Genomic DNA, 1153433 nt, shown 5'->3' on the forward strand with positions numbered 1-1153433 from the left:
CATATAAGTGAAATCATGCAATACTTATTCTTTTGTGTTTGGCTTACTTCACTTTGCATAACGTTTTCAAGTTTCATCCATGTTGCAGCAGGTGTCAACATTTTACTCCTTTTTAAGGCTAAATAATATTCCCATATATATGTGTCAGAGAAGGCAGTGGCAACCCACTCCAGTACTCTTGCCCAGAAAATCCCATGGACGGAGGAGCCTGGTAGGCTGCAGTCCCTGGGGTCGCTAAGAGTCGGACACGACTGAGCGACTTCACTTTCATTTTTCACTTTCCTGTGTGTGTGTATATATATATACACAGCACATTTGTTTATCTATCAATAGACATTTGGGTTATTTCCTCCTTTCAGCTGTAGTGGATAACGATGCTATGAATACATGGGTACAAATATCTGCTAGAGTTCCTTTCAGTTCTTTTGTGTATATATTGAGATGTATTTTGCATTTTTAACGAGCATCTCTAGTGAGCCTCTTGCCCTGAATTTTGACAGCCACTAGCTTAGAGACTTTACTGGCAAATTGTTTTGTCAAATCTTTTGCAAATGTATCTTGAAATTTAGTTTAAAGAAGGATGAATGAACGGGCTTTTGCACCATCTCTTTTCTTTTGCTATTCCCTCTTCCACATTCATGTTCAGGTCCTAAAGCCTTGGGTCTCACTTCCTATTAGATTCTCCTGTGATGAGTCTTATCCTTTTCCAAGTTATTCTCAGCACAGTGGTCCAAGGACACTTTCTAAAATGCCTTTCTCACCTTTCAGATACATCCCAACTTCTTCCAAAACCATACAACCATTCAGAGTTGGACTCCATCCATCTTTCTCAGCCTCATCTTCGCTTAGAAATTCTATCTTTTTCCTTAGGGATTCTTTGAGTATGCTCTCTGGACCACCAGCATCAGGATTACCTAGGGATTTGTTAGAGATGCAGATTCTCAGATCTATTCAATGAGGAAGAGGGGGCTTCAGATCTATTCAATGAAGAAGAGGGGGCAGGGTGTGGAACCCAGCAACCTGTGTTCTAACAAGTCCTGCAGGTGATTCTGAGTATGAGATCCACTGTTGTGGCCATGTAACTTGCAATAGTCTTCCAAAACACACCACCCATGAATCTGTCTTCACACTGTCCCACCCGGCACAGATTATCCTCTCTTTCTGTCCATTCAAATCCTGTGTGGCCTCCAAGCCCTGAGTCATTTGCTACCTTCTTCACTGAGCCTCCATTGAATCTCCGGCTCTGCACTCATATGGACCCTTTTCTGGGAGCCATTGGCTGTTCATCCTGTACTGGTTTGTTTCCTCTGTGACTTGCCTGTGACATGTAATACTGCATTTCTTGATTCAAGTAGATTTTCTTTACCTCTACTGGATTAAAAAAAAGTTTTTTGTTGAAGCATAGTTAATTTACAGTGTTGTGTTTAATTTCTGCTGTAGAGCAAAGTGACTCAGTTATACATACATATATGTTTTCATATTCTTCTCCATACGGTTTTTCACAGGATATAGAATATATTTCCCTGTGCTATACAGTAGGACCTTGCCATTTATCCATCCTCTTGCTGTTGTTTAGTTGCTATGTCTAGCTCTTTGTGACCCCATGGACTACAGCTCTCCAGGCTCCTCTGTCCATGGAATGCTCCAGGCAAGAATACTGGAGTGGGTTGCCATTCGCTTCTCCAGAAGATCTTCCTGACCCAGGGATCGAATCCAGGCCTGCTGCACCGCAGGCAGATTCTTTGCTTTTAAGAGGAAGCGGAGGAATTCCTCAGACTGTAGCCCAGGTCCCTTCAGACCAGCAGGGGTGCATGTTGTCAGTCCTAAATCATGAATGAGGAGAGCCAGACCCTTCAGACAGAAATCCCACCATGACTAACCAGCCCTTGAACCAAAGGAGGGTGGCACCCTGATAAACATTTCCTTCAGGAAACAAAGGTGACTCAGCTGTCAGGGGCTTCCCAGGTGGTGCTCATGATAAAGAATCTACCTGCCAATGCAGGAGACATAAGAAACATGGGTTCAATCCCTGCATCGGGAAGATCTCCTGGAGGAGGGCATGACAATTCACTCCAGTATTCTTGCCTGGAGAATCCCATGACAGAGGAGCCTGGTGGGCTACAGTCCAAAGGGTTGCAAAGAGTCAGACACGACTGAAGCGTCTTAGCACTCACACAGTTGTAACCACAGATGAGAAGTGGGAGTGGGAAATTGGAGCTGCTCACATCCACCAGAGGAAAAGGGCTCCAGCCAAGCACAGATGCAAGGCTTTTGTTCCTTAGCCTGCTCCCTGTGGGTTTCTGGAGATGTCTTAGCAGCCCTTCCCCTTTCTTTCAAGCTTTATGGCCCAAAGAATCTAGAGCATGCATTTGCTTCCTTGCCATTACTCAAAAAGGAGTAAGTAGTGAATTATGTGTAGAAAATCTAGCAGTGTGTGCCAGACTCAATTAAAGCTTCTACAAAGCCTGTGAGAAGCAACGGTGGGAAGGCAAGATTTAATTTTCCCCAGATGCTGGAGAGTCTCTGGAGTCCACATGCTGTAATGTGTTCGTAACGGGAGTGTCTTTCTTTATTCAAGTGCTGCCTAATTCACTAGAAAATAGGGAGGGAAATGCTTTTCTACACATAACTTGATAAGAGGATTCATTAGAAATACTGTTGCAGAATTAATAAAATGTTGAATGATTTTTCCATCATTTTTCTTCCTAATAGTTGGTTAATGAGGATGAAAAGCAATTATTTTTATAATACATTTTCATGTAATTGACAGCTAAGTGTACTCAACAGAAAATAATGAATGTACTCATTTGCAATGAATTCTTTAAAAGGAAAGAAGAGAATTGGGAAGATTCTGAAAACTTTTACCCTTTATGCTACAAACACAGATTTCTCATCATCCCTCATTACATATAATTTACAATATTTTAAACACTGAAGGTGGTGTTTATTTCTTTATAAAGACATAATTTTTCAAGAGTTCTGAATTTGGATGGGTTTGTAGTGTGTTGTTTCAAATCTGCAAGCTGTGTATAGTGACAGGAAAAACATGTTTGTTTTTTTAAGTTGGCCGTTTTTAGCTATACAGGCTAAATGGAAAAAGCAATCTTATTTAAAATTATGCTCCAATTTCCTAATACATGAAAAGAAGCTGTTTTCACTATATGAAATTTAAAAACTACTCAGTGCATACAGGGAGCAGCGAGTATAAAAACTAAGACAATTTTTAAAATCCTCTGCCCAAGAAGCTCATGAAGGGAATCGCCCCCTGTTATTTATAGATTTTGGTCACACAGCCAACACCATTTAGAACTTTCTAGAAAACTACTCCAGTTTATGTCTCTAGAGACTCAATAATTTCTGGGTGCTAGGAAGAAGTCTCAAATACACATGAGACCGTTTGGAGCACTCACTCATTTCTGTTTATCATTTTAATATAACTATTTTCACTATTAACATTTCTCTACTACATGCATAGCTATAGGGTTCTCTTCACCCCCTCTACCTCTGTATTCCCTTGAAGTTCTTTCTGCTGCTGATGGAGAAGGTTCTTCTTTGGGTGCTGTCTGATTCAAGGTCAATTATACAAAGTAGTTTCCACGGGCAGTTATTGTAGGTGATGGCAGAACAGTGCTGGCAAGGAGCTTCTGTTCCAGAAGGAAATGCTTTGATGTCTGTGAGACAGATTGGGATTGCTCAGTTGTCCTGTGGAGATGTTAGACTTTGCTGGGGGCGAGGGTGGGGGGTTCTCAATTTTTATTCATTTTTTTCTGTACAGTTTTGCTTAAAGAGAAGTTGTTAGTTTTCTTTCTTTCTTTCTTTTTTAAATTGAAGGATAATTGCTTTACAGAATTTTGTGGTTTTATATCACACATCAACAAGAATCAGCCATAGGTACATCCAGAAGTTGTTAGTTTTGTGAATTAATTCCAGTAATGTTAATTCAGCTGCTTTCTTCTTCATATTGAAGAAATGCATTTGAATTTCTCTTTCTCCCCCGAACTTCTTTTCCTACATGTTTCTGTGTGCTCTCCTCCGGAGACACGGCATCTCCCATGACAAATATTCTTTAATAACTCCTCGGTTGACCATCCAATAGGAGATCTCTGAAAGAATCTCTCTGAGCCAGGTGTCAATTCGACAGGAAATTACTTCGCTGCATTCAGCAGCCTGATAATCAAAATTTCAATTGGTGAAGTCAAACTTGACAGTGGCATTGTGAGATCTTGTTTGACTAATGACTGTATTCATGATTTATTTGGTTCTGCCAAGCCCTGCATCCATCATGCCATGCTTTATTTATGCAAATATACTTCCCATAACAAATGCTGATTTCTTGTCTTCATAAAAAGGCGCCTGGCCCCTCCTGTCTGTCTCCATCTTTCAAACACTCTACCATCTAATACCGACCCCATTTCTTCCTGATGTACTTCCTCATCTCCCCACACGATTCCATCCTGCATATTCTCATCAAATTAAGCTTCCATAATTGAAGCTATGTCATATCATTTTCCTTGTTTGGAAACCTTCAGCTTTTCTCTCATGCCTGATGAACTTATATCAGCATCCAAGGCTCTGCAAACTTCAGCTTTAACCAACTTTTCCCATCCTATTTCCCACCCTCCCTGCCCCAACTTCCATAACCTTCAGCCAAAAGAAAACACACTGCAGCTTCCCACAGCCACAGCCTTGTTCATGTACCCGACGACAGGGGCTGGCACACTATGCCCTGTGGGCTGGGGGCTGCAGCGTGTTCTTGTGCAGCCCATGTGCCAAGAATGGCTTTTCCATGTTTCAAAGGTAGAAGAGGAGGGGGGAGGGAGTAGGCAACAGAGGCAGGATGTGACCTGTAAACCTTAAAGTATTTATGATGTGACCTTTACTGAAAGTTTGCAGCCCCTAGACCAGACAGCACCCTTCCCTCTTCTACCGCTGCAGTGAAGACCACACTGGTCACTGCAGCCCTGTGTTAAATGCCAAATACAGCCCCACACACCCCTTTCTGCCCAAACGTCTCCTTTCTTCAAGCCAACCTAGGGCCTGCTTGGGCTCTCAGAGCCCTTACTTTTCTCTATTATACAATAATTATGTGTATAAATTTGTATTAAGCTGAAAGCTCCTTGAGCATAAGGATCATTTCTTATTTACGTATTTCTTTTTACCAAATTCTTCCCTGCATTCCAGCATCTGGTAAAAATGAGTTATAGACAAAATAAACTTACTAAATATTTGCAATTGAATTCAATGAGGGTTAAATAAATATAAGCCATTAGCTGGGTTCCTAAAAATAGATGAGAAATTTCCTCTGTACCTGGGCCTCAGGTTAAGCTGTTCCAATGAGCCGGCATCCCAGAATACAGTGGAAAGGTAAGCTGGGAGTTGAGTGAACCCTCAGGGGCTACTGGAAATGCTCTCTGGCCAAGGGAAGAACACAGGTGGGTTAGTGCCTGAAGATGTCACTTACTACAAGATATTCTCACGTGTCTGGAGTTGAGTAGTGAGTGATTAATTTAGATCATCTTTACTTGAATTTTTATGTTGGAATTCGGGAGTTTATGCTCCACATTTGTGAGGATCAGAAGTTTCCCTAGCCAGGAACTCTCTTGAGAGACTCTCTCTAAAACTACTGTAAACATTTAGGAAAAGTTCTGGCATGACTCAGTGATATTCAAGAGCAAAATATAGAGGTGGGCATGTGGAGTAACATGTCTGATACCTTGTTGAAGAAATATGAGTGGGGCTGATCTTCCAGGACAGGAATAAATCTGGTCATTCACTGGATTTCATATGTCAGTCATTTTCACTGTACAATAAGTTAAGTATAGGAAGCATCCTCTAAACAGGAAGCAAACCTAGTGGGTGGTCTAGGGAGGGACATGGACTTAGAAACAGGAAAAGAAAAACTAATGTGTTTCACATAGGTTTCAGGCAAGGTAGTATGGTCATCAATGTGAAGACCTTGTCTCACATTTGTGACAAATCGACCAAGGACACACACTCCAAACAAAGAAAAGTAAATCCAAAGATATAGATTCAGAAAACTCAGGTCATAGAACCAGAAGGAGAGCTCAACTCATAGTTGAGGAAAGAAGAAAAACATTGAAGCCAGAAATGGAGTAGTGCCTAATTTCAGATCTAAGGAGTGAGGTGAGACCATCATTAGCTAACAAGTAACTATGTCATGGGAAATCGATGGGGAAACAGTGGAAACAGTGTCAGACTTTATTTTGGGGGGCTCCAAAATCACTGCAGATGGTGATTGCAGCCATGAAATTAAAAGACGCTTTCTCCTTGGAAGAAAAGTTATGATCAACCTAGATAGCATATTGAAAAGCAGAGACATTACTTTGCCGACTAAGGTCCATCCTAGTCAAGGCTATGGTTTTTCCTGTGGTCATGTATGGATGTGAGAGTTGGACTGTGAAGAAGGCTGAGCGCCGAAGAATTGATGCTTTTGAACTGTGGTGTTGGAGAAGACTCTTGAGAGTCCCTTGGATTGCAAGGAGACCCAACCAGTCCATTCTGAAGGAGATCAGCCCTGGGATTTCTTTGGAGGGAATGATGCTGAAGCTGAAACTCCAGTACTTTGGCCACCTCATGCGAAGAGTTGACTCATTGGAAAAGACCCTGATGCTGGGAAGGATTGGGGGCAGGAGGAGAAGGGGCCGACAGAGGATGAGATGGCTGGATGGCATCAGTGACTTGATGGACGTGAGTCTGAGTGAACTTCGGGAGTTGGTGATGGACAGGGAGGCCTGGCGTGCTGCGATTCATGGGGTCGCAAAGAGTCGGACACGACTGAGCGACTGAACTGAACTATGTCAGAAGTTAGAAGACTGGACACAGCTCCAGAGTCAGGGAGTGAGACAGAACAAAGGGAGTGGATCATGGTGAAAACTCTGCTTGGTATGAAGGTGTCAAATACACGGTGGTAGAATTTCAGATCAAGATCACTAAAAAGTAGCACTCTTCTAGTGAGATTGTAGCCAGAGTCCAAGCTAGGGCTCCCAAACGTTAAGCGCCAATGACATTTTCCTAAGTAACCACAATACTATTGTCACACATAAAATTTAAAAAAAAAGGAAAGAAGAAGTATTACTTAATATTTTCTAGTGCCCAGTCTAATTTTTCAAAGGATAGATCCAACCAGTCCATCCTAAAGGAAATCAGTCCTGAATATTCATTGGAAGGACTGATGTTGAAGCTGAAACTCCAATACTTTGGCCACCTGATGCGAAGAATTGACTCATTTGAAAAGACCCTGATAAAAAAAAAAAAGAAAGAAAAGACCCTGATGCTGGGAAAGATGGAAGGCAGGAGGAGAAGGGGATGACAGAGCATGAGGTGGCTGGATGGCATCACTGACTCAATGGACGTGAGTCTGAGTCAACTCTGGGAGTTGGTGATGGACAGGGAGGCCTGGAGTGCTGCAGTCCATGGGGTCGCAAAGAGTCGGATACAACTGAGCAACTGAACTGAACTGACTGACTGACTGACCCAGCCCATTTTCTAATTTTCAAAGACTGTGATGGAACCCAGTGTTTACTGATTTTCTGTTCTATCTGTGAGGGTTGTGAATAGATATTTTCAGGATCCCATGGTGGCCGAGCAGCAGCATGATATCATACTGGAGACTCCAGCAAGATCAGGAGCTGGACCGTGGGGGTGTTAATGGAAACACAAGAGAGAAGCAGGGCCCACACTAGCCAAGGGTGAGCAGTCAACTGTCTACCAAGGGGTGCTTTCAGGGTGAAAACTCCTCCTCTCCTAAACTTCCTCCTAAAACTCCTTCTCTACCTATCCCCAGCGCTAACCCCTCCCCAGTACCTGGGCAGAGCAGGTGCAAGCACTTGGAGCAGCTGAAAGCCCAAATCAGGGTGCTCTTGCTGGCGTTTCCTAGCCCAGTTCTTTTCTCACCATGCGATTGGCCTGTCCTACCCTATCCATTCCAAGTCATGCACTATCTGTTTGCTCCTTGGCTCACCCCCACTCATCTTCATTGGGCCTTGACATTCTGACTCCTAGTGGTTTTCATTTTATAGTTCCATTTCCTCTGACCAAATTGCATGTACCCCTCAATTTGGGATTTCCACCCCTTGCTTCACTGTGCCTGCCCGCTGCCCCTAATCATTGCCCTTTGGCTCCCACACTCCAGTAGCAGAGAGGCCCTAGTCTCTGCCTCCACAGCCCAGCCAATATTTTGACTGCAACTCATGAGAAAGCTTGAGCTAGAACCACCAAGCTGAGCCATTCCCTAATTCCTGATCTGCATGAGCTGTGAGATCATAAATGACTGTGTTCTAAGCTGCTAAATACAAGGTACTGTTGTTGCATAGTAATAGATAAATAAGTTCCTAATTTCTTCCTGCATTTATTCAATTGACCCAACAAATAACTATTGAGTTCTACTAGCTCAGTTGCAAAGCAAGGTCTGTGGCAGGGTACACAGCAAAGGAACACATGGGGGAATGGCTATATCTCAGACTTAGAGCCCCACACAGGCAACTCCCAGCCTTAGTTGTAGAACAGCCCTATTTCCAGAGAAGTTGCATTTAAGATCCTCCTATCAGACAAATGAGGAATACCCTGTTTTTTGACATATTTTAGGGACAGGGATTGTATCAATTCTCCAAGAGTTGTCTTTGCATCTCATTACTTCCTTTAGGAAGTTAATTTCCCCCCTTCAGCAAAGTTCTTGCTATGATGGGAGTCCCTTTATTTCTATCACTTCTTTGGTGAAAACAGGAAACATGCTCAGTATAATAAACCCTTCACTGACTCCAAGTTACCCATCTCAGTATCTACGTAATTAATTTTTAAAGGGCACAGATCCCATTCTGCTAAGTACAATAGAAATAAATAATTTATATCTATGCGTTTCTCATGTGCTTGTCCCTAGTCATACAGTGGTGTGGATGAGAGATTTAATCAATCCCAATTTGGGCTCAGAGACCAACCCAGTGATGCAGTGTTACTACTATTTGGTACAAGTATGCTTCCTTCAGTATGTAATTTTTTTTAACACTCAGACCCTCAGAAGAAAACTTCTAAAGCCTCAGCCTGGATTTCCTGGCATTTGAGTAGTACACATCCCTGTTGGTACATTGCTGATACACACTCATATGTATGACTTTTTCAGCACAAGCATTTTAAATGAAGTATGATTTTCCATGATACTTGTATAGGCTATACAGCAGCTTTGAGTTCTTGAATAAATTATTATTATAGCCATGGTGCATCCCCCAGGTGACTATATTAGACAGTCTGGGGCAAAATACATTCTTGAAATCAACTGTAATCTTTCATTCCAGTAGAAAATAATTTGTTGGGCAAATGAGTAAATGCATTTGAATTGTAACTCTATTCAAACAGGTTCCTCAGAGCTAGCTTTTAAATCACATTAACTGAAGACTCAGGTACGCCAATTGTTTATTAAAAGACCTTCTGACCACAAGTTGCATAAACTAGACTTCCTAAATATAGACATCTTTTCCAAGTGAAATTTCTTAGCCTTTTTGACACAGAAGCAAAAGTGAATCATTCTTTTTTTGCAGATTCACTTTTCAGCTACCCCAAAATGTATGATGTTTGAACACTAGAGTTATTCCTGAGTGGTCAGACACTTAAGAAAATAATTTTAGAGACTGAGGGCCCAGTGAATGAGCAGGAAGATAAATGGATTTTTGGCAGCTAACTTTAGCCCCTGTGGCAGAGTAAACAATTGTCCAATATGAACAGGCTTCTAAAAATAACCATGGGCAAACTGTGGTCTTGTGGTAAATTAAAATACCTCCCGCTGAAGACAATTGAGCTTCATATATATTTAGTTTGGGGCTAGGACAGAAACCCAAATCTGTTAGATGAAACTCTTAACCAAGTTCAGTCCTGTTTAAGTTGAAGGCAAGTTGTCAAAGAGATAGTAAGCCCAAAGAAATAACGTCAGTTCACATTTATTTTTAATATCCAATTTCTCTACACAGTAGAGTCTTATTCTTAAGAGGCAAAAAAAAAAATTCATAAGTGAGTCAATTCATAGAACAGCTTTGTGAGACAGGTTATGTTGACAGAAAGATGGGTTGTGGAGGTGAAGAATGTCCCTCTGCACTTGAAATTCGGTGTGTGTTAATTTTGGAGAGAAATTATTTATGTTACCACTGCAAATGTTTAACTTATAAGAGGCATGCTGTGGAAGAGGGAAAGGCTGATGGGTAAGGATTATCCAGCAAAAATATCTGGTTCCAAAGTTTATAATAATCTTTTGTTTTGATAAAAGAACAAAAATACATATTTCCAGCATGTGTGTCTTTTTAAAATACCAGATGAAGTATTTGTTTGGCTTGAAGAGGAGTTTCAACTCAGAGTTCAGAAAAAAAAATGTACTCTGGAAATGAATTTTGATTAATTTCTTTCATAAGGAGTAATTAAGGCAGACACTGTTCAATGCATTCGCTGTTAGCCATGCATGCATTTAAATTTATTTAAAATCAAGCAAAATTAAAAATTCAGCTTCTCAGTGGCGTGTGCCGCATGTCAAATGCTGAATTGCCACCTGGGCCTAGTGGCTACCATATTAAATAGCACAGATAGAGAACATTTTCATCATCACAGAAAGCTCTACTAAGCAGTACTACTCTAGTTCCTACCTGGAGAACAGACGAAAAGAAATTGTTATCTAAATTGATCACTTAAGAGAAGATACAGGTGGTTCATTGGGAACAGCAGAGGTTTTAAAATACAGAGAGGCATTTGGTGATACTCACACTACACAATGCTATGAAAGCGGTGGAGTGGCCACCGAAGATTTACCTTCTGTTTTGAATTGCATTGCTGTCGGTAATAGTGGTGGTTATGAATTTGTTGTGTTAGCAAGATAGATGCCAGAGATTCTCTTGGATTATCCTAGGCAGGATGACTGATCAGGGAAGCAGAGACTGTATTTCCCATTAAAAATAATCTCAGCCCAACTCAAAGGCAAGCAAGTTCTGTTTTCTGATAAAGGATGTGGAATAAACACTCTGTGTCTTTGGAGCTAGAAGGGAAAGGAGGCTGGTCAATGCCTCCAGCAGGCTCTCCAAATTTATGAGACTGAAAAGAGCAACAGAGACTATTTTGTGATGGGCTGACCCTCTAATCAGCTCAAGCACAGCACCTCTGGATACTTTAGTGATGTATAGAGAGCCCAGGGAAGAAACCCTGGATAAAGTGGAGCCCCTTCCAGATGTCATCTCCTTTGAAAGCTTAGGATGACCTGCATCAGACATTTGTGGAGGGTGACTTCCCTGCAGCTCTGGACAGTCAAGTGGCCATGCCCAAGGGACAGTGTGTAGCAGCAAGGAACAATGACCACAAAACAACAGCAGCTCTTAAGACACAAAGTTCCTCTCCAGATAGAAGTGAAAGTGGATGGACCTCTTTGTTGGATAAAAAGCCACCAGCTTCCCCGGTGGCTCAGACGGTAAAGCGTCTGCCTGCAATGCGGGAGACCGGGGGTTCATTTCCTGGGTTGGGAAGATCCCCTGGAGAAGGAAATGGCAATCCACTCCAGCACTCTTGCCTGGAAAATCCCATGGATGGAGGAGCCTGATAGGCTACAGTCCATGGGGTCACAAAGAGTCGGACGCGACTGAGCGACTTCACTCACTCACAATTTTTGGATGAGCAAAGGAGTTGAGGGAACACCAAGAGTGTACTGTAGGATTTCCTTCCCATCTGGCTTGAAGGGGTTTAAGCAGTTTCCATTTAAATTGGGAAAATGGAGATAGACTTGATGTTATTTGCACCTCAAGTGGTAGTTTATCTTTGAAGACATGGGCAGCTGAGGGCTAACGGCTCACCCCTGAGTGGTTTGTATAAATGGCCCGTATTTATTTATTTATTTTTTGTTGTTGTTGTTGTCCAAATGCTTTTTTATTTTTTCTTTTTTTTTCTTTTTTTTTCTTTTTTTTTCTGTTTTTTTTTTAAATTTATTTTTTTATTTTTTTATTTTTTAAATTTTAAAATCTTTAATTCTTACATGCATTCCCAAACATGAACCCCCCTCCCACCTCCCTCCCCATAACATCTTTCTGGGTCATCCCCATGCACCAGCCCCAAGCATGCTGCATCCTGCGTCAGACATAGACTGGCGATTCAATTCACATGATAGTATACATGTTAGAATGTCATTCTCCCAAATCATCCCACCCTCTCCCTCTCCCTCTGAGTCCAAAAGTCCGTTATACACATCTGTGTCTCTTTCCCTGTCTTGCATACAGGGTCGTCATTGCCATCTTCCTAAATTCCATATATATGTGTTAGTATACTGTATTGGTGTTTTTCTTTCTGGCTTACTTCACTCTGTATAATCGGCTCCAGTTTCATCCATCTCATCAGAACTGATTCAAATGAATTCTTTTTAACGGCTGAGTAATACTCCATTGTGTATATGTACCACTGCTTTCTTATCCATTCATCTGCTGATGGACATCTAGGTTGTTTCCATGTCCTGGCTATTATAAACAGTGCTGCGATGAACATTGGGATACATGTGTCTCTTTCAATTCTGGTTTCCTCGGTGTGTATGCCCAGCAGTGGGATTGCTGGGTCATAAGGTAGTTCTATTTGCAATTTTTTAAGGAATCTCCACACCGTTCTCCATAGTGGCTGTACTAGTTTGCATTCCCACCAACAGTGTAGGAGGGTTCCCTTTTCTCCACACCCTCTCCAGCATTTATTGCTTGCAGATTTTTGGATCGCAGCCATTCTGACTGGTGTGAAGTGGTACCTCATTGTGGTTTTGATTTGCATTTCTCTAATAACGAGTGATGTTGAGCATCTTTTCATGTGTTTGTTAGCCATCCGTATGTCTTCTTTGGAGAAATGTCTATTTAGTTCTTTGGCCCATTTTTTGATTGGGTCGTTTATTTTTCTGGAGTTGAGCTGCATAAGTTGCTTGTATATTTTTGAGATTAGTTGTTTGTCAGTTGCTTCATTTGCTATTATTTTCTCCCATTCAGAAGGCTGTCTTTTCACCTTGCTTATATTTTCCTTTGTTGTGCAGAAGCTTTTAATTTTAATTAGATCCCATTTATTTATTTTTGCTTTTATTTCCAGAATTCTGGGAGGTGGATCATAGAGGATCCTGCTGTGATTTATGTCTGAGAGTGTTTTGCCTATGTTCTCCTCTAGGAGTTTTATAGTTTCTGATCTTACATTTAGATCTTTAACTCATTCTATGAGGCCACCATCACCCTAATACCAAAACCTGACAAAGATGTCACAAAAAAAGAAAACTACAGGCCAATATCTCTGGTGAACATAGATGCAAAAATCCTCAACAAAATTCTAGCAATCAGAATCCAACAACACATTAAAAAGATCATACACCATGACCAAGTGGGCTTTATCCCAGGGATGCAAGGATTCTTCAATATCCGCAAATCAATCAATGTAATTCACCACATTAACAAATTGAAAAATAAAAACCATATGATTATCTCAATAGATGCAGAGAAGGCCTTTGACAAAATTCAACATCCATTTATGATAAAAACTCTCCAGAAAGCAGGAATAGAAGGAACATATCTCAACATAATAAAAGCTATCTATGACAAACCCACAGCAAACATTATCCTCAATGGTGAAAAATTGAAAGCATTTCCCCTAAAGTCAGGAACAAGACAAGGGTGTCCACTTTCACCGCTACTATTCAACATAGTTCTGGAAGTTTTGGCCACAGCAATCAGAGCAGAAAAAGAAATAAAAGGAATCCAAATTGGAAAAGAAGAAGTAAAACTCTCACTGTTTGCAGATGACATGATCCTCTACATGGAAAACCCTAAAGACTCCACCAGAAAATTACTAGAGCTAATCAATGAATATAGTAAAGTTGCAGGATATAAAATCAACACACAGAAATCCCTTGCATTCCTATACACGAATAATGAGAAAGTAGAAAAAGAAATTAAGGAAACAATTCCATTCACCATTGCAACGAAAAGAATAAAATACTTAGGAATATATCTACCTAAAGAAACTAAAGACCTATATATAGAAAACTATAAAACACTGATGAAAGAAATCAAAGAGGACACTAATAGATGGAGAAATATACCATGTTCATGGATTGGAAGAATCAATATAGTGAAAATGAGTATACTACCCAAAGCAATTTACAAATTCAATGCAATCCCTATCAAGCTACCAGGCACATTTTTCACAGAACTAGAACAAATAATTTCAAGATTTGTATGGAAATACAAAAAACCTTGAATAGCCAAAGCAATCTTGAGAAAGAAGAATGGAACTGGAGGAATCAACTTGCCTGACTTCAGGCTCTACTACAAAGCCACAGTCATCAAGACAGTATGGTACTGGCACAAAGACAGACATATAGATCAATGGAACAAAATAGAAAGCCCAGAGATAAATCCACACACATATGGACACCTTATCTTTGACAAAGGAGGCAAGAATATACAATGGAGTAAAGACAATCTCTTTAACAAGTGGTGCTGGGAAAACTGGTCAACCACTTGTAAAAGAATGAAACTAGATCACTTTCTAACACCGCACACAAAAATAAACTCAAAATGGCCCATATTTAGAAATACTTCAGTTGGCGAGAGACCCAAATAACTGGTAAATTAGCAGATGGAATGTGCCCACCTGCTAAGAAAACTTAATTCAGGGAATTAAATGATAAAGTTAATTTAAAACACTTTTTGAGTAAATAAGAAAAAATGTAAAGATGTATTTAAATTCCTGTGTTATAATTTTTATTGACAATTTTCAAACCCATAATATCTCAATGAATAGCATATTTGCAAATATTGACTTTCTGTTTATTAAGTTCTTAATGAACATTTTCTGTCCTTTAGGCAGGTTTGATCTGCATTGCAAATAATTGGTTTCCAAATATGATTCTGTATGTTAACAGATTTTGTGTGTTAAAATTCCTGGCAAAAACTGTCCTATTTTCAGATGAATTAATTCATCTTCAAAATTGCAATGGGGATTTTTTTATTGACTTAGACTTTGGAAAATAGTTCTGCTAATTTAAAATATTTCCATAATTGTCACAATGACTTTTAAAAATATGTATTTATTGGCTGCACTGGGTCTTAGTTGTAGCACACAGCATCTTTTAGTTACGGCATACAGTCTCTTAGCTGAGGCGTGCAGGATCTAGTTCCCTGACCAGGGATCGAACTTGGGGCCCCAGCATTGGGAATGCAGAATCTTAACCACTGGACCACTGGGGAAGTTCCAAGATGACTTTTTAAATAATGGTGATCTGAAATATTTGACTCCTTTTAATTCACACGATTTTCTTAGAAATTAAGCCCTTTATTTCACAATCATAAAATTATGTTCATTTATGTACTTAGATCATTAATGTCATACATTTACAAATGCATCAGATTGGTATTAATGTGCATAACAATTCAATGCTTTCTCACGCTTCCATTACGTATTCCAGTTCTCCAAAACCAATTTATTAGCTGTAGCTATTAGACATTGCCCTGCCTAGTACCATATGAAAGTTTTAAATTATTCAGTTCCCTGGTTTCCCAGAAGAAATATTTATCAAAATATGTTTTCAGATAGGGTATGCTGAGCCTCATTCAACCCCACGTAATCTCCAAAGCCTGCTGCTCCCACTTTAAATCATGGTTTCAGTTACAGGATATGTATGATGATAAAATACAAAAGAGCTAATGTAATTCTCTTTGAGGTTTTTCCCAAAAGTTTACAAAATTAAGCGTTCTTGTCTTGCGTGTATGTGTGCTAAGTCACTTCAGCCATGTCTGACTCTTTGTGATCCTATTGACCATAGCCTATCAGGTTCCTCCGTCCATGGGATTCTCTAGGCAAGAATACTGGAGTGGGTTGCTGTTCCCTTCTCCAGGGGATCTTCCCAAGGAACCTGCATTTCCTGCATCAGCAGGTGGGTTCATTACCACTAGTGCCATGGGAAGCCCATTCCTGTCTTAGCATAGCTACATACTCATACAACTATTCAGTTTTCTGTGGTGTGGAGAATGACTGGCAAATAAGCTCAAAAATAAAATAAGGATGGGATATGGAAAAAAAGTTCACATTTGAGCTGGCTAGTGAACTCTGCTGAATTACTAAACGGGTAGACTAAACATGCTTCAGTTCAGTCGCTCAGTCGTGTCCGACTATTTGCAGCCTCATGGACTGCAGTACGCCAGTCTTCCCTGTCCATCATCAACTCCTGGAGTTTACTCAAACTTATGTCCATTGAGTCGGTGATGCCATCCAACCATCTCATCCTCTGTCATCCCCTTCTCCTCCCTCCTTCAATCTTTCCCAGCATCAGGGTCTTTTCCAATGAGTCAGTTCTTTGCATTAGGTGGCCAAAGTATTGGAGTTTCAGCTTCAACATCAGTCCTTCCGATGAACATTGAGGACTGATTTTCTTCAGGATGGGCTGGTTGCAGTCCAAGGGACTCTCAAGAGTCTTCTCCAACACCACAGTTCAAAAGCATCAATTCTTCTGTGCTCAGCTTTCTTTATAGTCCAACTCTCACATCCATACAAGACTACTGGAAAAACCATAGCTTTGACTAGATGGAGTTTTGTTGGCAAAGTAATGTCTCTGTTTTTAATATGCTGTCTAGGTTGGCCATAGCTTTTCTTCCAAGGAGAACTGTCTTTTGATTTCAAGGCTGCAGTCACCATCTGCAGTGATTTTGTAGTCCAAGAAAATAAAGTCTGTCAATGTTTCCATTGTTTCCCCATCTATTTGCCTTGAAGTGATGGGACCAGATGCCATGATCTTCCTTTTTTGAATGTTGAGTTTTAAGCCAACTTTTTCATGCTCCTCTTTCACTCTCATCAAGAGGCTCTTTAGTTCTTCTTTGCTTTCTGCCATAGGGGTGGTGTTTTCTGCATGTCTGAGGTTACTGATATTTCTCCTGGCAATCTTGATTCCAGCTTGTGCTTCATACAGCCCGGCATTTTGCATGATGTACTCTGAATATAAGTTAAATAAGCAGGGTGACAATATACAGTCTTGACATACTCCTTTCCCGATTTGGAACTAGTCTGTTGTTATAGGTACAGTTCTGAGCACTGTGCCTCTATCACTAGATTCTCTGATAAATAAGATGAGCAATTCTCTTCTGGGGGCTTTTAACACATACAGAGTTCAACCACTAATACTCTATGTGCTGAAAGGAAGATTTGTCTCCTGCCAAGAATTCAAAAAGCATAGCTACTTTCCAAGTCTCTCAACCTCCAACCCTATAAGGAAAGATAGGATTTCTTTCAGTGAACTAACCTAGAACTTTGTTTTCATTTAAATAGACATGAACAATGCCTTAAATAAAGCTATTGCGATGCTACCAGATCATCAGTTTTTTCAACCCAAATTATACTGTTGATGTGAATGACCACTTCTGCCCAAAAGCTAGCCTAAGTTACAGGATATGTGTGATGATATAAATTTTATACAATGAATGCAGGCAACATTCCAGTTGACTTAATCTGGCAAGATCTCCCTTAGGTATGAGTATGAGTTTGGGCCTTGAGCCAGCAATCAAAAGGGATTGTAAATGTAAATGATTACCTCATTTAGTGAAGTCTGCTTTTTGGCTAGGTCAGAAGCACCTTCTCCAAAATTTATTCATAATATATTTGAATCATTCTAGCTGTGTGACCTTGGAAAAATTATTTAATCTCTCTGTAGGTCTGTTTCTTCATCAGCAGAGTAAGTAAATTATAACATGTACCTCATAGGCTTATTAAGCAAGATACATATTAACATATATAAAGCACTGGGCTTTGCTGGTAGCACAGCTGGTAAAGAATCCACCTGCAATGCAGGAGACCGCCTTTGATTCTTGGGTCAGGAAGTTTCCCTGGAGAAGCGATAGGCTCCCCACTCCAGAGTTCTTGGGCTTCCCTGGTGGCTCAGATGGTAAAGAATCTGCCTGCAATGGGGGAGACCCAGGGTTGTATCCCTGGGTCAGGAAGATCCCCTGGAGGAGGGCATGGCAACCCACTCCAGTGTTCTTGCCAGGAGAATCCCCATGGACAGAGGAACCTTGGAGGGCTACAGTCTATGGGGTCACAAAGAGTTGAACATGACTGAGCAACTAAGCATAGCCCAGCATATAAAGCACTTGGATTACCTGGGACATAATAAAATACATATAAGTATTAGCTCTTATTAGTAGTAGTATTATCAGATTGATAGAGGGAAGCTGGACTTTACATTTATTCTGAACCCATGTAATTATCTAGCCAATGCAATTTCCACTTAGAGAATAATTTAAGATATATTTTTTGTACTTAAATATTCTCCAAATAACTGTCTTAAATCAAATATAAACCCTCTTTCAAAATAATTCCTTTTTAGAAGAAAAATATTTTGCAAATGAATGGCTTATCTTTAGAAGATGCAGGGAGAGATTAAAATGGGAGGGAAAATTCACCGAAAAATCTTGACATATGCTCCTAATTACTATTTGGGTCAAAGTTTTGTTTTTTTTTTTTTATTGCCCTCCATTAAGGTAACTACAGTAAAATACCTTGCTGATTTCTCACATTTATTTTCAATTTACTCTAATATCCCTTTATTTTAATATTCCAATTTAAAAATCATTTAAACATACTGTTTAAAGTGCTAAAATATCTCTTGGAAAAGAAATTTCTGGTTTAAATATGTACAGTCTTGGAAGTTAAAAGTTAAAAGTTTTTGCCATGATAGTGTGCTGGTACTAGACTAACTTTCTTGTGGTAAAACACTAGAAAACTGGGTAAATTGTTTGAAACAACTATCTTCAGAAATTGGATTATAGGCAGTACAGGACTATTATCTCTGAGAGATGGAAAACAAGCAAAGTAAACCTGCAGTTACTCAGACTGACTGCATGGAAGCAACTTCCAGGCCATGCGGGAGGAGAGAGAACCTAAGCAAAGCACAACAGTCTCACTGAACTAAAAGGCAGAGATCAGGGGTGAAGGGAGCTGAGGCAGCTAGAATCTGTGGCACAGAAAACAAGAGAATGGGAGGCGCACGGGATAAGCGCCCCAGAAGTCTTCATAGGGACCCCTTTGAGTCTTTGGTGCAATACTTCCCTGCGTTGCATGGGGCGACACTCAACGAAGCCATGTAAGGACAACTACCAGGGAACCACAAGCTGAAAAAATTAGAAAGGGCTTCCCTGGTGGCTCAGATGGTAGAACATATCTGCTGGTAATGCAGAAGACGGGAACTATAAGCTGGAAAACCACTAGAGTATCCATAGAATTAGAAGACATTCAATGTCTGTACCTGAGCGAGTAGAGAAACATCCTTGAACAACTGGGCATTCAGTAGAGGCTCCAGACAGGCTCGGCCAATGCTAGAGCTGAATCACCGCTACATATAGGTTATGCTACACAAGTACTAGCGAAGCTCAGAGACAGGTCTCAGAAAGATTAAGGGGAGCTGCAATAGCGTGACTGCTCTCAGGACTAAAACGCAGCCTTCTTCAAAAAAGGGCTAAAAAATTAATATACTTTATACGATGACATTCACAATAGAAGGGACACAATAAAAATTTACTGAAAGTACAAGAATCAGGAAAATGTGACCCATAACCGGAAGAAAATTAGTTAATGGAAGCAAACCCAGAATTAACAGAAAAGGACTACAAATCAGCTTTAATAACTGTAAAGATTTAGGAAAACATATATACAATGAAGAAAGAAATGGACACTATAAAAAACGTCAAGTCAAACTTCTGAATCTGAAAATTAAAATATCTGAAATAAATTCACTGGACTTAATATACTAGACACTGCAAAAAAAAGGAATAAGTGAGCTTGAATAAGCAAACTGTAAAAGCTGAAGCAGAGATCGAAAAAAAGGGTATTAAAAAAAAGAACAGACCAATCTCAAATAATAGTGTATTTTCTGAAAGAAGCCAGACACAAAAGAAAAAATGTGTGATTTCATTTATATGAAAAGTCGACAAGGCAGATCATAGGGATAGAAAATAGACTAATGATTGCTTTGGGCCAGGGGTATAAGTAGAATGTGGAGGTATAGGAAATAATTCAGTAGAGAAGACTAAACAAACTTCTAAGATAATTCAACTTATACAAAAGCATGGAATAAAGGGAAAAAGGAAACAAAAAACCAGAGAGCTAAAATGCATAGAAAGATGGTAGTATTAAACCATCTTTACTGTGTGCTAGAGCTGATTGACATCACACCATGAAAGAAAATCTCAGTTGTCTTCTTTTTTTTTTTCCAGAAATTGATGAAAATTTCTAAATTTTTCACCCTAAAATTCATACAGAATGAAGAGATTCAGATTAGACAAAACCATCTTTAAAAAAAACAAAGTTAGAGGACTCACATTTCCTGATATCAAAACTTTTCCCCTGATATCAAAGCAACAATAATCAAGACACTATGGCACTGGCATAGGACAGACAGATCAGTGAAACGGAATTGGGAGTCTAAAAGTAATCAGTTGACTACATTTATGGTCAACTGATTTTGACAAGGATACCAAGATGATTTATTGGGCAAAAATGGTCTTTTCAACAAGAAGTACTGGGCTAAATGTATGAAAAGTTAAAGTGTTAGTCACTCAGTTGTGTCCGACTCTTTGCGACCCCATGGACTGCAGCCCACCAGGCTCCTCTGTCCAGGGGATTCTCTAGGCAAGAACACTGGAGTGCATAGCCATTCCCTTCTCCAGGGGATCCTCCCAGCCCGGAGATTGAGTCATGTCTCCTGCATTGCAGACAGAATCTTTACTATCTGAGCCTGTAAAACAACAAAGCTGAACTCCTAATTTATACCATTCACAACAATACAACTTAAAATGGATTATAGTCCTGATATTATTCAGCCATAAAAGGAATAAAGCCCTGATACCTGTTACAACATGAATAAATCTTGAAAACATGCTAAGTTATGGAACCAGTCACACTAGGCCATGTATTGTATGATTTCATTTACATGAAATATTTGGAATAAGCAAATCTATAAAGACAGAAAGTAAATTAGTGGTTGCCAAGGGCTAGGTGGAAGGAGGAATGATTGCTAATGGGCGCATGGTTTCTTTTTGGGGTGGCAAAATGTTCTAGTATTAAATAGAGGCAGTGATTGCATAACTCTGAGTATACTAAGAGCCACTTGTATACTTTAAAGGGGTTAATTTTAAAGTATGTAAATTATAGCACAATAAAGCTAATTTTTAAAAAAGAATGGAAAGCTATATTATGAAAACTCTAATCATAAAAAACTGAAGAAGCTATATTAATATCAGACAGTATAATCTTCAGTATAAGAAATACTGCTAAAAATATAGAAATATTTTACATGAAGATTAAAAATGAATTTCTCTAAAAGATATAAAAATCTTAATATATATGTATCTAATAACAAAGTTAAATGACAGAACTGAAATGAGAAATAGACAAATTTAAATTATAATTGGTGATTTCAACTTTCCTTTCTCAGTAGCTGATAAACAAGGAGACATAATTGTTAAGAACAGAAGTAACTTTACCACACTACCAATTTTACCTAATTGATAAAGAAACAAAATACATTCTTTTGAAATCCACATGGAACATTTATCCAAAGGCATATACTGAAATACAGAACGCATTTCAAGAAATTTAAAATGAAAAAAGTCTCATGGAGTGTTTTTCAGTTACAATAGAATTAGAAATTAATTACTAATTTAAATATCAAAAATTTTCCAAACAGTTGGAAAAAGTATTCTAAACATCATTCAAAGAAGTCATAAAGGAAGTTAGCAAACATTTGAACAAAATTATAATGAGAACACAATTTAACAAAATTTGTGGGATTAGCAATAACTAGAGGGGAGGAAGTTATAGCTTTAAGTGCTTGTGTAGAAAAAAATCTTTTCTTTCAAACCTAAGATTCTACCTCAAGAAGATATAAAATAAGAGCAAATTAAACCAAAAATGGAATAAATTGAAAGAGGAAATTTGTGAAATAGGAACAGAGCAAACAATAGAGAATGAAATTAAAAGATGGTTTTTGAAAAGGGAAAGAGGAAAGTTAAACACATTTCCTGGTATAAGCAATAGATATGAATTAAATTATATCAGTAAAAAACTGATAAAGAAAAGAATAAAAAGTTATAGAAGAGAAAAGAGGATTAGAGGCATGTATAGATAGAGAGCTAAGTTTGTATTTTTGTTCTAATATATAGAAAGTGTGTATGTGAGTGTGTGTGTGGATATAAATTTATATAATTATAGCCAGGCTTATTATTTATATAGCACTATAGCCAGCTTTCTCATTGTTGGAAGACTCCTTGAAAAAATGACTGATTCTAGGACTTGGGCAGGAACGGCACAAGGGAGGGTGGAACCTTGTATTAGTTTGCTATTACTGCGTAACAAATCACCAGAAACTTAGCATGTAAAAATAACAGCCATTTGTTATCTCACCATTTCTGTAGGTCAGAAGTCCAGGCATAGCTCAAATGGATTAAGGCTCAGCATATCGATAGGCTGAAATCAAAGGACTAGCCAGGCTACATTCTCATCTGGGGTTCGGAGTCCTCTTCCAAGTCTGTTCAGGTTGTTTACTTGTGACTGAGGACTGAAACCCCCATTTCCTTTCTTGCTGTCAGTGGTGCTTTCTCTCACATCCCAGAAGCTCCTGGAAGGTCCTTTATGACCCTCTTACTTCCTGATAGCTTTCTTCTTCAAAGCCAGAAGGACAATCCCTGCAGAGAGATTTATACAATGTAACAGTTTTATATCATGTAACCCAATCATGGGAATGACTATTCAGCTTCCCTCTAAGGAAGGAAGAGATTCCTTAGAGGATTATGCCAAGAGGAAGAGAGGATTATGCCAAGTTTGTTCACCAGGGGGCAGAAGTCTCAGGGACCATCTTAGAATTCTGCCTCCTCAAAACAAACATCTCCTATAAAAAGTAAGGAGGTTCTCAAAATAGGATACCAGGTAGACAGAACAGCCATTTTGAAGAGACTTTCCTCTTATCAGTTTGAGCAAAATAAATAAATAATAAGAGTAATGGGCTAAAATCCATAAACTAAGAACACATGAATCTGTGCTGATACACTGTATCGATTGATATGTGTATATATATACTGAAATATATCCATATATATTGTTATATATGGATATATATGAATAAATAGGGAACAGAAGAAAGTTCTTTTTCTGGTGGATTTCAGACACTTTAAAAATGTTAGAAAATTACTATTTGTCAACCATCACACTAGTAATTGCTTCAGGCAAGAATCACCAATGGCTGATAAAATTAGTGGCCAAAAGTATGGTGAGAAACAGATTATTCACAAAGTCTCTACAAGATACAAATTAATGATAAGGAAAAATAGTCACTCTACAGTGGAGGAATCTGGAAGTCACTAGTTTAACATCACCAATAATAGGACAGTTAACATCATATCCCTCCTAATGTGCTGATTGGGGTGGCATAATATCCCTTCTTTAGCATCCCATCCAAAATGCATAACCTGATCAAATCATAAGGAAACACCTTGCATTCGTGCTCTGTCTTGTCCCACTCTTTGCAACCCCATGGACTGTAGCCCACCTGGCTCCTCTGTCCATGGAGTTTTTCAGGCAAGAATAGTGGAGCAGGTTGCCATTTCCTTCTCCAGGGGATCTTCCCAACCCAAGAATCAAACCTGTGTCTCTTGTATCTCCTGCATTGGCAGACAGATTCTTTACTACTAGCACCACCTGGGAAGCCCAGCAAGGGGGTCTAGGAAGTATAGTTACTAGTTTTTAAGGCTGCCACAGTACAAGAAGATGAAACAGACCTTAGGCACCAATCTGCCATATTTACTACAGATAGTTCACTCAGTTATTCCTTATTCATACGCTTTCATTTCTCTTAAGTAAACTCAAAGGAATGAAATTATTAGACGATTGGGTAGGCATGTGTTTTGTTTTATAACAACATGGAACTTTTCAGGAAAGAATACTGGAGCAGGTTATCCTTCTGACCTAGGGATCAAACCCATGTCTCTTGAATCTCCTGAATTTTCAGGCAGATTCTTTACCACTGTGCCACCTGGGAAACTGGAGGAGACATCAGACAAACCCAAATAGAAGTACAATTTTAAAAATAACTTACTGGTACTCTTGGACTGCAAAGAGGTCAAACCAGTCAATCCTAAAGGAAATCAACCCTGAATATTCATTGGATGGATTGATGCTAAAGCTGAAGCTCCAATACTTTGGCCACCAAGAGCTGACTCAGTGGAAAAGACCCTGATGCTAGGAAAGATTGAAGGCTAAAGTGGGTGGCAGAGAATGAGATGGTTAGATAGCATCACTGACTCGGTGGACATAAATTTGAGCAAACTCCAGGAGATAGTGGAGGACAGAGGAGCCTGGTATGCTGCATCCATGGGGTCGCAGAGTCGGACATGACTTAGCCACTGAACAACAACTCTTCAAAAGTGTCAAAGACAGACTACAGAACTGTTAGAGGCTAAAGGAGAAAGAAGAAATACAACAGTTCATACAAAATGTGATCATATCTTGACTACTTCACCTACAAAAGGATTTTAGTGGGCCTATTAGAGAATTTTAATAAGGTCTGTAAATTAGATATCATTCTACCAATATATGTGTCCTAATTTTGATAATTGTACTATAGTTATATAAGATAATATTCTTGTTTTAAGGAAATGTATACTTCAGTATTTTGAAGTCTTAAAAAGCCAATCAATATATATCACCATATTAGCAGAATAAAGGAGAAAAAATTATGTTTATATTAACATATACAGGAAAAGTACTTGATAAAATTTAGCACCACCCATTATGATAAAACAAAACATGAGTCAAACAGCAAGAAAACCCCCATACTCTTGGCAAACCAGGATAAAAGAAATTTCTTCCTCTATCTGATAAAATGTATCTATGAATACCCTACAGTTAACATCATATTTAATGGTAAAATACAAAATCGTTCCTCCAAAGACTAACAAAGACGTCTGCTCTCACTTTTTATATTTATATTCATTATATACATATTTACATTAATCTTCAACATTGTACTGGAGACAAAAACATGAAGGACACATGGGTTAAAAGGAAGATATAAGACTATGTTTACCATAAACAAAATGATCGCATATACTGAAAATTCTAAATAAGTCAATAAACTGCTAAAGCTAATAGATGAATTTAGCATTTTTGCAGGACCAAGATTGGTATATAAAAATCAACTATTTCTATATACTAGCAACAAACAGTTTAAAATTTAAATTAAAAAACACCATTTTAATAGGATCAGAAACCTGAAATACTTGGCATACTTTTAACAGAAATATGTGCAATATCTGTGTGCTAAAAACTACAAAATCAACAAGAGAAAAAGATTAAATAAATGGAGAAATACACTGTTTGTGAATTAGAAGACTCAGTGTGTTAAGATATCGATTCTTTCCAAATTAATAAGCTGATTCTAAAATACACTTGGAAATTCAAAGCACCTATAATAGCCAATGCAATTTTCAAGAAGAACTGACAAAGTACTCAGAATACCTGATTCAAAACTTATTATAAAGCTACAGTAATCAAGATAGCATGGTATCGAACAGACACATAGATCATTTGGAGAAGAATGATCTAAGAACAGACATGTAGATCATTTGGACAGAAGAGTCCAGAATGAGACCCACACATATGTGGTCAGTTGATGTCTGACAGGATTGCATTGTTCACCTTCCTCGCCAGTGATCTCTTATCACTCTGGTAACCACTAATCTAAATCCTGTCTCTATGAGTGAGGATGTCTGTGTTAGAACTGCTTACAAATGGAACCAAAGCCTGTTGCTTTTATAGCTGAAAAGTCAAGGGAGTAGCTCTGAATTCTGGAAGTGTTCAATTCTTTTTAATTAAATTTGCAAATTTAATCAGAAATTGATCTTTTTCTCAGCTCTTCTTCCTCCTAATTGACTTTATTCACAGCAGATTTTCCTTTAGCAGTGGCAAATATGGCAATCAGAAGCTCAAGTACTATCTTCTGTTCAATAATCTCAGTGTAAAAAGAATACTTCTTTCTTTCTATGTAATTGATACGTAATTGTAGCCAAAGTGCTAAGTGTAATTCTTATTACATTTATCTGGAGAATATGCTTATCCCTGAACTATGGCCAGGGATATGAGATATGCTGATTGGTCAAGCCAGGGCCAGGTGCCTCTGTCAGGATCTAGGAGATGGCTCTAGCCCTGTGTGACCCACATGGACTGAGAATAAGGAGTAATTGACATCCCTAGTTATTTTTGCAGGAGACTGATGTCCACTGCAAAGTAATAAACCAAGCATCCTAGATTCTAGTCCAGTATTCCTTATACCACAGTACTATAATTCAGCACCTGGGACAATGCACAGTATCCCAGAGACAATCTGGTCCTCCGCTGCCAGAAAGTGATTACGATATCCTATAGCTCTTCTTCCAAATAGAGTCAGGTGGAGGGACTCCAGCCCTATTGAGGGGGGATACTGGTGGCAGAGCTAACTGGATGAGACAATTTCATTGTCATGAAGATTAGCAAGCAGAGTATTAGCATCTTTTACTCCATTTTCTAAAATTTGAATTTACAAAATTAAGCAAAGCATCAATGAACTTTGAACAGTAAATAGAGGGAAGACACAATTCCCATTCATCTGTAATTGTTTCATGTCCATAAGCACAATGAATATGAAGTGAAAAAGAAAAGTAAGAAAAATGGGAGACTGGAAAACTATGTAAAAGAACAGTTTCTTACTCAACATATCACTGACAATGTCGACAAGCAGTCATTTCTAAATGTCAAAAATGTAAGTAGAACAGCTCACTTAGGAAAGAGGAAGGCAGGATTATTAAGCCTAATCTGTCAATCAATGCTCGCTTGATTATTGGTAGAGAAATACTAGAGGAAAGGTTTTCAAATTTAAAAAATATATTCAGGGGCCTCCCTGGCCAACGTAGGAGACCTGGGTTCGATCCCTGATCAGGGAACTGGATTCCACATGCTGCAACTAAGGATCCTGCATGCTGCAACAAGAACCAATTCAGCCAAATATATATATATGTATTTTCAATAAAATTAAAAACCAGTACTTTGAGAATATTCTACTTCTAGATTTCTATGAAAATATAAAATACATTATATTTCACAAGCTGGGATTCTATTTTCAGCTTTTTTTCATCTATATTTTATCATGGAAATATAAAATCTATTACTAAATGAGTTGCAGCTGCTGATGCTGCTGCTAAGTCACTTCAGTCATGTCCGAGGCTGTGTGACCCCATAGACGGCAGCCCACCAGGCTCCCCCGTCCCTGGGATTCTCCAGGCAAGAACACTGGAGTGGGTTGCCATTTCCTTCTCCAATGCATGAAAGTGAAAAGGGAAAGTGAAAAGTGAAAGTGAAGTCGCTCAGTCGTGTCTGACTCTTCTCGACTCCATGGACTGCAGCCCACCAGGCTCCTCCATCCATGGGACTTTCCAGGCAAGAGTGCTGGAGTGGGGTGCCATTGCCTTCTCCAACTAAATGAGTTACTTTCCACGAAAAAGAACTATTAGTATTACTATTTTTTCATATGGTAAACACAGATATCAGTACCCTTATTTCGGGCAAGAAATACTAGAGAAAAGATATAGATCATGAAATTGTAAATTTTATCATCAATGAATTTAAAGCCAAATGATTTCACAGGACTGCACAGTTTCTAGAATAAAGAAAAGTGAAAATATTTCAGAGGTTCGAAGGAGGGATGGGGGAAAGTTGCCTGATGTCAAGTTTTGATGGTTTTAAAAGCTGACTACAATCTTGAACACTTAACACACCAAATGATGTGGATGATGAGGGCCATGTTTCTTCTGCTTGAATTTGAGTGGGTTTGTGATTGATTTACCCAATAAATCAAAAGGGGATTTGGGCTTCCCTCATAGCTCAGTTGGTAAAGAATCTGCCTGCAATGCAGGAGACGTGGGTTCAATCCCTGGGTCGGGAAGATCCCCTGCAGAAGGAAATGGCAACCCACTCCAGTATTCTTGCCTGGAGCATCCCATGGACAGAGGAGCCTGGCAGGCTACCATCCATGGGATCGCAAGAGTCAGACACAACTTAGCAACTAAACCACCAACCAGCACCAGGTTGGTGGTGGAGAGACTAACCAATAAAAGATGGCAGTCCCGAGGCTGTGTGACTTTCAGGTCATAGGAATTCTGGGCTTCTCAGAGCATCTATGAAAGACCAACTACGCTGAACCCACCTTGTTGGCAAGGCCACTTGTAGGTACTCCAAACACAGTCCTAGAGGGGCCCAGACCTCCAGCTGTCCCCACCAAGGCCCTAATCATAGAACTGAAACTGTCTTGGGCCTTCCAGGCTACTGAGAGACCTTTATGACACCATGTGGAACAGAAGAAAGACCCAACCAAACCCTGCCCAATCTGTGACCCACAAAACCACGAAATGTAATAAAACAGTCTCCGTTTTAAGTCACAAAATTTGAGGGTAGTTTGTTATGCAAACAAAAGAACAAAGGGGAAATCATTTTAGAATAGTGGTATATTTACTTTTCTTATAAAACAACATGTTCTTAAAAACAAGAACATAATACTTCTTAGTAATGGTTAAGGACAAATGATCCAGCAAAATACTATAGCAATAAGCTGATATTGAGTGTTTTTTCTGTGCTTTCAGGATATTTTTGGCCCTAAGGGACACCTTCAACTATAAGAAGAGTAATTTGAAAAGGAAATATGGGGGAGAGAATACAGCACAATTCCTTAATATAACATACAATTAACTGAAACTTCTATGCATCTAAAGTTCAAGCAATGAAAAGGCTCAAATAGCAGAAAAATTGTCTGTATCTTGTTCCTTGTCTCTCTTTTTATGAAAAAGAGAGGAGAAACAGGTAAACAGCTGATGTTATCATTTTATTCGAAAAAAAATCAAGCAGTGTCAGGCCTTCTCACCATGACATAAAGTTTAGAATCCTCATATTAGGTAAAATGTACCAGAAACTTATTTATGAATAACTGGAAAACAACAAAATCCTGAAACTATAGCTATCCCTTCCGCCTCCGTAGTACTACATGTTGGCAAGACATGTTTATTTCCCTCAGTGCTTGCCTACTGGTCTAGTAGCTGGGACTCCACACTTCCACTGCATGGGACCCAGGTCCCATCCCAGGTTGGGGAACTATGATCCTGCATGCCACATGGAGTGGCCAAAAGAATAAATAAAATATCTTGTTTAAAAAGCCCATTATTCTGATAAAAATACAAGAAATATGTTTATTTCCCTGAAGATTTATACAATTCTGGGGTTCAAAAAGAGCCAGTAAAGATAATTAGAATAGTTTCCAGAACTATCTTAACATAGAACATTTATTTTTCTAATCTTTTTCAATTTACTCATTTCTAAGAGACTCTCCATTTGTTTAGTTTTCAATTCAAACATTATGTTGAATCCACTGAAAGATAATTTTTATTTGTTGAACTTGGCTTCTTAATATGAAATGCAATACTGCACAAATACATATCTGAAACCTTCTAATCTTTTGCAAATGAAAGCATGACAAGTTATCTAAACACATGAATGCATAGGAGAAAAAAGCCCAAAAATATTACGTATATTTATTTTTAATCAGAACATTGAAAGATACAGAACACACAGAAAACACTGTGTTTTGGTTAAAGATCAAAACAATTCCACTAATAAAACAAACTGCCTTCTATGCAGAAGAGATGGTATAGGTAATGGTAGCATTGAGTTGATTAAAAATAATAGTTACATGCACTAAAGTCCTGATTAAAAAGCAGTCAGTATGACAAGACTATAATTCTCACCTCCAAAACAGTATTAAATTTTACTGATAGAAGGTTAGTTAAGAAAGCTAATACCTATCAGCTTCTACATTTCAGTTCAGTTCAATGGCTCATTCATGTCTGACTCTTTGTGGCCCCACGGACTGCAGCACGCCAGACCTCCCTGTCTATCACTGACTCCTGGAGTTTACCCAAACTCATGTCCATTGAGTCAGTGGTGCCATTCAACCATCTCATCCTCTGTCATCCCCTTCTCCTCTTGCCTTCAATCTTTCCCAAATCAGGGGCCTTACAAATGAGTCACTTCTTCGCATCAGGTGGCCAAAGTATTGGAGTTTCAGCTTCAACATCAGTCCTTCCAATGAATACTCAGGACTGATCTCCTTTAGGATGGACTGGTTGGATCTCCTTGAAGTCCAAGGGTCTCTCAAAAGTCTTCTCCAACACCACAGTTCAAAAGCATCAATTCTTCAACACTCAGCTTTCTTTAAAGTCCAACTCTCACATCCATACACGACTACTGGAAAAACCATAGCTTTGACTAGACGGACCTTTGTTGGCCAAGTAATGTCTCTGCTTTTTAATATGCTATCTAGGTTGGTCATAACCTTCCTTCCCAGGAGTAAGCGTCTTTTAATTTCATGGCTGCAGTCACCATCTGCAGTGATTTTGGAGCTGAAAAAAAATAAAGTCTGACACTGTTTCCACTGTTTCCCCATCTATTTGCCATGAAGTGATGGGACCGGATGCCATGATCTTAGTTTTCTGAATGTTGAGCTTTAAGCCAACTTTTTCACTCTCCTCCTTCACTTTCATCAACAGGCTTTTTAGTTCCTCTTCACTTTCTGCCATAAGGTTGGTGTCATCTACATATCTGAGGTTACTGATATTTCTCCCAGCAATCTTGACTCCAGCTTGTGCTTCTTCCAGTCCAGCGTTTCTCATAATGTACTCTGCATATAAGTTAAATAAGCAAGGTGACAGTATACAGCCTTGACATACTCCCTTTCCCATTAGGACTCTAATAGAAATGTTTCCCTAGCAGTTACCATGTTTCTTAGTTGTCCTGGGTCTTCATTGCTGCAGGCAGGCTTTCTCCAGTTGCAGTGAGCGAGGGCTATGCTTCATTGTGAGGTGTGGGCTTCTCACTGCCATGGGTTCTCTTGTTGCAGAGCGCAGGCTCCCAGCGTGCAAGCTTCAGTAGTTGCAGCACGCGGGCTCAGTAGCTGTGGATCATGAGCTTAGTTGCTCCTCAGCACGTGGCATCTTCCCAGACCGGGGCTTGAACCTGTGTCCCTTGCACTGGCAGGCAGATTCTTACCCAGGGTACCACCAGGGAAGTCCCCTTATTTTAAAGCTATTTCTTTACTTTTTATTCTTTACTCAGTATCAAAAATCTTCATTCTAACAGCATCTCTAGCAAAGTCCTAGTAAAGCTGACAGGCCAGGGACAGTGGAGAAATGCATAAGAACCCTCCCTGCTCCTAGCTGGAGCTGATCCAGTACCAGCCCCAGTCACTGTCCTTTCTGTGCTGCAGTTGCATTTGAGCAGCACTCTCTGGCCATTAGAAGTCTTTTCTGGCCACTGCGGTGAAAGGACACCTGGAAAGGGAACTCCATCCATCATGCACCATGAATCAGCTCCCTAGCACCCAAGACTGAGGATTAGTACATTAGAATCTCATTTTGCTTAAGTTAAAGGGCTGCTGCTAAGTCACTTCAGTCGTGTCCGACTCTGTGTAACCCCATAGACAGCAGCCCACCAGGCGCCCCCATCCCTGGGGTTCTCCAGGCAAGAACACTGGAGTGGGTTGCCATTTCCGTCTCCAATGCATGAAAGTGAAAAGTGAAAGGGAAGTCACTCAGTCATGTCCGACTCTTCACGACCCCATGAACTGCAGCCCACCAGACTCCTCCATCCATGGGATTTTCCAGGCAAGAGTACTGGAGTGGGGTGCCATCGCCTTCTCCGAGTTAAAGGGCTATGCCTCCTTAAAGGGCTGCTGCTGCTACTGCTAAGTCACTTCAGTCGTGTCCGACTCTGTGCGACCCCAGAGACGGCAGCCCACCAGGCTCCCCTGTCCCTGGGATTCTCCAGGCAAGGACACTGGAGTGGGTTGCCATTTCCTTCTCCAATGCATGAAAGTGAAAAGTGAAAGTGAAGGGCTACCTCCTTAAATGTATAAACCAAATTCTAACATTGCTATCCTTCAAGACACTCCACTCAAAACTTCATATACACTTTCCTATAAATACTACCCAGCTGAGACATATTCACTACGTCCTGTTATCTGACCCTAAACATGATATGAAAGCAAATCAAACAAATAAATAGGAAAAGAAAATCTTCAACACAGATGTCCGCAGAACTAAATATAGATGAAAAACATGTTTGTAAGATTAGTAGAGCATCTAACAGGCATTTGGACATGAAAACCTGACCTTTAGTGTTGGCAGTGTGGTTTTGTAGACCACTTTAGCCTTTTTACGCGGTGGGTGTGTGATGCTGTCTCATCTCTGACTCTCTTAGAGTAGGAAACGTGAAGGTCTCCAGGGACGGGGGAGCCTGGTGGGCTGCCCTCTATGAGGTCGCACAGAGTCGGACACGACTGAAGTGACTTAGCAGCAGCAGCAAGCTACTTCATTAATTGATTTGTAAATTTCCAATAAATTATTCTTTAGCTTTTCATAAGTGCTATAGCTATTTGTTTAACATAAGTAACATTTTCATGTAAAGACATGACTTTTAGAAATGTGAATGTCTTAAAGAGAAGCTGAGATACCTAAATTACAAAGTAGATTGAAACTCAGAATACATCCATTTTTAAACAAGGTGATCCTTAAATTGTGATGTAGGCTGTTTGCCTTTGGAGTTTGTTGCAAGTGACAGAAACCTAATGGCAGCTGTAAATTTAGGGGGGATGAACCAATACAAACGTGAAATTCACTGATATATCTGGGCCTCAGGGACAAGTGACCAGGGATTCTCCTCAACACACTTCATTTTTCATCTTGGCTTCCTTCTGAGTGTTGACTTTATTGTTTGATACCAAAGACTGACTTTCTCTGCTTTAGAAAAAGTGTGTCTTATAGCTTCCCAAATGTTAGATATTTCATCTTCCACTCAGGAAATACCATCTTCAAGTTCTGAGTTTCAGGTATCAAACTTGACCAGGACAGTAGCTTCATATAAGGACATCACCCTCTCCTAAAAATAATTAATTACAGAAAAAAGAAAAGTCACTTGTCAGGAGGCTTACAGTAGTTCAGTGGGGCAGAGTGTCAGGCAACACTGCAGATGCTTATCATCTATTTTCTGCTCTCTCACACTTTTAAAACACCCCTCCTAACACACTCAATCCCAGGGATATATCTTTGTGGTATTTCCCACTATCCGTCAACTTTCCCTCAACTCCCTCTTTTCAATTTTCTTTCATGATCCTTACACTCCTTATGTTAAGTGTGCTGGTGATTTTAAGCTATATGTTGTGAGTTAGCGGTGAAAACTACTTTTACTTTTTTAAACACAATTTTATTCATTTAGCTTTGGCTGTGCCGGGTCCTCACTGCTGTGTGGTCTTTTGTCTAGCTGCCTCAAGCAGGCCCCCTCTTTAGCGGCAGTGCAAGAGCGTCTCAGTGGTGGCTGCTCTTGCTGCAGAGTATGGGCTCTAGGCGCAGGGGCTGCAGTAACTGTGGCTCGTGGGTTTAGCTGTGCCGAGGCATATGGAATCTTCCCAGACCAGGGACTGAATCCCTGTCCCATGCATTGGCAGGTACATTCTTCTCTGAGCCACAAGAGAAGCTCTGCTTTTGCTGTTTCAACTACTGAAATGAGACCTTGAGATGAACTGCACTTTCAAGCTATTGTTGTCAAGAATCCATAATTTTACCTTGAAAGAGAGGTGAGAGATCCTGCATAGATCATCAGTGTGTGTGTGTTAGTCGCTCAGTCATGTCCAGCTCTTTGCAGCCCCATGGACTATAGCTTGCCAGACTCCTCTGTCCATAACATTCTCCAGGCAAGAATACTGGCATGGATTGCCAGTTCCTTCTCAAGGGGATATTCTCCACCCAGGGACTGAACTTGAGTCTCTTGCATCTGCTACATTAGCAGACAGATTCTTTTTTTTTTTAATTTATTTATTTATTTTTACTTTACAATATTGTATTGTTTTTGCCATACATTGACATGAATCTGCCATGGGTGCACATGCGTTCCCCATCCTGAACCCCTCTCCCACCTCCCTCCCCATCCCATCCCTTTGGGTTCTTTGCCAGTAGTGCCATCTGGGAAGTCAGTGACCAGAGTTACCCTGAGAACCCTTTTGATATTGCCTTCTAGTGGCCAAATCTTTGCCTCTGGCTGTTAATGTTATACGCTTTATGGATTAAAATATTTAGATACAATGTGTCCATCGCGAATTTCTGTCAGTATAGGAAAAAGTACAATTTCTATGAAGTGATTATTAACATTTTATGCAGTGGCAACTAACTGGGATATTTGATGCATTTCTCTGTCAAGTTTGCAAATAGCAACAAAATAAAATTTGTTGTACTGGACAGAACAACAACAACAACCTGGGCCTCTCTGGTAGCTCAGTAGTAAAGAATCCACTTGCCAATGTAGGAGACGTGGATTCAAGCCCCTAGTCTGGAAGGATCCCAAATGCTGCAGGGCAACTAAGCCCATGTGCCGCAACTACTGAAGCCGGTGCACCCTGGAGCCTGTGCTCAATAAGGGAAGCCACTGCAATGCGAGGCCCATGCACCGCAAATAGAGAGCGCTCACTGCAACTAGAGAAAAACTGATGCAGCAGTGAAGACCCAGCCCAGCCAAAAATAAATAAATAAATAAATGTTACATTTTTTAAAACCTCAGAAATCAAAAGCTAAATAAAAGCATTTTTTAGAATGATTATTTTCAGAGACTCTGGAAAATGACAAAAATGTATTTTTTCATCTTATAAAAAGAGGGGTATTATCAACATTTAGGCTCTTTTTATACTTCATACTTCTTAATTGACTCAAGATAACTTAAGAATTGTATGAGAAAAATTGTCAAATCTACCAATACTTCATATTGGTAGAATGCATTTAATATATATTGCAAAGATTGTATACTTTGCAAACGAGAAAAGAAAGCCTTTGAAGATGTATCAATGTCCTCACTGCCCATGATGCTTTCATCCTTAGGAGAATTCTTGATCTTATTCTTAGGAAATAGTCACATATTTTTACCCCAACAGGGGGTATTAATCCTTCTTATGATTTTACTAGCTATTGTAATACATTAACCACAGCCAGTTAGTTGCATCACTACAAGGTAGTTCTTTCCCTGAATGCTTCCTGAAGGTTCTGCTATAAGCAATAAGATGGGAGTTGAGTTCTCAACAAAATGTAGTCTCAGTGTCTTGGGAAGGATTGTACAATTCAAAGTTGAACCTCTGGGTACTGGATTCTGAGCTGTCAGCAGTTAGACGACATTCAGACTCTACCTGAGGACTGGGCTGAGATTTCCAAGGCTCTTTGAAGTCCAGAGGCAGATGACTTCAGGAAAGTAGAGTGGTGATTCAAAATCCAGAGGCACAAGAATTCATTATAGAACTGAATGAACTAATGAGAGCCAATTAATTGTCCTGTGGTCTGTGCTTTTTTTTAAAAAAAAAATTATTGATATTTTTCATCTATACTTTTTCTTTTCTTATTGTGCTTTTAATGCTTAGTTTTGGAGAAGGTGATGGCACCCCACTCCAGTACATGGACAGAGGAGCCTGGTAGGCTGCGGTCCATGGGGTCGCGAAGAGTCGGACACGACTGAGCGACTTCACTTTCATGCATTGGAGAAGGAAATGGCAACCCACTCCAGTGTTCTTGCCTGGAGAATCCCAGGGACGGGGGAGCCTGGTGGGCTGCCGTCTATGGGGTCGCACAGAGTCAAACACGACTCAAGTGACTTAGCAGCAGCAGCAGCAGCAATGCTTAGTTTAGCTGAATGAGAAAGCACATTCAAAAGAATCCAATATTTTTTTACTGTGTCTTATTGTTTTTCAGGGTATTATAGTTACTTCCATAAGCTCGGTAAGACTCTCTCTTCCTTTTACCAGATAAAATTGGACCAAACATTGGTACTACTGAGGCTTGTATGTGGGTTGTCATACTTGAGACTAGTTCTTGACTTGTTATTGTAACTAGTCCCCCTGAAGGAACAAGGGTTGTACTTTCTAGATGCAATCAATACCCACAAAGCCAGTACAGACAAATGGCTTGATCTTTTTCTATGACTGTCAGAATCCCAGCCTCACAGGTGGTAAGCAGGCCAGGGACCTTGGCAAATCTGGGGACCTTGAACAAAGATGATTTAACCCCATCTTGAGGTAGTGTAAGTTGGAGAGAGTTTCATGGGCTTGGTTTCCTAGCCTTGGAATAGATGAGCAAATAACAGAGACCTTTTCAGTTCAGTTCAGTTCAGTTGCTCAGTCGTGTCCGACTCTTTGCAACCCCATGGACTGCAGCACTCCAGGCTTCCCTGTCCATCACCAACTCCCAGAGTTTACTCAAACTCATGTCCATTGAGTCGGTGAAACCATCCAACCATCTCATCCTCTGTCGCCCCTTCTTTTCTTGCCCCCAATCCCTCCCAGCATCAGGATCTTTTCAAATGAGTCACTTCTCCGCATCAAGTAGCCAAAGTATTGGAGTTTTACCATCAGTCCTTCCAATGAATATTCAGGACTGATTTCCTTTAGGATGGACTGGTTGGATCTCCTTTAGGATGGACTGGTTGGATCTCCTTGAAGTCCAAGGGACCCTCAAGAGTCTTCTCCAAGACCACAGTTCAAAAGCATCAATTCGTCAGCACTCAGCTTTCATTATAGTCCATTCTCACATCCAAACATGACTACTGGAAAAACCATAGCTTTAACTAGATGGACCTTTGTTGGCAAAGTAATGTCTCTGCTTTATAATGTGCTATCTAGGTTGGTCATAACTTTTCTCCCAAGGTGTAAGCGTCTTTTAATTTCATGGCTGCAGTCACCATCTGCACTGATTTTGGAGCCCAAAAAATAAAGTCTGTCACAATTTCCACCATTTCCCCATCTATTTGCTGTGAAGTGATGGGACTGGATGCCATGATCTCAGTTTTCTGAACGTTGAGCTTTAAGCCAACTTTTTCACTCTCCTCTTTCACTTTCTTCAAGAGGTGCTTTTGTTCTTCTTCACTTTCTGCCATAAGGGTGGTGTCATCTGCATATCTGAGGTTATTGATATTTCTCCCAGCAATCTTGATTCCAGCTTGTACTTCTTCTAGCCCAGCATTTCTCATGATGTACTCTGTATATAAGTTAAATAAGCAGGGTGACAATATACAGCCTTGACATACTCTTTTCCCTATTTGGAACCAGTCTGTTATTCCATGTCCTGTTCTAACTGTTGCTTCCTGACCTGCATAGATTTCTCCAGAGGCAGGTCAGGTGGTCTGGTATTCCCATTTCTTTCAGAATTTTCCAGTTTGTTGTGATCCACACAGTCAAAGGCTTTGGCAAGTCAATAAAGCAGAAATAGATGTTTTTCTGGAACTCTCCTGCTCTTTCCATGATCCAGCGGATGTTGGCAATTTGATCTCTGGTTCCTCTGCCTTTTCTAAATCCAGCTTGAACATCTGGAAGTTCACAGTTCATGTATTGTTGAAGCGTCACTTGGAGAATTTTGAGCATTACTTTACTATCATATGAGATGAGTGCAATTGTGCGGTAGTTTGAACAGTCTTTGGCATTGCCTTTCTTTGGGATTGGAATGAAAACTGACCTTTTCCAGTCCTGTGGTCACTGTTAGTTTTCCAAATTTGCTAGCATATTGAGTGCAGCACATTCACAGCATCATCTTTCAGGATTTGAAATAGCTCAACTGGAATTCCATCACCTCTGCTAGCTTTGTTCGTAGTGATGCTTTCTAAGGCCCACTTGACTTCACATTCCAGGATGTCTGGCTCTAGGTGGGTGATCACACCATCGTGATTATCTGGATCGTGAAGATTTTTTTTGTACAGTTCTTCTGCGTATTCTTGCCTCCTCTTCTTCATATCTTCTGCTTCTGTTAGGTCCATACCATTTCTGTCCTTTATTGAGCCCATCTTTGCATGAAATGTTCCCTTGGTGTCTCTAACTTTCTTGAAGAGATCTCTAGTCTTTCCCATTCTACTGTTTTCCTCTATTTCTTTGCACTGATCACTGAGGAAGGCTTTCTTATCTCTCCTTACTATTTTTTGGAACTGTGCATTCAGATGGGTATATCTTTCCTTTTCTCCTTTGTTTTTCACTTCTCTTCTTTTCACAGCTATTTGTAAGGCCTCCCCAGACAGCCATTTTGCTTTTTTGTATTTCTTTTTGTTGGGGATGGTCTTGATCCTTGTTTCCTGTACAATGTCACGAACCTCTGTCCATAGCTCATCGGGCACTCTGTCTGTCAGATCTGGTCCCTTAAATCTATTTCCCACTTCCACTGTATAGTTGTGAGGGTGGGGATTTGATTTTCTAGCTTCAGTAGTTATTTAATAATGCCTGGTTCTAGGTTTGCTGAGCAAAGTCAGGAAAGGACGCTTTTTAAAAATTATTCATTAACACCATTGTTGCCCCTAGATTAAAAATATGGCCAAACATAAGGAAACTAGAGTTTTTTTAAGTAAATAATTATTTTTGAATATAACTTATGATAAAAGATGGGGCGGGGGGAATGTTAAGTAAAATTATCCCAAACATGCATGTGCTGTGCTGTGCTCAGTCACTTTAGCTGTGTGCAACTGTCTTGCGACCCTATGGACTGCAGCCCACCAGGCTCCCCCGTCCATGGGATTCTCCAGGCAAGAATACTGGAGTGGGGTGCCATCGCCTTCTCCAGGGCCACTGGGGAAGCTCCTCCAAACATGCGTATCTTTTTAAAAATATCATTGCTGTGGAAATTTTTATTGCAAAATAACAAGGATTGTGAAACAGTAAAGCAAAGTTAGTCATAGATTTATACTAAGAAAGATTGTTAGATTACCTGCTATGTTCAATAGTAAAATGAGTGCCCATTTCAACTTACCATGTATATTGCTTGTACTCCTGAACTATAATTTCCCACACATCCTCCTCTTCCTGCCATCTGTCTCCTGGAGGCCTTAAGCATCAACGATTGGTAGAGCTACAGACACAGCCCAACCAATTAGAACACCAGGTAACTGACTGACTAGGAATGGTGTAATTGGGGATAGTCCTCCCTTTTCTAGCAGAGGATAAGCAGTTGGCTTGTTCTAGCCACCCATGTCGGGCTAAACCTCATTGTATCAGTGAGTGCCCACCTGTTGTTGAAAGGTGATTATTATTACATTGCTTCAGGGGAGGATCTAGAAGAGTATCACTGGTCATCTTTCAGACTTAACCACATGGTGAAGTGAGAAGTCAGCTTTCTGTACATGTATCTCTCATGTAGAAGCCAGATGTGCCTGGCGGGGTTCTACTGAACCTGTCCTGGCTTATTGTCATGCAACTTTAATAAGAATGCTTCATTGAAAATGAAAAATCAGAGATTAATGTGAAACTGGTCAGGACGTGGTTCTCTAGAGCAAAAGGAGACAAAGGCTCTCCTTTCTACTCTGACCTTATGATAGCATTACAATGTCATTTTCAAAAGTTCAGTCCCGGGTCTGGGATGTGTAAAGGCTTGCCTGGGGTTCAGTTGGGAGGAGAGATTGAAGAGAATTGAAACGCAGACACAGATAAGAGCTGCGGATGGCAGAGCGGTGGACTTTTATTTCTTGACGCTGTGAGGAATAAAGCGAAGTGAAGATGAACCAGAGAAACCAGAGATGAAGGTTGAATAAGATCGCAGGAAAGAAGACCCATTTCTGTCTGCAGAAATGACAGTCAGACTTCTTTAAAACACAAGATTTTCTAATAGCCACTTTAAAAATTTATTACTCTTCAGTAAATCTCTGTTGCTGTCAGTCTTTATAGAAACAGATACATTCACCAAACGCCTTAGCTGTACGTTTTCTTTTTCATTTTGCTTTGTTTCGGGGAAAGTAAGAAAAGTTTGTATCTGGGTCAATAAGAATGGCACATCTAGCATGCTGAGATGATTTCTAAACCTAGCAAAGTCAGTGGGAGGAGAGTTCAAAGCCAAGCAGGTCTCCTGGGAATCCACAGGGCACTAGCAGGGGAGGGCACTGGGATTTTAAAGTGTGAGGATGGGGAGGGGCTTCCCAGGTGGCTCAGTGGGTAAAGAATCCACCTGCCCCGCAGGAGATGCAGGAGATGCAGGTTCAACCCCTGGGTCACGAAGCTTCCCTGGAGGAGGAAATGCCAACTCACTCCAGTATTCTTGCCAGGAGAATCCCATGGACTGAGGAGCCTGGCAGGCTGCAATCCATGGGGTGGCAAAGAGTTGGACATGACTGAGCCTCTGAGCCGAGCACAGGATGGGGAGAGGGAGCCTGCCAGCCTGGGCTGTCCCCACAGCCCTTCCTTTACCTTCCCTGCTCCATGCAGAGAGAGGCTGGCTGTAAACTCCATTCCCCAGGCTGCTTGTGATGGCTGTTGATAGATCAGGTCACTGATAGGAAAAGCTGAAGGAACTTAGAGACTGAAGGAAGGAGAGACCAGGCTCTTTCTCCCCTTCACTCTGCTCTGGGATGCACACTGTCAGACCAGCTGATTCCACTTTCCTCAGATGACCTTGCACCCCTGTGACACCACGTCTTCCCTCTCTCCTTCCCTCTCTCCTCCTCTCGCCTCCTCCTGGCAGAGGCGGAGGTTTCCTGCTGTTGTTCATCTCTAGGTTGCTTTGGTGTCCCCATTTTGGCTTCTCAGCTTGTTTTCTCCCCTGTGGATAACCAGTTCTCTGCGTTGAACACTCTTCTAAATATCCAGGTGGTTTCTGTTTCCTGGTTAGACCCAGGCTGAAACACCAGTTACCATGTGGATTACATACCAAAACAAAAACTGCTATCTGCTTTAGACTTTGAGAGTTTCACCATTATGGACTGCAGGTGCTGCAGGACTCAGGGGAGGCACAGCGGAGCCCAGCAGCTCCTCTGAGAAATACAGTGGGTACCTGGGGGTGATGATTCTACAGGGAAACTTTCTATAAGTGGGGCTGGAACACAATATTAGGGGACCTGTGGCTGTTCTGAAATAGTTTGCCCATCGAAATGAATTTCTATTGATTGACACCTGCTTTCAGGTGGGACTGAATATTCGATGAACAAAAGATAGAATGGTAGCCATACTAAGTCTCTTCTCTCTCCCCCCAAGTATTTGTCTCTGGTCCAGACTCTCATATCCCACTCTGTAACACAAAACATCTTTGGTTTACTTGACATTCTTCTTTGTAAAGTAGTTTAGTAATGAACTAGTTTTAAGCATCTCAAACCTGAAGTTCTGAAGGACGGCAATATGTTACTCCAAAATATGCCACTTTGACATAAGGATTATTTTGAGCTGAAGTCAACTAAGAGGAAGCAGATATAAGGAAAACTCTGTCCTCTATGTCCTAAAATCAGGACATATATGTATAAAGTTATGCCCTCCTCCCTGTCTACTAGGAAGGACAGAAGTAATCACTAGAATTAATTATAGATTCTTATCAGCCCAGAGATGGTGGCACCAGAGGAATCAATGTACCAAAATTAATAACCAGACCTTATTTTCCATTTCACTGTGTAACAAAGAAATATAATTCTCCCATATAATTTTTCCCACAATTTAGATGCTCAAAGTCCTTTTCCTGTGTTCTGCCACTTTTCTAAAAGTTGATTGTTCTTTTGTTAGGATGCTATGAAGCCCAAGCTCTAACCATCCCTTTGAGTCACTCATCACTAAGTGTTCTGATGTGTATACACATTGTACATGTTAATAAACTCCTGTCTGTATTTTCTCTTGTTAATCTGGCTTTTGTTAGTGTAATTTATAGGACTCCAGCCAGAGAACACAAGATGGACAGGGGAAAAATATTCTTCTCCTCCCCTCCAGTTTCTTACAAAGTTTAGTTTCCAAACATTTAAAGTACTCTGTTTAAAAGGGAGTTTGAGAAATCCATCTCCTCCATATCATTGTATTTGCAGTGATGATTTGGCCCCTGAGCTCGATTTCACTATTAATTAATACTGATTCTTTACCCTTTTCTGCAACTACACCTTTGCCATAGCCTCAAATGTGTGTGGACCATCTTGCATGCCCTTGTCTTTGAGCTCATCCTGTGACTCATTACGGGCAGAACTGACAGTGTGCTTATTTTAAGCTTGGGCCACAGGAAACTGAATCTTTATGCACTTCCTCTTGCGTCTCTTCCTTCAGACTGCTAGCCCACTGACCCAAGAGAAAAAGAAACAAATAGAACAATCTCTCCTATCAGCTGATCAACAGATTTAAGAATAAACCCAGCCAAGAGTAATGGAGCCATTAAACTAACACAGCACAGATAAGAAAATCCCCACCAACCTTCAGACACAGAAGTGATAGTAAGTGGTTGTCATTTTTAGCCACTGAGTTTTGCGGTGGTTTGTTACGCAGTGAAAGCTGACTTATCTCACCCTGTATGTTGGTAGCCCAAACACCTGCCCAGCTAGATTACCCATTAATCAATCTGGCTTGGATTTGGGCTTCAAATGATAAGGACGGCAGGGTCAGGAGAAGAGAAGGGGTCCAACCGTGGCTTACTGATAATGAGGGCAACTATGGGACAAAGGCAACAAAAGGCAACTACAGGATATGAGGCAATAAAATGGGACAAAGTCCCCAGGGATGTTCATGCTGCTACAGGTGATGTGGAACGCAGGCATCCTGCAGCAGCTTCCCTGTTATCACTGTACATTCCCGAAGAATGCTGGCCATTCTAAGCTGACTGGGAAACAGAAGTGCCACAATACTACTTGTTCCAGGTCTGAGACTTTGCAGTAGGAACCTACACAGAGAGATGAGCCAGAATTGGCTCCAGTGCTTCGTGCATGCATGCTAATCTCTTCAGTTGTGTCCAACTTTTTTGTGACCCAGACTCTTTTGTCTGTTGCCTGCCAGGCTCCTCTGTCCATGGGATTCTCTAGGCAAGAATACTGGCGTGGGTTGCCATTTCCTCCTCCAGGGGATCTTCCTGACCCAAGGATCAAACCCATGTTGCTTACATCTCCTGCACTGGCAGGCAGGTTCTTTACCACTAGCACCATCTGGGAAATCCAGACGCCAATGCCTCCGTGATACAAATTGTTCATAGAAATTTTGTAAGTTTGATAGACATATAATATTGTCTTCTTACATAAGTCTCTAAAAGACAGGTAAGGAAGGTTACATCCTGTGGCTGGGATTGGCCAGAAGATCAAGCATAACTGCCAAGCTAATCCTCAAAAGAGCAAAAGCAAGCTAGAATACAGCTGTGAGGGACAGAAAACTTTTGACTCAGAGGGAGCAGATGAGAAACTAAGATTCATACAATGGTCAGAGGTGTGTGTGGGGGGATCACCTCCTTTTGCTCAAGTGTTTGTTCCTTGTAGGTGGGTAGACTGGGACATGAGAAGAATTCTGTGTGAAGCAGCCTTATTCTTGAAAAGGGATAGAGAACTTCCATGGCCGTGGATGAGGAGGGTGATCTTATGTAGTTCCTAGTTGTTGAGAAGATTAAATAAACCGGTATGTGTAACACTCAGCACAAACCCTGCTTCATAATAAGTGCACAATAAGCATTGTTGGGCTTCCCAGGTGGCTCAGAAGGTAAAGCCTGCAATGCAGGAGACCCAGGTTCAATCCCCAGGTCGGGAAGATCCCCTGGAGAAAGGAATGGCTAGTCACTCTGTATGTTTTTCTGGAGAATCCCGTGGACAGAGGAGCCTGGTGGGCTACAATCCAGGGTTGGACACAACTGAGCAACTAAGCATAGCACACAGCACAGCAATTTGGCTAGAATCCTTTCTGTTAGCATGATTCAGTAGAGAAAATCTATGAATTTCAGTAGAGAAAAAATCTATGAATTTCAGTAGAGAAAACTATGGAAGACTACATACAATTTTAACAATCTGGAGCCAATCTGAATTATCACATTGTTATTCTGAAAAAATAAGATTTGGAAAACTATATGTATGCTTACAAACTTCATAAAGATAATACATTGATGAAACTGTAACAGGTAATGATGAAAAGGAAAATTGAGAATAGGAAAGTGCTCTTAGAAATGCAAATCACAACTGTTGAATTATGAAAAGTAAGAAGCAATAGGTTTTCCAGCTGGTGCTAGTGGTAAAGAACCTGCCTGCTAATGCAGGAGACCTAAGAGATGTGGGTTCAATCCTTGGGTTGGGAGTATCCCCTGGAGGGGGGCTTGGCAACCCACTTTAGTAATTTTGCCTGGAGAATCCCATGGACTGAGGATTCTTGCAGGCTACAGTCCACAGGGTCCCAAAGAGTCAGACATGAGTAAAGCAACTCAACAGACACACACGAGAAGCAATAGAAAACGAAATAAATAAAAAGTTAAGGAAGCCAAATACATTCATTTTTACAATAAATGCAAATTGTTTGAATTTTTCTATATAATGAAAAAGATCCTCAGTTTGGATTAAAAAGATCGCCTCTGAGGTAATTCCCTGGCAGTCTAGTGCTTAGGACTTGGCACTTTCATTGGTGGGACCTGGGTTCAATTCCTGGTGGGGGAATTAACATCCCACAAACTGTGCGGAATGGCCAAAAATAATAAGTAAGTACACCTCCAAGTATAAGCTACTTAATGAAAGGTCCAATTGACTCTCACAGGCCATATGTGCTGGCTCCAGCCTATGACTTAATGAGTTAAATAAAAAAGCACAGATTCCTTTTTAATGAACAAGTTTAACAAGCTTTGCGATCATCAAATCTCATAGATAAACAGTGCATTCTTAGGAGACATAACTACAATTTGGAAGGAAAACAGTTAAGTAGCACAAAAATCCACATGCTCTTCCTTATCATCAAACATAAAAACAGGAACTGATAACAATGCTAACAAGAAACAGAGTAAATATATATATATATATATATACACACACACACATATATATATATATATATATATAAATAAGCATATGGCTCCCCCTGTCTCATCTCCCCCTGGTGCTTCTTGTTTACTATTAATATATTAATATCTTCGTGGCCACCAGAATATAGTAAAAGGAACAATTTCAGCCTACCATTTGGGCATTTATACTTACAGATAATTCTCTTTTGAAAGGTTATTGTCAGATAAGATTGTACCCTAAAATCTTTCATTTTTAATTTATACGTTCACATCACACGTGAAGATTATTTATACCCTACTAAGTATATATTTCCCCTGAATATTAATTGTTAGCTCATATGCAACTTAACAATCAAAAATGGTGAAAAAAATTTTGAGGTAACCCAGTAAGAGTGAATTTTAAAATACATAAAGATATATTTATAAATACATAAACTATTGTTATTAGTTTTGTGGTAGGCTAATAGTGAATAGGGTAAGAAGAGAGGGATAGAGGAAGACAACTTCTATGGGGAGAGAGGAAACAGACTCGTGTAGGAACAATTTAATGTACAGAAACAGAGGACTGGTTAAGTATTATATATACTAGGAAGATATATCTGAAATATTGTTAACAGGATACCATTTTGTACAAAAATGTCTTGGAAAAGCATTTATACTCACACTATAAAATGCACAGACCATCTCTGTAATATACAAGAAACTGCTTGATAGAGTAAAGGCTAGGACAGAGAATTACCGTCTAGTATAGTATTTTGCACCTTGTGAATTTTGAATTAGATGACTAAGGTAATATTCCTCAAATCTAATAGTTAAATAGTAAACTGGTTATACATCCCCAGAATGGTTAACGTTAAAAAGACTGACAGCGAACTAGAGAGGATGCGAGCTAGCCATAATGCTCACACACTGTTAGTGGGAGGACCTGGAAAACGATGAACCTCTTTGGAAAAAGTTATGGCAGTTTCTTATAAAACAAAACATATGTCTACCCAATCATCTAATAATTTCATTTCAAATTTCAAATTGAGTTTACCTAAGAGAAGTGAAAGCATATGTTCACACACAAAAAAGAATAAGGAATAATTGCATGAACTTCCTGTAGTAAATATGGTGGATTGGTACGTAAGGTCTGTCTCATCTCCCTGTACTGTGGGGGTCTGGAAAACCAATAACTCTACTTCCAAGACTCCCTTGCAGGGCTTCCCAGGTGGTGCTGGTGGTAAAGAATCTACCTGCCAATGAAGGAGATGCAAGAGACACAGGTTCAATCCCTGGGTCAGGAAGATCCCCTGGAGAAAGGAGTGGCAACTCACTCCAGTATTCTTGCCTGGAAAAACCCATGGGCAGAAGAACCTGGCAGGCTACCAGACATGGGGTCGCGAAGAATCGAATACGAGTGACCGACTGAGCACACACACAGACTCCCTGCTGCTGCTGCTGCTGCTAAGTCGTTTCAGTCGTATCTGACTCTGTGCGACCCCATAGACAGCAGCCCACCAGGCTCCTCTGTCTCTGGGATTCTCCAGGCAAGAACACTGGAGTGGGTTGCCATTTCCTTCTCCAATGCATGAAAGTGAAAAGTGAAAGTGAAGTCGATCAGTCGTGCCAACTCTTAGCAACCCCATGGACTGCAGCCCACCAGGCTCCTCCGTCTATGGGACTTTCCAGGCAAGAGTGCTGGAGTGGGGTGCCATTGCCTTCTCCGCACAGACTCCCTAGCAGCTGGAATTCTGGATGTGCTGTAGGACTGACCTGTCAGATGATCTTGCCACTCTGAGGCTGCGCTCCTCCTGCATTTTCTTCCTCCACTGCTGGATACAATGATGATGAAGTGTTTGCTTTTTCTGTGGGAATGTTAGCTAAAGCCCTGTTGTTCACGGAACCCCGCATTATGCCCTGTGACAGAGTGTAGCCTGCTAGTAGCTGATGTGCCACAGTTCTGGAACCAGCAAGAGGGATACTTTCTGACCACCTCAGGTTGCCTGGTCTCCTGACTCTAGTAGTTTCCTGATCTTGAAGTTTTATTAACTACTGAGGCAGAAGGGTGGTTCTAGAGCTGGAGCATCCCTGATTATGGAAGATTCAGCAGCTCCCTTGGCGCTTATATTAGTTTCCCAGGGCTGCCCTAACAAAGCCCCCAAAGTGGGGCAGTTTAAGACAACGTGCTGGTTCACCGGGATGACCCTGAGGGATGGGATGGGGAGGGAGGCAAGAGGGGCTTCAGGATGGGGAACAGGTACACCCATGGCTGATTCATGTCAATGTATGGCAAAAACCACTACGATATTGTCAAGCAATTAGCCTCCAATTAAAATAAATTAGTAAAAAAAATAATAAAAAATAAGACAACATGAATGTATTCTTTCACAATTCTGCAGGCTACAAGTCCACACTCAAGTTACTGGTAGAGCTCTGCTTTCTGTCTGAGGGCTCTAGGGGCAATCCTTCCCTGACTCTTCTAGATTCTGGGGTTGCTGACAGTTCTTGGCTTTCCTTGGCTTGCAGATGGCTCACTTCAATCCCTGTCCTCAGCTTCAAATGTCCTTTTCTCATGGGTCCGTGTCTCTTCTATTTTGCCTCCTTTTAAGGATGCTAGACGTTCTCTTAGGGCTCCCCCTAATCCAGCACAACTTCATCTTGATAACATTTGCAAGATCCTGTTTCCAAAAAAGGTCACATTTACAGGTTTCAGGTAAACATGAATTTGAGGGGATGCTGTTCAACCCAGGTTAATGCCCCAACAGTGAAATACGGCTGTGGGAAGCTTTCCTGAAACTTCAACCCAGACTAAGTTCCATTATCCCTTTCCCCAAATCTGGAAGTATTTTAATGTCTTGTAAACTAGCTAAACTGAATTCTAGTCTTTGCAAATAAACTCTAACAATATGTCTTTGTATATTCTTTTCCTTAAATGTTCCTATTAAGGTGTTTTTTTTTTTTTATCACAGGTGTTGGTAAAAGAAAATTCTTCCTAATTTGAAACCTAAATCTTTCATACTCAGTCCTTTGAAATCTCAAGAGTTTCATTTTTAATTGTTACTTCTGGGTCTAGCAACAAATCTTAATCAAATACCGATGTGTGGAAGTGAACACACATTTTTTTGAGAGACTACTATATGCCAGAGTCGTTATTAGTTAATTAGGCACCACAATTTGTTATAGGAATTCGACATAAAACTGATGTCCAAGAAAGAGAAATAATTTTAACAATACTCTGCTGCTAATGAGTGGGAGTCTAATAAACTAAGGAATAATTTTTTCTGTTGTTCCATTGTTACATGAAATACTTTATGGGAGAGAGGAAGGGTAGCTGAAGGATTTTAAGTATCCCTGATTGATAGATTAACATGGAATAAATAATTATCCAGCAATGGAACCAACTTAAAATAAGAATTTCTAAATCTAAAAGAGTATTGTTTCCTTCAAACAAGTCACATTGGGAGCTATGTAGTGATTTCCAGTATTTTGAATCTTTTCTGTTGGCATTGCCGTTAGAACTGAAGTCACTGTCTTTTTAATATCCTTAGTGGTGAGTTTTCTTTCTTGTTTGGGTCGCTTTTTTCCTTTCAGAATGGCTCTGATTTTAAAGACTAGCCAAAGGTTGTCCAAAGCAAAGTGTAGTAAATAAAATGGATGATCAAGCAGCGATTTGCATGGTACACAATCCCACAGATGTTTTAGAATGTCTGCATAAGAAGCCTGTTGACTGTTTGTTGATTAGTTCAGCTTGGACAATAACATTTATGTTGAGGAAACAAATTAACGTTGTCCTCATTTGTGATTCTGGCAGGCATACTTTCTTAGAACTTTGGTTTCTTGAACTTTTCGATTCAAGATTTTGGCATCTCCTTTTCAGGTCATACTGAAAATATCAAGCTTCCTCAAGTTTCTACTGTCCTCAGAAACACATTCCTTTGTCCAGCTTCTCTTGAAAGGTCAGAATAAATGTTACATCTTCTGTGTGTCTTCTCCCCACTCCATGCGCATGGCACAGTCTTCACAGCACCTTTGCTTTGGCTCAGATTTTCTTTTGGAATGAAGCTGTGTTATGGTTTTTAAACACAGGGAAAGATGCTCAGCATCTTTTAATTTTGAGAGAAACAAAATTAAAGCTACAATCATGCTTTTTCACCTACCAGTGGACAAAGATCAAGAAGTTTACTAACCACAGTATACTGCAAAAAGAACTTTCATAAATTGTCAGTCAGAACGTAAATTAGTATGTAAATTAGTATGACATGTAATTTGTCAATATCCTTCCAAATTAAAAATGCATATACCCTTTGATCTAGCAATCCTAATTCTAGGAAGTTTCTCATAGGTGCACCTAGACATATACAGTATCATACATGTACATACTATTCATTGCAAGCTTATTTATAGCAACAAAAGAGTGCAAAAACAGAGATCTAGTTAAATCAGTCATGGCACATCCATGCAAAAAAGAATTATGAAATGTCCTACATCTTGCTTTGAGAGATGGTTATACCCTAGTATTCAATTCTCAAAAAGCATCAAATTGAATCTCTATATCTTACTAAATGAAAATTATACCTCAGTGAGAAAGGGAACATGGACAGCATAGAGCTAGGTTAAAAAAACAACAGCAACAATTAGGACTCCCTGACACCTTTTCCAAGACATTTGTTAAAGAAATGGGACTATGGATCAGTATGTATATTATGATTAGTATAAAAAACAATATATAAATATGGTTGTATATGCATATGATGTAAGAACAAGATAATAATATTGCTTCTAGGAAAGAGAAACACATGGGTGAAAGATAAAGGCAGGAGAGAGATGCAATTTTCACTTTATGCCCTTCCTACTTTAAATTTTTAGAACTTGTACAAATACATATGTATTCAAAATAAAAAATTGATGAAGCTCTTTCGTAATCTAAATTTGTCATCAGCCACTATTCCCATGATTAATTGCTTGTTTGAAAGAACAAAACTCTGGCAACAGACATATGAACTCGGGTTTCTGTGGTGCCACTGCTTCCCACTGCACAATAAACATTCTTGCTATCTTTGAACAAAATGTTTGTGCCAATAAAATAATATTTTCCTGACATCATATTACTCCCATGAGCCCTTTCTTTCAGTGTAGCGAGTACCTCGCTCGCTGAATTAAATCCATGCCATATCCGTGGAAAACACAAAATGGGCCATGCATTTTCATGAGAGAGGAAAACATAATGGCCTTTCTTTATGCACTCAAATGGTTAAGGCAATGACAGGCCTGCTTTGACAGCCCAGTCACAGGAACACAAAGTGGTAAGCCCACTATAATTTTCCATATTCAATGTGCATTAATTGACTTGAAAATAACACTAAAACACAGTGATTCTTTTCTCTTTTTTTCAAAAATTTACTTTATGTTTTTAAAGAATTAAACACAGGAGGATGAAAAAATCATTGGATTATCTATTGAAATATGTGTCAAAATTCTGTAATATTACCTAGCCTTTTCTAGTCTCTTGAATTACTTAGCTATACATCACTCTTTTTTTTTTTTTGTATTTGAGGAACAATTGATTTGAAGATTATTCACTACTTGACTAAACTAACTGCTTCATTGAACCATGAAATACTGTCATGTAGCTTTTACTTGATTTACAGACCAAACTAATAAATTATTTATATTGATTATACAGACTGTTATTTTAGCATTTTTAAAATGCAGATTAACAATGGCCATTGTTCAGAGGGTACTGTTGAGAGCACATAAAGGTAGTTTTGGAGCCAATATTTGTAATATTCGGGTGGAGAAATAGAGGCACATAAGGAATATTTGTCACCAAACTCAAAATTACCAAAAACTGATGCCTGAAGAAGGAACACACCACTCTTAGTGATTATCTCCTGGCTATCTACAGCCTGACCTTCTGGCTTTAAATGGACTTAAGCCACATAGTATATCACCTGGAGTTTTTAATTAAAACTAAATTGAAATTTATCTTAATAAAACTTTGTTGAGAAGTTTTAATGTAATAATAGCAAATATTCCTTGTTGAGTGATGGAGGAATATAGTGCTGAGTTAGAGCATGTTTGAATCCTGGCTCTGCCGCAAGTAAAGTGAGATGTGGTTCAGTTTGTTTTTTAACCATTGTGACCTTCAGTTTTTCCATCTATAAAAATGCGCATAACGTGACCTACCTCAGCAGGTTGTAGGTGAAGATGAATCAAGATAATGCACCTAAAATGCTTAATACAATGTACCCATAATCTGTAGCTACTGCTATAAAAGGAAATGCCTTGAATTATAGACATTCCTCAAATTTATCCTAAAGGAGGATATTATGATCCAATGCTATCTTGGTTATGAGGATTGAAATGCTATTCATTCACTCAGTGATTCATTCAGATGTGGGGTTCTGAAAGAGAAAGTCACACTGATGTCTTCTTTATTGCAAAGGACAAAAATCTCTTTATATCAGGAAAAAGGCTTTTGTGGATAAACCTGATTAATTTATAGTAAGAACAGTTTTCCAGGACATCATTTAAAAAATGTATATTGAAGTATAGTTGATTTACAGTGTTGTGATTCAGTCACACTTATTTATATATATATATATATATATATATATATATATATATATATATATATATATATGTTTCTTTTGGTATTCTTTTCCAGGGTACTGAATATAGTTCTCTGTGCTATACATCCTATATATAATAGTTTATATCTGCTAATTGCAAACTTCCACTCCATCCCTCCTCTACGCCCTCCCTTAGCAATCACAAGTCTGTTCTCTGTGCATCTGTTGCTGATTTGTAGATAAGTTCATTTGTGCCATATTTTAGATTCCCCAAATAAATGATATCATACAGTATTTGTCTTTTTCTGACTTCATTACTATGATAATCTCTAGGTCCATCCATGTTGTTACAAATATCATTATTTCATTCCTTTTTATGGCTGAGTAGTATTCCATTTTCTATGTTCCACATTTTCTTTATCCATTCTTCCATCAAAGGACATTTATGTTGTTTCCATGTCAACACATCATTTTTGAACTCTTTATATATGTAATGCCATATGAAATTGAAATCATTTTAAGACGGTTCCTTTCCATTTTGCTCTTCTTTCTCAGCTTCTAAGGACTCTGTACCAAACCCAGGCCATCAGAGAATGGTTAAAGTAAGACACTGTGGCCCAATAACTTGAATGCTCTAGTTTTGGAATCTTTGAGGCCAAACTAGAATCGTATAATACCAGTTTCCATCTCCCCAAGAGACAAATTATTTTTTGATATGTCTGTCTGTCCCATTAGATGTTAAGTTTCATTGAGAGGTAAGGGATGGCGCTCTCCATCTTTCCACCATTCCACAGTCCCAAGCTTGCACAGGTATACAGTGTGTGTCTTTAAAATAATGCACTGAGTTAAACTTTGTTCTAACCATTTCAAGGAAAATATTTGAAAAATACTTTTCCAACAGTTCTTATTTCAATTTTCTTGTTACAAAAAGACTTAGTCCTTTTAAATGAGTGCTTTACTTTCATTGCCATTTGTTGTGCCTAATTCAGGAAAGCCATCAGCGACCGCTGAGCCTTTAGAGTTGTCACCTCACTGGGAGCCCCTGACTCGGTTGCTTTTCTTGTTGTTGTGGCTTTCCTGTGTCACAGTCATGTTCTCAGGACCATCACAGCTATTTTCAACTCTGGCTATACATCAGAATCTCCTTGCTGCCCAGTTTCTAGATGCAGGTTATGATTTAGTGGAATCTAGGTGACACCAGGCATGGAAGTTTTAACAAGCTGAGCAGGTGACTCTGATGTCCATCCAGGTTGAAACCCACCTGGACCACCTATGTTTTCCTCTAGGTGGGAAGGGTGGCCAAAGCGCTATTTGGCCTGCTCTAACCTGAGTGTGGGCTGTATGCCTTTGCAATCATGCTATGCAGATGCTGCAAAACTCTGCTCCACTGGTGCAGCGTGGACTGAAAATGTTTGGCCTGTGCAGTGTTATTGTTTTATAATGGTGAAATATTTCAAACATATGGAACAGTAGTGTCACTAATATAATAGAAACTTATGGACATACCATCTAGTCTAACAAATCTTTTCCTGTTGCTATACTTATTACAGATTTTTATTAAAGCAATAAAACATTGCAGATGCTATAAAACCCCTTTGCATGCCTCTCCCCTCCCTGTCCTCTCCAGGGATAACCACTATCCTTGTTTATCATTCAGACCCATGTTTCACTGTGTATTTATTAAAGACCGTGTTTAGCGTTTTCTTGTTTTAAAACATTATGTATATGGTATCAGATTCTGTGCAGTATTTTATCTACTCAGGCCAATATTTAAAAATGGAAAAATTTTGCATGAAATCATTGCATGAGATCTGTTGGCTTCTCCTAAAGCAGCCGGAAGATCTGGCAACCCTGGGAGAGCTTTCTGGCATGCTGGCATGCCGGGCGGGGCCCGCGCCGGTCGGTGTGATGCCGTCCCGCTGCTCACACTGTGTAGACATATGTGCTCGCACCTGCACTGTGTCTCCTTGGATTCAGGTCTGGCCCTGACACCCAACTTCCTTTCCTTACGATTCTTTGCTTTCTTCAAGGCCATTTTTGCATCCTCACCTAACTGCTTAATAGCAAAAGCATCTACCTCGCTAGCTGCCTCTAATATCCATCTCTTCTTCTGCTTACTATTTGTTTTGTCCTTTTTTTTTTTAAAATCACATATGGCTTGTGGGATCTTAGCTCCCCGACCAAGGATTGAACCCAGGTCATGGCAGTGAAAGTACTGAGTCCTAAGTGCTTGACTACCAGGGACTTTCCCTCTTTTGTCTAATTTTCAGATTATTGTATTTATTTATTTGACTGACCAGGGATCGAACCCAGGCCCCCTGCATTGGGAGCACAGAGTCTTAGCCTGGACCACCGGGGAAGTCCTTAGTTTTCATTTTTATTTTCTTGCTATTTCCTGCCATTTCTCTTAGAATTCTTGACTTTAGTGCCAGTTGGGCATGGGTTCTTTGTTTTCGTCTTTTAGACTTTTCCAGTCAACAGTAATAGAAGTGATTTATTTTGATCAACAAATCAACCCATCATATTACATCTCTGTGACCTGTGGTTTGGGCTATTCTCCTTATTTTAAGTGTTGTTTACATATTTCAGTAACTTGTGGGCAGCTGGGATGCCAAAAGATTGGATACTGGATAAAATGGGATTGTATGGGTTATATGATTCTTAAGGGCTGAGAAAGTTTTGTGTTTTACTTTTCTAAAGCATTTGCCAAAGTGTCATGAAAATTATAGTCCCTAAAATGTGTTTATTGAATGAAAGAAAATTAATAAGTTAATTATTAAGTGTTTTACTTCAAACCCCTTATAAGCCAGGGCAGCCCCTGACCTTCCTTTGTTTTTCAGAATACAGGTAACTCAAGGTGCCTCTCCTGATAAAGATCTGAGTCTAGTGCGAGGCAAGAGAGGCAGAGATGAAAGAGTATTCAGGGTTTGTAGATAGTTTTGGTGGGAAGATTTTTTAATAGAGAGGAAAAGAGAGCCTTGGTGTTTGGAAAAATTTAAAGCTGAGAAGGGTTGAGCGAATTTTTTCAGAAAATGCTGTTTTGCGTAATGAATGGGATTCATTGGAGAGAGCAATAAAGAATCAAATTGCTTTTAATTACATTTTTATGTCAGTCTGCCTGGGACAAGACTATCAGCTTTTAGATAGATTACATCATAAATATATATATATATATATATATATATGCCACACAGATTTGCTATAATGCCTTTAGATGTTTTAGCAAACGGCAAGCCTTGCTAAATATGGAGGGAGGTCTTCCCCAGTGGATAGAGAGAGTAGGGCTTCTCTCTTTCAGGGCTGAAATCATGGTCAGAAACCTCTGAGATAAGTAAGGAGGCATTAAATGTCACCGTTGCAATTTTGTCTGTAACGTAAAATGCAATAGAAAGTCAGTTTCAACAGTGGGTTGGGAAATAAATGAAAACACATGTCTGGACATTATAATTCATGTAAGTTTAACACCTTAAATCACACGAATTTTGAAAGCATTGTCTGTAATAATTCAGCTAATATAGATTTAAGCTTTTCTTTCCATTTATAGTTGGGAAATAGGAACCAATGATACCTTAACACTAAATCACATTAATCTAATAAAATTGGATCACACCGGCTCTGGACTTTGAGAACATCAGCTGTGTCAGTGGCAAGCACATGACATCTTTATGGGTATGCTAAGTATAGGATGCCTGGTCTTCAAAGTTGGAAAGGTTCATATGTTCTCAAATGCATTTTTTAAAATGGCTATTTGACATCTCTGCTGAAAACTCATTTAGATATTTACTCTTTTTTTTTTTACTTAAAATTATATTAAAAACAATTTGTAGGGACTTCCCTGGTAGTTCAGTGGTTAAGACTCCATGCTTCCAATACCAGGGTCATGGGTTCTATCCCTGTTCAGTGAACTAAGATCACACATGCCTCCCAGTGTGGTACAAACAAACAAAACAATCAAAATGTAACAACAACCAAAAAGCCAAAAAACACCCCACCAAAAAACCCACACAAAACAACCAAACAATAAAACAAATATCCGCCCCCCAAAACACAACAACAACAAAACCCAAAACCACCCCAAGCTGTAGTATAAAGTCCAGGGCTTTGGTAGAGTGATGGCTCCAAAGGAGTGACTATTTCTGTTGGTGCTCACTGCTAAAGTTGGTCCAGATGAAACACAATTAACTAAAGAATGAATTCCATAATCCCACAGTATTAGTTCTCTAGGGCTGGTAACAAAGTACCACAAACCAAGTGGAGTAAAACAACAGAAACTGATTCAAGCCTGCAGGCTAAGAAGTCCAAAATCAAGGTGTTAGCAGGGTTGGTTCCTGAGGGAGAACCTGCTCCATGCCTTTCTGCTAGCTTCTGGTTGCTGTTGGCAATCTTTGGCATTCTTTGACATTCACTCCAATTTCTGCCTCTCTCCTCACATGGCATTCTTCCTGGGTGTGTCTGTGTCCCTGGGTCCAAATCTCCTCTTCTTGTATGGATGCCAGTCATTGCAATAGGCTCAGCTGCTCTATTTTGACCTAATCTTCACTTGTCAAGACCCTATTTGCAGATAAGGGTCTGCAAATATTGGGGTTTGGGCCTTTGACACACCTTTTGGTGTGATGTATTTCAATCAATAAGACCCACATCTCCCTGAGACTATCACCCTTGAGTCCCTCCTGGGAGGAAATTCTGGAACCACTACTATACTACTAAAGAGTGTCCTGTGGGTAAGGTGTATTACACATACCAACTCATTTCATCTTTACTGCAAGCCAGTCATTCTGGGAGAATTATACCTTTGAAGAAAACAGAAGCTCAGAGGGTCTAAGCCACCAGCTGGTAAGTACAGATCAAGTATGTAAATCCAGCTATTATAGACTTAAACTTTGCTTCTATGCCCTGCCATTACCCTAACTCAGAAAACACTGGATCCTTGTCTTTGGAAGCAATTGATGAAATAAAAATTCAACTATTTTACAACTTTCCCCTCAAACATAGTTACTAATACAGGAATTATAAAAGAGTTGGAGATGGGAAATATGGTGATAGATTTTCTTCATACCCAAGAATATCTGGTTTTTGCCCACCATGCAATAGAAGTGACTTTGCAATAGACGATATGTTAACCATGGGAGAAAGACCATGTGTCAATCGAGAGCCTCTCATTCCTTCAAAAGAAGTATTTCTAAAACACTTTAGAAATTGTACTTGTGTACATCTACTTTTTTAATGCATTTGGGAAATTTTACTTTTAAAGGAATCTCATCTGTCATCAAGTTCCATTTTTCTGTTCCTTAAATAATTCTTCAATCTACCCCCTCATCATTATCCTCAATATCATGACTTTATTCACATACACATTTCTCTAACTTGACTATTTCAGTGGCTTCCAAATAGGTCTCTCTGCCTCGCTTCCTCCCATCCAATCCACCCTTGACATGGCTGACTCATTAGGTGCTTAAAAGCATGTTTTTATCCATTTTGAACCTGTTATATTCATTCAACAAGTATTTACTGAGTATGTTCTGTACCAGATGTTATTCCAGGCACTGGGATACAGCAATGAACCAAAGGAACAAAAATGCCTGCCCTCAGAATGCTTTTGGTCTTCCCTGGTGGCTCAAATGGCAAAGAATCTGCCTATAATGCAGGAGAAACAGGTTCAGTCCCTGGGTCGGGAAGATCCTCTGGAGAAGAAAATGGCAACCCATTCCAGTATTCTTGCCTACAGGATCCCATGGATAGAGGAGCCTGATGGGCTGCAGTCCATGGAGTTGCAAAGAGTAGGACATGACTGAGCAACTAACACACACAGGGGGAATTCTGTACAGTTCATAGTTGTCTTTATTGTAAATCTTTCTCTTCTATGTTTTATTACAAATCTTGGCAGGTAAGAATAATGATGATGGAAATTCCCTGGCAGTCCAGTGGTTAAGACTCTGCACTTCCACTGCAGGGGCCAAGGGTTCTATTCCTGGTCAGGGAACTAAGATCCTGCATGCTATGCTGTGAGGGCAAAAAAAAAAAAAAAAAAAAAAGATGATGATAAGAGTTTTCATTTTATTGAATATTTACTATGTGTCAGCCATTACATTAAATTGTTTACATAAAAATCATGTTTTAACAACCCATGTTGTTATGCCCAAGTCGCAAAATCTCCCAGTGACCACCAGGGAGCCGATATCTGATGCAAAAGCAAGAGAGTTTATATTACCAAGCTTGAGCTGGGGCTTCCACCTATACCGAAACAGCGGCTATAGGGAGGAGCCCCTGGTTTTGGATTACATTGCTTATATAGGGAGTATACATGGAAAAAAGGATTTTTAGGTAGGGGAACGTCTGATTGGTCACTTTCTTTCGAAGGGTTGTGTGTTGGTTCTTGATTGGTCCCTATTGTCTAGGTAGACCACAAGTTCCTGAGCATTAAGTCAGGAGATTTTGGTCTGGGGTTCGATTGGCTCCTGGGCGGTGGGGTGAGGTCAGGGGATTTCCAAAGGCTCTTGGATTTCCAAAGGCTCTTTTCCTGGAACCTTACAAAATGGAGTTTTTCTGTTAACAAAATGGAGTAGCTTAGATTCTTCAGTGTCAAAGTTATGATGTTACTTTTGTGAATGAGGACACAGAGACTCAGAGACTTAAAGTCAGTCCAAAGTTGGACATTATAAAGAAAGGATGGTAATGGTAAGATTTGAATCTGGCTCATTCTTTCTTCAAGGTCTTGGCCATTACACTACACATCTTTTAGGTATTCAAAAGTTTGTACAGAAGGAAAAACTTTCCTCTAAATTCTCAAGTTTAATAACTGGAGGCCTGTGAATTAAACTGACAAAAGACAGATTAGCAAGAGGAAAAAACCAAAGTTTATTTGCATGTGAAATGCACAGTTGTGCAGGAATACTCAGTGGTTAACAGAGTCGAACTGAAGCAACTTAGCAGCAGCAGCAGCAGCAGCACTGAGTGAAAGGAGGTGGTTAGAAAGGGGAACTTATATACCATTTTAACAAAGGGTGATAAATTATGGAGAAGTGACTAGACAAGGAAAAGGGAGTTAGGGCTTCTGGTGTGGGGGGCAAGTTGTAGGAAGGTAACTAGGAAATGTATGGGAGAAACAGTTTGTAGACAAGAAACTGTTTGTGCAGACTTATCTCAACACCATCTCCGTAAGAGTTGTTCTTCTCTTCCTGGTATGGCAGAGGGGGCACCTTTGCAAATGGAAATTTCCTTTATAAGTGGAAATTTCATTTACCAAAGGGAAATTTATGTCCTGCTTTTAGGCAGATTGGGGGAGGAAAGAGATCTCTTCTTGTGTCTATTGTTTAATTGCTTTCAGCTCAAAATAATTCTTTTGCCAAAGTGGCATATCTTGGGGTAGCATATTCTGAACTTCAGGTTTTATGAATAACTAAATCTTACTTAAGTTCTTTGTAAAACAAATAACGACTGCAATTATCTGTTTGTAAAAGGATAATTTTATATATTCAGTTTACCTAAAACAGTGATTTGCTCTTCAGAGGGCGTTTGGCTATGTCTGGAGACCTTTTTGGGCTTCCCTGAGGGCTCAGAGATAAAAGCATTCACCTGCAACCCAGGTTTGGTCCCTGGGTCGGGACGGGAAGATCCCCTGGAGAAGGAAATGGCAACCTACCCCAGTATTCTTGCCTGGGAAATCCTATGGACAGAGAAGTCTGGCGGGCTACAGACCATGGGGCTGCAAAAGAGTTGGGCACAACTGAGAGAAGACCTTTTTAATAGTCATGACTCGAGAGTGAGGTGCTACTGCATCTAGTGAGTTGAGGCCAGAACAGACCTCTACAACACAGAGAATATCTGGCACAAATTTAAAGTGCTGAAGTTAATATACCCTGACATATACTGCTGCTAAGTCGCTTCAATCGTGTCCGACTCTTAGCGACCCCATAGATGGCAGCCCACCAGGCTCCCCCATCCCTGGGATTCTCCAGGCAAGAACACTGGAGTGGGTTGCCATTTCCTCCTCCACTGCATGAAAGCGAAAAGTGAAAGTGAAGTCGCTCAGTCGTGTCCAACTCCTAGCGACCCCATGGACTGCAGCCTACCAGGCTCCTCCATCCATGGGATTTTCCAGGCAAGAGTACTGGAGTGGGATGCCATTGCCTCCTCCGACATATACTGAAGTAGATGTAAACACTTAACAAAGTTTAGCCTATTTTTCCCTAATGTTTTACAGTTTCTGACTGAACGTGTTCTTTATGTACTGAAATGAACCTTGTTTATATTTTAAAGGCTTCCTCCCCTGTCATCTTTCACTTTAAATTTAGAAATGGGATTTGAGGGAAAATTGCATATCAGCTGAATACTTTTTAAATACACATATTTCCAAGTTTTAAGTGCCACTTTACTCAGTTGTTTATGGAAACATTAACTTAAAATTCTAATCCAGTGCTTCTCTATAAGTTAAAAATATAACTCGTGCTCTGTTCTTCCTATATAAAAATGATGCCAAAGGCCAACGATAGTAAACATTCTTCTTCAGACTGATTTACTGGTAATAGTGATGGGTCTGCATTGAGTCATCAGTTCTTTCAAGTCATCTTCCTGGGAGCCATGTGGAAAGCAGTCAGCTCGGTACAGATACCGGGTATACGACTACAGAACCTTGTTCTTTGTGAGAAACTAAGTGATATGCGTTTGATTCAAATCTGTGCTATTGTCTTGACAGCATTATATTTTCTTATTAAGTTCCAAGACCTTTCCAAGCCTTCAGAGTTTCCTGGCCTTCATGGTTCGAAAGTCAAAGTAAAAATTCATATGATAAAATGGAATTCATATTCACTTAAGCATTTTTCTTTTCCCTTAAAAACAGTCCTTAAAAGTTTCTTCGGGTAGGGAACAGCACTTGAAGAGGTGAACAGTTAGAGCATTCCAGGTCCCTCTTATTCCCCTGTTTAAAACATCAAAGGCTAGAATTTAGTTCATGAAGTTGTCTGTTTCCTGACAGACATTAAAATCAACATACCGTTTAAGAACATCCCCTCATAAAACAATGTACAGCTTCTTTGTTCAGCATAGAGTTCTGTGAGTAGACCCAAGCATCGACTCCCCTTTAGCCCAACTGTTGTATCATGCTGTGAGACACTAACCATACTCACGTTCAGTTTCCATCAATATTTTGATTAGAACTTGTAACATTTCTCCAAATGAATTTCTGGGTTTCATCTGAATTATATTTTAAAAAGTTTTAAGGAGATTTTTATATGTAAACAGAGGAGACAAAGTATCACGATCTCTTTTTTCTTAAAAAAAAAAAAAAAAGCTCATTTTTCTTATCCAATAGTCCTCATCACGACAACTACACACGATAATTTTGGCCCAATGATCATTATGACCATTGGGTCACTGCAGTTTCAGCTCAAGAAAAGGATGGTGCAATCGTGGTCATCTCTACCAGGGGAAACACAGAGAACACTCAGTGTTAAATATGACACCTATAATTAGGAAGACCTATGGTTATACCAGAGCAGTTTTAAGGATGAGGTAATTTTAGGAGCGTTGAGAAAGCAGCAATTAATTAAGTTTTCAACGAAGCTTGTGGTGCGGTACATTCTTTGACACCCAGTTATGCTCTGTAAAAGAAATGCCTGCTATCTCTTGACCTATCGGGTTAGGGTGGCTTTGTTATTACGGGTCTAAAATTTGAGATTTAGAGTTCAAATCTCTTACACTTAGAAAAATCTAACTTTTTAGGCCCTTACAACACCTCCCTGGGATCCAAGTGGCTTGGAACTAATGAAGTCTATGAACAGCCAGAGACCTAAGGCATCACGTTTCACTAAGAAAAAAACCAGAAGGTCTGCGATTAGATTAGGCAAGGTGGGGGAGAGGGTTATCGGCAGGTAGGGCGCCGGAAAGTTACAACTCGGGTTATTTTTTAACCGGCGCCCTACAAACGGCCGGCGTGTAGGTGGCTCACTCGCTAACTTGTAAATGAACTTCAGGTTCTCTTACTTGGGGAGACTTTCTGGATCTGAGAACCTGGCGGCGGTTCAACGACCCCGCCCTCGGGGTCCCCAAGGGACATCTTCCGGAGAGCCCGATTGTCTGGGGCGAAGGCTCAGGGAAAGCAGGGAGTGAGGGGGCGAGGGACGCGGGTCCCGAACGCCAGCCCAACCCGGCCTCACTCCCCTCGGGTGGAAACTTCCCGGCAGCGAGAGAGGCGGGAGGGGGCGGCGGGGCGGCGGGGCGGCGGTTCCCCTCGCGGAGGCAGAGAACTGCGCGCGCGAGGCTCGGGACGCGCGGCGAGCGCGGCGACCCGGCCGCCTCCTCCCCTCCCCGCCTCCGCCGGCGCTGCCTCCTCCCTCCGCCCGGCTCGGCCTCCCTCGCTCCCTCCCCTCGTGGCTGGCTCCGGCGGCGGCGGCGGCGGGCGCGGAGGGCGTGCGCCGGCCGAGAGGTGTCGGTGGCGAGGAAGGGAAGTTTCAAGTGGAAGGTCGTCCGCCGGCTGGCGCGTCCTCCCGATCTCCTCCGGCAGCATCATGGCGGAGCCGAGCGGCTCGCCCGTGCACGTCCAGCAGCCCCAGCAGGCGGCCCCGGTGACAGCGGCGGCCCCGGCGACAGCGACAGCAGCGCCGGCTCCGGTGGCTCCCGTGGCCACGACTCCGGCCGCGCAGTCGATCGGCTGGCCCATCTGCAGGGACGCGTACGAGCTGCAGGAGGTTATCGGTCAGTGCGGCGGGCGCGGCGGGGCCGGTCCAGGCCGGGCGGGAGGTGCGGCAGGCGACGCGGGATGCTGGGCTTGTCTGCATGCACGCCCTGGAGGCAGAGCGGTCGGCTTCTGGGCCTACCGGCTTCAACAGTTTTTTTTTTTTTTTTCATTCTTTCGGTGAGCGCGGGTGCTGCAGGAGGTGGCGCGGCGGATGTGACTCGCACTGCAGACGAGCCGCATGCTGCAAACTTTTATCTCCCCGATCGCTGGGGCGGCGGAACTGGGGACCCGGCAACGCCGCCGCATCTCCCTCCTCCCGCGTGCCGGGCCCGCAGCCTGTGGTCGGTGGCCGCGCGAGCAGGCAGCCGCGGTCGGGGTGGGGTTGCGGGGGCGCCGCCCTGGTCTTCCAGCGCCCCCGCGCCGCGCCGGGGGGCCGCGCGTCCTGGGGGACTTAACCGGCGCAGCCGCGCCTCTGCTCTCTAGCTCCGCACCCCAGCTTCCCATCAGCAACCTCTCGCCATGGGTAACCGGGCTACGTAGGAGTTCCAGGGGCCCAGGTTCTTTCCTGAGGCCAGGGAGGATGCTGGCCTCCCTTCCTGACAGCCCCAGCTCCACGCCCGCCCTGCAGCCTGGCTTTCCGCGCCGCCCGGCGCGCCCGGGTACCCGCCTCTCGGTGCCCGGGCGCGCCTCCTGCTGCCCAGCCCGGTCGCCCGGAGAAAGAAGGCGCCCTGGCCTCCTGCCCTGTGCTGGGCCGATGCTTCCCCTCTGGTCCAGGGCCGAACTGCATGAGTGAAAGCCGAGGCTCTCGATGACCTGCTGCTTGCCTGTTGGTGCCTTCTAGTTGGCTCACCAATATCCCCTTATCTTAGATTTTAAAAAACCTGGCCAAGTCGAATGGCAGGAAGCCGCCGTTACTTTTCCCTGGGCCAAGCACGTGAAGGACCAGATTTGTGTTGACCGTTGTTGGATCATCTCGTCTGAGAGGCTTGTTAAACCCAGTTAGGGCACCCTCCAGATAAAGTGGGCCCTCATTATTGGCGGTGGGATGGGATGCTGCCTTCTCATATCTTGATGTTTAAGTACATGATGAGAAAGGAATTCAGGATATTTATTTTAAACTTTTTCCCCTTCTTTTCATTATAAAGAATGTGGCCCTCCCTCCCTTTCTTTAAAAAATTAAAACCGGTAATAAGAATTTCATTAGGTGTTTACCCTTTATCGCCTGCTGCTGTAGGAATGGAACATAGCATAGATTGAAATAAATAGACCAATGACTGGCAGAACAGTAACCTAGGATATGAAAGCAAAATTCTTCGAAAACCCATGCCTTTTATAACTTTTTGCCAAAGACTCTCCTAATATGTCTTCCTGTCACTGCATGAATTATGTATCTTCAAGGGGTTTTTTAAAGCCTGTTCAGTGAAAACTCCTTTCACCTGCTAACTAAGCCCCTTCATCTTCCCAGTTTTACCGTCTGCTCTCAACCTACTTGCCCCCACTGGTATTCTGGTTGCACTGACTGCACACTGAATAGTCAGCTGTCCTGGGATACACCTGGCCTTCCATTCCTTGCTGTCTTTCACAGGCTCTTCTCTAAGTGCCCATCTTTGTAGTTAACCTCACTCAGCTTGCGATGAATGTTCTTGAGTCGCCTTCTGCTTCTTCCAAGGCAAAGTATGGTGGCTTTTTCTGTTCCTTTTTTTATATGGCTCACAGCATGTAATCCCATAGTTTTTATTTGCGCAACAGAATCTAAAGGCCTACTCTTTCCCAAGCATTGTGCTAGGTTTTTGCATTTAGAAATGAATAAAATGGTCCTTGCCCTCAGGGCTTCCCAAGTTTAAGTAACTGATTCTATAGGATGTCATGAGTGAGTACTGGTCGAGCATAAAGGAGGGACTAACTGCTTGCTTGGAGAAATGAGGAAGCAGAGTATTCCGCAGAAGACATCTGAACTGAATTTTGAAGTCTGAATAAGTTTATAAGTTGCTTGATTATTTCCATTGCTGCTTTTCCTTGTCAGCTGTGAACTCCGTTAGGGTCTTATTTATCCCTCTGACTCCAATACATAGGGATGGTCCGTAAAACTTAATTGATGGTAACCTGCCACATGTTTCCATAGGGCCTAGGACCAGTATTTACTTACAATCAATTTCTATGCTTATTTTGTCAATTATTAGGGTCAGTATGCAAGTTTGCAATATGGAAGACAATATGCTTGCCTTTTGAAAGCAGTGTTTGAGTTGACCAGTTTTATGAACTGAAATGAATAAAATCTTAGTTTAATTAAAGAGACAGGATTGATTTCAGGGCTTCTTTCTGCTTGCAGTAGCAGCATTGTTAATTACGGTTGGTCAGTTTCATTAAAAAAAAAAATTTACCTGAGGAATTTGCCAGCAGAAATGCCTGTTTATTACTTCTATGCTGATTTTTGTATATTCACACTGCAGGAAGGGTTTTCCTACATTTAAAATTATCTCATATTTTTCCAGTTGAAAGAGGCTGTCTGTGTGGTGGCCGTGTGATTGAAAAGTCACATTGCTGGAGTAGGGTTTTCCAGGGGCTTAATGTTGTAGGGAATTACACACCCATTTCCATTTACTGTTTAATGCTAGTTAAGTAATGGGTGAACTTGTGGTTAAGCACTTCTGCTTAAACATTACACGCAGAAGTTTGTAGTTCAAACATGGAGCCTGTTTCAGTGTGAACTCGGGTGGACAGCCTTGGCCTCTTGGGGCCACAAGGCAGGTGTCATATCATGGGACCCCAGCAGTGTGAACCGTGGCCAGCAGGAGGCTCAGATGTGCCTGAGCAGAAGGCCCGGCGAGGCCAGGTGTTTTAACCTTCCAGCGTGGCATGGAGCTCTTTTTCTTCTTTTCCTTCTGGCAGAGGCTAGGGCCTCAAGATTAGGAGAGACAAGGTTTACTGAAATCCAAACAAAGCAGGTTCAGTTGTTTGATTTCTGTTTTAGAAGAATAAACACAGGATTTTGCAAGTCTAAAAATAAACTTTTCTCTTTGTTATTTCGTTCTTGCGTGATAAAAGATCAGTGGAGAATTTGTAATGGTAATCTGGTTCAAAGGTTATGGGCAACCTGGAAATGATGCAGAATCTGTTGGAGAGAGATTTATAGGGAGAGGTTAACTGTGTTGTAAAATGATTAAATTCCTTGTTTTATCCATCAGTATTAGTAGATTTCAAATATTTCAGTCTCCTATAGAGAAGTAACTGCTCTTGGAAGGTGTTCTAGCCTGTTTAATACCCTTCAGCCTCATTAGTCTTTGTTCCTTACCACCCCCAACTACCCCCATCTCACTCTCGCCACATTCTTTAGAAGTATATGGGGCACCCAAAGATATGCCAATTGAAAAATTAGTTTATTTGTTGGTGGTATTAATATTATCACTTCAGTTTGCTAAACAAAGAACAAAAGAGGAATCATAAAAATGTTGACTTGGGCATCCTTAATCGATTGAACAAACCTCAAGGAACTTTCCTGTCGAAAAGTTGTAGTCAGTACAGTATCACTTTCTGTATTTGACTCAGATAATTTCAGCAGAGGCTGGTATCTTTGTTGGTTTTCCTGTGAAAAACTCTAAATAGACTTAGGCCTCAGAACATGTTTGATTTTTTTTTAGTTTTTTTTTGCAGTATGAGACTTTCTGTAGTTTTGCACCTTATTTCTAAGCATTGCTTCACTTTCATCCTAGACAGTCACTTGGAATCATCCGCAAGGGCCACCTCCTTCATTTCTGGTCCTCGTCAACAAAAAGAATTTGGTTTCTAGTCTCCTAACTGTAGCTTGACAGAGGGCTTCTCCAGTACTCTGGTTTCTTTCTTTCCCAGGGGCTTTGGTTAACCATTCCAGTGCGTTTCCCCCAGGTGCAGGTAACAGGCAACTGGCCAGGTCTTTAAGCAGCAGCAGCCGAGAGCAATCCTGCTCCGTGCTCTCGGAAGTTCTGTGGAGCTCTACGGTTTAGAGTTTAGAACTGGTTTTATAGGTGTCCGAAGCATCATGAGGACGGTGGAGCTTGTTTGCCGGGGACCTCAGAGGCATGGAGCACTGAGTGCCCGCATTCTGATCTCCCAGGCTGCTTTGCCACTGCTGTCAGTTGCTAATTTTTTTTTTTTTTTAACTAAAAGAGTCCTGAGATGCTTAGCTTCGTGCAGAGGTTTCGATTTTCATATCATGTCACTTTTTTTTTCTTCTTGGTAAGGAGAATAATGCATATAGAACTCGTGTTTTTTCATTATTGTGATGAAATATACATGAGATTTACCATTTTCTAAGTGTACATTTCAGCGGTGCTAATTACATTGACAGCAGAAATGCTTTTAAACATGCTGTTCAAACTAGCATGTACGAAAAATTTCTAGGTTAAGAGAAAGTCGTGGTAGAATTTCCATAGTATTTGCTTTATTTATGCATTTGATTTGTGACCAGTAACATGAATTTCCTTCCATCTGTCGTAGTCTATTGTGTACCACATTTTTGATGGTGTTGGAGAGTAACTTGAAATGTGGTGGGCTCTCGAGTCGGGAGGTCTGGTCTGTTTCATGGACGGGCGATGGCAGTTGCTAGCTGTGTGATCTTAAGCCAAGTTGCTTAGAGGTATCTGCACTTGGTATCCTCATTCAGGACCTGGAGATGGTAACAGTAGGATTTGTGGGGAAAGGGAGACTTTGGAGCACTTAGAGCAGTGCCTGGCTCAGGGCGAGCTTTCCGGGAGCCTGAGCCCGCAACTGTTGCAGGCTGCGCCGGCTGATCAGATCTGCGTTACCGCATCTTGGAGTTTCTCTGCCCAGGAGAGTTGGCTCTTCCGGTGGGCGGCTGGCTGGGGAGCCTGAGGGCCCTGAGGGGAGGAAGCTGCAGAGACCTGTGGAATCGGACAGCTCAGGGCTTCGGGTGCCAGATGGCTCTTTGACAAGTGTTAAGGGCATCCTGCGGGAAGATTGGTGGAGGAAAGGCCCGGCTCAAAGAGCTTCATGAGCAACCTGCTCAGACTGCACTTTTCCCCCACCTCTGGAGGCTGCCGTGCTGGCAGGAAATGCTGCTGACTCAAAGAAATCGTCCCTGTGTGCCCCAGCAAGGCAGAGGGCATTTGTCTGCGGGTCAGGTCATCACTGTGGCTCCCCTGTCTCCTTCCTTGCCTCGCTGCCCTTCCTGCCACTCTGAAGTCTCCCTCTTAACAGTTTCACAGCAAAGGAGAACAAAACAGGACACTCTCACTACTCCCTCCTCTAGCACCTGCCTTATCTCTCTCCTTCCCTTCCCAGTGGAGAACCTCCCTTCCACTGCTTACTTATATCTAGCCTCTACCTCCTTGCTAAGAAGCCGAAGTTGAAATCTCCATGATCACTGTGGCCTTCTGTGACTGCAACCAGTGACGCCGCAGGGCTTCCCTCTCTTCCTCTCTCTGCAGGAGTTGACGCCACCTACCATTTCTCCTCCTTCCCTGGCTGTGCCTGCTCCAGGATCCACTTCTCTGTGGCTCTGAGGCTTCAACCACAGCCCAGAATGCCTAGGGCCTGCCTGGTCTTTGGACTGGTGTGAGAGCTCCCTTTCAAACATCTTTTTGTAGATACTTCACAGAACCTCATACAGTGAAATTCACTGTCCCTCCACCTTTGCTTCAGTCCTAATCCTGTCCCTTTTCCATTCTCCATCTTCCTGAAGACCCTCGAGTATGAAGCAGAAACGTGCTGCTCATCCCACCCTTTCCTGGCTTCCTCCATCTCCCGCATCTGATTGGTGTTCAGCAGTTTGGATCCCGTCTTTGAGGCTTCTCTCATTCTTCCTCCTGGTCATCGTTGGTTCAGTTCAGGCCTCTCTCAGTTCTTCTTGAGTGACTGTAATCTCTTCATAACCACGTTTCTTGTCTGCAGCCTTGCTTCCAGCTCTAGTAAGCATTGCTACCAAAGTGATACCCAGATTTTTATCAGTTACCACCAGACTCGGACCTTTTTAAAAGTGGCTCTTCCATGATGGTCAGGATGAACTCCGAACAGGTGTTTAAGGCCTTCTAGAATTGTCTTTTGTCTTCCATTCAGTGCCCCCCACCCTTGTCATTGCAGTTCTCAGGACGGGCTCCCAGCCAGGGGGAGCGTTTTGCAGCTGCTGAAATGCTTCCTGCTTTCCCAGCCCCTTCTAGGCAAGTTTTCTCTCTGCCTGCAGCACCATTCCACCTCTCTTCCATTCTCATGTATTTAACAGAGAGCTCTGTCTCCCCTTTTAAGCGTTACCTTTATTGAAGTATAATAGGCACACAGAAGAGTACAGGTCATAAATGTATAGCCTGATGCACGTTCATAAACGGAACCCACCCGGATCCAGGCTCCCCATTAAGACCTGGAATAAATGGTTTCTCTTCACAGAAACAGTCCTCTGCCCCCAAATCTCCTTCCCCTCTGCCTCCTCTCTTGGCCCTTTCATCCCTGGTGATCCTTATACCCTTGCTGTTTATTGCCTCCTTGCCCATCCTGGCACTAGATATCACTCCTTCTTGAGGACAGGTCTTTGGCCTCCATTCCCCATACCTCCCACTAAAGATTTGATAAATGTTTTCTTGGTGAAACTGAATTTTAGGGATCAACACTCCGTGCCCCCTACCTTGGAAGAGGAACATCGCCTCACTTCTGAGTATTTGCCTCCTTGGATCCTGAAGATTTAATCTTGCCTATGGTTAATGAGGATGCTCATTTCGTTGTGTTTGGGCCAGTCAGCTTAAAGGGCTCTGGAGAAATTAGCTCGTTACTCCTCCCAGATCAAGAGTAAGCACTTTGAGTACTTGCACCTGCCTGTGCTGGGCAGGTAGGCAGGCAGAGGCCTGGCTTTCCTGAGGTCATCGTTCTGTGAGGTGGCCTGTCTGGATTAAAGGATCCTGAGAGCAGTAATGGTGCCCCCCTCTTTTTTTTAAACTCAGGCATTGCAGAGCAGGGTGGGGAAGCCCTGGCACATCTCTCCTCTCAAACTTTCCTTTCTTGAGTGTACCCGTGACCTCTGGCTGTTTGTGTAGTTATATATAACCCAGCCTTGAAGCTCTGTGGGGCTTTTTGCTGTGTAGAAATCAGGACTGTTGAAGATGAGGGATACAGGTGAAACACCGCAGCAGACTGATCAGGACAGGTGGTTTTCAAAGGTTGTCATGAAGTCAGGAATTGTATTTTTTAGACAAGGGACTGGGGGATGATAGGATTGGTGTGGTACATGCTGAGACTACAGAATTAGGTCTTGTAAGCCAAAAGCAATCTAATATGTGTTATAATTCCTCTGTGGTGTATTTTTGGGGAAGTTATTTATTTCCCCATTAAATGATACTCTCCACGTAATCAAGTGAAGCTTTACATTTTCCTCCAGGACAGTTTTGTTTAAATTATCCCCAGACAGCTCCAGGATGGCTGAAGTGATTCGAGTGCTTCAGGTGTTTCTCTTTCCAAATGTGCTATTCATTGCAGTTCAGGCTACTAAGGAAGAATTCAGTATAGTAATTAAAAAGGCATTTTAGATTTGGGTTAACTGGGAAGCAGAGGAGAAGTAGCAGTCCTTTAGCGAATGGGTTGGCACGCCTGTAGTTCAGAATTGATTTAGAGAAACACTTTGGGAATCTGATGTGAGTAAATGCTGATGTGTTTCGCGTTTCTTCTCATTTGGTGAACAGTTACTTGGGAATAAACTCTTGGACACTGAGGGATTAGATGAATTGATCTTTTAAACCAATTGCTTATTTTGATACATGGGAAAACATCTTTTTAAGGTAGAACTTAAAACATCATTTTTTAAGATTTTATTTTCAGACTTCTTCCAAGGAAGTGGTATTTAGTGTAAGTCAGAGGCCGAGTCCTGAGGCTCTTCATTCAGTTCTTCCCTTAGGTGAAGATGTGTGTTCTGGTGACATTTGTGGAGCTCAGGTTTCCAGCGTGAAGTCACTACTTTACCAGAAGAACTAGTATGATGAGTAGACATTGATGGCTTTCTCTCATGTGAATGATAGACCTTCACTGGGGGAGTATTTGAGAAGCCAGTGGCCTGGGACGATCCTGAGACTTCTAACAACGACTCTATTGATGGTTGACATCCTAGAAGATTTATGATCTCTTTTGAACAGGTAGCATTAGTTTGTAGCAGGGTTTGTGATAAGGGGCATCCCAATTATGTTCTTTGCTGCTCTGTTTTGTTTGGGGGTTGAAAAGGATTAAACGTAGGGATTGATGCCTTTGATCTGCCTTGTGTCGTTGACATTTTACTTTGAATTATTTGGTCTGTCCTCCTTCTTCCCTCCCTCCCTCCCTCCCTCCCTCCTTCCCTCCCTCCCTCCCTTCCTTCCCTTTCTTCCTTCCTGTGAAACTGTCGATGTCTCCGTCACCTTTCTCAGTTATGGGCTGACTCAAAGAAGAAGAGGAAGAGAGTGCTCCAGGGAAGAAACCATAGGTGGGTTGTTGTTGAGTCGCTCAGTGTGTCCGACTCTTTGTGACCCCGTGGACTGCAGCACGCCAGGCTTCCCTGTCCTTCACTGTCTCCCGGAGTTTGCTCAAACTCATGTCCATTGAGTTGATGATGCCATCCAACCATCTCATCTTCTGCTAGGTCAGTGCTGGTTTTTTAAGGTCAGTTCCTAAGAATACCACATAAGAATACTGGGGAATAATGAAATTTAATTTTGGAGGAAACTGGAGAGAAAGTTCATTCCTGTTCCTTTCTTTCTACAAGTGAAGATTCTTGCAGCCTGCCTTAAAGTAATTTGCCTGTGGTCCAGAAGTCCTTAGAATCTCAGGCCATTTCTTCCTATTCAGTTCAGTGTTTTCTTCCACTTAAACATCATGGTGATTCTTCATTGGTGGGAGATATTACTGACTCTGAATTTTATATACCTACTGTTTTAATAAAGTACATATATAATTTATCTGGGAACATATTTACCATATACATGTTATGGTAAAAATGTATTGCATTAGAGGGGATCAAATGATCTCTATATGTATTTCTTTCTTCACCAGGGCATATTTATTTAACATGTAAATGAAGGTGATATATAAACATAAAATAGTTTCATTTCAACCATCATCTTTTGCCTGGGTTCTTGGAATAGATTATATTTTTAATGCTTGGCTAGAACCTGTTAGTAACATGGAAAGGTGTGAGAGTGTGTATGTCTGTATGTGTTAGCAAATAAGAGATTGAGGAGCAGCAAGTAGATGTATTGATCCTTCAGGGCTGATCATTCGCTGGAGCAGAGCTTCTGCGCTAAAGCCAGGTCCCTGCTGCCAGGCTGATAACTGTATCACAATGAGAGCAGCAACAGCATTCCCAGCAGTGTCTAGTTTGGAGCCATCCACTGTGGTAACCACTAGCCACATGTGGCTATTTCAATTTGAATAATTAAATAAATTTTCTGGGTGGCAAGGGATGAAGAGGCTGAGCACAGAGGATGTGCTGAGCGCCGAAGAATTGGTGCTTTTGAACTGTGGTGTTGGAGAAGACTCTTGAGAGTCCCTTGGACTGCAAGGAGATCCAACCAGTCCATCCTAAAGGAGATCAGTCCTGGGTGTTCATTTGAAGGACTGATGCTAAAGCTGAAACTGCAGTACTTTGGCCACCTCATGTGAAGAGTTGACTCATTGGAAAAGACCCTGATGCTGGGAGGGATTGGGGGCAGGTGGAGAAAGGGACAACAGAGGATGAGATGGCTGGATGGCATCACCAACTCAATGGACATGGGTTTGGTTGGACTCTGGGAGTTGGTGATGGACAGGGAGGCCTGGCGTGCTGCGATTCATGGGGTCGCAGAGTCGGACACGACTGAGTAACTGAACCGATAGAATGTATAGCAAAGAGAGTGAGCCCTAATGTAAACTGTGGATTTTGAATGATAAGAATGTATTAACGTAAGTTCATCAGTTGTGGCAAAAGTACCACTTGGTCGGGGGATGTTGATAATGGGGGGAGCTGTGCACGTGGAGGAAGGGACAGGAGGTATAGGGGGAAAATTCTGCCTTCCTCTCAATTTTGCTGTGACCCTAAAACTGCTTTAAAAATAAAGTAAAATACAGTTCTTTAGTGACACTAGGCACATTATAATCAGTAGCCAACTGTGACTAGTGCAGCGGAGGAACTGTATTTTATTCATTTCCTTTCAGGTCTATAAAACCTGCACAGTCCAGTGAAGTGGGCTTCCCAGGTGGCTCAGTGGTAAAGAACCTGCCTGCCAAGGCTGGAGATGTAGGTTTGATCCCTGAGTCAGGAAGATCCCCTGGAGAAGGAAATGGCAATCCACTCCAGTATTCTTGCCTGGAAAATCCATGGACAGAGGAGCCTGGAGGGCTATAGTCCATGGGGTCTCAAAGTGTCAGGCACGACTTAGCCACTAAACAAATCCAGTAAAGTACCTTTTGGATTGTGCAGATACAGACTATTTCCATGACCACAAAAAGTTTTACTGGACGGTGCTGGATGGTAATTTCTCAGAAATGTTCAAAACCTGACTAAATATTATTATGTTGGCTGTAAATATTCTGAGGCCACCTCTTGCTAGCACACAAAGCATTGCCATTGGCTTAGACATGCGAAAGGAGACAGACAATGCTAACAGTTAAAATAATTTTTTTTTTACGATATGCTCTATTAGAAAGCAAACTGATTGTTATTTCAGAACAACAGTTACTCTTTTTTGTGTGTGGTGGAGCAGATACCCCCATTGACATAGGAAGATAGTGGGGTTTTTTTTGCCTTTTTTTAAAATTTTTATTTTTACTTTATTTTACTGTACAATACTGTATTGGTTTTGCCATATGTTTGGAAGATAGTTTTGAAGTTTGAATTTTATCTTACCCACTTAACTCTTTTAGGATGTTCTTGTGATTACTGTAAACACAGAATCCTCCCAAATGAAATCCAGTATTTTTAGAAGCATCAAAATGTTACATTTCCTCAAGAGATCTCTTCAGAGTCTTGGGGTTGAATGCAGTAGACAGAATCACTTCAGTTTATCTTCTTTTAGGTAATGAAGTAAGAAAGAACTGAGTAAATAGTTTTTGTGGGTTTTTTTTTGGTGAAATTAACAAAGACGTTGTGAAGTTAACTCCACTTACAAAAAATGATAGCTATATCAGTTTTAGTCACTTAAATGGTGAGTCTGAATCATGGTCCTTTTTTTCCCCTTGGCTTTAAAACATTTTGGTAGTTGAGTAATTAAAGGATTTAATGGTTTTGTCCAAGTTTTATACCACAAAGCTAATAAAACATCCAGTATTGAAGTCAGAACCTTAATAGAAATTAAAACTCAATCACAACTGTTTGGGTAGGACACCTGCTTTATTAGGAGAGGGAATTAATGACTGAGGGGTGAAAAAAGTATCTGTGTAGGGAGATTAACTGGGTTTAATTTGGGGCAGTTCAGGAACGGTTTGTACTTCATCACCTTTAGTGTCCCTAGGGTGACCGGGCCAATCACAGAGAATGTTTTACTATGTAATCCTTTTTTATTTCTTTCCTTGTAGATGCCCTTTCCAGTTTCTGGAGTCCTAAATCCAGTGCCTGACCTTCAGCAAGGGTTGTTGTGGAAACATTTTTAATGTGGCCTTTCCTGGGCATATGGCTGGCTGAAATAGAAGGAGGGGAAGTGTCTCTGTGTATTTTCAAATTTTGATCATTCGGGCAAATTTAAGAATAGTGATCTTTTTGGCACAGATTTTTTTTTAAAGTCAAGATCAGGACTAAATTGTTTATCTTTACTAAGATAAATGCTCTTTGGTTGTTTAAAAAGTGACAGTCTCTGGGGCGGAGAGAGAAGGAACCTCTTAGTTCATCTGTAGCCATCTTCCCAGTTGTTTCCATAGAAGCAGCAAGGCTTTTTAAAGGCTATAATTTTACATCCTACACTTTAGAGCCCTCTAGAAATAGACAAATAGGCAGCTTTGTAGCTTATATATTTGCTTAAGTAGTCTTTAAAGGCAAAGAGGGCAACTGCCGTGCAGTCACTGGGATAGGGAGAAGTTGCAGTCAGGCGCTTGTTTGGCCTCGCTTAGAGAGGATGGTCCATTTAGGCTGTTGTATTAAGAGTGACATTGTTGGGAGTTTCCTGGTAGCCTCGTGGTTGGGACTCTGCGTTTTCACTGCTATGGCCCACGTTCAACCCGTGATTGGGAAGATCCTGTACACTGTGTGTCTTGGCACACACACACAAAAAAAGACAGTGTTTTCAGCTGTATGTAGCTGTTTAAAAATGAAATATTCTCTTGGAGCTATTATACTTAAAAGAAAAGGAGTGACAAAAATGTGAAAAGGTGATGTTTATGAGGTCTGACCAACTTTAAAATTAGTTGTATCAGAATTGATATACACAAAAAGTATTGTTTCCTTCAAGGGGACATAGTGGAATGGGGTCCACTTTTTGTTTATAGCCATCTTTTAAATTTTAAAATTGCCCGTTTCCATCAGGCCTCATGTGAAGAAAGAACACTGATTTTTTGATGTGACATTAATTTGCTCTTAAGGTCTTTCCCAGGCTGTTTTTAGCAGTTGCAGCTTGATCAGAATCGTTATTTAACCTCACAAAATGACTCTAGCCTTCACAGTGCTTGTAGTTGTTTAAAGGCAGTTTTGTTTACTATTATTTTTTAATAGATTCTGCACCACTACTTCATGGAAATAATGAGATTACCCAGGACTGTGGTTTGCCATTACAATGAGCTGTTTGTCTAGAGGCAGGAGTAGCAATAGCAAAAGCTGAGGGCCTGAGAGGATGCGTCATAGAGTGGGGAGGCGGGTGGGTTGTGAGATTCCAAATCCAGTTCTGTAAAGCCAGAGGCAAGACGGCATCATTGGAAGGCAAAGACTAGCACAAGGCAGCAAAAGACCTCAGACCCAGGCAGGAGGGGATTAAATGGAGAGTAAGAGCGCAGGGGACTGTTCGAGGTCACAGGGGTTCCACAAGGGACCAAGGCAAGTGGGGACAATGTCACTTTCCCCAGAAAGTGTCAGTGGATGTGTCTTGCTGGGCTGGGCACCTCATCTGAAGCTCTGCCTTCCAGGGTATCTCTGACCATCAGAAGGGCTCTCCAGGTGTGAAATCTCGCGGTCTCTGCATCAGCTGTGTATAACTGTGTAACAAACCGTCCCCAAACTTAATGTCTTAAAATAATGACCTTTCTGTTTGCTTACAATTCCATGCATTGGCCATTTGGGCTCCACTGGGCCATTCTGCTGGTCTCACCTAGGGTTAGTCCGTGGCCAGCTGGTCTGGGGCTACCTATTTAAAGACGGCCTCATTGTGTGTGTTGTGGTTGGTGCCAGTGGGTGGCTGGCCCTCTCTTTCCGTTGAGTCCTTCTCAAGGAAGTCCGCCTGTATTTCATCCCTTGGCTGCGGTAGCTTCCCAGGATTGCTGGAGTGGAGCTGCAGGGGCTCTTGAGGCGTAGGCTTAGTGGTCACGAAGCATCACGTGCCTCTTTCAGTTGGTCAGAGCACATCCCAGGGCTAGCTCAGACTCAGGCCAGAGAGGGGTTGGTCTTCCCGCTTGCTGGGAAGAATGGTTAAGTCACGTGGCAAAAGGAACATGTGTACGGAGATGGGAGGAATTCTTATTGCCATCTTTTGTAAATTCTCTACCACAACAGCTTTATTTAGCTCAAGGGTGATGAATGCACAGTGTTTGTCAATCACTGAACATTTGTTTTTTACTTGTGATTGGGGAGCTAATTACCTGACTACCTTCCCCCTGGTGGTTATAGTGTGGTTGACTACGGGTTTCATAAGCTAATGTGTTGTGTGAAGCATCCAATCAAATTCATTTTGGCAAGAAGAGTGGCTTTAGAAATGTGTAACTTGCTAAGAAATCTAAACATACCTAGTCTAATGTAACATTTGAAGGGCAGAGGGTTAAGTACGTGTACGTGTGTGTGTGTGTGTGTGTGTGTCTGCACGCGTGTGTGATGCTGATCCTTTTTTAGCCTTCAGGTGTTTTATTCCAGACTGACCTTCTTAAAATTCAACAGCACCACATTAAAAATATAGGTTGTTTGCACGCATATGTAATTATTTCTCCTGCCACGTAGAAGTCAGTGAAGTAGGTCTGTCACAGCTCTAAAAATAACGTTTTCTCTGTATCACTCCGTGTAAAGGTAGATTGTTGCCTAGACAGTCGTGAAAGTTTCTTTACTTTGAAGTCAATCCAGTGATATTGTACTCCCTGTTTTATAAGTCCATTTTCAAAAAAGAATTGCCGGCCTATTAGGGTAAAAATATTAGAAACCCATTAATGGTTATCAACAGAATTTGCCCACTTTCTTTAGTTTATCATATACTAATAGAAATCATAGAAGGATGGGAGGTATGCATGTATACCATTTATTAAATTGAAAAGTCTTCTGGTAACAGCCTTGTCATAAGACATTATACACTTTTAGATGTGGAAAGAGGGCTGGTGTTATCTTTTTACGTATTTAAATGTTAAGTGGCTCGCTGTTCATTCCAGAGGGGCAACAGAGCTGTGCATGGATAAGAGATGTGGAAATGTGGCTGCCTCACACCCATTTCCAATTAGAAGAGGATATTACCTAGACCTCTGAGTTACAAAACAACAACAACAAACCTCCAATTTTATTTTAAAGTTCCCAAATATCATGTAAGTAATAATAGATGGTCATTATAGAAAGTTTAGATAATACCAGTGGGTGAGAAGGGGAAAAAAAATCACCAATTACATAATGGCCCAGGAGTAGATGCTGTTTGAATTTTGCCATAGGAGTGTAAGTTTAAATGGGACAGAACTGTAGATAAAAAGCATAAATTGATGTTTTTGGAAATTGATACATTTTTAGCATTCCCAGTACTTTCACATTTAGTTTGTTTGGAGAAAGAAAAATAAACTAGTCTTAGATTAATACCTGCTTGGCAAATGTGATTTGTTTCATATGTGTGATTTGGTACATACTGAGAGACAAATGTGAAACTTTGGGACTTCCCAGGTGACTCAGTGGTAAAGAATCAGCCTGCAGTGCAGGAGATGTGGGTTTGATCCCTGGGTCAGGAAGATCCCCTGGAGAAGGAAACGGCAACCCGCTCTAGTATTCTTGCCTGGGAAATCCTATGGACAGAGGAGCCTGGCGGGTGACAGTTCACGGGGTCACAAAGAGTTGGGCATGGCAGAGCACACGTGTGCACAAGAGTCGAACATACTTGATGATTACTGGGCAGAAAACGTGTGTTTTTCTCACGTATTCTCGGAATGCATTTACAATCTAACCTTAACGTCTGTGTTAGTTTATGTCTTAGAAGTATCCGTTCTGCTTTGCCTTTCGTCCTCTGGGTGTTATGGATCACCTTATTCTGGTGTCTGTTACTTGTCTGATGGAAAGTGAAAACATTTTACAGAGAGTTCTGGGACAGAGGGAAGTTATGAGTAAGTAACTTTCCTGTTGTTTGTGGGTGTGTTTGAGCACAGTAATGATTTTGAGATTTCACACTGACCTTTCATATCAACCCTTGAACTGGCAGTGAGAATTTTCTAGATTGGTTAAATATCTTTTTGTAGAACTAGGTTTTTGATTTCAGGGATATATGGGAGAAATGAATCTCTAGGAATTTAATGATCTGAAGGTTGAGTGTTTTGGTCTTTTAAGTCTGGATTTCATAGCATTTTGGACAAGAGGATGAAATCCCCATTGGCACGACTAGTGTTTGTTTTGTTTTAAAGAGTTTTAAGGCGCTGCGGGAATGCCGTCCATTTCTCCATCAACCTGAAAGGACGTCACGGTTGAGCCGTCGAGAAGAAAAACTGCCAAGTCCACTGCTTTGGCAAAACCTCAGATGCGTGGCCTCCTGGCCAAACGTCTGCGATTTCTTATTGTTGGAGCATTAATGGTCTCCCTGGGGTTTGCAGCTTTCTATAAGTTTGCTGTGGCTGAAAAAAGAAAGAAGACATATGCAGACTTCTACAGAAATTATGATTCCATGAAAGATTTTGAGGAGATGAGGAAGGCTGGTATCTTTCAGAGTGCATAGTGATTTGGAATATAAAGAATTTTTTGGGTTGAGTTCCTTGGAAGTTTGTCACTTTCCTGTGTTCCTGAACTATGAAACTATGACTATCTGGGGTGAGAAATAGTCTCTCAATAAATAAACAATTAACAAAAAAAAAGAGTTTTAAAATTACAAAGATATAAAAAAAACTTAGGTATCAAGCTGGTGAAAAATAACAGCCCTCAATTTCCTTTCCCAGCCATAGCCTGTATGGTCAGTGTGATGTGTATCCTTCCACATTGTTTTCCTGTGTATAAATATACACATCAATTTTTTTCCTCAAATGTAAATATTATACATGAAATGTGGTAACTGGGCATCATATTCTACAACTTACAGACTTCTGCAAATAGTATATATTACATCTACATTTTACTTGCATGTATTTTTATATGTATTTATAGTAAAATATTATAAATATTCACAGCTTCATTCTAGGTCATCTCTTACAGATCCACTTCACTTTAAAACATGCCAATTTATTTCTGTTTGGGGTCCATTTCTGTTACGTGGATGTACTTTACTTAACCAGTCCTTTAGCAGTTGACTCATTGGCTGTCTCCAGGGGTCCATATTTCTGTAGATGGAGATCCAGAAGTGGGCCTGCAGGGACTTGGGGCATTGCATTTGTACTTCTGATAGATACCATGAAAATTTTCTGCACTTGTTATGTTAGTTAACTACCCTCTTAGTTGCTTCCATTTCTGGTCTTAAAGATAAAAGAATGTTAGACCCAGAAGGCAATGGCAACCCACTCCAGTACTCTTGCCTGGAAAATCCCATGGGCAGAGGAACCTGGTAGGCTGCAGTCCATGGGGTCGCTAGGAGTCGGACACGACTGAGCGACTTCACTTTCACTCTTCACTTTCATGCATTGGAGAAGGAAATAGCAACCCACTCCATTGTTCTTGCCTGGAGAATCCCAGGGACGGGGGAGCCTGGTGGGCTGCCGTCTGTGGGGTCGGATACGACTGAAGCGACTTAGCAGCAGCAGCAGCAGCAGCATCTTGCCTTATTTCCTACTTGACTGAGACCTGCAATATCTAAGACCTGGAGGAGAAAACAGTGGATGGAGGGGTGGGTAATGATGGGTTGAAAAGAGGAAAGTTATCACCCAAGTTTAAGAAATCAAAGTTGCTTCACTCTATTAACTAAAAAAGTGAGATGTTGTGAAGTGTGTTACTATGGACAAATTTATGGTAAGAATTTCAGAATTGGTAAAAAGTCTGGGCTATACAGTGTAACTAAATTGATTAATATGCCCTTTTGGTTAGAAGGACTGGGGACTCATTAAAATTACCCCCACATTACAGGGCATTCTTTATAAAGTAAATATGGGAATGGGGAGATAAGAGTTTCATCCATCATCCCAGGTTTTGCCCAGCAAAAACTGAGCCTCTAGGTCTTTGGGGATTGCAGTCAAGCGTGTTCTCGTGAACCCTGGAAGTGGACAAGACCTTAGCAGCAGGAATTTGGGATTCCCCAATTCCAGATCCTCTAACCTTGGTGTGACGTAGCCCGTCAATAAGCTTGTGCTTTTGCTTGTGTTTACCTGCTCCTCTGGGCTTCCCAGGCAGCTCAGTGGTAAAGAATATGCCTGCCAGTGCTAGAGATGAAGGTTTAATCCCTGGATCAGGAAGATCCCCTGGAGAAGGAAACGGCAACCCACTCCAGTATTCTTGCCTGGACAAGAATCCCATGGGCAGAAGAGCCAGGTGGGCTGCAGTCCCCAGGGTCATAAAGAGTGAGACGTGACTTAGCAACTAAAACAACCTACTCCTCCCTTCTGCTGACTCAGGATTTTGGCTCATTCATAATAACCCTTATGGCTCTTTCAGCTTCTCTTTTCTTCTTTAGCCATAGCTTTGGCTACTAACTGCCGGATTCTCTGTTTGTCAATTTTAATCCCAAAGGTTGAGAATCCAGATTTTACCTAGTGGCTGCATAGGGCATCTCCCAGCCTATAAACTGCTGCCTTAAACTCAGGCGCCCTCCTCAGGTAAGGGTGTAGCATCCCGAGCTCCCTCCTGGGAAGAAAACTTGGAAGTGGCTGGAACCTTCGTAACATTACTCCTAGGTAAGTAACCAGTCTAGAATGTAATCCTGAGTAATGCACTTGTTTGTTGTAGTTACAAAATATATACTTTACGGTGTGCTTTAAAAGCAGCTTATTCATTTAAGTCAGTAAATACTTCCCTGGGATGCAGCCTTCCTTTTGCCGTATGGAACGTAAGTTGGGAAAGTTTCTGCCATGTCTTAGTTGTAAATTGTCTTCAGTTCTGAAATAATTGATGTGTGGATCATGAGATACGGTCTTGCCTTTTCTGCCAACTCGAAAGTGCTGTGAAATAGTTCATCCTGTTTATGTAATGATGGTGGTTATGAAAAATATACCTGGAACCTGAAACTCCTGGAATAGCTCATTTTCCTATGTGAATAGTTTCATCTTAACTGTATCTTTTCTGCACACATCGGGAAGAGTGTCTGGTCCTTCTTAATTTCATTAGGTGTTTGGTGCGCCAGTGTTTCAGAGGTGACCAGTTATTAATAGTTCTGGAAGGTTTCTCTAAGCTGCTCTGTCTCCTTCCTAAGAGTCATTACTAAGTATCTACCCACACCCTCTTTTCCTTGTTTTCTTCCCTCCTCGACCCCAGTTTCTTTCTCTTTCAATTAAAGGCTGGCAGGCTGAACATTTCGGTAACTGTTGAATGCCTGAGCCCTTAATTTGGTGCCCAGGTCTCCCAGTCCTCGAAGAGCAGTTTCCCTGTTAACCTTTAAAAATCAGAACCATGCTCATAAAATGCCATCTTAGTTTGCCCTCAGACCGCTTGAAATATAATCCGATTTGCAAAGCAGCACTTAAGCTCCTGTTTGATTATCATTTTGTAGGAATTTTTGTTGGGTCCGAGAAAGACGAACAACATGTTTGCCTTTGGAAAAGACGGCCAAGTGGTTTTCTTTGATTTGGGGATGTTTCTTCTGGTGGTCTTGAATTCTGTGTTTTAATCTGCTTTTAAAAATGCCTTTTAGCACATAAGCAAAATTAAACTTTTATTACAGTCGGTGCAATACTCTTTATTATTTAGGAGAAAAATCTTTTAAATACTTTCTGGTAAGGCCATGTGTAATTTAAAGCTTGCATTTTGACAGCCTGGTCTTAGCTGATAGGCATGCTAATCTGTATTTGATTGCTTTGGTGGGGAGCTGGAAATCACCGAGTACCTGGCTTAGAGTACATTTATAAATGTGCTTTCTTTGGGTTTTCATTTTGTGAAACAATAAAGTGGATTTTCCTACATGTTTTATTATATTTGACTGTTCATCTGATTACTGGATTAAAAAAAAAAAGTTTAGCCATCTTTCCTTTTGTTGACATGTCCCATTGTTTGTTTATTTTTTTTGATGCTCATGTATGTAGTGTATGTATAGAGGCCCTTTCATCAGTTACTTTGTAGCAAGATAGTGCTCTAGGAAAATGGATTTTTTGTGTGTGTTTTAAGAATTTCCCACTCTTTTCTATTTTGGTTTAGTTTTTTATTACATTCTTTTCATTCTCCTGTGGAAGCACCAAAGCTTGGCATAAATACAGTTATGTATAGAATAGGTGACTGTATCATTTTCTTTCTTTATATGTGTGTAAAATAACAAAAATTACATATAACCAAAGAAAAATTAGGGGTAATAAAAGTTACTTGAGTCTTGAGGGAGAATTTTATTTTATACTCCATGAGATACAGTTATGTTTGGAAAAAAATGTCGAAGATTAAAATTCTGGGAGATTTAAAAATTTTCTCTATACCATGAAGACTTAAGTACTTGTAAAAGTGATGCAAGTCAATGGGATGATTTTGATACCAATCTGTGGAGCACCCCTTGTGTGCTGAGGACAGGACCAAGTACTTCACATGCTTTATATCGTATCCTTAGCTTATTCCTGCCAGGATTGGTATGATTATCCCAGTTTTACAAATTAGGAAGCAGAGGCTTGGTTGATCGCATCACCTTTTGAAGATCACACCACTGGATCTGAACCCAGTGGCATCTGGTTGCAGAGTCCCTGCCCTTTCCAGGGTTCCTTTTGCCTCCTCAGCTTTTGTTGTGTCGTCTGCCTTTAGGATTTTCAAGCTATGAGGACAAGGAGTTAACTTCCAGAAGAAAGGTCCCTACTTTAGAAGCAGCATCACATGACATTAGAGCTGGAACTCGCACATTACGCCAACTTGGCCTGGATCTCATTGGCATCATTTACCAAGTCTGAGACTGCGAGCCAGTACCTGGGCCTTATTGAGCTTCCCAGTGTTTCATCATCCAAATCAGGACCATCATATTGGCTCTGCAGGATAATGTAATGCCTAATGAGGCTTCCCAGGTGGTTGAGTGGTAAGGAATCCACTTGCAATGCCAGACACGCTGGTTCAGTCCCTGGGTTGGGAAGATCCCATGAAGAAGGAAATGGCAGCCCATTCCTGTATTCTTGCCTGGGAAATCCCATGGACAGAGAAGCCTGGTGGGCTACAGTCCATGGGGTCGTGAAAGAGTCAGATACTCGTGAGCAACTAAACCACCACAACAGTAAGAATGCATAATGAGTAATATAATGATAAAGGTGATTATAATAGTAACAGCACTGAGGAGCTATTATGTCAACCCCTGGGTTAAATACTTTTCATAGTTAGTCCATGTAATCTTCACATTAGCTTCAGTTACCCCTGTTTGACATAGAAAGTTGTCAGTATGTGAAGACTGTTTTTATTATTTATATTTTCTTTTTTTAGAAAAACTTTTTATTGGAGTATACTTGCTTTACAATGTTGTATTAGTTTCAGGTATACAACAATATTATTTGTATTTTCCATACCAGTTACCCTTCCATTGGTATGGATAATTGAGTATCCAATGACTTAGAAAATCCACTGCCATTCAGTAAACTTTAATACTCATTAAAATAGATCACGTGATTTTATCTCCAAGCCTTTTATTTTAATAGTCGCTGTTTCCTATATTTACTACTCAAATGTTTTAATAGATTTCTTTCTTTGTCATACAAAGTACCCCCAAATTCAGTCAGTGACTATTTGTATAAAGCAGCAATTCTCATGGCCTGTCATCTACCTAAATCAATGATGGGGGTTTGGGAGGTTTAAGAAAGTTACTAACATTAATGCTGAAATGTTGACAGCCGTAGAGAACACAGAATTCTGTCAGTGGACTCAAAAGACCTTTCATTATAGAAGAGAGAAAATTATAGAGCTTTGCTCATGTACTTCCCAACATTGAAACCAGGCTAAAAAATTCAGCCAAAACAGCAGACTATTAAATGTTTAAAAGAAAACTAACCTGTACAGATATCCTACTTTTTAAATATGCCTATAATATCCTGGAATCTCTTGCCTGGTAGTCAGAGGCCTTATGGGTTAAGAAGATTGTTCTTCACGTGTTGTGGAAAGTGGGATGATGGTTCTCAGGATCCAGAGAAGAGGGTGGGAATGAGTCTGTTCTGTAGAAAAAGACCTGAGCTAATGTGAGCTGGCCAAAGGTCAGAATTTATACACCTCCCTGCTTTTACTTGATCAGAGGGTGGGTTGATTATCCTCAGTCTATTTATTTGGTGTTTGCTCAGCTCAGGTGTGTGCCAGGCGTTGCTACATCTTGGTAATATAAAGAGGAGCTCCCTTTGAGGGTTGACCTTGAAGGAACTTAGAAAGTCTTCAGGAGAAAACAGGGAACCGATTACATCCCAGTGAGGTCATTCTCTAGCGGAGCTGCGTAGCTGAGCTTCAGTGCTGATCACCTTTTCTCCAAAGTTCTGTCTCTGCGCCCGCATATCATATCGTTACTGTTAGAATTCTAAAGGAAAGGATTGCAACTCCAACTTGTGACATTCCCGCCGTCCACTGTGTGTTGTAAAGTTTGTTCCAAGGCGGAATTGTGGTGAGAGATAGAGCTAATATTTTGATGAAACTTGGTAATTCTCTTCATAAAGACAACTTCTGAGGTTTAGTATTGTCTATACAAGCATGGTTTAAATGCTAACATTAGTTGAATATTTGCATATGTAAGTATGTGTATGTATGAATCTCTGTTTAGCTTTTTGATGGGCGTGTATTAACATCATGCTTTTATCTTGACTATAAGCTGTAGACTTTGAGGCAATCAGTGTTTAAACTTTTGACAAGGACGAGAACTAATGAAAAGGAACAGTGGTTTTTCTGTTTTCTCAGTAACTACATTTACCATTGTTCTGAAAATTTAACAAACGACCACAGGATGTGAATTTAATCAACTTGTGCCTTCAAACAAAGATATCCTGGTTGTAGTGGAATTTTTCTACTTATCATCATCCTGCTCACATGTCCCCTTTTCTCCGAAATCAACCGCAGTTCATTGTGATTTAACCAACTCAACAAATAATTTCAGTACAAAAGAAATGGATTTGGGAAGCAGAAGGAACCATTATTTCTGACTCTGTCTCCTAGATCAGCATTTGAAGTCAAAGATTTTAACTTTGTACTGGAAAAATATTTTTGTATGTAGGTTGGTCCTTCATTTAAAAATACAACCTCTTTACTCCATTGTATATTCTTGCCTCCTTTGTCAAAGATAAGGTTTCCATATGTGTGTGGATTTATCTCTGGGCTTTCTATTTTGTTCCATTGATCTATATGTCTGTCTTTGTGCCAGTACCATACTGTCTTGATGACTGTGGCTTTGTAGTAGAGCCTGAAGTCAGGCAAGTTGATTCCTCCAGTTCCATTCTTCTTTCTCAAGATTGCTTTGGCTATTCGAGGTTTTTTGTATTTCCATACAAATCTTGAAATTATTTGTTCTAGTTCTGTGAAAAATGTGGCTGGTAGCTTGATAGGGATTGCATTGAATTTGTAAATTGCTTTGGGTAGTATACTCATTTTCACTATATTGATTCTTCCAATCCATGAACATGGTATATTTCTCCATCTATTAGTGTCCTCTTTGATTTCTTTCATCAGTGTTTTATAGTTTTCTATATACATGTCTTTAGTTTCTTTAGGTAGATATATTCCTAAGTATTTTATTCTTTTCGTTGCAATGGTGAATGGAATTGTTTCCTTAATTTCTTTTTCTACTTTCTCATTATTCGTGTATAGGAATGCAAGGGATTTCTGTGTGTTGATTTTATATCCTGCAACTTTACTATATTCATTGATTAGCTCTAGTAATTTTCTGGTGGAAAATCTCTTTAACAAGTGGTGCTGGGAAAACTGGTCAACCACTTGTAAAAGAATGAAACTAGATCACTTTCTAACACCGCACACAAAAATAAACTCAAAATGGATTAAAGATCTAAATGTAAGATCAGAAACTATAAAACTCCTAGAGGAGAACATAGGCAAAACACTCTCAGACATAAATCACAGCAGGATCCTCTATGACCCACCTCCCAGAATTCTGGAAATAAAAGCAAAAATAAACAAATGGGATCTAATTAAAATTAAAAGCTTCTGCACAACAAAGGAAACTATAAGCAAGGTGAAAAGACAGCCTTCTGAATGGGAGAAAATAATAGCAAATGAAGCAACTGACAAACAACTAATCTCAAAAATATACAAGCAACTTATGCAGCTCAATTCCAGAAAAATAAACGACCCAATCAAAAAATGGGCCAAAGAACTAAATAGACATTTCTCCAAAGAAGACATACGGATGGCTAACAAACACATGAAAAGATGCTCAACATCACTCGTTATTAGAGAAATGCAAATCAAAACCACAATGAGGTACCACTTCACACCAGTCAGAATGTCTGCGATCCAAAAATCTGCAAGCAATAAATGCTGGAGAGGGTGTGGAGAAAAGGGAACCCTCCTACACTGTTGGTGGGAATGCAAACTAGTACAGCCACTGTGGAGAACAGTGTGGAGATTCCTTAAAAAATTGCAAATAGAACTACCTTATGACCCAGCAATCCCACTTCTGGGCATACACACCGAGGAAACCAGAATTGAAAGAGACACATGTACCCCAATGTTCATCGCAGCACTGTTTATAATAGCCAGGACATGGAAACAACCTAGATGTCCATCAGCAGATGAATGGATAAGAAAGCAGTGGTACATATACACAATGGAGTATTACTCAGCTGTTAAAAAGAATTCATTTGAATCAGTTCTGATGAGATGGATGAAACTGGAGCCGATTATACAGAGTGAAGTAAGCCAGAAAGAAAAACACCAATACAGTATACTAACACATATATATGGAATTTAGGAAGATGGCAATGACGACCCTGTATGCAAGACAGGGAAAGAGACACAGATGTGTATAACGGACTTTTGGACTCAGAGGGAGAGGGAGAGGGTGGGATGATTTGGGAGAATGACATTCTAACATGTATACTATCATGTGAATTGAATCGCCAGTCTATGTCTGACGCAGGATGCAGCATGCTTGGGGCTGGTGCAAGGGGATGACCCAGAAAGATGTTATGGGGAGGGAGGGGGGAGGGGGGTTCATGTTTGGGAATGCATGTAAGAATTAAAGATTTTAAAATTTAAAAAATAAAAAACTAAAATTAAAAAAAAAAATACAACCTCTTCTCTGTAGCCTAGGTATAATTGGAGGCACTATCTGGTGAGTGAGGCAGGGTGTATTGTCTTAATTCCCTCCGTTGCCCACAACTACAATTATATTATCTTTGACAATTTAAATAAAAAGTTTTTTTCTTAAAAAAAAAAATCTGGAAGAAACTAAAGCATTTAGTGGAGACGAGTTTAGAACCAGCACTTTCCCTAGAAATACTGGCTTTCATCTGATGGGCTGTTTTTCTTGATGCAGTAGAAATGCCTTGTGTGATTGCGATGTCTCCCGTGGCATTGCCTATCTGTGTCATCTCTGAGGGGAAAAGCTCTGAATCCACGTTGCTGGTCATCGGCACTTCATCAGTGCTGTGTTAGTAGCCACTCCGCCCAGGACTTTGCATGCATATTTTCTTTAGTGCACATATCAAGCCAACGAGGAAACCGAAGCTTACGATTACACAGATTTGCCAAGGACAGATTTAGTTTCTCTTCCCTGAAAGTCCATACTCTTGACCATCGCTGTGGTGCAGCTTGGCATGGCTTTACCTCTTCGTCCCAGAATTCTCGCCGGGTAGGCCAGCTGCGCCACTGTCCCGGCTCTGCGGAGACGCTTCCTTTGGCATCTATCGCCGTTGCTAATTGAGCTGTTGAGTTTCATCCCATTCCTTTTTCCCACAGTGAAACCTGTTAACAAAGAGAGTCATCGATTGTCACGACTGTTCAAGTGCGCAAGGAAACGAAGACTTCATTTCTTTTCTTTGTGAGCCCTCCATGGCATGCCAGCATGTTCTGAGGTGCATTGCACAATAAGATAAGCACATCATGCTTACATGATAAAGTTTAAAGAAACAAGTCAATCAGAATTAGCAACAGGTATGTAAAATACTAGATGAAAGCAAGGAAAGCAGGTTAAGGAAACTTGACTTCTCCTCCATCATGACAGCAAAGTGAGTGAGAGTCCGGAGGGCTCGCTGTGAAGTCTCATCCGTTTAAAGGTCGACTCTAGGACATGGCTGTTTATGTTCCTAAGGCTGCATCTTTAGGTAGTGCCAAGATTGCTAGGAAAGCAATTGAGAGACCAGAGTTTTTGCATTGAGAGGGGAGTGCTGGCTTGCTACAGACCACTCAGAGAAAAGATGAGGGGTGGGCTAGATAAGTTTTCTTCTGTAGCTGAGGGCATCTTTCTGACAGACATTGGGTTTGGACAGTGGAAGGACGGAGGCCTACAAACAACTCTGTGATGTGAGAGGGAGGGAAGTAAAAGGAGCCGTAGGAAAAGCCCTCCCCTCCCCAGGAAGGACAGGACAGGGCCACGGGCCATCTCAGTGTGCAGTGGAAGGCCTCCTAGTCATGGCTAAGCTACACAGTAAGTCCCCTACGTGTGAACCTTCAAGTTGAGAACTTTGAAAGATGCGAATATACGTTCCAGCAACACCAGGCTGAGTATGACTGCTGCCTGCCCTGCACCTCCTCCTGCTGACGGTCCTTCAGCTCTACCATCTCCTCCCCCTCCTCCAGGCAGTGACTCTTCTTTCCTGCTCACTCAGTGTCAACCCTTGTGTGTCAGCTGCTGCAGTATTGTCCTTCTTGAGGTACTGTACCGTCAGATGAAGAATATTTATTTTTTGTGTTTGTTTTTATGTATTATTTGGGTGAAAAGTATTATAAACCTATTACAGTACTATATAGTCGATTGTGTTAGTTGGGTACCTAGCTAACTTTGTTGGACTTCCGAACATGCTCTTAGAACTGATCTCATTTGTATGTAGGGGACTTATTGTACTTTGCAAGGCAGCTGACCAACAAATTGAGAAAGTGAAGTCGCTCAGTCGTGTCTGACTCTTTGCGACCCCATGGACTGTAGTCTGCCAGGCTCCTCCATCCACGGGATTTTCCAGCCAAGAATACTGGAGTGGGTTGCCATATTCTCCAGGGGATCTTCCTGACCCAGGGATCGAACCTGGGTCTCCTGCATTGCAGGCAGACGCTTTACCATCTAAGCCACCAGGGAAGCAACAAATTGAGAGTTAAGTGTACGTGAAAAGATCTGAACACATTTAAAATTTTGAAAAAACTTTTTTTTTCACTTACTGGACATAAAGAGACATGTTTGGTCTACCAAGGTGCTATAGTTAGTTGCTCGGTTGTGTCCAACTTTGCAACCCCATGGGATGTAGCCTGCCAGGCTCCTCTGTCTATGGGATTCTCCAGGCAAGAATACTAGAATGGGTAGCCATTTCCTTCTCCAGGAGATCTTCCCAACCCAGATCTCCTGCTTTGCAGGCAGATTCTTTACTGTCTGAGCCACCAGGGAAGCTCAAGTACCACATAAGTCATAAGAGAATTGGGATTTGCCTGGCCAAGGCAATAGTGCCCTCCCTCCCCCACTGCCAAGGACTGGTGTTACCTTCTGGGATATCTGGGATCATTGCTCATCTCTTAGACTAACTGGATACCTCTTCTCTCCTAAACAAATAGTACTTGATAGAAAAGGAACAGACGAAAGCTGTCATCATCCGACATTTTATGCCGCCTGTTTGATTTCACTTTGAAGGTAGGGCGGTCAGTGATCACAGTAGGGGATGTCAGTTGCCCTGATACATCTCTTGTCTTACTTCCAGCCCTGCTAGTGACTTGTGTCAGTATTTCATCCTTGTTTTCTTCCTTTCATTACTTTTCACCTGTTGTATTTTTTGCTTCCTGAAAATAAATGGTTCATCCCACCTTTTTGCCTTCATTGCACCTTTGGCTACTTTCTAGAGTGCTAGTCTCTCTATCTCCCTTTTTTTTTCTGCTATATACGTTACATGCGTCATTTAGGTTTCAACCCAAATGCCTATCCCAAACTCTTGATTTGTTCAGTTCTTAGGGAAAATCACCTACAACTGGGTAATGCAGCTGTGTGGGCATAAAGTTTATTTGCTCTGGTAACTTTCAAATCCTTGAGAAGAGGAAACATGCTTGTCCCAGGTTTTATATCCTGAGTAACATTCAACAGGGTTCTTGCCACTTGGCAGGAGTCAGTGGTTATTTGCTGAGAGGCTGAATGGACATCAGTCTTTTGACTGTTCTGCGAGTGTCCAGTTCAGGCTTTCCCACCTCCCTTTTGGACCTTCTGGGATCTGTTTTTACTTATTTTACTTTTTGGGGGGATTGGCGGGGGAGGAGAAGTCTGTCCTCTGCTCCTGCTTGCTCTGTGTGTGTGGAATTACCTCTGCAGAAAGGTAACACCTCTTGATTTTGTCTCGGGCCTTCCAGGCTCACGATGAGAAGTTTCTGTCAGTATGCTCGTGTCTTTTAAGCTGAGTTGGCCCTTGTTTTTGCTCACCCTCTTTCGGGAGCATTGGGGAGGACTAGGGGGCAGAGGACGAGGGCTCCCCTGCCTTCATCTTGGTACGTGTGGTGCCTGTGTATCCCACGGTCATCGTTTTTGGTGGTAGGACTTTGACCTGACTGGTCAGCTTCCCAGGAAAGATGATACACGTTGATGCTGTGAAAGTGAACTTTCCCAAGACATCCTTTTGGGAATTTTCTCTGCTTTGGTGGCTCTGTACAAGTCACTTGCCTACTGTGGACATTCAGGCCAGGCTGCAGGACCCTCTGTACAAATGAATCACAGTCCTCTCTGTCCTGTGGGACTTCCGTCAGTGACAGCGGCAGTGCTGCCGATTACAGAGAGAGGCTTTCTGGGGCAGAGCACGGGGCTCGTCTGTGGCACCCTCTTGCCCTTGTGTGGGCTGGTGCTCTCTCAATCCCTTCTTTGTCGGGATGCCCATCAGCAAGAGGAACTTCCGTATATTTCCTCCTTAATGATGACACAGTATTATGTTTTTATTATCCCTCTGAAAAAGTGAAAGTGAAAACATATGTCACTTAGTCGTGCCCAACTCTGTGGGACCGCGTGGACTGTAGCCTGCCAAGCTTCTCTATCCCTGGGATTTCCCAGGCAAGAATTCTGGAGTAGGTTGCCATTTCCTTCTCTAGGGGATCTTCCTGAGCTAGGGATCGAACCCCAGGCTCCCACATTACAGGCAGATTTTTTTACTGTCTGAACCACCGGAGAAGCTCATATTGTCCCTATACATATTGTATTTTCAAAGTGGAGAGAATTTAAGTGATTTGCTTCTAGTAATCTTTTTCTAAGTTGTGATGCTAACATGGATTTGATATTAAAATCAGTAATTGATGTTTTTTCTGTTATAGAGCATATTTGTTTCCTGGGCTGGCTTTGATACCTATCTATATCCATATCTCTATATTATTCATTGACTATATCAATGAAAAAAATATATATCTTTCATTCATTCTATATATGAAGGCCAATACGAAATTGAACACGGTAGATCTGTAATGCAACACATTCCCATGTGACTTAAGGAATTCCAATATATTACTTTCCAGGCTTCCTTTGTGGAATGTTCTTCTTAGATAAGCTGGAAGAATGGGATGCTTTTGAAAATATTGGTTAAGTTGTAGTGAAACACATCACCAAGTTGGGTTTTGGCAGTTGGTTCAGATTGATAGGAAATGCCTTGTGGCAGGACAGCCCCGGCAGGCCTGAGAGAAATCTCCTTTACCTGCCACAGTGCATCTGCTATTGCTGAGAACCCAGGCCTGGAGCTGACCTCATCCCTCCTCCACGTCAGCTGTCCCCTCCCACTCCCCTGCAGCACCTGAACTGGGGAATACTTCCTAGCACCCTGAAGGGGTTGGGTTTCCCTGGTGGTTCCGATGGTAAAGGATCTGCCTGCAGTGCAGGAGACTCAGGTTCAGTCCCTGGGTCGGGAAGATCCCCTGGAGAGGGGAATAGCAACCCACTCTAGTGTTCTTGCCTGGAGAATTCCATGGACAGAGGAGCCTAGTGGGCTACAGTCTATGGGACTGAAAGAGTTGGACACGACTGAGTGACCACACTTCAGACCTAGAAGGGGTGGGCTGTGTAGGTAGCCGCCCAGCTAGGGAGACCTAGCTGAGACCTGCTGGGGAGAGCAGGGTTTTCTTTTGTTCATAAGCTCATCTGTGGATAAGAGGTGCTGTGGTGAAATGGGCTTTGCTTTTAGAAGGTTGAAAGCACCTGGATCATGTCTTCTGTTGAAGGCAACCTATAATGTTTCTCAGCCTAAAGACACGCATGTCTGTAAGGGCTTCCTTGATAGCTCAGTTGGTAAAGAATCCACCTGCAATGCAGGAAACCCGGTTTGATTACTGGGTCAGGAAGATCTGCTGGAGATGGGATAGGCTACCCACTCCAATTATTCTGACCTGGAGAATTCCATGGACTGTATAGTCCATGGGGTCCCAGTGAGTGGGATATGACTGAGCGACTTTCACTCTGCTCCAGTTAAGAACAGTGATTCTTCTCTTCTTCAGATGGCTCACCTCCCTGAAAAAAAGACATTTAGCCCCTGCTAGAGTGCCCAGCGGAGAAGGCAATGGCACCCCACTCCAAAACTCTGGCCTAGAAAATCCCATGGATGGAGGAGCCTGGTAGGGCAGTCCATGGGGTGGCTAAGAGTTGGACACGACTGAGCGACTTCACTTTCACTTTTCACTTTCCTGCACTGGAGAAGGAAATGGCAACCCACTCCAGTGTTCTTGCCTGGAGAATCCCAGGGACGGGGGAGCCTGGTGGGTTGCCATCTATGGGGTCTCACAGAGTCAGACACAACTGAAATGACTTAGCAGCAGCAGCAGCAGCAGCAGCAGAGTGCCCAGACCCAGGAATTTCTTGTCGGAATTCCAAGATCTTTTAACAGCCAAACACAACTTTTGCCTTGGTGTGTAGGCACATTTCTGTTTCTGTCAGAGTAAAGCAGGCTGGTAAGTCATAAATTAGGAAAATATTTTGTAACTTGTGTTTATTATTTAACAAGCAGAGTAAATAGCTGGCCTCAGAAAACCCCAAACAAAAACAAAACTCCAAACCAATCTCAGGTCATTTGGCAGGGGACTGTTTCACTGTTTGTCAACAGTGAGGTTGTACCTTCTCTGGAAGTTGGGAAGCCATTCCTCTGTCACCCTCTGATTTTGTTTGCTCTCCCTTGCATCCCTCTCTCTTACTGCCCCAGCCCACGTGTTGGGTGGGGAGATGAAAGCCTCCAGGGGAAGCCTGGGGGCCCTTTCCTCCTCTCAATTGTTTATTTCCCGTCTTTTCTCCGGGTTACAAAGTTTTCCCTGCTTCGCTTTTATCAAGTCTATGAATGACTCCCTTTGTCAAGCTTATTGGAATGCCCTGTGGGAGGGATGCTATGCAAAAAAAAATAATTGTATTGTATAACTGCCCAAACCTTAGAGATGCCAGATAGCCCTTGGCCCCGGAACAGACCCTTCTTGCTGGCAGGTCCTATGAGAACAGGAGGCAGCGCCTGTGAGAGGTGGTTCTGTCCTCCACCCTGGTACCTCGGGGATGACCTTTGCACCCCCCACCCCCACCCCGCCTCTGATAAATGGCCTATTTTAGGTTTCTAAAATGCCTGTCTTTCCTTAAGCCCAGAGGGGGCTGTTTCCTTGAGTGTTTGTGCGTTTTCCCTGTCTGATTGTTTCCAGCTGCTGTTTCTTCACAAATCTCAAGTTTGTCCATCCTGTGTCACCTTGGGGCAGCTGACATTTGTGACTAATTATTAAAAAGGGCAGCCTTTTATACCAGTTTATTTTGATGAAAACAAAATCCTAGAGAACTCTGTTCGATACACACGAGCAGGTGAACGTGTTGGTGTTTGGGATTTGGAAAACAGATCTAGAAAAAAAAGGTAGAGTTTTTGGCATGGTCGTCAGAGGAGCCAGAAGCTCCAAGGTGAACTTCATGGGTTTGTTGCTGACACTGAGTGTATCCTCTGAATGAATTCCAAGCCTTTAAACTTAATACCAAGCAGCCAGGCCGGGCCAGTCCCTGGGCTTAGGGAAGGGCCATCTTGGGTCAAAGAATCATACAATGAGCTCCTATCCAGCTAAGACTTTTTTTTTCTTCCCCTATGAAATCAGATCAAATCAACCTCAGTTTGGAGGGTGTGTAAGTGGAGGTGGGGGGAAAATCATTGCACCCTTGGCTGTTTGGTTGTAGCATTAATGATTTGTGGGAGGCATTTGTCTGTGAAGGATGCATATAAGCTCGCTCTAAAAGCTAACCTTATGTCAGGGTTTTGTTTGGTATAGGCAGTTGCATACCATGTTTAACCTTTCTTTATGAAACTGTCATTAATTGGCATGTTATGTATGCTCAAGGGCAAAATACCATGTATGATCAAATAAAGCAAGTTAAAAGTATTTGGATCTTGATATGAATACATCTGTAGAGCTTTGAAGCAGTGACAAAAGATGATATGCACTAACATGAGGAGTGCTCCAAGATACACAGCAGTAGGTAAAAACAGCAAATGGCAAAATGAAGACTAGAGGTGAACACCATTTCTTTTTTAAAAAGGAAGTGGCAGCAGACCAAGACTGTGTTTTGGCCCCAGGTGATGAAGGTTAAACCACGCCAGAGTCTGTTCAGGGAACACACTGTCAGCAGGGCTTGTTTTTGGGTTATGCTGCATCACATTATTTTTTGGCTTGCGTTTATACTTAATCCCCTTAATCATTCTTTTCACCCTTTGCACCTTTATGACTATGTATTTTCACCTTTTATTAATTTGTATATATTCTCGACAAATGTTGTTCTGCATTCATGTTTCCCCCACCGAATTCACATAAGTAGAATTATATAAACATAAAATTAACCCTTTAAAAATGATCAGTCCAGTTGCATTTAGTACATTCACATCATGTAACCACAACCTCTGCCTGGTTCCCAAACTCCCATCAACCACAATAAAGCCCCAGCCCAGTCAGCAGTTACTCTCCCTTCTCCCTTATCTCAGCCCCTGGCAACCACCAGTCTGCCTTTCTATTTTCTGTTTTAAACCATGCTGCCTGGCTTGTGGGATCTTAGTTCCCCGACGAGGGTTTGAACCCAGGCACCAGCAGTGGAAGCTTGATGTCCTGGCCACTGGGCCACCAGGGAGGAGCCCTGCTTCCCATTTCTAAGGGTTTACCTATTTTGGATAGTTCTTACAAATGAAATTACACAATATTGTGACCTTTTGTGTGTGTGCATGTGTTTTTGAATCAACTTTCAGTTCAGTTCAGTCACTCAGTCGTGTCTGACTTTTTGCCACCCCATGAATTGCAGCACACCAGGCCTCCCTGTCCAGCACCAACTCCCAGAGTTCACTGAGACTCACATCCATCGAGTCGGTGATGCCATCCAGCCATCTCATCCTCTGTTGTCCCCTTCTCCTCCTGGCCCTAATCCCTCCCAGCATCAGAGTCTTTTCCAATGAGTCAGGTCTTTGCATGAGGTGGCCAAAGTACTGGAGTTTCAGCTTTAGCATCATTCCTTCCAAAGAAATCCCAGGGCTGATCTCCTTTAGAATGGATTGGTTGGATCTCCTTGCAGTCCAAGGGACTCTCAAGAGTCTTCTCCAACACCACAGTTCAAAAGCATCAATTCTTCGGCACTCAGCCTTCTTCACAGTCCAACTCTCACGTCCATACATGACCACAGGAAGTCAACTTTATTGAGGTTTAATCTCCATAAATAAAAGGCAGACATTTCCTAGTGGGCCTTATACATGTTTTTTTTTCCTGCTTGTTCTGCATATTTTGCATTTATTTGCAGCAGCCTCAGGAGAGGCACTGTCATCATCTCCATCTTGCAGATGAGGACTGAGGCTCAGGGAGGCAATCACATTATCCTGCAGGCAGGATGTGAGCAGGGAGTGGGCAGCTCGAGAGCCCATTCTGCTGACCACTGTCGTCTGTGTCCTTTCAGATCTCCTACATGTGCAATTCCAGCGCCTGCTTTTTTCCACACGACAGTATGCTATCTCCCCACATTGATAAATATTGGCTATAAAATATTCTGCTATCGGCGTGTACCATGATAGAACTATTTCCTCATTGATGGGGTGCATTTTTGAGACATTTCTATTTTTTGGTGTGTCATGAATCATACTGAAAGGGACATTAAGGACTAAAGACAATTCTAAAGTTATATATGTTTATTCATTGTAGAAATAGGGCCAAGCAAGGAGAACAAGCTAAAACACACATACAAGTGTCCTCAGAGGTAACCACTGTAAACAGTTTTAAACATAAGTTTCTAATCTCTTTTATGCATTTTTTTAATAGAGGAAAAGAAAGCCCCTTAGGAGAAAGGATGATGCATAAATGAAGTTTGTAGTAGAAGGTTTACAATGTATTGTGACCATCTTTTTGTCTAATAATAATTGATATTTACTAAGTGCTTAAAATGTGACAGACTGCTTTAAGTGTTTGTTTGTTTTTTTTTAACCATTTCACAGGAATCACATATAGAGTGTGTGGTTATTATAGCACATGAGGACATTTGTTCATGTCTTGAATTCATATTGTACGCTAGCTTTTACTGTCTTTTACTGTTTTTGAACTCAGCACTGTGATCTTATGATTAATCTTGCTATGTTTACCTAGACATCGTTCCCATCTTTTCTTTTCCTCCAGCTCCACGCACAGGTCTGTAGGGCACACCCTCATCGTGCCCTCTCAGGCCTGCGGGAGGAGTCACGGGGACGCATGTCTAGGAACGGGATACGTGGATCATGGGAGCATGTATGAACTTGGCCTCGAGATAGACCGAGGTGGATTCTCTCCAGAATGCCTGTGCTGCAGTCTGCACGTCCATGCTTTACGTTTCTTGTGGTCTGGAAACCTGATCTTTACCGAAAATGCACTGCTTCATTCGGTGAATACACTTTGCCTTGGGATTGCGGGCATGAAGGTTAGTCACGGCACAGGGATGAGGTCTTCGGCGGCTCACTGCTTTTTGAGACCTGCTTTGAACAGTTATCCTAGTACAACCTGTAAGCCTGGGCTTACCTGGTGGCTCAGATGGTAAAGCATCCACCTGTAATACAGGAGACCCAGGTTCAATCCCTGGGCTGGGAAGGTCCCCTGGAGAAGGAAGTGGCAACCCCTCCAGTATTCTCGCCTGGAGAATTCCATGGATAGAGGGGCCCTGCGGGCTACAGTCTATGGGGTTGCAAAGAGTCAGACACGGCTGAGTGACCACACTTCAGACCTGTAAGCTCTCTTTAGACATGTAATCCAGGCCATCCTCACCCCCACTCTGCCCGCCCGGCAGGTAGCTCAGAGAGAAGTGATTTTCCCAAGGGCACAGGGTCAGGAGCCTTGGCCAGGTTTGCTGTGGAGTTGGGGAGCTGGGCTATTGCAGAAGACTTCTTTCTGGAGGGCTAATTTTTTGGAAATCAAGGTTGGGGAGGAAGTCAATACTGCCTTCCTGCAGGTAAGGTGGGGAGGGAACATTCCCACGAACAGTGAGTTTCAGTGACTTCCTTGTACAAACACTTAACTGAATGAAGGTATTAGTTTGGTCTGTTTGTTAAGCACAGGGTGTTAGTCCTTCTCTGTAGAGTGAGGGCGTGTGACCTTCATGTTGAACTCAAGCTTCCTTCTTTCACCTCTTCTGAAGTTGGGGAAAGAAGAGTTCTGGGTGACTGAAGAGGTACTTTTTAAAGGGGCCATTGTGGTTCCTCTGGGATAGTAGTTTCAACTTGTGATGCCTTGTTCTTTCTAAGGAGTCATGCCTCGTTCTTTCTAAGGAGTCCAAACACATAGCGAGCAACTGGTCACCTTTTGCATAAGGTGTGGTTAAGGTGGGTGGTTATCTTTTAAGGACTTCTCCTGGCTCTGTGTCATCACCTTCACCCACATCCTAATCATGGTGCACAACTTAGTTTATACCAAGTTTATTCACAGGTGCAGAACCAGTGAATGTTTGTGTCTAAATTTTACTTTCAGAACCTAGGATAGGAATATTTACACCAATGCACTGTCCAGAAAGAGGAGGTATTTGCACACATCCACAACAATAGGTTCTTTTTTTTTTTTTTTTTTTTAACTATTGCCCACTGATAATAACCAGTTTCCTCTGATGATCTACCTGGAGACAGAAGACAGCATGTTTTGGGTGGTGATTTATGAAGCAGACACATGTTTACTACTTATCACTTAGTAAAATTAGAAAACATATATATATTGAAAGGCAGATGCAGATACAAAGTCACAATTTTAAGACAGGAATATTACTCTCTACATATCACCCAGAACTCACTGGTATGGAAGTTAAAGGAGCAGAGCATGGTTGAGAAGGCAGAACTGCCGGCTTCTCTCTTCTTCCTAGGGTTGGTGAACTCTCTGTAAACTCTAGAACAGAAATGACCCTTGTGAACAGGTGTGCGTGTGTGGTAAGTATCTGATGGGTGTGTGCTGACCAATAAATACTACTACTTTCTCTTGACTCATTTAGCTAAAATGAAGGCTGCTCCTTCTCACTGCAGCATAGACTTGTGTTGAGCAATCCTGCCACGTGAAGTAGCAGTCTTGAGACAGAATAGAGGCATTGGGAGAGAGAACAGTTGTGCTTTGCCTTCTGGGTAAATCTAAGTCAAAACTTTCCTTTTAACTAGATTTATCACTACTTAGTAATCTTTCGCCTAGAATATTGAAGGTGCAAGATTTTTAAGTTGGCTTGAGAGGAACTGAACAGTGGGATTAGATGACCATAGAGAGAATGGCTGATTAATTACCCTTCCTTTTAAATTATATAATGCCTCCTCACGCTTGAAATTTCGATGGGAACATTTTCGCTTCATTTCAGAAAGACCAGTGGAATAATAATTATATTGTATATCATATTATGTAGATTTCCTTTCAGATGAAAAGAAAACCTTCCCTGGTGTTCCCACAGAAAACAAGGAGATTAAAGTTTTTTTTTTTTTTCCGAGTGCAGATTTTAGATCCATAATTCAAAGTGTGACAGTTGCTTAAGTGGTAGATAAACAAATGGGACTGCGTGTCTTGATGTTTTCATGCAGCTTGTATGATCTAGGAACCGGTAATGAAATTTGCAACACCTATAAGCTACAAAAGTTTTATGAAACTGCAATACATATTTTCTTTCATAGCTCTATTCTGAGCCAGCATGTGTGGGCCCCTTTCAAGAAGGGGAGGGAAAATGGTGATAAATGACCTTTGAAGTGAACTTTTGATATTTGCGTTACAATTCTGTGGGTTTAAGCTTTTAATTTTTACAATTGTGGGCGATATTTGTGAAGAGTTTCCAGTATGTTTTGAGTAGCGGCGTTCTGACCCTTAAAAAATGTAAAGCATATTTATTTGCCTATTTTATCTGTTTGGATGAGTTCAAACTTGGCATATCCTTGCAGTAAGGGTGATGAGGATGGGGAATTGAGATTTTCTTTTTTTTTCAGTTACATTAATTACTCATGGGAGGAGAAAAGTGTATATCTAAGTAGACATTCAGTTTCATGGTTGAGCCTTATTTTTTCCCCCAGATATTTTTCTGGTGGTTTCTTGATCATTTCCATCATTCTTTTTAAAGGCTAACTTATTAAAACTCATTTGTTTTTTGCTCAAGACTTTGATTACCAACAATAATAATTTATCAAACTGCTTTGGTGCCATTTCTTCATCCAGGCCTGGGGAATGTAGAGGAAAGGGGCAGACCCTGAATGTTGGGAGGATTAACCAAAACAGAGCAGGCAGGCTTCTCTGGAGTCAGGTGGAAGACGGTGGTGATTTGATTTTAGATGGATTTTTGGTGCCCTTGATATGTCCACTAAACTTGTTGACTCAGGTAAGCTGGGCATTGAGGTTGGTCACAAACAATCCTGAACTCACAGGAGCTGAATCCAGCAGAAGTGCACTTCTTGTTCTCAGAGTCTTCTGAGTCTGGGAGACGCTCCAGGTCAGCCTTCCTTCCTGCAGCAGCTCGGTGATCCAGGCTGCTTCAGTCGTGCGGCTCTGCTGTCCGATTGCTGCAGGACGGGGAGGGGCTGTAGAACTTTGCTCTGCCTCAGCCATGATGAGTGACTCAACACTGCCCGCATTTCACTGGCCCCACCATTCACGTGGTCTTGTCAATCGCGAGGTAACGCGGTGCTGTTGTGCTTAGAAACGAGATACTGGTGAGCCCTTGTGATGCCTGTCACATGGGTCTCAGAGGAGAGATTGGAACTAGATGTGAGGATTTGAGAGAAGCCATTGGCAGCAAAGGAAAAAGGTGGAGTGAGTTCATAAGGGAACATGTGCAAAGAAGAGGTAGTTTTCCATGATGGTTTCTCTGCACCTATCTTTCTTTACAACCTAGGCTGTGTTATGCTGTCCTAAAAGAGTGTAAAGGTAGCTATTGCCACTGTCAAGAAACTTGGAAAGTTTCTGTTGGTCGTTTTGGGTTTCTGTGCTTTATTGACGTCGTTTGCCTCCTGAAGTGTACTTGCACCTGATCGGTTGATCATTTGGGGTGGTGCAGTCTGATAGGTTAGCAGGTCCTTAAATCTTGATGACACTTTATCTTGGCCAGAGTTTAGGTAGAAAGCTGGTAAAAATGCTTATTACTACTATTATTACTAACCTCAGTGGGATTAGGAGAGAATTTGTGTGTGCTTTTACTCATACTAAACATGAAAAGGATACTGGTTTTCTATTATCTTTTTTTTCCCAAGAGTGTTCATCACTTGCCCTTGATATCAGAATGAAAGCTTACTTCATTGTTTCACTAGGCAGTGGATATGATACACTCCATTGAATTGCCAAAGCACTTGAGATCTGCTGACAATACCTTTTTGTTTATGTGTACTTATGTACTGGGACTTTACCTTTCACTCATTGCTGAATCTGGTGCATTACCATCATTGTGTGGTGCAAGTAACTGGTGTTCAATTAAAGGTTAAACTGATCCAAATGATACAGAAGGGGAGAGTTACTTCTCTAGCCAGCATGTGTGTAGGTGTGCATGTGTGTACATGTATGCATACACACATACATGCATTTAAATAGATGTAATCGTCACTGTTAATGTAATTGAAACTAACGAAAAAGGGAAAATAAAAGAAATAATGGAAATGCAAATAGCATAAAAGATAATCACTGTCATAAAGTAGCAATTCACCAGTACTCAGAGGAGAACTTAATATGACCTTGGTCATTTCTGTCGCTGAGAAGGTGGCTTTCATTTCTCTGTGCTCAGCTGCTTACGAGGCTCTTAGCATTCTGACTGGTTGTGCCTATGGAAAGGTGTACCTGGTAAGGAAAAAGAGAGGTGTCAGATGAATCTCTCCTGAAGCTGCACACTCATTGTAGTTCAGTCGCTAAGTCGAATTCTGTGATCCCGTGGACTGCAGCATGCCAGGTTTCCCTGTCCTTCACTATCTTCTTGAGTTTGCTCAAGCTTGTGTACATTGAACTGGTGATGCCATCCAACCATCTCATCCTTTGTCATCCCCTTCTCTTCCTGCCTTCAATCTTTCCCAGCATCAGAGTCTTTTCCAGTGAGTTGGCTCTTCTCATCAGGTGGCCAAAGTATTGGAACTTCAGCTTCAGCATCAGTCCCTCCATTGAATATTCAGGATTGATTTCCTTTAGAATTGACTGATTTGATCTCCTTGCAGTCCAAGGGACTCTCAAGAGTCTTCTCCAATACCACAGTTCAGAAGCATCAATTCTTTGGTGCTCGGCCTTCTCTATGGTTCAACTCTCACATCTGTGCATGGCTACTGGAAAAACCATAGCTTTGACTATATGGACCTTTGTCGGCAAAGTGATGTCTCTGCTTTTTAATATGCTGTCTAGGTTTGTCTTAGCTTTTCTTCAAGGAGCATGGGCTCGTTAAGTGAGTGGATTTAGCTGGAGTTATGCTTGTATTGTAGACCTCACTACTGTCAGTGGAGTTGGTTTCCTCTCCTTTTAGGAGGGCCTCCTTGGTCCTCCTGCCTCTATCTCCAGGGCTTGGGCTTCCCTTGTGGCTCAGCTGGTAAAGAGTCTGCATGCAGTGCAGGAGACCCAGTTTGATTCCCTGGGTTGGGAAGATCCCCTGGAGAAGGGAAAGGCTACCCACTCCAGTATTCTGGCCTGGAGAATTCCATGGACTGTATAGGCCATGGGGTCGCAAAGAGTTGGATGTGACTTTCACTTCACTTCTTCACTCAGGATTAGCATGTGAATTCCCTCTCCCCTCCTTACGTACCTCAGATTGATCACCACCTTTGAACACTGGATCCTGAAAGACATCCTTACGAACACTCTTGTTCTTCATTCCTTTATTCTCTTTGGAAGTGAGTGAACTGCTGGGGGTCTGCCTTGTGGTCTGTAGCACTATGAAGTGTTAAGGATGTACAGAGACCTTGGTGTGGTGAGGCAGGTACTCTTATTTCACAGGTAGGGGTCCTGTGCTTAGCTCGACATCCCCGAGGGAATCAGTGGTCTTGCTCTCCTCCTTTTGCTCCAGCACTTGGCTCATCAGGCGTCTCTTTAGTTTGTGCCAGTAAGTGTAGGTATCATGCTGTATGCGTGGGGCAGAGGAACACATGTAAACATACCCACTGTGGGACTTTCTGGAGCCCAGTGAAGGCCCCTGTGAGGACATTGATGCCCTGTGTTGTGACTGGGATGTGCTATACGTTGATGGCAAACCAGATGGATCTGATGGGGGCCAGTAGTAGTATATACAATTGCAAATCTGCTTAAAAGGAAGTGAAGTGAAGTGAAAGTCGCTCAGTTGTATCCAACTCTTTGTAACCCCATGGACTATGCAGTCCATGGAATTCTCCAGGCCAAAATACTGAAGTGGGTAGCCTTTCCCTTCTCCAGGGGATCTTCCCAACCCAGGGATCAAGCCCAGGTCTCCTGCATTGCAGGCGGATTCTTTACCAGCTGAGCCACAAGGGAAGCCCTGACTGCTAAAACACGCTGCTTCCTTGTCTTGTCAAAAGTAGGGCTTATGGGATTGTCCTCTACTGAGTTTGTTTGTTCAGAGATCTGGTACTGAGGGAGCTGCATGTCTATATTAAAAAACCCACAAAAATAAAATTTATTTCAGTCCATATAATTCTCAATAGTAAGTAATTGAGATTTGGCTTCAGAGATTTTGTTTAAACTTGAAGAAAGTAAATTTTTGATTGCAAAACAATACATGCTCATTGAAGAAAAATTGGAAAATGTAGAAAGGCACAATAATCCTATTTCCAAAAGAGAAAGCAATATTTTGGTATTTCTGTATATTCACAAAATTGGGATTACATTGTACATGGTATTTTATAAACTGTTACTTTTTATTAAAAAATATAGTATTAATTTGCCCTTGTCCTTATCTATTATTCTAGGGTAAATGCAGGGTTATTTAAAAATTGCATTCAACAATTTCTTATGAAAAAATTTCAAGCATGCAGCAAAGTTGGAAGAAATGTACAGTGAACACCCATATATTCATCACCTGTATTTTACCATTAATACTTTACCATACTTATTTCATCACTTGTCCATCTCTCTACCTTTTCTGTCCATTTCATCAACCCATATTACTACTTGCCCCCTGCATTTCAGAGTAAATTTCATGCAGTGTATTGCTTTTAACCTTCATAATTGTTTTTGGTGTATACCAATATTCAAAGGGATTTGTATTCTCTGAGCACACACGAAGGAAAGCCCAGACATCATGCCGGGAGACTTTTGTTGAGGGTGGTGAGAAAGGACATCCCGGGATTTAAACTTTGCCTTGTAACAGAGTGTGCACCATTAGCATCCGAGGTGGCAGATGAAGAACCAGGGAAAAGGGTCTCCATCCACCTCACTCGCCTGCTTTTATGCCTACCACAGACCTCGGCGTGGGGACAAGGCCAGGGCTTCTTTCGCTTGCGGTTCTCTCTGCTGTTGGAGCCCCCAGCGCTGGGTGAATAGTGATCATGGACGGACGTGTCAGGAGGAAAAGCACTTACGCTCCTGGTGGGGCGGTTGACTCCCAGCTGCCCTGTGGCCCCCGAACGTTCTTCCCTGTTTGCTTTTGCCTCTGACTCTGAGGGCAGAGTTTCTGTGGCCTTCCTGTTTGAATGACATGTTCTTTCTCTTGTTTAGGTGATGGTGGTGGAATGTTGAGGTGCGCACAAAACACTTCTGGCTTGTGTCTCTCCGATGCCTGTTTTTAAAGCTGTACAACCCAAGGGGCAAGGCCAGGAGTGGCGACCTTGCTGTGTGCCGTTCCCAGCATAGAACACCTGTGTGTTTAGGCCATAAACACTGATCGCCAAGTAGCCTGTTTTGCTAAACTCTCCAGAAACCCTGTAGTTAGTTGCTCTACTCTGCAGGCGCTGCCTTTCACAGGCATTTTAAGAGCACGCATTGGCTCTGCAGACCTTGTCACCTTTTCTTGCGTTTGCAAGTGGCTGTGGGCCCTGGAGAGAGCAGGCTCTGTGCCTCTTCCTCCGCCTTCTTTCCCCTGTGTCACTTTCCAGGGTGTTCAGTCTCCGTGTCACGTCAGCACCGCTGAAAGCGATAAGAAGCCTCGGTCTTGACATTGGCAACAGCTCTCACCTGTTCTTTCTCATAAACTCACCCATAGCTAAACTGCCTTCCTGGGAGCTGGGGGCCATGGAGTCCTGACTTTATGTAACTGGGCCCCACAAGGCCATTCCCCTTCCCTTTTCTTGTGGTCTTCATCTCTTCCTTCTTTTTCTTTTCTTTAGGGCAGTTGATTCTTAGCACTTGTCTCAGGCACACCATCTGGTTTCTGAATTATCCAGTTTCCTCGAATTTTTTCCCTGCAGGCCATTTCAGTTCTCAGTGCCTGGGTTGGCTGGGACCTTGACTCTTGGGAAGAACAGCTGGTTTCTCTTGGACCCCCTCTGCTTTCTCTCCCTTCTGATTCAGGGAGGTTTGGCCCTCTTCTCCCGCCATCCTCAGTGTCTTCAGAGATCTTGGGTTGTCCCAGCTGCGGAGGGCTGAGGAAACGCTACTCACCTCTTGAGGGTAGAGCCCAGGGATGCTGCTAAACATCCTACATCATACAGGATAGGCCCTGAAAACAAAGAATTATCTGGTCTACATGCCAGTAGTGCTGAGGCTGAGAAACCCTGCCCTAGACATAAAGGTGTTTGGGGAAAATCTTCCCATCAATGGCATTATATGACCTCTGTGGCTCAGACGGTAAAGAACCCACCTGCAGTGCAGGAGACATAAGAAACGCAGGTTTAATCCCTGGGTCAGGAATATCCCCTGGAGGAGGGAATGGCAACCCACTCTAGTATCTTGCCTGGAGAATCCCATGGACAGAGGAGCATGGTGGGCTACAGTCCGTAGGATTGCCAAGGGTCTGACATGACTGAGCAACTAAGCGTGAGCATGATGCCGATATCGTGTCGTCCCTTATCAGAAAGTTCATCTGTACATCCAACCTAAATCTCTCGTGCTTCAGTTAGTTGCTCTGAAGTGGAGATGAAAATGTGTGCTCACCATCTTCCGAGTATGATCACACTCTCCCAAACTGATCTCAGTTAGCTTTTAAAGTTTATTCTCTCATAGCCTATTTCGTCTCATTTTAATCTCTCGAGATGTTTTCCAAAACTTTGATGTATTATGTCTCTTACATTGTGGCAACTCAATCCAGAAGCCACATTCTAGCAGTTTGGCGAATGACACATGCTACAAAAGTGGTTATCTTTGAGGTGGAGCTGGTCGGGGTAGGAGGAAAAGTCATGACCCACCTTGTAAATGACCTCTAGGAGAGTTAAAAATAAGTTACTTCTGCTTATTAAAGGGAGTCCTTTTCCATGTAATGGACAGCAGGGTAAAAATCTTCACAGGGCCGCATGCAAAAAGTGGGCCACAGGCCTCAGTTTTCTGAGCCATAATATGAGGATGAATACTTCATAGGGTCGTTGCGAGAGTGAAGTGACTGAGACTCTGTCTGAATAATCATGAGCACTTTGGGGTAAGTAGGGACTTGTTTTAATTAACTGCATCCACGGTTTTCCTTGGAGAAGATACTCAAAACTTTGGGACGTCTACAAAAATAGTTTGAATTAGATGGTTGTTTTCAAACTTTGTCGTGCAGGGGAATTTCCAGGGTGATTGTTCCAGAGTGTAGGTCCTCAGGTTACAGCCCCAGAGATTCTCTTTGGGCGTTTGCCCCAGTAACCCAGGTGCTCCTCATGTAGGTGGTGCACAGGTAACACTTGTTGAGATCCTGGCTTATGGCTACCAGGTGAGCCTAAAGGAGGAGCCCCACCTTCTCAAGAAGCCTGGCTCAAGCTAGTTGTTTTCTGTTTCTCTGGGGCCGTTCAGTTCAGTTCAGTCGCTCAGTCGTGTCCGACTCTTTGCGACCTCATGAATTGCAGCACGCCAGGCCTCCCTGTCCATCACCAACTCCTGGAGTCTGGGGCCATTAGACAGAGAATAATCTTTCCAAGCTGTTTCAAGCAGGACAAAGCTGTTCTTTGTTCTTCCTTTTAATGATAACTAAAGGTGTCTTTGTGTTGGGTGGTCACCTTGAACATTGTTTTGACTCAGAGTCTTAAGTCTCGTGGGAACTCGCTCAGGAACCCAGGCGGGGGAAGTCGCCTTGACCATTGGCTGATGGGATTGTGCTTTGGGGTGGGGAAGGAGCAGTTTGGAGGGAGGTGGTGTTTATTCTCTCCAGGGGTTTTGGAAGGCATTGGGGGAAAGAGAAGTGAGACATGGGCTGGATTCCTCTCAGCTCCAAACTGCATTCCTTAAGGAATGGGATGAAACTGACTATGTTCCATCTGCTTGCAAACTGTTTGTGTCTCGAGTATCTCTTCTTTCATTGCGTTATGCCAGGTGATCTAGAATATTGACTGCGTTAGTATTATAAAAAAGTTTCTGCAGCTGTGTTTTGAGGATGGGAGGCTGACTCATTGAAAGGACCCCTAATGACCAGGATTGCTAAGTCCTGAAATGAATGTTTGAAATTTCCTGACATGAGGACAGAATCAACATCCGAGGCTTGCCCAGGAATATATTTTAGGGCTTCCTCTGTGCCACAACTTTGGGTCTCTGTGTGTTCTCAGATCTCTTTCTGCGGGGTATGTTTTAGCGGCACTTTCAGTCAGGCACAACTTCTGGCTGCCAGCTGAGGTTTGGCCTCTGCAGTGTGGGCTGCGAATCCAAAACACTTATAAAGAAAACCTTGGAAGGAATTTTCATCATTCATTTAATAAATGAAAGTGTGAGGTAGAAATCAAAAGTCAGCTGGGGAGTGTAGTTAGAAATGTAAACCGTGTGAGATGTGTCTTTAAAGTTTAACATCCTTGTTGGAATCCTCTCCTCCCTACCCCGCAGAGCTCCCTTTAAAGTCCCGTCTGTCGGATTTAATGAGTTTGAAGCTGTGAATATGAATCTTACAGGGAAAAGTATATAAACCAAAGAGTCAGGTTGCTCTGCCTTGATATTTCTCAATCCTGAATAAGATATTTGTTGAATAAGTCCTAGTTTCCCTGAGTTAGCATAAAATTGTTTTGTTTGATAATGTTGGGTGTCTGAGCCCATGGTAGGTAGACATTTCTGTGTATTTTATCATAATAAAACTAAATAGAGGACATATAATTATTTATGAACTGGTACAATACTTTGGCCACCTCATGCGAAGAGTTGACTCATTGGAAAAGACTCTGATGCTGGCAGGGATTGCAGGCAGGAGGAGAAGGGGACGACAGAGAATGAGATGGCTGGATGGCATCACCAATCGATGGACATGGGTTTGGGTGAACTCCGGGAGTTGGTGATGGACAGGGAGGCCTGGCATGCTGAAATTCACGGAGTCGCAAAGAGTCAGACACGACTGAGCGACTGAACTGAACAAAAATAAAAGTTGAGTGTTTAATGGCAAAATATAATAAAAAATGAGAAAGAAGGGTTTGCGTCACTGAGTAGTTTTTTTTTTTCTTTTTCCATTCTAATTTTAACTAGTTATATCCTTTAAATCCATTTGATTTTGAGTTGGGAGTGAGGTTAGATAGTAGTTGGGTGTGTGTGCTTCTTGTCGATTTAAAGTGTGCTGATCTCTGGAGAAGGAAATGGCAACCCACTCCAGTATTCTTGCCTGAAAAATTGCCTGGACAGAGGAGCCTGGTGAGCTACTGTCCATGTGGTCACAGAGGTGGACACAACTTAGTGACTACACAACAACGGCATGGCAGAAGAGGCATCAGTAATTGGCTGGTGAAAGGGTCTCAGTGATACTGGCAGTGTAACAGCTTGCACAGTGCTAGACTGTCTTAAAATAATTGCTTTTTGAAACTTGCATGTGTTTGAGCCCAAGAAATACATTTGGTTCCTAAGCAAAAAAAAAAAAAATAATAAAATAAAATAAAGTGTGCTGATCTCTAAGACTAATGGTGTGGCATTTAGGATTTCCATGGATTTGGGTTGGAGGAGGTCTCATCAGTCATTGTCTTTTCCCACTTCTTAAATATTTTGATATGGCTTTTGATACATAGATGAATAAAAGCATGGAAATGTCACTTTAAGGTTCGAGAGAGAAAGGAAAGTGAATGGAAAGGAAACATTGTTTTGCTAGCTGTATTTGGTCATTTTGGTCCTGTCTAGCGACTGTGAGGAATTGTAATGCTGATCAGATATCATCATGAAACATAATAAGACATCTAGATACTCTCAAAGCCCCAGCATTTCCAAGGCCCTGACAGCTTGATTATTTCAAGCAGTGTTTGATATGGCTGACTACCAGTTGTCCAAAGAATCTGGACGTCCTTTTGGAGTCTTTGTCCAGGGTGAACTCTGGCAGAAGATGTGAAAGTCTGCAGGGACAGAATGTTGAGATGCAAGGGTTCACATTTCCTATTTCCCTTTTCAAAGGGAAGAGCATAAAGTGGTGCTTCTCCACCAGTGGCTTTGAAATACGATACAGTTTGCAAAACTGAACAACTTGCTCAGTTTTCTAGGATGGAGTTCAGATTCTCCCAGGGTGGAATCTGATCTGTAGATGGCCATCTCTTTCTTCCTCCTTCAGACATTCTCCTGAAGTGACTGGCCTCGTGAGTTAAGGATAGGGCATGAAACTGGAGGAGGTGATCCTTGTGGTCTCCATGTCTGGAGAGAATCTTGATTCAGAGGCTGCCGCTGGCCTCCTTTTAAAGCTGAGAACAGACTTTAGTGGTGTCAGCCTCTTGTCTGCTGAAGGGTATAACCCCATCAAGGATCAGGGTATCAAAGGATATGGGATCTTTCTTTTAAGTATTTCCTGAAGCTGAAGCCCCTGAAGGTCACTGAAGCCCCTGCCCCTCTGCTACTTTTAGCACTGCTAAAATACAATGGCTGGTGGAGAATCTGGGAGACAGCTGGGAAGCTGTCAGTTGCGTGAGCTTGTTCCATCTTTTTAGGCATGCTTCGGGGAGTTAGGAATCCTTAAAGGAAAGACACCTTTAGAACACAGTGCTGTATTTTCTGGGCTTCCCTGGTGACTCATTGGTAAAGGTGAGCTGCGTTTACCATTCCCAGGTGGCACAGCTGCCAATGCAGGAGACGCAGGTTCGATCCCTGGAGAAGGATGATCCCCTGAAGAAGGAAATGGCAACCCGCTCCAGTATTCTTGCCTGGGAAATCCCATGGACAGGGAAGCCTGATGCGCTACAGTCCATGGGGTCACAAAGAGTCGGACATGACGGAGTGACCAAACAACAATGTTCTCTCTATATGCAACATTTATCTCTGTGTGTATACTTCTAAACTACCCTTACATATTTAAATGTGAACTATTTTAATGCACTATTCTTTTAAAACAATTTTTTAATTTACTTATTTCTGGCGGTGCTGGCCTTCATTGCTGTGTGGGCTTTCTTTAGCTGTAGTGAGCAGGGTCTTCTCTAGTTTCGGTGCGTGGGCTTCCCGTTGCGGAGGCTTCACTTGTTGCGGAGCACGGGCCCTAGGGTACTCGGGCTGCGGTAGTTGCAGCTCAGTAGTGTGGCTCCCAAATTCTACAGCCCAGGCTCAACAGTAGTGGCACAGAGGCTTAGTGGCTCTGCAGCATGGGGGATCCTCCTGGATGAGGGCTCAAACCCACATCTTCTGCACTGGCACTCGGATTCTTTACTGCTGAGCCACCGCTGAGCCCAATGTGGTACATTTCTTAAAACATTCAGAGAGTTGCCTCCTGCAGCATTTCATCTGTGGATTCTTACCTGTAAGTACTCAGCCACCTAGTGAAAGCTAAGACTGGTGAAATTACAGTGCAGAGAATGGGATGTCTCCTCCAAGTCCATATTCCATTCACTTATTAAAGAAGTACACACTCTACGGTGCAGGTTCAGCTAATTTCCTGTTGGGTTTGTGTGTTATTCTTGTATCCTGGGTAAATAATCCCTAAATGAAATTGATGTATTTCTTTTTACTCACTTGATCTGGCCAATCATTGACCGATGAATGATTTTATAAGCAATTTAATGAGTTACTGAACGCAGCAATTTTGTAAGAGCCTTCGAATTTATGCATTTGGCTTTGTTTCAGCTTTTATTCGCACAAAAGGTGGGTTATCTCTTTGAAATTGTAAGATAAAACTGAGAGCGAAGAGAATTCATGTGCCCAATTTTAGGGTTCAAGGCAATAGTTTATGGTTCAGTAATATGTTGGGATGTTGTGCTGCAACTAACATAATTACAAACATTTTAGAAACATGAAAAATGCTTATGATCTAATTCACAATGCAAAGAGCAGATACAGAGCTGTAGCTATTGTGGCTGTGCATGTGAATGCATATAAATGTGTGTATGAATAAGGGTTAGACTGCAATATGTGACTATGAAAATAGCTGGGTCTGGATAGTGGGATTTTAAAAAATTTATATTAAACACTCTTAGTCACTGTTGTTTAGTATGGTTTAATTTTAAAGGAGTGGTGAGAAAGAGCTTTCATTTGACTGGTTAATTATTTCTTGTAAGCCTCCAAAAGTAGAAAAGTGAGGCGGGAAAAATACCTTCAAATATCAAATGTTTTTGTTTTTTCTTTTGGTTTTATAAAATGCTTCTTCATAGGAGGCAGCACCCACAAATATCCAGTTGTAAGAGATGACTGAGAAATTGCTTTTTCCCAGAACTCTCTCTCGAATATGTAGAAACACGCTCCCCCCCTTGCTGGCCTCTTCTCAGTTAGTAGATGGGGAATGACAGTAACTTGTTTCTTTTGTCTCTTTCCTCTGCATCCTCAGCCGCCTTTGTTCTTTCTGTTGGAGGTTGATTGAGCAATGCATGGTAGTTCAGGGTTTTTAAATTGTCATCTGGAGTGAGTAGAATTTATTCTGGTGGACCGACCAGAGTACAAGCTGCTTGTACAAGTTTTGAAGGGGTAAAGAGAGAATCAGGGTTATTCATTATAAAACTCAGTGATGACCAGAGTAGAGGTGATACATATTTAGTTTCAGTGCTTCAGTGCTTCCCCTCCCCAGATAACTTCTAATCCATCAGCGCTCATCCTGGCTTATCCTTATGTGGTCCCTGAGCATTTATGGCAGCTCCCAGTCCTGCCACATCTACTCTTTCTTCACCTGTAGCCGTATCTCCGCAGAGGAGCCAGAGTGAGCTTTATAAAATGTGAGCCAGGTCATCCAGTTCTTTTCAGAATCCTCGAGGGCACTTACTTTAGTTCACATGTCTCTCCTTGTGGTCCCTGCCTACCGCCTGAGCATCCCTTTTCCCATCTGCCTTCTTGGTCCACAAGCTTTGATTATACTGCCTTTGTCTAGTCAAAGCTCTCCAACTCATCCCTGCCCCAGGCCCTTTGCAGGTGCTGCCCCTCTTGGCACCTCTGCCCACAGATCATAGTGTGGTGACTCCTTCTTGTCCACCCAGATGGCAGCACCTTGGAGAGGCTACCTTGACTGGCACAGCTCCAGGACTCTACCCACCAATCGATATTATACACGTCTTTCATAGCACTTACCCCAAAATAAACTTATGTTGTTCACAGATTTTAAAAAATCTAGCCCCCACCCCCATTAAAATGTAAACTCTAGGAAGGAGGCGCTTTTTGCTCTCTGCCTCCAGTTCCTCAGCTAGTGCCTGGCACATACAGGAAGCTCAATAGAATCTGTTGAATGAATAAACACGTACATATTCTTTGTCCTTATATGACTGTGTGACCTATAAATAGAAGTTCTTTCCAGCTCCAAGATGCTGTTATTCTTCATGTGCTGAAGGCGTTATTATAATTGTCATTAAATCCTAGTAGATCAGGCTTTTGGTTGCTCCTTCTCTCCCCAACCCCCATTGGTGGTAGAGTTGTTATATGTATTTATCCCTTTTATTCTTACTGGGACTGGATGGAGTAAAACAACAAAGTGAAGCTAGCTGACATGTGAGGAGATTGAATCTGAAACTTGGGCCTTCTGGGGATTTTGGTCCACATACTGTGGGCTTGAAGGCCTGGCCATTATCACCAACAGGTTTTTATTAAATTACGCACAGGAGGGGCTATCTTGGTGGTGAACAAGGCTAATCAAGAGGGTAGGTAACTGCCTTCTGAGAGCTTGGAGGTTAAGGTAGAAACGCCGCTGCTGCTAAGTCACTTTAGTCGTGCCCGACTCTGTGCGACCCCATAGGCGGCAGCCCGCCAGGCTCCGCCGTCCTTGGGATTCTCCAGGCAAGAACACTGGAGTGGGTTGCCATTTCCTTCTCCAATGCATGAAAGTGAAAAGTGAGAGTGAAGTCGCTCAGTCGTGTCTGACTCCTAGCGACCCCATGGACTGCAGCCTACCAGGCTCCTCTGCCCATGGGATTTTCCAGGCAAGAGTACTGGAGTGGGTTGCCATTGCCTTCTCCAAGGTAGAAATGCTAGTTAACCAAAAACTTGACAGCAAATACATAAAACTAAATACTTCCTATCATTTGTCAAGTAAATGAAACAGAAAGGAAATAAAGAGGTTTATCTATTAAAAGATCAATTTAACAAGCACTTATTAATCCAGTTCAGCCCAGCTCTTAAAAAAGGTAATAAACGAGTGACTACAAGACATATTAAAACTCATGCTATCCTAAGTGGATCTCCATAGAGTACACATCTGCTGTCAGTTAGAGATACTGTGTGGATATGAGGATCTGTGCATCAGGCTGTAAGAAAGTTTCAGTCAAAGAGTTAATATTTGTAGTGATTCTTTTTCTTAAGTAATCTGTTGAATGTCAACGTTCTATTGTTATTGTAAAGACTAATCATTTAATGTGAGTGCGACTAGGGGTGAATAAAAGCAGTTATGGCAATCTGGCTGTTTACCTTTGTTTACTGTGTATACTTAGTTAATGATAATACTTGAGAAATTATGTTTTCTGGATTAATAAATTTCCAGACAACTGAAGCCCAACTTGGTTTCAGCCAGAGTTGCTGGAAATAATTTTAAGTTTGATTACATTTTGTTTACTGAGGCAAGGAAGCAGAATTGTTCTCATCTTTTGTGGTGAATTTCTGAAAATATACCTAAAAAATGATAAACTTACGTGTTAAGGGGAGGAGTGTTGAATCTTCATTTTTGAAGAGCTAAATATGCATAAGATTCATAAATATGGTTCCTTGGAAAGGGATTTGCTCCTTCTGGTCTCTTGTAGGCTGAGAGTCCCTTCCCCACACTGGTCCTTCTTCTTCTTTTTTTTTTTTTTTTTTAATTGAAGTATAGTTGATTTTTAACATTATGTTATTAATGGTTTCAGGTATACAACACAGTGATTCAGTTACATACACATATATGTAGATGTGTGTATGTAAGTATGCCTTATCTATCTACTATATATTCTTTTCTATATACATATTGGGTATAGTTCCCTGCACTATAGAGTAGGCCCTTGTTGGTTATCTATTTTATATATGCAAGCTTGCAAAGTCGCTTCAGTCATGTCCAACTCTGTGGCACTACAGACTGTAGCCTAGCAGGCTCCTCTGCTCATGGGATTCTGCAGGCAAGGAGTGGGTGCCCATGCTCTTCTCCAGGAGACCTTCCTGACCCAGGGGTTGAACCAGTGCCTCTTAGGACTTCTGCATTGGCAGGCAGGTTCTTCACCAGTAGCACGCCTTAGTCTGTATATGTTAATTCAAAACTCCTAATTTATCCCTGCCCCCTACTTCCCCTTTGGGAGCCATACGCTTCTTTTCTATATCTGTGGGTCTATTTAAGATTCCACATATGAGTGATATCATATGATATTTGTCTTTCTCTGACTTACTTCACTTAATGTGATAACATCTAGGTCCATCCATGTGGCTGCGGATGGCCTTATTTCATTTTTTTCATGGCTGAGTAATAGTCTCGTGTGTGTGTATATATATATATATACACACATACATATATACGATATCTTCTTTATCCATTCATCTGTTGATGGACATTTAGGTTGCCTCTTTGTCTTGAGTATTATAAATAATGCTGCAGTGAACTTTAGGATGCATGCATCTTTTGCAGTTAATTGATTTTCTAGATATGTCAAGCTGGTCCTTCTTATACCTGACTTCCCAGGCATCTGCTTTCCCATAGCTCATGCTTCCCTCCCCGTTCAGCCACAGGGGACTAGGAAGTGGGTCAGGCAGATTCTAAACTTTCTACTCCCTTATTAGGAGGTGAGTACTTAGAACCTTTGGGGTCAGTTTGGGGAAGCTGTGTCCCCTCAGTTCAGTACAGTCACTCAGTCCTGTGCAACTCTTTGCAATCCCATGGACTGCAGCACGCCAGTCTTGTCCATCACCAACTCCCGGAGCTTGCTCAAACTCATATCTGTAAAGTCAGTGATGCCATCCAACCATCCCATCCTCTGTCGTCCCCTTCTCCTCCTGCCTTCAGTCCTTCCCAGCATCAGGGTCTTTTCAAATGAGTCAGTTCTTTGCATCAGGTGGCCAAAGTATTGGAGTTTCAGCTTCAACATCAGTCCTTCCAATGAACATTCAGGGTTAATTTCTTTTAGAATTGACTGATTTGATCTTGAAGTCCAAGGAACTCTCAAGAATCTTCTCCAACACCACAGTTCAAGAGCATAATTTCTTTGGCTCTCAGCTTTCTTTATGGTCCAACTCTCACATCCATACATGACTACTGGAAAAACCGTTTCTTTGACTATAGGGACCTTTGTTGATAAGGTAATGTCTCTGCTTTTTAATATGCTGTCTAGGTTGGTCATAGCTTTTCTTCCAAGGAGCAAGCATTTTTAAATTTCTTGACTGCAGTCACCATTTGCAGTTATTTTGTAGCCCAAGAAAATAAAGTCTGTCACTGTTTCCATTGTTTCCCCATCTATTTGCCATGAAGTGATGGGACCAGATGCCATGATCTTCCTTTTTTGAATGTTGAGTTTTAAGCCAGCTTTTTCACTCTCCTCTTTTACTTTAATCAAGAGACTCTGTAGTTCCTCTTTGTTTTCTGCCGTAAGGGTGGTATCATCTGCATATCTGAAGTTATTGATATTTCTCCTGGCAATCTTGATTCCAGCTTGTGCTTCATCCAGCCCAGCATTTCTCATGATGTACTCTGCATATAAGTTAAATAAGCAGAGTGATAATATACAGCCTTGACATACTCATTTCCCAATCAGAACGAGTCTGTTGTTCCATTTAACTGTTCCTTCTTGACCTGCATACAGGTTTCTCAGGAGACAGGTAAGGTCGTCTGGTATTCCCATCTCTTTAAAAATTTTCCAGTTTGTTGGGATACACACAGTCAAAGGCTTTAGTGTAGTCAGTGGAGCAGAAGTAGATGATTTTCTGGAACTGTCTTGCTTTTTCTATGATCCAGTGGTCTCTGGCTCCTCTGCCTTTTTCTTAATCCAGCTTGAACGTCTGGAAAGTCTTTGTTCACATACTGTTGAAGCCTGGCTTGGAGAATTTTGAGCGTTACTTTGCTAGCATGTGAGTAATTGTGCGGTAGTTTGAACATTGTTTGGCATCGCCTTTCTTTGGGATTGGAATGAAAACTGACCTTTTCCAGTCCTGTGGCCACTGCTGAGTTTTCCAAATTTCCTGGCATATTGAGTGCAGCACATTCACAACATCATCTTTTGAAATAGTTCATCTGGAATTCCATTACCTCCTCTAGCTTTGTTCATAGTGATGCTTCCTAAGGCCCACTTGACTTCACATTCCAGGCTGTCTGGCTCTAGGTGAGTGATCACACCATCGTGGTTATATGGGTCATGAAGATCTTTTTTGTACAGTTCTTCTGTGTATTCTTGCCACCACTTGTTAGTATCTTCTGCTTCTGTTAGGTCCATACCATTTCTGTCCTTTATTTGCACATCTTTGCTTGAAATATTCCCTCTCTAATTTTCTTGAAGAGATCTCTAGTCTTTCCCATTCCATTGTTTGGAGAAGGGAATGGCAAACCACTTCAGTAATCTTGCCTTGAGAACCCCATGAACAGTATGAAGAGGCGGTGTCCCCCCGTGCTTTAGCAATTCAAGAGGGGTCTGTAGACCAGGTGCTTCATATGTATCATTGGGAACACAGAATCTTAAACCCCACCCCAGAACTATGGCAGCATCTGCGTTCTCACAGGGTATCCAGGTGACCTGCACATCTTTTTAATTCCTCTATAGTCCTCATCTTTGGCTGCAAGAATGAGAGGGCACGTTGTCCTGCAGTCCTGCCAGGCCCGACCGGTGAGAGGGGGATCCTGCGGGAAGACCTGGGTGGTAGGGCTGGTAGAGGCAGGGCTGACGGCATGCTATTGCTCCCATGGGTCGCTTCACGGGGCTCTTCTTCAGCCTCCTGCTCATGTAGCTGTGCTCTCAGGCCCTGGCGGGTTCCCAGCTCACTGCTTTCCCCATGCCTCTTCTGCTGTCTGTCAGACTGCCTGCAGCATCACCTTCCTGCTGCTGGGTGAGACTGCGGCAGGAGAGAGGCAGGGGACGCCCTCTCCCTATAGGGGTGCCTGTAGTTCCCCTTGGGTGGTGTAGCTTGGGGAGAAACTCAGGTGACCGAGGAGACCAGATAATTGAATGATTATGAGTGAAGTCAAATCAGACGGAAAGATGGGGAGCAGTGGGTGGCCTTAGTGAAATGGACTTTTTTCCTTCTGTCCTTGAGCTAGGAGAAATTTTTTTAGTTCCTTGCTGCTTCATGGGTGTGGTAGCCAAGGATATTTAATTATTAGAGGAGTGGAGCTGAAACCATGAATCATTCCCCTCCGCATAATTTTCTGTATACCCAGTCAGTCACTGGTGTCAAGACAACCAGGAGTCAGGTTTGGCGAGGTGGGGTTGAGAAGAAGGAGGCAGGAGCTGGGGCCCCAAGCGAACAGAGGTGACCTCAGGGAAGGGGATTTTGCTCAGCTTGTAGTCGGTCTTGTTTTAGTTTCCATCCAGGTATCTGGGGTAATCATACTGTTGAAAATATTCACAGTCAAAACACAAGCACTTTAGTGCCAGGCATGTTTCTTTGTATTATCACATTTGTGTGTATTGTCTCATTTAATATTTGCAGTCATCCCGTGAGGTACATTCATAACTGCTGCCATTCCCTTTCTGTAATTGAGAAGAATGAGGCACACGTGCCAAAGCAGCTTGCCCGAGGTCTCATGGCTGGTTGGGCTGTGTGGCTAATTGTGGCTACTCCTAATTTCTACATGACTAGGAAGACACAGAGTGGGGCCATTTGGGCATGGAAGTACAGAGTGAACCTTTGAGGAGTGTTAGATGTTAAAACGGAGAAGGCGATGGCACCCCACTCCAGTACTCTTGCCTGGAAAATCCCATGGACGGAGGAGGCTGGTGGGCTGTAGTCCATGGGGTCGCGAAGAGTCGGACACAACTGAGCGACTTCACTTTCACTCTTCACTTTCATACATTGGAGAAGGAAATGGCAACCCACTCCAGTGTTCTTGCCTGGAGAATCCCAGGGACGGGGGAGCCTGGTGGGCTGCCGTCTATGGGGTTGCACAGAGTCAGACACGACTGAAGCAACTTAGCAGCAGCAGCAGCAGCAGCAGCAGATGTTAAGAAGGGCCATGAGAGAAGCTGTATTTGTGAACAGAGTGAAACGAGAGTTAAGACAAAGCTTTTGTTAGGGGGAGCTCGGAGTAGACCCCATCTTCTATTGGAGCTGATGCACAGCATAGTCCCTTGGCTCCTTATTAAGTGGTGGCCTCTAAGCGCTAGACATACCTTTCTAGACCTTGTCTGGTACCCAGCAAACCATGTTCCTCCTTTGCCTGCTCTTCCCTGTTAAGCTTTGCTAATTGGGGATGCTGGGGGACTCTGGGAGGCTGGAGGAGGGAGAAGGGACATGCTTCATCCTGCTTGCTTCTGGTTCTTTTCAGCTTCCCTCCAGAAAGGGTCTTTCTCGCTCTAGCAGCAGTTGGTTCCGTCCTCCAGCTTCATTCTACGTCCTGGAACCAGCCTCCTGGCATCCCTCAGAGATGCCCACACCAGCCAGTCCTCAGATGTTGACCTCTCAGCCCACCGTGGACCCTCACTGAAAGGCCCTCCTTGGAGCCCCTGAGGTGTCAGCCCCTGTCCCTCAGACGTCTGGGTCCCAGCTCTATGGGTCTCCTCCTCTGAACTGTCAGATTCTGATAACCCCATCCCTCCTCTTTGATTTTCATGGCTCTTGTGGACGAAGCTGCTTCCTGCAGTTGCTGTGTCCCTGATGCCTGCGGAACCAGTTCTTTATACTAGATAATATCTGTTACAAGATTTAGTGTACTTGATTTTCCTAACTGGCTGCTTGCTGATAAAATTTCCTAAGACCTGGTGTCCTGGCTGTGGAGGGGGCAGAGAAGCCTACACCCAGTATCCATGGTTTTCAAATTTAAGGATATAGAGAAATTGCTAGAGAAGCTTATTAAAAATGCAGATTCTAGTCTTTCATTTGCAATAATTCTGATTCAATAGATTGGATAGAGGCTTAAAAATCTGCTTTTTGAACAGATACACACTACTGTATAGAAGATAGATAGGCAACAAGGACCTACTGTATTGCACAGGGATATTCAATATCTTTTAATAATCTATAATGAGGTCGCAGAGTCGGACATGACTGAGCATGTGCAGACACACAAATGGAAAAGAATCTGAAAAATAATCCATCTGTATAACTGTACGCTTTGCTGTACACATGAAATGCTGTAAATCAACTATACTTGTAGTAAATAAATCCGTTCATCATGAAAAAAGAATCTGCATTTTAAACACCTTTGATATTTCTGAGATGAGTTCGGGTATTAATTACTGTGTCTCACAGGCTTTCAGAGAAATCTGCTGAAACTCAGGACTTCTCATGGGGGCTCTTTCTTGGATATGAAGTGAGACTTAGAAACAGACTTTACTTGTATTTTAACAATAGGCTGGGGGCTATGGATGTGCTAAGTTTAAACCAAGGGGCTGCCCCCAGGTTGTACCCTGACCCCTGGATGCTGAACACCAAATCATTGTTCAGCCCAACAAGTTCTGATTCAATCAGCTGGAGAGAGGAGCTTTCCCCCTAGTCATTATCCACTTGGCTAGGCCTTGGGCTCCAGGTCAGCACCCAGTGAGGGGCATGCCTTTTTGTTATTTATACAAAGGCAGTGTGTCCATGGCTGAGATGGTTAAGTGGTACTGACTTTGGAGTAGATACTGGCTCTTCTTTTTGCATTTAGAGCTGTTCCCACTTTTTGGGGCCTTAAGGTTGGAGCAATAAGGAGCTGGAGACCAGGAGACCACCCCCATACCATGTTGAAATGCCGTTTGAGAACCAGGACACGCGTGTCTTTTGGCCTTTACCAGTGGGTGTATCTGTTTATCTGTGTGAATAGCAGTGGACATTCTTTTGTGGAATGTTGGCTTCTATTTCGTTGATTTAATCAGTGAAACGAGTGGGTTTTGCTGGGAGGAGTTGCTACCCCCTCAGAGAAGAACAGGAAGTTTTTCAGTCTTGCTGGATCATGGGGCTTTGAGTTTGCAGGGGGCGAGGACTTCAAAGTGACCTTTTACTGAGTGTAAAGATCCAGCTTGCTCTGTAGGAATGTGGAGTCCAGGACTCTCCCGGAGCCCAGGGCCTGATGCCGCGTTTCCTAAGATGTGCTTGGAGGATTGTCATCAGCCCCTGTCTGTCACCTCTCTACAGTGCGAGGTGTTTTGTATCACCTCTTTTTCATCAAGTGGAATCACTGAAGGCCCTACCCTATTTTAGCCTGCCTCATTTTGCATGATATCTGTATGCTGAGCAGGGGCCAGGGGATCCAGTTTTTAAAAATTGAGGGTCCCAGCCTATTCTGATGGAACATTGCTCTTCGGTCTGAGCTTTCCTGTGACACTCGATGCCAGAATGGAAAGGGATGTTCTGCAAATCAGAAATGCCTTCAGGCAGATGGCCTTGCTAGGCTTGTTCCTTGACATTAGCTGCCAGGTCCTGCAACCACTACCTACTTAAAAACACACGCAGTGAGCAGATTGAGTAAAAATGCTCTGCTTCCTTGCCTCTGGGTTATACAGCCTATCTGGGCCTAGACTCCTTTGTATCCACCCAGCTTTGAGCACAGCTACATAGTAGTCATGTAGTGAGAGTTGGACCATAGAGAAGCCAGAGCACCGAAGAAATCGATGTTTTCAAACTGTGGTGATGGAGAAGACTCTTGAGAATCGCCTAGACTGCAGGGAGATCCAACCTGTCAATTCCAAAGAAAATCAGCCCTGAGTATCCATTGTAAGGACTGATGCTGAACCTGCAATACTTTGGCCACCTGATGCAAAGAGCCGACTCACTGGAAAAAACCCTGATGCTAGGAAAAATTGAGGGCAGGAGGAGAAGAGGTGGCAGAGGATGAGATGGTTAGATAGCATCACTGACTCAATGGACATGAATTTGAGTAAACTCTGGGAGATAGTGAAGGACAGGGAAACCTGGTGTGCTACAGTCCATGGAGTTACAGAGTCAGACGCGATTTAGTGACTGAGTAGAACAGAACACCTCCCTTATTTATCTTGTCAACCCAGGGAGAGGTTGATGTGCGTTTCATCACTTAGCAAGCAATTACTGAGTATCTCCTGCATTCCAGGCAGGGGCCTCAGTGGAAGGGTTGGTTCTAGAGTCCTAAGGCTGTCATGTTAAGTGCTGAGATGAGGCTGTACTGAGTCCTTGAGAGCAGAGAGGAAGTGACTAACTCTGCCTGGAGTTGTTAGAGAAGGCAGCGTCTGAAGAAATGATTCATACCTAACCCCTCCCCAACCTTCCTCACCCCATCAAAATAGGATGATCTTTTTCTTAAACAATGAATACTCATTCACGGACAGAGAGAGCCTATGTTTTACTATACATTTCCTGTTGGTTACTCAGCATTAGAACTTGAACCTTGAAGTGAGTGCTTTTTAGAGTACAGCTGTTCCCCCTTATCCACAGAGGCTATTCATTTCCAAGACCTCCAGTGGATGCCTGAAACAGCAGATAGTACCGAACTCTCTCTATATATATATACACACACGCTGATTTTTCCTTTACATACCTACTTATGATAAAGCTTAAATTATGAATTAGGTACTGTAAGAAATTAGCAGTAATAAAATAGAACAATTACAGCAATATGCCGTAATAAAAGCTAGGTGAGTGTAATCTCTCTCCCTCTCACAATATCTTAAACATTTAATGCCTTTTCCACCTTAAGTAAACACTTATCATGTACTGTGGTGGCAGTTTGAGGTGAGACAGAGAAATTAGCACAGATTTCTTTTTCCTTCATGATTTCACAGGTGGAAGATTACTTCTTACCATATATCTTAGCAATCTCTGCAATATGATTTTTTTCTTTCCTTATGAAGTTGAGAACTTTCGCCTTTTCGCTTGAAGAAAGGACATGACAGCTTGTCTTTGGCAGACCCAAATAGCAGCATCACTACTCTTGCTTTGGGAACATTAGTAAGTAAAATAAGGCTTTACCTGAACACAGCACTGTGAAACTTTGGCAGTCGATCTGATAACTGAGACGGCTAGGCAATTTACAGGTGGGATATGCTCGACAAAGTGATGATTCAAGCTGAGGGTGGGATGGAGTTGGATTTCATCACACTGACCAGAATGGCGCAGAATTTAAAACTCCCAAATTGTTTATTTCTTGAATTTTCCATTTAATATTTTCTGACAATGATTGACCTTGGGCAAATGCCATCACAGAGAGGGAAACCACAAAAAAGGGGGGAATGACTATAGCTGTGCTTTTTTTTAAACTGGCAAGCAGCCATGTTTAGAGTGTTTCTTTTATCTATTGTGTGTCTTTAAGAAAACCAAAAATGTCTAGGAGTGAGTTGCAGTATCGATCACATTGATTGAGATGCACATTAGAGCCTGATACTTAACAGCTTCTTATCCTATACATACCACTCTCTTTAGTCCCGTGCCTAGACTTTACCTGATCCCTTAATCGCAATTTTATGTTAGATAATCCCAGTCTGCCTTCTGAGTTTAGTAAATGTAGAGAATTGCGTAAAATTTTTAAAAAAGATCAATTGTTGCTTTAGGTGTAGCTTGAGGTCCAAGGTGAGCATATGACATTAATTCCAATTTGATTCCACACACCAGTTTCCCTCTATCTTCCCTGCAATCACAGCCCGGGGTGCCTTTTTGTTTTTCTGTGGTTATTATCAGATGGTTCTTGCTGAGCTGCAGGTAAGCCTTGCTTTTCTTTGGTGAGATCTGTGACCTCTAAAGGTTTTAACAAGCTAGGCTTTCCCAGTGAAGGTAGTTTATCCAGGTCAGTGGTGAAATGCAAGTTCATTCACTGGGTAGCCATTTCTCCACCTCACCCTGTTTTGTTTTTAAAATACTTTTGTTTGTTTATTTATTTTATGTTTTGCCTGTGCTGGGTCTTCGCGGCTGCACAGGCCTTTCTCTGGTTTTGGCTAGCGCGGGCTACCCACTGTAGCAGCCTCTCTCGTTGCGGAGCATGGGCTCTTGGGTATATGGGCTTCTGTAGTTGCAGTGCGTGGTCTCGGTAATTGTGGCTCCTGGGCTCTAGAACACAGACTCAGTAGTTCTGGCTTCTGGGCTTAGTTGCACCTCCGTATGTGGAATCTTCCCGGACCAGGGATTGAACCCCTATTTCTTGCATTGGCAGGCAGATTTTTTAGCCACTAGGAAACCCCTCACCCTGAGCTTGATCATTTTTTATGGTAAGCTCTAAATCTCCTCCCACAACCCCAGAAAGAGACCGTGCTCACTGGTTCTTTGGACAGAGGCAGAAGGACATAACTCAACCAGCTTGGCTGTTACACAATCCAGGCCACTCAGGAAGGTCACCTGTTTGTAGCTACTGTGAGAAATGCGGCCTTGCTGTGCCTGGTCCCCGTACCTGACAAGCCAGCAGTAACATCTGTTTTGCAAAAGAGTCTGTCCACCAAATGGCACCTAACCCTCGTCTCGCAGTTTCTGTCCTTTGTGTTTGGGGAGTTTGTGTTTACTGTGTGTTTGCTTTGTGTTTACTGGGCCTGGGTTCCTTTCACATAGAACTCCTCGAACCACCAAACAGCACTGATAGTTTTTTCTTTGTGTGGGCTAGCAGGATGAGGTGGATGGCAACGTGGTGACCTGTGGTAGATCAGCTTGGTCCCGTGTCCTGAGTACATTCACGTATGATGTTGAAATGTAGGAAATGTGACCATTTTGATCTAGAAGAATGACAATTTCATACATGTAACTGAATAATTTGAAATTTGTACCCTTAGGTAAGAAAGGATACATTTTTGAAGCCAACTAGCATTAACCCGGAGAAGGCAATGGCACCCCACTCCAGTACTCTTGCCTGGAGAGTCCCATGGATGGAGGAGCCTGGTGGGCTGCGATCCATGGGGTCGTTGAGAGTTGGGCATGACTTAGTGACTTTACTTTCACTTTTCACTTTCACTTTCATGCATTGGAGAAGGAAATGGCAACCCAGTCCAGTGTTCTTGCCTGGAGAATCCCAGGGACAGCTTAGCCTGGTGGGCTGCCGTCTATGGGGTCGCACTGAGTTGGACACGACTGAAGCGACTTAGCAGCAGCAGCAGCAGCATTAACCCAGGGAGGCAAATACAGCCTGTGGTGAGCTTTTATATCACTCACAATATTTTTATATCTTTACACATTAATCGCTAACCTTAATTCAGGAGCTCTCACACAAAATTTTGGATTTGCAGCTTTTCTGCAAGAGTCGCAGTCTTGCCCCGCCTGGTTGGTGATGTCACCTGGTGACAGTGGGCCAGGGGAGAGCGGCAGCTGTGTCCCCATGGGGCTCATGCGTGTGTCCATTCATACCCCGACCAGCTGCTGACCCTCATGGGATCTGACCTGATTGGCCTCTTGGACTATGAGGTTGCTCATGTGATATAAATAGAGCACCTTGAGTAAGATGGATAAAGAGATTTGAAAGAAATTATCAGCTGGACCAAAGTCATTTGTTTTGTTTACTACACACCAGCAGCCAGCCTCTAAAAAGAATGCCTGATACAGCTCTGGTCTCTGCCAAGAAAGACAGCTAAGCAAGCATACTTAAGGAGCTCGCTCGTTCATGTGCTAAGAGATGGGCAAACTCTGGTTAAAGCTTTGGCTGGGTGCTCTTTATTTGAGTAGGATGTGATAGATTGCTTCCCCATCAACCATTCATGTCACAGGCTAATGTTGTGTCTTGTTTTGTTTATCTTTTTGCTTTTTTAAATCCTGACTTTCATGGGAAGTGACTACTGACCATGTCCTAACTTTAACATGAAAGTTCTTGTCCTTGACTAATGTGTATTTTAAAAGTCCTAGATGCTTATGCTACATTGTATGTAACGGTGGGGGAACTGAACACAAAAGAGAATATTCATCAATTAAAGAAGGGCTGAATGAATTGTGGTGCATAGACATTGTGAAATGCTGTGTGGTATCAGCATAACAAATTGACAGGACACCAGTTGACCTGGAGAGTTTTCCCTGAGAAGTACTAGCTGAGATTTAATTAGTACTTCCTGTGTGGTAGGCACAGTTCCAAGGACTTTCCATGTATTAACTCATTTGATCCTCGCAGTTGCCCTATGAACTTGGTACTATTATTGATATCTTACAAGGAAAGAAACTGAGACATTGAGAAGATAAGAAAGCTGTTTAGGGATAAGCAATTAGTAGGTAGCAGGGTTAGGATATGAACTCATGCAACCTGAATAAATAGACTTTAAAAAATCAATCATTTTGTTAAGTTAGATATCAAAAGTACATTGTCAGTACATCTAGCTATAGAATATTAACTCATGGCTGTTCCTGAATTCTCTGGGTTAGTCTCTTTATTTTAGACTCATGTAAGCTCATCTGGAGCAGATCTTAGAAATCATTTAGTCTTCTTGTTTCCCAGTTTAGCCCACCTCTTCCTCCTTTTAAACCAGCTGAATCTTCCTGGTAAGCAACGTGAAACTGAGTCCTGACCTGCAGCTGCTCTCCCCAGTATAAACTACGGATGTATTCTGTCTCCTTCACGTTACAGATGGAGAAATGAGTCCTAGAGAGATAGCCTAACGTTCATTGAGTCAATATTTTCCAGGGATGTGAGACAATTGTGTCATTAGGTGTTGCAGGTTATTTTATTATGCGTGTTAAGGAAACGGAGGTATAGGTAGAAATAGGCCCAGTATCACTGAACCCTGGGAGTCAGAACCAGCATTGGATAGAATCTCTGTCCGCCTATCCTTTCAAGGGTCATGAGGATTACAGAGGCCTACCAGAGGCCCTTCAGTTGAATCTTTTCTCTTAGTGCTGTTTGAATTAATTAGGAAGTTTTGGGGGGGATCCCCTGGTAGCTCAGCTGCTAAAGAATCTGCCTGCAATGCAGGAGACCCTGGTTTGATTCCTGGGTTGGGAAGATCCCCTGGAGAAAAGAATCGCTACCCACTCCAGTGTCTGGCCTGGAGAATTCCATAGACTGTATAGTCCATTGGGTCTCAAAGAGTTGAACATGACTGAGTGACTTTCACTTTCACTTGAGGAAGTTTTTGAGAACTTCTGAGTTGTATAGCGTAATTCAGTTCTGTCAGTCACTCAGCCGTGTCCAACTCTTTGCAACCCCATGAATCACAGCACGCCAGGCCTCCCTGTCCATCACCAATTCCTGGAGTTCACTCAAACTCATGTGTTGGTGATGCCATCCAGCCATCTCATCCTCTGTTGTCCCCTTCTCCTCCTGCCCCCAATCCCTCCCAGCATCAGAGTCTTTTCCAATGAGTCAACTCTTCACATGAGGTGGCCAAAGTACTGGAATTTCAGCTTTAGCATCAGTCCTTCCAGTGAACACACAGGACTGATCTCCTTTAGGATGGACTGGTGGGATCTCCTTGAGTCCAAGGGACTTGCAAGAGTCTTCTCCAATACCACAGTTCAAAAGCATTAATTCTTCGGCGCTCAGCTTTCTTCACAGTCCAACTCTCACATCCATACATGACCACTGAAAAAACCATAGCCTTGACTAGATGGACCTTTGTTGACAAAGTAATATTTTTGCTTTTTAATATGCTATCTAGGTTGGTCATAACTTTCCTTCCAAGGATTACTCATCTTTTAATTTCATGGCTGCAATCACCATCTGCGGTGATTTTGGAGCCCCCCAAAATAAAGTCTGACACTGTTTCCACTGTTTCCCCATCTATTTCCCATGAAGTGATGGGACCCGATGCCATAATCTTAGTTTTCTGAATGTTGAACTCTAAGCCAATTTTTTCACTCTCCTCTTTCACTTTCATCAAGAAGCTTTTTAGTTCCTCGTCACTTTCTGCCATAAGGGTGGTGTCATCTGCATATCTGAGGTTATTGATATTTCTCCCGGCAATCTTGATTCCAGCTTGTGCTTTTTCCAGCCCAGCGTTTCTCATGATGTACTCTGTATATAAGTTCAATAAGCAGGGTGACAATATACAGCCTTGACGTACTCCTTTTCCTATTTGGAGCTAGTCTGTTGTTCCATGTCCAGTTCTAACTGTTGCTTCCTGGCCTGCATACAGGGTTCTCAAGAGGCAGGTCAGGTGGTCTGGTATTCCCATCTCTTTCAGAATTTTCCACAGTTGATTGTGATCCACATAGTCAAAGGCTTTGGCATAGGCAATAAAGCAGAAGTAGATGTTTTTCTGGAACTCTCTTGTTTTTCCGTGATCCAGCAGATGTTGGCAATTTGATCTCTGGTTCCTCTGTCTTTTCTAAAACCAGCTTGAACATCGGGGAGTTAACAGTTCATGTATGGCTGAAGCCTGGCTTGGAGAATTTTGAGCATTACTTGACTAGCATGTGAGATGAGTGCAATTGTGCTGTAGTTTGAGCATTCTTAGGCATTGCCTTTCTTTGGGATTGGAATGAAAACTTACCTTTTCAGTTCTGTGGCCACTGCTGAGGTTTCCAAATTTGCTGGCATGTTGAGTGTAACACTTTCACAGCATCACCTTCCAGGATTTGAAACAGCTCGACTGGAATTCCATCACCTCCACTAGCTTTGTTCATAGTGATGCTTTCCAAGGCCCACTTGACTTCACATTCCAAGATGTCTGGCTCTAGATGAGTGATCACACCATCGTGATTATCTGGGTCATGAAGATCTTTTTTGTACAGTTCTTCTGTGTATTCTTGCCACCTCTTCTTAATATCTTCTGCTTTTGTTAGGTCTATACCATTTCTGTCCTTTATTGAGCCCGTCTTTGCATGAAATGTTCCTTTGGTATCTCTGATTTTCTTGAAGAGATCTCTAGTCTTTCCCATTCTGTTGTTTTCCTCTATTTCTTTGCACTGATCACTGAGGAAGGCTTTCTTATCTCTCCTTGCTGTTCTTTGGAACTCTGCATTCAGATGCTTGTATCTTTCCTTTTCTCCTTTGCTTTTCGCATAGGTGATTGTGACTTTAGAACAGACAAGGAAAGTCTTTTGTATGAATCAGCTGGGGCTGCCCTAACGAAATACCTTAAGAATTGGATGCCTTCAACAACAGAAATTTATTTCGTACTGTGTTGGAGGCTGGGCAGCCCAGTTCAAGGTCCTGGCTGATCTGGTTTCTGATGAGAGCTCTCTTCTCTTCCCTTCCTGTCCTTACCCATAAAGTGAGGGGTTGGACTCAGTGATGATCTTTGAGGCTCCCTGCACCCCTAATGTTGTTGCTCATCTCTCTTACAGTTGAAGGAAATCTTTGGATTCCAAGTGGACTGTTCCAAATTGTCCAGTGAGTGGTTAAATCCTCAAGTGAAGTGACAGTCGCCTCCGGTTGTAAAGCGTCACGTTTGTTCTTTATCAGGATGAGAACCTGCCGGTTGTTCTTTAGTCGGCTGTATGTATAAAGCAATACCGGTCCTCTAGTCGCATGGCTCCAATAGAAGACTTTCCCCACCACTCCCTCCCCTTTGTAAAAAAATGAAAGTTTTTCTTGTTTATTATCACTTAAAAATATTTTTCATACCATTTTTAAAGGTGACTTTCCACCTATAACTGTTACAAAATGTTGACTATATAGCCCATGTTGTACAGTACATCCTCGAAACGATCTTATACTCAGCAGTTTGTATCTCTCACTTCTCCACCCCTATGTTGCCCCTCCTCCCCTCCCCACTGGTAACCACTGGTTATATAGCGTAACCTCTGTATCTGTGAGTGTACGTCTTTTTTGTTATATTTAGTAGTTTGTTATATTTTTTAGATTCCACATGTAAGTGATATCATACAGTATTCATCTTTCTCTGATTTATTTCACTTGCCATAATGTCCTTCAAGGCCATTCATGTCGCTTGCTGCAAACGGCAAATTTCTTTTCTTTATGGCTCAGTAATATATCTATTGTGTGTGTGTGTTAGAGAGAGAGAGAGATCTGTCTCCATATATCTGTTGATGGACACTTAGGTTTCTTCCATATCTTGGCAATTGCAAATAATGTTACTATGAACATTGGAGTACATATATCTTTTAGAATTAGTGCGTTTGTGTTTTTCAGATACATAACCAGGAGTGGAATTACCAGGTCATATGGTAGTTCTATTTTGAGCTTTTTGAGACACCTCCGTACAGTTTTTCACAGTAGCTGCATCAATTTACATTCCTATCAACAGTGTACAAGGCTTTCCTCTTCTTCACATCCTTGACAACATTTTGTGCTCTTTTTGATGATAGCCATTCTGATGGCTATGAGGTGTTATCTCACTTTGGTTTTGATTTGCATTTCCCTGATTATTGGCCATGTTGAGCATCTTTTCATGTGCCCATAGGCCATCTGCGTGTCCTCTTTGGAAAAATGTCTATTTACTTCTGTCCATTTAAAATTTTTATTTATTAATTTTAAAATGTATTTTTTCCCTGCCCATTTATTAGTTTGTTTTTTTATGTTGAGTTGTATGAGCTGTTTATATATTTTGAATATTAATTCCTTTTCAGTCATATCATTTGCAAATATTTTCTCCCATTGAGTAGTTTGTCTTTTCATCTTGTCAGTGGTATCCTTTGCAACTCAACATCCCTCCCCCTTTTTAGAATTCTTCTTTGTGTCCATGTTCTTGCATTTGTCTGTGGAAGCCAGAAGACTTTTACAGCGAAGCACTTAACTGACTCTGAGTGATAGCCGCATATCACATACGCTTATTTCATCCTTTCTGGGAATTTGTTGTCTTCTTTCCTGTTTTCCAGTTTTCCCAGTTTGAAAACGGTCTGAGATGTGGATGGAGAATGGAGGGCTGGGACTGGGGGGAGTTTTATAATAGATAGGGCTGAGCTTCCCATCAGCAGCTCATTAAAGGTGTTTGTTGATTTCTCTGCTGGATACCAGGCCCAGTGCTAACTAGCTACTTATCAGTTTCTCTGTGGGCTCCCTTCAGCGATGGGCTCTTGTTCTGGAGACCTTGCCTGGAAAATGCACTCTGCTATCAGCAGGGCTCTTTGTAGTGTTTGGCTCTGGTATCTGGAACGTTCTGGATTGAGCCCAGCATGCTGCGATCTGCACGCTGGTGAGGTTGATCCAGTGGGACTTTGGAGTGACAGCTGATGGAGAAGCATTGCGGTAAGGGAGAGGGCGGTAGTTGTGGTTCACTCGCTCAGTCGTGTCTGACTCTCTGCGACCCCACGGACTGTAGTCCATCAGGCCCCTCTGTCCATGGGATTCTCCAGGCAAGAATGCTGGAGGGGGTTTGTCATGTCCTCCTCCAGGGGATCTTCCCGACCCAGGGATCAAACCAGAGTCTCCTGCATTGCAGGCGGATTCCTTACCGCTGAACCACCAACTGACGAGTTGATCATTCTGAGAACTGAGCTCTAGAGAGAGTGCGGCTCACTCGGACCTTCCCTCTAGGTTGATTCTCTTTTCTCCAACAATATAGGACAGTGTAGAAGAAATTTTCTTAGCAATGGCAAAACAAGGCTGCAAGGGAAAAGTGTGCTTCTGGCTTGTGGGTAGAAGAAAAAAAGCCTGGACCTGGGAGTGTGGCAGACCTGACTCAGACCCTGGCTCAGATGCTTGTTAGCTGTGGGGGTCCTAGTGTTCTCACATGTAAAACGAGGCTGTTAACAACAACAACAACGAAAAAATGCACAGGCTTGTAACAACAGTTATACAAGGAAAATGCGACTGTATAGTGGGTGGTCAGTATATGTGGATTTACTCCCCTGGTGAACACAGGTGGGGCTTCCTGCAACGGAATGCTTGAAGTTGGAGACCTGTCTTTGGAGCATTTGGGTGACCTGCTGGGTCACCAGGTCAGGGGGCCAGAGCTGATGGTGAGACCACAGGGCAGAACCTTTGCACCAAAGACACTCATTTGGGCACTTCTGTAGGGGTGGGGAAGCCTTGATTTGCACAGGAAATGTCATGCCTCTATTTCATGTGTATCAGGATAGCTGATACTGGTCTCTCCTCTTTTTTGACAAAAATAATCTCCCCTCCCCCATTTGGGTGATATTTAGCAACTCATTTGGGAAAAAGTACCCAAAGGAAAACTTGAAGGAGAAAACAGTCACATCCGCCCCCTTTTGCACAGGCTGTTTCTCTCCTTGGCAGTCTTGCAGCGGGAGAAGATTTATGTGATGAGAATGAGATTTTTGATATTCTTTGCAGAATTGAGATGCCTTAACCTGGAGGTCTTTTTGCCCCTTCGGAATATAAATCCGATTAGAAGCTCTTTGTGCTCTGCCACAAGTCATTACACGTCTACATTTTGTTCTTATAAAATATGGATAATGACATGGCTCTGTCTCCTAGGAGTTTGAGTGCATTAGCTAATGATCATGAAACCTTAGAAATGGGAAATGCATATGAATGCTGAGAGCTTTTGTAATTACAGGTTTGCATCATTTTGCTTGGCATCCTTGAAGAGGCCTGCTTTCAACATGAGAATACTCGGGTTGATTCCTGTTCTTCTAATTGTAGAGCCAGCTTGAAAGAGAGAAACTCAGAGAGTGTTCAGAGCAGAGAAGTCGTAGCATCTGGTGGAAGCCCTCAAGTAGCTTAGACTGCAGTGGCTTGGTTTGCACTGAAGTGGGAGAAGAGCTTGAGATATTGTAAAGTCATCACAATGAGAAAATGCCAGTACCCAAGGATGGTAATGGCTTCCACGCAGGGTTGTAATGAAATGCTCGTGTCCTTTATTCTTGTGACATCAGATATATTATTTTCTCAGCTGTTATTCTAGGCAGCCGTGAACACGCTGTATTGCAGTGGGCTGTTTTGATGTGGGTCACCTTCCTGGATTGTTAAGCCTCTGGAGTGTAGAGACTGTCTTTGTATCCTCTAGAAAAATCCAGATTTTCCTATATCTCATCCAGATAATTATTTTTGAACTTAAGAATCTCTTTAAAAGGATCTCAGATGGTAATGTGTTGAATACCCAAGTTATAGAAACTTAAAAAAAAAAGAATTTATGTGGGTAACCTGACAGTGTGCCATTTGACAGCTGATGTTGTTTCCATTTCCTTTCAGGCAGTGGCGCTACAGCTGTGGTTCAGGCTGCTCTGTGCAAACCCAGGCAAGAACGCGTAGCAATAAAGCGGATCAACTTGGAAAAATGCCAGACCAGCATGGACGAACTATTAGTAAGTCAAAGTGAATGGGATATTGCCGGTTGCTTTTCGTATCTTATGTAGAGATGGGCCGGAGAAGCAGGAGAGGAGAGAGCAGAGGCCACTTGTTTTCTCCCATTTGGACACACGTATTTCTTGGAAAGCAGCCCACCTGGCTTTTTCCTCCTTACGACTGTGTTGTGTAATATACAGCTTACTTTGCTTTGACAAATAGAATTTTACTCAGTCCTCATAATTCCCAGGTGGGGATGATCTCAGTGTTGACACTGCTTTATGAAATGAGGAAATAGACTCAGATGACCTAAGGTCATGTTATACTGAATTGGATGACGAGTTTCTGGCCCTCCGTCTCGACTCGTACACAAAGAGAAATTACTCCCTAAACAATTTGCTGGCCCTTCTGGCTTTCATAAATCACAAAATCTCCTATAAATTTCAGTTATTCAAAAATACCACAGGGTAGCTTGCATTCCTATTGGCGAATGGGAAGAGTTTGTTTTTTTGTTTTTATTTTGGTACAGGCCAACTTGTACTTTTTCTAAGTAAAGTATGTTACATAAATAATTGGAGCTTGTCAGTGTGGCTATGACTATAGTAGCATTGGTTGGTTGAAGGATCATTTGCTTTTGGTTTAGCTGACTCATTATTAAATGAACAGCTTGGCAAATGGTTATTAGTTGCCCAGCAAACTGTGAAGGGTTTGAGAGTTTAATCTCATAAATATAGTTGTCATTCTGCCTGCCAATTTTCTTTTTTTTTTCCTTTTGGTCATTTGTTTGAGGATAATGGAAAACTGCAGTGGAGGAGTTGACTGATTGGTTATCCCACCACTAATCCCAGAACAAATATTAGTCCAATAGCTCCATACAGGCTACAAAGTATAATGACAGTTGGCTCCAAATGAAGAGGCCTTTTGTCATAGTCTACATTGGGAATGGAATGTCATTAACAAGAGCCTTTTGTCTTTACTCAGAATATAGCTTTTATTTCAGGCATAATTACAGTACACTATAGTATAAATTAAGTACAAGGATAAAGCTGTACTTTTCCAGATCTGTTTGGCCTTACATTTTAAATCAGGCTCCATAAAGCATAGTTTTCGCTGGGATTGATACAACAGATTGCTGGCTAAAAGTTCAATTAAAGGAAGGGCTTCCACAATTTAATTAAAAAAAAAAAATTTTTTTTTTGCATGCATTTAGCACTTTTACCCTCCTCAGAATTTCAGCTCTGCTCTGCTCTTACTGAAATTATTACTGCATACTTCTGTTGCTTGCTATCACGGTGACCAATAAAACTGTGTCTATGTCATCTGACCAGTTTTCAAGGTCACTTTCTGGCATGGAAAGAGCTTTAAACAAACTGGAGAGAGCTGTGTCCTGCCTTTGCCACTAACTTTTTTTTTTTTTTCCTGTCAAGTTACCTAACAGCTCTGCATGATTTAAAGAGAATTGAATCACAAAAGCTCTAAGATTCCATTGTTTGTTGCTGTTGTTCAGCTACTAAGTCGTGTCTGACTCTTCGCGACCCCATGAACTGCAGCACACCAGGCTTCCCTGTCCTTCACCATCTCCCAGAGTTTGCTCAAGCTTGTGTGCATTGAGTCGGTGATGCCATCCAACCGTCTCATCCTCTGTCATTCCCTTCTCCTCCCCTCAGTCTTTCCCAGCATCAGGGTCTTTTCCAGGATCCCATTAGGAGTCTCAAATTCTGTGGCTATACTAAGTACATAATAATTTTTTAAAGATCTTAAAGTGTACATTTATCCTTATGCTCTGTTTGGAAATATTACTCTTGAATTTGCTTATGGCAGTTGTATTGGATTATGGTGTTCTGTTGGAGGTCTCACAGTCGTCTTTTTGCCACCAGCAAAATATTTAGACAGAATATGTACAAGGCTTGTATGTACTTGTATCTGATAGTTCTGGAACCAGCCTTCAGGGCTGATGCTGTGGTCTCTGGTTTCTAACAAGCCCTCAGTTGCCCAAAAGGAGAAGGCGATGGCACCCCACTCTAGTACTCTTGCCTGGAAAATCCCATGGATGGAGGAGCCTGGTGGGCTGCAGTCCTTGGGGTTGTGAAGAGTCGGACACGACTGAGTGACTTCACTTTCACTTTTCACTTTATGCATTGGAGAAAGAAATGGCAACCCACTCCGGTGTTCTTGCCTGGAGAATCCCCGGGACGGGGGAGCCTGGTGGGCTGCTGTCTGTGGGGTCTCACAGAGTCGGACACGACTGAAGCGCCTTAGTAGCAGCAGCAGCAGTTGGCCAAAGTCTCCATGTTTCCCCCCTGCTGACTTTTTATCAGCAGTCGGCTGCCAGTGATGACACCTATGTCAGGGTTCTACTGGAGGCACCAGGACTATTGTTGTTCCAGGCCCTTTTCTCTATTTCCTGGGACCAGGAACCATATCAGTGTCATTTGGAGTGACTCATGATTTAGCCAGAGCTGTCAGTGTAACGACTAGAGCTTTATCTAGCTTAGTGCTTGGCTCCATTAACCTGAAGTTTTAAGATTTACAAATTTGCTTGTTAGCAGTTAATTTCTTTCTTTCATTTTCTACCTGCTCCCATGCCCATGTTGTGTTAATGGAATGTAGCATGATTATCTGTTTTTCATTTTAAAGGATGTTTGATTTGTTGCTCTAATCTTTCCTTAATTTTGAGTCTTTGACCTTTTGATGTCTTGATATTTCTAGGGCTGGAGGGAATGGCTGTGGTTCTTTAGGACACACAGCTCCCAGGTTCTCTGCAAGCAAAAAGAAATAGAACTGACAGTGTAGGCTCCTGCTCTTGCCAGGCTTTTGTGGTGGCCGAGCTCTCGGCACATGACTCGTGCGGAGCAAAGTTGCTGTAATCCTTTCAGTGTCTAATCCTGCTGCTGCTCGCGCTTTTATTATCTCTGTGGGTTCACATTTTGGCAGTGTCTGGACATCCGCTCTCCTAATAATCCTTTAATTCCGTGAGTGTGTGTGTATTATACACAGGTCAGTGCTCGGCGTCATTTCACAAACCGTGTCATGTGTTAGCTGGAAACCATTGTTCTTTCAAGAAACAACGGCCACTGGAGTCCTTATCTTGTGGGAGTGTTATGTCATGGAAGTCACAATTACCAGCTATTTGCTGGCTACTGGAACAGCTGCCTCCCCTGCTGAAGCTCTGTCAGCCTCCCACCCCTGCTGTCTACCCTGCCCCTACCCGCCAGCCCTGACTCCCATAGGAAGCCAGATTTATCCTCACAGGTTGAATGTGATGGTAGAGAACGGTTTGGACAACTGGCCCTGAACTGCTTCTTTATGTGATAGAGGCACTCTTTAGATTTTCCCATGGTTGTGGAGTTTATTCACAGTTTGACTGAAGACGATTTATGTGGTCATGATTTCTTTTTTTAATTTTATTTTTAAAGTAAATTGAAGTATTGTAGTAAAGTATTGAAGTATTGTAGTAAAAATAATTTAAAATTATTTTTAAAGTAATATTGAAGTATTATGATTTCTGGGCTTCCCTGGTGGCTCAGCTGATAAAGAATCCACCTGCAATGCAGGAGACCTGGGTTCGATCCCTGGGTTGGGAATATTCCCTGGAGAAGGGAACGGCTACCCACACCAGTATTCTGGCCTGGAGAATTCCATGAACTGTATAGTCCACGGGGTCACCAAGAGCTGGACATGACTGAGCGACTTTCATTTTTCATTATGATTCCTAAAGCAAAGTGATCTTCAGTATCACCTCTGAGAGTGAAGGGAGGAAGAGAAATGTTCAGTGAGATCACTGGGGCTAAATAATTGGTAATTTATGTGAAAATGATGCTCTTCAAAGGAGTACTGTGATATCCTCAGAGATACTAATTATTTGGTAAATACCTGAGTTTCTACGAGCTTCCCAGGTGGCACTAGTGGTAAAGAATTTGCCTGCCAATGCAGAAGAGACACTGGTTCAATCCCTGATTTGGGAAGATCCCCTGGAGGAGGGCATGGCAACCCATTTCAGTGTTCTTGCCTGGAGAATCCCGTGGACAGAGGAGCCTGGCGGGCTACCAACCATAGCGCTCCACAGTTGGACACAATTGAAGCAGCTTAGCACACACACATGTGAGTTTCTATGTTGTGCTTAGGCCCACAGAAAGGATGGGTTTTGGGTGTATACATGAGAGGACAAAGTTATGTGCTCACTAAAACTTCATTTTAACAAAAATTAGATTAGAGCATCCTTAAATGTTTTCCTTGGCATGAATAGCATTTAACCTACTCAATCTAAACTAATTTTCTATGCATTCTTGTGAATTTTCATTTGTGTTTTTTGACTTTGGTCTTTAACATCCTAATCTCTCTGGGTGTGATGATCTTGGTTGTTATTTTTCCAAGAGCTTAGGAGTGTTACTGGTCTGTTCTATATTCTTAACCATCCCAACCTGGATATGTTGATAATGTTGAGATTTGCGATCCCACATTTGTTGTTAACTCCATATTTGTTAATCCCACTCCAGTATAAAAGACTAATTATAATTAGTTTAACACCCTCTGGGAGATAGTTACAGTTTTAGAGCAGAGCTTGTTAACTCCATAGTTAGGAAAACCTTCCTAGATGCTGGTCCCTGGACTAGGTGATGGGAAAACAAAAGAGAGTCTTCTTTTTTGTGGAGCCTGGGACTAGCCAATGAGTCTCTTCATATTTGCATTGGGTTGGTGAGATGTTTGAGCGAGGAATATCTTTCTGCACTTTTCCCTCTGATTGTCTAGAAACAGTTTATCAGATTGATAGGCAGATTCTCTAGTGTGTACCCCACTAAGGAAATTTTCACTTTCCAGTAGGAATTTAAAGTTTCCTAAGTGGGTCTGACCCACACTCTTGCAGACTAGTATATTCTGGTTAAGGATGGCCTTGGGGTTTTCTTGAAGAAACTTGGTTCTCCGGTTTGTGGTCAACCTCAGAGGTCAGGGATGCTACTCGGGGGCACCCTTGGGTTCCCTTAAAATTCATTACGTAAGTGAAGAATTAATCTGCTTGAGTCTTTTTCAGTCTCTGTCACCAGATGACAGTTCCATAGATGTGACACGGCCCTTTCTTTTATTTACCCTAAACCCTGTGTTTTTTAGTCCTTGGGACACACTCTTCTTTGGTTTTACCCAGGGATTGATGAATGTTTTGGTTCATCACCTTGTTTGACATTTTGATCCTTAGACTTTAATCAATCATATCTTTCTCAACTTTTTTCCTCTAGACTAGAATTCTCATATTTTCAGTCTGTCCTTAGTACTGAGTCACAGAAAAGTCAGTATCATTTTCTCATTCTTTCATATACATCAAATCTTATAGTTTAATTCTTAGGGGCAGGACTGCTTTAGGTGTAGGAAAAATCATGGCCCTGGAATTGGGCAAAATGCTTATTTCATCTTTTTTAAAAAAATTTATGTGTTTATTTTAGTTATTTGGCTGTTCCAGGTCTTAGTTGTGGCATGGTGAACTTTTAGTTACAGCGTGTGGGATCTAGTTACCTGCCCAGGAATCAAACCCAGGCCCCCTGCATTGGCAATGCAGAGTCTTAGTCATTGGACCGCTAGGGAAGTGGTCCAATGTGCTTATTTCTTAAAAATAAAAGGAAAAAATGTCTAGTTAACTGATTATATTATATAAAACTGATTATATTATACATTTTCCAGAAGTCTATGGGGGATGGCAAAAGTGAAGTATAAAAAAAGAGAGACACAACTGAAGTTGTATTCAAACTGGGAATATTTTCACCATTTTCTCCTACTCTGAAAATGCACATGTTCTGGGTCTCTTTGTTACCAAACACATAAGTCCAGAAATCTGAGTGGCCTTGTAATGTTAATTTCTCTTTCTTTTTCTTTTTTTTTTTTAAAAAGGATGTTAAAACATTTAAGCAAGCCATTTCTAACAGTCAGTTCAGTCACTCAGTCGTGTCCAACTCTTTGTGACCCCATGAATCGCAGCATGCCAGGCCTCCCTGTCCATCACCAACTCCCGGAATTCACCCAAACTCGTGTGTCGAGTCGGTGATGCCATCCAGCCATCTCATCCTCTGTCGTCCCCTTCTCCTCCTGCCTCCAATCCCTCCCAGCATCAGAGTCTTTTCCAGTGAGTCAACCCTTTGCATGAGGTGGCCAAAGTATTGGAGTTTCGGCCTCAGCATCAGTCCTTCCAATGAATACCCAGGACTGATCTCCTTTGGGATGTTCTGGTTGGATCTCCTTGCAGTCCAAGGGACTCTGAAGAGTCTTCTCCAGCACCACAGTTCAAAGCATCAATTCTTTAGTGCTCAGCTTTCTTCACAGTCCAACTCTCACATCCATATAAGACCACTGGAAAAACCATAGCCTTGACTAGTTGGACCTTTATTGGCAAAGTAATATCTCTGCTTTTTAATATGCTATCTAGGTTGGTCATAACTTTCCTTCTAAAGAGTAAGCGTCTTTTAATTTCATGGCTGCAATCACCATCTGCAGTGCATAAGAATACTTTAGTGTAAATTCAATTAGGATATTTAATTAGCTGAATCAACTACGATAAAACTTTTAAAGTTTCCAAAATGAAATTTTCTCTAGCTAAATCATACATATTCCTAAGCAAATGTAACTTTAGAGCTATAAAAATAAATTACTTTTGCATATATGATATTCTCTAGTTCCTTAAAAATGGTATGTCTTCAATTTATCCAATAATTTCCCATTTCTAGTCCTGCCCTCAGTTGGACTATATTTGAGTAAAGCACGAACACCAAATCGTATGAAAATAATTACAAAGTCAAATGGGCAAGGGACACATGACAGTATAAAATTTGATATTTGAGACTGAAATGCTCAGAACTGTACTATATTCAGCAAAGTAGGCTTGTATTTTAATGCCATTCCCTTGATATAAAAGATTTTACAAGAAACAGACAAATGCAGTTTGTTACCACATATGTCAAGGGATGTGCTGGGATATGAATCATTAATTTACTAATTAGTTCTTCAGTTCAAAAAGAATGAAAAATACTTTCACTGATAAATAGACAAAACACACACACACTTTATAGCTTCCAATTTTTTAAGCTGATGTCCTCAAACCAGTATAATGTATAGTTTTTGTCTATAATAAAAAGACTTGCAAAAATATTTTGTAATTGTGTTAACAATTACAGAGATTAAGTTAAAATGCACCAGAAGACATTTTTTCTTAATTTTTAAAAATCTCAATTTACAAAAACAAAACTGCTTAGAGGTCCCCAAATAGTATAATTAAACATTAAAAGAATGAGAGAAACCTATGTCAGGTAATAGGAGATAACTATTCTACTAAATGAACATTAGGCAAAATAAATATCTAGCTTTATTCTCCAAAATAAGCTACAAATCATAGCTAATTCATTCCTCTAGAGAGGAAGGGAAGTGTGGAAGGAAGGAGGGAGCCTGTGCAGGGCAGGGTTGGAGAGGGGAGAGGAGTGGAAGTATGGAAGGAAATGCGGATCAAGAGAAGCGAAATAATCAATAAAATCACACTGCAGCAGAAAGCAAAATGAGACCAGGGCTGCATTCTGAGGAAAGTGAGCCCATGTTACTTAAAGATACTGTCAGTGAGAACAAAATACCTGTATAAAGATGATACAGTAGAGAGAAGGGCAAATGCCAGAATTTTTCTAGTTCAAGACTGAGAAATTTTTTCATTATGTACACAGGAGAAACAGATGGCGCTCTGTGTACCCAAACCTATGAATTTACAGTGAATTTTTATTGTTACACCACAATACTGGAGTGATTTGACACTACCCCGAATTGTAAAGCACAATTTGCTAGTAATTAGTGTTTCTGTTTAAATGATCTTAAAAGGGGATTTCATTTTAAAAATTAATTTTTAAATTCATAGAATCATAGAACTTTTGGTGGAGGAAATACATTTTTGCCTTCGAGTATACTTTCTTACTGAACAAACGAGGAGGCTGAGGACCAGAAGTGAAAGTGATTCATCCCAAGTCCAGTTCCCGGGTGGAGAATGCAGGCCCTCTGACCCAGGTAGCAACCTGCCCTCTGTCACAAGTTTCAGTATTCCTTACTGGTGCAGTTGTTTTTTGAAATGATTTTGCTCACATCTGTCACCCATCACAAACTAAAATATTTTAATAATCATGACATTATTGTCATGGTGGGAGTTGGTGATGGACAGGGAGGCCTGGCGTGCTGCGGTTCATGGGGTTGCAGAGAGTCAGACACGACTGAGCGACTGAACTGAACTGATGTTATCATCTTTCTTATTTTGGTTATTTCCACAATTAATTAAGCTTCCTCTGAAAGAGAAGGACTTGGAAACATGAGGGAGAAGGCTGGAGAGAGATGGGTGGGGTTTCTGCTGCTATTCCCTGGCAAAACCCCAGACTGTAGTTGTACCCAGGCGTGGGACAGGGCAGGCCACACAAAACAAAAAGCTGTGTTTCACCTCCCATTCTCATCATTTCGTGATGAAGCCAAATGTAGCCGTGGTGTTGAAAGCTGGCCCGGAGGTTTCCATAAATTGGCCAAAAGGAAAGAGTCTCTGTGTTTCTGTTTTTAACGAAGTCTTCGACTTTACTTTCCCCAGTACTCCCAGTCATGGACCATTAAAGGCTCAAACAGCAGTTGCTGATAGCTGAGCCTGGTTCGGATTTCTGATGGCCAACTTTAGAGCTTTCAGAACCCATGAGGCGTCCTTGTTACTGTTTGCCGAAGAACTTTCCCAGTCAACTCTGAAAGAAAATGGCTCTTCCCTATTGAGTTTGCTGATTTCAATATCACTCCTTTATTCTTTGCTTTCTTTCCTTGTTAACTGTTTCAGCAACTTCTTCATTTTCAAGCAAAATTCTGTAGTTTTTTTTTTTTTTTTTTCCGACCAGTTTTTGCAGAAGGCTTATTGTCATGATGTCATAACCAAGTAGGTAGGCCCAGAAATGGAAGTTGTGTTCTGTGGGAAGGAGCTATTTACCCATTGTGATTTCTCTGCTGATTTCCCGGGGTTTTCCAGACCTCCACCTCCTCTGACACTTGACCTTTTACAACAGCTCTTTTTAGTTAACTTTCCTGGTGGCTCAGATGGTAAAGTGTCTGTCTACAATGCGGGAGACCTTGGTTTGATCCCTGGGTTGGGAAGATCCCTTGGAGAAGGAAATGGCAATCCACTCCAGTACTATTGCCTGGAAAATCCCATGGACAGAGGAGCCTGATAGGCTACAGTCCATGGGGTCGCAAAGAGTCGGACACGACTAAGTGACTTCACTTTCACTTTCCACAGACATGATTAAGGCTGTCACAAAATTTGATTCTTTTTCCTAATTCTTGCATGTGTTTTTCCCCGACTTCAAAATACCCAGACCTTCCCCATTTCTAATCTTGTCTTCTGTTTGACTGTACTTGGATAAATAGTTACTAAATCATATAAAAGTAATTCTAAAACTAACTGGCGAGGCACACTGGTTGATATATTCATAAATAGTATAGGTCAGAATATTTGACTTAACTCTTCCTCAAGTAGGTTTTTCTTCCTATTGGTACTCTCGTTCTACAAGAGGTAGGAGTTTGCTATATATGTGCCATTTGATTTTTTATAATTAAAAATTACATTTTTCATGATTGAAAATGACAGTCCAAAAAAATATATTGCTTTTAGAACTTTGTCAATCTTTTCCTTCCATTTCTTGGCTGACATTTGAAATCATTGAAGTTTATGGGTTTTTTTTCCTGTTAAAAAAAAAAAAAGTCAGCTACTTACAGTATTGGGTTATTTGTGAATATGGATGAGATTACTGTTCATAATGATGATGATGTTATGGCAGTGGAAGCTGAACGATGACTTTTTGAAGAATGTTTTCAATTAACCCGGTTACCCTCATATCATTAAGGCGGCGGTCCAACCTTTTTTGGCACTAGGGACCTCTTTTGTGGAAGACAATTTTTCCACGGACTGGGGAGGTGGAGGGAAGATGGTTTCAGGATGATTCAAGCTCATTACATTTATTGTGCACTTAATTTCTATTATTACTACATTGGCTCCACCTTAGATATCAGGCATTGGGACACAGAGGTAGGGGATCCCTGATAAAGAATTATTTAAATGCTTAGAGGGGCTTTGTTTACATTTTAAAGATATATTTGGTTATCTCTCAGATTTGGAAATATACGTTTTATTTGCTAGTATTCATGGGTCACATCCCTGGAGGAGGAAATGGCAACCCACTCCAGTATTCTTGCCTGGAGAATCCCATGGACAGAGGAACCTGGTGGGCTGCATTGCATGGGGTTGCAAAGAGTCGGACACTACTGAAGTGACTTAGCACATGGGTCATATACTTATTTTTAAGATTAAATTCCAGTGTGGAAATGTGCTTTTCCACAAATGCAAAATGTGGGAGGTCACTGTTCTCTTAGCATTCTGTCGAAAGAATTGGTGCATCTCAGTGCTTAACTGGAAAGCAGTGCTTTGCAAACTGCTGCAAATTAGAGTCACCTTGGAGCTTTTGAAAATTTTCATTTCCAGGCTGAGTCCTAAACTAATTTTATATCAGTGGCTCTGGGTCTGAGATCCAGGCATTGGTATTTTTTAAAGGTCCCAAGGCGATTCCACTGTGCATCCAAGGTTGAGAACAACTAGTTTAGAATAAAGTTAGAAGTAGCACCTCCTCAGATTTAACTGCACGTGATATTGGAACTTTTCGCTTCTATTCTTTTCACAGCTATTTGTAAGGCCTCCCCAGAGAGCCATTTTGCTTTTTTGCATTTCTTTTCCATGGGGATGGTCTTGATCCCTGTCTCCTGTACAGTGTCACAAATCTCCATCCATAGTTCATCAGGCACTCTATCGATCAGATCTAGTCCCTTAAATCTATTTTTCACTTCCACTGTATAATCCTAAGGAATTTGATTTAGGTCATACCTGAATGGTCTAGCGGTTTTCCCTACTTTCTTCAATTTGAGTCTGAATTTGGTAAAAAGGAGTTCATGATCTGAGCCACAGTCAGCTCCCAGTCTTGTTTTTGCTGACTTGTATAGAGCTTCTCCATCTTTGGCTGCAGGGAATATAATCAGTCTGATTTTGGTATTGACCATTTGGTGATGTCCATGTGTAGAGTCTTCTCTTGTATTGCTGGAAGAGGGTGTTTGCTATGACCAGTGCATTGTCTTGGGAAAACTCTGTTAGCCTTTGCCCTGCTTCATGCAAAGGAGAAAAGGAAACATATAAGCATCTGAATGCAGAGTTCCAAAGAATAGCAAGGAGAGATAAGAAAGCCTTCCTCAGCGATCAATGCAAAGAAATAGAGGAAAACAGAATGGGAAAGACAAGAGATCTCTTCAAGAAAATTAGAGATACCAAGTGAACATTTCATGCAAAGATGGGCTTGATAAAGGACAGAAATGGTATAGACCTAACAGAAGCAGAAGATATTAAGAAGAGGTGGCAAGAATACATGGAAGAACTGTACAAAAAAGATCTTTACAACCCAGATAATCACGGTGGTATGATCACTCATCTAGAGCCAGACATCCTGGAATGTGAAGTCAAGTGGGCCTTAGAAAGCATCACTACGAACAAAACTAATGGAGGTGATGGAATTCCAGTTGAGCTCTTTCAAATCCTGAAAGATGATGCTGTGAAAGTGTTGCACTCAATATGCCAGAAAATTGGGAAAACTCAGCAGTGGCCACAGGACTGGAAAAGGTCAGTTTTCATTCCAATCCCAAAGAAAGGCAATGCCAAAGAATGCCCAAACTACCGCACAATTGCACTCATCTCACGTGCTAGTAAAGTAATGCTCAAAATTCTCCAAGCCAGGCTTCAGCAATATGTGAACCGTGAACTTCCAGATGTTCAAGCTGGTTTTAGGAAAGGCAGAGGAACCAGAGACCAAATTGCCAACATCCACTGGATCATGGAAAAAGGAAGAGAGTTCCAGAAAAACATCTGTTTCTGCTTTATCGACTATGCCAAAGCCTTTGACTGTGTGGATCACAATAAACTGTGGAAAATTCTGAAAGAGATGGGAATACCAGACCACCTAACCTGCCTCTTGAGAAATCTGTATGCAGGTCAGGAAGCAACAGTTAGAACTGGACATGGAACAACAGACTGGTTCCAAATAGGAAAAGGAGTACGTCAAGGCTGTATATTGTCACCCTGCTTATTGAACTTATATGCAGGTACATCATGAGAAACGCTGGGCTGGAAGAAGCACAAGCTGGAATCAAGATTGCCAGGAGAAATATCAATAACCTCAGATATGCAGATGACACCACCCTTATGGCAGAAAGTGAAGAGGAACTAAAAAGCCTCTTGATGAAAGTGAAAGAGGACAGTGAAAAAGTTGTCTTCAAGCTCAACATTCAGAAAACTAAGGTCATGGCATCTGGTCCCATCACTTCATGGGAAATAGATGGGGAAACAGTGGAAACAGTGTCAGACTTTGTTTTTTTGGGCTCCAAAATCACTGCAAATAGTGATTGCAGCCACGAAATTAAAAGACGAGGAATCCTTGGAAGGAACGTTATGACCAACCTAGATAGCATATTGAAAAGCAGAGACATTACTTTGCTAGCAAAGGTCTGTCTAGTCAAGGCTATGGTTTTTCCAGTAGTCATGTATGGATGTGAGAGTTGAACTGTGAAGAAAGCTGAGTGCCGAAGAATTGATGCTTTTGAACTGTGGTGTTGGGGAAGACTCTTGAGAGTCCCTTGGACTGCAAGGAGATCCATCCAGTCTGTCCTAAAGGAGATCAGTTCTGGGTGTTCTTTGTAAGGACTGTTGCTAAAGCTGAAACTCCAATACTTTGGCCACCTCATGCGAAGAGTTGACTCATTGGAAAAGACTCTGATGCTGGGAGGGATTGGGGGCAGGAGGAGAAGGGGACGACAGAGGATGAGATGGCTGGATGGCATCACCAACTCGATGGACATGAGTTTGAATGAACTCCGGGAGTTGGTGATGGACAGGGAGCCCTGGCGTGCTGCGATTCATAGGGTCGCAAAGAGTCGGACACGACTGAGCGACTGAACTGAACTGAACTGAACTGATGTTGGAACTTGGGTGGATTTCATTTCTCAGCTAAGGCTGAATAGAATATTTTGCTACCAACATCAGATACAGAAGATACAGAAGAATTTATTTAAGATTTAGCTAAGGTGTGAAAATATGCTAATTTGGTTAAGTATAGTTTAATATTTTGAATTCAGGATCCATTTAAAGCATTCCCTTTCATAAAAGAAATTTCTTTCCTTCTAGTGCTTTGCAAATCATATTGTCTTCAGGATGAAAGAAGCGAGGCTTTAAGTTTTCCCTAATTCTTAGTCCTTCAAACTCTTTTTTGTTTCTCTTTGTTCTGAAAGCTTTGCATAAGTGTATGTTTAGACATCTTATTCCAAAAGATTTTGAGGCCGTATTCCAAGATACATGAAATATGATAAGGTGGTATTAATATAAATTAAACACAGAGTGAAATAATAAGGGAAAACACAGGTGAGGATGATGTAGATTCGGGAATGAAGCGAAGAATTCGTGGCCCAGTTAGCTGACCACATGTCACAGGACACTTCTTGAGCCAGAGCACATTTGTTAGGAGATCTTTCTTAGGGAGAGGTGTGTGCTGCTGCCAAGGTCTGTCTCTGTGCCTCTGAGACTTAGTTGGGAACTTGGGACCTTTGAGATTAGTGGTCAGTGTGGGGATCCTCACTCGGGAAGAACTGAGACATCGAGAGGGTGACTTGCAACATTCACGTTAGGTGCTAGACCTTCTGCAAGGAGTTGTATAGATATCATTTTGCTTATTTCACAACAGCCCTATGTAGATGGTATTTTTTTAAGCATTTTAAAAACATGGAGCATAAAAATATTGTGTTAGTTTCTGCTGTACAGTGGAGTGAATCAGCTACAGGTATACATATATCCCTTCCCTCTCAGACCTCTCTTCCCCCCAACCAATCCCACCCCTCTAAGTCATCACAGAGCACTGAGCTGAGCTTCCTGTGCTTTATAGCAGGTTTCCAGTGGCGTCATTAAGCTCTTTACCGAACAAGATACTGAGTCTCAAACAGACTGGGTGACCTGCCCAGGTAACCAGTCTGTGGTCCATGGCAAAACGAAGCTTCCAAGCCAGCTGTGACTTGCATGCGGCCCTTCTTCAGTGGCTCCTGCTGGCTTACATACCTGTTAATCACACTTCCTGCTTATTCTCAGTAATAGGAGACAAAAATTTGGCGGGGGAGGTAGGACAAAGTCCATATAGCAATATTAGAAAATCTCTCATAAATATTTAAATTTTTTGTTGTTCAGTTGGTTAGTTGTGTCCAACTCTTTGTGGCCCCATGGACTGCAACACACCAGGTTTCCCTGTCCTTCACCATTTCCCAGAGCTTGCTCAAACTCCTGTTCACTGAGTTGGTGATGCCATCCAACCACCTCATCCTCTGTTGCCCTCTTCTCCTCCTTTGTTTCATGGAACAGGCATATGTCATGCCCTGTTTTGGCAAATTCGTCCAGGTTGGCCCAGCCGCAGTATGTGCGTGTCCCTCTTGGATCTGGCTGCCTCCCACATTGCTCCCAGCAGAGATGCTGCTGTGACTGCCACTTTGGTGTTAGCAGATGGAAAGGCCTTTTACTCAATAACCCATTTTAGTTTGGCTTCCCCACTCTTGTGAGACATCACCTGTGCTGCAAGAGCAGATCCAACTCTTCAGGCCACAAGGAAGCTTAAATACTGTGCCGTAGCTTGGTTTGGCACTTGATGTGTCTGAGTCTGATTTCACAGTTCTGTCAAGGGAGCCACTGAATTGCGTGTTGTCATTCACTCAGTCGTGTCCGACGCTTTGTGACCCCAGGGACTGTAGCCCACCAGGCTCCTCTGTCCATGGGGATTCTCCAGGCAAGAACACTGGAGTGTGTTGCCATGCCCATGTCGATCTTCGCAACCCAGGGACTGAACCCAGATCCTCCCGCATCGCGGGTGGATTCTTTACCATCTGAGCCACCAGGGCCGCCCATGAATACTGGAGTGGGTAGCCTATCCCTTCTCCAGGGGATCTTCCCATCCCAGGAATCGACCTGGGGTCTCCTACATTGCAGGTGGATTCTTTACCAGCTGAGCTAATGACTACAGTTTTAGCTCATGTGTTGCCTGGATTTCAGAGGTCTGTGAATTCTTCCAGTTTGACCTCCTGCTTTTTTCTCCCTTGGAAGTTTTTACCCTTTGCTGTGGCTGTGAAATTGAAACCCTTTAACCCCACAGTCTCTGATTTCCGGCTTTGCCTCCCGCCGGTTCCGCAGGGTCTCAGTCACCCTGGCAGCACCGCCGGCCGGCTCTTCTCCGTTTCCAGCCCCTGCGCCTTGGTTGCAACCACTCGTCTGTGCTCCTTCCTTTCACATCCCCTCCACCCAGGGGCCTGTCTGCCTGCCTTCCTCCACTTTGTCATTACAAGTCTGGTTTCTGGACCGGCACCATCAGCAGCAGTTAGAAGCCTCAGGCCCCGCCCCAGACCTCCTGGATCCCAGTCTGCATTTTCACAGGGTTCTCAGGTGATCTGTGTACACATTCAGATTTGAGAAGCACTGCTCTAAGTCACACATCTTCCATGGATTGTGTGCTAAATAAAGGAAGAGAAATGAACCCAGTCATTCTGTGGGAAGAAACAAAAAGGTGTTTTTGTTTTTTCCATCCATTTATTAATCTCTGGGCAATACTTTGATCACTTCTAGGGACAGGAAGAAATACATATGTTTGGGGGATAAATGGCTTTACCTACCCATATGCATAAAGTTAAGGCATTGGGAAAAGCTTGGATAATTAGTTGATAGACTGTTCCAACAAGGAAGGATTCAAATAATAACCATCATCACTGTGTTGAAAGTTCTGTGGGAAGAATATTTCAATCAAGAAATAAGTTATATTTTTCAAATTGAAAAAAAAAAGTGTATATAATTGTTTTGGTCTGTCTGGGCCTCCAGAACAAAGATGCCATAGACCAGGTGTCTTATAAACAAAGAAACTTGTTTCTCACTGTTCTGGAGCCTGGCAGTCTGAGGTCAGGGTGCCAGCATGACTGGGTGGGTGCCCTCTCCCAGGCCACGGATTTCTCTGCTACCTCATGTTGAGGAGGCAGTGAGCTGGTTCTCTGGGGTCTGTTTGATAAGGGCACTAATCTCATTCATGAAGGCTCCACCCTCATGACTTAATCACCTCCCAACTGCCTTACTTCCCAGTTCCATCCACTTATGAACGTTTCAGGGTCAAAAGCCTTCAGACCATAGCAAAATTATAAATACACTTGACCCCTGAACAATGCAGATTTGAAATGTGGAGGTCCCTTTATACTCAGTTTTTTCAGTTTAAATACTGTAGCACTACACAATTATGGTTTGTTGAATCCAAGGACACTGAGGAAACAAATCTTGCGTACCTAGGGAGGATTTTTGACTGTATGGAGGGTTGGTGCTTCTAATCCCCGTGTTGCTCAAGGGGTGCTGGTGTAAAAATTTTGTATCTCTCTAAAAGGCATCTAAACAAAAAGCTTATGTATAGACTAAATTAAGGATTGGATAGGCCACATAACACCTATTTTTAACTTTTTAAAAGTGCATTTCTACCCCGTGGTGGAAATATTACTTAATATGGGGTTCAGTGAAAGTACAGGTCATTTCCCAAGGGAGAGTGACCAGTGTTTTTCCTTAAGGCAAGTTTCATCATGTCTTTACACATTAGCTGCTCCACTGCATGGAAATGCTGAGCAGTAAAATGGGGGGTGTAGGAGTGGGGGATACGGAGCCCTAGCCGAGTGATGAAGAGGGCAGCGAGATGATGAGTGGCCAGACAGATGCAAGTCCTGCCTCTCTTCTCAGAACCTCCCTCTCCTGGGATCTGCCCTTACTCTGCGCCTGCCGATCTGTTAGTCACAGCAGTATCTGTGTCTCTTCTTTCTTTCTTCTCTTTAAAAGTCCTCAGGAGTTTTAAATATCTGGCTGGTAATTTTAAGGCCCTGAATTTTGAGGGAATAGAATTTGGTAAGTTATATCCATATACTGTCTAAAATAGTTTCTCCATAGGTTACTTACAAGAGTCCTCTCATACCCCCGGGTCTCTCCCTGTCTCTCACACACACCCAGACAGTTGTTCACTGCTGTATCAGAGAACTTGATCCCCAGGTAGGAAGTGATACTGGCCATCTAAAGACAAAGGTCTTAAAATGTGTTTTTCCAGGCTCTGACCCACTTTGCTTCCATGCAAAAGAATTTCCTTTCTTAAGAGCACCTGTTGTTGACTGTATGCTTTAATGATTTAAAAGTTTGGTGTTCGAAAACTAGAAAGGCGTTCATTTACATTGGATATAAAACTGAGAATGTAGAACACCCATACTTTGAAGAAACATCGTTCTCATTTCTGTGAACCGCAGGGGCATCTGTTTAAACTGAACCCTACCTAGAGCTGCAGGCCTTCAAAGTGGGCCATGCCCATAAGAGCAGATGCTGGCCACCTGAAATAGGGGTGCTGGGCAATGTTCCAGTTCTCCTTCAGAATGTCTAACAGTATCGAAACCTAACACTCTAAACAGATGGAAACTAGAGCTCAGGTTTTAGCTCTTCTTCAAAGGACAAAAGGTGCAGAATCAAAAAGTGTTAGATTTAGAAAACCTGTGATCAGTTAAATGGATCAGGAAAATGATGATGGGAAAGTGTTATTGTATAATGAAAGGAAAACAGACAAATGGGTGATTTTTTTTTTCCTTACGAGTTTATCCATGATAAAAAGCACTTAAATAAGAGTGAGATTAAATAAGTATTGAGCACTTAAATAAGTATTGAGATGTGTGTATGTGTTACATGTCATGATATTTAGGCCAAGTTAATTGACACGTCGGGTTGTCTTAGTAATTTGAAGATTAAAATAATACTGGGTATATAAAGGTAATGTATAGATGCACAAATATACTTTTTATTTCATCATAAATACACAATCATATACGTGAGGTTTCTGTGATGACTTAGGTTATTCTGGTGGCTTTTGGTCAGCACCTTGAAATTGAGTTATGCTGGTTTGGTGCCTTTGATTGAAGGTCAGCATTCAACGGACGGTTTTTATAGGCGTCACCTGACCTGGCCATAACAAAACCGCAAACCAAAACCAATATGAACTTGAGTACCGCAGAAAAACGTGTCGTATGGAAGTTGCTTGCTTGTTTGATTTCAGAGCTTCATGGTTTTGTCTCTTGATAAAACTTTTTCCTCTGCAGCAGTGTTTTCTAAGCCGTGACCCACAAAGCATTATTTTCCTGAATTGTTAATGTGGATTCAACTATGACAGCTTATCTACCGCAGGACTTCTCAGAGCCTTTGACAGTACTAATGTAGCCTGTGATGCTTTTTAAAGTGAGATATAGTGTCTGATGTTTCCCAAGCTTATTTCAGCTGTGCCTCCCACCACTACTTTTCTTTTTTTCCTTGATGGACTATCTCCCATAGAAGGTAACGTGGAAGATGATACTCTAGCATTTTTTTTTTTTTTTAGCTAAATGCATATTTCTTATTGAGGTATATAATTTACATGTATTAAGATTCTCAAATCTTTAGTCAATTTTATTTATTTTTATTTTTTTTTAAATTTTAAAATCTTTAATTCTTACATGCATTCTCAAACATGAACCCCCCTCCCACCTCCCTCCCCATAACATCTTTCTGGGTCATCCCCATGCACCAGCCCCAAGCATGCTGCATCCTGCGTCAGACATAGACTGGCGATTCAATTCACATGATAGTATACATGTTAGAATGTCATTCTCCCAAATCATCCCACCCTCTCCCTCTCCCTCTGAGTCCAAAAGTCCGTTATACACATCTGTGTCTCTTTCCCTGTCTTGCATACAGGGTCGTCATTGCCAACTTCCTAAATTCCATATATATGTGTTAGTATACTGTATTGGTGTTTTTCTTTCTGGCTTACTTCACTCTGTATAATCGGCTCCAGTTTCATCCATCTCAACAGAACTGATTCAAATGAATTCTTTTTAACGGCTGAGTAATACTCCATTGTGTATATGTACCACAGCTTTCTTATCCATTCATCTGCTGATGGACATCTAGGTTGTTTCCATGTCCTGGCTATTATAAACAGTGCTGCGATGAACATTGGGGTACATGTGTCTCTTTCCATTCTGGTTTCCTCGGTGTGTATGCCCAGAAGTGGGATTGCTGGGTCATAAGGTAGTTCTATTTGCAATTTTTTAAGGAATCTCCACACCGTTCTCCATAGTGGCTGTACTAGTTTGCATTCCCACCAACAGTGTAGGAGGGTTCCCTTTTCTCCACACCCTCTCCAGCATTTATTGCTTGCAGATTTTTGGATCGCAGCCATTCTGACTGGTGTGAAGTGGTACCTCATTGTGGTTTTGATTTGCATTTCTCTAATAACGAGTGATGTTGAGCATCTTTTCATGTGTTTGTTAGCCATCCGTATGTCTTCTTTGGAGAAATGTCTATTTAGTTCTTTGGCCCATTTTTTGATTGGGTCGTTTATTTTTCTGGAGTTGAGCTGCATAAGTTGCTTGTATATTTTTGAGATTAGTTGTTTGTCAGTTGCTTCATTTGCTATTATTTTCTCCCATTCAGAAGGCTGTCTTTTCACCTTGCTTATATTTTCCTTTGTTGTGCAGAAGCTTTTAATTTTAATTAGATCCCATTTGTTTATTTTTGCTTTTATTTCCAGCATTCTGGGAGGTGGATCATAGAGGATCCTGCTGTGATTTATGTCTGAGAGTGTTTTGCCTATGTTCTCCTCTAGGAGTTTTATAGTTTCTGATCTTACATTTAGATCTTTAATCCATTTTGAGTTTATTTTTGTGTGCGGTGTTAGAAAGTGATCTAGTTTCATTCTTTTACAAGTGGTTGACCAGTTTTCCCAGCACCACTTGTTAAAGAGATTGTCTTTACTCCATTGTATATTCTTGCCTCCTTTGTCAAAGATAAGGTGTCCATATGTGTGTGGATTTATCTCTGGGCTTTCTATTTTGTTCCATTGATCTATATGTCTGTCTTTGTGCCAGTACCATACTGTCTTGATGACTGTGGCTTTGTAGTAGAGCCTGAAGTCAGGCAAGTTGATTCCTCCAGTTCCATTCTTCTTTCTCAAGATTGCTTTGGCTATTCGAGGTTTTTTGTATTTCCATACAAATCTTGAAATTATTTGTTCTAGTTCTGTGAAAAATGTGGCTGGTAGCTTGATAGGGATTGCATTGAATTTGTAAATTGCTTTGGGTAGTATACTCATTTTCACTATATTGATTCTTCCAATCCATGAACATGGTATATTTCTCCATCTATTAGTGTCCTCTTTGATTTCTTTCATCAGTGTTTTATAGTTTTCCATATATAGGTCTTTAGTTTCTTTAGGAAGATATATTCCTAAGTATTTTATTCTTTTCGTTGCAATGGTGAATGGAATTGTTTCCTTAATTTCTTTTTCTACTTTCTCATTATTAGTGTATAGGAATGCAAGGGATTTCTGTGTGTTGATTTTATATCCTGCAACTTTACTATATTCATTGATGAGCTCTAGTAATTTTCTGGTGGAGTCTTTAGGGTTTTCCATGTAGAGGATCATGTCATCTGCAAACAGTGAGAGTTTTACTTCTTCTTTTCCAATTTGGATTCCTTTTATTTCTTTTTCTGCTCTGATTGCTGTGGCCAAAACTTCCGGAACTATGTTGAATAGTAGCGGTGAAAGTGGACACCCTTGTCTTGTTCCTGACTTTAGGGGAAATGCTTTCAATTTTTCACCATTGAGGATATCTTCCAGCAAACAAAAGCCCAGGTCCAGACGGCTTCACAGCTGAATTCTACCAAAAATTTCGAGAAGAGCTAACACCTATCCTCCTCAAACTCTTCCAGAAAATTGCAGAGGAAGGTAAACTTCCAAACTCATTCTATGAGGCCACCATCACCCTAATACCAAAACCTGACAAAGATGTCACAAAAAAAGAAAACTACAGGCCAATATCTCTGATGAACATAGATGCAAAAATCCTCAACAAAATTCTAGCAATCAGAATCCAACAACACATTAAAAAGATCATACACCATGACCAAGTGGGCTTTATCCCAGGGATGCAAGGATTCTTCAATATCCGCAAATCAATCAATGTAATTCACCACATTAACAAATTGAAAAATAAAAACCATATGATTATCTCAATAGATGCAGAGAAGGCCTTTGACAAAATTCAACATCCATTTATGATAAAAACTCTCCAGAAAGCAGGAATAGAAGGAACATACCTCAACATAATAAAAGCTATCTATGACAAACCCACAGCAAACATTATCCTCTAGCATTTTTATATGTGGTTTTTCATTTACCGTCTTAGCAGACCTGAGAAACAGAAGCAACTCTGTTGTCCCTTTCTGGATGAGGGAGGCTCCAAAAACCACTGGAGTTCAGGTTGGCGCCTAGACTTAGGTGTCCTAGTAGCTCACCCATCTTTCGCCTCTGTTGATGATGCTTTCAGTTCAGGTCAGAGACACTTATCACATATGGCGGGCAGAGTAGGAGGGTTATGTGGGCTGTGTGCTGATCTGAAGTTCCTCTGTCCCTCGGAGGGTCCACAGGGCTCTGTGGTCTCCTAATTCTAGGGAGGCTTCCCTAATTCTAGCAAGTGGATGATGCGATCAAGGGAGTTAATTCTCATGTGGTTTATATAACGTAATGATCTAGGCAGCCCCACCCCCCCACCCTTGCCCAGTTGTGCTCTAAGTAGGAACGTTACCCAAATACTCAACAGGGTTCATTTGTTTTTACTTCCTGGGTTTCACCCAATGGTACTATGTCATGTTTTGCTCTTTTTACAGAAAGAAATTCAAGCCATGAGTCAGTGCAGCCATCCCAACGTAGTGACCTATTACACCTCTTTTGTGGTAAAAGACGAACTTTGGCTGGTCATGAAATTACTAAGTGGAGGTAAGTGGGTTTTTTCATTATTTGCTTGTTTTTTTCTTTTTTTCCTTTTGTGTGAGTCAGCGTATTGAATAAGATTTCAGATCTGATCCCCTTCCTCCTGTATTTTAAAGTTTTCTTGGTTCATTATTTGCCTAGAGAGTAAAGTCTGGATTGCTTGACGTTCATATTCAAAGCCTTTCATAATTCAGCGTAACTCCTGGAGTGTCTGTGTCCTCGTGGGTGAGACTTCCCAAAAGTCTTCTGCTGTCTGAGGTCTCTGCGCTGCTCCTCCGGCCTGGACGTCAGTCTGTCCTTCTCCACGAGCTCATGTCCTGCAAGGTGTCGCCATCTCTACAGCCACCCCTTTGTCTCTTCAGAAAAGTTAACCTGGCCTTTCTCTTTTAAGGCATTCGCTCTAAACATTATTCAAGTCTTTCACACCTTGTAAGATAACGAGTCGCCTCACTGCTGTTTGTTCAAAGGTCCGTGCTGATGGAAATGTGCGCTGTGCTCTCCAGTTTCTTCTGGTGGATCGAGTATTTGCCATGTGGCTAGTGTTACTGAGGGACTGAATTTCTACTCAGTTTTAATCAACTTTATTTAAATAACCTCAGGTGGCCAGTGGCTACGGTATTGGACAGGGTATTTTCAGACTGTGGGTTTCATGAAGGAACACGTGGGAAGGGGAAGGAGCTTTATCTCTCCAGCCTCAGATCACGGAAGTTAAAAAAGCCACAGGCAAGAGTCAGACATGACTGAGCGACTGAACTGAACTGAATGTAATTTGTAAGACACTTTCCCATTCCCATATATTTTTCCTTTTCATCTTCTAGCCTCACTCTTGATAGGGAGGGTCATCATCACGGTTAGTTTCCTTGAATGCTTTCTCCATGGTTAGATCCCATGCAGGGTGATTTACTGCCTTATTTCATGTAGTCCGGGCAACACCCTCGAATGGCAGGTGTCATCTGCGTTTTTCAGAAAGTACACAAGAGCCCAAGAGAATTAGACAGCTTGCCCAAGGCCACACATGTTATAACTGCTGATGCTGGGAGCTGTGGACCTACAAGTATCATCACCTTCATTGTACAGAGCTGAAAACTGCAGCTGAGAAAGCGCAAGCATACCCAACACCCAGCATCCCTTCCTCCCTATATATCCGTCTTTCTGAGATAAGTATATTACGAGCAGGGGAGAATGTAGGGTGGTGTCTGGATGCAGTCAGAACGGACAGAGTGGGGCTGATACTGTGCAGCCCACTTTTATTTGCAAGCCCAGTTCAGCTAAGGCTGAATCAGGGAAACATCTCAATTTTTTTTTTTTTTTTTAATAAGAAGAAACTGCCTTGGATCCAGCAAGGCCCTGCCATGAGATGATGAAGCCTTTCTAATTGCCTCGGGTTTGCTGGTGTAAGTCTCGGTAGGGAGCCCGGGAGAACTTAGTTCGGTTCTGTTCCTAGTGTTGTCAATCCTATTAGTCATTGTTTCCTTGAGTGCCGACTCTGGTTTTTAATTAAAAAGGAAAGGAGAAAAAGGAAGCCCTTGGAGCTGACTGCAGTGTTGAGCCTCAGGACTGCGTCTTGGTTCTGCTGAGGGTGGTACTTTATTAATGATGATCTTAACCAGGTCTCTTCCTGTGGGGTCCACTAACTAAGGAAACAAGAAATTCCGGTAACCTGGGACCTTGCAGGTTTTACTTCCTCTCTTTATTTTTAAACCCAATTACTTTTTATAAGCTTGAAAGTATCCCCTGTGCCCTTCCTTGTGGACTGGATAGAAAATTTCATTGTCTTTTTAAAGGAATTAAATTTAGCCTTCCCGGGCTTTAGGTAAGAGGAACAAGTTTTAAACAGGTTTCCACAGGTAAGGGGAATGTGGGCAGACATGGCCCACTTTTCTTTCAGCAGTCCAGAAATGCATGGGTGTGTGCATGCTAAGTCCCTTCACTCATGTCTGCCTCTTTGCAACCCCGTGAACTGTAGCCCACCAGGCTCCTCTGTCCAAGGGACTCTCCAGGCAAGAATACTGGAGTGGGTTGCTGTGCCCTCCTCCAGGGGACCTTCCCGACCCAGGGATCGAACCAGAGTCTCTCATGTCTCCTGCATTGGCAGGTGTGGTGTTTACCAATAGTGCCACCTGGGAAGCCCCAGAAATGCATCCATGCCTGGTATGGTAAATCCTTATAAGATTCAAAAATAAAATGTTTTTTTGAAGTGTTCTTTCTAAATAATCCAAAAATCCAAGAGTCAGCCAATAGAGAGATGTTTTGTTTCTCTCGGTGGGGGGAGGGAACTCTGCATTTGTTTTTGTCTATACTGTTTTATCACATCAGATCTCTTAATGAGGGGCAGGTGGCTAGTCTGCTGTAGTAATACCTGATGGGGAAACTCAGTCCTCCTTGTTAATCAGAGAGAGCTTGGAGCCAAACTCAGGTCCTGAGGTGAGCTATTTGATAACGCTTCAGAAATGTTGAACCCCCAGGTAATTATAGCTCTTAAAATGCCCAGGAGGTTTAGAATATTAATTCACATGTGTTGAAACATGAATTCAGAGTGCCAAGGATACTAATCTGTTTATAGTAACAAAGTAGTATGCATTCATTTATTATTAAACTCAGTGCATCAGTGTCAAGTAAATGGAATAAAGATTGCCTAGAGTAATAGAAAGAAGTCTTCTCGTCGTAAGCAGGGGTCTCTAGAAGCAATGTACTTTCCTCTCGCTTCTGCTGCCTGTGTCTTAGGGGTTGCAGAACTGTGCTCCTTTCTCTCAGCAGTTCCCTGCTGTCTTTTCCCCTGGCTTCCTGTTCCTTTCTTTTTCTGCGTAGACATCCCAAACCTCCTTTTAATCTGTAACCAATTGCATGTCTTGGGGAAAGGGACTAACTGTGCAGTGGTCATGCACAGGCTTCTGCTTCTTGACCCAGAACCCCTCTCACTAAGTTCAGCAGGATGTGTGCTTGCAGACTTGGATTTAGTGTTTTTCTGGCCATGGGCTGCCATGAAGTTGTTTGTGCACCTTGGGAATATTTGTGCTAAATAAACAACAACAAAAAATATTTTGATGTTCTCATTTAGTTTTTTAAATAGGGAGCCGTGTTCTGGAAAGATCATGAAGGTGCTTATACAGCTGTTTAATTCTGTCTGTCCACTTAGGTTCAATGTTGGATATCATAAAATACATCGTCAATCGAGGAGAACACAAGAATGGAGTTCTGGAAGAGGCAATAATAGCAACAATTCTTAAAGAAGTTTTGGAAGGCTTAGACTATCTACACAGAAATGGTCAGATTCACAGGTATGGCTTCTGCAGAGGTGTTTCGATTCAGCTGTCCCTATCTTCAGTCCTGGTTAGTAGAGGATGTTAAGGAAACATACCTCACAGTTAAGTGCTGGCATATTTCTAACTTGGATGTGTGTGCTCAGTCCTTAAGTTGTGTCTAGCTCTTTGCAACCTCATGGACTGAAGCCCACAAGCCTCCCCTATCCATGTGATTTTCAAGGCAAGAGTACTGGAGTGAGTTGCCATTTCCTTCTCCAGGGGATCTTCCCAACCCAGGAGTTGAACGCATGCTTCCTGAGTCTCCTGCATGGGCAGGTGGACGGATTCTTTACCACTGAGCCACCTAGGAAGCCCCATTTCTAACTTAGGTCAGCATCTCTAGCTTTATAACGCAGGCAAGAGTGTTCCAAACATGTAATATGTTAATTATTTTTGACCTGGTGGTGGAGGAGGAGTGGCACTAACTTCATCTCTTCGGCGACATACAGGGCTGATTCTTTACAGAGCAAAATGGCATAGAATGCGAGCACTGGGTGTTTCAAATGGGTTAGTGTTACTTGGGCTCTTAGGAATAGTTGCAAGTAAACAACCATTAACCATAAGACTAATATTTGTAATTCCCCTGCCCTGAACTGTGAGTGAACTGTATGGTTTATGATATTTACTATGTCTTTTAATGATTAGAAAAATATGACTTTAGAAATCAAACTTGTAAATTGTCATTTTTCTGAAGTGTTAAGGCTACTGAGCACAACTTTTATATAGTGAAGAAATATCAACTGTTATAGTTAGTATTTGTAATCAGTATTTCCCCAGAGAAGAGACTGATCAAATCCATTGTCCATCGATCCAAATCCATTGATGGGTTTGATTTGAAATTGTACTACAGACAAATTTAAGTTGAAGTAAAGCAGTTTTACATAGACTGGGCTTTAATTCTTGACAAAATGATAGTATTGTGAGTATGTGGACAGTCTCTAATTCTGTAACATAAAGTATCTACTCACTATTGTTTTAATTAAGTCTGGATAATAATATCACAGAAACTAAGTGTTATTAATATAAAACCCTAACCATCCTTCAGGAGCAAACTATAAAGTCACAGTGTACCCTTATAACTTTTAAATTTGTTTTACCAATATTATATTTGTAAAATAAAAATTATGTCAAACAGCTAAATTATGTGATATGTTTTGAAATCTCCCTGAGTGAATTAATGCAATAGATTGTCTGTACTCTAGCATTAAATTCCCTGTCTTTTTCCTAATAGGGATTTGAAAGCTGGTAATATTCTTCTGGGTGAAGATGGTTCAGTACAAATAGCAGGTAAAGCTGACAAAGATAAAGCATTCTCTGCTTGTTTATGGAAGTGTTACAACTTCAAAGAATGTAGAGTCCTTCCTAAGAAATGAATAAACACATGTAGTCTGGGTTTTGTTTTTTTTTTTTGATGTATTGTTGATGTACAATATTATGTAAGTTGCAGGCATACAATGTAGTGCTCCACAGTTTTTGAAGTCAGTATTCCATTTGTAGTGATTATAAAATACTGGCCATGTTCCCTGTGTTTATAGATGTCCTTGTAGCATGTTTTATGCATGATGGTTTGTGCCTCTTGTACTGCCCCTCCCTACTTCCCTCTCCTTATTGGTGACCACTGGTTTGTTCTATCTGTGAGTCTGCTTCTCTGCAGCTATATTCACTAGTTTGTTTTATTTTTTAGATTCTGCATACAAGTGATACCATACAGATATTGTCTTTCTCTGTCTGACTTATTTCATGTTTGGCATAATACCCTCCAAGTCTACCCATGTTGTTAAAAATAGCGACATTCTTTCATTCTTTTGAGTGGCTGAGTAGAATTCCACTGTAGGTACCCCAGTATTTGGGCTGCCTTATTATTGAATGTTTGGATCTGAGGTATAACATGTTTTCCTATTGTTTTGATAGATCTTTGTTAGATCTTCCTATAAATTGCTGTTTTAGAACACGGCCTTTTAATAAAGGACAATATTAATTTTATTTTCTACCTTCCATATTGAATAATGGTGATATTTATATAAATGCAAGAAGCACTTTTGAGAGAGTTTTTGAATGAGTTTGAAAGTTTAAAACATTGTACACATTAATTTTAAGCCCTTTATTTCTCAAGCGATGGCTGAAAGATTGTGAACTCTTGAAATCTATGGCTTACTTTACTCTCAAATTTGACCCTTCATGGCAATTCTTGACAGTTGATGGGGCCTGGCAGTGCAGTAAAGATCAAATGAGAGCGTTGACAGGAGCCTTCTCCATGCAGAACCTCTCATTTTGTTAATGCTCCTAGAATAACCTGAAAGGCCTGGGATAAAGTGTGGCCCTGTCCATATCCGCTCTTGTTTTATCCCCCTTCTGTGAAGGGCTATCTCAGCAATCCTCTCAACCAGCAGCGCTTTGGGCTTATTTGGCTCCACAGTCCCCTCTCTGTACTAGACTGTCCCCGTCATTACAGGATGTTCAGCCTTCTGGCTTCCAGGCATGAAATGTCACTAGCAGCACATCCTAGCAGTATCCGTGGTGACAGTCAATCATGGATCTGGCTTGTGTCATTGAAAAAGTGTTGAAAACATTTAGTTAGTCTGATCTGCTTCTATTTGAGTTGGACTGGAAGAGTCTTACCTTCTAGGATAGGTTTAAAGTCTTTGCATGTCTAGTTATTAGAATGAAAATGATGGCAGCCCTTGGTCCCACTCTTGTTTCTAGACAGATCTGAGGATCTGGGGATATTATTCGAAATGTGAGAGGTCAGCAGAAAACAAGCATACCCCCAACACAAAGGATGAGCATTGAGTCATCTCTTTGATTCATTGTGCCCCTTCTCTGGGTACCAGAGGACCAGTCAGGTGACGTCCCAGCCTATATAGTGAGCACAATGCTGACCTTAGGCTCTGCGTTTAGTTAGGTACACTTACCTGTGTTTACTTAGGTACATTACCGAGTTGTTGTTGTTTTTTTTTTTTTTAAAGAAAAGATGTTCTGAAAATATAAAATGGAAACTGAGAATTTGTTTGAGATCAAATGTTTCTTTTTTGTTGCTGCTGCTGCTAAGTCGCTTCAGTCGTGTCCGACTCTGTGCGACCCTGTAGATGGCAGCCCACCAGGCTCCCCCATCCCTGGGATTCTCCAGGCAAGAACACTGGAGTGGGTTGCCATTTCCTTCTCCAGTGCATGAAAGTGAAAAGTGAAAGTGAAGTCACTCAGTTGTGTCAGACAGGGAAGTAATAATGGCAATGTTATCTTTTATTAGTCTTCTCTTTTGAAAAGAGGCTTTGGAATCAAACAGGCCTGATTTAATACCCACTGTACCACCGGGAGAAGGCAATGGCACCCCACTCCAGTACTCTGGCCTGGAAAATCCCATGGATGGAGGAACCTGGTAGGCTGCAGTCCATGGGGTCACAAAGAGTCAGACACGACTGAGCGACTTCACTTTGACTTTTCACTTTCATGCACTGGAGAAGGAAATGGCAACCCACTCCAGTATTCTTGCCTAGAGAATCCCAGGGACTGGGGAACCTGGTGGGCTGCCGTCTCTGGGGTCGCACAGAGTCGGACACGACTGAAGTGACTTAGCAGCAGCAGCAGCAGCAGCAGCAGCAGCAGCAGCAGCAGCAGCAGCAGCAGCAGCAGCAGCAGCAGCAGCAGTAGTAGCAGTACCACCTGGGGCAAATCACTGCATCTCTAAGCCTCAGTTTCCACATCTGTGAGACCGTGATGATATTGCCTGTCATTCTCAGAGACGGGGACCTCCTGTGCAGCTAGTAAATGATAGGATTCATGTTCCTTTAAGTGCAATACAGTAGATTTTGGAAAGTTACAGTGTATTCTAGGTAACTCCACCCAGAGATGTCAGTTTGCAAAATGGGGAGGTATTTCTGTATAAACATTTTTTGTTGTCTAAAAAGATCCTGGAAGAAAGGACCTTAATCTTTAAGACTCCAGTGAATTGATGAGAATTTTTAATTTAAAAAGAAATACACACGTTTATACATCATTTTGTACTCATGATTTTGTATTCTCTGTTTTAAAGAGGATCTTTCAAATTGTCTAAACTTTATGCCCCGTGAAACCTGGATACACCCCTGCTTACTGTTTTGGCAGTAAGTAAATAAATGTAAGAAATGGTTAGTGTGGCCCTCAAAATGGGCAATCAACAGAAAAAAGACAGTATAGGCTTATTTATTGTGGTAGCAAAAGATTAGGAACAGCTGAGGTGTCTTGGTTGAGTAGGTTTATGGTATATCTATACTATGGAAGACCCACCGATGGAGAATGAAAAGTTCTCTGTACATCAATAGAGGAAAAAAATCACCGGATTACGTGGTTAAGTGAACTCAAGGTGAAATACTATGTATATAATATGCCACCTTTCGTGAAAGAAATAGAAATAAGAATATCTCTATATATTTGTGCAAAGAAATATTAGAAGTATAATGGGAGTGGGGGTGGTAGAGTATATACCTTTTAAAACATTCTGAACTTTGAACCATGTCAAAATATGACCTAGTAAAACAAATGACTCAACAAACGTAATGAACTGTCAATAAATCAAAGCCATTTTAGAAGTTATCAAACGTGGCCCAGAGTTGAGAAGAGTAGGAAGAATCCTCTGGTATCCATCACTTGGCTTCAGTACTCAGCAGTCTTCGGCCAATTCTCAGTTCATCTCTCATTCCCCTCCCTGCTTTGGAGACTCTTTATCATTATTGATGCTGACTTTTGTTCTTGAGCCGAATTAGTGCTTTCTATATGCACGTCTTGTCCTTCCTTCAGAGAGTGGCCTTTATCCCACAGTCTAGGGGCATTATGAAGAAAAGACTTCAACTAAACAACTGAAAAAAATTGTGTGAACAAAAGCTTCGAACCTTCCAGCATCAGATAGTCTAGTTGTTAAGAAGAAGATCTCTGAGATCAGCTGGCTTGGTTGAGGGCTTTGCTAGTAGCTCAGCTGGTAAAGAATCTGCCTGCAATGCAGGAGACCTGGGTTTAATTCCTGGGTTGGGAAGATCTCCTGGGGAAGGACTAGGCTACCTACTCCAGTATTCTTGGGCTTCCCTGGTGGCTCAGACAGTAAAGAATCTGCCTGCAATGTGGGAAGACCTGGATTTAATCCCTGGGTTGGGAAGATCCTCTTGAGAAGGGAATGGCTACCCACTCCAGTATTTTTGGTTGGAGAATTCCATGAACAGAGAGGAGCCTGGCAAGCTACAGTCCATGGGGTCACAAAGAGTCAGACATGACTGAGGAACTTTCACTGGGTTGAAATTCCCAGGTCAATACTCAAGCTCTGGGACCTTGGTCAGGTTGCCCGGCATCTTAAAGACTCAGTTTCTTTAAAGGGAGATACAGGTATAACCAACTTCATCTTTTTTTTTTAACAAGTTCATTTTCTAGACTTTTAAAGTTTTATATATATATATTTATTTATTGGCCTTGGTGGGTCTTCATTGCTGTAGGGCTTTTCTCTAGCTGTGGAGAGAAGAGGCTACTCTGTAGTTGAGATGTGCAGGCTCCTCACTGCAGCGGCTTCTCTTGTGGAGCACAGATCTAGGCACTTGGGCTTGAGTAGCTGCCGTTTCCTGGGCAGCCCTGGAGCACAGGCTCAGTAGCTGCGCATGGGCTTAGTTGCTCTGAGGAGTGTGGAATCTTCCTGGATCAGGGATCGAACCCGTGTCTCCTGCACTGGCAAATGTATTTACCACTGAGCCACCGGGGAAGCCCTCTTCATCTTTTTTTCATGAAATCAGAAGAGACTCTTTGTATCCAGTGATCTTCCAGCAGCTGCTGGCACATGATTGGCACACAGGAAATAGCAGCAGCTGCCCCAGCTAATCTTACTACTGTCACTACTGTAACTCCTACTGACAGGGTTGCACCTACCAGCCCTTCCACTGCCTGCAGATCATATGTAACCTCAGATTTGTCTTGCAGGAGGTTCAGCTCTGAGGGGCTTTATGAGTTACAAAAAAGGCAGTGCTTACTAATTATGGCACTTGGAGGCTAACTTGTTATTACTTTTGCTGTAAGCTAATAAAAACGTACAACGAATTTTTTCTGTCTTGTGATGAAACCGTCATTTCTCACCAAGAGAGTCCGGATGGCAGCGGAATGCTTTTGAAATGCTGAGGGTCGTCAGCCCCTGGCTCATTCTGCCACCTGGCCCTCTGCCAGGCATTCTGTCCCAGTATCCCTGTCAGATTAATGACCCCGGCTCCTCCTTGGGCCCCAGGGAGCACTTTGCCCTTTTTCTTTATTTTTATTTTTATTTTTACTTTATTTTACTTTACAATACTGTATTGGTTTTGCCATACATTGACATGAATCCACCACGGGTGTACATGCATTCCCAAACATGAACCCCCCTCCCACCTCCCTCCCCACAACATCCCTCTGCCCTTTTTTCCTCAGTTGAGATCCTCTGAGGTAAGATTTCCCGACTTTTCCTCTCCCTCTCAGGACTGGGGTTTTTTCCCTCAGTGCGGTGGTGGTGTTGAGTGTAACCCAGCAGGTGTGTGGTAGGGACTGCTGCATTTGGAAGGGCACTTGCAGGAAGCCCCCACTTGGGCTATCATGAGGATTAAATGGGTCCATGTCTGTAGTGCTCAGGACAGTGCCCTGCACGTGGTGAGGACTTTGTGGACAGTCAGTCTGGGCTTCCCCGCCAGCTTTCCTGGGTGTCCTTGTTGTGTGTGCGTCTTCGTGTCCCATGTGGTGATGAAGTATGAATCTTCATGAGCTGTGGTGGGTTATTAGGCATGTGAGTGTACACTGTCTCCATCTCTGCAGCTCAGCTATAGCTTTCTAGAATTCACATTTAATGTTCTTCATATCCTCTGACTTGAACATAACATTGAGTTTATACAGTATTTCAAATAAAATGTTTTGTTTTAACTTTCAAATAAGATTATTGCCTTAAAAAGAAAAACATATGCAGTGATTCCCTGGAAAAACTGGCTGCCGCTGCTCTCACCAGGCACAGGATTTCGACACTCTCAGTTATGCAGTGGCTGATGTCTAAGCAAACTTGGACCAGGGGTCCTCAGGTCTTTTGCTGGCATTTGTGTGGGCGAGGTAGGGGAAGAGTGTGGGAGAGCTGAAGAAGACTCAGCAACAGCAGAGCTAGGCTGTCTCTTTGTTGCTGTTCAATTCAGTTCAGTTCAGTCGCTCAGTCGTGTCCCATTCTGCGACCCCGTGAATTGCAGCACGCCAGGCCTCCCTGTCCATCACCAACTCCCGGAGTTCATTGAGACTCACGTCCATTGAGTCGGTGATGCCATCCAGCCATCTCATCCTCTGTCATCCCCTTCTCCTCCTGCCCCCAATCCCTCCCGGCATCAGAGTCTTTTCCAATGAGTCAACTCTTCGCATGAGGTGGCCAAAGTACTGGAGTTTCAGCTTCAGCATCATTTCTTCCAAAGAAATCCCAGGGCTGATCTCCTTCAGAATGGACTGGTTGGATCTCCTTGTAGTCCAAGGGACTCTCAAGAGTCTTCTCCAACACCACAGTTCAAAAGCATCAATTCTTCGGCACTCAGCCTTCTTCACAGTCCAACTCTCACATCCATACATGACCACAGGGAAAACCATAGCCTTGACTAGACGGACCTTTGTTGGCAAAGTAATATCTCTGCTTTTTAATATGCTGTCTAGGTTGGTCATAACTTTCCTTCCAAGGAGTAAGCGTCTTTTAATTTCATGGCTACAGTCACTATCTGCAGTGATTTTGGAGCCCAAAAAATAAAGTCTGACACTGTTTCTACTGTTTCCCCATCTATCTACCATGAAGTGATGGGACCAGATGCCATGATCTTCGTTTTCTGAATGTTGAGCTTTAAGCCAACTTTTTCACTCTCATCAAGAGGCTTTTCAGTTCCTCTTCACTTTCTGGACAAATAACCTACTTCTTGTACGTGAGACTGCTTGTACTCTCTTCCCTGCATGTCTGTGAGCTCCCTAGGCTCTGTTTTCTGCAATGAAAGTTAGACTGGGAGAGGTTTGCGTAGACTTCTTTGAATGCAGTGTTTGTTTACCTTGAGAGTATTACGAATATTTTGAAAAGAGTTTTTTCTGCTTTTTAATAGAAAACATAACATTTTTGTTTTAAAAAGTCACTCACACATTCTGTGTGTGTGTGTGTGTGTGTCTGTGTGTATACATAATATATATATTCCCTTTCTCAAAACTTTTTTTTTTATTAGAAAAGGGAAAATTAAGGGGCCAGGTTCAGATCACTAGAAACTCTTGCCTAAGATGCAGCCAACAAGTGTGGTGAGTAAGGCTGGAGTGCTTGGCTCCCATTTCCAGCTGTACCAATTCCATGGGAATTCCATGTATTTTCAGTGAGTGTGGCTGTAAAATCTGCACCCAATCTTACCAAGTGTTTCCTGTGTGCCAGGCCTGGCTCCATGTGCTGAGCGCACTGTGACTCAGCCTCACAAGTGGGCAAGGCTGTAGTAGAGCCCCACGGGCCGATGCTCTCATTATGCTCACTTTACCCGCCAGCTGCTAAGATACAGAGAGAGGGGAAGTAAGTAGCCCAGGTTACATGTGGAATAAGTGGTAGAGTCAGGCTTCAGATTTGGGCAGTCTGGCTCCCGAGCCTGTGACTCCCTAACTGTGGGATTTCCGGGAAGAGAACCCTAAACCTGGATTTGAATGATCTCTGTTTCGGGCAGAAGACCAACAGCAATCGCTAGTGCTTCTCCATCTTGGCGTAAATTAATTCTGTTTGGGGCTGGGAAGCGTATTCAGCACCTTTCCCTCCTTGCTCACAGCGTCACTGGTGCGGTTTCAGGGGCTGGGAGAAGCCAGCACCTTAAGTGTCGTTCGGTGCAGAGTTACTCATGGTAGTGACGCCACACTCTTTTCAGACTAGAACACTTCAGGTTTCATGTAGCGAATTAAAACCTGAGGATGGCCTACTCTGGGTTTAATAGAAAATGCTTTACTTCTTAGTGTATTTTCTGTGCTCAGAAAACCTGTGTGTGTGTGTCTTCCTGGTAATAAACTTGGAGAGGACGCCTTGGTGACTGTAATAGTCTTTGCTACAATATGATAGAAGGAGTGGTTATTTGAATGTCATGTTCTTCCCACGGCCTAGCATTTTATTTTCCAATTTGCTTCTCTGTCATGTAATGTCAGGAAGGGCTTAGTGCCTTGTCTGGAAAGTGACTGAGCCTGTTCATCTGGAATTAATGAGATGCTATTCTAAAACTGAAATTCATATAAAACAGGTCCCTTTGGGGTGGTCACTAGAAGTATATTTATCTTAGGAATTAAAAAAAATATATCGACTGCTCTTATACCTGAAGAATGTTGATTTAAAAATGGTTCATTTCTGAAAGGTTTTCCAGAAACCTAGGACTGCGTGTGTAAGGGAGATCCCAGGTTCGTGCCTTTTAGGTGTGCATGAGTGAGTGTGAATTTCCCATCCCTAGTTTTTCATGCCAGAGATCGAACCTGGAACCTAGTTAACTGAGGCAGCCTAGAACTTTAGAAAGCCATCCTCCCATCTCTCTCAGTGTATCTCAGCCTGTACAAATCAAGCTTATGCCTTGGGTGTTTCACTGTCTGAGGCACCATGGTGTCACTTTGGGTAACATCTCTGCTTTTTGGGGGGGAGATTACTTTCCTTAGTCAACCATGGAAATACATTTTCAGCTTTAGTCAGCTCCTTGATGACTAAAAACTTCTTCCAGGACAATTTGTGACTAGACTTAACTTGTTCCCAGTATTCAGGTGTTATTCTCAGGGAGCCAGAAAAAGGTGTGCAAGGTGGTGGAGTTTTTATACCCATAGCTGCTGGGTTCCTTTGTGTTCTCTTTGTGTTCTTTGGCACTGCCCAGGTGTACTTGGGTGCGAGAGAGGAGTGTTCCTCATGTTATAGGGAAGAGAAGCTGGTGCTTCAGGCAAGCTGGTTTGGGCTCCCTATGTGCACCAGATGTAGCCCTGATTCGTATGAGAGAGTTCTGAAGTCCACAAGGCGTCTGCATGAGGAAATGATGATGTCACTGTGTTCATGGGTGCTTTGGTTTAGAAGGTGGGCTCTGACGACTGAAGCGACTTGTAGCAGCAGCAAGATCACAGGGGTGCGGCTGGGAAGACAAGGCTTAAGGCAGCCTGTGACCTCCTGCTTTAACATTTTGCTCTCCCTCTTTTTTCTTCTTTCCATCAACTTCCTCCGTGTCACCAGAGAGAAGAATCTACAGTGCCGACATGACCATGCTTGATTTCCTGGCATAAAGTCTGAAACTGTTGCTGAGAGTATAAAGCCCCAGCTCCCTAATGTGGCATATGAAGGCCCTGCCTGATTTTCCAGTCTTTTCCACCAGTGCTTTCTCTTCTTTGCAATCCCCCTTCTTTACCTGGCTCACTTCTCCTTCCCAACTCAATCTGGGGCATTCTTTTCTTGAGAAAGCTCTTCCCAGCCTTTCTACTACCACCGACATCCTTGCTGCATTAAGCATCTTACCTTCGTAGTTTGAATGTGTTCTTAATACACTCCAGCTAGATTTCCTGTTATGGGATAGTGAAGTAGAGTTTCTACGTCCCCTTTTGCCCTACAGACGATATCCTTACCAGCGGTAGAAACGCCGTGGTGCTCATCTCAATAATACCCAACAGTGCCTGGCACGTGGCAGATGTTGATGAACTTTTGGCCAGTGTGATCTGAGCTGTCTCGGCTGGCTTTGCACACATAAGCACCGCTCAGTGATGGGTTGCACATGTGAGTCACAGCTGAAAGTTCAAACAAGCAAGAATATATCAGCTCGGCAGAGAGGAAGGTGAAGATATTTGAAATATTTAGGCATGTATCCTATATATAATGCCTATTTTTTAAGGCTGAGATAGTTTGCTAACAAGCATTTTTCAGCTCTGATTTTAGACGAGCTTTGCCTTAGCCAGCTCGCAATGAAATGAGTAATTAAATCAAGAAAGAGTAGAGCTATAACGTGAATTGAGAGACATGGGGCACATTAAGAAAATAGAGTACAGGGCAAATGAAAATCTTTCAGGGGGGTATAAATTGTTTTATAGTGAACCAAAATATGTTTTGAGTTTCAGGAAGTTGATAATTATGTGAATTATGGTTTAGCAAATTATGCCAAAACTCTCATTTATTCATTTTTAGGGGGGGTTAAGTAAATAAAGGCGACAAATTCATGTGACTTCCTGAATTTCATGATCTTGACAGATGGTACCATTTGGTGAACTCTCTAGTGTGAGCCATGTATACAGTGAGTTCTGGGAACTTAGTTTTCCTTTCCATCTATATACCCTCCGGGAGAAGTACTTGGGGAGACTTTGAGCAGCATCTCATCCTTTAACAGCTGCTAGCAGTTGTTAGAGCAACAATCTGAGGAAATCTTACTGGGTGAACACAGTGGGGGAGAACCACTTTGCTCTGTGCTCCTACTGGAATTTTTCCTCGGCTGTGCACGTTCAGCTGCAGGGGGACCGAGCTGGGGTTGAACTTCAGGAGAGACCTTTTTCACTCCCTCCCTCTCTCTTCATCCCTTCCTTTCTTCCTGCTAAAGGCCTGCAGTGTCCTGATTAAATTGTTATATATTACCGCAGGCTTACTAAGGTCTAGAAAAGAAATCGTTTTTGAAAAGTTTTAAACTTTTTAATTGAAGTGTAGTTGATTTACATTGCTGTGTTAGCTTCAGATAACAGCGGAGTGACTCAGTTATATTTATTTTATATATTTCAGATTCTTTTCCTTAGGTTATTACATGGTATTGAGTATAGTTCCCTGTGTTATACACTAGGTCCTTGTTGGTTATCCGTTTTATATATAGTAATGATGGTGATGTGCTGTGCTTAGTCGTGTCCGACTCTTTGCAACCCCATGGCCTGTGCCCGCCAGACTTGTTTGTCCATGGGAATTCTCCAGGCAAGAATGCTAGAATGGGTTGCCATGCCCTCCTCCAGGGCATCTTCCCACCCAGGTCTCACACATTGCAGGCAGATTCTTTACGTCTGAGCCACCAGGGACGCCCAATATAGTAACACATGTATGTTAATTCTAAACTCCTACTTTATTTCCGTCTCCCTTTTCCCTTTGGTAACCATAAGTTTGTTTTTCTGTCTGTGGGCCTATTTCTTTTCATTTGTAACAAATTTTTTTTTTTTTTTTAGATTCCACATATCATATGATATTTGTCTTTCTCTGTCTGACTTATTTCACTTAGTGTAATAATCAGTTAATGAATGGGCTTCCTCAGTGGCCCAATAGATAAAGAATCTTACAGGAGACATAGGCGACGCGGGTTCGATCTCCGAGTCAGAAAAATCCCCTGGAGGAGGAAATGGCAACACGCTGCAGGATTCTTGCCTGAGAAAGATCCCGTGGACAAAGGAACCTGGTGGGCTACTGTCCAAAGGGTAACAAAGAACTGGACACGACTGAGCGACTAAGCACAGTGACTATGGGTATGACCATATAGTAAGTCTAAATTTAAAGTGTACTGAGCGATAGAGCTCATTGTTATGGTCCTTATATTTTAGTCACTCCTCAGTGTTGAGAGTTTTAAATGTGAAGTTTCCTTTATCACAGATTTAAAAATCTGCAGATTCTTCGAAGCTTGCATTATCCTCCACTAATCTGTCCTGAAACTTCGTGAAAATGATGTGGATTGTTCCTTTAAATACTTCAGGCAAATGGAATTGTACTATTTTAATCATCTCCCATAGGGACCATCTCTTTTAAGAGTATACAGATGGGTCTTTCAGGTTTATTAGAAGCTTCTGATAGTGGAGCTAGTTGAGTGGAGATTTATATGAAAAAGGCCGCCTGGAGGTATATGAATATTGCATTGGAAATTTAGACTCATTAATATTTGATCTAAGTTGCTTGTGCCTGTCTTTACAGGTATGTCCAGCCAGGAGCCCCAGTGACTTCAGAGTTTGCCTTTGACATGAGGAATGATGATTCCTGTATAATATGCTTACCTAGGGTGTTCTACTCTGCTGTCAGCTCAGCTGAGTTGGTCTTACAGATGAGGGGACTGAGGACTACTGAGTGATTGTGGCCTCTTTTGAGGTCATTCTGAAGGTTGTAAAAGCTCATTACTCTTCAGACCTCCCCAGAATTCACTTTTTATCCTCGGGTCACTATCCTCGCCATTAGGCTTCCCACCCCCTCCCCTGTTTGCCTCTTAACTCGATGCTTTTTGACAGTTCGGCTGTCCTGGGGCCGATTTTTTTCAGCTGTAAAATAAGGAGGTTTGACAAGATGTTCTCTGAGGACCTGTCTTGGGTCAGAGTGTTTGAGTGTCCCTTCATTAACCTCACTTACTAAAGGCACCCTCAGTCCCGTTTGAAAGCATTCAAATCAGAGGGTGGTCTTGGGCGTGGAGCGGAGAGAAAGCCAAGCATGTGCCCTGTGACTTCTTTCACCAGAGCATCTTTCAGCAATATCTCTCCCTCCCCGATTGGGGAGCCAGGGAGGAATGGTTTTTATGACTTAGGGTTTATTGGTGGTTTTCCTTTGCTCGCTGTGATGATCCTAGTTGATAGAAAGCTGATCCTAGTGAGCTCTTGGTCATGTCTGTCTTTAGACTTGAGAAAGCTGGCTTGTGCCTCCTGCAGCACAGCTGGTCTGGGATTACTGCTGCTTCCTCCTGCTGTTGCCTCACCAGTGTGGCCTCTGGCTCCACTTCTCCCCAGAAGTTCACCTGCTTTGGGGAAGGTACAGTGGCTCTGACAAGGATGGGCCGATTATCAGTGGTTTGCCATCATCTTAAACTAGTATTCTCCCTTCGTGCTGGGGCTGATTGGCTGTACTGGTCGGCCACACTGTGAGCCAAATGGGAATCGACATCAGCCACCACTTAATCTTCTGTGGTTTTGTCTCTTCTAAGTGTGCGTTGTCTTGATTGTGAGAATGGTTGAGGAACTGGGGAGGGTTGGAGCTTGTGTAGCCTCTGAATTCTCTTGAATTTTTAAAATCATTTGTCTGTGTCATTGTGGATTCATTTTGAGTCCATCTGCAAAGCAGAAACACGTGCTGAGAACTTTTCCTTTATACGTAGACATACAGCACACGTGAGGGAGCCTGTTGTTGGCAGTTTTGAGAGTCCGCCTGCATAGAAACATCAGGGAAGTGTTTCCCCATGAAACACCTATCACGGGACGGTTTGATTCTTTGTGGTTCTTTTTTTTTTGAAAGGTGAAACTCTAGCTTTAGGGAGTAAAATGATATCTTCTGATTTCTCATTTTGCTGTCAGAAAAGTCTGTGAAATTGTCATTCTCTGATGTTTCAAAGACAGTCAGGACTGCCGCCCCCCATTAATGGGAGATAATGGAGTTGCCCAAAGCAGCTGCAGGTGGCTGTCTAGGGCCCAGGCTCCGGAAATGTAGCAGGGCCTGTCTTCTGATCATGAATGCCTTGGACACCATGCCATGTGTGGGTGGGGGCTGCATCCTATCGAACCAGCCTAGGCCACTGAGTACCGTTTGCTTATAAGAAGGAATAGATAGAATTGAAAACCAGGAGTCTGATTCTGGGAAAGGAGTGTGCGTGGAAAGCAAGTTTTTCAGAAAACTCTCTGGTTCTCTCAGGTTTCTCTTGGGGTCTGTCCTTTCTGAGCAGCACAGGTGGTGTGTGAATAATTGATTACTAATAGTAGATAAGGTGCTGACATATTTATTATTGCCTTGCCTGAAAGATGAGCAGATCCAGTGTTATCAGCTCGATGATATAAAGGCCGTCACCCTCACACAATTGCATATCAGAGGTTTCATGAGTGGTAGAGGGAGGAATAGTGTTACAGAAGTCTGTGCTGAGGCTGACGCTTACTCACAGCCCTTCTCCTCTGGGCCTTGGCACCTCCAGTGAGCAGCTGTTACAGACGTATTGCTAATAAGCATTGTGATGATAAGGTATGTAAATATATTATAAAGAGATTTTGTACAAACCTGAGTATTCCCACAAAGCGATGCCACGCGTGTGAATTTGTCTTGCATGACACATTAGAATCACTGGGTCAGACAGTTCTGTGTAGGACGTGATTGTTGTTTTCAGTGTTGACCTTGGACTCGCCTGTCATAAAATACATGATTGTGTGCTCAGCTTTTTCCATGCCGCTCTCTTTCTCCCTCTGTGGTTCTCTTCACCTCAGAGATGAGGGAGGGACACCCTGGAGCTGGCTGTACTTAGTGAGCTTCTGGTCAGACTGAACCATGCTGCATCCAGTCAGCCAGGGCTCTTCCTACAGTGCAGATTCTGATCCACTAGGCCAGGGGTGGGACCCAAGATTATGTATCTTCTGGTGGCTTCCAGATGGTGGTGATGTTTCTGGTCTGTGGTCACCACCTTAAAAAAAAAAAAAATTAAATAGTGTCTGTTTATTAGCTGGCTTGAAAAAATTTTTAAAATTGGAAGATAGGTACTTTATAATATTGTGTTCCACAGCAGTGTCAATCAGCCATAAGTATACGCACGTATGATCCTTCCCTCGTTCCTTCCCTCTTGAGCCTCCCTCTCACCCCGCTCCCCACCTCACCCCTCTAGGTCTTCACACAGCACGTGGTCGAGCTCCCTGTGTGATACAGCAACTTCCCACTAGCTATCTGTTTTACATGTGGTCATGTATATGTTTCAATGCTACCCTCTCAATTCATCCTACCCTCTCCTTCCACTGCTGTGTTTGGACCCCTCTTTGAATAGCAACAATCCAGGTGAGAATTTTGAAGATTTGTCTCACTTTCTATTTTCCTAGAAGTGTATTGTTCCATTTCTGGAACATTTATGTAAGCATAGCCCCAAACAGAAACTATTGGCAAAAAGTGAATTAGGCACTTCTTGCAGTATGTTTTTCTCCCCTTGAGACGCCTGTGCATTTATTTGTTTTGATTTGTGCCTCTGGCATTAAAAGCCATGCTTAAAGCTGGAACTGTTTAAAACTCCAAAACTGCACTGTGTGCTAAATTGTTTTCTTGCTGATTTTTACCGAGTCCATTTGGGGATTTCATCGATTTGGGGCTCTGATGCAATGATTAACCCTTAGCAGCCAGGAAGTTTAAATAAACATGGCTGGGCTGGAGAAAGACAGGGGATTCTAAGAATTAAGTAGCCTTTGGGTACAAATACCAGAGTACTGTCCAGGGATGGAGCAATATGGACATTTAACTATCTATGTAACAGTAGTGAGTTTCAGGGTTGGTGCAGAAGCCCATGGGTAGCACAGAGGTCACAGGCTCTTTCCTACTTTTTGTTCTGCACATCTTCGTGTGACAAGGAAAGGAGCCTTTGTGGGGTGTTTCTGTATTCAGGCAGAAAAATTTCCCAGAAGGGTCTATACCATATTCCCCTTGGATCCCATGGGCCAGGACTAGGGCAGATCCTCAGACCAGTCGCCAGACGCCATGATTAACTTAGCCCTTGTACGATTGATCAGGATGCTGGTAGAGAACAGGGTGTAGATGTTGGGTAGGCAGCCAACAGTGTATGCTGCCAAGGACTCATATTCTGAAGAAACTACCACATGCGCTCTGGGCCCCTCACTGTGTAGCTTGTGCAGCTGTTGCTCAGAGAAGATAAACGGATGGGCAGGGAGTGTGAATGGGATCACACACAGGCCCGTCTGATTCCAAAGTTCCTTGTCAGGGTAGAAAGGTGGCTCCTCCCTGCTCACAGTGGCCCCCGCCCTGGTTCCTCTCCTCTCCCTATAGTTTCGGGGCCCTTGGTGGGGCCTCACTGGGAATCATCAGGACCCCATGGTGGGCCTCTGAACAGGGGCCAGGTATTCCTCACCGAGTGTGTCACTATTTGGCCTCTGACTTAGTTATGCTGATACTCCTGGTCCGATGAAACACCACTGTTGGAGAGAAAACTTTGCCTTTGAGCAAAGTGGCATTATTTCAAGGAGGAAACCAGCCCAGTGAATGTTGGCGGCCACTGTGAATGTAGGTCTTGCCACATCCTGCCTTGGCCCCCTGGGTCCTGGGCTGTGCTTCTTGCCCTGGATTTTCCAAGTGCTAACCCGGAGGTGCAGCATCCCCTGGAGGACTTGAGGCATCCTCTCTGCCCGTCTGAGTCCGTGCTGACCCGCACTTTCTCTTGCCTGGTTTCAGGGATTCCCAGCAGGCACGAGGCAATGCTTCCCTTGGCGCCCCCTCCCCTTCCCCGCTGTTTCCACACAGACTCGGCTCTTAGTGCCTGGGGGTCTGATGACGCTCTGAAGATGGCAAACCTCCAGGAGAGTGAAAAGTTGTTCCTATTTAATTTACAAACAGAAATAAAGCAAGCAGAAAAACTGGTAGAAAAGGCTGGGCTTAATTATACATTAAAAAAAATAAAATTGAGAAACAGTAATTTGGGCAGTTAAAAATGTGAAAAGTGCAGTGCTCAAGAATGTGATAATGGGGTAAGTGTCGCAGTAGAAGGGAACAATACTGGAAAACTGTTGGCTTCCACATACAGGACGAATTATGTCTGAGGATTTTGCCTTGTTTTACTTCAGATGCCTTGTGGGGAGAGAGTTTAGTTAGGGCTGTGATCAGAGCAGTGCTTCAGAAAGACAGTCAGATCTGCAGTTGGAGGAGGCATGCCTCTGATTCTGTAATTGCTAAAGCCTTCACTTACTCTGATCTATGTTTTTACTCTCTCACCAAGAAAATCAGAGGGTGGAAAGGGCACCTTGGAATTACTAGCAAAGAGAGCATGATGCCTTTAACATAATTTTTCTATTCATGTTGTTTAGATCACGTAATACTCACTCTATTTAATGTCATATTTTCCCATGGTAGCTCTCACTAGAAGAGTGGTATTGTGTTTAAATCAAGGCTCTGTAAAATTAAAGCTACAGCCACTCCAGTTGGACGTTATTGTGCTTACCCGACGCTTCCTGAACGTAGATGGGGAACGCACCATTGACACACATTTTCCTATTGGGTTGGCCAAAGCATTCGTTTTTTTCCATGAGAAGGCTCTAGTGGTGCTTTGTCTTTAACTTCATTTGAAATAATTTTGTTAGCTTGTATTGTGACTGCTGTTATATCAGTGTGTATTAAAAAAAACTTAACAAAATTGAACTTTTGTGTAGCCATTTTAACATTGAAGGTGAAAGAAAAATAGCAACATTTCCAGCATATAATGCTTTATTATTTCAAGAGAGGTTAAAAATGAAGCTGAAATGAAAGCAAAAAAGGTTTGTGCAGTGATGGCTAAGGTACTGTGACTGATCAGATAATGTCAAAAGTGGTTTGCAAAAGTTTTATGTTGGAGATTTCTTGCTAGATGATGCTTCACTGTTGGGTTGACCAGTTGAAGCTGATAGTGATCAAGTCAAGATGTTAATTTTCTGGGAAAAAAAAAATCAACATTATATCATATGGGAGATAGCCAACATACTCAAAATATCCAAATGAAGTGTTGAAAATCATTTGCACCAGCTTGGTTATGTTCATCCTTTTGTTTGGGTTCCACATAAGCTAAGTGAAAAAACCTTCTTGACCGTATTTCAGCATGTGATTCTCTACTTAAATGTGAAGAAAATGTTCCCTTTTTTTAAACAAATTGTGACAGCAATGAGAAGTGGATACTGTGCAGTAAGTAATGAGGAGCGGAAGATGATGGGGTAAGTGAAATGAACCACCACCAGCCACACCAAAGGCCAGTCTTCATCCAGAGAATGTGATGTTGCGTATATGGTGGGATTGAAAGAGAGTCCCCTATTTTGAACTCCTTCTGGAACATCAAACGAGATTAATTCCAGCAAGTACTGCTCCCAATTAGGTCAACTGAAAGCAACACTTGATGAAAAACATTCAGCGTTAGTCAGCAGACAATACATAGTCTTCCATCAGGATAATGCAAGACTACATGTTTCTTTGATGACTAGGCAAAAACTGTTACAGCTTGGCTGGGAAGTTCTGATTCATCCACCATATTCACCAGACATTGCACCTTCAGATTTCCATTTATTTTGGTCTTTACAAAATTCTCTTAATGGAGAAAAAATTCAATTCCCTGGAAGACTGTAAAAGATATCTGAAACAGTTCTTTGCTCAAAATAATAAAAAGCTGTGGGAAGATGAAATGATGAAGTTGCCTGGAAAATGGCAGAAGATAGTGTAACAAAACGATGAGTTCATTGTTCAATAAAGCTTTTGGTGACAATGAAAAATGTCTTATTTTTACTTTAAAATCAAAGGAACTTTTGGCTAACGCAATAAAAAAACAATATACAAAACTAAACACGTTGTTTAAAACAAAACAACTGTCCATACAATTCCTGACAATTAAGAAAATATTTCTTAATTCTATATTATACTCATTACTATATTTTGCATAATTTAAATCATAATGTGGTTCTTTGTATGTTCTTTATTCACCAATGTTGGCGGTATTTCATTTTTAAGGAAACCTGTGGGACTCATGAAGACTAGAGGCTGGCAGCCCTGGAAATGTTCCTGGGTGTTTAAAAGTACATTTCAGTTTCAGGAGTAAAGTTTTGAGTCTGTCATGAGAAAAATAAAGATAAAACCAGAATCAAACCAAATTATCATGGGATTGTTTTTGATATAAATATGACATTCAGGATTAACCGGAAAGCCTCAAACTAGTTTTTCTGTGTTGGGTAATCACAACTAGGTTTTTACACAGGGATGAGCTCAGAAGCTGTTCAGTATTAACCCCGTTATTCCTTTTCTATATTTTCTTTTTGGTACTGAAGAATATATTGAATTGCCCCACAAAGGAGCCTGGGGCTGTGTGGCTGAATCTCCTCTGTGGAGGACTGTGCATTTTGTTCAGACCTTCAGTAACTTGCTACGTGGTCATTGGCAAGTCATTCCATGTTTTTTATTTTTTCCTTTTTTTCAGTTCCAATACTCATTAAATTATCACATTTTCTTAAGAATTTGTCTCATCCCGTCCTTTTACAGTCTCTCCACTCAACTATAGATCCTGTTGATTTTATTCTTGGGCAGTGCCTCTGGTCTTCCCTGTGTCCAGTCTTTCTCGTTTCCTGAGCATCCCTGCAGGATTACTTTTCCCCAGTTCTCCTCTTGACTGGAGAGAAAGCAACAGCAGTCTAGGGTGGTAACTGGATCAAGTACAGTTTCCCATACCTAGAACTCAGACTGTGTGGTTGGGCTCTTTGATAAGCTCAGTGCCTCTTGGCTTTTCCCCGACCTCGAGGAAAGAGAGGTTCCAGGGCCCTGCTAGCTACTGTGACTCTTGCTGCCTCAAACCCCCAGCCAGCCCCTTGGAGATCTGCAGGGATCAGTATCTGTTGCAACCCATTTTGAATACATTTTAGGAAGCTCTGAGCTATCAAATGTTGATTCCATTGCTCTCTAGCCAAGTGTGGAGTGGAATTAGCCTTTTTTTTTTTCTTTTTTTAATGCCCAACTCAGGTTCCCTTTCGCAGATGTTAGTAGGTGTTATAAATGTTAGGGGTAGGTTCGGGGGGGTGCTTCTCACACATAATATCACTCCCAGGTTTTAAGGAAATGAAGTTTCAGACCAAATTTTGCCATTTGTTAGCAAGCAAGAACCCTGAAGGTTCACAGTTTGTTCTGTAAGATCAAGGAGATTCCTGTTCTCTGGCTTCCTGGGTGAAAAAAAAATTAACCTGAAGCAGACATGCCAGCATTCTAGATGCAGTGTCCTTGTACACTTGTGCTTGGCATCTGGAATCTAACTAGACAGGATACTGGTTAGGGATTTAGCTTACACTTGGGCCAGGCTGGATGCTTTCTTTCTGTTCATGTGAGACGGAGAGTATATCTAAAATATTTTAGCCACTCTCTGTGTGCTCACTACTCTGACTTTCACCAGTGAAAACCTGTTTCTAACATGCATCATGCCTGTCAACAGGTGACTATTTTCCCCAGCGATAGCCCCTTTTGGGCATTCACCTGACCCCTACTCATCTATACTTAGATATGGACAACAAAAATAATTCTAACAGCTGCCTCTGGCATCCTGAGTCAAGTGCTGCCAGACCCTGGGCTCAGGATGCCAGTTGACCACCTGGGTTGCAGTACCACAAATATAGCATGGCATGGTGTATACTGAAGGATTTTGGGTAAATTTTAAACATACCACAATCAGCGGATTAGGTTTATTTTAAAAAAAGCTATCTATCTACGGCTGCGCTGGCTCTTTGGTGTGCGTGGGCTTTTCCGCAGTTGTGGGCAGCAAGGACCACTCTCTCGCTGCATGTTCAGGCTGCTGGTGGTGTGGCTTTGTGTTTGTGTTGTGGAGCACGGGCTCTAGGGTGCGCTTGCTTCACTAGTTACAGCTCTTGGGCTCTCGGACGCAGGCTCAGTCATTGTAGCTCACGGGTTCAGTTGCTCTGTCATCTGGGAGCTTGCTGAATCAGGGATCGAACCCATGTCTCTTGCATTGGCAGGTGGATTCTTTACCACTGAGCCACCAGGGAAATCCCTGGCAGATAAGTCTTGCAGGCTAAATCAGCCAGATAGAATTGCTTTATTTTACTTTTCCATCATTTTTTTTTTTAAGATACTGAATTTGTGGTTAGTAACAGCAAAAACAAGAGATTTTATTAATACATCAAGATTGTGATGTTTTATTTTTTCTGGGAAAATGGGGGCATCTGCAACACCAGGGCCCTTTTCCTCTGTGACAACTTTCTTCTCCAGCTGAATAGTCAAGGCTTGATTTAGAAGACGCTGACAGTGGGCTCCTGGGAAGGGCCCTGGACTTCCTAATGCCCTCCTCCACTGAGATGGCTATCAAGTGCCTTTCATCATTGAGATCATGCTGTTGGTTTTCAGGACCCTCTCCCCTCCTTCTGTTCCTGCCTGGGTTCCTGTGGGTGTTTGGGTTTTTGAGCCTTGCAGCTGTCAGACAGTTTTTCTTCTTGGCTCAACACTTGCGCTTTGCTCACTGTTGCTTTGTCTGGAATGTCATTTCCTTTTAGGCTCATCTGTCCAGATCTCAAACCCATCTCTAAGGCCGGGTCCAAGGCCTACTTTCAGATGGAGACTTGCACGACTATACGATCCTTCCTCCTCTGCTTTTACACAGACAGCAGAGCACAGCGTTTGATTCTACACATTGTTCTGTTTCGTGTCTTCTCCCCCACTGCTGGTAATATTCCTAAGGTCAGGAAGCTTAGCCTTCCTTTTTTTTTTTTTCCCCTTTGCCTGACTGGCTTGTGGGATCCTAGTTCCCCAAACGGGGTCCAGGGGTCGAACCCGTGTGCACTCTGCAGTGGAAGTGTGGGTCTTAACCACTGGACATCCAGAGAAGTTCCAGCATCACCTTCTTATATTTTATACCTACCACTGTAAAATCATTAATCTTATCCCCTCAGCCCAGTTAAAAGGCAGAGAACAGTAGCTTATTGATCTACCTAAAAGACGCTTACTCCTTGGAAGGAAAGTTATGACCACCCTAGATAGCATATTAAAAAGCAGAGATATTACTTTGCCAACAGAGGTCCATCTATTCAAGGGTATGGTTTTTCCAGTGGTCATGTATGGATGTTAGAGTTGGACTGTGAAGCAAGCTGAGCGCCAAAGAATTGATGCTTTTGAACTGTGGTGTTGGAGAAGACTCTTGAGAGTCCCTTGGACTGCAAGGAGATCCAACCAGTCCATTCCAAAGGAGATCATTGGAAGGACTGATGCTAAAGCTGAAACTCCAATACTTTGGCCACCTCATGTGAAGAGCTGACTCATTGGAAAAGACCCTGATACTGGGAGGGATTGGGGGCAGCAGGAGAAGGGGACAACAGAGGATGAGATGGCTGGATGGCATCACCGACTTGATGGACGTGAGTTTGAGTGAACTCCGGGAGTTGGTGATGGACAGGGAGGCCTGGCGTGCTGCGATTCATGGGGTCACGAAGAGTCAGACACGACTGAGCAACTGAACTGAACAATTATTTTACAGTATTTTTATCCATGGTAAAAAGAAATAGGGGAGTGTTAAATGTGAAAATAATGTAAAAACAAGCATTACCAAGAGGCCTGAAAACAGAGATCCAGAAAGATTAAGTGCCTTGATGGAGTCACACAGTTGGGGAATAGCTTAGTGTTTGGTCTAACCACTTATCTATCCTGTACCTGGTCCCTTAGAGCTGTGCTATTTCCTGACAGCTCTGCCACTTTCTAGATCAGGTAGCAGCACCCCAGAACCGTGCAGATCCTCCCCAGGGCTCAGCAGCATTCACATATCAAAACACAACAATTCCCAAAGTCGCTGAAGTTGTATGTCACCAATTAGGTAAAGGTGATGAATGCATGTTGAAATGACCACACCTAAACAGAGCAGCGGTGGAAAAGCCCTGTGGCAGCAAGAGCTAGGATGCTGAAGATGGTTCTGTCATTAATGAGGACCAGCAGAGTGTCCTCTGCTGATGGTCCTGCTCTTAGTGGAGGGAACATTGTGTCCAGATGGTGATGCAGAGGCAAAGGTGTCATCCAAGCGCAAAGGCTGCACTACTGAGCGTGAGGATGGTGGTGGGTTCAGGCAATTAAAAGTAGGTAGTTTAGGAGGGCTGGGCTCAAGGCTGGACTTCCCAGGTGGCGCCAGTGGTCAAGAACCCATCTGCCAATGCAGGTAGACTTAAGAGACTTGGGTTTGATCTCTGGCTCGAGAAGACCCTTTGGAGGAGGGTACAGCAGCCCACTCCAGTATTCTTGCCTGGAGAATCCCATGGACAGGGGAGCCTGGTGGGCTCTGGTCATGGGGTCACACAGAGTGGGACATGACTGAAGTGACTTAGCAAGCACGCACAGGCTCAAGGTCGTAATTTGGGAGTAGTGATAGATGAGGTGGGAGAGGAAAGGACAGTCAGAGTTAACGTGTTGTGCTGAGGGATTCTAACTTGATTCTGGGAGAGCAGGGAGCCTTTAAGACTTTTAAGGAGCCTTCAGTTCTGTGACATAGAAGGGCCTGATTGCTGGAGGCTAGATCTGGGGAAAGCAGGCCACTGGTAAATTAGAAGGTAGCCACAGGAATCTTGGCTTAAACCAACGCAAGAGCAGTGGGGAAGGAGAGAAATGGATGGATTCAAAAGACGTGAGAGCCTTTTGTTACCAGGATGACAGCATTCTTTCTGGTTTGAGATGCAGTTATTCCAGGAGGCTGGTGAACTTTATGTGTAGCCTTTGATTCCACGTTGCCAGAGAAATGTTCGTGGTTTCTGACCCACGTGTATCTGGCTCCACTCCCTTGAGCTGTCTAGCGGTCTCTCTCAGCAGTCAAGGGCGCTCTTCCCCTCCTTCCATTTGTCTCATATGAGCTGTCTACACGGAGTATACCTGCCTTCCTGTTTACACAAGCATGCTGTATACTTCAGTCCAGAAGTTCTCTTTCTCAGTACATATAAATCTTTTTCTATATACATTGGCTGTACTTAGGAGCGAATTGTACCTTTATTTTGTAGTCATAGGGTGAGCAGATGTTAGGATTGGTGTTTTCTGCTTGTGGAATTCTTCTGAGCTTTTAAGACGTTTAATGATCTGTTTATAACTTAAAAGGGAGTGTTCTAAGTGGAGGCTGTGAGTACATATGTGAATCAGAAAAATACTTTGAAGAGGTATTGTCAGTAATGAATTACAACTGTACATCTCTCTCAGCTATTTTTGGAGCTTTAAAAAGGTCTAATCAGATGATATTTTTAAGGAATTAAAAAATTAACATTAAGAATGGATTTTTATCCAGATTATATCTTTTAGGAAGATATATGTTTATCTGGGTGTAGAGTTGCTTCAGCTCCATGGAAAAGAACTTATTTTTCCTTAAGGCAACCTGTACCCATTTTCTTAATTATTTACAGATGGTATGTATTTATTTAATATTATCATATTTTAAAATTAGTTTAATAAAAATGGAATGTTGGGTTCACTTTAAACTTCTTTTCAGAAATACAGGTGAAGTTGAAATTTATATTTTGGAAAGCCTTATCTCGTATTGTCTCTTCCTCTAGCCAATATGGAAGATGCTTACAAAGGAATAACTCCATCTAGCTCTTCCGTAAGAGAATGAACGTTACCTCCTGCTACTTGCAAGAGATTGGTTCAATGGTTTTAGAGGTTTCTTTTCACAGAGTTTGATTTTTTTTCTGACTGTAATGTAAGAGTTAAAATAGAGTTGGGCGCATGTGTGCAAATTAAACTATATGACATTTTCAGAATATACTTTTGCTCACTATTAACATGAAAGTAGCAGTTGGAATAAAGACTCCCTTTGTCAATTTTTGTCCTTTTACTTGAAGTTGTAATCCTCTTGGGAGTGGAATACATTTAAATGTAAATAAAATGAAACAGTCAGCAGATTTCAACTCAGAGAACTGGTTCCAGTGTTATTGCATAACTCAGTAATGTCGGTCTAACACAAATGCCAATATTTGACCTTGGTTTGTTCTTGATGCTGTTCTTCGGTAATTGCCGTCATCCTGGCAGTCACTAAAGGGCCCAGCTGTGGAGAGTTATGTGAGAGCAGTTTGAAGGGGCTCACACTGTGTAATCTGGTACAGTGTTTTGCAGTATTGACCCCCCCCCCCCCATTTTTATTACTATTTGTTGTTGTTCAGTCATTAAGACTTGCCAGACTCTTTGTGACCCCCATGAACTACAGCGCGCCGGGCTTCCCTGTCCTTCTCTTTTTCCTTGAGTTTGCTCAAATTCAAGTCCATTGAGTGGGTACCCTTATTACTATTTACCTGTCCTTGAATTGGCTCTTACTGATAGGTCTGTACTAGCTCTAGATAGCTGATCCTGCAACTTCTTAACTAATTTTAACCATTAGTAAAATCTAAGCACAGATTCATGAATTAATCATCATTGGGGTTCCATCTCTATGAGCTTCTCAGATGCTGCAGTGGTAAAGAATCCACCTGCCAATTCAGGAGAGGCAAGAGATGTGGGTACTGCTGATTTTAAGATCAAGTCCATGTTAGCATCATGACCTAGAAAAAGCTTCAGTTCAGTTCAGTTCAGTCGCTCAGTCGTGGCCAACTCTTTGCGACCCCATGAATTGCAGCATGCCAGGCCTCCCTGTCCATCACCAACTCCCAGAGTTCACCCAAACTCATGTGCATCGAGTTGGTAATGCCATCGAGCCATCTCATCCTCTGTCATCCCCTTCTCCTGCTGCCCCCAATCCTTCCCAGCATCAGAGTCTTTTCTAGCAGCAAATCACTTAAGTTTTCTCCACTTTGAAAATACAATATGTGTAGGAACAACATGGGCTTCCCTGGTGGCTCAGATGGTAAAGAATCTACCTGCAATGTGGGAGACCCAGGTTTGATCCCTGGATCAGGAAGATTCCCTGGAGAAGGAAATGGCAATTGACTCCAGTATTCTTGCCTGGGAAATCCCATGGACAGAGGAGCCAGGCAGGCTACAGTCAATGGGATCACAAAGAGTTGGACACAACTGAGCAACTAAGCACAGTACAACATTCCCTCTCTACTTTTACATATAAAACCGTTTTTGTATAAATGCAGACACATATACAATATGCTTAATTAATTAATCGCCTCACGAGAAGAACTTCCAGTATATGATGGATGTCAAGAAGGGTATTATTTCATTCTACAGACCTTTCTATCTATACCTATGAGAATTATCCAGAAAGCACACATTGGAAAGAAAACAATCTTTGCTGACTGGGCTTTTCGTTTGTGTTGATTGCTGCTGCTAAGTCGCTTCTGTCGTGTCCGACTCTGTGCAGCCCCAGAGACGGCAGCCCACCAGGCAACCCCGTCCCTGGGACTCCACAGGCAAGAACACTGGAGTGGGTTGCCATTTCCTTCTCCAGTGCACGAAAGTGAAAAGTGAAAGAGAAGTCGCTCAGTCCTGTCCGACTCCTAGCGACCCCATGGAGTGCAGCCTACCAGGCTCCTCCGTCCATGGGATTTTCCAGGCCAAAGTACTGCAGTGGGTTGCCATTGCTTCATGTAGACAAACCTGGGCGTGTTGGCTTTATGGATCTGGGTTTGTGGATTTGCCGTTATGTTTTTGGCTAGAATGTTACAGAGCACTGTTAAGCAAGGGCCTGGGAATGTGGAAGCTGGATATTATTCATCCTTTATTTCAAAAAATAAACCCATTCCCCGAACATTGATGTTGATGTTGTATAATTAAAGAGGCTAGAAAATAATCATAATAAAAGAAAAACATAAAAAGACACACGGCTAGTTTTACTGTCTTCAGTGTTATAAACGATTTTCTAAAATGAATCATAGCTAAAAGCTAAGATCCTTTTTCCAAAAGCTAAGATCCTTTATAGTTAATTTAGGGTTTTGGGAAGGTGTTTATATTTTTATTGCAAACTTTTATGTTTGGTTAAGACTTGTGATGCCTTTTTGGTAGAAAACATAAGTTGATATGTTGAGCTTTTGGACTGGGCTTGCTGACCTGTGATGAGGGCATACTCTGAAGTGTAGGGGGCGGCAAGTGGCAGGAGTGCCCTGGTGTATGGCTGAGACAACTCCATCATCACTGTGAGGCCGGCCAAGAATAGAGATGTTCATAAACTCAAAATTTGTAAGCTATAATGTCTTACATAAAATAAGGATGATATTTTTTTCCCTTTCAGATTTTGGGGTAAGTGCTTTCTTAGCGACAGGGGGTGATGTTACCCGGAATAAAGTAAGAAAAACATTCGTTGGCACCCCGTGTTGGATGGCTCCTGAAGTCATGGAACAGGTAAAAAAATAATAATGTTTTGATTGACACAGTATAGTTGTACATATCATTAATGCACTAACATTTCATTCAAATCAGTCATTTTACTAGAATGCATCATGTAAGGTTTAATTCCTGATTGCTGAGCCTCAGCAAAGTAATATCAAAGTTGGGCACACAGAGCCGTGGACTTCTGACATAATACGGAGCCCCCTGCCCCCATCATGTGTAACATGCCTGCCATATAATTGTGTTTTTTTCCTGCTTCCTTTCTTAGGTGAGAGGCTATGACTTCAAGGCCGACATGTGGAGTTTTGGAATAACTGCCATCGAACTAGCCACAGGAGCAGCGCCTTATCACAAGTATCCTCCTATGAAAGTAATTACTCTTGGAAATAACATGTCGGGTTTGAAGGGTGATTTAACAGAATCCATTCGCTAATTCTCTTTAACATAGTCATTCTTTCTGAGGCCCAAGGAGATTTAATGGAGGGGTGCAGCTGAGTTAAATGTTGTCTGATGTTCTCAGTGGACAGAATGGAATAAAAGCAGCCTGGTCCCCAGCCTTGAAGCCTGCTTTACATTCATAGCACAGAGGAGTGTGGTCAGATTGGCCGATGGAGGTTGATAGCTGTGACAAATGCTGGCCATTACTCTCTTTATGGTAGAATACCCCTGACTCCCCAAGAAAAATCTAAAAATAGATTATAGTGATACCATCTTTACAGATGGATTTCCAGATTTTCAGGCTTTTTTTTGCCTTTCCATGATCCATAACATTTCCCTCTTGTTCTCATAGTGTCCTGTTGGTAATTCATCTGAAGTGTGGGAGCCCAGTGTTTTTAGGAACGACATACATTTGGATACTATTTTTAGATTTTTTTGTTATTCTTTTAACTGGGCCACAGCATCATTTCTGTTAGTTTTGAGGCAGTGGTATCAGGACTGTTTTATCCAACTGGATTTTGTTATGAGGCTGAAATAGCTTGAGTGGAAATTATGAAGGTATTTTACAGAGAATATGGTGTATGTTTGTTTCAACTTTTTTCTAGGATTTAATTGGAAAAGCTTAGGAGGATTAAAAAAAAACAAAACCGGATTAAAAAAGTTAAATAATCTTACTGATTAAAAAGTTAATAACATTCTTGTTGTAGATAATGTTGAAGTACAAATAAATAAAGAAAACAGTCATCCATAATCTCATCAACCACAGATAACCCCTATTAAAATTGTAGCATAGTTCATTACACTGTTTCCTCTATATTTAATGTACATATTTTTAATATAGATAGGATTCAGGGGTTGCATGTACACACCTGATTTTGTTAGCTGAAAATTTAAAATTGAGGTGTAAACAATGGAAGTGACGTTTCAGGGAAAAAGCACTGAAATAACCCTGAGGATTTTCCTTCTATCTGGTTTTTCTCTATTATTTTTTCTTAGGTCTTTTTTTTTTTTCCCTGCTTTTTAGTGTTTTCCACTTGAATCCATCACATTGCTAATCCCAGCCTAAAGTCCTGCAGGACTTCGTCAGATCTGACAGATTTGCCACTTTTCTTTGGATTGCTATTATCCTCTACAAACAGTAAACTGTCACTTTAATCCTTCATCTTTTCCCACATCTGAAAGCACTTGAAAAGAGTCTTGGCTTTATAGCATTTGCATAAATTAAGGCTGATTTATGCATTAATGAGTTTTTTTCATTTTATAGATCAATAGTTTGCTACAAAGTCTACTCTTTTTTTTTTTTTTTTTTTTTTTAGCAAAAAATTTTGATGTTAGTGTGAAAGATTGGAATTTTTTTACCTTTCCGATGTGAAAACTGTATTTTCATGTAGTTTTGTCCCTTTCCAGAAGCAGCATGGCCTTTTGTCCTGGTTATGGGTTTTAGCAACTCAGCTGTATCCTGGCCATCTTTCAGTGTCTCAGTTTTGCCAAGCCGTTAAACATTTCTGTATGTTTTTTCATTAAGAGAAAGAAGGAAATCGTGTGTTACCTCCTGGGATGTTGTGGATTTATTTCTAAGGCTGGTAATGTGTTACAGAAGCCTTGAGCACGGGCAGTTCCTTACTTAGGAATGACCTGTAAACATGAACATTCCCTGCTGCTCTGGGCCTCTCTCTTCCCCCTCTACCACCCCCTTTCCCAGACAGTGCCCCTGTCTGCACTAAGCTGGTGCTGGAGCTGTGAGGCTACGTGCTCCTGCAGGCTGTGTGAGAACCAGTTCCCAGGAAGCTCTGTCCCAGCCCCTTTGGGAGATCACGTTAACACATAGAGCAGATTTTGTAAGTTCTGTCAATGGAATAACAAAAAAGGTTAAAGGGCACATGAACAGCTTTGCAAAGGGAACTGAATACTTTGAATATACGTCTTCTAGAAAATGAAAATCATGGGGAAGCACCTAATGTGTAACTACTGGAGGAGGGTCTTTGAGACTTTGATGAAAAAACTCATTTGTAGCAAGCAGTGCCTGTCTTGAGATCCTGTCTTCCCGTTTGTTTCTGCTGCAGGTGTTGATGTTGACTTTGCAAAATGATCCACCCACTTTGGAAACGGGAGTAGAGGATAAGGAGATGATGAAAAAGTATGGCAAGTCCTTTAGAAAGTTACTTTCACTGTGTCTTCAGAAGGATCCCTCCAAAAGGTATGTCAAACGGAATGAGTGGCCATGGCTGGGTGGAGTCCTGACGAAGCATGGTTTGTGGATGGGGAAGAGGCTGTGCCCGGACGGGGCTTCCAGTTCAAGGAGATCCAGCTCTGGTCCCCGTATTTCCAGCCTGTTAGTAGAAGCTTGGATCTGAAAGGGACAGAAGTGAGCGAGGACCAGGGAGAGACAGAGGGAAATTTTCAGTGTTAATAAGATTGGCTGTGCTTGTTAGGTGTGGGCTCTGTCAGCAAAGGAAATGAAGTAAAACAGAAATCAGAAGCAGTTGGCAGCCGCACATTCAGAAGCTGAGCTAATATTCTGCACTGTGTAGGTTGAGCTGACCTCTCAGGGTTTGAATATCCTGCCAGCTCCAGTCTAAACCAGGCAGAGCTATTGAATTTTGCATGAGCTTCCTTTGAGTTGCAGAACAAGTTGTTTGTGCTGTTTTAAAAGATTATCAGTAAAGAAGATTAACATTTTTACATTCAAAAGATTAATCATATAAACAGAAGCAAATGGTTTTAAATTAACTTTAGTATTTCCTCTTTAGTCTTGGGTTATCGCCCTGCACTGTGGTATGTCTGTTTTCTGAGTTTGTCTCTTCCTTCTCCCTTTCTGTGATTTTGAAATATCCTGGGTAGTGAAGAGTAGAGCCCAGTGTCCTTTGTCACTTAGAGAAGGTTCATGACAGGAAGGGAGCACACTCCTTCGCTGAATAGCCTCCCTTTGTGGTGCTTGGCTGTGTGCGGCTTTGACCTCACACAGCGTTAAATGGATTACGCACCTGTAGAGGCTGCTGAGAAGTTTCTGGCTACCCTCATCCATCCAGAACTCTGATTTGATACTCGTATTCCAAAATGTCAAAACTGGCTTCTCTTCTGGAACTTTCTTTTTCAGGGAGGACCTGCTTTTCGAAGGATTCCTTTATTTTTAAGTTCTTGATGAAACTTGAGCCATTTTCTTTTACACAGTGATCTACTGTTTGAGTTGGCTACCCTTCTCTAGAATAAACACACTTTGCATTATATTACCTGTTCTTTGTAGTGACTTCTTTTACGTTCACTGAATTTGCCTTGAAAGAAGAAAAAAGTGAAAATTGCTCAGTCATATCTGACTCTTTGTGATCCCATGAACTGTTCAGTCCATGGAATTCTCCAGATAAGACTAATGGAGTGGGTAGCCTTTCCCTTCTCTAGGGGGTCTTCCCAAACCCGGAATCGAACCCAGGTCTCCTGCATTGCAGGCAATCTTTTTACCAGCTGAGCCACAAGGGAAACCCAAGAATACTGGAGTGGATCCCTGTCCCTTCTCCAGCAGATCTTCCCAACCCAGGAATCAAACTGGAGTCTCCTGCATTGCAGGTGGCTTCTTTACCAACTGAGCTATCAGGGAAGCCCTTGAACTTGCCTTGAAGCTTCTCTGTGTCAGTCACCTTTCTCATGAAGCCAGATTCAAAGACTTAGCTGTTAAGCATCTCGAAATCATTTATTGTAACAAGGATGCAAGACTGACTGACTTTCCTCTTTCCTATTTGGTGTCATCTCCAAACGTAAGTTTTTGGCAAGGAAAACAGAGTTTGATCCTCCAAACCCCAGTGAGAGAAGAACCTGTCCTCCCCTTTCGCACTAACTAGATTGTAACCAATGGTCTTTGTGATTCTTAGTTGAGATCCCACCTAGTGGTAGTGATAGGTAATCACAGTTCCAGCTATTTTGATAAAAGATTCTGGAGGGTAGAATTGTTGGGCTTCCCAGGTGGCTCAGTGGTAAAAAAATCCTTATTCCAATGCAGAAGACATGTGTTTGATCTCTGGGTCAGGTAGATCCTCTGGAGGAAGAAATTTGGCAATCCATTCCAGTATTCTTGCCTCGATAGTCCCATGGACAGAGGAGCCTGGCAGGCTGCAGTCCACGGGGTCGCAGAAAGTCAAGACACAAGTGAGCGACTGAACATACACAGAATTGTTAGTGTACTTCCTGATATGAAAATATATCCCTTTAGGAGACTCATAGTTTTGTCAAAATAGACCATCATACTTTATATTTAACATTCCATCTATTTTTCTCAATAATCTTGAAAGTGTTTCCAGGTTTAATTTGTTATATGAGCTCAAATGTCAGGTTCCCATCACCCCACTAAAAAATAACAACAAAACTGTTAGAAAAGACCTGTACAGCCGATATTCAAATTCTTACGTCTTTCCCTCAAAGTACTCTCTTAGTAACGGTATTGATTTACAAAGGATGAATAGTTTAAGGACCTTTAAAAGGCATTTCCTCTATGACATAATCTTCGTGCCGTTGTACGATTCTCCTCTCTAACAGAGAGTATTAGTGGTGCATGACCTTCCCAGGTGTTTCATTCTTGTAATGAAAAAAACACAGTGTAGGAAGTTTGGGTAAAGATGATTGGGGAGATGTGAGGATGGAAAAAAACAGTATTGTGATTGTGGAGTTATCTATTAAATAGGATGCAGTTAAAATATGTATTCATGACTGAATTAATAAGTAAACATTGAATTGTCATGCAAGTCTGAAAGTGTGAATATTTCCTGTCTTCTCTACCTTTGCTTATATTGTCCAAATATTTTTCCTCTTCTCCTCTCCCCTTTCCACCCGTCTTTCACAGCTTCGTTCAAAGGCCCTAAATTCTCAAAGTTAGATACATTTGGGTGAGCGTCCTCGCCCTTCTTCCTCATCATCTGTATGCCTCAGTTTCCTTGTCTGTAAAATGGGCTCAATAACATCAGGTCCTAGCATTGCTGCGGGGATGGAACAAGATAATGCATTTAAAGCAGAGAACACAGTGCCTGAGTATTTCTAAGTATTCCTGAAATTGGGATTGCCATTTTCTTTCTTTCTTCATTATTCGCCTGTCTTTTCCTAACCAGTGGAGTCATTGCAACTTCTGATTTCCTACAGTATTCAAAGATATGTCTCTTGTAGCACTTACTGCGCTGTGTAGGTTAATTGACTTGCATGTCCAATTTCCTCATGAGTTTCCTAGGTTTTTAGAAGGAGAGTCTGAGTCTCTCATCTTCCTCTCTGTCTTTCTGTCAACAGTGACTGGTCTGCATTACATACTCAGTGGTATTTCCTGAACACCTGCAAGCAATGGGGGAGCTTGCAATTTGGGGATGATTTAGACTCATTGAAAAGAATTTCAGAGCCAAACCAGATTGTAGTGGGTTGAGAGAGGGGTGAAGGCAGGAGTTTTGATCCTTATATTTATTTCTGTTGCCAGCATATAGATCCTCTACGTGTAGTCTAAAAGCAGTTAACTGGTACCAACACCTTGGTTTTACTGAGTGCCTTTTTTTAGCAATGAGTGAAAACATATCACTGGGTAACAGTGACCAGAACGGAGTCATTGCAGTGTGAGAGCCCTCAGGCTAGCTGAGAAGGAGCTGTGCTTTCTATCAACCTCAAGAACTCTTGGAACTTCCCATTGCCTAAGAGCTGGGTGTCAGAGTTCTTTGCCTCATCCAAGTCTGTGCCCTGCATTTGCATAGACAAAGATTTGCTTATATTTGCATAGCAGAACATTTTGTTATTCTTAAAAAAAAAATCCTTTCTCTTAGAGGCTACATATTTCATATGGATGGCAACTATAAAAATAGCATTTTTGGGGCACATTTTTCCATCCACAAAGGAGTTGATGTTGCATAGATGAATCCATTGGAAACAAAACTTAAATATTTCTTTGGGAGGGGGGCCAAGGTGAGAAATACAGCTCTGCTGGAGGTGAGTGTATTGTTAGACGTTAAAATACAAATTTTCAGAGCTATTTAAACTGTATCATATTCATCCTGAATCCTTTGAACATTATTTTAAGTCTTGGTGGACTTTGGCTTATCCACACGTATTTGAATCCTTTAAGGGATTTTCTTCTGAGAATGTTGGTGCTTGCAGACTCCTTCCGCATTGTTTTTAAGGGTTTAAAATTGAATCATTGTTCAAAGCCTAGGACCTCATTACAGTTGCTGGTATAGCATTTTAGCATTTCTTGTAATATGGTGTTTGCTTGTAATATTGTATTGCTTGATAATTGTTAGTGGCCTTGTAAGACATAACAATGCTTGCAGGATTCTTTCTACTGTAGTACTCGGCTAAGAGGCAGGCAGCACTGATGGTTCCTGCTTTAACCCTACACTAGTAATCTCCATGGGCTTCCCAGGGGGCTCAGCAGTCCCAGTAAAGGAGATGTGGGTTTGATCCCTAGGTCAGGAAGAGCCCCTGGAGAACGAAATTGCAGCCCACTCCAGTACTCTTGCCTGGGAAATCCCATGGACGGAAGAGCCTGGTGGGCTGCAGTCTATGGGGTCGCAAAGAGTTAGACACGACTGAGCGCACACAGACACACAGTAATCTCTATAACGTAAGAGTAAAACACGCAAAACATATAGAAACCCTAAAACCGAATGGGCAGCGTGCATCTTGATTTTTCTCACACCTTCTCTCACGTTCTTCCCTTCCTCACTCCTCCTGCTTCTACTTTTCCACACTTGTTTTGGAAGTAGTTTGACATATGTAGAATTCAACTATAAAGGGATCTGCTATTTAGGTCTTCTCTTTTATAGAGTCAAGGTTACCTGTTATTTAAATATTAACCCTGTTAAGAAAGGAATGTGGCTTTTTAAACGACTTCTCATTTCTCACGTCACTGTGTTTCTGTGTCTGTTGATGAAGTTGAGTAGAGTTCAGAGAACAGGGTTTTCTCTTCAGCATGCTTTTCCTCTTGACAGTCTTGATGACCGCAGAAATGGCCTTGCTGGGGAGGGAAACAGTCCCGGGCCTGTATCCCCGGGTTGTTGTTGTTGTTCAATCACTCAGTCATGTCCAGTGCTTTGCAACCCCGTGTTTTAGGCTTCTCTGTCCTCCACTTCTCCTGGAGTTTGCTCAGATTCCTGTCCTTTGAGTTGGTGACGCCATCTAAGCATCTCATCCTCCGCTGCCCACTTCTGCTTTTGCCTTCATTCATCTCCAGGTATATCTGGCATTTCCCAGCCTTCTCTTTACATGGGTCCTACACTTGACCTTGGTAAGCTGAAGTGAGGAGTTGGGGGTTTAGAGGAGAAAGGAAGGCATTTGTGACTTTCCTTCTCATTGCACGCGGATACACTCTTTCCTTTTGTTTCTTGTTAGCCCGAGTCTTGTCTTCATTACATCATTCTCCTGTTCTCTACTATATTGAATAGATGCTTCGAATTTGGTGCTAACTCTAGTTCCAGAAGTTGTAGTTTGGTGCTCAGATGTCTAGTAGCATCACTTTTACCCCGTATTTGATTCTGGCATGAAATTGAGCTATAGCAGTTTTGTGGTCTGTGTTAGGCTTTGGGGATACAAAAAAGTGAACACTGTGTGGTCCCTTCCTTGGAAGGGCTTGTAACCTAGTGAGGTGGAGGCAGGGAGATGCAGAAACAGATCATTGCAAAGTGAGTGTGGGTAGATTGGTGTGTGAGCAATGAATTCTACTTGTAGGAGCTGGGAGAAGTATCTTTGAAGATGGATGCCATTTAAAAGGGTTCTTGATGGATAAGCAAGGGTGTGCCAGTTGGTTACAAACAATTCTGAAGCACAGCAGTGTGCTTAGTCATGAAAGAGCAAGGCGTGGGTGAGACCATCACTGTGTTTGGAGGGTAAGTTGATGTGGGGCATGATGGGAAGATCTCAGGCCACTAAAATCCTTTAGGAGGGATAAGAAAGTATTTTTTGTTTAGAAGCCAGCTAGGGAGCAGTGTGGATGGTGGGTTGGAATGAGGAAGAGAGAAGTGGCAGACAGACTAGCCAGGAGACTGTGTCAAAACAGTATTGACCAGAAAAACAGTGAAATTGTAAGTGGCTCAGTCGTGTTCAACTCTCTGCGACCTTATGGACTATAGGCTGCCATGCTCCTCTGTCCATGGAGTTTTCCAGGCAAGAACACTGGAGTGGGTAGCTGTTCTCTTTCTCCAGGGAATTTTCCCAACCCAGGGATCCAACCCAGGTCTCCCACATGGCAGGCAGATTTTTTACCGTCCGAGCCACAAGGGAAGCCATTTGACCAGAGAGAGTGGAGGATTTAAACCAAAAGAGTGGCTTTGAGTTCCTTCATCATCTTAATTTTCTTAGCTTTCTTTTCTTTTCACTTAAAAAAATTAAATCTAGGTTATTTTGAACGTGTCTTGGTTTTTGAAATTTGGTTTCATAGTGTCAGTTGCCAGACATACCCAGTCCCTCGTGTAATGGTTCTGAATGTTCTCAGTAGCCGTCTCCTTCCCACGGACACAACCCATGTGTTCGAATGTTCTGACCATCCTCTCCCCGCCTGACAGCACAGTCTCTTATCTGCCAGGTTGTAAGCTGACGAGGGTGGTGTTTATGTCTGTCAGCGTCATCAGAGTGTGCCTAGGGTCTAGCATGATACCTGACAAATAGCCGGTGTTCATTGCATACTTACCGAGAGAATGAAAGAATGAATTTGCAGTTGCTGGAAGCAAAAAACTCTACCAGTGATCTCTTAAGAGTAGTCTACATTAAAAAAAAAAAAAAAAAGCAGCCTAAGTTAAATCACTTCAGTTATCCTTTTTAGTTCTAGTTGCCTGGTAAGCAAAGTACAGAAACAAGGTCCAAGGTAAAAATTCCTGAATTTGAATCAACTTAGCAAGGAACATGGAACACAGAATGTAAAGTGTGGCCCACCTGTCATGTAGACCTTTAGTTACTCAAAGAAATTAGCAATTAGAGGCTGCTGGTTGCATTGGCTGTGGCCGTTTGGGGTTCTTTGTTAGGTACTTGTAACCCGTGTTCCACTTGAAATTGAGGAAAAGCGCACTAATGATTTAGAGAGAAAACGTCTTTGCACAGAAATGCAGTCTATGGCCCCTGCAGACTGTCACAGTTTGTTCACCATTGCGCTGAATGACGCTCCCTAATTCTTTAGCATGCTGGGTCCCTGGACACATTTTAGTGGGGCTTCCTGGTTCAGAGCACTGGTTTCCAGTCTCTTCAAGTGTGAGGACTCCCTGTAAACTTGGATCCCATAGCACAGTAGTCTTAGGCACTTCTACGATCACTGCCTGAGAAGAGACCTGCTGATACTCACTCGGGCTTCCCTCCCCCCTCCCAGTTTTTTATTATGAAAAATTTGAAACATACAGAAAAGATGATAAAATAATACAGTGTTTACGTCTTTGTAAACACCTAGATTCAACAATTATTCACCTTTCTCATACCTGCTGTCCCTGTCATCTCCATTTTATTGGCTGAACAGAAAATAAGGAACAAACTTATGACATCAGCGTGCATTCCCTCCAAATAAAGACACATTCCTCCATCCCCGAAATACTTTTCCACACTTAAGTAGATGAACAGAAATTTACTAAAATTGCGCGCTGCCTAGCACATTCGCCCATCTCTATTTCTAAATGTCTCGTAGCTTCTTCTCCTCTTAAAATTCAAAACTCAGGAGAGGGTCACACGTTGCTTTTGGTTTTATGTTTAAATCAGTTTTCATCTAAAACAGCCCCCTCACGTCTCCCCTTTTCTTCTACGACACCAACTTTTAAAGAGAACAGCCCAGTTATCTTGCTGACTGTCTGTCCTCTAGGCTTATGTGATTCTTTCTGCATGTCTGCAGGAACTACTGATCAAGGAAGTGGTTCTTTGTGGAGAGTGCCAGTTATTTAACACAGAAGGAATGACGGAAGTGGAAAAATCAGTGTTCTGCCGCCTCCAGTGACATAATTATTTAAGGCAAAGATGCCAAAACCAGCAGGTGGAAGATTCTCCAGGACAGGATATGCATATCATGGCAAAGTATTATCCAACAGGATACTTGCCAGTTGCAGTGGGGCAAACTTACCTTGGAGAGCTCTCAGGCCTGGGGACCAAGTGGTTCAACATAACATCTGTCCCGGTGAAATAACCTATCACCATGTGCCTCCCAGTGCCGCAGTAATTCCAATGTGCATCTTCTCTGAAGTCCTTCCCCCAAGTACTTGTGTCAGCCTAGCCAGGCCTTCTGACCCAACTGTCAGTTTGTGGGGAATACAGGACAGAGGGACAAGTGGCACTTGGGGGAACAGTCAGACTAGCCTCGCCGTGCTTGTAAATGAATGGCTTTGCGTCCTGTTAGTCACTGTCAGACTTAGGTTCCTTGAAGACCAGTAGTCCAGGTACTTTAGACAGGGTGACTTGGTGGGTGGATAGTGTGGTGGTGCGCACGTGCGTGGTCCCCTTGCAGACACCGCCGCTCATAGAGAATCGGAGAACACCGTGGACATAGTTTCCTTGATAGGGTCATACCGCCGCTTGTACTGCTTCTGAATAAATACAGGGAGTTAGCTCACAGACATGTCAGTCTGCCACCTTTTAGAAACCCTGCATTCACTTAGTGAAGTGTAAGGAAGGAGGATGGAAAGTTGATCATGCCCCAGATATTTAACTTACAGGAGTTTATGTGTTTTGCAGTAGAGGCGTTTGAAAAGAACTGGAAAATCGGTGCCAGTTTATTTGGTGCCAGCTTACGATGAATTTAGTCTGTGGTTTGCTATTCCTGAAACTGGTCTTCCAGAAAGACTCTAGGATTAAGTTGTTTCATCAAGGCAGTGTCTTTATTGAGTGGTCATTGTTTCAACTCTAATTTATTATTGATCTTTCAGGCCCACAGCAGCAGAACTTTTAAAATGCAAATTCTTCCAGAAAGCCAAGGTAACATGCTTAAAAACCCAAGTAAATCTGCTATTTTTAAAATCACTATGAATTTCAGTGTATCATATATGATGTCAAACCTTGGGAATATTTGTTTTGCAGAACAGAGAGTACCTGATTGAAAAGCTGCTTACAAGAACACCAGACATAGCCCAAAGAGCCAAAAAGGTAAGCGCCCTGAGCACTCTGGCCCCAGTGGGAGCCTCTCCCCCACCCAGGGAAGTGGAGCCTGTAGAAGAATAGAAAAAGATTTCCACATAATCAGGGTGTGTATTTAGAGGTCACTGGGTTAGTGATTACTCAGATAACTGCATTTTGCCTTTTGGTTACCTCAGGCTGCAGCTATGTGTTTGGGTGTAGAAACAATGTGAAACTCAAAATGATTTCATTTTTCCATGTATTGGCTTTGCTTAAAGAAGGTCAGAGGGGAGGGGAGGGGCTTGTGTTGAGACTAAAAGACTGGAGAGGTAAAATATCTTTGAATATCTTTTTTTAGGGGGTGGATTATACCAAAGATGAACAGTCATTTTTAATCAGCTTGAAATGACAAAGCGAAAAAAAAAAAAAAACCCTTTCGTTTTTAATAGTTATTTTGAATATCTGAGTGACAGAGTTTCTTTTCTCTAAAAGACCTTGATTTTTTCTGTAGTCTATGCTATGTTAACTAAATTATGTTAATAATTACCTAAAAAACTGGGTTTTAGATTTTTTAAAAAATGGTATGTATGTGTGAGTATATTTATGTGTTGACCCAGAGTTTTTCTTGTTTGTAATGATAGATTTTATTATGGTATGAAACTTAACAAAATTTAACCTCAGATTTGGTTTGGTTTAGTTTGATTTTAAAATTGTATTAGATATTTAAATTTAAAATGTTGATGTAGGCACAGATTTAGAAAGGGGAAGGTTCTTTTTATTTCCTTTTTTGTGATTAATACTTATAGGGGAAGTTGACGTGAATCTAAGTAGTCTGCTCTGTTAATAAAATTGGCCAAGAAATATATGCATGAGAGGTTGCATCTCGGATACCTAGGTAATAGTAACTTGGACTGTTAACGTCTAGACACTGCTTTTTCTAAATCACTGGGTATGAAATACATTTAGCTGATGCTTTCAAATTGCTTTAAATATTAGATTTTAAAATAGACTTCAAGAAATGACCCATCTTGTGTGGGTAACTGAGCCCGTCTTGTGTGGGTATCTGAGCCTGTCTCTAAGACCTGCAGAATTCTTTGGAATGGGCTTGTTCTCAGGCTGTGAGTCTGGGTAGTTGATGGGGGATCACTGGCCTGACTGTGGAGACGTGAGCCAGGGCTGGTCTCTGGGATGGCTCTGTAGTGAAAATTTAGCAATATTCCATCAGAGTGAGACCTCCCAAGGGGCAGCATAGAGAAGCCAGAGCTTCAGTTTGAGGCAGCAGAAAGTCGAGAGTACCCACCAGAGTGCGGGGACTCTGTCCAGAAGGCTTAAGGAGGTGCCTAGAGTGTTTGCCTGGGGTGTCGAGGTCTAGCATGGGGTCCTCTGATCAGATAACTAGAACATCAGCCACAGGTGAAGAAAGGTGTTAGAAAGCCACTAACGTGTACAGTGTGTGCCCCCAAAGGCCTTTGCTTCGGTTTCCCTCTGATGTCACCGTGTAGCTGCTCCCAGAGGGGCTTCCCAAGCCTGCGTCCTGCCCAGGCCACCCGCTCGGCCCCTTGTGCAGTGTTCCCCTCCCAGGCCGCACCTGCCTGTGCTTGGTGCTGCTCCCTGAGCCCCCTGGCCTCAGGACCCTGGGCTGATTTTGTATCAGAGGCCGCCTTCTTTGTCTTCTGAGTCCTCTCCACGTTTCCCTCTGCACCGTTTCTTGGAATGTTTCCTCCTGTTTTTAATTGAACATTTGCAGTAGATTTCTGTTAATAACTCCTCTCCTACCCCATTCCACCTTGGGCACTGCTGCTGCTGCTGCTAAGTCGCTTCAGTCCCATCTGACTCTGTGCGAGCCCATAGATGGCAGCCCACCAGGCTCCCCCGTCCCTGGGATTCTCCAGGCAAGAGCACTGGAGTGGGTTGCCATTGCCTTCTCCAATGCATGAAAGTGAAAAGTGAAAGTGAAGTCGCTCAGTCGTGTCCGACTCCCAGCGACCCTGTGGACTGCAGCCCACCTTGGGCACTAGTGCAAGGTTAACTGTCTAATCACGTCACTTAATTGCTCAAAAGTGGTTTCCAAAATTATTCAAAAGCAAATAAATGGGGGGAAACAAGTTGCGTATCAAATAAAGTGCAAGCTCCTTAGCCTTAAATTCATGGCACCATTTCACCTTCCCTCCTTATACCATTGATCCTTGAACAGCACACCAGCCCTCTGTGCAGTCAAAAATCCGAGCATTAATTTATAGTTTGCCCTTGGTGTATATGGTTCCTCTGTACCTGCACATTCACTGAATTGTGGATTGTGCTGTACTGTAGTGACCACTGAAAAAAATCCATATGTGAATGGACTTGCACATCAAACTCGTGTTGTTCAAGGGTCAGCTCTAATGTATACTGAGCTTAAAGCACCTCTAGTTCTTACTACATAACCCGTACTGCCCTTTGACACTTCATCAGCAGAGAACCTGCTCAGGCTGTCGCTTTCCTTTTTTTTTTTTTAAAGTTTAGATTACGTATTGTTACATATTACTGGGTTGTGCATTCCAAATTTCTTCTCGAATGTATCTTAACACAGAGCTCCTTTTGGGAGATGGTTTTCCAACCATGTCTTAATGCCCTTTTGTTTGCTCCTTGGTCTGAGACTTAAACCTCAGGGCTTGTCATTCATTCCTTCAGAAGGAAAATGGCCACACATTTTAAAGTCACACAGAAACGAATGTGAATTAGTTCTTTAAACATCATAATAGAAAAGAGAAGGGCCCCACAGTGATTTTATTCTGGCTCTCCAGCTTCATTAAGTTGGCTGTTTTCCTGTCATAATTCTCATTTTGAAGTGTAAGTTGGTTCTCAACTACACGCCATTCCTTGCCCGCGGGTTCCATGGCTGGTATGCCAGCCGGGACAGCATCCATCAAAATGCGTGTCTTGTTCATAGTAAGTGCCCGCAAATGTTCGTTGACTCAATGAATGCATGCTTCAGTGGGCCAAGGAAAAGCCATTTGAAACTCGTTTGTCACTCTCTTGAACCTCTCAAATGCCTGGCATATGCTTGTCCCTGGGCTTCCTGTTAATAATAAACCACCCTCCTTCTCCTGGGCTCATGATGTTGATAAGCATCTGTGCTGTTCCTCATTTGAAACCCCTCATGTGGGCTCGGCCACTAGGAAGTAAACACTATTTTAATCACCATGTGAATTGTAAACCTTTGTGGTAAGATGACTCTTTACATGTAGGTTCTTGAAGTGTTTAAGTAAATGTTAATTTAAAAATCGATACAGAGGAGCCGCTAGTACTGTTTGTGATACTCTTTCTTGGACTTGTCTTTATTGGCGTCTTCTCAGCTGTCTCCCTTCCTGTTTGCTGTGGTGCCCCTAGTAAACTGTGCTCTAGTTTCTTGCTTGGGGATATGTTCCTGAGAGGCTACTCTTTGTTAGTACCTTGATTTTTGTCTCCTCAGTTTATTGTTTTTAAAACAGAAACAGTTCATTGATACACCAGTGTTTACATGACAGCTGGGTGTGTTGACCAAGCTTTGGACATTTCGGGACCCAAGCTGTTTGAAATTCATTGTCATAAATCATCATCTCTGCTGCTCCTCCCTTATGGTGATCCAAGTTAAGAGCTGTTTGTCAATACGTGTTTTTCTGTATCATGAACAACCCTCATATTTAAGAGAGAGAGGGACTGGTATTGTAGCTGCCCTGAGGACGGCCCATGGAGCGCATCAGTGCAGTCGTTTGGTGTGAGACAAAGAGGCTTCTCATATTCATGATTGCCCCAAATGTGAAGCGTTAGTTGAGCGCCACATAGTTCCGTGTGGGTAGGTGATCTTGTCTGCATCCAGAATGACGCCTCTAAATCAGGAAAGCACATTAAAAAATAGAGACAGACCAGTGTGTCTTCTCTGGTAATTTAGTGACATAACATGATTTTGTGTTTTTGGATGTAAAAGTAAGTTCAGAAATTAAGGATATTTTTGGTTTTTTTTTTCCCCTGGAGGCAGAGAGTTTGGTCCATTCGAGGTCCTTTTGCTGAAAGATAGTACTGTTTGGGAATCAGTTTTGTTTATTTATTCATTGGCTCTGTTGGGTCTTTGTTGCTGCGTGCGGGCTTTCTCCAGTTGCAGGGGCCTCTGGGTGCAGAGCAGTCTCTAGGTGCGGACTCCGTAGCTGGGGCATGGGCTCAGTTGCCTCGTGGCATGTGGAATCTTCCCAGACCGGGGATCCAACCTGTGTCCCCTGCATTGGCAGGCAGATTCTTAATCACTGGACCACCAAGAAAGTGCTTAATTTTCTTTCACCTTGATTTTTCTGCCTGTGAAATGGAAATTCTTTCTGACCTCAGGAACGTGGTGAAGGGTAATGAGAGATTTGGTGTTTCTGGACCATAAGACACTGTAAATTCTAAATGAGAACATGCTAATAATGACCCAGGAGAACAGAGTAAGTGCAGCTGTATAACTTTTCAGCTTCTTCCTTATCCTTGTGCATGAGAAGAAAAGGCTTTATTTTCTTCTCATGTGGCTTTTTTAGGGGCCTGTCTCCAGCTGTCTTTTGGGTTTGAAAGCTTGACCGAGTATTGTTCCATCATTAACATTCCTGGAATCGCTGGGTGGAAAAGGTGTAAATCATTCTGTTAGAATCAGATGTAGATGCTTAGGACTCTGCACTTCCTGCAGGAGCATCTGAATATCAGAGTTGGCTGACGTCTTTGCTTTATGTTTGTGAAATAAACCTTGAGTCCCCACATACTCACACTCATATTCATACACTTGCTGTGGCTAAAGCTCACTCATGGCAGGACAGGGGCACCCTGCCTAAATGCCAACCCGCTTGGCTAAAAAGTAGGTTGGCCAGAGAAGGGATGAAGTAGGGATACACGGTGTGTCTTTTCAATATGGTTGTGTTTTCATGGGAAGTAGACTCACTGGAGGATTTATGGTTTGCATTTTCTTAATTATGAAATTGAGGAGTTAAAAATGGTTAGTGATTATCAGGGGGAAAGGGGTATTTTATCACTGCTACATTTGGGTGAAGCCATCGTGAACTCGAACTCGGATGGTATTTGTGGGTACCAGAATTTGTTATATCAGGCTCCGAGATTGGTTTTATATTAATGAGCCAAGGCTCCATGTGGTCCTTCTGTGTGTTTAGGAATCAGTAGGTAGGAATATTATAGTTCACATTTGAAACTTGACATGTATTGATAACTGGTACTGTTTTTACTTTTTATTTTGAAATAATTTCAGACTTACAAAAATGTTAGCAGAATAGTATAAACATTTCTCTGTATTTTCTCTCATGCTTTCTTTTGGAACGTTTCAAAGCTACAGACATGATGCCCTTTATCTTTAAATATACTTCAAGGACATTCTCTTATATCACAGTATGATTGTCAACATCAGGAGCCTAACACTGATGCAAAACTATTATTTAATTTTCAGATCTCATATAAATTCTGCCAGTGATAATTTACCTGGTGTAGGACCCAATCCAGGATCATTTAGTTTTATCTCTCCTTTAGTCTTCTTTAATCTGGAATGGTCTTTCTTTTTCTTTTACAACTGTGACACTTTTAAAGAGTACAGGACAGCTGTTTTGTAGTTTGGGTTTGTCTGGTAATTCTTCATGATTAGATGCAGGGCATGCATTTTTGATGGGACTATCTTGTAAGTGATGCCGTGTTCCTCTCTGCATATCATATTACAAGGCACATGATGATTTAATCCTTCATTGGTGATGTTATCATATGCTTAAGGAGTATCTGTCAGCTTCTTCACTGTAAGCACAATTAGCTCTTAATAGGAAGGACTCATTAATATTACATTCCCTCTTTATATTAAAACATTAAAAGGTAAAGTGAATGTATTTACTGTACTGGGTCGTTAGTCCCTTTTCGAGGAAACATTTCTGCTTTGTGGCAGTATGGTTGTACATTCACAGGATATAAACGACAGGATTTCTCTATAATTTCCCAGCAGCCTCACAGACAGTGAACGTTTTGCTAGCCTGTGATGTTCAGATTGAGGTGAGCGGTGAATGGTGCTGCTGCAGCCTCGGAACCAGGTCTGGAAGCGGAAGCATTTGAACCGGTGTCCTTTGTTGGCCGTGCTGCCTGGTCTTCCAGATGGAGCCAAGGACGCTGACTTGGTGCTGCCCTGGGGCTGAGAGGGTCCGCCCAGGGAGTCTGCCTTTGACTCACGCTGGACGCTCCATTCAACAGTGGCTGCTGTGGATATCATGTATTGATCAATAAGGAGAATAATTCTCGTGGATACCGCAGACAGGCAATTTAGAAATATGCAGTGAAACAGGAAGCAAGGAAAGAGGCCTTAAGGCAGGTGGGGGAGGAGGGGTGACGTGGGTGGCTGTTGCTGTTGCTCTGGGTAGAATGGAGTAAGAGCCCATGGAAGCCTGCCAAAAGAAGGAGAGAATGACCGTCATGATGTCATCGCCATTGTCCAAATGTTCTCTGCCTCATCAAGGCGCTGGCAGAGTTTGTGGGCCAGGGCATCCCCCTCCACAGCAATCCCCTCCACTGTGTAAAGTGGGGGACGTGTGTTTGTGAAGAGCCTAAGAACACTAGGAATTAAATACACATAGAACTGCTATGCTTTCACACCTGTTACATTGCTTTCAGAAATGCTTCCTTATTTATTTGAAACAACTGTGCTCCAAGATAGGTAGGCAGGGCAGGTATTATGTAATGCAGAGGAATGCATGAGAGCTGAAAAGATTTGCTTAAAGTCACATTGCTTAAAGAGGCAATTCTTCTTTCTGCTTTGGTGCTCTTTCCACTGAATTATACCTCAGAAGAAAGAAGAAAAGGGGGAGGAAAGAAGGAGATATAGATGGAGAGGGTGGGCAGGATTAAACAGCACAAATAGGAAAGGCAGGGCTTCCCTGGGGGCTTAGATGGTAAAGCATTTGTCTGCAGTGCAAGAGACCTGGGTTTGATCACTGGGTCAGAAAGATCCCCTGGAGAAGGGAATGCCCACCCACTCCAGTATTCTTGCCTGGAGAATTCCATGGACAGAGGAACCTGGTGGGCTACAGTGCATGGGGTCTCAAAGAGTCAGACACGACTGAGCGACCAGCACTTTCACTCTGCTGTCAGGAAAAGCAGGCTGTCGGGGAGGCACAGTTGTCGTTCTCAGAGCCCGCAGTCTGCTCTTTAATACACATGATGGTGATGGAGGGGGAGTCCATGCCATTCGTGGGCACAAGGAGAACCCTGCAGACTTCATTGTAGGAACGTGGTGAGTTTGCCAGGGTTTTTGCAGATACGGAGACAATAATGTGATAAAAGGGCTTTGGGGATTCTAAAGGGAAGAGAAATGGCTAGTAGGAGTTTGGTAGCATTAGCTGTTGTTAACACCGGCCAGAGGCTAGGTGTCTCATTCATAAAATGGGGGAGGTAATAAAAACCCACCTCATGCTTTTGAGGACTAAGTAAGGTAAGCGTAGAAAGTGTATAGCATGATAGTTGGCACAAAATAGTAAATGACTATAAATCTAATTATCATAATCATGGTAAATTTTATTATTTTCATAATCACATATATGGCTTTACTGGGCTTCCCTGGTGGCTCAGATGGTAAAGAATCTGCCTGCAATGCAGGAGACCTGGTTTTGATCCCTGGGTCGGGAAGATCCCCTGGAGAAGGAAATGGCAACTTACTCCAGTATCCTCTCCTGGAGAGTTCCATGGAGAGAGGAGCCTGGCAGGCTGTAGTCCATGGGGTCGGAGAGTCGGACAGGACTGAGCGAGAGACACACACACACACACACACACAGACACACACACACACAGCTTTACTATTACGGTTTTATTATAATATCACTGTTGGTTTTTTGTAACCTTTTCACACACACACACACAGCTTTACTATTACAGTTTTATAACATCACTGTTGGGTTTTTGTAACCTTTTTTCACTCCTGCCGCTGGGGTACCACTGCTGCCATCCCTGTTTCTGCTGCAATAAGGGCTGCTGCCATTACGACCACTGCTGCCAATAGTGGACACAGGGTGCGCAGACAGATAAAAGGATACAGTGCAGCCACTGCGGCTTGCCCTTCAGTGGGGAATATAGTTCCTGCATCTCAAGACCTGGAAAACTCAGAGAGCAGCAGGGAATAAATGCCTTAGGATATGGGTATAGAATGTCCTACAAGAATGGAAAAGGTCTTGGAGCTGGTTCGTGGGGGAAAGTGGGAAAGGGAGAAAGGGGGACCCATAGTTACTGTGGGTCTTCACGCACATGCACAACCCTTGGTTTACACCTATCTCGTTACTAAGTTCAGTTCAGTCGCTCAGTCGTGTCCAACTCTTTGCGACCCCATGGACTGCAGCACACCAGGCCTCCCTGTCCATCACCAACTCCCAGAGTTTACTCAGGCTCATGTCCATTGAGTCCTTGTAATAATCAGTGAAGTCCTGAGTAACAGGATAGAGGTATAATATGTTAGATTGTTACAGCTTGTTAAGAAAAAGCTATACATTTTGAAGAATGAGTGAAAAAGAGCAACCAAGACCATGAATATCTCCTGATTTGTGATTCTTCCATTTGCAGACCTGAGAATTGAGACCTAGGTTGGTTGGGCCCTGACCCACTTCATGCTGTCATAGAGTAGCCAAGTCTGAAGCCAGGCTCCCCGTTTGCTACCATTTTGTCGCTTCTTTTAGTTGATAAAGAGGGAAAATGGGTTTGAATTTTTGTAAAATTGCTTTGCGCTTCCCCCTTCTTGGAAGCTTATCATTAATTTATAAGATGTTGAAGTTTATACATTATCAAGCAACCGGAGAAGAAATTAGCTGATTAATGGGTGGATTTTAGTTTTGTTCCAGGTCTGCCCGGTAGAGGGCGGCAGTGGGTTCTAATTCTGTGTGGTTATGAACTGCAGGCTGACCCAGCTTGGCTGAAGGTCTCAGGTTTGCTCAGAGAAGGATCTAAAGTATGTTAGGTCTCTTCTGAGCTACTAGGTACTAGTACTGAGTACTAGGCACCTCTATCAGATTTTCTTTTTTTCTTTTGGGCAGGAGGTTGAAGGGTGATGGTTTAGGTATTTCTTGTTATTACCACTTATCACTTTAAATTACATTTCCTATTAACAAATCACAGTAATCTGACATGCATTTTATATAATTCATCTCCAAAAGAAAAATCTCAGTTTTGAAGATAATTGTATTTTGTGGTCAAATTAATACAGTTTTGGGCGATGAAGACATTTCCAGAAAGTTCACTGGCCCCTGCAGTTCTCCTCAGAGCCAGATCAGTAAAGAAGGAGGGAGTCAAAGTGCATAACTGGGAAGAAGTGGACAGAACTCTGTGTGTCACCACATGAATTATGGGTTTAACGTAAATACTCCTGATGCTCTAAGTAGGTTTGAGGATGCGTGTTCCATCACTGCTTTGTGTTTCTTTCTGCATTCCTCATGTTTTAAAATAGCCATTATGTGAATACGGGCTTCCCAGGTGGCTCAGTGGTAAAGAATCCTCCTGCCAAATAGGAGACCTGGGTTTGATCCCTGGGTCAGGAAGATCCCTTGGAGTAGGAAATGGCAACCCACTCCAGTATTCTTGCTTGGGAAATCTCATGGATAGAGGAACCTGGCGGGCTACAGTCCATGGGGTCTAAAAGAGTCAGACACAGCTTAGCAACCAAACAACAGCAGCAGCAACTGGGAATTTATTGTACTGAGGAACGCATGTTCACAGGGAGGACTTTGGTGATTTGGGGGTGTTACTTTTCCTATCTTAAAGCTGAAAGAACAGTTGGCCAAAGGTTAAAGTTATTGATTTAACTGGACAGATGTTCCCAGAGTGTAAGCTCATTGTTTTCAAAAATTTTAATGCATTGCTTTTAGGCAGGTTAGAATGCAGACTCTTTGGTCAGAAAAGTGCTTTAGGCCACTAGGGGGTGCTATCAGAATAGTTAATTTCCTCAGAGTCTCTGGCCAGGAATTGCTTCCCAGTGTGTAAAAACCCTTGTAGATGTTTTCCTTTTGCTCTGTGCCTGATATAAGGAGCTTGACTGGTGTTTATGCTGTGAGTGAATTAGGCAGAGCGGAGGATAGAGGAAAAACGAAGAGAAAAAAGAATCATACATCACTTTCAGTTCTGTTGGTGAATTGAATTTAAAAATTCATACATTCTGGGTCAGTGGCCTCTTTCTGGTGACATTTGATTTAGAGCAGAGAGGATCCACTCTGGAAACTGTGATTTGCTAACCCCGCTGGCCTCATTTAGGACAAATGTTTGTATTTTCAGATTGAGGTCTCTTTTAAAAATACCAGTGGCTTAAGAGAGCATTTTAAACTTTTACTGATCTTGGAGGTCCACTTTTAGAAATTTAAACATAATGACATTCTGAAAATATTATCAGAGCTACTGTTCATACAGATGAACTTGTAGAGAACTGATTGTGTTCTGTTACCAGAAATGAATCAGCGGAATCAATGGCCTTATTTCGCATCCAGTTGGATTTCTGAGATCTGTGTGTTCAAATGCATTATGTGCTTCATTTTTGCCTTTGGGAAATTTGATAACTTTTTCCAAAGCTTGTATGCCTCTGCTAACTTTTTGAAACGTAATTGGCACGCGTGTGCCAGGAGGAGAGCCGCCTGCCTGCCTGCCTAGTGTTCGCTGAGTGTTACTGATAATATACTGATTGCCATTAAGAAAGTTTGTCTTTATTCACTGTTACAACTCATACTAATACCATTTCTTTTAAAGCATATCACTTCTTTTAAAAGTAGATGAACCGTGAGGAACGGAAAGGAATTTGGCTGTGGTTACAGAAAAGCTAGTGTAAAAACTTAGCAGATGCCTTTTTGAACTTGTGAGAATTCTAATACGATTGTTCCCTCTGCCTGGTTTAAAACGTCAGTGGCCTCTTGTCAATTACAGGGTAAGTAAGTGTCAAGTTCCTGCCACTGATTAAGTTCCATGTTACTTGTAGGGTTGGGCTTCCCTGGTGGCTCAGTGGTAAAGAATCTGCCTGTGATGCAGAAGACGTGGATTCAGTCGCTGGGTCAGGAAGATCCCGTGGAGAAATGGCAACCCTTTCCTGTACTCTTGCCTAGGAAATCCCATGGACAGAGGAGCCTGGTGGGCTACAGTCCATGGGGGTCGAACAGACATGACTGAGCGGCCAGACGCCAACAGCACTTGCAGGGTGCGGCCACACAAAGCTCCTGTGATGTGTGTCTGGCCGCCTATCCAGCTTTTCATGGGCCACTTGCCACCTCACCCTGGACACACGCTTATAGTTACTGACTCTTCTCCTTTCCAGTCAACACACTCCTGAAATCCCACGCGCGTTTCCCATGAAGGCGCATGTACTGGTCCCTCTCTTTTCGCTTCTCCCTGAACTTGTATCTTCCAGGCACTATCACCTCTTTAGCGGAGCTTCCTCATGGCAACACCTCCCCCCCTCAGCCCTGCACTCCAGACAGCTCATCCTTCCTTCTTTCCTGCTGCTTCTGAACCTTGTTGCACTTGGCATCATCGGTCGTTTATTTCCTCACACTTTTGCCTTCTAGACTGTGAGCCCTTGGGTGCAGGCCTGGTGTCATATTATCCCCCAGTACCCAGCATAGTATCTTGGTCAATCAGTAAGTATCTCTGGAATTAAAGTTCGGCAAGCAAGGTTGTGAATTTTCCATGACAGGCTTTGTGGGAGTTGACGTGAGAGCGTGAGCGGGGACAGAGTGAATCTGCTTCTGGTTTTGCAGGAGAATTGTTAAGGTGTTTTTCAGTTGGCGCTCCATCCTTGTATTTCAAGTCTGTGACTCGGAGTTTATCTGATCTTAGGTTGAAACTCCTTTGTTGTCTCCAATTTGCTAAGAGTCTTGGGTGAGCCAATTAATTCTATTTACCTTTGCCCCCTTGTCATAAAACGGAATGGTTAGATTTTATTGTCTAACAGTTGTGTATTATCCACTTTGGACTATTTGACCGTGAAAATGCCATCCCTGGCACTCAGCATATTTCCATATTGTAATTTTCCTCACCTAGTCAGTATGCATATAAGTTTTCCTGTTACCGGAAGCCACGTCTAATTAGGAATATATTTTGAAACTACATTTAAATCGGTTTTTAGTACTCTTTCATTCTGGATTACCTGTTAACTTATTTCCTCATTTTAGGGGAAATGATTAGATTGCACCCTTATATCATGATTCTGTAAATCTTTAAAACAAGGCCGACATTATGGAAAAGGGAAGGGGAAAGAGATAGAAAATGACAGAACTTCTGTACTTAATTCAGAACAAGAGAGCTCCGTTTCCGTGGAAGGAATGCATGTGTTTTGCCCTCTTTCCTCCCTGTGCTGGGCTGTGCTTAGTTGCTCAGCCAAGTCTGACTCTTTCGACCCCATGGACTGTAGCCCACCAGGCTCCTCTGTCCGTGGGGATTCTCCAGGCAAGAATACTGGAGTGGGTTGCCTTGCACTCCTCCAGGGGATCTTCCCAGCCCAGGGATCGAACCCAGGTCTCGCCGCATTGCAGGCATTTTCCTCCCTAGCCCCTTACCAAGTTGTGTAATGAAATGAGAGGCCAGCAGAGGGCATGGTGTACATGCTTAAAAAAGCATGGAGAGTCGGGTGTAGGGCTCTGCTCATTCTGTTAATCTGATTTGATTGGCATAATAGAGATGCATGACTGTTGTTTTTTTTAATTGAGTAGTAGTTTTTAAAATTTCTTACTTTGAAATTCAGTAATTTTAAAAGGTATCAAAATTCAAGAGGCCCAGTTGCGGTTGTGCTTTGATATAGGATTTTCTAAGTTTCCCATTAAAATTAGTCCCACAGATTCAAATACTGATTTGAAAGAGTATATTGGTTTTCCTGACATACACACATACGGAAAGGCAAGGAGTGTTTGTAAAACTTACAAAGCAATAACAAGCTAAGAAATTCAAACAACAGCCTTTAATTTAACCCAAATTTAAAAGACCATTTGAAATTGTTTTGATTGTTGTGCAACCAGCTTGTTGGCTGATTATGTCAGCTGGGGAGGAACTGGGAAGGTCCTGCTTTGTCCAGACCAGAAGGACCCCTTAGGGAATAAGGACAAGGTGCTGAGCGGTGGGCTTTTCTCTGACTTTATGGAAAGCAGAAGGAGGTAGATGAAGGAGAGAAGGAAAGAGGAAGATGAGAAATCAAGCTTGGAAAGAAGCAGAAAAGGCCTGGAGAGAGGGGAAGGCACTTGGTCAGGAAGCAGGGATCCATGGAAGTCTGTGATTGGAAGTTCACGACCAAGCGTGGGCTGAGCAGACAGGCCCCAGCCTGACCCTGGCTCTGGCGCTCACTCCAGGGTAGCCCGGAGGGTCCGCTGAATGCCCTGTGCTGCATCTGTGAAACGCAGACTGTTCAGGGCTTCCCACTGACGGTCCGGGGCGAAAACCAGAGTCCTTCCTCAGGCCTCTAGGGTTTGGAATGGTCTAGTCCCTTTCTCACCTTCAGCGCTTGCATTCTCCGTGGGTCTCCACGTGTCTATGGCCTGGGGCTCTTAGAGGAGCTGCTTGCCTCTGTGTTTGGAAGTGTTAGCCCTTCCATCCTTAGCTGACCTCAGTCTCAGCTCTGTCATTTCTCCAGAAAACAGAATTGGAATTATGCTGTGTTTACTGCTCTGTGATCTACCTCCATTTTCATTTAAGATACCTGTGGGCACTTTTTGGTGTCAACATAGATTTATACAGTCATTTTAAATGACAGTATAATATTCTGCTACAAGAGTTACTATGATTAATAATGAGTTATTTCTTGATGGACAGTTAGATCATTTCCTTTTTTTTTTTTTTTTATCATTAACCATACTGGAATGATGGAGAAGGAAATGGCAACCCACTCCAGTATTCTTGCCTGGAGAATTCCATGGACAGAGGAGTCTGACGGGCTACAGTCTATAGGAAGGAGTTGGACACGACTGAGCAGTTTTCACTCCCTTCACATGCTGGAATGAACATCATTGTACGTGTGTTGCTGCATGTGATGTTACCTGTTTTGTTAGGATATGTTCCTAGGGGTGGAATTGCTTGGTCCAGCTTGGTCAAAGAGTATATGCCTTATAATGATCGATGTCTGGTGGCTTATTGATGTCTAAAGTGGGAGTCTTGGTAGTTGAAATCTCACACTGAGCCTCAGGTCTCTCATCTGCAGAGTACTATATTACTTACACCATGCTTAGTCCGGTACTTAGCATTTGATATTCAGTATTATTACTTATTTACTTTTGGTATTGAAATGTTTTCCCTGTACATTTATTTTCAGTCTTTCTTAGATCTGCAGTCAGCTATTTTGTAGAGAGCATGAGAGAACTTCTAGCAGTTTTGCAACCTTGAGACTTTCAGTAACTTTAGGAGAGATTAGAATTCACCATGATCGATAGAGAGCCTATTATGGAGGGCCCAGCTTGGGATCCTAAAGTCTTAGAGCCAGTAAAGGTAGTTCAGAGAGAGCTGTTGGTGGTGAGAAGTATGGCAAGCCCTATTCTTCTTCAGCCTGCCCTTGGGTAAGGAATTATTTTCAGCGTGGGGACGAGGCTGAGCATCCCGTGTTACAAGGTGTTTCTGCCCATTATTCTGTCACTTCGATCTCTTCTGTTCAGAACAAACAAATGATAAACCAGCTGCCAGCCTGTGAATAATGATCAAACCATTTCCGTCATCCCTGGGTTTATGGTTTGGAATTCTCATTATGAGGTCTGATGTCAGCCATTTGCGCTGTTGGCCATGCCCAGCATCTATGCTTGAAGGGTGGTACCACACAATTTGGATACTGAGCTCTGCCTCTTTTTTTTTTGCTTTTGTTATATACCCATGTCCTGGTTCAGATCCCCTACGATCTTAACCACATTATAGCTTTTAAAATTGTAACCCCCGTTTTTTTCTGAATCATTGCATAGTATTATTATTTTTCTTTATAATTTTATTTATTTATGGCTGTGCTGAGTCTTTGCTGCTGTGTGGGCCCACAGGGGCTATTCTCTGTTTGCGGAGCATGGGCTTCTCATTGCGGTGGAGTCTCTTGTTGCGGAGCACGGGCTTTGGGGCACTTGGGGTTCAGCAGTTGCGACACGTAGGCTCTAGAGCGCAGCCTCTATGGTTGTGGTGCCTGGGTTTAGTTGCTCGGCAGCATGTGGGATCTTCCTGGATCAGGGATCGAACCCACGTCTCCTACATTGGCAGATGGATTCTTTACCACCGAGCCGCCAGGGCAGTCCCATAGCGTGTTTTTTAAAAAGTATAAGCTTGAGATTATACTTCCCCCTGGCTGCCCTCTGGCTGACTTTAAACCTTAGGGGAACTCAGGTTCTTGGAGCCTTGCTTTTCTCACCTTCCCAAACTCCAAGACTTTTGTGACATTTAAATGTGACAGTTTATATCAGATGCTTTTACAGCATCTGTAACATAGCAGGGATTCATTACTGCCTATGCCTTCGTCTCCTTCCCTCGCTGTGCATCAGGGGACGTTTTGCAAGGAAGGAGGGCGTATTCCACGAGTGAGCAGGAGGAAGTATTTAAATGTCATGTGAGGATTGTCTTTTATTTTCTCAAGGAAATTAAAGTCTAAAGTTAGTGAATTGCATCCCTCTATTTCCTTCCCTCTTCCTGTCTCTGTAGAACCTCAGCTGCTAACCCTTGTTCTTCAAATAAAACTGTTCTCCTTCTGACAACACACACAGTCGTACTAGTTTCCTTGAGGACTTCAGATTACTGAAGTTTGACTGGAACTCTATTATTTATTCCTGTTTTAATATTACAATTTCTAGTTCCTTTGTTTACTTAACGAAAATTTAAGTTACAATTGGGAAGCTTCCCTATTTAATGTATTTTTAACAACTATAATGAGCTTATCTGTTAAGTTCAGTTCAGTCGCTCAGTCGTGTCCGACTCTTTGCAACCCCATGAATCGCAGCACGCCAGGCCTCCCTGTCCATCACCATCTCCCGGAGTTCACTCAGACTCATGTCCATCGAGTCACTGATGCCATCCAGCCATCTCATCCTCTGTCGTCCCCTTCTCCTCCTGCCCCCAATCCCTCCCAGCATCAGAGTCTTTTCCAGTGAGTCAACTCTTCGCATGAGGTGGCCAAAGTACTGGAGTTTCAGCTTTAGCATCATTCCTTCCAAAGAAATCCCAGGGTTGATCTCCTCCAGAATGGACTGGTTGGATCTCCTTGTAGTCCAAGGGACTCTCAAGAGTCTTCTCCAACACTACAGTTCAAAAGCATCAATTCTTCGGCGCTCAGCTTTCTTCACAGTCCGACTCTCACATCCATACATGACCACAGGAAAAACCATAGCCTTGACTAGACGGACCTTAGTCGGCAAAGTAATGTCTCTGCTTTTGAATATACTATCTGTTAGAATAAAGTAAAAGTTTTGTGAAATAAATGACTTCTAAGCCAGCCCCTCCCCCACTGAAGTTTTCTGTGATCGGATCGTACTTCCTGGAAGCCTCTTGCTTTTCTCTTATTCACCACCTTGAGCGATATTCTGTCCTTTTTCCTTACAGAAGCTTACTACCTAGTTGTTCTAATACCCAGATACCCAGGCTCCTTAACCAGAGATCAGCGTTCAGTGGGTCTGGGGCCCTGACCCAGGACTCTTCGGTTTTCATGAGCAGGTCAGTCAGTGGTTATATTGGGGACTGAGACAAGTCTTCTGGTCTGTCTCAGGTTTGGAAGGAAATTATAGTGCTAAGCTCACTTCACAAAAAACTTATAGTCCTTCCTCCCCACCCCACAATTATTTAGCCACACAACTAGAGGGCCTATATTTCGTCTTCTCTTTCTTCCTTTTTCTTACTCACCTTTGGGGTGTGTGGTCCCTTCCTCTGTGTCATTTATACTCTGAACTCTGCTGGAGCAGCCCCTTATAGTTGTTGCCTTTAAGACCTATCTTATCAGCCTTCCATCACTTGCTCACTGGGCTATCCATGTGAAGTAGGGCTTTGATGTCTTCTTAAACTGGCTTCTTGGGGTGTTGCTTAAGAGATCTTGTATTGCCTATTCAGGTGGACCTGTCTGTCTGGAGAGTGCTCTCATTTTACTGGCATTATTAATATAGGCACCAGTTTCTGCCTTCCTCCTAATGCTGGTTTCTTCAGTGCATAATATATGAAGGTGTGGGGGCAGTCTCAATGTTGAGGTGGCAGGATGGATGGATGAGCCTTTGGCATACCCATGTGCAGAGTTGTTGGGGAGTTCGTATCTGGGCAGTGAAGAGAAGGTCAGGAAATAGCTGTGGGCTCACACTATCGGAGAGTTTCTAATAGTGGAAACTGTCCAGAGATTAAATAGACTGGAATTAAAATCATGAAGGACCCACAGGACTGAGACCCTAGCTGTCATCTCCACCAGCGCTTCCTGACCAGTGGCCAGAGCACAGCAGTGGACGGTGAGTGGGTGACCAATGAGCCAGGCCCCTGATCACCGCATTGCTCAGGGCAGTTGAGCAGGGCTTGGGATGCCTGCTGTTCTGGGGTCAGTTGCTGTAAATCAAGTCTAGCATGTCATCCCATCCACTATATAAATATTATTATTTTCTGTATGTGCCATAAGGTGACTAGTTTGTGACATAATCATCCAAACCACTGACTATTAATATGCTATGAAACATCAAAGAAAAAAAAAACTTCATCTGAAGTTTAAAATTTTGAATATAGGAGATTCTGAGAAAGCTTCGGAATTCAAAGAACTCAGTTTGGAAACTGCTGGTCTGAACCTGTCCTCCTGGTGTAGAGACCAGATATTGAGTTCTCTGGAGATTTAATGGATTTTTCAATCAGTGACCAAGATCTTGATCACTGCTGTTGGTTCCTGGTTTAGTGCTGTTTCTTTTTATATTGGATACACCGAAGCCAGCTGACGAAAATGAGATGCATTAGTAGGTTAGAGCTTCACTGACGAGCAGGACCGTCTTGCTTGGCCATCTTCACTACTTACCGTGTTCTGTGACAAACTCCCTGCTTCGTAGATGCTGGCCAAATGAATGAATGTGATGAGGTTTATTTTTGACTCTACTGGGAAGTTGGGCCAGATGTCTTTCAACCCTCCTGCAATGACTATTTATTTCTTATTTCTTATTACCAGTGTTTGGAGGGATCAGGGCAGGTTTGTTTCTGTTGGAATTGAGCATGGTGCAAGGTCTGACATTACATTTTAGATTTAAACTTCCAAGAACCTTAGAAAATACAGAATAATATAAAAGGGGAATTCCAATAAATACTGAAAACTTCCCTTTGAATTTATAAATGGAAAATCACTAATTTTTGAAGTGAATTTTTCTTATTTTAGACTATATTTTTCCCTTATTGTGTGCATCTGAGAAATAAAATAAGTTGAGTGTCCCAGTAATGGGATCCTACCTTAAGCATAGATTATACTGCATTTCTGGGTTCAAAGAAAGTGAAGACAATTATGTAAGGATCCAAAAACAGGGAAAAAGAAACAGCTGGAGGTTGAAAGGTAGGTGGGTGTTACCTGTGAGGGTGGATGCCTGTATTAACTCTGCAGCAACAAGGGAAGAGAGCTAACCGATGTTTGTTTAGCCCATGCACTGATTTTAATTTATTTTGAAGTTTGACAACTAAAAGTTGAGCTAGGACTCCTGAATTTAGCTGATAAACTCCTGACTTGGAAGATGGGTAAAATGTAGATGGTGCCTCTTGAATTCTGGTAGAAGCAAACACAAATATTCTTTGGAGGAACACTTACCTCCAAATAAAAATAAAACATTAAAAGTAACTAATTTATGTGCCACTCCAAAGAAAGTCAGATATGGGAATTATCTTATGCTTTCTATTAAAAAAGACTGTATATGAAATATTTAAAGAAATAGAAAATAGAATTCTGAAAAGGAACAAATACAGTATCAAAAGTGATCAGCAGATCTGAAAAATAAACATTTTAGATATGAATTTTATAACTGTTAAAGTAAGAGAAATAAAAACCATCAGTGGAAGGTCTTAGATGAAAAAAAATTTGGTAATTAGACACAGATGAAAAGAGAATTGATAAAGTGAAGAAATTACCAAGAATGCAACATGGGCAGATAGAAAGATGAAAATAGACAGAGAGGTTAATAACATACAGAATAGAATAAGAAATTGTGACATAAATCCAATCATAGCCTGAGAGGAACACAGTAGAGAAATACAAGAGAGGTAATAGTTTAATAATTTTTCAGATGCTATGACAGATAGCAGTGCACAGGATCAGGAAAAGTATTGTTAACCATCACGATAAATAAAAAGATATCTGCACTTTGGTATTTTGAACTAAAATTGTAGAACTCAGAGATAAAAGGAAAATCTTAAAATGAACTGAGGAAGCAGAACAGATCTCCTATAAGGGAATAATAACCAGACCCACAGCAGACACCTCAGTAGCAACAATCAAAGCCTGAAGACAAAAGAATCAGTATCTTCAAAGTTTTTAGAGAAAATTAAAATTTTTGAGCCTAGAGGTAAAAGAAAGCCATTGAAAATTAGCAAAAACTGAAATAATTTATGCTTAATGAACCTACATTAAAGGAATATTCAGGAAGAAGAAAAGTCAAAACAAGCTAAGCATCAAACATGAACAATGATAATTTTATAATTTTGAATAAAATTTTATTCAAATAAAATTGGGTCACAGGTTGCTGCACCATGGGGATCAAGACATCCCCAAAGAGACATCCCATTGTGCTTCTAACTAAGAAGTAATCCTCTTATCTTCATCGGTTATGAATGGGGCTTAGTAACTCCAGGAGGCATTTTAGAAAGTGTGCCTTTCCAATGGGTAATTTAGAGTGGTATGAATATTCAGTGGTAAGGGGGAATTTGCCAAGGCCATTGAAACAGTTGTGTTAAGAATTTAAGAAGTGTTGCTTTGAAAATGTTTTTACTGGGAGCACTGGTTTTATCAAGAATGGCATTATTGTTGCAAGAGCAGGAGTCACTATAAAGTGAGTGATTCTTGGGCCTGTTACCCAACACTTAGGAAAGTATAAACTTTTTTATCATCTGTGGTCACTGGGCCTATCGGTATGAACAGTGTTACAGTTCAGTTCAGTTCCGTCACTCAGTCGTGTCTGACTCTTCGACACCATGGACTGCAGCACGCCAGGCCTCCCTGTCCATCACCAACTCCCAGAGTTCACTCAAACTTACGTCCATTGATTCGGTGATGCCATTCAGCCATCTCATCCTCTGTCGTCCCCTTGTCCTCCCACCTTCAATCTTTTCCAGCATCAGGGTCTTTTCCAGTGAGTCAGTTCTTCACATCAGGTGGCTGAAGTATTGGAGTTTCAGCTTCAGCATCAATCCTTCCAGTGAACACTCAGGACTGATCTCCTTTAGAATGGACTGGTTGGATCTCCTTGAGTCCAAGGGACTCTCAAAAGTCTTCTCCAACAACACAGTTCAAAAGCATCAATTCTTCGGAGCTCAGCTTTCTTTAGAGTCCAGCTCTCATATCCATACTGACCACTGGGAAAACCATAGCCTTGACTAGACAGACCTTAGCCGGCAAAGTAATGTCTCTGCTTTTTAATATACTGTCTAGGTTAGTCATAACTTTCCTTCCAGGGAGTAAGCGTCTTTTAATGTCATGGCTGCAATCACCATCTGCAGTGATTTTGGAGCCCCCAAAAATAAAGTCTGACACTGTTTCCACTGTTCCCCATCTATTTGCCATGAAGTGATGGGACCAGATGCCATGATCTTCATTTTCTGAATGTTGAGCTTTAAGCCAACTTTTTCACTCTCCACTTTCACTTTCATCAAGAGGCTTTTTAGTTCCTCTTCACTTTCTGCCATAAGGGTGGTGTCATCTGCATACCTGAGGTTATTGATATTTCTCCCGGCAATCTTGATTCCAGCCTGTGCTTCTTCCAGTCCAGCATTTCTCATGATATACTTTGCATATAAGTTAAATAAGCAGGGTGACAATATACAGCGTTGCGTACTCCTCTTGCTATTTGGAACCAGTCTGTTGTTCCATGTCCAGTTCTAACTGTTGCTTCCTGACCTGCATACAGATTTCTCAAGAGGCAGGTCAGGTGGTCTGGTATTCCCATCTCTCTCAGAATTTTCCACAGTTTATTGTGATCCACACAGTCAAAGGTTTTGGCATAGTCAGTAAAGCAGAAATAGATGTTTTTCTGGAACTCTCTTGCTTTTTCCATAATCCAGCAGATGTTGGCAATTTGATCTCTGGTTCCTCTGCCTTTTCTAAAACCAGCTTGAACATCAGGAAGTACACGGTTCACGTATTGCTGAAGCCTGGCTTGGAGAATTTTGAACATTACCTTATTAGCATGTGAGATGAGTGCAATTGTACAGTAGTTTGAACATTGTTTGGCATTCCCTTTCTTAAGGATTGGAATGAAAACTGACCATTTCCAGTCCTGTGGCCACTGCTGAGTTTTCCAAATTTGCTGGCATATTGAGTGCAGCACTTTCACAGCATCATCTTTTAGGGTTTGAAACAGCTCAACTGGAATTCCATTGCCTCCTCTAGCTTTGTTCATAGTGATGCTTCCTAGTGTTACAGAAGCTCTTGCTTTGTTGTAGTTCATTCGCTCGGTTGTGTCTGACTCTGTGACCCCATGGACTTCAGCACACCAGGCTTCCCTGTCCTTCACCAACGCTCAGAGCTTGCTCAGACTCATGTCCTTTGAGTCAGTTATGCCATCCAACCATCTTGTCCTCTGTCGTCTCCTTCTCCTCCTGCCTTTGATCTTTCCCAGCATCAGGGTCTCTTCCAGTGATTCAGCTCTTCTCATCAGGTGGCCAAAGTATTGAAGTACTCTGTCCACCTGATGTGAAGCTATTTGGTAGATTAAAAATAAATGCAAAAATGGGTAAAATTCCCCAAAACGTCCTAGAGTTTGAGTTATATTTACATGTATTTTCTTTTTAAACTTCAGTGTAACTGTGAGGCGGTGAAAAGGCCAGATAGTTCACGGAGCAGTCTGTATGTTACAGAGATAAATGTAGGTAGGTACATAGATGTCAAGTGATTTTTTTTTTTAAGGTGAAGTAGCAAGTCAGTCCAGGTTTCCTTTATATTGTGGTAACTCCCTGATGAGGACTGTTTGAACTAATTCTGCATTTAAGTGCTTTACAGAGGCCGACAAACAGAGATGGTGTATGCCACACACAAAGTATAGTTATCCCTAATATCTTTTAGGGCAGATGTTTTCTTCTTTCAAGTAGGCACATGGTAAGTGAGGTGAGTCGACATTCTGGAAAGCTCCAGATTCCTAAAGCGTTTCAGAAGGTTTTCCTATAGCAGGTTCAGTCCAAGACCCATGGGTTCTTAAAAGACTGATTCATCATGTTGTGAAGTGATTCATCTGGGAATTAGAATAAGAAAAAAGCAAAGTGTAGAATATTTAACAATAAGACTGAAGGTTAAAATCATAGTCACTTCCGATGTTCTGTTTAATTGCCCTGAACTTAACTAATGGTTATTTTTAAGATATTTTGTCAGCTGTGCCATTAATTCTGAGTAGATGTATATGGTAAAATAATCAACTGAGACAATTTTTTATGTCTAAGGCTGTGTTACTGTGAAGCAACTGCCCCTCTCCAGGTGATTCATCTGTTGTCACAACAGTAGATTATCAAAAAATGATTCTTTCATTTTTCTGAGTGAGTTTTGTATTATGTATTTATTCCATGTAATTCTGGATTATAGTTTAAGCTTCAACCTAGATGTAACTTAATCTGGATATAGTTTGTTCTTCTGAGTGTTAGTTCTAACATATGTATAGCCCTCGGAGAGGAAGTATTGGTAACAACAATAATAGTAACAAGAATAATAACCATGATAGGTAATCTCTGTTGAGTTTAACTTAGGCAAATACTGTGCTAAGTGCCTGACTGATATCTTCTCATTGCATCATTACAAAATCCTCACAAGGCCGGTACTATTCTGTCTCCATATTGCAGATGAGAGACTGAGGTGCATAGAATGTAAGTCATTTACAGGGAGTCTGATAGCTGTTAAAGTATGAGTGTAGGGATGTGTATAGAGGCAGTCTGACTCTAAAGCTGATGCTTAAAAATAGTGTTCATTCCTGCCTCCACACTAAATGTTGTTACTTTACAAATATATTGGCGTCTTGATATATTACTGTTTTCAAGGTCTGTACACTAAGACTGCCTGGCAACGCTGCCTTCCATGAAACCATCATTGTTCTTTAGAGGAAGAAGCAATTCTTATCTTGAATTTCAGTGCTAGCCTGAGGTTCTGGAGTCAGCACAGCCCTTCAGTAGGGACCGGCCGATTACATTTCTCCCAGAATTGGAGTCATTACTCACGCATAGTTTTGCCCTTTTGGTTACGAAGCCTGCAAATCCTGGCTTTAAAAATCTCAATTAAATGTGATCATCTCCACACAATCCCTCTCCGACATGACTGGTATTTCTTGTAGATGTAAGCTCCTCGAAGAAATGGTGTTTGCTTATTTAAAGTTTTCCCTTTCATTTTCCAGGTTTTACAGCTGCACTCTGTCAGCTTAAGCTTGCATTTGAAATTGACTTTAAAAGCCCAGATTCCCTTTTCCAAGACCTCTTATTTCTGTGCCAATTAGATAACATCGTACTGTGGGGCTTTTCTGAAGTATGCCCACTGAAACAAGGCAGCCATCTGCCTTTCTGAGGTCTAATCTGCTGGCTTTCATTGTTCTGTAAAATGACTTCGGGGTACCGACATGGTCTGGAGCTGTGTGCAGATTGCTGAATCATTGAATTTTGTTGTCCCCAGTGGAGCCTAGGCCACACGTTGTTCTACTGAATATCAGGCTGCAGGAGAGCATGGGAAGCTGTCTGAAGTCCTTCAGAATCACTAGGGTGGACTGAGTTCCCTTTCATTCTCATATTAATGAGTTTTCTGGAAGTTAGAACGAAGAAGCACTTTGAACATCCAACCTACCTAACCTCTTCCGGAGTCGCCTTTTTAAAATTGTTTTTCATATGTTGTTTATCTGCCCAGTGTGAACACATAGTCCTAGTTTTCACTCATTTTAGTGCAGAAAGGCAACATGTTATACAGTTCTTTATCTTGGGTTTTTTCACTGAATTTATTTCCATGTGTGTATACAACTTCCCCATCCTTTTGTATTGCTACCTAATATTCTTTTACAAGATGTATGATTTATTTATCCAGTTCCCGATTATTGGAAATCTGGATATTTGCAAACTTTCACCATACAAACATTGTTTCATTAATTATTCGTGTATACATGTCATGTTTGCATGTATTTTAAGTTTTTCTGTAGGCTAAATACTCAGAAATACGGGGTCAAAGGATGTATGTGTATGTATCGTGGGTAGATCACCCAGTTGTCTTCTAAATCATCGTGGCTTTTGGAACTCTCATCTCTCATTAGTCTGCGGTCAGGATGCTAGGTTTCAGCTAAACTAATTAATGGTCCTGGAAAATAGGATAAAGATTTTCACCTGTTTCCTAACTTTCTCCAAACATCCTTTCCTTCTATTCCTTCCACTCTGAGGACTGAGCTCAGTCACTCAGTCCTGTCTTTGTGACCGGGTGGACTGCAGCGCGCCAGGCTCGCCTGTCCTTTACTATCTCCGGGGGTTTGCTCAGACTCATGTCCATTGAGTTGGTGATGCCATCCAACCATCTCATCCTGTCACCGTCTTCTCCTTCCACTCTCCGCTGTCACAAATCCTTCCCAAACACTCAGGAAGCCCTTCTCGCTTATGGGCTCACAGTTGCACAGTTTGCTGTTGCTCTTCTTTTCTGAATGTTCATGGCATGTGCGCACACTCGACTCCCTTTTGAAGCTCCATCTTTTACTACTTGCAACTGAATCGCTTCTTTTGCAACGTCTGACCTTTCCAGCCAGGTTATCAGCAGGTTGAGGGTTCTTAGCCTTCATTTTCACATTTTGTGTACTTCTTACTGCCTAGGACAGTGCTCTGCACACTGGGCTTCTTTTCTAAGCTTCTGGCAAAATCAGATACAGTGTTTCAGTTAAAAGCTAGTAACACCTGCTTTTTATGAGAAAAAAATGAAAAGCACCAGATGTAGTAAAACTCCCTGACCTGTCACTGTCCAGTGATAACTACTCTTGACATGCTGTTACACATCCATCCTGCTTGTGAATAAATACACAGATAGATGTGATGTACCGTTGTACACATGACCTCACACTATTCCAATGATGAAGTACCTTGCTTTTCTTCAATAAAAAGATTTCTATCTTCTCCCATGTCAGCTGGTAGCATTCTGATTGTTAATGGCTGTATCGTAGTTATTTCTACACTCACACACCTTAGTTCATTTAAGCAGCACTGAACTGATGGACACTTGTGGTTTGCAGTTTTCTCTCTGAGTCGATGCATCTGTCAGCACAAGTGTGATGATCTCTTGAGATAAGGCAAAGTCTTGGAAATGAAAGAACTGCATTAAAGCATGGATATACCTTATGGGATCTAAATAATTACCTTTAAAAGAGAAGAAAATTTAAAGCAATGTTGAATATTTTCCTAGGCACCTGTCGAATTCTAATAGTTAGCTGTGGCCTTCAGTACAGCATTCAGTCATCACAAAGTATCATGGAATATTAGACATAAATCAAAGGAAAAAATCTCAAGGAGGTACTCCAGGAGAAACAACACATGTATTTGTGAGTGTACAAATGAATCATTGCTTTCTGCCTTTTTTTCCTGCTGGGCAGTGACTACCTGTCTTTCTCCTTTCATAAATTATTTTGTAAAGCGTGTCTAATTTAGAATATCATAAAAGCATTTTCTCTCCTGTCAAGGTACAGAGAGGAGCAGTGTTTTCTGTTTCTTGGAGAACAGTTTGCTTAGGAAAGTACACAGTCTGATGAAAGAGGCTGCAGCTGTGGGCTATTTTGAAGCTTACTTGAAAACACTTTGGTATGTTTATTTCTTTACTACTCCACTTGATTTCAAAAAAGATTTGAGATGGTTTACAAAGATGCAAACAATTGACTGGATAAAATTTATTTGGTAGATGACTAAAAGGAGGTAAAGGGAAAAGGAGGGTAAGAAAGTACATAGAAAGCCGAGAGTAAGGTTAGCTCATGAAATACACACCGAAGATGAAATTGCCATCTTTGAAGTTCTAGAAGAGTTGCATGTGGGCAGTTTGGTATGGTTCAGTCACAATATTAAGTCCTGTGTACTCATTCCAGTTGGCCTCAGATTTGGCCTTGAGCTGGCATGTCGGGTTGTAACCTCATCTTATTATGATTAGAACCCAACCCTCCTACTCAGAAGAAGTTCAGATATTACTGATTTGGGGGCCCAAGTGAAAATGCACCTAGAAAAGGGACTTTTGCACAGTGTGAATTCATGAAGCCAGAACTTCCCAGCTGGAAAGGCCTTTAAGAGGGCATCTGGTTCCACCTCCTCAGGATGGTGTGAGCCCGGTAGTTGTGTCATGCTCTTGAAGGGGCTCTGTGGGGTGCAGAGTCTGCACATGACCAGACCTTCAGCCAGTTGCTTCTGCTCTCCAAGCCACAGTTTCTTTGTGTACCAAACAGGAGTGAGGGCTGGTTCTTACCTCATGGGATCGCCATGATGATTAAGTGAGATAATGCGAGAGAGGGAAGTGTAAATCAGAACAGTGAGATCCCACCTGGTGCCCAGGAGGATGGCTGTAACCAAGAAGACAGATGCAACAAGCGTTAGTGAGGATGTGGGGCAGTTGGAACCCTCAAATGCTACAGGTGGGCGTGTAAAATGGGCAGCTGCTTTGGGAATTTCTCAGAATTTAACACATGATCCAGAAATGCCACTCAGATACGTGCTGAGGAGAAAACACCAGAACTTGTACACAAATGTTCATGGCAGCATTATTCTTAAGGACCCAAACTGGAAACAACCCGAATGTCATCAGCTAATGAATGGAAAAAAGGGCAATGTACTGCATGTGTCTGTTTAGGTGAAATGCCCAGAACAGGCAAATGATTAGAGGCAGAAAGTAGATGAGTGATTGTCTAGGACTGGAGGCTGTGCAGCAAATAGGGAATAACTGCTACTGGACGTGGGGTTTCCTTTGGGGGTAATAACCTTTGCCTACAATTGATTGTGGTGATGGTTACTCTGTGACATATACTATTTAAATCGATGAATTGTGTCATAGGTGAATTATATCTAAATAAAGAGAAGGAAATGGCAACCTACTGCAGTATTCTTGCCTGGAGAATCCCATGGACAGGGGAGCCTGGCAGGCTACAGTCTACGGGGTCACAAGAGTCGGATACGACTTAGTAACTAAACCACCACCGAAGCTATATATATATATGGCTACATGCACACACACACAGGATAATGCACAGTGAAGTTCTTAGTGTAGTGAAATAAGCCATATGCTAAGTAAATACTCAATAAGGGTAGGCTTTTCTTTTTCAAACAAGTGATGAAACTGTTTGAAACACCTTATTCTGGATCGGATGGCTCCCCTGGCCTAACCCAGAGCCCAGTTCTCCTAAAAGTAAATCAGAGTTCTCTCCTTCTACAGGAGAGTAGCTGTAGGGGTCCTGTGGCTCCTTCTAACATGGTCTTGCATTCTTTTGACTTCGGATGACTTTCATTTGGCCTTGAACCTTTCCACTGTAAAAAGACTTTGGAGTTTCCCAATTGTGGATGCAATATAAACCTTGAAAGAGTCAGCAAATTTTTCAATTAACCATGATGAACTGCTTGAATTGATTCATGGCTGTGTCTGCTATTGACTTTTCAGAGACTGATTAGCCTGCCTCAGAGTTCCCAGGCACTCAGCTTTTTAACTTTTTCTCCATGCAGGCTGTCTTTGGCCATTTCACTTTCCAAACCTCTCTCTCAAAATAGACTGGGCAATCAAAAGCATTGGAGGTTTCTCCAGCGTCTCTCAAGGTTTCTTAGTAACAAGTAGAGTTGGTATAAAATGAAATTTTGGTTTCCTGTTACAGTTTTTTTTTAAAGGTTCATATCATTTTTTTAAGTTTATTTTTTTGGCCTCTGCATCTGGATATTGCCAAGTCATTGTGACATGAGGAAACTACGAAGCTTGTTATCAACCTGATATTCTCAATCCAGTGAATTTGTGTGTGTGTGAAGTATGCCAACATTTATTCACCATGCTGACAGATCAGCGTTTAGATGCTCCCTACCTGATTCTACAGTGGAATGCCAGGAGAATTAAGCAATGGGCCTCTCCATTCTCCAGAACTGTCAGGGCAACTTAGATCATGCTCTGGGGGTACCAGGAAGAGACAGGAGACAGGAGAGAAGACATTGGCCACGTCAGACTTTCAACCCCATGGGAGCCTCCCTGTTTGGTTCCGATGTTCACGGTGAAGACACACGACATGCTGAGAAGTGAGCTAGGGAAAGGCAAAGGGGAAGCCAGTCAGTTCTAGGCACCACTGTGGCCTTTTTCACCCCCCGGGACCTCAAGAGTGAAAGGGCAGGGCGGGCAGAACCTAGACGGGAGAGGGAACTTGCTGATTGTAGCCACGTCACTTAAACTCTTCAGACTTCAGGATGTATGACTCCCAAGTCCAAAGCACTGGTGGTCTTCCCTTCAAGGATGCGATGGGTAACCTGATTCAAACTCAAAATACCTTTCTCCAGCATGAGTGGCTGAGTGGGGTGGAGGTGGTGGGATGGTCCAGAAATCATCACTGTCCAGGCTGTGCAGGGACTGCACCAGGATGGTGGCTGACTGGCCAGAATCCATGGATATGACCACTGCCCAGGAGTCCACGTGGTTCAGCACCCTGCAGCTGTTTTAGGCTGGTCAGGAATTACCCAGGTGGCACTCGGCCAGACCGCGGGTCCTGTGCCGCACCGCCAAGTTGTGCTGGTAGGCCTGCTGCTGCTCCGCCTCAGCCAGGGCGCTGAACAGGGCCTGCATGTTCTGCTGCAGAGTCTCGGTGATGTGCGTGGCCCAGAAGAAGGGGGTCTGAGGGACAGTACTGGTCACCAGCAGCCCCACCTCCCTGCCGATGCTGGGGACAGTGGCCAGCCAGCCCAGGTCTCAGAAACATTCCCTCAGGAGCAGCACCAAGAAGGACCCTCTCATTTCCATGGGAACTGCAGAGAAGCTTGTCTTGGGTTTCTCTGTCTGACAGGGCTCACCAGAAGCTTTGGGAGTGAGCTGTGGACAAGCAGTGGTTCTGGCAAATCTTTGAGCAGAGGGCGTCTCCAAAATCGGCAGTGCCTGGGGCCGCTCAGTCACATCGGGGTCCCCTTGGGAGACCTGTTGTTGGGATTCACGTATAGTTTTCGTTTGTGGCAGTGCTCCCCATTCGGTCCCTGGATCGCAAGTGCACTTTGTGCACAGAGCCCAGGTCTACGAACGCGAAGCATTTGCAGCCATTCTGCACTCTCTGGACATGCAGAGGGCTGAAGTCCTTTAGAAGGCATCGGATTCCCTCCTCAGAATATTATATGTGTATATATATATTCTCTTCATATTCTTTTCCGTTATGGCTTATTATAGGATATTGACTATTGTTCCCCATGCTATACAGTAGGGTTTTGTTATTTGTATATATATTCTATATATATTGGGTTGGCCACAGAGTTCATTTGGGTTTTTCCGTAGTATCTTATGTAAAAATCTGCATGAACTTTGTGGCCAACCCGGTAACAGTTTGCACCTGCTAATTCCAGACTCCCCGTCCATGACTCCCCCACCTCCCATCCACCTTGGCAGCCACAAGGCTGTGCTCTGTCTGTGAGTCAGTTTCTGTTTTGTAAATAAGCTCATTTGCGCCGTAGTTTCGATCCCATGTGTAAGTGATGTCGTACGGTATTCGTCTTTCTCCTGACTGACTTCACCTGGTGTCATATCCATGCTGCTGCAAATGGCCTTCTGAGAACGTGCCCTCGATGGTATCCCATCAGGTTCAGCATCTGGGAGGCAGCAGGCCCACTGTCTTGTTGCCATAATAAACTGGCCAAGATAGCATGTGTTAAAGTCCAATAGGGGTAGTTTCAAAATCACCTTGGGATAGATGGAGATTTCTAGTCTTCCTGTAAGAGGAAGTAAAAGATGCTAGATAACAATGATTGTGCAGACCTTGAATGAGAAAATTCAAGTGTACCTTGAGTGTACGCTTAACAGTTGTCCTTTCTCATGCCCTCTTTCCTTTGCAACAAATATTTGTTTCCATTATTAAGAGATGTGCACTTGATAAAAAAGATCAAACATTTGTTGATGCTTACAACATGCTAGCCACTATTCTAGGTTGGGGTACTTGAAGAGTAAAGATGAATAAATCTTGTGAGGACTTTGGGTTGTTTTACACAGTTGTTTCAATTACTCTACATGAATTTTGAGAAAGGGTTAGTGTTAGCTTGCTGTGAGACCTCCAATAAATATTATAATTCAGCTTTGATGAGACTTTTATTTTTGAGACTTTTATCCATTGTACCTATTTGCACAGCTCTTATAGGTGTTGGAGACAGGTTTGTAAAATGAAAAGCATACAGGAAGAACTCAGTAAGTGCTGAATTTACCACCTTTATAGACTGTGATTCTGTCGCATATTGCAAAGTAGAATCATTGGGCACAACCTCTGGCATAAATTCAAGCATTTACTGACTGTATGCCTTCTTTCATTCTACTGCTCTTGGTTGGACATCTGAAGTGTGCCAGCGAGGGTCCCAGGCTCTGGAATTCAGGGAGCAACAAGCTGGGCAATGTCTCTGTTCTGTGGAACCTACAGAAGGAGGACTCCTCTTTGAAGAGGATCTGAAAATGCATGTGATTTCGTGAAAACATGGAATGGACACATGAATACTTATGTGTGTGTATATTTTTGGAAGGAGTATTTCTCTTTCAGATAGGTATGGAAGAATTGTTGTGTGATTAAAAAGCAGTCAGCAGTGATGTAGTGGGCTTCCCCTATAACTCAGTCAGTAAAGCATTTGCCTGCATTGTGGGAAACTTGGGTTCAATTCCTGGGTCGGGAAGTTTCCCCTGGAGAAGGAAATGGCAAGCTGCTCTAGTATTCTTGCCTGGAGAATCCCATGAACAGAGGAGCCTGGCAGGCTACAGTTCATGGGTTCACAAGAGTTGGACATGACCTGGCGCTGCTTTCTTTCTCTCTTTAATGATGTAGTAGAATGCTAACATTTTCAAAGACATTATCTCTGGTTGCATTGTATCACCTGGATAGTTTCAGAGTGCTGGAGAAATGGTCTACTTGGTGGTACTTGTCAACTTTAACCCAGGCTGGTGTTAGGAAACCAAGCTTAGTAGGACAAGGACACAGAGGCATGTGTTAAGATGTGGTCCTACAATAATAAGTTTATAGCTTGTTCTCTCTCCCTCGTGGTTTGGGGCACAATTATATCCTTTGCAAGATTTTTTCTATGCTCACTGATTCAACAGAGATATTTATAAGAGTATAATTCAGAATTTAAATATAGAAAAGTTCTCATAAGGGAGTTTATCTTTAATTCAGACATTGTATCATTAATACTTTAAATCTCATTATAGCATTATAACCTGAGTGCCACATCTTTCTTTCTGTATGGAGACTTTAGAGAACAGTTCTGGCCTGATGCCATCTTCGTCCACTCATTTATTAGCTGTGTTCATAATAGTGAGCTCACATATCTAAAAATAGTCGTATCAGGCTGGATGTTTCTAAGAAAATCAGCAAGTCTATGGCAGGTTTTAAAACTCCTCGTATTTGGATAGAGTCCACAGTGATTCATTTTCTGGGAGTTCTTGAGGCTGAGGCCATGCCCGTTTTTTTTTTTTTTCCTGGAGTAGACTTCATGACCAAGCAGCCTTTTTTGAACACCTGCTAAATCTGGAGGCACTGGACTAAAAATGTTTTATACGTGTCGTCTCCTTTGTCCTCATTATAACCTGATGAGGTAGGTACTGTGACTCAGTTTTGCTGGTGAAGAGAGGGACCGTTAGGGTAAGTATTGATAATCCAGTGAGTGGTTAGGTTGGAACTTAGCCTCAAATCTGTCCGATACAAAAGACCTTTTGTTGGCAACTGCTATGTTGTACTGTTACCTAGTGGAAGAATACTAATTTCATCTTTGTTCTTTTCTTTATTTCCCAAATTTTCTATAATAAATGTGAATCAATTTTATATTCTAATAATCTCAACCAATATCATTAAAATGTGTATTGTAATGAAATTAGATTAAAAAACATTTTTCTCTGTAATGTGAAAAATATAAAAGTACATGAATCTTAACATTATAACCCTATATTTAACAGTTAGATAATATAATTAATGTTTAAAATAAAACATAGTAGATATACACACATTAAGGTTTCTGCTTAAGTTATTTTTCTTGGGAAAATAGCATTTATTGATTTAAGAGCTTTACCCCAGATAATAAAAGTGATTATTTAATTTCATTGTCATCATGATTGGGACAAGGAGAACAAAAGCATTTCCTTCCTCTTTGTAGTAGACATTTATATATATGGAGAGATTATGGGTAATTTTAAGGGAGTTTTGTGATTAAAGGAAGAGTGGCTAGAGGACTCAGGAAAGGTTTCTGATAATAGTGGGGATTTGAAAATTTCCCCCCCCTCTTCTTTCTCTTGCCCTACCAGTATAATTCCCTAGAGAAGGAAATGGCAACTCACTGCAGTATTCTGGCCTGGAGAATCCTGTGGACAGAGGAGCCTGGCAGGCTACAGTCCATGGGATTGCAGAGTCGGACACAACTGAGCAACTAAACCACCACCAGTATAATTTGATCTTAGGAGCAGTTATCAGTACTATGGGAGACAAATTAATTTAGATAATCAAATCAGCTTATTTTAGGCTGTTTATTTAACCTTCCACTCTACCACCACTGGATAGAGGAGCCTGGTGGGCTACAGTTCATGGGGTCGCACAGCGAAACACACACACACACCCACACACATATACCTACCCACACACACACACCCACCCACCCACCCACCCACCCACCCACACACACCACCTGCCTCCCCACTCCCAAAACATCCATCCTTTTTGGCTAGTCACAAAGAATCCTGGGAGTTTTTGCCTCATTTGATCTTGAGTAGGACCTGACAGTCTGCATTTTAACGAAGGAGCTAGGTAAGTTGTATGGTCAGGCATATTTGAGAAGCCCTGGGAGAGAGGAAAGCTTGCATGAAGAGAAGCAGTAGAAAGTGAGATTTTAAAGTTCGATTAGGTCTAGAATATGAGGAGCCTTGAGTCTTAATCCGTGGATTTTGGAGGTGGTGCTCTAAGGTGTGAGGAGCCAGTGAGGGGCACCCTGGAGGCAGGGAGGCAGCTGTGGAAGTTTGATTGGAAAAGTGGAGAGTCGTGGGCAGCCTGAAGGAGGAGCCATGGGCCAGCGGAAGCTGTTAAAGACCTTGAGGCGTGAGTCAGTGCGGGTTTCAGCTAGGACCGCGGCAGAGGTGTAGGGAGGAAAGGACATGAGTCAGCACTATTAAAACATCAGAATTGAAGGATCCTGGCGAATGATGGAGAGAGGAGCAAATCACACAAGAGAGACGATGGAAAGAGACTGAGGCCATATGGTCAGGAGGGTGGCCATTGAGGAGGGGAGAGAGGTGCCAGGCTTGTTGCCATCTATTGGAGTGTGAAGCTCCATTGGGACTTCAGTTTGAGGGAGACAGAAATGTGGGACTCAGTAGAGACCGCGACCGAAAGAGCTGTATTTAGCAGTCCTCTCCATGGAGGCTGCTGTGGGAACCACGTGGTCAGCTGAGACTGCCAAGGAGGGTGTTACAGGGACCGTGGTGAAGTCCTTGGGGAGCAGTAACGGGCCAGGTGGAGCACAGAGGGAAAGAAAGTGGCGTCACAGGAGCCAGCAAGGTGGAAGTGGTCAGCGGTTTTGATTTCTGCAGTGAGGGGAAGGAAAACGAGGTCTTCTCAAAGGACATTGGATTTAGCTCAGTTTTAGCAGTAAGGGGAGAAGCTGGACATTCAGATTTAATGAGTAAAGAGATGGTAAGGAAGTGCTAGTGGGTGATTTTTCAAAGCTTGATGGGAAAGGGCAGTAGGAGACTGTGATAGCTTGGGGGTTGAGAAGATTTCGAGGTCAGTGGAGGCTTATATATATTCAGAGGCTCCATGCAGAGGAGGCACGATGTGCGACCCAGAGGACTCTAGAGGGCGGGGATTCTAAAGACACTGACTTTTCATGTATCGAGTTCCAGGACTGTGCTAGGGTCCAGAGGTAAGACAGCCTTCATCTGTAAGTATCCCAAGAGAAGAATGAAAGTTGATAGTAAGGGGGGAAGGGATAGTTAGGGAGTTTGGGATCGACAGGTCCACCCTGCAGTGTTTAAACTGGATAATCAACGAGGACCTACTGTTTAGCACAGGGAGCTCTGCTCGATGTTATGTGGCAGCCTGCACAGAAGGGGAGTTTGGGGGAGAATGGATACATGTATGTGTATGGCTGGGTCACACTGCTGTGCACCTGCAGCTATTACAGTATTGTTAAACGGCTCTACTCCAATATAAAATAAAAAGTTAAAAATGTTGACAGTGAGATTTGAGCCTGAGCAACTCGGGTGGTGGCCGCACAGACGAGGGGAAGCCTTGGACAGAAAGCCACGTCTGGAGCATAAGGGTCAGCACTGGGAGGGGACGACGCACGGATGCTGGGGTGTGTCGAGGAGGGCGAGGTGGCAGAGGACTTCATCCAGGACCCAATGCTTTCATTGTCTTGTGCAGGATATGTGTTCTTTTGCCAGTCAGCAAGGTAGCTTATCTCAGGTGGGGAGCCTTCCTGGGCAAATGCTTGAAAATGTATTGGAAGAGCAAAATTGTTTGTGTGATTGAAGTCGAGGAAAGTTGGAGGGGTGGATAAGAGCCAGAACAAAAAATGTCTTATGTGTCTTGATGAGGAGTTAGGTTTTTGCATTTTTTGCCTCCCTCCCCCCACTCCCTGCCAGCTTTGGGGAACTCTGATAAGAATTTAAGCAGAGAGGGAAATTCCTGGTAGTCCAGTGTTTTGGACTCAGTGTTTTTTACTGCCACCGCCTGGGTTTAGTCCCCAGTTGGGGGACTATTATTATAATAAGATCCCACAAGCCCCCGCAGTGCAGCAAAAAATAAATAAATAAATGAAAAGAAGAAGAGATGTGCAATGATCTAGTTTGCCTTTAGGAAAACCATTCTGGCCGCATTGTGGGCAGTGGTTTAGGGGCAAGACTGGCCACAGCAGCCAGGTTGGAAGGCTGGTGTTCAGTCCAGGTGAGACTCAGTGGAGGATGAAGGTAGAACAGAGTAAGGAGATACTTGGAAGCAGGAGATACTCGGACGGAACTGAGGATTTGCAAGGTTTCCATGAGGATGGAGTGAGAGGGTGGGAAGGGAGAGGAGGAGATTTCAGGAAAAGCTGAGGTTGACTTTCTTTCTGATGCTGAGTTTGGCAGGTAGGAAACCTTTACTGGGAATGACACTGAATGTTTAGAAAGTGGTAAACCTTGTGGGATGTCTCATCTCACATGGAGAGAGAGTAGACCAGTGTCTGTATCTGCAGATCACGGGAGGGTGTGGCCTGGAGAGAGGAACGTGGACACGCTGAGCCACAAGAGTGATAGCTGAGACCAGCGTGCAGAACAAATCCCAGAGCGTGGGTCCTACACATGCAGAGCCTCTTGCTTCAAGCATTAACGATCCATTTTCTGAGTGCCTTCCACCTTTCTTGTCTTAGCTGTCTTCCAGGTTAGCCACTGGACTCTTACTGGCATTAGGCAGGAAAAGAAAAACAATGATGGCATCCACATATACTTCGTTTTCCTACCAATTAGCAGATGTGATAAGAGGTTTGGATCCTTAGAAGAGCATCAGATCCCATAGTTAGGCTTGGAGTACTTGTCAAACTCATTTATATTTCACCATGTGGCCCCCATCTAGCCCTTACCAAGGAAGCTGAAGTTCCAATTTTTTTTTAAAAAAAAAAAGTTAACCCCATGAGAATATACAACTGTTATATATCTTGGTTTCTTTTTAAATTCGGTAGTTGGACAGTGTTGTCTTTGGCAAATACAAGAATTAGAATATGTAGTTTTTCCAAATCTATTACAGGGAAATCTGTGTAACTTATTTTACTGCTCTGGCAATCTCTTCTTAGTACTAAATGGACTAACAAAAATAGAATTTATGGCCCTTTTCAACTCTGAATTGAAACACAGTTGAGACTTTGCCCCAGAAATAAAACTCCTGTCTGGAGCATTTTTACACTGGAACCTTCATCGTAGCTTTCAGTTATTACTGAGAATTAATTTTCCCAGTGATATAAAGCAAGTGAGTGTTCTCCCTCTGGAGGTGGTGGGTGTTTCTTGTTAGCAATAAGAAAACAGGCTCTTTCCATCTAAGTCAGAGCCTACTTAAGTGGTTATGATGGCTGGCTTTTAAGCGAAACCCTAATGAGACCTATTACAGATTTAGTAGTATGGATCATGTGTGGGTCTTGTTTAGATCTTGTTTTGAATAAATAAGCTGAAAAGACATTTTTGAGACCGTGGGATAAGATACAACATAGACTGATAACTTAATTCTCCTGAGAAATCATTGGTGATTTTGTTGTTTGTGAAAACATCATGATTGTGTTTTAAAATGTCCTTCTCTATTAGAGATGTGTGCTGAAGTATTTACAGGTAAAATGATCTGAAGCCTGAGATTTGCTTTCAGAATACTGAAGCATAAAGAGTTAGAGTGTAAAGATGAAATCTCAGTGGCAGGGCAGTTCCAGTTCAAAAAAAAAAGACTGAAAAGTGAACGAAGTGAAATGTAGAAGCGAGGAACAGGAGGGAGTTGAAGGCCTGCTTCTTATTTGGTTTTGACACTTCTGTGGACACCTGTTACCCTTTCCACACATAGAGTGACAAGGTTTTTGCCTTTCTGACCCTCAAATCAAGGAATACGGCACCACTGTTAGACTGTGCTGTTGTAGTTGACACACCCCACCACCCAGGAGGGTCTCTCTGGTGGTTCAGACTGTAAAGAATCTGCCTGCAATATAGATCTGGGTTCGATCCCTGGGTTGGGAAGATCCCCTGGAGAAGAAAATGGCAACCCACTCCGTATTTATTTCTGGGGCAAAGTCTCAACATATTCTTGCCTGGGGTTGGAGGAGCCTAGTGGGCTACAGTCTGTGGGGTTGCAAAGAGTCAGACACACTGAGCAACTAATGGTGACTGACTGGTACTCGGGCAGTGGTCTGGGCAGTTCCTGTCTTGTCCTCTTCAGAGGCTTCAGCCGCCTGTGGAGGTGACCATGAGAGGGATTCCTTGTCCCCTGTTACGTTTTTGAGGCTTTTGACTGAGATAACAACTTGGGTGGAGTGGTCTGTAAAGACAGCTGGAGGGGGAGCAGGCAGAGATTTCAGCAGGAGGCATATTTTCACACGGAGACCTTATGATGTCATCGTTGGCTCTTCTTTCTAATCAGTTCAATTTTGAGCTAGAATCAAATTCCTCAGTCTTTCAACCCAAAGTGCAAGTCAGTGCTGTGTATGTATTTTTTTTTTTTTTTTTGTAACTGAACTCCCATCTGAAGTCTCTGCCCTTTGCAGACAGAAGGGTAGGGAATGGAGTCCATTACAAAGGGACCACGATGGCAGTGAACCACCACAGACTTGTTTGCCTCTTTGAATTATTCCCTGCACAGCAAGACATTAGTATATCGTCTCTGAGGCAGATGGGCCCATCCATTTTGATCATCCACTTTGCTCTTATTTGACGATTATAACCATGCTTTTCCTCTCAGGATCTTCAGATGCTTAGAGGAAAGCCCAGAGTTTTCTTGACAGCAGCTGCTGCTTTGCTTAAACTGGTAGAATAAATTAAGCCCTTTAGCTTCCTCATGTGAAGTGAAGTGTTAGTTGTTCAGTCGTGTCTGATTCTTTGCAACTCTATGGACTGTAGCCCACCAGGCTCCTCTGTCCATGGGATTCTCCAGGCCAGAATGCTGGAGTGGGTTGCCATTTCCTTTCCAGGGGATCTTCCTGACCCAGAGATCAAACCTGGTTTTCCACATTACAGGCAGATCCTTCACCATCTGAGCCACCAGGGAAGCCCTAGCTTCCTCAGACTTGTCTGTTAATCATGTCACCACAATAACAGGGTCCGTGATGGCAAAGGGTAGTAGCTGTCTAAGGACATGATAAAATGCCTTTGAGTTGCAGGTTGAGATGGTCTGGCCCAGACCCTTACTGTGCCTGTGTGTTTTAGCCAAGGATGACTTATTCATTCATGCATCCAACTAGCAAGTTTTAAGTGTCTGTTACCCATTAGTAGTCTGTATTGAGTGCTGGTTCCCAGAGCTGGATTTTGTGTTCATTGCAGCAAATTTCAAGTGTGCTCTGACTCTAGGGATTATGGATGTGAGAAGCTAAAAGGATTTCAGCATGTAATGGGATCTTAACTTGCCCCTCCCCTCATATCCCTTCAAGATCCCTGTGATGCTGTATCTGCAGCTTCTGACTTCCCTCTCCAGGGGCAATGGTGAGAGAAGTATCGGGAGAAGTTCCTCCTGATACAAAGTTTGCTTTGGCAAATTTTTTTCAGGCAGCAGGAAAATGTTCTTTACACATTTAACAAGCATATATTAGTTACCCCTCACCAAAAACTTAATGGATAAGAGTTTGAGCAAACTCTAGGAGATTGTGAAGGACAGAGAAGCATGGTGTGCTATGGTCCACGGGGTGGCAAAAAGTCAGACACAACTTAGCATCTACACAACAACAAAACACAAGATACTCTCAATGTGAGGACTCAGAATATATGGAACTGTGTCTTACCCCCAGGGCATGTGCTTTCAGAGCTCTAAATTGTCATGCATGTTGGAATATCTTCTTAGTATCTTTGGATTTTGTAGCAAAGATAGCAGGTTAACCAGATTAACAAAAACAACAGAATCCGTTACTCTGTAATATAAAAGAACACAGACTCATCCCTCTGGTGGAGAGAAGTGTAAAGGCAGAATACTAAAAAGCACCAACTCCTGTCGTTTCACGCCCTGTGTGTTGTCACTACAGGCCCTATGTGGTCGAAAGTTTGATGGTGGTTTCATTGACCAGACCAGTACTTTAATGGTGAGTCTTCATTCCAGAATTTGTTGCATGAAAATTAAAAAAATGTTGGAAATCCTAAATGGTACACATATTATGGCAAATGTGGGTGAACCATAAGTTGGCCTCATGGTCACATCAAGATTTTATAGAAGGTTTCACCATTTTCGTTCTTAAACATTTAGTAGCTCATCTTACTATTACTTCTTCCCCTCCTGGAAAAGTCATATCTTTGAATATTGTTTTGAGATAGGAGGTGGTTACTTTTACTTTCTGTTATTTTTTTTTAATAAAAAGAATTCTGTTTGCATTTTTAAACAAGAGGTATGTATATCTTTAATTTTTAAATACCTGATTTTTGACTGACAGCATTGTACATAATAATGATAAAATTGCAAATGATGCCAAAAGAGGAAGAGGCAGAGGGAATGTTTCTTCACTGCTCATGCAATGAGCAAGACATTCTTGGCCTGTCTCTGCCCAGCAGTGTATCTGATTGGTGAGTTTGGAGGGAGGAAGTGGGCACATGGGGCCCAGCCCCTTGCCCTCCCTTTCTGAGGGAGTGGGCTGCTCATAGAGAGAGGTGCTACTGGTCAGTCACTGCGGCCCTGCCTGGGTGAGGTAGGAATGTGCTGGTTGTGCTTGCTGGGGACAGGATAGGTAAGCCTTGTCTAAATCCAGGGGTCATTCATCAAGGAAGGCTGCTGGCTCAACATTCAAGCCACATTGTCAAGTATCACCTTTGTAAAAAGGGTGATTTTTGACCGCCCCCTGTCCAGACTGACTGGTCATACTTCTAAATTAGTTCAGAACTGGGAGAGGAGGGCAGGGAACGGGTGATATATATTGGGGTTCCTTAATGTACATGACCCAGTGAAAAGAAGTCCCTCTCTCAATTCAGAGCCATCACCAAGTCTGATAAGTTCTTTCGGAAATACTCTGTACAGATGCAGATGAATCGAGAAACGTATATAGGCGCACCTCCTCCTCCTTACGTTCAGCAGTGATGAATGCTCTACTAGCGTCTTCTTGTGTTTTGATGATCTATTTGATACTTGCTGTTGGGTGCATAATATTTTACAATATGGATGTTGTATTTAGTTTACAACCAGAAAGAATAAACATGCCTCCGTTTGAGCCTCACGCCCTGATAAACAGTGAGAAACTGTAAAGTTCTGCTGGTAACCAATAGAGGTAGCAACTCTTTGCCATTCCTTTTTTTTCCCCCACACAAAAGAGGTATATCATGTGTCTCACCATAATCAGACTTCATCCTTGGTAATGGAGAGCATGCTGGAAATCTGTGTAGGGATCTGCTTTTTCAGAGAACCTATTACTCGTGTTTAATTAGGAACTTTAAGCTGAGTATTAGCTGGAATGCATCTTTAGGGCAGTTAGTCATAATTGTTGTGAAGGAACTCTTTGGCACTGACATCTAAAAGTTATTCGGAAATGTTTGTATGGATGTGTATATTTTTAAAGCAGACGCTTTGGTGAAATTATAATATGACAAATATTTTCTATATTGCATTCTATATAACAGTTGCTGAGTCTGGATGAGTTTCCATTCTACCAGACTCAAATGCACTTGAGTATCTTTCACGGATTGTTAATCCCTAAGCAAATTTAGGTCTTGGCAGAACATTTTTCAAGGTGCTGGCATTGCTTGTACCACTCAGAGTTCACATGACTGATGTTTAATGGGTAACTCACCCCTAATCTTTATGTTGGCTGTCTTTACAAGGTTGGAATCCAGTCTGCAGTCTGCAGTAAGGTATGATCATCCAGTCCATCTTAGTTATTTTTCTTCTTATTGTCTTTTCTATTCAGCTCTCTTTCTGTTTCATTTGGAGACATTAACATGTTCCATTACCAAAACCCAGTGGATGCTCTTGTGGGCACTGCTCTTCTGCTAGCTAGTTTGCCTTTTATTTTTTAATACCACTCTGAGGCTGCTGGATTTAGTGTATCAGTTAGGCTTCAACCAGAGAAACAGAACCAGGAAGGTATAAAGAAATTGATTGCAAGAAATTGTCTGACATAATTAAGGAGTAGAGCCTAGGGAATGATGCTGAAGGTGAAACTCCAGTACTTTGGCCACCTCATGTGAAGAGTTGACTCATCGGAAAAGTCTCTGATGCTGGGAGGGATTGGGGGCAGGAAGAGAAGGGGACGACAGAGGATGAGATGGCTGGATGGCATCGCTGACTCAATGTACGTGAGTCTGAGTGAACTCTGGGAGTTGGTGATGGACAGGGAGGCCTGGTGTGCTGCGATTCATGGGGTCGCAAAGAGTTGGACACGACTGAGCGACTGAACTGAACTGAGAGCCTATAGGGTTGAAGGGTATGAAGGGCAGGCCACAACTCTTGGGCATGGCCAAAGCTGTTGTCCACAGGCTTTGCAGTTTCTTCTTCAGAGAAGCCCTAGCTCAACTGTTCAGGCCTGTCAACTGATAGAATCAGGCCCACCCAGATTATCAAGGTATAATTTCCCTGCGGTTAAAGACAGTTATGTCTACTATGTCTTCACGGCAATGCCTACATTAGTGTTTGATTGAATAACTGCGGATGGTGGCATAGCCAAGTCGACAGCTAAACCCGACCATCACAGTGTGTCTCTGATGCTTGTTACGGTTCTCGTGGTTTTCACGGTCCATTCTGCTGCCTGCCTGGAGCAGTATGCCGTTAGCTGTGTGCTCTTCTTTCTCATTCCCATGCCTCCTTCTCCTGCAATTAAGTGAAGTTGGTAACTCACTGCTGTATCCAGAGCATCTTCAGCTCTGCTCCACTGCTAAACATGTATTCTCCCTTTTTACCCTTTGGTTTTATATGATGTGTGTTTTCTCATCTATGTTATTTATCTCACCAGGACAGAACGTTGCCATTGTTTTCTTCATTAGCTAAAATCACAGATCAGCTCGGCACCCATTCCAGCAGGAGCGTTCCTTCTCAAAGACAATAGCTGCAAAATTGGATGCTGCTTTCTTGGCTTCTAGCTGCTCTCATTGTTCTTTGTCACCCTGTCTTGGGGAAATGCCATATTGGAGGTTAGATAGGACTAAAACCAAACAAGAAATCTGATTACTTATTGTTTTGTGCTGCTTCTTCAGAATAGCTCCCTTTCTGCTTCCAGAACATTCTCTTTCACAGCATTGCCCTTTCAAATTGGATTTCCGAAGTTATGAAGTTCCATTATCCAAAAAGCAGCATTTATCAGATCTGATACTTTCACATTAGAAAATGTTAAAGCATTATAAGGAAGTTGCTATACATGTGTCCTTCACTGATCTAGCTCAGTGTTTTGAATTGTTATTATTGAATTATAAGAGTCTCTGTTTCTCTAGAATTTCTTCCAGTTGCCTATAGAGCATTTTAATATTCTTATTCTTTTATTCTCCTTTTACATTCTGGAAAAAGAGAATGCCAGATTTTAGCAAAACTAGGTAAACATTGAATTCCGAGAGGTCAAAAAAAAGTTAATTCAGATCACTGGCAAAAGGGCCAAGATTTAGCTGGAGCCACTTATCTATAATTGATAGAAATGGACTTTTTTCTTCTTGGTATTTTAATAAATAATAACATGGTCAGACAGAAAAAAAAAAAGTGGAAGTATGAATTAAAATCTGACTGTTTAGTTGCCCAGAAAATCGACAGTCAGAAAACACTGACCAAGAAGCAAAGCATGGTAGAGCATGGTATTTGTCGTGGGGAGGGGTATCAAATGGCTTCCCTGGTGGCCCAGTGGTGAAGAACCCACCTGCCAATGCAGGAGACACGATTTCAATCCCTGGGTTGGGAAGATCCCCTGGAGGAGGACATAGCACCCCACTCCAGTATTCTCGCTGGGAAAATTCCATGGACAGAGGAGCCTGGTGGGCTGCAGTCCACAGGGGCTCAGAGTCAGACACGACTGAGCATGCATGTGCACGCACGTGCACACACACGCACACGCACGCACGCACACACACACGCACACACACACGCACACACACGCACGCGCACACACACATGCACACACACGCGCACACACGCACACGCACGCACGCACACACACACGCACACACACACCCACACACGCACACACACAGGATATCAAATATGACCTACGAATTTTTAAAGAATTCCTGACTATAAAAAATGGAAATGAAATTCCATAAATAACCTCATCAATGTCCTTACTCTGGTTATCTATAGCAGCTTCAGACAGTAAGTCATTTTAACACGCTTCTGTGGGTCAGGGTTCGGAGAAGTCTGAGCAGGCTGGTTTCTGGTCCCATGCAGCTGCAGTCAGGTGGTCAGGCCCTCTCCTCGTGGGCTCTTTCTGGCCTGCCTGCAGCATGGAGGCCTCAGGGCTGCCTGCATGATACTGCCTATACAGTGACTGCAACATCCTCTGCTGAGCCAGGTGGAAACCACATCACCTTCTCTGACACTTGACTCTGTTGGTTATGGGAAGGCAAAGACCCACCCAGGTATAAGAAGAGGGCACTGGACTCCATCTCTTGATAGTGGGGCTGGAAAGATTCTGGAAGAACACTTGGATCAGGAGGTGTTATTATGGGCATCTTTGGGGGAGAAAAATAAAACAAACCTGCCCTGCCCTGGTCTACCGTCTGGCCACAATAATCCACATACCTCCCACATGCAAAATATACCTTTGCGTTTCCAAGACTCTCCAGAAGTCTCGTCCTGTTACAGCTTCAGGCTCAGGCCCAAAGTCAAGGGCCTTGCCCCAGTCATCTTCCTGACACACAGCCAGAACAAAGCAGGAGGGCAGGCTTCTTGAAGGCCTGCACCAAAGTGGGAAAACCAGAGGCTCCATGCCCACGACGGATGGGAAATTTGGCCAGTTGGCTGTTGCCTGTGCCTCTACCGGTGTTCTGTCTGTCTCTCAGTTCCATGCTCTGGGCTCTTGCTTCTACTTTTTAAGTGACCCTTCCTTTTTCTTAAGGAGTCACCGCTTGCAGCTGAGTAGCCTTCTCAGACTGTTTCCTGCCCCTAAAAGTTCTGGGATCTGAATGCTCTTTTCATTTTGTACCCTCTGTTATGTCTCACCTGGCAGTAATTTCACAGTACAAGTATCTGTAAAACTGTGGGTTTTCTGTGAATGTTGATAGGTTCACGTATTAGACAGAAGCCGTGACCTCGAGATGCTTTGTCTACTTTGGACTCCATGTGACACTGACAGGCCACAGCCTTGAGGTTCTCAGAAGTCTTGCTGTGTAACGCAGAGATTCTGTAAGGCCTGCTCTTGAGGTCTTTAGAAAGCCTGATGTATATGTGTATGCATATGTGTTCCCTTGTGTCCAGCCCTGTGACCCTGTGACCCCATGGACTGTAGCCTGCCAGGCTTCTCTGTCCATGAAATTTTCCAGGCAAGAATACTGGAATGGGTTGCCTTTTCCTTCTCCAGGAATCGAACCCATATCTCCTGCATTGGCAGATGGATTCTTTACTGCTGCACCCCCTGGGAAGCTTAGAAAGCCGTAGGTCTGTTTAAAAGCTTCTAGGAAGCACCACCTTAGATCTTTCTAAAGTCTTAACAGTGTCACTGGTCACAGCCTGAATTTGATCTTTGCTCTGAAGCCGGGGCTGGGTTTGAGACTTGCTGGATGTCTGGCGAGGCTGTGGAAGAGGAACCGGTTTGTATTTAACAGTGAGTCCTTTCGCTCATCTCTCAGTTCATGATTTATCACAGGCAGCAAGCAGAACCCAGGTGTCCCTTTAAGCCCTCTGCCTGGAAATGTGTTCCGCTAGATCATGAGATCCATTTCTGCTCCCGCTTCACCATAGGTATCAGCGTTGCCAAACTGTCACTGCACAGCAGGGCCCTGTCATCCTCTAGTGTCCAGTAATACGCTTCTCACTTTCCTGTAAGCCCTCACCGATGGCCTTCTTAAAACAGCAGTCCTTTCTTCATCTTCCGTTTTCTCGCGTGTCAGGAATTCCAGAAGGGCTTGTTCTGACTGGGGTCAGAGGGGAAGCACTTTGCTAGTACCCCAGGCACCAGGGAAGCCGGTCTGACTGCCCCTGGGCTCCTGGGATTGTTGTTACTTTAAGTTGCCTAGTTTGGGTGTGACTAGTGATATGTCAGTAATACCAGGAACTGTTACCACTGCTGCTTTTCTTTCCAGCCGTGTTCACCCTCAAGTCCCCGTAGGTCTGCTCTGCTTTCAGAAATCTAGATTCGATCACCCCCCCTTACCCCCATAGCCACTGGAAAGCCTCTGTGCTTCTCCATTGTCTGAATTCCAAGCCCCCTGACTTGGTGGACCACAGAGGGTGCCTGTCACAGATTTGTCCCACAGATGCATCATTTTTAGGCTGTGTAGAAGAATTTTGCTTTTACTTGACATAAACGTGTTAACATGGGAATGAAAAAAAAAAGGAGCATTCACATAAAAACCGAAGCTATCCACTTCTCTGGAAAAATTGGAAATTCTGGCAACACTGGCTACCTTCCCGTGGCAGCAGTCTCCTTATGCTGGGCACTCCCTCTGTGGGGCTGGGCGGGTCCTGTCCAGACCACCCAGCTCCCTACTGGCTCTGCTTTCCACGCCCTACCTTCCCACTGGGTGGAATAAGGTCTTTACTTCCCCTGCCTGGTGCGCTCGACAGGTAGTCATCCTCTCTCCTGAGATCTCACAGCATTCATATCTTGGTTATATAGCATTCACATTTTATTGAAATTATTAGCTTAAATGTCTGTCCATCTCTCTGGAGTGTGGACTACTCCAAGGTGTAGGCTTTGATTTTATTCATCTTTTGTCTAGGACTTGTCACCAGGTAGGTATTAAATAAGGCTTTGTTGACTGAATGAGAAAATAAGTGATTCTTTTGAAAGGCTTGTTCTCTGCCCTGCAGGAGTATACAGTTCAGTATGTCACCTGTTATATGTCACACAGAGTAGAATGATATAAAGGTGCAGGCAAAATACCAGTTGGGAGAATTGGCCGACACCTCTTAAGCTAGAAGGAAAGAAGTAAGTAGAAATTTTGAAAGGACAGATCAGGCTGAGATATACATGTGATATGAAAAGTAGAGTTGTAAAGTTATTTAATTTGTATGAAACTGGGTTGTGGGTATCTGATTGAATATGATGGGAAGTAAGTCTTAGAAAACTAATTTGGGGCAAGGTTATGGAGAGACTGAACTCATTCTGAAGGCTATATGAGCTCTTGTTTTTTTCTTTTGGAGAAAGTTCTAGTCTATGACTCATGGCAGTATGAAGGATAAAATAGAGTTTAGAGGCCAGAAGATGAATTAGCAGTTTGTTTTAATAGGAGAGACAAGAGGTCAGTGTTGAAGGGGACCTGTGATCGAGCACAGTGGCAGCTGAGGAGGTAAAATTTGCAGAATATAGTGTTTGATAGATTTGGGTTGTGAGAAAGATGAAGTGTAGTCACGATAATAGCGCCTGTCATGTCTTGAGTTGTTTATGTGCCAGGCGTCATGTTAGGAACCTTAAATGACTGTGCCCTTTGGTCAAAATGACAGGGGTAGGGAAGTTTGGGAGGGAGGTTTTTTTTTTAAGTCAAAATGGAATTTTATTTTAAAAATGTCTTGTTATCCAGTGAATGCCCCATGCAGAAACTTTATATGTATATACAAACACAGGCATACACACGCATAGTAGAAATAATGCTTGTGTGTCTTAGAAGGTACAGGCAGAAATGTCAACTAGGCCAGTAGTTCTGGATTTTTCACATTTTACTTTTCCCAAATATCCTGTTGGATAATTAAGGTTCCAAATTGTCATAAATAAAATGAATATTATTTTTTCCATAACATTTAAATTTAACATTGATCTGTTAATACTAATAATTAAGAAAGTTTGAGGATCTCACTTCATGCTTTAACTAGAAGGATCTTTATTCCTATTTTGCAGGAAAATGAATCACAGGTAAAATTTATGATCGTGTTTGTAACGTTTATCATGTATTCCTAAATATAAAGGAATCTTGAAAGTATTGTGATACTTTATTTTCTGAATCTAAAATTAGAAAAATAAGAGTTTTCTGGTCAGTTTGAACTTAAGAGCATTTATGGAAATAGATGAAATATCTACTTATAATAATTTGTTAGTATAAGTATATATAACTTAAACAATTTATAGAAACTATTTCATTTAGAAATACACAGTTTTCCTTTCTTTGTATCAACAGTATTACCTAGGCTTTGACTTTCAGTGTTGGCAATAACCATCAAAAAACCAGTTTTTTGCATCATGTAAAACAGTTTTTCAGAGGATACCCTTTTCACTTCTGTCTGCATTAAAAAAAAAATATATCGCTCTGTGTTTCCTCATGATGCTTTCATGAGAAATGTTATCCCAAGCCATAGGTGTCAGTTTGAGAAATATTAAGATAGTTTACTGTATATTACTAATGTTTGGTACGTAAAAATCAATTAGTGTGTTGCTTTTAAAGGTGAAATGTGAGAGGCTTATATGATAAAATTGAGATATTTGCCATTGTAAATGAAAGTGGTTGTTTTCAGGAATTATTACTAAATTCATGTGAACTACTAAATTCACGTGAAATGTCATCAAATTTTACAGTGTTTCCATGAGCTGAGTCTTTTGATCAGTGCTGTGCTTGTAAACCTTGAGAACTCCTATTTTGGCCTTAAGTGGGGAGTTCAATGCCTAATTTGTACTATTTTCCAGTTTCCTTTGTGTAAATACTCCTATGATATGCCAAGTCGCTTCAGTTGTGCCCAGCTGTTTGCGACCTTGTGGACTGAAGCCCACCAGGCTCCTCTCTCCATGGGATTCTCCAGGCAAAAATAGCAGCATGGGTTGCCATTTCCTTCTCCAGGGCGTATTCTTGACACAGGGATTGAACCTGCACTGGCAGGCAGATTCTTTACACCTGGGAGTCGACTTAAATTGGTTAATATGTTTCAAGAGCACAGTCCCTTTTGTTATATGTGTAACAGCTGGTATCATGGGCTGGAGAGACCAACAGTGGGCAAGGTGCTTCTCCAACCTGAGTGACCTTGTCAGTCACCCGAGAGTCTGCAAAAAGGAAGATTCTGATTTAGTGGGTCTGGGGTGGGGCCCAAGATTCAGCCTTTCTAGATGATGCTGTTACTGCTCATCGGGACGAGGGGCAAGGTTGCAGCTGGACTGCTGTGTCAGCTAGGAGTGCCACTGATCACCTGTGATGGCTCCAGGCAGAGTGCCTCCGCTCCTTCAGCCCTTGGCTCGGGCTGAACCCACAGCTTTCCTCCAGGTGTGGGTTGGCCGGGAGCGGGCACGGGGACATGGGGGGCTGATACATGCAGCATCAAGAGCGTCAGCTGTGGCCTCCAGGCTTTCTGTGATAGGGGAGAAGCCAGGACGGACTGATGGGAGAGGCGGAGAGCACAGGGAGGCCAGGCAGTAGGCGTGGGATGGAGGTGCTGGAGAGCTGGTGGGCACAGGGGAAATGTCGGAGTATAAGCTGTGGGGACAGTAAACTATTTACTACTGAAAACTTGGTGAGTTTAATTTTTGATGATTTGGAAGGCTTTTTTGTTTGCTTGGCCTTGCCTCAGGGACATTATAAGTAAGTTGATTTAGAAGCATGTTTTCTATGTCTGGTTAGTAAAATGCCTGGTCAGAGAAAAGTTACTGAGTGTTGCTTTCTGCCATGCCCAGAGTGTTCTCAGTGTGTGGATGTGAGATGAGTTCTTGGGTTCAGGCTGCAGTGGGGCAGGCAGTTTGTCCAGCCAGTAAAGGGGAAGTGGAATACACAATTTCCAGGGGCAGGAAAATCATTCCAAGGAGATCCCCAAATCCCACTCCTGGATGAGTTGCCGTGGCACCGTAAGCAGCTGGCCAGTGTCTTGGAAGAAAGAGCATGCAGAACTAAGACAAACTTGAAAAAACTGTGTTTCTTTGGGTCACGTTCATCCCTTATTCAGGAGTTTGTTAGAGAAACATACCTCCATTTCTAACATTTAACACCTTGTGCAGAAAGTGCTTCCGCTGGCTTTCCTGTATGCTCCTGTACGCATGCTGCCTCCTGTTTTTATGTCTGGGACCAGGTGGCGACCTGAGATACTGTATGGAGGTCCTGGGTCCTGGTATTTATAGAAAGCTCCTGTTCTGAGCGGCAAGCCTGGCAAGATGAGTCAGGCGGCTCCCAGGACTGTTTCCCTTGTTGCTGCCATTCCGTCTCCCTAGCCAATCTGTCCTAGCTCTGCTTCTGACACCCGACCCCATGGCCACAAGAACTGGCCTGGGAACCACACTCTTGTTCCCTCCGTCTGGTGGAGCCTGACTTTTTTTTTTTTGCGGCGGGGGTGGGGGGGGGATTATAACTTCATTTCTTTAATGGATTTTCATAAAAATACTGTTTTGAGAAAGAGAAAATAATATCACTTTCCTTCCCAGAGGTTTGGTATAAATAGAACTGCTCGATTGTATTTTATTCCCAGTTTGGGGAATGAATGTTATTGCATGTAAAGGCTTGTCTAACCTCGCCGTTGCCAGCTCTGACCTGAGGATTTGTGAGCTTATGAATACCTCTAGCTATGACTTAAATTGAGCTCATATCTCTGAAAATCATTGGGTTATTTTTTAAACCTCTGACAGAGGAAAAATTTCATTCAGTCACCTCTTGGCTTTACTAAGTGAGTGGGCCGTTTAATAGAATAAGAATGATGTAACTGGCATGCAAGCATTGTTCTAGAGGTGAGTAACCTCCGTTTTCACCATTGTAAGGAATGGGGCAAGATAGAAGCTTTTACACATTTTATTTTTTGAAGCATCTGTTTTGTAGATTATTCTTCCGTTCTGTAATAAATTAAAAAAAAAAAAAACTATTTGTTTAAACCATGTGAAACTTAGTTGCCTTAGCTCTAAGACCTCTAAGACCTCCAACTTCCCTGTCATCCTTACAAACTCCCTACAAGGATGTAACTTTGTAAAATTGCTTTCTGGTCTCTTCCTTAGAGGTCAGTGTCATATAACTACACCATGAAACCTGGGTTTCAAATTATGCTGAGTTTTTTCCTTTCCAGTAAACCAAGATAACATCCTTAAGGAATACATTTGCATTCTTATTCTTGCTACACTTATATGAACATTTTATGCTACGTAGATTTTTTAATTGTTCTCTGTCCTAATTTCTACATTCCATTTGTTTAATCACTGTTTATTGCTTAAAGGCCAACGCCACCATTTCTTTCAATATCCGAGGCTATAATCCTAGACATTTTGCTTTATCTTTCTCTCTTCCAGCAAATAAAACCAAGAGGAGGGAGACAGGGTTCTAAAATGAAATAGAAGCTGGCCATTTTACTGTCTGTAGTTGGATGCCTCTTGCAGAAACAAAACGGACAGATTTTCTAAATGTAGAATGAGAGGGAAAAGAACATCCACTGAATTTCAGGGTAGGAAGCTGCACTGTCTCGCTTTCCGAGAGATTTCCGTGGTATGCTCTTTTAAACGAGCACATGAATGTTAGTAATTGTCAACCGTGCTTGGGTTTTACAGTCTGAATGAAGGTAGAGTATTTTTCTGTTTATGATCCACAGTTTTACTTGTCTTCTCACTTCTTAGTTAACGGTAGGTTTTGTAGTAGATGTGGCTTTAAATGCTTTCTTTTAATGTAGTCATTAACAGATTTTCCTCTGTTGCTCTCATCATGATTAGCGTTGCTAAGAAAACAATTAATTTTACTGTATACGTCAACAGAAAATTTTCTTGTTATCCCTTTCTTTGATATAGCTTTAAAATGAGCAATCTGTTTGAAAAACCCTGAAGTGCATTTCAGCATCTTTTCTGCAGTACGTTGCCAACATCTATGAGCATCATTAAAATCACTATCATTAAATAGGTCTTTCCAGTGACTCAGAACGCAAGTGGAAAAATATATATGCCAAGCACAGAAGGAGTTTTACTAAGTGCTAAGTGTTTTGAAGGTGAATTAGTTAGAAAAAAATTTTTTGAAGTGGATAAAACTTTAAAAAAAAATTGAGCATAACCGTTTGTGATTATGAGTAAGAACCTTTTGGTAGTTTTTCGTTTCCATGTTTTAGCTCAAGACAAAGTGATCAGGCTTGTTTGTACAGGATCCACCTGGTAATGCCTTCAAATCGAACCCAACCCCAAGTCTGTGTTGTTTATGACTTCACGTTGATCCAATGCGTGTAAATGCTTGCTTTACATCTGAAGTCTGTGCTATTTCCCGTGGGACTCATGAACTATAAGTGAATAGTTTCTAGTATGGAAAACAGTCTTTCCTCACGTCATACTCTTTCAAAGTCTTCCAAGGACATTTTTAGACGGCTGCTTTTTCACAGTTACTATTCAATGGCATAGAAAGACTTGGATTTGAATGGGCCTTTTCATTTTGTCCTTATACCTGTGTGATCTTGGGTCACTTCTGGGCCTTTGTTCTCCCATCTGTGAAATGAAGGGGTTTGACTAGACAGTCTCCAAAGTTTTTTTTTTTTTTTTTCACTTGTGGCTTCTCTGAACTGATGGACCACAGGTTGTTATGTTCACTTGCTACATTGCTTAGTTTAAACACATCTGAGTCTGTTTTTTTTTAAAGCAAATTACTTTGGTCAGAGGCTCATTATTCTCAGTCATCCTCTCATTTGAAAAGTTTTGCCTTTTCAAACACAGAGACACGAGGAAAGCATACCCGCATGGGCCACATCTATATTTTTTGAGCTAATTGCTGTCTAGTTTTTATAGATATAATAGATTGTTATCTATTAAAATCATCTGACTTAGTTGCTGATTATCTTGCTGTGTTCCTAGCACTCTCACAGGCCTCAAAAGGGCTGTAAGGTGTGTTAAGAATAATACTGTTTTGTTTTGCTCAAGTGGGTTGAGCAGAATCCTGGGAAAACAGGCATGATGTCAGATGCTGAAAAAGAGCAAGGTGGCAATAGAGGGGTACTTGCTTTTGTGATGTAGGCTGTGGAGGCAGGAGGCTAGCAGCTGCCCAGGTCCCTCACCTTCTCTTAATCAACAGTCTGTTGCTTACACGCATGCATTTCCTTAAGCAATTTTGAAACCTCCCTTGTGGCCTTTCCTGTGTAGTGATTCATAAAATATGAACTGAAGCCAGAGTGAAAAAAGGGTTTGATCCTTCATGGCTGACCTGTGTGGTACTCTTCCAAAATATTTTGTTCTACACACGTTTAGTAACTCATTTCAAGAAACATTATCTGTAACTTATTTCAAGAAACAGTATCTTTGGATAGAGGATGCGTGTGGGTGGCTGTGGGTGGCTTTTGGGGCAATCCTTGCTAGTTACCCCTGAATTCATAATCACTCAGGTTATTTTCAGGGTAGCTGTATGCACTTGCAAGCACTGTTCACTTTCGACTGGTGAAGCTTTGAGTGGATTTCTTTTGATCCAGGTGAGACGAGTTCCAGGGTCAAGCGGTCACCTTCATAAAACCGAAGACGGTGACTGGGAGTGGAGTGACGACGAGATGGATGAGAAAAGTGAAGAAGGGAAAGCAGCCTTTTCTCAAGAAAAGGTAGATCACCTTGATGATGGTTAGCTGACTTGGGTCAACTTTATTTCTGTGGTTTTTTGAGGCGTGTGTTAATGAATATGTATTTGTTTTACAGTCACGAAGAGTAAAAGAAGAAAATCCAGAGGTGAGTGTGTTTCCTTATTTAGTTCTTTGCCTCCTCTCTCCCCTTCACCTCTGCCTGACAGTATTAGAGTCTGAGCTGTTTGGGGAAGAACCTTCAGAATTTTGTTTTTGTGGTGTAGGAAGAAAAAGAGGCATGTAAACTTGGCAGATCTTCATGCCTTCTGACTTATTGGGTTGGCCAAAACTTCATTCAGGTTTTTCCATAACATCTTATGGAAAAATCCAAAAGAATAGTTTGGCCAATCCAAAACTTTGGAACTGTGTATATTGGGGTAGATTGCTTTACTCTCTGAACCTCAGCTTCTTCCTTTGTCAAACAGTACTTATAGAATTGCTGTGAGACTGATAAAATCATGTAATAAAGCACTCAGTGGAGGAGTTCTTAGCACAAATTAGTTGCTCACTTAATCTTAAATTCTTATGTCACTTAGAAAACAGAGTAGGCATATAGGAAAATTTCTCCTTGATTTTTGGTTTACCATAAAGCAAAATATTCAGATGGTTAGAAACTCTAGGTTGAATTTGTTGGTCTTGATTTTTAAATCTTCTGGGCAACTTAGTAAGCAATACACACTCTTTTATCCTCTTCCCTTTGAGAACTGGTTATCTTTTGATTACTTCCTCCACTGGTTAATTATCCTAATGACTAATGATGACTGTAGTTCAAAGAACTTGCTAATTCTCTTAGAGGAAGTTTGAGCACATTTAAATAGCTCCAAATATTTACAAAGCTAGTAATTAATATATTCTCAGTAAGAAAACTGAAGACTTTGGGTTACACATGATATCCATCCCAACTCTTTAAATCTAGCAGACATTTCCTTTTAATTAAAGGAGTAAATCTTGTCATTGTGCTTTAAGTGGAAATAACCAGATGGGTCATCTAAGAGGAGAACATCAGAGTCACAAGCCATTCTCCCCCTGTCATCTTCCCCTCCCTCTATTCTCTTTCCTTCTCACGTCTCGTTGACGGGCCTGCCTCCTGTTGGTAGCTCTCCTTCAGATCCTGTTCCCCCCTTTCCTTATCATATGAATTACCCTGTTTTATACATAGAATGCAAGCTTTGATCAAGGAAGTTGCATGGATGGTGGTGAGTCCCACAGAAGGACACAGGGACCACACATGTATGCGGCCATGGTTTTGGAATGACCTTAATCTGTTGTCATGAACTTTGCCTTCTTCTTGCCCACTTTTCTGTTTTATCTAGAGTGAAGTGCCGATCAGGGTTTTTCATCTAAGAGTGTCTCTAAACAAGAGGTGTCAGTTCTCCCTAGAAATAGAGCCCAGTAACTTGATTCGATAGCATTCTTGACTCAAACTTTATCATTCGTTCTTGGCTCACTGCAGATCTTCTTTGGGTGGTATCCACTGTGGCCATGCCTTTCTAGTACAGACAGATGGGTGCTATCTAGAGATCTACCTAGATAGACTACCTAGAAATGTAGCATTCCTTTCTTCATGAGGATTTGTTAAGTTTACTTTGAGGGTGTCTTACTATGCGCTTGTTGAAACTGCTCTGAAAACTGATCTGTTGTTTGAATACTAGCAGGATCTTTCTGGCAAGTGCACTGTTTTCATAGCCAGGAAAGAGAGCGGTGTATGGCACGCTGTCAGCTTGCTGTTAAGCATCCTTGTCAACCTTCTTGAGTGGGATTTGAAGTCTTGGGCACTTCACTCTATCTAGACTCCTTTGATTTCCCAGTGGCACCTGTGCCCATACTGGCAACTTGGGCATAATTAAGGAAGTATATAGATAGGCTTATTTCTGTGAAAGTATACGTTAGTTTGGATGACTCCTACCAAACTTCAGACATCACCAGCTCCACCTGCTGTTACGCAACTTCCACCATTTTTGTTTGTTTCTGTTTGGTGGTTCATTTGCTTTTGGCAGGGCTGACATTTCAGTATCATGTGCTGTGTTCATTCTCCCCAGTGATGGTTCCTGTGTCCTTTCAGCTTTTAATTAAAGTAGCCCCGTGATTGGCCAGTCACACCCAATTGCTTTTTGGATGCGAAGCAAAAGCTATTTTTTAATCTGATATAAAGGAAATGAAAATTGTTGAATATATTCAACAAATTTAAGTAAATTATATAATAGAAATAATATATGTAAATATGTGTAATGAGCATATGATGTGCACTGTTTTAGTGGGCACTGGGGATACGTCAGTGAGGAAATCAGAGCTCTTGTGAAGCCTCCATTCCGGTGGGAGTAGATAAATGATATCCAGGAGTGGTCATAAGTCGGTTATGTGGTTTGTTACAATGGAATAGGAGTAATGGGGAAAAAATCGAATAGCGTAGAGGGTGAGGTATCGTATGGTCGGAGTTTATAATTTTAAATGTGTGGGTCTGGGTAGGCCTTATTGAGAGGGACGTAAAGACTTGTAAAAGGTATGGGAGAATTAAAGAGAAATAACTCTAAAGGACCATTTTATCTTGCTGCCCCTCAGACCCCTGTGACTGTCCTGTCTTTCCAGAGGTTATCAATTTGCACTGTTTTCTTCCAGACCTTTTCTTATTTGTTCACATACAAATGTGTACGTAAAGAAATCTAGCATATCACTTAAAAAACATTAAGATCATAAAAACTATAAAATTTTGCATCTTGCCTTATATCTTGGAAATCTTTCCACAATACTTGCTATAGAATTGCCTTTTTATTTTTAACTGCTGCGGGGTATTCCATATCACAGTGGTTTATTTAACCATTTCTTTCTTGGTGAGAACATTGAGGTTGCTATTATAGACTATATTCCATTAACATTTTTGTATATGCATTTTGAGGGGTGCACATATAAATAAAGCATAAGGACATAGAATTGTGATAGAATCTGCTGACTTTGGATTTTTATAGCTGCTATTATCAAAAGCTGTGTCATGCTAAATATCTTGTCATCTATACCTCAATAAAACTGGGGAAAAAAAAAGCTATATACAGTCTCAGACTGTGTACCATTTACCTTTAAACATCTTTTAGAGAGAAAATGCTTAGTCTGTACTAAATGGTACATTGAAATGCCACTGCATTTACATGTTAATAAGCTTTTCAGTAATACTCATCATTTAAATTGCAGTTGAGTTGTTTACTTGACTGTAAGTCACTGGGTGACTGGGATGGTATTTTATTCACATTTGTCTTCCCTTAGCATCTAGTAAGTGTGTTGTACATTTTTGCTGGTGACATAGATACCCATGTACTGAAAATCAGACATTAAACAAATGTCTGAATACTTCTATCATATTTATGAATAGATGAGAAAAGGAGGAAGAGACAGAAGATGTTTTATAATCCAGCTGAAGTTTAGAAAAAGTAACCTTAGTAGTTCCTATTTAGATTGAGATGCTCTAGTAGATGAAGGGTGTTTTAGAAATGCTGGTTTTGTGAGGGACTCTTTGGCTTCCCGGGAAGCATAGGACAGAATGTCCAGTTTTTGTATTAATAGCATTAGTTGGAGAAAATCGAGAAGGCCAGGGGGCGGGTATTTGTCAGAGGGACATTGGGTAGATGTGCCAGGTACTGGGCTGTATTTGGAGATGAGACATTCTGGTGTAAACTGTCAAGCTGCAGAGTTACAACACTTATCTATTGAGATTCATAGCCAAACTCAGTGAGAAATTGGTCCTAGTGTGTCCCTAACTTGGTTTTTTAGGAATAGCCTTGCAAAGTTTTAGCCACCTACTATTAATTATTAATTTGTAGTAAATAAATAATTCATATGTTAGGTGACATGAAAACATGATTTGCAATCCTGGTTCCATATCAGAAAAACTGAGAGCTTTAAAAATGCAGCTCCCTAGACCCAGCAAATCAAATTACGATTTGCTGGTTTGGAGTGATGTCTGGGGCAATTCTGATTTATAAAAAGCTGCTCACATGATTCTGACATGTGGCTAACTAGGATCAAGGACCATTGACTAGGAAAAACACACCAGCTGCTCTGAATTCAGAAGTCCAGACTGGAATCCAGGAAGGTTGTATGTTCCACGTCCCTGAAGATTTGTTTTCAATATCTGCCTAATTACTAGAAGTCTCAAACAAGCCTCCCTCCTCCCAAACAACTGTGACACTTCAGAAATCCCTTTGGGAAAGTTGTCCTTGTTCCTTAATAATTGAAAGCAATGATGCCAAGTGGGCAGATTTGATGACAGAAGCTCTGTAGGGCCCATAGCAGGTACATTGAAGAATTTTGTCAGAGAGTCTGGGCTAGGTTCATTGTTTCCAAACTCTGATATTTTGTTCTGAAAAGAAAATACATTTGGTGTGGATTTAGGGTAAGTGAATTGCACCACAGCTTAGACACCATGTAAAAGCTAAATTCATTGCATCGCTGGATGATTGTTAAAACTGCCTTTAGCTTTTTAAAATTACTTCTGATGACATTGCATTTTCCAAAAGCCTGTCAGCTCTCATGTCGTTTGTCTTATATCCATTTGTCGTTGGAGGCCAAGGTTTGATTTCTCCCTCCAAATTGATTGTACCAAGCCGTAGTCATCACAGCTGGCTTTAACTTGATGTTTTTATGACATCACTTCCTAAAAGGTGTTCTTTTTGCAGGCGACTGGCTTTCTAACTAGTTGTGGCTAAAATTAGTCTTCTGTATTTCTGGAAAGAAACCTTTTGCTTTGGAGTGATTTTAGGTTTACAGAAAATTTGCAGAGGTAGTTTGGAGTTCTCCTCCATCCCTCCTCTGTGCTCTTTCACTGTTAATTTCTTTTGTAGCCTCGGTATGCTTGTCACAACTAAAAATCATCAGTGATCTTTCGTTTGTCGTCGTCTAGTCGCTGAGTCATGTCAGTGCTGCGTTATCGTCTGCTTAATCTCAGATTTTATTTGAATTTCACTGGTTTATCCACAGACATCCCTTTTCTGTCTCAGGATTCAATCCAGGATAACACATTGCATTTAGCTATACAGAAAATGAGAAGATTAGACAGAGCGTTATGAAAAATGAGAAAAATGGATGTTGTCACTTTTTTCTCTCCATTCCAAGATCTTTTCCTCTTTCATTCAGTCCCAGAGGCTTGGCTCCAGGGCTGTGTCCAGTATTAATCTATTATTTTTCTTTCCTCTTCCTGTAAAAACACTCATTTTCTCAAGTGTCCATCTTAATAGCAAACTGTTTAAAAGCAAAAAAGAAAAAGCACAATAGACAAATATATATTTTACTGTTAATGAATGACAGCTGCTTAATGTGTTAGCTTTCTTGGAAGTTTTGACATTTGAAAATGTATACCCAGAAGTCATGCCGTAAACTAATAGAATGGGATCTGTGGTGGTGAGCTATAGCAGACTAGAGCTGGTCGGTTGTCAAGGAAGAGATTTTGTGCAGGGACACCCTGTCTCCACCTCTCCTATACGTCTCTGCACACTTCGTATACCAGTGGGGGCTGGAGACTGGTTTTTTTCTCGTGCAGGGTTATACCTACACAGTGAGGCTATGTGGTATGCATGGGGTTCCAGCCCCCAGCTAAGTAGTTCTCTGTGCTCCTGATGGTCCAGGAGTAAGGGTCAAGGCAGGAGATGGACCTCCCCAGGGACAAGAGAAGTTGTCACCTGTAGTAAATGCCATTAAGAATTTTCCAGATTACAAACCTTCTTTGACTAAAGGTAGAATATTCTGTAGGTGCTCATGTGGCTTTTGGTTGTATCTCAAACCTTAACTAAGAATGAACCTTTTTACTGGGCTTCCCTGGGAGTCCAGTGGTTAAGACTTTGCCTTCCAATGCAGGGGGTGAGTGTTCAATCCTCGGTCAAGAAGCTAAGATCCCACATGCCTTGGGGCCAAAAACCAAAACATTAAAAAAAAGAAGAAGAACTTATTTACAAAACAGATACAGACTCACAGACATAGAAAACAAATTTATAATTACTAAAATTGGGGGGGGATGTTAAATTAGGAATTTGGGATTAGCAGATACACACTAGTATACAATAGATGAACAAGATCCTACTGTTTAGCACAGGGAACTGTATTCAGTATCCTGTAATAAACCATAATGGAGAAGAATATGAAAAAGAATATATATGTATAACTGAATCACTTGGCTGTATACCAGAAAGCAACACAACATTGTAAATCAACTCTGCTTCAATAAATATATATATTTTTTTAATTTAAAGATAAAGAAGATTGTGGAATCAGTCTGGAAATTTCTTTACAAGAAATCATTTGGGGTGGGGGAAGGTCCTCTGGCTGGTTAGTAAATATAGGTTATTTGTTCTTCTAATATAATCATTTCACCCCAACATTTTTCTGTGAAAAATTTCCAAAATATGACAACATTAAAAGCATTTTATAGTGAACATCTACCCAGCAATTACCTCAATTCTGCCATTACTATACTTGCTTCATCTTACAGTTGTCTATTCATCTGTTGGTCCATCTTTGATTTGGGACGCAATTCAAAGTAAATTGCAGATGCAGTTGCACTTCCACCTATTTCTTCATTGCTGCTACCTGCTAAGTCGCTTCAGTCGTGTCCGACTCTGTGCGACCCCTTAGACAGCAGCCCACCAGGCTCCTCGTCCTAGGGATTCTCCAGGCAAGAACACTGGAGTGGGCTGCCATTTCCTTCTCCAATGCATGAAAGTGAAAAGTGAAAGTGAAGTCACTCAGTCGTGTCCAACCCTCAGCAACCCCATGGACTGCAGCCTACCAGGCTCCTCCATCCGTGGGATTTTCCAGGCAAGAGTACCGGAGTGGGGTGCCATTGTCTTCAGTTATTTTTTGTGGAAACATACATGCAGTTATCTTTGCAGAAGCAGACAAAAATTTTATGTTCAAATTTTAGAAAACTCGGGCACAAAGAATTTCTGATGACTTCTGATAATTTTAGAATTGATGGTGAGTTTAGGGAATAATATGTATTTTTCATTCTTCATTGATGCTGTGTCTCTTGCAGTTTGTCTTTCAAGTTGTGTTCTAGGGCAGAGTTCACAAAAGTGGGCCTTGAGGCAGAAATATTTGGGGTATCACATTGGGGTCAGGTTTCTAGCTTAGAGGGAAAAAATATAATCTCTCACTTTAGGTTCTCTTCTGGGGAAGATAGTTTTTGAAATCTAGTGCTGTAAATAAATTGTTCAAAGTAATGATTAAAAGGGGCAAGTTGTGCAAATCCTAACATCCTTTCATTAAGGGGCTCTCATCTTGAGATGAAGTTGTGCAATGAGAAAGAAAAATGGTCCTTGAGCATCTTTCTGTTATCAAGTTTAAAATACCAAATTGTCCATGCCTTTTTACTTAAGCTCAGTGGTTCTCTAAAAGCATAAGGGTCACCTGGGCACTTTAGTAAAGATACAGATTCTCTCCTGTCTCAATGAAATTCTGAATCATAGGCCAGCTGGTACCCAGGAATCTTTAAGTTGTGTCCTTGGTGATCCCGATGAAGGTTGTCAAAGGACCACACTCCGGGAAATGGTGCTTTAAAATTCCTTAAATTATTTAAGATTTTCGTCTCTGATAACTGAGACTTATGTCACCAGACTGACCTTAATGTCCCATCTCAGCGTCCTAATGTGCTGTAACGGTGGGTCTCTTAACAGATGGTGGTGAACGCCAGCAGCATCCCCGAGCAGATACAGTCCCTTTCTGTGCAGGACTCACAGGTACGTTTCTCTGCCTGTCATTTACATTTGAGATGCTTTGAAGACAGATTTTTTAAAAAAATCCTGGCATTTTAGAAAGATAGATGGTATCAGGGTAGTGCTTCTAGAGCAGGGGCTTGTAAACTCTCTTTTTTAATGGGTATGGAAAAATAGAGGACTGTCACTAATGACCATGCTTCTCAGGGCCTCCAACCTTTAAATGATAGGTTCAAAGGCAAGAACTGATTACCAGACTGCTTCCAAAATTGCTGGTACTGTGTGAAATGGGAAAAGGACAGAAAATGACTCACCATTCTACTAGGTTCCAGTCACAAAACATTATAGTTAATTGATACTTTTCTTTTTTTGCTCCCGGTTGGATTTCTATGACTTTTTTGTAATTCTTTTATCCTTGAATTTCATGAGCCAGTTTATCTCTACAACTTTCCTTGTAAAAATAATAGTTCAGTGACTGTGAAATGAATTTGTATTAAAAGTTATGTGACAGAACTCGTGTGCCATGAGTTGTGTTGGGTCCTGATGAAGGATGCTGAGCTATCCAGGGTAGGGACTGTGGATGCAAACTCAGAGTGTAGGCCCCCTGTTTTGATTTTGCATGTAGTTAATAGTAAGCCCTTTGGCTCTCAAAGAGGTTATGTGCTATGCTTAGTTGCTCAGTCATGTCTGACTCTTTGCAACCCCATTGACTGTAGCCTGCCAGGCTCTTCTATCCATGGGATTTTCCAGGCAAGAATACTGGAGTGGGTTGCCATGCTTTCCTCCAGGGGATCTTCCCAATCCAGGGATCAAACCCAGGCCTCTTGCAATGCAGTCAGGAGCTGCCAGGGAAGTCCAAGAATACTGGAGTGGGTAGTTTATCCCTTCTCCAGGGGATCTTCCTAACCTGGAATGGAACCAGGGTCTCCTACATTGCAGGTGGATTCTTTACGTGATGAGCTACAAGGGAAGCCCAGCGTGGTTATACTATCAAGTATTACCAGCCTGGTGATCAAATTTCCCCCTTAAATCTGCATATTCCATTTAAGTTTATTTCTATTCCACCTGATCTGTATGTTATGAAATAGCTGTATGGGTAGGAGAGGGAGTGATGGGCTTTCGTGGTTGCAGGTCAGACATCTAGTCTTTGACCCTTGTTTTACAGATGAGGAAGCAAAGATTTGCAGAGGCCAAGTGGCTCATCCATGGTTGCACAACAGCTTAGAGGTGGAATCAGGGTTAAGTTTATGTCTTTACTTTGTGTTAAGCAACTTAGCTTCCTAGGTGGCGCTAGTTGTGAGTAAAGACCTCGCCTGCCATTTCAGGAGACGTAAGAGATGTGGATTCGATCACGTCAGGGGTCAGGGAGATTCCCCTGGAGAGTGACAGCCCACTCCAGTGTTCTTGCCTGGAGAATCCCATGGACAGAGGAGCCTGGCGGGGCTACATCCATGGGGTCACACAGAGTCAGACACGACTGAAGCGACTCTGCAGGCAACTTAGTGTAGCACCTTGATATAAATTACAGGGATTGGCTGAATGATAGAAGGAGACGTAGGAATAATAAAGGGTCAGAAGGCAAAGAACAAAGGAAATGGAAAAAGGGATCAGGATACCTAGTGTTGTATAACATGGTATAGTTGGACTCCTTTTCATATATAGTATTTGTTCTCCCAGGAAACTTTCAAGGCAAATATTATCCCCATTTAGTAAATGAGAAAATACATTCACAGAATGACTTGCCCACAGTTGCAAAGCTGGTCAGTGGCAGAGCCAAGTCTTGACCAAAAATTCCTTATTTTTTCTACTGTGACAGGAAGGGCTCATGTCCAGGGATTCACAAAGTAGGAAGGGCCTGTTCAGTAGAGGCATTCATGACTGATGATCTGTGTTCAAGGAAACAGGCTCTAGGTGAGAAGGTAAACTGTGGCCTCATCTGCTAGGTTCCTTCTTCCTCTGCATCTTTGAAGTTTAAAGGGCCCAACCTTTGTGCACCTCCAAGGCCCAGTAGATGCAGTCCATGGCTCAGGTTGCAAGGTGCCCCTTTAAATGGCTGATCGTTCTTCTTTGGACTTACTGCAAGGTATACCAGTTGTTCACAGGGCCCATCCTACCGAGGCTTTCTATATGAAACATTCAGATCCACAGTTGTGATGGGAGATAAACATCATTCCAGCCTTCACACAGAGGTGTTATGTGCCCAAATAATAGGCCTGTAATAAAAGGCCTAGTATTGAAATTTCCAGGAAGAAAGGACTCTTATGAATCAAGGGTTATCATGATTTTATGCATTTGTTTCCTGAGTTTATAACCGTTGGCTGTTTTGTTTTTAAAGGGTTTACCCAACGCTAGTGAAGACTACAGAGAAGCTTCTTGTGCTGTAAACCTCGTTTTAAGATTAAGGTAAACAATGTTGTTTATTTTGCATCATTTTTACTAGAGTACAATATTCTAATCTACTTTCTTAGCTTTTCATAATATTAGCATAAAATAAAATGATCTTATTTGATTTCCTGGGATAGTCAGTGTGGGCTGTATTCCCAGGACTAATTGCTCTCTTGCAATTGTTTCCTCAAGAAGAATAAGAAAGAAAAGCACCATATGAGTGTATCTGCAGGCTCAGTGTACCCTTCATTAAGTATTTTTTTTTCCTTCCTTTTTCTTTCTTGAGGTTTTTTTTCTCTTTTCCCCTTTTCTTTCTTTTTTTTTTTTCTTTTTAACAATATAAGTTCACAGTAAGAGATTTTTAATGAGTTTCTTTCACACTTCAGCAGTCAGCCTCTGACAGAAATAAACCGTGCTTGTACTACAAGTTGCCTGTTCAGAACATTCTTCAGTGACAGGTTTGATCAGCCACTGTGGAGAAATGATAGATATATTTTGAAAGAACCCTGAGTCTTCTAGGAAATGGATACAAATATGGTATCTGACAGTCTAGTCTTTGTATCTAGTGAAAGAAAGCTTTCTATTTTGAGAATTTCTAAATATAGGGTCGATATAATGTATATTCTTTGTTGAGAATTTGGTGTCTCATGACTAAAGAAATTTGCTTAGACTTAACTATAAATAGCTTAACTTACCAGGTCAATTAGAACACCATCACATTTTTGAAGGTGTTTTAAAATATGCCCTCCTTTGACAATTAAACAAATAGAACACATGGCTAATGGACCTTTTTCAGGCCTGTGGCTATAAAAGGTGGTTTCATTTTCAAGGTTAGTTTCCAGCCCTCTGAATTATCCTAATCTGTCAGGCTGGATTATTATTACCACAATCACCTGGTCCTTCTGAGAGTCGTTTACAATCTGCAGTGCATTTTCATGTATTGACCGTGGGAACCTCACAGCCACCCTTGGTGTGATTTAATTCAGAGTTGATTTCCAAGTGAAGATGTGAAATTATTACAAGACTATTTCCTTGTATTTGTGAGTAACCTTGATTGTAATTCACAATTGGTGTATTTAGCAGTCTCCAAAAAATGAAATAGCCATTCTCTTTTCATTTGACTTTGGAGCCAGATGCTTTTATTTTTCACTTCATTTATTCACACATTGCACCGGTATTTCTGAGAGCCATTCTGTGCTGGGCTCCGTGTTTGTCTTTGAGACATAAGGGTGAGTGAGACTGTGGAGGTTTCAGACTAGCCCCCTGAGCGTGTGGTGTTGGAAGTGCAGTGTTGGAAGTCATCTGACCTCCTGCTTGACGAATGCAGGTGTTTTTTCTTTGATGTCCCTGCTGGGTGTTAACCAGCCCCTGTACATACTTCAGCTCACTCTTGTTTCCACCATCATCCCTGTGATACTAAAAAGCTTTAATTGCAGTGGTCTTCCTGAAGATTTAGCTGACCTTCCTGTTTGGGGCTCTATTTCTGACCCTTAGAGCAACTATCAGGCTCTCTGGATAAAAGTCTCCTGAAGAGAGTGTTAAAATGCATATTTTGAGCCTTACTTGCAAATACAGTATTGCTGTAGGTACCAGGACAGTATAGAGCAACTGCATTCCCTCATTTTTCTGAGAAGTGTTTGTTGGTGGCCTGGCTTACTCTTCACCCTCCCTCGGCAAAATAGTTTTGGCCTCGCTTCTCATGATACAGTTCTGTATCCCCCTTCTACTCCTCCTTGTTTATTGCCCTTACTGACACTTAGTCTACATCTAGTCTACACTTCTTTAATTGGAGTATGGTTGCATCACAACACTGTGCTAGTTTCTGCTGTACAGCAGCGTGAGTCAGCCATTTGTATACGCATGTCCCCTCCCTTCTGGATTTCTCTCCTGTCTAGATCACCACAGATCACTGAGTAGAGTTCTCTGCACCGTACAGCAGGGTCTCACTAGTTACCTGCTCCATGCATAGTAGTGTGTACATGTCAGTCCCGATCTCTCAGTTCATCTTACCCTGCCCCTTCTCCTTTTGGTGTCCATTTGTTAGTTCTCTACGTCTGTGTCTACGCTTCTGTTTTGCACATAGGTTCATCTGGTGGCTCAGAGGGTAAAGCGTCTGCCTACAATGCAGGAGACCCGGGTTCAATCCCTGGGTCGGGAAGATCTCCTGGAGAAGGAAATGGCAACCCACTCCAGTATTCTTGTCTGGAAAATCCCATGGACGGAGGAGCCTCGTAGGCTACAGTCCATGGGGTCGTGAAGAGTCGGACACCACTGAGCGACTTCACTTTCACTTTCATACTGTTTTTTAGATTCTATACATATGCATTAATATACACAATTTGTTTTTCCTCTTTCTGACTTACTTCACTCTATATGATAGTCTCTAGGTCCATCCACGTCTCTGCAAATGACCCAAACTTGCTCCTTTTAATGGCTGAGTCACAGTCCATTGGGTATATGTACCATGTCTTCCTTATCCATTCATCTGTTGATGGACATTTAGGTTGCTTCCATGTCCTAGCTCCTGTAAACAGTGCTGAAATGAACATAGGGGTGAATGTCTTTCTGCATTATGGTTTCCTAAAAGTACATGTCCAGTAGTGGGACTGGTGGGTCATTGAAGAGTTCTGTTTTTAGTGTTTTAAGGAATCTCCAAACGGTTCTCCATTGTGGCTGTATCAATTTACATTTCCACCAGCAGTGCAAAGAGTCCGCTTTTCTCCACACCCTCTGCAGCATTTTTGTTTGTAGATTTTTTGATGATGGCCGTTCTCACTGGTGTGAGGTGATACCTTATTGTAGTTTTGTGTTTCTCTAATAATTAGTGATGTTGAACATTGGGCCTAGGTGGTGGTTTTCCTGAGTTTATGGCTGAGATCACTAGTGTTATAAGATTCTCCATGAAGAAAGAGTTCCCTGTTCAAATAAATTAAGAAACAATGTTTCATATCCATCTATCACACACACACCCCCACACACCCCTTTTTATGGAAATCACAAAGAACATTAACATTAAAGGGTCTAAAAAGTTCTGCAGGATAGGAATTCATTTAACTTTGACCTCTAAACTCTCCTCCGTTCGATCATGTTCCTTGTATGTAGCACTCATATTTAAATGCAGGACTTCACTTGGGAGCTAAGCAGACTGGAACAGTAGTTATATCATGTGATTTTTGCAATTCGCACTCTTATTTCTCCTAAAGCAGCCCAAGTTTTCATTGCCTTTTAAAATAGCTGTGTAATTTGGTGATAAAAAAATCTCTGATCTTGGTTGTTTTTTTATTTTCTCTCCATTTGAAGTGCTACCAAATCTAATTCTGAATTGCTACTTGTGTTTTAAAACTGTGTATGTCTTACCATTTGTCAGTATAATAATGGACCTGTTGATTTTGACTCATTGCTTGCCTTCTGTACATTTCACTTCTGTCAATGTGTCTGTCTTTATTAGAGACAGTGTTTGTATATACATCACTTGTCAATTTGATGACCCTATCTTTTGTGTCTTTATTCAAAACACTGATCAATGTGTTCAACAGTTCAAGTAGGACAGAACTTTCTGGCATCTCTTAGAAACTATTTGCTTTCTGAATGACTTTCAACAATTAAGTATTTTTTGGTATAGTTGCTCAATCAAATCCCATTGATTCTACTGCCTTTTAGTCAACATTTAACTATTGAGAAGGCTAATGTCAGTCAGTCAGTTCAGTCGCTCAGTCATGTCTGACTCTTTGTGACCCCATGAACCGCAGCACGCCAGGCCTCCCTGTCCATCACCAACTCCCGGAGTTCACCCAAACACGTCCATCAAGTCAGTGATGCCATCTCATCCTCTGTCGTCCCCTTCTCCTCCTGCCCCCAATCCCTCCCAGCATCAGAGTCTTTTCCAATGAGTCAAGTTTTCGCATGAGGTGGCCAAGTACTGGAGTTTCAGCTTTAGCATCATTCCTTCAAAAGAAATCCCAGGGTTGATCTCCCTGCAGTCCAAGGGACTCTCAAGAGTCTTCTCCAACACCACAGTTTAAAAGCATCAATTCTTCGGCACTCAGCCTTCTTCACAGTCCAACTCTCACATCCATACATGACCACTGGAAAAACCATAGCCTTGACTAGACGGACCTTAGTCAGAAAGTAATGTCTCTGCTTTTGAATATGCTATCTAGGCTAATGTAAAAGGATCTATTAATAGTGTCCTGAAAATGAGATATATCAATGATACTTTCAAAAAAAAGGAAGTGAATTTTAATATAGCTTATTTTTAGCAAACATGTTTGTGTCTAATTGCTCATGTGCATTGTTTTTTGTTGTTAAATGTTTACAGGATATTTGTTTATACTAGTGTTTTTCTTTTGATTTGAGAACTCACAGAATATATTGTTGGATTCCTTCAAGGGCACTCCTTATACAGTAGTGAACAGTGTGGGGACTAGGGGCACTGACCCCCAACAAAGTAGAAAATCCACTTTTAACTTTATAGCTAGCCCTCTATATACACAGTTCCACATCCACAGATTTAACCAACCATAGGCTGTGTGGTCCTGTGGTATGTTGGGAAAAAAATCCACATATAAGTTGACCAGCACAGTTCAAATCCCTGTTGTTTGAAGGTCAACTGTAATTTGAGAAATAGCCTTTGAAACTTAAAAGTTAAATGCTATTAAGGTTTTGAGATCACTCTGTGCTGATGTAAACATAAACAGCGGAGACACTCATTCATCCTATAGATGTTTATCGAGCACCTGCCTTGTGCATGCCACTGTTCTAGGCCTCGTGATGCAACAAGGGAAGAGACAGAAGACAAATTTCTTGCCCTCCAGGAGCTTACATTTTAGAGGTAGGGAACAAGTCCAACAGGAGCATTACTGATATGATATCGCGATTTCTCTGAAGAAAAGCTGCCATCAGGAGGCCAGAAAGTCTGATGGTGCTATTCTCTATTAAGGAATGCATGTTAGTTTTCTACTGCCATTAACAGGTTACCAAAAACTTGGTGGCTTGAAACAATGTCAACTTATTATCTCACAGCTTCTGTAGGTCAGAAATCCAGACATAGTCTACCTGGGAGACTGTAGGAGAGTGCCATGTCTCACCAGACTGCAGTTAAGGCCTGTTCACCTGGAGCTTACTGGCTTCTTTCAAGGTCATCTGGGTGTGGGCAGAATTCAGTTCCCTGCAGGTTCCTTCCTTGGTTCTTGTAGGCTACCCCAGTCTAGACAGTTAACAGCGTGACTACTTTCTTCAGAGGCAGCCAGAGACCAACTCCCCTCCCCTGCAAGGGCTCAGTTAAAGATTTTTCACCTAATTTAGCCAGTCTCATCTAGAATAATCTCCTGTTCTAAAAAATATTTATTTGGCTGCACTGGGTCTTGGTTGCAGCTTGTGAGATCTTCAGCTGTGGCATGCGGGAGCTAGTTCTCTGATGAGGTCAAACCCAGATCCTCTGCACTAGGAGTGCTGAGTCATAACTTCTGGACAACCAGTGAAGTCTCTAGAATTAATCCTCTTTTTGATTAAGTCAAAATCAACTGATTTGGAATTTGAATTATATCTGCAAAATCCCTTCACTTTTGCCATAAAATATAATTACAGGAGTGAGAGTCCATCATATTTAAAGCTCCTAGGCACACTCAGAGGAGAGGATTACACAGGGCACTTACACCAGGGGATAGGAAGGTTGGAGGCCATTACAGAATTCTACATACCATAAAAGTGCTGTCTAAGTAAAGGGATATTTAAGCAGACCTCTGACAGAAGTGAGGAATCAGCCATCAGGTTGCGTGGAGCAAGCGAGTTTTAGGCAGAGCAAAGCTGATTGCAAAGATTCTGAGCAGGAAACATGTTTTAAGCAGTTATAGAAACAGCTAGGGAACTAGTGTGGCCAGAGTGGTAGGGAGTGAGGTCAGAGGATTATAAGGGGCTGAATCATGTAGGGCCATATAACCTGTAGTGAAGACTTTGGATTTCACTGTTTGGGCATGGAAAACCATTGAAGGTTTGTGAGCTGAAGATCTGAGTTAAATTTTAAAATAAGCACTGTGATTACCTTATAGAGAGATCCCATAGAGAGACCTTAGGGTAGAAGCAGAGAGCCTGTTGTCAGGGCTATTGCTGTGGTGCAAAAACTGATGATGTGACCTGGCCCAGGGTGGGGAGTAGTGGAGGTGGTGACTGATAAACAGATTGATAATCTGGAGATTTCTGGATGGAAGAGAGAGAACTCAGAATGTTATTCAAAATGCAAGTCTGTGTGCCCAGTGAGGCCAGACAATGCTAAAACATTGGTGTTTGGAACAGAGTAAGGTTTATTGCAGGACCGTGCAAGGAGATGGGTGCCTCATGTCTTAAAAACCCCAAACTTCTTGAAAGCTTTCAGCAAAGACCTTTCATAAAAAAGATGAGGAAGGGGGTGTCATTAGTTGTTGCAAACTTCTTGGTGTCAGATTCTTTGTACTTGAGGTCAAGTTTGGTAGGGTAACAAATGAATGTTAGTCCCTGTCCTGACAAGAAAGGGACAGCTTTCCCCCTTCAAGGTCCAGATCCTGACTAAGAGCAGGCTGATCTCAGCTGGCAGCTCCCTGAAGTCCAGGTCTGCAGACCTGCCCAGCTGTCGTTGCCGGGAAAGCCAGGAGCCCAGGACCCAGCTGGTCCTCAGGTTCCCCGGGCCGCCTGCAGCGTCCCACAGACTGTATCCTTTGCAGACGGCCACTGCCATTAGGTCTCAGAGGCAGGGATGGGGGAAAGGTTTGCTCTCACCTTAGGGGCTGGACCCAGGCAGTGGGTGGCCCTGACGAGGGCTCTGGAGCTATGCAGGACACAGCCCCAGCCTGTTCCCTGGGCTCCCCAGCTCACCTGCTGGTCCAAGGCTGAATGAGCTGGAGGGCCCCAGGGAAAAGGTTGAGATCTGCGTCTTACCTCACTCTCCATCTCACAGCTACCACTCCCCTGTTGGCTGAATGCCCTCACTCACTGTGGCTTTGTGACAGCTGGTTGCTTGTGGGCAGGGCCCACTGCAGCAGCTACCAGTGACTGAGCAGGACCACCGGTGGTCACTCATTGACCGTTTCTTGTGGGAAGGGCCTATAGCAGCACTGACCTGTGGCTGAGTGGGACCACTACCTGGTAAAAGGGCACAGGGGAATGGCCTGCAGCAATACCTGAATGCTAAGGGCTGTCCTCACTGTGCTCTAGTACAAAAAGATTACTCAAGGGTTGGGCCTGAAAGTACAAATGAGTGGAGTTGTTGTCTCCTGAGATTGTGAACGGGGTTGCAGATTTGGGGCAGAATCAATAATTCAGTTTTCCATGTTCAGTATGAGTTGTCTAGTGGAGATCTATTCGATGATGTCACGTAGGCATTTAGGTACATGAGCTAAGATCTCAAAGGAGATGTATTTCTGCGCTAAGATAAATGTGAGAACTGTTTGGTGCATATAGTTTTTAAAGCGACAGAATTGCTTGAGCTTATGTAGGAGAGAGTGGTGAAGAGATACTTGGTCTTGCACACTCAGGTGGTGCGTGGATAAGGAGCAGTCAGCAGATGGGTGAGGACAGGCTGGTGAGGTCAAGGAGAGAATGGTGACTCATCTGGTAAAGAATCCACCTACAGTGCAGGAGACCTGGGTTCGATCCCTGGGTTAGGAAGATCCCCTGGAGGATGGAATCGCTACCCACTCCAGTATTCTGGCCTGGAGAATTCCATGGACTGTATGGTCCTTGGGGTCTCAAAGAGTCGGAAGCGGCTGAGTGACTTTCACTTTGCCTTATACTTTGTCAAGCCAAACAGAGGAAGCGGCTCAAGAAAGGAGTGGAAAGCTGCATCAGTTGTTATTCGTAGATCAAGTACAGCGGGAACTGAGAATTCATTATTGTATTTGGCAAAAGACAGCACATTCTTGACCTTGGCAAGTTATTTCAGTGGCGTGCTGGAGACAAAAGCCTGATAGTGTTATGGAACATCACCAGGTCTGCATGCCCGATGCACAGTAAGGCCAAACAATACCAAAACAGTGGAGTCTGGAACAGGGAAAGGTTTATTACAGGCCCATAGAAGGAGATGGCCCTTCCACGGAAGAAGATGGTTCTTAAGGCCAGAGCCCAAAGCTACTGAAAGCTTTCAGCAAAGCCACTTTAAAAGAGAAAAGGTGAGGGAGGGGCATGGTTAGTTGTTGCAGACTTCCTGGTGTCAGATCCTTTGTTTTTGAAGTCAGGTCATGATCAGGTAACAATGTTCCTGTAAATCTCTAGCAAATGAATGTTATTCTCTGTCCTGACAAGAAAGGGCGAGATCCCACGGTACAGCTTTCACCCTCCAAGGTCCTGTCTAAGAGGCAGCAGAACCCAGTTGGCAGCTCCTTCAGGGCCAGGTTCCCACATCCTGCCCAGCTGTCATCGCTGAGCCAGACGTCCAACCCATCTGACCCTTAGGCTCCTCAGACCACCCAAAAGGGAGAGACCAGGTCCCATAGGCTGCGACCCAGGCACCCTGCCTCTGCTACTAGGTCGCAGAAACCAGGATGGTGGAGAGGTTCACCACTGCCTCGAGGCCTGGGCCAAAGATGGTGGGTGGCCTTGGTGAGGATTCTAAAGCCCTATAAGACACAGCCCCAAGCCTGTTCCCTGCGCCCCCAGCTCACGGGCTGGCCCAAGGTTGGGTGAGCTGGAGAAGGTCAGGATCTGCCTCTTACCGCACTCTCCACCTCATGACCACCACTCCACTGTTGCCTGAATCCCCTCACTAACTGTCCTTTCTTAACTGTGGGTTGCTTGTGGGCGGGGCCCACTGAGGCACTGACCAATGACTGGGCTGGACCCATTGCCTGGTAACAGGCTGTGGCGTGTTGATAGCGATGGCTTCTGTGCTAAGGGCTTGAGCTTACTGCGCTGTGTTACAATACTGGGTTCAGGACAGAGTGGCGAGAGAAAGCATGATTTAACAAAGATAGATGAGTTATGAGTGTGGATGACTCTTCTAGAGATTTTCTATACAGGGGAACAGAGAAATGGGATGATAGCTCAATGAAAAGAAAGGATGAAGGGAGGTTGGTTGTTTTTAAAGCTTGTTTAGTGGAAATGATCTAATACAGTAGGAAAATGAAATGAGAGAAGGGACATTGGTAAGCCTAATGTCCGCAGATGGATGGGAAGCGATGATGACCAGGCATCCGAGTAGATGTCAGCCTTAGACAGGAGAATGGAGAGATGTCTGTTTGACATGCAGCCACAGTGATGGGAGGGCAGGCAGAAGTTCAAGGAGATTGGTGGGTTCAGGTACAGACTTGTAGAAGTCTTTTTCTGTTGATTCTGTTCTTCCAGTAAGGTAAGGAATGTCATCATTGAGAGAAAGGAAGGAAAAGATGTTCGAGGTTGGAGAGATGAGGAGCTAGTCATATAGGACACCTGGAGAGTAAATTCGCCAGGGAAATGTGGTAGGATGAATAGGCTGCACCAGTGATCACTTGAGGGTTCAGTTCAGTTGCTCAGTAATGTCTGATTCTTTGCTACCCCATGACTGCAGCATGCCAGGCCTCCCTGTCCATCACCAACTCCCGGAGTTTACTTAAACTTATGTCCATTGAGTTGGTGATGCCATCCAACCATCTCATCCTCTGTCATCCCCTTCTCCTCCCGCCTTCAATCTGTCCCAGCATTAGGGTCTTTTCCAGTGAGTCAGTTCTTCACATCAGGTGGCCAAAGTATTGGAGTTTCAGGTTCAGCATCAGTCCTTCCAATGAATATTCAGGACTGATTTCATTTAGGACGGACTGGTTGGATCCCCTTGCTGTTCAAGGGCCTCTCAAGAGTCTTCTCCAACACCACAGTTCAAAAGCATCAATTCTTTGGCTCTCAGCTTTCTTTTATGGTCCAACTCTCGCATCCATACATGACTACTAGAAAAACCATAGCTTTGACTAGACGGACCTTTGTTGGCAAAGTAATGTCTCTGCTTTTTCATATGCTGTCTAGGTTGGTCTTAACTTTTCCAAGGAGTAAGCATCTTTTAACTTCATGGCTGCAGTCACCATCTGCAGTGATTTTGGAGCCCCCCAAATAAAGTCTGTCAGTTTCCACTGTTTCCCCACCTATTTGCCATGAAGTGATGGGACCAGATGCCATGATCTTAGTTTTCTGAATGTTGAGTTTAAGCCAACTTTCTTCTTTCACTTTCATCAAGAGGCTCTTTAGTTCTTTGCTTTCTGCCATAAGGATGGTGTCATCTGCATATCAGGTTATTGATATTTCTCCTGGCAATCTTGGTTCCAGCTTTTGTTTCATCCAGTCCAGAATTTCTCATGATGTACTCTGTATATAAGTTAAATAAGGAGGGTGACAATATACAGTCTTGATGTACTCCTTTTCCTATTTGGAACCAGTCTGTTCTTCCATGTCCAACTGTTCAAACTGTTGCTTCCTGACCTGCATACAGGTTTCTCAAGAGGCAGGTCAGGTGGTCTGGTATTCCCATCTCTTTCAGAATTTTCCACAATTTGTTGTGATCCACACAGTCAAAAGCTTTGGCATAGTCAATAAAGCAGAAATAAATGTTTTTCTGAAACTGCTCTTTTGATGATTCAGGGGATGTTGGCAGTTTGATCTCTGGTTCCTCTGCATTTTCTAAATCCAGCTTGAACATCTGGAAGTTCACAGTTCATGTACTGTTGAAGCCTGGCTTGGAGACTTTTGAGCATTACTTTACTAGCGTGTGAGATGAGTGCAATTGTTTGGTAGTTTGAGCATTCTTTGGCATTGCCTTTCTTTGGGATTGGAATGAAAACTGACCTTTTCCAGTCCTGTGGCCACTGCTGAGTTTTCCAAATTTGCTGGCACTTTCATAGCATCATCTTTTAGGATTTGAAATAGCTCAACTGGAATTCTACCACCTTCACTAGCTTTGTTCATAGTGATAATTCCTAAAGACCCACTTGACTTCACATTCCAGGGTGTCTGACTCTAGGTAAGTGATCGCTTGATGGTAGAGATTGTGAATTTCAACTGAATCAGTAGCTTAGCTCCTGAAATAGACCTTATCCTGATGTCTGAATATGAAGCCTTCCCTGGTGGCTCAGCAGTAAAGAATCTGCCAGCAATGCAGGAAACGCATGGAACACTGGTTGGATCTTTGGGTTGTGAAGATCTGTTGGAGTGGGGCATGGCACCCATTCCAGTATTCTTGCCTGGAGAATCTCATGGACAGAAGAGCTGGTGGGCTACAGCCTATAGGGTTGCAAAGAGTTGGACACGACTGGAACAACTGAGCACGCACACGCACCTAGAATATAAGTGTGCACTTGAGTGTAATTACTGTTGAAATGGAAACAGCATATAAAAACATTCCTAGAGGATTCTATAGGCACACCCTTGCAGGATTTAGAGTGATGGCTCCAGATTTAGAGTATAAATCATGGAGCATATATGGGTTGTAGAGTTGCCCTCAGTGATCTCTTGTGTGCAGGGTGAGTCTCCTGGCCTCTTCTGTTACCACCAACACCCCCTTATAGGTCTGAATTCTCTTAGAACCTTCAACGTTGCATGCACATAGCATGTCAAAATCTGCCATCTAGAAACCAACACAACATTATAAAAATTAAGAAACAACAGCAAAAGTACAAGGAGAAAATCTGCCATCTAGTGTTGGTTCCCGCCAACAGGCCCTTTGTTCTGAGCCTGACAAGCTGCCTCTCTCTCAAAGCAGTCTGGGTGAGGAAGCTAAAAGATTGCTCTGGGCAAGTGTGGATCAGATTTGAGAAAATCTGTGTGCTGCTTTGTACCCTTTTCAGGCATTTCCATCTAGACCTTAAGATTCAGACATATGTGTATGGATCATTAGACAGCACATGGCTACTGGGTGTCAGGAAGCAGTATGCCTGCCTGTCTTATCCCCTGAGACGACCTGGGCATGATATGTGTGTGTATCATGCTCCACAGGCTGGTGAGTAGACATCATTTCATGCGAGCATTTCATCAAGTATTAACTAATACTATATGAGTTCTTTTTTACCTCTTAAAAAGGTGACTCTTTCTTTTTTACGTAGCATTTTATAGACCTACCTGCTGGGAATATGCTTCCTTCCTCCAAGATGTCAGATAAAGCTCACCTTCCTGAGAAATACTTCTCAAAGCATCCCATTCTTTAAATTAAAGGCAAATCCATTTTAGCTACTAGGAATACATTTCTTTCTCCATTACTCATTTCTAGTGATCATAGGCACATAGGCAAAACACTGAGAAGACAAAAGTTAATTTCTTCTTTGGAAAAATACAGTATTGCTTTAATTTGCTTTTTCAACTGAGCCATTATATGTAAGGTTGGAGAGAAAGAATTAGACCTTAGATCTCCATGTTAAGTGCTGGAAATAGTTAACATGTAGGTTTTTCTTTTTCTATGTATGTATTTTTCTGCTGCTTTGTCCACTGTGTGTAAGTAAGTAAGTAAGTAAGTAAGTAAGTAAAGCCGCCCAGTCATGTCTTATTCTTTGTGAACCCATGCACTGTAGCCCAGCAGTCTCCTCCATCAGTGGGATTTTCCAGGCAAGAGCACCGGAGTGGGTTACCATTTCCTGTATGGTAATGCCAAAAAAATTGAGTATCATAAAATTAGTTGTAAGATAAGGAAATCCTGTTAAACACATCACTGGAGAAAATTACCAAGTGAGCTACCTCATAATTTATATAACTGTCTGTAGAGGTGATTACCATTTTTGTTTTGAGTTAGGCAATGCACAAATATTTTGTCATTAGTATATTTTTCATAAAGTAGAATAGTCATATTTGACATAAAACATGTTTTTTGGAGTCAGGCTCAGTGATAGGGAAAAACGATAAGCTTAGTGAAACTGTTAATTCCTTTGTGTTGGAAGCTGTTCATGGTTTGATAGCTCAGCCCCATGGATTGCAGTTAGTTTAACTGAAGGCACCTGTGACAGTTGTGACATGCAGATGCTTTGATCTGTCCCATTAACTTGCTAATAATGGATTTACCTGGTTATTAATCAGCAATACCATTCGACCTTGATGGGTCAATTAGAGACTCTACACCAACAAAGTAGCTTTCCTGTTTGTAGGGGAAAATGAGCTCTAGAATTAGATATTTATTTTACAGAAATCCTTTAGCATGACAATATTACTGAATTTGACTTCCTAATATTATTTTATTTTTTCTATTAAAAAGTGAACATGGATATGGGTGAAGTATAGACTTAGCTTGTTATAATTTCATACCAAAGCTAACACTGTTAAAAACAATTTTGCTCACCGTTTTAGTATCAGGCTGCCTGAATTCTCATTCCATGTTATCATCATGCAGCTGGGATTAGAACTCTTAAATGATTCTCTAGTCTAAAATCGGGTTAATTGCATAATTCTTACTAGTCAAGTGGTTGGGAGGCTTGATTAACTTTGCCCCCAAAGGTTAAATACTCTAATCATAGTTTTCAATTGTGGCAGTGCTTTTTAGTACATGCTCTTCCTTCCCCCCTCAACAAACTACTTATTTATGGCTTTCTTGTGCAAGGCTTTGTTAGAAATCCAAAGATGAATATGACAGGGTTTCTGCACTCGAAGAGCTTACTGTGAAGGCGGATAGATCAGACCCTGCACGAATGACTCTAACACAAGGTAGAGAGTAATAAGTGGCATGAAGACTGGTGAAAAGAGGAGCGCTGGAGAGTTAAAGGAAGGTGAGGGCCCTTTTGTCTAAATGTTATCTTTGGGTTCCTTGTTCCCATAGTAACCAGTGTTAATTTTTTTCAACGTTCACGTTTTAAGAAGAGTAATGGTTGGGTTGAATCCAGAGACTCTGTCAGGCTCTGGTCTTTGGTATGGGCTTTAACAGACTTACATGATTTCTGGCAAGACTACATTTTTAAGTAGAGTGGTATGAATTATTATGCAGGTACCAAGTTATTAGAAATTCTGTTCTTTACTGTGAAAAATAATTAGCATTTTACTTAATTTTTTTGGAATACTCTCCTCTGATCATTTCCTTTCCTCTGAGAACTGGGATCACTGTTGCACATCTCGCCTCTATTGTAAGTGAGGTCCTCCAGAAAGATGGGGTTCCTACAATGAGCCAGGCACCAAGATAAGCTCTGTGTGTGCTTTGTCCTGTTTAATCATCACAGGACCTCTACAGCTTGTTACTGATATCTCACTGGTGAAAAACTAAGATGTAAAATCATGGGGGTTACTTGACCAGTATCTTCCAGTCCAGATGAAGCAGAGATGGGTCTTGAATGTGGGTCTGTTGAACATGCTGATCGATCAACCACTTGATCATCACTACTTGATCGCGTGGCCGTGCTCTACCCAGCTCCATTTTGAATGCACTTAGAAGCTCTGCATGCAGTGCTCACAGGATTGTTATATTTATTTACCTGTCTTCTCACTGACATTTTACTTAAGTAGTCTTTGAACAGTTTTTCATGATAGGCTCATCATTAAATATTGTGACAGGAATACCCGAAAATATTTTGGAGGAGACACCAAAGATGATGAAAATAGCAGTTAGCATTTCTAGTGTCTTAAAATTTTAAAAGCACTGCCGCGTCACTTGCCTGATTTAATTTTTCCTTTCATCCTGTGTTGGCTACTCACAGGTGGCAAAGAAAGATCAGGGATGTTAAGTAACTTTCTTGCAGTCACAGAGACAATACACTTAGGCTGGAGACTGGGTGTTTGGATGTTAATCCAGTGTTATTGATGGTGTGGCCCTGGGAGATGGTATAAGTGTAGATGGGCAGTGCAGGGGGTCGGTCTTTTGCATTTGCAAAATTCTTCTGCTGGTAAACCTGCTAAAGGAAGATTTGTATTCAGGAAAATGTGGTCAAGTAAGGGAAGAAAAATAGAAGAATGAAAAACCATTCATTGCGGGATGTGTGTGTTGTGGGTGTGTGCATAGTCACGTTTGACTTTTTGAGACCCCATGGACTGTAGCCCACCAGGCTCCTTTGTCCATGGAATTTTCCAGATATCCCTGGTGTCTCCAGCATTTTCAGACAGCTTCTCTACCACTAGTGCCACCTGGGAAGACCCATTGTGAGATAATGCTCTTTTTTTCTGACAACGGAGCGAGAAGATGTTTGTGAGTGCAAATACTTTCAGCAATAGGGAGTGTGTAGAGTTCTTTGTGCTCAGTCCCCTCAGTCGTGTCTGACTCTTTGCAGCGCTATGGACTGTAGCCCGCCAGGCTCCTTTCTCCATGGAATTCTCCAGGCAAGAATACTAGAGTATATTGCCATGCCCTCCTCCAGGGGGTCTTCCTGACTCAGGGATTGAACCCAGGCCTCCTGTATCGCAGGAGGATTCTTTACCCACTGAGCTACCTGGAAAGCTCTAGAGTTCTTTACTTTCAAGCAATATATGGGCATCTTAGAAATTTAGAAAATTAAAGTAAATTAAAAGAAAAGAATAAGAAATGAAATCTTCCATAATCTTATTATGGAATCTCATAAGAGATACCCAGAGATATATCATTATTAGCCTCTTGACAAGTATTCTTCTACTCTTTTCTACTCTTATGTTAATTTATACTGAAATTGTTTGTTATATTTTATTTCACGTAACACATAGTGTTTCATGATCTGCTTTGTTTGTAATGTCTTTGATATCTTGTCATATCCATGAGTATAAATCTACACAATCCTTTTAAATAACTTCCTTATATTTTGACTGAATGAATCAAAACACATTACTTTAAAAGTATTATTTGATATTTACAGAGTTCTCAGTTCTTCAGAATGGCAGTATATGAAAGCTTATATATACAAAAATGATGGTTGAAAACTGGCCAGTAGAAAATTCCCCTCTAGCATTGGATTTAGACATTGCTGACTTTGCCAACAAAGGTCCGTCTAGTCAAGGCTATGGTTTTTCCAGTGGTCGTGTATGGTTGTGAGAGTTGGACTGTGAAGAAAGCTGAGCACTGAAGAATTGATGCTTTTGAACTGTGGTGTTGGAGAAGACTCTTGAGAGACCCTTGGACTGCAAGGACATCCAATCAGTCCATTCTAAAGGAGATCAGTCCTGGGATTTCTTTGGAAGGAATGATGCTAAAGCTGAAACTCCAGTACTTTGGCCACCTCATGCGAAGAGTTGACTCATTGGATGGAAAAGACTCTGATGCTGGGAGGGATTGGGGACAGGAGGAGAAGGGGATGACAGAGGATGAGATGGCTGGATGGCATCACTGATTCAATGGACATGAGTTTGAGTGAACTCTGGGAGTTGGTGATGGACAGGGAGGCCTGGCGTGCTGCAGTTCATGGGGTCGCAAAGAGCTGGACATGACTGAGCGACTGAACTGACTGAGATGCTCTCAGACTTTGATAAACCTGGAGAGACATAGCCAAGCAAGCCCAATATCAAAGCACATGGGGATTTACAGGGGCAGGTTGTGGCTCTTGGTCATCGGGAGACGTCACTGATCACATGGTAGCTACCTTACTCTGTTAAATCTAAGTTCTTAGGGTTTTAACTAAGCCATTGCACTGAGAGGCCACAGAAATGAGTGATTTCTGGGGATAATGTGCTCACAATAGTAGAACATAAACACCAGGCTCTATTTTGCAGCTGTTCTTTTGGGTTCTTCCCTCCAATGCATGTTCTTTAAGACATCCTCCCTTGGTTGCTTGCTATGAGCAGCCTGGGGTTAGAGGAACTGACATGTAGGGCATATAACCATTAGAGGAGGTGAGAGATTTGCCTTTATTGTCTTAGAGCCTTACACACTGCTTCACATGTGCTAGACCCTTAATCTTGTACATGTGTATTGCACAAATGCCAACTGAATGATTCTTAACATTTGCTGCAAACTTTTAATATCACAATGCCTCATAATTTTTTTATGTGTGTATATGGCTAAAGATGTTATAGTGGAACAATAGTTTTTGATGTTATAGTGGAAATGTGTACAACAATACTTTCTCTTTTTTTTTAAACTAGATTTCCTCTATAAAAATTCCCAAGTAAAATAATACTTTAGGTATAATCTCTAGTTTATTTTTTAAAATACATACAGGCTACATGCTATAAGAATTGTGAGATTATTTTTGTGGCAGAGATATGAACAAAGTCATGCTGAATGAACATCCCTACAGTTTGTTTGTTTTTTTAAAATACATATAGACTATATGCTGTAAGAATTGTGAGATGGTTTTTGTGGCAGAGACATGAACAAAATCATGCTGAATGAACATCCCTACAGGAGTACACTCTGCCTTTCCTATGTGTCCAGCTGGGATTACTTCTCCGAGGATTTCTCACCAGCATCCTTTGGCTGTACTGCCCCTGGGTCTTATGACCAGTTCTCCCTGTGTGAGTTTTGAAGTGTTGGCATGAAATGCTGTTTCCTCCAGACCCTTCTCTAGTAGAAGTTTCCCTAGTTAAAAAAAAAAACCAAAAACAAAAACAACTTCCTCAGTCCTGCGTGCAGCTTAAAGGTGGCAGCCAGCATGCCTCTGTGGAGCTTACCCATGACTGCAGTTCTGATGCAGAATGTCTTCAGGGCATTCCTTATCCAGCCTCCAAAGGGCAGGGAATTGTGCAGTGTCCCAGTCACTATCAGTGCCTGGAACCAGAACCCCCAAATCGGCCTTTGGAGGGTCAGCCCCCTTGCTATAGCTCTCTCTCACTGTAAGTCCTGCCATACTCTGGTCAGCAGTCACTCTTACTTGCTAGATTGACCACATTTGTGGGACTTTCACATTTTCTGTGTTCGCCTGCTTCTTTCTCTTGACCTTTTTTGAAAAATGTCATCACACAGATTTGAGTGAAGAGAAAAATGTCTTAAAAATAGTGATTACCTTAAAATTTGGTATCATTTAAGTCAGTGTTAATTACCTGATACCTTGGCTGCAAATAGCTCAAAACTTTAGCAAACAGCTACGTATTTTAAGTTCTCCTTTCTGTCATTGGGCGGAGGCTGTCTCTCTCATCCTGTTTTTATATTCCACCTTTCCTAGCTGCTGATGGGGTAACCTGCTGCTCTTAGCATTCTACAGATTCTCTCCAGTTTTCTCAGGGAAGTTGTCTCTTAGGACCCGTCCTCTTGATCAGAGCTGAATAATTCTGAAGTCTGTTTGCAAAATTACTTCAGTTCTCAGTTACCATATCCCTGGAGATAATGAACGGTAAGATTTCTTCCTCGAAATGTTGAGTCTTGGAAAGGTAACAAGCATATTTAAGTTTGAGGCCTTTCTTTGCACTAACATTTCTTTCCCCCATTGAAACCAGACTCCCTGGAATATACTTTCAACTTTATTTTGCAATTCCCAGAATGCTAGAGTTCTGTGGCCCCCTTGGTAAAATTCATATAGTTGTTAGCTGGTGGTATAGTGGGAAATCTCTGCTGTCCAGTGAATTGCATTGGTTGGTCTTTGTATTAGTTTTCTATAGCTACTGTAGTAAATTACCACAAACCTAGTGGCTTAAGACAGCACAAATTAATTATCTTACTGTTCTGTAAGTCAGAAGTCTCTATGGTCTCACTGGGCTAAAATCAAGGTGGTAAGTAGGACTGTGTCCTTCTAGGAGCCTCTAGAGAAGAGTCTATTTCCTTGACTTTTTTTTTAAGACTTTGTTTTTCAGAGCAGTTTTAGGTTCAGAGCAAAATTAAGAGGAAGGTATGATGATTTCCCATCTATCGCTGGATCTCGCACATGCATAGCTGCCATGACTATGTACACCCCTGACAGTGTGGTGCATTTGTTGCAGCCTGTCAGCCTACACTGACACATCCTTATTCTTCTAAGTCCATAGTCATATTACAGTTCACTCTTGGTGTTCCACATTCTGTGAGTTTGGATAAATGTATAATGACATGCACCACCATCATACTACCACATCAAGTGTTTTCACATCCCTGAAAATCCTGTGTTCTGCTTGCTGACCTCCTCCCACTCTCCTGGCAACCATGGGTCTTTACCGTTTCCATGGTTTTGCTTTTCCCAAAATGTGCATTGGCATGTGCATTTAAGGTTTCTCCATGTCTTTTCATGATTTAACAGCTCATTTCTTTTTAGCTATGCTGCTACTGCTGCTGCTAAGTCGCTTCAGTCATGTCCGACTCTATGCGACCCCATAGACTGCAGCCCGCCAGGCTCCCCTGTCCCTGGGATTCTCCAGGCAAGAACACTGGAGTGGGTTGCCATTTCCTTCTCCAATGCATGAAAGTGGAAAGTGAAAGTGAAGTTGCTCAGTCGTGTCCGACTCTTAGCGACCCCATGGACTGCAGCCCACCAGGCCCCTCCGTCCATGGGATTTTCCAGGCGAGAGTAGTGGAGTGGGATGCCATTTCCTTCTCCAATGCATGAAAGTGGAAAGTGAAAGTGAAGTTGCTCAGTCGTGTCCGACTCTTCGTGACCCCATGGACTGCAGCCCACCAGGCCCCTCCGGTCCATGGGATTTTCCAGGGGAGAGTAGTGGAGTGGGGTGCCACTGCCTTCTCCCTGTGCATTTTCTGTATGTTTCATAGTTGGTTTAGCCGTTCACCTCCTAAAGGACATCTTGATTGCTTCCAAGTTTTGACAGTTATGAATGAAGGTGTTATAAAATATCCGTGGGCATGGTTTCTGTATGGACAAGTTTTCAGTTCCTTTGGTTAAGTACCAAGGAGCATGATGGCTGGATTATGTGGTAAGAGTATGTTCACTTTTCTAAGAAATTACCAAATTGTCTTTGACAAAAAGACTGCCCAAAGTGGCTGTGCCGTTTTGTGTTCCCACCATCAGTAAGTGAGAGTTCTGCTGTGCTACATCCTCGCCAGTTGTCCATGTTCCAGACTTTGGCCAATTCTAATGGTGCGTGGTAGTATCTGCGTTTTAATTTGCATTTCTCTGATGATAGGCAGTGTGGAACATCTGTTTAAATGCTTATTTGCCATCTGTGTTTATTCTTTGATGAAGTGTCTGTTAAAAGTCTTTGCTTCATTTTTCTTTTTCTTTTGGTTTCCTTCTTGTTGAGCTTCAAGAGTTCTTTGTATATGTTGGACAACAGTCCTTTATCAGATTCTCTTGTCATTGTCTTTCACATAGCAGAGGGTTTATAGTTTAATGGAGTCAGATTATCACGTTTCTTTCATGGATTATGCCTTTGGTATTGTCTTTACATAGACATCACTATACCCTAGGGTATCTCTAGTAAGCAAAATAGTAAACAAAATAGAGACTATCAGGACTTGCACTTACTCAGAAATTGAAGTTGGTTTTTCATGCTGCCTTCAATATGTCATTGTCCAACATTACCTATGTTTCGTTGGTGTTAAGTAGTGTCTGGGAGGGAATTGGTTAACTCAGGGAGTCTTTGCCTTCTCCAGTTCACTCCCGCAGACCTGGAGTATTCTGCAGGGCTTGTTTAACACTGTTTCTCCTTGACTCAGCAGAGTTGACAATTCACAGAGCTTCTGGGCAAGTGCCTGACTGTGTATAAGACACTCAGTCACTATAGGCTATAAGGGCTGTCGCTAGTCATTCGTTTTGCAAGTGGTGATAAAAATCATCTTCTCAAAAGCAGGATGCATTGGGGTTGCTGCAGGGGCTGATGAGGGCTCCAGCCTAGTGTAAGAGAGGCTGTTGAGGGTGTTAGATGGGTAAAGGAAGGTGTGTGCCTGGGGGTTGGAGGTGGCCTTGTGCAAATGGCTAAACTTGGCCCAGTGTTTATCAAAGAAGATGAAAAACATTGATTTACCTGAACTTGAAAGCACAGACTTGAGAGAGAGGTAGAAAATGCCCACCAGATTTTAGGGGACCACAGCAAAATGAAAACCCATCACTCGATAAGGATCTTAATTTAATCAGAATTCGGCTGCGTAGAGCAACACAAGATTTTCATTTGAGTTCCCAGCCTCTGGGCCACATGGAAATCACACCATTACACAAATACAGAAACTATTCTTTCTTAAAATTTTTTCAGAAAATAGAGCTCTATCCTTTCCTCTGGCAATCTTTTTATCTTAGTGAGTTGTCCCAGTGAGGTATGTACCTAAGTAACTTTAATCAAAAGAAAGTATGAATGTTGGTGGAGTTTTAATGAATTTGGACACTGGAGATGCTTATAGCATCTTTTGGCATGCTTATAGGCAGGTACACCTGGCCACAAAATATTTATGTAAGTCTTCTTTAGAACCCTCGGCACAGTTTTATTTGCAGAAATACATCTTTTATTAAGGAAGAGCTGGAAGGGTTTCCCTGGTAGTCTAGTGGTTAAGACTCCACGCTTCCAAAACAGGGGGCACAGATTTGATCACTAGTTGGGGAACTAAGTCCCCACATGCTGTGCAGTGTGGCCAGATTTTTTAAAAATATAAATAGTAAAAGAATGAATATTACTGGAGGGCTTCTGCCCGGGGTAGGAAGGGAAACCACTTTCCATGACATGGGGTCAGGGGTTGCTCCTCTCACATCCATTGGTTTAGGGCCCTGTGTCTGCGCTGGTCATGTAAGTCAGAGTGTACTTCAGTGGGTGCTTGAAGATGACTTGTCCATGAAACTTACTTCATGAAAGTTCCCTACATGGAGATTTGCTGACTTTCCGGCTGATTGCTTTTGTTGTCATAATGGAGAACCTCTGGGGGTTCAATCAAATCAAACTGTGCCCATTTGTCTGGAGTTGGTTCTAGATTTTCATGCAGTGGAGTGGATTTCAAGGTTTGCTCAGTGAAAAAGCTATTGGAATTTCTGTACTTTGATTCATTCTTTTTTATGGCTTGATTGAACCATTTTGCTCCCTCCCTCAAGTAGAGAGCTTTCTTTAAGAATGTTCAGATGAAGTATTAGTCCTTTAAAAGGCTTAAAATGAATGTTTATTACCACAGCAAGAGCTGTACCATTTTAAATGCTTACATTGTAAATCACACTGAGGATCCTCATCAGGTTGACCTTTTGACTGCATTAGACTAACTGCTGTGTTGCAGGGAAGTGTAGTGTTTGCCTAGAGTCCTTTGAGCAGTATCCAAGTAGCTAAATGAATCTTTTTCCTTTTTCAAAATATTCTGTCTTCCTTACCATTCCATTCTCAGAAAAACTAAAGAAAATAAGGAACTGAAAAAAGCAGGGCTGTATATTTCAAATGGGTAACAAACAAGGTCCTACTGTGCAGCACAGGGAACTCTGCTCAGGTGTTACATGGCAGCCTGGATGGGAGGGAAGTTTCCGGGAGAATGGATACTTGTATATGTATGGCTGAGTCCCTCTGCTGTCCATCTGAAACTATCATAACATTTTTAATCCACTCTGTGCATGCATATGTTAAGTCACTTCAGACACAACTGAACAGAGTCATGTCTGACTCTTTGCAGCCCCATGGACTGAAGCTTGCCAGGCTCCTCTGTCCATGGAATTCTCCAGGTAAGAATACTGGAGTGAGTTGCCATGCCCTCCTCCAGGGATCTTCTCAACCCAAGAGAATTCTTTACCCTCTGAGCCATTAGGGAAGCCACCTGCCCCCGCAAAAAGCAGAGGCTAAAAGATATTTAATAAATCATTCCTTCATTCGGTTTGTTGAATAATCAGTACTTTCTGGGGTAAAAATGGAAGTTTTAGTTTTCTTTAGTCACCGTTTTCAAAGAGCATTGTTGAGTCTTCCTTTCCCGTCTTACAATGGCATCTTGGTTATTAGGCCGTAGTTCTCTGGTGAGTTAGGATGTGAAACGGTCGAGTCTAGTCTACAGTTCAATCTTCCTCTGTGTCTCCTCCCCCCCCCAGCAGCCCCCTCTGGCTGAGCAGGGGTCACATTCCACTCTTTCACCTTCTTCCACTCCCCTTTCTGTGCTGCTTTCTCCTCTTGGGTGTCAGTGCTTCTCAAAGACTGACTGGCTGCCACAGTTCTCTGTACCAAGTGTGCAAGGCTGACTCTGGTGGCTCAGAGGATAAAGAATCTGCCTGCAGTGCAGGAGACCCAGGTTTGATTCCTGGGTCAGGAGGATCCCTAGAGAAAGGAACGGCAACCCACTCCAGTATTCTTGCCTGGAAAATCTCATGGACAAAGGAGCCTGGTGAGCTGCAGTCCAAGGGATCACAAAAGAGTCAGTTGGACACAACTTAACAGCTAACAATTTCACTTCACTTTGACCCTTTGGTGAGGACCCTGCTGGGACTCTCTGAAGACTTCCGGCCCAGCCCGTTCTTCCCTTCACCTGGGCAGGTGGACAGGAGGTCCTCAGAAGTAGGATCACAGCAAGATGCCTCGGCTTTGGCCAGCTTCCGCTTGACTCCTTTGGCATACCAAGAAGCACGAGTGTGTACATAGGCTTTACAACTGCTCCTTCTCTCCCTGCTGCTGTGTCTTCCCAGCTCCCTTCTCCTTGCTCCGATAGTTAGGGGGTAAGGCCAGATGATAAATTTGCCCCGTAAGCAGATAAACATGTGGGGAGTGAGATGCCAACCTTCCCTCCTTGCAGGCACCTCTGATGTGTTAAGTGATGGGCTGGGAGACTCCTGCAGTTGGCTTGGCTTGGGGTATCCCATCTCTCATCCTAGCAGTGATTCACCACTGGAGAGTCTTTGTCATTCGGCACCCTGACCCTCAAATTTTATTTATATAGATAACAGTTGATGGAGTCTGAGGTCATGTTTGGTGCTAGCATAGCAAATTTTGCAAGTTATTAATAAGCGTGGAGTAGCTGACCTCTAATATTTGTGGCTCTGTTTGGAATATAGGGTTCCTGATGCTTTAACATCTGAGAACCAGTGCTAGGGTAACAGGAAAAGAGGCACTCAGCATCTGCTGATACCGTCATTCAACTCCATGTAGAACTACTTCTGGGCAAATGACCCAGGGAATATCATGAAACATGACCCTGGGCCTTTAAGGATCATCCTACGTTTTAGTTTAAGGAAATAAAAATATAAACATAGGGAATATTAAATAGCTGTATCAGGCAGCATGTGGTGAATTGCTCCAGTAAATGTAATAAAAGGATAGATGGTACAGGTTTTCAAGTATTAGTGTCCACTGAAGTAGCCCCCAGGCCACGTCTCTGACCCACGGCAGGGACTGTGGGAGGGGTGAGTGAGGAGGCAGCTGAGTAGACTGCCTTCCCGCTGTGCTCTGTGGCGCCTCGCTGTGCTCGGCAGATTGCAAGGAATGGGAGGAAGGGAAGAGGATGTGTGAAAAGGTACTAATACACAGTTCTAAGACTAACTTAATTAAAAAAAACAGGCTGAGTTTTGAAATTACATTATATTCTTGGTTATAACTTTTGGGGGAGGGGGTTTAACTGTTTAGTTCAGTTCAGTCGCTCAGTTGTGTCTGACTCTTTGTGACCCCATGGACTGCAAGCACCCCAGGCTTCCCTGTCCATCACCAACTCCCAGAGCTTGCTCAAACTCATGCCCATTGAGTCAGTGATGCCATCCAACCATCTCATCCCCTGTCGTCCCCTTCTCCTCCTGCCTTCAATCTTTCCCGGCATCAGGGTCTTTTCCAGTGAGTCAGTTTTTTGCATCAGGTGGCCAAAGTATTGGAGGGTCAACTTCAGCATCAGTCCTTCCAATGAATATTCAGGACTGATTTCACAGTTGCAAAGGTGCAAATGAGAAATCTGTCTTTTGAGAGTTGCTTTTACTTTTAAGGATTAAATAGAAGTTGCCAGAAGCTTGCTGTTTACTGTGTTCTTCTTTCCTGTCTCTGTTGTTAGCTTTATTCCAGTTCAGTGTACTGGGTTGTTTTTTGTTTTTTGTTTTTTTTTTTTTTTAGTGTACTGGTTTATTTTTCACTATATTTAGCTGATAGGAAATTAAAAATAGCCATCCTCTTTGGTAATGGTCCTGTTAGAATTGTTACTGTGCTTGGATTTTCAGATATGGTTGGGGGGTTTGCCTCCGGTTTGCAGTGTGCTGCATTCTCAACCACCTCCCCTCCATCTCGTCTTCTGTGATCCATGCCCAGCATGCTTATCGTCTCTCCTTTCACTCTAGACAGCCTTCAGTCTCCTTCCCAAGAAAGCCATCACTGTTTCACTGAGTCTGTCCCACCACAGTGCAACAGAGAAAGTGTGTGAGTTTGAGGTGTTGATAGATTTGTTAGCAGATACATTCTAATCTTCCACTTTCTTCCCTTTTTGTGAACCCCTGATCTTTCTATCCTTTCCTTTTTGTTTCTTAGAGAATTGTTAGAGGCTTCTCTCTTCCTTGTTGTCATCTTTTATATAAACAGCCTTTGGCTCATGTTCCAGTATTTTATCCAGATTACCTTAACGACAAATCAAGCTGATGCTGGGTAACCTCTCTAAGGCTAGAACTGAATTTATGGCATTCACTAAATCACCGTGTTTTAAGGACTCCAAATTTATCTTAGTGGCCTTGGACTTCAAGTTGCGTATTGAGTGATAAAGAGAAGACATATTTTTTCCCATTTTATTCTCTACTGTATTACTACTGTTGAAGCTGGAAGGTTTGTTAAGTCTAAGGCTACCATAATGGGAGTCTATCTCAACCCTTCACTTGACAATACTATTCCTTAATGTACTCAGTAGTATTGCAGAGACCTTTCCTGTGTCCCTCAAAAGTCAGCTGTTATTTCTTTATGCTCCTGCTAACTCAGAAAAAAAAAAGGAGCCATATAAAAATGATACATTTTCAATAGCCTGTAGATACATTTAGTGGCCAGCACACTCCCACAGCCTTATTCCAGCTTGCCAGCAATACCCACAGAAGAGCTTATCCCATTATCTGGAGCCCTGATTTTTGTGACTGCTTCCCAGGGGACACCTCTGATCATCTGGCTCAAGTAGCCAGCAGGGTTTTACACTTGGGTCCCCTCAAGATTGTATGTATTTGTATACATTTTAAAGCTGCTTCTTGAGGATCTGGGTTATAGTCAACCTGAACCCAGGTGGTGGTGAGACACTGACAGGTCTTGGCACATCTTCAACTACTGAGAGCTGTTAAAATATAATGGGCTGTTTTGACAAGCACAGAGGTTTGAGAAATGAAGAGCTGGGGCGTGGCTGGACAGAAAAGTTCATCTCCTACTCCTTCAAGATGGGAAGAGGTAGTTGTTTCATCTACTATATACATATAAAGTCAATCAAAACAAAGAAACAGGAATATGTTAATGAAAGAACAAGATAAAACCTCAAGGGGACAAAAGAACCCTTAATAAAACAGAGATAAATTAATTTACTTGATAAAGAATTTGAAGTAATGGTCATAAAGATGCTTACTGAACTGAGGAGATTGATGGATGAACACAGAACTTCAAAAACGAGGTGAAAGAGCTGTATTTTGAAAACTGCAAGACATCAGTGAAAGAGAAGATGCGAATAAATGGAAAGATGTCCTGAACTCTTGAATTAGAAGATATGGAAACAATCTAGGTGCCCATCAGCGGATGAATGGATAAAGATGTGGGATATACGTACAGTGGAACGTTATTTCTCCCTGAAAAGAATAAAATATTGGTATTTGTAACATTTGCAACCTCCAGAGCATTATGCTGAGTGAAAAAGTCAGAAAAAGACCATGTGACCTTTCTTTCACGTGGAATCTAAAACAAACAAACACATAATATAAACATGCTCAAAGATATGAAGAGTGGATTGGGAGTCTATGGCCCCTGATTGAGGGGGCTAGAAATGGGTGAACTCTGGTTTTGTCTTGTTTTAGTAGTTTAAATAAATTGAATGGAAATTTTAAAAGTAAAGTCTTGAGTCAAAGAGAAATAGACATAATGCATTTTAACATGTTGCAGATAAGAACAAAGGCTTTAAAACAACCTCTCCAGAGAAAGGTATAATAAGAATTTTTATAAAAATGGTGAGATCCTCGTCCTAGGGGATTTCTATACTGGTTAATCTGCACCCTCCTGAGCTCACATAAAAAAACGAAAATTAGAACCCCCTCTAGTTTTCATGGATACATGATAATGCTGCCAAAAGTACAAGGTCAGAAATTGGGAGAAACTAAAAATCTTCACAGAGTAAGTAGCGTCTACTTTTGAGAAGAGTGGTCCAGGGAGAAACCAGGGAAAGGCTCGCAAAAGGACTATGGTGGTCTTAGCAGCGGCCCGCATCTTTGGCAGTGATGAGAAGTTGTGCCTGCTTTGTGCTTCTGACTTCACTGTGACTCATGAACTTCTTCCTGCTGTCTCATTCCTGCAAGGAGAATTTGCACAAAAAAATCTGCATTTGCATTGCTTATGTGTTTTAAGGTTTAGAAACAGCTGTGATACGATTTAATCAAGCAGGGAAAGAAATATTGTTTAGCTATGTCTGGGGGGTTGTTTGTTTGCCTCTTCTCTGTACATACACGCTTAATTGCTCCTATTACTGTGGTTTCTATTTATTTTCAATTAAAAAAATTAGGATTCTTTGGCCTCCAGATTAGATTTACTCCTGTTAGTTATTGGTGAGTGTGTTTTTGCTATCAGTGACTAATAGATACAACAACTCCTCAGATTAATTAAATATATTTGCTCAACAATTTTTTTGTTATTTTCACCATATGTCAAGCACTGTGCTTAGGGTATAGAAATGAATAAAACAAGCTAAAAGATCAGCGGAAACATACTCTGTTTATGAGTAAAAAGTACTCTTTGAGCTGTGTTGGGCATTTGTGGTCAAGATTCTGTAGCTGAAGATTGATTAGGTGGAGTTGGTCAGTAGGGTCCAGTGGGTCAAAAGGGTGATAGCTTTTAACCATTTGAGGAGGTGTTTATTCTTTCAAAAATCAGGCTAAAGCTATGGGCTGCCTCCCTATATACAATTTAACATTTACACAGCATTTTGCATGCAGTTCAGGTGAGTTTGCTGTCTCCTAGATTAGAAGGCAGGGAGCTAGAATTGGAATCCTTATAACTCACTGTCTCTGTTGTTAGTGTTTTTCCATGAATGTCCAGGCTCATCATAACCCTATGTTTGAGCAGTGTTCATCTGACTTGAAATATGAATTTATGTCATAACATATTTGTCTGCTGTTTTGAATGTACAGAAGGAAGATTGCTAGCTTTTACCATGGAATATGGGCTATGTTCAAGGGCAATTTCTAGAGGGAGAACTTTTCCATGGCTAGGTAGGTAGGTAGGTAGGTAGCTGATGCTAATCTAGTGGCAAAGCAGATGAATGAAAACGGCCATAAATGTTCAGGATATAATTTATATTCATTTGATCCCTTTGCAGTGTTAACATCTGCTTATTACTCATTGAAGCACTTAGGTATTTGTGAGAAATGAAGCAGTGAAGGTGGTAAGCCCCGATTCAAGCCAGGAAACATGAAGAGAGATCTGAAATCCACCACTAAAACCCATGCATTTAAACACTGAATCGAGGCACCTGCTGCAGCCCCATAAGCTTCAGTCAGTGGTCTCCGCTGTAGGTTTTTGCTTAGGATCCGTCCTCGTTGGCTTTTCGTCTTCTGCTAGCTTCCCTGACTCCATTCCCAGAGCCCTAGTTCACACTCTAGCTTCTCAGCTTATTTTTGGTTGATGTGATTGGGGGAGGGGGGGCGGCCCTTATATTTCCTTCCTCTGTTGCTCTTGGTTCCTGCCTAATTCTCCTCTCTGGGTCCATGTTGTCCTCTGCCAGAGAACAGAAACATCTCAGAGGGGCCAGTCATCAGGTTCTCTATGGAGGGGGTGCTGGTGGACTTGGACATGTAATTCATACGAAATTCTGAATATGCTCATATGTTCCACATATTATCTTTTGAGAGTATGCCGCCTGTTGGAAATGAGGCAGTAAACATTGTGAGGAAAAAAAAAAAACCAACAAAACTTAAATTGGGTCATTTTAAGCCAAGCAACCTAGATAGCATATTGAAAAGCAGATACATTACTTTGCCAACAAAGGTCCGTCTAGTCAAGGCTATGGTTTTTCCTGTGGTCATGTATGGATGTGAGTGTTGGACTGTGAGGAAGGCTGAGCGCCGAAGAATTGATGCTTTTGAACTGTGGTGTTGGAGAAGACTCTTGAGAGTCCCTTGGACTGCAAGGAGATCAGCCCTGGGATTTCTTTGGAAGGAAGGGTGCTGAAGCTGAAACTCCAGTCCTTTGGCCACCTCATGCAAAGAGTTGACTCATTGGAAAAGACTCTGATGCTGGGAGGGATTGGGGGCAGGAGGAGAAGGGGACGACCGAGGATGAGATGTCTGGATGGCATCACCGACTCGATGGACGTGAGTCTGAGTGAACTCCGGGAGTTGGTGATGGACAGGGAGGCCTGGCATGCTGCGATTCATGGGGTCGCAAAGAGTCGGACACGACTGAGCAACTGAACTGAAGCCAAGCAAGAATTTCTTAACTAGAAGAGCTTTGTTGATGTGCATGGAAAATAGTGTATTGATTAATGACTTGGAAAAGGGGAATTGGGGTGATATGCTATAGAAATGTTTAGAGGTATCAGAACTCAGGTAAGCATTGTTTAATCACATGTCATACATGAATGACTTATTTCTACTTTGCCTTTTTCCAGAGAAGACCTGAGATAATTTCCAATAGGAAAACATCAAGGAAGAGAGAGAAAACGAAGCTTAAAAAATGAGCTTTTTTTCCTTTTTATATTTTTATTGAAGGATAATTGCTTTACAGAATTTTGTTGTTTTCTGTCAAACCTCAACATGAATCAGCCTTAGGTATACATATATCCCCTCCCTTTTGAACCTCCCTCCCATCTCCCTCCACATCCCACCCCTCTAGGTTGAGCCCCTGTTTGAGTTTCCTGAGCCATACAGCAAACTCCTGTTGGCTATCTATTTTATTAAAGCTATTTTGAGAGTGGAAAGAGAATTGGACCAGGAACCCAAAGTGATATAACTACAGTCACTGAGAAGTAAATTTAGTTCCCAGGTTCTTAGCAACTAGGAAATTATAGTTGTCTGTGTAGTTTTCCTTTTCTGATAAAACAAACCTGTACTATTAAAAGATTACTTAGAGGGGCAAACTTTTGCTTGAAACTAAATTCAAGAGAAATTTACCATTTTTTTTTCTATAAAGCACTATGGATAACATAGCAGAAAACTTGACTACCTGTATATTTGCAAAAAGTGCAAAAAAAAAAAAAATGCCGTTGAACTGGTTTTCCCTTAGATTGACTCTCCTTAGAGGCTAAGGGCTTGTCCTCATTGAATTACAGCATAAAGGAATCTCTTCAGGGGCTAAACCAGGTTCAGGTCTCTTTTCTTTCTGCTCAACAACTCAGAGAGGGCCCTGAGCTTAGAGAAGTTAAGGAGGGGCTTTAGGCAGGAAGAGAAGAGCCGTAAATCCAAGTTAAGAGTCCGACAGCCACGATGCCCCTTGCAGGGATTGTGCAAAGAAAAGTCTTACGTGCAGATGCTAGGTGAGCAACTAGCACTGCTGCCATTCTCACAGGAACATCCAAGAAGCTGATTTGTGCAACACTCGGATGGAGGTGTCCTCCTTTGCACACCTGCTGCAGAGAAGGATCTATGTGGATGGATCATACAGTCACACAGAAAAAGGCCTCTAGTATTTCCCCCAGGCATTTGGTTTACACCCCACGGTTCTGAACCGTACAATACAAGAAGTATTTTTAGCTTGAGCAGAATTACTTTAGGACTAGGTGTGATTAATGGCTTCCTCTTCTGTAAGCCTGAGGTAAATGCATCCTTTCTGTTCAGTTCAGTCGCTCAGTCGTGTCCGACTCTTTGCGACCCCATGAATCGCAGCTCACCAGGCCTCCCTGTCCATCATCAACTCCCGGAGTTCACTCAGACTCACGTCCATTGAGTCAGTGATGCCATTCAGCCACCTCATCCTCTGTCGTCTCCTTCTCCTCCTGCCCCCAGTCCCTCCCAGCATCAGAGTCTTTTCCAATGAGTCAACTCTTCGCGTGAGTGGGCCAAAGTACTGAAGTTTCAGCGTTAGCATCATTCCTTCCAAAGAAATCCTAGGGCTGATCTCCTTCAGAATGGACTGGTTGGATCTCCTTGCAATCCAAGGGACTCTGAAGAGTCTTCTCCAACACCACAGTTCAAACGCATCAATTCTTCAGCGCTCAGCTTTCTTCACAGTCCAACTCTCACACCCATACATGACTACAGGAAAAACCATAGCCTTGACTAGATGGACCTTTGTTGGCAAAGTAATGTCTCTGCTTTTCAATATGCTATCTAGGTTGGTCACAACTTTTCTTCCAAGGAGTAAGCGTCTTTTAATTTCCTGGCTGCTGTCACCATCTGCAGTGATTTAGAACTTTGATTATATTAAATGCTGTATTATCAATACATCCCTAAGAGTTTTGCTTTGGAGTTGGAAAGATTGCATTTTTCTTTTTTTAATTTTAGTGTTAGCAAATGTGCATCACCAGCACTCATGTTAGGTTTTGGCATGAATCACTTGCTGTGGGAGACTCCTGGTAATTTCGATCCTGGCTTCTTACTAGGCAGTAAGGTCCCAGCAGACAAGGACCAGATCTGTGGGTTTTTTCTTCTTTAGTTAAATTAAATGCTTAGCCACTCCTTTATTCAACCATGTATATGATCAAAATTCACTTCCTTTTCTTATTGCAATATAATTGACATATAACATTATATTAGTTACAGGTATACAACATAATGATTCAATATTTGTATTAAAAGATGATCAGTAAATCTATTTAGCATCCATCACTACACATAGCTACAATTTTTTTCTTGTAATGAGCACTTTCAGGGTCTACACTCTTATCACTTTTCAGGTATATAATACAGTATTATCAACTTTAGTAACCATGACTGTGTGTCTGTTTTGTTTATCTCTGTATGTTCTGTGTCTCATACATCCCTCCTGTTAGAAGAGCTTATTAAATACTTATTAAAAGGATAAATGAAGCAGATTCTTAAGTCCTGTATGTTATATAATTTAGAAAACAAGACATTATTTAGATTTATTACTGAAGAAGAAATCGGATAGAAGCCCGTTTGAGAGTGGACTCAATGTTACGATATATTAGGAGGTATATTGTATCCTCCATTCTGATAATGCATAAAATTTAAGGGGGGGGTGTGCATGCATGTGGCCTGTGTATCTTTATCATCTGGCGTTGTCATGTGCTGAAAGAAAGACCTCTCTTAACCTAATTATTTTGAGATTCCCCATTTTGTTGCACATATAAACAGTTTACTCCCTTTTATTGCTGGGTAGTATTTCATTTTATGGATCTACCTCATTTTGTTTGTTCACTCACCTTCTGATGGATGTTTGCTTTATTCCCCAGTTTTTTTAACTATGATAAGTCAGGCTGCTGTGGATATCCATGTACAAGTCTTTCTGTGGACTATATTTTGATTTCCCTTGGGAAAATACTTAGTTGTAGAAGAGCTGGGTCAGATGGTAGGTGTGTGTTTAACTTTTTAAAGACACTGCCGAAACAGTTCTCAAAAGTGGATTCTCCACCTTCATCAGCAGTTTACAGGAGTGCTGTTTCCACTGCCACTTCCAAGTGTGACAAGTGTGCTTGGTGTGGTCAGTCTTCTAAAGTTTAGCCATTTTAATAGGTATGTAGTAGGATCTCTTCATGGTTTTAATTTTCATTTCTCTGATTACAGACATTTAGCATCTTTTCATGTGTCTAACAGCCATTTGTTTATCCTTACAAATCTTATGTCAATATCTTACTGAACTGTCTTTTTATTACTGAGTTATAGGATTCCCTTTTATATCCTGAATGTGTCCTTTGTCAGAGGTATGTGTTGTGATTATGTAGTCTCTCATACTTTGCTTTCCTTTTGGTTTCTCAATAGTGTCCTTTAGAAAGTTTTAAACTTAGATTTTAAAAAGTTTATTGATTTATTAATCATTTGTGCTTTTCATATGCTACTTAAGAAATTCTTACCTCAAGCCTGCAAATATTTTCTTTATTTTCCTCTTTTTTCCCAAAAGTTTTACTATTTTGGGTTTTACACTGAGAGTTGCTTATATTTTAAGCCAATTTTTGTGTGTGGCCGTAAGGTAAAGGTCAGTGCTCATTTCTGTTGTCCTTACGGATACATAGTTGCAGCCTTATTTGTACAATGAACTGAAAACTTGTCAAAAGTTTATTATAATAAAATAAAGTTTTGGGGAGGGCTGAAAAGAATAAACTCAAAATTATTTCCCACCTAAACCAGACACCTATTGATTCTTTCTTTCAAGCACTTTCTCTCTGCTTATGTATGTATTTGTAATTATTACCATAAACATGACTTTGTAACCTATTCTGTTTAGCTTCAGGTAACATTAGTCTATTTGTTTTCATATTAGCATCTAAACCTCACCCAAGGATCCTTGTTTCACTGTTTTTTTTCCAAAAGCACTCACTAGTTGTTGCTTTTCTTTTTTTTTTTTTAAGTTTGAGCTCAATTCTCTCCTTTTTAAGTCTTTTTTACCAAATGATGTTGAAACATTGTAGCACATCTTCCCTTTCAAGTCTTAATGGATCTTTTTAAAGAGATTTTTTTTCCCCTGAATTATGAAAGTAATACCTGTTCATTGGAGAACATTATAAAGAAGAGAATGATTACCCATTGAACCATGACTCGAGATAAGCACAGTCAACATTTTGGTGTATTTCCTTCTATTTGTTTTACTCTGCATACATATTCTTTGTTGTTCCAATTATACTATATATGCAGTCTTCTGCTTTTTTAGCATTACATTAGAACCATTTTCTCATGTCATTAAAAATCCTTTATAAATTACATTTTAATAGCTACATAATATTGCTTCTGGTGGTTATCCCACTGCAGTTTATTTAACTGTCTCCCTATCATTGGGGATTTAATTTGGTTCCAGATTTTTGTTATAGAATTAATGCTGTAAAGACTGGCCTTATACAGAAAACCGTCAACTTTCTCATTTTATATGTCAGATTCATAGATGTACAATGGGTAGATCAAGGGGTATGACTACTTTGAAATTTTGGAAACATTACCAAACAGCCCTGTCAAAAGAGAGTGTATTCCCAATAGCAGCGAAAGAAAGTCGAAGGCACTGTATCCTTGTGAGCATTTCGTGTTTCCTATTGTCATTTTGTAATCTTTGCTAATTTAATTTGGGAGATTAAAAAAAGTAGTAATTGGATTTTTAGTTTGCGTTTCTGCTCAGCCGAATCTCAAAATCCCCAGATAGACAAAGTCAGAGAGGGCATGAAAGACCCTTTGATTGTTATAGGATGTCCAAGCTCAGTAAAATAACTTACCCCTAATAAGAAATTGAAATTTCTATTATTACCTGAAAGAATTCACATTATGTCCCAAAATGTGTGTTAGTCTTAACAAAGCAAGCCTAAGGCTTTCCCTTGAAATTGAAAAGTTTATTAAAATAGCAAAGAAAAGAAATTAGGTTATTCCGAACTTATTTGTTCTTAGTGATTACCTGCTGCAGCCCGGTGATTATTATTTCCTCTTTTGAGTGCTCTCAGATCCTCCCTTAATACTGAGATGTGCAGGAGCAGCCTCTTCACAGCAGTCTCTTTCCTCTCCTTTCCTGAGTTCTCCCTAAAAGGACAGTGTGCATGTTCTCACCCTTGCTCCTCCTCTATAGCGGCGATAGGAATCTAGTTGCTGGGTGTCCCTACCGGCTTTTAGGGAGCAGAAGCAGGGCACCTGCGGGAAACATTTCACTTATGAGTATCCAGGGGGTTCGGCTCTTCTGAGCGCTCAGCCAGACAGAGATACCCAGATAAGCCTGGAACTATATGTTGCCTTCTTCCATTCACATCTCTGCTCCAGGATCTGTTGTCTGTTGACATGGATAAACAATATTGTGCCCCTTAAGAATCGTAAGCCCAGTTTCAGACAGAGCTTAGCAGAGCTCTCAAGTCTAGGGCCAGTATCATCAGGCTTGCCTGATTCCAAGGGGAAATCAATGCTGGGACCTCTGTTTTCCCACAAAGGCACACGGTGCCATGTTTCTGCTTCAGATGGGGTCCTGGGGTCTAACGTCTGAATGACTAAGAAGCAGTGGGGTGAGTTAATGATGGGGAGCCCACTCTGAGCCTCCTTCGCCAGCTTCACCATCTTCCCACCAGGGCAGCAAGTCCTCTCCCTGTCCAGCCTTAGAGAACTGTGGTTTTGGTCTTGGCACAGTAGACACACAGATCTGGGCTAATCCCACAGAAAGATATTCGGAATTATGCATTGGTCTTTAGTAAATCTGCCCTTGTCTATTTTAATGTAAGAAGCACATAAAGGGACATTGACATTCCTTAGTCATTTTTTCCCTTTCTTGTGAGATTTGAATTTTCTCTACGCTGAGCGTTTACTTGCCAGTTTATTTTAGGAAATACGAAGTCTGGAAGTGACCTCAGTTTTGTTACTGCTTCTTTCATAATCTAAGCAGGTCCCTTTTTCTCTAAGTGTGCATGTTTAGGGAGAGGATTCTGAGAATGGAGAGTCGCAGGATGGGATAAACATTTGAAGGTAAAGGAAGAGGTGTTTCTGGTCCCAGTATCTGAGACAGGAATTGTCTTAAGGACAACAGAGTAGACACCTTCAATGAGCGTCAGCTTGCTCACATGTAGAGTTTCTCCAGCTCTGAAGCCTGTGACTGGTCATAAACCCACTGGGCACAGTCTGTATATCATTTTGTCTGTCTGCTCTCTCCTCCCAAGACTTGTGTTGCCTACATGTGTCATATATGTAAGCTGAATGATTTTCTCTGTTTGCCTCATTTAAAACTCACTCAGATAGATTTGATCTCATCTTCCCAGTTATATATGGTGCTTGAAATTTAAATAATTATATTTGATGCATGTTTTTACTCTGTTATTCTTGTCAGTAGATAGGGAGGGCAAGGTAGGAAAGGATCCAACTCTTCTCTCTGATTTGCTTTCAAGAACTACCCATTAGAATATTTTAGAATTGCAAATTCCTTGAAATTACTATTCTAACATTGAAAAGAGCTTATAAGAACGTGTGTTGGTGATCACATTCAAGATACCGAAGTGAAACTAAATCAAGTCTTTATGTGTCCCAAGCAAAGCAAGACTGTCATCACAGGCACCCTTATTTCTAGCTCTACAAAATCCTTAAGAGTGGGAATCTTTTTTTCATCCATAACCAATCGGAAGCATAAACAACATTCTGGACACAGGTTCCTAGAACAAGCTTGAATCATCAACAGCCACCTTTGGTACCAGCTCCAAGTTTTCTAAAATACACAACTGTTTGGCAGCCAGCTTCAGGCTCTAGCTCATAAAAAACCTTTCGGGTCATTTTTAAGTGTTGTTATTAATGGTCACAGCAACGGGCTGAGAGGAGATCAATTTGCTGAAGCACAGACAAAAATGAGTATTGTATTTTTCCCCTCCCAGTTGGCCCAGTAGGAGATCCTATTAGTGTTCTAAAAAGTTATATAATTAGCATGGCCCCCGCTGCTTGCTCACTTGGTGAGCCAAACTGGTTTTTAATGTTCAGAACACAAAACATGGAAATGCCATCTTCATAATGCGCCATGCTGTCTCTAATAGCCGAGAATGTTTCTGATGACAGATCTGTAATAACAGTGATGATGAGAGTCACAATTACACAGCACTCTGAGCTTAGAGCACGGTTCCCGTAGGGCTTCATGAGTCCATGGAGGCCCTCGATGGTGAAGAGTATATAATATGAATGACTTGGCGGGGGATGGTGCGTGGGGGGTCTTCTGGTGCAAAGGAGAGTAAGTCGTCAGAAATGCCGGTCAGGCCATCAGCAAAATGAGTGCTTTTGCTGTGTCTCGTTCCTCAGGGAATTCCCCTCATCTGGCAAGTGGGATTTTGTACCCCAGGCGTTGTTTCAATCTTCTGCTAAGCCTCTCTACCTTAACATAAACCATGGTCTTTGATTGGACCAAATGAAATGGAGAATTTAAATTATTCATAAGATGAAGCGTGGTAGGATGGGTTGTCAGGAGAATTCTCAGCTCTTCATGGATTTATTTCATTTTCTGAAGGTCATCCAGGACTCCAGAGCAGCCTGTTTCCATCTCTTCAAACTCTCAGATGGAGAGTGTCATTCTCCGCCTCTCCATTGATTCAGCCATCCTGGGATTCTGAAGGAGGTGCAGAGGCCTTTCCTCCCTGACCTCTTGTTATGTATTGGGTCTTTTAGTTAGAATCTACTGTAGAGGACTCCATGGAGGATTGGATACCTGCACTGCTCAGGTGAAGGGTTAAGAAAGAACAGGTCTCAAGGCAGGGGCCAATATCTGATACGAGGAACTCAAAGGTTAAAGAATAAATTTGTTATTACTGTTGTTGAATTTTAACAAATACTGACTAGAATGCTTGCTGTGTACCAGGCACTCCATACCTTCTTTCTGATCCTCTTAGTTACCTATGAAGTTGTTAAGTCGCTCAGTCATGTCCGACTCTTTGCAACCCCATAACTTTCCTTCCAAGGAGTAAATGTCTTTTAATGTCATGGCTGCAATCACCATCTGCAGTGATTTTGGAGCCCAGAAAGATAAGGTCAGCCACTGTTTCCAGTGTTTCCCCACCTATCTGCCATGAAGTGATGGGACCAGATGCCATGATCTTAGTTTTCTGAATGTTGAGCTTTAAGCCAACTTTTTCACTCTCCTGTTTCACTTTCATCAAGAGGCTCTTTAGTTCTTCCTCACTTTCTGCCCTAAGTTTGGTGTCATCTGCATATATGAGGTTATTGATATTTCTCCCAGCAATCTTGATTCTAGCCTGTGCTTCTTCCAGCCCAGTGTTTCTCATGATGTACTCTGCATGTAAGTTTAATAAGCAGAGTGACAATATACAGCCTTGATGTTACTCCTTTTCCTATTTGGAACTAGCCTGTGGTTCCATGCCCAGTTCTAACTGTTGCTTCCTGACTTGCATACAGGTTTCTCAAGAGGCAGGTCAGGTAGTCAACTTATACTAAAGCAGTAAACAGCAAATAATTTACAGGATGTACTGTATAAATACTTCTGAAGAGTGAAAACTCTCCTATATCCAGCCTGAACTCCTTTATTAAATTTTCACCTAAGTCAAGAGATCTAGAAAGCTAAGTCAGTCCCAAACACTTGTCAAAGATCAACTGACCTGGTTTAAAGACCAGTCACTGAAAAAAAACAAAAAAGCACAGTAAAGGAAATCCTTGGGTATATTTTTTTATTAGTGATTTTTAGATAAGAAAAATGCATGAAGCGTGCAGTCATGCTAAGTCCTTCACTTTACGGTGCAGTAACACTCGTGGGCTTTTTTAATAAACATTCTCAGCATATTTTTCAAAATCACTGAAATTCTTGAGTTATGGCTCCAAATGGTTCCACAATTCACACATGAAAATCAGTTTTATTATTTGATGATTGCACAGCATGTGTTTGAGCATAGGCCAGCAACTGTTTTGAGCATTTGGAATAAGGTTACTAGATTATGTTACACAATCTGCTTTTGAACCTTGCCCTCAGATATGCCATTCATGGAGGAGGTGGTGTACACCTTTGAAGTATAATCTTCATGATTCAGCCACGGGTCTTTCTAATTTTGGTGAACTGAGTGGATACTTGGAATTTTCCAATATGGATGGTTTGATTTCTAGGTCAAGTCATCAATGCCATTTTATTTAATTTATGTAGGATTGTTGAGGAGAAGGCAGTGGCACCCCACTCCAGTACTCTTGCCTGGAAAATCCCATGGACGGAGGAGCCTGGTAGGCTGCAGTCCATGGGGTCACCAAGAGTCGAACACGACTGAGTGACTTCACTTTCACTTTTCACTTTCATGCACTGGAGAAGGAAATGGCAACCCACTCCAGTGTTCTTGCCTTGAGAATCCCAGGGACGGGGGAGCCTGGTGGGCTGTCATCTCTGGGGTCGCACAGAGTCGGACACAACTGAAGTGATTTAGCAGCAGCAGGATTGTTGAAGGGATGGTTTCTTCCTGAAACATTGTAGTGACTGCCATACATTAGTGCTCCAGAGGCCAAAAACAGATTTAGTGTTTGTTAACATTTAATGTAAATGTTGACTTTCAAAGATTTGCCAGGATCCAGTAAGAAGGAAGAAGGCATCACAAGGTGGCTGTTTTAAAGGCCATTTTGTATTAATAGTAATAGTCATGCATTTAGAGCAACAGGCGGGTTTTTGAAAGGGCATCCAGGGAAAGCAGATAAGACCAAGGTTCGGATTTCCATTTTCCTGCCCATGGTGATCTTCAGATTTAAAAAGAAAATCAATTTTGTAAAAATACCTATAAACATTTCCAGGTATTTGTGTTCACTTTAAATCATATCATGCAAATAATGAACTCCTTCATTTCAGTCCTGCTAGTGCCAGGAATTGGAGAATCACTTAATGCAAGTTTCAAAAACAAGTTTTTTGGGGTTTTTTTGGCCTTGAGACAGGTTTTGGATTTTTTTAATTTTTGTTTTCACATTACTCTGAATAAAGGTCCTGTCCTAATCCAGCCTCCTGACAAGTATGGCTTGATGTGCTCTAATATACGCTTATTTCTTTCAGATGCCCATCAGCAACCTATCAAATGCTTAGTAACAAGGTTATTTTCTGTGCATCTGCGTATTTTATAAATAGCCATTTGCCGAAGTAATTTCAGAAATGTCCAACTTGAGGATTTATGCTGTCTTTGCCAAAGGGTCATCCACACTAGCTTGTAAATACATTTAATTATAGGCCATTTCTCTGAAATGGATCAAAAAGGGGAAATACTTGCTCAACCTCATTTATCATTAAATTTAATTGTCTTCAGATCTCACCTGTGGAAAAGCCAAGGAGAGAATTGTGCTTATGTTTCTACCCTAGAGGACACTGCTGTTAACATTGATTATTCATTATGCCTTTATAGTTTTCTCCTTTACTGGATGGGTATTTTATTTTTATTGAAGTATAATTGACATACATTATATTAGTTTCGGGTGTGCGACATAAAGATTCAGTGTTGTATGTTTTGTGAAATGTTCACCACAGAGACATCTGTCACCGTACATAGTTATAGAATTTTTTTGTGGTGAAAATTTTTAAGATTTATTCTCTTAGCAGCTTTCAAATATACCATAGAGTATTATTATTAAAAAATTTTTGTATTAAAGTATACTTGATTTACAGTGTTGTATTATTTCTGGTGTACAGCAGAGTGATATCAGTTATATATATATATATATATATATGTATCTTTTTTCATGTTTTTTTTATCATGGTTTATTATAGAATATTGGATACAGTTTCCTGTGCTATGCAGCAGGATCTTGTTGTTTATCCATTCCATAGATAAAACTTTGCATCTGTTAGTTCCAGACTCCTGATCCAATTTTTCCCCCTTGCTCTCCCACCTTGGCAACCACAAAGCTGTTCTGTATCTCTCTGATCCTGTTTCTGTTTAGATAAGTTCATTTTTATCTTAGTTTAGATTCTACATATAAGTGATGTCATATGGTATTTATCTTTCTCTTTCTGACTTGACTTTGTGTGGTGATCTCTGGGTCCATCCATGTAGCTGCAGATGTCATTCTTTTATATTGCTGAGTAATATTCCATACAATACAGTATTATTGACTATAGTTGCCTTACTATGCCTTATACCCCCATGGCATTTTTACTTCATAACTGGAAGGTTGCCTCTTTTGACTCTTTGCCCATTTTCCCCACCCCCATCTCTGATGACCACCAGTCTTTTCTCTATATGCATGAACTTGTGGGCTTTATATTTGTTTTGTTTTTCGTTTGTTTGTTTCACTTATTTCTAGTATAGCTCTCCCTGGATTGGGTTATACATATAAATCAATAGGGAAATTACAAGCATGCTTCTTGCTACTTTTGTGATCATCCATCTAAGGTTTAAAGACTTTTATTATCGCCTGCTCACTTTACATTATTGCAGCTCTTCTAATGTTCTTATATGTCTGCTCCCTTGATTAGTAGCACAAATTCTTTACAAAGCTTTTAAGCAAAAAGTTATCCTTTCTCTGTCTGAAGCAACAGAGTTCGGTGTTCAGCTGAGCACGTGTGCAAGGTTTTGGCCAGCCACAAAGCCTCCTTTTGACCTTCAGACACCCTGCAGCCCACCTCCCTTAAGCTGGTTAGCCAGCTCCCTGGGAGAGGACATAACATAATTCAGTCTCCTACAGGTTCACAGCAGAATGTTACCTCTGCTTCCCACATATGTTTTTAGCTCAAGTGAGAGATCTATGTTTCATCATCCCACAGACCATCAGACTCCTTCCAATACTTGTCAGAGTTCAGTCATGAAATCGCCCAGAGCAGCACTTGGCAAAGACACTTCGGGGGTTTCAGGAAGCTGTCTGCTTAAGCCATTAATTTCTCCAGGTTCTCTGAGCTCCCTCTATTGAGGTAAATCATCAGGAAACAATGTCCCTCGGCTGTATTATTTCAGCTCCCAGCAGAAATGCCATCATTCAGGTACGATTTAATATTGTGCCTTCAGCACATGGGGGAAAAAAATCCTATCTTTTGCACCACGTAGTTGAAGATATTTATATGAAAAAAAGTTTGTCTTTTTACACCATAGATTTGAGGACATGACTCACTTTCCCTTATGAAGGGGCTTCCATAAAAAATTTCTCCATGATACTAATGCCAAGGGGAGAAAATATGCCTTTCATGTTTCCTTTCTGATAAATTAAGAACTGTATCATGCAGTATTTCCTTTTTTGTCTTAGTTGCAAGCAAACAGAGCTAAATTTGGTGCTCATTTGGAGTACTTGACATCTCAAGCATGTGTAATGTCTCTTTCTGTGTTCATTTTAACTAGCTTCTATTATTTTTAGTAATCAGGTGTTTGGTTATATATTTGATTTAATTTCAAAAGTACTTACCATCCTTTTTGCAAGGATTAAATGAACCAAAGAAATAGAAAAGGAGATGCTACCTGCCCATAATAGAGTTTGTAATGGTTTATGCCTTAAAGAAGTAAACTTCCATTGTCTTGCAAATTAACTCATCCTAGAATCCCATAAATATGTTCAGCCCTACCCACCTCCCCATATACTATGTCTGCTACATAAATATACCCACCCTGACACAATGTCTAGAGCCTAGTTGGACTTTCACTGAATCCATGTCTTAGAGGTACCTTGGTGTTTTTATTGTATAATTGACTTGGCATGTGGATACAAGATCCTGATTCACTGAAGAGAGGTTTCTATCACAGAAACATAGATGAATCTGGGATTTTTGCAGTAAATCCTAGAATACTTCAAACTTCCATACACAATTGTTCATGAAGTCTGCTTCTTTTATCAGTGGTCCTGTCATCAAGAGAGAAGTTGCTCAGTCATGTCTGACTATTTGTGACCCCATGGACTGTAGCCTACCCGGCTCCTCTGTCCATAGGATTTTCCAGGCAAGAGTACTAGAGTGGGTTGCCATTTCCTCCTCCAGGGGATCTTCCCTACCCAGGGATCAAACTCAGGTCTCCCACATTGTAGGCAGATGGTTTACCATATGAGCCACCAGGGAATTCATAAGGCACACACAAAACCCTTAAGTAAGAAATGCATGTTAAAATGTTCCCTGTTATTAAACATGTAAGCTCCAGGGGACTTTCCTGACAGTCTAGTGGTTAAGACTCTGCACTCTCTCTGCAGGGGTTATGGGTTCAATCCCTAGTCAGGGATCTAAGATCCTGCGTGCCCATGGCGTGGCCAAAAATAAGTGAATAAATAAATAGAAATGGTTTAGTCCAATCCTTTGATAAAATGGATGAGGAAACTGACTTTTAGAGAGGGGAATTTTGAGTAGCCAAGATTGCTTTAGCCCATTAAAAGCAGCACTGTGGCTGGCAGTTTAAAGGGGATTTGGAGCTGGAAAAAAAAAAAAAATGTGAGCTCCAGCTTGCCTGTGTTAACTGCTCTCACCAGCCCTGCGCATGAGCTGGTTTTTGTGTGGTCACTCTGTCTCCCTTTTGCCCTGTAGGTGAAAATGGGTTCAATGAATACGTTCAGTGGGCATTGTGAATGCTGAAAAGAACTGCTACCCAGGAAATAGTTCCATAATCTTGACAGGAAGCAGAGCCCTTACACAATAACCTGTTTGCTCATGATTTACCACAGCTCAGATGTAACACAACTGATTTTGTATTGTGTACGTCAAACATTTTTCAAATTTGATGTATTCAGCTCTGAAGAAAATATGGCAGAATGTTACCACTTTAAAATTTCTTGGTGGTAGGTACATATGTGTTTGTTTTAGTACTTCTTTGCATTATCCTGTATGTCTGTCTTGATTTTTGAAAGTGTGTACTGGAGAAAACAGGATCAAACATGTTTCTTTACATTGGAGAGTGGATCAGGTAGAGGGGAGGAAGCAGTGTATCTTCTTGGCGGCATGGAGGTTTTCAGGAGGTTTCTGTGAAAGAAGCACAAAACCTTAACCCAGTTTGGATTATTTCCAGATGAAAACTATTTTTTGTCAGTGGCAAAAGGTGGTTATTTATCATTTTTCATGTGATTTATTCATAGGTATCAGCATGGTACAGAGCATCAGAAATTTCGGTATGCAAAAGGCTCTGCAGATACAGCTCTAATTTAAGTGTCCGCTGGGTGGAATCATATGTAGCCAGACTATAATGCTTCCTGCAGGCTGCAGATCTGAAGTATTCTTTGGGTTGCTCCATAGCTGGTGTGGGGCAGGGACGATGGTTCAGAGTCTGTAGCCTGTGGTTCTAGTTGCAGAGAAACCTCCAGACAACCATCTTGTAAGGTCACATTTTTGGATATGTCAAGATAACTTCCTTAAAGAAAACCTTGTGAGTGAGTATGTGTGTGCATGCACTGGCACGTGTGCATGTGTGTGTGTGTGTGTATACACATCACGGCTCTTGTTTTTTTTTTTTCTTTTTTGTTGTTGTTGTTTAAAGGAACAGTGTGACGTCCTGATCTATGACAGTGATCACAGGCTGTGTATGCTGCGGGGCTTCACGTAGACTAGATAGAATTCTGGAGGTTACCAACTTATGCTTTCTAGGCCATTGGCATATTTCTGGGTGCCTGGAGGTATAATGCTGAAAGGTATTTTCACTTTCACTTTGTAGGACACTCACAGATCCAGAAGGCTCTTTTGAGGCAAAGGGTTGGGGGAATGGGCGGTATAGAACTCAGTTGCTGTTCTCACACTCCTGGAACGTGTGGCTTATTGTGCATGGAGATATACTGCTGGAGGAGAACTGATTTCAGGCAGGGTTTGGGACTCAGGGCTGGTGGGCACAGTGGTGACTCTCCACCTTTATTTCTGCCACCATATCAGTCCTGTGTGAAATGTATCCATACTCATCAGTAACACCTCTCCTTGCATGCAGTCATTCTTAACTAGGGGCAGGAGTGTACTGGGGTGAAAAAGTGTATTTCTTTAGAGATTATGCCTCCATCTCCTGCCTGCAGTTTGAGAACCACCAGTGGAGATTAAAAGAGCAGTCATCTAGGAACCTCAGCCCCTGGTTTGAGTGTCCTTTGTAATGGCTGCTAAGATAGGGCTGATGCCTAGTAGGTGATCAATAAGGATTTAAGGAGTGTTGGGTGAATTAACCAGCTGTGTAGTCTTAAGCAAGCCGCTTAATCTCTTTGGCTTCTGTTTCCTCACCCGAGGAATGAGGGAAATGGACTAGATGACCTCAAGGGCCCCTTTCGGTTGTAAAATTCTATGATTCTGTGATTGGACCTTTACCTCAGAGGAAGATTAATTTGACAGGAGTGTGAAGGATGGATAGAGTGAGAGCCAAGAAAGAGGGAATGCTCCTTTGTCAGAATTAGTCTAACATTTCCTCCTCTGTGACTGCTGTTAAAGCACACATTTACCTTGGGGTCTTCCGGGTGGTTTTACATAGGTCAGCTCTCATTCTCTTCATTCTCTGGGACGATTGCAAGCTCATTGAGTTCTGGAAGCATGGCCTACTGCTCACCTCAGAATTTAGGGCGTCGTGATGCCTGTTTGTGTCGTGAGGGAGCCACATGGTGCTATCACTCAGCTTGTGTAATCTGCGAGGGGAGCTGAGGAAACTGCGCATGCGACGGGAAGAAGCTGGTGGAGGTCTGGACCAGGCAGTGAGCTCAGGTGGGTCCGGCTGGTCTGACTAGCTCCCTGGCAGCCCCTGCCCTGGGAAAGCCCAGAGGCTGGCCGCAGTAGCCTTCCCTTTTCTCGCCCTGATTCTTCAGTTACTGGCCTTACGTTGCAGGTGTCCTTCATCTTATCACTAGTGCGGCATTTTTCATATCTCAGGAAGTACATTTTTCTTCCTGGGCTACACATTCATCTACCGAGGCTTGCACCCTTACCTTTTATGGCCCGTCTCCCTTCTGCTACATCTTTCGTTTTAAGTGGAGTTTCTCTGTATCTGCATGGTGTCTTTTTTGGTCATTAAATCACTTGTTCTTGTGTGCAGCAGGTAATGGTGACCTGCCCTCAGTCAGTAGTAGTGGAGCTTTAGAGAAATGGATGATTGGAGGAGCTTAAAAAGGGCATAGCCCAGAGGTCATGATAGGTGGATGATGACGGTGGGCACAAGCAAGTCTTGGAGGATCATGCTAAGGATTTGGAATTTTGCTTTAATAAAGGGATGGAAATGGAGCCTTTCAACAAGGGAGTGACAAGATCAGGTTTCCAGGAAACGAGCTGACTGGATCCTCTGGAGACCATGAGCTTGAACATGGAGACCAGTTAGGAGCACCTGCAAATTAAGGGGCTAGTAGAGCCTCGGGTTAAGGGTTGTGCACTGGAGAAGATGATACGTGATGTTGATTAAGTTCTAGACTGAGTCCGGCTCTGCTGTCAGACACCTGGTTTTGCACATATCCTTTACCCTTTCTAAGCCTCCTCCATTTCCTTGTCTGTCCAGTAATAGGGGATAAGAATCGTCCCTGCTTCAAGGGTTGTTTTGACCATGGAATGAAGTAACGATGTTAAGTACCAAGCATGTACCGGCAGATTGGAAATACTGTTAGTAATTTTCCCCATCTCACAGCTGAGCAAAGTAGAGGCCAGACAAGTAGAGGGTAGATTCGAAGTCGGACTTCTCTCCACCATCCGTGGTATTTCGTCATCCATGCCAGCTCACCTCCTGGTGTGGAGAGAGTCTGTGTCTCTTCCTAAACCTGTGGGAGAGGACTTCAGTCCAGTGCCAAGAGTAGGAAAGAAGCTGAATGTTGTCCCCAGTGATTCCCGGCCCGACATGTTTGAAAGGTCCCCCTCCTGCTCCCGATAAGGGGAGACACTCCAGGAGTGCCAGAGTGTGTGGCTCTGTCTGAACTACCGTGGACACCAACAGCTTTGCCCTGACCTGGAATCTTGGGGAAGAGTAAGGAAGAAGAGGGCTGTCATTGGTCATGAACATCCCCTGTTGCTTAGAAGAGAGGGGCCACCTCTGGATCCTGGGAAACTCTGTCCTTTCTGCCCTTACAGGGGCCCTGAGTGGTGTCACCCCAACTGTATCCTTCCCCCTCAGAGCTAGAGGAAATGATTGGCTTTCAGCCTCACTCCAGAGCACCCTGTGGTGGAGGGCATGCAGCACCAGTGCTTAGAGTTTATGATGCCCTTCGACAGCGAGTGGTCTTTGGGCTGCTCAGCCTCTTGCTCAGATCTGACTCTTGGAGCTCACGTGTCCCTGAACAGTTGCTGGCATAGGCTGAGAGACATTACCATGCAGCCGAGGGATGCATATAGTCCTGAGCTGGCCTTTTAGTTTGGGAGTCCTCCAAGAGCAATAAGTCTTTCAGGCTGTCTTGACATGGTAAATTAAGAGGTGCAGAAAAGTGCTACCCCCTGTAAAATATATACTTCAGCTGTCCAGGCCTCCTACACCTCCCTCACCAGGAGGGGTGTGTGTTCACTCCCGTCTGTCTTCACCACCCTGTTAGCCAGCTGCCTCAATTAAAGTGTTCACTATGTCCCTTGCAGATGAATTGAAAGAGCAAAAAGAAAAATACCAGTCTGTATCTTGGAACTCCTCACTTTGAATGGATGTGGAAAAATAATATTTAACAGAACTAAGCCCTGATCCTGCTTGACCCTAACCCGCTGGTGCTGGTTGCCCCCTTTCAATGGAGAATATGTTTATCAGCTGGCAGAGTCCCTGCATCTCCCTGTTTCTTGGCTGTTTTTTTAATATACTTCCTGCCATACTCATTTAAAAGTGCCTGCAATGGTGCTTTCAGATTGCTTCTGAGAGTATAAATTGATGCAACATAAATGAAGAGGAATTTGACAGTATCGGTCAAATCAAATGTGAATGCATATATCCTTTGACCAAGCAATTTGCTTCCAGAAAATTTATTTTTATACTCACATATTTGCCAAGGGACCTAAGAACAAGGTTATTCATTGAAGCGTTGTTCATAATAGTGAAAGACTGGAAACAATCTACTCATAGAATGGGAACTGGTTAAAGAAGGATAGAGCATACAATTGAATACTGTGTAGCTATAAACAGAAAAGAATGAGAAAGCTCTCTGTGAACCAATATGAAGAAATTCCAAGGTATGTTATTAAGTTAAATAAAAGGCAAGATGCAGAACAGTGGATATAGAATGCAGTTGCCGTCTCCCACTGTATTAAACAGGCTAGTGAGCACACTGTGTATTCGCTAGTGTATGTGTAAAGCATCTCATGGAGCATATGCAGAAAGCCTGTAGCATGATTGCCTCAGTGAGGGGGACCAGACAGATGAGCAAAGGGAGTTGAGAGGGCTAGATTTCACAGAATACCCACTGAACCTGCCTGTTGCTTAGTCAGTCAGTTGTATCTGACTCTCTGCGACCCCATGGACTGTAGCCCACCAGGCTCCTCTAACCATGGAGTTCTCCAGGCAAGAATACTGAAGTGGTAGCCATTCCCTTCTCCAGGGGTCTTCCTGACCGGGGATTAAACCCAGGTGTCTCCTTCATTGCAGGCAGATTCTTTACTGTCCGAGCCACCAGGGATCCCGTATTATACCGTACTTTTTGATCTTTATACCATGCTATCACCTGTTTTAAAAAAGAAATTTCCTGCCTGAGCCCTGTAGGTATTTGCGTTTGTGATGCAGAGGTGTTGTGCCTTAACCAATTTAAGAGTTTGTTCTTTGTTTTGTTTTATTATTTTTAGGATCGAAAGAGTTTTTAAGTTATCAGCGGTCACCTGGGTCTTGAAACTCTCAAGTTATTAATGTTTGCCCTGGAAAGTTGCATATAGTTTCTGGCCTTAAATCATACCTATTTTCAGCTTCCCTGAAATTAGGAGTATCCTGTGCCATATCAATTAAAGTAAATGTACTTTCAATTAAAGGTGTTAAATATGAGTCTGAAAAGATTAATTCTTTATAAAAGGATGACCTTCAGTAGTCAGATCCAATTAGGCATTTTTCCAACTATATTTCACCCTGATGGGACAAGTCTACTACACACACTCAATCACTGTGATCTTTTCAAAGGTGGGTATTTTGGGTTCAGAGTTAAAGGAGAATGACTTGTCTAGGCAACCTCCATAACTTGAGCCACCATTGATGTGCATAGAGATTATGGATGTTGGATATTAACTTTGTGGGATTAATATTTAAGAATCAGAATATGCGTGATCATGTTTTGGTTACAGTTCTTATACCTCTCTTCCATGACCTTAGTAGTAAGGTCACTCAGTTAGTTATGTCTGACTCTTCTTGACCCCATGGACCCCAGAGGAGCTCACCAGGCTCCTCTGTCCATGGAATTCTCCAGGCAGGAATACTGGAGTGTGTTGCCATTTCCTTCTGCAGGGGATCTTCCTAACCAAGGGATCAAAGCCAGGTCTCCTGCATTGCAGACAGATTCTTTACCGTCTGAGCTACAGCAAAGTCCTTGACCTTAGTAGAACAAAATAACTTAAGACAATCTGATCAAAGGAAAGAGGAAAGGAACAGTGGGATACATTAGCATCAAACCTAATTGATTTCTCATTTTCTCCCTCTGTCATTTCATTTTTTATACACCATAAATACTTGCTTTCCTGGTGTTTTTTTTTTTTTCTTATTGAATTGTTTTAGTCCTAATTCAGTCTTTGCTGATACGTAACACACAAGACCAAGGCTGTTAAGTAAGTGAATGCTTACTGATCTTCTCATGGTAACATGCAAAATGTTGGGGAATACTTTGTTTTCTCTCAAAAAGTAACAGGAATCAAACATTTCTATTTGCAGTAGGTATTTACAGTATAGAATTGTTGGTCCTCACTCTGCCACTCATTACCTTTGTAAACTTGGAAAAGCCATTGAATGTACTCATCAGAAGTGGGAAACAAGTAATACCTACTTTGCATGTCTCAAACATTGATTGCTGGGATCAAATGAAATCTGTTATCAGTATTTCTCAAAGTGTGGTCCTGTGATCCCTGGGGGGGTCCGTGAGACCTTTCAAGGAGCTTATGAGGTGGAAACTATTTTTATAATGATATTAAGAAATTATTGGCCTTTTTCACTGTCATTCTTCCACATGCGTATGGTGGAATTTCCAGTGGCTGGCTCCATGATATGTGATATTGCAGCAGATTGAATATGAAGGACAACATATACTAGCTACCTTAAGCCAGACAATAGAGAGGTTTACAAAAATAGAAAACAATGCATTCACTGATTTGTTTTTCTTTTAGAAAGCAAAATAATTGTTCCTTTTATATTAACATGTGATGTGCTAATTATTATCACTTTCATGTAAAATAATACATATTTTTAAATGAATTAGTTTTAATTTCCAATACAGTAAATATTGATGGACATAATCAGCACAAGCAAAAGCTCTTTAGGGGTCCTTGGTACTTTTTAAGAATGTGAAGGGGTCCTAAGACCAAAACGTTTGAGAACTGCCAATGGATATGACAGCACTGTGTAATGTGTGATGACACTGTCATTTATTAAGAAAATTTTGGCAACATGCACATAGACCTGCCGTTGCAGGCACTGGTTGGTTGTTGCCCGCTCCATCTTCAGGGCAGGTTTATTTAGTCCGGGGTCCAAAATCTCTGAACTATCTATATTATAGTTGCCTGCAATTTCACATGTTGATCATGTTTCTACTTCTTTTTAGTGTGAACATCCACAATTTTCAGTTTTCAGATCCTCAGAAGGTCCTAAATGAGGCACAGCTGTAGCAATTGCTAATATCTGCTGGTCCCATTTTTGTTTCCCAGAGGATGATAAAATCATGGTGCGGACACCAGAGAGGATATGCCAAGGTTCATGGCTCCCATGTCGATACTGTGGGCTTGGGTATCTCTAGAGTTCTTGCCCCTTTTCCGCCCTGCTTGTGGAAGGGAGGAAGCTTCCCTAGGCACTAGGAGGAGGGCTTTCTCTTTGTCAGTACTCGGCATTTGTCATCTTCCTGAGCCTCCTCTCACTTGGTGTCACAGGGTGTGGTAGGAGATAACCACGTCAGTTTAGGGAACAAAGAAGGCTCAGAGACTGATGACATCAAGATTTAGGCACGGTACTGAATTACCCAAAGTGCTAGAGTATCAAACCGCAGTATTAGAAGATTTGATCAGACTCCCCTGGCATGGGAAGGAGAATGTTCATGGCTGGGTATTCAGACTGTCTCTGTCTCAGCCTTGGGTACCCTTGGCAACAGAGCAGAGTTGAGTGCATACAGAAATGACCATTTCATACGTCCTGTTGCGGTTTCTTAAAGTTTTTTTTTTTTTAATTAACTTTAATTCTAGCATCTGTTGAGAGTTACTCATAATATTTTAGTGTTCTTATGAAAAATTAAGACCATTCTAACTCACTGACCCTTATCATGTCTTGATATTAATATGAATGGAAAACTCATATTTAAAAAATATATATATATAGCAGTTGCATACATTTCAATCCCAAACTTCCCAGCTACCCTTCCTGCATCGTTATCATAAGTTTGTTCTCTGGCTATGAGTCTGTTTCTGGGAAACTCATATCTTAGGTATTTACTTGTTCCATGTTTCCTCAGTGTCTTTTAGTTTTATGGTTGCATGTACATATGTGTGTCGTAATTTTATGTAGTCATTTAAAATTGTTCTCAAATTCTGTATATTCAGTGGGCAATTTTGCAACAGTCACAGGCCCTGTCTATTTAGATAAAATTTTTTTAAAGGAAACTACATACCTTATTCCAGCTGTTTTGTTGGATAATTTAATGTGTAGTACTGTCAAGAAATTCCCGCTAAGACTATCCCCTTTGTTTCACTTTTAAAAATAATTTGACAAAATGCTATTTTCCCAGGAAAATATGAAAACCTTATTGAATATTATTTTGCTAGACTAAAAGCTTCTGAAAATTTTAATTACAGAATTAAATTTAAGGTTATTGACTTATTGTATATTTTATAAAAGGAACATTTATTTTTATAATTTTGTGATATAATCATGTTTGTATAAGGTAAATTCAGTCAATTAAATATTTTCCTTTATTATTGTCATAACTGCCTCTTCTAGTTAAAGAAGTATTAGAGGTAACCCTAAAACTGTTCAACGCTATCTGTGTGTCAGTAGCATCTTATAAAAATTGGAATACATTTATTTTGGTTAAACTCTGCTTCATTAGAGTTTAATATGCTATATGTTATATATTTCAGAAACTCCAGGAAGGAACTTAATGACATACGATTTGAGTTTACTCCAGGAAGAGGTAAGTTTCCATTGAAATTATTATTTTATTGCTACAGAGAGCATTTCAGAAATTGATTATAAGCGTGTGGTTATAATTTGCTATTCAAAAATGCATTCTCTAACAACAGAGGAGGGAAGGAAGGAAGGAAGAAAGAAAGGATTTGTAGTAACTGCAGAGAATCCAAACCAAACCTACTACTGATGTATGAATTGTAATGACGCGTGCTGCACAGCATACACACGCTTATAAATTAAGTCTATTAGCTCAAGCGTGAAAAGAAGTGCTGGCATGGTGATGCAGGGCCTAAAGGACGTTATGATGAGTGTGATGAGATGCGCACGGCAGTCCTGATTACGGTTGAGCAGCAAACCATGACATCAGACCAAAAGGTAGCACGCTTGGCCTCTCTGTTGTCCGTTCTGATTATACGAAGCCTGTGCTGAGCAGAGTCTGGGCTGCTACTTGCTACAGGCACCACTAGGAGGCTTGGTAGCAACAAGGCCAGTCTGGCAGCAGAATGTAATTTTAGTATTTTGAGTAGTTACTAAAATAGTGTCAGGGCTAGACTGGTTGCTCTTTTAGTGCTAGGACGCATGGAAGTCATCAAACCATGTCCTGTTTCTAGGTGTCTATAGCACCTGGCAAGCACCTGGTAATGCAGGAGAATCCCAAGTCGTTTTGGTTAACTAATGGATTCAGGCTTTAGAGATCACAACACTAGTTGTTAAACAAAAATTGCTATTTCCACTCTTTAGTTCATAAGAAGAACAGTCTAAAGAAGTGAAAATCAGGTGCTAATGCTGTGACTGTAACAGTTACTGTCCTTGACCTCTGGTTTCAGACTTTTACATGAAAATAGCCTTGATATTTCATTAATCTCATACGTTTGAACGTATAACACGCCGTAATTATTTTATGTGTTAGAACTCCATGTCAGATTTGACTTGATTAAAAAAGTTGGAATTGTATGTGCTAAAATTTTGAAAACCTGAAACTTTCCTGACTTGATAGCTAGTCAGTCAGTTAATGGCTTGATCTCCTTGCTGTTACCACCTGTAAGAAGACGCAGGCTCAAATGCTTACGGGAGCCAAAGTGAACTGTGGGAACTGGAGAGTTCTGTCTAAGTACATTGCAGTTCAGTTTTGAACAAACCCTGCCCACCAAACAAAATGTGTTCCTGGGCCATAGGTGGTTATGGACTCAGTGGCCCTGATCTCTAGTCTCCTGTAAGCACAAAGATTTCATGATTTCCAGAGGACTTCCCTGGTGGTCCAGTGGCTAAGACTCTGTGCTTCTAGAGCAGGAGACACAGGTTCAATCCCTGGTTGGGGAACTAAGACCCCTGCATGCTGTGCTTTGTAGCCAAAAAAAATAATCACCATCATCATGATTTCTAGTATATTTGAATCCAACATATCTTTTTACAAAACAAACATAAATGAAGACCTAGTGAATTTCCTAACTGGTCTTTCTTTCTGGGGAGCGTCTTTGACAGCTTAGAGTCAGTCTGTGAAATTGAACTGTTGCTGGTTGCCGTTATCTAAAAGCTAGTTCGTCATGATATAAAAATGTTGACCAGCCAGTTCTGTGATAAAATCGAACAATTATATAATAAGAGTTTCAAGTATAGTAAATAAAAAGAACAGATTCTTATTTTAACAGTAATTTTTTTCATCTGATTGTTTAAGATTGACAGTGGCAATAAAAATCAACTTTTTCAAAGGAAACAAAGAATGAGTTTCTGAGCTGAGGATTGCTGGGGATAGAACAGCTCTATCTGCATTACCTGGCCCTTTGTGCTGGCTTCGGCAACCCCGTTTGCCATGGTTAGGTTCAGTCTCTGCTTTTGTTGCCCAGACAGAGACCGCAGTGCCGACTTCCCGATGATAGCTGGCCCTCCCTGGGCAGCGAGCACAGCCTGTTATTAATAGTTTCAGAAACACCACAGTTGAATCACTGTACTTGTGTGGCTACTGATGCTGTCAAGCATTTCAGATGTTGTTTGCACTCCATCTGTGCATGCATATCACGTGTACTACGTCTCCGCTAGATACATACCTAAATACACATGGCATCGAATGTGTAAAGTGAACATATCACATATTCAGTCCTCATTTGAGGGCAAACCCTTTGTGTTTATTATGTTGCTGTAATGGTCTAGAAAGCAGAGCATACGTGATTATTTATGATTGTTTAACCTGTTTATGCATCAGGAATGTTAGATAGCTTAATGAAAAACAAATTATCAGTTACCTCAAGTTTTTGTTATAAACTGTTACTGACATATTACTTAACATGCATGAAAAATAACTGCTGAATGGCACACACACACAAACCAGGAACATTTCCATTTTTGACCAATAAGCACCACCCATTTGCTATTTTGATATGACTCATTCGGTACCCAACAGTCCTGAAAATAGTCAGAGATGCTGCACACTTTAATGATTTGGGAATGTTCTTTGCTTCAGTACTGCTGTAGTGCTAACCCTCAATGTGGCTTTGTTTGATTATTCCATTCTCATCTGACTTCTTTGATTATAGCTCCTTACTCAAGTGTAAGATCTTATTGGTAACTTTAGAGATGGTGGTATCACACCCAGTTGCTTTAACAGATAGTCAGTCAATAGCATGAAACCACTGCCTACTGTATGCCTGGTGTCTATGAGGCAGGCACTTTAATTCAATACGCTGCTTTTCCTGAAGTTTTTAGTGGCATCCAGGAAGATGGAGATTGAGGCTGAATGTTCTAGCCAACTTTATAAAGCTACGTCATATTCAGACTGGAGCCTTTTATTATGCTGTCCTAGGTTCATGCTATGGGCTTCCCTGGCTTCCCGGCAATAAAGAATCTGCCTCCAATGTAGGAGCCATGGGTTTGATTCCTGGATCAGGAAGATCCCCTGGAGAAGGAAGTGGCAACCCACTCCAGTATTCTTGCCAGGAAATCCCATGGACAGAGGAGCCTGGCAGGCTACAGTCCATAGGGTAGCAAAGAGTCAGACATGACTTAGTGACTAAACAACACCAAGGTTCATGCTATGAGATCGTTTTATCTCTGAGAGAATTTTGTAAGGTGTTTCTTGTACTCCTAATAGTGAGGACAAGGTCCAGTATAGTGAGTGAAGTTGCTCAGTCGTGTCCGACTCTTTGCGACCCCAGGGACTGTAGCCTAACCAAGTTCCTCCATCCGTGGGATTTTCCAGGTAAGAATACTGGAGTGGGTTGCCATTTCCTTCTCCATGGGATCTTCTGACCAAGGGATCAAACCCATGGCTCCTACATCGGCAGGCAGATTCTTTATTGCTGGGAAGCCACAGATAAGCCCACCTTATATGGAATTTCATTGTTTAGTAAGATTCCTGTGTTTTTCTTTTCCATTACCTTCTTTGATTCCATTTCATTGGATGAGTCAAATGATAGAATACCACAGTTTCTTTGAAAGTACAAAGAATATATATCACCTCTCAAAGTCTTGTTGGCAGTTTGGAAAATTGGGCCATGTATGAGAGAGAAAAAGAAGGTGCATTTCAAATGGTCTCTGGTTGCCTCGTCATCATCACAGCTACCATTTGTTGAGTAATTACTATGAGTCAGACACCAGGCTAAGCATATTAAAGCCCGCTGTGAAAGATAATTGTACCTTCAGCTACGTGCTCATGTTGAGTATGAGTACACACTTACACACACAACACACGTCATCATATTTGAAACACAGATTAAGCAGGGAAACCCATTCTCTGATGAAGGCAGCCTTTGGCATAGCAAACTGTAGTTCAGTTTATTTATTTTTATTTTTATTTTTTTAGTTTTTTATTTTTAAAATTTTAAAATCTTTAATTCTTACATGCATTCCCAAACATGAACCCCCCTCCCACCTCCCTCCCCGCAACATCTCTCTGGGTCATCCCCATGCACCAGCCCCAAGCATGCTGCACCCTGCGTCAGACATAGACTGGCGATTCAATTCTTACATGCTAGTATACATGTTAGAATGCCATTCTCCCAAATCATCCCACCCTCTCCCTCTCCCTCTGACGACCCTGTATGCAAGACTGGAAAAAAGACACAGATGTGTATAACGGACTCTTGTAGTTCAGTTTAGGTGGTTACTTGATTCAGAAGCTGTACTTTCCCAGTTTCTTCTTATCTAACTCTAATACAGGATATTTGTGATAATATCAGGCTGCCATGGAGAGCATGTAGTCTCCCTTGTGAAAACATCCAGGTTCATAATGGTTCTTTGAGCACGTGGCAAATTTATCAATTTCCCTTTACAAAGTCTTCAAACAGACTTATCACTATTGTCATGTTCATGTATAACCTCTCAATTAAGTAATTTCTGTTATATTCACTTGCTGCAGCCTGTTCAATCTCATCTTTATGAGATTGCTAACCCCTGTCAGTTATCATTGAGAAGCTACATTCTTTTATTCAACCACATTTTCTAAGAGAATGAGTCTGTTGCTATCGAATGATCAATGTCATGTTAAAGGATTTTCTTAATAGCATTCATTTAAATAGCTCATCTTAATAGTCCAACAAGCTCACAGGCTGTTTGTACCAAATATAAGGTTGTATCAAATGCTACCTCTTCAACCTTTGCCATAAATTCTAACTCAGTAGCTACTAATGATAGGAAAGGATTGATGGTGGCTGGAATTAACCTTGGCAAGAAAGAAAAGCATTGCCATAGGGACCAGTTATGAGCTAACTTCTAGAGGTGCATTTGAGGACTAATGCAGGTAGTAGACAAAAGGCAAAATTTTCTTGGCTCACCAAAAATGAAACAGTAATTTTGTAGAACTTCTGTTGAACAAAGAACAGGATGCAAATTGTATGTGGCAAATGTATTTCACATTGCTTCTGATTTTTCCTCCTGATAGAATCTGAATTGTTGAAATACACATGGATGATTTTTCTAAATGAAAAGTATATATATTTTACATTGTACTAGATTGTTAATTTTTGTGTGGTTTCTGATCCACCTTCGTTTCACATTTGGGCAGATACTGCAGACGGCGTTTCTCAGGAGCTCTTCTCTGCTGGCTTGGTTGATGGACATGATGTAGTTATAGGTGAGTCATTTTTTAATGCATGTAGTGTCTTGCATTTTGTTTATATATCAAATAGAAATGCACTTAGAAACAAAAGTTTTCATAAGGGAATAATTTATTCTGTGAATTTCTGAAAATTTCTTGAATTCTTATCTTTTATGTGAAAGAAGTATATTCAAGAGTCATATTTAATTTTCTGTTCCAAACGCACTTAATATAATTCTGTCCCATTTGTCCAGACCTGATTTATCCAATGCAAAACCTCACTTACTAGAGATAAAAGAATCTAGAAGACTGAAAAGCCCGTGACCTAGCAAGCCCAAGATACTGTAAATTCCATGCACAGAAGTATGGAAACTTCTGAGGTCCTTTCTCTGAGTTTCTCTATTCTTTGGACACAGTTCTAATAAACTTAGGTGGTGGACTTCCTAGCTCTTAGAAAAATTCATTCATTACGAAGTTTCAAGGTTGGATGAAACTTAACCCTCATTCAGTCCAGGTCTTTCATTGTGTAGATAAGGAAACAAATTCCTAAAGTGGTTCAGTGGTTTGTCGAGGACCTGCAGCTGGGCTGTGGCAGAACCACCACACTTTGAGACTGTGGCTTTTTCTACTACTTTTTAGAATCAAGAAAAAGATGCATGAAAATTGGGGAGCCTGCTAACTACAGACACACTGATAGGAGCAAGAATTGACTGCTGGCCTCCTGCCAAGGCAGGGAAGGCAGAAAAGCTATAAGAGGCAGACAGTGTCATCTAAGAAAAAGTGTAGCCTGCATCTACCTGGGATGAGGGTGAAGGGATCCATATTCTGCAACAAATTCTGAATTTATGAAGATCTTATAATGTAGCTTATTATCGCGTATTTGTAATGATGACCCTAAGTAATTGAGATGAGTTAGTATTTTAATAGTGTTAATTATGACATTATATTCATTATATTTTTAATTATATAATTATAATACTATAATAATATTATGATAAAACTTTCTTTAAAGTCAAATCAAAACCAATTCTTGAAATGACTTGGGCCCCCTAAGTGATAGGTTTTAACTTAAAGAAAAATGACTTTATATCATTTTTTTAAGTATGAAATGCTTTATACTTTGCTTCACTTTGCTGTACAGCTAGAAACTAACACAGCATTGGAAAGCAACTATACTTTGATAAAAGCTAATTCCAAAAAATCACTTCCTTAAAATAATTTCTTCTTCTATAATACTGGAATGTGTCACTAAGTTGGAGCTTGAGGTAGATACACTTGCCCATCAGAATAATTTGTTCCTAGAATCTCTGTAATTTACATCATTACAAAGTGAATTGTTTTATGTAAAAAAGAGTCATAGGGATTTTAGTGAGATGTTGAAATTCTGACTAGAGAATCAGTATCTAAGTTCCTGGTATACAAGTATTCATAAATGTAAAGATACAAAGTTATCTTTATAATTAGAAAAAAGTAAGCTCTTATTCCTCTTAATTATACAGGAAGTGTACACATTGATTTTGCAAAGAAGCCGTTTCTAAAAAATGTTTATTTGGCTGCATCAGGTCTTGGTTGCATCACTTGATGTCTCCCTTGCATCATGCGGGTCTTTCTTTGTGGTGGAGACATTCTCTAGTTGTGGTGTGCCGGCTTCAGAAATTGCAGTGCCTGGGCTCTCCAGCTGGGGTGCACAGACCCTGGAGCGCACAGGCTCTGTAGTTGCAGCCCAGGCTTAGCTGCTCTGTGGCATATGGATCTTAATTGTCAGACCAGGATCAAATCCACATCCTCTGCATTGCCAGGTGGATTTTTAATCACGAGACCACCAGGGAAGTCCCCACAAGGAAACTGACTCCTCTGCCAAGGGGTGTATATGATTATATAGACATATTATAAAGGAGAGTGGCATATATACATGCCCACATACATACAGGTGTGTGTGTGTGTGTATTTTCTCATATATTCTGTCTTTCATACACTTTAAAGCCTTGTGAGGTCCCATGGCTAGCTAAGTTCTTTAGTTTTCTGATCAAATGTGAGGGGGAGCTGAGCAATAAGGTCAGTTCAACTTTGGCGTTTATTGTAAATTCCATATCAGAATTCTTCATGTTAATCATTCTTTGATAAAGGTAGATTTTTCCCATTTGAAAAAATGAGCACACACCTTTGTGTTTAGTTTACTTGAGGAAATCAAGAGAAAAATTAATGGCTAGATCAAGATACCCTGTAAGGAATATCTTCCTTAAAGAGAGCTATGGTCCATACACAAAGCAGGCAGAATTAAAAATTAATGAACAGATAAAATTTAATCAAGACACCTGCTAATATCTATTTGACAAAAAGTCGAGGGGCACATAGTCTTTTTATTTAACATGATCTTGGCAGGTGGATGGCTCAGATGGTAAAGAATCTGCCTGCAATGCAGGAGATGTGGGTTCAATCCTTGGGTCGGGAAGATCCCATGGAGAAGGAAATGGTACCCCACTCCAGTGTTCCTGCCTGGAAAAGTCCATGAACAGAGGAGCCTGGAGAGCTCCAGTCCATGGGGTCACAAAGAGTCGGATACAACTGAGCAGCTAACACTTTCACTTTCACTTGGTAGGTGGCAGATAGCGTGGAGAATAAAAGAGATTCATGGGACGGTATTAAGTTACATCTTTATTTAATCATGATCTTGCTTCAGATCTACAGTCAAATTTAGTGTACTTTTTTTTTTTTTTTTTTTGCCCCAGGCTCAGCTGAATCTTAAACCAGTGGACTTTTGGTCATTGAGTTTTTTTAAAAAGTGGAAATTAAGGCATAATGCATGTCCAGCTTATTGAGTGTGGTTTAAATATATAACTAGAAAGCTTCTACTTTTCGATGCTTTCTTTATTCTTCCCCCAGTTTTTCATCTTGCCTTTTCCCCTTCTTGGAACTGGAGTGTAGAGTGTCGGAGTGAGACTCAGGGGTGTGCAGTTGTTCGTCTAGTAGCACTGAACTGAACCGAACTGAACATACCTCGCAGGAACAGCGCACCTAAGAGTGATAATGTCTACATATTTCATTTGATCATCATATCAATTATGCAAGGTAGAGAGGACAGGCTGCTTCTAATAAGTATTTTATGAACAAAAGAGGGAGGTCAAAAGAAGTTTCTGGGATACTGTAACTTACCATGGTCCTTGAACTTGGATCCTGTGACTCCAAGCCTAGAGCCTAAGCTTGAATCTGACCTTGGGTATACAGTTAATCCAACACCTTTAGCCTTGAAGAATGGATCCAGATAGAAGTGGTTTCTGTGATTCCGGAAAAAAATAACTTGTCCTTATTTGTTTTTCCTGTATGAGTAGCTGGTTTATGTTTTAAATGTTGATTATTTGGTGAGCAGATGATATCCTATCTCAGCCGTTCTGTGTCCCTTCCGGCATAATGTTCTTCCCTTTCTACTGGTTTGTCCTACCAGCACACGAACATGTCTTTATGTCTCCCATTTTAGAGCTCTGTTACTCTGCCTCCCGTTTCAGCTGTTTCTCTTCACCCCTTTACAATTAAACTTCTCAAAAGAATTGCTACTGACTTCACTTCTTTTTCTACCACTGTCCCTTAAACCCACTCCAGTCAGACTTGTGACTTCCTCACTCCGCTCAGCCTGTTTCAGAGCCGTATCTGGGGGAGGCATACACCTAGCAGAGGAAACAGCGAATGCAAAGGAAAATGTGGCTGGAGTGGGGTGAACAGGATGCAGGGAGAGAAAACACATGGCCTGTGAATGACTGCCTGACATGTTCCTGAACCCAGTGGCTAATTCTCAGTGCTCTCTCAGCAGCACTGGGCGGAGTGGACAGTGCCCTCCACCAAGACAAGTGTTTCCATTTGATGTTTGTGACTCTTCTCTCTCTTGGTCTTCTCACCTTATTTGTGTTTTCTTCCTAGTCTTTGATGTCTGTTCCTTTTCATCTCTCTGACTATAACTGTCGACACGTCCATAGACGCGTTCACTGTATTTCTTCCCTTTTCTCTAATCACTCACATCCGTGACGATGTCGTCCAGTTTCATAATATTAATGTCTCCCACTCGCAAACTCCCACATTTCTGTCTCTAGCCTAGATGTGTCCTTTGAATTCCAGACTCATATTCATCTCTTTTTGGCATCTTGACACAGAAGGCTCATCACCATCCCAGATTTAATGAACATCTCCAAAAACATGCCCCTGTGGTTTCCTCTCAGTCTGCAACACGCGGTAGCCTTTCACCCTAGGTAGGTGTCAGCCCCATCTTTTTAGAATGGAGAGAAAAACCAAAGAGTTGTCTTTTCCTTTTCTTTTTCTCATTCTCAGTATCCAGCCTGTCTAAATGACTCAAGATCCAGCCGTTATTTACCATCTCACTTCCCGTCCTATTTCAGACTCTTTTCATCTCTCAGTTGAATTACCCCATTCATCTCTTCACTGATCTCCCTGTTTCTGACTTTGCCTCCTTTCAGCATGTTCTCGTCACAGCAGCCAGAGAGATCCAGGTAAAAAGTAAGTCAGATACAAAAGGCCACACATATTATGATTCCATATATATGAAATGACTGCAATATGCAAATCCATAGAGAAAGTAGATCGTGGTTGCCAGAGCCGGAGAAGGGCATGCGAAAGGGGAGTGACTGCTTAGGGGGCGAGGGCTTCTTTTTGAAGTGATGAAAACGTTCTGGAGTTGGAAGTGGTTGCACAATCTTGCGACTATACTAAAAACCACTGAATTGTGCCCTTTCAAAGGATGAGTTTTATGATATGTGAATTACATCTCAATAAAAAAAAGTAAGCCATATCACATTAATGCTTTAAATAAAACTCTGTAATAGCTTTCCATCCCATATCTCAACAGCTTACAACCCTCTGTATGATCTGTCCCCTGTCATTTCTCAGACGTCTTCCCTCTCTGTGACTGCCCCTCCTCCCCGTTTCACCCCAGCCACGCTGGCGTTTGTACTTGCTCTGCCCTCAGCCAGGATGCTCATTCCCCAGGTTCACCTGGGTATCTCCTGGTGCTTAGATGCTGCCCCTCAAAGGGGCCTTCCCCGACCAGCCTGTTTAGAATTCCAACCTGTCCCCAACTCTCTACCCCCATCCTTTTTTATTTTTTATTTTTTTTTATTATGTTGATTTTTTTTAAATTTTTTTTTTAATTTAAAAATCTTTAATTCTTATTACCCCCATCCTTAAAGTACTTTTCCTAATCTCTCCCCATCTAGTAGGCTGTATTTCATTTATTTATTTTTAATTATATAGAATCTTCCCTTGAGCCTAAGTTTTTTGAAGGCCAGGATTTTTGTTTTATTAAATGCTATGTTTCCAGTGCCCCAAACTGTACATTCATATAGTTAACCGCTAGAGATAAACAATATACCACCTTGAAATATACAAATATCTCATAACACTTTTTAAAGAAGGCTATATGGGATTCTACCATTTTAAGAATCTTACTTTCAAGAGTACAGAAATCAAGTAGCATTTTACAAATATGAAATATATTCCCTTGGCAAAAAGGTTGTACTAAAATATAGTCCAGTTCAGTGTAGGACACTGGCATATAGAGGTTTGAGTGATTTCTTGAATGTGTATTTTTTTCAGTTTCCATAATATAAAACAGCCAACATTTAAATAGTTTCTAAAATCCTTTTTTTCTCTATCAGAATTTCCTCTTGAATTAGAGTAAATGCTTAGAGCAATATAAAAATCTGAATAAAAGCAGTAGTATATGTTATGGAGCAGTGAATGTTATGACTTTTACTATAATGTAGCAAACATAATGTTACAAAAAAATCTTCAGTACCCAGGTTCAGGGTAGTCTGTCTTTAGTGCATGAACCATTACAAAGCAGAATTTAGACTGAGGGACCAGTGTAGTGATATAGAGTGATTGCTGTCACACAGAAGCAGAGCAAAACTTAAATGCAGTGTTTATAGTCTGAAATCATGAATGCACTTCAGTTGGGCTTCAATGCAGCACTACCTTAGGCAAGAAACAAAGTCCGTTTAGGCTTGGTGTACATCGGAACTAAGATTGACAAGGCCTTGGGTGGATGTTGGTTTAAAAATATGAGTTAACTTTGCAAGATGCAAGACAAGATACGTGTATGAATTTGCTTCTCTTTCCTGACTGGCATGGCTGACAAGTGGAAATAAACCAGATCTGAGTACCCAACACAGTTGTTTCAAAGATGGACCTCCAGTGAGACAGCTGAGAAAGTTGCTTCCTTAGCCTCCTAGCCCAGAAAGGGTCCATCAGAAGTTTTGTCAGCAACAGAAGCAAAGGGGAGAAAACACATAAACAAACTCATATGTACCAAAGACAGCAAAAGTTCTGAATTCTCTTCAGGTCTGGTGATACATGGTATTTTTGAGTCTTCGTTGAATAAGAGTTAGGACCTCAGCAATAGAAGGAACACTGATGCATATGTTCAGCTGGCCAGTTAACCTTTCCTGCCCAGCCACTCCTGCTCCTGACGTTCGATCTGCAAGGCCTGATGTAGCATCCAGGGTGCAACAGTGAGTGAAACGCTTGGCAGCTGCCTTTTGGGAAAGTGCCCACTGACAGCTCTTTGCTGGGTTTTTAATACCACCGTTTCCTCGCTTTGTAACAACATATATCTATTTTTTTTTCCACTTTAAGTGGGGTTGAGAACCAGATGTTGGCATTTCTGTTTCCTGAGAAGGGAGATGTTTTTCTGCATTTATTTATATGATTTTCCTTTGAGAGATTTTGAGCCTTGCTGTCTAGTTAGCACTGCAGTGGAAGCTAATATTAGCTATATACATTCTCATAAGGTCTCTCAGTGGACTTTCAGACATTCTCTTCATGTCCTTGGCATGCTCTTTTCCTGCACATGGAGAATCCTGTTCAAAACCTGTCTGCCTTACCATGTGTAAAACAGATAGCTAATGGGAAGCTGCTGTATAACACAGGGAGCCCAGCCTGGCACTCTGTGACCACCTGGATGGATGGGATATGGGGGTTGCTCAAGAGGGAGGGGATATGCACACACAGACATGCAACATTGTAAAGCAGTTATCTTCCAATTAAAAAAAGACTCCCCCAAAAACCTGTCTGCCCTTTAAGAGTCACTGGGAATGCCACCTCCATGAAGCCTTCTCTGATGCTCACCTCCTCCCTAATGAAATCTGAAAGACAGCTTTTCCTTGCCAGGAACCCCAGAGAATGGTTTTTACCTCTAACGATACATGTCTTTCATCCTACCCTACTCCCAGAGCCTGCTTTCTCTTTGTGTGGAGGTTGAGTGCACCTTTTCGGCAATGCCTGTTTTTCTAGGGGTGGGGGTGGGGTTGTTCTTTTTTTTTTGTTTTTTTAATCTCTACTATGCTTGCCACTCATAGGCATTTAAATTTATTTCTGTATAAATGAATACATTTAATTCCATTTGGGAAATTTAACACTGGAGTTGTTCATGAATTGATGACCTGGGCAATGTAAATATCATGGTACCCTCTCAAAACTGAAGAATAATTCACCATGATTGATTTTTTAAATTTAATTTAAAAAATTTTTTTGTTTTTTTAACACCAAAAACTTTTTGTATTGGGGTATAGCTGATCAACAACGTTGTGATAGTTTCAGGTAAACAGTGAAGGGACTCAGTCATACATGTAACATGTATCCATTCTTCCCCAAAGCCTGCTCCCATCCAGGCTGGCACATACCATTGAGCAGAATTCCATGTACTCTACAGTAGGTTTTTGTTGGTTATCCATTTTAAAAATCACAGTGTGTACATGACCTTCCCAAAGTCCTTAACTATCCCTTCCCCGCTGTCAACCGTGAGTTCGTTTTCTAAGTCTGTGAGTCTCTTCTTGTTTTGTAAGTAAGTTTATGTGTATTATTTCTTTTTAGATTCGACATATAAGGGATGTCATATGATATTTCTCCTTTTCCACATGTAAGGGATTTCATATGTTTCTCCTCTGACTGACTTCACTCAGTATGACACTCCAGGTCCATCCATGTTCCTGCAAATGGCCTTATTTCATTCTTTTTAATGGCTGAGTAATATTCCATTGTGTGTATATCTCTGTGTGTGTTTACAGTAGTCAAGACATGGAAACAACCTAAATGTCCATCAACAGAGGAATGGATGAAGATGTCGTGTGTGTGTGTATATATATAGTATTGTAAACAGTGTGCAGTGAACATTGGGTTGCATGTATCTTTTGGGGCCGTGTTTTTTTTCTGGGTATAAACCCAGGAGTGGGATTGCAGGGTCATATGGTAGCTCTACTTTTAGTTTTTTAAGGAACCTCCATACTGTTCTCCATAGTGGGTGCATCAATTTACATTCTCAACAACAGTATAGGAGGGTTCCCTTCTCTCCACATCCTCTCCAGCATTTCTTGTTTGTAGATATTTTCTAGATGCTAGCCATTCAGACCAATATGAGGTAATATCTCATTGTAGCTTTGATTTGTGTTTATCTAATAACTAGTGATATTGAACATCTTTTCATGTGACCATGGGCTATCCGTGTGTCCTCTTTAGAGAAATGTCTGTTCAAGTCTTTGGCCCATTTTTTGAGTGGGTTGTTTGTTTTGATATTATTAAGGGTCATAGTTGAGTTCAGTTCAGTCGCTCAGTCGTGGCCGGCTCTTTGTGACCCCATGAATTGCAGCACACCAGGCCTCCCTGTCCATCACCAACACCCAGAGTTCACCAAAACTCATGTGCGTCAAGTCAGTGATGCCATCCAGCCATTTCATCCTCTCTCGTCCCCTTTTCCTCCTGCCCTCAATCCCTCCCAGCATCAGGGCCTTTTCCAGTGAGTCAACTCTTCACATGAGGTGGCCAAAGTATTGGAGTTTCAGCTTTAGCATCAGTCCTTCCAAAGAACACCCAGGGCTGATCTCCTTCAGAATGGACTGGTTGGATCTCCTTGCAGTCCAAGGGATTCTCAAGAGTCTTCCCCAACACCACAGTTCAAAAACATCAATTCTTCAGCACTCAGCTTTCTTTACAGTCCAACTTTGACATCCATATATGACCACTGGAAAAATCATAGCCTTGACTAGACAGACCGTTGTTGACAGAGTAATGTTTCTGCTTTTCAATATGCTATCTAGGTTGTGTCATAACTTTTCTTCCAAGGAGCAAGCATCTTTTAATTTCCTGGCTGCAGTCACCATCTGCAGTGATTTTGGAGCCCCCCAAAAATAAAGTCAGCCACTGTTTCCATGTTTCCCCATCTATTTCCCATGAAGTGATGGGACCAGATGCCATGATCTTAGTTTTCTGAATGTTGAGCTTTAAGCCAATTTTTTCACTCTCCTCTTTCACTTTCTTCAAGAGGCTCTTTAGTTCTTCTTCACTTTCTGCCTAAGGGTGATGTCATCTGCATATCTGAGGTTATTGATATTTCTCCCGGCAATCTTGATTCCAGCTTGTGCTTCTTCCAGCCCAGCATTTCTCATGATGTACTCTGCATAGAAGTTAAATAAGCAGGGTGACAATATACAGCCTTGAGGTACTCCTTTTCCTGTTTGGAACCAGTCTGTTGTTCCATGTCCAGTTCTAACTGTTGCTTCCTGACCTGCATATAGGTTTCTCAAGAGACAGGTCAGGTGGTCTGGTATTCCCATCTCTTTCAGAATTTTTCACAGTTTATTGTGATCCACAAAGTCAACGGCTTTGGCATAGTCAACAAAGCAGAAATAGACGTTTCTCTGGAACTCTCTTGCTTTTTCCATGATCCAGCGGATGTTGGCAATTTGATCTCTGGTTCCTCTGGCTTTTCTAAAACCAGCTTGGACATCTGGAAGTTCACGGTTCACATATTGCTGAAGAATTTTGAGCATTACTTTCCTAGCATGTGAGATGAGTGCAATTGTGCTGTAGTTTGAACATTCTTTGGCATTGCCTTTCTTTGGGATTGGAATGAGAACTGACCTTTTCCAGTCCTGTGGCCACTGCTGAGTTTTCCAAATTTGCTGGCATATTGAGTGCAGCACTTTCACAGCATCATCTTTCAGGATCTGAAATAGGTCAACTGGAATTCCATCACCTCCACTAGCTTTGTTCGTAGTGATGCTTTCTAAGGCCCACTTGACTTCACATTCCAGGATGCCTGGCTCTAGGTGAGTGATCACAGCATTAAGGGTCATAAGCTGTTTGTAAATTTTGGAATAGATAAATCCCTTAACAGTTACATCATTTGCAAATATTTTCTCCCAATCTGTGGCTGTCTTTTCATTTTGTTTATTGTTTCCTTTGTTGTGCAAAAGCTTTTGAATTTAAGTAGGTCCCATTTGCTTATTTTTGCTCTTATTTCCATTATTCTGGGAGATGGATTTAAAAAGGTGTTGTAATTTATGTCAGAGAGTGTTCTGCCTAGGTTTTCCTCTAAGAGTTTTATAGTGTCTGGTCTAACATTTAGATCTTCAACCCATTTTGACCTTATTTTTGTGTATGGAGTTAGGGAATGACTTCATTTTTTTACATGTGGCTGTCCAGTTTTCCCAGCACCATTTGTTGAAGAGATGGTCTTTCCAACATTGTATAGTCTTACCTCCTTTGTCATAGATTAATGGACTATAAGTGCATGGTCTTATTCTGGGTTTTCTATCCTATTCCATTGATTTATATTTCAATTTTTGTATGATTGATTTTTTTCTCTCTTTGCCTACCTTCCCCTCTTTTTTGTCTTTCTTAAGAATTGACTTTTCACGTGACTTTTGAGTCTTGCCTCTTGGTAGGGAAATGTGGTCGGTCTAAAAGGCCTTCTATCTTCCAGTGCTTGCTGGCATTATAGTATTTGTCTCAAACTACAGAGTGTGAGTTGCCTGCATCAGTATCTATCTTGGGTGTGTATTAAAAAATGCACATTTCTTGACTCCGGCCTACAACAACAAAATCTGGAGTTTGGGGTGTAGAATGTGGAAACTTGCATTTTTACCAAGCTTCCCAGGTGATTCTTAAATGCCATCACGTTATCATCTGTATATCCTTTTCAGTATCACTCATCTCCTTTGCTTTTCAGCCTCGATTCTTTTCTCTCGTTAGGAATCGCTTTTAAAACTGTGCCAATTAACTTTTAAAAACGGTGTGTCTAAATGGTGTAAATGTGCGGTGGAGCCTCATCAGTATAAATTTTTACCATAATGAGTCATTACAGTTTTTATTAAAACTACAATTGCTGCTCAGGGTGCAGTAGATCCTCCAGGTGGCCTTCAGCTTTTATGTTTCCCAACAATGGCAGAGTATCTTTAGGCTCCAGAGTATGCCAACAACAGAATATTTGCTCATTTGTGAGCATATGGTTGGATGTGTGAAGTGCGTTGTTCCCCCAGCTATAGCCAGGGATATTTAAGTCTTCTGTGAGAAATCCAGGATTTATTACACCACCATGCACTTTTACAATGCAAGTCTTGGAAAAGAGTGAACATCTTTCCCCTTATATTCAATTCCATAATTATGCTGTGATGTTTATTGATGTTGAAATTCAATGGAGGAAAGTTTTCATTAAAAAAAAATAGTGTCTCTATGAAACAATTGTACAATGATTTTTAAATGATGACTGATAATTAAAAAAAAAAGTCAGAAAATTCCGTTAGCCCTTCCTGTGTTTAGACAGGCTTGGTGTTAGTTAAATGATGTCAGTAAATACAGTTGAGTGATTCCTGATTAAAAGTTGTCTGTATGTTAAGTTTAATAGTCTAGGGAATTAGGGACTATAAGTGGCTTGGGAGAACTATACTGATGACTTTCCTTGTTTATATTTATCAGAAATAAATGTCAATCAGTTTGATATGGCATGGCATTACCATTTTAAAACCTGTGCCACTGCCATTTGACTGTAGCTTGTTGCTCCTGGTTTTCCAGATACCATTTTTTTCTTTAAAAAGTCTTTATTGAGGTATTTATTCCCTAAATAGGAAAATTATTAATTTTAATGTGAAAAGTAGTATATAAAAATTATTTTAAAATATTTGCAAGTGATAGGCTGAGTCATCTAATATATAATTTAAAAGTACCACGCGTTAGATGACTCACCCTCATATTCAGCAACTGTATGCTTTGGCAGGGTGGTAGAATCATAGTTTTGCTGTTTAAATATACAAAGAGCTGATTGTTCTGTGGAATGTTGGGAGCCAGGCCTGAATAAATATGCAAAGAGCACGCAGTATATGCGTGCACACGCACACTGAGCGTTAATTTAGTCTCAAACCTAAAAGTTAATATATCTTTAAGTTTATTTAATTGCATCAGAAAGATAGACTGAAATAAAATAGAATTTTTGTTGTAACAAAGCTATCATTTCAATAATCTTTTGACCATACTCCTCCCACCCACCCCCAAAATTCAAGGAAATTCAACAGAAGAAATGTTTTCCTAGAAAACCAAATTTCAGAAACCTAAAAGAAGCTGCCTGCTCCTGTGACTGAATCCACTGCCAGCCCCTGCCACCCTCTGTGCTTACTGATCTGCAGATTCCAATGCAAAATGATTGACTGTCCAGATGAGAGTTCACAGACTTATTGTTTATGAAGACATCTGATTTGGGAGGAGGGGGAAAAATTCAAAATTGCCTTTCAAAATGTGAACAAAGGTTATTTCCAGAAAGTTCTAAAAAGCATAAAATCTGTAATTTCCCCCAAGGTGTTTCTGTGTCATATGATTATGAATCCATGCAGCAGTAAACCACACTGCAAGCCCTGGTTTTCTAATTAACTTTGTCATTTTTATTTAGTTAGGAGTTGTGGATCCGCTTTAAAACCATTGATAGAGATCGACTCCAGTTAAAACCTGTGCTTAATTTCACTTATGTGAAACAAGAGCTTGCTAGTGGATTAGTCTCAGACATCTACTGTCAGTGGAGTCTTGCTTTTTTCAGTTACTTTCAGTTGTCCTGTTTTAATTCATGTTAATCTGTCTCGTAACTCTGGAATCAGTTACGACTGAGGATTAAGTTCAATTCAGCCATACTTTCTGACTATAGAATTATAATAAACCCCAACACCAATCCCTGCTTATAATGAGAATGTCTTTCTGGTGAAAGTATAGTAGGTTTACTCTGGTACAGGAAACCTAGTTTTTCTGATATATATTTTTTCTAATGCTTTTAAGTATATAGGACTTAAAGGAAATGGCTCTTTTGCTGAATAGTCTGTTTCATTCTTAGATTTCTGGTTTGGGTTGTTAGTTTGTGTGTGTATATGTGTTTACCGACTTCAGAAATCTCTGGCCCACATGAATTTTAACTATTCCATCAGTAGTACAATATTGTAGATAAAGAAGGCTGAGTGCCAAAGAATTGATGCTTTTGAACTGTGGTGTTGGAGAAGACTCTTGAGAGGGGGGATTGCAAGGACATCAAACCGGTCAATCCTAAAGGAAATCAATCCTGAATATTCATTGGAAGGACTGATGCTGAAGCTACAATACTTTGATCTGATGCAAAGAGCCAGCTTGTTAGAAAAGACCCTGATGTTGGGAAAGATTGAAGTCAGGAGGAGACGGGGACAACAGAGGATGAGATGGCTGGATGGCATCACTAAATCAATGGACATGAGTTTGAGCAAGCTCCAGGAGATGGTGAAAGAAGCCTGACATGCTGCAGTTTATGGGGTCGCAAAAAGTTGGACATTACTGAGTGACTGAACAACCACAAAGAAGTTGCTTAGAAGCTTGTTAGTAGATTGACAAGTAGATCTCTTAACCCCAAACCAAATCTCTCTGCTCTTTTTTTTCTTGTAAAACAGAAGCTCCTTATATATCCAATAAAAAACATATTAAAGCCAAGAAAGAAAATTAGGCCAACAGTTTTGATACAGTATGGGCATATTTTCATTTTATTTTTGGCTTTATATCTAATTTTAACCTTGATCCTATATCTTGTACTTGGTTGCCAGTTTTTTTGTTTTTTGTTTTTTTTTAAGAACAAAGAAGTCCTTCTTGCTGACTCTTAAGCACACCTACTTCTTAATCCTGCACTATTTAATACTGCAGTATTTAAGTTTAGCATTCAAAAAGTGTATGAAAATGTTTCACCTCAGATTCGGACCTCAGACAAGGAGAGACTGATTAGTCACATTCTAATAGGCTGTGAAACACACCCTTGTCTGATGAGCCATAGAACCATCCAATGGGAATTTGCAGTCAGGGTAGCATTTGAATAGCCATGGGTATAAAAGCCCATGGCTCTAAAAGCCCCTTCTGGCCAGAGTACCCTAAGGTAGAAAGTGAGGAAAGGCTGGCTGTCCCATTAGATTTGGTGGACAGGTTTGGGTGGGTTTTTTTTTTTTAATTGCTAAATATTTAATAGAAAAATGCCTTAATCTTCACCCTTAGGGAACTTGATCCGACATGAGAAGTTTGTTACTTGAAATGAGAACATTAAATTTAAAGCATCTTTTCAGTAGTAGGCCCTCTGGTGGTCTAATATGTAATAGATTTTGAGATTCCTTAAACAACAGACTGGTTCAAAATTATGAAAGGAATACATCAAAGCTGTATATTGTCACCTGCTTATTTAACTTATATGCAAAGAACAACATGCGAAATGCTTGGCTGGATGAAGCACAAGCTAGAATCAAGATTGCTGGGAGAAATATCAATAACCTCAGATATGCAGATGTCACTACCATTATGGCAGAAAGTGAAGAGGAACTAAAGAGCCTCTTGATGAAAGTGAAAGAGGAGAGTGAAAAAGCTGGCTTTAAACTCAACATTCAAAAAACAAAGATCATGGCGTCCAGTCCCATCACTTCATGACAAATAGATGGGGAGACAATGGAAACAGTGACAGGCTTTATTTTCTTGGGCTCCAAAATCACTGCAGATGGTGACTGTAGCCATGAAATTAAAAAAAAAAACACTAGTTCCTTGGAAGAAAAGCTATGACAAACCTAGACAGCATATTAAAGAGCACAAACATTACTTTGCTGACAAAGGTCCATCTAGTCAAAGCTGTAGTTTTTCCAGTGGTCATGTATGGATGTGGGAATTGGACCATAAAGAAGGCTGAACACTGAAGAATCGGTGCTTTGGACTGTGGTGTGGGAGAAGACTCTTGAGAGTCCCTTGGACTGCAAGGAGATCCAACCAGTCCATCCTAAAGGAAAGCAATCCTGAATATTCATTGGAAGGACTCCTGCTGAAACTCCAATACTTTGACCACCTGTTGCGAAGAGCTGACTCATTTGAAAAGACCCTGATGCTGGGAAAGATTGAGGGCAGGAGGAGAAGGGGATGACAGAGGATGAGATGGATGGCATCACCAACTCAATGGACATGAGTTTGAGCAAGCTCCAGGAGATGGTGAAGGACAGGGAATCCTGGCATGCTGCAGTCCATGGGTTCGCAAAGAGTTGGATATGACTGAGCGACTGAACAGGAACAGCCAGTTTGTAATGGTAAGCTGAATCTTTAGAAACTCAGCATGCTTGCGATCCTTGATGTCACTGAGTAGATAGATCTGGGGTCCGAATTCTGTTTCCAGTTCTCTGCGCTTTCTCTTCTGTCTGGGATATGCACGGTCAGAAGGACAGGAAGGGCTTCCAAATAGCCTAGGAATAGCCTTCCTTGTGAGCCAACTATTTGTTCCTCACATAGCCGTCTCACTGTTTTGCTTGTAATTCTAGCAGTTGACAACTGCTAGACAGTGAAATCAGTTGATAAGGTAAAATGGCATACTCACAAATCTAACACCTCATGTGGTGGTTTAGTTGCTCAGTCATGTCCAACTCTTTGGGACTCTGTGGACCATAATCTACCGGACTCCTGTGTCCATGGGATTTTCCGGGGAAGAATACTGGAGTGGGCAGCCATTCCCTTCCGCAGGGGATCTTCCCTACCCATGGAGTGAACCTGGGTCTCCTGCATTGCAGGTGGATTTTTTTTTTTTACCAACTGAGCTACTAGGGAATCCATAGAAAGGTAGAATACAGGTGAGAGGACCTGGATTGGACAGCACAACTCTTAGGAAGGGTCAAAATGCTATAGTTTATCTGACTCATGGGCTTCTTGGCCATTGGCACAGTAGACTGGAGCTCTAAGTAGTTTTTTAAAACTGAAAAGTTGGCTTTCTTATTTAGTGCTCATGAAAATTGTTACTAGCTAAGCAGTGGGGATAAGAAATTAATTTTTTTCAGGATGAAATTTTTCATGTCATAAAGAGAACTCTACACTTAGAACTTTTAGCAGTGGCTATAAATGATTAATTTGTAATAATTAAATGTAACAGCTCAGGCTTGCTGGTATAACCTGGAATAATCATGCAATTCAGATGTGTGCAGACTAAATAGGTCTTCAGTTCAGTTCAGTCGCTCAGTCGTGTCTGACTCTTTGTGATCCCATGAACCGCAGCACGCCAGGCCTCCATGTCCATCACCAACTCCCGGAGTCCACCCAAACCCATGTCGACTGAGTTAGTGATGCCATCCAACCATCTCATCCTCTGTCATCCCCTTCTCCTCCTGCCCTCAATCTTTCCCAGCATCAGGGTCTTCTCAAATGAGTCAGCTCTTTGCATCAGGTGGCCAAAGTACTGGAGTTTCAGCTTCAACATCAGTCCTACCAATGAACACCCAAGGACTGCTTTAGGATGGACTGGTTGGATCTCCTTGCAGTCCAAGGAACTCTCAAGAGTCTTCTCCAACACCACAGTTCAATAGCGTCAATTCTTCGGTGCTCAGCTTTCTTTATAGTCCAACTCTCACATCCATACATGACCACTGGAAAAATCATAGCCTTGACTAGATGGACCTTTGTTGACAAAGTAATTTCTCTGCTTTTTAAATGCTGTCTAGGTTGGTTGTAACTTTCCTTACAAGGAGTAAGTGTCTTTTAATTTCATGGCTGTAGTCACCATCTGCAGTGATTTTGGAGCCCAGAAAAATTAAGTCAGCCACTGTTTCCCCATCTATTTCCCATGAAGTGATGGGACCGGATGCCATGACCTTAGTTTTCTGAATGTTGAGCTTTAAGCCAACTTTTTCACTCTCCTCTTTCACTTTATCAAGAGGCTCTTTAGCTCTTCTTCACTTTCTGCCATAAGGGTGGTATCATCTGCGTATCTGAGGTTGTTGATATTTCTCCCGGCAATCTTGATTCCAGCTTGTGCTTCTTCCAGCCCAGCGTTTCTCATGACGTACTTTGCATAGAAGTTAAATAAGCAGGGTGACAATATATAGCCTTGACGTACTCCTTTTCCTATTTGGAACCAGTCTGTTGTTCCATGTCCAGTTCCTACTGTTGCTTAGCCAACAATAATATATGCTCCTCTAGGATATTACTGGGAGCTTCTAAGGAAATGTTCCCAGGCACCCTGGAATCACTCTTTGTTGGTGCTGGTTACCATGTGGCTCCCTCACTGGCTCCCACTTTTTCATGCCCAAGAGACTCTTAAGAAGCCACGCCAGTGTCACCAGCCAACATGAGGGCCCCAGCGCCCAGCTCAGGAGTGCCGCTTCTGGAAGGTCCTGGGGGGCTTCCTATTCTTCGGCCACAGTGGTCTTGCTTTCATGTAGAAGTGAGGAGACTGGCCTTCTACCACACTTGTCATCTAGGCCCTGAAGTTTCTCTCCTTCATTTACTCCATGAATAAAGCACTCAGTCTATGCTGTCCTCAGTTCCCCAGGTGAACAAGCGAGACAGAGTTCTTACCCCCTTGAAGCCTGCAATCTCACAAGAGAGGCTGACATAAATGTGTACACAGGTAGAAGTGAGACGTATGCACACAAATTGTGAGAAGTATGCAGGACAGATAGTATATATAGAGAACAGTGACAGTTGGGGGATGCTCCTCATTGAGATTCAAGATCAGAATGAGCCCCACAGAGGGAGAAATATGTGGGTGAAGTCTTAGATTGTGCCTGGCTGTTCTGGGCAGACACAGAAGTGTGCAAAGATAATGAACTTTGTAAAAGAGGACCAATGTGATTAGGAAAAGGGAGCAGAGAGAAGGTGGTATGAAGTAAGGCCAGACAGGAGTGGGGTCGCATAGTGCAGGACTTGGTAAGTAGCGATTTGCCATAATGCCTTGTGAATACTACTGTAAGTTCTAGTTGCTCAGCTTTCAAGTCTCTAGGTAAGTAAGGTAGAAATCTTGCACCTTTTTTTGCCTTTCTCCTATCAGGGCAAATAAGTGCTTTCCCTTAGCCTCATTCATTCTGCTAGAGAGTCTTTAGTATTTAGTTTACACAAGCTTGGATCCCTTTGCGGCCTGGACTTGATGCCTGTTTGACCGAGGTGAGGGAGAGTTACAGAAGCAAAGGGCAGTTGCCCTAGAGGGATTGAGAAATAAAAGCTGGAGTGATGTCTCAACATTCTAGGTGCTTTTAAGTCTGAGGGCATTGAAAAGTGACTTGTGATTTATTGTTTGGGGATCAGGAGAATTTCAGAGATGCCTTCAAGTATTTCTGAATCCAATTACACTATCACAGGGAAATTAGGATTCCTAGAAAAGGCAAAACTTCGACATTAATGGCAGGCTTTTTTTTTTTTTTTTCCAATTGATTGCAACCAGAGGGCCTTCATGTATATTCCCAAAGAGGATGAAGTATATTTTCCATTTTAAAATATTGCTTAATTCTCGCACAATTTATGGAGTGGGCTAAGGTACTGCTATACATACAACAGGATTATTATCATTATCATAGAGCACAGAAGACATAAAATATGCATGTTTGTTGGGTTAAAGCAAACTTGCCATTTCGAGTCCATTCATTAATTAGTCAGGGACTAATACTCTCATTACCTGAAGCAGGCTTTCAGGTGACCTCATATTCAGAATACAGACACAGTAAAATGAGTTCTTGTTTGGCTAACCTTTGTCCTAGTAAATCGGATGTAGAACCAGGACAATGTTTTCTCACAGTGGTGATTTCTAGAGTGTTTATAAACTAGTAAAGCTGTCTGACAGGGATGGTCATGCTTTTTTTTTTTTTTTTTTTTTTGTAAACCCCCTCCTCTTACTGGCTTTATTCTCTGTGCAGTTCTTTTTAGGAGAAAATCCTTTTCTAACTTCTGAGGCGTAGAGGTAGTAAAGGCATTCAATGGCATAAAAATTTCTATACAGCTTTCTAGGCTCCTTTACCTGTCATCTCCTGTGATTATTTAACTGATTTCAGATTGGTTATTAGTAAGTTTTGGTAAAATCAAGTTGTATATATCCCTTAAATGGCTGCTTTCCACATTGCTCGTTGCTTCTTAGGATTAAACTGATCAGACGTCCACTGGTTGGTTGGTTTTTGTTTGTTTGTTTGACTGTGCTGAGTATTGGTTGTGGCATGTGGGAACTAGCTCCCTGTCCAGGGATCAAACCCAGGTCCCCTGCATTGACAGTACAGTCTTAACCACTGGATCACCAGGGAAGTCCCCAAGCAGCCTCTGTCTCATTTCTTAGACTCTCCAAATCTGAAGCATGTGGAGACTGTGTGGTGTAGGGAAGGAGTGCCCACTTTTGAATCAGACAGCTCTGAGTTCAGACCTCAGTTCTGTCAGTTACTAGATCTGACATTGCGAAGTTAGTTCACCTCTCTAGTCTTCAGTTTCTTACCCACTTAACTCCCAGAGCTGTGGTGTCTTACTCGATGACGTGGAGAGGCTGATGTGGCAGCCGGCCCATAGAGGCACTTGGCGAGTTCTTTCCTCTTCTGTTTTGGAGCAAGTTCGGGAGTTACTGTCTCCCGTTGCTCTTCCAGTCCAAGCCGTGCTGGGAAGTGGTGTGAAACAACTAAATGTATAAAAAGTAATGCATTTGAGTCAGTTCTGATGAGGTGCGTGAAACTGGACCCTATTATACAGAGTGAAGTAAGTCAGAAGGAAAAACACCAATACCGTGTATCAGTGCATATATATGGAATTTAGAAAGATGGTAACAACGACCCTATATGTGAGACAGCAGAAGAGACACAGATGTGAAGAACAGACTTTTGGACTCTGTGGGAGAGGGAGAGGGGGGGACGATTTGAGAGAAAGCACTGAAACGCGTGTATTACCGTATGTGAAACAGATGAACAGTCCAGGTTCGGTGCATGAAGCAGGGCACTCAATGCCAGTGCGCTGGGACCACCCTGAGGGATGGGGTGGGGAGGGAGGTTCAGGACTAGGGGACACATGGACACCTGCGGCTGATTCACATCAATATATGGCAGAAACCACCACAATATTGTAAAGTAATTAGCCTCCAATTTAAATAAATTTAAAAAACAACAACAAAATGAACAGGGACACTCGGGAGCAGGCAGCTAGATAATTGGTCCTGCCCAGCAGTTTACTGGTGGTCAGACCGGAGGTGTGACTCTCAGGATGCCTCCCTGTGTATAGTTTTCTGCCTGCTTTCCTGTGACTGGAGTTTCTCTTTCCTACTGTCTGGAGGACCTCTCACACGTGCGTACCGTGTAGCTGAAGAAGAGAGGTCTGGAGAGAAGTGTGAACCCCCTTGTCCCCCGTGAGGCTTGCCTTTGAGCCCTACTTCCATAGCCATGAGCTCCCGCTTTCCCCCTCACCTTTGGAGTTACAGTTCCTACACCACAGACCTGCCTCTTCGTCTGATACGTAGCAGCAGCAGGGTCCACCAGCTTCAGGTGGCGTCTACACCGCTGTCTCAAGGAAGCTCACACTTCTTTGTCACAGGCGTGTGGCCATGGTCATCAGCCTCAAAAGGACAGCTCAGACAGAACACAATGCAGTAAGCCTAGTATTTCTACAGAATAGCCAACTTCCATGAACTTCACCTGCTAAATTCAGTGGTGCTCTCCACCCCCTCTATAAAATGCACTGGCGAAGCCCAGGACGCTGGGAGATGACCCTCCAGTCTGCCCTGCCACCACCCCGATGTCTCCTCCCACCAAGGAGATTCCATGTGTGAAAAGAGTTCGTTCCTACATTTGTTTATGCAGGTTTGAAAGTGAAAATTAGTGGCACAGTCGTGTCCGACTCTTTGCAGTCCCTTGGACGCAGCCTACCCCACTCCTCTGTCTGTGGAATTCTCCGGGCGGGAGTACTGGAGTGGTTTGCCATTTCTTTCTCCAGAGGATCTTCCCAACCCGGGGATCGAACCCAGGTCTCCTGCATTGCAGGCAGATTCCTCACCAACTGAGCCACTTACTTCTTATTAGAATCATATCACTTAAATAACTCATAAAAGAGTTCAAAAAGCGAGTTGTTTGTCCGAAAAACAAGTGGCATGCTTTGGGAAGTCCATTGATAAAGGCAAATTGTTAAACTATTGTTACATTTGGTATGGAAAAAGATCATTGTAAAAACAAAAGAGATGTTTAAAATCTATAATTTTTAAAATGGCGTTGATCCTGTATCACAATGTTGGCAAAGGAGTGTACATTCATAAGATTTAAAACATTAATTTTAAAGGTTTTTGTATCACAGTCTTATATTTTCCTGCTTGAACTGCCTTTTTACACTAACCAGCCAAACACTGATGCTGACTTCATCAGAGAAGAGTGTTTCTTCTATATCCATACACAGGACTGGCCCAGTCCAAGATGAAAATGCAGAGTCCCTTGTTCTAAAGTTAGCAAGTTCATAATGGTTGTTGCAGAGTGTTAAATCCAGCACAGAGCCTTCTGAGCCTGAGGGCCTGTGTGTCTGCATAGGCAGGGGGCTGGGAAGGAGACGAGGGAGGGTTACTAGCTCTCTGACTGTCTCTAGTGCTGAGGAGCTTCCCCTGGTGAGAGGCACCAGTTGTTGTGAATTAGTATTTGGAAGGTTTTTATCCTGAGCCAAATCCACTCTCTTTAATTTCTGGCCCCTGAAACAATACAGAACACATCTAATCCCCTTTTCAAATATCTGAATAAATAATGCCAAAGCGTTTCCTTATCTTCTCTCCTTAATGAACTTTCTTGGCATGGCAATATCCTTTTTAAAACCTCCCTCTATCTCATCTCTCTCAATGTCCTGTCATTTTTCTGACTCCTCCTAAAGGCTTGTGCTTGTCAACATTGTATACAAACTCCAAATTCCTAATGTGACATGGGGGCTACAGGGCTTAGGGACCCCCTCATTTGTGAGAGGAATATGACCTTTCAGCTACCTTTCAGTATGATATCAAATACTATATGGTAATTTTAAATAAAATAGATGACATTCTTTTATATTGAACTTCTCAGCCAAAAAAAGACAACACTTTTTAAGTTTTTTCATGTTTTTGTTATTAATATTTCAGATATCCAGAGAAGTCTGTAAAGTACCATAGACCCACAGACTCATCACTGAGATTTAATTGTTTACATATTTGCTGCTGGTCGGTCCCTTCCTTCATCCCACTTCCCCTCTGGATGCCTCTTATCCAGTGTGCTCTTATTCTGTGTTTGCACTGTTGATTTTTATGACCTGAAGGTTTTAACTTTGTCTGTCGTTATTTCTCTTTGCTTGGGCCTGTACGCGGGATCTCTGTAGCTGTGCTCAAGACCTCTCTCCAGGGAGTGCTAAAATGAACGCTCTCTTTGGCATAATTTTTTAAGTTTATTAAAATTCTATGAAATGAACCTTGAAAGCAATTATGCTAAGTGAAAGAACTAGACACAAAAGGTCACATATTGTGTGATTCCATTTATATGAAATATCCAGAATAGATAAATCCATAGAGACAGAAAGCGGATTAGTGGTTGCCAGGATCTGGGGGTACGTGAGGGGGGGGGGGGGTGACCAGCTGATTGATGGGTATGGGGTTTCTTTTGGAGATGGTCTGGTACTAGATAGAGATGGCACAACATTTTTAATTTACTGAATGGCCCCAGATTATTCACTTTAAAGGAGGTGCTTTTTTGTTATGTAAATTTCACATCAATAGAAAAACAGAGCCCATAAAATGTTATTTAAATATTAGCATTGAGCCTTGCTATAAATATTGAAATCAGTAATGCAGTACAAGTAACTACTATGAGTATCGTTCACTACACACCTAACTTCAAGGGCTGCGTTTTTCTTGGAAGTGGGAAGGTGGTTATCGACAGTGGAGCAGCTCTTATAGAAAGTGTTTTAAGAACAAGTTAAGTTCATGTCATACTTGAGACTGCGTTCAGTGTGCCCACAGCAATGGTAAGTTCTGTGCGGTTTTAGAAATGTCTTAGGTACTGGTATGTACTCGTGCCATTCACTGAAGCTCTTCACTGGTTGGTGTGAGACTGTATTCCAGAAATGGCAAAAAAAAAAAAGTGGTTGGGTCAAACCCAGACAGTTTTCCTTTGGGGACACTCCAAAGGAATCTCTCCTGGACAGAGTATAAAAACTGCTCTATTGGTGTTTAGCCTGTTGACATTCATTTCCAGATAAAATACATCATTCCTAGCAGACGAGGATGTTTTAAGAGACTGCTAAGACAAAGGGAATCTTTTTCTCCAAGTTCAGTGTTTTTGCAGGGTTACAATCAGTGCCTACCAGGAAACCACACGGGGTGAAAATGGACCCTTAGCACGCTGAAGAATTTGAATGATTCTGCAGGAGAACGCACTTTTTCAGTTGGAGTAATTTAAGCTACAAGTAACAGAAAACTCTCTTAAAATGGTTTTAACAAGGACTTGTGGCTTATAGAACTGGAAGTGCAGAGAAGGGAAGGCTTCCGGGTTGTTCAGAATCTTACCAGCATCAGTCAGAACCCGAGGTCTTTCCTTGCTTAGGCCAGTTCTCCACAGCTTTGACTTTTTATCCCAAGGCTCATTACCTGCACTGTCCTAAGAGGCTGCCAGTCACAAAAAGTGCTGCGTGTGTCCTGCTTCATATTTGGCTTTTTGTGGTCCTTACTAAGGAGCAAGAAAGGTTCTCCCTTAGAACCTCCCCACAAACCTTTCCCCTGTGTTGCTGTCCACATTGGCTTACCACCTATCTGCCTAACCCTGAACAGGCCCTGTGGGGTGGGCGCTGAGACCCCCCGAAACCCATTGTGGAGGATCAGCCACTGCTGGCCCCGTGGGCTTTTTACCCATCTTTTATCTTTTAAAATTGTTGTCTTTTTAAACTGTCTTTGTGTAGACAGTCTTCAGAAATATTTATTGTGCTGTGTTTAGGTTACGCCATGCCAGCATAACATATCTTTCAAATGTTCTATTGAGCTGTGCTATTTGCAGCCCATTTTCAAAAGCAAGGAATATTAAAGAGAAGGAAAACCCCAAATATGCCACCCTTTGTGCTCATATTTCATTGGCAAGTACCTCATACTTGACAGGAGGAAAATCTAGGTTGTTTATGCGCCCCTTGGCTTGGGTTTTGCATGCTTTTTAGTTTGTTTTGAATAGGCAAGTCTGCTTTTCAGGTTGATGCACACTTGGTACTTCATTGCTGATGGTGCTGTTTTGTTCCATTTCTTTAAGTGCATTTGGTATGCAGCAGTTCAGCCTTCATTATGTATCATAGATTTTCCCCCTGACTTTAAACCATGACTCCTTTTGTTTGAATATGTTAAAAAAATATAAGTCCCAAACTGTGAGAAAGTGATTTTTAAAATCACTTCAGCCTGCATTTTCTAGCTCAGGTCTTAATTTAATCACAGTTCTTGAGGAAATGAGCCTAGGCAGTCTTAATTGAGTGTTTCTATGCCTGTGGAATTTTTTTTTCCTCTGTCGGCATACCAAAATTGAAATCTGTTGAGCTTCAAGTTTTTACCACAATGCCTCAGAAGCACATTTTAGTCTATAATCCATCTCACATCCTTTCTTCTGCCCTGCCTCCGATTCCTGACAGCTCCTTTTTTTTGGCTGTACTCCAGGGGTTACCACCTAGTGGCCCCCAAGGCTTGGATCTTCTCTACAACTGTATTTTGCCTGGCCTAGACAATGTTTTTAAATTTTGGAATTAGTTGCCAACATTTAAAAAGGAAAGAGTGGACATTAACATCCAGCTCTGACTTGTCTTAGGAAAACCAGAAGATCTGAAAACAGCTGGACTTAAAAGCCTAATGGCAAAAAGTTCTGCTCCCTTCTCTCTGAATGATTTACAAGACCTGCCTGGCCCCTGAAGACACTGGAGTGTCTGACCCCTGCAGAGTATATTTGTGCTAACTGGTGCTGTCTTGTTTTCTGTCTACACACACAGCACGTCATCTCTGCAGACCTAGATAACGTTAGCTTAAGAATATTTTTCTGAGCAGAATACAAGTACGGTTGTTTCCTCTTGGATTAGGCTATTGATGTAAGGCTCTCCAGCTTTTTAAAGATTCCCATCTCCCACATATCTCACTGGAAATCAACAGCACACTTAGATATGACCTTGGACCAGAAGAATTCAGTAGATACCTAATTGGCCAGTTTAAGAAAAGATTTAATACCAAACCAGTACAGTAGAAAGACCTAAAACCACTTCCTGTAAGAGAGGCAGGGCCATCTGTACTCACAAGGACTGACTATGGATACCTAAGGAGACAGGGACTTCCCAGGGGGCCAGGCGTGGTCAGCTGCGGCCGGTGCCTGCAGGAGCATCCCCTTTAACAACACCTACTGTGGGGTCACTACTGCTGCGATTCTGTCTCCTGTACAGGGTCCTTCCTCATTTATTAATTCTTTATTGATAGAGCTCATCAGGGCTAAACTCTGTCAATATGCGTTCCCCACCTGGCATGAATGTACATACTCTGTTCCTATGACCAAGTAATCAACACTGGCGTTCTTCCTCAAAGGTGATTCCAGTGTCATCCTAGCATCCCTCATTCCTCTTGAGCATTACAGTTTTGACCTAACTCCGAGACTTCTTTCACCCCCATCAGACTAACTCATTTTAAAACTCTAATTCACATCCCTTTAGATTATCTTTAGGGAGACTAGCACTCATTAGGTCACCATTTTCCCACTTGTTATATCAGTGCTGCCCAGGGCTGAATAGTCCAACACTAATGATAGCCTCACACCAGATACACATCTTAAAGTAATGCTCTGTTCTTGGCTTTGTTCTTCTAGTCTGGTTTAGATGTTGACAGTGGAGAAGTGTATAAATTGAAAGAAATTCTTATGTTCTCTCAGTAGTGACTTATAATACTTTAATAATTAATAGGATTTTATAGACCAGCAAGGTTCAAGAGTATTTATAACATCTACTAAGGATTCCCAGATAGTAAATGTTTGTTACTTGGCCCAACTGGGTAATCTGGATAGTCCTTAAAATTGAAGCTAGCCAGTCCCCATTGTTTTACCAGGGCCTTCCCTCCTAGTCCAGGTTCCTAGGTTGCTGCCACTTTGGACTCTATTTGAGCACTTGTAGCTGATAATACCTGGTAAAGTGAAGTTTCTGGGAAATTCTGGGCATTCAGTGGCTCTGTTGAGAGAGTATGCTAATCACTTGATCAAGCTTCACACACACAGGATTTTTTCACTGCTTTGTTGACTGGCGTATCCTTATGTTGTTGTTCAGTTGCTCAGTCATGTCTGACTTTTTGCAACCCCATGGACTACAGCACGCCAAGGTTCTCTGTCCTTAACTATTTCCTAGAGTTTGCTCAAACTCATGTCCATTGAGTTGGTGATGCCATCCAGCCATCTCATCCTCTGTTGCCCCTTTCTTCTCTTGCCCTCAATCTTTTCCTTAAACTAGAACACTAGAAGAATAAAATAATACTAAGTGCTTAGATACTCAGTAAATATCTGTTGATCTGTTGAATGAATGAATGATGGGTTCACTGAAAACATACCCTTGTACATACTATAAAAATGTAGTCAGATTGCTGGCATGTGTTAGCAGCCAAAATTGGGGTCTGCATTTGTACTGTTCAGATTTATAGACTAAGCAGGATGGGCATTCCAGAGCTTTATGTCTTCCAGAATTATGTCTCGGAAACCATAAGCTGGAATGCAGTCATTTTTTACTACATTACCCAGGCAAGAATGAATTCATCATTTTTATCTCACCATTTCTCATTAGAAGCCTAATGCCAATATCTCATCTAGAACACTGCCAAATTTCAGATTCTGCTAAACTAAGAATTGAATGCATATTTGAACAGTACATGGTGGGCCTATGGCAGATTAACTTTTAGGAGATGGAAAATATATATATTTGACTGACCTCTCAGACAGTCAGAAATAAATCCTGTGTCTAATCCTTGCCAAAATGTCATTTGGTTGTGAGCAGAGCCCCTCATTTGTCTTAAGAGAGCCTGCATATCAAACACCAGGCCGCTGCGGTCTTTTCTGCTTCTCTTTCATAATCCCAGGCGGTTGCGTCTTGGATAAGGTGGATTGGTGAACAGATATGTCGTCCTTTGTCGTTAGCTGCATTCATACCTTATTGAAATAACTGAGTTTTGTTTTTTTTAAAGTTTTGTTTCTGTTAACCATTTAGTTTGTGTTTGATCATGTTTCTTTAATTTGTTCTTAAGTTTTCAACCTCTTCTTTCCAGTTGGCCTCACTATTACATCTAACATTCAATTCTAATAGCCGCTAGAAATTTTAACCTACCATCCCTATATTTAAGAATAATTTCTCTTATGTATCTGGGTGGGCAACTGGGATCATGACGTTCCTGTTGCCTCACACCCTGTTTAGTTATTGCTTCTGATGGGTGTGTTTTCCTTTTTTAGTTCAGAATTTCCTCCAATTTAAAAAATTCCCTGTCCATAATGTGTATGATGGAAATAACACTTAATTGGACCAAATGACTATTTCATTTTTACTCTTCTTTGAAAAAAATATGTTTTTAGATATAGAAATAGGGATGAAAACTTACAAATAATATCCTTGTAAAGTTTCTTGAATAATTCACTTTGGAGTCCAAGCCTTCAGTTCAGCCCGATTCAGTCCATCACCCACTCACCGCTGCCTGGCCATCCTCACCAACGACCTCTTAGGTGTCAAATTTACCACCTCCCTTCCAGCAATGGTTGACTATTTAGCATCTTGGTTTTGTTTTACTTGTTCTTTCATAAACATCAGATGAATTCCCTGAGCCAGGAACTGTTGGTTCTTGAGGGACAGTGGATAGGAGTGTATTGGGTAGAAGGAGAATTCTACCTGAGGATAGCTGTTTAGTAAAGACAGTTTACCTGACAGTTTGCTGTCAGCATCAGTTCCCTGATGTTATTGTCAAGCATTGGACTTTCAAAGCCACATGCATGGTCCCACTTGACCACATTTTTTTTTTTTCATTCCTCATTTTAGAGAATGACTGGCTTTATTTGTTAGAGGATAGATCCATGCACACAGTGGTTCGTTATGATGATGGAGAGTGGGTTTACACCCTGAGTGATGGGACATTGATCATAGCCCTGTCCTGGCCTAGTCCCGCAGTATTAATTACGGGATGTCAGTGTTAGGAAGAAAAGTTAACACCTGGGAGTGCTGCTCACCCTGGGTCCCTGGTTTGAGGATGGTGGTGTCTCAGGGATGCTCTCGGTTCAAGCCACGGGTTATTCATTGTACCCTATTTGTCACCGTGGCTGCCCCCACACAAAAAGCATAATCCATTAGCAGGCAGTGAAGTGGCCCATCTCCTCACCCACGTTGCCTGCTAGAGGCGTTTTTCCCAATATATCCAGACACCACAGTTTTGGGGTTTTTTTGTTTGTTTTTAGGTGGTTTTAAACACACTCATCATTGCCCAGGAATTTTACTTGCAAATTTCTAAAACCGTCATTTAATGTAAACTAAATCCACTCTGTCACCGTATTCTATTCCAGCAACAATTTTCTCCCCTTAAAGTAACAAGATGAAGCCTTCACCTAAGAAAACATTGTTTGTTTGTTTTTCCTTAAAGCAGGAAAAAATACACAGAAGCACCAATAACACAGTAATCCTCAAAGCCTACTTTTCTATAGCTTTGACCGGGACCAGCTGGCAAGTGTTTTCAGTGATGCGGCATCTGGAAAAATTTGGTTGAAGGACACGAAGATCAAAATGGTGATGTGATGGTGTTATGTTATGTTGGGAAGTGTTAGCCCCATTTCTTTCTAAAACAGCCAAGGTGGAGAACACAGGGCTTTGTGATGTGTGTTTTGTTTTGCTTCTTCTCTTGGTTCACTCTTTGGCTCCCCAAGGGGATCTTTGTAGAAACCTGGTGGTTGCTTTGCGGTGGCAAAATTGGCTTTTAAATGAATTGGAAGCTGGGCTGGCACCTGTTCTTTGATGTAGGGGAGAGGACCCATACGTGAAGGGCACCAGCAGTGCTTCTTAAATCCCAAATTTTAGCTATCTTCAGACAGTAACTGACTGTTCTAAGGAGGCAGCTGTCTGAGCGGCAGCATGCACTGGGGTTGTGTGAACGAGCTCTGGAGAGCCAGACTGCCAGCCTTTGGGTACTCCCCACCCCCTCCCTAGCCGTGTAACCTTGGACAAAGTGCTTCATCTCTCAGTTTCCTCTGTAAAATGGGGCAGATGCTAGTTCCAACCTCATGCGGCAGGCTGACTATAAGGATTACAAGTTGATACACATAGAACATGGTAAATTTCAGTGAACATGTTATCGATCATTGATAAGAGTTTACAAACAGAACCACTTCATTATTGCAGTTTGCAGAATTCCTCAAAGTTGAATTGGCAACGGAGGGACATGATCAACCATTGGTCACTCGCCATCAATGAAATTAAAATCTCATTAAAAGGACCACAGAAAGACATGATTAATTGGGTGTTATTTGGAGGCTTCAGTATTCCCTGGGTGACTAGTTGCAGAATGCTCTCTGATTGTGAAAACATCAGGCTCTTAGCCAGCTGGGATCACCTCTGCTGTGCCCTTCTCAGGACCTGATTAGAAGTTGAGTGATCATCTCCTTAATGATTGGTCTTACTAAATGACTGGACAGCCATGGACAAAATACACCAGTAAGAAAGAGAAATATTATTTACCTTTTGCCTCAGGATTAGCAAGTCTTATTTTTCTCATAACTGCTCTGTTGCCATAGAAGTGTCTATGAAGAGGAGTGATGTTATCGCAGAGTTTACAAAGGCTGCAGAATCTATACATCCTCACTCTTCTCACAGTTGGCTAATCTAAATCTGTTAATCCTCTGCTTAACATCCTGAAAGTATAGGATTATGATAAGCCTGGAAAGGGGGAAAGAGGGCTTTAGTTTTGTGTCGGAACTGCTGTGGAGCCGGGAACTACATTGTCTTCCCTTGAACCCTCCACCCCAACCCCCATCTTTTCAACCTGGAATGGACTTCAGTTGCAGCGTTTTATTTTATTTCTTCCAGTGAGTAGGAAAAGCCAGATCCGCCCAGAGTTAAGGAGATCTTGCTGCCTTAAACAGCCTGAGAATAAGCAGCCTTGACTTGTTCTCTGATGCTGCACACACAGTTCAGTCTGGCTTTCCTTTTTCACTGCTGCCAAACATTCTTCTGATGTTTTTTTTTCCTTAGTGCATTATTGATGATCATCCCTGAGTCAGCATCTCTTTTCTGGCTCCTCTTCTGTGTTTTGATTGCTTGTGCCACGCTGCAAGAGGCCCCCTCCATGTCCTCCAACAAAAGGGTTCCTTTCCGAAGATAATCAGCAGTTTATTTACGTGGATAGTGAGCTACCTGTGCCATATAATAACCTCACCAGTGTTCCTTTCTTGTCTGTTCCTTTGCCAGAAGTGTTTCATTTGTCTCTCTCTGATTTTTGTTCCCCAAATCAACACGATATCTATTCCTCTTATTTTTTACTTGCTACCTGCCATAAAGTCTAAATCCATTTTGTTGCACTTAGGTATCTAAGGCAGGTTGATCTCTGTTTATTAGCAATCGGGAGTGGAAATCTGAAATTCAATTCGTTTTATTATGTTTCATGCACATGCAAAGAACTTCTGATAACTGACCCCTTTATAAATAGATAACATTTCTGAAAGGTTGATAATCTCCTCGTTCTGAAGCTCCACTATCATTGCGAGGACCAAAGCAAAAACTTGGGTAGTAGTTTCTTGGGTTGCTTTAGGTTGGTGTTTTTCAGCATATGAGTGATTTAATCCCCGTTCAATCCTTAGAGACCCAGCACATCCTCCCTGCAGGCTATCTTACTTCCCTTGCCATTCTTTCAAATAATTTCTGATAACAGCAACAAAAAGTATCTTTCTGATAGTTATTTCAACAGATGCTGGCATTAAATGCAGTGTTCCTAAAGCATACATTCAAGATGATCTCTGCTTTCTCCGCTCCAGACAGGGTTGGAATGTCTTAATATTTTGTTCTACGTTCAACCAGATAGTGCTGGCCATGCACATATAACTAGTGAATCCCAGTCTAGAGAGAGAGTAGTGGGATATTTGTAAGACTTAGAAAAGCTGTGGCTACAGACTCTGTGATCTAAATGTCTGGCATACTCTGTATTATCTTTCTTTCCCCAAATACTGCATTCTATTTAATCAGTATGTTAGAAGTTCAGGCCTGTTGTAACAATGGGTCTTAGGCTGCTAAGAATTTTAAATGTAAGGTTGTTTTGAAGCTGTTGAATTTTTATGCTATTTCCTTTTTTAAAGTACCTTCTTATGCTTTATAGTAGGCACTGAACAAATGTCTTGATACCCCAAAGCATGCAAGTTAATACTTTTTATTGATAATAGTAATACACTTTGGAGTCCTTGAGGCTATGTTTTACTATTTAGAGAGACACTGTTCCCTCTAAATTAATGCCCTTTACCCACCAAAAGTTCAGTAAGGCTACTGGTTTCATTAAGATGAGCTACCATGTAATAATATTGTAACTGGTATGCTATGAAAATGGGTAATAAAGGAATATCAGAATGGCCTTCTGTAGACAATCTCAGATATAGGATAAACAACTTCCTCCTGGTCTTGAATGATGTACAACAATCCTGCCTGAAGAAGAAAGGCTGGAGTTGATAACCCCTGGATGTTACCAGGGGTTATCACAGGTTAACCTCCTCATATCAGGACACAATGTAAGCTGCTTTTCCACTGATACTTTTATTCATACAGTGTTTTGGTAAAATATACAAATGTACAAACAAAAATGATCAGTTCTGAAGTTCTTCCACTGATTTTTTTTCTCCCACTGTTTTTTTTTTTTTTTAATTTGTGTGTAATAATAGCTCTTACTACTGCATCTGTGGTGCAGATGACACCACCCTTATGGCAGAAAGTGAAGTGAAGTGAGGTCGCTCAGTCGTGTCCGACTCTTTGCGATCCTGTGGACTATAGGCCACCAGACTCCTGCGCCCATGGGATTTCCTAGGCAAGAATACTGGAGTGGGTTGCCATTTCCTTCTCCAGAGGATCTTCCCGACCCAGGGATCAAACCTGGGTCTCCCGCATTGCAGGCAGATGCTTTAACCTCTGAGCCTCCAGGGAAGAAAGTGAAGAGGAACTAAAAAGCCTCTTGATGAAAGTGAAAGAGGACAGTGAAAAAGTTGGCTTAAAGCTCAACATTCAGAAAACGAAGATCATGGCATCGGGTCCCATCACTTCATGGGAAATAGATGCAGAAACAGTGGAAACAGTGTCAGACTTTATTTTGGGGGGCTCCAAAATCACTGCAGATGGTGATTGCAGCCATGAAATTAAAAGACGCTTACTCCTTGGAAGAAAAGTTATGACCAACCTAGATAGCATATTCAAAAGCAGAGACATTACTTAGCCAATAAAGGTCCGTCTAGTCAAGGCTATGGTTTTTCCAGTGATCATATATGGATGTGAAATTTGGACTGTGAAGAAAGCTGAGCACCGAAGAATTGATGCTTTTGAACTGTGGTGTTGGAGAAGCCTCTTGAGAGTCCCTTGGACTGCAAGGAGATCCAACCAGTCCATTCTGAAGGAGATCAGCCCTGGGATTTCTTTGGAGGGAATGATGCTGAAGCTGAAACTCCAGTACTTTGGCCACCTCATGCGAAGAGTTGACTCACTGGAAAAGACTCTGATGCTGGGAGGGATTGGGGGCAGGAGGAGAAGGGGACGACAGAGGATGAGATGGCTGGATGGCATCACTGACTCGATGGATGTGAGTCTGAGTGAACTCCGGGAGATGGTGATGGACAGGGAGGCCTGGAGTGCTGTAATTCATGGGGTCGCAAAGAGTTGGACACGACTGAGTGACTGAACTGAAGAAAACATAACAGGAAAGAAAAATGAAGTCCCTCTTAGGAGGTTTCTAAACTGTTCAATTAGGGCAATGAACATAGTGAGATACAGTGATTTCTCAATTAGTGAATCATTGGGAGGAAAAAGCTCCTCTATGTAAGGTTAGTTGCATGAAAACCCACATCCCATGCACCCAGGCATCTTAGAATATACGAGGCAGAGCTGCCTGCAGGAGAGTACCAAAGTCGGGTATTTTAAAGCTCGCTTTAATTTATCTTAACCCAGACAATATTTTTTATTTATTAACTTCTTTCAGAGTCTATGTGAGGACATCACTTTACATGAGCAGTAAATATGAATACTGGCTCTACATGTATAAAGCTTTTCATTAAAAATGTATTAATATACTGGCTCTACATGTATAAAGCTTTTCATTTAAAAATGTATTAATAAGTTGTCAGGGCTTCCCCAGGTGGCTCAGCAGTAAAGAATCCACCTGCCAATGCAGGAGAGGCGGTTTGATCCCCTGGTGGGAAAGATCCCCTGGAGGAGGAAATGGCAACCCATTCCAGTATTCTTGCCTGGGAAATCCCATGGACAGGGGAGCCTGACAAGTTACAGTCCATGGGGTCACAAAGAGCCGGACACAACTGAGCGACTAACACGCACACAGTCAGTTGACATATATAATGGTATTTTTAGTTCTAGTCAGCATATCACTTGACTGTTAAGGTATTTTTACTTTTACAAAGCCAAACCCAAATTTTATTTCTCCGAGCTTTCGTAATTAATAACATTCCTCAAATAGTACAGTTAACATCATTATTACCTGGTGTCATGTTTAAAGCCCTGTTCCTATAGCAGACAGTCCGCACTCCCTGGTGGAAGCCTTGCCTCAGCTGGCTCCTCACCTGTGTCTCCCCTCATCCCTGTTTTGCTGAAAGTTTTCACATTTGTCTCAGGTTCAAAGGATTTGTTAACAAAATAAGCCACTCATTATATATAAATAATACCAATATTTATGAGAGAATTATCTAGCTTACTTTTAATATACTAACATTAACATTAAAAGAGAAATAGACACAGCAGACGATACATCACTGAATTAGGTTTCAACCACCATCCAGATTCAAACAGTGCTGGGAGGTCCCGGTGTCACAGGACATCTGGCATCCCAATTGGCAGCAGGTCCCAGGAAGCGCATCCGCTCCGTGGGTGAGACCTCAGAGATTGCAGTTCAGTCCTGGTTTATAATCCCAGGTTGAAAACTGTTATCATCATACATCTGTGAGCAAATTGAGGCTCTGGTTTCATGTTAATGCTGTTTGTTTTGTCATGTAAAACTTGGAATATCGTTAAACCTGGAGCTTGGTTGGCCAGATCCCCTCCAGGGGCTCAACAGTCTCAAGATTCCTCCTTTCTTACCTGTGGTGCTGGAAGTCCTCCTGCTGGAAGTCAGCAGGCAGAAGCTCACAGTCAGGGCAGTGGCCAGGCAGGTTAGAAGCAAGGTCAGAGGCCTGCTCTGCTTTGTCTCTGAAGCCTGCTCTGCTGTGCTTAGTCACTTAGTCGTGCAGACTCTTTGCGACCCCGTGGCTGTAGCCCGCCAGTCTCCCTGTCCATGGGGATTCTCTAGGCAAGAATACTGGAGAGGGTTGCCATGCCCTCCTGCAGGGGATCCTCCCGGACCTGGGATGGAACCCAGGCCTCCTGCACTGCAGGCGGGTTCTCTGTCTGCTGTTTGCCTCTGTGCTGACCTCGCTCCATATTCCTACCTCACCAGCAGCGCTCATGTGATTATTCCTCTATGAATCCACCCACACAGTAAGCAAGGCAAGGTTTGCATTACTTGTATTTGCATATCCCCTAAATCTAGCAGGAACACCAGCTTAGGGTACACACTCTTTTAAGATTAGTTTAATAATTAGTTTAATAGCTGGATGCTTACAGTATACGTACGAGAATGCTCACCTGCTTTTAAAAAGTATTGGGTTTTAACAAGCATTAGCTTGCATACTCTTGAACCCAACTTCTAACACTCTGTGCTTTGTATCCCCAGCCTTTGCCCTATAACTCAGAGGAGCTGAGCTCTCAGTGATCTCATCAGCTCTTAATATGTCCTCATGATGAAATAGATGCCTGAAGGATCTTTGAGTTAGTACTTCTGCCCACCTCTCCCTGCCTTGAGACTCTGGAGGGTTGGAAACAGCAGAAATTAAGAGTCCAGAAGGCTCTGAGTTTTCAAGTTGGGATGGGAGCAGGCACAGGAATGTAGGAGAACATAGTCTGAGTCCTACAATATACTTGAGGGAGAGGAGACATAGGGCGTTATTTTGACCATCTTGGATAATTAAAAGTTGGGGTAAGTGTGAGCTCATACCCAACCTGCAGCCTCTGGAAGACCTAACACAGGAAGCAAGAGTGAGGATGTCTCAAGTTAAATGTGCTTTTATCAGAAGGTATACACCTGAATGCCTGAACTTCTTATAAGTTTAGTCAAATTTTAGGGACAGAGAGGCTTCACCCCTTCCTTCCACCATAAAGGAGAATAATTCCATCTCCACTAGTTTCTAATTGCCTAGCCTTTCCTTACTGTGAAACAGATCCTCTGCTAAGGAGAGAGTAAGGTTCAGATTTAATTGCAGATGCCTAGAAGAGTTAACATGATATCTTTGAAAATAATAGACCGCTAGTTTCTTTTCATTCATTCCATCTTGAGTTATGTACACCTCCTTTGAGGCAGACCCTGTGCTGGGTATTGGGTGTACAGCAGTGACCTAAACAGACAAGGAGTCTGAGCACCTCCTTGGCCTTTGCCACTCGGGGAGAAGGAAAGTTGTCAGAGAGGTGACTTCTGCAGGGTGAGATGGTCATGTTCAGTGGAGGGTGGAGTTCTCATACAACAAGCTTTTGTAACTTCACCCTAATCAGCTCTGCTTATTTTCTTCACCTTTGAGGTGAGGAGATGTCAGCTTCTGAAAATAATGCTTTCTAATCTTGGCAGCCAAGTACTTGCTGATCTTTTCTTTGTTAACTTGTCCAGTGTCTGCTGGGGGCTAGGCCTAGTGCTGGATACTAACTAACAGGAGATCTCGAGGTGACTGGCAGTGTCTGCTTTCAAGGAACCTCAGCCTGGCCCCTTGTAAGTAGGGTGACCATGTCCTTTGTTTTTTAGGCCATGAGCTAACCTAGAGTGAAGACTCAGGCAGCCCTTGTTTTCATTTCTTATTATTAAAGAAGATAATGGTTCAGCCTTGCTCCGTACCATTCACTGGCTACTAAACCCTTACCATAAAGGCTTTGGAGTATAGCTTGAGAAAGAAAAAAGAGACTCCAAGTGGTAAAGATAAAAGAAGTATCCTTCTCTGGGGCAGTGCCAGGAGATGTAAACAGAAGGCCAGCTCTCTCCTCCACTGCGTGGGTGGGCCCCCAGCATGAGAACTGCTTGTGTCTGGCAGCTGCCACCGTGTGCCAGGCTCAGACCTTCCGATTTCTCCTCTCTTTGTGCTCAGGCCAGGTGACTTGGCCTCAGTTGGCTGTGTTGGCCTGTAATTTAAGCAGTATTCCTCGTATCAGGGTGTTTACTGTCTCATTAATTTTAACTTTTCCAAAGTTTTTCCCAGCCCAGAAGCCACTGGGTTAATCCTTAAGCCTGTGTGCGTTTTATTAATACATGGCTAAAGCTGAAACTCCAGTACTTTGGCCACCTCATGCGAAGAGTTGACTCATTGGAAAAGACTCTGATGCTGGGAGGGATTGAGGGCAGGAGGAGAAGGGGACAACAGAGGATGAGATGGCTGGATGGCATCACCAACTCGATGGATGTGAGTTTGAGTGAACTCCGGGAGTTGGGGATGGACAGGGAGGCCTGGCGTGCTGCAATTCATGGGGTCGCAAAGAGTCGGACACGACTGAGCGACTGAACTGAACTGATTGCAGAACCTCTTTATAAAACAGATTAAGGTAAAACGAGAGTGACAAGAAAAAAAAATCCATCCTGTGAAGTTCATTGTTTTATTTCCCTTTGGCATTTTTCCTCTGACTGATCAAAATTTTCCTAAAAGTTACAAGATTTTACAAGATTGTAGAGACGGCTTAAAGACTTATACAGACTTAGGTTGTACAGACTTATTTGTGTGAGTGTTTTTGTTTTTAATCAAGGGATTATAGGCACCAAGGGGGAGGCAGATCGTTTTTAGTCTTATACATACAGTACACTGGAGAGCAGTCAGCTGTTTGTCTTGGTTGTACTTAGTTAATGCGGGTGTAAGTCTTCCCTCAGCAGTGGTTGTGAGCTTGTCCTCAGATTCCCAGAGTATTTTCTTGCCTTCATGCTTTTGATACAGATAGTCGTGTTAATATTTCGGGAATGTGCCTCTGGGTGTAAGACTCTTCTCTTGGAATCTAGATATCTAGCATAATTAAATAAAACCTTTTTGCTGTGGACATGGAAAAGCTTTTCTTGGTGCCTCCAGAAATCAAAGTTGGATGAATTTCCTATGTCTTATCTCTTCTCCCTTCTGTGATATGATCATTTCCTTCTTTTCTTTAATTCAACTCAGACTTGAGACTTGCACGTTAACAAACCCCCAGGGGAAGAGAACTGAGGTATCTGAACAGCACAGGAAGCTCTGGGAGACTTTCCAGGATGTAGGCAGGTGCTGCTGGAGCTCTGTCTGATACCTGTATAAATGTGTTATTCATTGGCTACATGGTCTAGAAGATCTGATACACACTCTCGGAACATTGTTCTTCTTGAAGAAATGCCTAGGGTACCACAACAAAAACTTTTGGTTCTTTGTAGAAAAAAACCTTCAACTTAACCCAGAAAAGCCACACTTGTTTTTATGGAACCTCTTAATACTTTGTTAGAAAGTGGCTATAAAAAGACTCCCAAATATGAACTTGGAAGGATGTGCTATTAAGGTAATGCAATTTAAAACTACGGTGAAACTTCACAACGAATTAATTAGAATGGCTAAAATTAAAATGACTAATCACACTAAGTGCTGAAAAGTGTGTAAGAAACTGGATCTCTCTCGTACACTGCTGGTGGCATTATAAAAATGGCACAGTCACCCTCAGAAACATTTTGGCAATTTCTTTAAAAGGTAAACATATGTCTACCATCTGATCTGAGCTTCCCTTGTGGCTCAGCTGCTAAAGAATCTGCCTGCAGTGTGGGAGACCTGGGTTTGATCTCTTGGTTGGGAAGATCCCCTGGAGAAGGGAAAGGCTGCCAACTCGAGTATTCTGGCCTGGAGAATCCCAGGGACTATATATATAGTCCATGGGTTCGCAAAGAGTCAGACACGACTGAGCGACTTTCACTTTCACCATATGATCTACCCATTCTACTCCTAGGTATCTACCCAAGTGAAAGGGAGACATATGTCTATACAAAGACGTGTGTACGAATGTTGATGACTGCTTTATTTTCAATAGCAAACCCTGGAAACAGTCCTAATGTCCATCAAGAGGTGAATACAAAAACAAACTGCCATAGACTCATGCAGTGGAACACTTCTTAGCAAAAAAAGAATTTCTGATACACCTGCCACATGAATAGATTTCAGAATGATTATGACGTGTGAGAAAAGCCAGACAAAATGAGTACATACCTTATGACTCCACTTTAATGAAATTTCAGAAAATGCAAGCTGGTTTACAGTGACAGAAAATGGAATCGTGGTTTCCTGGAGAGAATAAAAGTGAGGGATAATGGGGTTGATTACAAAGGGTCTGGGGAAATTTTGGGATGTGATGAATATGTTGATTATCCTGCTTGTGTTGATGGTTTTATTAGCTTATAACACCTGTCAAAATTCACCACATTGTACTCTGTAAATATGTACAGTTTATTGTATGTCACTGATACTTCAGTAAGGCTGTTATAAAAAGAAACAAAAGGCCCACTTCCGAGTTGCTTGCATTAGTGTAAGAGAAGATGGTAATAAATATTTGGAACAAGGCTTATTGAGGTTATTAAGGACATGACCCCATAAGAATCTGATAAAAGCTACACTCCCTTTCCCCAGTAATGTGAAGACAAAATTTTGCCTACAATTTAGAGGGTTCCAATACTAAAAATCCCAGGCTAATAGAATTCTTCCTATTTTTTTGTTTTTTTAAAGAACTAACATCCTTTCAACAACTGTGTCTCCTAAGCAGTAATCCTCTTTTCTCTTCCAAAACAAATAAATACATTCTTATCTTTATCTCAGATAAACTTTGTTGGGTATTCTTGGCAAGCACGACTTTAAAGTTTAGCCATTGTTCACAGTAAACTGTAAACAGAATGGTGCATCACCTCTCCCAGCTAAGTGAGGCTGCAGTTGCATTGATTATACCATTTCACTGCTTTCAAAGTGAACGATAATAACATAATGATTATTGGACACTTTGATTACCACGCTGTGGTCCAGTTCATAAAACTATACCTTAAGCACAGTAAAGGAAGTTCAGCATAAAAATATCAGTTTTATTATTATATTTTAGAGGACACATTCAGTACAGCCAGTTTACCTATTCCTTACTGTTTCAGACTTTCCCATTACGCCAGGATAATAGTAATTAACTGGAATCTGCCCAAACCTTAATGAGAATGGCAAGTAGATTTCTGTTTCTATTATTTCCCCATAATCCCTTCCTGCTACATGTAAATAATAATACTCGACTCTATTTAAAATTGTGATGTCAAAGGTTGCTTGCTTATAGTACCTGTAACATTCCTAAAATCTCTTTTAAACTACTGCTTTTTCCCATCATCCAGGATCCCAGTTTTGAGCAAAATGCAAAGAAAAATGTCATATGATACACTGATTTCCCCTCTGTTCCCTGAACATTTTATCTATCATTTGTACTGTCCTAAAATTTTAATAATGAGAACACCTTCTGAGATGATTGTATAATGTCTATCCATGGATGGAGTCCTAAGTTTTCCCAGGGAGAAGACTCGGAGGCATACGTTTGCATGCAGGTGATTTTTTGAGGAGTGCTTTCATGGTTGACATCTGTGAGGGACTAAAGGAAGTAGAATTTTGCAGATGGAAGAATTGAAACTAGGATTCAACCACAGCCAAAGCCTTCGCTAATTCCACAGGGAGCTTTGGATCAGAGCTGACCCTTGGAATGGTACTGCCTTGAGGCACTGGGGCCTTTCTGCCCTCATGACCAGTCCACTGACACAGGCTGCCTTTGGGGAGAGACAGCACACTTTGGTGAAGGGAATCCCCAAAGAGGGATGAAGCTGAGACTCATTAGCCACGAGAAGCCCCTGCAGATGGCAGGGCGGTTGCCTCGTTCTGAAGAGAAGGCCTGGGCAGCACCGTATAGTGCTCACTGCTGTGGTCCTGCGTGGACCCATCTGGGGACTGTTCCTCCGGGCATGGGCGCTCTCATTTCCCAGGGGAGAGCTGTACCAGGGAAGGTCAGTGCTGTGACCTTTGGTCCCTACTGTGGCAGCTGGCCTTGAGGTCATGCCAATACTCACCATGTCCATCACTGTGGGTTCCCTTTGTCTGGGGGCCACTTATGCTAGTCTGGCTAGTTTACCTGGAAAGTGAGCTAGACTCTCCTCTGAAAAAAAGGAGTGAAATTCAGTCAATCTTGGTGCTTCCTTGTGGATGAAATAGAGAGAAGGAGATAGAGATGAAAAGAGATAAATCACTGCAAATCTATATTAAAGGCAAAACTGTCGGAAATTGCAGATAGATTTGCAGACAGATGAGAGGTAACAGATGAGAGAAATGGGTCAAGATAAATCCTGGGTTCCAGTTAAAGATGTTGACACAGGAGGATGCTGAAATCAGCCATAGACACACTGAATCTGTAGCTATGTGTGGAATAATTTCCTTTGAAAGAAACCCCCAAGTTAGCTGGGCAGCTCCTTATTAGGCAAACAAGAAAAAGCCCACATTGAAATGAGTGGAAGGGGCTGAGACACAATTGTGCCCTATGGCCCATGATGACATGATGTCCCACATTGGGAGGGAACTCTATTCCAAGCTTCTCCCTGAGGAGGGTTTGAAGCCCACCTCTAGCACCCCAGCTTTTAAGACCTGCACTTGAGAGATGAGCCCCCAACCCATCTAGCTTTGAAAGCCAAAGGGGCTCGTGTCCAGAGAATACACGAGGCTACAGTGGCCTGAGAAACAGTTGTCAGTGGGCTTTTGGGGACTCACTGTGGCCCCACCCTGGGCCCGGCATGTGGTGATGGATGTTGATTAGACCTGATGTGGGGATGATACATAACATATATATACATAAAAAATATGTTGTACACCTGAAACTAATACGGTATTATATGTTATTTATATCTCAGTTTTATTTTATTTTTTACTTTACAATATTGTATTGGTGTTGCCATACATCAACATGAATCCACCACCCAGCACTACTGGGCATACACACCGAGGAAACCAGAATTGAAAGAGACATATATCTCAGTTTTAAAAAGAAAAACATGGCCAGTCTTTATTATTATTTTTTCTACTAAAGTATAGTTGATTTACAATGTTTTGTTAATTTTTGCTGTGCAGCAGAGAGATTCAGTTATACATATACATACATTCTTATATTCTTTTCCATCATGGTTTATTTACAGGATAGTGAATATAGTTCCCTGTGCAGCACAGTAGGGCCTTGTGGTTTATCCACTGTATGTATAATAGCTTGCATCTGCTAATCCCAGCTCCCAGTCCATCCCTCTCCCGGTCTCCCCGCCACCCTTGGGGATCGCAAGTCTGTTCTCTGTGTCTGTGAGTCTGTTCATTTGTGCCGTATTTTAGATTTCCACATAAGTGATATTATATGGCATGTGTCTTTCTCTCTGACTTACTTCACTCAGTGTGATCATCTCTGAGTCCATCCATGTTGCTGCAGATGGCATCATTTCGTTCTTTTACGGCTGAGTAGTATTCCCTCATGTCTGTACTGCATCTTCTTTATCCTTTCCTCTGTTGATGGACATTCAGGTCGCCCCCATGTCTTGGCTGTTGTGAATAGTGCTGCTGTGAACACAGGGGTGGGGGTATCTTTTTGAATGATAGCTTTTTCTGTGTATATGTGCTCAGGACTGGGATAGCTGAGTCATACAGTAAATACAGTTTTACTTTTTTTGAGGCACCTTCATACTGTTTTCCATAGTGGCTGCATCAGCCACTAACAGTGGTTGATGATCATCCCACCAACAGTGTAGGAGAATTGCCTTTTCTCCATACCCTCCCCAGGATTTGTTATTTTGTAGACTTTTTAATGATGACCATTCTGACTGGTGTGAGGTGGTCTTTCATTGTGGTTTTGATTTGTATTTCTTTAGGAATTAGCGATGCTGAGCATTTTCCATGTGCCTGTTGATGACCAGTCTTTAAAGTCATGGTTGCCTAGGGATACTGAGTATTCATTTGAGATGAGCCAAGAGTTAATTGATTTGCTTTGGGAAAATAAACTAGGTTACTGCTTAGGAGACACATTTGTAGACCTCCTAAGATATGAATAATTCTTCTGTAAGAGGGTATTAACCCAAGATTTTGAGAGTCTTAGAACCCTCTGTGTTGACACTACGTGTCAGGCACTAGGAACGTAGCAATGAGCAGACAGGTGAAGTTCCTGCAGTCACTGGAGTTTGTTTCTGTGCTTTGTGGGGAGTGGGGTGGTGAGTGAAAAGCTGTATCCAGAAATTCATAAATATATAGCAGGTCTGGTGATGATAAATGCTATGAAAAAAGTTCTAGGTAAAGAAATAGAGAGTGGGCTGTGTAGGGGTATTGATAAGGTAGCCGGAGACATGTGAGCAGCAGCTTGGAAGAGAGAGTCATGGAGAAGCAGGGAACAGCGTGCACAGAGGGTCTTGAGTGGAAGCTGGCTCTGAGCACCTGGGAAGCAGACCCGAGGCTGCTGTGGTTGGAGCAGGGGCAGCTGGAAATGGAACGATGTGGGATGAGGTCAGACGTGGACTGGGAGGCTTGCTCCTTGTAGAGACTGCTTTCTCACTCTGAGCTGCAAAGCGGGCAGGGGACTTTGAATAGAAAAGTCACATGCTCTAATTATATGTTAGAAGGCTCATCTGATTGCTGGGTGGAGGTCAGACCTGAGTGAATGGGATGGGAGCAGGGAGACAACAGGTTATTGTAGAAATCTAGAGAAGATGGTGGAGGTTATACGTGTAGCAGTTGAGGTCGTGAAAAATCATCACTTTCTGTGTAGGTGGATATATGTCTCATATATATATGAAACATATGAGACATATATATATATGACATATATGGCTTTTCCAGTAGTCATGTACTGATGTGAGAGTTGGACCGTAAAGAAGGCTGAGCGCTGAGGAATTGAAGCCTACTAATAATGGTGCTCGAGAAGACTCTTGAGAGTCCCTTGGACATCAAGGAAGTCAAACCAGTCAGTCCTAAAGGAAATCAGCCCTGAATATTCATTGGAAGGACTGATGCTGAAGCTGAAGTTCCAATGCTTTGACCACCTGATGTGAAGAGCTGATTCACTGGGAAAGACCTTGATTCTGGGAAAGATTGAAGGCAAGAGGAGAAGAGGGCGACAGAGGATGAGATGGTTGGATGGCATTGCTGACTCAATGGATGTGAGTTTGAGCAAACTCTGGGAGATAGTGAAGGACAGGGAAGGCTGGCGTGCTGCAGTTCACGGGGTCACAAAGAGCTGGACATGACTTACTGACTGGACAACAGGAATGAATGCATGTATGTCAGAGTTAAACCTTTTGCACAGAAGGCTGATTTTGTCTGAGGTATCAGTATATAGTGGGGAAATCAGATGAAAAAAACACAATTTCAATACTTGGTGGTAGAGAGGTAGAGGAGAGTGAGGGTTACAGAACTTTTCCTGGGAAAATTTCAGGGTAGGAAATGGCAAAAAGAAAAAAAATACCTAGGGAGGTAGGTGAGGCTGGACCATGGAGGGTCTGATGGACCACATTAAAAATTTGAGCTTTATCCCAAAGTTGATGGAAACGATTTAAAAGTATTACCTAAGGAGGCAACATGTTCCAATTTATGACTTAAATTCTCCAGGAGAAACAGGGCTCTTGAGACGTTTAGACTGAAGGCAAGGAAACCAGTTAAGATTTGCAGGTGTCCCGGGTAGAGGCAAGAAGCTAATGTTTATTATGCACTTGCTACACATCAGGCACCATTCTAAGCACTTTGCTATTAACTTAATCCTAAGACCAACCCTGTTAGTAGGCACCATTACCGTCTACCTCTTACAGACACATAACTTCTAGCACAAAGAGGCTAAGAAACCTTGCCCAAGTTCATGGGGCCATGCAGCTCTAAGGAGGGGGGATTTGAACGCAGGCACCCTGGCTGGAGAATTCAGGCTGTTGCACACTGTGCTGCGCTGCATCTCCTGAAGATAAGAGCCCAGACATTTAGAGAAAATTATAGGGTGGATCTCTTCCTTTGTCCCGAACTGAGTTGTTAATTAGCCATAACTTTGCAGTAGTGTTCCAGCAGTATCTAAGAAACCCAGCCTCCTAGCCTCTCCTCTCCTCCTTATTTCGAGCTTGAATTCTCTTTTGGCACCCATGTCTCTATTTTTGTAATCTTATGCCACCTTTCTGTACCCATGCAACCTACAGGGTGTGTCTTTGAGTAAAACATTCTATGATGTTATCATCTTGTCAGGTAACCCAAGTCTGTGCTTTTGTCTCAGAATTTCTTGCTCGGGGAATACATCAGCCTTGGGGTTCATGTAGTGTGCTTTTCCCCAAAGCTTTTGTTTGAGAATAGCTCCAAGTAAGTCACCTCCATTAGAACATCACTACGATATGAGATGAAGGTGAAACATGCTAGCATGTGGGGAGAAAAGTTCATGTTTTGAATGATCACTCAGAATACAAACACAAACTGTAAATAGCCATTATCTAACTGTGACTTTGCTGTCAAAGTGTGCAGAATTTGAGTAGTACAAGGAAATTATCGAGAAGCCAGTGTCTGGGGAATGCCTGACTTAGTTTGCCAGAGAGATATCAACTCCATTATCCCCTGGGACAGTCCTGTTTCCTTCTCTGTTAGATTCACGGGAATATTGAACATTAGCATCCTTCTCCCATGTGGTTAATGTTATTATTACAGCTTTATAAAGGACAATATGTAGGCCAGATGTTATCCAAGAGAGCAGACAGAAACTTCTAGCCCTGATAGAGATTCAAGCCTGAAGTGTGATGCAGGGACACAAGAATAGAAAAAAAAAAAAAAAAGACTGTTCACACAAAGGTGTCATGTACCCCAATGTAGGCAAGAAGGCCTCAGTGAGTATCACCTGTGTCCTGTGTGGTCAAGACACAGAGAGAGCACCAAGACCAAAGGCAGTGGGCTAGAGAGGAGGGGAGGGACAAGTTCAAGAAGTAACACAGAGTCTGCCTCAGAAACTAGGTGAGTGAGTCTTACTTGGGAAAGCTGAGAGGGATCCGAAACGAGTTGACGATCACTGAGTTTAGAAGGCCCCCCCCCCCCGCCGCCTTTTTTTTTTTTTTTTTTTGAAACTAGAGTATCTTAAAAGATGAAGTTATCAGCACATACTTGAGGAAGTCTAAAGTAACAACCAGCCCTTCCTTCTTAGGTCACGTTCCAGGTAAGGAGTGTTTTTTTATTTTAGAACTCCAGGTGCAGTCAGGAGAAGGGAGAAAACAGTGACACCCATCTTTTTAATGAGCATTGCTGCTAGAAGAGGAATTAGCATCACCCTGAATTTTATGTGATGTCAGTTAAATGAAGTTATTTTGTAGCACTTTACAACAAATTAGAATCAACTAAATTGAAAATAAGCCTAGCAGCTGGGATAAGTAATCAGGTAAGTGGCCAGTTTTGCTATTTTTGCTTTGAGCAGAAGACAGAATTTGAATTTCTAATGTCCTTCGAGGTGCAGGGTTCACAACTGGGGATGTGGTTTCTGGGATGATTGTTTAAGATGCCAGCAGCTCAGTGTTGCCCTCCAGGCTGGAGCCTGCTTCTAGCCACGTTCCTTGGAAACTAGCCCTAGCGCAGATGTGTGTCCACCAGAGAGAGGGTTGTGAATTAGTGTAGGACGCAGCTCTGCTTTTGGCGGAACGTTAGAGCGCAGACTGGAAATAGATGACCCAGAACAAGGCAGTAAATCATCTGCATTAGTGGAGAGACTCTAATGAAAGGGCTGAAATTCATGTGGGGACTTTATGGCCACTCATGAAATCAGCTCAGATCCAAAGAACTATTAGAACACTTTTATGCTTTAAGAAGAGGGTGACTCTGTTCAGTTGCTGCAATCTGCGTATAGTCAGAATGCCCTGACATCATACTGGCTTTAGTGGGCAGAATTTTACAGCAGAGCTTTGCACTCCATGAGCCGGTATTTCTCGTTGATTAGCAGATGATTTTTGTATCTGAGATAAGTTTGGGAAACTGTGGAGGAAGCCAAAAGAAGATGGAGGTTGGTGGCTCAGGATCTCTATGTGATGTGTGTGTACATTTGCTTGTGTGGGCAAAAACATGGGAGAGAAAAAGATGAATGGGGGCGAGGGATGTTAGCACATGAAACTTTGTCAGTTACTCAGACTGGGAGTATTAAGAGGTCAAGATGAAGATAAAACGGTGTTTGCAATTACGGTTTATGAAGAGAAACAGGCCGTAGTGAAGATTTAATTTTCATTTTTTTCCTCTGCAGCAGATGGATTAAATGAAACTATTCTGTCAAAACTCCATGTATCTAGGTTGTTTTCAGCCTACCTTAGAGAAAAATAAAATTTGCACAGATTATTTTCTACTTAGAAACTTTATACTTGAAACATTTTTCTCAAAATGTTTATGTTTACTATTTTTCTCTTAAATTTTTTCTTCAAGTTTTCAGACAGCTTTTTAGATGGCTGATTATTGAAGCGGCAGGGGATTTTCCTCTTGGAAAATAAAAATGATGGACAGGACTTTCTCTTAATTTCTTCAATACCAACTTCTCTGTCTTGGACCAACAGCATGTACTTGACATTGAATGCTTTATACTTTGGGTTTGGAGGTAGAAGGAGCAAGGTGTTAAATTTCTATCAGCATCATCTCATGAGAATCCTGTTCATAAACAGGACCCTATGCAGGGAAGGCTGACTTCTCCATGAAGCATCATGGCGCCACAGAGAGCAGGACAGATCTCTGATGAATCTGGCTATTACTAAAAATGTATCTGCACTACTGAGCTCCAAATGGACAACCTCTAGTACTTGACCCTGTTCAGCCAACTCACGTGTTGCTCAGGGTAGTATTCACTGCTTTGACAGATCACTGTACTCTGAAAGCACTAAGACACATGCCTGAGTTGTGGAGGTTATCCACTGTGTTTTATTACTGAGTGAATTTATAGGGACAGGAGTTCAAAATGCTGACCTATTATTTCCAGAGAAACCAGTTTCCTCTTTGTTTTGAACTACCCTGTCCTGGCTAATACATCTCTTATTAATGAGTGTTGAGAAAATCCAGGTAGTGGAAACACTGGGGGCTACTATCATTTTATACTTTCCGCTAGTAAATAATTTCTCTTTTTTTGTAGAAAATGTGGGACCAGTGTACACTGATTAATTGATGCACTGAAGATGTAGGCTGTGGTAGAAAATGTCTTTATGAGAGTAATTTGGTCATTTATATGGACTTTGAATGTCTGTGGAAGAAATTATTTTGCAGGTTATTGCATCATTAGTCAAATTTTCTGAAGCACTGATGTGAAAATCCACTGTTATTGGAAATAATGTGGACACTTTTTCTCTGTGTTTATATTTTACAGTGGCTGCTAATTTACAGAAGATTGTAGATGATCCCAAAGCTTTAAAAACATTGACATTTAAGTTGGTAAGTGAAAAGTTACGGAATGAAGGTAAAGATTTCGCCATGCTGTGCCAACAAGTAATAGTAATATCATTTAAGAACCTGTTGCATAATTCTGTTGTTGGTTTACAGGGGTAGGGAAGTGGGAATCCATTTCTGCATTCGTTATTTGGCTGGTCAACATGAGAATTTTTTTTTTTTAATTAGAGTATAATTGATTTAGAAGGGTGTGTTAGTTTCAGGTATACAGTAAAGTGAACCAGTTATACATATATCTGCTTTTTTTCCAGACTCTTTTCCTGTATATGTCTGTACAGAGTATTGAGTAGAGTTCCCTGTGCTATACAGTAGGTCCTTACTAGTTATATATTTTATGTAGTATGTATATGGCAGTTTCAGTCTCCCAATTTATCTGTCACCTCCCCTTTCCCCACTGATGACCATAAGCTTCTTTTCTACATCTGTGACTCTATTTGTTTTGTAAATAAGTTCATTTGTGCCATTTTTTTAGATTCCACATATACCTGGTATCATATGATATTTGTCTTTCTCTGACTTACTGTAACTCATTATGACAATCTCTGCATCCATCCACATTGCTGCAAATTGGCATTATTTTGTTCTCTTTTATGACTTGGGAATACTTTTCTAATCATGACTGGAAATTTCCTCTTCCATAATTGTGGTTTGTTCTTTTACCATCACATCTTTAAGAGTAGCCATTTGAGAAGTCCTGAAGTCTGTCCCCTTTTGCTTCCAGTTTGTACGGCAACTTGACCAGACAGACAAATTAATCTGAGTTCAAAGCAACACTCTTAACAAAGCCAAGTGGTCCTAACTTTTTAAAAACTGAGGCCGATTGTTGTAGAAGTGGTTTAAGTAACTGGAAGCGATTGTAGAACTGCGCTCTGAAAGCTAGTGAACAAAGACATGACGTTTTAACTCCACGTTTCAAATCACAGTAACAGATTCTCATAGAGAGGAAATATTCCAGCAGTTTTTCTGCACTAGTAGATTTTAAGCTTATAAACTAGGGTGGCCACAGAGATACAGATATGGAGCATTCTGGGGTCCTTGTGAAACTAAGAGCCTGTTATCCTGGCTAGAAATGGAGAGAAGTCCAGCTAGTCAAAAGTGATGCTTTTCTGGAAAGTTTTTGCAGACGGTATAGTAAATGACTAATTTTTTAAATTATAAATTAATCTTAGCAAGGGCCAGCCAGAGTGCTAAGCAATTTAAGATCTAGATGACCAACACTTTGCTGTGCACAACATATTAATGGTCTTTATTATTTCTTGTGAAAATTTAATGGAAAAATGTGCATGGCCAAAAAATGCTAAATGATTCGTTACAGTAAATGTTAGCCTAGTGCTAATTAGCTTTCTGGACCTTGCTCCTCATCTAATTTCAGGTGGCCAGGCTGAGTGACAAAAGAAAAACACAAAGACTTTCACAGAAAGAATTCAGCTGAAGAAATTAATTTTCTTTTGATATAATCAAAGAACATTTTAGTCGGACAAAGAGTGAGAAATTAACAAATTGGGAAATTTATCTTCTAGCTTAGGACTCTTCTTTCCACTTCTGTTATGTTTGTAATTCACTTGCATCTTGTAAACATATTTCATTTGTATGAGGATATATGGACAAGAAAAATGGCACCCCGTGTCTGCATTTCAAGTCAGAATTAACGTTTCTTTATTCATTTTTTATTCTGCAAAAAAAAAGAAGTTACAGCATATAATACCTCCAGGACATTTTCCAAACTTTGAACATGTAAACCTAGGGACAAGAGATTAAAACTTTAATGCTGGCTTATTCTCATTGTCTCTAAATTCTCTTACCTATAAAATAGGAGTGTCTACCCCAGCCCTTTCATAGTACTGAAAGTGAAAGTGAAGCCGCTCAGTCGTGTCCGACTCTTTGTGACCCCATAGACTGTAGCCTACCAGCCTCCTCTGTCCATGGGATTCTCCAGGCAATAGTACTGGAGTGGATTGCCATTTCCTTCTCCAGGGGATCTTCCCAACCGAGGGCTCGAACCTGGGTCTCCTGCATTGTAGACAGACGCTTCACCATCTGAGCCACCAGGGAAGTCCGTTCATAGTACTGAAGGTTTTGTAAAAACACCCTCTGTAATGTCCCTAGATAAACCATAAGAATAATGTGGAACTCTCCCTCATCTTCTCTCACCAGTTTGTTAGTTCCCTGGATTCCCTCTCTTGAGTCTGTCTTCCTCCCCATCCTCAGCCCCCCTAGTGGGATCCTCTTCCGGAACTGCACTTACTGCCTACAACTTGCCAGCCTCCAGCTCTGTTTACCACAATGAGGCTCTAACCTGAGTAATTCTTCCTTAATTCCAGTTCAGTTCAGTCGCTCAGTCATGTCCGACTCTTTGCGACCCCATAAACCGCAGCACACCAGCCCTCCCTGTCCATCACCAACTCCCAGAGTTTACTCAAACTCATGTCCATTGAGTTGGTGATGCCATCCAACCATCTCATCCTCTGTCATCCCCTTCTCCTCCTGCCCTCAATCTTTCCCAACATCAAGGTCTTTTCCAATGAGTCAGCTCTTCACATCAGGTGGCCAAAATATTGGAGTTTCAGCTTCAACATCAGTCCTTCCAATGAACACCCAGGACTGATCTCCTTTAGGTTGGACTGGTTGGATCTCCTTGCAGTCCAAGGGACTCTCAAGAGTCTTCTCCAACACCACAGTTCAAAAGCATCCATTCTTCGGCACTCAGCCTTCTTTATAGTCCAACTCTCACATCCATACGTGACTACTGGAAAAACCATAGCCTTGATTAGACGGACCTTTGTTGGCAAAGTAATGTCTCTGCTTTTTAATATGCTGTCTAGGTTGTGTCATAACTTTTCTTCCAAGGAGCAAGCGTCTTTTAATTTCATCGCTGCAATCACCATCTGCAGTGATTTTGGAGCCCAGAAAGATAAAGTCAACCACTGTTTCCCCATCTATCTGCCATGAATCCTTAATTCCAAAATGCCCCCAGATACTTGACTGACTCTCCACTGTCCTCTTGTGAAACTCAAACAACATGTCTAAGGAAGTACAGCCCAATCAAACCTCCTTTAGATCCTGCTCTGCCTTTCTTTACCCCACGCCCCATTCATTCATTTTTTTCTCTAGTCCTGTTCCTATTTTCCTCCACTGACCCTTTGAATGTACTTTTCCCTCTTACTAAAATATCCTAGTCCCCCAGCTTCACCCAGCCTGGTCTCTGACTCACCAATACCTAGGCACATTCCAGTTTTCTGCTCTAATTTCACTTATCCAGCAAGCTCTTTCGGACATCCAGTCCTGGTCTTGATTCTTCTCCAGTATTCTCTCTCAGAAAGGTTATATTATATTGAAATTTTTAGGTTGGTGTATTTCTCTCCCTCAGTTCTAATCTTGTTACAGCTCAAGCAGGCAGGATTTCTCGGCTCCTGTCTCATAGTAGGAAGGGTTTGAAACAAGAGACTGGTTACAGCTCAAGCTCTTTTTATTAAATAGGCCGAAGATGGCCAGCCCTGGAGTGTCAATGATGCCTCTTGACTTCCCTTTTTGTACTCCCTGTCTCCTCCTCTTGGTTCATGTCCTGTGCAAAATGCAAATAGGTACACTCACGGACAGTCAGGGAATGGGACATGTCTGGGCACATGCAAAATAGTGATTTCACATATTCATCTAGATGGGTGGGGACTGAGAGTTTTGATTGACACTTGCAAGTTGCACAATAGGCTCTATTACTTATGTCTTTTGCATAATTCAGTCTGTTATAATCAAATGTATGTATGTATAGAATATTTATGAATCCTTTACAGACTGCTAGCTGCCTAACGTTACTTGACACAGCTGTGCATGTGCTGGAGCTGGAGAAGCCCCTGTGGTTAGTTTGTATCCACTGTGTGCCTAGGGCGTACTTGCAGGAGTTGGAAAAATCTCTGAGGTTCTTTTTGTAGCATATCTGTGAGCTCTCCTGGGCGTTTCTGTGGTAGGGTTTAGAAATCAGCTTGCATCCTTTTTAGCTAGGTCACCTTAATCCCTCATCCCTTAACTTCCTACCTAACAAAATGGTATAGAATCTTATTTGTGTCTCTGATGTACATCTAGAGGCTCTTCTGTCTTGGATCTCCTGGACATGGAACAATAGACTGGTTCCAAATAGGAAAAGGAGTACTTCAAGGCTGTATGTTGTCACCCTGCTTATTTAACTTAAATGCAGAGTACATCATGAGAAATGCTGGACTGGAAGAAGCACAAGCTGGAATCAGTATTGCCAGGAGAAATATTAATAACTTCAGATATGCAGATACCACCACCCTTAGAGCAGAAAGTGAAGAAGAACTAAAGAGCCTCTTAATGAAAGTGAAAGAGGAGAGTGAAAAAGTTGGCTTAAAGCTCAACATTCAGAAAACTAAGATCATGGCGTCCAGCCCCATCACTTCATGGCAAATAGATGGGGAAACAGTAGAAACAGTGTCAGACTTTATTTTTCTGGGCTCCAAAATCACTGCAGATGGTGACTACAGCCATGAAATTAAAAGACACTTAATCCTTGGAAGGAAGGTTATGACCAACCTAGACAGCATATTAAAAAGCAGAGACATTACTTTGTCAACAAAGGTCCATCTAATCAAGGCTATGGTTTTTCCAGTAGTCATGTATGGATGTGAGAGCTGGACTATAAAGAAAGCTGAGTGCCGAAGAATTGATGCTTTTGAACTGTGGTGTTGGAGAAGACTCTTGCGAGTCCCTTGGACTGCAAGGAGATTCAACCAGTCCATCCTAAAGGAGATCAGTCCTGGGTGTTCATTGGAAGGGCTAATGAAGCTGAAACTCCAACATTTTGGCCACCTGATGCAAAGAGCTGACTCATTTGGAAAGACCCTGATGTTGGGAAAGATTGAAGGCAGGAGGAAAAGGGGACAACAGAGGATGAGATGGTTGGATGGCATCACAGACTCAATGGACATGGGTTTGGGTAAACTCTAGGAGTTGGTGACGGAGAGGGAGGCCTAGCATGCTGGGGTTCATGGGGTCACAAAGAGTCGGACATGACTGAGCGACTGAACTGATCATAATTAAACTTCATCAGAATAACACAAGCCTCATTTTAAAAACTTGAGCCATCATTCTTTTCTTTACCTTGTTTTGATCCCTGAAAACTAAGATTGTGACCTCAGCTTCATGCCCTCTTTTTAAGTCTCTGTCAGAAGCCCTTGGCCTTGCCTGTAGAAATGACAGGAATCACTGCTGTTTCATGTGCATCCACTGTCTGCAGAACAGAGCATGAAGTATTTTACACCATCTCAGTTAATTTACTCCTCATGATCCGCCAGGATGGTGATGTCATGGGGTCCATTCCATGTTTGGGGAATCAGAGGCTCTGTGAGGTTAACTTGCCCAAGATCATCTGGTGCAAAAGCTGGGAGTTCAACTCTGGTCTAGCATCATGGCCCCACGCTCAACAGCTGTTCAGTCTTACAGTCAGGACCTTGCACCCTTATGGTACTACAGTTTTCTGTTTCTTTGTGGAGTCACCTTTTGGATGACTGGACACACACTGGTTGAGACCAGATCTCCTTTGTACCTTCAGCAGAGTGATACTGGCCTGTCTGGTGCAGGAGGCCTGCAGGAGAGTCTTGCAAGTGTTTCTTCTCCCTTATGGCTTGAGAATGCAGTAATGTGTGGCATGCCCAGTGAATGAAAAGTGATGGTTTTTCCTCAAAAGATAAAGATGCTAAATAAAGCCAAACTCAGGAATGACGGTCTATTTCTGTCATTTACCTTTCCATCAGCTCTAGTTAGTTAAAGCCTGAGAGGTTTTCTTTGTGGTTGTCAGTTGCCAGCCAGTTTGAGACCCACTGGACAGAGCTCGTTTGAACTGCTTCTTGGCTTAATCATCTGTGGGACACTTACTTCAGTTCAGTCTCTCAGTCGTGTCCGACTCTTTGCGACCCCATGAATCGCAGCTCACCAGGCCTCCCTGTCCATCACCAACTGCCGGAGTGCACTCAGACTCACGTCCATCGAGTGGGTGATGCCATCCAGCCATCTCATCCTCTGTCGTCCCCTTCTCCTCCTGCCCCCAATCCCTCCCAGCATCAGAGTCTTTTCCAATGAGTCAGCTCTTTGCATGAGGTGGCCAAAGTACTGGAGTTTCAGCTTCAGCATCATTTCCTTCAAAGAACACCCAGGGCTGATCTCCTTCAGAATGGACTGGTTGGATCTCCTTGCAGTCCAAGGGACTCTCAAGAGTCTTCTCCAACACCACAGTTCAAAAACATCAATTCTTTTGCGCTCAGCTTTCTTCACAGTCCAACTCTCACATCCATATGTGACCACTGGAAAAACCATAGCCTTGATTAGACAGACTTTTGTTGGCAAAGTAATGCCTCTGCTTTTTAACATGCTATCTAGGTTGTGTCATAACTTTTCTTCCAAGGAGTAAGCATCTTTTAATTTCATGGCTGCAATCACCATCTGCAGTGATTTTGGAGCCCAAGAAATAAAGTCTGACACTGTTTCCACTGTTTCCCCATCTATTTCCCATGAAGTCATGGGACCGGATGCCATGATCTTCGTTTTCTGAATGTTGAGCTTTAAGCCAACTTTTTCACTCTCCTCTTTCACTTTCATCAAGAGGCTTTTTAATTCCTCTTCACTTTCTGCCTTAAGGGTGGTGGTATCTGCATATCTGAGGTGATTGATATTTCTCCCGGCAATCTTGATTCCAGCTTGTGCTTCTTCCAGCCCAGCGTTTCTCATGATGTACTCTGCATAGAAGTTAAATAAGCAGGGTGACAATATACAGCCTTGAGGTACTCCTTTTCCTATTTGGAACCAGTCTGTTGTTCCATGTCCAGTTAATGTTGCTTCTTGACCTGCATATAGGTTTCTCAAGAAGCAGGTCAGGTGGTCTGGTATTCCCATTTCTTTCAGAATTTTCCACAGTTTATTGTGATCCACACAGTCAAAGGCTTTGGCATACTCAATAAACCAGAAATAGATGTTTTTCTGGAACTCTCTTGCTTTTTCCATGATCCAGCAGATGTTGACAATTTGATCTCTGGTTCCTCTGCCTTTTCTAAAACCGGCTTGAACATCTGGAAGTTCACGGTTCACATATTGCGGAAGCCTGGCTCTGAGCATTTTGAGCATTACTTTACTAGCATGTGAGATGAGTGCAATTGTGCGGTAGTTTGAGCATTCTTTGGCATTGCCTTTCTTTGGAATTGGAATGAAAACTGACCTTTTTCAGTCCTGTGGCCACTGCTGAGTTTTCCAAATTTGCTGGCATATTGAGTGCAGCACTTTCACAGCATCATCTTTCAGGATTTGAAATAGCTCAATTGGAATTCCATCACCTCCACTAGCTTTGTTCGTAGTGATGGTTTCTAAGGCCCACTTGACTTCACATTCCAGGATGTCTGGCTCTAGATTAGTGATCATACCATCATGATTATCTGGATCATGAAGATCTTTTTTTTGTACAGTTCTTCTGTGTATTCTTGCCACCTCTTGTTAATATCTTTTGCTTCTGTTAGGTCCATACCATTTCTATCCTTTATCGAGCCCATCTTTGCATAAAATGTTCCCTTGGTATCTCTAATTTTCTTGAAGACATCTCTCGTCTCTCCCATTCTGTTGTTTTCCTCTATTTCTTTGCATTGATCGCTGAAGAAGGCTTTCTTATCTCTTCTTGCTATTCTTTGGAACTCTGCATTCAGCTGCTTGTATCTTTCCTTTTCTCCTTTGCTTTTTGCCTCTCTTCTCTTCACAGCTATTTGTAAGGCCTCCCCAGACAGCCATTTTTCTTTCTTGCATTTCTTTTCCATGGGGATGGTCTTGATCCCTGTCTCCTGTACAGTGTCACAAACCTCATTCCATAGTTCATCAGGCACTCTATCTATCAGATCTAGGCCCTTAAATCTATTTCTCACTTTCACTGTATAATCATAAGGGAATTGATTTAGGTCATACCTGAATGATCTAGTGGTTTTCCCTACTTTCTTCAATTTAAGTCTGAATTTGCCAATAAGGAGTTTATGATCTGAGCCACAGTCAGCTCCTGGTCTTGTTTTTGTTGACTGTATAGAGCTGCTCCATCTTTGGCTGCAAAGAATATAATCAATCTGATTTTGGTGTTGACCATCTGGTGATGTCCATGTGTAGAGTCTTCTCTTGTGTTGTTGGAAGAGGGTGTTTGCTATGACCAGTGCATTTTTTTGGCAAAACTCTATTAGTCTTTGCCCTGCTTCATTGTCTATTCCAAGGCCAAATTTGCCTGTTACTCCAGGTGTTTCTTGACTTCCTACTTTTGCATTCCAGTCCCCTATAATGAAAAGGACATCTTTTTTGAGTGTTAGTTCTAAAAGGTCTTGTAGGTCTTCATAGAACCGTTCAACGTCAGCTTCTTCAGCATTACTGGTTGGGCCATAGACTTGGATTACTGTGATATTGAATGGTTTGCCTTGGAGACGAACAGAGATCATTCTGTCGTTTTTGAGACTGCAATCAAGTACTGCATTTTAGACTCTCTTGTTGACCATGATGGCTGCTCCATTTCTTCTGAGGGATTCCTGCCCGCAGGAGTAGATATAATGGTCATCTGAATTAAATTCACCCATTCCAGTCCATCTTAGTTCTCTGATTCCTAGAATGTCGACGTTCACTTTTGCCATCTGACCACTTCCAATCTGCCTTGATTCATGTTAAGTGTGGGACACTTAACATCCCAGTAAAACCACAGAGACCCAGTTTGGTTATTTAGATCAAAGTGTTTTAGAAGCAGTTTTCCTTCTGCTACTGCTCCTAGTCCTTCAGCTGTTTATCATTTTCATCTCAGCACTTTGTTTGCTTTTAAAGGAGAATGTCAGGGGCCTGAACATTATGTAATTATTAATACTGTGGTTCTTCAACTGGCTGCACAGTGGTTTCACTCCAGGGATGGTGAGGACACTTTAGACAATTACTCATGAGTGGGTCCTATTGCAGATAGCCTAATTGTTCTTCCTGCAGCCTGGGCAGGAACTTTGAAAGCACCCTCTGGTAGTCCCAGTGTTTAGCCAAGGCTGGGAAGCATGTCATATGTGGACAACTCATTCTCCAGTCTCTTTCCTCTTAGCTCCCACCACTATTAAGAAATATTTGGCTCAAGCTTAAAAAGGTGTGTCTTGTATATCTGTGTATATATTTTAATTTTTTTAAAAATGGCCTTGAGGGGCAAGGCTATTGTTATTTAAAGAAATACATTTACTTTTTTTCCTCCACCCAGCGAGATCTCTATAGCTTCATTTGACAGGAAAGATAAGTGAAGTATGATTTCCGTTGTTGGCACTGCTAGAAACAGGGAGATCAGAAACCTTTTCACTTTCAACAAAGCGGTTCAGGCATAGAGGGCATTTCAGCTCAAGTAGTACGTGCTTTGGGTTTGACATTATCAGTATGGTTTTATTGTTGTAAGCCTTGAGGCAAGTTTTCATAAATGTTTTTTAAGTCATTTTTTAATTTGCTACCTGGCAGTTTTGTAAAGTAGGTAAGTCTTGCTGCTTTCAATGTGGAATTTTTGAAACTGGGTTAGTGACAATACAAAATATTTAATTTGCCCTTGAAGATAGAACTGGAGAAAGAAATAGCAACCCATTGTTGCCCAGAGAATCCCATGGACAGAGGAGCCTGGCAGGCTACAGTCCATGGGGTCACAAGAGTAGGATATGACTTAATGACTAAAGAGCAACAGAGAGAGAGAAGATAGAACACAAATTGTAAGTACAGCTGACCCTTGAACAACATAGGTTTGAACTGCATGATCCAATTAGACATGAATTTTTTTCAATAAATACAATAGTAATAACAATCTGTGGTTAGTTCAACTTGCAGATATAGAGGAACCATATTTAAGGAGGGCCAAATGTAAGTTATATGTGGATTTCTGACTGTTTGGAGGGCTGGCACCTCCAACCCCTCCATTGTTTTAATTAACATCCAACTGGTAAATCCCATGGGCGGAGGGGCCTGGCAGGCTGCAGTCCATGGGGTCGCTAAGAGTCAGACCCGACTGAGCGACTTCACGTTCACTTTTCTCTTTCATGCATTGGAGAAGGAAACGGCAACCCACTCCAGTGTTCTTGCCTGGAGAATCCCGGGGACGGGGGAGCCTGGTGGGCTGCCGTCTCTGGGGTTGCACGGAGTCGGACACGACTGAAGTGACTTAGCACTAGCAGTGGTACACATATGAGCAGTATGAACTTAGTTTCTGAAGTTTACTAACATGCATTACAGACAGCAATTTTTTATTGAAGTCTAGTTGATTTACAGTGTGTTAAATTTCTGCTATACAGAAAAGTTATATATTCTTTTTTAATGTTCTTTTTCATGATGGTTTATCAAAGGATACTGAATATAGTTTTCTGTGCTATACAGTAGGACCTTGTTGTTTATTCATCCTATACATAAAAGCTTACATCTGCTAAATTTGCTCACCCCAGCCGCCATCCCTTCCCCAACCCACTGTCCCTTGGCAACCATCAGTCTGTTCTCTATATGCCTGATTCTGTTTCTGTGTCGAAGATATGTTCGTTTGTGTCGTATTTTAGATTTCACGTGTAAGTGATATGGTTTGGTGTTTGTCTTTCTGACTTACTTCGCTTAAGTAGGATCATCTCTAGGTTGCTCATGTTGCTGCGAACGGCATTAGTTCTTTCTGTCTTACAGCTCAGTCGTATTCCATCGTGTATATGCGCCATGTCTTCTTTACCCATTCATCTGTCCGTGGACACTCAGGTTGTTTCCCTGTGTTGTGAATAGTGCTGCTATGAACTTAGGGGTGCAGGTATCTTTTTGGATTAGAGTCTTGTGTGGATTTGTACCCAGAAGTGGGATTGCTGGGTCACATGGTAGTTCTATTTTTAGTGTTCTGAGGACCTCCATGCTATTTTCCATGGTGGCTGTGACGTCAGCATAGGAGAGTTCCGTTTTCTCCACACTCTCTCTAGCATTTGTTACTTGTAGGCTTTTGAATGATGGACATTCTGACTGGTGTGAGCTGGTACATTTCTCTAATAATTATTGATGTTGAACAGATAGCAGTTTTATATGCATTTTGGTAATTAATGGCCAAAGAGCCTTATTTATCAAGGCTGAGTGTTTAAGGTGATATTTCCCAAAGTACACATAAAGCCAGGGCTCAAATGATATAAAAAGTAGCTGAGAGTATTGACTTACTCCTCCCGCTGACTCTCAGTTCAAGAAGGCCCATGTAGCAGCTCTGTCTCCTATTCAGTCTGAAACAATGGTTCTGCAAAGTGTGGTCCTCAGACGGACAGTGTCAGCTTCACCTGGAACCTTTATAAAAATGTGAATTCTGGGGTTCCATCCCAGGCCTGAGGAATCAGAATCTGGAGGGAATCAGGCGCAGGAACCTGTGTTAACACACTCTCGGGGTGATTCTGATGCTAAAGTTTGGGAACCATGGCTCTAAAGGAAAGGGGATGCTAGGGTAGAAGAGAGGTTCTCAGACTCCACTGACTTCCCTGGGGAGCTCAGAAAATCCCAGTGCCAGGCCACACCCCAGACCAGTTCAGTCACAACTCCTGGAGTGGACATGGGCACGGGTATGTTTTCAAACTCTCCTGGTGGTTCCAAAGCGCACCCAGGCTGGCAGTGGAGGGAATTCTTAGGATTGACGTTGGACAGCCACATCTGAAGCTCCTCCACACGATGAGAGCCACACCTGCAGGCTGGTGGGGACGTTCAGGAATCAGCACAGGCACTTGAGCGCCGGTAGTCGTGTTCCACCGCCACGGTAAGCTCCTGAGAACGTGTACATTTTCCTTTGAAGTGGAGGTTCTCTAAGTGTGGGTCTTGAACTTCTGGGGTTCCTTGAGACTTTTTATTTTAAGGGATCCTGAATGTTCATAAGAATACTAAGATGTTACTTGGCTTTTCCCATAGTGTTAACATTGGTGTAAAAGCCACTGTGGTCCAACCTAGTAATGTGGGCAGAAACCAAAGCAGAAACATCAAACTGTGGTAATAGCCATCATCTTTAAAGCACTCATTCTATCACTCCATAAATACATAAAAATTTTAAAAGTAAGGGCAACTGGCTTAAATCCCCAGATGAGAACACATCTTTTTAGTATTCTGTGTGATGAGATGGGAAGCATTTCTTCAGTACCTTAAGTATGATGGTTGTCTCTAGGAAAAGAACTGGTGAGATAGAGTTGTGAGCCAAACTAGCTTTTTTTTTTTTTCATGGAACATCACTTTTACTTGGAAGAACAGCTGAGAAACATTGGCTCTTCAGACTAGGGATCTGGCAGACATTTGTTTGAAAATGAACCCAGTAAGCCTGACACTTCAAGGAAAACAATGGACAGTATTTGTTGTCAATAAGAAATTTCACATTTCAAGCAAAAAACAGGATTTTAGAAAACTTGTGTATCTGCCGTAGTCAGTTTGACAGACACCCCCACACCCCCCCAACACACAACCCTACCCTCAGTATTTAAAGCTTTATCTGATGAGATTGGTAATAGATAATATTAATAATGTATTGATACTGTATAATATGTCAACATTTGGAACATTTGCTAGCTCAGTGATGCTGAAAAATTATACATAGTAAAAGATCCATTAAAATAGACTGATGTTTACCTTAACATTTATGAAAAGTTTAACATGTTGGTTTTACATTTTACATTGCAACTAAGCTTTATGAAAATAGCACTTGGAAAGTTTTGGCATAGTAACATGTGATGTCCGCAATTATTTGGAAAGGCTGTTAAGATACTCTCCCCTTTTCCAACTAGATATTTGTGAGAGACTGGATTTTCTTTGTATACTTTAAGGAAAACAGCAGTCGAGTGACTGCGCATGCAGGTGTGAGAATCTGGCCATTTTTATGAAGCAAAACATTTGAGATCTAAGAAAGTGTAAAAAGCAGGGCCACTCTTAATTTTGTTTTGGGAAACTATTAGCATGCCGTGGGCTTATTTCTGTAATGTTTAGTGAATCAGTAACTGAGTACTTTAGAAACACCTTTTATTTTCTAAGACAGTAAATACAATATAACTTAATCATATTTTATGTTTTAAAATAGATTTAGTACTTTAACATTATTAAAAATATTTTTATTGAAGTTGATTTACAATGTGTTAATTTCTGCTGTACAGCAAAGTGATTTATATATGTACACACACACACACATTCTTTCCTATTATGGTTTATTATAGAATATTGATTGTAAGCTGTCCCTGCTATAGAGTAGATCCTTGTTTTTCTATGTGATAGTTTGCATCTGCTAACCCCAAGCTCCCAATCCATCACTGCCCCCCTCTCATTCCCCTTGGCAACCACAAGTCTTTATGTCTGTGAGTCTGTTTATGTGTTGTACATAACAGACTGGGACTGTTATCTACAATGGGACTGCTGGGTTGTAGGGTAGGTAATTCTATCTTTGCTTTTCTGAGAACCCTCTATACTGGTTTCCACAGTGGCTGCAACAACTGATACTTCCACCAACAGTGTAGGAGGGCTCCCTTTTCTCCATATTCTAGCATTTGTGGCTGTTCTGACTGGTATGAGGTGGTACATCATTGTAGATTCGTATTTCGCTAGTAATCAGTGATGTTGAGCATCTCTTCGTGTGGTTATTGGCCATTTGTATTTCTTTGGAGAAATCTCTATTTAGGTCCTCTGCCCATTTTTTGATTGGGTTGTTTGTTTCTTTGAGTTCTTTGTATACTAGAAATGAAACCCTTGTCGGTGGCATCGTTTGCAAATATTTTACCCCATTCTGTAGGTTATCTTTTCATTTTATTATTTTCTTTACTGTGCAGTAGCTTCTAAGTTTAAGTCACATTTGTTTATATAAATATTTAATATTTCTAAGTACAATAAATATAATCCACATGGACATAATCATTTGGAGTTCTTGATAATTTGAGAACTGCTGCCTTAAGGGTTTCTGGTCTCTTTTGTGTAGATTTCAGTATCATTTGCTTGTTGTCCTCATGATCATTTTGCAGGCCACAAAGAGGTAAGGATTTAAGAGGATTTAAGGCCTCTGATTTAAGAGGCTTAAATCAGAGCTAGCAACATGGAGGAGGGAAGGCTGAGTGTCCTGAAGCAAAGCCAGTCACCTGGCCTGTGCCTCTTTGCCAGGAGACAAAACCTAGAATGGGACATGGCCTCCCTATACCCACATACTCACTGCTTTGGTTACACAAATTCTCACTTTCATTACCCTTCACCACAAGGACTTAGTTTTTATTTCTAGCTATGTTCGGCTCCTGCTTGTCACAGTGCCAGATTTCTGATAACAGCTTTCAAATGCCTGGATGTGGCTTCACACTTGACAACAGCAACAGTCTGACCTCAGATGTTTGTCCGTTTTCTACACAGAACATCTCTGCCCCCATCAGTGAGTTGAGGAAGGGATGTTAGCAATAGCTACAAGGAGAGAAGAAGGGACGGATTAGGAAGAGATGTCAAGAAACGGTGGGAGTAGAAGATTGGTCGGATGGCGGGGGAGGGCGGTGTGGTGGTAAAGATCACTGGTGCTGGTGTGATAAACACCCACCAGAAATCTCAGCTGAGAAGATTTTCTGCCTGTGCTGCTTTGTTAGCAGTGATAAGGAGAGCTTCTGATCTTTCTGAATATCTTATCTGTCAGTCGAAACTAGAGACATCGACAGGCACAAAGTAAATTATTTAAATGTTAGCTAATATTCCTACTCTTTAGGCTATGGATTTTCTTATTGAGCATAACTGCTCACACTGAATGTTAAGGATAATTATTTTAAATATTTAAATATTAAATATTCAAGTTATATGTTATAATTAGCTGCCTATTTTAAAGGAAAATGCTGCGGTTGGCAAAGGGCTGAGTTTTTGTACAATTTTTTAGAACAGTGCTAAGCAGCTTCACTGTGAGGATTGGAAAGGGCTTTTGACCCTGGGAAACTAGTTGTTTTCTCAATTATTTAGCAGGCACTCAGCCAAGAAAAGGTTCCTATGTCCCTTTGGTAATTAATTGCCCATTCCCAGACATTCAAACTTTTCTCACCCCGCTTTGTGGTACTTACGTAATGTCCAGTTCTGATTTATGTACTGTAGAGGCAATTTAGAATGGTGGTCTGAGTACTCTATGTGTCTATAGATTAGTTTCTCAGTCGTGTCCAACTCTTTGCGACCCCATGGACTGTAGCCCGCCAGGCTCCTCTGTTCATTAAATTCTCCAGGCAAGAATACTGGGAGTAGGTAGTCATTTCCTTCTCCAGGAGATCTTCCCAAGCAGGGATCGAACCTGCGTCTCCTGCATTGCAGGCAGATTCTTTTACTACTGAGTCACCGTATAGGAAAGGGAGGTAAAGGGGAGAATAAGTTGTGAATTGGTGCCAGTGAGAATTTTGATGGGCAAGGGCTTATTTACAGTTTCTTTGGATTTTGACATGATTAAGTACTTTGCATTTTGTAATCTGGGCCAATTTTAAGGCAATAAATATGACCTAAATTTTTACAAATTCTGTCATAGAAAAATAGTACCTTTCGCTGTAAAAATTCAATTCAGTTGCTCAGTTGTGTCCGAATCTTTGCGACCCTAAGAATCACAGCATGCCAGGCCTCCCTGTCCATCACCAACTCTTGGAGTTTACTCAAACTCATCTTCATCAAGTTGGTGATGCCATCCAACCATCTCATCCTTTGTTGTCCCCTTCTCCTCCTGCCCTCAGTCCCTCCCAGCATCAGGGTCTTTTCCAATGAGTCAACTCTTCGCATGAGGTGGCCAAAGTATTGGAGTTTCAGCTTTAGCATCAGTCCTTCCAATGAACACCCAGGACTGATCTCCTTTAGAATGGACTGGTTGGATCTCCTCACAGTCCAAGGGACTCTCAAGAGTCTTCTCCAACACCACAGTTCAAAAGCATCAATTCTTCGGCGCTCAGCTTTCTTCACAGTCCAACTCTCACATCCATACATGACCACTGGAAAAACCATAGCCTTGGCTAGACGGACCTTTGTTGGCAAAGTAATGTCTCTGCTTTTTAATATGCTATCTAGGTTGGTCATAACTTTTCTTCCAAGGAGTAAGCATCTTTTTGGACTGCATGGAGATCCAACCAATCCATTCTGAAGGAGATCAGCCCTGGGATTTCTTTGGAAGGAATGATGCTAAAGCTGAAACTCCAGTACTTTGGCCACTTCATGCAAAGAGTTGACTCATTGGGAAAGACTCTGATGCTGGGGGGGATTGGAGGCAGGAGGAGAAGGGGATGACAGAGGATGAGATGGCTGGATGGCATCAGTGACTCGAAAGACGTGAGTCTGAGTGAACTCCCAGAGTTGATGATGGACAGGGACGCCTGGCGTGCTGTGATTCATGGGGTCACAATGAGTCGGACATGACTGAGCAACTGAACTGAAATGAAGCATCCTTTAATTTCATGGCTGCAATCATCATCTGCAGTGATTTAGGAGCCCCCAAATATAAAGTAAGCTACTGTTTCCCATGAATGATGGGACCAGATGCCATGATCTTCGTTTTCTGAATGTTGAGCTTTAAGCCAACTTTTTCGCTCTCCTCTTTCACTTTCATCAAGAGGCTTTTTAGTTCCTCTTCACTTTCTGCCAGAAGGGTGGTGTCATCTGCATATCTGAGGTTATTGATATTTCTCCCGGCAATCTTGATTCCATCGTGTGCTTCTTCCAGCCCAGTGTTTCTCAGGACGTACTCTGCATAGAAGTTAAATAAGCAGGGTGACAATATACAGCCTTGAGGTACTCCTTTTCCTATTTGGAACAGTCTGTTGTTCCATGTCCAGTTCTAACTGTTGCTTCCTGACCTGCATATAGGTTTCTCAGGAAGCAGGTCAGGTGGTCTGGTATTCCTATCTCTTGAAGAATTTTCCACAGTTTATTATTATCCACACAGTCAAAGACTTTGGCATACTCAATAAATCAGAAATAGATGTTTTTCTGGAACTCTCTTGCTTTTTTGATGATCCAGCGGATGTTGGCAATTTGAGCTCTGGTTCCTCTGCCTTTTCTAAAACCAGCTTGAACATCTGAAAGTTCATGGTTCACATACAGCTGAAGCCTGGCTTGGAGAATTTTGAGCATTACTTTACTAGCGTGTGAGATGACTGCAATTATGTGGTAGTTTGAGCATTCTTTGGCATTGCCTTTCTTTGGGATTGGAATGAAAACTGACCATTTCCAGTCCTGTGGCCACTGCTGAGTTTTCCTAATTTGTTGGCATGTTGAGTGCAGCACTTTCACAGCATCATCTTTCAGGATTTGAAATAGCTCAACTGGAATTCCATCACCTCCACTAGCTTTGTTCATAGTGATGCTTTCTAAGGCCCATTTGACTTCACATTCCAGGATATCTGGCTGTAAGTGAGTGATCACACCATCATGATTATCTTAGTCATGAAGCTCTTTTTTGTACAGTTCTTCTGTGTATTCTTGCCACCTCTTCTTAATATCTTCTGCTTCTGTTAGGTCCATACCATTTCTGTCCTTTATCGAGCCCATCTTTGCATGAAATGTTCCCTTGGTATCTCGAATTTTCTTAAAGAGATCTCTCGTCTCTCCCATTCTGTTGTTTTCTTCTATTTCTTTGCATTGATCGTGAGGAAGGCTTTCTTATCTCTCCTTGCTATTCTTTGGAACTCTGCATTCAAATGAGTATATCTTTTTTTTTTTTTCTCCTTTGCTTTTCGCAGCTATTTGTAAGGCCTCCTCAGACAGCCATTTTGCTTTTTTGCATTTCTTTTCCATGGGGATGGTCTTGATCCCTGTCTCCTGTACAATGTCACGAACCTCCGTCCATAGTTCATCAGGCACTTTGTCTATCAGATCTAGTCCCTTAAATCTATTTCTCACTTCCACTGTATAATCATAAGGGATTGGATTTAGGTCATACCTGAATGGTCTAGTGGTTTTAAGTCTGAATTTGGCAATAAGGAGCAGTTTGACAGAGATGATTTTGGTAAAGACCAGTTTACCCTTGAGTGTGGCCTATTAGATCTCTTCTGCTCATTTTCATAATAGTCTTTTTTAAAAGTTGCTAATGTTGCTAAGTCAGTTCAGTCGTGTCTGACTCTGTGTAGCCCTATAGATGGCAACCCACCAGGCTTCTCCATCCCTGGGATTCTACAGGCACGAACACTGAAGTGGGTTGCCATTGCCTTCTCCAGTGTGTGAAAACGAAAAGTGAAAGTGAAGTCGCTCAGTCGTGTCCAACTTAGCGACCCCATGGACTGCAGCCCACTAGGCTCCTCCATCCATGGGGATTTTCAAGGCAAGAGTGCTGGAGTGGGGTGCCAGTAAGGCATATTTTAAACTACATTTTACATAGTCGTTGTTGAGGATGTGTATGTACCTTCCCAGCAGTCCTGTGGCTGGCTCACTGGCGATTCCATTTCATGAGCAACAAAGCCTTTCGCCTCTGTCCTCAGTGGGCCTGATGATCAGATTTCTCAGAGCAGGTGACACCCAGGAGTCACTGGAGAAAGGGATTCTTAGCATGTCTGCTGGTGGAGATGGAACCCCTGACCCCACAGACTGCACAGGGACCCGCCCGCCCACGAACAACTCTGTAAAAGGCCTCTGCCAACCAACCAGCACTGAGGCTTTCTTTTTACCTTTTCAGGCTTCTGGCTGTGATGGGTCGGAGATTCCCGACGAAGTGAAGCTGATCGGGTTTGCTCAGTTGAGTGTCAGCTGATACCTGTCCCTTGATGTCGCCCTGATCTGTCATGCCTCCCCTCGCCACACCCTCCCTCCAGCCTTTCCTGCCACTTCCTCCCACCCCCTAGCAAAATCAGAGGATTGTGAAGAGGCCGGCTTCAGCGTAATGGGATAAAAGAGAAATTTTTTTAAACTTAACAACACTGAGTTCTGCTTTATTCTCTAGCAACCCACAGTATGAGAACAAGCAAATGCCACAGCTGCACGACTGTTGCTCCGTTTTTCAAAAGCTATTTAATATCCTCAGCAACCAATTTGGATCTCCCTTAAGTGAAAAGAATCTGAAACACTCAGGTGGTCCTATTTATTGGCAACAAAAGGAATCTTTTCTATCAGAAGCCTATTTCTCTCATTGTTGTCCTTTCTGTTATGATACTTTAATTGTACATCTGACAATACTGCCTCTTATGTTGTATTTAGAAATTAATATACTTATAAAATTAAGATTTATTAGCCAAACTTGAATTCTAGTTTTCAAACTGACTGTGAATTTTATTTTTCATATATTTATGCATTACACACCTTAGCTATAAGAAAGAAAAAAAAAACGTTTTTGATTATATATGCTTCCTGCAGTTACTCTTGGTATTTAAACAAAAAATTTCAGGTCTATCTTTCAAGTATTTATAACTTGTGATTTTTGAAATGACTGAATTAGGAACTAGGATGCTTACTCTTTTGGTTTACCTGAAAACCAGTTCACAATCTGATTGTCTCCTGGGAGAGGGAGGTGCCTTGTGGAAAAAAAAAAAAAATTCATATTAAGAATGTGCCTGAGGCTGCTTTACTCTGGAATAGTCTCAGATCTAAAATTTCCTCTACATAAAGTGGCATATGTAAGTTTTGCTTCACTGGAATGTTTAGGATGCTCTATAAAATGGCACCATTCTGTTAGATTGCTAATTATGTACCCACCTCTGATTTGATGTCTCCTGAAATGATAGAATCTGTCGTTCCAAAGGTGATAAACTTGAAAATACCAGAATCTGTGTTTTACTTGAAATTCTGCAGAATACCCAGATGGAGTGAAAAATAATAGAAAAAGGGTTTTGTGCAATGACTAAAAGGTAAAACGCTGTTAAGTTTCAAGAATAAATACTTTCAACACAAATCGCCCTCTGCTTGACTATATATTATGGAATAGTAAACCATCAGATTTTCAAAATTGGAGTCTAAACTTTCAGGGTGGTGGCTCCCAGATGGTACCATTTGCTCTTTCCTAGCTAACCCTAGATATGGCAGCTCTTTAATGTACTTTAAAAAGCAAATATATATTACTAAGGAAAAAAAAAGTTATTTATAATTGCCTTGTCATAATTGTTAAGGTGTTCTAGAGCCATTTGCATACAACTTAATGTAATTTCATTCCATTCTATTGTTTACACAATAATTACTCAAAGATGACTGCAGAGGTAAAAGGAAAATAAACGTGTATTATTGCACAAAGAGAGAGCGTCTCATTGTCTCATTCCTGCTCAGGTAGTATCGCACTGCTACAGTGGTATTTAGCGCTTTCATAAAGCGCCTAGTGAGGATTACCTGGTGAAAAGTGCCCTGGAGGAAGACTGAAGCATCCATCTAGTCACAGAGAATCAGGTCTGACAATTAGCTTGACAAAAAGAATGAAAGACGTTCACTCTCAATGTAGACAGTCTATCTTTAAGTCAAAAACAAAGGGCTGCAGTAGACAAGTGGGAAGAATTCCTTCCAACAACTAAGGCAAGAATGGTTAGGGGAACTTGGCCAGGGCCTTTCACAGCTGCTTGGCCTCCTGACATCTGCTGTACAACTTGTGGCCAAAACAGTGTAAGAAAAAATCCACACATTCTATTCAGAGTAAAACATACATGAGGAACTATACAGAACTCTGTTTGGCCATACAGTAATGAATAAATGCTATATTTTTTATGCTCATATTCCCATATGTTTTCTAATGGTATTTGAAGGAGCTTACATATACCAGATACCAAGATAAATATTTTTTTCAAGTACATAAATTAAGATGAAGGGTCAGTAAGAACTGGCTACCAAGATAATTGCAAGTGAAAAGTTAGGACACAGAAGCTCATGACGAGGTCCTAGTCAGTCAGCACACTGACTGGGATTAGAGCTCCCAACCCACCAACGGTGAAGAGTAACATCGTTTCTCCTTCAAGTAAGGATGAACACTGATTTTTCCTAGTACTAAAGCCTGCAATAAAATTCTTCTAGGAAGTTCGAGTTATGAATTTAGAAACTTAAAAACTCAAAGCATTGACCCATTTATTCCAAGTTTTGAACACTTAGCATTTCCAATGCTTTCTGTGGAGGCCCAGATGCAGGGTATGTGATAGGAAGTGCTGGTCAGCTGGGAGCTGAGATCATGATCCAAGCAGTTGCTCTCACATGTGGTCTAGAAAGATATAGCCGTTAAAGTTGAGTGGGATGAGTGGGGTACATTTCCTTTAGGCAATCCTGTGTGACTATTTCTCCTAATCAAGCTTTTGATTAAACATGACACATTGTGATTCTGCTCACTGGCAAAAACCTAAACTTCACTAAACACAGATACCTGGCATTACTTACTTGGACAGCTCACATGCTCTGGCGAACAGGAGGGTTTACACTTCTTCATAAAATCAAGGGACTCACATCTCATACAAACACAAAATCTGCCCGTCATCCGTCATCCCCTGTGCCCCGACTGGTCAACTTGCAGAGATCTAAAATGGAAGGACATTATCATCTCATTTTAATGTCCATATATTGTTTTTATATGAACAACATGGTTTTCTGTATATAGAACAACTTTTAGAGACACTTCTAGACTGTGTGTGAAAACAATCTTTTTCCAAAAAATTATTCTTAGAAAGTTACCCATTTCTCTATGTGTAACATATCTTATATGCTGGTAAATATGGTAGCTCTTCATGTTGGAGTAGGGTGAAGTAGTAGTCTTTTGGGGAAGAGTCAGGAATTCTCTCAAAACACAAATCTAATCGCATATAAAATCCTAGCATAGGAATTTTTTTTTTCAATTAGAATTTTCACTCACTCATCTCAACAATACACCTGTGACCTGTTTCATGTTAAACAACATACTTTCCTGGTTAACCTTCCAAAGTTAAGTTGGTAAGCAGAATCTACAATTAAGTAATTACATTACAGAGATGGTGAATATAAGCAAATTAACACTGAAGGGAGGACTTTGCCAGAAATTAGGATTCATATTTGACAGTAAATGATCTGAGGTCTTTTTTTGCCTTAGAGGTATACTGGATAAGAGAAGCTATTGCTTAGGCCCATTGAATTTGTGATAGTAAAATCATATGATCAGCTTAAATTTATCCATACCTATAGCAGAAGTATAGAGAGCATACTTCTGGCGTATCCGAAAGTGGCTTTATCCAATTATGATACAATTAAAGGAACTCAAACAGACCCTCGTTTTTCTGTTGCACACATTTGTGTAATCTAGCCATTTCATACTCTCACCAGGAAATTAAAGGGCAGGGTTGGGTGTTAAGATAAGTGGTTTGCCAAGGTGGATGGTGCTAAAACATACCCTTAGGGCCAGAATGTCCCAACCTAGAAAAGAGGTCTACCACTAGGCAGAATTGCCATAAACAAATGGTTTTCAAGTGATAATTTCCATTGCATATTGGCATGAACTAAAATTTTAAGTAATGAGGTTTGATCATAAGAGTATTCCCTTTAAGTGGATAAAATACTTCCTGGAGTTAGGTATTTAGAATGTGTACTACCAAGAATGAGTATGTTTAATGCATATAAAGAGTGGAGACTATCTATAAAGGCATATGTTTAAAATATGACTAAGTGACTGACTCCCTCAGGGACCCTGGATACAATATCAGTTAACACCCAAAACATCAGAAAAAAGGAACTGGCACTCCATGGGAATAGACAAGCCATAAAAAATAGCAAAATGTACCTGTTTCCAAAATGTCTCAGTGATTGCCTCAATGCTTTTTTTGCCACAGAGAAAAAGCATGGTCCAATAACAGTGATGCTTTACCTGTCTTCTTACGCTTTACTCAACAAACCTAACCATGGCTAGTTTGGGCACCTAAGAACAGAAGACAAATTTGCACAATTAGCTTATCAGGTACTGTGCATCTATGCCAAGCCAATGGATGCTTGAAGAAAGGTACATAAAACTTCCCCTACGTGAATTACAGCCTACAAAATGAGCATCATTAGCTGAAGGGGTTTATTGAACCTGTATAATTTAGCTCATAACTCAAAGGGCAAGGAATATTATTAAGAATTACAACCTTATGCTATTATTTGAATTTGTTACAGAATGAAGAAAGGTCAGTAATAGAATAATGATTCCTGTAGTGTATTTATTGCTTATGTAGAATACTGGCTTGAGAAACCAAGATTTGTAATTGATCACAGAAGAAACCAGCTTATTGTTTAGGTAGAATGTTCAGTAAACTAATGAGTCTATAAGAGGAGGAGATCAAGATGGTGGAGGACATGGAGCTCACCTCCCTCCATGAAGACATCAAAACTGTGGAGCAGTTCTCACTGGAAACAAACTGGAGACTGGCATCCGAAAGGCTGTGAGAAAGATCCACACAGAGTTGGGATCAGGAGGGGAAGAGAAGCAATCAGGTCAGGACCTGTGCCCCTGGAGGGGAACACAGAAGAGGAGAGGGATTACACCCTTCCTGGGGAGTGAGGAGTTTGAACCACGTATCAGGCACCCCATCCCTGGGGTCCAGCACTGGAAGGAAAGGTCTCTTAGCAGGTTTGAACGTCAATGAGACTGACAGTGGGGCTGTCAGAAACCCAGACCACTCTTAAGAAATGCACACACACTCTTACTCCCTCAACGAGGCAGAGGAAGCAGATTGAAAAAGGACCCCAGACTTTGCCTGGTTTTCTGTAACTGCCCTCGTGCAGGTCCAGGCCAAGCTGAGCACCCACCGTAGTTCCTCTTGCTCTGCAGAGGAGCTCCATACTCAGGCAAAGGCTACGGTAGCCAAGGTGAGTGCCCAGTTGTCAGGAACAGAGTTGGCTCAGACCTGGCATGGCATCCACCCTGGTGGTCACAGGGGTGAAAAGTCAGTGCTCTGGCCAGAGGTGGGAGCACTCCAGCACACGCTGTGGCCCCTCTTGCTCCACAGCACAGCTTCCCACTAGAGCAAAGGCTGCTGCTGCTGAAGAGTGCTTTGCCATGGAGGATAGCGCCAACCCGGACCCAGCACTGTACCTGAACAGGGAGAGGGTGACCATTACTGGCACCTGCAGAGGCAGCAGTCTGGAGCTCTGACTGGCATGCCTGGACCATGCCAGCTCACACCCTGGCCTGGACAGGGCACCTGCTCCAACGGTGCTCCCTTATGGGGCAAAGGTGCCAATGCTGGGATGGGGAGAGCACACACCAAGGGAGCAGAACCAGCTCTGACTTGACCCTCGGGGCTTCTGGTGTAGCAACTTTGGACGCACTCCTATCCCTTGACAGGATGCTGTTGGCTACTGAGAAGTCCCCCTCTCACACCTGGCTCTAGCTCTAACCCTCCCCCATCTCTGCCATCTGCAGCTCCACCTCCTAGCAACAGTGATAGCCGCCAGCCTACCCAGAGGAGAAATGTGTCTCGAGCTCACTTCAGACGCAGCTCACCCATCAAAGCCACCAGGCACATGCGGACTGCACAAGGATGGTCCCACACAAGGACACCCCATTCAGGACCAGGAGAGGTAGCCTTTATCTAACTTCACAGAGAAGAAGACAAGCAAAATGAGAAGGCAGATTTGTTTCAGATTAAAGAACAAAGGGGAAAAAAACCTGAAAATAATGAAACAGATACACAATTTACCAGTTCAGAGAATTAGTAATAATGTTAACCGAATTAGGGAAAATAACAGATGAACATAGTGTGAACTATAACAAGGGACTAGAAAGTAAAAAAGAATCAATCAGAACTAAAGAATATGATCAATGAAAACACACTAGAAGGAATTAACAGCAAACCAACTGATACAGAACACCTGATCTGGAAAATAGAATAATGAAAATCACTCAATTAGGATAACAAAAAACAAATTTTTGAAATTAAAACAGTTTAAGGAACACTTGAGACAATGTGATGTGTATCAACATTTGCATTGTAAGGGTTCCAGAAGGAAAATAGAGAGCAAAAGGGGTTGAAAATGTATTTAGTGACATTATGGTTGAAAAGTTCCTGAATCTGAAGAAGGAAATGCATCCAGGTACAGGAAGAACAGAGTCCCAAACAAGGTGAACCCCAAAAGATTCACACCTAGGCATCAAAATTAAAATGGCAAAAGTTAATGAGAGAATTCTAAAGACAGCAAGAGAAAAGCAAGGAGCCACATATAAGGCAACCCTCATAAGGCTATGAGAGATTTTTCTGCAGAAACAACTGCAGGCCAGAAGGGCATAACATGTTTAAAGTGTGGAAAGGGATAATCTCAGCAAGATTATCATTCAGAAGAGAGAGAGTTCATCAGTACTAAACCAGCCCTAAAAGAAATGTTAAAGGGTCTTCTATAAGTAAAAAAAGAAAAGGCTACAACAAGAAGTTAGAATCTATAGGAAAGGAAAAATCCTACTAAGTAAAGAAAAATACATAGGAAAGGTTGTGGATCAACCATTTTAATAAGCTAGTAGGAAGATTGAAAGACAACTGTAAAATCAGCTACAGTTAAAAGATAAACATGATATAAAATATGGCATCAAAAATATAAAACATGGGGGAGGGGAGTAAAAAAACATAGATCTTTTAGAATGTGCTTGAAGTTTAATGACTTTAAAAACAAGTAGATAATAGGTTGAGATCAACATATATGAGCCCCATAATAATCACAAATCAAAAACCTATAGCAGATACACCCAACCTGAAATGAACACAAGCATACCATTAAAGAAAATCATCAAACCATAAGGGAAGAAACTAAAAGAAAATCAGAACAGAGAACTACAACTGGAAAACAATTAACAAAATGGCAGTAAGTACATATCTATCAATAACCATTTTTAAATGGCAGTTGACTAACTGCTCCAATTAAAATGGCTAATTAGATTAAAAGATAAGCTATGCTGCTTACAAGAGACTCACTTCAGAGCTAAAGGCACACAAAAAATGATGAGCTAGAAAAACATATTTCATGCAAATCGAAATGACAAGAAAGCCACCCTAGTCATACCAGATACAATAGACTTTAAAACAGTCCACACAATTAAATAATATAAATACAACAGTCTACAACAAAAGACCAAAACAGAAGGACATTTTATAATAATAAAAGATCAACACAAGAAGGGGATAAAACACTTGTGAACACCTATTGTAAGAGCACCTAAATATATAGAGTAAATATTAATGGACATAAAGGGAGAAATTGACAATAATGCAATAATTGGAGAGGATTTTAATACCCCACTGACATCAATGGATAGATCAACCAAACAAAACCAATACAAAAACAGGTTTTTTTCTTTAAACTTTTTTTAACATTTAATTTTGTATTGAGGTATAGCTGACTAACAATGTGGTGATAGTTTCAGGTAAACAGTGAAGGGGCTCAGCCATACATATGCATGTATCCATTCTTCCCCAAACTCCTCACAGACTTAGAGAACAAACTTATGGTTGCCTCTACACACTGCTATATTTAAAATGGATAACCAAAAAGGACCAATTGTATAGTACATGGAACTCTGGTCAATGTTATGAGGCAGCCTGGATAGGAGGCAAAAACAGTGGTTTAAAATGACACATTAGACTAGCTGGACTCCATAGATGTTTATAGGGCATTATATCCCAAAACAGAATACACACTCTTTTTAAGTGCATCTGGAATGTTGCCCAGGATATATCATGTCCTATGCTACAAAACCAGTCTCAATAAATTTAAGAGGATAGAAATTCTATCAACTATATTTTTCCTGACCACAATGGTATGAAACTGGGAATAAATTACAGGAAGAAAAATGGGGAAAACACAGACACATCAAGACTAAACTACATGCTACTAAATTAGATAAGTAATAAGGACCTACTGTATAGCACAGGGAACTCTACTCAATACTCTCTAATGGCTTATAGGGGAAAAGAACCTTTAAAAAAAAAAGAGTGGATACATATATGTGTATAACTGATTCACTTTGCTATACATCCGAAACTAACATTATAAATAAACTACACTCCAAAAAATGAAAACAAAACTCCAGACCAACTAATGAGTACATGAAATTTAAAAGGAAATCAGAAAATACCTTAAGACAATTAAAAATAAAAACACAACTTTCCAAAATCTATGGGAAGCAGCAAAAACATTTCTAAGAGGAAAGTTTATAGTGATATAGGCCTACCCCAAGAAACAAGAAAAAATAGAAATAAACAACCTAATATAGCATCTAAAGTAATCTGTTAAAGAATAAACAAAGCCAAAGTCACCAGAAAAAAAAAACACAACAACAACAGTTCAGAGAGAGAATGAATAACATAGAAACAAAAAAATAGTATAGAGGCAAAAAAAAAAAAAAGATCAGTGAAACCAAGAGCTGTTTTTTTTTAAAGATAAAATTGATAAGGGTCATCAATAAAAACACAGGATCCAAGTAAACTGAAAAAGAAATGAGTCAATATAATGGAGATAAGATGGGTAAATTTCTAGAACTATACAATCTTCCAAGATGATTGTAATCAGGAAGAAACAGACAATCTAAACAGATCAATCAATAGTGGTGACACTGAATTTGTAATTAAAAAATACCTCCCAGCAAATACAAGTCCAGGATCGAACCGCTTCACAGGGGAATTGTACCAAACATTTATAAAAGAAATAATACCTGTCTTTCTCAAACTCATTTTTATGAGACCCTCATACCAAAATCAGTTCAACATTCCTGATGAAGAGAGATGCAAAAGTCCTCAAAGAAATATTAAGCAAACTGAATTCAACAATACATTAAAAGGATCATATACCATTATTAAGTTGGATTTATCCCAAGGATATAAGGGAGGTTCAAGCTCCACAAATTAGTCAATGTGATGTCATAGTAACAAACAGTTAAAATCATATGATCATATCAATTGTTGCAGAAAAAGTATTTGACAGAGTTCGACATCTATTAATGATAAAAACTCTCAACAAAGTGGGTATAGTGGGAATGTACCTCAACATAATAAAGGCCATAAAAGACAAACCACATCATACTCTGGAAAAAACTGAAAACATTTTTTTCTAAGATCAGAAACAAGGAAAGGATGTCTACTCTTGTCACTTTTATTCAATATATGAGCAATATAAACGAAAGCAGCAAAGTTGGATTTAGGCAGAATTATGAAGGAGGAGCCTGGAAGGCTGCCATCCATGGGGTCACTAAGAGTCGGATACGACTGAGCATCTTCATTTTCACTTTTCACTTTCATGCACTGGAGAAGGAAATGGTAACCCACTCCCCAGTGTTCTTGCCTGGAGAATCCCAGGGATGGGGGAGCCTGTTGGGCTGCCGTCTATGGGGTCGCACAGAGTCGGACACAACTAAAGCGACTTAGCAGTAGCAGCAGGCAAGAAAAAAACTAAAAGGCATCCAAATTGGAAAGAAAGAATACTGTCACCATTTGAAGATGACACGTTACTATATATATGAAACCCTAATAAAAACTATAAGAACTAATAAATGCATTCAGTACAATTGCAGGATATAAGACATACAGAAGTTTGTTGTTCTTCTATACACTAATAATGAACTTTCAGAGGAAGCAAGAAAATAGTCCAGTTGAAAATCACATGAAATATAATAAGATACCTAGAAAGAAACTTAACTAAGGAAGCGAAAGGCCTATGTTCTGAAAACTATAAAACATTAGGGACAAGTTGAAGATGATACAAAAAAATTGAAAAAGATATTTTATGTTTACAGATTGGAAGAATTAATATTGTCAAACGTTCATACTAACCAAAGCAATCTAGAGATTTAACAAAATATCTATCCAAATGCCCAGGGCATTTTTCACATAACTAGAACAAATCATCCTAAAATTTATATAGAACCACAAAAGTCCCCAAATACCCAAAGAAATGTTGAGAAAAGAACAAAACTGGAGGATCACACTCCCTGACTTTAGACTATACTTCAAAGCTATAGTAACTGAAACAGTATGGTATTGGCACAAAAAACAGATGTATAGATCAAGGGGACAGAATAAAGAGCCCAGAAATAAACCCACACAGTTTGGATCAATTGATCTACAACAAAGGAAGCAAGAATTTACAATGGGGAAAAGACAGGCTTTTCAGTTAAGTGCTGCTGGGAAAACTGGACAGCTACATGTAAAAGAATAAATTAGAGTATTTTCTCACATCATATACATAAATAAACTCAAAATTAAGAGCAAAAGATTAAACTCAAGATTTAACTCAAGATTAAAGACCAAAATTTAAGACCAGAAACCATAAAACTCTGAGAAGAATACACAGAACAATCTTTCACATAAACAGTAATATTTGGATCTGTCTTTAAGGTGAAAGAAATGAAAGCAAAAACAAACAAATGGGACCTAGTTAAACTTAAGAGCTTTTGCAGAGCAAAGGAAACCATCACCAAAATGAAAAGTCAGTCTACCAAATGAGAGAAAATATTTCCAAATGACATGACTAGCAAGGAGTTAATATCCAAAATATATATGAAGAGCTCATACAATTAAATATTTAAAGAAGCAATTAAACATGGACAAGATTAGAATAGACATTTTTCCAAAGAAGATATATGGATGGCCAACAGGTACACGTAAAGATGCTCAACATCGCTAGTCAGAGAAATTCAAATCAAAACCACAATGAGATATCACCTCACACTTGTCACAATGGCTACCATCAAAAAATGTACAATTTACAAATGTTGGCGAGGAGGTAGAGAAAAGGGAACCCTAATATAACATTGGTGGGATAATAAATAGGTGCAATCTATGGAAAATGACATGGAAGTTCCTCAGAAAACTAAAAATAGAACTAACATATGATTCATCAATTCCATTTCTGGGTGTATAGCCAAAGAAAACAAAGCACTAATTTGAAAAGATGCATGTTCACAGCAGCTTTATTTATTATAATAGCTAAGATATGGAAGCAGCCTAAGTATCCATCTATAGATGAAATGATAAGTGGAATATTACTCAGTCATGAAAAAGAATGAAAAGTTGCCATTTGTGACATATGGCATTTGTAATAACATTGATGGATCTGGAGAGTATTATGCTTAGTGAGACAGACAGAGAAAGACAAAACTGTATGTTACTACTTGTATATGAAATCTAAAGAATGAAGCAAATGAATGAATATAACAAAACCGAAAGAGACTCAGGGATACATGGAACAAACTAGTGGTTGCCAATGAGGGGAGAGAAAGCAGGAGGAGCAAAACAGGGGTAGGGATTAGAGGTACAAATACTATGTATAAAATGAATAAGCTCCATAGGTATGCTGTACAGCACAAGGAATACAGTACAATATTTTATAATGACTTTAAATGGACTACAGCCTGTAAAAATATTGAATCACTATGTTATACACCTGAAACATATAATGTGAATCAACTGTACTTAAATTTAAAAAGTAAATTAAAATGATATAGAGGAAAAATACAAGCACGTCACATATTGGGATACCAATGCTATCGTGGCATATTTTGGGAAATGCCTGAATTCAGATACCATGCTCTTGTTTTACCATTCTAGAATACTATATGAAGCTTGATCATATACATAATCAAATTTGATTCACATGTTAGTCCTGCGATAATGTGTATTTTTACACTGAGGAACAATGTAAGATCTATTTCTTATTGTGGGCTGTAGTCAAAAAAGATGAAAAGTCACTGTTTTAAGCTATTTTAAATGTTTGTTCTTGATGTTACTTGCAGGCAAAAGCAACTCTGATGAGCACTTTACATCATCTCTTTTAATCTCAAACTACTGTATTGATTAGGTTTTAGAAAAAACTAGGGCTCAGAAATACTAAGTTGCCCAAGATAATACAGTAAGTACTGTAATATAAAACAGGAATTTGAATACCGGTATACCTGGTTCTAAGGCCCACTTTCTTAACTGCTATATCCGACAGCCTCCCTGCATAAGGCAAAAGCCCCTTTATTGCAGGTTTGTTCTGGGCCAGGCATTAAACTGGAGACTTTTCCCACCTTACCTTGCTTATGGCATGCAACAACTCTAGGAGATCAGTTTCATTATCTGCCTTTTATAAGTGAGGAAACAGATATACTAAGATCTTTAGTAACCTCTCCAAGGTCAGCCTGGTAGCAGGTGACAGAGAACTGAATCCAAATCAATGGACTCCAAGCATTCCCACTATGATCCCTTAGAGAGTTACCTAAGGGCAAATCAGATTTTGTGGGTCCTGAAGTTTATACAGGTTGGAGTAGAAAACTAAAAAATTTTCTGTGCAAAATTATTCATAGAAAATTAGGTAGTCTTGCAAAGGCACCTGAAGATTAGTCCTGGTAATTCTGCCCCTTAAGCCATAGATGTTGCATTTGCTTTACGTTCATGATTTGTATTGTAACTAACTTTTATGTTCATTAGAGCCTTTTGGGATGTGGCTTCCAAATTCAGCAAGGTAAGTACAATTTTCCCAAGATCAAAGAATCAGAAATAGTTGTTTGAGAAGGGACAGTTTCAGTTTGGTTCTTTATCTTGGATGTCCTTAAAACCCTAAAATTAAAAAAAAAAATTTACATTCTTTGGTAATAAAATATCAAAACCAAAATGGCTTCTGCTCAGGCTTTGTTGCTGACTGTCAGCGTGACCTCACCCAAGTTCCATTTCACTAAGCTTCAGTCTACTCAATTTTAGACGGGGGGATTAATTAGTTGATCATTAATTTCCTTTCCAACATGAGCATTCTAGGGACCTAATTGAGCAGAGGAATGAATAAACCACTGGCTGCTTGAGTGAACTCACCATCCATTCAGCTGTAACAGTTGAGCTGTTGGTGAATAGGGTTTTTGAAATTCCAATCAGCTAATTAGCATATTTTGTTACAACAAAGAGTTGTGCAGGGAATCAGGACCCATCTACTGGAAGTTTAAAAGATGAATATGTTAATTAACTTGATTGTGGTGATTATATCACAATGTATGTGTATATCAAAACATCAAGTTGTACACCTTAAATATATATAATGTTTATTTGTCAGTTATAGCTCAATAAAGCTGGGGAGAAAAAAGAGGTAGAGGGTCATATCTCTATAAGGCAGCTTTATTGCTTTCTGATTATTTTCCTGGAGCCTCTTGAGAGCTGATGCATCAGTGTGGGAAGGAGATAGCACAATCTTCAGGCTGCAGGAAGCCATCAGACAGTTCTGGGTTCCATACCTATCTTCATCGGCATTTTTTCTCCATGTTATATTAACTAGTGGACATGGTCTAAGTTTCTGGGATGAGACCCTGAGCACACAGCACTCTTCAAGGGTCATTCCTCCAAGCTCCTTCTTTCTCCACAGAACTCGCTTTAAAGGAAAAGAGGCAGAAAGTGTGGGAAAGGGAGAGGCCGGGAGGAAAACCCCTAACGAACGACCCTAACCACGCACCCTGTCAAACCTGAATAACAGCAGCCATGGCGTCCTCGATGATCCTGGGATCTAAGTCAAAACCAAAGTCTAGAAATTGCATATTCCTAATATCCCTCACATGTTTGTTCTCTGACTTGTTAATATTAAAATTATTTAAAAATAGTTACCATTGCTAAAAACAGTAACCTGCATAACTATATTCCAGGTGCTTTTCATACATATTATACCAACTTATAAGCCAAGTAGATTTGCCTGTGTCCACCTTACAGATAATGGAAATGAAGTTCAGAGAAGTAAAGTATTAACTTATCCAAGGTCAACAGCTAATAAATAGCAGTACTGGAATTTGAACGTGCCTGTATCTTCCTATCATATCACTTTGCTTTCCCTGTATTGCTTATAATGTTATTAGATTGCCCTTCAACCCAATAAATAGAGTATAAGTTTCTCATAGGAGCTGTTTCAAATGAAACTTGTAATATTAAATCGTCTGGTACAGGCCCTCATTCAACATGTGTTGGAAAATTTAAAAAAAAAAAGTCCAACACGAGAAATACATTGTTGAAAATCAATGACTGCAGTCAGACCAACAAAGAATTCAAGCTATAAAAAGTACAAATGGTAGTTACAGGCTGATCATGAAAAGGACAGTCTGACTGGGAAGTCACATTTTCAGCTATTCCTCTATGTTGGCAGCCTTTCAAAGACACAGAACTCTTAAATGCATTAGTATAAGGAAGGCTGTGATAACACCACAGTCAGCTGTGCAAAATGAATTTAACAGTGACTGACAGATAAGTAGACTTGAAGTAGCAAATTGCTAAAAAGATCAGCCCAGAACTGAGAAACACAGAATGATACCTCAGTGTGGGTTAAGAGAGAATGAGTTGACTTCTCCATTGCTACAGCCACTTTGGGGGAATCAGTCAATTTTCTTAAACTTCTCAGAACCAGCAAGGATATCTATACCAGATAAGGTTAAACTTCTCCTTGAAGTATCACCTGGACAATGCTCACTACCATAGAAGATTGCCTTTGAGTCTAAATCACTTCTGTATTCTGTATATAGCTCTTTCGCTCCATCAGAAGGATTTCCAGGTGGCTCAGTGGTAAAGAATCTGCCTGCCAGTGCAGGAGACGTGGGTTCAACCCCTGGGTCAGGAAGATCCCCAGGAGAAGGAAACAGCAACCCATTCCAGTATTCTTGCCATGGAAAATTCTATGGACAGAGGAACCTGGTGGGCTATACAGTTCATTGGGTTTCAAAGAGTCAGACCCAACTGAGCACGCTTGCGCGCGCACACACACACTCCATCAGGAAGATAGGAGACTGGTTTTTAAACAATGATATAATTAATGCTGGGCCCTTGGTAGAGCTCTGTAATTTTCAGGAAACAGTTTGGGCTTGCCGCTGAAAAAGAGAATCAACGGTGTCTGGGCTCCTTTTATGCACAAAGACTTTGCTTTTACTCATAGTGGACATCACTAATCAATCACCGATATCTTTTCTTGAACCTCAGTATTTTTCAACACAGCAATCTAGACAACCCTGACTAATTAGGCACTTGTGAAGTAAGCTAAGTCATAAAAACAAGAGCCTCATGCCTATTTGATTAACAACTTTACACACAAAACTTAAGAGTATTATTGTTGAATGAATGAATGTTATGGCTGACATACCAATTCTCTCAAATCTGGATTCACTAATCATATTTCTTAGAAGATCACAGGATTTCAGAATCATATGATCTAATCTCATTGCAATCATCTTTGGAATCCAAGCTTTCTAACTCCCAGCGTTGTATTTCTTATAGTCCACATGAAAAGAAATTCTCTTCCTTTTAAAGAAGGAGTATCTTGAAAATAGAGAGTAGACAGTTTTATGAGCGGGTCAGGGTTTGTGTTTTGGAACATTTTAATCAGAGAGCATATATTAAATGTAAGGTGATCCCCAAAATATGATCCCCCCAAACCCCTAGTCTGGAATATACACATAAGTACACAGGGAGGTAATTTGATATATAAACTTAAAGTTTCAGCAAATCACCTTGAAGCTTTCAGCTGCAGGGAAATGATTAATTTAACAATGAATGAACAAGGGAATGTTCTCCATACCTATATTCTACGTTGAAGGCTGTCAAAGCTGTGTATTCATTCCTTGTCCTTCAGTTTGCAACTGATGCCTGTTGACTAAAACAGATGTACAACTTGAGAGTTGTGAATTAAGTTTTATTTGGGGCAAATGAGGACTGCAGCCCAGGAGACGGAACCTTAGGTAGCTCTGAGAGACTGCTCCAAAGAGGCGTGGGGGAAGGTCAATACATAAGATTTTGGTGAAGGGGAGTTCAGTGTAATCAAGTGTTTACTTTACAAAAGGTACTCCACTAGTCATAAGGAGCTGATGTCACCATGAAGGGATTTAGTGATTTCTTAGATATGAAGAGATGCAAGGTTTGGGATCATGAAATTAGTTCCTGAAAATGTTTAACCATCTAAAGACCTGTGCCACCAGATTCCCTGGAGCATGGGGTGCATCTCTCCGATACCCCTGGAGTTCAGACTCCCTCTGGGGGTGTTGAATAGCGGCAGCAGGGCAGGTTCAATTTCCCCAGAGGCAGATGGCAATGGCCTCGTTGTTGTGGCTGTTCAGTCACAGGCAAATGCTCTTGGAAGTGCCAATTTGTAGTTGACATGTCAATGAGGTGGTTGTATTTGGAATGCCAACCTCAAAAGAGCCCTTTGACCAAAGTCAATCCAAAATGAGGAAGGAGAGCCACGTATAATCTGTGATGACTTTTTCCTCAAACGTGTTATTCAAAGAGCATCATTTTGTCCACCTGCTCAGAACACAGGAGGATGAGAGTGTAGTTTTCAGTATTTTTTTTCAACTTCCTTTTCTTACTAAGATATAAAGCTCTTATTACCTTACATTGATCTTGAGAAGACACAGTCACTGGTCTACAAAAAAAAATTCTTCCATGTAAATTTAATCCTCTGTCTCCCTTTCTCCATTCTCGTTTTCTTTCATAGATCCCCTTGCTGTCTTGGGAATGTCAGGGACAAACTGGCACTTGCCGAGGGCATTTGCCGTCTGCCTCTTCGGGGGTTGAATCCTGTGAGGCTGCGGCTGTTGACCTTCGACACACCCTGAAGGGAGTTCAGGGTGGAGAAGGAGGCACGCTGTCCTCCAGGAACTCTTTCAGTTCAGTTCAGTCGCTCAGTCACGTCCAACACTTTGTGACCCCATGGACTGCAGCATGCCAGGCCTCCCTGTTCATCACAGCTCCCAGAATTTACTCAAACTCATGTCCATCGAGTCGGTGATGCCATCCAACAATCTCATCCTCTGTGATCCCTTTCTCCTGCCGCCTTCAATCTTCCTCAGCATCAGGAAATCTTTAGATAGACATTTTCAGCAACTGATCACATGAGCCCAATCCTTGCATCTCCTCATATCTAGAAAAGCACTAAATACCTTTATGGTGACATTGTTGTGACTAGCAGAAAGACTTTTGTAAGGTAAGTGCTTAATGGCGTTAACACCCCTTCAGCAATATCATATATATTGACCTCCCCCCCACTACCTCTTTGAAGCAGTTTGTTAGAGCTATCTGAAGTTCTGTCTCCAGGCTGCAGTCCTCATTTTGCCTGAAATAAAACTTAACTAGAGACTTTCATGTTATGCATCTTTTTTTAAGTCGACAGGAGTAGGAGCAGATGGTTCCCATCATCCCCATGACTTCTCCTCTATGTTCTCTTGACTTCAGCCTCGCTGGCCTCCCTGTAACAGAGCAGGCACTGCTTTAGCTGTTCCTTCAGAAACAGATTCTCCCAGATCCCCTTGGCTGATTCTCTCTTCTTCTCTAAGTCTTTGAATAAACATTACTTTCTCAATGAGGCCTTCCTGAACCCAGCATTTAAAATTGCAACCTTCAACCCAATTACCCAGCACTCTTAATCCCCTTTACTCTGCTACTTTCCCTCCCAAAGAACACATCACTCTCTAACAGTCTATAAAATGTATTATTTGGTCTAGTATATACTCTCTCATTCTGTACTCAAAGGTTAAAGATCTTTGTTTTGTTTACTGATATTTTTTAACTCTCAGAAGAGTACTAAGGATATTATAGGTTCTCAAATACTTGATGATGAATAAATGAATTCTTTAGAAAAAGTCTTTGGAAAAGCTGTGAAACAAAGCAACAGCTTAGAGGAGCTAACCACAGATGCTCTGTTCTGGGGCTTTTTATGTTCTCTTTTCACTTAGCCTCAAATTTTACCAATTATAAGTTTATTTGACATAAGGGATGTTACCTTTTAAAATGTAAATACTGTGGTATTGGTGCTAAGGAGTGTCAGTTACGAACACATTATTGTCAATCAGTTTAAGCTTAGTCTCTCTCCCAGTTTCTAATGGATACTAGCTTCCTGACGAGAAGAAGAATGACAGAGGAAGCTAGGACATTTGGAAACACAATGATTTTACTGAGTGTGGACATCCTGGGTGGGCACCAGAGTGTGTAGATTTAAGGCAATATAACAGGGCTCAGCCTGTAGAGATGGGAATGGTACAGCCACATTTACATATTAATGTTTAGTTTCTGTGATGATCTTTTCAAAATCCCTCCAAGAAAAGTTTGTTTAGATCAATGACCTCCTCCCTTAAATCAATAAATTCTGTAGGGCAAGTAGAACCTACTTCCCAAAATAAACCCAGCAGGAGCTTGTTCAAACGAGTAAATGGGAACAGGAATGGGCATTTGGTCTCCTGGAGCTCTCACTGTGTCTCTTGCCAAGAGGCTAAAAATGCTTATCAGATTTGCTTCATCTAGAAAGAATGGGCTCTATGTTTCCCTTGCAGCTCTCTACAGGCTGGTCCAGCTGATTAGCACTCCAGATTTCACTGCCCAGCATTGTGGCACTTCCATCGTTTATTTGGCCGCCATGAATAACATCAATATTACAGCCTACACAAACATCACTTTATGGCTATTTTATGACTGTTAGATTGTTGATGGTCAAGCTGTTTTCAGAGTCAACACATCATCCCTTAGTGTCCAGAGGTCTCAGATCCAATCAAAGGCCTGAACCAAACCAACTTTGGAATAATGGTGAGGGCTGTGTGAGGCTGGTATGAGCAGCGGTGCATTGAACTCAAGCTTAAGTTTGTGGCCATTAAAGTTATTCATATTCTCAGGCTGCAGAAGTTTAATCAAATCATTTTCCTCCCACTTTTCTGGGATACCAAATGATTCTTTGTAGCACAATTTGAGATTTAAGAAAACAAAGGATAGGATGAGAAAGCTATTGACTCTTATGGTACTGTGTCCCTGTGAGCTAAATAGAGGTATGTCTACAGAAAAGCTAAAAATTCCTCTACAGACTCGTCTAGATTAAAAGTCTTCTACAATAAATAATAATAATAGCTACCATTTACTGCATGGGCACTTCTTGTCAAACACTGAATATGTAACATCATATTTACCCTCATACTAGCCCGAAGGATGGGTGTTATCTTTTGTTCTACAGATGAAACAAATATCTCGTTGGATATCTGCCCAGGCTCCCAAAATAAGAAAGGGGCAGAATCAGAGCCCAAATCAGTTGGCTGAGCTAACATACATGTGCTTCTTTACTTTATTATACTGTCCCCAAAGAGGAAGCATGATGGGCATGTGGGTCTCCTGGCTCGGTCTGTAGAGAGAATATTTCAAGATATTTGTTTGACATCAGAAATTGTCCCCCTTAGAGTGTGGTGTCAGGTTTTAGACTGAGAATTCCCCTGTCTTTGTCTTCCTGTCAATATCTGAACCCAGCAGGGTGGCTGTAGGCTCCACCTCTTCCTCCCCACCAGGCACCCAGCTGCCCACAGGAAGCACACATTCTTTTTCACTGCTCAGGGCCATAAGCAGCACATGGAGAGGCCTACAGGTTATACCGGGAGAGTGAAATCCCCAAGATGGCAACCTAAGTCATTCCCAACTCTGCTTCCCGTGTGCAAAAACAGCAACTCTTCATGAACAAGACAGCATTAAGGGAATCCTAGAACAGTGGGGTGAGGCAGAAGTACCTTCCTGTACCACCAAGACCAAGACAGCAAGAATTAGAAGGATAAGAACAGTCACACAGTGACTGCACCGCCTCCCCTCAGGTCAGCACAGCACCCTGCTGAGAGGTCTCGCCTGAGTCTCTGGTTCCTCCAATAGGAAAAGAGATCCCATGGGTTTCAAACAACTACCCCAGCACTGTGGGGCACTTTGTGGGATTGCATGGAGCATCACTGGGATCTGACTATGATAGAGAAGTGGGAAGGGACTCCCCAAAACCAGTCCACGATCTTGGCACATGGAGCTCATTACCACCCAAAAACTTAGATCACCCAAAGTTGATAGTCCACCCTGACCAGGGAACCCCCTGGGGTGCACGTCTCCCTGGCTTTGGTCCTCAAATAAGTTTTGCCAGTCGTCTAGTCTGGTTTGCCTACAACCATGAAAAAAGCTGAGTCATAGCCCAACGCAGTGGGGAGAGTGTAGCCTGACCTCATCTGGCCAGAGGGCCTGGTGACAGCACCTAGAAGCTGTGTAGTCCAGGACTGTTCTAGCTGAGAGGTGAGTGGGAGCTGACTGCCCACAGAGCAAAGTCAACATGGGGGTCTTGGAAGCTCCTCTGATGTGCCCATGCAGAAGATTCACTCATAGTTAAGGCTGAGGGTAGCTCAACCCCTTCCAACCAGAAAGCCTACTTGGAAAAGAATTGGAAAAGCCTGAAATAGCCCCTCTCTCTTCCACCAGACTAGGAAATGAAGACCCAGCAGCCCGAACTCCTGTGGAAGGTGTTTCCTGGTCCCACCTGTCAAGAAGGGCTGGTGACAACACCTGAAAGCTGCATAATTCAGCCACGTGTGAGTTAAGGAACTGGCAGCATGGGCGATACTGCAGACTGAAGCTAGCGACCCTCCTTGGCCATGGAACCTGGGGCATGGGTTGGCTTAGGAAAACAAAGGCTTTTACCAGTTTCAGACTTGCTCCTCTGATGCTACAGGGCAGGGAAACAAATTCATAGCCATGGTTATTGCTGTTTCCACTCATTGCCTTTAGCCTGCCTGACCAAGACCTAACCAGAACATGCGGGGAAGCTGTGGGAAAGCAGTGTAGGCCATACAAGAGCCCTGCTAACACTGACACCTGAACAGGGAGCACTGTTTATGGCTTTCCCTATCTGCAGAGTAGACAAGAGGCACATCTGACCAGGTACTCAGTGCACACTCCTGCCTAACGTGAATCTCCAACAATGAATATTACAGACCCTGGGGCCCATCTCACTGCCCTGCCATGGCAGGAAAGCCAAGGTGTAGCCCCATCTACTAGTGAGGATGAATATAAATCAAGTGTCAGCCCTAACCGCCTAGAAAGCCTGACGAGAGAATTCAGGTAATCATGGAGCCCATCGTGTAGTAGAGAACCAAGCTACCAGTACTCAACCAAACAGAGTGCCTATCTCTGGTCAAAGTGCTTAAAAAGTTGCTTTATTCAGGGTGGGGGGGGAAACGCAAAAAAAAAAAAAAAAGTAGGTCCCACCTACCCAAGAATATTACCAGCAAACACACCCACAAACCCAAACTGAGCTGACTAGTGACAATCTGTCTCTCCCAAAGCAAACCTGTAGTGTCTAATCACTCAAATGTGCAGATGTGGACTTAAGAATTCAAGGGTCACAAAAAAAATCAGGTAAACATGACACCAAAGGAAACAAATAAAGCACCAGTAACCTATGCTAAACCATGCTAAAGAAATGGAGATTTATGAACTTTCAAAGAATTCAGAATAATCCTCTTAAGCTTAGCAAACTACAGAAAGATTCAGACAATTAAGCAAAATAAGAAAAATAAGGCAAGAAGAAACCCAAGAAGTTGGACAAAGAAGTAGAAACCAGTCAAAAAAAACAAAAAAACACCAGAAACCCTAGAGATGAAACATACAGTAATAAACTCAAGAATTCAATGAAGGGTTTCAAAAGCAGACTTGAAAATGCAGAAGAATTGGTGAGATGGAGGATAACGTATCTGAAATAATCCTATCAGGATGAACAAAAAGAAAAATAAGAAAGAATGACGAAAACTTAAGGACATCTAGGACACAATTTAAAAAAAAAAATTATATTATGGGATTTCCAGAAGCAGAAAATCTAAAGGACAGAAAGTATACATAAAGGAATAATAGCTGAAAACTTCCCAAACCTAGAACCAGAAGCGTCTGCATGAGGTAGGGCCCAGTAACGACTGGACTGGCAGTCAGCGATGCCTACCAGACCACCCGCAGCAGTCAGCCTGCCGCAACAGAGTGAGCCATGTCCTCCACACAGGGGACATCCCAAGGGCATATAGCTCTGGTGAACAGAAGAGTGTGCTGCTGGCCCCAGTAGGATGTCTCCTACAAAAGGCCACTTCTCCAAGGTCAGGAAGTGCAGACCTACCAGAGACACAGAAATAAAAACAGCCAGTTAGGTAAAATGAGATAAGAGAGGAACATGCTTCAAATGAAGAAACAAGATAAAATCCCAGAAGAACTACTAAGTGAAGGTATAGGCAATCTACTCAATAATTCAAGGTAATGATTGTAGAAGATCAAAGAACTTGGGAGAAGAATGGATGAACAGAAGAAGTTTTTAAACAAAGAATCAGAAAATATAAAGAAGAGCAAGGCAGAAATGAATAATAACTGAAGTGAGAAATACACTAGAAGGAATCCACAGTAGATTACAAAGTACAGAGGAATGGATCAGTGAGCTGGAAGAAAGAGAAATGGAAATCACTGAAGCTGAACAGAAAAGAAAAAAAGGAAGAAATGAGGACCGCTTAACAGACCTTCAGGACAATATCAGGCATACCAACACCTACGATGTAGGGGCTTGGAAGGAAAAAAGAGAGGGACAGAAAATATATTTGAAGACATAATATCTGAAAACTTCCCTAACCTGGGAGAGGAAACAGGCATCTAGGTCTAGAAAGCACAGAGTCCCAAACAGAAGCAAGCCAAGGAGGACCATACCAAGACACGGTGTCAAAAACTGTCAAAATTTAAAGACAATGTGAAGAGCAGCAAGGGAAAAGCAACAAGTTCATGGACAAGGGAACTCTGAAAAGGCTGTCAGCTGACTTTTCATCACAAGCTCTGTAGTTCAGAAGGCAGTGGCATGATATAAAGTAAGGAAAAGGAAAACCTACAGCAAAGAAAACTCTACCCAGTAACACTTTTAGATTGAACGAGAAATCAAAGTTTGACAGACAAGTGTTCATCACCACCAAATAAGATTTATAAGAAATATTAAAGAGACTTCTGTAAGTAAAAAAAATGACACAACTATAAACATGAAAATAACAAAGGAAAAAGCCCACTGGTACAGGCAGACATACAGTTCAGTTCAGTCACTCAGTTGTGTCCGACTCTTTGTGACCCCATGAATTGTAGCACGCCTCCCTGTCTATCACCAACTCCCAGAGTTCACTCAGACTCAAGTCCATCAAGTCACTGATGTCATCCAGCCATCTCATCCTCTGTCGTCCCCTTCTCCTCCTGCTCCCAATCCCTCCCAGCATCAAAGTCATTTCCAATGAGTCAACTCTTTGCATGAGGTGGCCAAAGTACTGGAGTTTCAGCTTTAGCATCATTCCTTCCAAAGAAATCCCAGGGCTGATCTCCTTCAGAATAGACTGGTTGGATCTCCTTGCAGCCCAAGGGACTCTCAAGAGTCTTCTCCAACACCACAGTTCAAAAGCAACAATTCTTTGGTGCTCAGCCTTCTTCACAATCCAACTCTCACATCCATACATGACCACTGGAAAAACCATAGCCTTGACTAGACAGACCTTTGTTGGCAAAGTAATGTCTCTGCTTTTCAATATGCTCTCTAGGTTGGTCATAACTTTTCTTCCAAGGAGTAAGGGTCTTTTAATTTCATGGCTGCAGTCACCATCTGCAGTGATTTTGGAGCCCCCAAAAATAAAGTCTGACAATGTTTCCACTGTTTCCCCATCTATTTCCCATGAAGTGATGGGACCGGGTGCCATGATCTTCATTTTCTGAATGTTGAGCTTTAAGCCAACTTTTTCACTCTCCTCTTTTACTTTCATCAAGAGGCTTTTTAGTTCCTCTTCACTTTCTGCCAAAGAGTGGTGTCATCTGCATATCTGAGGTTATTGATATTTCTCCTGGCAATCTTGATTCCAGCAAATCACAAGGGAAGAGAACAAAAGAAGGGACAAGAAAGAACAACCCCTAGACTAAAAAAATGGCAATAAGTATCAATACATATCAATAATTACTAAATGGACTAAACGCTTCAAACTAAAGAAAGAGTGGCTGAATGGATACAAGGACAAAAACTATATTTATGGTACCTATAAGAGATCATATCAGATCTAAAAACATACAGACTGAAAGCAACGCGATGCAAAAAGGTATTTCATGCAAATAGAAATCAAAAGATAGCTGGGGTAGCAATACTATCAGGCAAAACATTTTAAAACAGACTGTAATAAGGGACTAAGAAGGACATTACATAATAAAGGATCAATACAATAAGATACAACAGTTACAAGCATATATGCAGGCAATATAGGAGCACCTAAATACCCTGGATGGCTCAGTGGTAGAGAATCTGCCTGCCAAGCAGAAGACGCAGGTTCGATCCCTGCAGTGGCAGATCATCTGGAGAAGGAAATGGCAACCTATTTTGGTATTCTTGCCTGGAAATTCCATGGATAGAGAAGCCTGGCAGGCTATGGTCCATGGGGTTGCAAAAAGAGTTGGACATGATTTAGAGACTAGAGAACAACAAAGACATAGAATATTAACAGATGTAAAGGGAGAAACTGGCAGTAACACAATAATTGTAGGGGACTTTACCACCCCACTTACAAAGCACAGCTCATTCAGACAAAAAGTAGAAAAAAGAAATCAAGGAAACACTGGCATTAAATGACACATTTGAGCGAGTGGATTTAATAATTCTAAATAGACCATTCCAACCAAAAGAAGCAGAATACAGTTTTTCAATTGCACCTGGAACATTTTCCAGGATAGAGAACAAGCTAGGCCACAAAAACAACTTAGCAAATTTAAAAAAAACTGAAATTATATAAAGCATCTTTCTGACCACAATGCTATGAACAGGAAAAAAAAATTGCAAAAAATAAACAAGTGGAGGCTAAACTACATGCTACAAAACAACCAATGGAGCACTGAAGAAATCAAAGGAAAAAAAAATTTTAAATAGCTGGGGACAAATGAAAATGAAAACAACAACCCAAAATCTGTGGGACACAGATCAAAAAGTAGTTCTAACAGGCAAGTTTATAGTGATACAAGCCTATCTTCAGTTCAGTTGCTCAGTCGTGTCCAACTCTTTGTGACCCCGTGAATCGCAGCACGCCAGGCCTCCCTGTCCATCACCAATTCCCAGAGTTCACCCAAACTCACGTCCATCGAGTCGGTGATGCCATCCAGCCATCTTATCCTCTGTCGTCCCCTTCTCCTCCTGTCCCCAATCCCTCCCAACATCAGGGTCTTTCCCAATGAGTCAACTCTTCGCATGAGGTGGCCAAAGTATTGGAGTTTCAGCTTTAGCATCAGTCCTTCCAATGAACACCCAGGATTGATCTCGTTTAGGATGGACTGGTTGGATCTCCTAGGAAATAAAAAAAAAAATCAAACAACATAACCTTACATCTAAAGGAACTAGAAAAAGAACAAGCAAAACCTGAAGTTAGTAAAAGGAAAAAAAAAATCATAGAGTGGAAATAAATGAAATAGAGACTAAAAAAAACATAAAAAATATCAGCAAAACTAAGAGTTGGTTCTTTGGTTCCTTAAAGAACTAAAAATAGAGCTACCATATGATCCCGCAATTCCCCTTCTGGGGTTATATCTGGAGAAAAACAAAGTTTGTAAGGATACATGCACTTCAGTGTTCATTGTAGCACTGTTTACAATAGCCAAGACATGGAAGCAGCCTACATTTCCACTGACAGAGGAATGGATAAAGACGATGTGGCACGTATATACAATGCAATATTACTCAGCCACTAAAAACAAATGGAATAATGCCATCTTCAGCAACACGGATGGACCTGGAGAATATCATACTAAGTGGAGACAGTTACACAGAAAAAGACAAATAGCATATGATATCATGTATATGCAGAACCTTAAAAAATGATACAAATTAACTGATTTATAAGACAGAAACAGACTCATAGACTTTAAAAACAGGCTTATGATTATCAGAGAGGAAGGGTGAGGAGGAGGGAAGATTGGGATTGACATGTACACAGGGATATATTTAAAACAGATAACCAGCAAGGACCTACAGCATAGCACAGGGAAGTCTGCTCAATATTTTTTAAGAACCTAAATGAGAAAAGAATTTGATAAAGAATAGAAGCATGTATGTACATAACTGAATCACTTTGCTGTCCACCTGAAACACTGTTAATCTACACTCCAATGTAAATTTTTTTAATTAATAAAATAAAAAATTAAGAGTTGGTTCTTTGGAAAACTAAACAAAACTGATAAACCTTTCACCAGACTCATTAAGAAAAACAGGGAGGGGCCCCAAATCAATAAAATCAGAAATGAAAGAGAAGAAGTTACAACTGACACCACAGAAATACAAAGGATCACAGGAGATTATTGTGAACAAATATATGTCAATATCATGCAAAATCTCAGGCTGGATGAATCACAAGCTGGAATCAGAATTGCTGGGAGAAATATCAACCACCTCAGATATGCAGATGATACCACTTTAAAAGTAGAAAGTGAAGAGGAATTAAAGAGCTTCTTGATGAAGTTTAAAAAGAAGAGTGAAAAAGCTGACTTAAAACTCAGCATTAAAAAAATGAAGATCATGGCATCTGGTCCTATCACTTCATGACAAATAGAGGGGGAAAAAGTGGAAACACTGTCAGATCTCATTTTCTTGGGCTCCAAAATCAATGTGGACAGTGACTGCAGCCATGAAATTAGGATACTTGCCCTTTGGAAGAACAGTTATGACAAACCTAAAGAGTGTATTAAAAAGCAGAAACATCCCTTTGCCAATAAAGTTCTGTATAGTCAAAGCTATGGTTTTTCCAGTACTCATGTATGGATGTGAAAGTTTGGTCCATAAAGGAGGCTGAGTGCTGAAGAACTGATGCTTTCAAACTGTGGTGCAGGAGAAGACTCTTGAGAGTCCCTTAGACAGCAAGCAGATCCAACCAGTCCATCCTAAAGGAAATCAACCCTGAGTATTCATTGGAAGGACTGATGCTGAAGCTCCAATACTTTGGCCATCTGATGCAAAGAACTGGCTCATTGGAAAAGACCCTGATGATGGGAAAGATTGAGGGCAAGAGGAGAAGGGGATGACAGAGATTGAGATAGTTGGATTGCATCACTGACTCAAGAGACATGAGTTTGAGCAAACTCAGGGAGACAGTGAGGGACAGGGAAGCCTGGTGTGCAGCAGTTCACGGGGTCGCAAAGAGTCAGACACCACCAAGTGACTAATAACAACAACAACATATGTCAATAAAATGGACAATTTAGAAGAAACAGATTCCTAGAAATGTATGATCTTCCAGGACTGAACCAGAAAGAAATAGAAAAACAAATTGATCAACTATCAGCAATAAAACCAACTCACTTTAAAAAAAAAAAAAAGGCAAAGCAAACAAAAACTCCCCAACGAAAGTCTAGGATTAGATGTCTTCACAGATGTATTTCACCAAACATTTAGACATGAGTTAACACCTATCCTTCTCAAACTATTACAAAAAAAGTTCACAGGAAGGAGGAACACTTACCAACTTATTCTATGAAGCTTGCATCACCCTGACACCAAAACCATAGATACCACAAAAAAAAAAAAAACTGTCTGATATCACATAGATGCAAAAATCCTCAACAAATTAACAACTGAATCCAACAATACATTAGGGTGATCATAAAATATGATCAAGGGGGATTTATCCCAGGGGTGCAAGAATGGTTTGATGGCTACAACTCATGTGATATATACTGCATAAAAAAATTGAACAAAATACTAGCCAGAGCATCCAGAGACCTGTAGGAATTGAACTGGCAACTAGTAGCAAATCCACAGAGAAGGAAATGGCACCCCACTCCAGTACTCTTGCCTGGAAAATCCCATGGACGGAGGAGCCTGGTAGGCTACAGTCCATGGGGTCATGAAGAGTCAGACACGACTGAGTGACTTCACTTTCACTTTTCACTTTCATGCATTGGAGAAGGAAATGGCAACCCACTCCAGTGTTCTTGCCTGGAGAGTCCCAAGGACAGGAGAGCCTGGTGGGCTGCCGTCTATGGGGTCGGACATGACTGAAGCAACTTAGCAGCAGCAAATCTACTCTAGGGTCTAAGATGGATCTTACACTCAATGCTACAGAGTATTATCTGTTTGTGCTATACATATATCCTGCCACATACCCAGAAGATGACATCTTCTGACAAGTTATTAGCCTCCGGATTATAACAACTCTCAGTATGTATAACTTTTATTCCTTCTTTGCAACACTGAGTTATTTTGTCTATAATATTTCCTTAATGAAATACAATTTTAAAAGAATCAAGTCTATTGATAGATTATGCATTCTGTCCAGCCAATGCCATGGATCAGCATCCCCATATCTCCTCCGTTCCTGCTGGAGGTGAGAGGTTACAGCAAAATGTGTGATAGCATAGGAGAGTTTCCAATGGTTGGTTTCAACTCATTGCTGGTATCTTTACTTTTCTCTTTTTCACTGACATGCTGATCTACTGGATTCACAGAGGCTTTTGTCAGAGACTTGTATATATAAGCACTTAAACAAACCTCATCACATCTGGAAGGTTCTGACTTCATTTGTAAGTCATGCTTTTCACCTTCTGGATGACGTCCTTCAGAGTCTGTCTTACCACAGATATCCTTTTATCTTTCCTTTACACATGGTAGTTTATTTAGGTTCATATATCCTGGTCAATATTTATAGTTTCCATTCATGATGGTGATGTTCATGTTCCCTAAATCTTAAGGCCTTAATTATTAATGGCTCAACTCATCATACAGACTACCTCATGCTTGTTAACTATAGTTATGGACAGACAGTATTTCACATTGTGGGATAGAATTGGAGGCTTGTTAAAAAAATCCCTCCTCCTTTGAAGGCAATAGACCACTCAGTTACATGAGGATGACAAGAAGAAAGCAAAAGTCATGCAGGAAATGCTTGCAAAAATGAAAAATTATTCAATATAGAGTTCATAAAGACTGAGTAGATGACTGCCCAACTGTTAAATATTTTTGATAAAGAAAGATAACCTACATATGTTCAGCCAAGAGGCATAACAATTGAACAGTTCAGTCGCTCAGTCGTGTCCGACTCTTTGCAACCCCAAAATTGCAGCACGCCCGGCCTCCCTGTCCATCACCAACTCCCGGAGTTCACTCAGACTCAAGTCCATTGAGTCACTGATGCCATCCAGCCATCTCATCCTCTGTCGTCCCCTTCTCCTCAGGCCCACAATCCCTCCCAGCATGAGAGTCTTTTCCAATGAGTCAACACTTCGCATGAGGTGGCCAAAGTACTGGAGTTTCAGCTTTAGCATCATTCCTTCCAAAGAAATCCCAGGGCTAATCTCCTTCAGAATGGACTGGCTGGATCTCCTTGCAGTCCAAGGGACTCTCAAGAGTCTTCTCTAACACCACAGTTCAAAAGCATCAATTCTTTGGCACTCAGCCTTCTTCACAGTCCAACTCTCACATCCATACATGACCACTGGAAAAACCATAGCCTTGACTAGACGGACCTTAGTCAGCAAAGTAATGTCTCTGCTTTTGAATATGCTATCTAGGTTGGTCATAACTCTTCTTCCAAGGTGTAAGCGTCTTTTAATTTCATGGCTGCAGTCACCATCTGCAGTGATTTTGGAGCCCAAAAAATAAAGTCTGACACTGTTTCCACTGTTTCCCCATCTATTTCCCATGAAGTGATGGGACCAGATGCCATGATCTTCGTCTTCTGAAAGTTGAGCTTTAAGCCAAATTTTTCACTCTCTTTCACTTTCATCAAGAGGCTTTTTACTTCCTCTTCACTTTCTGCCATAAGGGTAGTGTTATCTGCATATCTGAGGTTATTGATGTTTCTCCTGGCAATCTTGATTCCAGCTTGTATTTCTTCCAGTCCAGTGTTTCTCATGATGTACTCTGCATAGAAGTTAAATAAGTAGGGTGACAATATACAGCCTTGAGGTACTCCTTTTCCTATTTGGAACCAGTCTGTTGTTCCATGTCCAGTTCTAACCGTTGCTTCCTGGCCTGCATACAGATTTCTCAAGAGACAAGTCAGGTGCTCTGGTATTCCCATCTCTTTCAGAATTTTCCACAGTTTATTGTGATCCACAAAGTCAAAGGCTTTGGCATACTCAATAAACCAGAAATAGATGTTTTTCTGCAACTCTCTTGCTTTTTCCATGATCCAGCAGATGTTGGCAATTTGATCTCTGGTTCCTCTGCCATTTCTAAAACCAGCTTGAACATCAGGGAGTTCACGGTTCACGTATTGCTGAAGCCTGGCTTGGAGACTTTTGAGCATTACTTTAATAGCATGTGAGATGAGTGCAATTGTGCAGTAGTTTGAGCATTCTTTGGCATTGCCTTTCTTTGGGATTGGAATGAAAACTGACCTTTTTGAGTCCTGTGGCCACTGCTGAGTTTTCCAAATTTGCTGGCATATTGAGTGCAGCACTTTCACAGCATCATCCTTCAAGATTTGAAACAGCTCAACTGGAATTTCATCACCTCCACTAGTTTTGTTCGTAGTGATGCTTTCTAAGGCCCACTTGACTTCACATTCCAAGATGTCTGGCTCTAGATGAGTGATCACACCATTGTGATTATCTGGGTCATGAAGATCTTTTTTGTACAGTTCTGTGTATTCTTGCCACCTCTTGTTAATATCTTCTGCTTCTGTTAGGTCCATACCATTTCTGTCCTTTATTGAGCCCATCTTTGCATGAAATGTTCCCTTGGTATCTCTAATTTTCTTGAAGAGATCTCTAGTCTTTCCCATTCTGTTGTTCTCCTCTATTTCTTTGCATTGATCGCTGAAGAAGGCTTTCTTATCGCTTCTTGCTATTCTCTGGAACTCTGCATTCAGATGCTTATATCTTTCCTTTTCTCCTTTGCTTTTCGCCACTCTTCTTTTCACAGCTATTTGTAAGGCCTCCCCAGACATCCATTTTGCTCTTCTGCACTTCTTTTCCATGGGGATGGTCTTGATCCCTGTCTCCTGTACAATGTCACAAACCTCATGCCATAGTTCATCAGTATTGAACAGTATTATTTGAAATTCAATACTGTCAGTACAGCTGAGGAATGATCATAATGATAGGTCAAGGGAATGTGATGTGAACACCAAGATTTTAATTAAATTGATAGACAGCATTTTTAATATATTTCAAGCTATAATCATATGATGTTGTATAAAAGGAAATAATTGCCAAATATTTAGGTCTATCACTGAAGATTAATTTTGAAATATTATTTTCTTTCCTTCCTCCATTTTTCTCTACTTCCTGTGTAAAAAAAGATTTAACAAATACCTTCATAAAGAAATCTCATTTGTTGTAACAAATGTTAGGAAAATATGGTTTTCAAAGTCATTCTATAAGCTATTTATATAAAATCAATAAAAGCTGATTATGAATGTTAATAATTGAATAATATCATCTGAATGGATACAGAAAAAGCTTTTGACAAAATTTAACATTCACTTATGATTAGCTCTTTATATTAATTTTGTGAAGTGGTAACACACCTCAGTACAATAAAAACCAAATATGATAAGCCCACTAACATACTCTATGATAAAAAGCTGAAAGCATTTCCTCTAAGATCAGGAACAAGACAAGAATGTCTACTCTCCCAACTTTTATTCAACATAGTATTAGAAGTCTTAGCCATAGCAATCAGATAAGAAACATAGGAAAGATAGAAGTAAAATTGTCACTGTTTTCAGATGACATGATACTACACACAGAAAATCCTAAAGACATCACTGAAAAACAACTAGAATTCAATGAATTTGGCAAGGCTGCATGATACAAAATTAATATACAGAAATCTGCTGCTTTTCTATACACTGATAATGAATTGTCAGAAAGAAGTCTTTTTTTTAAAGCTCATTTATCATATCAAAAAGAATAGGATACCCAGGAATAAGTCTAACTAGGGAGATAAAAATACTTGTACTTGGAAACCTATGAGACATTGTGAAAGAAACTGAAGATGACAGAAACAGATGGAAAGATATATAATGTTCATTAACTGGGAGAAATAATAGTGTTAAAATGACTATTTCCCAAGGCAGTCTACATATTCAATGAAATTCCTACCAAAATATCGAACATGTTTAACATAATTAGAATAATTCTAAAATTTGAATGTAAACACAACAGACCCCGAATAGCCAAAACAATCTTGAGAAAAGAACAGAGCTGGAGGTATCATGTTCCCGGCTTCAGACTATAACAAAGCTACAGTAATCAAAACATCATCAGTTCAGTTCAGTTCAGTTGCATCTGACTCTTTGTGACCCCATGGACTGCAGCATCCACACAGGACGAGTTTGAGCAAGCTCAAACTCATGTCCATTGGGTCGGTGATGCCATCCAACCATCTCACCCTCTGTCATCCCCTTCTTCTCCCGCCTTTAATCTTTCCCCACATCAGGGTCTTTTCCAGTGAGTCAATTCTTCACATGAGGTGGTCAAAATACTGGAGTTTCAGCTTCAGCATCAGTCCTTCCAATGAACATCCAGGACTGATCGATCTTTAGGATGGACTGGTTGGATCTCCTTGCAGTCCAAGGGACTCTCTAGAGTCTTCTCCAACACCACAGTTCAAAAGCATCAATTCTTCGGTGCTCAGCTTTCTTTATAGTCCAACTCTCACATCCATATGTGACCACTGGAAAAAACATAGCTTTGACTAGACGGACCTTTGTTGGCAAAGTATACTATATACTATATACAGTATAGTGCTGGCACAAAAACACACAAATAGATCAAAGGAAAAGAACAGAGAATCCAGAAATAAACTCACACTTATGGTTAACTAATCTATAACAAAGGAGGCAATAATTTACAATTGGGAAAAGACAACGTTTTCAATAAGTACTGCTGAGAAAACTGAACAACTATAGGTAAAAGAATGGAATTAAGAATGTTTCCTCACATGATACACAAAAATGAACTCAAAATGAATTCAACTCCAAAATGTAAGACCAGAAACCATAACATTCCTTGAAGAAAATATAAGAAGAATACTCCTTGATATAAATCATAGTAATATTCATTTGCTTCCTAACACAAAGGAAAACAAAAGCAAAAGCAAACAAATAGGATCTAATTAAAGTGGCAAAGGAAACTATTCACAAAATGAAAAGACAACCTGTAGAATGAGAGAAAATATTTGTAAATGATGACCATAAAGGAGTTAATATCTAAAATATATAAAGAGCTCATACACAACTAAATATCAAAAAAGCAAACAATTCAACCAAAAATGGGCAAAAAACCTGAACATTTTCCAAACATACTGATTGCTAACAGGAACATGAAAAAGATACTTAACATCACTAATCAGAGAAATGGAAATCAGAATCACAATGAAAGAACACCTCCACACCTGTCTGAATGGCTATCATCAAAAAGGACCACAAAAAACAAATGCTGATGAGGATGTGGAGGAAAGAAAGCCCTTGTCTACTGAAAATTGGTGCATCCATCATCAAAAAGGATAAGGGATAAACTACCCACTCCAGTATTCTTGGGCTTCCCTTGTGGCTCAGTTTGTAAAGAATCCACCTGCAATGCAGGAGACCTGGATTCGATCTCTGGGTTGGGAAGATGCCCTGGAGAAGGGAAAGGCTACCCACTCCAGTATTCTGGCCTGGAGAATTCCGGGCACTGTATAGCCCATGGAGTCTATAGAGTCCAAAGAGTCGGACACGACTGAGCAACTTTCACTTCCTTACTTGTCAAAAACAGTATAGGGGTTCCTCAGCAAATAAAAATAGTGCTAAATAACCCAACAATTCCACTTCTGGAAACATAAAAAGGTAGCATAAAAATCACTAGCTATGATAAATAGCAAAAGTTAGAGTCTATAATATAGTAGTGGTAGTGTACAATATAATTAAACACTAAAAGTGTAGTAAAATACTTAAAACTAAAAAAGCCTTCTTAGTTACATGTAATGTAAAAATATGCAAATTTTAACAATAATAATCTAAAATGTGAGGGGTAGGAGAAGAAAAAGTGTAAAGTTTAGGACTTCTACTGAAATGAAGTTGTTATCAATTTAAAATCAAGCGTTATAATTTTAAGATATTTTAGGTAATCTTCATGGCAATGACAAAGTAAAGACCTGTAACAAACAAAAGAACAAGAAAAAGAAGTCAAAGAATACTGATGCCAAAAGGCATCAAAATATGTAAAATGATGGCAGGATAAGAAACAAGGAACAATGGATCTATAAAACTATCAGAAAACAATTAACAAAATGGCAATAGTAAATTCTTGCCTATCAACAGTTACTAACATATTAAATTAGCCAGTCAAAAGACACAGAATGGGGCCTCCCTAGTGGTCTAGTGGTTAAAAATCCATCTGTCAATGCAGGGGACATGGGTTTGATCACTGTCCTAGGAAGATCCCACACGCCACGAAGCAATTGAGCCTGTGCATCACAACTACTGAGGCCCTCGTGCCTAGAGCTGGCGCTCTGCAGCAAGAGAAGCCACGGCAATGAGAAGGCCATACACTGCAACAAAGAGTAGCCCTGCTCCACACCACTCCCCACCATTCCCCCACCGCAACTAGAGAAAGCCGGTCCAGCAACACAGACCCACCAAAAAATAAATAAATAAATAAATAAATCTTAAAAAAAAGAAAGACAGAATGGCTAAATGGATAGGAAAACAAGATCCAAAAATATACTACCTTAAAGAGAGTCCCTTTATCATAAAGACATAAACAGAGAGAAGGGATGGAGAAAGACATTTCAAGCAAATGGTAATCTCCCAGTGTCTACAAATAAGGCAGGGGAAGCTATACTTACATCAGACAAAATGAACTTTAAAAACAGTTTTTCTAAAAAAGGCGGTTATATATTACATAACAAAAAAGGTCAATAACAACATAATGTTATAGCAATTGTAAATATTTGTGCACCTAACAAAGCACCTAAATGCATAAAACTAACAAAGCTAAAAGGAGAAATAAACATGAATACAATAATAATTTGTGATTTTAATACTCTACTGTCAACAATGGGTAAATCATTCAGAAAGATAATAAACTGAATTTAAACACTACAGACCAACCTAGACAGCATATTAAAAAGCAGAGACATTACTTTGCCAGCAAAGGTCCATCTATTCAAAGCTATGGTTTTTCCAGTAGTCATGTATGGATGTGAGAGTGGGACTCTAAAGAAAGCTGAGCACTGAATTGATACTTTTGAACTATGGTGTTGGAGAAGACTCTTGAGAGTCCCTTGAACTGCAAGGAGATCCAATCAGTCCATCCTAAAGAAAATCATTCCTGAATTTTCATTGGAAGGATTGATGCTGAAACGTCAATATTTGGCCACCTGATGTGAAGAACTGACTCATTTGAACAGACCTTGATGCTGAAAAAGATTGAAGGCGGGAGGAGACAACAGAGGATGAGATGGTTGGATGGCATCACAGACTCAGTGGACAGGAGTAAGTTCCGGGAGTTGGTGATGGATAGGGAAGCCTGGCATACTGTAGTCCATGGGGTCGCAAAGAGTCAGACACGACTGAGCGACTGAACTGATCAAATAATATAACAGACATATATAGAACACTCTAGTCAACAACAGCAGAATTCATATTTTTCTCATGTGCAAATGGAACTTTTTTTAGGATAGACCAAGAAACAATTCTTAAAGAAAACGGAAATCATAACAAGAGGTAAACTGGAAAAAGTTCATAAATGCATAGAAATTAAACACTTTACTGAACAACCAACAGATTGAAGAGGAAATTAAAGACAGTAAAGTTTTGAGACAAATTAAAATGGAAACACAGCATACCTGACCTTATGCCATGCAGAAAGAACCGTTCTAAGAGCAAAGTTTGTAGCAATAAACACCTACACTAAAAAGCAGGAATGACCCCAACAACCTAATTCTATTCCTTAGGAACTAGAAAAATAAGGTGACCCCAAGTTAGCAGAAGGAAAGAAATAAAGATTAAAGCAGAAATTACGGAAATAGAGAACAGAAAAATAGAAAACACTAAGCAAACTAAAAGTTGGTACTTTGAAAAGAAATAAAACCGACAAACTCTAACCAAGGAAAAAGGAGAGAAGACCTAACTCAAAATTGTAAGTGAAAAAGACGACATTGCAACTGATATAAACAGAAATAAAAAGAACCACAAGATGCTGCTGTAAACAACGATATGCTAACAAACTCGACAATCTAGAAGAAATGGAAAAATTCTTAGAAAACATACAACCTACCATGATTAAATCAGGAATAGAAAATCTGAACAGACCAATTACTAGTAAGGATGCTGCTAAGTCGCTTCAGTCTTGTCCGACTCTGTGCAACCCCATAGACGGCAGCCCACCAGGCTCCCCTGTCTCTGGGATTCTCCAGGCAAGAACACTGGAGTGGGTTGCCATTTCCTTCTCCAATGCATGAAAGTGAAACGTGAAAGTGAAGTCGCTCACTCAGTCGTGTCCGACCCTCAGCGACCCCATGGACTGCAGCCTACCAGGTTCCTCCGTCCATGGGATTTTCCAGGCAAGAGTACTGGAGTGGGGTGCCATTGCCTTTTCCGACTAGTAAGGATATTGAATCAGTAATCAAAAACCTCCCAGTGAAGAAAAACCCAGGACCAGACTGCTTCACTGGTGAATTTTACCAAACATTTAGAGAATAATTCAGATAAAATTATTCTCAAACTCTTCCAAAATATTGAAGAGGGAAGACTTCCAAACTCACTTTACAAGGCCAGCATTCTCCTGATAATCACATATCCTGATATCTGATTGATATCAAAGTCAGATAACGACACTACAATAAAACTATGCCCAATATTCCTAATAAGTACAGTTGCAAGAAGTCTCAACAAAATACTAGAAAAAACAAATTTAGCAGTACATTAAAAGAATCATTCACCTTGATCAAGTGGAATTTATCCTGGGATGAAAGGATTGCTCAACATATGCAAATCAATGGGATATATTTCATTAATAAAATGGAAGAAATAATCATATGATAATCTCAATAGATACAGAAAAGCATTTGACAAAACTCAACATCTGTTCATGATAAAAAACACTTAACAAATTAGGTCTAGAAGGAACATATCTCAACATAATAAAAGACCACAAATGACAAGCCCACAGCCAACATTATACTCAATGGTGAAAAGGTTAAAGCTTCTCTTCTAAAATCAGGAACAAGACAAGTGTGCCCACTCTCATCACACCTAATCAATATAATACTGTTAAGTTTTTGCTAGAGCAATTGGGAGAGAAAAATAAAGGTATCAGAATTGGAGAGGAAGAAGTCATCTTGTCTCTATTTGCAGATGACATGATTTTATACATAGAAAATCCTACAAATTTCACCAAAAACCTGTTAAAACTAATCAATGAATTTGGTAAAGTTGCAGGGTACAAAATTAACATGCAAAAACCAGTAGCATTTCTACACACTAACAATTTTATGAAAAATATGTCAATTCCATTTATAATAGCATTAAAAATGATAAAATACTTAGGAATAAATTTAACCAAAGAGGTAAAAAATTTCTACTCTGAAAATTACATTTTTATTGATGAACGAAATAGGAGACACAAATAAATGGAAAGGTATTTATGTTCATGGACTAGAAGATTAATATTGTTGAAATGTCAGTACTACCAAAAGCCATCTATAGATTCAATGCAATCCCTGGAGCTTGGAATTAAAATATACACACTACTATATACAAACAAAATAGATAACTAAAAAGGACCTACTGTCTAGCACAGGGAACCACACTTAATGTCTTGTAATAAACTGTAATGGAAAATAATCTAAATATATTCATATATTATATATAAATAAAAATTTTCTATATCTATATGTGTGTACATATATACAAACACACCTGGATCACTTTGCTGTATATTTAAACCTAACAAAACATTGTAAATTAACTATATTTCAATAAAAATTGAAGAAATAAGATTTTAATGACACTTTTACAGAAATACAAAAAATACTTCTAAAATTAGTATTTTAAAGTATTCTAAAAATATCACCAAAACCCCTGAATAGCCAAAATAATAAAGAACAACAAAGAAGGAGGTATCATACTTCCTAATTTCAAGCTCTACTATAAAGCTATAGCTTTATAAATTATATAGTAGAACATAAAGCTTTAATTAAAGGAGTGTGGTAAGGGCATTAAAAAAAGACAAAGAATCCAGTGGAACAGAATCCAGCATATACCTAATAAATAGGCACAGAAGGAACATATCTCAACATAATAAAGGCCATAAATGACAAGCACCCAGCCAACATCATAAATCATATAAAGTCAAGTAAAATTTGACAATGTTGAAGCTGAAATTCCAATACTTTGGCCATAAGACCCTGATGCTAGGAAAGACTGAAGGCAGGAGGAGAAGGGGACGACAGAGGATGAGATAGTGGGATGGCATCACCAACTCAATGGACATGAGTTTGAGTAAACTCGGGGAGTTGGTGATGGACAGGGAGGCCTAGCGTGCTGCAGTCCATGGAGTCTTAAAGAGTCAGACATGACTGAGCAACTGAACTGAACTGAATATTTGACAATGGAGCCAAGAACACTCAATGGAAAACAGAAAATCTATTCAATAACTGCTGGTGGGCAAAGAGGATAGGAAGTGAAGTCGCTCAGTCACGTCCAACTCTTTGCGACCTTGTGGACTGTAGCCTACTAGGTTCCTCCTCCATCCATGCGATTTTCCAGGCAAGAATACTGGAGTGAGTTGGTATTTCCTTCTCCAGGGGATCTTCCTAACCCAGGGATTGAACCTGGGTCTCCCTCATTGTAGGCAGATGCTTTACCATCTGAGCCACCAGGGAAGTCCCAAAGAGGATATTCACATGTAAAGGAATCAAATTTGACCCCTATCTTATACCACTCACAAAAATTAACTCAAAATGGGTGAAATACTTAAATCCATTAAGTACTAAGTAGTAAGAACTGAAACCATGAAACTTCTAGGAGAAAACATAGCCTGAAAAAGCTTTGTGATATGAGTCTTCTTAATGTGTTTTTTTGAAATGATACCCAAAGTAAAGCAACAAAAGCAAGAATAAATATGTTGGACTGCATCAACTAAAAGGCTTCTGCATAGCAAAAGAAACTATCAACAACGTGAAAAGAAAATCTATGGATAGCAAAATGTTTGCAAACCATGTATCCATTATTTAAAAAATATAAAAGAATTCATACAATTTAGTAGCAAAAAGTTGAGTAATCCAATTTTAAAGTGGACAAAAGAACTCAAAATTTTTTTTTTTCAAATAACATATACAAATGGGCATAGGTACATGAAGAGGTACTCAATATAACTAGTCATTAAAGAATTGCAAATTAAAACCACAATGAGATATCACTTCATAAAAAATTAATTTATTTTAATTGCAGGCTAATTACTTTACAATATTGTAGTGGTTTGTGCTATACACTGACATGAATCAGCCATGGGTGTACATGTGTTTCCTATCCTGAACCCCCCTCCCACCCCTCCCCATCCCATCCCTCTGGGTCATCCCAGTGCACCAGCCCTGAGCCCTCTGTCTCATGCATCAAACCTGGACTATGATAATATACATGTTTCAATGTTCTCTCAAATCATCCCATGATAATAATCATGATTATTTTGACACCTTTCTTTGATACATCAAGAGTTGTTTTAAGTGTGTTCTTGGCAGCAGCCTCTTTCAGACACACCTGGCAGGAGAGGGCCGGTGCCATGGGCTTTAACACACAGCTTCTCACTTCCTACAGGGAAGCAACTTTGACCTGCATGTCAGCTTTTTTGATGTGATAAAAACCAATACTCGTAAACATTTTACTAAGTGACATTTTAATTCCAACTATATTAAACACAATGTCCTCGCTTAAAAAAAAAGAAAAAAAAGATATCACTTCTTATAATGGTCATTATTCAAAAGACAAAAAACAACAAATATTGGTATGGATGTGGAGAAAAGGGAACCCTGAGTGATACTGGTAGGATTTTAAATTGGAGCAGCCACTATGGAAAACAGTACAAAATTTCCTCTAAAAGTTAAAAATAGAACTATTATATGATCCAGCAATTCCACTTCTGGAAATATATCCAAAGAAACTGAGAACATTAAATCAGATATCTGTAGCCCCTAGGTTCATAACATTATTTACAACAGCTAAGACATGAAAACAAGCTAATGTCCATCAACGGATTTGGATAAAGAGGATGTAGTATTATAGAAATACAATGCACTATTATTCAGCCATTAAAAACGAACAAATTCTACCATTTGCAACAACACAGATGGACCTTGAAGGTATGTTAGTTGCTCAGTCGTGTTCTGCTCTTTGTAGCCTGCCAGGCTCCTCTGTCCATGGATTTCTCCAGGCAAGAATACTGGAGTGGGTAGCCACTCCCTTCTCCACGGTATTGTCCTGCCCTAGGGATCAAACCAGAGTCTCCTGCATTGCAGGCAGATTCTTTACCATCTGAGCCACCAGGGAGTGAAATAAATCAGCAAGACAAATACTATATGAGCTCACTTATGGAATCTAAAAAGCAAGCATACCAAACTCATACAAAAAGATAAGAGACCAGACTGGTTATTAGAGGGGGTGGTGATGGGGTGAGGAGAAGGGGTAATTGGGAAGAAATTGATTAAACTGTACAAACTTCCAGTTATAAGGACTAGGAATGTAAGCTACATGATACAGTTAACACTACTGTATGATATATAGGAAATTGGTTAAAAGAGCAGGTCCAAAGAGTTCTCATTACAAGGTGAATTTTTTCTCTTTTGGAATGTTCAGTCACTTCAGCCATGTCCAATTCTGGGTGACCCCATGGACTATAGGCCACCAGATGTCTCTATCCATGTGGATTTTCCAGGCAAGAAAACTGCAGCGGGTTGCCATGCCCTCCTCCAGGGGATCTTTCCAACTGAAGGACTGAACCCACATCTCTTATGTCTCCTGCACTGGCAGGTGGGTTCTTTACCAACCAGTGCCACCTGGGAAGCCCCTTTGGTATATCTACGAACTGATGAATGTTAACTTAATCTACTGTTATCATTTCACAGTCTATGTAAATCAAATCATGCTATACACTTTAAACGTTATACTGCAGTTCATGTCAATTACTTCCCAATAAAACTGGAAAACAATAGTTGAATGAATAAAAAAAAGTAGTGGATGCTTGGTGGGAGACAAAAGGGTTCACATGAGAAAGAATTCACTGGGTTGTGTATTTTACTAACTTAAGAAGAGTATGAAACTTTGTTTGGAAATAAAAAATGTTACTCTTAGTCTAAGGTCTATAGTTGCTTGATCATAATTTTTGTCTCTCTTTTCCATGAAGACATGGTGTTCTTTTGATAATTATCAGAGTTACCTTTCTATTCTCATTTAGCAAAGCACCCTCACCATTCATCCTTCCAAGCTTTAAGGAATAAAAGGTCAAGCAGATGAGGCAAAGTCTTAGATTGTTTCCTTCACAAAATGAACCAAATGTTTTCTAAAGCAAGAACCTGGAGAGCCGTCACTAGTGTGGAGCACTGATATGGAGATTAGGGGGCTCACATCTCCTTAAACATTTTCAAAATAGATTAATGTGAATGAATATTACAATTCTGTTGCCAAAGGCCTTCGGGTGTGTGAAAATGAATAATGTAGGTAAAAATTGAGAAATCTCTCAGATAAACACTTGTTTGATTGAACACAGAGCAGATATAACTGCCCTTGTGTGCTATAATTTGGAAGGGCTTCTTGAGAAGACACATGTCTTTAAAAATTAAGTATATGTTCAGATTTAATGGTAAACTTTATAAGTACTCATGCCATTGGGTAGCACAGAAGGCAAGTTGAATTAGAAAGGCTATAAAACAAGACATGAACAAATGAAAATACAAAGAGTCAAAGTTCTCTTTTTTTTCTGTACCCATAAAATGCCCTGGATCTGTTTGATTGTTTCTTGAAGAGTTTCTTTACTCCATATGCTTCTCTTGGTATTTTTTATGTGGTATAGTTGCCACAGGGTGCTTTCGTTTACTATTGAACACAGATATAAAAAACAATCTGTAATGAAAACCACAAAAGCCTACAACTCAAAAATGAAGCATATACACTTCCAAGTATAATAATTTTACTGAAAAGTTACATAAGTACAATATTTCTCAACTTCAAATGGGCAAACTAACCCGCTGGTAGTGAAAGACTTTTCTCAAGTGAAAGCGTTAAGCCTTTGTCTGGGACAATCCTAAATGGAAAACACTGTTTGCTTATTTTATTCCTACTATCCTAGACTGGAACTAGGTCTTTGTACGTCTTGGTGAATATATACTTTTGCTATTACAATGTGTATAGCCAATAATTATTTTTATAACAGCACCTAACTGAGTGCCAAGAACCGCTGATGCTTTAAAAGAAACTGATATAGTGAACTTTAGGAAATACAGAATATCTAGCCAGAAAATCTCTCCATTTAACTAAAAGGAACATTAACGTTTAGGATTTTCAGTTCTGACTGAAAGAATAGGAAAACAAAAAATTCTAAACTGGAAATGCTCTACCATAAACCTGCTTTTCTGTTAAAGATATTTTGCTAGAATCGTGCATAAATGGAATCGAAGCTAGACATCTACTTTTTCATCCACAATCTCAATTACCAATAGAGAACCAAAGCAAACTTTGGAAATGATATAAATTATTTGTATAGTAATTGAGTTTTTCCAAGTCAATTATGGGCTAAACTAAACAAGCAGACACCCAACCAACATTTGTCCATCCCTCCTTTTATTCGCCAACAGTGAAGACTCAAACTAAGCTCTTTTGAAAATGTTTTCCCAATTTTTGGCTGTGAGAAAAACAGATACATTATAATATCTGAGAGCTTACATTCAGGAGAACATTTCAACAGAAGCCATGAATGTGAGAAATTCTATGCTCCAGTCACTTCTGTTTGCATGTGGAGAAAGCAGGGCCCAGAGAGATGACGTTCTTGGCCTGCACCACACACAGCTCGGTAGTGGCAGAGCCAAGACAAGAACTTAAATGGCTTTACCTCCAGGCTCACGATCTTCCCACGGCGTCATGCTGCCACAGATGTTGCAGCCTTAACTATCTATCCCTCCCATACTATTCCAGTGACTCTCTGGGTTTCTATAAATGCTGACTCATCTGAGGAATTAGTAAAGGGAATACCTCAATTATATACTGAGGCAGTGTATGATCATGCATCAGGTTAATTGCGATTCTTTCAGAGTCCTGAATGACAGACCACTGAATGAACCCCCACATTGGCCACTGGTACCCGGTCAGTTTACATTGACCTGCTTTTTATAGCTGATTACATGGTGAACATTTTTCCTTTTCTTTTCTAGCTTTGAGGTGCAACTAACAAAAATTATGTGTGTTTAAGTCTGCAACTTGATTCTTTGATTACATATACCTTGTGAAGTAAGCTACATGGTAAGCATTTTTATGCTGGCTTAGGTGAAATTATAATTTACATAATTATTTACTTATAAGTAAAGCCAGCATAAAAATGCTTACTATGAAGCTCAATTCACAAGGTATACCTATATCAAAAATGCTTAGGAAACATTACTATGAATAAAAGTAGTGGAGGTGATACAATTTCAGCTGAGCTATTTAAAATCCTAAAAGATGATGCTGTTAAAGTGCTGCACCCAACATGTCAGCAAATTTGGAAAACTCAGCAGCGGCCACAGGACTGGAGAAGGTGTTTTCATTCCAACCCCAAAGAAAGGCAATACCAAAGAGTAATCAAACTACCACACAATTGCGCTCATTTCACAGGCTAGCAAGGTAATGCTCAAAATCTTTCAAGCTAGGCTTCAACAGTATGTGAGCCAAGAACATCCAGATGTTCAAGCTAGAATTAGAAAAGGCAGAGGAACCAGGAAGCAAATTGCCAACATCCGTTGGATCACAGAAAAAGCAAGGAAATTCCAGAAAAAAACATCTACTTCATTGACTATGCTAAAGCCTTTCACTGCATGGATCACAACAAACTATAGAAAATTCTTAAAGAGATGGGAATACCAGACCACCTTATCTGTCTCCTGAGAAACCTGTATGCAAGTCAAGAAGCAAGAGTTAGAATCAGACATAGAACAATGGACTTGTTCAAAACTGGGAAAGGATTACATCAAGGCTATATATTGTCATCATGCTTATCTAACTTATATGCAGAGTACATAATCCAAAATGCCAGGCTGGATGAATCACAAGCTGGACTCAAGATTGCCGGGAGAAATATCAACAACCTCAGTTATGCAGATCATATCACTCTAACGGCAGAAAGCAAAGAGGAACTAAAGAGCCTCTTGATGAGGATGAAGGAGAAGAGTGAAAAAGCTGGCTTAAAACTCAGCATTCAGAAAACTAAGATTGTGTCATCCAGTCCTATCACTTCAAGGCAAACAGATGGGGAGAAAGTGGAAGCAGTAAAAGATTTTATTTTCTTGGGCTCCAAAATCACTGCAGATGGTGACTGCAGCCACGATATTAAAAGACACTTGCTCCTTGGAAGAAAAGCTATTACAAGACCTGCTGCTGCTGCTAAGTCACTTCAGTCGTGTCTGACTCTGTGCGACCCCATAGACGGCAGCCCACCAGGCTCCCCTGTCCCTGGGATTCTCCAGCCAAAAATACTGGAGTGGGTTGCCATTTCCTTCTCCAATGCATGAAAGTGAAAAGTGAAAGTGAAGTCATTCAGTCGTGTCTGACTCTCAGCAACCCCATGGACTGCAGCCCACCAGGCTCCTCTGTCCATGGGATTCTCCAGGCAAGAGTACTGGAGCAGGGTGCCACTGCCTTCTCCTATGACAAAACCTAGACAGTTTATTAAAAAGCAGAGATATCACTTGGCCGACAAAGGCTTTTCCAGTAGTCATGTACAGATGTGAGAGTTGGAGCATAAAGAAGGCTGAGTGCCAAAGAATTGATGCTTTTGAACTGTAGTGCTGGAGAAGACTCTTGAGAGTCCCTTGGACTGCAAGGAGATCAAACCAGTCAATCCTAAAGGAAATCAACCCTGAATATTCATTGGAAGGACTGATACTGAACCTCCAATACTTTGGCCACCTGATGTGAAGAGCCAACTCACTGATAAAGACCCTGATGCTGGGAAAGATTGCGGGTAGGAGGAGAACAACAGAGGATGAGATGGTTGGATGGCATCACCGACTCAGTGGACATCAGTTTGAACAAATTCCAGGAGATAGGGAAGGACAGGGAAACCTGGTCCAATGGGTCACAAAGAGTTGGACTCGACTCAACGGATGATCAACAATTTCACAAGGTTCAAGCACAAAGAACATACTTTGTTAAAAAATATTATTGATTCTAGAATGACAGCACAAAGAAGAAAAACATCTTACCAGGCACATTCTCATGTACAGAAAGAGTCTATTTATTTTTGCTTTGGAAGCTTAGTTATGCTTGTTTAATGTAACACGTTTATAGTAAGAGAGCAGTTAATATATTAGTACCCATTACATTCCTGACAGGGAATCGAGTGCAAATAAATGGGACCTTAAGGAGACTTCTAATTCCTGCATTTATGCTTAGTCTGGGAGCCAGAGAAGAGACAAAGCAATGTGCTAAGTATAAACACGCCTGACTCCTAGTGGGGTGATGTTCAGATGCCTTTTTGGCATCAACAAGCCAGTTCAACACATACAAATGGTAAAGACTTTTGTTTGTAGCATGGACGCTTCTTTCCTCCAATGCACTTGTACCATGTCTGGTTGTTTCACTAGCTGAGTGGGCAGTTTTCTTAAGCTACTTTATGTTTTTTAAAAAATTTTATTTAACTGGAGGCTAATTACTTTACAATATTGTAGTGGTTTTGTCATACATTGACACGAATCAGCCATGGGTGTACATTGTCTGTATCAGTTTGCTAGGGCTTCCATAATATACCACAAACTGGGTGGTTAAATAATAGAAGTTCATTTTCAAGCAGTTCTGAAAGCTGGAATTCCTTAATCAAGGTGTCAGGAGGGTTGGTTCCTTCTGAAGACTGTGAGGAAAGGATCCATTTCCTGCCTCCCCTAGCTTCAGAGAGCCTGCTGGCAATCTTTGCTGCTGCTGTAAAACTCCAGTCTTTTTCCTTACAGGGCATGGCCATGGGATGATATTCTGGCCAATGAGATGTGAGAAGAAGCACCGAGAGCAGGTTCTGGGCAATATCCTATTGAAAGCGGCTTTCCCTCCTCTTTCTCTGCCTCCCTTCCCTTCAGCTGGAATGGGGACAGAGTATGAGCCAGCTTCAACCTTACAGATGAGGGCAACACCTAGGGCAATAATTTTCAAACTTTGCTTTCTGGATTCCTTTAAACTCTTAAAAATTGAGGACCTCAAAGAGTTTTAACTTATCTATTGATATTAGTGATGTTTAATATGAAGTGAAAACATTTAAATACTTATTCTGAAGTAACACTCAATCCATTACATGTTAATGTAAACAAAATGTTTAGTGGAAGATAATACATGAAGCAGTTCTGTTAAATGTGTGGCATTGTTTTACTGACATTTTTGTAAATCTCTGTAAAGTCTGACAACAGAAGACAGCTAGACTCTCATATTCTGTGTTTAATTTATTGTTGCATCATATGTCATGTAATCTGTGGAATACTTCAGTGCATGTACATGAGAAAATGAAAATGACAAAAATGCCTCTTCTAAAAATAAGTTCTTATGAAAATAAGATCACTGATGAAAGATATAGAAGATGATACAATCAGATGGAAAGATAAATTCATAGGCTGGAAGAATACTGTTAAATTGATCAGACTATCCATGGCAAACTACAGATTCAATGCAATCTCTGTCAAAATACCAAAGGTATTTTTTTGTAGAGCTAGAACACGTAATTCTAAAATTTGTACAGAAACAAAAAGACTAACAGTCAAGGTAATTTTGAGAAAGAGGAACAGAGTGGAGGGATCATGCTCCTCGACTTCAGACCACACTGTCAACACAAAGCTACAGAAATTAAAACAGTATGCTACTGGCACAAAACCACATGGATCAATGGAACAGAAGAGTCCAGAAATAAACCCACACACTTACGGTTAATTGATCTAAGGCAGAGGAGGCAGGAAAACATATCATCTCTTCAATAAGCAGTCTTGGTAAAACAGGACAGCTACATGTAAAAGAAAGAAATTAGAACATTTCCTCATACCATATACAAAAATATATTCAAAAGAGATTGAAGACCTAAATGTAAGACCAGAAACCACAAAACTCTTAGAAGAGAACATAGGCAGAAGACTGACATAAATCAGAGCATTATTTTGTCTCCTAAGGCAAAAGAAACAAAAGAAAACGTGAACAAATGGAACCTAATTAAACTTAAAAGCTTTTGCACAGCAAAGGAAATCAACAAAAATACAACCTACTGAACAGGAGAAAATATTTGCAAATGATGTGATCGATAAGGAGCTATATTCAAAACATATAAACATACAACCCCCTATCAAAAAAAAATAGAGACGTGTAAAATAGAGATTTTTTTAAAAATAAGGCATACAGATGACCAATAAGCACATGAAAAGGTATTCAGCATCACTAATTGGAGAAAAGCCAATCAAAACCACGAGGTCCTCTCACGCCTGTCAGAATGGTCATCATCAAAAAGACCACAAATAACAAATGTTAGCGAGGATGTGGAAAAAAAGGAACCCTAGTACACTGTTAGCGGGAGTGCAAATTCGTGCAGCCACTATGGAAAACAGTGTGAAGGTTTCTCAAATAACTGCAAATAGAAACTACCAGGAAGATCAATCAGGATGGCAAAGTGGGAGGATGTGGAAATCACCTTCCCACACACACTTCAAAAATACATGTGCAACAATTCCCGCCGAAGACTAACTAGAAACTGGCCAAGAGACCAAGACTGTAAGAAAGAGCCACACAATCAAGTACAAAGGGACAAGAAAGGACCAGGTTGGAACCTGTGCCCTTGGGAGGGGACTCAGAGGAAAAGCGAGATTACTCGGGAGGGGATCCACCACGGTGAGTGAGTAGTTTGAGCCGCACGCTGGGCACCCCAGTTTTTGGGCTGAAGCTGTTCTGCTTGACTCAAAACCTGCGTGGCAGTATTAATAATACTGAGTGCTGTCTGCTCTGCCTCCCAGGAACCAGAGTGAAGCCCTAGGCCCACCCTAGGAAAGGCATGAGCCCAGGTCCCTTGGAGCTAAATGCTGCTGAGTGGATCTTGTTCTTGGCCTGCAAGGATGCCCTGCTGGGGCCTGTAGCCAGGCCAGTGCCTCTGCTGGCCTGGGCAAGGTGGCTGGGCAGACTGGCTGCAGGCCTGGGGAGGAGCCTGTGTGGAGTGAGGCTAGGGGCCCACTATTCCTGCAGTCACGCAGGTTATGCAACCACCAATTCCTCTGGCAGACATCCTCTGTGGCCTGGCTGCACTGGTCAAACCGGGTAAGAAGGGCCTCAAACATGGCTTGGAGGCAGAAGAGCTCAGGTTCCCTTTGGTGCTCTGGATGGCCCAGGCCCATGCTCAGCCCGTCTAGCTGGCTGGAGGAGATGGAAGGGTAAGAGGTTTTGGAGCTTCTGGTAGGTGGGAAGATGAGCCCTCTTGACTGGTTGGAATGCTGTGAAACTAACAGGAGGGTGGTAGGAAGCTCAGACGCCACTCAAGAGAAACACATGCATGTTTGCTTGCTGCTGAGATAGGGCAGAGAAGCTAGACTAAAAACTGCCAAGGTGGCTGCCTGATTCCCTGTGATCAGCCCTGTGTGCACCCCAGCCTGAGCCCAGTGAACTCTTTAGCCCAATGTAATAAGTCGTAACTCCACACTGAAGCAAGAGCCATCATGACAAAGAAGAGAGCTGGGCCCTGGGACGCACGGGCAGCTCAGACCTAAAGCAGCATCTAAGCAGGATGATGGCAGCCATTGCTGGTGCTCACACAGCACTTCAGAAACATTCTTGACCTCTGATGGCAGCTGGACCACCGCAGAGCATGCACCAACACATGCCAAGTTCACACAGCCCTGCCTGCGCCACAGTGCAGCTCCACATCAGGGTGGGGTGGCAGATGCTGAGGGAGAGATCAGATGCGAGGGATGAAGAGACTCAGACCCGAAGCACTGAACAGGGCTGAGGAAGCTACTAACTGGTGCTTGCACAGGCAGCCCATCAAAAGCAGCCTGGACCATTATCTGAGGCTAGACCACCACAGCCCATGCCTTGTCACAAGCTGAGAGCCCTCACGGTCCTCATGCTTCAGCACTGCTGCTGCCAACGCCACGGGTGCCGGTGCTGCGATGGAGGGGAGGTCACATTTAAAGAGAGTGGAGCCAGCTTGGACCTGACCCTCAGGGCTTCTGCTCCAACAATTTGAGTCCAGGGCCTGGATCTGCCTTTGATAGGTGATGGCCTCTGAGCAGAGAGGCCTCCTTGCATCACCCCTGGATCTGGCTCAAGTACCACTCCATCTTCAGCCCCACATCATACCAAGGTGATAGCTGCCAGCACACCCTGATGTAAGATGTGACTTGTATTCATGTCAAATCCAGCTCTTCTACCAAAGCCACTGGGCACAGGCAGACTGTAATAGGGATGCTTCCACATATAGACACCACTACAAGACTGTAACTGTTTCACCTAAATTCATAGACACACAGAAAGTTAAGCAAAATGAGAAAACAGGAAACTAGTCTCAAATGAAAAAACAAGAGAAAAATCCCTGAAAACATAATGAAACAGAAACAAACGACTTACCAGATAAAGAGTTCAAAGCATTAGTAATAAGAATGCTAACTGAATTAGATGAACACAGTGGGACTTTTAACAAGGAGCTAGAAACTATTAAAAACAACCAGTCAGAACTGAAGAATACAATAACTGAAATGAAAAACATACTAGAAGGAACTGACAGCAGAACAAGGGATAAGGAAGAATGCAAAAATGACCTGGAAGATTAGATAGTTTAAAATATCTCTGGGATAACATCAAGCATACCAATACTCCTATTACAGGGGTCCCAGAAGGAAAGCAGAGAGAAAAGGGGTAGACAAAGTATTTGAGATTATGGCTAATATCTTCACAAGCTTGAAAAACTACATTTAAGTACAGGAAGCATAGAGCGTCCAGAACAAAATGAATTCAAACAGACCCACACCAAAACATAACAGCTAAAATGGCAAAAGCTAGAGAATTCTAAGAGCAGCAAGAGAAAAACCAAAGTCAATGTGCAAGGAAGCTTCCTACGGTTATCAACTGGTTTCTTTACAAAAGCTTTGCAGGTCAGAAGGGAGTGCTGATATAGTCAAAGTGCTGAAAGGGAAACATTTGCAACCTAGAACAGTCTACCCAGCAACACCATCATTCAGAACTGAGAGATAGATAAAGAACTTCTCAGACAAACAAAATTAACAGTTCATCAATACAAAACCTACCCTCAAAGAAATGTTAATGGTCTTCTCTAAGCAGAAAAGAAATGGCTATAACAAAAAGTAAGGATCTAAGGAAAGGAAAAATTCTATTAGGAAAGGCAAATACATAGTAAGGGCTGAGGATCAAACACTTAAATAAGCTAATATGAAGATTAAAAGACAAAAAAATGTAAAAGTGTAACTGCAAAAAATAGTGAAGGGATAAACATGAAGATATAAAATATGACATCACAAAATGTGAAGGAGGGGAACAAAAAACAGATCTTTTAGAATGTGTTTGAACTTAAAGTAACAGTCTAAAATGAGTAGATCGAGTTTATAGGTTAACATTTATGAACCTTGTGGTAACTACACATCAATAAACTACAATACTAAACTAGAATGAAAAGAATACAAGCATATCACTAATGAAAATCAAACTACAGGGAAATAAATGAACAGAGAAGAACTAAAAATAACCAGAGAACAAGCAATAAAATAGTAATAAGTACACACCTGTGACTAAGTACTTTAAATGTCAATGGACTAAATGCTCCAAAAGACATGGGGTGGCTGATTGGATAAAAAAACAAAACCTATCCATATGCTGCATACAAGACATTCATTTCAAAGCTAAAGAGACACACAGGCTAAAAGTGAGGGGATGAAAAAAGATATTAAAAAACAGCGGTAGTAACATTCACATCAGACAAAATAGCCCTTAAAGTTTGTAATAAAGACAAAGAAGGGCATCATATAATGACAAAGGGATCAATACAAGAAGAGGGTGTTATACTCAACAAATATGCACCCAATATAGGAGTATCTAAATACATAAAGCAAACACTGACAGACATAAAGGGAGAAATTCACGACAATACCGTAATAGTGAGAGTGAAAGTCGCTCAGTTGTGTCTGACTCAATGCGACCCCATGGGCTATACAGTCCATGGAATTCTCCCGGCCAGAATACTGGAGTGGGTAGCCTTTCCCTTCACCAGGGGATCTTCCCAACCCAGGGATCGAACCCAGGCCTCCTTCATTGCAGGTGGATTCTTTGCCAGCTGAGCTACAAGGGAAGCCCACAGTAATAGTAGGGGGCTTTAATATACTACTTATACTAATGGAGAGATCATCTAGGGGAAAAAAATCAGTCAAGAAGGTCTTAAATAAATGACATAAATAATAACTGACATAAATAATGTAAATAAAATATGAATAAATGACTTAAATAAATGACAAAATAGACCAGTTAGACTTAGATATCTATAGGATCTTCCATCTAAAACACAGTAGAATACACATTCTGAAGAATGCACTATGTGCACTTAAAGGATAGATGACATGCTAGGCCATGAAACTATTTTAGACAAATTTGATAGCACAGAAATTATATCAAACATTTTTTTCAACCAGAATGGTATGAAACTATGTTAATTACAGAAAGAAAAATGAGAAAGCACAAACACATGGATACTAACAACATTCTATAAATACTATAAAACCAATGGGTCAGTGATGAAATCAAAGAGGAAATGCAAAACCATCTTGAGACAAACAGAAATGGAAACACAACTTTCTAAAACGTATCAGTTCAGTTGCTCAGTCGTGTCCAACTCTTTGCAACCCCATGAATCGCAGCCCGCACAACAAAAGCATTTCTAGGAAGGAAGTTTACAGAAACATAGGCCTACCTCAAGAAAAAAGAAAAACTTCAAATACACAATCTAAATCTACCATCTAACTTTCTACCATCTAATTTCTAGAGAAATTAGAGAAAGAACAAATGAAGCCAAAGTCAGCAGAAGGAAATAAGATCAGAGAGGAGCTAAATAAAATGGAAACTAAACAAACAACAGAAAATGATCAGTGAAATTAATAGCTGTTTATTGGAAAAGATAAACAAAATTGACAAACTTTAGCTAGGATCTTCAAGAAGAAAAGAGAGAGGACCCGAATAAACAAAATAAGAAATGACAGGAAAAACAACCATCAACACCAGAGATACAAAAAATTGTAAGAGCACACCATTCACAGTTATATGCCAACAATTTAAACAACTTAGAAGGAATGTACAAATTTCTAGAAACATTCAACCTTCCAAGACTGAATCAGAAAGACAATTGAAATCAACTGATTACTAGTAGTGAAATTGAATTTGTAATTAAAAAAAACTCTCAGCAAAAAAAAGGCCAGAATTCTATAGCTTGACAGTAGACTTGTAACAAAATAGAGCTAATATTCTCAAACCATTCAAAAAAATTGAAGAGGACAGACATTCCCAAATTCATTCTGTAAGTCCACCATTATCCCAATACTCAAACCAAAAAAAAAGACACCACCAAAAAAGAGAAAAGAGAAAGAAAATTACAGGCCTATATCTCTGATGAATATAGATGCAAATATCCTCAAAATATTAGTAAACTGATTTTATATATAAATATATATTGACATATATACACACACAATATACAAAAAGGATTATACATCTTGATTAAGTGGGATTTATTTTAGGGATGCAGGGATGGTTCAATATTCACAAAAAGACAACATTACACACCAAGGCAACAAAAAGGATAAAAATCACATCATTATCTCAACAGATGCAGAGAATGCATTTGACAAAATTCAATATTCATTCATGATAAAAAAAAACACCTTCAAAAATCGTGTAAAGGGAACATATCTCAACAAAATAAAGTCCACTTATGGCAAATGGACTAATACATTCACAGCTAACATCCTACTCAACAGTGAAAAGCTAAAAGTCTTTCCTCTAAAATTAATAGCAAGATAGAAATGCTCATGCTTGCCACTTCTATTTAACACAATATTGCCAGTCACAGCTATCAGACAAGAAATAAAAGGCATCTAAATTGGAAAGGAAGAGAAGCAAAACTGTCACTATTTGTGAATAACATACTAAGTCTTTCACAAAACAAAAACTGTTAGAATAAATGAATTCTGTAAAGTTGTAGGATGCTAGATTAATATACATAAATCTGTTGCTTTTCTATGAACTAATAATGAACTATCTGAAAGAGAAAGCAAAAAAAATAAATAAATAAAAAACCCACCCCCAAAACAGTAACTTTTAAAACTGAATTAAAAAAAAAAAAACTAAGGAAAAACTTAACCAAGGAGGTGAGCCATCTATACACTTAAAACTATAAAACACTGATGAAGGAAACTGATGGTAAAAAGGGAAAGATATCCCATGCTCTTGGACTGGAAGAATCAATATTATCAAAATGGCTATACTATAGAAAGAAACCTATAGATTTAATGCAATCCCTATCTAAATACTGAGGACATTTTTCATAGAACTAGAACACATGATCCTAAAGTTTATTTTGAACAACAAAAGACCCCACATTTCAAAGCAATCTTGATAAAAAAAGAACAAACTGTAGGTATGATGTGCCCTGACTTCAGACTATACTGCAAAGTTACAATATTCAAAACAGTATGGTACTGACACAAACCCAGACATACAGATCTATGGAATAGAATAGAGTCCAGAAATAAACCCACACACTTACAGTCAATAAATCAACAACAAACGAGGCAAGAATATGCAATGCAGAAAAGACAGTCACTTTCATAAGTGGTGCTGAGAAAACTGAACAGCTACATGTAAAAGAATAAGCTTAGAGCATTTCCTCACACCAATACAAAAATAAACTTAAAACTGAGTAAAGATCTAAATGTAAGACCTGAAGCTCTAAAATTTCTAGAACATAGGCAGAGAACTCTTAGATATAAATTTTAGCAATACTTTTTGTGGTCTGGATCATGGAAAAAGCAAGAGAGTTCCAGAAAAACATCTATTTCTGCTTGATTGACTATGCTAAAGCCTTTGACTGTGTGGATCACAATAAACTGTGGAAGATTCTGAGAGAGATGGGAATACCAGACCACCTAACCTGTCTCTTGAGAAATCTGTATGCAGGTCAGGAAGCAACAGTTAGAACTGGACATGGAACAACAGACTGGTTCCAAATTGGGAAAGGATTACATCAAGGCTGTATATTGTCACCCTGCTTATTTAACTTCTATGCAGAGTACATCATGAGAAACACTAGACTGGAAGAAACACAAGCTGGAATCAAGATTGCCAGGAGAAATATCAATAACCTCAGATATGCAGATGACACCACCCATATGGCAGAAGGTGAAGAGGAAGTAAAAAGCCTCTTGATGAAAGTGAACGAGGAGAGTGAAAAAGTTGGCTTAAAGCTCAACATTCAGACAACAAAGATCATGGCATCCGGTCATGCCATCACTTCATGGCAAATAGATGGGGAAACAGTGGAAACAGTGTCAGACTTTGTTTTTTGGGGCTCCAAAATCACTGCAGATGGTGACTGCAGCCATGAAATTAAAAGACGCTTACTCCTTGGACGAAGAGTTATGACCAACCTAGATAGCATACTGAAAAGCAGAGACATTACTTTGCCGACTAAGGTCCATCTAGTCAAGGCTATGGTTTTTCCATTGGTCCTGTATGGATGTGAGAGTTGGACTGTGAAGAAGGCTGAATGCCGAAGAATTGATGCTTCTGAACTGTGGTGTTGGAGAAGACTCTTGAGAGTCCCTTGGACTGCAAGGAGATCCAACCAGTCCATTCTGAAGGAGATCAGCCTTGGGATTTCTTTGGAAGGAATGATGCTAAAGCTGAAACTCCAGTACTTTGGCCACCTCATGCGAAGAGTTGACTCACTGGAAAAGACTTTGATGCTGGAAGGGATTGGGGGCAGGAGGAGAAGGGGGCGACAGAGGATGGGATGGCTGGATGGCATCACTGACTCGATGAAGGTGAATCTGAGTGAACTCCGGGAGTTGGTGATGGACAGGGAGGCCTGGCGTGCTGCGATTCATGGGGTTGCAAAGAGTTGGACACGACTGAGCGACTGAACTGAACTGAAGGCAAAGGAAATAAGAGCAAAAATGAACAAATGGAACCCAATTAAACTTAAAAGCTTTTATTCAGCAAATGCAATCTTTGACAAAAATGAACAACCTGCTGAATGGGAGAAAGTACTTGCAAATGATATGACAAATAAGGAGTCAATACCCATACAATTAATTAAAAAAAAACTTGATTAAAACACAGGAGGAACTCAAAGAAGACATTCAGATGGCCAACAGGCACATGAAAAGATTCTCAACATTACTAATCATGGATATGCAAATCAAAACCACAGTGAGAAATCGCCTCACACCTGTTACAGTGCTGCTGCTGCTGCTAAGTAGCTTCAGTTGTGTCCGACTCTGTGCGACCCCATAGACGGCAGCCCACCAGGCTCCCCTGTCCCTGGGATTCTCCAGGCAAGAACACTGGAGTGGGTTGCCATTTACTTCTCCAATGCATGAAAGTGAAAAGTGAAAGTGAAGTCACTCAGTCATGTCCGACTCTTAGCAACCCCATGGACTGCAGCCTACCAGGCTCCTCCATCCATGGGATTTTCCAGGCAAGAGTACTGGAGTGGGGTGCCATTGCCTTCTCTGACCTGTTACAATGGCTATCATCAAATCCTGGAAATGGTATAAAGAAAAGGGAATCCTCCTACACTGTTGGTGAGAATATAAATTGGTGCAGCCACTATGGAAAACAGTGTAGAAGTTCCTCAAAAAACAAAAAATACAACTATCATCTGATTTAAGCAATTACACTCCTGGGTATGCATAAAAAAAAAAAACAACCTCGAAAACACTCATTCAAAAAGATACATGCACGCGAATGTTCATAGGAGTGTATTTACAATAGCCAAGATACAGAAAAAACCAAAGTGCTATTGATAGACGAATGGATTAAGATGTGGTATATGCTGCTGCTGCTGCTAAGTCACTTCAGTCATGTCCGACTCTGTGCAACCCCATAGACGGCAGCCCACTAGGCTCCCCTGTCCCTGGGATTCTCCAGGCAAGAATACTGGAGTGGGTTGCCATTTCCTTCTCCAGTGTATGAAAGTGAAAGTGAAGTTGCTCAGTAGTGCCCAACTCTTCACGACCCCATGGACTGCAGCCTACCAGGCTCCTCCGTCCATGGGACTTTCCAGGCAAGAGTACTCACAATGGAGTATTACTCAGTCATGAAAATGAATGAAATTCTACCACTTGTAACAATGTGCATGGACCTAGGCTGCTGCAGCCAGCACAGCAGGTAGGGATTGAAAGTGGTCGATGCACAGTTTGGGAAAAAGAAACTAGAGACAGAATTAAAGTTTTAAAGATGGGACTGGGGGACTCAAGACCTCTTGGTCAACAGCCGTGTTGCTTGGAACTACATCACTTTCATTTAGCATCTTGGCAAGCAGAAAGTATCTGTTGTGTTACACTGAAGTCAGCCTCCTGTGTCCCTGGTCACGTCTCCCATTTTATTGATTACTTTAAACTATCTTTGTTATTTTCTTGTACAAGGGCTATCACCTAGCTGGAGGTCATAGACCCACATATGCCTGGGGAAAACATTTTCATGTGTGCACAGCAGTGCTCTGAACTTGCAATGACCTGGCGTTCCAAGGTCCACATTATGTTTTGCCTTAGCTTAGCAGGGCATGACAACCCCAACTGATCAACCCAATGTACTTTTATTTGGGTTTTGCTATATTGCTATATTTTGCTTATATTCTTCTCCCATGGTGATTTTTTCATGGCTTAGCCAGAGCAACAGGCGGCTAATTATTAATCCCTGCACTAGGCAGTCCATGCTTACTGAGTAAGTCATGCTTATTGAAATGAGCCAGAGAAAGACATATACTGTATCCCATTACTTATATGTAGACTCAGAAAAACACATACATATAGGAAGACAGACTCAGATATAGGGAAGAAACGAGTGGTTCCCAATGGGGAGAGGGAGGGACAAGGCACAAGACAGGGTTAGAGGATTAAGAGGTACAAGATACTAAGTACAGAAAAGCTACAAGCATATACTGTACATATAGCCAATATTTTATGATTATTTTAAATTGAATATATAAAATTTTCATTAGTACATTGTATGCTTGAAAATAATATAATACTGTGTATCACCTATACCTCACTAAAAATTAATTTTGATATTATAAACCCTTGAAACTCTCAGGGATGCCCCAAAAGTCCTTGATTAAGACATTGAGAACCACTGTTGGGAACAAAAGAGACTAGGGTCCCAATACAACTGCATGGAACAGAACATGCTAATCCCCATAACCAGACCACCTACCAACATACACCTTCATGTGAATTATAAATAAATCTCCCATCTTCAGCTAGCCACTGTACTATGATCTCCATTTATGCCATCTAACCAACATCCTAAAACAATCATTTGACTGGCAGGGTTGTTTTTCTTAAAACAGTTAAGAATGAAGTGATATTTCTCATACAAAGTGTGAACTAAAAGTGGGATATAAACTGTAGATTTAGGAAGCCTCCACTATCAAAATAAATGGGAGGAAATGCCTCTCCTTATGGAAGTTAGGAATGTTTCCAAGCTTTCAGATCTGAAGCGTGCCTCTTTCGTCTTGTCTGGTCCACTTTGCTCACTTAGGATACTTGCTGGCCCAGTAGGCAAGAAATGGAAGGTTTTTAGTAGGAAATTGATGTGATCAGAACAATGCTCAGAAAGATCCATCTCACAACCCTGGACAAGTGGACTGGAAGCAGAGGGGCTAGCAGTGGGACAGCCAGGCAGATATAAGATGCCCTAAGAGTCTGAGTGAACTCCAGGAGGTCTGGCGTGCTGCGATTCACGGGGTCGCAGAGTCAGACACGACTGAGCGACTGAACTGAACTGAAGACTCTAGGTGAATAGTAAGTCAGGATTAAGTCAGTGGAGAAGAAGAGGAGGAGAATGGATTGAAAGTATTCATGCCTGGATCACAGGTCCTACACCACAACCGAGAACCATGGCACAAAGCACAGGCCAACCCTGCACATAGACTATTCCTTAGTATGGCTTATTTTCAGAACCCTGCCTGCTGGTCTGGATCGTAGCAGAACATGCAGGATCCCTTTAAGTCTTTTCCGAAGCTGCCTAAAGCTGATCCCATGTTTCTTTCCCCATAGCCAAATCAGTCCACGCTCCACCTACCCACACCAAGGGATCTGAAACAGGCGGCACACTTGGTCACATCTTACCTCATAGGTGGCAGCTATAAAAAGAACTGCCTCTCTCAGGCTGTCTGCATTATAAGCTCACCAAAAGTCCCTGCTTCCCAGTCCTGAGAGGGGAACAAGGGGGTCATTGCCCCTACCTGTGTCCAGGATATCCTTGATGGTTCTTTGAATTTGTCACAGGTCCTCCTTCCAGCAATCTGGAATGAAATATTAGTGTGCTCAGCAGTCGGAAGGATAAAAGTCAACTGTACAGACCGTTCACAATCTACCAGGTATACGTTTAAGTGCCTTATATACGTGAAGTGGAGGAGCCTGGTAGGCTGCAGTCCATGGGGTCATGAAGAGTCGGACACCACTGAGTAAATTCACTTTCACTTTTCATTTTCATGCATTGGAGAAGGAAATGGCAACCCACTCCAGTGTTCTTGCCTGGAGAATCCCAGGGACGGGGGAATCTGGTGGGCTTTCGTCTATGGGGTTGCACAGAGTCACACACGACTGAAGCGACTTAGCAGCAGCAGCATCTGTATCCAAAAGCCTGCATGCAGTCTTAACTGTGACATTCGACCATCTCAAATATGGTATCCAGGGATCAAGCCTGGGTTCCAGAGGATAGTCGTTTCAAAGAATGTGAGAAAAAGAAAAGGCAGGGAGGATTTTATATTATACTCACAGCACCTAATACCCAAGCAAACAGAAGTGGAGAAAAAACTCAATTTGATTCTCTTTTTGTGCCTTTATAGCACATGCCCAAATTCATCAGATCTCCTGTGTCAGAGATAGGATGGAATTGAACGCAAGTCTAAACTGATGAGTCTGGAGTGCTGGACTATTGGTTTTAAATCCAATCAGGAGCTCTCATTTATAGCCTGCTGAACATCTGGGAGAAGTATTCCTGGTTCTAGGTTGCTACTGGGCTTCTAACTATGAAACAGAGCAGGACCCTATGGTTCTTTCCCTGACCATGTTTTCCCACCTGCCTTCTGTCTGCGAAAAAATCTTTAGCCAGAGAATAAGTCTAATCAGAGAAGTGAAAAAATGCACAAACAAAGGAAAACAGTCCAACAAGAATAAATAATTATAGTTTAGTCACTAAGCACAGTTAAGGACCTTTAGTTCCTCCTCAGGGGTCATAGACGATAATCTGAGCTATATCCTGTGAGCTGTCTAATGGGTTCTGAGACCCCTACCAGATGAAAGAAGTTAACTAACTACATGATGACCAAATCAAAGCCATGACATAAACTACTTCATTTTACACAATTCTGAGACCTGGCCTCAAAGAAATGGGAACAAACCGACCCTGGAACAAAAAATAAACTGTACTTACAACAATCAAGGTGATGCTTGTCGGACCACCGATGACGAATTTCAAGATGACTATCTGAGCTGACTGTGCTATTTCTGCATGTTGCCCCCTCTCCCCATCTATAAAAGCTCTTGCTGACTGACAAAGTGTGAAGGGAGTCAGCTTTTGGACAGGAGTCTGCCCCCCATCCCCATGCTAGCATCTGAAATAAAGCAAACTTTCCTTTCCACCAATCTTGCCTCTTTATTGACTTTTGAGTGGTGAGCAGCCAGACTCCACTTTCATTTACTACTACACACTCAAAAACGAATCTCTCACCAGGGCCAAGCCCTCAGTGTGCTCACAGCCCAACCTCTGTGCTCTGAGGACACCAGCAAAGCCCTCTACTCCCTCTCCACTGAAGAGCTGCCTGATAGCCAGGGTCCTCAAATCTCTAGGTTTTATCAGTAGATGAAATAATTTGGCACAGTGGGTCAAAGGCCAACCGGGTGTTTTTCTTCCAGAATGATCCTGAGTTACTTGCTGAATCCATGTTTATGCCCTTAGCGGTCAGGCCAATTTTCTAATTTTTAAAAATACTGACTCAAATCTTAACAACACTGATATCTTTTCCTCCTTAAAGAGGCAGAATCTCCTTCCTGGAGTTTTCATGAAACCCTGACCATACTTTACTTCAGCAGTTACTAAATCACACAATTATTGATTGCTTAAAGAGCTGTTTTTCTACCAGATTATGAGCCTCTCTGAGGCAACTGTAACCAAACCAGGTGCATTTTGCTTGACAAGCAGCAAGCCAACACTCTGATACTGAGGTTTGCAAAAGAGAGGGTTTGTTTACAAGGCAGCCAAGCGAGGACACAGGAGAACAAATCTCAAAATCAGCCTGCCCCAAGGTAAATTGGCTTGGGATTCTATGCAGGTGTAACCAGGCTACAGGCCCATACATGTTCTAAGGGCAGAGTTTGAGGTTCTTTGATGTCAAAGGTCATTGAGCTCAAACACTTGTGCATGCCCAGTTGGAGGGTCCGTGTTGCTATAACCCTAATATCCACACATAAAATTAATGCTAAAATAAGCACCAAGATTCCAAAAAAGCATCAATGGGATATGCAAAATAATCACACTTTTAACCAGCTCATCTTGATCAAGACACAGCTGACTTCAAGTTGCTAGAAAATAACACAAACATCTTATTGTTTATGTGCCGCTGGGAGGACAGGCAAGTCTTAAAACAACTTTGATTAGTGAAGGCAGGTGAAATGGATTTGACTAATTATCACCCACAGTTTCACAAAGACTATGCTCCTCCCTCTATCTTGGAGGCTCTGTGGCTTTATACATAGTAGGTTCCATGGCTAATGAAAACAAAAGAATGAAAAGTGAGAATGAGAGGCAGATAATGGTGTTCAGACATTTATATGATTTAAAATGTCCTGAGAATAACCCTCCTGTCCCCCAAAATCTCCTTCCTGGGTTTGCTTCTGTATGTGACTTTCTATCATAATTAAGGAGCTTTGAAAACATAAATAGCACTGGGAAAATAATTCCTCAACCCATAGCTATTAATATAAGATGGAAATATTTTTAAAAGGTGATTTGCGGGGTAGAGACTGTGAAAGATTGGGCTGTAATGATGCCCACACAGGTTGTGTCAGGCAGAAGGGAAAAAGCCAGAGATGGTAAATGTCTCAGTAGGTGGAGGAGAAGAGAGTAAGGGAAGGGGATGAGGCAATTTAAGGCAATTTCCTTACATCATAATTGTCTCTAGAGCTAGTAATCCAGAAAGTAAAAAATATGATTATTCTGCATATCTCATTGATGCATTTCTGGAATCCTGGTGCTTATCTTAGTGTCAATTTTATGTGTAGATATCAGGGTTATACCAACTAATCTAATTCTCTTGGAAATGTGGGACACAGTGAACCAAACTGTTGAAGTGTATAATTTAGCGCTTTCAAGGCCAAAGCAAATGCTCCTTAATTTTTTCTGAATGGATTAACTAATCAATTCACTGGATGAGCCCACATTTCCTTTTCACAGCCAAATTCCAAACAGCATGATGATTCTTCAGTTCCCAACGGTAGTTTAGCCTGGACTTGGTTATGCTATACGACTTTGTGGCCTAGTGGGCACTTGGAGACCTCCATGACTGCAGGGACCTGGGAAAACACAGAACATGGAGCTGCTGTGTGCTGGAGATGGGAGGCTCATTTCTGCAGACTCCCTATCCACCACTTTCCTCCCACTGTCGTTTGCTTCTCCCCGTCCCTGTTGCTTACCTTCAGGGTCATTTACTCTTCCAAAGCCACCTGCTCCTCCTTGCCTTGGGGTTTTTAGGTGCCAGCTCTGTAAGGTTTGACCTCAGGACCTGCCAACTCGGAGCTGGGATGGCATTTCCCACCTGCAGCAAAAGCCATTTCAAAAAGCAGAGTGAGAGAGCCCTGGGCTTCTCACATCTTCCTTGCTGGATGTGTTTGTGGCTGCAAAAACCAATTACTGAAGCTCAGCTGTAAGAAATGAAATGTATTTAGTCACAGGTAAAGTTCATGAACACGGTATTAGCTGCAGAATGTGTGCGGTGGCATCTTTTACAAATGAATGCATAGCCTTGATCCTGCTCCTTTTACAAATAAGCCATCTCCAGAGCGATCCTGATGGCAAAAACAGAAGTGAGTCTATTGTCCTGGCAGCCTCAAAGCTGCTCGGAATAACGAACTGTGGCACATAGCACTTTATCTTCATCAGAATTTTCCTCTGCTTGTTTATAGCATCTGAAATGCCCATATTCCCTTGGGATCAAACAGGCTTATAGCCCGGCAGGGCAAACTCTTTCCTCCACAATTTCTGGTTTAATATTTGAAGCTGTTGCACCAAAAGAAATTTAATTTATTTTAATTTATTTTTAATTTAATTTATTGCAAAGAGAGAATGCAGAAAGCAGGTGTGGGCACATACAGCTACCAATCTGACTATCCCAGCACCAGTCCGAAAAATGACTGTATGCTCTCTTTCAACTACCCCAGAATGATGATTTGGGAAACCAAGGATGAAACCATCAGACTTAGTTCCCCTGTTTACCCTAGATACAAACTCTGGTGAAAATTCTTTTTTTTTTTTTTTAATTGAGAAAGCAACATGGTTTGACAATTTGTGTTTCCCAAGAAAAGTTAAACCTGGCAGACTACTCAATATCAAATGTTACTCTAGGTAAAAAAGAAGAGCTCTTTAGAACAGATCTAAAAAGACCCTGAAGAGGCTTTGAGAAGCCAGCCTTTTCCTCCTCGGTTTGTCTCCCAACAGAAGGGTCGCGGACTTACCAGGCTGAGGGCTGGTTTCCACTGCCAGCTCTCTCATCCATACTGCTGGATGGTACCAGACTAATCCTACAATATTTTCTAATTGCTTTTAACCCTTTGTTCTTTACTTTCTACTTGGAGCCACTATGGAGTTAAAAAAAAAAAAATGTCTGAAGAAGTTTAACCTTGAAAACAGAATGTTACGAAATTTTGCAAATGCTTGCAGAGACCTTCATCCACTCAATTCTTCTCATGTTTGGCCAAGGCCTCAGTGCTTCCTTTGCTGGGTGGGAAAAAAAGCTTGCTGTTGTGTGTTTTCTTGTTCTCCCTGTAGTCTCTTCAAAATTCCATCTCCATATGAGTAGACTTTTTATGGTCTCAGGTGGTGTCTAGCCTGTCTTTCCCAGGATAATTAGTCAACCTGGATCCTGAACTCCATACTCTCTCCTTTCCCTTCCTGACTCTGCTTCATCACATTGTCTCCTCCCTGGTACCTTCAGTTTCCTCCTCCCTGGTACCTTCAGTTTCCTCCTCCCTGGTACCTGCAGTTTCCTCCTCCCTGGTACCTTCAGTTTCCTCCTCCCTGGTACCTGCAGTTTCTACTCCTCCCCTTCCCACCTGCCTGCAGACATGCTCACACCTGTGCCTGGGAAGCTCTCCCAAGCTCTCCTGCTACTATACTTCTGCTTTCCCTACCAAGACTCTTGACCAAATGCCACCCAGTCTCTGCTTCCTGTAACAGTAATACTAATAACAAGAAATGATGTTATGCAACCAGGTTCATTTTGCCTGATGTACAGCAAGCTAAAATGCTAAGATACCAAGCTCTGTGGCAGAGGGGGTTTATTCACAAGGCAAGCCAAGCAAGGAGATGGGAGACAGTCTCAGCTCTGTCTCCTAGAAATCAAGCGGCATGGGACACTTATGGGATAAAAAATAAAGAATCGGGGTGGTCTGGGGTGTGCGAAAAGGTGATTAGGAAAATGCACTGTCATCATTGTTGTGCACAGGCTTACCTAAGCTACAAGCCTCTGCATGTTTAAAAGAAAAAATTAAATAAAGGCGGCATTTAGCACGATCTGAGGGTGGAGTTTTTGGCTCTCTAACATCCAAAGATCACTAAGCATATACTCACGCATGCCCAGCTGAAGGGTCAGTGGTCTTATCCAGTCTTACTCAGTTCAGTTGGAACCAGACAGAGCTGACTCCAAGTTTCTGGAAAACAACTCAGGCAAATATCTTAGTGTTTAGTCTACTTTCCACCTGGAGGACATGCAAGTCTACTGTAGATGACATTGATTAGTAAAAGCAGGTGAAATGGATTTGATGAATGACTACTCACGGTTTCACTGATAAATAGTATTTGAGTGCTTACTCTGTGCCTGTACTGTCTTAGGCAATGTATATACATTGTCCTTTAGCCTCACAAAAACCTCAAGAGTTAGCTGCTGTTTTTATCATTACTATCTCTATTCTACAGATGGAGACATGGAGGCATAAAGGAGTTAAACAACTCGCACAAGATCACACAGCAAGCCTGGAGACTCAGTTGAAATCCAGGTGGTCTGCTCTCAGGACCCTCAGTTTCCACCACTATCTTGTACTTCTTTTTCGTTCTGCAGTCAGCCCTCCCAGCATTCTGAACCCATATGCAGGAAGAGCACTGATCTCATAAGAGCTGAACCCACTGGCATTATCAGTTTCTTGTTCTCATCAACCTTTCTGCAGTATCTGACATGGTTCATCTTCTGTTCCCATCTTCTTTTTGACCCTCTTCTCTCATTTGGCTTTCAAAGCACAATATTATTTAGTTTTTATCCATTCTTTCTGACCTTTCTTTATTCTCTTCACTAGCTCCATTTTCTGCTCTTAATAATTATGAACATGCCAAGTTTTAGTCATTGAGACTTTGCCGCTATCAATAGAAAGTCTCTCACCCCGTGTCTTCGACTGTTAGCTGCCAATGAATCTTAGTTCTATAGCTTCAGTCTCATCATCCCGCCTGGCACCAGGATTGAATTTCCAACTGAATGGGGAACTTTTCCACCAGATTGTATCACCTCTATTTTAAATGCAGTATGTTAATATAAATGAATCATATTTTCTCCAAGTTGCTGAAGCATTGTTCTTCTCTGCTCTCCATCTCTGCTTTTGTTCAAATGGTGCTATTACTTGTCTAGTCACTGGGCTTAAAAATGTGGATGTCATCTCTGAAGGCTCCCTTCTTGTCACCATTTAGGATTATCTACTCAAAATTAAGTCTTTCAGTTCTTACTTTCATGATGAACACAACTTTCTCTTCTATTCCATTCTCTTTCCAATGCCAGCACCCTAGAAGATGTCCTTATTAGCTAATGTTTATCCTACAGTTTAAGACAGACTCTGACCTTCTTGCCTCTCTTGCAGACCCCAAACCATATGGCTGGCTGCCAAAATGTCATCAATCCAAAACACTACTTCCATCACATTATAACCCTGTTCATAAATCTAAAGAGGCTTCCTATGAGAAAAACCCAAACTCGTTAGCCTGGCATTTAATGCCCTCTCTGCTGCTGCTGTTGTTAAGTCACTTCAGTCGTGTCCAACTCTGTGCAACCCCATAGATGGCAGCCCACCAGGCTCCTCTGTCCCTGGGATTTTCCAGGCAAGAATACTGGAGTAGGTTGCCATTTCATTCTCCAACGCCCTCTTTAATTTGACCATAATTTGCCTTTCCCATTTTCTGTCCTCTACTCCAAGTCAGTTCTGCCTATATCCAAACATTTTCAGCTCACACTTGCGTCCACATCATGGCTCTCCTTTCCTGTGGTGATGCCCTTCTCTTCAAAAACTACTACCCTTTCAGAATTCAGCTTTGGTTCTTCTTTCTTCAATCAATATGCTATGACCACATTCTCCTAGAAATGATCTCCTTCCTTTGAATTCTACAGTAATGAGCATCTATGTTATCAATTTAGCACTAAGCATTTCCTGCCTACATTTTCATGGGATATTATTTTCTTGCCAACTTTTTTTTAAACACATTGTGCAGGTGTTAGAATCTAGATACTAAAATAGGTGTTTCAAAGTCATATTTTAATAATATGTTGAGAGTTAGGTATTTTCTCTGGGCTTTACAGATAAAGCAATTGAGTCTCTGAGAAGTTAAGTAAATTGGCTAAGGAAGCTGCTAACATGAATCTAAGCAGGGATTTTAACCAGGGAATAGGACTCTGAGGCCCATTCTCTTTCTGCTGCAACATACCATGTCCTTTCAGCTGCCTGGAGTGCAATGACCCAATTTTATATCTTTTTGTATATTTCATGGTACCCAGCAAAGGTCTTGAATATACTGCTCAAAAATGTTGCTGTTTGAAAGATGTGCTGCCAAAAAATAAAAATTACCTGACATAAAAAGCATTGATCCTCCATAGGAACCCCACTGTCAACATGGGGAAGAAGGAGCCTGGAACTGTCATAGCAGCCTCATTGTCAGTGGGCAAGGCTGCAGCCACAGTGGGTTCTAATAACTTTGTGGGCATGAACACACAGAGGTAGGGGTAAAACCTGAGCCAGTTACCAGCAATCCACTGTGGGCCCAGGGAGGCAGCTCTGTTGGGTTCTCCCTCTGGCAGATTTTGGGACCAGGACTTTGTACACGTTCCTGAGTCTGTGAGTTCAGGAGATGCAGCGCCCGTGGATTTATGTGCTGGTGGTTTTATGAGCATGCATGCATCCAGTAACTCCATGAGAGACTTTGAATCACACCAAATCAGCTAAGCTGCTACTGAATTCACGACCCACAGAAATAATGAAATAATTAATATTTGGTGTTTCAAGCTGGAAGAAAAAAAGCACAACAAACCTCCATGCAAACAAAAATCCAGGACTGGGCAATTCTACCAAACATTAAAAAAAAAACCCAAACATACTCTCAATCTCTTGAAAAAGATTAAAGAGGAAGGAACACTCTCAAAGTCATTGTATGACTACCAAAACCCTGACAACAAAACCACACAAAGATACTACCAAAAAAGAAAATTACAGGTCCATATCACTAAACATTTTTTAAAAAGTAAGATTATAGCTTCCAGTCCCACTATTTCATGGCAAATAGAAGGGGAAAATGTGGAACTAGTGACAGATTTCCTCTTTTGGGGCTCTAAAATCACCGCAGATGGTGACTGGAGCCATGAAATCAGGAGACAATTGCTTCTTGGCAGGAAAGCTGTGACAAACCTGGACAGTGTGTTGAAAAGCAGAAACATTACTCTGCCAACAAAGGTCATATAGTCAAGGCTATGGTCTTTCCAGTGATCACGTATGGCTGTGAGAGCTGAAACGTAAAGATGGCAGAATGACAAAGAATTGATGCCTTTGTACTGCAGTGCTAGAGAAGACTCCTGAAAGTCCCCTGGACAGCAAGACGATTAAACCAGTCAATCTTAAGGGAAATCAACCCTGAATACTCATTGGAAGAACTGATGCTGCAGCTCCAGCATTTTGGTTATCTGATGCGAATAGCCGACTCATTGGAAAAGTCCCTGATGCTGGGAAAAACTGAGGGCAGAAGGAGAAGAGGGTATCAGGGGATGAGATAGCTGGATTGCACCACTGATGCAATGGACATGAACTTGGGCAAACTTTGGGAGATGCTGAGGGACAGGGCGGCTTAGGATGCTGTAGTCCGTGGGGTCTCAAAGAGTCAGACATGACTGGGCAACTGACAACAACATCACTGATGAATACAGGTGCAAAAATTCTCAACAAAATATTAGTAAACTGAATTTAACAACACATAAAAAGGATCATATGCCATGATGAAGTTAGATTTACTCCAGGGTCACAGGATGGTTCAACATGTGCAAATCTATGTGATATAGATCAGCAAAAGACAAAAACCACGTGATCATTTCAACAGAAGCAGAAAAAGCATTTGATAAAATTCAACATCCATTCATGATAAAAATTCTTACCAAAGTGAGAGTAGAGGAAACAGATGTCAACATAATAAAAGTACTTAGGACAAATCATAGCCAACATAATACTCAATGGTAAAAAGCTGAGAGCCTTTTCACTAAAAATCTAGAATAAGACAAGGATGGCATTTCACCACCTCTATTTAACAAAGTATGAGAAGTCCAAGCCATAGTGATCAGACAAGAAAAAAAAGTATCCAAATTGGGAGGGAAGAAGTAAATTTTTCATTTTATGAGATGACCAGTACTCTATGTAGAAAACCCTAAAGACTCCATACACAGAAAATTATTAGAACTGATAAGTAAATTCAGCATGGTAGCAAGATACAAGATTAATATACAGAAAGTTGTAGAATTTCTCTATACTAACAATAAGATACAGAAAGAGAACTAAAGAAACCCTTTTAAAATCACATTAAAAAAATAAAATACTAGGAATAAACCTAACCAATGAGGTGAAAGGCTTACATGCTGAGAACTATAAAACACTGATAAAGGAAACTGAAGGTTATTTAAGGAAATGGAAATATATCCCATGCTCTTGGATTAGAAGATTTAATATAGTTAAAAATTGACATACTACCCAAAGCAATCTACAGATTTAATGTGGTTCCTATCAAATTACCATGACATTTTCCACACAACTAGAATATATAATCCTAAAGTTTACACAGAACCAAAAAAGACCCAGAACTGCCAAAGCAATCCTGTGGAAAAAGAATGAAGCTAGAGGCATCACCCTTCCAGACTTCAAACAATACTATAAAGCTACAGTAATCAAAACAGCATGGTATTGGCACAAAAACAGACATATAGATCAATGGAACAGAATAGAGAGCCCAGAAATAAACCCACACATCTGCAGTTAAAGGAGGCAAGAATATATAATGGGGAAATGACAATCTCTTGAACAAGTGGTGTTGGGAAAGCTGAACAGCCAAATGTGTTAGAACACACCCTCACATCATACATAAAAATAAACTCAAAATGGCTTAAAGACTTAACTATAAGACACAACACCATAAAACTTCTAGAAGAGAACATAGGCAAAACATTCTCTGATATAAATTGTAGCAATGTTTTCTTATGTCAGTCTCCCAAGGCAATAGAAATAAAAGAAAAAATAAACAAATGGGAATTAATCAAAACTTACAAGTTTTTGCACAGCAAAGAAAACCATAAATAAATGAAAGCACCACCAATGGACTCACAGAAAATATTTGCAAATGATGTGACCAACACAGGAATAATTTCCAAAATATACAAATAGCTCATACAACTAAATAACAAAAAAATAAACAGCCCAGTCAAAAAATAGGCATAAGACCTAAACAGACATTTCTCCAAAGAAGACATATAGATAGCCAATAGGCACATAAAAAGATGCTCAACATAGTAATTATTAAAGAAATGCAAATCAGTACTACAGTCATATACCACCTCACATCTATCAGAATGGTCATCTCAGAATGTCTATAAATAATAAATGTTGGAGAGGGTGTGGAGAAAAGGAAAAGGGAGCTCTCCTACACTGTTGGTGGAAATGTAAATTGGTGCAATTGCTTTGGTGCAAGCACTTTGGAAAACAGTATGGAGGTTCCTTAAAAAACTAAAAATGGAATTACTACATGACCCAGCAATCTGACTTCTGGGCATATATCCAGAAAAGACAAAAGATCTAGTTTGAAAAGATACAAGCACCCCCAGTGTTCATGAGGGTGTTATTTACAATAGCCAAGACATGGAATTGACCTACATATCTATCAGCAGAGGAATGGATGAAGAAAATGTGGTACATATATATAACTGAATTCTACTCAGCCATAAAAAAGAATAAAATAATGCCATTTGTAGCAGCATGGATGGAGCTAGAGATTATCATACTAAGTGAAGGACACAAAGACAGATACTATATGATTTCACTTATATGTGGAATCTAAAAAAATAGTACAAATGAACTTACTTACAAAAGAGAAATAGGATCACAGGCACAGCACACAAATTAATAGCTACCAAAGGGGAATGCAAGAGAAGGATAAATTAAGAGTGGGGAATTAACAGATGCACACTACCATATACAAAATAAAGAACAAAAATTCATTGTATGGAATTATGTACAATATTTTGTAATAAACTAAATGAAATAAAAATTTAAAATGAAAATAGATATATACATAAATATGTATAACCAAATCACTTTGCTGTACACCTGAAACTAACATAACATTGTAAATCAACTATGCTACAATTAAAAAAATCATTATTAAGTTATTAACTTAAAAATTGATTTATACCTTTATTTTTAATGTTGAATGATCTATCCCAAAACAAGTTATATTTTTCTATTAGTTCAAAAAATTTTACTTGCTCCTCGTAAAGGATTTTTAAGTTTTACTTATAGAGATTTTATATATTGTTAATGTCACTAGTTATTTACAGCTATCATTTTTGTGTTTAATTTTAATTTGCAATTTAAATTATAAATGGGATCTTTACTTCCATTATATTTTCTACCTAGTTCTTATTTATAATCTGAAGACTATTAATTTCTGTATACTAATTTTATGGTCAGAAATCTTATTGAAATCCTCATTGTTTGTAGGCAATTTTCAGTTTATTCTCTTATATATGTCAGGTATAAATTATATCATGTATATTTAGTTTAATCCCTTACTGCCTAGTTTATATATATATATGATTTATTTTTCATCTCTAATTTTCTAATATATGCAAAAAATTTAAATTATAGTGATGATAATGAAAACATTTGTTTTATCTCTAAATTTAATTAGGATGATTTTAGAATTTCTGATGGCCTAGTGATAGACATATTTTAACTAGTTAAGGAAACAGCCATCTATTTCTAGTTGATTAAGATTCTTCAGCATCACAAATGGACTTTGAAACTTAACAAATGCATTTCCAGAAAGGCTAGAGGTGTTTATATGATCTAGCCACTCTTAGATCTATTATTCGGAGAAGGTGATGGCACCCCACTCCAGTACTCTTGCCTGGAAAATCCCATGGGCGGAGGGGCCTGGTAGGCTGCAGCCCATGGGGTTGCTAATAGTGGGACACAACTGAGCGACTTCACTTTTACTTTTTACTTTCATGCGTTGGAGAAGGAAACGGCAACCCACTCCAGTGTTCTTGCCTGGAGAATCCCAGAGACGGGGGAGCCTGGTGGGCTGCCGTCTCTGGGGTCACACAGAGTCGGACACGACTGCAGTGACTTAGCAGCAGCAGCAGCAGATCTATTACCGTGGGGCTTCCCAGGTGGGACTAGTGGTAAAGAACCCACCTTCCAATGCAAGAGACATAAGAGACACCAGTTCCATCCCTGGGCCAGGAAGATCCCCTGGCAACCCATTCCAGTATTCTTGCCTGGGAATCCCATGGACAGAGGAGCCTGGTGGGCTATAGTCTACAGAGCTGCAAAGAGCTGGACACAACTGAAGCAACTTAGCATGCATACACGTGGATCTATTACAATAGCAAATTACTTAAATAGCTTTCCTAATATTGAAAATTCCTACATTACTGGAAAAATCTTAGTTAGTATTCACTTTCTTATAAAATGGTGATTAGGTCTGCTACTATTTTATTTGAAAGTATTTTGCATTGATAATCATAGGAGAGACTGCCTTATAAAAATTTTATTTTTGGAAATTTTTGTTACATGTTGGTATTAATCTCTGCATCATAAAAGAAACCACAAAGTTTTTTTTTTTCCTGTACTATAGAACTGTTTTGTCAAAATTTATTAGAAATCCATCACAAAACCATTTGATTTTGGTCTTTTTGGGAGAAAGGTAGGGATGGCTCTTTGAAAATTTTTTCTATTTCTTCTATTTAATTGATGTGTTTATATATTTTATCTGTACTTGAATTTGTTTTGATATAAAACTTACATTTACTTAGCAAAGTATTTGCTTTATTTGGATTTTTTAATTTAGTTGACTGTAATTAATACTGTATTTTATGATGCCTATAATTATTTCTGTAAATATAACTCCTTCCCACTTATTCCATATTGTCTGTATTTGTGCGTCCTCCTATTTATGATTACATTTGTTATGAGCATACCTACTTTATAGTTCCCCAAACTGGATTTTGTATTTGTATTATTGTTTGTTTAACTTACTACTTTCTATGTTTATCTTTATTGTTCTGTTCTGCTCTCCTTTGATTTATTTATATCTTGTTGCTCCTTTTCTAAATTTTTCTGTTGGATATTTAGTGGATTTGTTTTTATTTTACTTTTATTAATAACTACTGAAGTCCTTGTATTTTCTTCATAGTGCTGCTTTATCCAATCACATGAAGTCTGACATGTAGTACTTTTTATTATTTTTTTTTCCCAGATACCATAAAACATATTTTGGAGTTTCCCTTTTCCCAAGAGTTGGTTAAGAGAAAGTGTTGGAATTTCCATGTAGTTTTCTGGTTTTTCTGTTTGTTCCAAGTTTTAACACATTACAGTCAGTGATTACACTATTTCTAAAATCTTTAGAACATAAAAAGGGTTTTTTGTGTATGTGACTTAATAAATTTTTGTGACCATAATACAGATTCTTGAAAAGTAGAAATGCTTTGTTTCCTAAATACAGCATTTGATATCCACTTTTATTGCTTTATTCACTTGTTCAGTCATTGCCTAAGAGAAATACATTAAAGTTTTCTCTTATTAATATATTTCTGCCTTTATCTTCTTTAACTCCACAAGTCTATGATTTATGAATATTGCTGTGAAGTTACTTGCTTCATAGATATTCACACATATTACAATCCTAGTATGTACCTTTAATATTACAAATACCTGTCTGGTTTGTGTCCTGTTTATTGCTTTTGGTTAGAATGATACCTTTTCTGATATTGAGATTGTGACCTCTGCTTTTCTTTTGTTTGCTCTCCTCTGGTGCCCAAAACTCTTCTTTCATTTTCAATCCATCTGCATTTTTTTTTAATGAAGTATCTCTTGAATCATCAGCATCGAGATAGGTTTAGCAACTCCAATTCAATGATTCATCCAATAAAAAAAAAACTGAGTTATTTACAAAGATTCGTGTATAAGAATAATCATTAAATGAGGATGTTGATTAAGTAAATTATTCCATGCTCAAAATATGTAATAACATATTACATCTGATAGATTGAGTGCCCGAAGAACTATGGATGGAGGTTCCTGACATTGGACAGGAGGCAGTGATCAAGATCATCCCCAAGAAAAAGAAATTCAAAAAGGCAAAATGGTTGTCTCAGGAGGTCTTACAAATAGCTGAGAAAAGAAGAGAAGCAAAAGGCAAAGGAGAAAAGGGAAAACATATCCATCTGAATGTAGAGTTCCAAAGAATAGCAAGGACAGATAAGAAAGCCTTCCTAAGTGATCAAAGAAATAGAGGAAAACAATAGAGTGGGAAAGACCAGAGATTTCCTCAAGAAAATTAGATACTAAGGGAACATTTAATGCAAAGATAGGCACAGCAAGAGACAGAAATGGTATGGACTTAACAGAAGCAGAAGATAGTAAGAAGAGGTGGCAAGAATACACAGAAGAACTACCAGAAAAGGTCTTAATGACCCAGATAACCACAATGATGTGATCACTCACCTAGAGCCAGACATCTTGGAGTGTGAAGTCAAGTGGGCCTTAGGAAGCATCACTATAAACAAAGCTAATGGAAGTGATGGAATTCCAGTGGAGCTATTTCAAATCCAAAAGATGATGCTGCGAAAGTGCTGCACTCAATATGCCAGCAAATTTGGAAAACTTGGCAGTGGGCACAGGACTAGAAAAGGTCAGTTTTCTTTCCAATCTCAAAGAAAGGCAATGCCAAAAAATGTTCAAACTACCACACAATTGCACTCATCTCACAAGCAAGCAAAGTAATGCTCAAAATTTTCCAAGCGAGGCTTCAACAGTACGTGAACCGAGAATTTCCAGATGTTCAAGCTGGATTTAGAAAAGGCAGAGGAACCAATATCTACTTTTGCTTTATTGACTATGCCAAAGCCTTTGACGTGTGGATCACAACAAACTATGGAAAACTCTTAAAGAGATAGGAATGCCAGACCACCTGACCTGTCTCCTGAGAAATCTGTATGCAGGTCAAGAAGCAATAGTTAGAACTGGACATGGAACAACGGACTGGTTCCAAACTGGGAAAGGACTATGTCAAGGCTGTATACTGTTACCCTGTTTATTTAACTTATATGCAGAGTACATCATGTGAAATGCTGGGCTGAATGAAGCACAAACTGGAATCAAGATTGCAGGGAGAAATATCAATAACCTCAGATATGAAGATGACACCACCCTTATGGCAGAAAGTGAAGAGGAACTAAACAGCCTCTTGATGAAAGTGAAAGTGGAGAGTGAAAAAGCTTGCCTAAAGCTCAACATTTAAGGAACCAAGATCACGGCATCCAGTCCCATCACTTCATGACAAACAGATGGGGAAACAATGGAAAGTCATGTATGGGTGTGAGAGTTAGACCATAAAGAAAGCTGAGTGCTGAAGAATTGATGCTTTTGAATTGTGGTGTTGGAGAAGACTTTTGAGAGTCCCCTGGACTACCAGGAGATCCAATCAGTCCATCCTAAAGGAGATCAGTCCTGAATATTCACTGGAAGGACTGATGCTGAAGCTGAAACTCCAAATACTTTTGCCACCTGATGTGAAGAACTGACTCACTGGAAAAGACCCTGATACTGGGAAAGATTGAAGACAGGAGAAGAAGAGGATGAGATGGTTGAATGGCATCACCAACTTGATGGACATGTGTTTGAGCAATCTCTGGGAGTTGGTGATGGACAGAGAAGGCTGGCGTGCTGCAGTCCATGGCGTCACAAAGAATTGGACACAACTGAGTGACTGAACTGAACTATATACTAAAATCTTATTGAATAAAAATACTAATTGACTTAATGAAATGTTTAAAATATATTTTATATGCTTTATATTTTCTGATAAAACAAATTACCAAATAGATTGTGTAGTCTGATCTTAACATAAATATTAATTCCCATGTTTCTTTAATCATTCCTATATATCTATACATATAGTTACATGAAGACTGGACAATGTGTATAAAATATTGTTATTATATCTAGGTAGTAGTAGTAATAGGTTTAATTTTCTTCTTTGTACTTTTCTATATTTTCGGATTATTTACATTTTATTTGATAATCTCTAAATACATGATTATTTTTTCTAAAAATGAAAAACTTTAAAGTCCATTATCTAAAAATTGGACAGTAAATAGCTTAGTGTCGTTTTCTTCTTTAATTTTCCCTGTGGTTTTCTATATTTTCTTATTATTTACATTATATTTTTTAATCTCTAAATTTATGATTATTTTTTCTAAAAACTAAAAAAATTTTAAGTCCATTGTCTAATAATTTGACACTAAAATCCTGGCAATAGTTAGTGATAGGTCTCCTTATTACCTGTCTTACACCCCCAGCATTCTGAGTAGAGTTCTAGAAAGTATTTGGTTTTACATTAGTAGAGTCCTTAAGACTTTGGAAAGGAAACTCAGTCACCGTTCTCTCTTTGTCTCTCTCTCTTCCTCCAGGCTTCCCTCTGCCTGCCCGGAACAGGGAGGGCTGGCTTATTCCTAGGGTTCCCTCTGGCCTCAAAGCCCAGTGTGTGTAGATTGCTTTTACCTATGAATTTCTGTAGCTGCCAAGAATTCCTCACAGAATAGCTCCCAATGGCAACCCACTCCAGTGTTCTTGCTTGGAGAATCCCCGGGACGGGGAGCCTGGCGGGCTGCGTCTGTGGGGTCGCACAGGGTCGGACACGCTGAAGCGACTGCAGCAGCAGCAGCAGCAGCTCCCAGAGGAACAGGGTGTTCTTTTTCTTCCTTTCATTCACTCCCTAGTCTTTGTTTACTTGGGAGACATGAACATTCCTTTGACTAAAAACCTGTCAATTTTGCTTTTCAGCTCCTTCAATAGGTAATTTAACTGTCTCATTAGTGTTTTTAGTGCGGATTTTACTAGAATCCCTTTTGAGTTTTTGTTGTCCTTTTACCAGTTGATGTGGAGATACAAGCTGTCATTATAAAGCCTCTTAAGAAATTAAGACCATTTCTCTGAAACAATCTCCATAACAAACTCCCGGGATTTGTGTTTTACATCTCAGGCAGAACTTCTCTATGATTAAATCCTTCATTTGTCAGCTTCTGAGGCTGAAATGAAGTTTCTTGAAGCTTCGGTTATATTTCCAGTTTGAAGAGGGGTGTCATGAAAGCATTTGCAGTGTGTGGTTTTTGTTTTTTAGTTTGATTTTAGCTTCTTCTTTTTTTTTTCTTTTTTTAAAGATGTGGCTATTTCCACAATGGTTTGGGCAATTACACAATCACTGAAGGAGAAGAATAGTCTAAAAACAAAACTAGGCAAAACAAAATGCAATCTCTCAAACCATTAATTTCAACTTCTCAAGTATAATTTGGGGCTGAGGTGATATTTGGAGTAAAAACCTATAATTTTGTTGTAAGCGTATTATACTCCTTTCTCTTGTTAAATTTCTATATTCCATTTCTCAGTGAGTTCTTAAGGCAAGTACTATATTGATTAGGTTTTTGTATCAAATCTACTGCTAGACTGAGATAAAGCTGACCTAGCTGATAAAACCTTCTTTTTATCTCATAATCAGAGTCAATCTTAGGAAAAAATGTCAAGTAGGCGCAGAATGTCACTGTCTCTCCTCTTATTTTGGTCCTTACCAGGGGTCCTCAGCAATAAACTCCAAGTATCTGTGTTGACATGGATGACCCCTAAAGAAAACACTGCCCACAGGCTGCATTTGCCTGGCAGATACATATTTTATGAGGCCTACACAGAGTTAACAATTGCAAAATGTCATATAAAAATTCAAGCATCAGAATCTCTTAGAAAACTAAAATATTTGGCCCACAGAACCTAGAGTCTTGCAGAATAGCAGCTCACTTCTTTCTCATTTTTTAAATTTTTATATATTTGGACAAACAAAAGTTTCATATATTTAGGCTATACAGTGTGATGCTCCATTACCATAATGGAGCCAGTGCAGGGAGAGCAGCCACCACCGGCGCTGCCTTCCCAACAAGAAATGAAACTAACATATCCATCATCTCTTACATATATGTTTTGTGTGTTTGTGTCTGGCAAGAACATTTGAGATCTATTTTATTTTTTCTCAATATAAGCATTTATCTATTAACTTTCCTCCTGGAACTGCATTTCTTGCATCTCATGGCAAGAATACACAGAACTGTACAAAAAAAATCTTCATGACCCGGATAATCACGATGGTGTGATCACTCATCTAGAGCCAGACATCCTGGAATGTGAAGTCATTAGAAAGCATCACTACGAACAAAGCTAGTGGAGGTGATGGAATTCCAGTTGAGCTGTTTCAAATCCTGGAAGATGATGCTGTGAAAGTGCTGCACTCAATATGCCAGCAAATTTGGAAAACTCAGCAGTGGCCACAGGACTCAAAAAGGTCAGTTTTCATTCCAATCCCAAAGAAAGGCAACGCCAAAGAATGCTCAAACTACTGCACAATTGCACTCATCTCACACACTAGCAAAGTAATGCACAAAATTCTCCAAGCCAGGCTTCAGCAATACGTGAACCATGAACTTCCTGATGTTCAAGCTGGTTTTAGGAAAGGCAGAGGAACCAGAGATCAAATTGCCAACATCCACTGGATCATGGAAAAAGCAAGAGAGTTCCAGAAAAACATCTATTTCTGCTTTATTGACTATGCCAAAGCCTTTGACTGTGTGGATCACAATAAACTGTGGAAAATTCTTCAAGAGATGGGAATACCAGACCACCTGACCTGCCTCTTGAGAAATCTGTATGCAGGCCAGGAAGCAGCAGTTAGAACTGGACATAGAACAACAGACTGGTTTCAAATAGGAAAAGGAGTACCTCAAGGCTGTATATTGTCACCCTGCTTATTTAACTTCTATGCAGAGTACATCATGAGAAACGCTGGACTGGAAGAAACACAAGCTGGAATCAAGATTGCCAGGAGAAATATCAATAACCTCAGATATGCAGATGACACCACCCTTACGGCAGAAAGTGAAGAGGAACTAAAAAGCCTCTTGACGAAAGTAAGAGAGGGGAGTGAAAAAGTTGGCTTAAAGCGCAACATTCGGAAAATGAAGATCATGGCATCTGGTCCCATCACTTCATGGGAAATAGATGGGGAAACAGTGGAAACAGTGTCAGATTTTATTTTGGGGGGGCTCCAAAATCACTGCAGATGGTGACTGCAGCCATGAAATTAAAAGACACTTACTCCTTGGAGGAAAAGTTATGACCAACCTAGATGGCATATTCAAAAGCAGGGACATTACTTTGCCAACTAAGGTCCGTCTAGTCATGGCTATGGTTTTTCCAGTGGTCATGTATGGATGTGAGAGTTGGACTGTGAAGAAAGATGAGCACTGAAGAATTGATGCTTTTGAACTGTGTTGTTAGAGAAGACTCTTGAGAGTCCCTTGGACTGCAGGGAGATCCAACCAGTTCATTCTGAAGGAGATCAACCCTGGGATTTCTTTGGAAGGAATGATGCTAAAGCTGAAGCTCCAGTACTTTGGCCACCTCATGCGAAGAGTTGACTCATTGGAAAAGACTTTGATGCTGGGAGGGATTGGGGGCAGGAGAAGAAGGGGACGACAGAGGATGAGATGGCTGGATGGCATCAGTGACTCGATGGATGTGAGTCTGAGTGAACTCCAGGAGTTGGTGATGGACAGGGAGGCCTGGAGTGCTGCGATTCATGGGGTCACAAAGAGTTGGACATGACTGAGCGACTGAACTGAATTGATAAGTTTTGGTGTGTTGTGTTGCATTGTTCTTTCTCCAGAGATATTTTTTGTCATTTTCAGCATCTTTGACTCACTCTTCAGAGGCATGTTGTTCAACCTACACATATTTGTGAATTTCCTGTGTTTTCTCCTGTTATTGATTTCCAGGTTCAGGCCATTGTGGTCCCTTGGGCTGCAAGGATATCAAACCAGTCAGTCCTAAAGGAAATCAACCCTGAATATTCATTGGAAGGACTAATGTTGAAGCTGAAGCTTTAAAACTTTGGCTACCTGATGTGAAGAGCCGACTCACTGGAATAGACCCAGATGCTGGGAAAGATTGAAGGCAAAAGGAGAAGGGGGCAGCAGAGGATGAGATGGCTAGACAGCATCACTGATTCAATGGCCATTAATTTGAGCAAACTCCAGGAGACAGTGGAGGACAGAGGAGCCTGGCGTGCCGTAGTCCATGGGGTTGCAAGGAGTCGGGCATGACACAGTAACTGAACAACAGCAACTACTGTGATGGAAAAAGAAACATAATATGATTTTAATCAATTTTCTTAAATGTGTTAACTTGTTTTGTATCCTAACATATTATTTACCTTGGAGAATGTTTCATGCGCACTTGAGAAGAAAGTGTATTCTGCCACCAGTCTGTAAGGTGTGTGCTGAGGAACCTGCTGATAGACTCATGGGGGGTTCTCTTGTATGTGATGAGCTTCTTTTCTCTTTCCGCTTTCAAGATTCCATCTTTATTTTTTGCAGTTTTATAATAAACTGCCTCAGTGAAGTCTTCAGGTTGAACCTGATTAGAGACTTTTGAGCTTCATACACCTGGATATCGATTTCATTTCCCAGATTTGGGAAGTTTTCAGCCATTATTTCCTTAAATAAGCTTGCAAACTGTTTCTCTCTGTGCACCATCTGGGACTTCCATATTGTGAACATTGTTTTGCTTGATTTTATCCCACACGTCCTATGGGCCTTCATTCTTTCTGCCTTTTACTCCTTTGACTGGGTAATCTCAAATTACCTGTTTTCAAGCTCACTGATGCTGTCTTCTACTTGATTGAGTCTCCGATTGAAACTCTCTATTGCACTTTTTAGCTCAATCATTGTATTCTTCAGTTCTAAAACGTTTGGTGATTTTTCATGTTTTCTTTTTGTTGAACTTCTGATTTGTTTTTGTATTTTGTTCTTAATTTTGTCAAATTGTTTATCTGTGTCTCTTGTAGCTCTCTGAGCTTCTTTAGGACGATTATTTTGTTCTTTGTTGGGAAATTTGTGGATATCCATTTTCTGTGGTTGGTTACTGAACATGCATCGTTTTCTTTTGGTGGTATCATGTTCCCCTGACCCTTTGTGGCTTTGTGTAGTTGTTTTCACATGAAAGAAGCACTCACCTCTTTTAGACTTTGTAGGCTGACTCTGATAAGAAAAAAACCTTCCCCGGTTGGTGGGGCCATGCTGGAGTGTGCTGTCGCCCTGCGTCTGGTTGTGAAGGGTGTGAAGCGGGTGAGTAGTGGCATGGGGTGCAGGGGAGTGTACTGTCTTGTTGGCTCAAGTCGCTGGGGTCTCCAACATCAGCAACTGCTTGATTCTTGTCAGCAAGAGCTGCACGGCTTCCTCCAGGGCTGCAAGGACTGCTGGGACCCTAAATGGTGCTTCCAGGTTCTGTGTGGTGGGAAAGGGCAGGCTGCAGGGGTGGCTGGAGCCTGTGGTGTGCATGCATTCAGCTGCAGGGGTCGCTGTGGTGCCTATGTGGTGGCAGGGTTGACAGCAGACACACTCACTGGCAGGGCCTGAGGTCAACTACAGACGCAACAGGGGCCAGGGCTGTCGGTGTACACTTGTGGGGCTACAAAGGCCAGCCACAGATGTAAACATAGCAGTGGAGGCCAGTGACAGGGTCTGGGGCTGGTGGCATGCAGGTGTGGGTGGCTTCAGGTGTTATCTATGGGCACTGGTAATGCAGGCCAGCGACAGGTCTGGCTCTGAGCACCGAAGCAAGTGCATGGTCCTGGACTGGCACTGTGCATGCCGAGAGCTGCAGAAGCTGAGGCTGGCTGTGGGTGGAGAGGTTGGGCCGGATCCCAGGCCTCAGCTCTCGTACAGCAGATAGGGAGGAATTCCGGCAGCTGGAGTCTGTGAATGCTAAAATATGGGGGGCCTTCAGCAGTAAAAGCTGCAGGGGCATCTGCATCAGCTGTGCTGGCTGTCGGCTTCCTCAGTGGCAGAGCTGTTGCATTCCTCTGCAGAGCAGTTTCCTGAGCTCCGTGTCAAGATCCTCAGTGGTGAAAGCTGTGGGGGTCCACAGCATCCACCAAGGTTGTTGAGATTCTCAGTGATGAAGGCTGATGGGGTCCTCTGCAGAGGCGGCCACTAGGAACTCCCAGCAAGTGGCTGATACTGAACAGCCTGCCCTCTTTTGTTCCTAGCTATCTCCAGATGTCTCAGTATGCTTGTCTCTGGGTGGCAGTGCCCCAGCAGTCTGGGGAAGCTGGCCACTCCCCTCGCTTTTCTTTTTCCAGGGAGAGTTCTCTCGTGGGGCTGATGGGGGGACACAGGCAGAATGAAACTCTTCTTCCTACCCATTCTGTGTAGTTATTCCCTGGTTGTTGCCCCACTGTGTTGAAGCTTAAGTGAACCCTGTGCTCTCTTTATGAATGAACTATCCTCATTCATGGATGTGCTTATGTGCTCAGTCATGGCTGACTCTTTGGTTCCTCTGACCATGGAATTTTCCAGCCAAGAATACTGGAGTGGGTTGCTGTTTCCTTCTCCATCATTCCTGGATTGCTGTTCTTTGTGGGGGGACCAGAGTGGAGTCTCCTATTCTGCCATCTTGGTGATGTCACTCACAGACCACTTCCTAGGCTGGCCATGTGGTCTCGCTGTCTCTGTTGGTACAGTCCCCACCACTCTTTGTTGTTTTATACCTGTTCCCTCTATGTCATCTGTTTACGCAACTTTTCATTATTCCTGTAGGCATTTGAGTCTGTGTCCCCTCCCCTTAAGCAGAAACTGATTAAAACTTAAATTTAAGGTTGTGGTTCTTAAACTGTAACACATATCAAAATCATCTGAAGGACTTGTTAAAGCACTGATGGCTGGGCTCATTTAGTAGGTCTGAGAATGTGTATTCTGACAAACTCTAGGATGATAGAGAGTGCTGTTCCAGGGATCACACTTGGAGAACCACTGCTTCAAGGTATTATTTAGATTTTCATTCACTCATTCATTCTTAGAGTCTATATTTATTACAGAGTACTTTGTTTTGAAGATTCATTACTGATGCAATATGATTCTTGATAATCAGGCAAAATTTTAAACTTTATTATCTATATGTACGTGCTAAGTCACTTCAGTCACGTATGACTCTTTGCAACCCTATGGACTGTAGCCCACCAGGCTCCTCTGTCGATGGAATTCTCCAGGCGAGAATACTGGAGTGGGTTGCCATACCCTCCTCCAGGGGATATTCTCAAGCCAAGGATCCAACTCACGTCTCTTAAATCTCCTGTGTCAACTGGCAGACGGGCTCTTTACCACTAGTGCTACCTCCACCTGGGAAGCCCCCTATTATGTATACATATATATGTGTGTGTGTGTGTGTGTGTGTGTGTATAATATATATATATATGTATATTTCTAGCTGTGACAGTGCTGTGAAGAGTATAGAGTATGGTTTCTTTGAATGACATTAAGCTAATTTACACTAGTCTTAAGGAGGCTTGGTCTTAAGGAGGGCTTGGTCAGGTTAGAGGGGACCTTCTTAGATCACAGGAAGAACATTTGTGAAGAAAGGCAGAACAGCCTCTTGGATCTAAATGATGAATCTCTGAAGGGGATTTGAGAGACTATGGGAGATATTTCAGGTTGGGATACTGCCCAGTCATCATTCCAAGGAGCCAGGTGCCTATTCTGATGACTTCTGAGGCTGAACGTTTCTAAAATTTCAGGGAACAGAGACAGGAGGGAAGGAACCATCAGTCCTGGCAACCTGATCTGTCAGTCCTAATGAAGTGGGTTATACAAGGAGCAGTGGCCAAATTATTTTGAGATCCTCCTGTTCTGTTGGAAATCCCAGTGGCATGTTGGTAACTCATCCCAATTTCTCTCTATTCCAGTTTCTGGAGCTCAGAGCATTTCCAGGGGGAAAAAAGAAATAGATAAATTGCAAGATCAGATCATTATAACTTCAGGCTCAGCTCACCTGAGCCTCTGCCCTGGCTCATCATATAAGCCATGGATGCCACAGTGTCCGGAGAAGGCAACAGCACCCCACTCCAGTGTTCTTGCCTCGAAAATGCCATGGACGGAGAAGCCTGGTGGGCTGCCATCTATGGGGTGGCACAGAGTCGGACATGACTGAAGCGACTTAGCAGCAGCAGCAGCCACAGTGTCTCCTCACATATCCAATCTCATCCCCTTCCTCCCACCTGTGCTTGGTGGCCTCCCATGTCATTTGTAGATTCTCCTTCTGTGCCATCTGAAAGCTTTATTTTTTTTAATCTTATAGCCCTTTTTTCTTATTCTCAGATGTCTAAAACTTTTTTTCTTTGCCTTTTGTCTTTCCTTTTCCCTTTTTGCTAAATCTATAAACAAGAATACCTTCTACTTCAAAAACTTTTCTGTATTTCTTCTTGAATTTCATCTATTTTTTCTATTTATACATATAAAATTTATTCACAAATAAGAATATCTAATTCAGATCTCCAAGCCTTTGTTTTTACTTTTTGAGAAGATAGAATGATTTTGACACTGTTGGCTCTTTTTGAGACTGATTTTTTTCTGTCCTTTCATTATTCCTTATACATTATATTATGCCTTTATTCTCTAATACAGCAGTCAAAAGGAATTTTTAAAGGTCATTTTTAGTTCTGAAATAGGACTATAATAAATTTGCTCCTCTTCTACATACATTTTTCTTGAATCCCCAGCTTTCAACAAGTTAATTGTGGTTGCTTTCATAGCATCATCACACACACATAAAAAGACATGCCTTTCACTTTACACTTTACAGCCTCCTTTCTACCTTGCAAATTAACTGTATCCATGCTACCAGTCAACTTCTTTTTTGTAAGTTTATTCTGGACTTTTAAAGTGAATACCTAAAAATGTGTCCTCTCCTAAAAGTGTGTCTTACATGCTTTTTAAAAAACATTTAACTTTAGAGGTTACTTTTATACCCATTCAGATTTTTTTCTGAGGTGATAGAATCCTTATGCCATTTTTCTTGCATGAAGAAAACACAGCAGGGCCTTACATAATTTTCTTCTTGCATTTCTTTTAGGGGTACATGCATTTCACATGTCTGATCTGTGTCCTTCCCAATTCATATCCATGCATTCTCTTTCCAAGACAGATATCACGGATCTTCCTGTATCTGACTGATAATGCAAAGCTTCACCCAGAAATAAGCTTCCGTGGTTCTGGAGGAGGCGCAGGTCCCAGTCCTTAGTCCTTAGTCCTCTTGTATCCGGTAAAATTTTCTCTTTTCTCAAATATGATATTTGCAATTTTCTTTTCTCAAGGTCTAATAGCACTGACAGTTTTGAGTTTTGTTTCCTTATTTGTCCACTTTAGGTAATTTTTATTTATTTGGTTAAGATTTCCTTTAACTGCACTCTTAACTCCTTCAGCTGTAACTCTTTGCCTCGCTGAAAGTACTGTGCTGTTTCCTGCCCCTGTGTTTGAATTTCTATTATAGCCTGCTCAATTAGCTCTATTTTCTTTGATAATTTTCTCAATGTTCTTAACTTTTCTTTCTCCTCCATAAGTTTCGAGTGGAGATACATCATTATTCTCTGATAACTTGTAATGCATTCATATAATCTTAAATTATATTACTGCTAATCTTCATGTTGACATGTTTTCATTTACTTTTTTAAAATTGTCAAAAACAAGAGAATGGCATTCTAACATGTATACTATCATGTAAGAATTGAATCGCCAGTCTATGTCTGATGCAGGAAACAGCATGTTTGGGGCTGGTGCATGGGGATGACCCAGAGGGATGTTATGGGGAGGGAGGTGGGAGGGGGGTTCATGTTTGGGAACGCATGTAAGAATTAAAGATTTTAAAATTAAAAAAAGAAAAAATAAATAAAATACAATAAAATAAAAATAAATAATAAATTGTCAAAAACAAGAAAAACATTAGGTCTTCTGACTCTTGTCTATATAGACTAATTTAGCAAATTCTTAGTTCTGCTCATCTTTTTAAAAATACACTCTTGTATTTGTTATAATATCTGAACTCTTTCAGACTATTTTCAAATCACTATTTAGTATCATGTGTCTTAATTTCTATTTTTGAAATATGTGTTTAGTCCTGTAGTCATATTATAAAATTATTTTATTTAATATTTTGTTAAACATATCCAGTGCTTACCATCAAGACTTTTTAATTTTGATGAATTCAGTATTTTAATCTTGATGAATTCAGTATTTTATTCATCTCTACAACAACTAGAATATATTTTTAATTTTATCAAAGAACTTTAGTCAAAATACCTGGGAATCTCTTGCTGTTAATTTCTAAGAAAGATAACTTGTATATGAATAGATTTTTCACCTTGAAATCTCTACTAGGTGGAAAGAGTACAGATATTTATCAGCATGGAGTTAGTTAACTATACACTGGTCCATTAATACAACAAAATACTATGACTATGATACTATTTTTCAGAAAAAGAAAGAAAAGCTCTCTGCACATACTATGGAAAGATCTCGAAGTTATAACAATCGTGAAATGAAAACATTATGGCACTCTGCACATCCATGTTCATGGAAGCACAGTACACAATAGCTAAGAGGTGGAAGCAACCCCCAAATCCATCCAAGGATGAATTAACAAAATGTAATAGAATATTATTCAGCCTTTAATGGAAGGAAATTCTTATACATGCAGCAACATGGAGGAATCTTGGTGATATTAGGCCAAACGAAATAAGCTTGTCACAAAATGACACTGTATGATTCCATTTATATGAGGTATCAAAAGTAGTGAAATTCATGGAAGCAGAGACTGAATGATAGTTGCCTGGTGCTTGTAGGTGGCGAGAGGAGGGAGCTGTTTAATAGCTATAGAGTTCAGCTTTGCAATGAAAATATTCTGGGGATTGGCTCCGTAATAATGTCAATTCAGTTTTCATTCCAAACTCAAAGAAAGGCAATGCCAAAAAAAAAGTTCAAGCTACCATACAATTGCACTCATTTCACATGCTAGCAAGGTAATGCTCAAACTCCTTCAAGCTAGGCTTCAGCAGTATGTGAACTGAGAACTTTCAGATATACAAGCTGGTATTTAGAAAAGGCAGAGGAACCAGAGATCAAACTGCCAACAATCACTGGATCACAGGCAAAACAAGGGAATTCCAAGAAAACATTTACTTCTGCTTCTTTGACTACACTAAAGTCTTTGACTGTGTGTATCACAACAAACTGTGGGAAATTCAAGAGATGGGAATATCAGACCACCTTACCGTCTCCTAAGAAACCTGCATATAGGTCAAGAAACAACAGTTAGAACCAGACATGAACAACTGACTGGTTCAAAATTGGGAAAGGAATACATCAAGGCTGTATACTGTCATCCTGCTTATTTATATTTATACACAGAGTACATACATCATGCGAAATGCTGGCTCACAAGCTAGAGTCAAGATTGCCAGGAGAAATATCAACAATCTCAGGTATGCAGATGATATCACTCTAATGGCAGAAAGCAAAGAGGAACTGAAGAGCTTGTTAATGAAGGTGAAGGAGGAAAGTGAAAAAGCTGCTGTAAAACTCAACATTCAAAAACTAAGATCGTGGCATCTGGTCCCATCACTTCATGGCAAATAGATTTCTTGGGTTCCAAAGTCACTGCAGATGGTGACTGCAGTTATGAAATTAAAAGATGCTTGCTCCTTGGAAGAAAAGCTATGACAAACCTAGACAGCCTTATCAAAAAGCAAAGACATCACTTTGCAAACAAAGGTCCATATAGTCAAAGCTATGGTTTTTCCAGTAGTCATGTATGGATGTGAGAACTGGACCATAAAGAAGGCTGAGAGCCAAAGAATTGATGCTTTTGAATCATGGTTCTGGAGAGACTCTTGGGAGCCCCTTGGATAGCAAGGAGATCAAACCTAAAGGTAATTAACCCTAAATATTCATTGGAAAGACTGATACTGAAACTCCAACACTTTGGCCACCTGATGTGAAGACCCAACTCACTGGAAAAGAGCCTGATGCTGGGAAAGATTTGAGGGCAGGAGGAGAAGGGGACAACAGAGGATGAAATGGCTGGATGGCATCACCGACTCAATGGACATGAGTTTGAGCAAGCTCAGGGAGACAGTGGAAGACAGAGGACCCTGGTGTGCTGCACTTTATGGGGCCACAAAGAGTTGGACATGACTTAGCGACTGAACAGCAACACCATTACTAAACTATACACTAAAAAATGGTTAAGATGGTAAATGTCATGTTGTGTTTTTTCCACAATAAAATCATCATAGTATAGAGTATGAAAACTTCAAGGTAAAAATAAATGGGTTCAAAATATAGATGTATTTGTAATTACTTGAATTTGCACAAATGGTATAATATACATAGGAATATATCAATAGCATGTGTGCTCAGTCACTCAGTCATGTCTGACTCTTTGCAATCCCAACGACTCCAGGCTCTGCTGTCCATGGAATTTTCCAGGCAACAATACTGGAGTGGGTAGCCATTTCCTTCTCCAGGGGATCTTTCCAATCCAGGGATCAAATCTGTATCTCACATCTCTTGCATTGGCAGGTGGATTCTTTTACTACTAGCGCCACCTGGGAAGCCCCATAGCAATAGTAGCTCTGCTGCTGCTGCTGCTGCTAAGTCGCTTCAGTCGTGTCCGACTCTGTGCGACCCCATAGATGGCAGCCCACCAGGCTCCTCTGTCTCTGGGATTCTCCAGGCAAGAACACTGGAATGGGTTGCCATTTCCTTCTCCAGTGCATGAAAGTGAAAAGCGAAAGTGAAGTCGCTCAGTCATGCTCGACTCTTAGCGACTCCACGGACTGCTCCATGGACTCTTAGCGACTCCATCCATGGGATTCTCCAGGCAAGAGTACTGGAGTGGGGTGCCATTGCCTTCTCTGATAGTAGCCCTAAGTGGGTAGAATTTGGAACCCATAGATGTGGGAATCAGCACTGGGAGGGAGATTTTACACTGGAGAATTGTTTTATACTCCATTTTTTAAACCATGATGCTGTACTACTAATTCATTAAAAAAAAATGAACAAACTCAAACAGTGACTAGATGGTGTTGGTGTTTATCCTCCCCAGAATCCATCTTGCATTTCTCAGTAAGAGAGGTTATGTATCTGATAGAGCTCAAAATGCTTCTTTTTACCAATAGAACCTATTTACTGACTAATACACAGAATAATGACTGCCTCCTCATCCTACCACTAGAACCTGTGACTATGTTACTTCCCAAGACAAGCGGGAATTAAGTTGTGGATGGAATTAAGGTGACTTAAGATAAGGAGGTTATTCTGGATTATCCAGTGGGCTTAATATCATCACAAGGGCTCTTACAAGGGGAAGAGAGGCAGGAGAGGGAGACAGAGGGACATGACGTACGACTCTACCTGCTGTTGCTGGCTTTGAAGATAGAGGAAGGGGGCTGCAATCCAAGGGATGGGGAGGCCTCCAGAAGCTGGAAAACGAGAAGAAATGGAGTCTTCTCTAGAATTTCCGGAAGGAACCCAGACCTGCTGACACCTTGATTTTACCCAGTGAGACCTGGGTAGGACTTCTGACCTATAGCGGTACAAGATAAAAAACTTGCTTCTTTTTTTTTTTTTTTAAGTTTGAACATCTAAAAATTTATTGATTACTGAAGTATAATTGATTTACAGTGTTATCTGAGTTTCAGTTGCACAGCAGTGATTCAGATGTGGGTATGTGTGTGTACATATATATATATATATATATATATATATATATATATATATGCTTTTTCAGATCTTTTCCCATATAGGTTATTATAAAATATTGAGTATAGTTCCCTGTGCTATACAGTAGGTCCTTATTGTTTGTCCATTTTATATATAGTTGTATATCTGTTACTTTTAAGTCATGAAGTCTATAGTCTTTTGTTACAGCTCTATAGGACACAGTGACTGTGGAGTGGGCTGAGGGAACAAAATTACAACTCCGATTAGTCTCTCTAGAAATCTAAGTGTTTACTCATTTTATTCCAATTAAATTTGGACAAAGATGAATAGAAAAAAATCCATGGATATTGGCACATCATCTATTCTTTAATTTAGGAAAGAAAACTGAAATCAGAGTGATTCTATTCCTTTGAAAATAACATCATATTTTCCTAATTGTGTGATTTTACCTCTTCCTTAATCCTTGGGGGGCGGGGGGAATGTCACTACTCAATCAACAAATAGAAAATACAAAGGAACAATAATCACCTTGAAATTAAATACAAATCAGGACATGTCTAGGTGGGAATCTTTGTTCACAAATTGAGCTAATTTGCAGTTTTTCCTTGGTGTCAGACACAATGCTTTAATTTTCAAAACCTTATCAAGTAGGGATGATAGTATCCCCACTTTATTGATGATAAACCCAAAGCTTAAAACAGCTGAATAACTTTTCTGGCTACCCAGGTTTAAATCCATGTCTGCTGACTCAGAGCCCGTGTTCTTAAGCACCGAGGTTCCCTGCTCTCGCGTCCTACTTCCTTTCCTCCTGGCTGTTCCCAGCACCACTGCCGCTCGCATTTTGCTTCTCTAACACCTGGCCTCTCCCTATGACGTATTTCTCACCATAGATTTTATCATGTTATCTTTTTCCACTACAGTTAGTCTCTGAAATCATTGATCCCTATTTTGCTAATATCACCTCTACTCTTCACTGCTTTCAACACAGATTTTAATATACTATTGTACTTTCAGTGTTCCTAAGTGATCGTGCTTTGCTTTTTTTGTTTGTTTGCTTGTTTTTAAGTCTGATCATTTAAAATAATTCTATATTGAAGCTTATTTGCTCTTTCATCTCAATTCATAGAAACATAGGAAAACACAAAGTAAACACTTTCTAATTTTTCCTTCTGTTTTCCATGTTAGATTCCCTCCCTCACTCAAATTCATGGCTTCTTTTGAAGTCTCTTGGGTTCTAAATTCCACAGAAGATAGCTCTATCAGTACAACATGTTAAGAACTAACAATTCCCCAACTTCCACGTGGGAGTGGAGGCATCTCCCCAGTGGATCGTGACTTACAAGGACCATCCAGGTCTGAGTCTAACCAGCATGATCTAATGCAGCTTTCCTGAACTAAAAAAGGATTGTGTGCTGCTTCCTGCTCTTCTGATTCAGTGCAAAGCAATCTGTCCTTTCATATTAGAAGTTGTTTACAATTTTTCCTCTTTGTCAAAATTTTAGTGGAAGCATGAAAAATAGTCGCCAGAGTGCATTAATTACTGAAGCTTTCTGTTTATATGCCTTCTTAAAGCCTACTTCACATACAACAATTACATTGACTGTCTGTCTGCTTTCAGCCATTGCCTTACTGCCCAACAGGGCATCTTTAAGGACATGGGGAAAGGAGTGATGAAGTTTCTATAAAAGGATGCTCGCGGTGTGTGCATGCTCTACTCTGTCTTGGCATTTACTAATAAACCTTTGAGGTAAGGATCCACGTAGGACAAAGGGCCTGGGTAGGTGTCTCTTACCGGCCCCCCACCGCTACCCCGCCCAACTCCTCTCTCCTGCAGGGCCAGGCTCTTCTGACTCACAGGGTGCAGTCTTTACCTGCCACTGTTATTTTTACCACATGCCCTTGTCTGGGCTTGGTTTCTAGACAAATTCAGACTATCAAAGCGTTGATAGTTTTTCTTGCTTTTTCGTGCTCTTGCTACTTTGTAATTCACTGTACCCTTTCATTGTTCTTGCAATGAAAGTGAAAAGAGGGAATGGGGACCACTCACAAAACCCAGAAGTCAGCTCCAGGAAGATAATTTTGCTGCAGAAGTGTTTCTTGTTTGCATCCTTCTCATCTTCAGCAGAAGCTGTCATCTCTGAACCCCACTTTTCCATCCCTAGCTACTTGCTCTATTTTCTCTTGTCCTCCTCTTCTTTACTCCTTGTCCATTTCTTTCTGAAGCCCACGTGAGGCTCTGTCCTCACAGCAGCAAAGATTTTCTGTGTTTAGGTGGCAATTCTGTTCTGTTATCTATTGCTTGTCATCTTGAATTGCAGGCCTCTGAAACTGGCACTGGTTGCCTGTCTCCCACTCAGGACCTTGAGCACTTTGCTTATATGTAACCCCCTTTCATCCTAAAGGCTGCACATGGTGTTCTTTCCAGGAGGTCCTGCTGTACTCTTTTCTCCATCCTACTGTGCTTTCCCCGACTGTAGGTTACTCAGATGATTTACTGAGCCTCATCTGTAACCTGTCTATGATTTCTATATACTCGCTGAGAATCTTCTGTACCCCTAAATGAAAAGCACTTGGCAGGTAGTTAACCTTATCTTTCCTTTGCCACAGTTCTATTTCATGCCTGTGTCAATGAAACCAACTCCTCAACTGTCTGCTCCTTGTACTGAACCATCCCATATGTCACAATTTCTTCTTACATATCATAGAATCTTTGATCCTTAGGATTGAAAAGGATCTTAAAGTAATTTAGTTATATATAATGACATGAGGATAAAATGACATAAAGTTAAACAATTATGATGTGAAATTAAATATACAATATGACCTTGTGAGTGTGTATGTGTGTGTGTGTTCTGAAAAAGGTAGACATCACAGTGTTAACAGGGTTGTCTCCAGGTGGTACAGTTACTGTTGCTATTAATCTTCTTTCCTACACTCACTCACATTTTCTTTAATAAGTAATACAAGAAATAATAGGAAACACTGGAGAATCATTTTTAAAATTCCAAGGGGACATTTTTTTTCAGCCTAGAATTCTATACCAATCCAATTAATTATCAATAGCACACTATAATGCAGACGTGTCAGACATGAAACCACTGAAAAATTTATCTTCAATTTGTCCTTTTAGGAAGCTCGGTGAAAATGATTTATTACAAAACAAGGGTATAAGCCAATGAAACAGAAGACATAGGATGTAGGAAACAAACAAAAAAAAAAACCCAACCCCAAACTGAAAAAGTCTTTGAAAAAATAACTATTAATAGGAAAGTGGACATGAAAATAGTCATGGAAAGAAATCACCTTAGAAAGAAGGAAAGCCTGAAAGGGAGAGCTTTTGTTTTTTTTTCCTTTGGAAGAAATAATTAAGAAGAAATTAGCTCCGTGTCCCTAGATGTCATTTTCAGTGGATAGAGTCAGTCACATGTCCAGTCATGCAGCATGGATTATGTGCAACTGCTATGCTAAGTGCTGCTCGGAACAGAGAACTAAAAAAATCAGCTGCTTTTATGTAGCATAAGAAGATAATGGCTATTATCTCCTTTAACTGCCCCCACAGCCCGTTTTACAAATGAAATCTTTTCTAATTCAGAGGGTTTGCTCAAGGTTGCCAATCAACAAGTGCCAGGCGCTGACACTGAAACATGGACTTAGAGCCTGTATTGTCTTTCCTCTGTTCAAAGTTTGTTTCTTCTTTGGGTGGAGGTGGAGAAAAGTCTTTGCTTGGAAATCTGCTTTCTTAGAATTGTATACTTAGCAAAAAGGGTGAGGAAAAGAATGTTTAAATCTCTCCTGGCTGGCCATTTTGCAGACGACGTGTCTGGATAAATCTGCACCTGACTGTCTAGGACAACCCACTCTTGTACAGATGGGACGCCCAGCAGATGCTGCTGCAGCCCACAGCCTGAATTACTGCCGCACTTCCTGAAGTGTCTGCTCAGCACAACTGCAAGTGGAAAATAAACTTGTAAACCATTGTCAGTGATGTAGCTCAAAGACTTTATATACTGAAATATCTTTAAAGTTGTTTTTCATTGCAGTCTGCCCTTTTTCAATGGGCAGAATGCATTTTCTCTTTAAGTGTGCTCAGTGAGGGCAAGACAGAGGGTGAAAGGAAGATGAAGGTCTGATTTCCGGCTGTCCTGTGTGAAATATTCAATACACTCTCTTCTTCAAAGTAAGGATCACTCTCTTTTTTCCTCTCTTCACCCTACATGACCTCACCTCACCACACACATGAAACGCCTCCAGTAGTTTGTCACTCCAAGGTACCAAAACTCTGTATCCAACTGGGAAAGATTTGCTGGGTAAGGACAGGTGTGTGGCCTCACTGATGTTAAGTTTGACACAAGCCCCCAGCCCACCTCAGGTTTGGTTAGTACAGTAGTTTCAGGTCTCAACTCTGCAAACCAGGAACTGCCTGGGTTCTAACCCCCAGCTCCATCTCCACGAAGCTCTGACTCTAAACAAGCTATGTGATTTCTCTGTGCCTTGACTTTCTCTAAAGTAGGAATGATAATAGCCCTTTCTTTGTAGGATTTTCAGTTCAGTCCAGTTCAGTCACCCAGTCATTGTCCGGCTTTTTGCGATCCCATGGACTGCATCCCGCCAGGCTTCCCTGTCCACCACCAACTCCCAGAGCTTACTCAAACTTGTGTGTCCATTGAGTTGGTGATGCCATCCAACCATCTCATCCTCTGTCGTCTCTTTCTCCTCCTGCTTTCAGCCATTCCCAGCATCAGGGTCTTTTCAAATGAGTCGGTTCTTTGCATTAGGTGGCCAAAGTGTTGGAGTTTCAGCTTCAGCATCAGTCCTTCCAATGAATATTCAGTACTGATTTCCTTTAGGATAGACTGGTTGGATCTCCTTGCTGTCCAACGGATTCTCAAGAGTCTTTTGCAACACCATGGTTCAAAAGCATCAATTCTTCAGCACTCAGCTTTCTTTAGAATCCAACTCTAACATCCATACATGACTACCGGAAAAACCACAGCTTTGACTATGGACCTTTGTTGGCAAAGTAATGTCTCTACTTTTGAATATGCTGTCTAGGTTGGTCATAACTTTTCTTCCAAGGAGCAAGTGTCTTTTAATTTCATGACTGCAGTCACCATCTGCAGTGATTTTAAAGCCTCCCCCAAAAGAAAGTCTGTCACTGTTTCCATTGTTTTCTCATCTATTTGCCATGAAGTGATGGGACTGAGAGTGTAACAGGCAGGAAGGCCAGGGGGTCACCAAAGGGACGAAACAGGCTTCAAGACATTTTTATCTCTCTCTTAAGTGGCAGAAGGAAACAAGTGTTAGATTTCCCCCCCCCTTCTCTATACAAATTTAAAAAGATGTTTCTCTTAAAATTCTGTGTTGCCATGATGACACCTGGCTCCACCTGAACTTAACTTTTCTCAAACCTTGAGCTAAGAATGCATTTTTCTTATGGAAATGTTTGTCTTAGGCTATGTTAATGAACTATGTATTTATCTTAGACTCTGTCTTTCTTCAAGTTGGTTCCACCTAAGACTCAGAACCCACTTGACAAACCTGTATGTTATACTCACACATTGTTCTCCTAATCTATGTTAATGAAACTATATATTTACTTGGAACCCTGCCTTTCAAGATTCATGTCAATCATTTCATGGCCTGGGATGACTCACCTGGTGCCAATGTTCTCTCAAAATGCATGTTGTGGGTGTGGGGCCTGGTACCAGTTTCTGAGTTTTGAAACATTTCCTTTCTCTAATTAGCAGAATGCTAGTAGCTATACAACATCTGGCTAAAGACTAGCAGGGGGGCACTCTTTATGCCCCCTTCTGATGTCTATGTCAGAAGTTTTCTCTATTTCTTTTATACTTTAATAAAACTGTATTACACAAAAGCTCTGAGTGATCAAGCCTTGTCACTGGCCCCGCATTTAATTCTTCTCCAGAGGCCAAGAATCCCAGCATATTTCATGGTTGAGCAACAACCTTTCAGGACCAGACGCCATGATCTTAGTTTTCTGAATGTTGAGTTTTAATCCAACTTTTTCACTCTCCTCTTTCACCTTCATCAGGTTCCCCAGGTAGCTCAGTGGTAAAAAAAATCCACTGCCAATGCAGGAGCTGCAGGAGACTTGGGTTCAATCCCTGGGTTGGGAAGATCCCCTGGAGGAGGGCATGGCAACGCACTCCAGTATTCTCATCTGGATAATCCCATGAACAGAGGAGCTTGGCGCAGCTACAGTGCACGGAGTTGCAAAGAGACACAGCTGAGCCACTGAGGACACGTGCACAGACGCAAAGTGAGGTCATATATGTAGAGCACTACTGGCAAAGCATGTGGGTGATGGGGCGGGCAGCAGTTAATCAACTTTCTTTCCTCCTGCCATCCTAGCCTCAAAATAACTTGCCCTAGGATTTCAACAGATTCCGAGTATGTCCTGTCTCCATGTAATTGACTCTGGATTTGATAAGCAATCAGTTTTCATTCTCAACTCTTCTCCCTGATCAGACACCATGTCCTCCTTAGAAAAACACTCAGCTCTTGAGGCCTCAGGTCTATAGTTCCCTGACCCTGCTGGCACTAAATCAACAGACTCCAAACACTTCTTTCCTGTCCAAGAATGAGCACCTTTTTCTTTCTGCAGCTGTTCCTCCCCTGGTACTTCACAAAACTGCTAACTTGGAAATCTGTGGCAGGATTCTGGCAAAAATTTATTTGGTAATTTTCTCAAACTTATACAAACTTATACAAAGGTTTGAAATGGCCAAACGAGGTTTCCAAAAGGAAAATACTTCCTCCTCAAACCCAGAAAAATGAAACTAGTGTTCTATGTCAGCTGTCTGGGCTACTGTATCTTCAGCTCGAACACAAAACACAATTCCCTGATTTACAAACCTCCTCCTTGAGCTTCCAGGGCAGTCTGAGTCCCCTGGGTTTGCTAATCGGGGGTTAGGAGGTAAACCTGTGTCCAGACTGCTTTTAACCTTCAAGGACTCTGAAAACCAAAACCAGCAATACCTGTGAAGGAAAAGAAAACCTACCTTTTCTTTAAAGATTGGGGCTCTGCCAGAATCCAGCCTAGGCCTGTCCCTATCTTCCTGTTTCTCTTTCCTCTACTCTTCTCTCCTCACTTTACACACATTCACGGCTTAATAACCAACTCTTAACACGCAGACCTGCGGGAGAAAGGTAAGCCCCCACCCTCTCCTTCCTTTCCAAGGAAGAGGAACGCTCACCTCAAGACTGGCGCCCTGTCGTGAGTAAGCAGAATGATGGCGTCTAGAAAGACCCGTTCCCTGGGAGACTCATGGTTTCTTTCTTTCTCTTGGCTTAACTATTAAAGACCAACTGGCAGTCACTCGGGAGGAGAGGCTTGGAGCTTTGGCCCCTTGCCCCGCCTCTCCTCTCCGTGCAGCTGACCTGGTCCGTTGCTCCAAGGCTTGCCGCTTCAAAGCAGCCCAGGCCTCGCCCTGCTGCTATTGTTGACTTCCGCCTTCCGCCAGACTTCCACCTTTCTCTTCACTCTGATTGGGCCCAGGTGTAGATGCTTAATGGGAACCCACTCCAGTACTCTTCCCAGGAAAATCCCATGGACAGAGGAGGCTGGTAGGCTACAGTCCATGGGGTCGAAAAGAGTCGGACACGACTGAGTGACTTCACTTTCACTTTCTCTCTGAGCTTCTCTCCTTTTCTCTTTCTGCCATATGGTACCTGAGCTACGGCAGCTACTGTAGTTGGGTCCTTGTTTGGTTAAACAAAAGGACTTGGGGACAAATGTCATTAAAATTTTTCTTTAAAGTTTGATTTTCAAATGTCCTTTTTACTGCTCTTTCTTTCTCCCTCTGGATCTGATGGATGTTTTCTAGTTGTATTTTGCATGAAATAAGTGGAAAATTATTAGCTTAAAGGAATAAGGTTGCAGTGGAAACCTCTGAGATTTTTACTTCCTAGCACCCATTTGCTTTTTGCCAGGAAAGAGTTATCTAGTTTATCTCTGGTAAGCTACCCTCTTTTCTACCCTCCATTTATATTCTTGGGGTGAGGCTCCTGTTTGCTCATTCCTAGGTGGTGAGAGTATTGCCCAGCCCTGGCCTCCGTGTTTCAGGGAGCACAAACCAATGAGAATTTTTTCTGAGACTGTTAGAAAATGGCTCTTTTCCACTGGACTTGAGATGGGAAGATGTGATGTTAGAACTTTGACAGCCGTCATCAATCATAAGGAAACAGACGGCCTGAGAATGGAGCCAGTACCCAGGATTATGTTAAGCTATGGATAGAAAGGTACCTTGAGATTGAGCTACAGGACAGAGCATCCCTGAAGACAGCTCCACCTTTGAGGTTTTCATTTACAACCCATTAAATTCTTTCTTCCTAGGCCAGTCTGGATGAGATCACCCATCACCTAGAGCTTCCCTGGTGGCTCAGACGATAAAGAATCTGCCTGCAATGTGGGAGACCTGGGTTCGCTCCCTGGGTTGGGAAGATCTCCTGGAGAAAGAAATGGCAATCCACTCCAGTATTCTTGCCTGGAGAATTTCATGTACAGAGGAGCCTGGCAGGCTACAGTCCATAGAGTCGAAAAGAGTTGGACAGGATTGAGTGACTAATACCTTTTTACTTTCACTTTCTTTTCACCCATCACTTAACAAGGGAAACTGCTAATTAAATAAGAGGGGTTCAATTCTAGGGTTTCTTATTCAGTTTCCCAGTCTTCATCATTTAGTTTCGGGATCCATGCCCACTTTAATCTTAAGGGGGGCTGTGATTTTCTTTGGCTACTGTTTCTTGGGCTTTCATCTTCCCCAGATACTGTGAATGAAGCAGGGTCTGAGTATTCCTGGATTGCCTGGTGACAGTGTCTTCTGGATACAACCAAAATGCCATTCCAACTTGATAATTCTTAGATTCACTTTTTCAGACCAGTCTTTCAGCTCTTACATTAAGATCTGTGGTACATTTTGAACTAATTCTTGTGTGTGGTGTGAGATATCAAGTAAAACCATTTTGTTGCTGAAGATATCTTAGTGTTGCAGATCATTTTTTAAAAAAGGATTTTTCTTTCCCTATTCAACCGTCTTAGTGAAACCATTTACCACAGATTGGGACCTGAACCCATGTGCTGGGACTTGAATCCAGCCAAAACTCAGTTTGGGACTTGAACTGACATGGCTGGGACTCGAACCCAGCCAAAACTCTGCTTGGGACTTGAACCCATGTGGCTGGAACTCAAAATCAGCCAAAACCTTGTTTGGGACTCAAACCCACGTAGCTGGAACTCAGTTCAGTTCAGTCGCTCAGTTGTGTCGATCTTTGCGACCCCATGAATCGCAGCACGCCACAGCTCCCTATCCATCACCAACTCCCAGAGTTCACTCAGACTCACATCCATTGAGTCAGTGATGCCATCCAGCCATCTCATCCTCTGTTGTCCCCTTCTCCTCTTGCCCCAAATCCCTCCCAGCATCAGAGTCTTTTCCAATGAGTCAACTCTTCACATGAGGTGGCCAAAGGGCTGGAGTTTCAGCTTTAGCATCATTCCTTCCAAAGAAATCCCAGGGCTGATCTCCTTCAGAATGGACTGGTTGGATCTCCTTGCAGTCCAAGGGACTCTCAAGAGTCTTCTCCAACACCACAGTTCAAATGCATCAATTCTTTGGCACTCAGCCTTCTTCATAGTCCAACTCTCACATCCATACATGACCACTGGAAAAACCATAGCCTTGACTAGACGGACCTTAGTCGGCAAAGTAATGTCTCTGCTTTTGAATATACTATCTAGGTTGGTCATAACCTTTCTTCCAAGGAGTAAGCGTCTTTTAATTTCATGGCTGCAATCACCATCTGTAGTGATTTTGGAGCCCCAAAAATAAAGTCTGACACTGTTTCTCCATCTATTTCCCATGAAGTGATGGGACTGGATGTCATGATCTTAGTTTTCTGAATGTTGAGCTTTAAGCCAACATTTTTGCTCTCCTCTTTCACTTTCATCAAGAGGCTTTTTACTTCCTCTTCACTTTCTGCCATAAGGGTGATGTCATCTGCATATGTGATGTTATTGATATTTCTCCCGGCAATCTTGATTCCAGCTTGTGTTTCTTCCAGTCCAGCGTTTCTCATGACATACTCTGCATAGAAGTTAAATAAGCAGGGTGACAATATACAGCCTTGACGTACTACTTTTCCTATTTGGAACCAGTCTGTTGTTCCATGTCCAGTTCTAACTGTTGATTCCTGACCAGCATACAGATTTGGCAGGTCAGGTGTTCTGGTATTCCCAACTCTTTCAGAATTTTCCACAGTTTATTGTGATCCACACAGTCAAAGGCTTTGGCATAGTCAATAAAGCAGAAATAGATGTTTTTCTGGAACTCTCTTGCTTTTTCCATGATCCAGTGGATGTTGGCAATTTGATCTCTGGTTCCTCTGCCTTTTCTAAAACCAGCTTGAACATCTGGAATTTCACAGTTCACATATTGCTGAAGCCTGGCTTGGAGAATTTTGAGCATTGCTTTACTAGCATGTGAGATGAGTGTCATTGTGAGATGAGTGGAACTCAAATCCAGCCAAAACCCTGCTTGGGACTTGAACCAACATGGCTGGGACTCAAACCCAGCCAAAACCCATGGTACCTGGTTTTAGGACCTAATGAAGCTCAGGTTCTTGATGTCTCATCACAGAAAGAGTTCAGCAAGAGACAAAGTGATAGGTTAGAAGTAGCCATTTATTCAGATTCAAAGAAAAGCACAATCCATAGAGTGTGGGCCATTGCAGAAGATGAGTGCAGCTGCGAAATGTGGCGTGGTTAGTTTATAGGCTGGGTAATTTCATATGCTAATGAGTGGGAGGATTATTTCAACTATTTTGGAGAAGGGAGATTTCCAGGATTTGGGCCAGTGCCCACTCCTTGGTCTTTTAACAGTGCCTTGGAACTGTCGTGGCACCTCTGGGTGTGTCATTTCACTTGCTGATTGAGGATCAAGGTCTAGTCTTGTCTGCCATCTTGGTCCCATTTGATTCTAATCAGTTTATGTTGTGTCCTTGGGCTATGTCATTCTTTCAAAAGTTGTGCTCTGCCCCTCTTCCTCCTGTTACATGAGCACCTTTGTTGAACATCACCGAATCATAAGTATAAGGCTTTATTTCTGAACCCTCAATTCTACACCACGGATCTATCAGTTCAGTTCAGTTCAGTCGCTCAGTTGTGTCCGACTCTTTGCGACCCCATGAATCGCAGCACACTAGGCCTCCCTGTCCATCACCATCTCCCGGAGTTCACTCAGACTCACGGCCATCGAGTCCGTGATGCCATCCAGCCATCTCATTCTTGGTCATCCCCTTCTCCTCCTGCCCCCAATCCCTCCCAGAATCAGAGTCTTTTCCAATGAGTCAACTCTTCACATGAGGTGGCCAAAGTCCTGGAGCTTCAGCTTCAGCATCATTCCTTCCAAACAAATCCCAGGTTTGATCTCCTTCAGAATGGACAGGTTGGATCTCCTTGCAGTCCAAGGGACTCTCAAGAGTCTTCTCCAACACCACAGTTCAAAAGCATCAATTCTTCAGCGCTTAGCCTTCTTCCCAGTCCAACTCTCACATCCATACATGACCACAGGAAAAACCATAGCCTTGACTAGATGGACCTTAGTCGGCAAAGTAATGTCTCTGCTTTTGAATATACTATCTAGGTTGGTCATAACTTCTTATTGTCAGTGACAAATTGACATTTGCCAAGGGTATTTGCCAGGCTTCTCAGATGGTGCTAGAGGTAAAGAACCTACCTGCCAATGCAGGAGACATAAGAGATGTGGGTTTAATCCCTGGGTTGGGAAGATCCCCTGGAGGTGGAGGAGGGCATGGCAACCCACTCCAGCATTCTTGCCTGAAGAATCGCATGGACAGAGGAGCCTAGTGGGCTACAGTCCATAGGTCCGGACCCAAAGAGTTGGATATAACTGAAGTGAGACACTTAATTTTTTTTGGCTTCAAAATCACTGCAGATGGTGACTGCAGTCATGAAAATGAAATTTGCTTGCTCCTTGAAGAAAAGCTATGACCAACCTAGACAACATATTAAAAAGCAGAGACATTAGTTTGCCAACAAAGGTCCATATAGTCAAAGCTATGGTTTTTCCAGTAGTCATGTAGGGATGTGAGAGTTGGACTATAAAGAAAGCTGAGCACCAAAGAATTGATGCTTTTAAACTATGGTGTTGGAGAAGACTTTTGAGAGTCCCTTGGACTGCAAGGAAATCAAACCAGTCAATCCTAAAGGAAATCAGTCATGAATATTCATTGGAAGGACTGATGCTGAACCTGAAACTCCAATACTTTGGCCACCTGATGCAAAGAACTGACTCACTGGAGAAGATCCTGATGCTTGGAAAGACTTGAGGGCAGGAGAAGTGGGCATCAGAGGATGAGATGGTTGGACGGCATCACCAACTGGATGGACATCAGTTTGAGTAAGTTCTGGGAGTTGGTGATGGACAGGAAAGCCTGGCATGCTGCAGTCAGTGGGGTCGCAAAGAGTCAGACATGACTGAGTGAAGAGCCTAAGCTACTCCATCTTGTAAAAGAGCTCCATTTTGCAAAGGTACCGGGCAAACAGACTTAGACTTTGGATATTGCCTAAACTTGCCCCACTGTGCATGAGCCAATCGGCCCTTAGGTTAAACCTCCTGACTTTACGTTCAAGAATTTGTGATTTACCTTGGAAGTAATGATTTACATTTGTGACATTTGTGATTTACCTTGGAAGTAATGATCTACCATGGAAGTAAAATAAACCAATCAGAAATCCACACACAACCCTATAGAAGAGGGTAACCAACCAGTAGTCCTTCAGCCTGAACACCCTCTTTGTTACCCTTTCACCTGAATATTCCCTATATAAGCAGTATAACCCAAAACTCGGGGCTCCTCTCTTTAGCCGCTGCGTTGGTAATGGTGGGAGCCTCAGCTCGAGCTTGGTAATAAAAACTCTCTTGCTTTTGCATCGGATATCGGCTCCCTGGTGGTCATTGGGAGATTTCGCGACTTGGGCATAACATGAGCAATTGAACTGAAGTGACTTAGCAGCAACAAGAGCATTTGCCATCTGCCTCTGTAGGGATTGAATCCTATGCTACTGCAGCCGTTGACCTTTGACACACCCTGTAGGGAGTCCAGGGTGGAGAAGGAGGCACACTGTGCTCCAGGAAAACTGGTGGAATGTATCTTTAGATAGATATTTTCAGGAACTGATTTCATGATCCCAACCCTTGTATCTTTCCACTTCCAGAAAAACACTAAATTCCTTTGTGGTGACATCAGCTTCTTGTGACTAGCAGAAAAGAAAACCTTTCATAAGATAAGAGCTTGATTGCATGAATTCCCCCTTCATCAAAATCACACATTGACCTTTCCCTCCTACCTCTTTGGAGCAGTTTCTCCGGGCTATCTGAGGTGTTGTCTCCTGGGCTGCAGTCCTCATTTTTCCCCAAATAAAACTTATCTTGCAATTCTCACATTGTGAATCTTTTTTAAATTGACATTACACAAGTACCCAACCATATTGATTTACTTTGTATTAAGTTTTGGAATTGGGTGATATAAACCTCATTGGAAAGATTGATATTGAAGCTGAAATTCCAATACTTTGGCCACCTGATGCAGAGTTGACTCATTTGAAAAGACTCTGATGCTGGGAAGATTGAGGGCAGGAGGAGAAGGGGACAACAGAGGATGAGATGGTTGGATGGCATCACCGACTCAGTGGGCATGAGTGTGAGTGAACTCCGGGAGTTGGTGATAGACAGGGAGGCCTGGCGTGCTGTGATTCATGGGGTCGCAGGGAGTTGGACACGATTGAGCGACTGAACTGAACTGACTGAAAACTTTCAGGTTTTTCCTTTTTTTTCCTCCTTCAAAATTGTCTTGGCTATTCTGGGTTCTTTTCATTTCAGTGTAAATCTTAGGGCCAGGTTGTCAAGTGAAAAAAAATGCCTGCTGGAATTTTTGAACATTGAATCTTCTAATTCATGTACATGAAATGTCTCTTTGTTTTTAAAGATCTTCTTGATTTCAGTAATTCATTGTAGTTCTCAGTTTACAGATCTTGCACTACTTTTGTTAAATTTATTCCAAGTCTTTTTAATGCTATCATAAATGAATGTTTTTCTTAATTCCAATTTTGAATTGTTCCAACTTTATATCTTTTAAAGTCATCAAGAGATGAACAAATACTTACATAGGCTGTTACTAGTTTCCATTTCTTTCTGTAGAACATCCTCAACATCTGATGCCATTTTCTATCCTTGAGAAAGACTTCAGTATTCTTGGAAGAAAAGACTGCCAGCAAAGTATCTTGGTTTTATTCATCTAGGCATGTTTCTATTTCATCTTTATTTCTGAAGGATAGTTTTGCTGAATATTGATATATTCACTGACTTTTTTTTTTTTAAAGAATTTTGAATGTCATTGCACAGCCTTTTGGCCTCCACTGTTTCAGATAAGAAGTCAGCCATTCATAACACTGCCATTCTGAGATCTCTATTAAAGTCCTGCATCTCAACGTCACTCATTATCAGAGAAATGCAAATCAAGACCACAATGAGGTACCATTTCACACCAGTCAGAATGGCTGCGATCCAAAAGTCTACAAGCAATAAATGCTGGAGAGGGTGTGGAGAAAAGGGAACCCTCTTACACTGTTGGTGGGAATACAAACTAGTACAGCCACTATGGAGAACAGTGTGGAGATTCCTTAAAAAATTGCAAATAGAGCTGCCTTATGACCCAGCAATCCCACTGCTGGGCATACACACCGAGGAAACCAGAATTGAAAGAGACACATGTATCCCAATGTTCATTGCAGCACTGTTTATAATAGCCAGGACATGGAAACAACCTAGATGTCCATCAGCAGATGAATGGATAAGAAAGCTGTGGTACATATACACAATGGAGTATTACTCAGCCATTAAAAAAATACATTTGAATCAATTCTAATGAGATGGATGAAACTGGAGCCAATTATACAGACTGAAGTAAGCCAGAAAGAAAAACACCAATACAGTATACTGGCACATATATACGGAATTTAGAAAGATGGTAATGATGACCCTGTATGCGAGACAGCAAAAGAGACACAGATGTATAGAATGGACTTTTGGACTCTGAGCGAGAGGGAGAGGGTGGGATGATTTAGGAGAATGGCATTGAAACATGTATACTATCATGTAAGAAACGAATCGCCAGTCTATGTTCGTTACAGGATACAGGATGCTTGGGGCTGGTGCATGGGGATGATCCAGAGAGATGATGGGGGTGGGAGGTGGGAGGGGGATTCAGGATTGGGAGCTTGTATACACCCGTGGCTGATTCATGTCAATGTATGGCAAAACCAATACAGTATTGTAAAGTAAAATAAAGTAAAAATAAATAAATACATAAATAAAGTCCTGCATCGACTCTGGTCACTCTATTCTCACCAACTGGAACTGCAGCTGCAGGCTAGCAGAGCAACTAGGTTTACTTGCAGAACTGCCGATTACCAATACTGCTACTTCTGAAATAGCCCAGTGAAACATGGATTTTCACTTTCTACTCCAAATAAAGTGAGCCCCCTCCAGCAACAAAGCTCTCGCTTTTCATGACTAGCCTTACCCTGCAAAATTACATTGACTGAGCCATCCCAGGAAAGAAAGCCACAAATGCCCTCCGTTCTTATATATAGTTCTAGCAGAGTTTTGTGAAGCAACTTTCCTCAATCTGTTGTTTGCCTTTGTTAATTTCCAGAGCCCTAAAATGGGTGTTTACAAGGATTTAGTTGAGTTTTATAGTTGTTTTTTGAGAAAAGGATTTGCCAACCTCTCCACTCCACCATAAGCACTGGTTGTCTGATTTGAACTGCTATTATTTTATCCACTTATGAATATACTTATATCCTTAATTTTCTTTGAGTCAATAGGAAATAACTGTTGGCCAAAATCATTCCTTCGTAACTGTATAAAAGCTTTAAAAATTTGGAAACTGCCTAACAATCTGCTTGTCATAATACCCACCATACTCAACAGCAAATTATCTGTTTAATTATCCTTAACCCTCACTAAACTGTAAGCTCCATTACAGTAGGGAGTATGTGTCTTTTGTTCATGAGCTATATGCCTAGCACAATCTGATATATTAACAGGTGCTTAGACTTCAAATATTTGTTAAATAAACAAGTAAATTTCCCCTACCCTGTTGAGGTAATAGGAAAGAGCCAAGGTAATGTAAAAAGCATTTTAACTACAATTCTATGCTGAAATAATTAGTCACTGGGGGCCTTCTTTGTTTATAGGAAAACAAAATGCTTTGTTCTCAAAATAAGTGATCTTTAGTTCTTTAGAACTTTATTCCATGAGCCCTCACTTGGTATTTGAAAGCCCATAGCCCATAGTTGGGGCTTCCCTACTGGCTCAGATGGTGAACAGTCTGCCTGCAGTGCAGGAGACCTGGGTTCAGTCCTTTGGTTGGGAGGATCCAGACCCGGGTTTGATCCTCGGGTGGGAAAGATCCCCTAGAGAAGGGAATGGCTACCCACCTCCAGTGTTCTTGCCTAGAAAATTCCATGGACAGAGGAGCCTGGTGGGCTATGGTCCATGGGGTCGCAAAGAATCAGACACGACTGAGTAACTAGCGCTTTTACTTTTCGCGGCCTGTAGTTACAGTTTTAGGAAGACAGTGTAACAGAATGTAAAAACTAGGATGGGGAATTTTGATTTGCCTGTGTCAATAGCTGTCTGACAAATAAATGATTGAATAAGTGATTGAATGTTATTCTCTCTGGGCCTTCATTTTCTCATTTAAAAATGGTCAGCAAACATGACCAAACAGAAGAATCACTCATCATTATTGTTCCACTGTTAGAATCCCCAGAGTTGAAAGGTGATAACCTACACTATTAAAAGCTCCAGTGGTAAGACTTTTGTAGTCAGCTAGACTGGTAAATGGATGGCCTTTGAGAATTGCTGGACTAGATGCTCTCAAATGCCCCTTTCAGTCCTGAACTTATTTGCTTCCATTCCTCTCAACACAAGTGAAACTCTCTTTGGGTTATACACCTGGGTCACCCCAAACCTCTGAGTGAAAAGGTAAGTCTTTGAAGATGTAGTTTATTCAGGTCAAAGCAAAGACAGTCTCTGACTTGTTTCTGTGTAGTCACTCAAAATGTTGGTGCATATGAAACAGGAGTTGGGGAAAGGAAACTTACACCTCCTTTGGCTGACGGACAATTGATACAGGAGGAGAACTGCTAATTATCTAATAATGGAGGCTGCTGGGTATTTTGCTCATTTCATTCCTTCTGAACCTGCAAGTGAACAGCTGCTACTGTCTCTTGCATTTCACAACTTTTAGAAAAGCAGCCCTTCCCAGCATGAGCTTATTTCAAAATAAATTGAATAAGGCTTCGCATGTAAAAAGGATGTTCTGGGTACTGTGAATAGGACTCTTCTCAACCAACTCCACAGTCTGTTTTCCTGGGAATAGAATAAAGTAAACTTTGAGGAAAAAGGGTGGCAAATAGATGCCTAGACCGTGAAAATGTTCCTGCTCAAACACAGGCATTTCATCTCTTTTGGTCTGTGAGAAATAAAGGCCCACTGAGGTCCCTAAGAGGGAAGTTGAGAACCCTGTGATGATCTGAAGAGGCTGGTGCTCTCTGTTCCTAGAAGAGTGTTTCCACTAGACACCAAAACCCAGTATTCCCCCTTTCACGGGGGAAAGCTTAAGTGCATGGAAGAATGACTGCTCCCAAAGCACCAGAGATGTGCTCTGATCTGCAAGAGAACCACAGCCTGTGCCTTCCTCAGGGATCCCAGCAATGCTAGGTAGCAATTCTATTTAGAAATTGAAAAAAAATAAATTTCACATATCAACTTATAATACTAAGTCTCTGATTCTCAGTCTTTTTAGAATGATGTCCCTTTGTTTGACAGAAACGTCTGACAGTAGTAGACATTTTAACTAAATTATAATATGTTCCTCAGCAGAAATACAGTGTATCCACTAAAAACAGAGCAGAACAAGACATGTTTGTAACTTAAAGTAACAAAGCTAAGATTCCAGATAGCATGGCAAATATTACTAACATGTAAAAATAAACACAGGAGAACTATTTGAAGGAAACATATAGAATAATAATAATTGCATTAGAATGGTATGAATAATAGCTGATTTTTTTCAAACTTTCAGATAATTTTTAAAAACTAAAATATCACTGTGATTAATGAAGAATAAATGCTACTGAATGAAGATCATCCATTGACCTGAGCAGCCACCTACACTTCCCTGTTTTCCTCTTCCCCATAAAATCCTTTAGTCATAGTGACTAAAGGAAGGGGCATGAGTTCATATAGGGAAAAAGAGTCGGGGTTGGTGGTGTGAGTCAACTGCAGGCTTAGAATGAGCCTGCAATCCCAAGCTTAGGTGATTTAGGGATGCTGGACTATGGTCTAGCATCCCTAAACCTAGACTGTGGTACTGAGCATAAGAGCATCTGTTTCAAAGAATATTGACAAACTGTACTGACAAGGAGGAACTCTGATAAATGAATGCTGAAAGTGTTACTCCACCTGCTCCCTCCATCTTACACTCAAGTGGTCATCTATACCTGTTCTATTTTAATCCAAACATGGCTCTTCACTCTAATCCAATCTCCACTGCCTTGAATATTCCACTGCCACTAGCTATTCTGCTTTAAAACCTTTTTAGTTATTCCCTATATTCCACAGAAGCCACCTTCTAACATGTTTCAGCTATACCTAGCACAATAATTTTTGAGGTATGCTAAATAACAATAAATATTTGTTGAAATAAAAAGCATTCCTTTATCAGTAACTATGTAAATGACAGAATGAATCTATGAACTGCAAACAATCGTTTTCCAGAATAGTAGAATAAGGACCTCCGAAAATCTGCTCCTCCATGAAAAGAATTAACTATTCGGGGAGGGGGGGGTGGCGGGGAACTCTCATTGTCAAACTTTATCAGAGCTCCATAAATTAATTAGTCTTGCAACAATCTGAGGAGTGTTTATTTAAGAAATATGGCTGGACCTTTACCAGAACAGCAAGTTCTGTGTGTTTTTAATCTTATCCACCTCCCCCTAGCTTCGCAATAGTCTTGAAAACAACGATGGAAACTGGAAACCAGCAGACCAGAAGCTGCTAGAAGAAGCGTGATGGGTTTGGAACTCCTCAAATATCCTGTTAACCAGAGAGCTGTCGCTATTTGATCTCCCTAGATAGCTCTAGGTTGTACCTGCCTTCTAAGGAGGAGAAAGAGTAACTATTTCTTTCTCCACTGAAAACGGTAGGTAGGTATTTCACTTACTAATTAATCTAGGCCCGTGGAAATCCAAGGGTCTAATCTTTGGGGTCCAGGCCATAGCAATCCTACAAAACTTAATGCAAAAGAAAGTAGCATTTCCGGCGTGGATCTCGGAACCAACTGAGAATAATTGTAAAGCAAAAGTGAGCAAAGCAAAACAAACAAAAAAGCAAAAATCAAGCTGATACACAGAGAATGTGAATTGACAAACACATTACCTTAGGAAAAAGCACGACTGACAACTGCCTCTGGGGAGCCTCCCCGCTCTCTCCTTTTTCTTTACTCTCAGCTGTGAGAGAATTTGCTGGAAAATGGATTGAAATCCATAACACTTACTTTTCACAGTAGCAGCAAAAGCAGACACACTGGCCAACATAAAATGAAAACAGGCGAGACTCTTCCCTCACCTTCCACCTCACCTGAGTGGCTGCTTTCTCTTCTCTTCTCTTTCTTCCTGCTCTTTGCTCCTCATTTCCTTTTAAAGTTTTCACTGTCTCTGTTTCTGACTCTTCTCTTTTGTCACCTTGGAGTCATTTTCTCCTCCCTCCATTTGACTTGGAAATAAAAAGCACATGCAAAGCCTTTGCAGAGTGTGCTGTGTGTTCCTTTTGAAAACACTGATTTGATTTGTGGCTACACTGATCTAGGTTGCTTCCAGATGCAAAGTAGAGGTACAGCCCACCCTCCGAGACAACCCAGGATATAGCAGTTAAAAATATTGCTGGATGAAGTTTCTGCCTGAAAAATCTGGTTCTCTCTCTCTCTTTTTTTTTTTTGCCACTTAATATTAAGTAATTCTGATGGATGTTCTGAACCTATTTCTTTGACTCTGCCCCAGATTCCAAGACTGATTCCCCAGGTATCTCCATACTCTTTGGGCTGCATGTTCTGGACTCTGGAATTTTTTTTTTTTTTCCTATGCTGACTTTTAAGCACGTTTAGCACTGACTACCCTTTTGGTCTTGGATATAATGCTACTTGTAACATTTAAAACCAGCATTTTCCCCTCCTTTGTTTCCAAAATTCCAAATGGAATCGAGAAGACTATAATATAATGGAAAAAAGCATTTGGTCTCCAGTCAAAAGACATAGAGTTTGAATACTATATTTCTGGTTACCAATTTTTGACACTGGACAAGTCACTTACGTTGACTCTTGGAGTCCTCATCTCCAAAGTAATAAATACTGGATTCCTCATTTAGGAGGGACGACCTAGTTTCTGATTCATGCCAAAACACTCCCTCTCTCCCACATTACACATTGTTCCACCTCAAGAGGTCAGATTACTAATCTGAATGGCCATATTCCAAGGTTAGGCTACATTGATGCTTGTTTGGTGTCACTGGTGGCAAACGTTTCTCTCTCTGATCCTTTCCTGCTGCTCCTGTTGTCTCCGTACTTCAGGATGGACCTGGAGCCTGGTTGTTCCAAGGACAAGCAGCATCAGCGCTGAGAGCTCACAAGAAAATAAGAACCTTGGGTTATACCCTGAACTATCAACCTGCACTTTAGCAAGACTCCCAGGTAATCACCAGGCATGTTGTAGCCTGAGAAGCTCCGCCGTAGAGCATGCATGTCCCTCCCTGCTGGTCTAGCTCCAGCCTGCTGTTTCTCTCCCACAGCTATGCTGCCTTTAGCTTGAATGGCCTCCCAGACGGAGGGGCATAGTGTTATAAACAGTGTGCTTTGCAAGTTAACTCAGATATTTCTGTCGATAAAGTTTGAAGAGAAGCTTATAGTGGTGAAGTTACCTTTTCCTAAAGGAAATGTGAACTAACGTATGTTGAAGAAAACCATAGAAAGGAATCACAGGCAGGTACAGTAGCAGAGCTCATGAGTGTGGTTGGAGACAAATCCCAGAGGGCAGAGAGGGAGTGCCTTTTTAATGACCTTGTGAGTGATGGATGCCTCTCCAGAGGACCCTCTACTTCTAAAAGGGAAAAAAGGATAATTGAACTTATAGATCGTTCCTTCCACTTCACAGAAATGTGTGTGAGCTCTGAAGGAGAGGAGCTCTATTAAAGTTCCCAGTGAGTTGGGCTAGATCAGAGTGAGTGGGGTTATAGATTTTTGACTTGCACCTTCTTATTAATATTCATTAGATTTGGGTATTATCGAATCAATGGTGGTTTATTTCAAAAATTCCTGAATCTTTTACCTGTACTTTCATGATGTTTAACTACTATCTTAAGATCTTTTTGTCTTTTTCTATTCTCTTCCTCTACAGATTTCTCCTTGTCTTTATACTAAGTTGTCATAATGGGTTACTCAAAGAACCTTTTTCTAAAGCAAAAATGTAAGCAAAGCAAAACAAACAAACAAGAAAATCAAGTTGACATAGAAGAGAATGTGAACTGACAAGTATGTCACTTTAGAAAAAAGCGTGATTGAAAACAAACACTAAACATATATATGGTAGCTACTGAATTAAATGCAAATCTCATGTAAAACAGAAGTTTGCAAACAGATCAGTGATAGACACAGGGTAGAGAAGGGTACTGATTACAAAGAGCTGTGAGAGAATTTAGGAGGAAAGTAATGGACTTGTCTTGTATCTTGACTACAATGGTCATTACTGGAATGTATGCAGTTATCAAAATTTATAGAACTGTACACTTTAAAAGGATAAGTATGTAAATTATATACTCCCCCCACAATAAGAATGTGGGGGAAGCTCCAATCTGAAAACAAATTTAAAAATTAAAATAATGACATCATGTAGCATAGGACGTGGGTGGGCATGGTTGTATATGTTCTTACCTGTGAGAGGCAGCTGTGTTGGCCTTGAGAGCCATAAGACCTGAGTTCACCCTGGAAGTTATAAAATTCTCTGTTGCCTCAGTTTCCTAACCTGTCAGCTGAGCCAGCATCTACCTCATAGGGGTTACTGTTAGGAATAAACAACAACAAAGATAATGACAAAACAGGAATGGGAACTGAAAATTTAAGGCTTTGCAATGGGAGAAAGTCTCTAATGTTTTCTTTATCCTCACCTCATGCTTGGTGGGGTCATCCTCATCTCTGCTGAAAAATAGTCTTCATCACAAAACCCCCACACGTAAGTCTGCCCAGCCTGCCGTATCAGGCAGCCACTGCTGAGGAAATACTCTGGAATAAACCTCAGAGAGAGAATAAATCACCTCTCATGGCACGCTCCCTCCAGGTGAGGACTGAGGTCATTGCAAAAGGCATAACAAATAGTCAACATAATGTACCAAACTAATAGATTCTATAAGGAAAACTAAATGGAAAATTTTTCTTGAGTGCTAGGCACCTCTGGCTGAAGAGACAGTGGAGCCTGTGTTATTATAGATGTAGCTGAATCAATAATACTTTTTCATTCATTTCTTTTTCATTTCACAAAAAAGCCTCTTTTAACCAAAGAGGTAAGGAGATATTATCGAGGGCAATTTTTCATGCTCACCATGGATTATATTCTGAGATACCTCACTTTTCTAAATAGCCTCATTTCTGGTTTTTCCTTTCTTTCAGAGATGTATTCGATTCTCTTCCAGCAGCATGAATTCATCTGGAAAGCTGTGACAATCAATTAAGTAAATGGGAAAATAGAATGCTTGTAATTATGATAATCGAGCTGTATGAAACCCATCCTCTTAGGTCTAGTGCCCACACATCTTTAAGCAATATATTAATTAAGCTTTGGATAATTGTTACAATTAGGAGCAAGCTTTTATCAGTTTTAAAAATCACTTTGAGAAAAATGAAATATTTTAAAAACACATGCAGCTGTTGGTTTTTAATGCAATTCATTATTACGACTCCATTGTCATTTCCCTGGCTGCAAGGAGACAATTCCAGGATGCTTTACTGATGTGACTTTTCATTGACAAGTGGAGGAATTTCATATGTTGCACCTTTTCAGATGTTTTCCTCTAAGTCAGAGGTTGGCAAACTTTTCCTGTAAAGAGCCAGATAATAAATATTTTAAGCTTTGCAGACCAAGAGGCAAAATTGAAGATACAGGAAAGTACTTAAATAACAAGCAACAAATTTTTTTCAGTTTGTGTATTGATGGTTTGAAAACATGATAAAATAATGATCAAGTATTTTTAATTTTTTTGGCAATACACATCTACTAACGAGAAAAGTGGAAATCTTCCTGTTGAGATATTTTGCTTAGTTGGGGTTCAGTGTTAGTTTCTCCTGAGTCATTGCAAATATTCACTGTGAATCCATTCTTAGCCAGCTGTGGTTCAGAGTGTAGCTTGCCAATCTCTACTCCTGATCAATGTTCTCAACTTTAGGGTGCAAGAGAATCACCTAAAGGGCTTATTAAAACATAATTCTGAGTCACACCCCGACTTTTCTGGGGGAGCCCAAGAATCGGCATTTCTAACAAACTGTTATTTGTCACTGATGCTCCCAGTCTGTACTTTCTGAGCACTGCTCTTAATGTTGGTCCTTGTAAAAAGTCACATTGATTCCACATATATTTGTTAATATATGGTATTTGTTTTTCTGACTTCACTCTGTGTGACAGGTTCTAGGTCTGTCTACATCACCACACATGGTCCAATTTCATTCCTTTTCATGGCTGCATAATATTTCACTGTATATATGTGCCACTCTTTGCAGGGCAGGAACAGAGACGCAAATGTAGGGACATGGGGACACAGGGGTGGGATGGATTGAGAGAGTAGCACGGATATATATATATGAACATATGTTACCATGTGTAAAATAGAGAGCTAGTGAGAAGCTGCTGTGCAGAACAGGAAGCAGCTTGGTGCTTTGTGACGACCTGGAGGGCTGGGAGGGAGGTTCAGGAGGAAAGGGATGTATGTACACATATAGCTGATTTACTTTGCTGTACAGCAGAAACTAACACAGCACTGTGAGGCAATTATACTCCAGTTACAAAATTATTTAAAAGTCACATTGAATGCAAGTCTATTTCATGTTTTTATGTTCTACTCACAACTCACCTGATAGACTTTACCTTTTGAATTTCGGGGTGCAGGGTAGTAGATCCAAAGCTTACTGTCAATTAAAAAGGGAAGACCTATTTGGCTAGATCAGATTGCTAATAAAAAGGAAATTTTACCTCCTAAAGAGCTATTAGTCTCTTGCTTGCAAAGTCAGGTATCAGCAATCAGCATCTACTTGTTAGCTGTAAAGAATACCTGACTGATATTTTTCCAGTCTCATCAAACTTTTAAAAGAGTATGCAATATTCCAAAGGATACATGTGTGTGAAATGTAAGGATGACACTTTAGCCTTGGATTTGACATGTCCTGATTCACTGCACATTATCAACATAATGCTCTTTGGATTTGAATTTGTTGGCATGTTCAACCATTACAATTTAACACAGAGACTTACATGAAGCTGCCAAGGGGCAAGGAGGATAGTCGTTTCCTAAATCCTGGAGTAGTAGTCCATAGTCTACTAAACCAAGTCATCTCTGAGTTGACTATCAAGTTGCTATGGGCTCTTGTGTACAAGCTCCAAGTGATTTGAACTGTCACTGATATTGAGGTTGTGAGGAAGGTTAACAAGACAACAGGACATCAGCTAATTCCAATAATCACAGCTCGCCAAAGAGATTCTTTCAGAAAAGAAGCCAAGTGGAAAGTATGTTCTGCTTCTGTTTATTTGTCCCAATGGATTAAAAAATCAGCTTTATGGAACCATAATCTTCCTCATGACAGATGGGCTTATACATTAGCATCGTGCTTTCAATCAACAGTTTACATTTCATAAGGAAGGGGAAGAAACTGAATGTAAAGACATTTTCAGCATCTATTTTTCAGTTTTATAACACTGATACAAAAAATAGTATTCTGATTAGCAGCTTGATTGGCAACCCATGTAACCCTAAGTTGTACTACAAAAGTGGAGAGTGCACTTTTACAGACAATTGCATTTGGTGAAACAGTATGTACAATTTTGACAAATAAATACATAAATACAATCATTCATATATAATGACATACCTAAATGTCAATTATTATCAACAAGCGTTTCTAGTAAATTACTTCTTTCATTCACAAGTTACTTTGTTGCTTATAAAAAACTATCTTCACCTTTACAGAAGAAATGAGATAATCAATTCCCCCCTAAACCCACATATTAGGAAAGGTAGAAAATGAATCCCAGATGTTTTATGGAAATATTTCAGTCTTTTAATAGAAGAGATTTGATTGAAAAACTCCTTCCTTAGCTTCTCTGTAAAGAGTTTCTTTTCCCCATGTCATGTCACACAAAGGGGTTTTGTTCTGAATTTATTTCAAATTGAAAATGATCTTCATTTTTTGATTTTGGTTTTTAAAATTACAACAATATATATTGAAACTGACATTTGCTCCAATATAAGAAGACAGAAAGCCACACAAACTAGCCACCAAAGACAGATTTTTTTTTTCCCAAAAGTAAAATTTTAAATGAAAATTTAAGAGTATAGACATGAAGTATTGATATCTTTTGTTATCTGATGCATAATGAACAAAACAAGTCGGGGGACAGTCAGAAGCTTTTCCTAAAATTGTCTGAATTGATTTCTGGTAAAATGCTATCTGAAACACTATTTTATGTCAAAGAAAGAACAATAAGTTTAAAAATGGCTTAACAAATCACTGATTTGTTAACTAATCCTAATTTGGCCAGTGTCATAAAATTAGCAAAAGTAGAAAATTAGACCTTTTTCCTGATCACTTGATTGAAACATTTTTGGAACATTCAAAAAACAGAAGGCAACCATGCTTTAGGCTATTGAAACTGGACAAATGACCTTGCCTCACCAAGTTCCATGCAGAAGGAAATGTACATAGCAAGCAGATTCTAGCAATACATACAGCTGGGAAGAAGAAAAAAAATGCCTTTAAAAATATATACATATGGTTTTTGATGAATATTTACATGTTTGTCACATGAGTACTACTTAGCATAAAAAAGTTAGGAAATAGTTCTTTAAGACATGATTCTCGATTTTTGCTCCTTTTTAAGACTAGCGCTCTATTCATAATGTACTCACACACACTTATAAAGTGATCCACAGATGTACACATATGATGTTTATAATGTGCAGTTCCTTAACACGGAGGGTGGCTCGACTGAGCATAAGGTAAATACAAGACGTTGGTATAAGACTGGGCCTTGATTTGACTACATGATGGACAGGCAAACTAAGTTCAATGTTGTGAGACTTTTCCAGTGATTGGAACTCACAGCAGTTGCAAGTTGGGGGTTTGAGGGTGGCTCGCCTTGTGCTGATCCATCTTTCTCCAGGCTACCTAATGTTATTTTCTAATCAAACTCAGTGGTCCTGCTGACTTGAGATGAAGATGTATTAAGAGACAGGAAGGTCTGTCTCCTATTAGGTTCTGTTGGGCTGGAGATGAGAGATTCAGTGTTTTCAAGAAGTAAGCCATGATTTCCATTTATACATTTCATCTGCTTATTTGTTATCAACTCCTAGCTTGCAAAGGGCAGGTTTTAAAAAAAAGGTATACTCTTTCAGTTGTGGAGCTTTCTTTGAATGGACGCAAACAAGTTTTCTAATGAGTGCTGGAAATGTGCAATGTGTGGGTTTGCTGAGTGTCTATTCTTCTGCCAGAGGTGGACGACCTCTGCCAGGCTTCAAAGTTCTTACTGAGAATTCAGACCAAATGTTTCCTGAGACCTAAGTGGATGTGACACATTATGCAAAGCATGTGCTTCAGTGACTATAATGTACCCCCAGCCAGAGGCTCCTCCCTAAAGAAAGGCAGCTGCCTTTCCTGTCAGCACCCTGGGATATCAAGGCAATGCACTGAAGTAATAACTTATTCATTGAAACCAGAAGAAATGACAGAGAAACCGAAGCCTTCACAAACACCTAACATATTCACGGAAAAGTCAGTCCTAGAAGAATCAGGTGCACTAAGAGTTATATTTGATCTATATTTTGGCAGATATCATACCACAATGAGGTCACCACTACTGATGACCATCATGGCAATTATGTAGTTATTTTAACATTTAGCATAATGCATGATACACTGCTTTAAGTAGCACCTTTAAAACTAAGGATCCCAAAATATTCAGCAAATGCAATTTGCTCTCACAGCACCTGTAAGGTAGGTGTTTTTTCCAGATGTTTTATAAATGAGCGTATCGAAGCACAGCAAAGTGAGGATGCAGGCTTACATGATTCAGATGATGGCAGCCATAGAACCTGGACTCAAGCATCCCCACCCTTCCTTCCCATAATCCTCAATCACAGAGCTTCCAGAATACCCCTGAACAGCACTGCTGTTAGAAATACCTGAATAGATCGGATGCTGAAGAGATTGCATCTATCAACAGTAGACCTAAATCCTTCAGTAACAATCCTCCCTCCTCAAATATTTTTTCATGAGCTTTGCAAATGTATGGAAGGGGCCTTTGACACCAGTGCTGAGCTCATGCTAATTACAATGCACATGTAAATTTGTATTGTTTTCTCCGTGTCATTTATCATCCTTCTGGCCTCCTACCGACTTATTTCTACACATGTGCCTGTCTAAACCAGAAACTGTAAAAGGTATTTAGTGACACCGTATGGAAGGAAGCAGGTGAAATTACATTTGGCAAAGTCTCCTTGGGGGCACCAGGTAATATTTGTTCTGAAAGAGCAAAAAAAAAAAAAAAATCTCCTGTTTATTTTTTAAGTAGCATTTTATATACATTCCACCTGCTGACCAGGTTTAATCCTTGGATGAGCAAGCAGAGCTGTCTTCCAGAGAGAAGATTTGATCCTCAAGTATAAATTTCCATTTACTTAACTGCAGCCTCCCTTCCAGTACTAAGTTCATTTCTTGGTGGAACTGGAAATACTGTACATATTCCATGGCAATTTATGTGAAAGTTCAATGTAACATCACACGCAGTATGAATCATCACATCCAGCGTGTCTCCCTGACTGCGCTGCTTCTGAGTTGTTTTTGATAAAGTGTTATTTACTTTTGCAGAGAGAATATGAAGACATTACAATGAGTTCTAGTTTCCCAGAACCAGATTTTTTTTTTTATCTTAGATGCACAGTATGTAAATCCTAGCCTTTGTTAGGAAGTTGCTTTTTGAGATAAATGCAGTACCTTAGGACCTGAGAATGAAATCTGGCCTTGTAAACCCATGTATTATTTCTATGAGCAGAGCTTAACATGTGGAAATTGGCAATTCAAAAAAGGAACTAGGATTGGGAAGAAAAATACTTTTTATAAACCCCTTCACCAGTTCATTTCCCTTGGTGACACCTGTAAAATACCTACACCCTAAGCCTCATCTCTTAAAAAAGAAAAGAAACACATATTTACATCGGTAAAAATCCTAACATCTGAGATGTTTCTTGCTTGACATGTCATTCCAGATCCTGTGCATTTCCTCTGGAGAGATCTGATGCACGGTGATCACTCGGCGGTACCTACACAAACTATAGGCCATTTTCCAGTGATTGAAGCCACTGTTCTGGAAAGGATGGATGCCCAGCTTTCGAAGACACAGTCCCACATACACATCCTCCAGGTGGAGCAGCCTGGTGTGGAGTGAGGTCTTGTAAATGAGCTCAGCCACATCAGCTGAAAAGATATAGCCGGTCCCCGAGCAGAAGGGCGGGTAGTTGCTGTCAGGGTACAAATCCCTGGGCATATACCACTTACTGCGGACATCTCGGATGGGCCCTCCATTGATGACATAGCCAGTAAAATACCTTCTTCGTGGCTTGGTGGAGGGTTTTAATAGTTTGTAAATAAGATTGTCCATGTTGACAAAAATGTCACTGTCTGTTTTCATGACATACTTGGCTTTCGAACAAAAAGTGGCCACCCATCTCATCCCCATCAAGGTTTTGAGGGTAAGGTTATGGTAGGAATCAATGAAGTCCTCCACGATGATGTCGTGAAAGATTTGGCTCTCTTGCTCCACCATCTGGTTGAGAACAGGATCGGCGTTCTTGCCCAGGAGGAACAGGGTGGCTATCTTGATTCCTTTGAAGTTGTTCTCGTCCCCCCAGGTCTCTCGGATCGCCTGGCGGGCATCGAACTCTTTGTGGGTGGTGCTGATGAGGATGACGAGGAAAGGAATGTTTTTCTCACATTTGTTGGGCTCATTTATCAGAAATTCAAAAGAATGGGGGTTTATAGGTCGAGTTCTTATGTTGCCAAAGGTGAAGTTTTTCCTTGCAACCGTCAGATGGCTGAATGGCTTGGAGCCAGTGTAGGAGGAAGTGGGACGAGTTACACTCAAGTACCAGAGAGCGCTGGCCCAGCACACCACGGTCAAGACGTATAAACAGGAGACCTTCGAAGCCATTGTCCTCAGGGCACGTCTATTCCCAATACTGAAGAGTATGCCTTCTGGGCATCAGTTTCTTTTCGTTTGGCAAAGGTTGCATATTACTAGGAAATTTTAAAGTTCGACAGATCAGCGTGAGTGCAGCACTGTCCATGGGTCTCAGTGGCTGTCTGGCATCTCTGTATTTAGTCTACTTTCCTCCATATCCGAAGCAAGGGTCCATGCCTCATCAATCTTCCCCTAAACTCTGCAAAATCAATAAAGTACAGTTGTCATTCAGATTTATTTAGTCATTTCACGTCCTCAGAGAAACCTAATGAGACTGTAAGAATGACCCATGCTGATCAAAATAAACATAGGCATGCATTTCCATCAGTATTGAAAACTCCCTGACACAAGCATTCTACCTTTCTTTCCTTGCTGGAAGGTGTTTATGGATGTTCATACCTCCACGGTATTAGCAAATATACTATGGATTATAAACTAAAGATGAATGTGAAGGAAACAGAATATTCGTAATTGTCATAAAAGATTCCCTCTTCACAAGAGGCCTTCTTTGCAGTTAAATACTTTTTGATGATAGTCTTCTTCTAACCAGGGAAGTCTCACACACAGTCTCATATTTTCTCAAGTCTAAGTTATTGTTTGTTTGACTCTGATGAAGTAATCAATCTGATGAGGTTAATCTCAACATCTCCTTGCTTTGTCTAGCTCCATTCTTGAAAATGCATCGATTGCCATTAGAAAATCTCTGCTGATATTATCTCCCTTGCCTTTGCCTTTTAGAAGTCATTCCCAACTTTTACTCACTTTCCCCTTACCCACAAATATTACTTCCTCATTCTTTCTATGACACTTCATAAGGAGTATATCCTTACGCCTCATGCACGGAGACCGTGGCCCTAGTGACCTCCAGACAGTGAGCAACATTCATTTTGGAGCTGATCTAAATGGTACTGCTTTTTGTGGTTTTTAACAATTCACCCTTAAGTCTCCTTGGTAAAATTATACTGTCTCCTTTGTAATTATTCTTTTTACTTAGTTACACTTGCCTATAAACACGGCGGGAGTATAGTAAGAGAGACCATGGAGCCTGGGGGCCACAAATTCAGTGGAGATGTGGCAGAACTCTTTTTGTTTGTTTGTTTGTTTTGGCTCTCTCATGTGGTTTTTTTTTTTAAATGGTATTTTAATTTTTTTATTTTTTAAATTTAATTTTAATTTTATTTTTATTTATTTATTTTTTATCTTTACGATACTGTATTGGTTTTGCCATACATCAACATGAATCCGCCACGGGTGTACATAAGTTCCCACTCCTGAACCCTCCTCCCACCTCCCTCCCCATACCATCCCTCTGGGTTATCCCAGTGCAACAGCCCCAAGCATCCTGTATCCTGCATCAAACCTAGACTGGTGATTCATTTCTTATATGATATTATACATGTTTCAATGCCATTCTCCCAAATCATCCCGCCCTCTCCCTCTCCCACAGAGTCCAAAAGTCTGTTCTGTACGTCTGCATCTCTTTTGCTGTCTTGCATACAGGGTTATCATTACCTTCTTTCTAAAAGTCTACAAGCAATAAATGCTGGAGAGGGTGTGGAGAAAAGGGAACCCTCTTACACTGTTGGTAGGAATGCAAACTAGTACAGCCACTATGGAGAACAGTGTGGAGATTCCTTAAAAAACTGGAAATAGAACTGCCTTATGACCCAGCAATCCCACTGCTGGGCACACACACCGAGGAAACCAGAATTGAAAGAGACATGTGTACCCCAATGTTCATCGCAGCACTGTTTATAATAGCCAGGACATGGAAACAACCTAGATGTCCATCAGCAGATGAATGGATAAGAAAGCTGTGGTACATTACACAATGGAGTATTACTCAGCCATCAAAAAGAATACATTTGAATCAGTTCTAATGAGGTGGATGAAACTGGAGCCGATTATACAGAGTGAAGTAAGCCAGAAAGAAAAACACCAATACAGTATACTAACACAAGTATATGGAATTTAGAAAGATGGTAACGATAACCCTGTGGCAGAACTCTTTAACTGGTGTTCAAATTAAAATGTTGCCCTTCAGAAGCCTAATCCCTTCTAGACCTTCAGCTGCTATCATGTCAGTTATAAATATATGCCAGGTTACAACATCCATTCATGTAAATAATCATCGCTTCCTTCTTGCTTAGAGCAAAATGTGTCTTGGAAGACAGAGACAGCAAATAATGGAAATCAGTTTCATCAAAGTCTGCTTCAAAGAAAGCTGTGCTCTTAGATGTATAGACTGTATTGAAAGAACTTAGGCAGGAGGAGAAGGGGACGACAGAGGATGAGATGGCTGGATGGCATCACTGACTCGATGGACGTGAGTTTGAGTGAACTCCAGGAGTTGGTGATGGACAGGGAGGCCTGGCATGCTGCGATTCATGGGGTCACAAAGAGTCAGACACAACTGAGAGAGTGAACTGAACTGAACTGGGATTATAGACTGAAAATCATTTTTCCAAGCACAGTAGTGATAATGAAATGAAAAGACCTGATGGGCAACAGTGGAGGCAACACATACCTTCTTGTCCATGCCAAGCACTGCTGTGAGTATACGATACGTACGAGGCCAGCAATAACCCAGTGTCGTTATGGTTCTAACTAAATGACTATCAGATGGCTTCAAGCAGCATGGCTCCAGGCAGTCAAGCCTCCATCCAACCCATATTAGGCACTCTGTAAACAGAGGCTCCAGTATCCCTGGCCTTCTGGAGGGAATTTCTGCTCTAAGTTGCACTGAAGATGATTTTTAAAAAAAGGGTGAGAAGTACAACAAGCTTTGAAACTTTAAGCAGTAAGTCAAAGGAAGTGAGAGAACTCAGCAGTAGAGAATTTAGTAAGGGACTTCTCACCTTGGGATATACAGACATGGCCTCCATTTGAATGCCACCAGGATGTGAGCGAGTCTCAAGATGGGACTAGAAAGCAAACTTTCTCCACTGGATCTGATTCTTAGGAGCCTACCTTTGTCATCATATATGATGATATAAGCCCTTGTCACCTTTCATACTTTTCTACTAAACTGTGAGGCACCTTTCATTGAGCTGTTAAGGGACTACCCAAAAGCATCAACTGGAAGAGGCTTCTATCCTGTTCTCTTCTGGAGTCACTAATCAAGCTATCAGTGGAGGGGTGGGTTATGAATGGGGTGTGTGACATGCTGGAGAAACAGAAATAAATAGAACCCAAATGCCTCCTCAAGGAATTCATAACCCGGGAGGAAAGACTTCAAATAAACGATTAGAACAGTGGGATAAACATTTTTATCATAAGGCAAATGGAGTACACAGGACAGCTGGGCTGATGGACAGGCCCTGGGAGACTAGGGATGGTCCTGCAGAATGTGCAGAGTTCTGCTCCAAAGGGCACCATTCTCCTTACACTGCAAAATCAATCCCACTCCTCCATCCCCTCCCAGAGTTTACCAAAGAGGCTGCCTTGGGGGCAATGGCAAGGAAAGCTCAGAAAAGCTATCCAGTCTGAATCTTCAAGGACATCTAGGAATTATCTGGATGAGGGTTGGGCATTTTAGGCAGAGGGAACAGCAAATGCCAAGTCAAAAAGTGAGAGAGGCTGTCACGTGCCAGGACTGGAAAGGAAGAGGAGACAGTGATGGAGGTGGGGCTTACAGAGACAGGCAGGGGGCAGATGGCGAGTGGCCCCCAGAAATTGTTGTGAGCTGAGTAGCTGGTTACCCATCTTTGCAGTCTAAAGGGTGTAAGGGAGGAGTTTTACCTTCCCCAAATCCTGTGCAGATTTTCAAGAGCAATTCATTCCTCCACATAAAGGATATCTATCTCCCATACTTCTATGCCCCAGAAGAATTAGTGAAAATTCATTTTATCTGGTAACTTTCTGGTAAGATTTTCTAGCAGAAGAAACTCCATAAATATAGGTACCTGAGCAATTTAAAAAGAGCTAACAGAGGGAGAAACAGGAGAGGAACAGGTGAGAGCATGAAGTGAGTACATGTATTTATAAACATTTTCATAGAAGAATGAGCATTCTTCCCTATTCAGCTAACAAAGATGACACTTCTTACCACTGTTACTGTAGGTCTCATTTAAAAATGTATATAGTGCACCAGGGGCCTCTCTGGTGGCTTCTCAAGAGGGTAAAGAATCTGCCTGCAATGTGGGAGACCTGGGTTTGATTCCTGAGTCAGGAAGATCCCCTGGAGAACAGAACAACTACCCACTCTGGTATTCTTGCCTGGAGAATTCCATAGACGGAGGAGCCAGGGGGTTGCAAAGAGGCAGACTCGACTCAGCGACTAACAATTTCACTTACTTTGGTCTTCCCAGGTAGCTCAGCTGGTAAAGAATCTGCCTGCAATGTAGGAGACCCCAGTTTGATTCCTCAGTCAGATAGATCCCCTGGAGAGGAGTTAGGCTCCCCACTTCAGTATTCTTGGGCTTCCCTGGTGGCTCAGATGGTAAAGAATCCACCTGCCATGCGGGAGACCTGGGTTCAATCTCTGGGTTGGGAAGATCCCCTGGAGGAGGGCATGACAACCCACTCCAGTATTCTTGCCTGGAGAATCCAATGGTCAGAGGAGCCTGGTGGGCTACAGTCCATAGGGTTGCAAAGAGCTGGACATGACTGAGTGACTAAGCACAGCAGTGTACCAGGCACTGTGCTATGTGCTGTATTTGATGTCATGGATTTCACAGAGCTTTGTTCCTCACAGTGTTCCAAGAGAGGTATTTTCTCCATTTTACAGATGAGAGGATGGCAACTCAGAGACACTAAGTAGCTTGTTCAAGACCACACATCAGGTGAGTGACCAGGTAAGTAGTCTCCCCAAGCTTCCCAAGGCCTGTTAGGACAACAGGCACAATCCTTGGCACAGGAAAGCCCAGGGCGGAAGGGAGCATCTCGGGCTGCTGTCCTCCCAGAGACACAGGTTTATTTTCTTAGATGTGTGTCCATCGCTTGAATTTTTTTTTTTTAGTTCATTTTGGCTTGCTATACACCCCACCACATCAGTTCTGTGGGGATCCCCGATCAACAAAAAAATGCTGATTTGCAAAGAACAGATTGACAGTGAAGATGCTGGGGGTAGGGGTACCAGCTGTAGATGTTTAAGAGGTTCAGAAATACTGTAGTTTCTTTTCTCTGAAGTCCTGCAAAATACACACACACTCTCAATAGAAAGAATCACTCTTTTTATTGACTTTGTGTTTTTTTTGCAGACAAGAACAGAAGTAGGCACAGTGCTACATCTTGGTCTCCCATAAAAGAGAGGCTTTGAAATGGGAAAAGAAATCAGTCAGAATCTAAGGTGTAGCCAAGGATACTGTGGACCCACAGCAAGGGGTGCTCAAAATGTCCTTTTTGCTCATAACCAAACAGATTTCCCAGGTGGTCAAGCAAGCACAGAGATATGCCTCTGGACCAGAAAGAGTAATATAAATAAAGAGAGGCGAGAGTAGCCTGGCGCATCAAACTCTAAAGGGTAATTTCCTGTATGTTGGATGAAGTTGTTGGTAACGGGCCAGAGGCTCTTGTTTTACTCCTTGAGTAACTTGCCCTGTGGTTTTCTGTGTCTCAGTGGCCTTGGGTATAAAATAAGGGCAAAAATAGCATCTGCTTTTCTTCCAAATTTCTGGGGAGAGAATGCTATGCAAGCAGATGATATTAGGATACAAACAGCATGTTCCAATGGGGCGAGGGGCTTCTGTCAGTCCATGGGTTCAGGATTTGGGATCCAAGCACACGTATCGATCGATTCTTCTAAATACATAGGATTGCTGTCAGGTTTTTCCTTTAGTGACTACATTGTAAAGATTTTCCGGCTAGAGAAGTCAGTTTTCCTCCTGGAAAACTCAAGGCTGAAAGTCCATTGAAAAGTTAAGAAAATTCATCATCTTAATAGTTCTGGGGAAGGAGTGAGTGGCACACAGCAGAATCCTCCAGGGAGTTCCTTGAGTTTTACAAAATTGAAACAAAACAAAACAAATCAAATCCCTGTTTAACAGACACCTTAATGTATAAGTAAAATAGAAAGTGGCACAGATAATATTTGTTACTGCTTTTAAGCATCCTTCCCTCATGGCTCAGATGGTACAGAATCTGCCTGCAATGCAGGAGACCTGGATTCAATCCCTGGGTTGGGAAGATCCCCTGGAGAAGAGAACAGCTACCCACTCCAGTACTCTTGCCTGGAAAATCCCATGGATAGAGGAGCCTGGTGGGCTACAGTCCACGGGGTCGCAGAGAGTTGGACATGGCTGAGCGACTAACACACACTACAAGGACTGACTACACATTAACTTGTCATCCATTAAATGCAAACCCCTCCATGTAGAAACATTTAACTAGAATATTTAAAAGATTCCCACCCACCCCCACCCCAGGGCCTTTCTGTATCACAGGTTACCTTCACTCACTGAACTTCTGTAACCATCCACCTTCACGTTTCAGGAAGTTAATGGGGCAGAATTTTCCATTTGAGAGGCACATGTTTCTCCCAGAAATTGCATCTTGGATAGTCTGTTATTCTGAATAACTGATTGTTTTTAAGTCTCTGAACTTGTGGAAAGTTCTGTTGTACAGCCAGAGGTCAGTCCTAATGAGTGGGTAGTGTCCCTTGGGTGATGTATGCGTAGTTTGGGTGACAAGTTCATGTCCTCCATCATAGTTCAAGCAGGCACAAGTCAACTCTGACTTCCTAAACCTCAGTGAGCACTGAGCTGGCTTCACAGTTATTTTAGCTGCCCTGCACCCACAGGGGACCCCGGCAAATGGCCTACCTTCATGTCCTCTGTCTACGGAATATAACAGCTCCTTCACCGGCTCAGTAGAGATGCACTGAACGCCTGCTGACGCCAGGCTCTGTTTTCTAAGATGGTAAGATGGATGGAGAGCTTACTTTCTAGGAGAGGTAGGCAGATATTAAACACATGATAAATGAAGGAAAAAATACATTCAGATAGAGATACCTGCTGTGATACAAATAAAGTGAAGCGACGGGGGATGGAGACTGAACAGAGCAGCAAGGGGACAGGGCGACGTTAGTTAAATTGGTCAGTCTCCAAGAGGGGGACAGTGGAGTTGAGAATAGAAGGTCTCAGGTATTTCTGATTTAGTTCTTGAGTCTTTTACTGTTTTTGCTTCTTTGCTTGGCTCTTTGGGATAAATGCTTTCTTAGGAACATCTTTTTGGTTTTTGATCTCTGCCCTTCTCTTGTTTTCTGGCTTCATGTGTCTCAGCTATGGCCTTTCCACACACTCTTGCAATGTCCTACATGCCTAGAGATGTAGGTTAGCTACTGTATTCATTGGCTAGGGATTCTGTGACAAAGAAACAGAGTAGGAACTTAAATGAGGTTCGTTTATTGCTTCACAGTCCTAAAGGCTGGAAGTCTGAACAGATGTTGGCTGGGTTCACTTCTTCAAAGGGCTCTGAGGGAAAATCTGTCCCATGCCTCTCTCCTAGCTTTGGGCACACTGTTGGCCATCTTCGGTGCCCCAGGGTTGTAAATGCATCACCCAGATCTTTGCCTTCATCTTCCCTTGGTGTTCTGCTTGTTTGTGTCTCTGTGTCCAAATGTCTCCTTTTTATAAGGATTGTCTGTGCTCATACTCAGTTGTGCCCTACTCTTTGCAACCCTTTGGACTGTAGCCCACCAGGCTCCTCTGTCCATGAGATTCTCCAGGCAAGGACACTGGAGTGGGTTGGCACTGCCTCATGCAGGGGACCTTCCTGACCCAGGGATTGAACCTGTGTCTCCTGCATTACAGATGGATTCTTTACCCACTGAGCCATCAGGGAAGCCCCTTTATAAGGACACTAGTCACATTAAATTAGGGCTCACCCTCATGACTTCATGTAAAAATCCTGTTTCCAAACAAGGTCACCTTCTGAGGCACTGGGACTAGGACTTCAGTGCGTCTATTTGGAGAGACATAATTCCATTTATAACTACTTTCCTGGGTAGCAACAAAATGAAATATTTTGCTCCACAGGAATTCACTACTCCACACATTTTATTTTCTTGATTTAAGCACAGAAATTCTTGGGTTTTGGTAAATTAACTTTGAAAGGATGAATGATTTGTAACTGTTACAGCATTCAAAGGAGGATGGAACATGAATGTGTAATGGGACACAGACTTTGGTTTGCTTTTACATTAGAAACAAAAGCTAGTTCAGATTATATTTTAAGACCACGTGAAGCATATGACACAATTTGTTTATCTTACTTAAGCAGCCTTTTGTTCCTGCCACTTCTCTTTCCCTGGAACCTTCCTTAAAAACAAATTAGCTGAGAAAGCTAAGTCAGGGCTGTGGCGAATTTTCCAAAAGCTTGGGGGCCAACAGTTCTTGAAACACTGATCTGGCTTCTAGAAAATAAGGACAATTCTCCAGTGTCACCTCAAATTACCAGCATTTTTATTCTTTGGAACAAATTTTGAATATTTAGAGGCCATGGAGGAGTACAAAAACGGTCTTAATGTTAAAATCTACATAGTAACTTTAAATTCATGGTGCAGAAAGATAAACCAGTTGAAAAGAAAAAAAGCCCATTTTTAACTAGTTAAAATAGAGGAATGAAAACAAGACAGATTCAGAGAGAGAGAGAGAAGGCTAAATACTAGTGCTTATAAAATGGTCTTGAAATGAATGTGAAGCGGCTGTACAGTGCATCATGGTAGTGAGTAGGTAAGAGATTCGTTCTGAAAAGTGTTTTGATCTCAGATAACTTTGCTCACAGCCAGTGAATCAGTGAAATCAAAGAATCTTCACTCTGTGGGGAAATTCAAGAATTCAGACCGCAACAGAACTAATTGATAAACGAGCCCCAAAAGCCAGAGAGTCGACTCAGCTGCATTAATTTAGCGAATGGTTATCTTGACGCCATGCTCCCTCCCTTCCTCTCGTTCTTATAATTATGCTCTAAATAAGCACAGGAGAGGAAGAAATAAAGCACTATTAACACCAGATAATGGTCCTTGAAGGCAGAATTTCATAAACCATTATGTTATACAGCTTGCTAACTTATTATCTCTCCAAATCACAGAGGGCTGGCTTTCTCTCCTAGCCTTTTCCCTCAAGTAAGCCTCCTTGGCCGTGGAAGGCAGCATAGTCACAACATGTTGAAATCCCTGAACACTCGTAGTAACTGTAACTGTTCTGACTCTTCTGCCTCAGGAAGACAAAGAGCTAATTTGTTCCTTAAAAAAAAAAATTTAATTATGAAGCCTTTCAAGGAGACCCCATAATTGAACTTAGCCAACAGATCATTTGCAACGAGGATGTGGCAGAAAGCAAAAGGTAATATTCGTCATGACTTGGCAGTTGAAATAACTTCCCTCTCAAATCTGGAAGAAATTATTTGAACCTTTCTTTCTTCAGTTCAATATACCTTGAAATTTATTGCAAAGGGTCCTTATAAATCCCTACATTGAGAAGAATGGGGCCAGCTTGAAAGAGGAGTGCTTGGGATGAGGGTGCCTTTGTGTGGGCTTAGGGCTCTTGCTATTCTGAAAGCTACACTCTATTTCACTGCAGAGAAAGTACACTTCAAATTAGAAGGGAAGATTATAGCTTTCTTCAAATCAATGTGTTGCCCTAGTTCTAGAATTCAGGAAAATTTTAAACATTGCTACAATCCTCTCAGGGAAAAATGAAAATGAGGATATCTCATTATTTTAAATAAATGCTTGGCTTTTCTTTGCAGTGATGGATATTCTGTCTCGACTGCCTCATATGAGACACATTTTTAAAGACGGGCAGAGCGATCACTTATTTAATCACAGGAGCCTGGGAGGCCGGTAATGCTGTTGGGCCTCAGATAGGGCATCTCTACTGGGAGAGGAAACGCTGGGATGTTTTATTACAGATTTGGAAGAGCACACAAGGAAAGACATCCTGCTAATATCAACAGCAGCTGGGAGAATTTAAAAATGATGAGCTATGTGTTACCAAAAAGAGTTTCCACTTGGCCCATTATTTTTGGGGGGAAGCTGACAAAAATGGGTATTTTTAGAAGCTAGAAAGATGTTAGTGTATTGCCATCTAAAATTTACAAAGTCTAAAGAGTGATATTTCTTAGATAGCTCATGACAGAGAGACGATATTATTTTAGGTCATATTTCAAAGAAAGATATAAGTACCATAGCCACTGATAATATGTGGATGAGAATTTGCAATTTTTATTTTCCTTTTCCCCTTTTCTAAACTGAATGCCCCTTTATACCATATCACTTAATTGGAATACATAATAGCCCCAAATATTTCATGTAGATGCCATCAACGGAGATTATTCTCCAGGCAGTCAGTCTTATGGTGCTAGAGGTGCTGGATTCAACTCCCAGGTTTTAGTCATTGGTTCTGAACTCAGTGCATCTCTCTAACATGTTTCCTCATCTGTTCAGTGAGAATGATAATATCTGGATATTCTTTTCAGGGTCAGTGTAAGGATCAAATTTCAAAAATTATTTGAAAATAATTTGTAAGCTGAAGACTGCTACATGAATTAAAAGTATCATCACACTGTTAATATAAACACGATAAAGACAAATCCTAAGAGGACTGCCTATAAAAGGTTTCCTGAGCAATGATAGGTCAATGGATCTTGAGTATGCAGTGCAAAACCAATTTTCTTACTTGGCTGTTGCTACCAAAAGCTTGGTATTTCCAGATGATTCTTTTCATAAAAAGTTTCAATGTCATTTTATAACACCTATATTAAAAAGGTCTTGCACTTTTGAAAAAGAAAGAGGGGGAAAGGAAGTTTGCAAGTTGAAGGGAATGTCATTATGGGTATTACCATTGGCACTAATGTGAGATAGAATTAAATGTTCTCAAATAGGACTTGAGAATATGAAAAATCTACCAGATTTAACTAGCCCTTTGAGTAGCATTTACATAGCCGTAGTTAATATTCTGTGTACACTAAGATAGGCTGAAATGACTATGCCGTGATTCTTTTCTAGATGCTTAAGACAAAGTCAATACAAAATTCATGATTTTCTTCTTTATTGAGTTGTCAAGGTTTTTACTAGAACCTAATGGAAAGATGAAGAAGGTCTATACAGTCAAAACAAGACCGGGAGCTGACTGTGGCTTATAGATCATGAGCTCCTTATTGCAAAACTCAGTCTTAAAGAGAGTAGGGAAAAACCACTAAGCCATTCAGGTATGACCTAGATCAAATCCCTTATGATTATACAGTGGAGGTGATGAATAGATTCAAGGGATCAGAACCGGTAGAGAGCGCCTAAAGAATTATGGACAGAGGTTTGTAACACTGTACAGGAGGCGGTGACCAAAATCATCTCCAAGAAAAAGAAGAATAAGAAGGCAAAGTGGTTGTCTGGGAAGGCTTTACAAATAGCTGAGAAAAGCAGAGAAGTGAAAGGCAGCGGAGAAGGGGAAAGATATACCCAACTAAATGTGGAGATACAGAGAATAGCAAGGAGAGAAAAGACCTTCTTAAATGAACAATGCAAACAAATAGAGAAAAATAACAGAATGGAAAGACTAGACATCTCCTCAGAACTGCAGATATCAAGGGAATAATTCAGGCAAGGATGGGCACAGTAAAGGACAGAAATGGTATGGACCTAACTGAAGCAGAAAAGATTAAAAAGAGGTGGCAAGAATACACAAAAGAATACACGAAAAAGATCTTCACGATCCAGATAATCACGATGGTGTGGCTACTCACCTACAGCCAGACATCCTGGAGTGTGAAGTCAAATGGGCCTTAGGAAGCATTACAATGAACAAAGCTAGTAGAGGTGATAGAATTCCAGCTGAGCTGTTTAAAATTCTTAAAGATGATGCTGTGAAAGTGCTGCACTCAGTATGTCAGCAAATTTGGAAAACTCAGCAGTGGCCACAGAACTGGAAAAGGTCAGTTTTCATTCTAATTCCAAAAAAGTTTAATGCCAAAGAACGTTTCAACTACTGCATGACTATACTCATTTCACATGCTAGCAAGGTAATCTCAAAATCCTTCAAATTGGGCTTCAGCAGTACGTGAACTGAGAACTTCCAGATGTACAAGCTGGGTTTAGAAGAGGCAGAGAAAATGGAGATCAAATTGCCAGTATCCGTTGGATCATGGAGAAAGCAAGGTAGAAAAATATTGAGCTCTGCTTCATTGATTGCGTGAAAGCCTCTGTGTGGATCACAACAAATTGTGGACAGTTCTTAAAGAGATGAGTGTACAAGACCATCTTGTCTGTCTCCTGAGAGACCCCTATGCAGGTCAAGAAACAACAGTTAGAACCAGACATGGAACAATGGACTGGTTCCAAATTGGGAAAGGAGTACGTCAAGGCTATATACTGTCACCCTGCTTATTTAACTTCTATGCAGAATGCCAGGCTAGATGAGCCAGCCACAAACTGAAAATATCAACAACCTCAGATATGGGCTTCCCTGGTGTCTCAGATGGTAAGGAATCTGCCTGCAATGCAGGAGACCCAGTTTTGATCCCAGTGTCAGGTCGAGAAGATCCCCTGGAGAAGGGAATGGCAACCCACTCCAGTAGTCTTGCCTGGAGAATTCCATGGAGAGAGGAGCCTGGCAGGCTACAGTCCATGGGGTCACAAAGAGTCAGACACCACTGAACTACAAACAGTTTCTTTCACTTTCAGATATGTAGATGCTATCACTCTAATAGCAGAAAGTGAAGAGGAACTAAAGAAGAACTAACTTTTTACCTTTTGATAAAGGTGAAAAAGGAGAGTGACAAAGTGTTTAAAACTCAGCACTGAAAAAACAAGATCATGGCTTGCAGTCCCATTACTTCACGGCAAATACAAGGAGGAAAAGTAGAAGCAGTGACAGATTTTCTTTTCTTGGGCTCCAAAATCACTGCAAATGATGACTGCAGCCATGAAATTAACAGATGCGTGCTCCTTGGAAGGAAAGCTGTGACATACCTTGACAGCATATTAAGAAGTAGAGACATCACTTTGCCAACAAAGGTTCGTTCGGTCAAAGCTATGGTTTTTCCAGTAGTCATGTGAGAACTGGATCATAAAGAAGGCTGAGTGCTGAAGAATTAATTGATGCTTTTGAACCGTGGTATTGGAGAAGACTCTTCAGAGTCCCTTGGACTGCAGAGAGATCAAACCAGTCAATCCTAAAGGAAATCAACCCTGAATATTCATTGGAAGGGCTGATGCTGAAGCTGAAGCTCCAATATTTTGACCATCTGATGTGAACAGCCAACTCATTGGAAAAGACTTTGATGCTAGGAGAGATTGAAGGTAAAAGGAGAAAGGGGTAGCAGAGGATGAAATGGTTGGATAGCATCACCAACTCAATGGACATTAATTTGAGCACACTCCAGGAGATAGTGGAGGACAGAGGAGACTAGCATGCTACAGTACACAAGTTTGCAAAGAGTTGGACACAACATAGCAACTGAACAACTACATTGGAAATGTACTATTACCCAGTAACTCATCACTGTGACACAACTAAGACACAACCAGTTTTCACCATCAGAATCAGCTTTATGAAGTGTTCCATTATCACCCAAAGGACAATGGGTGACAATGATGCTTTATTTTGGCAGAGTAGCTTTCTAACTATGTGCTTCGGTCCCTGGGTTGGGAAGATACCCTGGAGAAGGGAACAGCTACCCGCTCCAGTATTCTGGCCTGGAGAATTCCATGGACTGTGTAGTCCATAGGGTTCCAGAGTGTCGGACACGACTGACTTTCACTTCTGCTTCTGAAATCCTGCTTTGTGTACAATATTCTTATTGCTTAATTTAGTTTTGTCTGCATTGGGTCTTCGATGCTGTGAGCTTACTTTCTCAGCCCCGGCAAGTGGGAGTTGCTTGTCTAGTTGCTTCTCATTACAGTGGTTTCCCTTGTGGAGCATGGGCTCCAGAGTGTGTGGGCTCAGGCTGTGGTGCAGAGGCCTTGTCGCTCTGCAGCATGTGGGATCTTCCTGGGACAGGATCAAACCTGTGTCCCCTGCACTGACAGGCAGGCTCCCAACTGCTGGACTACCAGGGGAGCCCTGTAATATTCTTAACTTAGTACCGACTGGCCAATCAGATGGAAATGCTGATGTTTCTTTCATTCTCCTTCTCAGTCAACTGCATTGGTCCTTCACAGTCCTTGCCTCTGCCAATCCTCGCTTCCCACAATTCTTTCATCAAACCCTTGCTCAGCTTCATCCTCACCAGACACTCTTCTATGCCTGGGATTTCCATTTCTACACATTTTCTTCTGTTTACAAGTTCCTTTTCGCTGAAGATTCTTATTTCCCCAGTGGTTACACACCCAGCCTAACAATTTTCATTGTACTGCCATGTTGAACTCTTCACCACAATCAGCCTTACCTATATAGCTCTGGAATCTGTTTGACTCCTCTAGTTTGGATTCCATAGGCAGGGTTTAGAATATTAATCTTTCCCATGGGCTTTTGGTTCAGTTCTCACTTGAGAATCATTTCTCTTTTCTCTCTCTCTACTGCATAAATCTCCCGCTGTTGCCTGTCATCTTTCTTCTGACTCCTGTGTCTTTAAATATTGTGGGGTAAGGTCTCATTATCAAAGAGACTGGGACAGTTTGTCTCTTGGACAAAGCACAGGATTGACAGTCGACAAGAAAAGATTCTAACTGTAGCTCTGCCATGAAATCTCTTTGGAAACCTACCCCCATCCCCTGGACAACTCTCTCTTAGTTTAAAAACTGCATTATCCTGGGTGGTCCAGTAGCTAAGACTTTGAGCTCCTAATGCCAGGGACCTGGGTTTGATCCCTGGTTGGGGAACTAGATCCCACATGTTGTAACACAGAAGGTCCTGTATGTCATGGGTAGCCAAATTAAAAAAAAAAAATTGTGTTTAAAAAACTTTGCACTAATCCTAAGTGATCGGAAATTCTGCCACTAGTGCATGTTTTCTCAGCCCATTTGGTGAAGGTCTCTTCCAGATTTGGTGTTTTCAGCCTCCCCATTCCCACTGGCTCCTCTTTTGTTTTCAGAAGTCTTATCTGCCTTTGCTTAAAAAAATGACAAGAGTGACAGCAAAACCTTCTCCGACATCACATTAAATTAGCAGTATATCTTCCTCCTTCATTTCCTATCCAGAGCCCCTAAATGAGTGCTCTTGCCTGTTTCCCTCGATTTCCTCATCTACTTAGCTCTTGCAGTTTATCAGCATGCCCTGTGCCGCCCTCCCTGCTCTCACCTGCTTTTGGCACTCTTGGTCCCTCTCTACTTTCAGCTTTTGTCTAGGCTTCCTTCTTATTCATTCCTGCCTTCTTGCTGCTCAGCTTTCTGGTGGTCCTCTGTGTTTTCTCCTCTGCACCCCTCCTCTGTCTGCTCTTTACACTCTGCAAACCAGCCCCTGGGCCTCCCTCCTCTCCTCAGCATGGGGAGCTCATTCTTTTGAGAAAAGGCTTCTGCTGTCAACCTTCCAAGAGTGCTCTCACCAGAAAGGTGAACCAACTTTATCTGTCTTCCCATTTTCAGACTGTTTTCTCTCTCAGACACCATATAAATGGCAATTTGTAGCAAAGCAGGGAGACATGTGCTTTCTATCTGCCTTTTGCTTCCCCCTACCACCAGTGAAAACAATTTATTTCAGAATGCAAGTGTCCGAGTCCAAGTTCTTAAACAGGGAAGTCTGCACCACAGACAAACTCAACAGGCTATGGTAGGTTTTGCTAATGACAACAAAAAGTGAAAAATGATTCTGTGCTTCCTGTCCACCTACATATATGAGAGGTTTTACTTTCCATTATATTTGAGATGTCAGGCTGTTTCTGAAACTGTTAAAACGTTGTAAAGTCCTATTCAAAGCGTGTTTTTACTTGGCCCATTAGAGATGACTTTTCATGAAATTCTGAGGCTATTTTTTGTTTAAGGACTGCACTTTATAGTCATTTTTTCAGTAAGTCATAGACAGATGGCACCGGTGACTTTCTAAGAGATTTCAAGCTATTTGCTTTCCTTTTCCTTTATTATATAATTTGAAAACCCATCAGACAGTTTGAAAGTTTTACAAAAGTAGGATTTAGGAAAGGTCTTTATGTATAATTGGAAACAGTCATTTGTGAGAGAAAATAGTCTTGGAAAAAAATTTCACTTGCCATTGAACATTATGTTTCTTCAGTCAAAACTAATACCATTTTCATGAGTGGGTAGATTCTCAGAGCACATCATTATTAAGATTTGTTAAATCAAAATTATCACTTGAAGTAACTATTTTAAAATAATATTTTAAACAGTAGTCATTGCTTAGTATTTTCTAGGACTTTATTAACTGCTTTACAAATAACTATTTGTTCATCTAGTTGACATATTTAGAAGACACACCATTGCTTCCCCACCTCTACTCACATCATGTTCTCTGCAGTTTACATGAAACCTTACTGACAATTTTCAGTAGCGAAGACTCCATGCTTCCAATGCAGGGAGCCTGGGTTCAATCGTAGGTCAGGAAACTAGGTTTCACTTTCTACAACAAAGCACTCACATGCTGCAACTAAAGATTCATGTGCCACAAGTAAGATCCGGTACACATAAATAAATGAATATTTTTTTAAAAAAAGAAAAGGGTATTTTTACTCCTATTTTATAGAAGAGGAGAAAGACCCAAGGAGATTAAGCTTGCTCTACCAGCATCTTATAGCTAGTGATTAAACCTGGATTTAAACACAAGTCTATTAAGCTGTCATGCAGGGGTCCATACAGTATATTCTACATTTTACTTTTTACATGGCAGTCAGATTTTAAAAGTTTGTTTTCATATTTTCTGTAATATAAAAATTATTCATGGACTAATGTGAGAAATAGGGAAAACTGATTCAGAGCTGCTACAAATCTTAACATGGCTTTAAGGGTCTTTCTGGCCCTGAGATTCTTAATTTTAGAATGTAGATGTGTAGTTATTATTTTTTTTTAATGAGAACTGGAGAAAGGATGAAGGACTCATCTCCATTTACAAGGCTACTCCCTTCACAATATTTAGATATCTAGAAAACTAAACCAATAATGACGCTTAGAGCTCATGCAATTCAATGTCAAAAGGAAATAGTTGCTCTTAAGGGATATTTTAATTAAGCTCTGAAGGCCAGATGAGCTACTTACTCATCTCTACCATAATGAAGCAGTCATTTTTATCTTGTGGAGAGTGTAAGATCTGGCATCTGAAGCTCTGTTACTTACTAGCTATATGACTATAATCAAGTCAAGTCTCCACTTATGGCAGATTTGGTAGATTAGCTAACTGATTTCCCATCCAATCTCCCTTTAGCTTTTCTTCCAGGAAACAGGACATCTGTAATAGAAGATGAAGTCCAGACTACATTTCTAGGTCCCTTTACAACTAGGATAAACGCATATGACTTAAATTCCACCAATCAGAAGCCTCTGGGCAAGACAAAGATGCAGGAGTGAGCAACATAAGATGGCAACTGCTTTCTAGTTAATTGGATTGACTGGAAAGCACATGGACTGACAAAGTTGTTTCTTCTGGATCGCTGTGATGGAGTTTCCTCCAAATGTGAACATGGTAGAAGTGGGCAGAGGCAGGGGCAGCCTTGACGCATCCCCTAAAAGAGCTCCAAATAACTGTCAGGCACTGCATGGGCTGTGCTGTGCATGGCCCTGCTGTCTGGCTGGTTAGGAACCAAACCTGAGTCTTGCCCTCCCGGAGATTCCACAAACTACCTAATACTCTTTGACGAGCTCCTTTCTCTTTAACCTGGTTAGAGTGGACTCTGTTGTCTGTAACTAAGAACTCCAGACATCATTCAACTTCTTTAAGTATAAAATGAGATAATGATAATCTAATTTTGATTAGAGGTACATGGTTGGGAGACACATGGTAAACTTTAAAATGGCATATACAGTTTAATTTCTGTTATTATTAATTGTTGGCCACTCATGTTTTGCTGGAGAGAACTACCAACCACCACAAAATAAATCAGACCCTGCTGTATTCATGTTGGGAAATGTTACAGAGCTTTGCTCATGTGAGGCGCAGCCTTTTGAACTAAGGAATATACTTGAAAACTCTATTTTCCCTCTCCATGCTGTCTAAGAATGTATAGTATGTGTCTTTGTGGACTAGATGTCATCTGTCATCTTACTGTGATATTGCTTAGGAAAAAATATCCTGGATGACAACTGATTATTTCTTTATTTCTCTTGTGCCCCTTTCTCCAAGGTCAATTCACAAAACTACACAGCCTTCATTTAAAAACAGGACTCCAAAAATGTACTGTCAAAAACTGCTGAAAATTCATTTGGGTCTTTTCCTGTGATGTGTTAATTTTACTTATATAATTATACATGGCATCATACATGCGTCTACTTTCGAGTCTGGAGACCTGCTGACAACTTATTTTCTGTCCTTTCTCTTTTTCCTTCTTTTCTTGGTACTGAAAAGGACCATTGTATTTTTGTTTGTACTTATTCATTATATGTGACAATTCCATGATTAAAATGTATAAATGTTACATTAAGTATACAAATTGAAATGGAAATCCCCTACCTTTAAGGAGCTTATAGGTATATTAATTATAATCTAGAAGAAATAAATAATTAGTTATCCTGGGTCAGAAAGATCCCCTGGAGAAGGAAATGGCAACCCACTCCAGTATTCTTGCCTGGAGAATCCCATGGATGGAGGAGCTTGGGGTCTACAGTCCACAGGTCGCAAAGAGTCGGACACAACTGAGTGACTTCACTTCACTTCACTTCACTTCACCTTAACTGAAATAGTTAACTGTTGATGAGGCTGACTGGGTTAAATTAATGGACGAGACAACATTTTACTTAGATTAAAAATTTTTTTAATGGAATCTCAATAGGAGAAACACTGGTTGTGGGGCAGAGGCATTCAATGATAAGATGAAAGCACTTGCAAAAAAACAAAGGTGTTCAATTGTTTGGTTTATTTGGAGAACAGGGAGCTCTCCAGTATGGCACCTTCTTGGATTCATGATAAGAGTGTAGTTAACATTAAGAATGCAGAGGAAGTCATTGCTCAGGAGTATATTTCTTCTCCACCTTACCTTTTATCATTTCTTCCTCTTCAATATACTTTCCTAACTTCAGTGTTGATTGTATTTTAGGTTGACTGTTTCATATGGAAAACTCCCTTAATCCAAAGATCAGTTTCTTTGATTGTTTTTTAACTGCATCTCTTTGATAAACTGTAACTTTTATAAGGGCAAAGATTTTATCTGGCTTTATCACTATTTGTATTACTCTCATTATGTCTATCTCTATCACTATGCCTAAGCATAATAGCACAGTGCAAGAAATACTATAGTTGATGAATAAATAACTGCTGAGTAAATGGCTTCTAGACAGCCATAAACAGTAATCTATCATCCAACAGTAGCATCAACAAGAGCCCTTTGCTGAGGTGTCATAGATAAGTGGACCATATGCAACAGCAAGTGTTTATGTGATGTGTAAAGACACAGCGGAAGGTGCTTTGTAGTCTGAGTGTTAACCTTTCCCATGCTAGAGCTTTTCATTATGCCACTCAAGGCAAACTTTTGCTTCTGACTGAATTCTTGAACTCATGGCTTAGTTATAATGATTCTAGATTCAATTTCTAGATAAAAGATAAAGTTTCTGTAGGTGACAATAAAATATACACAGACAGTAGCTCTGCATTAAGAGAAATTCAGGAAACAAAGAATTTGCAGCTTTTCTGGGTGAATATTTTTCAAAGTTTTCCACAAGCTGTCAACTGTCAAATCCTTGAATTATTCTTTCCGGAATGTCTTTCTGAACTGATTTCTTTTTATAAATTATCTGGCTTGCTGTTGTGGTGGGTCATTTGTGATTACATCTATCTTGTCCAGTTACAGCAGTAACATGTGTAAATTGGATCTCTAAGGAGTGCTAAAGTGATGCAAATAGTGCTTTTCACCTTGGGTTACGGTAGCCACAGTCATTATTTGCAATCGCTACTGTGCTGTGTTCGTCTATGAAATCCCCTAACAAGATGCTTCACCTCATGTCGCATCCAAGCTACTGATAAGAATACATTCATTGAAAAGTTTGGAACTGACATCATTACACTGACAAAATTGCCCTTCCAAAAAATTATTTTCAGAGCTATTGTTAGGTTGATTTTAATATGCTTGGAAATTCTTTATAGAGACCATATGTTGCCAGATTCAAGAGGATAATTTTCACTCTGAGTAACAGGAGTGGGGTGAAGAATAACCCTCTAATGACTGGAAGGTTTTCAAGGCATGAAGCACAATAGCAACAATGGGCTCCCCGGTTCCCTGGGCATATGTCAGTCTCAGAAAACTAGCAGAGAAGCATTAATGTTTCTAGGTCTCTGGGGAGATTCAGGGCATGGTTCCTACAGCAGTTGTTAGAAATCAAGATGATTTATTTTCCATTTGGTTCAGACAGCTAATCGAATAAGTAAATTCCTGGTATGAGTAATGCATTCTCCTAAACGGAAGAGGTTTTTCAAAGTACTGCCTTATAACCAGAGGTATTCCAATATCTTACTGTTAGGGTTGTGTGATGCTAAAGGGTGGGAAACACTGCATTAGATGAGGTTATTCAGATTGATTCATTGCAGGATGGCTCAGGGCCTTTACTATGTTCTATTTCTTTGGAAATCTCAATACAGAGATATAACATGACTTACAGAATTCTGTTATTACTAGGAGCTTCTTGGCACAGTTAGGGATGCTATGGTCTACTGGACAGTTAAGATGCTCCATGACTTCCTTTTTGGCATGGTAAATTTCTATCACCACTTTTTGATACAGTATTTCTTGTTTCTTAGAAAAAAAAGTTATCTATAAAAAGGCAGACTGGTCACAGCCTTTTGGTTACTTTATGGGGTGAATATAATCCTATTAGAATTTCTATTTTTAAAAAAAAATCTTGTTAGCCTAATGCCTTATTACTCTTAATTTTCTTAGCTTTTCTCTTTCTAACAGTGTATTTTAAAGCTTTATTGCTTTGGAGAAAGCTTTTGTTTTCAGAAGCAAAAAAAAGGATGCATACTCAAGATAGAAAATTTAGAGGATCAAACTAAACAAAAAGAAGAAAATGAAACTCACCCATAATACTCTCAAGCAGATATGAGCACTGTTGACAAATAGATGTAGATCTTTTTTTATTTGCATTTTATATGTTTTCATTTATAAATATAGAAACATGTTATGTGGACATTTTCATATGTTTTTCTCCACTTAGCAAGCAGCAGCAACACTTTTGCATGCCATTACCTGCTCTCACACCACTTCATTTTCAATGACTGCCATATTTCATTTATGAAATCACCTTTCTGCTGTTGGATGTTTAGTCTTAACAGGCTTCCTGTTCTTCCCTAGTTCACTCTGTTAGCATTCACAGAAATTGCAGTGATGTGACTATCAGAACAGATGACCGTGTTCTCAGTTCTTTAAAGCCTTGTCCTAGAAACTGCACATGTCTTAATGGCCATGTCAGAGGATAAGGCACCGACAATGATCTGCCACCTCGAGTCCCTGAAATCGTACTCATGATGCTATTGATGGTCACAACTTCCCAACCTGGCTCATCAATCTTCAATTACAGCTTATTCCCAGGCCACTAATATTTCAGAGGAACAATACAAGCAGTTTATGGGTCAAATCCACAGAAAAGCACTAAGTCATTCTTGTGGCTCTTGGGATGAGAACTGTATGGATCTAGGGGTCTTTAAGATGGTAGCATGAGATAGTTTCCCCTGTTTTGTTTGAAGTCTTCCAGGTTACTTATCACAGAGCTTGATCTGGAATGAATGCCCATATCAATTATACCATAGATAATACCTTCAGTACCAAGAAACAATGATTCAAAGGCCAAAATCATCATATCCCAGTAGTCTGTTTAGTAAGCCAACTCCAATAGTGATTTGAATTAGCTGTCAAGTGCGGGAGACCTAGGTTCAATCCCTAGGTTGGGAAGATGCCCTGGAGAAGGGAAAGGCTACCCACTCCAGTATTCTGGTCTCGAGAATTCAATGGGCTGTATAGTCCATGGGGTTGCAAAGTCAGACACGACTGAGCGACTTTCACTGAGAATTCGTATCTGTAGACTGACCATATAAGTTCTTGTCAGGAATGCCATGAGGGAGCCTGGTGACTGAACTTCACTGGTCTAAATGGAACTCTCATTCTATGCATGTTATTTTTGGAGGATAAGATCCTGACTACCTTTCATCCCATTTTCTCTAAGAAGCACCTTGAAGTAATCTTTCATATAAAGAGGTCAAATTGGACTAGAAAAACCTTGACTCTCTCTACAAGTCAAATGTTGATGAAAAATGCAGCAACAAACTTTTAGTTTTTAATTCCCAGGATTTGGGATTTTGCCGGTAATTCTGAAAAACATTTGTTAAGGGATTTGTCCCAGGAGGCAGTATTGTGAAATGTTAAAACTACAGATCATATAGTCAGATAACTTGAGTTCAAATTCTGCCATTTACTAGCTGTATCACCATTCTGCAAGCATTTCTTCAGCTGGAATATACGAAAAGTGTATCGACATCAGATTCATGAAAATTAAATGAAATAAACATCAGGAAAACACTCAGTATCTGTCTTGGCACACAGAAATGCTTAACAGGTACTATTGCTAGTTGTAATGTTGAGAGAAAATTATAAATATATTTAAGTATTTTAATAGAGTTTATTATCAGTAAGGATGTTATTATCATCTCTTTTATGTGCAGGTGCTGCGTTAATTCTGGGGGATAAAGCATTAATAACATACTATCCTCTAAGAAAATAAAGTCTAGAGAGTAGCCACCTGCAGTTTATTTCAATATAGTGTTGTAAGCAATGAAATGAATGGTGTAAAAGTATGTATGAGATGTGGAGATGCATTGCTCACTGTAGACGGATATAGGGAAGACTTAGTGGAGTCACAGGGGGCTTCCCAGGGGGCTTCCCAGGGGGTTTCCCGTGGCTCAGTGGTAAAGAATCCACCTGCCAATGCAGGAGATGTGGGTTCGATCCTTGGGTCGGGAAGATCCTCTGGGGAAGGAAATGGGAACCTACTCTAGTCGGTTGGAGAATCCTGGATTCTCCAGGAAAATCTTGCCTGGAGAATCCATGGACAGAGAGAAGCCTGGTGGTCTCCAGCCCATGGGGTGGCAAGAGTCAGACATGACTCAGTGACTAAAACAACAACGACAAAGTGGAGTCACGTGGCAGAAGCGGTGAAATTTTACTTGTGGGGCATCAGCATGACTCACTGAAATATTTCATTTGCTGCTTCCTGCTGTAGCTTTCAACCTGGGCTTAAATCAAAGGGACTGAAGAGCGCTCAAGCACTCTTGTTTTATTTGTTTTAACTCTGAGCTTTCATGGTCTGACAGAAGATGTGAGAAAACAATGCTATTTTCTGTACAAAACAACTTTTGAAATATTGTGTATCTTTAGATAGCCTAGTACAGGGAATACATCTTAATTCATTTGCTTTTTTTTTTTTTTTTCCAGCTTCTTTAACATGTACAACAAACCACATTCTATTCAAGTGTTTAAAACCCTAGACCGAATCAAGTTAATAGTTTCTGGTGTTTAATTAAGCAAAAACAAGCAAAGATAAAAAAAGAGTTATATTTTAAAGGAAACATATTAGGTTAAGGAAAATTACTTAAATACATTAGCTGTTCATCCTTATTTCCTGTGGTTTCCCATGTTTCTCTTTCTCCCTGAGATATCCTCTTGGCAGCAAATACAGAATCTCAAGATCTATACTCACTGTAGACATCTGGATTTCTTATATCTTTGTCAGGGGCATTTTACTCTCCTAATTAGGACCAGGGCTTCAGTGGCTGCGGGCTAAAAATCAAGCCCAGTATAGCTTCTCACACAGTGTGAAGAAAAGGGGGAGGGTGGAATGGGCCTTCAGTCCTCATTAGATGCCTGATATATTTCATTTGTACATTTTGCAGAAACTGCTTGGCAAGTGTGGCAATGCCACTGTGGCCACATTTGCTAACTGGAGAATATGAAAGAGTAGTCCTATAAATGCAGGGACTCAGGGGAATTTGCCAAATTGGAGGTTTAATCCTATTGTCTTTCTAATCCTAAAGGCATAAAATACACTGTCTCAAATTGTGGTCTCCTGATACCAACGTGGCTTATAACGATCAAATGTCAGACGTGAACGAACCACAAAAGCCAACCTTGTCTTAAGGGTGAAGACCTTGAGTGGATCCGTATTGTGTTCTAACCCTGGACAGAGGAGATTGCTGCACAGTAACTTTTTTGAAACGCTTTTTTAAAAAACTGTTCAAGGAGGTTCTGAGTATCACAGAGGTATAGAGTTGACCTTTGAAAAATTCAAGGGTGGGGGTTGCTGACCCTCAGGTAAAACCCAAAATCCATGTATTGCTATCTCTGCCTCAAAAACAAAGGAAATGTTAAAAACAGTTGGATTCAATGAATCAGGATTCAAACCCTAGTGCTTGTGATTTCAAATATAATGCTGTCTAATTGAATGCAAACTTCTACACGGTTCAAGATCTGTAAAATGAAAATATACTATATTTACTGAAAAATACCCATATGTAAGTGAACCCACGCAGTTCAAACCCTTGTTGCTCAAGGCTCAAATGTATTGATATATCAAGTTGCCGTTCTTGGTAAACAAATGACAGAATTTAGGTAGTGGCAGAGTTTCTTAACTTGCATAAAAAAAGATTTCAATGTTTAGTCACCTCATCACTACATTTTATAGGGAGAAAGGCTGTAGAGAGATGAACCACTGTGACTCAAGTAAAAGAACCAGGGGTATCTATACCTAGAACTCAGGTTTCTGATTGTATCAAGAGCCTTCTCATTTTCTATTAAAGAGACCACATTATGCCTTTCAAGGATGGACAAGTCAGGGTAAGTCAGTCTTCTTCTGTCTTCCTGCCTTACGCACTTACAAAGGGTGTTCACTAAGAAGACAACGTCATTATTCAGACAGGGCTGACTCTCTCTAGAAAAAAGAAAACCATCTAGGCTTCACCTGAGTGGTATCTATTTGTTTTTAAGTTTTCCACTGTGGGCACAAATGTTTACATGAAAGATCGTTACACTTACTAAGTCATTACACAAAATGGTGGCTTCTTGTAGTCTGAGAAGTTATAACGATTGAGCCTATGACCACAAGAACACCATTGCCCTGAAATGATTCCCGCCCCCTCTTTTTTTTCATTTCTGACCTGTATTAGAGGGTAGTTTTGAGATGATGACCAGCCCAGCACAACCTAATTTGTTTGGCAAAGTTCTCATTTTAGTTAATAATCCACTCTACAATAGACTTCAGCTCTTCACTGATATAGAAGTCCAACACTGAACTTGTTCTGTTAAAAATTCTGATTTTATCCTTATGGTCTAAATTTTAATGTTAGAAGTAGTCTTAAAAGATGATTTAAGACAATCGTCTACCCCAGGGATAAATCACATGTTAGATATGAATATATCTTAGGAACTCCAGGAAGAGCTTCCAGAATCCCTTGGGAATTTGTACTAAAATCTGATCATGTTCATTTAAAGATGTCATATTTCATGCACAGACTAGCTGTTTCTATAATTCCAGCACGTGTCTTCCAGTTTTACACTGGGACTTCTGGGGAGGGGGGCGGAGGCGATGTTGTGGGAAAGTCAAATCCATTCTCTTTTAGACTATTTATGTGAGGGTAAATCAGTAACTGTCAGCTCTCCTTTCCCCAGATTAGACATGGTCTTTTCAGTGGTGGGGAGAAAGAAAAGCTCACATCACACAAAGCTGTTCCATCATTGCCCAGAATTACTTTTCCATGAGCAAATCAGGAAATAGCTCCTTTTGGGTAGCAGTTTTCTTCTGACTCATTGGCACTGAAACATCTGCAGTATCTTTCGAAATGTAGTGTGTGTGTGTGTGTGTGTGTGTGTGTGTGCGCACCCACACATGCCACTCTCAGTCACGTACAACTCTTTGCAACCCCATGGACTGTAGCCCACCAGGTGCCTCTGTCCATAGGATTCTCCAGGCAGGAACACTGGAGTGGATTGCCCTTTCCTTCTCCAGGGGTTCTTCCCCACCCAGGGATCAAACCTGCATAATTTAAGGTCCTGGATTTCCTTGGGAGCTTCTCTGTATGATCTACAACAGTCACTGGCACCTCTGTTCTTGCTTTTGTGAAATTAATTTCCGAGTCTGGGAGTTTTGAGCTCACCACCTTGCAAGAAGAGACGGCCACTGCCATGCAGTTTAGGCTCTGAGCTGCAGGTTTGGAGAAAGCTGTACTTCACAAGGACAAAGAAGCCAAGGAGGGGAAGGGGGGCATGTTTATTTTCACTTTTCTCAGACAACAGTGGGAATGAATCTAAACTCTGGCAGGAGACCATGAGGTGCCAAATTGCCACTGTCATTTGCATAATGTGTAATCTAAGGTGTTGATCCATCTCAGATAGACAGGCATGTTTAGTGAGGGGAGGTGAAATTACCCATCACTCCTCTGCCTGCCCTTTAAGAAACCAATCACATTCCTTCTCTCCATCAATTCCAGAGGCAGGGACCTTTCTGCTCCATTGAACTTGCTTCCTGTCTCTACTTAGCACACTGACTAATGCAGCTAGCTGTTTCCTGCGGCTGCCTCTGATGCCGTGAGTGCTCTGCTGCTCCCATGCAAAGGAAAGGAACAAAACCGTCATGAGTGCAACTGGGTGTTTGGTGTGCATTTTGGTTTTTTACTTTATTTTGTAAAATTGCATCCCATCTCTAAATGGGACTTACCTTTTGAAAACTGAAGTATACACATTTGGAAAGTGTTGTGCTGTTAAAATGGAACAACTTGATGTTAATATAATTACAGAATAACTGATTCTAATAGATGTGTGTTGCAGTCGGCATTTGGAATAGAATTTTGGTTTTAGAGATCAGATATACCCGCTCCAGTATTCTTGCCTGGACAATCCCATAGACAGAGGAGCGTGGCAGGCTATAGTCCATAGGGCCACAAAGAGTCGGACACGACTGAAGTGACTTAGTGTGTGTGTGTTTTTGCGTGTTTATGTAGTAGCAAATGCCTTTGTTTTAACAAATGAATCCTCTCATTTGTATAAAATTCCTTTCATTAAATATTTAGTGAGACTTGTATTTTTAAACATATAGTGGCCAAAAGGGAGACATACATAGCTCTGACTTTTGCAATACTGTCTTAACTCGTCTGTCCTATTTCCACTACACAGTAATGATGTTTAGTACCCTTGGTGACCAAGGGTAAGATGCTTCTATATCCCTTCCACCATAAACGAACTCTAAACATTTATACAAACATTATAAATATTTTATAAACATTTTTTCTAATTCTCAATCATTTAAGAGGCATTTCTAATTCCTTTTGGTTGAATCGCATGAAATTGCCGGGTATGTAGCTTAAAAATGACTGAACATCAGCAGCTTCATATGGCTTAGTCCCACAGCTCATGATTCAAACTCAAGTCAGGAAGGATCTCAAGCTAGCCTTTCTTCCACTATGCCACACTGCTGCCTTGTTTATTTATATTCCAGGTTGCTTCAAGCATGCAGTCTAATACATATTTCATATTCCATATAACATGTGGATAATAAATATTTGTTGACTGGCTTTTAAAAAACAGATTTAGAGGAAGCATAGATCTTTGTTTGATAACTGTTCAGCAAAGTGTTAGGTCTCAGTTTTTAGACACTGTAAAGCTGGTAGTTATCAAGAGCTATTAGATATCATCTCTTAAGTCATTAATTCTCTACTTTCTACATATGGTACAATTTCCCAAAGTCCAAATAGCTATCACTAGTAATGGGCTCTTCGTGAAGCAGGCGAACTCCTGCATCACTGATCTCTCCTCTTGTGCTTTCTCCTGCCAGCAAGGCTTAGCAATTTCACAGGTTTTACGAAATAACTGAGAAAGACTTAGACAATCTTCAAAATATCCTTCCCCTTTCTTTCTCACTCTATTAATATCTCCTTTCCACACTTTCATTTTTGTCCTTCTCTAACCCTCTCTCTTTTCTATAGATAATCCTCTAATTTTTTGGCCACAGGTGTTTGGCTCACATCTTTATATTGACCGTTTTAAGAACAGATCTGCACATCTTAGAAGAACCCAAGTGGCTGTCATAGTGAATATGTCCGAAAGATGAATTTCGAAAGCAAATCATTGACTGCACAATTTATAGTGTAATTACACAGTAATTACTCAATTTGCTGGTGAACACTGAATCCTCTCCATGGGTTTTAAACAGATGTCACAGCAGATGCACCACACTGAAAGGAGAATTTCTATTAACTGCAGCAGTAGTTGGGCAGATTATCTTCAATGGTGCTGCATTAAATTGGTAGCAGAGGGTACTGTTAGGAAGGAGGATTCAGACTTCAGACAGGAGAGGGACAGAAGTTGCCAAACATGAGAAAGTTTCCATGAGTAAGTGTATCAAATATAGCAGCAGCATTTCAAAGGATTGACAAATACGTGACTTTGGGATTATGTAACAGTTACTGATAGTGGTGATGGAATTTTGGAGAGAACTTCCCAGTGTACAAAATTATTTCTACCTATGTTACTTCATTTGATTATCACCAGAATCCAGGATGTAGGTATGGTGTCTTGGGGCTCAGAGGTCACCCAGGTTCTTACAAGGGATGTGAAATGAAGCCCAAAACAGAATCCAGGCTCCCTGACTCCCAAGCTACTTCTCTTAGCATCACACCACTGCTTCTTTAAGCATATAGTTCAGTCAGTCAATCAACTGGACTGTGCACGTGTTTTTAATCAAACTGGCTGACCTTTTGATTTGTGAGTTTAAAGTCAAAGTGATTAAATCAGTTGTTTGTGAAAATACAGATTAAGACGCTCTTGTTTATTTTTATATCAGTCTTTTGGTTTTGGTCATATTTATTTTCAAACAGCTACAGTCTGAAATCAATTCTTTGTGCAACACAGGAGATTGCCATACATCCATTGTTCTTTTCAACTGTTCATAGTCATCCAGGAGAATCACCACTGGTAGCATCGTCTTCAAATACTGTATGGAGGACAATGCACTATCCTGATACTGATGCTTTTAAATTGTGGGCGAGTTGGAGAAGGAAATGGTAATCCACTCCAGCACTCTTGCCTGGAAAATCCCATGGACGGAGGAGCCTGATAGGCTATAGTCCATGGGTGGGGTCACAAAGAGTCGGACACGACTGAGCTACTTCACTTCACTTCACTTCACTTTGAAATAAAAGAAGGTACAAACTCCTCAGTGATAACATTTCACTGACAGATAGGAAAAACTTGAATATGTCCCTGAGTTTCCTCTCTGACCAACACTTTTATGTCTTTTAAGCATGAACTGATCCCTATTTCATCTCATTCCAGCTGAATATCTTTCCTCATTCAAATCCAGACAACGGAATGTTTGCTCAACAGCCTGCCCACTACTGAGCCCTGCTCCCTGGTGTGTGAAAAGGTCTCATTAAGTTTCTTAGTAAGGCTCAGCATTCAGGAGATGGCTCAAGTGGGGAGGGCTCCAGAGAATTTACTTTTCTGAGTCCTTGAAGGCATCCCCCTGGGGCATGACTTCCAGACACAGGGGGTGACTGGTTCGAGTGACAGGGAAGTGATCTGATTGTCTGTCAACAGGACCCCCACACACATGTCAGCTCTGGGCTTGGAAAAGCTGCTTCTTCTCTTTCTCCTTCGTAAAAAAAAATTGTCAGTGCTCGCCAGAGATTTCTTTCCATTTTCTTCGCCTCCCCAAAGACTCTGTGGTGCTTGCAGCCCCTTCTTCTGCCTCCTCCATTTTCTCACCGGAATGATGGCTGCCCTACCCTCACTGTGCTGTTTCCCAGCTCACCTCTCTCCCCACTCTCCTCTCTTCTACTGGGGATTGATACCCACCTTTGGAACACTTTCCCTCCTAGGGATCCTCTTGCCAACATTTTCTCTCCTGTTCTCCCACCTTCCTCCTGAAATCAAGCAGGACCCTGTGGGGCTCCTGGCCACAAGGCCTTTCTGCTCTCCTCCCCCGCTGTTCTTGTCTGTAGGGAATAGACTCCAGCCTCCATGACCTTCCATGAATCCCAAAGGAAAGATTTAAAGAACTGCTGTTAATCACAGAAGGGACGGGATGCTGAGACAAGGGAGGAGCAGCGAAGAAACAATAGTGCAGCCTTGGGACAGGGTCCTGGTTCCACCTCAAGTTCAGTTCAGTTCAGTCGCTCAGTCGTGTCCGACTCTTTGCGACCCCATGGACTGCAGCACGCCAGGCCTCCCTGTCCATCACCAACTCCACCGCAAGAGATACACATAAAATCCCCAACAAATGGAAGATGTTAGCATTCCAGAGAAGATCATAATTTGATAATCTCAAGAAGCTCATCAGGAGATCACTTGAGGCAAGATTAAAGGAACCAGAGCAGCTCTTAAAGAAACTACCTGAAGCTACAGAAGCAGAAGATATTAAGAAGAGGTGGCAACAATACACAGAAGAACTATATAAAAAAGATCTTCATGACCCAGACGCCATGATGGTGTGATCACTCACCTAGAGCCAGACATCCTGGAATGAGAAGTCAAGGGGGCCTTAGGAAGCATCACTATGAACAAAGCTAGTGGAGGTGATGGAATTCCAGTTGAGCTATTTCAAATCCTAAAAGATGATGCTGTGAAAGTGCTGCATTCAATATGCCAGCAAATTTGGAAAACTCAGCAGTGGCCACAGAACTGAAAAGGTCAGTTTTCATTCCAATCCCAAAGAAAGGCAATGCCAAAGAATGCTCAAACTACTGCACAACTGCACTCATCTCACACGCTAGTAAAGTAATGCTCAAAATTCTCCAAGCCAGGTTTCAACAGTACGTGAACCGTGAACTTCCAGATGTTCAAGCTGGATTGAGAAAAGGCAGAGGAAACCAGAGATCAAATCATCAACATCCACTGGATCATTGAAAAGGCAAGAGAGTTCCAGAAAAACATCTGCTTTACTGACTACACCAAAGCCTTTGACTGTGTGGATCACAACAAACTGTGGAAATTCTTCAAGAGATGGGAATACCAGACCACCTGACCTGCCTCTTGAGAAATCTGTATGCAGGTCAAAAAGCAACAGTTAGAACCTGACATGAAACAACAGACTGGTTCCAAATTGGAAAAGGAGTATGTCAAGGCTATATATTGTCACCCTGCTTATTTAACTTATATGCAAAGTACATCATGAGAAATGCTGGGCTGGAAGAAGCATGAACTGGAATCAAGATTTCTGGGAGAAATATCAATAACCTCAGATATGCAGATGACACCACCCTTATGGCAGAAAGTGAAGAGGAATTAAAGAGCCTCTTGATGAAAGTGAAAGAGGAGAGTGAAAAAGTTCGCTTAAAACTCAATATTGAGAAAACAAAGATCATGGCATCTGGTCCCATCACTTCATGGAAAATAGATGGGGAAACAATGGAAACAGTCAGAGACTTTATTTGGGGGGGCTCCGAAATCACTGCAGATGGTGACTGCAGCCATGAAATTAAAAGACACTTGCTTCTTGGAAGAAAAGTTATGACAAATATAGACAATATATTAAAAAGCAGAGACATTACTTTGCCAACAAAGGTCCATCTAATCAAAGCTATGGTTTTTCCAGTGGTCATGTATGCATGTGAGAGTTGGACTCTAAAGAAAGCTGAGTGCCAAAGAATTGATGGTTTTGAACTGTGGTGTTGGAGAAGACTTTTGAGAGTCCCTTGGACTGCAAGAAGATCCAGCCAGTCCATCCTAAAGGAAGTCAGTCCTGAATATTCATAGAAAGGACTGATGCTGAAGCTGAAAGTCCAGTACTTTGGCCACCTGATATGAAGAACTGAGTCATTGGAAAAGACCCTGATGCTGAGAAAGATAGAGGCAGGAGGAGAAGGGGAAGGCAGAGGATGAGATGGTTGGATGGCATCACCAGCTCTATGGACATGAGTTTCAGTAAGCTGCAGGAGTTGGTGATGGACAGGGAAGCCTGGTGGGCTGCAGTCCATTAGGTCGCAAAGAGTCTGACATGAATGAGCAAATGAACTGAACTGAACAAAATAAAAGAGACTCAATAAAAGATGGTTATTATCTTGCTGATCTTTAAGATACAAACTGATTCCAATAATTGAATTGAGTTCAACCCAGGGAGCAAAAGCCAGTTTTGATAGAAGCAGCACTCTATTTTTGGTAAAAAAAGGTTCTTCATGCCATCATATACAGATTGGGGCAGTCATTTGTGAGGGATGTCACAGGAAATTTATAATAATAGTCACCAGGTGCTGAAATTTGAGGATGATGATTTTGGACAGGCAAGTGTAAATATAAAGACTTGGATTTCAGTCCTAGCCATGTATTAGTCTTGGAAACACTGTATAACCTCCATCAGTTCGTTTTGTAATCTGCAAGATGAAGATTCTATAGAACCCACTGTGCAGGGTTGTTCCTAGCTCAATCAAGATCATGTATGCAAAGCTCATGGCACAGAACTTAGCATGCAGTAAGCACTCAATAAAGGTTACCCATTACTGGGGTTCCACTTTTCAAATTAGAGCAGATTCAAATGTATTCTTACAAAAATATTGATTTTACTCCCTTGCCGTCTGATTTACTTTCCTGCAAGTGGTGTGGGCCTGGATGGGAGTGGAGTCTAAGGGTGAACGGATACATGTATATGTATGGCTGAGTCCCTTTTCAGTTCACCTAAAATCATCACAACATTGTTAGTCAGCTACACCCCAATACAAAATAGAAAGGTTTTTCTTTTTTTTTTTTTAATGAAGAAAGAGGTGTGGCTGGACTATCTTGTTGGGAGTTGTGATGCATGAAAGGTTCATCTCCTATGTGGACTGTGATAGGAAATATATCAGGAACCATTGTGGTGGCTTTCACATCAACTATATGACCACTGCCTATCATATTTCTGCCAATTTCCAATGCCTATAAACCACCTGGTTTACAGGGTGGTGTTCATTAATTTATAAGGCAGTTCGTCCTGTGCTAGACTTATTTCACTAGGGTCCAAGGGATATTTTGTGCTATTAGGAAAGACACGAAAAGCCATTTGTTGGATCTCAGGTAGCTTGTATTGGTGAAGGAGGATTTGTTGACCGTTTCATGTTATAGGGCCTTTTCCAAATCCTGGAGGTAAACGGTTTATGCTAATATATTTGTCTAACATCTACAGAGGAGTACTTTTTGGTTCTGGGCTGGATGCCAGGGAGCCAGAGGTATGCTGGACACGTCACGGGCTGTGAGAAAGTAGGGGGCCTTGCACATAGCAAATAAATATTGAGGTGACTGGGAAAGAAGTTCTTCATCATAAATGTAGCAGAGAGTTAAGAGTAAGCTACCCTAGGAGGGCAGGGGAAGGAGCATCCACTCTGGGCTGTGACACCTTTGTTGCCCGGAGAAGTCTTTTCTGTCCTCAGGGATCCCTTTGTGCTGTCTCTCCAAGGCTCAGTGAAATCCACCAGGAATACCTGTCGCAAAGTCTCAGGATGGGGCAACCTTGTGATGTGGCCAGTCCTAACCCAACTTCCACCCTTGGGGACTTCTTTTTTTCCCTTATTTTTTAACCTAGGAATTGTGTAATTTCCTGATTTTATTCCAATCTGCTCAGTGGCTAAGACACCGCTTGAGAAGGACTCTGGTTATAGAGCATCCAGAGCCATCAACAAACACAGCATCAGGAAAGCTGACTCCTGCACAGCAGCCCTGCAGAGAAGAGGAAAGGTCAGGTCTGTGGCCAGAGAGAGGGCAGGGCGAGTGTTATTTGCATAGCACAAGCCTGGCTCCCTGCTCCTTGGCCCCGCGCTGTGTATGGGTGGGCGGGTAGGCATTGCCTGCTTCCTGTTGCTCTTCACTCTCACTGAGGTACCTCCTAGGCCAATCCAGCTGGCTGGTCAGGGGCACTGAGAGGGCCTGGTCCAGGAGCACAGCGGCTGAGTTTGTCAGCTTCTCCATGGACCCTCTGTGAGACTTTAGGAGTGGAAGCACTACATTGTGACTACATGAACTGCCTCAGTTCCTGCTCCCCCACAGTGTCATCTACGCTAGTCCATGTACCTCACTCTGGCAGGCGAATGAGCAAACCCCCACCTGCAGGGCCATCTTGAGCAATGAGTGAGATGACCCGTGAGGCACCTGGTCTGGGGAAGGTGTACAAACCGTGTTGGTGTCTGAGCCTTGGCCTCTGTGCATTTTATCACACTGGTGTCCCTGGGGCCTGGGGCTGTGCCTCTGAATGTGAAGTGTGATTGCTATGGTGGGGAGGATACTTGGTAGACCACGGTACAAAACTGTGCTTTATTGACCAGTATTCCTGTGTGCTACTGGCATCCCTGACTCTCACCCTATCCCTGAACTTCATCCCTTCTCTGGGCCTCATTTTGTACCGGACCAGTGCCTCATTCCTCACCTTCAGCTCACTCCTAACAGGGCATCCCCTAATCAGTTTCCTTAAGGTTCTGTGAGGGTTTGAGACTCAGAGACCTGCACAGGGGCAGAGGGAGGTGACAGCCCCTGAGCTAAAGTGTAGGTACCCAGAGTCTCCTGGGTCTCCGCTTCTTCACCTCTGGCTCAGCTGCCTGGGGAGCTGTTCTGGAAGACATCCGTCAGAAGCCAAAGGACACTGGCTCCTGCCCTTCCTATTAGTGCCTTTTCCTGGGGCTTGAGAGGCCTGAAGGGAAACCTCACTGGTTTTCAGGCATGAGCAGAGTGTGCTGTGAGCCCTGGAGGGCAGTGTTGTACAGTGGAGAGAGCATGGGCCGGGCAATTGAGGGCCAACCCATTCCCAGGTGTGCCCAAGGCCATTCCACACAAGGCACATGACTGAGACATGGAACCAGATGCAGATGGACCTGCAGCTCTGCCCAGAGGAAGAATGTCCAAAAAAGCCCATCTTGAGGGAAATTGTAGGGCCCCCATCTTTAAGTAAAAAGAAGCACCTACATTAATGCCTTAGTTTGCAGGACTGAAAGAGAAGGAATCATAAGGTAATAAACACTCGAGTTTAGCTCTGAGTTAGTCATGGTCCAAGATCTTTATCAGTATTTCATTTAAAAAGAAAAATAAAACAAATGCCAACCTCACAGTGAATACTGAATTGTTGTTTAGTTGCTCAGTCATGTCCAGCTCTTTGCAACCCCATGGACGGTAGCCTATCAGGTACCTCTGTGCATGGGATTTTCCAGGCAAGAACACTGGAGTGGGTTATCGTTTCCTTCTCCAGTGGATCCTTCCTGACCCATGGACTGGACTGAATCTGCTGCACTGGCGGGCAGATTCTTTACTGATAAGCCCCTAAGGAAGCCCTGGATACTGAATTACAAGCTGGATAATACATCAAACAACTTAGCGATGTCTACAGAGGTTAGAGAGTGGATTCAAGCGCTACGGCACAGACCCTCTGCACAAGCCCAGGACAAAGACAGAGGAGCAAATGCACAGGCAGCATTTCTCCAGTTGGTACAGGTCAAGGGCACTGTACTTCCTGAACTACTGGCCTGAGTCAGGCAAAGAAAGGGGGTAGACTGTCATTCAGAAGCAGACATGAAAAGGATATCCCAAGGGAAATACTATTTATGGGGCACTCTGAATATGATGACATGGAATTAGCAAGAGACTTGCCTTCTACTGGGAGCCTGTCTCTAGAAAACTACTTTGACCCATAGTGGAGAAAAAATAGAACACAAACCTTAAAATTAATACTTATTTATGAGCTTCCCTGGTGGCTCAGGGGTAAAGAATCTGCTTGCCAATGCAGGAGACACAGGTTTGATCCCTGATCTGGGAAGATTCTACGTGATGTGGAGAGACTAAGCCTGTGAGCCACAACTATTGAGCCTGTGCTCTAGAGCCCGGGAGCCACAGCTCCTGAGCCCGTGCCCCCTAGAGCCCTTGCTCTGCAAAGAAGCCACCGCATTGAGAAGCCTGTGCACCACAACCAGAGAGTAATCTGCACCTGCTGAAACCAGAGGGAAGCCTGCGCAGCAACGGAGACCCAGAACAGCCACAAATAATTAATACTTAAAAAACTTAATACTTACTTAGAGCAAGGAGATGAAGGATTTGCGAAAATATTTTAAGGGTCCCAGCCATGAGTAGGCATGAGAAGGCACAAGGTCTGGAGAAGAGTGAACACCAGGGGAACCCCAGGTGTGAGTAACAAGAAGGGCCCTGCTGTCCTTTCTCCTCCCCGTTGATCTTGCCCTCCCCTGGCCTTCCCATCTGCCATCTTCAATTTCCCCAACTCCGTCCTAGCTTCCAGGAGCCTCCTCAGTCCTGCCTCAATCAAATGAAGACGACGTCCCACTAGAACCTGAGTAGTTTATCTGAGAAGAAACCTACCTCAAGCTAGTGGAAGCTGATACTGATAGTGCTTTAGGTAACATTTACATTTCAACAGGAAGTTCTTTAGGGTCTTATCTGAAAAGAGTGAGTTCAGTTCAGTTGTTCAGTCCTGTCCTACTCTTTGCGACCCCATGAATCGCAGCACGCCACGCCTCCCTGTCCATCACCAACTCCTGGAGTTCACTCAGATTCACGTGCATCGAGTCTGTGATGCCATCCAGCCATCTCATCCTCTGTCGTCCCCTTCTCCTCCTGCCCCTAATCCCTCCCAGCATCAGAGTCTTTTCCAATGAGTCAACTCTTCGCATGAGGTGGCCAAAGTACTGGAGTTTCAGCTTTAGCATCGTTCCTTCCAAAGAAATCCCAGGGCTGATCTCCTTCAGAATGGACTGGTTGGATCTCCTTGCAGTCCAAGGGACTCTCAAGAGTCTTCTCCAACACCACACTTCAAAAGCATCAATTCTTTGGCGCTCAGCCTTCTTCCCAGTCCAACTCTCACATCCATACATGACCACAGGAAAAACCATAGCCTTGACTAGACGGACCTTTGTTGGCAAAGTAATGTCTCTGCTTTTCAGTATGCTATCTAGGTTGGTCATAACTTTTCTTCCAAGGAGTAAGCGTGTTTTAATTTCATGGCTGCAGTCACCATCTGCAGTAATTTTGGAGCTCCCCCCCCCCCCAAAAAAGTCTGACACTGTTTCCACTGTTTCCCCATCTATTTCCCATGAAGTGATGAGACCAGATGCCATGATCTTCGTTTTCTGAATGTTGAGCTTTAAGCCAACTTTTTCACTCTCCTCTTTCACTTTCATCAAGAGGCTTTTTAGTTCCTCTTCACTTTCTGCCATAAGGGTGGTGTCATCTGCATATCTGAGGTTATTGATATTTCTCCCAGCAATTTTGATTCCAGCTTGTGCTTCTTCCAGCCCAGCATTTCTCATGATGTACTCTGCATATAAGTTGAATAAGCAGGGTGACAATATACAGCCTTGATGTACTCCTTTTCCTATTTGGAACCAGTCTGTTTTCCATGTCCAGTTCTAACTGTTGCTTCCTGACCTGCACACAGATTGCTCAAGAGGCAGGTCAGGTGGTCTGGTATTCCCATCTCTTTCAGAATTTTCCACAGTTTATACTGATAACACAGTCAAAGGCTTTGGCATAGTCAATCAAGCAGAAATAGATGTTTTTCTGGAACTCTCTTGCTTTTTCCATGATCCAGCGGATGTTGGCAATTTGATCTCTGGTTCCTCTGTCTTTTCTAAAACCAGTGTAAACATCTGGAAGTTCATGGTTCATGTATTGCAGAAGCCTGGCTTGGAGAATTTTGAGTATTACTTTACTAGTGTGTGAGATGAATGCAATTGTGCGGTAGTTTGAGCATTCTTTGGCATTGCCTTTCTTTGGGATTGGAATGAAAACTGACCTTTTTCAGTCCTGTGGCCACTGCTGAGTTTTCCAGGTTTGCTGGCATATTGAGTGCAGCACTTTCACAGCATCATCTTCCAGGATTTGAAACAGCTCAACTGGAATTCCATCACCTCCACTAGCTTTGTTTGTAGTGATGCTTTCTAAGGCCCATTTGACTTCATATTCCAGGATGTCTGGCTCTAGGTGAGTGATCACACCATCATGATGATCTGGGTTATGAAGATCTTTTTTGTATAATTCTTCTATGTCTTGTTGCCACCTCTTCTTAATATCTTCTGCTTCAGTTAGGTCCATACCATTTCTGTCCTTTATCGAGCCCATCTTTGCATGAAATGTTCCCTGGGTATCTTTAATTTTCTTAAAGAGATCTCTAGTCTTTCCCATTCTGTTGTTTTCCTCTATTTCTTGCATTGATCGCTGAAGAATGCTTTCTTATCTCTTCTTGCTATTCTTTGGAGCTCTGCATTCAGATGCTTATATCTTTCCTTTTCTCCTTTGCTTTTCGCTTCTCTTCTTTTCATAGCTTCCCAGACAGCCATTTCACTTTTTTGCATTTCTTTTCCATGGGGACGGTCAACATTTTTTGCATTTCTTTTCCATGGGGATGGTTAAAAGAGCTAAGGGCATGCTTATTTCACAAGTTCACATGCCATTCAAATGTCTGGTATCTTCACAGGGAGGAAAAAGGCTGGTTAAGTTCCAGATTTCCTGAAAGCACTGCAGGGGGACTGCGGCCTCCTCCTGCTGTTGATCAGGCCCTCATCTAAGATGAGGTTAGGCATTTCTATCGCCTTCCTTGACACTGTTGTTTGCTCGTGAAGCATTCTGTCACTTTGCAGGGAAAAGACCAGGTCTGCCTTAAACATAAGAGCAAATGTTTATCGAGCACTCACCATGTTCAATCAGTTTTTTATTCCCTTTATGTTTATTACCTGATCTAGTTTTTACAATAAACAAAGGTGGGTTATTCTGTGCCTATTTTAAAGATGAGGCACTGAATCATTGAGTAATTTGCCTAAGGTCTCAGGGTAAGTAACAGGCAAAGTTAGGTTTCAAACCCAGCTCTCTGGCCCCTGGGCTCAGACTGTAAACCATGATGTAGATTGTATTCCCAGCAACTAGTATAGAGCCTGGGAATCAATCACTATTTCTGGTTGTCTTTGTATATCCCTGTGATGATTTATTTTATGGGTCAACTTGGCTGGACTGTGGTGCCCAGATACTTGGTGAAACATTATTCTGGATGTTTCCATGAGGACATTTGGATGTGATTTACATTTAAATCAGTGGACTCTGAGTAAAGCAGAATGTTGGCCATAATAGGCCTGTTGGGAGGTGGGGGTGTGGGGAAGGTTCATTCAATTCAATGAAGTCCTGAATAGAATAAAAGGCTGATCTTCCTGAAGCCAGAGGGAATTCTCCAGCACTTCTTTTGGACTTCATCTGCACTGTTGACTGATCCTGGTTTTCCTGATTTTTCAGACTCAAACTGCAACTCTTTGTTGAGTTTCCATCCTGCTGGCCTCCTCTATCAGATTTTTGGACTTATAAAACTTCCACAATCACTTAAGCCAATACCTAATAATGCTCTTCTAACACATACACATCTCTGCTTAACTTGATAACTAGTTCCTTCAGGCTAGGTCCCAGGCCCTCTTTTATTCTTCTCAGTTTAAGTTTTGCCCATTTTCTAAGCAAATTCTCCAGTCCTTGGTCTCAGTTGCTAGTCCAATAACTTTTATTACTTCCAATAACCTTTATATTCACATTCTAGCTCAGATGTATCTATGGAGCTCCAGACCAATACATCCAGCTGCGTATTTGGCCTATTTTCGTGGACATCTGGGAGGCACCTGAATGCAGCATGGACAAGGGTGAGTTCATGCCCTAGCAACCCTGATTCTCTTTTAGGGGCCCTATTTCTATGAAATGTGCTTGTAGCTTCCTGAAACACCAGGAACCATTGTTAATAGCCGTCTTCTTCTCATTTCTGTACTTAAGCATCACTATGTCCTGCCAATGTCACTTCAGACATGTCTCATATTTTATGATTTCTCTCCATCTCCACTACCACCACCATACCCAACCTATGGTTATTTCTTATCTTGACTCTCCTATGGTAACTTTTCAAGTGGTTTACCTATGCATTCCAGCCATAGTGATCTTTCTAAAAAAACAAAGATGATCATATTCTTTGCTAGTATGTGTTTGAGACCATTCAGTGACTTACTTTCTCTTGCACTAGGAAGAAGGCCAAATTCTTAGCATGGCTACGTGGCGGTCCCAAGGCTCTGCATGGTCTCATCCTGCTGCATTTTCCTCCTTGATCTCTCTACTCCTCTATTCCTACTTTCTCAGTTCCCCAAAAATGCTTCCTCATGTCACTGGCCCTTTGCATATACTGTTTGTTTTTTTAAATGTGGGGCATTATTCCCAACCCCTCAACTCTCATATCAGAAGTCACTACAAAGGGGAAATTATATTCCACATAGTCTCTTTCAGGCAGATTTGTTGTTGTTGTTGTTGTTGTACAATCTTATGAAATTAATCTAAATTAATAAGAATAATAATAGCTAGGATTTATTGAGTGCTGATCAAGTTCCAAGTGTGAAGCACAGTGCTAAAAATTTTATAAACATTATATTTAGATCATTATCTAATTAAAAATATAATACAATTGTGAAGTAGATAATATTATTATTTACTTTTATAGATGAAGAACCTGAAAACCTTGGTGAGAAGCTGAATGCACCTTTGGTAGTCTGATGACTTGCTGGACAGGTGGAGTATATATTTGGAGTAAGCTGGGACTAGATCTGTGATTGATCAGTACTGTTATCAGACTGCCTGGCATATAGAATATGTTCAATACCTACTTGCTGATTGAAAGAATGATGAATATTTGAATGAGTAATGAATTAGGACACATTTTAATAAGGAAACTCACTGGGTATCCCTTTCATTCTCTACAGTAAGTTAGTTGCCTATGAGATTATTTTCAAAATTCTAGTCGGTTGCTTGCCAATGAGAAAATGGCATTCCCAATACCAGAAATGATTTAGTGACCCTCCATTCTTCATTTTGATGGCCATCTGCTCTATTTCCAAATAAGACTCCCAGTAAGGGGTGATTTTTTTGGTTGTTGTTCCCGTCATTTTGGGGCTTCTGAAATAGAGGGAGTCACAAAGATATGCACAAACGTGCACACACTGTATTAGGTATGTCCACACTAGCTGGTATAACAAATAAACTCTAAATTTCCAACCTTAACACAATAGATGGTTATTTCCTGTTCAACCTAGTGAGGCTGTTCCTGTTTGGCCAGACAGCTTTCTACTCAGTGATCTAGGAGCCCTGACTCTTTCCATCCCTGAGGGCATCAGACTTTTCTCATGCAGATGTCAACAGGAGAGGGCAAGTATGGAGCAACCTACCTCCTAAAAATTCTGGCCCCAAAAGGAAATATGCCACTTCATTTGTTTTCCACTGTGAGAAATTCATCATCTGATCACACCCAACTTTAAGGCAGGCAAGGACATGCTGCTGAGTTATATGCCCAAGAAAAACAGAGGAAACATATTTGAGTAAGTTACCAGCTATCTCTGCCCTATTTTTACCCCTATAATACAAAAGAGAGAGATTCTATAGGATTAGTACCCTAGAGTATGAAGATGAAGCTTAATTTTAATGATGGATATCTGGAAAGACCTGTAAAGAAGGGGATTTTGGGTAAATCTTGAAGAATAGGTAACTTTTTAATAGAAGGAAATCCTAAGAGGCATAACTGACTCTGGTACCAAATATGATGAGGTTTGAAGTCAGGAGGGAATAGGCAATGAGAAAAAAAAAAATCTCAGAGTCAAGTAGAAATTATTTTAATCTCTTTTTCCTGAACTCCTCTATAACTAATTAAATAACAAACAGAATTACCCCCTCCACCATGAGTATCTTAGTCCCTAATGTGAAGATATGAAATAATTAGAGGGTGTGCTGTGTAAGAATTTTAATGTCATGGAAAACTTCTATTTTCAAGATGGCACTAATTATACAGGATGAGGTGAAACAAAGGGAAGATGTACAATTAGCAGAGCACAGCTTATTACAACCAGCTCTGTTTAGATATGTAAACATAACAAATAAACCAAGGCTCTTCTAGCTATGTAATAAGTTGAGAGTGATCTATATTCATCTTTTAGAGGACATCTCTGGAGATTACAGAAAGGCAGGACATGGCCATTTTATATTTAACCATGGCGATAGACTTTTCCTCTTTAGTGGCAGAGATAATACAAGGGTCTTGGGAGGGAGAAGACTGTCCCTTCTTTGGTCTTCCAGTCACTGGCTGGGTGATCACAACCTTTCTAGGTTACTTCCTCCACGGTATGGGGATAGTAATATTATATATGAAAGCATTTGGCACTGAGACTGGACTATATTAAGGACCTCGTTTTTATTCTAGATCCATTTCCCTTCCCTCCTCTGATTTTTTCTTAAGCAGGATTTCATTCATCTCAATAAAAAATCCTTAAGACTGTAAGGACTGTACAAGAATGACTGTAATATAAGATGGATGTACTTCCTCTAAATCGACCAAACTTCAATAAAGGCAGTTATAATATCAGTGGCTCTATCTGAGCAGTGTCAAGGATAAAGAAATACCTTAGTTGTCAAATCCCAGGAGGGTTGACTCAGCTCGTCTTTTCTTCCAAAGAAGATAAACTGCATCTCATGCAATTTGATTTTTGCTAAGGGGTTCTCGTTTTGGTTTCAAACAAGCTCTTCAGTGCAAAAGACAATCTCTCCTACATATACATTAAATAGGCTATGACAAGGCACCTGAAAATGTGGGCTTTTCCCTAGATTTTGTTGCTGGAATATTAGAAATGGATATGAAAACTGAGACCTTAAAAAATGTACGATATTACACATTATTCAAATGCAAAGTGCTGTGGGCTGCCCATCCCAAGTCTCAGCTCAGTTATGAATGGCCTACACACCCAAGTGCATCTCAGCATTGACTGAAAGAGTAGAGGCCCTCAGCTTCAGGGACTGCATTAGGATTGTATTACCATATCAATCACCCACATGCTAAGTTCTTGACAAAAATGATCATATTCCAGAAGCGAGAGATAAAGTATGAGAGTTTGATTTGTGTAAGCAAATCAAAAGCATTTAGACTCAAGCTACTTAATCTATCTTAAAGCCTTGCCAGGAATATAAATACAAGAACAGCCTCAGAACCAGAACAGGCAAGAGGTGAGAGAGTAGAAACTAAAGATTATTTGCTATTTTTTCCTGATTTACTCTAATCCAGCCATACTGGCTTTCATTCAATTCTGTGAATCAGCCGAGTTCAAGGCCTTCTGTCTTAAAGCGTCTGTAAATCATCCCTCTGCCTCTTCAGAGATGCCGTTTGTAATAGGCAGGATTGTTTTCCTTAAGGTGCGCTACCAAACGGCTTCCACATCTCAGTGGCTTAAGACAATACAGTCTGCTGTTTTCTCACGCTACATGCTTCACGTCCAGTGTGAGCTGGTTGAAGGAACTCTGTTCCTTGAAGTCACACAAGTTCAAGGCTAAGGGAGCAACCACATCTTGGAGTACAACACTTGTTAGACTGCCTCAGGGAAAGGGGTCTATAGAAGCAACACTCAGATGCTCCAATGTGGAAGTGAACATATTTCTGTGCACAACTGATGAGCCAGACCAGATCCCATGGTCCACGGAACCGCAGGCAGACTAAGGCGATGCAATCCCATCATGTGCCTGGAGAGGGAGGGGAACGGCTCTCTTGACTCTCACACCTTCTGTGACCACATCATGAAGCAGTTGCTCACTCTCCACTGCCTTAGCATCCTTTTGTTTTCCATAATGCTTACCCCAATTTGTAATTGTATTATTTATTTACTTTCTGTTTCAGTTTTAGATGCTTTACCTCCATTGAACTATAAGATCTCTAAGAGGGGGACCTCCCTGGCGGTCCAGTGGTGGACTCCGTGCTCCCAATGCAGGGGGCCTGAGTTTGATTTCTGGTCAGGAAACTAGATCCCATATGCCACAAATAAGCGTTTGAATGCCGCAGCTAAAGATGTCACAGTCCCATAACTAAGACCGGTACAGCTGAATGAATGAATGAATAAATAAATACATCATACATCCCTACATCCCTAAGAGGAAGGACCATGTCAACAGGCTAATTCCATGAAACAGTTCTCAAAAACGGTTAATCAACCTAACATATTTAAATACTGAATCCAACGTTTGTCTTCAATTAGGAGAGTCCCTGTGATAATGTCACGTCTCTGTTGCCATCCTTTGTGGCTGTGGACCATCACCTCTCCATCGCCCCTTATCACGGGATACTCCCTCTGTACAATGGTGGGGGGGCAAGACAAAGACAAACTGGGTGTTCTTTCAAATGCTGTTAGCGATTGGAAAACTCAGCTAAATCCTTACAGGAATCTTCAAAAGTGGCAAAAATCAGCACCTTCAGTACACACTGCTGTAAACCTGGTAAATATTGAAAAGAAGAAAGGAATGAGGTGAATGTGCATTGTGTTGAATTGACTTTTGGCAAATTATCTCGTAGAGAACTAGTTCAGAGCTGTCACCTTGCCCTCCACTCACAGCTGCGCTTCACTGTGCAACTGAATCAGTATTTAAAAGGCACTTTGAAATAACTCTTCATTTCAGGTGCCAGGAAACAGTTTGTTAAGAGAGATTAAGTTACCGGCCCACATCATAGAGGTGATGGTGGGAAAGGTAAAATTATGGTTCAAGTTACCTCTTGCCAGTGTGGTGCTGTGGTCCTTCTTTTTCTGAGTCATACTCCAGCAAGGCTGCAATCCTTTTTATAAACTTAGCATGTTATTTACCACAAAAAGTTAGTGTATGAAGAAATATTCTGAGCATTTATCTTTGCTTTTTATCATTTTAAATAAAAACATTGTTATGATTACCTATTTTAGACACTTTTTATAACTATACCATCATTTTCTATATGAAATAGTATTATTTTCAAGCAAAATGAGAAATAATTGAAGTACAATTGCCTGTAGGGACAAGGTTACCCAGCAAAGAAAATTTAAGAATCGGTTAGCTATGACCTTGGAGAAATGGATTTTTAAATAGGCATTGTCTTAGGTCACCTAAGGCATATCTTTAGTTCCCTATAATTTCATCTCGAAAGAGGCCATCACTAAAATCAGTCAGAGGTTTCACAGACACTTGTGAATATGAACTTTTAAAAAAGGATATTTTTTGAGCTATCAATTTTTTCCTCCTGTACAGATATTTATGGCAAGGTTATTTTACAAACCATAATAGGTAAACATTAATAAAAATGAAATTTTTTCTGTACCCATTAGTTCTTAGATGTTGATTTCTGATTGTATAGAATTGCTATTATTTTTCCACAGTGATGGGCTACCTTTCTGAGCAGTGTATCCTCCCACCTGTTGGACCAACCTCGCTGTGTTCTCCTTACTCCAGGTGCAGGGCACACAGGATGGTCTCAGCCCGTCTGATGAGGAGATCTGCAGTGGCTCATGCCAGGAGAAGCTGCTGCTTAGCAAACTGAAGTCACCTAGGTTGATAAGAAGAAGAAAGAACACTTTAGAAACAGTGGAAATTAATCAGGCTCACAGAAATGAAGGCAGAATGCTTCATATAAAAAGAAAACTTTGTATTTAGGCTATAAATACAGTACATAGAACGGCAAGTAAGTAAGCACTGAACAGATGTTGATAAAATAAAAAATAATAGTAAACAAATGATCAAGTAAACATCAGAGCTGGTCTTCGGATTGCAAACCTATATGCCTATAAGACCAGGCAGGTAGGGTAAGTGAGGGAGCAGACTGGGCTTGAGACAGCAGGGAGAGGTGGAGCCGTGCTCAGCTGGTGAACACACATCCCATCTGAGGCCGCAGCCATGGCTCAGCCTGGTATCTTCCACTGACGCCATAAGGAAAACCAGGCTCAATCATGCCATGACTTCAGGTTCTCAAGGGAAGACAGAAACACAGAGTTTTATGCGAAACCTTTGGAATTTATATTTTAAAATTCAATTAAACAAAACAAAACTTTGTGCAGGTCAAAGAAGGCTAAAGCTAAAGCCCACCAGAAGCTTAGGATTAGCTCCTGAGTAGCCATGAGATCTAGGGCAACATCTTTAACTTCTAATGATGAGGAAGGATCCAGAGGGTTGAAGCCACTGTACAATGACACTCAGCTAATTAGTGGCAGAGCCGGGCTTTCTAGGTATGAGTATTCTCCTTTTAATTTATGACTCATGACCACTCTAAGACTGGCTGAATCTGATCAGACTTTTTTACATAATAGACTAGGAGCCAATCAGAAGTTGCCTTTAGGGTATCTGATCGCTGGGTCTCAATCTGTACTTCTATAAACCTTCGTAATGAGAGGTACAATTCTCTTCTGACCATTCACCTTATGGAAGGATTTCTGGGTAAAGTCAAGTGACTAAAATTCAGTGGTCCCTCAGTGTAGCCAGATGTGAAGAGTGGGAGAGAGGTATGGGTACAGGTGCCACTGGTCCCACTGGATCCATCTACTGCTTCCAGTTTCTGCTAAAAGCCACTGTTTGTATGATACGTGGTATAGTGTGATGGTTTAGAGCAAGAGATGGGTTTAAATATTGATTTAGCTGCTTATTATGATATAAGCTCTCAAAGTTCCATGTGTAAAAACAGTGATAACAACAGTACCTGAATCATAGAATTGTATTGAGGTTTAAATGAATCAGTGCATAGAAAGTGTGTAGAATGGTACTGAGACAAGGTACATACTCAGTAAATGTTTGCTACGATTTGTAACAAATGTCGGTATTTACTGAATGCCTACTGTATGTTAATTTACTTCCATTTATTACATGTAATCATCATCCCAACTCTCTTTGTTTCATGTTATCACCTTTTCAAAAAAGAAAATCAGGACTTTGCGAGAGTCAGCTTCTTGTGTAATGACACCTGGGTAGGAGTGGAGCCAAGGGTTTGAACGGAGGCCTGCTGAGCCTACCTATTTTCTTAATGCACTACTCCAGTGCCTTCTCACTGTTTCATTGAAGATACTATTCAGATCTTTAAAGAAGAGATAACTAACTCTGCTCAAACATCAAATACTTATCAAATCAGGTACCAAAGCAAAGGAGTCTCAAAGCAAACAACCAAAACACTGCAATGTGTAGTAACTTTCTGCCTTGTGTGAAAATATATAGTTCTAGATTAGAAGTGTTCCACATGACTATGAATAAGACATGAGACCATGCGGTCCATTTTCAGCCTGCATCAGCCCTCATTTTTATCCTTTAAAATGTTAGGGCTCTTAATAGATTATATGCTTATTATTGATAAATCTAGTTCCATGGAGGTAGCTTTTAGGAAACACATATTGAATGTCAGTATAGGGAAAATAACACCTGGAAGATTTCATTCTAGCCATTAAAAAAAATCTTTGCTTTTACAGATTTTTTTATACAGAGTACAATAAGATATAAACATTTATTAAAGTATATGAAGCATTAATATGAAGCATTTGATATAAAATATTGAGTGAAGACAAGGAAGGAAGCAAGAAATATAGGGAATGAGCAGCTACTGACTGCTAAAAATGTGCCAGATTCTATACCAGCTTATTTATATATACTGTTATTTATATATTAGTATTTAATGAACAAAAATTAATAAAGGTAGGGCCAAAATACATGTGAAAAATGTATATACAGCCAATTCAACTTTTCAGGGGCAGATATTTCAATTTAAACCTTAAGTCTTACTTAGATATAACTCTAATTTTTTTAACAGAAAATATTTAAAAAATAATTTTAGCCAAACAAGGGCAGGAAAGGAGAGTATCTTTTAAATTAAAATCAGTTCTGGGAAAATGAAAGCTAGGAAACACACAGACACAAATTTTCTCTGCTTTCAGAGAAAGTTAACATTATCCTAAGAGTTGATATCTATCCTCAGCAATAATACAGAAAATAGAAATGCATTACACAAAGTCAGATGAAAAATATAAGCCACTTTCTTTAGTCTGATTTCTAAAGCAGAATTTCAGTATATAAGTTAAGAGTCATCACAACTTTCCAGAATATAAAATGCATCCACATTCAAATGTTGTTTTTAGAAAACAAAACAATATTTCAAAGTCTGATAGAAATGAATTTGTTCATTATCTGCTCTTTTGGATAACTTCCATTATTACTATTTCTCCTTGGGCAGATAATTGAAAATTACTATATAACTTGTTGTGTTTTTCTGGGAAAATAGCCTAGATTCAAAATTTGTCACCCGCATTTTAATCTAAGTTATAATTTTACCAGGCCTAAAAATTATAGTTACTCTAGTACATTATTCTATTACACCTCATTAATATCTTTTCTTCTTTTTATATTCACATGGCAAAAAGGAATTTTGCCAATGCCATTTATTCCAAAGAGTCCATTCATTTTCTTTTGTCTCCACGTCAAAGTTAGCTATGAAGTATTTTAGTGACAGAATAGTGCAAATAAGATAATAAAATATTTGGACATGAGATTTAGTTCCTCCAGTTTTGCTACAGTCCTCTTTATGGCAACAAAGTAATTTACAGTGTGAATTTCTAATGCCAGCATCTGGTCACAATTTGATCCTGGTTTGTGTGTGGTCTGTCTGCAATCAAGGACTTGAAAAGACCCACAGAGCAAAAGAGAAAGCACCACGGAGCTGCCCATTTATTAGCTTATCAAGACATATTCTGTGATTCATGAGGAAACCAAGAAGAGGTAATAGTTGATGTACTTTGTTAATGAATTTAAAAGAAAGAACAGAGGGTTTTCATTCTCTACTCTCAACAATAATGAGCCTAATTTTCCATTTCTTTTGTCACAGGTAGAGTCCTTGGGAAACAGACTTTGAGACACTCATGTGGGAAGCTGATCAGAACATGTTCTCAGAAGCAACACCTGTTTTGGGATAAGAGGAGAAGGAGGAAGGGGAAGGAGAGGTTTAACTGTGATGTAGTCACAGCAGAAGCCTGAGACCAGCTCACAGGGAGCTCGGGACCCAGAGGGTTAGCCAGCACATGCCCACTGTCCTGGAGCTGGATCGCCTGGGCTTGGGCAAAGCAGGCTTCACACAGCTTTTCCCAATTGCGTGGTAAATGACATCATATTGATACTTTGAAATTGGAGGTATGTGTGTGAGCTATTTACAACATAGTAACTGGCTAATGCAAACAATCAGAGCTCTGTCACTTCCCATTCCCAAATCTTCAGCCTCCGTTAAGAAAGACTGATGCGCACATCTCAGTATTCAAATCCATGTGATAAGTTCTTAATTGCACATGGTGCTACATAGAGGGAATGACGGCTATATTTGGATGGCTACGTTCTGGATGGCTATAACTTCTCTAGGCTAGGTCTTCTCTGTTCTACACAGAGTATCATTCTAACCCCAGGATTTCAAGTCTCACTGCATTTCAGGGTCTTTACTGTTGCCTTCTGGAGAGAGGCAACTAGCTCCCATAGAAATGGAATCATTCCTGTGAGATAGAACACGGTGATATGACTGCCAACGCCCAAGCAACAGACTTATCAGAGGAGTAGGTTCTGACAATGATCAAAGAACATCCTAAGTCTAATACTTAGAAAAAAAGTCAATGGAAATGATTTTATTTAAAAATACTTGGGAACGTCCCTGGCAGTCCACTGAGTAAGACACCACACTTTCACAGCAGGGGGCACATGTTCAATTCCTAGTCAGGGAACCAAGATCCCGCCTGCCTTGCAGTGCAGTAAAAGAAATAAATAAAATAGACAGAATTTAAAAGTACTGCCATTTCTTTACTTGCAATCATGGTCAACCCTACCAGTAGAGAGATAATCACTACACCATGTTTTTGTTTAATGGAGTCACAAAAATTTTCTAAAGCCAGTTTAGCATGTAGACCAATAAGGTGGGGGAAGATTTTAAATATATGAGCCAAACCACACAAAGATTTTGGGCTAAAATCATTCCAGTTTTTTAAAAAATGGAATTCCACACAAAATGAACACAGTTTCTGTTTGCAAATAACAGTGTTTTTCGGAAATTCAGAGAGTTGGTATGAGAGAATTCACCATTAGCTGGGGTAGCAGAAAAAATTAGAGGAACCATTCTGAGCAAAGCTACACATCTTTCAAAGTTCTTTCTTCTTTTTAGCCCTTTACTCAACAGAGAAAGGCTATAAGGGAAGATTCAGAATTTGACAGATTACACAGAAACTCTTCTCAGCTTTGCCCCTTATATTTTACACCCACAGTAATTCTTAGCAATTTGGCAATTGCAAAAACACCCCTTAGGCATCCAATTCAGGGAAAAAACAAAACACTAGCCATCAAACGGAGAAGAACTTGTCATGATTTTAGTACATGAGGTTAGAATTAAGGAGACATAGTAAGAAAAGTGTGGATGATCCTGAAACTCAGTGATTAAAAAGTAACTCAGTATTGACTGTATCTATTCCAGCACCGATCACATTTCTGTAACAGGCATCAAAGCAGTCAGGATGTGAGGTTTCCAACAAATGCCCTATAATGACATAAAATCAGTGGGTGCAAACTCAGTCTTATACATCACAACTCAGTACAGGGCCTACCACACGGCAGGAACTTAGTCTCTCTCAGGAACTTGGACAGGGCAGCCTGGTGGGCTGCAGTTCATGGGGTAGCAAAGAGTCGGACTTGACTGAAGTGACTGAGCACACACAACCCCTTGCTTGAAGGTGAAAGACAGCCCAGCCACATTTGGATTCTCTAATCAGCTACTTAATTCCTCTCCTATAGTACCCATTGTTTCATTCAACAAAACTATGTTGAATGTTTTCTATATTGTGGTATTCTAGGAGAAGCTGAAAATATAGACGAACTCATATTCTTCTTGAGACAGATAAAATTCAGACAATAAAGCATAGTAATGGAGCTACTAAAGCACAGAGGAGAGACCTTGAACTGTAACTGCCTTTGTCTTCTGTGTGATCAAATGCATTTTTCTCTCAAAATAGGTGCTCAGACTATTAAAAATTAAGAACAATAACTTCACTTGACTGAAAAATATGAATGCAACTAATGTTTCAATGTTCAAAAAACTAAGATCATGGCATCAGGACCCATCCTTCATGGCAAATAGACAGGGAAAAAATGGAAATGGTGACAGATTTTCTTGGCCTCCAAAATCATGGCAGATGGTGACTACAGCCATGAAATTAAAAGATGCTTGCTCCTTGGAAGAAATGCTATGACAAACCTAGACAGCATATTAAGAAGCAGAGACATCACTTTGCCAACAAAGATCTGTATAGTCTGAGCTATGGTTTTCCCAGTAGTCATGTATAGATGTGAGATTTGGACCATAAAGAAGGCTGAGCACTGAAGAATTGATGCTATAGAATTGTGGTGTTGGAGAAGACTGTTGCGTGTCCCTTGAACAGCAGAAAGATTAAACCAGTCAATCCTAAGAGAAATTGACCCTGAATATTCATTGGAAGGACTTATGCTGAAGCTGAAGCGCCAATACTTTGGCCACCTGATGCTGGAGAAGATTGAGGGCAAGAGGAGAAAAGAGTGACAGAGGATGAGATGGTTGAATGCTATCACCAACTCAACAGGCATGAGTTTGAGTAAAATCTGGGAGATAGTGAAGGACAGGGTAGCTTGGCATGCTACAGTCCATGGGGTCACAAAGATTCAGACAAGACTTAGCGACTAAACAACAACGTTTCTGTTAAGTAAATGGGAGACTGTGAGGCTGAAGGAATGTAGTGTGGAGCCTTAAAAACAATCCAATCTTTCCCTGATTTTAAGCTGGAATGCATCTGAGTTAGTCTTTCAGTAGTTCAACAATATTTTCATTTTCCTTTTATGTACAATTCACAGACTAGGTCCTGGGGATTTAAAGAGCAATGAAGAAAATTCAAGTGGCTTTCCCAAAAACCTGATACGTTATGACCCTTTCAAAAGTTTGATAAAATTTCATGATACTTTTCAAGAATATAAATGCTCTAATTTATGTCTATTTATGAAATGTTAGTCTATATAAATGAGTTACTTCACAAATGATTCTGGTAGAAAATGAATTTATCTTTATAACAGGCAAAACAAAACAATGAGATAGATCCCTGTTTGAATTTGGCTGTCAAACTTTTCAGCTACAATTTTAGGTCTTTGGATTTATGGATAGCAAAAACTGGTTCTGAACATTAAGAACAGTCCAGGGCATATGTGCAAAGGAATTCTGCAAAGTTTGCATATTGACTGAACCAACTACTGCCTTAGCTGGACTTTTCAGGCCATGCACTGCGTATCTTGCAAATACTGTTATAGTAAATCATTCCACATAAGCTCATGGAATTTGAACATGTCTTCTGGTTTTGACACAGACTGTCTACAGCCGGTTAACAACAATGAGCCTTGAATATGACCCATCTGTGGGCAATTGCTTTGCTTTTTTTCCCTTCTTTTTCTATAGGCGTTTTATTCTAGATCAGTATTTTTAGCAATGGGTATGGCGTCTGCCACTAGAGACAATGGATGAGACAGTAGGCCAGCATCTGTACAAATATTTCACCACCATTAAAAACCAGCAAAACAAAGCCAACAGCTTAAAGTATACGTCCTGCAGACGGCTGAAGCAGCAACAGCATCCTTTAATTCAAAGGGTAGCATCTTGGCCTGAAGTGCACCTGGAGAATGACCCTCCTCCTCATTTCAGTGGTTCTCCCTCATCCCCGGGCACATGTGGTGCAGACACTCGCAGCCATATGGACCGGGCGCGCGGGAGGTGGGAAGTTCCCTTTGCCCTGATTGAATCATACTCAATGGGGGTTTCTATATTCCAAGATCAATACGACTTAAAGCTGTAACCTGGCAAGCCACAGGCCCAGTATGGGAAAGTACATCTTTCCCTCTGAAGTATAAGGCTTCACCCTAGGTTTTCACACTAGGTTTTTATTGATGGATACTTAGATGTGAAAGGAAAATGCACATCTGTTACTTCCAAACTGGGCACATTTTCCTCACTAGACCTTTGAAAGGAATGAGGAGCTAAACTTGACACTGTGAAAGTGTTTTCCACGCCTTGGCTAAGCTGTGAAAGAAATCCACTTCGAAATGTTTTGAATAAACAGGGTATCAGTTAGGACACTTGTTAAAAAAAACCCACAAGTTCTTTCTGGAAAACAAAAATGAGAGAAGCCTATAGATTAATGATCTCATAGAAAGACTAAATACAAACATCAGACACTCAAGAAATAGGTTTATAAGAAGTGGCTTTGTAACTGGGCAGGGTCCTATGGGGCATTCCTGGGACAGACACCTCTTCCACATCCTTTGCTTTATACTCTCTAATGTATCTAGATAATAAGTGTCCACTGCACACTTTCTGAATTGTTTTATGGAGGCTAAAACTTCCACCAAGGGGAAGAGATTAACTACTTGATCACCATGAGCATGTGGCCCCCAGACCTAAGTACTGATAATGTTAACTCCTGTTACACTACCCTGTTACCTCATCATGAACCAATTAGAATTGTGTCTGAGCTGATCACATACCCTTGGACCCCCCTTCCCTAACCTGGCCTTTACAAATGCTTTAAAAAAATTTTTTTTTAGATTACACATTTAAGCAACATCATAGGATATTTGCCTTTCTCTGTCTGGCTTACTTCGTTTAGTATGATAATCTCTAAGACCAACCATGTTGCTGCAGCTGGCATTACTTCATTCTTTTTTATGGCTGAGTAATAGTCCATTTTAATCTTTAAAAGTGATACAAATGAGCTTATATGCAAAACAGAAATAGACCCACAGACATAGAAAACAAACTTATTTTATTCAAAATAGAAGAGGGAAATCAGAAGAAGGGAAATAAACTTAAGAGTTTGGGATTAACATATACATACTATTATATATAAAATAGATAACCAGCAAAGACCTACTCTATAGTAGAAAGAATTATACATAATATTTTGTAACCTAAAAGGGAGAAGAATCTGAAAAATGGTATGTATATATACAACTGAATCCTTTTGTTGTACATCTGAAACTAACATGTTATAAATCAACTGTATTTCAATGAGGAGGGGAAAAAAAAAAGCTTTGCTAAAACCAATAGGGGAGTTTGGGTTTTTTGAGTACTAGCTGTCCCAGACTCCTTGTATGATGCCCTACAGTAAAAGCTGCACTTGACTTCAACACACTTGGTGTTAGTAGACTGGATTTACTGTGTGCAGAAGACAGGGCCCAAGTTTGGCTCAGCAATGGTTTCCAACCTGGTATTCTAATACTCTGATTAATGCTATTATTTTTCAAGTTAAAAAATATACTTTATACAATAACAGCTTTTTACACTTCTTTTCAAAATTATTTTAAATTCTATGTATGTATTTATTTTTGTCTGTGCTGGGCAGACTTTTCTCTCGTTGTGGTGAAACTAGAGAAACTCTCTGGGTGGTGTGCAGGCCTCTCACTGTGGCGGCTCCTCTCCTGGAGCTCCAGCAAGGCCTCCAGGGGGCGTGGGCTCAGGGATCGGGGCTCACGGGCTCTAGAGTGCTGGATCAGCAGTTGTGGTACATGAGCTCAGCTGCCCCGTGGCATGTGGAATCTTTCTGGACTAGGGATTCAACCTGTGTCTCCTGGCATTGGTAGGGGAATTCTTTATCACTGAGCTGCCAGGGAAGCCCTATTTTTCAGATGTTGAGATCTGGGCTCTCCTGCTCACTAAGGGTCCTGGAAGCCACTTAACGCCTCACTCCTTTAACAACAACATCACCTGGACTGCTTGCCGTTCTCTGTTACCGTGACCTTGTCCAGGGTTTACGTAGCCCACCCTGGCACTGAGAATAGGATGAGTGAGCTACATCCTCATGTTTTCTTCCCATGTTGTTATTTTTTTGCCTGATTTCTTCCCAGGAGGAAGTTGCACATTTTAACCAGATAGATATGAGGAAAAGAAACTGTTTTTCTCCCAAGATAGCAATCAAGGACCTTGGGCAATATGTGCAGAGTTTTCTGGAATTCTATTAAAAATTATCTGATAAACTGCCTTTGGGTCTCTGCGTTGTTTCCTTTGTGTGGGGTGAGATGTGAGACCTACTAGGCTTAGCAAGCTTAGCTGGATATTACTTAAACTTTAGGCAGTAAACAAAGATGTGCTCTGTAGTGCACAGATGGCTGGAATGATCAATTTGAGAGCTGAAACTTACAGTAAGAATTACCTGGTTCTACCTACATTCATTAAACTTGGTGTAATAGTAGCCCCAAAGATATGGTACCTTAAGTAGTCCATCTGTTCCCTCTATTAAAACCTTCTTGGTCTAGCTTCTAAAAGCCAATCAGTCTACTTTTCTCTTTGAGCGAAAAATAAAACAGATATTTTGAGAAAAGTCACAAATCATCACCACTGTATGTATACTCTTTGTAGTATTACATTTTTCCCTGGGAAAAAAAATGATAATAAATACAAAAGGGATCTGTGAAATATGCCTCCATTAAAGTAAAATACAACTCTTTCATCAGGCTAAATGCACACCTATAATGGCTTACTTCTCCATGGAACTGTGATACATGTGACAGAATGAGAGTGGAAATGGGTCACACAGAATATACTTTATTGTTAGTATTATTTTTAAGTGTATCCCTTGGGGGAGTTTTGGATAAATGGACTGAATGTTATTTCATTTCCGAGGTCTTTGCTCAGGAAGCCAATGAAGCCAAGTATGTAGAGCAAAAGACATCTGCTCAAGGTCAAAGAATGGGTGAGCTGCTGCGAGACCTCACTCCATTCCCCACCAGACAAGGCCCTTCCAGGTCCACAGACTCCAGCTCATTTCCTCTTCTTTGTTACCTGGAAAACTGAAGATATCCGCTATCATGCAGAATCAAACAGCGTACTTTACCAATCAACGGAGCTAAGTACACTGTGAAATCTCTAGGATGAGAAAAGACACCACACATGCCCACACTACACCACCATCACAGCAACAATTTTTATTTTTGTAAAGCAATTATCAACTTATGTATAAATGATTACAGTATCTGAGATCCAAGATCTCTGGAAAAAAACAGATGTTGCAATCAAAACATAATTGAGCTATTTTGGAGTAGAAAGCCTACTTGCTCTTCAAAACATATAAATATCTAAAAATTAAACAATGACCCACTTAGAGCAGAAATGCTTCACTGAGATATTTTAAGGATACATTTTAAGTGAACTTCCCTCCTTGATGAAAAGTTTCTATAGTTTAATACTGGTATTTCCCAACCTGGGATGAATGTGTGTCTCTGGGTGTATGTGGCTCTATGTGTATGTTGGGGGGTGGGTGGATGTGGTCAGCAATGATGAGTTAATTTCCTCAAGTGATCTGATCTGAAAATCCATCTGTGATCATTTACAGCCTAAAAAAATAATGTCCTGTACATGTAGGCACTCTTATTTTTTCAAATGTGCACATATGCTTTCATAAGAAAAATGCTAATTCATTTTAAAGTGTTGTCAACTTCATTGTACATTTTTGTTATTACTATTTTTTAATTTCATGGAATAAAAACATAGCAATTACCTACAGGCAACTGCAACATTTTAAATGTTAAGAAGGAGTTCTTCTAGGGTAGATGTGCTGAGATAATGTATTTCAAGAGTTACTGATAAAAATACTTACAATAAGGACTTACTAGAGATATAAAGTAATGGTGATATGATAGATACAATGGATTTCCAATTATGTATGAGTCACATTATAAGAATCACTAAGCCATTTGGTTATATTAAGTCTAAATATTTGAATCTAGCCTCAAAATAAAACACTCAGAAAACAATTAACAGCCATTGCCACTGGGAAAAAGAATGAGCTTGTGAGCAGCTGGTGCAAAGGTCCCTCTTTTTATTCTCTATACATCTACACTGTTCAAATTGTTTACAACAACCATAAATTCAAGTCTTCCTTTTATATTTTAAAAAATAATTAAAAGATATAATTGAATCACTCTGCTGTACAGCAGAAAATTAATACAACATTGTAAATCAACTATACTTCAATAAAAAATATAATAAATTTAAAACAAACATGAAAGTAATTAAAAGGAAAGCAACCACATAAAATAAGATCAACAGTCTCTTTGAAGACCAGTGAGGTGCTGGCTCCATCCCCTAAACACCCATTCTCTTGCACCAGGCTTGCATTAGGAACAGAGAATTGCTTCTCATTCCCAGTCACTTTGGAGGCTGCTCCCAAGTTGACAAACATCTTTACCACATGCTGCGCCCTGGACTGCAGGCTTCATGTGGAGTCTAAGAGCTCCCAGGGAAGACTGTGAGCAAGCTCCATATCACCATGCCTGTATGTTTGGGGGTCACAGGACTACAGTATATTCCCACCCAGCTGGTTTGACTGTGCAGCTGCCTATGGGTGCAGAGAGGAAGATTGAGTCTCGCCTCCTCCGACCAAACATGTGCTGGCACACCCCAGAGAGCGTCTGTGAAATCCAAGTCTGTCCTACACCAGGAGGAGATTATAGCTGCCTGATGCACGGTGACTTCTGCCCTTAGTAACTCTACGAGAGCTGGTATTCAGTGTTCGGGATGCATGCAAATTATGCGATACTTAATGTGTTTAGATTCAAAAAGCTGTAGCAAATTCCGTGCAACTTTTGCTAATATGGTAAGTTAATCTAAAATATTTTCAATTCTGTCCAAAAAAATACTGCCACGCTAAATTACCTCAAGTTAAGTAATGTCATGTTGTATTCTGGCATGACATTCAGGTAGCTCATTGTAGCAAATAAAAACATTTATATCCTTTAGGGAGATTTCATGGAAAGCAGATGTACTGCATTTTTTCCCTAAAGAATTTAGTTCAGTTTTAGCAATGCATATGTGAAGTGGATAAAACACTACAAATAAAAGATTCTGGCTTTTATTTTATGTATAAATTAAACCTTGATATTTTAAGTATAGTACGGGGGAAGTGAATTATTTAAACCTAAGGCTCACATTTTCATTTCTATCTGTCACATCTACACAGATTTTCCTTTTTCATTCAACGGGAGGAAAACAAAATGGGCTGATGTTGATTGATTTTTTTTTTTTTTAATTTAGGACCAATATATACTGACTGGCTTTGTTTTCACACACATACACACATGCATATACATATATACACACATATTATATACACATATACATATATATATAGGCATGAGAAATATACCCATATTGGAGAAGGAAATGGAAACCCACTCCAGTACCCCTGCCTGGAAAACTCCGTGGACAGAGGAGCCTGGTGGGCTACAGACCAGGGGGTCGCAGAGTCAGGCCCGACTTAGCAACTAAATCACCACCACCATGTATATACCCACACACATAGTTTTTATTACTTTACTCTTTCAATTCTTTCTCTCCCCCCCCAAAACCCCCCAACCCATGTATATATTCAGATCCGATTTTGACTATGTAATCTAGCCAAACATTGTGGACCAGGAATGCCACCTGTCACTTCAGTGAACAAAGAATGTCGTGGCCATCAAACCTACAGCTATTGCAGCCACCGCTGATGGTGCACCTTGGGGAGAACACAGGAGTTAAACTGGATATTGGCCCTAGAGAGTTAAGGTGCATATCAAAGGAATACTTTAATTAAGCCCAAGCTCTTATATTTTCCCATACATAGAAAATCACTAAATTCATTAACTTGAGATATTTGTTTTTTCTTTAATTAGCAGTAATCTTTTGATCTTCAACTCCCCCCCCCCACCCCCTCCAGAAAATTTCTATATATCTTGGCTCCTCCCTAATCTCTTCAGAACAGTCCCTCAGAGCTATCTGAGAAGCTGGATCCCAGGCTACAGTCCTCAGTAAAGTCTTCAAATAAAATATAATTCTCAACTTTCAGGCTGTGCATTTTTTCCAGTCTTTGTCAAGTATCCAATGCACAAACTCACTGTTCATATGGTTAATTGGCTGTTTCACCTTTTTTCTCCTTAATGGATTTTTGTCACATAGAAACAATCCTCGATGAATATATTCAGTGAGTGGCTCTTCTGCAACAGTTTTTCATGTATGGTTTCTAAATTCAGGTCCAGAACATGCCTCCTTTACACAAAGGCTTTCTCTAGACTCCATCTCTCAAAGCTAAATGAGCTGAGGGCCACTAGCTAGTTTAGGGCATAAAAGCTGTGCATCTAAGCTCTTCCTGGTCTAGAAGGACTTGTCAAGATTAGGTCTCCTTCACAGAACTGTCTACCCTCAAGCACAAGGACAAGGCTCAACAGACTCCTTCCTTCTGGTAACTCAACATAAACTTCTCTTTTTTGAGAGTGAAAAAATAAGCTTAAATGTTTCCAGAAAAAATTTCAATACTAAGGAATAATTCCAAAGTCTCAAAGATCTATGGTTAGGTAGGGAAGCTGAGTTGCTGGTAATATTTTTAGTGTATTTACTACTTGCATTTTAGTTAGGAACTTGTATATATACATCTTTATGTTTTGCTGTGTTGTGGAGGAGGATTTAGCAGGAGGGTTGGAATAAGGTGCAGTGATAATGAGTCATGGGGAAGGAAGATACAAGTGGCTTTTTTCTCTTCCTAAGCATCTGATGTAATGGTAAGAAATGACTCCAGAGGTTGTGTGATCATGGGAATAAATAATCTTGAGGTTCCAAATTTTAAAAGGCATCAAACGAGAATGCTTAGCACTGACTACCCTCAAAACTGCTTTAATGCCCCATGCTTTACCTTCTGGACTTCCTGTCTCAATGATTTTACGTCCATGAAATAAAATAATGGGAAAAAATTCAACAGGATGGAAACAGAGTTAATCATGAAAAGGTATCTTCCCTCAGCATGAACTTTTTCTCTTCATTCAACAAATGTCTAATGAGAAAAGATTTGTACTGGGCCTATGGGCTTCCCTGGTGGATTAAATGGTAAAGAATCCACCTGCAATGCAGGAGATGTGGGTTCAATCCCTGGGTTGGGAAAATCCCCTGGAAAAGGGAATGGCCACCCTCCAGTATTCTTGCCTGGAGAATTCCATGGTTAGAGGAACATGGCGGAATATAGTCCACGGGGTTGCAAAGAGTTGGATATGACTAACTAACACTATTCTAGGCACTTGGAAACACATTAGTGCACTAAACAGATGAAAATCTCTACTCTGGTGAAACGTATGTCCTAGGGCAAGAAACTACGCATGCTCACCATGTGCATATACATAATGCATTAATAGAACTTTCACTGAAGTCAAACAGAAATTGTATTAAAACTAAGAGCCACTGTCTATGGGTCTTGTACACACTTTAAATTTCATAGGGTAATTAAATTGCCCTTTAATATTTGCTTTAAACTCCCCCCTCACTTCTTAATGAGATTACAATCTCTTCCTAGTTTGACAAGAGCAGGAACCAGGCACAAGGAATAGAGCCATAAAGAGTCATTTAGAGTGTTCTACAGAGCGAGACTTCTCCAAACTCAAAACTGGGTTTAATGATGTGGACGGAAACAATTGCTCAAACTCTCTCTTTACATTTGCTGGATAATCACTTTTAGCAAAATTTAGTAAATTAAAAAGAAATCTTTCCAATATATTTGGCAATTTCCCTTTATTTCTGCAAATGATGGTCTGCTTTTGAGAGTTTTGATACATTTCATCATCAGTGAGACAAATGCTAGGATGTTTCATTCACAATGAAAATTATTACAGAATCAAGAGGCTGCATCAAGTGCCATATTAGGGAAAAGATATCTATGGCAATGTAAACGAGAGTGCATTCATTCAAATCATAGAACTGGAAAGCCCTTTGAAATGTTTCTTTACATAAGAGTGCCTCTAAATAGATAAATGGAGAAGGAAATAGATAAAAACTCATGTGGCATTCAAAAATTATTTGTTGAAGCCCGACTATGAGTTGGGCTTCCCTGGTTGCTCAGCTGGTTAGAATACACCTGTAATGTGGGAGACCTGGGTTCAATCCCTGGGTTGGGAAGATCCCCTGGAGAAGGGAAAGGCTACCCCCTCCAGTATTCTGGCCTGGAGAATTTCTTGGACTGTATAGCCCATGGGGTTGCAAAGAGCAGGACATGACTGAGTGACACTCACTTCATTACTATGAGTCAGGTATCGTATTATGTATTGGGAACAACTAAGTCATAGGTCATATTCTCAAGAAGCCAAGTGTAAATAAAGGGGTCAGAAATATAGACAATCTAACCATAAACCAATTTTATAATGATGGCATATTTAAAGTGATGTAAAAAAATTGCCAAGATTATACTATTCCATGGCCTCTTGAAAATGCTCCTTCAACTCCTTTATCAACCATACTCACTAGAGAAAAAGCTTTATTTTTACTAATTTCTGCTTAATGCCTGGCACAATCCATAAGGTTCTTCTGTTTTACATGTTCTCAAGAGACAAAGATAAAATATCTGGTTACCAAAAAAAAAAAAATCTGATTATAATTTCTTTATAAGACCCTTCAAGTATTTTAGAATAAATTATTTTTTGAAAACTATTTTAATTGTTGAATTTACTTAAATACCATCACTTTCCAGCAAAGGTTTTAGGGGTATAAAGTAAAAGATACAATCATAAGACAAATAAAAAAGCAATAGAAAAATAAACCCACGTTATAAGTAATCAGATAAGTTAACCATTAGAGTTACTGTTATTAGTAGTTGGAGGCTTATTTCGATTTGCATTTGAGCTTCCTGGCAGACAGTGCAAAGATGAGAAATGTGACAAGTTAGTTACATAATTTAAATAATGGCAAGAATAATCATGCCAGTTTTTCAGGGGAGATCAAGTTATTTTGACATTAAAATCTAGAATAGCTTTTACATGGAGAGAGAAGATTAAATTATAAAATGGCCACTATCCAAATACTGAAGCATATTTCATACAACCAGTCCAATAAAATCCAAGGACAAATATTAAAACAAATTTAGTGATGGGAGTTTCAGAAGGAAGCGGATCACTATGATATAAACACATGGCTCAGGATATGAATACATGGATAGATCAATTGCCCTCCATTTTCCCCCAGAGCACTTTTTCATCTGGCATTGGAAATATCTGCATCGCCAACAAGTCAAGGTTAATTCTTTGGAAGAAACCTTGGAGAGCTGGCTTCCTATAATGTTGCTTTATGGTGGATGGATGGTCTATAAGCTTTGAAATTTAAAGAAACCAGTGTTAGGATTGTTAGTTTACTGTGAACGATGAGAGAACAAGCCAGCCTGGATCTTTGCTTGTACAGGATGTAGAAGACCTTCCATCATAACACGGAAATGAGCTGACAGAAATCAGGATTCTCCAGAGACATAATGTGGACTGATTTTAAGATTTGAATAAATATCCCAAATATTAACATAGAGCAGAGAAAAAAAATGCTTTTATGGGGGAATTATTTTTAAGATGGATATAAGAAATTATTTCAGTTAATTCAAGTAAATAAATGGGCAATGGAGCCTTAAAAGGCAAAATGACTCTAAGAAGGACAAAAAGAAAGCAATGCCCGTGCAAAACAGAGTTCTTCAAAGGCTCCCTCCCCACCCTAATTAAAATTTTCAAAAGGGAGCATTGGTTTTTTCTTATTTCTGTTCTGTAGCACTATAATATCAAACTGCTTCTTTCTTTCCTAATAATTTTGGATCTCTTTGAATAATCTTTTAATTCTCTTTACCATCTATCTGCTACATAGGTTCTTAGGAAAATGCAAATTACAGTTTGCCAGTAGAATTTCAACCCAAATACTCAGAAAAGCGTAGGAGAGCTGAGTTTGATGGTGGAAACCCGGTTCTGCTTATCTCAGTGCTCACTGACGCTGCCTCTTAACCAGGTTACCCTTCCACTTCCCACGTTTATTTGTTCTTGTTCAGAACCCATTGTTTGCAATCAGAGAGCAAGCAAGTACTTGAGGCTCTGAAATCTATTTTACATCAATCCATAGATAATTTCAAAGGTGGAAAAGGAAAGTCATCTCCTCTTTATCTTGATATTCGTAATTGGAGCTCTGTGAGACTGTTTACCTTCCATCTTCCACGGAAGCCGTGAGATGAAAGCAAGGTGCGAAACAGCAGAGTCTTTGATCATTTTGACTTTGTGGAACTGGGTGGCCAGGATGAAAGTCCACAGTTGATCACATTAGTGAATTCCCTCTTAAACTTTTTAAAAGAGAGAAATAAAAAGGATTTGTCCAACAAATAGCATGTTAGAAAAACAGTGGCAATGAAGTTGACCTTTCTGTTATATCAAAGGGGCCTTACTAAGTGCCTTATGGATAAACTTCAAGGTTGAGGAAAATAACTGCTACACAGGAAAGCGTTTTGCTTATTTATTTTTTCTGTTGGCTCATTTAGAGAAGCTCAAAATCTTAAACTACCAGTTAAATTGGGTGCCTGCTAAATGAGAAAATTTGCAACATATAGTTTATTTAATGCTCTGGTTAATGTTACACAAGGTATAACAAAACTCCTACTAGGTTTTTTTTTTTTAATGCAATGGTAAATCAACAGAAAAAAAAAGTTTTCTTTAACTTTACTAACTAAGGCAATGTATTCTAGCATGTATGTTTATTTATTAAAAACATTAAATTCAACTAGATTTACCCAAATAAGACATATATTCATTAGGCTCACTGCAAAGTTTTAGTTTATTCAGTGATAATTGAGCTGAAAAAATAATTGAGATGGATGAGTAACAAACATAGGAGAACAAATTTCTGTTTCAAGAAGATTAGAAATATTTCTCAGTAGTTAGAGACAGACCTCCAGAATATGAGGAGGACGGGCATTTGATGCAGCAAGAATTGTATAACACGCCCACTGAGGCTCCATCTTCCTACTGAAATATCTATGGCAGAGTATTTTCAAATTTGGGGAAAATCTCACTTGAAAAACAGGCTAGTTTTGAAGTAAAAAGGGAATCAGCTAAGAGGTAAAGTCTAAGGCTGATTTCTTCATCTTTCCCCTAGTGAGATGAGAGTGAAGAAACCGTACTTAAAGGAGGAAAGAAATTCAAGGAATTGAGAGAGACAGAGAGACAGTTTGTAGCCTATAAAGTACTAACATTTGAAAAAAAGATGAGTGAATATCCATCATTCAGATGTCTGTTAACTTGATGCCATGCAGGTCAAACATCAGGTTGGGAGTTAAATTTTTCATTTCTAAAAATAAATGATAGAGGATATATGCTTTATCCTTGGAGTCTTCAGAACATTGATCATTTAGGTTATTTCTACTGGGGAAATTTTACTTACCACCTTACTTTTATAGTTTGTCTTTTCCCTATACATCTTGCCTCTACAACTAGAATGGAAGAAAAGCCAAACTAATCATCTCCTTAGCAGCAGACAAGGTTAGTTCCTACCTGGTCCCCATTCTTTTTGGACTTTTCCTTAGTAAAAGGATTTTGCTCCCTTCTGTACCCTTCACATACTAGAAGCTAGAAAGGCAGATTCTAGCTTCAAATGAGTCACTGATCTAAGCTGCTCCATGGCGGCCTCTGTCAGTGACTGGGTTAAGCAGGCACATTTCATTTAATCCTGACTGCCACACTTGAAAGAAGATCTGCTGAGGCCTTCTGGGAATGGGTGCCTTCACCCTGAGAAGGAGGCATTCTGAGTATACATCCTCTCTTTTATGCTGTCACCTGTTGATGTGTCTGTAAGTAATGCCTGCAGCTACGAGCAAGGAGAATGGAAAGACAGAACGAATGGGAATCATAGTTCCAATGGATGTGGATGAATTGACCGATCCTGGGCTTACTTGACTTCCACACACGTGTGGTTATCAGAGATAATAAATTCCCTGAAAGCACCTTAACTGATCAGTTTCTAGTCCCTTCAACTACACTAGTGAGTATGCAGCTTCCACTTCTTTTCCTTCCTCATCCTCCAACTCTACCTACCTATCTACTTATTATCATCTATTTAACATCAATCTACAATTCTGTCCTCCTGTCTTAGTTTCATTTCTCAAAGTCTTTCTTTTGGGCTCTTAAAATAATTTCTAATTCATCTCCCTATCTGTAGCACTGGTCTCTGACTACATCCAGCAGACTGCAACCATCCTGCCTTTTCTAGAAGGGAAATTAAATCACATTATTCCTTCACTTAAATTCTTTAAATAGTGTCTTATTATTGGGAGATAAGAAAGCCTTCCTCAGCAAGCAATGTAAAGAAATAGAGGAAAACAATAGAATGGGGAAAGACTAGAGATCTCTTCAAGAAAATTAGAGACACTAGGGGAACAAACGTATCATGCAAAAATGAGGATAATAAAGGACAGAAATGGTATGAACCTAACAGAACCAGAAGATATTAAGAAGAGGTGGCAAGAATACACAGAAAAATTATACAAAAAAGATCTTCATGACCCAGATAACAACGATGGTGTGATCACTCACCTAGAGCCAGACATCCTGGGATGCAAAGTCAAGTGGGCCTTAGGAAGCGTCACTACAAACAAAGCTAGTGGAGGTGATGGAATTCCAGTTGAGCTATTTCAAATCCTGAAAGATGATGCTGTCAAAGTGTTGTACTCAATATGCCAGCAAATCTGGAAAACTCAGCAGTGGCCGCAGGACTAGAAAAGGTCAGTTTTCATTCCAGTCCCAAAGAAAGGCAAAGCCAAAGAATGCTCAAACTACTGCACAACTGTACCCATCTCACACACTAGCAACCTAATGATCAACATTCTCCAAGCCAGGCTTCAGCAATACGTGAACAGTGAACTTCCTGATGTTCAAGCTGGATTTAGAAAAGGCAGAGGAACCAGAGATCAAATTGCCAACATCCGCTGGATCATGGAAAAAGCAAGAGAGTTCCAGAAAAACATCAACTTTTGCTTTATTGACTACACCAAAGCCTTTGACTGTGTGGATCTCAACAAACTGTGGAAAATTATGAAAGAGACGGGAATACCAGACCACCTGACCTGCCTCCTGAGAAATCTGTATGCAGGTCAAGAAGCAACAGTTAGAACTGGACATGGAGCAACAGAGTGGTCCCAAATAGGAAAAGGAGTACGTCAAGGCTGTATATTGTCACCCTGCTTATTTAACTTATATGCAGAGTACATCATGAGAAACGCTCCGCTGGATGAAGCACAACCTGGAATCAAGACTGCTGCAAGAAATATCAATAACCTCAGATATGCAGATGACACCACCCTTATGGCAGAAAGAAAAGAACTAAAGAGCTTCTTGATGAAAGTGAAAGAGGAGAGTGAAAAAGTTGGCTTAAAACTTAACATTCAGAAAACAAAGTTCATGGCATCTGGTTCCATTACTTCATGGCAAACAGAGGGGGAAACAATGGAAACAGTGACAGACTTTATTTTGGGGGGCTCCAAAATCACTGCAGACGGTGACTACAGCCATGAAATTAAAAGACGCTTACTCCTTGGAAGAAACAGACAACACAGACAGCATATTAAAGAGCAGAGACATTACTTTGCCAACAAAGGTCCGTCTAGTCAAGGCTATGGTTTTCTCAGTAGTCATGTGTGGATGTGAGAGTTGGTCTATAAAGAAAGCTGAGCCCCAAAGAATTGATGCTTTTGAACTGTGGTGTTGGAGAAGACTCCCTTGGATTGCAAGGAGATCTAACCAGTCTATCCTAAAGGAAATCAGGCCTGAATATTCATTGGAAGGACTGATGCTGAAGCTGAAACTCCAGTACTTTGGCCACCTGATGCGAAGAAATTACTCACTGGAAAAGTCCTTGATGCTGAGAAAGATTGAAGGTGGGAGGAGAAGGGGATAGCAGAAGATGAGATGGTTGGATGGCATCACTGACGTGAAGGAGATGAGTTTGAATAAGCTCCTGGAGTTGGTGATGGACAGGGAAGCCTGGCATGCTGCAGTCCATGGGGTTCCAAAGAGTTAGACACGACTGAGTGACTGAACTGAACTGACTACTGCGAATGGTGAATATAAGACCAAACTATTTTTATGTTTACAGGGTATTCTATAATCTGGTTCCTCCCAAGTTCTCTATCCTGGAATACTCTTTATTAGGTATTGTTTAGCTGGCTCCTATTCATCCTTCAAGACCCAGTTTAAAAGCAAGAAGTCCACTCTGCAGTATTGCTGATCCATCATGGTCAGTGATCACTCCCTCTCTGTGCCACCTCAGTATCTTGCACATAACTTCATCAGTACTTTCATTACTATGTTTTTTGTAATGTTTATAAACCTATCTTTTTCAATAAACCACAAACTCTTGAAGCCAGAGACCATGCCTTATTTACTCCTGAATCTTTAGAGCTCAATCCAGTGATTTGCTCATACTAGCTGTTTTAGAAATATATTGTGATTGATTCTAGAGGGAGGTCTGCAGTGCAAAGATGGGACATTTTAACTCAAGAGAGCTTAACTTTCAGCCTGATAAATGTATATAGCACCTCTTCTATCTTTACCTTGAACTGATAATGCCTACGTCATGATATGGGGGAGATCAATGTCATAAGCACCAGGATCCTGTCAATGAGATTAGAATAAATTATTATTTTTCATTTGCATTTTTTTTTGGAAAATGATTCAAGAGTTCTTGATAAACACTCTTTCAGAAGTAAAAAAAAAAAACCAAAAATGCTTTAAATAATGATCTAAGTATGAACTGTTCAATAGATCAATACATAAAGAAGTAGTTACTGCATGTATAAGATCCAGTGATCCAAAGGTGAAAACAATGTGATTTTTATCCCCATTCACAAGGAAAAATACAAATTTGGCTTAGGGTATATCATATTGTTCACAGAAATAAGGCAGCCTTGATCCATGCTCACTTCACGTGGAGACAATTTATGGCTTTCTCCACAAAACGTATGAAATGGATTTATTACACGACCCTCTGGGCATATGTGCTTTATATTAAAGGACTGATCAAATGATCATATTGACAGCAAAGTAAACCAAGGAATAAAATTCTACAGCACAAATTCCTCATGACCATTCTTCAGAGACTACTCAAGTAGTCCCAGTTCAAGCAGAAGCCAGTATATACTGAACCAGATTTTAAACTTAGAAGACGTCTCTGATTTTGGAATCTGCCTAATTTTGACCTAGAAAAGCCTACAGGTTAAACCATGGTTCCCAGAGGAAGGTCACCCAGGTAGGAATCCTACTACTCACTGGGTGTGTACCCTTGAAAGAGTTCCTTAACCTCTCTGAGCTTTCATTTCCCCAAGTGTAAGTGGGGGTGACGGTAATGCCTATCTATAGAATTGTCAAGAGGATTTAAATGTGTTAATGTTTGTAAAACACACTTAGAACACTGCCTGGCACATAGGAAGTATTATGCAAGTGTTTGCCGGATAAACAAGAATTTGTATTCATCTCCTGACACAGCTCCAGCGAATAATCTAAAGTGGAGATCTTTGCATTTATGCTACATTTACACAAAAGGGCAACTAGGAAAAAATAATGTAGCTAGGAAAAAGGGGAGGCACTTTACTTAAGAATTTAGTTAGGTCAATACAAATGGTAATCTCAAAGCTCTGGCTAGGCATTTTTCTAACTAAGGGGAAGGTAGAAAAACCGCTATTTTAAACATCTCCGTATAGAATAAGGATTTGCACAATCTGACAGGAAAAGGAAGAGCATGGGGCTGATGGAAGGAGCTAACCAGGATTTGCTCCAGAATGTGGACACTGACCCCATTCTGGGGAGGGGTTGAGAGCGATGGGGTCTTGCTACTGGAGATATACTTTTCCTCCTCTGTATCAGTTTTAAACCCTTGCCTCTGAAGTTGTCCTTGAGAAGTGTGTGGTTGTATGGGTCAGGGAGTGATGGGAATGGGGGGTAGGGATGGGTGGTTCAACAGCAGTGATTTAAGAATAGGAAAGCTTCAAGGTGGGAGAGGGGAGGTGGGATGAATGGGGAGATTGGGATTGACATGTACATACTATTGATACTATGTATAAAATAGATAACTAATGAGAACCCACTGTATAGCTCAGGGAACTCAGTGCCCTGTGGTGACCTACATAAGAACAATTCAAAAAGAGAGAGGATATATGTATATGGATAGTTTATTCATTTTGCTGCACAGTAGAAACTAACACAACATTGTAAAGCAACTATACTCCAATAACAATTTGAAAAAAAAAACATAAGAAAGGAAAGCTTGCCCATAGCTTATCCAAGTGGTGACATCTTAGATGGAACAAGACTCACAGTGCTCATCCTGGCCTCGTAGTACCAATGGGCAGAGGCATTCAAGTTCACTCCCCTTGGCCTGCTGCTGCTGCTAAGTCGCTTCAGTCGTGTCCGACTCTGTGCGACCCCATAGACAGCAGCCTATCCAGCTCCCCCGTCCCTGGGATTCTCCAGGCAAGAACACTGAAGTGGGTTGCCATCTCCTTCTCCAATGCATGACAATGAAAAGTGAAAGTGAAGTTGCTCAGTCCTGTCTGACTCTTAGCGACCCCATGGACTGCAGCCCACCAGGCTCCTCCATCCATGGGATTCTCCAGGCAAGAGTACTAGAGTGGGGTGCCATTGCCTTCCCCTTGGCCTAGTTGACCCCAAGTGGGGTGTTAGTCTAGACTGAACCTCTCAGCTTAGGAGAAATAGTCTTTCAGGAAAAAAAGGTGCTAAAATCTCAGCTGAGACCAACTCACTGGGTAGAATTAGATTTCCCAATCGGTAGGTTAAAATGGTCTTAGCAATGTGCAAAGGAGTGGGAGTCAAACCTAAGTGCCATGAGCAAGCCTGGAGCTGAGTGTGTCTTCAAGGGGATACCCCTGAAAGGACTGAAGACTTCTAGTGATTTATTGTACTAGGTGATAGTCTGATGAAGTATAGAGCTAAGAAATCCCCACCTCTTTCGGAATTCTCTTTAGTTATTGCTAACTCCAGAGAAGTCTGAACCACTTGTCCATCCTTGTGTGGTGGTGGTTGTGCAGAAAACAGAGGAGGAATGCAAAGGAAAGTGGGCCCCACCTTCACCCTTCTGTTCACATCTGTGTAGATTGTAGCTGTGTAGATTCGATACCATCTGTGTCTATAATTTCCACACTGTAACCACTTGGCACAGAGTGATTCTTGATTCATGGTGAAGCTGGGAATTACAGGAGCAACAGGGAATTTAGAGAAGCAGAGGTGGAAAGCTCTGAAGAGATTTACAATGACATTCACCTTCCTCAATGTATACTACAAGAAAGGTTCTTTTTGATGTTGTGGTAATCCCAATAATAAAACAGCTGTTTTCTTTGAAAAAAACTTTTCAATAGTAATGGTTATTGTTACCATCACCATCATTATTATTTGGACTCTATCATTATTGAGCACTTACGTGGCAGGTACTGTGCCAAAGGCTTTATTTACACCCTTCCATTTTATCCTTAAAATATTATGCCCATTTTGTTGGTGAGAAAATCAAGGCCAGAGAGGTTAAGAAACACAGTAGCATTGCAAAGTTAGTCAGAGTCAGGATTAAAACCCAGATCAGTTTCTGACTTGAACAAGGGTAGTAAGAATGTAGCCAACATAGAAAATGAACACATTAACTACCAAATCATGATTTCTTTAAAGAGAATCAAATAATGCTGTAGAGCTTCATTACCATTTCCCCATATTTATTTAATTTGACCTTATAACCTCCCTGTAAGGCAAGTGATGTATAACTCCTGTGTAGCAGATGAGGAGCCCAAGACATTGTGTGTGAACAACTAACCTAAGATGAAACTGACAGGTGGGCTTCCTGGCTGAAAATCATCCTCTTCCCACTAGTATGCACGAATAAGAATGATCTAGATTCAACAGATCTTTTATGATGTCGAAGCCCATCCAAATTCAGAGTAAGAGGCAGACCTGCCATTTGCATCTGTGTTGATTTAATAGCTATAGTGATTCAGAAAAGCTGACTAGTGGGAATGACTGGAAATGAGCAGGGGAAATTGCTTTCAATGTTTCACTCATGAATCAATGGTTCTTGCTGATTTGAACAGTTGGAAAAAAGTTTACTGATATGAAATTGGAAAAGCAGTTGTAGAGAAGCCCTGAGGCTGAACAGAGCTTTGTCAGCCTTCGCAGAGGGCTTTTATCTTCTCATTTGACTTCATAAACAGTGAGCACAATGAAAACGGATGCTACCTCCTAAATGAGAACTCAGCAGCAAGAAGGAATCTGAGGTTTGGCCCCTGAATTCATAAGGAAACCTTTACATGATTCCTTTACACGATAAGGAAATCTTTACATGAACAATTCTAGATCTGTTAAATGCTCAGCACTTCTGTTAAATGCTCAGTGAAGCATGACATTCAAGGGTTTTATGCATTTGTTCTATTTAGCTAGTTGATTTACTCCAGCAATAGGAAATAAAATATTTCTAATAATATGATATAGACCAGTGCACTGTGGTGTCGATCAATGAAAATTATATTGTGTTTTCATAGCTTCTTATGAACAACACAGTGAAGAACCTGACTGGAATGGCATGTGAACTCTTTCTAGATGACCAAAGAGAAGTTCTGTCCCGGGAGAGCTGTGTCACTATCAGCTGAAATCTGAAAACAAGGACTAAGGAAAATAAAAGCTGCTCGGGAATGATAACCTGGTATACAAAGCCCTTTTTGGAATCTGCCTCTTTGTTGATTATCACGGGCTGTGCGGCTAGTGGTTTTCACTCTGTTCTGCACTGCTGAGACCATGACCACTTCCCCCAGATCCTTCACTTCTGCTACTAACAGATTTGGTCCTCTGGCTCAGATTCTCCCTTTATTATTCAGCTATGGAAATTTTTTTGACCTTGACCTATACCAAATGGTGATCATTACCTAAAACAAAGTACTTACTTTTGGGTGAAGGTGAAAGTGTTACTTCAGTTCAGTTCAGTTCAGTCGCTCAGTCGTGTCCGACTCTTTGTGACCCCATGAATCACAGCACGCCAGGCCTCCCTGTCCATCACCAACTCCCGGAGTTCACTCAGACTCATGTCCATTGAGTCAGTGATGCCATCCAGCCATCTCATCCTCTGTCATCCCCTTCTCCTCCTGCCCCCAGTCCCTCCCAGCATCAGAGTCTTTTCCAATGAGTCAACTCTTCGCATGAGGTGGCCAAAGCACTGGAGTTTCAGCTTTAGCATCATTCCTTCCAAAGAAATCCCAGGGCTGATCTCCTTCAGAATGGACTGGTTGGATCTCCTTGTAGTCCAAGGGACTCTCAAGAGTCTTCTCCCAACACCACAGTTCAAAAGCATCAATTCTTCTGTGCTCAGCTTTCTTCACTTAAGTCATGTCTAACTCTTTGTGACCCCACGGACTGTAGCCCACCAGGCTCCTCTGTCCATGGAATTCTCCAGGCAAGAATACTGGAGTGGGTTGCCATTTCCTTCTCCAGGGGATCTTCCCAACCCAGGGATCGAATCCAGGGCTCCTGCATTGCAGACAGCTTCTTTTACTGTCTAAGCCACCAGGATAACGCCAATTATATATTGTTTTAATGGACGAACTTCCTCAGGGCCACAGATTTATGTTGACCATGTGGGATAAGTCAGAAGTGCACAGGAAATGAATGGGCAGACTAATACATGTTGATGGTTCAGTGCTTCTTATACCACGGTAATAAATATTGTCTTTAAATACTGCATTTTAAAACAGCTTAAAAAAAAAAACAGAAAAAACTTAAACTGCCATAAAAACACTAAGTCCTCATTCACTCAAAGCACTAGCTAGATATAAGAGGGTGACCACTTCTGTTATCACTATTCACATGTGGTTTTCACATAGTCATACTATTAATAACACTGTGTCCTACTGTGCTTGAAATGTTCTGTAATCTCCTTTTTATACAACATCATTGTACATAGGCTTTCTAAATATTTACACAGTCCAGGGAACCATAATTTTCATCGTCAGAGATTTATCACTGTATTAACTTTACAAATTTTGTCTCACCACTCTTAATTGTTGAGCATTTGGGTTGTTTCCAGTTATGCGCTTTTACAAATAAGGTAGTTATAAACATCTTTGAACAAGTAGGCTTAAAAGCTACTTTCTTTAGATAATTCCCCAGGGTGGGGATACCAGCTCAAAGGTCATGATCATCTCATTTAGCTCTTGCAGCTCCGAATGCTCTCTAAAAATAACGTGCTAATTAGCATGGCACCTGGGCAACTAAATCCTATTTTCACCTTCATGAATGTTTATACTGTCATGAAAAAAAGGATATAGCTTCAGAGCTCTCCAAAAGCAACAGGCTATGAACACTGTCTGCAGCTATGCATGCCCACAGGACTCCTCAGAGGCACATATTAAAACATCACCTTGTGGTTGGCCATCAATCAGTGGGCCCAGTGTCAGGGGCCACCATGTATGACAATTACTGAGCCTCATGTGCTCCATGCATTTGAGCTGGGCTGCTGGAATTCAGTACTTGGGCATCTTGGGGAACAGAGTCAGGGAGCAACGGAGTTTAAGAAGGAAACTGGCTAGATAAGGTGACTTGGATTACTCTCAGCTAGGAATTCCTCATGCCATCTTTTTCATGCCGATTTACATCTACCATTGCTGGTTACTCCTAAGACCAACCCTCTCCTGTTGCCACTGCTAATGGTCATGCTTATTTCTGCTCTATGCAGTCATCAGCCCCGGCTTCTGCCAGAGGTTACTAGCCTGGAAAAATTGCTTTTAAATCTAATGAGATGGGTGGTGTCCTTAAGTCAGAGGAAGTTAATGACCACAGAAACTTTGCTGAATTTCATTTCCTCTGACTGCAGGACTTGGCATTTGAAACCAAGATTAGCTAGAAGGGCACACTGTCTCTTTGATCTCTATTCCTGCCCTCGCCAGAGTCTCTGGGCAGCCATTGGGGTGGGATCAGACAGTTTCTTCTCCATCCCCACCCCATGCTAAGCAGTCACCTCACCCTTCCTGATTATTTGCTCTTAAAGGCATCAGCTCTGTTGGGGATAAGAAGATAAATTCCCAACTAGCTTCACGGTAAGAAAATGTGTGGAAAATGATTAAACGTTCTTCTTTCAGATTCCAGAAAAATAACTCCCACTCTGCTGGTGGAGGCATCACATAATGACTCAGAGGCAGGTGTTAGGGGGAGGTGGGAAGGGAGTAGAATGGATCTCACACCTCACTTGGCGCCAGGAAATAACAATTGCATGGACTCTCAGCTTTTACCATCTTCTCTCTCACCATCATCAGATGCAGTTGGTACAAAGATAAATAGAGAAATGTCCCCTGGTGGACCACTAATATTTGGGATTTTTTTCCTCTGTTGAGTTCAATGATTAAACCTCATTGAAAAAGGTATCACATTTTTGGGACCCTCTTTATTCTTTCTAATCACTTTTCTTTTTCTTTCAAACTTGTTTAGTATGAGATGGGGAGGAGGGTGGGTAAAACAGAAGGTAGAAATGGTAAACTGGAAACTCTACAATATTCCCCCATGAGTGCTGACCTACAACACACAGCCTGCTCCTGTTTCATGTTCTCTGCCATTCACTATAAATTACATGTCCCACCAGACTCAGCCCATACCTTAGGGAGAACTCGCCAGTAATCAGTCACACAGTCAAAAGCTCTGTCTACTATTTAACCTGAAATGTTTCTTTCTTTAATGTATTCTTATTATTTTCTCTTTATGGTTAGGGTTAAGATAATTTCATGATCTTATAAACAGAGCTTCTAAAGGGACTTGGATAGATACCATAATTAGATTCACCTATTTAGGAAGGCTTCACAGACAATTTAAGTTTTTAGAAATATATTTAGAAAAATACTTGCATAATTTTCTACTGAAAATCTTTAAGTGCTCTGTTATAATAACTTTCCCTCCAGGAGTGGGGATGGGGTATCAGTACTTATTTTATTTATGGAATAATTAAGACAACACACTACATCCATTTGGGTGAGCAGATCCTTTCACCATGCTGTTGTATCATCTAACGTTGCAATTCTTTGATTCTGAACGTGTGTGCATCTTTAATTTTTCTTAATTGTTCTGAAATTCACATAAGAGACTACTAACCATTTTTAATGGAACAACGCAGTGTCATTTAGTATATTCACCGTGTTGTACCCCACCACCTTTACTGACTTTGAACATCTTTTCATCATCCCAAAACGAAACCTTTTACTGTTCTCCTGTCTCTTCAGCCCTTGGAACCACCAAGGGTTTTCTTGTTTCTCTGGATTTATCTATTCTAGAAATTATATATAAATGGAATCAAACAATATGTGGCCACCTAAGTCAGGCTTCTTTCACTCAGCATAATGATGTCAATGTTGGTCCATGCTGTAGCATGGATCACTACTTCATTCCCACGTATTTTCTTTTTTAATAATAGTTTTATTTATTTATTTCTGGCTATGCTGGGTCTGTGCTGATGTGCAGGCTTTTCTCTATCTGTGGCCAGCAGGGCCTGTTCTCTAGTGGCAGTGTGTGGGCTCCTCATTGTGCTGGCCTCTCCCGTGGCACAGAATAGGCTCTAGGGCATGTGGGCTGCAGTAGCTGCAGTTCCCGGGCACTAGAGCACAAGCTCAGTAGTTGTGGCACACGTGGTTAGTTCCTCTGTAGCATGTGGGATCCTCCTGGACCAGATATCAAACCCACGTTTCCTGCACTGGCAGGTGAACTCTTCACTACTGAGCCACTAGGGAAGCCAGCCATGTGTGCTTTTCACAGCATCTAACATTTCCAGACGCTAATGCTTTCAAGCTAATGTTGGCTTGAAAAATAAATGCAAAGGTAAGCAATCCATGGGGTCATACTTCATAATCAAGTTCTAGAAAACCTAAGTGTTACAGAACACACAGGTTTACCCAAGAGCTACAGGATGCCTCCCTCCATCACATGGCATCTCATTTATTGAGCCACTCTGCTGTTACTAAAAGAAATGAAGAGCCTGTACTCTTTTAGAGGGCTTCCCTGGTGGCTCAGAGGTTAAAGCGTCTGCCTCCAATGCGGGAGACCCGGGTTTGATCCCTGGGTCGGGAAGATCCCCTGGAGAAGGAAATGGCAATCACTCCAGTATTCTTGCCTGGAGAACCCCATGGACGGAGAAGCCTAGTAGGTTACAGTCCACAGGGTCGCAAAGAGTCGGACATGACTGAGCGACTACCGCCACTAGTCCTATACTCTTTTAGAGATCTTCAACCCTGAAATGCTTTTTTTTTTTATTTGAAAGAAGTTTCTTCCATCATCTTCAGTTGTGTCATTTACATACAAGAGCACAATTTTAAAAAAAATAATTTTTAATTGAAGGATAATTACAATGTTGTGTGTCTACTGAATATACATATGGCAGAAATCAACACAGTGGCTTTTGTGGTTAACTCTGAAAAGCCCTGGTGCATCCTGTCAATGACCGTAAAAGTGACACCTCCACTCTAACCCAGGCTGCCTGTCAGGTACAATAATACCTGTGGAGCTCAAATAGAGTGAAAGTCCATCACTGAAACTTCAGCATGGATCACTTTTCTGGTTTCAGAAAAGTGGCATTTTGTAGTGGCAGGAAACAATTCCAGGGGACAACTAAGCTTCCAAAGTACAGCAATTTAGTCAGTAAGTCAGGCTTTATCAATGAAGTGTGCATCTGTAAGAATATGTCAAGATATACTAACAGAAAGATGTCAAAGAGTCCCTGGGAGCTTTATGGGCATAGTACTGTTGTTGGAATTGACTATTTACTTGAAAGTGTTTGACAATGGGCAGCTGCATAGAGATGTCATCATGATAGATATCTCCTCTTTGTTAGTGAGTTCTCACAATTTTAGTGAGCCTTGCAGAGTACAGAATATGCTCTTTAGAACATGACTACTAAAGTTGATTGTTAAAAGCAGTGCTCTCAACTTCTTGTTCACACAGGAAAAGATTTTAGCGCAGCACGTTAGGGTCAATGGTCAAAGCTCATCATGACTGGAGATGACTGGAACAGAGGTTCTGGTCACTCTGGACCTCATGAGTCATCCCTTGGACTCAGAGATCAAGATTTCAGCACACCAGCTTGGAGGCACTTGTATGTAATGTGATATTATCCATAAACATTTTTCATTCAAGATTATTTTAGTCACAGGAAGTCTGTGTTAGGAAAAGCTGCTTTGAAAACCAGATTCCCTTTCTTGAGGTACTGTCTTAAATATGGTGGATGTAACATGGCAAAGATAACAAATGAACTCTTGTGTGATGTTTTCCTGAGTCACTTTGCAACTTGTCTGAGCTTTGTGATCCATATAGTGAGATAGACCTTGGAAGTTAGCAAGCAAATAATTTTCCTAACATTTGCGTTGACATTTTGATACACATTTTAAAAAGCTGAATGTTTTAAGATGTGTGATATTAAGTGGAAGGGATTACATATGTGGTAAATTCTTTTAATAGTTTCCATAATTCTCTGAACAGATGGATCAAACTCTCTCATCCAGTGATTACTCTGAAATTAATAACAGTTATGAGTTTGAGTGGCACTGTGAGAACAATACAATATGTGATGCTCTGGTTCTTACTGTTCTTTTTGATGGTTGTTTTCATAAACAGACATTCATATTTGGCCCTGCCTGCTGGGCACTAAACCACAGAGTCCCTGGACACATGAAATGACCAGTACCTACAAATTAGGAGAGGTTCTAACAGCTTCTCTGGGCATGCAAACCAAGGGACTTGTATTTCAACAATGCTCCATGTAATAGCTCTGATCAGTAAATACTAAACAAAGAAAAAATGCGCACTGATCAGGACTACCTGCATCAGAAAAACAGGAAATCACTGTGAATATATTCTGTGCAAGCTGAGGAGCCTTTCCACAATAGAAAGAAAATGGAACTCTCATAGCAGGTAACTTAAATAAATCTGTTGGTCTTAAAATATTTACCAGCCTGAAATAGTTCTACTACCTTCCTGAGTCTGCCATTCTCTTCTCATCATGCAGATCATTAAATTCAGATAATCTATATATGGCAAGCAATTCCAAACGGCTCCAAATGTCTTTCTTCTGCTATGCAGCTTGTTTAAAAAGATTGAAAAAATGTGTGGAGGGCAAAAAAAACAAAACAAAACTGAACATGATGTTCAAATACTTCACTTATGTCTGACATCTAGTAACATTCAATGAATGAATGAAAAAAAAGATGCATTTCTGCTGGGTAAATCTCTCTCAATGTTCCTCTGGATTCTCAGGTGAGAGTCTACCTGCACAGATCTAGCCTCCTCCCAATTCTGTGACCAAAATCCTTTCATTAGATGTTACTGTTAATCGGTAAGTGTCTCATAAGGAGATAAACAAAGATGGGTATAAGAATCAGCCCAAGTACCCTTACTTTCCAAGGAGGTAGCATAGACTTGCTCTGCTGGGTCCACCCCTCAGTCTAGCAGAAAGGGATAAGTTAGAGAAAATGATTTAACATTTTAATCAATCCCTAGAGAATTTCACTCAAAAGGATTTGCCACCCCACCCATTTGACACTCCTTTATAAGCGTTCTTTTCCTTATGTGATCCATAAGAAACCATAAGATTCTGCTTATTAGAAGGACACAGATTACTTTTAATGCTGAAGTTCTCTCCAAATCCTAAGACAAGGAGAGAAAAGACAAAATACTGAAGTAGCTGTTGGGTCTCTATTTTACCGACTAATGGAAGAAGTATACGGACTCTTTTCCTTGTATCCAGTATAAATACAACTTAGTTCTGTGTTTCCACACAATTTATGTATTGATAAGGAAGAATGTTCAAGCACTTCGATCTTAGAGAAAAAAAAAAGACAGAAAGACGAAAAGTATAGTGTGGGTCATAGGGAAATAAGACAATGGACACAGAGGAGTTGATAGAAGGGAGAAGCAGAGAAAGGAAAAGGAGAAAAAATACAGAGGAGACAAGTAGAGAGAAGTAAAGTAGAACACAAGCAAGTCAAGCAAGTAAATGGTGAACTGATTTAAAGAGGAACACCTGTTTCGTTTATGCTTCAACTACGAATATTCATCCACCGAATGCCTACATTTTTGGGGGTCCCTAGCTTTGGTATTTAAAACATATGGATTGGATGAATGGACAGATTATCCCCAAATTCATGCTTATTCTAGATCAGTGGTTTTCAACCTCAGAACTACTGACAATTTGGGTCAGATAATTTTTCTGATGTGGAGCCTGACTTATGCATCACAGGACGCTTAGCAGCATCTCTGGCCTTCACCCACTACATGCATGCATGCATGCTAAGTCGCTTCTCCTGCTGCTGCTAACTCGCTTCAGTCGTGTCCAATTCTTTGCGACCTTATGGACTGTAGCCCAGCAGGCTCCACTTTCCATGGGATTCTCCAGGCAAGAATACTGGAGTGAATTGCCATGCCCTCCTCCAGGGCATCTTCCTGAACCAGGGACCGAACCTATGTCTCTTGCACTGCAGGCGGATTCTTTACCACTGAGCCACCAGGGAAGCCCTCACCCACTACGTGGTCCCAGTCAATTGTGACAAACAAAAGTATCTTTCAGTTCAGTTCAGTCGCTCAGTCGTGTCCTACTCTTTGCGACCCCATGAATTGCCGCACGCCAGGCTTCCCTGTCCATCACCATCTCCCGGAGTTCACTCAGACTCATGTCCATTGAGTCCGTGATGCCATCCTTTGGTTATTGCCAAATGTCTCCTAAGGCAAAACTGCCCCCGGTTAAGAACCACTGTTCTAGGCTTATGGACCCACTCAGTGCTGGAAATATACTTGGTAATTAATGACAACACACTGGATAGACATCACAATAAAATGTCTTTTTCTTTTTACTGTCCTTAAGAAATTATAAATGTCTTTTGGAGGAATGCTAGTACAGTTTCATACAAGGTTTTGTTTTCTCTAAGGAAAATAGTTTTGTTGGCAGATACAATAATTCATAATGATCATTAGCATTAATAGTTGATATACTACTGAATGTCATCAAGTGTCATGTTCATATTATATATGTAGTTTACCTGTTCATTTTAATTTCTGTTATTACAAAAACTCTATTATAAACTCTATTTTCCCCCAACTCACTCTACTGTATTTTCCAAGTTAGATCTGGTATGTGCCTGAAATTCAGAAAAATTCAATGTGATTTTAATTGTCTCTTACTCTTTCTCTCCAGAAGATCCTGGGAAGGTACTATGATCAAATTTTACTACATATAAGAAGATCACTGCTGCTGCTACTGCTGCTAAGTCACTTCAGTTGTGTCCGACTCTGTGCAACCCCAGAGATGGCAGCCCACCAGGCTCCCCCGTCCCTGGGATTCTCCAGGCAAGAACACTGGAGTGGGTTGCCATTTCCTTCTCCAATGCATGAACGTGAAAAGTGAAAGTGAAGTTGCTCAGTCGTGTCTGACTCCTAGTGACCCCACGGACTGCAGCCTACCAGGTACCTCCATCCTACCAGGCACCTCCATCCATGGGATTTTCCAGGCAAGAATACTGGAGTGGGTTGCCATTGCCTTCTCCACTTTCAAAGACAAAAACAAGCCAAATAATACCAGACTTAAGGTGCAGAAGCAGAAGACATTAAGAAGAGGTGGCAAGAATACACAGAAGAACTGTACAAAAAAGATATTCATGACTGAGATAATCACGATGGTGTGATCACTCACCTAGAGCCAGCCATCTTGGAATATGAAGTCAAGTGGGCCTTAGGAAGCATCACTACAAACAAAGCTAGTGGAGTTGATGGAATTCCAGTTGAGCTATTTCAAATCCTAAAGGATGATGCTGTGAAAGTGCTGCACTCAATATACCAGCAAATCTGGAAAACTCAGCAGTGGTCATGGGACTGGAAAAGGTCAGTTTTCATTCTAATCCCAAAGAAAGGCAATGCCAAAGAATGCTCAATCTACCACACAATTGCACTCATCTCACACGCTGGTAAAGTAATGCTAAAATTTCTCCAAGCCAGGATTCGACAGTATGTGAACCGTGAACTTCCAATGTTCAAGCTGGTTTTAGAAAAGGCAGAGGAACCAGAGATCAAATTGCCAACATCTGCTGGATCATTGAAAAAGCAAGAGAGTTCCAGAAAAACATCTATTTCTGCTTGATTGACTATGCCAAAGCCTTTGACTGTGTGGATCACAACAAACTGTGGAAAATTCTGAAAGAGATGGGAATACCAGACCACCTGATCTGCCTTTTGAGAAACCTATATGCAGGTCAGGAAGCAATAGTTAGAACTGGACATGAAACAACAGACTGGTTCCAAATAGGAAAAGGAGTATGTCAAGGCTGTCAACCCTGCTTATTTAACTTCTATGCAGAGTACATCATGAGAAACGCTGGGCTGGAAGAAGCACAAGCTGGAATCAAGATTGCCACAAGAAATATCAATAACCTCAGATATGCATATAACACCACCCTTATGGCAGAAAGTGAAGAAGAACTAAAGAGCATCTTGATGAAAGTGAAAGAGGAGAGTGAAAAAGTTGGCTTAAAGCTCAACATTCAGAAAAATAAGATCATGGCATCTGGTCCCATCACTTCATGGAAAACAGATGGGAAAACAGTGGAAACGGTGACAGACTTTATTTTTGGGGGCTCCAAAATCACTGCAGATGGTGATTGCAGCCATGAAATTAAAAGACGCTTACTCCTTGGAAGAAAAGTTATGACCAACCTAGACAGCATATTAAAAAGCAGAGACTATTACTTTGCCAACAAAGATCCGGAGAGTCAAAGCGATGGTTTTTCCAGTAGTCACGTATGTATGTGAGAATTGGATTCTAAAGAAAGCTGAGTGCCGAAGAATTGATGCTTTTGAACTGTGGTATTGGAGAAGATTCCTGAGAGTCCCTTGGACTGCAAGCAGATCCAACCATTCCATTCTAAAGGAGATCAGCCCTGGGACTTCTTTGGAAGGACTGATGCTGAAGCTGAAACTCCAATACTTTGGCCACCTGATGCAAAGAGCTGACTCATTTGAAAAGACCCTGATGCTGGGACAGATTGAAGGAGGAGAAGGGGACAACAGAGGATGAGATGGTTGGATGGCATCGCCAACTCAATGGGCATGCGTTTGAGTAGACTGGAGTTGGTGATGGACAGGGAGGTCTGGTGTGCTGCAGTCCATAGGGTTGCAAAGAGTCGGACATGACTGAGGAACTGAACTGAATTGAATTAAGATGCACAATGGCAAGAGGAATTGAAAAAGTTCTCCTAAATGTTACTCCTGGTTGTCTTAAGATTTAAATCATGTTTGTCACTGTAGACTTTCAGATATTTAGAAAGCAGAAATTGAAGTTATACAGTGTCCCATTTCACAGACCAGGAAACCAAGGCAGGGGGCTGATGAAAAGTAATTCTTGTGTTTGTCAAGGAGTATGTTGGATACAGAAAAGCACTGCTGGTTAATCCACACGCAGGCTCTGACCCAGTTTCCACCAAGCTTATCCAGTGCCTCTGATGGGCTCAGTGATGCACTGGCTCATTCACCTGTGTTGTCTAAGCTACTGCTCGGAAAGCTGAGTGTCATCAGTTCTGTCATTCACACTTCAGAGGAGACAGGTTTAGTAAGGTAATTTTCACAGGTTTGAGAAACTCTGTCAGGATTGGGATGTGGACAGGGTCTTCTAATTCTAAGATTATGGCTTTTCCTCTATACTGTGTTAATTTCCATAAATGGGTGGTTAGGGCAAAAAGGGGTGCAATTTTCCCCACACAACACCCTCACATGGTTTTCATGTCCAGAATCCCCCATCATTCACATCTATGTTCTCATCACGTGAATGACATAAACTCGAAAAAATGGGAGAGATAACATCTAGGTCTGGAGGTGCTGAGGGTAACTACAGAGGTCAGAAACATCTCTTTGGAGGTGGGAAGTGTCTGAGATACCTCTAATTGTGTTTGTGTGTGTCCAGAGTTACATAGCCATCTTTTTGTACAGCTGCTTAATACATTTTCTGATGTTCTTTTTGTACTCTGGCTTCTTTCATTTGATTACAGAGTGAAGGGGAACTAAAAAACCTCTTGATGAAAGTGAAAGAGGAGAGTGAAAAAGTTGGCTTAAAGCTCAACATTCAGAAAATGAAGATCATGGCATCCGGTCCCATCACTTCATGGGAAACACTTCAGTGGAAACAGTGTCAGACTTTTTTTGGGGGGGGGCGCTCCAAAATCACTGCAGATGGTGACTGCAGCCATGAAATTAAAAGACGCTTAGTCCTTGGAAGGAAAGTTATGACCAACCTAGATAGCATATTCAAAAGCAGAGACATTACTTTGCTGACTAAGGTCCGTCTAGTCAAGGCTATGGTTTTTCCAGTGGTCATGTATGGATGTGAGCGTTGGACTGTGAAGAAGGCTGAGTGTCAAAGAATAGATGCTTTTGAACTGTGGTGTTGGAGAAGACTCTTGAGAGTCCCTTGGACTGCAAGGAGATCCAACCAGTCCATTCTGAAGGAGATCAGCCCTGGGATTTTTTTGGAAGGAATGATGCTAAAGCTGAAACTCCAGTACTTTGGCCACCTCATGCGAAGAGCTGACTCATTGGAAAAGACTCTGATGCTGGGAGGGATTGAGGGCAGAAGGAGAAGGTGACAACAGAGGATGAGATGGCTGGATGGCATCACTGACTCAATGGCTGTGAGTCTGAGTGAACTCCGGGAGTTGGTGATGGACAGGAAGGCCTGGCGTGCTGCGATTCATGGGGTCGCAAAGAGTCGGACATGACTGAGCGACTGAAATGAACTGAACTGAACTGAACTGAACTGAAAGAATAAGGACTCTGTTGATGGTTTCTCTTGGGTCTTTTAACAGTACCTAGAGCAAAGCTGCAGAGAAGGCAATGGCACCCCACTCCAGTACTCTTGCCTGGAAAATCCCATGGATGGAGGAGCCTGGTAGGCTGCAGTCCATGGGGTCGCTAAGAGTCGGACACGACTGAGCGACTTCACTTTCATGCATTGGAGAAGGAAATAGCAACCCACTCCAGTATTCTTGCCTAGAGAATCCCAGGGACAGGGGAGCCTGGTGGGCTGCCGTCTATGGGGTCGCACAGAGTCGGACACGACTGAAGCGACTTAGCAGCAGCAGCAACAGAGCAAAGCTGTTTAAGTTTCCTAAGATTCCTGTGAATACTATTAAATCACAAAAACATCCAATGTTGCATGATCTTATTTATAGTCTAAATAGCAGGGAACTTGGAGAATGCTTGAAATAGATTAAAAATTCCTTTTGTAAAACAGTGCTTGAACCCGAGGAGAGGAGATCTTAAAAATTGGAATTCTGCTGAACACTGTGCCTCAGAGCCTTCCTCTGAATTGACTCTCCTCCTACTTTTGCGTTTTGGTAATCTTATACTCCATGCCACTCGTTTCTAGAAAGCTGGAGTCTCAGGCATGCATGCATGCTCAGTCGTGTCCGACTCTGTGACCCCATGGACTGTAGCCCGCTAGGCTCCTGTGTCCATGCTCCAGGCAAGAATACTGGAATGGGTTGCCATTTCCTCCTCCAGGGGTGTCTCATGAGCTAATTAAAAATAAACGTTTTCCAAGTATGTATGTTATAAGTTGATGGTAGGAAATCTAGAAATTACAGAAAAATATAAGAAAGAGCAGAATATCATCCATAGCTCAGGGATAACCACTATATCCCTGCTTTTGGGTGCTCTAACTTTGAGTTTAGTTTCCATATGTATGTGCATATATAATCCCACTTTCTTCAACCGTGTGTGTGTGTCTCTTTCTCTCTATGTGTGTATACTTCAAAAAATGAACTGGAATTATACTCTTTACAGTTTATACTTTTATGTAACATTATATCATGAGCATTTTTTGGTAAACATATCTTTTACTGGGTAGAAAATATGCCATCATTTGTACATAGTATAATTTAACTAATTTCATACTGCAAATATTTAACTGGTTTAAATTTCTTGTCTCAAGTAACAGCATGAAGAATTTCCTTATTTTCAAATCTTTATCTGTACCTATATTTATCTTCCTTCTTACAGAGTTCCAGAACTCACATTACTGGTTACAAAGGCAGAAACATTTTAGGTTTTCTGGGAAGGTTAAATTTCTTACTACAAATTACACATGGGAATGGTTATCTAAAGGAACCTCATCAGCATTAAACTGTATCATTTAAAAATTAGTGCTTCTGCTCTGAGAGGCAAATGATAATATCTTATTACTATTTTAATTTGCAGTTTTTGATTGCTAGTGAGTTTGAGTTTTAATAAATTTATTAATGTAATTAAGGAAACCTACTTCATTAGCTTAAGTTCAGTCTTAAGCATAAACACAGAGAGCTACAGAAGCAAATATCCAAAGGCCAATGATTTCTTCAGTTTCATACAGAAAAATAAAATTCTGAGAATGTACAACAGCAAGGAAAATTGTTCTTCATTTTTTCAATAATATTCTTATTTTAATATGGGCTATAGGTGCTTGCTGGGATCAAGGTATAAAAAAGGTGGGGACTTTGGCTCTTTAATCCATGTGTATTGTAATGCTAACAAACATTCAAATGATGATTATAAGAATGATTGTTAGAAAGTTTGAACATACTAGCTCACATAGATTACTGTAACCTGGGATTCTTTTTTTCAATTTTTAAAGTATTTTTTGTTTTACAATGTTGTGTTGGTTTCTACTACACAACATGCTGCTGCTGCTGCTGCTGCTAAGTCGCTTCAGTCATGTCCGATTCTGTGCGACCCCAGAGATGGCAGCCCACCAGGCTCCCCCTTCCCTGGGATTCTCCAGGCAAGAACACTGGTGTGAGTTGCCATTTTCTTCTCCAATACATGAAAGTGAAAAGTAAAAGTGAAGCCGCTCAGTCGTGTCCGACTCTTAGCAACCCCATGGACTGCATCCCACCAGGCTCCTCCATCCATGTGATTTGCCAGGCAAGAGTACTAGAGTGGGGTGCCATTGCCTTCTCCGCTACATAACATGAATCAGCCATAATTATGCATATACCCCCTCCCTCCTGAGCCTCCCTCCCTGCCCCCATCGTTCCCCTCTAGGACATCATACAGCACCAGACTGGGTTCCCTGTATTATACAGCAACTTCTCACCAACTATCCACTTCACACACGAAAGTGTGTATATGTTATGCTACTCTCTCCATTGGTCCCACTCGCTCCCTCTCCCACTGAGCCCACAAGTCCATTCTCTACGTCAGCAGCTCCATTCCTCCCCTGCAAATAGGTTCATCAATACTACGTTTCTAGATTCCATATATGTGTGTTACCGTATTTGTTTTTCTCTTTCTGACTGACTTCTCTCTGTATAACAACTCTAGGTCCATCCACCTCACTAGAACTGACTCAAATTCGTTCTTTCTTGTGGCTGAGTAATATTCCATTGTAGATATGCAACACATCTTCTTTATCCATTCATCTGTTGATGGACATCTAGGTTGCTTCCATGTCCTGGCTGTTGTAAATAATGCTGCAATGAACATTCTACTGGGCATATACCCTGATAAAACCACATGTCTTGGAATGTGGTTTTATCAGGGTATATGCCCAGTAGTGGGGTTGCTGGTTCATTTGGTAGATTTATTCCTAGTTTTTAAAGGAATCTCCATGAGACATTACTTTTTCAGTGATTTTATTATTACTCACTTAACAGTCACATGGTGGTTCAACAAAAGAACAACTGAACACTAGGTTATGATAAAAGGTCCTGTTAGTCTAGGCATAAACAATAGTCTTTCAATAGTTCAAAAAATAGGACACTATTTCAATTTCAGTCTGAAGCATGGATCTTTCAACTGAGTATTCAGAATAGCTAGCTATGGGTTTGGACTTTTTTAGGTCAGAAGAATAAATCTCCTTCAAGTTACTAGATTGGTAAGAATAAATGACCACTTGGACTTGGGTATGGTTTCCCCAAGTTGTTTTACTTCGGAATCAGCTAACAAGTACGCAAAAGAGTGGTAAGAGATAAAAAAATAAATAAAACAAACACATGATTGGATATGGTTCCCACTGCCTTTGAAATTCTTTCTAGAAATACTGAAGTATAGTAGTTTAGCAGCCTATGAGGAGTGACGAATCTGCTAAAGGAGCCTAGAATGTTGTAACCTTTGCTTAGGAAAGTTCATGCAGAATTGGAGAGTCTGACCACCACCATATAGGCAACACCTTGTTTTTCTGCAGTTAATTTCTTCTTCCTTCTATTTTTCACTTATCACTTGGCCTAAATAAGGATCCAAAGCTAACATGCATCTGCTGCATGTGACTTCCATTATTTCATGCATCTTCTTATGCAGTTCTTTGTAGAGGTGATCTAGTTTATGGCAAATCATTTTAAAGGGCCAGTTATGGAAACATATCCATGAGCTATAAATTTAATATCATGAAAATGCACAGTAAATTAGGGCAAGGTAAACTTGATACTAATGTGCCGGGAGCCAGCGTGAGGAATCCCGCCCATGGCAAAGGTCATGAGGAAGGAAGCCCGACAAAACGCAAAGGCATGATCTGGCTTCAGGGGTCCCCCTGGGTTTTCCTGAATATCTACCCCCCAAAACCAGAGTCTGCCTGCCTTATTGTACTGTGCTTTCCACTCTTCTGATATTCTCTGGAAAAAGTTAACTCAGGGCTTCAGTTAACAGTCTCCTGCATATAAAAAGAATGTTTCAGCTCAAACCCCTTTGATGGCTCTCTAACTTGCCTAACAGTTGCATATGCCATCTCCCCTTCGAATTCCCTGGATCCACCGGGGCAGGACCCCGGCACGAATGTTTTCCTTATAAATAAATACATATATATATACACACACATATACATATATGTACCATACATATACATGTAAATATTATATGGTTGAATTATACCTTCAATTATAATATTATATATATATATATATATAAAATTAAAAGTTGCTTCTAAATTACCTGGTTCTAGAATCCATTCTAAGTGGGCAAAAATTGTTCTATGAGCTAAAATTTGTACATAGATAAATTCATTAATTGATTTATTCATCCTAAAAACACTTATTGAGTTAAAATTTGCCAACTACCCCATTCATTCATTCATACCTCAACACAACAAACATTAATTCATTCTCTCTTCAAATCAATGCACTATGTCACAGTGAATAGGCTATTGTTCTTTCAATAAGAAGCTCAGAGAAATTTTTGCTAAAACTTATGTGTTTTTTTTTTTTTGGCTGGGAAAATTCTGCATTTAAGAAATTAGGAAACATTTGGACAGCTCTATTAAGTGATAATTATCTCTTGACAGGTATCAATATAATTTAATCAGTATCACTGCATATGGTTAGATGAGCTTGAGAAGCGTAACATATTTTGTAAGTTACGTATTTGCAAGTGCTAAAAAGTTTAGGAGATTAATAAGGAAACATAAAACTAGAGTGACCTTTAATCTTGTAATTACAAATGGAAATGCATCTGTAGCTAATCAAAAGGTCTTGTGCTGCACATCTAAAAGTAAGGTACCTTACTGATTCACTGGGTCTCCAAAATTGAGACTCTGTCTTAGAGGGCATTTCTACTTCCACAAGTTGTAAGTCGTTCAGGGTTACATGATAATGGATAGCAGTTAAACACAGGGCTTTCTAGTTACACAGACTTGAGTTCAAATTCTGAGTTAGCCATTTATTAATAGTGTGACCTAGGGTAGATATTTAACCTAAGACTGCAATTTCCTTGTTCATAAAATAATAACAATCACTTTCCATGGTGGTTATAACAACTAAATGAGATAATGTATAAAAGCTTCAGTGACACTTCCTGGCACTGAGCAAATGCTTAATACATAGCACTATTATTACATAAAATATCATTATGACTTTCTTCTCAGGTCAGCTTTCAAAAATAACCAGTTTTAAGAGCACGTCAAATACTGCATTGTTCAGGGCTTCTAAATGAACTCGTCTAGGGGCTTACTTTGTAGCTTGTCAATCAAGCAACATGATTCCGATTATCCAGTTTATCAACCTAATGTCTGGCACTAAAAACTATTCCAGCCATTTTTGTTTCCTCAGTCAAATATTAATGAGCTATTATTTTACATAGAAAAATCCTTTTTGTCTAACAAAGAGTTGAGGTATTAACAAAAGGTAGCGTAACTTCCATGCACTAAGTTATTGGTAAAGCTCTGGCAAGCAAATCCTAAGCAGAACCATCTTTCTCCCATTTTTATTTAACTATTGGTTACATTTTTGATTTCCAGGCTTTGATTGAAACTGCCTGGCCAAATTCCAAATATGAGTGAGACAGGGACTCTCCAATGAATGTTATACTCCTGGGCTTTCCCTCTGACTTCTTGTTGTGTAGCTGCTAGGTTGTGTCCAACTTTTTTCGAGTCCTGTGGACTGTAGCCTGCCAGGCTCCTCTGTCCATGAGATTTTCCAGGCAAGGATAAATAGAGTGGGTTGCCATATCCTTCTCCAGGGGATTTTCCTGACCCAGGGGTAGAAACTGTATCTCCTTGCGTTTATAGGCAGGTCCTTTGCCACTGAGCCATGTGGGAAGCCCTTTCCTCTGATTACTCCTCATTTTAACCTGGCCTCTTTTGATTCGTTCAATTTGTGTACAGTAAGAGGTGTTCTAAGAAGAAATGTCTAAGAGGTGTTTCTAAGAAGAAAATCTGTTGAACGTGGCCATGTGAAACCACTTTAGTCATCTTTGCTACAAATTCATGCATACGTGAAAAAATATATTCAAATGACAGCTAAGCAGTATATTTACTCACAGCATGTTGGAGGCATCAGTTACTCAGAACCAGAGCTATTTGACTGTAAAAAACAGATATATTTAGGATTGGATGGAAAAAGGAAGAAGGGAGAAAATAAGTCTTTATGGTGTTTCCAATATAGATAGGCACTACAAAGACACATTCACAAGTCACAGATTTAGTTCTCACAAAGATCTTGGAATGCGTTATTAGTCCATATTTTTAGGTCAGTAAACAAAGAACTGAAATAAAATGCTTTCCCCAAATCATAAAGCCAACACGGCGTGGAGCTATAATTTGAACACAGAGCTGATTGCAAAACCTATCCTTCTTGCACTACCCAATGCAGAAAAAAGCTTGCTTCTCCAAAAGGATTGATCAGTTCTTAATAAATGTTTACTGGACACCTAGCTGCTGTCAAGGATGGGGCTGGGGTGAGGCACAGTGAAGGCCCTGGGAGATCGAGCTTTTGACTTAAGGAACAAAAAATCTAATTGGGCATTTATAAATTTCTCTGACATCCTAAATTTACTCAGAATTCAGAGTACTTGATGGCCTAATTAAAAGGGGCCCTGATATTAAAAAAATGATACACTTTTAGCATAAAATGTAAGATAAAATCTTTGTGACTCTGGCTTAGGCAAAGATACTAGACTTAGTACTAATAACATGATCCTTGAAAGAGGAAAGTTGGTAAATTGGATTTTCTCAGGATAAAAATTTTGCTCTGAGAAAGACACTAAGAGAATGAAAAGACCAGCTACACATAGAAGGGGAATATTTTCAAACCACAATGCTAACAAAAAACTGATATCCAGACTATATAAAGAATTCTCAAAACTCAGCAAAGAACAACCCAATTAGAAATGAAGAAAAGATTTGAATGGACATTTGGCCAAAGAGGATATACAAGTGGAAAATAAGTGCATGAAAAAATACACAATCTCATTAGTCTTTAGTTCAGTTCAGTTCAGTCTCTCAGTGATGTCCATCTTTGCGACCCCATGAATCACAGCATGCCAGGCCTCCCTGTCCATCACCATCTCCTGGAGTTCACTCAGACTCACGTCCATCGAGTCCGTGATGCCATCCAGCCATCTCATCCTCTGTCATCTCCTTCTCCTTCTGCCCCCAATCCCTCCCACCATCAGGGTCTTTTCCAATGAGCCAGCTCTTCTCATGAAGTGGCCAAAGTATTGGAGTTTCAGCTTTAGCATCAGTCCTTCCAATGAACACCCGGGGCTGATCTCCTTTAGGATGGACTGGTTGGATCTCCTTGCAGTCCAAGGGACTCTCAAGAGTCTTCTCCAACACCACAGTTCAAAAGCATCAATTCTTTGGCGCTCAGCTTTCTTCACAGTCCAACTCTCACATCCATACATGACCATTGGAAAAACCATAGCCTTGTCTAGACAGACCTTTGTTGGCAAAGTAATGTCTCTGCTTTTTAATATGCTGTCTAGGTTGGTCATAACTTTCCTTCCAAGGAGTAAGTGTCTTTGAATTTCATGGCTGCAATCACCATCTGCAGTGATTTTGGAGCACCCCCAAAATAAAGTCTGACACTGTTTCCCCATCTATTTCCCATGAAGTGATGGGACCAGATGCCATGATCTTCGTTTTCTGAATGTTGAGCTTTAAGCCAACTTTTTCACTCTCCTCTTTCACTTTCATCAAGAGGCTTTTTAGTTCCTCTTCACTTTCTGCTATAAGGGTGGTGTCATCTGCATATCTGAGAAGATTGATATCTCTCCTGGCAATCTTGATTCCAGCTTGTGCTTCTTCCAGCCCAGCGTTTCTCATGATGTACCCTGCATAGAAGTTAAATAAGCGGGGTGACAATATACAGCCTTGATGTACTCCTTTTCCTATTTGGAACCAGTCTGTTGTTTCATGTCCAGTTCGAACTGTTGCTTCCTGACCTGCATACAGGTTTCTCAAGAGGCAGGTGAGGTGGTCTGGTATTCCCATCTCTTTCAGAATTTTCCACAGTTTGTTGTGATCCACACAGTCAAACTTTGGCGTAGTCAATAAAGCAAAAGTAGATGTTTTTCTGGAACTCTCTTGCTTTTATCGATGATCCAGCGGATGTTGGCAATTTGATCTCTGGTTCCTCTGCCTTTTCTAAAACCAGCTTGAACATCTGTTAAGTTCATAGTGCATGTATTGCTGAAGCCTGGCTTGGAGAATTTGGAGCATTACTTTACTAGTGTGTGAGATGAGTGCAATTGTGTGGTAGTTTGAGCATTCTTTGGCATTGCCTTTCTTTGGGATTTGAACAAAAACTGACCTATTCCAGTCCTGTGGCCACTGCTGAGTTTGTCTTTAGAGAAATGCAAATTAAACCTACAATGAGATATTTTTGAATCCTTATTAGAGTGGCTAAAACAAAAACTAAACAAACAAGGAAACAAAGAAAGAAGGAAAGGAAAGTGAAGTCGCTCAGTCGTGTCTGACTCTGCGACCTCATGGACTGTAGCCTACCAGGCTCCTCTGTCCATGGGATTTTCCAGGCAATAGTACTGGAGTGGGCTGCCATTTCCTTCTCCAGTGGATCTTTCTGACCCAGGGATCGAACCCAGGTCTCCCACATTGCAGACAGACCCTTTACCGTCTGATCCATCAGGGAACAATAAGCAAAGAAAGAAACCCTGACAATAGCACGTGTGGAGGAAGATGTAGACCAACGGGAACGGTCACGCACTGCTGGTGGGAATGTCAAATGGCAGTCATTCTGCAAAACAGTTTAGCAGTTTCCCACAAAGTTAAACATATACTTATCATATGACCAGGAAGTTCTACTTCTAGGTATTCAGATGAAATGAAAATTCATGTTAACACAAAACCCTGTGAATGCATTGTTCGTATCTGCCCAGGCCTGGTAACAAGCCAGGTCCCTCAAACAAGTCCCTCAGCTGAGGAATAGATTAACTATGGTATATCCATATAGTAGAATACTGCTGCTGCTGCTGCTGCTGCTGCTAAGTTGCTTCAGTCGTGTCCGACTCTGTGCGACCCCACAGACGGCAGCCTACTAGGCTCCTCTGTCTCTGGGATTCTCCAGGCAAGAACACTGGAGTGGGTTGCCAATTCTACTCAGCAATAAAAAGAAATAAACTATTGATACGTGCAAGAGCATTTACCTGCCTGCCTACCTATGTATTTACCATTGTACTGCATTTGGATGAATCTCAAATGCATTATGCTAAGGCAAAGAAGATAGACTCAAAAGGCTACTGTATGATTCCATTCATACCGTATTATGGAAATAACAAAATTGTAGAGATAGAAAATAATTCTATTCTCTGTTATGGATGGGGAAAGAGTTTCATTACAAAGGGGCAGCAGTGGATTTTGGCGGGTATAATGATGGAACTATTTTGTATGTTAATCGCGGTGGTGCATTTGTCAAAACTCATAAGAAATACATGCCACAGAGTAAATCTTACTGTACACAACTTTTTAAAAGATGAAAATTAAAATTCAAAATAGTGAAAAAAGAAGATTTGGGAAATTTGGCAACAGGCTCTACTCTTCCCTAGTTAGCTTGGGAGGAAAGCAGAAAGCATCTGCAGGGACTGGGGTCTCACTCTCAGCTTATTTCTTGCAGTCTGTCACATCTGTCGTCTCCAGAGCTGTGCAGACCAAAGTGACAGTTTACAAGTTCTGGAAGTTCAGAGGCTTCTTTTGTGTCTAGTGGGGTTGGCCTGGGATGTCAGAGCTGCTAGACTGCCTGTCCATGGGCACTGGGTACCCTCAGGAGAACCTAACTAATTCAATGCAATTCCAAATACAATCTTTCTTTGCTGCCACTTAGCTCTTTAAAGATAGATTTAATAGAAAAAGTTCTTATAATAGCTAATCCTTTAAAGGTGAGAAAATTAGGCAATTTTGGAAGTATATTACCTTTCTAAGCTGACTAGGATCCTGTTAAGCAATAATTTTCTAAATGGAATAGCAAATGTAACAAGACTCTAATTTATGATTAAGACATTAGTAAAAGCAAATAGGATCCAAAGGCACCTTGGCTATTGTTAGAAATCTCCCCACACTCCCTACCAAGTGCTACCAAACTTTGCAATTTCCAAATGTCTTTCATGTACTCCAGGTAACTTTAAGTGCATTTTAAAAGTAGGGAGATTTGAGGTGTCTGAGAGAGTCGCTGGTGACACCACCAAGGAAAAGATGAATTTATGAACTTATTGGAGGCAAATATCTACTATACACACTGGGAATAACCTTTATTTTTCCAAGTGTCAGTCTGAGTAGCTAACATTTTAATTTATGGTCTGGTATCTTTGAGAATAAATGTGTTCCTGTCATCAAAATAACTGCCTCTCCTATGAGTGGAATTTGTAATTGCACCATCATTCCACATCCTCTAACCTAGAGAGGATATGTCACACAAGTTAGCAGGCTTTCCTCAGAAGGCAATGTTGTAATCACTGAGAGTGGAAGTCTTTTCACTCACCAGTTTTCAGACCATGATGGCTAATTTCATTTAAGGAAAACAAAACGCCACCCGCCAGAAGCGAAGGTTCCTAATTCTGCCATTCAGAGTAAAGATTTTAGTTTCTGGGAACCACGGAGTGAATAAATTTCTACAATGTTTAGAAACTTCTTCATATATTTAACAAATGCCTTTCTCATTAGAACTGTAAAAGATTAATAAAACTTTCTCATATAATTCTCCTTTTGAAAAGATTCTAACTTTACCCCATTTAGCTGGAGAAGGGAATGGCTGCCCACTGCAGTATTCTTGCCTGGAGAATTCCATGGATAGAGGAGCCTGGCGGGCTACAGTCCACCAGGGTTGCAAAGAGTTGGACAGGACTGAGTAACTAACACTTTCATTTTCACCTCATTAAGGCCAAGGGTAACTGAATTGCTCATTTTTCTCCTTAACCTGGCAAGCTGACAGATACCCAGAGACAGTCATATGACTACATTCTTGCTTGCTTTCTCTGGTCTTTGTAAGGCTCAGGCTACCCAGGCTTCCCTGGGGGACACCCAAGCAGCCAGTCTTCTGGTGTGGATCAAGATTCAGTGCATAAAGCCATTACTTATTTTCATATCGTCCTGTTCTAATAAATCTGGGGCTGAAGGAAAGCAATATGTGGGGTCTTTCCTTATTTGTATGTATTATGTGCTCTACTATGTTTTGGGCCCTTTAACTAATTTGGAATGAATCAAGGAATAATTATTTTTCTTCTTTTTTTTTCTCAAAAGTATGTTTATCTAGGAATAAAATTATAAAACTCATTAAACTCTCAAAGTGTGTTCACTTTACATATTTATAAAAGCATACTCAAGATGCATAAATAAAAATGAGTGTTTTTTCTATTTATGCCAACCTGATTTAGACCTTTATAAAACAATAACAGGGTAAGGTTATTTCTGAGACTAACCCATTCATGTCTTTGGGTTTCACTATGCATCTGTATGCCTGCACCTGGCTATGCACTTCCTTCTCAGCTGTGTAGGCAACTGCTACATATTTAACGTAGATGACAGCGCTATTTGGAGCTCTTACACCTGAAGAAAGAAAACTTTGATACTGTTAATAATTCTAGTGAAAAGTATAAACTATACTACAGAATTGAGAGAGAAAATGAGAAGCCAACTTTGAAATATTGTAATCTATTTAGGATTAATTTATAAATATGATAATGGTGATTAATGCTGGTACCCTAATGATTCTTAGGAATTCAGTGACTAAATAGACCAGAGGAATTTTGTGAAGGAAAGGAGCACTGGATATTTAATGTAGACTGCAGTGCTACTTGGAGCTCTGACACCTGAAAAGAGGAAAGTTCTCTATTGAAGCAAGTCTTGCTATTGAAATGAGGTAACTGTATGCATAAATACAAGGTATCTCTTCCCATAACACTCAAAAATGGAGTGTGTTATATTTCATAACTTTTAAGCTAGAGTGATTTCATTTTCAAAAGCATCTCCTCTACTTCCATGTAAATGACTCTTGGCTGCATTCTATCCCAAACCTTGGGTCTTCATGAAAACTCATCAGGACAAGGATCCTTTGTCTTCAAGGATGTGCAAGCAGCTTCTATTTTCCTTTGTTCCTCTTAAGACTATTTAGTACTTTTCTTTAGGGGCTCATAAGGAATCCAGTAATCAAAAGACTTTCTTTCTTTCTTTTTTTTTTTAAGACTTTCTTTCTTTAAACATAGATACACGACTTTCTATTTTCACCCCTGAATAGTTCTCAAAATACTAGAGTTCTCAAAATGCCTGTGTTGGACACAGGCCACTGAGAAGGAGGGGCAGACCATAATTTGCTTTCTCTCTTGTCTCAACAGATGCTTTCCACTTTGTTTAAAACATGCAGTTGTTATGTTCATTTCAAGTGTTTATTCACTTTTTTATTGATAAGCTTATTAAACCAAGTTTTTCCTTTTTGCCCTTCCTATCACTAATAATAGAAAAAGGCAAATAAAAGTGGAAAGAAAATATTAGTTTCCCCAATCTTTACTTTCATGAATATTTTCAGCATTTATTTTATTTCAAGATAAGAGTCTGCTGACTTATCCACTTACGGCGTTTTCATAACACCTAGTATCATTCTGTAAACCTAGGTACTTGGTAAACGTTTGTTGTTTTTAATTGGTTTTAACCACAAATGCAGCTTAATTATTATGAAACCTAGAGGTGACTTTTAGAATATATAGTAGTAGTTTCTATGAAGAAAATAATGTATTTTATTAACAGATTTCATTTCACTACATGGCTGGTGAGTTTTTATTCACCCTGTGGGCAAGAAGATAGCAATTGTTTTAAAGTCACAACTCCAAGAGTTCTTTTTGTGCTCGAAAGCAAGCATTTCTTGGCAAAAGATGAGTTCTTACAGAAGAAAGAATTTTGCCTTTGGGATCTTATTGGTTTTCTCACTATTTCAACTTTAAGCTAGCTAAATTGAGCCACTTCTGAAATCCTTCACATAGAATGTTCAACCTAAATTCCTCTCTTGCCTCTCAGGTAAAACTTGGTGGAGTTCATTCTTCACAAAGGAGCCTGGATACATCTCAAACTCTGTATGTGAAGGGGCATCAGCCCAATTAGCACATAAATCATTAAGCAAGAAATAGCTGTCTTAAATTCTACCTTTCACTAGATAGTTTTTCAGTTCAGATTTCCGTTATAGTCACAAAGCCATTTCTTTCTTTAGAAATGTCTCAAGATTCCTAGGGCATTTGATTGACCTGAGAGGCAGGAGAAGTGGTCTGCCTCAGAGGAAAAAGATCCATTTCCATTTCTTTGAAAATTTTTGAAGTTACAATCTCAGCATTGTCACGAGGATGTACATTTTCTTTCAAAAGATAATTGCAACTACAAAGGAATGGAGTAGAAGAAGGAGTAGCTCTCTTTTGGAAATGCCTTATTCATGACCTAGCAATGTGAATTTCACTGATACTGTTTTAATGGATTTATATGAAAATATTTTAAGTCACAATTTTCACTTAAATACCAGCTGACACATTATTGAGCTAAGAACGATAGGGGAAAAAGATGAACTATTTTGAATCTAGAACAAAGGGGGTGACAACTACTGAGTGGGGATTACTGAGGTGTTTGCTTTTTAATTACCTGCTAACCTGTGCCTTTCTTTACGTACATATATATTTTTTAAACTATTAGTAGTAAAAAGGAAACATTGAATCCGATAATTCCCCTGTCACCTGGGCTTCTCCAAGCCCTCAAACTTCCTAGTTGATTCACTAATATGTTGATTCACTAACATGTATTGTGTACCTGCTGTGTGCTAGACATCGTGGTGGTGAGTCAACAATGGACAAGGGGCAGATTGCTTAGAGCTTGGTATTCAACAGACGTGCGAGTTCACGAGCTTCGACCCCATTCTTAAATCTGTGTAGAATAAATGTCTTGGTTGAACGCATTTGTAGGAATCAGAGACTTTTTAACCTGTGATGTTGGGTGTAGAGAGAATCAATTTCTTATCTTTATTTACAGATGTTGAACTTCCTTGTTTGGAAAAGACTTTAACCTCTGAACAAAGAGCCAAAAAGATGCTTGTGAAATAGCAGAGGTTTGTTTCACTTACCCTAGCTAGTTACACATCTATGAAGCACTTGTTCATGGCCTTGGGTTACCATACTAGATCTCTTTCAAACATCTCTTCTTTCTGTTGCTTCTACTTCCCCTGAACATCCAGTGGACAATGGAAAAAACATCCTGATTTATAGTATTACCATACAACACCATGAGAATGAATAAATTTAAATTAACACATACACAGAGAAAAGGAAGACAGTGAACCCACTGACTTGAAATGCATTCTTCCTAGCAACACACGTTCAACCTGTATTTCTTTGATAAATATGTTCCTTTAAAAAAAAAAAACAAAAAACATATGCTGTTTCCCCAAGGCAGAAGGACCTGATAATGACAATAGGAACACTGTTCTGAAGGAAATGGTGCTTTGTATCAATCTAGCATCATACGAAAATCTATCTTTTGCTGCAGAAGAAAAAAAACTGCTACTGAACTTTTAACTTGAACTTTTTTTTTGTTTAATTACAGAGAGGGTGCTGAAAACGGGCTAAATGACCACTAGATGACCACTGTTTCACTATTCTGTGTTATTCTCTGTTACATTTTCATCTGGAAAAGTTATCTAGAGCCTTGGAACAATGTCGCTGAGGAATGCACAACCAACCAGAGGTTATTCTCAGGGAACTCAAGGTCAAATCAGCACACATAACATTGAACTATAAAGCACTCTTGGCACTGCAGGTTTGAATATACTGCATCCCGAACCCTTTCGCCAGTGCATGGAATGAACTGTTTATACAGCGTTCACACAGTTAAATACAGTGTATTATGAAAGTCAAATGGTGACATCTTTCTCTCTTCTTTCCTTCTCTAGAATATTAAATGATCATATGAGATTTTTTAAGCATCCCAATTTACAGATGGTAAGACATAAGAGTAGAAATAAGGTAGCTTAAGAAACTACTGGAGAAGTCAAAGGCTTAAGTGTCACCTTCTATTCTTTAGATTGGCATACTTGTAAGAGGCTTAATACATGTATAAGGCAAAATTAACCTGCTAATAGAAGATAATTTCCAAGTGTCTGAAAAGGAAGATGACAAGAGCTGAAAAAAAATTCAGCAGTTCATTTTAATCTTGGAAAAAGGGTGACTGTGGCATCATGGGCCTGATTTTTAGCAGGTCCTTCCTGGCCCTTTAATGCACAGCAATGTCCTGATTTCCTCTGTGTTCATCATGTTACAGGTAGTAGGCTGGCATGATGATTACTACCGTGAGACCCAGCTTCTGGCATCGGTGCCAACAATTCGCCTTCCCATACCCAGGGTCCTTATCCTCTCAGGGACTCACAAAAGTGCCACTGTCATCATAATTCTGGGCATGTTAATATTATAAATTGTGACCTCTAGACCAAAAATAGGTCTCTTCATTTATTATGAAAGAGGATCTTTTACTTTCATGAGAAGCTTAAATAAGTGTAAGTCTCCCCTCTCTAGTCTAGGACTCACACAGCAAAAACAAATCTTTGAGGCTATTAATTTTGTGTTTAATTTTTCATGTGACAAACTAAGGATGGCTATAGCCTTAAATGAACTCTCGAGTCCTTCTCGAATGACCTTCTTGGCTGTTAATTAGACTTTCAAACTAGTACCCTGGATTCAGACTCCAGTGATGAGAGAAAAAGTTGAGTGAAATAAATCCAAGAGCACAGTCATGTATTTTTCATACTGTGCTTTCCCAGGAGCAGTTCAACTTAAGTAAACAAACCCTCAAAATGGTGCCTCAGCTATAATAACATCCTAATAGCCCTAGATGGACACAAAATCAATGCAGATCTATAGACATTCTGCGTCCTCCCTTTATAACAGGATATGCACTTTGTAAGATAACAGAGTCGCTTATTACAGATGGGGCTGTGGACGTCCTGAGCGTGTTGGCATGCTTCAGTGTTTCCCCATGTGGATGCCTCTTGTTTTCTGTGAGGTTGGAGAGAAATGCCAGCAGCTCAGGACAGCACAGTGGAAAAAAAAGCCCTTTGGTCCTGGGAGTCAGTCTTGACCCTGCCAACTACTGGCTTGCTCCAAAAAACCAGCTATCAGTAGGGGCTTTTTGACCTCCATTTTCTCCTTTTTTTTCCTTTCTATGATACTTTATGGATGCTTCCATTTTAACATTTGCATGACATTAGAAAAACATGGACTTCCCTGGCGCTCAGTGGTAAAGAATTCACCGGCCAAGCAGGAGACCCAGGTTTGACCCTGGATCAGGAAGATCCCCTGGAGAAGGAAATGGCAACTCCAGTATTCTTGCCTGGGAAATCCCATGGACAGAGGGGCCCAGCGGGCTATAGTCCATGAGGTGGCAAAAGAGTGGGACATGACTTAACAACTACACAAATAAGAAAAATAGATGACTATCCTTCGGTAAGATTTCCCTGTGTTCCAAATGAAGTGATTTATGTACAAATTTATATATTAGAACTTCATGCAGGTAAGTAATACAATCCTCATATTCCAGTTTTTCACAAAGCACCAGGCTGTGTGCTGGGCATTCTTTCCTCCCTGTATATTCCCAGTACAAGGCTGTACATTATAAATGAAGAAATGGAGGAAACTGCAACCCAGGAAAGTTAAGGTCACTCAGCTAGTAAACAGACAACGTGTGATCTGAACTGATATCCAAAGCCCATACCCTAGCCATGATCATACTCTACTGCTCTTAGAGAATTACATATCTGTCTTTTGCTACTAGTCTGTGGGCTCTTTGAGGATGGGGACAACAACTGAGTCACTCGTTCTCTGTGTGCCTTATACAACGTTGGAATTGAGCAGTTATATACAGGTTTGCACTCATCTTTGCAAAAAAGCTATTACTTTCTCTGCTTAAAGCAAAAAGCCCAGCCTCCAGAGTCAGTTGGCCATTTAGGAAACATTTCAGGAGGGCATCTTTCCTGGAGGAAAAATGCTTCAAGGCTGAGAGCCTACCACAACTACTGCTTCTCTCTGTACAGAGTAGCCACCCATAGACGCACTGGGTCCAGGCGGACATGTTTGTCTCAGGCAACACAATTTTCCTCCAACTCAGCTGACTAGGTTAGAGGTCTAGGCCTGGCCATCTCTAGACTGGCTTGTGGCACCAGAGGTAACTTGTTTGAGAGCCTGTGTAGTAATTAAACTAATCAAATCATCTCCCTGAGAGATTAGATGCGAGGCACATGGTGAGGCAGGGGGCTGGAGTCACTGACTGGCCCAGCAGAGTTGCTGATGCACCCCCCATGACAGGCCTACAAGGCAGTTGAGCCCACCTCCTCAGCTTCCTCCCTTCTTTTGCGTTTCTACCACTGAGAGCATCTCAGAATATCTCAGAGCCAGTTGCTGAGGCAGGTGGAGGAGGGGTCAAGGGTTAAAAAACTGATGAAAACACATGATCCCAAGCTTTAAGGAACTATGATCTAATGAAGTAGACAGAGATGTTCATAGGTGATTATAATCCAAGACTAGATATGCTTGGCTGGACTAGACTCTGCATCCGAGGGCTCTCTAAAAGGGGGTCCTGGGATATCACTACCCACATTCATTACAGGCCTACTTGACAGCTGAGAATGGAGGGAAAGAAGAGAAAGGGAAAAGGGTGGAATCTGGGAAGATGGAAAAGAGAAAACCCATTATAATTCTGCTCCCATTTGAATTCATATATTTCAGTAACTGCCTGCAGTGCTTATTAATGTCATGTTTAATAAAAACTCTCTCTTAGTATATTTTGAGTGAGTTTGGTGCTGAGGGACAATTAGTAGATGAGTTACAGGACTGCATCAGGAAGTGGGGACTGAGGATGACTTCTTCAAACCTGAGCTGGGACATCTGCTCCTCTCCTTCATCTGAGGGGAGTGAAATCACACCCTGAATTATGAGCTGGCTTTATAATGCACCCTGGGTGTCCCAGTGCTGGACCTGCCCCACAGTTAGAAAGTAAATAGGGAACCAAATCAAATCAACCAGACTGACCTTTGTACACGTACAAGGCCTGGGTAAGGGGACTCTTTTTCAGATTATGATGGAGAAGGCCATATCCTTCCAGAAACTTAACTGATCATTCTTTTCTAGTCTGTGACCAAGCTACCTAAACAGAAACTTGAGTTTGCTGAAGGGTAGCTTAGAGAAATAGTGGCTCTTGCTCCTCTAGTCTCCCAGGGTGATGGGGGGTGCTCAGCTGGCCCGCAGTATAATGGTTTTGACTGGATGGGTAGACTAGGGTTTTATTTCACGCAGCTCATTATTATACTGAACTGAATGGCCACAAAAGCAAGTTATGTCCTTCAGCCTAATAACAGCTGACTCTCTGTGAATGTTTATGGAGTGCCAGGCCCCTTAAAGCCGCGCCGCCTTCTTCATCATTCCCTCTGGGGTTGTGAACTATGCCTATTATTTAGTCTGATATTGCAGATGAGGAGAGAGATACTTAAGGAAATAACTAACTTGACCCAAACAACGTGGTGGTTAGCGGTGAAGACATGGGATTTGAACCCACTCCTTTGGACATAAGAAGTCCATTTATTGCCCCAATATTCTGCTTCCCAACATTCAAATGAAGTATTTCATGTGCTTACAAAGAGAGTGGGAGTGAAAACAATACATGTTGCGACTCTGGAATAAATGCCAGTAAACTGGTCAGCCCTTCTGACTGATTTCTGTTCAAGCACCAAGATTTTCTTGGATATCTACATGGTTTCTTTCTCTTCCCACTTCTGGAATTCTCTTGTAGTGATTTTTTTTTTTCCATCTCTGCAGAAATTTTCTAGTTACAACAGTGGAGAGGAGTGATGTGAAATAATTTCTTATGCTGCCCCAGCTTAGCTATTCACGAGTTTAGTTCACAAGTAAAGCAATGCATATTTCAAATGCCATCCCCTGAGTAGCCACAGTCTGCAGCTTTAGCCTGCTGAGCCAAAATTAATTAGAGATGAATATCATAATAGAACGGTATTGATCATAGCATATTACTAAGAAGTGTTGGTCTGTGTTAATTAACATGATTCACCATCAGCACTTGGTATATTTACAAATAGTCAGACAGGTATTGTGTCTGCATAGACCGATATATTTTTGAGTGGTGGCAGAACTCATCTCAGAAATGATCCATATATTTAATTGCTTGTACCTTTTGTCTCTACCCACACCCTGCCCACCACACACACACACACAAATACAAACACCGCCGGCCTCAGTGCTTCCATATTGGCTACTTGAAAACATGTATAGCCTTTGAAAATATGAATATTTGGAAGAAACAGAAATGTAGGCATAAATGTAGGAAGCATCCTGGGGAACAGACTAAGGGTGGAGTCCTGGGCAAATTCAACCTGCCTATAATCTCCCTTTCTCCACAATGATCTGAGTATTTATCTTTTATTTTTGTGCAGGCTAATATGCTACACTGCCTGCCATTTCAACAATCAGAAATTCATTAAAAAATAAACAGCCTCTTTTAAAAGACAAATTATCTCTTTGAAAGTTAGGGGGCTGTTGGTCATTTATCTCCTTAATCAAATTTGCCCAAATTTCTTTTTATCCCATTTATTTCAGAGGAATTGAGTTTGAGAATGTGAGTTTTGACTGAGCACTGGGGAGGGAGGAAGTATATTTTCTAGCCCAGGCTCATCCTTGATTCTAGGAAAGGGAAAAAATTCTTTGTCTTCCTTCCTCCTTCAGAGGGCTTTATGGGGACATTCAACTTGCAGAACTCAACTGGCTAATTTTCTCCATTCCCTATCTTAGACATGTTTAGGATTAAAGAGCCTTCTGTGGACTGGCTTGAGCAGTTAACCATGGTGTGTGTGACACATGGTTTCCAGAGGGAACCATGCTCTGAAAATCGAACATCTAAGCTGCAAACCGATCTTCGGGACAGAACTGTTTGAAATTGGGGACTGTGTGTGCATGGCTTCAGGCTGTCTCTCCCCCCTCCACCCCACAATACACTCATCAGACACTGACTGTTCAAGCATGGAGATGCATTTCAAAACAGACGGCTCAAATGCAGAGCATGGCTCTGTACACAAAGCTGAAACATCTGGATGAACTGTAGACTAAGCATGCTACTCCAGATGTCTTAAAATAATTAGTAGGGCAGGCTATACATTTCTGTGATTGACATTTTTGTTTTCTTTTTGGTACTGAGCAGCCCTAGTCTTTGTAACTGCAATGTTCCTTACTAAAACCCACATTTATTCCAGAGAGGCAGGGCACATTGAACTCAGTGGGTGCATTAGAGACAGCAGGGAGATTAGTTCTGGGTTCTCTTGTAAGATGCAGACTTGGTGTAGATCAGGAAAAGGGGAACGAGGTGAATGGCCCGTCTGTATAAATTTCTTTTTATCCTTCCCCTCCCTTTTGGCACTCTACTCTGAACCAGAGGCTTGATCTCAGTTCGATTCCAGCTATTTTAAGCCTCTTAACTTTCTGTCCTCTTTATAATGTGTGTCCTCTGAAGCCTGATTCAAAAGCAGGATGGACTCTATTGCAGTTTTTCTCAAAATGAGATCAAGAGCCTCAAGCAGAGAAACACATTGGCTGTTTAGTGTGAATGCTGATTTCTAGGTCCCACTTGATCTTCCGACTCAAAGTCTCTGGAAGACCTGTCCTGGGAATCTGTCTTTTAAATAAACTCTCCGAGTGAGTCTAGTGCAGGCTTAAGAGAACTACTGCATTAGAGCCTTGTTCTGATTGCTTCAACCAATGAAACTTTCATTTCAACGGTATTAACCTAGAGGATTTAGATATCAAAGCAATGAAAGAAAAGTTATAAATCAAAATATCAGGGTGCTTCTAAAAATGTAATGCAAGCAAGTTAGGAACTTGATCATTCATCACAGATACTTGCTTTAGAATCTATTTTGAAGTATGTCGGGCATTCTTCTCTCTGCAATCTGATTTCCATCTAAGATCAATAAGGGAATATTTATATTGCCGATATGGTGACCATTTATTATTTGATTTTTAGAAAATCCTTGCCTCTAAGCAATTGACATTCAAAACAAATCATTCCTTCATTAGCCATAATAATGCTTTATTGCCTTTGTTCTGAAGTATTCATTTTATTTCCATTATCCCTATTGCATAAAGCAGGCACAAAACCAGCAGAGCCCAGTTTATCACAGGCAAATTGAACAGAGAGACTAAGTGACTGTGCTTTGCTGGGTTTCCCTCTCAGATCAGCAACCAGAAGAGCTCATCTCCTCTAAGAGCCCCCAGCTGGTCTGTGGGAAGCAGTTTGAATGAAGAGGGTCTGCAATATAGAGCTACAACTCTTCCGAAATCACTGTTCAGCTGATTTATTGCAGTCGGACCAATTACCAAGTGAGTTGTTTGGCGTTGAGGCAAACCACTTGGTGAGGAAGGAGCTTTTCCATGTTTTCATGGGAAGGGCAAAGGGAGGATTACAGAAACACTGGGGACAGAGTGCATTTCAAAGCCTCAAGAGAGCTGGCTCTGAGGAGGTTCTGAAATACAGATAGACACAGGTACTCCTAGCGATGGGAAAAGCTTTCCAGACCATTTCTGGTGTCCAAACTCAACTGTCTACATGCAGAATGGGAAGTTAAGTGAGTCGCATACAAACCAGGAACCTCACAGCCAGAGCCGAGGTTTCACTTCTCAGCAGCTTGTGTGGTCGGGTTTCCTCTGCTGGTGGTGACTCTCCTAGCCTCAGAGGGCTGTAGGTCAGTGGCTGGAACACACTGAGGGACAGGCTCCAGGGTATTCCTCAACTCTGGACAACTGTGAGTGGCCTCTGCTATCACTGTAGTTTTCCTTTTTTTTTTCCTCCTGATTTAAAATGAGTGCTATTCTGTCTTATGTGAATGTAAATTTCATAAAGAGCTGGCCATATGGTGGAAACTCAATAAATCAATCAACTTCAAAATCAAATGAGTGCCACTCACACTCCTAAGTTTCAAATTCAAGTATTTAGTTACATTTGGATTCCATGAAATGGCTCTTGTCTATAATGCAATAGGCTCTCCACTGATGCTGACGGGCTGCCTGGCACAAGGTTCTTTTCCAGAATCAGCCTTGGGCCCACAGTTAGGTAGGTTTCCTAATATTTATCCTGAGAGTCAGGGGTGCTGAGGACAGTCAGTCTGCTTGCCTTCAATGACCTCCTCTCTCCTGGCTCCCTCAGGAAGCATCTCAGTTCTGTTTATTTCAAATTAAGCTCCTCTGCTTCCGTTGGTCACAGCAGCTCCCCGAATGTGAGTGCCATCAGGCCTGCTGCTTCCAGCCCTTGTGGGGCTCTCAGATGAAGTCTGTTTGGTATTCGATTTAGAGCTTTGTTCACCTAGGAGATATGAATTTCTCTGAACTGGAATGCACTTATCCTTTCAGGCAAATCTTATCTTAGAGCCAAGCCACTAATTGTGAAATTAAAGGGTGGTTATTATTCTCTCCCAGTGGCAAAACCCACACTTTATTAAAGAACAAACAGAATATTGCTTTATGGGAAATTTACAATAAACCTACCCAAATGGTACATATGGGTTGACTCGTGGCTATAAAAGCAATGTGCTTTATAGATTTACATTGCCTTTATATAATTAACACCAGGCATTCTTCTTTCGTTTGTAAGTACATCAGATTTTTTTGTCACAAAAAGTAGAAATGTTTTATGAGTGTTTAAATATACACATAAAGGTTAAAAACATTGTTCTCTGTATTTTAAAAATGCCTACAATACAATAACTCATCTTAAAATGTCTACTGAACATAATACCTATTATGCTGTTCTTTGTTTCCATTCTTGATCTTGAAAATGCTTCCATTTTCAAGTTAAACTCTCACTGCATCTTTAAAAATCTTTTTACAATGTAAAAGTTCTTTATGTGTCAGGAAAAAAAGGGTTAGACAATATGACTTTCAGTAGCTAAGACTCTCATGGAACAATGGAGTGCTAGGCATAAGTGTCTGATTTTTTCTGTGGAGGTATAAATGAGACTTTATAAAGACAGAGTTCATTTTTGGCCCTCGCAGTTTTTGTCCTATGTAAGCATAATACATGCAACCCTAATTCTGTCAGCTGCTGCCTGGTTCCTGGGTCTTGATTATCTCCTTCCCTAGTCTTTGCTGTGCTATCTGTAGACATCTACCCAACCTGTAGGTCAGAAACTCGTCACATGTTTCAGTGGTGCCTTAATTAAATCTTGTGATATTCCAGGAACTAGGTTGTTCAGGGGGGAAATCTTGAGTGTCTAAGTTAACTTCTGAAAACACAAGTTTCCATTTTTTGAACATCTCATTAACTACTCTCTGTTTCCTCCCACGCCCTTGCTTCCATCAGCTCCCCCAACACAGATAGCTTCTCACAGTCCAGAATGGTGCCTACCAAGCAGTCCAGTGTTCTTACTAGAATTTACTCTCCTTTCTGAATTGTCCACAAGGTTAGGGCCCCATTATTATTATTATTATCTGGTCACACGGTGTAGCATGTGGGATCTTAGTTCCCCGACCATGGATCGAACACATGCCCCCTACATTGAAAGCACAGAGTCTTAACCACTGGACTGCCAGAGAAGTCCTAGGGCCCCAATATCTTGGTAATTCCTACTTCCTTACGGCTTGGATGGATTCTGATTTGGAACAGACATACTAGCAAGTTCCTGTTCCAAAATTCTCCTACAGACTCCCTCCTCTATTCTTACTTCAATGCACTCCACCCCATATTACCAGTACCCGAGAAAACACTGGGTGGATCTGTCTGTCTGCTGCCTCTGCCTGGTCTCACCTGGTCCTTTTTTGGTCATTTACTCAAGCACTTGTTGCCTTGCAAGCATCTTGCAAGCCTAGAGAAAGGGTTTGCTGGTATTAAGATACCATTTTAAATAACTCATCAGTGTCTAAAAGAACCCCAACAATTTTCCCACATGAATGCGTAAAGAAAGTTTCTGTGATCACTGTTTTTTTAGTAATGTGCCAAAACATGATCCCAGGAAGCTGATTTACACTAGGGCAATCCTTGTTTTGAATGAAGTTTTATTTGAACACTGCCATGATATCAGCCCTGGGATTTCTTTGGAAGGACTGATGCTAAAGCTGAAACTCCAGTACTTTGGCCACCTCATGCGAAGAGTTGACTCATTGGAAAAGACTCTGATGCTGGGAGGGATTGGGGGCAGGAAGAGAAGGGGACGACCGAGGATGAGATGGCTGGATGGCATCACTGACTCGATGGACGTGAATCTGAGTGAACTCCGGGAGTTGGTGATGGACAGGGAGGCCTGGGGTGCTGCGATTTATGGGGTCGCAAAGAGTCGGACACAACTGAGCAACTGAACTGAACTGAACTGAATGATCTCTGCTCATTCAGTTACGTGTGGTTTATATCTGTTTTTGTGCTCCACTGGCAGACTTGAGTAGTCATGACAGAAACTGTGCAGCTCCCAAAGCCATAAATAATTACTATCTGACCCTATATATAAAAAGCTTACCAAACTCCACCTTATACTCATCCATAATAACTTCATCTGTTTGTTTGTATCCTAAATAGACTCCTACCTGAAGGACTATTACCTAGTTACCAAGATGTCTACTTTGTTGAACTTCAAATTATTTTCACGAAAAGGGACAAAACCTATTTCAAATTTGTGACATCTAACTAAAGACACTGACACACATGGGGAGAAAACCTGCAAACCTAATCAGCTCAAAGACTTCTAGTGGAAATTAAAAAATGCAGCCTAGGATGGAGGCAAACTTGAGATAAATTATTTACAATTATTGAAGTCCAATAGGAATTCAGAAATACCAACCCCACTCCTCAGTCAGTGTTCTCTTTGCAGTTCATTTATTCTGACCACACCCTACTGCAAGAAAAATTCAGCCTCACTGGAGTGGAGAGAAAATGGACATTGATTTTCTCCCATTAAATAAAATATTACATAGGCATGCTTATAAATGGTTATATCACCAAGGCTTGCAAATAGAGAAGATAATTTTTTTCTTAACCTCATTTGCTAAACTGAACCTGATAGAAGGAAAGTAAAATTTCTCATGTAAATCAAATGACTAGATATGCTGACATTTTGTTTCACAAAGTTGTCCTACAAGGTTACACATATAGCTACTACATTTTAAATGGCAGAAGGAAGGGGTTTTACACCCCACTGTGCCAAGTTTTACTTTTTTCTCTGCACTGATTAAAATCAAGGGGCCATCATTGTCAACAGGCAGAGTCTGCTACATTGCTTTTATCAAATGCAAGGAGGTGTAAATGCAAACTGTAAAGTACAAGTAAAAGATCCTGACTCACTGTCTGACAGCAAAACTATTAAACATAATCAAAGGCTCAGATGAACTCACATTGCCTTTCAACACATTGCTAAAGAATCCTTCTCACTGTAAAATTAGCATAAAATGTCACAGTTCTGACACTGCTGTTGAAGAAACTTGGTTTAAGGCATTCAAAACAACTTTAAGACTTCAAGTGAAGAGTTACTCACCAGAGAATAAGTCACATTGCATTTGGCCTGGACACAAGGCTCCTCAAATTGTAATCAGTAACTGATTAAAAGTTGATCTCTCAGGGTGTTAAAATCCAAAATTTTAGGGCACTTGCTGATTAAAATATATAGTTTGTTGAATGAATGCAGGCTCATACATGCTAACAACAAAATCAATGTTTGTTGTTGCTTATGAAATACGAAGACAATGATTTATTCTCAGGAAGTCAGTTGGACCATGAGGTAAGGTACATGGGTTCTATATTGAGAAGTGAAAATCCTGCCCATGGTGTAGGATTCCATCATCAGAAGTGAAAGGAACAGATGGGAAGGAGGATGGGACTTGCAGGTGCAAGAGAACAGATATGACAATCCCAAAGTTTCCTGAGTGTCACCTGAAAAAGAGATTTCCTATTTTCTGCTCATCAGTCCTTTAAAGACATGTGTCTTCAAGGTCAGTGTTACAGTACATTAAGCTATGAAAAGGCTGTGATCCAAAGAATTTTTATGATTAATAATGTGAGTTCTGTGAAAAGCTTAATCTTGACTATTTACATGTTGAAGCTAGACTTCTAAGAACAGCTCTTGGTCAGCCTCACAAAAATACATACAACTTAGCTCTGTCTGGCTTGGGGGTGGTTTTATACATGCCCTCTGGACTCTACATTCTTCTTTTTTTTTATTTTAATGTTTCATCAGAGAAGATTTATTTTTGCCTCTGAGAGTACTGCTGGGTGTTTTAACAGGTCAGGATAACCTTATTTTAATCAGAGATGAAGTTGATTTGAAGCTCGGTTTTACTTTATGAAGAACTTATCTCTCTAGGTTTTTTTAAAAAAAAAAATTTTTTTTTTTAATTGAAGGATAGTGGCTTTACCCCTCTGGACTCCAGGTTCTGAAGCATCAACTACTTTCACTTGCCTCTCCATGAGTACTTAGCATAGAACCTGGAACACAGTTGTTGCTTAATAAATGCATGAGGCATTGAAGACAGCAAGAACGATTCTAATCACTTATTTTTAAGTAGCGTGAGATCACAATGATAAGAGATGCTGATCTGTCCAAGGAAGACTGGCTTTGGCTGGCAATATTCACTCAGCCCCAGTCCAGTAAGTTTGACCTCAGGCTTTTCTCCCACGCACTTCAAAAAAGTAAGCCACAAACACGGTCACTTGTCATGGACCCAGTGTGACTAGCTGAGAATTCTGGCCTCATATCCTGATTTCTGTGCTTTCCTCTGGCTCCTTCAAATTTGTGGTCCATTAAGCTCCCCCTTCCGAAATTCTGCGTCATAGTTGTCCAACTTGCCCACAGTTGTCAACTTTTCACCTTCCCTTAGTCGTGGTGCTTTCTGCTGCCTCAGATTAAGAAGACCCTGTTCTAACCTCTAACACTTGGGCGTCTCCCAAACCCTAATCATACTCTACTATACCAATGAGGAATTCCGGTCTCAGAAAAAGCTTCAGGGAAATACTTTTTGTTTCCTTCCCTAAAAGCCTTATGGATCTTTGAGAATTTCTAGCAAAGGTGGGAGTGGACGCTCTTTTCCTCTATGATAAATTCCCAGAATTTCAACCCTCATCTCAGTGGATAACTGAAGGCTTGCCTTGGGTGATCTGCATGCAAGTACTTCTCACCCTCCAACTGCCAATCTTTAGAGCAAAGGCTGAACAGGTTATTTATAACTTAAAGGGGTACTGAGTATTATTTAACACCCTCTATATACTACATTGTGCTTCCTCTGCTCTTCCTCAAGAAATCACATCATGGTACTATGCTGCTAAGTCGCTTCAGTCGTGTCTGACTCTGTGCGACCCCATAGAAGGCAGCCCACCAGGCTCCCCCATCCCTGGGATCCTCCAGGCAAGAACACTGGAGTGGGTGCCATTTCCTTCTCCAATGCATGAAAGTGAAAAGTGAAAGTGAAGTTGGTCAGTTATGTCCGACTCTTAGCGACCCCATGGACTGCAGCCCACCAGGCTCCTCTGTCCATGGGATTTTCCAGGCAAGAGTGCTGGAGTGGGCTGTCATTGCCTTCTCTGTCATGGTACTATATTTATTGCTTAATCTTCTTTTTTGTAACACTTTGATAGCTACTTGGAAGCAGCTTTTTTGTTTTTCTTATTCATTGTATTCCCCAGAATATTAGCAATAAAACGTGTACACAAAAGGACACTAGGAATGCTTACTAAATGTAGGAAAAGAAAAAGTAAGCATTTGCAGCCATATCAAATCTAGTTTGGTAAGACAAATATTAAACTATTAGACTGAAATGAGACTTTTGACCAGTTTTCGTGTCTAGTTTTAATAGTCATTATCAGAATTATGTATGTGTTCTAAAATCCTGTAAATGCAATAAATAACCTCTTTCTACCCGCCCCCCCCACTTTATGCTTTGATCATCTACAATTTATTTTCTACTGATGCTTCCCACTCTCCATGACTCTTGCCTCTTGTGATCCCAAATGAAATTACACAAGAAACTATGTCCCTTGCTCTAAGTTTCTAAGGTGTTTGTGTGGATGTTTTCATTTCATTCATTTAAAAAATATTCATGCTTAGGAGTAAGAATGGGCAAAAAAGGAAGTCAGAAGAGCCTCTCTTCAACCTCTTCAGCCTCTGGTTGTTTCTCTCTGGTTGCAATGATCTTCTACTGTTCCTTAGATGTTCGGTGACCTCATCTAGTTCTGACTCTCTCTCAGACTCTAATTCTCCTTACAAAATCCGCTCTCAGCCTAGTTTTGTTGGAAATATTCCAATCTATGAATTAGTCATATGATGTTAATGGATCACAGCAGCTTATGGCATTTTCTGGCTCACAGGGATTTGCATCTTGATAAGGGGCAGTGCCCTAACCCTGAAGATCAAATTGCTAATGGCAGAACTGAAGTCTTTGGGAATGGCATCAAGGGTCAGAAAGCCTTCCAAACCTTTCATATTGGCTGCCGGCTCTAAAAGTGCAGAGAACCTCTACTCCCACAGCGCCATCTCCCTTTATTACCATAAATAATGAAGAAGTTATTTTCTACATAAGTCCAAATGCTGACACTGACACTGTTGAACTCATTATAAAGGGGAAAAATGTCCACATGGTGACGCCAAATAATTTTGGATTTGGTGGAAGGGAAATGAGAAGCAAGGAAAGCAGGAAGGAAGAGGGAAAGACCGGAAAGGAGCACTGTCAACACAGGGAATGAAAGAAAAATCTCTTTAATTTGAATGCTATTATATTATCAGACATGCAGTAGGCATGCCACTTCTGAAATCGGTTGTGTGTGCTAATTTTTTCATACAATAAAAAAAGAGATTGATTTACGATCTGTGGGGAAAGAGGACTTAAAAGACACAACAAATTTAGGGGCTACTAAATGTAATGTGTAAAAACTGAACAACAAATTTCATAATTGAAGCTCAGTATCTTAAATTAGTATGTAACAAGGAATACTAATTTTGGTACACCAATGCCTCAGTGCTACCTACAAGTTGTTATTAATCGAAGTGTATAAGCAAGATGTCACTGCTAAGAATAGTGGGCAAGCAGTTCTCTAGTCACATATTTTTGAAGAAAGTCAATAGGAAATGGGTTTGTTCAACTGCAAGAGAATTTAGCTGCATTCATTGAACTCATGACTCTTTTTGATCTTTTTGGAAAACAATAAATCACACACTCACAGATACAGTGCTGGCCTTGGGTTAGGTCATGCATATCCTCTTAGAGACATGGTCAAAAGGCTTGAGAGGGCTTGGAAAATGATCCCATATCAAATAAATCAATACAGTGAGTTTGCAAATGCATGTTACTGCACTGACTCTTAAGTTTCTTAGTGAAACTTTGAAACTTAATAAAGGTCTCATTTTATTTGTCTTTTAAAAAGAAAAATTAACACAACAATTGGGAAGATGAGTTAAAATTTCTTTTAAAGTGAAAATTTCAGTTAATTGTATATCATGAATTTTATAGATAGTCAATCAAACAGAACAATAAAGATAATGTTCATTAATGTGAGCTACTTAAGAAAGGAATTAATCTGTCCCCTCTATCTTTGAAATGACTCTGCCACTTACTAAATCATCTTTTACTCTACTTCTCTGGACTTCCCTGGTGGCTCAGATGGTTAAGCGTCTGTCTACAATGCAGGAGACCTGGGTTCGATCCTTGGGTCAGGAAGATCCCCTGGAAAAGGAAATGGCAATCCACTCCAGGACTATTGCCTGGAGAATCCCATGGACAGAGGAGCCTGGTAGGCTACAGTCCATGGGGTTGCAAAGAGTCAGACACTGAGTGACGTGACTTCACTGACTTCACCTCTACTTCTCTATCTCCTCAAACAACTGATGAGATTTAGCAGATAAGATACAGATTAAGACTGTGATGCACCCGGCGCCAGAGGCCAGGGGCAGCAGCTGGGAGGATCAACCCACATCCAAGGAGCAGTGGCTGCCTGGGCACAGGAAGGCCTAGAGGAGCCATCCCACGTTGAAGGTCAGGAAGGGCGGTGGTGAGGAGACACCCCTCGTCCAAGGTAAGGAGCAGCAGCTGCACTTTGCTGGAGGAGCTGTGAAGAGATACCCCATGACCAAGGTAAGAGAAACCCAAGTAAGACGGTATGTGTTGCAAGAGGGCATCAGAGGGCAGACACACTGAAAACATACTCACAGAAAACTAGTCAATCTAATCACACTAGGACCACAGCCTTGTCTAACTCAATGAAACTAAGCCATGCCCGTGGGGTAACCCAAGATGGGTGGGTCATGGTGGAGAGGTCTGACAGAATGTGGTCCACTGGAGAAGGGAATGGCAAACCACTTCAGTATTCTTGCCTTGAGAACCCCATGAACAGTATGAAAAGGCAAAATGATAGGATACTGAAAGAGGAACTCCCCAGGTCAGTAGGTGCCCAATATGCTACTGGAGATCAGTGGAGAAATAACTCCAGAAAGAATGAAGGGATGGGGCCAAAGCAAAAACAATACCCAGTTGCGGATGTGACTGGTGATAGAAGCAAGGTCTGATGCTGTAAAGAGCAATATTGCATAGGAACCTGGAATGTCATGTCCATGAATCAAGGCAAATTGGAAGCGGTCAAACAGGAGATGGCAAGAGTGAACGTCAACATTCTAGGACTCAGCAAACTAAAATGGACTGGAACGGGCAAATTTAACTCAGATGACCATTATATCTACTACTGTGGGCAGGAATCCCTCAGAAGAAATGGAGTAGCCATCATGGTCAACAAAAGAGTCTGAAATGCAGTACTTGGATGCAGTCTCAAAAACGACAGAGTGATCTCTGTTCATCTCCAAGGCAAAACATTAAATATTACGGTATTCCAAGACTATGCCCCAATCAGTAACACTGAAGAAGCTGAAGATGAATGGTTCTATGAAGACCTACAAGACCTTTTAGAACTAACACCCAAAAAAGATGTCCTTTTCATTATAGGGGACTGGAATGCAAAAGTAGGAAGTCAAGAAACACCTGGAGTAACAGGCAAATTTGGCCTTGGAATGCGGAATGAAGCAGGGCAAAGACTAATAGAGTTTCGCCAAGAAAATGCACTGGTCATAGCAAACACCCTCTTCCAACAACACAAGAGAAGACTCTACACATGGACATCACCAGATGGTCAACACCGAAGTCAGTTTGATTATATTCTTTGCAGCCAAAGATGGAGAAGCTCTATACAGTCAACAAAAAGAAGACCAGGAGCTGACTGTGGCTCAGATCATGAACTCCTTTTTACCAAATTCAGACTCAAATTGAAGAAAGAAGGGAAAACCGCTAGACCATTCAGGTATGATGTAAATCAAATCCCTTATGATTATACAGTGGATGTGAAAAATAGATTTAAGGGACTAGATGTGATAGATAGAGCGCCTGATGAACTATGGAATGAGGTTCGTGACATTGTACAGGAGACAGGGATCAAGACCATCCCCATGGAAAAGAAATGCAAAAAAGCAAAATGGCTGTCTGAGGAGGCCTTACAAATAGCTGTGAAAAGAAGAGAGGTGAAAAGCAAAGGAGAAAAGGAAAGATATAAGCATCTGAATACAGAGTTCCAAAGAATAGCAAGAAGAGATAAGAAAGTCTTCTTCAGCGATCAACGCAAAGAAATAGAGGAAAAGAACAGAATGGGAAAGACTAGAGATCTCTTCAAGAAAATTAGAGATATCAAGGGAACATTTCATGCAAAGATGGGCTCAACAAAGGACAGAAATGGTCTGGACCTAACAGAAGCAGAAGATATTAAGAAGAGGTGGCAAGAATACACGGAAGAACTGTACAAAAAAGATCTTCACGACCCAGATAATCACGATGGTGTGATCACTCATTTAGAGCCAGACATCCTGGAATGTGAAGTCAAGTGGGCCTTAGAAAGCATCACTACGAACAAAGCTAGTGGAGGTGATGGAATTCCAGTTGAGCTGTTTCAAATCCTGGAAGATGATGCTGTGAAAGTGCTGCACTCAATATGCCAGCAAGTTTGGAAAACTCAACAGTGGCCACAGGACTGGAAAAGGTCAGTTTTCATTCCAGTCCCAAAGAAAGGCAATGCCAAAGAATGCTCAAAATACTGCACAATTGTACTCATCTCACATGCTAGTAAAGTAATGCTCAAAATTCTCCAAGGCAGGCTTCAGCAATACGTGAACAGTGAACTTCCTGATGTTCAAGCTGGTTTTAGAAAAGGCAGAGGAACCAGATATCAAATTGCCAACATCTGCTGGATCATGGAAAAAGCAAGAGAGTTCCAGAAAAACATCTATTTCTGCTTTATTGACTACGCCAAAGCCTTTCACTGTGTGGATCACAATAAGCTGTGGAAAATTCTGAAAGAGATGGGAATTGATGAAAGTGAAAGAGGAGAGTGAAAAAGTTGGCTTGAAGCTCAGCATTCAGAAAACGAAGATCATGGCATCCGGTCCCATCACTTCATGGGAAATAGATGAGGAAACAGTGGAAACAGTGTCAGACTTTATTTTTTTGGGCTCCAAAATCACTGCAGATGGTGACTGCAGCCATGAAATTAAAAGACGCTTACTCCTTGGAAGAAAAGTTATGACCAACCTAGATAGCATATTCAAAAGCAGAGACATTACTTTGCTGACTCAGGTCCGTCTAGTCAAGGCTATGGTTTTCCCTGTGGTCATGTATGGATGTGAGAGTTGGACTGTGAAGAAGGCTGAGCGCTGAAGAATTGATGCTTTTGAACTGCGGTGTTGGAGAAGACTCTTGAGAGTCCCCCGGAGTGCAAGGAGATCCAATCAGTCCATTCTGAAGAAGATCAGCCCTGGGATTTCTTTGGAAGGAATGATGCTAAAGCTGAAACTCCAGTACTTTGGCCACCTCATGCGAAGAGCTGACTCATTGGAAAAGACTCTGATGCTGGGAGGGATTGTGGGCAGGAGGAGAAGGGGACGACAGAGGATGAGATGGCTGGATGGCATCACTGACTCGATGGACGTGAGTTTGTGTGAACTCTGGGAGTTGGTGATGGACAGGGAGGCCTGGCGTGCTGCGATTCATGGGGCCACAAAGAGTCAGACACGACTGAGTGACTGAATTGAAATGAACTGAACTGAACACAGACATAGGAAGAAGTAAGTTATTAGAGGAAAAAAGACATAGAGGGGTAATATGAGAACATATATATGTACAATTATTGTCCATTGTGAGAGACTAGAATAATAGAGGGGAAAAATATTTAAATCACTAGTTAATAAACAGAAACTCAAGAAAATCGTTGGGAATCCAGAACAGGAATTTTTCACACCCTACAATAACAGCACAGCCCAACAGTAAAAAGGAAAACCCTCTCTTCTTGCTGGGCAGGAGGTCAGCTAATGAGAGCCCCTCGCAACTCAGCCAATGAAAAGCCACACTACAAACTTTCAACTCCTCCAATGGACTCTTTGTTTATCATGGTCCTCCCAACTTCCTCTCCCCTCCTCTAAAACAGTTCTCTCCTTGCTGTGTGGGGAGTCACACGTGGGTAGTTAAGGTTGCATACTCCAAACTGCAATATTCTGCTGATCCCAAATAAACCCATTTCTGCAGGAGAAATAACTGGCAGTCTATCTATTTTAGGTCAACACAGTTCAGTCTGTACCCATTAGGTAGGAAATAGCCAAGCCCTAATGCTGAAGTCAACTGTCTTTCATACTACAATGGGGAAAGACTACTATAAAAGCTATTTTGGAGCAAGCATTCATCAGACAGTGAGGTACAGAGCACTGATAAGTGAGCTCTTGATAGGAACTAGATCTCAGAAAGAATGCAAGATGCACAGAACAGGACTGATGGATTAAATTACCTTAGGAGAAACTTCCAGAGTCCTTTCTGAGTCTGTCCTCTTTGCCTCACCTGGCTGAGAGATATCAATTTTTCAGTGAGGACAATTGGAAGTATATATCAGCTCTCCACTCTTTAGCATTAATATTTTGTGGGCATATAATTTTCCTTATCACATTATGGTACTCATATAGCTTCAAAAAGTTCCTGAGTTGCCTTCATACAATACTGAAATACTCCCTGTTGCCAACCTTGTAATAGTTTGATATCTCTCCTCATTATTGCAATCAAGATTTTTGGTTGCCATATAATCAAAGAACAGATTTATTTAGAAGTCTTATTTCTGAAAGAGTGAACTTCAAGCTACAAAGATGATTTAGTGTGATTTAAGAGGTAGTCATTTAACAAGGATGCCCCAGGTCTGGAGGCCTAAGGCAGTGGGTATGGTCCATCCTGACAGGGAGAAATATTCTATCACTGCATTAGCATTATATAAAATTGACCATGTGTAGTCCTAATTAAAAAAACATGTTTAGTCAATTTTATAGCTTTAAACTATTCTCTTTAAATTCTGAACCCCCTTATTGCCTGCATCTATGATGGACATTCTCAGTGTATCACCACCCGACCTGGGTATTTACTTTCTGTTTCTCTTACCAGATTGCAACTTCTTTGAGGGCATGAAAGAGATATAAATTACCTTTGGATAATAGAGCCTAAAATTTAATGGATTCTTAGTATAGGTTTGTTGAAGAGAGGAATTTCACTTATTATGATGTGTTTGGTGACATGTAACCAAACATCCAGTTTACACTGATATTAACAACACTGCAGATACACTGAATCACAAGAGAAATTTGGTTCACTGACCCAACAATGTTCTCAAATACGCACTCTCTTTTTCCTCTCCACTCTGCTTTCTGGGGTATCACACCACCATACAGACACAAACTGGCTTCCAGTAACTCTAAAGACTACAAAAGTCTTCCTCCATGACTGGAGAAACCTAGGGGTAATTCTAGAAACATCCTCATAAGAGCAAGGAGGCTTGATTTCCAAATCTTGCTCTTCATTCTCATTGTTCTGGCCTGGGTCACGTGCTTACCCCTGAATCAATTGCTTCTAGAGCCAGGGAAGAAGTGAGCTCCTCCCAGAAACTGGAAGGAAGGCTGGAGTGTGTACCAGGGGAAGTGGGCATGGAGGTTGAGAGGGCCTCACAGTGCCTGTCCAAGGGATAAAGTATAATTGGTTGTATAGTGGGGGATGAATGCAGGCTTTCACTTGGAAAAGAGCTTATGATATTGGGCAAAATCGAAAAATAATCAGCTGCATATGAACCATTCCTAAGCAAATTTTTATTATTTACATATTTGATCATTTGTATTGCTAGTATTTTATTTTCAGAGTATTTGCATGAAACTGATCTTATCTATTCCTTGTTATTGTTCAGAGGGTTAGCCAGGTAAGATATTTCTATTCTGTGCCCTTCTTATTCTAACTTATCATATGGGCTATTCTTGTAAAGTATTTGCAAAGTATTGAAAAAAATAATAAAGCTATTCATTAGCATGCTATAGTAATATTGTTTTACCTGCCACATTTGACTTTGACTAAAAGGAAGTCTACCAGAGTTTTATTGAAGATTATTTTGCATCCAAGCCACAAAAGTAATTTTCATATATTGAGGTATAGGAAAGACATTCTGGCTCATATATGAGTTATCTTTAATTTATGCTAACTAAAACAGCCTATTTGTGGACTTTCAAACATACACTGTACATCTGCCTTAATTATTACAGAAAAGGACACACTGACCAGAAGTAAAGAAAATCCATATTAAACAAAATGCCTCCCTCCTTGGAATACCCATGCTGGTTCTTCTCCAGTGATAAGACTCCCTTTCCAGGTGCCAAGACCACACTGACTCACTGGTAAGTACTGGTCTGTTTTTGTTGAAACCTTGAAGATATATATCCATGACTTGTTTAATGTTCTTTGTTCTGACAAGATATAAAACCATGTTGAAAACCATGCTTCCCTGGAGCAGTTTCTCAGAGTAATCTGGGAAGCTGTCTTCCAGACTATAGTCCTCAGTTTGGCTCAAATAAAACTCTTCTCTACTTTTACTATAGATAGTTTAATATTTTTGTTGACAAAAGTTAAGAATGCCAAAGAAGCCAAAGACGTCTCACTACAAGGTGTTTTCATTGGTGTTCAAGAGCAGAATGTCCTAACATTTCTGGAAAAAAATTAGGTCAAAGAACTCAGGAAATTCCACATTGATACATTAACATACATGTTCCACTTTCAAGCATGAAGTTAGGAAGACTGTACCTAACATCCATCTTTACTGTTGGCAAAAAGTGGATCCCTCAGAGAAGCTATTAAATGTGTTCCATTTACCCTAATCTGACTAGCCCAAAATACATTGGTTTATAAGGTGTCCCAATGGAATCACTTCTAATACAACGCAGATGATAACGAAAAGGCTGCTTCACTGTTCATTTATTCCTTCAGTTCACAAATATTTATTGAACTCTTCAGTTCAGTTGCTCAGTCGTGTCCGACTCTTTGCGACCCCATGAATCGCAGCACGCCAGGCCTGCCTGTCCATCACCAACTCCCGGAGTTCACTCAGACTCACGTCCATCGAGTCAGTGATGCCATCCAGCCATCTCATCCTCTGTCGTCCCCTTCTCCTCCTGCCCCCAATCCCTCCCAGCATCAGAGTCTTTTCCAATGAGTCAACTCTTACTAAAGGGTTAATCTTTGGAGTGACAAGGAGCTTATAGTCTAGTTATAAACACAAATATATAATGTGAACTGGAGAAAAGCACTTAACATATTCTGTATATGAAGAAAATAAGGTAGGTTAGAACCAGAAGGGAGAAAATGCTAAATACCTGGAAAGGATGTGATTGAAGAGAACACAAATCATGTCCCTACATTATTCTTAACATGGGAAATAAAGCCATCTGGACTACAATCCTTTCAGCAGTAGCTTTCAGGAAGAATTCTTAGCTTTGGCACTATGGACAAATGTTTTCTAATTCCTATCTCTGCCATCTGACCCCATGCTTTCTTTCTTTGGATCAAGGAAGCTACTACTTCTTATGGATAACTCTTTGATTTTTTGTCTTAGGGAATTATTTAAATTTTCATCACTAGACCAAGCTGTCCTGTAAGTTACATCAAAACTATATGTGAATCATAAATTTAGAAATTACAGTTGTTTAGATAAAGTTGGTAACAACTTAATTTGAAAATCTCCCCATTTGCTAGGATGCAATCTAGAATCAGAGCTATTTTATCCTTCATTGCACACCCCTAATTGTTATAGCTTAGGCAGCTGAAAGAAAAAAAAAAATCAATCCAACTTTGAGTAAGAGGACAGGGGGAATAAAATCTGGACTGGAATTAACCATTAAGAAACTTAAAAATATACGATAGGTTGAGCTTAGGGAGACACACTATTTCACATCTAAGCATAAAGGAAGGGCTGCTTATAATACTGTCTTAATAGTTATACATTTCAATCCAAGAGCTATTAAGGGAAACCTGGAAAGATAGTGAATGTCAGAAAATGGGAGATGTCAAGGATAGGACACACAGAGTTCAAAGGCAACTGTCTCTTGGTTTCAGATATAGATAAGAGTTGGTCCCACAATGGAAAATACACAGACAACAAGGCAATCAGAAGGGAGAGTTTGACTTTTTTCTGAAACTTCTATCTATTCTGAAAGGCTAAGAAATCTTGAGGAGTTATACGAAATCTCTCTTTTCAGAGTTTTGAATTATAACTGTTTGTCTAGACAGGGATTCTTAAGTATTTTTTTGTGTCTTCATATTATGTGTGTTTCACTTAGAAGATATCAGGGGTATTTGAGGCTGAAAGAAAAAAAAAGGACATCACTGTAGTAACTTCTTTTCTAGGAAAATATCACTTGAGAAAAGCCAAAGATGAAATTGACTCTAGCTTCAGGGATCTGCAGAGTATGTCCAATCATTCTCTTTGTGTTCATCATGATGTCTGAGTTTACAGCATTTTAAAAATGAATTTGATCTTATCACCTAATTTGAATTTTTCACTCATTAACCCATACCCACATATATTTAACCAAGGAATCACGCAATATTTGTCTTTTTGTGATTGGTCTATTTCTCTTAGCCTAATGTCCTCAAGGTTCATTCATGCTGTAGCATATGTTAAGATTTCCTTCTTTTTCAATGCTAAATAATATACCATTATATATTCACCATGTTTTGTTTATCCATTCATCTGTTGATGGATATTTAGGTTGCTTTCACCCCTTGACTATAGTGAATAATTTCACAGATTTTCTTACCACCCGGTATATGCCATTTTAGAACTCAAGTTCAAGAGCTGAAAGCTGATGCTACTGTCATTATAAATTCTCTGCAGTCTTCCCTTTCTACTGAAGGCTTCTTGAAGTGAGCATAGGAAACACGGGATCCCACACTCAGGAATATTAGCTCAGTGATTTAGGGGTTTGTAATCACGAAGCCTTCATGTGTTAATTCATGGCCTCTCCAGTCTAAGAAAGACAACTCGTTTAATCAATCACCCTATATTTAAATTGCCTTTCCAAAATTCCTGATGAGTATTTTTCTGACCCATGCTGGTAACTGCAATGATGGATGAAGTCTGAAGCATAACTGCTATCATTCGACTGCTCTAGCAGAGAATTCTTTTTCAAGCTAAGCTGACATGCAACTTGGATTGGCTCTACTCTGCTATGTAATGAGTGTTTGTGTCTTCCCTCCATCCCAAATTCATATGCTGAAACTCTAATGAGATGGCATTCAGAGATGGGGCTTTGGGGAGGTGATTAGATCTTGAGGGTAGAATTCTCATGGTGGGAAAAGAGAGCTGGTCCTCTCTGTTCTCTGCCATGTGAAGATACAGGGAGAAGATGACCAATGGTAAACGAAGAAGAGTGTCTTCACCAGACATCAGATCTGCTGGCATCTTGATCTTGGACTTCCCAGCCTCCAATACCATGAGAAATAAATACTTGTTCTTTAAGCCCCCTAGTCTATGGTGCTATGTTGTAACTTCCTGAATGAACACATACTCTTTGGATTCATGAAGAACATATCATAGAATCACAGAATGTCAAACAACCTGGAAACAGTCTCTTCCAGGCACCTCTGAATTACAGGCTCATTTCACTTCCTTGAGGGAAACTCTTCAAATCTCTGAAGACTGGACAATATTATGTCTTTCCTTCTGGCTAAACACTGCTGGCTCCTAAGATCCCTTTTCAACTGAAGGGGTTGTGATCCCTTTGCCCTTCAAGTTGTTCTTTTCTAAGCCCACTCCAAGTGACCTGTATTTTGTTTAAACTGTAAGACCCAGAACTGGAAAATATACAGCTCTTTATGCTAACAATGATCTATTGATCTACACCTTTTGAATATGATCATTTGACCAGCTATGAATTCAATGAATACTGATGAAGAGCTCAGGCTTTGTGGTCAAGAAAACTTAGATTTAAAGCCAAGCTCTTTTTAGTTATGTGATACAGGGAAATTAATCTCTTTAAGCCATTGCTTCCTCATCCATTTAACAGAGATTATCTAGTATGTATCTCACATAGAATGCAAGGTAAAGTACTCAGCACAATGCCTGGCACACAGTAAATTCTGAATTAATCTAAGTTTCTAGAAGCCCATACTTTCCCGTCTATTCAAATTACCATTATAAGAGGCAAGGAGATCTAAATAAAGGGGAAAATAATTATTGGAATAATAGATCTTTTCATTTGCATTACTTATAATGATACTTTTATCAAAGCAAAGAGTTGCTTATCATTAGTTGCTTCAGCCCTGTAAAAAAGATTTGTTAGAATGAGTTACTTGATTTTGTTCAGTTTGGAATCGTAAAATCTGAAATTTATTCTAGCTGAATTCATGCACTTTTTCAATTTATTAATTCAATTCAACAGCAATCTGCTAATTCCTTCTGAGCAGTACAGCTTAACTGAGTTTTAGACTCCTCTCTCCTCACACCATCAATACTACCTTGAACCTCCAATGCCTTTTGAAGGAGTCCGACACGTATTGCTGTGATGACAAGGGTTGACAAATATTTTACAGACGTGCTGAATTATCTTTTGAGATAATCCTTTTAGCACTTGGCTGTACTGTCATGCTATTCACATCTTGAATGATATAGAATTTTGTCTTAAACATGGCACTAAAATATATTTTGGGGGTTGCATTTTCATATCATGTGTCTCAAAAGACATGGCTGGATATGAAAAGCATGTGGATGACATGAAGGCAGTCAGTCGGCTACGGGTCAAATTCTGGAGCTTTTACCCATGGATTCTGTGACTTGGACAAAGTATTCTCCTTACACTCCTCTTTGGTCTCTCATAGCTAAAATGGAAGTAATGATACTAGCTACTTCAGAGAGCTGCTGTGAATGAAAAACTATATACGAAATACGGCTTCTCTGGTAGTCCAGTGGTTAAGACTTTTCCTTGCAAATTAGGGAACACTGGTTTGATCCCTGGTGAGGGAACTAAGATCCTACATGCCACAAAGTGACTAAACTCTTGTGCTGCAGCTGCTGACCCTGAGCCACAACTAATGAGCCCACACTCTGGAGACCGAGAGCTGCAACCAATGAGCCCATGTGCCCCAACTACTGAAGCCTGCACACCCTAGAGCCTGTGCTTGCAGCAAGAGAAGCCACTGCAATGAGAGGCCCTGGAACTGCACCTAGACAGTAGCCCCCACTTGCCACAACTAGAGAGAGCCTGCACACAGCAACGAAGACCCAGCACAGCCAAAAAAATAACCATCTTATTCCTACATTTTCTTACTTTTTCAAAAAGCATAGCTTGTAAATACTTCATAGGATAATTGTCAGATGAAATGGGATAATACAACTAAAGCACTTGGGAGAGAGTAGAAGCTCAGTGAATAGTCATTACTCTTTTCCCCCTCCTGTCCTCAACTTTTTTTTCATCCTTCACTAATGCATACCTTTATCTATCCATACCTGTAGGAATATATGTAGGAGAGATGTGTTTATTTTTGCACAACTAGCTTTGAGCCAGTGAAAATGCTTCTGAAATACTATGCGGTGCTGCATGCTCAGTCGCTGCAGTCATGTCTGACTCGTTGAGACCCAAAGGACCACCGCCCTCCAGGCTCCTCTGTCCATAGGACTCTCCGGGCAAGAATAGTGGAATGGGCTGCCATGCCCTCCTCCAGGAAATACTATGCTACATATTATCGAATATAAGCAGTGCCTGCTAAGATAGCAAGGGTAGAGACAGATTGAAATTCACACTCTCATTCCTCTTGCTCTGTGGTTGGCCCTTTGATATGTTTAGCTGCTACTGGGCCAGAGGTCTCTAGACAGTCTACTGGAATTTCATTTGCTAAATGCTGGAGATAGCAGAGACCAAGGAAATATATGAAAAAAGGCATGGCTCCTAGAATTTATTGGCAAATCCAAAGTAGCAAAAAAGCAAAATTTGATATAACCAGGGGCTCTTCATAGTCCTGTTTTCCACCTTTGCCACATGCTGTCTAGCTAACCTAAGCTATTTTTCAGTGTAGTTTTGGAAATCAGAGGGGGGATTTAATGCCTTGCTTGAGCATGCTTTCGTTTGGCTCAGGCTGATTTATATTGAAGACTGTATTCCTTTCTTCAAAGAACACTGTTAGAATGAGTGTTTAAAAATATAAAACCTTGTGCAAACTCAGTCACTTGAAGAGAGAGTGAGAAGATGATGGCAGCATATGCAGAAATGGAAGAGAAATAAAACACTTCACATATTAAACATAGAAGAGGCAGAAAAGTGGCCACTGTTAATGAGGTATCTGAAAATACTTTAAAAAATCAAGCAGAGAAAGATGGATGGAAACACACACACACACACACACACACACACACACACTGGGAAAAATCAAAGATGCAGACACAACACAATAAAAAGAAGTCAACTCACTTTGAGTATATTGTCTGTTTTCTTCTTTTTTATTATCTGCTTGATTTAATAGCAAAGAGGTCCAGCAGTGAAACTGGAGGAAATGGCTTGTTAAAGAAGGAGATTTTAAAAGAGAGCCTTTCATAATTCATATTCCATTCTCTAAGGTCCATATTTGAATGCTTCTAAAGAGGAATCACTGTGGTTGTTAAGGCGGCCTGTGTTACTTTCCATGACCTCAGGAATAAATGGATTGTGCCTTCCAGACCAAGGACTCACATGGTTCATGGAACTCTCACTCAAATAATTAGTTTTTTGCTGATGTCTGAGTAATCTCTGAAGTTTCCCCATACATACAGGCCATGATGACAGCAACTGAAAAGTTGCTTTGCCTCAGAGCAATAATGGCCTGGAAACTGGGTTAACTTGATGTTACAGTCACAGCCACAAGCAAATAAACTTGTAAACTAGTAGAAAATGAGATCAAAGACCACTGTTCCTTTTTTCCCTTTCATCCCTATTTGGGTAAATAATGACTGGGCCAACACGTTTGCGTTTTTTTTTACTGACTGGGCTCCAAAATATATTTACAGGGGAGTTTATTCTGTAGAACAGTCCCTGGATTCATGTTTCTGAATCTTTGTAGTCAACAATAATTTTTGTAGACCCATGAATATGACTCTCGGACGTCAACAAACCAACGAGTGAAATGTCCTGTCTGTGCACAAGAGGAAGTGATGTTGCTTAAGAACTGGCACAGCCTGGGCTCTTTTTTGATTCCCTCTATGACCTTGAACTTGCACTGCCTGCCTTTTACTTTCCTGGACTGGTGAGCTGGGTAATACGACTTACATTAAACCAGGAAATGGCAATATGCCAGGTGCCCTTAAGTGAATTTAGTCCAATAACATCACCAGGTCAGTGGCCTCTGCCCAGCACAATGGGGGAGAAGAGGGCAGGACAGAGTCTCCCAGGTCCTTCCGATCAGCACAGAAGCTCCCCTCACAGCCACAGACAGATGATGTGGCCTGCCATTGGCTGCTTTCGTGGGAACCTAAGCCAAAGATTAACGGGTTCTAAAGCGTGTTGAGCTCAAGAGCAGCATGCTGTTCCTCCGTTCTCATGTTTTTCACTAGCAGCTAGCTCTGCACTTCTGGCAAATCATTTGAAATCTCTCTGTGCCTCTGCTGCTCGTCTGCACAGTGAAGCTAGTATGTCTTACAGGACTGCGGCAACCAAACTGTATCGGATTGAAAGTGTTTTGGAGACTTAGGAACTATTTAAGCAAATGAGATGCTAAGAGGTAGGTTACCATGAAGGTTAAGAGCACCCTGCAGCCAAAATTCCTGGATGAGAAACAGGCAGGGTGTCATCCATGTAAGTGAACGGGTAGGTGCCCCATTCACAGACCCTGCTAATGAGAAACTCAGGTTTTCTTCCCACTCTTGTCCAACAACTCTCTTAAAGCTGCCCTCATTGGGGTCACAGATAAGCCTCCTCATGGCTAGATTCAGCAGACCCTTTCCAATCATTTACCAACTGTGTGCCTTCTCTTTAAATTACTCTCTTCTGGTATAAAATGGGAATAAATAGTTTCTAATAATACTGGGTGCATATCTTTATACATTTGTCCAAACCCATAGAATGCACACCAGGAGTGAACCCTAATGTAAACCATGGATTGTGGGTGATAATTTTGTATCACTGTAAGTTCATCACCTGCAGCAAATGTGCCGCTCTGGTGGGCGATGCTGATAGTGGGGGAGGCTGTGCATGTGCAGGGGCAGGGGGTATGTGGGAAATCTCTGCACTTTCTGGTCAGTTTTGCCATGGATCTAACACTGTCTAAAAAATAAAGTCTACGAAAAAATAAAAGAAAAACAGTATCTATCTCACAGGGTGTTATGAGGATTAAAAATCCATATTTAAAAAGTATATATTATACCCAACCAGCTTATATTATTCAACCAGCTTATATCCAACCAGTCCACCCTAAAGGAAATCAGTCTGAATATTCACTGGAAGACTGATTCTGAAGCTGAAACTCCAATACTTTGGCCACGTGATGTGCAGAACTGACTCATTTGAAAAGATCCTGCTGCTGGGAATGACTGAAGGGAGGAGGAGAAGGGATGACAGAGGATGAGATGGTTGAACGGCATCACCAACTCGATGGACATGAGTTTGAATAAGCTCCAGGAGTTGGTAATGGACAGGGAAGCCTGGCATGCTGCGGTTCACGGGGTCACCAAGAGTCGACACAACTGACCGACTGAACTGAATATTATACCCAACATAAACATTCAAAAAAGGTCAGCAGAGTTTTCACGAATCTCTCAAAGAGAGATTCTTTTCTTCCTCTTTTTCCTTTCATTTAATTATCTTCAATGTAGGGCTATTAATTAATCATCTTCAATGATGACAGAGAGATCATTAGGTTAACTGAGTTCCAATGCTACATGAATAACAGCAATATGCTGTGCTGCGCTTAGTTGCTCAGTCGTGTCAGACTCTTTGCGACCCCACAAACCGTAGCCTGCCAGTCCATGAGATTCTCCAGGCAAGAATCCTGGAGTGGGTTGTCACGCCCTCCTTCAGGGGATCTTCCCAACCTAGGGACTGAATCCAGGTCTCCCACACTGCAGGCAGATTCTTTATCATCTGAGCCACCAGGGAAACCTGGGTAACAGCAATACCTTCTATTAAAGAACATTAGGTTTTGTTCATGTAAAGTAAATAATGAATGAGCTGATTCATTTGCCTTCCCCCTTTTCTATCTGTTTCTCCCTGCTTCATTCAATTATGGGTGTCCCACCAAATTGACCACGTTTTAGTTCTACACAAAAACATTAGGGCTTTATAAAGAAGCGGCTGTTTTGCTAAAGTTACAGCCACACTGTTATCAGATTCAGCAGTTTTCACACTGGCAGCTTATTTCCAGGTGAAGCTAAATCCTTGCCAATGGCAGATCTTCCTATGTGTCAGCTTCACTGCTGTGGGAAGGCTCACCAGGACTTATTTCAAGCCACCTGCTGAAGGCTGAACACTAAGTGTCTGGAGTGAGCGCTATGAATCCAGAGAGAGTCCATGTCAACTATCTCAGTATTACTCACAACTCTCACTGTTTAATTATTATTATTATTTTTAATACTGTGTGACAAAATGAAGGAGATTTGACACAAAGTTTTACCATGACATTTTATAATATCAATAAACCTCATCCACATGAGCCATTTACAATTTTATGCCTCACTGTATCCTACTTTTGGCTACATGGGCTGCGTGGTCTGAATTTACATAAATATTCAGATCATAAAACATCTGTTCCAATTAAAGGCATTTTGCATTTGTCTTATCACAATGGTATCAGGTCTGACGTTGAACTTAAAGAGTTTTTGTTCTTGGCCTTATAAGAAGAGCATTATGTAAGCTGCAATTCTATGTATAAAAACACTGCCCTTCTGGTGAGCACAGTGAGACTGAACAAGTGTTTTTACCAAATCCTTGCAGGTCAAAAGGAAAAATGAAAGTTTAATGAGTAAGTTTTAAGGGCTGAGGAATGGGGAAAACAAAAATCTTGGGGAAAGACAATTGACAGTCAGGGCTAAGGGGCCTGGGAACAAATTCACTTAAGGGTAGAGAGGCAACCAACAACCACCGTTCTGACTCTGAGGCATTATTCAGCCCATGATTTTCTATAAGCAGAAAAGAAAGCAGAACAGAAAGAGAGAGGGGCCTCAAGATGGAAGCTTTTGGTTTTAAATCATGTTTTGTAAATGGGGGATGTCTGCAGTCAAACAGACTGATTTTCCTCAGAGAAGGTGTCCTCAATTATCCCTGGAAAATAGTCATAGGAATTCCAATGATTTTAAGGAGGAGGATTAGGCAGAGATACAATGTTGCAAAACTAAAGATGATGGAGTTAATTCTCAACAACAGCAACTACAGGAAGCTAAAAGTGAGTAATCCTGACTCCATATGGTGAGAGGATCCTTCAAATGCAAGAAAGAAGGGAAAGTGCCTGATTAACCTTGGATGTGCTGATCTTGGGGGTACTAAGGAGATGGAACTTATAAATAATCAATGTGCAAAGAAAGTCTGATACGCACGGCAGGTGTTCAGTATGTAGCTCAGAAATAAACAGATGAAACTGTGTGTAGCATCAGTAGAACAATACTGCTTCTGCTGCTGTTGTTAAGTTGCTTTAGTTGTGTCCGACTCTGTGCGACTCCACAGACGGCAGCCCACCAAGCTCCTCCGTCCCTGGGATTCTCCAGGCAAGAACACTGGAGTGGGGTGCCATGTCCTTCTCCAATGCACGAAAGTGAAGAGTGAAAGTGAAGTTGCTCAGTCGTGTCCGACTCTTGGCGACCCCATGGACAGCAGCCTATCAGGCTCCTCCACACATGGGATTTTCCAGGCAAGAATACTGGAGTGGGTCACCATTGCCTTCTCCGAGAACAATACTAGTTCCCACTTATTGACTCCTAATTAGCTGTCAATTTTTGTTAACTTATTTAGTCATATGACAGATGAAAAAAAACAAAACAAAACACCAGCCTTCAGAGAGATTAGTCACCCAATTTAATACAGCTAGTTGCCTGTGCAGCTAAAACTCTAACCTAAGCTTGATTACAGAACCAGACATCTTAATCCTTATGGTTTAGTGAAGACTCTGCTCACAGGAGCCATTTTTTCCTGGGTTCAAGTTCCCAGCCTACCACTTACTAGCTTGAGTGACTTACACAATCTCTTACAACTCATTTGCTTGTCTACAAAATGAGGATAATCCTGGTTGCTATGGTCTGCTTGCATTCATCTTCCAAATTCATATGCTGAAGCTCTAACCCTTAAATGTAATAGTAGTTTCGAAATGTAAGGTTTGGGAGGTGGTTGGGTAACAGGGTCATTAAGGTGAAGCCCCAATGATGGGACTACTGTCCTCATAAGAAGAAGAAGGGACCTCTTTCTGCCATGTGAGAATACAGGGAGAAGCAGCTCTCTTTGATCCAGGAAGAGGGTTCGCACCAAGAACTCAGTCATTCTGGCACCAGGAAGAGGGTTCGCACCAAGAATTCAGTCATTCTGGCACATCTGTGATCTTGGAATTCCTCCAGAATTGTGGGGATACAATGTTTAAACTATCTCCTTGGTCTGCAGGATTCTGTTAGAGAAGCCTGAGCTAAGACTCTAGTGCTTCCTTTCATGGGTTTGTGTGAGTATTAATTGAAATAGTATTTGAAAAGTTCTGAGTGTGTGGTAAGTATGGTGTATGGTAACTACTCTGTAAATGTGAACTATTAATATCTTTAAAAGCATCAGCTACTGCTTCTGTATGATTTTCAGGTGAACGAGAGAAAAATGACCCATTTTTGACTGAAACTAACATTTGGAACATCTTTCTAGATGCTGAGATTTATTCTCCTGTTGTTGTTCAGACCCTCAGTCAGTCGTATCCAACTCTTTGCGACTCTATGGACTGCAGCGTGCAAGGCTTCCCTGTCCTTTACTGTCTCTCAGAGCTTGCTCAAATTCATGTCCATTGAGTCGGTGAAGTCATCTAACCACCTCATCTTCTGTCATCCCCTTCTTCTCCTGCCTTCAATCTTTCTCAGCATTTGGGTCTTTTCCAATGAGTCTGCTCTTAATATCTGGTGCCCAAAGTACCGGAGCTTCAGCTTCAGCATCAGTCTTTCTAATGAATATCCAGGACTGATTTCCCTTAGGATGGACTGGTTGGATCTCCTTGCAGTCCAAGGGACTCTCAAGAGTCTTCTCCAACACCACAGTTCAAGAGCATCAATTCTTCAGCACTCAGCTTTCTCTATGGTCTCTCATATTCATACCTGATTACTGGAAAAACACATAGCTTGGACTATATGGACCTTTGTATTCTCTTACATGTTAAATAATAACACTTACGTTTTCTATGTATGATGTCTCATGTGGAAACCCATGGACAGACACTAGGGAGGCAGTGCTCTGTGATATGAAGGACATGACATTTGGAGCCAGAAGGCCTGCTTCAATCTCAGCTTGAGTGGTTGTGTACCCTTCGACAAACCAGTTATATCTTTAAGCCTCACCCTCTGCCTTGGTAAAAAGAGTTCGGAATAATACTCCCTATCAGATGATGATAGATTTTAAAGTATTTCATAAACTGTAAAGCACTGTACAAATATTAGTTATTATGTTAACACCATGAGAATGTTTAAAAAAAGAGAGAAAACAACACATTGCTAGTGAAATCTGAAGAGCTTTTTAATTTGGGAATTATTGCCAACACCATTAAGAACTGAGACACACTCTACTAAATTTAGCTTAAAACAAACCAAAAAATGAAATGTGATTCAACCCTGAAAAAGATGTATCTCATTAGACATGAAGAAAGGACTCTGAAATAGAGTCAGAGAAACCTAGAGAGCAACGTTGTGGTTACACAACCCAGGAGTTATAGTAAATCAGAAGACAAGAGTTGAGTTTTTCCAATGTCATGCAGCATTGAAAAGGGGAGTTCTGTTTTAGGCTTTTATCAAGAGACAACGGACTCCTTTCTTCTTTTTGGAGCCTGGACAATGCGGGTCAGATACAAGAGCCAGAGTGCCTCACACACACCATACATACACAGGAGTGTGTCTCTGAGGAAGACATTGGTCTAATTAGAGACCTCAGTGGGGACACTCGGCCACCACCCGCAGCTTCGTCAAGTCAGCGGATGCCCCTCCGCTCTCCTCATGCTTTTTTTCCTCAAAGGGATTTTTGCCTGCTTCACCTCTGTACGTGACTTTTTTGGATCAGCTTGAATCTGATCTGAATCTAAGTATACAGGAAGCAGACTGGACGAAGAGACCACTGAGAATACATTGGAAACAATGGAGGAATATGGTGACTGATCAAAATGAATCAAGCTTGAGATAATAGGGAAAGGGGAAAATATATGGATCAAATGATTGTTACTCTCAGAGGAAGTTTCCATGGCTGCCCCTGGTGAGGTGCGTCCCTATACACAATTCCAGGCTGTCACCCTCCTCTTCTACTAATGAATACAAACCCTGAGCCAGTGACTCAGGGGCCTACACACTCCTACTTTCCAGAGCTCTTCCCTCTCTGGCATCATCCTTGTGTCCACTATTTGCACCTGCCATCTTACAGCAGAGAAATAGTGGTGAGGTTGTAAAATTACGTGTCTTGATCCGTTGAATCCCTGGTGTATATTGACAACATCCTCCATCATTCTCCTTAACATGTGTCACCACCTGCCCATTCAACAAGTATATTCTCTATTGATTCTTATGCGGCCCTCTAAGTGGGCAGGATTGGACTTCAGTGACCCTCTCTCATGGTCCAGGCCTTTCCCTTTAAGCTCTCTTTTCTCATAGCCACCAAGGCCAAGCCTCTTTTCTTGGGTCTTTCTAGTGCATGCAGCCACGAAATTAAAAGACGCTTGCTCCTTGGAAGAAAAGCTATGACCAACCGAGATAGCATATTAATTAAAAAACAGAGACATTACTTTGCCGACAGAGGTCCCTATAGTCATAGCTATGGTTTTTCCAGTAGTCATATGGATGTGAGAGTTGGACCATAAAGAAGGCTGAGCACTGAAGAATTCATTCTTTCTGACTGTGTTGTTGGAGAAGATTCTTGAGAGTCCACTGTACTGCAAGGAGATCAGACTAGTCAATCCTAAAGGAAATCAACCCTGAATACTCTTTGGAAGGACTGATGCTAAAGCTGAAGCTCCGATACTTTGGCCACCTGATGTGAAGAGCTGACTCATTGGAAAAGACCCTGATGCTGGGAAAGACTGAAGGCAGGAGGAGAAGGGGGTGACAGAGGATGAGGAGGTTGGATGGCATCATTGACTCAATGTACATGAGTCTGTGCAAACTCCAGGAGATAGTGAAGGACAGGGAAGCCTGGCATGCTGCAGCCCAAGGAATCGAAGAGTTGGACACAACTGAGCGACTGAACAACAAGTATAAGGATAAGGTATGAGTAACTGATGAACTACCTAGTCAATTTCTCCAAACAAAGAACACACTGGTAAGCTAAAATGAGAGCAATGAAAAAAAACAAATAAGGATAAAAACGGTAGTTTTGTTAGCATGCCAATCCAGAATACTTAATTCCCATTAAGATATTTTCTGGAATAAATGTTAAATATCTGAGCTCCATTTCAGTGCCAGGATAATTAATTTCAATTAATTCAATACAAATTTCAATAATAGAAAGATGGAAAACAAACTACTTAATAAGAGACAAGTTGTATGCATCCAAACAGTAAAATAATATGCAGCAATTACAAATGATACCATAAAAATATTAAATTATATGGAAATACCATATCCTAAAGTCTAAGATACACATAGTTTGCTGTCTGACATTTCTGAAATTGGGAAGTATGTCACAAGCAATCCTGAGACAATTCAACAGTTACTAAGCAGATGAGTAAGTTGTCACTTATTTTGCCTGGACACGTAAGTGTGTATGCGTGCGTATTCAGTCGCTAAGCTGTACCCAACGCTGTGACCTCATGGACTGCAGCCCGCCAGGCTCCTCTGTTTATGGGATTTCCTAGGCAAGAATACTGGAGTGGGTTGCCATTCCCTTTTCCAGGGGATCCTCCCAACCCAGGGACCGAACCCATGTCTCCTTCATTGGCAGGCGGATTCTTTACCACTGAGCCACCAGGGGAGCCTTGGCTGTGTGTAAAAAGAGGAGTTTCTGTTATCTGTGTGCCACCTCAGTTGAGCTATTTGCAATGGTACCACCATATATGTTTCATTTTTAACAAGTTTGCACTTCTAATTGTAATTTTAGTTGTCATTTTAATTGTCTAAAAATACACTGATACTACTTTGACATGCAAAATATTGTGTGCACAGAAGATTGTCTCTGCTGCATATCAGACGATGCAATTAAAGGCACTAGAAACAGCCAAATCTTAGGAATATATTACAGAATTTTCAAAGCCAGGAGAAGCTAGTCTGGCTGATTCATACAATATGGAGGACTCTCACTCAAGCACTAACTTATCAAAAGCTTCTGACTGACTTTCAAGAGAAGCTGTTTAACTTCCATTTATTTACAATACAAGTAAGAAAAAAAAAAAACTAAATAGAGTGAAAAGAAAACCTATATGGCTTTGGGGGTCTTTTGACTTGCCTCAAAATTTTAATATCAACCCTAAGAGTGGGGACCAGTGTTCTTGCCTGGAGAATCCCAGGGACAGGGGGGGCCTGGTGGGCTGCTGTCTATGGGGTCGCACAGAGTCAGACACCACTGAAGCGACTTAGCAGCAGCAGCAGCAGCAGCTAAGAGCGGGGAAATGTCAAGACAAAGATCCCATGTTATGAGAGGTGTCATGTCACCGGGAAAAAATGCAGAACTATTGATGGCCAGAAAAAATGTATGACTATGAATGATGGACACCACATTCTTTCATTTTTCCCCTTATGGAATGGAAATGTCTCTAAGGGTTATTCTATGCCTGTCCCACCACTGTAATTTGGAAGTAAATAACTTTACTTCTAGTTTAGTAGGTCCACAGATAGAGAAGAAGTTTGCCCCACAATGAAACATACCCAGCCTCATACCTACTTGACTTAGGTGATTTACACAATGAGACTTAGGACTTCTGAGCCAATAGTCCTTAGATGTAAGTTTTAGGCTTACACTGATGGTATGATAAGTTGAGACTTGGGAGGATATTGGGATAGGATGTGGGATGGATGTGAATCTTTGTGGGCAAGAAGATGGACTGTGGTAAGCTGAAAAAAGATACCACTCCCCCCAAATGTGGATTTTCTTTCTAATCCTCAGAACCTGTGAATAATACCTCATGTGGCAAAACAGTGATTATTACCTTAGATGGCAAAAAATGTGATTAAATGAAGGATCTTGAGACTAGGTGTTTAGCTTGGGTTATTTTAGTGGGCCCTAAAATATCAATAACCTTAGATAAGCAGATGACACCACCCTTATGGCAGAAAGTGAAGAGGAACTAAAAAGCCTCTTGATAAAAGTGAAAGAGGAGAGTGAAAAAGTTGGCTTAAAGCTCAACATTCAGAAAACGAAGATCATGGCATCTGGTCCCATCACTTCATGGGAAATAGATGGGGAACAGTGGAAACAGTGTCAGACTTTATTTTTTTGAGCTCCAAAATCACTGCAGATGGTGATTGCAGCCATGAAATTAAAAGACACTTACTCCTTGGAAGAAAAGTTATGACCAACCTAGATAGCATATTCAAAAGCAGAGACATTACTTTGCTGACCAGGGTCCGTCTAGTCAAGGCTATGGTTTTTCCTGTGGTCATGTATGGATGTGAGCATTGGACTGTGAAGAAGGCTGAGCGCCGAAGAATTAATGCTTTTGAACTGTGGTGTTGGAGAAGACTCTTGAGAGTCCCTTGGACTGCAAGGAGATCCAACCAGTCCATTCTGAAGGAGATGAGCCCTGGGATTTCTTTGGAAGGAATGATGCTGAAGCTGAAACTCCAGTACTTTGGCCATCTCATGCGAAGAGTTGACTCATTGGAAAAGACTCTGATGCTGGGAGGGATTAGGGGCAGGAGGAGAAGGGGACGACAGAGGATGAGATGGCTGGATGGCATCACTGACTCGATGGACATGAGTTTGGGTGAACTCCGGGAGTTGGTGATGGAGAGGGAGGCGTGGCATGCTGCGATTCATGGGGTCGCAAAGAGTTGGACACAACTGAGTGACTGAACTGAACTGAATTGAATTGAAAATTTTTACAACTATGCTTATTCAGGAGGGGCAGAGGGAATTTTGAGATAGACACACACATACAGTGGAGAAGGCACTATGAAGATGAAGGTGGAGTTTTTCAAGTGACAGCAAAAATCCAATGAACAGCTGCATCCACCATAGGCTAGAGGAGGCAAGGGACAGTTTCTGCCTAGAATCTCAGGGGACAGTTCAGTCCTGTCAAAAGACTTTATTTTAGACTTCTGGCTTCCAGAACTGTGATGTAATAAATTTCTATTGCTTTAAATGATCAAGTTTGTGGTAATCTGTTTCAGTAGCCAGCCCCAGGAAACCAATACAAAAGACAGGGACATAGAATAATATGGTATGGTATCATCAGGAATTATGAAGTAGAAATGGTAAAAAATACCATGTAGCACAAATATGATTTTAATTAAAAAGTAGAATGAATGAATGAATAAGCAAAGAAATGCATTTGGGAGAGAATGTGTCTTGGTTTGCTTGGGTTGCCCTAACAGAGTACTATAGAATAGGAAGGTTAAAAAACAGAATTTTTTTTCTCAGAGCTCTGGAGACTTGAAGTTCAAAATCAGAGTGCAGCATGGTTGGCTTCTGGTGAGGGCTCTCCTCCTGACCTGAAGTTTTCTTCCTGTGTCCTCACAAGGGGAAGAGACAGAGCTCTGATTGCTTCCTCTTCTTCCAGAGACACTAATCCTGTTAGGAGGGCCCCACCCTCAAGACCCATCTAAAACTAATTAACTCCCAAAGACCCCACTTCTCATCACACTGAGGGTAGGGTGTGATTAGAGCTTCAATTTTGGGGAGATGTAAACATTCATTCTGCAACACCATATAACATGTTGTTCTTGGAAACTGAGAATTTAGGTGATATTTAATCACATTCTTTCATATGTATAGAATGTGGTATAAACATTTAACCCTTTGCTGATATGAAAGGAGCCCGTAACCTTGAATTGATAATTAGAACTATTCAGGGTGGGGAATATAATACTCTCTAGGAAAGAACACAGGCAATTCTCTTGCTTTATAGGGATTAAAGGGTGTGTCCTGAAGGAAAGAGTTCACTGCCATTCAGAAGTGAAACATTTTTTTTTTCTTTGCTAATGATGTCAACTTTGGGTTTAAGAAAATTTTTAAAAATTTTCAGATAACCCAAGAATCACTAATGATAAGGAAATAGGGCTTTGATGGGAAGGGATTAAAGGAATGAAAGCAGAAACAGAAGGGGAGGCTGAGGAAGAAGGGTAAAGAGAGAAGGAGTCCCAGCAGGGCAAGTGGTATGAAAAGGCCCACTGCCCCACTGCCAGGGGACAAGGCTGAGCCGGTGTGCTAAAGGCATGGCCACTAGCAACACAGAGGCACTTAGGTCCCAGGAACACTTTGGAGCAGGTATGGAGGGCAGGCTTAAAGGTCTCTGGGTGGGTACTCGAACACAGGAGTGGGAGCCATGCCTAGCAGATACCAAAAGTCCTTGTCCCACCACCATGCAGTGACTTTGGGACATGCCTGGGTACTTTAAAAGTAAAGAGGACCTTCGGGCCTTGTGGGAATGGTGAAGACAACCTTTGACTGCTGTACCGCACAGTTAAAATGAAGTCCTCAACTTGGAATAAAACAGGATGAATGTTCTCTTTCACGTTTTCTTTTGACAGTAAATATGCAATACTGTAAAAAAAAAAAAACAGTACAAAAAAAGAAAAAGAAAAGTCCTATGAAATGACATAAAAGAGGAGTCTATATATCTACCAAAAGCCATCTGTTGAGTATCTTAAAAGAAGGGTGAAGTATACTCAACAATGCATCCCATCATAGTTAAAAGACTAGTTGGCAGGTCAACTAAGTGCTTAGCCCATCGTTAGTTCTCTGAGCCCTGGGACTCTGAAATTAGGAGAGGCTGAAGATTAAGTGAAAATAGAAAATGAACTGGAAAAGTGTGAAAAGCTGATGGAAATAATCACGTCTACCTCCCAAAGGACAAAGCTTAATTCCATCACTTATAAAATTTCCCTTTACACTGGCTTTGGGGCTTTGTGTTGTTAATGATATCTCTTAAGCTCAAAAAAAGTATAGATACCTTGTGATGGTCAGTGAGCTTCTGGCCTAGAGCAAATCACTGTGATCTGATTGTCTGTTACATGGCACAGAAAGAGGGGTTAGATGTTTCTGATGACACAGCTTTACACCTGCACTCAATCAGCTGGTTTGTAAAGAATATACATCTTCTCTAACCTTAGTTAAGGGTGAATGAACATGTGACTCAGAAATGATGGAGTGCCTAAATCAGAGATATTAAAGACCAAATGTCAAATGTTGATTGCATGTAAATAGCAATGAATTTAACTGCTGCTGCTGCTAAGTCGCTTCAGTCGTGTCTGACTCTGTGCGACCCCATAGACGGCAGCCCATTAGGCTCCCCCGTCCCTGGGATTCTCCAGGCAAGAACACTGGAGAGGGTTGCCATTTCCTTCTCCAATGCATGAAAGTGAAAAGTGAAAGTGAAGTCGCTCAGTCATGTCCGACTCTGTGTGACCCCATGGACAGAAGCCTACCAGGGTCCTCCGCCCATGGGATTTTCCAGGCAAGAGTACTGGAGTGGGTTGCCGTTACCTTCTCCAATGAATTTAAAGGTACCTGCAATTCTTGTAGACTGCATTCAGCCTTGAAGAATGGACTGGGTACAGAGTCAGACAGACTGAAAGACAAAACTGCCTCTGCCACATACTAGTTCTGCTAAGTTAGACATGTTATTAACCTCTTGGAGTCTTGGTTCTTTTGACCATAAATTGGGGGCTAATGATATTTATCTCAAGGGGATGTTGTGAACGTTAATTAGATAATGTATCCAAAGTATTTAACCCAGTGCCTTTGTAAATCCGGTCACTGTTGTTCCTTGATGCTATATCACCAAATAGGAGCTTTGTCAAACTGCAAGTCTACAAGGGAAAAAGGCTCTAGGGCAAGGTGGTTTCTCCTGTCATCATTCAATCATGCTCACTGTTTACTCTTAAAGTGAGTCTTGGCTGCTGCTTTGTCTGAGGCAGGGCAATGTGCCTGGACTACTGGAGACCAAGCCAGGAGCAATGGTAGGGCTGAAAATTCACGAAAAGATAAAGCTGCCACAGAGAAAGAGAGGAACAGGTAGGGAGCAGGGATGACAATATTAACTTGCAGCACAAGGCCTCTGGGTATGAAACACATAGGTGCTGCTTCAAGCAATAATCGCAAGACTCACAAAGGAGCTTGAAATCCTAGAACTACTTGGAAGTAGAACTACTTGGAAGCTGGCAAAGCAGGCTGAAAAAATGATGTCCTGAGATGAGCACCATGGATAGCTCCAAGGGAAGTAATTTTTCCCTCCCTGAGAGGGAGGTAACTAAGAATTACTCAAACATATTTCATGGAGAAGCAGAGAAGCTAAGATCCCTGCCTTAAAGAATCAAGATCTATTATGGCATATGTGATCCCTAATATCAGAAGAAATTTTTACCCATTCAATATTCCTAAATATAAGTCAGTTCAGTTCAGTCGCTCAGTCGTGTCCGACTCTTTGCAACCCCATGGACTGCAGCACGCCAGGCCTCCCTGTCCATTACCAACTCCCGGAGTTTATCCAAACTCATGTCCATTGAGTCAGTGATGCCATCCAGCCATCTCATCCTCTGTCATCCCCTTCTCCTCCTGCCCCCAATCCCTCCCAGCATCAGGGTCTTTTCAAATGAGTCAACACTTTGCATGAGGTGGCCAAAGTGCTGGAGTTTCAGCCTCAGCATCAGTGCTTCTAATGAACACCTAGGACTGATCTCCTTTAGGATGCACTGGTTGGATCTCCTTGCAGTCCAAGGGACTCTCAAGAGTCTTCTCCAACACCACAGTTCAAAAGCATCAATTCTTTGGTGCTCAGCTTTCTTCACAGTCCAACTCTCACATCCATACATGACCACTGGAAAAACCATAGCCTTGACTAGACGGACCTTTGTTGGCAAAGTAATGTCTCTGCTTTTGAATATGCTATTGAATACGCTATCTATTTCCAGTTTTTTAAGGAATCTCCACACTGTTCTCCATAGTGGCTGTACTAGTTTGCATTCCTACCAACAGTGTAAGAGGATTCCCTTTTTTCCACACCCTCTCCAGCATTTATTGCTTGTAGACTTTTGGATCATAGCCATTCTGACTGGCATGAAATGGTACCTCATTGTGGTTTTGATTTGCATTTCTCTGATAATGAGTGATGTTGAGCATCTTTTCATGTGTTTGTTAGCCATCTGTATGTCTTCTTTGGAGAAATGTCTATTTAGTTCTTTGGCCCATTTTTCAACTGGGTCATTTATTTTTCTTGAATTGAGCTGCAGGAGTTGCTTGTATATTTTTGAGATTAGTTGTTTGTCAGTTGCTTCATTTGCTATTATTTTCTCCCATTCTGAAGGCTGTCTTTTCACCTTGCTTATAGTTTCCTTTGTTGTGCAGAAGCTTTTAAGTTTAATTAGGTCCCATTTGTTTATTTTTGCTTTTACTTCCAATATTCTGGGAGGTGGGTCATAGAAGATTCTGCTGTGATTTATGTCGGAGGGTGTTTTGCCTATGTTCTCTAGGAGTTGTATAGTTTCTGGTCTTACGTTTAGATCTTTAATCCATTTTGAGTTTACTTTTGTGTATGGTGTTAGAAAGTGCTCTAGTTTCATTCTTTTACAAGTGGTTGACCAGTGTGCCCAGCACCACTTGTTAAAGAGACTGTCTTTTCTCCATTGTATATTCTTGCCTCCTTTGTCAAAGATAAGATGTCCATAGGTGCATGGATTTATCTCTGGGCTTTCTATTTTGTTCCATTGATCTATATGTCTGTCTTTGTGCCAGTACCATACTGTCTTGATGATGTGGCTTTGTAGTGGAGCCTGAAGTCACGCAGGTTGATTCCTCTAGTTCCATTCTTCTTTCTCAAGATTGCTTTGGCTATTGTAATCAGTCTTTTCATAACAGAGTAAAAGTGAGCAAAGATTCTTGGTTTCTAAGTTTCTATGAGATGTTGTCTGGGAGATATGAGGGTTTAGATATTTACTTGTTTGATGTAGGGTGACCCATCTGGCACGTGAGGGTCTCCCTTCAGGGTTTGGACTCTCCCCACCCTGGACTGGTTTTCAGCTTGGGAGTAAACCTTGAGAGATAACACTAGTGAGGATCACACTGTTCACCTACATTTCCACCTCTAGAATAACCCAGTGATGAAATTGCCCTATGCTAAAGTCTTTGACTGTGTGGATCACAACAAACTGTGGAAAATTCTTTAAGACATGGGAGTAGCAGACAATCTTACCTATCTCCTGAGAAATCTGTATGTGGGTCAAGAAGCAACAGTTAGAACCGTACATGGGACAAATGACTGGTTCAAAATTGGGAAAGGAATACGACAAGGCTGTAAATTGTCACCCTGCTTATTAACTTCTATGCAGAGTACATCATGTGAAATGCCAGGCTGGATGAAGCACAAGCTGGAATCAAGATTGCCAGGAGAAATATCAACAACTTCAGATATGTAGGTGATACCATCCTAATGGTAGAAAGAGAAGAGGAACTAAAGAGCCTCTTGATAAGGGTGAAAAGAGGAGAGTGAAAAGACTGGTTTGAAACTCAGCATCAGAAAACTAAGATCATGTATCTAGTCCCATCACTTCCTGGCAAGTACAAGGGGAAAAGTAGAAGCAGTGACAGACTTTATTTTCTTGGATTCCAAAATCACTGTGGATGGTGATTGCAGGCATGAAATTAAAAGATGCTTGCTCCTTGGAAGAAAAGCTGTGACCAACATAGACAGCATACTAAAAAGCAGAGATACACTTTGCCAATGAAGGTCCATATACTCAAGGCTAAGGTTTTTCCAGTAGTTATGTACAGATGTGAGAGTTGGACCATAAAGAAGGCTGAGCACCAAAGAATAGATTCTTTCAAACTATGGTGTTGGAGAAGACTCTCGAGCATCCCTTGGACTGCAAGGAAATCAAACTAGTCAATCCTAAAGGAAATCAACCCTGAATATTCATTGGAAGGACTACTGTTGAAGTTGAAGCTTCAGTACTTTGGCCACCTTATGTCAAGAGCTGACTCATTGGAGAAGACCCTGATGCTGGAAAAGATTGAAGGTAAAAGGAGAAGGGGGTGGCAGAGGATGAGCTGGTTGGATGGCCTCACCGACTCAATGGACACGAATTTAAGCAAATTCCTGGAGATAGTGGAGGACAGAGGAGGCTAGCATGCTGCAATCCATGGGGTCGCAAACAGCTGGACATGACTAAGCACCTGAACAACAACAGCAACAACAAAAGTGCCCTGCAGCCAAGCATGATTGGATTAAATGAAAAACTTAGGATAAATGCAAGGAAAATCTGTTAATATTAGTGAGAAATATTACATTTTAAAATATTATCTTTAGGTAACTGATTGAAGCTTTATCACTTAAATGTATCAAATATAAACATTTTTTGTCAATATTTCACTGGTCTGCAGTTTACAGGAAACAATAAACAATACTGTTAAGCTTTATCTTTGGAGCAAAAAGATTTATGAGGATGGAAAATCTCAGTATAAATTTGGCTAATTGAGATGAATTCCAAACTAAATGTATGAAAATAAATTTAGAATGGAAATATGTTCAAATAAAATATTAAAAGATGAAATTTTAATGCTTTGGAATATACTTCATATTTCCAGCTAACCCATAATAGAAATATACATATATATATATTACTGGACTTACTAAATGAAAGCAAAACCCTTGCTTTGCAATTTTGAACAAGCAGTTTAGTTTTCTAGTTAACACTACTACCAAATAAGGAGAGTACATCAATAATCATCAGTTTTAACATAAGTAGGTTTCTTAAGTATATTTTGTTCTCAGCTAGTAAAACATGCCACCTGCTGCCTTATAATTCTTTTTGTTTACCCTTTAAACTATTTTTACTATAAGGTTCAAAGGCAAGATTCATCACAATCTTAGATCAATCATCATAAAATGGCGAATGGCGACATCAATTCAGTGACATTTTATAGAAGACCTCAACAATATTATAGAAAACTACAGTATTTCAGGCAAGAGTAGAATTTTTACCTTTAAAGAATTCAGAGTTTTTAGTAAAAAAAAATTTTTGACTCACTAGCTCATTGAGTGTGTTCTTCTCCACATTGTGCTAGGTTCTCTTAGGGTTGATGGGAATGGAGTAGAGATGGAGGTGAGGGAAAGAGGTAATTCTTGGGCCAGTTCAATTTTTACTTATCTGGTTCACTAATATTCGTGTCACATGATTTAAGAACTCGTTTTTTACTACTTTTGGGTTTTATACAATTTCAAACAACTCTTTCTTAAATTTTTTGGTTCCCATAGCAGTGGGATAAAAACTTTATCAAAGACCATGCTAATTCAAAGCCATAGACTTACAGCTTGTCTACCATGCTACTACATTTTAAGTAACCAATTATTATTTAAAATTATGGTTTCAGTGGCATTAAGGAAGCGTAGGAGTCATGAACTCTGTATGATTACAGAAAACTGGGATTCTCATTAAAGGACATAGAAAGTTAATTAAAAGCTAATTAAATGAAAAAATTCAAAATATCTGATCTTCTCTACTTATTCAGTACATCTGGAGAATTGTAAACTGTGATCAATGACAAGTAAAAGACACAAGTCTTTCTCTTGGAATAGTCTCAGCCTCTTTGCTTGAGAAAAAGGGTCAAATATTTATATAACATAATCCACTCACATCACATCAAAAAGAGGAAGGAATACTCAGCCTGTGATGTATTGTACAGATTCATTAACTTCAGAGTAGCTGTGCAGGGAATTCTCTAATACAAATGGAATTTATATTTACATTACAGTACATCAATACTGTAGCCTACATCAAAGCCTGTGATTACTATGCAAGGACTCCAAGTAAATAAGTACTGGTACTACAATTAACATCTGAGAAGAGTAATTAGTAAACTTCTTTATCTCTTTTAAACAAAACAGATTTCTTATTTTCAATAAAAGCAACATAGAGAGAATACTGGGTTTCTCTGACAGCTCAGTTGGTAAAGAATCCGCCTGAATTTGCAGGAGACCCTGGTTCGATTCCTGGGTTAGGAAGATCCACTGGAGAAGGGATAGGCTACCCACTCCAGTATTCTTGGGCTTCCCCTGTGGCTCAGCTGCTAAAGAATTTGCCTGCAATGAGGGAGACCTGGGTTTGATCCTGGGTTGGGAAGATCCCCTGGAGGCGGGAAAAGTTACCCACACTAGTATTCTGGCCTGGGGAATTCCATGGACTATACAGTCCATGGGAGAAGGCAATGGCACCCCACTCCAGTACTCTTGCCTGGAAATTCCTATGGATGGAGGAGCCTGGTGGGCTGCAGTCCATGGGGTCACTAAGAGTCGGGCACGACTGAGCGACTTCACTTTCACTTTTCACTTTCATGCATTGGAGAAGGAAATGACAACCCACTCCAGTGTTCTCCAGTGCCTGGAGAATCCCAGGGATGGGGGATCCTGGTGGGCTGCCATCTACGGGGTCACACAGAGTTGGACACGACTGAAGCGACTTAGCAGCAGCAGCAGCAGCAGCAGCAGCAGCAGCATACAGTCCATGGGGTCGCAAAGAGTCAGACACGACTGAGTGACTTTCACTCACTCAGAATACTACATCCAAGGGTAATATCGATGAAGATGACAATCAAAATATCAAAAAACAATTTACCATTATCAAGAGAGGAGGCAGATAAGCCTACCCCAAAGAGATGAGAAGTTGAAAATAATGTAATTCATATGACAAACCCACCTTGGCCTGCTCTCAGCTACGCTTGTAGCTCAGCTAGTAAAGAATGCTCCTGTAATGCAGGAGACCCCGGTTGGATTCCCGAGTCACGAAGATCCACTGGAGAAGAGACAGGCTACCCATTCAAGTATCTTGGGCTTCCCTGGTGGCCCAGATGGTAAAGAATTTGCCTGCAATGTGGGAGACCTGGGTTTGATCCCTGGGTTGGGAAGATTGCCTGGAGTAGGGAATAGCTACCCACTCTAGTATTCTGGCCTGGAGAATTCCATGGACTGTATAGTCCCTGGGGTCACAAAGAACCTCTATTTTACTATAGGACTGAATTTCATCTGTCTACAGCACCAGGGAAGTGTGTGTGTGTGTGTGTGTGTGTGTGTGTGTGTGTGTGTGTGTGTGTCTCCCTGGAAGCTGTCAGCCCACATCTGATCAGAGATCAGTCACCAGTAGATCTCTGAGAATGTACTGATTCCCTCTTCTGTCCTGACTAGGATCTTTCAAGTCTTGAAACCGTGGCTTGGGCCCTGGCACTGTGCAAAGCTTTCCCCAATTTTCTCCTCCTTTCCCCGTTTTGACTTCTGATTCCTGTCCTACCAATTCCCAGCTGCCTCCTGGATTCTAGTTCCCATAGGTTGTTGCTCATGCAGAAAACCCACACCGTTATACTTCTCTTAAGATACACCTGTCGCTTTCTGACAAGGGATGAATTCTAATTTATACGGTCGTTTTCTGCTTCTGCCTTTGTCTGTCCACAAAAATAATTTCTACAATGGAGAATGATCAAAGGCAGTACAGACAGTGAGAGACACAAACTCTCCCTTTTCTGCAACGCCTCAGCTGCTCACAAACTGTTTCCCTTTCTTTTGCTTTAAATGTACATAAACCTGCTGAATCCTTTTCTGTTGTCCTTAGCTCCTCCAAGTAGGAGCTATGATCCTATACGAAAACTTTCTGGTTGCATGAAATAAATTGTCTGTAACTGTGCATTTGCTCCAGTACATAAACTAAATTGTCTGTAACAAGAGTGTATTTTCAATGATGAATCATACCTGCAGAGCACTTTGTGACTGAAATGACAGTGAGCGAGGGAGAAGGAGAGGGAGGGCAAGGGGGGGGGGCGTGGAGAGAGAGGGAGACAGAGAATGCTCGACAATAACAATGTATGCTCAGTTGCTCAGTCGTGTCTGACTCTGTGACCCGATGGACTGCAGCTCACCAGGCTTGGACTGCAGCCCATCAGGCTTCTTTGCGCATGGAATTTTCTAGGCAGGAATACTGGAGCAGGTTGCCCTTTCCTCCTCCAGTGGATCTTCCCCACCCAGGGATTGAACCAGAGTCTCTTGTGTCTCCTGTATCAGCAGGCAGCTTCTTTACCACTGAGCCACGTGAGAAGCCCCAACAATAACAAAGCACAAAGAGAAAGTTAATCTCACAGGAGGGCTCCTCAACACATCCTCCGAGTGGCTGGTGTATTCTTCACTCCTCCTCCCTAGGGTAACTTTTAGAATAATGTGCTCCCAGTACACAAAAGGCAGGGCTGCCATTTCCGAAAGCCCCATACAATACACTTGGTCAAAATCTGGCAAAGAGAGAGCAGGAGTACAGCTCACTCTGCTCAAGCACTGTGGCTACTTCCCATTCACCGAGGAGACTGCCAAGCAGGCATCTTACACTTTCTCATCACCTTCGTCACTCACTGTTCTGGTAAGAACCAGGTCTCTCAGAGTGGATTTGCACAGTGTTCCTTTATAGGGAAGAGGTAGGGAATAGGATTCTAACAAATGGTGACCACAGAAATGAATCTCATTCTTTTAGATACAATAAGTTTATATTAAATTATGTGACATGAACTTGAGTGCAAAAAACATGCTTGGCTTCCCTGGTGGCTCAGAGGATAAAGCATCTGCCTGTAATGCAGGAGACCCGGGTTTGATCCCTGATTTGGGAAGATCCCCTGGAGAAGGAAATGGCAACTCCAGTATTCTTGCCTGGAGAATCCCATGGACAGAGGAGCCTGGTGGGCTATAGTCCACGGGGTTGCAAAGAGTCGGACACGACTGAGCAACTTCACTTTTAATCATGTAGCATTTAATATTGCTCTTTTAGCACACCAAGAATAAACTCACTGGATCTGCCTGTATATCAAACATTATATTATTTGATAAAATAACTAAAGTAGGAAAACATATGTTATTTAAAAAAATACTTCAAAACTGTGCAACTAGAGATTATCGTACTAAGTGAAGCCATAAAGAGAGAGATAAATACCATATGATATCACTTATATGTGCAATCTAAAAATGAACCTATCTATGAAACAGAAACAGATTCACAGACACAGAGAACAGACTTCTAGTTGCCAAGAAGGAAAGGATTAGGGAAGGGATGGAGTGGGAGGCTGGGGTTAGCAGATGCAAACTACTACATACAAAATGGATAAACAATAGGCCCTACTATATAGCCCAAAGAACTATATTCAATATCCTGTGATAAACCATCATGGACAAGAATTTAAAAGTGTGTGTGTGTATATATACATATACATATATATATATATATATATATATATATATATATATATATATATATATATATATATATTTGAATTGCTTTGCTATACAGCATAAATTAACACAACATTGTAAATCAACCATGCTTCTATTTAAACAAAAAAATCCCCAAACCAACATACACACACACACAGGATGTGGGTCACACACACACACACACACAGATGGGGTCACTCCCAACAGGAAGTGATACTTTTTTCTAGAGTTTGAAATGCAGACCACCTTACCCTTCAACCAAAAAACATAGAAAATGGGTAAATTCAAGTTAAAGCAAAGTTATGGAGCCTGGTATAATTTCAGACTTCCTCTGAAAGGGATGCTTTGACAGCAAAAATCTATATATGTATACATGTGAAAACGTGGTTGAAAGACGTATAACACAGATAACAGGTTTGTTAGGATGATGAAATTGTGTTTTCTGATGTATTTTCCACACACTATACAATTTTTATGTCATAACAATAATTAATTATAAAATGAATTAGAATTCACTTTTAAATTCCCAGTTAAATTAGTCCTCTTTCTAAGAAAACTTTCATAATATCTTATTTATATCTTATTTTTGGAATTTGTACATGTTCTAAAATTATAGTTTTTAGTTTAATTATAATAAGTTAATAAGCTGTGCATTAATTCGGTCCTAGATCTTGGGGATGAGTACAAGAATTTGTAAGTAAATTCTGGATGTTGTTAATAATAAGTGTTATAATTAAAGTTTGGGAATGCATATATTTGGTTTTCTATTCTGCTCTGAAAGGATAACAATTGCCATGTGCATATGTGCAAAAATCATGGAGCTTCCTTCTCCAATGACTAACTTTTATCTAATGTTTTCACATGGGCATTCTTTATTCTAAATGGTCACTAATTTCACCCTTTGATGTGGTGTTTTTTTCTATTGACAGCAGATAAACTATCAATTTGTTATTTAAACAAATTTAACTCTGAATCTACTACTTTCCTAAATCTATGTTACTAGAGATGGGTCACTCCCATCAGGAAGTAATACTTTCTTCTAGAGTTTGAAATGGAGACAACCTTACCCTCCCCAACCATGCAATCTTCATGGCTCAAAGAAACCCATTTGCAGTAGAAACCACAACAGGATCTGGAAGAACAACAAAAGGGAAGGGACCTTGATGCAAGTCCAAGTTATCCCAAGTAAGCACAATTTGTTAGAGATTTATTTTGACGTAGCTAGTGAGTTTGTACGCAGTCACATTCAGGTTAAAAGTTATACACAACAACCATATGCTTCAACATTTGAAAATCAGCTAATATAATTATCAACAGCCTAAAACAGAAAAATCACATCATCCCATATTAACGGATATAGACAAACCATTTGATAAAATTCATGTTCCATTCATGATTAAAACTCTCAGGAAACAAGGATTAAAGGGGAATTTCCTTAACTTATAAACAATACCCACAAAAATCCTACGTCTAAGCATTATATTTAATGGTGAGAAACTTGAAGTTTTCTCACTAAGATCAGGTACAAGACAGGGTGCCCCCTTTTACCTCTTCTCTCCAACACTGTATTAGAAGTTCTAGCTAATGCAGTAAGATAAGTAAAGGAAATAAAAGGTGTACATACTTGAATAGAAGAAATAAAAATGTTTTTGTTGTCAGATGACATGATCAACTATACAGATAATTTAAAAGAACTGACAACAAATCTCCCAGAACTAATAATGATTATAGCAAGTTTGTAGGATAGGATGCAATTACATAAAAAGTAATTTCATTCCTATATAACAACAGTGAACAAGCGGAATTTGAAAGAGGCCAGATGATACAAAAGGCTCAATACAATCTGATTAAATTTCTGTAATATTCTGGAAAAGGTAAAATAATAGAGAGAGAAATTAAATCTGTGTTTGTCAGAGGCTGAGAGTGGAAGAAGAGGATTGAGTACAAAGGGACAAGGAACTTACTGGCATGATGGACATATTCTGTGTCTTGGTTTTGGTGGTGATTGCTTAGTTTGATATGTCAGTATCAATCAAACTTAATATTTGAAAGGAGTGAATATATCATGTTTCAATAAACATTCCTTAAAAAACAGTATTGTTTATGTTAGCACTAAAAATATGAAATATTTAGGAATTTGTAATGAAATATATGCAAGATCTACGCGAGGAAAACAATAATACTCTGATTAACAAAGTCAAAGAACTAAATTCATGGAGAGATAATACATGTTCATACTTAATATCATCAAAATATCAGCTCTTCCCAAATTTATCTATAAATTCAATTGCAATCCCAATCAAAACTGCAGAAAATTATTCGGTAGGTATTAACAAACTGATTCTTAACTTATATGAGATGCAAAAGACCCAGAATAGCTAACACAATACTAAAGGGAAGAACTAAGTCAGAAGGGTGATATTATCTGATTTCAAGACTTATGACAAAGCTGCAATAATTAAGACAGTCTGGTGTTAGCAAAAGAACAGACAAATGATACATGGAACAGAAGAGACAGCCCAGAAATAGACCCCCATACAGATCTTTGACAAAGGAGCAAAGGAAATACAATGACGCTAAGGTAACTTTTTCCAACAAATGTTGATTGAACAACTGGACATCCACATGCAAAAATACAAGTCTAGACACAGACATTATACCCTTCACAAAAGTTAATTCATAATGGATCACAGACCTAAATGTAATACATGAAATTATCAAACTCCTAGAAGGTAACTCCTAATATATTTTAAGGTGAAAATCTAAATGACCTTGTGTATACTGATGACTTTTTTGATATAACACCAGAGGTATGATCCATGAAAGAAATAATTGATAAGCTTGGCTTTATAAAAATTAAAACCTTCTGCTCTGCAAAAAGACACTGCCAGGAGACTGAGAAGACAAGTCACAGACAGTGAGGAAATATTTGACAAAGTCTATCAGATAAAGGTCTATTACCCAAAATACATAAAGAAATCCTAAAACTCTAAAATAAGAATAAACATCCTGACTTAAAAACAATAGGCCAAAGACCTTAACAGACACCTCACCAAAGAAGAAATATGGATGGAAACTAAGCATGTGAAGAGATGCTCTGCATCATATGTCATCTGGGAAATGTGAGTTAAAACAACAGTCAGGATTCACTAACACGTATTAGAATGGCCAAAATCCAGAATACCAACAACACCTAATGCTCGTGAAGATGGGGAGCAACAGTAACTCCCATTAACTCCTGATCGAAATGCAAAATTTCCAGAGACTTTGGAAGACTCTTTGGTACAGAGACCTTAGAAGACAACTTGGCAATTTGTAAACAAGTTCTTACCACATGGTCCAGCAATCACACTCCTTGTTATTTACCCAAAAGTAGTTGAAAAATTTGTTTATGAAAAACTCGCACAAAGAAGTTTACAGCAGCTTTATTCATAATTGCCCAAACTTGGAAGCAACCAAGACATCCGTCCATTGGTGAATGGATCAATAAACTATGGTACATCCAGACAATGAAATACTATTTAGCATTAAAAAACAAATTAGCAATCAAGCAGTGAAAAGTCACAGAAGAGCATTACATGGATATTAATTAAGAGAAAGAAGCCAATCTGAAAAGGCTGCATGCTGTACAACTCAAACTACATGACTTTCTAGAAAAGGCAAAACTATGGAGACAATAAAATCAGTGGTTGCCGGAAGTGGGGTTAGTAGCAGAGCAGAGAGTTTTTAGGGCAGTGAAACTAGGTCTATATGATACTGTCATAGTATCATACTATCACAAGCACTTATACACTTGTTTAAACCCATAGACATGTACAACAACAGGAGCGAAGCATAGTTTAAGCATCAATCTAGGTTCATCACTTGTAACAAATGTATCACTGATGGGAGATGCTGATGATGGAACACTCTATGCATATATGGGGTCGGGGAACATGTGGGAAATCTCTGTACCCTCCTCTCCATTTTCCTGTGAACCTAAAACTGCTCTTAAAAATAAAGTCTTTTTAAATTTTTATTTATTAAAAACATTTTTTTTTTTCCAAAAAAGCAGAAAGAAAACACAAAATGTAAGACTAAGGAAGTATTATTCAAGCTAAAGTTTAGGTTTCTAAGGGAACGTGCTTCCAAGGCTGTTGACTGGCTGCGGTCTATGACAGGGCTGGGTTATTGTGCGATTCTGAATGTGAGGTGCTATATGCAGGCAGGTGGACTCACTGGATTCCACATTATTTTTATTCTCATGTCTTCATCTCACTTCTTAATCACATGTGTTGGCTTGTACTTTGAAACCATCTGTTAGATATCATTTCATTCTGCAGCATATTTGGAGGTTTAAAATACAAATAGTAGATTAACTCAAGGAGGTGAATCCAGGTTCAGGGTTCTATTTCCTTGATCTCTTTCTGTTTTCCTACTGACCCATTACTAAAATTTTGATTAAAAGTTGGAAATTGACCCACCATTGAAAGCCATAAATGTTCAGAAAGGAATGTTTATGAAAGGCTTAAAAGAAGTAAGAGATGAAAGCCAAAAACCATAAAGTGAACACTGCAAAAATGTTTGTATGGATGCAATTAATAAGCTTTACATTACATTTCTGAGGGAATGTTGAATATGTTAAAAAATTATGATTTTTATTAGCAATGTTTAGGCTACTTATCTAAAACTGGTGGTGATGAAAATTCTTACCACTTGGAAATCTCTTACCACTTTCTAAGCCTAAACCTGCTAGCAACTGTCAGCAGGACTAGGCTTAGGAAAAAAACCCAGTAATTTTATTTTAACCCTTTTTGTTTAAATCAACAAAATCCTCCAGTAACTAAGGATACTTATCTGTATCACCCTTTTCTACCTGCACTGCCATTCATTCATTCACTCACTCATTTTCTCCTTACAACATTTACTGAACACCTGCTACTGTCAGATATTGAAGTAGGTGCTGGGAGTATAAAAAGGATAATCCAAACAAAGAAAATACCAAGGTATCAAGCGCTACCATGAAAATAAAACAGGGATGTGACAGTGTGATTAGGGTTCTGTTGGACTGGATAGTGGGCATCTCTGAGGAGGTGACATGCAAATGGAGATGTGACTGACAAGTAATTAGTTATTGGACACTTGGATGGAACAGCATTCCAAGCAGGAGCAAAATAGTGCTAGGGCTGTAAAGGTGGGAATAAACTGGGGATGCTCAAGGAAGAGAATAAAGGCAAGCTAGGCTGAAGCACAGGACCAAGTAGAAGACGGGGAAGAGACGAGCTTGAGGGAGACAGGGCTACATCACATGGGGTGATTCTAAAAGCTGTGGGAAACACAGAGGGCTCCACTCAGCAGGACCCCTACAATCTCATCTGCAGTTAGAAGACTGCTGCCATCATGGAGACATCAGGCGCCTGGGAGGCGACTATCTTAGCGCAGCTGAGAGATGATGGTGTCTGACGAGGGTGGCTGATGCCTAAGGAGATGGGTATGGAGTGGATGAAATTGCTCTGTGTATTAAAGACAGATTCAGTGGGGACTGATGGGTGGATTTGATGGCGAGGGGGATACTGGGAAGAGAAGAGTAGAGGATAATCATGTTAAATAAACACTGAACGCCAGCAAAGTATTCCCAACTTTCCAAAATGGGCAACAGAGAGCTGCGCCTGCTGGAACTTCAATGAAGTGATATCTGGATTGCATTAGGTACATGCATTTTATATTGGACATTAATGCCCAGGAGGTTGGTCTACCATCTGCTGAGAAGGACCCACAGACAAAGTTTTGCATAGTTCTAAGAGGCAGGCAGGGCCAGGTCCTGACAAACTTCCTCAGGGGCTTTGCCGCCCGTGGGTTGCTCTGGAGCACACCTAGGAGTTTCACTGCTGAAAAGCCATGGCGTCTCTGCCAGCAAACAAGTTTTAAATTAGATGTTCTATTTGGCTGCTTCCAATTTTAAAATTCTCTGTCTTAAAACCCCACTGGGTCTATTCTAGGAATCTTGAACATATAAGTCATAAGCAAGTTATAGTCATAAAGATTCTTTAGGTGATTTTTATCGTTTCATTCCTACACTTAATTCTGGAATTTAAAAAAAAATGTGTTTTGGTTTAGTATTTACAGTTCTTTTGAAGTAAGAGCAAGTAAAGTCCTTTTGCTTGAATTTTAAGTCTACCATTTACACCTGGGACAAAACTATTTTCTTTAGAGGTACATAAGCCCTAGTTGGAAAGCCCTAGCTCCCTTTATTCTAATAAGCAAAACGTTTTTTCTTGCAGGATCACCCCTCCTGGGTGGAAAACACATTTTACCTACACCTACATAGACTTACATAGGCCATTACTGAGCATGTGCTGTGGGTCACATACTGCATTATAATAAGTGGTCTTCACGTGTAAACGTATTTAATTCTCAGAAGTAGAAGCAGTTGCTATATTTGTCCCACTTCACAAATGAGGTAACTGAACCCTAGTGGGTGACAGAGCTCGGATTTCAGGTCAGTTCAGGCCCCTCCTCAGCCCAGGCTCACCCCCAACCCCCAAGTGGACTTTGCCAGCTGTTCCCAGCTGTGACCTCATGTGCAAGCATCACTACACTTTTTATACTATTGGAGGCTACAATCTAAAATTTTCAAATTATTCATAACTCTGCCTCACTAAAATTTGCTATCAAAGCTGAATGAATACACCTTCCTAAATAAATATTAACACAATTTTCACATATGCCAATCCCCAGGGACTTTTTGAGCCCTCAGGCACCAGTTAGAAGAACAGTTCCTACTCTACCTGTGGCCTCTGTGAAAGGCTGGTTTCTTTCCCTGGTCACCCTTCCTTCTCTCACTTTCTCACCGTATCCAAAATTCAGCAGAAGTCCACGGGGCACAGAGCTCAGAATGTATTATCTGGCTATGAGTTTTTAATTTTCCGTGGAAAGTCTGAAGAGCTCCTGCAGACTCTGGGTTACATCTGGGCTTGTTAGCCTTCCTGCCGGTGGCACCACACAGCTCTGGGCTGAAGCCAGCTTCTGGCAAGAATGTCTCCTTTTGTTTCTCAAACACACATTACCACATTGCTGTGTTGATGAGCAGCCTCATTACTTGCTCCTGCTTTTTGGTTTCCAGGTCCCTGAAGGGTAGGAGATGATCAGGAGGAAAAAACCCAGAAAAACATTTATCCTGAGGTCCCTGGATCCCTGAATTCATAGAATTTACTAAACATCAGTGTTACATAAATATTTTCTTAAGGTTCCTATTACTGAATGGAGAAGAATTGATGCTTTTGAACTGTGGTGTTGGAGAAGACTCTTGAGAGTCCCTTGGACTGCAAGGAGATCCAACCAGTCCATCCTAAAGGAAATCAGTCCTGAGTGTTCACTGGAAGGACTGATGTTGAAGCTGAAACTCCAATACTTTGGCCACTTGATGCTGATGCGAAGGGCTGACTCATTTGAGAAGACCCTGAAGCTGGGAAAGATTGAAGGCAGGAGGAGAAGGGAATGACAGAGGATGAGATGGTTGGATGGCATCACTGACTCAATGGACATGATTTGAGTAAACTCTGGGAGTTGGTGATGGACAGAGAGGCCTGGCGTGCTGCAGTCCATGGGGTCACAAAGAGTCACACACGACTGAACGAGTGAACTGAACTGACTGAACTGAATGGAGGAGAACATACATTTTAAGGCAAAACAGACAGTAACCTTTGCTGTCTTCTAACAGGTTAGAGGGAAGTGGTGATATTGTTTCTATTACTCTGGATATAAATCCCTATTTCTCTCTCTCTTTCTCAAAGATATTGATGAGGGAAGGAGACATGAGAGTGAGGCACAGCAATGAATTTTGTGTATATAATGCGAGTCTTGAACCTAGCTTGGGTCAGTGGCTGCAGGGAGTTGCCCTGTTCTGCCTGAATCGGTTAAGATGACCCCGTGTTGTTTTGTTTTCCTCCAGAAGAGGGAGCTGTGCCGTGGCGGGGGTGCGGGGAGGCTGACCTGAGTTGGCAGAACTCATTTGACCAAAATGTCTGAAGTATCACTTTAAATTTCTCTTGTGATGGGCACCCTTTCCATCTCCTCACACTTTTATATTTTAAAACACTTTATATATTTTAAAATCTATGTGCTTTATTGTTTATGATGTTTGGTTTGATTTGATTTGCTCTTTTGTGGCAGTCCAGGAAAGGAGGGATATTACATCAAAGATACAGTATAGACCAAGGACAGTGTGTGGGGTGGTGAGAAAATTCACAAACTTAACAAGTTTAGGAGATGTGGGAGTATAAAAATAAAGGCGCGAAGAACAATGTAAGCCATCCTCTCTCCACCAGCATTCCTGGCATGACTGGGAAGAATGCGAAGACTTCACTAAATGTGATGTTTGAACCAAATGCATTGAAGTCTCAATAGATGGGGTGCTCAGCTGATATCTAGAAGTCATTTTAACCAAAGTAACTACGATCTTAAAACTATAATTCAGCTTTCATTGATTCATGTCCATACTTCTTGTGGTAAGAGTAACAGCATCCCAAAGATGCTCACACTCTAAACTCTGGAACCTGTGAAATGCTGGGTTAGAGGATGAAGGAGATTTCAGGTTGCAGTGGAATTAAGGCTGCTAAGCAGCTGATCTGATGGGAAAATAGGGAGATTATCTTGTATTATCTGGGTGAGCCCATTGTAATCACAAGGGTCTTTAAAAGTGGGAAAGAGAGAGGCAGAAGCAAGGGGCAGGTGATGTTATGAGAGAAGGACTCCACACCATTTATGGTTTCCAAGGTGGAGAAAGGGAACATGAACCAAGGGATGCAGGTAGCCTCTAGAAGCTGGAGAAAGGGAGAGAATGGATTCTCCCCTAGAGATTCCAGAAAGGAACCCAATCCTGCCACCATCCTGATTTTAGCCCATGAGATGCATGTTGAATTTCTAACCTACAGAACAGCGTAAGATAACAGATTTGTGTTGTAAGCCACACAGTTTTTTATGGCAGCAAAAGCATATTTGTATCAGTTATCTATTACCACATAATAAGCCACCTGGAAATAGTGATCTAAATAACAATAATCATTTAGTTTGCTTCTGAACCTACAATTTGGCCAGGATGCAGGAGGGGCAGTTTTGTCTCGGTTCTACACACTACAGGGCAGGAGTGTACTCTCAAGATGGCTCACTCTCATGGGAGAGTAAGTAGTGGCTGTTAACTGGGAAGCTGGCTGGGAGCTCAGGTGAGGCTGCAGGCTTGGGAACTCATTCCCTTCCCACATGTGTCTCTCCACAGGCTGTCTGGGTTTCTTCACAGCACAATGGAAGATGATTGTGAGATCAAGCAAACCAAGAAAACAAAGGAGAAGAACAAGGCGGAAGAGCAGGATATCTTTACGACTGAGCTTGGGAAGGAACACAGTTTCACTTATGTCATATACTACTGGCCTGTCCAAGCTCAAGGGGAGGGGACCCAGATTTACCTCTTGATAGGAAGTGGCATGTTTCTAGTGGAGTATGAAGGCAGGAGATATTAGTGAGGCCATTTTAGAAAGCTGCAGTCTGCAAACCTCATGTGTGAAATCTCAACCTTGTGTACTACCTTCCAAAATTATTTCTGGAAGCCCACAGTATGTATCTCTGTGTGCCTGTGTGTTCAGTCGTGTTTGACTCTTTGCGACCCCATGGACTGTAGCCGGCCAGGCTCCTCTGTTCATGGGATTTCTCAGGCAAGAATACTGGAGTGGGTTGCCATTTCATCCTCCAGGGAATCTTCCTGACCCAAACATCGAATCCACATCTCCTGTGTCTCCTGCATTGCAGGGGGATTCTTTACTGCTGAGCCATCAGGGAAAGAGTGTATATCTCATGAGTATTTAAAAATAAGCTATGTATTTACCACTGAATATATGCAGTTTTATTTCTTTTGCTTCCGACTCCTATTTCTGAGTACAGCTATGTCTTCTGGATAACAGAAGGGCTGTTGTTCCTTTTTTCCCACTGCACATCACTCTTAGGAACCAAATGCATGGGATGTGTATTGTGCTTAGTCACCCAGTCATGTCTGACTCTTTGCGACCCCATGGACTGTAGCCTGCCAGGCACCTCTGTCCATGGGGATTTTCCAGGCAGGAATACTGAAATGGGCTGCCATGCTCTCCTGCAGGGGATCTTCCCAACCCAGGGATTGAACCCAGGTGGATTCTTTACCATCTGAACCACCGGGGAAGCCCAAGAACCAAATGCACAGGACAGGCTATACAAAAGAAGAATGGCAGCTTTGGTCCCTCTGCTTTTGGTGTTACACTGTTGAGGAATACCCACATGGACAGTATCTCTTTAAGAAGCTCTTCAGTTCTTATGCAAATGAAATCTAGCAAGTCAAGACCTAATTGAACTCCAAAGTAAATACATTATGTTCAGAATAACAGAATTAAAATTGAGCTAGCCTTTGCCAATTTTTATTACTGAAGGTACATAATCCCACATAGCCTTAGTTGCTTGGCAATTATAGTAACTAAGGTCTCATCTGCCTTCTTTGCCACAATACCTTAATTTCTATCTTTTTCATCAGTAAGAATAAGCTTGGTTGAACAACAGATAAAATAGGTAAAATGGTATATGTTAAACTTTCTATCAATTAAAGTAGAGATTTGGAGATCCCATGATTTGTAACTGCCCCTTCTTTCGGGCTTTTTCTTTTTGAAAAAGGGCCTACAAAATTTGGGGCCCAATACCAAATGGCTTCAGCCTCCAGACTATAGAAGATGACTAATGAATGGGTCCTCTTGCCTGAAGTCAATGCTGTCCAATAGAAATTGTCTTCAATGAGAATGTGCTGCATATCTGAGCTGTCCAGTATGGTGGCCATTAGCCACATGTGGCTATTAATACCACATATGGTATTTGAAATGTGGTTACTATAACTAAGGAACTGAATTTTTAATTTGATTTCATTTAATTTAAAGGTAAACAGCCATATGTAGTTAGTAGCTACCATATTTGAAAAGTACAACTCTAAATGATGGAATCTTAGTGTGGCTTTCACGTCTTCAGATTCTGAAAGCTCCTTCCTAGCCAAGGAAGGTGTTCTGAAGCAATCAGAGTCCCATGAGATATGGGGGACTATAAGGCTTTTATATGTGGCTATAATTCTAGTTGTGCTGCTGGATTTAAAGGCATGAGGAGGTCAACAGGACTCTGGCTTTGTTCCTGAACAGTTTTATTTTGTAAGAAAACAAAGACATAGCTATGTCAATTATCTTGTATACATGGATCTCATGGATGCTTATATTAGAAAGGGCATCTAAATTCCTCTCCTAAGGCTCCCCAAATCTTGCTTTGATATTGGTAAAGTCTGCCTCATGCCTATATCACCTTTCTCTCAATTTTTCAAACATGATAACTAGCCCAGCAGAGTCCAAAAGAAGAGTTCTTCAGGGCTTAAAGCTGAGACAAGTTCTTATTTTGGATCAGTTATAATTACCAATAAGTCAGCAATTGCAACAACAATGCTGTGTAACAATCAACCTCCCAAACTCAGTGGCTTACAACATAAACAAGTACAGGTTGGCTAGGTTCAGCTGATCCAGGCTGAGTATAGCTGAGTGTGCCTCCAGGCTACAGGATAGGTTCAGGTCTATGTATTTCAGACCTGTACTCATAGATATGGGAGAAGCTCAAAAGACAAAACAGTCTGACAAGCACATTTCAAGGTTTTCCTCAAATCACATAGACTGACATCCCATTGGCCAAAGCAAGTTAATAGCCAAGCCAAGCGTCAAAGGGTGGGAGGTACACTCTTCCCACGATGAGGGCCTGGAGAAGATTTTGATGTAGAATATGAGAGAGTGAAGAATTAGGGCCAGAAATTTAATTTATCACACCTACATCAGACTCAATCTTCCTGTCTCCCTTCTCTATGTTCCTGTCTGTCTGTGTCTCCCTGTCTCTCAAACACGCACACACACACATTTTTGGTAGAGATAACAACATAAACATTAAAACAAAACAAAACAAAACCTTTTCTATACCTGGAATGCTTTGACTCCTCTTTTTCACTTCCATCTTTGGGGAAGTTTTTTTTCAATCATTTTTTTAATGGTAAGTACATCAACAAATTTAGTTACCTGGAAAACTATTAATAGCTTACTGTGATCTTTAATAACTTTTTGATGGTCTAAATGTGATGTGATAGAAGTCTTAATGCATCCGTGTTGTTACCTTTTCACTTTTTCTTAAAGCCACTGATGTTTGGTTAAAAACAAACCAACTAATTTAGTCCTCAGTCTCTCTGAAATTATTCCACTTAGAGCTCTATGGCATCTGTCTAAAATAACTCTGGTTTAGTAAAAACAGGTAAAAAATTTTAGGGGCCAACTCTTTAATATGAAAATATATTGTTATTTTTAAAAGTAGATTAAAGAATAAGAAAGAACATACTATTTATATAAGTAAATATTTGTGTTTATATGTGCTTAGAAGGGCTAAGGAAGGCAAGGTTACCTCTAGGGATAGGTACTAATTTCTCATTTTCACTGTATCCTTCATATACTATCATATCATTAGATCACTATTAAGCAAGAATTATTTCTATGACAAAAAATTGTTAAAAATAAAACCCATATCATTATATCTTGAATATTTTGACAGGCTGTCATAGCTGGCAGTGTAGAAATAAACTTCCTATTTCCATGGTTTATGATTTTCTTAACAGAGGTGAGAAAAAAATGTTGGGTGCTTTTGAGGGGTCAGGAGGCGTCTTCTGGGTTCAGTTGGGGTTTTCATTTGCTTTGCTCTAATTTCAATCGTATTTATCTTTGGTCCTTGATTCCTAAATATCTCTTCCTCTAAAAGGATCTGCTCTGGCAACCATTTGTAACTGCTCCAGACTGAGTTCAGCTTCCCATACAGAAGCCACTTAGAGAAAAACTGACCAGGAGTTTCTGTTTTCTTATGAAAATGCATCGTGGTCTCTGTAGCATCATTTTGTGTCACTGTAAAATGAACTGTAGCCAGGAAACAGATGTTACCTATTCTAACAGCAAAAGCTTCTCTTTGCATCATTCAAATAGTTCTTTTTACCTTAACATAATCTCAACCTTCAAAACCAACTCTCAAAGAGAAAATATTATAAGACACAAATAACCCAGGACCAGGCTCCTCCTGGGTCACTTTGGGCCATGTCAGGGTTTCAGAAATGAAGTTCAGAATGATTCACAGAAGTCAGTCCCCTCACTCTGGCCATTTGTATCCTTTCTGGGCATCTTATTTTAAGGAGAGTGGTCCAGAAGTTAGAGCAGGCCCTTTGATTTCTGAGTTTGAAACTTGGCTCTCTCCATTACAATACTGTATAATCTCTCACAAGCAATTGAAGCCTTACTGAGCTTCATTTTCCCCTGTTGCAAAGTACAGATAAAAGTGACATTTCCTCACTGAGTCCTGTGAGTTTGCAATAAAGGGGCATGTGAAAGCACTTAGGACGGTACTTGGATGGTAGGGGGCCCGCAATAAAGCTTTATCTTCTAATGCTTCTCTGAAAGAATTAGTACCGATCTACCATGTGAATCTTTGCTCTCTAAAAATGAATAGAACAAGTATAGCATTTTACTTTGTGACAAAACCTATGAGTGACTGGGATCTAAGCCAGACCCACTTCGGTAAGTTACGTGAGTATCTCGCAACCACAGGAGAGAAGCAAGAGCAAACGTGGTGGCGCATCTGTGCTATAATGCTTCTTTGGTAGATTTTTCAGATGTCATAGAATATATACGTGATTGAGTAAAAAGGGGCTAGGATCCCTGTTTCTGACATGAAAATCACTTTTAAAGATCAGATTTAAAAGACTATAAATCATGTAACATCGTTTCAATTTTATTATAATGTACTTCAGGGAATTAATCTGATTTTCTGAAATATTTTGACGGGAATAGCATCATTTTTCACCTTCCAGGGTTCTCGCTATATTGAATTACACATCATCACATAATGTTACCAAGTTTTATTTTCATATTATATGTTATCCTTCTGAAATCAGTATCTGGAACATTTAATTCCTGTAAATGGGAATTTGCTCATTAAAAATGCATAGAATGTAAAACAAACCAATGACTATTTCATCTATATTGCATAATACCTTCCTTTGCCCTTCAACATATATGCACATTATTTTAATCACTCTTTCCTGGAAATTGAAAATAGAACATTGCTTCACTGGGTAAAACATTTCTCAGAAAAGATAATATACTGCAGAGATATAATACACAATATTTGATGGATACAGGAGTGGATATGAATTAGGCATTAAAAATGGAAATCTTTTCTCTTTTGCTTTGGTTGCTTTTTCACAGAGTCTTTGGTGAGGGATAAAAGGAAGACTTTTAGCTTATGGGACGTTGGTTTAGTAAGTAGCCTAAGAATTCTCAGGGAGCCACTAAAAGGGAACTTCCTATGAGAGATGACTATATCACAGTGATTCCTACAAGTCACTGCTATGGAGTTTAGGTCAAAGAATCGCAGGTCCTTCCTAATTATGAATACATAATTTTTATTCTGCATAAATTCTGAAAAGCCTCAACTCCTTTAAAAATAATAACTAAGGTTGGTAGTTGACAGGCCACATTTTAGTGGGCATAATTTGAAATGGATGAGAAATTATCACAGGTGTTAGCAGGTTCAAATGCAATGTAACAGTAGAGCGCCAAAGCTCTAACGAAGGACTTGAAAGAGGTTTGATACAATGCGTTGATGTCTGCCAAATAGCATCTCTGCTCAAAATGCCTGGCCAGAAAACTTTTATGTGAAATAAAAAGCATATCTGAATGTGAGTCCAAGAAAAAGACAGCCTTGTATACGGCAAGTTATTTGTAATTATCAAAACCCACAGATTTTTACTGTAACTAATCAATCTTTGATCGAGGATAACTGCTTCAGTAAAAACAAAGGAACATAAAGAAGTCAGAAGCTCTGAAAGCTTTTTTCAATTTAACAACTCCTGCTGCTGCTGCTGCTGCTGCGTCGCTTCAGTCATGTCCGACTCTGTGCGGCCCCAGAGACGGCAGCCCACCAGGCACTAGGGAGGGGAAAAAACAGATTCACAAACTAACTTATTTTTATAATTATGAAACCGAAACCCAGCATTCAGTACTATGTCAATGCACTTAGAAAGGAAACTTTATGACTGGCATGGTATCTCCATGGGAACTCTTCACATTCTTATAATGCTGATGGCTTTGGCTACTACAAACATGATTATCTGTGGTCTCCTTCCCTACCGGATGCTACACCAGAGACCCTCAGTTAGTCACTCTGCCACAGGGAGGGCAAAGCTATTCCTGATGAATTCCTTCCCATTCCCAGTCTCTGGTGGCCGCACTCCTCATCCTCGAGAGCAAGGGTGAGGAATCAGTGCTTTAGCATCTGATACTCCATGCCGCTCCTGCTCCAGACATCTAAGAACCTCCATCCAGCCTGAGTCCTGGTAGGACTGTACTATGGGGGCCTTGCCGAACTGTGTGACCTTTACTTGCTCTTTTTCTAATGATACTTCCTTTTCTTTTTGGTTTGTTTTCTGTCATCTATAAGACGAAGACAAACATAGTGTTTATCTCATAAAGCTGTGAATATTAAATTCATATAAATGCTAGGCACAATCCATGATACAGGCTAAAATTTCAAGGAATTATGATGATAAAAGCAGATATGGAATCTTGATTCTGAGAAAGGATAACCTATTGAATCATGGTGCTCGTGTTTTGTTTTTTTTTAAGGTCATTTTTCAGAATACTTTTTACTACTGCAGTCACTATTTTTTTAATTTTATTTTTTTAGCACCAAAAACATTTTGTATTGAGTTGTAGCCAATTAACGATATTGTGATATTTTCAGGTGAACAGAGTTACTGTAACTTTTAACATTTACGACCATCTCAAAAAAGACTACAGTAATGAGTAGTTAACCACATATGAATCAATTATTTTGCATAATGTATGTAATCAAAAAGCTTTAAGGGTCTATTTACCAATAAATAATTTTTTTTACATTGAAGAAACAAACAAAGCATTGCCTCTGTGACTACAAATGCCATGCTTTATTGGAGATTCTTTCTTTTGAATCCCTCTTTCTTTTCACCCCTACCCCTTGATAAACCTTTGGGATATCAGTGACAACTGGGAACCAGGCTGGTTCCTGATTTAGCCCATGGGTCCTTTTCCATGCTTTACTGAGAATCCAAAATGCTTTTTGAATCTATGTGAGTTATGACGGCAGGCAAAAGTTCCATTACTTTATTATTTCTTCTGTTTTGCTTTGAATACATTTTTGACTAAAATAAAGTTTAGAAATGCATCCATTGAGAGTTAAATGTTAAGTCTCAGAAAAACATACATTTTTCTAGGCATATAAGTTCTCAAAATTGTTATTTCAAGAGGAGATTATATTTTTTACATGAGCAACAATAAAGATACTACTTTTGAATGAAGAGAAATTATTTTTTCAGATTATTTCTTTAGTGATGACAAGCCACGCACAAAAAAATCAAGATGTTCCAGAAAAGCTGACATTTCCCCTACTGGTTTTTACACTAGCTACTGTTATATTTGATAAAACCTTATGTGACAAAAGCTGTATTAAAGTATAATTAAAATTTTGTCTAAAATACACTGTTTTATAACTTGCCTTTCTAAATTAAGTGTACTCAATGTTCCCTAATATTTTTTGACAGTCTAGATGCTACAGTGGTTACAAATAATTTTTTTGTGAATTTAATCTTACTTTTAAAGATTTGGGCAAAGAAATTACAGCAGATTACATACGTCCTTGTGATGGTATATTTGAGAGATTTACTTCAAGTTTTGTAAATGTTGCCTATTCACCTTTTTAGGTCATTTATCTTTTCACTCAAAACCATTGTAGGTCACATGCTGGTTAATTACAGTTTTAGCTTTAGTTAAAAGATGTTTTTAAAAATCAGCTATAGTGGCAAAAAACCAACAAAACACAGGTTTTAAGTCCATCAGCAACTTTGCTGTGTGCTGTGCATAGCCGCTCAGTCAGGTCTGACTCTGTGACTCCATGGACTGTAGCCAGCCAGGCTCCTCTGTGCACGGGGTTCTCCAGGCAAGAATACTGGAGTGGGTTGCCATGCCCTCCTCCAGGGGATCTTCCTGACTCAGGGACAGAACCCAGGTCTCCAGCATTGCAGGTGGATTCTTTACTGTCTGAGCCTCCAGGGAAGCCCAGCAGCAAATTTAGTAAGCTGATATTCTGTAAATGATCTATCCTTATAAAGATCTACTTCTATTAAACAGTCATTATTTTTTTACTTTTGTGAAAAACAAAAGTTATTACTATTATAAGCACAGTAAAAGCTTACATCTAAATGAGAAAAAAAAAAAAAATCCAGATCTTGGCATCGTCATAGTAACTCTATGGTATATTATTTCCCCCAAAACTACAAATGTTAGAAATACCATTTGGCTTCTGATGAATACCTAAATATAGAATAAAATAATTTCAAAGTTATTTTAAAGCTAAGAAGAATCTTTTTTAAAGATCTCTTTACTCTCTCTTTATTTTCATTCTTAATATTAAAGATAGATTCTCTTTGGGGTTTGAAATTCCACAAATAATACCCTTAGAAGACTTATTGTGTATTGAAAGATAAGCAGAGAAAAATACAGCTTTATTGAATAGACTCCAGTTCTTGTCTTTGACCGTGTTGTGGGCCCACAGGGTCAAAAATACAAATGCTAAAGGCCAAAGACTTGCTGACAAAAGTTTTGTTAGTTTGTTTTATGTGTGTGAATGATCATCCTTTAAAATTTATTTCAATAAGATTTTCTTAGAGTGGTTTACCCTGAATGAACTTATCGAAGTCCTACCCTTCATGTAACTTTCAGAAGCTCCAAAATTAAAGCCAATGAGTCCATTTTACTTTTCTTACCTCCCTAATACAGGAAGGAAATGATCTTGGGGGCTCATCCCGTCTCTCCTTGCATTAACTCTGAATTTGTAAAATAAGGGACTTAGAGGAACATAATCTCTAATGCCCTATTTTTTCATTTCATCTTTATGAAATCTAAATCCATTTACACACTAATGGGTTGCAGAATAGAAAGCAGATGACCTGAAATAAGTGCTTTAAAAATCATTTTCTATTTTTTCCTAAGTTTATTTTTCAGAACTTTCTTGAACCTGAAAGTATGGCTTAATGAGCCATAAATAAAATTCAAACCACAAAACTTTGTGTTGCCTGTAAACAAATCCACAATGACCAAGATGCTTCAAATCACTTTCCTTATTTCCATAAAAACTACTAATTTGCAAAACCACATGACTAAATAACATTACTAAAGCCCTGTGAAACTGTAAAGATTTCTAAGACGAGCCCAGGAAAAACAAAGCAGAAACAAACAAACATGGTCTTTAAAAATTTCAGTTAAGAACTGTGATCATGATACCCAGGAAACAAACATATTTCAAAGCTATATAATTTAATAATTTTAAAGCTTTTACCTAGAAGATAAAGCAAGACTGAAATCATATAACTTAAATGTTTCTGAAACAAAGTTAATGATATTTATAGGTGAAATATCAATTCAGTTGGTAAAATGATGTCTTCCTATGTTCAATTTGATTTAATCCAGAGCAACTTGCCAGTATTTTGGAATCTCACACGTGAACCATTCTATTGAAGCAGTATCTCTTGTGAGAGCAATGCATGAAGACTGCTACCAGTAGCAATGATTGCTCAATATTACTAAGGCCTTAACTGTGTTCAAGGCACTATACAAAGTGATTTATGTGCATTATCTCATTTAATCCTCCCAATAACCCAATACTTTATGAAGCACTATGCCTGATTTTGTAGATTACAAAACAGAGGCCCAGAGATATTAATTGAATCCCCATTGTTATACATACTAACTAAACTCAGATTAAGCAAATCAAAGATCACTGTTGTCAACATTTTTTAATCTCCCAGTAAAAGATATTAACACTTTCTCCTTCAAAGTGTTAATATTTATATAACCCTGCTGTATGATACTGTTTGTACCTCTATTCCCATTTATATCAAGAGGTCAACATGTGTCTCAGTATACTATGGAAAACCTATAAATGTGGATGATATTTTAATCTTTTGATCCCAGTTTAAAGTTGCTCTACATTGACCTTGATTATGAACTCACTGGACCAATTATTTCAATGAGGGGTGGGCAATGTAGGGAAAACCTATAGAACAAAAATATAACATAATTTCTATATTCAGAGACAAATACAACATAGGAAAGAAGGACAAATGTGATGGCAGGGAGCTAACTGTAATATGTGTGAAACAGGATGTAAAGACAAGGGTTTGAGGCAGTCAGATAGTTTCAATGAAGGAAGTAGAACAACATAATCACCATGGGAACTATCATTTATTGAGCATCTGCTACATGTAAAACACAGTGGTAGGTGTTTTATGTTCACACTCCTCTCACTAACCTTCAAAGAGATGTACTATTTTCTACATTTGCCAGTGAGACTAGAAAGGTTAAATAATTTGCCAAAGACCACATGATCAACAAGAGGTAAAGCTGGGATTTGAACATTGCTCTGTCCAATTCCAGAACATAGGTCAGGTTTTGAAATATGGAAATAAGAATGGGGCAGAGACAACTTTTTTGTTAATTAATTTTTTATTGAAGGATAATTGCTTTACAGAATTTTGCTGTTTTCTGTCAAACCTCAACATGGCTCAGCCACAGGTGTCCCATTGTTCATTGCAGCACTATTTACAACAGCTAGAACACAGAAGCAACCTAGATGTCCACTGACAGATGAATGGATACAGAAGTTGTGCTATATATACATGATGGAATAGTACTCAGCCATAAAAAGAGGGCTTCCCTGGTGGCTCGGACGGTAAAGCGTCTGCCCGCAATGCGGGAGACCCGGGTTCAATCCCTGGGTTGGGAAGATCCTCTGGAGAAGGAAATGGCAACCCACTCCAGTATTCTTGCCTGGAAAATCCCATGGATGGAGCCTGGTAGGCTATAGTCCATGGGGTCACAAAGAGTCGGACACGACTGAGCGACTTCCGCATTTGAGTCAGTTCTAATGAGATGGATGAACCTAGAACCTATCATACAGAGTGAAGTGAGTCAGAAAGAGAAAGATAAATACTGTATTCTAACACATATATATGGAATCTAGAAAAACAATACTGAAGAATTTATTTACAGGGCAACAATGGAGAGACAACTTTTTATTCGCAATGTCCATTCTCTCCTTCTTTAGAAACAGAATCCTCAAATTGTCGCTGGGGACATGGATGCCAGTTAACACCTACTTTCTTTCCTCTCTCTTTGTAGGCAAGATGTGTTGGTACTTCAGTCAGTGGAACATCAGCTAAAAGATGGGGGCAACTTCCCAAAAGAGCATGTATACAGCCTTCACTTCCCCTGGCTCCTCTCCCTCTGGGTGGGATGTGGACTTAGTGGTGGGGGCCAGGAACCCATCTAAGGTCATGAGATGAGAGCTGCATGTGGACAGTACGGGGGGTGTGGAGAGAGAGCGGTTTCTAACACCATGAGGTTGTTAAATAGCCTTGGAATCATTATATTTTGTTATTACATAAGAAAGAAATAGTTTTTTACTTAAGTCACTGTCATTTCATACTGGTATACCACAGGGCTTTGTATCTGAGAGAATTCACTGTATACAGCCACACAGGATAAGAGGCAGAAGCTGTAATAAACATAAATGTATTTGGTAAAAAAATGAAGGCCAAGGGTATATTTGATAAATAGCAGGAAATATTCTTAGATATATAGAAAGGTCAGGTTGTGAAGGGTTTCCTTGATCAGACTATGGATGTACCTTTCAGTAAACAAGAACAACTGAAGATTTTGAGCAAGGGTTTGTAGATTGATTGATTCATTACCTCTTCCATTCAGCAAATATATGTTGATTTTCTATCCCGTGTGATACAGGAAGAACCGATTTTAAAGATTAACCATTGACTAAAGATAACCAAGATTTAATCATTTGGATAATGACTGATAAGAAATAGCCAGAAAATAGAAAAGGAGGTTAGGAGAACCTGAATACAAAGGATATCTGCTAGGGAAGGCTGATCTACAAATTAGATACTTTTACCACTGAGAATCGAATTCAGGAATAAGAGAGAAGATAGAAGGTTACTGGAGTGCATAGGACACAGCTTAACTCTGACTTGGATGATTAGATAACACATTCTACAAGTGAGGCTTAATTTAAGACCTACAGAGAGATTAGGGGTAAATCAGATGAGGAAAGAAAAGCGACATGGTAGGAAATCTTTTGAGCAGAGGTCAGCGCAGCTCATTCTGTCAAATGAACAAAAGCAATCAGTAGGGCCAAAACATAGAAAGTGTCAGGGGATAGCTGAAGGACTTCCAGATGAAGTTCTCCAAAAAAAGAAAACTTAAAAGACAGAAGCAGAGCATTAAGGTCCAAATCTTCAGCAACAGAAACACTAATTGGCTGAAAAGAAAAAGAATAGATGGATGTGCTATATTAATGAGGGCTGCAAATTCTTTGTCATTCTTCTCATTAAATGATAGAGTCTATGGTCCCTTACCTGGCATCTTGGCTACCCCTTGAACTGATAACTTGCTTTTACCAATAAAATGTAGTAGAAATGACACTGGAGCATTTTCAGACCTAGACCTTGCAAAGTCTTGCAGTTTCTATTTTTGTCGTCTTAGAGGCTACCCCACATTCCTGATACTTTGATGGAAAGAAAGGCCCAGCAAAATCTTAACCAGTTCCAGGCACCACAGATGAGACTCCAAAGATGTAAGTGAGGTCAACTTGGATATTTCAGTCCCAGTTCAAAGTATAGTGGAGCAGTTGTGTCCGACTCTTTGCGACCCCATGGACTATATAGCCCGTCAGGCTCCTCTGTCCATGGGATTCTCCATGCAAGAATAAGGGAGTGGATTGCCCTGCTGTTCTCCAGGAGATCTTCTCAACCCAGGGACTGAACCCAGGTCTCCTGCATTGCAGGCAGATTCTTTACCATCTAAGCCACCATGAGCAGTCCCAGCTGAGCTCCTAGTAAATACAGCTACATAAGCAACCCCAGCCAATATCACATGGAAAAGAAGAATCACCCAGCTTAGACCAGCTGACCAAAACTATTGTGAATAAATTGTCATTTTAAGCCTCTGTGTTTTGGGGTAGTGTGCTACACAGCAATAGCTAACTAATACACTAAAAGAAACAAAAATCTAGGAAGGCTGGAAATAGATTGGAGTCATGTGGTACTATGAAAGCAGAGGAAAGAGACCATTTCAAGTAGGGGACAATCTACATCACCAAACATTGTAAAGAAACCAGATAGCATCTTACATTTAGAAAGTATAGGCGTTATCTGTACTGCCAATTGTTGTTCAGCTGCTAAGCTGTGTCCAACTCTTTGTGACCCTATGGACTGCAGCACACCAAGCCTCCGGGTCTCTCACTATCTCCCAGAGTTTGCTCAAGTTCATGTACATTGAGTCTGTGATGCTACCCAACCACTGCCAAGTAGCAAGGTGAAATATCTGAACTTGTCATTAATGTATTCAGTCTATGGTGGTGATTTAGTCTCTCAGTTGGGTCTGACTTTTGCAACCCTGTGGACCATAGCCTGCCAGGTTCTTCTGTCCATGGGATTTCTAAGGCAAGAATCCTGGAGTGGGTTGCCATTTCCTTCTCCAGAACATCTTCCTTACCCAGGGATTGAACCTGCGTCTCCTGCATTGCAGGCAGACTCTACCACTGAGCCAACAGGGATTCCATCTATAAAACGGGCATTTCTTTTTGTTACCCACTGAATGAAGCATCACTGTGAGAATTCCTTCTCTCCAAATTATGCCACTGCTTTCAGAGGAGACTGTATATAGATAGAGCACACTGAAGAACAGTCCTTTTCATTATTTGCCACTCTTTTTTTTTTAAAGAAATATTTAGTATTGAAGTATAGTTGACATACAATGGTGTGTTAATTTCTTATGTAGAGCAAAGTCATCCTTTTAACATATATATATTCATTTTCATATTATTTTCCATTGTGGTTTATCACAGGTTACTGAATATAGTTCCCTGTGCTATAGATTTGGATTTTGTTATTTATTCATTCCATCAGTGTATATAATAGCATCTGCTAATCCCAAACTCCCAATCCATCCCTCCCTCTTTCTCCCTCAATAGCCACAGGTCTGTTCTCTATGTCTGTGAATCTGCTTGTGTCATAGATAAGTTCATAAGTGTCCTATTTTACATTCATTCATAAATATTATCATATGGTACTTGTCTTTCTCTTTCTAACATTATTTGCCACTCTTCATAAAGCTGCTACTGCTGCTGCTAAGTCGCTTCAGTCATGTCCGAAAGCTGGATGAAGCCTAATGTTCTACTGATTTATCTTTTCAAGGTCACTCAAGTTCATTCATAATTTTTCACTAAGGGGATTAAAGAACAGATGAACCCAAGGGTTTGGGTCTTTTAAATATTAGGTTACTGTTTCCTGTGCTTAGAGGGACTACCATGCTCATCAGCATCTGGTACAGCATCTATGAATGTCTCTTTTTTGGTTTCTGTCTCCCACTTATTTTCCAGTCGGTATTCAATTGGGAGTCTGACTCTCTAAAAAGAAAGCCTTTGGAAATGACTGAGATTAAATAACCATTTAGTCAAACTCTCTGCAGGGATTTGCACCAGGACCTTGGACATTCTTGGGCTGTGAATTCTCATTTGGTTTACCAACATCTCAATACTCCCAGTGAGAGCCTCAGATAATTCAACTGCAAGTCCAACAACCTCTTATGGGGCTCTTGCTTCCTTAAGAGCTATAATTCCACTTATCAGGCTGTTAGTCTGCACTCTTGAAGACTTTCTTCTTTTTCTTGGTTCATCAAACTTCTTGAAAATTGGCCTGAATTGCATATCTAGGGGACTTGAAAGAAGAGCCCATCTCATTAGTTTTCTCCTGGCTTACCCACAGGCTATGATGTCTTCACTGAGTTAAAATGATTTAAAAAAAATAAAGATATCTTACTTTAGAATCATTTATTTATAGTTATCAACTGGATGACACTTGGTATTCGATTTTATGATCTGGGATAATTTTAAAACTCTTGAAAATTTCTATTATTTTAAAATTATTATTAATTAGAAATACATCCAAATCCATCAAAGTGAAAATATCTGTTAAAGTGCAAAGAGAGACACACACTTTATACTATGGGGCACTTACAAAGCTTATACCACCTATATTAATAATAAGCAAACTTTGGTTCTCAAACCAACTCAAAGGGGGAAAAATGTGGGAATTGCGCTGAGTTCTAGATTTTAAAAAATGAGTATGCATGCTCTTTTTCTTATAAAGCAATATATCACATATACTGATATTACAAAAGTTATGCCATATGGATATGATGCAAGGTAGACTCTAAATGCATGATTAAGCAAATTACCCTGAAGGCAAGGGAACAGAAAGGCTCACAGACCAAATTAAGATACTTGAATTACTTGGTTCATTAAATCAATTTAAATACATAGCAAGAAGAAAGAGGCAAAAGATGTGACAAGAAAAGTGCAGGAATTTCGGGCTATAGTTAAAGGGTTAGCCTGATGAGTAGCAATATGTTTTATCTGCCAGGGTGCATGTCATTAAACAACGGTCAGCTTAATAACCTGCATATGGAGTATCCCATACACTTCACATGTACTTAGCATATGATACATAAGAGGTGCTTAGTACATACATGCTTTACTCACTTTATTCATAACCAATTTGTCTGATTGGTAACTAACACCTACATCTATATCCATATGTACAGGCCTTACAGTTCTGCCTATGTTTTACATGCTGTCTGCAGTGCTTAGTTGCTCAGTTGTGTCCAGCTCTTTGCGACCCCATGGACTGTAGCCCTCCAGCCTCCTCTGTCTATGGGGATTCTCCAGGCAAGAATACTGGAGTGGGTTGCCATGCCTGGCGGGTTGTCCCCTCCAGGGGATCTTCCCAACCCAGTGATCGAAGCCAGGTCTCCTGCATTGCAGGTGGATTCTTTACCATCTGAGCCACCAGGGAAGCCCATGTTTCACATACTACTATCTTATTCATTATCTTTAGCTAACACAACTTATAAATTTTGCCTACACCTTATAAATACATTAAGTTACTTATATCCATCTCATTTTATTGTATTCCAGAACAGAATTAAATATTCTCAAATACATAGAACTCATATTACACATTTTTTTAGTAAATATGTATTGAACATCAACTATGTACTAGGCAAAATTCAAGTGCTGATAATGCAGCAAAGAATGAAAGAGTTTTTCCAAAGAAGACATACAGATAGCCAAAAAGCACATGAAAAGATGCTCAATATCATTAATTGTGAGAGAAATGAAAATCAAAACTACAACATGGTATCACCTCACACTGGTCAGAATGGCTATCATCAAAAATCTACAAATAATCACTGCTGGAGAGGGTGAGGACAACAGTGAACACCCCTGCATTGTCAGCGGGGATGTACACTAGAGCCAGCATTATGGAGAACAATATGCAGTTTCCTTAAGAACAGCATCCAGGATGCAGCAATTTCGTTCCTGGGCATATATCTGGAGAAAACTATAATTCAAAAAGATACATGCATCCCAATGTTCACTGCAGCACTATTTATAGTAGCCAAGAAACGGAAGCAACCTAAACGTCTATCAACAGAAGAATGTGTTCAGTTCAGTTCAGTTGCTCAGTCGTGTCCAACTCTTTGCGACCCCATGAATCGCAGCACGCCAGGCCTCCCTGTCTATCACCAACTCCCGGAGTTCATTCAAACTCATGTCCATTGAGTCACTGATGCCATCCAGCCATCTCATCCTCTGTGTTATATATGTACAATAGAAGATTACTCAGCCATTAAAAAAAGAATGAAATAACGCCATTCGCAGCAATATGGATAGACCTAGAGATTGTCATTCCGAGTGAAGTAGCCCAGATATAGAAAGACAATAATCATATGATATCATTTACATGTGTAATCTAAAAACAGGGAAAAATTAACTTATTTACAAAACAGAAACAGAGATGTAGAAAGCAAACTCATAGTTACCAGGGGGACAAAGGCGAGAGGGATAAACTGGAAAACTGGGATTGACATATATATGCATATATTAATATATACTCATATATTATACTCATATACTCATATATTAATATAAAGAGGATAACTAATAAGGACATTCTGTATAGCATAGGGAAATGTACTCAATACTGTGTAATGATCTATATGGGAAAAGACTCTAAAAAAAGTGGATATATGTATGACTGATTCTCTTTGCTGTACACTTGAAACTATTGGCAGGCAGATTCCTTACAGTGGAGCCACCAAGGAAACCCCAAATTAACTGTACTCCAATGAAAATTATTTTTAAAATTTACATTTCCCTAAAGAAAAAATTCTGCTTGTTCAACAGAGAACAAAGAAAATCTTCTAATGTATTCTGAGTGGTCAAACCTCTTTTATTTATGGCAACGCTAGGAGGAGGGCATGGCAACCTATTCTAGCATTCTTGCCTGGAGAATCCCCATGGACAGAGGGAGCCTGGTGGGCTACAGTCCTTGAGGTTGCAAAGAGTCAGACATGACTGAAGCAACTTAGCACACAGCACATACAATCTATTAAAAAAATTGTTTTTTCATGAAATGACCTTTATTTTATTCGTGTTAACCTTACTGAGTGTGAAAAGATAAAAGTGAACCCATTTTGAGCATGTTTTCATGGCAAAAACAAAGTGAATACACAGGTAAAAGAAAATATAATTTTTCCATTGGACTGGCAGGCAGTATAGAGAAACCTAACACTTGCAGATGGGATGTTTAGGAAAGAGCCAATGGGATGTTTAGGAAAGAGCCCCCGGTTCCATGTGGGAAGGATTAAGCGGCCAAAGTCAATTTTGGATTCAGTGTGCTTTGAAACAAAGTTATACTGATGCATATATAAAGGTAAGTTCTAACTAGTTCTGAAGAGCAAAAAAAAAAAAAAAAAAACCAACAACAACCAGGACAAGACCTTAAACTACTTGTGAGAATTCTAGGCTTTTTAGAATGTAGCTGTAATTACTTAAAAAGATACTAGAATAAAATGTTATTTACTAGTGAATTTATATATAGATTTCTTTCTGTATTCGGCTCTTCTGGCATTTTGTGCCATTTAAAATAATTGAAATGGTGATATTTTGGTATTCTTATTGTTATTTCAGTTCTTTGAAAACATCTGAAATTTGAATAGTCTTCATGTTACAATTTAGTTAGAAAGTGCTAAACTTTTATATAAACAAAGGTACATCTGCTGAGAAAGCTTTCTTCCATATGTAAATCATTCATTTCCAAACGGAAGAAAACAATGGAAATCAACAGAGCACAGCTTCTAGTGCCCAAATAACTCTTACTTTAGTTCAAAGCCTTTCTGAAAAGTAAAATCTCCATCTGTAGATGATGAACCTAAACAAAGATAAGTTGGTAATATATTCTTTGAAGTACAAATTGCAGCTTTCACTCAATAAAAACATTTCAGCTCTTGCAAATAACAAAAACTTGTTAAAACAATCTCTAAAGGTATCAAATAAGGCACACAATTGTTTCAAAATGAGAGCGGAAGGAAAGTACTTGGGGTTGGGGTTATGTTCTCACTCTTGCCCAAACCTTTTTAGATTCAAAGGGTTTTATGCAAGAACTAGAAATTGTGCACCAAAAATATACTTTAAACTCTATCATTAATACTCCTTGCTTTTTAAAGATTTCACTTTGAACAATATTATTTCATTTTCTTTAAACATCTTCAATGACATAAATCAAAGCAAGATCCTCTATGACTTACCTCCTAGAGTAATGGAAATTAAAAGAAAAAGTGGGACCTGATTAAACTTAAAAGCTTTTGCACAGCAAAGAAAACTATAAGCAAGGTGAAAGAAAACCCTCAGAATGGGAGAAAATAATAGGAAATGAAACAACTGACAAAGGATTAATTTCCAAAATATACAAGCAGCTCATACAACTCAATACCAGAAAAACAAACAATCCAATCAAAACGTGGGGAAAAGACCTAAAGAAACATTTCTCTAAAGAAGACATACAGATGGCTAACAAACACATGAAAAGATGCTCAACACTGCTCATTATTAGAGAAATGAGAATCAAAACTACAATGAGATATCACCTCAAACTGGTCAGAATGGCCCTCATCATAAAGTCTGCAAACACTAAATGCTGGAGAGGGTGTGGAAACACAGGAACATTCTTGTACTGTTGATGGGAATGTAAATTGATACAGCCACTATGGAAGATGGTATGGAAATTCCTTAAAAAACTAGAAATAAAACCACCATAAGACGCAGCAATCCCACTCCTAGGCATACACCCTGAGGAGACCAAAACTGAAAGAGACACATGGATCCCATTGTTCACTGCAGCACTATTCACAATAGCTAGAACATGGAAGCAACCTAGATGTCCATCAATAGATGAGTGGACAGAGAAGTGGTGGTACATATACACAGTAGAATATTGAAGGTGCTCAGTCGTGTCCGACTCTCTGCGATCCCATGGGCTATAGCCTACCAGGCTCTTCCATCCGTGGAATTTTCCAGGCAAGAGTACTGGAGTGGGTTGCCATTTCCTTCTCCAAGGGATCTTCCCTACCCAGGGATCGAACCCAGGTCTCCTGCATTACAGGCAGACACTTTCTCGTCTGAGCTACCAGGGAAGCCCTACTTTTTTTATGGCTGGAATATTACTCAGCCATAAAAAGGACTGCATTTGAGTAAGTTCTAATGAGGTGGATGAACCTAGAACTTATTATAAAGAGTGAAGTAAGTCAGAAAGAGAAACACCATATTTTAACACATATATATGAAATCTAGAAAAATGGTACTGAAGAATTTATTTACAGGGCAGCGATGGAGAAACAGACATAGAGAACAGACTTATGGACATGGAGAGAGGGGAGGAGAAGGTGAGATGTATGGAAAGAGTAGCATGGAAACTTACATTACCATATGTAAAATAGATAGCCAACGGGGAATTTGCTGTATGGCTCAGGCTCTGTATCAACCTAGAGGGGTGGAATGGGGAGGGAGATGGGAAGGAGTTTCTAAAGGGAGGGGATATATGTCTACCTATGGCTGATTCATGTTGAGGTTTGACAGAAAAAAAACACAATTCTGTAAAGTAATTATCCTTAAATAAAAAAGAAATTAATTAAAAAACATCCTATTGGTTAAATTTTATTCATTTTTATACTATAAAGAGTTTGTTAAATTTGAACATCATAGTTAATTTTACCTAGTAATTATGTTCATTGGAATATTAAGGTATGCTTATTCATATTTTATAGTTAGTTTTTATTTGGCATTTTATAATGTTTACATATTTTCATGTTAAATATTTACTTTTACTTCTTTTTATATCAGGGATTTTTAACATTCAGTTATAATTTTTGTCATTTTCCTCTTGTATTGCATCATTGGGTATATATCACTCAAGTCATAGTTGATGGCTTTGAATATTTCCAAATCTTCAAATTTGAGAGTAGAGTTAGTATGCAAGTAGAGCAATGTGGTTCTTTGGATGTTTGTATGAGAAGATACTCAGGGAATTCAAATATTCCCAAATTTCAACTCTCACTGGCTTGTTACTAAACTCATGATCTTCCCCTATTGTCTGCTCCACCAGCAGTCTGTTCCATTAGCTGCAAGCAATGCTTCCAGTGGTTGTAAACAAAAATCCTGGCCTTGTCCTTCATGAACTTGCTCCTTTTCTCTTGTTTTACAATAACTGACAGCAAATCCTGCTCACACTAACTTCAAACTGTACCCAGAAATAGATCACTTCTTACCACCTTTACTGCAAATACCCTGGTCTAGGGCTCTATCATTCACTCTGGATTACCACGTCCTGGTCTCCCCACTTTCACTCTGGCATCCCTACAGTAGCCGGGAAGTTCCTCTTTACTGTCAGATCAGGTCTCATCACTCCTCTGTACCAGATCGCCAATGAATCTCCATGTCTCTTGGAGTCTGGAAGTCCTTATAGGGAAATTAACCTTCATCCCTTTCTGAAGACTCAGTAAGAAAAGTAAAGTTTACTATATTTACCCATATTTTCGCTTACCATGTTCTTTCTCCCTCTCTGCTGCTCCACAATTTCTCCTTTTATTGTCTCCTTTCTGATTAGAGAAATTCCCGTAGCCGTTCTTTTAAGGTAGGTCTGTGGCACAAGTTTTCTTTGTTTCCCTCATCTGAGATTGTCTTGATTTTCCCTTCACTTCTGAGGGATATGTTTTGCTTAATACAGGATTTAGGGTTGATAGTTCTTTCCTTCCCCCCCCCCCCCCAGCATTTAAAAATGTTGTACCATTTATTTCTGGCCTCCTGGTGGGCTGCCGTCTATGGAGTCACACAGAATCGGACACAAGTGAAGTGACTTAGCAGCAAGCAGCATGGTTAAATAAGGTCCTTTTCCTTGGTGCCTTCAAGATTTTCTGGGGGGTGGCTTGTGGGGAGGGTGTCTTTATATTTGAGAAGTTTGAATGTTCCTTGGTGTGGATTTCTTTAGACTTGCTCTGTTTGGGGTTTGATCTGCTTCTTGAATTTATGGGTTTACTTTTTTGAGGTCAAATTTGGGAACATTTCAGCCATTATTCTTTTGAATATTTTTTCAGTACTACCTACTTTCTCCTCTCCTTTTAGGAATCTAATCATATGGATATCAGATCTTTTATATTAATTACAGGTCCCTGAGGCCCTATTTTTTTTTTTAGTTAATTTCTTCTCTATTGTTCAGATTGAGTAATTTCTATTGTTCCATCTTTCATTTCACTGATATTTTTTTCTCCACTGCCTCCTTCGTTCCAGTCTTGGGCCTAACTTCTTAGTTTTAAATTTTTCAGTTAGTGTATTTTTTCAGTTCTAAAATTTCCTTCTGTTTTTTCTTTACATTTTCTATTTCTTTACTGAGATTCTGCCTTTTTTTTTTTTCATTTAAGTGTGGTTCATAATTGTTTGTTGAAGTATTTTCATCATGGTTGCATTAAAATTTTTGGCAGAAAATTCTAATATTCGGTCGATCTATTTTAACATCTATTGATTGTCTTTTTTTAGATATCTCCTGGTCTGAAAATGGTCCTTTGCTAGAGGTGCTTTTATTCTGTGCTTTTTTCACTTAAGGGAGTAGAGTCTCAGACGGGCTTCAAAATACACCTTTGGAAATGGGACTGAGAGGTGAAACTAGAATCCAAGTGTGTCTGACATAAAAGCCAGGCTCTTAGGCTTTCAAATTACAGACAAATAAGTACAATGCAGCTCTATTTTCACAAGAGAAATTGTAGAGCTAGATATTTCCAGCATAGAAAAAGTTTAAGAGTAGACCTCAAAATGTTAGCCTGTATTTTTTATGAATATAGTATTTGGATGATACACATTTTTGTCTTCTATGCTTTCAATTATCTACAAAGTCACAATTTAATCACCTGATTTTAAATAAAGCTCTGAAAATCTGTTTGTTTAAACTTATTTAAAGTTGTATTTTTGAGGTTTTATTTCTCATATGAATAGTCACAAATTAGGTGCTCTAAAAGCAACTCACTTAAATCTTACAAATATGAAATTACTTTTCCCTTCTAAAAGCTTACTTGCAGGAAGTAGATTTAATACATTTTTGTCAAGCAGCAGATTTGATATCTGTTTACTCTCTCATGGTCTTTATTTTTAATATCAACTTTGCAGCTAAATTTATTTAGAATTTAGATCACATTATTTTCAAGCCAGCATTTTTGTAACAAAAAAATTAAAATATTTCATGGCTCATCTATTCTCTCATCTTCTTTTCTTTTTTCTTCTATAGTCAGTATTTAAAGCAGCAACAAAAACCTTTGGAATGATAATGTTTTTTTCTAATAGACTTGAATGACATGGTATATTTTCATATCATGTTGCCATGACTACCAAACCCTTTAGCTCATCTTCATTTAAATATGTTCACTGTTAAATTAGAGATGGAGCTTAAGCAATTCAGGATACTCTATAATTTTGTTTAAAACACTGGTTATATAATAAGTCTCAAGTTCACTCTTTCAAAAGAATAATGCAAGAGAGTTGCTGACTATAGAACATCTATTCTGTTTCCTAATTCCTCCAGAGGCAGTTTGGAAAAAAGAAAAAAGGCCAACACTTAACTAAGAGAGCTTTTCAAGTTCTGTATAGGAATTTGGCACTCAGATACACAGCAAAATTTATGAATATCATTAAATAAATCAGAAGGCTTTTTTCAAATTCCAAGATGTCTGAGTTGACATCAAGACCTCTTAAGCACACCCACATCAGAATACTGAAAAAATGCTCAAATGGTAACAAATGTCTCTTCCTGGCTGATTTAAAAATGTCTGTCTAGACGTGGCACCCCTTCATCCTTTCTCTGTGTGAAGATGTGATTGCTGCACACTGCAGGGAGCCCAGGCCAAGGTGAGCCTGCTTAGAGGTAAGCTTAGAGAGAGAGCTTAGAGCTCACACTGCTTAAAGGTAAGCTTTGCAGAGAGAAGATGCAGTGGCCCTAAATGAAGAATAGTCAGCACCCCAAAATTTATACTTGGTCACCACTTTTCTAGGAGCCCCATGTATTAGGGAATGAAGATAATTTACTTGTGTGTATGTGTGTGTGTATGTGTGTGTGTGTGTGTGTGTGTGTGTGTGCATGCTTGAATGTGTGCAGCCATGTTGGAATGAGCCATTACGGGACCAACATAAGAATTTGTACACTCTGGATTGCATAAATACTATTTTTTAAAGACATTAAGCTTTGAGGAGGAGCTTGATTTTATTCAAATATTGTTCTTTCCAATTAAAAATAAAAACAAAATCTTTAAATGACTAACAATATACCAAGGAGAAAGAATTGATTTGACCCTGATAACTCTGGTTTGACCTTTAAAGTCATACTCTTTAAAAATTTGATGGAATTAAAGCACAAAAATATAGATTCTTCTAATGGCTAATCAAATAGAAATACACATGAATTAATAAAGCCTTACTGAATTTTCTCATATCATGTTTCCTTTATTATTATTAAATTTTAAATGTAATTTTGCCTAGTGCCATGGCAAATAGATGGGGAAACAATGGAAACAGTGACAGACTTTATTTTCTTGGGCTCCAAAATCACTGCAGATGGTGATGCAGCCATGAAATTAAAAGATGCTTACTCCTTGGAAGAAAAGCTATGACAAACCTACACAGTGTATTAAAAAGCAGAGACATTACATTGCTGACAAAGGTCCATTTAGTCAAAGCTATGGTTTTTCCAGGAGTCATGCATGGATGTGTAAGTTGAACCATAAAGAAGTCTGAGTGCCGAAGAACTAATGCTTTTGAAGTGTGGTGCTGGAGAAGACTCTTGAAAGCCTCTTGGACTGGAAGATGATCCAACCAGTCCATCCTAAAGGAAATTAGCCCTGAATATTAATTTGGAAGGACTGATGCTGAAGCTGAGACTCCAATACTTTGGTCACCTGATGCGAAGAGCTGACTTATTTGAAAAGACCTTGATGCTGGGAAAGATTGAAGGCAGCAGGAGAAGGGGATGACAGAAGACGAGATGGTTGGATGACATCACTGACTCAATGGACATGAGTTTGAGCAAGCTGTGGAAGATGGTGAAGGACAGAGAAGCCTGGTGTGCTGCATTCCATGGGGTCACAAAGAGTGGACATGACTGAGTGACTGAACAACAAAGTGTATAGCACAGGGAACTATATTCAATATCTTGGGATAAACCATAATGGAAAAGAATGTAAAAATGTATATATGTGTATAGCAGAGTCACTTTGCTGTATAGCAGGAATTAACACAACATTATAAATCAACTACACTTCAATAAAAGATTTTTAATTAAAAATTTAAATTTAAATAGATGAGGTTTTTACTTGAATTAAAACTGTAAGATCACATTGTAAATAAAATATAAAATAGAAGGTACGTTAAGTAATTGTGGATAAATGTATGGGAATGTAGAATATGTTTTTATCAGTAAACCTAATTTTGCATAAAGTCTTTAAATTTTTTATTAAAATGGGCTTTTCATAAATCCTAATGCACTGTTTAATCTTCCTGCCTCAGATTTCTCTCAAAACAGAATATTAAAAATAATTAACAAGTCAAAGCAGGGAAAGAATTCTAATAATCCTTCACTTTACCTTCCAGGATCACAAACTGCTGGTCACTACTTATTGCAAAGGACTCCTGATCTTATTTTGATTTTCAGTAAAGCAAATCAATAATAAAATAATTAAAAGTGACTTTTTCATTTAAGTGAAGGAGGCAGAATAAAATATTTAACAGATTTTAGAAAGCAAACAAAATGGTGTGCATTCTTGGTTTAATTTTGCTGGAGAGACTGCATAAAATAAAACCCAAACTCTCTTCCTTGTCCCTTCCTCTCTCTGTGTATCTTCTCTAATTTTCTAGCCTCAGCAGCCTATTCTAGTCTTTAAACATGACAAGCTCGTTCCTGCCTCTGGGGCTTTGTACCTGCTGAGGGGGAACTTTCTCAGATCTGAACAGCTCTCACCTCAAATGCTATCTTTTAGGTCTTTCTTTGAGAGTCTTGCTGCCCTCTCCAGATGCTCTAAAAATTATTTTAATAATTATCTCATTTGTTTGCTTATTTATTTTCCTGTGTTTATTTTCTGTTTATACTACATAGAATAATGGATAAGTTTCTTTTAGCACCATGCCTAGAATTGCATCTGACACACATTATGTGCTCAATAAATATTTATAGACTGACTCTCAGCGTGTTACAAGGAAGACTCTGTGACAGTCTGATTTGGGGTAAGAATATTTGCATAGTCATTTTACAACCTATCAAGATTTCCATGTACCTTATCTTGTGATCTTCTTAGACATGAACATAAATTGAGAGGAAATGAAGTTCAGGTATTGTTATCCTAATTTCTACAGTTTAAAGAAGGAAGTGACTCCTCTCCAGTGGTGTGGTTGATGGTGAGTTCATGCTTTTCATTGTCATTTGTCCACTGTTCACTTTTCATGAGCCCCAAATGGCTATGATTAAGCTGATGGGGCAGCAACACATGTACCACAGACGGCTTTGCAGACTCTGTTAACAGATCCACTCGCATCTGGCACCAGTGCTACCTGATCTGACCAGCAAGCTGCTGCCACCACCATCAGGCACAGAGTCATCTTTTCCTTTTCACATTAATTCTGCTTAGAATAAAGGGGAAAAAAAGGGCTATGGGCTTAAAGCCACTGGATCTTTGTTAGTATTACAAACTACTATTGAGAAAACCTCTCAATCACGTGATTAGAGAACCATCAAGACTTAGGCTGAGGGAGGGAGGTGGGGGGGGGGTTCATGTTTGGGAACGCATGTAAGAATTAAAGATTTTAAAATTTAAAAAATAAAAAACTAAAAAAAAAAAAAAGACTTAGGCTGAAAATTGGGAGTAGGTATTTTGCCTGAAACATGATTTACTTTACTGGACTAATGGAATCTTCAGGCTAGAAATCAGCTCTTTTAAGTGAGAAATCAGCTCTTCTAAGCTCTTTCTAAAATAAAAGAATAGAAACACACAGTGATCCAAAGAGATCACTTTGCGAGTTGGTGGGAGACAGGACTGGAGGCAGACTGTTGCCCTCTTAGACCCAGTCTATATAATTTATGCCTCTTTTGAAATTAAATCTGACACTGGCTAATTTTTCAGGACCTGGAATTATGAAAACAAGAACACGATAAAAACTGAAATAAGTTTTTTAAGCCATGATGATACCAATAAATCTGACAAATATATATAAGTCACTGACTCACTTGACAATTGTTTATTCCACACCTGTTTTATTGTAGGCTCTATTCTTAGACACTGGGGTTACAACAGAGAGTGTAACAGACTTTCTTTCTCATGGTCAAATGGTGAGGCCAAGCAGTAAATGTTTAATTTTAATGTATGTTACTAAATGCTATGATAAAGACCAGAATCAGGGAATGCAGAAAGATAGCATTTAGGAAGGGTTATCAACCCATGTGCTGGTGGCGAGGAAGGGTTCCTGGGAAATACTGCATCTGAGCTGAGATCTAAAAGATGAGCAAGAAACAGTTGTATAAAGATGGAAAATGTTCCAGGCAGAGAGAACATGCATAACAATGTGGATGCATGAATGTATCTTCCCATTCACCATGGCCAAAACGCAAAAAGCAATTATTTTTATTCTTCTGTGATTTTTCGAATCACAGTTCCCTGTGTGGAATCACACATGGCACTTCAGTATGTGGATCATCTAAGTTGTATTTCTATCAGCACCATCACTTTACAACAGATTCAACTCCCTGGAAAAGTGGGTTACAGTGAGATTCCCCGGGCTAGAACTATACAGGAGCAGGGCTTTATAAACGCCTTTGAAGAAGGCCAGGTTCACATTCATCTGGATCACCCCACACCTCCCTCAGAAAGTCTTTGGTGCCTACCACATCTATGTATGGGCTGCCCTGGTGGCTAAGCTGGTTAAGAGTCTGCCTGCAATGAGGGAGACCTGGGTTCTATGCCTGGCTTGGGAAGATCCCCTGGAGAAGGGAAAGGCTACTCACTCCAATACTCTGGCCTGAAGAATTTCATGGACTGTATAGTCGATGGGGTCACAAAGAGTTGGACACGAGTGAGCGACTTTCACTTTCATCACTATGTAATTAAAAATAAGCACGTTAAGAAGACACTGTGCCTGACAACATGAATACACTGTCACAAATGAGAAATACAATTTTATTCTTGCTCTAACTGCCTTAAAGCATTCAGGGCATCTTTGTAAATTAACTACCCTGAAAATCAAAAGCAAGTAAATTGTTTTTCCCCAAATCTGCATGTTTATTAATCATCTTTGCAATAATCACAATCGTCATAAATTAGAATTTTCCCCCTAAGGACAATCAGGAATAGATGTTAATCAAAACCAATGTTGAATGCTTTGTAAGTTTTCTTTCAGTCTTTGATCAATTGATCCATTCATTTCAGATATTTGTCAAAATCTCACATTTCCAGTTTTATCAAATCAGGCAGAATAATTCTGAGTCTATACATTGCTTCTTTCTTTCATTTAAAAGTAATTATGGAAAGCCATCAATTTCCTGAGTCATCCATTTTCTGCTAGGTACAGGAACACACTAGCTTCCTATCCACAAGGAATTTACAGGAAGGGGAGAGTAGAGGTGGAGGAGATGTCAGAGAGGAGAGCACCTGTGCCATAGTGGGTGGGGTCCTTTAGGCTCTGCATCCCGGAACTACAAATTAGCTCCTCAGGAGGGTTTAGCCTTGAGACTCGGTATTAAAAAAAGCAAAATAAAACAACTCGTTAGGTTAACCCCACACATGTTCAAGTTTGAAAACCTTTTCTTTGGCAGTATCAGATGTCATTGAGTTTCAAGCAAAGAAGCAGGATGAGGCGGTTAAGTGTTTTAGGACAAGTGCCCTGGTAGCCACATGGAGGGAGATAGGACGTTTTAACTTTCCAGCGCAAAGTGGATCATTTTGATCAATTAAGGGCTGAAGGATGGGTTAATTCACAGAGATGAAATTACATTTAGAACTCAGATGAAGAATTAGCTTCATACCTTATCTGATAATTTTAGCTAGTTGAAAATTCAACTTTTTATCTTTTTGTGAAGGCTTTGTTCATTGGGTCAATATAGTTAAAATATCAGGTAACAAAGGCGATAATGAATTGGAGCCAGGTAAGCACAGACAGGGAGGGCATAATAGTCAAAGCAAGAGATAAGGAGAATGAAATCTTGGGCCACAGGAACTGCACGGTAAGACGGGAGTATTAACAACAAAGGAAACGCTAAAGGACTTGGATTCCAATCGGATGGAAAAGATAGGTAGCAAAAGAGCTGCGACTTTTTTACATAAAAATTCATTATTTGGGAATTATTTGAATATGGGGCCAATTCAATATTATTTACCTTAATGAGATCACTTTACAGAATGGTTCAATGGAAAACAGAAAAAAAGAAAGTGCAGTTCAGTGTCATTCTTCACTGTTCTGAAAACTAGCTGCACTGACAATATAGTTTCTGCAGTGGCCTTGGATTCAAGGCTGGCTCCTCTTCTTTGGGCCCCTCCATGCTGTGTGGCAATTGTATGCTGTGCGCCTATGACAGTAAGGCCCACGCTCTTTCTCTATTGCTACAGTAATGCACAGAGGGGAGGCCCCCCAGTTTTGGTTTTAGAATACACAAACCGATTAAATGTGGTGCTGACTGGAAGTAGCACTTTCCAGCCTAAAATAACTTCCAGAGAAGCCCTACTGCATGCCCGTGCTTTCCATGAGGGCATCCCTAAATACACTGTCCTCTGGCAGTATCCTTGTCCCCGAAATCCACATGCAAGGTACTTGAGGCAGTCACACAGTTACTTAGAATACAAAATGTCCTGTCAGGGAATAGATTGGATGTGTGAGCCCCTGTGTGAACTGTACCAGATGGCTTTCCAGATGTTTCTCTTGGTCAACAGCCACCATCAGTTTGACTTTGGAGACATGACCTGGGTTTGCCCATGGTCCTTCAGATTGCATTCTACAAAGCTTTTGCATAAAACAGTGAAAGGACTGCAGGTTGGAAAGATACAGTTACATTTGCTTCATAGAATTTAAAGACATAGAAATTTTGAAAGCTTTGTATTTGCTTTTAGGATGCAAGTTGCTAACATTCTCCAGTTTAAGACAGTTCTAGAATATTAGCCCTGAATGGGACCTGGAAGACAACTTTCAGTTCAGTTTAGTTAACTTATAAATGAGGAAACTCGGTCCCACACAAGCTGAGTGAGGTATGTAAGGTCTGTGGCTCAGGACTGGACTGCAGAATTTGGGAATCTAGCTCTTGGAGTAATTTGTCTAGTGTGCAAGGATTCTCCTTTAGACTTATTTTGATGAAGTGCATATTTTCCTTTCTCATTTATGCCTATTGTACATTTCTTCTCAAATTCCTTCTACTTCTTTGCTGCTCACCTCTATTTTCTCAGTAATTTATGGTTAATAAACCTCAGTAAATGGAGTGACTCTAACATAAACCAGCCAAAATCATTATTGGTTATTTGGAGAATACCAAGTCCATTTCTGTGTAAATCAATTATGTCCATAATGTGTACAGTGAAACTGAGAAAGACATTTCTATGGTCCATAGTGTGTAAAGAGAAACTGAGAAACTTCCATGGTTCAATGAAAATGACTCCTCAGTGGGACTGATCTTGAGTTACTGGAGAGCATTTGTAGCTACCACTTGTTTAAATGTCAGGACTGTGCTAAGCCTTTCACATGTTATCTTCATATTTAATCCTGATGGTGAGCATACGAGGTAAGATTATCCTCACTGTACAAATTAATAAACCGAAGATCAGAAATGTAACTTGCCAAGGTCATATCATTAAAAAGTCAGAGAGCTTGGATGATGATCTGGGACTCAAATCTTTGCGACTTTGTAGACCGCTCCCCCTCCCATAAGCATCATGGAAACTCCTAGGAAGCGCAGGGGTTTTCTCAATGGTTTCATAAAGAGTGAGAGGGTTCGGAAATATTTCACAGTGGAAATGGTTTCAGACTCAAACAAAGAGGAAAGAATAATTTGACTCAAACTCTACTTGATCCAGGAGAAAATACCTACTATTTACAGCAGATTTGGGGGATGGAAGGAAAAATATTGTGTCCAGAGGTGGCAACTTCACTCCTTGAAAGCAAAACACTGTGATCAGGTTATATCATGTGGCCTTCTCCTGAGCTGTGTGCTAACCACAGTGGAGTCCACTGGCTCTCCTCTCCTTGCTTTCATTCCATCCCCTAACTTTCTGGTAATGTCTGGTTATGCCGCGCTCCTTGTCATAGCCTTTGTTGTCATGCTTTATGCCTTCAGGTTAGACAACAGCAGCAAAAACCTTGCAATTATAAATTTTAAAAATAATTACTTAGCTTTAGGATTTTTAAATGGCTGAAAACATTCATAGAAAAATCATCAGAGTAGTTTATTTCTATGTATTATATCAGACTTCTGCAATGATGTGCAACTTACTTTGTATTATACTCATTTTTATTTTTATATTTTATTTCATCAGAAATACAATGAGATTTTATTAATGCTCTTGGTTATTTGAAAAAGTAAACTTTTCACCAGTAAACAGAGAAGATATTATAAAGTTCTCCAAGTCCAGATTCCAACTCTGCCCCTGACATTTTCTGTCTTGGCTCAGTCTTGGCTGAGACAAATCTGAACTTCTTAAGGTATCTGTTTCACTCACTAAAACCTACATGTATCCTAAATATCTAGCTCTTTCACAATCAGTGAACTTAGAGGATACTGGGAAAACATTTAAACTGCATAATAACGCAGGACAACAAAGGAGGAAAAACGTTTAATTCCCACATCCCCTTTAAAAAGTCCTCATCCAGTGACTTGAATGCTTTGGAAACCTGGTCATTTACTTATTCAGTCATTAAAAAGGTTGCCTGCCCATCTGCCCCTGTGTATCATGCAAACCACTCACAGATTTTGATGTGTGTTTATGAGGACAGGCAAAGTACTGTGTGGGTGTTGGGGGAATGGGGGGCAAGAGAGAGAGACATGAAGAGGGATTAAATCTTCATTCTTTTTCTGGATTTTAACAACAAAAAAAAAACACCTAAACAAATTGACTTGTTGTGAATGTCTTTTTACATATCAGCCTTTTTATATACAAGGGCTTCCCTCGTGGCTCAGCTGGGAAAGGATCCACCTGCAACGCAAAAGACCTGGGTTCAATCCCTAGGTTGGGAAGATCCCCTGGAGAAGGGAAAGGCTACCCACTCCAGTATTCTGGCCTGGAATATAGTCCATGGGGTTGCAAAGAATTGGACATGACTGAATAACTTTCACTTCACTCCTGGACTGTAGAAACAGAAACTCCCTCTTCTTGGGTTCTGAACAATATGGTGACTCTAAATCTGATGTGTATTTATAAATCTTCCCTACACCCAGAACAAAGGTTTAACTTTTGATGTGATATTTTTTCATTCACAAAGTATTTATACAGAACTAATCCTTCATCAAAAGTGTATGCTGGGATGAATTACCAGAGTGAGGAAAGAAAGCAATTAGCATTTAGAAAATGCCAGGCTCCAAGGTTTCACCAAAGAACAATTAAAAAAAAAAAAAAAACTAATTTAGGCACTAACATGGTTTATGAAGTAGAAAGAGCTCATATGCTTATGAATTAGCAAGACCAACAGGAGATAACACATTCTACCCATAAAGGGGAGCTAAGAAAGAAGTTTGTGCTAGTTGTCACAGGGAAATTAACAGCGGTACATGGTCTAGAGAAAGTTGAAACACTTATTTTTAAAAGAGCAGCCTCTCCCCGCAAGATAAACATGAAAGCTAAAAACAACTAACATTTATGGAGCATACAGTATGAGTCATTCATTGAGGCAAGTGTTTTAGAGACATAGACACTGAGGCAGGAACAGGTATGATCCAATTTTACAGATAAGAAAGCTGATGTCCAGAGATGATGAGTAATTTTGCTGAGTGTCATCCAGCTGGTAGGGAGAACCAAGAATGACAGATTCTGAGACCCACAGTCTTTAACTGCTAGAAGCTCTGAAATCTCAAGATCAGGAAAATTCTTAGTTCTATGAAGGCCTGAATTAAGACAATATGCTGGGGAAAAAGAAATATAATTGCATAAGTGAATGACTAAAAGAATAGGTATAAAAAGGTTGGAAATACTTGAAATTACATATAATTAATATAAATTAATAAAAATAAAGATGAGTCTTCGGAAAAACAGAAATAGAAATGCATGCATTCCTATGAATATATTCCTATGAATTATTATCGGCTAAGGTGGTCAAAAGGCACGAGCTTCCAGTTTTAAAATAAGTCACAGGGGTGTGAGGCTCAGCATGGTGACCATACTTCATAACATATATGGCACATCTGGGAGCTGCTAAGAGAGTAAATCTTCAAAGTTCTCATCATAAGAAAAAAATTGTAACTATATGTGATGATGGATGTTAACTAGACTTACTGTGGTGATCATTTTGTAATATACACAATATGGAACTATTATGCTGTACACCTGAGACTAATATAATGTTACATGTCACTTATGTCTCAATTTAAAAACTAAAAAGAGATAGAAAGCTCACCTCTGTCAAAAGAAATATATTTATTGCTTATTTTAGGACAGGAAACAAATCTATTTAACATAGCAACACAAAAACTATGTATTGCTTGAAACAGATACCCGATTCAACAAGCATATTTCATATATTAGTGGAAAGTTTATTCAGAAAACAATTATAAATCGATACATTTTCTTTTAAACATTTCCAGTTTCTATTACCATTTTAGCTGCACACTGCTTGGTGCACTGTGATCTAACACTGTTCACTTTATCAGCTTATAAGAAGGTAATGAAAGCAAGAAAAGGAAGAATCATTATGAGAAGCCCAGTAAACATTTTATGAATTTTTGAGTTAAAATATCTCACTGTGCTGAGTCTATGAAGAAAGCACTCATTTTGATTCTTTGAAAATCTTTTTTTTTTTTTTGGAGGCTTAGTGAGTGCTGGATACAGGAAGATGAGTAAGATGTGATGTTTTAAGGAATTCCCAGTGTAGAAGAAGATGAAAGTGGAAGTGTCAGTCGCTCAGTCATGTCTGACTCTTTATAATCCTGTGGACTGTAGTCTGCCAGGCTCCTCTGTCCATGGAATTTTCCAGGCAAGAATACTGGAGTGGGTTGCCACTCCCTTCTCTAGGGGATCTTCCTGATCCAGAGATCGAACCCAGGTCTCCCACATTGAAGGCAGATTCATTACCATCTGGCCACCAGAAGAAGATAAGGGGTGAAAAGTAAAGGGGAGCATGATAATCAGATCACATAGATAACCTCAATTCAGACTGTGGTTCTTCTACTTGCTAGTCACGAACAACCTTGGGAAACTTATTCAGTGTTTCTGGGCTTCAATTTTCTCATCCATAAAGTGGGGACAGCTATCAACCATTTCCAGCTGCTGTTATTAGACCCATGATGGATAGAGAACAGAGCAGGACAGAAACACAAAGAATAAATCGCCTGAATTTCTAGCTGTGTGAAGGAAAACATCCCAGAGAGATGAGAGCTGAGAGAATATGGATAGGCTTGGTGTTAAGATGAGTTCAGGGGAGAAAGAGCAGAGAAAACAAAGGTAAAGGGCAGGAGACCATTTGGAGGCATTTAGCAAACAGCCAGCTGCAGCAGCAAACAGCCCCTGGCAGGTATGGCTGGATGCTACAGTATGAAGAATGTCTGCAGTGACAGAGGGGTTCTGAGGCCAGAGCCTGGCAATCTTATAGGGCCACACTAATAGCCTGAATCCTGTAAGTCAGTGCCTTCCAAACAGTGCTCCTTAGAGCCTTACGATGAAAGGCTTTGTGAGACTGCCCCAGACATTTGTAAGGAGAGGCTTGGGTGGGTATGGTGTTGGGTTCCCTCCCAAGTAGAGTAAAACTGCTTTTATCTCTTATATGCCATGCTTTCATGTGCAACTTTTGTTTGAATAAAAAGATCTGCTCCTTAAAAAGTATTTGAATTTAAAAAATGATCAAGGATGGATAAGTGAGGTTCTACTGTACAGCATGGGAACTATATTCAATATTCTGTGGATAAACTATAATGAAAAAGAATATGAAAAATAATGTAACTATGTATAATTTTACATCTTAAAGAGATGGGAATACCAGCACCTGACCTGCCTCTTGAGAAATCTGTATGCAGGTCAGGCAGCAACAGTTAAAACTGGACATGGAACAACAGACTGGTTCCAAATAGGAAAAGGAGTACGTCAAGGCTGTATATTGTCACCCTGCTTATTTAACTTATATGCAGAGTACATCATGAGAAATGCTGGACTGGAAGAAGCACAACCTAGAATCAAGATTGCCGCAAGAAACATCAATAACCTCAGATATGCGGATGACACCACCCTTATGGCAGAAAGAAAAGAACTAAAGAGCCTCTTGATGAAAGTGAAAGAGGAGAGTGAAAAAGTTGGCTTGAAGCTCAACATTCAGAAAACGAAGATCATGGTATCCGGTCCCATCACTTCATGGCAAATAGATGGGGAAACAATGGAAACAGTGGCTGACTTTATTTTTGGGGTCTCCAGAATCTCTGCAGATGGTGACTGCAGCCATGAAATTAAATGACGCTTGCTCCTTGGAAGAAAAGATAGATAGCATATTCAAAAGCAGAGACATTACTTTGCCAACAAAGGTCCATCTAGTCAAAGCTAAGGTTTTTCCAGTAGTCACGTATGGATGGATATGAGAGTTGGGACTATAAAGAAAGCTGAGCACAGAAGAATGAATGCTTTTGAACTGTGGTGTTGGAGAATCAGTCCTGAATATTCATTGGAAGGACTGATGTTGAAGCTGAAACTCCAATACTTTGGCCACCTGATGCAAAGAACTGACTCATTTGAAAAGAACCTGATGCTGGGAAAGACTGAAGGCAGGAGGAGAAGGGGATGACAGAAGATGAGACCACTGGATGGCATCACCGACTCAGTGGACATGAGTTTGAGTAAACTCTGGGAGTTGGTGATGGCAGGGAAGCCTGGTGTGCTGCAGTCCATGGGGTTGCAAAGAGTCAGACATGAATGAGCAAATGAACTGAACTGAACTGAGTGACTGATACATAAATGAGTCACTTTGCTCTACGGCAGAAATTAACACAACATTCTAAGTCAAATATAAAACAAATAAATAAATATCCACTGAAGCTTTGAGCAAGGAAGAAATATGATCAGGCTTGAATTTTGGAATAACTTTGAGATTCCTTATTTCTTTAGGAGAGACTATAAAATTGCTTGGTAAGGAAATCAGTAGGACTATGGAAAAGACTGATGCTGGGAGGGATTGGGGGCAGGAGGAGAAGGCGACGACAGAGGATGAGATGGCTGGATGGCATCACGGACTCGATGGACGTGAGTCTGAGTGAACTCCGGGAGTTGGTGATGGACAGGGAGCCCTGGCGTGCTGTGATTCATGGGGTCGCAAAGAGTCGGACGTGACTGAGTGACTGAACTGAACTTGACTGAACTGAAGGAAGTCAGTAGGACTATACCCTAGATTTTAATAGTACTGGGGTTGGTAGAAGTGATGAGTGATTATATCCTATGCTGAGAACCAGGCAAAACTCTCAACAGCATAGGTACCACCCTTTGGGGTTGCCCTATTAATCTCTGCAGATGGCTTTGGTTGTTTTGGAGAGGGTGCTACTGGCATACTGGCAACTAGTAGGTGGAGGACATGGATGATAGACATTCTGCAATGTATAGAGTAGCCCCCATCCGACCTGGCTTTCACGTATGCATGAAAGTAAAATATCTGGGTATAATTAACAGAAGCTTATAACTTAACTTTTTTTATATACAAAGTAAAACACAAAGTATTTCTGGCATGGTTTTAGTATATACTGAAATTCATCAAGATTGGAATTGCTGTGTGAATGGAGTAAATATTGTATTTCGGTCAGTTTTTAAGAATTTACCAGGAGTTGTTTATTATTTGAAAAATAACTTCACGAAGCATTTGAGTTCCCAAGACACTCACCCTGAACAGCCAGCCTTTGGAGCTCCAGACTCACTATGAGCTTCCACTGAGTCTAACGCTGGATAGATGCAAGTGTGTGATTACTTCATTATGTCACCTATGCAGTTGTGCTCCAAGGTATTTATATATATTCCCCTTACACTACATGCAGGTTCCCTGGTGGCTCAGACGCTAAAGAATCTGCCTACAATAAGGGACACCAGGGTTCTATTCCTGGGTTGGGAAGATCCCCTGGAGAAGGGAACAGCCACTCACTCCAGTATTCTGGCCTGGAGAATTCCATGGACTGTATAGTCCACGGGGTTGCAAAGAGTCAGACATGACTGAGTGACGTTCACAACACTACATTCAGGGCATTACGTTTGTTTCTTTAGTCTGTGCAGGTAATTTATCTTGGGGATTTCTTTCAGGCAAATCAAGATGTCTCATAAAATATTTGCTATAAAAATGGGGCTTGGAGTACGACACAGTTGAGAGTCAACGGGTCAAAGTAACAAAAGCATTCACAAAAGCATTTTTCAAGCTACTCAAGTCTCTCTTATACTAAGGTAGATTGGAAATCAAGTTCATTTCTTGATTTGACTTTAACCTTTCCAAGCAGAGGCCATTTTTATTCACGTGCTCATGTTGTAGAAAATAATGGCGGGTGGAAACACACTTCAAAGGCAAGAAGATCATTGTGTGCAGTAACACAGGGGCAGGACCAGAAAGGCGCAGAGGGGTTCGTTTGGGCAAGATGCTTCAGGTCATTGCATGTCCACAGTTTGGGAAAATACACTTCTAGTATCAAGTCCCACGCCAGCTGCTTGTCTTGACAGCAGTCAAAAATAATTTCAGGAAGTGATGTATTAAACGTTTCTTTTTTGTTTTGGAGGCAAATAACTTTCAATAATATGTTCATATATATTGGAGACATTTAATCACAAAGATGCAACTATTCATTACAGGCCAAATTGCCCAGCATTTACAAAGAGATAAAATATAAATTCTTTTAGAAAACTACCATATCTTAAAAACCAGACAAATCTTGATTTTCTTCTTCAGTCCTTGATCTCTTTGAACTAATATTTTCATCAAGTTGTGCTGGTTCGCCAATAATGTATCTGCTAGTATATTATTTAAATATGTCCAAAGCAGGATGTTGTGGACTTCTTTGCATTAACCTGGGTCACTAAACAGCTGAACAAACTGAGATCAGGATGGACTATTTGGTAATGTCATATGCTTGTTATCCTTTGACACAAGGTTCTCAGACAGCTGCATCAAAATGCTTGTTAGTCCAGACATGGCCCCACAATTACTAACTGGGAATTTTTATATTACAAATATATTTCTAAGTGTTCATCTTTTGCTTACATAAAATAAACTGGAACATTAATTTTTTTTTCCAAGGAAAATGAAGATGTGGATCTAAAATGGGATAGGAAGCAGGAGAAGGAGAGATAGAGACCATGCTTTCTACTCATTAAGTTTCCATTAATAAACTAAAATAAATTCTTGCTTTATAGCTCCAATGGGTATTTCTGAACAGCTGGTTGGCAGGCACCATCTTAATAATAAGTAAAAAACATTTGAATCACAGTCCTAGAGGCCCTGAATACAAACGTAAATTTCTGTCCTCTTTTAATACCAATATTAGTTGTGTCTAATTTATATGCAATCCTGTTATTGGTAGATTATGTAGGTTCCGAGACCACTTACTGCTGTTTACTGTGGTTGTGTCTTTAATTAAAACAATAATTTCCATGGATAAATAAAATAGCAAAGCTTAATTTAGAACTAGTTAATATCCTACTTCCAATTTATCTATTAGGATTAATCGTACAAAGTAAACGTTATAATAATCAGTCATTACTTTTTAATCTTTCTTCAGTAATGTAATGTAATGAGGGGAATAATTTTTCTGATTATTTAAAGGTCCTTAAAACTGGTTTACCCCAAAAGGCTTTTCTAGATAACTAACTATATCATAATATCTAACTATATTCTAATTACAATACAAATATCTAATGAAATAATTCTGAAGTAGATAATTCTTGGAACTTTAAGAATTTTAATTAGGCAATTTGGCATTTTGAAAAAATGCATTTGTTAGACCTTTTTTGAGCTCTCAATATAAGGATTTTAGGCTTAACTTATAAATATGTATTTGAAAAACATCCATTCTGAGCAAGACATTGTGCAAGGTGCTAATCCTGTACAAGTGTGTCTCTCAGTGCTGGATTTACTGGGAGTCCTTGGGAAGAACTACAGAATCTACCCTGATTAACAGCACTTACTCTTTTCAGAGGATCACAGATTCTAACAGGTATCACCTGAATCTTTTACAAGTGTCAGTTTCTCTTACATCAAGGTGCAACTAATTTCTACCTGGGAGAGCATTTTTTTCTTTCAACTTTCTCTATACCTCACGTTAATAGGTACAGTGCCTTAGTTTACTATTTATGGCTCAAAATAAGATGATCCAAACATTGCCTTTTCATTCATTTTCCCTCCTCTTCTCTCATATTCTATGCCATCACCTTCTGCATGAAGCCTTCTTTGAGGTCTCTTAGTACAAAGGGGTCTTTTCTCTCTTGATCCACTTTAATGTCCCCTTCTTAGAACCCCTAATTTTTTATCTAGTTTTCTAATGCTTCATGTGTCCATATTTCCCAATTTCTGTTTTGTTTCTAGAGGGCTACACTTTTTCTGTGTGTACCCTTATTAGACATCCCCTCCAAGCGTGCACACACACATACTTCCTCTTTCTTTCCTGGCCCATTCTCAATAAAATCTACTGATATTTTAAAGACATTCTCTAAAAAATTTAATTTTCAGATGCATTATTTAATATCAAATATTTTCTTAAAATCTCAATTTCCATGATGACAGTGCCAGCATCATACTCAAACTATTACATCCTCATCAAGCTTTAGGGCCTTTAGAGTTTGAAATTAAAAATGAGACAACATACCAAAGAAACTGTAACAGATGTGTGAAAGTGAAAATGAAAGTCGCTCAGTCATGTCTGACTCTTTGCGATGCCATGGACTATATGCCAGAATACTGGAGTGGGTAGCCTTTCCCTTCTCCAGAGGATCTTCCCAACCCAGGGATTGAACCCAGGTCTCCCACATTGCAGGCGGATTCTTTACCAGCTGAGCCACAAGGGAAGCCCAACAGATGTATAGGCATGATTAAATTAGTAAACATTTTTTAATGTGACAAATAGTATCCAAAATTCCACTGATAACTTTAGGCAAGCTCCATTTAGTGACATTTATAGCATGTGTTCTGATTGACTGGTACTCATGCCTTACCATTTGTTAAGTATTTGGAACACAGCCCCGTATCGACCAACTTTTGCTTTAGTTTCGAGTCACAGGCTCTCTTTTCCCCCACTATAATGGTTGCTTGAGCAGATTACTGGGCAATACAGAGAAGAAAATGAGCACCCAGTTGTCTCTGTAGGGTTAACTGAGCTTATAGTGACTCTAAGATCAAGGCATTTTATGAAAAAAAAAAAATTGTATCAACTAAACAAATAGAATGAACACTGAAGATAATATGCTCATAGGTGAAGTTGAGCTTTGTATAATTCTAAAGTTGTGAGAATGTGTTTGTCTTGGGGTCACTGTAATCATTCACATATTTCACTGTCACTACTTTAAAAAAGTAGTTCTAAAATTTGTTTCATTTTGTTTCTATCATTGTATAAAACATGAAATAAAATGACAGAGACACACCCCCCAATAAAGAAGTGTTACTTATACTGCTTTCACAAGGAAATAGAAATGCACTCTTAAAGTTATAACCCTTCACCTCGGAATCTGCATTCTTCTTTAAAGGGAGGGTTTCAACAGAAAATTGTTAAGAGATTTTAAAAAAATACAAGTTTTTGACATTCTGTTGGATAGTTTTTGAAATTTTCATTTCTCTCACATAACTAATTCTCTCACATATTAAACTACTACATATAAAATAAATGACAAGGTGTCACTGTATAGCACAGAGAACTATATTCAATATCTTGTAATAAATCATAATGGAAAAGAATATGAAAAAGTATATATCTCTAACCGAATCACTTTGCTGTACAGCAGAAACTAATACAACATTGTAAATCAAATATAATAAATCCCCCTCAAACTGTATTGCCTTTATTTTTGAAGACAATGAAGATATACAATTTTATCTGACAATCATTTTTAGGAAAAATATTTAGTACTTAGGACATTTGGAACACAAGGCGACGTTATATTTTATGTGCCAAACTAAACGGATCACAGGGTGATCAGATATTTAGTTAAACACTGTGGGTGAGTCTGTGAGGTGTTTCTGGATGAGAATAACAAAATCTGTAGACTGAGTAAAGCAGATTGCCCTCTGTAAGCTGGGTGGGCCTCATCCAATCAACTGAATACTTAATGACACAAAACGTCTGGCTCTCTCTCAAGTAGGAGGGAATACCTCCTACCTAACTGTAGCTAATACATTGATCTTTGTTCCTGCTTTTGGATTTGAACTGAAAATGATTTCTTTTTTTTTTTTTCTTCATTTTTAGTCCTCTGGTTTGTTTTTCTTTTCTTTTTAAAAAATTTTTAGTGGAGTTGATTTACAATGTTATGTCTCCTTCAGGTGTACAGCAAAGTGAATCAATTATACACATATGTTTCTCCACTCTTTTCTACTTTTAGGTTCTTTTCCCACATAGGCCATTACATATTATCAAGTAGAGTTCCCTGCACTATATGACAGAGTCTTATTAGCCATCTATTCCATGTATACCAGCATGTGTATATACACACACACAAACATATATATATAATTTTATCAATCCCAATTTCCAAATTTATCCCTCCCTCCTTATGCTCTGGTAACCATAAGTTTGTTTTCTATATCCATAACTCTACTTCTGTTTTGTAAATAAGTTCATTTGTATCCTTTTTTTTAGATTCTACATACATCACATACTTGTCTTTCTGTCTGATATTTGACTTACTTCTCTCAGTATGACAATCTCTGGGTCCATCTACGTTGCTGAAAATGGCTTTTTTTTTTTTTTGGTCAAGTAGGGCCTCCCAGGTAGAGCTAGCGGTAAAGAATCTGCCTGTCAGTGGAAGAGCCAATAGAGATGCAGGTTTGGTCCCTAGGTTGGGACGATCCCCTGGAGTAGGGAATGGCAACCCACTCTAGTATTCTAGTCTGGAAGGCTCTCTGGAGAGAGGAGCCTAGCAGGCTACAATCCATGGGGATGCAAAGAGTCAGACACGACTGAGAACTGAGCACAATACTCCACTGTGTCAAAATGATTTTTCTTGAGCCTCCAGCCTGCTGGCTTTCTAACTAGAAGTTATACCACTGGCTCTCCTGGGGTTCCAGTTGCTGACTGTAGCTCTTGAGATTTCTCAGCCTCTATAATTGCATGAGCCAACTCCCTAAAGTAAATCTTTTTATAAATGTAAATAAAAATGTCACTATGGGGGGACATTTACATATGTATACCTCCTGTTGGTTCTTTTTCTCTGGAGAACCTTAATACACGCAACGGAAACTAAAACCTGGAAACATTGACAGAAAATCCCTTGTTACTATCTCACTTGATTTTTAAAAGTCATTTGATTAAAATACGTATATATTTCCTGAAAAGTAGTGAAAGTGAGTCACTCACTCATGTCCAGCTCTTTGCAACCCCATGGACTATACTGTCCATGGAATTCTCTAGGCCAGAATACTAGAGTGGGTAGCCTTTCCCTTCTCCAGGGGATCTTCCCAACCCAGGAGTCAAACCCAGGTCTCCCGCATTGCAGGCAGATTCTTTGCCAGCTGTCACCAGGGAAGCCCTGCTGCTACTGCTAAGTCGCTTCAGTCGTGTCCGACTCTGTGCGACCCCAGAGACGGCCTCCTACAAGGCTCCCCCGTCCCTGGGATTCTCCAGGCAAGAACACTGGAGTGGGTTGCCATGTCCTTCTCCGATGCATGAAAGTGAAAAGTGAAAGAAGTCGCTCAGTCATCTGACTCTTAGCGATCCCATGGACTGCAGCCTTCCAGGCTCCTCCGTCCCTGGGATTTTCCAGGCAAGAGTATTGGAGTGGGGTGTCACTGCCTTCTCCGCAGGGAAGCCCTAGACAGAATCAATTGTTGATCATCCTCATAATGCATTTTTCAAAACATAAAACAGTTAAATTATAGATCCATCCCTTTATCCTTAACTTGACTCAAGGCAAATTACAATAATCTAGTCACTGACATTTCCGCACAAAATTTATATGCAGTTCAAAATCAAGATGTTTAAAAGTTAACAGATTCCATATTTCATAATGAGAAATTATTTGACTTATAAATTAAACTTCTCCACAGGTAACTTCTCTGTATTTGCAGGGAATAGCCATTTTAAAGAGACCACATCCTATATATATATACATACACACACATATACAATGGAATATTTCTTGTTTAGTCACTATGCTGTGCCCCATTATTTTGTGAACCCATAGACTGTAGCCCTCCAGGTTCCCCTGTCCATGGGATTTCCCAGGCAAGAATACTGAAGTGGGTTGCCATTTCCTTCTCCAGGGGATCTTCTCAATGGAATATTACTCAGACATAAAAAGAACAAAATCCTGCCATTTTCAGTAATTCAGATAGATGCAGAGGATAGTATGCTTAGTGAAATAAGTCTGACAGCGAAAAACTAATACTCTACGTAAATCACCTGTATGTGGAATCTTAAAAATAAAGGGATGTATATAACAAAACAGACTCACAGATATGGAGAACAAACTAATAGTTACTAGTGTGTAGAGGCAAGCAGGGGCATAAGATAGGAGTGTGGAATTAAGAAACACAAACTGCTAGGTATAAAATAAATAAGCAAAAAGACATGTATACAGCACAGGGAAATATAGCCATTATTTTGCAATAACGTTAAATGAAGTATAATCTATAAAAATTTTGGATCACTATGTTGCCCAGCTGAAACTAATTTGTAAATCAACTATACTTCATTTTTTAAAAAAAGTTAAAAACTATATTCAATAACATCTGAAACTTCATTCTTCAAAAAAATCAGGTATCAAGGTAATCTTGAAATGATCTTTCAATTTACACTTTGAAAATAAATTTTGCTTATAATATCTTTTACTTACTTTCCTGATGATAGATCCATTCCATAGACAGTTATATCACCAGCCCTTATTAGAATCTTGTGACACAACAGAGGATTAAACAGTAAAAATTCCTTGTCTTCACTGAATTTTTGTTCTTTCAAGGAGTGGAGAATACAGACCAAAACAAAAAGGAATTAGTATATTAGAAAGATGTCATGATAGTACACAAAAAGAAGAAGCAGGAGAAGGGCAGCGGCAGGGCGATGTGGGTGAGATGGCAAACCTAAACAGTTAGAGGAGGCCTCATGGAAGAGGAGAGGGCAATGGCAACCCGCTCCAGTGTGCTTGCCTGGAGAATCCCAGGGATGGGGGAGCCTGGTGCTGCCGTCTCTGGGGTCACACAGAGTTGGACACGACTGAAGTGACTTAGCAGCAGCAGCAGGGAAGAGGTGCCACACGGAAGCAGACTTGAAGGAGATGAGGGCCTACTGCATGTGTATATCCTTGGAGAGCATCTCAGGCAAAGCAACCGCAGGTACAACATTTCTGAGAGAGAGCTGCTGAGTCCTCAGGCCACCCAGGAGGCCAACAAAGCTGTGGTGAGGTGCACAATGGAGAGGAAAAGAGGAGATGAAACCAGAGGCAGGGCCTTGCAGACCATTTTTACAGTCTTCAGCTTTTACTCTAAGCAATACGGGGAGCCACTAACGGGCTGTGAGCAAAGGATTTACAGGATCTCAGTGATGTTTACCAGGACCGCTCTATTTGCTACAGTAGAGAGAAGAGACCTGAAGTAGCAAGGCGGAAGCAAGGAGACTAATTAATGGGCTACTGCAATAAGCTACGTGAGACAGATGCCTTTCCAACTGGTGCCAAGTGAGCACTGATCTCTGCAGATGAGGTACTTGGTTTTTCCCACTAAGGCACTGGGGAGAGAGCACTGCCTACTTTTCTGAAGCCAACTCTCAGAGACTTTTCCTGAATGTGTAAAATAACAGTATACTTTTTGTTTTGACACAGTTTTAAAATAATTGCCTTAAAAAGAAGCCACAACCACTTATGGCTGTGATACTGAACAACAGAATTACTAAAGAATACTAAAAAATAAGCCATTTATATACCAAAGGATGTACTTCTGGGCAAGCATGGAGATGCAAATATTTTCAAGGGGATGGGCCATGCACTAATGAGGTGGGAGGAGTGATTATAATAACAGTTTCATTTGAACCATACCACAGAGTTTTCCTTTGTTTTCACTATGATGTTTATTAAAAACTTAGAGGTTTTTTTTTTTTCCACTGTCTCTAAAAAAATATAGGACCAAATCTACACTGAACAGAGCTGATTTTGTGTGCTTTTGCAGTTTCTTTACACTTCCAAAAGCTTGAAAATTTCCATTACAGACAATGTTTGAGAAGAGGAGAGGTATATGTCATCCCTTCTATCTTCAAACTCACCCTGACACTAAATTATCTCACAGTGTAGCTTCATATTACAGTATTGAGCCCATACATTGAAAGCTGCCGATTTATTTCTTTTGTGGCTTTTATATAACCTGTGGCTAATTCATCCTTTGGTTTCACATTTGAACATCATAATAACATGAATGAGAACTAATTCTTGAAGCATCTGATCTCTGTCTTTCCAGAGTCTCTGTGGCTTGCACGAGAATTCGAGAACAATAATTTTCTACCAGGGTGGCTTTGTGCCCCAGGGGACACTGGGCAATGTCTGGAAACATTTTAAATGATCAGTTTTGGGGAAAGGATGTTTTGGCACCTGGTGACTAGGAATTCTGCCAAACATCCTACAGGGCACTGCACAGCTCCTTGGGACATAGAATTATCTAATCCCAAACATCCATAGTAGTGAAATTGAGAAAACCTCTTCTAGGAAAAAAAGCCAAGAAACACGTGAATGAGGTGGATGACATTCTCAGTGGATAGAACTTTTTCATCAGTTTGAAGACATCAAACTGTACAGGCCAGTCCTCCTGGGGCTAGAGTGAGTTAATGCTCCTCCACAGGGGGCTTTTCCATTGAGTAACTCAAGCAGCACTTCAGCACCTGCCAGAGTATATATTACAGAAACTGCTCTGTGCTTTAATGAAACACAAATATCTAAACAACATCTTCAATAAAATACTAATGAGATTTCACACACCGTAATTGAGGGACAAGAGGGTGATGACATGGCTTCCCAGATTTAAGGGAATATTTATCCACTTACTCAATTAATTTCTTTTGTAGCCTGAGTGACGATCATAAGCATGCATCCTGGATGGAGGACTTAAGTCCCAATACAGTGAAGAAAATACAGAGATTATGACATATCCTTCCTTCTTTTCATTCTAGTTGATAGAACACACATGTGAAAGCTACAAACTGCATTAACAATGACAAAATATCAGGAACAATTCTTCAAAGGTTATTTCATTTCAGTTCAGTCGCTCAATCATGTCCAACACTTTGCAATCCTATGGACTGCAGCACGCCAGGCCTCCCTGTCTATCACCGACTCCAGGAGTTTACTCAAACTCATGTCCATTGACGGTGATGCCATCCAACCATCTCATCTGCTGTCATCTCCTTCTCTTCCTGCCTTCAATCTTTCCCAGCATCAGGGTCTTTTCAAATGAGTCAGCTCTTCGCATCAGGTGGCCAAAGGATTGGAGTTTCAGCATCAACATCAGTCCTTCCAATGAACACTCAGGACTAATCTCCTTCAGGATGGACTGGTTGGATATCCTTGCAGTCCAAGGGACTCCCCTAGAGTCTTTTCCAACACCATAGTTTATTTTATTTTTTATTATAAATTTATTTATTATAATTGGAGGCTGATTACTTTACAATATTGTATTGGTTTTGCCATACATCAACATGAATCCGCCACAGGTATACATGTGTTCTCCATCCTGACCCCCCCCCCCCCCTTACCTCCCTCCCCGTACCATCCCTCTGGGTCATCCCAGTGCACCAGCCCCGAGCATCCGGTATCATGCGTCGAACCTGGACTGGTGATTCGTTTCATATATGATATTATACATGTTTCAATGCCATTCTCCCAAATCATCCCACCCTCACCCTCTCCCACAGAGTCCAAAACACTGTTCTATACATCTGTGTCTCTTTTGCTGTCTCGCATACAGTGTTATCATTATCATCTTTCTAAATTTCATATATATGCATTAGTATACTGTATTGGTGTTTTTCTTTCTGGCTTACTTCACTCTGTATAATAGGCTCCAGTTTCATCCACCTCATTAGAATGGATTCAAATGTATTCTTTTTAATGGCTGAGTAATACTTCATTGTGTATATGTATCACAGCTTTCTTATCCATTTGTCTGCTGATGGACATCTAGGATGCATCCAGGTCCTGGCTATTATAAACAGTGCTGCGGTGCTGGGGTACACGTGTCTCTTTCAATTCTGGTTTCCTCAGTGTATATTCCCAGCACTGGGATTGCTGGGTCATAAGGCAGTTCTATTTCCACCTTTTTAAAGGAATCTCCACACTGTTCTCCATAGTGGTTGTACTAGTTTGCATTCCCACCAACAGTGTAAGAGGGTTCCCTTTTCTCCACACCCTCTTTAGCATTTATTGCTTGTAGATTTTTGGATCGCTGCCATTCTGACTGGAGTGAAATGGTACCTCATTGTGGGTTTGCTTTGCATTTCTCTGATAATGAGTGATGTTGAGCATCTTTTCATGTGTTTGTTAGCCATCTGTATATCTTCTTTGGAGAAATGTCTGTTTAGTTCTTTGGCCCATTTTTTGATTGGGTCATTTATTTTTCTGGAATTGAGCTGCAGGAGTTGCTTGTATATTTTTTTTTTTGATTAATCCTTTGTCAGTTGCTTCATTTGCTATTATTTTCTCCCATTCTGAAGGCTGTCTTTTCACCTTGCTTATAGTTTCCTTTGTTGTGCAGAAGCTTTTAAGTTTAATTAGGTCCCATTTGTTTATTTTTGCTTTTATTTCCAATATTCTGGGAGGTGGGTCATAGAGGATCTTGGTGTGACATATGTTGGAGAGTGTTTTGCCTATGTTCTCCTCGAGGAGTTTTATGATTTCTGGTCTTACGTTTAGATCTTTAATCCATTTTGAGTTTATTTTTGCAACACTATAGTTTAAAAGCATCAATTCTTCGGTACTCAGCTTTCCTTACAGTCCAACTCTCACATCCATACATGACTACTGGAAAAACCTTAGCTTTGACTAGATGGACCTTTGTTGGCAAAGTAATGTCTCTGCTTTTTAATATACTCTCTAGGTTGGTCATAACTTTTCTTCCAAGGAGTAAGCGTCTTTTAATTTCATGGCTGCAGTCACCATCTGCAGTGATTCTGGAGCCCAAGAAAATAAAAGTCTCCCATTGTTTCCACTGTTTCCCCATCTATTTGCCATGAAGTGATGGGGCCAGATGCCATGATCTTAGTTTTCTGAATGTTGAGTCTTAAGCCAACTTTTCACTCTCCTCTTTCACTTTCATCAAGAGGCTCTTTAGTTCTTCTTCGCTTTCTGCCATAAAGGTGGTATCATCTGCATATCTGTGCTTATTGGTATTTCTCCCGGCAATCTTGATTCCAGCTTGTGCTTCTTCCAGCCCAGCGTTTCTCATTATATACCCTGTATATAAGTTAAATAAGCAGGGTGACAATATACAGTCTTGACATACTCCTTTCCCTATTTGGAACCAGTCTGTTTTCCATATCCAGTTTTAACGGTTGCTTCCTGACCTGCATATAGGTTTCTCAAGAGGCAGGTCAGATGGTCTGGTATTCTCATCTCTTAAAGAATTTTCCAGAGCTTGTTGTAGTCCTCGCAGTCAAAGGCTTTGGCATAGTCAATAAAGCAGAAGTAGATATTTTTCTGGAACTCTTTTGCTTTTTGGATGACCCAACAGATGTTGGCAATTTGATCTCTGGTTCCTCTGCCTTTTCTAAAACCAGCTTGAACATCTGGAAGTTCACGGTTCACGTATTGCTGAAGCCTGGCTTGGAGAATTTTGCGCGTTACTTGACTAGCATGGATTATGAGTCCAACTGTGCGCTAGTTTGAGCATTCTTTGGCATTGCCTTTCTTTGAGATTGGAATGAAAACTGACCTTTTCCAATCCTGTGGCCACTGCTGAGGTTATTTATCAAATTTGTAAATGGGATAAGGCAGTCCAGAAAATTCCCCTTCAACTACCTTATTTCATCAACTCTCAGGTACACTATATTGTCACTTTTTAACCTTTCTGAAACCAGGTTTATCTTATAACGCAAAGCATAATGCAGGCAGCCAGCCAGGGAACAGTCATGCTGTAGCCACGTGAAAACCTTCTGACAAGATAAAGAAAATGTCATCATCAGTGTATCATTCATTTGAGAAAACAAAGGTGGTTCCTTAGAAGTCAGTAAACAGAGGCATAGTCAATATTTTCTGGCTACAGTAAGACTTACATGAGTCCTGAAAGAAGGATCCAGACCCTCACAAATTGTGTTTTGAAAGATCCTTTATAGGTATTAATTCACACAGTCCCTTTATGAATTATTCTAGAAACAGTAGGCAAGTAATTAGAATATGGAAAGTAGTCAGGCCCCTGAGGCCTCAAAAGCCAAATCATAATAAGAGTCTTTTCTCAAGATACCTTTGCCAACCTAGCAGAGAGAACAAATTGTTCCTTCTACTAAATCTCACTTGAACTGTTTGCACTAACATTCTTTTCTCACCTACTGGGATGTTTCTGGTCCCTCAAAACATAGCTTCAGACCACAGTACCATCATTGTTCACATTTCCATAGAGAACCACACAGTGGGAGGGAAGACAAAATAACAGCTAAATTTAATTTCTTCTAATAACTTCTAAGGTTTGCACTTTTGACTTAGGAACAGCTTAGAGGTAAAGAATCCTCCTGCATAGGAGACACAGGAGATGTGGTTCGATCCCTTGGTCGGGAAGATCCCCTGGAGAAGGAAATGGTAACCACTCCAGTATTCTTACCTGAAAGAAGTCTCATAGACAGAGGAACCTGGCAGGCTACAGTCCAAAGGGATGCAAAGAGTCGGATATGACTGGAGCGACTAAGCAAGCAAGCAAATGAGGAGTGCTTCAAATACTCAAGTGACAAAGTCCACTTCCCAAATATGCTGCATAAATTTAAAATTTCCCTTGCATGGAGTACTGCTATGTTTATGAAATTCCGGTTAGTTTACAAAATAAAAATACCATCTATCTGAAGCTGGGCCAATGATATGTGGGGCAGTAGTATGCCAAGGGCTTGTTGGAGCCCAGGGCAGACCTCCCTCCAAATATGCCTCAATGGCAAACTGATCATTTTGAAAGAAAGTTACTTAAGAAACATCTGATGCAAGAGGGACACTCTGACCCTCCCATCTGTCTCCCTGCAGGCAGCAAATAAATCTCTCATGTGAAAGGTACACCTCCTGCATCTGGAGGTAGAAGGGACACTCTTCACCAGAGAGAGAAAATTTGGGGCCAAGCAGTCTGTATAAACAAGCCTTGTTGCTGTTTAGTGTTCAGTCATTTCTGACTCTTCTGCAACCCCATGATCTGTCCATGGAATTCCCTAGGCAAGAATACTGGAGTGGGTTGCCATGCCCTTCTCTAGGGGATCTTCCCGACCCAGGGATTGAATCCTGGTCTCCCACACTGCGAGCAGACTCTTTACTGTCTGCGCTACTAGGGAAACCCAGACAAACCTTATTACTTCTTTAGTTTACTACTCAAAGCCCAAACTCTAGATTCTTCACTAATTAAGTGCCTGAAACCTGTTTCTTTGTCTTGTTAATTCCTCACTTACTGTCTGTCTTAAAAATATAAAATCTGTCTTCTCCGGTCACTTCTTAGGTTCCATTATCTTGCACATGAATTAAAATTTATTTCTTTTCTCTTGTTAATCTGTCTTGTGTCTATGTATTATGAGTCCAGCCACAAGAACTCAAGAAGGGTAGAAGGGGGAATATCCCCCTCTCTGATGGGCTGTTTTCAGAAAATAACCTTCTTGGGGAAGACTAGACTCAGAGAAAGAGAAACAGGCTTCTGGGGACTGGGATAAAAACTGGGATTGGGTACCACTCACTGCTGGAATTGGGGAACCATCACCCGTCATTACTAGTCATCATTCACAAGCAGGAGCAGTTGAGGCTCTGGTTGTTCCAGCGTAGAAGCAAAGCTGTTTTCCCTCCACTGTAGGAAGAAAGGAGGAGATTTTCTCTCTCTGAAATGCCCTGATCTGACACATTCAGCAACTCGCTAGTCTCCCCAGTCTCCCTGCAAAAGTGCATAAGTAATACAAACCAGATTACAGAAATACTTTACCATAAAATGGTTGATACAATCTTTTCAGGAATGTCTCTCTGGCTTTATCACAGGCTGGTCATGGAGCAAGAAGAGAGAACCCAGCACAGGCAGACTTTCCAATAACAAATAGGATCACTCCCTAAAATCCACCGAAAACAATATTTTCCTTTACATTTTTTTCTTCGGCATCTGTACAATTGATGCAAATGTCTGAGGAAAAAAGTCATCAAGAAAGTGACAGAGAAATAATAAGTAAAACAAATATTACACATTGTGGTAGGACAAACTTTGAATATGCATAGTGACAATTTTTAAAGTTTCCCTTACTGTTATTTCGATAAAATTTCAATGCTTTTATCTAGTAAGAGTTCACAGTTGACGTTTTCATCTAGCTGGTCAATGAAGAGATGGATAAATTTCTAGAAATACAATCTCCCAAGACTGAACCAGGAAGAAGCAGAAAATATGAACAAACCAATTACCATCAATGAAACCAAATCAATCAAAAACAACAACAAAATCTCCTAACAAAAGTTCAGGACCAGATGGCTTCCCAGGTGAACTCTGTCAAACATTTGGAGAAGAGTTAACATCTATTCTTTTCAAAATTTCCAAAACATTTCAGAGGAAAAAATGCTTCCAAATTCATTTTATAAGGCCACTATCACCCTGATTCCAAAACTAGAAAAAGAAATAACAGATAAAGAAAATCATAGGCCAATATCATTGATATTGATACAGATGCAAAAACTCTGAAAAAGATTAGCAAACTAAATCCAACAGTACATTAAAAGGATCTTACACTATGATGAAGTGGGATTTAATGCAGCGATATAAGGATATTTAATATCTGGAAATCAATGTGATACAGCACATTAACATATTAAAGAATGTAAATTATATGATCATTTCAATAGAAGCAGAAAATGCTTTTGTCAAACTTTAGCATCCATTTATGATAAAAATTTTCCAGAAACCGGGATTCAGGGAACATATCTCAACATAATAAATGGCATATATGAAAAAAACAAACCTACTGAATGGGGAAAAAATATTTGAAAATGACAGGACAAAATAGGGCATTAATATACAAAATATATAAACAGCCCATACAAGTCAACATGAAACAAACAACTAGATTGAAAATGGGCAGAAGACCTGAATAGACGTTTTTCCAAATGTCTGTTGAAAGATATACAGATGGTCAATAGGCACATGAAAACATGCTCAGCATCAGAGAAATGCAAATTAAAACCACAATCAGGTATCACCTTACATCTGTCAGAATGGCTGTGATCAAAAAGAATACAAAACAAATGTTGCCACACACCTACAGTCAATAACTCTTTGACAAAGCAGGCAAGAATACAACATGAAAAAAAACCAGACTCTTCAGCAGGTGGTACTGGGAAAGCTGGAAAGTCACATGTAAATCAATGAAATTAGAACACTCTCTTACACAATACACAAAAATAAACTCTAAATGGTTTAAAGACTTAGATATAAGACATGCATATGTGTGTGTGCTAAGTCGCCTCAGTTGTATCTGACTCTTTGTGACCCTATGGACTACAGCCTGCCAGGCTTCTTTGTCCACAAGATTCTCCGGGCAAGAATACTGGCGTTGGTTGCCATGCTCTCCTCTAAATATAAAGCATGACACCATAAAACTCTTAGAAAAGAACATAAGCAAAACATTCCCTGACATAAATCCTACCGATTTTTTCATATGTCATTCTCCCAAGGCAATAGAAACGAAAGCAAAAATAAACAAATAGGACCTAATCAAACTTATAAGATTCTGCATAGCAAAGAAAACCATAAACAAAATGAAAAGACCACCTAAAAACCTGGAGAAAATACTTTCAAATGATGTGATTGATGAGGGATTAATTTCCAAAGCATACAAACAGCTTATAGACTCAATAACAGTAACAACAAAAAACCCACTAATCATAAAATGGGTAGAAGATCTAAATAGATCTTTCTCCAAAGAAGACATGAAAATGGCCAATAGGCATATAAAAAGACGTTCAACATCACTATTATTAGAGAAATGCAAATCAAAACTATAATGAAGTATGACTTCACAGCTGTCAGAATGATCAAAAAATCTACCAGTGATAAATGCTGGAGAGGGTGTGAAGAAAAGGGAACTCTCTTACCCTGTTGGTGGGAATGTAAATTGGTGCAGCCACTATGGAGAAAAGTATGATGGCTCCCTAGAAATCTAAAAACAGAGTTACTGTATGGTCTAGCAATCTCACTCCTGAGCACATATCTGGAGAAAATTCTAATTTGAAAAGATACATGTAATACAGTGTTCATAGTAGGACTATTCACAATATCCAAGACATGGAAGAAACCTAAAGGTCCACCAACAGATGAATAATTGAAAAAGATGAAATATATACATACAATGGAATATTACTCACCCATAAAAAATGAAATAATGCCACTTGCAGCAACATGAATGGACCTAGAGACCACCATATTAAGCGAAGGAAGTCAGACAAAGATATATTATATGATATCACTTACATGCAGAATCTTTAGGAAACAATACAAATGAACTTATCTATAGACTCACAGGCACAGAAAAGAATGTATAGCTACCAAAGAGGAAAGTAGGGGAGGGGGATAAATTAGGAGTTTGGGATTAGCAGACACAAACTGCTATATATAAATAGATACAAGGTCCTACTGTCAGCATCTTTTAATAAGCCATAGTGGAAAATAATATGAAAAAGAATATATGTATGTATAACTGAATCATTTTGCTATACATCAGAAACTAACACAACATTGCAAATCAACTACAATTAAAATCCACACACCTATGGACACCTTATCTTTGACAAAGGAGGCAAGAATATACAATGGATTAAAGACAATCTCTTTAACAAGTGGTGCTGGGAACACTGGTCAACCACTTGTAAAAGAATGAACCTAGAACACTTTCTAACACCATACACAAAAATAAACTCAAAATGGATTAAAGATCTAAATGTAAGACCAGAAACTATAAAACTAGAGGAGAACATAGGCAAAACACTCTCCGACATATGTCACACCAGGATCCTCTATGACCCACCTCCCAGAATATTGGAAATAAAAGCAGAAATAAACAAATGGGACCTAATTAAACTTAAAAGCTTCTGCACAACAGAATGGGAGAAAATAATAGCAAATGAAGCAACTGACAAACAACCAATCTCAAAAATATACAAGCAACTCCTGCAGCTCAATTCCAGAAAAATAAATGACCCAATCAAAAAATGGGCCAAAGAACTAAACAGACATTTCTCCAAAGAAGATATACAGATGATTAACAAACACATGAAAAGATGCTCAACATCACTCATTATCAGAGAAATGCAAATCAAAACCACAATGAGGTACCATTTCACGTCAGTCAGAATGGCAGTGATCCAAAAGTCTATAAGCAATAAATGCTGAAGAGGGTGTGGAGAAAAGGGAAGCCTCTTACACTGTTGGTGGGAATGCAAACTAGTACAGCCACTATGGGGAACAGTGTGGAGATTCCTTAAAAAAACTGGAAATAGAACTGCCATACGACCCAGCAATCCCACTGCTGGGCATACACACCAAGGAAACCAGAATTGAAAGAGACACATGTACCCCAATGTTCATCGCAGCACTGTTTCTAATAGCCAGGACATGGAAGCAACCTAGATGTCCATATACACAATGGAGTATTACTCAGCCACTAAAAAGAATACATTTGAATCCGTTCTAATGAGGTGGATGAAACTGGAGCCTATTATACAGAGTGAAGTAAGCCAGAAAGAAATCCAGTGGTCATGTATGGATGTGAGAGTTGGACTGTGAAGAAAGCTGAGCACTGATAAATTGATGCTTTTGAATTGTGGTGGTGGAGAAGACTCTTGAGAGTCCTATGGACTGCAAGGAGATCCAACCAGTCCATTCTGAAGGAGATCAGCCCTGGGATTTCTTTAAAAGGAATGCTGCTGAAGCTGAAACTCCAGTACTTTGGCCACCTCATGCGAAGAGTTGACTCATTGGAAAAGACTCTGATGCTGGGAGGGATTGTGGGCAGGAGGAGAAGGGGACGACAGAGGATGAGATGGCTGGATAGTATCACTGACTCGGACGTGAGTCTGAGTGAACTCCGGGAGTTGGTGATGGACAGGGAGGCCTGGCGTGCTGCGATTCATGGGGTCGCAAAGAGTTGGACACAACTGAGCGACTGAACTGAACTGAAGCCAGAAAGAAAAACACCAATACAGTACGCTAACACATATATATGGAATTTAGAAAGATGGTAACGATAACCCTGTATGTGAGACAGCAAAAGAGACACAGGTGTATAGAACAGTCTTTTGGACTCTGTGGAAGAGGGCGAGGGTGGGATGATATGGGAGAATGGCATTGAAACATATATAATATCATACATGAAATGAATCGCCAGTCCAGGCTCGATGCATGATACTGGATGCTTGGGGCTGGTGCACTGAGATGACCCAGAGGGATGGTACAGGGAGGGAGGTAGGAGGAGGGTTCAGGATGGGGAACACGTGTATACCTGTGGCGGATTCATGTTGATGTATGGCAAAACCAATACAATATTATAAAGTAATTAACCTCCAATTAAAATAAATAAATTTATATTAAAAAATCAAGAAAAAATAACAAACGTTAGTGAGAATATAGAGAAAAGGGAATCCTAGAACACTGTTTGTCAAAATGTAAATTGGTTCAGCCACTGTGGAAAACAATATGCCAGTTTCTCAGAAAACTAAAAACAGAATTACCATATGATATAGCAATTCCGTTTCTGGGTATATATATCCCTCCCCCCCTCAATGAAAACATCAATTAAAAAAGATACATGGACCAATGTCCACAGCAGCACTATTTATAATTGCCAAGATATGGAAGCATTCTAAGTGTTCATCAACAGATAAGTGGATAAAGTAGATACAGTGTATATACATAATAGAATACTACTCAGCTATAAATAAGAATAAAATTTTATCATTTGCAATAAGATGGATAGACTTCAAGGACATTATGCTAAGTGAAATAAGTCAGACAGAGACAATATTGTCTGAAATCACTTGTACGTGGAATCTAAAAAATACAACTAGTAAATACAGCAACTTAGAAACAGACTTACAGATTTAAAGAACAAACTAGTGGTTACCAGGGGGAGAGGGAAAGCAGAAGTAGCAAGATAGTGATAGCGGATCAAGAAGTACAAACTACTGTGTACAAAATAAGTAAGCTACAAGGATATATCATATAGCATGGGGAATGTAGCCAGTATTTTGTATTAACAATAAATGGAGTATCATTTTTAAAAGTTGTGAATCATTGTGTTGTACATCTGAGACATACTGTTCAAATATACCTCAATAAAAAAGTGTTTAAACAATTTTAGCCTTTTATCTAGTAAGATTTCAAAGTTGAAGTTTTCATCTGACCGGTCACTTGTCAAAAGGCTTCTGTATAACCACACATATTGAACTACTCTATAGGACTTGTAGTACTTGCATTGCAGCTCTGAGGCAAAGAAGCATAACAGAACAATGGTTGACAAAGGCCAAAAATTAAAATATTAAAAAATTATAAAGAAATACTACATTAAATAGCCCACAATATTTTCTAATTAAAGCTCTTATACCAGCTCCACAATTTCATCCATTCAGATATACTTTCTGTCTCCATCTCTGATTTGGTTCTTTCATTTTTCCAAATCGCAATCAAATTCCAAACCACAGAATTATGGACTTTTTAGAATGAAATAATGAACAGCTAAATAGTAGTGATAAAAATAACTCAACAAGAAAAATGACAAATGATTCCTGTATTTACAACTCTGGGCAAAAATCTGGAAAACTAGCTTAAAAAGATAAAAGTCAATTAAAATTTGTTGCTTCTTAGCAACCAGTTTTATAATATTATCATGTATTCTTAGGGTTGAGTAGGACTTTTGGATTTATCTAGTTCAAACTCCAGTCACTTAAATCTGTATAGCATCCAATGACAGCAGCCATTCAGATTTTCTTTAAATGCCTCAAATCTCCTATATACTATTCTGTTGATGAACATGGTTCATACTTCATAGGAGTAAATAGCTATCAGGCAGGAAATGCCTTATCCTCCTGTGATGAAATGCATCAGCCTATTCATACACTTTGCCAGTGATGTGCTGGTAAAATGTTTCACAAACAAGAGGCATGAAAAATAAAAGCCTTGATTTGTATCATTTGCTGATTCCCATAGTGAAAATACCTATGTTAGGCTGTCTGACAGTGTAGTTCAGAAGAGGTGCACATTATCTATTCTCATGAACAAATAATCCTTCCCTTTGTTACTTTGATAAGGATGTTCTGTCAAAGGCCAATTCCTCAACTTTAGTTCTGGATCCAGTTCCCCCTTATTTTCTCAAAACTTCACTCACAGATAAACATCTCTCTTCTAAATCATCCATTTATTTATTAATATTACTGGAGGAATTTCCTCCCAGTCTCTATCATGCTATGTATACTACAGCATTCTCTTTTATTCTTTAGATAGCACTCATTGCTACTTGATAGTTCTTATCTGTTTAAACTTTAAAATGCATTCATATTCTCCCTCAATTAGAATGTAAGTCTTACATGTTCAGGGACCTTTTCTGGTTTGCTCACAGCATTATCTCCAGGACCTACAATAGTTCTAGGCACACAGTACATACTCAACAAAGGAGTCACCAATTTATGGAAAGAATAGGAAACTTCATAGTTTGGTTTTGATTGATAGAACTTACTGCTAGGAATGTCTTCTTTATGTTGATGGGGATGAGCCTTCTAATGCTACTGGCTTCAAATATGCTAATTAAGATAAATGAATAGAGTTCACACGTTGATTCTCTAAAGAGCAGGGAAAGGACGATGTATGCGTGAATCATCAAACACCTTCACCAATTACTTGAGGGAATCATACAAGTTTGAAAGTAATAAAATACATGCTCATCTATCCTTATGTTATATATTCTTATAACGTATACCATGTTAATTGAAATTGCTGTTTATTGATAAGTATCCTGAGCATTAATGTTAAGGAAGGGTTGAAAACCCTTATTACTTGTTCCTTGGTTATAACTCCTGGTAAATGAATTATGAGATATCCAAATTTAATGTCATATATTTCACATTAAAAACTAAACTTAACTGATAAGATTTTATATGGATTCCAGGCAGATGGTCTGTCTTAAACATTTTGATAATAGACGATTACATAACTTACCCAAATGACCTCTACTCCCTTTTGCCCTGGACACATACATCTTTCAGCACTGATACTGCCCCTTACCAGACTGTTGTGAAGGCTTCCCTCCCCCATCCTTAGTATCCCTGGTGTTAAGTCCCTCATTGGGTCTGACTCTTTGTGACCTCATGAACTGCTGCCTACCAGGCTCCTTTCTCCATGGAATTCTCCAGGCAAGAATACTGGAGTGGATTGACACTCCCTTCTCCAGGAGATCTTCCCGACCAAGGGATTGACCCTGGGTCCCTTCCCTAGCCCTTCCTTAAATTTCGACCCTTAAGACTCCTTCCCTGGGCCCTCTGCTTTTTACTCTCTGCACACGTTCTCCTGTAGATCTCAGCCAGCCCTGATGTTTCAGTGATAAAAAGTGGACAGTTCCCCAGATCTCACTCTCCATTCCAAATCTCTTTCTTGAGATACAAAATTTGCAAACACAACTGCCTATCAGATCTCGCCATTTGAATAAAACAGGTATCTCAAAGGAACAGGTTCCCAACTGAATATAACTTCTTCCAACTTCCCCTTCCCAGGTGGCCCTAGTGGTAAGGAACCCACTTGCCAATGCAAGAGGCATATGAGATGCTAATTCCATCCACGGGGCAGGAAGATCCCCTGAAAGAGGGCATGGCAAACCACTCCAGTATTCTTGTCTGGAGAATTTCATGGATAGAGGAGCCTGGCGGGCTGCAGTCCATAAGGTTGCAAAGAGTCAGACACAACTGATGCAACTTAGCATACCAACTCCCCCAAGTACTCTTCTAATCCTCCAACTCTGCCTGTCTCAGAGAATGATACCATTCTCTACCCAGTAGTAAAGCCATTTTCTCCCCCATCGTAAACCTTTATCAACTCATTCTGAGTTGCCTCTTCTCTTATTATCCACCTCACTAGTGGGTGAGCCCAATCTTCACTGAGGTGAAGCACCCAGCAGTATATTTAACCAACTTAAGTTCTCAGTAAGTATTTATTGAAACTTACTTTTCTCTAAGGTATTAGAGAAAAGACCCATGAATCCTGAGTTTTTCATCCTTCTCTACAACCAAGACACTTATATCTATTTAGGGAAGTGCCAAATTGAGTATTTATTAAGTGAATGTGGTCAAGTTCTGTAGAGGTGATACACTATAATCAGTTTTCTCTTTGTGGCACCAACAATAAGCTTTAGGAAGGCTAATCCAGTATAAGTCACAACTTTCAAATATGCCAGTTCAATGTCTGAATGCCTTGTCATTATTCTCATTTTTCATGCCTTTTTTGTTCCAATTATATGCTTGAAGCACAATACAATGAAATGTAATTCTTATTCCTTAATATCATACTGGTTTAAATTTAGGTTTCTTAGTATTTTAAGGGAAATGCATACAGAAGAAGATTGAAAAGGTTATTAAAACTTCACAATAAAAGTCAACACTACTAAGTGCAGTTCTAAAAGAAAAAAAAGTCCTCAGAGATTTCTCCTTTCAGCAATGAGTTTTATAATTAAATTTGTTGTGGTTACTTGGCTCGTGTTTGCTCTTTGTTATAATTTCTCCTTGAATCCATCATGTAATTAAACCCAAGTGTTGAACTTTAAGGAAAATTTTTGAATAATCAGCTTCTCAAACTGAAACTGGGCTCTATTCTAACCTGGACAGGCTGAGAGGATACCATTTGAGTGGGAAAATTGTGGCAGGAGGAAAAGTGTGAAGTGGTTTTCAGTCTGGAGATCTCTAGCATCTTAGGAAGACTAATGTTCTTCCCTCACATAAATCTGGAAGGCGTCTATGGAATGAGAATTGAAGACAACTGTAGTGTTATCTGAGTCCACTAGACTATCTACATATACTAAGGTGAGATCACTGTCTGTGTCATCAAGGGAAGAGGAGCTCCAGAGTGGCTAGCCCAATGCAGAAAATATTTTGACTCTTTCTAAACTAAGTACTATACTTATGTGAAAGAAAATAGTAATTGGTGAGCATGGATATTTATATATGCAGGCATTTGTATTAGTTCACTAGCATTTGATCAGATATTTAAAAATCTTTTGTAGTGACTAACTCACAAACTACATTGTCAATTTTCATAAGTACTAGACAATATAAAATCCGTCCTAATAACAGCTTTGACAGGATTTAATAAAGCATACACAAGAAACGTGTAATTTGCACAGGCTAATTTACACATGTGTCTAACTGAGAAATGAATTTGGAAGATGTTAGTTTCCCATCTGTACCACACAGAGAAAGATGGGAAAAAATGATTTACCAACTGTCAATAATCAATTTTAAGTGTATTCTCATCCCAAAATAAAATTTCCAGTGTCCAAAATATATCTTCTAAACTCTCCTTGCAAAAGTGGTATTTTATTTTCATTTCTATATAAGTGTCACAATATGTTGATTTTCAGCAGCTAAATTACTTTTTCTGGAGGCTGCATAATCAAATTTAGTTAGTGCTGTTTGTGGCTAAGAAGAATAGCCGGTGATTTGGTCAGGTCACCGGCATGGAGTATTTCTTTACTTTTATCTTTTATTGTGAATTCTTGAATACTCACCTTCTTCTACTGAGTTTCTAATTTCTACTCTCCTGAGTTATATTTTGGATTGCAACATACACCACCTTGCCTTAGGCTTCAACAACTCTCAACACTGTTTAAGTTGAGAGTCTAGATTACACAGCTAAGTCATCTATGACTCTTCCTGCTCTAACTTAAAAACACGTATGGTCAATCATTTCTGCCAGCATTCAAATAGGATTTGTGTAGCTCATTGGGTATGATCAAAATTGCTTAGAATTAAGCAGGCTTGAACAAGATATTGTATAAATTTCTGGGTAAGAAGTATAGTTCCAGATTTATATGAGAGAATACTATTTTCAAGAATATTAATCAATTCCCTTGACTCCCTTTACTCATGGAATTTGTTCACTGATTCTAATACAGAGGCCCTCTCTACCTTGTTCCATTAGAGGCAATGATTGCTAATTTAGTAGGGAGTTACTTAGGGTAGAAAGAATATGAAAGGGGTCATTACAGAACCTGACAGCCAAAATGACAAAACCTTAAGCTTAAAAAAAAGGGGGGAGTGGTGGTCTAGGGATAGATAGAAGAGAGCAATTTTTGATGCAGATTTCCCGAGTTAAATTTTTAGCTCCCACTTCTAACTCATTCCTGGGCTGGGAGAAGTGGGAAGTTGAAAGGCTGGCAAAGTTTCACAGGGTCTGAGGTCAGAGTTCAGCTTGACCAGCCAGCATCAGAACTGACCAAGAGAACAGAAGTGGGTAATAAAAAGCTCTGACGTCCGTGCTTCTCAGTTCCATGAGAAGGAGGTTAATAATATAGGCAATACTCTTACTACGTATCCACTAAGTGCTATTCAGTCTAAGTGCATGATGAGTATAATCCTCACAGGAATCCTAGAACAGGTACTATTATAATTATTTCAATTTTATAAAAGGGGAAATGGAGGGACAAAAAAAATGACATGTCCACAAACACTCAACAAATAAACACTGAAGCCACAATATCAGCTGGCCAACCTGCCTCCAAAGGCCACACTCTTGACCCCCACTCTACTGCCCTTTCAGAAAGGTCCATCAGTAACCAGCTCATACGTTACCTGTTTACCATCTAGCAGGAGTGGTACCCAAGACTGTTCACTGGCTGGTGATGCACTGTGCATTCACAGATGCACTGTGCCTTGATAGCTCCCGTTTCAGTGACCCAAGAGAATCACTCATAAGCCCTCAAGAAAGCATCTTGGGACTTTGGATAACTGGGAGTGGTAGTAAACTGGGTAAGGAGGACTAGATGAAACCAACCGATGAACTGCCACCAGGGCAATGGCATCAGGGACACACACAGTTTTTGGTTACTAAAATAGTTTTAGATCCTTTAATTTTCTGGGTTTTAAGGAGACTCGAACATAGACTCCTAACACTGGATGCAAGCACAGCTCAGCACATGGGAAAGCCAATTAGGAGCCTGAGCCTGCAGCATCTCCTGTAAATTACCTGGCAGAGGATGTTGGAGCAGGGCAGGGAAGCTGAGCCTGCAGACTTCTAAAGCCCCTGCGTTTCAGAGGCTTGACGATTTCAGGGAGATACTGCTGCTCTTTCTGCAGTTTCTGTCTTTTAATGTTGGCAGCTCAAACAGATTCTGGGATGCTGGAGTGAAGCTACTTATTAAAAAATAATTAACAGGGAGATCACACAGGCAAGGCTTGGTTTTAACAAAAGAGCTCACGGAATTTTCAGGGTTTCAAAACCGCTATATGTGAGCCTGAAGCCTAAAATTAACAATACATAGCAAATTAGGCACAATGGTTAATGTCCACATTGGGCACAGATAGGTAACTGCCTGCTGTTTTGAATCCTAAAGTTTCTTAGACCTTCTTGTGTTAAATACTTTTTGAGAAATAAATATGCAAATAGTTACACAGATTAAATTGACTGGATTTTATTTTGGAAGTCTACCAGGGGAGTCTTCTTCATATAATTTTACTATTGCTAACATTTATATATATACATTACATTTATTATATATATATATATAAACATTTTAAAAAATCTCATTTGTAAGTTTTTCCCTCAATAAAAAGGAAAGACATTCTCCACAAATCCTTGGCAGGTGTAGACATCCAGCTATTAATGAAGGTGAGGGCGTTTCCCATTTTCTACACCCAGACATATACATACACATATACATGCTCATACACATATACAACACTTCACTCTTCTTATGGTCTGACTTTTGAAGCCAAAAATGAACAAAAATGTGGCACAAAGTGATGAAAGAGAGGCATACATGGGTAAATTTTATTGTGCTGGGTGCTCCGTTTCTTCAGTCGTGTCTGACTCTTTGTGACCCCGTGGACTGTAGCCTGCCAGGCTCCTCTGTCCATGGGGATTCTCCAGGCAAGAATACTGGAGGCAGGAATACTTTGTTGCTATGCCCTCCTCCAGGGCATCCTCCCAGCCCAGGGACTGAACCCACATCGCTTACCTCTGCTGCATTGGCAGGGGGTTCTTTACTACTAGCGCCATCTGGGAAGCCCCAATTTTATTAGGTACCTACCATATATAAAAACTATGACAGTCACTGAGGATTAATATGAACGAGGCATTAGGTTTGACCCCAAAGAGCTTCTAGTATGGAGAGGACAGAAGGCAATGCAGACAGAGAAATAGATAAGTACTATGCACTAAGAACAAAACCAGGTGTACCACATTTAGGCACAGGTAAGCCATTTAAAAGTCATCTCCAAGGCAGGAACCTCATCTGACACCAGACTTTTAACAGCAAATGACATGCTGGAACTTTAAGAAGACTATCAAGGGATTCATTTTAATGACTGAATATACATTTCAAAACAAAAGTAGCTGCCGTTTATTGAATGCCTACTTTTCATTCAGTTTCTCTAATTCTCATAACCTTGGAAACTTGTTTTACAGGCAAAAAATCTAAGCTTCAGCGAGGTTCAGGACTTACACAATGTCACAGCAGGATAGCGACAAACTGGGATTAAATTCTAGGTCTAGCCACAATTCCACAGTGCTAAAGTAAGAACGGGCCTGTCCGGCCTTGGCTCTCCTGATCCTCTTTTATATAGCCAGGGCCACTCTTTTTTTCCCAGGCTGTTTTGACATTGGCTGCTTTTTCATTTCTGAACTCTGAGCTGTTGGTAGATTATCTCACTCTTGGCTGTTGAAATGATGCTGGATACAGCTTTGATCAATGGCTTCAAGGTTTTGCTTCCCCCCAATATGCTCAGCAAAGTGTTGGCTTCCTGCTTTCCTTGTTAACCCCTGGTGTGGCGCTTGTTGGTTTGGTTGACCCTACAGCCTTCTGTCTATTGTGAGCATTCAGGATTCTCTGCCGGATCAGTGGTGTGGGGGCGTGCTGGGGCAAAGGGAAGGGATTTATTCTACTCCCTTTGGCAAGAAGAATTGCTTCTTTGTCGAGGTTAGAGTTGCAAAGAGATGCCCCTTTGTACGGTGTCATGATACTTCCTGGGTAATGCCATTAAATGTTTCCCCAGGCAGCAGAAGCTTAGGGCTCCTTGCTGAATTACCACTTAGCTTCCACTGGTCTGTGAGCCTTCAACTGTTTTGTTCAACTGCACTATTGAACTCCGCACATGATAAAAGTAGGATTCTTATGAACTGGATCTTTGACAAAAAGAATCAAAACTTGAATCCTTGACAAAAATATATCTGTTTTGTTCATACTGTGTACGTGAAGTCCAACATAACATATACATGACACATAGTAGGTGTTCAATAAATACTTCCTGAATAAATAAACTTGGAGAAGCCACTGGTATGTGTTGGTCTGTGTTTCAGCAGATATCTCCTTTTTTCCCCTGAATGAGGAAGCATAATTATTTATGCTGACAGTGTAGACTAAAGATAATTTATGTGATTCCAATTAAAAGAGGTATAAATGTATAGGGAAAGTAAAGAAGATGTAGGTTCAATCAGAGGACATTTTGTGGTGTAGTTTACTATCCTGACTAATCTCTACTTCCTTTCAGAGCAACTAATAATCATAAATAAAGTGGCCATTTTACCCTTTCTCTTACACATACACACAGCCCTTTTCTGTTTTTCCAGGAATATATTTGGACATGCATATAAAGCTCATTTGCAATTTCTAGAAGAAGCAACACAATAAGACAAAAACTAGAGAGCAACTGTATTGCGAGTTCCTTGTAAAAGTTCACTGCACAAAATATTAAGAGTACTCTTTTCATTTAGAATCTCAGGACAAATCACCTTCTTGGAAAGAAAAAAACAGGTCTTACAAAGGCTTTGAGAAATCAAGCCTATCACTGGTTTTCCTTACAAATATTTTTTCCAAAACACAGAATACATAGTAAGAGCCATTTATTATATGGAAGGTAGAGATATTTTCTTCTCTCATTTAGTTAGTTTTGGTGAGGAAACTGGCTTAACTCTAGTTAACGTATTTTCATTTCAGACTTACTTTCAAAGGGAGAATGTCTTTCCACTGACTTCAGCTTGATTTAATCTCCAAAAATGGAAAGAAAAAGAAAATGTGCTTAAGAAAAGTAAGGGATCCAAGAAACATGGAAACTACCAACTTGGCTTAAGAAGAAATAAAAAATCTGAGCAAATATATCACAAGTAAACAAATAAAATCAGTTTTTGAAGAATTTCCAACAAATACAAGTCCAGGACCAAATGTCTTCACTGGTGAATAGAAGAGGGATGTATAGATTATTGTGGAATACAGATAGGTGAGAATATTTCATGTAATAGGATTTATACTGTATCCTAAAAAGTGGGTAGAAATTGATCACAGATGGAAGGGGTAGAGATATTACTTGCAAGGTAGGATCAGAATGAGTGGACATGGAGAGAAGATAGATGAGACAGTGAGGACTTTGTTAAGTGTAACACTTAAATTGTACATGGAACAAAATTAAGATCGTATATACATTTTAGGACCAAAGAAATGTAGTTCTTAAATGCTAATGTGGAAAGTTTGGACATTATCCCACATGCAGATGGGGTCTATTAGAGGATTCAGAGTAAGGCTATACTATTATAAGAGCAGAATTTTAGAAGGTAAATTTAACTGTATTCAGGATAAACTGAAAATACAGGCGGTCACAAGAGGAAGATGACTGGTTAGGAGGTTTGACAGTAATCCCGGCAGGATTATCATGAGGTTACAATGATTACACTGAGTCTGAAAGGATTGTATGGACATGAAAATTTAGTGGCCGATAACTATAAGGGGTGAATGAGACTGAAATAATCCTTAGATGATTTCAAGGTTTGTAAGATGGAAAGCTAAAAGGACAGTGGAAACACTACGAACGATGGAGTAAATGGAAAGAAGAGTTAGATCTGAGGGCATGAACAAGGAGTCCAACTGGACATTCTGAGTCTGAAATTCCAGAAACATAGCAGTGTAGAGATTCCCTGTGGGGCAAACATTCTGGACAGAAAGTAAAGACAGAATCTGGGTCAGGATATGTAGATTTCTAAGCCATTGTATGGGACACTTCTAGTACTCTCTCAAGGGGTCTCAAGTTTTAGAGATACTCTGGATAAATGACTTAAAACAGTATATCACAGCACTATTTAATGAAGGGACTCTTTGTCTTGCCTGCTGATTTTGTATATTCCATCTGAAATGATGAGGAAAAAGAGATGTGTTATGAGATGAGGAGAAGTGTGGTCATTGAGTACAGCCACACGAGTAAACTGCTCCTCTCCTGAATGATTATTTTCACGCGTTTCCTTTCTTATCATGCCTGGCTCAGTTTGAAGACCTGGCAGAAGATGTAAGAAATACAAGCTAAATAGGAAATATATATGCAAATGTGCGATAAGCTAGTTGGATTTTCAGGAAAACAGGAGTGTGTGTTTGGGGTCCCACTTGGCCCATCACGCCAGCTGCATGAAGTGAATTCACGGGGAACATTGTCACTTCCTCTCTGAGGTGCACACTGTGTGTGGTTGAGACAGTTCACATCCAATCGCAAGCTGGCTTACCTGGGAGTCTTCAGGAAAATCTATTCTTATAAAGGCAATTTTCTGGTTTAGAAAGTAAGTGAAGACACTGAGTATCAAAAGCAAACACAATAAGGCCAACTAAACTAGGATACATAAACCTTACGCTGATGCTTTCAAAGAAGAAATCTCGAGAATACTCAATGGCACAATGATGCCTATTGAGTGAATGAAGAGAAGACAAACTCTTAAACTTTTAGGTTAAGACCTTAGGGAGGAAGCAAAACAAAGCCACACAAATTTGTTAATAAAATCCCCTGGCTTTCAAAAGTCACTGCTAGAAAAATGTTACATACATTTAGCTAGCAAATTATCACTGACAACCCTAAAGCTATTCCTTTCTTTTCTGGGCATTTTAACTTCTTTTTTCTTCTCACAAGGCTGAACGTGTCCTTACTCACTCCCAGTGAATGGATGGCTTCAGAACGGTGCCAATTCAGACGTGTTTGGTAAATGCATTTTTACAAGTATCTGATTTTCCATTGCTGCCTCTAGGGGTTTAAGTGGATCATGTAACAGTAGCTGAAGTTAAGGTGGAAAACAAAGCAAAAACAACAACCGGAAACTCACAAAAAATGTAGGTAGTCTCAGCTGTGTCAGCAGCTATCCTCAGGGTTAGACCAAGAGAATGCCAGGTAGGCAAGAGAAGGCAGGGGATAGGGAGGAATGGTAATAATAAAATAGTTCCCTTTTGCTCCCTGCACCCTAAGGAAGAGCCCCTTTCTGACTGATTTAGATTGAGGTAAGCTTGGCAGACACCATGGGTCATGCCCATGAGGAAGCGCAGGGTCTAAAAAAAGAGTCTACAGCAAGGGGACTCTTGCACTTCTTTACCCAATCTGTGTGGTCTACTTAGAACTGCTTTCAGATCTTTATTAGGCCTAGGGTGACTCTCACTGACTTTGTGGTTGCCTTTCACAATATATCTTTGAAAAATCTAATTCACTTTTTGTATCAAACCCTTTCTTTTCGCCAAGCCTCAGGTGCCTTTCTATAAAAATAAGGGATCAAAAGAGATAATCTCTAAGCTTTCTTCCAACTATAACCTTCCATGATTTCAGAAAAGTTATAGAACACTGTTCATGAGGAAAGCCAGGTATAATTTACCTGTAAGTTACTTCTACAGCTTCATTCATGGTTTTTGAAGTCATTCTCCCAATGGTGAACTCACACAGATATTTCACAACTGTGGCAAGTCCCCAATTATACATTTTTACTGGCAGTGATCAAAAAGAGAACAAGTACAAACACTACCAAAACCGTGGAAGCATCATGATACTTGTTGACAATTTAGTTCGCAGTGAAGCAGTGCTTCTTATTTCTGATACTGTTCACAGTTTTCTCCTGAGCTTATCAACGGATATTTAAATTTTGTATCTTGCTTGCTTCACCCCATTTCTCCAAAAAGCTGTTAAGTGACTTTTTAGAGAAGAACTGGAAAATATTGTCAAGAATTTTCAATGTTATGTTTCATTATAGCCATTCCTTTAAAAAAAAATTATTGGAAGATCTGGAAGAGCTTTGAAAAATAAATCAGGATGATAAGTATATGGTGGCCAGTTCAGCAGGCAGCTTTTCTTAAATAACTGTGGATGGCTGAGTTCAATTCAAGTCAGCCCCTAAAGCCTTGCCTGCTTCAATAGGAGTTTTGCTTAAAGATAACAAGAGAAGAGAATTATGGTGAAAGATAAAGAAAGCTCTTGGCCTAGTACTCTCTGTAGGGCTGTACTCAGAATAAATGGGAAACATATTGGAAAGTATTTTGAAAGTAAAGTTTCAAATATTCTCCAGTAAATATTCAGCTGCAATTAGGCACTTTAGGTAAACATGACTCTGAGTCTGAATGGTGCTATAGCTTAGATAACAAAATCAATATGGTAAATTCAGGAAAGAAGACTCCTGTTTGGAAGGGCAAAGAAAATCTATTAAGAATATATTAGTCAGAATAAAAGCCAATAAAATATTTTTAAGATCAGTTCAATACCTTGAAATATGTTTCTTTTAGTTATCTCGTGTATAGCGTCTGTGGGGCTTTTTGTTGGAAACTGATGTAAGTCAAATAAATGATAGCACTCCTCTTAAGACCCCTAGAACTAGGATCCCCAACCCCCAGGTCACAGACTAGTCCTAGTCCATGGTCTATTAGGAAGCAGGCTGCACGTCAGGAGACGAGCAGCCGGCAAACAGCGAAGCTTCATCTGTATTTACAGCTGCTCCCCAAGGCTCACATTAGCACCTGAGCTCTTCCCCTGTCAGATCAGTGATGGTGGCATCAGATTCTCATGGGTGTGAACCCTAAATAATGGGCTTGAATCATCCCAAATCATTCTCCTCCCGCCATCCGTGGAAAAACTGTCTTCCCTGGTGCCAAAAAAATTGGGGACAACTGCTCTTAGAAAATAGCCTTCTCCCTTTTAAACCAGATAATAAGGATTTTTTGGGGGGTTCTTTTGGTTTGTTTAGGTTTGTATTCTACCAGTAAGAACCTGTTCTCCCTCATTTGAAACAGCTCAATTAAATTCATTTATAAACATTCTTACTTTAGGTTCAGCTAATATCTGACTTTTGACCATTCACTACAAAACTGGAATGCCAATGACTGTCCACTTCAGCCGGTATCAAAACAAATAGTGAAGATGGTAAAAAATAATTATTGCTAACAGTTTTAAACACAACCTGCACAACTGTGAACACTAGACTCTAGTGGTTATGTTGTGCTCTTTTATCTTTGGCTTTAATTTGTGTTTTCCTCCTTTCCTCTCTTTCTGCATAGATAATCCCACGCAATTTAGAGACAATGACAATGTCTATACACAAAAGAGGGCTTCCCTGGTGGCTCAGCTGGTAAAGAATCTGCCTGTAATGCTGGAGACCTGGGTTTGACCCCTGGGTTGGGAAGGTCCCCTGGAGAAGGGAAAGGCTACCCTCTCCAGTATTCTTGCCTGGAGAATTCCATGGATTGTATAGTCCATGGGGTCACAAAGAATCAGACACGACTGAGCGACTTTCACGCTATACATGAAACAGCCATGGAAGTGATGGCAAAACAGTTCAAAACAAGCACTGCAGTTCTCTAATTCACTTGGCACAAAGAACTCTAACCATAAATAATTTCCATAATAATACAGAGCAGTCTGCATATGACACCTGAGATTTTCAACTTGTGTTGATCATACTGCCAGACACCTGCACCTTACACATTTGTAAATAAAGTTCAGTTCAAATGAACCTCATGAGAGGGAGGCTGCGTTCCATTTGGAAGAATTAGGTATGTGTAGGAATCTCTTTCATTAGCATGATGACTGCCGGGGAAAGGGTTATGGCATGTTTGTTTAAGGCTTGAGAAATCTGGCATTACCGTTTTTTTCCTTCCCTGTTTCTGTCATCAAGTTTCCTGGGTCACCATTCCAAATTTAGGTTTCAGTATGATCACCCCAATTTCTCCATAGACAACTTCAACATTTTTCTTTTTCTTGCCTCTATCATTTTCAGAGATAGAGGCATGAGGCTGCAAGTCATGCAGTGCATCTGTACAGCCAGGAACGCCAACAAATGGACAATGATGTAACCATGGATGTCATGGATTTTGATTCAATCCCAATCTGTATCTCACTTACAGATGTAATTAGTGGGAGCAGAGATAAAAAGAATATATCAGTAATATCTGGGTCATCAACAAGAAGTAAAAAGAACCACCTCTGAATTTCTCATACTTAATGTAGACAAATCACTTTCCCCTAAATTATCAAAGACATATTTAATGCATTCCCTGGTGGCTCAGATGGTAAAGAATCCACCTGCAATGCAGGAGACCCAGGTTTGATCCCTGGGTCAGGAAGATCCCCTGGGAAAGGAAATGGCAACCCACTCCAGTATTCTTGCCTGGAGAATTCCATGGACAGAGGAGCCTGAAGAGCTACAGTCCATGGGGTCACAAAGAGTTGGACAGGACTGAGTGAATAACACATGCTACATTAAACATTAGTTTTATATATGCCATTTATATATATATGAAAAATTTTGAAAAAGTATGTGCACAAAGCTCACTACCTAAAGGTTCATTTTCCTGTAACTAACTCATTTCATGGTTATAAGATATGCCTTTAAAATACTGTAAACTGAAGCTCCAACCACCTCCATAATGGGTAGATGCCTTATATCCTTACATATAACTATAACCTTAGATTCTTGTGTGGTGAAGTGATACAGGATGAGCCCTCTGACAGCACTCCTTGGGTTATACATTTCACACATTAATAGGAATTACTCATTTGTACATTTTCACACTTGTCTATTGCATGCCTAATGTGAGCCAATATTTTAGGTATTAGAAATACAACAGGAGCACAAAATATGAAGCCCTTCTTCTTGTAGAGCTTCTATTCTTGAGGACAGAGTCAGATAAAACAACTGCCACAGTGACTACAATGACAATGCAACAAATAAAAATATATTAACAGTTGCTCAGTCATGTCTGACTCTTTGCGACCCTCTGGACTGTAGCCTGCCAGGCTCCTCTGTCCATGGAATTCTGCAGGCAAGAATACTGGAGTGGGTGGCTGTTCCCTTCTCCAGGGGATCTTCCCAACTCTGGGATGGAACCCAGGTCTCCTGTACAGCTGGTTAATTCTTTACCAACTGAGCCAGCATGGAAGCCCGAGAATACTGGAGTGGGTAGCCTACCCCTTATCCGGGGTATCTTCCTGATCCAGGAATTGAACCAGGGTCTCCTGCACTGCAGGCAGATTCTTTATCAGTTGAGCTACCAGAGACAAATAAAATTGAGAGAATGAGCATAGGGAGTGCCATTTGCAGTCATTTCCAATCAGGTAGGAGGGACAGGTTACCTAATAAGATGACATTTGAGTAAACAGTTGAATGAAGGGCTTAGAAAGGAGACCGATAATTAGGGAAGGAAGGTTTATCTTCTGATGGGCTGCATTTATACAACACTAATCCAACACCAATCATACATTGCAAAAGTAGGAAGTCAAGAAACACCTGGAGTAACAGGCAAATTTGGCCTTGGAATGCGGAATGAAGCAGGGCAAAGACTAATAGAGTTTTGCCAAGAAAATGCACTGGTCATAGCAAACACCCTCTTCCAACAACACAAGAGAAGACTCTACACATGGACATCACCAGATGGTCAACACCGAAATCAGACTGATTATATTTTTTACAGTCAAAGATGGAGAAGCGCTATACAGTCAGCAAAAACAAGACCAGGAGCTGACTGTGCCTCAGATCATGAACTGCTTATTGCCAAATTCAGACGTAAATTGAAGAAAGTAGGGAAAACCACTAGACCATTCAGGTATGACCTAATCAATTCCTTTATGATTATACAGTGGAAGTGAGAAATAGGTTTAAGGGACTAGATCTGATAGATAGAGTACCTGATGAACTATGGAATGAGGTTCATGATATTGTACAAGAGACAGGGATCAAGACCATCCCCATGGAAAAGAAATGCAAAAAAGCAAAATGGCTGTCTGAGGAGGGCTTACAAATAGCTGTGAAAAGGAGAGAAGTGAAAAGTGAAGGAGAAAAGGAAAGATATAAGCATCTGAATGCAGAGTTCCAAAGAATAGCAAGAAGAGATAAGAAAGCCTTCCTCAGCAATCAATGCAAAGAAATAGAGGAAAACAAAAGAATGGGGAAGACTAGAGATCTCTTCAAGAAAATTAGAGACACCAAGGGAACATTTCATGCAAAGATGGGCTCGATAAAGGACAGAAATGGTCTGGAACTAATAGAAGCATAAGATATTAAGAAGAAGTGGCAAGAATACACAGAAGAACTGTACAAAAAAGATCTTCACGACCCAGATAATCATGATGGTGTGATCACTCACCTAGAGCCAGACATCCTGGAATATGAAGTCAAGTGGGCCTTAGAAAGCATCACTACGAACAAAGCTAGTGGAAGTAATGGAATTCCCGTTGAGCTCTTTCAAATCCTGAAAGATGATGCTGTGAAAGTGCTGCACTCAATATGCCAGCAAATTTGGAAAACTCAGCAGTGGCCACAGGACTGGAAAAGGTCAGTTTTCATTCCAATTTCCAAGAAAGGCAATGCCAAAGAATGCTCAGACTACCGCACAATTGCACTTATCTCACACGCTAGTAAAGTAATGCTCAAAATTCTCCAAGCCAGGCTTCAGCAATACGTGAACCGTGAACTTCCTGATGTTCAAGCTGGTTTTAGAAAAGGCAGAGGAACCAGAGATCAAATTGCGAACATCTGCTGGATCATGGAAAAAGCAAGAGAGTTCCAGAAAAACATCTATTTCTGCTTTATTGACTATGCCAAAGCCTTTGACTGTGTGGACCACAGTAAACTGTGGAAAATTCTGAATGAGATGGGAACACCAGACCACCTGACCTGCCTCTTGAGAAACCTATATGCAAGGTAGGACCTATAAGCAACAGTTAAAACTGGGCATGGAACAAGAGACTGGTTCCAAATAGGAAAAGGAGTACGTCAAGGCTGTATATTGTCACCCTGCTTATTTAACTTATATGCTGAGTACATCATGAGAAATACTGGGCTGGAAGAAACACAAGCTGGAATCAAGATTGCCGGGAGAACGATCAATAACCTCAGATATGCAGATGACCCCACCCTTATGGCAGAAAGTGTAGAGCAACTAAAAAGCCTCTTGATGAAAGTGAAAGAGGAGAGTGAAAAAGTTGGTTTAAGGCTCAACATTCAGAAAACGAAGAACATGGCATCTGGTCTCATCAGTTCATGGGAAATAGATGGGGAAACAGTGAAAACAGTGTCAGACTTTATTTTTTGGGCTCCAAAATCACTGCAGATGGTGACTACAGCCATGAAATTAAAAGACACTTACTCCTTGGAAGAAAAGTTATGACCAACCTATATAGCATACTGAAAAGCAGAGACATTACTTTGCCAACAAAGTTCCGTCTAGTCAAGGCTATGGTTTTTCCTGTGGTCATGTATGGATGTGAGAGTTGGACTGTGAAGAAAGCTGAGTGCCGAAGAATTAATGCTTTTGAACTGTGGTGTTGGAGAAGACTCTTGAGAGTCCCTTGGACTGCAAGGAGATCCAACCAGTCCATTCTGAAGGAGATCAGCCCTGGGATTTCTTTGGAAGGAATGTTGCTACAGCAGCTGAAACTCCAGTACTTTGGCCACCTCATGTGAAGAGTTGACTCATTGGAAAAGACTCTGATGCTGGGAGAGATTGAGGGCAGGAGGAGAAGGGGATGACAGAGGATGAGATGGCTGGATGGCATCACGGACTCGATGGACATGAGTCTGAGTGAACTCCGGGAGATGGTGATGGACAGGGAGGCCTGGCGTGCTGCGATTCCTGGGGTCGCAAATAGTCGGACGTGACTGAGCAGTCTACCAGGCTCCTCTGTCCATGGGATTTCCCAGGCAAGAATCCTGGAGTGCACTGCCATTTCCTTCTCCAGGGGACTGAAGCTGCATCTCTTGTGTCTCCTGCTTGGCAGGTGGGTTCTTTACCATTGAGTCACCTGGGAAGCCCTAATAAACATGGACAAAAAGCCCATGGTATAATTAACATGGACAAAACAAGTGGGCTGTAGTCTGCATATTTCACTCTTCAATTATTTTTGTAGTACATAAATACAAAGTAAGATACAGCTTTAGATTCACTGGCTTTGAGCACAAAATAAAATCCTTGGCTGGAGCTACTAACGGTAAATCATCTTTAATGATGATCATTCTTTTTTATTCTAGAATTCCAGAAGCAAGTGATAAGCCCAGGGGTTAGTTGGAAACAGTGACTGCTCTTGGATTCTGTCTCCCCAAGTCTGCAGTGACAGTAAGTAGCTGTCACACACCAGGACAGTTGTCAGCATACTAGGTGGGGCTCACAGCAGTATTCAACTCACAGAGAAGCATTGAGTGATTTGAAACTTAATAAATCATTCTGCTGCTTTATGGAGAATGGACTCTCTGGAAAAAGAGTTAAAATGGAAGGATCAGATGTGTGAAGGGAATCAGGAGTTCAAGTTGCAGATGCTTGATAAATATGTTGAGAAAGCACTCGGATATCCATGCAAGACTAAAGTTTATGGAAAATGTCAGTTTGGAGATACAAATATTATAGCCATGAGAACATAAATGGCATCTAAAACCATAGCTCAGATATGATTACCATGAATAGAGAACAGATAGGAGAGAGAAGGAAGCCCAACACCACACTCTGGATTACTCTGATATCTGCAGATCTGACAAGGAGTCAGCAACGAAAACCAAGGCCAGTCACATTCCAGGGAAACCAGGAGAGTGTGACACCGGGAAAGGCAAACCAAGGGAAGAAGATGTGACAAGAAGAAAGAAATGTCCATTTGTGTCAAGTTGCTGCAAAAATGAGTAGTTACAATAGCAGTGTACTAATGATGGCAATGATGCTGAAGCTGAAACTCCAGTGCTTTGGCCACCTCATGCAAAGAGTTGACTCATTGGAAAAGACTTTGATGCTGGGAGGGATTGGGGGCAGGAGGAGAAGGGGCCGACAGAGGATGAGATGGATGGATGGCATCACTGACTCGATGAATGTGAGTCTGAGTGAACTCTGGGAGTTGGTGATGGACAAGGAGGCCTGGCGTGCTGCGATTCCTGGGGTCGCAAAGGGTCAGACACAACTGAGTGACTGAACTGAACTGAACTGAAATGATGGCAACATAATAATAGTTAACATATATTATAGCCTTATTTTCTGTCAAACATTGCTTTGAGGGTTTATATAGATTATCCTGTATAATCCTCACAATACTCGTGTGTAGTAGGTAGTTACTGTCATAATTTTACATTTGAGGAGACTATGGAATAGATTATTAATAACTTGCCCTGATCCTGCAGTTTCACTAATGGATTTAGGAAGATGGAGATGGTTGATGACCTTAGAGCTGTTTCAGCAAAGCAGCACAGAACCTGGAATGGTTTGCAGAACAAATGGGAAACGAGAGTAGAGACTGTCAGTACAGACATGCAGTTACTACGCTTGGCACCCAGAATATTCAACAACTGATGGCTATCATTAAAACAGTGCTGATTATATATATATATATATATATTTTTTTTTTGCAATTATTCTTTCTGATAACTGTCTTTCCTACTAAACTAAGCACTCTGAGGGCACACTCCATATTTTTTTATCTTTGTTACTTCAGGCTTTACCATGATTTCTCTCATCTGTTCAGTGTTCAATTAGTGTTAACCAGGGATAGGATAGGAAGTCAATGACACCCCACTCTAGTACTCTTGCCTGGAAAATCCCATGGACGGAGGAGCCTGGTGGGCTGCAGTCCTTGAGTTCGCTAAGAGTCAGACACGACTGAGCGACTTCACTTTGACATTTCGTTTTCATGCACTGGAGAAGGAAATGGCAACCCACTCCAGTATTCTTGCCTGGAGAATCCCAGGGACAGGGGAGCCTGGTGGGCTGCCATCTGTGGGGTCACACAGAGTCAGACATGACTGAAGCGACTTAGCAGAAGCAGCAGCAGGATAGGAAGAGGTTAATGGAAGAAATTAATTTGGGGATGGCTTTATAGATAGGTTGGAGAAGGCAATAGAGTTTGAAGAGATAGGAAGTAACCTTCAAGCATAATATCACCAAAGATGTTCATACCACTACTGAGCTCAGTATGTAAAATTTTATGAAATGTTAAGTCAGTAGTTTGTCCAAAATGTTCATTTATGGGATGATAGGTCTATCTGTCTAGTTCAGAGGTCCAAAACTCAAAGGCTGACAGAGACCAGGCGGCAATGGAAATGATAGAAATGAGCCAGTTGTAAGATGGGGGAATGTTGGAGAGAAGCCAAAAATCAGGCTTTTTTTTTTTTCATAAAATCTCCCTTAACTTTAAATGCTAGCATCTAATTTTACTTTTTGATAACTGTTCAGTGTAAACAGAACACACCTGTGGAATATATGGGCCCAAGGGGCACTCATTTATCATTTCTGGTCTGTACAAGCAGCTAATGAAGAGAGTTGTTTTCAGGGGAAAAATCAGTCAAATTTGCAGTAAAACAAGTAAATTGAAAGACTTTTTGACATTTACCATAATTTTAGATAGCAGGACAGCTCAATGTTTAAAAATAAAAGCCATAGGAGAAAATATACATTTCAAGGCCTTCAGAGAGAATAAAAACAGAAGCATAGGTCTTCATTACCATCTAAAACAAATCTGCCTGAAAAGTTGTATGATCCAAGGAAAACCCAATGCATGCGCATGGCGCTGAGAATCACTGTATAGTGTATAATGCATTACACTCCTCCCCAGTTGAGGTGACAGCCTTAGGCACCACTCACAGAAATGGTAGGCATGAGGTCAACTTCTTATTAAAAAACTCTTCTACAGTCAGGTAAATATTTTATAACTGCTTGGCACATCTCATAGTTCACTGCCTAGATCAAAAGAATATATCTAGAGAGATTCATTTGGAATATCATTTTACACAAAGCTATTATTGTCTGTTGTAATGCTGACAAATAATGGTCTAATCTATATTTATTTTAAAAGATTTTTTTATCATCTTAAGTTACAATGTATCCCAGGTAACCTCAAAAAAGAGTTTTATTTCATCCACTTTCACATGTCACACAGTTTTCCTGATGGAACCTTTGGCATTTGACATCAAGGAAATGTGGAACCGAAGTGTTACATGCAGGGACCAGCTAATTTTTCAATGATTTGGATGTCAGCTAAATTATTTCTTTTGATCAGGTAGTAGACTGCTTTGTTATCTGGAGCCATAGAATTATATATCATTTATATACAGACCAAAGAAAAAGATTATATATCCTAAAAAAACCAGCACCACTGAACTTTTAAAGTATACTGGTGCTGCAGGGTTACTTCGTTTTCATGATAGTAAGCTAGTAAGAAGCTGATTAAACATTCTATTGTCTATTTATCCTTCTAAGTTAATAGTAACTGCTTAATATATAAGTCATGGATTAAATTGTCAATAATAGAACATAAACAATAGAAAATTTCAACTTGCTTACAACTTTATTGTCAACAAGCAAGTAGTAATTCCCAAAAGAATAGGCTTTCTTTCTTTAAGGTGTTTCTGTTTTGACTGAATAATGTTTATAGGTTGGTTACTTGATATTTAAAAATAATTTCAATAAGCCTTGAAATTCAAATTAAGGGTGCAAACTGATTATTAAAATGCAGTCTAAAACTTCTCAAACCACAGATAAACGAAGTATCAGGCATCTAGCACAGCACTGGAAAAACAAAGGTGCAAAATGGTTTACAATGTGTAACTTCCTATCTTCCTCTCTCCCAGAGACAATGTATGTCTTGGAAAGAGCTAATATATGTAGACTTCTTATTTGGGTTGTTGTGGATACTATTTACCTGAAATCATTTTTAACCACATGTAAAACGTGCCTTACTTAGAAATTTAGACGTGTGAGAATATTAACTAAGCATAGCTCCTTGCTCTCACCACAGGCAGGCCTATAGAATTAAAAAAATATGATCAATGCCATAGAACGTTGGAACAGAATTATTAGACCAGGAAATTGAGAATTATATACCAAGGGAAAATTTTTAAACTATATTTTAACAGTGAAAATAATCATTCAAACAATCTGCACTTTTAATCATAGAAAATAAAGAGCAAGTATGTGGCTGTTTCTTCTATTCACATAAATGACAAGTATTTTGGCACCAACAGTTCCTTTTCTTCGGGTATTTGTGTCCTGATTAAATCTCCATATTTTTTATGATCAAATCAGTACCTTGGATAGTACTTTCTACAAAAGCACTGGTTTCAGAATATGGTGCCCTGATATACTTTACAGAAGATCTAGTTCAGAGAAATACTAATAATTTTGGTTAAATAGTGAATGATAATACATATAAACTTTTGCTAGGAGTTTATTGTTCTGCAATATTTTAAAAAGTTAATGTATAATAAAAATTCAAACAATATTGAAAGAAAAATTCAAACTACTTTCCCTAATTTCAGTTGTCCTCTGAAAAAATATATTGTAATTTAAAGTTTCTTGTTTATTCTTCTAGCATAAGGAAGAAAAACTAGAAAGAAGGAAGCAAAGACAAAAGAAAAAAGATGCATAAAATTGAATTATTCTGTACAGTCCTTAGCATTTGGCTTTATTTGCTCTATAGTATATAATGGAACCCTTTCTCTATTTAGATCTTTATTCTAAAGTTTATTATGAGAATTCTCAAGTATGCAGCAAAGCATAAACTTTGATACAATAAGCACCCATATATTTCCATATTGATTACAACTCCTAATATTTTGCCCAATTCACTTTTTCCATCTTTCAATTATCTGTCTCACTTTTTTTTTAACTGAATCATTTCAAAATAAATTGCATGTATCATGACATTTCATTCCTGAATGCTTGCAGCTTAAGAACATTATCTGGTGCAGCCATTTTGGTATTTAACAAAATGAATAATAATTCTCAAGTATATTTTAATATCTACAACTACTAAAAAGTCTGCAATTATTTTCTGAATATAATTAATAAATTCTTTGGTGGAAGGACTTGTATTTAATGGAGAATCACACCTTGAATTTGATGTAAAATCTTTTAACTTGCTTACTGTCTAGCACAATGCTCCCCTCCACATTTTGTTCAAAAGAAATTGCACTGGCTTCATGAAGAAATCAAGTTGGTTGTTTCCTCAGAATTTTGCTCAATTTGTTTCACTACTCACCCAACTTCTTATGACTAACCAATGTGCCTGCATTCCATGAAATGCTGCAATTGAAAACCATGCATTTAATCTTGTTTGATTCTTAAGAGTCTTGAGATATTAATAATACATCTATTTTACTGATAAGAAAATGGAGTCAAAAGAGGTGAACTCAATTCTCGATGGTCACATTTTGTCTTTCCTGTTCTTCATATGTGAATCACATATATGTCTCACATAATTTCACTGAGTACTATAACATTTAGTGTTAGAAAAGTCTTACTTTTACATAGAAAAAAAAAGAGGTCCAGAGAGACCAGTAGCTTCATATGCCTAGCTGTTGTTGTTCCGTTGCTAAGTCATGTCTGACTCTTTGTGACCCCATTGACTGCAGCACACCAGATTTCCCTATCCTCCACCACTTCCCAGAGTCTGCTCAAATTCATGTCCATTGAGTCAGTGAAACCATCCAACCATCTCATCCTCTGTTGCCCCCTTCTTCTCCTGCCCTCAATCTTTCTCAGCATCAGGGTCTTTTCCAGTGAGTCTGCTCTTTGCATCAGGTGGCTAAAGTATTGTAGCTTCAGCTTCAGTCCTTCCAATGAATATTCAGGGTTGATTTCCTTAATGACTGACTAGTTTGATCTCCCTGCTGTTCAAGGGACTCTCAAGAGTCTTCTCCAACATCACAATTTGAAAGCATCAATTCTTTGACACTCAGCCTTTATGGTCCAACTCTCACATCTATACATGACTACAGCAAAAACCATAGCTTTGACTATACAGATCTTTGTTGGCAAAGTGATGTCTTTGCTTCTTAATATGCTATCTATGTTTATAACAGCTTTTGTACTCTTGTAATTATTTAGTACACAATTTTCAAATGTAAAAAGCACTTAATGAGCTAGTGTCACTGGGGAAGGTCAGCTGGATTCTCACAGGGTTGTACTCATGTGTAAATCTGCCAAGGTCCAGAACACTGTTTACAGAGTGTGATGTGCAAGCTCATTTGAGGTCACTGTACAAACCATTTTCTTGGTAGTTATTTATTTTAATTCATCTTACAGAAATAATATAACTAACTCCAGGTATTTTTCTTTAGCCAAAGGTTCAATTAAAAACAAAGATGAGTTATTTTAAAGTCAACTTAAAGAAAGATGTTAAGAAAATAATGGGGCAGAGGGTACATAGTTAGACCAAAAAAAAAAAAATAAAAAGAATTATGATGATGGAGGGGAATGACTCCATGAGTCATAGAGTGGTTCTATCTTCTGCGGTGAGCTCATACTAACCTAATTCATGTACAAAACCAGAGTGCACATTTATTCATTTATGATGAGAAAATAGTTGTATGCACAATAACTCTTTTATCTATGTGACATGCAAATTATCTGCCTATAGGCAGATGCCAAAATAAAAAGAAAAGTTATTTAAATAACTCTTCAGTTTAATAACTTCAGGTCAAGTATGACTTGGGCTCCTTGGGTAGCTCAGCTGGTAAAGAATCTGCCTGTAATTCAGAAGACCCCAGTTTGATTCCTGGGTCAGGAAGATACCCTGGAGAAAGGAATGGCTACCCACTCCAGTATTCTTGCCTGGAGAATTCCATGGACAGAGGAATCTGTCAGGCTACAGTCCATGGGGTCACAAAGAGTCAGAGACAAGGGGTCTTTTCCAGTGAGTCTGTTCTTTGCATCAGGTGGCTAAAATGTTCTTTGCATCAGCTTCAGCTTCAGTGCTTCCAATGAATATTCAGGGTTGATTTCCTTAATGACTGACTAGTTTGATCTCCTTGCTATTCAAGGGACTCTGAAGAGTCTTCTCCAACACCACAATTCAAAAGCATCAATTCTTTGGCACTCAGCCTTTACGGTCCAACTACTATGGAAGACACACAAAAAGCAGAGAAGGGTAGGGAGAGTCAGCAGGATGAAGGCAGGTGGGTATTGCAAAGCTGTATCAAGAAGCCATCAAAAGTCTATGTGCCTACAGTTGGTGGGAATGTAAACTCATATAGCCACTACGGAGAACACTATGGAGAGTTCTTAAGAAACAAGAATAAAACTACCATATGATCCAGAAATCCCACTACTGTGCATATACACTGAGAAAAACCACAATTCTAAAAGACACATGTACCCCAATGTTCACTGCAGCACTATGTACCATGGTGAGAACAGGGAAGCAACCTAGATGCCCACTGACAGATGAATGGATAAAAAGGTTGTGTTCCATACATACAGGGATTCCCTGATAGCTCAGTTGCTGAAGAATCCACCTGCAATGCAGGAGACCCTAGTTCAATTCCTGGGTCAGGAAGATCCCCTGGAGAAGGGATAGGCTACCCACTCCAGTATTCTTGGGCTTCCCTCGTGGCTCAGCTGGTTAAGAATCCACCTGCAATGCGGGGGGACCTGGGTTCAGCCCCTGGGTTGGGAAGATCCCCTGGAGAAAGGAAAGGCTACCCACTCCAGTATTCTGGCCTGGAGAATTCCATGGACTGTATAGTCCATGGGGTCACAAAGAGTTGTGACACAATTGAGTGACTTTCACATATATACAATGGAATATTACTCAGCCATAAAAGGAACAAATTTGAGTCAGTTCTAGTGAGGTGGATGAACCCAGAGACTGTTATACAGAGTGAAGTAGGTCAGAAAGAGAAAAACACATCTATGGATGTAAGAGTTAGACCGTAAAAAGCCTGAGTGCCAAAGAATTGATGCTTTCAAACTGTGGTGTTGGAGAAGACTCTTGAGAGTCCCTTGGACAGGAAGGAAATCAAACCAGCCCATCCTAAAGGAGATCAGTCCTGAATACTTCTTGGAAGGATGCTGAAGCTGAAGCTGAAGCCCCAAGTCTTTGGCCACCTGATGCAAAGAGCTGACCCACTGGAAAAGACCCTGGGAAAGGCTGAAGGCAGAAGAGTGAGAGAGAGGACGAGATGGTTGGATGGCATCACTGACTCAATGGACATGAGTTGGAGCAAGCTCCAGGAGATGGTGAAGGATAGGGACGCCTGGCGTGCTGCAGTCCATGGGGTCTCAAAGAGTTGAACATGACTGAGTGACTGAACAACAACAACAAGCATATGAAATCTAGAAGAATGGGACTGATGGACCTATTTGCAGGGCAGCAACAGAGATGGAGACATAGAGCACACACTTGTGGATGCAAAGGGGGAAGGACAAATTGACAGAGTAGCATCGAAACATACACAGCACCATATGAAAGAGACAGACAGTGGGAATTTGGTATACGACGTAGGAAGCCCAACCTTGTGCTCTGTGACATCCTAGAGGGGTGGGATATGATGGGACGGAGGATCAAGAGGGAGGGAACATATGTATACCAATGTACCTATGGTCGAATCATGTTGATATATGCCAGAAACCAATACAACATTGTAAAGCAATTATCCTTCAATTAATACATACATACATACACACACACACACACACACACACACATATTTAAAATACATGTGCTTAGCACTGGGAAGAAAATGATAAGGAATAACAGATTTAGTTCCTGTCCTCCTAAAGCATTCACCCAGTAGAGGACAGACATTAATTAAGTAACTATATAAATGTGAAACCACACACTGTAACAACTGCTTTGTATTTTAAAGAAAATCATATGAGGAAACGGTTCTATGATCATATAAGTCTGGGAGACCTTGTACACTATATGCTCACCTTTCTGTTCCTCCTTATTAATATGTGAACGCATTAAGAATCCCAAGAATCTCTACAGTGACTACAAGAACATCTACTTGAATGTATTTGTCTGTGGAATAATTTGTCTATTAGCATTTCACAGAATACTAGATGTAAGGGACAAGCCTGTATTTCCCCAGTTATTCTATTTTCTTTATTAAATTAATATTAACAGAAAGATTACAGGTAAGCTAAAACTACTAGGAAAGAAAAATAAAGTTTCATTAAATATTTCTGTTTTTAGTTTTGAATAAGCAAATGAATCAGGAATTAAAAAGAACTGTATGCTTTCTTTGGATCTGTTTCTGATGAAATCTGTTAAACGTCTGCCAGTGTATTCAGACTCAAAATATAATATCCAGACACCAAACTTCTTGACACAGAACCATAAAGAAACCTTGACTTGTACTTAATAAAGTTGTCATTATGATATATTGCAGTTTGGACAAAATGATATCAAATACATTGATACCGTTGAATGAAAAGGTTCTTACTATGGGATAAAGAAGATGCAAATACTTAACAGAGGAGGCAGAGAAGATCCATGCAGGGGTGGGTTCAAATTATAGTTATCATTATGAATCTTTAAAAATTTTATATTGAAGTATAGTTGATTAAGACTGTTGCTTTAACTTCATGTGCACAGCAAAGTGATTCAGTTTTATACACATATCTACTGTTTTTCAAATTCTTTTCCCATTCAGGTTATTACAGAATATTGAACAGACTTCTCTGCTCTACAGAGTAGTCCTTGTCGGTTCTTTATCATAAATATGGGAGGTCCAAATAATTCAGAGGTAAAGAATCTGCCTACAATGCATGAGACGCGGGTTCAATCCCTAGGTCAGGAAGATCCCCTGGAGAAGGAAACGGCAACCCACTCCAGTATTTCTGCCTGGACAATCCCATGGAGAGAGAAGCCTGGCGGCCTACAGTCCATGGAGTCACAAAAGAGTCAGACACAACTAAATGACCAAACAACAATGTTTAAATATAGCAGTGTGTAAATGTCATTATCAATTTATAATTAAAAACAAATCCTGATATGGCTACAGATCACTCACTGTCACTTTAAAAAACTGTGGGAAATATATTTTCTAAAATATTTTTTATTCAACAATGACCAACTTTGTTTCTTTTTCTTTTTCCTAATCCCTCCACCGCCATTTCACTTGAGCTGAAAATTGTTCCCTTCAAAGGGAAATTGCTTGGAGTTTACAGCAAGCACTGCCATGGCTTCAGTTCAGTTCAGTTCAGTCGCTCAGTCGTGTCTGACTCTTTGTGACCCCATGAATCGCAGCACGCCAGGCCTCCCTGTAGATTTCTAAATTTCTGATGTGAAAAAAAAAAAAGTATCAAGGAGTCTAGAAGTTGATTTTTCCGTCATCCAGGTCATTTCTAATTTATATGATCTGGCTGAAAAGCAGAAAACAAACATTACAAATGTCTCTATACTTACTGATTTCTACAGCCTCATGTTAATTTGTCACATTCAGAGATAATTTAGAAGTCAATAATCAGTTGTTACATAAGATGGAGAAATTAAATGGGGGAAGGAAACAAAGCCAGTTTCCAAAGACTAAAAAAAAAGAAAATGAATCACAAGCAAAGTACAGAGAAACTATATTTTGGAATGAATCATGCCATACAGTCAATTATAACACTAATCTAAAGCTCTCTTTTGACATGGAAAATAGAGAGTGTTAGAGGACTTTCCTTCTGATGTGAAAATATAAATCAGCCTATGGGTTGGGTTGGTCTGAAGTTTAATATCCAATATCTTTCTCTGATATTTAGCCTTTTTATATTTTTATTTTATTGATCAAATAATCACAGTATATAAGCACAGATATCTGCTTTGTATTACCCTGTTAAATACTGATGTTTGGTTAAAACAAATGTTTCAGCCTATTATATGACATTTAGAAAACACTTCGTACAAAGGAGTTACAAAGCTGTTATAAAAGGATCAAACTGGTGAAAGTCAGAATGACTGTGGCCGGGTTGGTATTGCCTCAAAGGTTAGCCATCCATTTTTATTTCTATGGCATTTTGTGGCCTTTCAACTTCCAGACTGGTCTGTACTTAAAAAAAATTAAAAGTACACGACTTGGATTCTAAGTTGTTTAAAATAAAAAGATGGAAGGTTTTATACTTTTCTATTTTATTTGTACTTTAGTCTGCAGAACTCCAAATTTTTTCCAAACTGCAAGTTTCCTCCACAAGTTATTTATAGAAAATAAAATAAAATCTATATTCCTCATGATTCATGTCTGAGATTTATTCTCCAATTAGGCTTGGCCCTCTGTTCCTTATGGAATGAAATTTGCCCCAAGGGAATGGTAAATACTTTATGCTGATAGAAAATCTCTAGCTGGTTGATCAGTTGGGACTGACCAATCTTTAGATAGCTACTCAGTAATTTTTTAATGAAATAGGTAATTATAGGCTATTTCCTACTAATAAATACTAAATGTTCCTCATCAACAGTCTTCACACAGTTTAACATAAACAGGACTTCACAAATGAAGCAAACAGGACTCTGTAAGAACAAATAAACTGAAAGAAATAGAAAAATACCTCCAGACACCTAACTAAAAGAGAAAAATTCTTCCAAATCCCTTACCCAACATGGCAAACCAAAGAGTGAAGCATACCTATTTAAAGCCACACTTGAAAAAGAGACTGGAAGACAATATAATATATGGATATAAAATGTAAGTTTATATTTTAGAGTCAGACTGACTTGGAGTCAAATTCCAGCTCTTATTTAATCATTGTTTGACCTTTGCAAGGTACTGAACCTCAATCTTCTCCCAATAAAATGAAGATCATATCTAAGTCACAAGATTGTTTGGACATTAAAATTATATGTAGGGCTTTCCTGGCGGTTCAGACAGTAAAGAATCTGCCTGCAATGCAGGAGATCCCAGTTTGATCCCTGGGTTGGGGAGATCCCCTGGAGAAGAAAATGGCTACCCACTTTAAAATTCTTGCCTGGAGAATTCCATGGACAGAGGAGCCTGGTAGGCTACAGTCCCTGGGGTCTCACAGAGTAGGACATGACCGTGTAACTTTCACTTTTCATAATTATATGTAAAATGTTAGCACAGAGCTGGCACAGAACACAAAAGAACTGTTGCTTTGTTTTCATTTTACTTATAATTATGAGTGGTTAGTTGCAATTTCTTTTTTAGTTCTGCACTGTGCTGTCTTGTTTCTTGAGAAAATCACAAGAAAGGATATGATAAAAAGATGAAGATCCAGTTTTTGCTTTTGAAGGGAAGGTAGGAAAGGTCAGGGGTCAAAGGTTAGAATTTCATTACTCCACCTTTTTAGCAAATCTAGGGGAAAGAACTTGGTGGTGAGCAAACAATTATCCTCTGCCTACCTGTCAACTCTGTTGCCAATTATTCTAGTGTTATTATTTTAGTGTGAGGTTTCACTTTTTTTTTTGGAAAAAAAAAAACTCTAGCAATTATACGTTTTAGAATTTTGTTTGGACAGGTCTCTTTGTTTGGAGTATCCTTACCCCACTGCATCTTGACATGTCCAAATTACACACACACTTCCGAATAAAGCTCAAATGATTATTCTGCATGAATACTTCCCAATACCCTTGTAGAGTATCTATTTTCACGTCACTGGCGTTCTGACAGCAGTTAGTTCCATCAGTGAAACACTGCTGTGGGTTACTGTTACTTGAGTGCATATCTTCTCTTCTCTAAAATGTTATGGGTGAGTAGACTTGATCCTCTGTTGTCATCGTTCAGTTGCTACGTCATGTCCAACTTTTTGCGACCCCATGAACAGCAGTATGCCAGGCTTTCCTGTCCTTCACTATCTCCCTGAGTTTGCTCAAATTCATGTCCATTAAATCAGTGATGCCATGCAACCATCTCATCCTCCGCTGCCCCATTTTCCTCTTGTCCTCAATCTCTCCCAGCATCAGGGTCTTTTCTAATTAAGTCAGCTCTTCACATCACGTGGTCAAGGTATTGGAGATTCAGCATCAGCTCTTCCAACGAATGTTCAGAGTTGATTTCCCTGAGGATTGACTGGTTTGATCTCTTTGCTGTCCAAGGGATTCTCAAGACTCTTCTTCAACATCACAGTTTGGAAGCATCAGTTCTTTGGTGCTCAGTCTTCTTTATGGTCCAACATTCACAGCTATATATGACTACTGGAAAAACCAGAGCTTTGATTATATGGACCTTTGTCAGCAAGGAGATGCTCTGATTTTTAATATGCTGCCTAGGTTTGTCACAGCTATTCTTCCAAGGGGCAAGAGTCTTAATTTTGTGTCTGTAGACACCATCTGCATTGATTTTGGAGCCCAAGAAAATGAAATCTGACCCTGTTTCCACATTTCAATTTGCCATAAGTGATAGGATCAGATGCCATGATCTCTGTTTTTTGAATGTTGAGTTTTAAGCCAACTTTTTCACTCTCCTCTTTCACCTTCATCAAGAGGCTCTTTAGTTCCTCTTCTCTGTCATTAAAGTAGTATTATCTGCACATCTGAGACTGTTTATATTTCCCCCAGCAATCTTGATTCCAGCTTGTGATTCTTCCAGCCTGGCATTTCACATGTGTAATACAAACTTACTATTCCATAATAGTCATAAATTGGCATTTATGAATTTATGATCAATTAATCAGAAATAGCAATGCCCAAAATGTTCAAACTACTGCACAACTGCACTCATCTCACACGTTAGCAAAGTAATGCTCAAAATTCTCCAAGCCAGGCTTCAATGGTACGTGAACTGTGAAATTCCAGACATTCAAGCTGGATTTAGAAAAGGCAGAGGAACCAGAGATCAAATTGCCAACATCCGTTGGATCATCAAAAAAGCAGAAGAGTTCCAGAAAAACATCTACTTCTGCTTTATCGACTACTCCAAAGCCTTTGACTGTGTGGATCACAACAAACTGTGGAAAATTCTTCAAAAGATGGGAATACCAGACCACCTTACCTGCCTCCTAAGAAATCTGTATGCATGTCAAGAAGCAAGAGTTAGAACTGGACATAGAATAACAGACTGGTTCCAAATCAGGAAAGGAGTACATCAAGGCTATATATTGTCACCCTGCTTATCTAACTGATATGCAGATTACATCATGTGAAATGATGGGCTGGATGAAGCACAAGCTGGAATCAAGATTACTGGGAGAAATATCAATAACCCCAGATATGCAGATGACACCACCCTTATGGCAGAAAGAAAAGAAGAATTTAAGAGCCTCTTGATGAAAGTGAAAGGAGAATGAAAAAGTTGGCTTAAAACTCAACATTCAGAAAACTAAGGTCATGGCATCTGGCCCCATCACTTCATGGCAAATAGATGGGGAAACAATGGAAACGGTGACAGACTTTATTTTGAGGGGTTCCAAAATCACTGCAGATGGTGCCTGCAGCTATGAAATTAAAAGATGCTTGCTCCTTGGAAGAAAAGTTATGACCGATCTAGATAGCATATTAAAAAGCAGAGACATTAACTTTGCCAACAAAGACTCATCTAGTCAAAGCCATGATTTTTCCAGTAGTCATGTGTGGATATGAGAGTTGGACTGTAAAGAGAGCTGAGCGCTGAAGAATCGATGCTTTTGAACCATGGTGTTGGAGAAGACTCTTGAGAGTCCCTTGTACTGCAAGGAGATCCAACCAGTCTGTCCTAAAGGAAATTAGTCCTGAATATTGGAGAAGGAAATGGCAACCCACTCCAGTATTCTTGCCTAGAGAATCCCATGGACAGAGAGGCTTGGTGGGCTACAGTCCACGGGTCGCAAACAGTCGGACATGACAGCAACTTCACTTTCACTTTCACATTAACTGGAAGGACTGATGCTGAAGCTGAAACTCCAATACTTTGGCACCTGATGCAAAGAACTGACTCATTGGAAAAGACCCTGATGCTGGGAAAGATTGAAGGCAGGAGGAGAAGGGGATGACAGAGGATGAGATGGTTGGATGGCATCACTAACTCAATGGACATGAATTTGAGTAAACTCCAGGAGTTGGTGATGGACAGGGAAGCCTGGCGTGCTGTAGTCCACAGGGTTGCAAAGAGTTGGATATGACTGAGTGACTGAACTGAACTGAATCAGAAATAACTTTGTATTTCCAAAACAAATAGCTATATATTTTTTCAATGTAAGTAATGTTGTTTAAATATAAAAAAATATATCTGGGAAGAATCAAAAGATATTATAGTCTTGATTGCTTTATCGTGACTGTATTATTTTAGTTCATACTCTACAGTCATATTATTTTTTAATATAATGGGTGGTGCATTATTTCATTTTGGATCAGGATGATATTGACTGTTCTAGATTCTATTAAGGCTAGATACCTTAAAATGTCATCAGAACACTATTTTGAACACCATGCCTTTGTATATTTTAGTGTTGAATGTTCAATTTAGCAAAAAAAAAAATCCTTTAGTTCACTGAATTTGATACTACCAATTGTTAAGATACATCTCTTTTCAGATATTAAAGTGTGCAAATACGTGCATCCTACATCTATGAACTATAAAACAATAAACTCCTTAATAGTGGTCCATATTAGGATGGTTTTGGTTGCAAATTACAGCAGAGTCAAATCATAAAGCCCTAAACATAACAATAATAAATTATAGATAAAATTTCCTCTGTAGGTTTGGTTAATTAAATGTCTCAGCAGTGATATCACATACTCAAGGCTTTTAACATATTTCCCCAGGGCCTCAGCTTTTGTCCTCATGCTTGAGCTACTTGTGGCTGTCAGATGGCTTGCCCAGCTTCTGGCACCACTGGTTTCTCTAGCCACACATTCAGAAACGTGTTGTCCTTCCCCGTCTCTTTCTATCAGCAGAAAACCTTTCCCAGAAGTTACCCCTGCACACTTCTCCTGCTAGTTTTTTGGGCAGAGTTGAATCACATGACTTTTCCCAAGTCAGTCCCTAGAAGAAGGGATGATATTGTCACCATTGGCTAAAGAAAGTTAAGTTCCAAACCTCCAGGGCTGATGATAGCATCCTCTTTTTTTGAGAACCTGGACATGTGGAGAAGATGGCATGCATAGTATTGAGATGGTTCTAACAAGAATGGAGGGCTATCTATTTGTGTAGATACCAATGTGTTCACTACAGTTTATTTATATATCTGCTTATGTAGATCTTTCTAAAGCCAATTGTTTGCTAAAGCAATATGTTTGCTTGAATTGTTCACCTTTATAACTTGAAGCTGTTGTATTTTATTTGAAATGAAAAGAGAGGTCTCATGGGGGAAAGATAAATTAGGAATATGGGATTAACAGATATAAACTACTACATGTAAAACAGATAAGGAAAAAGAATTTACTGTATAGTATAGGAAATCAATTTAATATCTTATAATTAACTATAATGGAATTTCATCAGAAAAAAGTAATTGAATATGTACCCCTAAAGTTAGTCCAATATTATAAATCAACTAAACTTCAATTTTTTTTAAAAAAAGAAGTCTCATGATTTGTAGGAGAAAGACTAATCACTGACTACTTTCATCTTAGAAACTGCTCTGGTCAAGTACATTAAATTTAAAAGTAAATTGATTTTTAATTTATAAAAAAGTAAAAGACAGACACTATACAAATGTTACAACTGCAGCTAGCATTAACTAGTCTGCTTAATATGCCAATCCATTCACTATGGAAAGAAAATTCCCTTTAACTTGATGGTGAAAGGAGATGAAACCAGGTTGAGGTTCTCTAGATGATGACCATGCAAAAATCTGTTTTTCTAGGCTGATTAATGTCAGTATTACAAGTTGATGAAGAAGACATTTCCTCACAGGGGTGAGTTGATAGCCCTTGAAAGTCTATTAAATGCAGGACAAATAATAAATTAATTAAGATCACACTAATTAAAAAATAACATCATAGTCTGGATGATATAGTCAATATCAGCATCATTCTTTGAAAGATTTTTAAAAGAATCATATTTAAATACTAATTTAAGTATTTAGCTAAGTTATAAGCATACATAACAAATACTAATATATAGTGGAGACTTTCTTTTAGAAAGAAGGGATTGATAGCATGATGTACCTTAGGTATCTGCAGCAGAGAAACTGCCAAGGTCTGAAAGGGCCCCAAAGAAACCTTACTCTGGATTTTTAATGCTGGTCAGTCCTAGTCTCTCACATTTGTCTCTTCATAAGCCATAGTCTCCATATTCCCAGTACAGGCTGCTAGATCTCTCACATTTCCACTGAAATATTTCTATAGAACTTCCTACTTCTCCTTCTGTTCATTCTCCATATTCCATACTGCAGAACAGCAACCGCTTAAACGGATAAAGTAGATTCATGATATTCATAGTAGTTAAGATCTATAAAGTTGCTGTGCTGTGTGCTGTACTTACTCACTCAGTCACATCCAACTCTTTGCAACCCCATGGACTATAGCCCACCAGGCTTCTCTCTCCATGGAATCCTCCAGGCAATAACACTGGAGTGGGTTGCCATGCCCTCCTCCAGGGGATCTTGCCAACTCAGCGATCAAACCCAGGTCTCCCGCGTTGCTGGCGGAATCTTTACCGTCTGAGCCACCAGGCTACAAACAATGAATTAACAAATATGGAACAATTGCTCCCAGAAGACACATTGGGTTAGGTTCTTTTAATCCTCTGGTCAACTGATCGACACATGACCTTGTTTTGTGTGTGTTTCTGTTTTAGTTCAGTCACACAGTCGTGTCCGACTCTTTGCGACCCCATGGACTGCAGCATGCCAGGCTTCCCTGCTGCTGCTGCTGCTGCTAAGTCGCTTCAGTTGTGTCCGACTCTGTGTGACGCCAGAGACGGCAGCCCACCAGGCTCCCCCATCCCTGGGATTCTCCAGGCAAGAACACTGGAGCAGGTTGCCATTTCCTTCTCCAATGCATGAAAGTGAAAAGAGAAAGTGAATTCGCTCAGTCATGTCCGACTCTTAGCGACGCCATGGACTGCAGCCCACCAGGCTCCTCCATCCATGGGATTTTCCAGGCAAGAGTAACGGAGTGGGGCACCATTGCCTTCTCCGGCCAGGCTTCCCTATTCAACACCAACTCTCGGAGCTCACTCAAATTCAGGTCTATCGAGTCGGTGATGCCATCCAACCGTATCATCTCTGTTGTCCCCTTCTCCTGCCTTCAGTATTTCCCAGCATCAGGGTCTTTTCTAATGAGTCAGTTCTTCTGTTTTGAGTCAGTCAGTACTTCTATTTAAAGATCCTTTATTTAATATATGTTGTTGGTTCATTACTATCAAATTCATAGTTACAGCACTATCACTTATACCTGAATAAAGCTTATCTAATACAGGTATTTTCTCCACAAGACATATCACAGCTTTATTGCACTTGGAAAATCCAGACAGCACTTTAGTACCTTGCTTAGGGGTCATTTTAAGCAGCAAAATCACAAATAAAAAGCATAAAAATGAACAAAACATGGTTCTAAATACACTGTGAAAAAGATACTTGTTTACATTATGAGAGCTACAACAAGAAAGCTGTGTCACCTTGTTTGACCTCAGCTGAGAACCTATGTGCAGGATAAAGTGAATTTTTCAATACTGGGAACATTTCCACTAGTTATCATGAAGCTTCTCATATATTGATATTGGGGTACAAATAAATGTTATTAGCAAGTAAGTGTGAAGAAGGCAATGGCACCCCACTCCAGTACTCTTGCCTGGAAAATCCGATGGACGGAGGAGCCTGGCAGGCTGCAGTCCATGGGGTCACAAAGAGTCGGACATGACTGAGCAACTTCACTTTCACTTTTCACTTTCATGCACTGGAGAAGGAAATGGCAACCCACTCCAGTGTTCTTGCCTGGAGAATCCCAGGGATAGGGGAGCCTGGTGGGCTGCCGTCTCTGGGGTCACACAGAGTTGGACACGACTGAAGCGACTTAGCAGCAGCAGCAGCAATAGCAAGTAAGTGAATCTGCAAATATAGAATCTGTGAATAATGAGTGACTATACTTTGCATCATGCAACTCCCTACTTGGAACTTTTAATGACTTCTCTTGACTCAGAAAAAGAAGTAATCCACAATCCTTACCACAATCTACAAGGACCTGACAGCTTGACCCCAGCCTCTGTCCAACTCTTCTCTAGCCACTTTCCTTCCTGCATGCTGGAATTCAGCAACAGGGTTATTTATCAGTCTTTGGACATCCCACTATTTCCCCAGCTGAGGCTCACACACACTTTTACATTTTACCTCCTCATTAGAATGTTCTTCTTTTTCCTCTCCTCCTCATACACATACACACACACACACACACACACACACACACATCCCTTTCTCTCCTTCCACATTTTTTTCCTGTCCATCAGATCTCAGTTAATATCTCAAAAAGGATTTTTCTATCCATCCAATTTCAAGTAGGTTCCCTGTGTTATTATCCCTTATAGCAGGGTTCCCCAACCTCCAGGATCTAATGCCTAATGATCTGAGGTGGAGTTGATGTAATAATAACAGAAATGAAATGTACAATATATGTAATGTACTTGAATCATCCTGAAATCATTCCCCCACTTTTCGGACTTCCAAGAAGATAAACTGTCTTCTATAAAACTGTTCCCTGGTGCCAGAAAGGTTGGCGACCACTACCTTATAACATTCTCTGTGAGCTTTTCATTAGCTTAGTACAATTAGTAGTTAGCAATCTATTGGCTTAATGCCTATCACTCTTCTGGACTGCAAGTTCCCTGAAGGCAGCCTATTTGATGACTGGTATTCCTAACATTTGTCTGGTCACTGAAATTCCTGAATAAATATTAATATTAGCTACCAACTGACTGACTTATTGAAATAAATAGTACTTTAAAGGATCAACTGTTTTCACTACACACAAATTTGGCAATTGACGATGGTGGTAGGAAAAATTCACTTTTGTAAGACTTAAACCATTCATTGGGGCTTCCCTGGTACCTTAGCGGGCAAAGAATCCACCTGCAATGAAGGATATTCCAGTTCAATTCCTGGGTTTGGAAGTTCCCCTGGAGAAGGGATAGGCTACCCACTCTAGTATTCCTGGGCTTCCCTGGTGGCTCAGAGGGTGAAGAATCCACCTGCAATATGGGAGACCTGGGTTCAATCAATGGAGTGGGATGATCCCCTGGAGAAGGAAACGGCTACCCACTCCAGTATTCTTGCCTGGAGAATTCCATGGACAGAGGAGTCTGGTGGGCTATAGCCCATGGGTCGCAAAGAATCAGACACGACTGAGCGACCCAGCACAGCACAGCACAGCACATACCATTCATCAAACCTAGACTTACTCCAGAATTTTGAGCTGGTGACATTTGTCTGCAACATATAACACTATGACACAAATACTGTGGGCAGAAGCTTGCCACCACACAGGCAGCTAGCTCGCACTGCAACTGCACTGCTGTTATCAACAGTAAAGACCATGGCTGCTATAGCTGGGGAATAAGGTGCACAGAACACGATACAGTAAAATTACCTGATACCAAACGCTTATTTTAAATGAAGACTTTCCTTCTCTACTTATCCAAAACGTTTTTCAGTCTCCCACGCAAACTGAATCATTTAACAAATATTTACTGAGTATAATCCATCTCCAGACCCTGAGCTAAGCATTGAGGATTGAATACATTATCAATAATTCACTAATATCGCCATGCAATATCACAAGATACAATGTTACTTCTGTATATTAGGATCTCTGCACATAAGCATATGTAGGACAATATCCACAGAGTACCTGGAAGATTCTACATTATCACTTAGCTGGAACAGTTAATTAATATTACTTCTTAATTTGTCTCTTTATCCTTCAGGCTATATGTTCTCAACGATAGTGACAGGAATTCAAATGCACAGTGCAATGTACATGTGGGTTTACCTTCTTATTTTCAAGGACAGAAATGTTCTTCTAAAACACAACTGTCATGAGTAGGCACTCCATTGGATGTTCAGTGATTGAAATACTTCTGGTCCCTGCCCTCATGCAACTTAGTATCTAGTGTAAGGATAGAGGCAGCTATTAGACAAATGATTATACATAAATACATAACTGCAAACTCTGATAAGTGCTAGAGAGTAAAGTCAAAGTTCTATGGGGGCAGTCAATGGGGAGGGGATAGAGGAAAACAAAAATATTTCTGAATCAGAGTGGTACTTCTGTGTGCACGCTAAGTTGCTTCACTTGTGTCCTACTCTTTGCGACCCTATGGACCATAGTCCATCAGACTCCTCTCTCCATGGGATTCTCCAGGCAAGAATACTGGCGTGGATTGCCAGGCCCTCCTCCAGGGGATCTTGGTACCATTGAGAATCATCAAAATCCAGGTGCGTTTTAAAGCCATAGGGGAGGGTACTTTTCTCAGTAAATAAAGGTAGGACTCAGCAGAACTAAGCCAAAAAATTCTCACCAGTGTCCAAGGCATCCAGAACTGGACTGTAGTATTTCAATATCAATGGGTTTCTCTGGTGCTCGGATGGTAAAGCATACACGCCTGCAATACAGGAGACCCGGGTTTGATCCCTGGGTCAGGAAGATCTCTTGGCGAAGGGAATGGCAACCCACTCCAATAATCTTGCCTGGAGAATTTCATGGACAAAGGAGCCTGATGGGCTATAGTCCATGAGGTCACACATTTACTTTCATTTCAGTATCATTTTGCTGTAAAACTCTGAAAACCTACAGCACCTGAAGAGGAAGAAAAAAATCAGCCTGCTCATCCTTAAGCTGATTTTTTGTTAATACCAGTTCCATTTCTAGAAAAATATCCTTAGAAAATAGTAATAATGGAGATTGTTGAACATTTGCATTGAGCCAGGTTTAGCACCAACACTTTATATGTATTACCTCTTGTGGTTGTGCTATTTTGATGAGATATTTTGACACATAGTGTTAGATTATACACCTTTGGGTCACTTTACCATTTGGAGAGGAATCTGAAGTTTACAGAAGTAAGTTACCCCCAGGTCATAGCCAGTAAAGGGTACGGTTGAGATGAGAATCCATCCCCCGCAGATTCCCCAACCCAGAGTTTTCAGTAATTTCAATAAATCATCTGAAAGCTGAGGTTTCCCTGCCATTTTCTTATTGGGATATGTATACAGTATATATAGAAGATGTGTTTGTGTATGTGTGTGTGTGTGTGTTTAAGAGAGAAAGAGAAAGAAGGAAAGCACGCTGAATTATAGCTGTCAACATGTCATCCAGTGCTATGAAACTGGGGTTTTAATATAAAGTATTACAAAGGAATCACACTTACAAAGCTACAGTTCAGTAGCTTGGGGTAAAGAATTTAAACAAAATTGCAATGCTGAAAACCCAAAAATTAGATCTAAAAGATATTATTCTAAAATTAACTCGAGAGGGGGTATCTATGCATGTAAGGTTTTTTGACACATATAAAAGTGTCTCAAGCTTTCATAAAATTTTATTTTTTCCTGACATTAAATAATAAATAAATAATTAAAATATAAGTGTATTTCTACTAGCTTTGAAGTTAGAGCCTACTATATTTGAAATCATTACAGGATCATTTACTATAGTGCAAAGCACAAAGCAATTTTTTATCTGAATCTCTGATGCACTTTAACATTAATGCTGTAAAAACAATTTTACTTATTCAATTTTTCGTAGAGAAAAGAAGCAATGAATTCTAAGCCAATACTGGGGAAGCAGGACAAAAGAAGGACACTGGGATATTAGGGACATTATGAGTTTAATCCTCACATGCTGATGAAGGAAAAGGGAAGAACTGAAAAGTGTACTCCTGGTTTAGAGTTGAGAAGCAGTAATAGAGTTTTATTTTATTATTATTTTTTTTTAATTTTAGTTTTTTATTTTTTAAATTTTAAAATCTTTAATTCTTACATGCATTCCCAAACATGAACCCCCCTCCCACCTCCCTCCCCATAACATCTTTCTGGGTCATCCCCATGCACCAGCCCCAAGCATGCTGCATCCTGCGTCAGACATAGACTGGCGATTCAATTCACATGATAGTATACATGTTAGAATGTCATTCTCCCAAATCATCCCACCCTCTCCCTCTCCCTCTGAGTCCAAAAGTCCGTTATACACATCTGTGTCTCTTTCCCTGTCTTGCATACAGGGTCGTCATTGCCATCTTCCTAAATTCCATATATATGTGTTAGTATACTGTATTGGTGTTTTTCTTTCTGGCTTACTTCACTCTGTATAATCGGCTCCAGTTTCATCCATCTCATCAGAACTGATTCAAATGAATTCTTTTTAACTGCTGAGTAATACTCCATTGTGTATATGTACCACAGCTTGCTTATCCATTCATCTGCTGATGGACATCTAGGTTGTTTCCATGTCCTGGCTATTATAAACAGTGCTGCGATGAACATTGGGGTACATGTGTCTCTTTCAATTCTGGTTTCCTCGGTGTGTATGCCCAGCAGTGGGATTGCTGGGTCATAAGGTAGTTCTATTTGCAAATTTTTAAGGAATCTCCACACTGTTCTCCATAGTGGCTGTACTAGTTTGCATTCCCACCAACAGTGTAGGAGGGTTCCCTTCTCTCCACACCCTCTCCAGCATTTATTGCTTGCAGATTTTTGGATCGCAGCCATTCTGACTGGTGTGAAGTGGTACCTCATTGTGGTTTTGATTTGCATTTCTCTGATAATGAGTGATGTTGAGCATCTTTTCATGTGTTTGTTAGCCATCCGTATGTCTTCTTTGGAGAAATGTCTATTTAGTTCTTTGGCCCATTTTTTGATTGGGTCGTTTATTTTTCTGGAATTGAGCTGCATAAGTTGCTTGTATATTTTTGAGATTAGTTGTTTGTCAGTTGCTTCATTTGCTATTATTTTCTCCCATTCAGAAGGCTGTCTTTTCACCTTGCTTATATTTTCCTTTGTTGTGCAGAAGCTTTTAATTTTAATTAGATCCCATTTGTTTATTTTTGCTTTTATTTCCAGAATTCTGGGAGGTGGATCATAGAGGATCCTGCTGTGATTTATGTCTGAGAGTGTTTTGCCTATGTTCTCCTCTAGGAGTTTTATAGTTTCTGATCTTACATTTAGATCTTTAATCCATTTTGAGTTTATTTTTGTGTGCGGTGTTAGAAAGTGATCTAGTTTCATTCTTTTACAAGTGGTTGACCAGTTTTCCCAGCACCACTTGTTAAAGAGATTGTCTTTACTCCATTGTATATTCTTGCCTCCTTTGTCAAAGATAAGGTGTCCATATGTGTGTGGATTTATCTCTGGGCTTTCTATTTTGTTCCATTGATCTATATGTCTGTCTTTGTGCCAGTACCATACTGTCTTGATGACTGTGGCTTTGTAGTAGAGCCTGAAGTCAGGCAAGTTGATTCCTCCAGTTCCATTCTTCTTTCTCAAGATTGCTTTGGCTATTCGAGGTTTTTTGTATTTCCATACAAATCTTGAAATTATTTGTTCTAGTTCTGTGAAAAATGTGGCTGGTAGCTTGATAGGGATTGCATTGAATTTGTAAATTGCTTTGGGTAGTATACTCATTTTCACTATACTGATTCTTCCAATCCATGAACATGGTATATTTCTCCATCTATTAGTGTCCTCTTTGATTTCTTTCATCAGTGTTTTATAGTTTTCTATATATAGGTCTTTAGTTTCTTTAGGTATATATATTCCTAAGTATTTTATTCTTTTCGTTGCAATGGTGAATGGAATTGTTTCCTTAATTTCTTTTTCTACTTTCTCATTATTCGTGTATAGGAATGCAAGGGATTTCTGTGTGTTGATTTTATATCCTGCAACTTTACTATATTCATTGATGAGCTCTAGTAATTTTCTGGTGGAGTCTTTAGGGTTTTCCATGTAGAGGATCATGTCATCTGCAAACAATGAGAGTTTTACTTCTTCTTTTCCAATTTGGATTCCTTTTATTTCTTTTTCTGCTCTGATTGCTGTGGCCAAAACTTCCAGAACTATGTTGAATAGTAGCGGTGAAAGTGGACACCCTTGTCTTGTTCCTGACTTTAGGGGAAATGCTTTCAATTTTTCACCATTGAGGATAATGTTTGCTGTGGGTTTGTCATAGATAGCTTTTATTATGTTGAGGTATGTTCCTTCTATTCCTGCTTTCTGGAGAGTTTTTATCATAAATGGATGTTGAATTTTGTCAAAGGCCTTCTCTGCATCTATTGAGATAATCATATGGTTTTTATTTTTCAATTTGTTAATGTGGTGAATTACACTGATTGATTTGCGGATATTGAAGAATCCTTGCATCCCTGGGATAAAGCCCACTTGGTCATGGTGTATGATCTTTTTAATGTGTTGTTGGATTCTGATTGCTAGAATTTTGTTGAGGATTTTTGCATCTATGTTCATCAGAGATATTGGCCTGTAGTTTTCTTTTTTTGTGACATCTTTGTCAGGTTTTGGTATTAGGGTGATGGTGGCCTCATAGAATGAGTTTGGAAGTTTACCTTCCTCTGCAATTTTCTGGAAGAGTTTGAGGAGGATAGGTGTTAGCTCTTCTCGAAATTTTTGGTAGAATTCAGCTGTGAAGCCATCTGGACCTGGGCTTTTGTTTGCTGGAAGATTTCTGATTACAGTATCAATTTCCGTGCTTGTGATGGGTCTGTTAAGATTTTCTATTTCTTCCTGGTTCAGTTTTGGAAAATTGTACTTTTCTAAGAATTTGTCCATTTCTTCCACGTTGTCCATTTTATTGGCATACAACTGCTGATAGTAGTCTCTTATGATCCTTTGTATTTCTGTGTTGTCTGTTGTGATCTCTCCATTTTCATTTCTAATTTTATTGATTTGATTTTTCTCTCTTTGCTTCTTGATGAGTCTGGCTAATGGTTTGTCAATTTTATTTATCCTTTCAAAGAACCAGCTTTTGGCTTTGTTGATTTTTGCTATGGTCTCTTTTGTTTCTTTTGCATTTATTTCTGCCCTAATTTTTAAGATTTCTTTCCTTCTACTAACTCTGGGGTTCTCCAACTCTTCCTTTTCTAGTTGCTTTAGTTGTAGAGTTAGGTTATTTATTTGACTTTTTTCTTGTTTCTTGAGGTATGCCTGTATTGCTATGAACTTTCCTCTTAGCACTGCTTTTATAGTGTCCCACAGGTTTTGGGTTGTTGTGTTTTCATTTTCATTAGTTTCTATGCATATTTTGATTTCTTTTTTGATTTCTTCTGTGATTTGTTGGTTATTCAGAAGTGTGTTGTTCAACCTGCATATGTTGGAATTTTTAATAGTTTTTCTCCTGTAATTGAGATCTAATCTTAATGCATTATGGTCAGAAAAGATGCTTGGAATGATTTCGATTTTCTTGAATTTATCAAGTTTAGATTTATGGCCCAGGATGTGATCTATCCTGGAGAAGGTTCCATGAGCACTTGAAAAAAAGGTGAAATTCGTTGTTTTGGGGTGAAATGTCCTATAGATATCAATTAGGTCTAACTGATCTAATGTATCATTTAAAGTTTGCATTTCTTTGTTAATTTTCTGTTTAGTTGATCTGTCCATAGGTGTGAGTGGGGTATTAAAGTCTCCCACTATTATTGTGTTATTGTTGATTTCCCCTTTCATACTTGTTAGCATTTGTCTTACATATTGTGGTGCTCCTATATTGGGTGCATATATATTTATAATTGTTATATCTTCTTCTTGGATTGTTCCTTTGATCATTATGTAGTGGCCTTCTTTGTCTCTTTTCACAGCCTTTGTTTTAAAGTCTATTTTATCGGATATGAGTATTGCCACTCCTGCTTTCTTTTGGTCTCTATTTGCGTGGTATATCTTTTTCCAGCCCTTCACTTTCAGTCTGTATGTGTCCCTTGTTTTGAGGTGGGTCTCTTGTAAGCAGCATATAGAGGGGTCTTGTTTTTGTATCCATTCGGCCAGTCTTTGTCTTTTGGTTGGGGCGTTCAACCCATTTACGTTTAAGGTAATTATTGATAAGTATGATCCCGTTGCCATTTACTTTATTGTTTTGGGTTCGGGTTTATACACCCTTTTCGTGATTCCTGTCTAGAGGATATCCTTTAGAATTTGTTGGAGAGCTGGTTTGGTGGTGCTGAATTCTCTCAGCTTTTGCTTGTCTGTAAAGCTTTTGATTTCTCCTTCGTATTTGAATGAGATCCTTGCTGGGTACAGTAATCTGGGCTGTAGGTTATTGTCTTTCATCACTTTAAGTATGTCTTGCCATTCCCTCCTGGCCTGAAGAGTTTCTATTGACAGATCAGCTGTTATCCTTATGGGAATCCCCTTGTGTGTTATTTGTTGTTTTTCCCTTGCTGCTTTTAATATTTGTTCTTTGTGTTTGATCTTTGTTAATTTGATTAATATGTGTCTTGGGGTGTTTCGCCTTGGGTTTATCCTATTTGGGACTCTCTGTGTTTCTTGGACTTGGGTGATTATTTCCTTCCCCATTTTAGGGAAGTTTTCAACTATTATCTCCTCAAGGATTTTCTCATGATCTTTCTTTCTGTCTTCTTCTTCTGAGACTCCTATAATTCGAATGTTGGAGCGTTTCATATCGTCCTGGAGGTCTCTGAGATTGTCCTCGTTTCTTTTAATTCATTTTTCTTGTTTCCTCTCTGATTCATTTATTTCTACCATTCTATCTTCTATTTCACTAATCCTATCTTCTGCCTCCGTTATTCTACTATTTGTTGCCTCCAGAGAGTTTCTGATCTCATTTATTGTGTTATTCATTATATTTTGACTCTTTTTTATTTCTTCTAGGTCCTTGTTAAACCTTTATTGCATCTTCTCAATCCTTGTCTCTAGGGTATTTATCTGTGTTTCCATTTTGATTTCAAGATTTTGGATCATTTTCACTATCAATATTCGGAATTCCTTCTCCGGTAGATTCCCTACTTCTTCCTCTTTTGTTTGGTTTGGTGGGCAACTCTCCTGTTCCTTTACCTGCTGAGTATTCCTCTGTCTCTTCATCTTGGTTATATTGCTGCGTTTGGGGTGGCCTTTTTATATTCTGATAATTTGTGGAGTTCTCTTTATTATGGAGCTTCCTCACTTTGGGTGGGGTTCTATCAGTGGCTTGTCAAGGTTTCCTGGTTAGGGAGGCTTGTGTTGGAGTTTTGGTGGGTGGAGCTGGGTTTCTTCTCTCTGGAGTGCAGTGGAGTGACCCATAATGGGTTATGAGACATCAAAGGTTTTGGGATAATTTTGAGCTGCCTGTATATTGAGGCTCAGGGGAGTGTTCCTGTGTTGCTGGAGAATTTGGGTGGTATGTCTTGTTTTGGAACTTGTTGGTGCTTGGGTGGAGCTTGGTTTCGGTGTAGGTATGAAGGCATTTGATGAGCTCCTATTGCTTAATGTTCCCTGAATTCAAGAGTTCTCTAATGTTTTCAGGCTTTGGGTTTAAGCTTCCTGCTTCTGGTTTTCAGTTTTATTTTTACAGTAGCCTCTAGACTGTTTTTGAAGACAATGGTCTGCTTTTCTGGTTGCCTGATGTCCTCTGCCAGCCTACAGAAGTTGTTTTGTGGAGTTTGCTCGGCGTTGAAATGTTCTTTTGAGGAATTTGTGAGGGAGAAAGTGATCTTCCCGTCCTATTCCTCCGCCATCTTTCTCTACCTCCTCGATAATAGAGTTTTAAAACCAAATTCTAGAAAACATTTCTTGTCCACACTTTTGCCCTTCCATTCATTTGTCCTTCTACCTCTATCCCAGGATTAGACTCTGTAGAATTTGTAGACTTCTAATTATCATGTTATAGAAATTTGAATGCATAAAACTTTTGTCATTCATTGAAGACTTTTTTTTCCTGTGTACTTTAATTCAAATATATAAACTATTTTAAGAATCCCAGTTGGTTTTCCATTGGTGTATTATATTCTTAAGCTGTACATGAGTAATAATACCCAAGTAACATTGAATATATCTAGTGACTGGATTGGAGAGGGCAATGGCACCCCACTCCAGTACTCTTGCCTGGAAAATCCCATGGACGGAGGAGCCTGGTGGGCTGCCTGGAAGGCTGAAGTCCATGGGGTCGCTAGGAGTCGGACACGACTGAGCGATTTCACTTTCACTTTTCACTTTCACTCATTGGAGAAGGAAATGGCAACCCACTCCAGTGTTCTTGCCTGGAGAATCCCAGGGACGGGGGAGCCTGGTGGGCTGCCGTCTCTGGGGTCGCACAGAGTCAGACACGACTGAAAGCGACTTAGCAGCAGCAGGAGCAGCAGCAGTGACTGGATACTGGTCTAAATACTACCATTCTCTCCTGGAAAGAACAAAGAACCTTGAAAAAGGCTGATTTCAGAAAGGCGGTTGGAAGAGGAAATGTTCAACGAATGATTAGGACATATAGAAAGGACATAAAAGCCAACCTGAAGGGATTTCAACTGGCAAAACCTGGGACAATTTAGGTGTCAAAATAAATCATGATAATAAAATCTGTAAAAACAGAAGTCCATGGATAAGTAAGTAAGTAGGTAAATAAATAAATGGGAAAGAAAGGAAAACTATTTCTTACAATGGAATGCAAACTAACATGTTCTGGGAATAATGGAGTTAGAAAATCATTTGACAACCACTGTTATAGTAATAGCTTCAGGCAAAGGCAGAGGGTATAGCAGTGAGAAACAGAACATTTACACAGTGTTAAAGCATCTCCCCATAAGATGTTTATTAATTACAAAGGAGAAAGAAAGAAATCTGGCATGACACCGCCTTCATTAAAGATCAACATTAACATCAACCATAAAGGAAAAAGTTGACACAATTTGCTTCCTGAAGCACTGAGAATGCTCACCTTGAATCTAATCATGAGTAACAAAGCAAACCAAATTGAGAGAGATTCTACAAAGGACCCATATGCTTCAAAAACACAAGCCATAAGGAATCACTCTGGTGAAAAGAAGATTAAAAAGACATGACAACCAAATACATGTGATTCTGCAGTGCTTAGAATAGAAAATTGTCTTTTGTTATGAAGAAAAGTACAATACTTGGTGGAATTTTAAAAAGATCTGTAGGTTAGAGAATGATACTGAACCACTGTTATTTTTCTGATTTTGATCATTTTTTTTTGTTTTATATTATGTAAGACAATGTCCATGTTTTAGGAAATACATGCCAGAGTATTTTGAAAATGGGGTATCATGCCTATAACTTACTGGCAAAAGGCTCAGCAAAGTTTATATATGCACACACATACATGCATAAAGCAAAGGGTAAGTTAAAATGCTAATATTTTGGTATTATACATGAAAATTCTTAGTGCTACTTTTGTAATCTTCCTGAGTTTCAATTTAAACAATTTATAAATACAGTGTAGTCCAATACATTTTTGGAAATTTTGTGTTAGAGAAAATTATGGAAGCATTAACTAGCAGGAATCTGAAAAGGTGGAACAGAGAGGTTCAAAGAAGAGTTTTTCATGGTGGGACAGGTAATAGGAAGAAAAAACTTCCAAAGAATTTCATACCTTTGCATCCATTTGTTTTTTTTGCCATGGTAAAATGTGATGAGTTTTCACTTGGATTTAATAAAGAGTAAATAAGAGAAAGCCATGAACTAATAAATAAAAAAAATTCAACAGCAAAAAAAAAAAAAAGCAGATAAAACACAATAAATGAAGAGAAACCCATTATAACACTGCTTTTAATTATGTAGACTGAAGCACGCTAGAGGCAAACATGGGTGGTCCTGTCTTGAACAGAAAATCAACAGGCTGGGCTGGCTCCTTAATCACAACGTGGTGAAGATTATAAGCTGCTGGACTCCACTTACCTCATTAATTAAGTGAATTAGGCAGCACAATTTTTAACTTCTAGTTCTAAATTTCTATGATTTTGTATCTCCCAAATTACAAATGATAAAAGAATGTGTTAATTCGAAATGTGGGCTACACTATTTCTCCAATAAAAGTCTGACAAAGGTTTTGCTGTTTCGCTTTACTGTGTTAACAAGAAGATTCAGTTTTTAGATTCAGTATATATGGCAGACACTTCTTTGGCCTACCTAATCACTGCAGATGGTGAGTGCAGCCATGAAATTAAAAGACGCTTACTCCTTGGAAGGAAAGTTATGACCAATCTTGATAGCATATTAAAAAGCAGAGACATTACTTTGCCAACAAAGGTCTGTCTAGTCAAGGCTATGGTTTTTCCAGTAGTCATGTATGGATGTGAGAGTTGGACTGTGAAGAAAGCTGAGTGCCAAAGAATTGATGCTTTTGAACTGTGGTGTTGGAGAAGACTCTTGAGTCCCTTGGACTGCAAGGAGATCCAACCAGTCCATTCTGAAGGAGATCAGTCCTGGGTGTTCTTTAGAAGGAAAGATGCTAAAGCTGAAACTCCAGTACTTTGGCCACCTCATGTGAACAGTTGACTCACTGGAAAAGACTCTGATACTGGGAGGGATTGGGGGCAGGAGGAGAAGGGGATAACAGAGGATGAAATGGCTGGATGGTATCATCGACTCAGTGGACAAGAGTTTGGGTGAACTCTGGGAGTTGGTGATGGACAGGGAGGCCTGGTGTGCTGCAATTCATGGGGTTGCAAAGAGTCGGACACCACTGAGTGACTGAACTGAACTGAACATCCTACACCCTTTTTTTCACTGCTAATGGAGCCCTAATTTTGTATAATTGAGGGAGGAATAGAGTAAAGAGATTCACGCTTTCATACAGTGAGAGTAGATTCTCTTCGAGCCCTAGAGGCTGAGTTATTTGTTCTAAGCAACCAAAGGGAATTCTGTGCCTCTTTGCCAATGATGGGTTTAAGGGTGGAAAGTGAAAGTCACTCAGTTGGACTCTTTGCAACCCCATGGACTATACAGTCCATGGAATTCTCCATGCCAGAATACTGGAGTGGGTAGCCTTTCCTGTCTCCAGGGGATCTTCCCAACCTGGGAATCAAACCCCATGTCACTTCTGCCAAAACAATAAAGGTAAGTTTGCTGAGAGAATGACTCTAAGTATTTTCTTTTCAGTTAAAAAGAGGGAAACACACAAGGTGGAAACATTCATGTCCCCTCCCCATTATTTTTCCTACTTTCAATGTGGTGGTGTGTGATGAATGTGATGGTTAGTGCTGAGTCGAACATCTTATGGCCATGAGGCATTAAGTTTAAAATGGCAATGTCAACATGTTGAGTGAGCAATAAAAAAACAGAAATAGAAAAATCCCTGATATTATAGATTGAATGTTTGTGTCCTCTCAAGATTTATATGTTGAAATTCTACCATCCCCAATATGATGGTATTAAGGGGTGATTAGATTATGAGGGTGGGACCTTACTGAATAGAATTAGTGTATTTATGAAAGGAACCTCAGAGAGCTCTCTTTTTCTTCTGCTATGTAATGACTTAGCAAGAAGACAGTCACCTATGAAGCAAGAAGAAAGCTCTCACCAGACACCAGATCTGCTAATGCCTTGGTCGTGGACTTCCCAGCCTCCAGCACTATGAGAAGTGGATTTCTGATGTTTATAAACCACTCAGACTAGATATTTCCAATCATTTTACTGATGTACACTCACACACCCACAAGCAAACACTCGCTTAATAGTTCCCTTAAGACAATAATTATTGGGTCAAAGCATGTGATTAAAAAATTTTTCGATATAGTTTGCAAAATTGCCCTCTAGAAATGTCATCTTTCAACATATACAAGAGGTCTGTTTTTCCACACCTAATTCCTCAGCATATCCAATCAACATTGTAATCATTACTAGTAGGAAACACTAAATATTCAGTCCCCTTTTATTTTTCATTTGTTGATTATCATTATCGTTTAACATTTTCAAGTGTTAACTATAGTACTTCTTTGGTAAATACCCATTTGTCCATTATTCTATTTGAATGCTTAACTTTATCGTATTAATTGCAACTTTTAAGTGTTTAGTAGCAAACAGAGCAGGAAGAGCACAACCTTCATATCCAGGAGACCCGGCTTCAAATTCTGGCTCTGCTATTGACTAATTGTTTAACTTTGTGACTAGCAAAAATTTTTCTAGACGTTAGTTTCATTATTTATAACGAAGATCATGGCATTTGGTCCCATCACTTCATGGGAAATAGATGGGGAAACAGTAGAAACAATGTCAGACTTTATTTTTGGGGGCTCCAAAATCACTGCAGATGGTGACTGCAGCCATGAAATTAAAAGATGCTTACTCCTTGGAAGAAAAGTTACGACTAACCTAGATAGTATATTCTAAAGCAGAGACATTATTTTGCCGACTAAGGTCCGTCTAGTCAAGGCTATGGTTTTTCCTGTGGTCATGTATGGATGTGAGAGTTGGACTGTGAAGAAGGCTGAGTGCCAAAGAATTGATGCTTTGGAACTGTGGTGTTGGAGAAGACTCTTGAGGGTCCCTTGGACTGCAAGGAGATCCAACCAGTCCATTTTGAAGGAGATCAACCCTGGGATTTCTTTGGAAGGAATGATGCTAAAGCTGAAACTCCAGTACTTTGGCCACCTCATGAGAAGAGTTGACTCATTGGAAAACACTTTGATGCTGGGAGAGATTGGGGGCAGGAGGAGAAGGGGACAACAGAGGATGAGACGGCTGGATGGCATCACTGACTCGATGGATGTGAGTCTGAGTGAACTCCGGGAGATGGTGATGGACAGGGAGGCCTGGCGTGCTGCGATTCATGGTGTTGCAAAGAATTGGACATGACTGAGCGACTGAACAGAACTGAACTGAGGATAAAAAAGTACCATTCTCATGGATCTCTTAGAATTATTAATACATTAAAAGCACTTAGAATAGGGCCTAATATGCAATAAGCATATATGAGAGCTAAGTATTATTACTAAAGATATTATTTTGTCCTGAATCTTACTAATATCTATTATTTGCTTTTTTTAACTCTTTAAGTTATGTCATATGTGACACACAAAATTTTACATTTTGGGGTGAACAAATCAACAATCTTATTTATCATTTCTGGCTTCGGTACAATGCTTAGGAAGTTCATTCTCAGCTTGATACTTATTTTTAAACTCTTATGTTTTCTTTCAGTAGATGTACATTTTCATTTTCACATTCAAATTAATCTGGAATTTATCTAGGGGTAATCTGTGGGTACAACTGTATGTCCATCCATCTATCATCTACCAACCTATCATTTGTTGGCCAACTGTATCAGTTTAATATATTAAATATTTCATCCCTTTCTAATAGATTTGAACTATATAAATTCCTTGAATATTTATTATTTCCATACCATTTTAATTATTAGAATTCTATAATATATTTTAACAAGCCCATATGCATTAATTTTGTTTTTAACTATTTTAATCTTTATTTTGCTGGACAGATTTTTAGATTCACATTTTTCTCTAAGAATTCTGCAGTTCCCCACAATCCTTAGATGTTCATGAAGACTTCTTCACACTCACAAATAGATTCAGGGAAAACTGATAACTCTTAAATATTTGCATTTTCCATCCGGTTTTGCTTTTTAATGTCTGTCCTTGAGATTTTGTCATTTTCTTCACAGAGGCTTTGCCTTTCAAGTCTCTTGCTAGATTTTTCATATGTATAGTAGTTATTTTAAATGGGAGATCTTTTTCTTCATTTAAAAAAAATCTTCTTTAAATGGGAGATTCTCTTTTGCACTGATATTATGAATGATATATACAAAGAGGCACTGGATTTGCATGTAATCAAGTATGGTCAACTTACTAAATTATTTTAGAAAGTGCTGATTTTCTTAGGTTTTCCTCAGTGGATAATCATGTTATCTATAAATAACAATAATTATGACAATTTTGTCTCTTTATTTCCAACACTAATACATTTATATATTCCTGTTTTATTTATTTCATGTGCTAGAACTTCTAGAAAAATATAAAATGACAATAGAATTAGTGGGAGTTTGGTCTTATCCTTGCCTTTAGTGAACACGGTTTCAACACTCCGCTTATTCATGGTTTCTGACAGATTATAATTTCAAGAAAAGGCACATTTATTTTTAGTTTACTAAGAAATTTCTTAGAAATGAATGTTGATGTCCTCATAATTAATTAAAAATATCCTTAATGTTGAATTATTTTTTAGATTCTTAGATTTTTTGCATACAGTAAATATTTCTGAAAATAAATATTATATTGAAGCTCTGTAATATCTTAACCTATTTTGATTGCACCTCCCAAAAGATAAAAGTCCTGAAAGAAATAAGTTAATTGTCAATTACCAGTTCTGTCAAAACCTAGGCTCCCCTCTAACATACTGGACAGATATTCTCAGAGGAACACTGCTTCAGAATATTTTTAAACATTTTTTCCATCTTTAGAAGATTTATTTTTATTTTTAAACTGGGGTATAGTTGTGTTAGAATGTTGTGTTAGTTTCTGCTGGACAATGAAGTCAATCAGTCATATGTATACATATATCCCTTCTTGGACTGTCCTCCCAGGTGCCCCCATCTTTTTTCCTTGTGGAAGAAACACATATCTATTATGTTTAAAAGTTAGAAATATAAACAAGACAAATAGAAAAACCAAAACTCTTATGCTAATAAATAGGAGACAGTTATCAGTCAATATAAAACAGGAAGGAAGGTGGGCAGGGCACGGGCACTAGGAAGAACCGGACACAGCAAAAACCAGTCAGAACCGACCAGGCTCAAGATGATGGCAGATTTATTATATACTTATTGTAACACATTACCATGTTAAATTACACATCCACAGGCGCCATGACAGTTTTGAGGCCTACCATAAAGGCAAAAAGTTCGCAGTGGCCCACATCCTGGAAATCTCTGCCCCTTCCCCAAAATAGTTAGAACAATGAAATTACAAGCCCATAAAAACTAACCATCACCACACCTTGGGACTGCTCTTGCCTTTGAGGCAGTTTGCATTCTGTCAATGTATGTGTATAAAATACATTAAAATAAAATTATGTATTTTATATCCTGCTTTCTAAATAGGATAAAAATAGGAGTTATTGTAGAAAGTGTAAAAAGAGGGTTTAGAATTACTCAAGTTGGTAAATCATAAATTTTCCATGACTCTCTGTCAGAGTCTAACAATCAGTTCAGTCACTCAGACATGTCTGACTCTTTGCAACCCCAGCACACCAGGCTTCCCTGTTCATCACCAACTCCCAGAGCTTGCTCAAACTCATGTCCATTGAGTTGGTGATGCCATCCAACCATCTCATCCTCTGTCATCCCCTTTTCCTCCTGTCCTCAGTCTTTCCCAGCATTAGGGTCTTTTCCAATGAGTCAGTTCTTCACATCAGGTGGCCAAAATATTGGAGTTTCAGCTTCAGCATCAGTCCTTCCAATGAATATTCAGGATTGCTTTCCTTTAGGATTGACTGGTTTAATCTCCTTGCAGTCCAAGAGACTCTCAAGAGTCTTCTCCAACACCACAGTTCAAAAGCATCAATTCTTTGGCACTCAGCTTTCTTTATAGTCCAACTCTCATATCCACACATGACTACTGGAAAAACCATAGCTTTGACTAGACAGACCTTTGTTGGCAAAGTAATGTGTCTGCTTCTTAATATGCTGTCTAGGTTGGTCATAGCTTTTCTTCCAAGGAGCAAGCATCTTTTAATTTCATGGCTGCAGTAACCATCTGCAGTGATTTTGGAGCCCCCCAAAGTAAAGTCTGTCACTATTTCCATTGTTTCCCCATCTATTTGCCATGAAGTGACAAATACCTGACTGATATTTTTCTAGGGAAAAAGTATTTTTTAAATTTCCCCATTATAAAATTCACACATAAATACTACAGAATATCTGAAAAATATCAAAAACATTCAATATTTTTAAAAAGCAAGTAGACAGGATGCAGGGTGCTTAATATTAGACTTCAAGACACCTGCTCATTTACCCTATGCGAAACAAGTGCAGAGCCCAGTATATTCAAGCTTTTAATGGGAATTAGAGCATAGAGGATTATCAGAGAACAGGTTAGTTTGCACTATAGAATTCAATGCTGATTCTCACTGCAAAAGCACAGTGATCAAGCTCTAGTATAAAGTGTATTTTGTCACTACAAAAAAGGGGGGGAACAATAATATCTATTAAAACCAGTTAACTCTAGGTTTCAAGCAAAGATTCTAAAAGGTTAATGTCTCATTGGGTCAACTATTCATAAATTAACTACCTAGTGATAAAAGTTACAAGCTAGATCACTCACAGAAATTGGCAATTTTGTTTTTCTTTTTTGTTTTTTTTCTGGAAACTGATCCATTTTCTTTATTTTTGGGTTTGCTTATATACCTTTTGTTACACATAGGGATGAATACAGAGTCACGTGGGAGTCAGCAGTCCTGACCTTTATCAAAATCAGGTGCTTCACATAAATGTATAAAAAAGGTACATCATCTTCTGGCCATGAATGAGACCTGCTGACATTTTATGATCCTTTCTTTCTGATAACCAAAAAACTTATTTCTTCCAAGGGTGTTTTTTCTTAAACCAGGCAATTTTCTTAAGAGCCCTTTAACAGTGAAAGATGGATTTGCATTCTGTTTTAGGATGAGGTAAGTTAATTCTTTTGTTTATCCACAGTCTATCAGCAACCACCTAGAAAAGTCTTATTGCTAATGATTATATAAAAGACATTTTTATCGGCCTCTTCCAATAATGTCTGAAACTAAAGCAATACATCAACAGGCCACTTGTCCCCTTTTCCGAATTAAACAATCTGTTAGATAGTCTTTGAAATATGATGGATTCTATTTCTCAGACTGCAAATGATTTTTTGAGTCTCCATGTCTGAAATGTTTCAGCTTAAATCTGACAAGGGGAAAAAAATAACTTTTGTAAGGCAATGCCATCCTTAAGGTTAAAACAGATCTGCTCCAGGGGCACCAGCCCTATTTTCCCGCTGCAGCAGTGGAATATGAGAACCAAGAGGTGGATATTAGATGCTCATTTTAGAAGTCATGGGTTTCAAACATTAAAAGATTAGGCTTCACAAGGTAAAGAAAATTGCACTATGGTAAACTGCAAGCCTGTGAGCTTGTTTGGTGAAGGTGGAACTACGTGACCCCCAGGGCACTCCTCTACGTCAAATTTGCTTGATACACTGAAATTCTCACAGATATTCCTCTGTGAGAAATAACATATAACATATATATATGTTATAACATATATATTTATATGTTAAGATTATTATTATTTTAATGAAATTTAATGAAAGTGAAAGAGGAGAGTGAAAAAGTTGGCTTAAACTTTTGGTTTAAACATCTGGTCCTATCACTTCATGGGAACTAGATCGGGAAACAGTGAAAACAGTGTCAGACTTTATTTTGGGGGGCTCCATAATCACTGCAGATGGTGATTGCAGCCATGAAATTAAGACACTTACTCCTTGGAAGGAAAGTTATGACCAACCTAGATAGCATATTCAAAAGCAGAGACATTACTTTGCCAACAAAGGTCTGTCTAGTCAAGGCTATGGTTTTTCCAGTGGTCATGTGTGCATGCAAGAGTTGGACTGTGAAGAAAGCTGAGCACCGAAGAATTGATACTTCTGAACTGTGGTGTTGGAGAAGACTCTTGAGAGTCCCTTGGACTGCAAGGAGATCCAACCAGTCCATCCTAAAGGAGATCAGTCCTGAGTATTCATAGGAAGGACTGATACTGAAGTTGAAACTCCAATACTTTGGCCATCTGATGCAAAGAGCTGACTCATTTGAAAAGATCCTCATGCTGGGAAAGATTGAGGGCAGGGGGAGAAGGGGACGACAGAGGATGAGATGGTTGGATGGCATCACCGAATCAATGGACATGAGTTTGAGTGAACTCCGGGAATTGGTGATGGACAGGGAGGCCTGGCGTGCTGCAGTCCATGGAGTCACAAAGAGTCAGACACGACTGAGCAACTGAACTGAATTGACCAGGTTTGGTTCTTATTTTCCACTTGAAATGCTATTAGAGGAAATCTTGTGGTTACAGACATTTAACCAGGCCTGCCTTAGTGACAGGGGAACTTGTTAGTCCCTTAGACCTATATATTGACACATTTGGATAGTGAATATTTCAGAGCTGGAACCTGCACATAATTTTGATTATGAAACAGTAAATCTCTCTCTAGAAGCAGAAATCCAGGAAAGGATGTGGAGATAGGTTTTCTATAAAGAACATGCATGTTCCAACGTACACCAGAGAAGTCACTACGATTTATCACAAAGTCAAGCTCATCGACTTTAAGTACAGTTGAATTTTTCATTCTTCCCACTGAAAACAAACCATCTAATATGTTGACATTTATGTGATTAAATCTCTCCATGCCAAAAAAAAAAAAATCCATAGAAATAGGATCAATAGGGTGGTCTTTCTCATATACAACCCTTTTCACAAGTTATGAGTTAATGTTAATTAAAAGAGCTATCTGTTGCCTTATTTTTCCTTTATATTTTTAAAATATATCCTCATCATCTCAGAAAAATAAAGTATCTGAATAATCATAAATTTTTGGAAAAAGTCTGGCACTCCATTTTTTCTTTTAAATGAAACAGTTCTTACTGATTTTTGATTTCAGCTTCTCTGGTGGCTCAGTGGTAAAGAATCTGCCTGCCAATGCAGGAGACACAGGTTCTATCTTTGGGTCAGGAAGATCCCCTGGAGAAGGAAATGGCAACCCACTCTAGGATTCTTGCTTGGGAAATCCCAAGGACAGAGGAGCCTGGTGGGTTACAGTCCATGGGGCTGTAGAAGAGTCAGACACAACTTAGAGACTAAACAGCAACATTTTTGATTTGTCATTTCTTCTCCTCTTTTATCTTCACTGTTTTGTTTGGCTTGTATTGTCTCTACTTCTGGCAAAAGTGCTGTCCCACTGGACCTCCAGTGCCTTCATTCCACATCTATTTCTCCATCATCTCTCTCCTCATTTATCCCATTATTGTAAACACTGTGACTGGTCACTCAACATCCATTTCATTCCTTTCCTACAAGAAAAGAAAAAGTGCAATTGGGAAGGTTAACATTATTGTGTTTGGCCTTTGGGCATTCTATCCTCCTTGAAAGTAGTAAGTTCAAGAAAAGCATGTGATACGAAAACAGACAACTAGATACAAAGAAGCACAAGCTTGTGACCTCTGAGAACATCCTCTCTGTCTCTTACTAGAGAACAGTTCAAGTTAATCTCTCTTTTGCCTTCTTGACTTGAACAAGGGAGTACGTAGCAGCCACTGAAAGTCATTCTAATCCAAGAGAAATCAGCTTCAAGATGAAGACAACATTCTTGATGGAGAGGAGAGAGATACAAACTCTAGGATGTGAAAATATTACTGAGTTATACCCATCCTATTTTGTGCTCTGCTTTCTTATTGCTACAATTTGCTTGGATTGGTCTGTTATCGATAGTCCAAAGGATCCAAACTGCCACACTTCACCCTATATACTTCCAATTAGACCAGTAAAAGCTGTCACATTGATAAAGACTGTTGCCAGTGGGAGCTAAGTTTTTATTTCTTCAGTTTCCCTTTAAGTCATGAAAACCTAGAAGAAAATAGATTCTTATTGGTTTCAATGTCTGCACAGCTATTTAGCTTGGATATAAATTTCCAAAAATATTCACACAATAACTGGTTGTATCAAAGTAATCACACAAAGTAACCTTATAGCCATGAGGTTATAAATATAGTATAGTAAGTCATGGGTCCTGTTTTCAATAAGCACATTTAGGTTGGGAATGGGCAATAATTTGTTCTCTAACCATAGATTACTCTAGGATCCTTAGATGTCAATCCCATCACTAAGTCAATGAGGGTCATTCACCTGCCAGATGAGACTGAATTCATCTAGAAGATATGTGTGAGGGAGTGATTCTGGGATAATGATATTAGGAGGCGGTTATTAATCTCAAGATCATTATCCTTTAAATCCACTTCTATCACAGATAGGGGCTGTCTTCAGAATGGTTACTATTCTATCGGGGTTATTGCAATTCTAATGTTCTGCCAGCTCTTATCAATGGATCTGCACGCATTGTGCTTAGTCGTGTCCGACTCTTTGCAACCTCATGGACTGTAGCCCAGCCAGGCTCCTCTGTCCATGGGATTTTCCAGGCAAGAATACTCGAGTGGGTTGCCATTTCCTCCTCCAGGGAATCTTCCTAACCTAGGGGTGGAACCCAGATCTCTTGTGTCACCTGAATTGGTAGGCAGATTCTTTCCCAGCTGAGCCACCGGGGAAGCCAGCTGCCCTGTTCCTTGGGGAAGCTATGGATCTGAGCACTGTCTAAAATTCTTAAGAGTCTGAAATTCAATGATAGTCATTTTTAGACCATTTGATTAAGATAAGCCTTCATTTAGCTAGTTATCTTTTCTATTTATCTACTTATATGTGCATATAATTATATTACAAATGCTAACTAAATAAATAATACAAAACTCTGAAGGCGATCAGAACATGCCATCCCCAAATACTTTTTCATATGATTATTTTGAGCTCAAGAAGACTGAGTTTCAGGAAGGGCTCCCTGACCTCCCCCTTTATATAAATAAGTAGGGCACACACTTCCCATGAGAAAGATGCCCTCTCTCTACAGGAAGAGGAGAAGATTCTTTTCACTGGGGACAGAGAGCTGACCCTAAGATGAATCTGTACAGATAAACCGACTACAATAATCCTTATTTTCCATTAGTTTCCCTCATATATTTCCTGGTTGCTTTTCCACAGTTTACTGCCCAAACCCCCTTTTCCTTTGCTTGGTCACATCTCCGTAACTTATGATTCTTTTTTTTTTTTTTTAACTTATGATTCTTTATTAAAATGGTATATAAGTTCTCAAGCCTACCTGCTTCTTGGGCCTTATTTCTTATATATGAAGGATTCTGTGTACATAAAGTAATATTAACATTAAGTAAAATCTGTATGCTTTTTGTCTGTTCATCTCTCTTTTGTCAGTTTAATTCCCAGGCCCAGTCATAGAACATAAGACGGCAGAGGAAAAAGCTTGTTCCCCAGACCCCTCAGCTTACCAAAAATATAGGGAACAGTAGAAACAGTGTCAGATTTTGTTTTTGGGGGCTCCAAAATCACTGCAGATGGTGACTGCAGCCATGAAATTAAAAGACGCTTACTCCTTGGAAGAAAAGTTATGACCAACCTAGATAGTATATTCCTAAGCAGAGACATTACTTTGCCAACTAAGGTCTGCCTAGTCAAGGCTATGGTTTTTCCTGTGGTCATGTATGGATGTGAGAGTTGGACTGTGAAGAAGGCTGAGCGCTGAAGAATTGATGCGTTTGAACTGTGGTGTTGGAGAAGACGCTTGAGAGTCCCTTGGACTGCAAGGAGATCCAACCAGTCCATTCTGAAGATCAACCCTGGGATTTCTTTGGAAGGACTGATGCTAAAGCTGAAGCTCCAGTACTTTGGACACCTCATGCGAAGAGCTAACTCATTGGAAAAGACTCTGATGCTGGGAGGGATTGGGGGCAGGAGGAGAAGGGGACGACCCAGGATGAGATGGCTAGATGGCATCACTGACTCAATGGATGTGAGTCTGAGTGAACTCCGGGAGTTGGTGATGGACAGGGAGGCCTGGCGTGCTGCGGTTCATGGGGTCTCAAAGAGTCGGACACGACTGAGAGACTGAACTGACTGACATGACTCTAACATTTCTCTTGGAAACTTTGATTCAGATTTAAAACTAAAACAACTGAAAAATTTACTTAAAATTAATTAAAAATTCATTCTGATCATTTGAGGTCTAATGTGGCCCTTTAAATGTCTGATTTGATGATTTGTTTTCTATCACATATTTGCCATCATGTCAATAGGGTGAAGATGAGAAACAGAAGTGAACATGTACCTTAACAAATATTCAAGCGTCACATCTTATACTTTTTCTTATCACTTAAGAACAAATGAATGGTTTAATTGTAGAACTCAGTAAATGCAGAATCAGTGTTATACATACAACCACTTTGGAAAGGAATAGGTTATAGAATTACTGGCAGATTAAGCACATATACATAATAGTAAAATCTAGACCTTAATTTAAAAGATGAAGAATTCAACCTCAGATATAAGAATTTCAACTCTCTAAGGTAATCAAGGCATCTTATAACTCTAAAGCCAAATTAATTTAAATCTCAACAAATATTAAGCTATGCTATAGGGCAGATGGATATACATTATGAAAAAAGCTTTAAATGCCTCCCATGGGGAAAAATAACTTCCTGGATCCCTATTAACGAAACAACTTCTCCTATGAGTTATCCATTTATATTTGTTTAATTTTATTAATTTAAAAGCCATGGTTGTTAATTTCTCTTTTTTTGTCTCAGGTACCAGGTAATCATAATATTAACAGTTTATATATTTGGCTACACCTTATTTAATTTACATGGGCAGTTAGACATATCAGCCTGTTGGAATGCCTTCTTTTCATAATTTTGTCTATGGGAACACTGTTGCATAAATTGTCTGCGCTAGAAGTAGCCATGGGTGAAATGGCTTTTCTTATTAAATGTCACAAGATTTAATGTCACAGTATAATTGGGATGGAAGGATAACTGCACTAAGCTCAACATGTCTTTTTCTGCTAACACATTATTAACCCACAGGAGTGTTAAAATATGTTTAATAAAGGCTCCATTCACATGGAAATGGTTGGCACTTGCTAAAAGTTATACTATTTCACTGTTCAGCCCTAGGAATTTCTAATGGAATTCATAGCAAGTCTGATTTTTCAAGTGAACTTATATTAGAAGTCCACATTAAAAAATTCAACATTTGTCCCTAAATTATAGTTTTAAATACAAAAATATTTATTTTGTGTTTGAAGCACTAGAGCATTCTAGTATTAATTGGCAGTTTCAAAATTCATGCTTAAGAAGAACTGACAGAAAGTCTTCTGGGTCTGTTATCGGCTTTGTTACTTGTTCTCTTGTCTGCACACACATACTAAAGTCCTGGGCACACAGCTAAGCTTACATGTACTAACCTCACTCTCAGAAAGATACGGTCATATGACAGAGTCTGGACAAATGACTCATACAAACATGACCCATAACAACCTGCTCCACAAGTCTGTATGTACTCTCTCCATTCGCTCCGCTTGAAAGAGGAGAGGCCTCCAAAGCCTGATGCTTGCTGAATATCCACACTAGACTATTAGTGAGCAAAAATAGGAAAATTATACCACTAAATTTCTGAGGATGTAAATGAAATGGCCACCCACTCCAGTACTCCTGCCTGGAAAATCCTATGGACAGAGGAGCCTGGCGGGCTATAGTCCTTGAGGTCACAGAAGAGTCGGACATGACTTAGTGACTAAACAACGAGAAGTGACTACATTTAATGCAGTTAGATCATTCTGATTTTCTCTTCTTCTTTTTCCTTCCTTCTTTCATTTTTTTTTCTTCTTCTATCATTCTACACAGGGTAGAATCTACCAACTGAAGAAAGAAAGAAGAAAACATCTAATACTGTTTTGCTATCGTTGATACAGCCAATGACTTTGAGAAAGCTAGTTAATTTTGTTGGGCTTCTTATTCCCAATCATTAGCCCCAGATACACACACAAGCATTTCATAAAATCATAATCCACAGTGCCTTTTGCAAGCAAATGCCTCTGTCTCCATGCGTTCATGCAGAATCTGTTCCTTCAATGCTAGAGATTATAAGAGAACTTTCATTGTTTTTCAAGGTGCTAGTGCTAACAGTCTACATCCTTATTTCAAAATCTAAGCCAGGAATTTACAATACGGTTCCTGGTGAAATTTACCTGTAAAGAAGTCTAACCACCCCACTGTCATTTCGGCAATTCACATCTGTCTTACTTTAAATAGAGTGCACAAGTTCTTATCACTGAGCCTACTTTTCCCCAATCTTTTCTTCTCAAGGCTAAACTACATCACACCAGTCTTTTAATCTTTCCTCACAAATGAGTTTCAAAACTTCAAACAGTTTCAACTTTTCTCTATCTCTTTTTCATAAGCCATAGTCGCATAATTGATCTATTTGGTGGAAAAGTAAACTGAAGCAGAAAAGAAATCCATCCAACCAACTGTTTACATAGACAAAACTACTTTTGATTGAAGGCTCCATTTTTCACACAGTTCTTATGGCCTTAAAAAGGATTCTGAAATATATAAAGGAAACTTGTAATGAGTGTGTTTAAGAGAATAATTTATACAGGTTTAAAGTGTTAGATATCTATGCATATTTTACAGTACAGTTAGTTTGGATTTAAATTAGTTATAATAATACATTTTTTCAATTCAACTAGGTACATGCCCTGCAAGTTTCTATCATTAAGTACACTTGATCAGGCCACAAATGGACTTGATTGAAAAACTTAGAAGCATGGGATTTGCCCTAATTTCTCTTTGTAATTTTCTGCGTGGCGAGAAATCAACACACTCATTTATTTGGAAGAATCCCTGGTGACTCAGATGGTAAAGAATCTGCTTGCAATACAGAAGGCCTGGGTTCAATCCCTGGGTCAGGAAGATCCCCTAGAGGAGGAAATGCCACCCACTCCAGTATTCTTTCCTGGAGAGTTAAATGGACAGAGGAGCCTGGCAGGCTACAGTCCAGGAGGTTGCGAAGAGACAGAAAGAACTGAGTGACAACACTTTCAGGAGAAGAAGAGTGAATTAGTATAGAAAATCATATCTTGGAAATTTCTAGACAATTTAGTCTTATAGGCTTAAAAAAAACAGTAAAACTTCATAATCTTAAAGGGACTGGGGAAGGGGACTCAACCAGCAATTCAGGATCCACTAATAGAGCCATACAACTGACTTAACAAATGCACAAGCAATTGTCATTCCTATCCTCCTTCTCTATGGCTTACTGGGGCTGTGGAGACAAAGGCACTAGCATCCAGATCCCACTTCACTCATGTGTTAACTCTATCACTGAATATCTCTGATCTCCAAATTTCCTAAATGACAAACTGAGCATAATGATGCTTAACCTGCTCTATGGTTCTGAGGTTTATATAATGTAGAGTGGACAAAGCACTTACCAGAGTACTTGGCACATAGTAGGTAGTTGGAGTGAAATAAGGATGGCCACACATTCTTTGCCACCTCCCATCCAACAGTGAAGTCTACTTCTCCCCACCTGGAATCTGGGCCTCTCCTGAGACTTGCCCAGGTGAGGAGAATGCAGCAGCAAAGCTGCTGTATAATCTCCAAGGCTGGGCCTTAAGAGATACGCAGCTTTCACGCACATGCTGGAAATTCAACTTCTTTGAGCCCAACCACTGAGCCACGAGAAGCCAAGCCACATACAACAGCCATGAGGGGAAATGCAATGAACTTGGTTTTACAGCCTCATCTCCAGCACCAACCACGTAAGTGAGCCATCTGGATACTCCAGGTCACAAACTTCCAGAGAACTGCAGCCCTAATCAACCCTAAACGCTAAAGGAGAATCACCCACTCACATATGCTTAGTCAATACGAGTGATAACAGTTTTGTTTTCCCAAGTCACAAAGTTTTAAATGGAGCCTTTAAGTTTTGGCTAGTTTCTTACACAGTAATATCCAAAACAGGGCTCAAAAATTGGAGCAATTATTATTTTTCTCCAATGATGATTGAAAATAGCATACACTGGGGCTTCTGTGCTCTACTTAGAGACCTTAGGGTCAATGTATCCTATACTGCTGCTCACTACCAAAACACTGGGAAGTCATAAATAGGGAACTTGACCAAAAACAAGAAGAAAAAAAAGAAAAAAAAATTCACTTACATGAGACCTTTAAAAGAACTAGTGCTTTCTTTCCATTGCAATCTTGTTCTTGTTGTTCAGTCACTCAGTCACGTATGACTCTTTGTGACCCCAGGGACTGCAGCATACCAGGCTTCCCTGTCCTTCATCTCCTGGAGCTTGCTCAAACTCATGTCCATTGAGTGAGTGATGTCATCCAGCTATCTCGTCCTCTGTTGTCCCCTTCTCCTCCTGCCTTCAGTCTTTCCCAGCATGAGGGTCTTTTCTAATGAGTTGGCTCTTTGCATCAGGTAGCCAAAGTATTGGAGCTTCAGCATCAGCCCTTTCAATGAGTATTCAGGATTGACTTCCTTTAGGATTGACTGGTTTGATCTTGTAGTCCAAGGAACTCTCAAGAGTCTTCTCCAACACCACAGTTCAAAGCATCAGTTCTTCAGCACTCAGTTTTCTTTACAGTCCAATTCCCACATCCATACATGACTACTGAAAAAATGATAGCTTTGACTAGACGGATCTTTGTCAGCAAAGTAATATCTCTGCTTTTTTAATACACTGTCTAGGTTTGCCATAGCTTTTCTTCCAAGGAGCAAGTGTCTTTTAATTTCATGGCTGCAGTCACCATCTGCAGCAATTTTGGAGCCCAAGAAAATTAAGTCTGTCACTGTTTCCATTGTTTACCCATCTATTTGGCATGAAGTGATAGGACCAGAGGCCATGATCTGTTTTGAATGTTGAGTTTTAAGTCAGCCTTTTCATTCTCCTCTTTCACTTTCATCAAGAGGCTCTTTAGTTCTTCGTTTCTTTCTGTTATAAGGGTGGTATCATCTGCATATCTGAGGTTATTGATATTTCTCTCTGCAATCTTCATTCCAGCTTGTGCTTCATCCAACTTGGCATTTTGCATGATGAACTCTGCATGTATGTTAAGCAATGGCACCCCACTCCAGTACTCTTGCCTGGAAAATCCCAGGATGGAAGAGCCTGGTAGGCTGCAGGCCATGGGGTCGCATAGAGTTGGACAAGACTGAGTGACTTCACTTTCACTTTTTACTTTCATGCATTGGAGAAGGAAATGGCAACCCACTCCAGTGTTCTTGCCTGGAAAATCCCAGGGATGGTGGAGCCTGGTGGGCTGCCGTCTACGGGGTTGCATAGAGTCAGACACGACTGAAGTGACTTAGCAGCAGCAGCAAGCAGGGTGACGATATACAGTCTTGACATACTCCTTTCCCAACCTGGAACCAGTTTGTTGCTCCATGTCTGGTTCTAACTGTGTATTCTTGACCCACATACAGATTTCTCAGGAGGCAGGTAAGGTGGTCTGGTAATCCCATCTCTTGAAGAATTTTTCACAGTTGGTTGCATCCACACAGTCAAAGGCTTGAGTGTAATCAATGAAGCAGAAATAAATATTTTTTCTGGAATTCTCTTGCTTTTTATATGATCCAACAGATGCTGATAATTTGATCTCTGAATGCTCTGCCTTTTCTAAATCCAATTCTAGATTGCAATCTTTACTGTAGTGCATATCTGTTCATTATATCACATACCTATGAGATCTTATATGACTATAAATTGTAGGATTTGCCCCAAAATCAGGTCTCATGGTCTCTGTAAAGGGTGCAGTTCTCAAAGACTCACTTGTTCTTCTTTGCTTATAGCCTTTACAGTTTTATACTCTTTTTTTGCCTCCTTGCTCCTTGTCCCATTTATTTTGGTGGTCATCATAGACCTAGCACCAAACTTATTTATCTGCCCTCATTTTCTACCTTCTTCCTATGTTTATGGTATTTTTTTAAACTTCTCCCCATGGTCACTGTCTCTCTCTCTCCCCTATCCTTGACCTTGATTAGCTATATCCCTAGAATCTATTAAATCTAATGAACACCACTTTTAGATTTTCAGTCTGGGCCCCACTGGGAATCATTGTTGCCATACCCATTGTGGTAACAGATACGATATTATCTTAATTGCAGGTATATAAATGCAAAGTACCTTTTTTCCTTAGGGCGCAAATGAAAGAAAATTATAGTAATTTACAATAGAAAATGGTTATGTGTTTCTAGGTAAATTTCCTAATAGAGGTGACAATATAAAAATATCTAACTGTATACTCAGTAACCAATCACACTCTTTGTTTTTTATATAAAGCCAAGCTCCTGAATCCTTTGAAAGTTCCTACTTCCAGAGGAGCAAATTCTTGTCAGCTTTGGTGGATTTTGTAATCAAATATAACATGGGAACTACTAAGCAATTAACTACCCTGGCATGCTTGGCATCAGTACATTCAAGTTGTTCCGCTTTGGGGAGCTACCATTTCTTTACCAAAAGAGGCCATACACAACCAATTTAGGAACAGTTTGTGTATTTGTAATGTGAAGAAAATGATTACTGTATATGATAATGACTTCAGATTTTTTTGCATGAACAATATGCTCAGTTCAGGAAATTTTCTCTTAAACATAGTAATTATTTTAATTATTTCTTCTCTGGCAATTTTTCTATTGAAATTTTCTCACTGTGTTTTTAATTGAGATAACTCAATTAAGCCATAGAAATGTTAAATTATTCAAAATTGTAGCAGTTTTTGTTCTACATGGGTTTGAAAAAAATTCTTTTCTTTAGTCTTCAGTTTGAAGAAATGTTCTTCGTATTTATTCCTCAGCTGTTTCTCAGCAGTCTGGATCTACATGATGACACGTGCAGTCTTTGCATTCCACCAGAGCATCTCTCTCAGTGAAGACAATTTAAACTGCAAAGGAAGGGGATTCAACCTGAGAAAACTAAGGAGGTAAGAATCACCTTTAGAGGCAACTGGCTGTCAAATATAGACGTCAAGAAGGAGGCAAAGAAAGCAGTCCTAATAATTCATTAGTATCATGGGTAGACATATTTTGATAACTCGCTTGTGAGGATCACAGGTATGAAGAAAGTGGCTCCCCAATGAAGTTCCTTTTATTTTTACATTACTGCAGTTCAATTTATTAAGAATTTGCATTCTGTTATCTCATTCAATTCCTACAACAACCCTGTGCTAATTGAGGCCAGTATAGTAATGTTTTCCCTTTTCTACCTGTAAGAAAACTGAGATTCCAAAATGATTGCTCACTTTCTTAATATTATTACTTTCACTAAGAGGAAATCCAATCCACAACTATTAAGACAGAGCTAGTAGTTATCTGGGTCTTCCATCTCCTGAGCACTGACCTTTCTGCTACATCCTTCTGTGGCTTAAATTTTGAGACATATAAAGTTGTGAGTGTAGATAGGTAAAGTTCAGAAATCACATGAAAGATTACATCTGTCCAATGCTAAAGAAGAACTAGAATTGGTTATCTTAATAGGTTGAATATGTAAATATTTCTTTATTAAAATCTTGATGACATATGCCCTGAAAACTACAGCTTATATGTAATCCCTATTTACTGTCAAGTGGAAAGCTGAGGAAGCTTTCCAAAGAGATCTAGCAATAGTACCATTTCATGTGACTGTGCTAATTATGGGTATAATAATAATTATTATAATTATTATAATATTACTATAACAATGTAAAGTATTATACTAATTATAATATAATTAATAACATTAATAATGTGGTGGCTTTCCTCCCATGGATGTGAGGCATAGCCAAACAAGAATAATTGTTGTTAAAGGAATATTATATGTGAGATGCTGCTTACCTTATCTGCCTACTTTGTGGCAACCATCATTTGGGACCAACCCAACCAAACAGTCATCCCTAAAAATATATTGATTTAAAAAAAAATTTGTAAAGGCACCAGAAAAATTGAAATGAAAAAATGGCAACTATGGGCTGAGAATTACAGTGAAGAGTTAAAAATTATTCAAACTATAGGTAACATATATATGGTTAGGGTAAAGTAATATTTTCCATAAAATTTATGGAAATCTTTAAAAAAAATACCCAGTAGAAATATTTCTCAACAGATTAGTAACAGTATGATACTTTTATCCTTGATCATTAATCATTTCTGCTTATTGTGACCCTAAACTGGTATAAAGTTGAAGGTCATTTCCTAATATCAAGGCCTATCCCATAAATTGCAGATTATCCAGCAATTCTTTAAGTCTGCAGTAGTTCACCATAAACTGCACATTATTTTATAGTTCTTTGCTTTTAAGTTTGCACTTCTTTGAAAAGAAAGTCTTGGCCATATTTCTAAAGTGACTTTCTTTCCTTCAATATGCTTTAGAAGTTGCTAATGATAGCATATTTAAAAGCAGAGACATTACTTTGCCAACAAAGGTCCGTCTAGTCAAGGCTATGGTTTTTCCAGTGGTCATGTATGGATGTGAGAGCTGGACTGTGAAGAAAGCTGAGCGCCAAAGAATTGATGCTTTTGTGGTGTTGGAGAAGACTCTTGAGAGTCCCTTGGACTACAAGGAGATCCAACCTGTCCATTCTGAAGGATATCGGCCCTGGGATTTCTTTGGAGGGAATGATGCTGAAGCTGAAACTCCAGTACTTTGGCCACCTCACGCGAAGAGCTGACTCATTGGAAAAGACTCTGATGCTGGGAGGGATTGGGGGCAGGAGGAGAAGGGGACAACAGAGGATGAGATGGCTGGATGGCATCACTGACTCAATGGACGTGAGTCTGAGTGAACTCTGGGAGATGGTGATGGACAGGGAGGCCGGTGTGCTGCGATTCATGGGGTTGCAGAGTCGGACACGACTGAGCGACTGAACTGAACTGAACTGAACGATGTGCTGTTGATTACTCTGGAATTCTCCATTTGGGTGACTATGGTCCTCTGTCTCTCTGTTCTCTTTGCTGGGAGCTCATTTACGCAAGCTGCAGCCTCTATAAACTCCTGTGTCTTCAGTCAGCCTGCCATCTTATGCTTAGCTGTTTCATAGCCCTATGGGAATGGGAAGGATTTTCATAGTTCCTGGCTATTTTCAAGAAAGAGGAGTAACTTTCAGATTAGTCTCTGGTAAAAATTAGTCTGCCTCATTCCAGACAGTCTATGCCAGTGTTTTTAAAATTGTGCTTAGAGACCTATGGGTCCTGAAACCTGTGAAGAATATGAATTCATGCTTGAAATTTTGTATATAAGTGATAACTAGGTTTTGATATGAGACATGTTTCTAATTCTGTATCATGATCGAAAAACTTTGAAACTACTCTTCAATATTGTTTAATGTATAATATATTAAGTTTAATGTATAATATATATAATATATTAATGTATAATATATTAACTATTGGCAGATATTTGAGATTTTACTCATTTTTCATGCTGTTTACTGTGGGTATCTAGGTTGAAGTGAGTAGTTGAAACAACTTTATAAGAACTGCAATAAAATTATTTTACTTGGTGTTGTTGGTTAAAGACGTCTTAATATGGACAGCCTGTTATGTGAGAAGAACCCAGGCTTCTGGGCTGGATGGATGGCTTTTGGGTTCTAATATATTTCTATCACTTGCTTAACTGAAGGCCTTGGGTAAGTCACTTAATTTCTTTGAGTCTCAAGTTTTCTCAAATGTAATACTGTACATTTTCTCAAATGTAATACTGGGATAATAATATTTATCTCACATAGTTCATTTAAGAATTCCAGAAATGCACATAGAGCACTCAGCACAGTACCTGTACACAGACTGTGGTAAAAAAATCAAAAACTGTAGTTCTAACCCTGGAAGTTATTTCAGTAATACCGGTTTATGAGAAGTATAAAACTGAGTAATGGAAATATTGGGGAATATTACATCAGCATCATGTTACAGTCAATGAGACTAACAGAACAGATTTTTAAAACACCTGAATTCAAATTGTCCTATATGGAACTGAGATAAAGCGTTAACTAATCTCTATAACTTAAGCATTAACTATAAAGGATCTAGTTTTCCTCCACAGAGGTCAAAACAACATAATCTGACAGTAAGATAATCTAGTTAGATAAGAAAATAAATGTTACTTTAAGTTACTAAATTCTTCCAATATATCTATCTATCTTGGAGAAGGAAATGGCAACCCACTCCAGTATTCTTGCCCAGAGAATCCCATGGACAGAGGAGCCTGGCGGGCTATAGTCCATGGAGTTGTGAGTCAGACATGACTTAGCCACCAAACCACCACCACCATCTATCTATCTAAGCTCAATAGAAATGGAAACATAATTTCATATAGAAATTTGTACATGAGTGTTCATAGCAGTGTTACTTATAAAAGGCAAAAGCTGGAAATAACACCTTTTGAATGGATGAACAATTGATTAGATAAATGAAATGTGATATGGCCATAAAATAGAACATTGTCTAGAAAAAGGAATAAAACACTGATACTTGTTTGTATGAACCTTGAAAAAGTTATGCTAAGCAAAAGAAGTAACTCACAAAAGACCGTGTATTATATGGTTCCCTTAATATGAAATGTCCCAAATAGGCAAATCTCCTGAGATAAAAAGTAGAGTAGTGGTGGTTTAGGTATGGGAAAATTGGGGAAGGAGGGTATAATAATGAAAAAGTATAGATGTATTTTTCAGGTGATGAAAATGATTGAAAATTGTGGTGATTATTGTACCACTCTGCAACTACTATAAACCATTGAACTGTACACCTTAAAATGGTGAATTATCTGATCTGTGAATTATATCTCAATAAAGTTGCTACAAAAATAGGGGTTAAACATTGGGAAAGGCTACAAAAGCTATGAAACCATAATACTTTATAGCACTGGTAGCTCTCAGCATCACAGTGGCCTTGGACTTATAAAAAAGGGGTGATTGCTTCTGAGATGTTGCCCCATGGGACTGTTTCCCAGGTTTTTGCAATACTTCATCCTACTTTGGTTTTACAGATCACTTCACTTTAATCATACTTGTAGAATTTTTCTTAAGAATTCTTATTATCCTCATCTGGCTCTCTCCAAACAGAAAAGAAATAAATAATGCATCAAGTAACACAAAACTAGATTGGTACCTTACAACATCAGATGCTTACAGGGACATACATCATGGAGACACATTTCTGCTATATACAGATAAAAGTGAGATAAATGCTCCATTTTTGCTTATTGCTGTCTTTTCCATATCTATAATTAATGATCAAAAACCAAGTATTTAATATCCTGAATACAACTAACTTTTCCACAGAAATAACCTGTCAGAAATAAAAAGAAAGCATGTGTGCAGTTATAGTGCATGAGAATTATTATCAATTTTGTGTAGCAATAATAATTTTAACAGTGAAGCAGGGTACATTGTGATAAAGGGTATCATCTGACTTTGTTTATCTAAGTTAGGACTTATGTAAAATGAAATGTTCTAATACAAACTGACATATAGTTTGATGACATGTAACAAAAATATTTAATTTGGGGACATTCGTATGCCATGTGGGAAAAAACACCCACAAAAATAACAGCTTTCTCCAACACATGCATCAGGAAAAACTGCCCATCTTTGGCCACCTATGCAATGTGGAGACTAATCTATAACAAAACTTGTAATGGACTCTTAAATGTGTTGCACAGATGAAGATTTTGACAATATCACTGAAGACCAAAAGCACAAATATGATCTGCCTGTTTTTGATTTTTTTTTAATAGAATGGCATCTCATTATTTTTTACTTCTTTGATTATTCTATTTCTACTGATGGATGACTTTCACTCTAGACCCTAAAAGTCACGCAAATCACAATGAAAAAGTATGAAATCTGTTCATCATAAAATATTATTACAGTAATTTCTGAATCAGAAAGAACTGAGTATTTTTCAGCTAAGAACCAGTATCCAAAGCAAATGCAGACAGAGGCAACTTTGGTTAAAATGAGACCTGGGAGCTGAGAAACCCTAATTCCACTTGCTGTTTGGCTCACTTTGAGCAAGTCATCACTCTCTCAGCCTCATTCTTCTCATTTGTTAAAAAAGAAACAAAATCAAAAACTTTTGGAACAGATGGCCTCAATCCATATACAACAATTTTTAAAAGCTTTGGCAGTCTATGATTGTGTGATATGGCAATGGATAGTCCAATAGATTAACAGAATGTATGTCCTTTCTACCACATTTTAATTGTTATGTTTATAATAGTATCTTTACTCCTAAAAATTTTAAGCACTTATGATTTTAAGCCAACAAAAATGGAATAACTGAAGCCACTTCAGTTATTGCTGCAATGAGGCCTATTATATATGTAATAAACACCCAAAGTTAATAAAGAAAACCCTACCATACAAAAGACTAATAGTAAGCACATCACCTGAGAATGTGTTATAAAAACAACAGTTCACTATAGTTCTCCAGGATAGACTAACTTAATGATATGTGAGTCTATATCTGAGTCAATAACATACAATTTTTTAAAACATTGCTTTTGAGGTGGGGTTTTGTTTTGGTATAACTTTCCTCTTCATTTTATGAGTACTGTTCTTTCTTGGTGATCAAACAAAGTCTGTGTGACACCTAAATGAAACAACTTACATTGAATCTACCTGCTAGTCACACTGGTTGTCTCTCCCTAACTTTGATGTGCTAATAATATGGACAGTTCTTTGGAATATTAAAATAAGTAAATATGTTCTAGAATATATAGTATAATATATACACACACAAACAAACACACACATATATACTAGATACAGAGTATATATGGGGCTTCCCTGGTGGCTCAGCAGCAAAGAATCTGACTGAAATGTAGCAAACTACCTGCAATCCCAATCTGAGGGACGTGTGTTCAATCCCTGCGTCAGGAAGATGCCCTGGAGAAGCAAATGGCCTACCCATTACAATCTTCTTGCCTGAGAAATCCCAAGGACAGATGAGCCTGGCAGGCTACAGTCTATGGGCTTACAAGGTTGGACAAAATTTAGTGGCTAAACCACCACCACCACAGATTATATGTATACATTATATATGTACACACACATATATATGTAGGTATATATATATACATATATATGTGTGTGTACATATATATATATAGAGAGAGAGAGAGAGAAAGAGAAAGAATATATATGCAAAACTAGAACTGAGCATCTGAACATAAAGGTGGCTTACATTGATTGATTTCATTTAGTTGGAAATCTATTTCAGCTTTGCTTCTATTTTCCAATAACAGGATAAAAGTAATTTCATCTGTCATTCTACATTTAAATGCCATCTGTTAGAACTGTCTAGTTTGTATAGGCAGCTCTCAGTAAGCAGGCCTATCTGATATCCTAACTTCTTATCACTATTTACTCCTTCATATAAGTATCAAGAAATCCAGTGAGATTTAAGTTTCTGAGCACACCTTACAGATGCTAATTATTTAGGGAGACGGGAAGTTGGTCTTAATATGGAAAGAAGACACTACTGGACTTTCATTTTCATGCATTTTTGCCCTGGCAGCAGAAACAGTGACCTCAGTGTGTATCGATCAAATAGCTACTTCAATTTGGAATCAAATTTTTCTCCCAAATGAAACTGCAGAACCCTACGGCTTTAACTTCAGCAACACCTCATTCTGAAACAGCGCCAGACAACACATGGTAATGGATTGCAAACTGGAGTTGATTCAGGAAAGACAGGTGATGTGGCAAGATGGGGGAATCCCATAGCTCCCTCACTCTCTAAGACAGAACCAGATCTTCCTCAGCGTCAGTTGGCAGCACTATATCATACTGATTTTACACATCTTACACATTCTGTACCTGAATGGTAGCTGTAGCAATGGAGCATTAGAAAACTAGAGGATATTAATGGCTCACTCAAACAGGACAATGAACACACACGGTCAACATTAGTGGGTAATACTCTGGAACACTGGTCACTAAAGCTAGAGTTTTATTCTGCCACTCACTAATTATCTACCCTCGGATGAATCATAATTTCTCTAGTTCTCATTTTTATCATCCTCAAAACAAGGAGTTGGATGAACTCTAAAGTGCTTTTCAGGACCAATGGACATTTGTCTAATTGTTTATAGCTTGCAGAATATTTCTACAAACCTTAGGCCATTTAATTCACACAACTCTGTTACTTATCAAAGTACTATTTTATAAATAACAGCACTGAAGTCTCCCCCAAGAGAACTTTGCAATAGATGTGTCACCCAAGTTATACCTGTGGTGGATACATGTTGATGCATGGCAAGACCAATACAATATTGTAAAGTAATTAACCTCCAATTAAAATAAATTAAAAAAAATTACCGATTGCTGTGGACAATCATGTGGTCATTTTAACAAGTTACTAAAGTATATTATTTTCTATAATAGTCTCTGTTAAGTTTTAAATTATACATTAATAGGGGAGAAAATGAAGGGGCAGAGAAATGGGGTAGATCTCGATAATATCAATCATAAAAATTCTATCATTTATTGAACATTTAAATGTGGAATACACTATACTAAGGATTATATACAAATTATTTCTAATTCAACTATTCTTCAAGGGTATAGTAATATTATTCTTGTTTTGCAGATGAGAAGAATAAGAATCGGAACATTAAGTATGTCTTCAAATGTTATGCAACTGCTAAGAGGTAGAGTCACGCTTGGAACAGATACAAATAACTCCAGAGCTGGTGTTCTCTCAACTAGAACACACTGTCTCTCATTTTCAGTCAGATGAACAAGTATATAAAAATACAAGTATCTGTACAGTTCACTGTTAAGTCCAACAGGTTAATCAGGCACCTAACACCGTAGGTACTCCTTGTTATAAATGGTGTACTCAGCAAATGGCCTGTCATTTTCTCTTGTTTCCATTCCCTTCCCCTCAACAGATGCTAAAGGCAAGGCTGTAAAGTCTAAGTAAGATGAACACATTCACAGAATTCTATGTTCTTCTAGGTTAAAAGTAAGAAATGTAATTTCCCTCCTCAGGAGACCAAATTGCAAGCGCATACACTAATTAACCATTACCAACTGATATATGTTACACGACTGAAGAAGCAGACCAGGAGTTCTGTACAATTATCTCTTCTAGGAAGGCTCCTCAGAGCTTTTCCTTTTCTTACAAACAGCAGTATTAGAGTTAGAAAAATTGAAAAGCTTAAATCTCTCTCTAATGGATGAAAATAACCATTACATGTATGGATAAAGGTACAATATTTCAAAATATTCTTGGGCAATCTGAAGGCTTTCCTTACCTATGAGTTAACAGGATCATCTTCACTGTGACTGGTTTTACTTCTAAGAAGAATTATTACGGCAAACAGATAAATAAGATAATACATGATATGGGTGGGTGGACTACAGCAGACAGCCGTAATGACTAACTTTAGTATATTTCTGCATTATAACCCTCAGAGAGTTTTACAATCAGCTCTGGCCCCCTGGTGTACCTTCCATTGTCATCTTTATCCACCCTGCTTCCCAACATGGGCACCCTGCCCTATCTCCCTTGCTTTGCCTGGAACTCCCAACCTGCTCTATCCTCTCCTGTATGCATAACTTTCAGCCCCACCTTTAAAGTTCAGAGTAAGGAGCTGCCTACACCTATGTTCCTTACCCAAGTTTTCACTAACATTTGGAATGCAAGGCTGTGAAGGCATGAGTTTAACCGACTACTTAATTTTTAGAAAGCAATGGCACCCCACTCCAGTACTCTTGCCTGGAAAATCCCATGGACGGAGGAGCCTGGTAGGCTGCAGTCCATGGGGTCGCTAAGAGTCGGACACGACTGAGTGACTTCGCTTTCACTTTTCCCTTTCATGCACTGGAGAAGGAAATGGCAACCCACTCCAGTGTTCTTGCCTGGAGAATCGCAGGGATGGCAGAGCCTGGTGGGCTGCCGTCTATAGGGTCGCACGGAGTCAGATATGACTGAAGCGACTTAGCAGTAGCAGTAGCCCAGAAAAATGTGATTTGATGTGATAACAAATCGGGTTCAGTCATACACATCAAATCACAGTCTAGTCATGCCACATTAAGAAACATATGCATTATTTTACTCTACAGTCATTGAATTTTAGTCAGTCAACTAATCCAGAATATTATTTACAACAGGAGACAGGATCAAGACCATCCCCATGGAAAAGAAATGCAAAAAAGCAAAATGGCTGTCTGAGGAGGCCTTACAAATAGCTGTGAAAAGAAGAAAAGTGAAAAGCAAAGGAGAAAAGGAAAGATATAAGCATCTGAATGCAGAGTTCCAGAGAAGAGCAAGGAGAGATAAGAAAGTCTTCCTCAGAAATCAATGCAAAGAAATCGAGGAAAACAACAGAATGGGAAAGACTAGAGATCTCTTCAAGAAAATTAGAGATATCAAGGGAATATTTCATGCAAAGATGGGCTCAATAAAGGACAGAAATGGTATGGACCTAACAGAAGCAGAAGATATTAAGAAGAGGTGGAAAGAATACACAGAAGAACTGTACAAAAAAGATCTTTACGACCAAGATAAACATGATGGTGTGATCACTCATCTAGAGCCAGACATCCTGGAATGTGAAGTCAAGTGGGCCTTAGAAAGCATCACTACGAACAAAGCTAGTGGAGGTGATGGAATTCCAGTTGAGCTGTTTCAAATCCTGAAAGATGATGCTGTGAAAGTGCTGCACTCAATATGCCAGCAAATTTGGAAAACTCAGCAGTGGCCACAGGACTGGAAAAGGTCAGTTTTCATTCCAATCCCAAAGAAAGGCAATGCCAAAGAATGCTCAAACTACCGCACAATTGCACTCATCTCACGTGCTAGCAAAGTAATGCCCAAAATTCTCCAAGTCAGGCTTCAGCAATACGTGAACCATAAACTTCCTGATGTTCAAGCTGGTTTTAGAAAAGGCAGAGGAACCAGAGATCAAATTGCCAACATCCGCTGGATCATGGACAAAGCAAGAAAGTTCCAGAAAAACATCTATTTCTGCTTTATTGACTATGCCAAAGCATTTGACTGTGTGGATCACAATAAACTGTGGAAAATTCTGAAAGAGATGGGAATACTAGACCACTTGACCTGCCTTTTGAGAAACCTGTATGTAGGTCAGGAAGCAACAGTTAGAACTGGACATGGAACAACAGGTTTCAACAACATGGAACAACAACATGGTTCCAAATAGGAAAAGGAGTACGTCAAGGCTATATATTGTCACCCTGCTTATTTAACTGATATGCAGAGTACATCATGAGAAACGCTGGGCTGGAGGAGGCACAAGCTGGAATCAAGACTGCCGGGAGAAATATCAATAACCTCAGATATGCAGATGACACCACCCTTACGGCAGAAAGTGAAGAGGAACTAAAAAGCCTCTTGATAAAAGTGAAAGAGAAGAGTGAAAAAGTTGGCTTAAAGCTCAATATTCAGAAAACAAAGATCATGGCATCTGGTCCCATCACTTCGTGGGAAATAGATGCAGAAACAGTGGAAACAGTGTCAGACTTTATTTTTGGGGGGCTCCAAAATCACTGCAGATGGTGACTGCAGCCATGAAATTAAAAGATGCTTACTCCTTGGAAGGAAATCTATGACCAACCTAGATACTTTGCCAACAAGGTCCGTCTAGTCAAGGCTATGATTTTTCCAGTAGTCATATGGATATGAGAGTTGGACTGTGAAGAAAGCTGAGCACCGAAGAATTGATGCTTTTGAACTGTGGTGTTGGAGAAGACTCCTGAGAGTCCCTTGGACTGTAAGGATATCCAGTCAGTTCATCCTAAAGGAGATCAGTCCTGGGTGTTCATTGGAAGGAATGATGCTGAGGCTGATACTCCAATACTTTGGCCACCACATGCGAAGATTTGACTCATTGGAAAAGACCCTGATGCTGGGAGGGATTGGGGGCAGGAGGAGAAGGGGACGACAGTGGATGAGATGGCTGGATGGCATCACTGACTCGATGAACGTGAGTTTGAGTGAACTCCGGGAGTTGATGATGGACAGGGAGGCCTGGCGTGCTGCGATACATGGGGTTGCAAAGAGTTGGATACGACTGAGCGACTGAACTGAACTGAACTCACTTATTCTACTTATTTATATTCTTAATTGTCTGTCTGGTCGCAAAGAGTCAGACAATATTGAGTGACTGAACTGAACTGAACTTATTTTACTTCTTTATATTCTTAATTGTCTGTCTGCTCCCATAAAAATGGGAGGACAAAAGGAGAAAGAACTTTTTCTCTGTTTTGTTGAATGCCATAAATCCAATGCCTACCACAGTGTCTGGGACATTAAGGGTTCGGTAAAGTTTATGCAGGCATGAATGAATGAATAAATGAAGTCCGATCAACCACGTTATGGTATATACCTGGCATATACTAGATACCAATCTCTATTGTTTTACATTCTCTCCTTTTACAGTTGAATAGTTTTTATTGCAGTTATCCTGAAACACAAGTGTTATGCTGTGGACTTTGTGGGTAGTACTTGATTTGAGCATCAGTCTTCTGGACATTAACAATTTAATTTCACATATGCTTCTTCAAATAATGTCAGGATCATTTAGGTCAGGTTGATTTCATAAAATAGCATGGTATAAAGAAATTTGTAAAATTACATTCAATTTTGGCCATTAATGAGCCACTTTAAATGATCTAGAACTGTGGTTTTTAATCTTTATGGTCATGGATTTCTTTGATAATCTATTAAAAGCTTTTAGTTTTACTTCCAAATCACGTCAAAATTGGAGGAAGGTAGTTAGCAGTTGTAAACACAATGCAAAGATTTTACAAAAATAAATAATTAAATTAGTCAATGGAGACAGAATAGAAAAAAAAAGATGGAGAAAAATTAAGGATAGGATTGATATACAAAATGTACACCTTCAAGCTCTGAAGAGTTGATTGGAGATGGATTCCAATTTTGTTGCTGAGCTTCTTATCATTCAGAGGATTATGGTTTTTAATAATAAATGAAAGTAAAATTCTTTATCTTTTGCTATTAGAAAACTGTCAGTATTTTATATCTATAATAAAAATTTAAAGTAGGTTATGCCAACTGTTTCCAAAATAATATATTATTTTAATGCAATCCAATAAAAATCCCAATGAGTGGTACTAATGTCAGAATAGGAAGATAGATTAATGGAATGCAATAAAAGTTTAGAAATAGAACCAATTATATTAGAAGTGTTGTGATAAAATTGGGATATTAAATTTGTGAACAAAATGTAGATTATTTAATAAATAATATTAAAATAATTACATCGTTTTTTTTTTAAAGAATAACTTTTCAATCCCTACCTTATACCTTGTAACAAAATAAATTTTGATTAGGTTAAATTTTGAAGTAAAATCACAAAACAATTACAAGTAATGTGTGCTTTTATTAAAACTTGCGGTAGGAAAGGCTCTCTTAAACAAAACAATAAAGACCAAAACCATGAAAGAAAAGACTGAAAAGTCTAGTTACATTAAAAAACTGAAACCATATTTAGAAAATGGATATATAGATATATAAACACACATACACACGTACCCATAATATACATATAGATATAGATACATGTATAAATACGTACACACACACACACACACACACACGGATAGGGGGTGGGAAGAGTGACAGTGAGCTTACAAATTAATAAGAAAAGCTTGACTAGCAAAACAGAAAAAAAAATGACATTAAGAAACAATTCTAATTCTTCCCTGAAGAAATTCAAAGGGCAATAAATATATAGAAGCATTCAAGTTCCACAATTGTCAAAGGAAATAAAATATTGAGATGACATTGTATCTCATGAGATAATGATTAAAAAAAGAGACAATTAAAAAATAATAACCATTGTTGGTGTAGCTATTGTTAACTGATGTTCTTATCAACTATTGTGGGCTCAACATCACTAGTTATTAGAGAAATGTAGATCAAATCCACAATGCGATATCATCTCACACCAGTCAGAATGGCCATTATAAAAAATCTATAAACATTAAATGCTAGAGAAGGTGTGGAGAATAGTTCTACACTGTTGGTGGGAACGTAAATTGGCACAACCACTATGAAGAACAGTATGGGGGTTCCTTAAAAAACTAAACATAGAACTACCATACTGTCTAGCAATCCCACACTGCTGGGCATATATCTGGAGAAAACCATAATTTGAAAAGATACACGCACCCCAATGTTCATAGCAGCACTATTTGCAATAGTCAAGGCATGCCAACAAGCTAAATATCCATCAACAGAGGAATGGATAAAGAAGATGTGGGGGGTGTATGTATGTGAGTGTGTATACTTATGAAATGGAGTACTACAGCCATAAAAATGAAGGAAATAATGTTAATTTCAGCAACATGGATGGATCTAGCGGTTATCATACTAAGTGAAGTCACTCAGAGAAAGATAAATATATATCACTTATATGTGGAGTCTAATATAAAATGATATAAATGAACTTATTTACAGAACACAAGAGAAGACTCTACACAGGGACATCACCAGATGGTCAACACTGAAACTAGACTGATTCTATTCTTTGCAGCCAAAGATGCAGAAGCTCTATACCGTCAACAAAAACAAGACCAGGAGCTGACTGTGGCTCAGATCATGAACTCCTTACTGCCAAATTCAGACTGAAATAGAAGAAAGTAGGGAAAACTACCAGACCATTCAGGTATGACCTAAATCAAATCCCTTATGATTATACAGTGGAAGTGAGAAATAGATTTAAGGGCCTAGATCTGATAGATAGAGTGCCTGATGAACTACGGAATGAGGTTCGTGACATTGTACAGGAGACAGGGATCAAGACCATCCCCATGGAAAAGAAATGCAAGAAAGCAAAATGGCTGTCTGGGGAGGCCTTACAAATAGCTGTGAAAAGAAGAGAAGTGAAAAGCAAAGGAAAAAAGGAAAGATATAAGCATCTGAATGCAGAGTTCCAGAGAATAGCAAGAAGAGATAAGAAAGCCTTCTTCAGCGATCAATGCAAAGAAATCGAGGAAAACAACAGAATGGGAAAGACTAGAGATCTCTTTAAGAAAATTAGAGATACCAAGGGAACATTTCATGCAAAGATGGACTCGATAAAGGACAGAAATGGTCTGGACCTAACAGAAGCGGAAGATATTAAGAAGAGGTGGAAAGAATACATGGAAGAACTGTACAAAAAAGATCTTCACAACCCAGATAATCATGATGATGTGATCACTCATCTAGAGCCAGACATCCTGGAATGTGAAGTCAAGTGGGCCTTAGAAAGCATCACTACGAACAAAGCTAGTGGAGGTGATGGAATTCCAGTTGAGCTGTTTCAGATCCTGAAAGATGATGCTGTGAACGTGCTGCACTCAATATGCCAGCAAATTTGGAAAACTCAGCAGTGGCCACAGGACTGGAAAAGGTCAGTTTTCATTCCAATCCCAAAGAAAGGCAATGCCAAAGAATGCTCAAACTACCGCACAATTGCACTCATCTCACACGCTAGCAAATTAATGCTCAAAATTCTCCAAGCCAGGCTTCAGCAATACATGAACCATGAACTTCCTGATGTTCAATCTGGTTTTAGAAAAGGCAGAGGAACCAGAGATCAAATTGCCAACATCCGCTGGATCATGGACAAAGCAAGAAAGTTCCAGAAAAATATCTATTTCTGCTTTATTGACTATGCCAAAGCCTTTGACTGTGTAGATCACAATAAACTGTGGAAAATTCTTCCGAAGATGGGAATTCCAGACCACCTAACCTGCCTCTTGAGAAATCTGTATGCAGGTCAGGAAGCAACAGTTCGAACTGGACATGGAACAACAGACTGGTTCCAAATAGGAAAAGGAGTACGTCAATGCTGTATATTGTTACCCTGCTTATTTAACTTATATGCAGAGTACATGAGAAGCGCAGGACTGGAAGAAACACAAGCTGGAATCAAGATTGCCAGGAGAAATATCAATAACCTCAGATATGCAGATGACACCACCCTTATGGCAGAAAGTGAAGAGGAGCTAAAAAGCCTCTTGATGAAATTGAAAGAGAAGGGTGAAAAAGTTGGCTTAAAGCTCAACATTCAGAAAACGAAGATCATGGCATCCGGTCCCATCACTTCATGGGAAATAGACGGGGAAACAGTGGAAACAGTGTCAGACTTTATTTTTGGGGCTCCAAAATCACCGCAGATGGTGACTGCAGCCATGAAATTAAAAGACGCTTACTCCTTGGAAGAAAAGTTATGACCAACCTAGATAGTATATGCAAAAGCAGAGACATTAGTTTGCCGACTAAGGTCCGTCTAGTCAAGGCTATGGTTTTTCCAGTGGTCATGTATGGATGTGAGAGTTGGACTGTGAAGAAAGCTGAGTGCCGAAGAATTAATGCTTTTGAACTGTGGTGTTGGACTGCAAGGAGATCCAACTGGTCCATTCTGAAGGAGATCAACCCTGGAATTTCTTTGGAGGGAATGATGGTGAAGCTGAAACTTCAGTACTTTGGCCACCTCATGCGAAGAGTTCTTATTGGAAAAGACTCTGATGCTGGGAGGGATTGAGGGCAGTAGGAGAAAGGGACGACTGAGTATGAGATGGCTGGATGGCATCACGGATTCGATGGACATGAGTCTGAGTGAACTCCGGGAGATGGTGATGAACAGGAAGGCCCGGCATGCTGCGATTCATGGGGTCGCAAAGAGTCAGACACGACTGAGCGACTGAATTGAACCGAACTGATTTACAGAATAGAAACAGACTCACAGATCTTAAAATTAAACTTATTGTTACCAAAGGGGAAATGTATGGGGAAGTGATAAACTGGAAGAATAGGATTAACATATACAGACCAGTATACATAAGATACATAACTAATACGGATCTGCTGTATAACATAGGGAACTTTACTCAATATTCTGTAATAACACATATGGGAAAAGAATCTGAAAAAGAATGGATACACACATCCATACACACACATATATATATGATTCACTTTTGCTGTTCACCTGAAACTAACACAACGTTGTAAATGATCTGTACTCTGATGTGTGTGCCAAGTTGTTTCAGTCGTGTCTGACTCTCTGGGACCCTAGGCTGCCATGCTCCTCTGTCCATGGGATTATTCAGGAAAGAATATTGGAGTAGGTTGCCATGCCCTTCTCCAGGGGATCTTCCCAACCTAGGGATTAAATCCATGTCTCTTATGTCTCCTGCATTGGCAGGTGGGTTCTTTACCACTAGCGCCACCTGGGAAGCCTACACTCCAATAAAAATTTTTTTAAAAAGGGAATGTAAATTGGTTCAGAATTTCAAGAAAGTAATTTAACAGTATGCTTAAAAAGTTTAAAACTGCATTGGTTCTAGGGAGTTCTGTGGCATTTATTACATATAATTTGTCAATTATGTAAATATAAGTGGATGATAGTATATAAGCAATGATAGTATCTTTTTTTTCTTACAGTTTAATTAACATAAAGATTAACATTTGTGTAGGAAAAGAAGACAGGAAGTATACTTCACAATGTTATCAATGCTAATTACGGGGTTTGGAGATCTCAGGTAATTTAGATTAGCTTTCCATTTGTGTGCCCATGTTTTGACTAGAAGCCCTATTTGGAAACAAGAGTCATATCTTTGGATATTATCCTGGGAAGGGTATTTTCAGAAGCACAGTGGGTTTCCTAAGCACACTTAACATGTGGCAGTTAAGAAGAGCAAAGCATATTTAAAGAAGTGCTATGACTTCATTGGGATCAGTGAGCACATACTCATTAGCGCTAGTCAATTTCTGGTCCTCCAATAGTTAGCAGTGAACCTAACTTTCATCTAATGAGCCTTTGTGATATAACATGGCAGGTATTTCTCTCACTCCACAATGGGACCTGTTTACAAAGAACAGTAAAATAATTCATTAAGACTCTTTCTCCAATTATACTCACAAGGTTGTGGAAATTTTGTTTTGAAGATAACATAAATATATTGAAATGCTAGAACAGAAAATCTACAAATACAATAATTATTGGTGAACAGTTCAACATCAGCTGCAGAAATTCAGCCCTAAGTTTTAAGGACAGGATTCAAATAACTGTGAAGACCAGGCAAGTTCAAAGACAATAGATTCTATGTTAAGACAGTTTTGCTTTAATTAAGAAAGTCAGTATTCTGAAGGAAATGCTTTAGATTCTTGAAGCACCTTGGGAAGTTTCTTTCCCTACTCTGCAAGTAAGAGGCAAAATCAGGTAGATTTAAGCATTTAGGCCCAGAGCTCCTACACTTACTGTGTGACATCCTGCAACCTACTCCGTGTGCCTCAGTTACCTGATTCATAAAATAAGGATACTAAGAATGGCAAGTTCATATCGGTTTTATGAGGACTAAAAAAGTGAATGGGAATATTTGATATGTAGCATCTAAGGAGGACAAACCATGTTTGAAAAGGCTGTGGCAAAAAATAAGCATTCAATAAATAACCAATAAAATGATAAATCTGACAAATTGCAAATTAAAATATATTTCATACTTAATATTTCCTCAACCTGACAAGCTTCCTTGGCATGCGGTAAAATATTTCAAAACAAAAATAACATGTATAAAGACATAACAACTCAGGCAGCCCAGCACATAATATAGTAAAGATCGATGAACTGACAACAAATAATAATTGAGTAATTGGGAGTTTAGAGGCAAGAGTAGTAATTAAGACTCCTTAGAAAAGGTGTGGTTAAAATAAGCCCTACAAACAGAAATGGGATTCAATTGGCTCAAAAGAAAGTAGGAGTAAAAGATGTCTAAAATTTGTAGCTGAAGCAAATCCAATTTTGTATATAGGATTTATTTTTCTGACTTCTCTTTTTCATCCTCTGTGGGATTACATTTGCGACATTATTTTTTATCGAAGAAGCAGATTCTGTGTTTTCTTTCTTTATAAAAACTTATAAAAATTTTCAAACGTATACACAAATAGAAAAATAATATCATGAACTCCCATCTTCCTTAACTTAGCTTCAAACTGGTTATCAACATTCTGTCATTTTTATTCCATGAAATGTACTGATTAGCATATAACTTCAAACACTGGGCTCTTTGTTTTGACCAACTTTCAATGTGTAGTTGAGAGGCATCCATAAAAATATGACTTTTTTTCATTACTGTGCAGGATGCCCCCAAGGGACCTTCTGGACTTTGCTCACTGCTTCCTGAAATGAGGAAGGATTAAAGGATTCTGTTCAAAAGACATAGTCTCCCATAAACTGAAAAAATATGTTCAAGCAAACATTTTAAAAGTTGAAGTAGAATATGTACATACATACACACACACACTGAGAAATGCATAAATCAAAAAGATACAGCTTCATTACTGAGGACTCCAAGAGAATGTGCTATAAAAGTATCACCCACTTCAAGAAATAGTCCAGAAACTGAGACCTTCCCTTCTGCTATGCTAGGTGTTACTCTTTGCCAAGTATAAAGTATCTTGGCCTCTCAACATAGACCAGCTTTGTCTGTTTTTGAGATCTTCATACATACATCCACTACACATTCTTTTGGCCCTGAACAACAACTTCAGTTGGCTTAGAACTATGACACTACTGGGCTGGGGGCACTGGGTGCAGCAGTTCGTGCCTGGGATCTTTTGAGGGAGGTCACCATTATCTTCATTACCTCCACCAGAGTTTGGGCCCAGGTAAATAGCAGGGAGGGAACACAGCTCCACCCATCAACAGGAAATTGGATTAACAATTTACTAAAGTGAAAGTGAAGTCGCTCAGTCGTGTCCAACTCTTTGTGACCCCATGGACTGTAACCTATCAGGCTCCTCCGTCCATGGGATTTTCCAGGCAAGAATGCTGTAGTGGATTGCCATTTCCTTCTCCAGGGGATCTTCCCAACCCAGGAATTGAACCCGGGTCTCCTGCATTGCAGGCGGGGCTTTACCATCTGAGCCACACAGAGAATGGCCCTATCAAACAGAACAAGACCCAGTTCCCCCCTCAGTCACTCTCTCCCACCAGGAAGCTTCCATAAGCCTCTTATCCTTCTCCATCAAAGGCAGACAGTCTGAAAACCATAATCACAGAAAACTAACCAATCTCATCACATGGACCACAGCCTTGTCTAATTCAGTGAAACTATGAGCCATGCCATGTAGGGCCACCCAAGACGGACGGGTCATGGTGGAGAGGTCTGATAAAATGTGGTCCACTGGAGAAGGGAATGGCAAACCACTTCAGTATTCTTGCCTTGAGAACCCCAAGAACAGTATGAAAAGGCAGAAAGAGAAGACACTGAAGGATGAACTCTCTAGGTCGGTAGATGCCCAATGTACTACTGGAGATCAGTGGAGAACTAACTCCAGAAAGAAGGAAGAGAAAAAGCCAAAGCAAAAACAATACCCAGTTGTGGCTGTGACTGGTGATGGAAGCAAGGTCTAAAGCTGTAAACAGCAATATCGCATAGGAACTTGGAATGTTAGGTCTATGAATCAAGGCAAATTGGAAGTGCTCAAACAGGAGATGGCAAAAGTGAACATCAACATTTTAGGAATCAGCAAACTAAAATGGACTGGAATGGGTGAATTTCACTCAGATGACCATTATATCTACTACTGTGGGCAAGAATCCCTTAGAAGAAATGGAGCAGCCATCACAGTAAAAGAAGAATTGATGTTTTTGAATTGTAATGTTGGATAACCACTCTTGAGAGTCCCTTGGACTGCAAGCAGATCCAACCAGTCCATCCTGAAGGAAATCAGTCCTGAATATTCATTGGAAGGACTGATGTTGATGCTGAAACTCCTATATTTTGGCCACCTGATGCGAAGAACTGACTCATTTGAAAAGACCCTGATGCTGGGAAAGATTGAAGGCGGAAGGAGAAGGAGACAACAGAGGATGAGATGGCTGTATGGTTCACTGACTCAATGGACGTGAGTTTGAGTAAGCTCCGGGAGCTGGTGATGGTCAGGGAGGCTTCATGTGTTGTAGTCCATGGGGTCGCAGAGAGTCGGACATGACTAAGCAACTGAACTGATGACACTACTGAGAGTTCTGCTTAGCCTTTTGGCTTAATTATTAACATATGCTTCAATGGAAGAAAAGCTTGTGTTTCCGTGTTTCCTTTTCCTAGGACATCTTCATTCTATAAATCCCAGGAATCCTTGGTTCCATAAATGCTATTAGGCTTCTTAGAAATCTTAATTCTAGTTTTTATCTCCTTGGCCCCTTGAAACTTTTGAAAGCCCACATCACCACATTCTGCTCCACCTCTAAGCCCATGACACTTAAGAGTCAGAAAGTATCTTGACCTGAAAAGTGGGGGAAAAAACTCCAAGTTCACTTGAATGCATTTTCCATCTTCATAGGCTCTTAGTACCCCTGTCCCTGGATGTCTTGGTTGCTCTGCAATGCCTTCAGACACCTGGCAATTTTTCTATTACATTATTTTGCTACTGCAGCTGTTCTTAGAGAGAAGGTTAGTTTAATAGAAACTATTATGTCATGGCTGGGAGCTGACTCTAGATGTAGAACTCACAATCTGGATTTATTTCTTAAATTTAAGCAGAATCATGTGAGTGTGAAAATATTTCAAGGGAGGAGCAGAAAAATCCATAATTTTTCATCAGTTTTAAAAACATATGACATAAAAAAATTAAGAATCACTGCTGTAATTTCTAGGAGCCCAAGAGAGTATAAAAAAATGTTGGCAGATTGGCAGGAGGTAAGGAAAAGAAATTACTGCTGTGGATACTTCAAGTGGCTCATTAAGGTCTCACAAATTGAATATATATGATCAATACTAAAGATTTTTAGAGTATGCTATCCCAACATTTGCACTCTGACATAAGGATTACTTTGAGCTAAAGGCCACTGGAAAAGAGCAAATACACAAATACCCTTCTTCTACCAGGAAGAATAGGATGATTCTTCATCACCTGAGGCAACTCTAGACTTTTATCAGCCCAGAGACAGCAATGAGAGGAATCTACACAGCCAACATCACCAAAACAACCCTTTATCTTCCATCTGTTTCCCATATATTTATCTTTCCACAGTTTGTTACCCTCTAAGAACCTAAACCCCTTTTCCTTTGTCTTGTCACGCCTCTAAAAATATTGTTCTCGGTTTGTATACTATATAAACCCTAAGTTCTAACCATCTTTTGAGATTCTCAACATTAAAAGTTTTCCTGGGTGTATGTGTAACACACATGTTAATAAACTGTGCTTGCTTTTCTCTTGTTAAATTGCGTTCCATCAGCTTATTTTGAAGGGCCAGTCAAGGAACCTGAGGAAATAGAGGAATTTTTTTCTCCCCTATCGTTTTGTTGACCCAGATAGGATGCTTGAGACATTCTACCTACCCCAGAGGTTACAACTAAACCTTAGAACAACTGACCAAACCAGCAAGAGGTAAGAATTTTACCAAAATCTGCCTCCAAGATTTCAGTCTGTAGAGTTTAGCTGAAAACGGTAATAAAAATATCTGCTTTCCAAATTGAGATTAACAGGAGGAAACACTTCTGTGAACTACTTTGGTTGTATGTGGCTTTGCCATTTGTTATTGATCCATTCTTGGGTAGCCACAATTTCCCTCTATCACTGTCTTTTATCATAAGGGGGAGAATCATAGGCATAGGGTAAAATCTGAAAAGCTTGTTGTTTGAATCAGTCTCACAAATTGGTGAGTTCATAGTTCTCACCATAGGGGAGTCATTTTGGACAAAATTCTGTTGTGAGTCACCAATTACAAAAAGAAAAAAACAAAACAAAACAAAACATGAGATCTTCCTTTTCACTTGCTTTGTGTCTTGAGAGCTGGGCTAGTATTCAGGGAAAGTGCACTCTCCCTGATTCTTATGCTTGCTAAGAGGCATAGGTTGTTGGGCATGCATCTGTAGGTGGCCATCTGTCAAGCTTGGGACCTAAGACATACCGCTACCATGAGTGCCAGCTCTCAGAGGAATCTGTCTAAATAAGGGGGGGTCTCAGTCCACAAGGGATATTTGCTGTCTTTTCCCTGCATTGCCTTGTCAGTGCTAGGAAAATCTCATCCCTGTATATTCTACTAGGTATCATAGATTAAAGGGTTGTGAGTGAAGTGTCCCATTTTCCTGGAAGTTCAGAGATTTCTAATTACCTGTGGTGATGAAGTCTTTGCTTTTCTTTACCAATACTATCTTTGGGTGGGAGTGATATTTTTGGATTATTGGGGCTATATCATTTGTATTCATTCTAGGGGCAGTTCTATCCTCCATGATGTTGACTTAAATAGTCACAGTCAAGAAACTGAGTTACATTTCATTTGGTGGGAATGTTAAAGACTTCAAGCCTGGGAGACAGCTTCTCAGGTGACCCTGAGATGAAGGATTCAAGGAGGCAGGGTGGGGGAAGAGTCAGGTTATAAAGAAGCTTGTAACAAAGAGATGAAACAAACCCTGCGTGCACCAGGACCCAGCGACCCCACACAGACTGAGCCAGAAGTGTGTTTGAGTGTTTCTTGCGAAGGTATGTGTCAGCAGTGGCCTGCCGTAGGAGTGGGGGCTCTGGGGGCAGCAGACCTGGGTATGGCATAAGCCCTCTTGGAGGAGGTCACCATTAACGCCACCACAGAGCCGCCAGAACTTACACAGGACTGGGGAAACAGACTCTTGGAAGGCACAAATAGAAACTTGTGTGCACCAGAACCTAGGAAAAAGGAGCAGTGACCCCACAAGAGACTGACCCAGACTTGCCCGGGAGTGTCCAGGAGTCTCCCACAGAGGCGTGGGTCGGTGGTGGCCTGCTGCAGGGTCAGGGGCACCTAGGACAGCAGTGCCATGATCTTCATTGCCTCCACCACAGTTTGGCCTCAGGTTAAACAACAGGGAGGGAACACAGCCCTGCCCAGCAACAGAAAATTGGATCAAAGATTTACTGAGCATGGTCCCGCCTATCAGGACAAGATCCAGTTTGCCCCTCAGTCAGTCTCTCCCATCAGGAAGCTTCCATAAGCCTCTTATCCTTACCCAGCAGAGAGGACACAGTCTGAAAACCATAATCACAGAAAACTAATCAACTTATCACAAGGACTGCAGCAGCCTTGTCTAACTCAGTGAAACTGAGAGCTATGCCCTATAGGGCCAACCAAGATGGACGGGTCATGGTGGAGAGTTCTGACAAAGCATGGTCCACTAGAGAAGGGAATGGCAAACCACTAAAGTATTCTTGCCTTGAAAAACTCATAAACAGCATGAAAAGGAAAAAAGATCGGACACTGAAAGATGAACTCCCCAGGTCAGTAGGTGCCCAATATGCTGTAGGAATTCAGCGGAGAAATAATTCCAAAAAGAATGAAGAGATGGAGCCAAAGCAAAAATAATACCCAGCTGTGGATGTGACAGGTGATGGAAGGAATGTCTGATGCTGTAAAGAGCAATACTGTATCAGGTCAGTTCAGTCCATTTCAGTTGCTCAGTCATGTCTGACTCTTTGGGACCCCATGATGGTCTTGTTCCCTGTCTCCTGTACAATGTCACAAACCTCTGTCCATAGTTCATCAGGCACTCTGTCTGATCTAGTCCCTTAAATCTATTTCTCACTTTCACTATGTAATTGTTAGGGATTTGATTTAGGTCACACCTGAATGCTCCAGTGCTGTGCAGCCCCTAGACCATTTGCTGCTAAGTCGCTTCAGTCGTGTCCGACTCTGTGCAACCCCAGAGACAGCAGCCCACCAGGCTCCCCTGTCCCTGGGATTCTCCAGGCAAGAACACTGGAGTGGGTTGCCATTTCCTTCTCCAATGCATGAAAGGGAAAAGTGAAAGTGAAGTCGCTTAGTCGTGTCCAACTCTTAGCGACCCCATGGACTGCAGCCCAATGGGCTCCTCCGTCCATGGGATTTTCCAGGCAAGAGTGCTGGAGTGGGGTGCCATTGCCTTCTCCGCTAGACCATTTAGGTATGACCTAAATCAAATCCCTTACCATTATACAGTGGAAGTGAGGTGGCAAGAATACACAGAACTCTACAAAAAGACCTTATGACCTAGATAACCACGACGGTGTGATCACTCACATAGAGTCAGACATCCTGGAATGCGAAGTCAAGTGGACCTCAGGAAGCATCACTATGAATAAAGGTATGTGAATATTTATGAATAGAGGTGGTGGAGTTCCAGTTAAGCTATTTCAAATCCTAAAAGATGATGCTAGTCCTACGCTCAATATGACGGGAAATCTGGAAAACTCAGCAGTGGCCACAGGACTGGAAAAGGTCAGTTTTCATTTCAATTCCAAAGAAAGGCAAATAATGCTTTTAATGTTCAAAGCATTAAACCAGTTTAATGCCAAATAATGTTCAAACTACCGAACAATTGCACTCATCTCACACACTAGTAAAGTAATGCTCAAAATTCTCCAAGGCATGCTTCAACAGTACTTATTTGAACCCTGATCTTCCAGATGTTCAAGCTGGATTTGGAAAAAGGCAGATGAACCAGAGATCCAATTGCCAACATCTGCTGGATCATCAAAAAAGCAAGAGAGTTTCAGAAAAACATCTTCTGCTTTAGTGACTACACCAAAGCCTTTGACTGTGTGGTTCACAACAAAGTGTGGGAAATTCTGAAAGAAATGGGAATACCAGACTACCTGACCTGCCTCCTGAGAAATCTGTATGCAGGTCAAAAAGCAATAGTTAGAACTGGGCATGGAACAACAGATTGTTTCCAAATTGGGAAAGGAGTACATCAAGGCTGTATATTGTCACCCTGCTCATTTAACTTATATGCAGAGTACATCATGAGAAATGCCAGGCTGGATGAAGCATAAGCTGGAATCAAGATTGATGGGAGAAATATCAATAACCTCAGATATGCAGATGATACCATTTTTATGGCAGAAAGTGAAGAAGAATTAAACAGTCTCTTGATGAAAGTGAAAAGAGGAGAGTGAAATTTGACTTTAAAGTCAACATCCAGAAAGCTAAGATCATGGCATTGGTCCCATCATCTCATGGCAAACAGATGGGGAAACAACAAAAACAGTAACAGACTATTTTTCTGGGCTCCAGAATCACTGCAGATGGTGACTGTAGCCATGAAATTAAAAGACACTTGCTCCTTGGAAGAAAAGCTATGACCAACCTAGACAGAGTATTAAAAAGCAGAGACATTACTTTGCCAACAAAGGTCCGTCTGGTCAAAGCTATGGTTTTTCCAGTGGTCATGTATGGATGTGAGAGTTGGACTACAAGGAAACCTGAGCGCTGAAGAATTGATGCTTTTGAACTGTGGTGCTGGAGAACACTCTTAAGGAGTCCCTTGGACTGCAAGGGGATCAAAGCAGTCCATTCTAAAGAAAATCATTCCTGAATATTCATTGCAAGGATTGATTCCAAAGCTGAAACCCATACTCTTGTCACGTGATGCAAAGAACTGCCTCATTGGAAAAGACCCTGATGCTGGGAAAGGCTAAAGGCAGTAAGCTTAATGAGACAAGACTTAATTGTAAGCAAATTAGTCCTACTTTGATTATTTTTGATAGAAAAGGGAAAGACTGATGGAATTTCAATGTTTCAATGAAAAATTATAACCTACCTTTATAGATGTTCATTATCTTTGAGGTAATTTTATCTCTTTGTAAACAAATTTTGCATTTTTGTGAATTTTGTCAATAACTGAGCTTTATATTTTTCTCTCATCCCCTTGACATGAAGTTCCCGAGAACTAAAACCTGACTCTCCAGATCCTTACTGTGACTACCTAAATAAACAAGCCCTGGATCTGAAGTGGATCCTTCCATGCTCTGCCCTGAAAAATAGCCATGACTGTAGCACTGATGTACATGCCATCAGCAGAGACATTCAAGCTACAACACAGGAAATTTCTCCAGTTGCTACTGCACGTTCTCACTCTACTATCTAAGTACATTTCAAGCCCAACATCTAGAAATCTTGACTGACTGCACTCTGGATTCAAAAGCTGGGTTAATAGTTTGTTCCAACCATTAAACCCTGTTTTTCTTTTGTTTACACAGAAATGAATCTCATAAAATGCCTGAATGCTCACACGATATAGAAACCTAACTTAGGTAGGTTTCCTATTTTCAGTTGCATCACTGCCTTCAGCAATGAGACATAACTGCTTATCTGGATGGACCTTTTTCCCGGAATAAGAAACTGATTTGGTAAGATACGGAATGGTGTGCTCCATTTGCTCTTTTCTGCTTTTTCCAGTTCATGTTTTCTCATCCTTTGCAGATCCTTTATCTCACAACTCTTAATCAAACCTCTGGTTTTTAATATACAAAACTTAAAATTTTGAATAGAGAGTGAAATCCACTGACCTAAGGATTGTTTTGGGCTCAAGGTATGTGAAACAGATACACACAAACAAACCTTTCCATCTTCTCCCTCTCTACCAGGACGGGGAAAGGTGATTCTTAATTATAACAGAAAACTCTAGATTCTTACCAACCCAGAGACAGCATTGATAGGAATGTTCGTATCAGTTCAGTTCAGTCGCTCAGTCATGTCCGACTGTGCGACCCCATGGACTGCAGCACGCCAGGCCTCCACCAAACCTCACGAAAACAACTCTTACCTTCCATTGGCTTCTCTCTGAATTTATCCTTCCACAGTTTGTTGCCCATAAGAACCTAAACCCCTTTTGTCTTGTCATTTCTCTGAAACTTATTTTTTTTATTTTGTTCAGATGCTATGTTAATCCCAAGTCTTAACTACCATTTTGAGTTATTCATCACTGAGTTCTTCCACATGTATGTATATAACACACATTAATAAGCTCTGCTTTTCTCATATTAAGCTGTTTTTATCAGCCTAATTTCTTGAGCATTAGCTGAAGAACCTAGCTGGATAGAAAGAGAAATTTTTATTTCCCTATGATGCCAAGTAGAATTCCATGGAGGGAGGAGCCTGGTGGGCTACAGTCCATGGGGTCGCAAAGGTTGGACACGACTGAGTGACTTCACATTACATTATACTACATTACATGATACCAAGTACATTTTTCCACGTATACTGATATCATCCCAGATGATGTTCAAACTATCTGGAGAAATGCAGAGTAGTTTGAGGAGTTAATATATTAAAATGGTCCTTAAAAGTAGAGCAAAGTAAAAGTTATAATATTTCTAAAATTATACTAGGTGCATTGTAATTTACCCTTTAAAAACCATTTCCTCAGTCTTCTATTAACAACATCCCAGAAAGGGGGTACTTGATTACTTTTAACAACAGAAAAAGACCTTGACAAGCAAGAGAGAGACAGGAGAGAAGGAGGAAAGGGGCAGGCAGGCAGGGAGGAGGACAGAGAGAGAGACAGAATTTCTTAAATTTCTTCTCAAGCATATCTAATCCTGAAAGTGATGGATAGATCATAGAATTTCCCCTTAATGTAGAGAAGATTCTCCTTTTGCAACTATTACATGAAGCTAGCAGTCATATGGTAGATGGAAGAAATGACATTGGAAACCAAAGAAAAGCCTGCTTCTTGCCACGTAAGTGATAGTGGGGGAGGGGTGGGAAGTGGAAAGGAACAATGATAACGGCACTACTGTCAGACTCTCGAGCCATTATCTTGCTCCTTTAGCCGATGATGCAGGTGTGTTACAGAAAATTAAGACAACACTAAAAGCAGTTATTCGGAGAAGGCTATGGCACCGCACTCCAGTACTCGCCTGGAAAACCCCATGGAAGGAGGAGCCTGGTAGGCTGCAGTCCATGGGGTTGTGAAGAGTCGGACATGGCTGAGTGACTTCACTTTCACTTTTCCCTTACATGCACTGGAGAAGGAAATGGCAACCCACTCCAGTGTTCTTGCCTGGAGAATCTCAGGGATGGGGGAGCCTGGTGGGCTGCTGTCTATGGAGTCGCACAGAATCGGACACGACTGAAGCGACTTAGCAGCAGCAGCAGCAAGAGCAGTTATTAGTCTTGACTCCCTGATGCAAAGAACATAGAGTGAGGGCTGCCTCAATCAAGTCACCAGGGTGAGATGGAATAGCCAAGAAGAGAGTCCATTCCAGACTCCTGGCTCTTCCCACATGGCAGGGATGCTGACTGAGAGCCTTGAAGAACATGGTGAAACCAAAACATGAATATGAGAGGTTAGAGAATGGATGTATCATTCTCTAACTTCAGCACATGTCCCAGTAGAATGCCCAGAAAGGGCTTGGATGAGTCATTCATTTGTAGACTCCTGCCAGCATAAGCCCAAGGATCAGCAGGGGCCTGGAGGACCCCTGCTTGCCAAGGTACTAGATCACCTCCCATAACTCAAATACCATGTTAGGAAGATTAAAAAAAAAAAAAGAGAAAATAGTGAAACTACACAAGTTTTCAAAAGAAACAGTTAAATCTAGAGAAACTAATTATTGGCTCAGGCTGTGTTTGGGTTAATGTTACTATATCGCTACTTGCTACCCCTTGGAGGCTAGTGAAAAGAGACATGAGCCATTTTATAGAATAAAGGCACTGTATTTTTCTGGCACATCTGACTACACTGTGACTAAATTCATGACTCCACTGCAGTATTAACCACAAAGTCAGTTGCTTAATACTTACTACCACTGCTAAAGCAACAGCATATCCAGTCTGAAAACCCATGGTGGGCAACGACACTCACTTTTCAGGACCTTTTGAAATTTTTTTTTGCTCTAGGGTGAGTTTGGAGAGAGTGAAATTCTCACATTGGCTAAAAGAAGAGGATTTTAGCCAGGTTCCAAGATAATTAAACTGGGCAACCAGCTCCAAGACATTAACAGCTGCTGTTTTAATCACCAACGAGATGGTTAGTTTCTACAATCTGGGAGGTGGACCAAAAGACATGGCCTTGGTTCTCCTTTCACCTTACATCAGTTCAGTGGAGAAGAGCTATCCTTCTCTCTTGATGCTCTTGCTCTGCAGGCTGCTGATAATCTGTGGCAGACAGGGACCCCTGCACTGTCGAATACCCTTGCCCAGGAGGAAGCACACAGGCTTTAACGGTTATTAACAAACATTAACGTAACGTAGACCTAAGAAGTTATTCCTGTCAATGTAATTTGTAGGGCCCACTTGACTCACAAAGGCCAAATACTTAAATAGAAAGGGTAGCTACCTTCTTTATGGAACAGGTAATTAAGAGGATATGAATTGTGTTTGACCCTTGAGCTGGACCTAGGCAACTGAAGGCTCCCCAGCCCCTCCCCTGCCCCTGCAAGGTACACTTTGCCTAGAGTTCCCACAGGGGGAGCTGTTCCAAGGACACAGCCTTGAGAGTAAGGTGTGGTTGAGACCACCTGGTCTGAACGAATGCATGACTGAACCTAGTTAAGGTTTGTTTCAATCTTTTAAGATTCTGCTGGGCAAGTATGGCAATTTACTCACTTGCAAGCACCCAGGGAAAACCTCACAATAAGTTTCTTTGCTTATTGAACCTGCCCCTACCCCTCTGAAGCGGCCTGCCTCTTTCTTCACTTTCTCTTTGCCCTCTGTGTGTACAGGGACCTGTTTGTAAACTAACACACTTACGGAAATATTTGGAGTGTGGCTCCTCAAACAATTTGCAGCTCCCTTTACGGCTTTTCCAAAACCTCTGAGTTTCTGAAATTAATGTTCTGATTTAATAGATGTTACGTTGGTCCTGCAATATAACTCAGTCATTACTTTGCTATTCATGACTTTCACTTGATATAATTGCATGAATGGTACAGGAGGTTTGGCCGGGCTGGAAGCAGAAAACACCTGGTTCACAAGAACTATGAGATTTAATGGTGTCCAAATGCATCTGCTTAAGAAATATTCTAAAGCAACAGAAAATCGAGCAGAGATATTTAGCCTGTTTCAGTGCATTCAAGGCAAGTACATTTAAAACCTCAGTGGAAGAATAAGAGAATGATTATAAATTGTTGACTAAATTAATTACAGAGCAGTCAGTTGGGTAAGCATGATTCTAATGATTATTGGCAATTCATTTTAACTTTCTAAGGCATAATGAAATGCTCTTAAATATTTTGTATATACCTGTACTACAGCACGTAATACATTATATTGAAAGTATTTACTTACATAGTGGTTTCTATAGGTAAATGCAGGAAAGTTTTGGACAGGACCTGTTTTAAAATCTTATTACAGTGCTGGAATTCAATCAATATTATTAAAAGATAACAAATGACCCTTTACTCTGTAGGAATGGAAAACCTTTAAGATGAATTAAACTGAAATACTATGGAATAAATTTAAATGTTTATTAGGATGAAATGTTTTGTAATAAACAGAATATATTTTCCATTGATCCTAGAATGAGGTGAATGAGGAAGATGAGTATAATTTATAACAGAGGTTTAAAAAGGTCTTTCTAATGGTCCCCTCTCCCTCCTTTTTAAAATATGAATATGTATCAGTGTCTCTATAGATCTCCCTCTTTAAGCTTGTAGCCCCCCTCTCATCACTGAAAGGCTAGAAGGCTCCTAGGTAAACCTCCTACTCTATCTTTATCTGGGACCATTAGTATATTCTTCAAACAAGATTACAGAGATTTGATGAACCAAATCCAATCTTTCCCTTCCCACCCAATAAGCTTTTAATCAGTTGAAATGAAACTAATGTAATTGAAAAGCAATGAAAATTGCAAAATCTTATTAATACAGTGATGTCTATTTAGGCCCAATGAAGAGTAGTTTGCATTTCTATAGGGTGGTTGGGTGGGGAGGGTGCTGGGGCTTCAGTCTCCTTGTAAAGGTAGATAATTTCTAACTAGGGTTAAAGTGACCTTTTCCTCAGAGTCCCAAGGCTGGGGAATGATATCAGGAAAGACACCAATAGAGTTGGGCCTTCCCTTCTAAGATTAAGAGAAGGAAATAAGAAGGGGGCAGTTAAATGCTCATTAGACAAGAAAAGTCAGAGAAAGGAGACAGTGTTGGCTGGATGGACTACTTTTAAGGCCTTAGTTTTATTTGAAAGAAACTGAAACAGAGCATGATTCCAAAGGCATATTTGCTTCAATTTCATCATCTAAAAAGATTACAGGGCTTTCTCCGTTGGTCCAGTGGTTAAGAATCCAGCTTGCAATGCAGGGGACACAGGTTCAGTCCCTGGTGGGGGAACTAAGATCCCACCTACCATGGAGTAACTCAGCTCACATGCCGCCGTGACCGAGCCCACCCCCTAGAGAGTCCGTCCACCACAATGAGAGAGTGTACACGATGCAACCAAGTTCCCATGTGCCACAACTAAGACTGGAAGAAGCCAAATAAATAAATAAATATTTTAAAAATGAAAAGGTTACAAATTTTACCATCCTCTTACTGTCGTTCAGCCGCCCAGTCATGTCTGACTCTCTGCGACCCCATGGACTCCAGCCCTCCAGGTCTCCCTGACCCTTACCATCTTCTGGACTTTGCCAAAGTTCACATCCCCTGCTTTGGTGATGTCATCCAGCCATCCCATCCTCTGATGCTCTCTTCTCCTTCTGCCCTCAATCTTTCCAGCTATCAGGCTCTTTTCCAATGAGTTAGCTATTTGCATCAGGTGACCAAAATACTGGAGCTTCAGCTTCAGCATCAGTCCTTCCAATGAGTATTCAGGGTTGATTTCCCTTAAGATTGACAGGTTTGATCTCCCCATTGCCATCCAAGGGACTCTCAGGAGTCTACTCCAGCACCACAGTTCAAAATCAGGTTGATTATATTCTTTGCAGCAGAAGATGGAGAAGCTCTATACAGTCAGCAAAAGCAAGACCGGAAGCTGACTGTGGCTCAGATCATGAACTCCTTACTGCCAAATTCAGACTTAAATTGAAGAAAGTAGGAAAAGCCACTATATCATTCAGGTATGACCTAAATTAAATCCCTTACAGTTATACAGTAAAAGTGACAATAGATTCAAGAGATTAGATCTGATAGACAAGAGTGCCTGAAGAACTATGGATGGAGGTTTGTAACATAATATAGGAGGTGGTTATCAATACCATCCCCAAGAAAAAGAAATGCAAAGAGGCAAAATGGTTGTCTCAGAAGGGCTTACAAATATCTGAGAAAAGAAGAGATGGGAAAGGCAAAGAAAAGGAACGATATACCCATATGAATGCAGAGTTCCAAAGGAAACCAAAGAGAGATAAGAAAGCCTTCCTCAGTGATCAGTGCAAAGAAATACAGGGGAAAAAAAAGAATGGAAAAAACGAGAGATCTCTTCAAGAAAATTAGAGATACCAAGGGAATATTTCCTGCAAAGATGAGCCTAATAAAGGATAGAAACAGTATAGACCTAACAGAAACAGAAGGTTTTAACAGATGGCAGGAATACATAGAAGACCTAATATAAAAAAGATATTAATGACCCAGATAACCACAATGGTGTGATCACTCACCTAGAACTAGATATCCTGGACTGAGATGTCAAGTGGGCCTTAGGAAGCATCACTACAAAGCTATTGGAGGTGATGGAATTCCAGCTGAGCTGTTTCAAATCCTAAAAGATGATGCTATGAAAGTGCTGCACCCAATATGCCAGGAAATTTGGAAAACTCAGCAGCGGCCACAGGACTGGAAAATATCAGTTTTCATTCGAGTTCCAATCCGAAAAAAAGGCAATGCCAAAGAATGTTCAAACTACTGCACAGCTGCACACATTTCACACGCTAGCAAAGTAATGCTCAAGTTTCTCCAAGCCAGGCTTCAGCAGTACGTGAACCGAGGACTTCCAGATGTTCAAGCTGGATTTAAAAAAGGCAGAGGAACCAGAAATCAAATTGCCAAAATCCATTGGGCCATAGTAAAAGGAAAAGAATTCCAGAAAAACATCTACTTTTGCTTCATTGAGTACGCTAAACCCTTTGACTGTGTGGATCAAAACAAACTGTAGAAAATTCTTCAAGAGATGGGAATACCAGACCTGAAAATTCTGTATGCAGGTCAGGAAGCAATAGTTAGAAGCAGAGATGGAACAACGGACTGGTTCCTAATTGGGAAAGGAGTATGTCAAAGCTATTGTCACCTTGTTTATTTAACTTACATGCACAGCACACCATGTGAAACGTCGGGGTGAACGAAGCACAAGCTGGAATCAAGATTGCAGAGAGAAATATCAATAACCTCAGATATGCAGATAACACCACCCTTATGAAAGAAAGTGGAGAGGAACTAAAGAGCCTCTTGATGAAAGAGAAAGAGGAGAGTGAAAAAGCTGTCTTAAAATTCAACATTCAAAAAATGAAGATCATGACATCCAGTCCCATCACTTCATGGCAGTTAGATGTAGAAACAATGGAAACAGTGACAGACTTTATTTTCTTGGGCTCCAAAATCACTGCTGATGGTGACGGTAGCCATGAAATTAAAAGACACTTGCTCCTTGGAAGAAGAGTTATGACAAACCTAGATAGCATATTAAAATTGCTATTGGATTGATGCTTTTGAATTGTGGTGTCAGAGAAGATTCTTGAGAGTTCCTTGGACTTCAAGGAGATCAAACCAGTCAATTCCTAAATGAAACCAATCCTGAATATTCATTGGGAGGACTGATGCTAAAGTTGAAATTCCAATACGTTGCCACCTGATATGAAGAGCTGACTCACTGGAAAAGACCCTGATCCTGGGAAAGACTGAAGGCAGGAGGAGAAGGGGATGACAGAGCATGAGGTGGCTGGATGGCATCTCTGACTCGATGGACAGGAGTTTGACAAGTCTGGGAGACGGTGAAGAATGGGGAAGCCTGGTGTGCTGTGGTCTGTGAACACAACAACTGAACAACAGTTCACTGAACAACAGTGTCAGCAGCAACTGAGCAACAATAACAACAGTTTGGAGGCATCAATACTTTGGCACTCTGCCTTCTTTACAGTCCAGCTCTCATAACCATACGTGCTCACTGGGAAGTCCATACCCTTGACTATACGGACCTTTGCCGGCAGATTGATATCCCTGCTTTTCAACACACTGTCTAGGTTTGTCATAGCTTTCCTCCTAAGAAGCAACTGTCTTCTGATTTCATGGCTGCAGTTACAACTGCAGTGATTTTAGAGCCCAAGAAGAGGAAATCTATCACTGCTTCCATCTTTTCCCCTTCTATTAGCCATGAAGTAATGAAGCTGGATGCCATTATCTTAGTTTTTTTTTTTAATATTTAGTTTTATCTTTCTTAAGCCCATTTATGGCTTACCATAAGGCTTGCCAGGCTGAGAAAGAATTTGCAATACAATACTGAGGAACTACATGAAAATATATTTTCTTTTATTCAACACCCTGTTTCCTCAAATTGTAAAGACGCAAGAATGTTTGAAAATTGTGAAGAACTGATCTAATTTGTTCCTTTTAACAATTTAAGTTCAGTTAAACAAATTCAGGTCCACTATTCTTCAATCATGTACTATCAGTCATTTATGTAAGGCTAGGAACTTGAAAGAAAAAAAACAATATATACTAAAAAACGCCTAGCCCTGCCCTTTAGGAGTTAGTTTTCAACAACATGCCATGTAAAGGCTACAGGAATTTGAATGATAGAGATATTAAATTCTAATTTCTGACCTCTATGAGTGGAAGAGACAAAGAAAGCACTCATTACGATAAAACAGGATAAGCACTATGACAAAATAAGCCCAAGGTACTGTAGCACCAGGAAAAAAGAGAATTTCCAATGCAAATAAATTCTTTCTTTTCTCAGCAGTGCATCAAATGGCCAGCTACAACAGTTTGCATGAAAACCTATTTTTGAAGACTTTAACCCAGAGGTTATCAATTCTTACTGAGCAACAGCATCACTTGAGAACATTTTGAAAACATACCTATATATCTAGACTGTTCCAGCTAGAGAGATTTCTAGAGATTTAATTGCTTTTTAGGGTTAGAGACAGAGCACCAATATTTAAAGGAAAAAACCAAAATATAAGTCCCCAACCGATTCTGCTATGTGGTGAAGGCTGAGAACCACTTCTGTCCAGATTTCTCTGGTTATTATGCAAAATTTTAAAAGAGAATAGTTCAGGGCAATGGTTGCTTTCTGCAAAATTTCATTTTAAGACAAGAAAAGATTGAAAAGAGGGTTCTGAAACCAAAATTGGGGTCATAGGGTTAAACAAATTCAGCATAGGCCATGTAACATTAGCAGAAGGAGGCAAAGTCAAGCTGCAAATTAAATTCATTCTCTGAAGACTTATTAGTAGGCAAAGAAAGTCAATGAGCAATGTAGAAAATGATTTAAGCCCGCCGCTGCCATTTTATCTAGGGGCAAGCTCTGTCAAAGACTATTTAGTGCTTCGCCCTATTACCACAAACTTATCACCATCTGTTCCTTTTGTACGTTCCTCTCTTTTGGCTGAAAGGAAATGCTTCCCACTATATTATTAGATTTCTTATTATATACATTCCATCCTGTGGCTTGAATATCATAGTTGTACAAGAAAAAAGCAGCATTTTTGCCCTCCAGATGTCCCTACAACTCTCAGTACTTGATTTTCAACTTCTGGGAATTCCTTGTAACATATTCAAATGAAAAAAAAGATTATGTTAAAGATCACGAGTGTACCTACATTCTGACCTAGGCTATTTTGCTTCTCCACCTCTATCAGGATACCTGTTGTGATTTTAAGAGTACTCTTATTAGAACATCTGATTTCAGTTGCTTTCTTTGCTGGAGAAAATATGTTTATTACTGAAGCTGAAGATACCCATGTTTGATTTTCAAATATGAGCTTTTTTCTTCCTTGAAAAATGGCAAGGAAAATTTTGTTTGAATATACTGATACAAATAGGAAAAATCTTGATTTAATGCTTATTTAGACATCATTCTGGTGGCATTTTAAAATTCAATTTCTTGTCAGAGAAATAATGTTAATGGAGAGAATGCAGATTCAGAGGATTCACACAGATATTACAACCTATTGCCACCATAGCATTTTAATTTGTCCTTGGATAAACTTAGAAGTTTTCATTAACTAAGTTTTCACATCTGTAATTGTACCAAATATTCCTCTTATTTCACTGAGATAATTTGATTATGTTCTCTTTGCCAGGGAGCTAGGCCAAGTAATATCTGAATGGCCCCTTCCATAACTCAATGTTGTGCTTTATAAGCATACAGGACTGATTACTCACATGCTAATATAATGCTCAGAACTCATAAAAAGGGAAACACAATAAAATTGATTCATTAATATTTCTATTGCTTACAATCTATAGCAGATAACATGACAAAACGAGGAGAAAGAGGAATATGTTTCAAACCAAAGAATAAGACAAATCTGGGGAAAATTTGTCAGATTTTCTTAAAATTAAGATAAGCAATCTACCCAATAAACAGTTCAAAAGATATCCACTAAACAGGAAACAAATGGATAAACACAATGAGAACTCTGAGATGGTCTTACTCATTTGAGATGTACAGATGTACCACACAGAATTTATACTGAACTGAAAAACACACTTGCAGGATTCAACAGCTGAGTGGAGGAAGCAGAAGAATGAATTAGTGAAGCAGAAGAAAAAGCAATGAAAATCACCTGGATAGAGCAAAAAAGGTGTTTTTTTTAAAGTGATGATATCTTAAAGGAACTTTGGGACAACATGAAATGAAAGAGTATTGCCTTATACTGGTCCTAGAAGGAAGAGAGAGAGAAGAGGCCAGAAAAATTATTTGAAGAAATAATGGTAGAAAACTTCCTTAATATGGGGAACAAAACAGACATCCAGATCCAGGAAGCACACAGAACCCCAAACAAAATGAATTCCATGAGAACCAGATCAAAACACATTAAAAATTAAATGGCAAAACTGAAGAGGATAGAATATTTTTAAAAATAGTATATCAGTATTTATTTTTATTATAGTTTCTTTACAATACTGTATTAGTTTCAGGTATATAATAAAGTGATTCAGTTATATAATATATAGAATACATTTGCATTTATGTGTGTATGTGTGTGTGCTCAGTCAAGTCCAACTCTTTGTGATCCCATGGACTATAGCCCACCAGGCTCCTCTGTCCATAGGATTTCCCAGGCAAGAACTGGAGAGGGCTACCATTTCCTTCTCCAGGGGATCTTCCTGACCCAGGGATTGAACCCACATCTCCTGTGTCCCCTGTGTCTCACATCATTAAACCAGCCTTAAGTAAAATGTTAAAGCAACTTCCCTAAGCTGAAAAATAGAGGCACTAATTAGTAATAAAAAAGTATACAAAAGTAAAACTCTTACTGGAAAAGGCAAATATACATTAAAAGTAGTGGATCAATCACTTATAGGTCAAGTATGAAGCTTGAAATTCAAAAGCTGTAAATGAAACTAAAATTATATAGAATAATTAGTTAAGAAAGCATAAAATAAAATAAGTTAAATAAGCAGGGTGACAATATACAGCCTTGACGTACTCCTTTTCCAATTTGGAACCAGTCTGTTGTTCCATGTCCAATTCTAACTCTTGCTTCCTGACCTGCATACAGATTTCTCAAGAGGCAGGTCAGGTGGTCTGGTATTCCCATCTCTCTCAGAATTTTCCATAGTTTATTGTGATCCACACAGTCAAAGGCTTTGCCATAGTCAATAAAGCAGAAATAGATGTTTTTCTGGAACTCTCTTGCTTTTTCCATGATCCAGCAGATGTTGGCAATTTGATCTCTGGTTCCTCTGCCTTTTCTAACACCAGCTTGAACACCTGGAAGTTCACAGTTCACGTATTGCTGAAGCCTGCCTTGGAGAATTTTGAGCATTACTTTACTAGCGTGTGAGATGAGTGCAATTGTGTGGTAGTTTGAGCATTCTTTGGTATTGCCTTTCTTTGTGATTGGAATGAAAACTGATCTTTTCCAGTCCTGTGGCCACTGCTGAGTTTTCCAAATTTGCTGGAATATTGAGTGCAGCACTTTCACAGCATCATCTTTCAGGATTTGAAACAGCTCAACTGGAATTTCATCACCTCCACTAGCTTTGTTCTTAGTGATGCTTTCTAAGGCCTACTTGACTTCACATTCCAGGATGTCTGGCTCTAGATGAGTGATCACATCATCGTGATTATCTGGGTCATGAAGATCTTTCTTGTACAGTTCTTCTGTGTATTCTTGCCACCTCTTCTTAAGATCTTCTGCTTCTGTTAGGTCCAGACCATTTCTGTCCTTTATCGAGCCTATCTTTGCATGAAATCTTCCCTTGGTATGTCTAATTTTCTTGAAGAGATCTCTAGTCTTTCCCATTCTGTTGTTTTCCTCGATTTCTTTGTATTGATTGCTGAAGAAGGCTTTCTTATCTCTTCTTGCTATTCTTTGGAACTCTGCATTCAGATGCTAATATCTTTCCTTTTCTCCTTTGCTTTTCGCTTCTCTTCTGTTCACAGCTATTTGTAAGCCCTCCCCAGACAGCCATTTTGCTTTTTTGCATTTCTTTTCCCTGGGGATGGTCTTGATCCCTGTCTCCTGTACAATGTCACAAACCTCATTCCATAGTTCATCAGGGACTCTATCTATCAGATCTAGGCCCTTAAATCTATTTCTCACCTCCACTGTATAATCATAAGGGATTTGATTTAGGTCATACCTGAATGGTCTAGCAGTTTCCCCTACTTTCTTCAATTTAAGTCTGAATTTGGTAAAAAGGAGTTCATGATCTGAGCCACAGTCAGCTCCTGGTCTTGTTTTTGTTGACTGTATAGAGCTTCTCCATCTTTGGCTGCAAAAAATATAATCAATCTGATTTCGGTATTGACCATCTGGTGATGTCCATGTGTAGAGTCTTCTCTTGTGTTGTTGGAAGAGGGTGTTTGCTATGACCAGTGCATTTTCTTGGCAAAACTCTATTAGTGTTTGCCCTGCTTCATTCTGCATTCCAAGGCCAAATTTGTGTGTTACTCCAGGTGTTTCTTGACTTCCTACTTTTGAATTCCAGTCCCCTATAATGAAAAGGACATCTTTTTGGGGTGTTAGTTCTAAAAGGTCTTGTAGGTCTTCATAGAACCATTTAACTTCAGCTTCTTCAGCGTTACTGGTTGGGACATAGACTTAGATTACCGTAATATTGAATGGTTTGCCTTGGAGATGAACAGAGATCATTCTGTCGTTTTTGAGATTGCATCCAAGTACTGCATTTCGGATTCTTTTGTTGACCATGATGGCTACTTCATTTCTTCTGAGGGATTCCTGTCCTCAGTAGTAGATATAATGGTCATCTGAGTTAAATTCACCCATTCCAGTCCATTTTCGTTCGCTGATTCCTGGAATGTCGACGTTCACTCTTACCATCTCTTGTTTGACCACTTCCAATTTGCCTTGATTCATGGACCTGACATTCCAGGTTCCTATGCAATATTGCTCTTTACAGCATGGGACCTTGATTCTATCACCAGTCACATCCACAACTGGGTATTGTTTTTGCTTTGGCTCCATCCCTTCATTCTTTCTGGAGTTATTTCTCCACTGATCTCCAGTAGCATATTGAGCACCTATTGACCTGGGGAGTTCCTCTTTCAGTATCCTATCATTTTGCCTTTTCATACTGTTCATGGTATTCTCAAGGTAAGAATACTGAAGTGGTTTGCCATTCCCTTCTCCAGTGGACCACATTCTGTCAGTTCCAAATAGGAAAAGGAGTATGTCAAGGCTGTATATTGTCACCCGGCTTATTTAACTTATATGCAGAGTCCATCATGAGAAACGCTGGACTGGAAGAAACACAAGCTGGAATCAAGATTGCTGGGAGAAATATCAGTCAACTGAGATATGCAGATGACACACCCTTAGGGCAGAAAGTGAAGAGGAACTAAAGAGCCTCTTGATGAAAGCGAAAGGAGAGTGAAAAAGTTGGCTTAAAGCTCAACATTCAGAAAACGAAGATCATGGCATCCGGTCCCATCACTTTGTGGGAAATAGATGGGAAACAGTGGAAACAGTGTCAGACTTTATTTTTGGGGGCTCCAAAATCACTGCAGATGGCGATTGCAGCCATGAAATTAAAAGACAGTTACTACTTGGAAGAAAAGTTATGACCAACCTAGATAGCATATTCAAAAGCGGAGACATTACTTTGCTGACTAAGGTGCGTCTAGTCAAGGCTATGGTTTTCCCAGTGGTCATGTATGGATGTGAGAGTTGGACTGTGAAGAAGGCTGAGCGCCGAAGAATTGATGCTTCTGAACTGTGGTGTTGGAGAAGACTCTTGAGAGTCCCTTGGACTGCAAGGAGATCCAACCAGTCCATTGTGAAGGAGATCAACCCTGGGATTTCTTTGGAAGGAATGATGCTAAAGCTAAAACTCCGGTACTTTGGCCACCTCATGTGAAGAGTTGACTCACTGGAAAAGACTCTGATGCTGGGAGGGATTGGGGGCAGGAGGAGAAGGGGACAACAGAGGATGAGATGGCTGGATGGCATCATGGACTCGATGCACGTGAGTCTGAGTGAACTCTGGGAGTTGGTGATGGACAGGGAAGCCTGGTGTGCTGCGATTCATGGGGTGGCAAAGAGTCAGACACGACTGATCAACTGAACTGAACTGAACTGAAAATAAAATATGTAAGAGCTGTTATCAAGAACATAAAATGTGGGTATGGGAATAAAAATGTAAAGTTTAGTACATATTAAAAGTTATGTTGTGATCAACTTAAAAGAGAACACCATATACATAGGATTGTTATGCGAACCTCATGGTAACCATACACACACACACACACAATCATACACACATACACACAAATTTATAGAAAACATATAGAAGAGAATGACACAGAAATCTCAATATTATACTAAAGAAAGTTAGTAAACCACAAGGGAAGAGAGAAAGAGAAGGACCACAAAAAACAGCTCCAAAACAATGAACAAAATGGCAATAATTATATCCTAATTAGTAATTACCTTAAATTTAAATAGAGTAAATTCACCAATCAAAAGATGTAGAGTGGCTGAATGGATAAAAAAGAAGAGACTCTCTATGTTGCCTATATATTTAAGAGACCGAGGTCAGAAAAAGGACACACACAGACTAAACGTGAGGAGATGGGAAAATACTTTACATACCAATGTAAATGAAAAGAAAGCTGGAATAGCTACGCTCATATTAGACAAAACAGACATTAAAACAAAGACTGTAAAAAAGGACAAAAAAGGGTAGCATATAATGATAAAGGGGTCAATCCAGCAAGAGGCTTCATCATTTAAAAATGTATATGAATCCATCATTTGAGCACCAAAATATATAAATTAAATATTAAAGTACCTATTGGGAGAAATTAAAAGCAATACAATAATAGTAGGGGACTTTAAGCTCCCAGTTAAAACAATACATAGATCATCCAGACAGAAAATCAATAAAGAAACATTGTCTTTACATGACACATTAAACTAGATGAACAAGAGATAAATGTATATAGAACATTCCACATAAACGAGCAGGATACACATTCTTCTCAACTTCACATGGAACATTCTCCAGGATGGACCACATGTTAGGTCCCAAAACATGTCTCAATAAATTCTAGTATCTTTTCCAATCACCATAGCGTAAAACTAGAAATCAATTATAAAATGAAAACTGGAAAAACCATATAAACATGAAGATTAAACAACATGCTGCTGAACAACCAATACGTCACCAAGGTGATAAAGGAAGAGTCACAAAAAACCTACAGACAAATGAAAACCAAAACTATGACATTTCAAAATGTACAGAAGGCAGTAAAAGCAATTCTAAGGGGAAAGTTCATAGTCATCAGGCCTACCACAAGTAACAAGAAGTCTCATAGAAGCAATCTAAATTTATGACTAAGAGAACTAGAAAAAGGAAAACTAAATGAAATAATAAAGGTCAGAGTAGAAATAAAGAAAAGACTAAACAGACAGAAAATGAAAAATGAAACTAAGACCTGGTTCTTTGAGAATATAAATAAGACACTAGGCTAACCAAGTTAAAAAAGATAGAGGGCTTAATAAACTTAAAAAAAACCTCAGAAATGAAAGAGGAGAAGTTACATTTCACACCACAGAAATGCAAAGGATCATAAGAGAATACTATGAACTAATACGTCAACGATAAACAACCAAGAAGAAATTTCTAAAAACATGCAATCTAGCAAGACTGAATTCTGAAGAAAGAGAAACCTCAAATAGCCTGATTACTAGTAAGGAGACTAAATCAGTGATCAAAAACCTTCCAACAAACTAAAGTCAAGGACCAAATGGCTTCACCGGTGAACTCTTGCACACATTCAAAGATGATTTGATAACTATTTCTCAAACTCTTCCAAAATAAAGAATAAAAATCATAAAACCATCTCAATAGATGCAGAAAAAGCACTTAACAAAATTCACCAACCATTTTTGCTAAAATGTCTCAACAATGGTATACAGAAGGAATGTGCCTCAATGAAAGGCCATATATGACAAACCCACAGCCAACATCACACTCAAGGGTGCAAAGCTTAAAGTTTTTTCTCTAAGATAGGAACAATACAAAGATGCTCACTCTTGCCACTTTTATTCAACATAGTACTGGAAGCCCTAGCCACAGCAATTAGCCAAGAAAAAGAAACAAAGGCACTCAAATTGGAAAGGAAGAAGTAAAACCATCACTATTAGTGAATGACATGATACTGCATAAAGCAAACCTTGCAGACCTTACCAAAAATAAACTGTTAGAGGCAGCAAATTCAGCAGAGTCACAGATACAAAATCAATATCTAAATATTTATATCATTTTTATGCACTAATAATGAACTCTCAGAATGGCATTTAAAAAATTTTTCATTTACAACTTCATCAAAAAGAATAAAATACCTAGGAGTAAATTTAATCAAGGAAGTGAAAGATACATACTAAAAACTATATGATACTAATGAAAGAAACCGAACACACAAAAGAGTGGCAAGATAGTCTGTGCTTGTGGATTTAAAGAATTCATATTAAAATGTCCACATTTTCTAAAGCAATCTACAGATTCAATATAATCCCTATCCAATGCCGATGGCATATTTCACAAAAGTGGAATAAATAATTCTAAAATTTGTATAAAACCACAAAAGACTCCAAACAGCACTACCCCCAAAAAATGTCTTAAGAAAGAAGAACAAAACTGGAGGTATCATGCACTCTCATTTTAAACTATACTACAAGGATATAGTAAACAATACAGCATGCTATTAACACATAGCTCAACATGGAATTAAGAGTCAGAAATAAACACACTCATATATAACAATTAATCTATGAAAAAGGAATGAACAATGGAAAAATAACAGTCTCTCAATAAATAGTGCTGGGAAAATTTGGACAGAAACATTAAAAAACAACAACAAAAAACTAGACCACTATTTTACATCACTTACAAAAACTAACCCAAAATGAATTAAAGACTTGAGTGTTAGACCTGAAACAACAAAAAATTTCTAGATGAAGACATAGATGGTAACCTTCATGACATCTGTGTTAGTAATGTTTTTGTGGTTCTAACTCCAAAAGAAAGTGAAACAAAAGCAAAAAATAACAGATGGGATTCCATCAAACTATAAAGCTTCTGCACAGTAAATGAAACCATCATTAAAATGAAAAGGCAACTTACTGAATGGGAGAATATATATGCCAACCTTATATCTGGTATGGAATTAATATGCAAAATATGTAAAGAACTTATACAACTCAACAACAACAAAACGAATCCAATTAAAAGACAGGCAGAAAACACAAATAGACAATTTTTAATAAGACATACACACAGCCAAGAGGCACATGAAAAGATGTTCAATATCTCAAATTACTAGGGAAATGTGAATCAAAATGAATGAGATATCACATTATATATATTAGAATGGCTATTATCAAAAGACCAATAACAAGAGTTGGAAAGGATATGGAAGAGAATGCTCACACTGCTGGTGGGACTATAAATTCATGCAAAATATGTAGGGCCTATAGGAAATTCATTTTAATGACTGCAGTCCCTGAAGCCATATTCCAAATGAAGAAATACTGCTATGCTATGTACAAATCAGATATATGATTGAGCTTTTAAAGAAGTACAGGTGAGTAAGGAAAAAGAACATTCAGTTCAGTTCAGTCACTCAGTTGTGTCCAACTCTCTGTGACCCCATGAATCGCAGCACGCCAGGCCTCCCTGTCCATCACCAACTCCCGGAGTTCACTCAAACTCATGTCCATCGAGTCAGTGATGCCATCCAGCCATCTCATCCTCTGTTGTCCCCTTCTCCTCCTGCCCACAATCCCTCCCAGCATCAGAGTCTTTTCCAATGAGTCAACTCTTCGCATGAGGTGGCCAAAGTACTGGAGTTTCAGCTTCAGCATCATTCCTTCCAAAGAAATCCCAGGGCTGATCTCCTTTCGAATGTAGTGGTTGGATTTCCTTGCAGTCCAAGGGATTCTCAGGAGTCCAACACCAAAGTTCAAAGGCATCAATTCTTCGGCACTCAGCTTTATTCACAGTCCAACTCTCACATCCATACATGACCACTGGAAAAACCATAGCCTTGACTAGATGGACCTTGCAAAGTAATGTCTCTGCTTTTGAATATGCTATCTAGGTTGGTCATAACTTTTCTTCCAAGGAGCAAGCATCTTTTAAATTCATGGCTGCAGTCACCATCTGCAGTGATTTTATGAAGCACAGTTAAGTGAATAACATATATGGATTGATTACTGAAAGCAATGCCTTATTCCTCCACCATTCTAAAGCTTCAGAACATGGTTCTGGCACTTTATACTGATGTTGATGGTGAAAATAAAAACAAGGGTGCTTGTTTTAATTAATATATCACTATTAATTTAGTCTGAGCTTTCTATTTCATAAATAAGTATCCTGAGACACAAAGAAGGACCTTTTTTAATGTAACTGAAATTCTTTTGCTGTTGTATAGTCACTAAGTTGTATCCGACTCTTTGTGACCTCATGGATGGTAGACCACGGGCTCCTCTGTCCATGGGATTTCCCAGGCAAGAATACTGGAGTAGGTTGTCATTTGCTCCTCCAGGGGATCTTCCTGACTTAGGGATCAAACCCTCATCTCCTGTGTCTCCTGCATTGGCAGATGGATTTTCTTTTTACCACTGAGTCTCCTGGGAAGGATAGGTATCATACAAATTCAGGAAGAGGATTTTCATTTATGGTGTTTATTAAAAGTACAAGATTATGTAGAGATAATTATAGAAGATTGCAGGGGTAACTGAAAGACAGAGATACACAAATATATATTTCATGTGTTTCTTAGAAATTAAAAACATGAACTCCTATTTTTGAAATATCTGGGAAGCCATGAAAGTTATAATAATGATAATAAAATTATTTATTACATTGGTTTACCCATCTTTGTTCTTTGTATGTGGCAGATATATATGAGTGAGACAACTGAGTAAGCCTACAGACTGTCTATTTAAAATTTCAATTAAGAGGTGATTTGGAGAAAGGCATTGTTAGTTTTATAAAGTGTGTTTCAGACAGCCATTTCATAGTATCTGCCATGATATTCTCATATACAAGATAGAGACGTATGAGCAGAGTGATAATCTGGTTAAGCAGATGTTAAGCTGGCTGAACCACTGTACGAAGAGTGTGAGATTAGTGGCTCAGTTTTACCTTGGCAAGAAGACCCCTGTCGGTGTGCCAAAGAGCTCTGTACTTGGCTATGTCTCACTGAACATTATTATGAATGGCTTGTATGAAGACATAAAGGCAATACTGTCATATTTGCAGATCTCACATACCTAAAACCTGTAAACCAACGAAGATCTAAAGTAAACTGACAGGCTGGTGTGATGGGCTGACAATAACAGAAGTGCCTCGGGTTCGGAGAGAGACCGTATTCAGGCTTAAACCAAGAAAGCAGTCAGCTTTTAACCATCTAATCTGTGATATAAAAAAGAATAAAAGCAATGCTAACCATGCCAATTTTTATTTAAGCCCTTATTATGTACAGGTACACTTCTATATGTTTTCCTGTACATTTAGTCCTTAAAAAAGGGCAGTGAGAGAGTTTCATTCCCACGTTACAGATGAGAAAACCAAAGTCAAGGGAACGAAAGTTACTTTCTGTAAGTCACAGAGCTTACAGAGTTCTACTCTAAGTAGTTAAGAGGCAAGGATATAGCCTGGGGCATCTAATTCAAGAAGCGGTATGTCACAAATCCTACACTTCGCTTAGAAAAAAAAAAAGAAAACCTAGCACAGGTTGCTAAGGGTGACATTTTTAACAGCCCATAAGTGAAAATTTTCTTTGACAGAGAGTGCAACATGAGGCATCAGTATTGCCAGAATGGTTAATGGCATCTCTAACAGCGTATATCTAGAACAAGACAGATAACATTCTTATTTTCCATATGGTGTCATCCTGCTTCAAACTCACTCATGATCTAACTTTATGTGCCCTGAATTTCCTGCTTTTATATTGACACAGATAAAGAAACTTTTATCCTTAACAAACAATAATATAAAACAAAATATAGCATAATTTGAGCTCAAAATACATACTTTTAAAAACTGAGCAATATTTCAATAAATCACATTGATAAATAAAGTGAAATCTAGACAAAGTGAAATTGAAACCTGTAAACAGTCCATTTATTCCTTTTCTCAATCACATTAACGTACAAATACCACATAGTCCATTGAAGCAAAGTCATTTGGGTGAACTGGAACAATTTTCACGTTTCTCAAACAGCCAGACTTTCCTTCGACAATTATTTCATTTGATCACACAGTTCCTAACTTTCCTCTTTTTAATTGAATGCTACCAGTTCACTGATACTAAAAAAAAAGGAATTGGACCTACATTTAGTGGATTTCAATCCACTCTGAATAGTTCTTAATCATTTAAATAGATTTTAGTTTTGAATTTAAATTTGCGGTTGGATTCTTTAATTCTCTACCATCTACTTTTTGAAGATATTATTTAAATGCTAAATACTCTATACATTGTTAATACAGTATTACTACATAAATTAAAAGCTTATATTTTATGGCACCAACTTAGAAATTTATATGTTTTCTCTAATATTCCGAGGACTGATGAAATTAAAGTTTTTATTCTATAAGTAAAATAATGTTGGAAGCAAATTCATAAAGATTCTAGGAGCAAAATGAAATTGAAGTAATCCTTTCAACTAGGAAGTTGTACTACATTCCATTTTGCTTCTCTTACATATGTCCATTTTTTTCTCACTTATGAACAACAGATATATTTCTAACAATTCTGTGGACTGAGAAGTTCAAGATAAAGGAAGTGACTCATTAGTGTAGGATATAATTACTTGAGATATATCCTTATTTTTAGAAACTTGTAGGTCAAATAATTTATACAAATAGAAAACGAACTCTAACAGAGAGTTCAGACTATGCATAGGATGCACAGAAGCTTCATTTCTTGATCTGTACCTTGTCAGGTTGTGTTCACCTTCAATTTTTTTTTTCCTCTCACTGATCAGCCAATAGTCATGCTCCACACACTTCCAAATTATTGGAATTGGTTATTTTTGAATCCCATTCCCTTATACGATGAACTTCAGAAACTATACATTCAGTGGAAAATTAAGTACAATTGTCTATTTTTAAACATGGAGACAATGCTAATTACAATTCTCCAGATAAACATACATAATTATAGTAATTACAATTCAACAATAACTCACTGGTACTTACTATTATAAACTCATAAACTATTATTCAGTACCCTATAAAATTCAAATTTAATTGAAAGTGCTAGTTTAGCATAATTCCCACAAGCCATCATCTTTAGTATTCTGGAATGAATGAGGTTTTGGTTGAGCTATTAATTGATACTGACAAGCAATAACCACTGGAATGAAACTGCAATTATGAGTGGCAATTAATCACATTTGCTGTCACCTCTAGTGTCAAACGAAACTCAATAATATTCTAAATAGTTTTTAAAAGTTTATATCTTTTATGTTTCAATTCACTAACTGGAAACCAAAAGCAGTTTTCTGAGATAATCAAATAACATCCAAAAGATATAAAACACGCAAAATATGAACACTGTATTTCTTACCTCTAAAACTTTTCTTTTTCCTCCCCTCAAATTATTTTCAGGATAAATCTTTGTCTTTGCAGACTAGTAAAAGCACCTCATTTCACCTCCCACTTGCCTTAATTCAGTACATCATTTTGACTCATAGATCACCCTCAGACACAGCAAAAATTGCATATGCAGAAGAAGTTCCTGAGAGCAGGAACTTCAGTAAGCATCATTAAGGACTTGAGATAATTTGACAGCGAATTTTTAGAAGCTTCAATTGATCAATGTCTCTTTGAATCGGGGAAAGGAGGCAGCAGGATTTAATTTCCTTTCCCCTCATTATTTCTAATTAACAGGACAACTAGTGATGTTCCTTTGCTGTAACCTAAGGCACGCATACCCCAGCATCCTTCACCAATTGACCAAGTCTGTTCAAAAACTACTGGAAGTTTCCTTTTGCCACCAAGGTTACGACCTCAAGACTGAAACGAATGTATTTGCTGTAAACTGAGCTAGGCCATCTACCAGATGATCACACAAATGACAGTGTTAGCAACACAAGATCTAATCCCAGACAAATGAAAACTTGATGCAAAGTGGAGACTATGACCTCACTAAGTGGATGTGTACCAAATATTCAAGCAAGCACAGAGCCACAGCTTAAATATTCATAAATCCCAATCCTTGGTTGGTGGGTGAGATATAACTATAATGTCCTATTTCATTTTATATGCTTAGATTTTATGGCAAGTTTATTGTACTGGGACAGTTCATCCTCAACAACGAAGAAAGGAAGTAAAGCATCTGTTCGCTCTAAACGCTGAATCTGAAACATGTTTTTTGGAAGGGTTTTTCATAAAGCTGAAAATGTCAACAGCTTAAAAATGGATATGCCCTATAATTAAAAATCTTGAATAGGTATAGCAAACTTACCTAATTAGAACTATTTCTAAATGCATAGCATTTGTATATTTTTCATAGAATATTATTAAAGTGAAGAGACTTACTGCAAGCAGACACTTAAAGAAGGAAGGAACATTATACTAATTGCCTATACTGATTAATAATGTTCATGGAATGACCTTCATTTTAATTATTCTGTTTTTACTTCTGTTTCAATGAATTGCATGTATGCTCATTATTGACTTACAATAACATAATGAGTGGTCAAGACTTAGATTCCATACTGTTTTCCAACTGCATCAATGTAATTTGACCTTTTTTGCCTTGTTATTTATGGTTCTGACATGGTAGGTTATAATATCTTTCTGTCTGTGTCTTTTAAAAGTTAAGTTTACTCTGATTTTGGATTCATCTCTTTCTCTTTGTCTCCTATTGTGCTGCCAGGGAAGCCCGTTCTTAACTGCAGTTTTATAAAATTTTAAGTCTCTGAGTTACTTTATTAGCAGGTCAATTATTTTCAGTTGTCTCGAGTTATATGTTTTGCCTAACCCACGCTGGCCGGTATACTGCAAAGAAAGTTTGCTTAAATTCAGAGTAGTGCCACAAGAATAGTACTGAAAGTCTTATGATTGGTTACAGCGGCTAGTTACTACTGACCTTCAAACAATCCAGGTGAAAAAGCCTGTTCCATAGCTTGGAAGTTGGGGGCTTATTAGTCTCTCAGTCGTGTCCAACGCTTTGTGACCCCGTGGATCCGCCAGGCTCCTCTGTCCATGGAATTCTCCAGGTGAGAATACTGGAGTGGTTTTTCTTTGGGGACTTAACTGAATCCTAATCCATGCACCAGATCAGACCCCATGAACTCCTAGAGGAAACTTTGCAGCACATCTCTGTATGAAAGGTTCAATTGAGCTTTATCTTCGTTTCTAATTAGGTACCAATCCTGCCCTTGTTTTCCTGTTGCCCTTCCATCAGAAATACAGAGGACTCACAGAATATGAGTATGCCCATGCAGGAGAAGTAAGAGACGCAGGTCTGACCCCTGGGTCAGGAAGATCCCCTGGAGGAGGGCATGGCAACCCATTCCAGAATTCTTTCCTGGAGAATCCCATGGACAGAGGAGCCTGGGGGGCTACAGTCCACAGGGTTGCAAAGAGTCAGACAAGACTGAAGTGACTTAGCACTCACACACACGCACAGAGTATAAATTTCTCTTTGCTGTCTCCAAGCCTATCAAACACCAGGCTATCAGAAGTGATATTTAATTAAGAGACTTAAGGGAAGTCCTGTTCCTAGGTGGTCTAAGCTCCAGTCAAGTGTCAAGTGACATGTTTGGGAAGGTGCATATCTAAATGACATGAGATTCCTCCACGGCAAAACCATGGATATGGATTTATACATTCGTGTTCGTGCAGAAACATTCACTGAGTACAGATATGAGACATGATTACACAAAGAATTCTTCTGTGCTTTCTGCTTAAGTTCCTACTTGCTGTGTTAATGCCTCGCATAGAAATCTCCTTGCGTGCCATGGTGAATTTCTTTTACAGTGTCTTGGAGAAATATACCGCTTGAAGGGATAGAATACTTCCCTTCACCAGAATGAGAATTATGTAACTGAACAGTTTCCAAAATAGTTTTAAAAGAAAATTATTGTGGAGGATGTTATTATGTGTGAAAAGAGAGTCTCTACCTGTGAAATTAAATTTAACAATTGAAGCAAGATTCAAAAATTGAACAGGTTTTTAACTGGAAGATTTTCTTAAGACTTTGACTTGCTAATGTGTACTGAGTTTCCAAGATGGAGATTTAACAGCCACATTTCCCAAGCTCACTAGAAAACAGAATTCTTGTTTTCAGAACACTATTAAAATCCCTCTAAATAATTAAAGAAGCAAAGGAAAATCTAAAGAACATGGTTTTGAATGCTAGGATATAGTTTTTTGCATTCCTTTTTTGACTTAACTGCTAAGAAGCACAAAGCTAAATAAACCACTCAGAGTATCCAAAATATCTCTTTAGTTAATATAATTATAAAGCATTAAAAAGTATCATACTCATTGTTATCTACTACAATATCTTGGAAGCAAATAAGGTACAAATGCATGAAACTTTAAAAACACAGGGGTATTGAAAACACTAAAAAACATGCATTATAGGAGATTTTTTTCCCCAAAATCAATTTAGTCATCATCGTCACTATCATTTTACTTTATTTCAAATACAAAACTTCAAGAATGATCCCTTTGTGTTCAAATGATGCAGCCTGCTTAATACATCCTTGAGATGTCCTTGTATTATCAAAATCAAATAAAAATTGCACGCATAATAAAAGGGAACTTCTATATTGAAATTAAGGGATTACATTCATTTGAACAGCCACCAAGGGAAAATAAGAGGTATGTGTGAGCTGTGGGATGGAGTATGGTCCATGATCACCTTCATTGTCAGAGTCACAGCAAGGGCTAGAACACAGGTTCTCAGCTCCTATATTCTGCCCTCTGAAAAGGAAGAAAAAAACCAGGTTGCCCTGTGTTCTGCCAAATATTTGCTTGTTCTTAAAATCCAAGATAAAGTGTTACTCTGTTCTACTGGAACTTTTAGAGCTGAACAATTTAGATATTAAATAATATATAACAAACATAAAGTTTCAACCAGGTAGAGTAACTCCATTCTGTAGCCAAGAATTTTATTACTGTGCATTAAGATGATATGGTTTCAGTTGAGAAGGTAAAAAAAATACCCATAACTTTTTATTAGGAAAGGTGAAGTTCTTGGCAATCAAGGCTACTCGGTCAGTATTTGTAATTAATAAAAATATACAGATAAAGTATTTAGATGAAAATGTCATCGATCACATAATCCATTTTAACCTCACCTTAAAATTTACTTTGTGGGATACAAACAGAATTTTTAATTGTGTGTGTTATATAGATAACTAGCTTAAATCGTCAGTAATTCTGGCAGTAGGTTCATATTATTATTCCACAACGTAAAAGCAATCTACAATGTGTAGCCAAGTGGCTTATTTTACAGGATGGACTCTAGAATTATAGTTGGGCTCTGGCCCGACCCCAGGGCACATTTCTTTATTTCTCCAATCCTTTTCACCTCCCCAAGCATCAACTATAAAACAGGCACAAGATTACCTATAGGAACATTGTACCTAGTAAGAGGTAAATCAGTTTTTCCACAAGAGAGTTATTATTCCTAAATGGCACCCTGAAGAGAGAAGCATACCTAGAATGTTCACACTTTATTGAAGTTGCAGTGAAGGGAAATTTCACAACCAAGGGCACCACTGACTAGTGAGGAGGAGAGACAAACAGTCTACTCACTATGTCTGTTTCGGTAATGCTTTGGTGAATGTTCCCTCACTGTCTTAGCTCCAGACTTTAATAAAACAGTCAGATTCTTGAGTTTACATATTTTGATCAAAATAAAATCATTTTTTCAAAGAGTAGAATTTGAGAAAGACTCTGAAAAGACCTCGTTAGTTTACTTTAATCTCCCTGTAGTGTCCTTCAATAATTATATTTTTAATACTTCAGCTTGATGCTTGACAGTAATTCCCACTACATGCATTATTGATAAATACAGATACACAGTGTTTTCACATGACAAAATTTTCAGTGCTTTGTTTGATTCCAACAGGAGTGTTTGGTCTCTTCTATTCCACTGCAGAGGCTTCCCAGTTGTAATGGTAAAGAATCCGCCTGCCAATGCAGGAGACACAGGAGATGCAGGTTCAATCCCTGAGTCAGAAAGATCCAGTGGAGAAGCAAATGGCAACCTGCTCCAGTATTCTTGCCTGGGAAATCCCATGGACAGTGGACCTGGTGGGCTATAGTCCATGGGTTGCAGAGTCAGACACACACACACACATATTCCATTTCCTTCTCTGTACTAAATTTTACACATGGTGATTAAATCAGTGTTCTTTCCATCTAACCTCTGAGTAGCTGAATATCCCATAATTATGATTTTAATATATTCTTGACAATGTTGCTGATTCCTTTCATATGGAAAGAGATTTCCATTCATTACTTGTCCCTCTGATTATAGATAAAAACGTGAAGCTTTAGGAATTATAATTATAAAAACAGCAATTCACGAACAAGTGGTATTTGACATATTGTCCCTGGGATCCATGGAATAATCCTTGGAAATTCTATCTTGTTGAAATAATTCATATATAAGTGATATCAATAGATGCGGAATGGCACAACATGCATTTAAAGAGCCTGGTATTTCATTTTCCTCATGGAGTCACTGAGCGTGGTGGTATCATCAAAATCCATTCAGACTCAGATGATTATTCAATATACTTTAGAAGGATTTCTCTCTCCTTCCCTCCTCAGTGCACTCCCCAAGGAAACAGGATATACCAACACACCATATGGTAGATGGAATCAATCACAGCATCATATTGTAGTTTCTATCACATGCTATTTCACAATATGACATGCTCAAGTTCTTTGCTGACGAACACTGTAACTCTTAATACAGGTCTGGCAATATCGCTTGCTTCTCTTTCTCTTTCACAGTCATTGCTATTAGCCTATTTTTATGTCTGAATAAAATCCCGGGTTTCTTCCTGAAATGTAGCCTTTTTTTTTTAATAACAGTGTATAAAAGTAAAATGTAAGCAAAAAGATGAAATAGCTCCAGATGTGGTAATTCAGTGACAAGTAGTTGAGCTATACACTGGTATGAAGTAAATGGCCATAAAATATTGAATTTTACTTTATCCTAGACACACGGTAGAACAGAAACAACAGGGGCCCTGCCATTCTTTCTCAGCTTATGACTGCTAGTGAGACCAAGGGGAGAGTGATTTCTGCACTCAAGAGAGATAAGCACCCTCACTTCATGATACTGTGGTGACATTTACGTAAGGTAACATGCGTAAGATTCCCAGAGATGGTGCCATGACAAAACATTACACAATACCTGAGACCTGTCTGTTCCCATGTTCTCCACCTGCTCGAGCTCCCCTGAGATTTCTCAGACATCAGATAGAAATTGTAACTTTAAACATTGAACCGTACCCATACTAGAAGCTTTTTATGCATCGTACTGGCACAGTTCAGTTAACTGAAATATAAGTCTATCATACAAACTTGTATTTGTATATCACTCAACACATAATGGCATTTCTGCATTATTTATTTTATGATAGAAATCTCAGAAAGGAGGCCTATGGTTGTTACTGTGTGTTTCACTGCCTTTTATCTTGTATGCTATTAATTAATAGAAGTTACGTGATGAATTGCATGATCATTTTTATAATGACCGAATGGTAAGACATAAAGGAATATTATGAAAGAGTACAAGAAATTAGCTCAGTTGGCTACAGTTACTAAGTACCTTGCAAGTAGCAAAAGATAATTTTACTGGTAGTATAGTTTTATACTTTGGTAAGGGAAAATAATAGGTTTAAGTAATTTTTAGGCAAAAGGCAAAAAATCTTTTATTGAAGATTTGCTATGAGTTTTAGGGATTAGCAATGAAAATCAAGTATGAAATCTAAATTGATAAAATAGTATACATCCTCATTTCACATACTTATTTTTCTTCATATCAGCCCTGTAACAAAAGGCAAGGGAAAAGAAGAAAACTACAGGCATAAAGAAAACTACAAGTATAAATATATGTATGTGTATGTGTGTGTATATATATGTGTGTGTGTATATATATATATATATATACACACACACATATATATAAGGAGGAAGACAATAGGCAGATTATCTACATAACATTGATTCCTAAAAGAGCACTGATTTGGAAACAATCCTTTAGGGTTACCTTGGTCTGTTTATTGGGCTATCAAACACGGGTTCATCCAGTCACTACCTACCAAGCACATCCTCAGTGAGCTGACACCAGACCAAGTACTTCTCTGCTTGGTAACGCTGTCTTTCTTCCCAGTCCCTCCTCATTACAGACAGGGAGCAATGTTTACATTGTTTAACAACTTGTACAGCATTTCAGTTCAGTTCACTTCGGTTCAGTCGCTCAGTCGCGTCCGACTCTTTGCGACCCCATGAATCGCGCATGCCAGGCCTCCCTGTCCGTCACCAACTCCCGGATTTCACTCAGATTCACGTCCATCGAGTCCATGATGCCGTCCAGCCATCTCATCCTCTGCCGCCCCCTTCTCCTCCTGCCCCCAATCCCTCCCAGCATCAGAGTCTTTTCCAATGAGTCAACTCTTCGCATGAGGTGGCCAAAGGAACTATTGAGGTGGCATAGGAACTATTCAGAAAGAATACATCATGTTCACTACCTTAAATATGTTGCCCAATTTCATATACATTATTGCCATTTATTTCCTTAACCACTACGCAGGAAGTACCATTCTCATTCCCATTTCACACATGAGAAAACTGAGATTTAGAGACATCACTTCCTCAAAGTCTTGTAGGTAGAAAGGCCAGGATTAGAATCTAGGCCAGTGATGAGAGGTCATGGGGAGTCAGGGTACCATTAAAGTGCCTGATAGAGGCCCTTACTTTTTGACGTTTTATCTACACAGTTGTTGACTAAATGTACCATATAATTACCTCTCTCCTATCTGTCTTTTTGCCTTCTTTTCAATCATTGGGAAAACTGATTGCAAAATTTGTTTTCTGCATTTCTGAAAATTGCATCAGCTTAAGTGTTTAGAAAAAAATGCCTTGATGATTAAGAGCTTCATATCCATAGTTATAGTTCTGAAATTATAAGTTTAAATTGTGCCAGAGAAAATGATCTGGTTTCTACTGAAAAATGAACCATGGCAGGAAAGCAGAGCACTCTGGGGCTAACAGGGACCTCATCTCTTGTCTGGTCCAACCTTACCATTTCACAGATGAGGATGGAAGGCCCAGAAGGGTTCTTGACCTTCCAGGTCCCACTGTCAGGTACAGCTGGGAGTAGATCATAGCCCTAGGCTTCTGAATATTTTCTCGGAGGTACATAAAATAGAACGCCTGACAAGGTCAGGCTGAGGGGACAAGGGTCCTCTAAGTCCAGGTTTTGACACTAAACAGCTATGTTCTCTTTAGAAGGTCGTTTATGCTCTCTGAGTCTCATTTTCTTAGTGTGAAAAGAAAAGTTTCTTACTATGTGATCTTTTTCTTTGCTTTTAGCGTGAATATTTTTTTACCCTGAATTTCATTACATCATAGCTCATTGGGTGATGTTAGCTAGACATCATTACTAATCATCCATGCTTCAGCCACCCACCATTCAGATTCATGATGCAAACACTGCCCTCATTTGCTTTCCTGAGATGAACAGTTTTTATGCCAAGATCTAAGTTTTGTAGTGGAGTTGGTTAGCCTTGAAACCTTTCAAAAAATCTACTAGGGTAGCTTAAAAATTCTCTGTATAGGGATTATATATCTTAATAATGATGATACAATAAATATTTGATGATATGTTTTGGTCATGTAATCAGGGATAAGACAGTAACCCCCTTAAAGATGTTTAACAACACAATCAATTACCGCAGGCTTGATTAGGACTGTTATTAAGGAATAAGAAATGAGAGATAGAGGTGACCAGTAAAGAAATTCAAGGACTTGAAGCACATATCTGAAAACAGCAAATATATATAGTATTACTAAAACATAAATAGAGTATCTTTCCTGGAAACCCATGCTGTTTTAATATTCTTTGTTGTTCTAAATGGTTTTTCCAAAGGGAAAATTTCAGTAAGGGCTCACTAATGCCCTTATAGAAGGTCAAATCCATATCAGAATGAAGAAATACATTCCAAACTCCACTAAGAGTCTTGACAAATATTTTTTTATTACAGTTGGAGTGGTTATATTGTAATATTGGTCCCAGTGAGGAAAGAGTGTTAATAATAGTAGTAGTAATAATAACAATAGTGGTATATACCTATACTGTGTTTTCTGTATGATAAGCACTGTTTTACTATATATTGTATATATATACACACACAAATATTCACAGACTAAACTTCATATTGTATATTTATTTCATTTTATCTGCTTATAATCATGATAAGTAGTTTACATAAGTTTTACAAAGGTATTTTATTTTTGTATTCTAATTAGGTTGTTTTGGGTTTCCCTGGTGGCTCAGAGGTTAAAGCGTCTGCCTGCAATGCAGGAGACCTGGGTTCAATCCGTGGGTCGGGAAGATCCCCTGGAGAAGGAAATGGCAACCCACTCCAGTATTCTTGCCTGGAGAATCCCATGGACAGAGGAGCCTGGTGGGCTACAGTCCACGGGGTCGCAAAGAGTCGGACATGACCGAGTGACTTCACTTTCACTAGGTTGTTTTATTTATTTATTTATTGTTTTTATTTTTTATACATGCAAGGTCGTATACTTATGGGTTTCCTAAGTTTTTATATGAAAATATCTTTGTCTGAACTGTTGTGCTTGCTACATCCCCTAGAATCTAGAAATGTCAGAACTGAAGGGGACATTGGTAATCATATTCTCAAGAAACTGTCAGCACTAACAAAATGAGAGTCGAGGCAAGGCAGGGTCCAAGAAATGCAAAGACTCTCAAGGTCACCTGGTTAGGGGCAAAGTTGGATCTACTTCTTTATTTTTTTAATTGGAAGAAAATTGATTTACAGCTTTGTGCTTGGTTCCTGCCGTACAGCAACATGAATCAGTCATAATTGTCCTGGCCCTCTTGAGTCTCCCTCTTTTCCCTTATCCCACTCCTCTAATCATCGCAGAGATCTACTTCTATTCACTTCCAGCACTAAAAATTTTCCATTACTAGCAAAATCCGTGTGGCTACGAGATACTAGCAGGAACTAGTAATGAAGGCAAGGTTTTAAGAAGAACAAACAGCCTCCTCACAATAAGTCTTTAAAACCTTGGAACATGACAGAATTGTTCCACAGTCTGTCTATAATACTGGAAAAAGGAATAACTCAAACAAAATAGCAAAGCTATAATGTAAGGACCCAGATCTGAGAACATGATGACCCTTCTCCAATGTTCCTTCCAAAATGTTCCCAGACCCCCAAATAGGGGAGGCACGCTTCTCATAAATCTGCTTAAGTCTGTACAGGTCACCCCTAATTTTGAATGGGGACACTGTTACCCCATATGGTACCTTTGTGTGAATTTAGGAAAGGGTGTCTTCTCTCCAGGTGATTGGTAGCCCCTCAGGCAAAAGGAAATGGCAACCCACTCCAGTATTCTTGCCTAGAGAATTCAGTGGACAGAGGAACCTGGTGGGCTGCTGTCCATGGGGTCGCACAGAGTCGGACACAACTGAAGTGACTTAGCATGCATACATGCATTGGAGAAGGAAATGGCAACCCACTCCAGGATTCTTGCCTGGAGAATCCCAGGGACAGAGGAGTCTGGTGGGCTGCCGTCTATGGAGTCGCACAGAGTCGGACACGACTGAAGTGACTTAGCAGCAGTAGCAGCAGCAGCAGGCACAAGATGAGTTTGTGCTGAAGAAAATGCACCCCTCTTCCAGGAAGATGCAGACACCCCTAGGGCATACAGTTTAGAGATCTGACCAATAGCTGGCTCTCATCCCTTCTTGCTTTCTTAGCAGGATGCCTTTATGTAACACACAAACCCCACTCCATTTGGTGATCTTGCTTTTGGATCTGCTGTCTGTTTCATGAGTTCCTCTGGAGAATAGAATAAAATGTTGTGGCTGTGGAGTCCTCCATAAAGTGCCCATTAAAAACATGTATAAAATCATATATGAAATGAGTCACCAGTCCAGGTTCGATGCATGATACTGGATGCTTGGGGCTGGTGCACTGGGATGACCCAGAGGGATGGTACGGGGAGGGAAGAAGGAGGGGGGTTCAGGATGGGGAACACGTGTATACCTGTGGCGGATTCATGCTGATGTATGGCAAAACCAATACAATATTGTAAAGTAATTAACCTCCAATTAAAATAAGTATATATTTTAAAAAAACTTATATGATCTCTCTCTAGTCCCAGAGGATGAGATCCTTTCCTCTTTGTTTAAAGGCAACACCTCCATCAATGCCTTCTTATCTTACCTCCTACTTCTTAAATCAGTCAATTTTTTGCTTATTTATTATACCTTTACCTTTTCCTCCTTTTCTGTATCCTGACTCTTTCTCTGCTCATAAGTATTCTGGCAAGCTGTTCACCAAAACTCTTCTCTTCTTTCCTCCTGGGCTCACAAGTAGAGCACATTTTCGAGCCTTCCTTATAGTTAGGTGTGTGTTATGACTGAAGTCTGGCAAATGGGCAGGTGGACAGAAACAGATAATCCACATGTGTGTCTAGCCTACAAACTCCCTGTACAATCTTCCATGTTCTCCACCTTTTCTTAAAGCATTAGAAGAGCTCTATACACCACGGGCAATGGTAGGGTCACTAGATCAAAGATACATGGGTTCCTGTTCAACTGTAGAGCTGAACCCCACGCCAGTCCTCACTGGACTATAACAGAGGTGAGAGAGTTTCAGGTGGCAAGTCACTAAGATGTTGCAATTGTTTGCCACAATAGGTCACCAGGGCCAAACTTGGTAGGGTCTGGTGAGGAGTCAATAACCCCTAAATTCAAGAACATCATATCTTCTCACTCTGTGACCAAAGACATCAAGACTTCAGGATAATGAAAAATAGCTTCCATGCAATTTCTACTCTTCCACACTGATAATATATAATTGACTCAGCTTTTTGGGTTTGAAATACCATCCCAATTACTGTACAAGAACACTTGGAACTGGTTTTGTGTTCCTGGTCATACTGGCAGTGTCTACTATTAAAAGAAAAGTAAGTTTCCAGAGATATAGTGCATTTCAGATCACAAAATTCAGTATGTATGCTTTGAACTCCATGACTCTTCCCTTTCCCTCAGTACTCAGACTTTCATCTAAGGATAATAAATGTAGTTAATAATTTTTTTTTCAGAAAGTGTATGCACTGTACAAAATTACTGCATTATCTGAGATTATCTTGCCTATTTCATCTGCTTTCTCCCACTTCCTCCATGGATAGTAATACAAAGATATGGGATATTTACTTTCAAGATTAGAACCATCTGCTATGATTAATTTTGAGTAGATGGTAAGATATGTAGATTCACAACAAAGAAGAAAACATTACTATAGATAATTCAAGACTAGAGTTGAAAATTGAGACTCAGAAACCCAAAACCTTAAAAACTATTGAAAACATATCCAATGGAAAGGAAGTTCTGATAGATCATTCATCAGCACAAAGATGAGGAGTACTGAAGAGTATTTTTTAGATATTTTTCCTTTGGAACCACTTCCGTTCTGAAATAGCTTAATACAAACACTACAAGCAAAAACTGAAATTATGAGCTTTAATGATAATAATATATCAGGCTATAATTAGGTAGGGAGAAGAAGCACATTTCTACAAGGCTTTCAAATCACCTAGATTCACAATCTCTGACTATATAACACAGTCACTGGCATTAATGTCTACTGTGAGTGGACCCCAGACCACTTAAGTGTGAGAATGGATGGTATCACAGGCAAGGAGAGAAGTTGGCCATCACTTTCTAGTGATGGCTTCATGCTAGGGGTGGGAGAAGCATGTGTGCTGTGTTTGGCTAACTCACTCTGCCACCATCTCTAGGGATGAGGCTGAGAGTGAAACACAGGAAGGGGAGGGGATAATTATTTGCTAATATGAAGAAGTGATCACATTAGTGTTTTTAATGTTTAGATCCAGATAGTAGGGACCCCATCTGAGAATACATAAAACATTATTTGTAAATTTAAGGCAGCAGGGTGCTGTGGAAAAATCTGAGTGTCATAAATGCTGGGGTTTGCTTCTAGTTCTCTTTCAGAGCAACCTAGGAAAGCTATTTGCAGATTATGGACTTCTCTGATTCTGTTTTCTTCTATGTAAAATAGGGATATTTAATAACCTGCCTCAACTTCGTAAGCAGCACGTACTTACACATATACACACATGACTGGTTTTACCTACTATGAATAACTTACATTGATAACAAGCATTACTGATTCATTTAATACAACTCTCTGAAGGGCAGGAAAGCCTGGCAAGCTGCAGTCCATGGGGTCACAAAGATTTGGACATGACTTAATGACTGAACAATACAATGCTCTAAATATTTACCGACAGGCTTATGCCTTAGTATTGAGTTAGAAACTATAAATAACTCTAAGAAGCAGTTGGATCTTGAAATCAAGGAGATTACAACTATTGATGGATTTATACCTTTGGGAAATAAATACTAATACAAAATCATAAATTATTCAGTGTGAACATGGGTTGTAGATGATGAATAATACAAAATGAGAGGTAGGACTGAATTGGATGAAATATGTTTCTGAACAGGAGATACTAAATGTTACTTAGGAAACAAAAGACAAATATTAATGATAATAATAATAAAGCCCGTTCAAGTTTTAGATCTACCTTGCCTTTTAGATTTACCCTAATCCTAGAAATTTGGTTGGATGGGTTTGGCTGTGTGTAACAGAAAACCCAAATAAGAGTAAGTTAATTTCAGATTAGCTTCCCTGATGGCTCAGTTGGTAAAGAATCTGCCTGTAATGCAGGAGACCCCAGTTCAATCCCTGGGTCAGGAAGATCCACTGGAGAAGGGATAGACTACCACTCCAGTATTCTTGGGCTTCCCTTATGTCTCAGCTGGTAAAGAATCCGCCTGCAATGCGGGTGACCTTGATTTCATCCCTGGATTGGGAAGATCCCATGGAGAAGGGAAAGGCTTCCCACTCCAGTATTCTGGCCTGGAAGACTTCATGGACTTTACAGTCCATGGGTCGCAAAAAGTCGGATACAACTGAGTGACTTTCAAAAATTCAGTTTCAGATTTAAGATGAAAATTTCTCTCTCTCTCTCTCTCTCTCACACGCGCGCACGCACGCGTGCGCACACACACACACACACACACACACACAAGGTACGGCATCTTCTCAGTGTCAGACCCCAGCTTCTTCCTGTCTGATGCTATCTATTTCCCGTGACACTAATGGCTGTTACAGCTTCAATCATACATCTACATTACAGGTAACAGAAAGGAGGAAAGGACCAAAAAGGGTCCTGCTCCACTTAAAAAGATACTCGAATTCTATTTACTTCTCATGTTCAGAACTTAGTCATGTGGTCTTAGGTTTCTTGGAAATGGAGTCTTTAAGCATTTGTTAGAGTGAAAAAAGAAGAGTGAATATTGGGTTGCTGGTGGGCATAGGAGGGATGGGGAGTCTCTGCTAAGCTTGATTTCTGTTTTCTTTCTCCTTCTCTAGGCAGAGGATTAAAACCATGCCCCTAGAATACAGCGGGCAGAGAGAAAGGGGATCTGGGCTCTCACTCCGGCTCTCTCGCTAAGTAGGTACAGTCGCTGTCTCTCTCCACTTCCTTTCTCAGCTGTAAAATGAGAGCTAGCCCCTTTAACTGATCAAAACTATAATTCCATCATGGGCAAAAGCAGATGGGAGAGAGCCAGACCCAGTAACTTTATAAAATGGAAAGGGTTCAAGAGTTTAACACTTAGAAGATTAAATTAGATCACTGATCTAGAGAAAGGTTTACAGATCCGGAGTCATGAAGAAAGAGGTCTCCTTCCTCAGGGATTTTTGACCCTGGTGCACACAGCCAGTGAAAACTGTCATTCAGAGGTTGTTGGTTTGATGCTTCACGAGGCCCTGCTAGCAGGAAATTTCACCCAGCAAAGATGGCTGGATTCAACTCTTTTTGGCAGGCAGCCTAGGGAAAGCTGGCAGGGAAGTCAGAGTACTTTGACTCCTCTTCTGGTGCGGCCACTCACCACCTCCGGGGCTTTCACCCAATCGCTTAATTCTTTGGGTCTCAGTTTTACTAAATGCAAATTTTTGTTTGTTTGTTTATAGGAATGATAAGAAAATAATGTAGAGAACCACAGATCTATCTTCTTCCTACTTAGGGATTGGACAAAGATTTTAATGTGTCGATGGACCAGACAGGACAGTTATGTGGCAAATGAAATGACCACTGAATAACCTGGTAAGACATCTGGCAGCTCCCCAGGTGGAGGTTTTTGCAATAGCAAGAAAAGAGCATCAACAGCAGGATGGCATCTGAGGCGGAGCAACGCTGTATGGCGCTGACAAGAGCCAACACAGCTATAGCCCAGCTGTCTGGGTTAGTAAGAGATCATTTCCAGCAGCCTGTGTGCTCAGCTCACGGAGTCTCAGTCCCAGAGTCCAGGACTAATGCTGAGTGCTGGGGCATGGCCAGATGAATGAGGATTCATCTTCACCTTTAGCAGGCATGGCCCAGTGCAGAAATGCTCTAGTGGAATGACCATTGTTTTCTGGTGCTAAGAATGCTTTACACTCCTCTAAGCTGGTGGTGTTGGAAGATGCTTGATTGCACCACAGGGGAAGATGCGAGTGGTAGAAAAAGTTCAAGGTCAAAAAAAAATTATAGCAGTGTCATGGAGAGGGCTGTTCTAAATTAAGCAGGAATCTAACTCTATAAATTGGTGAACTATCTGCATGCCAGAATTATATATGAGAGCTGCGTCAGACCTTCATTTCAATCCCCTCTGTGTAGTGAAGGATTTGGCTTCCCTGGTGGCTCAGCAGTAAAGAACCTTCCTGCCAATGCAGGAGACATGGGTTCGATCCCTGGGTCAGGAAGAGACCCCTGGAGAAGGAAATGACCACCCACTCCAGTACTCTTGCCTGAGAAATCCCATGTACAGAGGAGCCTAGTGGGCTACAGTCCATGAAGTGGCAAAAGAGTCAGACATGACTTAGTGATGACAACAATAGTGAAGGGTTAACTTTAACCCAAGAGTGGTCCTTCCCTCACCCTTTGCTACTGGGAAGCTATCTCTGCCTGCTAGGAGCATCTGTTTGCCTAGGGGCTTTGGTCACCAGATAGTCTAACAATATGATACACTGGGCTTAGGAATCACAATCTCTCCCTCTGGAGGAATTAGAAACTAAAAGTATTCTCCATCATCTCCAGGAGGGGTTAGGGACTAAAAGTTACCATGTGTGGCAGTATAAGATTGAACCTCAACAAAAACTCCAGGCACCAAGTCCGAAGTAAGCTTTCCTGATTGGCAATACTGGGAGTTGTTGAGATATGAAGTCTCACAGGGTAAGTAGGAGGAGGAAAGAGCTTCCAATACTCCAGCGGGGAAGATGAGTGGAATCCTGGGTTTGGACCCCTCCCCAACTTTGCCTTATGTTTCTTCCTTTGACTGGTTTTAGTTCATATCCTTTTACTGTAATAAAATATCAATTTTATCTATAGCACTTATTTGAATTCTAAGTTATTGTAGTGAATTTCTGAACCCATGGGAATCTGTGGGGACTCTGAATTTGTAGTCGGCTGGTCTGAAATGAGATGGTCCTAGAGACCTCTAAACTTGTGTCCAGTTTTGAAATGAGAGCAGTCTTGTGAGGCAATGTTCCCTTTGACGTGCTGTTTGGCCCCCTCATTTCACTTGGTATCAGATGCCTATAGACTGGGAGGCCTGTGCCCTCAACTTTGAGTGTGGATAACTCTGGCTGGGTATCTCTCATTTACAATCCCCAGGTCAGGGTCTACTAGATCCTTGTGGCTGACAATGTTAACTGGCCATTTAAAAGCCACTGTTCTTTTCTTGGCATGTGTAAGGGCAGACAATGTACCCATCCGGCCAGGCATTAGATCAAATATGGTGAAAGTTAATCACAATTCTGTTTCCTGCTAGTGTACTAAGACACTTTTGAGCCACTGCATTAGCTTTGAGATATCTGAGGACGTTCTTTCTAGGTAAGAAAAATAAACTTGCCTTTGCTTATAGCCAGTGTGTATCTGGTTCCTGATTGTTTGTATCCAAATACACTTATAATAGGCAGAGTCCGTATAGAAAGAAGAAAGTGGTGAAGCACCATGTTCAAAGTCACAGGTTGTACTGAGACTGTATGCTATTTTCCTGACTCCCAGTCAGCAACTTTTCCAGTACTCCTTTTTTCCCTAGTCTGTCTCTTATCCTATGAATGATGATGAGTTAAATGGTCAGCATCCCATTTTGTACAGAAAATGAGACAATCTTTCAGGTACAGGAACGCTCAAAAAAACTTAAATGATCAATTTTCTTTTTTCATAATTTTTATTTTATTTTTTAAATATACACTTTTATTTTTTCTCTTTCTGTTGTTGCTATTCAGTTGCCAAGTCGTGTCCGACTCTTCCAGACCCCCATGGACTGCATCATGCCAGGCTTCCCAGTCCTTCACTATTTCCCTGAGTTTGCTCAAATTCACCTGTATTGAGTCAGTGATGCCATCCAACCATCTCATCCTCTGTCACCTCCTCCTTCTTTTGCCCTCAATCTTTCCCAGCATCAGGCTCTTTTCTAATGAGTCAGCTGTTTGCATTAGGTGGCCAAATCATTGGTGCTTCAGCTTTAGCATCAGTCCTTCCAATGAATATTCAGAATTGATTTCCTTTAAGATTGACTGGTTTGATCTCCTTGTTGTCCAAGGACTCTCAAGAGTCTTCTCCAGCACCACAGCTTGAAAGCATCAATTCTTTAACAAGGCAATGGCACCCCATTCCAGTACTCTTGCCTTGAAAATCCCATGGACAGAGGAGCCTGGTAGGCTGCAATCCATGGGGTTGCGAAGAGTCGGACATGACTGAGTAACTTTCCTTTCACTTTTCACTTTCATGCATTGGAGAAGGAAATGGCAGCCCACTCCAGTGTTCTTGCCTGGAGAATCCCAGGGACGGGGGAGCCTGGTGGGCTGCCGTCTATGGGGTCACACAGAGTCGGACACGACTGAAATGACTTAGCGGCAGCATGCCTTCTTTATGGACCAACACTCACATCCGTACATGACTACTGGAAAGACATAGCCTGGACTATGTGAACCTTTATCACCAAAGTGGTGTCTTTGCTTATTAACACACTGTCTAGCTTTCCTGCCAAGAAGCAACTGTCTTCTAATTTCATGGCTGCAGTCACTATCTGCAGTAATTTTAGAGCCCAAGAAGAGAAAATCTGTTACTACTTCCACCTTTTCTCCTTCTATTTGCCATAAAATATTGGGGCTGGATGCCATGATCTCAGTTTTTTGAATACTGAGTTTTAAGATAGCTTTTTCACTCTCTTCCTTCACCCTCATCAAGAGGCTCTTTAGTTCCTTTTTCTAAAAGAGTCTTTTTAGTTTCTTTTTCCTCTTCACTTTTCCCAATGTCCATCTCATCACAATCACATATGTATTCATATGTGGTTCCTAAACAAGGCAATACCATTCATACTGAAATCACTTTATCTCACCCACCAAAACATTAACACTTTTAAACAACTTCAAAAGTTTGTTAATCTGATCATATAACTTTTGCTCAAAATGAATCTATGTAGGCCTTGATACAAACATGTCCATGTAGCCCTTGCTCAAAATTAATTTGTCTTATTTGATTTAAATAGTAAATTTGCTGCCTTTCTAAATAACTGTTACACAAATTTCTTGACCATGATCTCAGTTCAGTTCAGTTCAGTTGCTCAGTTGTGTCCGACTCTTTGTGACCCCATGAATCACAGCACGCCAGGCCTCCCTGTCCATCACCAACTCCCGGAGTTCACTCAAACTCATGTCCATCGAGTCGGTGATGCCATCCAGCCATCTCATCCTCTGTCGTCCCCTTCTCCTCCAGCCCCCAATCCCTCCGAGCATCAGAGTCTTTTCCAATGAGTCAACTCTTCACATGAGGTGGCCAAAGTACTGGAGTTTCAGCCTCAGCATCAGTCCTTCTAATGAACACCCAGGACTGATCTCTTATAGGATGGACTGGCTGGATATCCTTGCAGTCCATGGGACCCTCAAGAGTCTTCTCCAACACCACAGTTCAAAAGCATCAATTCTTTGGCGCTCAGCTTTCTTCACAGTCCAACTCTCACATCCATACATGATGACCACTGGAAAAACCATAGCCTTGACTAGACGGCCCTTTGTTGGCAAAGTAATGTCTCTGCTTTTGAATATGCTATCTAGGTTGGTCATAACTTTCCTTCCAAGGAGTAAGTATCTTCTCATTTCATGGCTGCAATCACCATCTGCAGTGATTTTGAAGCCCCCCCAAAATAAAGTCTGGCACTGTTTCCCCATCTATTTCCCATAAAGTGATGGGACCAGATGCCATGATCTATTTATTGACAAAAACAGACACACCTATTCTAGAGGATAAATCCCCTAAATTAAAACATCTCTTACTGACCTTGCTGAGAGCATAATTAGTATATAGTTTTATTCCAAAATGTCTGAATTAAATAACTAATAAATCAATTACTTTTCAGTCTAATTTTTAATAGCAAAAGTTTAATTTAAAAATCTCCTATGAGATCTTTTATAGCTCTATTTCTACACCAAGAGCTTTAAACTCACACGTAAAATGTTCTGTTCTACTGTATTTTTTAAATGTTGAGTGTAACATTTACAGCAGTATGCATGTAAAACTTGTCAACGTCAGTATTGGAACCTACCTGACTTTCTCTTGTTTCATTTTAAAAACAGAAAAATCCTAAAGACCACCTTATACACAGATCTCTAGAACATTACAGTACTGAAAAGATTCCACCTACCCTATGTAAGCCATGCCTTTCAAAAACAAGATAGAAGAAGCAGAATTCTACTTTGTGGTTTTGATTTTCCATCAACATCCTGGTGAAATCTTTGAGAATAAACTGCATTTATATAAGCAGACCAGTGATTACTAAAGTCATTCCAAATACTCTTCTTTTATAAAAGCATTCTGCTGAATTTACAACTCATTTTACTGGCATAAAAATAAGTAAAGCTTCTAAGTCACTATATATAGTTTTGTCCATAACAAGAAACTGTGCCAGTGCTTTTTCCTTCTTCCAAATACAGACATTTTCAGGTGGAAAAGACAGACTGACTTGCCCATATTTTAATAGAACAAGCATACAGCCAAACCACCATGTGGGTTCCCCATCGGAGAGAGCTGTGTACGTTCCATAGGGCAACACATAGCAGAATTGCGTCTTAAACCTTGTTTTAAATCTTGAAACTTGCTGTTAGTAAAGGAAACAATACCATTGACACTGTTGAAAATACCAATAGAACACAGATAAATTATGAAAGGGCAGATCTTTCCTTCCTCTTTTATCACAGCAGTCAGGAAAAGCATCTTACAACACTTACACGAGACAGCAAGTGAAACATGTTTGTCTCACATTTCAAAAGGGTACAAAGGAAAATGGGAAGCAATAAAAGCAGCAAAAACCATTAATAGTCTGGATTAATTAAAACATTGATTCAGAAGAACTTATAAAAAAGCATTTAATGTCTTTTCAAAATATCCCTTTAAGTTTATTGTCAGTGTTAACATGGCCATAAAAATAATGGAGCTCGAGTGGTTCCTTCCAGGACATCAGTCACTGAATTGCAGATTTAGGACCAAAAGCCTTGTGTTATGACCTCTGAACCCAATTCCATTTCCACAAGATCACTTGTATTTTAAGGGAATGAGTCACATTAAAGAGATTCACTACTACGGAAATTCATGCATAGGTTAATTAGAAATAATGAGTTAAATAACTACAGTCTTATTATAGCCACAATAAGAATTTGGTGAACTGGGAAATATTCATGGAGGGTGATACAATCATTACATGGAAAAGTCTAAGAGGCCTTTTATAAATGTTCTGCAGGTCTATTGCAGGTATTATAGAAGAATCTGTCAGTAAGGATAAAAAGGGAGCCGGGAGTTTGAGTTGATTTCTAAATATTTCAAGCTTTTCCAGATGTCAAACTGAAATACTCATATTACTCTAGAAAAATCTAAATTACTTCAAATCTTCATCAATTTCAATGTGTGCAGATAGTTTAAATCTTCTGTGAGAGATATTTAAATACCTACAAAAAAGAGGTGGGACAGGGAAAAAGCCAACACACAACGTTTGCAACTTTAAGTTACCCAGAAAAAATTTAAAATTTTCATCTGATATTGTTTATATATAAGTTGGTTGCTATAAAATAAACTAATACTTGGGGTTGAGAAGGAGAAAACAAATGAGAGAAGCATGGCTTGGACAGGCAGCAGTATCTTCCATCAGAATGGGTCAGAAAGGCTAAAACTGACAGTGCATCCTTCTGATCATAAAATCAGAGCAAAATCAGAAAGCGGAGTATAAATTTTTTTACCTTAAAGGAGGGATGCAGGTTAAGAAAGCAAAATAAGTAGTATATTTGAAAACTGAGGCCTCAGAACACAATCTTCAGTTTTAAAAAGAAAAAGTACATATCTAAAGAAACTATTTAAAAAAAAGAACTAAAAAATGCTAGTGCTTGGCAAAAATGAATAATCAATCCTGTTTTAAAGTAAGTTCAGAATTTCACGCAAACAGAACATGACTAATGCTTTTATTTGGGGTTGTTTTAATAATTGATTTATAAGTGCCAAGACTGAAGACTGATCATTTCAATGATTTAATATTAACATCCATTGCTGCCATTTGGTTGGTAGCCTTATTTGAATGAAGACACTTCCTATGGCCAGTATACCTGCTTCCTAAATTAATTATTCAGAATTAGATTTAATGGGAAATGATAAAAAGTAAAACTAGATTTAAGCACTTTAGAAATAAAAGACACATGTGAGGTAAAACACACTTGTCCACTGAATAGAGCCAATGACATAAAAACAAGAAAAAAACCACAAAAACCAGATAGTGATGCCAACTGGTATTAATCTAACCCAAGACATGACAGAATACAAAGAACTATACAAAAAGATCTTCATAATCCGGATAACCGCAATGATGTTATCACTCACCTAGAGCAAGACATCCCGAAATGCGAAGTCAAGTGGGCCTTAGGAAGCATCACTATGAACAAAGCTAGTGGAGGTGATGGAATTCCTGTTGAGCTGTTTCAAATCCTGAAAGATGATGCTGTTGAAGTGCTACACTCAGTATGCCAGCAAATTTGGAAAACTCAGCAGTGGCCACAGGACTGGAAAAGGTCAGTTTTCATTCCAATCCCAAAGAAAGGCAATGCCAAAGAATGTTCAAACTACCACACAATTGCACTCATCTCACATGCTAGCAAAGTAATGCTCAAAATTCTTCAAGTCAAGGTTCAACAGTACATGAACTGTGAACTTCCAGATGTTCAAGCTGGATTTAGAAAAGGCAGAGGAACCAGAGATCAAATTGCCAACATTCATTAGATCATAAAAAAGCAAGAGAATTACAGAAAAACATCTACTTCTGCTTTATTGATTACTCCAAAGACTTCGACTATGTGCATCACATCAAACTGTGGTAAATTCTGAAAGAGATGGGAATACCAGACCACCTGACCTGCCTCCTGAGAAAACTGTATGCAGGTCATGAAGCAACAGTTAGAAACAGACATGGAACAACCGACTGGTTCCAAATTAGGAAAGGAGTACGTCAAGGCTATGTATTGTCACCATGCTTATTTAACTTCTATGAAGAGTACATCATGCGAAATGCTGTGATGGATGAAGCCCAAACTATAATCAAGATTGCTGTAAGAAATATCAATAACCTCAGATATGCAGATGACACCACCCTCATGGCAGAAAGTGAAGAAGAACCAAAGAGCCTCTTGATGAAAGTGAAAGAGTAAAGTGAAAAAGTTGGCTTAAAACTCAACATTCAAAAAACTAAGATCACGGCATATGGACCCATCACTTCATGGCAAATAGATGGGGGAAACAATGGAAATAGTGACAGACTTTATTTCGGGGGGCTCCAAAATCACTGCAGATGGTGCCTGCAGCCATGAAATTAAAAGATACTTGCTCCTTGGAAGAAAAGCTATGACCAACCTAGACAGCATACTAGAAAGCAGAGACATTACTTTATAACAAATGTCTGTCTAGTCAAAGATATGGTTTTTCCAGTAGTCTTGCATGGATGTGAGTTGGTCTATAAAGAAAGCTTAGTGCTGAAAAATAAATTGATGCTTTTGAATTGTGATGTTGGAGAAGACTCTTAAGAGTCTCTTGGATTACAAAAAGATGATACCAGTCAATCCTAAAGAAAATCAGTCCTGAATATTCATTGGAAGGATTGATGCTAAAGCTGAAACTCCAATACTTTGGCCACCTGATACGAAGAACTGACTCATTGGTAAAGTCCCTGATGCTGGGAAAGATTGAAGGTAGGAGAAGAAGGGGACGGCAGAGAATGAGATGGTTGGATGGCATCACCTACCTGATGGACATGAGTTTGGGCAAGCTCCGGGAGCTGGTGATGGACAGGGAAGCCTGGTGTGCCGCATCCATGAGGTCGCAAAGAGTCGGACACAACTGAGCAACTGAACTGAAGCCATAACAGAAAGTGAGGATGTGGGTTTGGCATAATTGAGATTAGAAGAGCATGATCCATAGCTTTAATACTTAAAGCTAATAAACATGAGGGTTATTACAGGAAGAGTGCTAAGGCACTACATAAATAGCCTTGAGCATGCCCATGCATGCTAAGTTGCTTCAGCCGTGTCTGACTCTTTGCTACCTGAGAGGAGCCACTAGGTTCCTCTATCCATGGGATTCTCCAGGAAAGAACACTGGAATGGGTTGGCTACTCCAGGGGATCTTCCCAGCCCAGGGATTGAACCTGTGTCTCCTACACTGGCAGGCAGATTCTTTACCACTAGCACTAAATAGCTTCCAGCAGCACCTCTCAAACGTTAACGTACACATGAATCAGTTTGGGATTTTTTGAAAACGTAGATTCACCTTCCATAGGTCTGGAGTGGGGTCTGAGATTTCTATATCTCCATCAAGCTTCCTCCAGGACAGAAGTCTGCTGCTAGGCTGGCATTCACTTTCAGTGGCAGGGCACTCTTACACGGAGAGTGCACAGGTGGTAGTTTTTTCTGGTCCGTGCGTTCAGTGAGCTAACTCGGGATTGAGATAACCTCAGCAATTTCTGTTCTAAATGGTTCTCTTTTTTTACTGATTTCACCCTAGGGTGCTGGTGCCACCAGGAAAGAGAGTAACGGGACTTTTTGGACATAGGAAAGCTGAGTAGGGTTCTACAAAGACCAGGCCAGAGAAATGACTGTTTTGTGACTTTTTAATGTGTTCTAATAGATTCTACTTATTCCTAATAAATGAAATCTGAATTATATTCAATATATCCTTTCTCCTTTAAGAGATATAGTTGAGTTCTAACAGTTGGAGAAAGAGGAATTCCTTATTGATTTGATTATTAGACAAGATTCAGAAAACAGAAAATAATGACTTTCCCCAAAGCTATTTGACTTAAGTTTAATTTGAAATTATATCAGATTACTTACCATTTTCATTTATATTTTATGTAAACCAAATGATGTTATCTGTGCTTCAACTCACCTTCTGATCATCTCAAAAATAAAGCTGTAAAAATAGAATGAAGGGTATTTTTTGGTTAACTACAAACAGCTATGCAAGAAGAGCATGGATATGGCTCTGCAAATCATTCAATTTCTGCATATTTAAATGATCTACAGTTTATGCTATAATGTCAGGGAATAACCAGCACTATTCTGTCCTCTCACAGAATATATTAGTACCATAAATCATATCAGGTTGAGGTTCAAAATACATCATTTTTTTAAAAGAGGGCAATCTGTTTATGAAAAGTAATGCATTGTTCTGGTTTACTTGAGATAATGAATAATTTTTGTTTAACCTTTACGTGAAGTGTATACCTGTACCACTCTGGGAAATTACACATATTTGCATATTTGGATTTTTTTTTTTTTTTGTCCTTGGAGGTCTCATTTGGCTGCTCTGAACTGAATTATATAAAGTTTTTTCCACTGATGAAGCTAACTCTGATCTAGTCCAGATCTTTTTTAAACAGAAAAAGAAATGACTATATTCTACTTAAGCTCTTTTTGTGAATTCTAATCATGTTTATAGTATCGGGAAAAGACTAGAGACTGATTAATTCATATGAGCTTCAGGAGATTACCCTACGTTTGTTACTCTTCTTGGACAGCTTTCATTTGTCATTGATTCTTAGCATGGTATCTTTTATGCCACTTTTATATTAACTATTATTTTTTACTTTATTTATTTATTTTTGGCTGAGCTGTCTCTGTTGCTGGGCAGGCTTTCCTCTAGCTGTGGTGAGCCGGGGCTATTCTTCGCCATGGTGCACAGGCTTCTCATTGCTATGGCTTGTCTTGCTGCAGAGCACAAACTCTAGGGAGCATGGGCTTCAGCAGCTGCGGCATGTGGGCTCAGTATTCGTGGCTCCATGGCATGTAGAATCTTCTTGGACCAGGGATCGAACCTGTGTCCCCTGCATTGGCAGGCAGATTCTTTACCCCGAACCACCAAGAAAGCCCAAGATATTAACATAGAATATTTCTATACAGAAAGTATAATCAGTGTCACCTGTGATTCCTTTTTTCCCAGTAATAATAGTTTGGGATACAATAAATATTTGTCACACAGATTTTGAGGTACTGTTAGATCTGATGAATAAAGTACACTTACATTCTTTCATCTAGCATCAACCGTATTACCTATCAGTGCTCTAAAAGCAGGGTGTAGAATTTTTGTGAAAGCTGAAAAGCCTCAGTTAAGTATTTTAAGAAGTTTCTGCTAAAAATCTCTTCAGTTTCATATTTAATTCAGCAGTTTCTATGATTAACATAATGTTCTAAAATACTATTTGAATTATACAAGGATGAACTGGAGTTATTTTCTTTCTAAATTTTTCATACTGGTGACCAAAGCAAACCCAGCCTGGAGAATAACCAAAGCTGGCTTCTGCAAACAATGTGATAAAATCAGGGCTCCACCTGGCGGGGGCAGTGGGGGCGCGGAGAGGGGGGTGGCCGTGGAACTCAGGGGATGTGCTCACTAATGAGTTAAAGTCTTAAGTAGTCAACTCAGTAAAAGAACAAAGAGTGAAAGAGCATTGAGAAAGCCTACAATGACACTCTTCATGTATTCTCACCAGTACTACGGGTTTTATATACTCAAAAATGCTACAATTTGCAAGACTTTATACATATGTGTACATATATATATGAGAATGCATATATATGGATGCACACTTTAAAAACATATATGGACAGATACATGTGCACTCGGTCATGTCCGACTCTTTGTGAACCCATGGATTGCAGCCTGCCAGACTCCTCCAGGATTCTCCAGGCAAGAATACTGGAGTGGGTTGCCATGCCCTTCTCCAGGATTCTTCCCAAACCAGGAATCAACCCCAGGCCTCCTGCATTGCAGGCAGATTCTTTACCATCTGAGCCCCCAGGGAAGCCCACAAATACTGGAGTGGGTAGCCTATCCCTTCTCCAGGGAATCTTCCCTGACCCAAGAATTGAACCGGGATCTCCCACATTACAGGCAGATGCTGTATCAGCTAAGCTGCCAGGGAAGCTCTAGCACAGATACATACATATGTATATATATGCACACGTATGTAGTTTCCTTAGTTGTGTGTTTTTTTTAAATTTAGTTTTAAAAATCTTTTCTTACTTTTCCAGTAGTCAGACACAGCATTAAGTCTTGACATATCTGCCTTAATATGATGTAGATAAGAGAAGCAAGAATCTGGACACACAGGTAACTTTAGAATAGGTATCCAGGAATTTAAAGAAAAGTTTGGAAAGGGTTTCTGATTCCTAGATATCACAGATTTTTGGATTGCTTTGGACCATTAGTAGGAGTAGAAGCAGGGAAACAATTTATACAAGTGACAAGTAAAGGTCGTAAGGTTTTGAGGTAGAGTGGAAAGAATCTGTTGATGTTTGGTAATGGGGTAGGGGAGGGACCTGGAGACAGGGAAGGAGAGGAGTTAGAATGGCTCCTATGTTTTGGCTTGAGCCACTGGGTGGGTCATTGTTCCATTTACAGAAATAAGGGAAGAGAGAATTGATAGGAAAACATGTATAGATAATTAGCCACTGTCTCATCTGATCCTGAAGCTGAAGCGCCAATACTTTGGCCACTTGATACAAAGAACTGATTCATTGGAAAAGACCCATTGGGCCGCAGAGTCAGACACAACTGAGTGACTGAACTGAACACTTGATTTTAAGTTCTTTTCTTGATTATCTCTTCCCGCTAACACTTCATTTGGTTCTCTCAGAGACACACTGTATATATAGATACTATAATTTTTTTTTCTGTCTTCTGGTTGACCATGTCAGCCTTCAATTACTTCCATTAGTGATCTGAGATTTTCTGTAGGCTTTTAGAAACTCAGTTTCATCCAGAAGTAAATAAATCAAGACTACCTTTCAAAATAGGGTATTCACAGTGCTGAAGGAGAAGGGCAGCTAAAAAAAAATTTTTTTTTTTTTCTGCACCTTTGCTAGGTGGACTCCCAACTCTAGTCCCTGCAGTCAGGGCAGTACAGAGCAACAGCTTGGGTGCGGTTGGTCTCACAGGATTCTTAACACTCCTGGAATCCTCCTCATGCAAAAGGGACCAGAAATGTTTTATTTTTCTTTCCTTTCACTTCCCCTTATTTTCAACACAGAAACAAATCCTTTTCTTTTAACACTAGAGCTGTTTTCCTTAAGGGCTGCAGGAAGGCAGGAAAGGAAGGGAAATGAGTGACCCTGAAGGATGATTCAAATACAGTTCAGGAGATTTTATGGAGCAAAATTAATGATGATGAGACTACCTATCTTTCTTTTTGCACACTTACCACTTTAGGACAAATATACTCTTTTGCAGTCTACTTTACAAAAAATAAATTATGTTCTTTTTAATAGCAAACATCTCAGTTGACTTGATACCATTTAAAAATTATTTGATTATTATCATGCTACTCTTCCTTTTTCTTTTATCCTCTTTCCCTCCCTAATTTCCTTTTTTCTTGTTCTCATTCTCCTTCCTTTTATCTTCTCTCTTCCCCTCCTTCCTTCCTCTTTCTTTCTCCTTTTCTCTCTTCCTAGCATTTTAGAAACTGTGTATTTGGCATGAATTGCAGTATCTAACTGTACTGTTGTTATACTGAACAAATTTTGTTGAGCAAGACATTTTCAAAATTGGACTTTTTGACCTTGCATCATACTTTAATGCAAAATACACTTTGACCCTTGCCCCTATTATTGTATTCTATAATAACAAGTATTATCTAACAGAAATGATGTAGATATTATCCTTTCTTAAAATACAGACAAGAAATTCCCTAATCTAATTGTTTTGAAAACACACAGTGCTGGCTAAATTTGGGGGGATGGAAAGGTATGCCTCTCCTTCATATCTCTGTGCTTTTGTGTTTTTTTGTTTTCTTCCCAGACTGAACAATTTCAAAGGACTAAGCTGCTTCTATGACAAGAGCTGGCCAGTACAATGATGAAGCACCAAATTAACTTTGTCAGCTGACCAAACTTGATTTTCCTTGAGATTCAGTCTCCCAGCTCTAATGCATTTCTGAAATTACATTGCAGGTTGCACCTCAGAGCCAGGAAGACCAGGTGGCCATGGTTTATCCATAATGGGATGCTGCACTGTTTAAGTTATAGACTGGAGAACTCAAGGGACCACCAATTATATCACACCGCTATGGATGTACAAAGTTCACCCTTTGCTCCATGGCCTTACTGCCAATTTATCCCTCTCCTACGTGACATCTCCTCTCATGCAAAAACAAAACAAAACAAAACATAACCTGTAATTCTATGATTTACTGTTTTGATTCTTTATACTCTTCAGCTGCTTACTTTAGGATAATAGGATAATCTCTTTTTTTTCTTTCCTTTTTCCTCTGTTTCCTTGATGACTTGTATGATAGAATATGACATGATAAAAACACCTTAGGTTTGTTAAAGACCATGATCCTTGGGGTCAGACCTGGGTTTGAATCTGGATCCACTCATTGGTAGATTTGTAATCCTCTGTAAGGGGTTAAGTATTTGCAGTCCTTAATTGAGAACATCATAACTGATTCATAAAGTTGATATCCTTCTTTCTTTATTTGCCAGTCTAGATTTGATTACTAAATCTGTAGGAAAGGAAATGCTAATGTAAATATAAGATACAAATTTCTTCACACACATGTATTTTCTTTTTGCATTTGTGTTCACAGTTGACAGAGAAACTGGGGGTCCCACAGGTAGGTCATGAGTTGCTCAGTTATTCTCTAGGGGTTTTTCTTGATAATTCTCTATGGTACTCATTGTATCTGTATCTTCCTAATTTAGAACAAGATTTTTAATTTTACCCTAGCTCAAAGAGGATTTTCTATTCAAAAATGCTTAGCCACAGAAATATTTGCATTTTATATATTTAACATATAGTAACAAGACAAAAACTCTCTAGTCTCTAATTCTCCAAAATTTCAACATCCTCACCTTTATTCACTCTCTCCTTTCAAAATATCACATCCCTTCATTTAAAAGAGAGAATTAAAGACATATATTTTATATTAAGCATAACATTAATATAAGTATGACTATTATTTTAACTTTTATCCTTTTCCAAAAAGTAAGATAAGTAAATAAAAGGGAAATTTGTGTGTATATGTGTGTGACCAAGGTGTGAATTAAGAAAATATATAAAGTATGAACTGAGAACCAGGTTTTACTCGATTTCAAACAACAAATACAAAAAAGGTTTATCTTATAAAATAGATCTAGGTTATAAAGAATTGCCTATAAAGAGATTCTTAGTATTTTATAGAAAATGTTTGAATAGGGCTTAAAAAAAGAATATTTTTAAAACCATTGTATGCTACATGGGCTTGACCATTTGTTTACCATTCTGTAGTACTGAGTTAAACTGACAAACAAGAAAATGAAATGGATGGTGAACCAGACAGTCTTATCTTGACTGGAGAAACTATTTATGGAGGAATATAAATACTAAAAGCCAAATAAACTGACATATTATATGAAAATGTCTCCAAAGAAGTAACACAAATGCTAGTAAACAAAAGAAAATGTTCAACACTGGTAGTAAGCACAGGTAAACGAATCACAAAAATAATAAGAATCAAATAGCAATTTATATATTCAGATTGGCAGTCTAAAATAAAATTACAAACACTGCATGAGACCAAAATATTCACTACTCCTAAGAAGACAGGTTTTCAGAACATTTGCCTTACATTCTTCCTTTTAAAAAGAAACTTCTCCTCCCAAATAATTTAAAGGTTTTGTGCAAAAAAGTTTAACACTGAATGTTAAAAGTAGCCCAAATTATCACAATAAGTAAATGACTAGGCAAATTAATATACCTTGATAAATTATAAGATATTATGTGATTATTAAAATTAGGTATTTTTAAGGACTGAGTGCATATAGTAACAGTAATCAAAAGTCATGATCCATAATTATATAGAGGATAATACCACTCTCATTATTATGTTAAAATATGCATAGAAAAAAAACAGAAAGGAAGTACAAAGACAGTAACAATTCTATCTAGATGGTGGCATCATGGTGTTTCAGTTTCGTTTCTACAAAACCCACATTTTTACTTTTTTACGACATGTATTCTTTTTAGTTTAGTGTATTTATTACTTATCAAAAGCCACACACCATTCAAAGAAAAATACTGGATTAGACTTTCCTATCCTGGAAGTAGGCCTCTGTGACTGGCTTTAGCAATGCAATCCCCACATGGTAGCCCTCCTCTCACCATTATGGCTGATCATTTATTTGGGTTTATCTTAACACATTATAAAAAAATTAGTTATAAAGAGGTACCCTCCTCCCCTTAATCTTTTCCAAGGTGACAAACATACGTAGAAAGTGACCATCAATTTCCAGACCTGATTTTTCTCCTGTGTTCCTCTTCCATCTCCCCATCATCTTCATTCTAACCCGTCCTCAAATAGACTTATGCTGAGGGTCTCCAGAGCCAACCAGAAAAGCTATTATCTAAAACTATAACATGACACTGAGAAGATCTGTTACTTTGACATGCAAAACTTTGGATTATTTAAGTTAGCATTCATTTTCTATGTGAACATTTGATGTCTGTGTTTGGTAGGAAAAAGAGCATGTAAAGCAAAAATAATTAAATGAACAGAAAGAAATGATAAAAACTTATGATAAAAAAATCTAAAATACATGAAATGGTTAAAAAATTCTTTCTTGTTTACATATGATTCAATCAACAACATTCAACAAGCATTAGTGTTCCTACTATGTACCCCAGTATTGAATATTCAGGTTAATCTACCTAAGCATTTTGTACACAAAATTAATTTTCTATTTATCAGAAGATCTCCAAAAAGAAATAAGTTTAAAATATAGTGATTAAATCTGATTTGCCTTAAAAAAAATAGATGCTCAATTGACAGAATAATTAAATATTGGAAAAGATGTCCTGTCAAGGTGGTGAAATGTTGAGAGCTGTAAAAATAAGACAAATCTTCAATAAAGATGGACGTTACCTAAGTGAGTGCAGGCTAGAAGGTGATAGCTGATGCAGATGATCTTTTATTTTCTCTTCCATCATCGATTCTCACATTTTTAGTAGCTATTTCACGGTCTAACTTAAAACTAATATCAAATATCAAAGAAAACTGGTCATTCAGTCCAACCCAAAAAGAGTATTACAATTTTATTTTTAAAATGATTATAGCAGCATATATAGAGTACATTTGTACAGAGCCCCTTCATTCTTTCTTTCCTTTAGATGTTTAGTAATCACCTTTTGGATTCTAAGCATTGATCTAGGACTCAGGAAATTAGAGAAAGGCTATGTCTTCATGACATGTATGTTCTAGTTGGGAAAACAGACTAGAAAAGAGATAAAAATTCATAACAATCAGGCACTGTAAGTATAAGAAATAAAAATAAAGCCAGGTAAGAGATGGAGGGAGACAAGGTACTGTTGCAATTAGCACTAACAATAGTTAGCAGTGAGAGGTAGTATCTATTTGAGAAGGTGAAATTTGAGCAGAGTTCTAAACAAAATGAGTGAGCAAGCTATGCAAATATCTGAAGGAAGACAGTTCTAAGCAGAGACAATAGCACGATCAACATCAGAGATCAAATGGGCTTTCATGTTCAAGGAAGGAATGGACAAAGGGGAGGTTGGCAGGAACTAAGCTCATAGAAGGAAACAGGGGCTAAATCAAGGGAAGACTCACAGGCCGTAGAGTAAAGATTCTGGCTATTATTTTAAGGGTAATAGGACTCCACTAGAGAGGTAAGAGGAGAGTGACACGATATGATCGACAATGTAACAGAATTGCCTTAGCCACTATATGAAGAATAAACTTGATGGTAAGGGTGGAAAGAGGGAGACCACATGAGAGGCTATGGACATGAAGCAGGTGGGGACTTATCTCAGTGGTCACAACAAAATGTGACAGTAGAAGCAAAAAAGTGGATGAGAGGTACTGAGAGTCTAGATATATTTTAAGATATATCCAAGATAATTTATTTAATGACTGGATGAGAGAAAGAGAGGGGGAAAAGATTATTTCAAAATAATTTGGCTTGAGCTGCCAGACTGATGGAGTTGCTATCAACTGAGATGGGGGTAATGATTGGTGTTCCCCATGCGGGAGGATATGGAATGAAGTTTTAAATATGCTGACTTTGAGACTTCTGTTAGATGTCCTACTGGAGATGTCAAGAGATAAATGTCAAGAATGTGGCCTCAAAGCTTCCTTGGTGGTCCAGTGGTTAAGAATCCAGCTGCCAAAGCAAGGGACATGGGTTTGATCCCTGGTCTGGAAATATTCCACATACCATTAGAAAATTAAACCCATGTGTCACAACTAATGAGCCATTACTCCACAACAAGACAGTCACTGCAATTAGAAGGCTGTGCACCTCAACAAGAGAGGCGCTCACAACAACTAAAAAAAGCGTGAGTCCAACAACGAAGCACAGCCAAAAATAAATCAATTAATTTAAACAAACCAACCAACAAACAAAAGAATGTCACATTGGTGTAGAAGTTTGGTCTGGACATATTCATTTGGAGGCTGCCACTGCACAGACCTTTGTTTGTGCCCTCCAAGAGTCTGTTACCCCAGTCCTGTGTAAGGTCTGGTGGCTATAGGGTGGGTTTAATGACGACCTCCTACAAAGGGGCTTAAGCCATACCCAGGTCTATTACACCCAGAGTCCCTACCCCTGCAGCAGTCTACTGCTGACCTGTACCTCCGGAGGAGACACTCAAACACAGTTCTGGCTCAGTCTATGGTGGGGGGGGGGGGCGGTCTCTGGGTCCTGGTGAGCACAAGGTTTGTTTGAACCCTCCAAGTGTATCTGGTGGGTACGGGGTTTGGCTCTAAATGCAATTTCGTCCCTCCTTCCATCTTCCTGGGGCTTCTCCTTTGTCCTTGGACGTAGGGTATCTTTTTTTGGTTGCATCCAGCATTTTCCTGTGGATGGTTATTCAGCAGTCAGTTGTGATTTTGGAGGGCTCACAGGAGAAGATGAGCACACATCCTTCTACTCCGCCATCTTGGCGTCAAACCAGTCAAACTTTTCCCTTTGGAAGGATGAATTCACTCACTGGCCCTAGAGATCACTTCTCAGCTCTCCTGGCAATTCATTCAACATCACAGTAACCCAAGTCTATGCCCCAACTAGCAATGCGGGAGAAGCTGAATATGAACAATTTTCATGAAGACGTACAAGACCTTCTAGAACTAACACCCCAAAAAGATGTCCTTTTCATTATAGGGGACTGGTGTTCGTAATGATGCTTCCTAAGGCCCATGTGACTTTGCATTCCAGGATGTCTGGCTCTAGGTGAGTGATCATACCATCATGGTTTTCTGGGTCATGAAGATATTTTTGGTATGGTTCTTTTGTGTATTCTTGCGACCTCTTCTTAATATCTTCTGCTTCTGTTAGGTCCAGACCATTTCTGTCCTTTATCGAGCCCATCTTTGCATGAAATGTTCCCTTGGTATCTCTAATTTTCTTGAAGAGATCTCTAGTCTTTCCCATTGTATTGTTTTCTTCTATTTCTTTGCATTGATCACTGAGGAAGGTTGTCTTATCTCTCTTTGATTTTCTCTGGAACTCTGCATTCAAAAGACTATACTTTCCTTTTCTGCTGTGCCTTTAGCTTCTCTTCTTTTCTCAGCTACTTGTAAGGCCTCCTCAGACAACCACTGTGCCCTTTGCATTTCTTTTTCTTGGGGATGGTCTTGATCACTGTCTCCTGTACATCAGGAACCTCTGTCTATAGTTCTTCAGGCACTCTGTCTGTGAGATCTAATCCCATTAATCTATTTGTCACTTCCATGTATAATTGTAAGAGATTTGATTTAGGACATACCTGAATGATCTAGTGGGTTTTCCTACTTTCTTCAATTTAAGTCTGAATTTGGCAATAAGGACTTCATGACCTGAGCCACAGTCAGCTCCTGGCCTTGTTTTTGCTGACTTACAGAGCTTCCCCATTTTAGGTTGCAAAGAATATAATGAATATGATTTCACTATTGACCATTTGGCGATGTCCATGTGCAGAGTCTTCTCTTGTGTTGTTGGAAGAGGGTGTTTCCTATGACCACGTGTTCTCTTGACAAAGCTCTGTTACCCTTTGCCCTGCTTCATTTTGTACTCCAAGGCCAAATTTGCCTGTTACTCGAAGTATCTCTTGACTTCCTACTTTTGCATTCCAGTCCCCTATAACAAAAAGGATACCTTTTTTTGGGTGTTATTTCTAGAAGGTCTTGTAGGTATTCACAGAACCATTCAACTTCGGCTTTTTCAGCATTACTGGTCGGGCCATAGACCTAAATTACTGTGATATTGAATGGTTTGCCTTGGAAAGGAACAGAGATCATTCTGTCGTTATTGAGACTGCATCCAAGTGCTGCATTTTGGACTCTTTTGTTGACCATGATGGCTACTCAATTTCTTCTAAGGGATTCCTGCCCACAGTAGTAGATATAATGGTCATCTGAGTTAAATTCACCCACTCCAGTCCATTTTAGTTCACTGATTCCTCAAATGTCAATGTTCACTCTTGCCATCTCCCTTTTGACCATTCCAATTTGCCTTGATTCAGGGACCTAAAATTCCACATTCCTATGCAATATTGCTCTTTAGAGCATCATACTCTACTTCTACTGCCTGTCACATCCACAACTGGGTGTTGTTTTCGCTTTGGCTCCAACTCTTCATTCTTTCTGGACCTATTTTTCCACTCTTCTCCAGTAGCATATTGGGCACCTACTGACCTGGGAAGTTCATCTTTCAGTGTCATACCTTTTTGCCTTTACATACTGTTCATGGGGTCTCAATGCAAGAATACTGAAGTGGTTTGCCATTCAGGTATGACGTAAATCAAATCCCTTATACAGTGGAAGTGACAAACAGATTCAAGGGATTAGATCTGATAGAGTGCCTGAAGTACTATGGACAGAGTTTCATGACACTGTATAAGAGGCAGTGATCAATACCATCGCCAAGAAAAAGAAATGCAAAGGGGAAAATGGTTGTCTGAGGAGGCCTTACAAATAGCTGTGAAAAGAAAAGACGCAAAAGGCACAGGAGAAAAGAAAAGATATACCCATTTGAATGCAGAGTTCCAAAGAAGAGCAAGTAGAGATAAGAAAGCCTTCCTCAGTGATCAGTGCAAATAAATAGAGGAAATGATACAATGGGAAAGACTAGAGATCTCTTCAAGAAAATTAGAGATACCAAGGGAACATTTCATGCAAAGATGGGCTCGATAAAGGACAGAAATGGTATGGATCTAACAGAAGCAGAAGATATTAAGAAGAGGTGGCAAGAATACACAGAAGGACTATACAAAAAAGATCTTCATGATCCAGAAAACCATGATGGTATTTTTCTCTCACTCACCTAGAGCCAGACATCCTGGAGTGCAAAGTTAAATGGGCCTTAGGAAACATCATTTATGAACAAGGCTAGTGACTTAAAGAAATTCCAGTTAAGCTATTTCAAATCCTAAAAGATCATGCTGTGAAAGTGCTGCACTTAATATGCCAGATCTGGAAAACTCAGCAGTGGCCAAATTATTGGGAATGGTCAGCTTTCATTCCAATCCCAAAGAAAGGCAATACCAAAGAATGCTCAAACTACCACACAATTGTACTCATCTGACATGGTAACAAAGTAATGCTCAAAATTCTCCAAGCCAGGCTTCAACATCACATAAACCATGAACTTCTGGAAGTTCAAGCTGGAATTAGAAAAGGCAGAGGAACCAGAGGTCAAATTGCCAACATCTACTGGATCATCAAAAAAGCAAGAGAATTCTAGAAAAACATCTACTTCTGCTTTACTGACTACACCAAAGCCTTTAACTGTGTGGATTGTAACAAACTGTGCAAAATCCTTCAAGATATGGGTAAACCAGACAACCTGACCTGCCTCCTGAGAAATCTGTATGCAAGTCAAGAAGGAACAGTTAGAAATGGATGTGTAACAACAGACTGGTTCCAAATCAATAAAGTAGTATGTCAAGGCTATATATTGTCACCATGCTTATTTAACTTATATGCAGAGTAGATCATGTGAAATGACGGGCTGGAGGAAACACAAGCTGAAATCAAGACTGCCGGGAGAAATATCAGTAAGTTCAGATATGCAGAAGATACCACCCTTATGGCAGAAAACGAAGAACTGAAGAGCCTCTTGATGAAAGTGAAAGAGGTGAGTGAAAAAGTTGGCTTAAAACTCAACAATCAGATAACTTAAGATCATGACATCTGGTCCTATCACTTCATGGAAAATAGATGGGGAAAAAAAGGAAACAGTGAGAGACTTTCTTTCCTTGGGCTCCAAAATCACTGGAGATGGTGATTGCAGCCATGAAATTAAAAGACGCTTGCTCCTTGGAAGAAAAGTTATGACCAACCTAGCTAGTATATTAAAAAGCAGATACATTACTTTGCCAACAAAGGTCCATCTGGCCAAAGCTATCATTTTTCCAGTAGTCATGTATGGATGTGAGAGCTGGACTATAAAGTAAGCTGAGCACTGAAGAATTAATGCTTTTTAACTGTGGTGTTGGAGAAGACTCTTGAGAGTCCCTTGGACTGCAAGGAGACCCAACCAGTAAATCCTAAAGGAAGTCAGTCCTGAATATTCATTGGAAGGACTGATATTGAAACTGAAACTCCAATACTTTGGCCACCTGATGCGAAGAACTGATTCACTGGAAAAGACCCTGATGCTGGGAGAGATTGAAGACAGGAGAAGAAGGGAGGACAGAGGATGAGATGGTTGGATGGCATCACTGACGCAATGGACATGAGTTTGAGTAAGCTCTGGGAGTTGGTGATGGACAGGGAAGTCTGGCGTGCTACAGTTCATGGTTTGCATACTGTACTGCATAGACAGTATTTTATGACATATGACAAAGAAATTACCCATCAATGAATGCAGATATAAATGGTATCAATAGTTTACTCTTCAGGTATGACAGCATTTAGGGTTAGATAGATGAGGAGAAACAAGCAAAAAAAACTAAAAAGCCAACAATCATTGAAATAGCAGGAAAACCAAGTAGTATACATCCTGGGGGCTAGGTGAAGAATTTGTTCAATAAATACCATATAATCTATGTGCTAAATCCTCTCGACAGGTCAAGTACAATGAAAACTGGGAAGTGACAGGGATTTCAATGAGGTGGAGACCACTGGAGACACGGACTAGAGCAGCTTCGGTGGAGTAGTAGCAAAGAAAATCCAGTCAAAAATCAGGACACAAAAGCAGATGAACAAGGAGTATAGGGAATCCTTTGGAAGAGTTTTACTGAGGAGAGAAGCAGATTGAGAATCAAGAGCACAAAGCTGGAAAGCAAGATCTAGGAATTCTATAACTTTTTATGCTTAGGAAACAAAACAAAAAGCTGTAGCAACAATTACTGGGATAACAACGGAATAAGGTTTCTTGTCTGTACTTTCCCGTCCCACAGACCTGCAGTGACTGTAGAAGAATGAACCAGAAAGTCTGTATACAGTACCTAGTTCTATTTCATAGGGGTTCAGGCAAGAGTATTAGTTAAGGACATTCTATATGTGAGAAAATCCAGGCACAGAGACAGTAAGTGACTTGCCTAATGCCATACAAACACAAACAGCAAAGCAGGATCCAATCTGAGTTCTCTGGCAGTAAAGCATACATTCTGGACATTAATCAATATCGCCTCACTCATGGAGTTAACATGGTTCTTCCCCAACTCATCATGGCAAGTGCTGAGAAGGAAGTAAGCAGGACAATATGACAGCGAACTAAAGGTGGATGGGCCACCGGGCATAGCCTGGTTAATTCCCCCAGGCACCACACAAACTTAAAGATAAAGAGGAGCCAGATTTGCAGAGGCCTGAGCAAGAGTCTGTCTAGTCAAGGCTATGGTTTTTCCAGTAGTCATGTACGGATGTGAGAGTTGGAATGTAAGGAAAGCTGAGTGCCAAAGAACTGATGCTTTTGAACTGTGGTGCTGGAGAAGACTCTTGAGAGTCCCTTGGATTGCAAGGAGATCCAGCCAGTTCATCCTAAAGGAAACAAGTTCTGAATATTCATTGGAAGGCTTAAACTGATGTTTAAGCTGAAACTCTAATACTCTGGCCACCTGATGTGAAGAATGGACTCATTTGAAAGGTCACTGAAGCTGTGAAAGACTGCAGTTGGGAGGAAAAGGGCCAACAGAGGATGAGATGGTTGGATGGCAACACCGACTCAATGGACATGAGTTTGAGTAAGCTCCGGGAGTTGGTGATGGACCGGGAGGCCTGGTATGCTGCAGTCCATGGGGTTGCAAAGAGTTGGACATGACTGAGCAACTGAACTAACTGACTGACTGACTGAGGATAGAGTTCCCCAGATAAAAGAAATGCAAAGTTCCACCTGTAAAAAAAAAAAGCAGAGCTTTCCTTGAAATAGAGCAGAGGCGAGCTAAAGCAGCTTGGAAAACGAAAAAAGTTCAAGGAGAGACTATAGCAAATGGGTTTGAGAGACAGGCAGGGGCTAGATCCTATGGATCACAGAAAGCAGTGCGGCTTATATTCTCAGGGCAGGGTAAAAGATCACATTTACTTCAAAGCTGAGAACAAATGTACAGCCCATCTCTCCACTGCATATGGTATTTTGCAGCATGCTATTTCTTTCCTAACCTTATAGCTGATTTAATCCTATCTTTCTTACTCAATTCTTCCTTAACCTCAAGTTTAAAAAGGACATCAATTTCTCAAATTGCTTTCTTTTTAAAAAACAATTCTGAGAATACCTTCACACAAACATATTTTTAAAACTGTTTTGTGTTTGTGTGGTGGGAGTCCGCAGATTCTAAATTTGAAATGTGCTATAGATAGTTAATCCATGGAATGCCTCAATTTCTTCAATTTTTAGAAATGAAAAGTACAAGGTTGTAGGGAACAGAATAGTATCATGAATGAAAACTACTTTTTAAACTATATACAAATATTTCCGTTGTTAAGAATTAACCTTTAATCAGTTCAGTTCAGTTTAGTCGCACAGTCGTGTCCGAGTCTTTGTGACCCCATGAATCGCAGCACACCAGGCCTGCCTGTCCATCACCAACTTGCATGAGGTGGCCAAAGTACTGGAGTTTCAGCTTTAGCATCATTCCTTCCAAAGAAATCCCAGGGCTAATTTCCTTCAGAATGGACTGGTTGGATCTCCTTGCAGTCCAAGGGACTCTCAAGAGTCTTCTCCAACATCACAGAATATTGTGCTATAAAGTATCATCTAATATGGGGTCAGCACCAAAGAATTGATGTTTTTGAACTGTGGTACTGGAGAAGACTCTTGAGAATCCCTTGGACTGCAGGGAGATCAAACCAGTCAATATTAAAGGAAATAAACTCTGAATACTCTTTGGAAGGACTGATGCTGAAGCTGAAGCTCCAATACTTTGGTCACCTGATGCAAACAGCTGACTCACTGGAAAAGAGCCTGATGCTGGGAAAGACTGAGGGCAGGAGGAGAAGGGGGCAAAAGAAGATGAGATACTTGTATGGCGTCACTGATTCAACAAATATGAACTTGGGCAAACTCTGTGAGATGATGATGATTAAGAAAGCATGGCATGCTACAGTCCATGGAATCACAAAGAGTGAGACACAACTTGGCTACTGACAACAACAACAAATATAGGGTCAAATCGATATTTTTGAAGAACACACTTGTGTTTCAAAATAAAGGTCAATTATTTGTGATTTTCTAAAAAGGCTATGGTTTTTCCTGCAGTCATGTATGCATGTGAGAGTTGGACTGTGAAGAAGGCTGAGTGCTGAAGAATTGATGCTTTTGAACTGTGGTGTTGGAGAAGACTCTTGAGGGTCCCTTGGACTGCAAGGAGATCCAACCAGTCCATTCTAAAGGAGATCAGCCCTGGGATTTCTTTGGAAGGAATGATGCTAAAGCTGAAACTCCAGTACTTTGGCCACCTCATGGAAAGAGTTGACTCAATGGGAAAGACTCTGATGCTGGGAGGGATTGGAGGCAGGAGGAGAAGGGGACGACAGAGGATGAGATGGCTGGATGGCATCACTGACTCGATGGACGTGAGTGTGAGTGAACTCCGGGAGTTGGTGATGGACAGGGAGGCCTGGTGTGCTGCAATTCATGGGGTCGCAAAAAGCTGGACACGACTTAGCGACTGAACTCAACTGAAAAAGTAATTTACTAGTCAAAGTCATCTGAATAAATGAATCTTTTATAACTAAATGACAAAATATGATCTTCTCTTTTAGTATGGCAAATTAACCATATATTTATTACCCTTTTTACATTCCTGTAAAGTAAAGGTATAAATCATGAAAAAAGGAAACTTATTTATTACAAATTCAGATGACCAATAATTCAGATGACCATTACATTTACTACTGTGGGCAAGAATCCCTTAGAAGAATTGGAGCAGCCATCATAATCAACAAGAGAGTCCAAAATGCACTACTTGGGTGCAATCTCAAAAATGACAGAATGATCTCTGTTTTTTTCCAAGGCAAACCATTCAATATTACAGTAATCCAAGTCTATGCCCCAACCAGTAATGCTGAAGAAGCTGAAGTTGAATGGTTCTATAAGGACATATAAGGCTTTCTAGAACTAACACCCAGAAAAGATGTCCTTTTCATCATAGGGGACTGGAATGCAAAAGGAGGAAGTCAAGAGATTCCTGGAGTTTCAGGCAAGTTTGGCCTGGGAAACAAATGAAGCAGGGCAAAAGCTAACAGAGTTTTGCCAAGAGAATGCACCGGTCATAGCAAACATCCTCTTCCAACAACACAAGAGATGAATCTACACATGTACGTCACCAGATGGTCACTACTGAAATCAGATTGATTATATTCTTTGCAGACTAAGATGGAGAAGCTCTCTACAGTCAGCAAAAACAAGACTATGAGCTGACTGTGGCTCAGGTCATGAATTTCTTATTGCCAAATTCAGACTTAAATTGAAGAAAGTAGGGAAAACCACTACACCATTCAGGTATGACCTAAATCAAATCCTTTATTATTATACGGTGGAAGTGACAAATAGATTCAAGGGATTAGATCTGGCAAAGTGCCTGAAGAACAATGGACAAAGGTACATAACATTGTACAGGAAGCAGTGATCAAGACCATCCCCAAGAAAAAGAAATGTAAAAAGGCAAACTGGTTGTCTGAGGAGTCCTTACAAATAGCTGAGAATAGAAGAGAAGATAAAGACACAGGAGAAAAGGAAAGATATACCCATTTAAATGCAGAGTTCCAAAGAATAGCAAGGAGAGATAAGACAGTTTCCTCAGTGATCAATGCAAAGAAATAGAGGAAAACAATAGAATGGGAAAGACTCGAGATCTCTTCAAGAAAACTAGAGATACTAAGGGAACATTTCATGCAAAGATGGGCTCAATAAAGGACAGAAATGATATGGACCTACCAGAAGCAGAAGATATTAAGAAGAGGTCGCAAGAATATATGGAAGAACTATATGAAAAAGATCTTCATGACCCAGACACCACGATGGTGTGATCACTCACCTAGAACCAGGCATCCTGGAATGCAAAGTCAAGGGGGCCTTAGGAAGTATCACTACAAACAAAGCTAGTGGAGGTGATGGAATTCCAGTAGAGTTATTTCACTTCCTAAAAGATGATGCTGTAAAAGTGCTGCACTCAATATGCTAAATCTGGAACAAATCTGGAAAACTCAGCTGTGGCTACAGGACTGGAAAAGGTCAGTTTTCATCTCAATCCCAAAGAAAGGCAATTGAAAAGAATGTTCCAACTACTGCAAAACTGCAGTCATCTCACACACTAGCAGAGTAATGCTCAAAATTCTCCAAGCCAGGTTTCAACAGTAAATAAACTGAGAACTTCCTGATTTTCAAGCTGAATTTAGAAAAGGCAGAGGAACCAGAGATCAAATTGGATCCAACATCCATTGGATCATAGAATAAGCAAGAGTTTCAGAAAAACATCTACTTCTCCTTCATTGACTATGCTAACACCTTTGACTGTGTGGATCATAATAAACTGTGGAAAATTCTGAAAGAGATGAGAATACCAGACCACCTGACCTGCCTCCTGAGAAATCTGTGTGCAGGTCAGGAAGCAACAGTTAAAACTGAACATGGAACAACAGACTGGTTCCAAACTGGGGAAGGAGTACGTCAAGGCTGTATATTGTACTTTGCTTATTTAACATATATGCAGAGTACATCATGCGAAATGCCAGGATGGATGAAGCACAAACTAGAATCAAGATTGCTGAGAGAAATATCAATAACCTCAGACATGCAGATGACACCACCCTCATGGCAGAAAGTGAAGAGGAACTGAGGAGCGTCTTGATGAAAATGAAAGAAAGGAGTGAAAAAGCTGGTTTAAAATTCAACATTTTAAAAATGGAAGATCGTGGCCTCCCGTCACATCACTTCATGGCAAATAGTTGGGGAAACAATGGAACAGTGTTAGACTTTATATTTTTGGGTTCCAAAATCACTGCAGATGGTGACTGCAGCCATGAAATTAAAAGACACTTGCTCCTTGGAAGAAAAGCTATCACAACCTAGACAGTATGTTAAAAAGCAAAGACATTACTTTGCCAACAAAGGTCCGTCCAGTCAAAGCTATAGTTTTTCCAGTATTCATGTACAGATGTGAGAGTTGGACTATAAAGAAAACTTAGTGCCAAAGAACTGATGCTTTTGAACTGTGGTGTTGGAGAAGACTCTTGAGAGTCCCTTGGACTGCAAGGAGATCCAACCAGTCCATCCTAAAGGAGATGAGTCCTGGATATTCATTGGAAGGACTCATGATGAAGCTAAAACTCCAATACTTTGGCCACATGATGCAAAGAGCTGGCTCATTTGAAAAGACCCTGATGCTAGGAAAGATTGAAGTCAGGAGGATTAGGGGACAACAGAGGATGAGATAGTTGGATGGCATCATCTACGCGATGGACATGAGTTTGAGTACGTTCGGGATTTGGTCATGGACAGGGAGGCCTGGTGTGCTGCAGTCCATGGGGCCTCAGAGAGTCAGACAATGACTGAACGGAACAGACAAATGAAACAGCTGAATATTAAATAATTAGTTTAGAGAATTAAATGACTCTATGCTAGTTCATTAACAGGCTTTATTCTTGAGCAGAAATAAAGAAATTTAAATTGCCTATATTGGAGCCTTTTAAGGACTGTGTACTGCATAAGTTTGTGCTAACAAAAGAAGACAAGCTGGAAAAAAGATAATGCATAACTCACAATGAGCAATTAATTTTGTAACTATTTGCCTGATTCACAGTTCAGTATGAAGGTCATACATGAACACCTGACAGAAGCATAGCTTTGTTGTCTAAGGTAAAAAAGTCTGTATATTTTATGTGTAATAGGGATTTTATTATTTTATATAAACAAAATTTTAAAACCCATTATAGTGACAGGAATGCTAAACATAGGAGAGATATCCATGATCCTAACATGCCTGACAAACAAGAAATCTCCCGATGTTTCACTTCAGCTTAGTCCCCCACTGTAATAAAATCAGCACCAGCAGGGTAGCACCTGTGCTCTAAAGTCCAGCAACTGCAGGACTGACTGAGGAGCAACTGGTTTACAGAAGATGCTGTGGCTGGCTCTGAGAATTAAGTAATTATGTGTAGAAGAAAACTTTCAAATAAAGACTGTCAGAAATTCTCCCCCTAGAGATGGAAACTATCTCATTACAGGCCTTAAGTCAATTAGAACACTGGTTGAACATTTCCTTAAAACAATTTTGTAGTAATTTTTATCATTACTACGACATATGCTAGGAACAAAGTCAAAAGAAACCAAAATACTATATGTGAACACTGCTCCTCATTTACACAAGTGAGATTTTCTAACACACAAATGAAAACATGGAAAACACACAAGCCCCCTTGTGGCTCAGGCGGTAAAGAGTCTGCCTGCAATGCAAGAGACCTGGGTTTGATCCCTGGGTTGGGACAATCCCCTGAAGAAGGAAATAGCAACCCACTCCAGTAATCTTGCCTGGAAAATCCCATGGATGGAGGAGTCTGGCAGGTACAGTCCACGGGGTCTCCAAGAGTCGGACACGACTGAGTGACTTCCCTTTCACTTTTGAAAATATAAGATTTAGTCATACACAAGAGGTAAAATTATCCTTTTATATTATTTGATTTTGAAAACAAATTATTATACACAGCAGTTTCATGCAACCATTCAGAGGATTGTTATTATTGGTATTATTGAATATAATATCTTTCAAGTAGAAAAAAAGAGTTGATTTTTTAAAAAGTATATAGAGATATATATATACCATATATGTATATATGTATAAAATGTATATATATATATAAGCTGCATATATATGCATATATAAACGATATATATATATGAATATATGGACAAATGACAAACTGACAAAAGTTTCCAATTCACATTATGAATCAAAGGCTAATTTCCTTAATGTAAAAGATACTTACAAATGAATAAGAAAAGGCTAATAACTCAATTTTCAGTGCTTCAAGAATATAATAAACATTTATTAGGAAAAAGTCAAATATTTCTTAAACATATGAAAATAAATTCAGTCTCCTGGATAATACAAAAGGCAAATTAGAACTACAACCAAAAATTTAGTTGGCAAATTTGTCTCTCATATGGATATAGGTTACTAATTTTGAAACTGCTTCACATCAAACAAATAGCTAAATAGATGGTGGGTGGTAGCAGCCTGGTTATTGGAGAGAGAAGTTACAGATAAATAAGAAAGGAAGACTAGGATAAATCCTTCACTATTTCATTAAAGTCTGAGTCATGAACACAAACACACATTTACTTTCATATATGTATGCTGCTGCTGCTAAGTCGCTTCAGTCGTGTCTGACTCTGTGCGACCACAGAGACGGCAGCCCACCAGGCACCCCCGTCCCTGAGATTCTCTAGGCAAGAACACTGGAGTGGGTTGCCACTTCCTTCTCCAACGCATGAAAGTGAAAAGGGAAAGGGAAGTCGCTTGGCCATGTCCGACTCTTAGCGACCCCATGGACCGCAGCCTACCAGGCTCCTCCGTCCATGGGATTTTCCAGGCAAGAGTACTGGAGTGGGTTGCCATTGCCTTCTCCCATATATGTATGAAGGAGAGATAAATAATTATAGATACATTACTCAATTCTGTACACAGAAAGGGCACTGAACCATTAACCCATGAAAAGCAACAAACTTACTCAATGCCTAGATCTTAATTTCTAAATCCTATTCTCCACTGAAGGAACCAAGAGTCCTTGGAGAAATGACCGATTCTAGGTCTAGGCAGGGAAAATACGAGATAAGCCTAAAGCATCTTATACTAAAACTCAGGATATACTCAACTAACAAAAGCTTAGGGTTGTGTCTAAGGGACACAGGAGTCAACTTTGAAAAGCTCTCAATGACAAAATCTGGAAGAATCTGAATAAGAAAATAAAGAAACAACATACTGTTATGTTCTTGTTCAGTCAAGTCATATCTGACTCTTGTGACTCACCAAGCTCTTCTGTAGCAGCTATAACCCACCGGGCTCCTCTGTCCATGGGATTTTCCAGGCAAGATGGGTTTGCCATTTCCTTCTCCAGGGGATCTTATCTTCCCCACCCAGGGATCAAACCCACATCTCCTGCATTGGCAGGCAGATTTTTTATTACTGAGCCACCTGGGAAGCCCTAGTATTAGATAATACCCCAAAGCATAAAATGTACATGAGTCCATACTGATACGGACAAGTAACTGAAAAAATAAATGATGAATAAAAGAACAATGTAGTATCTTTGCAATGTCCCTATGACTTTAAAATTATTTCACTACCTTAAGTTTATTACAAACAATGTTTATAAAGATATTTCATAAATGGAAATGTTCTCAACATTTTGCTAAGTATGTTGAAAAACTGAATAAACAATATAATTCCTATTTAGAAAATATAATGGAAAATATATAAAAAATAAACCCCTCAAATCTACAGCAAAACATTTTTTTTTCCTCTAAGAATGACAAATGTTTAAATGTTGGTAATCCTGAGTTGTTCAGGTTACAAAGAGGCAGTTTCACAGAGACGCATGGAGTGGAAGTACAATTGGCATGAAATATCTCTTGGAGGGCAATTTGGCAACATATAACAACTGATAATGCACTTATTATTTTACCTAGGGGGTGTCCTAATAATTTTTCCTACAGAAATCTTTGTACATGTGGAGAATGGCATACGCACATGAAAACTCACCACAGCAACTTTCTAATATCCAGTGTTTGCAAATACTCTAAATGTCAATCATGATGGACTAGAGTATATCCACCCAACAGAGTGCTACATAGCTGTTAAAGAGGATGATTGTTGCTGTTGACCGGATGCCATGATCTTAGTTTCTTAAAGACTTTATATACACTGATATGAAAATTCCTCCAAAATACATTGTTTAGGGGAACAGCAGCAAGTTGCTAATGGTCTATTTGGCTTGATTATGATATATGTGTACGCACTCTCTCTCTCACATACACACACACAGACACTTGCACACATGTATAAGTCTTCTGGAAGAACGACTGATGGGGATTGACAACTATGGGTGAATTAATTAAACTGCACACAGTTTTGCACTTAAATTTTGAAAAATGTGCATGGATTATCTACTTTCAGTTCAGTTCAGTTCAGTCGCTCAGTTGTGTCGAAATCTTTGCGACCCCATGAATTGCAGCACGCCAGGCCTCCCTGTCCATCACCAACTCCCGGAGTTCACTCAGACTCATGTCCACCGAGTCGGTGATGCCATCCAGCCATCTCATCCTCTGTTGTCCCCTTCTCCTCCTGCCCCCAATCCCTCCCAGCATCAGAGTCTTTTCCAATGAGTCAACTCTTCACATCAGGTGGCCAAAGTATTGGAGTTTCAGCTTTAGCATCAATCCTTCCAAAGAACACCCAGGACTGATCTCCTTTAGAATGGACTGGTTGGATCTCCTTGCAGTCCAAGGGACTCTCAAGAGTCTTCTCCAACACCACAGTTCAAAACCGTCAATTCTTCAGCACTCAGCTTTCTTCACAGTCCAACTCTCACATCCAATATATGACGACTGGAAAAACCATAGCCTTGACCAGATGGACCTTTTTTAGCAAAGTAATGTCTCTGCTTTTTAATATGCTGTCTAGGTTGGTCATAACTTTCCTTCCAAGGAGTAAGCGTCTTTTAATTTCATGGCTGCAATCACCATCTGCAGTGATTTTGGAGCCCCCCAAAATAAAGTCTGACACTGTTTCCACTGTTTCCCCATCTATTTCCCATGAAGTAATAGGATCAGATACCATGATCTTAGTTTTCTGAATGTTGAGCTTTAAGCCAACTTTTTCACTTTGCAGATCAGGAAGTAACAGTTAGAACTGGACATGGAACAACAGACTGGTTCCAAATAGGAAAAGGAGTACATCAAGGCTGTATATTGTCACCCTGCTTATTTAACTTTTATGCAGAGTGCATCATGAGAAATGCTGGGATGGAAGAAGCACAAGCTGGAATCAAGATTGCCGGGAGAAATATTAATAACCTCAGGTATGCAGATGACACCACCCTTATGGCAGAAAGTGAAGAGGAACTAAAAAGCCTCTTGATGAAAGTGAAAGAGGAGAGTTAAAAATGTTGGCTTAAAACTCAACATTCAGACAACTAAAAACTGAAAAACTCAACATGATCTTTCCAAAAATATAATTAAATTATTTCATAAAGTAAATAAAGTTTTAATTAGTACTCTGCCAACAACTGAGTATACATTTTTTTACATGTTAGTCAGAGGTATTAATAGCCTTAACTAATTAATTAGCTATAAACTGAATTAAGTTAGCAGTTTATAGTCATTCGGAAAGATATTATATCTATCCCAGAGAAGAAAATGTTGACCTGGCATTTTCATGTTATACAGAAGTCACTAAACAGTGGTTTCCCTGCTATGCACAATAGATCTGCATTCTTTCTATGGTGGTTAATGGGTACATGGATTCCAAAAAAGGTCGTGGAATTTTCTCCTTAGGGGTGAAGGGGAGAAGTTTAGTTTAGTGTTGTGATTTGAGGGGGAAAAATGACATAAATTTGTCCAACCTTTCCATCTATGTCAGAAGTTTTACACTTGGTCATCTACAGGGTACTACGAGCTGGACTAGCTTCCGGAAATTCAATGTATTCCACCAATAGGGTCAGGTTGCTACACCACTGAGAGGGTGGGTGGTATAAGATATAATTACAGTACAATATATATGATATATAATAAGCACATATATCAGATTAGATATATTTTAAATATATAATATATATATATTATATATATGTTAAAGATAATGTAAAGATATAATCTTAGCTTGTCACTGGCAAAAATCACATTTGATATGCTAAGTTGGTGAGGGTAAAGACAAATGTTGGTGACCTACTGGTTCAATCTCTATGGAGGGCAATTGACATTGCACAGTAAAAGTTTTAAAAATGTTCACATCCTATGATCCAGAAAATCCTACATGTATATTAAGAGCAGTCATTGCAGTATTGTTCATAAAAGTCTGAAAATAACTTTAAAATTCTCAGTAATAGTGACTGATTAAATAAATGATGCTACACCCATCCAATATACCAGGGGGTCATGACAAAGAATGGGATAGCTCTAGAAGTAACTAAATAAAATATCTTCATGATAGCTACATTTCTAAATAAGAAAGTAATAGGTCATTTTTTATATTCTGGGCTCATTTACGTAAAATTAAAAGGAATTCACATAAATGCTTACAGATGAGTGGGATATTTCTGGAAGTACACAAGTGAAACTTCTAACAGTGGTTGTTCTTAGAGAAACTGAGTGACTGGCAGACAAGAGTGAGAGAGAGAGTTACTTTTCACTCTGGTAACAGGAATGATATGTCTTCAAGTATGAGATTATAATTCCCACCATAGAAGTCATTCTTCTGGGGTTAGGAGGTTCTTTCTAGAAATCTAACACAATCTTAGTTTTAATAGTAGGAAGCAAATGAGATCAAATTGGGATTAAGTTAAGCCTAGAGACAAACAGAAAAGGTTTGGTATATGGATGTTCATGGGACAGTAGGTGTTTTCTAGGGAGAGTCACAGTGGCTTGATGGCATGTGAAGGGAGGAAGGGTTAAGGAATCACCAACACGAATATCCCTGGTTTACTGTTATGTTTTAGTTTAATTCTAGACTGAAAATGTCTCTAAAGGGCATATAGAGTTTTTCCTACAGGAAAGTGCTATCTTGATTTATAGTATCTACCTACCATATATCCTGTAGGATGTAAAGGCACAGCTGAAGGACTCCAGTGAACTCTACTGTTGATAATTTGAAAAACAGTGAAAACCATTTAAAATCTCATATGAATAACAACTGATAAATACATGTTATTTTGAACTCAGGGAGATCAAATGAGGACTTAATCTGTTCTTTTCCATGTGCACTGCTTTTCTACTCCAAATTCTAAAACAAACTGCTTAGGTTTCATCAGAAAGAAAATTTTAAAAACTGCTAATTGATAATGTACTTTAATTTGTTAATTTAGTACACGAAAAACAGTGGAAAACATATTACTAGGTAATCTTTCTCCCTTCTGCTCAAATATGTCTCTGGACAGCAACAAATTAACTCAACATTGAAATTTGCAGGAAAATCTTAGGGCCTGGCTATGGAAAATTCTAGAGAACAGAAAATTTGCCAACCTGCTAATTAAGCATTTTTAATGAATAATGCTTTTAATTGCAAATGAACACATCTGGGAGACAAGGCAACCCAGAGGAACATAACGATTGATCAAATCTGGAGAATTTATATATTTAGCTTTCCCCCTCAGACCTGTCCTTCAAGAGGCTAGGTACTGAATTATTCTTTAGAAAAAATGCCAAAACCTTATCTCATAAAAGTTAGATGGCCATTTCCTTTCTAGAATTTTATGGCAGAATTCAACTGTAATCTGTCATTATGGTGGTATAATGGTCATATTAATAATACTTATTTAATTTTGGTCAATGTTTAAGTAACTTTACCATTCAAATCTCATGTATATGAGTTAGGAAACAAACAAAACTACTGATGATTTGTTTCTATTCATCAATTTACAAGAACTAACATTGCTTTGTGCTTAGAACAGGTCTAAATAACACGTTTGATTTTGTTGTAATAAAATAAACATACATGAATTATATGTCTTTTAAGACATAAATTGGTCTAAAAATAAAGGGAGTTATGAAAAGCAACTTCTAGGAATTACATAAGATTGTAGCAATTAAGACTTCAATGTGATAACAGCAGATGTAGGGAAACTGAAGGACTGAGTGCCCTCGTAACCCAATGGTGGTGGCATAAATCGGGGCAATGTGAGAAGAGAAGGAATGTGGCTATTTGTGGTAGCTGACTTAAACATATTCAAATCTTTTTACCCAACAACCTCAGTGCTAGACTATTTAAAGAACCAGTATAGACTATCCTGTCCACAAACTGGCCAGAATGCAGACAAAGATGCTCACTGCAGCATTATTTCTAATAGTGAAAAAACAGAAATAACCATAAATTCTAAGATTTGGATAACAGGTAAATTATAGCATATATCTAAGAGGAAATCTATACAGTCATAAGAGTACTGTTTCTGAAGCATAACTGATGGGAAAGTTGAAAAAAATAGCCTACAATTTTGGATGTATTTGATTCCATTTTTCACATTAATTCTTTTTTTAATAAAAGGAAAAGCATCATAAAAGGAAATATAATGACATGATTATGTTCACTGGCTGGAATTATGAATACTTCATGTGTTTATCTTACTTGAAATTTTATACATTTTCCAAATATTCTACATGACCACATTTTCTATTAAAACAAAACTACTGAGTTTTCAATGTAAAAAATTTCAATGACTGAAAAGTAACTTACTATATTCAACAAGCCTAAAATGAGGTTGGATTTTTCAATTTTACTTTTAATATACCAACATCTGGCTAATATGTGGAAAACATATGGTACATATAAAATACACTTACAATATCTATGTTGATCAGCTAAGATTTTCCATATCAGAAACAAGAGTAAAATGACAGTCAATATAATTGCGTATCTTAGTATATGTATCTAATGAAAATACAAATACTTTTCAGGTTGGTATTATTCAGCTTGATAGAACAGTTACAGCAATTATAGAATAATTTTTAATAACTTTTCTAGCAGGGGGCTCTGTCTCAATTTTTCTGTGCATTCTGCAACTCTGATCTATGCTCGGTCCCACTGTCTCTAAGTGATTTTCAATGGTGTGGAGCTAAAGGAGAAATGAGCTGAGTCCATACTCTGTTTAAGTGCCCATTTACACGATGATTTGTAGCCTCATATAAAATGATGATGCTTTTGGCCAGCTGACATGCTACATGCTCTAAATTATATCAAGTTTTTGTATCTGTCATTTTTCACCCAAGGAGGAAAGCCTGATTTGCCACAAGTCCTTTATAACTCATTACGTGGTCTTCCTTTCATAAGAACTCCACTGGGGATCAAAATTATGGCCTTGGAATAGCTTTCTTCCACATAAGACTAATTACCTTATACAGGAATCAAACCTGCAATTTTAATCTCATTAACACTATATTCTAGCTGATTTAGCTGACTCCTATTACTTATCAAAAAACCAGCAAATGGAAAATTATTTTCTTAAACTAAATGTAAGTTCACACCACTCATTTTATTATTTTCAGTAAAAGGTTTACAATAATGAAAGATATTGAAGTTATTAGACCCTCTCTCATGCAGTTTGGACTCTTACAAGACATGAATGTAAAACCTGATTTTAGAAAACAACTGAATAAGAAAAAAAGTCTTTAGGATGTTAGGGTAAAATGCGATAGGTAAAATAAGTACTGAATACTGAATATTCATTCAACCTATATAGGTAATAGAGCATAAACTCTTGATAAGAAATCAGCATTCTATAGCTGATATGAATATATCAGCTTGGGAACTAGTTTTACAGTGTTTTATCTCTATCTGAATAATGGGTGTCTGTGTTACACTAAGTGAAAATACAGAACAAAATCTCATGATTTGTAGTCAGTCAGCCAATTTCTCACTTTTCATTTGTTAAGGTTTCCTGGCTGTGCTAACTTGCTATAATGTACTTGAAGGAAAACAGTTAATGCCTGATCTCTTCTCTTCTTACAGCCTTAACCTTTCTCCTTGCCCCAGGAACTTATCTTTTCCCAGAAAGCCACATATGATCAAAGTCCTATTGATAGAAGTACACTGCATCCTCTGACCAGGAAACCGCACGGCAAGGAGAATTCACAGATACTTGGATCAACCGGGATTATATTGGTACAATAAAATAGCTTTTATAGATTTGAGCGCCACACAATCAGAGGTATGGTTCACAAAATCAGAGACAATGATTTTCTTCTAGGACTGCTTGGGACTAAGCAGTAGGCTAACATCTGGAAACACCTGCTTTGCTTATGTAAATCAAGCATTGGGGTATCTGTGGAATTATTCATAAACTCCTGTCAAGGAATGTGAGAGTGCATAATAATGGTAAATGACAGAAGCTTATGTCCACTACAAAGCTATTTTAAAGTTTCATTTTTAGTTGTCCGGGGACTGTTGAATCTTTCGAGAAATTGCCAGTTCACCTTAATTAAATTAGATAATGCAATTCATGGGTTGTTTCTAGACCACTGCTCTCCTCACTATAATGAGAATTAATGCAAAAATAAAAGGCTTACTTATAAAATAGGAAATAAACAGTGCATAAAAATTTCAGAAAAGCAGTTCTTGATTATATGGGCAGCACACTAGCTGGCTAGAATTAGTTAACAGTAAAATTTACTTAAATAACATTTGCAATATTTTAACTCTTTCCAGACTGAAAAATGCTTTGAGAATATTTTCTTATCACTCCAAAAAATGAGCAGTGTCTCCATTAGAAAATACAAAAGCTTGCTTTTTAGATGATCCAGCATGGCTGCTATTGTTAACCCTGAAAGGATAAGGCAGCTTCTGCATATTGGGTTGTTTTATTTCTCATTAAATGCACAGAATAGAATAATCAATAGTAACATCTTAATGTAGAAAGTAATTTTCCTCGTGTTTTAAAAAAGAGAAGAAAATTCGAGGAGAACTTTCTTCTTTGTCTCCACTTCACAAAAACAATTATTCAATGATTTATCACATAACTATTATATGCTGCTCTCTGTTCTGTCAGATACATAGATTTAAAAAAATATCAAAACAAGTAATTCTTGCCTTTAGAGTATTTACTGTCTTACAGTAAAGTTAGTCAAGAAAGCTAATTTAAAAAGGAATATTTGGATGACACACAGGACGAGCAGGTAACCTATATACAGTTGTCACAGTATTGAAAAAATGAAGTGGGTTATGAAGAGCAAGTAGAAGCTAAGTTCTCAGTGTGTACTGTGGACAAAGGATGTTGACTTCCTTATCAGTAAACAAAGGATACTGCAGTCGTCAAGCTGCCGGCCTGCGTGTGTGTGTGGATGGCAGGGGTCGGGGGTGTCCCTGACTGTGTACCTTGAAGGAATTCAGGATGGAGAAAAGCAGGATACTGACCCTAGTAGTTAAGGTGCATATCAAAGGAATGATTTCTATGAGCCAAGACCCTTGCATCTTTCCATACACTGAAAACCTTCAGTTCAGTTCAGTCACTCAGTCATGTCTGACTCTTTGGGACCCCATGAATTGCAGCACGCCAGGCCTCCCTGTCCATCACCAGCTCCCAGAATTCACCCAAACTCATGTCCATTGAGTCGGTGATGCCATCCAGCCATCTCATCCTCAGTCGTCCCCTTCTCCTGCTGCCCCCAATCCCTCCCAGCATCAGTTTTTTTCCAATGAGTCAGCTCTTCACATGAGGTGGCCAAAGTACTGGAGTTTCAGCTTTAGCATCATTCCTTCCAAAGAACACCCAGGACTGATCTCCTTTAGAATGCACTGGTTGGATCTTCTCCAACACCACAGTTCAAAAGCATCAGTTCTTCAGTGCTCAGCTTTCTTCATAGTCTAACTCTCACATCCATACATGACCACTGGAAAAACCATAGCCTTGACTAGACGGACCTTTGTTGGCAAAGTAATGTCTCTGCTTTTGAATATGCTATCTAGGTTGGTCATAACTTTCCTTACTAAACACATTAATTTGAGATGCCCTGTTTTCTTTAATTAATGTTAATCTTTTTTTTTAATTTTTATTTTTACTTTATTTTACTTTACAATACTGTAATGCTCCAACAATGTGTTTTGTTTTTTTCCCCCCAAATTTCTACCTATCCTGGCTCATCCCTTATCTCTTGGGAACAGTCCCTCAGGGCTGAGAAGCTGTCTACCAGGCTTAAGTCCTCAGTAAGTTCCCCAAATAAAACGTACTTTTCAACTTTAAGGCTGTGCATTTTTCTCAGTCCACAAAGCAATTAGATCATTATGGGTACAGCGTAAGAGGTGTTTGTACATGAGTTTGACAGGGCTGTGATACGGGGAAAAAACACAAGCTACAATAGGATAAATGTAATAGCTGAAGTGATATAATTATTACTTTGCGCTGTGAATGTTCTTAGTATTTCACATGTACGCAGTCATTAAATCTTTTCAAAAATAATACCTTCTCGATAATAGTACTATTATTTCAAACATTTTACAGTTGAGAAACTAAAGGCCCAAAGAGATGAAATGACTTGGTAAAGGTGATGCAGCTAACTAACCATGAAACTGGAATTTAAGCTCACTTTGACACTTTCTTCAGAGTTCAAGGTTAGAGTGGCAACATGGCCTTCTCTATCACAATAAAGTTTGGAATTAATACTGAGGTTGATATGTCAACACTGAAAATATTTAAGCCAAATATAATTTCAAATCTGTATTTTAGAGAACTTTCATAGGGAGAAATAATGATGATATTTTGGAAGGAGACAAGACACTGGCAAGGCAATCATTAAAGAAGTTCTTATATCAGACCAAACAAGAAATAATAAGGGCCTGAGAGAAGGGAGAAGGCAGCTGACAAATGTTCCTTGGCAGAAAAAAAATTCTCTTGAATTTTTCAGCATATTGAACAGAATATTCTCATTATGTATAGTATTTCAAATTGTTAAATGGGGGAGAATAGAACGGATATAAACTTGGCAAAGGGGAAAAACCACAAATGGCAAATATTATTAAAATTAATTGTAAATAGAAGGTCAAGGGCATTCAGCCGAATCTTTGCTTCAGGATAGGTATTGCTAGAACATGTTGAATACATAGGCACATCTGGAAAATGTATATAGTTTGTTTTGTGACTTTGAAAAGCTGGTTTTTAAAAGTCAGTTTTCTATTAAAATATAATTTAACCATATAATATAAAGGTCATTTAATATTAAATATTATTTAATCATTATTTTTAATTTTAAATATACTACTCTTAAAAGTCATAACTTAAAAAATGCTTGTTCAGGAAGGTTCAAGAGATTCAGTAGATAAATATACCCTGAAGAAAGTACAAAATTTAAGTCACCATGCATTTTATACTAAAATTTTTAGATGAACTTGCTTTGTGGTAGATTTAATTTCTCTAGGGGAATAAAATCAGTGAAAGTAGTAAGACCAAAAACAAAACCAACATAAATATCCCATCTTAATAAAGAGTAATGGAGGTGGTCTTATATTCATTGTAATAGAAAACAGGAAACACACAGCATCCTTGACACAATCATCTGTTCACAGAGGCACTTCTCAGCACTTTGACTCACGCTTCACTGTAACTGCATGGTTGCGCAGTGGATGCTTAATCTCTGTGACTACATGAACCACCACTGATCAGTGGCACATCGTAAGAATTGCTTTGTAAACTCCAACCTAAACTTGAGGACAATTGGAAGTGAGCACTTTCGCCATCTCAAGTATGTTTCTTCAAGGATGCCTGATTAGTGTTAAACATACTGAATGAAATAACATTTGCAGCGGATGTGTACCTCAAGCCTAGAGCCACCTAGCTGAATCAACGGATCTCCTTACCTCCAAAGGAAAATCTCTCCTGCATTTCTGGACTTCCAGAGCTATAATAGGTTAGCTGAGGCTGAAGACATTAATCACTTTTGCCCCTAAGTATTATTTTGAATATTAAATATAATGCCCTTAAAGGTGGCAATGTGTAAAATGAACATATGAATGACAATATTAAAAATACTCTAATTGGCTACTAAATTATCAAAATATTTATGTTCTTGTATTTTTCCCTAAATTTTTTATGCATTTTTAAGTTAAAAAACAGAAATCCCAATGATGATGATTGAAAGATGATAATTATACAAGAAATACAGCAGTTTATACTTATTAACCAGGTACTATGTGCCCAGGCTACTCATTTTATATTTTATCTTTTCTTCACAACAACTTTATGAAGTAGATTTCATTATTAGCCCCATATTATGGGTGAAAGACTATGGGGTGTAGAATTTCAGTACTTTATCCATTGATCCACAAGTAGGAATCGGGATTTAACTACTTAAAAAAAGAGTCTACCTTGATCAGTTATCATTCTATACAATTTACATTATTTGACTATAAACAAAGAAAAGAAAATACTAAACTTCAGTACTCAAAGCAACAGATATCCTGCTTATCAGTTATTGTTATTATGTCTTGGACTCAAATGTACTCAGTAATATTCAGCTCTGTGACTCTGAACTTTATTTCTCCTTCCCACATGACTCCCAGGTATATTCTTTCAATAGGGGACAGTAAAGAAAGGTTGAAAGGCATCAGGAAGAGAGAAAAGACAATCCTTGTCCTGTTTCCTGCAGGAAACTGCCGCTGGTTGACTATCATGCTCATAAAAAACATATGTCTAAAAACTGCCGTGATTCTTCTCATTAAATTCCAAACTTTTACAAAACTGGGATAATTGATACCCCCTTTTATATATGATTAAGATGTCTATAAAAGGTAGTCAGTAAAATGCACATCAATATTGAAAATGTTCTCAAAGTTTAATAGAAACCATGTATGATAGAGAAGAACAAGGAGCATTAGTTTACAGCAAGAGTAGAAATTAGATTGAAGCAGATGTATACATTTATTAGCTAACAATATGTTTTTGTTTTTCTTTTATAAACAATTATTTTTTACTATAATTTTCAATATGCACAAGAAGAAAAAAAAGGGTGATGTAATTACTCTACATATTATACATAACCTAGTTTCAACAATGCTAGTTTCGACTTATCTATTTCACTTTTACTTTTTATTTTACTTTAATTTTTTCTGACGTTTTCTTTATCCCAGAAATCATAAAAGTTAACTTGAAATCCTTCAATATGTGTCTCTAAAAGATAATCATTTTTTAAAATGATGGTCCCTTTAAAATGGGGTTTCCTAGGTGACATAATGGTACAGAGCCTGCCTTCCAATGCAGGAGACACAAGTTTGATCCCTGTATTGGAAGGTTCCTTGTAGTAGGAAATGGCAAACCACTCCAATATTTTGCCTGGGATATCCCATGGGCAGAGGAGCCTGGTGGGCTACAATCCATGGCATTGAAAAGAGTTGGACATGACTGAGCAACTAAGAATTGACCCTTCAGTTCACTTCAGTCGCTCAGTCGTGTCTGACTCTTTGTGACCCCATGAATCGCAGCACACCAGGCCTCCCTGTCCATCACCAGCTCCCGGAGTTCACTCAGACTCACATCCATCGAGTCGGTGATGCCATCCAGCCATCTCATCCTCTGTCGTCCCCTTCTCCTCCTATCCCCCAAAACTCCCAGCATTAGTGTCTTTTCCAATGAGTCAACTCTTGCATGAGGTGGCCAAAGGACTGCAGTTTCAGCTTTAGCATCATTCCTTCCAAAGAACACCCAGGACTGATCTCCCTTAGGATGGACTGGTTGGACCTCTTTGCAGTCCAAGAACTCACAAGAGTCTTCTCCAACACACAGTTCAAACTCATCAATTCTTCAGCGCTCAGCCTTCTTCACAGTCCAACTCTCACATCCATACATGACCACTGGAAAAACCATAGCCTTGACTAGACGGACCTTTGTTGGCAAAGTAATGTCTCTGCTTTTGAATATGCTATCTAGGTTGGTCATAACTTTCCTTCCAAGGAGTAAGTGTCTTTGAATTTCATGGTGCAAAACTGAGCTATTACAGTTTCACTCCCTAGTGACTTCTCTTCTCACTGTCTTCCTCATCACAGTTAACAACTCAGTCCTTGGTGTTCAGGACAAATTCCTGTACACCATATTTGACTCTCCTTGCTTTCTAGAAAGCAAAAGTTAGTAACAGACTTGCAATCTGTTTTTTACCTTAATCCATCTGGGAAAGAAACAGATGACCTAGTTGACCTTTCATATTATGTAATTAACAAGACCTAATAAGAAGATGCTTCACAAATGAAATCTCTCCTGTGCAAGCACCGTATCACCTACAGTATGTAAACTTCTCATGTTAAATCTGAACCAGAGTATTATGTCCTGAGGCGTGAAAAGATCATTTTACGGAGAGCTGTACTCATGGCTTCATACCTTTCCAATGGAAAAATGCTTGGCTTATGTTTAGCTATGACCTGTATCCAAGAATTATTAGTAAACTTGATAGCAGGTAAGATCTGTAATTCGTCTTGAGTCTGCTTTGACACTCTGACCCTTAATTTTATCACACTGTCCACAACTGACAGTCAATTCCTTCTACTGAATCTACTATCAAAATTTATCTATTCTCCTGCTGCTGCTGCTAAGTCACTTCAGTCGTGTCTGACTCTGTGTGACCCCATAGACGGCAGCCCACCAGGCTCCACCATCCCTGGGATTCTCCAAGCAAGAACACTGGAGTGGGTTGCCATTTCTATTCTCCTACTTCTATTTCCCAGTGTATGTACATCTTCTGTCTCCTGGACTATTTCATTCATTTTCCCAGTAGCATCCTCACCTCTGCTCTTGAGTTCTTTCATGTAATTTTATACATAGCAGTCAGAGTCATAATTCTTAAAAAATGCAAATGGATCATGTCAATCCTTTGTTCTAAACCTTCCAAACTTTCAGTATTGGAAGCCAAGTTCCTTTCAAAGAACAAAGCCCTATGTGATTTACTTATTTCCTCCCCCTTTTCTGACCTCATTTTCTGTTGCTCTTCCCCAGACTCACTCTGTTCCAGCCATATTGGTTCATTGACCAAACCAGGTACTGTCTCATATCAAGGTCTCTGCAAATGCTAATACTTTTAGCTGGATTTCTGCATGCATTGCTAACTGTTTCATTTCCTTAAGGACTTTAAAGAAATGTCTCCTACTCTAAAAGGCCTTCTCTGGTCATCTTAGTAAAACTGTAACTTCACCTTCAATATTTCCTATCCAGTCTCCCTTTTGTTTTTTTAATCCTTAACAATCAGCATTGCATTATATATAAATGTATATATATATATATACACACACACATATGTAGAGTATATATATATGTATGTATATGCATATATAAAGTATATCAGCATACTTTAATATAACATATATTCTCCTTAAATATTAATTATCTCTTTCCTATAACACTGTAAGCTTCTTGAAAGCAGGGATTTTTGTTATCTGTTGCATGCCATATTATTTGTTATTTTCAGATTCCTAAAAAGTGCCTGATACATAGAAATGTTCAACACTCTTGACTCTAAAGCACATTCTTGGGAGGAGGGGGAGTGGATGAGTTCTGGGTAGCTGTGGATCAAGCCTCGATTGTGTGCTCAAAGTCCAAGCTGACTGAACACCTCATGACCAAATTCACTGGTTCTGTAACTGATCTTTCCATAGTAGGGAGTCCTATGATTTTACTCTATTTCCCTCTTGAAATCCCTAATTCTATTTCTTGAGTTTGACACTGGAGCATCTGTGAGTGTTAACAAAATCAAAGAGAGTTTGGAAGGCATTTTTCAGATGCGTACAGGCTTAATATAAGTCTATTATTTTCAGATAACTTTCATTAGCTCTGTCACACTTAAAAAAATTATTTTTCCTCTTGTGTTTCCATTCTAAAATTTAAAATATTTATTTTTAACAGTTAATACAGTCACATGGCTTCACATTTTAAAAATACAAAGTGCATTCAGTGAAATGTTTTCCTCTCATTTCTTCATTTTAATCATCTCCTTTCTCTTCCAAAGTTACTGGCATAATCAGCACACTGTATAATCTTCTTGATATATCTTTTACACACACACATGAATCTACCATATTCTTTATTATTTATATTTATACAAATGATAGCATATCATACGCACTGATCTGCACCTTGCTTTGTTCATATATTTTGGAGATCTCTCTGTATTAGTGCATAGAGAAACATACATTCTTTTTTTATGGCTGTATGTATTACATTGCATAGATGTACCTTCAGTTAGTTAATTAGCCAACTATCAATGAAAACTGAAGGAAACTCCTCCTTTCTGATAAGGCATCTTCTAATTTTTCTTTATGACTAGTTTAAAATAAAAAATGCATCTGCCCATGGCAAATGGTCCTAAAAATATGTCTTCCCATGAAAAAACAATCACAATGAAAACAGAAGAAAGCTGTACCTTAAATCTGAGATAATTTATTTTGAGATCCTAAAGACTGGCTTGTGCTTTTTTCCATGGTTAATGTATAATAGGATATACTATCTAGTTCTAAGCAACTTATAACATAGTAGGATATGGACTATAGGCTAGAATTGTATCCATTACAATTCAATGATCTGAATAGTCTCTAGGAAACAAGTATCCCTAAATAAGTAAGGCCAGCTAAATAATTGTAGATATTCAATCTACAGGCTTGGCACAAAATTGAGAAACCTCATTATGATTCTAGTATAGTTTCTAAATTCAGAGAGTATTTTAACTTCTTCATGATGGGTAGCAATTAATCTGTTATGGAATTGTACCCACAGCATATTAATCCACGGAGCCAGAAAGTTCCTGGTGTTGACACAGCAGTTCTTCTGGTTGGTGGTATTGCAAAATCTGTTCTTTTTCATCAACGCACCAATGTGCATTTATTGAACACTGAATATAGGCAGAGTACTCTGACTTCAAGGCTTTAAGGATAAGCTAGAGAGATGAATTTAAAATATGAAAAGGATCCCTGGAATTTAGGGCAATACATAGATCTGTTTCATAAACAGAAGCTATGAACAAAATAAACAAAGCACACTTGACATTTTAACACAATTTTATAAGTGTTACCAAGCAAACAGGCACCCAGGAATATGGCAAGAGAGAGCTTATATGATTTTTAAAATTGGAATTCAGATTAAAAAAAGCACTCTGGAGCAATGGTGACATTGATGAGTGATGATATTGTGAAGACTGAATGGGCTTTTGAAAAAAATAAATGGTGGGGGGGGAGGTGTTTTGGTTGGCATGAATTTCTTAGAAGTGAAATAAGTTACATTAGGAGAAAAGTAAATGAACTGCTTTGGTCAAATCATACAATCTGTGCTGGGAAGCAGTAAGTGACGATGCTGGAAATGTACGCTGGAGATCACATTGACTTGAAAGAGTTTTCAGTGCCAAGCTACTATTTTTGACATTATCACATAAGATGCATCCGCTATTGGAAGTTTTAAAGAGTCTAATGCGATAAAGACTCAATAGTAAGCTTTTTCATTTCTCGCAAGTGTTCAGGAACCAACAGTAACCTGGGTGACAGTCAGGTGAAGGGAAACCTCAAGGCAACCAGATACTCTATAGATCTTGACTTGAAGAACATGTCCCTTGAATTTTCTACAAATAATCACTTATGAATACCTATCAAATCTATTCACTATTTGCAAACACTTTTAATAGCGGAGTCAAGCCATAAGATTGGAAAAAAAGAAAGATGATGCAGAGAATTTTTAATAGGAAGTTTAGTGGGCAGTGTGGCTTCCTAGGTGGCTCATTGGTAAAGAATACACCTGTCAATGCCGGAGATGCTGGAGATGTGCGGCCAGTCTCTGGGTTGGGAAGACCCCCAAGAGTAGGGAATGGCAACCTACTCCAGCATTCTTGACTGGAAAATGCCATTGACAGAGGACCCTGGTGGGATATGACTGGGCTAGTGACTGAGCATGGATGTCAACAGCAACTTTCAAAGTATCCTGAGATAATCTACATGTTGTAGTTGCTCACTCAGTCACGTCTGACTCTTCGCATCCCCATGAACTGTAGCACGCCGGCGTTCCCTGTCTTCACCATCTCCTGGAGCTTGCTCAAACTCATGTCTATTGAGTAGGTGATGCCATTCTACCATCTCATTCTCTGTTGTCCCCTTCTCCTCCAGCTTTCAATCTTTCCCAGGATCAGGGTCTTTTCTAATGAGTAGGTTCCTCGAATCAAGTGACCAAAGTATTCACTTCAGCATCAGTTCTTCCAATGATTATTCAGGATTGATTTCTTTCAGGATTGCCTGGCTTGATCTCCTTGTGTTCACTTAGCCTTCCTAAGTGAACAATGCAAAGAAATAGAGGAAAACAATAGAATGGGAAAGACTAGAGATCTCTTCAAGAAATCTAGAGATACTGAGGGAACATTTCATACAAAGATGGGCACAGTAAAGACAGAAATAGTATGGACCTAACAGAAGCAGAAGATATTAAGATGAGGTGGCAAGGATACACAGAACTATACAAAAAAGATCTTCATGACCTAGATAATCACAATGGTGTGATTACTCACCTACAGCCAGACAACCTGGAATGTGAAGTCAAGTGTGCCTTATGAAGCATCACTACAAACAACTAGTGGAGGTGATGGAATTCCAGCCAAGCTATTTCAAATCCTAAAAGATGATGCTGTGAAAGTGCAGCACTCAATATGCCAGCAAATTTGGAAAACTCAGCAGTGGCCACAGGACTGGAAAAGGTCAGTTTTCATCCCAATCCCAAAGAAAGGCAATGCCAAAGAATGATCAAACTACCGCACAATTGCACTCATCTCACATGCTAGCAAAGTAATGCTCAAAATTCTCCAAGCTAGGTTTTAAGTGAACCGTGAACTTCCAGATTCAATCAAGTTCAAGCTGGATTTAGAAAAGGCAGAGGAACCAGAGATCAAATTGCCAACATCTGCTGGATCATAGAAAAAGCAAGAGAATTCCAGAAAAATAACTACTTCTGCTTCATTGATTATGCCAAAGCCTTTGACTGTGTGGATCACAACAAACTGGAAAATCCTTAAAGTAGATGGGGACACCAGACCACCTTACTTGCCTCCTGAGAAACCTGTACGCAAGTCAAGAAGCAACAGTTAGAGCCAGACATGAACAACACACTGGCTCCAAATTGGAAAAGGAGAATGTCAAGGCTGTATAATATTGTCACCCTGAATATTTAACTTCTGTGCAGAGTACATCATGCAAAATGTCAGGCTGGATGATGCACAAGCTGAAACAAAGATTGCCTGGAGAAATATCAATAAGCTCAGATATGCAGATGACACCACCTATATGGCAGAAAGTGAAGAACTAAAGAGCCTCTCAATTAAGGTGAAAGAGAAGAGTGAAAAAGCTGGCGTAAAACTCAACATTCAAAAGACTAAGATCATGTCATCCGGCCCCATCACTTCATGGCAAATAGATGGAGAAACAATGGAGACAGTGAGAGACTTTATTTTCTTGGGCTTCAACATCACTGCAGATGGCGACTGCAGCCATGAAATTAAAAGATGCTTGCTCCTTGGAAGAAAAGCTATGACAATCCTAGATAGCATATCAAAAACCAGAGACACTGCTTTGCCAACAAAGGTCCATATAGTCAAAACTATGGTTTTTCCAGTAGTCATGTATAGATATGAGAATCTATATGTTATAAAGTATTAATTAGAATCCTAAGTCATTACATTTTTGTTGTTGCAGTTTTTTTTTCCAGGAAATATCCTGATCATTACAATATATTCCTAGAATACTCTGGTTGCTTTTCCTGAGATGTTCCCCTTCCCTTCACTTGTATTTTCCCTGAAGATTCCTGATCCCTCTGACTACAATAAGGCATTCTAGTCATCCAGTTTCCTTTATGGCATTTCTCATAATTGTACCTACGGATATGCTTGGCTTTTCAGGTGGCGCTAGTGGTAAAGAACTCTCCTGCCAATGCAGGAGATGCTGGAGATGCAGGTTCAATCTGTGGGTCAGGAAGATCCCCTGTAGAAGGGAATGGCTACCGACTTCAGTATTCTTGCCTGGCGAATTCCATGGACAGAGTAGCCTAGCAGGCTACAGTCCACGGGGTCACAAAGAGTTGGACACAACTGATCGACTAACAGATACACACATTCAGAAATCGTTGTCAAATATTTTGTTTAGTGTATATCTCCCTCTAGCCATGAAATTCAAAGATGGTTTTGCCTTGGATGAAAAGCTATGACAAATCTAGTTAGCATATTAAAAAGCTGAGACATCACTTTGCCACCAAAGTTCCGTATAGTCAAAACTATGGTTTTTCTAGTAGTCATATACAGATATGAGAGTTGGACCAAAAAGAAGGCTGAGCACCAAAAGAATTGATGCTTTTGAATTGTGGTGCTGGAGAAGATTCTTGAGATTCCTTGGACAGCAAGAAGATCAAACCAATCAATCTTAAAGGAAATTAACCCTGAATAAGCGTTGGAAGGACTGATGCTGAAGCTAAAGTTCTAATACAAAGGCACCTAATGTGAAAAGTCAACTCATTGGAAATGCCATGATGGTAGGAAAGATTGAGGGCAAAAGGAGAAGCGGTGACAGAGGATGAGATGGTTGGATAGCATAACCGACTCAATGGACATGAGCTTGGGCAAACTCTGGGAGAGAGTGAAGGATAGGGAAGCCTGGTGTGCTGCAGTCCATGAGGCTGCAAAGAATTGGACATGACGTAGTGACTGAAAACATCTCCACTACTAGAATGTAAGCCTTCACCACCTTGTTCACTACATAACACAAAGGAGACTTTTAGTTAATGTTCCTAAAATAAATGAATGAATGAATGAGTGAACCATCCAGAATCCTTTGTCTATTCCTTTTATTTTAAGAAAAATGAAATACAGAAGTGATATTAGACAAGTTTATTTCACTAGGATGCTTACAACTTCAAAGGGATCAACACTGTAAGAGTTCAGAGTGGAAATGAGCCTCTAGAGTCTTGCTATAAATGTCACATGTAATTCATTCATGTACTCATCTCAAACATAATACTACTTTGAAGGCTAAATGCCAAGAAATAAGCAGTCACTGCAAGGTAAAAGTCCAAGGTATTTAATTACTCCAAGAGCAGTCCAGTGGTGGCCCAGTCTCATGGACATTCTTTTGCTGTTGCGGATGAGTGAATTAACATTTCTGAGAGCTGCCTTTAGGGGCAAAATGGTTTCCAAATATTGAAAAGTTCTAATTGATTTTATATTTAAGAGGGAACTATAAACTATAATGTTTGAAACATTGGTTTGATCTTGAATATAAAATGTATTGCTATTTCTTATTTTGGTTCATTGTTGTCTTTTAAGTTTTAACTTCAAGCTAAAACCAAGGAAAAACTTTTTAATAAATTCAAATGCTTAAGTAGAAAAACTGAAAATTTCAGATTTGAAAACTAGAAATACTTATATTAGTTACCTAATGTATTAGTTTTACTAAAATATTATAATATAATTATAATGCTGTGTGTGAAGTCGCTCAGTCGTGTCTGACTCTTTGTGAGCCTGTGAACTGTAGCCCGCCAGGCTCCTCTGTCCATGGGATTCTCCAGGCAAGAATACTGGAGTGGGTTGCCATTTCCTTCTCCAGGAATTATAATGCTATATTAATATAAATGTTTTTATATTTAGTTAACATACATTTTTCTATTTGATTTCATTTATTATTTAATAGATATGTTATCAGAAAGAAAAAGCAAATTAGCTCAAAATATCCACTTTAAAAAGGTCTTTTCTAGTTTTGCAAATTCAAAGTCCTTTTCCATTTGCTATCACCATATGAAGTTAACCTCATGAAGTTAGTTAAAAGGACAATAGTTTTTAATTACTGTACTTTATTAAAATATATCATGTAATTAACACCATTGACTCCTTACATGTCAATTTTTAAAGGATATCCTATTATTCTACTTTAGGAATTTATTAGCAAACCAATGAAACGATCTTACTCAATTTAGAGTTAAAAGTTTCACTATCCCAGATAGCATGATAGACCAACCATCACTTAAGGGTTGTAGTTCAAACAATTATCAAAGAGGCTATAACCACCTTTTTGGGAAAATCTATTCCTACAAATCATTCTTCAAAAGGTTCTTCTATTGCCACCCAAGGAATAAGTTACAAACAACAAGTCAGTTGAAAGCTCCAAAAACATTAGCCAAGATGATGAGCTGTATTTTTCTTTTAGATCTATGTATTAGCAATGTATTCAAGAATTACTATGCTCACACAAAAAAATGTACCCATGGGCAAGCACTCTTGCCTTTACAGGAAGCACAATATGGGCATCTTTTTTTCCTCCTATGTCAAGGTCTGTCTGGGGTCCAAGTGTGGCATAGAATCTCTAGATGTTTGTAGCTACTCTAGAGATGTATATAGCCAGATAATCCAGTTATGGTCAAATCAGGAGAAGATCCCAAAAAAACAGAAACAGAAAAAGATAATTTTCTCCAAAGATCATATCAATGGTATCCCAAAGGAATTTTTCCTGATTACTTATCACTTAAAGTGATGAAATAAAACTAGGCATATTAAAGCCATATTTTGGAAGTGCCACTGAAGAAGGTTAACTTGTCATTTTCTGGTCATTATTTAACTAGCATTTTAACAAGTCCTAAAATAAAAGTATTCTTGCTTTTTATTCTCTACAGCTGATAGTTTGGTAAATAAACCCATCAAGTTCTCAGTTTGTTAAGACTGACAGAGGCTGAGAACACCTTTGTAAATGGCATCTTCTATGCAAGAGTTCTTAAAGGCTTTTAGCAGAAATTATTCAATTATTCCTGTGAGGCTATTGTGACATTAAGTGGATGTTTTTCTTCAAAAAATTCAGATGCAAGAAGGTGAAATGATGTTTCCAAAGCAACAAAAAGCCATTTTTTGAGTGTCAAATCAAAAACTTGAAAGATAGTCAAATACTTCCTTCTGCTGGGAGTTTAAACTCTTCCTTCTGAGCTTCTGCTCTATGTCTATCTTGTGCTGCCTCTCTTTCACACAGACACACACACACACTCTTGACCTCTCCTCACCATCTCGAAGCCAGCCATGTATTTTCATTTGCTTCACTCATCTCCTCCACCCAACTTGCTGCTTTTTCTTGGGGAAAAGTAAACATAATTTCTTTCATCCTTTAAGAGCTTTGCGATGCTTTGACAAAGGGTTATTTTCTCTCTATCTCTGTTTCTATAAAGTTAATGTCTTGTGCATTTTGAATATTAAAGGATTAAAAATGATGCATACTTCTGTGTTCATAAAAATTAAGAATGGTTTTTGATGGAATTATAAAGACTAATTCAAATAAAAAGCTTTAGAAAAGCTTTTATTTCTAAGCAATCACTTCCAGTGTTGTCAGATTCACAGTCAAATATAACAACTCAGCTCTCTTCCTCTTAACAAAATGTGCCAACTTTTCCTTCTGTAAAGATTTCCTTTTACTGCTAAATCCGTTAGTCTCATAATACTAAATATACCAAGATTACTATCTAATTATTCTGACTGACATATTTCTGCCTTCTGAGAAGTGAGACCAATAGTGCTACCTTTTAAAAACTCATTTCTGAGACAATGCCTTCAAGGAAAATGTGGTGATGTTTATCACAGAATATAAGATCTAGATTTCATTTAAGATTGTTCCCATTTGAAACATAATTATGGGAGTATCAAAGAATAAACGGTAAAAGCAACATGCAGCTACAAATTTTTGTTTGCTAACAAATTTATCCAAATTGTGGAGTTGACAAAGAAAAAGGCAGGTAAATAAAAAGCCATGAGGATCTCATCATGTTGCAATATGAGAGTTACATAGTTCCTTTAATATAAAATGGAAGCAAAAATAAATATAAAAGTGCAATCACCAAGTCAAAATTCCCTTAAAATTCCCCACATCTTACATGCAGACTGAGTAGACGGATTTGTAATTATTTTCAATGGAGACACAACCTTCCTTTCCTTCTTAAAGTGTACACACACTTGGGAGAAGTATCACATTGATTCAAATTCACCGGAAGTTATAGAAGACTGACAGTGGATCCCTTCCTGAGACCAGGTTTTAAAAGAGGCAAGATGATGGAAATCTGAAAAGAAAAGGGAGAGAGACTAAGGAGCAAGAGGCTGGCCTTAAATAGGAATCTGATCTCCTTCAGAAAGTTCTTTACAATCAATCCTGAAATTCCATGTAACTGCCACCATCTATCACATCAACTTTAACACTCTGTCCTTATTTGTTTCCCAGAATAACAAGCCTATCCCTTTTCTTAGATTAGGATGTTTTTCCATTCTTTGAATGTCTAACCTCCCATTGCTTTCAAAGCACTTTTTCTGATAGGCTCACTATATAACCTAAAAGAGATATTTTAAAAAAGGAATTCTAGGTCATAGCAGAGAGAACGGGAACCAGAACTGACAGCACCGATTTTATAAATCCCTGACTTCCGTGTACCTTTTTATTAACATTTTAGCAGACGTGTATTGAATCACTACTTACGCTACATTTTAATTCTTGCAAACTTTAAAAAGAAAAAATCCATTTTAAGGGAGCTATTGAAGAGGCTATCAAATATTGACAGGCTCCACTCTTCACCCTAGGATAGCCCTGTGTTTCTGCTGGCCTTTTGAGACCCGAACATCACTGTGCCCCAGAAAAAGGCTTGACGCATTAATAAAATACAAGCTTTGGTGAAGACCTGAAGAAAACTTGATTCTTCTACATGTCAAAGCTGGGCCTCGTTCTGAAATCCGAGCAGATGGAGGAGCGGAGAGGAAGGAGAAGTTGCATACGTCTGAAGTGAAGCCACGCACACTGAATCTGCGTCTTTCAAGCTTGTCAGCACTTCTTATCAAAGACAGATTTCAAAACATTATTCAAGTACCTTTAATGCTGAGCTGAAAAACTCAACTTGTCTAGGATATTAATTCTTAACAGCACAGATGGTCACTGTACCTGGCAGAGGAAACAGAACTACCTGGATACACCATAATCCTATGCTTTTTTTCTGCCGATTGAAACTGTTTTCCGGAGTCATTAGAGACCGGGGTAACCCAATGCCTCCTCTCCCAACTCCATCAGGGTTTTGTCCCTGCAGTCTTTTAGTCTCCTTAATTTTTTTTTTTCCTGCATGTGGCACCAGGGGGCCTCCTTTTCTTAGGCAAACCCTCTTTACAAAGCCTTAAGGATAGACCCCATCCAGGTTTTCCTCTGACTTCACTTTCCCTCATTTTAACTACAGGCATGGCCTGAGGCTGACTCCTCAATTCACACTGCTTCTTTCCTTCTCCTTTGTCCCTTAGAAATTTAATCCAATCTGGCCTGAAGCAGAACTACAAAGGAGGAAGATTGTTTTCAGCAGCCAAATCCTCCATCTCAGTAGTCAGTGATGGGTGCCTTTTAGCATTTGCTTGAAATAGATTTTAAATTAAAAATGTAGCTGTTCTTGGAATACCCTGCTGCTGCTGCTAAATCGCTTCAGTCGTGTCCAACTCTGTGCGACCCCATAGACAGCAGCCCACTAGGCTCCTCTGCCCTGGGATTCTTATACCTATCCCCTCTTCTCTTTCTTTGGCCTGGCATGCTATTCCCTCCAGGGACTGGCTCACTCTTTGACCTCCCTCAAATCTTCGGCCTCCCCGACCATCCTCTGTATTATCACAATCTGCTGCCCTTCTTCCTCTTGGCTCTCCTTACTGTGCTCAAATTGGTGTTTTCCTATAACAGCGGCAACTTCTGACATGTATATACCTTACTGATTATATTTATTAGTTTTAATTATTGATTTATCCTTATAGAATATATGCTCTATTTGTTCACTGGCCCAGAATGGTGACCAGCACTTAGTACTTGGTCAGTACTCCTCTAATTGAGTTGAGAAACTTCCCTCTGCTATCCACTTCTTTTTTTCTTTTCACTGCCAACAGCCTCATCCAGGTTTCCTCTCATGGTAATTAGCTGATTAGCATGCTAATTACATTTCCTATTCCCCTCTCTTTAATCCATCTCCTTTACTGTTGGCTGATTTTCTTCTTCAAAACTCACATTTATCTTCTCATTATCCTTCTCAGAAACCTTGACTGTAAGACCAAGTCCAAATTCTTCTGGGACTTGAGGCCCTGCCCACATGAGAACCAACTCCATCCAAACTCGTCTATGCCCACACTTCCAATGACTCTAGTCAAGCTGGTATTGGTTTTGTTCATTGAAGTAACATTCGTGGACCTCCTATTCCTAGATCCTATGTTGCATAAAACAAAGTTCTGTCAGTTCAGGCAACTAAGCTGGAAGAATATAACTTTAAACAAAAGCATTTATGTTGCAGGGAGAAAGCCAGTTCTGGCTCCAAGTTGGAACTGTTTCTTTGATTTAATTTTCATTACTTTTCTTATTATAATCATACAGAATGGTTTGCCTCAGAGAATCCTGCCCCTCTGCCTGACTATTAAACTAAAGTGCCTTTGTTCAGAACCCTGTCCACCCCACCTGTGGATGGCAGGAAGGAAGAAATGAACACATCCCCTGCCTGTGGCTTGCCATTCTCAGAAACATTTGCAAGATTAATGGCCTTTTTACTTTGCTTCCTTACCTCCCCTCATCTCTGACTTCTAAAAGAACCTGACATCCAGACCCCAAGAAGATGGTTATTTTCATGGGCTAAGCCTGCCATCTTCTTGGTTAAAATCTCTTCCTTGCCTCAGCCCCTCGTCTCTTGGATTCATTGACCTGTCGTGCCGCGAGCAGAGTGAGCTTGGACTCGGTAACATTTACGTTAAAGAAGGAACTGAGTCCTCAGAAGACACACATGTGGTCGACATCAGTACACGTTGTCCCCATCACTGAAATGCCTCTCTCCTCTGCCTTTCCTGTTTTGGGGAAACAAGCCATACCTATTCGTAAAGGTTTAATTTCAATTTACTCTGTGATGGATGCCTTTTAAATGCCATAATATCTTTGCCTAAACATACTCAATAAATGTGTTGTCCTTCCACAAATAGTCTGAAGTTTCTTTCCTTGCATTTCTTCTCCTCATCTAAAGAGACACCAATTTAGATTTACAGACTTCAAGAAATAGCTTTTATGGTTGCTAGGGGGAAGGATGAGGGGAAGGAATAGTTCGGGATGGGCAGGTACACACTGCTATATTTAAACGGATAACCAACAAGGACCTGCTGTACAGCACAGGAACTCTGCTCAATATTATGTGGTAGTCTGGATGAGAGGGGCATCTGGGGGAGAATGGATACATGTATATGCATGGCTGAGTTCCTTTGTGGATCACCTGAAACTGTCACAACATTGACTGCTAATCAGCTTTACCTCAATACAAAATAAAAAGCCTAACAAAACACACTGGTTTCTAGACTCCACAGGACCCTCCCATCCCAAAGTGCTTCTCCCACGAGTGCTTCTCTGTGCCTCAGAGCCTGGATCCAAAACGGGAACAGAAGCTCGGAAAGGGATCTGAACCTCTAGGGAAGGGGTGAAGGGCTTGCACTGCGGATTGCTGAGAAAGCTGCCGTCCCCAAATGGTGCCATCTTTTTACAGCCATCTCTAAGCACTTCAAGGTCTCATCACTTCTCGTCTTGACATGCAGGCTGTCAAGATGATGAAGTCTGTGGTTTCTGCAGCACTATGCTACCCCACTGTTAGGGGGAGCACACTGACTGAAACCGCCCACCCTGGCCAGGCACCATAGCAACCATTGGCATGGGCTGTTTTACGACAGGAGGTCCTGGTAAGGAACACGGAACTAATAAGCCACCACCAACCAGAAGAGTTCAGGAAGGGTCAAAAGGGGACATCACATGTCCAACCACCTCCCAGAATCCTTCTCTCTGACATCCATCTTGGCTGAACAAGGTGTGCACCACCAGGAAGACTCTGAGTCAGAATGAGTGGCTAAAGACAACCCAGAGACTAACCCCATCACCATAAAACCCAAGACTGTGAGCCATGTGGCAGAGCTGTTCTCCTGGGTTCCCTTACCCTGCTGCTCTCCACCCGGGTGCCCTTTCCCAATAAAATCTCTTGCTTTGTCAGCACATGTGTCTCCTCGGACAATTCATTTCCGAGTGTTAGACAACAGCCCATTTCGGGTTCTGGAAGGGGTCCCCCTTCCTGCCACACTGCCACTAATGCTTCTGAGGTTCTTGATCCAGAATGCTCTCCTAAATTATCCTCCTCATGTTACTCCTCCCTGCTTCTGAACGTCTACTCTATTTACTATGATATATATACACATTAAACAATCTGGAATTTGACATTATTTGTCTTGAGTTTTGGGGTTTTTTTGGGGGGAGGGTGCCATATATTGATCATTGTAGAAATTCTTAAAGGCATAAATTATCTTTCCCACAATAGTAGTTGCCAAACTTTGCTAATCAGTAAGGCCATCAATAGCATATTTTTTAAAAAATCAGATTCCAAGACCCAGACTCCAATCTGAAAAATTGCAGCACTTGTCTAGATTCTAAGGAATTCATATTTTTAGAAAGTTCCCCAAAAAACTGTTATAATCAGCCAGCTATGGGTATCACTCCTATATATATAAGTTTTCCTTGGAACAGATAGTAGCATAATCTCAAAGCACCCTGTGACTTGAAAATTATTTACTCTTTAACTATTAAAAATTCATGACCAAAGCCTCTGATTTCTACATAGTATTGTTTCATCTAGGTTTCAGATTCTAGTACTGATTTTGTGAGCACCATGTAGCATTTAAAAAATTTTAGAATTCAAAACACCTAAAATTTCATCACATATACATACATATTTTATGTGGAAACAGCCATTCCAAGCACATATTTGTAGATTCTAAGTTTTAACATAACATTATGTTAAATACTTTGTAAATGTCATCATTCTTCAAAGTAGTAAAAATAATATTCCACTGAGATAAAAGCACTAATTAACTTAATATCCCACTTTTGGTTTTCATTATTTATCATTCCCCTATAATTTTAAATATTGTTTAATTGATACCTGTGAAATAATTCTTGATATAATTGAATTATATTTATCTATTTAGAAATACTTATTAATAAAATATACATCTTTTGTTGTATCTTTTTAAAAATGTTCTAATACTTGAACAGTTTTTGTCCAGTTTGTTTCCTTATTTTTGGACTTTTAAGACAATCCTTCATAAATGACAGTACTAAAAGTCACTCAGTCTCCTCTGTACATTCTTGGGGTTCCCATATTTTGCGCTAATTTCCCTATTATCCTGTTTTCAGGGGGTACTTTCTAACATCAGCCACACTACAGGGAGGAAAACTGTACATATTATAGTACAGATCAGTGTTTTTAAAAACAGGGCTTACAGGTCCCTTATTGAAGAAGACTCTTGAGATTCCCCTGGACCACAAGGAGATCAAACCAGTCAATCATAAAGAAAATCAATCCTGAATATTCACTGAAGGACTGATGCCGAAGCTCCAATACTTTGGTTACCTGATGAGAAGAGCAGACTCCTTAGAAAAGACTATGATGCTGGGAAAGATTGAAGGCAAGAGGAGAAGAGGACAAAAGAGGACAAGATGCTTGGATGGCATCACTGACTCAATGGACATGAGTTTGAGCAAGCTCCGGGAGATGGTGAAGGACAAGGAAGCCTGGCCTGCCACAGTCCATGCGATCACAAAAAGTTGGACATGTCTAAGCAACTGAATGACAGCGATAATAGAGTAACCTGGAATACTTGTTAAAAGTGAGGAATCCTGGACGCTTCCAATTACTCAGACATTTAGGTCTGGAATCTAAGAGAAAGAAATTTAAATAAGAACACCACGTTAATTTTATGCATACTAAAGTTTGAAAAACGTCTTCTATATACCACTATATCAGTGACTTTGCAATCTAGATTTAAGATATACCCAGTGCCAACAGACCTCTTATTCTACTTCTTTATGAAATTTGCATATATATATGTATATATGTATATATATATATAAATTCTTTGATGACTAACACAAAATAATTCTCTTTCCCTCCCACCTGGACCCTCCTGTAGTAGAGTGCGCCTTTTTTTTATCTTCATATTTCTGTCACTGTTGAGATTCTGTTTTGTACATAAAAACTGCTCATACGTATTAGTTAACTTTTTTAACCAGATCTATACTCCATTAAATAGGTTAGTCTTGAACATTACAGAAAACTATTTACATGATTTAAAGTAATTTCCTTATTTTTTTCCTTAAATTATAATCCTCATTTAGTGTCTTCAAGACTTTGTTAAATAGATTCCTACAATATTTGATATAGGGCTATCTACATAATAACAATATAGGGTCACTGAAATTCTGTCATATGTCAGATGACAAAGACTCTCTCCTTGACCAAATCTGGGTGAGGATCCTCTGAATCCTCTTCTCAACTAAGCTCTGACCTTGGGGTCTCTCCTTGGCCTGCTTAGTTCAATTCTAGCAAGAATTCTGCTGAGTCAGTTTAGGGACTCTTCCTCTGGTATCTTTGATATTAGATCAGTTTACACACACACACACACACACACACATCCATATCTCTGTCTCTGGTATCTTTGATATTAGATCAGCTTCCACACACACACAACACACAAACACATATACACACACAAACACACAAACATACCCAAATCTTCTCTCCCTGACCTGCCTTCAGCAAGGATCCTGTTGTGTCAGTCTAGCAAGAATTCCTCTGGTCTTGGTAATTTTCCATCCATCCACTGATCCCCACTTTGCTCCTAGGCTATAAATCTCCCATTGTCCTTGTTGTATTTGAAGGTGAGCCATTTCTCTTCCTCTTGCGACAAAACTTCATTGCTATAGTCCCTCCTGAATGAAGTCTTCCCTACTGTCTTTAGCAAGTGTCATGCGATTTCTGTCCTTCACACAGGCACCGTGCCCTATTTTAGACAGAAAAATGAAAGGAGCAGTACTTACACAGGAGAAACTTCCTATGGAAGTCCATCTCATCAGAAACATTTACAAAGTAGTGCAATCAAGTCTAAAGATGCACTCAGCATACAGAAAAAAAAATACTGTAACTTAAAAGGACTAAAAAGAATCTTTCTTGTGCCTATATCTGCATGGCTGAATTTAACAGGATAGGAAAATTAAGAGTGCCAAATTTGATGTGGCCTGTATAAACACTGTTATTCATGTCAAAAAACTAGCTGTAAATAACATCAAGCATGGCCTATTTTCATATTGGATCCATAGAATACTCATATTTCATTTTTTGAAACAAAAGTATCTTTGATATACTCTGTATATTTTCATTTTGATGGTGTATTTTTAGAAAGTCTTTGCCCACTATGACCTCTTTCTATCATGGAGAATAGAAGGTATACACAGACACATGTACATAAAGGTTTTTCAAACCCTTAGATGTACACACATGCTTATCTCATAAAAATGCATGACCACAGTGGATATTGCCAGGGGGAAGTTCAGATTCTTAATCAATGTCATTACCAAGTATAAATTAATTAAATTTAAAAAAACCTAAGACAATGAGAAAACACTACATAATCACTTGAATGGCTAAAATTTACAACGCTGACACCACCATATGCTGGTAAGGATGTGGAGCAACAGGAACCCTCATGCATACTGAATGGAAAATGGTACAGCCACTTTGGAAGGCAGTTTAGAGATTTCTTAAAAACTAAACATACTTGAACCATATGATCTAGGAATCACACTCCTTGGCATATATCCAAATGAAATGAAAACTTATGTCCACATAGAACTCTGCAGTTAAACGTTCATGGGAGCTTTCTTTTCATAACTGTCAAACTGGGAAATAACCAAGATGTCCTTTAATAAGTTATGGAAAACCAAACTGTGGTACATTCGTACAATGAATATTACTCAACAATATAGAGAAACGAGCTAAGTGAAAGAAGCCAGTCTGCAAAGGCTGTCTGCTGTATGGCATTCCTGAAAAGGCAAAGCTGTGGAGGCAGTAAACCAATCACAGGTGGCCAGGATTTCAGTGAGGGGAGAGAAGGGCCAACAGAGGAAACACATGGAATTTTCAGAGTAGTGAAGATATTCTATGTGATACACTAACAATGAAAATGTGTCATTATGCATTTTTCAAACCCACAGAATGCACAATACAAAGAGTGAACCTTTATGCAACACGTTAATAAAGAAAAATGTATCAATATTGGTTCATATCAATCACAGAAAATGTACCATACCAATAAAATAAGTTAATAATGGGACAAATAATGTGTGCTTTTCAGGGAGGATATGCAGGAGGAGCTCATTGCAGTTTTCAATTAATTTTTCTGTAAAACTAAAACTGCTCTAACAAAAATCTGTCAATCACTTCAAAAAAAAAAAAAAAAAAAGCAAATGCTAACATACAGAGGTTATAAAACCAAAGCAAACCAAACCAAAGGTCCTGGTTATATAGCACAGCTTCTATTGACAGAACCGTGACCAAAGGGTATTTATGTGCATCTTTCATGGAGATACCACTGGACATCTCAGCTATTACCTCTTAACCTTGAGGTGGTAACTGTGGTGGAACATGTGACAATACTGGAAAATAAGGCATAAAAGAAGCACCAGACTAGCTGAGTCCCATCAGCCTGTATCCTCTAATTCTGCAATATTTGGTCTGGGTTTGAGTCAGGCCCCAAATCTGTCGAATGCTTACTCAGTTTCTTCTGAATGAGATAACTTAATTTTACCCAGACCAGACCAAATACGGAAGGGAGCCCTAAACTCTACAGCTACCTCAGGCTGCAGGGGCTCTTTCTATCCCTGGAGGTATATTTTGTCTTCTGTAAACTTGCCCAGAGCCCTAGGAGAACAAGGAGTTCTGTGAGAACTGACGTGCCTATGTGGGTCCTCCAAGAGAGGACTTCTTTATCATTGTACAGATGGACATGGAAGGAAAACACTTGTTCAAGTGTCGTGATATAAAATACTGGGCAATCTTTAGAGAAAATGAACTTCATAGGAAAATTTAGAGTGCAAAGGATCATTTTTTTTCCCTCTGTGAAAAACTTCTCTAAATCCAGATTCTGATCACAGGGACATATACAAAGCTGAGGATACACTTCAGAGTGTTCAAAAAAGCAGCATCTGTTGCTCTCTATAGCTCTTCTACACAGTGGTTTACAGATGTACTGAGATTCCATCTCTTCAGATGCTCTGGGGCTCAGCACCAGTTGTCTCTGGGAATGAGCGGCCTCTGCAGAGTACCACAGGGACATTACCATTTTCTGTATGCCGGCAAGAAGGAAAAGGCCAAGAAGCACCTCAAGAGAGAATCTTTGCTAACGGTATTTTAATCCAAAGTGGCCAGACACGCTTTGCAATTCCCACTGTGTCTACGTATCATCCAACTTCAAACATAAAGATAATATCTGCGAAAGAATTATTTCTGCACATATTCCACATGAAAGGTATAAAGCATGAACAAAAACAAAGCTATAAATAAATTCGGAACATCTTTAATGCTTCTGATAACATAGCCTAATTTTACACCACGGTTTCATTAATTTTCGAAGGTTACAAAAACCAAAAGTAGGAATCACCTTTTATTACCTTATAATGCAAACTTCTGCACTCGCCTCAAGGTAAAGCGACGGTGTCCTCAGGCAATCCCTCCTCCCCGGGACTAGGCAGTTCTTGAAGCGTCTCTACCAGGTCTAAGGGGAAAGAAAAATACATAAATAATCTTCTAGGTGCACTTCGGCTAACACTCATACTCTGTTTCAGGTTATTCAGATTCTTTTTGCCATTCCGTGAAATTTCCACATATCTTGCATCAAACTATCTTGTACAAAACTGCACCCTTTACAGAAGACATAATTTGAACGTGGGAATTTTCTCCCTTTAAATCAATAATCTCATCCATCTTTGAAAGGATGCCTTCTTTATCTAATGTAATACTGTATTAACTCTTTTTCAGCAACTACTAGACTTACTTTCCTTAGATCACAATTTTATACTTTTTGGTCTCCTTAGTAACAGCAAATGTTTCTACAAGAGAAGTTGAAAATTGTTAGACTTCTACAAGTCCTGTCTGTGGCTTTGCTAAGGCTGTTTTATTGCTTTACTCTGCTGTGAAATAAACTAACACATTTTGCTCCCTAATCTCCTACGTCTAATTTTTTTTTCTGACCTAAAAATCCTTACCAGAGCCTTAAGTATCCCATCAAGTTTATAATAATACTGACTTGAGCCAGTGAAAAAGTATGCTCTGCCAGCATGTTCTGTAAGATAGCCTTCCATCACCACACAGTTTCAGACATTCTTTTTCGGAACCAGCAAAGAAAATAAGCTGGCTTTGGCAGTCAATCATGGACTGCTCTGATTCGATGAATCCATTTTCTACAGGCTTTACTTGGCAGGCTCTTCCCACTGCCTGCAAAGTGACTAGCTCTTTGTAAACCTCCTTTGCAATGCTACCTACCTTCTACATCCCCAAATGCTATATGTTATTGAAAATATATTTTAAACAAGAACTTTTAGAGGAAATATCTAATTTTGGAGATTTGTTTTCCTTTTTTTCACTTAAAAATTTATTGAAATATGGCTGATTTACAATATTGTGTTAATTTCTGCTGTACAGCACAGTGAATCAGTTATACATATATATATATATATATTCTTTTTCATATTATTTTCCTTCTACAACCTGTCACACACATGTTGGTTACTCACAGAACTGTCTTGAAGATAAGTGAAACCAATGGTTACTGTTGTGTAAAGCGTAGAGGAGTCTGGAAGAAGGGCTATGTTCCTAGCTCTGAAAATGAGGATTATTTATGTTACTTATTATAATATAATAAGTTCCATGTTATTTATTAGTATATTGTAAGAGTATATATTACATACATATATTATTTAGATAATAGATTATTAACATTGGAGTTATTTAGATTATTACTGATGGGTTTCACTTTTCAAATGGAGGTTCATAGTACAAAGTTATAAGTTGAGTGGTACTTCTGAACTCTACATGTAAGAATCTTATTCTCTATATTTTTGGAATTCTTAAGAGCAAATTGTTAGAGACTGGGGAAGATAGGGCCAGTAAAACCTCCAAGGAGAGACACAGAGTAGTTTTTAAAATAATATTATCCTTCCTATTACTCTATTAGCACAGACACAAAAAAAGCACATATTTCATGGTTACATTTCAGTAGTTCTAGAAAGGACAGAAAAGAGGCTGTAGTAATAATCAGAACAGTGGTTATGAGAGATCAACTGGAAAGTAGCAGGAGGGAACTTTCTAGAATAATGGGAAAACTATATATTTGGTAGAGATAGTGGTTATATGAATAGACAGACCTGAAAAAAAGAAAAACAACTATGAAGCCATGTCTATAAAATCTACATTTTATTGTAAGTAAATTATACCTCCATTTAAAAATGGGACTCAAAGAGATCTCTAGATTTTGCAGTGATTTTGAATCAGAGAGTTTTTAAGAAGCAGTCACTACCTTTTTCCTGGTCAGCAAAACACATTTCATCCTTTCTTTCATTCAAGCATCCACTCAACAAAGATTTATTAAACACAAATATATCCAGAGCTAACACAATGGCAGTGAGTTAGAGAAAAGAATAGCCAGCAAAACAGACACTGCTCCTATTATGGAGTTTAAGTCTGTCATGGGAAAACAGAAAACTCAAATGCATGAAGACAAGGAGTTATGGCTGTAGCATTGAGGGCAAGCCCCATGTTTTAACAAAGGCCTTGCATCAAAACAGAATGAAGTATTTTATGCTAAACCCCAAGCTAATCTGAGCTGAGAATATTGGTGTTCGTTGAGTCATTAAAAGCTGTTAGAGCAATCAGACCAAAGCAAGCCAACTAACACTTTTTTCTATTAATCCAACTCTATATATTCTTAAAGCTACTGAATCAAAACATCAAAACACTTTTCATGTCAAATTTCATTTTGACATTCATTTTTTTTTTAACAAACAAAATTTAGGTCTTGTACACCCTAGGGCATCTTATATATACAGCTGTCCATGAGGATAACATGGCGTTAAATAACTCTCTTTCCCATGAGCAAATCCCAGCTGGGAAGACAGGTGCATCTACTTCTGCTGACTATTGCCAGTGAGGGATTTACAAGCTCTCCTAACAAGGAGTGTTATGCATATTCACACGAAACCCAAGCTTGTGGCTGGGGCGGTACTTGATATACAAACAAAGTACAACCAAGAATGGATCAGCATTCCAATATAAAATGATATCAGGTCGACGCAGCTCCCTCCCCAAACAATTTTAAATGAAGTCCCTCTATGGGCAATCCAATTTTTGAAACATACAAAAATTTTACTTAGCCTAACTGGTATAAAAAAATCACCTCGTTCCTTTTTAGTAAAGGTTTTCTAACCTGTTTGTCCCAAATTCTTTCCAAAATGGGAAGAGCTATTTATAAGATGAAAAGATAACAATTAACAAGTGAAAAAGAAAAAAAACCCATGAACCATATAAGTTACTGAATTTCTAAGCTTCTAAGGAGACTATATTACTTATTGTATGAAACTGTCTAGAAGAAAATCAACGTGATTTTTTTTCAAAGACTGCTTTAAGAGAAAGCAAAGCTTCCCAGGTGGCTCAGTGGTAAAGAATGCGCCTGCCAATGCAAGGAGACAACAGGAGACACAGGTTAGATCCCCGGGTCAGGAACATCCCCTGATAAAAGTGACCATTAAAACCCTACAGTAACTGGGACACTGGATAACTATCTCAATCGTGACAGCCATTTCATGTATCTTCAGAAAATATTGCCAGATTGCAATCGAAACTGTGGATAGACACCTTAATTACTTCCTTATCCTCATCAGTGATAAACTGAAAAGAAACGCTCTACTGCAGAAAAGGAATGACAGTTCCTGTTTCTGTAAGTTTAACCTATTTAATATTTAAGAACTGCATATATTTTGCCCAAGTCATACACTGTTTTTAAACCCTACATTTCATTTTTATTCTTCAATCAAACGGTTGATAACACAATGAAGCTTTTCCTAGCATTTTAGTGCGGTTTTTTCCCTCCACTTTTCTAATTTTCAGTCTCCAATCTCCCTTGAGCTTTGGTTTCTATGCCTTGTTTTTGCCAGGCAGAATATCAGCTCTCTGTGTTCCCACTTCCTTAGCAGTTCTTTGGTATTCACTCTCACTCTAAGAAACACTTTAGGGCAAAATGTGGTCTGTGAGCATGGGAGGTTTGAAGGAAACAAAATACTGGCATTTAAGACTTTCTTATTCTCCATTCATTGGATACATACTTGTGGTGCAAAATTCTAGATGATGTCTAACGGTTTTTGCATTGTCACAGCTTCCTTCACTCTCAAGGATGTCACATAATGACATTTAGTCTGCAAGCCTGTACCCAATGATAAGACAAGGTTTTCCTGTGTCCCCAGAGCAACTTTTAACAGCCCCACATTTAACAAATCTATTAAACCCTAAAATCTATCTAGCAGTAGTGAAACACCTTGAGAGAGGAAATAAAATCTTTGGAACTAGTGACAGGACAGAATTATTCCAGAGGTTCAATTTTAGGTATTAGCTTTACTGTGTATGTGTACTTCAGATAAGCTCCAAAGTATGTAATCAGCTCCCCGTATGTGCCTGTCACTGTGCAAGGAACAAAGGACACATGAATAAAATATGGCTCTTTTGCTAAAGAGGCTCGTAGCTTAGCCAAGGAAGGTAAGGGGGCATAAACACATTACAAGATAAGTTAGGGTCATTTAGGCTTCCCCGGTGGCTCAGATGGTAAAGAATCTGCCTGCAATGCAGGAGACCGGGGTTCGATTCCAGGGTTGGGAAAATCCCCTGGAGAAGGGAATGGCAACCCACTCTACTATTTTTGCTAGTTTTGTCCATGGAGAATTCCATGGACAGAGAAGCCTGGTAGACTACAGCCCATGGAGTTGCAGAGAGTTGGATACGACTAAGTGACTAACACACACACATGTGCCAAATGGAATCACAGGACTAGGGAGAAAAAAAAAGTAGGTTGGACACTCAATTTCCCAGATGAGGCGGGAAGGACTATGATGTGTAAATCTTTTATTTAATATTTGTGCTGAATATGTAATATTTAATATTTAATATTCAGGCTGAATTTTCTCAAAAATGCACATGCCAATAGGATTATGATATTTTATGAAATAACATATATAACATTCTCAGTGCAGTATCTGTTATGCAACAATTGTGAAGGAAGGAAGGGAGGGAGGGAATGTTAAACACTTCTACTGTGAATTTGACTTATCATTATAACTCTTTTGGGCAAATCTTTCATGTGTAAAAGATCTGGGATTAGTTATCACAGTTCTCATTCCCCTGGAAGACATCCAACTCATTCAAACAGGTTGCTGGGTGTCGTATCTGAGGGGAAGCTGTATATTCCTCTAAGACTAATGCTCAAGTGGGTCACCTATCTGCCGCTCGAGGGAGTGCACAAGAGACAGATGAGCAGAGGAGAACTTCAAGCTTTCGATAGAGGTCCATGGATAGGTTCTTTGAGGTCTGTATATCTGTCTTAGATATACTGGATGGACGAACTGTGAAAGACTCAAATGAATCAAAAGAAGACTGGGTATCTTTAATGCAAAGGAGGCATTGACCAAGTATATCCTTTTTGGTTATCTGATTCTTTAAATGGCAATTTGAACTGGTTTACAAAGATATAAATTATAGATAACTCATAGAAGTTAAAGCACCACTTATGTAAGGATATGCAAGTTCCTTCTATTGGAGGGAAAATTTCTCTCCTCATACCAACTCTATGTAAAAATGCCAGTTTTGCATCTATCTGTGGATTGATTTCAACACTCCTGACTCAACTACATACCTGTGGTATTCTTAACTCTCTGTTGAATCTATTGATAACATCTTATTAGTTTCCTCATTAATGATGGAGTCAAATAAAATGTTCAAGTTATTTTCATATTTGTATAAAAATCTTGAGTTTGCTTTTAAACATTACCTTTTAGTAATATATTTATCATATTTGTATTTTGATTTTCCATAACGATAAAAGAAATAATCCAAATGCTTTCTGGGTCTTCTGGACCACACTATCTTATCACCATGTGCTCTCATATTAACCTAGTGTTCGTGTCTTTAAATACAATCATTTGGGCATCAAGAAGTATTAATAGGAACACAGAGAGAAAAAGGACAACGATGACCCTGCACAGTGAGTTTCCACAAAGTAGGGAGAACTATCACTATGCTACACTGTATGGTGCACAAGAATCTGTACATTAGCAAGCCCATGTCTTCTTCACATGGTGAACAGACATTTCATGTTCACAAAACACCTCTACATTAAAAAACAATATTGTGAAACTGAATTTCTCAGATTTAGACATTTGTTTGCATTCATTTGTAACTATGTTTTGTAAGAAGTATAAGCATAAGGTATTTATGCCTGGCTTTCTGTTTGCATATTTTTAAGTAACACTGTAATAAAAATGATTTAATGCTAGGGTTCACATAGAAGATTTTTGTGCTTCTTTTTGTTTTTCCATAAAAAAAGACTTTATAGGTTATATAAGTTTAAGAAACACTGGCTGACAACATTGTGGAAAATGTATATTTCAAATTTTGCATTTGTAGAAATTTAGTATAAAGCTCTGGTATCCTGAAAGAGATTATTTCAATCTCATGATCAACTTTAATTCATCCTGACTTTCCATCAGACCATATAGTATAAGAATAAAGAAGGCTCAGAATAAATGTCATTATTTTTTAAATCTAGTCCTAATGAAACTTTCAAAGTTCCCCTGTGTAGGTGTAAAATATCGTTAACCTGTTCGGATTTTGATGTATTATTGATTTGAGCTTAGTAATATTAGAATCAGACTCTGAGATTATTTTAATAGAAAAGACTAAGGAGTGGCACATTTATGCTGTATCTATTTTAAACCCAAGAAGAAAGGAAATATACCAAATATGCATTGTTTAAACTATGGAATCATTGTAAAAACCAGAAGAAATCTTGGGAAATTATAGATAGGAAGTTTTTTTTCTATTTAATTAAAAAAAATTTTTTTTACAATGTTATGTTCATTTCTGCCATACAACAATGCAAATCAGCCATAATTATACATACATCCCCTCCTTTCCTAGCTGCCCTCCCCTCCCCGAATCCCATCGCTCCAGGCCATACCTATTTTCAGGGAAGGAGATGTAGATGTAGGGAATGGATTGGTGAACACAGCAGGGGAGGGAGAGGGTGAGACAAATGGAGAGGGCAGCATCAAAACACACACACACACACACACACACACACACTATATGGTGTGAGAGAGTGAGACAAATGGAGAGAGCAGCATCAAAACACACACACACACACACACACTATCAGGTGTGAGCTGGACAGCTGGTGAAAAGTTGCTGCGAAAACAGGGAGCCCAGACTAGGACTCTGTGATGATTGGAAGTATGTTTCAATTTTTTGAAAAAACAAAACATTTAATGATATTATTCATTAACCATTTATAGAACTCATCCCCACCAGGGAAGCCCTTAAAAGTCATATATCCTGAGTTACTTCTGGGGATCTAATGGAGTGTTCTCTTCAGAGGTGGAGAACGAAATGCCAAATACACAGTTAACTCTTCCACCAGACAGCACAAGTGCAGATTTCTAGTTGTGGCTTTAAACTTGGAAAGGCAGGGTATGGGAGTTCCACTACATGGGGTGGGAGCTTGAGGATTTTTATATTTACTTATTGACTAAGGACGGAGAAGGCAATGGCACTCCACTCCAGTACTCTTGCTGGAAAATCCTTAGGGCGGAGGAGCCTGGAAGGCTGCAGTCCATGGGGTTGCTAAGAGTCCAGCACGACTGAGTGACGTCACTTTCACTTCTCACTTTCATGCATTGGAGAAGGAAATGGCAACCCACTCCAGTGTTCTTGCTTAGAGAATCCCAGGGACGGGGGAGCCTGGTGGGCTGCCATCTATGGGGCCACACAGAGTAGGACACGACTGAAGCGACTTAGCAGTAGCAGTGACTAAAGAAAATTCTCAGCATTTACTAGATTAGGGGCATGTCCACTGTTCACTTACTTATCCCTGCTGCTGCTGCTAAGTCACTTCATTCGTATCTGACTTTGTGCGACCCCATAGATGGCAGCCCACCAGGCTCCGCTGTCCCTGGGATTCTCCAGGCAAGAACACTGGAGTGGGTTGCCATTTCCTTCTCTAATGCATGCCTAGTTCCCAGCATACAGTAGACATTCAATAAATGAACCAATGATGTTTGTAGGTAAGAGGGTTCAACAGAAACAGCAAGTTCATGCTAGATTTTCAAAAACAGACTCAATTATAGCATGTGTTGCTCTATGATAGCAAAAACATCTTAGGGTTAACTGTATTTTAACTGGAGAACATTACTTCAATTCAGTCGCTCAGTCATATCCGACTCTTTGCAACCCCATGAATGGCCTCCCTGTCCATCACCAACTCCCAGAGTTCACTCAGACTCACGTCCATTGAGTCGGTGATGCCATCCAGCCATCTCATCCTCAGTCGTCCCCTTCTCCTCCTGCCCCCAATCTCTCCCAGCATCAGAGTCTTTTCCAATGAGTCAACTCTTCACATGAGGTGGCCAAAGTACTGGAGTTTCAGCTTTAGCATCATTCTTTCCAAAGAAATCCCAGGGCTGATCTCCTTTAGAATGGACTGGTTGGATCTCCTTGCAGTCTGAGGGACTCTCAGTCTTCTCCAACACCACAGTTCAAAAACATCAATTCTCTGGTGCTCAGCTTTCTTCACAATCCAACTCTCACATCCATTCATGACTACTACTGGAAAAACCATAGCCTTGACTAGATGGACCTTTGTTGGCAAAGTAATGTCTCTGCTTTTTAATATGCTATCTAGGTTGGTCGTAACTTTCCTTCCAAAGAGTAAGCGTCTTTTAATTTCATGGCTGCAGTCACTATCTGCAGTGATTTTGGAGCCCCCCAAAATAAAGTCTGACACTGTTTCCACTGTTTCCCCGTTGTTTTCTGAATGTTGAGCTTTAAGCAAACTTTTTCACTCTCCTTTCACTTTCATCAAGAGGCTCTTTACTTCCTCTTCACTTTTTGCCATAAGGGTGGTGTCATCTGCATATCTGAGGTGATTGATATTTCTCCCAGCTTACGCTTCTTCCAGCCCAGCGTTTCTCATGATGTACTCTGCATAGAAGTTAAAAAAGCAGGGTGACAATATACAGCCTTGACATACTCCTTTTCCTATCTGTAACCAGTCTGTTGTTCCATGTCCAGTTCTAACTGTTGCTTCCTGACCTGCATATAGGTTTCTCAAGAGGCAGGTCAGGTGGTCTGGTATTCCCATCTCCTGAAGAATTTTCCACAGTTTATTGTGATCCACACAGTCAACGGCTTTGGCATAGTCAATAAAGTAGAAATAGATGTTTTTCTGGAACTCTCTTGCTTTTTCCATGATCCAGAGGATGTTGGCAATTTGATCTCTGGTTCCTCTGGTTCCTTTTCTAAAAGCAGCTTGAACATCAGGAAGTTCACGGTTCACATACAGCTGAAGCCTGGCTTTGAGAATTTTGAGCATTACTTTACTAGTGTGTGAGATGAATGCAATTGTGCGGTAGTTTGAGCATTCTTTGGCATTGCCTTTCTTTGGGATTGGAATGAAAACTGACCTTACCAGTCCTGTGGCCACTGCTGAGTTTTCCACATTCCAGGCATATTGAGTGCAGCACTTTCACAGCATCATCTTTCAGGATTTCAAATAGCTTAGCTGGAATTCCATCACCTCCACTAGCTTTATTTGTAGTGATGCTTTCTAAGGCCCACTTGACCTCACATTCCAGGATGTCTGGCTCTAGGTGAGTAATCACAGCATCACGATTATCTGGGTCATGAAGATCTTTTTTGTACAGTCCTTCTGTATATTCTTGCCACCTCTTCTTAATATCTTCTGCTTCTGTTAGGTCCATAACATTTCTGTCCTTTATTGAGCCCATCTTTTCATGAAATGTTCCCTTGGTATCTCTAATTTTCTTGAAGAGATCTCTAGTCTTTCCCATTTAGAATAAATACAAAGACATGTAACTGGCACATTTATTATTCTGCATTTGTTTTAGCTTGTAGAGATAAGTAAATATCAATAAGTATACAGTACACCTAACACTGTATTTCAATGTGGATTTCCTTCATAGTGGAGTATTTTGCTATTAAACTAAGTGCTGATTTTTTTCAATTTATTTTAGTTACATTATTCCACCATATTTAAGTAGCAAAGAGGACTTTCTCCATGCCTCAGGGTATGGTGATTCAGAGAGAACAAAGAATCACTATTTTGACCTTTGAGCAATTAATTTGACCTTTGTAAGTCAACAGTGAAGACAGTAGTCTTTAAAACCATGGCTTTGAATTACAAGTACCAGCAGCCAGAGAGGAAAAAAATTCCAAAAGCTTGTATTTAAGTATCAAGAAGCAAATCATGTGGGACTTGGAGCAAGGGTTTACGTCATAGAGGGGGGCAAAAAAAAAAACCCAAAAAACTAAGAGATGCCAGAAGAGCAGTTTCCCCTACAAAACAGAGAGGTGATAAAAATACAGATCATTTATAGACTAGAAAAGGAGAAAGAAATAGGAAAAGGAGAACAAAGAGAGCACAGACAGTATGGGTGGCTCTGTTCCCTGAAACTGCTTTGGGGTTGAAACTCCTGAGTGGGATGACAGAAAATTCCCCAAATATTTAGTAAATATAGTACTCGTGACTTACACCACATCTACTCTGGACCTTGAGAAGAAAATAAACTTGCTGGTTACCCTTCATCAAGCTAGTCAGCTTCAGTAGATAGAAAAGTCAGCCAGGCAGATCTAGGTAACGTGTCTGAGATGGACACCTGTCCTATCCAAGTTTTATTCACCTCTCACAACATGAGGAAGAAATAGCAGAAATTCTCAAGATCATAACTATAGAACTAAGAAATATTAATAGCTAAGAATCAGGGAGCCTAAAGGGTTTGGCACAAGGTGATTCCACAACAGAACAAAATTTGCAAAATGGGCAGCTCCAGTTAGGGATTACATGGAGGTTGCTGCTAAATCTCAGAGGACCAGGAAATCAGTAAAAGCCAAACCCGGCCATAGGGCTGCAGGGGTAGAACTTAGTGTTTCAATAGAACAACTTCTATGTTGTCAGTGCCTACAATTGTTTAGTTGCTAAGTCATGTCCGGTTCTTTTGTGACCCTAGGAACTGAAGCCCACCAGGCTCCTCTGTCCTTGGGATTTCCTGGGCAAGAATACTCAGGTGGGTTGCCATTTCCTTCTTCAGGGGATCTTCCCGACCCGAGAACTGAACTGGTATCTCCTGCTTGGCAGGCAGATTATTTACCACTGAGGCACCTGCGAAGCACCACTGTCTATAGGGCAGGCATCAAACACAACCAAGAACACAGATGACAGAGACACAATCATAGACGAGACAGTTTTGACTCTGAGACAATCTGATTCTAGGACAATATCTCCAAGGTCACCTACAGTACTATAAATAATATCTAAGGCTGTGCTTCCACAGAGCTTGTTACATCTGCCCATTGTCAAGAAATTCTTTATAATGGCATGAAAACTACTATCCCAGACCTCTAATCTTTTTTTACTGCAAAGCAGATTTTTGCTATTTTAAAGTTCTATTTTGTATATATTCTATTGTAATGTTCTGGGCCAACTTGTACAATACTCAAAACGTAACCAAACATCAATTCCGTTTGAAACAGTAAATAGACCTTCGAAATGCCATTCACAGTTGTTAGTATTTTCTATCCTTTCAAAGTTTGTTTTTGTTGTTTACTTTTCAATCAGCTTACTGAAAAGGCATGGGTGGACAAATAGATGTACTCGAAACTGATGATTCAATGGAATGTGTATAAGGAGAAATAATAACTTTAAAATGTTGAATAGTTTCACAATCACTCATTCTTGAAAACTACTATTAGACACCAAGGTATATTGACAAATGGGTCTAATAGTTTCTCAGCAGTGGTCATCATAGAAGAATTGGTAATGCACTCTATTATTTTGTTAGACATTCACTTCTAGTGCCATTACAGTGTCCATAAAAAGCTCCGATAACTTACAATCAGGATGCAACTAAAGTAATATATTACAGGCTTTGTAAAAATGTTTCTTTGGAACTCGCTTCCACATTAGTATAGCATCTCACTGTATCAACCTGCTTCTTTTGTCTAATCATCTCCTTTCATTTAGTCTTATGATCCTTAAACAGTTCAGGCAGCTAGCTTTTATTTGAAGATTCTGGATCGATCACTGTATACGGTTGATTACCACTTGGGCTGGAGCAAAAGATGTGTGGCTGGGCCAAGGATGAGGGTGCAATGGGGAAAGACAGAGTGGGTCACATAATGTCAAGGATGTGATTTCATCCTACACCTCCACTCTACTTGCTGACTTTGTAAGTATCTTTATGTCCTTCTTCCTCTTTTTCCAAAGGCTAAATTATCACCCTCCTTTCCACGAACAGGGTTTAAATCAGACCAACACTCAAAAGCACATGTGCTTATAAATGGGCAAAATCTCAAACATAAAAAGAATTTGCCGATGTCTTAGCTTTTGCTCCTCCTATTGAGTTATGCATTAGGATTCTTTGATGACTCTTAAAATTTGAATAATTAACAAAAACATGGATGTGATTAAACAGTTTGAAGGTAATTGGCCAATCTGCTCCTTTTATCTTCTCTAGACAGAATTATTTACAAAACTACAATACTTACTTAAGAAAGACTTTCTGAAGAGTTAGATGAAGGTCTTTTTTCTTGTTTTCTTCACATTTGGTCACCCGCCTTTCTCTCCCTCTTTTTCCTTCTTTGCCTCCTCTTAATTTCTTTTTAATGATTCCATTTTTCAATTAAAGTTAAATGTGAATCACAGGTGATAACATCAATCGCTCAACTTTGCTCAAAAAGTTAAGGAAGCCACTAGTTCAGTGAGAGGTATAGAGGATAAAATTTCAAATTTTTATTTTGAATGCAGTACCTATATTGTTATATGAAGAAGTACCCTTTACAATAGAATGTTTTATTAAAATACTAAGACCCTAAATGGTCAAAAGCATTTCAAAAGTGTCAACAGTATTCCCCCTTAAAGGAAAACCCCAAAAGCTGTCAAGGTTTAACAAGAAGCATCATTTTTTGTGTCTTCCAATATCAGTTGCTTTAAAGCTGCAGGCCCCAGAACCGAATGCAACTAGAGGCCACAACCTAGGAGGCAAGATATGATATTTTCTAAACTCCTGATCATAGCAATAATAAATACTTATAACTATGTCCACTGACATTAGAAAAATGCTCAATACATTTAGCTTTCCTGGCTGGCTGTGCTTACTGCAGATAAATACTCAGATCTGCTAACTAGAATTCTAAGCACTGTCCACAGTAGTGCCAACTGCATGAAGGTCATACTGTTCTTTCTGATCGTAATTTGCTACCACGTGTTGTTACCGGTCCCCCAGGATTCATATGTTAAAGTCTTACTTCCCAGGACCTGAGAATGTGACCTTATTGGGAATACGGCTACTGTCCATGTAAGAAATTAAGATGAGGTCATACTGCAGTAGGATGGGTCCCTAATCCAACATGACTGCTGACTTTGCAAAATGGGGAAATTTGGACACAGGCACACACACAAGGAGAACACCAGGTGAAGAGGAAGGCAGAGAACAGGCTGTTGCAGCCGAAGCCCAGGAACAACAGAGAATGCCGGCAAAAGCCTGGAAGTTAGGAGACAGGCATCAAACCGACTCCTCCTCACAGCCTGCAGAAGAACCCGGCCCTGCCAGCACCTTGACCTCACACTTCTAGACTCTCATATATTGTGAGACAATAAACTCCTGTGGTCTGAGCCACTCAAACTATGATACTTTCTTATGGCAGTCTTACCAAACTAATACAGCTGTTTAGTAAGAAGACATGTAAAATCTGATGTGATATTTACAATGCATAGCATGTATATTTATTTGTTACTATGGGGAGATAAAATCTTCAATCATCCAGTAATTATATCTGAATTGGCAATTCAAAATTTTTAGAATCACTCTAGAATCACATTTATGTACGCCTTTGGAGAGCAAACCACATGATGCATAATTTACATTCTAACATCTAGGTCAAAACCACATCAAATTTTAGGAGTCTACCAGATACTGATCCTAAGAACTTACAATGTAGCTTCAAGAGCCGACTAAAGTACTGTTGACTGCCATTTCAACCTGTGTCATATTATTTGTATCTGAGATAACTGTAAGAGTAGACCCAGGTTTTATGTGGCCTGAATCTTATACAAGTTTAGGATCCCTATTAAAAAGAAAAGAAGATAAGACTACAAGTCCAAAATTAGATTTGTATGTAATGGACTCATAGAAGTGACAGGCCTTGAAGCTTAGCTTTGGTTAACCTCACTTTATATACACCTCTGGAGATAAGACATTGGCAACACAGCCAAGAGACAATACAACCAGTTTCACAGGGATGAAGTGATGTTTATATCAACACAATTTTGTTAGATTATAACTGTGAAGTAAACAGAAGTGAAACACAAGAGAAAAGAAAGAAGATGACGACAAAAGATACTGCAAATATTGTTAGACAGATAAATCCAGTGGAATCTCATGTCAGCATTTCTCAGAAAACCACTGTGCAAAGAGTAAGACTGTGTCAAATAAGAAGGCAAATTTGTGGCCAGTTCGGCAGCTTAATGCAAACAGTAAGTCAAAACAGCTACTGAAGTATGAACCAACCGACTGATGAGAAGTTTTTCATATTCCAGAGATATATCTCATCAGTTCAGTTCAGTTCAGTCGCTCAGTCGTGTCCGACTCTCTGTGACCCCATGAATCACAGCACGCCAGGCCTCCCTGTCTATCACCAACTCCTGGAGTTCACTCAGACTCACGTCCATTGAGTCCGTGATGCCATCCAGCCGTCTCATCCTCGGTCGTCCCCTTCTCCTCCTGCCCCCAATCCCTCCCAGCATCAGAGTCTTTTCCAATGAGTCAACTCTTTGCATGAGGTGGCCAAAGGACTGGAGTTTCAGCTTCAGCATCATTCCTTCCAAAGAAATCCCAGGGCTGATCTCCTTCAGAATGGACTGGTTGGATATCCTTGCAGTCCATGGGACTCTCAAGAGTCTTCTCCAACACCACAGTCAAAAGCATCAATTCTTTGGTGCTCAGCTTTCTTCACAGTCCAACTCTCACATCCATACATGTAGCTTCTTGTACTAATATCCCCATTCTGTCACATTCCCATTTCCTTTTAAAATATTCAGTACCAAACTTTTCAAGAGCCAACAACTTTTGCTATTTCATGTGTTTATGAAAGAAACAGAGACACATGCCTCTGTCCATTATAGTTTCTCTGATCCAATGCCATCCCTCTCTGACTTCCTAGTAAATATCTACTTTCCATTCTGTGTCCCATATGGCTCAGTCCCAGACCTTACAATAATGAGTTGAGCATCCATTAGTTTGCACTACCCTGCATTATGCCAGGATATTATACTCTTGAACCCATAAATATGCTACATAGTCTAAGAAAAGGAAATGTCTCAAAGCATCCACCTTTCTCCCCTATTTCTTTTCCTTACATACAATAGCCTCTACTTATTTTTCTTCTAAATTATCCCTACACTCCTCCCTAAGGCCTGGTTCTCTCCCATAGTCCCTTCTTCCTTTGATTTGCATAACTGAAGAACTAATCAAACAGAGTGAAGAGAAGGAAACTAAGAAAACTACCTTTACCTTCAGGTGGGAAGGAAGGGCTGGGGACACTCTATGCTGGTAATACGTGTTTCTTCCCTTTTCAAAACTCAGATACTCTCAGATATTCCAGGAAAACCTCCCTAGTGACCCACTGCCACTTCTCTCATCACTGATTGATTACCCCATCTTCCTTTTCTTTCTTTTTTTTTTTACTACCACTATACCTTTAACCTGTTTATGTTACTGTACTTATGATGGAATATACTGAATTCTTTTCAAAGTCTGCTTCTGTCGGTGTCCAAACATCTTGAAATCAGAGATTTTATATTCTCAGCACCAAGCACAATAATAGGTACAGAATATATCCTCATGCTTATAGGAAAATGAACTATTTTTACTGGTTGTTCCCAAAGTGTCTATTTATTTGGTTCATGTTTCTTTACAATCTACATGATAACTGAAAATGTGGTGTACTAACTTTTAGAGTGATTGGCATATAGTAGTTGCTCCATATTTATTGAAAAAATGAATTTATAAGATTTGAGTTTATGGATAATTAACCTCTACAAAAACACTTTAAAGCCTTAAAAACCCTTATAGCTTTCTAAATATAAAATGTGCCAATATAGATTTATTTAATTATATAATTAAGTTGCCAAATTCAGGCTAAATTATTTTCTGGCAATTTTAATGTTCCACATAGAAAAGGATTTAACGTTCCTTCCCCTTTTTTTTTCATGAAAACATATGAAGGACATTTAGATCATACGTATATGGCCATTTGTCCTAGAGAATTCTGAAAATACTGAAATTTTAACATCACTGCAGGTTGATGCCATTTTTCACCATTTCACTTAACAGCTGACAGATTTGCTCTTTTGATGCTGCCAAATAAAGACTATACTTCCATTACAAAAATGAAGAGTGAGGAAGAGCTCAGCAAGCAACAGGAAGCACAAGGCAAAGCCTTTGAAACAAGAGGAACTTGGATAGTTCAGAGCAAGGTTACCTGAGTGCTTCCTAGACAACAGGGAAGGTTTGGTGGACAGGGGAAAATCTGTGTAGGATCCTTGAGACTATGATTAGAGGTTTGCATTTTATTCTACCATTTCTTGGGATGTCACTGGATGTTTAGCAGGGTACAAATCACCGATCTGGATCCACTGGACTCAAGGGGTAGAGCCTACAGTGAGACTGGATTTTATGAGAAACACTGGATTAGACTCGTGAGTTGGGAAGGTGCTGAGACGGTCTGGAAAGGCATGGTATACTTGGGAACTACAATATTTTGCAAAGAGATTCCTGCTTCTTCTTGTTAACACTTCTTATATCTACTTTTATTCCATACCCTTCCAAACACACATATTAAGAAAGTAGGACTCAATAACTGAAAAATGTGTATGGATGAATTCTGACTTGAAGTACCATGACAACATTTTATCAGCATCAACACATAAAGATTGTCTAATTTGTATATTCTGTAAACCTATAACCAGGTGTGCCGGAATTGCATAGTCAAATAGGTACTAATTAAATTTGAAACACTGTAAACATACTGAAATATACCAAAATACACACTAAAACACTCAACACATGAAATTAGCTAGTTTGTATATAGCTCATCAGATCAAGAACCAGCAGGAGAACCCGTTACAGAAAGAGAGTTCCTTATTTCAGAGTACAAGAACTCTGAGCTTTCATAGTCAGCTAGCACTTTCTCCTACTATCCTTCTGTTTTTCTCACCTTTGGCTGAGGGCTCTGGGCCTCTCACTGAGAGTCCTTAGACTGGATAGAATGCACAGGCTTGGCATAAAGAGCCACCACGAAGGAAAGGCCATCCGTAGTTTTATGGTGGCTAATGGACCATGTAGGGCACGCACTAAGAGTTTAAGGTATCCACAGTGCACTTTTACTCCTGCTTCAAAAGCAGCGTGTGTGGTGTATTTATTAAGAGGAATGTATGTTTATTAAGAGGAATGTGAATTCTGAACATATTGAATGATACTACCTGAGGTAGCTTTTTGTGATAAAGAGCAATCCTATAAGGAATTTGGAAAGGCTACCTCTGGTCAGTTTCCATGTGCCACCTTGAAGCCAGTTCACTGTAGGCATTCAACAACCTCTAGTTTTGATTGTAATCTACCCAAACTCCATTATCAGCTGGATTTTCCCAAAGCTCATTAGTTTCTGACTGAGTCTGCCAAAATTTCTGTTTCTACATCTGCTCTTTTAAATCTTCAACTGCAAAACCCATGTTTCATTTTCAATGGGAGTAATTTAGAAGACGGAGTTCGGTATATTGATTTTTTTTTTTTTTTTGCACCTCAGCTAACTTTGAATCAATGCAACTATCCCATCTATGAAAGGATAGTTTGTATATAGGAATGTGCCTTCCCACAAAGTCTTAGTTCTATTTATGTGGCATAAATGAACCAAATGTCAATTTCTGTTTCCAAAATGCACATATATTTTATATGTGCTAATTAATTAGCAGGTCCTGTTCAGAAAGAACATTTCCCACAGGCTTTTTCAAGAAAGAAACCTAAATAAGAAAGGGTCTCTTCATTTTGTTTACCCAGAATTCTGCTTATCTATTTTTAGCAGGTTCTTCTTTACTTTTCCTCATTGGACAGGATCAAGGAGCTGAAACTACATTATAATGAATCTCTTCAATCAGCCTGCTCTTTCCTACCTATATAAAGGATAAAAAATAGCAGGCTGCCTAAAGTCATAAAGCCTATTTTCTATGTAGAAACAAATGAATCCTTAGGCCAGAGGCTCTGAATGCTTCTTTAACAATAGGTATATGAAACTGATCAAGCTACATGGAAAAGTAAGTACGTATTTTATTTCTAATTTTAGATTTACTCAATGCTTTTCATAGTTCTTTAAATAGAAATTAGCTCCCAGAAACTGATTATTATCTCTCACAAAAGTAATATCTAAAAAACTGGTGAATATAATCATAAGTAACTGTGTAAAATTTTCCACATGAATTGGATGGATTATGATAAGTAAGTCAGTAGTAGACTAGGAATGGGTTGTAGAGATTATGGGGATGGTAGCAACTTCAACTCATAAAGATGATTTTCAATCCCTCTCCAGCTCCTTCTGGTACCAACTGCAATTTAGATAACATCATTTTTTTACAGCAGAAGACTCAATGACTATTATAGTTTTTAAAATAACCTCACATCACTCTAGGAAGTATTATTTAAAATCCAAATCGCTAACAATATTTTGATGAATTGGTTTACAAATATAGCTATGTATCTATATTGAATTACAAATCTATTAATCTATATACAATTAAAATTAAGATACCCAGATTAAAATCTATCTTTTAATAAAACAAAAAGAACATGTTGGAACTACTACTTCTATTCATATTTGAGTGTCAGAACCCTGAAAAATAAGTTAACCAATTTTTAGTATTTTCTGAATTGATCTGACAGCAGAAAATGATTAATGGTCCCATTTTCAAGGATGATTATTCCAGTGAACTCAGTGAATCTTCTCAGTATTATGAAATCAATGGCATCAAATAAACTCACTTTGGGATAGAGCAGAAATCAGGTAGACAGACACTGAGTTTGAAGCTGGTGAGATGTACTGCCAAGCCCTTGGTCCTGGAACTCATGAATACATATCAGCATTATAGCTCAGAGGAAAGCTACTATGATGGGAGTTTATTTTTGAAAGTGGACAAAATGAGTGTTCAGAAAAGAAAAAATATAACAACTCTATCCTTAAGACTCAACACTGTGGAAAGACGGTCTTTCATTGCAAATCCTACAGAAACAATTTTACACAATTTACTATTAATAAGAAAACAGAGAATACTTGCCAATTTGCAAAGGTGTTGGAGATTTAAAGGTTGCCATGTTGTGCTTAGTTGTTCAGTTGTATCCAACTCTTTGGGACCCCGTGAACTGTAGCCCACCAGGTTCCTCTGTCCATGGGGATTCTCCAGGCAAGAATACTGGAGTGGGTTGCCAAGCACTCCTCCAGGGGATCTTCCCAGCCCAGGGATCGAACTCTGGTTTCCCACACTGCAAGCGGATTCTTTACCTCCTGAACCACCAGGGAAGCCCAAGAATACTGGAGTGAGTAGCCTATCCCTTCTCTAGGGGATCTTCCTGACTCATGAATGGAACAATGCTCTCCTGTACTGCAGGCAGATTCTTTACCAGTTGAGCTACCAAGGAAGTCCATCCAAATGGCTAACAGTTTTTAAACACTAGCAATAGTTCTTGCTTACCTGTTTTAAATTTTTAATAATTGGGTATATTAATTAAACTCATGCATTGATGTATAAAAATGTGAATGATAATTAGAAACTGCTTTTCAATACAGTTTCATCTTTTAAGGGAAATAACTATAGTTTAACAGTATGTTATCCAAGTCTCAACGCCATACAGATAATACTTTTAGCTATTTTATTCCATAATGGTTGCAAATGTATTAGATCACATTTTCAATACTATTAATAGTGATTTAAGATGCATTTAATTAAGATTTAGAATGTGCTTTTATCATGAACATATCTGCTCACACGTACTGCTTAATGCTTAGGTGTACTCACATACTGGGCTTTCCTGATGGCTCAGATGGTAAAGAAGCTGCCTGAAGTGCAGGAAACACAGATTCAATCCCAGGTTGTGAAGATGCCCTGGAGAAAGGCATGGCAATCCACTCCGGTATTCCTGCCTGGAGAATTCCATGGACAGAGGAGACTGGTGGGCTACAGTCCACAGGGTCACAAAGAGTAGGATACGACTGAGTGACTAACACTTCACTGATGTTCTACTTACTACTTTGTACAGACTTAGCATAAATGGATAGAAACAATCTAATTCTAAACATGAGATTTCAAAATTCTATAGTTCAATTTTTTTTTCATTATATTATTTACTGAGAGTAGGACTGTGAAGAAAGCTGAACGCCGAAGAATTGATGCTTTTGAACTGTGGTATTGGAGAAGACTCTTAAGAGTCCCTTTGACTGCAAGGAGATCCAACCAGTCCATCCTAAAGGAGATCAGTCCTGGGTGTTCACTGGAGGGATTGATGCTAAAGCTGAAACTCCAATACTTTGGCCACCTCATGCGAAGAGTTAACTCATTGGAAAAGACCCTGATGCTGGGAGGGATTTGGGGCAGGAGGAGAAGGGGACGACAGAGGATAAGATGGCTGGATGGCATCACCAACTCGATGGACATGAGTCTGAGTAAACTCCGGGAGTTGGTGATGAACAGGGAGGCCTGGCGTGCTGCAATTCATGGGGTCGTAAAGAGTCGGACATGACTGAGCGACTGAACTGAAATATGCAATAAAGACATAATACTTAGTAAATATAATAAATATATAAATTAAATATAATTATATATTTAATAAATATATACTAAGTAAATGCACATTAAATATTTAGGTATTATTCTAAATGTTTTAGAAGCTTTAATTTACTATATCCTTAAAACAATCCCCTAAAATAGATAATGTTGTTTCTATTTCATAGGTAAGAAACTGAAACCCGAGAAGGAACTTACCTAGATTAACTTAGTAGCAAGTTGTGGGGCTGGCTTTTAAACTTCAGTAGGCTGCCTAGAGAGTTCACAATTTTTTTCTTAATGTATTTATTTTTAATTGGGGGATAACTGCTTTACAATATTGTGTTGGTTTCTGCTATATATATATCAACATGAATCAGCCATAGGTATTCTTATGTCCCCTCCCTCTTGAACCTCCAACAATACTACGTGGTTCTCAGGATACCACGAAGTAGCTTATCTTACAATTTGGCTTCTGCAATTCTCTGGGTTGTAGAATGAGTGTTTCAGGTCATTTCAGCAACAGCAACACCAAAGAGGACCTCTTTACATCCAAACAAGAAATCATTATTCTGATCTAACGCCAGGGAGTTGTTTTTTTACTTTATGCATGGATCTGTCGTAACTATCTACCTATCCTCTACCTATCTGTATCTGTAGTTGTAGCAATATTCTTTTCATTTTTATTCTGACTCCAGTACATGAATACATCTATTCCAGTAGGTGAACATACCACCTTAAAAAAAAAAAAAGTCCACGATACTGTTGATGGATATTTGGGTTGTTTTGAAATATTTTAAACACAACAAATAATGTTGATATGAACTGCATTAGTTTCCTAGGGCTACTGTAACAAAGTTACCAAAACCAGGGAGGTTTGACACAGAAATTTCATTATCTCACAGTTCTAAAGGCCATCAGTAGGTTCATGCGCCTCTTGAAACCTTTGAGAAAATTCTTCCTTGACTCTTCCCGCTCCTGGTGGTTTGCTGGCAATTTCTGACATTCCACGGCCTGCAGCTGCACCATTCCTAACACACAGTCGTCTTCTTCCGTGTGTACTCATAGCATTTTCCCTCTGTGAGCGTCATCAGTTATATCGGTTGGGTCCATGACAGTGACCTCTCTTTGACTCCCATGCAAATTTATTATTTATTTCCAAATAAAATCACATTCTGAGGTACTAGAGATTAGGAGTTCTAATTAGGATATAATTCAACCCATAATGAAATTTTTATACATGTCACGTGTGTATCCATACATATATCCCCCCCATATATATACATGTATGTATGTATGTATGTATGTATGTATATGGTGACCATCTTTTCAAATCCATTACCATGTTATATAAAATGGTGATATTAATCTAATAACATATAATTATAAATATTATATATTAATCTAATAATTTTGTTATAGATACTTTATCCTCTCTTCATATACAACATAGTCATCTTTTTTTTCTAATCCCTTGACATGTGTTCCTTTTCCTTTTATTCACTGGGTAGACCCTTCAGTGCAATGCTGGATAGAAGTGGCTATAGATGTATTCTTGCCTTGTTTCTGATCTTATAGAGTGAGTATTAAGAATTCCATCTTTAAGAATAATGTCAGAAAAAAAAAAGAGTAATGTCAAAAATATTCTGTCAGATGGGAAAAATCATTCCTATTAGTAATATAACAGTTTTATTTTTTTAATTTTGAAGAAATGTTAAATGTTATCAAATTACTTTTCTGTATTCAGAAGAACATCTCATTTATTTTTTAAAGTGATATAATATTGATTTAATTTTTGAATCTTTCATCATTGGAATAAATCCAACTTGAACAATATGTATTATAATTTTTATATATCATAGAATTTGGCCTGCTTATATTTGGATTAAGATTTTTGCATTTATGAGAAAGAGTAGTTTATAATCACTGAAATTCCTATAATGCCCATGTTATATTTTGATTAGATTTGATTAAAAGACCATTTTGCAGTCTACTCTCAAAAGTAATTTATACAGAAAATTGCTTACCATAAGCCTAAAGTCATGAAATATTCGTCTATAACATTACAGTCCTTTAGACTGTGCGTATCAGTAGTCTATAGAATTTTCCAAGACTGTTGTCCTTCCGGAAAGCTATGCTGTTAAGAGTGCCACTGAACAATAAATGGCATCACCATCTGTCCCTTTTTACATCTTTTTGTTGTTGTTCAGTCACTAAACCATAGCCTTCCAGGCTCCTCTGTCCATGGGATTTCCCAGGCAAGAACACTGGAGTGAGTTGCCATTTCCTTCTCCAGGGGATGTTCCCGCCCCAGCAACTGAACCTGCACCTCCTGCACTGGCAGGTGAATTTCACCACTGAGACACCCTTACCACACTTCATATATCTTCCCATTTTCCCCAACTAACCATGTGTATTTGTTTGGATGTTTATTGTCTATTTTGTTCCACCAGAATGTAAACCGCATAAAACAGGGTCTTTACCTTACAGCAGTACCGTAAACAATGTCTGGTATATACCACACATTAAATGTTGAATGAACCAATACGTTAATCTCAGACTATACAGTCTAGATACTCTCTATGCATGTGTACTGTATCAAGTTTAAAAGTATATGCTGAATTAATTTGCTTAATCGATTGCTTTTTTCCAGCTGTGAAAACCAGTACTTTTGACAAACAAGATACAAGCGCCACACAACATGGCATTGGGAGTTAAGAGTCAATGTATTCATCTGTTCATTATCTATACCACAGAATGGCCTTCTGCTCCCATCCTCTATGAGGAACACAGCCCTGCCAGTCATATGTCATCATGTCAAAACTCAGCCGACAGGACGAAACAAAGAAAAACTAGCCAACTGTTTATGATACAGGATTTACAAACATGTGGGAATAATCACTCAAAGAAACAGGTAGTCATCTCTTGAGAAATCTTAATGGAACATTTTTGTTCCTTACTGTTTGTACTACTGAGTAATCCTATATGGCTCAACATGGTTACTGAAGACTATGTATCTGTTATCAAAAGCAATACCTGGGGGAGACTCTGCATCAGTAATAAGCCAAGGCGATACCTAGGTTACTGTACTTATTTTTTTTTTCCCCCCAGGAGAACAAAGAATAGTCATAGATTACTTCTGATAAACATGTATGATATTAATGTGACCCTGAGTGGGCCAATCAGCTTTGTTCTTTTCCTTGCTAAGCATGCCTCCCTTCCATTCTGCTCTACTTTCCCGCCTCTAGAATGTGAATGTTTCCTATCCCTCCCTGTTCATCATTAGATGGACAAAAGGGAAGAGTAGCTGATTTTGCATCCATCAAAAAGTCTACAGCTACAGCATGGTGGTATCATGTTTTAATATCAAGAAATATTATAGTAGGTAATAATTATACAAATAAGGTACACAGCTTACTGGGGTCAAGTTAATAGCCTTTTTTTCCAAGACATTCTGCTTAAAACATTCATAAATAACATGCAAAATTTTCTTAATATATGCTAATGTATCTATATTTGATTTTCAAATTTATTGCTTCCTTTTTTTTAAAACTGAGCATCTTTTCTTAAAAAAATACATATCATGAAACCAGGCCATAGGTAATACCTCCTTTGAGGAATTCATTGAAATATTTCTGTCTGTCTGTAAGAGGTGGGGCTGCATTTAGAGGAGGGTGAAGCTTTCTGAAGACGGTGCTCTCAGGTATGACTGGCAGCAATGTGTTTTCTTGCCTTGAAGCAAAACCTGTGACTGACTTAGAAGCAGCCGATAATTTCTGCAGGCAATGTCACTGAGCTTCTCTTTCAGAGGTCATTGTGAGAAAACCCCTTGGAGATGGAAAGAAATAACCTTACTGAAGGGAAGAGAAAAAAAAATGTCAGTCACATCTTCATTAAATTTGCCATTTTCCCTTTAGGTGATACGAAGTAGGTTTTTTTTAAACCACTTAGCACTATTCCTTTTTATAGTTCAATCTCAATTACTGAACAAATAATTAAAAATAATTTATATTTGCTTTTTGGAATTCTTTTTGAAATACATTTGAATATATAGATCTTTGATCCTGTCATGAACAAATATTTTGTCATATTAAAAACAATACACGCAAACAAGTTCAGTGGAATTACTTTTTTCGCTTAAGTATTTTACTCTTTATTAATATATAAGTAGTGCTTAAATATTTTCCTTTCCATATTCCAAAATGGAAAGAAAATCTTATATTCATACAAGGGATTGAAATAGAGAAGTTAACAGGTACCTCCAATATAACTACTGGAATGCCTTGTCTTGAAAAAATGAGGTATTTATATATGTGTGTGTATGAATCTATTTGTTTATTTCTGCTGAAAAGGCCCTCCCTCTCAAGAACCATTTGAATATTTTAAAGTAGTAACTTATTGATGTTAAAACATAAAAAAACTGAGAAGAATAGACCACAATGTCAATACAAATTTGAAAAGATGCTCCTGTGATCAATTATGCAGTGAACAATACATGAATGAAATGCAGAGTATCGAGTTTATATTACAACACTGTAACTACCATCTACTGCACTTGACATGTCACACCTATTAGATCACCAATTTCCCAAATGATCCTTTAAGTAATATTTCCATTCATATACATGTCTGAGATTTGGAAGTGGAATTTAGAAAAAATTATAGCAACCCATTCCAGTACTCTTGCCTGGAGAATCCCATGGACAGAGGAGCCTGGTGGGCTGCAGTCCATGGGGTCGCTAGGACTCGGACATGACTGAGCGACTTCCCTTTCACTTTTCACTTTCATGCATTGGAGAAGGAAATGGCAACCCACTCCAGTGTTCTTGCCTGGAGAATCCCAGGGACGGGGGAGCCTGGTGGGCTGCCGCCTATGGGGTCGCACAGAGCTGGACACGACTGAAGCGATTTAGCAGCAGCAGCAGCAGCAGGTAACTTAAAGTCACTCAACTAACACTCAGAAAAGCTGCATTTCTAATTAGTATTATCTGACTTTAACCCTGCCCTGCTCATAGCCACTATCCTAAGTTGCCTTACTCATGTTCCCATGGGATGAATTCTGATTCTGCTAAACATAGAAGGACTGGCCACCATTAGCACTCACAATTTTTTTTCTCTATAAATAGGTTAGATTATGCTTTTCCTCTTAATTGGAATCTCTTGGAACTTTCTGATGGCCAAATAAAATCTGCTGCAGGAAAGAACAGTTTTATCTTCTTACAAAGGAAAAAAAAAGAAGCCCATTCTAAATATTATAAGTTTTATCCTTGTCTGAAAAGAATGATTCTTTCATTGAGGCCAAAATTTTGCATTTCAATTGTCTTTATTTTCAAGTTATCTCCTTTAAGAAACAGCTGAAGCAATGCAATAAAGGCATAATATGACTGTCCTCCTGATAGTCTAGGTTTTTCAAATAATTATTTCAAATGAAAAGAGATCCTTTAAAAAAAAATCACATAGGACTCAGCTTCTAGTAATGAATTCCTCAAATAAATCTTTTAAGGTAACTATGTTTCAGAAACCCCATTTTTTTCAGTTTGACTTTTTCTTAGAAATAAAGATTAAAGATGGAATAATTACTTTTCTCAGACCAGAATAAGGCAGAGCTTTGAAAAGATGGCCCAGTCCAAAGCTTAGTTTGTCTCTGCTCTTGCTTAAGGCCTCTTGGTTAGACAGAGCTTGCCAAAGCCATGAACTATAGTTCTAAAGTGTCAGTCTTATCTTATAAGCGCTGTCTTGATAGCACACTTTCAGTGGATTACCATACCCATCTTGTTTCTCATTCAAATCAAATGTCTATATTACTGTCTATTTTTAAGCCTTCTATTTGCCATTTCCATATCTTTCACTGTATTAGCCTTAGAGAACTTCCCAAAATCTTAAATCCACTTTTTTATATAATCTGAAAAGCACTGAAATTCATCAATGTTGGAAATTTGAAACAGGCTATTACTGTTTAATCATATATCTGGATGTAAAGAATGTGATCATGGAATTTTTTTCCCCCTTTTACTTAGAGGTTGTGGTAAGAATTATATGAATAATTCATGAAAAATATTTGAAATACTGTTAAGAATTGTTAAGTACTAATTATTACTATTAATTGTTGTTGCTGTTGTTCAGTCACTAAGTCATGTCTGACTCTTTTGCAATCCCATGGACTGCAACTCACCAGGTTCCTTTGTCCATGGGATTTCCCAGACAAGAATACTGGAGTGGGTTGTCATTTCCTTCTCTAGAGAATCTATCCTACTCAAGGATTAAATCTGTGTCTCCTGAACTGGCAGGAAAATTCTCTACCACCGAGTCATTATATATTAATAATAAAACTATTAGGGAGACAAAACTGTATGGACTGAAGTGCAAAACTTGACAATTCTTTCTAATTAACTTTAAAAGGTATTGCCTACTACTATGTTTCTAATGCTGCTGCTGCTAGTAAGGGGCAAAAATCGCAATATTTAGGGAAAGTTTACACCTACCTTTTGATATCAGATGGTTTTCAGCTCCCTTCTTCCCTTCAGTGCTCAAATCCTATTCATCAGTGTCTAAGGACAAAGATGGATTTAAGATCCTAAAAGATGATGCTGTTAAAGTGCTGAACTCAATAGGCCAGCAAATTTTAAAAACTCAATAGTGGCCACATAACTGGAAAAGGTCACTTTTCATTCCAATCCCCAAGAAGGGTAATGCTAAAGAATGTTCAAACAATCGCACTATCGCACTCATTTCCATGTTAGCAAGGCAATGTTCGAAATCCTTCAAGCTAGGCTTCAACAGTACATGAACTGAGAACTTCCAGATATACAGCTGGATTTAGAAAAGCCAGAGGAACCACATATCAATTGCCAACATCGCCTGGATCATAGAAAAAGAGAATTCCAGAAAAACATCCACTTCCGCTTCACTGACTGTGCTAAAGTCTTCGTGTGGATTACAACAAATGTGGAAAATTCTGAAAGAGATGGGAATACCAGACCACCTTATCTGCCTAAGAAATCTATATGCAGGTCAAGAAGCAACAGTTAGAACTGGACATGGAAGAACGTATTGGTTCTAAATTGGGAAAGGAGTACATCAAGGCTGTATATTGTCACCCTGCTTATTTAACTTATATGCAGAGTATATCATGCAAAATGCCAGGCTGAATAAATCACAAGCTGGAATCAAGACTGCAGGCAGAAAACTCAGTAACATATGGCACCACCCTAATGGCAGAAAGTGAAGAGGAACTAAAGAGCCTCTTGATGAAGGTGAAAGAGGGGAGTGAAACAGCTGGCTTAAAATACAACATTCAGAAAACTAAGATCATGACATCTGGTCCCATCGCTTCATGGCAACCAGACAGCTTGTTGTTAAGGATGTTACGTTACAACCTAGTAGCACATACATATGTAAACATGTAGATATACATTTGAATCAAATTTCACATTGCTACACTCTATTTTCTATTCTATTCTATATAGTAAATCTAACATATTAAGAAAATCTGGTCACTACTAAATAACTTATATAATGACCTAAATGCATCACAATCTGGAGTATGAAAAATCAACCAATCCAAATAAAGGACAGTTTATCTCATTTAAAATAGATTCCAAAATAGAACACTTTACAACTTAAATTAACTAAACATAATAAAACATGCTTCATACATTTTGTGGGTAGTTGGCTTTATAGCTATATCTATAATACATCTCACACCTTTCCAATTAATCAGTAGCTGTTTGAGGGCTTGGCTTCAGTTCTAGATGTGGTCTCTGATTAGCCAAAAAGTGGTGCTCAAATGTAAGCATGTGAGCTTACATCTGTGGTGCTCCCAGAGATCTGGACAAAATACAGATTGCCAGAGCTCTCCCTCAGAGTTACTAATTCAGCTGATCTAGAATGAAGACCAGGGAACTACATTTAAAGTAAATTCTCAGATGCTACTGATGCTGCCATTCCAAAGTTCACACTTTGAGAAATATCAGGCTGTTACTCAGGGTATCTCCAGGCCACTTGTCCCAGCGATTCATTCAAGATGGGAGGCTTAAATTCAGGCCCATTCCCCTGGTAACAAACATTTGCTCAAGAAATGGGTGTACAATAGATTTCAGACCAAAGACAGGTAAAGGCAGGTGTGAGAATAGGTTCTGGAAAAGCAGCTCCAATCATGGGCCAAATGTGAAAGTCACTCTCCCTGCCTTTGATCTACTTACACATGGGAAACGAGGAGTACAGTGACTATCTCGTAAAGCACCTGACACAGACACACAGAGGAAGCAGAACCACAAAACAGAGACATGAACTTGCTTTCTGAAGCACTTTGAATGTATTCAGTTAATAACACAGCCCCCTAGAATTCTCAACATTGTTTAAGCTAGTTTGAGTTGAATTTTCTTTTCCTTAGACCAAAAATTCATTGTAGCTAATATACCTATATCCTTGATGGAGCAAAGTATTTAAAATTCTTTGGAAGTATATTTTAAATCTTTATGCCTTTTACAACAATCTCTCTGAACTGAAATGCTGCTGTGGGAAATCATCACAAGTAGATCCAAAATTGATATTTTACCTTGCTGCTATTAAGGTGAAGGGTACACATCACATTCCAATCAGGAGTCAGCACTTTGCATTCCAAGAAAAAAAATCAAGGTTGCCCTGAATAATTGAAATCCCCCAAATAAATAAAAACATAAGCATTACATACTCCAACAACTTAACTCGTGACTTTTGCAAATATATTCTGCCAGTATGCCTTGCCTTTTCACTCTCCTTATCAGTATATTTTGATGAACTGATGTTTTTAGTCTTAATATGATCCTATTTATCTTTTTCTAAAATTCCTTTATTATTGGGATTTTTCTGTTTTCCTATTTAAGAAATCATTGCCTATTCCATGGTCAGGAAGACTTTTTGTATGTTTTCTTCTCAGAGTTCTGTCATTTCATTTATCACATGCTGCGGCTGCTGCTAAGTCGCTTCAGTCATGTCCGACTCTGTGTGACCCCAGAGACGGCAGCCCACCAGGCTCCCCCGTCCCTGGGATTCTCCAGGCAAGAATACTGGAGTGGATTGTCATTTCCTTCTCCAATGCATGAAAGTGAAAAGTGAAAGTGAAGTTGCTCAGTCGTGTCCGACTCTTTGTGACCCATGGACTGCACCCTACCAAGCTCCTCCGTCCATGGGATTTTCCAGGCAAGAGTAACGGAGCGGGGTGCCATTGCCTTCTCCATTTATCACATACATATCTGTAATTAATTGCAGTTGACTTGTATGTATGCTTTGAGTTAGGCATCAAATTTATTTCTCATATAGCCAACTAACAGTTTTTTGAAAAGATCATCTTCCTCCATTGCTCTGCATGGTCTCTTTGCTTTAAATTAGGTGATCATGTATGTGTTGGCTGGACCTCATTTTCAAGAGAATGAGACGTGCTGTACTCCACAACTTTACAGATATTTATTAACAGTGTAGCATTTAGAGTGATCTATTACGAATTAAGAACTGAATTCTTCAAAATGAAGGAGCAATGGCATTTTTATTTTGCTTCTCTATCTTGAAGTTCACCAAAATCAACTAAAAATCATATATATATATATAGAATATATATCACATACTCATGTGAATATGAATAAGGAACCTGCTATTTCCCCCAAATGATATTAGGTATATTTTTCCAAATCTGGTGAAACTTGGGTTTAAGTCTGCATAAACACTAAAAAGTAACCTTGATTCAGTTAGAATTTTCCCTAAAAGTAAATGCCAGCATTCTGACAAGTCTATTGCATGAACATACTTTTTAGAAGTTTTCAATCTAGGGCATCATAGGACACAGGAAAGTATGGAATGCCCCATGCATGGAGACCCATGAGTGGATAAATTCTGATTTAGAAATGCTTAACTTAGGTACATGAAATTCTTGCAAATGGAATTAGTAAGTTGCAATAGGCTTAGTATTTTAAAATTGGTTCTCTAGGGGGAGAGTTCCCTGACTTACGCATGCTCTTTCTTTGATCTTAGGTATAGGAATGCACAACCTGCAGGCTCCTGTACCTGCCTGTGGATCCTCAGGTGTGGATGAGGTCTGAACATTTCCTGGAAAGTGCAGGCATTCAATACATCTATGCTAACTTGATTGTTTTTAGCACAGTAAAAATTAACATTTGTTGACTCTGATTTTATCATATGAAAACCTCACAGTAAAAACTGTCATCTCATTTCAGAGGGATGTTCTTAGTCGCAAATGAGATAACAGATGGGACTTTTGTTTATTACTGCAAAATCCTATTCAAAGGGGTTATCATTTTTAACATTGCTTTCCCCTCTTAACATATTCAGTTTTCCAACAAGGCTGACAATTAAATAAGCAGATGATATTTACAAGAGGCGTACGTCTAAACATCTCTCCTACACTATCAATTGTATTTGAGAAATTGGCTTCTGAAATTTTAAAGCATTTTTCCTTTCACAGAGCTCCCCAGATTCCTCTTTTTTGTTTTTTTTTTTTTTTAATGACAAGGTTGATTTTTTGTGTTTCAGTGTCACCAGGTAACCAAGTGCAAAGACACAGGGGAGGGCTGTGATGGAAGTGGTGGCTGTGATGGTTAATGCCATGTGTCAACTTGACCGGGTCATGGGGTGCCCAGATATTTGGGTGAATATGATTTCTGAGTGTGTCTGTGAGGTTATTTCCAGAGGAGACTAGCATTTGAGTCAGACTGAGTAAAGCTGACTGCCCTCCCTAACATGGGTGGGCAACATCTAATCCACTGAGGGCCTACAGAACAAAAAGGTGAAGGAGGGGAAAGTGTGGTCCCTCAATGTGTTTGAGCTGTGTCATGAGTATCTTCCTGACTTCTCGCTGGGATCTTGTGCCATCTGTTCCCTGGTTCTCAGGTCTTCAGATTTGGACTGAACTATATACCATTGGCTCTCCTGGATCTCCAGCTTGCAGACAACAGATCATGGAACTTTCAGCCTCTGCAAACATCATGCGAGTCAACTCCTACAAACACACACACATGTGTGTGTGTGTGTATATAATGTTTACTGTGCTAAAATCAATTCAGCATACATATATTGAATGCCTACTGCTATCTAGGCAATGTTCAAACCTTCCCCGCCCCCATGGAGCCATATATTTTAGCTTTGTTGATTGTGGTGGGCTTCAAGATAACAGAGCAAAACAACACTAGTGCTCCATTATATGTATTTGTTACTGGTTGTGTTCTCTAGAGAAATCTGATTTCCATCCCAGACTCTATGACTATATGGTATGGCTTTTCCAGAAGATTAGTCCTGATATTCTAAGCTAAGCTAACATTCCACTTGCAGGTTGTTGACTTTGTGGGTGGTTTATACATACAAACACCCACACAATATTTCTGTCATTACTGTATACAATTACTGTGGTTCATCTGCAGTTGTAGGTTAAGAATATACAAATATAACTTAGACATGGTTATAACTTAATAAAAATTCAGTGCACATTTACAAAAACCTTAGATAATTTTGGATAAGCCTCTGGTGTAGATAAATAAAACTCTAACGTGCAAGATTCTAGTCTAGATTACTTTAAAAAATTGCAATTTGTATGCCAAAAAAGTAGACGCTGAAGCTCATTTAAAGTCAAGGTAAATTACATCTGTTACTTCAACTGATATATCAGTCCTATCATTCTGACAGAGAGGAAAATTCAATTAGTCTGACAGAAGTTCACAAAGAATTCCTGATTACTATCTCTTCCTTTTCACATGTTCTCAAAATGATCTGTTGTTAAAATTTCCACTGAGTTTAATAATAGCAAAAGTTTACCCCCTCCCAAAAAATGGTTCCAGGTCGACTGTTCTCCCACTTAAAAGAGAAGGTCAGTTAAACACTCTGTTGGCACTTCTCCAGTTTGCAGGCTGAAATGGTTTTGTACGAAAGTGATTTTGTATCATTTCAATTTTATACTGAACAGTTTTTCCTAAGTGACAAATGAAGTCTTGTTCTATGAGCCAAAACTATCTGCTACTCATTTTCACTTCATCTTTGTCTTCAAATAATATAACTCTTGCATTAACTTTGTGAAAACGAGTGGAATATATACACTGCATTTCATATATTCACCTAATTGATACTGAACAAATAATTTAGCAATTATAAAATTAGAGGGGCTGTCTAAAATTTGGAACTGAAGCTCACACTCAAAGAAATAAGCTCAAAAGCAGGATATATATATAACAGGAAATATTAGAACTATATAAAGAAAATCCACCCTAAGGCATGAATGATAAAGAGAACCACAGAGGCAATATTGGGACAAACACTTTCAACCAAGGGGAGTAAGAATTTTGCTGGAAAGAGAGGATTAAAATAAACAGGAATAAATGAATACAGCAAAAATCTGTCTTAAATAAATATAAAACATTTGAAATATGCTTGAAAGAATGAAGGAAAAAATCAGAGGTAGGGTAGTCTTAGTATAGACTCAGTACAGAAAATGGAAATTAGATGGAAATACAATGTAATCATCTGCAGAAGGGCACCGAAGGGTTTACTGCACACCTACAACCATGGCAAGCATAGCCTTTATAAAGGTGCACCTATCAAGCTTGCTGAGGCTCACATTAGTCTACTTCTTCCCTTGTGAGTCTACATTCCCCAGGCAAGCAACCAACCTAATCCTGGCTCCCTATGTAGACTTTTCTTCAAGAAAGAGGATGTGATGGTCAACTAACATTGGTTGATCTACTGGCATTATAAATCTCAATGTAAAACAGGGATCCTCACTGTGGCTGCATACCAAAATCAGCTGGAAAGTTTTAACTATGTGTTTCAGGACCATTCCAGACCAATTAAATCAGAATTGTGTCTAAGCGTTGGCATTCTCTGCGTTACTCTCTCAGTACTCAGGGCTAAGAAGCCATGCCATAATTAAACTGGTAATTTGGCTTGAACATCAGCCTCCTGTCTCTTCGGTTACTGTTGTGTTGTCTCTTCATGATCAAATTCAGTATGAACTGGAAAAACTGAGACTTCTGTTATTTGCAAAGTTGAAGACTGGTCTCAACTTGCTACGTGAAGCATGGTTTCTCTAAATCAGCAGCAAGGGCACTACCTACAAGCTTTTCAGAAATTCAGAATCTCAGGGAAGCCCCATGACCTACTGAATCAGACTTTGTGTTTTAACAAGATTTTTGGTTGATTCTTTTTCCTATTAAAGTTTGAGAAGTACTGTGCTTTGATGTTTCTCAAAGTACAATTCTTACACCTGTGTATCTGAATGATGCTATAGACACACACCACTAAACTTCACCCAGACTGAACACACTGTGAGCCCCTGACGCCTCTGTCACATCTTTCTATTTCATCATCATAAATTTTCCAAATATTACTGAGAGACACAGATAACTATGATCATGAACTGTCTACAAAAGATGAACTTTTTGAAAAAGGCTGGTGCATGGGGATGACCCAGAAAGATGTTATGGGGAGGGAGGTGGGAGGGGGGTTCATGTTTGGGAATGCATGTAAGAGTTAAAGATTTTAAAATTAAAAAAAAAAAAAACAGAAAAAAAATAAAAAAATTAAAAAAAAAAGAAAAATAATTAATCAAAATAGTAAAAAAAAAAAATACTAGAAGAGTGTTAATCTTTGATGAATCCATGTCACATAGAAGTCCGAATGACCATAAAAGTAGTTACTAAAGCAAGAGAAAAATATTTTTTAAAATATATTTTCCATTAAAAATTTTGTCATGGAGTTACGGTTATTCATGCAGCTGGCAGAGGCTCTATTTAGAAGAAAATAAACCATCTAGTATTCAAATGGAATTGGTCATTCTACCACAGCATTATGAATAATGTATGAGGAATCCAGGGAAGATTAATTTGAATGAAGGAATATTCTGAATAACTTTCACTTTTTAACTCTCATCGAAACTGAAGACAATATTACTGCTAACCCATTCATTCATTTTTGTTTGTGTTCTGAAGGGTGTATGGTTGGGAGTCTTTCCCAGGAAAGGATGACAAGCCTTAAAAATTACCCAGTGCACAATCATTTTTCTTTCTTCTTTGATAGATAACAATTCCCTACATACTCATTTTTTTTTTTTTACAGCAAGGAAATAAAAGATTCTCTCATCACTTAAAGGGAATGCTAAAGGCCAAAAAATATCTAGTCATTAATAAGAGTTCATGATCCTGACCCAGGAAGTGCTTCAGAAAAAGAGAGCTACCACTGTAGAATGATTTGATAACAAGCTTTGAAGGTATGATTCCCCCAAACATATTGCTTGATAACAGAATAACTGTGTTGAGGTTGCCATACCATGACCATTTTCCAGGAGAGTTCCTACTTTAAATCATATCTTTAATGTTTGTTTGCTTTAATGGACTACAAGATGCAGCTTTGAGGAGGGGTCACTGCCATTATTTGCTAGAAGTATCAAAAGAAGCATGACTCTCTCCACCTTATACACTCTGGCAACCTCCCTTGTTTGAGCAGGAGGAAAGCGTCTGACTGCTATTTTGATCTGAATTCAGGAAGCAAGGCAACGGAGCTCATATTCTTCCTGAGTATCTCTGCTTCTGATTGTGTTTTCCTGGCAGATTTTCAATGTCTCTCTCCAATAAAAGTTAACAAATGTAAGAAAGAGAAGCCATAAATAGCAAAACATCCTATTTCAACAATATGTAAGTAAAACAATTTATAGAGAACTAGATATCAGAATCAGAATTGTCCCAAATGGTCATTTTGCAAATATTTCAAGACATCTTACAATAAAAAAAATAGATGTACTTAAAAAAAAAATAATCAGACATCTGAATCCAATAGTCTTGGTCATTAAAACCAGAAGGGCACCTGGCTACATTCATTCATAGATCCTAAACCACAACGAGACATTAAAAAAAGAATAAATCCAGTATACTAAATAACTAATAAGAAAGGGTGCCATCAATCAAATCTTGAAGATTTCTAGATGATAACATATGATAACATATGGTATAAGATTGGTAGGAAAAAACATGTAAAATGTAAGAATTCACAAAACTGCCAAAGAGTGATTTTTTCAGAAGATCTATTAACAAACCAGTACTTGGGGCAGCAAGAATTGAGGAGCAAGATTGAATGATGGGCAGTGTAAGTGAGTCTGTTGACAAAAAAGGATGTACTAACAAGTCTAGTTCCCTTGCTTTCAGACTGGCTGGTTGCAGAGTTTGAGCTGAAAATGAAAGAACAGTCCTTTAAAGCAAACCTGCCACCAGAGATTCAGCCTGTGGGTGAAGACAAAAGCCAAAAGTGGGGTCATGGGCCAGAAAAGTTCTCAATCTCCCCATGAGGCTGGGAATTCGACTGCTCACAGTATATAATGCAAGAGTCCACGTGACCGATCACATGTACAGTCTACTCATGATAGCCAGCGAGCCGGTTAGACTTTAGATTCCCAGTTCCTGTGAGCCATTATAGATGAATAAATACAGTCTGGCTACTAGCACAGATCAATCCAGACTCTATATCCATGACCAACTTTGTTTAATTAGCATTCTCAAAAATTAATCATGATCATTATTTTTAAAGGCTCAATCAGAAGGTTAAATAAAATAATGGCTGTGACTGGAGGGAAAAAATAGAGAAAAAATTTTTTTAAAAAAAACAAACAGAAAAAGATCAAGTTTAAAGGTCTAAAAAGTTCAATCAGGAAAGTATCTCAGCACACAATGCAAAGGGAAAGGAAAAATACAAAAAAACGCTGTAAGACACAGAGGATCAATTAAAAATAGCTAGTAACTAGCAAAATGGTAATTACAGAACAGAACAGAGCTACGAAAAAGATAAAGTAAAAAAAAAAGGCCAATATTAAAAAAATAAAATAAAATACCAGGGCACAACTAAATTAAGAACCAAATAAAGAAAAAATAAAGCCATATAGGAACAATAAAAAAGTTATTTCCATAGACAAAAGAATCGCATATCAAACTTCTAACCTGTAAAATGAAATTTTAGGAAAATCACAGTGCAAATTCATAAGGCACAGGAGTGATGAATGGAAACTTCAACTCTTCCGCCCAGCTAAATCAGTATTTTGAATTCATGTTCATAATGTATTAAAAAATCTCAAAATGGTACAATGTATTGGCCTTTAAATTTTTTCTTGCTGATGTCTGAGAAAATAACAAAACAAAATCCAAGATTCTAGAATACAAAAGATAAAAGAAAGGCATGCCAAGAGCTCAGGAAAATGTGTATTTAATTTCAAATAACTGTTTATATTGTAGTTGTGAAATATACTGCTTTTATTACATGAGGATTCATGAAAGAGGCATAATGGAAAAACATAACTATTTCAATTTGGAAACTGAAATTGTAAACAACTACACAAAATCTGAAAAGTAATTAGTAGGGGGGAAGAAATAGGTAAAATTTTTGCTAAGCATCTTTTCTCATTCACAAGTGAAGTTACAGATTTAGATGTTTCCATTAATAGCAGAATATCTGTTTAAATATTATCTGTGGAAAATTAGGGGTAATTTTTACTAGTCAAAATAAAACTAAACTATGATGAAATCAATAAGATCAAAATATAGCTGTAACTTTAAATATTAATTCTAACATTACAGAGAGTGAAAAAGGTGGCTTAAAGCTCAACATTCAGAAAACGAAGATCATGGCATCTGGCCCCATCACCTCATGGCAAATAGATGGGGAAACAGTGGCTGTAGTGGCAGACTTTATTTTGGGGGGCTCAAAAATCATTGCAGATGGTGATTGCAGCCATGAAATTAAAAGACGCTTGCTCCTTGGATGGAAAGTTATGACCAACCCAGACAGTATATTAAAAAGCAGAGACATTACTTTGCCAACAAAGGTCCGTTTAGTCAAGGCTATGGTTTTTCCAGTAGTCAAGTATGGATGTGAGAGTTGGACTATCAAGAAAACTGAGCATAGAAGAATTAGTGCTTTTGAACTGTGGTGTTGGAGAAGACTCTTGAGAGTCCCTTGGACTGCAAGGAGATCCAACCAGTCCATCGTAAAGGAGATCAGTCCTGGGTGTTCATTGGAAGGACTGATGTTGAAGCTGAAACTCCAATACTTTGGCCACCTGATGCAACGAGTTGACTCATTTGAAAAGACCCTGATGTTGGGAAAGATTGAGGGCCGGAGGAGAAGGGGATGACAGAGGATGACATGGTTGGATGGCATCACCCACTCAATGGACATGGGTTTGGGTGGACTCCAGGATTTGGTGATGGACAGGGAGGCCTGGCGAGCTGTGGTTCATGCGGTCGCAAAGAGTCGGACATGACTGAGTGACTGAAGTGAACAGTATAGAAAGTATATACATATAACCCAAATCCAACAATCTAAAACAAAGTAACATATAAACTTGAAAATAAAATTTAAAATAACATATGAGGAAAATATTTGTAGAAAGAAAGCAGAGTTGATAATACTGGTATGAAAATTAGGATTCAAAGGAATTTGATCAGTGTGAGTGAAGTGCTAGTCAGTCAGTCATGTCAGACTCTTTGCAATACCGTGGACTGTAGTCCACCAAGCTTCCCTGTCTATGGAATTCTCCAGACAAGAATGCTAGAGTGGGTTGCCATTTCCTTCTCCAGGGGATCTTCCCAACCCAGGGATCAAACCAAGCTCTCCTGAATGGCAGGCAGATTCTTTACTGTCTGAACCACCAGGGAAGCCCTAAAGTTATCTAAGAAGATATAACTACAAGACTCCATGCAATATAGCTTTCAAGTACAGAAGCAAAACCTGAATACAAGAAAGCTGACCAAAGAGATAATCATATTGAATACTATGAGTGTTAATCATTAACACAACTATCTTGGGTATCCATATATGAAGGTAAAACCCTATTTAAAGTATAAAGAATGAGAGATGTTATGGGGAGGGAGGTGGGAGGGGGGTTCATGTTTGGGAACGCATGTAAAAATTAAAGATTTTAAAATTTTTTAAAAAAATTAAAAAAAATAATAAAAACCTAAAAAAATGAATGACATTGATACATATATCAACATTATATACATATATAATATGTATATATACTATAATGTATAATACATATGCTATGCAGTACATAATGTATACATAGTATATAGTATGTATGTATATGAGATACATGATATCATAATATCAAAGGGCAGAAGAAAGGGGCAAAACAAGGCAAATTTTTTTTTCATGACTGCTTTTAAAAATTCACTCTGTGGGTCTTGATCTTTCCTTGTCCCTAGATAAAATCTTAGGCAGATCTCTACCTTCTTTGGCCACTTTATGATAATATAAAGTCCTTCTGTTTCCTATAGATGGAAACACTGCAAGGGAAAAGGGTGGCATAGTTGCTTTTTCTATTGACCCCACCTGAAGCTACTGTCTCTCTCTCTTATATTAACTCAATAGACTGCCAAGGCTCTTTGAAGGTGGTGGGTAGAAGTAAGAAGAAGAGAATAGCTTCCTAAAGTTATAAGCCAGAATCAATAATTCCTTAGCTTCAGTTCAGTTGCTCAGCCATGTCCGACTCTTTGTGATCCCATGGACTGCAGCACACCCGACCTCCCTATCCATCACCAACTCCAGAAGCTTGCTCAAACTCCTGTCCATTGAGTCAGCGATGCCATCCAACCATCTCATCCTCTGTCATCCCCTTCTCCTCCTGCCCTCAATCTTTCCCAGCACCAGGGTCTTTTCCTATGAGTCAGTTCTTCACATCAGGTGGCAAAAGTACTGGAGTTTCAGCTTCAACATCAGTCTTCCCAGTGAATATTCAGAACTGATTTCCTTTAGGATGGACTGGTTGGATCTCCTCGCAGGCCAAGGAACTCTCAAGTGTCTTCTCCAACACCACAGTTCAAAAGCATCAACTCTTCAGTACTCAGCTTTCTTTATAGTCCAACTCTCACATCCATACATGACTACTGGAAAAAAACACAGCTTTGGCTAGACAGACCACTGTCAGCAAAATAATGACTCTGGTTTTTAATATGCTGTCTAGGTTGGTCATAGCTTTTCTTCCAAGGAGCAAACATCTTTTTAATTTCACGGCTGTAGTCATCATCTGTAGTGATTTTGGAGCCCAAGAAAATAAAGTCTCTCACTGCATCCATTGTTTCCCCCATGTATTTGTCATGAATTGGTGGGACCGGATGCCATGATCTTAGTTTGGTTAAGTGCTGAATTTCACTTCTGAGTATGCTTTGTGGGTTTTATGAAGAGTATTCACTGCTTAGAATCTTTCTCTGAAATCCTCTGGTGAACTTTCTGGCTGCCTGCTTAGGATGACCTCTCCCACTCCCAATTTAGATTTTGGTTCTCAACAGTCTAAGTCCAGGTAACCCTTCAGAATTCCACCAGATCTCCAGGTTTCACTCTTAGAAATAATCCCACTGAGACAACCCCAGGGAACTCTCTGTGTATATCCATAGGAAACATGCATTTCTTAATCAATCTTTGAGAAAGCAGTTACTCTCCAAATTATAGTCTTCTACTGGGCTGCCACAAGCAACTTCCATTTCTTGCAATTTGGTTCTCTCAGGCATATCAGTCACTAATTGATATGCATTGTTTGAACCTCCAGAGAAAACACCACTTTCTCAGGATTCTTTGAAACCTCCATCAATCTACTAGAGATTGAAGGAAAAGCACCTCCCTTTCTTAGTCATGTTGTATGTGGGGGTATGCCACAGAACTGCAACAAGTTTTTACAAAGAAATTCTCTCTCCAATCTTCAGTTCCTTACCTATCCTCTTCTATAGCTAGAGGTTGAGAATCTGCTCTGCAAGGCATGTGTAGGTGGTCTAATATCTTACTTTAGAACATGGCAGAAGTTGTCACCTACTGTTTTCTCTCTGTTATTTTGATTCACTAGAAACTAAACTCACATCCCATTTAACATCTTGTTACACAGAGGTTGGCACTGGAGGTAATAGGTCTACCCATGCAGACTATAATTTTCCATTGTCCATCACAGATCAGACATCAGCATGAAGATGTGAATTTCTTCAGCTCAGGTCATAGAAACTTTCCCATGAGAGTCAAAGAAATCTGGGACAATGGTGGCATATGATACTCTTAAAGAAGGAACAGCTGAGTATTTGAGATTTAACTGTGGTCAAGAAGGCTGAGTGTCAAAGAACTGATGCTTTCAAATTGTGGTACTAGAGAAGACTCCTGAGAGTACCTTGGACTGCAAGGAAACCAACCCTGAATATTCCTTGGAATAACTGATGCTGAAGCTGAAGCTCCAATACTTTGTTCACTTGATGTGAAGAACCAATTCATTGGAAAAGACCCTGTTGCTGGCAAAGACTGAGGGCAGTAGGAGAAGAGGGCGACAGAGGATGAGCTGGTTGGATGGCAACACCAAATCAATGCACATGAGTTTGAGCAAACTCCGGGAGACAGTGAAGGACAGGGAAGCCTGGCATGCTGCAGTCCACGGGGTCACAAAGAGTCGAACACAACTCAGCGACTGAACGCCAACCAAGATATATGCGACACTGGGAATATCCCCATTGCCTCCATTACCTCAGGCAATAAAGAGAAGAACAAAAATTCTTTCAGCACATGGATTAAGACCATTTCCAAGCCTTAAAATATAAGCTGAGTAGTAAATTCATAAATAAAGTGTGATCTTTTCAGTTCCAGCCCAGAGGATACAATTAGCCTTACTCCACGAGTATCTCCTTGACAAATATCATTTTGAATATGTGATTAGGGACAGAAATTTTAAAACTAAACTAGGCAGTGATTCCTCTCCCCTCCCAAACTGGAGAAGTTATCAGATCCAAGTGGAAAATTTGTGCGTGCTGCTTCCAGCAGAATGTTCAACCCATTAAGTCTTAACATGAAGGCTGTTCAAACAGGAAGCACTGGAATTAAGTGTTCAGAGCTCTTTGTATTTAACCAGAGACTATATCTGTGGTGCCTAAACACTTCACCCAACTTACTCACTCAAGATTAGAAGGCACAAACAAATGCTCATTTATCCTAGCAGACTATAAGACAGCTCGGACTCGGGAAGATTTCTAGGGCCCTGTGTGCGGAATGTGCTCCACCTAGTGGGAGTTCAAAAATCTAGAACCTTCCATCCCTCAAGAAGAGGGCCCTTCAAGAAGAGGAATTTAATGAAAATCTACTAAATGTAACAGGGATACAATATAGACTGCTGTTCCATAATGCTATGAGGACAATGATACTGGTTTTCTTTTTTTCACACTGGGAAACGTATTGCCATCATCTCTGTATTTAGTATGTGTGACAGAGATTATATATCCAGAAGTCAGGATGTAGTTGACTGCAGGAACAAATTTCAGGTATAATACTTTTCAGTATAAAAATAAGAGTCAGGCTAATCAACAATGGTACCAAACTAGAGTGAACGTTCCCGAATCAGGGACAGCAGGATAAAAGCAAAACGGATGACTCTCAGAAGCCCACACCATGTCTAATATGGTGGTACAGATTTTACCTGTATGTAAGGTGAGAGATAAAAATGGGTTGCATTCATTCACCAACTATTTATTGGGTAAAGGCACCGTTCTAGGACCTTGGGACACAGCAATGCAGTTTATGTTTCAGTGGAGGGAGACAGATATTAAGCAAATATATTAAATAAATAATACATATGAAAGAAAACAAAAGTTAAAATCTATATACTAATATAAAAATGTAGATTATAAATAAATACACAGTGTTCTGAGTGGTTTTTAAGAGAAATGAAGTAAATTAAATCCAAGTAAGGGAATGGTTAGGGGTTATTTTTGTTTGGTCCAAGAAAGATCCCTGAATAAGGACACAGATTAATGGAGACCTGGGAGTAAAGACAGAACCAGTCACATACACGTCTGAGGAAGAGCATAATAGGGAGGGGAGGCACATGCAGAACACGTGCCTGAGGGAAGACTATTCTTGATGGGTGGAAGGATGCGCAAGGAGGCCAACCTGAGTGGAACAGTAAGCAAAAGGAGAAAAGTAAGAAGCAGTGGCCAGAGGCCAGGTGGTGTAAGGAATTCCAGGCTTTGGTTGAGCACTCTGAATTCTGAGTGAGTTGAAGGTTTTGAGTAGAGAAGTCACAGGAGTCATTCTCTAAAGGACTGTTCCAACTATGTAGACTACAGAGGGGCAAGTGCTGGCTAGCGAGATTAGCTGAAGTGTTATTGTAGTCGTCACAGTGGGACATAACGGTACTTGAACTGAGTGTGAGTGCGTGTGTATCGAGATGGAGAGAAATAGAGACCAAGGCAGAGAGACAGAACAACTCACACCCATCAAACAGAGACGACTGAATATTTTTCAAGGAATTATGAAACATTTTAAAAATGAATCATTTATTAGGATATCAATTAGAACTCAACCAATTCTAACAAGTAGAATAGAAAGAGACAGCATCTTTCAATCACAATGAAACTATACTCTATAGACTAGAGTGGTAGACTAGAACACAAATCTAACCCACTGGAAAATCTTTAAAGTCCATTATATAACTTTTTGCTTACAGCCTGTCAGTCCTTACTAAAACAGGATCAAACTGTAGCCAGTCTTCTTGTTTGCCCAGGTATACAGGAAAATTGAGAGGCGTAGATTTCTCAGATATACATCTCAGAATAATTTTTATCCAAGTCCAGGGTTTCTTGTGATTTCTCCCCACACCGTATCTCCAAAGATTTTTTAAAATTATACATCTTTAATTGCAAGCATGTATTTTTAAAATGTTTGTCTCTTGGTAAAGCCTCTCCCGCTTCTTTCCTATTGTGTTCCTCCAAGTCTGACTTGTCCTGTTGCATACAAAGCCTGGAGTTCCACTGAAGGCCCCTTCACTATGACTACAGAACGGGCTACTGTCCAGTGTGAGTCTGCTCACATTAATTTTTAAAGGATAAACTATCAACAAAGGCCTTTCCACAATGACTACAGACATAATCTTTCAGTCATGTGTTCTCTGTGTGAATACAGGTTAGTTCTCTCACTGACATCTTTCCCTCATCCATTATATTTAGTTTTTCCTAGGATGAATTCTCTGGTGTCTGGTACACACTTTGGAAGAAGACACTTCCATATTCATTTATAGGGTTTCTCTCCAGTGTAGTTTGTGATCTTGATAGGAGTATGAGTCAAGGCTTTCCCACATAGAGACGTGTATGGTTTTCCTCAGTATGAATTCACGTTAGGCATTTGAAGGATGAAAAATTACTGAAAGCTTTATCGTGTCACTCACAGACATCAGCTTTCTCTCCCATGTGAGTTCTCTTTACCAGGAGAGGGAACTGTCCTGGGGAACACCCTGTAATTCATGCTGGGAAGCAACTGAGTGAAGTAAATGTTGAATATCTAATATTCAGAGAGCAACACTTGTAAAACGTGTGAGGATTCACATCATGAATGAAGGGTATAAAACAGTATGTCGTGAATGAAGGGATGTCTTTAACGATCATTTGACCTTTGGAGGTTGGTGGTTTAGTCACTCAGTTGTGTCCAACTCTTGCAACCCCATGGACTGTGGCCCGCCAGGCTCCTCTGTGCATGGAATTTTCCAGGCAAGAATACTGGAGTGGGTTGCCACTTCCTTCTCTAGGGGATCTTCCCAACTCAGGGATCGAATTTGGGTCTCTTGCATTGCAGATGGTCTCTTGTATTGCAGGAGGATTCTTTACCAACTGAGAGACTAGGGAAGACCCTAGTCAACATTAAAGATCTCACCTTAGGGATATCAATTCTAAAGTAAAAGGAGAAAAGCGCGGCTGGAGTTCATATCAGAATATTCATAGTGGGAAGATACACAAGAAAGAACTCTTTAGCACCCAAGTGAGCAAAAGCATTAGACTTTTGCTGGATGAGCTATTATAGAAAATATGTACACAGGATAAAGATATAGTACTCTTAAAAAAAGTTAAGTCCAGAATTTGGCAACAAGTAATAAACAACTAGATAAATCTTCTTCAGTATATTTGTATTTGCAATTAAAATTAAGGAAAAGCTGTTGAAAGAACTAAAAGGAAAGTATATCTCCCTACAAACTTGTTTTCAGTTTCTTAAATTTTGCTTTTCTATTATATACTTAAAGCATTAAAGAAGAGTGTTGATCACACACTATCACAGTAAAAATTAATTTAAAATGGTTTTATTGAAATCATCTAAGAATAAAGACTCATACATTATGTATCTTTGCTTTTAAGAATTAGTCACAATGTTTTCATTCTATTTTATAATGTAGACTTGTAATTTTAAGACTTACTCCTATTTTCATTACCAGTTCTATATCAAAACATTTCCATTTTAAGAGTCTTTATTTTCACAGATTTTGATGTTTGCTTACATTTAAGGAAAGGTACAAGGATGAAACATTTTTTTAATCTCATAGACAAATAAGAGACTAGTTGAATAAATTTAGAACTTAATTAGAATTTAGAATCACAGTGTTTTCCCTCAAACTCTGTAGAATAGAAAAATAAACATAGCTTCAGTGGATTAAGTACAAGGAGAAAGAATGGGAGGAGATATTACAGATTAAATTACATTTTAAAGATTTATTAACCAAACAATTTGTAAATGCAAATCCTATCCCAAATAGGATCCTGATTTGAATAAATCAAAAGTAAATGTATAAAGTTAGGGATGGCTGATACACTGATTGGCTACTGAATGATATTACAGAAATACAATGTTTTAGGTAGAGTAATGGACTGTAGTTAAGCTTTCAAAAAAGAGACTTTGTATTTTAGAGACATATATTGAAATATTTATGAAAGAAGTGATATGAAATCTTAGAACTGCTTCTAAGCTCAGAGGGATGGTGGCTGGAGATATGAATGAAACCAGGTTGGCAATGAGTTGATAAATATTGAGCTGGGGAATGGGTTCATATGGGTTTATTATACAAATTTTCCCTAGTTTTGTATGTGTTTGAAAGTTTCCATAATAGAACAAGAATGGGGAAAGGGCTAATTATAATTTATTCTTTTCTATAGCTGTGAAATAAAGATCTAAAAATACAGTTTTTTGTTAAGAAAGGTGTTTTTCATTCACTATTTTCAGCCAGAATGCTTGTTGAATATCTTTTCCTTAAATTCTAATATCCTTACTATTTCTACATCTTTATCTCTTGAAATTAACTCTATGAATTATGTTAAATATCAAATTATATCTTTACCTATGAAATGGTTTTTTCTTCTATGTGTTTTAACATAATTTAATGTTTTTATTTCTCTACCAACTCTATCTTGCTTTCCACATCATTACCTTTCTGCTCAGTTAAATGTTTGTTATTATTGTACGCTGAGCTCTATAACATTTGTTCAGTTTCCTCTTGTATATTTTCTGCTCTTAATTGGTTTTAAAACATTTAAAATTTTTTCCATAACTTTCAGTTCAGTTCAGTCGCTCAGTTGTATCCGACTCTTTGCGACCCCGTAGACTGCAGCACACCAGGCCTCCCTGTTCATCACCAACTCCTGGAGTTCATCCAAACTCACGTCCATTGAGTCTGTGATGCCATCCAGCCATCTCATCCTCTGTCATCCCCTTCTCCTCCTGACCCCAATCCCTCCCACCATCAGAGTCTTTTCCAATAAGTCAACTCTTCTCATGAGATGGCCAAAGTACTGGAGTTTCAGCTTTAGCATCAGTCCTTCTAAAGAAATCCCAGGACTGATCTCCTTCAGAATGGACTGGTTGGATCTCCTTGCAGTCCAAGGGACTCTCAAGAGTCTTCTCCAACACCACAGTTCAAAAGCAGCAATTCTTTGGCACTCAGCTTTCTTCACAGTCCAACTCTCACATCCATACATGACCACAGGAAAAACCATAGCCTTGACTAGACAGACCTTTGTTGACAAAGTAATGTCTCTGCTTTTTAATCCTTTACATTCATTTATTACTGATCTCTCTTCAGACTTCAATTTGCCACTTGGATAGCTCCATTTTTTATAACCTCTTTTCTTTTACTTTTTAATCTCTCTTCTTATACAGTCTATAATTTCCTCTTTTGTCAAAAAGGACAGAGCAAATAGAATCTGAAATTTCTTGCTGCATATATAAAATATTTTTCAAGAAAATATATTTGTACTGATGGCCAATAGGCATTTGAAAAGATGCTCATCACTGCTAATTATTAGAGAAATGCAAATCAAAACCACAATGAAATATCACTTTACATCAGTCAGAAAGGCCATCATTAAAAAGCCACCAAACGATAAACTCTGGAGAGGATGTGGAGAAAAGAGATCCCTCTTACACCATTAGGAATGTAAACTGGTGCAGCCACTATGGCAAACAGTATGGAGGTTCCCCAAAGCACTAAAAATAGTTACCATATGATCCAGCAATCTCACTCCCAGGCACATATCCAGACAAAACTGTAATTCAAAAAGATATACACACCACTATGCTCATAACAGCACCATTTACAAAAGTCAAGGCATAGAAGCAACCTAAGTGTCCATCAACAGATGGATAAAGAAGATGTGGTGTAGATTAAAATACAATTAATCAAGGTACAATGAATAAGCACTCAGCCTTAAAAATAAATGAAACAACGCTACTTTCAGCAACATGGATGGATGCAGAGATCATACTAAGTAAACAAGAAACAAAGACAAATAAGCATATGATATCACTTATATGTGGAATCTAAATAACAACACAAATGAACATATCTCTAAACAGAAGCAGACTCACAGACACGGGGAGTGAGGTGAGGGAGGGAAGGATTGGGAGTTGGCACTAGTAGACACAATCGATTATATACAGGATGGATAAACACAGGATCCTACTCTATAGCATAGGGAGCCATATTTGATATCAATGTTCATAGTTAATGTGACTTAAGCCACACTGGAAAAGAATATGAAAAATAAACTGATACATATTTTAACTGAATCACTCTATCATATAGCAGAAATTAACACAACACTATAAATCAACTATACCTCAACAAAAGTTAAAAACAAATTAAGTCAGCAGATTAACAATAACAGAAAGAATATGGTTTTGGGTGCTTTGGGGATCTTTATTCATAACTGCCAGAACTTGGAAGCAATCAGATGAACTTCAACAGGTGAATGGATTCATCTGTGGTACATCTAGACCATGAGATATTATTCAGCACTAAAAGAAAATGAGCTATCAAGTCACAAAAAAACACAGAGAAAACTTAAACACATATTAGTAAGTGGAAAAGCCAATCTAAAAGGGCTACAAACTATGTGATTCAACTTGAAAAGGCGAAAGTACGAAAATAATGAAAAAGATCAGTGATTGCCAGAGGCTGAAGAAGAGGGGGAGGATGAGCAGGCGGGAAGTGGAGGGATTTTAGGGTAGTTAAAATCCTCTGGTGCATGTCATACATTTCTCCAAACCCACAGAATGCACACCACCAAGAGTGAACTGGAATGTATTAATCCACTACATACTTTGGGTGATAATATTGTGTAAGTGTAGGGTTTCCCAGGTGGCTCTAGTGGTAAAGAATCCTTTTGTGTCAATGCAGGAGACACAAGGGATCGCTGGTTCGATCCCTGGGTTGGGAAGATCCCCTGGGGAAGGAATGGCAACCCACTCCAGTATTCTTGCCTGAAAAATTCCATTGACAGAGGAGCTTGATGGGAAACAGTCCATGGGGGTCACAAAGAGTTGAACACGACTGAGCACACACACGCAATGTGTAAGTGTAGACTCCTGGGCTGAGCCCAATGACTCTGGTGCAGGGTGTTGATAATGGGGGAGTTTATGTATGAGGGAGGGCAGGGCAACCATGGGAAATCTTCACCTTCTGCTCAATTTTGCTGCTCTAAAAATAAAAGTCTATTTCTTTTTTTTTTTTTTTTTTCATGCATTCCCAAACATGAACCCCCCTCCCACCTCCCTCCCCAGAACATCTTTCTGGGTCATCCCCATGCACCAGCCCCAAGCATGCTGCATCCTGCGTCAGACATAGACTGGCGATTCAATTCACATGATAGTATACATGTTAGAATGTCATTCTCCCAAATCATCCCACCCTCTCCCTCTCCCTCTGAGTCCAAAAGTCCATTATACACATCTGTGTCTCTTTCCCTGTCTTGCATACAGGGTCATCATTGCCATCTTCCTAAATTCCATATATATGTGTTAGTATACTGTATTGGTGTTTTTCTTTCTGGCTTACTTCACTCTGTATAATCGGCTCCAGTTTCATCCATCTCATCAGAACTGATTCAAATGAATTCTTTTTAACGGCTGAGTAATACTCCATTGTGTATATGTACCACAGCTTTCTTATCCATTCATCTGCTGATGGACATCTAGGTTGTTTCCATGTCCTGGCTATTATAAACAGTAAAAGTGATTTCCCTCTGCCTCTTGAATACTTCACTTTATTATATCATTTTTTCATAAGCCCTTTTGAATTTCTTTTTTTTTTTCATTCTTCAAGAGTGGCAAGGCTCTCTGTGCCTGGTATTTTCCCACAAAGGCATAGGCTTTCTCATTTTCCACTTGCATACTGTAAGAGAAATTCTTTTAAAGCTCAGTCCAGAGGGCTTACTGCTTATACGCAGACATCCATGTGTAAGAGTAGTGGGGCCACTGAGGCTGTGAATGATCCCAGCAGACCAATCTTACTTCTGCCTGCTTTTCTCTCTGTTTGCAGAAGCTTCTGGGTCAGGAGTTAGATTGAGTGACACCCAGCTTTCTTCCAGGTGCAGCAACAGTTGTCTTTCTTTGGACCAATCTCACGAACTTCCCACTCAACAGAACCTCCCACTCAGTATCAAGATATTATGATTCCAGATCCATGGTTCCTGGCATCCGAATTCAGTTTCATCATGGAAGTCACTAAAGTGCTGAGCCAAAATCACAGCTGTCACCATTACTGCACATTTTCTGTTCCCTTTCCTTTTCTGACTCCCCAGGTCTCGCACCACTACAACGTACAGGATTTCTGCTGATCCATGACAGTCCATGGGGCTGCAAAGAGTCTGACACGACGGAGCACACATAAACACAGTATGACTCATGAAGGCCTTCTGGGAGCTGCTAGATCAGTCTCTCAGGGGCGATATCTGCATACCTCCTCTATGACAATCCAGCGCTTCTGGGCCAGTGACTCATAAGTAATTCCTTCTTTATTCATGCCGGATCTACCGTCATTCTAGCAGAAAGTATTTCAAGTCAGTGGAAGACTTACAGCTTATTCTCTAGTTTCCACTGTTGTTGCAGATTCCCCCCTATTATTATTTTTCCTAGAAGTTTTTCTTAGTATATGAATTACTCCTTTCCTAAAAATTCTCTAGCTATCATTTTTTTCTGGAGAGATTGACCAAATTCCAGATGATAATTCTGAAATGCCTGAAACAGCAGTGTGCTTTGTCTGTCTTTTCTCAGCTCAGTTCAGTCGCTCAGTCGTGTCCGACTCTTTGCAACCCCATGAATCGCAGCACGCCAGGCCTCGCTGAACCATCTCCCGGAGTTCACTCAGACTCACGTCCATCAAGTCCGTGATGCCATCCAGCCATCTCATCCTCTGTCGTCCCCTTTTCCTCCTGACCCCAATCCCTCCCAGCATCAGAGTCTTTTCCAATGAGTCAAGTCCTTGCATGAGATGGCCAAAGTACTGGAGTTTCAGCTTTAGCATCAGTCCTTCCAAACAAATCCCAGGGCTAATCTCCTTCAGAATGGACTGGTTGGATCTCTTTGCAGTCCAAGAGACTCTCAAGAGTCTTCTCCAACACCACAGTTCAGTAGCATCAATTCTTTGGCACTCAGCCTTCTTCACAGTCCAACTCTCACATCCATACATGACCACTGGAAAAACCATAGCCTTGACTAGATGGACCTTAGTGTCGGCAAAGTAATGTCTCTGCTTTTGAATATGCCATCTAGGTTGGTCATAACTTTCTTTCTAAGGAGTAAGCATCTTTTAATTTCATGGCTGCAGTCACCATCTGCAGTGATTTTGGAGCCCAAAAAAATAAAGTCTGACAGTTTCCACTGTTTCCCCATCTATTCCCCATGAAGTGATGGGACCAGATGCCATGATCTTCGTTTTCTGAATGTTGAGCTTGAAGACAACTTTTTCACTCTCCTCTTTCACTTTCACCAAGTGGCCTTTTAGTTCCTCTTCACTTTCTGCCATAAGGGTGGTGGTATCTGCATATCTGAGGTGATTGATATTTCTCCTGGCAATCTTGATTCCAGCTTGTGCTTCTTCCAGCCCAGCGTTTCTCATGATGTACTCTGCACATAAGTTAAATAAGCAGGGTGACAATATACAGCCTTGACGTACTCCTTTTCCTATTTGGAACCAGTCTGTTGTTTCATGTCCAGTTCTAGCTGTTGCTTCCTGACCTGCATACAGATTTCTCAAGAGGCAGGTTAGATGGTCTGGTATTCCCATCTCTTTCAGAATTTTCCACAGTTTATTGTGATCCACACAGTCAAAGGTTTTGGCATAGTCAATAAAGCAGAAATAGATGTTTTTCTGGAACTCTCTTGCTTCTTCCATGATCCAGCAGATGTTGCCAATTTGATCTCTGGTTCCTCTGCCTTTTCCAAAACCAGCTTGAACATCAGGAAGTTCACGGTTCACGTATTGCTGAAGCCTGGCTTGGAGAATTTTGAGCATTACTTTACTAGCGTGTGAGATGAGTGCAATTGTGTGGTACTTTGAGCATTCTTTGGCTTTGCCTTTCTTTGGGATTGGAATGAAAACTGACCTTTTCCAGTCCTGTGGCCACTGCTGAGTTTTCCAAATTTGCTGGCATATTGAGTGCAGCACTTTCACAGCATCATCTTTCAGGATTTGAAACAGCTCAACTGGAATTCCATCACCTCCATTAGCTTTGTTCATAGTGATGCTTTCTATGTAGTCAGTCTTTTCTCAACAGATGTCCTAATGACTTTAAACTGCTTCTGGTTGATCTGGAGACCCTTACCTCCACCATGGGCTTCCCTGGTGGTTCAGCTGGTAAAGAATCCACCTGCAATGTGGAAGACCTGGGTTCAATCCCTGCTTTAGGAAGATCCCTTGGAGAAGGGCATGGCAACCCATCAGGATTCTTGCCTGGGAAACCCCATCAACAGAGGAGCCTGGTGGGCTGCAGTTTATGGGGTCGCAAAACATCAGACACAACTAAGTGACTTTCACTTTTACCTCTAACACAGTAAACAGAAAGTTGTCAGTGATGTATTTTTATCACCTCAAAATAAGAGAAGTCTCAATAAACAACAGAACATGAGGTCCGACTACTGTCAAGACAAATGATTTAAGGACTGATATCGTACAAGCAAAAATTTCTATGAAGGAGATATTTTGAAACAATTGCTCTGCAATTGTAACATCTTACAGGCTAACCCACTTAGCTGCTCAGAGATGAATTTTTGCAACTTAATTAGTCCTGTTGAATTCATCAAAAAGTTATATTATTTTAAAATAAAAACTCTCAAGGGTCCACTAATGAAATTTTTCTATGGTAGATGTTAGGTAATATCATGATGAAATTTTACTAGGTTACAGTTATTAGAGAGATGCTCCATGGAAAAGAATCTAGGACTGGGGGCTTTATTTTCTAAGTGCTGTTCTCTGAGGAAAGTATTTATCCCTGACCATTTTCTCCCTCAACTTCTGCTATGTGAAGGGGAGATGATTCTCTCCTCAACTGTAACTCTTTCCATCTCATTTTAGATAATTAATTATGCTAGCCACTCAATTGACCATCAAAGCACATGGATTTTCTCCAGCCATGACAGTTTCATATGAAAGAATTCTCTGTTGTCCAAATATTATCAGCATTTCAGTTGTAAGAAATGACATGGCAGGATGTTGGAAGGATAAGCAATGCATTAAGTCCCCTAATACCCTAAATTTTATCCTTGCTTTAGTTAGATCCTCAAAAAGCTGCATGTTTACTCAACTTTCCTTCAGATCCCCACTTAAGTGCCTCCTCTGAATTATAATCTGGTGACATGTCATCACTTTGCTCTGAGGGAAAGAGTAATAGTCTTAAAAGTAACAATGATAATGTTGATACTGGTATTATTCTTCCTGAAGCTGGCTATTCCCATAATCTTCCCTCAATCCTTTTCTGACCTTAGACAGTTAATGTCAATTCCATCCTTTCATCAGCTCAGACTAAAAGCTCTGAAGGGTTCACTGTCTCCTCTTTCCCTCTGATATGCCACCTGCAATCCTTCACGTCTTGTTGCCTCTCACTTCAAATGGTTATAGATGTCTCTACTTTTCACCACCTTCCATCCTGATGCTAGCTTCTATTGCTACTCCCTCACCTGGCTAAGTCCAAAAGCCTCCCGACAGAGGAATCAGGTGACTCTTTTCAAATGTAAGTTAGATTATATCCATCTTCGATCTGGATTCTCCAGTAGCCTCATCACATTCAGAAAGCAACAGGGGTGGCAAGGTCCCAATGACATCGGTCCCTCATAAGCTCCCTGACTGTTGTTTTTCAGTCACTCAGTCGTGCCCAACTCTTTGCGACCCCATGGACTGCAGCACGCCAGGCTTCCCTGTCCTTCACCTTTCCTGGAATGTATCTTCTCATTACCTTGTTTCTCCCAACTGGTTTCCTTGTTCCTCGAACACTCATGAACAGCCATCTGCTTTCCCTGCCTGGCCTGCCCTCCTCCAGATACACTCACGCCTTCCCTCCAACTCTTCCAGGGAGGCCACTCCAACTATATTATTTAGAACAACCCACACTCACTGTTGGCATTATTTAACCTCATTCCTATTTTATCCACAGACTTATGGTTTCATATCATACTATTCATTTTACTTAAATACTTTGATCATTGCCTCCTCCTAGTGTAATTCAAGCTCTCTGAAGGCAGGGATTTTGATCTGCATCTCCAGTGTTTAGAATGGTACCTTTTAAATAGCAAGCATTCAAGAAAGACAATGCCTCAATACATATGATAAATTATTATGAAAAAGAAATACAGGCTAATATCAATTGCCTTTTTGTATTGGCCAGGCATCATCTTTATAGGAATTAGTTATGTTCACAATTTTATGAAGTCAGTGATTTTTCCCTCCATGGGAGGAAACTGAGATTCTCCATAGGAAAAATTTACTGAGGTCACATAGGTTTCAATGGCAGAGCTGAAAGCCAAACTCAAATCACAACATTGTACTTGCTTTCATCAGAAACTCATTTGATACTTGTGTGTGTGTTTTAAGAGACTTCCCTGGTGGCTCAGACGGTAAAAGCATCTGCCTACAATGCGGGAGACCCAGGTTCGATCCCTGTGTCCGGAAGATCCCCTGGAGAAGGAAATGGCAATCCACTCCAGTACTCTTGCCTGGAAAATCCCATGGACGAAAGCAGAAAATACTGTTCACTACTTTGAGAAAGTTTCTCCTTAATGTATATCAATAGAAGAAATTTCTCTCAGTTCTCAAGAACAGAGAAGCTATGTTCCTCAAGATGCTTGGCTCATTTTTATCTTTTGGACACTATTAATTATGTAAATGTTTGTGTTTCCATCTGGGTTGTTCATTAGGAAACTCAGAAAGAAAACGTACGTTTTACCATGCAATGTTGGGTGCTAATCTTAACCATGGCTTTATATTACCTTCCCAAAAGTTCCCATTCCCAAAGACGTTTCAACTTCCCTTATTATGTATTTTGCCTTTGTTGTGTATGGTATTTATGTAAACATCCCATATACCCTTTACAATGAAATGCCATGAAGATAGACATATCTATTTAGAAATCAAATCAGAAGTTGTGTTCTGGCTTGGGAAGATTCCCCTGAGGAAGGAAACAGCAACCCACTCCAGTATTCTTGCCTAGCAAATCCCATGGACAGAGGAGCCTGGTGGGTTACAGTCCATGAGGTCACAAAAGAGTCGGACATGACTTAGCAACTAAACAACAAATAAACAACAACAAACATATCCTTAAAAGAACATAAAGCTGTCTGTGGAAGACAGCAAAGAAAGGGAGGAGGCTTTTGTGGATGGAGAGGAGAGGATGGGGGAACCAGAGAGACCCAGAACAGCAGAGATGGACCCTACCTCTGCTAGCAACTCTGAAAAGTAGCCTTTGTGAGGCTATGGGGAGCATCCACAGGCTAGAGCTTAGGCAGCTGCAGAAAGAACACCAGGGTCCCCAGGTCTGCCCATTAAGTGGTGAAGAACCGAGCGATTATGCAGCAGGGGTAATGGAGTTTCCCCAAAGCCGTCTATTTAGACAATGATCTGGAAAAGAATGGCCACAGCGCTCTGAAAGACAACAGAGCTGTGTAACCATCCTAGGGAAAGTAAGAATGCTGGAAGCATAGAGGCTAAATTTTCCACCAGATCCTGAGGGTCTGGGGTCAGAAACTGAGTTAAGCGAGAGAAAATAAAATTTTTTAAAGTGACATCTTTGCAAACCTTAGTTTGTGGACCTAAACATAATAAGCTACATCAACTTCCATTTGGAACGAGGCACGGTCGAACTAATCCATCAACCCAATGACAAATAAATACATAAATCAAGAAGTAAACATGCAAATAAAGTGATATGAATTATAGATAAAAGAATGGAGTTCTAATGATATCATGTTCAAGGTTTGAAGTATAATTCTAAATGATATTTAAATGATCTTGCTGTTAGTACCCTGAAGGCTGAATTAAAATCTGTTCTGTCAAATTTCTCTTTCCTACAAGATCTACAGTTTTGTTATATATTTTAATGTAGGAACAACCAATAATTTTTCCAGCTTTATTGGGAAATAATTGATATGCATCACTGTATAATCTTAAGACACACAGCATTGACTGTTGATTTACACATGTAGTGAAACGAATGTAACAGGCTCAACCAACGATCATCTTCCCACATAGATACAATAAAAAGAAAAGAAAGGGGAAAAGCGGGGAGGGGAACACAGCTTTTTCTTGTGATGAGAATTCCTCGGATTTACTCTCTTAAAACTTTTCCTATATATAAAATGGCAGTGTTGGCTACAGTTACAACCCAACTACTTATACCTTTTGACCACATTTTTCCAACTCTCCCTCACCCCGTCCTCTAGTAACTGCAAGTCTGATCTTTTTTTTCTACGAATTTGGAAGGTTTCCCTTTTTTTTAGATTCCATATATAAGTGAGACAGTATCTGTCTTTCTCTGGTTTATTTGACTTAGCATAATGCCTTCAAGGTGCATCTATGTTGTTGCAAATGGAAGGATTTCCACATATTTTATACTGAATAATACTCTTGCGTGCATATGTGTGTATACATGTATGCTACTTCTTTATCCATTCACCTACTGAGAGCCAATTAAGTTGTTTCCATGTTTTGGCTATTCTAAACAATGCTGCTATAAACATGAGGGTACATGTTATCTTTTTTAGAAAGATATCTTTGAAGAGGTATCTCTTCAAGTTAACGTTTTCGCTTTCTTTGGATACATTCCCAGAAGTGGAATTACTGGATTTTTAATTTTTGAGGATCCTCCACTGCTTTTCCATAACAGCTATACCAATCACAATTCCACCAACAATGCATAATGGTTCCCTTTTCCCCACATCCATGCCAACATTTGTTATCTCCTAACCTTTGGGATGATGAACAATCTGAGAGGCCTGAGGTTATAATTCATCGTAGGTTTAATTTGCATTTCCCCAAAGACTAGTAATGTTCAGCATCTTTTCATACATCTGTTGGCCTTCTGTATATCTCCTTTGGAGAATGCTACTATTATTTTGCTACTGAATTATTTATATATTCATCCCTTATCAAATACATGGCTTGCAAATTTTCTTTCTAACCCTATAGGCTTTCTTTTCACTTTGCTGATTATTTCTTTGCTGGGCCAAAGTGTTTTAGTTTGATAAACTCCCATTTGCTTATTTTAAATTTTGTTGCTTGTGCCTTAGGTGTCATATCCAAAAATGTATTAGATCCCAGACCCATGTCAAGGAGATTTATTTCTCATGCCATTACTGTTATTGTTTACATTTTTATGTTTTTATGATGTTAATTAGTGTTCTTTCACTCCCACACTAAGAGCCCCCTTCAGCATTTCTCATTAAGCAGGTCTGGTGGTAATAAACTCCCTCAGTTTTTGTTTGTTCAAGCAAGTCTTTGTCCTCCTCCATTTCTGAAGGACAGCTTTACCATGTATAGAATTCTTGGCTTAAATTATCTTCTTTCAATATTTTGAGTACGTCATCTCATTCTCTCTTTGCCTGAAAAGTTTCTGTTGAGAAATCTGCCCATAGTCTTATGGGGACTCCTGTGTATATAACTCCTCTCTTTTTTCTTACTGCTCTTAAAATTGTCTTTGACTTCTGATGATTTAATCTAAAACAGTCTCAATGTAGCTGTATTCAGGTTCAAACTATCTGGTGTTTTTTTTTTTTTTTTTTAGCCTTACGGATCTGTATGTCCATTTCTCTCTCCAGGTTTGGGATGTTTTCAGCCATTGTTGCTTTAAATATACTTTCTGTTCCTTTCTATTCTCCTTCCAGAATTCCTACAATGTAAATATGGTTTTTTAAATTCTGTGTCACAACTCCCTTGGGCTGTTTTCACTCTTTTTCATTCTGTTTTTGCTCTTCTAACAAAATAGTTTCCAATGTCCTACTGTCCAGGTCTGATCTGCAAAGAGGTCAAACCAGTCAATCCTAAAGGAAATCAATCCTGAATACTCATTAGAAGGAATGATGCTGAAGCTACAATACTTTGGCCACCCGATGCAAAGAGCCAGTTCATTAGAAAAGACTTTGATGCTGGGAAAGATTGAAGGCAGGATGAGAAGGGGGCGATAGGATGAGATAGTTGGATGGCATCACCGACTCAATGGACATGAGTTTGAGCAAGCTCGGGGAAATGGTGAAGGACAGGGAAGCCTGGCATGCTGCAGTCCATGGGTTTGCAGAAACGCACATGACTGAGCAACTGAACAATAACAATCTTCCAGGTGGCTAATTCTTTCTTCTGCATAGTCTAGTCTATTTTTGAAACTATTAATTACTCAGTTCAGTTATTGCATGTTCAAATCTTGATCTTTTTTTTTTTATGGTTGCTATTTCCTTGTTGAACTTCTATTTCCATCTTTGTTTTCCTACATCCTTTTAGTTGTCTCTGTGTTTTCTTACAGTTTGCTAAACTTTTTAAAGAGGATTATTCTGAATTATTTGTCTAACAGCTCCTAGATCTCCATTTCTTTAGGGTCATGACTGCAGCTTTATTAGTTTTCTTTGGTGGTGTCACGTTTACCTGATTTTTCGTGATCCCTGGTTCCTCCCATCAATATCTGCACATTTGAATGATCAGTCTCTTCTTCCAAACTTTTCAGGTTTTCTTTGGCAGAAACAACTCTTAACCAGTCAGCTCAGTTTGGGTTTCTGGGTGAGTCTGTTGATCATGTCCTTGGGTGGGGTGGAGGGGTGGCTGTTAACATTATGGTCTATTTTTTTGATGAGGCAACTAACTGTTCAAGTTCTAAGGATAGGGAAAGGTGGGGGAGGGTGCCACTGGACGAGAACAGTTTGACAGGACTATTGGCATGGCTGCCTATCCAGGTAAGACTGAGGATGGTTTCTCCTTTGTCTGGACTCTCTGGTCAGGCTTACTACATGGTTGGGACTGGGTACTACATTCAGTAGTAGGTGGAGTTTGGAATTAGCTTGCCTTTCCTGGCAGGGCAGCAAGACAGGCACAGTGCCTGAACAGCTCATCATTTGGGAACTTGTATCCAGCCAGAGTGTGCACTGAATCCCTGATCAGACACGGCCACTGATTTTGCTCTGCAGACAAGGGAAGTCACAAGCTGTGCTCTCTCCTCAAACGCCACTCTACAGAGGACTCCTGAATGGGCTGTGCAGCTTTGGTTAGTTTTCCTGGTTGGATACACTAAGGCTTATATTCTGTGGTGAGCAGGGTTATGAATTAGATTCCTTGCCCAGAGGGAGAAGTAGCCTAAAGCTGGTAAAGCTTTGCTTTCTTAACTCAAGCTGACCCACACCTCAAGTTTCCTGCTAAAACAGAGGCCCTGGTTTACTCTGAAAACTATCAGCTCTGCCTGCCCCTCCCTTGGCTCATCCACTGCTGGGCCAAACAGTTTCCAGGAGCTATTATCTGCCTTTCTGGTCAGATGGAGCCAAAAGTCACTCTTCACAGTAGACGGGGTTAAGTCACAGTTCCCTTACCAAGGTGTGCGGGCAGAAGTGTGGGGATGGGCTTCTCCAGGCTACTGCTGATTTCTCAAGCTCCGCAGCTGGGAGGGGCCAAGGTCTATCCTCAGCCTTGGCCATGAATTAATGGCCAAGGATGGGAACATTGCGCACCCAGGACCTTCCATACTGGCTCTGCTCTGGGTAATCAGCTCTGCTCACTTGCTCACTCATCCTACTGCGCATGCACCGGTGGGCTGTGAAGCTTCTAGGATTTGTTGTCAGCCCTGCTGTTCAGATATGGAAACATTCTCCACAGTGCGTGGTTTTGTGAGGAGCTGGGGTAGGAGTGGGAGGAGTGGTTCTAGTCAACTCTCAATTCCCCATACAGTCTCTTCACAATCAATAATTTAATGTGAAATATTTTATTAGTTTAAGTTTTTGGTAAATAGTTGTTACTACTATTAATTATGTATTTTCATGTCTGTATTCTGAATTTTCAAACATGATCACAGGCACTATTTCCCTTCATTTGTTAATGCAAAAAACTTAAATCGTGGTTATAGCACATGGGGAGCTGAATGATGATCACATCATGTTCTAAGTTAAAGTACATTTTACCATTAAAATAATCACATAAATGGTCTCCTGTATGTATAGAATAAACATCTTGCAAACTCATGACAGCCTCTAGGGCTCTTCCAACTCCACTTCCAGTGTAATTCTGAGATATTATGTCTAAAATCTGGAGCAATTCCATTATTAAGCACGAAGAGAACATTCCCAGAATGGAGGGTCAGAAATAATAACTGGTTTTCCCACTGGGTTTTTTCTTTTCCCAGGACAATATGCCTTTGTTCCTTGTTTCTCTTGGGGATATCGGATTGGAAAATGTATCTATCATGGTACTGTCTTTTTTACCAGCGTCTCAAACTCTTTTTAAAGAAAATTGAGCTCCATTGTCTTATATAGTACTTCTGAAATGCCCTATATTGATTTCCAGTTTACAAAAAGTATTGGCAAAAATAGTCTTTTAGGTAGAGTTCATTGTGACATTTCAAAGTTTAGTTTTAATTAAACAGTTGAACCAAAAATTATTAATGTTATATAAAGGCTTTATAAAAATATCCCAAGTGGTTAAAGTTTTACTTATTCACTTATAGACATTCTAAAGGAACTACTGTAGTGTAAAATGGCATTTTTGTTTTTAGTTTCTATGGTATGTGCCTTTTATAAATGTTAACTTTTGTAATGTCATATTATATATATTTCTGATATTCAAAAATAACTCAGAATTCATGCTAAAAAAGAAAAAGCGAAATTCTTCAATTTAAAGTCATTCTGTAACCTCATAAAAGTTTATGCTGAAATTTTCAATAATTCAGGGACAGATAAACTTTTGTTCATGGTGGGTTCTTCAGCCTACTGTGTTTCATACCAGCTAAATCTAATCTCTGTTTCTTCTGGGCCACAGCATCAGAATCCTATGGATATTTGTTCAGAAGCAAGGCTGCAGGATGTAATGTCAATGTGCTCATTACAACGCTTGGATTTCTGTCTAATGGACTTCTCAATGTTGAACTCCTGCACCGATCTTAATCTTTCATAACAATCTCTATCTGAACCTCTTCTGTACAAAACCACTAATGATTACTTGGCACACAATTCAGCCCATCCTATCCATCCTACTGCAGCTAGACTACAAAGAGAAGCCAGTGAGGAAACAAAAGTAACAAGTTTAATGAAATGAATAGCCCATGTGGCTTCAAAGAGAAGAAGCCTGGACTTCAACTGGGAGGGACGGATGCACAATTTTTCCTTAACTTTATTGATAGGAGAGAAATTTCAGAATAACATGCCTTGGTATTGGAAAGAGACAAGACGGGCACTTCTGGCCTTTAACAGTTGGATTTACCTAACCTTCAGTCAGTTCAGTTGCTCAATCATGTCCGACTCTTTGCCACCCCCTGAATCGCAGCACGCCAGGCCTCCCTGTCCATCACCAACTCCCGGAGTTCACCCAAACTCACGTCCATTGAGTCCGTGATGCCATCCAGCCATCTCATCCTCTGTCGTCCCCTTCTCCTCCTGCCCCCAATCCCTCCCAGCATCAGAGTCTTTTCCAATGAGTCAACTCTTTACATGAGGTGGCCAAAGTACTGGAGCTTCAGCTTTAGCATCATTCCCTCCAAAGAAATCCCAGGGCTGATCTCCTTCAGAATGGACTGGTTGGATCTCCTTGCAGTCCAAGGGACTCTCAAGAGTCTTCTCCAACACCACAGTTCAAAAGCAGCAATTCTTCGGCACTCAGCCTTCTTCACAGTCCAACTCTCACATCCATACATGACCACTGGAAAAACCATAGCCTTGACTAGATGGACCTTTGTTGGCAAAGTAATGTTTCTGCTTTTCAATATGCTCTCTAGGTTGGTCATAACTTTTCTTCCAAGAAGTAAGCGTCTTTTAATTTCATGGCTGCAGTAACCATCTGCAGTCAATTCTTTTCGGCCTCAATGACATCATCTGAATAGTGACATAAAGGATTGGACTATTTGCTGACATTAATGGTTTATGATTCTAACATTAAAAGTGATCATAATAACTTGGTAAGTATTAGTTATCATGAGAAAGTTATTAGTGATCTGTTGTTAGTGATCTACTATAGTTAAGTATTCATGCTATATTGTATATTTAGGCAAGTCCTTAAAAATTCTCATCATAAAAAATATTGTAACTATATGATGTGTTCACTAAACTTATTCTGGAAAACATTATTTACACATATGGCTATACCAAATATATATGTATATAAAATCATGTTATATACCTGAAACATATCTACTGTTATATGTTGATTATATCTCAGCAAAGCTGTGGGAAAATGCTACTTTTTGCCAACTGTACCTTATGGGGAGAGCTCATAATCAATATACTGTCCCACTATTTTAAATAGACTCTGGTAAATATATAAGTTGAATTAAACTTTCTACCTGTTTTATCTTTTCTACTGTGAGGTATATTTACAGAGAATACATAGAGCCTTCATAGAGTCTAATCAATAATTATTAAGTGACCACTGGTGTAATTACCTCATGTGAAGAGTTGACTCATCGGAAAAGACTCTGATGCTGGGAGGGATTGGGGCAGGAGGAAAAGGGGATGACAGAGGATGAGACGGCTGGATGGCATCACTGACTCAATGGATGTGAGTTTGAGTGAACTCCGGGAGTTGGTGATGGACAGGGAGGCCTGGCGTGCTGCAATTCATGGGGTCGCAAAGAGTCGGACATGACTGCGACTGAACTGAACTGAACAGTGTAATAATCAGGTTAGAAACAAAACATCACTGACACCCAGATCCCTTCCCCCACCCACATATCCTGTTCCAATCACATCTCTTTCATCCCACACAGGTAATCATCACCCTGAACTTATAGTACTAATTTTCATGTTATCTTAATCATGTTATCCCTGCATACTTGATCTAAACAATACAGCTTAGTTCTACTTATTTTTGAAATTTGGATAAATGAAACTATTTTCTCTTCCTTTCTGCTATACAGTTTGATAAAGTATAATACTTGGAAAACTGACCCACAGCAGATCTTTCATTTTAATTGCCATTTCATATTCTACAATGCGACTATATCACACTTATTTATCCATTCTGCGACTGAGGAACATTCAGGTTGAATCCAATTTGGGGATATATGTAACAATGATGTTATGAACGTATTTTCCCTTACAGCCTGCAGCACACAGCCATACATTTCTCTGGAACATATATCTCAGGGTGGAATGTGGGGTCATAGGGTAGGCGTACCTTAGCTGGTAATGCCACACCATTTTGCAAGGTGGTTTTGCCAGTTTCTATAGGTATCAATGGTACATGCACATTCCTGAGAGCTTTGTCACTACCTAACTGTATATTACTTAGGCTATTATACTCATTTGCTCATCCATCAGTCCACTCATTCATTTGATAACTTTTAAGATTATCTATCCCCCAGTTTGCTAGGAACAAGGAATAGAAAGGTGAATACAACAGACACTCTTTCACTGTGTCCATTATAAACTGAAATAATGATAAACAAATCCTTCATGCACGTCAGGATTTAAATTTCTATCGCACTCTGGCTGGCCTATTAAATAGGAATATGAATTTTCAGGAAAGAATCTTATTGCAGATGTAAAGAATCTAAGGCATCATCATGGTCATGATTAATATCATACTCAGCCTGGAGAAATATCAACAACCTCAGATATGCAGATGATACCACCCTAATGGCAGAAAGTGAAGAGGAACTAAAGAGCCTCTTGATGAAGGTGAAAGAGGAGAGCAAAAAGCTGGTTTAAAACTCAACATTCAGAAAACTAAGATCATGGCATCCAGTCCCATCACTTCATGGCATATAGAAGGGGAAAAAAGTAGAAACAGTGAGGGATTTTACTTTCTTGGGCTCCAAAATCACTGTGGATGGTGACTGCAGCCATGAAATTAAAAGATGCTTGCTCCTTGGAAGGAAAGCTATGGCAAACCTAGACAGCATATTAAAAAACAGAGACATTACTTTGCCAACAAAGGTCTGGATAGTCAAAGCTATGGCTATTTTCAGGAGTCGTGTATGCAGGTGAGAGTTGGACCATAAGGAAGGCTGAGCACTGAAGAATTGATGCTTTAGAACTGCGGTGCTGAAGAAGACACTTGAGACTCCCTTGGACAGCAAGGATTATCAAACCAGTCAATCCTAAAGGAAATCAATCCTAACCATTCATTGGAAAGACTGATACTGAAGCTCCAATACTTTGGCCACCTGATGCAAACAGCCGACTCACTGGAAAAGACCCTCATTCTGGGAAAGATTGAAGGCAAAAGGAAAAGAAGGCAGCAGAAGATGAGATGGTGAGATAACATCACCATCTCAACAGACATGAATTTGAGCAAACTCTAGGAAACACTGAAAGACAGGGAAGCCTGGCGTGCTGCAGTTCACAGGGTCGTAGAGTCAGACACAGCTTAGCAACTGACAGCAACAGCACCAATTCAAGCTGCTTCACTTCTGATATGCTGATTTGGGATGTACATATTATATGGGGAATAATACGCTTCTTTCATGTCACAGGAAACCACTCCTAGATAGTTGCTTTGCAGGGTGAAGGTGAAAGAAGAGAGTGAAAAGCTAGTTTAAAACTCAACATTCAAAAAGCAAAGACTATGGTATCTGGTTCCATCTGGTCCCATCCCAGGTTGCATGTCTTACCCTGACAAATCACAAATCAAATGAATAAAAGGTACCTCAAAGCAGCAACAAATGGTATATTACACTTCATGTCAGAATAATATTTAATCAGTTCAGGTTTTAAATAGTCTTTAATTCTGATTTCATTTAAATTCAATGGACACACTTTTCTGAGTGCTTCTGTTTTTACACATGCATCTAATTTGTGCACATAATTACAAAATTAGTGCATATAAGTCATGTACAAAAGCACTGAATCATTATAGCTTTGGTACTCAGATGCAAATATACATTTGCGCAAATAAATGCAGAATGAAAAATGAAAAAGAACCAAAGAAAATCTGGTGCTGAATATCAAGTAAAAGACCATGCAGCAGAGCAAATTCTCTTATTCCCACACTAATTTGCCAGAGGAGTTAATTCTGATAACCCACTTCTGGCAGTAGTCTGCACAGCATGCAATTGGAAAATTATATATCATCTTCAGATGTTTGAAAAAGTGATTTTTCTCAACCATATTACTACATTGTTCTTAATCCTTTAAAACTCATATTATCTGAGATGAATGCTTCCTTTAAATAGGTGGCTTTTTACCCTTTGGTGGGATTCGTCTAATAGACCATGGTGGGCCTTTATACCTGGGCAGACTCTCTTGGTTATTCTGTGTAACTCATGGTTGCATTACATCAAGAAAAAAATGAAAAAAGTCTGAATCACATACAAAATAACAACTAAAGCAGTTGCTGCCTTCAAATTTAGTTGAAAGTGGTAAACGGCAACTGCCAACAGAACGTATAAAGCTCCCAGTTTTGGATCTGCACTCAACACAGGACACACACAGCAGGGTTCTGTCTGCCAGGGACAAATAAAGACCCTGCAGGCTTTGTCAAGTGCCTATCATCCACAGAGGTTGCCAGCCCTGTTTATAGTCACAAATACAAATTATTTACTGCAGCATATTAAGTAATAGGGTAGATTTATTGTAGCAGGAGAGGCTGATAAAACCACTGGCAAGATGTAGCTTTCAGAAGTAAACAAATTAACCAGAAGGAGCAGCTGGGTAAAGAAGTGCAGGCATATGTGTGTGCATTTGGTGAAAACGCAATGTTGACTTCAAAATGATGGGGAAAGAATTCTCTTCCTTCTTCTCTGCTCACCCGAAGGCACAGATTTTTAACAGGATACGTTCAAATTTCATTGTCTATCTGCTGTTGGAAACTAGGTGTAGTACATGTAAGTCTTCCGTTACCACTCATAAGTCCACTATCCTTCACAAAGACCCTCTTGGCTATAAAGGGGACTGGCTGTTACAAAAGTGCATATTTTCATTGTCAGCCATAGAAAAATGAGCAGGGGATGAAAAGAGCCCTAGTGCTTCCAGACTTGCTTGTCTCAATCTAAATATGGCTTGCAAAATATTTTTGCTTCATCATTTTGAAATCACTACACACACACACACACACACACACACATTCTGTAGACAACACTTTGAAAGTTTCAAGTTGGAAAAAAAGACTCTTCCTCGGATTACATAATTTTAATTATGTCTTCCTTCTGGCATTTTAGCAGGTGGCATTTCAGTGATCAATGAATCTCTGGCATCTGGGCTTCCCTGTATATTTTGCTAGTCTGCCAGTCCACTGATCTAGAATTACATTATTGTCACTATCATTTTTAGATGCCTATAAAAACCAGGTCTTCTGGCACATTTATTCATTTTGTAGCCTGAGCATTATCCCAAATTCTCTTATGTCTTATTCTTAGGGAACAAAATAGGAAATTCTGTTCCAAAATTTTTTTCTTTTCCTATTTGATTCCACTTAAGACCCTCTCACTTATAGCATATTTGGTACTCTAGACAGACTGGAATAGACACATCAAAGCAAAAAACTAAAGATGTTAGACACTCAATAAAAGTCACTGAATGATTAGAGATGCCAAATGTACCTGGGAAAAGGTGACCTCTGGATATTGCAAACCATTTCCATCCTGCACAGTGATACTGGGTGTATACCTTTGGCTTCTGTTTTGCTTGAAACATGTTGTCATGTCTACCACCTCATCTGATCTTCACAGTATTCTTGTGAGTTTGGCAGGAAAGCCACTCATTCAATGTTTATTATCTCTTATGTGCCAGGCACTGTTCTTGGCACTACGAACACAGAGAGAAACAAATTAGATGCTCCTATTTTAAGGGAGGGGGTTTATATTCTAGACATTATCACTGCCAATCTGCAAATATGGAAACAGCAGTGCCAAGAATGAAAGGTCCAAGGAAGCAGCTGCAGGGATATAACTAGTAATCAAGGTTTTTGGGTCCTGTTTGTGGTTCACAGGTTACTCATAATCCTCTTTGAATTAGTACTAATTACTGCAAAGAATAATAGTCACAAGCCTTGGGCAGAAATATTCAGTTTGTTTATCTGAAAGGAAACCTTCAGACTGTGCTCAACAATGTACACTTTTAAAGGCTCTTTACGAAGATTTTAAATGATTCATTTTACTGGAGAGAAATACTTTTCTTATTTGTATTTAGTTTAATGCACAAACTAGTCTCAACTGGTTGAAAGCAGAAAGAAAATTATCTTGCACCAAGTCCCCTTCATAAGTCTCTATATATCGTCCTTGCTTTCTGGTGTTGTAGAGATCAGTCCGGTTCAATGTAATCACTCATCCAGTTAAAAATTTCTCTCTTTTGTTCAGCTGAAGCTTGGACTCAACGCCCCCTTTTGAACAGGGGTGCCATCAACTTCTTTACTCCCCACCCTTGGCTCTTCTGGGCTTTTTACCCATTAAACAGAGCTGTCTCTGGATCCCTTAGGTTGGAGTAGAGAAACAAAGAAGCAAAAATCCAATAGATATCACTTGACTGATAGACGAATAACCTAATATCAGATTTTGATGTCTGAATGCTGCTTTTCCTCTTCTAGAATGCTTTTGGGATTTTTAGATTGCTGATGGTGGGGTTTTTCCAGTTAGAATTCTCTGACATAAGCTGTCTCCTCTGGCTTATGCTTCTGTGCTTTTCCTCGGGCCCATCTTGCAATAATTTATCCCACGTCACTTTCTCAGTATACCTCACCCCTAAACTCTTGGGTGGGGTCCACTTCAAGACGACCTAAACCTGGCTCTCTTCTGTAGAGTCTACATCAGGCTCATGGGGAAAGCATATCTTTGCCCTGCCGTTCACTGGAAGGGGAGACCATCCCAGAAGCAGAGCTCCCGGCTTACTACCACACACCGGCTTCTACCACATGTACTTAGTACCCACGTACCAGACAGTGCAGTGCCACACCATTAGAAGCTCCATCTCTAATTCCTTTCCTGTGTACACAGTACCCAGAATGATGATCTACTTGTAGTCCATTATATCATTCTACTCAATAAGCACTGAATGACTCATTTTCACATTATCAAAGATTAGCACTTAACTATGTCTAGTAGGTGATATTACTAGAAGTCATTTTTGATAATATTCTAACACCAAGTGACATCCCTTTTGACTCCCTACCACAACTCTGCCTATGCCCTTCTTCTATTTTATGTAATAAAGTAGTTGTGGAAGCTAGGACTTAACACAGTGTGCCTCATTTGTCCTTCAAAGAAGCGTTAGAGCAATGACTACATGTACTCTGAGACTGAGTCTATGTATAACTACTAAAGTGGACCCAGATAAGACAGTTCACGTGATTTGCAAAGCCAATCATCACGGAAGATATGGACTGCAATGGCCATGCCTGGCATGAGGTAATTTACATGTATTTCAAAATACTTTAGAGATGCAAAGGACATATCCGAGTTAGGTAGCACTCCCTAGTCTTCACTGGGGCTAACCCCAGAGTGTAGTGAGTTTTTTCTAGTATTTGGATCTATCCTTGTTTTTTAGAAATGCACGATGTCTTCATACAAACAACCTGTACCATCTCTGATAACTCTAGGTTGAACTAGACATTCCCGAACTTTACTATTAGCCCCACATTACTTTCAGTTCATCTAGTAAATTTACAGTATTTCTGTTTTGTTAATTTTTGTGGTTTCATTAGTTGGCCAAACCATCTATCCATTATTCACAAGTTTAAGTGGAAAATCATTGACACTGACCTTTAGTGAGTATGCTAAGGGCACATTCCAGGATTCCATTAGATAAGAATTCTGTCATTTCAAACAATGGATAGCACATGCATAATACTGATGCTGATTCATAGAACACTTGCGTGAATTCTGGATCAATTCTCAATCTGTTATATATATATATATTTATGTATGTATATATAAATATAAATATATATATATATTTGCACTGCTACAAAAACCTTCAGTTTGCTCTAGAGTTTCACTTGGAGTGATGTTCTAAGGGACAGATGAAACCTAGGTATCAGTTTGCTGGGAATAATCTTATAGGAGGTATTCTATTAGGGCTTCCCTGGGGGCTCAGATGGTAAGTGTCTGCCTGAAACGCTGGAGATCCAGATTCAATCCCTGGGTCAGGAAGATCCCCTGGAGAAGGAAATGGCAACCCACTCCGGTACTCTTGCCTGGAGAATTCCATGGACTGGAGCCTGGTGGGCCGCAGAGTCCGACACAACTGAGTGACTTCACTTTCACTTTAAATCCTCAGAACAAATCCCACAGGAAAACAAAAACCAATGTATTTTGTTTAACTACTGTGGTATTAGAATTGTTTTAGTTCACTCTGATAATCTCAGGTGATGTATGCAGCATTGTTGGAATCTACTGGGAAACAACATTATTATCAGACTCATTGGTTTTGACACAGTCAGGCCCATGGGACTGTTTCTGATTAAAGGTGGTGAACAAGGTCAACAGTCAGTGAAAATAGGAAGTACAACCCTCATTGTGTGTTTCCAGAGCTGAAGAGACTATCAGATAGAGCTTGGTGCATTACAACAGATTAATTCAGGTATGATTTAAAATTTTTCATTCTTTGAGTATGAATGATAATATGAATAAAGGTATTCTGTCCCAACATCCCCCTGCTGATCATCCCAGATGTTTCACCTCATATAAGTCCTCCACATTTTCTAAATTCCTATGGTACTTGCTTCTATTATACATTTTAGAAATTTAATGATATCTATTATTATCTGACACACAGACTCTGCTTATGGGCAGAGGAATATGTCTCACACATTTTCTGTATTTTTCTTGGTGCCTAGTTTCATGTTAGACAACTAGAAGGCATCTAGTAAATACTTGCTTCTCAGTAGTATGTACATACCAAACATTCTTGGGAAGAAGAAACTAGATTTAAATACTGTCTTTTGCAGGCAAAGACTAAGCACTAACATCAAGTAGGTGCTCCATGCTTTAAATAATTTTCCCAATTTTTTTGTGTGATCATATTTGAAAGCACAGTAGCTCCCAATACATTATATTCTGGGTGTTATTTAGTTCTTTATTTGATAAGATTATAGATCTCCTTTTCATTTAGATATATTGCCCTGAGCTGTGGTTAAGCTTTTTTTTTTTTTTTTTTTAATTCTATTATTCTTAAACCAGAGTCCACTGAGTCACTTTCCTAATGATTTTTTTTTTTTTTTCCTGGAAAAGTAAGAAAACCGTTTAACACATAGAACCATCTCATTCCTGCAGTAGGACACTGATGGAAGCAGCCACAGCACCCAGGGGCTGGGTGGTATCTGCCACTCATCAAAGCAAACACATAATGCTCGCCAATGCAGTAACAGCCACCATAGCAACTGCACTTTTCAATCAAATAACCTGCATCTCCAAGCTCAGATGGGCAGAAGAGAGGAGGAGGAGGAGGAGGAAAAAGTGGGAAAGTCAAGTCATAGCCTTGTTTATGAGAGAAAGTCAGGAACCACTACCAAGGACAAATTCCATTCGACAACTCACTTTGAGGTCACTGGGCTCTATGGTAGCTCTGCAGTATCACTTAAGGCAATGGAAAATTGGTTTTCTCTGGCACTGAGGTGACTAGCTTCTCCTCTGCTAAGTTCTCTTGAACCACCATAGAAAAGACATTTGTTCTTCTTTCTCATCATTCTTTCCTTCACGTGAGCCTTACATCTCTACCTCTTGTTACCCTCAAGGTTTTAATGACAACCTTAGACTTTGCATCAAGTAGTTTTCCTTTTAAGTCACAGCTTCCATACCTACACTGAAGGAGAGAAAGTAAAAGAAAGTAGGAGTAGTCAGACAGCTAATTCACAGATTTCTAGAGATCTGAACTTCCCAGAAGCACTTGAAAAGCACACGGCCTCAGAGCTGTGTGCCACTTACAGATTCAATGGCATGATGGAGACAAATGTGGTTCCTGAAAATGTCTTCAATCAAAACAGCATAGTGGCCACAAGGTGGAGGTCCAAAATGGAAATAAATCATACACAAATTCTAAGTGAATACTAAACTATGACCCAAATCTAACATTTTCAGGAGCTGAAAAGTCTTCTGCTAAATGGCAAAACACATGGACTTTTGTGACCACAATAAATAGCGCTTAACATCGAAACAGTGTGTCTGCCCTCTGATGCCCTGTTGCAACACCTACCATCTTATTTGGGTTTCTCTTACTTTGGGCGTGGGATATCTCTTCACGGCTGCTCCAGCAAAGCACAGCCGCTGCTCCTTACCTTGGATGAGGGGTATCTCCTTACCGCCGCCGTTCCTGACCCCTTGCCTAACTCAATTAAACCAAGCCATGCCTGCGGGGCAACCCAAGATGGGTGGGTCATGGTGGAGAGGTTTGACAGAATGTGGTCCATTGGAGAAGGGAATGGCAAGCCACTTCAGTATTCTTGCCTTGAGAACCCCATGAACACTTTGAAAAGGCAAAATGATAGGATACTGAAAGAGGAACTCCCCAGGTCATTAGGTGCCCAATATGCTACTGGAGATCAGTGGAGAAATACCTCCAGAAAAAATGAAGGGATGGAGCAAAAGCAAAAACAATACCCAGTTGTGGATGTGACTGGTGATAGAACCAAGATCCAATGCTGTAAAGAGCAATACTGCATACGAACCTGGAATGTCAGGTCCATGAATCAAGGCAAATTGGAAGTGGTCAAACAAGAGATGGCAAGAGTGAACGTCAATATTCTAGGAATCAGCGAACTAAAATGGACTGGAATGGGTGAATTTAACTCAGATGACCATTATATCTACTACTGCGGTCAGGAATCCCTCAGAAGAAATGGAGTAGCTATCATGGTCAACAAAAGAGTCTGAAATGCAGTACTTGGATGCAATCTCAAAAACGACAGAATGATGTCTGTTCGTCTCCAAGGCAAACCATTCAATATCACAGTTATCCAAGTCTATGCCCCAACCAGTAACGTGGAAGAAGCTGAAGTTGATCGGTTTTATGAAGACCTACAAGACCTTTTAGAACTAACACCCAAAAAAGATGTCCTTTTTATTATAGGGGACTGGAATGCTAAAGTAGGAATTCAAGAAACACCTGGAGTAACAGGCAAATTTGGCCTTGGAATGCGGAATGAAGCAAGCCAAAGACTAATAGAGTTTTGCCAAGAAAATGCACTGGTCATAGCAAACACCCTCTTCCAACAACACAAGAGAAGACTCTACACATGGACATCACCAGATGGTCAACAATGAAATCAGATTGATTATATTCTTTGCAGCCAAAGATGGAGAAGCTCTATACAGTCAACAAAAAGAAGACCAGGAGCTGACTGTGGCTCAGATCATGAACTCCTTATTGGCAAATTCAGACTCAAATTGAAGAAAGAAGGGAAAACCACTAGACCATTCAGGTATGACCTAAATCAAATCCCTTATGATTATACAGTGGAAGTGAGAAATAGACTTAAGGGCGTAGATCTGATAGATAAGAGTGCCTGATGAATTATGGAATGAGGTTTGTGACATTGTACAGGAGACAGGGATCAAGACCATCCCCATGGAAAAGAAATGCAAAAAAGCAAAATGGCTGTCGGGGGAGGCCTTACAAATAGCTGTGAAAAGAAGAGAGGTGAAAAGCAAAGGAGAAAAGGAAAGATATAAGCATCTGAATGCAGAGTTCCAAAGAATAGCAAGAAGAGATAAGAAAGCCTTCTTCAGGGATCAGTACAAAGAAATAGAGGAAAACAACAGAATGGGAAAGACTAGAGATCTCTTCAAGAAAATTAGAGATACCAAGGGAACATTTCATGCAAAGATGGGCTCCATAAAGGACAGAAATGGTCTGGACCTAACAGAAGCAGAAGATATTAAGAAGAGGTGGCAAGAAAACACGGAAGAACTGTACAAAAAAGATCTTCACAACCCAGATAATCATGATGATGTGATCACTCACCTAGAGGCAGACATCCTGGAATGTGAAGTCAAGTGGGCCTTGGAAAGCATCACTACGAACAAAGCTAGTGGAGGTGATGGAATTCCAGTAGAGCTATTTCAAATCCTGAAAGATGATGCTGTGAAAGTGCTGCACTCAATATGCCAGCAAATTTGGAAAACTCAGCAGTGGCCATAGGAATGGAAAAGGTCAGTTTTCATTCCAATTCCCAAGAAAGGCAAAGCCAAAGAATGCTCAAACTACCGCACAATTGCTCTCATCTCACACGCTAGTAAAGTAATGCTCAAAATTCTCCAAGCCAGGCTTCAGCAATACGTGAACCGTGAACTCCCTGATGTTCAAGCTGGTTTTAGAAAAGGCAGAGGAACCAGAGATCAAACTGCCAACATCTGCCGGATCATGGAAGAGGGGAAGACAGTTCCAGAAAAACATCTACTTCTGCTTTATTGACTATGCCAAAGCCTCTGACTCTGTGGATCACAATAAACTGTGGAAAATTCTGAAAGAGATGGGAATACCAGACCACCTAACCTGCCTCTTGAGAAATCTGTATACAGGTCAGGAAGCAACAGTTAGAACTGGACATGAAACATCAGACTGGTTTCAAATAGGAAAAGGAGTACGTCAAGGCTGTATATTGTCACCCTGCTTATTTAACTCATATGCAGAGTACATCATGAGAAACGCTGGACTGGAAGAAACACAAGCTGGAATTAAGATTGCCGGGAGAAATATCAATAACCTCAGATATGCAGATGAAACCACCCTTATGGCAGAAAGTGAAGAGGAACTAAAAAGCCTCCTGATGAAAGTGAAAGAGGAGAGTGAAAAAGTTGGCTTAAAGCTCAACATTCAGAAAACGAAGATCATGGCATCTGGTCCCATCACTTCATGGCAACTAGATGGGGAAACAGTGGAAACAGTGTCAGTCAGACTTTATTTTTTTGGGCTCCAGAATCACTGTAGATGGTGATTGCAGCCATGAAATTAAAAGACGCTTACTCCTTGGAAGAAAAGTTATGACCAGCCTAGATAGTATATTCAAAAGCAGAGACATTACTTTCCCGACTAAGGTCCATCTAGTCAAGGCTATGGTTTTCCCTGTGGCCATGTATGGATGTGAGAGTTAGAGTGAAGAAGGCTGAGTGCCGAAGAATTGATGCTTCTGAACTGTGGTGTTGGAAAAGACTCTTGAGAGTCCCTTGGACTGCAAGGAGATCCAACCAGTCCATTCTGAAGGAGATCAACCCTGGGATTTCTTCAGAAGGAATGATGCTAAAGCTGAAACTCCAGTACTTTGGCCACCTCATGCGGAGAGTTGACTCATTGGAAAAGACTCTGATGCTGGGAAGGATTGGGGGCAGGAGGAGAAGGGGACGACCGAGGATGAGATGGCTGGATGGCATCACGGACTCAATGAATGTGAGTCTGAGTGAACTCCAGGAGATGGTGATGCACAGGGAGGCCTGGCGTGCTACGATTTATGGGGTCGCAAAGAATTGGACACGACTGAGCGACTGAACTGAACTGAACCATCAAAACAGCGTCAGAAGCTGCTACTGATCAATATACTGCTACATGATCAATATACTGATCATGCCATGAAATTCGCATCTTACACTTATTAGACCAAGGTCTGCACAATGTTCATTAGAGCACTGAGTCGCCACTGCAATAGGAAAACCGTCATTTTGCCAGAGAACTTAGTATTTGTTTGAGCAGTTAATACTTTGAATAATCATGACCATGAAGTTTTGTGATTCATTGGGCCTAATAGGTTAAGTAAAATCATGTAGCTATTCACCATAATTAAAATAACTAATAATGGTCAGACTAACCATTATTCTTGACGGCATCCTTCAATGGCGGGCCATTCAGTTCTAGAAATTTCAAGGAAAACCCTAAATAACACTATTTTCCTTTAATTACTTCTTAAGAGAGCACAGACGCTGACTTCACAGTTGATTGACTATGTAAGTCTGGCCACATGATGTAACCACTCTCAGAAGCAGTTTCTAATCTGTAAAAGGTATGGGGTGGGGGGTGGTGGGAGTGTAAAATATATCTCATTTGGTTGCTACAAAATTAAACAAGATAATTCATGTAAGACATGTAATGAACACTCAGGAAGTGTGGATTTCCTTCTCACTTGAAAAGCATTAAATGTATATTACCTTGAAAAATGTCTGTTAAAAATTAAAACAGCAGTTTGGGCCATGCATTAAGGGAATATACCTCACACTCCTCACACCTGTGGCTGCCAAGATTGTTAATACAGTATTTGTGAAAGCCTGGTGAGAGATGAAAGCATATTTGAATGAATCCATAGCACCGTTAACTTCCTAGTGGCATTAAAATGAGTTTCTGATTGATGGTTTCCAACAATGTTTACAGTGGGCATTACCCAAAGTTCCTAAGAGTGAGTATGCATTCATTCAAATGTAATAAATCTTTAGTATAACTTATCTTTTTAAGATTCCACAGTTCATATAAATGGCTTTTACTGAGAAAGCCCACTTTGCTTTTCTGCACTGACATCTATGATTTGGCATCTGTAATTTACTGTGGTTCTTATAAAAAGCACTGAACCAAGAAGAGGACACACGGTTAATTATGTGCCACTTGAACAGAAACGTAACACACACGGAACAAAAATGACTTCCATAAAGGAAACATTATAATCTAATTGGTTCCTTGGACCTTAGAAATTAGAGCTAATTAGCAAAAAGAAACTTTTGCATCTCAGAACGGTTATGTTGCCTGGCCAGAATTACATGGTCAGTCAATTGGCAAGTCAAGATTTAAGCTTAAGTCTTGAGATTCGAAGTTAATATTCAATATATTCGAAGTTAATATTCAATATATTTGCTGTTCTCTCAAGATGTAATAAGAAAACTAGAAGTGTTCTGGGTTTTCATGGAAATTGCTAGAACTTAATGACCCAAGACTGGACAAAAAGAAATTGTCTTCACTGTTTGCATTATCTATAAGAAAAGCAAGGCTGTTCTTTGAAAATTTGAATCTTTCTCTTTTTCTTCAGTTCCTTTATTTAGTAAAAGGGTTTTATAATTTAACCGGTATGAGGTGGTATTGTGAAATTAATCTGTAGAGCCAACTTGGAAACATTCATGTTAATAAAGATAACTAAAAACATGTACAACAGAAATATTCATGTTTCAAAACAGATATTGGGAGTACATAATTAAGCACTGGAGTGAACAAGATTACCTTCAATAAAACTTCACTTGTTCTAATTTTTAATTAGTGCTACCAATTCCTAAAGTCAGTGAATTACATGTAGTGCAAAACCTGCTATGCAGATAAAGATAAGATTTTAAAATCATATTACAAAATGAAAAATCAATGTAAGCATAATGCTCAGGCATCAAAAGTAAGTTTTTCTCATTCCTCTTTCATAGAAATTGCCCCCTAACCTGAATGGTGTCTTATCTCCATGAACAATTACTGATTAGACAGGAAGAGGTTGGCTATATCTTTCCCACTCTATCAGATCATTAATAGAGAGAGACTCTTTTTTCTCAAAAGAAACATAAGAAGTAAAACCATTTTAATTTTTAATAACTCTTCCTTTTCTGTCTCTTTTGAAAACATTTCCCAAGATTAAAATAACTTGTCATTATGCTTGGAATGTCTAGAGCACAGTTAAAGAAATAGAGCAGATTGATGATTGAGACATTCCTATTATAAGTTTTATACCTGAATGCTCTTTAATCATTCTGAGAACTCCCTGCTGGATGTGTGCTGCAGTAAATACCTGAATAAAAATGATTTTGGTAATGTGCTGGGGCAGAGAAATAAACTGAAGACCTAAAAGAAACATGTTGACCTTTTTAAAAAAGGTCTACAGAAGAGACTCACAGCTTTCAACGTTTCTGAGTGTCAGCCACAAAAGAAATACATCTCACATTTAGATCCAATACACACATATGTCAATATTAAATCATCAAAGAATACTTCCCTTAACTACTGAAGTGCTGTTCTTATTAAGGAGAGACAGTACTATGTTAAATGCAACAATAAGGGTAAATAAACTGAATATGGTTCTTCTGTTGAATCAACTACAAAAATAAATGATATTAGAAAGAATGAGTCATCAGGAAAAAAAACAACAACTTAAGCTGTTCTAAGGAAGCAAAAATACATTAAAACAAAACAGAATAATACTACAGAAAGTTGATGTGGACAAGAAGACAAAGCAAAGTGCTAATAAAACAGCAACTTACATATAAATGACATAAAACAAAAAGACATAGGAACTATAACATATTAATAACATATTCTATTAAGAATCGAAAAGATATGTCAGACAAATATAAAACTCCTCCAAATCTCCAGTAATATTAATATTTGAAAATACAGAATTTAAGGCAAAAAATACAGGACAAACATGTTATGTACTTTAAAATGAGCAACAGATAAATAAGATGCATTCATCACAAATACATATGCGTCTAACAATACAACTTCAAAATACAAAAGACTAGTAAAACAAAAAATACAGTGATAAACAAAAAAAATTTGGATTGAAAATTTTATCACGCTGCTCTCAGAAAATGTATGTCATGCAAAAAAAAGAATCCAGTGATACAGACAACCTCAAATAGCTTTGCAGCCATTGCTAGTTTAGCCAGAAGACATATATGAAATTCTGTCAAATCAGAATGCACAACCTATTAAAACACATAAAGCTGACAGTATTCTCCAATTGTTTTTTCCATTTTCATCTATTCCTTCTCTCTCTCTCTTTCCCTCCAGCCCTCTCACACTCACTCCATCTGTAAGTTTTATTGTGGCGAAATTTACATACAGAAAAGAAGACAAATCATAACTGTACACTCAATTAATGTCCAAAAAATGAACAAATAGTATAACCAGTCTCCCAAATAAGAAATAGAATATTACCAGACTCCAAGAAGCCCTTTTCTTGTCCATTTCTAGATGTTACCCTTCTGCAAGGAATATTCTGATTTCTCATACAATAGATTAGTCATATAATATGTACTTTTTTGTATGATGTGTTTTGCTCAATATTATGCTAGAAGACCCATCCAGTTTGTAGTGTTCTCATTTTTTCCTTTCATTTTCTTCTCATATTTGAAAAGTACTTCAATATACCACAATATATTAATGGGCATTTGAGTTTTTTTTTAACTTTTATTTTTAAATTTTAAAATCTTTAATTCTTACATGCGTTCCCAAACATGAACCCCCCTCCCACCTCCCTCCCCATAACATCTCTCTGGGTCATCCCCATACACCAGCCCCAAGCATGCTGCATCCTGCGTCAGACATAGACTGGCGATTCAATTCTTACATGATAGTGTACATGTTAGAATGCCATTCTCCCAAATCATCCCACCCTCTCCCTCTCCCTCTGAGTCCAAAAGTCCGTTATACACATCTGTGTCTTTTTTCCTGTCTTGCATACAGGGTTGTCATTGCCATCTTTCTAAATTCCATATATATGTGTTAGTATACTGTATTGGTGTTTTTCTTTCTGGCTTACTTCACTCTGTATAATCGGCTCCAGTTTCATCCATCTCATCAGAACTGATTCAAATGAATTCTTTTTTACGGCTGAGTAATACTCCATTGTGTATATGTACCACAGCTTTCTTATCCATTCATCTGCTGATGGACATCTAGGTTGTTTCCATGTCCTGGCTATTATAAACAGTGCTGCAATGAACATTGGGGTACATGTGTCTCTTTCAATTCTGGTTTCCTCAGTGTGTATGCCCAGCAGTGGGATTGCTGGGTCATAAGGTAGTTCTATTTGCAGTTTTTTAAGGAATCTCCACACTGTTCTCCATAGTGGCTGTACTAGTTTGCATTCCCACCAACAGTGTAGGAGGGTTCCCTTTTCTCCACACCCTCTCCAGCATTTATTGCTTGCAGATTTTTGGATCGCAGCCATTCTGACTGGTGTGAAGTGGAACCTCATTGTGGTTTTGATTTGCATTTCTCTAATAATGAGTGATGTTGAGCATCTTTTCATGTGTTTGTTAGCCATCCGTATGTCTTCTTTGGAGAAATGTATATTTAGTTCTTTGGCCCATTTTTTGATTGGGTCGTTTATTTTTCTGGAATTGAGCTGCATAAGTTGCTTGTATATTTTTGAGATTAGTTGTTTGTCAGTTGCTTCATTTGCTATTATTTTCTCCCATTCAGAAGGCTGTCTTTTCACCTTGCTTATATTTTCCTTTGTTGCGCAGAAGCTTTTAATTTTAATTAGATCCCATTTGTTTATTTTTGCTTTTATTTCCAGAATTCTGGGAGGTGGATCATAGAGGATCCTGCTGTGATTTATGTCTGAGAGTGTTTTGCCTATGTTCTCCTCTAGGAGTTTTATAGTTTCTGATCTTACATTTAGATCTTTAATCCATTTTGAGTTGATTTTTGTGTGTGATGCATTTGAGTTCTTTATAGCAATTTTCAGATCCAATGTTACACAGAATATACATGCCTTTCGGTGAGGAGACGTACACATTTTCTTTGGCTATATACTAGGAATGTTATTGCTGGGTTATGAGGGACGCCTCTAATGGCAGAAAGCAAAGAGGAACTAAAGAGCATCTTGATAAGGGTGAAAAGAGGAGAGTGAAAAGAATGGCTTAAAACTCAGCATCCAAAAGGTTAACATCATGACATCCAGTCCCATCACTTCATGGAAAATAGATTGGGAAAAAGTCGAAGCAGTGAGAGATTTTATTTTCTTGGGCTCCAAAATCACTGTGGATGGTGACTGCAGCTATGAAATGAAATGACTCTTGCTCCTTGGAAGAGCTTGAAATCTATGACAAACCTATGCAGCATATTAAAAAACACAGACATCACTTTGCTGACAAAGGTCTATATAGTCAAAGCTACGTTTTTTTCAATAGTCACATACAGATGTGAGAGCTGGACCATAAAGAAGGCTGAGTGCCAAAGAATTGATGCTTTCGAACTGTGGTGTTGGAGAAGACTATAGAGTTCCTTGGACAGCATGGAGATCAAACCAGTCAATCCTAAAGGAAATCAACCCTAAATATTCCCTGGAAGGACTGATGCTGAAGCTGCAACTCCAATGCTGTGGCCACCTGATATGAAGAGCTGACTCAGTAGAAAACATCCTGATGCTGGGGAAGATTGAGGGCAGGAGAAGGGGCAGACAGAGGATGAGATGGTTGGATGGCATCACCAACTCAGTAGACATGAGTTTGAGCAAACTCCAGGAAAGAGTGAGGGACAGGGAAGCTTAGCATGCTGCAGTCCATAAGGTCACAAAGAGTTGGACAAGATTGAGCAACTGATCAACAGCAGTAACAAGGTATGATAAAATTATGGAGAAGAAAATGGCAACCCATTCCAGTACTCTTGCCTGGGAAATCACATGGATGGAGAAGCCTGGTGGAATACAGTCCACAGAGTCACAAAGAGTCAGACACAACTTAGCGACTAAACAACGAGAGATGGTAAACTTAAGTAAATAATTCTAAACAATTTTCCAAAGTGCTTATACCAGTTCATATACTCTTACTGATGTATGAGGGTTTCATTTGCTTCACAGTCTTGCCAACACTTAGTGTGGGTTTTTCTTTTTATAAGAGTCATTTGGTAAGTATGCATAGTATTCTGTTGCAAATTAAATTTTTGTTATTAATTTATTAGTTGAACATATATTTAAAATATTGCTTACTTGGATTTTTTTTTTTTGCAAAGTGCTTGTTTAAGACATTTGCCCACTTCTATATTTGATTGTCTGTGTTTTGAGTATTAATTTGTAGAAATTCATCTCATATTCTGGACTAAATCCATAACTAGTTAAAAGATATTGCAAATATGTTTTGCAATTCTATGAGTAGGTTTATTTTTTAACCACTTAGATGCCATTTGATAAACAAAAACTGGTAGTTAAAATGTAATTTAGTTTACTTCTTTTTCATTTTTTTCTAAACAGTTAGTGCTTTTTATATAATATTTAAGTAACCTGTGCCAATAACATGTCATGAAAAGTTTCCTCTATGCTTTCTTTTTAAAAGTCTTATTGTTTTGCCTTTCATATTTATTTCTAAAATCCATCTGGAGTCAATTCACCTCTCTTTTGTAACTTAAATTTTCTGATGTTGGGGTATAGCTTTAGGTATTACCTTCAGTTGCAAAGTAAATATTGCATGGTGCCACCAATATAAAATAAAAACATAGATGAAACCTAGAAATGATCTTTTTAACTTCAGTATTCTTTGAACAATGATCTGCTGTACTGTGTGGGACTGTAATCAGGTGATCTGTAATCTACCACAGCTGTCAAATGGAAGCAACTCAATTTCTGGATATCATTCTCCTCAGCCAAAATGTATACTTTTTTTTGATCCAAAGTCCCTGCTAGATCTTTTCTTCTCGTTCTAGTTCTTTCTTCCCTCTTGAATACTTTTATGCCATCCTGCTTAAAGGCAAGAAATTGCACCAGGTGCTCTCTGTGATTATTTTCAAATATTTAAATTATGCTCATGCTTAACAAAAAAGATTTCCCCAAATACTATCATTTCTTACTCAACAGCTATTTTATTTCCCAATGTTTACTTGTATTCTTTTTCTTTCTTTCTTTTATAGTCATTCCCCTTGGTATTCACAGGGATTGGCGCCAGGTCCCCATTAGATCAGAAAATCAAAGTGTGCTCAGGTGTCTGAAATAAACAGGTGTAGTATCGATATTTGCATATAATCTATGTACATCCTCTCATATATTTAAATCATCTCTAGATTACTTATAATACTTAATACAATGTAAATGGTATTCTAATTATAATATAAATGCTATGTAAATGATTGCCTCTGCACCAAATTCAAGTTTTACTTTTTGGAAGTTTTCACAATTTTTTTCCCCAAATATTTTTGACCTGAGCCTGCCTGAAACTGTGGATGTGAAATCTGCTGACCATACTTAACCAAACATGTTTACATACTTCATTTATTAACAATAATTTTTGAATACTGGCATAACTTGTTTTATTGTATTTTGTTCTGTGCATTTTACAAATTGAAGATGATTCACTTTCTGTTGTATTTATAAATCTGTATGACTCATTTTATTGTGATAGTCCCTTTACTGGGTGGTTTGGAAAGGAACCTGCAATATCTCTAAGGTATGCCTGTATGATACTACCCTTTGGGCATTAGAATGTTTAATTCATTATGGATTTCTAGAATTTTTCTGGAAAAGAGACTTAGTTCATGATTCTTCATGGGGAAGTTCCATTTAAATCACATTTAAAATAGGTTTAAAATAAAAGAGACTGAATCAAACCATGTCATATATATAATATTATACATTTTAAATAAAAAGGGAAAGCACAAAGAATCTAATAATTAAGTATTCCTGTAACTGTATTGTTGTGAAGTAAATCCTTTAATAATGTAACAAATTCAGTAAAGATTATCTGGTAAGAGCTCATCTTGCCTTTCACATGAACTTATAAATGATTTCCTTATAAGGAATAACAACACCTCAGCTTCTGACCCTTTCTGACCCAACAGTAATATCCCAAGAAATTGGGCTTATTATAATTTAAAAAATTATTGCTTAATAATAGAATTTGGAAAATAATTATTGCACTGTGATAGTTAACATTAACAACCCTCAGAAACTCAACATCCTCTAAGTATTCCTAATGTAATAAATTGGCTATATTTCAGATCAGTAAAGGAATTATTAAATATAATCCTTTTATGTGATAATAATTATTTAGTAATACTGAATAGGATAAAATATCTGTCCCTGATGTAGTTGAAAGCTACTTTATAACTTACAGATATTTTCATATTTGCATTTGAAAGTTGGTTGCACCCCTAATACATCTCAAGAGTTCTTACTCTATAAAAATCGTTATAGTGGTAGAATGCTTACTTATCATCATCAAAGGGACACATTCATGAAATGCCATCACTCAAAGGAATCCTTTCTAAGGAGAGGGCCAAATGTACCTTTAGTAACAGTTGGCACAAAATTAATAAAAGAGTGACTTATTGATATTCAGGATGATTTACATGTGCTCGTAACAGCAAAAATGAGTTTATAAATTACCTGTGCATGTAACACACATGGTTTGAAATCTGCTTTTCACCTGCAACAATCCAGTGGAAATATAAGGACAGCAATTAAACAAGCATCCTAATTATCATAAACTCTGAGGAATACATGAACTGAGTGTCAGGAGGCATCCGTTTATTTTCAGGCCAGGATGTGCTTTCTTTAAGCACAGTACAAGTCACCACAGCATTTTGGTAAGACATTCCTGGTCAATGGAGAGGTCTTTGAGCAAACTGCACTGAGTGAACAATGAGTATGCCACCCAACATCAATTCTCACTGCAAAAAGAGGACTTCCATTACAGTGAACATGTTGATAAAGAATGTAATGCATTTCCACAATTTCAAAATTCATCAAGATCGGTATACTGGCCAAAAGCATCCAGCCAAAAAACCCAGGGCAAACAAGTTGTATTGAACAGAGAAGAACCAAAACAATAAAACCAAACAACCTGCTAATTAACTGAAATTTCTCCAGTTTAATACTTGAACAATCACTAATCTCAAAGTCGGGTTTCCCAGGTGGAGCTAGTTGTCAAGAACCCGCCTGCCAATGCAGGAGATAAGAGACATGGGTTATATCCCTGGGTCAGGAAGAACCCCTGGAGGAGGGCATGGTAACCCACTCCAGTGTTCTTGCCTGGAGAATCCCATCGACAGAGAAGCCTAGTGGGTCACAGTCCATATGGTCGCAAAGAGGCAGACACGACTGAAGTGACTTAGCATAGCACAGCACAATCTCAAAGTAGTCTGTATTTTCTCAACTCTGACAAAGTACTTCTTTATATTATCCTCACACCTTCTATTTCTATCCATCTCTCCTTACCTCTTGGGACGAAGCAGAAAATTTTAAAAATCTAATCACTTTTCATGAATAAAAGTTAACCTTTACATTTATAAAAACAAACAAACAAACAAAAACCTCGTGTTCTCTCTTCTTTCCAAGGTAATAGTCAACTGTTCTCCACCAACCTGGCTTCTAATTCTCTTTATTATACACTGAGCTGTCTCCCTCATGAACATGTTCTGTTTGTCTATAATTGTGTGCAGTGTTCTAGCCTGGTCATGCCAGCATAGGTGTGGTGGGGTGTCTGTTCCCTGGTCCCGGTCACCCTTCCTACACTCATCATCATAAGTTCACTGGCCACATCATAATACTGATCACATAACTCTCTGGCCTGACTCAACTAAAGCCATATCTGTGCAAACCAGTATCTGAGTCTACTAAATTTTTTTTTTTTCCTCTTTAACCAAATCTCACTCATTACTTACAGGCAAATGCAATGGGTGGGCGGTCTTGCCATTATTCCATATTGGGCTTATTAAAAAATTTTAATTTAAATTATACCATTAGAACTGTACTACTAAGTGCTTCCCAATACCTTTCAATCATCTTCCAAAATCTCATGCCATGGAAATGTGACTAACTCTGGGACTTCAGAAATCCATCTTAATGAACCCACTCAAATATCATGAAAATACCAAGAAATTGGGCTTATTTCTGCCCATTCTCTTTTTTCCCCCTGTCCCTGAACTGCCAACTCAAATATCATGAAAACTTTAACAGTTCACAAGGGTCTGGTCACTTCCAGAAGCACAATGATCAAGAGTCCTGCCACTGGACGTCTTGATCCATAATTCAAGTTCTGTGTTCTTGAAGCCATATTGACACAATAGAAATGATAAAGTAACAACACTATACCCTCACAGGTTTTACTTATGAGCTTTCATTTAATTAAAATATATTAGTTACTAAGAAAGCATCCAGTAGGTCCAGTTACGCATTCCTTCAGATAGTGGATTTTCAGAATATGTAATGCTTATCAATGACTTTGCTTAGATGCATATTTCCAGGTTCCACCTGGCTTGTTTTTTGACATTTTATTTTGAAAGTAGGCTATTGTTGTTCAGTTGCCAAGTTGTGTCCAACTTTCTGCCACCCCATAAACTGCAACACACCAGGCTTCCCTGTCCTTCACTATCTCCCAGAGTTTGCTCAAACTCATGTCCATTGAGTCGGTGATGCCATCCAACCACCTCATCCTCTGAAGCCCCCTTCTCCTCTTGCCCTCAATCTTTCCCAGTATCAGGGTCTTTTCCAATAAGTCAGCTCTTCGCATGAGGTAGCTCAAGTATTGGAGCTTCAGCTTCAGATTCAGTCCTTCCAATGAATATTAAGGGTTGACTTCCTTTAGGATTGGCTGGCTTGATTTCCTTGCTCTACATGGGATGCTCAAGAGTCTGCTCCCGCACCACAATCAATAGAAATTTGTTGTAGTTACTAAATTCAGAATTACAAAACTTCTAAATTATTTAGGTTAATATTTCATTGTTCATAAATGTTCATAGTTCATAATTTTTTCTAGAAATTAAAATTATATTAGTGAAAAAATTAATTAGTAGATATTTTAACAATTCCTTCCATTTATCTCTCCTAATGAAATTGTTTATATTTTCATCATGTAATTAAACTTTGAGCCACTTCTTAATCAAATATATGCTATCTGAATTTCTTAAAAGCCAGTCCAGTTTCAGCTTTGACTGAGAACCTTCTATTTCTGAATTAGTGACAATCTCAAATCATTTATTGGTAACAACTCATTTATTTCCACTGAAATTCTTGCTTTTTATGCGATTTTACTCCAGTTGCAGAATTCAAGCCTAAAGTTCACCGAGTTTTAAAAAATCATTCAAACTTTTTAGTCAATGCTGTGTTCAATTAACCTGTGCCTCCCATGTACGGAGGAGCCTGGTAGGCTGCAGTCCATGGGGTTGCAAAGAGTCAGACACGACTGAGCAACTTCACTTTGACTTTTCACTTTCATGCATTGGAGAAGGAAATAGCAACCCACTCCAGTATTTTTGCCTAGAGAATCCCAGGGATGGGGGAGCCTGGTGGGCTGCCATCTATGGGGTCACACAGAGTCGGACACAACTGAAGCGACTTAGTAGCAGCAGCAGCAGCAACAGGGTTTTAAGACATGCCTTTTCCTTTCTCAGTTTTAGTTAAGGTGTGAAGGCTGTAAGTGATGTTGGCCAAGGAGAATTTTAAGCACCCCATGCTGGCTAAAATTAGGGAGGAGGATTTTTTTGAAGATAACAGGTCTGGGAGTCATTTCCCTGAGGCAGAAGGGGCAAGGAGGGGCCATACTCTAACTCCAAGTAAAAGTAACCAAGAATTCTAAGAGAGCACTCAGAGAAATTGATGTGTATCCCCTGCAGTTGTAGACACAGTGAATTGGTGAAAAGATCCTTGTTAAAAGGATCTTGCCAAAGAAGACAGCCTGCCAAGACAAGAGGACCCCAATTATAAAAGTCTATAGATGCCACAGTGGAGACTGAAGCTGGGAGCTCAGGAGAAGCTGGGCCAAGAAGGGGCGATGTCCACCTCAAGGGGGATGCAGAGAGAAAACCCACTACAAAATCATTCACAGAATTCACAAAAGTCCCCATGAGAGAGCCAGTTTTAAACATTGATTAAGCTCAGAAAACACATAAACATCCTTGCCTTGCTTTTTTCAAACTCCAGTTGTTGATTAATCAATTGAAATTATCAAACTGAAGATTAATCAAATTGATACCATCCTGCTGAGAACAGAGGAGCAAGAAAGGATGGCAGACTAATCTTACATAAAATTTATAAATATTAACTATTATCTGGGACCAAGTAGTTGTAATTACTTAATCAAGATAATTTTGGTAATTTAAAGTGACTTTTGGTTCAGCCAGAATTGTTCCAGTGGCAAGAACATAAAGTCACTCACCTAGCAGATTTAAAGAAAGAATGGAAGACAAAAACAGATGCTATCTAAATATATCCTATGAGATCTGCCTACTCAAATTGATTACATATATGTGCATGAAAAAAGGGAACTAAAAAAGTAGACAGAAGCAAAATAAAATTTCACCCTGTATTAGTCACTAGCAAATCTGCTAGAAGTTCCAGTTATTGAAATTCCTATTTAATTCAGTTCTGTGAAGTTTAGGTTGTAGTCTCTATTTCCTATCTGTGACAGTGATTTTTTTGGATAGATTTCTTACAAAAAGCCAGGTATTCTAGTTGGCTCTTCATCTAGTTAAGCTATTGAAAATGTGTATCCTGTTTGGTTCAAGATGGCCAAATTGCTACAGAATTTTTTCCCTCTAACCCTTTCCAAATCCCACTAAATGGACAGAAAAGATGTACAAGATATAAATATGCATTAGTGATGGAAAGAGAACTGAGAGGGAGATCTTCAGTGAATGAGCTTACAACAACTTTCTGAAAATTATGTATCTCTAGGGTGTATTCAGGGTTCAGGGACCCACAGCTGTCCCCCACCTTATGCCACTGAAAAATCCTAGAAACCTGTTGCATTTCTTTATACCAACAGTGGAACATCAGAAAGGAAAAGTTTAAAAAAAAACCCTCTTAAAATCATATCAAAATAAGTAAAAAAAAAATATTTAGGAATAAACATGATCAAGGTGAAAGACTTATTTGCTAAGAACTACAAAACATTGATAAAAGAAATTAAAGAAAATTGAAAGAAATGGAAGGATATCCCATTCTCTTGGACTGGAAGAATGAATTTTGTTTAATGGGCATACTACCCAAAGCAATCTACAGATTTAACATTATCTGTATCAAATTACCTATGACATTTTTTACAGAACTGGAACAAACCATCTCAAATTTTATATGGAACCATAAAAGACCCAGAATTGCCAAAGCGATCCAGAGGAAAGAGAACAAAGAAGGTGATATAACTAACCCTCTCAGAGTCAGATAATACTACAAAGCTACAGTAATCAAAACATCAAACAGCATGATATTGGCACAAACACAGACACATGGATCAACGGAACAGAATAGAGAACCAGAATAAACTCCCACACTGTGGTCAATTGATCTTCAACAGTGGAGACAAGAACATACAATGGAGAAAAGACTGTTGCTTCAGCAAGTGGTGCTGGGAAAGCTGGACAGCTGCATGTAAATCAATGAAGCTACAACACTCCCTTATACCACACAGAAAAGTAAATTCAAAACTGGTTTAAAGACTTAAATATAAGACATGAAACCACAAAACTCCTAGAAGAAAAACATAAGCAAAATATTTTATAATATAAACAATACCAATGTTTTCTAAGGCTAGTGTCCCAAAAGCAAAAATAGACAAATGGGATCTAATCCAAATTAAAACTTTTGCACAGCAAAGGAAACCATCAACAAAATAAAAACACCAACTACAGACTGGTAGAAAATATTTACAAATCGTGAGACCAACAAGGGCTTAATTTCTAAAATACAGAAATAGCTCATTATATCAATAACAAAAATCCAAAACAACCCAATAAAAAATAGGCAGAAGACCTAAACAAACATTTCTCCAAAGACATACAGATGGCCAATAGGTACATGAAAAGATACTCATCATTACTATTAGAGAAATGCAAATCAAAGGTATCACTTCACGCTGGTAGGAATAACCATGATCAAAGATTTTACAAGTAACAAACACTGGAGAAAATGTGGATAAAAGGGAACCTTCCTACACTGTTGGTGATAATGTTAATTGGTACAGCCACTATTGAAAACAGTATGGAGGTATTCCTAAAAAACTTGAGTTGTTACATGATCCAACAATCTCACTCTATAGCAAATTCAGGGAAAAGCATATTTTGAAAAGATACGTGCACCACGTGTGTAGTGAAGCACTATTTACAATAGCCAAGACATGGAAGCAACCTAATTGGCCAATGACAGATGAATGGATAAAGAAAATGTGGTACATATTTACACAAAGGAAAACTACTCAGCCATAAAAAAGAGTGAACTAATGCCATCTGCAGCCACACTGAAGGATTTAGAGATCATCACACTAAGTGAAGCAAGTCGGAAAGAAAAAGACGAAGGCCATATGATATCGCTTGCACGCGGAATCTAAAATAGGACACAAATGAATTTATTTATAAAACAGAAGCAGATTCACAGACATTGAAAGCAAACTTGATTTTATGAAAGGAGAAAAGGGTAGGGAAGGGATAATATTAGGGAAGTTAGATAAAACTAAATTGAGATGTTAAAATTTTTAAAGAAAATGCTTTTGTATTTGTAATTTTACGTCCAAGTTATTAGTAAAGGTAACAGAATAACACTTTCTGACATGAAACTACCTTTTACTTCTTTACTCTTCACTTCATAGTTCTAAGAAACTAACTTGAGCATGTGTATGTGTGTACATGTTATATATTTTTCCTAGCAAAGTGAGAGCTAAACAAGACACAAGACTATGGGAGAGATCTCACTGGGAGGAAAGAGAATTGCCTATATAATTTAAAAAATAAATAATTCTGAAGAATAAAAGAATATGCTTTTCCTATGAACCAGCAAAAAAATGAAGGCAATAAAAAATGCAGAGAAAAGTGAAAGCAAAACATTGAATATTAGAACATGAAACAAGCATATCACAGTTTTAAACAGTTAAAAGAAAAGTAGAATGAGACAGAGAATGAGGATGAGCCATCTGGCCTTGATACTAGAAATATGGCACAGGTGTTACTACATTATTTATACTTTAGAGAAAAAAAGAGCTGCTTAAATTTTATCTAATTTATTTCTATCCATGCTATAAATTAACACATATTCTGACCTCTAAGAAACAGAAGACATTTGATATATTCTGAGACCCCTGTTGCTTGTTTTGCAGATGACCCTTGATGGGGTGCAGGCGGGGGTCAGTGTTCAACTCCATTATTATTTTGTGCTACTACTGCCGGCCCATGAGTTTCTAGAATTTCAGAGGGCTGTGGCTGACTGCATTCTGTAAAACTCAACTAATGAAGCCACCTGCATCATATTTACCTAATGCATCTCAATTAAATGAGAAGTCTTCCCTGTAATAACTATAAAAAAGTTTCTGCCAGACATGGTCACGGCAGTCTGCCACATTCACAGTAGCTCAGAATTATGGGGAGCTGTGAATGTTGATGACTGGAGTCAATAATGTTGTAGCATATGAGTCTGTGTTGTTAGATGTCACCGTGGTTTTAGATATACTGGTGTCAGAACAGAGATCTCTGAGACAAAGTTTCAGCAAGGAAATGCAAAACCCACTATAGGACATAGGTTGTGGTGGATGAAACCTAAGTTTCCTTTGTTCTGTAGCTACACTTATTAGCATAAATCTTGATATACTAATAGTAAGCACCTAAGATATGTTTGATGAATAAAGAGAGGACGAATAAATTAAATAAAACTAAGCAAATTCAAAAGCAGAGACATTACTTTGCCAACAAAGGTCCGCCTAGTCAAGGCTATGGTTTTTGCAGTAGTCATGTATGGATGTGAGAGTTGGACTGTGAAGAAAGCTGAGCGCCAAAGAATTGATGCTTTTGAACTGTGGTGTTGGAGAAGACTCTTGAGAGTCCCTTGGACTGCAAGGAGATCCAACCAGTCCATTCTGAAGGAGATTAGCCCTGGGATTTCTTTGGAAGGAATGATGCTAAAGCTGAAACTCCAGTACTTTGGCCACCTCATGTGAAGACTTGACTCATTAAAAAAGACTCTGATGCTGGGAGGGATTGGGGGCAGGAGGAGAAGGGGACGACTGAGGATGATATGGCTGGATGGCATCACCGACTCGATGGACGTGAGTCTGAGTGAACTCTGGGAGTTGGTGATGGACAGGGAGGCCTGGCGTGCTGAGATTCATGGGGTCGCAAAGAGTCGGACATGACTGAGCAACTGAACTGAACTGAAGCAAATGATATTCTGACCAGTTAGTTTCATCAGACATAATCTTAGTGGACATTTCTCTCATGAATATCCTTAGTGGGTATTCCCCTCATGAATTATTAACAGTTTAAAATGTACAGTGAAGTTTTTCATAACTTTTCAATGTAAAACAATTGCTTTGTTTTCCATTTTATCATCCCTTCAAATCTAAATAAAATTCATGTAGATTTATAACTGGAACATGTTAAATACTCAGTAAAGATTAGCTATTAACTATTATTTTTTGAGTCAGGCAATAATAGAGATACAAAGCAACACAGAGGTAGAGATAGAGAGGCATAGCTCTAGCAATAGAGGAAAGAAGGAAGGGAGATGGAAGAGAGACGAGAAAGGCAAAATAAATGTTTCTCTCATTAATCCAAGTCGCCCAGTCGTGTCTAACTCTTTGTGACCCCATGGACTGTATAGCCCACCAGGCTCCTCAGCCCATGGAATTTTCCAGGCAAGAGTCCTGGAGTTGGTTTCCATTTCCTTCTCCAGGGGATCTTCCCAACCCAGGGATCTAACCCAGGTCTCCCGCACTTCAGGCAGACACTTTACCAGGGAAGCCACCAGGGAAGCCCCGTTTCTCTCATTACCTAATGGAATTTGTAACTGCCAGGTCTGGACTAACAAGTGAGGATCTAAGACTTTTGGTCATTCCTTGGAACCTGATCCATTCAACCTAATCCACTGGACTGACTCCGATTATATCCTCAAAGACTGGACCATAAACTGTGTTCAAGTTACTAAATCAGTTCGGCTGCTCAGTCGTGTCCAACTCTTTGCGACCCCACGGACTGCAGCAGGCCAGGCTTCCCTGTCCATCACCAACTCCCAGAGCTCATGTCCATAGAGTCGGTGATGCCATCCAACCATCTTATCCTCCGTCATTTAGTAAATAAAACACACTATTTTTTGCTATAAATTAGTGGATTACATTTCAAATACACGTGCATATCAAAAGGTTCCCTGTCATTATTTTGTGTGGGCAATAAAGAATAATTGCTCCATAACACTCAAGGTACAAGAAATACCACACTACTTTGTGAGTCAAAGCTAGCACTGAAGCCGTTCAACCAACTGAATAAGAAGTGCAGTCTCAGAGTCTTTTGCCTGCTTTCTTAGACTGTAACAGAACTAGGACTACCCTCTCTTGAGAATGGGGAAGAGAATATTTTGCTCATTGATATGCCTTATTTAAATGAGATGAAGATGTTCTCAGATGGAATGAAGGTAAATTCCATTCACCCATGGGACAGCAAAATCCAGAAACTGAGGACACAAACTGAAGAACATAAAGGCATGCAGGGAAAAATAAATTTTCATTTTTTAGGTGACAAATCTGTAATATCAAGAAAAGACAAGACACCATTTCTGAATTAATCACTAGTTACATGTGCAATATGGAACATTTGACTAGAAAATGATCACTCCCGCTTCATTCCCTTCCCTTCCCTTTCTTAACTGTCCATGAATCTGTATGCATTGAGGGATGGTTAGTACAATCAGGGAGCCAGTGAGAATAGGATGTTCTAAGATATTGTTGAAGTATATAAATTACATTCCAATACACTGCCTTCTGAGTTAAGAGGAAAATGTTTTCCCCTCACCTCTTCAATAACTTGAGAGGTATTTTAAAAATTTGCTCCATATTTGTCTAGAAAACAGGCTCAGCATTTTAGATTCAACTTTGATATATATATACACACACCATTAGGTACACACAAATATATACGACTTTTTGCTTAAAAAGAAAAATTCTATCCAAAAGATGTTTCAGTTTGAAATAACTTATTTGCTTGAGAGTTCCAGGTAGGAAAAAGCTTTCCAAAGGCTCACTCTACTCAGTAAGCAGTCCAAAACAGTACATCAAAACAGGAAATGTTCTGCAGAATAAAATTATATAAGTGATATATTGGCTTTTAGCATGATTAATCTTCAGATGAAGAAACTTTTGGATTCATAATAATCAACTCTGTTACCATTCAACTGTTTTCCATGAGAAATTCAAATCAAATTATGCTAAATAGCAATTAGTTATAAAATCTTCAGAGGAATTATTTGGTTTTATTTCCAGTAAAAAGTCAAGTCTTCATAAAAGCCATTAATTAGTGTATCTTTTGTCTCAGCAGGGAAACTAAGAATGGAAGCCCTTGAACTCCATTTAACCTTCAAAAGGGTCTCTGCAGGTCCAACTTGAAATACTCTGGAGGAGTGGGGGTGGGTGACACAGAAGAGAAAACATAGGAAAACCAAGATGAAAGGGATTTCAATTCAGTTTTTTTGGATTCTAGACAAAATAGTCCTGTCAACCTGTAAAACTACTCTTCTAATTGTTACCCAGTAAGACACACAGTGAATATTCATGACCTTTACTTCATAAATGACCTTTACTTCCCCAACTTCCATCCCCTTTACAGAGTTATTTTCTGTATTTGTTTTTTTCAAGAAGTATAAAATTAATTATTTGGCCCATTTTTTGATTGGGTCGTTTATTTTTCTGGAATTGAGCTGCAGGAGTTGCTTGTATATTTTTGAGATTAATTCTGTCAGTTGCTTCATTCACTATTATTTTCTCCCATTCTGAAGGCTGTCTTTTCACCTTGCTTACAGTTTCCTTCATTATGCAAAAGCTTTTAAGTTTAATTAGGTCCCATTTGTTTATTTTTGCTTTTATTTCCATTACTCTGGGAGGTGGGTCATAGAGGATCCTGGGCCAAAGAACTAAACAGACATTTCTCCAAAGATGACAGATGGCTAACAAACATATGAAAAGATGCTCAACACCACTCATCATCAGAGAAATGCAAATCAAAACCACAAAGAGGTAACATCTCATGCAGGTCAGAATGGCTGCTATCAAAAAGTCTACAAACAATAAATGCTGGAGAGGGTGTGGAGAAAAGGGAACCCTCTTACACTGTTGGTGGGAATGCAAACTAGTACAGCCACTGTGGAGATCTCCACAGTGTGGAGATTCCTTAAAAAACTGGAAATAGAACCACCATATGACCCAGCAATCCCACTGCTCGGCATACACACTGAGGAAACCAGAATTGAAAGAGACACATGTACCCCAGTGTTCATCGCAGCAGTGTTTACAATAGCCAAGACATGGAAGCAACCTAGATGGCCATCAGCAGACAAATGGATAAGCAAGCTGTGATACATATACACAATGGAATATTACTCAGCTATTAAAAAGAATACATTTGAATCAGTTCTGATGAGGTGGATGAAACTAGAGCCTATTATAGAGTGAAGTAAGTCAGAAAGAAAAACACCACTACAGCATATTAACACATATATATAGAATTTAGAAAGACAGTAATGATGACCCTATATGCGAGACAGCAAAAGAGACACAGATGTAAAGAACAGTCTTTTGGACTCTGTGGGAGAAGGTGAGGGTGGGATGATTTGAAAGAACAGCACTGAAACATGTATATTATCATACATGAAATAGATCACCAGTCCAGGTTCAATGCATGAGACAGGTTGCTCGGGGCTGGTGCACTTGGATGACCCTGAGGGATGGGATGGGGAAAGAGGTGGGAGGGGGGTTCAGGATGGGGAACACATGTACACCCATGGCTGATTCATGTCAATGTATGGAAAAAACCACCACAATATTGTAAAGTAATTAGCCTTCAATTAAAATAAAGACACACACCAAAAAAAAAAAAAGAAAAAAAAAGTGATATCTAAAAAAAATAAATAAAATTAATATCCAAGGAATCATCAGTTCTCTGCCAGAATCCAATATAAAGCAGGTTCATATGGACCCTCTTAGTTTCATATTGCTTGTACCAAATCATTAAAAACTGAGAGGTATAAAACATGAATTTATTATGTTTGAATTCTGGAAGTCAGAAGAAGTTTGAAATCAGTTTCACTGAGCTGAAGTTAAACTGTCAGCCGGGTGCGTTCTTTCTGCAAGTTCTAGGGGGTAACCGGTTTCCTTGCTTTTTCCAACGTCTTGTTGCCACTTGCATCCCTTGGTTTGTAGCCTCTTCTTCCATCTTCAAAGCATATTATTCAAATTTCTGCCACAATCATCACATCACTTTTCCCTCTAACTCTGACTCATCTTCTGACCCTTTTATATGAACCTCTGTCATTACATCAGACCCATCTAGATAATCTAGGATCATCTCCCAATCTCTAAATCCTTAATTTGATTGCTTCCCAAAGTTCTGTTTGCCTTATAAACTAGACTTCATAAGTTTTAGGGACTAGGACATGGAGTATACAGCCTACTACAGTCCCCTTCTGGCCCCCAGAGATTCAGACCCATCCCACATATAAGGTACTTTTATCCCATCCCAATATTCCCCAACTCATTACAGCATCAGCTTAAAGTGAAAGCTCATCTAAATATCATCAGCTCAGAAATCCCAAACCTCATCATCTAAACCAAGTGTGGCTGAGACTCTGGGGATGAGCTATTCTGAGACAAAATTCTGCTTTATCTGAAGACTTGTGAAATTAGAGGATAAATGATCTGCTCCCAAATACAACAGTGGAACAGCATCGGACAAAAGCTATAGACAAGTCCATTCCAACAAGAAGAAAATATGAAGAAGAAAGGATTTGCTGGTGCTCAACAATGTGCCAGCCTTCCCTGGTGGCTCGGTCAGTAAAGAATCTGCCTGCAGTGCAGGAGATACACGTTCAATCCCTGGGTCGGGAAGATCCCTTGGAGAAGGAAATGGCAACCCACTCCAATATTCTTGCCTGGGAAATCCCAAGGACAGAGAAGCCTGGCAGGCCACAGTCCATGCGGTCACAAGAGTCGGACATGACTAAGCAACTAAACCACCACCACCAAACAATGTTCTATCCAACTAGGTAAACTCCATTAGGTTTCCATTCCTGGGAATAATTCTCTGCGATTCAGCCCTGTGGGACACTTCTCTATCCCTAAACTACCTCATTTGCAATTTCCATGGTTCGGCAGTAGAATGTATTTGGTGAAGTGTGTATCAGAATGAAGGGAATATATATTGCATTCTGTAATGAAATGCTGAAAATAATGTATATGTTTATATACATATATACAATGTATATGTGTGTATATATACACATATGCTGAAAATATGTATGTATTAAATACATAACATATAAAAAAAAGTCCTCATACCAAATTGCTTTTAGCTAAAAGACCACTTCAAAGCATACCCCCTCCTCAAGAAAAAGAAAAGGTCCTTCCCTCAGCAGGATTGCATCAAAGCTGCATTATCAAAATATCATGCATACTACTGGAGCAATATATTTTAAAGAATGTCTTTTGCTAAAAGTACCTATTCAGTTCAGTTCAGTCGCTCAGTCATGTCCGACTCTTTGCGACCCCATGGACGGCAGTACACCAAGCTTCCCTGTCCATCACCAACTTCTAGAACTTACTCAAACTCATGTCCATTGAGTTGGTGATGCCATCCAGCCATCTCATCCTCTGTCACCCCCTTCTCCTCCTGCCTTCAATCATTCCCAGCACAAGGGTCTTTTCAAATGAGTCCATTCTATACTGCTCCAGAAATATAGCAGAGCACATCTTCAGTTCAGTTCAGTCGCTAATTCGTGTCCAACTCTTTGCAACACCATGAACCAGAATGCACCAGACCTCCCTGTCCATCACTAACTCCTGGAGTCCACCCAAACTCATGTCCATCAAGTCAGTGATGCCATCCAACCTCTGTCATCCCTTTCTCCTCCTGCCCTCAATCTTTCCCAGCATCAGGGTCTTTTCAAATGAGTCAGCTCTTTGCATCAGGTGTCCAAAGTATTGGAGTTTCAGCTTCAACATCAGTTGATCTCCTAAAGGAGATCAGTCCTGTTCTGATCTCAGGACTGATCTCCTTTAGGATGGACTGGTTGGATCTCCTTGCAGTCCAAGGGACTCTCAAGAGTCTTCTCCAACACCACAGTTCAAAAGCATCAGTTCTTCAGCGCTCGGCTTTCTTTATAGTCCAACTCTCACACCCATATGTGACCACTGGAAAAACCATCGCCTTGACTAGACGGACCTTTGTTGGCAAAGCAATGTCTCTGCTTTTTAATATGCTGTCTAGGTTGGTCATAACTTTCCTTCCAAGGAGTAAGTGTCTTTTAATTTCATGGCTGCAGTCACCATCTGCAGTGATTTTGGAGCCCCCCAAAACAGTCAGCCACTGTTTCCACTCTTTCCCCATCTGTTTGCCATGAAGTGATGGGACCAGATGCCATGATCTTCGTCTTCTCAATGTTGAGCTTTAAGCCAACATTTTCACTCTCCTCTTTCACTTTCATAAAGAGGCTCTTTAGTTCTTCTTCACTTTCTGCCGTAAGGGTGGTGTCATCTGCATTTCTGAGGTTATTTATATTTCTCCCGGCAATTTTGATTCCAGCTTGTACTTCTTCCAGCCCAGCATTTCTCACTAAGTCATATGTGACTCTTTTGAGAACCCATGGATTGCAGCCCGCCAGGCTCCTCTGTCCATGGAATTTCCAAGGTAAGAATATTGCAGCGGCCTGACATTTCCTTCTTCAGGGAATTTTCCCAACCCAGGCAGATTCGTTACCACTGAGCCATCAGAGAAGCAAAATTATATTCTATTTGATGTTTAAAATAATTCAACTTTAAAACAGTGATGATACATCTCAAGACAGAACAGATGAAGACTCTGGAGCTCCAGAGACTAAAAAGTCAAGTCTGAAAACGCTGCAGGAGAGGGTCAACATTTAGTCACTTTAAAAATGTATGCATTTTCTAATCAGATTCACCCTCACTGTATTCAAAGTGGGACGGTAGTTTTAGTTACTTCATTCAATGGTATTTAATTCAACAGGTGTTTATTGCATGCTTTCCTTGTCTTAGGCTCTGCTTTAGGTACCAGAGATCAAAAGCTGAGACACAGTCGACATTCTGCCTCTTTATAGAAATTATAGCCCACTCACAGTGGGATGGAAAATAAATCACAAAAACTGGAATTCAAAGCAGAAATGAAAATTAAGTTTTCATCGACAAGGAACCAAAAACTGTAATGGTAGTTGGGAAGACAATGCTCATACATTACTGATTCTCTAAAAACAAGAAACATGGAAAACTCATGTTTGCCATAAAAATCTATTCACTCAGGTTAATCTAGATTGAGCTTTGGCAAAATTACACCTACTTAATGAAAGTTACCATTAAAGCAACCAGCAGTGGGTGTAAGAGCATTCATTATTCTTTCATCAGTTATTCCCATGATTCATGAAAGTGTTCTTCATCAACCAATTTATTAGGCTTAACATCTAGTATTATAAGGTAATTCTAAGTCTTATCAAAGCATGAACCTGTTATATAAGAGTTTCTGAATAATAAGTGAGCTATAATAAAGGAATGAAAAACAAGTTCCAGGGAGCTCACAGAATCAAAATGTAATCATGATATAGTAGCCACAGAACTGTAATTAAAATTGCCACATAAATGTACTGTTATCCAGGGCATTCACTCGTCTGTATAGTACTGCTTGTTTTAAGGAAACAGAATTTCTCTCATACAATAAAACAAGATGATAGTGGATCATAGAACCAAACCAATCACCTCCATCTTTGGGAAGCCAACCAACTGGATTCTTTTCCATAGCATGCATGTTCCTCTCCCTTGAAGAATCCGAGGTGGCAGAGGTAAGAAATTTTCTCTCACAGCAAGTTTCATACTGTATTTCAGAATGAATATAGACCTGTCCCAACCTTGTATATCTGTATCATCATCTCATCTAAAATAAGAAAGGTGGTTAAGAGGGAATATAACTTAAAAAAAAAGAAAAAACAAACTGTAAATGTTCTCTATGTTGTGGTTCTTTAGCAGGTAGGATGGTGAATGTGTTGAATTAAAACAGATAAGTAAGTGGATTCACTCACTCCTCCAATCTGGATATTGACCAAATGCTTTCTCTACTTCAGACAGGATTCTTCCCCTCATAGAAATCAGCAGCATGGCTCACATCCTCTCAGAAAATATGATGAATATCAATACATAGTCACAAATGTCATGAATGACGTGGAAGAGGACCTTAAATAAGGAAGATTTCTGCCTTTTGTACAGATCTGGGGGTGGGGGAGCAGAGGGATGGAGAGAGAGGATATAAACAGAATTTCCAGCAAATGGAGATAAAGAGCAGGTTTAGTTTGGAAAAGATCCAGAGATAAGGCTACTATGTGTACTCCAAGTGACAGCCTCCACTTGGAGCCTAGGTCAAAGTCTAAGAGCTTTAAAGTGAATCTTCTCCCAATATACCCAGTGTTCCATCTTCACTGGCAGTGAGGAGAAGGAAAGAAGTTATTAATATCGAGTTCATTTTCTTTAAAGAAATGTGGTGACCACTGTAGACAGTTTCTGGAAACGGCATGATCAGGATCCCGTACACTGGGAATAACTCCATCAGCTGCCTAATTTTTCCTACATCTTTGTAGTCCTTCTACCTCAAACTTGAATCAACTATTTTGCCCCACCAGCACACCAGTCTAGCTCCAGTTCCCAGTATAAATTCTGGCTGGAACAGCAAATATTGGAACAACCTTAGTCTTCCCTTCGATTGAGGGTTGAAGGCCAGCAATGGAGTGTAGTAATGATTTGGTCCAGGGCCCTACGTAGCTGTTACTTGACCCTTTCTCCTCCACAACGGCCTGGTTTATAGGTCTGAGCTTCTGCCTTGATCCCTCCTCAGTATGGCTAAGGTCTCTCACAGATTGGGGTCATTACGAGGATCTCTTCTCATGGTGCTGTTCTCTTGATAACTCATCTGGCCATTGCCTTTTTCTGTAGGTGACTAGCCTTTGCTTCTCATGCCACTGGTTTCTGACTGGGGTCCTTTGGTAACTACGCAAATTTCCTACAACCACCATGCAGCTCTAGTTCACTGTACAACCCCCCCAGACTTTCCCATTTCAGTGCTCTATTCATGTACAACCCATTCATGCTGCATTCTGTTAGGCCTTGAAGTATTTGCTTGTCCTCACTCAAGGTAGCCTCAGCAAGCTGATTTAATTCACACAACCTAGAGCAAAGGCTCTTGGTGGTGGCTCCTCCTCTTCTCTTTTTTAAAATACTTATTTACGTGTTTTCGGCTGCTGTGGGTCTTCAGTGCTGTGTGGGGGCTTTTTCTAGTCGTGGTGCACAGGCTTCTCATTGTGGTGGCTCCTCTTGTCGTGGAGCAAGGCTCTAGCTTTTGCTGGCTTTAGCAGTTGCAGCACATGGGCTTTGCTGCCCCGGGGCATGTGGAATCGTCCTGAACAGAGGTCGACCCCATGTCCCTCATTGGCAGGCAGATTCCTAACCACTGGATCATCAGAAAAATCTCCTCTTATTCTGAATATAGTTGTTTCCTACAGACATGTCAGTTACTCAAACTGACACTGAAGTAATAAAATGGCACCAAGTCACCGAAAATCATCTCGGCATCATGACCGGTTGGTTCATTAGATTTTTATTTTTCTCTGCTTTCATCTGAATGAAACTACTAAGGTCTATACATCTGAATTTTCTCTCCAACTTGCAAACAAAAGAGCTAGAATGCTTAACATAGACCAAACCTCAAATTCCTCGTATCCCATGCTTATATGCTGAGAACAAATAAGACTTGTCTTCCCCATCAGAAATATTCACGGGCACACCAGAATCGCAGAATCAAGTCCATGACAAGATGTTCTTCTTATATAACATACTGGCTCTCTCTGTTACCAGATTGTGACTTCTCGCCAGCCAAAAGCTGATATATTCTTGGAAATGTCTCTGCCAGAATTTTTTAAAAAGATAATTTACACTCTAGGAAATTATTTTGTCCACAAAAGAAACAGATGCATTTGCCCTTAAGGGACAAGACCTCCCTGTCCTTCTGTTGTATTTACAAAAGTCAAATCTGCCAAATATCAACATATGGTTTTATCAGGGAGATGACTCCTAGTTTCTATTGCTATTGTCTTCTTACTACACAGAAAGGAAGTTCTCAAGGCTGTCTGCATGTTAAATCACCTTCCCAGTTTTTAACAAATCCTTCTAATGTGCATGTTTCATCCCCCAGGGGCCTTGACTTAACTGACCCAAGATGGGGCCCTGGCGTTGGGGTTTCTTTCTAAACTCTGCAGGCAATTTTGCTGTGCAGTCAGGGTGGAAAACCATAGCTGCAAGGTCAATGCATGCATTTTTTCTTGTTACTGTGCAACAAAATCCTGGTTATCTGGGTAGAATATTAATCTAAGATGGTTTCACTTTTCAATTCCCAGGTAGCATCTCCTAGTCTGGTGAGGCTGGGATCAATAATGAACTTGAGTGAGGCTCAGAGGAGTATAAACTCTGTGTGACTATCCTACTCCTAAATCCACAAGCCTTCTGGAGATTTCCCCAGCCTCTCTCTTTCTGTTGCTCTGGAACAGATGGTTTGTCTTAACAAAACATTTTGCTATTTTTAATTTGTTTGATGATTTAAGGCCAGATTCCTCCCTCAGACAGCACAGAAGCCTTCAGTGGTTGCAAGGCAATCTTAAATCCTACCCCGTAAAGGTTATTCTATCCTCCAATGTGAGTTGCAAGGAAGCAAGTCCATTCTCCCTTTATTTTGTGATATCTGCTTATTTCATCATCTTGCACCTCCCAATAAACACAGGATTTAGTATTCTAATGCCTCAGTCTCCTCCATCGAGAATGCTCCCTTACAAAATTATATTTAATGCTGCTGAAAGGAAAGCTATCTTTCATCCCAATGTCACCTGCTATTCAAAAATATTCAATATTTGTTTTACATTTTTATTCAAGTTTTGCTCTTTAGAAAATGCCACTAGTGATGTAATGGATGGCATTAAGTTACATATATTCCTTTCAAACATGCTTCAATGCTACCATGAAATAAAGAAAATTGAATTCTGAAATGCAATATTCTGTATTCTGCCAGCACCAAAAAAATAAGGCATTATTAGCTTTGGGGGAGACATTAGGCAGTAGAGGTTTATATTATCTTTTTTCCTTTTCCAAATAAAATATCTACAGAATTATATAAAGTTATTCAACCTAATGTAAATGCATGTATATCAACATATTCTATGATTTAACTAGTAAACAGGAGTACTGAAAAATGAAATGTGCAAGTTTAGTAACAAACTGAAGCAGCCTCTCTTTGGGAGCTTTCAGGGTAAGCCTGCTGCTGCTAAGTCACTTCAGTCATGTCTACCCTTTGTGACCCATGGACTGTAGCCTGCCAGGCTCTTCGGTCTACGGGATTCTCCAGACAAGAATACTGGAGTGGGCTGCCATGCCCTCCTCCTGGGGATCTTTCTGACCCAAGGACTGAACCCACGTCTCCCACATTTCCTGCATCACCAGGCACCAAGGTAAGCCTAGTAGTTGCTAAAGTAAGGAGTTAACATAGAGTTAAACGATTTGCATTTCTTTACCTTCATAATTTCCTTTGGCAATGCCTATTAGTCTTTTTTTGATGGGAGTCAAAGGGATTCAACTAATTCCTACATTTTTCAGTTGAATGTATGCAAGAGAACCCCCCTCCAAGACTTCGTATAATGAGATAACACACCACCTCCACTATACTGCCCTATCAGGATCCAATTTTACAATTTTGAAGCCTCATTATATTACTCTACTTAATTAATATCACATTTGATTTTACAGTATTTTTCCCAGCTGACAAAAATCAACTGATTCCTTTAATGGGATAGTACATCTAATTTAACTTTTGATATATTTTTCCATTTATTTCAGCAATTATAAATTTGAGTTTAGGAATGGCATATTGTCAGTAAAAATGTTAGTAATGCTAGTAAGGACAATGGCAGCCTACTACATCTTTTAATGCCCTCTCTTAGGCAGAGTAAAGAAAAGTAATAATGTAGTGTGTTAGACTGACAGTGAGGACCCCCACGTTCTAACACTGGTTTTCACATCAAGTTGCTTCCACTAAGCCTCAGTCTCCTTATCCATGAAATGGGACAGGTAGACTACCAGTGGTTAAAACTGTGGATCCCTAAAGCAATCAAGAAGGTCACACCAGTTCTGAAGGAAAGAAGAGGCTGTTATGCAGCCTCCATTTCATTCAACTGGTCTTCTCATTCATCTATTATATAGTTAGGGCTGCTTTTGTTAGGGGGAAAAAAGATTTCATTTTTCTAAAACTAATTTGAAACACTATTAAAATAAACATTGGCCAAAGTGAAAATGAAGTCGCTCAGTCGTGTCCAACTCTTTGCGACCCCATGGACTGTAGCCTATCAGGCTTCTCCGTCCGTGGGATTTTCCAGGCAAGAATACTGGAGTGGGTTACCATTTCCTTCTCCAGGGGATCTTCCCGACCTAGGGATCGAACCCAGGTCTCCCGCATTAGAGGCAGGCACTTTAACCTCTGAGCCACCAGGGAAGCCAACATTGGCCAAGGTCCTGTCCAATTTAACAAATGGAAGAACACTTTGGGTAGGATTTAAGCTCCTCAGTCATGTGTCCTAAACCTCTCACTAGAAATCTGAATTTGCATCTCAGTCATACTATACTGCTATTGCTGCCGCTGCTAAGTCGCTTCAGTCGTGTCCGACTCTGTGCGACCCCATAGACTGCAGCCTACCAGGCTCCTCCATCCGTGGCATTTTTCCAGGCAAGAGTACTGGAGTGGGGTGCCATTGCCTTCTCTGCATACTATACTAGACTTTGATATTAGAAGATGAAATCCAGTTGCTATGTAAGGCTATAACATGGTTTGAGACTAGCATTCCTGTTTATAGTTCAGTATATTACATCAAAATGATTCAAAAAGCTTTTGGGAAAAAATTCAACATGTGGCAGTATGCCATGTTTACTGAGTCAAAATATGGAGAAAAGGTGAGATGGCTGTGTTGGTATGCATTTTGAAAACACCTTCCCAAGTTCTTCTGCTGCTCACCTTATATTAAAAAACATTATTTATACTATTGTTTTGTGTGTTTTTATTCCTTAGTTTTCTCTTTGGCTCCCCATCATAAAATTAATACCACCATGTGTACCAATTTAATCAAATAGGTTTGGGAATTTTCATTTTGCACTAAAGGACATTCTTAAGAGGGAGCAATGCCATCTTCAAATGGCCTACCAGGGCACCCAGAAAGCTCTTAAAACCAAGCTGAACTTTATTAGCATCTTCTAAGGAACAACGGTGGTAGGGTTCTGCTCAAGCGATAACAGGATGAAGATATAACAAGATTTCCCACTGTGCATCTATTTCAATTGGTGGCTCAGACAGTAAAGCGTCTGTCTACAATGCAGGAGACCTGGGTTTGATCCCTGGGTGGGGAAGATTTCCTGGAGAAGGAAATGGCAACCCACTCCAGTATTCTTGCCTGGAAAATCCCATGGACGGAGGAGCCTGATAGGCTACAGTCCATGGGGTGAAAAAGAGTCAGACATGACTGAGTGACTTCACTTTCAAGGAACAACAGTGGTAGGGTTCTGCTCAAGAAGAGATAATGGGATGAAGATATAACAGGATTTCCCACTGTGCATCTATTTCAATTCTGGACTATGTCAATTAGCAAGTCTCCAAAGACTTACAGTTTCATAGTAGGGAACCAATCTCCTTTGGCTTAACAGCTGTAGCCTGCAAGACAAATAAGAAAGGGAAGAAGAGACTCAAGAAACTGCAGATTATTTCCTTTACCTGGAATGTGGTTCCCAAAAACATGAACAAAGGTTTATAAACAGTCTTCCTTTCAAATATTACTGTGTTTGCAAGATGGAAAATCTGGGAAATGGTTTGACAGAACTCTTAATGCTCATCCTCGAAGGAGTGTGAGATTAGGCTACCAAGTGAAATACTATGGCAGTCAACAAGTTGTCTTGAGTAGATTTTCAAACCTGGGCTAGTGGTGTCCATCAAAGTAACTATTTTATGAAAGGAAAGCTATAATTATGTTGTCTCATAATCTCAGTCATGTTATTTCCTCTCATTGTGGCCCCTGGAATCTTCCATGATGCCTCTGCCAAGAGGAAGGTAGAATTTGGGCAGCATCTCCCAGGATGAGTTCAAGGTTGACAGGTAAAGGAGAAGAAAGAACATCTGTGGCAGAAGGAACAATGTGGATGGACAGCGTTGGGGGAGAGTGCCTGCTCCTGGGAGGCAAGGAAGTAGCGGTTTCAAAGCTCTGGCTTCACGCTGCTGATTTGCTGAAAAAGTGTAAAAAGGATCAATCACCTTTTCAGGGGGAACTTCTGGTCTGGATAGAGAAGAATGGGCTTTTAGCCCATGGAAACTAGTAAGAGAGAGTTTTATATCTGGAGGAGGGGTAAAGCACAGTTAATGGTTTAGATAAGAGAAAGGAAAAGCCAGATGCTTAGAGAAATACTGAGCTGGGGCTATGGCAATAATGCAGGAAAGAGATGCAGGTGGCTGGCCAGAGGCAGAGGTGGTGAGCATGGCAAGGGTGAAATAGTATGAGAGGCATTTTGGAGAAACCAGGGGACTGGCAATCTGTGGGGAGGTGTCTAGATAGGGCAGCTCAATGGATAACGATTCTGGCCACGTGAATCAGGGAATATAGGAGTGTGTACGAGGAGATGAGCACGTGGGGGCCTAGAGAGGGCTTTAAAATAAGAGTCGAGACTTAGAAGTGCCCAAGCCTGCCATAGGACTCCCGAAGCATCTCCTGGAGAACACACATGTTCACAACATATGCTAGTTTCTTGGAGGAAAACTGCAGAGTGTCAGTCGCCAAGCTCATCGAGCACGTATATGCACCATCCAAGGAGGGAGAGGCTTTCTAGTTCTGTTCCAAATCTCTGAGAATCTAAAAGAGATAATCAGCTCCATTTTACCAAGTGGTGTAACCTTCATGGTTTTCAAATTCTTCTAGATTCATCTCCCATCATTAAAGGGATGAGATTTTGTTGCTACTATTTCAAAACTGAAATGGAAAGATTTGCTAGAGTCCCAATAGCTGATTACCTAAGGAGCTGGTCCTCTTTACACTAACCCCTACTAACCATAGCTTTATATTTAACATATAGGCAAGGATGCATATATAAACATTGCACATTTTGAAAGTAAAAGACCTATATTAAAAAGGGTTATAATGTTATACTATATTTCAAACACACAATAAAAGCTCTAGCCATAAAAGGCAAAACTTTAATCATTACACTTGAAACCTGAGAGAAGTCTGTATTAGAAAAATGTTAAGAAAACTTTGCCATTGTCAGTAACTGAAGGATTATACTGTAAAGGGCTATGAAGTGCTTGGTTCACTGTACTGAAGTGAACTGTGAACTGTACAGAAGGGAACTGTGGACAGTTCTACCACCAGACAGAACATCTGCATACTCAGGCATTTGCTTTAAAAAATTTATTTTATATTTACAGTATGTATCATACCATACTGTATTCTGGTGTTTCAGCACTGAAAAATATGATCCCCAATCCCATTCCAGTGCAGCAGTCAGAAACACACACAGAAATTATTACTGTAATACCATGTGTTACAGAGAAGCAGTTCCTAACCTAGGCTCTTCAGGGAAGGCAGGCACTGAATCAAAGGATGTGTAAGAGTTAATGTCGGTGGGAGTGTAAACTGGTGCAGCCACTATGGAGAAGAGTGTGGCGGTTCATTAGAAAACTAAAAGCAAAGCTACCATATGACCCTGAAATCCCACTCCTGAGCATATACGCAGAGATAAACAAGGCCTGAAAGGATACTTGCACCCCAATGTTCATTGCAGCGCTGTTTACAACAGCCAAGACATGGAAACCACCTGAATGTCCATCAACAGAGCAGTGGAAAAAGATATGGTCCATATCTACAAGGGAATATTACCCAGCCATTAAAAAGAATGAAATCATGCCATCTGCAGCAACATGGATGGACCTAGAGACTGTCATACTGAGTGAAGTAAGTCAGAAAGAAGAAGAAATACTTTATAACACCCCTTACACGTGGAATCTAAAAAGTAATGATACAAATGAACTTCTCTACAAAACAGAAACAGACTCATAGACTTAGAACAAACTTATGGTTTAAGGATGGGGTGAAGGGCGTAGTTAGGGAGTCTGCGATTGACATGTACACACTGCTATATTTAAAATGGATAACTAACAAGGTCCTACTATATATAGCACAGGGGACCCTGATCAATATCATGCGGTACCCTGGATGGGAAGGGAGTTTGGAGAAGAATGGATACATGTATATGCATGCCTGAGTCCCTTTGCTGTTCACCTGAAACTATCACACTGTCAATTGGCTGTACACCAATATAACATAATTTTTAAAAAGATACATAAGAGTGAACCAGGATAAAAGCTGGGCAAGTGTATTGTTCTGGGAACAGTCTGGCCTCCTTCACATTCTTCAGAAACTTCCTGCTTCCCAGAAAGATCTCTGATTTAGACCCTGCATATTGGATGACTTTGGAGCTTCTTTTTTGAACAGCTGTTTCTCCTAAGACTAGAAATTACTCAGAGTCGAATCCCAGTTGCCCCTGGCCTTTGTAGTAAACATGCATTGAGTCAAAATAAGGCACTGTACACTATAATATTACAAAATGCTAGAGCTGGAAGGGAACTGACTCCAACTCCTTATTGGTTTCCATAAGGAACCAAGGAATGTAAGGGTGTTTATAAACAAGGTACAGAATATAGCATCTAACTTAATGTAGATGCAATCCTCCCTCGTGGTTTTTAAAGCAACATTTGGAACTTAGGCAAATTCAGGTATAGTTTGCTCCCCTGCCTCCACCTGCCACTCACGTTCTTCCTTCATTTCACCTGCAAAGGTTGGCCAGGCTTCCATACACCCTACTCACCAAGTTTAATTTCTCGATATGTAGTTTACTACAGTGTCTTCTGCCTATTGTATTTCTAACAGTGACTGTTTTTAGAACTACTCGTTTCAATTTTAAGGTAAAACCCTTACCACTCCTTGAATAATTCTCATAGAGGAGTTCTTAATAAAAATACACAGTGATGGAGAAAAGGAGGGAGGAAGGGAGAGGCAGGAACTCAGCTCAAAGACAATTTTTAGCCATCAGTGGCATCCTTAACTAAAGAAAAAAGTAATGCAAAGGTAGTGAAGAGGATGAGAGAGAGAGAGTTAATTAAAAATTTTTTACGGAAATAAAAACTCAGCAGAGAGAAAGAAACTCACGCAGAAGGGTAGAATGAAAATACGAAAAAGCTTTCATTCCAAAATTATGTTTGGATCACCAAACCTATATAACACCAGTGAAGTGTTACAAATGAGCAAAAATTATTAAATGGTGGAATCACTGATGCTAAATAACTGGGACTTACAGGTAACTTGATAATGGAGATATGAAAAAATGACATCCTGCAACTATAAAATGAATAGCCTCAATTTAAGCCCAATAACTTATTTCTGCTACTATTGTTGCAACTAGCCACCTTTGGCTCACACCATCAACCTCCAATAAAACACATTTGGCAACACTGGTTACTGAGGTAATAGGCTATGCCCAACATATCGGATACACATTTAAAAGGATCCCGCTGTCTACATCATCAGAGTAAGAAAGATAAATTGATCAAAACTGTAGGTAAATAAACCATTACATAGGATGCTGGCTGCCAATTTTACAGCCTCAATACCACAAAGGCTTTTATATGATCCTTAAAACAACAGTCCCTCTCTGGTTAACAGTTGGTATTACTTGCTCCCCATCGGTTCCATTGTGTAATGCTCAATATATCTTCAAAATGTTGGCAATGGTAAATCAGGTTTTCATGACACAAGTGCAACACAGTCTATGGAAACTTCTCTCAATCCTTCAGTCAGTAGCATACAAATATATGCATATATACATATATATGTGTATATATATTAGTTATAGACAACTGGTTATTTACTCTGACTACATATTAAAATCACCAAAAGCCTCCAAATCATAACCAATATCCCCAGCAACTTCACCCCAATGATTCTGGTCTGGGATGGAGCCTCAGCACTGGTGCTTTCAAAGGCTCCCAAGTGATTCTAACATACAGTCAGCATTGAAAATCACTGGCCTAGACATTTCTGATGTCAGTACAATTAGGGGAAAAAATTACATTAAAACAAAAGCATTTACAAGGCAGCACTTGAATACTAATTTTACTATCACTTTTCTTTCTCAAATCATGATATTAAGTTCCTTTTATAATGTATCTTTGAAGTCCTTTACTCTTTTTTTTTTTTTTTTGAGCCTGTTTGTTTTCCTAGTGATTTTATAGGAATTATTTGTTGATTATGGAAACTGGTCTCTTTGTCATATATATTGAGTTCTTTCTCTCAGAATATTTTCTGCCAGCATGTGACTTTTTTCATTTTTTTCTTAATGATACCTTTCAAAACGCAGACATTTTAAGTTTAGATGAAGTTCATTTATAAATTATGTTCTTGTATGGCTTGGGCTTTGTGTCCTGTCTATCCCAAAGGTTTTAAATATATTCTATATTTTCTAGTAGAAGCTTCAAGTTAGCTTTTAAATTTAGGTTTATCATCTATCTTAAATTAGTTTTTGCATATGATGTGTAGCAGAGCTGAAGCCCAATATTTTCCCCCCATAAACTTACTGGATTGATTCAAAACTATCTTTTGAAAAGATATTCTTTCAAAATGGAATTATCTTGGACTCTTAGTAACTGGTCATGTATGAGTAGGTAGCTATTTCTGGATTCTATATTATACTCAGTTCATGTACTTTCCTATTGTTAATGCTAATGCCACTCTGACTTTATTATTGTACCTTTAAATAAATATTGAAATCAGGTACTATGAGTCCTATAACTTCTTTTGCAAAATTGTTTTGGCTATTTTAGATCATATCATTTATATTTCATTTGCAGTTGTATAAATTTTACACATCTTATACAAGTTTATAAACAAACCTGCTGGGATTACGGTTGAGATTGTGTTGAATCTACAAATCAGTTTAGAGAGAACTGACATCTTAACAATACTGAGTGTTCCTGTTGTGTCAGTCACTAAGTCGTGTTCGACTCTTTGTGGTCCCATAGACTGTAGCCCACCAGGCTCCCCTGCCCATGGTTCTCCAGGCGAAACTCTGGAGTGGGTTGCCATTTCCTTTTCCAGGGGATCTTTCCGACCCAGGGATCAAACATGGGGTCTCCTATATTGCAAGCAGATTCTAAACTGTCTGAGCCACCAAAGCAGCCCTAATCCCAAATATGATACAGCTCTCTATTTACTCAGGTTTTCCATAATTCCTTTCAGCAATGCATTCTAGTTTTTAGTTTATAGGCCTATGTTGTTTGTTAAATGTTTACTAGGTGTGTTTTTGCTTTGGTATTATTGTAAAGGACTTCTAACTTTTTCATTCTCCTTTATTTGATTTTGATGTATAAAAATATAACTGATATTCATATATTTACTTGTTAAACTGTAACCTCACTAAATTAACTTTAGGAATTAGTATTTAGGTTTTATAGGATATTCTAAATAAACAATCATGCTTTTGTTACTTTATTTCCAATCTGTTGGCCTTTTATCATGATTTCTCCCCTTACTATACTGGCTTGTGCCTCCACAAAAATTACGACAGCTCAAAGAAGATGCTTGTTTGTTTTGGCCCCAATGTTAGGAAAATCATCTAATATTTCACCATTTAGTATAATGTTAGTTATAGGTTTTTAATAGATTCCATTTATAAGATTGAGGACACATCCATCCTCAGTTTTCTGACATCTTTTTTAAACAATAAATACGTGTCAATTTGGTAAAATTCTTTTTCTGCATGTATCAAAATAACTACATTTTTTCTTTTATTCTGTAAATATAGTTAACTATAAAAGGTATTTTTGAATGTTATTTTAGTGTCTCATTTCTAGGATAAACCTGATTTGGTCATGATATTTTTACCTTTTTATGCATTGTTGGATTCAATTTGCTAAGATTCTGTTATGGACTTTTTTCCACCTATGTTCATAAGAACTGGTTTATAATTTTCCTTTCATTTAATGACTTGGTCATGGTTTGTTATGAAACTTATGTTGTCATTAAAGAGTGATAGAGTTTATGCAAAAATAGTATTATTTCTTCTCTAAGTACATGAAGAATTACCAATGAAACTACCCAAACTATGTGGGGATATTTATTATAAAATTAGTTTCTCCAGTTGATGTAAATTTTATCAAAGTTTTCCTGAACGTTATAATTTTAATACCTTTAAAACATTTTAGTGGTAGACTACCAATTTTTAAAATATCTTATTAGTATATATATAAAACTTAATGATCAAATTCACTTTATGTCAGTAAATGCTGTAAAGCCTCTAATATTACAAAACTTTTCAACTGATTAAAAATTTTAGAATGGATATAGCAATAATATTGTTTAAATATTTCTCTTACTAGAGATTCAGAATTAACTCATAAGAAATTATAAAAAGCAATTAACTGATTTCTCTTAAGAATATATGTAATTTGGACAATTTATAATTTCTACCCTCATTCTTAGCTTCCTAATTTATGAAATGAAGGAAATGGATTTGATACTTTCTAAGAATTCATCCAGCTACAGCAGCCTACTTTCAATTTATGCTATTATATTCTTCAGATAAAGTATTGTTTTACTTAAAGTCTGCATAAATTTAGCCTGCCAATAATCTTAATTAAATCTATTTTCAGAATTTCTAAAGTACGTCACAGTAACATTTTTGGACCATATCATTAAAAATGGTGTGGAGTATCTGTATTTTCTATTTAAACACATTGTTATTAAAAGGCAAACAAGAGCTTTAAGATCTAAACACTGCTCTTTTGTAAGTATGTAGTCTTTGTTAGGAACATATGTGTTAAATTTTGAAAATGAGACAACAGGTTTAACTTATAAAGATTAGAGGATTTTGTGGCATGCTGTGTAAACAGCTGAGAAAATTTTAAGTATGTACTATGCAAAGCACCCAAGACATAGCAGTAAACAAAAATACACTTAAAAAAAATCCGGCCCTCATAGAGCAAATATTTTTGTAATGCAAATGAGAATGACATCACTGAATTGGCTCGGATGTTTCAAACTCACAGCAGAAATTTTGCAGAGCTCTTGGCATTGTCTGCTGCTGTATCTTCTTTTTCCTTCTATCTCTGCTACATCACCGCTGCCCTAGATCCTGATTAGGCTATTTGGTGCAGAGAATGGAAATTTTGTAAATCATGGTTGATGATTTTAACCAGTGCATCACTGTTTCACGCAATTAATCAATTAGATATTCTAACAAATAATGAACACTATGGAAATAGAATCTAACCCCAACAGTTAGAATATTGCTGGTCTTAGCTACCTATGATTCCCACTCCCTTTCCCCACGTCAGTGCACCTTGCAGCTTCTTAAACTGTCTAATTCTTCCAGTAGACTAATCTTCCCATCTTAGAAGCAGCAAAACTTGAGTGTGTGCGCTCTCCTGGAGGGCTAGCTATATCTTCTTTATTTTTTCTCCACAGGGCCTAGCACTCAGTCAGTCAAGAGTATGTGTTTAGTTAATGTTTGTGGAGAGAAAGTACTACAGGAACTTCTGGTTCTGTCATTCAGTGCCTGCAGACATTGCCATTAGGTACAATATATGCCCGTGTGGGACATATGTTTAACAAAATGAACTATCATGTACACAGACTTAACAGTTAAAGGGATACAACTGTGGCCATTACTTTGGAAAACTAAGCAGTGGTCACAGGACTGGAAAAGGTCAGTTTTCAGTGCAGTCTCAAAAAAGGGCAATGCCAAAGAATGTTCAAACTACCTCATAATTGCACTCATTTCACATTCTAGCAAAGTAATGCTCAAAATCCTCCAAGCCAGGCTTCAATAGTACATGAACCAAGAACTTCCAGATGTTCAGGCTTCATTTTAAAAAGGCAGAGCAACCAGAAATCAAATTGCAACATCCACTGAATCATTAAAAAAGCAAGAGAATTCCAGAAAAACATCTACTTCTGCTTCATTGAATATACCAAAGCCTTTGACTGTATGGATCACAACAAACTGGAAAATCCTCAAGAGATGGGAATACCACACCACCTGACCTGCCTCCTGAAAAATCTGTATGCAGATCAAGAAGCAACAGTTAGAACCAGACATGGAACAATGGACTGGATCCAAATTGGGAAAAGAGTACATCAAGGCTGTATATTGTCAGCATGCTTATTTAACTTAAATGCAGACATCATAAGAAATGTCAGGCTGAATGAAGCACAAGATGGAATCTAGATTGTAGGAGAAATGTCAATAACCTTAGATTCGCAGATGACATCACCCTTATGGCAGAAAGTGAAGAGGAACTAAAGAATCTTTTGATGAAGCTGAAAGAGGAGAGTCAAAAAGCTGGCTTAAAACTCAACATTCAAAAACCTAAGGTCATGGCATCCAGTCCCATCATTTCAAGGCAAATAGATGGGGAAATAGTGGAAACAATGGCAGACTTTATTTTCTTGGGCTCCAATATCACTGCAGATGACGACTGCAGCCGTGAAATTAAAAGGCACTTGCTCCTTGGAAGAAAAGCTATGACCAACCTAAACAGCATATTAAAAAGCAGAGACATCACTTTGCCAAAAAAGTCTGTATACTCAAAGCTATGATTTTTTCAGTAGTCATGTATAGATGTGAGACTAGGACCATAAAGAAGGCTGAGAGCCCAAGAACTGATGCTTTTGAACTGTGGTGTTGGAGAAAACTCTTGAGACGCCCTTGGACTGCAAGGAGGTCAAACTAGTCAATCCTAAAGAAATCAATCCTGAATATTCACTGGAAGGACTGATGTTCAAGCTGTAATTCCAATACTTTGGCCACATGATGGGAAGAACTGGCTCATTGGAAAAGACCCTGATGCTGGGGAAAAGACTGAAGGCAGGAGAAGGGGACGACAGAGGACAAGACGGTTGGATGGCATCACCTACTTAATGGTCATGACTTTGAGCAAGCTCTGGGAGATGATGAAGGACAGGGAAGCCTGGCGTGCCACAGTCCACAGGGTCGCAAAGAGTCGGACATGACTGAGCAACTGAACAACAAGAAACTGGGATCTAAACTAAACATCTATGTATATACACTAATGAGGCATTCACATAAGCATTCTAAAGCATGTTAAAATCTCATAATACAAGCAATGGAAATTTGCTAACATTTGTACAGAGACAAAAACTTTAAGAAAACAAACACTAACTTTCTTTGCACTTACAGTTAATTTCAACCATCACTGCTTCCATTATCAAAACAAACAAAAACCGATCGAGGATTACCAAGTATCTGTAATGGAACTAAAGCTTCTGTTTTGTTAATTGAACTGGTACAATAAAAAACATTCAATATCTTCTGAAAATAAATCAATAAAATTTAAAAACTGCTAGGAAGGACAATATTTTTTACCCTGCACTATGCTGAATTTCACTTTGTTCCTTGGTCCAATGTTACCCTGCTAAGATACTCTATAAAACATAGCTTTTGTCTAATCACAACCACTGTTATCCTTAATATCATACATTCCTTTCCTTGCTAGCTCTGCAAAGTATTGAAGCTAAAAGCAATCCTGCTCCAGACCTATGAAATCACCCTAGCCTCATTTCCTCCACTTAATGTACTCCAATCTATGCTTTGATAGTTAAAATCAAATTGAGTATTACTATCACTACCTTTGTAAGGCATATACTTTTGCTCAACTGTTTCACAGCTCAGTCAATTTGGTAGTGACTTGATGTCAAATATCTTCCAATCCCTAGCTTACTCAAGTCAATACTTCAAACTTTAATCTTGTCTGATATCACTCAAAACAAAACACCTTTATACAGCCCTTTCCTGAAAAACCTCTCCCGTCTTTTACACAGTTAGTAAGTAGTACAAAATACTGCAAACACTACCATTCTTAGCAATTTTTGATGTGATTCTCCCACAATGGGGTTCCAACTCACAGAATCTCATCCCTCACTCTTTCCCACTATTCTGAATATAGAGATAGCAAAAGGCAAGACCTTCAAAACAACTTCACTATATTGTATCACACCCATATCAGCACAGAAGTCCCACTGGGTGCAAAGCTAGGTCCATCTAAAAACAGACTAATCTCTCCCCTATTCAAAGATACTCAATACACACACACACACAAGATATGAATAGTATATATCCAATACAAAACATCTTACTACTTTGGATTTAAAAAGTAAATCTTATAAGAAAAATCCGCGTAGCTGATTCCTTATAAATAATTGCTTCAATGATTTAATTCCTCATTTTAAACTGGCTGCTTTACATCCTCATATATTAACCTGGGAATACTGACATAATACTATAAAATATGTATATTACTAAAAAAATGAAGACATTTACCCAGAGCTTGCATAATCAAACAGTTGCAGTACCACTGTAACAGAAATAGTTTGGAAGACCGCACAAACCATTTACTAATAATCAGTGCAAAACTTATCAAATTGAAAATATGAATGAAAAGCTACAGAATTTAGAGAATCAATTAATAAATATAAACCTTTTCCATAGGAATTTAAGCAGAAGGAAAAGTAAATGTGAAAAGGTATGAACAATTCTAAGAAATGTTACTGGAAAATACTATGTAACTGAAGAAATATATATATATATATATAAAATTAAAGAGTCCACTAAGTGCCAAGCTAAATAATCCCCATTGATGGCTTCTGGGAAGAAAAAAGAAACATGTATGAATAAGAATTGCACAACTAATTATTAAATTCATATGCTAAAAATCAGTAGAATATCTATGCTGAGGGAAAATAACTCTAGGATATGTCTACATAGCATAAGGCTTACAGAAAGTTGAAGTGGTTAAACATATTCTCAATCATTTTCAGACTCTCAAATATCACAGAAATTTTACAAAATGAATTGTTTGCATACACAGGACATCAACAAGGAGAAAATAAATAGGATACTGATTAGGTGGAGTGGAGAAGAGAAGCAATAAATAAGGAGCACACTAAAATAACAGTTTGTCCTGGGGCAGAAGGAGACAGGTTCCCAAGATTCAAGAGCATTAATTCACAAGCAGTCCTCTCAACAGTAAGGCAAGACAGCAAGGGTAACATTTATTTAGACATCCACGATGTTAAATTTAGAGACTTAATTGTGAATCACATAAAGGCTTAATTAACACTTCCTAATCAGATGTTTCAGGTGAACGTGACTCCTCTTTGTAAATTGCCTAAGTAACAAAAGTGCCAGACCTTTGCAGACACAGAAAATGAGAGCTGTCAATGTGCAGCAATATATATATTTTACTTATATAATTTCTGCCTGAACATCAAGTGGTCAGAGCAGTTTTACCTACACCTGTCGTCTAGGGAAACCAGGTACAAGGCAGAGGGACAAAGTGCCATGGAAACCATGAGGCGGGGACAGTGAGATTTAAGGCTTCTAAAAGGTAAATATAACCTTCAGGATTTCTGCATCCGCACAAAGACCAACTCTTTCTTTTTCCTAATAGCGTCTGGAATTAAGCTCCATGTCTCTTATATTGCTAGGTAAAACAATAAAAGAAAACAGGACAAAACTTCAAGACACTCAAGGATGACACACGTGAACTTGAGCAGTCTGGTCACACACTCCAGAAGACAATTTTTCTCTCAAATTAGTTTCTTGGCTCCCATTTAACTGCTCTGAGAATCTTCGCATTTCCTGGTCTACAGATTACTTGAGACGAAGGTGTCATACTTTTCTCATTCTCAGAGAAGTGTTCCTCATAGCTATTTGGTCCTCTTGCTTCTTAGCCTGGCTGCTAAAGGCAGGAGCATTTGCAGGAGAGGGTTTAGTTTAGTGTCGATTCTTTTTCTGCTCACAAGATTGGTAGAAGAATAAATGGGAAAATTCCTGCTTTTCAAGTTCTGTTATATCTGATTTGCTCTGCCTTGAAACACTCCAGAGATTCTTATTTATGATTTAAAGAATGACTAGACCACTGTAAGGAGATGTTAGCAAGGAAGCCATAGCATCTGATAAACATCCCATGAAGGAGGCCAGTCTTACTCGGGGGCAGCAGGGTATTTTTTTATTTAGTTGGCAAATAAGTGTTCAAATTCTTGATCAAACTCCTTCAGGGCCAGCCCATACATTTAATTGGAAAGAACTCCACCATCTTTCCCAGCTGCAAAGTTGGTGACAATAATTGATTTTACAGTTCTTAATAGAACTGCAAGCTCCACTTGCTGAATAGAGTTAATAACACAAAAACCAACAGCTCATCTTTGAGGTATCTTCTTGGCTCTTCTTCGGAAATGTGTTTATGAAATAGAAGTGATTTCTTTACGTTAACATAGAAATATGAATGAGAGGCTGTACTCAGGACTCTATGTCCAGTAGAAAATGCTCGAAAACATTGGACACTCTCACAAAGAAGATCCGACACTAAGCAATGGGTAATCCATCACATCCTCACTGAAAAGCTCTATCCGAAATCAGATAACAAACTGCTAAAAGGAAAAAAAAATAGTTAAGATAGATTATTTTAGGACCCTTTTCAAATTACACTGGATTCTTTTACCTGGCTCGTTGGAGGAAGTAATGAATATTTTCCATTAACTAAAGTTTATTTTTGTAAATACCTGACTCTCTAGAAACCTTTCTAAACAGTATACTACATCTGTCCTTCTTAATCTGAATACTCTAAACTATATGTGATATAACAGTCAGTTACATCAGTGGTCCTCAAGAGACTGCAACCCCCCACCCCCAATTTATTTGTGCACTTGTGGAGTCTCTTCCTCTTGAGTCTGGAAGTCTGGACTAGCTCTGTGATTGACTTTAACCAGAAGAATGCCACAAACTTGATATTCTGCTAGCTCTAGGCCTAACACTTAAGAAAGCCTAGCAGCTTCTGCTTTTGTGCTGCATAGGAAGCCAGGCCCCCCCTATGAGGCACCCTGCATCTCATGGGGAGCCAACAAGGAGGTCTGGGGTCCCTGACTGATAGCCCTAGATGACCCTCCAGTCAACAGCCAAAATCAGCTTGTCACACCTAAGAGTGAAGCACCTTATGAATGGGTTCTCCAGTCTCAATTTAGTGGAGCCAGCTGACATTCCGTGGAGCAGAGATGAGCCCCCTCCAAGGTCATGCCCAAACTGCAAAATATCATATGAACAATGACTGCTTGCTGCTGTTCTAAGTCACTATGTTTTGGGATAACAAACAACTGAAACACTGTACTCGATCTTTTCTTGATGGCTCATGGTCATCAAATTTTTTGAAGAACACAACAGAAGATATCAGGGGATCTGGATTCTTATTCCAGGTCCACCACTTATGGTCTGGTCCCTTAGCTATTCATATTTCCAGTTTCCACATGTATAAATTCTGATTATTCCATAAGATTGTTTGTAAAATGTGACCAAAAAACGCACTGCAGTGCTTTCAAAAACTATTCTATACTTCTGAATCTATTCCATGTTAGTATATTACCTTTAACTCTCTATTCTAATTTTTATCTATTACTCCCAATACAAAAGTAAAGTTTTGGAGCCAAAGAAGTAATACATTTTTTGCAACAGAATACTTGATTTCGCACATGAGTTCAAGTTGGTGAACCCCAGTTATCAGCAGGCTGAATACCTCATAAACAAGATGTTGCCATACTCGTATCCATAGTGGGCCAATTTCCATTTTAGAGAAGAAATTACAGTGTTTCAAAATCATTAGTCTCTCAAATTCTTTTCTGCAAACTTTACAATGTGTCTTTGATAAGACACTTCCCAATACTGTTCTCTGCAAGCATGTTGCTCTTTCTTCTGATGTTTTCCAATTGCTTGACAAAAAGAACACAGGAATCTTACATGCGTGAAGCCTTCAGCCAGTCACTTAATCATTTGGAGGTGCAGTTTCATTTTACATAAATTCAGGAGAACTATTTCTGCCTTGCTGTTTTGTGTGAGTACTTATTGTTAGGGGCATTACAAAATCATTCAATAAATTCTGGTCGATAATTATTGTCCCTGTTATCACCCTCCTTTCTTTCATGTGCCATAGTAGTATATATGACTTCATTTTTATGGTTTAGAGATTTTAGGGCAATCTACTTTTATATCCTCACTCAGAAGAAATAAAATGAAAGAAAACAAAGAAGCAAAAATAATAAAAATAAAGCAGCTTTTTTTTCTCCTTGAGAATTTGGCAAAAGGCAATTTAGAGTGAGTGCTGTGTTTATCTAATATTATGAGTATGAGAGAAATATGATTTTCTTATATCTTTTGTTCAACATCCTGCAAACTAGGGGTAATTAAGAAAGATATTATCATGACAGCAGCAAAAGCAAGACAAGATATGCAAGAGCCAGTATCTCTGATCCCTCCAAAGTAGAATAAGTTTTTGGGAATTTAGTAAGAATAAATGAAACATAACCTGAAGACTTCTGGCTAGCTTTGGAAGCCAAATTTCCAAATAGCTTTACCAACTGCTCCAGACTGAAAGAGCAGGAAGAACATAATTCTTTCTGATCCCACTCAGAGACTGTTCTTAGATCTCTACGAAGGGAGGTGGGCCAAGAAAGATCCTTGATGCAAGTCACTCATTTTAATCCCTCAACTGTAATTCATTACCTGAAGCCCCAGAAACTACCTGTAGTCAAGAAATTCCAAAAGTGTTTTGGAGTTTGTTCTTGAACTAACATTAAAAAAAAGTGTATAATGCCCATTAGGAAACCATTCCTATATAGCTCACATTTTATTGCTCCAATTGTTACATTTTAGGCACTTAAAGTCCATCCAGATTGTTCATCAAATAATATCCAATGCTCCCAGAAATAGTGGGCTTTAAGAGGATCTCATGTATATTTTGATTCTGCCTACTCTAACGATACACATGGGATGCAAACTGGAAAGGACAAAGTAAAGAAAATGAAGATACAAGCTAACATCTTCCTGACCCAGGGATTGAACTGGGGTCTCCTGCACTGCAGGCAGATTGTGTGTCAACTTGGCCACCAAGGAAGCCCAGCATCGACATTTATGCTAAATATAAAGCATAGTAATGTCCAAGTATATGGGTATGTATGAGAACTGAAAGAGAACATTCAGCTAAAAATGGATTCCAGTCTTCAGGCTGATGCAAACCACACCTCAGCTTCCCTCCCAGACCCCATGGTGAAAATGTGCAGAATGGCAAAAGTGCCAGAGGTGCAGTTGGGTAGATATCCCTTCAGTTTTCATAGCAGGCAAAATAAGAGACTCACTCATTGTTTGTTATTTAGCAAAACTGTTTTGAGAACTTCTGCCACATACTAGGTACTAAGATGTTAGGAGTCAGAGATTGAAAGCCTGCCCTCAAAAACCAAGGAAAACAACAGCTGAGTATATGACAACGTGGCAATAATAGGTGCGTGAGACACACAGGATGGCAGGAAATGCTACGGACAATATGGATGGGGAAAAGGTACTTTAATTTGGTTTCACAAACATTTACTAAATTCCTCTTGTGAACCAGGCACTGGGCATTAAAAACCAAAAACAAACAAACAAACAAAAAAATCACACAAGTATGATCCAGGAAAGCAGGTAGGTCACTCCTAGCAAAACAACAGAAAATGGAGTAGGATCGCATCCAGATTTCAGGGCACCTGAAGGTTTACCAGGTGAGGGAAAGGGAGTCGGAAAACTGAGACAACGTTATGACCAGTGGCGTCTCTTGCTTTGTAAATCTGGAGGCAACGCTACCCTCCAACACTGGAAAACACTGAGACAGGGTTTGAGGGAAGACAAGAAAATGAGGCAAAGTATGAAAGCGCCACGAGTAAGAATGAGTAAAATCATTACCACCAAGTATCGAGGGCCTAGCTGACAACTGACAAGACACATTTTAGAGGCCTGAGTCAAAAGCCATTGTGAATACTGTCTTCTTTGTGAGCAAGAACCAAGACTCTTCATCTTCCTATGAAGAGCAGACATTTTAAGCTTTGCAGATGCTATGCATTTTTATCAGCGCATTAACTATTTTACTGAAAATGAGTGGAGAAGGAAGTGGAAAAAAAAATCCAGAAGGTTCTGAGAAGGGCGAGATCAAAAGACAGTTAAGTAAGACCCAGCTGAAAGAGCACAGAAAACAATCCAGGAGAAAGGCAGGAGGATGAAGGCACAGGGACACGAAGAAATAATGAATATGTGAATGAGGGAATGAGGCAACGCAGCAAAAAAGAACCGGGGAAAATGCTCATTTTAAAACAGAAAAGTTGAAAGAGGGGGAGAAACAAAGAAGATGTGATAATGGTGTGAAAACTAAAGATAATATCCCCAGAGTTACAAGAAGTAAGTGTGTGTGAACAGGGAAAAGGAAGAATGTGAGAAAAGAGAATAAAGGAAAAGTATAGAAAAAGAGGGGAAAACAGTAACTTAGTTTACAGTGCTAACTACATTCCATTCACACTCCCCTGTATCACTACATTTTTGTCAGTTTAAAAGTCTTTAGATAATGTGTAAATCAAAAGTAGAAAAACAATCCTTGATTCAGAGGGTTTGCAATATATTATATAGCTTTGAATTGTGGAATATGTATTTATTTTTTAAAACATCTCTGCTCTGGTGACAGGTAATTTTCTTAGAACCTGAAACTCTGATTTGGGAGAAAGAAGGGTTTAGAATGAAAAACAAAAGAGAGAGAAAAACAAGGAAACAGGAATAAGTGTTGATTGGTGCTGGTTGTCAGCATGTTGACAAGAAGGAAACAGATGAACAGTTACCAAGAATGCTAAGCAGTAAGACGCTCTGAGAAAGGAAAAGCAGGGAGGCTTTTTCTTTTTAATTTGCCCTTTGGGATTTTTGTTCATGGATCACAACCTGCCGTGTGTACACATGCACTAAAACTGCCCGTTCCCTGCTCACCACCTGACTTGAATTTCTGCCCCCTTTGTCTTTGGTGGTTCACACACTGCCATGTGGAAGCCTTCGCCTTCCCAATCCCTTTCTCAGCTTTGGCTGGATTACTGGATTTTTTTCCTGAATGAAGAATTTTCTCTGCATCATTTAGGAGGAATGAGCCACTGAGAATTCTCTTGCTTTCAGGTGTTTTTAAATTCACTTATTTCATTATTTTTTTTGTGTGTGTATATATTTTACTTTACAATATTATATTGGTTTTGCCATACATCAATGGCACCCCACTCCAGTACTCTTGCCTGGAAAATCCCATGGACAGAGGAGCCTGGTGGGCTGCAGTCCATGGGGTCGCTAGAGTCGGACACGACAGAGCGACTTCACTTTCACTTTTCACTTTCATGCACTGGAGAAGGAAATGGCAACCCACTCCAGTGTTCTTGCCTGGAGAATCCCAGGGACGGGGAAGCCTGGTGGGCTGCCATCTATGGGGTTGCACAGAGTCGGACATGACTGAAGCAACTTAGCAGCAGGAGCAACATGAATCCACCACGGGTGTACACGTGTTCCCCATCCTGAACCCCCTCCCACCTCCCTCCCCATCCCATCCCTCTGGGCCATCCCAGAGCACCAGCCCCAAGCATCCTGTATCTTGCAGCAAACCTGGACTGGCAATTTGTTTCTTATATGATATTATACATGTTTCAATGCCACGCTCCCAAATCATCCCACCCTCGCCCTTTCCCAGATTCCAAAAGACTGTTCTATACATCTGTGTCTCTTTTGCTGTCTTGCATACAGAGTTATCATTGCCATCTTTCTAAATTCCATATATATGCATTAATATACTGTATTGGTGTTTTTCTTTCTGGCTTACTTCACTTTGTATAATAGGCTCCAGTTTCATCCACCTCATTAGAACTGATTCAAATGTATTCTTTTTAATGGCCAATACTCCATTGTGTATATGTACCACAGCTTTCTTATCCATTCATCTGCTGATGGACATCTAGGTTGCTTCCATGTCCTGGAAGCAGTGCTTTTAAAACACTATAATCACATAACAAACAGTGCTGCGATGAACATTGGGGTACACGTGTCTCTTTCAATTCTGGTTTCCTCAGTGTGTATGCCCAGCACTGAGATTGCTGGGTCATATGGCAGTTCTATTTCCAGTTTTTTTAAGGAATCTCCACAGTGTTCTCCATACTGGCTGTACAAGTTTGCATTCCTACCAACAGTGTAAGAGGGTTGCGTTTTCTCCACACCCTCTCCAGCATTTATTGCTTGTAGACTTTTGGATCGCAGCCATTCTGACTGGTGTGAAATGGTACCTCATCGTGGTTTTGATTTGCATTTCTCCGATAATGACTGATGTTGAACATCTTTTCATGTGTTTGTTAGCCACCTGTATGTCTTCTTTGGAGAAATGTCTGTTTAGTTCTTTGGCCCAATTTTTGATCGGGTCATTTAGTTTTCTGGAATTGAGCTGCAGAAGTTGCTTCTATATTTTCGAGATTAATTCTTTGTCAGTTGCTTCATTTGCTATTATTTTCTCCCATTCAGAAGGCTGTCTTTTCACCTTGCTTATAGTTTCCTTTGTTGTGCAGAAGCTTTTAATTTTAATTAGGTCCCATTTGTTTATTTCTGCTTTTATTTCCAGTAATCTGGGAGGTGGGTCACAGAGGATCCTGCTGTGATTAATGTCAGAGAGTGTTTTGCCTATGTTCTCCTCTAGGAGTTTTATAGTTTCTGGTCGTACGTTTAGATCTTTAATCCATTTTGAGTTTATTTTTGTGTATGGTGTTAGAAAGTGTTCTAGTCTCATTCTTTTATAAGTGGCTGACCAGCTTTCCCAGCACCACTTGTTAAAGAGATTGTCTTTACTCCATTGTATATTCTTGCCTCCTTTGTCAAAGATACGGTGTCCATAGGTGCATGGATTTATCTCTGGGCTTTCTTATGTCACAATTGGTCCCGTACTCCCTTTCATAGATAAGGTCTCCATTTATGCAGATCAATGGTTCACAGACTTAAGTATACATCAGAGTTACCACGTCTTCCCTGCAGTTACTGACCCAGTAGGTACCAAGAGGGGCCTAGGAATCTGCATTTCTAAGACATTCCAAGGTGATGCTGATGCTGCTAGTCTAGGGACCCACACTGTGGGAAGCACTGATAAAGATCCTTCCTACTATATCTTCTCAAAAGACTTAGTGTTATATGGTAAATGACAGCAAGTGAAAACAAGGTCCTTTGATTAGCAACAATGTTCTTCATTCCTAACATTAATAGAACACAATGATTAGAATATTCCTCACCACTAATGACAGCAATATAGTTGCTTACATGCCTATATGTATTTGCCAGAATATAGCAGTTTCTAACCTAACTACAAATTCTACACATTAAAGTCTGTAAAACTCAACATGTATAGTTAAAATCTATGAAAATCCCATCACATAATAGTGTAGTGTTAATGATTCAGCTATCACATCAAAATAAAGGACTGTGAATGTATTAATCAGTTTCAAGTTTGACAATTTCAAATTGAGCCTTTTGCAAAACTTTCAAGTTATTACTGAAAAGATGTTTACCAACATGCTCTATAAAATTGGATAGTTCTTCTTAGCTTTATTAATAACTAGAAAACTGTAATGAAAGAAATTTTTATGTATACTGCCTGAACAAAACAAGATCTACCAAACAGAATAATGCCTGAGGTTTTACCATTATAACTTAATCCATCCATGCACCTCTAACCAGAAGCCCATAAAGATAAGTCCTAAACTTTGATGCCATTCTTTAACCCAGAATCCTCTTCCCTAATTCCTTTTAAAAATTGTGCCTACTACTCACACATGCTTTTATTTCTGACTTTGCATCTATGAACTTACCTTGGTTCCCCTGTCTTGACCTTGGCTCTTTGTAAAGTGATGGCTCAGACTCAGTTTTTGACCATTTTGGCTCTGGTTCCCATCAATCATCCAAGTCATCAGCACATCTAAAGGTTTTGTTTCTATCTCTTGCAAAAAAAAAAAAAAAAAAAGCAGATAGTAATTTTGCTATCAAATAAGTGGGCTTTTAAAAATAGGTGTCAACATGTTAAAACCTATTAAAAATAGCTAAAGTTTGATGATACAAGGAAACCAAAAAAAATTCACTTTATCATACATTAGAAATGTTTCTAGTTTGATATCCTATAATTTTTACAAGTGTTAAAAGTGAATCTTGAATTTAGGTTAGTTAATGGTTTTACCTATCATTTATATTACACTTTAAAAAGAGGAAGGTGCAATGTTTTATTAAAAAGCTATGAACTGTGTCCAAACAAATAAAAAAAAATGTTGAAATAGGTTCCATGTAGAATAGTGTACGACTTTTATTATCCGAACAGAAACTTCAATAAATTAAAGTGCTCAATATTGTACCAGCCAGGTGTCAGAAATGAATAGTGAACCTGCCAGCAGAAATGTTTTCAATTTCTTAACCACCATCCTGGTCCCTGACAGAACTGACTGCCTTTTTGACACAAAGTTGTCATGGCAGGGATTAAAAAAAAGAATAAAATTCCTCTTTAACAAACTACTCAAGTGATGAATTATAGCCAAATGCAATTCAATACACCAAACATTCTATTTTAGGGTGAAGCTAAAATAAATGCCAGCACTATTATATATTGGCATTCAAAATGATAATAACACTGCAGTGAATTTCCAAGAGAAAAATACATTTAAAAGTTAATTAAATGTTTGGTTTTCTTTTTTTTTTAATTTTAAAAAAAATATTATTTTTTTTTTACTTTATTTTACTTTACTATACTGTATTAGTTTTGCCATACATTGACATGAATCCACCAAGGGTGTACATGCGTTCCCAAACATGAACCCCCCTCCCACCTCCCTCCCCTTAACATCTCTCTGGGTCATCCCCGTGCACCAGCCCCAAGCATGCTGTGTCCTGCATCGGACATAGACTGGCGATTCGATTCTTACATGATAGTATACATGTTTCAATGCCATTCTCCCAAATCATCCCACCCTCTCCCTCTCCCTGAGTCCAAAAGTCCGCTATACACATCTGTGTCTTTTTTGCTGTCTTGCATACAGGGTCATCATTGCCATCTTTCTAAATTCCATATATATGTGTTAGTATACTGTATTGGTGTTTTTCTTCTGGCTTACTTCACTCTGTATAATCGGCTCCAGTTTCATCCATCTCATCAGAACTGATTCAAATGTATTCTTTTTAATGGCTGAGTAATACTCCATTGTGTATATGTACCACAGCTTTCTTATCCATTCATCTGCTGATGGACATCTAGGTTGTCTCCATGTCCTAGCTATTATAAACAGTGCTATGATGAACATTGGGTACGTGTGTCTCTTTCAATTCTGGTTTCCTCGGTGTGTATGCCCAGCTGTGGGATTGCTGGGTCATAAGGCAGAAACTATAAAACTCCTAGAGGAGAACATAGGCAAAACACTCTCCAACATAAATCACAGCAGGATCCTCTATGATCCACCCCCAAGAATTCCTGAAATAAAAGCAAAAATAAACAAATGGGATCTAATTAAAATTAAAAGCTTCTGCACAACAAAGGAAAATATAAGCAAGGTGAAAAGACAGCCTTCTGAATGGGAGAAAATAATAGCAAATGAAACAACTGACAAAAAACTAATCTCAAAAATATACAAGCAACTTATGCAGCTCAATTCCAGAAAAATAAACAACCCAATCAAAAAATGGGCCAAAGAACTAAATATACATTTCTCCAAAGAAGACATACGGATGGCTAACAAACACATGAAAAGATGCTCAACATCACTCATTATTAGAGAAATGCAAATCAAAACCACAATGAGGTACCACTTCACACCAATCAGAATGTCTGAGATCCAAAAATCTGCAAGCAATAAATACTGGAGAGGGTGTGGAGAAAAGGGAACCCTCCTACACTGTTGGTGGGAATGCAAATTAGTACAGCCACTATGGAGAACAGTGTGGAGATTCCTTAAAAAATTGCAAATAGAACTGGTTTTCTTTTTAAAATGAAAAGTTTTTCTCCTGGATTTGCAACAAGAATTCAGTAAATATTTTATACCTAGTCTATTTCAAAAAAAATTTTTAAATAAACAAATGCAAGTTAACTACAGACACCTGTGAAATACAAAGAACTCAAGATAAATATTAAAATACATATTTTAAATGGTATTAAATACAAATACAGTTGTGTATTTATTATCCATGCTTTATATAATTTGCCTGTAATGAGAAAGTTCCAGAAAGCACTAGAAAAGTAATTCTGTGTACATGGATCAGTTCAGTTCAGTTGCTCAGTCGTGTCCGACTCTTTGCGACCCCATGAATTGCAGAACGTCAGGCCTCCCTGTCCATCACCATCTCCCAGAGATCACTCAGACTCACGTCCATCGAGTCCGTGATGCCATCCAGCCATCTCGTCCTCGGTCGTCCCCTTCTCCTCCTGCCCCTAATCCCTCCCTGCATCAGGGTCTTTTCCAGTGAGCCAACTCTTCACATGAGGTGGCCAAAGGACTGGAGCTTCAGCTTTAGTATCATTCCTTCCAAAGAAATCCCAGGGTTGATCTCCTTCAGAATGGACTGGTTGGATCTCCTTGCAGTCCAAGGGACTCTCAAGAGTCTTCTCCAACACCACAGTTCAAAACCATCAATTCTTCGGTGCTCAGCCTTCTTCACAGTCCAACTCTCACATCCATACATGACCACAGGAAAAACCATAGCCTTGACTAGACAGACCTTAGTCGGCAAAGTAATGTCCCTGCTTTTGAATATACTATCTAGGTTGGTCAAAACTTTTCTTCCAAGGAATAAGCATCTTTTAATTTCATGGCTGCAGTCACCATCTGCGGTGATTTTGGAGCCCAAAAAAGTTAAGTCTGACACTGTTTCCATTGTTTCCCCATCTATTTCCCATGAAGTGATGGGACTGGAAGCCATGATCTTCATTTTCTGAATGTTGAGCTTTAAGCCAACTTTTTCACTCTCCTATTTCACTTTCATCAAGAGACTTTTTAGTTCCTCTTCACTTTCTGCCATAAAGGTGGTGTCATCTCCATATCAGAGGTTATTGATACTTCTCCCGGCAATCTTGATTCCAGCTTGTGTTTCTTCCAGTCCAGCGTTTCTCATGATGTACTCTGCACATAAGTTAAATAAGCAGGGTGACAATATACAGCCTTGACGTATTCCTTTTCCTATTTGGAACCAGTCTGTTGTTCCATGTCCAGTTCTAACTGTTGCTTCCTGACCTGCATACAGATTTCTCAAGAGGCAGGTTAGGTGGTCTGGTATTCCCATCTCTTTCAGAATTTTCCACAGTTTATTGTGATCCACAGAGTCAAAGGCTTTGGCATAGTCAAGAAAGCAGAAATAGATGTTTTTCTGGAACTCTCTTGCTTTTTCCATGATCCAGGGGATGTTGGCAATTTGATCTCTGGTTCCTCTGCCTTTTCTAAAATCAGCTTGAACGTCTGAAAGTTCATGGTTCACGTATTGCTGAAGCCTGGCTTGGAGAATTTTGAGCATTACTTTACTAGCATGTGAGATGAGTGCAATTGTACAGTAGTTTAAGCATTCTTTGGCATTGCCTTTCTTGGGAATTGGAATGAAAACTGACCTTTTCCAGTCCTGTGGCCACTGCTGAGTTTTCCAAATTTGCTGGCATATTGAGTGCAGCACTTTCACAGCATCATCTTTCAGGATTTGAAACAGCTCAACTGGAATTCCATCACCTCCACTAGCTTTGTTCATAGTGATGCTTTCTAAGGTCCACTTGACTTCACATTCCAGGATGTCTGGCTCTAGATGAGTGATCACATCATCATGATTATCTGGGTCATGAAGACTTTTTTGTACAGTTCTTCTGTGTATTCTTGCTACCTCTTCTTAATATCTTCTGCTTCTGTTAGGTCCAGACCATTTCTGTCCTTTATTGAGCCCATCTTTGTATGAAATGTTCCCTTGGTATCTCTAATTTTCTTGAAGAGATCTCTAGTCTTTCCCATTCTGTTGTTTGCCTCTATTTCTTTGCATTGATTGCTGAAGAAGGCTTTCTTATCTCTTCTTGCTATTCTTTGGAACTCTGCATTCAGATGCTTATATCTTTCCTTTTCTCCTTTGCTTTTCGCCTCTCTTCTTTTCACAGCTATTTGTAAGGCCTCCCCAGACAGCCATTTTGCTTTTTTGCATTTCTTTTCTATGGGGATGATCTTGATCCCTGTCTCCTGTACAATGTCACAAACCTCATTCCATAGTTCATCAGGCACTCTATCTATCAGATCTAGGCCCTTAAATCTATTTCTCACTTCCACTGTACAATCATAAGGGATTTGATTTAGGTCATACCTGAATGGTCTAGTGGTTTTCCCTTCTTTCTTCAATTTGAGTCTGAATTTGCCAAAAAGGAGTTCATTATCTGAGCCACAGTCAGCTCCTGGTCTTGTTTTTGTTGACTGTATAGAGCTTCTCCATCTTTGGTTGCAAAGAATATAATCAATCTGACTTCGGTGTTGACCATCTGGTGATGTCCATGTGTAGAGTCTTCTCGTGTTGTTGGAAGAGGATGTTGCTATGACCAGTGCATTTTCTTGGCAAAACTCTATTAGTATGTTTATGGTCACGCATCCGGGTATATATGCACACAACTTAAACTTGGGAAATTCTCTGCAATTGTCATGTCAAGGTTAATGGTGTATCTATTTTCTGTTTAGTATTTTCATGATTTTATTACTTAAATTATGAATCCATTTGAGAATTTGAGAGCATTATCAGTGTACTGAAATGCCACCCTAATGATGCTTGACTCATACAAGTTATTGTTTGGAAACTAAAAAAAATGTTGATGTCATTATATATGTGACTATGTAAATTTTATTAAAATTAACCTTTAGCAATTACCTTAGAGCCAAGGTTTATACAAATCTATTAGAGAAGTCTGAAGTTCTAGGGTATATTAAACACAGTATTTTTAGATTACCAAAAATTTCACTTTATAAAAGGATTCATACATTGCTTTCCTTAAATGCAAGACTCCCAACAGTATGTAGCATTTGTTTATACAGCACTATCTACTTAGTGTTGCAGACACAGAAATGTACCATTAGAATGACAGAAGCAAGAGATGCAGTTTAGTACAATTATATTATCACAGTATCTACCATGGAAAGTAGGACACCTTATAGTACAGTTTTACGACAACAATGCGTGTGTGCTTAGCCACTCAGTCGTGCCCAACTCTTTGCGACCCCATGATAGGCTCCTCTGTCCATGGGGATTCTCCAGGCAAGAATACTGCAGTGACAACAGTACTTATTAACAAAAAAACCCCAAATGCATCACTCTAGTCTGCACACCCCTCCAACTTTCATTCTCCAAATTTTGGCCAAGGACACACGTGTGTGTTGAGGGTCTATTTCACTTTCATTAGTTAATATAGTCTGTATGAAAGAAAAGCAGCAACAGGTACAGAAATACATGCACAAAAATCCCCCTTTCAAATGCCACTGTTTATAATGTATCATAAATGAAGTATCAACCTTACCACCAAAAGGACAGCAATTTCTGTAGTGAGCAGGGGAGAGGAGTTAGGGGAGTAACTCTCTTGTTGGAGGAGATTTAACCAAGTTTGGTCTTCACACTCCATCAGCTATGCTTAGTTTCCCTGGAAAACTTGGTATACTCAGCTACTGTAAATAAAACTAGGTCACACTTGGCAACTCTGCACTACATGAATCATTCTTAGTACTAATCATTCTTAGACCTCTTTTTTCATTTTGAAAACAAAAACGTTTTCCTACCCTTATCACCCCAGCTGCGTGTTTCAGTCTATTTACCATGAATTCGCCTTTACAAAGAAAAGGAAAGCTACGAATGTTCATCTTTCTAGATCTTAGTACATCAAAACTGTACAGGGATTTCAGTACAATGTTCAAACTAACTGCACACAGTTTAAGCTTTGTGGTTAAGAAAAATCATTTGTTCTAAAAAACACAATAAAAAACTCAAAGAAAATATATTCTGAATTTCAAAAATATTAAAACCAAGGACAGAAACTAATTTTAATAGAAATTTTTCATGAAGGACAAACTACTGCTAGGCTAATACTGAACAACAAAACCAAAAGTGTTATAATGACACCCTGTTTAGACATCATTGACTGCATGAAAGCAAGACTGATAATTCTATGAATACTCTATTTATTGACCGGGTAAAGTTGTTAAATATAATACACAGGTACATATTTGGCATCAAATTCAACTTTAAAGGTTAGGATTACCCAAGATGTCCCATGAGAGCACTGAGTCCACTCAGCCCTCACTCACTTCCTCACCGGTGTAATGCAATTTTAATCAATTAGGTTTCCACTTTTAGACTAACTGTAATTTGCAAATTACTTCTAGGTCTCTAAGCCTTTAAAAGTCCTTGAGATAGTTACCTAGAAGGTTAAACAAGAAGTGCATTATCATTCTGAGACATATGCTGGAAAGAGAGGGGTGAAAAAATACGTGTTTATTAGTCAATCTCCATGTAACAAATTCACCTAGTTTCCCATCCTATTTTATTTAAAGCCTACTATGAACGAAACTTTTGTTAGGCCACTACTGATGGATTTTGCAAGACTTTAGGGAAGAGATAAGACTTGGGGTTAGCCATTGAAGATAAGGGAAATTAAAATATATTTTAAAAGAGGAGCAGAAGGTATTGAATGACTAAAAGCATGGTGATAGTCTAGACTCCATATGGCATGTTTCAGCAAACCAATTTTGGGGGAATCAGTGATCGATGTAGTGATATTTTGAGAGATAAAGACGGAAAAGTACATTAGACTGGGCAAGTAGGTAGTAAATGTGGTACAGGCAATGTAAGACAATTGAAGGATGGTGAAGCAGGGAATAACTTGCATGGAATACTGTCATGGACTGAAGCATAAAGTCCTGTCAATGGGCTCTTAATAAACTGTGAATGAGGCTGTAATGATCTTAGACCAAGCAGGGGCAAAGGAGAAAGAAAAGGACAGACACAAAAGATTTAAGAAAGGAAGAAACAACCATACTTGTGATGTACTACTATAAGAGGGAAGAAAATAAGAAAAGTTGGCAATAACTTTAAGAGGCTTTGGCTGTTTCAGAGAGAGGATGGCACTATGGCATGGTATAAGTCAGGAAATATATATATACACACACACACACAATTGAGAGCTATGATACAACTTGGCAGCTTGGGAAGGGTACTGTTGCAGAACGTGCCTATCAGACAAAGGAGCTGACATACCATAGGTTGTAGAAGACTTCCCACAACTTACAGCATCCTCAGATGGTGTATCAAAATGGTACTGTCTTTCCAAAGGAAGAAAAAAACTAAAACCTGTATTAGCATCCACATATCATGTTTTATGAATTGAATTAGCTCTGTAAGATTTCATTATTGTCACTGATGAAGTTATATCCTTTATTATCACAATAAATAAAAGGAGGCTTGAAATTTCATCCTTCAGTACTGCAACACTGAATTCCTTCCCCAAACTTCTAGGAGGTATCAGATAACCAAAAAACACAGCACTTATTAGGCAGGTATTAGGTATTCCAAGTGACTCAGGTGGCTACAGTAAAAACACAAGAAATTGAAAAGTCATACGTCTCCTATACTGATATATTTCAATGAGGTTTTAGAGTTTAATAAAGATTTTTATGTTATTAATTATTTATCTGATGTATTCAGATTTTGCAATGATACCAGGTATAGCAATAAAAAGTAAATCCTTCATGAAACTCTTATTTGCAGTTAGCTGCATTCCATACATACATTGATTGGATAAGATGCTCTAAGGCCTTGAATAATATCCTACCTAGCAACCTTTGAGCAGTGCTTATATAAAAACTGCTGAACATCACAGAACAGGGGCATTTGTCTACCTAAAAAATTATCACTGGAAAAAAATAACAGGTTCAACTTCAAACACAATCTTTGAGAGAGCTGTGAAGCAGCAAGTCACAGGTCACCTAAACTTGCAGAACAGCTTGAGTTTTAGTGAACGCTACTGAACAAACTGTTGACTCTTCCAATAGTCGACAGTAATCCTGGCCAATAGCCTTGCACCTAAAACACATCACCTCAAGACTTCAAGTCATAGGTTCAAATTAAAATTCTAGGAAATAACTGTTTCCAAGTCATTTCATATGCAACCAGTTTTCATCCCCCAATTGAGAGAGGAAATAAAGGAGGAGCTGCTTTTACTTTAATACCATTGAGTGAAACCCTGGCCTCAAAAAGAAACCCTTTTATTGAACTAGCTCAATCAAGATAGATAAACCGATAGATAGATAAACCTGGCATACTTACAATATGGAGATCAGTCTCTGTCATTTTGCTTTCTCATCCTTAATTTCTCCCCACAGGGCTTCTTTTTTCAATCTCCATTATAAATAAACCCTTGGCATGCAAAATCCCACTGGGTATACTAGTTATGATATTATGCCTCATTATCAGAATATTATAATTATTCTTATTATCCTAACATTCACTCTCCCAGAAGAAGAGACACGCCTGCTCAACAGCAAATTCTCCTCTTGAGACTGTTGGGTAATCCATCGTTTTTCTTTTGAAACCTCTATGCCAGGTTATTAAACGTGACTCCTGATGTTTGTTATGCAATTAGTTCTTCCTCTTCTTGCAGTTTCTGCAGTTCCTGAACTATCTTTATACTCCCAATCTATTCACATAGACAAACTCTATAGACCAACTCTATGCCAAACAGAGAGCAAGCAACTCATCTCTCTCTTCATAAATCAATGGTGTAGAGAAGCAACTAGCAATGGGCTGTTAAAATAATTCACAAAGAGCCTTCTCATTGGGAGATTCTGTCACTTACCCCTGCTGCTGCTGCTAAGTCACTTCAGTCGTGTCTGACTCTGTGCGACCCCATAGATGGCAGCCCACCACGCTCTGCCGTCCCTGGGATTCTCCAGGCAAGAACACTGAAGAGGGTTGCCATTTCCTTCTCCAATGCATGAAAGTGAAAAGTGAAAGTGAAGTCGCTCAGTCGTGTCCGACTCTTAGCGACCCCATGGACTGCAGCCTACCAGGCTCCTCCATCCATGGGATTTTCCAGGCAAGAGTACTGGAGTGGGGTGCCATTGCCTTCTCCACACTTACCCCTAGTCATAGCTATTATTCACAACATCAACTTTCAGTATCTTGAAGTAAAAATCAAATAAAGCAGTGATTGTGTGGTTTTGTACCCATGCTACTCAACACAGACAATGTTTTTAAGCAACTGAGGGAGGTATGAAAAGGAAGAAGGCAAAGTGGGTCATTTCATATTCCTCAAACTTTTCAGTCTGCTTGACCTTCATCTTGTTTTCTTTTACTTACATGTCACTCATTACACAGGCAAAATTCAGAAACACAAAACTATTCCTGAACACTAAACAAACCTCGTATCTCACCGTTCCTCCACACATATTCTTTGTTTTAGCAAACCAAACCTCTTGTCACAAAGCCAAGTTTGCTTTTGGAAGCAAAACTGCCATTTCTCTCTCATGTCATCAGTAGGAATTAATGCAAAACTACAAAGACTGGTTTTTATCACCATGAGATAGGTTTTATTTTTGCCTCAGAAAAGAATTACTTGAATATCTACTTTATCTGCAACAATACAGAGAAGTTGTAGCACAGACTGTACAAAAACACCTCCAGAATGACGATAAATAAAATGCTGCAGTTTCACAGAGTGGTCAGGTTGTGCCCCAAGATGGAACATAACAAGTGCAGCCAGCGTTGAAAGGCAGGGAAGTGCCATCTGGGGAAGAGACAAATGTACGAGGTCTCAGAGGCAAACAGCAGCACACCAGGCCTCAGTAGGTCAGTGTATATTTGCAGAAAGAGAGAGAACACACAATATTTGGCCTCTAGCAACGCACTGGTCCTCCAAGGGCACCACCACAGTGTAGCAGAGTGTGGCCAGTGAAGCTTCATGAGCCTTGCTTCCTGCCCCAGTGAAAGAACTCCAACCTTGACCCTTTGGGGCCTGAAAAACAGAAAGCTGGAGGTGTGACCAACGGCCACTGCTTAGCTAAACAATTCCAAGAAAAGTTCATCTGTGCTGGACACAGATGGACCAAGAAAGTATACACAGGGTGAGTTCTGAGCTTTCTGCCTGAAATGCAATTTGTGAGCTTGACAGCATGTCACTTATTACGTACAAGATTTATAGAACTGGAGGAACACAGAAGACATGTTCAGTTGCACTGGGACCCTTCCTACACTGATATAAAGCTTTCTTTCAAAACACTGAAAATGTGAATTATAATCAATGATGCTATTTATACACACAAGCAATGCAAGATTTTACAAATTCCATTGCTTATATAATCATGGTTGATCTTCTCAACCTACAGAGTAGGCAGGCTGTGTGCTATTGTCCTCATTTTCAAATGAAAAAAGAAAAAAAATGAACAACTAACAACCAAAGAGATATAGGACTCTACCAAAAAGTCCACTCTAACAATGAGTGGTGGAATCACTTGAAGCTTTGGTTCTGGTCAGTTTACCTGCATTTAAAAATCTTTTTTCAATTACCACATTTTCCTTAAGGTTTAAAAGACTGGAAACAATAATGCTTTGCTATCTCTGTGAAAATGCTGAGTAGTCATTATTGGCAATTACAAATGTGAAGTTGTAAGTTTAAGGTTTAACTTAAAGTTCTTTACATTGATATCAGATCTTCTATTTAAAAAACTTTTAAAAATGGAGTTCTATTTTTGTATTCCATATATGAAATTCATTGATTAAAGTTATAGCTTAATTGCAAACTTTAAGTTCTTCAATATTATTTGTACAGGAAGTGAAGTGAATGAACCTACAGACTGTTATACAGAGTGAAGTAAGTCAAAAAGAGAAAAATATCATTTATTAACACACATATGGGCTTCCCTGGTAGCTTGGCTGGTAAAGAATCCACCTGCAATGCAGGAGATCCCAGTTGGATTCCTGGCTCAGGAAGATCCCCTGGAGGAGGAGCACGGCAACCCACTCTAGTATTCTTGCCTGGAAAATTCCATGGATAGAGGGGGCTGGCAGGCTAAAGGCCATAGGATTGCAAAGAGTCGGACATGACTGAACTGATGAAGCACAGCAACACATATATATGGAATCTAGAAAAATGGTACTGATGAACCTACTTCAGGGCAGGAGTAGAGACGTAGACACAGAGAACAGACTTTTGGACACAGTGGGGGAAGGAGAGGGTGGGATGAAACATATATATATATAAAACATACATGTTATATAACATATATATACCATACATGTTATATAACATATATATATACCATATGTAAAACAGATAGCTAGTAGGAAGTTGCTGTAAAACACCGGGAGCTCAATTTGGTACTTTGTGACAACTTAGAAGGGAGGGATGGCGTGGGGGGTGGGAAGGGGTTCAAGAGAGAGGGGGCATATGTACACTTATGGCTGATTCACATTTTTGTATGGAAAAAACTAACACAACATTGTAAAGCCATTATCCTCCAATTAAAAATAAATTTTAAAAAACTTTAACAGATGTAATTACTGCTCCATTAAAAATGCACACAAGAAGTTATAGTCTATGTCTTTGAGGAATACTAGACCCTGATACCATGAAAGACTGACAGCAATAGAAGGGGGTGGCAGAGGACGGGGTAGTTACACAGCATGACCGACTCAAAGGACATTAATTTGAGCAAATTTCAGGGAACAGTGGCGGAGAAGGCAATGGCACCCCACTCCAGTACTCTTGCCTGGAGAATCCCATGGATGGGGGAGCCTGGTAGCCTGCAGTCCATGGGGTTGCTGAGAGTCAGACACGACTGAGCAACTTCCCTTTCACTTTTCACTTTCATGCACTGGAGAAGGAAATGGCAACCCACTCCAGTGTTCTTGCCTGAAGAATCCCAGGGACGGAGGAGCCTGGTGGGCTGCCGTCTATGGGATCACACAGAGTCGGACACGACTGAAGCGACTTAGCAGCAGCAGCAGGGAATAGTGGAGGACAGAGGAGCCTGACGTGCTCCAGTCCGTAGTGTCACTAAGAGTCAGACACAACTTAGTTACTGAACAACAAGTATAAATAATTATCTCTCTCATCACTTAACAATTAGTACTACATCTCAATACCTATATCCTGACCTGAAAAAATTGAATTATGACCAGTTCAGCAAATACGTATGGTTGGCTTACTAGGTATAAAATCTCTGCTCACTACTGCAGGGACACAAAGATTAATTGAGCACAGATAGTACTTTCATGAGACTTTTAAAATAACAGGAAAGATAAGATATAGGGAATATGATTATATTATAATGCAGAAAGATAGATAATATAAAACCTCTATAGAAAATAATAATAGGGGTTAGAGAAACTGCACATACTTTTAGTAAGTGAATCTGGGAAGTGTTTCTGGAATAGAAAGACTTTGATAGAAGTCTTTTAGAACAAATGGAATGAGAACATATTGAGTTTGGTGGAAAGGCTTTACATTTTGAGTGAATAAAAAATCATTTATAATTCCAGAAAGTGAAATTCAGTGTACGTAATAAGAAGTGGATTAGTAGAAGGTAGGTTTGAAGATGAAGGGACCAGTTTATAGCAGGCTTCAAATGACTAACCAAGAATTTTGGATTTAGGTCATTTTATGTGATTAAGCATAACAAGTTCTATCAATTTCCTCAATTCTCTGGCAGATCTTAAGCCCTAAAGACCTTCATCAAATAAAATTTGCTTTCTTGAGGTCTATTCATGAAGATATTCTATGGAATTAAAGGTAGCAGTGTCTATCAGGAAGAGAAAGAGATGAATTTATCTCCAAAACACTGCAGTCTCATGTTTCATACAACACAGAATACTTTTAAATTTATTAAAAAGGCATCAGGAAAAAAAATGGTTATCCTTATGAACGCATGCCAATATGACTTAAAACTTTCATTAAATTTACTGAAATTTTTGCCTTAAATATCTATCACTGTTTCTAATAATGAGTCAACCTTTTCTAAATATATATTACATGCCAGTTGCTATGTAAAATTTAGATTTCACACACTATCTTGGATCATCACATCAGTTTTGTAATTTGGGGATTACTAATACTATGGTTTTTCCAGCGGTCATGTATGGATGTGAGAGTTGGACTGTGAAGAAAGCTGAGCGCCGAAGAATTAATGCTTTTGAACTGTGGTGTTGGAGAAGACTCTTGAGAGTCCCTTGGACTGCAAGGAGATCCAACCAGTCTATTCTAAAGGAAATCAGCCCTGAGTGTTCTTTGGAACGAATGATGTTAAAGCTGAAACTCCAATACTCTGGCCACCTCATGCGAAGAGTTGACTCACTGGAAAAGACTCTGATGCTGGGAGGGATTGGGGGCAGGAGGAGAAGGGGACGACAGAGGATGAGATGGCTGGATGGCATCACGGACTCGATGGACGTGAGTCTGAGTGAACTCTGGGAATTGGTGATGGACAGGGAGGCCTGGTGTGCTGAGATTCACGGGGTCGCAAAGAGTCGGACATGACTGAGCGACTGAACTGAACTGAACTGAATACTATTTTATAGAAGATAAAAAAGGTTCAGAAATGCCCAAGACCACACAGTAAAATAAGTTTTGGAGATGGGATGATGACCCAGGTCAGCCAAGCCTCAAAACTAGTGTCACTTCTTTCTGCTATCTGAAACACCAACCAATATCCCTAAAGGTAAACCCGATCTCTGAAGATATTAATACATGTGGTTTTTCCATATACTAATACAACTTTTCCAGGATAAAAGAATGATTTTATATTTTCTTCTTTTACCTGGTCACAGGAAAAAGAAAAGTTATCTTAAAAAAAAAAAAAAAAACCAGCAAATCCATGGATTCTAAAGCAAAGACAAGACAGGATTATAGATTCTGTAAGAAACCATTCTATCCACACTTTTTTATATAAACTCCACTGGCACTGATACTGATGTTAAAAAATGTCAAGCCAGTTTCCAGTATAATCAGTTCTTGTGAATCTCAACTCACAAGGAGCTTGAACAGTGCTACAGTACACATAAATTAAATTTTCCTATATTAAAAAAAAAAAAACAAACCTGCTGATGCAGAACTTCAATTCCTCAGACCCAGTTGGGAAGATGATCTGATAATCAGAGAGAGAACACTGGTGAGAAGGCCCCCATGGCAAAGGACATTTCTTGCAGATCATAATTTGTTTCAGGGATTCCTAATGGTCATTGGAAAAGTCCTGATGCTGGGAAAGATTGAGGGCAGAAGGGGAAGAGGGCATCAGAGGATGAGATGGCTGGACAGCATCACCGATGTAATGAACATGAATTTGGGCAAACTCCAGGAGATGATGACGGACAGGGCGGCCTGGAGGGCTGCAGTCCATGGTCACAAAGAGTCGGACACGCCTGGGTGACTGAACAGCAGTAGTCATTAGGTAAGAGAGGTTTTAAGTCATTTTACCCAATCAGGCTCACCCTCTTCATCTCTAAGCTCCTAATCTCTTAGTGACGGTATTTGGAAGCTTTGGGAAGCTACTTAGGAGGGTGGACCCCTCATGAAAGGATTAGCGCTCTTACAAGAAGAGAGCCCACTCATCCTCTAACCTCATGAGGACACAGCAACAGTCCGGCTGTCTAGGAACCAGGAAGTAGGCTCTCATCAGACACTGAATCTGTCAGCTCCTTGATTTTGGACCTCTCAGCTTCCAGAACTGTAAGAAATACACTTCTATTGAACTTAAGTCACTCAGTCCATGGAATTTAGGTTTATAGCAGCCCAAATGAACTAAGACCTAAGACAAATCACCGTCAGGGTGGCCACATTATTTAAATGACCACTGGAGGGTCTCAAAGGACTCTGAGTTAACAACTTACTCCTGGCTGGTGTTTAAATATGAAGACATCACCCAACTAGCATTTTTACTGCATAAAAAATGCATAATTAATGATACTTGTGTCTACAATGTATTTTTTTTACAATAGAAGAAAGTGACTTAGAATTTTATTTTAGATAATTTAGAAGGTTCATTTTAAATCGTCTCAGTGTTTCAGCAAAGGTCTTCTGCTTAAATCCTAAAATATGATGGGAATTTGTTTCTTTATGTTGTTTCACTCCTTTCTTATAAAAATTGACAAATATCTTACTAGTTAAATTGATGTAGATATTTCACTGAAGTTAAGCTTCAGATTATAGCTTAATCTATTGAAGATCTTCCAAGTAAAACACTGAGGTTTTCATTCTTTTTCCACTTACATTTATCACATAATTTTCTAAAGAATTCTGTAAAGTTCTTTAACAAATCTTTATCATGTGTTCTTTATAATCAATTTTTATACAATATTTCTATGTCCTCTACTGAAGTTTCACTATGAAGATTATAGTTAATCCAGCTCAAAAGGAAATAATAACTCTGCCTAATGCAGTTGAAGAGTCAAGCATTTAACGTGACCCAAAAATCTTCGTTTAGCTAATACTGGGGTCTATTTCTTTTTACATTTGGTATAGTATCCAAAAGGATCAAAATATTTCTTTTTTCTGTTTAGCTCATTGCTCTGCACCAAGATAGAATACTATCCCTAAGGAGAGCCTGTCAATTGTCATTCATCTACCCAAAGCCCCAAGTTTATTTCAGAGTGCTTGATTAGTATGAGGAGAGTGAAAAAAGATGCTGATTATAAGCACACGAGGAAAATTAAATATCAGCACAAGAAGATGTCAAATGGATTTAAATAATACAAAATATTTCTCAGTTATGCTGCTTTTCTTGTCTGTTCTCTTCACTTTTGGAAACAAGGTGAGTTTGTTTTGGGACTGAGTGGACTAAGTTCTTTTTTCCAGCTTTACTCAGAAATAATTGACACCTAACTCTATGTAAGTCTAAGGTATACAACATGCTGATTTGATACTGTGGAATGATTACCAGACAAGGTTCTTTTTGATGATACAAGAGTAAATTGTGACTCAATAGCTCATCTTATTTTTCCATCTTTTTAAATTTATTTTTACATTCTTGCTTTATTACAATTATATTCACAGATCACATCCTGTCATATTGTTATTCATATTCATTACAATTTTTATGTATAATGCTTGCAATGAAGAAAGAGATGGAAATATACTGTAAACTGACCACCCCAAAGCCATCCAATACTTTCTTCTCCCTCATGTTTTTTTTACTACAGAGGCAGGATTTAGAAATGTGTTCCAGTTTTGGCTAATTTTACCCAGTAGGAATCTGGGGTATATGAGAAGACTTGGAGAAGCACTTTTGAAAGCATATCCTATTTTATCCTCTGCTTTTTAGCTTCTTCCATCCCTCTCCCCTTCTAATACAGTCTAAAATAGAACTGAAACCTGAAAACAGAGAAGTCATCTTGCAATCAGTCTGAGAAGGCCAGAAGGTGGACCACATACTCATAATCCATGCCTCCTTTTCTCCATCTTTCATTACTAATAAAGTGCATTGAATGGAAACTTGGGGTTCTCGGTAGACGACTAGAGTGTTAATTGACAAATTTCCTTTCGTGTGATACCATACAGTAAGTCGGCTTTCCCTCCTTCTTCCAAAGAAAATACTGATTATTCTTTTTCACTCAACCTGCTCCACACCTAGAGTGTTATGATTCAAACACTATCAGAGAAAAGATGAAACAAAAATATGAAGCTACTTCTTATCACTATGAAAGTGAAAGTGAAGTCACTCAGCCGTGTCCAACTCTTTGCGACCCCGTGGACTGTAGCCCACCAGGCTCCTCCGTCCATGGGATTCTCCAGACAAGAGTACTGGAGTGGGGTGCCATTTCCTTCTCCAGAGGATCTTCCTAACCCAGGGATTGAACCTAGGTCTCCCGAATTGCAAGCAGACGCTTTAACCTCTGAGCCACCAGGGAAGCCTAGAATCTTCCAGTTTATAATATTCACAGACACTTAACCCAGTGAGGAGGATAAGGAATTTCTTTCAAGAAGGAAAAATGAATAAATTCTAAATGCCCCTTTGAGGTGACAGGTATGTGGACCACCTTAGGAGCTCATTTTGCTGTAGTTATTCTTTCTCCTTTGAGCAAATTCTTAGGAGCCCAGAAGCATAATTAAAGATAATTTCAAGATAATGAAAAAGAAAGCAATGAAAACATGTGTCAAACACTGTAACAACAGCCACCAAAAATGGCGTCACCACGACCAGTCAAACCCTTTATGTTCAGTACACATATCAGGCTATGTACTAGAACTGGAACTGTAGTTAAAAGAGCAGGAAACTCAAAAAAGGGGAGGAAAAAATATTTTCTAAGTACTAAATAGCCAGAGAAGCAATATAGACTCATTTCCAGTATTTTACAATTTTTTTTCAAATTGAAAAACTCCATCTCTATTAAGAAATATCAATCCCAAGGCCTTTTGACTTTTCTTAGACATTTTCAAAATGTCTCTTTTTAATTGTTAATATTTATTTCGTGTTACATGTTTTATTTCTCCTTGGAGACATATCTAAAGCCTTATAATTCTCTATTGCTTACAGCAATATCTTTCAGATATTTTCAATGATTTTCTGACTTTGATTATTTTAGTTATTTCTGCTAAGACTCAATATAATTTTTATGCAGCTTGACTATATATCACTGAGTTCAAGAAAAACTGGACTAAGAGGTGATGATCTAAATAGGCAAGTGGTATTCATCAATTTAGTAAAAAACAAAAAAAACAAAATAACAAAAAAAACCTCCAAATACTAGAAATTTAGTAAGGTAAGGAAAATTCTAACAATTCACAACTCCTCTCTGAAAGAATATTTCATGTGATTAGAAAGAATATTTTGATAAGCTCCTTGGATAGGTGGGGATATTATAAAGGTCACATTCAAATAACAACAGGGTTTACTGACAACCTTCTAAAAATATTGAGTTTGATGAAGGACATTTACAGGGTTGAGTGAAGAATACATATTCAGAACCAGAGCTCAACTGTTCACTACAAGAGAGAAAGGGGTGAGCAGTGATCCTCTTGTTTGCCTTTTCTTGAATATCAGCCTCTCTTCTAAATAAATGGTAAACAAACACTTGAAGTGAACCAGACTTTAAATCATAACGCTGATCAGAACTTCCTCACATCTCAGTGAAGCATTTAACCAAAACTCCAAAACTAAAACAAAACTAAAACCCAAAACAAGCAAACAAAAACTACAGCAAAAAATAAAAAATAAACACTATTCCTTTGCCTTGGTTAAGTTGTTTGGGGGGTCTTTTATTTGTCTCTATGTTTCAGAATTGTTTCTTTTTATCCCTTTTATCTCTTTTATTCAGCTTCAGTTCAGTTCAGTTGCTCAGTCGTGTCCGACTCTGCGACCCCATGAATCGCAGCATACCAGGCCTCCCTGTCCATCACCAACTCCTGGAGTTCACTCAGACTCACGTCCATTGAGTCTGTGATGCCATCCAGCCATCTCATCCTCTGTCATCCCCTTCTCCTCCTGCTCCCAATCCCTCCCAGCATCAGAGTCGTTTTTAATGAGTCAACTCTTCGCATGAGGTGGCCAAAGTACTGGAGTTTCAGCTTTAGCATCATTCCTTCTAAAGAAATCCCAGGGTTGATCTCCTTCAGAATGGACTGGTTGGATCTCCTTGCAGTCCAAGGGACTCTCAAGGGTCTTCTCCAACACCACAGTTCAAAAGCATTAATTCCCCGGCACTCAGCTTTCTTCACAGTCCAACTCTCACATCCATACATGACTACTGGAAAAACCATAGCCTTGACTAGATGGACCTTAGTCGGCAAAGTAATGTCTCTGCTTTTGAATATGCTATCTAGGTTGGTCTAACTCTTCTTCCAAGGAGTAAGCGTCTTTTAATTTCATGGCTGCAGTCACCATTTGCAGTGATTTTGGAGCCCCCCAAAATAAAGTCTGACACTGTTTCCCATCTATTTCCCATGAAGTGATGGGACTGGATGCCATGATCTTCGTTTATTCAGCTTGGACATCTTCTAATGTTCTGTCTTTAGTTCTGTGATCCTGTCTTCTGTTGCTGCTGCTGCTGCTGCTGCTAAGTCGCTTCAGTCATGTCCGACTCTGTGCGACCCCAGAGACGGCAGCCCACCAGGCTCCCCTGTCCCTGGGATTCTCCAGGCAAGAACAATGGAGTGGGTTGCCATTTCCTTCTCCAATGCATGAAAGTGAAAAGTGAAAGGGAAGTCGCTCAGTTGTGTCCGACTCTTTGCAACCCCATGGACTGTAGCCCACCAGGCTCCTCTGTCCATGGGATTTTCCAGGCAAGAGTACTGGAGTGGGGTGCCATGGTTGTTAAATATATCAGTTCTTAATGTCAGTTTTCAACTGCTGAGTTTCTGTTTGATTTTACTGAGAGATTCCTGTTTTGCTATAGTTCTCCGTATTTTTCTTATTTTCCTCTACTATCATAACATATTAAACATAGCTATTTTCAACTGAATACCTGCCAACACAAGTAATTGACTTGTTATTGTGTTTCTTTTCATGATCAGTTTCACAGTTCTATCTTTTCTTTCCAAGCCCATAGTAATTTTTGTTTGAATACAAGATACTGCACATTTTCAAGAAAATAGTAGAGGGTCCAGATGATGATAGCTTCAATTAGAGAAGATTTATTCTTTCTTCTGCTAGTCAGATACAGTGGGGTGGGGTAGAGTGATGCTATTAACCTTAAACACAGTCATGCAGGGGAGGGTGGCTACTTTGCTAAGACTCAGGCTCCACTTTGGTTTCTTTTCTTCTTACAAGAGGGCCCTTCATGATTCTCCTTGGAATTTCTTATGAATGTTTGTCTCCTCAGCACTAAAAGATAGCAAAAAATTCACCTTTTTGAAAAAAAAAAAAGATCTTTTATGATCTAGTTTTTTGGCTCCTGCCCGTGCAGCTTCATATTTTGACAAATGTCCTGAGGCAGAGACTGCATGATGATGTTTTCTATGCTACTTTAAGTCACTTAAAGTGTCTGACTCTTTGCAACCCTACGGACTATAGCCCGCCAAACTCCTCAGTCCATGTGATTCCTCAGGCAATGCTGTTGTGGACTGACATTCCCTTCTCCAGGGGATCTTCCCGACCCTGGGATTGAATCCACGTCTCTCATGTCTTCTGAACTGGCAGGCAGGTTATCACTAGAACTACCTGGGAATCCCCTTGATGTTTTGAGACCTCTTAAGTCCTTGATTTTGTAACATCAGCCCTGCTCCACTGTCACTACTTTTGTTTGCTTTCTGTCCCACTTAAGTGGTTCTCCCTTTAGGGTAAAACCTAGATTATTATGAACCTCTATGCAGGGTTTTTAAAAGACTCTGGGCATTATGTGGTTGAAGAGATCATCAAAGTCCATCTGGCACTCCTTCAAGTCCTTCCAGCTTTCACCTGTTGTTCTCATAAACCTCTCCTTGCCTCCACCTACAGCAGGTCTTTATTTTCCAAACATGGATCCAAGAACTCAGGTTGCTTTTATCAAAGTTCTGGTCAAATCTTATGCAGCTTCAGAACTCACTAAATGTCACAGTTGGAAACTGCATGTGTTTGAGATGCTTCATGATCCATTTCTGTTACTCTAGCCCAATGAGGATGTAAAAAGTTCTGCTAGATTCTTTGCTTCTAGCAGAGATCTTCTGTTTGGGTCTAGCTGACATCTACGATTTATAGCCAGTGTGAAGGTTTAGTAACTGTCTCCAGGGGACTATCGCAGATCCTCAGCTCACTTCTGAAGGGTTCTCCATCTGCAATTTTACTTTTAAATTCTCACTGCTTTCATTGATCCCTAATGCCTTTACATAGATCATTTTGTAATTCACTGGCTTGCTTGTTTATTTTTAGTGAGAAGCTTGGCCCACTGTGAACCATCTCATTCTTTTTGGAAATGGAAGGCTCCCATTGTTTTGAATTTCCATTCTTCAACTGAAAACTTCATTTACTTGTAAAGTATTTTAAGACTAGCAAAAGGCATATAGAGAATAATGTATATCAAACACCAGTGTATCCTCTACTCAGCTTAAGAAGTAAATATTTGCAAATCAGCCCACTTTCCAACATCATAAACCACAGCAAGTACAATAGAAAAGCCCTATAAAATTCCCTCCCAAAAATTATCTTGAATTTAAACTTTATGATTCTGATACACATCTTCGTGCCCTTTATTTACACCCATTCATCACTATCCACACATTTTCAACGCTCTACACACATGCATTCAAATTCATAACATACTTAGTAGTTTTTATATATTTCTAAACTTTGTATTAAAAGTATCATGCATTCTATTTCCTCGTGCAACTTGCTTTTAAACATTCAACTTACTTTTAAATTTGTGTTAATACTTGCAGTTCTTGTTATATACTCTCACTGAGCATTTCAATTTTTTCTTTCTCTCGCCATTGCAATCAATACCACTATGACTATCCTTAAACAGTTTCTCCCTTCACAGGTATGAGAATTTCTATAGAATATATACCTAGAAGGAGAGTTGCTGGGTCATAGGTTATGCACATCTTTAAAGTGAGCAAATTGCTCGCCAGTGAGACAATACTGATTTAAATGTATCCACATTTTATGGGAGTTTCTGCTCCTCTACATTCTCACTAGTACTTAGTTAGCCTTTATAATTTTGACAATCTGATGGTATGAACTGGTATCTCCTTTTGTTTTTTTGAGTTATGTTTTATCTACTGAAGGCATTTTCATATATGCTCAATATTAATGTTTATTATACATTTTGCAAAACTTTTTCTTAGTCTGTGGTTTTTCTTTTTCACTATGGTTTTTGGATATTTTAATGTACAGGCATTTAAAACTGCAAACTATTCATTTATAACACTTTTCTTTTTGTTCTTTTTTTCCATTTCTTAAAGTTTATTTTTATTTTAATTTGTTGATTCTTTAATTAAAGGATAATTGCTTTACAGAATTTTGTTGTTTTCTGTCAAACCTCAACATGAATCAGCTATAGGTATACATATATCCCCCCCTTTTGAACCTCCCTCCCATCTCCTCCCCATCCCATCCCTCTAGAGGCTGATACAGAGCCCCTGTTTGGCTTTCCTGAGACATACAGGAAATTCCCATTGGCTATCTATTTTACATGTGGTAATGTGAGTTTCCATGTTACTCTCTCCATACATCTCACCCTCTCCTCCCCTCTACCCATGTCCATAAGTGTATTCTCTATGTCTGTTTCTCCATTGCTACCTATAACACTTCTTTTTCATTTTAGTGTATATATTTTTTCTTTCTTGACTAAGAAATTCTTTCTCTAAACTTTCTTCTGAGTGTCTTAAATTCTTACTGTACACACTTTAGTTTTAAATCCATCTAAAATTAATATCTGATTAAGGTATGAGGTATCTTTTTTTTTTCATGTATGTAGCCAATGGACTCAGCATTCCTTCAGTGATGTGCAATGCTACCTATATTATCTACTAAGGTTCAGGTATGCTTGTGTTGCTTTTTGAATCACTATTCAATTTCATTCATCTATTTGTTCTCTCACCTTATATGTATTAGTCTTCAAAATTAGCTATGTATTCCTGACATTTTTCTGCTTCATATAAATTTTCATTAGTAGCTGTATTAATCAAGATAGGTAAGCCCATGCTTTTTAAGTAAAAAAAAAAAAAGTTCACACAAACTTTTAGTGGCTTAAAAAAAAGTGCCTCTCAGCCAAGTAATGAATGAGAGGTTTAGGTTACTTCATCTGTGACCTCATGGTCACTCTCAGTGACTTGAAGCTCACCCGTGACGCCTACCATTTTCTATCATGTTGGACTGGCCAGTGCTAATCATCTAGCTAAAATTACATGGGAAGCTGGAAAATGTAGAGGTGTACAGCTTCTGCTATACATATAAACATCCATGTAAAACCCATTGCAACTTTAAATCTATTTCAATGAATTCAGATAAATTTTAAGAGAATTGATCTTTTTTTAATGACAACTATAATTATTTAGAGTGGTTTTAGGTGCACAGCAAAAACTGAGGGGAAAGGTATACTTTCCCTAAACCTCCTGCCTCCTACATGTATTGCCTCACCTGTGATAGATTATCAACATCTCCTACCAAAATAGTATATTTGTTACAACTGATGAACCCACACTGACACATCATAATCATCCGAAGACCATAGTTGACCTTATAGTTCACTGTTGGTACTATACATTCTATGTATAAGAGCATATATCAATCGCAGACTCTTCACTGTTCTAAAAATCCTCTGTGATCTGCCTGCTCACCGTCCCAACAACCTAATCCCTACAAACTACTGCTAGTTTTCACTGTCTCCAGGATGGCAGATGCTTGAATTCAAACAGCATGCAGCCTCCCTCAGATTGACTTATTTCACCTAGTAATCTGCATTTAAGGCTCTTCCATGTCTTTTTATGGCTTTATAACTCATTTATTTTCAGTGCTGAATAATATTCCATCACTTACCCTCTGAAAAGCATCATGGTTGCTTCCAAGTTTTGGCAGTTTATGAACCAACTTGCTATAAACTTTGGTATGCAGGTTCTGGAGTGCATGTAAGTTTTCAACTCTTCTGAGTAAATATTAAGAAGCCTGTCTGCTGGATTATACGCTTAGAGAATGTTCAGTTTTTTTAAAAACCAAACATCTTCCAAAATGGTTTCACCATTTTTATTACCACCAGCAATGAATGAGAGTTCCTGTTGCTCCACATTCTCATCAGCATTTAGTACTGTCAGTGTTTTCAATTTTGGTTATTTTAATAGATGTGTAGTGCTATCTCAAGGTTACTTTAATTTGTACTTCCCTGATGACATACAATGTGGAAAATCTTCTCACATGTTGATTTGAAACCTGTAAATTTGTTTTGGCGAGATATCTGTTAAGGTCTTTGGTACATTTTTAATCAAGCTGCTTGCTCCTTTACTGTTGAGTTTTAGGAGTTTTTGGTATAGTTTTGGATAACTTGCCTTTGTAAACATTTTCTTCCAATCTATGGCTGGTCTTCTCATTCTCCTGACATTTTCTTTCTTATAACAGATACTTTAAATTTTAATGAAGTATATATACATTATTATTTCTTTCATGATCATGTCTTTGGTGCTAAAAAGTCATCACCAAACCCAACGTCATCAATGTTTTCTCCTATATTAACTTCTGGGAGTCTTGTGTTTTACATTTAGTTCTATAACCCATTCACAGTCAATTTTTGTGAAGAGTTTAAAGTCTGTGTCTAGATTGATTCTGATACCATTTGCTTTGTCAAAGATCAGCTGGCCATTTTTACATGAGTCTACTTCTGGGCTTTCTATTTTGTCTGTTCTTTTGCTAATACCACACTGTCTGAACTACTATAGTTTTATAGTAAGTCTTGAAGTCAGGTAGTGTCAGTCTTCCAACTTTGTTCTTCTCCTCCAATATTAGGTGTTGTCTGTTCTGGGTTTTTTGCCTCTCTATATAAAGCTTAAAACCAGTCTGCTGATGACCGTGAAATAATTTGCTGGGATTTTGTTTGGAATTGCTTTGAATATACAGATCATGTTTGGCATAACTGAATACTGGTCTTCCTATCTTAGAACATGAGTTACTCTCCATTTATTTAAGTCTTTGATTTCATTCATCAGTGTTTTATAGCTTTTACATATTTTGTTAGATTTATATCTAAGTACTAATATTTCATTTTTGGGGTTGTTAATATACATGATGTTATGTTTTTAGTTTCAAGCTTCATTTGTTCATTGCTGGTATATAGGAAAGCAATTGACCTTCAAACATCAACCTTGTATTTTGTGGCCTTAATATAATCCTTACTGGTTCCAGGTACTTTTGGTCAATTTTTTTGGATGTTCTACACAGATTATCAGGTGATCTGAGAACACAGACAGTTTTATCTCTTCCTTCCCAATCTGTACACATTTTATTTCTTTTTCTTATCTTACTGCATTAGCCAGAACTTCTGGTTTAACACTGAAAAAGAATGGCGAAAAGGGATTTAACTGATATCTCCCTAATACTGAATATTTATGCTTATATAGTATACCTTTCTAATTTATTTAAACTTCTTTATAAAACCCCTCACTTCAGAGAAATGGAATTGATTACAGAGCTATAGAGCCATGTGAGGGTGGAATGACTTAATTTTGCACACTGAGACATTCCTTCTAAATACTTTGATAATCTATTATCTGCCAAACTCTGCATGCCAAGACCAAGAACTAAGATTATTAACATTTTATTTACTCTAGCTTAACATTTTGATAACTCCTATACACTTTAACATATGATCTAAGAAATAATAGATTCTGTCCACTGTGTATAATCATTTTGACCTTATTCATTTTTCCTAAAATGGGAAAGTAGGTCACTTCCTCCAAAAATATCTTGAAAATATGCAATCTTACCATCATTTCATCCAAAATATTCAGTATTCACCTTACACAGGAGAATGCAACAAGAGTTGTTAGACCTATTGTGTCTTGGGCTTCAAAGTTTTTCCCATTTAGCAAAATAAGGCAAAATATACTTGCAAAGCCTTCTGTAATTGATTTACGGAATACAGAGAATTGGTCCAATGAGAGTAAGAACACCGATATTTCTTGTTAGTAACTTGAGAAAAACAAATGCATATCAATGATTGTTTAACAGATTATGTTTCATGCTTTTTTTCATAGTAAGTGCTTAAAAGTCATCAAATACAAAGGCATATTAGTTTTGCATGGCTATTATTAGCTAAAGTTCAAATTTAAATACCGATATCCCATGCAGCAAATATGCACTGACAACACTGTCTCTAGTAATAACTTACTCAAAGTGAGGACATTTGAAACTAAAGAAGGTACATTCTTTGTTATTTTTTAAATTGTTAGGATCACAGCCACCAAATGACTACTCAAGTCTATTGCGGCAGCCTGAAAGAATTAATTATATACCCCACATGCTAAAGTTATTATGAGAAAATAAATTATACAGGAAACCCAGCTGGTCAGATATTTCTTCACAAAAGGAAATGTATTTTGGGAAAGGTTTTTATTGCGGAGTGTGTGTGTGTGTACATGTACGCATATGTGAGTGTGGTGTGCATGTGGGTGTATGTGTATATATGGGCGTTTAAAAAGTGTAGCAAAGGAATGGATGAGAGAGAGAGAGAGAGAGAGAGACGCTCTAGAAGTGACATTATAAACTTCAATCCTCACAGCATATTACCTATATCTCCTGGTAAGACCTGCATTATAGGAAGCCACAAAAATGATATCCTATGACTTTCCTGTATTGAAGGTATTTTTCAGTTTAAATTAAAGGACAAGTTCACCTTCAACTATAGTTTTACACCAGCCCTCATGTAACGCTGCTGCTGTTCAACATTCTGATCCTGTTTAAATCAGCCCTGGCTTCTCTGCATCCTAATCCTACCTGTGGCAGAAAGACAGGGAGCTAAGGAGGGAAGTAAACCTAGAGAGCTTAAGGGGAACTGTGCCCACCTAGCCCTACTGCATGATGAAGGGATTTCCAGGTAGAATTCTATCCTCAATTGTGGCTACAAGCTGATGTTACAATTGGCTATGGATCTTTGAGAGAAAAGGTTTAAAACCTTTAAAATTATTGTATATCATTAAGTGATTTAAGAAAAATAAAATAAAAATTATTACAGAGCGTATATCTTCCAGGTTACAGACTTTATGGTACACTGGTTAAGAGCTAACAACAACAACCAAAAAAACGTTTTAAAAGAATTACCAAAAAGCATCTATATTTTAAAGGAGACAAAGAAAGGACCCAGGAAATGGAGTCATCTAGCTTAACTTCCACACCTGTAAAAAGAACTGGACAAAATAATCCACAATCAACTGTCAAGTACCTAACAAGGAACTGAATGGAGAATAATCATCAGCTTGCCTTGCTAAACTAACCTACTTTTATGTAAGAATGCCCTAGTTGACTGAACACTGTGCTCAAATTACCACAGTAGCAACATCTTTCAGAGATTAATTTGAATGCCAAGTAATTATTTAGTATGATTAGTACCTTTGTTGATGACTATTAGAGCAAGTGCCTTCTCAGCGGTAAACATGTTTTTTTAAAAAAATCCTAACCTCCTTACCAAGCATGAATCCCAATTTCCACCCTTTAAAGGGAGGGGGGAAATGTATGTAACGTTTAAGACTCTACTTCAAGATGCTTACTTGAATAGATCTTAGATGGTCTAAAACTGTGGATCCAAGTTGACATGTAGAAAACTACTTCAATCTGCAAGTCACTATAGCCATAAATTTGAGGAAGCAGAACAAACTCCATCAGGTTTTCCTCTGGGGTTCCTATCAACAAGATACAGTAGGCCCTCCATATCTGTGGGTTCAACTTCTATAGATTAAACCAAAGGCAGATAGAAAATATTTGAGAAAAAATAGTCCAGAAAGTATCAAAAAGCAAAACTTGAATTTGTCACATGATGGTAACTATCTACACAGCATTTTTTTGTGTGTTAGGTATTATAAGTAATCTAGAAATAATTTTAAAGTATATGGGGACATGTGCATAGGTTATATGCAAATACTACTGCATTTATAAAAGGCACTTAAGGATCTCCAGGTTCTGGTATACCCTGGGAAGCGGTTGAGGGGGTGGCCCTGGAACCAATCCTTTTGCGATACCAAGGGATTACTGATTAGTAACCAGTCCATTACCTGGCAAACATAATTAAGATAAGGTGAGAACTAGCAATAAAGCAGGAAGAATATCTAGGTGTTTTCTTTTTTATTTAACCAAAGCATTTTAATTTTTCTCCCAACAATGTAATCACCAAAAAACTAACAAATAAATTAAAATTTGCAACCATCTGGCTGGGAAACTTGGATAAAATTCCAAGTACCCTAGGTCTTTTATTTTCTCATCTCTAAAATGAATGTGTTAAATCATTAGATGATTTCTAAAAATCAATGTAGCACTAAACTGTACTTATTGAAAACAAACCAGAATTGTACGCTTTCTTTTATACCTATCTTTTACAACATATAAATTACTGTAGGCAAAGTTGAAAATGTTTATCTATGGACACTTCTCAGATGTCAAGATGGGGAAGGTGGATAGTATATTAAGAAGTGGTTATCCTTAAACAAATCAGACTTCTTAATTAAGTGAATAGTCAAAAACATACCTGTGGTCACTGGAAGAACAGATAAGCCAGTGTACTTTGTTAGAATAAAGCATGTTGCTATTTTTTTCCTTTTGAGAACATTCTGAAGAAAGCAGGCCAAGAACTAAAACATAAAAGGAAGTATTTTAAGCTTCTAAAGAGAATAGAGCTTAACCTAGAGACCCAACCATGTAAGCAAAGCCAAAAATTACACCTCAAGTTGAAATATAAAGGAGGAAAGTTTCAGCAGAAAATCTGAGAAATGAACCTAGACTATGAACAAAGGACAAATACTAAGAAAGGAAGGAAAAAAGAAAATTACAGAATACAAGTACTTGGAAATTCAGGGAAAACTGACCTCAGAAAAGAACTTTGCCACCATCAAAGTAAAGCAATCTTACATCTATGACATTAATTCTTAAAACATTATTCCAGATGAATCTGTGCAAATAAACTATTGGTTATGCTAAAGTATTCTCAATTGTTAAAATATCTCTGTATTCACCTTATTCACCATACTTCACCTGTATTATAAAGTTTAAAATTCCTCATAAAGAATAGCACCCTAAAATACTATCCTTTTCCTTAAAGAAGAGGAGCTATACTATCATCTTTAACTGAAGGACTGCAAACTTCCTTTTATTACTGTTTAACATCCTCTTCCTTCAATAAGTATCCAAATAATAGTAGAAAATATTTCTATGTTAGTGTGTATATGTGTGTGTGTATCTGTAGCTATAGAAATATATCTTCAAATATCTTTGGCTCAAAGATGGTTTCAGAGGGAATTACAAACCTGAATGAATCAGCTCATGACCTCTTTTAAAACTACAGAAATGACTGCTTCATGCTTCATCAACTGTCTTTAATATAATGAATAATAAAGCATGGTTAAATCACCTTGCAGGGACTATTTAAAAGTGAATAGAGTCCCTTTACTTTCCAACATATTATTCCTCTTTGAGGAAGATTAGGAGGAGACACCAGATGGTTAGTTATCCATCCACACTAATCATAAAGACAGTCAATATCAAATGATCCACATTATCATTAAGTTCTTTAGTACACAGCGTATATGTCATTTTTGAGGATCACTAGTAGACTAATCATAGTAAGTAGGTATAATACTAGTTGAATTGCACTGTATTATGTTTATTATCCAATATAAATAGGGTCATGTTCTCAACTGTAGTCAATTATAATATAATAACTAATGCTAACTGATACAGTAATAAAATAAAAATAAGCACCTGAATAAAAGTTTTAGTAAGCTATTATCTGGAAACTAAGAAAATGATGAGACAAAAGTACAATGACCTTACACTATAAAGATAAAATAAAAAGCTCCTTAAACCTAAATAGGAAGATTTTCCAGTGCCATGAAACACAACCCTATGAAGGGAGGTTGTTTTTAAGTCTTTTCAATATGACCTCAAACTTCCATTCCCAGTAACTTCACCATAGTTTGGGCTATCCTAGTCCACTTCTTCCCTGAAATACTGCAATAACGTAAATGATTTCTCTTCTTGCCTTCTAAACCTGAACTCCGGGGGCCCGAGGCGGCTGGACACGCCCGGGAGGCCTGGGCGCGCGAAGCGGGGCAGGGAGGTTGGTAGGTGTGGGGTGTAGCGAGTGGCGTAGGGGACAGGATCGCCCCCGGGTCCACGATGCAGCCCCCGGATGAGGCCGCAGTATTTTCCTTATATGATCGGGCCCCATGCCTGCGGCGCCGCTGGCCCGGAGCCTGAGAGGATTATGAAAACGTGTCTGGCGAAATGGGGCCAGGGACCCGGGGGCTGGGAGGTTAGCGGGAGGCAGTTAGGTTTAGGTTTGGGTGAGGTTAGGGTGGCCCCTGCCGCTCTGCGAGCCCTGGTCGATGATGACGTGACCACTGCGCAATCTGAGTTCTGGGAACTAGGTGATGGAGCGTGTTCTGAGAACGGACTGAGACCGGGCGAAAAAAAAAAAGAAAAAAATAAAAAATAAAAAATAAACCTGAACTAGTACATTCTACAAACCACCAATACATTATTTCTCACATGGTCTAGTTCCATATCTTGAGTTGTATATCCTGTTAACCAGAGGATATACCTATTGATCCAAAGCATTCTCTTGCAGAATCATTCTGGGTTAGCAAGTAGTTTCAATGTAGATAGCAAGAAATTCAGAACCTAGTTCTAATAAAGCCACAGTCACTAACTAGCTATTTGAGATCGAGGAAGGCCCCTTGGGCTCTTGATTCAAACTCCAATCTAACAGTGACTTTCAGATTATAAAATTCTAAATCTACAGCACTGTGGAAGACAGAAAGCAGTAGGAGATCTGAGGACTGAACTTAAACAGAACTCCAATTAGTTCTCCTGGTTTTAGCTCTGCTTCACACTTCCCAGCCTACATATCATCTTGGCTTCCCTGGTGGCTTAGAGGTTAAAGCATCAACCTCCAATGCGGGAGACCCAGGTTCAATCCCTGGGTCAGGAAGATCCCCTGGAGAAGGAAATGGCAACCCCACTCCAGTATTCTTGCCTGGAGAATCCCATGGACGGAGGAGCCTGGGGGGCTACAGTCTACGGGGTCGCAAAGAGTCGAACACGACTGAGCAACTTCACTTTCACTTTCTCACTTACTTCCAGGAGTACCTCTTGGCACCAATTGAAACCTTTTGGAGATCTACGAAGTTAGCTCTGTAGTTCCTCGGCTTTCTGTGCAATTACTTTAGGATTGAATGTTTTTAGGACTGCTAGATCAGCTACCACCTGCCCATCCACGTTTTTGGTTTCCAAAATTATGTTGCTGTTGTCTCTCTCTCTTTTTTTTTTTTTTTTTGGTCCTTGTGGGTTTATTTCTTTAAAGAACAGTTACTATAATTTTAACAAGATTTCAGAAAAGAGTGAAAGTCAATGCACATGTTCAACCTGCCATCATTACTTAGAATTAGTTTTTCTTAAACTTGTTTCAAAAACGATATGCTGTGAGGACTAATTCCAACAGACCTGGAATGGGCCTCAGCTCTGTCACTAAAATTAGAAAAGACCCTACAGAACTGATACCTGGTTAAGGCATGACATGGACTGATTCACAGTGCTGCTTTATAACCACAGGTTCAAAGAGTTTGGGGAGGTTTGGCCCATCATGTCAAGATTGTTTCTTGGTAACAGTGAAATTGATGATCTGCATCTGGTCTCCACGAGACACTTACTGATTATAGAGCAAAAATCTGTCTCTGTGACCAGCAGACTCATCTGGGCTCAGACTCCATCTGTGGCTTCCTGGCTCCAAGGAATTTTGTGCACTGTCTGTGGTTCCTTTTCTGAGAGAAGTGCATCTACTATGGCCATTACTAAGGAAGGCAATCAGAGCTGGCACCTGCCCTCTCTTGAGCCAACAGTCTTTGGATGTGATGCACGTCCTTGATTAAATCCTGCTGCAGTATTTCACCACTTCTTCCTGCAATAAATTGCAGGTTTGCATGCATTGCCATTTTGGATCTTGTGACTCTTTCTAAGCAATTTAATACTATTTAACTGCCCCTATTGGTACAATCGGCAACCATATAATTTTAAATTTTCATAATACTGCTTCAGTAATTTCTGTACAACAAATTAGTGTGTTATATTAACTAGGTTAAAAACCATTTTCCTTGGCTTAAGGTCCTCATAATATAAAACTCCCAGGAATGAGTAAATTAAAGTATATCACAGGGAAATCTCAAAACAGAAGCTTTATAAACAGTAACAAACAAGCCAGCACCAGGTAACAAAGTTAAGCACATTTTTGGTGCCATGTGGACCAACAATAAATAACTGATAACTCATGTTTACCATCCTGACACTCCATCATTTATCATAAAGGAATGTGCCTCAAATTGTGAACTGAATGTCATGAACTGATGCAGTCAAAACAGAGAATCCCAGAACTACAGATTTTTCATCTATACACCTAGAAATCTTTACAGAAACGCTGCTGTTGATTTCATCTATTAGGCTCACACAAAGGAAAAAGAATCATAAGTAGGGTAATTCTGGCTCATATCCTCTAGGAATGTCAAAACCCACAGTGATCACTTGAATTGCATTTTGAATCAACATTAGTACTCACTCTGAAGCAGGGCACTAGTGCATTTCCAGCCAAAAGAGTGTAGCCAAATTCTGCACCTGCTGAAACTCTACTCATCAATCAGAGTTACATGCGAGCCAAGAAGCAATAAGCCACCATGGGGATTGTTGGTGGCCTGGATTGTTTCTATCAAACTCCCACAAGCAAGACAATATCATTGGCTGTATTTCAAAAAGAAATCAGGAAACTGAGCCAATGTTAACTTTTGAACTTGCAGAGTAACTTTGGAGCACCAGGTCCTAGATGTCAGAAGCAAAAACAAGTACGACTTCTCAAATGAAATTTTTCTTAAAAACTAGAATTTCTGAGCAGTTACCAAATGTGAAGCTCTGATCTAGGTTTATACACAAAACCTTGTGAGAAAAACAAAACTATTCCCATTTTACACATGAGAAAACTAAGGCTCAGTTTGACAAATGAGAAAAGCATATATATAACTGACACTCTCAATGCTTGAAATGTCATAAAGCAGGATCTGAACACAGATGTGCATTGCTGCGACATGCTCTTTCTAATACATCCAATTCTCTCCTAAAAAACTTCTATTACCCTTCTATACTCTGTCTGCACATGCTCAGTTATAATTCCCTTTGCGTTTTCTTAAATTTAACATGGCTGCCTATCTTACTAAGTTATTGAGTGTCCTAATAACCTGGCATCTCAGCAAAGTAGCCAACCATTCATTCATTCATTCATTCATTCATTTAGTAAGACATATGAAAATCAACACTAAATATTCATTGGAAGGACTGATGTTGAAGCTGAAGCTCCAGTAGTTTGGCCACCTAACGTGAAGAGGCGACGCATTGGAAAAAGACCCTGATGCCGGGAAAGACTGAAGACAGCAGGAGAAGGGGATAACAAAGCATGAGATGGCTGGATGGCATCACTAATACAATGGACATGACTTTGAACAAACTCCAGGAGATAGTGAAGGACAGGGAAGCCTGGCAATGCTGCAGCCTGTGGGGTCACAAAGAGTCAGACACGACTGAGCAACTGAACAACCACATCAAATAAACATTTTCAGAGCACCAATCTATTCAAAGTCATATGTACAGAAAAGACAGAGGGCCTTAACCAAAGATCTAAAATAGAAATTATATAGAAATGATATATACTGCACCACCTAAAATGAACTTTTCACATATCCAACATGCAGGCCACATACAGCCTTATACATGCACACTCTTAAATTTTCTCTCCTTTGCTAAATTATGACTTATATATCACAAGCTGGTGAACAAATACTTCAAGCTATTGAACAATGGGGCTATCTGCCTCCCTGCTTTGCATGGCTGTACTCTCACACACAATATACCTTGTCTATGCTGCAATAATTGAGCAATCATAATAATGTTTGATTGTGCTTTGCCTTTACTTCATAAAAAAAATGACCAGAAAATAGAAAATGAAGGTATTGTTCTGGAGCTAACACAACTGAGACAAAAATGGAAATGGTGAGTCATGCCACAAATGATGAATCCTAAGCTTGACTGGCTGTGTTTTCAATCGCGAGGAAGAAGAACACAATCCAAAATCATGAGAAAGAACCACCCTATTTCTATCAGCGAGGATTCTGTCTGAAAGCTTCCATTCAGCGATAGATGAAATAAATAAGCATTTTAGTTTATAAGTTTAAAAATCAAGGTTCAAAAGCTTGCCAGTAATTTGGATTGAGAGGGTTTTACCACCCTGGAGACTGTAGCTACACAGTTGTTCCAGGCCCCTTGACCAAGACAGGAAAACTTGGGAGTTCATATTTCTTTTGAGAAATTCTTCAAGGAAGTTGATAAGAAGCCATCAAAGTGAACAGCAGACTTTTTTATTCTTTTCCTTGCATAATCATCATAAAATGCTTCTCAACAGTCAAATCACTTATTTTAATTTTCCTAAAAGTCATACAAGTAATGTGAAATTATCTAGCATGTTATAGGGAAAATATGGCACATTCAGGTATTCAGAGAAGTTGATCAGGTAACTTTTTTTTTTACATATTTGGTGTTTAATTCAGTTTTTAATTTTAAAGAATATTAAAACTATAAATCATAAAATTTCCCTATTTATAGACTTATTATCAATTTTACCTCTTTTTAACTTCCTGGGAGTTGAATCTCATTAGTGAGATTCTACTGTTTTTCCTTAAGATATTCAACTATTAAATATATTTTCAGGAAAGCTTTAACTGGAAGGTAGGGGACAGCTTGCATCAGGATAATTACTGTAAAAATATATTGGGGAAGAACTTTTCATTAAAAATTAGGTAACAATTTGATAAGTTGTATTTCTACTCACAGAAATTAAATAATACATTTAGAAAGTAGAGGAAGAAAGTGTTAATCACTCAGTTGTGTCCGACTCTTTGCAACCCCATGGACTATAGCCCACCAGGCTTCTCTGTCCATGGAATTCTCTAGGCAAGAGTACTGCAGTGGGTTGCCATTCCCTTCTCCAGGGGATCTTTCTGACCCAGGGATCGAACTCAGGCCTCCTGCATTGAAAGCAGATTCTTTACTCTCTGAGACACCAGGGAATTTGTATTTCTCTTCATTAAAACTAAATAATACATTTAACCACCGTATTAATTTGTTTGGATGTTCAAAATAAGCAGATTCTAACTTTCTGAGAATGTGTGTCTTTATTTCATATAAGTAGTACACGAGAGTCTCACCTTGAGGACCTCACCAGGAGAAAAGTGATCACTGGCTGGATTCATGGAGCCATTCAAAATTTTAACATTTTAAAAATTAGTCTCCTCTTATCTCAGATATAGCTCATTTCTCAAATGAAATATCCTTATATTTTTTCTCTCAATATTAGTTCTTCTTTGTTAAAAAGCTTATAACTATTAGATAGCACATATTTTTTAAACGCATTAAATATATTAAGTTATCCCTGGGTAGCTCATTCTAGTGGAATTTATTATAAGTCTTTGTTATATTGAAGTCTTTGAAAGACATGCCTAGGTCTTTAAAATTGTTCTATGTAGCCACCTCTGTTTTTAAGAGAAAACATCTCAAGATACTATGTGTATTTCTGCTTATGGCAGGGGCACTGGTAGAGTTAACAAATAATTTTTATTACATGAAAATTTTTAATTTGAAATAATTCACCTTAGTTTTTGAAAGATAAGATAGAAATAACCAATTCCTCAATATTTTATTCTAAAAGTGTGCTTCTTTTATTGTTTTTCAGACTATTAAAATAAAATAGCTTAATAGCTTTGCATGCCAGTCCTTTTCTAGAATATGCAATCATTTAAAATAGCATTTTATCATATTTTAACAATGTACATACCTGTCCTAAAACTATGGAAGAAGTAAAAAAAATATATGTATATCCTTAGAGACACAAGGATATAACTTAAGTTTTTCCACTTTTGGGCTGCTATTTCTTCAATCATCTACCACCTTGCCAATGTTAATATGTATATAAAAGCTATGAAATAATCCATCACATTACAGGAAAAATATAGTACACTGATGTATTTACATAATCTTAAATGTCAGATTTTGAGTCAAGTACTTTAGGTAGACAGTAAGGTGAGAGACAAAAAAAAAAAAAGAAAGAAAGGAAAGAAGGAAGAGGGAAGGGAGAGAGGTGGGGAAGTGAGAAAAGAGGGAGGGGAGGAAGGTGGGAGAAAGGGATCAATTGTTCTGACACTTTAAGGAATTTATATACCAGACAGCCTGGAAAATTGGTTACGAGGTAGATATTTAAATATTAGTAGAAAGAAAGAATGACTAAAGAATGCAAATATCACTTCATTCATTAAAGAGATTGAGCAACAACATCCTACGAAGAACACGAAGAAATTGTAGTGTCTTATGTATATCAGAGTTTGACTGTGAAGAAGGCTGAGCACCGAAGAATTGATGCTTTTGAACTGTGGTGTTGGAGAAGACCCTTGAGAGTCCCTTGGACTACAAGGAGATCCAACCAGTCCATTCTGAAGGAGATCAGCCCTGGGATTTCTTTGGAAGGAATGATGCTAAAGCTGAAACTCCAGTACTTTGGCCACCTCATGCGAAGAGTTGACTCATGGAAAAGACTCTGATGCTGGGAGGGATTGGGGGCAGGAGGAGAAGGGGACAACCCAGGATGAGATGGCTGGATGGCATCACTGACTCAATGGACGTGAGTCTGAGTGAACTCCGGGAGTTGGTGATGGACAGGGAGGCTTGGTGTGCTGCGATTCATGGGGTCACAAAGAGTCGGATGCGACTGAGCGACTGAACTGAACGGAACTGAACTACCAGGACAGAGAAGGAAATAGCAACCTACTCCAGTGTTCTTGCCTAAAGAATCCTGTGGATGGAGGAGCCTGGTGGTGGGGTCACATAGAGTCAAACACAACTGAAGCACCTTAGCATGCATGCATGCATTGGAGAAGGAAATAACAACCCACTTCAGTGTTCTTGTCTAAAGAATCCTGTGGAAGGAGGAGCCTGGTGGGCTGCCGTCTATGGGGTCGCACAGAGTCAGACACGACTGAAGTGACTCAGCATGCATTGGAGAAGGAAATAACAACCTACTCCAGTATTCTTGCCTGGAGAGTCCTGTGGATGGAGGAGCCTGGTGAGCTGTATCCATGCGGTTGCACAGAGTCAGGTATGACTGAAGTGACGTAGCATGCATGCATGCAATAGAGAAGGAACTAACAACCTACTCCAGTATTCTTGCCTGGAGAATCCTAGGGACAGAGGAGCCTGATGGGGTGCCATCTACAGGGTTGCACAGAGTCAGACACAACTGAAGTGACTTAGCAGCAGCAGCAGCAAACACCAAAGAGTTTCTAGACTAAGGAAGGAATGTCCAAAGGCACTGAATGATATCAAGATTTTAAACAAGAAATGAATCTGTAGATTGCTTTGGGTAGTATACTCGTTTTCACTATATTGATTCTTTCAATCCATGAACATGGTATATTTCTCCATCTATTAGTGTCCTCTTTGATTTCTTTCATCAGTGTTTTATAGTTTTCTATATATAGGTCTTTAGTTTCTTTAGGCAGATATATTCCTAAGTATTTTATTCTTTTCGTTGCAATGGTGAATGGGATTGTTTGCTTAATTTCTCCTTCTATTTTCTCATTATTAGTGTGTAGGAATGCAAGGGATTTCTTTGTGTTGATTTTATATCCTGCAACTTTACTATGTTCATTGATTAGCTCTAGTAATTTTCTGGTGGAGTCTTTAGGGTTTTCTATGTAGAGGATCATGTCATCTGCAAACAGTGAGAGTTTTACTTCTTTTCCAATTTGGATTCCTTTTATTTCTTTTTCTGCTCTGATTGCTGTGGCCAAAACTTCCAGAACTATGTTGAATAGTAGTGGTGAAAGTGGGCACTCTTGTCTTGTTACTGACTTTAGGGGAAATGCTTTCAATTTTTCACCATTGAGTACCCAAAGCAACCTACAGATTCAATGCAATACCTATCAAGCTACCAGCGGGATTTTTCACAGAGCTGGAACAAATAATTTCACAATTTGTATGGAAATACAAATAACCTCAAATAGCCAAAGCAATCTTGAGAAAGAAGAATGGAACTGGAGGATTCAACCTGCCTGACTTCAGGCTCTACTACAAAGCCACAGTCATCAAGACAGTATGGTACTGGCACAAAGACAGAAATATACACCAATGGAACAAAATAGAAAGCCCAGAGATAAATCCACACACCTATGGACACCTTATCATCAACAAAGGAGGCAAGAATATACCATGGATTAAAGACAATCTCTTTAACAAGTGGTGCTGGAAAAACTGGTCAACCACTTATAAAAGAATGAGACTAGATCACTTTCTAATACCATACACAAAAATAAACTCAAAATGGATTAAAGATCTAAACATAAGACCAGAAACTATAAAACTCCTAGAGGAGAACATAGGCAAAACACTCTCAGAAATAAATCACAGCAGGATCCTCTATGATCCACCTCCCAGAATACTGGAAATAAAAGCAAAAATAAACAAATGGGATCTAATTAAAATTAAAAGCTTCTGCACAACAAAGGAAACTATAAGGAAGGTGAAAAGACAGCCTTCTGAATGGGAGAAAATAATAGCAAATGAAGCAACTGACAAACAATTAATCTCAAAAATATAGAAGCAACTTATGCAGCTCAATTCCAGAAAAATAAACAACCCAATCAAAAAATAGGCCAAAGAACTAAATAGACATTTCTCCAAAGAAGACATACGGATGGCTAACAAACACATGAAAAGATGCTCAACCTCAGAGAAATGCAAATCAAAACCACAATTGCACACCAGTCAGAATGACTGCGATCCAAAAGTCTACAAGCAATAAATACTGGAGAGGTGCGGAGAAAAGGGAACCCTCTTACACTGTTGGTGGGAATGCAAACTAGTACAGTCACTATGGAGAACAGTGTGGAGAGTCCTTAAAAAACTGGAAATAGAACTGCCTTATGACCCAGCAATCCTACGGCTGGGCATACACACTGAGGAAACCAGAATTGAAAGATACAGGGTACGCCAATATTCATCACAGCACTGTTTATAATAGCCAGGACATGGAAACAACCTAGATGTCCATTAGCAGACGAATGGATAAGAAAGCAGTGGGACATATACACAATGGAGTATTACTCAGCCATTAAAAAGAATACATTTGAATCAGTTCTAATGAGGTGGATGAAACTAGAGCCTATTATACAGAGTGAAGTAAGCCAGGAAGAAAAACACCAATACAGTATACTAACACATATATATGGAATTTTAAAAGATGGTAATGATAACCCTGTATGTGAGACAGCAAAAGAGACACAGATGTACAGAACAGTCTTTTGGACTCTGTGGGAGAGGAAGAGGGTGGGATGATTTGGGAGAATGGCATTGAAACATGTATACTATCAGGTAAGAAACGAATTGCTAGTCTATGTTCGATACAGGATACAGGATGCTTGGGGCTGGTGCACGGGGATGATCCAGAGAGATGATAGGCGGTGGGAGGTGGGAGGGGGGTTCAGGATTGGGAACTCATGTACACCCGTGGCTGATTCATGTCAATGTATGGCAAAACCAATACAGTATTGCAAAGCAAAATAAAGTAAAAATAAAAAATTTTTTAAATAAATAAATAAACAAGAAATGAACCAACAACTTTCCTATATATTTTGCCCTTGGATTTAATGGTTAAAAGCTTCCAAGTGACTGGTAACTTCAAAAATTGGCATAAAATTGGCTGAGGAGTAAATGGAAATTGGGAAAATGGATCAAAATTCAGATTACCACCCTGTACAAATTTACAAGTGGAGGTAGCAGTTAAAATAGGATGTGGGATAGGTACTTTGTTTCTGTTATTGTTTTCAAGATAGAAAGTCTTTAAATGCACCTAGTGAAAGCAATGGCACCCCACTCCAGTACTCTTGCCTGGAAAATACCATGGACGGAGGAGCCTGGTAGGCTGCAGTCCATGGGGTCACTAAGAGTCGGATGTGACTGAGCAACTTCACTTTCACTTTTCACTTTCATGCATTAGAGAAGGAAATGGCAACCCACTCCAGTGTTCTTGCCTGGAGAATCCCAGGGACGGGGGAGCCTGGTGGGCTGCCGTCTATGGGGTTGCACAGAGTTGGACACGACTGAAGCGACTTAGCAGTAGCAGCAGAGAAGTACCATTAGAGAGGGAGGTAAGATTTTTAAGAAAATGGGAAGAAAAATTATTGACAGCCAAACAGAAGGATGCTTTATCCACCTTGACCTGGTTAAAGGATCAATGAATTAGTGAGAATGTAGGTGTTTCAATAAATGCGGTATCTGAATATTGAGGGTTTGGATATCAGTCTGTTCCTGACCATGATTTTCTTTGTGAACTGACATATGTTAGCTGAGAAGGTGTGGGAAGGTGGAATTTAAAGCTGTGTAAGTAGGTGGTACAAGAGAAAAATAAACATCATATATAGTAAGTATTCAGCTTAGTGGTTTAAGACAATCTAATAGTTAATATGCTAAAACTAATCATTTTACATATACTAGAACAATTTTTTCTAAGACTACTGTCTGTAAAATGAAATGCTCAGAGATGTATTTTCTTTAATAGGTTTGTAAGATTCATGCTGATATTTGGTAGAAACCAATGCAATACTCTAATTATCCTTCAATTAAAAATAAAAAAATTTTAAAAAGAATAGTGACACACCCCCAAAAAAGAAAATACTCAGATATATTTTCTTTAACACGTTTGTAAGTATTAACATTCAGTATTTATTTCACTGAATAAATACCCTTTTCAACTTTTTTTAGTATCCATTAATAGATTTTGAGGGTTACACTATATTAACAGAGAATCCACTATTTTCTAAGGATACATCCAAAAACAATATTAAGGATAAATTTAACCAAGGAGGGGAAAGGTTTATACACTGAAAATTACAAGACTCTGATAAAACAATTAAAGAGAAACAAACAAATGGAAAGATAGCCAATACTCATAGGTCAGTAGAAAATTATTAAAATAGCCATATTACCCAAAGTGTTGGTTGCTCAGTATGTCTGACTGTTTCCAACCCTATTGACTATATCCCACCAGGCTCCTCTGTCCATAGGATACTATCCAAAGTCGTCTATAAATTTAACGCAATCCTTATCAAAATTCCAATGGTATTTTTTACAAAAACAGAAAAAAATAATCCTAATATTTGTATGGTACCATACCCCTGAATAGCTAAAGCAATCCTGAGAAAGATGAACAAAGCTGGAGACTTCACATTTCCTGATGTGAAAGCACACTATGAAGATACAGTAACCAGAACTGCATGGCACTGGCATTAAAACAGAGGTTAATGGAACAGAATTAAGAGCAGAGAAATAAATACTCACCTATATGGTCAACCAATATTTTACAAGGGATTCTTCACCAGCTGAGCTATAAGGGAAGCCCCTAACAAGGGAACTCTTCAACAAATGCTATATTTGATAGTCTCTTCATTAATGATGTTCAGTTCATTTCAGTTCTCAGTCATGTCCGATTCTTTGCAACCCCATGAACCGCAGCATGCCAGGCCTCTCTGTCCATCACCAACTGCCAGAGTCTACCCAAACATATGTCCATTGAGTCAGTGATGCCATCCAACCATCTCATCCTCTGTCATCCCCTTCTCCTCCTGCCCTCAATCTTTCCCAGCATGAAGGTCTTTTCAAATGAGTCAGCTCTTCGCATCAGGTGGCCAAAGGATTGGAGTTTCAGCTTCAGAATCAGTCCTTCCAATGAACGCCCGGGGCTGATCTCCTTTAGGATGAACTGGTTGGATCTCTGCAGTCCAAGGGACTCTCAAGAGCCTTCTCCAAAACCACAGTTCAAAAGCATCAATTCTTCAGCACTCGGCTTTCTATATAGTCTAAATCTCACATCCATACATGATCACTGGAAAAACCACAGCCTTGACTAGATGGACCTTTGTTGACAAAAGTAATATCTCTGCTTTTTAATACGCTGTCTAAGTTGGCCACAACTTTCCTTCCAAGGAGTAAGCATCTTTTAATTTCATGGCTGCAAAATCACCATCTGCAGTGATTTTGGAGCCCCAGAAAATAAAGTCAGCCACTGTTTCCCCATCTATTTCCCATGAAGTGATGGGACTGGATGCCATGATCTTCGTTTTCTGAATGCTGAGCTTTAAGCCAGCTTTTTCACTCTCCTCTTTCACTGTTATCAAGAGGCTCGTTAGTTCCTCTTCACTTTCTGCCATAAGGGTGGTGTCATCTGCATATCTGAGGTTATTGATATTTCTCCTGGCAATCTTGATTCCAGCTTGTGCTTCTTCCAGCCCAGCATTTCTCATGAAGTATTCTGCATAGAAGTTAAATAAGCAGGGTGACAATATACAGCCTTGACGTATTCCTTTTCCTATTTAGAACCAGCCTGCTGTTCCATATCCAATTCTAACTGTTGTTTCCTGACCTGCATATAGGTTTCTCAAGAGGCAAGTCAGGGGGACTGGTATTCCCATCTCTTTCAGAATTTTCCACAGTTTATTGTGATCAACACAGTCAAAGGCTTTGGCATAGTCAATAAAGGAGAAACGGATGTTTTTCTGGAATTTTCTTGCTTTTTCGATGATCCAGCAGATGTTGGCAATCTGATCTCTGGTTCTTCTGCCTTTTCTAAATCCAGCTTGAATATCTGAAAGTTCTCAGTTCATGTATTGCTTATGCCTGACTTGGAGAATTTTGAGCATTACTTTACTAGCGTGTGAGATGAGTGCAATTGTGCAGTAGTTTGAGCATTCTTTGGCATTGCCTTTCTTAGGGACTGGAATGAAAACTGACCTTTTCCAGTCCTGTGGCCACTGCTGAGTTTTCCAAATTTGCTGCCATATTGAATGGAGCACTTTCACAGCATCATCTTTCAGGATTTGAAATAGCTCAATTGGAATTCCATCACCTCCACTGGCTTTGTTCATAGTGATGCTTCCTAAGGCCCACTTGACCTCACATTCCAGGAGCTGCCCCACGTCCAAGGTCGGGGTGGTGGCCAAGAGGAGCTACCCCACGTCCAAGGTAAATGATGTTAGGAAGCTGGGTAATCACATGTAGAAAAATGAAACTGGACTCTATTGTATATTGCTCAGAATGAATCAAAGACATAAACAAGAGACCTGAAACCATAGAACTCCTAGAAGGAAACAGGGAAATATCTCATTGACACAGGTTTTGGCAATGACTGTTTAGGTATGACACCAAAAGCACAAGTAAAAAGGCAGCACATGGGATTACATTAAACTAGAAAACTCATGTACAGCAAAAGAAACAGAGGAATTTCAAACCATATATCTGATAAGGGTCTAATATCCAAAATAAAAAGAATTAATATAAACCAATAACAAAAAACAATCTGATTTTTAAATAGGCAGAGGAACTGAACAGACATTTTAACTCAGAAGACATACAAATGATCAAAATGTACATGATTAGATGTGCAACATCACTAACCATCAAGAAAATGCAAATGAAAATAAAAGGAAATATCATTTCACATCTGTGTGGAGGTTCCTGAAAAAATTAAAACTAGGACTATCATATTATTCAGCAATCTCACTTCTGGGTATGTATCCAAAGGAAGTGAAAATAGAATATCCAAGAATTACCTGCACTCTCATGTTTATTGCAACATTACTCAAAATAGCTAAGATATGGATACAACTACCTATCAATGAGCAAATGGATAAAGAAGATATGATATCATATATATCATATAACATAATAATGGACTATTATTCAGCCATGAGAAAGATGGGATTTGTGACAGTATGGGTCGTCTTAAGGATGTTACAATAAGTGAAATAAGTCAAAGGTGGATACTGTTTGTAACACTTATATGTGGAATCCACAAAAAGCATAGAAACAAAAAGAATGGTGGTTAGCAGGGGCTGGGGTGGAAAATATTAGGAGATGGTGGTCAAAGGGTACAAACTTCCAGTGAAAAGATAAATAAATTTGGATGTACAACATTGTGATTAGAGATGACAATACTGTGCATTAAAATTTAGAGTTGCTACGAAACTGGATCTTAAGTGTTCTTACCACAAAAAAAGAAGTAATTATGTGATATGATGGAGGTGTTAGCTAACACTCTGGTGGTGGTCATAATGAAATATATAAGTGTATCAAATTAACATATGTATACTTTGTATGCTGTGTATGCGTTAGTCACTCAGGTGCATCTGACTCTTTGCAACCCCATGAACTGTAGTCCACCAGGCTCCTCTGTCCATGGGATTCTCCAGGCAAAAAAACTGGAGTAGGTAGCCATTCCCTTTTCCAGGAGATCTTCCCAACCCAGGGATCAAACCCGGATCCCATCAAGGCAGGCAGATTCTTTGTCATCTGAGCCACCAGGGAAGCCCATGTGTACCCCTTAAAACTACACAATGTTATATGTCAATTATATCTCAATAAAGTTGGAAGGAAAAAAATAACGGTAAGGTAAATTAAAAGACAAGCTACAGACTGGAAGAAAATATTTGCAAAAGACACATCCAACAGAGTAGAGTTACCCAAAATATACAAAGAACTCAGAACTCAACAACAAGAAAACAACTCAAAAAAATGACCCAAAGAGCTTAACAGGTATCTCACCAGAGAAGATATACACATAGCAAATAAGCCAAAAGACGCCCCACATCATATGACATCGGGGAAAACACAAACTAAACTATCATCGGGGAAATGCAAAAACAACAATGAGGTTCTATCATATACCTATCTGACTTGTCAAAATCCAGAACACTGACATCATATGCTGGCAAGGATATGAAGCAACAGATCTCATTCATTGCTGGTGAGAATGTAAAAATGTACAGCCAACTGGGAAGAAAATTTAGCAGTTTTTTATAAAACTAAACATAATTCCAACCACATGATCATGCTCTGTACTATTTACCGAAAGAAACTGAAAACTTATGTTAAAAAAAAAAAAGCCTGCACATGGATGTTTACGGCATTTACTTTCTAAGTGCCAAATCTTTGAAGCAAATCAAGATATCCCTCAGTAGGTGAACAGAGAAACTGTGGTCTATCCAGATAATGGAATATTATTCAGCCTGGAAAAGAAATGGAGTATTAAGCCATGAAAAAAACATAGAAGAATCTCAAATGCATATGGCCAAGTGAAAGAGGCCTATCTGAAAAAGCTGTTTGCTCTCAACTATATGACGTTTTGGAAAAGAAAACTTGGAGACATAAAAGAGATCCGTGGCGAGTTGGGGGTAAGAGATAAACAGGCAGAGCACAAGGACTCTCAGAGCAAATATTCTGCATGCTTTTATAATGATGGATATATGTCTTTATGAGTAAACCATAATATATTCTGTGAACTTTGGGTGGTCATGATGTGTCGATGTAGTTTCACTGTTGGTAAAAGAAAAGGAATGGAACGTTTTGGTGAATGATGTTGATCATGGAGGAGGTGTGCATGTGTAGGGACAGGGGTACATGGGAAATCTCTTTACCATACTCTCAATTTTGTTGTAAACCTAAACTGCTCTAAAAAACTAAGTTCTTTCCCCAGAGAAGGAAATGGCAACCCACTCCAGTATTCTTGCCTGGGACATCCCATGGACAGAGGAGCCTGGCGGGTTATAGTCCACCGGGTTGCAGAGTTGAACACAACTTACAGCCTAAACAACAACAAACTGAGACTCAGAGATGTGCAGTCACTCAACTCCTTCCACCCTAGACGGGTCGAATTCTGAAAAGTAGTTTAAAAAAAAGTAAAGTAAATCTTCTAAAATATGCTTCCAAAAATAAACAAATATAAGACTTTTTTTGGGGAAAAAAAAGTGCCATGAAGGCTTTGGCTTAATTTTATTCTTATACTTTAGGTTTTTCTCTATTTTTAATATATACTAGATTTTCAGCCTAGGTTCATTTTTCTTTTCAATCACCTAATGATTTTCTTTCTGCCACAATTACCAAAACTCATTATAAAGATGTGACTCCATATTTTTCATTGTTTAGAATATTTGAGAGTAGGGGTTCTGTTTTATGGTGATTAATGTATTTCAACTTGGAAATCTTCCTTTCAACCTAAAAAAACAGACCTTAGGTGAACATTTTTCTTCAAGAGCTATTATACAATTACAATGCCCACTCCTGAACGGCTTGATTCCCATTTATCCACTTAAATGTTTTCAATTGATTTTTAAAAAACATGTTGTTTTCTAAAAATACAGCTAAATGATATGTTTATAATCTATACAGGAAACACTACTTAAACTGCTATGAAAAGGTTTTTATGCTCATATGTATATACTCAGAATGAGAATATTTTGAAGAGAGAAAAGAGGTGAAGAGTGGAAAGCGGATTTCACTGTTTTAACACAAACATGGCACTATCCAGCTGTGTGATGAACTTTGAAGCCTAGATGTAGAGGAGTCTTGAAATATAGTCCAGAATGCTGAACTGCAAAAATAGATAAACACTTAAAAGTTCTTAAAACCAAAACATTATTCAAACTAACTGGAAAAGGGAGGTTTTACGGCATTTCAAAAAGAATATAAGTCAAAAGTTACCAATTTACAGTTATAATATGAGTAAGTTCCAGGCATCTAATTTACTGCATGGTAACTATAGTTAATAATATGGTATACACATGAAACATGCTGAGACTAGATCTTAAGTGTTCTCACCACAAACACAAAAATGGTATCAATGTGAGAGTGATGGATGTATTAATTAATTTGGTTGTGGTAATCATTTCTTATCCTTATCCATTAGAGGGCAAATAGAATGAAAACCACAATTGCAGAAAACTAATCGAACTGATCACATGGACCACAGCCTTGTCTAACTCAATGAAACTATGAGCCCACGCCATGGTTGCCCAAGATGGACAGGTCACAGTCGAGAGTTCTGATTAAACGTGGTCCACTGGAGAAGGGAATGGCAAACCACTTCAGTATTCTTGCCTTGAGAACCCCATGAACAGTATGAGAAGGCAAAAAGATAGGACACAGAAAGGTAAACTCCCCAGGTCAGTAGGTGCCTAATATGCTACTGGAGAAGACTGGAGAAATAACTCCAGAAAGAATGACGAGATAGAGCCAAAGTGAAAACAACTCCCAGCTGGTGATGGAAGTAAAGTCCAATGCCGTAAAGAACAATATTGGATAGGCCATAAATCAACTCATTGGCAAAGATCCTAATGCTGGGAAAGATTGAAGGTGGAGGAGAAGGGGATGACAGAGGATGAGATGGCTGGATGGCATCACTGACTCGATGGACATGAGCTTGAATAAACTCCGGGATTTGGTGATGGACAGGAAGACCTGGTGTGCAGCAGTCCATGGGGTCGCAAAGAGTCAGAAACGACTGACCGACTGAACTGAACTGAATCATTTCACAGTGTGTGTATATACATACACACATACACATACTTATATATAAAACCATCATATTGAAAATCTTTAAAAAATAGAAGGCAAGAAATGTAAGATAGTGAGTGATTAATCATGCCACGCAGGATTCTAACAGATCTGGGTTCAAACCATAACTTGATCAATCCTAAGTTGTAGAACTGAAGGTGTGTGAGTAACTACATCACTTAACTACTGGGCCACAGTGTTTTCATCTGAAAATGAAACTAATGCATTTTTATCCGAGCCTGTTGACATCCAATTGGTACCCATAACAAAGGACTTAGCACAGGGTCTTGGCACACAGAAAATACTCGGTGATACTAGTTATTATTTTTCATCATTAATAGACATTTTATGTATGATTAAGTACCCATATCTGAGGAATTACAAAAATCACATGTGTTATAATTCTGTACATCCCTCTTCTAAAGAAGGAGATAACTTTCTTCATTTGAGTTCCAACAAAAGAACTTTGTTTGTGTCATTCTTTGTGTCAAACAATAAGCAGGACAATGGGGTGATTCTTGAGACAGAATTCTTAAAACATCCAAATGAGTGACTTCCAGAGATTCTCCATGCTCTTCTACTTTCTGTCGAATTACAGTGACCTCAGGTTACAGAAATGCTATCACTTGCATCAATGCAGAGGTATCTGATAACTGAAAATCATTTCCAGTTTATGCTGTACTTGTGCATGAGTACCATCTTCAGTCCAACAAGTGACAGAATTCCAGCTGAGCTATTTCAAATCCTGAAAGATGATGCTGTGACAGTGCTGCACTCAATATGCCAGCAAATTTGGAAAACTCAGCAGTGGTCACAGGACTGGAAAAGGTCAGTTTTCATTCCAATCCCAAAGAAGGGCAATGCCAAAGAATGTTCAAACTACTGCACAATTGCATGCTAGCAAAGTAATGCTCAAAATTCTCCAAGTCAGGGTTCAACAGTACATGAACCATGAACTTCCAGATATTCAAGCTGGATTTAGAAAAGGCAGAGGATCCAGAGATTATATTGCCAACATCCAATGGATCATCGAAAAAGCAAGAGAATTCCAGAAACACAACTACTTCTGCTTTATTGATTACTCCAAAGCCTTTGACTGTGTAGATCACAACAAACTGTGGAAAATTCTTCAGGAGACGGGAATACCAGACCACTTGACCTGCCTCCTGAGAAATCTGTATGCAGATCAGGAAGCAACAGTTAGAACTGGACATGGAACAGCAGACTGGTTCCAAATTGGGAAAGGAATACGTCAAGGCTGTATATTGTCACCCTGTCTATTTAACTTACATGCAGAGTACATCACGTGAAATGCCAGGCTAGATGAAGCACAAGCTGGGACCAAGATTACTGAGAGAAATGTCAATAACCTCAGATACGCAGATGATACCACCCTTATGGCAGACAGTGAAGTGAAACTAAAGAGCCTCTTGATGAAACTGAAAGAGGAGAGTGAAAAGGCTGGATTATAACTCAACATTAAAAAAATGAAGATCACAGCATCCAGTCCCATCAGTTCATGGCAAATCAATGGGGAAACAATGAAAACAGTGGCAGACTTTATTTTCTTGGGCTCCAAAATCACTACAGATGGTAACTGCAGTAATGAAATTCAAAGACGCTTGCTCCTTGGAAGAAAAGCTATGATCAACCTTGACAGCATATTAAAAAGCAGAGACATTACTTTGCCAATCCATCTAGTCAAAGATACGGTTTTTCTGGTAGTCACGTATGGATGTGAGAGTTGGACTATAAAGAAAGCTGATCACTGAAGAATTGACGCTTTTGAATTGTGGTGTTGGAGAAGACTCTTGAGAGTCCCTTGGACTGCAAGGAGATCCAACCAGTCCATGCTAAAAGAAATCAGTCCTGAATATTCATTGGAAGGACTGATGCTGAAGGTGAAACTCCAGTACTTTGGCCACTTGACGCAAAGAACCAATCATTGGAAAAGCCCCTGATGCTGGGAAAGACTGAAAGTGGGAGGAGAAGGGGATGACAGAGGATGAGACGGTTGGATGGCATCACTGACTCTATGGACATGAGTTTGAGTAAGCTCCATGAGTTGGCAATGGAAGGGAAGCCTGGCCTGCTGCAGCCCATGTGGCCGCAAAGTGTCAAACATGACTGAGCAACTGACCATGTTCAGACCAACAGGCCAGAAGCTACCATCTTAGGCTTCCTGAAAAGGAACTTTGCCTTCAGGGAAAAAATTTCAAAAGGTAAACTAAAGTGAGGTAAAGATGAAAGGTTTAGAAGAGCCCTCTTAGAAGTTCAGGGATGTCTGAACACACAGTTTCCTGTTGCAGAAATGAGATCAAGGACATGGAGATTAATGGCAGCTTTGTTCGTAATGTGCTCCAAACAGACATCATGAGCCTAAAGAGGTCAGGTTCCAGTTTGCCCTAAGCATTATTATTCCTCACAGAGAGTCCTAAAGTCCATCACAAGCAAGGAAATGATGTCTCCTGCTGAATTCTCCAAGTCATCCTTCTTCACAGCTATAAACAGAAGCAGCTCAAACTCCTCTGAGAGCAAAGGTGATGAGAAAGGTGTTCTCGACAAAGAACGGCAGGCACCCTGCAGTCTCCAAAGGGCCAGATGTTTCCAAGGACCCCGCTGTCCCATTTGCAGCTGGCTCTCTGTGGCTGATTTTCAGCTGGTCAGACAGACTTTTTGCAGCCTCTGTGCAGACAGGGGTCTCTCCGCCACAGCAGTTGAATATGTCTCCCAGAGAGGCTGGCTGAAAGCCCAGGCACCTCAGGGAATCCAGGACGTTGGAAAAGGTATTAATATTTTTCCCTCTCCTTAGCTAAGAAGTACAGTTGGCTTGCATTTCTGAGCTCAAATTGGATAATTAAGATTAACAAACGTTACACAAATATTTATGAAATCTTAATAAAGTTAGGTTTTTTTGCTTATATCACTGTTCTTCACAGGATAAGGGCCTAGTTGCAAAGAGAATCTAAGGGTAGAAACCTAGGTCACTCATTCGTCTCATAAAAATAATCATACGGAGGAGCCTGGTAGGCTGCAGTCCATGGGGTCACTAAGAGTTGGCCACAACTGAGCAACTTCACTTTTACTTTTCACTTTGATGCAAAGGAGAAGGAAATGGCAACCCACCCTGGTGTTCTTGCCTGGAGAATCCCAGGGACGGGGGAGCCTGGTGGGCTGCCGTCAATGGGGTCGCACAGAGTTGGACTGAAGCAACTTAGGAGCAGCAGCAGCAGCAAGCCCTATTTTATACCTAGACTTGCACAGGAAATGAAACTTGGGTAAATGTCTGCTACTAGGTTGGTGAAAAAAATAATTGTGGTTTTGGACCATGAATTTTAAATCATCATAACTAGGCTCAAACACATCTTTATCAATCAAAATAGGAACTATTACAATGAACACATTTTTGCTAATGAGAAATAAGTTTGTTTATTCACGTAGCATAAAAATCCATGCTTCAGGATTCAATGAACTCTTGGAAAGCATTTTCTGCCTCCTGGCAGCTGTGGAAGTGTTTTCCCTGCAAAAAGTCGTTGAGCTACTTGAAGCAGCAGTAGTTGACTGGCGAGAGGTCAGGTGAATGTGGTAGATGAGGCAAAAGTTTGTAGCCCAGTTTATTCAACTTCTGAAGCACTGGTAGTAAAACATGCAGTCAGGCTTTGTCATGGGGAAGAACTGGGCCCTTTCTGTTGACCTATCCTAACTGCAGACATTGCAGTTTTTGGTGTATCTCATCAATTTTCTGAGAATACTTCTCAGATGTCATGGTTTCACCAGGGTTCAGAAAGCTATAGTGGATCAGAGCAGCAGCAGATCACCAAACAGTGACCAAGACCTTTTTTTTGGTGCAAGTTTGGCTTTGGGACGTGCTTTGAAGCTGCTCCTCAGTCCAACCACCGAGCTGGTAGTCTCTGGTTGTCGTATAAAATCCACTTTTTGTCACAGTCACAATCTGATTGAGAAATGGTTTGCTGTTGTAAAGAATAAAAGAAGATGACACTTCAAAATAATGATTTTTTTTTAATTTGCAGTCAGCTAATGAGGCACCCACTTATCCAGCTTCTTCACCTTTCCAATTTGCTTCAAATGCAGAATGACAGTAGAATGGTCAATGTTGAGTCCTTTGACAACTTCTCATGTAGTTTTAAGAGGATCAGTTTTGATGATGGCTCTCAGGTGGTCATTGTCAACTTCTGATGGCTCACCATTTCTGATGGCTCATCATCAAGGCTGTCTCCTTGGCAAAACTTGAACCACCCCTGCACTGTACATTCACTAGAAGTTTCTGGGTCAAATGTGTTGTTGATATTGTGAGTTGTCTCTGCTGCTTTCTGACCCATTTTGAATTCAAATAATAAAAGCACTTGAATTTGCTTTTTTTGTCTAACATCATTTCCCTAGTCTAAAATACACAGCAAGTAATAAGTTATTAGCAAACAACAAAGCACAAAATGTGCATTAAAATGATGTATAACATAACCACATTTATTTAGGAATGTATTCCAATATCAAACAACAAAGTTCAACAATGCAAAACCACAATTACTTTTGCACCAACCTAATACTATTTGGCCCCTTCAGGGATCACTGCCTCGTCATGGTGAAGGGTCTTGTGTAACTCAGTGAAGCTATGAGCCATACTGTGTAAGGCCACCCAAGACGGATGGGTCACAGTGGAGAGTTCTGACAAAATGTGATTCATTGGAGGAGTGAATGGCAAACCACCAAAGCGTGCTTGCCATGAGAACCTCATGAACTCTATAAAAGAACAAAAAGATATGACACCAAAAGATAAGTCCCCCAGGTCTGAAGGTGTCCAATATGTTACTGGGTAAGAGTGGAAGAGAACTAGTAATGTCCAAGTTGGATTTAGAAATGGCAGAAAACCAGCGATCAAACTCCCCAATTTGCTAGGTCACAGAGAAATCAAGGGAATTTCAGAAAAAAAAAAAAGAAATTACTTCTGTTTCATCAACTACCCTAAAACCTTTGTGTGGATCATAACAAGCTATGGAAAGCTCTTAAAGAGATGGGAATATCAGACCACCTTACCTGTCTCCTACAAAACCTGTATGCAGGTCAAGAAGCAACAGTTAGAACCCTATATGGAACAGCTGATTGGCTGAAGATTGAGAAAGGAATATGACAGGGCTGTCTGCTGTCACCATGTTTATTTAATCAATACGCTGAGCACATCATGAGAAATGCCAGGCTGGATGAGTTACAAGGTGGAATCAAGATAGGCAGAAGGAACATCAACAACCTTAGATATGCGGATGATACCACTCTAATGGCAGAAAGTGAAGAGGAACTAAAGAATCTCTTGATGAGGGTGAAGGAGAGTGAAAGAGCCAGCTTCAAACTAAATATTAAAAAAAAATAAAGATCACAGCATCCAGCCCCATCCCTGCATGGCAAATAGATTGGGCAAAGGTGGAAGTGGTGACAGATTTCCTCTTCTTGGGCTCTAAGATCACTGAAGATGGTGACTGCAAGCCATGAAATCAGAAGACAACTGCTTCTTTGTAGGAAAGCTATGACAAACCTAGAGAGTGTGTTGGTGAAAAGCAGAAACATTACTTTGCCGACAAAGGTCCGTATAGTCAAGGCTATGGTCTTCTCAGTGGTCATGTATGGTTGTGAGAACTAGACCGTAAAGAAGGCAGAACGCCAAATAATTGATGCCTTCACACTGTGGTGCTGGAGAAGACTGCTGAGAGTCCCCTGGACAGCAAGGAGATCAAAACAGTCAATCTTAAGGGAAATCAACCCTGAATACTTGCTGGAAGGACTGATGCTAAAGCTGAAGCTCCAGTATTTTGGTCATCTGATGTGAACAGTCGACTCCTTGGTAAAGTCCCTGATGTTGGGAAAGACTGAGGGCAGAAGGAGAAGAGGGCATCAGAGGATGAGATGGCTGGCTGGCATCACCAATGCAACGGACATGAACTTGGGCAAACTTCGGGAGATGGTGGGGTCAGGGAGGCCTGGTGTGCTGCAGTCCATGGGGTTGCAAAGAGTAGACATGACTGGGTGACTAAACAACAACAAGAAATACTATTTGGATTTCACAGAATTTCTTTTAAAATGTAAGCATCAGAATATTAAAGTTACGAAAAGGTCAAATAGAGTAATAATTTTGGTATTGGGTATAACCAACTGCTTTTGAATATATGTACTCACAAAACTCTTATCAAGTTTGATTAGAGCTTTTAATAATGAATTTTAGATCTTCATGTTTGGATCTGGTCTATTTGCAATGTGAAAACTAACCTTTTAGAAATTCTGAAATTTGCCATTTTTAGATAAAATAATCTCAGGATTTAAATTCTGCCATTTGTTTAGAAAACAAATTCTGTCATTCTGTTTATATATAAGAAGCAGCAAAGATTTTTGCATAAAAATCATATGATACACTGATTCCTTTTAATATAATTGCTGTAATGGAAGTTATCCTTAATTATTAGACTTTTTTTTACAGAAATTACAAATATGCTAGACTGCAAATATGAAATATATATCCAACCAAATATGTGATGTCATCACTGAAGGAGAATGTAAAAGTTTCTGTTTTGTGTTCTCACATACAAACATTTGAAAATTCAAAGAACAGGGTAGGCTTCTTACTTAAAGCTCTAAGAAGTCTATTGGACCATCTTGGTCTGGGCATTCATGAGGTTCATGGTTCACATGCTTCTAAACGTGCCCTCAAGTCACTCCCAGGAAGAAGGTGACTGTACTGTGTTGGCAGAGCTGAAGCACCTTGGCTCTTCCTTATCCACACCTGGAAGGCTCTGGAGCTGGACTGAGTCCTATCAGCACAAGCTGGGATGTATCAAGAGAGTATCACTGACATCTATACACTGCCATGTGTCAAACAGCTAGCCAGTGGGAAGCTGCTGTATACCACAGGGAGCTCAGCTCACTACTGTGACGACCTAGAGGAATGGAATGAGGGTAGGAGGCAGGCTCAAGAGGGAACGGTTATTTTTATATACACACACACACACACACACACAAACACACATACATATAGCTGGTTCACTTTGTTGTACAACAGAAACCAACACAACATTGTAAAACGATTATACTCCAATTTTTTTTTTTTAAAAAAAGCTTGTTTGTACACTCATTTCTCATTCCACTGCCATCCCAGGTAGCTGAGCTGATTATCTGGATTCTCTAACATCATCTGCAATGTTCATTTATGTTTTGATCAATACTGGAAACACCTGCATATTTCAGTCTATCCTATGACACAAACACATTATTTATGTAGCCTTCTAATGCCTCCAGTGTTCACAGTGAAATAATTACAGCTGTTCTCCTTGTTTCTTTATTCCTCTCATCCTAAAATATCCAACCCATTTAATCCTAGGAGCCTGGGAAAATGAAATAGTTACATTAAGTCTCAGAGGATTGACACAACTTGAAAATTGGTAAAAGAAACAAACAAAAAATTTAACTACTGTATGTCTTCAGTATCTGTGCTATACTTACCTTGCTAGTGTCCTCAGAATTTTTTGGAAGGTGCTTATGTTAGTTTGGATGTCCCCAGAATCAGAGCTTATCAGGAAGATTTGAATGCAAGTAGTTTATTTGGGAGCTCATCTCAGGAAGTATCAATGAGGGAAGACAGGTGCCAGATAAAGAAGCCAATACAGGGTGCACGGTTCATACGTAGAAAACAAACCTATGGTTACCAGGGGAAACGGGGGGAGGGATAAATTGGGAGATGAGGATAGACATATACACACCATTACACAGAAAATGGATAAGTAATAAGGACCTACTATGTAGCATGGGGAACTCTACTCAGTACTCTGTAATAACCTATATGAGAATAGAATATAAAAGAGTGGGTATATGTATAACTGATTCATTTTGCTGTATACCTGAAACTAACATAGCATTGTAAATCAACTACACAGCAATAAATTTTATAAAAAAGGGTGTGTGGTTGAGTAGGTTACTGCTTTATCCAATGGTCCTGCAGGGAATGCCAGGAGACAAGACAGAATATATGTCAGACTTAGCCCACATGGGGAGCAAAGAGTGTATATTTACCTCCAACTTCAAGATGCTATTAGTTAAGAATGTTCCTGGGGGCAGTAACCTGTGCTCTTGTCCAACCTGCCTTGTCTGAGGTCTGAAAGCCCTCAACTGGAGATTACCAAGATTGGAGGCAAATGTTGTCAATATACTAATGGTGAGCTTGCAGTATGCTAATGATGAGCTTGAAACAAGCAAGACCCAATGGTCTCCCCAACTCCATGTCTTCTGCGTACTTTCGTCTGCAGAAAAACTTTAGCCAAAGAATAAGTTTAATCAGAGAAGAGAAGTAAGAAAACGCAGAAACAAAGGAAGTAGTCAAACTGGACAAAATAAACAGGTTGTCCTTCAAAGTCAGTAATAAACAAAGTCAAGGACATTTAGCTCCTTCTCAAGGGCTACAGATAAAACTGAGCCATATCTGGCAAGCTGTCTTATAGACACTAACACCCCCACCAGCCGTAAGAACTTAACTACATGATGACCAGACCATAGCCATGACATGTATCCATATTAAGTCACTTCAGTTGTGTCCGACTCTGTGTGACCCCATGCACTGTAGCCCACCATGCTCCTCTGTACAGAGGGTCCTCCAGGCAAGAACACTGGAGTGGGTTGCCATGCCCTCCTCCAGGGGATCTTCGTGACCCAGGGATCGAATCTGTCTCTCTTAGGTCTCCTGAATTGGCAGGCAGGTTCTTTAGCACTAGCACCACCTGGGAAGCCATGACACAAGCTGCCATAACTCCTAGAAATGGCCTCAAAGAAATGGGGAGAGATCAGCCCTGAACTGAAGATTAACTGTACTCAAAACAATCAAGATGACGGCTGATCACACTTGAAACTGATGACCAGTTTCAAGAAGACTGTCAGAGCTGAAGGTGTTGTTTCTGCATTTAACCCCTCCCTCCACATATATATATACCCATGAAACTCCCCTTTAAAAGCTCTTGCCCACTGATCATCAGTGGGAGTTGCCCTTTGAAAATGAGCCCACCGTCTCCCTTAGTTGCCAGCCTCTGAAATAAAGCAAACTTTCCTTTCTACCTGGCACTTCCCAGGTGGCTCAGTGCTAAAGACCAACCTTGCCTCTTGAGAACTGGCTTCCCAGCAGTAAACAGCAGGATCCAACTTTCAGTAATGAGCAGGTTATGAGCAGAAATAAAGGGTGGATGCCAATTTTCTTTACACAACAGGAGTGATGCTTGAAATATTCTGTCATACTGTAAAAGATATTAGCAAAACTGAGAGTTACACAATAATTATTTTTCAACAGCTTACTACAGGGCAGGAAGCACTGTGCTATGCAAGAATCCCAAGGTAAAAGTTTTTGTGCATCAGATGCCCATCCCCATTTAGTTTTTGTTGCTCTTGTTATACATGCATTTTTCATATCTTCACTGTGCATAAACCATTCCTTACCATTTTCTCCCAAGAAATTTTAAGAAAAAGTTCTTAAGAGGCTGGTATGGTATCCTCTGCACCAAATACTCAAGCTTCCCCACTCTCCCATTCATGTCTGGTAGCTCTCACAATTGCAACAGAAGTACAACTATGCTTGAAATTCAGCAGGACTTTTTAAATTTCTATTTCCAAGGCCTGAATAAATGTGAAAAAAAGAATCTGGATCACTTAATATTTCTTCTCACATTATAAGGAATTATTAAATATGTAAAGGACCAGGTATGTAAACACTTGCACTTTATTAGTAAGTAAAATATATAAAATATACTTATAAATTTGATAAAATGGACAGAAATGCTTCAAAACATTTCCTGTCAAATCAAACCAAGTAGAACACCTTCTCTACCTCTATGGCAACAAAACTCACTTCACTTTCAAAAGATCTCTCAGCATAAACCTGCTGTGAAGTCAGGTCGGCAGAGAAGAGTTAATTCTGCTCAACTAAGCTAAAATGGGATTGTGCTTGGCAATGAAGGGCAAGACAGGGGAGAAAAGACATTTTGAATTTTATAGTAATTATAAAGTATTATGTCCGTCTAAGCTTTCGAGGCACAAATACCTCATTTTATCCTCACATAACTTTTCTGAGATGGGTAAGGTGCTACTTCCCTCTATTTTCCAGAAAACGATGAGCAGTGAAGATCTATCTTCCTGACAGTCCTAAAAATAGGAAGCAGAAAGAAGCAGAAGGTAGGGGATGACAGAGGTGGTAGTAGCAGCTATTGCTCCTTTGTCAAAAGAAAACAAATATCATGCCAGGGTCCAGTGGGTAATGCACTCTGAAAAAATCCCATCCAAGACTGAAAAAAGTTCAGAACATAAGAAGTCTTTATGAAAAAATTCTCTTTTCATTTTGTATCTAGATTGGCAACTATTCTAGGAGCCTCTTCATAGTAGGTGGATTTATACTTAGTCATGATGATATTAAACTGGGATTTTAAGTATGGATTGGCATGGAGCAAAAGACAAGGTTTATTATTCTCTGCCTTGTGTTTTATTATGTAGAATATGCTCTTCGTTTTTAAAAGTTTCAACTAATATTTCAATTATGTTTCAAGAATCAATGGATGCATATCATTATCACCACTTTTACAGAGCTTTTACTAAATATGCATGATTTATTTTAATAATGCTTAAGCGATATAATTTATTAAGCATTCCTGTTCTGGAGCTATCTGGTAGTCTAATGGACACACTGAACTGAATCAGGAAACAGCTCTCTAATTAGAAATGGATAGTCAATATGTAACAATTCATTTATGTAAATTTGAGAATTTTCCTAGGATATAAGCTTATGTATCCATATAATTTATGCAAAATATCACTTATGATCTTTTTTGTGAGAAATGGGAGGTCCAGAATCTTGAAGGGCTTTAAATACAAAATAGAAATATTATTTTAGTCAATACAAATGTACCAAACATTTCAGCAACCCATGTTAACAGCCTTATCACACTCAGGAAAAAAAAAAGTGTTCATATAAAAATGTGTCCTATTTGCATACCAGCCAAGATACAGATTCATAATGAAAATGACAATTTAAAGTGATATGCAAATCACTATTAGTAGTGTTGAATATTTTGCATTTAAAACAAAAGAAACGTACAGTTTAATTCCATACAAACAACTAATTTGGTAAAACCACAAATGACACATCAACTCTTGGCACAAATTATATCTTTATTAGAAGAGCTGGTGAACATACACAATCAGAGGAACACTTGTTAGTGTCGGCAAAATGTCAATTAGCTTATAGTGCTCCTACAATTGAAGTAAAATTGTATATGCTAGTCAAGTGACAGCAGCTCTGGTGCTGATAAGTAGCCAGCTTATATTATTACAGGACAAAGACAATATCTGAGCAATTTACTCTCCTCTCCTGAGGGACTCTTAGATATCTCAGTATCTAGGCCGGTTTTCCTCGACATCCTTTTGAAAAAATTTGATCCCTCTTCATTTTAAGTCTGGAAACCAATGCCAAGCAGCATGTATACATACATGAGTAGAAAATATTTTAAAAAGTTCACTAAGCTCAGTCAAAAGCACATAAAGCTAATATTATTGACAACAATTTTTTGTGTGAAGGATCAAGACCCTCTCATCTCTGAGCAGTGATGCTAATAACATATCATCTTCATCAGGATATAACCTAATGGCAAAGCCATGTTACTCCTAGTGAGTGCAATGTGAGAAGAGGTACCCTTAATATGCTTCAGGACTTCAGAAATGCAACTGAAAAATATAAAGGCCCTTTCCTTTCAAAGGAAAACAATGGTAATGAAAACTAAGTGACTACAAGTGACATGGACTTTCAAAGCCTGAAAAGAAAGGATATTTTTATTAGGTATATTAAATTGCTGTGCATCCATCAGATGCACAATTATCATCTGATATTTATCAATAAATCAATTATCTTTTCAATAACTGACTGGCAGAAATAGGACTGAAGACCACCTTTCAGAATCCCAAATCAAGAAATCCCCTGTGACAGCATCTGAATACTGGACTAAACAGAGAACCATTTTCTCTCCTTGCCTTGAAAGTGAAAGTTACTTGCACAGTCATGTCCGACTCTTTGCAATCCCATGGACTGCAGCCTGCCCGGCTCCTCCGTCCATGGAATTCTCCAGGCAAGAGTACTGGAGTGGGTTGCCATATCCTTCTCCAGAGGATCTTCCCAACCCAGGTCTCCTTCATTGCAGGCAGATTCTTTACCAATTGAGCTACTAGGGAAGCCCCTCCTTACCTAACCATGTCGAAAAACAAACTGAATGCTTTGCATAAGAGAAGAACTTTATGTCTTACAACAGGGTCACCAAAGGACCAGAGTGCTTGCTTAAACTGCCCTGGATTGGGAGATCTGGCCTGGATTTAGATCCTAAAAATGCCCTTAAGTTTTCTATATACAGTTATCTAGTTATGTTTAAATTAAAGTTGTTATATTCGGTCATTTAACACATTGATCATAGTTAAGAATAGTCTGTCAATTTTTTAGGTAAGGTAATTTAAATCACAGTGAATCACTTACTAAAAGATGATTTAGGAACTAGGATATGAACTTCAAAATATTCCCTATGCTTTTCTCTATCAAAAGCAGAGAAAAGACAGGCAAAAATACACAGCAAGTTATCCTGATAGGCGGGGTTTCCCAGGTGGCGCTAGTGATAAAGAACCCACGTGCCAAAGCAAGAGACATAACAGACACGGGGAAGAAAAAAGCAAGTGACATAACCGCATCAGGACGATCCCTGGGAGGAGGGCATGGCAACCCGCCCCAGTGTTCTTGCCTGGAGAATCCCATGGACAGAGGAGCCTGGCAGGCTACAGTCCACAGTCTCAGAGAGTCAGACACAACTGAAGCGACTTAGCACACGTGCATGCATCCTGAGAGGAGAGTTTAGTAAGATCCTCGCAGAAAGAAGGTAAAAGTGATAGTACACTGGCTTTTCCAGGTATGAAGAAGAAAATCGGGACTTAATAAAGCCAAAATACTGTAGCATTTAGCAAGATAATTACTCTGTTAGGTCACTATATTGGGACACATCTTGACTTAGTTCACTATACATTGAGGGGCTGAAGGAGAAAGAAAAAGTCATCTCAGGAAAAGAGAATAAAACTAGAACAGAAATATAGTAATAATTTAATGGCACATATTTATGTCTGCTCTTTATAGTATTTTTAAACTAACTAGTTTATATAGGAAAGTGTTAGTCACTCAGCCATGTCCGCCTCTATGTGACACCATGAACTGTGGCCCACCAGGCTCCTCTGTCCATGGGATTTTCCAGGCCAAGAATACTGGAGTGGGTAGCCATTCCCTTCTCCAGAGAACCTTCCAGACACAGGGATCTAACCCGAGTCTCCTGCAGTGCAGGTGAATTCTTTACCATCTGAGCCACCAATAAAGCCCAGTTAATGTAAACACACACACACGCACATATATGTCAGTGTGTGTATGCATGTGTGTGCACATATATGTACACACGATGATGATGTTATTCCGTCGCTCGGCTGTGTACGACTGTGACCGCAGCATGCCATGCTTCCCTGTCCTTCACCATCTCCTGGAATTTGCTCAGGCTCATCTCCATTGAGTCAGTGACGCCATCCAACCATCTCATCCTCTGTCGCCCTCTTCTTCTCCCGCCTTCAATCTTTCCCAGAATCAGGGTCTTTTCCAATGAATCAACTCTTCTCATCAAATGGTCAAAGCTTGGAGCTTCAGCTTCGGCATCAGCCAACCCTTCCAATGAGTATTCAGTATTGATTTCCTTTAGGATTGACTGGTTTGATCTTGCTGTCCAAGGGACTCTCAAGAGCCTTCTTCAACACCACAGTTTGAAAGCATCAATTCTTTGGTGCTCAGCTTTCTTTATGGTCCAATTCTCACATCCATATATGATGACTGAAAAAACCATAGCTTTGACTTATACAGACCTTTGTCAGCAAAGTAATGTCCCTGCTTTTTAACATGCTGCCTAGGTTTGTCATAGCTTTTCTTCCAAGCAGCAAGTGTCTTTTAATTTCATGGCTGCAGTCACCATCCACAGTGATTTTGGAGCCCCAAAAAATAAAGTCTCTCTTTTTTTTTCCTCCTGTTTCTCTTGTTTCCCCACCTATTTGCCATGAAGCGCTGGGAGCAGATGCCAGCATCTTTGTTTTTTGAATGTTCAGTTTTAAGCAAGCGTCTTCTTTCACTTTTATCAAGAGGTTTTTAGTTCAATCTTTGCTTTCTGCCATTAGGGTGGTGTCATCCGCATATCCAAGGCAATCTTGATTCCAGCTTGTGTTTCATCCAGCCTGGCACTTCACATGATGTACTCTGCATAGAAGTTAAAATAAGCAGGGTGACAATATACAGCCTTGATGTACTCTCTTCCCAATTTTGAATCCGTTCGTGTTCCATTTCCGGTTCTAAACGTTGCTTCTTCACCTGCATACAGGTTTCTCAGGAGTCAAGTAAAGTGGTCCGGCATTCCCATCACTTGAAGAATTTTCCAGTTTGTTGTGATCCACACAGTCAAGGGCTTTAGTGTAGTCAATGAAGCAGGCATTTTACTGGAATTCCCTTGCTTTTTCCTATGATCCAATGCATGTTACCAATATGATCTCTGGTATCTCTGCCTCTTCTAAATCCAGCTTGTACATTTAAGCTCTCAGTTCACATACTGTTAAAGCCTACCTTGAAGGATTTTGAGCATTACCTTGCTACATGTGAAATGAGTGCAATTGTATGGCAGTCTGAACATTGTTTGGCATTGCCCCTCTTTGGAATTGGAATGAAAACTGACCTTTTCCAGTCCTGTGGCATATGTGTGTGTGTGTGTGTGTGTGTGCACTTGTATACATATATATATATCATGTGAATGAAATCTTATGTTTTATAATATTTTTCTAATTTTACTGAAGTTTTACTGAAGATTTACTGTGTAAATCTATGGTGTATAACGTGATGATCTGATACATGTATATACTGCAGAATTATTACAACAATAGGGTTAGCTAATATCTCCATCACCTTACATAACTGCCTTTTTGGTGTGTGGTGAGAACATTTAAGTCTATTTTCTGAGCGACTTTCAAATATATAATACAGTATTGTTAACTACTATTATCAGGCTGGACATTACATCCTAGAACTTAATCATCTTATAAATGGAAGTGTGTATGCTGTGACCACCATCTCCCCATTTTCCTGACCCCCCCAGCCCCTAGCAACCAGCATCCTACTTTGTATGAGTTCAGTTTTTTTAGATTCCACATGTAAACAAGACGATATAGTATATATTTCTCTCTGATTTATTTCATTTAGCATAATGTCTTCAAGATCCATCCATGTTGTTGCAATGGCAGAATTTCCTTTTTTTATGGATGAATAATATCCATTAGTATTCACATCCATCCATATACCTCCCACGTTTCCTTCAACCATTCATCCACTAATGGACACTTCGGTTGTTCCATTATCTTGGCTACTGTCGATAATGATAGGATGAATACTGGGTATAGACAGCTCTTCAGTACCCTGTTTCGTTTCCTTTGTGTATATATACAGAACTGCTGGATCGTATGGTGGGTCAATTTTTAATTTTTTTGACAAGCTTCCATACCATTTTCCATAGTGACGATACCAATTCATGTTCCCACCAGCAGTGCACAAGGGTTCCCTTTTCTCCACATCCTCACCAACACTTGTTACCTCTTGTCTTTTTTATTACAGTCATTCTAGTAAGCTTGAGGTGGTATCTCATTGTAGTTTTGAAATGTATTTCCCTGGCAATTATTTATAAAGCCACCACCACCATACAAAATCAATGACTAGTGATAGCTTTTCCAATCCTGCGTAATTCAAATTCCACATCTTAAGTTTCAAGTTCTCCTTTGAAAAAGAAATAGTTTCAATACAGTCTAATAACCTTTGAGATTGAGATCATTTAATCAATTTACATTTTATATCATTACAAAATATCCATTATGACTTCACCATCTATGTTTCCCTATTTTTCTTGGTTGTGTCATTACAGTTTCTTTCCTTTTTTGGTATCTTTTCTACTGAATACTCCTTTAATTAGAATTTCACTTTTCTATTATAATACATTTTTCTATTCTCCTAGATTTACTCTAGAATTTACAGCACATCGTCAATTTATTTAAGTCTTATATCCCTCTTCAGACAATTAAAGGACCAAAATAACCAATTTATCTTCATTTAACTTTCCCTTGACTGATATGATACTGTTGTGGTTATCAGGTATTTTAATTCTCCCAATTCAATTTATGCAATTTCATAATTATTTTATAAAATCAAATCTCATTTAGATTTATCTACAGATTTATCATTCTCTTTGATCTTTTAGTTTCCTGTACCTGTGAGGTCACTTTCCTTATACACAAAGGAACTCTTTGCATGCAGGTTTGCTGGTGATAAATTCAGTTTTTGTCTGGCTTACTTTATCTGAAAATCTAGTTTTATTTCACATTTTATTCACTTTAAGAATATTTCCATTAAGTACAATTTTAGAGGTAAGTAGTTATTTTTAGTCAATATATTAAATATAGCATCTTTCGGTCCTGCCTTCCACTAGGATTCTGGATGCTGTTCTAACTATGGCAAGATATGTTTTTCTTCTGTATTATTATTTTTGCAATTCCATTATGAAGTGTCTAAGCATGGTTTCTTTTTTTAAAACTTCCTTTGGACTCCTTGGATTAAAATTCATGGTCACTTCCGGAAAAGGTTCAGGCACTGTCTCATCAAGAATGGCTTCTGTCTCCTCCTTTGCTTCCCTTCTAGAACTCCAACTAGATGCATGTAAAGACTACCCACTGTCTTCTCATACCTTCATCCTATGATCATCGTTCCTTCTGCCCCTTCTTCTAGCTAGTTAAGTCTCTCTTCTTGATGTCCAACTTACTGTTAAACTTATTCCAGTAAATCCTTAGCTTCAGTTATTGTTATTTTCAAACCATAATTTCAAAAGGATTCTTTTTCAAAGCTTCTATGTCATCCCTGTAAAAATTTTCAAGTTTGGGTTTTTCACATCAATAAAGATAATAAATACATATGATTTTTTTATTTAGTTAAGATATTATAGGTTATGTCTGATAATTTACATATTAGGTCTTGGTGGGCCTAATTTTTCTTTTTAACATTTCATTTGGAAATAACTTGAAAATTATAAGGAATTTATAAGAATAAAAGCAATACATAGCACACCCAAATAACCTTTTCTTGATTCAAATATTTTTAATATTTTGCCCCTTTGCTTTATCATTTTATCCATAAGTATACAAGTCTATATGTATATAAGTTTTCTATTAATCATTTGAGGATAAGTTGCATATATGACTGCTTACTGATATTTAATAAAACCTTTTGAGTTTAGTTTCTAAGATAAGGATATTACCTTACATAACTACAAGATAGTTATGAACTTCGGTTAATTTAACATTGTTATAACACTGCAATGCACTGAACGCTTGTATCCTTATAAACTGCCTGTGTCCTTATAAAATTCCTACGTTGAAACCATAATCCCAAGTGAAGGTATTTGTGAGGCCTTTGGGAAATAATTAGGTCATGAGGATAGAGCCCCCATGAAGGGGATTAGTGTCCTTAAGAGACCTGAGAACTGGCTAGCTATTCCTGCCACAGGAGAGAGCACAAGGAGAAGGCAGCCATCAGCAATCCAGAAGGGGCCTCTCACCAGAATGTGACAATGTGGCACCCTGATCTCAGACTTCTAGTCATCAGAACTGTGAGAAAGAGATTTCTGTTCTCTATAAACCACTCAGACTATGACACTTTGTTGTAGCAGTGCAAACTAACACAAATATTTTTATCTAGACTTTCATCCAATATCCTATTTTGTGAATTGAGTCAATAACATCACTTTTTAGCATATTTTCCCCTCCGGTACAGAGTTCAATATAGGACAATGTGTAGGATTTAGCTGTCATGTCCCTTTGATCTCTTTTTATTTAGAACATTACTACATCTCTTCTGTTTTCCCTCTTTTAAATAAAATGACCTCATTAATCTGTCTCCCAATGATTAGATTCACATTATATAATCTCAATCATAATATTATATAAATGATACTGTCTCATTCTCAGGATATTATATCTAGAGGCACATTTATTACCACCTGCCCTGCATTGAAAAGTGTTCATTTTGATTCCCTAGTGAATGTATGTCTGGTTTAAATGTATACTGGCTATTATATATGAAAAATTATATGTTAAAGCATTTCAAACTTAGAATGATGATATTTCTTCTAGACAGGCTTTTCATTTTCTTCTTCCAGGCACTTGAGATTCCAGCCAGTTTGACCTAATTTAATCTGATTTCAAGGCTTGTGGTTTTCCAGGCCACCCATATAACACAGAGGTGGGTTGCAAGTTGTGCAAAGACTGGTTTGCTTTCCATAAACTTCCTCCTAAGCAGCCCCAGGTGGAGGATGGTAAGGCAGTGAATCCCCCTAGGAAAGTTTTAGGGACTCTATCGAGATCCACAAGAGCACCAAGAGTTCAACTCACCCCTCAGACACTCCTTCCTGATGATAAAAATAATCTTAAATGCTGAACTCACTTCTATTGGTTCTTCCTTCTCCAGATTTCAGCACTATAATTCCTCACACACTTGGTTGCATTTCTTCTACGTTCCATTCAACAACTTTTCTTGCTGCTCTTGGTGGAAAGGGTGGTTCAAATGAACGTTAGTATCATAACTGGAAGTAATGTTTAACAGACAATGATCCGATCATTATCTCATGGCCACTGGGGAACTTTTGCATTTACCCAAATATCAACTAGGTTTGTTCTGTTACCTCAGACCATTAAAAAACCTTTTCTCACATAAATTAACCCAAAAAACGTAGATTCTGGATTTCCTGGAAGCTGTTAAACCCTGAAATATATCTGAAGTCAGTCAACCAAAGTCAACGTAATTACTTTTTGTCTCCCCATCAACTCTCCCTAGGGTCATGATTAGCCCTTATAAGAAGTTTCAGAAAAGCAAGGTGTAGACAAGTGCCGGCACTCACTTCTCCTGGTCACATGTGACTATCCTCAGAAAAGAAAATCAGTTCTTCCTTTCTGTCATCTTTCATTCCGAGGTAACTAGTTTAGGTGGGACAGAAGGGAGGGTGATGTTGGAGAAAGAGAAAAAAAGACAGAAATCACTTGAGAATGAAGCCAAGCAGAAGTTAGCAGAACACAATGATGCTGGGTTAGAGAATGTCCCATATCATTGGCTGAAATCTTTGATTCCGATATACCTGAATTTTCCCCTTGGATTGTTCAGTTATGGAAGCCAATAAATTATCCTGAGCTATTTTGAATTGGGTTTCTGTCTTGCAACTCAGAGTCCAGATAAGTTAAAAAGTTTTAGAAGCTATGCACACAATAAAATGATGTATGTAACTATAGAATATCTCTCCTCTCATCCAGGTCAGTGAGCAATAATCAATTGAGAAGGAGAAGGTGCGTTAAATGATAAATAGTGTAGAGGAATTAAATCTAAAGAGAGAAGATGGAAATGCTAATTAGCACATTTAATCTACATGTCATCAAATCTTTTAGGGTTTTTATTATTGATAAGTTGCCTTAGGAAAAATAAGATGCACAAAGATGGTAAGGGTAGAATACAGCTCCCAAATGAGTCTGCAGCACCTTGGTTTCTGCCATTATCTTTATATAATGTGTAGAATCATAAGTAAGACATTAGCAAACAAAGATAAATCATTTTCAGAGGTTGGTGAATGCAGCTGGGGTGTTTCAATTCCATGCCTCCCGGGCCACCATTATTTCTCAACTACTACTCTAAAATAGCCTCTAACTCATTTCCTATCAGGCTCTTTTTCTCCTGTTGGCAATTCTACACATGAGCAGCCAGAAAAGACATCATCCTACCTTTCCAATCAAAACCCTGCCATCACTGATATTTCAAACCTATTCTATGATCTTTCATTCAAGCCTCCAGGGGGCTCATTGGCAGGCTCTGGAATCTTCCATCTTCACCTCTTGGCCTACTCCTCACTCACTTTTTGCAGTAGCACTGGGTTGCGTGAGGTGTCTCAACACACCTGATTCGTTCCCCCTGCAGCATCTCTGCCTGGAGAATTCTTCCCCAGAGAGTGTCAAATGGCATGGTCCTTCTTTTAATTCAGGTCTTTACTCATATATCAAATATTGGAAAAGATCCTGATGCTGGCAAAAACTGAAAGCAGGAGGAGAAGGAGATGACGGAAGATGAGATGGTTGGATGGCAACACCGACTCGATGAACATGAGTTTGAGCAAGCTCAGGGAGCTCGTGACGGACAAAGAAGCCTGGTGTGCTGCAGTCCATGAGGTCGCAAAGAGTCGGACATGACTGAGCCACTGAACTGAACTGAACTCAAATATCACAAGTTTTGAGAAACTGTTCTTAACAGCCCAACCTAAAGCATGCTGTCCACTCTTCTATCCGGCTTCATGCCCTCCTGTGCCTTGCTCTTATTCATAGCACTCATACTACCTGACATGTTACCTTACATTATCTGTGTTTTTGCTGCTCTCTCTCTCCTCTACTCTCATCCCCCTTCCTTTCCTACTGCCTATTAACTCTCTTTTTTTACAAGTTATTTTTGTTATTTCACCCTTTAGTATCAATAAATACTATTGCACTCTTGGCATTATAATGTGATTTGATAGGCTTAAGACATCCGGACACTAAGTATTTTTTACATCGCCAGATGACAGATTAGAAAACAGCCCAAAACTTTTATGAGGTAGGGCAACATAGCAATGGAGTTCTACTAAAACAAGTAACCATGTGTACCACATACACTAATCCTGACACACAAAAATAGTGGTTCACAAATATGAAGCAACAGCCAAACAGCAGGTATTCCTAATAGCTCAGCAGATAAAGAATCTGCCTGCAGTGCAGGAGACATAGGAGATGCAGATTGGATCCTTGGGTCGGGAAGATCCCTGGAGAAGGAAATGGCAACCCACTCCAGCATTCTTGCCTGGGAAATCCTGTGGACAGAGGAGCCTTGTGGGTCCAGTCCACAGGGTCACATAGAGTAGGACACATATGTATAATTATAAAGTATATAAACTCTAAATTTCCATCTTTCCAACATTCAGGTATTATCTATTTGTTCATTCTCAGAAATTTTTAATTCTGCTATTTATTTGGGATTTCACAGTAAATTAGTTTTGAGATAACATGAAATGTATAGAAAGTAACTGAAAAGAAAGCAAAGCGAAAGTTAAGAAAAAGAAAAACTGAATAATGGGGATTAATGCCGGATCTAATCCTTCTGCTTTGGAGCATCTAGCATCAATACAGACCAAGGTACATTCATGAGGCTTCTTCAATCATAACCTATGAGAATTCAGTTTCTTGAAATAGAATATTAATATATTTAATGAAAAAATTTCATGATTGTAATTCATGGCCTCTTGGCTATTAAGCCAAATCCTGCTGGGAAAATTAGTTTTGCAACTCGTAAATAGATATAGATATGATAACGAATATGACTTTAAAATAGCTAGGAAACAAGTCTTCAGGTGTAAGTCCCCAGTTCAAACAGGAGTTAATGATTGAGTTGCTGTGAATTAAAATCACTGCTTTAGCTATTTTTGGCTATTTTTCAGGATTTTACATAGATGAAAAAGATCATCTATCATAAGTATCTGTCAAGCCTCTGATGGCATAAAATAGTTCTCACATCCTATCTGAGTTATAAGGGAAAATTAAGTATAGGATGCTGTTTTCCCATTACCAACTAAGAAAGAGAAATAAACTATCAACTTAAAATAAGCCTTAAAAAAATGTGATAGAAATATATTCAACTCTCAGCTCCCATACCCATCTCACAAAAAAAGCTTTGGTTAGAAGCCAAATATCTTGATTTCATTTTTAAACTGACTACACAAAGGGGATCTTATTAGAGAGTTTTACAAATTTTATTTTAAAATATCACTTACTGCATTTCCCAACTTTTAAATTGAGATGTGAAGTAATAAAACAGCATGGTAAATAAATGACAGAGGACATGAATAATATAGACAGAAATTATAGCCAATGTCTGAGGAAGATGGGATCGTTTTCCCAGTTATTAGACTACCCTGAGCCTGTTCCTTTTTAGTAATAACTATAAACATGCATATGCATAAATGCATGTGTGTACATCTAGGCATGAGAGTTGCATGCTCAGTCGTGTATCTTTGCGACTCCATGCACTATAGCCAACCAGACTGCTCTGTCCATGGGATTCTCCATGCAAGAACACTGGAGTGGGTTGCCATTTCCCTCTCAAGGGACTTCCCTGACCCAGGGATTGAACCTGCATCTCCTGCATTGGTAGGCAAAATTTTTACCATTCAGCCACCTGGGAAGCCCATGTACATGTATAGATACATGTATATTTGAAATTTCACCTCCTTTATTGACTTTCTTCAGGAAGGAAAAGTTGAAAATTCACTCTACAACAAAAGCCAGTAAACAAAAGTAGTTCACTTTTTGTTTAAGGCTTCGGAGTTAGATTCTTGACTCCATCAGAAAAAAATCATTTTTGAGTCTTGGAAATGTTATTTAACTCAATATCTTGTTCTTAATTTCAACATCTATAAAATAAAGATATTAATAACAACTACTTCCTCAGGTTTTGCTAAGTTATAAAAGATAAAATTCCTATAAAAGGATAAGCAATCCTATATCCAACACGTGGTAACACTCTAAAAATTATATACTATTACTATTATTCTCAATGAATAGCTTAATGAGATAGGAACTATTGTACCATTTACTAAAATTATATTTTAACTTCATTTTCAAATTTCATCATATCATCCCTACTCCTAATCATGGGATAGACATTTAAATGGATGTTTTCAGAGCTTGAGAAGTTGCTGAAGGACTTTTTTGTTTTATACTGGAGCATAGTTGGTTAACAATGTTGTATTAGTCCCAGGGGTACAGCAAAGTGATTTGATTATACATGCATCTATTCTTTTTCAAATTCTTTTTCAATTTAGGTTATTAAAAAATATTGAGCAGAGTTTCCTGTGCCATATGGTAGGTCCTTGATGGATATCAATTTTAAATAAAGTAGTGTGTACATTTGAAGGTATTTTTAAGGAAGACACAATTTTTTTAAAACTATCAACTGTGGATGGTGGTGGGTGGAAAGGACTTTGGAATAGGTAAGAGTAAAATATCTGAGTTTAACTAGGAAGATTTTAAAAAGGATGACCTTGGCAGTGGTATCCCTAACAGGTCTAGAGAAGGAGGACTTTTAGTACTCCACTGAGTGAAACAGCTGTGAAAAGTAGAGAAGCAAAAGACAAAGGAGAAAAGGAAAGATATACCCATCTGAATGCAGAGTTCCAAAGAATAGCAAGAAGAGATAAGAAAGCCTTCCTCAGTGATCAGTGCAAAGAAACAGAGGAAAACAATAGAATGGAAAAGACTAGAGATGTCTTCAAGAAAATTAGAGATACCAAGGGAACACTTCATGGAAAGATGGGCACAATAAAGGACAGAAATGGTATGGACCTAACAGAAGCAGAAGGGTGGCAAGAATACACAGAAGAACTGTACAAAAAAGATCTTCATGACCCAGATAATCACGATGGTAGTATGATCACTCACCTAGACATCCTAGAATGTGAAGTAAAGTGGGCATTAGGAATCATCACTATGAACAAAGCTAGCGAAGGTGATGGAATTCCAGCTGAGCTATTTCAAATCCTAAAAGGTGATACTGTGAAAGTGCTGCACTCAATATGCCAGCAAATTTGGAAAATTCAGCAGTGGCCACAGGACTGGAAAAGGTCAGTTTTCATTCCAATCCCAAAGAAAGGCAATGCCAAAGAATGCTCAAACTACTACACAGTTGCACTCATCTCACACACTAGTAAAGTAATGCTCAAAATTCTCTAAGCCAGGTTTCAGCAATATGTGAACTGTGAACTTCCAGATATTCAAGCTGGTTTTAGAAAAGGCAGGGGAACCAGAGATCAAATCACCAACATCTGCTGGATCATCGAAAAAACAAGAGAGTTTCAGAAAAACATCTACTTCTGCTTTATTGACTATGCCAAAGCCTTTGACTGTGTGGATGACAGCAAACTGGAAAATTCTGAAAGAGATGGGAATACCAGACCACCTGACCTGCCTCTTGAGAAATCTGTATGCAGGTCAGGAAGCAACAGTTAGAACTGGACATGGAACAACAGACTGGTTCCAAATAAGAAAGGGAGTATGTCAAGGCTGTATACTGTCACCCTGCTTATTTAACTTATATGCAGAGTACATCATGAGAAACGCTGGGCTGGAGGAAGCACAAGCTGGAATCAAAACTGCCCAGAGAAATATCAATAACCTCAGATATGCAGATGACACCACCCTTATGGCAGAAAGTGAAGAACTAAAGAACCTCTTGATGACAGTAAAAGAGGAGAGTGAAAAAGTTGGCTTAAAACTCAGCATTCAGAAAACTAAGATCATGGCATCTGGTCCTATCACTTCATGGCAAATAGATGGGGAAGCAGTGGAAAGAGTGACAGGCGTTATTTTGGGGGGCTCCAAAATCATTGCAGATAGTGACTGCTGCCATGAAAGTAAGAGACGCTTTTGAAGAAAAGTTATAACCAATCTAGGCATCATATTAAAAAGCAGAGACATTACTTTGCCAACAAAGGTCCATCTAGTTAAAGCTATGTTTTTTCCAGGAGTCAGTCATATATGGATGCGAGAGTTGGACTATAAAGAAAGCTGAGCGCCGAAGAATTGATGCTCTTGAACTGTGGTGTTGGAGAAGATTCTTGAGAGTCCCTTGGACTGCAAGGAGATCCAACCAGTCCATCCTAAAGGAAATCAGTCCTGAATATTCACTGGAAGGACTGACGCTGAAACTCCAATACTTTGCCCACCTGATATGAAGAACTGACTCATTTTAAAAGACCCTGATGCTGGAAAAGATTGAAGGTGAAGGAGAAGGGGACAACAGGAGATGAGATGGTTGGAAGGTATCTTCGACTCAATGGACATGAGTTTGAGTTAACTCTGGGAGTTGGTGATGGATAGGGAGGCCTGGAGTGCTGCATGCAGTCCATGGGGTTGCAAAGAGCTGGGACACGACTGAGCAACTGAACTGAACTGAAGTGAAACAGACAGATTCTTTAAAATCCGACCCAATCTCAGATGACAGTCCTAGCAGACCACTGATGGGACTTGACCCAAGCAAATCCTTTAGGCAGCTATACCACTGCCTTCCACTGTGGCTTCAAAATGATCCTGTCTAGCCACTGGTGCATTGTCTCAGAAATTAACATCTTTACTATTAAGATATTCAAAATCAGTTCTCTTGACAGGAAAGATAAGTAGATGGAATTGTAAAATATAGTGCTTTCAACATGAGATGACACTCTTCTTGTTGCTGTCTCTTTGAAATTAACCGTGAGCTGAACACTTTAAAGATAACATGATAATCAGCTGGGCAAAGATAACAAGATAGGCTACAATAAAACTCATTTCAAAGAGAGATAATGCCACTGCATTCATTTCCCAAGGAGTTAGTGGGGTAAAATGCATACTTCACTCTGTTCTTTCATAATTCACTGCAAGTTAACAAATTAACTCATATGTACAAATGTACTCATATGTACTCATATGTAACAAATTAACTCATACCATAAAGAGAATATTTTTTTCATTATACTTTAGTTATTTGCTTTTTCATAAAAATATACAACTATCATGGGCAATCTTATCTAATGTCCATCTATTTCACTGGGTAAGTACATTGATAGCATGATACATGTGCTATGTTATTAGCTTTCCCTAAGTGTATTTTAATGAAATATTTAAAATTTAATAAAAATTAGGAAACAGTCTGATTTGGCCTAGAGTGTCTGAGACAGGAAAAGATCAACACAGAGCTTAGTGAGCACAGGAGAGGATCGTAGGAGGTTAAATCTAAAAAGAAGTAAAAAGCAAATTCAGTACTGTTTGAATTTTGAATTTGCTGCCTAAGGAAAAAATTACTTAGCATGAGAATGAGTGAAAGAAAGTTGAGTAAGATGTCTTTTGATACACAGAAGGGATTGAGCCAAGAACCTCTGAAGATGGTAAGCGCTACATTCACCTGTACAAAAAAACAGGATGAAAAAGCTTCTGTCACTGAATAGTAGCAAAGAATCATCAAAAGCTATAACTCACATTCAATACAAAATATTAAAAAGAAAAGGGGAAATCTAGTGTGTTTTCATTTTAAATGTAAAATGTGGTAAAACATTCTAGAAAAATGGAGATTAAAAAGTTAACTAAGGGATCACCACTTTTTCCACCATTGTGTAATACATTATAATTTTAATGTTCATAGGTGTAGGTTTTTATCTAGCTATGGTTGAACCTGTATATAAGTCTGTACCCTGTTTTATCCAAGAAACGTTATAGCATAGGCATTTTTATTAAATCCTCATATTTACTTTTAATAGTTATATATTATCCTCAAATACATGTGTCTAAGTGTATTATTGGGCATTTGAGTTGCTTCTGAGTTTATTTCACAAAATATATCCATCAACATATTCAAATATATGACCTTTTCCATATTTTATACTATTTTCTTAGGAGAGATTCCCAGAAATAATATCAGTGGGTAAGACAGTATGAATATTTTTATAGTTTTTATCCCCAATATCCTTCCAAATTGCTTTTCAAAAGGGCTGTGCCAATCTTAATTGCAATAAACAGCTTCTGAAATCACCATATTCACTGCATCCTTGCCAACACAGGACGTGATTATTTTTGATAGTATCATTTAGTAGATGAAGAACAAGTCCTCCCATTGCTCATATAATTGGCTTAGTCTAGTAGACCAAAGCATAGGAAAGGAGACTATCTGAAATTAAGGAATAACTTGGCAAAGTCTGCCTATTCTAGTGACTATTATTGTGGTCAAGATGGTAAAGCAGATGCTGGAAGATCACCAAGCAAGGTAAGTTCACAGTAAATTGCATAAACACAAAGAACACTGGTAGATGGTGGCAAACCTGGGTGAGGGGTCTCTAAGAAAATTTCATGAATCCTAGTTTTTGGTCCAGTTCAATTCAGCACTATTAATCATGGGATGAAAAATAAGGAAAGCAAGGTAATCAAATGTAAAATAAACAAAGACCCATACATTTTCAAAGTAAATAAATACATATACATTTTAATCCAGAGACTCCACTTCTATGTCTTAAAGATTCTTGCACACATGAAATAATGCTTACAAGATTTTGCATGACATTATTGGTTGCGTTGGCTAAAAGATCTGAAAACCACAATCGTTCATCAGGAGGCGACTGTCTGATAATAAATTATGGTACTTTCAACAAATGTGAAGTTTAAAAATGAATGAAGAAACGATCAACTTTGAGTTTAAAAAGCAGGAAGCAAAACACATATACATACACACACAACAACGTTAGCATCTGTATAAAAATTGGAAGAAAAAAGAAAATGTTGGAAAACTTAGTGTTTGTTTGCATGCACTAGGCAAGCTCTGAAAAGGCATCAAGAAACTAGTAAGAGTAATTACCTCTTTGGGAAAGATGAATACTGGGTGTATGGAGAAGGGATATGAAATGGAGAATTTTTACCATGTGTTTTCTGCCATGTGCGTGCTATCCATTCAAACAGTACATACACTAACAAAGGAAAATGATAAGGAAATTATCCTAGCCTGTGCCCTGGAAGGGTACAAGCAGCTAGACTGCCCATCCCCACGAGCTACAAGGCAGCAGTGATTATTAGAGGAAACCAAAGATCAACCAATTTTCTTTTTTTTTCTGTACTTTTCCAGTAATTGTATTATTTGTTCAAGTATAATTCACAAGATCATCCCATACAAAGCTCCGCCAATACACCACAGTAAACTACCAGAGGGAAAATGCGTGACAATAGAAACACCTCGCTCTTTCAGGAAAATTCCACCCATTATTACATCCAGACCCCTTTGTTCTTCTTTGAAAATTGTAATGAGCTGTAGGTATGAACAAGAGGAAAATAATATTCAAAATATTCAGCTATGCTTGCTTTCCGATTTATATAAGGTAGCATGGGTTTCTGCTCTATTACCATCAAATTGTACAGTATCTTTAATTTTATTTAATAAACAACCAAGCCAAACTATAGTTTAAGATATAATGTCTCAATTTAAGCATGAGCTTATAGAAATGAGCAAGGTAAACAATGAAACACACATATCAATAGAAGTAATTATTTTTATTCTAACTTCCTATGCTAGTAAGAATTCTTCATTTGAACCATAAAATGAGAACACATTTTAAATTCTATTACACTGAGCTGAAGATTTGGAAAGCAAAGTCCATGATGGCTCCTGAAAAGTCACTCAGATGGGAATCTAGCCAAATTTCACTTGGTATAGTAACTAACTTAACGTAGAAAAGGGAATGTTGTATCATACAAAGCTCCTTTCCTTCCAAAATTAAGAATAGCAGTCCAGTGCTTTGCTTCCAATACAGCTGTCGAGAAGCTCAAAGCCACTGTCATTTCTCCAGTTATTTTTTGTCTTTTTGTTTCAGTATTGATTTTCATATGATTATCGAAGTAGTGCTTGTTCCTGCTAAAACTATTGTCATAGGCTTAAACACAAAATTCCCATAATCCTCATATCCCCCAAAACAAACATTAATATTTTATTTAAGCCTTTTTGTATATGTGAATGCAAGCTTATCCTTCATATTAAATTTTGTATTCTTTTCCACTATGATTTCATCAGCATTTTTCAATGTTATTACCAAGCTTTCAAAACCATAATTTAATAGTATATGCCATAATTTCATTACTCTGATGTTATTGGCCAAGTCGATTATATTTTACTACCAAACTACTACAAATGGTATTTTAATGAAACTGTGTGTTATTTGTAATGATATGGAATTAACTGCTAGAAGTGGTATTACTGAAACAAAGGCGATACCTTTAAGGCTTTTGATACACACACTATGGACACCTGTTGTTTTTGCACAACCAGCTCCTCAGTTACGAGTCCCTTGATTTTCTTTTGAATGTGGTCTTGACAGCAGGGCAATCAAGGTGTCTGGTGATCTGCTGACCAAAGTCTAGGTATGAGACTGGAGCTAGGTCAGTCATGTTTCTCATTACAGGAATTTGGGCTTGGAGCAAATTGACACGTGGACAGAAAGGACTGATGCTGATTCATCCTAGTGATGGTTCCTGGCAAAGGTTTCAGCAGTTTCTCCCAGTATCTCTGTAGCTATTGTATTTCCTCTCCTTTTCTTTTGATTCTGTAAGCTACAAAATACTTTCTTTTCGTTGTGTATCTTATTCCTTAAATTAGTCATAATCAATTTCTGTAGCATGCAACAAAAGATTTCTGTAAACATCAATGAAAAGCCTTACCAAAAATTTAGGGGAATCTGCAGTTTACCCCATCTTCATCTCCACCAAATTTGTAAATGAACAACCTTCACTTACAGTCTTTGCTACTTTGATGAGCTAAAAAATGTATCTAATTTTTTTCCTTTACTTTTTACCATTAAGTTAAAATTTTGGATACTTATTGGTCTTATATATGTCCAGCTATTATAGATTATCAATTTATTTCTTAGTTCACTTTTCTATTGGTATACTTGGAAAACTTTTAGTAATAAATGACAATGTCTATTCTCCCTGATTTTGTTGAAAGTACTAGGGATAAAATGATGATAATCACTTTCTCTCTTTAAGAGGTTTTCAATCTAGTGAGTAAGATGGATATAAGCTATGAATCACAATATTTTGAGGTAAGTCCTCTAATAGAAAACACTAGATTATTATTAGAGTAATATTAAACTGTTATTCATAATGTGCTAAAAATATTCTCTTGATTTACTTATGGCACTTTAAGTCTGTTAAAATTTATGAGGTCAAATCTGTATATTTTCCCCATTATACTGTGTTTATGAAGTCTATTTTTTTCTAACTTGATTTAGTTTCTTCATCTGACATTTATTTCTAAACACAATGTGAGATACAGAGTGTACCTTTTTTGCAAATAATTACTCAATTTTCCCAGAACCACATATTGATCATTTTTTGTTTTCCCACAGATTTGTGATTATTGCATATTATGCTTTATTTTCCATATTTTAGAGTTTGTATATTGAGGTTCTTTCCATTTCTTCAGGTCTGTCTGCATATTAATATACTGTGTTAATTATAGCCATTTTTAATATCATTAGTTGACAGTGGAACTTTGTCTCAATGTTGTGGTTTTTTTTTTTCTTATTTAAACATTCTTTTGCAATTAAAACTTATTTCCTGAGACTTCCCTGGTGGTTCAGTGGCTAGGACTCTATGCTTCCAATGCAGGGGCCTGGGTTTGGGTTTGACCCCTGGTCCAGGAACTAGATTCCACATGCCACGTGTAGCTCTCATGCTACAACTAAAGGCCCCCACGTGCTGCAACTAAGACTTGTGACAGCCAAATAATTTTTTTTTAATATTCAAAAAACCTTATTTGCTATTCTGTGTGAACTTTCAAATCTCTAAATTTCCCAACAATCTCTTTCTATTTTAATTTGGATTGTCTACATAGGTATGTGTATATATATACACACATACACATTCAATATTTCTATTTTAGAAAACCCTCTACCTTTTCTCATTTCTTGTCAATCTCCATTAGTAAAGGTTTGAGTTTTAATTTCCTCTAAGTCTTAACTTACTATAACAAAAAGTCAGTAGAAAATTTCAGGCAGCTCTGAAATAATTCCTTGCAACATTTAGAATATAAAATATTTATCTGTCAAGACAGACAAAGGGACAGAGAGACAGAGAGAAGAAACCAATAAAGATGGAGAAAAAACCAAAACAAAACAAAACAACTGCTTCAACTGCCTTCGAGACATTTCAGGATTGGCCTACTTTTTAAATTTTAATCAGTATGGTTAGAAACTCAAGATCATCTTTTTCTTTGAATAAAGAATTAAGTCAAAATCACCACTTAAAATGACTTTATCAATGTAATTCATTATTTTTTAGTCTTGCTTATCAAATATAGCACTTCTCCTATCTGTAATTAGATGGCTGTGTTCACTCAGAGAAATCAATATGTATTACTCACATTCAATTCATCTAACTCCTCAAAAATCACAATTCAAGTAATCAGCAATGCTATTGTCATTTAACAGACATAGAAATAAAGAAGTGATAGGCTGTGGTGGAACTCACCAGCAACGGAGGGAGTTTATGTTAGTTCACGTGCCGTATTCATGCAGTCACAGTGCAAATGTGCACATTTAGTGCAATTTTTCTTGTCTATTAGCATTTAAATTTATAGCCAATTGTATCCAACCCAACTATACCTCTGGCAATTGTCTTTGATTGAGTACTAAAGCCATAGTGAAGTCACCCGCAAATTTTGTTGTTCAGTGAGGAAGTGACTCAGCTCTGATGTTATCTATATACGTCATGAAAACATTTCCTAGTCAAAGAAGAAACAATGCTAACAGCAGAAACTCAGAACCAAGTGCAGTATATCAGTAACAAGCCATCTGATCAGTTGCAAATCTGCATCTTAGAAATTTGCAACACACTGTCTCCAAACCACTGCCCTGGTTGTTTTCTGATAAAATCCAGCAACAGGGTTTTTTTTTTCTTTTTTCCCTTTTCCTTGAGTGATAAGAGAGGTACTAGTCCTTTAAAGACCTTCCCTGGTGGCTCAGAGGTTAAAGCGTCTGCCTAGAATGCGGGAGACCTGGGTTCGATCCCTGGGTCGGGAAGATCCCCTGGAGAAGGAAATAGCAACCCACTCCAGTACTCTTGCCTGGAGAATCCCATGGAGGGAGAAGCCTGGTAGGCTACAGTCCATGGGGTCGCAAAGAGTCAGACAGGACTGAGCGACTTCACTTTTACTTTCAGTCCTTTAAAATCCTCTCCTTATCCACATATGTTCCCTCCCTCTATTGTGTTCTGTTTTGGTTTACGCTAACTGTCCAAGGAGCGGTGGCTGCACGAGCACAGGAGGGCCAAGAGGAGCTACTCCACTTTCAAGGTCAGGAGGGGCGGTGATGAGGAGATACCCCTTATCCAAGGTAAGGAGCAGCAGCTGCACTTTGCTGGAGCAGCCATGAAGAGATGCCCCACATCCAAGGTAAGAGAAACCAAAGTAAGATGGTAGGTGTTGCAAGAGGGCATCAGAGGGCAGACACACTGAAACCATACTCACAGAAAACTAGTCAATCTAATCACACTAGGACCACAGCCTTGTCTAACTCAATGAAACCAAGCCATGCCCGTGGGGCAACCCAAGACAGGCAGGTCACAGTGGAGAGGTCTGACAGGATGTGGTCCACCGGAGAAGGGAATAGCAAACCACTTCAGTATTCTTGCCTTGAGAACCCCAAGAACAGTATGCAAAGGCAAAATGATAGGATACTGAAAGAGGAACTCCCCAGGTCTGTAGGTGTCCAATATGTTACTGGAGATCAGTGGAGAAATAACTCCAGAAAGAATGAAGGGATAGAGCCAAAACAGAAACAATACCCAGCTGTGGATGTGACTAGTGATAGAAGCAAGGTCTGATGCTGTCAAGAGCAATATTGCATAGGAACCTGGAATGTCAGGTCCATGAATCAAGGCTAACTGGAAGTGGTCAAACAGGAGATGGCAAGAGTGAACATCGACATTCTAGGAATCAGTGAACTAAAATAGACTGGAATGGGTGAATTTAACTCAGATGACCATTGTATCTACTACTGCAGGCAGGAATCCCTCAGAAGAAATGGAGTAGCCATCATGGTCAACAAGAGAGTCCGAAATGCAGTACTTGGATGCAATCTCAAAAACGAGAGAATGATCTTTGTTCGTCTCCAAGGCAAACCATTCAATATCACAGTAATCCAAGTCTATGCCCCAACCAGTAACACTGAAGAAGCTTAACAGTTCTATGAAGACCTACAAGACCTTTTAGAACTAACACTCAAAAGAGATGTCCTTTTCATTATAGGGGACTGGAATGCAAAAGTAGGAAGTCAAGAAACACCTGGAGTAACAGGAAAATTTGACCTTGGAATGCAGAATGAAGCAGGGCAAAGGCTAATAGAGTTTTGCCAAGAGAACACACTGGTCATAGCAAACACCCTCTTCCAACAACACAAGAGAAGACTCTACACATGGACATCATCAGAGGGTCAACACCGAAATCAGATTGATTATATTCTTTGCAGCCAAAGATAGAGAAGATCTATACAGTCAGCAAAAACAAAACCAGGAGCTGACTGTGGCTCAGATCATGAGCTCCTTATTGCCAAATTCAGACTGAAATTGAAGAAAGTGGGGAAAACCACTAGACCATTCAGGTACGACCTAATTCAAATCCCTTACAGTTATACAGTGGAAGTGAGAAATAAATTTAAGAGACTAGATCTGATAGTAGAGTGCCTGATGAAGTATGGACGGAGGTTCATGACATTGTGCAGGAGACAGAGATCAAGACCATCCCCATGGAAAAGAAATGCAAAAAAGCACAATGGCTGTCTGGGGAGGCCTTACAAATAGCTGTGAAAAGAAGAGAAGCAAAAAGCAAAGGAGAAAGGAAAGATATAAGCATCTGAACGCAGAGTTCCAAAGAATATCAAGAAGAGATAAGAAAGCCTCCTTCAGCAATCAATGCAAAAAATTGAGGAAAACAACAGAATGGGGAAGACTAGAAATCTCTTCAAGAAAATTAGAGATACCAAAGGAACATTTCATGCAAACATGGGCTCGATAAAGGACAGAAATGGTATGACCTAACAGAAGCAGAAGACATTAAGAAGAGGTGGCAACAATACACAGAAGAGCTGTACAAAAAAGATCTTCACGACCCAGATAATCGCGAAGGTGTGATCACTTTGGGGTTGCAAAGAGTCGGTCACGACTGAGCGACTGAACTGAACTGAATTTAGAGCAGTAGCTTTTAAGGTTTTCTTAACCATTTCCAGTTAATCTGGAACAGTAATGAATGGAAGAGATATGGGTTTGAAAACTTGCAAACCGTGGTTATCTCCTGAAGTCCCTAATTCACCTATCGATCAGGTTAAAGTCTATAGATCTCTGAAAGTAAGAAACTCTGTTTTAGAAATACTGGTACATATTTTAAAGGAATCTGTAGACAAAATGACTATATTAAATACAAATATTTTACATGAAGACATGCCTCTAGCCCTATAATCTTAGATGACATCTCTAAATGCCTACCAATTTATCATTTCCTTGATTCAAGATAATATTAATGTGATATATTATTTCAGATATTACTAGAAAATATTCAGATGCACAAATTGGTAGATGTCGTCATTTCTGCTTACATTACTTTTAGGTAGGATGTTAGGGATGAGCAAGGATGGGAGGCTTAGCGAAAAGGTTGCAAGCTGATCTCTAAACTCCCTTCAGACACATCCAGGAGAGCTCACAGACTGGCTACAAAATAACCACAGGAGCTTTTCCAATCCTGCACAGCACCCTAGGCACACAGTGGACACAAACTAACCACAGGGGCTTCCTCAAGGAATCCTAGATAACTAGGAGCCAATCAAGGGTTCATAAATACTCTATGCGTATATATATTTGATTAGAACAGACTGAATTATGGGAAGAGAAATACAACGGTTCTGTAACTTGCAACTGTCAACTGGCCTTGGACATATACCTATTTGCATTCCCTTTCTTGATTGGTGGTGGGTACAGGCCCTGTTTTGCACAGGGCACAACCAGGAGGAGGAGTGTGAGCTGTGCTAAGTCCCTTCAGTTGTGTTAGACTCTGTGCAACCCAATGAACTATAGCCCCCCAGGCTCCTCTGTCCATAGGATTCTCCAGGCAAGAATATGGGAGGAGCTTGCCATGCCCTCCTCCAGGGGATCTTCCTGATCCAGGGATTAAACCCATATCTCTTATGTCTCCTGCATCAGCTGGCAGGTTGTTCAATACTATCCCAGGAAAGAGACAGAAGTATAAAAAGCGGGAAGCCAAAAGGGAATGTTAGGTCAACTCCTTTCCGGCTGATCTACTCCCATGTCTTGGGAATGTCTGTCTAATAAAAGATCTGTCTGCTTCAGCTCGAACTTGCCTGTTGTTTTAAACCTTTTAGTCCACTGTTCCAAATTTTTGCTGCTATAAGAACTGAGGGAGAAAAATAAACCAATGTGATGTTACCACATTATAAATGCAAGGCTGTATAATGGGCAGCAGACATGAAGTCAACACCCACACTTAGTAGACGATAAACAATGTTTCTAAACCTGGCTCTACTTTCAGTTGACCTTGGGCAATTATTAACTCCCTCAAGTTCTTTCTTATACATAGGGGACCTTAGACTAATGACCTGGGTTTTCCCTGGGTCAACTGACTTATGGTGAGTTTTCATCTGTTTCATAATCAGCCAGAGCTGACTTTGTGTGCTAGGTACAATAACTGTTGGTTGCTTTACTTGCATTTTTAAACACTGTTTTCCTAAAGTTTTGTACTTGGGCAGAATGGAGAAAAGCCAGGGCAATAAAAGATAAAGGCTTAAGTGGGTGGTACATGAATTTTTGAAACTGGGCATATACTGAAACAGCAGGATCAGAAGACATTTCCTCATCTGCTAAAAATGAATTGCAGAGCAGTAATCTCAAAAGATTTCCTTTGAATGGTGGACATCAATTCAGAAATGACCATTATTAATATTGTGTGCCCTGCACTAATATACAGTCATAATAAAACTTGTGAATAAAATGGCATTAATTCATTATGTAATGTGGCTTCTTGAGACTACAATTTCAGTTTTCCTCCAATACAAAAATACTGTTCACTAACTTTTGAAAGTCAAGCTAGGGCCCATTCTTTACACAAAGGTAAATACACACACATTTATTTTGATATGTAAGCTAAAGACTCTAAAGAAAATGATGAAATGAAAAGCACAGAAAGTGAAAACTTAGAATCATAATTGCACACTTTCATGAGCAAGAGTAGAGAAAATACTGCAAGGTTTTATCTGTAATTGGACTGACTGGATAACCAAATCAATTCTGAATTAAAGATGAACTAATTTTGAATTTTTGAAGTGTTTTGTCATTTATTATTAGATGATCAGATTGTGAGGTTTAGGGGTTTTTGGGGGAGGGATGAATAAACTTAGGAAAACTTTGACCTCAAACTCTACGGGTTCTGATTGACTTTCACAGAGGTACATAAATACATCACTTTCAATTTGGAAGAAGTAGAACATTTCTCATTAAAATTATGTATCTGGGTGCTTTATTTCTACGTCAAATTCACTCATCTTCTTTAAATGAGGTTATGTAGATTGACCGTTGATAGTCATAAACACCCTTTAAAATGTTGTTAGTTTGAATGCAATATGTTAAAAGATAGTATTTCCCACTTCAGTTCCTCTGAAAAAATATTGATTTTAAAGAATTTTTAAAGGCAGATATCCTGTCATATTTTGCTTAATCATCTTGAAATTGTTAACCATCTTTAAAGGTTTTAAAATCATCTTAAACCGTCTTTAAATCGTTAATCATCTTTAATTGTCATCATATCCAGTGTTTTCAGTTACACAGCTTCAGAAGTAACATGTATCAGATATTCACCATGATCACTTTTCAGTTCTTAGATTAATGTGAGTACATTTGTGTGTGTGTGTGGGTAGATGTGTACTGGCTGGAGACAAAATGAGATGGAAAGAGAGACTGAGCCATCGATAGTGGATAGGCTGGTAGGTGATAAATCATTTATATACATATATAAGTAAGTTACAAAATATATAGAAAGTTACCTACTTATATTTTTCATTTATTATCTATTCTATTTTACCCCAAGAAAATATAAGCTTTATGAGGGCAAGGGTTTTGATTTACTCTCTAATATTGTCAAGGCCAACTAGAACAATGTTTTGCACACAGCTGGAACACAGTTCAATTTGTTACAATTTACTTGAATAAACCAGTATCATTATTAAGTAGAAAGACAGTACCTGAAAGGATAAGAATTATGCCTTATGAAGTATATTCATCACTTAGGCTGGGTTGGTGAATTTGTTTCAAATTCAGGAGTGGTTAGTTTTCCTGAGAGCTTTTCCAGTATGCGTGTGTAGTGTGTGTGTGTGTGTGTGTAGTGTGTGTGTGTGTGTGTGTGTGTGTGTGTAAGAGAGAGAGAGAGAGAAAGACAGACTATGAGAGAATGCAAATGAATTTCAGGTTTACTGAACTGCTTGCGGTTTTTAATTCCCTGAAACATGTTAGTTTTCAAAAAACAAAATTATTTCACCATTAATTAAATGAATATAAATTACTATTAATTAAAATAAACCACTGTCTTACTTAACAATTTAGTAATAGAAACTAATCATGACTACTTGACAAATTATGTTTCAAGATCATAGTGTTTATTGTATTGCTATTCACAGTAACTGTAATCTTTTTACAAAAGTTATGCAGTATTGAAATTAAAATCCAGTATAGGTCAGAAAGAGAATTTGTTGGCCTGGAGTCTTGACAACTTGACATTTACTTGAGTTACTAAATTCCATCTAGAAAATAAAGCAATCTGAGCTCAGGGGCTGCCCTGCAACAAAACAAGTCAAAGCTAAAGTGCGTTTGCAGAATAGGGAGAACTTGAATTGCCTGCATAAACTTAGGTTGCTAACGTATTCCCTCCCCTAAACCTGAGGGGCCCCCTTCCCACACACTCCCCGCATGGTCACCCTCAGTGACACGTAGACCTTGCTGCTTTATTCTGCTCGTTGACACATTTCTCTGCACTTTGTTAAATTTTTGTCTGGTGGTTTTGAAAACGTATTTAATTACCTGAAAAGTACTCCCAAATAAAAGTCTGTTCCCTCCAAAAAAAACCCTCAAAACTCCTTAAAATGAATACAAAAGCTCTGTTTCTGCTTAGAAAGTTGTGACTTGCCCCAATATATAATGCAGTGGATTTACAAAATGTTATTTGTTTGCAAAGTGAAAAACCACATTCTTAGCCAAGTATTTGAAAATTTCCTTAAAAGTTCCACTTTGATAACTGGATGCTTTTAGTAAGTGGTTTTAAGCTTATTTTAAAAATATTGATTAGTAATGCAACAATGCGTTTATTGTGTTTGATCACCTTAATAAAGTCCTAAAAGTTACAACCAAATATTGTGATATTATAGTACTCACCTGGCAACAGGTAAATTTTGTATTGAAACGTAACAATCACAAGCTATACTCTTTTTAATGATATCTAAAAACTAGCCTTTTAAACCAGATGTGATGACTACTAAGGGGAAAGTACTCGCTGCCAATTTTGTACTAACCCAAATGCAATTATAAGTGTTCAAGTAAAATAGAACGAAAAATTACATTTACAGTTCATGCATTAAGTGATAAAAAAAACGTGCAACCATTCTCAGACATAAAATTAACATCATTCCTAGTTCACCAGTAAATTATTCATCTGCTTCATAATTATTTTAAATTACCAAATTGGGGGGAAGTAATCTTTAAATTAAAAAACTTGTAAAAAATGCTGACATTTTGGACAGCTCCCTTCTGATTTTTCTACATCATTTCTATGAGGTGTTTTTACTTTTTTTTTTTTTTTTAAGCTTTGCCAAATCAGAAATGAGCCCCGCCAAAGTCGTTTCCGCCGCTGGGGTTTGGGTTTTATTTTTGTTGTGTTTTGCTGCGTTGTGTTTAGGGGCAAAATATTCCTCCAGTGAAAGGGATTAAGGATCTATATAACTGGGGAAGTGCTGTTCTCAGCTTAATATCCGGCTCCCTGTACTGAGCTAATTTTTAAATGTTTTCCAAAGGTTCTAGCTGGTAAGAAGGGAGCTGCCCTCCACTCCCATTCCCGCTACAATTCATTCGCTTCTGTAAAGGACCACAGCCTCTCCATCTATGCCAGGCAGGGACAGTTTGTCAGTGCCGAGGTATTTCAAGAACTTTCCAAGCAGACTCCTAGGAGACAAAAGACCACGTACAAAGCAATCGCCAAGAATAACTTTGTGCGTCCCGAACAGGGATGGAGAAACCCCTGCACTGAGCTCCGGAGATCTGGACTTAGCCCGGTATCATCATCCATTTGCAGCAGCGAAAAAAAACACCAAAACAACAAAAAACCCAGCCTTCTGCGGAAAGGTTTACATCGCGGGTGGAACTCCCAATGTCTTTACAAAATAAGTTAATCTAATATATAAAATGAAAAACAGTGTATGTACTGGAGGAAGCTGGGTACGTAACCCTGGTTACACTTGGGAGGTTAACCCGCTTTAGGTCTAGTTGCCCAGACCCCAGTGGGCTGGAACTTTCTCCGAGGGTGGAGCCACCCTACAGTTCGCAGCGGCCACGCGCGCGCCCGGCCGTGTCCGGATCCCGAATATATCTACCAAGGTAGCTTGCTGAGGTAGGGGCTCCACCTGAACCGGCACTCGAGCCCCGCCCCGTTCCAGTGACACGCGTGCCCCACACTGGCGCGGGCCAGAACACCCTCAATCGGCCCCTCAAAGCTGGACTCTCTCTCCCCAAATCTGCATCCCCGAAAAGTGGAGCGAGCTTCCTCTTCCTACGTGGGGCGTCCGACACAAAAAAGTCGCCTCTCTCCAAGCCTAGCTCCATTCCCCAACCCTCGTTCCTCTCCCTCCTCTCCGTCATCCTTTTTCCCAGCGAAGCGGACCAACCTTTACTTTCCTCTCTCATCTCCTCCCCTCCAAAGTCCCCGGCGCAAAGTGGGACTTTGGGGAGCTTCGGTGAATGTGCCTGTCCCCTGGCGCACTGACAGCTCCCTCTTTTCATCAAGGCAATAAACTTCAATTTGCCAGGCTCTTAAATGAGCCACTAAGGACTTTCCCCGTGCGTTCTCGTGCGCTCTCCCTCCAGCTGAGCCAAGTGCATCCAATTCTCTCTATCCCAGCCTGGAGCCCTGAAGGACGTAGGTTCACGCGAGAGGGGACTCACGGCGCTCCCCGCAAAGTGCCCTAAACCGCGCGCTCACACACGCAAATGCACACACAATGCCATCCCCGCGCTATCAAAGTCAGCCGGCGCAGAGGAGAAAACGCACGAGCAGGAGTGGCACCCGGGCGATCATCAGCCTAGCCGCGCGTCCGGACTCGCTGCCAGGGTCCCAAACACCTTTGTCTGAATGCCTCCGGAACAATGAGCCTCGAAACCCCCAAAGATAACACCAGTGGCCCCGGGGGCGGCGCGCGCACTGGGCTAGACCTTACCCGTGGGGCGCGTGGTCTCCCGCCGCTTGGCTGGCCCGCGGGCCACAGGGACGCTGCAGCCGGGGTCCCGTAGATGCTGCTGCTCCGCGGCCGCTGCCCCATCCCCAACGGCAGCATCACTTCGCTGCCGCCGCCGCCTCCTCGTGCTCCGTTCTCTCGGCCGCCCCTCCCCGGCGTCCGCCTGCAGGACCGGCAGCGCCTGCGGCGCAGCGGGGTGGGCAGCAGCGGAGGCGGTGGCGCCCGCGCGAGCTCGCCCAGCGGTACCGGTTAGAGCCGCCGCGGCGGCCGCCGGAGCACCCAAGCCCGGCTGCGCTTCCCCGGCGAAGGCTCTGGCCTCGGCGACTGACAACGCTGGGTAGCCAATCGCTGCCTCGCCCCGCACGGCGAGGGGAGACCAATCAGAGCGGAAGGCCCAAGGTTTTCCTCCGCCTTTGCTCAGCAGGCTCGTTTCCGGGAGAGGCAGCGAGGCTGCTAGCGTTTGGGATGGGGGAGGCAAGCGAGGAACGCGCGGCGGGACTCCTGGCTCTCGAGGCTTACGTGCGGCTGGGCGACCGGGCCCACTGAGGTGGGCCTGGCACGTTTTTTGACGGTCTGGAGCCCGTGGCTTAGCGGGAAAGGGCGTGCTGGGGTGACTCAGTCCCCAGAGCGTCGGCTTGGAGGGTCAGCGTCTTGGCATCCCTGCGCCCCGGCCGTGGGACCCGAGTGGGACACGAACGGCAGTGCCGGAGAGCGCATCCCTGGAGGTGGTCGCCGCCTTGGAGGAATCATGCGAACAGTCACCAGACAGCGCCCCCGTCCTCCTCCCTTTGGTAGCTTTGGCATCTGAAAAGAGTGGTACTTCTGAGCCTCTTAACTGCTCCTTGCCATAGTAATCAGTCCAAAAGATTGCCCGAGCTATGAAAGAGGCATCTGGAGAAATGTTCTCAAAGTTGTAGGTGGAGGGTCCCTCCAGACCTTCCTTCCAAATGAACTTTCCCACCTTCACCCAGCAAAACAAAACACCTCAGGTAGCAAGGAGAAAGCTACTTTAAACAGGCAACGTAGTTGGTTTATACCCCCCTTTTTTAACCTTTGGGGAATCACTTTTGAATGATTAAATGGGTGCTTTTTTGTTCGTGTGTGTGTGTGTGTGTGTGTGCGCGCGCGCCCACGCGCTCACTTGACACAAACACGAGAGAAATGATGTTATTTAACAAGGAAAGAAAAAGAGAAAGTGGCGAACTTTCCCCACATGACCATGTCCCCAAATTAATGATGATCTTTCCTTATGCAGCATTATAAGTCCCTTCAGTGCAAATACGACTGAAAGGTCCAGAGTTCTAATAAGTCTATAACCAATTGCAGTAAATTATTGTTGCAGTAAGACAAACTTAAGTTCTACAGGAAGATGTTACTGTGTGGGTCATTCTTCGAGTAACCTTCTCTATCTTACAAAGTTGTTGCAAAAGTCAAAAGTCACGTGTATAAATTAGCAACATAGTTGTCTAATTAGTTGGAATTCAGAATGCTTCTGCTGCTAGTTCTAATTATTTGTAAGTGATCTTTGTCTTCTTGCAACAATCACCTTTCTTCATTTGCCTTCCAAGATAATTCCATGTAACCCATGATACCTCAAACAAACCCTGCGGAAATTTTGTGAGCACTCTTAAGGAAAATTTGATTGCAGAATAGACTTGTGTGTTGCCGTCTTCCAGTACTAGAGAAAATGTATGCGTACATATCAGCACCATTCATCCAAATTTTCCTGTACTCCTTTCCCCCCTTCATGAGTCATTTGACCAATCTAGTTTGGGAGATAGACCATCTCTGATTAAGAAAACAACAGTGCAAATAAAACATATATTATTTATTTTTAGGACTTCCCTGGTGGCTCAGATGGTAAAGCGTCTGCCTGGAATGCGGGAGACCTGGATTCGATCCCTGGGTCGGGAAGATTCCCTGGAGAAGGAAATGGCAACCCACTCCAGTACTCTTGCCTGGAAAATCCCATGGAGGGAGGAGCAACCTGTATGCCACATCACTTTGAATTTTTAATCTAGAGAAGGGTTTTTTTTTGGTTTGTTAAGCATTGTAAATTATTTTTTGTAACTGTAACTTAAAATGAACACCCTCATTAACTGCATGAAGTAACCATTAGAGGAATGGAGTTTAAGTCTGGGAGAGAAAGGGAAAACAAAAGGTGCTTTATTCAAACTGGGGGGAAAGGGGAGTTATTTGCAATAACTAGAAATATTAAAAAGTATATCTTAAAATTGGAAAATTTAAATGCAATAACAGTTTAGAAATATTTGTGATAAAAGATAAAATGGCCTTCAATCAAAAGACTAATCCTGACTAAAGAAGGCATGTGAAATATGAAAATGTTACCAAACTTTAGAATGCTAAAAATTTTTAGAGAACTGCACACAAATATCTACATAATTTTTCTAACTACCCCTCTGTGCTCTGCCTAATATAGTCTTTTCTAGTACCCTGTAATCTTTTCTATGATATCTGGAATTTGCAACAGTTAATCCTGAAAATATATGGGTCCTAATGGATTGGTAGTGATTAAGATGATCAAACAACTTCTTACAGAAGCAAAAATGTTAAAGAAAATTAACAACATACATACAGATAAAACACTAATATTGCCTACTGCTAGTGCTATGCATAAGCAGCTTTGAGCAGAAGAAACCTGTATACCATTAACAACTTACTAAGAATGAAAACCATTAAATATTTAAAATTGATGAAGATTGAAAATTGTTAAAAAAAAAAAGAGATAGCTGAAAAGATTGCATGCTGATGCTAGTTTTATGCATGGCTATGAATTTCATCATCTATATTGGTCAGAAAGTCCAGTTTTATTTAAATACAAGTATTTAATGAGCTAATTCCTCTTTGTGTGTGTGTTTTTAAGTATCTCTGTTTTTCTCCCCATGCGATGAGAGAACTCATTCAACTTGTTAGAAGAGGAAGAAATTTGCTTGTGTGCATGTGTGCTAAGTTGCTTCAGTCATGTCTGACTCTGAGATGCTATGGACTACATCATGCCAGGCTTCTCTGTCCAAGGGATTCTCCAGGAAAGAATACTGGAGTGGGTTGCCACGCCCTCTTCCAGGGGATCTTCTTGACCCAGGGATTAAACTTGCATCTCTTGCAATGGCAGGTGGACTCTTTATTGCCATTGCCATCTGGGAAGCCCAAACTTTAATATATATATATAATAATTTTATATTAATTGATGCAAAAAATCTATATTTATCAAGAATAGGAACTGAATACTTCACTGGAATCAATTCTGAATAAAAGGTACATCCAGCAGACACAAACTGAATAAAAAGGAAAGAAATCAGTCTAGTTCCAGCTCTGCTTATGACCGGGTGAAAAATCACAGGTCAGTCACTTAAACTTACCCAGCATTTCTTATCTGTAAAATAGAGATTAAAAACAAAGTAAACCTCTGACTTTCTTAGATGTGAGGATTAACTTATAATTGGAACTATAAGCCACGATGGGCTTTTTGCAGAAAAGATCTTCCAGAAAGGTATTGCATTGGAATTTAATGATAATATTACCCTATTCTGAATGTGACTTGATGTAATTCTCACAACAGCCCTGTTAATTGTGGATATGTATTGATAATACCTGTTTCTACAGATGAATGGAAGTTCAAAGAGTCTTTCTTTTTTCTTTTCTTTTTTTTTTTTTCACCAATTTTACGGTAAATTGACTGTCAGATACATTTTATTTGTTGCCATCCAGAGACTGTTTTTCTCATGGTCCCTTCACTATGCCATTTCCAATATGGTTGAAATATGCACATTTAAAGGCTGGTTCCTTCATTTAAATGAAAGTCAACCCATTTCATTTAGTATTGGATGTCAGCTGCACCTGGAATAAAAGGATTTCACCCAGTAATGTAATTAATTAGATAACTTCAAATACATAAGTCTTCTGTTTTCATATTTAGATCTCTGAAATATCTATAACAATGAATGCCATGCTCATGTTAAAAGATTACTATGTAAGTTTCTTGTGTTAAAAGAGTAAAGAAAAATCAAGACAAGTAAACAAAACCATCAGAAAGGAATTGTATTCTATTCAGGTCATCATAACTAGTATTTTTTTTTCAAACTTTATACCAGCACCCCCACGAACACACATGGATACAATAAAGTCACTCATCAAAATTTAATAGGGAACAGGTCTCCAAACCAAGCAAATATTACAACACCTGGCTTTATACTATTCCCCCTCATCATACTTCTCTCCTGAGACTTAGGAGTTGTCAGGAGAAAGGGAATCACTGAAACTAAGAGAATGTAAAAGATATCCAAGGACAAAGCACAGACAGAGCGACAAGCATAGGAAACCACTTACAATTAAGAGAACATAAAGATGGCAGGGTCTCTTTGCAGGGGAGGCAATTTAATATGAAATCCCAGAAGAAACTGAAAAGTAATTTGGCACTGTGGAATCCAAGGAAAGAAAGTTGCTAAAGGACTGGAAAGTGGCATATACCAACTCTTGACTCTAAATGTTGACGAGAGATATTATGGTAGGCTGATTTGAATGAAAATCATCTGACCCACACAGAATGGGAAAAGGATTTCCAGTGGGTATGCTTCTATCATATTGCAAGTGTGCTAAGTCACTTCAGTGGTGTCCAACTCTTTGCAACCCTATGGACCGTAGCCTTCCAGGCTCCTCTGCCCACGGGTTTCTCCAGGCAATAATACTGGAAGCGGTTTCGGTGCTCTCCTCCAGGTGAGCTTTCTGACCCAGGAATTGAACCTGCATCTCTTATGTCTCCTGCACTGGCAGGTGAATTCTTTACCACTAGCGCCACGTGGGAAGTCCCTACTATTATGTTAGAAAAGAGTTATGTTATTCTAGGTTTAGTATTTTGAAATAAAGGTGGAGTTATGATTTATACAGAAGGCTGTATAAGAATTTTAATTGATACAGAATCTCACAAAGTCTTAAAGTAGGGACAGTCTTTATTGTTATCATCGAAACAAAACATTTGCAAAGATACGCAATCCTTCAACGAGTGTGTGTGTTATGGAAACCAAACCATTACCAAAATTGAAGAAAAAAAATCTTTATTTAACTACCCTTTAGATTATCTTCAATTTTTATAATCTCAAATTAGGTTATTTGCTTGACTAATAACTAATAAGCCAATCTCTTGTAATAATGTTTTTTTTCCTGTAACTTTAATCACTAAAGTTAATCTATTTTTCTATTGCATGCTGGACCTGCATGTTGCATTGATCCAGCCTCAAGTAGAAAAGTGGAAAGGAGATGAGAGGGCATGTGTTGGGAGAAGGCTAGGCAAGTGAAGGAAGAGAAGTGGGGGATGGAAAGAGTAGGAAGAAGAGGTGAAGAGGTTTTTCTTAGTTATTTGTGAAGCAGTTTTCCATGGCTTCATAAATCAATACTTCTCTCAGGAGCCACTTAAAGCAAAGGACACTAAAAAATTAATTTTAAAAAATTAATGACTTCTATATTACCACAGTAGAATGCTGTTTAAGTGCCTAGCATAGTGCTAGGAGCTCAATAAATGTTTGATCAAGGAAAAAGGAGCTTGTAAATATTGTATGGGTTTTTGCGGGGGAGGGGGCAGGCTGCTGCTAAAAGTTAAAATCAACTGATAACATTTAACATGTCTTGTAATTATGACTATTTTACCTTTATGTAAGTGAAATCTTAATATGTAATATTACTTTTTAAGTTTTCCCAAAATTGCTGGGCAGATCACATGATGGGATACATTCTCTCCTCAGTCTGAATCTTTCTTTTCCTTAGCTTCCCAGCCCCTCACCCAGTCAGGTGTAACTCATTCTCCAGGTGCTTTTGGATGATTAGGAAATATGCCTGGAGATTGATCCTGCTTGCTAGGGAGAAAAGTGCTGGTAAAAGGTCAAAGCTGAGTTCCTAGGGACTAGGGCAGCTGAAGCTAATAACATGAATCATCATTAGCTTTTACTGATGCCAAGTCATGCAAGTCTGTGGAGTTCATACAGAAAGAGAAATTTGGATCAATAGGGCTTTATGCGACCATGCAGCTTGATAATTACTTTCTAGAAATTAAGTTTGTAAAGGTTTTTTCTTCCTTACAATTTTTTTCTCTGTTCTGAAAGCCTGCCTTAGTTTCTGTACCTGTAGATAAACCCATAGTTTTCAGCCCCCTTTTTAAATTTTTATGATGATGCATTACTTTGGAGGTAGGCTGGATGTGTCCTTTATAGTCAGTAACCTTTGGTGTCTATTTAACAGTGTACTGATAATTCACAATAGGATTGATTTTTTAAATCCACTTCTCTGAATGTTTAAAAAACCAAGTCACGAACATAAACAGCCCTTGTTTTGTCATCGGCTAGTATGATGGCTGTTGACCTGGCAATGCTAGGGGTAGGTAGGCTACATTGTTTAGTTGGTAAATGAAGTGTGCAAGCCACTGCTATGCTGTGCTTAGTTGCTCAGTCATGCCCGACTCTGGAAGCCGATGGCCTGTATGTAGCTGGCCAGGACCCTCTGTCCATGATTATTCTTCAGGCAAGAATACTGGAGTGGGTTGCCATGCCTCCAGGGGATCTTCCCAGCCCAGGGATTGAACCTGGTCTCCCGCATTTCAGGCAGATTCTTTACCTTCTAGCCACCAGGGAAGCCCACAGCCATTGCTACTTCTGTTTTATTGCGAGTTGACTTACAAAACCCAGTGAACACCATGGAACGCTTTTACATTCACAGAAAAAAACTATATAGACTTGCACATCTTAGTGTAGAATGCCTGAAGTAAAAATAGCCAACTAAAAATTTTATGCCCTTGCAATGTCAAGAATTTTTGAGGCTTTAAAATAAACTGAGGGGTGGAGAGCATGTGTTTATAAGCATAATACCACAGAATGTAACTTTCTTTGCACGTAGACTCATTCGAGCCCATTTGCCTTTAGCTGCTAGTGGAGAGGACTTTTAGATATGGTTAGAGAGAGAAAGTTATTCAGTTCAGTTCAGTCGCTCAGTCGTGTCTGACACTTTGTGACACCATGGACTGCAGCATGCTACGCCTCCCTGTCCATCACCAACTTCCAGAGTTTACTCAAACTCATTTCCATTGAGTCAGTGATGACATCCAAACATCCCAACCTCTGTCATCCCCTTCTTCTCCCACCTTCAATCATTCCCAGCATCAGGGTCTTTTCGAATGAGTCAGTTCTTCATATCAGGTGGCCAAAGTATTAGAGCTACAGCTTCAGCATCAGTCCTTCCAATGAGTATTCAGGACTGATTTCCTTTATGATAGACTGGTTGGATCTCCTTGCAGTCCAAGGGACTCTCGAGAGGATTCTCCAACACCACATTTCAAAAGCATCAGTTCATTGGCACTCAAGCTTTCTTTATAGTCTGACTCTCATATCCTTATATGACTATGGGAAAAACCATAGCTTTTCTAGATGGACCTTTGTTGATAAAGTAATCTCTCTGCTTTTTAATATGCTGTCTAGGTCAGTCATAGCTTTTCTTCCAAGGAGTAAGCATCTTTTAATTTCATGGCTGCAATCACCATCTGCAGTGATTTTGGAGCCCCCAAAAATAAAGTCTGACACTGTTTCCCGATCTATTTGGCATGAAGTGACGGGACCAGATGCCATGATCATAGTTTTCTGAATGTTGACCTTTAGGCCAACGTTTTCACTCTCCTCTTTGACTTTCATGGAAAGGCTCTTACTTCCTCTTCACTTTCTGCCATAAGGGTGGTGTCATCTGCATATCTGAGGTTATTGATTTTTCTCCCAGCAATCTTGATTCCAGCTTGTACTTCATCCAGCCAAGCATTTCTCATGATGTACTCTGCATAGAAGTTAAATAAGCAGGGTGACAATATACAGCCTTGACATAATCCTTTCCCAATTTGGAACCACTCTGTTGTTCCACGTCCAGTTCTAACTGTTGCTTCCTGACCTGCATATAGATTTCTCAAGAGGCAGGTCAAGGTGGTCTGGTATTCCCATCTCCTGAAGAATTTTCCACAGTTTATTGTGATCCACACAGTCAAAGGCTTTGGCATAGTCAATAAAGCAGAAATAGATGTTTTTCTGCGACTCTCTTGCTTTTTCCATGATCCAGTGGATGTTGGCAATTTGATCTCTAGTTCCTCTGCCTTTTCTAAAACCAGCTTGAACATCTGGAAGTTCACGGTTCTTGTATTGCTGAAGCCTGGCTTGGAGAATTTTGAGCATTACTTTACTAGCATGTGAGATGTGTGCAATTATGCAGTAGTTTGAGCATTCTTCAGCATTGCCTTTCTTTGAGATTGGAATGAAAACTGACCTTTTCCAGTCTTGAGGCCACTGCTGAGTTTTCCAAATTTGCTGGCACATTGAGTGCAGCATTTTCACAGCCTCATCTTTTAGGAATTGAAACAGCTCAACTGGAATTCCATCACCTCCACTAGCTTTGTCTGTAGTGATGATTCTTAATGCCCACTTGATTTCACATTCTATGATGTCTAGCTCTAGGTGAGTGATCACACCATCGTGATTATCTGGGTCGTGAAGATCTTTTTTGTATAGTTCTTCTGCGTATTCTTGCCACATCTTCTTAATATCTTCTGCTTCTGTTAGGTCCATACCATTCTTGTTTACCATTCTTTAATTGAGCCTATCTTTGCATGAAATGTTCCCTTGGTATCTCTATTTTTCTTGAACAGATCTCAAGTCTTTTCCATTCTATTGTTTTCCTCTATTTCTTTGCACTGATCACTGAGGAAGGCTTATTATCTCTCTTTGCTATTCTTTGGAACTCTGCATTCAAACAGCTATTTCTTTCCTTTTCTCCTTTGTTTTTCGCTTCTCTTCTTTTCACAGCTATTTGTAAGGTCTCCTCAGACAGCCATTTTGCTTTTTTGCATTTGTTTTTCTTGGGGATGGTCTTGCTCCCTGTCTCCTGTACAGTGTCATGAACCTCCATCCATAGTTCATCAGGCACTCTACTATCAGATCTAGTCTCTTAAATTTATTTCTCATTTCCACTGTATAATTGTAAGGGATTTTAATTAGGTCATACCTGAATGCTCTAGCGGTTTTCCCCACTTTCTTCAATTTCAGTCTGAATTTGGCAATAAGGAGTTCATGATCTGAGCCACAGTCAGCTCCCAGTCTTGTTTTTGCTAACTGTATAGAGCATCTCCATCTTTGGCTGCAAAGAACATAATCAGTCTGATTTCGGTGTTGACTATTTGGTGATGTCCATGTGTAGAGTCTTCTCTTGTGTTGTTGGAAAAGGATGTTTGCTATGACCAGTGTGTTCTCTTGGCAAAACTCTTAGCTTTTGCCCTGCTTCATTCTATACTCCAAGGCCAAATTTGGTTGTTACTCCAGGTGTTTCTTGACTTCCTACTTTTGCAAACCCAGTCCCCTATAATGAAAAGGACATCTTTTTTGGATGTTAGTTCTAGAAGGTCTTGTAGGTCTTCATAGAACCGTTCAACTTCGGCTTCTTCAGCATCACCGGTCAGGACATAGACTTATCACCACGATATTGAATGGTTTGCCTTGGAAATGAACAAAGATCATTCTATCGTTTTTGAGATTGCATCCAAGTACTGCATTTCAGACTCTTTTGTTGACTATGATGGCTACTCCATTTCTTCTAAGGGATTCTTGCCCACAGTAGTAGATATACTGGTCATCTGAGTTAAATTCACCCATTCCAGTCCATCTTAGTTTGCTGATTCCTAAAATGTCATCGTTCAATTTTACCATCTTCTGTTTGACCACCTCCAATTTACCTTGATTCATAGACCTAACATTCCAGGTTCCTATGCTCTTTACAGCATCAGACCTTGCTTCCATCACCAGTACATCCACAACTGGGTGTTGTTTTTGCTTTGGCTTCGTCTTGTCATTCTTTCTAGAGTTAGTTCTCCACTGATCTCCAGTAGCATATTGGGCACCTACCAACCTGGGGAGTTCATCTTTCAGTGTCCTATCGTTTTGCTTTTTTCATGTTGTTCATGGGGTTCTCAAGGCAAGAATACTGAAAAGTGAAAGAAAGTGAAAGTGAAGTCTCTCAGTTGTGTCGGACTCTTTGCGACCCCATGGACTGTAGCCCACCAGGCTCCTCTGTCCATGGGATTTTCCAGGCAAGAATCCTGGAGTGGGGTGCCATTTCCTTCTCCAGGAGATCTTCCCAACCCAGAGACTGAACCCGGGTCTCCCGGATTGTAGGCAGACACTTTACAGTCTGAGCCACCAGGGAAGATTTAAGAATACTGAAGTGGTTTGCAATTCCCTTCTCCAGTGGACCACATTTTGTCAGAACTCTCCATCATGACCTGTCTATGTTGGGTGGCCCTACGTGGCATGGGTCATAGCTTCATTGAGTTAGACAGGGCTGTGGTCCATGGACTTGATCAGATTGATTAGTTTTCTGAGTTGGAGGTTTTCAGTCTGTCTACCCTCTGATGGAGAAGGATAAGAGGCTTATGGAACCTTCCTGAGGGGAGAAACTGACTGAGGGAGAGACTGGGTCTTGTTCTGATGGGCGGGGCCATGCTCAGTTCAGTTCTGTCGCTCAGTCGTGTCCGACTCTTTGCGACCCCTTGAATCGCAGCACACCAGGCCTCCCTGTCCATCACCATCTCCCGGAGTTCACTCAGACTCACGTCCATCGAGTCCATGATGCCATCCAGCCATCTCATCCTCTGTTGTCCCCTTCTCCTCCTGCCCCCAATCTCTCCCAGCATCAGAGTCTTTTCCATGAGTCAACTCTTCGCATGAGGTGTCCAAAGTCCTGGAGCTTCAGCTTTAGCATCATTCCTTCCAAAGAAATCCCAGGGTTGATCTCCTTCAGAATGGACTGGTTGGATCTCTTTGCAGTCCAAGGGACTCTCAAGAGTCTTCTCCAACACCACAGTTCAAACACATCAATTCTTCGGTGCTCAGCCTTCTTCACAGTCCAACTCTCACATCCATACATGACCACAGGAAAAACCATATCCTTGACTAGGCAGACCTTAGTCGGCAAAGTAATGTCTCTGCTCTTGAATATGCTATCTAGGTTGGTCATAACTTTTCTTCCAAGGAGTAAGCGTCTTTTAATTTCATGGCTGCAGTGACTATCTGCAATGATTTTGGAGCCCCAAAAAATAAAGTCTGACACTGTTTCTACTGTTTCCGCATATATTTCCCATGAAGTGATGGGACCAGATGCCATGATCTTCGTTTTCTGAATGTTGAGCTTTAAGCCAACTTTTCACTCTCCTCTTTCTCTTTCATCAAGAGGCTTTTTAGCTCCTCTTCACTTTCTGCCATAAGGGTGGTGTCATCTGCATATCTGAGGTTATTGATATTTCTCCTGGCAATCTTGATTCCAGCTTGTATTTCTTCCAGTCCAGCGTTTCTCATGATGTACTCTACATATAAGTTAAATAAGCAGGGTGACAATATACAGCCTTGATGTACTCCTTTTCCTATTTGGAACTAGTCTGTTGTTCCATGTCCTGTTCTAACTATTGCTTCCTGACCTGCATACAGATTTCTCAAGAGGCAGGTCAGGTGGTCTGGTATTCCCATCTCTTGGAGAATTTCCCACAGTTTATTGTGATCCAAACAGTCAAAGGCTTTGGCATAGTCAATAAAGCAGAAATAGATGTTTTTCTGGAACTCTCTTGCTTTTTTGATGATCCAGCGGTTGTTGTCAATTTGATCTCTGGTTCCTCTGCCTTTTCTAAAACCACTTGAACATCAGGGAGTTCACGGTTGACGTATTGCTGAAGTCTGGCTTGGAGAATTTTGAGCATTACTTACTAGCGTGTGAGATGAGTGCAATTGTGCTGTAGTTTGAGCATTCTTTGGCATTGCCTTTCTTTGGAATTGGAATGAAAACTGACCTTTTCCAGTCCTCTGGCCACTGCTGAGTGTTCCAAATTTGCTGGCATATTGAGTGCAGCACTTTCACAGCATCATCTTTCAGGATTTGAAACAGCTCAACTGGAATTCCATCACCTCCACTAGCTTTGTTCGTAGTGATGCTTTCTAAGGCCCACTTGACTTCACATTCCACGATGTCTGGCTCTAGACGAGTGATCACATCATCATGATTATTGGGTCGTGAAGATCTTTTTTGTACAGTTCTTCCGTGTATTCTTGCCACCTCTTCTTAATATCTTCCACTTTTGTTAGGTCCAGACCATTTCTGTCCTTTATCGAGCCCATCTTTGCATGAAATGGTCCCTTGGTATCTCTAATTCTCTTGAAGAGATCTCTAGTCTTTTCCATTCTGTTGTTTTCCTCTATTTCTTTGCATTGATCGCTGAAGAAGGCTTTCTTATCTCTTCTTTCTATTCTTTGGAACTCTGCATTCAGATGCTTATATCTTTCCTTTTCTCCTTTGCTTTTCACTTCTCTTCTTTTCACAGCTATTTGTAAGGCCTCTCCAGGCAGCCATTTTGCTTTTTTGCATTTCTTTTCCATGGGGATGGTCTTGATCCCTGTCTCCTGTACAATGTCATGAACCTCTGTCCATAGTTCATCAGGCACTCTATCTATCAGATCTAGGCCCTTAAATCTATTTCTCACTTCCACTGTATAATCATAAGGGATTTGATGATGGGTGGAGCTGTGTTCCCTCCTTGCTATTTACCTGTTAAACAATGGTGGAGGTAATGAAGATAATAATGACCTCCTTCAAAAGATTCCGGGGCTTCCCTGGTTTGCAGAGGTTAAAGGGTCTCCCTGCAATGTGGGAGACCTGGGTTCGATCCCTGGGTCGGGAAGATCCCCTGGAGAAGGAAATGGCAACCCACTCCAATATTCTTGCCTGGAGAAGTCCATGGACGGAGGAGCTTGGTGGTCTACAGTCGGCGGGTCGCAAAGAGTCGGACACGACTGAGTGACTTCACTTCACTTCAAAAGATCTCAGACACTCAGTGTAGTACTGAGTAAATGTTTTAAAGAGGTAGAAACACCTACCTTTCTTATTAGCATTATTTTAATCACAAAGTGAAAATCTGGGTTTACGTTTCAAAATCTTCTTAAAATGCAGCTTATGTAAACTAGAATATTAAAAATATTATAGTCTATATATTTATGTCCCTGGCTTACAATCTTTTCTAAATTCTTATAACTCTATTCCCATACTGACTTTTCTTTCCAAAAAGATGTGAATTCCTAACAGTTTATGTGAATATCTCTGGAAAAAAAAAAAAAAACTCATTATTTCATTTAATTTTAAAGACTTGCAATAATAATGGCTTCTATGTTTTTTTGTATCCTTCAGTGTTTGCTTGAGATTTTACATGTATACACTGAATTCAGGTGTTTTCTTTCCCTTAATTATACTCACCAGTTAGACCTATATAGTACTTGACTTGAGTACCTCATTCTTAGAGAAGAAATCCTGATTATTATCAAGCACTTTTCAATTGAGACATTAATTATAAATATTTATAAGAAGGACATTGCAAAACATAACTGCACATAGTTAGATAAGTCAGATTCCCAACACATTTGTAACATCCCTACCAGGTTTTAAGCACTCTATAAATATGTTATATTAGAAATAACATTAATACATATAAGGAAGATAGATGACAAGGTGTTTTACCTTGCTTTTATTTAAATACCACCCCCTACTGCCTCCTGGATGGTCAGGTCTCATAAAGTGACTTCCCTGTGGATTTTAATTCTTTGGTGTAAATCTTCCTGAATCTATCCAATCCTCAGCCACATGTCATCTCAAACTCTTCTAACAGCATCCCAGCATTATATCCCCTAGTCCAGTACACCAAAAATATTCTGCAGTACAACCCATTAGACACTGTATAAAGTCTCAAGCCATTGTAGCAACTTGGAAATCCCTTAACAGAACATTTGGATCAGGTACTTTAATGTAACTAATTAGTGTCTTTTTAATCTTTGAAATAAATGCTGTTTCTGGGGGTTGCACAGTAGACCCTAAAATCTAAAACAACAGATCGAATCTGAGCTGGAAGATAATTTCCAACAGCTGGCACTGGCACCAGAACATAGATCCTCTTTGTTGGGCTTTGCCTCTGTGGGGCAAGAGCATTATCATTTTCTGAAGAGTAATAGGATAATTACATGAAGCACAATTGCAAATCAACTACAAGAAGAAAATAAATGCAAGACCCCAAAATGTGCAAGTATTTTTTTTTTGCTCAACTTTTAATGAAAAGGTAATGAAAAGCAACCACTAAGTCATTAATGTATAATGTCTATATTCATTGGAATGGAGAGGCTAGTATTCAGTGATACAAACACAAGAGAGATGTAATTTTATGGGATTTTCTAGGCATTGACTGAGTGACAGTGGAACAATAAGATGAGTGTTGGTTTTGGTAATCAACTAAAAATGTACTTAAGAGAGACACAGTTTGAGTCATTTTGGAAAACCCTACCATGAAACCTCAGTCATCCCAGGCATATTTTTATTTACATGGAATAGGTAAAGCAGGGAAGTTTTAAAGTGCTTTGCTTTCTATGACATACAAAGAAGTAATTCATAATGGGGAGAGTGAGGATAGACCAATCTGAGTTAAAATTCTAGGTCTACCTCTTATGAGTCAGTTACTTATAACTCATGGAGAAGGCGATGGCACCCCACTCCAGTACTCTTGCCTGGAAAATCCCATGGATGGAGGAGCCTGTTAGGCTGCAGTCCATGGGGTTGCTAAGAGTCGGACAGGACTGAGCGACTTCACTTTCACTTTTCACTTTCATGTATTGGAGAAGGAAATGGCAACCCACTCCAGTGTTCTTGCCTGGAGAAACCCAGGGACGGGGGAGCCTGGTGAGTTGTCGTCTATGGGGTTGCACAGAGTCGGACACGACTGAAGCGACTTAGCAGCAGCAGCAGCACTTATAACTCAATGCCTCAGTTTCCTCACTCGTGTAACATAGAGATAATAATGTCTAGTCCTCAGAGGGACTTTGAAATTTAAATGAGATAATGTGTTCTAAGTGCTTAGGTTAGTACCTGGAAGAGTAGCAATGTAGATCATTTTTCATTGTTATTGTTCAATATATTAGAGTAGGAGTAATCAAAGTTGGGGTGGATGACTTGCCCCAACTTTCAAGTGTTCTTTTGAAGATCAATCTAGTCTTATAGTTTTTGTTCATGCTTTTCCCACTAAAGAGATACGTGTCTTCATTACAAATAAATTTAAGACGCCATTTCACTTTTCTTTTTTTCTGGGAAACCTTTCCTGAAGCAGTTGTTGGGATACCATGCTGAAATGGATAAACCCCAATATATCGATGGCTTAACACAATAGACCTTTCTTTCTTACTCATTCTTGTTCTATTGGTGTAGTGAGAAGGAGAAGCAAAGGGCTTTGCTCCACAGGATTGTTCAGATACTTTCATAGTCAACATAGTCTTCAGAATGATTCAGGGAATCATCATCCCTGACGTAGATGACATGTGAGCCCAGAAGGATTGTCCAGGTGCCACACGTCACTTCTGCTGACATGTTACTGCTCAAAACTCAGTGAAATGGCTGCATCAACTTCAAGGAGGGCTGGGAATGCCAGTCTAATTGTTCACCAGGAGTAAAGAGACTCAAGCTTTTAGTGAACAGCTCCTCCATTTCTACCACAGGCTACTTTTTGGGGGGAAGGAGAAGGTAAGATGAACTGGAAAAGTAGCATTGACATATATAGACTATAGTGTGTGAAATAGATAACTAGTGGGAAGCTGCTGTATAACAGGGAGACCGCCCTGGTGTTCTGTGAAGACCGAGAGGGGTGGGATGAGGTGGGGGAAGGCTCAAGAGGGAAAGATATATACACGCATATATATATATATATATATATATATATATATATATATATGTGTGTGTGTGTGTGTGTGTGTGTGTTCATCACTCAGTTGTGTCCCACTCTTTGTGACAGCACGGTCTGGGCCCATCAGTCTCCTTTATCCATGGAATTCTCCAGGCAAGAATACTGAAGTGGGTAGCCATTCCCTTACTCCAGGGGATCTTCCCAATGCAGGCAGCTTCTTTACCATCTGAGTCACCAGCAAAGCCTATATATATGTGTGTGTGTGTGTGTGTGTATGTGTGTATATATATATATATATATATATATCACTTATAATTATGGCTGATATGCATTGTTGTACGGCAGAAACCAATACAACATTTCAAAGCAATTATCCTCCAATTACAAAATATAAAAAATAAATAAATAAAATTTCACTTAACCACTACTACGGTCAGAAAGATAAAACAACTCCCAGCTACTGCCAGATACTGCATCTGGCTCACCCCTCTTCTCCTTCTGGTGTGCTTCCTCATGAACTATAAACTAAAAGACTAGTTATCTATACCTTCTTCCCAATGAACAATGGTAAATATAGTAGCAATTAAAAGCTATCTTCTTAGGAATGAGAGTACTGGGAAATGTCAAGCAGACTTTGGTCCACAGCAAACAAGAAAACATTATTGTGGGCTTCTTGAAAGCCCCCAGTCTGCATGATAAAAGTTTCTTAGTGTGGCCCTGTTTCTAATTTCTGGGAGGAAGTCTTTTGTGCATATTTCTCTCTGGCCCTGCTTCTACCTGCAGGAAGGAGTCTCTCTTGTAAATTATTCTCCATGATTCCATTTGAAGCTGATGATAGGACACATACTCTCCTTCTGCAGTCTGCTTCTTGCTGGTTCAAGTTCAGAAACATGATGGTTGCCTTATACCCTGGAGAGTTCAAGTATCGTTGTTGCTGCAGTTGTTTTTAAAGCCTGGACTTCTGATGCCTTTGACAATACAATTCATCAAATATTTAAAAGGCTCCATCCTTTTTGGTTTCCAGATAGTACTGTATGCTCATAATCACATACTCACAAGTTCTTTCTTGGACATTATTCTCAAGCCTAATGTATTTGTTTTTATCCTTGTCTCTTGCCCTTCAACTCAATGGAAGCCTCTTTGAGATAAATCAACAAAACTGGTGGGGTGGATAGACTCATAAACCAATTTAATTGACCAGGTTTCTCAATCTATTTTTAAATTGTCTTTCCTAATATGCAATGGCCAGAATCAAGTTTGTCAGAACTTTAAGTCACCAATTTTTTAGTCTTCCACTTTTCATTTCTAATTATGAAACAATCAATTTGTAACTAATTTTAGTACTTTGCTGAGTTTAGCTATAAGTAAATAATATACACTATTAAAACTGCATTTTCCAGATCCTCTTAGTTCTAAAGAAAACCTTAGTGGATGTTTGGTATTGTTTACTTGATTAATTACCAACAGCAATTTCCCCAAATATTCTGTCTGCAAATGGCATCGTTCTACATATTCAAACTCATAGTACTAATTTTTTGTAGCCTACCACCCAACTCTTGGAGGGCACATACAAAACCTTGTGCACACCAGGACCCAGGAGAAAGGAGCAGTGACCCCACAGGAGACTGAGCCAGACGTCCCTGTGAGTGTCCAGGAGTCTCTGGAGGAGGCATGGGTTGACAGTGGCCTGCCATGGGGTCAGGGGAACTGAATGTGAGTCTGGGCATAAGTCCTTTTGAAGAAAGTCACCATTACCGCCATTACCCCTACCATAGTTTGGTTTCAGGCCAAACTACAGGGAGGGAACACAGCCCCACTCATCAACAGAAAATTGGATTAAAGATTTACTGAGCATGGCCCAGGCCATCAGAGCAAGATCCAGATTCACCCACAGACAATCCCTCCCGTGAAGCTTCCACAAGCCTCTTATCCTTATCCATCAAAGGGCAGACAGAGTGGAAACCACAATTACAGGAAACCAACCAAACTGATCACTTGGATTGCAGACTTGTCTAACTCTGTGAAAATATGAGCCATGCCGTGTGGGGCCACCCAAGACGGATGGGTCATGGTACTGACAAAATGTGGTCCACTGGAGAAGGGAATGTAAAACCACTTCAGTATTCTTGCCTTGAGAACCCCATGAACACTATGAAAAGGCAAAAAGATCTGACACTGAAAGATGAACTCCCAGGTCAAACAGGAGCTGGCAAGAGTGAACATCAACATTTTAGTAATCAGTGAACAAAGTGGACCAGAATGGGCAAATTTAATTCAGATGACCATTATATCTACTACTGTGGGCAAGAATCTCTTAGAAGAAATGGAATTGCCCTCACAGTCAACAAGAGTCCAAAATGCAGTACTTGGGTGCAATCTCAAAAACGACAGAATGATCTCTGTTCATTTCCAAGGAAAAGCATTCAATATCACAGTAATCAAAGTCTATGCCTCAACCACTAATGCCAAAGAAGCTGAAGTTGAATGGTTTTATGAAGACCTACAAGACTTTCTAGAACTAACACCAACACACACACACACACACACACACACACACACACACACACACACACACACAAAGATGTCCTTTTCATCATAGGGGACTTAAATGCAAAAGTAAGAAGTCAAGAGATACCTGGAGTAACAGGCAAGTTTGGCCTTGGAGTGCAAAATGAAGCAGGGCAAAGGCTAACAGTTTTGCCAAGAGAATGCACTCGTTATAGCAAACACCCTCTTCCAACAACTTAAGAGATGACTCTACACATGGATATCACTAGATGGTCAATACTGAAACTAGATTGATTTTACTATTTGAAGCAGAAGATGGAGAAGCTCTACAGTCAGCAAAAACAAGATCAGGAGCTGACTGTGGCTCAGATCATGAAGTCCTTATTGCAAAATTCAGAGTTAAATTAAAGAAAGTAGGGAAAGTCACTAGGCCACTCAAGTATGAACTAAATAAAATCCCTTACAATTACACAGTGGAAGCGACAAATAGATTCAAGGGATTAAATCTGATAGAGTGCCTGAAGAACTATGGACAGAGGTTTATAACACTGTACAAGAGGCGGTGATGAAAACCATCCCCAAGAAGAAGAAATGCAAAAAGGCAAAATGGTGGTCTGAGGAGGCCTTACAAATAGCTGAGAAAAGAACAGAAGCTAAGGGCAAATGAGAAAAGGAAAGATATACTCACTTGAATGCAGAGTTCCAAAGAACAGCAAGGAGAGATAAGAAAGCCTTCCTCAGTGATCAGTGCAAAGAAATAGAGGAAAACAATAGAATGGAAAAGACTTGAGATCTCTTCAAGAAAATTAGAGATATCAAGGGAACATTTCAGGCAAAGACGGGCTCGATAAAGGGCAGAGATAGTATGGACTTAACAGAAGCAGAAGATATTAAGAGACATGGCAAGAATACACAGAACTATACAAACAAGATCTTCATGACCCAGATAATCACAACAGTATGATAACTCACCTAGAGCCAGACATCCTGGAATGCGAAGTCAAGTGGGCCTTAGGAAGCATCACTATGAACAAAGCTAGTGGAGGTGATGGAATTCCAGTTGAGCTATTTCAAATCCTAAAAGATGATGCTGTGAAAGTGCTGCACTCAATATGCCAGCAAATTTGAAAAACTCAGCAGTGGCCACAGGACTGGAAAAGGTCAGTTTTCATTCCAATTCCAAAGAAAGGCAATACCAAAGAATGCTCAAACTACTGCACAATTGCACTCATCTCACACGCTAGTAAAGTAATGTTCAAAATTCTCCAAGCCAGGCTTCTGCAATACGTGAACCATGAACTTCCAGATGTTCAAGTTGGTTTTAGAAAAGGCAGAGGAACCAGAGATCAAATTGCTGTCATCCGTTGGATCATAGCAGAAGCAAGAGAATTCCAGAAAAAACATTCTCCTTCTGCTTCTCTGACTATGCTGAAGTCTTTGACTGTGTGGATCACAACAAACTGTGGAAAATTCTGAAAGAGATGAGAATACCAGACCACCTTAACCTGTCTCCTGAGAAATCTGTATGCAGGTAAAGAAGCAACAGTTAGAACTGGACACGGAACAACAGACTAGTTCCAAGCTGGGAAAGGAGTACATAAAGGCTGTATATTGTTACCTGCTTATTTAACTTGTATGCAGGGTATATAATGCAAAATATTGGACTGGATGAAGCACAAGTTGTAATCAAGACTGCAGGGAGAAATATCAACAACCTCAGATATGTAGAGGACATCACCCTTATAGCAGAAAGCAAAGAGGAACTAAAGAGCTTCATGATGAAAGTGAAAAAGCTGACTTAAAACTCGATGTTCAAAAAACTAAGGAGATGGTATCCGGTCCTATCATTTCATGGCAAATAGGTGGGGAAACATTGGAAACAGTGACAGGCCTTATTTTCTTGGGCTCCAAAATTACTGCAAATGGTGACTGCCGCCATAAAGTTAAAACACGCTTGCCTCTTGGAAGAGAAGCTATGACAAACCTAGGTACCATATTAAAAAGCAGAGACATTACTTTACTGGCAGAGGTCTGAGTAATCAAAGCTACGGTTTTTCCAGTAGTCATGTATGGGCGTAAGAGTTGGACCATAAAGAAAGCTGATCACCAAAGAACTGATGTTTTTGAACTGTGGTGTTGGAAAAGACTCTTGAGAGTCCCTTGGACCGCAAGAAGATCAAATCAGTCAATCCTAAAATAAATCAGTCCTGAATATTCATTGGAAGGAATGATGCTGAAACTGAAGTTCCAATACTTGGCCACCTGCTGTGAAAACCTAACTCATTGGAAAGGGCCTTGATGCTGGGAAAGATTGAAGTCAGGAGGAGAAGGGGATGACAGAGGATGAGATGGTTGGATGGCATCACCAACTCAGACATGAGTTTGAGCAAGCTCTGGGACATTTAACGGACAGGGAAGCCTGGCGTGCTGCAGTCCATGGAGTCGTAAGGAGTTGGACACAACTCTTTAAAGAGTTGGCTGAGTGACTGAACTGAACAGAACTGCCCAACTGCTAAGACAGTGCCACATATTTTAAGTGTTTGCTTAGTAGCATCCCATTTCTGACACCAGTTTCTGTGTTAGTCAAGGTGACACCAGTTGCTGTGACAGATAAATCTAGAAATATCATTGGCTTAGATTAGTGGATGTGCAGGTCCTGCTCACATAAAGTTAATTAGGTGTGGGTTATGGTGGAAAAGGGCCGAGAAGAAAAGGAGCATATTAGAAAGGATATAGATGAGGCACTGGGTGCTGTTGAACATGGAAACTCCTAAGAAGAAACCAGCCAGCTCCCGTGCAAAGAGGGCCAGGGTGACAGAGCATGCTGCCACCAGCCTGCAGAAAGGAATGAAGTTGGCAATACTGAATTCATTCAAGAATTCAGACTGATAGAAACCCAGGGGGAAAAAGGGGAAGGAGATGACATAGCTTATGTTTATGAGCAAGGCCTGGAAGTAATAGGTACTCATGGCCTATTAACTGTAAGGTAGGCTGAGAAAGAGCTTCTCTGGTAGCTCAGTTGGTAAAGGATCTGCCTGCAATGAGGGAGACCCTGGTTTGATTCCTGAGTTGGAAGATCTCCTGGAGAAGGGATGGATACCCACTCCAGTATTCTTGGACTTCCCTAGTGGCTCAGATGGTAAAGAATCTGCCTGCAGTGCAGGAGACCTGGGTTCAATCCCTCAATTGGGAAGATTCCCTGGAGGAGGGCATGGCAACCCACTCCGGTATTCTTGCCTGGAGAATCCCCATGGACAGAGGAGCCTGCAGGCCTCATACAGTCCATGGGGTTGCAAAGAGTTGGGCACAACTGAGCGACTAAGCACAACGCAGTCTGAGAAATGTGGTCAATCTGTCCAGAGGAAAGGGAGATGGGTTTCCTGCACAGCTTACTAGTTCCTCCCCAGATCACTTCAGTTCTTAACTGATTTTTCATTACACTCACTGTAACACCATAGGAGATGATTTTTCATCACACCAGGATCTATATTTGTGTCAATTCTTCCTCATTTCCATCCAAAACAGAACTGTTTTATATAAAAACATAAAGCATATAGTTGATTCCTCTTTCTGTATTGATAGTTGAGAAAGCTTAGGCTCTTGAATCAGTTAGTCCTGTGTTCAAAATCCACCTACACCATAAATTAGCTGTGCCATTGGGTTGGCACTCTGAACTTCCCAGAGTATCAGTTCTCATTTATGAAATGGGAGTAATCATAGCTACTTTGTAGGAATTTGGGAAGATTAAAGGATATAATGGCAAAAGATAAGGTATATTTTTTCCCCTAGGTACAGAAAGGAAAAGTGAAATGGTTAGTCTCTCAGTCATATCCAACTCTTTGCGACCCCATCGGCTCTAGCCCACCAGGCTCCTCTGTCCTTGGAATTCTCCAGGCAAGAATACTGGAGTGGGTAGCCAGTCCATTCTCCACTGATCTTCCCAACCCAGGGATCAAACCTTGGTCTCCTGCATTGTAGGCAGATTATTTACTGTCTGGGCCACCAGGAGATGTACAGAGTATATACTAATTTACTTGATTAAATTATAAGAATTGAAAGGCAGTTTGCATATGTGATCTAAAATGGAATAATAAATGTAAACCTTTAATTTACAGTATATCTTTGCCCTGACTATTATCAATCAAGGGTAATCTAAGGGACTCAAAAGACCCATAACCTTGATCTTGCTTGTAAATTTTACCTTTTAAAGATAAAAACAATTCAGTGATGCTATGATTCAAATTCATTCCCGATTTTTTTTTCTCTCTCTGAAGTTCCATTCTTAGATTTTTAAGCCTTCTATTTTATACCTCAAAGAACTAGGCTATACTTTCAGAAGCATAACCAAAGACACGTTGGCATTCTGATCATCTTTAAGCATCCAGCTTGTCAGTGCCACAGTGGTAGCAGCGGAATAGAAATTAAATTAAGAAGAGATATTCAGGAAAATACAGAGACTATAATGGGAGTTGTGTGTCAGATGACACACTCATTTATTCATAAAACCAAAAACAATTTTTTGCACTAATTTTCTGTTTAGTGATCTTAGAAAACACTTATTTAACACTCTTTTATCTGTCTGAAAGTGTTTTACTTTTTTAATTCTGGATTTTCAAACTATAAGAGTATATTTATTAGCAAGGAATAGGCTCAAAACGTATTGTTAAGTGGAAACAGCAGGTCAAAAACAAGCTTGATCCGTGAAAGAGAAAAATTGATGTTGGACTGCATTAAAATTAAAAACTCTGCTCTGTGAAACACCCAGGAAAAAGAATGAAAAGACAAGCCATACACTGGGGCAAAACATTTGTCAAACACATATCTGATAAAAGACTTTTGTATGCAAAATATACAAAGAACTCTTAAACCTCAGCAATAAATTGATACCCCAGTTTTTAAATGGACAAAAGTTCTGGACAGATACCTCAAAGAAGATATACAAATAGCAAATAAACATTTGGAAATATCCTCAAGTCATTTGCAGCTAAGGAATTATAAATTAAAATGATAAGGAGATGCCCATACATGCATGTTGCAAGTGACTAAAATCCAAAAACCAACTGCTGGTGAAGATGCGGAACAACAGGAATTCTCATTCATTGCTGCTGGGAATGTAAAATAGTGCAACCACTTTGGAAGACAGTTTGGCAGTCTCTTACCAAATGCAACATAGCTGTGCTTTGTTTGATGGTATAGTAAATCCCAATAAAATGTTTATGCTTATATACTGTGCAAATGTTGATGGTGACTTTATTCATAATCACAAACACTGAAAGCAACCAAGATGTCCTGCAATAGGTAAGTGGATAAACAAACTGTAGTAATCCATAAATGGAAAATTATTCAGAGGGGAAAAGTAAAAACGATGAACTATGAAGATATACAAAGACAAATGAATAATGCTAAGTGAAAAAAAACCAGTCTGCAAAGGTTACACACTGTGTTATTCCACTTAGGTGACTTTCCAGAAAAGGCAAAACTGTAGAGATAGTAGACAGATGAGTGGTTGCCTAGGGTTCAAGGTGGAGGGTGCTGAACAGTTGAGATACAGGGGAATTGGGGGGATGGTGAAACTATTCTGTACGATTTTATAATGATGGATATATGACATGATGCATTTCTCAAAACTCATAAAACTTTGTAGCAGAAAGAGTGAATATACTAAACTAAAAAAAAAAAATCACTTTGGGGGTTGGCGGATCCCAGGATGAAAGGCATTTAAATATTTACCTAGAAACAGCAACGATTATCTCTTGACATTGACTTTTAAAGAAAGTTATTCTAATTACATCAAATGGGAGGAATGGACGCCATTATAAAATTTCCAAATCTTGCTTGAGGCATTCCTTGGCTTACACAACTTTTACCGCTCAGAATGCAGACTTGAGGAGACTTCCCCAACCCCCCATCCTTAGGCAAGTGTAAGACATTTTATTCCTTCCTCACCAAGAACAACGTGCTCCAAATGAGTTTCCACAGTTAGAGCCACTGCAGTCATTTCTGTCCACATCTTCAAAAACGCTAAAACAGGAGAAGGTCTTCCCCCTCTCTGTTGGCAGCTCTCACCACCCGGGGTCATTGTCACTGAGCAAGTTCTGTCTAGGCTGCCAGTTCGCTTCTGCTGCACAGCAGCAAACAGCAGTTGCCAAGGTCATCCTTGCTTCCCTTGGTGCCTGAGCTGCTGGACTGCTCCCTGCTCCGATCTGTCCTGACTGCCCTGCTGCTTTGGGCAGGAAGTCCTCACTTCATTCAACATGTCTTCTTTACTCAAAGTGTATAGAATTTTCTTGACTTTTTCTGTTTCACTCTTATCTCTTAAAAATGACAGAGCTTTTTGGGTTGGAATGATAGAATACACTCCCACTATTACTGAGAATTCTTTGGCTTCAGAATTGTTCATCACATCTTTAAGACTAAAACCTTTTTTGGTGATTCTGTCAATTTTTTTGTATGTGAATATATTTTTAGAAAACTCTCGAGAAAAGCTTACGGAATAGTGGAGAGAAAGATTTATAGTTAGAAAACATGGTATTATAGTTTAAATCTCGAATTCATTAGCTGTGTGCCTTGCAGCAAGCCACTAAGCTTTTACAAACACATGCATAAACTCATCTATAAAATGGACATAATATCTCCCCTATCTCTTTCACAAGGCTATTTTAAGGCTCAAGTATGATCATGAGTGTGAAAATGCTTTAGAGAGCATGAAACTTAATGTAAGGGATTGTTTTTAAATGGAAAATAGACTCTCAAATGTTAATAAAGGAATGAAATTCAGGTATTTGCCTAATTTTTATGGTTTTTCTACTATCTATGTTAGCAGAACAATGTACCCTCAAAGATATACACATCTTCATCCTCAGACCCTGTGAATATGTTATTTACATGGCTAAAAAATATTTACATTTACATTTGCAGATGAGATGAAGTTAAAGATACTGTGATGGGGTGCTTATCCTGGATTGCTACTCTGCTGGTGTACGTGAGCCAATGAATGCCAGAGGGCTCCAGAGGCTGGGAAAGGCAAGGAAACTGCTTCCCAAATTTGCTCGAAGGAACACAGTCCTGTTCATCTCTTGATTTGGGGACTTGTGTCCTCCTGAAAGAAAAGATATAAATTGGTATTGTTCTAAGCCACTAAGTCTGCAATTATTTATTATAGCAGCAATAAGAAACTAACACATAGTCATTCATTCAGAGTCTAAACTTTAAAAAAAAAAAGTGAAAGGGAATCATCCTACCTACATTATATCCCTTATTGTATTATTTGGAAACTTGATGACTGTTATTTTAATCCTAGTCCCACATGTTTTAGACACACTTATTTCAGCACATTTATCCTTTATCTGATTATCCTACTCTGGTTTTCATAATCAATATTCGATTGTTGGCATTCCCCACTCCAATATCTTATCCAAGTCTCCTCTTCTTGGGTTATCCAAGTGTTTCCTCAAACCTTGCTTCGTATTTTGTCAGAGTGAAACCAGAGTAGTAATCTCTACAAGACTTTGGGTGACTCTCATTCTTTATGACTTATGTTACTCATTGAGCATGTGTATTTTCACGCTCCTGTTTTATTCGGTTGTGGTTTATTAGTCTGTCAACATCCAGTGTTGTTTGTCTTAAATCTTGAGCTCATAGGTACTACACATAAAGCTCAATCATTTATTTTTGCACACAAAACATATTGTCATGCTCATTCACGATTCTAATGTTTTCAATTCATCAGTCCTTATATATTCTGCCTAGGCAATTTCATCCATACCCATATCCATTTTGTGTGGATGAATCTCAATTTGATGCCTCTAGTTTTCAAGCCCTGACTTATTTTATTCCTATCACTGAGAATACAGACAGGATAAAGACACATTTTTCCAACCTCAAGATGGTTGACAGTTTGTTTTAATTCCACACACAGAAACAACAGGCTACAGAGGATAGGCACCTAAGTCAGTCTAGGGTGGTAAGGATGTTTTCAAAATGAAGTGAAGCTTGAATTAGTCTTCAGAGACCTGTATGAGAGATGAGTTAACCTAGCGAAAGGCAGAGAAAGGGCATCCAAGGGGAAAGGAGAGCATGAGGAAGACAGGAAGAGAGAGGAAGGCAGACAGACCAACAAGACAGAGAGACGAAGAGAGGAGGAAACAAAGGATGATCACCAGCTTGCTCTGTTGACTGCTAGCCATGCTCATCTCCCTCAACTAACACACCATGAAACACAGACACATAACCACACACACGAGAGGTCAAGGTCTGGGCAGAATATACTGTGGAAGACCAACCAGTTAGAAACAAGGAGCCAGAGCTCAGGAGGAAGGTCCGGTCTCGAGAACTGGAGACACAGCTGTAGGATCTACTCACGCAAACGTGAATATGAATGTGAATAGACTGCTCTGGGCAGAATGTATAGTGGAGAAAGCTGAAAAGTCAAGTCTGGAGAGTACACATTCAAGTGAGAAATAGAGGAGGAGCTGAGGAAAAGGCAAAGGATGAATACCAAGAGACTGGGAACAGAACCAGGAGAGATGTGTGTTACAGGAGCTAAAGTAGACGGTGGTTTCAAGGAGGGAGCCGTATTCTTGCCTGGAAAACCCCATGGACAGAGGAGCCTGGTGGGCTACAGTCCAGGGGGTTGCAAAGAGTCGGACATGACTGAGTGAGCTTGAGCAGAACAGGACGAAGATTAGGTAGAAGTTCTGGGAGATAGGAAGTACCATTGATAGAACGAGATCCCTGAAGAAGCAGGAGGATGAAGACCAGAAGAGAGAAGGAAAGTTTAACCATAAATTAGCTTTTGAGATTTTTGATATGGGGCAAAAGAGAAACACTTCATTTCCTCCACTTTCCCATAACAATGTTGAAATTAAGGAAAACACAAAAGCATAGTGTGAGAGCCTTGTCACAACCCTTTGAGAAGTTTATGCATAATTTATTTATACTAGTAGATACAGTGCAGCATGTTTTCAAAAATCTAAGCTCATTCTATATGATAAATCAACAGTTTTAAAATCAGCACAAAGTCAACTCTCTAATAAGCTGACATCTGAATCTATTGATTATATTCTATTTCATGCATCCTGTCACTTATTTATTTTATGCGGAAAAATAAACAATTCCTCTTTCTCTTTTTTTTCAGGTTTGGAATCACTTTCAATCCTATTTTCTAGTACTCGGTCCACTGTTTTCCTCAAGCACATTTTCTTTAGCCACAAATAAGAACTCATGCTAAAAAATTATGATTAATTCAGTCAAGTATATGTTTAAGCTGTGATTATCATTAGTGATACAGGCCCATTCACATATGAAATACATTGTACTATTATGAGAGATCATCATAAGACAGCAGAGGACCAAGTACTGAAATGAATCCTTTTTTTTTTCTCTTTATTTTATTTTATTTTTTTTACTTTACAATACTGTATTGGTTTTGCCATACATTGACATGAATCTGCCACGGGTGTATTTGAGTTCCTAATCCTGAACTCCCCTCCCACCACCCTCCCCAAATCATCTCTCTGGGTCATCCCAGTGCACCAGCCCCAAGCATCCTGTATTCTAGACTGGCGATTCGTTTCTTACACGATAGTATACATGTTTCAATGCCATTCTCCCAAATCATCCCACCCTCTCCCTCTCCCTCAGAGTCCAAAAGTCTGTTCTATACATCTGTGTCTCTTTTGCTGTCTCACATACAGGGTTATCATTACCATCTTTCTCAATTCCATATATATGTGTTAGTATAGTGTATCGGTGTTTTTCTTTCTGGCTTACTTCACTCTGTATAATCGGCTCCAGTTTCATCCACCTGATTAGAACTGATTCAAATGTATTATTTTGAATGTCTGAGTAATACTCCATTGTGTACATGTACCACAGCTTTCTTATCCATTCGTCTGCTGATGGACATCTAGCTTGCTTCCATGTCCTGGATATTATAAACAGTGCTGCGATGAACATTGGGGTGCACATGTGTCTTTCAATTCTGGTTTCCTTGGTGTGTATGCCCAGCAGTGGGATTGCTAGGTCATAAGGCAGTTCTATTTGCAGATTTTTAAGGAATCTCCTTAAAATCTCATGGTATCTGGTCCCATCACTTCATGGGAAATAGATGGGGAAACAGTGGAAACAGTGTCAGACTTTATTTTTTGGGCTCCAAAATCATTGGAGATGGCGATTGCAGCCATGCAATTAAAAAGACGCTTACTCCTTGGAAGAAAAGTTATGACCAACCTAGACAGTATATTCAAAAGCAGAGACATTACTTTGCTGACTAAGGTCCATCTAGTCAAGGCTATGGTTTGTCCAGTAGTCATGTATGGATGTGAGAGTTGGACTGTGAAGAAGGCTGAGTGCTGAAGAATTGATGCTTTTGAACTGTGGTGTTGGAGAAGACTCTTGAGAGTCCCTTGGACTGCAAGGAGATCCAACCAGTCCATTCTGAAGGAGATCAGCCCTGGGATTTCTTTGGAAAGACTGATGCTAAAGCTGAAACTCCAGTACTTTGGCCACCTCATGCGAAGAGTTGACTCATGGAAAAGACTTTGATGCTGGGAGGGACTGGGGGCAGGAGGAGAAGGGGACGACAGAGGATGAGATGGCTGGATGGCATCACTGACTCGATGGACGTGAGTCTGAGTGAACTCCGGGAGTTGGTGATGGACAGGGAGGCCTGGTGTGCTGTGATTCATGGGGTTGCAAAGAGTCGGACGCGACTGAGTGACTGAACTGAACTGAAGGAATCTCCACACTGCTCTCCACAGTGGCTGTACTAGTTTGCATTCCTACCAACCGTGTAAGAGAGTTCCCTTTTTTCCACACCCTCTCCAGCATTTATTGCTTGTAGACTTTTGGATTGCAGCCATTCTGACTGGTGTGAAATGGTACCTCATTGTGGTCTTGATTTGCATTTCTCTGATAATGAGTGATGAACAACTCCTCTTTCATAGGAAAATTTATCCCTTTGTTTTTCCTAGATCCTTTCAACCTATTACTCACAGTAGGTGCAAGTAATTTCATATCCAATACAACTGAATTAACTTGTTAGTTAACATGTTTGAAATGTATTTCAGCAATGAGAATTCAAATAAGCTTTAGAAAACACCTGTGGCCTACTAGATATGAAATCCAAGGATCTCTATAAACAGAACTGCATTTAACTCTAAAGGAATGGTAATGTATCCATATACCTGTGCACACACACACATACACACTCATAAATATAAGAAGAGTATGAATCTTTATTTGACACACACAAGGACCTGGATGGAAAGAAAAGACTACCCCTGCCAAAGTATTCCCAGGTTTTTGCATCCATGAAGCTTAACTAGGCACTGATTTGAATAACTGCCAGGAAAAAAAAAATTATTAAGAAACACACAAAACACAGAGAGAGAACTACAGGACTAAACTAAACTGTCTCAGATGGCCGAATACCAAGAGGTACCCAGGCAGAAGGAGGAGGCAACAGCGGTAACTTGGTCTGTGATCCATGGGCCTGTCATTTGCCATTGACCGTGTTGCCAAAGTGTGGAATTACCCATTATCTACCCCAGCAAAAATGCAGAGGTCAAGATAATGCAAAGTAGTAGATAATGCCAGTGCCAAACCTGTTCATTTTGGGATTTAGAATGCCTTCTCTCTAGTGCATCTATCTAAAAACACTAATGATTGACTTTGGAAATTCTCCCTTTTTCCCTCAGAGACTGGAGCTGGTGCTGTATCTTTGCCAACCCATCTGTAATCTTTAGTCTCATCAGTTTTTTGCCTTTTCCATTCTTGTAGGTTTAGCAGCAATCCTCCAGTCTCTGGCAGGGTGTCTTGAAAAATGCCTGCAAGCAAGGCTGAGAACAGTAGTCAGTCCTTTCCCAGGGCTCACACCCGGGCTCTTGGGTTGTTCTAAGTGAGTGATACTCTGCTTTGGATCTCGGCCCTCAGAGTTGAGTCATTATTGTAGTGTCTGCCACGTGCCTCCCACTTGTGCAGCTTCTTAACCTTTCTATACTTGGGGGTGCTTTGAACTCTCAGATCTTCCAAAGACCCATGGTTGTTTGAAATGGCCCAGTCTGCATTCCCGCTTGAAGTTCTGCGCCGTAACTTTCCTGCCTGCCTGGTCTCTACTTTGCCTGCTCGTAACTCCTGAATCTGTGAGCTGCAAGCCTTTTGAAATGGCCCAGTGCTCGACCTCCAAACGTGGTCTGCTTGTCTGTTTTGACTTAGATTCATCCATCCATATCAGTGCTCAGCCATTAAAAAGAATACATTTGAATCAGTTCTAATGAGGTGGATGAAACTGGAGCCTATCATACAGAGTGAAGTAAGCCAGAATGAAAAACACCAATACAGTGTACTAACGCATTTATATGGAATTTAGAAAGACGGTAATGATGACCCATATGCGAGACAGCAAAAGAGACACAGATGTATAGAACAGTGTTTTGGACTCTGTGGGAGAAGGCGAGGATAAGATGATGTGAGAGAATAGCACTGAAACATGTACATTACCCTATGTGAAACAGATCGCCAGTCCAGGTTCGATGCATGAGACAGGGTGCTTAGGGCTGGTGCACTGGGATGACCCCGAGGGATGGGATGGGGAGGGAGGTGGGAGGGGGGTTCAGGATGGGGAACACGTACACCCATGGCTGATTTATGTCAATGTATGGCAAAACCCACTGCAATATTGTAAAGTAATTAGCCTCCAATTAAAATAAATAAATTAAAAACAAAACAAAAAAACCCAAAAATGTTTATGGTGGATTTCTAAATGAAAGGCTATAACCCATACAGGTACAAATTTTAAAGAATAACATTTAGTACAAGGGTTCTGAGAAATAGATGTGGTTGGGTGTCTGAAAGTTTGGATTTCCTTTTATCTCATTGTGGCAGACGTTCAGATATAAGCATGTTTTTATTTTCTTCCTGGGCCCAAAGTTGAGTACATTTCCAGGCTCCCTTGTTGGCAGGTGTGGCTATAGCGTGGAGTTCTGGACAATGAAACGCAGGAAAAAGTGATGCGACCCACTTCCAGGCCTGGCTCATAGAAGCCTCACACTGCCAAACCGCACTCCCCCTTACCTCTCTGTCTGCCAGTTCACCACGCTCCAGGGCTGTGCAGGAGGGCAGAGCCAGGATGCTAGGCTCCTGAAGACCTGTTTAGAGCAGAGTTTCTTCCTCACCAACTCACAGTGGATTGTGATAGAAGCAAGAATTAAACCATTCTTACCTTACACCACTGAGATTTCAGGGTCTATCTGTTACACCTGGAGTCACTGACAGTAACCAATACGTTTCTCTAACTGCCCTTTCTGGGTTCTGAGGTTTCAGTCCTAGAATCTGAACCAATCTGTTTTTACTGACTGAACCCAGTTATGCTGCTAAACCCATTATTTTTCTGTCATCTACTCATGATCACCCACATTTAAGTGCAAAACAAATAAAAACATATATTTTAAAATTTATTTATTGAAGGATAATTGCTTTACAGCATTTTGTTGTCTTCTGTCAAACCTCAACATGAATCAGCCATAGATATACATATATCCCCTCCCTTTTGAAACTCCCTCTTATCTCCCCCTCCATTCCACCCATCCAGGTTGATACAGAGCCACTGTTTGAGTTTCTTGGCCCGAAAATTCCTGTTTGCTGTCTATTTTACATATGGTAATGTAAGTTTCCATTTTGCTCTTTCCATACATCTCACATACCCTGAGGAAATCAAAATACATATTTTTTAAGCTGTTCCCCTGAATAAGTTTCTCTTTTACTACACACCTCTATTACTCAGCTCTCCCAAATTAGGTTTAGGAATACTAATTTTTGGCCAGTGTTCCCATGGTCTTTCATCATTTATTGTGATTTGCCACTTTCTAGATGGGTGACCTTGAGAAAATAGTTAAATTTTCTTCAAGATGTAAGTTATTTACATAGAGATAATAATTTCGTCTCAGAAGTATGTTGTTAAAATTAAATGAACCTCAATTGGTTACCTCAATTATAAAAACATGATACTAAAATATATGCCAGACATTTTAACATAAGTATCACATGGATATTAACAGATATTTATTTTGGAAAAACTGAACTTTGGCAAAATGTAGACATCCACCTGAGTTTCTTCCCTCCTTTTCTTCTTCCTGCTCCCTTATCTCTCCATTATAAGCTATATTGGGGAACAAAGGTCTGAAGGTGCTTTTGCAACGTGCTGCCATTTGCTGTCCACAGGAACATATGTCATCACTCATTCATTCTTCTATCAAGTGTTCACTGAGCATGCATCCTGTGTGAGTATTAAGGGAGGCAGAGACAGGATGCCATGGTTAATGAAAAAAGCCGGAAAAAATGGTGTGGAAGTAAATGGCTGCATGCCCTATGGGCAGGAGAAAGAGGGAAAGGAAGTCCACTGGGACTGTCTTTAGCAGGACCTTGTATAAGACTGTCATTGAAAGCAGAAGCAGCAGAAATCCAGCCTGCGTCATTTATGCTCACAAGTCCCTTCCTTTTGCCTTGGAATAAAAATATCAGAGAAAATTATTCTGTAAATGTGGCCATTATGTTTTACTTCTGCTGATATTGAAGTGCGTTCTTATTCCCGGAGGACACAAGTGAAGGTGGAAGGGAGCCAGTGGTCCGGGTGGGTTGGCGACGCCAGCCTGGAATTGAACATTTTCTGTAGGCAATCTCTTCATGGGTAATTGAAAGTGGGCTCTTTGAAATGCTAGTGATTTAATAACTTTCTTATGAATTAAAAAATAGGCACGTGCTCTTCCTTTCTTCTTTATCAAGTAGGCATTTACACATCCTCCTGTGTTGGAAGTATTTCTAGCTTAAATATTTCAGAACTTTGAAAATCAAAAGGTTTGGTATTTAGGGTGAACAGTTCCTGTCCTGTTTCACATGGCCGTGGCTGAACCTTTCGCCTCCTGGCATTTCCTGGCACAGGAGAAAACGCTGCCATGTTTTACAGCCACACAGAGAGTGAGGTAATCAGTAGCAGCAGAGGCCTTAATGTCTTTCTCTAAGTTATTCACAGTCTTCAGGTCCCACATGTGCTGATTCCTACCTGACATCTCCTCTCTGCCACATGCAATTGCTTTTGTTAATTTCATCGATTTAAAAAGAGCAGTTCTGCTTGCTGCTCGCCTTTAAGGTAGGAGAGTGAATTGATGTATTTCCTTCACTTTCATTCCCTGAGGTTGATGACATTTTCAGTAAGTAATCTTTTTTTCTCTACTTTGCATTATAAATGTGTCTTTGGAATGTATGGGCATAAGTACCTGATAGTAGTCATGTAATAATATGTGTGTGTGTACAAACACACAATTGCACATGGATACATTTACACAAAAAAAATGCAATGAGTATATGTATAACACATAGGTATATTCATTGTAATATCTAAATATAGGTATAAACATAGTAGTTAGGCATACTTGTGCTCATAAGCATGTATGAGAGCATCTGGTACATATGTTTTACTCACACAATAAAGGGCTGAAAGGCCAGGAGAAGGCGACAAGGCATAGTTAATAGACTTTTTAGTCAGTTAGGACTAATTTCAATCTGTGCCTCTGTACTCACGGCCGGATAACTTCGTAAAACTCAGTCAAAAAACCGAACTGCCTTAAGCCACAAACCCTTATTTCATGTCATAATCATGAAACCTTATTTCATGTCATATCCATGGAACACTTGTGAGAATTAAATGATATCAGGGACCATGGTGCTTGTCCTTGCTGTGAGGTTGGAGCACAGCAAAAGATGAATACTATCTGCAACTAATTTATATTATTTTTGTATGGACAAGCATAGCTGTTTATTTTCTAATTAATGGCAATTTCTTCTCTGCCTATCTGTAATTTCTGGTTAAATAATGGTTAGTCCAGACTCTATTCTTTTCAATTCTTGTTAAAATCTTCCAAAACGAATGTACTCCACTATCTGAGTTCATTGAAATAATCAACACATGAAATTTCTAAATATATTGAAATTATGAGCATTTATATAAAAGCTAATACTTTTCAGCCAAATCATGTGTAGGACCTTGTTTGAGAAATAGATGCTTCAGATTTGGTTCTAGAACGTTAGTGTGTGTGCATACACATGTATATGTGCACATAGATGTACATGCATGCACAGATCTCACACACACACACGCACACACACACACACATACATACATCACCAGTTATATACAAAGATAAACGAAAGGGCAAAAAACAAAACAGAGAATAAAAATTAAATGTTTGGTAGCAAAATCATCAGACTTTTAGAGACTTTCAATGGAAGAAAGGGTATGGAACTTCAAACAATAACCTTTTTCATGTCCTTAATGTAATGTAATGAAAGTCATTCAGTCATGTCTGACTCTTTGTGACCCCAAGGACTATATAGTCCATGGGATTCTCCAGGCCAGAATACTGGAGTGGGTAGCCTTGCCCTTCTCCAGGGGATCTTCCCAACACCAGGGATCAAACCCAGGTCTCCCTCATTGCAGGTGGATTCTTTACCAGCTGAGCCACCAGGGAAGTCCTTTCATGTCCTTACATTACAGTATTTTAAGCATAACCTTAGATGACTCAATATCTCTAAATCTTGCTTTTCTCAAAGATAAATTAGGAATACTAAAATCTCTTTCACTTCTAATTTACTAGGTTGAGTGCTAAGCTACTTCAGTCATGTCCCACTCTTTGTGAGCCTATGGACTGTAGCCCTCAGGCTCCTCTGTCCACAGGGTTCTCTAGGCTGGAATACTGGAGTGAGTTCCCATTCCCTACTCCAGGGGATCTACCCAACCCAGAGATAGAACCTGGGTCTCCTGCATCTCTTGCATTCACAGATGAATTATTTGCCACTGAACCGCATGGGAAGCCCTGTATTATTTGGGGATAAATATGTAACCTCTCTGAGCCCCAGTTTCTTTATATGTCAAATGAAATAAAGATTTACATACAGTGTAGGATTTTCATGAAAATTGAGATAAATCATATTGACATGATTTACAAGTTACAAGGAACTACATAAACTTCTATAGTTAGTCAAAGTAATAGAGATGTTACCATATGCATTCTTATACTTTAAATATGCTTTTTTAAATTCCATCTTTAGCAGCATTTTATTTATATGTGGGTATTTTTTTGAAATGTGACCTCCAAATCAAGGACTTATCATCATTCCAGCCTTTAACTATCCAACCAGTATGTTCTATACAAGTTATTGTACAAAGTAAACTAGCAATATGTGGGAAAATTCATACTTTAAAGCTAATGTAATGAATATTAATACAGATTTTAAATATATGTATGTATTTATATGAATGATTTTGTCTATCCTTAGGTATTGGATTAATTTTGTCAGTCTTTAAGAAAATAAACATGTTTTCCTGTAAAAAAAATCAGCCTAGCCTTATTTGCAATAATAAAGTTTACCCATTCAGCTGTTATTCTAGAAACATGCCCAATGGTGCCACTGACATTTGGATATACAGTCTGCCAGTACAACTGCAGTTCTCTCAGAAATGTTGCTTTTACATATTATCAACATGGTCTGTGATTGATACTTTGTGTTTAATCCAAAAGTGATCCCAGAAATATCTTTATCCATTTCCATATGTTATTCTAAAACAGTATGTACTGTGGCTCAAGTTTTAGATTTAGATTGGCTCTTTACATTTTTTTTCTCCAAACTTTATTAAATGCCTACTGATGCCTAACTCATTGCTGGAATTTGAGGAAATGTGGAGAGTAAAATTAGACCCAGTCCTGTCTTTGTAAAGCTTCCAGTCAGTGTGGGAGGGGTGAGTGGAGTGCTACCAGCATTCATCAAATAATTTATTAAAAACATGGAAAATGATCAATACAAATGTGATTTGTGTTAGGAAGAATAGATGAGTTTTCTAAGCAGTAAAAAAATCAATTGGATTTGGTGAAAGATTTTAATTGTGAATGGATGATAAACTGAGTCCTAGTTTTTTCTTTCCTTTTTTTTTTTTTTTAGTGACTGGATGTTATAACAGAGTCTGAGATAGGAAATAGCAAAAGAGACCCAAGTTTAAGGCTGGAGGTATGGAGTGGGTAATGCTCTGATT

At 39.9% G+C, this 1153433-nt stretch overlaps 3 protein-coding genes, 1 long non-coding RNA gene, 3 other non-coding genes and 2 pseudogenes across 13 annotated transcripts; 5 read left to right on the forward strand and 4 right to left on the reverse strand.

Annotated features, from left to right (window-relative positions):
* The first annotated feature begins 59757 nt into the window (after positions 1–59757).
* On the forward strand, positions 59758–382865 carry STK39 (serine/threonine kinase 39). Its single transcript, XM_069577324.1, has 18 exons — positions 59758–62089; positions 131360–131472; positions 153303–153411; positions 156542–156683; positions 157939–157994; positions 184244–184353; positions 184610–184711; positions 186843–186976; positions 195621–195669; positions 195772–195837; positions 248208–248330; positions 248425–248454; positions 256001–256063; positions 258375–258442; positions 309833–309885; positions 314878–314946; positions 362611–362675; positions 381322–382865. Exons 1-18 carry the CDS (start codon positions 61903–61905, stop codon positions 381394–381396), a joined length of 1614 nt encoding a protein of 537 aa, XP_069433425.1. The 5' UTR covers positions 59758–61902; the 3' UTR covers positions 381397–382865.
* On the forward strand, positions 77206–78203 carry LOC138433129 (cytochrome c oxidase subunit 6C-like). Its single transcript, XM_069575181.1, has 2 exons — positions 77206–77265; positions 77810–78203. Exons 1-2 carry the CDS (start codon positions 77206–77208, stop codon positions 78065–78067), a joined length of 318 nt encoding a protein of 105 aa, XP_069431282.1. The 3' UTR covers positions 78068–78203.
* On the reverse strand, positions 88579–88651 carry TRNAC-GCA (transfer RNA cysteine (anticodon GCA)). Its single transcript has one exon. It is a non-coding gene; the product is annotated as a tRNA-Cys (tRNA).
* Positions 224301–239661, reverse strand: LOC138433130 (tudor domain-containing protein 10-like; annotated as a pseudogene).
* LOC138433907 (uncharacterized) lies at positions 375772–477648 on the reverse strand. 5 transcript variants are annotated; one of them, XR_011254507.1, is made up of 17 exons: positions 477418–477631; positions 443466–443587; positions 440015–440074; positions 428446–428521; positions 406463–406670; positions 397101–397175; positions 396666–396841; positions 394376–394491; positions 385913–385985; positions 385351–385485; positions 383985–384121; positions 382959–383028; positions 382335–382424; positions 381314–382153; positions 381052–381174; positions 377750–378003; positions 375772–377114 (listed from the first exon to the last, which is right to left on the reverse strand). It is a non-coding gene; the product is annotated as an uncharacterized lncRNA (long non-coding RNA). The 5 variants fall into 5 exon arrangements; XR_011254510.1 differs by lacking the exons at positions 394376–394491; positions 396666–396841; positions 397101–397175; positions 428446–428521 and having other exon boundaries at positions 377750–377979; positions 477418–477648; XR_011254509.1 differs by lacking the exons at positions 382335–382424; positions 382959–383028; positions 394376–394491; ... (1 more) ...; positions 397101–397175; positions 428446–428521 and having other exon boundaries at positions 377750–377979; positions 477418–477648.
* On the forward strand, positions 409412–410305 carry LOC138433906 (lathosterol oxidase pseudogene; annotated as a pseudogene).
* Positions 477649–495129: 17481 nt separating the features above from the next.
* On the reverse strand, positions 495130–905858 carry B3GALT1 (beta-1,3-galactosyltransferase 1). 3 transcript variants are annotated; one of them, XM_069577325.1, is made up of 3 exons: positions 905804–905858; positions 545079–545196; positions 495130–500052 (listed from the first exon to the last, which is right to left on the reverse strand). In XM_069577325.1, the coding sequence occupies exon 3, from the start codon at positions 499821–499823 to the stop codon at positions 498843–498845; it is 981 nt and encodes a 326-aa protein (XP_069433426.1). In that variant the 5' UTR covers positions 499824–500052; positions 545079–545196; positions 905804–905858; the 3' UTR covers positions 495130–498842. The 3 variants fall into 3 exon arrangements, with proteins under 3 accessions (XP_069433426.1, XP_069433428.1, XP_069433427.1); XM_069577327.1 differs by lacking the exon at positions 905804–905858 and adding an exon at positions 506615–506736; XM_069577326.1 differs by lacking the exon at positions 905804–905858 and having other exon boundaries at positions 545066–545196.
* A 153564-nt stretch (positions 905859–1059422) lies between these two features.
* LOC138434906 (small Cajal body-specific RNA 17) lies at positions 1059423–1059564 on the forward strand. The gene has a single exon (XR_011254963.1). It is a non-coding gene; the product is annotated as a small Cajal body-specific RNA 17 (non-coding RNA).
* Positions 1059565–1059639: 75 nt separating this feature from the next.
* On the forward strand, positions 1059640–1059722 carry LOC138434887 (small Cajal body-specific RNA 18). Its single transcript, XR_011254946.1, has one exon. It is a non-coding gene; the product is annotated as a small Cajal body-specific RNA 18 (non-coding RNA).
* The last annotated feature ends 93711 nt before the right edge of the window (positions 1059723–1153433 follow it).

This window comes from Ovis canadensis, chromosome 2, assembly GCF_042477335.2.
Source record: "Ovis canadensis isolate MfBH-ARS-UI-01 breed Bighorn chromosome 2, ARS-UI_OviCan_v2, whole genome shotgun sequence".
In the NCBI taxonomy this organism is placed as follows: domain Eukaryota; kingdom Metazoa; phylum Chordata; class Mammalia; order Artiodactyla; family Bovidae; genus Ovis; species Ovis canadensis.

Bases quoted from the DNA above. Each gene is read 5' to 3' on its own strand.
- STK39 (XM_069577324.1), top strand. From the start codon at position 61,903: ATGGCGGAGCCGAGCGGCTCGCCCGTGCACGTCCAGCAGCCCCAGCAG. The intron at 131,473-153,302 runs GTAAGTCAAAGT...CTCTTTTTACAG, and splicing joins CCAGCATGGACGAACTATTA to AAAGAAATTCAAGCCATGAG. The intron at 258,443-309,832 runs GTAAACAATGTT...TATATATTTCAG, and splicing joins AACCTCGTTTTAAGATTAAG to AAACTCCAGGAAGGAACTTA.
- B3GALT1 (XM_069577325.1), bottom strand. From the start codon at position 499,823: ATGGCTTCGAAGGTCTCCTGTTTATACGTCTTGACCGTGGTGTGCTGG.
- LOC138433129 (XM_069575181.1), top strand. From the start codon at position 77,206: ATGGCAGAGCACACGTGTGCACAAGAGTCGAACATACTTGATGATTAC. The intron at 77,266-77,809 runs GTGTGTTTTTCT...TCAACCTGAAAG, and splicing joins ATGATTACTGGGCAGAAAAC to GACGTCACGGTTGAGCCGTC.